The sequence below is a fragment of the Somniosus microcephalus genome, chromosome 8 (assembly GCF_052327205.1).
Source record: "Somniosus microcephalus isolate GS21.2 chromosome 8, FLI_Smic_1.0, whole genome shotgun sequence".
Lineage (NCBI taxonomy): Eukaryota > Metazoa > Chordata > Chondrichthyes > Squaliformes > Somniosidae > Somniosus > Somniosus microcephalus.
In genome coordinates this window covers 37,677,617-38,812,296 of record NC_140994.1, presented here as the reverse complement: position 1 = coordinate 38,812,296, position 1,134,680 = coordinate 37,677,617, and the positions used below count along the sequence as shown (strand labels likewise).

At 44.7% G+C, this 1,134,680-nt stretch overlaps 5 protein-coding genes and 1 long non-coding RNA gene across 22 annotated transcripts; 1 reads left to right on the top strand and 5 right to left on the bottom strand.

Annotated features, from left to right (window-relative positions):
* Nucleotides 1–120,431: 120,431 nt before the first annotated feature.
* LOC147113464 (cubilin-like) lies at nt 120,432–316,630 on the bottom strand. Its single transcript, XM_085996127.1, is given in 43 exon segments — nt 120,432–120,631; nt 129,596–129,700; nt 130,527–130,612; nt 131,514–131,669; nt 163,757–163,969; nt 168,599–168,746; nt 169,350–169,558; nt 174,081–174,228; nt 174,832–175,040; nt 179,564–179,711; nt 180,338–180,546; nt 185,071–185,218; nt 185,845–186,053; nt 190,578–190,725; nt 191,208–191,234; nt 191,352–191,560; nt 196,085–196,321; nt 196,822–197,067; nt 201,592–201,739; nt 202,366–202,574; nt 207,099–207,246; nt 207,873–208,081; nt 212,606–212,753; nt 213,380–213,588; nt 218,113–218,260; nt 218,887–219,095; nt 223,620–223,767; nt 224,394–224,602; nt 229,127–229,274; nt 229,901–230,109; nt 234,626–234,773; nt 235,400–235,608; nt 240,133–240,280; nt 240,907–241,115; nt 245,639–245,786; nt 246,269–246,295; nt 246,413–246,621; nt 256,793–256,940; nt 303,657–303,779; nt 304,679–304,828; nt 305,729–305,851; nt 315,953–316,050; nt 316,500–316,630. Coding segments are annotated over 43 exon segments (7,068 nt in total).
* A 71,944-nt stretch (nt 316,631–388,574) lies between these two features.
* On the bottom strand, nt 388,575–449,228 carry htra1b (HtrA serine peptidase 1b). The gene is made up of 9 exons (XM_085994598.1): nt 448,450–449,228; nt 433,863–433,962; nt 431,154–431,358; nt 403,865–404,059; nt 403,725–403,757; nt 402,417–402,531; nt 398,599–398,656; nt 396,839–396,934; nt 388,575–391,208 (listed from the first exon to the last, which is right to left on the bottom strand). Exons 1-9 carry the CDS (start codon nt 448,883–448,885, stop codon nt 391,040–391,042), a joined length of 1,407 nt encoding a protein of 468 aa, XP_085850724.1. The 5' UTR covers nt 448,886–449,228; the 3' UTR covers nt 388,575–391,039.
* Nucleotides 449,229–483,048: 33,820 nt separating this feature from the next.
* Nucleotides 483,049–578,439, bottom strand: plekha1b (pleckstrin homology domain containing A1b). 6 transcript variants are annotated; one of them, XM_085994591.1, is made up of 13 exons: nt 578,268–578,439; nt 539,869–540,029; nt 538,214–538,270; nt 525,259–525,304; nt 517,876–517,973; nt 513,231–513,365; nt 509,197–509,334; nt 504,042–504,110; nt 499,082–499,146; nt 496,130–496,193; nt 493,490–493,579; nt 492,337–492,423; nt 483,049–486,467 (listed from the first exon to the last, which is right to left on the bottom strand). In XM_085994591.1, exons 2-13 carry the CDS (start codon nt 540,007–540,009, stop codon nt 486,147–486,149), a joined length of 1,311 nt encoding a protein of 436 aa, XP_085850717.1. In that variant the 5' UTR covers nt 540,010–540,029; nt 578,268–578,439; the 3' UTR covers nt 483,049–486,146. The 6 variants fall into 6 exon arrangements, with proteins under 6 accessions (XP_085850717.1, XP_085850719.1, XP_085850720.1 ...); XM_085994593.1 differs by having other exon boundaries at nt 492,349–492,423; nt 578,268–578,438; XM_085994596.1 differs by having other exon boundaries at nt 486,139–486,467; nt 492,383–492,423; nt 578,268–578,437.
* Nucleotides 578,440–605,912: 27,473 nt separating this feature from the next.
* Nucleotides 605,913–757,700, bottom strand: btbd16 (BTB (POZ) domain containing 16). Its single transcript, XM_085994590.1, has 17 exons — nt 757,573–757,700; nt 749,947–750,019; nt 730,977–731,127; nt 727,696–727,840; nt 726,810–726,883; nt 726,077–726,226; nt 724,017–724,199; nt 718,354–718,468; nt 710,063–710,132; nt 700,206–700,336; nt 696,882–697,001; nt 682,645–682,736; nt 641,929–642,011; nt 638,098–638,175; nt 624,370–624,471; nt 607,158–607,346; nt 605,913–606,128 (listed from the first exon to the last, which is right to left on the bottom strand). The coding sequence occupies exons 1-17, from the start codon at nt 757,698–757,700 to the stop codon at nt 606,060–606,062; spliced, it is 1,953 nt and encodes a 650-aa protein (XP_085850716.1). The 3' UTR covers nt 605,913–606,059.
* On the top strand, nt 730,490–757,649 carry LOC147113461 (uncharacterized). The gene is made up of 3 exons (XR_015079215.1): nt 730,490–730,575; nt 752,755–752,813; nt 757,301–757,649. It is a non-coding gene; the product is annotated as an uncharacterized LOC147113461 (long non-coding RNA).
* A 4,001-nt stretch (nt 757,701–761,701) lies between the features above and the next one.
* Nucleotides 761,702–1,126,494, bottom strand: LOC147113459 (uncharacterized). Of its 12 annotated transcripts, none has more exons than XM_085994578.1 (33): nt 1,126,399–1,126,494; nt 1,067,633–1,067,719; nt 1,061,379–1,061,438; nt 1,044,287–1,044,495; nt 1,031,476–1,031,550; nt 1,003,810–1,011,405; nt 1,003,578–1,003,688; nt 981,983–982,129; nt 978,653–978,799; nt 977,994–978,140; nt 969,574–969,687; nt 961,939–962,064; nt 948,215–948,349; nt 946,393–946,491; nt 931,528–931,665; nt 929,819–929,941; nt 865,606–865,730; nt 843,423–844,764; nt 828,878–828,938; nt 828,185–828,410; nt 819,691–819,752; nt 819,214–819,329; nt 816,629–816,782; nt 805,373–805,513; nt 805,115–805,204; nt 800,895–800,951; nt 798,373–798,525; nt 797,958–798,034; nt 794,596–794,639; nt 777,558–777,718; nt 764,545–764,651; nt 763,701–763,821; nt 761,702–762,264 (listed from the first exon to the last, which is right to left on the bottom strand). In XM_085994578.1, the coding sequence occupies exons 2-33, from the start codon at nt 1,067,663–1,067,665 to the stop codon at nt 762,199–762,201; spliced, it is 12,363 nt and encodes a 4,120-aa protein (XP_085850704.1). In that variant the 5' UTR covers nt 1,067,666–1,067,719; nt 1,126,399–1,126,494; the 3' UTR covers nt 761,702–762,198. The 12 variants fall into 12 exon arrangements, 11 of the variants coding, with proteins under 11 accessions (XP_085850704.1, XP_085850703.1, XP_085850705.1 ...); XM_085994577.1 differs by lacking the exon at nt 1,126,399–1,126,494 and adding an exon at nt 1,109,782–1,109,932; XM_085994579.1 differs by lacking the exons at nt 800,895–800,951; nt 1,126,399–1,126,494 and adding an exon at nt 1,109,782–1,109,933.
* Between the last annotated feature and the right edge of the window lie 8,186 nt (nt 1,126,495–1,134,680).

The following is a 1,134,680-nucleotide window of genomic DNA, read 5'->3' as shown; positions in this document are numbered from 1 at the left end:
CTTGTACCTCACTCAACTAGCTGGTAATCTTATTTGAGTTTTGACACAGTGTGCTGATACGTCCTATGACTGTTGGGGTATTGCAGCTGAGCCTGATTTTGCTCTTTTCTAACATATGTCCAAATATCTGCAGTCCCAGCAGAGTTCATTGGATAGTGATTGTGACACAAAATCCTGTTTGATTTTCCTCTTTTACCTCAGGGATGCTGGATTCTTCACACCTCCATTTTTGAAAGTGGTTCACTCTTTCCTGGGGTTTGGTTCAACAAGCACCAGTTGGCCTCCAATATCGCACCCATGTGGTTGATAATGCTCCCTTTTTATGGGTTAAAAAGTGTGGGCCACTTTCGTAAAACAGGCACAATGAGGTCCAATTTCTACCCTGCCTTTTCAGAGTGAACATTAGTAGGCTAATCCATTGTGCGGGGCTTCACATTTCAACAAGCAGGTTTCATTAGGACCGCAGGTTGCTTGAAGAACTGTAAATATCCATGTTTGCACTTTTGCCCTCTCATAAAGGATAAAAGGTGAGTTTTGTACTGATCAAGGGAAGAATGTTAATAGTGGAGTATGGATTGTGCTCCAATTTCAGAAAAACTGAAATCCTGCAACAGTGTGACATATCTGATCAACCCAATCCAATGCTCACCCATTATCCATGAATTGTTTCCTTTTCATTACTCAAATCCATTTTCTTATTTATATTTGTAACATCTTTACAGCATTACCAGCATATGGACAAGGGACATTTGTATCACATTTATAAATATCAAATCTTCATTGTTTAATTATGCTTAAATTGTACTCTGTGATGCCCCTATGGTCGAGCAGCCAACCAACACTCAGTGCTCAGGCTCCCCACGAAGAAAGCCCACTTGGGCAAAGTATCAAAGGACTGCTGCTGTGTGCAAACCTGCAGCCCCACTACTTTCAGAAAAAGAATCTCATGGGGAAAATGTTGTAAAGGAAAACAAGATCACTCCTCCTGGTTATGTAAAATTATATTGTTTCATTAAAATTCTTTTGTCTGCATTTAAATAGTGATGAGAAACATATAGTTGTTTCACCTAATGCTGGTGTTGTGTAAGCTACTGAAAAGATTAATCAAGAATAAACTAATATTCAGAAACAGTACTGGTCAAGCATTAACAAATAATGATAATGTTGTTGACAGATACAAGATTAATTTATATAATAAGCTTTTCATCTACGGCATCTTGGTAGCATCACACCTCTCAAAATTTTTGGTTTTTAAAGCCATTAGATCCGATAGTCAATGAAGATTAGGACGTTTTCCCTGCTCAGGCCTTTCCTTCTCTCTAGGGCCTGAGGCTAGAGTGCTGGTCTGTTCCCAGAGCTTGGATTAATCAACCAGGAGTGTCTAACTCCTGTTGACAAATTCTCTGGGAATTGTTGTTTTCATCCTGCTGTTTTTGAGCTATAATTTCTAGAATATACCTCAACAACCCACTTCACATGACAATCAGCATGACAACTGGGCTGGGAAGTACAAGGCCCTGTTGACAAATTCTGTGAGAGAGAGAGATGCTTCTTGGGAATCATATGTGTAATTGGTGAAAAAAACACTTTTAAAATAAAAGATTTAATTTTGCTAGAACTTTATTGGGTTCAAGCTATTAAACCATATTTTTATTATGATTTTTATGGGTCACAGAGGGAGTTTGATGATCCCACCAGAACCTGAGGGATGTTTATGAGGGATTTTGATACTGAGCTCAGACAGAGACAATCCATTAATTAAGAGACAATAAGCAGACGTGCAGCATCATGTACTTCCGCCTTATGGATCAGAAAATGGAAAAAAATCAAGGACTAATTAATAGAAAGAACTGTAACCAAGTAGTATTAGCATTTATAGACAACTGAGGTGATCTTTTTTTCCCACATTTAGACACGACAAACACATATCATTCTTTAACATATCATAGTAAAAGACCAAACTTAACATGAAATCCTTATATATTTCGACCTGGAATATCCAAGGGCTACGCTCTTCGGTGCTCGACGTGAAGAGTAGGACCCCAGAGTTCATAGATGAAACTAAAGATCTAGATATTATCATTTTACAGGAAACTTGGTATAAAGGAAAAGGACACACTGGCCGTCCCCAAGGGTACACAGAGCTGGTGGTCCCCTCCAATAAATTACCAGGAGTAACCCAAGGCAGAGACTCCGGAGGCATACTGATTTGGTTTAAAATAGAGCTTAAGAATTACATCAAATTTATAAAAAAGGCGAAAACCACATGTGGCTCAAAGTTGAGAGGGAGATTATCTCTAACACCCAAGATGTTTACATTTGTGCACTCTATATCCCCCCAATGGAATCCCCGTACTTTAAAGAGGACACCTTCTCCAACATTGAGGGGGAAATTATCCAATACCAGGCCCTCAATTCAAGAACAGGCGAAGAACCAGACTTCACCAATAATCAGGGAAACAATTACATATTCGGGAATAACCACTTCGATATCCCTTCCCTTCCATATAGGCATAACTGCGACAAGCAGACAAATACCAACGGAAAACAGCTCCTGCAGCTCTGTCGAAGCCTGGGTCTGTACATTGTCAATGGTAGGTTCATAGGAGACCTCCTAGGAAGATCGACCTATTGCTCACCTCTTGGCTGCAGCACCGTAGACTATATGATTACGGATTTGGACCCATCCTCTTTCAGAGCATTCACAGTCAAACCACAAACAACACTGTCAGATCACAGTCAAATTACTATGTATCTTAAAAAGACAGAAACAAACAACACAGAAACACAACCCAGTAAACTGTACAACACCAAAAAATCGTACAGATGGGCCAAAAACGACACGGAAAAATACCAGAAAGCAATTAGCAATGAATCAACTCAAGCTCTCTTGGACACCTTTCTGGATAACATATACACTCACAATAAAGAAGGCGTAAACCGTGCAGTGAATAAACTAAACAATATTTTTGATAATTTGGCAACAAGGTCAAACTTGAAAGCTAGCAAGAACAAACCCAAAACAAAAAACTATGAAAAATGGTTTGACCCAGATTGCCATAACATGAGGAAAAAACTTAGAAAAATATTAAACCATAAACACAGACATCCAGAAAACGAGGAATTACGCCTTACTTATTGTCAGACACTAACACAATACAGAAACACACTCAGAACCAAAAAAGAGCAATATATTAAGAATACACTCAGCTCCATTGAGGAATCCATTGATTCCAATTGTTTCTGGGACAACTGGAATACATTACACAAAAAACAATACGATGAATTGGCCATTCAAAATGGAGACACATGGGAAAACCACTTTGAAAAATTATACCAGAAAAACACACTAACGCCAGAGCAACACCAAATATGCAAAAAACTGGAAAAGCTCGAAATGGCCATAAAAGATAACCAAAACCCGCTAGACTCCATAATAACAGAAAAAGAACTTTTTGAAAAACTCAAGGACCTGCGACCAGGAAAAGCTTACGGGGCAGATGGCATACTAAGCGAGATGATTAAACACACAGACGATAAAATGAAACTGGCTATCCTAAAACTCTTCAACTTGGTTCTGAGTGTCGGTTACTTCCCTGATATCTGGAACAAAGGACTCATAACGCCCATATACAAAAGTGGGGACAAAGTCGACCCAAATAACTATCGAGGCATCTGTGTAAACAGTAACCTGGGGAAGGTATTCTGTAGCATCATAAACAAAAGACTTATAAACTTCCTTGAGGAGCACAATGTCTTGAGTAAAAGCCAAATTGGATTCCTGCCAAACTATAGAACATCAGATCATATCTTCACCCTACAGATCCTAATTGACAAACACGTTCATCAAAACAAAAGCAAAATCTACGCATGCTTTATAGATTTCCAGAAGGCTTTCGACTCCATCTGGCATGACGGTTTATTCCTGAAACTTATCGAGAGCGGGGTAGGGGGAAAAACATATGATGTAATTAAATCAATGTATACAAACAACAAATGTGCAGTTAAAATTGGAGACAAACAAACAAAATACTTCCCACAGGGGCGGGGGGTGACGCAGGGCTCGCCAATCTCACCAACACTCTTTAATATTTACATAAATGAATTGGCAAAACTACTTGAACAATCTACAGCACCCGGCCTCACCCTATATGAATCCAAGGTTAAATTCCTCCTCTATGCAGACGACCTGGTTCTGCTGTCACCAACTAAGGAGGGTCTACAGCAGAACCTGGATCTGCTGGAGTCGTACTGCCAGACTTGGGCCCTGACAATAAATCACCAAAAAACCAAAGTCCTTGTGTTCCAGCAAAGATCCAGACATCAGGGACCCAAAATAAATTTCACACTAGGAACAACCAAAATTGAACAAACCACTAACTACACATACTTGGGCTTAAAAATCAGTTCTACGGGAAATTTCAAACTGGCTGTGAATGAACTGAAAGAGAAAGCAAGAAGGGCTTTCTATGCCATTAAAAATCAACCCAAATAGAAACCCAATTAGCATTTGGCTCAAAATTTTCAAATCAGTAATTGAACCAATTGCACTCTATGGCAGTGAAGTGTGGGGACCGCTAACACAACAAGAATTTGCAAAATGGGACAAACACCCAATTGAGATCCTACATGCAGAATTCTGTAAAAGTATCCTCCGGACTCAAAGGAAAACCGTAAACAATGCATGCAGGGCAGAACTAGGCCAATATCCATTAATAATCACTATCCAAAAAAGAGCCACCAAATTTTGGAAACACCTAGAAATGAGCAACCCCCAATGCTATCATTACGAAGCCCTGAAATGCCAAGAGAGGACCATAAAGAAGAATACCCTCAGTCAACTAGTCCTGGGACTCAGTGAAGTAACTACTAACATTACTAACAATAACCAGCCCCAGGACAGTGACAGCGTAACACAAAGAATTCGACCCAACACAATCGTCGCTAAGCAAAAGGAAAATTATCTGTCATATTGGGCAGAAACAACAAAAACCCAAAGCAAACTCAATTGCTACTTGGCCCTAAACAGACAATACAACATGGCTGATTACCTGACCATGGTAAAGGATAGCAAACTGAGAAAAACTTTGACAATGTACAGACTTAGTGAACATAACCTGGCGATCGAAAAAGGTAGACACAGACAGACCCGGCTACCAAGAGAGGACAGGATATGCTCTCACTGCAGTCAGGGAGTGGTGGAGACAGAGATGCACTTCCTCACAGCTTGTAGAAAATATCAGGGCATAAGGGAGAATTTCTACCCAAAATTCACAAAAATATGCCCGGATTTCAGAAATTTGAATGACGACCAAAAACTCCCATACCTACTAGGGGAAGAGAGAAATTGTATAACACTAGCGGCACACTATGTTACAGCTTGCCATAAACAGAGGGACAACCACTAAATATAAGAAAAGAGTATATATAAATTATATGAAAGTATATTTATACACTCAGGGATATATCTGTTTATACACTGTATGGATAGATCTGTATTTTTCTGAACAAACATGAATGTTTTTCGATGCTTTGGCAACATAAGATGTAACTTGTCATGCCAATAAAGCGATTTGAATTGAATTGAATTGAATGGAGTTAGCCAGTCAAGCGGGCTTTTACTGTGAAAAATGACGACTTGTTCAAGGTGATGGTCACTGAAAAATCAGTGGTAGGAAAAGCCTGTTCCCAGAAAAATTGTAAGTCCACTGTTGGAAATAAGAGGAGAAAGAATCACCTAAATAACTGAGGGGGTGGGGGGTTGGGGGGAATCTGTTCATTTTTAACTCCATAGTTGTGCGCCTTTTCTCATTGACAGGTTCCCTGCCCAAGAAGTCAGCCTGATTGACAGTCGGGCAGGGAGGACTCCGGAGCAGGCCGCAGGAGCAGGTAGGTCCGTTCCCCGACCCTGGGGGTCTTTGTATAGGGGATGAGGGAGGAGCTCGGGGGCTGGGGGCAAAGCACTCCTGCTCCTACTGGCCACAAGCAGTGCTGCAAAAGCACTTACCTTCTCCCCAAAGCTGTCCTCGCCTCCCTTCAGCTGCCTGGCTTCCTGAGGCCTGGGAAACCCAGCCGGCCACTATTAAACCGGCAAAGCAGGTTAAATCAGAGGCTGCCCACTTCATTAACATATTTAAATTGCCAACCCGCCTCCTGGAGCAGGTTGGTTGCCCGCCTCCTGGAGTGGGTTGGTTGCCCGCCTCCTGGAGCGGGTTGGTTGCCCGCCTCCTGGAGCGGGTTGGTTGCCCGCCCCTTGTCCCACCTCTGTTAAATCCAGAAGTGGGCAGGTTGGGGTCATGTTTGAGATTTTTAAAATTTTAACACCTGACTTGACCCCAACCCACCCGTTTTTGAGGGTTATCATTCACCCCGATAACTTTAGAAAGTATTTATGCAAGGGCAATAGTGCAGTAGTCAAAACGGTAAGACAGTTCAGTTTGAACATTTTTACAATTATATTGTCATGGGGAATGGACGAATACTAACTTTTCTTTTGCGGAGCCAACCCTCCCAGCACGGTTTCTCTTACCTGCCATAATTGGGCTTTCCAGAGCGTGAGAAGCTGTTGGGGAAAACAAGTTCAGCATGAAGAGACCAGATCCACTTACTCCAGATTCTTTGATGGCAGCTGCCTGTTTTATATTAAAAAATTACTACATTGCACCTGATCAATCAGCAGCACCATTTGTCAGTACAAGATTGGACCTCAGGTTATAGAGACCTGTGATCAACCATTCTTTCAAAACACAGGCCCACAGGCCCTGTGCCAATGGCTGTCAGTTCAGCTATTTATAGAACCACACTGAGAAGGGACGGTTTTCTTTGAAACTAAATGGACTTTACATAGACGAGGAATGCCTTACTTTTTTCAAAAACAAAAAATGTTTTACTGCTGGAAAGAAGAAGTATAATTTCCAGAAACTCCAATTACTCAGTATGGTGTTGCTCAGCTAGTGCCTCTCAATGTCATGACACAGGAGGGAGCTAGAGACTACAATTTCAGCTTGCTAAAGTTGTTGATTATCAATAATATAAACTTCACCTCTGATTTAACATTTCTACGTGCAGGATAAAAGCAAAATATCTATTAATACTAAATATTCAACAGAATTTTTATCAGGAAAAACAGAAATATTGGAGTTAAAATTCCTTTGTTTGCTAATTTTAGCAAAAAGTGCATTTTAGTAAGAAGATTACATTTTCACTAAAATGACCAAAGTTAGGATATTCAGCCCCACTGAATGTAAACACACAAAGTGGCTTCTCTGTTGTGACATGAGGGTGGATTGCATTCACCATGACATTGATACAAGCAAAGAAAAATACTGGTATTACATACGGAAATATAGCCAAGATAAAACCAAGGGGGAAAAATTTGGTTGGTTAGCGCCTCCGGAGGGCGCTAACGACTTACCGCCCGTGTGCGGCGATTTTAGCGTCACCCAGTGAAATTCAACTGGCGGGTTGCGATGGTGCTATACACTACCACCACGATCTCCTGCGCCAGGAAATCATGACATCATCCAAGAGTGCATCACACCAGCAGGGCCCCAGACCGGAAATTGATTCTCGCCCCCTGCCTCGGCGCCTGCCGCGAGGAACGCCAGGTAGAGGGGGCGGTTTGCAGTCGGCTGGGAGCTGGGGGAGCGCTATTTAAAGGCGTGCACTTCCTGTTTTTCCACAGCCACAACCAGAGCCTCCAATGCCTGGCCCTGAACCGGTGAGCTATCTCCCTGGGCCTCTGAGCAGCCATGATATTTCTGTATTCCTGGTTGAAGAATTGCATCTCCTTGCAGGCCCAGGTCACAAGCAGCAATGATCAGGGTGAGGCTGTGCAGCAAGATGGACCCTCCCCTTTAAGAACTGGAACGCGCCAGTCTGTCTGAGTACTAGGTAATTGACAGGGCCTGAGCTTGAGTAGCGCTCTGAGGTAGCGCCCCGTTCACCGACGTTCACGTCCTAAGAGAAATGTGTAGCGCTTGATTTAGTGCTCCAATCACCTCCAGGGACGCTGGAGACAAATTTCACAGTCGCCGGCGCTAGTTTGCGCCGGCCGATGTTAGCGCCCCAAAATGGTCGATACTGAATTTTTCCCCCCAGTCGTCTGAAACCAAAAACTTCTTACACATGATCACATCAAATAAATATTTTGTGTGCATGAGGGCACCTTGTGTTCCTTTTTGTGGTGGACGTTAGGTGTCCTGGGGGCAGAGAGGCTGGAAATTGGGGCAGAACCCACCTCCCCCAGATATCTGCCCATTCTTCGGTAACATGCTAACTTCCCACAGAGGAATGCTCTATTTCTGCCCACCCCCCCCACATTTTGACATCACTTTTGGAGGTGTTCCTGGGTTCCACTAGAAATCTACTGTTCGTTTTGCATATGACTGTAAGAAGCAAGCAGATGTGTCACAGAGGGCAGTATGTGGGCCTTGAATACCAGATTCAAATGGCAATCAATCACAGAGGGATCACCAGCGAAGAAGCAACAAAACTTGGCCTTGGCCTTCTTCTTCAGATCAGGGCATGAGCACAACCAGAGCACCTGGCAGAAGATCCACTGAGCCGCTCTTCAGTCAACATAATGCCTCCACCAGAATTTCTATATTTATATATCTGCACCCACATTTCTGTCCATATTTTCTCTGTAACATATTTATGTATATGTGCAAGGGTGCATTTCATTCTCTGCTTCTGGCTACACACTCCTATTTGTCTGCAATTGCTGTACAATTTGTCAAATTAAGTGATATTTTCTCCAGTAACTCCGAGTTTGATTCTATGTGTTCTCTTCATAACTTAAGAATTACTGCCAGGAATTCCTGTAGATTCAGCAGAAGATATGCAGGAACATTGGGTGGACCATGCAAACGGGTTTTCCGTCAAAGTTACGGCAGCAAATTGGGAGACCCTGAGGAAATTCCCAGCATAAGTCCTGCCATTCTTCTCTGGCTCCTGTACAATGTAACACTGTCCTTGATACAAGGTCGAAATGTAACCTGTTTTGACTTATAATCAAATGTCTTTGAGATGTATCCTGGTATTTGATTGTCCTCGTAGATAGTAACTTCATATTGACGGAGCACTTTCAATTAATAATTAATAATCACACCCAAATGTTTTTGCTTTTCCATTTTTGCCAACAAACATCCCTTCATTGTACACACATAGATTACTTTTCTCGTTCATTAGCTTATGTTTATTTAAATAAGATTTGCCTATCTTTCCCTCTCCTATCTGCTCAATTGGTCCATATCCCTTTGAATACTTTCAGTCTCCCTTATACTTATTGCCTGACCACATGACTGATGTAAGAAAACTACTAGGCACTTGGTCTAAGCGTTAAACAAAGCTTTAATCAACTGTTTTACAACATGGAGTCTAGTTGTGTTCTTCACTAGTTCCTGTTAAGAATGTCCTGCGCAAGCTGGGCCTGTGCCTGAGTATTTATACTCTCCCTGGACAGCGCCACCCACAGGCCGCTCAGTATAATTTCATAAGTCTTTCTTTCATGAATGACTGATTCATATCAATGACTTAGTATTATCAGTAAATTTCTAACAGTAGAAGTACCCTTTGCACTATTAGTTATGACCCAGAGCAGACACTACGTTGGTCAATGCTCCTGGACAAAGCTTTATTCAATGATTGTCTTGTTTACTATTGCTCAGTCAGATTTCAAACCGGCTGATTTGCCGTTAATTCCATGAGTGTTAGACCTAGATTTTCCTCTGCTATCCTGTCACAAATCAGGCAATACTGCAGCAGAAAGCTCAGAGAAATCATACTGCAAGGCTTACCATTGCATTGCCACCCCAATCTCTAATTTCTTGCCCTCCCCCTCCCCCCCACCACCACAACCAGGAAGGCTGTCATCTAGCCCTTCATTGCCTTGTCACACAGTGGGGAGGCAGAGTCCAGCAAGTCGCTCCATTTTCCTGCTTTCCGTCCATGTCCCCGAGAGACCACTAGGAGGCAGCTGCCACAATCCTGCTGAGCATCATGTTGGAGGGAGAGGTCTGGTAGTGGCCTCCTTTCCCTTTATAAGGCACCTTACCTCTTGGATGAGGTCCGAGTTTATCGAGAACCATTTTCTGAAATTAAAAAAAATAGCTTAGTGTCTTTCCTAACCCCTTTAAGTGCTCCTTCTCCTCTGGTGGTGCAGCAGATGTTCCACAGCAGCACTGACAAATTTTGCTTCATGGCAATGGTGGGCTCCCTCTTGCGGACAGAGATTTCACCAGCAGCCTGCCCTGCATGACTAGTGAGCCCTGTCCCAGAAAAATGGGTCACGGTGATCAGGACGGCCGGCAGAAGTCCCACCTCGGCCCTCCGCCAGCAGAATGTGGAAAATCCAGCCTTAGTCTGCAAAGCCTCGTGTGAAACCCTATCAAGTGCCTTCTGAAAAAGCATTCAAATTGTGCCCAGTACTTTACTAATTTACATGGCCAAATAATTCCAGTAGGTTTGTGAGACATAAGTTATTGCTTTTTGATTGATAATCACTGTGCTACTGATAGCCTCCTAAAAATATACTTCAGCTTTTTCCCCACTGCCAATGATAAGCTCACTATTCTTTGATTTCCAGGTTGTGTTTCACTCCTTTTTTGAATAGTGGGAAATATTCATTATCCTCTAGTCCTCAGTATAATCTCTACATTTAATAACATTGACCAGAGAATAGCTCACATTTAAAAAAAATGTGATGTTGTGTTCCATTTAGAATTGCCAACTCTGGTTGGAGATATTCCTGGAGGTTGGATCACATGACGTATGACCATGCGACTTCTGATCACATGACTTCTGACCGTGTGACTGCAGCTCACGTGACATCTGCGACTGTTACTGCATTTAGCTTATACAGGTTGGGTCCCCTGTAGTTGAATATCTTTGCTTGTGGTTTCATGCCAGCAGGTACATGTATAATAAATGCCGACCCAACTGAGTGTTTTAAGTGCTGCAATTATTAGCTGTGTGTTTTTCCATTGTAGCACAAGCCCTAAAACACCGAGGTCAGTATCAGTCTATTGGTTAATATCTGGCATAATCTACTGGCCAACCATTAGAAAATAATATACCTGCCAGCTTGCAATTTTACTCTTTTAATAAATATTTCAGCAAATTAAATTGGGAGGGATGGGGAGAGGAGGAAGACAAATCACACTCCTGCACTACAATTATATATTTAAGTTTAAAGAATATTTCTGCCACAAAGCAATAAAATCTGTTAGTTTCAGAATAAATTTCAGGTTTTTTTAGGGTACTGTATTTATATTCTAAGTATGAAGTTTACCCGTAAACAGATATAATCTAACGAGGCACATTTTGTCCTTTATGCTTTTACTGCACGTTCATTATTAAAGCATAATCAGAATAAAACAGATATTATTACTTAACACTAACATAAAGCAGTTCATAACTGAAAAGTATGCAATAATTTAAAAAGCAACACTGATTCTACATAAATGTAATTACATATTTTAAATGAAGATAAAGGCCTAGAAATTTGATGTTGCAGCGCTGGCCATTAGGACCGGTTTTGTAGAAAAAATGGCAGCCGCCTCACTTCCGGTGCGGGACTAGGTGGCTGCCATTTTGGTGAGGGCCATAGCGCTGCTGTTGACAGCGCTGGCCTCTCAAATTTAAATAAGCAGATTGTGACATCAATCGGCGTGCAATGCCTGATTTGACACCACGACTGCTAATTTGGATGTTCTCACTCTCCATAATGCGCACAGAAAAGCGTGCGTGAAGCAGCCCCAAAGAGACGCTTTCAGCGTTTCTTAAAGGGACACACATATGTTTCAGGTAAGTTTGTATTTCAGCTTATGGACTGGTTTTATTGAAGTAGTGGCTAGGTGCAATAGATTTAAAAAGTTGTTAATGTGTGCAAGGAGTGCTGCTGGATGCTTGCAAGGTTTTGAATAGCAAAGGAAGGCCACTGAGAAGACAGAAAATGTTGAAAATACTCAGCAGATCAGGCAGCATCCACAGATAGAGAAACTGAGTTCATGTCTCAGGTTCAGATGCTGCCTGACCTGCTGAGTATTTCCAGCATTTTCTGCTTTTATTTAAGATTTCCAGCATCCACAGTATTTTGCCTCTGAGAAGACCACTTGTTCACAAGGCACATGGAGATGAAGCAGAGGCAGGAAAGGGGACTAGCTGCTCCAGAGGGAAGAGGAAGAAGTGGAGGAAGCAGAAGAGGAGGAAGCAGAAGAGGAAAACATAGAAGAGGAGAAAGTGGAAGGAAGGATGCAACCCAGAGAGCCCCTTTCTTGTCGGGATATCTGGGATGGAATCATCTGCCCGTGGTATCAATTCCCCTTTCAATACTTGTCCCACACCTTACCTTCCCTCTGTTAGTGACCATCACAGTGCCCTCTTGGTCACAAAGCCAAAATAAACGCCACCACAAAGCAAACTTTCCAATCCAACTTTATTCATATATGCATCCAATATGACATCAAGAAACCAACTAATCACCCTTGTGCATTTCCTTAGTGACTGTCTTATTTTTGCCTTTGCCTATCCTAGTGATGTCACGCTGTGCTACCCCAGTGGTAGCCATGCTGCTGACTTTCAGTGAGGGACACTGCTGATGGCCTTGCAGGATGACCTCAAGGAGCTCGTGGCTGGGAGTGTGAAATCGAGTAGCGGTTTCTTCTTCTTCTTCGATGAGAGGTAAGTGGGATGTGAGAAGGAGGATAACGCACGAGGATACTGGTATCTTGTATTCTTTCAACCCCGCTGCTGGCCAAGGGCTCAGCCATGCCCTTGCCAAGAATGGCCAGCACTGTCTCCTCCAAGGGGTGGGTTGAAGCTAGGAATGTGAGGTGTGTCTTGTGTTTGATACAGATTGTTGGTAGGTGAGTAATAGGGGTTGGGGGCGGTCATGCATTGAGCAGTGTGTGAGGCTCGTGGTACAATTGGTAGGAGATGGCTTTTGAAGATGCATTCACTGACCCTGAACACTGGTCTGAAGTCATGAAACTTCTTTGGGCACTGGAACCAGGTCATGGGGGCGACATTGGTGGCAGTATCAGCCTCGGTGATCTGGTCCCACTGTGGGTAGAGGACCTCTCTTGCAGTGTTGACCCCCTGCACAATGCTGCGTGTGAGACCCTGGGTGCCCTTTCCCTAGCTTGTTGAGGCATTTGTGTTAATGCTGAAGTACTTTTCCTATTTTTTTATGTGCAGAAGGCAATTCATCTTAAAGAGCTGAAGACTGCCATTTCGGAATTACTTTTAAACTTTTTTTTTGAAAGGGAGTTGAGCTCTACGAGCCAAAGACTGCATGGGCCAGAAATTCATTGTAGCCCACGAGTGGACAGTATCATTAGAAAAGTTGGAGGATTAACGCCAGGTGCTAATGCTTTAGACTGCACGCAAAATTCATGCTCACTGCTCAAAGAAATGATTGGAGTCCTAATTCAAGTCTTTAAGCCCAAGCTTATTGGCGTTACACTCAAAGGGTGGACCAATATCAGGTGCAGTCTAATCGCAAGTCATCATTGCCACAGGCTTTTTTCAGTTCTTAAAAGGGAGGTTCATTGATGCTGCAGAACCTCATTCTCAGCATTGTTGGCTGTGCAGCTGCCTCAGCAAGCAGCAGCAGGTCAAGGAGAAGGAGTGGGAGGACTGAAGCAGCTGTACTCACGGCAGATCCACGCCCCAGGGAAAGAGCCCATAGATTCTGCGATCAAGCATTGGAGACATTGGTGTTCGCTGTGGAGAGACGGAGGGCGATGCTTTACCCGGCAAGTGGCAGGAGGCCCTCGCCGCAAGTCTTCCGCACCATGTGGAGGGAATTAGCGCAGCATGTCCCGAGCAGTACTGTGGTCCCCAGGACCCACACACAGTGCAGGAAGAAATTTAACGACCTCACTCGGGTGGTCAGGGTGAGCGAATGCTTCAACAAATGCTACATACCACCATCTGAACCACAGTCTTCACACACTGCCCAAAGCACCACACCCTCCAGCAGGCATATCACCCAAACACATTGCTCCACACTCACTCGCACACTTTCATTTCTCTTGCAGGCCATGGTGGCTCACAACAGGAAGGAGCAGCAGTGCACAGGCAGTGGACAAACCGACACCCAACCACTGTCTGCACTGGAAAATAGAGTGCTGCAGATTATTGTGCACCAGGTGGTGGGAGCCGTGGCCACCGGCGATGTTCTCACATCCCACTTCCCCCTCACCCCGCAAGCGTTTCGCACTTTCCAGCTAATCATGCTGTATGCATGAATTTTTCCCTTCCTGGCCCCCTCCCCTCACCTTAACCCGTCTCTTGTGCCTTTATGCTTTCAGATAATGAGCAAGCACCTGAGCAGCCTGTCCCTGAGGGCACCATAGAGAGCGAGGCGGGAGAAGAGGTGGAGGAAGAACACACCACATCACTGCATGTCTTACCTGCAGGCACCAGCTCAGATACTGGCACTACACGTTCTTTAGAGGCTAGTATAGTAGTGGGATCTGCACAGGGTGAGGCAGCGGGGATGAGTGGGCTGCAGCAAGGCCAGGGGGAAAGGGTAGCTCGGGGGCCAGCTCCCCAGAGGGCGAGTTCGTGCACGAGTTCTGCTGCACAGGGCTCAGATGAGGAACTCGATGGGGAGGCATTTAGAAGAAGGGTGATGGGCACACGGAGATGGTAGGTGCAATGGCAAGGGTGCGCAAGAGCCAGTTGGCAATGGTAAGGAACATGGAGGAGTCTGCCTCCAACATTGCACAAGGCTCTGGAGCCCATCATTTCCAGTCTGGTAGACTCCCAGAGAGACCGTGGTGACCCAGACCTGATGCCTTGTGTGATGGGCGATCTGGCTGCTTCCATTGCAGCACAGGCAGAAGTGATGCAACGTCTTAGTGCTGTAATGGAGTCTATGCTTGGTGGCATCCAATCTCAGACTGCTCTCATACAGTCTCAGCTTGATGCCACGCAAGCTCTGACTGCTGCCATCATGGCTGGGTCCACCACCGTCCAGCGGGGTTTTACGGTGTGTTCCAACAGATTGCTAGGGAGGTGCTGCCCCGGGGGAGTGGGAGTGGGTCAGTGGAGCAGGAAGCTGATGTCCTCTCTCAGGATTACAGCATTCCTGCTCCCACCACTGGCACTCCGCCATTGCCCTTGGCACTGCCTGTCATCCAGCCAGCCCAGACTGCTACCGCCCATCCTCAGGTGGTGCATTCTGCAACCGGGCCTTCCAGGCCCAGAGCTGGTCGAGGGCATCCTGCAAGGCCCTCTGAAGTTTCCCACAAGGATACTCAGCAGCCTTCTACCAGCCGTGCTGCAGACACTGGGCCAACACTTCGTAGGAGCACTAGAGTACGCAAAGGCACAGTAACGCGAGGCACTAAGGGATTGCACAAGGGTGCATAGTTAATATTTTTGTTCTAAATATGTGTTCAATGATTTTTGATACATTTATTAATTCAGTTTGTATTCTTTTGGGGTGTGTCTCACTTCAGCTTTGCACTGTGATATGGCTTGTGACAGGGATGGAATGATAGGGATGTGGTGAGCAACGGAGATCTGGGGTTTAATTTATTGGAACCGCAGTCTGATGAGGTGGTCACGGACTGCCCTTCCGGAAGGCTGATTGAGTGGTTGCCTCCTCCCTCGCTCCTGTTCCTCCTCCTCCTCGTCCTCCTCATCTTCCTCATCCTCCTATCCCTCCTCCTCCTCCTGAGGTGGTCCCACAATCCCTGGTGGCAAGGGCTGGGTCCTCGTGATAGCCAAGTTGTGGAGCATGCAGCAGACCACCACGAAATGGGACACCCGCTCAACCGAGTACTGAAGGGTTCCTTCCGAGTGGTCAAAGCAGCGGAACTGTTGCTTCAGCAGGCCAATGGTCTGCTCGATGATGTTCCTGGTGGCAGCATGGCTCTCATTATATATGAGCGCTGGGCAGGAGTGTTGGGGTTGTGGAGGGGAGTCATGAGCCAGGTGGAGACCGGATAGCCCTTGTCTCCGAGCAGCCAGCCGTGAGCTTGATGTGGTGGCTGGAAGAGTGCTGGCGTACTGGTCTGGTGCAGGATGAAGGCATCATGGCTGCTGCCAGGATAGCGGGCATTGATATTGAGGATTAGCTGTCTGTGGTCGCACACCAACTGCACATTAAGTGATTGGTAGCCTTTGCGGTTACGGAAGATCTCAGGATTGTTATGAGGTGCCGCAAAGCCATGTGGGTGTACTCAGTGGCGCCCTGCACCATGGGGAGTCCTGCTATCCTGGCAAAGCCACATGCACACTTGGCCTGCTACTCTCTGGTGATGGTGAAGGAAATGTAGTCCCTTCTTCTACTGTAGAGAGCTTCTGTGACCTCCTGGATGCAACGATGGATGACAAACTGCAAGATGTTTGCTATGTCTCCTGTTGCAGACTGGAAGTATCCGCTGGCAAAGAAATTGAGGGTGACGGTGACCTTGACTGCCACTGAGAAAGCTGTGGTCACCCTGATCTGAGGCTGGATGTCTGGTTGCGGGAGGTGGCAGAGTTCTGAGACCACCTCCTTGGTGAAGTGGAGCCTTCTAATACACTGTTCCTTGCTTAATTGGAGGTAGAAGAATTGCTGTCGGAATACCCTTGGAGGGTAAGGCCTCCTGTTGAGAGCTCTGATAGCCCCCTTCCTCCCTCTGGCCACATGCTCCAATCTTTCTTGCTGCCTCTGCTCCCTCCACCGTAGATCCTGGAGGGCGAGGTCGACTGCCAGTACAGCCCCCATTAATGTAACTAAATGTAGCAGTTTGATTTTTTTAAGAATAAATGTAGCTACTTTTTAGTTGCCACAACACTCCTGATACTACATAACATTGAAATAATGGAATGAGACTTTCACTATGTGAAACTGACAGTAAAACACTGAAACTCCACTAACATACAGTTGCGACTCATTACTGAGTCCCTGGAGCTGGCTTCCTGTTGCTTCGCGCCAACTCTCTCTGTCGCTGTTTCCCCCAGACGCTAAGGTAGGTGGCGACAATCAATTTCGCAGATTGGATGGTCAGTGAACGTTACACACTCACTGATGTCACGATCCACCTGACATTGAGGCCCCCGGAGATAACTGTTAGTGGTGGCGCTGCAGGAGGCCAGGATTTGGCGTGTGCCGTAGGATTTGCCTCGCCCCAGCGATAATGCTCTAGCGCCCCATTAGCGCTTCTGCTGGTGCTAACGGGAGGCACTAAGATACTGAATTTTTCCTCCCCTATTTTTAAATGATTGTTACTTTTTTTCATTTTAGATGGCAGTTCCCCTTTAAGGGCTCGAGACTGTTTTCTAAAATGACAAGCTAGCTTTAAGACAATGCTGCCTTGCTCCAGGGAGGCTACAGCCACCCTAGATTAGGCCTCCTGCTGAGACTATCACCTAAAACAGCTCGTTACACGCTAGTGTTTGCACTCCGATCATTTAAATAAGCAGGCAGCACCAAAATAACGGTGCTGGTTGCGAACTTTTTACGGGCGGGAGTTAATGTCGCCCCGCGGTGGCACCAGCTGTTTTGCTGTGCTGCTAAATTTATAGGCCAGAATCTCTGTACAAACATGATGATATCATACTTTAGAGGATTTCGAACTTGGCAGTGTCACCAAATTCATTGTTTTAATGACTTGCAAGAAACTGTGCATTCTAATCCCAAACTAGGGATCATAAATATAAGATAGTCACTAATAAATCCAATAAGGAATTCAGGAGAAACTTCTTTACCCAGAGAGTGGTTCGAAGGTGGAACTTTCTACCACATGGAGTAGTTGAGGCGAACAGCGTAGATGCATTTAAGGGGAAGCTAGATAAAGACATGAGGAGGAAAGGAATAGAAGGATATGCTGATAGGGAGAGATGAAGTAGGGTGGGAGAAGGCTCGTGTGACGCATAACGACCTTTAAAGACCAGTTGGGCTGAATGGCCTGTTTCTGTGCCGTAGTTTCTATGTAACTCTCTCAAATACAGTTACAAATCACAAAAAAGTGCAGGTCAAATGTGTGCTTTATCTTAGATTTAGGAGGTTAATACATTGAACAAACTTTGAAGGAAGCAGTTTTATATTTGGTTGAGCTTGTAGCCATTTACACTCACTTATATTACCTTTTCTGTAGTTAACTCTACATTTCATCTGACTGAGCTCCCATTAACTTGTATTTGCTCAGCTGACAGCATAATTTACACAATAATGCAAATATAACCATTGTAATTCCCCACTCGTGCACTAGCAAAGCATTGCAACTCCTCAATGGCAAATCAGCCAGATACAGAAATTAAATTATTGGGGAAAGAGTTTGAAAGGGGCAAGATTCCTCTTTTTTAAGCAGTGTATCCAAAGAAACCCTTTCTTGCTTGTAACACCATGTTGCAACACCGCCTTGAGGCAAGTCCACAGAGGTAAGATTTTAATACCACGTTCAATACAGTGTTCAATAAGCTGCTACCTTAATATTATGAATGCAAACAGGGTAGAAAATTATTTCCTAAAGTTCAAATATGAATTTAATCACACTAACTTTTACATTGGCTCTTAACTACAATCATTGATAGGTCTTCCAAAAACAGTAGAAGTAAATGCTTGAAAGTACTGTAGTTATATGGAACAAAAATGATAAGATTTATAAATTTGGAGAGGTGTGCTAAATTATACTGGTCTTTGAGGGCCCCGGAGAGGCAGTCCAGCTCCCCTAGCCTGGCAATCTTTCATCAACTTTTCCAGCATCTTTGTGGGGGGTGGGGAGGGTGGGCGGACTCAGCTTACCGACTACCTCTGACCCCGTAAACTTTAGCAGGGTCAGTGATACGTATCTGACGTTATCAGAAAGAATTTGACACTGAGCCAAATAAGGAGATATTAGGACAGGTGACCAAAAGCTTGGTCAAAGATGTAGGTTTTAAGGAGCATCTTAAAGGAGGGAAGAGAGAGAGAGAGGGGTAGACAGGCAGAAAGGCTTAGGTAGGGAATGCCAGAGCTTGGGGATTAGACAGCTGAAGGCAGGGCCACCTATGGAGGGACGAAAGAAATAACGGATGCATGAGAGACCAGAATTGATGGAACCCAGAGATCTCAGAGGGTTGTAGGGCTGGAGGAGGTTACAGTGATAGGGAGGGGTGAGGCCATGGAGGGATTTGAACATTAGGATGAGAATTTTAAAATTGAGGCATTGCTGGGTCGGGAGCCAATGTAGGTCAGTGACCACGGGGGTGCCGGGTGAACGGGGCTTGGTGGGAGTCAGAATATGGGCAGCAGAGTTTTGGATGATCTCAAGTTTACGGAGGGTGGAAGATGGGAGGCCAGCTGGGAGAGCGTTGGAATAGTCAAGTCTGGAGGTAATAAGAGCATGGATAAAGGTTTCACAAGCAGATAGGCTATATAAATGTTTGTTGTTGTTATTAACAAGGTGCCTGCCTCCACAACCATATTGTGGATGATTGCATTGACATCCTGGCTTTGACAGAAACTTGGCTCACAGGTGGTGACACTTTGCCATTTACTGAAGCCTACCTGCCTGGCTATACTTTCCACCACCTGCCCCACTGTGTTGCCTGTGTGGCCATTATCACTAAATTACACCACGGTCTCTTCCCATAATCCTCTGGTGCTTTCTCTTCCTATGAGCATCTCATCTTGTTCAAGCCTTCTTGCCTTTCCTTTAAAATTCTCTGAGTGCCGGCAAAATCAAGGCCTAAGAGTCAGAAGCTCATAGACCTCTTTGTCATTGATTGAGGTCATCCATTCAGCTGCTTCTGCTGCATCCCCACCTTCCCCTTTTCCATCACGCCAAACCTTCCCCAAGCTTCCCACCTGCTTTATCCATGTCATTTTCTAGTTTCTCTTTTAACTTCCTCCAGGCCCTCACTAAGTTCATCTTGTCCATGAAGCCCACCTCCTCAAAAGCCGTCTCCTACCAACTGCACCACTAGCCTCACACACTGCTCAATGAACAACCCACTCCATCACTCACCTACCAACAATCTCTACCAAACACGAGGCACACCTCACAGTCCTAGCTTCACCTCACCCGCTTGGAGGAGTCGGTGTTGGCCATTCTTGGCAGGGGCATGGCTGAGCCCTTGGCCAGCGGCGGTGCTGAAAGAATACAAAATGCCCGGTACCCTCATACGTTATCCTCCTTCTCACATCCTACTCCCCCTCATCCCACAAAAACCTCAGAATTACAAGCTGCACATATGGTGTAAGCATGCACCTCTTGCTTAACCCCTCTCCCTCACCACAACCCTACCCTTGTGCCTTCCTCATTTCAGAAACCCAAGAAATCCAGCCTTCACTGCCAGTGGTTGACGAAGAAGAGGGAGAGGAGAATGAAGGAGAAGAAACACTGTCACTCTATTTCACACTCCCAGCCACCAGCTCGATGAGGTCATCCTGCAAGGCCATCTGCAGTGTCCCCCACTGAAAGTCAGCAGCCTTCCACCAGTCATGCTTCAGCTACTGGGGTAGCACTGCGTGACATCACTAGGATAGGCAAAGGCACACGCAAGACAGTCACTAAGGGAATGCACAAGGGTAATTCGTTGATTTTTTGATATCATATTGGATGCATATATGGATAAAGTTGGATTGGAAATTTTGCTTTGTGGTAGCTTTTATTTCAGCAATGTGACCAAGAGGATGCTGTGATGGCCAGTAACAGAGGGAAGGTAAGGTGTGGGACAAATATTGAAAGGGGAATTGGGGATCCGGTCACTGATACCACAGGCGGATGATTCCATCCCAGATATCCCAGTGAGAAAGGGGCTCTCTGGGTTGCATCCTTCCTTCCACTTCCTCCTCTCCTGCGTCTTCCTCTTCTGCGTCATCTTCCTCTTCTGCTTCTACCTCTTCTGCTTCTTCCTCCTCTTCCTCCTCCTCCTCCCTCTGCGAGCAGCTTGTCTCCTTTACTGCCTCTGCTCCACCTCCATGTCATGTTGCAGCCCAAGGGGAACTGTAACTAGAGCCCCCGGGATTGGAACAAGTGGTGTTCTCAGAGGCCTTCCTTTAAGAGCCAAAGCCTTGCAAATGTCCAGTAGCATTCCCTGCACACTTTAACAGCTTTTTAAATGTCTTACACCAAGCGACGACTGAAATAAGAACTACAAAAGCAAAAATGTAAATTAACCTCAAAGTTGCGTGTGTCCCTTTAAGAAGCGCTGGTCTTTAGGGCCCTTAAACAGCACTCATTGGCCTTTATAATCCCATTTTAACAGGCCCTTGCCTGTTTAACCCTTTTCCCACGTAAAGCATGCCTGGTGGGTGTTGTGTCTCCTTGTGTTCTTATACTATAAATAATACAGACACTTTTAGCTCATTTTAGTTACTGCTTTTACTTAGCTGTATTCCTGCTTTGTTTCTGTGCTGCCGCATGGTGCGGAGTGATACAAGATGTCCGACGCTGCACTGTGCACTGCCCGTGCACAGTGTGCCACATAGCAATATAACTACACCATACCAAAGTAGTTCCATACCAAAGTAGTTCCATTTAACGATGTGATACTATAACAATGTAACATCCCTCTTTCTCAAAAAACTAAAACATGAAATTTAACAATTTAAATGAACAAATATTATATCTAAACTATTATTATCAACTACAAAGAATCGTGAGTTTTTTTTTATTCGCGATATCGCTCAGGTGGTTGGATGTTGTCCCTCCATCTTGTGGATTTGGTGGTGACCATTCCTCTCTGCGGTGTTTTGGTGTGTTCTGCTCTCATTGTTGTTGTTGCTGTCGCCTTTGGAGTTGGAGTGTGCATGCTCGTGGTTGTTTGATTTGTAGCGCTTGTTTCTGGTGTTGTACTGCTTGTGGTAGCTGGTGTTGTCAATGTTGCTGATGTTGTCTGCTGCTTATCCAGTTCAGGTGAAGGTCTGATGTGGAGTCTGTTCCGTCTGTATTGGTTACCAGGTTCAGTCTCTACGAAGTAGGATCTTGGAGTATCAGCTTTTCCAATGACCTTGGCTGGATTCCAGGTTTTCAACACTGGGTCTTGCACATGCACTGATTGTCCATTCAGCAATTCTGGTAGCGTCTTTGCATGTTTATCGTAATGTTTGCTTCCTACGATTTGTGCTTTTGACAGCTTTTGTCTGAAGTCCTCCTGGTCCTGGGGATGATGTATTTTTGCTGGTAGGGTAGTCTTAAACTTCCTCCCATTCAGCAATTCCGCAGGTGATTTCATGTCTGCTTTCAGTGGTGTTGATCTGAGTGATAGGAGGGCAAGGTCTTGGTCTTCCCCCATCTCACTACTTTTGATGAGAGTTCTCTTGACAGTCTAGATCTGTCTTTCGATGAACCCGTGTCCCCTTGGGAAATGTGGGGATGAGGTTACTATTTTGAACCCGTACTTTTCTGCCAGAGCTCTGAATTCACTCGATGTGAACTGGGTTCCATTGTCACAGATTACCTTTTCCGGGATTCCTTGTTCAGCAAACAAACTCTTTGCAATCCTGGTGGTAGTTGTGGCTCACAAGTCTTTCATCCTTCTCACAAAAGGAAACTTGGAATAGTAATCTGCCACTATGAGATACCATTCTTGATTGCACATGAAGAGATCTGCCGCAATGGTGTGCCATGGTCCTTGATGGTATTTCACTAGGTATCATCTCCTGTTTCTGTTGTGCATTTCTGTATTTCTGGCATATACCACATGCACAGGCCATCTGTTTGATATTTTTGTATATGCCTATCCAGTATACAGCTGATCTGGCTCTCAGCTTGCATTTCTCCATTCCCATGTGGCCTTCATGTATTAGATGGAAAAGTTGTGTCTGCATCGTCTTTGGCACGATGATCCTCGATCCAGCAAGGAGAATACCGTCTTCTACTGCAATATCGTCTTTAATCGTCCAGTATTGACGAATTGTCGCCTGTACCTGCTGGATTCTCTCCGGCCACCCCTGCATTACTTGTTGTGTGAGTAGTTGCAATTCCTCATCTTTGCTAGTCTCATCTCTGATTTGACTGAGCTTTGTAGGGGTAACATTCACTAGGTGGTGGATTTTTACTGTTAGGTCCTCCACCTCGTGTTTCTCATATGGTGACAATCGAGACATTTCCTTTCCTGGCTTATATTTAAGCGTGAAGTCATAGCTTTGGATGCTTAGAAGTAGTCTTTGCAGTCTTGCAGGTGCTTTGCACAGATTCTTCTTATAGATCTGTTCTAGTGGACGATGGTCACTCTCTATTGTAAATCGCCTGCCATACAGGTATTTATGGAATTTCTCGCATCCGTACACTAGTGCTAATAGTTCTCTTTCTATGTTGGCGTATCTCATCTCGGCTGACGTCAAGGCCTTTGATGCGAAAGCTATTGGCTTTCCTTCCTTCACCAGAGCTGCCCCTAGTCGTCTGGTAGAAGCGTCTACTTGCAGAGTGACTGGTTTTCTTCTGTCATAATATGACAGGCTTGTTTCTTTGCACAATAGTTCTTTAAGTTGTTTGAAATTCCTTTCGTGTGATTCAGACCACTGGCATTCAACGTCTTCTTTCAATAGCTCTCTGAGATTTGTTGTATGTTCCAACATGTGTGGGATGAAAGAACTCATGTATTGGACCAAGCCGAGGTAACTCCTCAGCTCTTTCTTATCTTTGGGTGGTTTCATTTCAGCAATCGCCGCAATCTTCTCTGGACTTGGCTTGACTCCCTCTGGTGTATAAATCATACCGAAGAATTGGCATTCCTTGACTTTAACTATGCACTTATCTGCATTTAACTTGATGCCAGCCTTTCTGGTATGCTCCATGACCTCATGTAGGTGCATGTCAAGGTCTCTTTCATCTGCTCCATAGATCTGAATATCATCAGCTATTCCTATAGCTCCTTCACAGCCTCTGTATGTCTCGTCTACTTTCTGTTGAAAGATATCTTGACTGACCTTTAACCCGAATGGTAGCCTCAGGAATTTGTGACGCCCAAATGGTGTGTTGAATTTTGTCAGTGTTGTTGATTCCTCATCCAACTTCACGTTCCAATATCCATTTCTGGCATCTAGTTTTGAGAAAACCTTGGCTCCTGCCAGTGATGGCGTAATCTCCTCTAGCGATGAGATGGGATAGTGGTCCCTCTTTATCGCCTGGTTTAGATCTTTGGGGTCCAAACATATTCTGAGACACCCGTTTGGCTTTTCTCGTACCACAATTGAGTTTACCCAGTCTGTGGGTTCAGCGACCTTTACGATCACTCCCTTTTCTTCCATCTCCTTTAGCTCTCTTTCAAGCTTTGTCTTCAGCTCAATGGGTACTTTTCGTGGAGCATGGATAACAGGCTTTACCTCTGGATCGATGGTGATGTGGTATTGGAAATCTCCGAAACATCCCACTGTATCATCGAAACATTCCGGATACATGTCTATCAAGTCTTTTTTACTCTTGATTTGTGGGCGGTTCTCCAGTGGGGTGTTGTTGTCTATCTTCAGTGACATTTCCATCAGCTCGTGATGCACTGAGATCAATCTCAACTTCTCGCAGCTGTTTAATCCCAGGATCGCTGGCCCCTCAGTGTCGGTGACATAGAACATGCAGTTGATGTTTTTTCTTTTATGTGTCCCTTTGATAAAGGTTATTCCGAGTTGTTTAATCTCACTCCCCCCGTATGCTGTCATTACTTGCCTTTAAACAACCATTTTTCGGGTAGCCATCTTCTCAGGTTTTCAGGAAAGATCTGCTGGTACAGTCTCAATGGGAGAATGTTGCTCTGAGCCCCTGTGTCCAGCTTCAACTTTAAGTTGATGGTTGTGGGCCGACCTTTGACCTTTTTTTTGATTTGGATGATGGTGTGCAATTCTCTCCTCGGAGTATTTTCCGCTCTGGACATCTCGTGAAGCTGTACCTTTATGGTTTCGATGTTTAGTGCATTGTCGTGATCATCATCATCATCCTGCTCATCCATGGCATGGATATTGTGTTTCTTTCTCTGGTTCTGCTGTCCACCTTTGTTTTTGATGTATGTTCCTTCTTTCTTCATTCTACACCTCTTTTCCCAGTGGTTTAGTTTGCCACATGCATTGCAGCTTGTTCCATATGCTGGACATTTCCTCTTGTCTGTGTAATCATGCGGTCTTCCACAGTTTCTGCACATGTTTCTCCCATTGTCATGTGCATGTCTTTGTGTGTTGTACTTTTCTCTCACTGTATCCACTCTGTTGTCCGTCTCAGAAGCCGTCCGCATGTCAGCCGTTTGAGAAATCAGTGTTTTCATTTGCTGCTTCATAGCTTCATGAGCTCTCGCAGTATCTATAGCCTCTGTTATTCTGAGCTTTTCTTTTCCTACCAGGGCTTTTTGTACCTCTACATGCGCTGACCCCCACATCAGCTGGTCCACAAGCCTTTCCTCCATTTCCTTAAATTTACACTTGCTGGCTTCATTTCTCAGCCTTGTCAGGAAATTGTCAGCTGTTTCACCGGGTTCCTGTCTTAGACTCTGGAATTTGTATCTGCGTATACGGTGATTGGATTTAGGTTCTAGATGGTTGCTGAATTTATCAAAAATTGTCACAGGGTTTTTTTTCCTCTTCAGTCAAACTCCAGCTATTATACAAATCTAGGCCTTTTTCTCCTGTCCACAACAGAATGTAACTAACCTTTTCCTCGTTGGTAGTACCCTTCAGGAAGCTTTTGAATGTAAGCTCACATTTCTGTTTGAACTTGCGGAATGCTTCTACTATATCGTCAGCCTCCCAGTTCATGAGGGGTTGCATTTGCAGAGTCAGTGCAGCAGCAGCCGTCACTTTACTTTCCCGTATGATTCAATCTCAATCAACGCAGACACCGGCACTCACAAGCAGCTCATAAAATCACTTTTCGTCTTATTCGTAGTTCGTTTAGCACAATTTCTACTCACTTATACCGCTGCCACCATGTTGTGTCTCCTTGTGTTCTTATACTATAAATAATACAGACACTTTTAGCTCATTTTAGTTACTGCTTTTAGTTTGCTGTATTCCTGCTTTGTTTCTGTGCTGCCGCGTGGTGTGGAGTGATACAAGATGTCCGACGCTGCACTGTGCACTGCCCGTGCACAGTGTGCCACATAGCAATATAACGACACCATACCAAAGTAGTTCCATACCAAAGTAGTTCCATTTAACGATGTGATATGATAACAATGTAACAGTGGGGATCACGCCTATGAAACCTGGCGTGAGCACTATTGGCTTGCTGACTATCAGCTGCAGGTCAACCATTAAAGAGGATATTTGATCAGTCATCATTTGCAGGTGGCAGGACTTTGTTATCTCAGGCCTGGGGCAACTTTTACCAGGCTTAACCACACCTGTGGAGGGTTGGAGCCTCACACACTTCTCCAGTGTGACCTCCTGCGAAACCCCTCTCGCCACCCTCACTCAGCGCTTCCTCAACTGAGGCATCTACCAGAAGCATGGGAGGCCTTTTTTTCCTTCCCTTCTTGGCATTAGAGGACCTCCAGCCCCATTCGTGAAATGACACACGCCACAACTGCAGAAGGTGCCATCAGAATTTTTATGCAAAACAAACAACTGATGGCATTTTTACAAAATACACAACATTTCACCAGGAGACACCAATTCATCTCCTTCCCCATGACCCTAGAGAGGCAGGAGCAGCGTGCAGTCGGTTTTGCCAGGATCGCCGACTTCCCCATGGTGCAGGGCGCCATTGACTGCACGCATGTGGCTATGCAGGCACCTATCGACAATGCCGAGGATTACCGCAACCGGAAGGGCTACCATTCCCTCAATGTACAGCTGGTGTGTGACCACAGGCAGCGCATCCTAGCTGTCAATGCCCGCTTTCCAGGAAGCAGCCACGATGCATTTATCCTGCGCCAGACTACTGTGGCTGACATGTTCGAGGCACAGCCTCCACCAAGGGGATGGCTTATTGGGGACAAGGGCTACCCTTTGTGTACATGGCTCATGACCCCGCTCCGCGCACCCAGGACCCCTGCTGAGGAGGCATACAACGAAAGCCATCAAGCCACAAGGAACATCATAGAGCAAACGATTGGCGTCCTCAAGTAACGGTTCCGCTGCCTGGATCGTTCCGGCGGATCTCTACAGTATTCGCCGGATAGAGTCTCCCAGTTCGTCATCGTTTGCTGCATGCTGCACAACCTGGCTATCCGCAGGACTCAGGCACTGCCACCTCACGTTGGACCACCACCTCAGGAGGACGAGCAGGAGGACCATGAGGAGGAGGAGGAGGAGGAGGAGTACCAGCCCAGGAGGGAGCCACAAGGTCCAAGGGCTGTCTGCCGGCGGCTTATTGAACGACACTTCTAGGCCCCCTGTCAGGGAATGGCTTGTGGCAATGAACGCACCTGAATGCAGCCGCTCCGCAAGCCCTCAGCCGGTTAACGCAACAACCACTTGAAACATGACACCTGGACAAGCTGAATAAATAAAAAGCTTTATTTAACAAACTCAGGGCCCTTCCCACATGAAACAGAAAAACAGACAACACCCCCAAAAAACAGTCAAAAACATATCTCACTCCCACAACCTGGGGAGGAATAACAAAACTTGTCCATCCAATTGGCCTTCATCCTCGGCCTAACCAAGACAAACCCCCCCATACAGAACACAAACACCCCCATATAAAAAAACAGTTGCCTTCATCTTCGGCCTTACCAAAATAAGCCCCCCCCATACAGAACATAAACACCCCCATATAAAAAAACAGTTGGCAACACACTCTACTTGGTGTGCCGAGAGGGCGAGTCCTTGTGCAGGCTTCTCCGGCCCCTGCCCGACCTGTTGCTCCGCCTCAACCTGGGCCCTGTGGGTGTTGCAAGGCTGGGGGAAGGCTCCTGAGGGGCACAATGCGTGACGGCAGATGCCCTTGGGGGTCGGCCTAGACGAGGTCCGGCCCTGGAGGGGCCGGCTGCTGACTGCTGCAGCTGTGGCTGGGCAGCATCAGTCTCTGCAGCAGCTCGTCGCAGCTTGGCTGGGGGAGTGGCAGTGGCGGCTGCAGCAATGGGGGCAAGCTGGCTGATGCCAGGTGCTCGCTGGTCGCCAGAGACACTGGCACTCGGCCGGGCTGGCACTGCAGCAAGCGCAGCAATCTGGTGAAGGCCAGACCGCTGTGCTGCAGCAGGGCGGCGGGTGCCCTGGTGATGCCTCCGTGACACAGCGAGTGTGGCAGAAGTGAGTGCCTGAACTGCCCTGGTCTGTGCCCGCATCAGACCAGCCAGTGTCTGCACGGCACCACTCAGGAACTCTCGACTCGCGTCCTGTGCTGCCGCGAGTTGGTCGACACCCCTGGCCTGTGAGTCCCCGAAATCGGCCACACTATGAGCCAGGGACTCAATGGCCTGAGGCAACTGTCCCACAACCCCCATGAACTCGGTGTGGCGCCGCTCCGAGTCCGCGGACATTTCATCAAGGAGGCGCACCTCCTGGGCGAGGACCGTCTCCAGACTGGAGGCCGGACTCTCCCTCTGGGGAGAAGGCCACCGTGCTGCCCGACCCTTCCCGCGTGCCTGGACGCCACTGGGCCCAGGAGCTACACCCCCCTGCAACACTTCCCCCTGGCTCTCCTCCAGGCAAGACGTCTCCCCTCCATTGCCATCCCCTGGCGCGGATGAGGGTTCCCCCGATGTGCCGCCTTCCTCTTGGTCCTCGTCGTCCTCCTCTTCCGAGGGACTGGCACTCTCAGCTTCAGGGACCTCCTCCTCACCAGCTGAAAGCAGGAAGGCACAAGAGTAGCTTTAGAGTGAGGACAGGGTGTCAGCGAGGGAGGCATGAGTGGTGGCATTATGCGCATTGGTGGGACAGTGGCAAAGGATGTAGATCTGAAGCGCAAGGGGAATGAGAGAGGTGCAAACGGTCATGTCCTTACCATTGGGGCCCAGCACAGGGTCGGCATCTCCAATAGCTACGGGGCCAACCACCCGGGCACGCATGAGTTGAGCCACGTGCTCCTCCAGGTCACTGAGCTCCTGGAACTGGACACGGCCTCCCCCGGTGACAGTCCGGCTCTTCAGATTCTGCGCCAGCTTGGCCTGCAAGAGAAAGGACGGCCTCTAAGTACAGTGTGGTGCCCTGTTGTTGTGTGCACTGCCTCCCATGGTCGAATAGCTTGGCCAGTGTGGTGCCCTGTTGTTGTGTGCACTGCCTCCCATGGTCGAATAGCTTGGCCAGTGTGTAAAGTGCAGAAAGTGCTATTGATGATCATGCCAGTGCCATAGCTGCGGGAGGAGGGCTGGCCATTAGGCCTTTGAGGTCCCTTTGCCCATAATGTGAGGTGCACATGCAAGGATGAGGAGGACACTGGAAAGGGTACTCACCCTGACCAACCGAGTGAGGTCGTTGTACTTCTTGCGGCATTGGTCACCAGTCCTGGGGACATCGCTATTGGCTGAGACCCTCTGGGCGATTTCCCTCCAGGCTCTCCTGTACTGCCTCCTGGGAGTCTTCTTGCCACTGTCCGGGCACAAGATCTCTCTTTTCTTTTCCAAACCCCTAAGCAGCACCCTCAAAGCATGCTCTGAGAAGCGCTGCGCTCGTTCACGGGCCTTCTGCATGGCTTCAGGCGCTATTTGGGTCCACCAGCAGTGTTCAGGCCTAGCTGCAGGGCTCCACTATCCAGGGCGTGGCAGCAGACAAAGTTGACCCTTCCCCCTTTAAGAGCTGGCCGGCGTCAGGGTGTCTGCTGTCAATCAAAACATGACCGCACCTGCGCTGCGCCCGGCCTCGGCGTTATCAGTCTGCACCGCCGGCTTAGCGCCTAAAGATAGGAGTGCAATGCCAATTTCAGCGCTCGCCCAAACTCCTTGGCCAAAGCTACTGAATATCGGCGAAGTGGCCTCCACTTTCCGGCGGGCGCTAAATTTAGCGCCCGCCCGACTTTACCGCCCCAGAAGTGGCTATACTGAATTTCTAGGCCCTCTTCTTTTAGACATTTGTGTTCCTGTGTTCTGTCACTGATTGTCAAAATATCCATTGTGTAGACACAGAATGATTCTGGAGTATATTGAATGACTGAGCATCCACAGCCCTCTGGGGTAGAGAATTCCAAAGATTCACAAGACTTTCAGTAAAGAAATTTCTCCTCATCTCAGGATGGCCGACCCTTTATTCTGAGACTGTGACCCCCTAGCTCTAGACTCCCCAGCCAGGGGAAACATCCTCCCAGCATCTACCCCGTCAAGCCCTCTAAGAATTTTATGTTTCAATGAGATCACCTCTCATTCTTCTAAATTCTATGGAGTATAGGCCTGGTCTTCTCAATCTCTCCTCATAGGACAATCCTCCCATCCTAGGAATCAGTCTGGTGAACCTTCGTTGCACTCCATCTAAGACAAGTCTATCCCTCCTTAGGTAAGGAGACCAAAACTGTACACAATACTCCAGGTGTGGTCTCACCAAGGCCCTATATAATTGCAGTAAGACTTCTTTACTCTTATACTCCAATCCTTTTGTAATAAAGGCTAACATACCATTTGCTTTCCTAATTCCATACCATTTGCTTTCCTAATTGCTTGCTGTACCTGCATGTTAACTTTCTGTGATTCGTGTACAAGGACACCCAGGTCCCTCTGAATACCAACATTATTCAATCTCTCACCATTTAAAAATTATTCTGTTTTTCTATTTTTCCTACCAAAGAAGATAACTCCACATTTCTCCACATTATATTCCATCTGCCATGTTCCTGCCCACTCACTTAACCTGCCTATATCCCTTTGCAGCCTTTTTGCATCCTTCTCACATCTTACTTTCCCACCTAACTTTGTATCATCAGCAAACTTGGATACATTACACTCAGTACCCTCATCTAAGTCATCGATATCAATTGTAAATAGCAGAGGCCCAAGCACTGAACTTGCGGTACCCCATTAGTTATAGCCTGTCAACCCGAAAATGACCTGTTTATTCCTACTCTCTGTTTTCTGTCCGTTAACCAATCCTCAATCCATGCTAATATATTACCCCCAATCCCATGAACCCTAATTTTGTGTAATAACCTCTTGAGTAGCACCTTATCAAATGCTTTTTGAAAATCCAAATACACTACATCCACTGGTTCCCCCTTATCTACCCTGCTAGTTACAACCTCAAAAAACTCTAATAAATTTGTCAAACACAATTTCCCTTTTATAAATCCATGTTGACTCTGCCCAATCATATTGGGTCAGATTTCCGACCCCCATGGATGCATATGAGGTGTTTACGCACCTGTTGGGGCCTCGCAATTGCTGGTTTCAGGCATGCGAAGTGCATGCACTGAAAACAGTCACTTGCGATCTGTCAAGAATCCTCTCGACAGATCATCCACCTGCCCGGGAAAAGTGCCTTTGCGGGTGGAGAGTTCTGCTTTCTGCACAACCTCCGCCCGCTGGAAAGCCATAGAATTCTTACGCCTGGTAAAAGCAGTAAGGCATAAGACCTGCTTTTACCAGCTTAAGAGTGCTGAAAAATAGAAAAATAAATTTGATAACTCATTTATAAATTAAAAACACTCTTCAAAAAGGTACGTTTATTTTTAGCCCCATAAAAACATTGTCCCAGAAATTCGGGTCGGAGGCTTCCCGCGGGTGCAAGCCTCCGACCTGCACTTACCTAGCGCGCCGGCCGTTGTGCTGTGGGCCCCCGTGGAATTGCGATCCTGGGCCTCCTCCAACTGCCGGCGCGCAGTGCTTGCGTATCCCAGGGGCGCAGTTAGTTCGATGCGTCGCCTGGGATCACGTGGGCCATGGAGAGCCAATGTTAGCAGTTCTTTACCCAAACACACGGAACAGCCATGGGGACCAAATTCGCACCCCAATACGCAAACATCTTCATGCACAAGTTCGAGCAAGACTTCTTCGCTGCACAGGATCTCCAACCAACGCTATACACCAGATACATCGACGACATTTTCTTCCTATGGACCCACGGCGAAGAATCACTGAAAAGACTACACGATAACATCAACAAGTTCCATCCCACCATCAAACTCACCATGGACTACTCCTCAGAATCAATCTCATTCCTGGACACACGAATCTCCATCAAAGACGGACACCTCAGCACTTCACTCTACCGCAAGCCCACGGACAACCTCACGATGCTTCACTTCTCCAGCTTCCACCCTAACCACGTTAAAGAAGCCATCCCCTATGGACAAGCCCTGCGAATACACAGGATCTGCTCAGACGAGGAGGAACGCGATGGACACCTACAGGCACTGAAAGACGCCCTTGTAAGAACGGGATATGACGCTCGACTCGTCGATCGACAGTTCCGACGGGCCACAGCGAAAAATCGCATAGACCTCCTCAGATGACAAACACGGGACACAACCAACAGAGTACCCTTCGTCGTCCAGTACTTCCCCGGAGCGGAGAAACTACGCCATGTTCTTCGCAGCCTTCAACATGTCATCGATGACGATGAACACCTCGCTAAGGCCATCCCCACGCCTCCACTACTCGCTTTCAAACAGCCGCCTAACCTCAAACAGACCATCGTTCGCAGCAAATTACCCAGCTTTCAGGAGAACAGCGGCCACGACACCACACAACCCTGCCACAGCAACCTCTGCAAGACATGCCAGATCATCAACACAGATACCATCATCACATGTGAGGACACCACCCACCAGGTACATGGTACATACTCATGTGACTCGGCCAACGTTGTCTACCTCATACGTTGCAGGAAAGGATGCCCCGGAGCATGGTACATCGGCGAGACCATGCAGACACTGCGATAACGGATGAACGGACACCGCGCAACAATCACCAGGCAGGAGTGTTCCCTCCCAGTCGGGGAACACTTCAGCAGTCAAGGACATTCAGCCTCCGATCTTCGGGTAAGCATTCTCCAAGGTGGCCTTCGAGACACACGACAACGCAAAATCGTCGAGCAGAAACTGATAGCCAAGTTCCGCACCCATGAGGACGGCCTTAACCGAGATCTTGGGTTCATGTCACGCTACATGTAACCCCACCTGATGCAGGGCCATCCAGACTCGAGTCGACATTGGCTTGTTCTCTCTACACGGATGCGACCAGACCTGCTGTGATTTCCAGCCAAAAAAAAAAATATTTTTTGTCTGTTTTTTTGTTTTTCATACAGACCCCAGCATCTGCAATATTTGACCCCTTGTGACCCCACCTCATTGTTCTTTGATGTAATGTTTCCCTGACTGACCTGTTTGGACACCATTCACACCTTTGACTGCCGTGATTATCTCTCTGCCGAGGTGTGATTAAGGGCAGTTGGAAAGGTTACCTGTAAACATCTGACATGATTCTCTGACTATATAAGCTGTGTCTTTATGCATTTCTCCACTTCACCTGAAGAAGGAGCAGCGCTCCGAAAGCTTGTGATTTCAAATAAAGCTGTTGGACTATAACCTGGTGTTGTGTGACTTCTTACATTTGTCCACCCCAGTCCAACTCCGGCATCTCCACACCAATGTTAGCAGGGAATGCTTCATTCATAAGTTTGACAGGAAGAGCTGTCAAATCCATGAATACTATAATCCCAAAACATCACTAAAACCTCAAATAATTTTTAAAAAAATCACATTTTTAAAATAAACTATAAATTACATGAAATAACTATTTTAAACAATAATTTAAATTTTTGAAAAAATTAATTACATTTTCTAACGGGGCTAAAAATATACTTACCTTTCTTTAAAGTATTTAAAAATAATAAACCTGTGGAAAAAATGTTTTAATTTTAATTAATTCACCACTTACCTTGTTAAAAGCAGGCCTTGTGACTGCTTTTTACATGTCTAACTTCTGGAGAGGTACCCTCCCGGAGAAACCGGGAAAAAAAACTTAAGTTCGATGCGCACGTGCTGCCTCTCCCGCGCACACGTTCCACCTCTTAACCTCTTCTTTCAGGGGAACGGAAGTGCCGGTTTCCCACGCATGCGCAGTGCATGCACAAAACCGGTACTTTCGTTGGGCCTACGCGTGAGTACCCCATGCGTACTCACGCGTTGGGACCCGAATTTCTGGGCCATTGTATTTGTTTAATTTCTCTGCCATTTCCTTATTCCCCATTATAATTTCTCCTGTCTCCTTTGCCTTTAAGGGACCCATGTTTACTTTCACTTATCTCTTCCTTTTTACATACCTTTAGAAGCTATTACAATCTGTTTTTATGTCTCTTGCATGTTTACTCTCATTCTATTTTCTCTCTCTATCAATTTTTTGGTCCTCCTTTGCTAAATTCTAAAATCCTCCCAATCCTCAGGCTTACTACTCTTTTTGGGAACATTATAAGCCTCTTCCTTTAATCTAATACTATCTTTAACATCTCTTAGCCACAGTTGGGCCTTTTTTCCCGTGATGTTTTTATTCTTTAAGGGAATGTATATTTATTGCGAATTATGAATTATTTCTTTAAATGTTTGCCATTGCTCATCTACCATCATATTTTTTAATTTAACTTCCCAACGTACCTTAGCCAACTCGCCTCTCATACCTACGTAGTTTGCTTTGTTCAGATTTAAGACCCTAGTTTCGGACTTAATTAAATCACTCTCAAACTCAACATAACATTCTATCATACTATGATCACTGCTCCCCAGAGTTTCCTTTACTACAAGGTTATTAATTAACCCGGTTTCATTGCACAATACTAGATCTAAAATAACATGTTCCCTAGTTGGTTCCTTGACATACTGATCTAGAAAACTATCTTCAATATATTCCATGAACTCATCCCCTGCACTATTGCTACAAATTTGGTTTGCCCAGGCTATATGAAAATTAAAATCCCCCATGTTTACTGTATTACCCTTGTTGCATGCACCTCTGTTTTCCTGATTTATACTGTACCCGACATTAAAACTACTGTTAGGGGGGCCACAAACTACTCCCATCTGTGTCTTGTGCCACTTGTCATTTCTTAGCTCCGCCCAAAGTGATTCTACATCTTGTTTTTCCAGGCTAAGATCCTTTCTCTCTACTATCTTTATCCCATCCTTTATTATCAGGGGTACCAGCCCTCAACCCCTCATTGCTTTTCCATTCTGCCTATACCTTCTAAAACTCAAGAATCCTGTAATATTTAGTTCCCAACCTTGGTCACTCTGCAACCCACAGGCTTGATTTTCCCAGGTCCCACCTGCACGGTATGGGGGGACGCGGGAGACGGTGGAAACCCGGAAGTTCGGGTTTCCCATCACGCTGTGGAGTTGTAAATCCACAGTATACGTGTGACAGAAAGGGTGGGTTCTCCACCCAGAAGTCAGCCTGATTGACAGACTGGCTTCTAGTCGTGTGGGGAGTGTAGACCAGGAGGCCACAGGACCAGGTAGATGCTGGGCCCAGGATGATGAGGGGTTCCAAGGCTGGGGGGGAGGCTCGCATCCCCCAGGGGGTCCAATCCCTGACCCCGGGGGTGGGGGGTGAGATCGATCATCGGGAGGAGTCCAATCCCCGACACTGGGGCCGGAGTCACGATTCCTGGGGGGAGGGTGTTCCAGGTCGGGGAGGGAGTCCAATTCCTGACCTCAGAGGGGCAGGCTGATGGTGGGGGAGCTTGGGGGGCCGAGTGGAAGCGCTCCTGCAGTGAAATCTGCAAAGTGAGTTAAAGTAGAGGTTTCAGGCCTCATTATAATATTTAAATTGCCAACCATCCTCTTGGCAGTGGGTTGGCTGCCTGCCCCCACCATCCCACCTGAGTGAAAGGTGAAAGTAGGTGGGTTGGGGGCGGGTTGTGGTCGGGTTTTACATTTTTACAACTTTCACTTCCCCCCCACCCCCCCGCCCCCCCCCCCCCACGCCTCCAACCATTGTTCTTACCTCTGAAAATTCCGGCCCACGACTCCGTAATGGCTATTAGATCAAACCCATTTATTTCTATCTACGCCATTAATTCATCTATTTTGTTGCGAATGTTTTGTGCATTTAGATGTAGTGCCTTTAGCTTTAACCTTTTTCTATTTTCCCCTCATGTCACCTTAGTCACTGCTGCCCTATTTCTTTTGTTAAGTTCTCTGTCCCTTCCTGACCCATTCTGCTTATTTTTACCCAAATCACCACTCTGCTCTACAGCCTTGACATTTCTCATACTGCTTTTGAATTTGCCCTTTCCTCAATCTTCCCACCAACCCCCACCCACCTTTCAGTAATTTAAAGCCCTTTCTACCACCCTGGATATTTGATTCACCAGGATACTGGTCCCAACGGAGCCCGTCCCCACTGAACAGCTCCCTCTTTCTCCAGTAGAAACATAGAAACATAGAAGATAGGAGCAGGAGTGTTGCCAGTGCCCCATGATTCAAAACCTCTGCTTCCCACACCACTCTTTCAGCCACGCATTTAACCTTCTAATCTGTTTGTCCCTATACCAATTTGCGCATGTCTCAGATATGGGGATAGGGCTTGTGTGGGATTGCTGTCGGTGTAGGGACCGGGTGCTAGGGTTTGGATGATCAGCCATGATCTCGTTGAATGGCGGAGCAGGCTCGAAGGGCCGAATGGCCTACTCCTGCTCCTATCTTCTATGTTTCTATGTTTCTATAACAATCCAGAGATTATGTTACATCGTTATATTATTACATCGTTAAATGGAACTACTTGTTACATCGTTATATGGAACTACTTTGGTTAGTGTATTTATATTGCTATGTGGCACACTGTGAAAAGCAGTGCGCAGTGCAAGGTCGGACATCTTGTATCACTCCGCACCATGCAGCAGCAACATCATAAAAGCAAGAATACAACTGAGTAAAAGTCGTAAACTAAAGTGAGTTAAAAGTGTCTGTATTACATAGTAATAAGAACACAAGGAGATACAACATGGTGGCAGCGGTATAAGTGAGTACAACTTGTGCCATACGAACTACGAATAAGAAGAAAAGTGAATATATGAGCTGATCGTGAGTGCCGGTGTCTACGGTGATTGAGCGTGAATCGTACGGGCAACTAAGATGGCGGCTGCCATGGCACTGACTGCGCAAATGCAACCCCTCATGAACTGGGAAGCCGACGATATAGTAGAGGCATTCCGCAAGTTCAAACAAAAATGTCACCTTACATTCAAAAGCTTCCTGAAGGGTACTGCCAATGAGGAAAAGGTTAGTTACATTCTGTTGTGGACAGGAGAAAAAGGTCTAGATTTGTATAATAGCTGGAGTTTGACTGAAGAGGAAAAGGAAAAACCTGCAACAATCTTTGAGAAATTCAGCAACCATCTAGAGCCTAAATCCAATCACCATATACACAGATACAAATTCCAGAGTCTAAGACAGGAACCCGGTGAAACAGCTGACAATTTCCTGACAAGGCTGAGAAATGAAGCCAGCAAGTGTGCATTTAAGGAAATGGAGGAAAGGCTTGTGGACCAGCTGATATGGGGGTCAGCACATGCAGAGGTACAAAAAGCCCTGATAGGGAAGGAAAAGCTCGAAATAACAGAGGCTATAGATACTGCGAGAGCTCATGAAGCCACGAAGCAGCAAATGAGAACGTTGATTTCTCAAATGGCTGACATGCAAACGGCTTCTGAGACGGACAACAGAGTGGATCCAGTGAGAGAAAAGTACAACACACAAAGTCATGCACATGACAACGGGAGAAACATGTGCAGAAACTGTGGAAGACCGCATGATTATATAGACAGGAGGAAATGTCCAGCATATGCAACAAGCTGCAATGCACGTGGCAAACTAAACCACTGGGAAAAGAGGTGTAGAACGAAGAAAGAAGGAACATACATCAAAAACAAAGGCGGACAGCAGAACCAGAGAAAGAAACACAATATCCGTGCCATGGATGAACAGGATGATGATGATTATGGTCATGACAATACACTAAACATCGAAACCATAAAGGTACAGCTTCACGAGATGTCCAGAGCGGAAAATACTCCGAAGAGAGAATTGCACACCATCATCCAAATCGAAAAGAGGGTCAAAGGTCAGCCCACAACCATCAACATAAAGTTGAAGCTGGACACAGGGGCTCAGAGCAACATTCTCCCATTGAGACTGTACCAGCAGATCTTTCCCGAAAATTTGAGAGAAGATGGCTACCCAAAAAATGGTTGTTTAAAGGCAAGTAATGTCACGCTGACAGCATACGGGGGGAGTGAGATTAAACAACTCGGAATAACCTTTGTCAAAGGGACACATAAAAGAAAGAACATCAATTGCATGTTCTATGTCACCGACACTGAGGGGCCAGCGATCCTGGGATTAAACAGCTGCGAGAATTTGAGATTGATCTCAGTGAATCACGAGCTGACGGAAACGTCACTGAGAATAGACAGCAACACCCCACTGGAGAATCGCCCACAAATCAAGAGTAAAAAAGACTTGATAGACATGTATCCGGAATGTTTCGATGATACAGTGGGATGTTTCGGAGATTTCCAATACCACATCACCAGCGATCCAGAGGTAAAGCCCGTTATCCATGCTCCATCGAGCTGAAGACAAAGCTTGAAAGAGAGTTAAAGGAGATGGAAAAAAAGGGAGTGATCGTAAAGGTCATTGAGCCCACAGACTGGATAAACTTAATTGTGATACGAGAAAAGCTAAACGGGCGTCTCAGAATATGTTTGGACCCCAAAGATCTAAACCAGGCGATAAAGAGGGACCACTATCCCACCCCAACGCTAGAGGAGATTACGCCATCACTGGCAGGAGCCAAGGTTTTCTCAAAACTAGATGCCAGAAATGGATATTGGAACGTGAAGTTGGATGAGGAATCAACAACACTGACAACATTCAACACACCATTTGGGCGTTACAAATTCCTGCGGCTACCATTCGGGTTAAAGGTCAGTCAAGATATCTTTCAACAGAAAGTAGACGAGACATACAGAGGCTGTGGAGGAGCTATAGGAATAGCTGATGATATTCAGATCTATGGAGCAGATGAAAGAGACCATGATATGCACCTACATGAGGCCATGGAGGGTACCAGGAAGGCTGGCATCAAGTTAAATGCCGATAACTGCATAGTTAAAGTCAAGGAATGCCAATTCTTTGGTATGATTTACACACCAGAGGGAGTCAAGCCAAGTCCTGAGAAGATTGCGGCGATTGCTGAAATGAAACCACCCAAAGATAAGAAAGAGCTGAGGAGTTACCTCGGCTTGGTCCAATACATGAGTTCTTTCATCCCAAACATGTCGGAACATACAACAAATCTCAGAGAGCTAATGAAAGAAGATGCCGAATACCAGTGGTCTGAATCACATGAAAGGAATTTCAAACAACTTAAAGAACTGTTGTGCAAAGAAACAAGTCTGTCATATTATGACAGAAGAAAACCAGTCACGCTACAAGTAGATGCTTCTACCAGAGGACTAGGGGCAGCTCTTGTGCAGGAAGGAAAGCCAATAGCTTTCGCATCAAAGGCCTTGACGTCAACCGAGACGAGATACGCCAACATAGAAAGAGAACTATTAGCAGTAGTGTATGGATGTGAGAAATTCCATACATACCTGTATGGAAGGCAGTTTACAATAGAGAGTGACCATCATCTGCTAGAACAGATCTACAAGAAGAATCTGTGCAAAGCACCTACAAGACTGCAAAGACTACTTCTAAGGCTCCAAAGCTACGACTTCATGCTTAAATATAAGCCAGGAAAGGAAATGGTACTAGCAGATGCGTTGTCTCGATTGTCACCATATGAGAAATACGAGGTGGAGGGTCTAACAGTAAAAATCCACCACCTAGTGAGTGTTACCCCTACAAAGCTCAGTCAAATCAGAGATGAGACTAGCAAAGATGAGGAATTGCAACTACTCACACAACAAGTGATACGGGGTGGCCGGAGAGAATCCAGCAGGTACAGGCGACAATTCGTCAATACTGGACAATTAGAGACGACATCGCAATAGAAGATGGTATTCTCCTTGCTGGATCGAGGATTATCGTGCCAAAGACGATGCAGACAGAACTTTTCCATCTAATACATGAAGGCCACATGGGAATGGAGAAATGCAAGCTGAGAGCCAGATCAGCTGTATACTGGATAGGCATGTATAAAAATATCAAACAGATGGTTTCTGCATGTGGTATATGCCAGAAATACAGAAATGCACAACAGAAACAGGAGATGATACCTAGTGAAATACCGTCAAGACCATGGCACACTGTTGGGGCAGATCTCTTCATGTGCAATCAAGAATGCTATCTCATAGTGACAGATTACTATTCTAAGTTTCCTTTTGTGAGAAGGATGAAAGATCTGAGAGCCACAACTACCACCAGAATTGCAAAGAGCTTGTTTGCTGAACAAGGAATCCCGGAAAAGGTAATCTGTGACAATGGAACCCAGTTCACATTGAGTGAATTCAGAGCTCTGGCAGAAAAGTATGGGTTCAAAATAGTAACCTCATCCCCACATTTCCCAAGGGGACACAGGTTCATCGAAAGACAGATCCAGACTGTCAAGAGAACTCTCATCAAAAGCAGTGAGATGGGGGAAGACCAAGACCTTGCCCTCCTATCACTCAGATCAACACCACTGAAAGCAGACATGAAATCACCTGCGGAATTGCTGAATGGGAGGAAGTTTAAGACTACCCTACCAGCAAAAATACATCATCCCCAGGACCAGGAGGACTTCAGACAGAAGCTGGCAGAAGCACAAGTCGTAGGAAGCAAACATTACCACAAACATGCAAAGATGCTACCAGAATTGCTGAATGGGCAATAACTGCATGTGCAAGACCCAGTGTTGAAAACCTGGAATCCAGCCAAGGTCATTGGAAAAGCTGATACTCCAAGATCCTACTTCATAGAGACCGAATCTGGTAACCAATACAGACGGAACAGACTCTTAAAATACATTTCATGTTTTAGTTTTTTTGAGAAAGAGGGATATTATATCGTTATATTATTACATCGTTAAATGGAACTACTTGTTACATCGTTATATGGAACTACTTTGGTTAGTGTATTTATATTGCTATGTGGCACACTGTGAAAAGCAGTGCGCAGTGCAAGGTCGGACATCTTGTATCATTCCGCACCATGCGGCAGCAACATCATAAAAGCAAGAATACAACTGAGTAAAAGTCGCAAACTAAAGTGAGTTAAAAGTGTCTGTATTACATAGTAATAAGAACACAGGAGACACAACAGATTATTACCTGTGAGGTTCTGCATTTTAGTTTCAACCCTAGCTCCTCAAACTCTCTCAGCAGAACCTCATTTCTAGTTCTACCTATATCATTGGTTCCTACGTAGAACATGGCAACTGGATCCTCCCCCTCCCACTCGAAATTCTTCTCCAGCCGTGAGGAGACATCCTTAACCCTGGCACTGGGCAGGCAACACAACCTTCGGAACTCCCAGTCGCGGCGGCAGAGAACAGTATCTATCCCCCTGACTATATTGTCCCCTACCACTGCAACATTCCTTTTCACTCCCCCCACTTGAATGGCCTCCTGTACCATGGTGCCATGGCTAGTTTGTTCATCCACCCTGCAGACTTTTCCCTTAACTACACAGGCAGCAAGAACCTCGAACCCTGTTGGATAAGGGCAAAGGCCGAGGCTCCTCCAGCACTGCACCTGGGGTCCCCTTACCTGATTGACTCACAGGGCTAGATTTTATCTATGGGGGCACGTAGGGGGCAGGACTGCTGGTTGTCGGGTTTCAGTCCCACCCCCAACGACGTCCGGCCAACCCACGCTATTTTCCCTTGATTGACCTTGTTAAGCCCACCCTGCAGTCTTAGCTGGCCAATTAAAGGAAAGCTGGTGACAGAGGATGTATGACGTTTCATCTGTCAAAAAATTTTGACAGATGAATTGTCAGCATTTGACAGCTTTGAAACCTGCAGGAAGAAGCAAAAGTAAGTAAACTTTTTCTAACACTTTACACTCACCTCTCATATTTACCTCTCCACACTTGCACCCATCACTCACCCCCACAGCGGACTTTTCAACCCTCTCACCCCACAGACCCACTGCTCACCTTGCTGACCCTGGCGAGGTTCGCAGCCGTCGGGAAGCCCGCACTTGCAGGGGTAAAATGGGGATAAGCCTCTTAACTGCCTGTTAACTACCCGGGAACATGGCATGGAGGCGGGTTGGGAGCGGGTACCGAACCTGCTCCCAGTTTCTGCCATTTTCCCGGCAGCTCCACCTCCATACCCGCCTCCCCAGGGCTGGCAAAAGTCCCCCACTGTCACACCCTCTTGTCTGTGTCCATTAACCAGACTTGTACCACTACCTAAGGTAAGGGGTGTGACTGCCTCCTGGATCAAATTGTTCAGGTAACTCTCCTCCTCCCTGATGCCCCGCAATGTCTGCACCTCAGACCCCAGCTTAACAACTCTGAGCTGAAGTTCCTTGAGACAAAGCAAATAAGCTGAACGTGTTCCTCTACAGGATGCTGTGGTGTTTCTACTATGGGTCAGTAATGTTCAGTCTCACTAGTTTTTTTAAAAATGTGTTAGTTTTTATATTTATTGACTCTTTATAAATCAATGATAACTGTTCTGAGAGAATCACATTGTTGATTTGATAAAGCTTTCGTATACTTCTGTCTATTACTGGTGTAGCTAAGCAGTGTATTCTACATTGCATTAATTTAATGCTGTTTTATTACAATGTTAAGACTTATAGGCCTAGAAATTCAGTATAGCCACGTTTGGGGCGCTACAGCCGGGCGTTCGCTAAATTTAGCGCCCGGCGCAACTTAGCGCCACCTTCGCTGATATTCAGTTGCATCACCCTAAGAGGTTGCTGCTGCGCTAAAGCAGGCGATGCACGACTATCATAAGGCGCTAAGCCGGCGTGCCGAGGCGCTAACACCGAGGGCGGGCGCAGCGCAGGTGCGGCAAGTTGCTGATTGAAGGCAGACACGCTGGCGTCAGTCAGCTCTTAAAGGGGGAGGGTCGATTTGTTTGGCTGGCACGCCCTGCACACTGCAGCCCTGAAGCAAGGCCTGACCATTGCTGGTTCATCAGTTCTACGCCCAGGACTATGCAAAAGCCCGCTATTCTTCCAAATCCCATTGCACGCTCTTGCTGCTTGTCCAGGGTCATGGGGAAGGAGATGTACTGACGTCTCCTTCTGAAAAGGGCATTGGTCACCCGGCGGATGCAGCAATGTACCGCAAACTGGGAGATGTTGGCAATGTCCCCAGTAGCGGATTGGAAGGAGCCGGTGGCATAGAAGTTGAGAGCCACCGTCACCTTCACTGCCACCAATAGAGACGTCCTGCTCCTCAGCTGTGGCTGCAGATCTCTGCGAAGCAGGTGGCAGATCTCAGTGACCACCTCCTTTCTGAATCGCAGCCTCCGAACACACTGCTCCTCAGACATGCTCAGATATGAGAACTGCTGGCGGTATACCCTGGGTGGGTAAGGCCTCCTGTGCCGACGCCTGTTGGCCCTTCTCCATCTGGCCATGACTGGCACTCTCTCACGGCGTCTCTGAGCCCTTTGAATGCAATGGAGATGCCCAACGTTTCCACCCATTGCAGCCCCCATTATCTGTGACGACTCAAGGCTATGGCACTGAAAGTTAAATCCAAGTGCAAAGCTCTGGCCTGAAGCCAGAAGTACCTGTGCGAGCGCTGAGTCAAAGCAGAAAACTCTCTCCCTTTGTCTCTCTCCAAATATCCGTCTCTCACACAGAAGGATTGGCACAAAATGGCTGCCACTTATAATGCAGGAGGAGTCCCCTTTAAATAGCGCCCCCCGCGCCCCACAGCGACTGGGAACCGTTCCCCTCTACCAGTCGCTGGGGGCGCCAGGCGCACAGAAGGGGGGCACCACTGAAGTTCCGGTTTGGGGCGCACCAAGGGCATTGCTCCATGAAAGGACATCAGGATCTGCGCGCGCAGCTGAGCGGGCGCTGCGGTTTAGCGCCGCCGCTAAATCTTGAGTGAAGTTCGCGAGAGGTGCAGATCGCGCCGCGCCCGGGCGCTAGCCACTTAGCGCCCCACTTCTCCTCCTCCTAAGGCGCTAGCGGCTGGTGCTAACAACTGAATTTCTAGACCATAATGTAATGGTTGCGTGAAAAAATTTTTTTCTTATTGTCGTACGTCCATTTTTCAGCAATTTCTTTGCCCACAATCGATCAGCCCTGCACTCTGCCAGAGTGCTTGGGGCTGATCGTGTCGGATCGCGGCTGCCGTTGGCGATGAGGGAGCTCATTTCAATGCAGAGCCTGCAGCGATGACCCTTCCCTTTAAGGGAGGGAAGCAGCCTTCGTTCCTGGCAGCGCTGTCCTCGACATTGGGCAGCGCTGCACCTCTACCGCCCCTCTTGTTGGCTTTAGCGCTCCAAGGGACGTGGTAGCGCTTGATTTTAGCGCTCCACTTCCTTCCTGGAGCGCGAACAGACAATTTACTGTAAGCTCATAATCATTAGCGCCTGGGGCTAATTTTCCAAGATTTCAAAAGTTAGCGCCCCGAGTGGGGCGCTCCCAAATTTCTCCTCCCATAGGTTTTTAATATAATCAAAATCATATATATTTTTAAAAGTTTGTTTATGATATTTCAGCTTCTACCTTAATCCCATGTGTATGTCCCAATCTTTATTTTCCTCTCTGTAAAATGATTAAAAAGTGAAGGATAATCAGTGCAGTTTACTTCCTGGTTCGCTGCCTGTGAGAATTCTTCAATGTGATTGGCTGCTTAACCTTATTGCTGACATCACTGTTGCTGGACGCTGGAGATCCCCGATAGGTGACGCCAGAATTAAATTAACATCGGGAAAGGTGAAATTGATGCCACAGAGGCCGCTAGATGTTTGTGGGCAGCGTTCTTTGAGGTCAGCAGTGAGCGCCGTCCCTTCGCCGGGGGGGGGGGTTCTGATCCCTGACCCCGGGGCCGAGTCACGATCCTGGGGGCGGGGGAGGGGGTGTTGCAGGCTGGGGGGAGTCGGATCTCTGACCCCGGGGCTGAGTTACGATCCTGGGGGGCGGTGGGGGGGGGGGCTGGGGGGAGGGAGTCGGATCTCCGACCCTGGGGAGGGCCAGGCTGATGGTGGGGGAGCTTTCTGAGGCTGGGAGGAAACTTCCCTGCTCCTCCTGGCCCACAAGGGTTGCTCCCTGAGGCTATGGCCGCCTCGTTGCAGCCGCCGGGAATCCCGAGCCCCGGGAACCCCGGCCACCTGCAGTAAAACCTGCAAAGCAGGTTAAATTTGAGGCTTCAGGCCTCACGTATTAGCTTAACATTGGTGGTAGGAAAAATAATGGAATCCCTACTAAAGGAGAAAATAGAAGAACATCTAGAAACCAAAAATATAATAATGAATAGTCAACATGGATTTCAAAAGGGAAAGTCTTGCTTGACCAACCTTATTGAATTTTTTGAAGAGGTAACAGAGAGAGCAGACAATGGTAATGTAGTAGATGTAATTTATCTGGATTTTCAAAAGGCCTTCGATAATGTACCCCATAAGTGACTGATGAACAGGGTCAGAGAATGCGGAGTCAGGAGACAAGTAGCAGAATGGATTGCTGGCTGGCTTCAGGACAGAAAGCAGAGAGTGGGAGTAAAGGGTATCTATTCACAGTGGCAGAAGGTGGGTAGTGGTGTTCCACAAGGATCAGTGCTGGAACCACTGCTGTTCACAATTTACATTAACGATTTAGACTTAGGAATCAAAAACACAATTTCTAAATTTGTGGATGACACCAATTTGGGGGCGGGGTGGTGGGGTAGGTATAGTCAATACTGAGGAGGACTGCAACAAATTACAGGAGGACATTAATAAACTTGCAGAATGGGCATATAATTGGCAAATGAAGTTCAACACAGATAATTGTGAGGTATTACATTTTGGTAGGAAGAATAGGGAGGTCAATTATCACTTGGAGGGTGCGAGTCTAGGTGGGGTAGGGGAATAAAGGGATCTAGGAATACAAATACACAAATCACTAAAAGTTGCGACACAGGTTAGCAAGGCCATAAAAAAAGCAAACCAAGCACTAGGGTTTATTTCTAGAGGGATAGAATTGAAAAGTAGGGAAGTTATGCTAAATCTGTATCGAACCTTGGTTAGACCACACTTAGAGTAATGCGCACAGTTCTTGTCACCATATTTTAAAAAGGATATAGAGGCACTGGAGAGGGTGCAGAGAATATTTACAAGGATGATGCCAGAAATGCGAGGGTATACATATCAGGAAAGGATGAACAGGCTGGGTCTCTTTTCTATTGGAAAAAGAAGGCTGAGGGGTGACCGAATCGAGGTCTTTAAAATTATTAAAAATTCTGATAGAGTGGATAGAGAGAGAATGTTTCAACTTGTGGGGAAGAGTATAACTAGAGGCCATCAATATAAGATAGTGACCAAGAAATCCAATAGGGAATTCAGAAGAAACTTCTTTACCCAAAGAGTGGTGAGAATGTGGCACTCGCTACCACAGGGAGTGGTTGAAGCGAATAGTATAGATGCATTTAAGGGGAGGCTAGACAAGCATATGAGGGAGAAGGGAATAGAGGGTTACGCTGATAGATTTAGATGAGGAAAGACGGGAGGAGGCTCGTGTGGTGCATAAACGCCGGCATGGACTGGTTGGGCCGAATGGCCTGTTTCTGTGCCGTATATCTTATGTAATTCTATGTAATTAAAATGCCCAGAAATTTGGGTCCCAATGCGTGAGTACGCACGGGGTACTCACGCGTAGGCCCAGCGAAAGTGACGGCTTCGTGCATGCACTGCGCATGCGCGGGAAACCGGCACTTCCGTTCCCCTGAAAGAAGGGGTTGACAGGTGGAACGTGTGCGCTGGAGAGGCAGCGCGTGCGCATCGAACTTACTTTTTTTTGCAGTAAGTCTCCAGCAGTTACACTTTTAAAAAGCAGGCGCAAGGCCTGCTTTTAACAAGGTAAGTGGTGAATTAATTAAAATTAAAACATTTTTTCCACAGGTTTATTATTTTTAAATACTTTAAAGAAAGGTAAGTTTATTTTTAGCCCCGTTAGAAAATGTAATTAATTTTTTCAAAAATTTAAATTATTGTTTAAAATGTTATTTCATGTAATTTATAGTTATTTTAAAAATGTGATTAAAAAAAAAATGTATTTGAAGTTTTAGTGATGTTTTGAGGCTTATAGTATTTATAGGTTTGACAGCTCTTCCTGTCAAACTTATGAATGAAGCATTCCCTGCTACCATTGGCACTCCATGGCCCACGTGATCCCAGGCAACGCTTCGAACTAACTGCGCCCCTGGGATACGCAAGCACTGCGCGCCGGCAGTTGGAGGAGGCCCAGGATCGGAATCCTACGCGGGCCCACAGCTCAATGGCCGGCGCGGTAGGTAAGTGCAGGAAACCCCCGACCCCAATTTCTGGGTCAATATTTAAATTGCCAACCCGCCTCCTGGCAGCGGGTTGGCAGCCCGCCCCCCCCCCTCCCACCTGAGTGAAAGGTGAAAGTGGATGGGTTGGAGGCGGGTTGGGGTCAGGTTCACATTTTTTCAACTTTCACTTCCCCTCCACGCCTCCAACCCACCCATTCATACCTCAGAAAATTCCGGCCTTAACTGCCCCCTGAAATGGCCTAGCAAGCCATTTAGTTTCTAGGGACGGGCAATAAATGCCGGCCTTGCCTGTGATTCCCACATCACGAAAATGAATTTTTAAAAAGTTAATGCATTGCTTCTGAAATTTGTGATTGTGAGAATAAATTGTGTTGAACCATTGATGCATGGATTCAGGATTTTAGATTTAGACAACAATGCTTTAACATTGAACTTCTATACACCAATTCTGCAAGTATTGTGTATTTGACCACTCCCCCAACCCTGTCCCCAATATCACAATCTATCATTTTATCCCTAACCTGCCTTTTCACTCCAAGATCCTTGAAAGTTTTATTCCCACCCATCGCACGCCGATATCACCATAGCTTTGAGCTTGAGTCCCTGCATTCTGGCTTCCATGTAGACCGCAGAATGAAGACTGCCCTGATTAAAGCCACAAGTGATAGTCTCGAAGTCTGCAACCATGGCTCCTTATCCCTCCTTGACCTCTGCTTCCTTCAACACTGTTGACCACTCCATTCTCCTCCACTGCCTATCCTCCATGGTTTACCTCTATGCTTCTGTTCTCTAGTGGTTCCAGTCTTGTCTGTCTCTGCACACCTCTTCAAATGGTTTCTTCTCCCATGCTCATGGTGTGCCCGAGGGCTCCATCCTTGGTTGAATCACATTTCATCAACTACATGCTACTTCTTGGCGACATCACATGTAAACATAGGGTTAGCTTAAATATGTATGCTGAGGAAACCAAAAATTGTGTCAGCAGCATAGTTACAGTGTACACCTCCGACCTACGAAACTATGTACTTACCTCATGTGAGGCCCAGAACAGAGACTTGTTCTTCTACGCTGCCAAGTTCTGTGCAGCATATGACATATGTGAGGCTAGGAGTGCAGCGTACAGCCCATACGTAAGGGAAGACACAGCCACAGAAGCTGTCAAAACTAAGCCACGCCCACAGAAACATCTCACAGTCTCTTCCACTGAAATTACATTTTAACACCTTTTAAAACCGTCTAAAACTTTTAAAAACGTCTAAAAACTTTTAATTAAACTGGTACATGGACTTATTTCATATATCAGCATTTTGTTTTATTTTTTCAGCCAAACTCACAATTTATTAGTCCTGATGTATACAACTTCCTGTTTAGATACTCAGTAAAGGTCTAACGCTCCTATAAGTAATGTTGTTGAACTTCAGAAAGAGATCCCTAGCCATATATTCAATGTTAATTTTCAGGATTAAAATATATTATTCAGACCTTATTTAGACTGGTAGTAGATAAATCTATTTTCCTTATTATAGATGTATTATATTGTTTGTTATGTTGTTTATTTTTGAGTTGAAAGGACAGAATTGGTCACTGAAATCTAACAGATGTTCACTTTATTTAACTTTCTTATTCAACTTCCCAAGTAACTGAAATGAAACTCAACCAACAAGGGCATTTTCCTCCACCAAAACGTACACAATATAGCATTGTTAAGAAAACATGTAAGAGGGAGCTTAATACGCATTATAAATGCTGTGAACCAGAAACAGGCTGCAGACTAATAATTTTGCAATGCGTTTCCAATCAAAATCGATTGATAAGATTGTAAACGGTGCTATCCTGTGTTTGCCTTGGTATCGGGGAAATGCAAAGTGATGATTTTTCAACTGCAGCATAAATAGCAGCCTGTTGTGCCACCACTTGCAGTGATCACATTTATATAGATCTTCTTTTAAGATGTGAAACAGGCTCCTGGGCCTGCTTTCACTAACCGTAAGAAAAACGTCCGTAATTGCTGGGCAGTTGGTGGGCAAGTAGCCCAACTCTGTGCAAGCAATTGGTATTTCCAAGGCGGTGCGGATGATCTGTCAAGGCGTACCTTGACATATCGCAAGTTTGGGATTTAGCGGCGGAAATCCCGACCTTGTGGTATATTTCACAGGTGGTATGACCGCGTACTCTCAGAGTACCCACCGCAAAATCCTGGGCCAATGTCTCTCCATCCTGGAGGCAGTCTCACACTACTTTGACTTCACACTAGCTGTGGTGTAACTAACTAGTGAAGTACCAAAGAACAAAACTTGGTCTTTAACCTTATTAATGCTAGGAGGGAGCTGGCTCTTTGTTAAGTTTAAAATTCAACTGCGATTCAGATGCTGGTGAGCATAACACCCAGAGAGCTCCATTTTGCTAGCCAGCAATATAACTTGAGTCTGCTGGCTCTGTACCACACGAAGCAGTCTCAAACGTGACAGCTGCAATATACACTTACATTTTCATTGAAACTGTAGTTTGAATTGGGATTTTATGTTTTGGAATTAATATTGAAATGTTTGTTTTATAGGTGTATAAGGGACCGGACATGCAACACATATCCCTCACCAGCCAATGGTGTTGCGCGATTTAAATTCAGTGCTTCGTCCATTCATCCTTTAGCCTACCTGCAGTGTAAGCTTGTGGTCTGTAAAGCTTCTGATATGACTCCCTGCCATCGCACCACAGTAAGTCTGTTAAATTTCATCTTGTTCAATGTAGTTTAAATTAGAATGGAAGGAAAATGATTTAACATGTATGACTAATTGCAAAGAGCTATTAAAGATGAACAGATGATTCTATCCATTATGTTTCACGTTAATTAAATCCAGTTTTAATTTCTTCACCGAACATTTAAAGAGAACTTTAAATAAAGAAATTATGGACATATTCGCCAAATATTCCTCTCTCTAACCCTTGGGATCACTTGTTTCCCAGGCCAGACAAAGTGAAATTATGACCCTTTGCATCAGGTCTCCACCGCCATTGCTCTGCATGTTATCATGATTTCAGTGACTGTTCATAATCCCTGTTCCACCACTGCTCACCTCTGAACGTCAGCAACAATTTATTATATTAAAGATGTCTTAAAAGAGGAAAAAGTTGTTGTTCCTCAGTAGATTATCACCTCTATCAGTGGCCAGTCACCTGCAAAACCCAGTGGAATAATGTGCTTCTGATTTTTGCTCTAGTCCAGTTAGACAGTCTGATAGAACTTCCATCTTCTCTCGATCATTCGCTGCAGTTTTAGTGGAAATCCTGCCGGAATGTTGCAAACGGTTGTTTACGACATTTCTCCAGAATTTCTGCTGGTCCCCCAGCTCTCCCCCCTGCCCAAACTCAGAAATTGCAGGCAACTGACTTTAAAGAAAGAAATCCACTTGAGGAGTAGATAGCTTACCTAAAGGCTTCCCTGTGAAAGAACTATCAGGATGTAAACACTTGCCTCATTCTATACATAATAAGAAGAAATTGTGCAACATATAAAATAATGCTCTTGTTATAAAGCACAGTCGGGGAGAAATTGCGCCAGGAGATGGCGCTGAAATGCCGTTGACAGCGGTAACGACAGCTGATGCAGGTACCAGCGCCACACGCCATATTGGTGTGCCGGTAAACTCGAACTCCAACATTGGATTTAGCCACTTACATTAATGGCAGCGCATAACAATGACAGGGAGAGCTGGCGTCTACAAGCAGAAAGCCGGTTGCAGCAGTGATTTGGAAGAAGCATTGAGAGTAGCAAGGGCACAGAATGTACTCTGGGTGGGCGATTTCAATGTCCATCACCAAGAGTGGCTCAGTAGCACTGACCGAGCTGGCCGAGTCCTGAAGGACATAGCTGCCAGACTGGGCCTGCAACAGGTGGTGAGAGAACCAACAGCAGAGAAAAACCTACTTGACGTGCCATAGTTGAATAGCTGTCATTGTGTGCAAGGTGCGAGATGTGGGTGTTGTAAGGCTCGCAAAATTATACAAAATTCCCCCAAAGTAAGAAAGAAGAGATATTGGACTGTTTGAATTAATTTGGGCCAAAGGGGCTTAAAAAAAATCAAAACCCCAGGAAGATTTGGCTAGTTTTAAAAGGCATGTTCAGACTTGTGGAAAAACTGTGACAAAAGGGAGGTGGGATGGGCCCCCAAAACACAGACAGTTTGAGTATTGGGCCGTCTGGGAATGTTCTGGGCCACCCCAACCTTTACATAAAGACAATAAAAACTGTTCCCACCGAAACTCACAGGGCCACCAAGAACATGAATAAAACAATACATGCCAACAGCTAACAAAAGAAAGAACATGGTCCTAGCAGGAAGAAACAATCAAACAGCAGTTTAAAACCAATCAGAGAGATTTCCAAAACGTTTTACATTTTAAACTGGTTTCAAGGCAATCCCGAAACCAGTTAAAAGCCAATTAAAAATAGATGGACCATCCCCGAAGCTCGTTAAAGATTTAAAACATATTAAAAATAACGAGCCTGCCAAAATTAACAAAGGAACCAGAGATTTGGCAGTCAGATAAACCAGGCCTCAAACCAGTATAATTGAGGTCTGCTTGTTCAGTGAATCAGTAAGATCAGAGCACGAGTTCAGTATGGGCAGCACATCAAGTTCAGTACAGGAGAGAAAGCATGGTTCAGGAAAAGATCTCATCATTACCGTACTGAGTCGGAGAATCGGAGACTTGAAGAAAGAAGAAGAAACAGAAGGAAAAGGAAAGTCACGGCAACCAAAGGCTTCAAGAAACCAACAACTACCAATATTACCACCAACCAGGTAATATTGGGCCACCGCAACCAACAAGAAACCAACCACCGAAAAATTCAAAAATCAAACACTTGTTTCCACTCTACAGGCTAGTCTGACTTACCCCTGGGTAAGATTTGACACAAAAGACCCTAAAAACTTCACCTAACCAAAGAAAATTGGGTACTTACCCGATACATCCAACTACGCAGCTAACCGCATCAGCAGACAAACCCAAACTGAAGACCCAACGCAGGTGCAGTCTTCTACCATGTCCGGGGTATGGCAGGCCCCAACTGCCACAACTAAGGAGAACCCTGAAATCGCGAACCTCTACAATCTGTCAAGAAAGTCGTTTGGTGAGCATTTCCTGGTCCTCTGGATTTCAACCTAGCTAGGATAGTGGGGTTGGGAGGGTAAGGGATTTTTGTATATTGTAATTCTCCCTCGCATATTCCGAGTGTTCCCCACCCTTTTAGAGTATAAGGTTTTATTGTATTGTATATTTTCCTGTCTCAAAATAAAGATCTCAATTCTTTTGACCAACCCAGGTGTCTGTTGCAATTTCATTACGACCCCCAAATAAGTCAAAAGTCTAGAACCAAAGGAGTGGGAGTGATTCGAACCACTCAGGGAGTCAGAGGTAAAGCCGACCACACACACCACCCCTTACAGAATGGTGACCACGGCAGGACTTTGGCAATAGGGAAGTAATGCAATAGACCCTGTGCTTGATGAAAGAACGAAGGTGGAAGAGCGGATTTCCTCTTACGTTTCTGAGAAGGTGAATATCACCAAGAAATGGGTGACCAGTCTGTTGCGTGCTGGGCGTCCCATGGACGCTGCAGCCAAATGGACAGAGTGCAAGGATCATAAGAAGTCGGTAGAGAAGGCCATCTGGTTGGTCTGCGCCCTACGACAGATCCAGCTTTTAGATCAGCACATTAAAATGTTAACAGAAGAGTTGCAGGAGGCAGCCAATCTGTCTCAAGCAAGGGCTCTAGCAGCTGGAGGAATTAAACACCCAAAATCAGGAAAGACTACAGATAGTAGAGAAACATAGGAACAAACAGGAATATTTTCGGTGTCAAGTCACCGAGGCCAAAAGCAATGAGTTGGTATTGAAAGAGGAGAACGCTCGCCTAACCAGACAGTTAAACGAACAGGAGGAAAAGTTCAGAGATGTGAAGGCAGCTTATAAAGTAGCAAGCACTAGGGATTTTGAAGTGGGAGATCACGGCCCCTGTCAAAAGCAGATAGACAGTTTAAAACTTGCTCTGTCCAGGGCAAAAGGCATGGTATGCCTAGTAAGCCTGGGTGCGGCCCGGGTAGACCTGGAAGTAGAAGTAGAAACTGTGCAGACGTCACCTGTGGCACCAGGGAACAACTCAGTTGGGCAGCAGGAGGGACAAGCAATCTGTAGGGAAGACAGGGAGGAGTGCACACCACCGCCACCTGTGGCGCCGGGTTTTGACTCGGTTTGGCAGCAGGCAGAAGTGGGCAAACAAATGCAGGAAAGGTTGGAGCTGGGGCCAATGTGCCCAGCTCGACAGCAAAAGTTTGGCCCACCTGGGGTTGGTGGGGGGCAGGGATTCCCCATGGGACCCAACAGCTTAGGGCTATGGTAATCCACCTGAGCAAGCTCACCCAAAAGGGAGACCCCTCAGTCCACTTTATGGAAGTGGAACAAGCAGCAGCATCAATGAGTGCGATGACTCAGAGATGGCCAAGATGCTTCTGTTCACCTTGGATTGCAAGCTGTACCAGTCCCTCTCTGCTGAGTGCAAGAAGGGACAGGGAGCGTACGCTGCCATCCGGGATCAAGTTCTGGAGGCGATGGGGATGAATGATGGTAGTCCGTTCTCCCGGGTGGAAAAGACTACCCAGTTAGCAGGGGAGACCTCACAGGCTTTCGCAGACAGGCTGTGGCCTGTGTACAGGAGTGCCTGTAATGGGGATCTCGACCGAGCTAACTTGAACCAGAACGAGCTGGCCCACTGGCTCCGAAGCCTGGTGGCAAACAGCTTGCCGCGGATCAGAGCCAAGGCTGAGCTTTGGTTTGACCCGAAAGACCCCCGGGTCACCGAGGAGACAGTGGTCAGACAACTGACCCTGGCTTACCGGAACGGTAGAGGGATAGAAGAGCACCCACCAAAAGGAGAAGTATATGAAATAAAACCTAGCCAGAGTAAGAAAGAATGGCACCAGGAAGGGAGTAACCCTTCTGATATGAGGCGTAACTGCTTCGGGCGCGGGAAAAGTGGGCATTGGAGAAGGGACTGTAGAAATCCCTGGAAGGAGAGTGTAGGGAAAAATTCCCCAGCTCCTGCCCCAAAGACAGAAACACCGACCTCTCCCCCCACGCTTGATTCATTAGTGGCTACACTTCGAGTTTTGTTGGCTGGCCCAGGGAAGGTAGCCACCGCCACTGGTGCTTTAACCCCATCTGCCCCATACAACCCAGACCTATGACTAGAACCAGCGCAGCCTGTCTACTTGTGTCCCCTTGACTACAATGAGGGGGGCAGGCCCTGTGTTAAGATGGGGGTGGAGGCGGTGCAGGGGAGATATTTGGTGGACACTGGAGCTTCCAGCATGGTGGACCATTCGGAAGACCTGACCAATTCACCCAGGTCTAACAAGGTCCCATTTAGCCAAATGGGATTCACAGGGAACGAGCAGGCTGGGGAAATGTCTAAACCTTTGGCCATAGATTTAGGATCCCTCCATACCACGTGGGAGGGTAACCAAAAGACCGATGAGGTGGCCAAGCAGGGAAGGAGAATTTTGGGACCCATACCAGGCAGGTTCGGTAGCCGCAATACGGGACAAGGGAGGTACACAAGGGGTAGCTTTGGTCCCAGGCCTAAAGCAGGCCCAGGTACGGGATCCCATCCTCAGAGCCGTCCTGAACACGCTCACAAAAGGGGAGAAAGTAGAGGGCCCATACGGTACAGCAGCCATCACCGTCAAGGGAGGCATGCTGTTCAGGGGGGAGCAATGGGTAGTGCCGCAGCAGCACCAAAGGGTCCAGGAGCGGGGCATCCCGGGTCTGAGGCCACCTGGCAGCGGGTGGAACAGGCAGAATGGTGGCCAGGACTGAGGGAACAGGTCCACGAGTTCTGTGCCAGCTGTCTGGTGTGTGCTGCCAATAACCCTGACCCCCAGAAAAGGAAGGTATCTTTGGGACACACCAGGAGGGTAGAGGGACCATGGCAGTCGATCAGATCGATTACATCGGGCCCCTACCCACCGTCCAGGGAGGCTACAAGTATTGCCTAGTCCTGGTGGATGTGTTCTCAAGGATTAATTAGCAATCTTGTTGTACGAGGCCCCTTGGGTCGGAGCAATCATAATATGATAGAATTCTTCAGTAAGATGGAGAGTGAAGTAGTTGACTCAGAGACTAGAGACCTGAATTTAAATAAAGGAAACTACGATGGTATGAGGCGCGAGTTGGGTAGGATTGATTGGGGAATGTCACTCAAAGGGTTGACGGTGGATAGGCAATGGCAAACATTCAAAGACCGCATGGATGAACTACAGAATTTGTTCATCCCAGTTTGGCATAAAAATAAAACAAAAAAGGTGACTCAACCGTGGCTAACAAGGGAAATTAGGGATAGCATAAGATCCAAGGAGAGGACATATAAATTGCCCAGAAAAAGCAGTAAACCTGAGGATTGGGAGCAGTTTAGGATTCAACAAAGGAGGACAAAGGGATTAATCAAGAAGGGGAAAATAGAGTCTGAGAGTAAGCTTGCATGGAACATAAAAACTGATTGTAAAAGCTTTTATAGATATGTAAAGAGAAAAAGATTGGTGAAGCCAGGCATAAGTCCCTTGCAGTCAGAATCAGGGGAATTTATAATGGGGAACAAAGAAATGGCAGACCAATTAAATACATATTTTGGTTCTGTCTTCACAAAGGAGGACACAAATAACCTCCCAGAGATGTCAGGGAACATAGGGTCTGATGAAAGGGATGAACTGAAAGAAATCAGTATTTGTAGGGAAATGGTGATAGGGAAATTGACGGGATTGAAGGCCAATAAATCCCCAGGGCCTGATAATCTACATCCTAGGGTACTTAAGGATGTGGCCCTAGAAATAGTAGATGTATTGCTGATCATCTTCCAACATTCGATGGGATCTGGAACAGTACCCATGGATTGGAGGGTAGCTAATGTTACCCCACTATTCAAAAAAGGTGGTAGAGAGAAAACAGGGAATTGCAGACCGGTAAGCCTGACATTGGTAGTGGGGAAAATGCTAGAGTCCATTATAAAAGATGTAATAGCAGAGCACTTGGAAAACAGTGACAGGATCGGACAAAGTCAACATGGATTTACAAAAGGTAAATAGTGCTTGACTAATCTACTGGAATTTTTTGAGGATGTAACTGGTAAAATAGATAAGGGAGAACCAGTGGATGTGATGTATTTGGACTTTCAAAAGGCTTTCAATAAGGTCCCGCATAAGAGATTAGCGTGTAAAGTTAAGGCACATGGGATTGGGGGCAAGGTTTTGACTTGGATAGAGAACTGGTTGGCAGACAGAAAGCAAAGAGTTGGAATAAACGGGTCTTTTTCCGAGTGGCAGGCAGTGACTAGTGGGGTACCTCGGGGATCGGTCCTTGGACCCCAGCTATTCACAATATATATTAATGATCTAGACAAGGGAACTAGATGTAATATCTCTAAGTTTGCAAACGACACAAAGTTGAGTGGGCATGTGTGCTGTGAGGAGGATGCTGAGAAACTCCAGGATGATTTGGACAGATTGGGTGATTGGGCAGAAGCATGGCAGATGCAATATAATGTGGATAAATGCGAGGTTATCCACTTTGGTGTCAAAAACAGGAAGGCAGATTATTATCTGAATGGCACTAGATTGGGTGAAGGGGAAGTGCAATGAGACCTGGGTGTCCTTGTGCACCAGTCGCTGAAGGTAAGCATGCAGGTGCAGCAGGCGGTTAAGGAGGCAAATGGTATGTTGGCCTTTGTAGCGAGAGGGTTTGAGTACAGGAACAAGGATGTCTTGCTGCAGCTGTACAGGGCCTTGGTGAGACCACATCTTGAGTATTGTGTGCAGTTTTGGTCGCCTTATCTGAGGAAGGACGTTCTTGCCATGGAGGGAGTTCAGCGAAGATTCACCAGGCTGATACCTGGGATGGCAGGAATGACGTATGAGGAGAGATTGGGTCGATTGGGCTTATACTCGCTGGAGTTTAGAAGAATGAGAGGGGATCTCATTGAAACTTATAAAATTCTGACAGGACTGGACAGACTAGATGCAGGAAGGATGATCCCGATGGTCGGGGAGTCCAGAACCAGGGGTCACAGTCTAAGGATAAGGGGTAAGCCATTTAGGACAGAGATGAGAAGGAATTTCTTCACCCAGAGAGTGGTGAACCTGTGGAATTCTCTACCACAGAAGGCAGTAGAGGCCAATTCATTAAATATATTCAAGAAGGAGTTGGATATATTTCTTAAGGCTAAAGGGATCAAGGGATATGGGGAGAAAGCAGAGACAGGGTACTGAATTTGGATGATCAGCCATGATCGCATTGAATGGTGGAGCAGGCTCGAGGGGCCGAATCGCCTACTCCTGCTCCTATCTTCTATGTTTCTATGTTAAAGTGGGAAGAAGCTTTTCCCTGCCGTACAGCTACTGCATTGGGTACAGCTAAGATCCTGGTCAGGGAAGTGTGCTCACGATGGGGACTCCCACAGAATGTGGAGTCTGACCAAGGGAGTCACTTTACCGGACAGGTCATGCAAGAGACGCTCATGGTACTCGGCATTGAAGGGGAATGGCACGTCGCCTACAACCCACAGTCATCGGGTTCTGTAGAACGTTTAAGCCACACTATAAAGGAAAAGCTGTGCAAGGAGATGGGAGACTCACCCAAGAAGTGGGTGGAGGTCTTACCTTTGGTCCTAATGGGGATCTGAGCCAGCCAGTCAAAATGCACAGTGTAGTCCCCACACGATCTGATGACTGGCAGGGTTATGCGGACCCCCACCCATGTGCTAGCCCCGGTGCTCACGGAAGGTCAGCTCAGAGAGGTGAACCAGGACAGTTTTGTCAGGAATCTGTTTGAACACCTTAAACAGATTCACTGGCAGGCTGCTGGCAACATGGGAAAACAGCATCGGCGTAACCGATTGCTGCTAGAAACCAACAGGCACCACGAGTGGGAGATAGGGGATCAGGTCATGGTAAGGAACTTTGCCCGGTTGGGAAGTTTCGAACCATTGTATATGGGGCCATACAGCATTGTGGACAAGGCAGGCCCCATGGTGTGTGCCATCAAGATGCCCCGCCGCACAAAGTGGTTCCACATTAATCAATGCAAGCTGTTTAAGACTGAGAGTGGAGAACGGTCAGCAAGGGTTAACCGCACTAAGGCTAGAGAGCAGCAGCCTGCAGCTGTGACAGACTCACAGACCGCAAAGGTGGGGGCAGTGAATTGTGTGACTGGAGAGGCCCTCCCACCAATTAAGTGGGATTCAGGTACACCCCCAGTAGCCGGAGCCTTAAGGAGGTCTCCTCGCACACCACAGCCTAGACTACCTTGGTCACCCGAGTATCACTTTAAACGGTCCAGCCCCAGGAAAACCCTTAACAGAAAGGGAAAAACAAAGGTCAGAGACAAGTCTAAGGACACAGATCCCCAGCCTACAGCCTCCAAAGGTGAGGGACTCACAGGAGAAGTAGTGTTGGGCAAAGAGAGAGAGAAGGGTCCCCAGCCTGCGGCATCAGGCTGCGGGGAACCCACAGGACAGGATAGGGACTTGGCAGCCACACCGAAGGGGGTAGTGTGTTGCAGCTCAGGAGGGCACGCTCCCCCGATTAACTGGGAAACAGGGAAACTCCCAGGTGTTTTAAGAAGGACTCTCCGGGTCCGGTGGCACAGGTCACCTTACGCCCAGGAGTACAAGCTGCCCAGATTCCACAAAAGGTACAGGCCAATCAGGAATTAGCTTGGCCGTCCGGAGACGGGCGGCAGATGTATATAGCTTTCTGAAGTATTTTAAGTGTGTTTTACAGTTTCTTAGGCTTTGGAATTTTAGTGGTTTAATTTTAGTTTAGGATAAGTTTAAGTTTTGAATTTTGATAACTGTGTCAGGCCAGAGAACCTTCTCGGGACATGGCTATTTTGTTTGTGTGTCCCTACAGAGAGGAAATTGGGATGAGAAAGGTTCTGCTCCTGCTCGCCCTGGTAGGGGATGTGGAGAACTCCCACATCTATGGGTGTTCAGGAGAGAGAGCACCGATCGTTACCGCAGGGGGTGGCGAATGGGGTGTGGAGGAGCTCGCCGTCTACTTCCACGAGGGAAGGTGGCCAGGGTGGCTGGAGTCTAACTCGACTCAATACTCCAGCCAGACCGGGTTCACGTATGGGGAGGCCTCCATCCAGTGCCCCACGGTACAGGCCGTTGCTACAAGGGTCAGTGTCATCGTGGGGAAACGTGTGTGTTTGACATGCAAGGGACAGATTCCTTTGGATAGGTGGTGGTGGCTCAGAAAGCTGAGCAAGGACATAGGAAACCCCGCAGTCGATTGGGAACGATTGGGGAACAATACCCATCGGACGATTACAGGGGCCCGAGGGGGATTGAGTGTGTGCTGGGACAAGTGGTGGGAACTGGATCAAGGGATTTATGTCTGTATGTGGGGTTCAGAGAAGGTCTGCCCCACAGGCATATCCATCATTTTCCACCGGCAATGGCAAGATGCCGGGGAGGGGATGGAGAGGGATTCTAGCCTGCATGCGTGCACGGTCCCACACTCCCCGATTCCAGTCAATGCCACCAAACTCGTAACCCGCCCCCGAAAGCCCCTGCCCACGAACATGACATCACGGACTATAGTCCAGAGGTGTCCTACCACCACCAAGGGACCAGGGAATGGGTTAGTCCTAGTACCAACTGACAAGTTGCTGTACCAGGGGGTACACTATGCAGTGGCCTCAGTGATCCTGAACCTGACCGAGGTGCACTTATCTGAGTGGTATCCTAAGGAGACAGAACAGTTGTACCAAGCCCTGCTGAAGGAAATGTTTAGAAAATTTTATGAATTCGACTTTGCCAGGGTAGACAAAGCAAAACTGTACTGTTTACATCCTGAGCATAACATGGGCGCGGGGAGACAAAGGAAGGGGGACCTGGAATGATATTTTCACTGCCTATAGTACAGGATCCTCAGTAATAAACAGCCTAGATGATATAGAGTTACAAACTCAGATAAATGGTTTAAAGACCCAGTTAAGAAAAATCCTAACAGAGGAGAACACAGTGGTAGGCTCAGAGCTACACGAGGACCAGGCTATGATGGTCCATTTAAAAGAGATAATAGCTGAGCTGGAAAGACATGCTAAAACAGTAAATGCACTCATATGGGAGGACAGAAATGCTTCGGATCAAGCTGCACAGAATGAGGTGTGCGTGCTATACGGGGCATGGTTGCTGGGCGAGGGCCACAGTAACCTGGAGGATTTAAAACAAGGTTTAGTCCCCTCCTGGATTAGCAACAAGCACCTCGCAGTCCTCCACCCGTTTAGTAATTCGCTGAGCCCGTGTCAGCTCCACCTAGCCTCCGAAGCCTACCCTGTCCCAGTGGATTGTGGACGTGCCAATCACATTATCATGGGGATAGTAGTGAGGATGCCGGTCATGGGTGGGACAGCCCGACCCGCACCGGTATACAGGGTGGAGAACATTGGGATCATTCAAGGGGGTGCATACGTCTGCTTTACAGAGGTCCCACCTTATGTCATAAAGTGGGAGCACGCTATGACAGGTACAGACCTCTCCGGGTGCCGGAGCTGGGGAGCACACATAATACTGTGTCCCCAGCACTTGAATGCCTATTCAAGACCAGAGTGCGGGTTTAAAGCTGCTGGCGCACAACCTGTGAACTGTACCATGGAGGTAATGGCACAAGGCCATGCTTCCCCACAGGTAGCATTCATAGGGGGTGGGACATATTGTGTCACCACAAGTGCGCCCCACTACCGGCATGGACAGCACATCTGGTGTCCAGTGAGCGACAGCAGTTTTTGTTTTAAACCTGAGGCAGAAGTTCAAGTGGCCCAGGTACGGATTGTACCCATCCCTGAACCCTCAACTGTTCACCTCACTGTCAGGAAAAACATTACCAACCTGCAAAATTACATAACACATTTCGGCTATGAGATTCCCCCTCTACCAGAACATCTTACCACCCTATTAAAAGCAGTGGTCATATCTCAGAAACCTTTCTATACATTAGAGCAGAATACAATCGAGATAGGGGCCAAGATCTTGGATATAGTAGTTCCACCCTGGTGGGACATTTTTGAAAATATAGAGGTCCCCTCTTGGATTCGACTGGCTTCACACATTTTAGTGGTTTGTCAGCTGGGCATAGTTTTCTACCTGTTGTGTACAAAGTGCAAAGTAAGGGACCAGATGCTCCGCTCTCAACATGAGGGAGCATGGGACAAAAACAAAAATAAAGACTATGACCAGGTATAAAACTAACCTTGACCTTTATTAAAAATAAAGTTTGATGAGGGTGTGTGTCATTTATTTTTCCTATGTGTGTGTATAATTTCTTCTAAGTGGTGCAGGGGTGTTGTTCCCCACCGTGCTTGGATGAGAATGTAATAAAAGTTTTGTACCTTGTATATTTTTGTTAAACACTACACCTAAAGGGAACGGGAGAGTGTGTTTTGTTTTGGGTTTTAGTTTAGGTAATACAGGGGAAGGTTGGCTCCCGAGGATCAGAAAATTTTGCTCACAACTGCATGATACTATAGTTATAAAGTATCACAGGGGGGTGTATAAGGCTCGCAAAATTACACAAAGTTCCCCCAAAGTAAGAAAGAAGAGATATTGGACTGTTTGAATTAATTTGGGCCAAAGGGGCTTAAAAAAATCAAAACCCCAGGAAGATTTGGCTAGTTTTAAAAGGCATGTTCAGACTTGTGGAAAACCTGTGACAAAGGGGAGGTGAGATGGGCCCCCAAAACACAGACAGTTTGAGTATTGGGCCATCTGGGAATGTTCTGGGCCACCCCAACCTTTACATAAAGACAATAAAAACTGTTCCCGCCGAAACTCACAGGGCCACAAAGAACATGAATAAAACAATACATGCCAACAGCTAATAAAAGAAAGAACATGGCCCCAGCAGGAAGAAACAATCAAACAGCAGTTTAAAACCAGAGAGATTTCCAAAACGTTTTACATTTTAAATTGGTTTCAAGGCAATCCCGAAACCAGTTAAAAGCCAATTAAAAATAAATGGACCATTCCCAAAGCTCGTTAAAGATTTAAAACATATTAAAAATAACGAGCCTGCCAAAATTAACAAAGGAACCAGAGATTTGGTGGTCAGATAAGCCAGGCCTCAAACCAGTATAATTGAGGCCTGCTTGTTCAGTGAATCAGTAAGATCAGAGCATGAGTTCAGTACAGGCAGCACATCAAGTTCAGTACAGGAGAGAAAGTACGATTCAGGGAAAAGATCTGATCATTACCGTACTGAGTCGGAGAATCGGAGACTTGAAGAAAGAAGAAGAAACAGAAGGAAAAGGAAAGTCGCGGCAACCAAAGGCTTCAAGAAACCAACAACTACCAATATTACCACCAACCAGGTAATATTGGGCCATCGCGACCAACAAGAAACCAACCACCGAAAAATTTGAAAATCAAAAACTTGTTTCCACTCTACAGGCTAGTCTGACTTACCCCTGGGTAAGATGTGACACAAAAGACCCTAAAAACTTCACCTAACCAAAGAAAATTGGGTACTTACCCGATACATCCAACTACGCAGCTAACCGCATCCGCGGACAAACCCAAACTGAAGACCCAACGCAGGTACAGTCTTCTACCACGTCCGGGGTACAGCAGGCCCTAACCACCACAACTAAGGAGAACCCCAAAATCGCGAACCTCTACAATCTGTCAAGAAAGTCGTTTGGTGAGCATTTCTTGGTCCTCTGGATTTCAACCTAGCTAGGATAGTGGGGTTGGGAGGGTAAGGGATTTCTGTATATTGTAATTCTCCCTCGCATATTCCGAGTGTTCCCCACCCTTTCAGAGTATGAGGGCTAGATTTTCAGTATAAGCAGTTTTGGGGCGCTAACCTTAGCGCCCGCCCGAAGTTAGCGCCCGCCCCAAAGTACCGCCCCGTTGCCGGGAATTCAGTGGCTTCGCCCTAAGAGGTTGGTGGAGTGCTAAAAGAGGCGTTCCACTACTCTCTTTAGGCACTAAGCCGGCGGTCCAGAGGGATAGCGCCCAGGCGGGGCGCAGCGCGGGTGCGGTCATTTTTGGACTGACAGCAGACCCCGTGGCGCCGACCAGCTCTTAAAGGGGGAAGGGACGAATTGGTCTGCTGCCACGCCCTGCACACTGCAGCCTTGCAAAGAGGCCTCAACACTGCTGCTCAGCCCCAGGGAGTCATGGCAACGCCAGAGAAGGCCCGTCAGCGTGCCCTGCGCTTCTCAGAGGGTGATCTGGACATAATGGTCACAGCTCTGGAGGTGAGGCGCAAGATCTTGTTCCCAGAGAGTGGGAGGAATCCAACCCACCACGACTACACCAAAGCCTGGAAGCAGATCGCCCAGAGGGTGACGTTCACCGGCGATGCCCCCAGGACCCACAAACAATGTCATAAAAAATACAACGACCTGACCAGGATTGTCAAGGTGAGTAGCCTTTCCAGTCTCCTCCTCATTCTTGCATGTACACCTGACATGATGGGCAAAGGGAGCTGAACGTCCTATTGGCCAGCCCTCAGCCAGCAGCATTGGGCCAGTCATGAGCATCAAATGGCCATTCGGCACTCTACACTTTGGCCAAGCTATTCCACCATGGGAGGCTGTGCACACTACATCAGGGCTTCACTCTGTCCAAGCTATTCCACCATGGGAGGCAGTGCACACTACATCAGGGCTTCACTCTGGCCAAGCTATTCCACCATGGGAGGCAGTGCACACTACATCAGGGCTACACTGCGCACTTACAGCCCGTCCTTTCTCTTGCAGGCTAAAGTAGCCTTTAATCGCCAGGCCCGTGCCAGGGGTGGCCGCGCCAAGCTGCAGAAGCTCACTCGGCTGGAGGAGCGCGTGTGTGTGCTCATGGGAGCCCGTGTGATCGTCCCCACAGCGTGCGGAGTATCCGACCCTCCACTGCCCGGCAATGGTAAGGACCTCGCCTTTTGGCCCTCTCGCGTCGCACTGGCCCATCCGAGCTACCTCCTTTGCCACTGTCCCACCAATGCGCTGAATGCCACCAGTCCTAACTCCCTCGCTGACGCCGTCTCCTCACTCTGAAGCTACTCTTGTGCATTCCTGCTTTCAGCTGGTGACGACCAGGACCCTGAAGCTGCCAGTGACAGCACCTCCGAGCAGGAGGAGGAGGAGGAGCAAGCCGGACCATCGGGGGAACAGTCACGTCCCGCAGGAGAGGAGGAAATGCTTGACACCTCCTCACTGGACGAGTGCCTGGAGGAACTGTCGCAGGGCAATGCAGCTTCTGGGACCAGTGGCGTCCAGCCACCCAGGAGCCGTGGGCGTGGCCCGCGGCCTTCCCCCCAAAGGGGGGAAGGATCAGAGGGGAGTGCTGCTGATCGGCACACTCGCCGCCACCAACGTGGCAAGGGTCCCTTAGTTCGGCCCCCTCCTCCCCAGCGGGAGAGTCGCGACTCCAGTCCGGACACCTTCACCTCGGAGGAGGTGCGGAAGCTGGATAAGATGGCCGAGGATTCGGACCGGCGCCACATGGAGCTCATGAGCGTGGTGGGGCGCATGCCTGAGGCCATCGAGTCGCTGGCGACCAGTGTGCGCGAGTTCGGGGCAGCAACTGCCGCGAGTGGCCGCATGCTGACTGATGCCGTCAAGACCCTGGCGGATGTGATGCGCGCGCACACCAGGACAACAGGGGCACTCACTGCTGCCACACGCGCTGTCTCAGGCAGGCATCACCAGGGCAGCCATCGCGCTGGACCATCCCAGCAAGCCGCCCCTCGGCTGATTGTTGCGGATCCTGCAGTGCGGGCCCGGCCGAGTGCCACCGCGCCACAGCACCAGCCAGCGCATCCCAGACGCCAGCTGGCCCACATTGCGCCATCCGTCGCCGCCATTCCCCCACTGGGGTGTCAAGGGCAAGCAGCTGCAGCTGATGGGGGCCAGGCTCAGGTGCGCCACTCAGCAGACGGCCCCTCGAGGCCCAAACGCCGTGTAGGCCGCCCCCCAGCGGCATCTGGCGGAAGGGCATCTGAGCCTCAGGCACCTTCCCCCAGCCTCGCAGCAGACACTGGGCAGAGCTTGCGAAGGAGCAGCAGGCCGGGCAGGGGAGGCAAAAGGCTGGGCAAGGTCTCGCCCTCGCGGGCCACTCAGTAGAGGGTGTGGCCAGCTTTCCTTTTATATGGCGGTGGCCATCTTTATTTTGCCCATGGTTGTGTTGTTGGAGGGCTTATTTTTTGCGTTAGGCCGACGTTGAGGCCCGGTTTGAAGAAAGGTGGAGTGACTCCTCCCCAGTTTGTGGGAGTGAGTCATTTGTTGGGCTTTTTGTGGGGCCCGTTTATTGTTTTTGGGGATTCATGTGGGAAGGGCTTTTCATTTTAGTGTAATAAAAAATTATCTTTATTCATGCAGTCTCCATGGTTGTTCTTCTTAGTGTTTGTTGGCTTCGCCGGCTGAGGGCTTGCGGAGCGGCTGCATTCATCTTCCCTCATGGCCCCTGGCTATTCCCTGACAGGGGGCTTAGAAGTACCATGTAATAAGGTGGTGTCGTGCGGCCCTTGGCCCTGGTCGCTCCCTCCTGGGAACGTACTCCTGCTCCTCCTCCTCCTCCTCCTCATGCTCCTCCTGCTCCTCCTCCTGAGGTGCTGGTCCAACGTCAGGTGGCAGTGCCTGAGTCCTGCGGAGAGCCAGGTTGTGTAGCATGCAGCAAACCACCACAAATTGGGAGACCCTGTCCGGCGAATACTGGAGAGCTCCTCCGGAGTGATCAAGGCAGCGGAACCGCTGCTTGAGGACCCCAATAGTTAGCTCGATGATGTTGCGGGTGGTTTGATGGCTCTCGTTGTAGGCCTCTTCAGCAGCGGTCCTGGGCGCGCGGAACGGGGTCATGAGCCAGGTGCACAAAGGATAGCCTTTGTCCCCGAGTAGCCATCCTCTTGGGGGAGGCTGTGCCTGGAACATGTCATGCACAGTACTCTGCCACAGGATAAAGGCATCGTGGCTGCTGCCTGGGAAGCTGGCATTGACTGCCATGATGCGCTGCTTGTGGTCACAGACCAGCTGCACATTCAGAGAATGGTAGCCCTTCCTGTTGCGATACTGCTCGCCATGCTCCAGAGGGGCCCGCAAAGCCACATGCGTACAGTCAATGGCGCCCTGCACCAAGGGGAATTCCCCGAGTCTGGAAAATCCCAATGCGCGCTGATGCTGGCTCTCCAGGGCCATGGGGAAGGAGATGAATTGGCTTCTCCTTCTGAACAGTGCTTCGGTCACCTGGCGGATGCAGCGATGCGCGCCGTACTGGGAGATGTTTGCTATGTCCCCAGCAGCGTATTGGAAGGAGCCGGTGGCATAGAAGTTCAATGCCACCGTCACCTTCACTTCCACCGACAGAGACGTCCTGCACCTGAGCTTTGGCCGCAGATCTCGGCGAAGCAGGTGGCAGATCTCTGCAATCACCTCCTTTCGGAATCGGAGCCTTTTAACACATCGCGCGGCACTCATGTTTAGGTAGGAGCGCTGCTGGCGGTATAGCCTGACTGGGTAAGGCCTACGTGGCCGACGCCTGTAGCCCCCTCTGTTTCATTACAACCCCCAAATAAGTCCAAAGTCTAGAACCAAAGGAGTAGGAGCAATTCGAACCGCTCAGGGAGTCAGAGGTAAAGCTGACCACACACACCACCCCTTACAGTGTGAGTGTTGTTAGGTAGAGATTGTTAGTGGATGAGTGCTGGGGGTGTGGTACATTGAGCAGTGCGTGACGCTTGTGGTACAGATGGTGATCTGTAGCATTTGTTGAAGCCTTCACTCATCCTCATCACTTGTGTGAGCTCGTTAAACTTCCTCCTGCATTGGGTGTGGGACCTAGGGACCACAGTGCTACCCGTGACGTGGTGTGCCACCTCCCTCCACATAGTCTGGCAGACTTGTGGTGAGGACCTCTTGCAAGTTGGTACAGACTGCCCTCCTTCTCTCCACTGCTAAAACCAATGCCTCCAAAGCTTCCTCAGAATATCCCCGGACTCTGCCCCTGCGGCGGTGATCTGCCATCAGCATTTGTAAGTAAGTGCTCCTTCTTTTTGTCATTCTTATGGTTGTTGAGGCAGCTGCACATCCAACAAAGCAGAGTCCAAAGATGTGCGGGTTAGGTTGATTGGCCATGATAAAAAAATTGGCCCTTAGTGTTAGGGGGGATTAAATACGTGGGGTTACGGGGTTACAGGGATAGGGCTTGGGTGGGATGGCTGTTGGTGTAGGGACCGGGTGCTAGGGTTTGGATGATGAGCCATGATCTCGTTGAATGGCAGAGCAGGCTCGAAGGGCTGAATGGCCTACTCCTGCTCCTATCTTCTATGTTTCTATGTTTCTAGAATGAGGTGCTGCAGTATCAAGGGACCTCCCCTTTAAGTAGTGAAAAAAGCCTGTGGCAATCATTACTTGCGTTTAGGCTACACCCGATATTGGTTCATCTTTTCAGTGTAACGCCAATGAGCTTGGGTTTTTAGACTAGAATCATGACTGCAATCATTTTAATGGGGAGTGAGGACGAATTTTGCGTGCTGTCTAGACAATTTTCAACTGGCGCTGCTTAACCATTTTTAGCCTAAACACTGCCCATGCCTTGGCTATAACTAATTTCTAGCCCTATAATATGCCCTCTCACTTATTGATAGCAATTACATATCATGGTCATGATGTTATGAACACAGTCAACGTTTTACTGCTTTAATAAATTATGTTAATTGGAACCAAATGATTTCACTGGTTCCATGGATAAATAAATGAATTATATTTTGTATTGATTTACTATTTGTAGCTGTAATGCCTTCATAGTAAGTGCATTCACAGACGAATATTTTGAGCTTACTCTTAGATCACTTGTGGCATTGCTCACAGATAGTCTGGGCCTTGGACCATTTTTGTTGATGTTTACTGCAGTTTAAGTGTGTAGCAGTTTTCCCATTGCTGTAATATTGCAGATTTATTGAAGCAGTGCATCACATGACTGACTCAAGATAAAAATATTAAGCATGATACTGATACTGAAAGATACAGGTTCACACATATATTTGGACTACTTTCCCCTTATAGTGGGCGCGTTGCTGCCTATGTGATTTGCACTCTATGCGCATTGGAGGTTTATGAGAATCCATGTTGTTTGTTTATAACACTGTAAAGCGCTACAGATGAATCAGTTCTTCACTTTTATTTCTTAGGCTGACTAATAAAACTGAACATTAAGCTAAGAAGTCTTACAAAATATACACTTGTTGCATGTAAAACTTGGCATGATGATTTCTATGTGAATAAATGAGGGGAACTGACGGAATGGTTTTAATTGCAGACTGCCGCCAGTAGATAAACTCGCGACAGAGAATTATTTAATTCAGGAAGTACTGAAAGTGAATGTGAATTTATTTATTTATTCAATTTTATTTGCCATATGTAACCAGTACAAGTGGGATATCACCTGAGCAGGAGAAATGCTCTATTATCGATTCACTAAAAAAATCTAACAGAGGCTTGAAAGCTGCCCCAGTTCACACATTTGTCAGTCACTATGTTCAGAATTAACCAAACACCTGTTTCTGCCCAAAATAATGGCGCACTTAACATGTTGTAAGCAGCAACTTTGTAATTGACAATAATGGTAATCATAAAAGAAAACTACAACTCCTAGATCATTTGTCAACTGGAATTAGACACTCCTGGTTGATTAATCCAAGCTCCAGGAACAGACCAGCACTCTAGCCTCAGGCCCTGGAGAGAAGGAAAGGCCTGAGCAGGGAAAACCTCTTGAAATAATTTCTGACCTACATTGACTGATTTTATGGGATCTGATAGCTTTAAGGACCAAAGCCTTTGTGAGGTGCGATGCAACAAAGATGCCCTAGGTTAAAAGCTTTTAATTATGTAAATCAATCTTATATAGTGGTTAGCACTGTTGCCTCACAGCGCCAGGGACCCGGGTTCGAATCCGGCCTCGGGTGACTGTCTGTGTGGAGTTTGCACATTCTCCCCGTGTTTGCGTGGGTTTTCTCCGGGTGCTCCGGTTTCCTCCCACAGTCCAAAGATGTGCGGGTTAGGTTGATTGGCTATGATAAATTGACCCTTAGTGTTAGGGGGATTAAATACGTGGGGTTACGGGGATAGGGTGGGATATGTGTTGGTGTAGGGGTTACGGGAATCGGGTGGGATATGTGTCAGCGCAGACTCGATGGGCCGAAATGGCCTCTATCTGCACTATGGGGTTTCTGTGATTCTGTGATATGTCCAGAATATTATCATTATTTGTTTATGATGAACTAATATAGTTTCTGAATATTGATTTATACTTGTTTAATCCTTTCAGTTATTTACGCAGCTCCAGCATCTGGTAAAGCAACGTTTCTCATCTCTATTCAAGTGCAGACTAAAGAAATGTAATGAAAAAATATAGAACAATATAACTTTACTTAACCAGAAGGAGTGATCTTGTTTTTCTTTAATATTCCTTTTACAACATTCTCCCCATGAGATTCCTTTTCTGAAAGTAGTGATTTTGATGGGCTGCAGTGTTTCACACAGCAGCAGTCCTTTGTTACTTTGCCCAAGTGGGCTTTCTTTGTGTGTGAGCCTGAGCACTGAATGTCAGTCAGCTGTTCAACCATAGCGGCATCACAGAGTACAATTTAAGCCTATTCAGGCAATGAAGAGTTGATATTTATAAATGTGATACAAATGTCCCTAGTCCATTTGCTGGTAATGTTGTAAATATGTTACAAATGTAAATAAGAAAATGGATTTGATCAATTAACAGGAAGCAGGTCATGAAGAATAGATGAGCATTAGATTGGGTTGATCAGATATCTCAGACTGTTGTGGAATTTAGTTTTTCTGAAATTGGAATACAATCTAAAGTTCACTATTAACATTCTTCCCTTGATCAGTACAAAACTCATATTTTTCCTTTAAGAGAGGGGAAAAGTGCAAACATGGATATTTAAAGTTCTTCCAGCAACCTGTGGTCTGAATGAAACCACCCTGCTCAGATGGGAAGCCCCGCGATGAAATAAGAATTAAGAATTATCAACCACTTGGATGAGGTACTAGAGGCCAACTAGTGCTTGTTGAAACATACCTCAGGGTGGAGTGAATGATCATCAAAGAAAGCGAGAGTGACCCAGCTCCTCTGGGCTGAAAGCAGAAAATAAACCAGGAATTCCTCTCCCGATCTCCATCCAATGAACCCTGCTGAGACTGCAGATGTCTGGATGTGAGAAAAGATCAAAATCAGGCTCAGCTGCAATGTCCCCAACAGTCAAGCGGGGTCTCAGCACTCACTGTCAAAACTCAAATAAGAATACCAGCTGGTTGAGTGAGGTACAAGAGTGTGACTAGAGACCATCGAACTATACTCCAGCGAGGGGGAAAATACTCAGGAAGAAAGGAGACAGAAGTGCTGTAAGAGAAAAAAATGCCTATTTTATGTTGCTCATTTACTCATTTCATCATTGTTACTAGATGGGCCATGTGGAGGGAATCTTGGTGTGGAGAGTGGATCGTTTTCCAGCCCCAATTTTCCACAGCACTATCCAAATAATGCAGAATGCACCTGGTACATACGTTTGGACGATGACCATAGAATAAGTTTGAATATCATCGAGTTTCGGTAAGTAACAGTGTTTCCTCTTACACATTGTAACTGTAGATAATGTCAGAGGATTCTATTGCCAAATAACTATTCCCGATGGATTCACTTAATGGTCACCAATATGCCAGGTGAGTACTTATAGACTGAATCCTCAATACAGAAGAGCTGGTATTTCTCTGTTTAGTCAATGAGAAAGGACCATCATGATGATCTATGTGATATAAACATTTCAAGATGAAAAGAAACATACCTGCATGATGCATCAGATCTGTCCCTCTCTGGCCAGCTGTAACTCAGCTTCTCACTGGGTCATAGAATCATAGAAGAATCATAGGAGAAAACATTTGTGGTCGCCATGAGAGTTGCCGGTGTCACCGAAAACTCAGGTTAACGACCTCTGAAAATGGACATAGCGCTACCGGGCAAAAATTCACGCTGGGGGCGAAATACTTTTAAGCCCAGCGCTAACCTACTGTGTAACGCCTTTCTGGTGGTGGTAGTGCAGGCATGGAAATCGAAGTCCCCGTCCTGAAGCGGTGTTCCAGCTTCTAACAGCCTCTGGAAGCAAGGCTATGGAGTTCCTAGGAATTGTGGGTAATTAATTAATGGGGCAATGCCTTCAGAACTAATAAAAATTAAAATGAAGTGAAAATTTACAGTTTTCAGCCCTTAATGCCTTAAAAAAAAAATTAACATTAAAAGGAAGTCCCAAATGAGAGTCTTCAGCTGTATTCCCTTCTGAACCGCAAAAAATGGGAAAAGTGCTTCAGCACTCACACAAATGGCCCAGCAAGCCAGGGAAGGAGCACCCAGGGTCTCGCACGCAGCACTCCAGCTTTGTGCAGGGGTTCAACAGTGCAAGAGAGGTCCTCTACCGACAGGGGCCAGGAGGCCCTCCAGAAAAAATGATGTGGGACCAACTAGATCATCGAGGCCGTCACTGCCAGCAGTGTCACGCCCACCACCGGGATCCAGTACCCAAAGAAGCTCCATGACCTCAGGCCACTGGTCAAGGTCAGTGAATGCATCTTCAAAAGCCGTCTCCTACCAACTGCACCACTTGCCTCATACACTACTCAATGCATGACTTCCCCCCGCAATCACTCACCTACCAACAATCTGTACCAATCATGAGGCACACCTCTCGTTCCTAGCCTCACCTTACCCCTTTTGAGGAGAAGGTGCAGGCCATCCTTGGCAGGGGTATGGCTGAGCCCTTGGCCAGCAGCAGGGCAGAAAGGATACAAGATGCTGGTATCCTCATACCTTATCCTCCTCTGGCATGCACATCTTGCTTTCTCACGCTCCCCTCAACACAAATCCACCCTTGTGCTTTCCTCATTGCACACACCCAACAAATGCAGCATGCCCAGCCAGTGTTTGTAGAAGAAGAGGGAGAAGAAAGTGAAGGAGAAGAAGAAGAAAAAAAAAACAATACCGTCATTTGATTCGACATCCCAGCCATCAGCTCCTCAAGGTCGATCAGCAAGGCCATCAGCAGTGTCCCGCACTGAAAGTCACCAGCCTTCCACCAGCCATGCTGCAGCCACTGGGTTCACACTGCGTGATCAGTAGGATAGGCAAAAGCACACATAAGACAGTCACTAAGAGAATGCATAAGGGCGATGAGTTGATTTCTTGATGTCATATTGGATGGATAGATGTATAAAGTTGGATTGGAAAGTTTGCTTTGTGGTGGTTTTTATTTCAGCATCATGGCCAAGAGGACGCTGTGATGATCAATAACAGAGGGAAGGTAAGGTGTGGGAATTGGTGTTGTGGTCACTGGTACCACTTGCGGATGATTTCATCCTGGATATCCCAACCAGAAAGCGGCTGTCTGGGTCGCATCCTTCCTTCTGCTTCCTCCTCTTCTGTTTCCTCACCTTCTGTTTCCTCCACTTCTGCGCCTTCCTCTCCCCTCTGTGAGCGGATGCTGTAATTCTGAAATGATAGTACAAATTGCTGGAAATACTCAGCAGTTCAGGCAGCATCTTGACCTGAGATGTGAACTCTGTTTCTCTCTCCATGGATGTTGCCTGACTTGCTGAGAATTTGCAGCATTTTCTGTCTTATCAGAGACCTTCCTTTACAAACTGAGGCCTTGCAAGCATCCAGTTGCACTCCCTACACACATAAAAAAATCTTTCAACAACTATTACAGCAAGCCACTACCCAGTCCAAAAGCTTAAATGCAAACTTACCTGAGAGATGTGTGTGTCCCTTTAAGCGGTGCTGACAGCAGCTCTGTGAGCCTGCTTGCACGCTGGGTTTACCTGACGAGCTTAGTATCCTGCACTGAACTCAGCACAAAGGTCCAAGTTCGCAAGGTGATGTTAAGTTGCCGTCGCACGCCAACTGACGTCACCACTCGCTCATTTAAAGCTGCAGCGTGATGCATCTTACCGGCAACGCTGCCGGGTCTTGGAAAATGGAAGATGCCATGGGATCCGCCACCAGCTGGCAAAAGAGCGACGGCCGCCCTGTTTCACCATTTTTTGACTGTAATGGATTGCGTAAAGCCCCCGTATTTTTAGCCCAAAGATTCTTACTGCACAGAAGGAAGCCACTCGGCCCATCATGCCTATTCCAGGTCTTTGGAAGAGCTATCCAATTAGTTCCAGTCCCCTTACTCTTTCCCCATAGTCCTGCAAATTCAAGTATTTATCCAATTAAAAGTTATTATTGAATCTACTCCCACCACCCTTTAAGGCAGTGAATTCCAGATCATAACAATTCGCCGTGTGAAAACATTTCCCCTCATCTCACCTCTAGCTCTTCTGGCAATTATCTTAAAATTTGTGTCGTCTGGTTACCGACCCTTCTGCCACTGGAAACAGTTTCTCATTACTTACTCCACAAAAACCCTTCATGATTTTGAACACCTCTATCAAATCTCCCTTTAAACTTCTTTGCTTCATGGAGAACAACCCCAGATCTCTCTAGTTTCTCCCTCAGGTGATTAAATCATTTGGGTAGCATCTTTGTTAAGGTAAATTGTATTTGATCTGTGGAAAGACTGGGCTGGGCGACTGATGGCTGATCTTTGTGCCATGCTTCCTTATCTTTTAAGTAGGTGTCCGGTGTCTCCTATTAGTGTTTGTATGTGCATACGTATGTGTTGCATGGTTTGTGAAGTAAATTGTTAATGAAAAAATGATTACAGCAAAATACATTCTCAATCTATGATCATTCTCTCCCCAGGCTGGAAGTTTCATTAGGTTGCTCAAATGATTATGTTGCAATATATGATAGGCCTTCAACAAATTCTGCTTTGATTGAAACAATATGTAGTGGATCAAACCACACATTTACATTATCGTCCAACTTTATGACCTTTTATTTTAGATCTGATTACATGAGAACATTTCCCGGCTTTACTGCATATTACTACTCCCTGCCATCGCACCACAGTAAGTCTGTTACATTTCTTATCTTGTTCAATGTAGTTTAAATTAAAATGGAAGGAAAATGATTTAACAAGTGTCACTAATTTCAAAGAGTCATTAAGAATGAACAGAGGATTCCATCCATTATGTTTCAAGTTAATTAAATCCAGTTTTTATTTCATTACTGAACATTTAAACAGAACTTTAATTAAAGAAATTATGGACATATTTAGGAAATATTCCTCTCTAACACCTAGGATCACTTGTTTCTCAGGCCATACAGTGAAATTTGAGACCCTTTGCATCAGGTCTCCACCGCCATTGCTCTGCATGTTATCATGATTTCAGTGACTGTTCATGATCCCTGTTCCACCACTGCTCACCTCTGTGAACCTCAGCAACATTTTATTACATTAAAGATGCTATAAAAGTGGAAAAAGTTGTTGCTCTTGACTAGATTATCACCTCTATCAGTGGCCAGTCGCCTGCAAAACTCAGTGGAATAATGTGCTTCTGATTTTTGCTCTAGTCCAGTTAGACAGTCTGATAGAACTTCCACCTTCTCTCGATCATTCGCTGCAGATTTAGTGGAAACCCCGCTGAAATGTTGCAAACGGTTGTTTACGATGTTTCTCCAGATTTTTTGCTGATTCCCCACCCTTCCCCCCTCCGCACACTCAGAAATTGCAGGCAACTGACTTTAAAGAAAGAAAACCTCTGGAGGAGCAGACAGCTTACCTCAAGGCTTCCATGTGAAAGATCTATCAGGATGTAAACACTTGCCTCATTGGATATATAATAAGAAGAAATTGTGCAACATATAATATAATGCTCTTGTTATAAAGCACCATGTCCTCTCACTTACTGATAGCAATTATACGTCACGGTAGTGATGTTATGAGCACAATCAACTTTTTATTGCTTTAATGAATTATCTTAATTGAAACCAAATGATTTCAGTGGTTCCATGGATAAATAAATGATTGATATTTTGTATTGATTCACTTTTTGTAGCTGTAATGCCTTCATAGTAAGTCCATCTCAAACTGGAAGCCGTATAGCTGAGCAGGGATCAGCATCTTTCTGTACTTGGATAACTCAAAAACTCAATATTGATTAATTCTCCAGCCTTGACTGATACTGAGATGTTGAGTTGTGTTCAGCTGGTAGGACCCAGTGACAGCTGGCCAGAGAGGAACTGATCTGATGCATCACTCAGGTGAGATTTTTCCATCCTGAAAATTTAACGTAACGCAGATCTCCATGTTGATCATTTGTCATTGACAAAACAGAGAAATATCACCTCTTCTGTGGGGAGAATTTCAGTTTCAAAGTATTCATGTGGAATATTGATGCCCTTTATGTGAATCCAGCACAAATAGTTATTGGCAATAAATACTTTTAACAGTATGTACAGTTAAATGTGTAAGTGCAAATACCATTACTTACTGAAGGTCAGTGAAAATTAACTTTACTCTTTGAAAAAGGGTTAGACCCGAAACGTCACTCTAATTTCTCTCCACGGATGTTACCTGGCCTGCTGAGTTTTTCCAGCATTTTCTGTTGTTATTTCGGATTTCCAGCATCTGCAGTATTTTGCTATCGTTTTACTCTTTGGTTCTTGGCCACAGTAATGTACCAGTTGCATTCCGCATTATTTGGATACTGCCCTGGATAATTGGGGCTGGTAAAAGATCCACTCTCAACGAAAAAGTAATCAGTTCACCTAGTAACAGTGAAGAAATGAGTAAATGAATAACAATAAAACCAGCATTTTTTTCTCTTCCTCTCTCCTCTCCTGATTATTTCCCCCACTCGCTGGAGTATGCTTCAATGGGCACTGCTCACAATCTTGTACCTCACTCAACTAGCTGATATTCTTATTTGAGCATTCACAATGAGTGCTGAGACGCCCCGTGATTGTTGGGGGCATTGCAGCTGAGCCTGATTTTGTTCTTTTCTACCATCCAGACATCTGCAGTCTCAGCAGGGTTCATTGGCTAGAGATCTGGAGAGGAAATCTGAAAGGATTTGCAAATTTCATGTCTCCCCCGAAGGTTTACTTTTTGGTTTATTAAAGAAACCCTGGTTGGACTGAGTTTAAAATCCAGGGCTCAACAAGATGGCTGCGGTCAGCCTCATGGCCAAGGCCTGTAAGTTTCAGTTTGGACTCACAAACTTGGATTCCGATGATTGAGAAGGAACTTTCCAGAAACTCGAATGCAGACAGACCTTCTGCATTTATGCATGAGAAGCAAACTCAGTGGCATTTGGGCCTCTGATTAAACCCATCAAGGTTGCTTGCACAAACAATCAAGAGCAGGCAAGGCCTATTCAACATGTAATGGGACAAGCTTAGCTGCATTTCAGACCTTCGTTAGAGAACATCGACACTGTTTATAAAATGATCAATGGGGCATTCAGACTGGAATGGCCCCATCACGAAACCAGTTGGACAAAGGGGAACACTGATGAGACGTTTAAAACCGATTAACCAGCCATCCAGGTCGATGGACCCAGATCGGTACCCTTTGTATGAGTTTTAACACGTCCAGATCAGACAAAGAAATGAGCTGATCTGGCGGGAGATAAGGGCTACCGGGAAGGTTATAACTAGTCCCTCAGGAAGCCATCTCTCTCTCTCTCTCTCCCGCCTCACCTCCGGTGCCCTGCCGTATCATCAACCCAGTGAGAGGATCATCGACGAAGAGCCCGTCCAGGGAAGTAGGATACCCGCAGTTACGTTTGAATTACTGGGGTATCTCTGCTTTGGGGCGGTGAAAACCTAAAACATCGTCAGGCAACAGGGCACGGAGCAGGCATTTCAACATCCTAGACTGGTGAGCATCAATTTTCTGGCCCATTACAAGACAATCTAGATAGGTGTAAAGGGTGGGAGTTAAGAGGAGTTGCTAAAGTGTCATTTTAGTCATTTTCCCTCGATGTGTCCGTTTCTCCTCCCCCGTTAAGTGTAATTGTGTTGCGTCCATAGTGATTTTTCTCTGTATAGTAATTGTTTCTCTATTTTTAATAAACATTGGTTTTCTTTGCACCGAACCACTGGTCTCGTTTGTCTATATCGCTACTTGTAAATAAGTCCGGTGGTCAGAACCAAAGGGTAAGTGATTCGAACCGCACGGGGCTGGAGCAGCTCAGACATGACTGACTGGCCAGACACAAACCCCAAACCAAAACCCCCTACAAATCCTGGTTTGATTTTCCTCTTTTACCTTAGAGATTCTGGATCCCTGTCACCTTTTTTAAAGGTGGTTCACTCCTCCCTGGGGTATGGTTCAACAAGCACCAGTTGGCCTCCAGTACCTCATCCGAGTGGTTGATAATTCTTAATTCTTATGGGGGAAAAAATAGTCTGGCCCATTTTTTGCAAAATGCGCACAAGGCCCAATTTCTACCCCTCCTTCTGCGTGAGTATTGACAAGCTATTCCACTATGGGGGGCCTTCACATCTGAGCAGAAAGGTTTCAGTCAGACCTCAAGTTGACGAAAGAACTCTAAATATCTGTTAAAGGAAAAAACAGTGTTCTGTCCTGATCAAGAGAAGAATGTTAATACTGAAGTATAGATTATGATCTAATGTCTTACAAACTGAAATTCAGCAACAGTGTGTCATATCTGATTAACTCAATCTAATGCAAACCCATTCTCCATGACTTGTTACCTTTTCATTATTCAAATCCATTATCTTATTTATATTCATAACATATTTACAATTTTAACAGTATATTGATTTGGGACATTTGTATCACATTGATAAATTTTAACTCTTCATTGTCTGAATATGCTTAAATTGTACTCTGTGATGCCCCTATGGTTGAGCAGCCGACCAACACTCAGTGCTCAGGCTCACACACGAAGAAAGCCCACTTGGGCAAAGTAGCAAAGGACTGAAAAACTGCAGCCCATCAAAATCAGGAAAGGAATCTCATGGGGAGAGCATTGTAAAAGATCATTCCTCCTGGTTAGGTAAAATGATATTGTTCTATACTGTTTCATTAAAATTCTTTAGTGTGCATTTGAATAGCGGTGAGAAAGGTATACAGTAGCTTTATCTGATGCTGGCGTTGTGTAATCTACTGAAAAGATTAAAACCCGTGAGATGCGATGAGTGAAAAAACACTTTAAAAATAAAAGATTAAAGTTTGCTAGAACATTATACGATTTAACCAATTAAATTAAATTTTTAGCTGAAAATATTTTTTTTGTCACAGAGATTGATCAGACCTCAGGTTGATGAAAGAACTCTAAATATCTATGTTTGCATTTTCCCCTCTCTTAAATGAAAAAAGGTGTGTTTTGTACTGATCAAGGGATGTTTTGTACATGGCTCTGGCATGCTTTACCTTGTGTGTGTGTCTCTCTATTTACCTCTGTAGGACCAATTCAAAGATCTCGGCTGAAATGGAACTGGGACCATTACACTCTCCTGGGACTCCCCACTATTGGAGTGGGCAGCAATCCTCACTGGATTCAACAGAGTCGGGTGAGACTAGAACTAGGGGGCATAATCTTAGAATAAGGGGCTGCCCTTTCAAAACTGAGATGAGGAGAAACTTCTTCACTCAGAGGGTAGTGAATCTATGGAATTTGCTACCTCAGAGAGCTGTGGGAGCTGCGACATTAAATAAATTTAAAACGAAGATAGACAGTTTCCTAGCTGATAAGGGAATTAGGGGTTACGGAGAGCGGGCAGGGAAGTGGACGTGAGTCTAGGTTCGGATCAGCCATGATCCTATTGAATGGTGGAGCAGGCCCGAGGGGCCGTATGGCCTACTCCTGCTCCTACTTCTTATGTTCTTATGTTCTTATATCACCTGCTCCCTGCTGCTTTATCGCTGGTGCAGGAATTGGCAGGGGGTGGGATATCCAGAAATCAGTAGCCTTTTTAGGAAGCAAGTTTAATTGACTGCAGAAAACCTACCAGGTTAGCACTGGAAGGTGGGCAATAAAGAAATCTTGGATAGTCTGCTGAAAGAAGTGCACCAAAGGAAGGTATCATGCTCCACGATTATTCATCTTTGAATGGTAAAATTATGCACCATGCATCAGGCACAGGTGATTTTGGAGAGCTTGTCGGGGCTCTACAACAGGACTCCCTGATCTGTCCAGAAAACAGAATCTCTGGTCCAGCAAGGGATCTAAAATGTTTCCCCAGCAAGCAAGGCCTCTGTCACTTGTTTGATACATGGGTGGACAAAAGACTGACTAATCTGACAAATGTCACCGGTGGTGGCTTGGAATGTAGTGTACAATTAGAGGGTGAAATTCCACAGGGGATTCCTCTGTTCGCACACCATCACTCTGGCAGAAGAGCTGACAAAGCCTCAGGAAAACATTGTAAACGTTGTTTATGCCATTTTTCCAGGGTTTCTGCAGCACTTTACCAAAGCCATGGTGGACACATGAGAGAACCCCTGCAGAAATCTCCCCTTAAAATGCTGTGGTCACCTTCACAGCTATGGGCAGGCCTGTCCCTATGATGGAAGTTGTCCATAGGTCATGCTTGAGAAGATGACATAACTTGCCAATAACCTCCCTTGTCAAACATAGATAATGATGGCAGGGCTATTCAGACATATCCAAGTTTAGAGGCCTAGGTAGCTTCTGAGACAAGAGGCTGGATTCAGTGAGGCATGTTCCTGGAATATATAGTTGTGTACCATCACTGAATCCATGCTTGCTGTTGTTTTAACTCTTTCTTTCCTCATTCTTTTCTTGTCTCTCCTTCGCTATAACCTCAATATCCCCAACAATCCCTCTGAAGGTCCAGTTTTATTTTACAACTTAATTTTGCATTTTGTAGTAAAGAAGAATGAGAAAGATTAATTGATTTGCCTGACACTGATCATGATACTGATGCTTTGTAATCTGCTGAATAGATGAATAAAGTACAAATTAAAATTGGGACAGGTCATAGTCAATAATTAATGGTATAAAGTTTTTGATGGATACAAGATCAATAGAAAAAAGTTTGATGGAACCATCTGCATTCTGTATTTTGCTTGATAGCAGGATGAGGAAGATGTAGAGTTAATTTACCTGGTTGTGTTGTGTAAACTTCTGAAAAATTAAACAAATACAAATTAACATTGAGAAAAGAGATGGTACAAGATGCTGATAGGTACAAGGTCAATAGATAAAAAAGAATGTCTTCACAAATATTACAGTGCTTTTGAGGTGATATCTGTCTTGTCCATGTACCACAAAGGCATCGCTGCTATATTTAATTATGCTACAATAACAAATAAAACCATCGTACTGCTTTTCCCAAGATTACTGTGCGTACGGGCAGAGTAAATCTGCCCACATTCCTTTGATCTATACTTCTCTTCAAATCTTTCACGATAAAACTGAAATTGTGTTTAATTTTAGTAAAACATAATGGATAAAATCTTTCTTCATATTAATGGCTCTTTCGTGCTGACTAGGCACATGAAATGTGTAGGGGCCAGTTTTGTCAGACTGCCCTCTGCTGTGATACTGAAAGATAAAGGGAGAAAAATTTGGTTGGCTAGTGCCTCCCGTTAGCGCCTCTTGGGGGCGCTAACAGGGCATTAGGAACTTAGCACCCGAGCGCAGCGATTTTAGCGCTGCTCGCGAAATTGGCCAGTCGTTTTGCGGCGGCACTAAACACTACCACCACGACCTCCTGCACCCACAGATCATGACGTTAGTCGAGCATGCAACGCCCCGGTAGCGCCCTGAACCAGATATTGCGTCGCGCCCCCTGCCTTATCACCTACAGCTAGGAACGACAGGTAGAGGGGAATGTTTTCAAGTTGGGAAGGGGCTGGGGGAGCGCTATTTAAAGGCGGACGCTTTCTGCCTTTTCTTGTCGGCAAAATTTTTGGTCCACGCAGGTTGAGAGGGAGAGAGACGTCTGGAGAGATTTAATGCCTTCAGCACCACTTTTGAGGTTCCTAAGCGCCGAGCTCTTTCCCTGGGCCTATCCATTAGTGCTTCCAACACAATCGCTTTAGAGGTCTCTCCAGGCTGAGATTCAAGGCTGCAATGAGCAGGGTGTGGCTGGCCAGCAAGTTGGCCCCTGCCCTTTAAGAACTGGATGGCACCAGTCTGTCTGGCTTCCATGGTAACGGACATCGCCTGAGCTTCAGTAGCTCCCTGACATTTGCGCCTTAAGAGAGGTGTGTAGCGCCTGATTTAGCGCTCTAATCCCCTCCAGGGGCGATAGAGGCGAATTTTGCAGTTGGAGGTGATAATTAGTGCTGGGTGCTAAACTTTGCGATGCCCAATTTTTCCCCCATAATTTTTTACACCATTTTCTGGAGAAATCATCATCATGATACATAAAGTGCATCACAACAACCTGCATTACATGACAACTGGGCTGAAATTTTGGAAAATAAACAATGACATGAATAAAAGTCAAAGATGAAAACAGTTTCCAATATTTTGTCGAGGTCCAATTCATGTTGACAAATTCTGATGTGTTCTAGTTTCTCCCCTTCCTATAGTAGTGTAATATGAAGAGTGCACCACAACAACCCAGGCCACACGAGAACCTGGGGTAAAATGTATTAATACCTGCGAGGTGCGATTTGTGAAAAACCATTTAAAAAATAAACAATTAAATTTTGCTTGATCTTTATCGGGTTTAAGCTATTAAATTACATTTTTAATGAAAACATTATGCTTTTCTTGTGTCAAAGAAAGAGATTGCACCAGAATTTGAGAAATGCCTATGAGGCATTTTGATCCTGAACTCAGAAACTTTAAATGGAATCAGCCAGTCTAGCAGGCTTTCACCCTGGCAAATGGCTACCTGTTCAAGGTGATGGTCATCGAAAAATCAATGGTAGGAAAAGCCTGCTGCAATGACAGAATGAGGAGCAATTACAAGTCCACTGTTGGAAATAAGAGGATAGAGAATCATCTGAATAACTGAGAAAAATGATTTGGGGTAATAATAAAGGATGAATAAGCAAATACCACAAATCCAACTTGCGTGGTAGGGCAATTTTTTTTTAATAATGCAAATAACTTCAAATAATCGGTTTAGAGAAAGGAAGAACAAAGTTACTTGCATCTTAAACAGGTTTGAACAAGTGGCTTGTAAAAATTTTTTAATTGGGAAGTAGTGCAAAACATTTACCATTACCATTATTGTCAAATGCAAAGTTGCTGCTTATAGCGTGTTAAGTGTTTCGGCTATTGTGGGATGAAACAGGTATTCAGTAAGGTGCAAATACTTATTACACTTAATCACCTCTAAGTGGTGCCAGCTAATACTAAATGGCCTAGAAATTGGTTTGCACGATCAACCCGTGCCCGATCAGAGGAATGCAAGCAGCATGCAAACTTTGTGCTGCCTGCTCATTTCCATGATTGTGGTGTTCAGCCCAGCGCTGAAAGCTCAGCAGTGGGCTCTACTTCGTGCGAGGCGAGCACCACTTAAAGCTAGCCTGCACTACTTAAAGGCAGTCTGCATGTCTTAAAGGAGAGGTGCATTCTACCTTCAGCAGCTCATTGAACTGGCTGGGGAAGACAGTCAACAAGAATTAATGATGGCACAACAGGGGAGAGAGCATGCTCCAAGGTTCTCGAATGCAGCACTGGAGGTCTTGGTGCAGGAGGTGAATAGGAAGAGAGAGGTCCTCTTTCCACAGGGGGCCAGGAGGCCCTGCAGGCAACAGTGTAAAGTGTAGTGGGAGCAGATAGCCGCTGTGGTGAATGCCAGCAGTGTAGTCCTGAGGACATGGACGCAGTGCAGGAAGAAGTTTACTGACCTCACACAAGTGGTCAAGGTCAGTGAATTCATCTTCAAATGCCATATCCCATCATCTGCACCACTAGCCTCACACACTGCTCAATGAACCACACCCTCGTCACTCACCTACCAACAATCTCTACCAAACAAGACTCATACCTCACACTCATAGCTTCACCTCACCCTCACATGCTTACCACTGTTGCAAGCCTCAGACCCACATCTCACAGCTTGCACACACTGGCAGCCATTCAACAATGGCAGACACATCACCCAAACACATTGCACCACACTCACCCTTTCTCTTTCCAGCAGCACCTAACAAGCAGGGGACAGGCGTGCCTGCATAACTTCACCAAAATGTATTCTTGGAATGCAAGGATGTGTTCACAGAGTGTACCGTCACTGAATTCACGCTTGCTGATGTTTAACTCTTTTTTTCCTCATTCTTTTCTTGTCTCTCCTTCCCTATAACCTCAATATCCCAAGCAATCTCTCTGCATGCTTAGTTTTAATTAACAGTTTACCGCTGGTGTGGATCTAGTGCCACATTGTATATGGTAAGTTGGAGGATATCATTTTTCTGCTATGTGTCTGTGCCATATTTGGATTATGTTCTCTTTTCTCTTCTCTTATGGTGATTCATGGTTTTGTTTTCATATCTGGTTATCTCTTTGTAATCTTATAATTGTCTCTGTTTTTCTTTTCAGGTAGGCGTAATGGGTGCTGTGGCAGGACAGGGTAAGGAACTAGTGAAGGTCACAAGTCACATTTTGTGGTGGCAGGTGTGGGGAAAATGTAGCTTGTAGGACTAGTGCATGTTTTGAGATCATGCCACGAACCTTGTCATTGTTGCTTTGCTGCAGTTCCTGATGGTATCGACTCCCAGACTACTCCCCTTTTTAAGTAACCCCTGCCCATTACTCATTCTGTTTCCTACCACCATCTTGTTTGTACTGCAGAACTAACCCTTCTGTTTCACACTATTGCTTCAGGTACCCTAACCGTGGCATGTTGCTCCACAACTCGAGGAGGAACTGCATGGGTAAGGAAGGTCAGGAAAATTGCTGGAATTGGGTCAGACCAGGCCTGAACAATTCTTATGACTTGTCCAGAAATGTTATTGATTCCACTCAGATAATGGAAGAGCAAGGTAATTATCCTTTGGAGCAAGGTGGAGCCAAAGTATTGGGAGTTTTGGGGATATGACAGTAGTGACGGGGAGCAGAGTTGAATCACCTCCTTGGGAGGTGCCTGGTGTCTGGAGAGGCAAACCAATTAATAAAATTAGTTCACTTTTTGTTTTTGCATTTCAGTGTAATAGCATTAATTTTAAACCATAGCAGGCCAGTCAATCCTATTCTAGGAGAATCTGTGACAGGCCAATTGTGACTCTCTTGACTTTGTAAAACCAGACATAGCTGGTACGACAGGCATTACAATGGCCTAGAAATTGGATAAGGCCAGAAAACGGGCACGGGCAGGAACACGAAAGACAGACACTAAGGGAATGCACAAAGGTGATTAGTTGACGTCGTTGTTTTGATTTGGAACTGATAAATTTATATATTATGTTTGGAATGTTTGTTTTGTGGTGGCTCTCATTTCAGCATTGTGCCCAAGAGGACGTGGTGATGTTCCGTGACAGAGGGATGGTAAGGTGGGGAAGTGGTGAACAACGGGGATCTGGGGTCTCATTCATTGGAACTGGAGTCTGATGAGGCACTCACGGAGAGCCCAGCCCTCCCTTCTCCTCCTCCTAAAGGGATTCTCTAGACCAGAGTGTCTTATTCAGTGTGTGGAGGACCTCCTATTGCATAATGACAGTGAGGAAGAGCATTTAAAACTTTTGGATGAGCTCTTGCAATTGTTGGAAGCAGGGGCTTAAAGTCAATCTGAGGAAGGCTCAGATAATGTTGACAGAGGTTATTATTCTGGGGGTGTCCATATCCCAAGGGGGTAGGAGTATAGCAGCGGACAGGATTAAAGCGACTGAAACTCTTCCCCTTCCAACGATCGTGTCAGCTGTGAGATCTTTTCTTAGACTGGTCGGATACTGTAGGGAGTTTATAGAGAACATTGCTACAAAGAGTGCCCTTTTGTATAGGCTCTTAAAGAAAGACCAACCCTGGGAATGGGATCATGCTTGTGATCAAGCAATAGAGGAACTAAAACAGGCTTTGGGCCACCAGAAGAGGCGGTGTTGGACTTCGTCGTCGATGTCTGCCCTTGTTGACAGTAGGCTCCCAAGGTATGGAAAGTGGTCCACGTTGTCCAAGGACTTGTCGTGGATTTTGATAATTGGGGGGCAGTACTGTGTGGCGGGGGCAGGTTGGTAGAGGACCTTTGTCTTATGGATGTTTAGTGTAAGGCCCATGCTCTCGTACGCTTCGGTGAAGGTGTTGACGATGGTTTGAAGTTCAACCTCCGAGTGAGCGCAGATGCAAGCGTCGTCTGCATACTGTAATTCAACGACAGAGGATGGGACGACCTTGGATCTGGACTGGAGGTGACGGAGCCGTAGATGGTCTTGACTGCGCTAAAGAATTCATGCACGTCGTGGTTGTTGGCTAGCTGCTGGATCTCCTGCGCTTTCTCCACCCACCATCTGTTCTTTAGGTCACGAGTTTTTTGTTGGACCTCGGCCTTCAGATAGTATTGCAGTTGGAAAAACAAGATCATGTAAATATGGCGCTTAATCAGATTGTATTGCAGTTGGAAAAAGATGTTACAATGTCGCTTAATCAAATAAATGAGTCTCTCGTTTGACTCTTGTAGTTGCTTGAATCACTTTCTGCTGCCATCACTTTGACTCCCGTAGAACCGCCCTTACCTGCTCCCAGCACAGAAACAGTGCGGGCCCAAGAGCCAGCTGCTCCGCCAGTCGTGATGCAAGCAAACATTGCCTTGCAGCAGCAGCAACCCTGTCAGGAGGCAATTGCTGAAGGGCAAGTGATGGCACACAGGGGCCTTTCAAGTGGCAGCAGAGGGCTCCGGTCACAGGGAGGGGGAAAGCGCAGGAGATGTTAGGGTGTCACCTTTTGCACAATGCACCTCCTTTGACCCTCAGGCACAGATGCGAGGGGCAAATCATTCAATTGTTTAATTTTTCATTTTATTTAAATGTTATATGTTGTCTTTGCTTGTTTTATTGAAATGTATATTTGTGACTGAAAGTGTATGTAACCTTTTTGTTTAAAAAGTACAGCCTCTAGTCACGTTGAAAAAAATTTCAACTTTTATATTTGCAAAAATATTTTTTACAACTGTTTGAAATTTAGAAAATAGCTAGTTTCCATCTTGAATGTCTTTATTGCACTAAGAAACCAAAAAAGTCACTTTAAACTGTTTACAAATTTTATTCTAAACTATTTATGTTTGCGAATGTTTGAAAAGTAGAAAATAGCTAGTTAACATTTAAAAGTTATAAACTATGTACATCAAAACAACCTCAAAAGTCTTTGATGCTGCAATAAAAGTTCACTGTTTCACTTTAAATTGTGTCTGTTCCTTTCTTTGCCTTGCTGGGGGAGGGGGAAGTACAAGGCGACACTACCTCATGAAGGTGTTGGCTACTAGCTGTTCCCGAGCAGCCTTACTTTCGGCAGCACTTGGCTCCTCCCCACCAGGCCTGGCCACAGGCACATTGGCATCGTCCATGTCCTCCATTTCAGCAGGGAGCTCCTCTGCAGGGTTAAGGGTCAGTCCTTCCCACAGGGCAAAGTTATGCAAAGCACACCAGGCCACCACAATCCTTGCCACTTTCTAGTGAGAATACTGCAAGGTCCCCCCTGACCTGTCCAGGCACCGGAAGCGTGATTTCAGAAGTCCAATTGTCCTCTCCACCACTTGCCGTGTGGACACGTGTGCCTGGTTGCATCTCTCCTGAGCCTCATTATTGGTCTTGCGGTAGGGAGTCATCAGCCATGGTCTTAGCGGGTAGCCTTTGTCACCCAGTATCCATGTGGATCCTGGAGGCAATGTGTTGAGGGCACCATATAACTCTGAGTTACGGAGGACAAAGGAGTCATGATTACTTCCCCGGTGCGCTGCATTCACATTTAGGATCCTGAGGTGCGCATCACAGACTTTCATTACATTCAATGAATGATACCCCTTCCTGTTGATGTACGTCACAGGTGTATCCAGTGGTGCCTTCAATGCAACATGGGTTCCATTGACGGCCCCAATCACTTTGGGGAATCCAGCAATGTTATAAAATGCAAGGGACCTCTCCTTTTGATAGCGAGTGGACAAGTCAAAGTCTATGAACTCTGAAGCCCTACGGAAAATGGCATCTGTGACCTGGTGAATGCAGGCCCTCGCAGCATTCTTGGAGATGTTGGTCATGTCACCGGTGCTTGCCTGAAATGACCCACTTGCAAAGAAGTTCAGTGCTGTGGTTACCTTCATGTTCACTGACAAGGCAGTGCGGGTCTTCGAACGTGTTTGAAGGTCCTCCTTCAACATGTCACATAGTCGGCCGATTGCCTCTTTACTGAAGCGCAGCCTCCTCACACACAACTCCTCTGACAGCATCTCAAATGACAGCCTCTCCCTGTACACTCTCTGGGGTGGGTAGTAATTCCTCCTTATCAGGAGACGGTTATGGTTCCTCAGTCTTCTTTCTTGTTCCATGGCGTTTCCAATTCTCTGAAGCAAAATCGCACAGAGGATCAGGGCAGCATTCTCAAAGGGCATGTTTCTCCCTCACAGGCTTCCTTTTTAAACAGATGAAGTACTTGTAAGGAAAAAATGGAAAGAGTTGTTAAAGTAATTTTAATAAAGTGAGTGGCTAGAAAATCACTTCGGGCTATGGTGGGAAACGTGCGGTATCGGATTGGGAACACGTCATACCCGCCTGATGAATATCACGGCACGAGATGATTTTCCAATAACTAATATTTTCAGAAAGTCATACATACATACATACTTAAAGGAATATAATTGATGATCATTTTCTTTTTTTAAACTTTTGTAAATGTTAAATAATTCATTTTTAAACAGTAATTTTCAAATTTAAGAAAAAAATCTAATTCAATTAGGCCTTGCACACAGCAAGAGTTGCTCCTTATAACTACAGTACTCAAAACCCGTTTTTAACAAATGTTTAAAGTTGGAAACTTACCTCAGACTTTCTGAAAAGAACTTTGCTCCCTTTCACAATTAAAAATGTTCCGTTTAGTAGCCCCCACTGCTGAAAGCGTTCTTCTTCCTGATTGTTCCGGAGCTTCTGCCAAGGCTCTACTCCTGCTTTTTACAAGCGCAACTGCTAGGGACTTACCCGCACTGCACCAACTGAGAAAAACACGTAAGTTCGATGCGTACGCGCTGCCTCTCCGGCGCACGCGGTTGACCTCCCAACTCTTTCCTTCAAGGGAACGGAAGTTCTGGTTTCCAGCGCATGCGCAGTGCATGCACAAAACTGGCACTTTCGTTGGCCCTACGCGTGAGTACACAGCACGTACTCGCGCATGGGGACCCGAATTTCTGGCCCATTAGGTTTAGTGTTTGGCTTTACAGGATTAAACAGAAACTGATAACTGTTTATCTTCCTGTCTATCTCCAGCTGGAGGCTGTATAGCTTTCCTTACTTGGATAAATCAAAAACTCAATGGCCCGGAATTTGCCGTCAACGACGAAGTAATAGCTTTAAATTGATTGTAGCACTGTTAAAAGGGGAGCCCTAACATAAAGCAGCAGTGATGTCATCAAGCTGTCTAAGCAGCCAATCACATTGAAGAATTCTCACAGACAACAAACACAGGAATGGTAGCACAGTGCTAATATCACTGGGCTAGTTAATGCAGAGGCCTGGACTAATGAGCCAGAGATGTAAGTTCAAATCTCACCATGGCAGCTGGGGAATCTAAATTATTAAGTAAATCTGGAATAAAAAGCTAGTATCAGTAATGGTTAACCATGGATTGTCATAAACATCCACTAATGTCCTTTAGGAAAAGAAATCTGCTGTCCTTACCTGGTCTGGCCTATATGCAACTCCAGACCCATAGCAATGTGACTCTTAACTGCCCTCTGAAATGGACTAGCAAGCCAGGAAACACAATATATAAGCATGAAACTGAACGGTATGGCACACCCAGCCCATTCGACCCTGCAAAGTCCTCCTCACTCAACCTCTGGGGACTTGTGCCAAAATTGGGAGAGCTGTTCCACAGACTACTCAAGCAGCAGCCTGACATAGTCATAATCACAGAATGTCCCAAACTCCTCCATCACCATCTATGGCTATACAGTCGGGAAGCAGTGGCCCTGGGCGTCCTCAACATTGACTCCTGACCCTGTGAAGTCTCATGGCTTCAGGTCAAGGAAACCTCCTGCTGATTACCCCTACCGCCCTCCCTCAGCTGATGAATCAGTATTCGTCCATGTTGAACACCACATCGAAGAAGCACTGTACTCAGCGGAGGGGACTTCAATGGCTAGCACCACTACTCACTGAGCTTGCCAAGTCCTGAAGGACAGGTGGTGAGAGAATCAACACGAGGAAAAAACCTACTTGACCAATCTACCTGTCAGATGCATCTGTCCATGAAAGTATTGGTAGCAGTGACCACCGCACAGTCATTGCAGAGACAAAGTCCCGTCTTCACACTGAGGACACCCTCTATCGTGTTGTGTGGTACTACCACCGTGCTAAATGGGATAGATTCAGAACAGATCTAGCAGCTCAAAACTGGGTGCTGTTGGGCCATCAGTAGCAGCAGAATTGTATTCCACCACAATCTGTAACCTCAGGGCCCAGCATATCCCTCGCTCAACAATTACCATCAAGCCAGAGGACCAACCCTGGTTCAATAAGGAGTGTAGAAGAGCATGCCAGGAGCAGCATCAGGCGTACCTAAAAATGAGGTGCCAACCTGGGGAAGCTGCAACACAAGGCTATATACATGCATGCTAAAAAGCGGAAGCAGCATGCTATAGACAGGGCTAAGCGATTCCACAATCAACGGATCAGATCAAAGCTCTGCAGTCCTGCCACATCCAGTCATGAATGGTGGTGGACATTAACCAACTAAAGGGAAGAGGAGGCTCCTTGAATATCTCCATTCTCAATGATGGTGGAGCCCAGCACGTGAGTGCAAAAGACAAGGCTGAAGCATTTGCAGCCAGAAGTGCCGAGTGGATGATCCATATCGGCCTACTCCCGAGGTCCCCACCATCACAGAAGCCAGTCTTCAGCCAATTTGATTCACTCCACATGATATCAAGAAATGGCTGAGCATACTGGATACAGCAAAAGCTATGGGTCCCAATAACATCCCAGGAACTGTGCTCCAGAACTAGCCGCACCTCTAGCCAAGCTGTTCCAGTACAGCTACAACACTGGCATCTATCCGACAATGTGGAAAACTGCCCAGGTATGTCCTGTCCACAAAAAGCAGGACAAATCCAACCTGACCAATTACCGCCCCATCAGTCTACTCTCAATCATCAGCAAAGTGATGGAAGGTGTCATCGACAGTGCTATCAAGTGACACTTACTCACCAATAACCTGCTCACTGAGGCCCAGTTTCGGTTCCGCCAAGACCACTTGGCTGCCGACCTCATTACAGCCTTGGTCCAAACATGGACAAAGGAGCTGAATTCCAGAGGTGAGGTGAGAGTGACTGCCCTTGATATCAAGGCAGCATTTGACCGAGTGTGGCATCAAGGAGCCCTAGTAAAACTGAAATCAATGGGAACCAGGGGGCAAGCTCTCCACTGACTGGAGTCATACCTAGCACAAAGGAAGATGGTTGTGGTGGTTGAATGTCAATCATCACAGCCCCAGGACATCGCTGCAGGAGTTCCTCAGGGCAGTGTCCTAGGCCCAACCATCTTCAGCTGCTTCATCAATGACCTTACCTCCAACATAAGGTCAGAAATGGGGATGTTCGCTGATGACTGCACAGTGTTCAGTGCCATTCACAACTCCTCAGATAATGAACATAACATAAGAACATAACATAAGATATAGGAGCAGGAGACCATAACTGTACGCAGTACTCCAGGTACAGTTGTAACATGACTTCCCTACTTTTATGCTCCATTCCCTTTGCAATAAAGATCAACATTCCATTTGCCTTCCTAATTACTTGCTGTACCTGCATGCTAACTTTTTGTGATTCATGTACAAGGACCCCAGATCCCTCTGTACCATAGCATTTTGTAATCTCTCCCCATTTAAATAATAATTTGCCTTTTGATTTTTCCTACCAAAGTGGATAACCTCGCATTTTCCCACATCAAACTCCATCTGCCAGATTTTTGCCCACTCACTCAGCCTATCTATATCCCTTTGGAGATTCTTTGCGTCCTCCATACAATTTGCTTTCCCACCTATCTTTGTATCATCGGCAAATTTGGCTACATTACACTCAGTCCCTTCATCCAAGTCATTAATATAGATTGTAAATAGTTGAGGCCCCAGTACTGATCCATGTGGCACCGCACTAGTTACAGTTTGCCAACCTGAAAATGAGTCCATGCCCGCATGCAACAAGACCTGGATGATGTTCAGGCTTGGGCTGATAAGTGGTAGGTAACATTTGTGCCACAGAAGTGCCAGGCAATGACTATCTCCAACAAGCGAGAGTATAACCACCGCCCTTGACATTCAATGGCATTACCATCGCCGAATCCCCCACCATCAACATCCTGAGGGTCACCATTGACCAGAAACTTAACTGGACCAGCCACATAAATATTGTGGCATCAAGAGCAGGTCAGAGGCTAGGTATTCTGCTGCGCATTTCTCACCTCCTAACTCCCCAAAGCCTTTCCACCATCTACAAGGCACAAGTAAGGAGTGTAATGGAATACTCTCCACTTGCCTGGATGAGTGCAGCTCCAACAACACTCAAGAAGCTCAACACCATTCAGGACAAAGTAGCCCGCTTGATTGGCACCTCATCCTCCACCTTAAACATTCACTCCCTCCACCGTACCATGGCTGCAGTGTGTGCTATCTACAAGATGCACTGTAGCAACTCGCCAAGGCTTCTTCGGCAGCACCTCCCAAACCCGCGACCTCTTCCACCTAGAAGGGCAAGGGCAGCAGGCGCATGGGAACACCACCACCACCAAGTTCCCCTTCAAGTCACACACCATCCTAACTTAGAAGTATATCACCGATCCTTCATCATCGCTGGGTCAAAATCCTGGAACACCCTACCTAACAGCACTGTGAGAGTACCTTCACCACACAGACTGCAGCGGTTCAAGAAGGCGGCTCACCGCCACCTTCTCAAGGGCAGTTAGGATGGGCAATAAATGCTGGCCTTGCAAGCGACGCCCACATCCCATAAACGAATAAAAAAAGGAAATAAAAAGCACTGATTCAATTCACTTTTTAAAAATTTTACAGAGGGCAAAATAAAGATAGGGACATGCACATGGGGTTAAGTTAAAAGCTGAACTATCATAAACAAACATTAAAAAAAATTAAAGTTTTTTTTATTATGTTAAAAACCTAGTAATTTTCTATCACAATGGAATGGAGAAATTTGACATTCCACAAATATAACATTTGTTTTTCAGGGGCAAAACAGTTGTTCAGCAGTCAATACGCAATTAAAACCCCAGTTACACCTACTCCAACAAGGCTTAACATTTTATGGCATGTTTACCAGCGATATTACGGCAAAAAAGCTTAAGTTTTCACCAGTTCAATTGATTTCACTGATTGCTGGCTCTGGGGAGTTGTACAATGCAGCCTGTGGCAGAGCAGGGAATGACTGACTGCAACTTCAGGATTATCCTTGTTTAGCTGCGCATGCGCTAAATCCTGAAGCTATAGTCAATTTCAGAGCAGTAATGACGGCAAATGCTGACAGTTGGCCATCATTACCACCGCAAAATTCTGGCTAATATTAATTAAGTATCCAGTCTTGACTGATACTGAGATGTTGAGTTGTGTTCAGCTGGTGGGACCCAGTGAGAAGCTGAGTGACAGCTGGCCAGAGAGGAACTGATCTGATGCATCACTTAGGTGTGATTTTTTTCTATCCTGAAAATTTGACATAACGCAGATCTCCACGATGGTCCTTTTTCACTGACAAAACAGAGAAACACCACCTCTTCTGTGGGGAGGACATTGGTTTAAAAGTACTCACCTGGAATATTATTGCCCCTTAAGTGATCCATCAGGAATAGTTATTTGGTAATAGATACCTCTGGCATTATTTACAGTTAAAATGTGTAAGTGGAAACACTGTTACTTACCGAAGCACAGTAAATTGCAACTTTATTATTTGGCAAATGCCCACACGTATGTACCAGGTGCATTGTATATTATTTGGATAGTTCTTTGGATAATTTGGGCTGCTAAAAGTTCCACTGTCAGCCAGAAGATACCCTCCATATGCTTCTTTAGCTAACAACAATGAAGAAATGAGATATTGAGTAACAAAAACAAGCATTTTTTTCTGCCAAAAATTTCACCTCTTCTCCTCTCCTGAGGATTTCCCCCCTCGCTGGGGTATAGTTCGATGGGCACTACTCACACTCTTGTACCTCACTCAACTAGCTGATATTCTTATTTGAGTTTTGACCGTGTGTGCTGAGACGCCCCGTGACTGTTGAGGGCATTGCAGCTGAGCCTGATTTTGTTCTTTTCTAAAATCCACACATCTGCAGTCTCAGGTGGTTGAAGGTGGTTCATTCCTCCCTGGGGCATGATTCAACAAGCACCAGTTGGCCTCCAAATACCTCACCCATGTGGTTGATAATTGTTCATTCTTGTGGGGTAAAAATTCGTCTGGCCCATTTTCGTAAAATGGGAAAATGAGGTCCAATTTCTACCCCTCCATCTGAATGAGTATTCACAGACTATTTGATTGTGGGGGGCAGGAACGTTTCATTCAGACCTCAGATTGCTGGAAGAACTTTTTCTCTCTCTTGAAGGAACAATGATGAATTCTGTACTGATCAAGAGATGAATGTTAATAGTGGAGTTCCAATTTCAGATAAACTGAAGTCCTACAACAGTGTAACGTATCTGATCAACTCAATCTAATGCTCACCCATTCTCCATGACTTGTTTCCTTTTCATTATTTAAATCCATTTTCTTATTTACATTTGCAATGTATTTACAAAATTACCAGCAAATGGACTGGGGACATTTATATCACATTATCAAGTATACATCAATATTCAGAAGCAGTATTGGTCAATCATCAACAAATAATAATTTTTTTGACAGATGTAAGATCAATTATATAAGTCAAAGTTTTCCATCCAGGGCACCATAGCAGCATTACACCTTTCAGATGTTATGGACCATAAAGTTCTCAGATGCCATAAAGTCATCCAATGAAGATCAGAAATCCTTGCAAGAAGGTTTCCCTGCACAAGAATTTCCTTGTCTCCAGGACCTGATGCTGGAGTGCTCGTCTGTTCCTAGAGCTTAGATTAATCAACTAGGGCTATCTAACTCCTGTTGACAAATTCTCTGGGAATTGTAATTTTCACCCTGCTGTTGTCAAACTATAATTTCTAGCTTGTATCTCAAAAACCCACTTCACATGATAACCAGGATGATAACTGGGCTGCGTGCAGTTTTGGTTTCCATATTTAAGAAAAGATATACTTGCTCTCGAGGCGGTTCAGAGAAGGTTCACTCGGTTGATTCCAGAGATGAGGGGGTTGATGTATGAGGAAAGGTTGAGTAGGTTGGGACTCTACTCATTGGAGTTCAGAAGAAAGATAGGCGATCTTATCAAAACATATAAGATTGTGAGGGGGCTTGATCGGGTGGGTGCGGTGAGGATGTTTCCACTGATGGGTGAGATTAGAACTAGGGGGCATAATCTTAGAATAAGGGGCTGCCCTTTCAAAACTGAGATGAGGAGAAACTTCTTTACTCAGAGGGTAGTAAATCTATGGAATTTGCTACCCCAGAGAGCTGTGGAAGCTGCAACATTAAATAAATTTAAAATGGAGATAGACAGTTTCCTAGCAGATAAGGGAATTAGGGGTTACGGGGAGAGGGCAGGGAAGTGGACGTGAGTCTAGATTCAGATCAGCCATGATCCTATTGAATGGTGGAGCAGGCCCGAGGGGCCGAATGGCCTACTCCTGCTCCTATTTCTTATGTTCTTATGTACGTCCTGTTAATTATTTCTGTGTGAGGGAGACCTGCATTTTGGGAATTTTAGTTTTCACCCTTTTCTGTTGGAACATTTAATACATTAAATGCATCACAACAACCTAAATCACATGACAACTAGACAGAAAGTTTAGAAAATAACAATGGTATGTGTGAATGACAGGGAAAAAAAGTCAAAAATAAAAACTTTTTTCAGTATTTTGTATAGCGTTCAATAAGCACAACCATCTTCCTTTCTGCTAGGTATGACTCCAACCATTGGAGAATTTCCCCCAATTCACATTGACTTCAGTTATACTAGGGCTCCCTGGCGACACACTCGGTTGAATGTCGCCTTGATGTCAAGGGCAGTCACTTTCACCTCATCTCTGGAATTCAGCTCTTTTGTCCATATAAGGAGCAAGGCTGCAACACGATCTGGAGCCAAGTGAGCGTGACGGAACCCAAACTGAGCATCGGTGGGTAGGTTATTGGTGAATAAGTGCCACTTGATACCATTGTTGATGACTTCTTCCATCACTTTGCTGCTGATTGAGAATAGGCTGATAGGACAGTAATTGGACGAGTTGGATTTGTCCTGCTTTTTGTGGGCAGGAAATATCTGGGCAATTTTCCATATTGTCGGGTAGATGCCACTGTTGTAGCTGTACTGGAACAGCTTGTCTAGAGGCAAGGCTAGTTCTGGAGCACAGGTCTTCAGCACTACAGCGGGATGTTGTCGGGGCCCATAGCCTTTGCTGTATCCAGTGCGCACAACTCTTTCTTGATATCACGTGGAGTGAATCGAATTGGTTGAAGACTGGCATCTGTGTAATAGTCATAGAGTTATACAGCACAGAAAGAGGCCCTTCGGCCCATCATGTCCGCGCTGGCCATCAGGCCCTGCCTATTCTAATCCCATTTTCCAGCACTTGGTCCATAGCATTGTATGCTATGGCAATTCAAGTGCTCATCTAAATGCTTCTTGAATGTTGTGAGGGTTCCTGCCTCTACCACCCTTTCAGACAGTGAGTTCCAGATTCCAACCACCCTCTGGGTGAAAAAGTTTTTCCTCAAATCCCCTCTAAACCTCCTGCCCCTTACCTTGAAACTATGCCCCCTGGTTATTGACCCCTCTACTAAGGGGAAATGTTCCTTTCTATCTACCCTATCTATGCCCCTCATAATTTTGTACACCTCAATCATGTCCCCTCTCAGCCTTCTTTGCTCTGAGGAAAACAACCCCAGCCTGCCCAGTCTCTCTTCATAGCTGAAGCGCTCCAGCCCAGGTAACATCCTGGTGAATCTCCTCTGCACCCTCGCCAATGCAATCACATCCCTCCTATAGTGTGGCGACCAGAACTGCACACAGTATTCCAGCTGTGGCCTAACGAGCGTTTTGTACAGCTCCATCATAACCTCCCTGCTCTTATATTCTATGCCTCGGCTAATGAAGGCAAGCATCCCATATGCCTTTTTAACCACCTTATCTACCTGTCCTGCTGCCTTCAGGGATCTATGTACATGCACACCAAGGTCCCTCTGATCCTCTGTCCTTCCTAAGATCCTACCATTCATTGTGTATTCCCTTGCCTTGTTAGCCCTCCCAAAATGCATCACCTCACACTTTTCAGGGTTAAATTCCATTTGCCACTGTTCTGCCCATCTAACCAACCCGTCTATATCGTCCTGTAGCCGGAGGCTTCCCTCCTCGCTATTTACCACTCCACCAATTTTCGTGTCATCTGCAAACTTACTGATCATACCTCCTACATTCATATCTAAATCATTAATGTACACTACAAACAGCAAAGGATCCAGCACCGATCCCTGCGGTACACCACTGGACACAGGCTTCCAGTCACAAAAACAACCTTCAACCATCACCCTCTGCCTCCTGTCACTAAGCCAATTTTGGATCCAATGTGCCAAATTGCCCTGGATCCCATGGGCTCTTACCTTCTTGACCAGTCTCCCATGTGGGACTTTGTCAAAAGCCTTACTGAAGTCCATGTAGACTACATCAACTGCACTACCCTCATCCACGCACCTAGTCACCCCCTCGAAAAATTCAATCAATTGGTTAGACATGATCTCCCCCTGGCAAAGCTATGCTGACTATCCTTGATTAATCCTTGCCTCTCCAAGTGGAGACTAATTCTGTCCCTCAGAATTTTTTCCAATAATTTCCCTACCACTGATGTTAGACTCACTGGCCTGTAATTCCCTGGTTTATCCCTGTGCTGGTGGGGACCGCAGGAGGAAGCTGAGAAGGATCATCCACTCAGTGCTTCTGGCTGAAGATGGTTGTGAATGCTTCAGCCTTCGCTTTCACGTTCATGTGCTGAGCTCTGTCATTGCTGAGGATGGGGATGTTCATGGCGCTTCCTTCTCCTTTTATTTGCTTTATTGTCCACCACCATTCGCAACTGGATGTGGCAGGAGTGCAGAGCTTTGATCTGATCCATTGGTTGTGGGATCGCTTAGCATGCCGCTTCCACTATTTTAACTTGCATGTAGTCCTATGTTGTAGCTTCACCAGGTTGGCCTCATTGTCAGGTACGCCTGTTGCTGCTCCTGGCATGCTCTTCTGCACACCTGAAGCCATGAGACTTCATGGGGTCCGGAGTCAATGTTGAGGACTCCCAGGGCCACTCCCACCCAACTATATACCACTGTGCCCTAGCCTCTGGTATGTTTGTCTTGCCAGTGGGACAGGACATAACTGTTATGTCCGTGTATCTTAATGTTGTGTCCTTCAATAATCAAACAGACTGCAGGGAACGATTCAACAGGTGTTTACTGAACGAGGGTTACTCTAGAACAAATTGTACAGATCACTACTCAGGGTTTATATACAGGTGTGGTCACTGCCGGTACTACAGTATACATGAGCTGCAGAAAGTAGTTCCCCCCTTAAAGGTACATACATTACAATTCCTCCCCTTTTAGATTAACAGTACCATAACACTCATTTAACAATTAAATATCAAACTAATTACAATTAACACTTTTAACATGCAACATTAGCTGAAAATAGTCTATTTATAAATTCAGTCTTTGGGGAGGCTTCCTGATCCTTTCTGGATAGCGCCTTTCCCGAGTGTCTTGCTCTTGGTGCGGAGGCGATTCTGGCCCCCTGTCGTCGGTTGGTTCATCAGCTTCCGATGCTACTGTTTCTGGGGTAGATGCTACCTGTACGTCGGGTTCATCACTAGGTACGTATGGGCGAGGCATGGGGTTGACTCGTTCCTGTGACTCTAGGATCTGGTCAGCATGGTGTCTCACGATGCTCTCCCCAACATCCACTGTGTACATTAGTGGCCCCTGCCGTGTGCATATCGTTCCTGGTTGCCATTTCTCTGTTCGGTAGTCGCGGGCCAAGACTGGTTGCCCTACATTGAAGCTCCTTGTCGGCTTCTCATTGATGTGCTGGAATTGCTTACTCTCAACATCTCTTCGTACATTTGGTCTGAGCAAATCCAGCGAGATTTCAACCTTCGGTTAAAGAACATCATGGCCGGGGCCTGGTTGGTGACTGCATGTGTCGCATTTCTGTAGGCTAACAGGAAATTGTCCACCTTATGCTGCAGTGGAATGTCGTCATCACACATGGCCTTTACTGCTTTTTTAAAGGTTTGTACGAATCTCTCAGCCAATCCATTTGTGGCTGGATGATATGGGGCGGATGTGTAATGCCTTACCCCATTCCTTTTCATAAATCTTCGAAACTCTTCGGACACAAACTGTGGTCTGTTATCAGAGCAAATCTGCTCTGGCAAGCCGTTTCTAGCAAAAATGGTCCGTAGGACTGCAATAGTTTTCTCCGTGGTGGTGGAGGACATTTTGATGACCTCAGGCCATTTCGAGTGCGCATCCACAGCTATTAAAAACATTGAGTCCATGAATGGACCAGCAAAATCAATATGCACCCGTTGCCATGGAGATGAGGGCCACTCCCATGGGTGTAGAGGGGCATGTGGTGGTGCATTTTGGACCTTCTGGCATCCTGAGCAGCTCTTTGTCAGGTCCTCGATTTGCTGATCGATCCCCAGCCACCACACATAAGCCCTAGCAAGGCTTTTCATTTTCACCCCTCCCAGATGACCTTCGTGAAGCTCATTGAGCACTCTCTCCCTTAACTTGGGTGGAATTATCACTCGGGATCCACACATCAAGGTCCCCTGGCATACTGACAGCTGTTCTCTTCTGGATGAGAATGCTGGCAACAGTGAGTCGCCATGTGCTGGCCATCCCTTCACCGTCATATCATATACCCGAGACAGTGTCGGTTCATTTCGGGTCTCCTTCTCTATACCAGCGTTAGTTACTGGCAAGCATTCAATTATAGTCGAATGAAATATTTCGACAGGATCCACTGCTGGTGCTTCCTCCGCAGTAGGCAGTGGCAGGCGTGATAGCCCATCAGCGTTTCCATGCTGTTTCGTGCCCTTATACTCGATTTCATATTGGTGCGCCCCTAGAAAAAAGGACCATCTTTGTAGCCGTTGTGCAGTCATCACCGGAACGCCCTTCTTTGGATTAAAGATGGAGACAAGTGGTTGGTGGTCAGTCAGCAAGGTGAACTTCTGCCCGTGCAGATAGTGATTGAACTTTTTCACTCCCCACACTAGGCTGAGGGCCTCCCTGTCAATCTGGGCGTAGTTACGCTCGGCTGAGGTTAGTGACCGAGACGCAAAGGCTACTGGCCTCTCCGAGCCGTCCTGGAATTTGTGCGACAGCACCGCTCCAATGCCATAGGGTGATGCATCACATGCCAACCGAATTGGTAGTGCTGGGTTGAAATGAGCCAACACCTCTTTTGATGTGATCAATGCTTTGCTCTTCTGGAAAGCTCGTTTACATTCGTCACTCCACTTCCATGGTACCCCCGTTTGCAGTAGGGTGTTCAGTGGGTGTATTACGGTAGACAAATTCGGCAAGAACTTATGGTAGTAGTTCACCAGCCCGAGGAACGACCTCAGTTGTGACACATTTTCCGGTGCTGGAGCCTTGACTACTGCCTCAATCTTTTCAGGGGACTTATGTAACCCCTCTTTATCAATAACGTGGGCACAATACGAGATCTGCTTCTGGAAAAACTCGCATTTGTGGCGATTAGCTCGGAGCCCATATTCCTTCAATCTAGTGAGCACCTGCTCCAGGTTGGCGAGGTGAACACTGTCATTTTCGCCCATGACCAGGATGTCGTCCAAATAACACTGGGTCCCTGGAATCCCTTGCAGGACTTGTTCCATTGCCCTTTGCCAAATAGCTGGAGCTGATGCTACCCCGAACACCAGCCGGTTGTATTGGTAGAGACCTTTATGAGTGTTGATCGTGAGGTACTGTTTCGAGGCTTCTTCTACCTCCATTTGCAGGTACGCCTGGGCCAGATCAATCTTAGTGAAGCGTTTCCCTCCAGATAGCGAGGCGAATATATCTTCAATCCGCGGAAGCGGATATTGTACAGTGTGAAGGATTGGGTTCACTGTCACCTTAAAGTCCCCACAGATGCGAACCTTCTTTGGTTCCCCAGGCGTATTACTCAACGACCTCTTCATTACAGGAACGATGGGTGTAGCCCACTCGCTCCAGTCCACTTTGGACAGTACTCCTGAACATTCCAAACCTTCCAGCTCTGCTTCAACGGCTGGGCGGATCGCATAAGGTACCGGTCTGGCCTTAAAAAACTTTGGGCTTGCATTTTCCTCTATTTTGATCATCGCTGTTATGCCTTTTAGTGTTCCGAGTCCCTGCTGGAACACTTCTTGTGCGTCAGTTAGCATTTTTGACAGTCGTCCAGGTGTGACGTCGTCATCCTTTTTGGCATCTACAGTCAGTGCTTGTATGGAATGCCAATCTAGCTGTATCTTCCGGATCCATTCACGTCCTAGTAGTGGTGGTCCTCCATCTGGCAATACATATAGGTCCATTTTTGGTGTTTCCTTGCCATTATATATAACGTTCACCCTTATTTTTCCTTTGGGGTAGACTTTTTGCCCCGTGTACATCTTCAAAATAATTTTTGTATCTCTCAAGGGTATATGTGAGAATAGCCGCTTGTAGTCCCTTCGGTTTATGACTGTTAGGGCTGATCCTGTGTCCAATTCCATTTTCACTTGGACTCCTGCTATCTTGAGCGTGACCCAGATAGTTTGGTGATCCTCCATTTTGATCACATTATGTAGTTTCAAACAACCCAGCTCCTTGCTTCCGGAGTCTGTATCACTCTTCTGTTCGTCTGAACTACTCTCCGTCACCTTATGTACCTTCTTGTACTTCTCCTGTGGAGATTTCTTGCTGCTGGTTTTCTTTCCCGACCTGCAGCCTCTTGCTATGTGTCCAACTTTTCCACACTGTCTGCACACTTTGTCATTGAACCAGCAATCATTATGGTCGTGTGTTGTTCTGCCGCAGCGATAGCACTTCACTGTTCCGTATGACATTTCATTTGTGCCATATTCTTGCGGACTCTGTTGTATCTCTGCAGCACCCCATGCTGCTGCTTCGTGTGATACTGCAATGCTGAAAGCCTTGTCCAGCGTAAGATCCTTTTCTGATAGAAGCCGTTTCTGGGTTCCTTCACTTTGAAGCCCACACACAAACTTATCCCTTAAAGTATCTGCTAGTCCCATTCCAAACTGGCAGTGTTTCGATAGCTTGCGCAGTTCCATTCAATACTCAGCATTACTTTCATCTTTATGCTGGTTCCTTTTGTGAAACTTAAATCTTTCTGCTATCAGCAGCGGTGTGGGGTTTAAGTGGTCCTGTAGGATTGACACTATGTTTTCAAAATCCTTTTCTACTGGCTTCTCTGGGGTTACTAGGTTTCGTAGTAAGCCATACGTTTTTGCACCCATTGAATTCAACAATACCAGCACTTTCTTGTCATCTGGCACTTCATTCGCCTTGCAGTATACTTCTATGCATTCGACATATGTCGTCCAATCTTCAACTTCATTGTCGAATGCTGTGATACTGCCACTCTTCGGCATTTTTGGGTGTGGTTAGACTGGCTTAAAATGGGGTCTCCCGCACTTTCCTTTCTTCCCCGCTGCGGCTTAAAATGGCGTCTCCCGCGCTGCTGCCAACGCCGCTCTCGGCGGTCCTCGTGGCAAATGGCGACGCCCTGTGGGTTTCGTGCGCTGCTCCTGCGCTGCTGCCAATGCCGCTCTCTGTGGTCCTCGTGGCAATGGCAGCGCCTCGCGTTTTCCTGCGCGCCTCTCTCCCCCATTGATGCTGCTCGGCCCTTGACCACCGGCTGCGCTCTGCTCTCTCTTGCCTCTCTCCCCCGCTGACGCCGCTCGGTCTTGAACACCGGCTGTGCCCTGTGTGCTCTGCCCTCTCTCTCTCCCCCGTCGACGCTGCTCGGCCTTTTTCTGTGCCGCTCGGTCGGGCTCTAGCCCGTCGCTGTCCGGGAAGGGTCTGCGCAGTACCTGTTGCCAGCCCGTTTCGCTGGACCACCGTGACTGGAATGCCAAGCCTAGCTCTCGACAGCCTCCCCTGCGATGTTCAAATCTCCGCTGGATGACTGGGCGGTTGCCCGTGGTCGACGCCCGTGCTTCTGGACTTGACCTCCTTCCACTGTTCTCCAGGAGCGAATCCCTGGGAGGTGATGCAGAGTTGCAGGTAGGTTCGAACTTGCTCGTCGCCACTGTTATGTCCGTGTATCTTAATGTTGTGTCCTTCAATAATCAAACAGACTGCAGGGAACGATTCAACAGGTGTTTACTGAACGAGGGTTACTCTGGAACTAACTGTACAGATCACTACTCAGGGTTTATATACAGGTGTGGTCACTGCCGGTACTACCGTATACATGAGCTGCAGAAAGTAGTTCCCCCCTTAAAGATACATACATTACGATAACCAGGGATGGTGTTGGAGGAATCTGGAACATTGGCTGATAGATATGATTGTTTGAGTATGACTATATCAGGCTGCTGCTTGACTAGTTTGTGGGACAGCTCTGCCAATTTTGTGAATGGAGGCGGGTTGGAGGCGGGACTGCTGCTTGTCGGGATTCAGTCCCGTGCCCATCGAGTTGTGGCCAACCCACGCTATTTTCCCTTGATTGACCTTGTTAAGTCGGCCCAGCGGATTTAGCAGGCCAATTAAGGGAAAGCCGGTTGCAGATGAAGTCAAACAGTGACAATCTCTGCAGTTTGATGAGGCCTTGCATACATCTCTCATCTGCAACACGGAGGTGCAAGACTCTGTGTAGAAACCAACTGAAGCCTGCAGGAAGAAACAAAGGTAAGTACACTTTTAAAAACAGTTTGCACTTACCTCAGATACTCACCTCTACACTCTTGCACCCATCACTTATCTTCACACCACACTTTTGCACCCTCCCCCCCGCCCGACCCCCACAGACCCAGTACTCGCTGAGCTGAGCTGGCGGGCTTTGGAGCTGTCGGGAAGCCCGCACTTGTGAGGGCAAAAATGGGATAATCCTATTTTCTGCTTGTTAACTATCTGTTAACAGGCAGTTAATAGGCTTTAATCCCTTCCCGCCTCCAAGGAGACGGGACCCGGTGCGGGACGGCATCCCGCCTCCTGGAAAGATGGCATGGAGGCGGGTTGGGGGCGAGTTTGCCACCTGCCACCAAATTCTGCCATTTTCCCAGCAGTCCCGCCTCCATACCCGCCTCCTCGGGGCTGAGAAAACCACCCCCTATATGGTAGTGAGGTGGACTTTGCAGGATCAACTGGGCTGGAAGTGCCTTTGTGTCCGAATCTGATGCCTAGGTTGAAGTTGTGGTCCATCCGGTTCTATTCTTCTTATTCATTTTTGTAACAGTTTGATACAACTGAGTGGCTAACTAGGCCATTTCGGAGGCCAGTTTAGAGTCAACCACATTGGTGTGGGATTGGATTCACATATAGACTAGATCGGATAAGGATGGCAGGTTTCCTTCCCTAAAGGGCATGAGTGAACCACTTGGGTTCATGGATATTTTTACTGATACCAGCTTTTTATTCGAGATTGATTTAGTTTTATTTAAATCTGAATTAAAATTCACAAATTGCCATGGTGCCATGTCTCTGGATTACTGGTTCAGGCCTCTGAATTACTCAGTCACCAACATAACTACTACACTACCGTAGCCTGAATTAGAGTAGAAATCAGGAGCTAATTTTCCCAATGAATTTTGCAAGCGACTGACCACTGACAGGTAATAAACTAGTAGAGAAGAACAATTTTTTCCACCTATGTGGCATCTTTAAAATAATGGGTCAGATTTTGCAGTGGGTATGACATCGTACTCTGGGAGTACGCTGTCATACCGCCTTTGAAATATACCGCAAGTTCAGGATTTCCGCATGCGCTTGGGCGGCGCTGAATCCCAAACTTGCAATCTGTCAAGGTACGCTTTGACAGATGATCTGCACCGATGGGGAAATAATCATTGCTGGTGCAGAGTTGGGCTAATTGCCCATCGACTGCACAGCAATTACAGACGTTTTTGTTACAATGAGTGAAAACAGGCACAGGAGCCTGTTTAACTGTGAAAGGAACCCAGAAGACTGTGCAGGCAATTTCTGCCATGGTTCCTGACAGCGGGTGCACTTTGAAAGTTACCGAAAAAGTTTGCACTAATGATAAGTTTTACACTATTAATGATGTCATTTGTATTGAACATTGAGAGTAAGCAGTGGATATAGTTGTAAACAATACAACTTTTACCCTAAAATGTGCAAAATCTGCAAATTGTTCAATAAGTTAAAATTAAATTGAAATGACATGGCTGTAAAGTCCGCGCCTCAATAATACACGGACTTCGGGAGAACAGTTTAACAGGTACTTTACTGAACAAGAGGCAGCTTGAAACTGAAACTACAGAAGCCTACTAGGGCCTTTTATACAGGGGTGGTCACTGCCGGTACTGCAGTCTAAGACCAGTTATTCCCTTAAAGATACATACACAACAATTCCTCCCCTTTTAGGTAAACAGTACATAACATTCATTTAACAACTAAATAATAGCTAATTACAATTACAATTTTCTCAGTAATATATACATCAACTGAAATAGTCATTTATAAGTTCAGTCTTTGAGGAGGCTTCCTGATCCGGACTGGATAGCGCCTTTCTCGAGTATCCTGTTCTGGCGGTGGAGTCAATTCTGGCTCATTGTCATTGGTTGGTTCGTCAGCTTCCAATACTCCTGCTTCTGAGGTAGACGCAATCTGTACTTCGGGCTCATTACCAGGTGCACATGCTTGTGGTACAGGTTTGGCTTGTTCCTGTGACTCTAGAATCTGGTCAGCATGGCGTCTCACGATGCTCTCTCCAACGTCCACTGTGTACATTAGTGGTCCCTGCTGTGTGCATAGCGTGCCTGGCTGCCATTTTTCTGTTCAGTAGTCGCGGGCCAAGACTGGTTGCCCTATCTTGAAGCTCCTGGTTGGCTTCTCATTTATCTGCTGGAACTGCTTATCCTCAACATCTCGTCTTATGTTTGGTTTGAGCAAATCCAAGCGACATCTTAGTCTCCGGTTGAAAAACAGTACGGCTGGAGTTTGGTTGGTTACTGCATGTGTTGCATTCCGGTAAGCAAACAGGAAGTTATCCACCTTGTGTTGCCCTGGTATGTCGTCATTATACATTGCCTTTATGGCCTTTTTAAAGGTCTGAACAAACCTCTCAGCCAATCCATTTGTGGCTGGATGATATGGGGCAGATGTGTAATGTTTCACCCCATTATTCTTCAGGAACCTCCGGAAATCCTCAGACACAAACTGTGGGCCATTGTCGGAACAGATCTGTTCTGGCAACCCATTCCTGGCGAAGATGGTCCTTAGGACTGCAATAGTTTTCTCCGTGGTGGTGGAGGACATTTTAATGACCTCTAGCCATTTCGAATGGGCGTCCACAGCGATTAGAAACATTGAGTCCATAAATGGACCAGCGAAATCAATGTGTACCCGTTGCCATGGAGATGAGGGCCACTCCCATGGATGTAGCGGGGCCTGTGGTGGAGCGTTTTGGACCTTCTGGCATCCTGTGCATCTCTTGGTCATATCCTCGATTTCTTTATCGATTCCCGGCCACCACACAAATGCCCTGGCTAGGCTCTTCATTTTTACCCCTCCCAGATGACCCTCGTGAAGCTCATTGAGTACTCTATCTCTCAACTTGGGTGGAATTACCACTCGGGATCCACACATCAAGGTTCCCAGGCACACTGACAGCTGTTTCCTCCTTGGCGAGAATGCTGGCAACAGTGAGTCGCCATATGCTGGCCATCCCTTCACCATCAAATCATAGACCCGAGAGAGTGTCGGGTCATTTCGGGTTTCCTTCTCAATACTTGCGTTTGTAACAGGCTAACATTCGACTATGGTCGCATGGAATATCTCCACAGGGTCCACTGCAGGTGCTTCTTCTGCCGTAGGCAACGGTAGGCACGACAGCCCATCAGCGTTTCCATGTTGTTTCGTACCTTTGTACTCTATGTCATACTGATGTGCCCCTAGAAAAAGTGACCATCTTTGCAGCCGTTGCGCCGTCATCACTGGAATGCCCTTCTTTGGGTTAAAAATTGAGACCGGGGTTGATGATCAGTCAGTAGGGTGAATTTCTGGCCGTGCAGATAGTGATTGAACTTCTTCACCCCCTACACCAGGCTGAGGGCCTCCCTGTCAATCTGGGCGTAGTTACGCTCGGCTGAGGTTAGCGAGCGCGATGCAAAGGCTATTGGCCTCTCTGAACCGTCACGGAATTTGTGTGACAGCACCGCTGCAATGCCGTAAGGTGACGCATCACATGCCAACCGAATCGGTAGTGTTGGGTTGTAGTGGGCCAATACTTCTTTTGAAGTGATTTGGCATTTACATTCCTGAAAGGCACGCTTACACTCATCACTCCATTTCCACGTTACACCAGTTTGAAGGAGGGCGTTCAGTGGGTGCAGAATTGTAGATAAATTCGACAAGAATTTATGGTAGTAGTTCACCAACCCGAGGAACGACCTCAGTTGCGACACATTTTCTGGTGCTGGAGCCTTGGCTACAGCCTCAATCTTGTCCGGATGTAAGATTCGAAATTTTCATTAATAATCACGCAGTAAAATCGGGTTAATAAGACAGTTTTATTGACCAAAAGAAGCTTGTACAGAGAAGCCTTTGATAAAAGGGCACACAAAATGGCCACCGGACCTCGTGACCAGCTTTTGGGACCATTTGAATTTCTGTTACTGCAAGTCAGACAGGCTTGTGGATTGAGGACATTAAGCCCGTGAAAACCAGTTTTGGGAAACCGAAACTCAGGGAACTGAGCATACATATTGATTAGATTGTAAGTACAGGACAGTTTTGGGTAGCAGGATGAGGCCCATCAAGAAATGGGCGGACAATTGAACGAACACTTAAACCCATTTACTGTACAAAGAAAAGCCGTTTAACAGCCATCAAGGGCAATCTCCAGACCGATCAATATACAAACCAAGTTACGGTGACAAAGCAAAGACATTATCGGCCCAGGAAGGCCAGTTAAACTATCACCAGCTCCCGTTATGAAGACAAAACACCCCTGCAGAGAATTCTCTTCGCCAAAATTATTACAAAGACAGGACTATGATCTGGCGAGAGATAAGAATGTTCCAAAAAGGTATAACTATGGATTGAAAAAGTCCATCAGTACGCTAAACGCTTGGGAGTAGCTTCGGAACTTCTACGGGGCTTCACTTCGGTTTTCATTTTCTTCAACGCTTCGGGACAGGCTCTTCGGTTAAGGCAGCACTTCGGTCTCGGAACATGTTCGGTGTTCGGGCAGGCAAGGCCCGGCAACGATGAGAAGACGACGAGGGTGGCCCGGGTACTTTGGTTGGGAGATCATCGATGACCCAGGCCGAAGAAGAAGATACCCTCAGAAGGACAATCATTATGACTGTATAAGAGGACACTCCGGGCCCAGCACTCCAGTGTCTCAACATCACATCGGTAATGGATTCACCCATGTGCATCCAGTTCTTAAAGCCACGTCGGTAACGGATCCATCCGTGGCGAGCGCTCACCAAGGCTGTATCGGCAGCCTCATCGCGGGAGAACCAAGAGGAAAACAAGCTGCACCAGAAGTTTCCAAATCCACGTGATGACGGAAAGCTGTGCCAAAAAGGCTGTGAGACCATGTTCGCAATTCTGAAAGTGGTGAGCATGATCCCGAGTTCCTCAAGTCGAAACTTAGTTAGGTCTAGGGGAGGGGGTTAAGGGTAGTTGTAATGTGTTACCCCTTTTACGATGTGCCGTGTGTTCCCCATTTCCATAGAGTTAAGTTCATAGATGTGTGCATGCTTGTAGTAGCTTTAATCTGTGCTTATGACATGTATTTTATAATGCTGCAAACTGTTTAATAAAAGCATCCATTTCGTGCTATTCAACCTGGTCTATTGAGTTTTCTCTGCACTACAGTTCCCTGCACCTAAGTCCAAGGTCTAGAACCGTAAGGAAGAGTGGGTCGAACCACTCAAGGGTAATTATTGCAAGAAGCCTGGCAGGAGACCAGAGCAAGCAAGAGAAACCCCCACCACAGAGATGGCGACCGCGGCAGGACCTTGGCAGCAGGAATGTAGTGTTTTAGATCAAGGTCTGAATAAACGAAATGTGATGGATGAGAGAATAGCGGATTATGTTTTTGGGAAGGTAAACCTTACAAAACAGTGGATATCCGACCTATTAAGAGATAGGCGCCCGCTAGACGCAGCCATCAAATGGACAGAAAGCAAAGAGCACAAAAGATCTGTAGAAAAGGCGGTCTGGCTGATGTGCTACAAGAAGCAAGTCCAGCTTTTGGACCAAGTCATTGTAGCACAGACAGCCCAGGTAAAAGGGTTACTAGCAGAAGTAGAGGAAAAGGTTGCTGGAGGTCAGAAACTGATTGAATCGCTTAACGCGCTGAATCAGGAATGCCAATCAGTAACTCACCGCCATGAGACCAGGATAGATTACTTGGAGTGTCAGGTCGTTGAGGCCAAGGCCAGTGAAGGCAGAATGAGAGACAGGTGTTTCTGCCTAGCTAAGCAGGTAGAGAGACAGGAGGAAAGTATTCTGGGAGCTAGGGCAGCATACAAGATGGCCATGGAGGATAGGTCTGAGAACACCGACCATAGCGCTTGCCACAGGGAGCTAGAGGACCTGAGAATGGCCCTAGCAAAGGCAAACGGCTTGGTGTGCCTCATAAACCCACCAGCGAGCCAGCTACTGTTAGCCAAGGAATCCAAAAGACCGATTCCGCAAGAGGCAGTTGGGGTACCAACCCCCGAGCCCTCGGCACCTCCCGCCTATACTGAGTCTTGGACTCCGGGGAAGGAAACGGTGAAGTTAGACAAAGAGGTTCCTGAGGTAGAGCAACCCCAGGTAGTAGAGTCAGGGCCGGCGCCGATGTGTCCAACCAGACACCGGAGGCTCGGTCCGGGCGCAGTGGATGGCGAGGATGGACCCCTCGTGAATCAGATCATAATGCCCCACAGCGCACAACAGCTGAGGGCAATGATAAGTCACATCCCAAGACTCTCCGAGTCAGGAGATCCCTCCGTCCATTTTAGGGACGTGGAGCAGACCGCAGCAGTTAATGACTGCGACGGGGTTGAACAGTCCAAAATGCTGCTGTTCTCCCTGGACAGCTCGCTCCTCCAGTGTCTCCCTGACGAGAGCAAGAGAGGGCACAAGGCGTATGAGGAGTTACGGGATGAGATCCTGGAGATTATAGGGGAGGGTGACGGAAGTCCGTTCCTCCGATTGGAAAGGACGATACAGCTAGAGGGAGAACCCCCACGGGTTTTCGCCGGAAGGTTGTGGCCAGTGTATCGGCGCAGCTGCCCGGGCGGGCCGGCCCGGGCTGGGCTGAATAATGACCAAAGGGCTCATTGGCTCCGGTGCCTGGTCGCCAATTGCTTGCCACAGGTGAGGGAGCAGGCCAAAACATGGTTTGACCCCACTAACCCCCGCTCCACGGAGGAATTAGTACTTGATCAGCTCACGATAAGTTACAGGAACAACAAGAGTAGGGATGTGCCTTCCTCAAAGGGAAAGGTGCATGAGGCGAGGCCTGCAGCTCCTGCTAAAAAGGAATGGCATCAGGAGGGGAATCGCCCTCCCCAAGCCAAGAGCAGTTGTTACGGGTGTGGGAAGGAGGGTCATTGACGCCGGGACTGTAAAAATCCCTGGAAGGATTTAAAGGGAAAAACTCCCTCAGCCCCAGCCCAAACGCCCGTCCGGGAGAAGGGGGTCGATGTGTCGATCCATCCCGATGCGATCGAGTCAGTTTTAGAGGCAATGTGGTCTCTAATGACCTCGCAGGGGAAGATAGCTGTTGCCACCGGCCTTGACGCTCCCGAAACTCCGATCGCTGTACCCAAGTGACTAGAGTCGGCGCAGCCCGTCTACCTGTGTCCGCTCCGCTATGATGCATGGAGATGACCCCTCGTAGAGATGGAGGTAGAGGAGGTGAAGGAAACCTATCTGTTGGACACGGGAGCATCGTGCACCGTAATCCACGCAGATAACCCCACCGCCTCGCCTCTGTCCACCGGGGTCCCATATCGTCTGTTGGGCTTCACAGGCGAAGAACAGGCTGGCACACATTCCCTTCCCCTCTCCATTTGTTTAGGGCCACTCCGCACCACGTGGAAGTGTATCCTGATGAAGTGGGAGGCGGGAGGTGGAGCGGGAGTCCTGGGGTCTGATTTCTTGGTAGCCCACGGGATCCATGTGGACCTGAGAAATCATTGTCTCTGGGGAGGGGGTACGAGTGTGGAGGAGATAGAGAGTGTTAAGGAAACCCCTACAAAGGCGCGGGTTGGCCGGCGAGAAGTAAAATTCTTGGGTCTAACCCTATGCGCTGGCGAGAGAAACGTAGACCAAGAGGATGAGCTGGAATCGGTGCAAAATCCGCCGGTCTACGCCACTCGCACAGTGGAGGTGTCCCGACGCAACAAGTGGTTTAGTGGGAAGTGGTGTAAACTGTTTATGCCGGGTGCACAAGGGCCAACAACAGGGGCCAGGTCTGAGGACAAAAATCCTCAGCCTGCGACAGAGTCACAGACCACACAGGCTGGAACAGTGGCCTGCGTGAAGGGAGGAGTCATCCCATCGGAGTGGAAGGTCTCCCCTCTAGTTTGGGATTCGGACGAGGAAGAGCCCGAACAGCTCGACCCCGCCCTTGACCCGATCACGGAGGAGGAAGAGTCGGAGGACAAAGATCCCGCCCTCGACTCAAGCTTAGGGGAGGTAGGGATTGGGGGCGGAGACTCACCACCTGTAGGGACAGGTGAGGTGGAGTCGGATGCCACAGATCCCGGCCCCGGGGGGGGCGGAGCCTGAGGAAAGGGAGCCGGAGCCGGCAGCTGTGGTGGGACCACAGGCTGTGACGGTGAAGGTCCCGATCCCCGGTCCGTTAGCCCTGGGAGCCTCGCCCAAGGCGCCCCCTCGTAGGTCGGTTCGGACGCCTCAGCCCAGAAAGATTTGGCCAGATTCGCCGCATTTTCCCCAACCTCGGTCCAGGGTAGCCCCAGGAAGGCACGGTTCCCGTTCAGCAGCGACAGGCTGCGGGGGATCAAAGCCGAAGGTCAGTGCAGCCCCGCCACAGGGAGCGGCACGCTGCAGCCCTCACAGGAATTAGGTAGGCCGCCCGAAGGAGGGCGGCGCTGTACATAGGTTTAGCTATGTTTAAGTTTAGGTTTAGGTAGGTTAAGTTAAGTACTTTTAATGTTAGTTTAAGGTATGTAAAGTTTAAGATGATGGGGATGTTTTAATAGGTAGTTTTCGATGTCTGCCCAGTATGTGTGTTTGTTTGGAAGTAGGGTCAGGGGACCCGGACGTCAGTTTAATTAGGCCAGCGCCTATTGGGAGCCTGGCTACATCATCTTATTGGTTACAGAAACCAGGAATACAATGGAGAGGATTCTTGTGGTGCTCGCGGCGATCGGGTGCGGGCTGGCCTACCGAGGCCGCACCAAGGACGTCATCGTGTTCGGATGCTCCGGGGACACAGCCCCCATCGCGACGGATGGGACGGGGAAGCGAGAAGTTGAGGAAACCGCCACCTACTTCCACCAAGGGAGATGGCCAGGATGGCTGGGGTCGAATTCTACAGAATACTCCAGCAATTTCGGGTTTGCCTACCAAGAGACTTCGTTATCGTGTCCTCGGGTGAGGATCCTTGCACCCAGAGTCAGCGTTACCGTGGGAAAGAGGATCTGTTTGGTGTGTAATGGGGACGTACCGCTAAATAGATGGTGGTGGCTCCGAAAGCTGGGAAAGAATATGAAGAACTCTACAATCGAGTGGGAGCGACTGGGTAACAATACCCATCGGACAATTACGGGGACTCACGGACAATTACGTGTGTGTTGGGACAAATGGTGGGAACCAGATGAAGGGATATATGTCTGCATGTGGGGTTCGAAGCGCGTTTGCCCCAAGGGCATATCCATCTTTTTCCAGAGGCAGTGGCAGGATGCAGGGAAAGGGATGAGGTGGGACGTCAGCACCCGGGCGTGCGGAGTCCCATTCTCCCCGATTCCGGTAAACGCCACTGAACTCATCACCCGCCCACGCAAGCCCCTGCCCATGATTCCGGTAGCACTAGCCCAGAAAGAAGGGTGCCCCGCCACCACAAAGGGACCCGGGAATGGTTTAGTATTGGTACCCACCGGTCAGATGCTGTACCAAGGGGTACACTACGCAGTGGCCTCAGTGATTTTAAACCTCACTGAGGTACGATTGCCGGAGTGGTGTCCCAAGGAAACGGAACAATTGTACCAGGTCCTGTTAACCAGAATGTTCAGACAATTTTACGAGTTTGACTTTGCCGACATCGACAAGGCAAAATTGTACACTACACCACAGGAAGTTTTGGATCGGGTAGGGAGGCAAAGGAGGGGTACTGTAAATGACATTTTCACTGCTTTTAATACCGGGACGTCTGTTGTCAACGCTCTAGACAATGTGGAGCTGCAGACACAGATCAATGGTTTAAAGGCCCAGTTAAGGAACATACTGACAAACGAAAATAAGGTAGTGGGTTCTGAGCTACATGAGGATCAGGCCATGACACTACACTTAAAAGAAATAATCGCTGAACTGGAGAAACACGCTAGAACGGTAAATGCACTCATTAGGGAGGATCGGAATGCGTCCGATCAGGCTGCGCAGAACGAGGCTTGTGTGCTATATGGGCCGTGGCTACTGGGCGAGGGCCGCAGTAATCTGGAGGATTTAAAACAAGGTTTGGTCCCGTCCTGGATCAGCAACAAGCACTTGCAAGCGCTCCACCCTTTTGAGAATGCATTAAGTCCGTGCCAGCTCAGACTAGCTGCAGAGGCGTACCCAGTCCCAGTGGACTGCGGGCGCTTGAATCACACTATCATGGGAATAGTGGTAAGGATGCCGGTGTTGGGTCCCACAGCAAAGCCCGCCCCGGTATACAGGGTGGAGAACATTGGAGTCATACAGGGGGGTGCGCACATTCGTTACGCAGTGGTCCCGCCTTATGTCATCAGATGGGAGCGTACGATGACAGGCACCGACCTCTCGCGGTGTCGTAGCCGGGGAGCACACATCATCCTGTGTCCCCAGCACTTGAATGCCTTTTTGAAACCACAGTGCGGGTTCAGAGCCGCTAGCGTGAAGCCGATAAATTGCACCATGGCGGCAATGGCAAAAGACCATGTGCCCCCGCAGGTGGCATATATCGGAGGTGGGACATACTGTGTTACCACTGCAGCGCCTCACTACCACCACGGACAACACGGGTGGTGTCCGGTCAGTGACAGCAGTTTCTGTTTCAAACCCAGGGCTGAAGTTCAAGTGGCACAACAGCGAATTGTCCCCATTCCTGTACATTCCACCGTTCACCTCACCGTAAAAGAGAATTTCACGGATTTGCGGCGATTCGTTGCGCATTTTGGTTATGTCATTCCCCCTCTCCCTGAACACCTCACCAAGATTTTAAAAGCCGTAATAGTCTCACAGAAGCATTTTTACACATTAGAGCAGAAGACATTGGAGATAGGGAAAGACATATTAGACATAGTCACCCCACCATGGTGGGACCTGTTCACTAATATAGAGATCCCGCCCTGGATTAGAATAGCATCCCACATCCTAGTAGTGTGTCAGGTTTTGATTGTAATATTTTTACTGTTCATGCATTGCAAGAGAGGCAAACGCCTCCAGAGGCATGAGAACACAGGAGAATGGAGAGAACGCTATGTACGAGTGGGTGAAGAGGACACCCCAGTTTAAGCTGCTAAGTATTAAAGGATAAAGCATCCCTCCACTCTTGGTTTTAGATACTGTATGATTTAAGTGTGTGAATACTGTTGTGTTATAGCCGTTCAGAAGGTTTTCTGTTTTTTTTGATTAATAAAATGTGTATGCAGGTGGTGTAAGGGGTATCGGCCCCTTCACATCTGAAAGATGAATGTGTTATAGTTTAAGGTAGTACTGCCTATGATTGTCCAACTGTACACAATGTAATTTTTCTGAAATGGGAACTGCATGTGTCGTGGGGGTCATAGATAGCTAATTACCAGGAATGTTTGGATGTGGGGAATCAGGGAAAATTTGCTCACCAAGGGTCAATTGATACTTTAAGCAAGCTATCAGTATCACAGGAGGGACTGTAAGATTCGAAATTTTCATTAATAATCACGCAGTAAAATCGGGTTAATAAGACAGTTTTATTGACCAAAAGAAGCTTGTACAGAGAAGCCTTTGATAAAAGGGCACACAAAATGGCCACCGGACCTCGTGACCAGCTTCTGGGACCATTTGAATTTCTGTTACTGCAAGTCAGACAGGCTTGTGGATTGAGGACATTAAGCCCGCGAAAACCAGTTTCAGGAAACCGAAACTCAGGGAACTGAGCATACATATTGATTAGATTGTAAGTACAGGACAGTTTTGGGTAGCAGGATGAGGCCCATCAAGAAATGGGCAGACAATTGAACGAACACTTAAACCCATTTACTGTACAAAGAAAAGCCGTTTAACAGCCATCAAGGGCAATCTCCAGACCGATCACGGTGGCATAGTGGTTAGCACTGTTGCCTCACAGCGCCAGGGACCCGGGTTTGAATCCGGCCTCGGGTGACTGTCTGTGTGGAGTTTGCACATTCTCCCCATGTTTGCGTGGGTTTCCTCCGGGTGCTCCGGTTTCCTCCCACAGTCCAAAGATGTGCGGGTTAGGATGATTGGCTATGATAAATTGACCCTTAGTGTTAGGGGGATTAAATACGTGGGGTTACGGGGATAGGGTGGGATAGGTGTTGGTGTAGGGGTTACGGGGATCGGGTGGGATGTGTGTCGGTGCAGGCTCGATGGGCCGAAATGGACTCTATCTGCACTGTGGGGTTTCTGTGAAACTGTTCTGTGAACAAACCAAGTTACGGTGACAAAGCAAAGACATTATCGGTCCAGGAAGGCCAGTTAAACTATCACCGGCTCCCGTTATGAAGACAAAACACCCCTGCAGAGAATTCTGCCCGCCAAAATTATTACAAAGACAGGACTATGATCTGGCGGGAGATAAGAATGTTCCAAAAAGGTATAACTATGGATTGAAAAAGTCCATCAGTACGCTAAACGCTTGGGAGTAGCTTCGGAACTTCTACGGGGCTTCACTTCGGTTTTCATTTTCTTCAACGCTTCGGGACAGACTCTTCGGTTAAGGCAGCACTTCGGTCTCGGAACGTGTTCGGTGTTCGGGCAGGCAAGGCCCGGCAACGACAAGAAGACGACGAGGGTGGCCCGGGTACTTTGGTCGGGAGATCATCGATGACCCAGGCCGAAGAAGAAGACACCCTCAGAAGGACAATCATTATGACTGTATAAGAGGACACTCCGGGCCCAGCACGCCAGTGTCTCAACATCACATCGGTAATGGATTCACCCATGTGCATCCAGTTCTTAAAGTCACGTCGGTAACGGATCCATCCGTGGCGAGTGCTCACCAAGGCTGTATCGGCAGCCTCATCGCGGGAGAACCAAGAGGAAAACAAGCTGCGCCAGAAGTTTCCAAATCCACGTGACGACGGAAAGCTGTGCCAAAAAGGCTGCGAGACCCTTTTCGCAATTCTGAAAGTGGTGAGCATGATCCCGAGTTCCTCAAGTCGAAACTTAGTTAGGTCTAGGGGAGGGGGTTAAGGGTAGTTGTAATGTGTTACCCCTTTTACGATGTGCCGTGTGTTCCCCATTTCCATAGAGTTAAGTTCATAGATGTGTGCATGCTTGTAGTAGCTTTAATCTGTGCTTATGACATGTATTTTATAATGCTGCAAACTGTTTAATAAAAGCATCCATTTCGTGCTATTCAACCTGGTCTATTGAGTTTTCTCTGCACTACAGTTCCCTGCACCTAAGTCCAAGGTCTAGAACCGTAAGGAAGAGTGGGTCGAACCACTCAAGGGTAATTATTGCAAGAAGCCTGGCAGGAGACCAGAGCAAGCAAGAGAAACCCCCTACACGGCGACTTATGCAACCCTTCCTCATCAATCATGTGGCCACAATACGAGATTTGTCTCCTGAAGAACTCGCATTTGGGACGGTTGGCTCGTAGCCCATATTCCTGCAATGTCGTGAGCACCTGTTCCAGGTTGGCAAGGTGTTCACTGTCATTTTCGCCCGTAACCAGAATGTCGTCCAAATAACACTGGGTCCCCGGGATCCCTTGCAGGACTTGTTCCATTGCCCTCTGCCACATAGCCGGGGCCGATGCTACCCCAAATACCAGTCGATTGTACTGGTAAAGGCCTTTGTGAGTGTTTATCGTGAGGTATTTCCTAGATGCTTCTTCCACCTCCATTTGTAGATACACTTGAGCCAGGTCAATCTTTGTAAAACGTTTCCCTCCAGATAGTGAGGCGAAAATATCTTCTATCCGCGGAAGCGGATACTGTACTGTGTGCAGGACTGGGTTCACAGTCACCTTGAAGTCCCCACAGATGCGAACCTTCCTTGGCTCCCCAGGCGTGCTGCTCAATGCTTTCTTCATTACGGGAATGATGGGTGTGGCCCACTCGCTCCAGTCCACCTTAGACAGCACCCCCGAATGCTCCAGACTCTCCAGTTCAGCTTCCACAGCTGGGCGTATCGCATATGGCACCGGTCTGGCCTTGAAAAATTTTGGGGTTGCGTTATCCTCAATCTTTATGGTTGCCTTTACTCCTTTTAGAGTCCCAAGTCCTTGTTGGAACACCTCTTCCGCGTCAGATAGAATTTATGACAGACGTCCAGGTGCGACGTCATCATCTTTTTTGTCAGTCACCGTTAGTGCCAGAATGGAATGCCAATCCAATTGTAGTCTTCGGATCCATTCACGTCCCAATAATGGTGGTCCTCCATCTCGTAGTATATACATGTATAGTTTCTGTGTTTCCTTTCCGTTATATTCAACTGGCACCCTTATTTTTCCTCTGGGGTAGGCCTTTTACCCCGTGTATGTCTTCAATACAATGGACGTGTCCTTTAAGGGTATGTGTGAGAATAGCCGCTCATAGTCTCGTCGATTCATGACAGTTAGGGCTGATCCTGTGTCCAATTCCATCTTCACTGGGGACCCTGCTATCATGAGGGTGACCCAAATGGTTCGGTGATCTCTTTTGCGATCACGTTGTGTAATTTTAAACAACTTAGTCGCCTGCTCCCGGAGTCCTTATCACTCTCCTGATCTTCTGAACTACTATCTGTCAGTTTCTTTACTTTCCTGTACTGTTCCTTAGTAGTTCTTATCGTGTTGGTCTTCTTTCCCAACCTGCAGACTCTTGCTATATGTCCCATTTTCCCGCATTGCCTGCATATTTTGTCTTTAAACCAGCAGTCCTTCTGCTCATGGGTTGTTCTGCCGCAGCGATAGCACTTTTCGGCTCCATACGCCATGTCGTTAGTGCTGTATTCTTGTGGTTTCTGTTGTATTTCCACAGCTCCCCGTGCTGCTGCTTCGTAGGATACTGCCACGCTGAAAGCCTGTTCTAGCATCAGGTCCTTTTTTGAAAGTAGTCGTTTCTGGGTTCCTTCACTCTGGAGCCCGCAGACAAACTTATCCCGTAAGGTGTCTGCCAGTCCTGCTCCGAACTGGCAGTGCTTCGATAACTTGCGTAGTTCCGTAAGATAGTCAGCATTGCTCTCATCTTTGTGCTGGTTTCTTTTATGGAACTTGAATCTTTCTGCTATCAGCAGTGGTGTAGGGCTTAGGTGTTCCTGTAAGATAGGAACAATCTCCTCAAAACTTTTCTCCATTGGTTTAGCTGGGGTAATTAAATTCTGCAATAGGCCGTACGTACTCGCACCCATCAGATTTAATAATACCGATGCCCTCTTTCCATCAGCCACCTCATTTGCCTAGCAGTACACTTCAATTCTTTCCACATACGTGGTCCAGTCTTCTACCTCGTTGTCAAAAGCAGTGATACTGCCACTTTTCGGCATCTTGGGCGATTTGAAATGGCGCATCCTGCGCTTTTGCTTCTTCCCCAATGGAATAAAATGGCACCTCCCGTGCTTTTGCTTCTTCCCCAACGGGATAAAATGGCGCCTCCCGCGCTTTTGCTTCTTCCCCTTACTGCCACGCTGCTCCTAGCGTTCTGCGGGGCAATGGCGGTGACCCGCAGCTTCGGCGCGTCTCGCTTTCCTTCCCCCCCGTTTAGTTTCTCTTCGCTGTCCTGTTCTCGAGCACCGACCGCGCCCTGTGCACTCCACCCTCTCTCTCTTGTTTTCTTTTCCCGGCGACGCTGCGCGGCCCGATTTGTAGAGCCGCTCGATCGAGCTTGAGCCTGCCGCAGTCCGGAAGGGTCAGCGCGCTACCTGCTACCAGCACGATTCGTTGGAACCACAGTCTCTCCCGCAATTCTCCGAACACCGATGGATTCTTTGGGCGGTTGCCCTCGGTCGACGCCCGTTGCTCAGACTACGACCTTCCAGGACCTTCCTTTCAGGCGAGATCCCCGTGAGATGATGCCACACTGCAGGTGAGTTCGAACTTACTCGTCGCCACTGTAAAGTCCGCGCCTCAATAATACACGGACTTTGGGAGAACAGTTTAACAGGTACTTTACTGAACAAGAGGCAGCTTGAAACTGAAACTACAGAAGCCTGCTAGGGCCTTTTATACAGGGGTGGTCACTGCCGGTACTGCAGTCTAAGACCAGTTATTTCCTTAAGGGTACATACACAACAATGGCAAACTCAAATGTTACCAGAAAACCACCCACAGAAACAAACTACTTGTACTGAACACATGCCGCTTTTATTAGCACTCTGCACCAACAAGCCTTATCATATTCCAGCGTCTCATGCACTGTTTGTAAATGATACGGAGCCGTGGCAGACTGGGTGCGCAACCTTTTCAGTAAGTTACAGAAACATACACACAAAATGTTTAATTATGTTTATTGCACATATACCAAATAGCCACACGTTTTGTAGAACTTTATATATGTACGAGAAAGCAGACATCGTGACAAGTACATTATGCACAGCTGCACGTGAATTTCACGCAGAGTAGGTGGGAAAACACAACTACTTTTTGGTTAAGTTGGCAAATGTTACAGTACATAATAAACACCAGTCCCCTTTTCTGCACCCACCCTCACCAAAGCAGAGGTTTTGTTTCCGAAAACCTAGCAGGAGTTTTTTGGCTATGACCGTATACATGTTGGTATTTTGTTGTATAATTTGAACAAAATGCTGATATATGAAATAAGTCCAAGTACCAATAATCCCTGCCCCCATTTTTCATGCAGTATGATTTTGCCATTCCCATTTGCAACATTTTCACAGTATGTTCTTTCAATTCCTTCCTCCCCTCCTAACCGCCACCGCCCCCCCGCCCCGTCTCTGCACCTGCTTAATATCTGTTACATTTCCAGTTTTTTCCCATTCTGATGAAGGCTCCCAGACCTGAAACGTTAACTCTGTTTCTCTCTCCACGGATGCTGTCTGGCCTGCTGAGTATTTCCAGCATTTTCTGTTGTTATACCAGTTTTGGTAACTGTGTGGTTCTACATATTTTGCCAATAATTATACCTTCTCTATTTGTTTTTGTTTAATGCTTTCAGTAGCCGTCTCGCAATAAAATATGTAATGTGAATGTTCTCCAAAATACTTACATCTAAATTTAATATTAAGGAACAATTTGCCGTTTATTTAAAAGTATTTTAAATGATTTAAAAGCTTTTAAAAGGTCATTTCAATGCTACAGACTGAAAGAAGTTTCTGTGGGCGTGGCTTAGTTTTGACAGATTTTTGTGGGCGTGTCTTCTCTTACGCAGAGGCTGTAAGTTGCGCTCCTGGGCTCAGTGATTCAATACGCTGGGCACAACTCTGCAGCGCAGAGCAGCAAGCCTACATGTGGGGCCTCGCACAAGGTAAGTGCGAATTCTTTACTCAATAGCTACGCCGCCGACTGCAAATTTTGGGCCAATAAAATGTTGCTGAGGTTCACAGAGGTGAGGAGTGGTGGAGCAACAATTAGGTGCAGTAACTGAATACATGTTAACATGCAGAGCAATGGCGGTGGAGACCTGTTTCAAAGGATCTACAATCGCCTTTTCTCCCTGTAGGGCCTGGAAAACAAGTGATCCTAGGTGTTACAGAGAGGAATATTGGCTGACTATGTCCATTATTTCTTTAGTGTCAGCTGTGGCTCAGTGGGTAGCACACTCGCCTCTGAGTCAGACGTTTGTGGGTTCATAATCCCACTCCAGGGACTTGAGCACATAAAGCTAGGCTGACACTTCAGTTCAGTGCTGCACTGTCGGAGGTGCCCTCTTTCGAATGATCATAAAGATCCCATGGCACTATTTCAAAGAACAGGGGAGTTATCCCTGGTGTCCTGGCCAATATTTATCCCTCAACCAACATAACAAAAACAGGTTAACTGGTCATTATCACATTGCTGTTTGTGGGAGCTTGCTGTGCGCAAATTGGCTGCTGTGTTTCCCACATTACAACAGTGACTCCACTTTAAAAAGTACTTTATTGGCTGTAAAGCGCTTTGAGACGACTGGTGGTCGTCAAAGGCGCTATATAAATGCAACTCTTTCTTTTTTTTAAATTTAATATTCTGTTTGGTGATGAAATTATGGATGGAAGCCTTTGTTGACCCTTAATGGCTCTTTGAAACTAGTCATACATGTTGAATAATGTCCTTCCATTCTAATTTAAATTGCATTGAACAAGACAATAAATTTAACAGACTTACATGGCTGGGAGTAGTACTTTGCAGAAAAGCTGCGTCCAGAACTTTTGAGACCAGTTGTGAAATGAACTGTCATACTGTTGGATGATGATTTAAATGTATTCTCTGATGGGTTACATGTTTTTCCCATCAAAGGAGAAGTTGTTGAATGCCCATCATATATTTGAGAAAATCAATATTGCAATTTGGTGCAGTTACTATCCTGTGGACAGAATGACCATAGATTGACAATGTATTCTGCAGTAAACCTTTTTGACATTCTCAATTTACTTCATTACCCATGAACCATATACACATACACATGCAAAAACCGTTAGGAGACACTGAGCACCAATCCAAAACATCAAGAAGCATGGAATAAGGATCGGGCATTCAGTCATCCAACCCAATCATGCCACAGATCATGTTCAATTTTCAGGTGGACGTAAAAGATTCAAAGAAGAGCAGAGGAGTTATCCCCGGTGTCCTGGCATTATTTATCCTTCAATCAACATAACTAAAAAAAACAGATTATCTGGTCATTATCACATTGCTGTTTGTGGGAGCTTGCTGTATACAAATTGGAAGCCATGTTCCCTTCATTACAACAGTGACTACACATTAAAAAGTACTTCATTGGCTGTAAGGCCCTTTGGGATGCACTGAGGTCATGAAAGGCGCTATATAAAGGTTGGGTCTATTTGCAACACCAGATTTCTGATTGGTTCCCTTGGAGGACAAGACACACCCAGCAGTTTATCTGGAATGTGTAATGTGAAAGAGATCCTGCCTGTCTAAGTAATCAAGTACTTTGCAATGTGTAATTCAAACCATTCATTCTGACTGCCAGGCTCCAGACACAGCTCACAGAGGACAGGGCTCACCCTCATAGGTTAGGACATTCTCCCCACCACACCCAAACAAGTTACTGCACCCCCAGCAAGTTCCTAACCTTCACCCCACCCCATGCGTTTCTGACCTTTTCCCTCCCCAACAAGTTCCTGACCTTCCCACCTCCCAAGTTCTTGACCTACCTGCCCCCCCACCCCCGGGTTCCTGACCTTCCCCCCCACCTCCATAGATGGGGCATTGTGTGTGGGTCACGGATTGATAACCGGTTTATTGGGTATGAAGTGAATAGTGACAGTGGTTCCTGACCTTCTCCCCCACCCCACCTCCCCCAGGGTTCCTGATCTTCTCTTCCCCCCCAAGTTCCTGACCTCCTCTCCCCGCTGAACTCCTCTCCCCTCCAATCCTTTCTTTCTCACTTCTTTGATCATCTCTCTCCCCCTCTGATCTCCCCTCTCCAATCCCCTCTCTGCCCCCTTCCAAGTCTCTCCCTCTCCCTCTCTCCCCCTCTGATCCCCTCTCTCTCCCCCTAAAATCCCCTCTCTTTCTTTCTCTCTCCAGCCTTCGATCCCCTCTCTCTTCATCCTCCGACCCCCTCTCTCCCCCGCCGATCCCCCCTCTCTCCCCCACCGATCCCCTCTCTCTCCCCCTCCAATGTCCTCTCTCTCCCCACCAGTCTCTCTGTCTTCCTCCAGTCTCTCTCTCCCCAGTCTCTCTTCTCTCTCCCCCAGTCTCTCTTGCCCCAGTCTCTCTCTCTTCCCAAGTCTTTCTCTCTCCCCAATCTCTCTCTCCCCAGTCTCTCTCTCTCCTTCTCCCCAGTCTCTCTCTCTTCCTAAGTCTCTCTTTCTCCCCACTCTCTCTCCCCAGTCTCTCTCTCTCTCCCTGACTATCTCTCTCTCTCGCCCAGTCTCGCTCTCTCCCCAGTCTCTCTCCCCCAGTCTCTCTCTTTCTCCCCAGACTCTCTCTCTCTCCCCAGTCTCGCTCTCTCTCCCCAGTCTCTCTCTCTCTCCCCAGTCTCTCTTTCTCTCTCTCCAGTCTCTCCCTCCCCCAGTCTCTCTCTCTCTCCCCAGCCTCTCTCTCTCTCCTCCAGTCTCTCTCTCTCTCTCTCTCTCTCTCTCTCTCTCTCTCCGTCTCTCTCTCCACCCCAGTATCTCCCTCTCCCCCATTCAATTCCCTCTCTCTCGCTCTTTTGGTCCTCAATCTCCCCTTTCGATCCTCGATCTTCACCACCCCCCCCACCCCCCGCCACCAATGGATCTCCTGACTGGTCTTCTCCGCATGGAGCCAAGGAAAGCATGGTCCACGGTGCAGGCCGCAACTGGGTACCGGGCATGTGCAGCTCCGGTATACTGCGCGCATGCACAGAAGGCCGCAAAGGTGTTTGTGCAACTAATCACAGTGCTATATAACTGCAAGTCTTTCTTTCTTATTTAATCTTCTGAGGGAATATTGCTGTAATATTTCTCAATGACCAGAGGCCTAGAAATTGGAAATAGCCACGAAATGGGGTGTTAAGTCCAAACGATGTTAGGCTACACCACCTGAAAATGGTCCAGGAAGCATGCAAAATTCATGCTCACTCTTCACTAACCTGATTATAATCATGATTTCAGCACCATAATTGCTGCTCATTGGCTTAACACTCAACGGGTGGACCGAGGATCCAGGAGATTCAATGATGATGATGATGATGATGATGAGAAGGAGGAGGAGCTATATGTCCCGTACCATGAGGCAGGAGATAGCAGACCATGTGACGGCCAGCACTGTGGTGTCACAGTCCACCAACCAGTGCAGGAACAGGTTTAATGACCTCACATGGTCAAGGTGAGTGAAGGCTTCAGCAAGTGCCACATACCACCATCTGCATCACAAGCCTCACACACTGCTCAATGCACCACACCCCCAGCACTCACCTACCAACAATCTCTACCTCACCACTCACACCTCACAATCATGGCTTCACTTCACCCTCACAACCTTACCACTGCTGCAACACTCACACCCACATCTCACACCTTGCACACACTGACAGCTATTCAACTATGCCAGGCACATCACCCAAACACATTGCACTACACTCACTCAAACACTTCTCTTTCTCTTGCAGGCCAAGCAGGCAATAATCGTCAGGAGCAGCAGCAGATAGGTGGGGGCCAGGCTGAAACGCAGGACTTCAGCCAGCTGGAGGAACGAGTTCTCCAGATATTTGGGCAGCATGTGGTGGAAGCCATGGCAACCGGTGAGGTTCAACCCCTTGGGGACAACAACGGTATGTTCATTCCTAATCCTTCTTCTCACATCCCACTTCCCCCTCAGCCCACAACCTTTTCTCACTTTCAAGCTCCTCATGCTGTATGCATGCATTTCTGGCTTTCCCACCACCACCACCACTTCCCTCACCATAACCAACTCTTGTGCCTTTCTGCTTTCAGATAATCAACAAGCACCCGAGCAGCCTGTTCCTGAGGTCATCAAAGAGAGCGAGGTGGGGAGGGGAGAAGGAGGAAGAAGACACTGCGTTACTATATCTGTCACTCGCAGATACCAGCTCAGAAATGAGCATTACACATACTTTAGAGGCTAGTGTAGAAGCAGAATCTGCACTGGGTGAGGCACCGGGCACAAGTGGGCTGCAGCAAGGCCAGGGGGAAAAGGTAACTCTGAGGTAGCTCCCCAGATGGTGAGTTCGCGTGTGAGTCCTGCTGCACAGGACTCAGATGAGAACCTCAATGGGGCGGTCTTCAGAAGATGAGTGATGGGCATACACACCAAATTGATGTGTGCAATGGCAAGCCTGCCAGAGAGCATCTCGACAATGTCAAGGAGCGTGGAGAAGTCCACCTCTAACATTGCAAGGGGCTCCGCGCAGAGCATGGAACCCAAATGTGATGGTGCGCATGATGGGCGATGTCGCAGCTTCCATTGCAGCACAGACAAAAGTGATGCAACTTCTTAATGCTGCAGCGGAAGCTCAGACTGCTCTCATGCAGTCTCAACTTGACAGTTGGAAAAATCTGATACTTTTCCACACCATTACATGAGGGGACTTGTGGAAAATTACCTCTAAACCAACCATTACTCCACTTCCTTTTACACCCCCAGCTCTTTCTGTTCATACATCCAATTTAAAATTGTATAATTTAAATAGCATTGCTTCTCCTCATTCTCCTACCAAAATGTATTACTTCACACTTCTGTGTTAACTTTCATCTGCCATGTGTCTGCCCATTTCGCCAGTCTGTCTATGTCCTCCTGAAGTCTGTTGCTACCCTTTTCATTGTTTACGACATTTCTGAGTTTTGTATCATCTGCAAACTATGAAATTATACCCTGTATACCCAAGTCATTAATATGTATCAAAAAGAGCAGTGGTCCTGGGGAACACCACTGTATACTTCCCTCCAGTCTGAAAAACAACTGTTCACCACTACTCTCTGCTTTCTGTCCCTTACTCAATTTTTTATCCATGCTGCCAGTCGCTTTAATCCCATGGGCTTTAATATTGCTAACATGTCTATTATATAGTACTTTGTCAAACGCCTTTTGAAAGTCCATATACACAACATCAACCACACTACCCTCATCAACCCTCTCCATTATTATCTACAATTAAAAGGTGTAAGTGGAAACACTGGTACTTACTCAAGGTCAGTGATATCCAACCTTATTATTAGGTTATTGCTCACACGTATGTACCAGGTGCATTGCACATTATTTGGATATTGGTGTGGATAATTGGGGGCTGGCAAAAGATTCAGTGTTACACATAAGATTCCCTCCACAAGATGTTCCACCTTTAACAATGAAGAAATGAGTAATTTAGTAACAATTAAACTGGAATTTCTTTTCTCTTACAATAATTTCACCTCCTCTCCTCTCCTTCCCCCCTCGCTGGGGTATAGTCACTGGTCACACTCTTGTACCTCACTCAACCAGCTGATATTCTTATTTGAGTTTCGACAGTGGGTGCTGAGACGCCCCGTGACTGTTGGGGGCATTGCAGCTGAGCCTGATTTTGTTCTTTTCTAACATCCAGACATCTGCAGTCCCAGCAGGGTTCATTGGATAGAGATTGGGAGAGGAAATCCTGGTTTATTTTCTGCTTTCATCCCAGAGAAGCTCCTCACCTCCTTTTTTGAAGGTGGTTCACTCCTCCCTGGGGTATGATTCAACAAGCACCAATTGGCCTCCAGTACCTCATATATATGGTTCATAATTCTTAATTATTATGGGGTAAAATTTCGTCTGGCTCATTTTCATTTAAAGGGAAAACAAGGTCCAATTTCTACTCCTCCATCAGAGTGAGTATTCGAAGGCTGTTTGATTGGGTGGGGGGGGGGGGGAGGTGGACAGGAAGGTTTCATTCAGACCTCAGGTTGCTGGAAGAACTTAAATATCCATGTTTGCACTTTTGCCCTCACTTAAAGAAGCAATGATGAATTCTGTACTGAGCAAGCGAGGAATGTTAACAGTGGAGTCTGGATTCTGTTCCAATTTCAGAGAATCTGAAATCCTGCAACACTGTAACATATCTGATCAACCCAATCTAATGCTCATCCATTCTCCAGGACTTGTTTCCTTTTCATTATTCAAATCCATTTTCTAAGTTACATTTGCAACATATGTACATCATTACCAGCATATGGACTGGGGACATTGGTATCACATTATCGAGGATACATTAATATTCAGAAACAGTATTGGTTGATCATCAACACTCAGCACTGACTCATGACAGTGAGTGTTGAGATGTCCCATGACTGTTGGGGCATTGCAGCTGAGCCTCATTTTGTTCTTTTCTAACAAACATATATCTGCAGCCCCAGCGGGATTTATTGGATAGAGATCGGGAGAGAAAATCTTGGTTGATTTTCAGATTTTAAGCCAGAGATGTTGGAACCCACTCTAAATACCCATGTTTGCACTTTTCCCCCTCTCTTAAAGAGAAAACTAAGATGAATTCTATATTGACCAAGAGATGAATGTTAACAGTGGAGTCTGGATTATGTTCTAATTTCATAAAAACTGAAATCCTGCAACAGTGACATATCTGATCAACCCAATCCAATGCTCACCCATTCTCCATTCTTCATTATCCAAATACATTTTCTTATTTACATTTGTAACATATTTACAACATTACCAGCAAATGCACTAGGGACATTTACATCACATTTATAAATATCAAATCTTTATTTTTTATATTTGCTTAAGTTGTACTCTGTGATGCCCCTATGGTTGAGCAGCCGACCAACATTCAGTGCTCAGCCCACTTGGGCAAAGTAGCAAAGGACAGCTGCTGTGAAAACTGCAGCCCCCCCCCCCCCCCCCAATCAAAATCACTACTTTCAGAAAAGGAATCTCATCGGGGAATGTTGTAAAGGGAATATTAAAGGAAAACAAGATCACTCCTCCTGGTTAAGTAAAATTATATTCTTCTATATTGTTTCATTAAAATTCTTTAGTGTGCATTTGAATAGAGATGAGAAACATATATATATATATATATGCTTTACCTGATGCTGGTGTTGTGTAATCTACTGAAAATATTAATCAAGTATAAAATAATATTCAGAAACAGTATTAGTAAAACATAAACAAATAATGATCATATTTTTGACAGATATAAGATTGATTTGTACAATTAATACATTTTCATCTTGGGCATTGTGGCATCTACATGCAGGTTTATAGTCAAAAGGATTTTCCCTGCTCAGGCCTTTCCTTCTCTCCAGGGCCTGAGGCTAGAGTGCTGGTCTGTTCCCAGAGCTTGGATTAATCAACCAGGAATGTCTAATTCCTGTTAACAATTTCTCTGGGAATTGTAGTTTTCAGCTTGCTGTTGTTAAACTATAATTTCTAGAATGTGTTTCAACAACCCGCTTCACATGATGATCAGCATGACAACTGGGCTGGGAAGTACAAGGTCCTGGTGACAAATTCTATGTGGATTTCACATGATCAGGTAATATCGGAAAGTCATGTTCACTTTTAGTACTTCTCAATTTAATTAATTCTATGCCGAGAGTTTATCTATTGCAGACAGTTTGCAATTAAAGCCACTCCTTCAGTTCCCCTCATTTGACTCACACAGAAAGCAACATGCCAGGTTTTGCATGCAATAGTGAATACTGTGTAAAGTTGCTTAGCTTAATGTTCAGTTATATTAGGTGACGTAAGAAACAAACATGAGGAAACGATTCAGCTGTAGTACTGTACCGGGTTATAAACAAACAACAAAGATTCATATAAGCAGTCCAACACGCACCAATGCGTCCCCTATAAGCGGTGGGGACAATAATACAAATATATCTGTGAACCCTGTATCTTTCAGTATCAGTGACATGTTTAACATTTTGATACATTGCTTCAGTAAATTTGCTATATTACAGCAATGGGCAAACTGCGTTCACATTCAAACTGCAGTAAACATCAGCAAACATGAGCCAAGTACTAGACTATCTGTGAGCAATGCCACAGGTGATCTACTAGTAAGAACAAAATATTTGTCTGTGCAACAAATACTACTGAGCTGTAGAGGTCAGAGTTCAGTCCACTTGCCATGAAAGCACTACAGCTAAAAAAAAAAGTGCATCAGTACAAAATATCACTCATTTATTAATTCATGTAACCATTGAAATAATTTGGTTTAATTTAACACAATTTATTAAAGCAATAAAAAGTTGACTTGTGTTCATAACTTCACTACCATGATACGTAATTGCTATCAGTAAGCGGGCATATATGGTGTTTTATAATAGGAGCATTACATTGTACATATAATAATAATAAATTGTGCAATATATAATCAGGCACGTGTGTACATCCTGACAGTTCTTTCCCAGGGAAGCCTTGAGTTAAATTGTTTGCTTCTGAAGTTGTTATTTTTTTAGTCAGTTACCTGCAATTTGTGGGATCGGGTGGGGGGGGAGGTGGAGTTCGTCTGGTCTCCCACTGTACTTTCCGCAGGACATCAGCAGAAAGTCTGGAGATAAGGCATAAAGAGCAATTTGCACCATTTCTGCAGGATTTCCACTAAAGCTACAGTGAAAGATCAAGAGAACCCTGTGGAAATTCTACCATACTGTCTAACTGGACATTTTTATGGCATCTTTAATATGATAAAATGTTCCTGAGATTCACTGAGGTGAACAGTGATGGAACAAGGATTAGGAGCAGTAACTGAAATCATGATAACATGCAGAGCAATGGCGGTGAAGACCTGGTGCAAAGGGTCTCCAGTCGCTTTTTCTCTCTGTATGACCTGGGAAACAAGTGAACCCCAGGTGTTACAGAGAGGAACATTTGGGTGAACAAGTCCATAATATCTTTATTTAAAGTTCTCTTTTAATGTTCGGCGATAAAACTAAAACTGGATTTAATTAACCTGACGCTTAATGGATGGAAGCATTTGTTGATCCTTAATGGCTCTTTGAAACTAATCATATATGTGAAATCATTATCCTTCCATTCTAATTTAAACTGCATTGAACAGAAGTCATTTAACATACTTACTGTAATGCGATGACAGGGAGTAGTAATTTGCAGAAAAGCCACTGAAGCTTTTGACGCTATCAGATCTAAAATTAATGGTCACACTGTTGGACGATGATATAAACATATTGGACAGGATTTTCATTGAGCCGTGGAGGCGGGATTGGAGGCATGTGGGGGGTTAAAATCCCGAAATCAGGGGGCACAAACGCATCCCACCCCCAACCCGCCTCCATGCCAGTTTCAAAGGAGGCGGGTACCCGACCCGCACTGGGACCCGCCTCCCCGAGGCGGGAAGGGGATTAGTACCAATTAACTGCCTGTTAACAGGCAGCTTTTAGCCTAATCCCTATTTTCATTCTTGTTGTGTGGGATTCCCGACGGCTTCAAATCACGCCAAGTTAGCGAGGCGGGCCGCCGGGCTGAAGGGCTTGGAGGAGTCGAGATGTCCGGTGTTCAGGTGAGTGATGGGTGCATGAGTGCAGAGGTAAGTGTGTTTGGTGTGTTTAAAGTGTTTAAAGAAATTTTACTTACCTTTACAGCCTTCCTTCCTTCAGGTCTCGGGCGTCCCTCATCTCACCGGCACAGAAAGCAGAATGGCCACGATCTGTCAAAAGTTGCAGCATTCAGCTTTCCATTCCGGAGAGATCTCTAAATCACCCTGAGAGGAAGGAATTAACTTAGAGTACAGATTGTCAGTGTTTGACAGCTTCAAACAGCTGTCAAACGCGGATATTTTATCTGTCAAAAGGTCCTGACAGATGAAATGTCAATCTGTGACGTCCCCTGTTGCCGGGTGGCCCTTAATTGGCCTGCTGAGCCCGCTGGGTGGGCTCAACAAGGTCAATCAAGTCTAAATCGCGTGGGTTGGCTACAACTCGATGGAGGCGGGACTACAACCCTGAAAGTTGTAGTCCCGCCTCCTACCCGCCTCCTCAATGAAAATCCAGCCCATTGTTTGATGCAGTACATGTTGTTGCAATCAAATCAGAATTTGTTGAAGTTCCATCACATATTCGAATATAATCCTTAACGCAACTGGGTGAAACTTCAAATCTGTGGAGAGAATGCTCATAGATTGAAAATCTATTTTGCAGAAGTACCTTTTTTTAAATTATCAATTTACTGCATAGAACATGCCAGAATATCTTGCTATCTGCTATTTCCATTGTTCAATCCTGGCTAGTTTCTTTCCATTCTCATTTTGCAGCATCATTGCCCCCAGAATAAGATTTTTTCATTCATCATAACATTCTGTTTTAAAATCAGGCCTATAGGAATTTCCACCCCATGTTAGTCTGTTGGAATTAGGAAAGTTGGAGAAATCTGATACTTTTCTGCAACATAACTTGAGGGAACTTGTGGACAATTAACTATAAACCAACCATTATACCACTCCCTCTGAAAATGTGACTCAAAAATCAGTGAAGTCAGAAAGATTGGTGTGGAGTCTGACTCAGGCACTATATTGAGTTTCAGTGTTTTGCTTTACAGGATGAAACAGAAGCTGCTAACTGTTTATCTTCCTGCCCATCTCCAGCTGGAGGCTGTATAGCTGAACAGGGATCAGCATCTTTCCTTCCTTGGATAACTCCAAAATTCAATATTGATTAATTCTCCAGCCTAGACCAATACTGAGTTGTGATCAGCTGGTCGGGCCCAGTGAGAAGCTGAGTGACAGCTGGCCAGAGAGGAACTGATCTGATGTATCACTTAGGTAAGATTTTTTTCCAACCTTAAAATTCGTCAAAGCCCAGATCTCCATGATGGTCCTTTTTCACTAACAAAACAGAGAAATAATACCTCTTCTGTGGGGAAGACTTCAGATTAAAATTACTCACCTGAAGTATTGATGCCCCTTAAATGAATCAATCAGGAATAGTTATTTGGCAATAGGCACCTCTGACATTATCTACAGTTAAAATGTATAAGTGGAAACACTGGCACTTATTCAAGCTCACTGAAATCCAACCTTATTCTTTGCCTATTGCACACATGTATGTACCAGGTGCAGTCCGCATCATTTGGATAGTTGTGTGGATAATTGGGGCTGGTAAAAGATCCACTGTTACCAAGAAGATACCCTCCACATCCTCTTCCAGCTAGTAACAAAGATGAAATGAGTAAGAATAAAACAGGAATTTTTTTCTCTTCCAAAATTTCACCTCCTCTCCTCTCCTGAGGATTTCCCCCCTCGCTGGGGTATAGTTCGATAGGCACTGCTCACACTCTTGTACCTCACTCAACTAGCTGATATTCTTATTTGATCTTTGGCAGCGAGTGCTGAGACCCCCGCGTGACTGTTGGGAGCATTGCAGTTGAGCCTGATTATGTTCTTTTCTAACATCCAGACATCTGCAGTCCCAGCAGGGTTCATTGGATAGAGATCGGGAGAGGAAATTCTTGGTTGATTTTCTTACATTACAACAGTGACTACACTTAAAAAAAAAAAAAAAAGTACTTAATTGATTGTAAAACGCTTTGAGGCATCCTGAGGCCGTGAAAGGCTTTATATAAATGCAAGTCTTTGGGGGAAAAATTCAGTATCGCCCGTTTGGGCCACCATTATCGGCCGTGCGCAAAGTTTAGCGCCTGGCGCTAATTATCGCCTCCAACAGCAAACTTGGCTTTTATCGCCCCTGGAGGTGATTGGAGCGCTAAATCAGGCGCTTCACACCTGTCTTAAGGCGCAAAGGCCGAGGAGCGAGGCGCTTCCTTAGAGCGCTGGCGAAGCAAGGAAGGGCGAATCAAAATAAACCTGCAAAGCGCTGCTCAGTACTCAAAACTCCTTCACACAGCGTTGAATCTCTCCAGAAGTCTCTCTCTCTCAGAATGCGTGGTGCAAAAATGTCACCGACAAAAAAAGGCAGGAAGCGGTCGCCTTTAAATAGCGCTCCCCTAGTCCCTTTCTGACAGCATAACGCTCCCCTCAACCTGTCGTTGCTAGCGGCAGGCGCTAAGGCAGGGGACGCCACTCAATTTCCGGTCCGGGGTGCTAAAGGGGCGTTGCGCACTCGACTGACGTCACAATCTGCCGGCGCAGGAGATCGTGGCGGTAGTGTTTAGCGCCGCCGCAAAATGTCTAGTTAATTTCGCGAGCGGTGTAAACATTGCCGCGCCCGGGCGCTAGTTGCTTTGCGCCCATTAGCGCCCTCTTAAGGCGCTAACGGGAGGCGCAAACAACTGAATTTTCCCCCCTTTATTTCTTACATTGATTTTCCTCTTTTAACCCAGAGATGCCAAGGTCATTTAGAGCAGTCCTACTGCTGCCCTGATTGACATCACCTAACTGGACTACACTGTAAACCAACCTGTGTCGTTCCAGGTCATTGCACACTTAGGCAGCTAAATACACTTTCTTGCATTAATTGCTCATCAACAAAGAGTTTAAAAAGGTATTCTTTTCTTATTCTGTAACTGTTTCTCCATTTGTCTCCCAACTTCTAAATTCTTTCTATCTTCTCTTTGGGCTGATTTTGCTCTCAGCAGTGAATGAACGGTGCCAGCCATTTGTTACACTCGCACCTGCCCGTAGACTTCCTATGGGGTTTTGCACTGGAACGGGATGTAAATTAACAACGCTGCACCCTCTACCTGTGTGAACAGGGAAAAGAACGGTGCATTCCTTCACCAATCGCATTGACGCAGAATCGTTAATGAGCAGCGCAGTCTGAACCAGGAAGTGTCTGTTAGAATATTGAATTCAATGTCAAATTAGGTACAGAAAGCAAAAAAAAAAGAGGGGAAAGAAAGATTGGAGTAAGCGAGAGATATGGAAGAGACAGAAAGAAAAAGTAAAAAAAAATTTCATTTAATTCTTTTAATTTTTTTAAATCTCCAACAATAATTATGATCTGCAGGTATGAGATTGCACTCTGGTAAAAATTAATTTTCAGTGCCAGAGCGATTGTTTAGTGGTAATTAAGACTTGCCATGCTGTTACACAGGAATGGACAAGCCCTAACCTATTTTGGTGAGTTTAATTCATATCTATGAGGTAAGCCCAGGAACTTCAAGCCGTTCCATGTATTATAATGGGGGTCCAGAAGGAGAGAAGCTGTTCTCGGGAAGCTTATGGAGGAATGTCGCATATCGGGTAGCAACTTTCGGATTTGCGCATTTAAGTGCGGGTGCCAGAAGTTGCCGTCCGAGTTCCACATAAATAACAGTGAGCGCTGTTAGCCTCATCGTTATTTGTACAGGAAAATCTTTCTGCTTGTCTTCCACACTTTCTTTTTCCAAAAGGTTCTGACAGGCTTTCTCTCAAGGTTGCCTCTGTTTTGCTCTATAGGGTCAAATTAGTGGTCCATGTTGAAGTGGTACTGGGACCACTATACTATCACAAGACTCCATACTACTGGAGTGGACAGCTAACCTCATTGGATTCAGCTAGGTCAGCTCATGGATTTCATTGCAGCCTTTTCCCTGTGTAATTTTCATGAGTCCAGGGATGTGTAGTGATTGGGATATTCAGACAGCAGCATCTTTTAAAGAGCTGCTGTTCCCACTTCAATTTCTATTGGCTTTTCTATTGGCTGCAGGAAATCTACCCAGTCAGCAGAGAGCAAGGACATTTTGCCAAAACTATCCTCTTTAATGAAAACTGCTTGGATGCTCTGCCGGACGAGGTACAGCAAAGGAGGGAGCATTTGTAATGCTGAAGAGAACCATCCTTTGCACCACAATGTGCAGCGAGTATGGTGGAGTTGGATCATCAATCCAATTCTGCCTTTCAGGCCCATAGGTCATGGGAGCAGATGAAGCAAAATTTCTCTGGCTTGAAGGAGTGTGCCACGGTAAATCTAGCAACAGTTTTCCAACTTTGATTAAATCTATGGACATAGAATTTGGCCTCAAGCACTGTGATTGAAACATGGTGCAATATCAATAAAGTACATGGGGAAGCACTGACACAACCTTTCAGATTATTGCTACCCTCTACACTTCCATGTCCAAAATTTTCCAGTTTGATCTTTGTGGCAGAGGCTTTAAAATGCTTCTCAGGTCATGCATAACTTTGCATGTTGTGGCATCAGACGAAACTGACACATGAAATTACTTGCATGTTGCTTTGTCATACAATTATACAAAATAGGATGTAGACTGGGCACTGGGTGGCACACACTGCTCTTCAACATGCTATCAGTCATACATTTTTTCTGGCATTAAAGTTGGTTACTTTCCTTGTTTCCATGTTTCTGTGGCTCTTCCGCTGACGTTACAATGCATGAGCAGGGGAAACCCGTGGAAATTTACTTCCAAGGAATTTGAAATTAATAAAAATTGGAAGATAATAAACTATTACTTATTTCTTATTTCTCCAATGCGTTCAAGCAAAATAATCAAAAATCAATTTTCTGTACAATTATGTTTTTACAGACTTGATTTGTAACGTATTCAGAATGGTTCCATGAATCACATCCAAGGACTGAATACCATTCAAAAAGGGTTGAGTGCCCACTGCAGCAGACTCAGTAATTTGATACAGAGATCTGAGTCAGGTGGGTCTGGAGTACTCCAGGTCATGTTGATGATTAATGGGACACGGGACAGCAGACCTGTCACTTGGAGTTTGGATTCTCCCCACTTGGCACCAGATAACCCTTCAAGCCAATGCCCTGTTGGATAGAGTGACCTTGGTTGGATAAATGTAAGAAGTCACACAACACCAGGTTATAGTCCAACAGCTTTATTTGAAATCACAAGCTTTCGGAGCGCTGCTCCTTGACGAAGGAGCAGCGCTCCGAAAGCTTGTGATTTCAAATAAAGCTGTTGGACTATAACCTGGTGTTGTGTGACTTCTTACATTTGTCCACCCCAGTCCAACTCCGGCATCTCCACACCTTGGTTGGATAAGCAGAGAGCAGCTATTGAATACGCTGTGTTGTTACGTTACATGGCTTTAGCCAGTTAAACTCTCAAATACCCCTGCATGCACTTAGGCATCCCTGAGCCTTAGTTCTTGCCAACCTGTACCTATGTTTTCCAATTTAGGTAAGTTGGGTGTGTCCGGAAGTGGGGTCTGCATTTCATATTGAGCAAACACAGTCTACCTGTGTGGATTTCTTAATAGTTTGGTTTGATCTTTTGATTGGGCAACATCGGGAAATGTGGCTGTGGTCAGGGGCACATCTTAAATGCAGGAAGGAAACCCACCCCATCGCACCTGTGTTACAACTGTGTAAAAGATCTAATAGTTCATCAGCAACTGAAGCAAGATTAGCTGGACTATAGATTTCTGGGGTTGTTTTTATCTTTCCTTTCTGGAAGAGGGGAGTCATATTTACCACCCTCCAGTTATTTTCAAAAATTATAGTCAGAACCTCCACTATTTCTTCCCTAATTTCCGTCGGAATCCTCAGATGTAAACCATCAGATACTTGGCCTGTGCCCCCTTAAATGAACGAATAACATTTCAAAGACCGGTCTAACAAATTAGTGTAACAAAGGTTAGGATCACATTTGCAGACAGAATGAAGACATTCAGTGAAGTGGTCACTTAATCTGCGTTCTGTCTCCTCAGTGTCAGGGAAACTACACTGTAAGCAGCAAAATCATCATTCCAAATTGGAGGAAATACACGAAAATTACTGTCTCAAATTGAAGGAGTGTTTGTGACCCTGGACAGTGGGTGGGAATGATGATTCTGGTGCAATTGAAAGTATAGGTGAATACATACAAAGTCTTCTCATGATCACTCATCATTTATCTTTTTAAAAATTCATTTATGGCATGTGGGCGTCGCTGGCAAGGCCAGCATTTACTGCCCATCCCTAGTTGCCCTTGAGAAGGTGGTGGTGAGCCGCCTTCTTGAACTGCTGCAGTCTGTGTGGTGAAGGTACTCCCACAGTGCTGTTAGGGAGGGAGTTCCAGGATTTTGACCCAGCGACGATGAAGGATTGGCGATATACTTCTAAGTCAGAATGGTGTGTGACTTGGAGGGGAACTTGGAGGTGGTGGCATTCCCATGCGCCTGCTGCCCTTGTCCTTCTAGGTGGAAGAGGTCGCGGGTTTGGGAGGTGCTGCTGAAGAAGCCTTGGCGAGTTGCTGCAGTGCATCTTGTAGATGGTACACACTGCAGCCACGGTACACCAGTGGTGGAGGGAGTATTTGCTTAACGTGGTGGATGGGGTGCCAATCAAGCGGGCTGCTTTGTCCTGGATGGTGTCGAGCTTCTTGAGTGTTGTTGGAGCTGCACTCATCCAGGCAAGTGGAGAGTATTCTATCACACTCCTTACTTGTGCCTTGTAGATGGTGGAAAGGCTTTGGGGAGTCAGGAGGTAAGACACTCGCCGCAGAATACCTAGCCTCTGACCTGCTCTTGTTGCCACAGTATTTATGTGGCTGGTCCAGTTAAGTTTCTGGTCAATGCTGACCCCCAGGATGTTGATGGTGGGGGATTCGGCGATGGTAATGCCGTTAAATGTCAAGGGGCGGTGGTTAGACTCATTGCCTGGCACTTCTGTGGTGCAAATGTTACCTGCCACTTATCAGCCCAAGCCTGAACATCATCCAGATCTTGTTGCATGCGGGCATGGACTGCTTCATTATCTGAGGATTTATCTGCAATATCTATTTATTAAAGAGACTGACATGTTCACATTTTCAAACCCACATTTACAGGACAAGCCTATACAGGATCCTGCTTAACATCAGGTCTTCAAATCCTGCCTTTCCTTCAAATCTATCACATAAGATTGGGTCATTTCTTAATATCACCTTTACACATGGAGATCTTTAACATTTTAATTGCGATGAATCTCTCTTACCTTGTGCTGCACTGTAATTGTTGCCATGAAAAGCAAAAGTAATGAGAAAAAAATTTAAAAGAACTCTTTCCTATGGATGCCATTTCCTCATTTGAAATGTAAGACAAAGTTCCAACCCATACCTTTTATTTATAGACAATTGTGTTGTCATTTGACTCATCAGGTAATTTGATTTTGTTCACCACATGAAATGTGCGTATTAAATGAAAGAGCCATTGTTTGTGTATGATGTCATGTTTGTGAGCATCAAAATGGAACGTTGCTACTAGTATTGTATTACATTGTTAAATATTAATCTGACTGGTCATTGGCCATAATTGTCTACAGGGGAAACATCAAAAGGCTGCATAGATCAGTAATCTGAGCAGTGATGCTACTTTGAAAGCACATCCTACCGGTGCAGGGTAAGAGCACAAACACTTTCAGTTAAACAGAGTAAATGTTCATTTTGTATTGTATTGCAAAATGACTGCCAAATTGACACACAAAGTTAGAATTGCTATTCATAAAATACAATAAATAACTAACCTGAACTAAGTTTTTGCTTTGAGAAAAGCAAAATACTGCGGATACTAGAAATCTGAACTAAAAACAGAAAATGCTGGAAATACTCAGCAGGTCAGGCAGCATCTGTGGAGAGAGAAACCGAGTTAACGGCCGCGATTTTCCGAGTGGAGGGGGGTTGGAGGCGGCTTTGATGTTCGGCGGTTTCCGGTCCCGCTGCCGGTTTCAGCCGCCCTGGAATTGCGATTTTTGCTTAAGTGGGCTGATTAAGCCCATCGTGTGCGCTATCCAGCCCAATCAGTGGGTTCGGGTCTGCTGCTCGCCTCTGCTGATGTCTCTCAGCCAGCTGTATTGAAGGGGCCCATGCAGCCATGTTTTTGATCCATCCTTTCCTGCTGCTTCTTAGTGTGGTACTTCTGAAAATGACTGCTGCAAGACCCAAGGCATCTCCCAGATTTGATGATGACTCCCTCCATGCTCTTGTGGAGGGAGTGAGAGGGCGCCAAGAGGTATTGTTCCCCTCAAATGGACGGAGGAAGCCTCCTCAGCAAACCAAAGCAGCCTGGCTGCAAATTTCTAAGGCGGTTAGCGCCATGTCTTTGTGTGCACGCACCTGGGTTCAGTGCAGGAAAAGGTTCAATGACCAGATACGCACAGCAAAAGTGAGTATAACATCACACTCACCTTCAATCTGCTCCCCATCTCTTCTCATCACCAGCACTCTGCATTGTCAACCTACTCCTGCACATCCTACTTTACCTTACATCCCTTGCACCCTTAACTAATCATCCCTCTCTCTCTATGTACAGAATCACTTCACCATTCTACTATGCTGCCCTCACACTCGCTATCACTGCGATGCAATGACAACAACTAACAACCCACAGGGAGGGCCCTTGGTATTGGCACCTCACTCCATCTTTGTCTCCCTCTAAGCATCTATGCTATGGATTCTCTACTCTCACTCCAACATTCTCACTCAAACTCCACTTGTGTCCCTCATTGCAGGAAAAGAGAGCCCACAATAAGAGGTAGAGGGGCAGGACAGGAGGAGGGCCACTTTCCATAGCCCATCTCACCATCGCTGAGGAGGCTGCTCTCAACATCGTCAGAGGTGCTGAGGATATGGAAGTGGGGGATGATCAGATGGGTGCAGTAGAGCAAGCTGGTGACAGAATAGATTTGCAGCCCTCTCATTTAGATTGCATGAGTGACTGATAGGGCATCTGATGTTCATACAGATAGAGTTCTGATCATCTGCACAATTCGATGTGCCTGCTACATTAATATATCACATGTCTAACTCATGCCTTTACTCCTCCACAGGACCATCGAGAGCCCCCCTCCCCACTGTCCAAGAGGAAGAGCCGGAAGACTCCTCAGAGGAAGCTGCAGCCTCTGAGGGAGCAGCGTCAGCAGAATTGAGCGCACCCAGCACCAGCGCAGACACTCACACCTCGGTGGATCATTCGCGAGATAGAGTAGTGTTGTCACCTGGTGTATCACAGCTCACGTGAGCAGGAGCAGATGGTGGAGACAGGGACAGCAGTGGTGAGTTCTCATCGGAAGCCGCAGGGTGCTCCTAACTCTGCTCAGCTGCATGTGGACCCTGTGACTCTGGGGCCATCCAGAAAGAGAGCAGTGCTGGAACTTCAGCAACAAGTGCAGGAGTCGCTGACAGGTTTTGCATCCATGGTAACTGCGAGTGTGTAGAGAACGGAGGAGTCCATCTCAAACATAAGCAATGCCATGGTGGAGGCAACGGCACATGAACGTGCTGCCATGGAGAGGGTGGCAATCTCCTTGGAGGACATAAGTCACCAGACTCAACAGAGCATGGTGACTCTTCTAAATAGATGGTATGCTATGGAGGATAGATGGGCAGCTATTGAGGAGAGACATCAGAGGTACATGGACATCCCCGTTATGAGGACAGTCAGTACAGAGACGGGTCCTCATGGCCCCACTGATGTGCAGCATGGTGCTCTCCAGCTACTTGCTAGCAGTGAAGTGCTGGCGATCTATGAGAGGGATGTTGGTGGTCGACAACAAGGAAGTGTGGGCTCCTCTCCAAGCGCTCACACTCCCATGCCGCTGCGGAGCTCTCGGTCAGAGCCCAGATTCTGCACCCAACTGAGATGGCCGTCTCGGCCCCTACACAGCTGCAGGAGGAGCAGACTGTTGCCAAGCCCTCCCAGGCTTCCAAACCCAGAGGACGGCCACCAAAGGTGTCGAAGCAGGAGCAGCATGAAAGTGAGCAAGGTAACTCTACATCTGCTGAAGCCACAGGGAAAGTACCACGTAGAAGACGCACGTGTAAGAGAAAATTAACACACAAATAGTCACAAGGGTAGTCACTTGGGTGTTTTGATGTAATACATATTTAAGATTATGATCGGCATTTCAATTGTAATAAAGAAATGCGATGGCAAACATTCAAAGAGTTGGCCTATGTGTGCCCAGAAATGGAAGTGTCACAGTGAGGTGTCAGGGTGCCTTTCATCTGTAATGATGGTGAAAGTGATAGGAACCCACAGTTTATTGTACAGATGGTGTATGGTGTGTTAAGAAGGTGGCAGCCACATGTGTTTGCTTCATAAACTTAAGTGAATCTGGCATGGATTAGTGCATCCCTTGCCTCACGGCCAGCAATGTGCTCACGTGCTGGTGGAATTGGCACATCCGCCTCTGCAAGGTCTTCCTCCTCCTCCTCCTCCTCTGAGGAGGCTGTGCACTGAGCCACTTGTTCCTCAGGTAAGCCACGCTGCTGTGCGATGTTGTGCAGTGCACAGCAGACCACGATGATTCTGGAGACCCTGGCTGGTGCATACTGCAGGGCTCCACCTGATCTGTTGAGGCATCTGAATCGCATTTTGAGCAAGCCGATGGTTTGCTCGATGATGCCTCCGGTGGAAATGTGGCTCGCATTGTAGCGCTCCTCAGCTTCGTTTGATGGCCTCCTCATCGGTGTCATTAGCCACATCTTCAGGGGATAGCCCATGTCTCCAAGTAGCCATCTGGAAGGTTGGCAGGTTGAAGAGCTGAGGCACAGTAGACTGCCTCAGGATGAACGAGTCATGGCAACTGCCAGGGAACTTGTCGCAAACATGCATAATGTTCTTCCTGTGGTTACACAGCAGCTGGACGTTAAGGGAGTGGAAGCCCTTGCGGTTCACAAATACAGCTGGGTTGTGATGGGGTGCCCTAATAGCCACCTGTGTGCAGTCTACGACGCCCTGCACCCTTGGCAAGTCTGTCATATTTGCAAAGCCAACTGCACGCACGATTACGCTTGCTTCATCCATGGAGAAGTGGATGTCATTGTGCGCCTTTGCAAAGAGGGCATCGGTAACCTGCGTGATGCAAGTGTGTGCGGCCGACTGGGAGATGCCGCTGATGTCTGCTGATGATCCCTGGAAGGACCCTGAAGCAAAAAAATTGAGGGCGGTGGTGACTTTGACAGCCACTGGTAAGGGGTGTCCACCCGCTCCTCTGGGCTCCAGGTGTTGGTGCAGCATTGCGCAGATGCCAGCGACTACCTCTCGCAAAAGTCTCAGCCTCCTTTGGCACTGCTGCTCACTCATGTTGAGGAAGCTCATCCTCTGCCTGTAAACCTTGTGTTGGGGGTATCTCCTACGGCGAGGTTCAGCCCTGCACTGATGCCCTCTGCCCTGTGCAGCATCAGGTGGGTGAGGAGGAGGTTGGCGCTCCTGTTGTTGCTGCTGCTGGTGTGCCTGGTCCTGCTGCTGCCGTGGCTGCTCTTCCTCCAAATCTGAGGACCAGGATGAGCGGGTATAAATGGTTCCCATTCTGCTGGTATATATCTCACTGGAGGAATAGATGTTATAAGTGCTCAGGCAATGTGGGGAGAGGGTTTTCCAAGGAGGTCGCAGTGCATATGGATCTCAGCTTAACCACTTACAAGCTCAATAGATTTGCAAAAAGTGTTCCAACACCTCAAAGAACAAAGTTCTGCCATCTGAAACTCAGCCATGTTATAGGTCCGCTTTTTATGCAGCAGGTGCAGCTGTCAAGAATTCGCATAATTCCTGAACCCGACACAATCAGCTGGCGTGTTTTGCAACTGGCGTTGAACACGCTGTAAATGTCCTAAAATGGGAAGAGCCTGCTAAAATCGGATTATGTCTTAAGTGCCACTCCTGGCACTTGGTGGTGGGTCTGAGCGGGACTCCCAGACCCGACGCTTGGCAAAGTTGCGTGGAGGCGGGTTGACGGCAGGTTCTGAACCCACCGTCAATCAAAATGAATTTAACCTCTGACCCGCCTCCAAGCCCGCCCTCTGAGCGTTGGCAAAATCGCGGCCAACGTTTCAGGTTGGTCATTGACCTAAAACGATAACACTGGGCTAGATTTTGCAAGGGGTCAGCGGGCATGATCAGTGGCGGGTCGGGTGGGAAAGTGTTATTTTTCCCCAGCGGGTCAGGACCCCGCTGTGAATCCGCAGCCACGTGTCTTTCCCCAATGTCGGGTTTGTCAACGCTGAGCAGACCCAACACGCAGTGGTGGGTTCACAGCGGGGGACCCAATTCAGGTCATTAGTGGCTTGTTTAGAGCCACATAAGAATGAATTTCAGTTCACCTTCTGCATTTGACAGCTCGTCCATGGGATCCACGCTGGTCGTGGACCACGTCTGTCGAGCTGAGGCGGGAGTTCAGTGGCCATTGAATCAGCTGTTGAGTTGACAGCTTCAAATGTACAGTGAAAGCTCCCACCTTACAGAGATATCTTCCCTCAGCCACAAACTCTTCCTCACTGCATTTCCACAACAGATTCACCATGCTGCAAGTCTTTACATAAGTCTCCATCCAGTCTGACCTGATTACCTCTCTCACCAGTGACAGATCGCTTCTGTCATCTCTACTTCACCTGCCATCTATTCCATCAGCATGAGTGCCCTTTATACTCTCTCACCTTGGTTCTCAGAATCCCACCACGATCAGCCCCAACACCAGGCACACTAGCAGCACCAACAACAGCACCAACAGCCTTCTCCGTAATCACCTGATATTGCACAGGACAGAGAGCATCAGCACCCGAGCACATTGCTGCCCAGGAGGCCAGGGATGGCCTCACCATGGCCAGATTTACTTCACTTGACGCTGTACACCCTGGCTGCCACATGATGTGCCAGGTTAACACCACCCCACACCAACACCATAAAGCATCCCTACAATGCCCAAGCCATTCCTTTCACACTCAACACCATTGCAGGGGGTACCGTTATGTCTCACCATTCACTGCAACTCACTAAGCCACTTCCAAAGGTGCACAAAAATCTGTCCAAGAACGCAAAGTGTTGAAAATAAAGGTTTCAATGTTTGACACCACATTAACAGAAACTTTACATGAACATTGCATAAATCACCCAAGTGCCTACACTTGTGTGTTGTTAGTTGGTATGATTGCACTAGGATGAGTGTGAGTGTGAGGGGTGGCTAGTGAGATGGGGATGTGATAATGTAGATAGAGAGGGATGAGTGGCGGTGCAAGGTAAGTTGGTGTGAGTAAGGATGTGCAGCAGTAGGGTGGGGAAGGTAGAGTAAAGGGGATGTGATGAGAGGCACAGCAGGATGAAGGTGAGTGTGGCTTTGTGCTAACATTTCGTGATCTACTGAGATAATTGAAACGTTTGCAGCACTGCACCCAGGTCTTTCTGCCAACATCCCTGCTTGTGTCCTGCTCTGCAATGTGCAACCAGGCTGTGTTGATCTCCTGGGGAGGTCTCTTCCACCCATTGGAAGGGAAGAGGATCTCCCTGCGTGCTCTGACTCCCTCCATAAGTATATGGAGGGAGTCATGGGAGAGCCTGGGTGCAGCCCTACACCTCTGTGCAGTGCTTGTCAGTGTTTGCAGCACTTCAATGCTGTAGAACACTGACAACACAAATGTCAAAATAAATTTGGCCATGGTAACTTTAAGAAAACCGGCTGATGACGCATCATCAAATGACGTCACCAGACCCGCTTCCTCTAATTGTCTGGGAAACGCGCTGGGCGGGCTTAACAAGCCCAATCAAGGGAAATTCATTTCAGAGGCCAGGATGGTGGCAGCAGCAGGGTCGTGATCCGCCACTGACGTCGCCCGCCACGTACCTGCCGAGGTTAGCAAAATTGTGGCCTTAGTCTCTCTCTTTACAGAAGCTGCCTGACCTGCTAGTATTTCCAGCATTTTCTGTTTATATTTTATGTTTTGCTTTGACTTGTTTTTGTGCTCTGTGAATGGAAATATCTTCATAGTGAACAAAATAGTGTAGAATAATAGAATAGAAAGCAATAGAAACAAAGTATAATGCGGCATTTCTCTTGAATAGGAGTGACGCATTCTTTCAAAGGGACGAAGAGGGACTGATTTTTGCCACGAGAAGAAGTGCATGAATTGAGGATGACAACTGCAGGAGGACGTTGAATTATAGAGACCTGTGAGGTGGGGAGGTCAGAGTATGAGGGAAAATTTAGCGAAACAAAGGGGGATGGAGAATCTTGTAAATTCAGGGTTTGTTATGCTTAGTATACTGAGAATGCATTAAATGAAAGTTAACTTTTCCCTCTTCTATACACTCGCAGGAACGGGCACCATTACTCACGGCTTTCCTCGGCTCGGGTACATTATAACTAAAACAGAACTGAGGAACCAATCAGATTGCACCTATAGTAATGCTGGTGAATCACTTATTGACCATACAATTTGGAATTTGTATAGAATTACATAGAATTATGGAAATCTGGAAAACCTCCTTAAATCTTAGCAGTTTACTTCAAAAGTGCATTTCATAGAGAAGACATCATGATTTAGCTGTCTCTGGACCTTCCTAAGGACAGCTTATTTACCCAAATTGTAAAAGAAATCCATTCTATACTGTGGTTAATTGATCCCTCTGCTTATATTTGTTACAATAATCACTAAGGTTATTCATTAATCACTCATGGCCGATGTTGTTCCAGTCACCTATTTCCTTGCGCAGGCATTCCTTGCAGATGATAAGAAGACATCTGGAATGGAACATAATTTATACCCCCCCTCATTCATATACTGTTCAATCTCTCCTGTTATTTCTAGGAGGCCTGTTGCTCCATGGCCAGTTATAGTTATACAGTTCAGTTTGATTATTAACTCTTAACTCTCTAACATGCCCAACAGTCTCATACTGATGCTTGGAAGGACCTAGTGGCATAAAAGCTCAGTGTGATTGTCATTATCACTTTCACTGAAAGTGCTGTGCAGAATATACTGCTTAACTGGAGATCAATGTTCCCTTTAAACTGCGCGGCCCACTGACTTTTAAATAGAAAAACCGTGCATGCACGTAATTTTGATGGGCCACACAGCCCGTTAAAGGGGCCATGTGGCCCAAAAGAAATTGAAGGGAACATTGCTGGAGATCCGTTCAGTGATTTACAACCTCCTCGTAGACTAACATGCAGGTAGCCATCATGTATGCAGTACTCGAGCTGTATTGAGTCCTGATGTCTTCCATGTCCTTTAAACTCCTGAGCTATCATTTCTTAATGTTCCTATTCCTCCTCCAAAGTGTTTAGCAAAGACAGACTTGCCGCACACATGCAATCCTGTCCACTATTTTGTGTTTATATTTTCCCCTGTGGAATACAGCACGGGGATTTTTTTCAATCTCAGTGTTAACAAGAGCGTACCAAGCTTTAAAAAAAAATTATGACAGCATTCCATGCCATTTTATTTATTACATAGGATTACATAGGATATATGGCACAGATACAGGCCATTCAGCCCAACCAGTCCATGCTGGTGCTTATGCTCCACTTGAGCATCCTCCCGTCTTTCCTCATTTATCTCTATCAGCGTAACCCTCTATTCCCTGCTCTCTCATATGCTTATCTAACCGCCCCTTAAATGCCTCTATACTATTCGCTTCAACCACTCCCTGTGGTAGTGAGTTCCACATTCTCACCGCTCTATGGGTAAAGAAGTTTCTTCTGAATTCCCTATTTGATTTCTTGGTGACTATCTTATATTGATGGCCTCTAGTTTTTCTCTTCCCCACAAGTGGAAACACTCTCTCTGTGTCCACTCTATCAAAACCTTTCATGATTTTATAGAACTCTATTCGGTCACTCCTCAGCCTTCTCTTTTCAAGAGAAAAGAGGCCCAGCCTGTTCATCCTTTCCTGTTAACCTTGCATTTCTGGTATCATCCTTGTAAATCTTTTTTGTACCCTCGCCAGTGCCTCTATATCCTTTTATAATATGGTGACCAGAATTGTACACAGTACTCCAAATGTGGTCTAACCAAGGTTCGATACAACTTTAGCATAACTTCACTACTTTGCAATTCTATCCTTCTAGAACTAAACCTTATTTATATTTCCTTTTTCCTCACACTTTCTCAGAGAAAAGTATATCCCAATGTGTTATACACTTTGGGGGGATAATTTCCATGGGCTACCCCTGATCTCCCGGCGTAACTTCAGTGGAAGATTGGCAGAAACCCTGGAGAAATGGTATAAATGGCTGTTTCCACTGCTTCGCCAGTGTTTCTGCCAATCTTCTGCCAAAGTTGCATTGGGTGATCGGGGAACCCCGTGGAAATTTCAGGCACTGATTTCAATATACTGAGGATGTAGAAAGGAGGTGGAGCATGTGCGATGGTTCATTTTTAGCTTTTTTACGAGTTGCGGGCATTTGATATGGTTCAGCAGAGGAGATTATCAACAAAAATGAGAGCACGGGGAATTGGAGGGAACCCTATGATATCGGTTGGTAATTGGCTGGAAGGCAGGAGACACAGACTAGGGATAAAGGGAATGTTCTCTGATTGGCAGGATGTGACAGGTGGTGTGCCGTAGGGATCTGTACTGGGGCCTCAGCTTTTCACCATATATATTAATGACTTGCAGGAAGGGATAGAGAGGTGTATATACAATTTTACAAATGAAACTAAGTTAGGAGGTGCGAATGCGAGCAGGAAGTTGCAAAGGAAGTAGACAGACTAAGTGACAGATAAAGCTCAGTGTGGGGAAGTGTAAGGTCATCCACTTTGGATCTGAGGAAGACATATCGTAATATTTTCTTAAAGGTGATACACTAGGAGCTGGGGAGGAGCAAAGGGATTTTGGAAACCATGTACACAAATCACTAAAAGCTAGCCCACAGTAGAAAAAGTAATCAAGAAGCTAAATGAATATTAGCCTTTATCTCAAGGAAATTGGAATTCAAAAGTAAGTAAGTCAGTTGTACAAATCGCTAGATTTTTGTTAGGTAAGGTAATCAAGGGAAATTGAACAAATGCTGGTCACTGGAGTTGAGGTACTGATCAGCCATGATCTAAATAAATGGAAGAACAGGCTTGAGGTGCAGAATAGCCTACTACTGTTCCTATGTTTAGGGTAGAATTTTGGCGGGGCAGTACTTGTTCACCCAAGCTCCGACCCATTTTCCTGAGCTGGGGCTCATTAGAGATGTACAGCAGGATCCTGGTGGGATTCCCGGCATCAAGAGGGAATCCCCCCCATGGGGAAAGCAGAACCCTGGTGTGCTGCAGCACCAGAATATTCATTGATGGACCATAAAGGGGCAGAAGTACCCCAAGGATTGGAACAAAGACTCCCACCTAAGGCCTCATCTGAGAGCAAGGCCTTCAGTGGGACCATTTGGAGGGAGTGGAGGCTGTTACAAGACCTTCACCCTCCATTCAGGTATGTACCACCGCTTTTTGTGGCTTGCCACCAATTCCCACATGGCAGTCCTGGGAAGTGCCGGTGGAAAGCAGGAAGATTCACTGGAACGCGAAACCCCCCCATAATTGTGTCGGGTAAAGTAACTGCTGCGCAGACATATATATTTGTAGGTAATGTAATTGTGACTCAGACCCTTATATAGTAGGAAAATAACCAAAAAGCATCATTCCTACATATTTTTGCACTGAAATTACACTGTGGGTTACTGAAATACAAATGCGCATTGTGTTCATCTAAAATTCCTCTTTCTGCTGTTTTAGTGGAGGTTTTACCCCATTTATTTTAAAATAGAATGGTTTAAGTGTTTGAACATTAATATCCCATGGACTTATTTCAGGTCCTTTAAATTGGACACCTTAGGAAATTTCCTCTGGTTGCTATCTATTTAGCCACATTTCAAACACAGTGGGAAGACGTCCTGTGTGTAGGGGGTTGGTGTGGGTGGCGCGTGCGCCCAGTCAGTTATGCCCCTGACTGTGAGTGGTTCGAGTCGCTCCCACGCCCCTGGGTTCTAGACACCGGACTTAGACACAGGCGGCGATACAGAAAAGACGAGTAGACAGGTGGTTTGGATGTAAGAAAACCAGGATTTTATTAACATAGAAATTAACACAATCTTATGAGAAGTTACTAGTATAAAAATTACTGGCAAATACAAATAACTATACTTATACAGGAAATGGGGAACACACGGCACATCGAGGGAAAACAAATATCTTAACAATCCCCTTATCCTTATCCCACCCCCTATACCTAACTAGATTAAGCTATGAGGGGCCAGAATTCATGCTCACCAATCCAAAATAAAGCCAACTGTTAACGAGTGTGAGTTTTGAAGTCTGGCCTCTGGTCCTTCTAGGTACCCCGTCGCCACGTGGTCTTCAGGGGCGCAGTGCTGGGTCTGCTACTGCGACACACCTTCTCCCCTCTGCTGCCATCGTCGTCTCGTCGCGATGGGTTCTCCTCTTCTTCTCCCTCGGGCGGTCGTCGGCGGCACCGTTGTGCCTACAGGGCAGTTGGCAGTTTTAACTGCCTAGATTTTCCTACCCAAGCTTAAGAACACCAGTTTATTCGTCGTGGCGTGGCCACCTGCGTTTTCGCAGTGTTCAACGAGGAATGTTTGTCTTCCCAAGCGCCAACTTATAACTAGGCGCTTGGTTTTCTTATTGATACGTTTTTCACTGCCCTGCTCTGCCCTTATCGAGTTGTTATCGTCTTCTTCATCTCTACTCATCTCGTCTCGTCGGACTACTATACAAGTCCTGGGCTACCTGCTCGACTTCGTCTTGCCCCTTTCTGCGGCCTGGGCGTCCTGGGTGGCTATGGACTTGGGTCTTGTTCCCCTTCCCTGCAGTTGGTATGGTGTAACTGGCTACTGAAAATCTGCTACGGGGAGAGAACCCGCCACGAGGCCAGGGCACGAGTACGAGGGGCAGCCCAAGAGGACGGAGCCATGAGAGCAGAGCAAGAGCCAAGAAGAGCAGAGAGCGAGATTGCTACCCGGGGTCTGCAGTTATACTCCTTACGATAGCCCCTTATCTGCGCACCAAATCAGGTTAGTTCATTGTTCCAATCTTGGCGGGCTAGTTTAAATAATTGTAGCAATCTAAACTAACTGTTTTTAGATGGCCGGTGATCGCACCTACTGGCCTGATGTCTGAGCTGTATTGTTATTAATGCATCTTAATCGGCCTGTCCAGCCTCGATGGCTTCCTTAAGCTGTTTCCGATTATTTATGCAAACAACTTGATGACCTCAAGTATAGGCCTAACTGGTTTTGGTCTGTCTACGATTTGGCTTAATGCATAATTCAGAGTCCTGCTGTCTGCTTTTCAAAATACAAAAGTCCTTCTTCACAGAAACTACATTTTAGGTTTCGATTTCCCCAAAAGCTGCTTGTGCCACAGAGTCCAAGCTTTTAAAATCTTGCAGGCTTTTGGTCACGAGGTGCGGACGCCATCTTTGGGTACCCTTATTTTTTTTTAAATGTCCATGCAGGGTCCCTTTTATCAATAATAACCTTTGGGGAAAAGTGGAAATTTTGCGAATCTTACGGTGTGAATAGGATAGTAATTTATTCTAACCCTTAATACAAGTTCAAAGACTAGGAAATACTTGGGTACCTAGTGAATATTCTTTATTTAACAAATCAATGATAAATTTGCTGTTAACAATGGTGTTAGCCATGGCTTAGCGGTACTACTCTCACCACTGAGTCAGAAGGTTGTCGGTTCAAGTTCCACTTCAGGGACTTGAGCACAAAATTTAGGCTGACACTCCAGTGCAGTGCTGAAGGAGTGCTGCACTATCGAGGTGCCGTCTTTCAGATGTAATGTTAAATTGAGGCCGCACCTGCCCTCTCAGGTGGACATAAAAGATCCCGTGGCACCTTTTGAAGAAGAGATGGGGAACTTTCCCCTGGCCAATATTTATCTTTCAATCAACATCACTAAAACAGGTTATCTGGTCATTATCACATTGCTGTTTGCGGAGCTTGCTGTGCGTAAATTGTCTGTTGCATTTCCTACACTACACTTCAAAAAGTACTCAATTGGCTGTAAAGTACTTTGGGACGTCCCGAGGTTGTGAAAGACAAGTTTTTCTTTCTTTTTATAACACAACCCATTACATGCAGCACCCCTGAGACTGGTATCAAAAATAACTGACGTGCAATGGACTCATCAGAATGTCAGAAGCACCTCACCTTGATAACTCACGCTAACCTCAGCAAGACTAAGCTGAAGTCTCTAAGGATATGTTGTAGCTTTTCTTAGAATCATAGAATAGTACATCACAGAAGGAGGTCATTCGGCCCACCAAGTCTGTGCCAGCTCTTTCAAAGGGTTAATTATGTTCTCCTAACATAATGCCATTATGTAAACAGTGTCCTCCCTATGGCTGATTAATCTCCGTTCAATATATCTGTGCAATACCATCGATCCTTTGTTCATTATTCTCTCTGCATGAGGAACCATGGATATCAACCTATTTAGTTCATTATCTCTTTTTGGTACAACTCACAACTAACCTATTCATAACGTTGCATTCTATCCTGTCTGCTGCCTAACTGGCCTTATGCCCAGAATATTTCTTATCACTTCCCTTGAGCATTTAGTGAGTACTAAGTTATATACCAGACCTGACCTTGTCCTGTGTGTCACCTCTTGCAACTACTGCAAAATTTGTTTTAAAATGTGTGTGTATATATGCCTTATATTAGAAAATGCTTATTCGGGCTATTCTACTTGGTATACCTAAGCTAACACAATGGCCCCGATATTAACGGGGAGGTGAGGAGGGTATGGGGGAGGCCGTAATGGCTGACGAAGGTGGCAAGGCTGGGACATGGAGGCCCTGCCGATCTCAATGGCAGAGCCTCATTTAAATAAAAGAATGCATTCTCGCACCGCACAACTGGTTAAAAGGGCAGCCTGGCTGGCAGGCGAAAACGCAAACAAGTGGACTATCCCCAACAGTTAGTGGGGTTCGGGGCTCAGGGCCACAATCAAGGCTGGACAAGGGGGGGATAATCCTGTTCAAGGGAGGCCCAAAGCTTCCTTAGGAGACCCAGAGGAGCACCCCCTTCTGGCCCACATGGAAACCTGAAAAATAAATTTCAAATTGACCTGCTGGGTCTCTTCTGGCCCAGAATCCAGCTCCCGGCAGTTCTGGCCTGACAGAGCAGCCTACACTGCCCCCTCCCTCCCCCCCACTGAGGCCTCTGGTTGATATTGCAGATCGGGACCTGATGACATTGGGACCTGATCTGCATATTTAAAACAGGACCACCCCCCCCCCCCCCCCCGCTTCCTTCCTGCAAGTGTCCTACTCACCTGCTCAAAAGATCAGGTTAACACGGGGACACACGCAGGAAGGAAGCAGGATCGGCGGGGACAACTGACTGACACCCGTTATTTTAATTGCGCCCCGCTTAGTTTCCGCATGGGGATTTCCATTGGGATCAATGTTGCCCTGGCCAGCATTTATCCCTCAATCCTCAACCAACATCACTAAACAGGTTAACTGGACATTTGATGCACTGCTGTTTGTGTAACCTTACTGTGCACAAATTGACCGCCGTGTCTGCCTACAAAACAACAGGGCTTACACTTCAAACGTAATGAATTGGCTGTAAAGTACTCTGGGACATCCTGACGTGCTAAATAAATGAAATTCTTTCCTTCTTTCTTTTCTTTCCTATTTCCTTGTACGTTTCCCACGTTCCCATGTATGACAGATGCGACAACCTGGTAATAATGAATCCCATGGTTGACTATTTGTTGAATGATCTTCAGACTCGTAGTGGGCATTCCATTTCTCCTTCATACATTGTAACTGTAATCTGCACGGCATCATCGGTAAACTCATCTTTTCTGTGTCTGTTCTTTCCATTGCGTTTCATAGTTACTCACTTCACATTTACTCTGCAATATTTATAACCCTCATGGCCAAGCAGTGCAAGATCAGACTCACACTCAACAGGTACTTGTGATCAGATTGGCTGCTCTGTTCTGCATTACTACTAATGCATCAAACCCTGAATAAATTCCTGCAGAACTAACATCAAATGGGATACTTCATTGTAATAAAGCGCTCCATCTTAGTGGGGATGTGAGCTTTTGGCAGGACATACATCACACTCTGCTAAGCATTTCTGCCGTTCAGTATGGAGTGGTATTGATGGGGTCATAGGGAAGTCAGTAGCCTGGACCATCTTACTCTCCAGTATACAGTATACTGTAGTCGCTGCTCATGATGTGGTCTCTATTGGGGAGACCAAATGCAGATTGGGTAATTGCTTTGTGGAGCACCTCCGTTCAGTCCACAAGCATGACCTTGAGCTTCTGGTCGTCTGTCATTTTAATTCTCTGCCCCACTCCCACTCTGATCTCTCTGTCCTTGGCCTCCTACACTGTTCTAATGAAGCTCAATGAAACTTGAGGAACAGCACCTCGTCTTTCGATTCTGCACTCTACAGCCTTCCGGACTCAACATTGAGTTCAACAATTTCAGATCGTAAGCACTACTCCTATTTTTTTGACAGCCGCTGTTAGTAATGATTCTGCCATTGCCATTTACACCTCCTCTAGACCCAGCTTTTGTTTCTTTACTTGTCCCATTACCACCCCCTTTTGCCTTGCACCATCATCCCTTTTGTCATTTAATCTCTCCTGTCCTCCACCCTATCACAGATATTCCCTTTTGTTCTTTCCTCCCCTCCGCCCCACTTTCCCTGCCTTTGTACTTGCTTGAAACCTGTTACATCTCTAACTATTTCCTATCATCGACCTGAAACGCTAACTTTGTTTCTCTCTCCACAGATGCTGCCTGACCTGCTGAGTATTTCCAGCATTATCTGTCTTTATCTTACTCTCTAGCTTGGCAAAGAGTAAGGTCCAATAGATCAAAATGCTTATTAATGAAAGAAAGTTTCAAAACATCCAGGTACATGGTAGTCAGCTTCTTGCAAAAGCTTAATAAAGTACGACTGTGTCATGCAGAAGAAAATACTTTATTGCTTTACTATTAATTATAAGTAACAAGTTTTTTTGCAACAGGTATATTGAAAACAGAAACAATTGGACAAATATATTCAACCATTGTTTGTGTTCTAATTAGCAATTATTGAGACACGATGGAGAAGTTATTCTCATTTATTTTAACTTGATCTCAGCAGCCAAGTTAGTTGCTTCAGATAATCTTTTAATTAATTTTGATCATCTCTTGTGTTTTGCCCTTGCAATAAGTTTGCTGTATGATTGGTAAGTCGTGTTAAATTTGATCATCTTGATTATTGGTTGATAGGATCACTTCAGAGCAGAATTCCACATACTCTTCTATTTGGTGGGTGGTTACATTCGGAAAAATGCCTCACATCCGCTCATGAGCACATTCCCTTTGTTGGCTCCTATGGAGTTTTAGCACCGTGACAACCAATACTGAAACAACTGCAACCAGAGCCAACAAAGACAGGACAAATGGTAAACTGGATTGGATAGTTGTCTCATCAGCTCCGTCCACTTCTTTTTCCAGTCCTGAAAGACATTCAAAACACTTGCTTATTTTTGAAATAATCTTTAGATGTAATGGCTAGCCACATAAATACTGTGGCTACAAGAGCAGGTCAAAGGCTGGGTATTCTGCGGCGAGTGTCTCACCGCCTGACTCCCCAAAGCCTTTCCACCATCTACAAGGCACAAGTAAGGAGAGTGACGGAATACTCTCCATTTGCCTGGGTGAGTGCAGCTCCAACAATACTGAAGAAGTTCGACACCATCCAGGACAAAGCAGCCCGCTTGATTGGTACCACATCCACCACCTTAAACATTCACTCCCTCCACCACCGGCACACTGTGGCTGCAGTGTGTACCACCTACAAGATGCACTGCAGCAACCCGCCAAGGCTTCTTCTACAGTACATCCCAAACCCGTGACCTCTACCACCTAGATGGACAAGGGCAGCAGGCGCATAGGAACACCACCACCTCCAAGTTCCCCTCCAAGTCACACACCATTTTGACTTGGAAATATATCGCTGTTCCTTCATCAACACTGGATCAAAATCCTGGAACTTCCTCCCTAACAGCACTGTGGAAGTACCTTCAACATGCAGACTGCAGCAGTTCAAGAAGGCGGCTCACCACCACCTTCTCAAGGGCAATTTGGGATGAGCAATAAATGCTGGCCCACATCCCAGGAATGAATAATAATAAAAAATTACTGTACCAGTTGCTAAAGCTACAAAATGAAGACTTACTGCACATTATTGAAACTCAATTTTACAATTTAGCTATCCTTTTTGATGATATATTCAGAAAATACCAGGAATGGCTCACCTGTATCTTCATAATATTTTAAATCGTTTTTCAATTCAATGGGTCCTATTAGAACATCAGTGCTTCCCTTTGAAGAACTCATGGCCCTCTTTTGCCGAGACATGCACCCACGGTAACACCGAGAAGAGTAATCATAATTTTTACAGACCACAACCTTACACTGCAGGTAGACTAAAGGATGAAGGTTTAGGAATTTAAAGGCACTGAATTTAAATCGTGCAACACCATTGGCTGGTGAGGGATATGTGTTGTAAGTCCCATCCCTCATACACCTATATAAAACAAACATTTCAATATTAATTCCAGAACATAAAATCCTAATGCAAACTAGAGTTTCAACGATAATGTAAGTGTATTGCAATATTGCAGCAGTCATGTTTGAGACTGTTTAGTACAGAGCCAGCAGACTCAAGTTATATTATTCATCCCCAGAAAATTAATGGTTTGCTCGGCCACTTCAGAGGGGAGTTAAGAGTCAAACTAGGAGCCATTTTATGCTTGTGTACACATTTCATGACTTTTTAAAATTCGTGTATGGGACCCTTTAAATGTTAGTATGTAGAGCAACAAAAGGAAAAATACAGCACATTTTTAAACTTAAATTTCAAATAGTACACTATTAGCATAAAAAATGGTTGAAAAAGTTTGTTCACATCTTGAAATGCTAATGCTTATGATGAAATCATAAAATCCATTCAATTGAGTTGAGAAAGATACAATTTGAACTGTTTTTATGACGTACCACCTCACAGAGATGAGCACAGCGACTGTTGCAGTTCTGATGTAAGTTATTTTCAATAAACTGTAATATTTCTCAATTAGTTAGGAATATTCCTTCTACTTTTGATGCAGGATTTAACATTTCTTACCCATTCTTGATTAGATCATAGGTCTTTGATGTCCAGTCAAATCTATAAGGGGATGCTGTGCAGGTGTCCACAAACACTACAAGATCAGTGTCAGAACTGCGCAGGTTAACTTGCATGAACAGGTCCTGCCTCAGGTCCACATAGTAAGGTGATTCTTGCACGGGCCTGGTGAATGATGATGAGTCGAAGGCTGTCATGCTGACATTAAATCTGCCAGATTCTGTTATGTCATCTTTTGTGTCATTTGTTATCACATACATTATTTTAATCATTGTATCCTGTTGCATTTCACAGCCGATATTGATCTGTAGGTTTCTTTCACGAGTTATAACCAAGTCAGAAGGTGAAGATTGGATGGTGTTGGAATATGTGATGCTGCCATTGTTTCCCTGTGAGTGTGGAATGTACATTAGAATTTAAATCTTTATAAGATGAAATATTTAACGCACAGTAGATGGTAGTGACCACTGAACTAATTAATATTTTCAAAGTATAAAAAAATCACAAAGTTGTGGTTTACAGTCTGAAATACAATTAGTTCCAAGAGAAAAACTACAATTCTTCATTTGATTTCAACATAGTGAGGCTTTAAGGAGGAGGAAGATGTGTAGGATAGCATATTTTCAGTTTAGGAGGAACAAGGGAAAAAATTCAAAGGGCAATGACAGTAGGTAAAGAGAAAAATATAAGATAGTTTGTGATAAAAGGATATCGGAGGCTTGAGATGAGGGAGGGATCACACTTTTTCATTTATCCTGTCCAGGAGTGTGAGAGGGGTGCTAGAAAAACCTGACCAGATATTTGCAGTATTCAAGTCTTGGGCAAATTTGGGCTTTTCAGAGAGTTAAAAGCTGTTTCATTACACAAATGCAAAAGACATGGAAAATATCAAAATACGTTGAGAGAGTGGTGAAGGTTACATACACTGATGGCATGTGATCCAGAGGAAATAGATGAATGTAGAGTGGAATCATCAACAAAAAGGTGGAGGAGCTCATTGATATAAAGAAGGAATAGAGTAGGGGAGGACAGACCATGGGGACACAGGGATCAATGGAAAACAAGTCAAAGAATGAGCCATCAATGGCAGAAAAATAGATTGATTTAAGAAATAGTCAAGAATGTAGGTGGGAAGCCATAGTTTAGAAGGTCTTGGCACCAAACCATATCAGAGGCTTTGAAGACATCCAACACAATGACAAATGATTTACCAAAGTATCTGAGAGCAGAACGGTTATGCCAAAATCATAGGTGGTAGATAATTTGAGCGCTAACAACATCTGTAACTTTAGAAAGTATTTCTGCAAGGGCAATAGTGCAGTAGTAGAAAGGGTAAGAGGGTTCATTTTGAACATTTTTACAATTATATCATGGGGAATGGAAGAATACTTGCTTTTCTTTTGCGCGCCAACCCTCCCAGGTTTCTCTTACCTGCCGTACTGTACCACATCTATTGAGTGGTATTTTGAACACCACGTCATCAGCTGTTATTATTGGCCTGCAGTTTCGATCATTCAGGTAAAGATAATGCTGATTAAAACCCAGAAGGTCGAGATAGGACCTACTAATTTTTGCTTCCATATAATATGTTGAACAGGTTAACACATCTGGAAAATAAATTAGAACATGACCTCATGAATCCTGTACATTAGAAATGAAAACTGCTTGAGAAACAGATAATTTGCACTGACCCCAGTATCTAAAAGTATCACTTTACTGCTTTTCTCTTGATCAATCAGCAGGACCATTTGTCAGTACAAGATTGGAACTCAAGTTATAGAGACCTGTTTTCAACCATTGTTTCAAAAAAAGGAGCATACAGGCCCACAGGCCCTGTGCCAATGGCTGGCAGTTCTGCCACTTATAGAACCACACTAAGGAACGGTTTTCTTTGAAACTAAATGGACTTTACATAGAAGAGGAAGGCCTTCTTTCTTTCAAAAACAAAAACTGTTTTACTGCTGGAAAGAAGATGATCTATAAATGCCTGGATACTCCATCACTCAGTGTAGTGTTGCTCAGCTAGTGCCTCTCAGTGCAATTACACAGCGACTACAATTGATAAAGTTGTTGATTATCAATAATATAAACTTCTCCTCTGATTTAATATTTCCATGTAGGATAAAAGATCTATTAATGCTTAATAGAAACAGAATTTGTATTAGCAAAAATAGAAATATTGGAGCTAAAATTCCTGCCTTTGCTAACTTTATCAAAAAGTGTATTTTAGTAAGAAGTGTTGGCCCAGTAATTCCGGTCCCAACGCGTGAGTACGGATGGGGTACTCACGCGTGGGCCCGTTGGAAGTGCCGGATTTCAGCATGCACAGCGCATGCGCGGGAAACCGGCATTTCCTCCAAGGGGTTCAGAAGTCCAACGCGTGCGCGCAGAACTCTGCGCGCACGCGTTGAACTTTCTTCTTTTTGACAGGTTTGCCCGTGTGTAAGGGCCTCAACTTTTTAGAAATGTAAAAAGGAGACGTAAGGACTTGATTCTTTAAGGTAAGTGGTCTATTATTTAAAATTATAACATTTTTTCCACAGCTTTATTGTTTTTAAGGACTTTACAGTAAGGTAAGTGTATTTTTAGACCTGATTTCTTAAAAAATTATTTTTTTCAAAAATTTGATTAATTGTTTAAAATAGTTTATTAAAGTTATTTATGGTTCATTTAATTAGTGGGATGTTTTTTAAAATGTTATTTAAAGTTTAAGTAGTGTTTTGGGCACCCGTAGTTTTCATGAGTTTGACAGTTCTTACTATCAAACTCATGAATGAACTTTTCCCTCCCCTGATTGGCTGCCCAGTGCTCACCTGATCCCAGCCGGCACATCGAACTAACTACGCCACTGGATCAGGCAAGCACAGCGCGCCGACAGCTGAACCGGGCCAGTGACAGGAATTCCAAGCAGGCCCAGGCTTCAGCTGTCGGCGCGCCGGGTAAGTGCACATCGGGGGCTTGCATGCGCGGCAAGCCCCCGAACCTAATTTCTGGGCCAGTGTGGATTGCATTCACCGTGACATTTAATTAAAAAAACTTTTAGAAACCTTTAAAGACTTTTAAAGAGATTTGAGGTTTCAGTCAAGTTTCCGAGCTCCCCAATGTGAAGCTTTGCTCTGTGTGTCTCATCCAAGTGGTCCCTGAGATTGGAAACAAAACTCTGACTCTTTCCTGTGAGATATATATATTAAATGTCATATGAATTATGTTCTGGGCTCCTTATTTTCTCTTTCAATCCAGAGATTCACTACGCTGTGCTGCATCTGAGTGAACCCATTCCCCACATTAAAAATAATCCGTCTTCAGAAGGTCTTCATTACATTCAGTTGAACGTATTTCTCCTTTAAGCCGCTCCCTCTGTCGCACTCGGTGCCACTGCAAATTGTTCTCATCTGTTTCTAATTTTATGAGATGTTTGTAGTTAGTGATCTGTCAGTGCAATGGGAGGAACTTGGGCGCTTTTTGCGAGTTTTAAAGTTGTACAATCAGTCAAGGTTCTGCACTACCCCAAGATTTAATTCCTTCAGCTGCACAAAGGAAGCATCAGGAGAAATAGAGCATCTTCAGGTAAACATCAGGAAGACATTAGTGAATTAGCCCTAATCGCTGTATTTTGGGCAGTAATGGAGGATGGTGAGCAGAACGAGGGGGGTAGGGGGTGTTGTAAGGAACACTGGAGGACCCCATAGCTACAATTATGCCAAGAAATATAATTGAAGCCAAGCTAGCTTTTCACAGAATCACAGAATCACAGAAACCCCACAGTGCAGATAGAGGCCATTTCAGCCCATCGAGCCTGCACCGACACATATCCCACCCGATCCCCGTAACCCCATGTATTAATCCCCCTAACACTACGGGTCAATTTATCACAGCCAATCAACCTAACCCGCACATCTTTGGACTGTTTTTTAATTAATTTGCCTTCAGTTAACTTTATCGCTATACAGCTCTTTGAATTTTAATTTGTCTTTTTATTACTCGTTCAGTTCCATGGGAATGAAAACAAGCAGGCTCCTGCACCTGCTTTCAGCAACCGTAAGAGTTTTATCTGTAATTGCTGGGCAGTTGGTAGCCCAGCTCTTCACCAGCAATACTGAGTTCCAAGGCATGATCTGTCAAGCGCATGTGGAAATCCTGAACTTGTGGTGTATTTCAAAGGTGGTATGATGGCGTACTCCCAGAGTACGCCGTCATACTCACCGCAAAATCCAGGCCATTAAAATATAAAAACTCATGTTCGTACTTCAGCCTTTACTTGGAGTATATACCTTCTTAAACTAGCTTCCTGAGTAAACCAAGAACCTCCCCGTGAAGACTGTTCACATGAAAAGATAAAATGTGACCACAACTACTTTGAAAACATGGGGTAGATTTTCAACTTGCCGCCAGTGAGTAAAACTGGCATTGTGATTGGCTGAAATCAATGGAAATGCAAATCAGGCGGCTTCTGTTATGGGCGGCAATCTGCAAGGTCTGTTTTATGTGTTAAGTTGAAAATCTTCTTCAAAATTTTTGGCTTCATTTGTAGTGAAACATAATGGGCCGGATTTTCCGATCGGAGGCTTCCTGCATGTGGATGTCTCCGATCGGGAAAAATCTACGAACTTACCTGCTGACTCCATAGGCCCAGACACTTCCGATCCTAGGCCTCTCCTGGTCCGTGCACGCAGAGGCCCAGGTATCCCAGGGGCGCATGCGGTTCGCAGTTAGGGTGGTAGTGAGGGCTTTAAACTAAATAATGGGGGCAAGGGATCAAATTTGGGAAGATGTAAATCAAAGAGTAGAGACAAGGCAAGAATGAAAGGTATTAATATGGGAAATGATAAACAGACTGTGACAGGAGGGTATAGAGAGTAGAAATCTAAGAGTAAATCAACAAATAAGGCTAGAGGTTACAAAAATAATAAAAGGACAAAACTAAAGGCTGTGCATCTGAATGCATGTAGCATTCGAAACAAAACAGATGAAGCGCAAATAGAAATAAATAAGTACGATCTGATAGCCATTACAAAAACATGGCTGCAGGATGACATTTATTTGGACCTGAATATTGAAGGGTACATGACATTTAGGAAGGACAGGAAGCTAGGAAAAGGTGGAGGGGTGGCTCTGTTAATTAAGGATGGTATTAGCACAATAGAGAAGGATGACCTAAGTTCAGGAAACCAGAATGTAGAAGCGGTTTGGGTAGAGTTGAGAAATGGTAAAGGCAAGAAGTCACTTGTGGGAGTAGTGTACAGGCCCCCTAACAGTAACCACATGGTAGGATGGAGTATAAAGGAAGTAATAATGGGAGCTTGTCAGAAAGGTACGGCAATAATCATGGGGGATTTTAATCTACATATAGACTGGAAAAATCAGATGGGCAAAGGTAGCCTAGATGAAGAGGTCATAGAATGTTTTCAGGATAGTTTCTTAGAACAGCACGTTCTGGAGCTAACCAGAGAGCAGGCTATACTAGACCTGGTATTGTGCAATGAGAGTGGATTAATTAATGACCTCATAGTGAAGGCACCCCTAGGTAGTAGCAATCATAATATGATTGAATGTTACATTCAGTTTGAGGGAGAGAAGAGTGGGTCCAAGACTAGTATTATAAACTTAAATAAGGGCAATTAAGAGGGCATGAAAGCAGTGCTAGCTAAAGTGAACTGGCAAATTAGGTTAAGGGATAGGTCAATAGAGTTGCAGTGATAGACATTTAAGGGGATATTTCAAAATACACAGAATATATACATTCCAACGAGAAAGAAAAATTCCAAGGGGAGGACCCACCATCCGTGGCTAACTAAAAATGTTAAAGATAGTATCAAACTTAAAGAAAAAACATGTAATTGCGCAAAGATGGGTGGCAGGTCAGAAGATTGGACAGAATATAAAAAGCAGCAAAGAATGACTAAAAGTTTAATAAGGAGAGAAAAATTAGAGTATGAGAGAAAGCTAGCTAGAAATATAAAAACAGATAATAAGAGTTTCTATAGATATTTAAAAAAGAAAGTTAACAAAGGTCCTATAAAAAGTGAGTCTGGGGAATTAATAATGAAAAATAAGGAGATGGCAGTTGAATTGAACAGGTATTTTGCATTGGTCTTCACTAGAGGATACAAGTAACATCCCAGAAATAGCTGTAAATCAGGAAATGGAAGGGAGGGAGGAACTCAAGAAAATTACAATCACCAGGGAAGTGGTACTGAGCAAATTGTTGGAGCTGCGGGCTGATAAGTCCCCGGGTCCTGATGGACTTCATCCTGGAGTCTTAAAAGAAGTGGCTAGTGAGATAGTTGATGCGCTGGTTTTAATTTTCCAAAATTCCCCAGATTCGGGGACGGTTCCATTAGATTGGAAAATAGCAAATGTAACTCCTTTATTCAAAAAGGGAGGGAGACAGAAAGCAGGGAATTACAGGCCAGTTAGCTTAACATCTGTCATAGGGAAGATGTTAGAAGCTATTATTAAAGACGTTATAGCAGGGCGCTTAGAAAAGTTCAAGGTAATCAGGCAGAGTCAACATGGTTTTGTGAAAGGGAAATCATGTTTAACCAATTTATTGGAGTTTTTTGAGGAAGTAACATGTGCTGTGGATAAAGGGGAACCGGTGGATGTACTGTACTTAGATTTCCAGAAGGCATTTGATAAGGTGCCACATCAAAAGTTATTGCGGAAAATAAAAACTCATGGTGTAGGGGGTAACATATTGGCATGGGTAGAAGATTGGCTAGCTAACAGGAAACAGACAGTAGGCATAAATGGGTCATTTTCTGATTGGCAAGATGTAACGAGTGGTGTGCCACAGGGATCAGTGCTGGGGCCTCAACTTTTTACAATTTATATAACTGACTTGGATGAAGGGACCAAAGGTATGGTTGCTAAATTTGCTGATGACACAAAGATGGGTAGGAAAGTAAATTGTGAAGAGGACATAAGGAGGCTACAAAGGGATATAGTTAGGTTAAGTGAGTGGGCAAAGATCTGGCAAATGGAGTATAATGTTGGAAAACGTGAAATTGTCCAATTTGGCAGGAAGAATAAAAAAAGAAGCATATTATCTAAATGGTGAGAGATCGCAGAGTTCTGAGATGCAGAGGGATCTGGGTGTCCTAGTGCATGAATCGCAAAAGGTTAGTATGCAGTTACACTAAGTAATTAGGAAAGGTAATAGAATGTTATCATTTATTGCGAAGGGAATTGAATACAAAAGTAGGGAGGTTATGCTTCAGTTATACAGGGCATTGGTGAGATCACATCTGGAGTACTGTGCACTGTATTGGTCTCCTTATTTAAGGAAGGATGTAAATGCATTGGAAGCAGTTCAGAGAATGTTTACTAGACTAATACCTAGAATGGGTGGGGTGTCTTATGAGGAAAGGTTGGACAGGCTAGGCTTGTATCTGCTGGAGTTTAGAAGAGTAAGAGGTGACTTGATTGAAACATAAGAGCCTGAGGGGTCTTGACAGGGTGGATGTGGAGAGGATGTTTCCTCTTGTGAGAAAATCTAGAACTAGGGGTCACTGTTTAAAAATAAGGTGTCGCCCATTTAAGACAGAGATGAGGAGGAATTTTTTCTCACAGAGGGTCGTGAGTCTTTGGAACTCTCTTTCTCAGAGGGCGGTGGAAGCAGAGTCTTTGAATACTTTTAAGGCAGATGTAGATAGATTCTTGATAAGCAAGGGGCTGAAAGGTTATCGGGAGTAGGCGGGAATGTGGAGTAATCAGATCAGCCATGATCTTATTGAATGGTGGAGCAGGCTTCAGGGGCCGAGTGGCCAACTCCTGCCCCAATTCGTATGTTCGTATGCAAGCGTCCCTGAGATCACGTGGGCCATGGGGAACCAAACGAGGGAATCCCCGTGCACACTTTTGACAGGTCTCTCCGCATAGATCTGTCAAAAGTGTGAATGAGGATCACTCAAAAACCAGTTCAACATTAAATATATTTTTTAAGTCACGTATTTAAAATTAGTTAAAATTACATTAAATTAAATATTTTAAACAAAAATTTAATTTTTTGAAAAAAGTAATTAAAGGTTTTTATGGGGCGGAAAATAAACGTAACTTTTTTTAAAGTAATTAATAAATTATAAATGAGTGAATTTTTTTTTTTTTTTAACTTTTTTAAACTCTTATGTTGGTAAAAGCAGGCCTTACGCCTGCTTTTACCAGGCATAAGCCTTTTAAAGGTTTTCAGCGGGCGGAGGTTCTGCAAAAAGCATAAGTCTCCACCCGCAGAGACCCTTCACCCGGGCAGGCGGATGATCTGTCAAGAGAATCCTTGACAGATTGGAAGTGCCAGGTTTTAGCGCATGCGCTTCACATGCCTGAAAACGGCACTTGCGAGGACCGGAATATCTGGGCCATTGATACGGCCTTTTTAATGGCAATTTAATGTGAAAGATGCATCCATTCCTAATTTATCTACAATTCTTCTAGTTTAAAGTACATTGCAATTTTGAGACAAGAAGTGTAACAAAGCTCACCATCATTGATTGGCAGAGAGTAGTAGTTTGCAGTAAATCCACGACTAGTAACACTGGAATCAGAGCTAAAAAATATTGTCATACTGTTGGATGATGATGTAAATGTCTGATTTGATCCATGACAGATTTTTGAAAGCAAAGTAGAATATGTTGAAGGCCCATCATATATTGCAATATAATCATACGAGCAAGTTGATGTAACTTCAAGGCTGTCAAGAAAATGATCATAGTTTGAAAATGAATTTCACAGTAATCCATTTTTTTAATCAACTTACTTAATAAATCAGACAATTATAAATATGTCTGCATGTACAAGCACCATTAGAAGGCATTTCAGGACCCAAACAAAGAACATGAGGAAATATTGGACAAGTATAGGCTACTCAATCCATCCACCACATTTTTTCAACCGATGTAGTCTAATTTGCCTTAGCACATACTCTAACAAATTTAATTGTAAAATTTCTCTCCCAACTTTTCAAGGTTAGCAAGCATATACTTGAATATCTATCTAGTTTCAACTTCCATTGGTCAGCCCAGGCTGCTTTCTTCCCATATATAATAATTTTGAACACGTTTTCTCAGCATTTCTGCTCCCAATTCAAATTAAGTAGCTTCCTTACATCCTGATTTGTGCCCCTTTGATGTTTTCTCATGTAAGTCCTGGTTTGATTCTGTGAGTTATCTTCATAACTTAAGAATTAATGCCAGGAATTTCTGTAATTTCAGCAGAAGATATGCAGGAACATCGGGTGGACCGATAAACAGTTTTCCATCACAGTTATGGCAGCAAATTGGGAGACCCTGAGGAAATTCCTAGCATAAGTCCTGCCATTCTTCTCTGGCTCATATACAATGTAACACTGTGTAAGGTTTCGCAAGAATTTTGAAAATTTCTACAGCTCCGAAGATTGTTTTTTTGATTAAAGAAAACCTGGGTGGAATACCTTAAAAATCCAGGGCATCAAAAAATGGCTGTCAGACCTCGTGGCAGGAGACAAAAAGACAGCCTGCTTGTGTGTCTGCAAAGGATTTGAAAAAAAAACACCAGCCTGTGCGAAATGCATGAAGTACTTGGAACTGTCAATCAACTGCAGTTTAGGAAGTTTCAAACTGCAGGACAAAGGGGTTGTTTGTTTACAATGTTGACACAAAGGCTTAAGTACTTAAAGCTGTCAATCAATTGCAGTTGGACTGACCACAGGACAATGGGTTTGTTTACAAACCACTTAGTGCTATTGACTATCTGTCCAGCACTTGAGACATCAATAAGACATTTAAACTGAGCAAATACCAGTTTAAACGAATGGGGAATACATTCAACCCATCACAGTCAATGGGGACAGATCGATTCCCTTTTGTATAGCCCAGATACATCCAGATTTGGGCATGAAGATTATGGCTCCCAATGGGTATAAAATAGCCTCTCAGGAAGCCATCTCCTCTCTCTCTGCTGCCTCGCCTCCGTGCTTTGCCTACAGAAGAACAGCTCAGCAAGCCCACCCAAAGAAGTGGAATACCAGCAGTTACTTTTAAATACTGGGGTAGCTCTACTTCGGGGCGGTGAAAAATACAGACCGCAGGGGCACGGAGCAAGCGTTTCACTGGTGAGCATAGATTTTCTGGCCCATTACAAGGCAACTTAGATAGGTATTAGGGGTGGGAATTAAGGGGAATTTTTGTTAAATTGTTATTTTAGTCAATTTTCCCTCGATGTGTCCATTTTCTCCCCCCCTACTAAGCAAAAGAGTGCTGTAGTAAGCAAAAGAGAACTGTATTAAGCAAAAGTGTGCTGCACTAGGTAAAAGTGCTGCATTAAGTAAAAGAGTGTTGTACTAAGCAAAAGAGTGCTGTAGTAAGCAAAAGTGTGCTGCACTAGGTAAAAGTGCTGTATTAAGTAAAAGAGTGTTGTATTAAGCAAAAGAGTGCTGCAGTAAGCAAAAGTGTACTGCATTAAGTAAAAGTGCTGTATTAGGCATAGGTGTGCTGTATTGATTATTTTCAATTTATTTCTTTTTATTTCAATCAATACTGGTCTTCTTTGCACCCAACCACGAGTCTCATTTTGTCTACATCGCTGCTGAATAAGTCCGGCGGTCAGAATGATAAAAGGGGAGCGATTCGAAACCGCACGGGGCTTTTGAGCAGCTCAGATACTTCTGACTGGCCAGAGACAATAACCCCAGTATATACCCCCTTAATTTCTACAACTGTCCTTGATACAAGTTAAAATTGTAACTTGTTTTGACTTACAATCAAATGTCTTTGAGGAGTATCTTGGTATTTGATTGTCCTCGTAGATAGTAACTTCATAATGACGGAGCACTTCCAATGAATAATTAGTAATCACACCCAAATCTTTTTGCTTTTACATTTTTGCCAACAATCCTTCATTGTACGCACATAAATTACCTTTCTCGTTCCAATATTCATTAGCTTATGTTTATCTAACTAAGATTTGTCTGTCTTTCTCTCTGTTATCTGATTAATTAGTCCATTTCCCTTTGAATATTTCCAGTCTCCCTTATACTTGTTACCTGATCACAAATCAGGCAATATTGCAGCAAAATTCTTAGGGCAATCATACTGCAAGGTCCACCATTGCGTTCCTACCCCATCTCTAATTTCATGTCTCCCCCAGCCAGTGTGAAATCTGACTGAACAATAGTAAACAGAAGATAATCATTGAATAATGCTTTGTCCAGGAGCATTGACCAACACAGTACTGACGAAGGGTCATCGACCTGAAACGTTAACCCTGTTTCTCTCTCTACAGATGCTGCCTGACCTGTTGAATATTTCCAGCACTTTCTGCTTTTATTTCAGATTTATTTTGCTTTTGTTGCAGCAGTACTGCAAGTGTCTGCTGCTCACACTATTCATACCTAATACTGCAAAGGGTACTTCTACTGTTAGAAAATTTACTGGCTACTGGACAGAAAGCAGAGAGTAGTGGTGAACAGTTGCTCTTCAGACTGGAGTGAGGTATACAGTGGTGTTTTGTAAGGGTCAATATTACAACAACTGCTCATTTTGATATATATAAATAACCTGGACTTCAGTTTACAGGGCATAATTTCAAAGTTTGCAGATGATACGAAAGTTTTTTTACGCAGAGATTTGTTGTGATCTGGAATGCTCTGCTTAAAAGGGTGGTGGAAGCAGATTCAATAATAACATTCTAAAGAGAATTGGATAAATACTTGAAGGGAAAAATTTACAGGGCTATGGGGAAAGAGCAGGGGAGCGGGATTAATTGGATAGCTCTACCAAAGACCTGGCACAGGCACGATGGGCCGAATGGCCTCCTTCTATGCTGTATCATTCTATGATTCTATGGGTTCCAGTCTTCATTACTTTTGAGGCTTTGTGTCTTTATATGATACAGTGGTCGAGGTTTTGCTGTATCTTTATGAGAAGGAGATATGGGTAAAATCTAATCTATAGCATTCCCTGTGTAGATCCAGTCCACAGATTTCTCCCTGATAACCAGAAAAAGCAATTTCTGCATCCATAAACATAATAAAGTGCATTAAAAAGGTACAATTTGGGAGAAATTACTCTCAGTGATATTTGGAACAAACCCATTACAATCTTCCCATGAATTTCCTCTGTGCATGGGGAATACAGGCCCAGCAGCACAAGAAGGGCAGACTGAATTCTGGAGGAGGGTGGATGCCAGCCCCCAAAAGAAGTAATGACTTTCCCCAAGGGACTGCTTTGAAATAATTCCTTCAAAAATATTTTTTTCTTCAGGGGTCCAGGCCCGAATCCCAGGCTGGACCCCAGTTAGGCCCCATTTCCACAAGTCTCATCGATACCGTGTTCCTCTGAGGACTGCAAAAACAAGAAGTCTTGATGTGGCGAATCCTGATCTTAATTTTGTCCCTTCTAATGGACTTCCATTAAAGTTATCGGAGGAATACACTGGAAGGGTCACCGATTTTCATGGCCTTGAGTGTTATATAACCAGTGTGAGGATGTTAGAAATAGCGAGAGTGCAGTAGTTTGCAATTTCGCCACAACGTAACATGAGAGGGACTTGTGGAAAGTTCTGTAGTAAGAAAGTGAGTTCTGACATATCTCTAAAATGACTGTGGTTTCTGGGAGCACATTTAGGAAAGAATGCTCATTCAAACGTGTGATAGTTAACCGACCCAAGACTAATTGTCACCTCTGTTTTGATGTCCAAAAACATTGGTCATTGCTCCCAACCATTTCCCCGTTTCACCCTGGAAAGGTTACTCAAGGATTCAATGAAGTAGGAAGAATTGATGCGGAGACGGAATCAGGCATTATGTTGAATCTCTTTACTGTTTTGACTTTACAGGATTACATATTAAACCGATAACTGTTAATCTTCCTGCCCGTCACCAGCTAAAGATCATTTAGCTGGGCAGCGAGCTGCGTTTCTTAATTGAATGTCGGCTCTGGATGAAAAACAAAACTCAAAAACTCGGCATCTGGGACCAGGAAGTATGCTGATCTCGATTCAGCTGGGTATCAGCCGGCCAGAGAAAGACCATCTGATGCATCAGTTAGCTCTGGGTGGTGTTTGATGTAAACTGACATAACAGATTTCTATAATACTGTTTTTTGTAGACAAAATGGAGAATACCTCCTTAAGTCTTTCTGTGGGGTATATTTCAGTTTAAAAGAATGCGCCCAGGGGCCAAAAATGGGATACTAACACAGCACTTCTGGCACTCAACATCAAATTATTGGTCCCCACCACCCCCTGTAATAATTTAAGTGAATCTATCAGCAATAGTTAATTGACAGCAAATATTCCTGCCATTATTTACATTAAAATATGAAAGTGAAAACATTTTACCTACCTAATGTCAGTAAACGCCAGCTTTATTATTTGATTACTGTCCACTCTTATGTACCAAGTGCACCGTGCATTATTTGGATAGGAGTATGGATAACCTTGACTACTGAAAGACCCATAGGCACCTTCAAGATACCCTCCACAAGATCCACCTATTAACAGTAAGGAAATGGGTAAGTTCAGGTGGGGCAATACATGGCAGAAGAACAACCATTTCCTTTCTTTCACCCCTACCAATATTCTTTGCCAGCTTTCCTTGAACCCATTTAATCCTTGTTGGAATAAGGTTCCACAGCTGGCAGCCACCCTCTAGTACCTTGCTTAAGTGACTGTTGGTCTTATGTGAGCTTTGACAGTGAATGTTCACAGGTTAACTGTTGGGGCATCACAGCTGAGCCTGATACAGATTTCACCAATGGCAGTTACTAGACTGCAATCAGAAGTGGGAACCCTGATTGGACCTGCTCTTTACCTCCCTATCTAATCTGGGCACTGAGGCCAATTGTAGCACCCTTACCATTGCCCTGGCTGAGACCAATTTTAAAATAAATGTAATGAACTTTAATCATTCTAATGTGGATCAATATATTTTCGAGGACATTTTACTGTACCTGTTGTCGATGCTGTTTCAGTAGTGTCTATCAAAATAATAAAAATAAATACATTATTAAACAGAATCCATTCCTAATTTATCTACAATTCTTCTAGTTTAAAGTACATTGCAATTTTGAGACAAGAAGTGTAACAAAGCTCACCATCATTGATTGGCAGAGAGTAGTAGTTTGCAGTAAATCCTCGACTAGTTACACTGGAATCAGAGCTAAAAAATATTGTCATACTGTTGGACGATGATGTAAATGTCTGATTTGATCCATGACAAATTTTTGAAAGCAAAGTCGAATATGTTGAAGGCCCATCGTATATTGCAATATAATCATACGAGCAAGTTGATGTAACTTCCAGGCTGTCAAGAAAATGATCATAGTTGGAAAATGAATTTCACAGTAATCCATTCTTTTTTATCAACTTACTTAATAAATCAGACAATTATAAATATGTCTGCATGTATAAGCACCATTAGAAGGCATTTCAGGACCCAAACAAAGAACATGAGGAAATATTGGACAAGTATAGGCTACTCAATCCGTCCACCATTCTTTCAAGCGATGTAGTATAATTTGCCTTAGCACATACTCTAACAAGTTTACTTGTAAAATTTCACTCCCAACTTTTCAAGGTTAGCAAGCATATACTTGAATATCTATCTAGTTTCAACTTCCATTGGTCAGCCCAGGGTGCTTTCTTCCCATATAGAATAATTTTGAACACGTTTCCTCATTTCCACATTTCTGCTCCCAATTGAAATTAAGTAGCTTCCTTACATCCTGATTTGTGCCCCTTTGATATTTTCTCATGTAAGTCCTGGTTTGATTCTGTGAGTTCTCTTCATAACTTAAGAAATAATACCAGGAATTTCTGTAATTTCAGCAGAAGATATGCAGGAACATCGGGTGGACCGATAAACAGTTTTCCATCACAGTTATGGCAGCAAATTGGGAGACCCTGAGGAAATTCCTAGCATAAGTCCTGCCATTCTTCTCTGGCTCATATACAATGTAACACTGTCCTTGATACAAGTTCAAATTGTAACTTGTTTTGACTTATAATCAAATGTCTTTGAGGAGTATCTTGGTATTTGATTGTCCTCGTAGATAGTAACTTCATATTGACGGAGCACTTTCAATGAATAATTAATAATCACACCCAAATCTTTTTGCTTTTATATTTTTGCCAACAAACAATCCTTCATTGTGTAAGGTTCGCAAAATTTCGGCAGCCCCCGAAGATTATTTAATTAAAGAAAACCTGGTTGGAATGTACCTTAAAACCCCAGAGCATCAAAGATGGCTGTCAGGCCTCATGGCAAAGGAGAAAGACAGCCTGTCTGAATATCTCCCATCATTGGCTGACATAGGATTGAAAAGAATACCAGCCTCTGAGTACTTGAAACTGTCAATCAACTGCGGGTTAGGAAATTTTCAACACGGAACAAAGGATTATTTGTTTACAAACCCTCAGCAGGGTTGACTCAAGGACTTAAGTACTTGAAGCTGTCAATCAATTGCGGTTGAAATGTAACCGCAGGACAAAGGATTGTTTACACTTGTTCTCAAGAACTGTTTACTGAACACTTAAGGATTTTTTGTCCAGCACTCGAGAAATCAGTGGGACATTTCAAACTGGTCAGCTCCATTCACAGACCAGTTAAATGAATGGGAAATGCATCATAGCCACATTCAAACCCATTACAGTCAATGGGGACAGATCGGTCCCTTTTGTGTGAGCCCAGATACATCCAGATTTGGGCGCGAAGATAAGGGCTCCCAATGGGGTATAAAGATAGCCCCTCAGGAAGCCATTCTCTCTCTCTCTACCGCCTTGCCTCCGGTGCCCTGCCAACAAAGGGAACAGCTCAGCAGCCCGCCCAAAGAAATGGAATACCAGTAGTTACTTTTGAATTACTGGGGTATCTCTACTTCGGGGTGGTGAAGAAGAAAAGGTAGATGGCAGGGGCACAGAGCAGGCGTTTACTGGTGAGCATAAACTTTCTGGCCCATTACAAGGCAACCTAGATAGGTATAAGGGGTGGGAATTAAAGGGGAATTTTGTTAAATTGTAATTTTTTGTCAATTTTCCCTCGATGTGTCTGTCTTCTCTCCTCCCCGTTAGGTAAAAGTGTGCTGCATTAAGTAAAGGTGTGCTGTGTTAAGTAAAGGTGTGCTGTATTAAGTAAAGGTGTGCTGTAGTAAGTAAAAGTGTGCTGTATTCATTATTATTTTCACTGTCTAGCAATTTATTCTTTATTTCAATAAAATACTGGTCTTCTTTGCACCCAACCACGAGTCTCGTTTTGTCTACATCGCTACTGAAATACGTCCGGCGGTCAGAACCAGAAAGGGGAGCGATTCGAAACCGCACGGGGCCTGGAGCAGCTCAGATACGCCTGACTGGCCAGACACAAACCCCACACCAAAAAAAAACCTTTCTACAAAAGTACGCACATAGATTACCTTTCTCGTTCCAGTATTCATTAGCTTATGTTTATCTAGCTAAGATTTGTCTGTCTTTCTCTCTGTTATCTGATTAATTGGTCCATATCCCTTTGAATATTTCCAGTCTCCCTTATACTTGTTACCTGATCACAAATCAGGCAATATTGCAGCAAAATTGTCAGGGTAATCATACTGCAAGGTCCACCATTGCGTTCCTACCCCATCTCTAATTTCATGTCTCCCCCAGCCGGTGTGAAATCTGACTGAGCAATAGTAAACAGAAGATAATCATTGAATAATGCTTTGTCCAGGAGCATTGACCAACACAGTACTGATGAAGGGTCATCGACCTGAAACGTTAACCCTGTTTCTCTCTCTACAGATGCTGCCTGACCTGCTGAATATTTCCAGCATTTTCTGTTTTTATTTCAGGTTTATTTTGCTTTAGTTGCAGCAGTACTGCAAGTGTCTGCTGCTCACACTATTCATGCCTAATACTGCAAAGGATACTTCTACTGTTAGAAAATTTACTGGCTACTGGACAGAAAGCAGAGAGTAGTGGTGAACAGTTGTTCTTCAGGCTGGTGTGAGGTATACAGTGGTGTTTTGTAAGGGTCGATATTACAACCACTGCTCATTTTGATATATATAAATAACCTGGACTTCGGTTTACAGGGCATAATTTCAAACTTTGCAGATGGTACGAAAGCTTTTTACACAGTGAGTTGTTGTAATCTGGAGTGCTCTGCTTAAAAGGGTGGTGGAAGCAGGTTCAATAATAACATTCAACAGAGAATTGGATAAATAATTGAAGGGAAAAATTTACAGGGCTATGGGGAAAGAGCAGGGGAGCGGGATTAATTGGATAGCTCTACCAAAGACCTGGCACAGGCACGATGGGCTGAATGGCCTCCTTCTATGCTGTATCATTCTATGATTCTATGGGTTCCAGTCTTCATTACTTTTGAGGCTTTGTGTCTTTTTATGATACAGTGGTCGAGGTCTTGCTGTATCTTTATGAGAAGAAGGAGATATGGGTAAAATCTAATCGATAGCATTCCCTGTGTAGATCCAGTCCACAGATTTCTCCCTGATAACCAGAAAAAGCAATGTCTACATCCATAAACATAATAAAGTGCATTAAAAAGATACAATTTGGGAGAAATTACTCTCAGTGATATTTGGACCAAACTCATTACAATCTTCCCATGAATTTCCTCTGTGCATGGGGAATACAGGCCCAGCAGCACAAGAAGGGCAGACTGAATTCTGGAGGAGGGTGGATGCCAGCCCCTGAAAGAAGTAATGGCTTTCCCCAAGGGACTGCTTTGAAATAATTCCTTCAAAGATATCTCTTTCTTCAGGGGTCCAGGCCCGAATCCCAGGCTGGACCCCAGTTAGGCCCCATTTCCACAGGTCTCATCGATACCGGGTTCCTCTGAGGACTGGAAAAACAAGAAGTCCTGATGTGGCGAGTCCTGATCTTAATTTTGTCCCTTCTAATGGACTTCCATTAAAGTTATCAGAGGAATACACTGGAAGGGTCACCGATTTTCATGGCCTTGAAAGTTATATAACCAGTGTGAGGATGTTAGAAATAGCAAGAGTGCAGTAGTTTGCAATTTCTCCACAACTTATGGAAAATTCTGTAGTAAGAAAGTAAGTTCTGAAATATCTCCATAATGACTGTAGTTTCTGGGAGCACATTTAGGAAAGAATGCTCATTCAACCATGTGATGGTTAACCGACCCAAGACTAATTGTTACATCTGTTTTGATGCCCAAAAACTTTGGTCATTGCTCCCAAACATTTTCCCGTTTCACCCTGGAAAGGTTACTCAAGGATTCAATGAAGTAGGAAGAATTGATGTGGAGATGGAATCAGGCATTACGTTGAATCTCTTTACTGTTTTGACTTTACAGGATTACATATTAAACCGATAACTGTTAATCTTCCTGCCCGTCACCAGCTAAAGATCATTTAGCTGGGCAACGAGCTGCGTTTCTTAATTGAATGTCAGCTCTGGATGAAAAACAAAACTCAAAAACTCGGCATCTGGGACCAGGAAGCATGCTGATCTCGATTCAGCTGGGTATCAGCCGGCCAGAGAAAGATCATCTGATGCATCAGTTAGCTCTGGGTGGTGTTTTGATGTAAACTGACATAACAGATTTCTATAATACTGTTTTTTGTAGACAAAATGGAGAATACCTCCTTAAGTCTTTCTGTGGGGCATATTTCAGTTTAAAAGAATGCGCCCAGGGGCCAAAAATGTGATACTAACACAGAACTTCTGGCACTCAACATCAAATTATTGGTCCACACCACCCCCCCATAATAATTTAAGTAAATCCATCAGCAATAGTTAATTGACAGCAAATACTCCTGCCATTATTTACATTAAAATATGAAAGTGAAAACATTTTTACCTACCTAATGTCAGTAAACTCCAGCTTTATTGCTTGATTTCTGTCCACTCTTATGTACCAAGTGCACCGTGCATTATTTGGATAGGAGTATGGATAACCTTGACTACTGAAAGACCCATAGGCACCTTCAAGATACCCTCCACAAGATCCACCTATTAACAGTAAGGAAATGAATAAGTTCAGGTGGGGCAATACATGGCAGAAGAACAACCATTTCCTTTCTTTCACCCCTACCAATATTCTTTGCCAGTTTTACTTGAACCCATTTAATCCTTGTTGGAATAAGGTTCCACATCTGGCAGCCACCCTCTAGTACCTCGCTTAAGTGACTGTTGGTCTTATGTGAGCCTTGACAGTGAATGTTCACAGGTTAACTGTTGGGGCATCACAGCTGAGCCTGATACAGATTTCACCAATGGCAGTTACTAGACTGCAATCAGAAGTGGGAACCCTGATTGGACCTGCTCTTTACCTCCCTATCTAATCTGGGCACTGAGGCCAATTGTAGCACCCTTACCATTGCCCTGGCTGAGACCAATTTTAAAATAAATGTAATGAACTTTAATCATTCTAATGTGGATCAATATATTTTTGAGGACATTTTACTGTACCTGCTGTCGATGCTGTTTCAGTAGTGTCTATCAAAATAATAAAAATAAATACATTATTAAACAGAATCCATTCCTAATTTATCTACAATTCTTCTAGTTTAAAGTACATTGCAATTTTGAGACAAGAAGTGTAACAAAGCTCACCATCATTGATTGGCAGAGAGTAGTAGTTTGCAGTAAATCCTCGACTAGTTACACTGGAATCAGAGCTAAAAAATATTGTCATACTGTTGGACGATGATGTAAATGTCTGATTTGATCCATGACAAATTTTTGAAAGCAAAGTCGAATATGTTGAAGGCCCATCGTATATTGCAATATAATCATACGAGCAAGTTGATGTAACTTCCAGGCTGTCAAGAAAATGATCATAGTTGGAAAATGAATTTCACAGTAATCCATTCTTTTTTATCAACTTACTTAATAAATCAGACAATTATAATTATGTCTGCATGTATAAGCACCATTAGAAGGCATTTCAGGACCCAAACAAAGAACATGAGGAAATATTGGACAAGTATAGGCTACTCAATCCGTCCACCATTCTTTCAAGCGATGTAGTCTAATTTGCCTTAGCACATACTCTAACAAAGTTACTTGTAAAATTTCACTCCCAACTTTTCAAGGTTAGCAAGCATATACTTGAATATCTATCTAGTTTCAACTTCCATTGGTCAGCCCAGGGTGCTTTCTTCCCATATAGAATAATTTTGAACACGTTTCCTCATTTCCACATTTCTGCTCCCAATTGAAATTAAGTAGCTCCCTTACATCCTGATTTGTGCCCCTTTGATATTTTCTCATGTAAGTCCTGGTTTGATTCTGTGAGTTCTCTTCATAACTTAAGAAATAATACCAGGAATTTCTGTAATTTCAGCAGAAGATATGCAGGAACATCGGGTGGACCGATAAACAGTTTTCAATCACAGTTATGGCAGCAAATTGGGAGACCCTGAGGAAATTCCTAGCATAAGTCCTGCCATTCTTCTCTGGCTCATATACAATGTAACACTGTCCTTGATACAAGTTCAAATTGTAACTTGTTTTGACTTATAATCAAATGTCTTTGAGGAGTATCTTGGTATTTGATTGTCCTCGTAGATAGTAACTTCATATTGACGGAGCACTTTCAATGAATAATTAATAAGCACACCCAAATCTTTTTGCTTTTATATTTTTGCCAACAAACAATCCTTCATTGTGTAAGGTTCGCAAAATTTCGGCAGCCCCCGAAGGTTATTTAATTAAAGAAAACCTGGTTGGAATGTACCTTAAAACCCCAGAGCATCAAAGATGGCTGTCAGGCCTCATGGCAAAGGAGAAAGACAGCCTGTCTGAATATCTCCCATCATTGGCTGACATAGGATTGAAAAGAATACCAGCCTCTGAGTACTTGAAACTGTCAATCAACTGCGGTTTAGGAAATTTTCAACACGGAACAAAGGATTATTTGTTTACAAGCCCTCAGCAGGGTTGACTCAAGGGCTTAAGCGCTTGAAGCTGTCAATCAATTGCGGTTGAAATGTAACCGCAGGACAGAGGATTGTTTACACTTGTTCTCAAGTACTGTTTACTGAACACTTAAGGATTTGTTTGTCCAGCACTCGAGAAATCAGTGGGACATTTCAAACTGGTCAGCTCCATTCACAGACCAGTTAAATGAATGGGAAACGCATCATAGCCACATTCAAGCCCATTACAGTCAATGGGGACAGATCGGTCCCTTTTGTGTGAGCCCAGATACATCCAGATTTGGGCGCGAAGATAAGGGCTCCCAATGGGGTATAAAGATAGCCCCTCAGGAAGCCATTCTCTCTCTCTCTACCGCCTTGCCTCCGGTGCCCTGCCGACAAGAGGAACAGCTCAGCAGCCCGCCCAAAGAAATGGAATACCAGTAGTTACTTTTGAATTACTGGGGTATCTCTACTTCGGGGTGGTGAAGAAGAAAAGGTAGACGGCAGGGGCACAGAGCAGGCATTTACTGGTGAGCATAAACTTTCTGGCCCATTACAAGGCAACCTAGATAGGTATAAGGGGTGGGAATTAAAGGGGAATTTTGTTAAATTGTAATTTTTTGTCAATTTTCCCTCGATGTGTCCGTCTTCTCTCCTCCCCGTTAGGTAAAAGTGTGCTGCATTAAGTAAAGGTGTGCTGTGTTAAGTAAAGGTGTGCTGTATTAAGTAAAGGTGTGCTGTAGTAAGTAAAAGTGTGCTGTATTCATTATTATTTTCACTGTCTAGCAATTTATTCTTTATTTCAATAAAATACTGGTCTTCTTTGCACCCAACCACGAGTCTCGTTTTGTCTACATCGCTACTGAAATACGTCCGGCGGTCAGAACCAGAAAGGGGAGCGATTCGAAACCGCACGGGGCCTGGAGCAGCTCAGATACGCCTGACTGGCCAGACACAAACCCCACACCAAAAAAAAACCTTTCTACAAAAGTACGCACATAGATTACCTTTCTCGTTCCAGTATTCATTAGCTTATGTTTATCTAGCTAAGATTTGTCTGTCTTTCTCTCTGTTATCTGATTAATTGGTCAATATCCCTTTGAATATTTCCAGTCTCCCTTATACTTGTTACCTGATCACAAATCAGGCAATATTGCAGCAAAATTTTCAGGGTAATCATACTGCAAGGTCCACCATTGCATTCCTACCCCATCTCTAATTTCATGTCTCCCCCAGCCGGTGTGAAATCTGACTGAGCAATAGTAAACAGAAGATAATCATTGAATAATGCTTTGTCCAGGAGCATTGACCAACACAGTACTGATGAAGGGTCATCGACCTGAAACGTTAACCCTGTTTCTCTCTCTACAGATGCTGCCTGACCTGCTGAATATTTCCAGCATTTTCTGTTTTTATTTCAGGTTTATTTTGCTTTAGTTGCAGCAGTACTGCAAGTGTCTGCTGCTCACACTATTCATACCTAATACGGCAAAGGGTACTTCTACTGTTAGAAAATTTACTAGCTACTGGACAGAAAGCAGAGAGTAGTGGTGAAAAGTTGTTCTTCAGACTGGAGTGAGGTATACAGTGGTGTTTTGTAAGGGTCGATATTACAACCACTGCTCATTTTGATATATATAAATAACCTGGACTTCAGTTTACAGGGCATAATTTCAAAGTTTGCAGATGATACGAAAGTTTTTTACGCAGAGAGTTGTTGTGATCTGGAATGCTCTGCCTAAAAGGGTGGTGGAAGCAGATTCAATAATAACATTCTAAAGAGAATTGGATAAATACTTGAAGGGAAAAATTTACAGGGCTATGGGGAAAGAGCAGGGGAGCGGGATTAATTGGATAGCTCTACCAAAGACCTGGCACAGGCACGATGGGCCGAATGGCCTCCTTCTATGCTGTATCATTCTATGATTCTATGGGTTCCAGTCTTCATTACTTTTGAGGCTTTGTGTCTTTTTATGATACAGTGGTCGAGGTCTTGCTGTATCTTTATGAGAAGAAGGAGATATGGGTAAAATCTAATCGATAGCATTCCCTGTGTAGATCCAGTCCACAGATTTCTCCCTGATAACCAGAAAAAGCAATTTCTGCATCCATAAACATAATAAAGTGCATTAAAAAGATACAATTTGGGAGAAATTACTCTCAGTGATATTTGGACCAAACTCATTACAATCTTCCCATGAATTTCCTCTGTGCATGGGGAATACAGGCCCAGCAGCACAAGAAGGGCAGACTGAATTCTGGAGGAGGGTGGATGCCAGCCCCCGAAAGAAGTAATGGCTTTCCCCAAGGGACTGCTTTGAAATAATTCCTTCAAAGATATCTCTTTCTTCAGGGGTCCAGGCCCGAATCCCAGGCTGGACCCCAGTTAGGCCCCATTTCCACAGGTCTCATCGATACCGGGTTCCTCTGAGGACTGGAAAAACAAGAAGTCCTGATGTGGCGAGTCCTGATCTTAATTTTGTCCCTTCTAATGGACTTCCATTAAAGTTATCAGAGGAATACACTGGAAGGGTCACCGATTTTCATGGCCTTGAAAGTTATATAACCAGTGTGAGGATGTTAGAAATAGCAAGAGTGCAGTAGTTTGCAATTTCTCCACAACTTATGGAAAATTCTGTAGTAAGAAAGTAAGTTCTGAAATATCTCTATAATGACTGTAGTTTCTGGGAGCACATTTAGGAAAGAATGCTCATTCAACCATGTGATGGTTAACCGACGCAAGACTAATTGTTACCTCTGTTTTGATGCCCAAAAACTTTGGTCATTGCTCCCAAACATTTCCCCGTTTCACCCTGGAAAGGTTACTCAAGGATTCAATGAAGTAGGAAGAATTGATGTGGAGATGGAATCAGGCATTACGTTGAATCTCTTTACTGTTTTGACTTTACAGGATTACATATTAAACCGATAACTGTTAATCTTCCTGCCCGTCACCAGCTAAAGATCATTTAGCTGGGCAGCGAGCTGCGTTTCTTAATTGAATGTCAGCTCTGGATGAAAAACAAAACTCAAAAACTCGGCATCTGGGACCAGGAAGCATGCTGATCTCGATTCAGCTGGGTATCAGCCGGCCAGAGAAAGATCATCTGATGCATCAGTTAACTCTGGGTGGTGTTTTGATGTAAACTGACATAACAGATTTCTATAATACTGTTTTTTGTAGACAAAATGGAGAATACCTCCTTAAGTCTTTCTGTGGGGCATATTTCAGTTTAAAAGAATGCGCCCAGGGGCCAAAAATGTGATACTAACACAGAACTTCTGGCACTCAACATCAAATTATTGGTCCACACCACCCCCCCGTAATAATTTAAGTAAATCCATCAGCAATAGTTAATTGACAGCAAATACTCCTGCCATTATTTACATTAAAATATGAAAGTGAAAACATTTTTACCTACCTAATGTCAGTAAACTCCAGCTTTATTGCTTGATTTCTGTCCACTCTTATGTACCAAGTGCACCGTGCATTATTTGGATAGGAGTATGGATAACCTTGACTACTGAAAGACCCATAGGCACCTTCAAGATACCCTCCACAAGGTCCACCTATTAACAGTAAGGAAATGAATAAGTTCAGGTGGGGCAATACATGGCAGAAGAACAACCATTTCCTTTCTTTCACCCCTACCAATATTCTTTGCCAATTTTCCTTTCCTCACCCTCACCTTCTCTCTTGAACCCATTTAATCCTTGTTGGAATAAGGTTCCACAGCTGGAAGCCACCCTCTAGTACCTCGCTTAAGTGACTGTTGGTCTTATGTGAGCCTTGACAGTGAATGTTCACAGGTTAACTGTTGGGGCATCACAGCTGAGCCTGATACAGATTTCACCAATGGCAGTTACTAGACTGCAATCAGAAGTGGGAACCCTGATTGGACCTGCTCTTTACCTCCCTATCTAATCTGGGCACTGAGGCCAATTGTAGCACCCTTACCATTGCCCTGGCTGAGACCAATTTTAAAATAAATGTAATGAACTTTAATCATTCTAATGTGGATCAATATATTTTCGAGGACATTTTACTGTACCTGTTGTCGATGCTGTTTCAGTAGTGTCTATCAAAATAATAAAAATAAATACATTATTAAACAGAATCCATTCCTAATTTATCTACAATTCTTCTAGTTTAAAGTACATTGCAATTTTGAGACAAGAAGTGTAACAAAGCTCACCATCATTGATTGGCAGAGAGTAGTAGTTTGCAGTAAATCCTCGACTAGTTACACTGGAATCAGAGCTAAAAAATATTGTCATACTGTTGGACGATGATGTAAATGTCTGATTTGATCCATGACAAATTTTTGAAAGCAAAGTCGAATATGTTGAAGGCCCATCGTATATTGCAATATAATCATACGAGCAAGTTGATGTAACTTCCAGGCTGTCAAGAAAATGATCATAGTTGGAAAATGAATTTCACAGTAATCCATTCTTTTTTATCAACTTACTTAATAAATCAGACAATTATAAATATGTCTGCATGTATAAGCACCATTAGAAGGCATTTCAGGACCCAAACAAAGAACATGAGGAAATATTGGACAACTTTAGGCTACTCAATCCGTCCACCATTCTTTCAAGCGATGTAGTCTAATTTGCCTTAGCACATACTCTAACAAATTTACTTGTAAAATTTCACTCCCAACTTTTCAAGGTTAGCAAGCATATACTTGAATATCTATCTAGTTTCAACTTCCATTGGTCAGCCCAGGGTGCTTTCTTCCCATATAGAATAATTTTGAACACGTTTCCTCATTTCCACATTTCTGCTCCCAATTGAAATTAAGTAGCTTCCTTACATCCTGATTTGTGCCCCTTTGATATTTTCTCATGTAAGTCCTGGTTTGATTCTGTGAGTTCTCTTCATAACTTAAGAAATAATACCAGGAATTTCTGTAATTTCAGCAGAAGATATGCAGGAACATCGGGTGGACCGATAAACAGTTTTCAACCACAGTTATGGCAGCAAATTGGGAGACCCTGAGGAAATTCCTAGCATAAGTCCTGCCATTCTTCTCTGGCTCATATACAATGTAACACTGTCCTTGATACAAGTTCAAATTGTAACTTGTTTTGACTTATAATCAAATGTCTTTGAGGAGTATCTTGGTATTTGATTGTCCTCGTAGATAGTAACTTCATATTGACGGAGCACTTTCAATGAATAATTAATAATCACACCCAAATCTTTTTGCTTTTATATTTTTGCCAACAAACAATCCTTCATTGTGTAAGGTTCGCAAAATTTCGGCAGCCCCCGAAGATTATTTAATTAAAGAAAACCTGGTTGGAATGTACCTTAAAACCCCAGAGCATCAAAGATGGCTGTCAGGCCTCATGGCAAAGGAGAAAGACAGCCTGTCTGAATATCTCCCATCATTGGCTGACATAGGATTGAAAAGAATACCAGCCTCTGAGTACTTGAAACTGTCAATCAACTGCGGTTTAGGAAATTTTCAACACGGAACAAAGGATTATTTGTTTACAAGCCCTCAGCAGGGTTGACTCAAGGGCTTAAGCGCTTGAAGCTGTCAATCAATTGCGGTTGAAATGTAACCGCAGGACAGAGGATTGTTTACACTTGTTCTCAAGTACTGTTTACTGAACACTTAAGGATTTGTTTGTCCAGCACTCGAGAAATCAGTGGGACATTTCAAACTGGTCAGCTCCATTCACAGACCAGTTAAATGAATGGGAAACGCATCATAGCCACATTCAAACCCATTACAGTCAATGGGGACAGATCGGTCCCTTTTGTGTGAGCCCAGATACATCCAGATTTGGGCGCGAAGATAAGGGCTCCCAATGGGGTATAAAGATAGCCCCTCAGGAAGCCATTCTCTCTCTCTCTACCGCCTTGCCTCCGGTGCCCTGCCGACAAGAGGAACAGCTCAGCAGCCCGCCCAAAGAAATGGAATACCAGTAGTTACTTTTGAATTACTGGGGTATCTCTACTTCGGGGTGGTGAAGAAGAAAAGGTAGACGGCAGGGGCACAGAGCAGGCGTTTACTGGTGAGCATAAACTTTCTGGCCCATTACAAGGCAACCTAGATAGGTATAAGGGGTGGGAATTAAAGGGGAATTTTGTTAAATTGTCATTTTTTGTCAATTTTCCCTCGATGTGTCCGTCTTCTCTCCTCCCCATTAGGTAAAAGTGTGCTGCATTAAGTAAAGGTGTGCTGTGTTAAGTAAAGGTGTGCTGTATTAAGTAAAGGTGTGCTGTAGTAAGTAAAAGTGTGCTGTATTCATTATTATTTTCACTGTCTAGCAATTTATTCTTTATTTCAATAAAATACTGGTCTTCTTTGCACCCAACCACGAGTCTCGTTTTGTCTACATCGCTACTGAAATACGTCCGGCGGTCAGAACCAGAAAGGGGAGCGATTCGAAACCGCACGGGGCCTGGAGCAGCTCAGATACGCCTGACTGGCCAGACACAAACCCCACACCAAAAAAAAACCTTTCTACAAAAGTACGCACATAGATTACCTTTCTCGTTCCAGTATTCATTAGCTTATGTTTATCTAGCTAAGATTTGTCTGTCTTTCTCTCTGTTATCTGATTAATTGGTCAATATCCCTTTGAATATTTCCAGTCTCCCTTATACTTGTTACCTGATCACAAATCAGGCAATATTGCAGCAAAATTGTCAGGGTAATCATACTGCAAGGTCCACCATTGCGTTCCTACCCCATCTCTAATTTCATGTCTCCCCCAGCCGGTGTGAAATCTGACTGAGCAATAGTAAACAGAAGATAATCATTGAATAATGCTTTGTCCAGGAGCATTGACCAACACAGTACTGATGAAGGGTCATCGACCTGAAACGTTAACCCTGTTTCTCGCTCTACAGATGCTGCCTGACCTGCTGAATATTTCCAGCATTTTCTGTTTTTATTTCAGGTTTATTTTGCTTTAGTTGCAGCAGTACTGCAAGTGTCTGCTGCTCACACTATTCATACCTAATACGGCAAAGGGTACTTCTACTGTTAGAAAATTTACTAGCTACTGGACAGAAAGCAGAGAGTAGTGGTGAAACGTTGTTCTTCAGACTGGAGTGAGGTATACAGTGGTGTTTTGTAAGGGTCGATATTACAACCACTGCTCATTTTGATATATATAAATAACCTGGACTTCAGTTTACAGGGCATAATTTCAAAGTTTGCAGATGATACAAAAGTTTTTTTACGCAGAGAGTTGTTGTGATCTGGAATGCTCTGCCTAAAAGGGTGGTGGAAGCAGATTCAATAATAACATTCTAAAGAGAATTGGATAAATACTTGAAGGGAAAAATTTACAGGGCTATGGGGAAAGAGCAGGGGAGCGGGATTAATTGGATAGCTCTACCAAAGACCTGGCACAGGCACGATGGGCCGAATGGCCTCCTTCTATGCTGTATCATTCTATGATTCTATGGGTTCCAGTCTTCATTACTTTTGAGGCTTTGTGTCTTTTTATGATACAGTGGTCGAGGTCTTGCTGTATCTTTATGAGAAGAAGGAGATATGGGTAAAGTCTAATCGATAGCATTCCCTGTGTAGATCCAGTCCACAGATTTCTCCCTGATAACCAGAAAAAGCAATTTCTGCATCCATAAACATAATAAAGTGCATTAAAAAGATACAATTTGGGAGAAATTACTCTCAGTGATATTTGGACCAAACTCATTACAATCTTCCCATGAATTTCCTCTGTGCATGGGGAATACAGGCCCAGCAGCACAAGAAGGGCAGACTGAATTCTGGAGGAGGGTGGATGCCAGCCCCCGAAAGAAGTAATGGCTTTCCCCAAGGGACTGCTTTGAAATAATTCCTTCAAAGATATCTCTTTCTTCAGGGGTCCAGGCCCGAATCCCAGGCTGGACCCCAGTTAGGCCCCATTTCCACAGATCTCATCGATACCGGGTTCCTCTGAGGACTGGAAAAACAAGAAGTCCTGATGTGGCGAGTCCTGATCTTAATTTTGTCCCTTCTAATGGACTTCCATTAAAGTTATCAGAGGAATACACTGGAAGGGTCACCGATTTTCATGGCCTTGAAAGTTATATAACCAGTGTGAGGATGTTAGAAATAGCAAGAGTGCAGTAGTTTGCAATTTCTCCACAACTTATGGAAAATTCTGTAGTAAGAAAGTAAGTTCTGAAATATCTCTATAATGACTGTAGTTTCTGGGAGCACATTTAGGAAAGAATGCTCATTCAACCATGTGATGGTTAACCGACCCAAGACTAATTGTTACCTCTGTTTTGATGCCCAAAAACTTTGGTCATTGCTCCCAAACATTTCCCCGTTTCACCCTGGAAAGGTTACTCAAGGATTCAATGAAGTAGGAAGAATTGATGTGGAGACGGAATCAGGCATTACGTTGAATCTCTTTACTGTTTTGACTTTACAGGATTACATATTAAACTGATAACTGTTAATCTTCCTGCCCGTCACCAGCTAAAGATCATTTAGCTGGGCAGCGAGCTGCATTTCTTAATTGAATGTCAGCTCTGGATGAAAAACAAAACTCAAAAACTCGGCATCTGGGACCAGGAAGCATGCTGATCTCGATTCAGCTGGGTATCAGCCGGCCAGAGAAAGATCATCTGATGCATCAGTTAGCTCTGGGTGGTGTTTTGATGTAAACTGACATAACAGATTTCTATAATACTGTTTTTTGTAGACAAAATGGAGAATACCTCCTTAAGTCTTTCTGTGGGGCATATTTCAGTTTAAAAGAATGCGCCCAGGGGCCAAAAATGTGATACTAACACAGAACTTCTGGCACTCAACATCAAATTATTGGTCCACACCACCCCCCCGTAATAATTTAAGTAAATCCATCAGCAATAGTTAATTGACAGCAAATACTCCTGCCATTATTTACATTAAAATATGAAAGTGAAAACATTTTTACCTACCTAATGTCAGTAAACTCCAGCTTTATTGCTTGATTTCTGTCCACTCTTATGTACCAAGTGCACCGTGCATTATTTGGATAGGAGTATGGATAACCTTGACTACTGAAAGACCCATAGGCACCTTCAAGATACCCTCCACAAGGTCCACCTATTAACAGTAAGGAAATGAATAAGTTCAGGTGGGGCAATACATGGCAGAAGAACAACCATTTCCTTTCTTTCACCCCTACCAATATTCTTTGCCAATTTTCCTTTCCTCACCCTCACCTTCTCTCTTGAACCCATTTAATCCTTGTTGGAATAAGGTTCCACAGCTGGAAGCCACCCTCTAGTACCTCGCTTAAGTGACTGTTGGTCTTATGTGAGCCTTGACAGTGAATGTTCACAGGTTAACTGTTGGGGCATCACAGCTGAGCCTGATACAGATTTCACCAATGGCAGTTACTAGACTGCAATCAGAAGTGGGAACCCTGATTGGACCTGCTCTTTACCTCCCTATCTAATCTGGGCACTGAGGCCAATTGTAGCACCCTTACCATTGCCCTGGCTGAGACCAATTTTAAAATAAATGTAATGAACTTTAATCATTCTAATGTGGATCAATATATTTTCGAGGACATTTTACTGTACCTGTTGTCGATGCTGTTTCAGTAGTGTCTATCAAAATAATAAAAATAAATACATTATTAAACAGAATCCATTCCTAATTTATCTACAATTCTTCTAGTTTAAAGTACATTGCAATTTTGAGACAAGAAGTGTAACAAAGCTCACCATCATTGATTGGCAGAGAGTAGTAGTTTGCAGTAAATCCTCGACTAGTTACACTGGAATCAGAGCTAAAAAATATTGTCATACTGTTGGACGATGATGTAAATGTCTGATTTGATCCATGACAAATTTTTGAAAGCAAAGTCGAATATGTTGAAGGCCCATCGTATATTGCAATATAATCATACGAGCAAGTTGATGTAACTTCCAGGCTGTCAAGAAAATGATCATAGTTGGAAAATGAATTTCACAGTAATCCATTCTTTTTTATCAACTTACTTAATAAATCAGACAATTATAAATATGTCTGCATGTATAAGCACCATTAGAAGGCATTTCAGGACCCAAACAAAGAACATGAGGAAATATTGGACAAGTATAGGCTACTCAATCCGTCCACCATTCTTTCAAGCGATGTAGTCTAATTTGCCTTAGCACATACTCTAACAAATTTACTTGTAAAATTTCACTCCCAACTTTTCAAGGTTAGCAAGCATATACTTGAATATCTATCTAGTTTCAACTTCCATTGGTCAGCCCAGGGTGCTTTCTTCCCATATAGAATAATTTTGAACACGTTTCCTCATTTCCACATTTCTGCTCCCAATTGAAATTAAGTAGCTTCCTTACATCCTGATTTGTGCCCCTTTGATATTTTCTCATGTAAGTCCTGGTTTGATTCTGTGAGTTCTCTTCATAACTTAAGAAATAATACCAGGAATTTCTGTAATTTCAGCAGAAGATATGCAGGAACATCGGGTGGACCGATAAACAGTTTTCAACCACAGTTATGGCAGCAAATTGGGAGACCCTGAGGAAATTCCTAGCATAAGTCCTGCCATTCTTCTCTGGCTCATATACAATGTAACACTGTCCTTGATACAAGTTCAAATTGTAACTTGTTTTGACTTATAATCAAATGTCTTTGAGGAGTATCTTGGTATTTGATTGTCCTCGTAGATAGTAACTTCATATTGACGGAGCACTTTCAATGAATAATTAATAATCACACCCAAATCTTTTTGCTTTTATATTTTTGCCAACAAACAATCCTTCATTGTGTAAGGTTCGCAAAATTTCGGCAGCCCCCGAAGATTATTTAATTAAAGAAAACCTGGTTGGAATGTACCTTAAAACCCCAGAGCATCAAAGATGGCTGTCAGGCCTCATGGCAAAGGAGAAAGACAGCCTGTCTGAATATCTCCCATCATTGGCTGACATAGGATTGAAAAGAATACCAGCCTCTGAGTACTTGAAACTGTCAATCAACTGCGGTTTAGGAAATTTTCAACACGGAACAAAGGATTATTTGTTTACAAGCCCTCAGCAGGGTTGACTCAAGGGCTTAAGCGCTTGAAGCTGTCAATCAATTGCGGTTGAAATGTAACCGCAGGACAGAGGATTGTTTACACTTGTTCTCAAGTACTGTTTACTGAACACTTAAGGATTTGTTTGTCCAGCACTCGAGAAATCAGTGGGACATTTCAAACTGGTCAGCTCCATTCACAGACCAGTTAAATGAATGGGAAACGCATCATAGCCACATTCAAACCCATTACAGTCAATGGGGACAGATCGGTCCCTTTTGTGTGAGCCCAGATACATCCAGATTTGGGCGCGAAGATAAGGGCTCCCAATGGGGTATAAAGATAGCCCCTCAGGAAGCCATTCTCTCTCTCTCTACCGCCTTGCCTCCGGTGCCCTGCCGACAAGAGGAACAGCTCAGCAGCCCGCCCAAAGAAATGGAATACCAGTAGTTACTTTTGAATTACTGGGGTATCTCTACTTCGGGGTGGTGAAGAAGAAAAGGTAGACGGCAGGGGCACAGAGCAGGCGTTTACTGGTGAGCATAAACTTTCTGGCCCATTACAAGGCAACCTAGATAGGTATAAGGGGTGGGAATTAAAGGGGAATTTTGTTAAATTGTCATTTTTTGTCAATTTTCCCTCGATGTGTCCGTCTTCTCTCCTCCCCATTAGGTAAAAGTGTGCTGCATTAAGTAAAGGTGTGCTGTGTTAAGTAAAGGTGTGCTGTATTAAGTAAAGGTGTGCTGTAGTAAGTAAAAGTGTGCTGTATTCATTATTATTTTCACTGTCTAGCAATTTATTCTTTATTTCAATAAAATACTGGTCTTCTTTGCACCCAACCACGAGTCTCGTTTTGTCTACATCGCTACTGAAATACGTCCGGCGGTCAGAACCAGAAAGGGGAGCGATTCGAAACCGCACGGGGCCTGGAGCAGCTCAGATACGCCTGACTGGCCAGACACAAACCCCACACCAAAAAAAAACCTTTCTACAAAAGTACGCACATAGATTACCTTTCTCGTTCCAGTATTCATTAGCTTATGTTTATCTAGCTAAGATTTGTCTGTCTTTCTCTCTGTTATCTGATTAATTGGTCAATATCCCTTTGAATATTTCCAGTCTCCCTTATACTTGTTACCTGATCACAAATCAGGCAATATTGCAGCAAAATTGTCAGGGTAATCATACTGCAAGGTCCACCATTGCATTCCTATCCCATCTCTAATTTCATGTCTCCCCCAGCCGGTGTGAAATCTGACTGAGCAATAGTAAACAGAAGATAATCATTGAATAATGCTTTGTCCAGGAGCATTGACCAACACAGTACTGATGAAGGGTCATCGACCTGAAACGTTAACCCTGTTTCTCGCTCTACAGATGCTGCCTGACCTGCTGAATATTTCCAGCATTTTCTGTTTTTATTTCAGGTTTATTTTGCTTTAGTTGCAGCAGTACTGCAAGTGTCTGCTGCTCACACTATTCATACCTAATACGGCAAAGGGTACTTCTACTGTTAGAAAATTTACTAGCTACTGGACAGAAAGCAGAGAGTAGTGGTGAAACGTTGTTCTTCAGACTGGAGTGAGGTATACAGTGGTGTTTTGTAAGGGTCGATATTACAACCACTGCTCATTTTGATATATATAAATAACCTGGACTTCAGTTTACAGGGCATAATTTCAAAGTTTGCAGATGATACGAAAGTTTTTTTACGCAGAGAGTTGTTGTGATCTGGAATGCTCTGCCTAAAAGGGTGGTGGAAGCAGATTCAATAATAACATTCTAAAGAGAATTGGATAAATACTTGAAGGGAAAAATTTACAGGGCTATGGGGAAAGAGCAGGGGAGCGGGATTAATTGGATAGCTCTACCAAAGACCTGGCACAGGCACGATGGGCCGAATGGCCTCCTTCTATGCTGTATCATTCTATGATTCTATGGGTTCCAGTCTTCATTACTTTTGAGGCTTTGTGTCTTTTTATGATACAGTGGTCGAGGTCTTGCTGTATCTTTATGAGAAGAAGGAGATATGGGTAAAGTCTAATCGATAGCATTCCCTGTGTAGATCCAGTCCACAGATTTCTCCCTGATAACCAGAAAAAGCAATTTCTGCATCCATAAACATAATAAAGTGCATTAAAAAGATACAATTTGGGAGAAATTACTCTCAGTGATATTTGGACCAAACTCATTATAATCTTCCCATGAATTTCCTCTGTGCATGGGGAATACAGGCCCAGCAGCACAAGAAGGGCAGACTGAATTCTGGAGGAGGGTGGATGCCAGCCCCCGAAAGAAGTAATGGCTTTCCCCAAGGGACTGCTTTGAAATAATTCCTTCAAAGATATCTCTTTCTTCAGGGGTCCAGGCCCGAATCCCAGGCTGGACCCCAGTTAGGCCCCATTTCCACAGATCTCATCGATACCGGGTTCCTCTGAGGACTGGAAAAACAAGAAGTCCTGATGTGGCGAGTCCTGATCTTAATTTTGTCCCTTCTAATGGACTTCCATTAAAGTTATCAGAGGAATACACTGGAAGGGTCACCGATTTTCATGGCCTTGAAAGTTATATAACCAGTGTGAGGATGTTAGAAATAGCAAGAGTGCAGTAGTTTGCAATTTCTCCACAACTTATGGAAAATTCTGTAGTAAGAAAGTAAGTTCTGAAATATCTCTATAATGACTGTAGTTTCTGGGAGCACATTTAGGAAAGAATGCTCATTCAACCATGTGATGGTTAACCGACCCAAGACTAATTGTTACCTCTGTTTTGATGCCCAAAAACTTTGGTCATTGCTCCCAAACATTTCCCCGTTTCACCCTGGAAAGGTTACTCAAGGATTCAATGAAGTAGGAAGAATTGATGTGGAGACGGAATCAGGCATTACGTTGAATCTCTTTACTGTTTTGACTTTACAGGATTACATATTAAACTGATAACTGTTAATCTTCCTGCCCGTCACCAGCTAAAGATCATTTAGCTGGGCAGCGAGCTGCATTTCTTAATTGAATGTCAGCTCTGGATGAAAAACAAAACTCAAAAACTCGGCATCTGGGACCAGGAAGCATGCTGATCTCGATTCAGCTGGGTATCAGCCGGCCAGAGAAAGATCATCTGATGCATCAGTTAGCTCTGGGTGGTGTTTTGATGTAAACTGACATAACAGATTTCTATAATACTGTTTTTTGTAGACAAAATGGAGAATACCTCCTTAAGTCTTTCTGTGGGGCATATTTCAGTTTAAAAGAATGCGCCCAGGGGCCAAAAATGTGATACTAACACAGAACTTCTGGCACTCAACATCAAATTATTGGTCCACACCACCCCCCCGTAATAATTTAAGTAAATCCATCAGCAATAGTTAATTGACAGCAAATACTCCTGCCATTATTTACATTAAAATATGAAAGTGAAAACATTTTTACCTACCTAATGTCAGTAAACTCCAGCTTTATTGCTTGATTTCTGTCCACTCTTATGTACCAAGTGCACCGTGCATTATTTGGATAGGAGTATGGATAACCTTGACTACTGAAAGACCCATAGGCACCTTCAAGATACCCTCCACAAGATCCACCTATTAACAGTAAGGAAATGAATAAGTTCAGGTGGGGCAATACATGGCAGAAGAACAACCATTTCCTTTCTTTCACCCCTACCAATATTCTTTGCCAATTTTCCTTTCCTCACCCTCACCTTCTCTCTTGAACCCATTTAATCCTTGTTGGAATAAGGTTCCACAGCTGGAAGCCACCCTCTAGTACCTCGCTTAAGTGACTGTTGGTCTTATGTGAGCCTTGACAGTGAATGTTCACAGGTTAACTGTTGGGGCATCACAGCTGAGCCTGATACAGATTTCACCAATGGCAGTTACTAGACTGCAATCAGAAGTGGTAACCCTGATTGGACCTGCTCTTTACCTCCCTATCTAATCTGGGCACTGAGGCCAATTGTAGCACCCTTACCATTGCCCTGGCTGAGACCAATTTTAAAATAAATGTAATGAACTTTAATCATTCTAATGTGGATCAATATATTTTCGAGGACATTTTACTGTACCTGTTGTCGATGCTGTTTCAGTAGTGTCTATCAAAATAATAAAAATAAATACATTATTAAACAGAATCCATTCCTAATTTATCTACAATTCTTCTAGTTTAAAGTACATTGCAATTTTGAGACAAGAAGTGTAACAAAGCTCACCATCATTGATTGGCAGAGAGTAGTAGTTTGCAGTAAATCCTCGACTAGTTACACTGGAATCAGAGCTAAAAAATATTGTCATACTGTTGGACGATGATGTAAATGTCTGATTTGATCCATGACAAATTTTTGAAAGCAAAGTCGAATATGTTGAAGGCCCATCGTATATTGCAATATAATCATACGAGCAAGTTGATGTAACTTCCAGGCTGTCAAGAAAATGATCATAGTTGGAAAATGAATTTCACAGTAATCCATTCTTTTTTATCAACTTACTTAATAAATCAGACAATTATAAATGTGTCTGCATGTATAAGCACCATTAGAAGGCATTTCAGGACCCAAACAAAGAACATGAGGAAATATTGGACAAGTATAGGCTACTCAATCCGTCCACCATTCTTTCAAGCGATGTAGTCTAATTTGCCTTAGCACATACTCTAACAAATTTACTTGTAAAATTTCACTCCCAACTTTTCAAGGTTAGCAAGCATATACTTGAATATCTATCTAGTTTCAACTTCCATTGGTCAGCCCAGGGTGCTTTCTTCCCATATAGAATAATTTTGAACACGTTTCCTCATTTCCACATTTCTGCTCCCAATTGAAATTAAGTAGCTTCCTTACATCCTGATTTGTGCCCCTTTGATATTTTCTCATGTAAGTCCTGGTTTGATTCTGTGAGTTCTCTTCATAACTTAAGAAATAATACCAGGAATTTCTGTAATTTCAGCAGAAGATATGCAGGAACATCGGGTGGACCGATAAACAGTTTTCAACCACAGTTATGGCAGCAAATTGGGAGACCCTGAGGAAATTCCTAGCATAAGTCCTGCCATTCTTCTCTGGCTCATATACAATGTAACACTGTCCTTGATACAAGTTCAAATTGTAACTTGTTTTGACTTATAATCAAATGTCTTTGAGGAGTATCTTGGTATTTGATTGTCCTCGTAGATAGTAACTTCATATTGACGGAGCACTTTCAATGAATAATTAATAATCACACCCAAATCTTTTTGCTTTTATATTTTTGCCAACAAACAATCCTTCATTGTGTAAGGTTCGCAAAATTTCGGCAGCCCCCGAAGATTATTTAATTAAAGAAAACCTGGTTGGAATGTACCTTATAACCCCAGAGCATCAAAGATGGCTGTCAGGCCTCATGGCAAAGGAGAAAGACAGCCTGTCTGAATATCTCCCATCATTGGCTGACATAGGATTGAAAAGAATACCAGCCTCTGAGTACTTGAAGCTGTCAATCAACTGCGGTTTAGGAAATTTTCAACACGGAACAAAGGATTATTTGTTTACAAGCCCTCAGCAGGGTTGACTCAAGGGCTTAAGCGCTTGAAGCTGTCAATCAATTGCGGTTGAAATGTAACCGCAGGACAGAGGATTGTTTACACTTGTTCTCAAGTACTGTTTACTGAACACTTAAGGATTTGTTTGTCCAGCACTCGAGAAATCAGTGGGACATTTCAAACTGGTCAGCTCCATTCACAGACCAGTTAAATGAATGGGAAACGCATCATAGCCACATTCAAACCCATTACAGTCAATGGGGACAGATCGGTCCCTTTTGTGTGAGCCCAGATACATCCAGATTTGGGCGCGAAGATAAGGGCTCCCAATGGGGTATAAAGATAGCCCCTCAGGAAGCCATTCTCTCTCTCTCTACCGCCTTGCCTCCGGTGCCCTGCCGACAAGAGGAACAGCTCAGCAGCCCGCCCAAAGAAATGGAATACCAGTAGTTACTTTTGAATTACTGGGGTATCTCTACTTCGGGGTGGTGAAGAAGAAAAGGTAGACGGCAGGGGCACAGAGCAGGCGTTTACTGGTGAGCATAAACTTTCTGGCCCATTACAAGGCAACCTAGATAGGTATAAGGGGTGGGAATTAAAGGGGAATTTTGTTAAATTGTCATTTTTTGTCAATTTTCCCTCGATGTGTCCGTCTTCTCTCCTCCCCGTTAGGTAAAAGTGTGCTGCATTAAGTAAAGGTGTGCTGTGTTAAGTAAAGGTGTGCTGTATTAAGTAAAGGTGTGCTGTAGTAAGTAAAAGTGTGCTGTATTCATTATTATTTTCACTGTCTAGCAATTTATTCTTTATTTCAATAAAATACTGGTCTTCTTTGCACCCAACCACGAGTCTCGTTTTGTCTACATCGCTACTGAAATACGTCCGGCGGTCAGAACCAGAAAGGGGAGCGATTCGAAACCGCACGGGGCCTGGAGCAGCTCAGATACGCCTGACTGGCCAGACACAAACCCCACACCAAAAAAAAACCTTTCTACAAAAGTACGCACATAGATTACCTTTCTCGTTCCAGTATTCATTAGCTTATGTTTATCTAGCTAAGATTTGTCTGTCTTTCTCTCTGTTATCTGATTAATTGGTCAATATCCCTTTGAATATTTCCAGTCTCCCTTATACTTGTTACCTGATCACAAATCAGGCAATATTGCAGCAAAATTGTCAGGGTAATCATACTGCAAGGTCCACCATTGCATTCCTACCCCATCTCTAATTTCATGTCTCCCCCAGCCGGTGTGAAATCTGACTGAGCAATAGTAAACAGAAGATAATCATTGAATAATGCTTTGTCCAGGAGCATTGACCAACACAGTACTGATGAAGGGTCATCGACCTGAAACGTTAACCCTGTTTCTCTCTCTACAGATGCTGCCTGACCTGCTGAATATTTCCAGCATTTTCTGTTTTTATTTCAGGTTTATTTTGCTTTAGTTGCAGCAGTACTGCAAGTGTCTGCTGCTCACACTATTCATACCTAATACGGCAAAGGGTACTTCTACTGTTAGAAAATTTACTAGCTACTGGACAGAAAGCAGAGAGTAGTGGTGAAAAGTTGTTCTTCAGACTGGAGTGGGGTATACAGTGGTGTTTTGTAAGGGTCGATATTACAACCACTGCTCATTTTGATATATATAAATAACCTGGACTTCAGTTTACAGGGCATAATTTCAAAGTTTGCAGATGATACGAAAGTTTTTTTACGCAGAGAGTTGTTGTGATCTGGAATGCTCTGCCTAAAAGGGTGGTGGAAGCAGATTCAATAATAACATTCTAAAGAGAATTGGATAAATACTTGAAGGGAAAAATTTACAGGGCTATGGGGAAAGAGCAGGGGAGCGGGATTAATTGGATAGCTCTACCAAAGACCTGGCACAGGCACGATGGGCTGAATGGCCTCCTTCTATGCTGTATCATTCTATGATTCTATGGGTTCCAGTCTTCATTACTTTTGAGGCTTTGTGTCTTTTTATGATACAGTGGTCGAGGTCTTGCTGTATCTTTATGAGAAGAAGGAGATATGGGTAAAATCTAATCGATAGCATTCCCTGTGTAGATCCAGTCCACAGATTTCTCCCTGATAACCAGAAAAAGCAATTTCTGCATCCATAAACATAATAAAGTACATTAAAAAGATACAATTTGGGAGAAATTACTCTCAGTGATATTTGGACCAAACTCATTACAATCTTCCCATGAATTTCCTCTGTGCATGGGGAATACAGGCCCAGCAGCACAAGAAGGGCAGACTGAATTCTGGAGGAGGGTGGATGCCAGCCCCCGAAAGAAGTAATGGCTTTCCCCAAGGGACTGCTTTGAAATAATTCCTTCAAAGATACCTCTTTCTTCAGGGGTCCAGGCCCGAATCCCAGGCTGGACCCCAGTTAGGCCCCATTTCCACAGGTCTCATCGATACCGGGTTCCTCTGAGGACTGGAAAAACAAGAAGTCCTGATGTGGCGAGTCCTGATCTTAATTTTGTCCCTTCTAATGGACTTCCATTAAAGTTATCAGAGGAATACACTGGAAGGGTCACCGATTTTCATGGCCTTGAAAGTTATATAACCAGTGTGAGGATGTTAGAAATAGCAAGAGTGCAGTAGTTTGCAATTTCTCCACAACTTATGGAAAATTCTATAGTAAGAAAGTAAGTTCTGAAATATCTCTATAATGACTGTAGTTTCTGGGAGCACATTTAGGAAAGAATGCTCATTCAACCATGTGATGGTTAACCGACCCAAGACTAATTGTTACCTCTGTTTTGATGCCCAAAAACTTTGGTCATTGCTCCCAAACATTTCCCCGTTTCACCCTGGAAAGGTTACTCAAGGATTCAATGAAGTAGGAAGAATTGATGTGGAGACGGAATCAGGCATTACGTTGAATCTCTTTACTGTTTTGACTTTACAGGATTACATATTAAACCGATAACTGTTAATCTTCCTGCCCGTCACCAGCTAAAGATCATTTAGCTGGGCAGCGAGCTGCGTTTCTTAATTGAATGTCAGCTCTGGATGAAAAACAAAACTCAAAAACTCGGCATCTGGGACCAGGAAGCATGCTGATCTCGATTCAGCTGGGTATCAGCCGGCCAGAGAAAGATCATCTGATGCATCAGTTAACTCTGGGTGGTGTTTTGATGTAAACTGACATAACAGATTTCTATAATACTGTTTTTTGTAGACAAAATGGAGAATACCTCCTTAAGTCTTTCTGTGGGGCATATTTCAGTTTAAAAGAATGCGCCCAGGGGCCAAAAATGTGATACTAACACAGAACTTCTGGCACTCAACATCAAATTATTGGTCCACACCACCCCCCCGTAATAATTTAAGTAAATCCATCAGCAATAGTTAATTGACAGCAAATACTCCTGCCATTATTTACATTAAAATATGAAAGTGAAAACATTTTTACCTACCTAATGTCAGTAAACTCCAGCTTTATTGCTTGATTTCTGTCCACTCTTATGTACCAAGTGCACCGTGCATTATTTGGATAGGAGTATGGATAACCTTGACTACTGAAAGACCCATAGGCACCTTCAAGATACCCTCCACAAGATCCACCTATTAACAGTAAGGAAATGAATAAGTTCAGGTGGGGCAATACATGGCAGAAGAACAACCATTTCCTTTCTTTCACCCCTACCAATATTCTTTGCCAATTTTCCTTTCCTCACCCTCACCTTCTCTCTTGAACCCATTTAATCCTTGTTGGAATAAGGTTCCACAGCTGGAAGCCACCCTCTAGTACCTCGCTTAAGTGACTGTTGGTCTTATGTGAGCCTTGACAGTGAATGTTCACAGGTTAACTGTTGGGGCATCACAGCTGAGCCTGATACAGATTTCACCAATGGCAGTTACTAGACTGCAATCAGAAGTGGGAACCCTGATTGGACCTGCTCTTTACCTCCCTATCTAATCTGGGCACTGAGGCCAATTGTAGCACCCTTACCATTGCCCTGGCTGAGACCAATTTTAAAATAAATGTAATGAACTTTAATCATTCTAATGTGGATCAATATATTTTCGAGGACATTTTACTGTACCTGTTGTCGATGCTGTTTCAGTAGTGTCTATCAAAATAATAAAAATAAATACATTATTAAACAGAATCCATTCCTAATTTATCTACAATTCTTCTAGTTTAAAGTACATTGCAATTTTGAGACAAGAAGTGTAACAAAGCTCACCATCATTGATTGGCAGAGAGTAGTAGTTTGCAGTAAATCCTCGACTAGTTACACTGGAATCAGAGCTAAAAAATATTGTCATACTGTTGGACGATGATGTAAATGTCTGATTTGATCCATGACAAATTTTTGAAAGCAAAGTCGAATATGTTGAAGGCCCATCGTATATTGCAATATAATCATACGAGCAAGTTGATGTAACTTCCAGGCTGTCAAGAAAATGATCATAGTTGGAAAATGAATTTCACAGTAATCCATTCTTTTTTATCAACTTACTTAATAAATCAGACAATTATAAATATGTCTGCATGTATAAGCACCATTAGAAGGCATTTCAGGACCCAAACAAAGAACATGAGGAAATATTGGACAAGTATAGGCTACTCAATCCGTCCACCATTCTTTCAAGCGATGTAGTCTAATTTGCCTTAGCACATACTCTAACAAATTTACTTGTAAAATTTCACTCCCAACTTTTCAAGGTTAGCAAGCATATACTTGAATATCTATCTAGTTTCAACTTCCATTGGTCAGCCCAGGGTGCTTTCTTCCCATATAGAATAATTTTGAACACGTTTCCTCATTTCCACATTTCTGCTCCCAATTGAAATTAAGTAGCTTCCTTACATCCTGATTTGTGCCCCTTTGATATTTTCTCATGTAAGTCCTGGTTTGATTCTGTGAGTTCTCTTCATAACTTAAGAAATAATACCAGGAATTTCTGTAATTTCAGCAGAAGATATGCAGGAACATCGGGTGGACCGATAAACAGTTTTCAATCACAGTTATGGCAGCAAATTGGGAGACCCTGAGGAAATTCCTAGCATAAGTCCTGCCATTCTTCTCTGGCTCATATACAATGTAACACTGTCCTTGATACAAGTTCAAATTGTAACTTGTTTTGACTTATAATCAAATGTCTTTGAGGAGTATCTTGGTATTTGATTGTCCTCGTAGATAGTAACTTCATATTGACGGAGCACTTTCAATGAATAATTAATAGCCACACCCAAATCTTTTTGCTTTTATATTTTTGCCAACAAACAATCCTTCATTGTGTAAGGTTCGCAAAATTTCGGCAGCCCCCGAAGATTATTTAATTAAAGAAAACCTGGTTGGAATGTACCTTAAAACCCCAGAGCATCAAAGATGGCTGTCAGGCCTCATGGCAAAGGAGAAAGACAGCCTGTCTGAATATCTCCCATCATTGGCTGACATAGGATTGAAAAGAATACCAGCCTCTGAGTACTTGAAACTGTCAATCAACTGCGGTTTAGGAAATTTTCAACACGGAACAAAGGATTATTTGTTTACAAGCCCTCAGCAGGGTTGACTCAAGGGCTTAAGCGCTTGAAGCTGTCAATCAATTGCGGTTGAAATGTAACCGCAGGACAGAGGATTGTTTACACTTGTTCTCAAGTACTGTTTACTGAACACTTAAGGATTTGTTTGTCCAGCACTCGAGAAATCAGTGGGACATTTCAAACTGGTCAGCTCCATTCACAGACCAGTTAAATGAATGGGAAACGCATCATAGCCACATTCAAACCCATTACAGTCAATGGGGACAGATCGGTCCCTTTTGTGTGAGCCCAGATACATCCAGATTTGGGCGCGAAGATAAGGGCTCCCAATGGGGTATAAAGATAGCCCCTCAGGAAGCCATTCTCTCTCTCTCTACCGCCTTGCCTCCGGTGCCCTGCCAACAAAGGGAACAGCTCAGCAGCCCGCCCAAAGAAATGGAATACCAGTAGTTACTTTTGAATTACTGGGGTATCTCTACTTCGGGGTGGTGAAGAAGAAAAGGTAGATGGCAGGGGCACAGAGCAGGCGTTTACTGGTGAGCATAAACTTTCTGGCCCATTACAAGGCAACCTAGATAGGTATAAGGGGTGGGAATTAAAGGGGAATTTTGTTAAATTGTCATTTTTTGTCAATTTTCCCTCGATGTGTCCGTCTTCTCTCCTCCCCGTTAGGTAAAAGTGTGCTGCATTAAGTAAAGGTGTGCTGTGTTAAGTAAAGGTGTGCTGTATTAAGTAAAGGTGTGCTGTAGTAAGTAAAAGTGTGCTGTATTCATTATTATTTTCACTGTCTAGCAATTTATTCTTTATTTCAATAAAATACTGGTCTTCTTTGCACCCAACCACGAGTCTCGTTTTGTCTACATCGCTACTGAAATACGTCCGGCGGTCAGAACCAGAAAGGGGAGCGATTCGAAACCGCACGGGGCCTGGAGCAGCTCAGATACGCCTGACTGGCCAGACACAAACCCCACACCAAAAAAAAACCTTTCTACAAAAGTACGCACATAGATTACCTTTCTCGTTCCAGTATTCATTAGCTTATGTTTATCTAGCTAAGATTTGTCTGTCTTTCTCTCTGTTATCTGATTAATTGGTCAATATCCCTTTGAATATTTCCAGTCTCCCTTATACTTGTTACCTGATCACAAATCAGGCAATATTGCAGCAAAATTGTCAGGGTAATCATACTGCAAGGTCCACCATTGCATTCCTATCCCATCTCTAATTTCATGTCTCCCCCAGCCGGTGTGAAATCTGACTGAGCAATAGTAAACAGAAGATAATCATTGAATAATGCTTTGTCCAGGAGCATTGACCAACACAGTACTGATGAAGGGTCATCGACCTGAAACGTTAACCCTGTTTCTCTCTCTACAGATGCTGCCTGACCTGCTGAATATTTCCAGCATTTTCTGTTTTTATTTCAGGTTTATTTTGCTTTAGTTGCAGCAGTACTGCAAGTGTCTGCTGCTCACACTATTCATACCTAATACGGCAAAGGGTACTTCTACTGTTAGAAAATTTACTAGCTACTGGACAGAAAGCAGAGAGTAGTGGTGAAAAGTTGTTCTTCAGACTGGAGTGAGGTATACAGTGGTGTTTTGTAAGGGTCGATATTACAACCACTGCTCATTTTGATATATATAAATAACCTGGACTTCAGTTTACAGGGCATAATTTCAAAGTTTGCAGATGATACGAAAGTTTTTTTACGCAGAGAGTTGTTGTGATCTGGAATGCTCTGCCTAAAAGGGTGGTGGAAGCAGATTCAATAATAACATTCTAAAGAGAATTGGATAAATACTTGAAGGGAAAAATTTACAGGGCTATGGGGAAAGAGCAGGGGAGCGGGATTAATTGGATAGCTCTACCAAAGACCTGGCACAGGCACGATGGGCCGAATGGCCTCCTTCTATGCTGTATCATTCTATGATTCTATGGGTTCCAGTCTTCATTACTTTTGAGGCTTTGTGTCTTTTTATGATACAGTGGTCGAGGTCTTGCTGTATCTTTATGAGAAGAAGGAGATATGGGTAAAGTCTAATCGATAGCATTCCCTGTGTAGATCCAGTCCACAGATTTCTCCCTGATAACCAGAAAAAGCAATTTCTGCATCCATAAACATAATAAAGTGCATTAAAAAGATACAATTTGGGAGAAATTACTCTCAGTGATATTTGGACCAAACTCATTACAATCTTCCCATGAATTTCCTCTGTGCATGGGGAATACAGGCCCAGCAGCACAAGAAGGGCAGACTGAATTCTGGAGGAGGGTGGATGCCAGCCCCCGAAAGAAGTAATGGCTTTCCCCAAGGGACTGCTTTGAAATAATTCCTTCAAAGATATCTCTTTCTTCAGGGGTCCAGGCCCGAATCCCAGGCTGGACACCAGTTAGGCCCCATTTCCACAGGTCTCATCGATACCGGGTTCCTCTGAGGACTGGAAAAACAAGAAGTCCTGATGTGGCGAGTCCTGATCTTAATTTTGTCCCTTCTAATGGACTTCCATTAAAGTTATCAGAGGAATACACTGGAAGGGTCACCGATTTTCATGGCCTTGAAAGTTATATAACCAGTGTGAGGATGTTAGAAATAGCAAGAGTGCAGTAGTTTGCAATTTTTCCACAACTTATGGAAAATTCTGTAGTAAGAAAGTAAGTTCTGAAATATCTCTATAATGACTGTAGTTTCTGGGAGCACATTTAGGAAAGAATGCTCATTCAACCATGTGATGGTTAACCGACCCAAGACTAATTGTTACCTCTGTTTTGATGCCCAAAAACTTTGGTCATTGCTCCCAAACATTTCCCCGTTCCACCCTGGAAAGGTTACTCAAGGATTCAATGAAGTAGGAAGAATTGATGTGGAGACGGAATCAGGCATTACGTTGAATCTCTTTACTGTTTTGACTTTACAGGATTACATATTAAACCGATAACTGTTAATCTTCCTGCCCGTCACCAGCTAAAGATCATTTAGCTGGGCAGCGAGCTGCGTTTCTTAATTGAATGTCAGCTCTGGATGAAAAACAAAACTCAAAAACTCGGCATCTGGGACCAGGAAGCATGCTGATCTCGATTCAGCTGGGTATCAGCCGGCCAGAGAAAGATCATCTGATGCATCAGTTAACTCTGGGTGGTGTTTTGATGTAGACTGACATAACAGATTTCTATAATACTGTTTTTTGTAGACAAAATGGAGAATACCTCCTTAAGTCTTTCTGTGGGGCATATTTCAGTTTAAAAGAATGCGCCCAGGGGCCAAAAATGTGATACTAACACAGAACTTCTGGCACTCAACATCAAATTATTGGTCCACACCACCCCCCCGTAATAATTTAAGTAAATCCATCAGCAATAGTTAATTGACAGCAAATACTCCTGCCATTATTTACATTAAAATATGAAAGTGAAAACATTTTTACCTACCTAATGTCAGTAAACTCCAGCTTTATTGCTTGATTTCTGTCCACTCTTATGTACCAAGTGCACCGTGCATTATTTGGATAGGAGTATGGATAACCTTGACTACTGAAAGACCCATAGGCACCTTCAAGATACCCTCCACAAGATCCACCTATTAACAGTAAGGAAATGAATAAGTTCAGGTGGGGCAATACATGGCAGAAGAACAACCATTTCCTTTCTTTCACCCCTACCAATATTCTTTGCCAATTTTCCTTTCCTCACCCTCACCTTCTCTCTTGAACCCATTTAATCCTTGTTGGAATAAGGTTCCACAGCTGGAAGCCACCCTCTAGTACCTCGCTTAAGTGACTGTTGGTCTTATGTGAGCCTTGACAGTGAATGTTCACAGGTTAACTGTTGGGGCATCACAGCTGAGCCTGATACAGATTTCACCAATGGCAGTTACTAGACTGCAATCAGAAGTGGGAACCCTGATTGGACCTGCTCTTTACCTCCCTATCTAATCTGGGCACTGAGGCCAATTGTAGCACCCTTACCATTGCCCTGGCTGAGACCAATTTTAAAATAAATGTAATGAACTTTAATCATTCTAATGTGGATCAATATATTTTCGAGGACATTTTACTGTACCTGTTGTCGATGCTGTTTCAGTAGTGTCTATCAAAATAATAAAAATAAATACATTATTAAACAGAATCCATTCCTAATTTATCTACAATTCTTCTAGTTTAAAGTACATTGCAATTTTGAGACAAGAAGTGTAACAAAGCTCACCATCATTGATTGGCAGAGAGTAGTAGTTTGCAGTAAATCCTCGACTAGTTACACTGGAATCAGAGCTAAAAAATATTGTCATACTGTTGGACGATGATGTAAATGTCTGATTTGACCCATGACAAATTTTTGAAAGCAAAGTCGAATATGTTGAAGGCCCATCGTATATTGCAATATAATCATACGAGCAAGTTGATGTAACTTCCAGGCTGTCAAGAAAATGATCATAGTTGGAAAATGAATTTCACAGTAATCCATTCTTTTTTATCAACTTACTTAATAAATCAGACAATTATAAATATGTCTGCATGTATAAGCACCATTAGAAGGCATTTCAGGACCCAAACAAAGAACATGAGGAAATATTGGACAAGTATAGGCTACTCAATCCGTCCACCATTCTTTCAAGCGATGTAGTCTAATTTGCCTTAGCACATACTCTAACAAATTTACTTGTAAAATTTCACTCCCAACTTTTCAAGGTTAGCAAGCATATACTTGAATATCTATCTAGTTTCAACTTCCATTGGTCAGCCCAGGGTGCTTTCTTCCCATATAGAATAATTTTGAACACGTTTCCTCATTTCCACATTTCTGCTCCCAATTGAAATTAAGTAGCTTCCTTACATCCTGATTTGTGCCCCTTTGATATTTTCTCATGTAAGTCCTGGTTTGATTCTGTGAGTTCTCTTCATAACTTAAGAAATAATACCAGGAATTTCTGTAATTTCAGCAGAAGATATGCAGGAACATCGGGTGGACCGATAAACAGTTTTCAATCACAGTTATGGCAGCAAATTGGGAGACCCTGAGGAAATTCCTAGCATAAGTCCTGCCATTCTTCTCTGGCTCATATACAATGTAACACTGTCCTTGATACAAGTTCAAATTGTAACTTGTTTTGACTTATAATCAAATGTCTTTGAGGAGTATCTTGGTATTTGATTGTCCTCGTAGATAGTAACTTCATATTGACGGAGCACTTTCAATGAATAATTAATAATCACACCCAAATCTTTTTGCTTTTATATTTTTGCCAACAAACAATCCTTCATTGTGTAAGGTTCGCAAAATTTCGGCAGCCCCCGAAGATGATTTAATTAAAGAAAACCTGGTTGGAATGTACCTTAAAACCCCAGAGCATCAAAGATGGCTGTCAGGCCTCATGGCAAAGGAGAAAGACAGCCTGTCTGAATATCTCCCATCATTGGCTGACATAGGATTGAAAAGAATACCAGCCTCTGAGTACTTGAAACTGTCAATCAACTGCGGTTTAGGAAATTTTCAACACGGAACAAAGGATTATTTGTTTACAAGCTCTCAGCAGGGTTGACTCAAGGGCTTAAGCGCTTGAAGCTGTCAATCAATTGCGGTTGAAATGTAACCGCAGGACAGAGGATTGTTTACACTTGTTCTCAAGTACTGTTTACTGAACACTTAAGGATTTGTTTGTCCAGCACTCGAGAAATCAGTGGGACATTTCAAACTGGTCAGCTCCATTCACAGACCAGTTAAATGAATGGGAAACGCATCATAGCCACATTCAAACCCATTACAGTCAATGGGGACAGATCGGTCCCTTTTGTGTGAGCCCAGATACATCCAGATTTGGGCGCGAAGATAAGGGCTCCCAATGGGGTATAAAGATAGCCCCTCAGGAAGCCATTCTCTCTCTCTCTACCGCCTTGCCTCCGGTGCCCTGCCGACAAGAGGAACAGCTCAGCAGCCCGCCCAAAGAAATGGAATACCAGTAGTTACTTTTGAATTACTGGGGTATCTCTACTTCGGGGTGGTGAAGAAGAAAAGGTAGACGGCAGGGGCACAGAGCAGGCGTTTACTGGTGAGCATAAACTTTCTGGCCCATTACAAGGCAACCTAGATAGGTATAAGGGGTGGGAATTAAAGGGGAATTTTGTTAAATTGTCATTTTTTGTCAATTTTCCCTCGATGTGTCCGTCTTCTCTCCTCCCCGTTAGGTAAAAGTGTGCTGCATTAAGTAAAGGTGTGCTGTGTTAAGTAAAGGTGTGCTGTATTAAGTAAAGGTGTGCTGTAGTAAGTAAAAGTGTGCTGTATTCATTATTATTTTCACTGTCTAGCAATTTATTCTTTATTTCAATAAAATACTGGTCTTCTTTGCACCCAACCACGAGTCTCGTTTTGTCTACATCGCTACTGAAATACGTCCAGTGGTCAGAACCAGAAAGGGGAGCGATTCGAAACCGCACGGGGCCTGGAGCAGCTCAGATACGGCTGACTGGCCAGACACAAACCCCACACCAAAAAAAAACCTTTCTACAAAAGTACGCACATAGATTACCTTTCTCGTTCCAGTATTCATTAGCTTATGTTTATCTAGCTAAGATTTGTCTGTCTTTCTCTCTGTTATCTGATTAATTGGTCAATATCCCTTTGAATATTTCCAGTCTCCCTTATACTTGTTACCTGATCACAAATCAGGCAATATTGCAGCAAAATTGTCAGGGTAATCATACTGCAAGGTCCACCATTGCATTCCTACCCCATCTCTAATTTCATGTCTCCCCCAGCCGGTGTGAAATCTGACTGAGCAATAGTAAACAGAAGATAATCATTGAATAATGCTTTGTCCAGGAGCATTGACCAACACAGTACTGATGAAGGGTCATCGACCTGAAACGTTAACCCTGTTTCTCTCTCTACAGATGCTGCCTGACCTGCTGAATATTTCCAGCATTTTCTGTTTTTATTTCAGGTTTATTTTGCTTTAGTTGCAGCAGTACTGCAAGTGTCTGCTGCTCACACTATTCATACCTAATACGGCAAAGGGTACTTCTACTGTTAGAAAATTTACTAGCTACTGGACAGAAAGCAGAGAGTAGTGGTGAAAAGTTGTTCTTCAGACTGGAGTGAGGTATACAGTGGTGTTTTGTAAGGGTCGATATTACAACCACTGCTCATTTTGATATATATAAATAACCTGGACTTCAGTTTACAGGGCATAATTTCAAAGTTTGCAGATGATACGAAAGTTTTTTTACGCAGAGAGTTGTTGTGATCTGGAATGCTCTGCCTAAAAGGGTGGTGGAAGCAGATTCAATAATAACATTCTAAAGAGAATTGGATAAATACTTGAAGGGAAAAATTTACAGGGCTATGGGGAAAGAGCAGGGGAGCGGGATTAATTGGATAGCTCTACCAAAGACCTGGCACAGGCACGATGGGCCGAATGGCCTCCTTCTATGCTGTATCATTCTATGATTCTATGGGTTCCAGTCTTCATTACTTTTGAGGCTTTGTGTCTTTTTATGATACAGTGGTCGAGGTCTTGCTGTATCTTTATGAGAAGAAGGAGATATGGGTAAAGTCTAATCGATAGCATTCCCTGTGTAGATCCAGTCCACAGATTTCTCCCTGATAACCAGAAAAAGCAATTTCTGCATCCATAAACATAATAAAGTGCATTAAAAAGATACAATTTGGGAGAAATTACTCTCAGTGATATTTGGACCAAACTCATTACAATCTTCCCATGAATTTCCTCTGTGCATGGGGAATACAGGCCCAGCAGCACAAGAAGGGCAGACTGAATTCTGGAGGAGGGTGGATGCCAGCCCCCGAAAGAAGTAATGGCTTTCCCCAAGGGACTGCTTTGAAATAATTCCTTCAAAGATATCTCTTTCTTCAGGGGTCCAGGCCCGAATCCCAGGCTGGACCCCAGTTAGGCCCCATTTCCACAGGTCTCATCGATACCGGGTTCCTCTGAGGACTGGAAAAACAAGAAGTCCTGATGTGGCGAGTCCTGATCTTAATTTTGTCCCTTCTAATGGACTTCCATTAAAGTTATCAGAGGAATACACTGGAAGGGTCACCGATTTTCATGGCCTTGAAAGTTATATAACCAGTGTGAGGATGTTAGAAATAGCAAGAGTGCAGTAGTTTGCAATTTTTCCACAACTTATGGAAAATTCTGTAGTAAGAAAGTAAGTTCTGAAATATCTCTATAATGACTGTAGTTTCTGGGAGCACATTTAGGAAAGAATGCTCATTCAACCATGTGATGGTTAACCGACCCAAGACTAATTGTTACCTCTGTTTTGATGCCCAAAAACTTTGGTCATTGCTCCCAAACATTTCCCCGTTCCACCCTGGAAAGGTTACTCAAGGATTCAATGAAGTAGGAAGAATTGATGTGGAGACGGAATCAGGCATTACGTTGAATCTCTTTACTGTTTTGACTTTACAGGATTACATATTAAACCGATAACTGTTAATCTTCCTGCCCGTCACCAGCTAAAGATCATTTAGCTGGGCAGCGAGCTGCGTTTCTTAATTGAATGTCAGCTCTGGATGAAAAACAAAACTCAAAAACTCGGCATCTGGGACCAGGAAGCATGCTGATCTCGATTCAGCTGGGTATCAGCCGGCCAGAGAAAGATCATCTGATGCATCAGTTAACTCTGGGTGGTGTTTTGATGTAGACTGACATAACAGATTTCTATAATACTGTTTTTTGTAGACAAAATGGAGAATACCTCCTTAAGTCTTTCTGTGGGGCATATTTCAGTTTAAAAGAATGCGCCCAGGGGCCAAAAATGTGATACTAACACAGAACTTCTGGCACTCAACATCAAATTATTGGTCCACACCACCCCCCCGTAATAATTTAAGTAAATCCATCAGCAATAGTTAATTGACAGCAAATACTCCTGCCATTATTTACATTAAAATATGAAAGTGAAAACATTTTTACCTACCTAATGTCAGTAAACTCCAGCTTTATTGCTTGATTTCTGTCCACTCTTATGTACCAAGTGCACCGTGCATTATTTGGATAGGAGTATGGATAACCTTGACTACTGAAAGACCCATAGGCACCTTCAAGATACCCTCCACAAGATCCACCTATTAACAGTAAGGAAATGAATAAGTTCAGGTGGGGCAATACATGGCAGAAGAACAACCATTTCCTTTCTTTCACCCCTACCAATATTCTTTGCCAATTTTCCTTTCCTCACCCTCACCTTCTCTCTTGAACCCATTTAATCCTTGTTGGAATAAGGTTCCACAGCTGGAAGCCACCCTCTAGTACCTCGCTTAAGTGACTGTTGGTCTTATGTGAGCCTTGACAGTGAATGTTCACAGGTTAACTGTTGGGGCATCACAGCTGAGCCTGATACAGATTTCACCAATGGCAGTTACTAGACTGCAATCAGAAGTGGGAACCCTGATTGGACCTGCTCTTTACCTCCCTATCTAATCTGGGCACTGAGGCCAATTGTAGCACCCTTACCATTGCCCTGGCTGAGACCAATTTTAAAATAAATGTAATGAACTTTAATCATTCTAATGTGGATCAATATATTTTCGAGGACATTTTACTGTACCTGTTGTCGATGCTGTTTCAGTAGTGTCTATCAAAATAATAAAAATAAATACATTATTAAACAGAATCCATTCCTAATTTATCTACAATTCTTCTAGTTTAAAGTACATTGCAATTTTGAGACAAGAAGTGTAACAAAGCTCACCATCATTGATTGGCAGAGAGTAGTAGTTTGCAGTAAATCCTCGACTAGTTACACTGGAATCAGAGCTAAAAAATATTGTCATACTGTTGGACGATGATGTAAATGTCTGATTTGACCCATGACAAATTTTTGAAAGCAAAGTCGAATATGTTGAAGGCCCATCGTATATTGCAATATAATCATACGAGCAAGTTGATGTAACTTCCAGGCTGTCAAGAAAATGATCATAGTTGGAAAATGAATTTCACAGTAATCCATTCTTTTTTATCAACTTACTTAATAAATCAGACAATTATAAATATGTCTGCATGTATAAGCACCATTAGAAGGCATTTCAGGACCCAAACAAAGAACATGAGGAAATATTGGACAAGTATAGGCTACTCAATCCGTCCACCATTCTTTCAAGCGATGTAGTCTAATTTGCCTTAGCACATACTCTAACAAATTTACTTGTAAAATTTCACTCCCAACTTTTCAAGGTTAGCAAGCATATACTTGAATATCTATCTAGTTTCAACTTCCATTGGTCAGCCCAGGGTGCTTTCTTCCCATATAGAATAATTTTGAACACGTTTCCTCATTTCCACATTTCTGCTCCCAATTGAAATTAAGTAGCTTCCTTACATCCTGATTTGTGCCCCTTTGATATTTTCTCATGTAAGTCCTGGTTTGATTCTGTGAGTTCTCTTCATAACTTAAGAAATAATACCAGGAATTTCTGTAATTTCAGCAGAAGATATGCAGGAACATCGGGTGGACCGATAAACAGTTTTCAATCACAGTTATGGCAGCAAATTGGGAGACCCTGAGGAAATTCCTAGCATAAGTCCTGCCATTCTTCTCTGGCTCATATACAATGTAACACTGTCCTTGATACAAGTTCAAATTGTAACTTGTTTTGACTTATAATCAAATGTCTTTGAGGAGTATCTTGGTATTTGATTGTCCTCGTAGATAGTAACTTCATATTGACGGAGCACTTTCAATGAATAATTAATAATCACACCCAAATCTTTTTGCTTTTATATTTTTGCCAACAAACAATCCTTCATTGTGTAAGGTTCGCAAAATTTCGGCAGCCCCCGAAGATTATTTAATTAAAGAACACCTGGTTGGAATGTACCTTAAAACCCCAGAGCATCAAAGATGGCTGTCAGGCCTCATGGCAAAGGAGAAAGACAGCCTGTCTGAATATCTCCCATCATTGGCTGACATAGGATTGAAAAGAATACCAGCCTCTGAGTACTTGAAACTGTCAATCAACTGCGGTTTAGGAAATTTTCAACACGGAACAAAGGATTATTTGTTTACAAGCCCTCAGCAGGGTTGACTCAAGGGCTTAAGCGCTTGAAGCTGTCAATCAATTGCGGTTGAAATGTAACCGCAGGACAGAGGATTGTTTACACTTGTTCTCAAGTACTGTTTACTGAACACTTAAGGATTTGTTTGTCCAGCACTCGAGAAATCAGTGGGACATTTCAAACTGGTCAGATCCATTCACAGACCAGTTAAATGAATGGGAAACGCATCATAGCCACATTCAAACCCATTACAGTCAATGGGGACAGATCGGTCCCTTTTGTGTGAGCCCAGATACATCCAGATTTGGGCGCGAAGATAAGGGCTCCCAATGGGGTATAAAGATAGCCCCTCAGGAAGCCATTCTCTCTCTCTCTACCGCCTTGCCTCCGGTGCCCTGCCGACAAAGGGAACAGCTCAGCAGCCCGCCCAAAGAAATGGAATACCAGTAGTTACTTTTGAATTACTGGGGTATCTCTACTTCGGGGTGGTGAAGAAGAAAAGGTAGACGGCAGGGGCACAGAGCAGGCGTTTACTGGTGAGCATAAACTTTCTGGCCCATTACAAGGCAACCTAGATAGGTATAAGGGGTGGGAATTAAAGGGGAATTTTGTTAAATTGTCATTTTTTGTCAATTTTCCCTCGATGTGTCCGTCTTCTCTCCTCCCCGTTAGGTAAAAGTGTGCTGCATTAAGTAAAGGTGTGCTGTGTTAAGTAAAGGTGTGCTGTATTAAGTAAAGGTGTGCTGTAGTAAGTAAAAGTGTGCTGTATTCATTATTATTTTCACTGTCTAGCAATTTATTCTTTATTTCAATAAAATACTGGTCTTCTTTGCACCCAACCACGAGTCTCGTTTTGTCTACATCGCTACTGAAATACGTCCGGCGGTCAGAACCAGAAAGGGGAGCGATTCGAAACCGCACGGGGCCTGGAGCAGCTCAGATACGCCTGACTGGCCAGACACAAACCCCACACCAAAAAAAAACCTTTCTACAAAAGTACGCACATAGATTACCTTTCTCGTTCCAGTATTCATTAGCTTATGTTTATCTAGCTAAGATTTGTCTGTCTTTCTCTCTGTTATCTGATTAATTGGTCAATATCCCTTTGAATATTTCCAGTCTCCCTTATACTTGTTACCTGATCACAAATCAGGCAATATTGCAGCAAAATTGTCAGGGTAATCATACTGCAAGGTCCACCATTGCATTCCTACCCCATCTCTAATTTCATGTCTCCCCCAGCCGGTGTGAAATCTGACTGAGCAATAGTAAACAGAAGATAATCATTGAATAATGCTTTGTCCAGGAGCATTGACCAACACAGTACTGATGAAGGGTCATCGACCTGAAACGTTAACCCTGTTTCTCTCTCTACAGATGCTGCCTGACCTGCTGAATATTTCCAGCATTTTCTGTTTTTATTTCAGGTTTATTTTGCTTTAGTTGCAGCAGTACTGCAAGTGTCTGCTGCTCACACTATTCATACCTAATACGGCAAAGGGTACTTCTACTGTTAGAAAATTTACTAGCTACTGGACAGAAAGCAGAGAGTAGTGGTGAAAAGTTGTTCTTCAGACTGGAGTGAGGTATACAGTGGTGTTTTGTAAGGGTCGATATTACAACCACTGCTCATTTTGATATATATAAATAACCTGGACTTCAGTTTACAGGGCATAATTTCAAAGTTTGCAGATGATACGAAAGTTTTTTTACACAGAGAGTTGTTGTGATCTGGAATGCTCTGCCTAAAAGGGTGGTGGAAGCAGATTCAATAATAACATTCTAAAGAGAATTGGATAAATACTTGAAGGGAAAAATTTACAGGGCTATGGGGAAAGAGCAGGGGAGCGGGATTAATTGGATAGCTCTACCAAAGACCTGGCACAGGCACGATGGGCCGAATGGCCTCCTTCTATGCTGTATCATTCTATGATTCTATGGGTTCCAGTCTTCATTACTTTTGAGGCTTTGTGTCTTTTTATGATACAGTGGTCGAGGTCTTGCTGTATCTTTATGAGAAGAAGGAGATATGGGTAAAATCTAATCGATAGCATTCCCTGTGTAGATCCAGTCCACAGATTTCTCCCTGATAACCAGAAAAAGCAATTTCTGCATCCATAAACATAATAAAGTGCATTAAAAAGATACAATTTGGGAGAAATTAATCTCAGTGATATTTGGACCAAACTCATTACAATCTTCCCATGAATTTCCTCTGTGCATGGGGAATACAGGCCCAGCAGCACAAGAAGGGCAGACTGAATTCTGGAGGAGGGTGGATGCCAGCCCCCGAAAGAAGTAATGGCTTTCCCCAAGGGACTGCTTTGAAATAATTCCTTCAAAGATATCTCTTTCTTCAGGGGTCCAGGCCCGAATCCCAGGCTGGACCCCAGTTAGGCCCCATTTCCACAGGTCTCATCGATACCGGGTTCCTCTGAGGACTGGAAAAACAAGAAGTCCTGATGTGGCGAGTCCTGATCTTAATTTTGTCCCTTCTAATGGACTTCCATTAAAGTTATCAGAGGAATACACTGGAAGGGTCACCGATTTTCATGGCCTTGAAAGTTATATAACCAGTGTGAGGATGTTAGAAATAGCAAGAGTGCAGTAGTTTGCAATTTCTCCACAACTTATGGAAAATTCTGTAGTAAGAAAGTAAGTTCTGAAATATCTCTATAATGACTGTAGTTTCTGGGAGCACATTTAGGAAAGAATGCTCATTCAACCATGTGATGGTTAACCGACCCAAGACTAATTGTTACCTCTGTTTTGATGCCCAAAAACTTTGGTCATTGCTCCCAAACATTTCCCCGTTTCACCCTGGAAAGGTTACTCAAGGATTCAATGAAGTAGGAAGAATTGATGTGGAGACGGAATCAGGCATTACGTTGAATCTCTTTACTGTTTTGACTTTACAGGATTACATATTAAACCGATAACTGTTAATCTTCCTGCCCGTCACCAGCTAAAGATCATTTAGCTGGGCAGCGAGCTGCGTTTCTTAATTGAATGTCAGCTCTGGATGAAAAACAAAACTCAAAAACTCGGCATCTGGGACCAGGAAGCATGCTGATCTCGATTCAGCTGGGTATCAGCCGGCCAGAGAAAGATCATCTGATGCATCAGTTAACTTTGGGTGGTGTTTTGATGTAAACTGACATAACAGATTTCTATAATACTGTTTTTTGTAGACAAAATGGAGAATACCTCCTTAAGTCTTTCTGTGGGGCATATTTCAGTTTAAAAGAATGCGCCCAGGGGCCAAAAATGTGATACTAACACAGAACTTCTGGCACTCAACATCAAATTATTGGTCCACACCACCCCCCCGTAATAATTTAAGTAAATCCATCAGCAATAGTTAATTGACAGCAAATACTCCTGCCATTATTTACATTAAAATATGAAAGTGAAAACATTTTTACCTACCTAATGTCAGTAAACTCCAGCTTTATTGCTTGATTTCTGTCCACTCTTATGTACCAAGTGCACCGTGCATTATTTGGATAGGAGTATGGATAACCTTGACTACTGAAAGACCCATAGGCACCTTCAAGATACCCTCCACAAGGTCCACCTATTAACAGTAAGGAAATGAATAAGTTCAGGTGGGGCAATACATGGCAGAAGAACAACCATTTCCTTTCTTTCACCCCTACCAATATTCTTTGCCAATTTTCCTTTCCTCACCCTCACCTTCTCTCTTGAACCCATTTAATCCTTGTTGGAATAAGGTTCCACAGCTGGAAGCCACCCTCTAGTACCTCGCTTAAGTGACTGTTGGTCTTATGTGAGCCTTGACAGTGAATGTTCACAGGTTAACTGTTGGGGCATCACAGCTGAGCCTGATACAGATTTCACCAATGGCAGTTACTAGACTGCAATCAGAAGTGGGAACCCTGATTGGACCTGCTCTTTACCTCCCTATCTAATCTGGGCACTGAGGCCAATTGTAGCACCCTTACCATTGCCCTGGCTGAGACCAATTTTAAAATAAATGTAATGAACTTTAATCATTCTAATGTGGATCAATATATTTTCGAGGACATTTTACTGTACCTGTTGTCGATGCTGTTTCAGTAGTGTCTATCAAAATAATAAAAATAAATACATTATTAAACAGAATCCATTCCTAATTTATCTACAATTCTTCTAGTTTAAAGTACATTGCAATTTTGAGACAAGAAGTGTAACAAAGCTCACCATCATTGATTGGCAGAGAGTAGTAGTTTGCAGTAAATCCTCGACTAGTTACACTGGAATCAGAGCTAAAAAATATTGTCATACTGTTGGACGATGATGTAAATGTCTGATTTGATCCATGACAAATTTTTGAAAGCAAAGTCGAATATGTTGAAGGCCCATCGTATATTGCAATATAATCATACGAGCAAGTTGATGTAACTTCCAGGCTGTCAAGAAAATGATCATAGTTGGAAAATGAATTTCACAGTAATCCATTCTTTTTTATCAACTTACTTAATAAATCAGACAATTATAAATATGTCTGCATGTATAAGCACCATTAGAAGGCATTTCAGGACCCAAACAAAGAACATGAGGAAATATTGGACAAGTATAGGCTACTCAATCCGTCCACCATTCTTTCAAGCGATGTAGTATAATTTGCCTTAGCACATACTCTAACAAATTTACTTGTAAAATTTCACTCCCAACTTTTCAAGGTTAGCAAGCATATACTTGAATATCTATCTAGTTTCAACTTCCATTGGTCAGCCCAGGGTGCTTTCTTCCCATATAGAATAATTTTGAACACGTTTCCTCATTTCCACATTTCTGCTCCCAATTGAAATTAAGTAGCTTCCTTACATCCTGATTTGTGCCCCTTTGATATTTTCTCATGTAAGTCCTGGTTTGATTCTGTGAGTTCTCTTCATAACTTAAGAAATAATACCAGGAATTTCTGTAATTTCAGCAGAAGATATGCAGGAACATCGGGTGGACCGATAAACAGTTTTCAATCACAGTTATGGCAGCAAATTGGGAGACCCTGAGGAAATTCCTAGCATAAGTCCTGCCATTCTTCTCTGGCTCATATACAATGTAACACTGTCCTTGATACAAGTTCAAATTGTAACTTGTTTTGACTTATAATCAAATGTCTTTGAGGAGTATCTTGGTATTTGATTGTCCTCGTAGATAGTAACTTCATATTGACGGAGCACTTTCAATGAATAATTAATAATCACACCCAAATCTTTTTGCTTTTATATTTTTGCCAACAAACAATCCTTCATTGTGTAAGGTTCGCAAAATTTCGGCAGCCCCCGAAGATTATTTAATTAAAGAAAACCTGGTTGGAATGTACCTTAAAACCCCAGAGCATCAAAGATGGCTGTCAGGCCTCATGGCAAAGGAGAAAGACAGCCTGTCTGAATATCTCCCATCATTGGCTGACATAGGATTGAAAAGAATACCAGCCTCTGAGTACTTGAAACTGTCAATCAACTGCGGTTTAGGAAATTTTCAACACGGAACAAAGGATTATTTGTTTACAAGCCCTCAGCAGGGTTGACTCAAGGGCTTAAGCGCTTGAAGCTGTCAATCAATTGCGGTTGAAATGTAACCGCAGGACAGAGGATTGTTTACACTTGTTCTCAAGTACTGTTTACTGAACACTTAAGGATTTGTTTGTCCAGCACTCGAGAAATCAGTGGGACATTTCAAACTGGTCAGCTCCATTCACAGACCAGTTAAATGAATGGGAAATGCATCATAGCCACATTCAAACCCATTACAGTCAATGGGGACAGATCGGTCCCTTTTGTGTGAGCCCAGATACATCCAGATTTGGGCGCGAAGATAAGGGCTCCCAATGGGGTATAAAGATAGCCCCTCAGGAAGCCATTCTCTCTCTCTCTACCGCCTTGCCTCCGGTGCCCTGCCGACAAAGGGAACAGCTCAGCAGCCCGCCCAAAGAAATGGAATACCAGTAGTTACTTTTGAATTACTGGGGTATCTCTACTTCGGGGTGGTGAAGAAGAAAAGGTAGACGGCAGGGGCACAGAGCAGGCGTTTACTGGTGAGCATAAACTTTCTGGCCCATTACAAGGCAACCTAGATAGGTATAAGGGGTGGGAATTAAAGGGGAATTTTGTTAAATTGTCATTTTTTGTCAATTTTCCCTCGATGTGTCTGTCTTCTCTCCTCCCCGTTAGGTAAAAGTGTGCTGCATTAAGTAAAGGTGTGCTGTGTTAAGTAAAGGTGTGCTGTATTAAGTAAAGGTGTGCTGTAGTAAGTAAAAGTGTGCTGTATTCATTATTATTTTCACTGTCTAGCAATTTATTCTTTATTTCAATAAAATACTGGTCTTCTTTGCACCCAACCACGAGTCTCGTTTTGTCTACATCGCTACTGAAATACGTCCGGCGGTCAGAACCAGAAAGGGGAGCGATTCGAAACCGCACGGGGCCTGGAGCAGCTCAGATACGCCTGACTGGCCAGACACAAACCCCACACCAAAAAAAAACCTTTCTACAAAAGTACGCACATAGATTACCTTTCTCGTTCCAGTATTCATTAGCTTATGTTTATCTAGCTAAGATTTGTCTGTCTTTCTCTCTGTTATCTGATTAATTGGTCAATATCCCTTTGAATATTTCCAGTCTCCCTTATACTTGTTACCTGATCACAAATCAGGCAATATTGCAGCAAAATTGTCAGGGTAATCATACTGCAAGGTCCACCATTGCATTCCTACCCCATCTCTAATTTCATGTCTCCCCCAGCCGGTGTGAAATCTGACTGAGCAATAGTAAACAGAAGATAATCATTGAATAATGCTTTGTCCAGGAGCATTGACCAGCACAGTACTGATGAAGGGTCATCGACCTGAAACGTTAACCCTGTTTCTCTCTCTACAGATGCTGCCTGACCTGCTGAATATTTCCAGCATTTTCTGTTTTTATTTCAGGTTTATTTTGCTTTAGTTGCAGCAGTACTGCAAGTGTCTGCTGCTCACACTATTCATACCTAATACGGCAAAGGGTACTTCTACTGTTAGAAAATTTACTAGCTACTGGACAGAAAGCAGAGAGTAGTGGTGAAAAGTTGTTCTTCAGACTGGAGTGAGGTATACAGTGGTGTTTTGTAAGGGTCGATATTACAACCACTGCTCATTTTGATATATATAAATAACCTGGACTTCAGTTTACAGGGCATAATTTCAAAGTTTGCAGATGATACGAAAGTTTTTTTACACAGAGAGTTGTTGTGATCTGGAATGCTCTGCCTAAAAGGGTGGTGGAAGCAGATTCAATAATAACATTCTAAAGAGAATTGGATAAATACTTGAAGGGAAAAATTTACAGGGCTATGGGGAAAGAGCAGGGGAGCGGGATTAATTGGATAGCTCTACCAAAGACCTGGCACAGGCACGATGGGCCGAATGGCCTCCTTCTATGCTGTATCATTCTATGATTCTATGGGTTCCAGTCTTCATTACTTTTGAGGCTTTGTGTCTTTTTATGATACAGTGGTCGAGGTCTTGCTGTATCTTTATGAGAAGAAGGAGATATGGGTAAAATCTAATCGATAGCATTCCCTGTGTAGATCCAGTCCACAGATTTCTCCCTGATAACCAGAAAAAGCAATTTCTGCATCCATAAACATAATAAAGTGCATTAAAAAGATACAATTTGGGAGAAATTACTCTCAGTGATATTTGGACCAAACTCATTACAATCTTCCCATGAATTTCCTCTGTGCATGGGGAATACAGGCCCAGCAGCACAAGAAGGGCAGACTGAATTCTGGAGGAGGGTGGATGCCAGCCCCCGAAAGAAGTAATGGCTTTCCCCAAGGGACTGCTTTGAAATAATTCCTTCAAAGATATCTCTTTCTTCAGGGGTCCAGGCCCGAATCCCAGGCTGGACCCCAGTTAGGCCCCATTTCCACAGGTCTCATCGATACCGGGTTCCTCTGAGGACTGGAAAAACCAGAAGTCCTGATGTGGCGAGTCCTGATCTTAATTTTGTCCCTTCTAATGGACTTCCATTAAAGTTATCAGAGGAATACACTGGAAGGGTCACCGATTTTCATGGCCTTGAAAGTTATATAACCAGTGTGAGGATGTTAGAAATAGCAAGAGTGCAGTAGTTTGCAATTTCTCCACAACTTATGGAAAATTCTGTAGTAAGAAAGTAAGTTCTGAAATATCTCTATAATGACTGTAGTTTCTGGGAGCACATTTAGGAAAGAATGCTCATTCAACCATGTGATGGTTAACCGACCCAAGACTAATTGTTACCTCTGTTTTGATGCCCAAAAACTTTGGTCATTGCTCCCAAACATTTCCCCGTTTCACCCTGGAAAGGTTACTCAAGGATTCAATGAAGTAGGAAGAATTGATGTGGAGACGGAATCAGGCATTACGTTGAATCTCTTTACTGTTTTGACTTTACAGGATTACATATTAAACCGATAACTGTTAATCTTCCTGCCCGCCACCAGCTAAAGATCATTTAGCTGGGCAGCGAGCTGCGTTTCTTAATTGAATGTCAGCTCTGGATGAAAAACAAAACTCAAAAACTCGGCATCTGGGACCAGGAAGCATGCTGATCTCAATTCAGCTGGGTATCAGCCGGCCAGAGAAAGATCATCTGATGCATCAGTTAGCTCTGGGTGGTGTTTTGATGTAAACTGACATAACAGATTTCTATAATATTGTTTTTTGTAGACAAAATGGAGAATACCTCCTTAAGTCTTTCTGTGGGGCATATTTCAGTTTAAAAGAATGCGCCCAGGGGCCAAAAATGTGATACTAACACAGAACTTCTGGCACTCAACATCAAATTATTGGTCCACACCACCCCCCCGTAATAATTTAAGTAAATCCATCAGCAATAGTTAATTGACAGCAAATACTCCTGCCATTATTTACATTAAAATATGAAAGTGAAAACATTTTTACCTACCTAATGTCAGTAAACTCCAGCTTTATTGCTTGATTTCTGTCCACTCTTATGTACCAAGTGCACCGTGCATTATTTGGATAGGAGTATGGATAACCTTGACTACTGAAAGACCCATAGGCACCTTCAAGATACCCTCCACAAGATCCACCTATTAACAGTAAGGAAATGAATAAGTTCAGGTGGGGCAATACATGGCAGAAGAACAACCATTTCCTTTCTTTCACCCCTACCAATATTCTTTGCCAATTTTCCTTTCCTCACCCTCACCTTCTCTCTTGAACCCATTTAATCCTTGTTGGAATAAGGTTCCACAGCTGGAAGCCACCCTCTAGTACCTCGCTTAAGTGACTGTTGGTCTTATGTGAGCCTTGACAGTGAATGTTCACAGGTTAACTGTTGGGGCATCACAGCTGAGCCTGATACAGATTTCACCAATGGCAGTTACTAGACTGCAATCAGAAGTGGGAACCCTGATTGGACCTGCTCTTTACCTCCCTATCTAATCTGGGCACTGAGGCCCATTGTAGCACCCTTACCATTGCCCTGGCTGAGACCAATTTTAAAATAAATGTAATGAACTTTAATCATTCTAATGTGGATCAATATATTTTCGAGGACATTTTACTGTACCTGTTGTCGATGCTGTTTCAGTAGTGTCTATCAAAATAATAAAAATAAATACATTATTAAACAGAATCCATTCCTAATTTATCTACAATTCTTCTAGTTTAAAGTACATTGCAATTTTGAGACAAGAAGTGTAACAAAGCTCACCATCATTGATTGGCAGAGAGTAGTAGTTTGCAGTAAATCCTCGACTAGTTACACTGGAATCAGAGCTAAAAAATATTGTCATACTGTTGGACGATGATGTAAATGTCTGATTTGATCCATGACAAATTTTTGAAAGCAAAGTCGAATATGTTGAAGGCCCATCGTATATTGCAATATAATCATACGAGCAAGTTGATGTAACTTCCAGGCTGTCAAGAAAATGATCATAGTTGGAAAATGAATTTCACAGTAATCCATTCTTTTTTATCAACTTACTTAATAAATCAGACAATTATAAATATGTCTGCATGTATAAGCACCATTAGAAGGCATTTCAGGACCCAAACAAAGAACATGAGGAAATATTGGACAAGTATAGGCTACTCAATCCGTCCACCATTCTTTCAAGCGATGTAGTATAATTTGCCTTAGCACATACTCTAACAAATTATCTTGTAAAATTTCACTCCCAACTTTTCAAGGTTAGCAAGCATATACTTGAATATCTATCTAGTTTCAACTTCCATTGGTCAGCCCAGGGTGCTTTCTTCCCATATAGAATAATTTTGAACACGTTTCCTCATTTCCACATTTCTGCTCCCAATTGAAATTAAGTAGCTTCCTTACATCCTGATTTGTGCCCCTTTGATATTTTCTCATGTAAGTCCTGGTTTGATTCTGTGAGTTCTCTTCATAACTTAAGAAATAATACCAGGAATTTCTGTAATTTCAGCAGAAGATATGCAGGAACATCGGGTGGACCGATAAACAGTTTTCAATCACAGTTATGGCAGCAAATTGGGAGACCCTGAGGAAATTCCTAGCATAAGTCCTGCCATTCTTCTCTGGCTCATATACAATGTAACACTGTCCTTGATACAAGTTCAAATTGTAACTTGTTTTGACTTATAATCAAATGTCTTTGAGGAGTATCTTGGTATTTGATTGTCCTCGTAGATAGTAACTTCATATTGACGGAGCACTTTCAATGAATAATTAATAACCACACCCAAATCTTTTTGCTTTTATATTTTTGCCAACAAACAATCCTTCATTGTGTAAGGTTCGCAAAATTTCGGCAGCCCCCGAAGATTATTTAATTAAAGAAAACCTGGTTGGAATGTACCTTAAAACCCCAGAGCATCAAAGATGGCTGTCAGGCCTCATGGCAAAGGAGAAAGACAGCCTGTCTGAATATCTCCCATCATTGGCTGACATAGGATTGAAAAGAATACCAGCCTCTGAGTACTTGAAACTGTCAATCAACTGCGGTTTAGGAAATTTTCAACACGGAACAAAGGATTATTTGTTTACAAGCCCTCAGCAGGGTTGACTCAAGGGCTTAAGCGCTTGAAGCTGTCAATCAATTGCGGTTGAAATGTAACCGCAGGACAGAGGATTGTTTACACTTGTTCTCAAGTACTGTTTACTGAACACTTAAGGATTTGTTTGTCCAGCACTCGAGAAATCAGTGGGACATTTCAAACTGGTCAGCTCCATTCACAGACCAGTTAAATGAATGGGAAACGCATCATAGCCACATTCAAACCCATTACAGTCAATGGGGACAGATCGGTCCCTTTTGTGTGAGCCCAGATACATCCAGATTTGGGCGCGAAGATAAGGGCTCCCAATGGGGTATAAAGATAGCCCCTCAGGAAGCCATTCTCTCTCTCTCTACCGCCTTGCCTCCGGTGCCCTGCCGACAAAGGGAACAGCTCAGCAGCCCGCCCAAAGAAATGGAATACCAGTAGTTACTTTTGAATTACTGGGGTATCTCTACTTCGGGGTGGTGAAGAAGAAAAGGTAGATGGCAGGGGCACAGAGCAGGCGTTTACTGGTGAGCATAAACTTTCTGGCCCATTACAAGGCAACCTAGATAGGTATAAGGGGTGGGAATTAAAGGGGAATTTTGTTAAATTGTCATTTTTTGTCAATTTTCCCTCGATGTGTCCGTCTTCTCTCCTCCCCGTTAGGTAAAAGTGTGCTGCATTAAGTAAAGGTGTGCTGTGTTAAGTAAAGGTGTGCTGTATTAAGTAAAGGTGTGCTGTAGTAAGTAAAAGTGTGCTGTATTCATTATTATTTTCACTGTCTAGCAATTTATTCTTTATTTCAATAAAATACTGGTCTTCTTTGCACCCAACCACGAGTCTCGTTTTGTCTACATCGCTACTGAAATACGTCCGGCGGTCAGAACCAGAAAGGGGAGCGATTCGAAACCGCACGGGGCCTGGAGCAGCTCAGATACGCCTGACTGGCCAGACACAAACCCCACACCAAAAAAAAACCTTTCTACAAAAGTACGCACATAGATTACCTTTCTCGTTCCAGTATTCATTAGCTTATGTTTATCTAGCTAAGATTTGTCTGTCTTTCTCTCTGTTATCTGATTAATTGGTCAATATCCCTTTGAATATTTCCAGTCTCCCTTATACTTGTTACCTGATCACAAATCAGGCAATATTGCAGCAAAATTGTCAGGGTAATCATACTGCAAGGTCCACCATTGCATTCCTACCCCATCTCTAATTTCATGTCTCCCCCAGCCGGTGTGAAATCTGACTGAGCAATAGTAAACAGAAGATAATCATTGAATAATGCTTTGTCCAGGAGCATTGACCAACACAGTACTGATGAAGGGTCATCGACCTGAAACGTTAACCCTGTTTCTCTCTCTACAGATGCTGCCTGACCTGCTGAATATTTCCAGCATTTTCTGTTTTTATTTCAGGTTTATTTTGCTTTAGTTGCAGCAGTACTGCAAGTGTCTGCTGCTCACACTATTCATACCTAATACGGCAAAGGGTACTTCTACTGTTAGAAAATTTACTAGCTACTGGACAGAAAGCAGAGAGTAGTGGTGAAAAGTTGTTCTTCAGACTGGAGTGAGGTATACAGTGGTGTTTTGTAAGGGTCGATATTACAACCACTGCTCATTTTGATATATATAAATAACCTGGACTTCAGTTTACAGGGCATAATTTCAAAGTTTGCAGATGATACGAAAGTTTTTTTACACAGAGAGTTGTTGTGATCTGGAATGCTCTGCCTAAAAGGGTGGTGGAAGCAGATTCAATAATAACATTCTAAAGAGAATTGGATAAATACTTGAAGGGAAAAATTTACAGGGCTATGGGGAAAGAGCAGGGGAGCGGGATTAATTGGATAGCTCTACCAAAGACCTGGCACAGGCACGATGGGCCGAATGGCCTCCTTCTATGCTGTATCATTCTATGATTCTATGGGTTCCAGTCTTCATTACTTTTGAGGCTTTGTGTCTTTTTATGATACAGTGGTCGAGGTCTTGCTGTATCTTTATGAGAAGAAGGAGATATGGGTAAAATCTAATCGATAGCATTCCCTGTGTAGATCCAGTCCACAGATTTCTCCCTGATAACCAGAAAAAGCAATTTCTGCATCCATAAACATAATAAAGTGCATTAAAAAGATACAATTTGGGAGAAATTACTCTCAGTGATATTTGGACCAAACTCATTACAATCTTCCCATGAATTTCCTCTGTGCATGGGGAATACAGGCCCAGCAGCACAAGAAGGGCAGACTGAATTCTGGAGGAGGGTGGATGCCAGCCCCCGAAAGAAGTAATGGCTTTCCCCAAGGGACTGCTTTGAAATAATTCCTTCAAAGATATCTCTTTCTTCAGGGGTCCAGGCCCGAATCCCAGGCTGGACCCCAGTTAGGCCCCATTTCCACAGGTCTCATCGATACCGGGTTCCTCTGAGGACTGGAAAAACAAGAAGTCCTGATGTGGCGAGTCCTGATCTTAATTTTGTCCCTTCTAATGGACTTCCATTAAAGTTATCAGAGGAATACACTGGAAGGGTCACCGATTTTCATGGCCTTGAAAGTTATATAACCAGTGTGAGGATGTTAGAAATAGCAAGAGTGCAGTAGTTTGCAATTTCTCCACAACTTATGGAAAATTCTGTAGTAAGAAAGTAAGTTCTGAAATATCTCTATAATGACTGTAGTTTCTGGGAGCACATTTAGGAAAGAATGCTCATTCAACCATGTGATGGTTAACCGACCCAAGACTAATTGTTACCTCTGTTTTGATGCCCAAAAACTTTGGTCATTGCTCCCAAACATTTCCCCGTTTCACCCTGGAAAGGTTACTCAAGGATTCAATGAAGTAGGAAGAATTGATGTGGAGACGGAATCAGGCATTACGTTGAATCTCTTTACTGTTTTGACTTTACAGGATTACATATTAAACCGATAACTGTTAATCTTCCTGCCCGCCACCAGCTAAAGATCATTTAGCTGGGCAGCGAGCTGCGTTTCTTAATTGAATGTCAGCTCTGGATGAAAAACAAAACTCAAAAACTCGGCATCTGGGACCAGGAAGCATGCTGATCTCGATTCAGCTGGGTATCAGCCGGCCAGAGAAAGATCATCTGATGCATCAGTTAGCTCTGGGTGGTGTTTTGATGTAAACTGACATAACAGATTTCTATAATACTGTTTTTTGTAGACAAAATGGAGAATACCTCCTTAAGTCTTTCTGTGGGGCATATTTCAGTTTAAAAGAATGCGCCCAGGGGCCAAAAATGTGATACTAACACAGAACTTCTGGCACTCAACATCAAATTATTGGTCCACACCACCCCCCCGTAATAATTTAAGTAAATCCATCAGCAATAGTTAATTGACAGCAAATACTCCTGCCATTATTTACATTAAAATATGAAAGTGAAAACATTTTTACCTACCTAATGTCAGTAAACTCCAGCTTTATTGCTTGATTTCTGTCCACTCTTATGTACCAAGTGCACCGTGCATTATTTGGATAGGAGTATGGATAACCTTGACTACTGAAAGACCCATAGGCACCTTCAAGATACCCTCCACAAGATCCACCTATTAACAGTAAGGAAATGAATAAGTTCAGGTGGGGCAATACATGGCAGAAGAACAACCATTTCCTTTCTTTCACCCCTACCAATATTCTTTGCCAATTTTCCTTTCCTCACCCTCACCTTCTCTCTTGAACCCATTTAATCCTTGTTGGAATAAGGTTCCACAGCTGGAAGCCACCCTCTAGTACCTCGCTTAAGTGACTGTTGGTCTTATGTGAGCCTTGACAGTGAATGTTCACAGGTTAACTGTTGGGGCATCACAGCTGAGCCTGATACAGATTTCACCAATGGCAGTTACTAGACTGCAATCAGAAGTGGGAACCCTGATTGGACCTGCTCTTTACCTCCCTATCTAATCTGGGCACTGAGGCCCATTGTAGCACCCTTACCATTGCCCTGGCTGAGACCAATTTTAAAATAAATGTAATGAACTTTAATCATTCTAATGTGGATCAATATATTTTCGAGGACATTTTACTGTACCTGTTGTCGATGCTGTTTCAGTAGTGTCTATCAAAATAATAAAAATAAATACATTATTAAACAGAATCCATTCCTAATTTATCTACAATTCTTCTAGTTTAAAGTACATTGCAATTTTGAGACAAGAAGTGTAACAAAGCTCACCATCATTGATTGGCAGAGAGTAGTAGTTTGCAGTAAATCCTCGACTAGTTACACTGGAATCAGAGCTAAAAAATATTGTCATACTGTTGGACGATGATGTAAATGTCTGATTTGATCCATGACAAATTTTTGAAAGCAAAGTCGAATATGTTGAAGGCCCATCGTATATTGCAATATAATCATACGAGCAAGTTGATGTAACTTCCAGGCTGTCAAGAAAATGATCATAGTTGGAAAATGAATTTCACAGTAATCCATTCTTTTTTATCAACTTACTTAATAAATCAGACAATTATAAATATGTCTGCATGTATAAGCACCATTAGAAGGCATTTCAGGACCCAAACAAAGAACATGAGGAAATATTGGACAAGTATAGGCTACTCAATCCGTCCACCATTCTTTCAAGCGATGTAGTCTAATTTGCCTTAGCACATACTCTAACAAATTTACTTGTAAAATTTCACTCCCAACTTTTCAAGGTTAGCAAGCATATACTTGAATATCTATCTAGTTTCAACTTCCATTGGTCAGCCCAGGGTGCTTTCTTCCCATATAGAATAATTTTGAACACGTTTCCTCATTTCCACATTTCTGCTCCCAATTGAAATTAAGTAGCTTCCTTACATCCTGATTTGTGCCCCTTTGATATTTTCTCATGTAAGTCCTGGTTTGATTCTGTGAGTTCTCTTCATAACTTAAGAAATAATACCAGGAATTTCTGTAATTTCAGCAGAAGATATGCAGGAACATCGGGTGGACCGATAAACAGTTTTCAATCACAGTTATGGCAGCAAATTGGGAGACCCTGAGGAAATTCCTAGCATAAGTCCTGCCATTCTTCTCTGGCTCATATACAATGTAACACTGTCCTTGATACAAGTTCAAATTGTAACTTGTTTTGACTTATAATCAAATGTCTTTGAGGAGTATCTTGGTATTTGATTGTCCTCGTAGATAGTAACTTCATATTGACGGAGCACTTTCAATGAATAATTAATAATCACACCCAAATCTTTTTGCTTTTATATTTTTGCCAACAAACAATCCTTCATTGTGTAAGGTTCGCAAAATTTCGGCAGCCCCCGAAGATTATTTAATTAAAGAACACCTGGTTGGAATGTACCTTAAAACCCCAGAGCATCAAAGATGGCTGTCAGGCCTCATGGCAAAGGAGAAAGACAGCCTGTCTGAATATCTCCCATCATTGGCTGACATAGGATTGAAAAGAATACCAGCCTCTGAGTACTTGAAACTGTCAATCAACTGCGGTTTAGGAAATTTTCAACACGGAACAAAGGATTATTTGTTTACAAGCCCTCAGCAGGGTTGACTCAAGGGCTTAAGCGCTTGAAGCTGTCAATCAATTGCGGTTGAAATGTAACCGCAGGACAGAGGATTGTTTACACTTGTTCTCAAGTACTGTTTACTGAACACTTAAGGATTTGTTTGTCCAGCACTCGAGAAATCAGTGGGACATTTCAAACTGGTCAGATCCATTCACAGACCAGTTAAATGAATGGGAAACGCATCATAGCCACATTCAAACCCATTACAGTCAATGGGGACAGATCGGTCCCTTTTGTGTGAGCCCAGATACATCCAGATTTGGGCGCGAAGATAAGGGCTCCCAATGGGGTATAAAGATAGCCCCTCAGGAAGCCATTCTCTCTCTCTCTACCGCCTTGCCTCCGGTGCCCTGCCGACAAAGGGAACAGCTCAGCAGCCCGCCCAAAGAAATGGAATACCAGTAGTTACTTTTGAATTACTGGGGTATCTCTACTTCGGGGTGGTGAAGAAGAAAAGGTAGACGGCAGGGGCACAGAGCAGGCGTTTACTGGTGAGCATAAACTTTCTGGCCCATTACAAGGCAACCTAGATAGGTATAAGGGGTGGGAATTAAAGGGGAATTTTGTTAAATTGTCATTTTTTGTCAATTTTCCCTCGATGTGTCCGTCTTCTCTCCTCCCCGTTAGGTAAAAGTGTGCTGCATTAAGTAAAGGTGTGCTGTGTTAAGTAAAGGTGTGCTGTATTAAGTAAAGGTGTGCTGTAGTAAGTAAAAGTGTGCTGTATTCATTATTATTTTCACTGTCTAGCAATTTATTCTTTATTTCAATAAAATACTGGTCTTCTTTGCACCCAACCACGAGTCTCGTTTTGTCTACATCGCTACTGAAATACGTCCGGCGGTCAGAACCAGAAAGGGGAGCGATTCGAAACTGCACGGGGCCTGGAGCAGCTCAGATACGCCTGACTGGCCAGACACAAACCCCACACCAAAAAAAAACCTTTCTACAAAAGTACGCACATAGATTACCTTTCTCGTTCCAGTATTCATTAGCTTATGTTTATCCAGCTAAGATTTGTCTGTCTTTCTCTCTGTTATCTGATTAATTGGTCAATATCCCTTTGAATATTTCCAGTCTCCCTTATACTTGTTACCTGATCACAAATCAGGCAATATTGCAGCAAAATTGTCAGGGTAATCATACTGCAAGGTCCACCATTGCATTCCTACCCCATCTCTAATTTCATGTCTCCCCCAGCCGGTGTGAAATCTGACTGAGCAATAGTAAACAGAAGATAATCATTGAATAATGCTTTGTCCAGGAGCATTGACCAACACAGTACTGATGAAGGGTCATCGACCTGAAACGTTAACCCTGTTTCTCTCTCTACAGATGCTGCCTGACCTGCTGAATATTTCCAGCATTTTCTGTTTTTATTTCAGGTTTATTTTGCTTTAGTTGCAGCAGTACTGCAAGTGTCTGCTGCTCACACTATTCATACCTAATACTGCAAAGGGTACTTCTACTGTTAGAAAATTTACTAGCTACTGGACAGAAAGCAGAGAGTAGTGGTGAAAAGTTGTTCTTCAGACTGGAGTGAGGTATACAGTGGTGTTTTGTAAGGGTCGATATTACAACCACTGCTCATTTTGATATGTATAAATAACCTGGACTTCAGTTTACAGGGCATAATTTCAAAGTTTGCAGATGATACGAAAGTTTTTTTACACAGAGAGTTGTTGTGATCTGGAATGCTCTGCCTAAAAGGGTGGTGGAAGCAGATTCAATAATAACATTCTAAAGAGAATTGGATAAATACTTGAAGGGAAAAATTTACAGGGCTATGGGGAAAGAGCAGGGGAGCGGGATTAATTGGATAGCTCTACCAAAGACCTGGCACAGGCACGATGGGCCGAATGGCCTCCTTCTATGCTGTATCATTCTATGATTCTATGGGTTCCAGTCTTCATTACTTTTGAGGCTTTGTGTCTTTTTATGATACAGTGGTCGAGGTCTTGCTGTATCTTTATGAGAAGAAGGAGATATGGGTAAAATCTAATCGATAGCATTCCCTGTGTAGATCCAGTCCACAGATTTCTCCCTGATAACCAGAAAAAGCAATTTCTGCATCCATAAACATAATAAAGTGCATTAAAAAGATACAATTTGGGAGAAATTACTCTCAGTGATATTTGGACCAAACTCATTACAATCTTCCCATGAATTTCCTCTGTGCATGGGGAATACAGGCCCAGCAGCACAAGAAGGGCAGACTGAATTCTGGAGGAGGGTGGATGCCAGCCCCCGAAAGAAGTAATGGCTTTCCCCAAGGGACTGCTTTGAAATAATTCCTTCAAAGATATCTCTTTCTTCAGGGGTCCAGGCCCGAATCCCAGGCTGGACCCCAGTTAGGCCCCATTTCCACAGGTCTCATCGATACCGGGTTCCTCTGAGGACTGGAAAAACAAGAAGTCCTGATGTGGCGAGTCCTGATCTTAATTTTGTCCCTTCTAATGGACTTCCATTAAAGTTATCAGAGGAATACACTGGAAGGGTCACCGATTTTCATGGCCTTGAAAGTTATATAACCAGTGTGAGGATGTTAGAAATAGCAAGAGTGCAGTAGTTTGCAATTTCTCCACAACTTATGGAAAATTCTGTAGTAAGAAAGTAAGTTCTGAAATATCTCTATAATGACTGTAGTTTCTGGGAGCACATTTAGGAAAGAATGCTCATTCAACCATGTGATGGTTAACCGACCCAAGACTAATTGTTACCTCTGTTTTGATGCCCAAAAACTTTGGTCATTGCTCCCAAACATTTCCCCGTTTCACCCTGGAAAGGTTACTCAAGGATTCAATGAAGTAGGAAGAATTGATGTGGAGACGGAATCAGGCATTACGTTGAATCTCTTTACTGTTTTGACTTTACAGGATTACATATTAAACCGATAACTGTTAATCTTCCTGCCCGTCACCAGCTAAAGATCATTTAGCTGGGCAGCGAGCTGCGTTTCTTAATTGAATGTCAGCTCTGGATGAAAAACAAAACTCAAAAACTCGGCATCTGGGACCAGGAAGCATGCTGATCTCGATTCAGCTGGGTATCAGCCGGCCAGAGAAAGATCATCTGATGCATCAGTTAACTCTGGGTGGTGTTTTGATGTAAACTGACATAACAGATTTCTATAATACTGTTTTTTGTAGACAAAATGGAGAATACCTCCTTAAGTCTTTCTGTGGGGCATATTTCAGTTTAAAAGAATGCGCCCAGGGGCCAAAAATGTGATACTAACACAGAACTTCTGGCACTCAACATCAAATTATTGGTCCACACCACCCCCCCGTAATAATTTAAGTAAATCCATCAGCAATAGTTAATTGACAGCAAATACTCCTGCCATTATTTACATTAAAATATGAAAGTGAAAACATTTTTACCTACCTAATGTCAGTAAACTCCAGCTTTATTGCTTGATTTCTGTCCACTCTTATGTACCAAGTGCACCGTGCATTATTTGGATAGGAGTATGGATAACCTTGACTACTGAAAGACCCATAGGCACCTTCAAGATACCCTCCACAAGGTCCACCTATTAACAGTAAGGAAATGAATAAGTTCAGGTGGGGCAATACATGGCAGAAGAACAACCATTTCCTTTCTTTCACCCCTACCAATATTCTTTGCCAATTTTCCTTTCCTCACCCTCACCTTCTCTCTTGAACCCATTTAATCCTTGTTGGAATAAGGTTCCACAGCTGGAAGCCACCCTCTAGTACCTCGCTTAAGTGACTGTTGGTCTTATGTGAGCCTTGACAGTGAATGTTCACAGGTTAACTGTTGGGGCATCACAGCTGAGCCTGATACAGATTTCACCAATGGCAGTTACTAGACTGCAATCAGAAGTGGGAACCCTGATTGGACCTGCTCTTTACCTCCCTATCTAATCTGGGCACTGAGGCCAATTGTAGCACCCTTACCATTGCCCTGGCTGAGACCAATTTTAAAATAAATGTAATGAACTTTAATCATTCTAATGTGGATCAATATATTTTCGAGGACATTTTACTGTACCTGTTGTCGATGCTGTTTCAGTAGTGTCTATCAAAATAATAAAAATAAATACATTATTAAACAGAATCCATTCCTAATTTATCTACAATTCTTCTAGTTTAAAGTACATTGCAATTTTGAGACAAGAAGTGTAACAAAGCTCACCATCATTGATTGGCAGAGAGTAGTAGTTTGCAGTAAATCCTCGACTAGTTACACTGGAATCAGAGCTAAAAAATATTGTCATACTGTTGGACGATGATGTAAATGTCTGATTTGATCCATGACAAATTTTTGAAAGCAAAGTCGAATATGTTGAAGGCCCATCGTATATTGCAATATAATCATACGAGCAAGTTGATGTAACTTCCAGGCTGTCAAGAAAATGATCATAGTTGGAAAATGAATTTCACAGTAATCCATTCTTTTTTATCAACTTACTTAATAAATCAGACAATTATAAATATGTCTGCATGTATAAGCACCATTAGAAGGCATTTCAGGACCCAAACAAAGAACATGAGGAAATATTGGACAAGTATAGGCTACTCAATCCGTCCACCATTCTTTCAAGCGATGTAGTCTAATTTGCCTTAGCACATACTCTAACAAATTTACTTGTAAAATTTCACTCCCAACTTTTCAAGGTTAGCAAGCATATACTTGAATATCTATCTAGTTTCAACTTCCATTGGTCAGCCCAGGGTGCTTTCTTCCCATATAGAATAATTTTGAACACGTTTCCTCATTTCCACATTTCTGCTCCCAATTGAAATTAAGTAGCTTCCTTACATCCTGATTTGTGCCCCTTTGATATTTTCTCATGTAAGTCCTGGTTTGATTCTGTGAGTTCTCTTCATAACTTAAGAAATAATACCAGGAATTTCTGTAATTTCAGCAGAAGATATGCAGGAACATCGGGTAAACAGTTTTCAATCACAGTTATGGCAGCAAATTGGGAGACCCTGAGGAAATTCCTAGCATAAGTCCTGCCATTTTTCTCTGGCTCATATACAATGTAACACTGTCCTTGATACAAGTTCAAATTGTAACTTGTTTTGACTTATAATCAAATGTCTTTGAGGAGTATCTTGGTATTTGATAGTCCTCGTAGATAGTAACTTCATATTGACGGAGCACTTTCAATGAATAATTAATAACCACACCCAAATCTTTTTGCTTTTATATTTTTGCCAACAAACAATCCTTCATTGTGTAAGGTTCGCAAAATTTCGGCAGCCCCCGAAGATTATTTAATTAAAGAAAACCTGGTTGGAATGTACCTTAAAACCCCAGAGCATCAAAGATGGCTGTCAGGCCTCATGGCAAAGGAGAAAGACAGCCTGTCTGAATATCTCCCATCATTGGCTGACATAGGATTGAAAAGAATACCAGCCTCTGAGTACTTGAAACTGTCAATCAACTGCGGTTTAGGAAATTTTCAACACGGAACAAAGGATTATTTGTTTACAAGCCCTCAGCAGGGTTGACTCAAGGGCTTAAGCGCTTGAAGCTGTCAATCAATTGCGGTTGAAATGTAACCGCAGGACAGAGGATTGTTTACACTTGTTCTCAAGTACTGTTTACTGAACACTTAAGGATTTGTTTGTCCAGCACTCGAGAAATCAGTGGGACATTTCAAACTGGTCAGCTCCATTCACAGACCAGTTAAATGAATGGGAAACGCATCATAGCCACATTCAAACCCATTACAGTCAATGGGGACAGATCGGTCCCTTTTGTGTGAGCCCAGATACATCCAGATTTGGGCGCGAAGATAAGGGCTCCCAATGGGGTATAAAGATAGCCCCTCAGGAAGCCATTCTCTCTCTCTCTACCGCCTTGCCTCCGGTGCCCTGCCGACAAAGGGAACAGCTCAGCAGCCCGCCCAAAGAAATGGAATACCAGTAGTTACTTTTGAATTACTGGGGTATCTCTACTTTGGGGTGGTGAAGAAGAAAAGGTAGACGGCAGGGGCACAGAGCAGGCATTTACTGGTGAGCATAAACTTTCTGGCCCATTACAAGGCAACCTAGATAGGTATAAGGGGTGGGAATTAAAGGGGAATTTTGTTAAATTGTCATTTTTTGTCAATTTTCCCTCGATGTGTCCATCTTCTCTCCTCCCCGTTAGGTAAAAGTGTGCTGCATTAAGTAAAGGTGTGCTGTGTTAAGTAAAGGTGTGCTGTATTAAGTAAAGGTGTGCTGTAGTAAGTAAAAGTGTGCTGTATTCATTATTATTTTCACTGTCTAGCAATTTATTCTTTATTTCAATAAAATACTGGTCTTCTTTGCACCCAACCACGAGTCTCGTTTTGTCTACATCGCTACTGAAATACGTCCGGCGGTCAGAACCAGAAAGGGGAGCGATTCGAAACCGTACGGGGCCTGGAGCAGCTCAGATACGCCTGACTGGCCAGACACAAACCCCACACCAAAAAAAAACCTTTCTACAAAAGTACGCACATAGATTACCTTTCTCGTTCCAGTATTCATTAGCTTATGTTTATCTAGCTAAGATTTGTCTGTCTTTCTCTCTGTTATCTGATTAATTGGTCAATATCCCTTTGAATATTTCCAGTCTCCCTTATACTTGTTACCTGATCACAAATCAGGCAATATTGCAGCAAAATTGTCAGGGTAATCATACTGCAAGGTCCACCATTGCATTCCTACCCCATCTCTAATTTCATGTCTCCCCCAGCCGGTGTGAAATCTGACTGAGCAATAGTAAACAGAAGATAATCATTGAATAATGCTTTGTCCAGGAGCATTGACCAACACAGTACTGATGAAGGGTCATCGACCTGAAACGTTAACCCTGTTTCTCTCTCTACAGATGCTGCCTGACCTGCTGAATATTTCCAGCATTTTCTGTTTTTATTTCAGGTTTATTTTGCTTTAGTTGCAGCAGTACTGCAAGTGTCTGCTGCTCACACTATTCATACCTAATACTGCAAAGGGTACTTCTACTGTTAGAAAATTTACTAGCTACTGGACAGAAAGCAGAGAGTAGTGGTGAAAAGTTGTTCTTCAGACTGGAGTGAGGTATACAGTGGTGTTTTGTAAGGGTCGATATTACAACCACTGCTCATTTTGATATATATAAATAACCTGGACTTCAGTTTACAGGGCATAATTTCAAAGTTTGCAGATGATACGAAAGTTTTTTTACACAGAGAGTTGTTGTGATCTGGAATGCTCTGCCTAAAAGGGTGGTGGAAGCAGATTCAATAATAACATTCTAAAGAGAATTGGATAAATACTTGAAGGGAAAAATTTACAGGGCTATGGGGAAAGAGCAGGGGAGCGGGATTAATTGGATAGCTCTACCAAAGACCTGGCACAGGCACGATGGGCCGAATGGCCTCCTTCTATGCTGTATCATTCTATGATTCTATGGGTTCCAGTCTTCATTACTTTTGAGGCTTTGTGTCTTTTTATGATACAGTGGTCGAGGTCTTGCTGTATCTTTATGAGAAGAAGGAGATATGGGTAAAATCTAATCGATAGCATTCCCTGTGTAGATCCAGTCCACAGATTTCTCCCTGATAACCAGAAAAAGCAATTTCTGCATCCATAAACATAATAAAGTGCATTAAAAAGATACAATTTGGGAGAAATTACTCTCAGTGATATTTGGACCAAACTCATTACAATCTTCCCATGAATTTCCTCTGTGCATGGGGAATACAGGCCCAGCAGCACAAGAAGGGCAGACTGAATTCTGGAGGAGGGTGGATGCCAGCCCCCGAAAGAAGTAATGGCTTTCCCCAAGGGACTGCTTTGAAATAATTCCTTCAAAGATATCTCTTTCTTCAGGGGTCCAGGCCCGAATCCCAGGCTGGACCCCAGTTAGGCCCCATTTCCACAGGTCTCATCGATACCGGGTTCCTCTGAGGACTGGAAAAACAAGAAGTCCTGATGTGGCGAGTCCTGATCTTAATTTTGTCCCTTCTAATGGACTTCCATTAAAGTTATCAGAGGAATACACTGGAAGGGTCACCGATTTTCATGGCCTTGAAAGTTATATAACCAGTGTGAGGATGTTAGAAATAGCAAGAGTGCAGTAGTTTGCAATTTCTCCACAACTTATGGAAAATTCTGTAGTAAGAAAGTAAGTTCTGAAATATCTCTATAATGACTGTAGTTTCTGGGAGCACATTTAGGAAAGAATGCTCATTCAACCATGTGATGGTTAACCGACCCAAGACTAATTGTTACCTCTGTTTTGATGCCCAAAAACTTTGGTCATTGCTCCCAAACATTTCCCCGTTTCACCCTGGAAAGGTTACTCAAGGATTCAATGAAGTAGGAAGAATTGATGTGGAGACGGAATCAGGCATTACGTTGAATCTCTTTACTGTTTTGACTTTACAGGATTACATATTAAACCGATAACTGTTAATCTTCCTGCCCGTCACCAGCTAAAGATCATTTAGCTGGGCAGCGAGCTGCGTTTCTTAATTGAATGTCAGCTCTGGATGAAAAACAAAACTCAAAAACTCGGCATCTGGGACCAGGAAGCATGCTGATCTCGATTCAGCTGGGTATCAGCCGGCCAGAGAAAGATCATCTGATGCATCAGTTAACTCTGGGTGGTGTTTTGATGTAAACTGACATAACAGATTTCTATAATACTGTTTTTTGTAGACAAAATGGAGAATACCTCCTTAAGTCTTTCTGTGGGGCATATTTCAGTTTAAAAGAATGCGCCCAGGGGCCAAAAATGTGATACTAACACAGAACTTCTGGCACTCAACATCAAATTATTGGTCCACACCACCCCCCCGTAATAATTTAAGTAAATCCATCAGCAATAGTTAATTGACAGCAAATACTCCTGCCATTATTTACATTAAAATATGAAAGTGAAAACATTTTTACCTACCTAATGTCAGTAAACTCCAGCTTTATTGCTTGATTTCTGTCCACTCTTATGTACCAAGTGCACCGTGCATTATTTGGATAGGAGTATGGATAACCTTGACTACTGAAAGACCCATAGGCACCTTCAAGATACCCTCCACAAGGTCCACCTATTAACAGTAAGGAAATGAATAAGTTCAGGTGGGGCAATACATGGCAGAAGAACAACCATTTCCTTTCTTTCACCCCTACCAATATTCTTTGCCAATTTTCCTTTCCTCACCCTCACCTTCTCTCTTGAACCCATTTAATCCTTGTTGGAATAAGGTTCCACAGCTGGAAGCCACCCTCTAGTACCTCGCTTAAGTGACTGTTGGTCTTATGTGAGCCTTGACAGTGAATGTTCACAGGTTAACTGTTGGGGCATCACAGCTGAGCCTGATACAGATTTCACCAATGGCAGTTACTAGACTGCAATCAGAAGTGGGAACCCTGATTGGACCTGCTCTTTACCTCCCTATCTAATCTGGGCACTGAGGCCAATTGTAGCACCCTTACCATTGCCCTGGCTGAGACCAATTTTAAAATAAATGTAATGAACTTTAATCATTCTAATGTGGATCAATATATTTTCGAGGACATTTTACTGTACCTGTTGTCGATGCTGTTTCAGTAGTGTCTATCAAAATAATAAAAATAAATACATTATTAAACAGAATCCATTCCTAATTTATCTACAATTCTTCTAGTTTAAAGTACATTGCAATTTTGAGACAAGAAGTGTAACAAAGCTCACCATCATTGATTGGCAGAGAGTAGTAGTTTGCAGTAAATCCTCGACTAGTTACACTGGAATCAGAGCTAAAAAATATTGTCATACTGTTGGACGATGATGTAAATGTCTGATTTGATCCATGACAAATTTTTGAAAGCAAAGTCGAATATGTTGAAGGCCCATCGTATATTGCAATATAATCATACGAGCAAGTTGATGTAACTTCCAGGCTGTCAAGAAAATGATCATAGTTGGAAAATGAATTTCACAGTAATCCATTCTTTTTTATCAACTTACTTAATAAATCAGACAATTATAAATATGTCTGCATGTATAAGCACCATTAGAAGGCATTTCAGGACCCAAACAAAGAACATGAGGAAATATTGGACAAGTATAGGCTACTCAATCCGTCCACCATTCTTTCAAGCGATGTAGTCTAATTTGCCTTAGCACATACTCTAACAAATTTACTTGTAAAATTTCACTCCCAACTTTTCAAGGTTAGCAAGCATATACTTGAATATCTATCTAGTTTCAACTTCCATTGGTCAGCCCAGGGTGCTTTCTTCCCATATAGAATAATTTTGAACACGTTTCCTCATTTCCACATTTCTGCTCCCAATTGAAATTAAGTAGCTTCCTTACATCCTGATTTGTGCCCCTTTGATATTTTCTCATGTAAGTCCTGGTTTGATTCTGTGAGTTCTCTTCATAACTTAAGAAATAATACCAGGAATTTCTGTAATTTCAGCAGAAGATATGCAGGAACATCGGGTGGACCGATAAACAGTTTTCAATCACAGTTATGGCAGCAAATTGGGAGACCCTGAGGAAATTCCTAGCATAAGTCCTGCCATTCTTCTCTGGCTCATATACAATGTAACACTGTCCTTGATACAAGTTCAAATTGTAACTTGTTTTGACTTATAATCAAATGTCTTTGAGGAGTATCTTGGTATTTGATTGTCCTCGTAGATAGTAACTTCATATTGACGGAGCACTTTCAATGAATAATTAATAATCACACCCAAATCTTTTTGCTTTTATATTTTTGCCAACAAACAATCCTTCATTGTGTAAGGTTCGCAAAATTTCGGCAGCCCCCGAAGATTATTTAATTAAAGAAAACCTGGTTGGAATGTACCTTAAAACCCCAGAGCATCAAAGATGGCTGTCAGGCCTCATGGCAAAGGAGAAAGACAGCCTGTCTGAATATCTCCCATCATTGGCTGACATAGGATTGAAAAGAATACCAGCCTCTGAGTACTTGAAACTGTCAATCAACTGCGGTTTAGGAAATTTTCAACACGGAACAAAGGATTATTTGTTTACAAGCCCTCAGCAGGGTTGACTCAAGGGCTTAAGCGCTTGAAGCTGTCAATCAATTGCGGTTGAAATGTAACCGCAGGACAGAGGATTGTTTACACTTGTTCTCAAGTACTGTTTACTGAACACTTAAGGATTTGTTTGTCCAGCACTCGAGAAATCAGTGGGACATTTCAAACTGGTCAGCTCCATTCACAGACCAGTTAAATGAATGGGAAACGCATCATAGCCACATTCAAACCCATTACAGTCAATGGGGACAGATCGGTCCCTTTTGTGTGAGCCCAGATACATCCAGATTTGGGCGCGAAGATAAGGGCTCCCAATGGGGTATAAAGATAGCCCCTCAGGAAGCCATTCTCTCTCTCTCTACCGCCTTGCCTCCGGTGCCCTGCCGACAAAGGGAACAGCTCAGCAGCCCGCCCAAAGAAATGGAATACCAGTAGTTACTTTTGAATTACTGGGGTATCTCTACTTCGGGGTGGTGAAGAAGAAAAGGTAGACGGCAGGGGCACAGAGCAGGCGTTTACTGGTGAGCATAAACTTTCTGGCCCATTACAAGGCAACCTAGATAGGTATAAGGGGTGGGAATTAAAGGGGAATTTTGTTAAATTGTCATTTTTTGTCAATTTTCCCTCGATGTGTCCGTCTTCTCTCCTCCCCGTTAGGTAAAAGTGTGCTGCATTAAGTAAAGGTGTGCTGTGTTAAGTAAAGGTGTGCTGTATTAAGTAAAGGTGTGCTGTAGTAAGTAAAAGTGTGCTGTATTCATTATTATTTTCACTGTCTAGCAATTTATTCTTTATTTCAATAAAATACTGGTCTTCTTTGCACCCAACCACGAGTCTCGTTTTGTCTACATCGCTACTGAAATACGTCCGGCGGTCAGAACCAGAAAGGGGAGCGATTCGAAACCGCACGGGGCCTGGAGCAGCTCAGATACGCCTGACTGGCCAGACACAAACCCCACACCAAAAAAAAACCTTTCTACAAAAGTACGCACATAGATTACCTTTCTCGTTCCAGTATTCATTAGCTTATGTTTATCTAGCTAAGATTTGTCTGTCTTTCTCTCTGTTATCTGATTAATTGGTCAATATCCCTTTGAATATTTCCAGTCTCCCTTATACTTGTTACCTGATCACAAATCAGGCAATATTGCAGCAAAATTGTCAGGGTAATCATACTGCAAGGTCCACCATTGCATTCCTACCCCATCTCTAATTTCATGTCTCCCCCAGCCGGTGTGAAATCTGACTGAGCAATAGTAAACAGAAGATAATCATTGAATAATGCTTTGTCCAGGAGCATTGACCAACACAGTACTGATGAAGGGTCATCGACCTGAAACGTTAACCCTGTTTCTCTCTCTACAGATGCTGCCTGACCTGCTGAATATTTCCAGCATTTTCTGTTTTTATTTCAGGTTTATTTTGCTTTAGTTGCAGCAGTACTGCAAGTGTCTGCTGCTCACACTATTCATACCTAATACGGCAAAGGGTACTTCTACTGTTAGAAAATTTACTAACTACTGGACAGAAAGCAGAGAGTAGTGGTGAAAAGTTGTTCTTCAGACTGGAGTGAGGTATACAGTGGTGTTTTGTAAGGGTCGATATTACAACCACTGCTCATTTTGATATATATAAATAACCTGGACTTCAGTTTACAGGGCATAATTTCAAAGTTTGCAGATGATACAAAAGTTTTTTTACGCAGAGAGTTGTTGTGATCTGGAATGCTCTGCCTAAAAGGGTGGTGGAAGCAGATTCAATAATAACATTCTAAAGAGAATTGGATAAATACTTGAAGGGAAAAATTTACAGGGCTATGGGGAAAGAGCAGGGGAGCGGGATTAATTGGATAGCTCTACCAAAGACCTGGCACAGGCACGATGGGCCGAATGGCCTCCTTCTATGCTGTATCATTCTATGATTCTATGGGTTCCAGTCTTCATTACTTTTGAGGCTTTGTGTCTTTTTATGATACAGTGGTCGAGGTCTTGCTGTATCTTTATGAGAAGAAGGAGATATGGGTAAAATCTAATCGATAGCATTCCCTGTGTAGATCCAGTCCACAGATTTCTCCCTGATAACCAGAAAAAGCAATTTCTGCATCCATAAACATAATAAAGTGCATTAAAAAGATACAATTTGGGAGAAATTACTCTCAGTGATATTTGGACCAAACTCATTACAATCTTCCCATGAATTTCCTCTGTGCATGGGGAATACAGGCCCAGCAGCACAAGAAGGGCAGACTGAATTCTGGAGGAGGGTGGTTGCCAGCCCCCGAAAGAAGTAATGGCTTTCCCCAAGGGACTGCTTTGAAATAATTCCTTCAAAGATATCTCTTTCTTCAGGGGTCCAGGCCCGAATCCCAGGCTGGACCCCAGTTAGGCCCCATTTCCACAGGTCTCATCGATACCGGGTTCCTCTGAGGACTGGAAAAACAAGAAGTCCTGATGTGGCGAGTCCTGATCTTAATTTTGTCCCTTCTAATGGACTTCCATTAAAGTTATCAGAGGAATACACTGGAAGGGTCACCGATTTTCATGGCCTTGAAAGTTATATAACCAGTGTGAGGATGTTAGAAATAGCAAGAGTGCAGTAGTTTGCAATTTCTCCACAACTTATGGAAAATTCTGTAGTAAGAAAGTAAGTTCTGAAATATCTCTATAATGACTGTAGTTTCTGGGAGCACATTTAGGAAAGAATGCTCATTCAACCATGTGATGGTTAACCGACCCAAGACTAATTGTTACCTCTGTTTTGATGCCCAAAAACTTTGGTCATTGCTCCCAAACATTTCCCCGTTTCACCCTGGAAAGGTTACTCAAGGATTCAATGAAGTAGGAAGAATTGATGTGGAGACGGAATCAGGCATTACGTTGAATCTCTTTACTGTTTTGACTTTACAGGATTACATATTAAACCGATAACTGTTAATCTTCCTGCCCGTCACCAGCTAAAGATCATTTAGCTGGGCAGCGAGCTGCGTTTCTTAATTGAATGTCAGCTCTGGATGAAAAACAAAACTCAAAAACTCGGCATCTGGGACCAGGAAGCATGCTGATCTCGATTCAGCTGGGTATCAGCCGGCCAGAGAAAGATCATCTGATGCATCAGTTAACTCTGGGTGGTGTTTTGATGTAAACTGACATAACAGATTTCTATAATACTGTTTTTTGTAGACAAAATGGAGAATACCTCCTTAAGTCTTTCTGTGGGGCATATTTCAGTTTAAAAGAATGCGCCCAGGGGCCAAAAATGTGATACTAACACAGAACTTCTGGCACTCAACATCAAATTATTGGTCCACACCACCCCCCCGTAATAATTTAAGTAAATCCATCAGCAATAGTTAATTGACAGCAAATACTCCTGCCATTATTTACATTAAAATATGAAAGTGAAAACATTTTTACCTACCTAATGTCAGTAAACTCCAGCTTTATTGCTTGATTTCTGTCCACTCTTATGTACCAAGTGCACCGTGCATTATTTGGATAGGAGTATGGATAACCTTGACTACTGAAAGACCCATAGGCACCTTCAAGATACCCTCCACAAGGTCCACCTATTAACAGTAAGGAAATGAATAAGTTCAGGTGGGGCAATACATGGCAGAAGAACAACCATTTCCTTTCTTTCACCCCTACCAATATTCTTTGCCAATTTTCCTTTCCTCACCCTCACCTTCTCTCTTGAACCCATTTAATCCTTGTTGGAATAAGGTTCCACAGCTGGAAGCCACCCTCTAGTACCTCGCTTAAGTGACTGTTGGTCTTATGTGAGCCTTGACAGTGAATGTTCACAGGTTAACTGTTGGGGCATCACAGCTGAGCCTGATACAGATTTCACCAATGGCAGTTACTAGACTGCAATCAGAAGTGGGAACCCTGATTGGACCTGCTCTTTACCTCCCTATCTAATCTGGGCACTGAGGCCAATTGTAGCACCCTTACCATTGCCCTGGCTGAGACCAATTTTAAAATAAATGTAATGAACTTTAATCATTCTAATGTGGATCAATATATTTTCGAGGACATTTTACTGTACCTGTTGTCGATGCTGTTTCAGTAGTGTCTATCAAAATAATAAAAATAAATACATTATTAAACAGAATCCATTCCTAATTTATCTACAATTCTTCTAGTTTAAAGTACATTGCAATTTTGAGACAAGAAGTGTAACAAAGCTCACCATCATTGATTGGCAGAGAGTAGTAGTTTGCAGTAAATCCTCGACTAGTTACACTGGAATCAGAGCTAAAAAATATTGTCATACTGTTGGACGATGATGTAAATGTCTGATTTGATCCATGACAAATTTTTGAAAGCAAAGTCGAATATGTTGAAGGCCCATCGTATATTGCAATATAATCATACGAGCAAGTTGATGTAACTTCCAGGCTGTCAAGAAAATGATCATAGTTGGAAAATGAATTTCACAGTAATCCATTCTTTTTTATCAACTTACTTAATAAATCAGACAATTATAAATATGTCTGCATGTATAAGCACCATTAGAAGGCATTTCAGGACCCAAACAAAGAACATGAGGAAATATTGGACAAGTATAGGCTACTCAATCCGTCCACCATTCTTTCAAGCGATGTAGTCTAATTTGCCTTAGCACATACTCTAACAAATTTACTTGTAAAATTTCACTCCCAACTTTTCAAGGTTAGCAAGCATATACTTGAATATCTATCTAGTTTCAACTTCCATTGGTCAGCCCAGGGTGCTTTCTTCCCATATAGAATAATTTTGAACACGTTTCCTCATTTCCACATTTCTGCTCCCAATTGAAATTAAGTAGCTTCCTTACATCCTGATTTGTGCCCCTTTGATATTTTCTCATGTAAGTCCTGGTTTGATTCTGTGAGTTCTCTTCATAACTTAAGAAATAATACCAGGAATTTCTGTAATTTCAGCAGAAGATATGCAGGAACATCGGGTGGACCGATAAACAGTTTTCAATCACAGTTATGGCAGCAAATTGGGAGACCCTGAGGAAATTCCTAGCATAAGTCCTGCCATTCTTCTCTGGCTCATATACAATGTAACACTGTCCTTGATACAAGTTCAAATTGTAACTTGTTTTGACTTATAATCAAATGTCTTTGAGGAGTATCTTGGTATTTGATAGTCCTCGTAGATAGTAACTTCATATTGACGGAGCACTTTCAATGAATAATTAATAATCACACCCAAATCTTTTTGCTTTTATATTTTTGCCAACAAACAATCCTTCATTGTGTAAGGTTCGCAAAATTTCGGCAGCCCCCGAAGATTATTTAATTAAAGAAAACCTGGTTGGAATGTACCTTAAAACCCCAGAGCATCAAAGATGGCTGTCAGGCCTCATGGCAAAGGAGAAAGACAGCCTGTCTGAATATCTCCCATCATTGGCTGACATAGGATTGAAAAGAATACCAGCCTCTGAGTACTTGAAACTGTCAATCAACTGCGGTTTAGGAAATTTTCAACACGGAACAAAGGATTATTTGTTTACAAGCCCTCAGCAGGGTTGACTCAAGGGCTTAAGCGCTTGAAGCTGTCAATCAATTGCGGTTGAAATGTAACCACAGGACAGAGGATTGTTTACACTTGTTCTCAAGTACTGTTTACTGAACACTTAAGGATTTGTTTGTCCAGCACTCGAGAAATCAGTGGGACATTTCAAACTGGTCAGCTCCATTCACAGACCAGTTAAATGAATGGGAAACGCATCATAGCCACATTCAAACCCATTACAGTCAATGGGGACAGATCGGTCCCTTTTGTGTGAGCCCAGATACATCCAGATTTGGGCGCGAAGATAAGGGCTCCCAATGGGGTATAAAGATAGCCCCTCAGGAAGCCATTCTCTCTCTCTCTACCGCCTTGCCTCCGGTGCCCTGCTGACAAGAGGAACAGCTCAGCAGCCCGCCCAAAGAAATGGAATACCAGTAGTTACTTTTGAATTACTGGGGTATCTCTACTTCGGGGTGGTGAAGAAGAAAAGGTAGACGGCAGGGGCACAGAGCAGGCGTTTACTGGTGAGCATAAACTTTCTGGCCCATTACAAGGCAACCTAGATAGGTATAAGGGGTGGGAATTAAAGGGGAATTTTGTTAAATTGTCATTTTTTGTCAATTTTCCCTCGATGTGTCCGTCTTCTCTCCTCCCCGTTAGGTAAAAGTGTGCTGCATTAAGTAAAGGTGTGCTGTGTTAAGTAAAGGTGTGCTGTATTAAGTAAAGGTGTGCTGTAGTAAGTAAAAGTGTGCTGTATTCATTATTATTTTCACTGTCTAGCAATTTATTCTTTATTTCAATAAAATACTGGTCTTCTTTGCACCCAACCACGAGTCTCGTTTTGTCTACATCGCTACTGAAATACGTCCGGCGGTCAGAACCAGAAAGGGGAGCGATTCGAAACCGCACGGGGCCTGGAGCAGCTCAGATACGCCTGACTGGCCAGACACAAACCCCACACCAAAAAAAAACCTTTCTACAAAAGTACGCACATAGATTACCTTTCTCGTTCCAGTATTCATTAGCTTATGTTTATCTAGCTAAGATTTGTCTGTCTTTCTCTCTGTTATCTGATTAATTGGTCAATATCCCTTTGAATATTTCCAGTCTCCCTTATACTTGTTACCTGATCACAAATCAGGCAATATTGCAGCAAAATTGTCAGGGTAATCATACTGCAAGGTCCACCATTGCATTCCTACCCCAACTCTAATTTCATGTCTCCCCCAGCCGGTGTGAAATCTGACTGAGCAATAGTAAACAGAAGATAATCATTGAATAATGCTTTGTCCAGGAGCATTGACCAACACAGTACTGATGAAGGGTCATCGACCTGAAACGTTAACCCTGTTTCTCTCTCTACAGATGCTGCCTGACCTGCTGAATATTTCCAGCATTTTCTGTTTTTATTTCAGGTTTATTTTGCTTTAGTTGCAGCAGTACTGCAAGTGTCTGCTGCTCACACTATTCATACCTAATACGGCAAAGGGTACTTCTACTGTTAGAAAATTTACTAACTACTGGACAGAAAGCAGAGAGTAGTGGTGAAAAGTTGTTCTTCAGACTGGAGTGAGGTATACAGTGGTGTTTTGTAAGGGTCGATATTACAACCACTGCTCATTTTGATATATATAAATAACCTGGACTTCAGTTTACAGGGCATAATTTCAAAGTTTGCAGATGATACAAAAGTTTTTTTACGCAGAGAGTTGTTGTGATCTGGAATGCTCTGCCTAAAAGGGTGGTGGAAGCAGATTCAATAATAACATTCTAAAGAGAATTGGATAAATACTTGAAGGGAAAAATTTACAGGGCTATGGGGAAAGAGCAGGGGAGCGGGATTAATTGGATAGCTCTACCAAAGACCTGGCACAGGCACGATGGGCCGAATGGCCTCCTTCTATGCTGTATCATTCTATGATTCTATGGGTTCCAGTCTTCATTACTTTTGAGGCTTTGTGTCTTTTTATGATACAGTGGTCGAGGTCTTGCTGTATCTTTATGAGAAGAAGGAGATATGGGTAAAATCTAATCGATAGCATTCCCTGTGTAGATCCAGTCCACAGATTTCTCCCTGATAACCAGAAAAAGCAATTTCTGCATCCATAAACATAATAAAGTGCATTAAAAGATACAATTTGGGAGAAATTACTCTCAGTGATATTTGGACCAAACTCATTACAATCTTCCCATGAATTTCCTCTGTGCATGGGGAATACAGGCCCAGCAGCACAAGAAGGGCAGACTGAATTCTGGAGGAGGGTGGATGCCAGCCCCCGAAAGAAGTAATGGCTTTCCCCAAGGGACTGCTTTGAAATAATTCCTTCAAAGATATCTCTTTCTTCAGGGGTCCAGGCCCGAATCCCAGGCTGGACCCCAGTTAGGCCCCATTTTCACAGGTCTCATCGATACCGGGTTCCTCTGAGGACTGGAAAAACAAGAAGTCCTGATGTGGCGAGTCCTGATCTTAATTTTGTCCCTTCTAATGGACTTCCATTAAAGTTATCAGAGGAATACACTGGAAGGGTCACCGATTTTCATGGCCTTGAAAGTTATATAACCAGTGTGAGGATGTTAGAAATAGCAAGAGTGCAGTAGTTTGCAATTTCTCCACAACTTATGGAAAATTCTGTAGTAAGAAAGTAAGTTCTGAAATATCTCTATAATGACTGTAGTTTCTGGGAGCACATTTAGGAAAGAATGCTCATTCAACCATGTGATGGTTAACCGACCCAAGACTAATTGTTACCTCTGTTTTGATGCCCAAAAACTTTGGTCATTGCTCCCAAACATTTCCCCGTTTCACCCTGGAAAGGTTACTCAAGGATTCAATGAAGTAGGAAGAATTGATGTGGAGACGGAATCAGGCATTACGTTGAATCTCTTTACTGTTTTGACTTTACAGGATTACATATTAAACCGATAACTGTTAATCTTCCTGCCCGTCACCAGCTAAAGATCATTTAGCTGGGCAGCGAGCTGCGTTTCTTAATTGAATGTCAGCTCTGGATGAAAAACAAAACTCAAAAACTCGGCATCTGGGACCAGGAAGCATGCTGATCTCGATTCAGCTGGGTATCAGCCTGCCAGAGAAAGATCATCTGATGCATCAGTTAACTCTGGGTGGTGTTTTGATGTAAACTGACATAACAGATTTCTATAATACTGTTTTTTGTAGACAAAATGGAGAATACCTCCTTAAGTCTTTCTGTGGGGCATATTTCAGTTTAAAAGAATGCGCCCAGGGGCCAAAAATGTGATACTAACACAGAACTTCTGGCACTCAACATCAAATTATTGGTCCACACCACCCCCCCGTAATAATTTAAGTAAATCCATCAGCAATAGTTAATTGACAGCAAATACTCCTGCCATTATTTACATTAAAATATGAAAGTGAAAACATTTTTACCTACCTAATGTCAGTAAACTCCAGCTTTATTGCTTGATTTCTGTCCACTCTTATGTACCAAGTGCACCGTGCATTATTTGGATAGGAGTATGGATAACCTTGACTACTGAAAGACCCATAGGCACCTTCAAGATACCCTCCACAAGATCCACCTATTAACAGTAAGGAAATGAATAAGTTCAGGTGGGGCAATACATGGCAGAAGAACAACCATTTCCTTTCTTTCACCCCTACCAATATTCTTTGCCAATTTTCCTTTCCTCACCCTCACCTTCTCTCTTGAACCCATTTAATCCTTGTTGGAATAAGGTTCCACAGCTGGAAGCCACCCTCTAGTACCTCGCTTAAGTGACTGTTGGTCTTATGTGAGCCTTGACAGTGAATGTTCACAGGTTAACTGTTGGGGCATCACAGCTGAGCCTGATACAGGTTTCACCAATGGCAGTTACTAGACTGCAATCAGAAGTGGGAACCCTGATTGGACCTGCTCTTTACCTCCCTATCTAATCTGGGCACTGAGGCCAATTGTAGCACCCTTACCATTGCCCTGGCTGAGACCAATTTTAAAATAAATGTAATGTACTTTAATCATTCTAATGTGGATCAATATATTTTCGAGGGCATTTTACTGTACCTGTTGTCGATGCTGTTTCAGTAGTGTCTATCAAAATAATAAAAATAAATACATTATTAAACAGAATCCATTCCTAATTTATCTACAATTCTTCTAGTTTAAAGTACATTGCAATTTTGAGACAAGAAGTGTAACAAAGCTCACCATCATTGATTGGCAGAGAGTAGTAGTTTGCAGTAAATCCTCGACTAGTTACACTGGAATCAGAGCTAAAAAATATTGTCATACTGTTGGACGATGATGTAAATGTCTGATTTGATCCATGACAAATTTTTGAAAGCAAAGTCGAATATGTTGAAGGCCCATCGTATATTGCAATATAATCATACGAGCAAGTTGATGTAACTTCCAGGCTGTCAAGAAAATGATCATAGTTGGAAAATGAATTTCACAGTAATCCATTCTTTTTTATCAACTTACTTAATAAATCAGACAATTATAAATATGTCTGCATGTATAAGCACCATTAGAAGGCACTTCAGGACCCAAACAAAGAACATGAGGAAATATTGGACAAGTATAGGCTACTCAATCCGTCCACCATTCTTTCAAGCGATGTAGTATAATTTGCCTTAGCACATACTCTAACAAATTTACTTGTAAAATTTCACTCCCAACTTTTCAAGGTTAGCAAGCATATACTTGAATATCTATCTAGTTTCAACTTCCATTGGTCAGCCCAGGGTGCTTTCTTCCCATATAGAATAATTTTGAACACGTTTCCTCATTTCCACATTTCTGCTCCCAATTGAAATTAAGTAGCTTCCTTACATCCTGATTTGTGCCCCTTTGATATTTTCTCATGTAAGTCCTGGTTTGATTCTGTGAGTTCTCTTCATAACTTAAGAAATAATACCAGGAATTTCTGTAATTTCAGCAGAAGATATGCAGGAACATCGGGTGGACCGATAAACAGTTTTCAATCACAGTTATGGCAGCAAATTGGGAGACCCTGAGGAAATTCCTAGCATAAGTCCTGCCATTCTTCTCTGGCTCATATACAATGTAACACTGTCCTTGATACAAGTTCAAATTGTAACTTGTTTTGACTTATAATCAAATGTCTTTGAGGAGTATCTTGGTATTTGATTGTCCTCGTAGATAGTAACTTCATATTGACGGAGCACTTTCAATGAATAATTAATAATCACACCCAAATCTTTTTGCTTTTATATTTTTGCCAACAAACAATCCTTCATTGTGTAAGGTTCGCAAAATTGTGGAAAATTTCGGAAAATTTCGGCAGCCACCGAAGCTTATTTAATTAAAGAAAACCTGGTTGGAATGTACCTTAAAACCCCAGAGCATCAAAGATGGCTGTCAGGCCTCATGGCAAAGGAGAAAGACAGCCTGTCTGAATATCTCCCATCATTGGCTGACATAGAATTGAAAAGAATACCAGCCTCTGAGTACTTGAAACTGTCAATCAACTGCGGTTTAGGAAATTTTCAACACAGAACAAAGGATTGTTTGTTTACAAGCCCTCAGCAGTGTTGACTCAAGGGCTTAAGCACTTGAAGCTGTCAATCAATTGTGGTTGAAATGTAACCGCAGGACAAAGGATTGTTTGCACTTGTTCTCAAGTACTGTTTATTGAACACTTAAGGATTTGTTTGTCCAGCACTCGAGAAATCAGTGGGACATTTCAAACTGGTCAGCTCCATTCACAGACCAGTTAAATGAATGGGAAATGCATCATAGCCACATTCAAACCCATTACAGTCAATGGGTCCCTTTTGTGTGAGCCCAGATACATCCAGATTTGGGCGTGAAGATAAGGGCTCCCAATGGGGTATAAAGATAGCCCCTCAGGAAGCCATTCTCTCTCTCTCTACCACCTTGCCTCCAGTGCCCTGCCTACAAGAGGAACAGCTCAGCAGCCCACCCAAAGAAGTGGAATACCAGTAGTTACTTTTGAATTACTGGGGTATCTCTACCTCGGGGTGGTGAAGAATAAAAGGCAGACCGCAGGGGCACGGAGCAGACGTTTACTGGTGAGCATAAACTTTCTGGCCCATTACAAGGCAACCTAGATAGGTATAAGGGGTGGGAATTAAAAGGGAATTTTGTTAAATTGTCATTTTTAGTCAATTTTCCCTCGATGTGTCCGTCTTCTCTCCTCCCCCTTAGGTAAAAGTGTGCTGTATTAAGTAAAGGTGTGCTGTGTTAAGTAAAGGTGTGCTGTATTAAGTAAAGGTGTGCTGTATTAAGTAAAAGTGTGCTGTATTCATTATTATTTTCACTGTATAGCAATTTATTCTTTAGTGCAATCGCATTGAGTTTAAGCAGACTTTGGTAAGTGGCAGAAAAAGTCTTTTAAGTGCATTTACTGAATTTTAGTGAGTAAAAAAGTGAATTATTTGAAGTAAGTTTAATAATTTTTTAGAGTAAATTAAGCTGTTGGGAGTTGAAACCGGAAGTAGAATCCGGGTATAAAAAGGGGCGGGCTTAGAGCTGCAGCGCTGAGTGTGGTCGCATTGAGTGTAAGTAGAGTTTGGTAAGTGGCAGAGTTCGGGCAAGTGGGAGGTGAGGGGGTGCTTGTTGCTCTGTTTTGCTTCCCTCTCTCAGGCTAATCGAACACTGCGGACGTGGAGCAGTGAGACAATTCAACCAGACAGGTCCCCCAGACAGCTCCCACGAGGAAGGTTGGTGATCAGCTGGTTGGTAGGTTCTCTTCCTTCTCTTCTATACCTTTAAGTTGGTAAGTCCTATTAAATAGTGGTGTAATATTATCATCTATATCGGGGCAGAGGGTCTTCATAATTAATAATAAGAAATTTAATTCATTACACAGATATGGGTGAACAGGTGATGTGTCACTGTTGCGAAATGTGGGAGCTGGTGGACCCCATTGAGGCTCACGGTGATTTCATTTGCAATAAGTGTTTGCTGCTAAAGGAATTCAAGCTCCATGTTAAAGAGCTTGAGACCGAGCTTCAGACACTGCGACACATCAGGGAGGGGGAGAAGTTCCTGGACTCTATGTTTCAGGAGGTGGTCACACCTATGAAATTAATTACTGCAGATGTAGTCCGTGGTCAGGGACAGGACGGTGTGACTATGAGTGAGGAAGGTACAGGGATCCAGGATGTAGTGTTGAAGGAGCCGCAGCCCTTGCTCTTGTCAAGCAGGATTGAGGTTCTTACTCCGTGAGGGCGGGAGTGGGGACTGCAGGGAGGATGAGCAGCCTGGCCAACGCACCGTGGTACAGGGGGCCATTCAAGTGGAGGGAGTAAAAAGAAATGTTGTAGTGGTAGGGGATAGTATCATTAGGGGGATAGATAGGGTTCTCTGCAGTCAAGAGCGGGAGTCCCGAAGGCTGTGTTGCCTGCCCGGTGCCAGGGTTAAGGACATCTCTTCTGGGCTGGAAAGAAACTTGGAGTGGGAGGGGGAGGATCCAGTTGTCGTGGTCCATGTTGGTACAAATGACGTAGAAAGGACAAGGAAGAAGGTTCTGTTAAAGGAGTATGAGCAGCTAGGGGTCAAATTAAAAAACAGAACCTCAAGGGTAATAATCTCTGGGTTATTACCTGAGCCACGAGCAAATTTGGCTAGGATAAATAAAATTAAAGAGTTAAATGCGTTGCTCAAAGACTGGTGTGGGAGAAATGGGTTTTGCTTCTTGGGACACTGGCACCAGTACTGGGACAGGAGGGAGCTGTTCCATTGGGACGGACTCCACTTGGCCAGTGCTGGGACTAGAGTCCTGGTGAATCATATAACTAGTTTAAAGCCCTCTCTACAGCCCTAATTAGTGGGGGGAGGTTTCTAGAGAGCAAATAACAGAAATGACAACGGAGAAGGTCATAGACTTAGGTAGCAGTGGGGAAATTAAAAAACAGAATGTGTCAGGAAGGGACAGAAGGTATGGAGTAAAAGGTAAAGTAGTAAAAGGGGAAAAAACAGGAACGAAGTGTCACAAAACATATTTCAAAGTTCTTTATCTGAATGCACGTAGCATTCGTAACAAAATGAATGAGTTAACGGCACAAATAACTACATATGGGTATGATCTTGTGGCCATTACAGAAACATGGCTGCAGGGTGACCATGACTGGGAATTAAACATACCAGGTTATTTAACAATCAAGAAGGACAGGCAGGAAGGGAGGGGAGGTGCGGTGGCTATGTTAATAAAGGAAGGAATCACTATAATACAGAGAAATGATATTGGATCAAAGGAGCAGGATAGTGAAGCAGTTTGGGTAGAGATAAGGAATAATAAGGGGAAAAAAACACGAGTGGGCGTAGTCTATAGGCCTCCAAACAGTTGCAACTCTGTTGGACGGAGTATTAATCAGGAAATAGTTGAGGCTTGTAATAAGGGAACAGCTATAATTATGGGGGATTTTAACTATCATATTAACTGGACAAATCAAATTGGGCAGAGCAGCCTTGAGGATGAGTTCATTGAGTGTATTAGGGATGGGTTTCTTGAGCAGTATGTAACTGAACCAACCAGAGGGCAAGCAACCTTAGATTGGTCCTGTGTAATGAGACAGGATTAATTAAAAATGTCCTAGTAAAGGATCTCCTTGGAATGAGTGACCATAACATGATTGAATTCCATATTCAAGTAGAGGGTGAGAAGGTTGGATCTCAAACAAGCGTGCTGAGCTTGAATAAAGGAGACTATGAAGGTATGAGAGTGGAATTGATTAGAGTGGACTGGGAAAATAGATTAAAGGGTAAGACGGTACATGATCAGTGGTGTACATTTAAGGAGTTATTTTACAACTTCCAAAAAATATATATTTCACTGAGGAAAAAAGGGTGTAAAAGAAAAGATAGCCATCCGTGGCTAAGTAAAGTAATTAAGGATAGTATCCGACTAAAAACAAGGGCATATAAGGTAGCCAAATCTAGTGGGAGGATGGAAGATTGGGAAGTCTTTAAAAGACAGCAAAAAATAACTAAAAGATTGATTAAGAAAGGGAAGATAGATTATGAAAGTAAATTAGCAAAAAATATAAAAACGGATAGCAAAAGTTTCTATAGTTATATAAAAAGAAAAAGGGTGGCTAAAGTAAATGTTGGTCCCTTAGAGGATGAGACTGGGAAATTAATGGTGGGAAACATGGAGATGGCAAAAACGCTGAACAAATATTTTGTATCAGTCTTTACGGTAGAGGACACGAAGAATATCCCAACACTGGACAAACAGGGGGCTCTAGGGGGAGAGGAGCTAAATAAGATTAAAATCACTAACGAAGTGGTACTTGGTAAAATAATGGGACTTAAGCCGGATAAATCCCCTGGACCTGATGGCTTACATCCTAGGGTCTTGAGGGAAGTGGCGGTAGGGATTGTGGATGCATTGGTAATAATTTTCCAAAACTCCCTGGACTCAGCAAAGGTCCCGGCAGATTGGAAAACTGCTAATGTAACACCCTTATTTAAAAAGGGTAGTAGGCAGAAGGCTGGAAACTATAGACCTGTTAGCCTAACATCTGTGGTTGGTAAAATGTTAGAGTCCATTATTAAGGAGACAGTAACGGGACATTTGGATAAACATAATTTAATAGGACAAACTCAGCATGGTTTCATGAAGGGGAAGTCATGTTTGACAAATTTGCTTGAGTTCTTTGAGGAAGTAACATACAGGGTGGATAAAGGAGAACCAGTGGACATAGTGTATTTAGACTTCCAAAAGGCATTTGACAAGGTGGCACACAAAAGATTATTGCTCAAGATAAAAAATCACGGGATTGGGGGTAATATTCTGGCGTGGGTGGAGAATTGGCTCTCTAACAGAAAGCAGAGAGTTGGGATAAATGGTTCATTCTCAGACTGGCAATCAGTAACTAGTGGTGTTCCGCAGGGGTCAGTGCTGGGTCCCCAACTCTTTACAATCTATATTAACGATTTGGAGGAGGGGACCGAGTGTAACATATCAAAGTTTGCAGATGATACAAAGATGGGAGGGAAAGTAGTGAGTGAGGAGGACATTAAAAACCTGCAAAGTGACATAGACAGGCTAAGTAAGTGGGCAGAGATTTGGCAGATGGAATACAATACTGGAAAGTGTGAAGTTATACACTTTGGCAGGAAAAATCATAGAGCAAGTTATTATCTTAATGGCAAGAAACTGGAAAGTACTGCAGTACAAAGGGATCTGGGGGTCCTGGTGCACGAAACTCAAAGGCCTAGAAATTGGGTTGGGGCGCCAAAGTGGCGCAAAAGTCGGCTGAGCGCAGGATTTAGCGCAGCGATCGGCGTGATACCGATCGCCAGAAATTCAGTTTCAGTGCCCCTCGAGGGAGGCGGGGTGAGGCTCGAGGCGCTCCGTGTCCCTCTTAGGGCGCTGAAACTGATTATTGCAGCACAACGTGCCGCAGCGCCACATGCTGCGGCACGGCACGCTGCGGTACTGCAGGCCTTCCTCCCACTGTTAAGGGGGAGGTGCCTGCAACAGCGTGATCCCCGATCGCGAGTGCCGGCAAATGAGCCTGGCACCAAGGAGAAGTGCCGGGCTCTCGGGAAACAGCCGGCAATGCTGCGGGGGGGGCGGTTGGGAGGCCGGGTATGGAGGTGCTGGCAGGCGGCAGCCAAAAAAGCGGCCACCTCGCACCTCCACCTTAACTTGCACCACTGCCGGCACAGTAAGGCCCCGTGAACCGGGCACGGGTAGCGAGCGGCGCAACTGCGGCATTCGCTACCAAATATCGCGAACGGGACACGAATGGGGCGCTGCGCACACCGATGACGTCATCGGTGGTGGCGCAGCGCAAATGCCTAACGCCACCATTAGCGCCCCTACTGAATATCGCCAGAGACCCAGCCAGTGGCGCTACAGCCACTGACTGCCTCTTTAGACGCTAACAGGTGGCGCTACTCACCCAATTTCTCCCCCAAAAAAGTTAGTATGCAGGTGCAGCAAGTGATTAAGAAGGCCAATGGAATGTTGGCTTTTATTGCAAGGGGGATAGAATATAAAAACAGGGAGGTATTGCTGCAGTTATACAAGGTATTGGTGAGACCGCACCTGGAATACTGCATACAGTTTTGGTGTCCAAACTTAAGAAAAGACATACTTGCTCTCGAGTCAGTACAAAGAAGGTTCACTCGGTTAATCCCGGGGATGAGGGGGTGGTCATATGAGGAGAGGTTGAGTAGATTGGGACTCTACTCGTTGGAGTTCAGAAGAATGAGAGGCGATCTTATTGAAACATATAAGATTGTGAAGGGGCTTGATCGGGTGGATGCGGTGAGGATGTTCCCAATGATGGGTGAAACTAGAACTAGGGGGCATAATCTTAAAATAAGGGGCTGCTCTTTCCAAACTGAGATGAGGAGAAACTTCTTCACTCAGAGGGTGGTAGGTTTGTGGAATTTGCTGCCCCAGAAAGCTGTGGAAGCTACAGCATTAAATAAATTTAAAACAGAAATAGATAGTTTCCTAGAAGTAAAGGGAATTAAGGGTTACGGGGAGCAGGCAGGAAATTGGACATGAGTCTAGGTTCGGAATGGTCATGGCCCTGTGTGTAGTGGAGCGGGCCCAGGGGCCGTGTAGCCTGGTTCTGCTCCTACTTCTTGTGTTCTAATTCTGTGTTAGATTTCAGGAGATGGTTTTATTCCTGTTCCTGGCTGGGGTGGAGATCGCCTTTACAGAAGGTAAGTATTGTAGAAAATATAGGGACAGAGTGAGCTCCTGGAAGAGTTTCGATCACCTAGATGGGTCGGAGAGGAATTTCCCAGATTTTTTCTCCCAAATTGTCCATTGGGATTTTTACCTGGTTTTTTGCCTCTCCCGGGAGATCACATGGGTTCGGGTGGGATGGAGAGTGATAGAAGATTTGAGGTTAGGATCAGATCAGCCATGATATTATTGAATGGTGGAGCAGGCTCGAGGGGCCGATTGGCCTACTCCTGCTCCTATTTCTTATGTTCTTATGCAATACTGGTCTTCTTTGCACCCAACCACGAGTCTCGTTTTGTTGACATCGCTACTGAAATACGTCCGGCGGTCAGAACCAGAAAGGGGAGCGATTCAAAACCGCACGGGGCCTGGAGCAGCTCAGATACGCCTGACTGGCCAGACACAAACCCCACACCAAAAAAAAATCTTTCTACAAAAGTACGCACATAGATTACCTTTCTCGTTCCAGTATTCATTAGCTTATGTTTATCTAGCTAAGATTTGTCTGTCTTTCTCTCTGTTATCTGATTAATTGGTCCATATCCCTTTGAATATTTCCAGTCTCCCTTATACTTGTTACCTGATCACAAATCAGGCAATATTGCAGCAAAATTGTCAGGGTAATCATACTGCAAGGTCCACCATTGCGTTCCTACCCCATCTCTAATTTCATGTCTCCCCCAGCCGGTGTGAAATCTGACTGAGCAATAGTAAACAGAAGATAATCATTGAATAATGCTTTGTCCAGGAGCATTGACCAACACAGTACTGATGAAGGGTCATCGACCTGAAACGTTAACCCTGTTTCTCTCTCTACAGATGCTGCCTGACCTGCTGAATATTTCCAGCATTTTCTGTTTTTATTTCAGGTTTATTTTGCTTTAGTTGCAGCAGTACTGCAAGTGTCTGCTGCTCACACTATTCATGCCTAATACTGCAAAGGATACTTCTACTGTTAGAAAATTTACTGGCTACTGGACAGAAAGCAGAGAGTAGTGGTGAACAGTTGTTCTTCAGGCTGGAGTGAGGTATACAGTGGTGTTTTGTAAGGGTCGATATTACAACCACTGCTCATTTTGATATATATAAATAACCTGGACTTCGGTTTACAGGGCATAATTTCAAAGTTTGCACATGGTACGAAAGCTTTTTACGCAGTGAGTTGTTGTGATCTGGAATGCTCTGCTTAAAAGGGTGGTGGAAGCAGGTTCAATAATAACATTCAACAGAGAATTGGATAAATAATTGAAGGGAAAAATTTACAGGGCTATGGGGAAAGAGCAGGGGAGCGGGATTAATTGGATAGCTCTACCAAAGACCTGGCACAGGCACAATGGGCCGAATGGCCTCCTTCTATGCTGTATCATTCTATGATTCTATGGGTTCCAGTCTTCATTACTTTTGAGGCTTTGTGTCTTTATATGATACAGTGGTCGAGGTCTTGCTGTATCTTTATGAGAAGAAGGAGATATGGGTAAAATCTAATCTATAGCATTCCCTGTGTAGATCCAGTCCACAGATTTCTCCCTGATAACCAGAAAAAGCAATTTCTGCAACCATAAACATAATAAAGTGCATTAAAAAGGTACAATATGGGAGAAATTACTCTCAGTGATATTTGGAACAAACCCATTACAATCTTCCCATGAATTTCCTCTGTGCATGGGGAATACAGGCCCAGCAGCACAAGAAGGGCAGACTCAATTCTGGAGGAGGGTGGATGCCAGCCCCCGAAAGAAGTAATGGCTTTCCCCAAGGGACTGCTTTGAAATAATTCCTTCAAAATTTTTTTTTTCTTCAGGGGTTCAGGCCCGAATCCCAGGCTGGACCCCAGTTAGGCCCCATTTCCACAGGTCTCATCGATACTGGGTTCCTCTGAGGACTGGAAAAACAAGAAGTCCTGATGTGGCGAGTCCTGATCTTAATTTTGTCCCTTCTAATGGACTTCCATTAAAGTTATCCGAGGAATACACTGGAAGGGTCACCGATTTTCATGGCCTTGAATGTTATATAACCAGTGTGAGGATGTTAGAAATAGCGAGAGTGCAGTAGTTTGCAATTTCTCCACAACGTAACTTGAGAGGGACTTGTGGAAAATTCTGTAGTAAGAAAGTAAGTTCTGAAATATCTCTAAAATGACTGTAGTTTCTGGGAGCACATTTCGGAAAGAATGCTCATTCAAACATGTGATAGTTAACCGACCCAAGACTAATTGTCACCTCTGTTTTGATGTCCAAAAACATTGGTCATTGCTCTCAACCATTCCCCCGTTTCACCCTGGAAAGGTTACTCAAGGATTCAATGAAGTAGGAAGAATTGATGTGGAGACGGAATCAGGCATTACGTTGAATCTCTTTACTGTTTTGACTTTACAGGATTACATATTAAACTGATAACTGTTAATCTTCCTGCCCGTCACCAGCTAAAGATCATTTAGCTGGGCAGCGAGCTGCGTTTCTTAATTGAATGTCGACTCTGGATGAAAAACAAAACTCAAAAACTCGGCATCTGGGACCAGGAAGCATGCTGATCTCGATTCAGCTGGGTATCAGCCAGCCAGAGAAAGATCATCTGATGCATCAGTTAGCTCTGGGTGGTGTTTTGATGTAAACTGACATAACAGCTTTCTATAATACTGTTTTTTGTAGACAAAATGGAGAATACCTCCTTAAGTCTTTCTGTGGGGTATATTTCAGTTTAAAAGAATGCACCCAGGGGCCAAAAATGTGATACTAACACAGCACTTCTGGCACTCAACATCAAATTATTGGTCCCCACCACCCCCCCGTAATAATTTAAGTGAATCTATCAGCAATAGTTAATTGACAGCAAATACTCCTGCCATTATTTACATTAAAATATGAAATGAAAACATTTTTACCTACCTAATGTCAGTAAACTCCAGCTGTATTGCTTGATTTCTGTTCACTCTTATGTACCAAGTGCACCGTGCATTATTTGGATAGGAGTATGGATAACCTTGACTACTGAAAGACCCATAGGCACCTTCAAGATACCCTCCACAAGATTCACCTATTAACAGTAAGGAAATGGATAAGTTCAGGTGGGGCAATACGTGGCAGAAGAACAACCATTTGCTTTCTTTCACCCCTACCAATATTCTTTGCCAATTTTCCTTTCCTCACCCTCACCTTCTCTCTTGAATCCATTTAGTCCTTGTTGGAATGAGGTTCGACAGCTGGCAGCCACCCTCTAGTACCTCGCTTAAGTGACTGTTGGTCTTATGTGAGCCTTGACAATGAATGTTCACAGGTTAACTGTTGGGGCATCACAGCTGAGCCTGATACAGATTTCACCAATGGCAGTTACTGGACTGCAATCAGAAGTGGGAACCCTGATTGGACCTGCTCTTTACCTCCCTATCTAATCTGGGCACTGAGGCCCATTGTAGCACCCTTACCATTGCCCTGGCTGAGACCAGCTAACCCAGCTGGGAATTTCCTGTTTGTAAGGCTCAGCTACTTACTGAATAAACTTGCGGAGCTTTTGCTGGAGCCAGATATATATTCTAACATGTATCAATCAATAATACAAGTTTACATAAGAATTTGATTCTGGGAGGCTGGTTGCAGAAAGTGTTCTAAATATCAATGTTTGGAATTTTTGCCCTCGTTCAAAGAACAGTGAACTTTATGATTATTAGGTGCGAATGTTAATATTTGACACTGGAAGAACTGAAATTCTGCAGCAGTGTGACACTTCTAATCAAATCCAGTCTACTGTGCCTATTCTTCAATGGCTCGTTACTTTTTGTTACTTTTGTACTGACCATTTTTTATTTTAAAGGAAATTTCAAAGACAATTCTCCTACTAACACTTGCAACATTACTAGTATTTGAACTTTGGATATTTAATCTGCCCCCATTATTGTCAAATTTTCATTGTTCAAACATGTCAAACTGTTGACTATAATGGTCCTGTTGCTGAGAAGCCCACCAACACGCCAGGCTCACGCAAGAAGAGTGGCTGCTGTGTACGTAACTATCCCCAATCACAAGTCACAGTTTTCATGAAATGGGAGGTCATGTCTGTTGTGTATGTACCTTTAAGGGAATAACTGGTCTCAGACTGCAGTACCGGCAGTGACCACCCCTGTATAAAAGGCACTAGCAGCCTTCTGTAGTTTCAGTTTCCCAACTGTCTCCATTCAGTAAAGACTTGTTATAATCAACTCCTGCTGTCCGTGTCTCAATTATACACGGACATAATATTGGCGACGAGCAGATACGAACTTACCTACAGTCTGCACCACCTCATGGGATCCATCCCTGAAGTGAAGTGAGCAGAGGTCGAGGCCAGAAAGAAGAAAGAAACAGTAGAAACGGGCGTCGACCGTGGGCTTCCGCCCCTGAGTCAGCGGAGTTGAAGAATTGCAGGAGAGGCTGTCGAGAGCGGGGCTTGGTTCCTGTCGACGGTGCTTCAGCTAATCGGGCTGGTGGCAGGTAGTACACTGATCCTTCCTGGGCTGCGGCGGTCTAGAACTCGAGCAGGTGGCTTGCAATGGGGCCGAGCAGCGTTGTCAGGAAGAGGAGAGAGAGAGAGGGTGGAGCACACAGGGCGCGGCCGGTGCTACGAAGCCGGGCAGCGTACAGACCCGAGAAGAGGGAGGCAAGAGCCCCACAGGGTTGTTCCACGACGGGAAAATAATAAAATATTAAACGTGCAGAAAGCCGCGAGGAGCTGCAGGTTGCCACGGAAACCGCGGAAAGCAGCGCTAGCAACAGCGGGGAAGAAGGCAAAGCGCGGGAGGCGCCATCTTAATCCAGCGGGGAAGAAGGCAAAGCGCGGGAGGTGCCATTTTGTTAAATCGGGGAAGAAGGCAAAGCGCGGGAGGTGCCATTTTAGATTTCCAAGATGCCGAAGACTGGCTATATCACTGCCTTTGATAATGCAATAGAAGACTGGACCACATATGTGGAAAGAGTCGAGGTATATTGCGAGGCAAACGAAATAGCCGATGAGAAAAAGGCATCGGTACTGCTAAACTTAATGGGCGCAAGAATGTATGGCCTATTGCGGGACCTGATTACTCCAGCCAAGCCGAAGGCGAAGAGTTTTAACGAAATTGTTGCTATCCTACAGGAACACCTAAACCCTGCACCGCTGCTGATAGCAGAAAGATTTAAATTCCACAGGAGAACTCAGCATAAAGATAAGAGCAATGCTGAGTACCTTACGGAACTACGCAAGCTATCAAAGCACTGCCAGTTCGGAGCAGGACTGGCAGATACCCTACGGGACAAATTTGTCTGTGGACTCCTGAGTGAAGGAACCCAGAAGATGTTACTCTCAGAGAAAGAGCTGACGCTGGATAAGGCTTTCAGCGTGGCAGTATCGTACGAAGCAGCAGCCAGGGGAGCTGTGGAAATACAACAAAAGCCACAGGAATACGGCACCCACGAAATGACACGGGGATTTGCAAAATGTTATCGCTGCGGCAGAACAAACCATGACCAGAAGGACTGCTGGTCCAAGGACAAAATATGCAGGCAATGCGGAAAGATGGGACACATTGCACGAGTTTGCAGGTCTGGGAAGAAGACCAACGACAACAAAAAGGCTACTAAGGAACCGTACAGGAAAGTACAAAAGATGACGGACAGTAGTTCCGAAGACCGGATGAGCGATAGTGAATCCGGGAACAAGAGACTAAGCTGTCTCAAACTTCACAACGTAATCGCAAAAGAGGATCACCGAACCATTTAGGGCACCCTCACGATAGCAGGGTCCCAAGTCAAAATGGAATTGGATACAGGATCAGCGCTAACCGACATGAATCGACGAGACTACGAGCGGCTATTCTCACACATACCCTTGAGAGAGACATCCATTGTCTTGAGGACGTATGCGGGGCAAAAAGTATACCCCAGAGGAAAAATAAGGGTGCCTGTCGAATACAACGGCAAGAAAATACGGAAATTGTATCTCTACATTCTGCAAGATGGTGGACCACCGTTATTGGGACGTGAATGGATCAGAAAGATAAGTTTAGACTGGCACTCCATTCAGGCACTGACGGTGGCTGGTAAAAAGGATGACGACATCACTCCAGGACGATTGTCAACAATCTTAGCTGACGCCAAAGAGGCATTTCAACAAGAACTGGGCACCCTTAAAGGCGTAACTGCCTCGATAAAAATAGAGGAGAATGCAATTCCCAAGTTTTTCAAAGCAAGACCGGTACCATATGCAATTCGCCCAGCCGTCGAGGCAGAGCTGGAGAATCTGGAGAATGCAGGCGTGTTATCTAAGGTAGACTGGAGCAAGTGGGCGACACCCATCGTTCCTGTCATGAAGAAAATGTTAAACAATAAGTCTGAGGAGCTAAGGAAGGTTTGCATCTGTGGGGACTTCAAGGTGATGGTGAACCCAGTCCTTCACACAGTACAATATCCTCTTCCAAGGATAGAAGATATCTTCGCCTCACTATCTGGAGGGAAGCGTTTTACAAAAATTGACCTAGCACAAGCATATTTGCAGATGGAGGTTGAAGAATCCTCTAGGAAGTATCTCACGATAAACACTCACAAGGGTCTTTACCAGTATAATCGACTGGTCTTCGGAGTAGCATCAGCTCCGGCGATATGGCAAAGAGCGATGGAACAAGTCCTGCAAGGGATTCCGGGGACTCAGTGTTACTTAGACGACATCCTAGTGACAGGTGAAGATGACAGTGAACACCTTGCCAACCTAGAGCAGGTGCTCACAAGAGTACGTGAACATGGGCTACGAGCCAATCGCCCCAAGTGCGAGTTTTTTAAGAAGCAGATATCGTATTGTGGTCACGTGATTGATGAAGAGGGGTTGCATAAGTCCCCTGACAAAATTGAAGCGGTAGTTATGGCTCCGGCGCCTGAAAATGTGTCGCAACTGAGGTCATTCCTCGGATTGGTGAATTACTACCATAAGTTTTTGCCAAATTTGTCCACAATTCTGCATCCACTGAACGCCCTACTACGAACGGGAGTAGCATGGAAATGGAGCGATGAATGTAAGCGGGCCTTTCAGAAGAGTAAGGACCTAATCACTTCAAGAGAAGTATTGGCTCACTACAACCCATCACTACCGATAAGACTGGCGTGTGATGCGTCTCCCTATGGCATTGGGGCGGTACTGTCACATAAATTCCTTGATGGTTTAGAGAGGCCGATAGCGTTTGCGTCACGCTCGTTAACTTCAGCCAAGCGTAACTACGCTCAGATTGACAGAGAGGCCCTCAGCCTGGTGTGGGGGGTGAAGAAGTTCAATCACTACCTGCACGGTCAGAAATTTACTCTACTGACTGATCATCAACCTCTCGTCTCCATTTTCAACCCTCAGAAGGGCGTACCGATAATGACGGCACAACGGCTGCAGAGGTTGTCCCTTTTCCTAGGGGCACACCAATATGACATTGAGTACAAGGGAACTAAACAGCATGGGAATGCTGATGGATTGTCGCGCCTACCGTTACCGACGGTGGAAGAAGAACTGGCAGTGGATCCAGTGGAGTTATTCCACTCGGCTATAGTCGAATGTCTCCCTGTGATGAATGCAAACATAGAAAAGGAAACACGAAATGACCCGACACTCTCCTGGGTCTATGATTTAACGGTGAAGGGATGGCCAGCACATGGCGAACCACTGCTGCCAGCATTCTCGCCGAGAAGAGAACAGCTGTCAGTGTGCAGAGGGACCTTGATGTGTGGATCCAGAGTAGTAATTCCACCCAAATTGACGGATAGAGTGCTCAATGAGCTTCATGAGGGTCATCTGGGTGGGGTAAAAATGAAGAACTTAGCCAGAGCGTTTGTGTGGTGGCCGGGAATCGATAGAGAAATCGAAGAGATGACCAAGAGCTGTACAGGATGCCAGAAGGTCCAAAACGCCCCACCACAAGCTCCTCTACATCCATGGGAGTGGCCCTCATCTCCATGGTAAAGGGTGCACATTGATTTTGCTGGTCCCTTTATGGACTCGATATTTTTAATTGCGGTGGATGCACATTCAAAGTGGCCAGAGGTAATAAAAATGTCCTCAACCACCACAGAAAAAACTATCACAGTCTTACGAACCATATTCGCCAGGAATGGGCTGCCTGAACAGATCTGCTCTGACAATGGACCACAGTTTGTGTCTGAAGATTTCCGGAGGTTCTTAAAGAACAATGGTGTTAAGCATTACACATCCGCCCCATATCATCCAGCCACTAATGGATTGGCCGAGAGGTTTGTTCAAACATTCAAGAAGGCTATCAAGGCAATGTGTAATGAAGATATACCCCTACAACACAAGGTGGATAACTTCTTGTTTGCCTACCGGAATGCGACACATGCGGTTACCAACCAAACTCCAGCCATGATGTTCTTCAATCGAAGACTACGATGCCGCTTGGATTTGGTTAAGCCAAACGTCAGAAGAGATGTGGAGAACAGGCAGTTTCAGAATATGAATGAAAGGCCGACCAGGAGTTTTAAGATAGGTCAACCAGTTTTGGCCCGGGACTACCGCACAGAGAAATGGCAGCCAGGAACGATCTGTACACGGCAAGGACCTCTAATGTATACCGTGGACGTTGGAGAGAGCATTGTAAGACGCCATGCTGACCAGATTCTAGAGTCACTGGAAAACGTCAACTCCACACCACGATCTGATACACCTGGCGATGAAACCGAAGTACCAATTGCATCTACCGCAGAATCGGTGATATTGGAAGCAGACGAACCAAACAACGACATTGATCGCGACTCAACCTTACCAGAAGAACCTGATACCCCAAAGAGGCGTTATCCAGACAGAATCAGGAAGCCTCCTCAAAGACTGAACTTATAATTGCTTAACCTCAACCAATGTATCTAGCAACCGTAATTGTAATTGTAATTAGTTATTATTTAGTTGTTAAATGAATGTTATGTACTGTTTATCTAAAAGGGGAGGAATTGTTGTGTATGTACCTTTAAGGGAATAACTGGTCTCAGACTGCAGTACCGGCAGTGACCACCCCTGTATAAAAGGCACTAGCAGCCTTCTGTAGTTTCAGTTTCCCAACTGTCTCCATTCAGTAAAGACTTGTTATAATCAACTCCTGCTGTCTGTGTCTCAATTATACACGAACATAATAATGTCGAGATCTTTGGAAGGAAAATATTCAATTAAATCTGTGTTACGGAGTCATCTATTGCACTCTAAGAATGGCTTTGGCTCTAGCTCTGACTGACGTAGGATAATCCGGAAAAGATTTACTGTTAGTTTGAGAACATTTTTAGTACCTGCTGTGTTTCCTGTTGCTTCACCTGTCACTTCACCTGTCACAATAATAAAAAGAAAGCCATAATTAAATGGAATATTATTCATAATTATTCAAGCCTCAAACTTTGCTGAATATCGTTGAAAAGCACTCAACAAAAAACAGTGGTTACGAAATTCTTCAGCAATGTGATATCTGACTGGTGGAAGGTTGCACAGCCAGGTGAGTGCCTGTTTACCCACACCCCCAGAAAGGGTAAGATGCAGGGCCCGCTGCCTCCTTTTGTCAAAGATGATCTGATTGTGTGCAGCTGCCAAGATGTTCGCAATTTTTTCCGCAGGCCCTGACACACCTACCTGGCAAAGACCCTGGAGAACTGTCTTTTCAAGGTCTGGGTCAGCAAAGAGCCAAATGCAGAGCTGTGTCATCAGCTGCAAAAACTCCTGCAGCTCCCAAGCCATATAACGCGGTCACATTCAGTGACAGTAATGGTCAGCTACGGCCTTAAACACTGCTCTATGTCCTTACAGACATGCTGCAAAGCTGATACATGAAGATAGTGTCATGGACTGGCACAGGGATCCACAGTCCTTGCAACCATCTCACTTAGCACCACCTCTAATTTAGCAGTCAAGCAGGGTGTCAGATGTTGGGCTGGTTCCTCTCTTGTCTGATGACTCAGCCTGTGGGTTGCCTATCGCTTTGCCTTTGCTTGTCTAGTTTAAGTCTCTTGCCCCTTCAGCCTCAGCAAAGCCTACTCATGCATTGAGATGCCTCCTGTGACTCTCCAAAGGGTTTCATAATTGTTGTCACCCTATCGTGACACTCTCCTTTAGTTGTACCCACCCCTTTAAGTTTTACTTATAAGCAACTTCCTGTCCCCATCACTGATGTGTTCCCAAGACCAGTCCAAATCTGCACTTTAAGTGATGCTAATATGCTGACCTCGAGAAATTGGGTTCAAATAGCACAATTTCAGATGAGTCTGTTTAAGCCTGCCAAAGTTATTCTAATGTAAAGCACTTAGTGGTGTCCAGAGATTGGATGAGCTGAGAGCCATGGTGGAATAAAACTTAATACTGGTCATCGTCAGGGAACCAAATGGATAAATGGAGCATGGTTTTTGACAAGAGCATCAGTATTAATTTTCCTAACTATAATATTTTGGTATAAAGTTTCCCGTCTGCACGCTTGGGCCTGAGTCCTGCCCCACTATCAGAAAATTGGGGTTTTCACACATGCAATTTGCTGATATGTCTCTATTGCTGTAGTAGCTTCTGTCAAAGTAATAAAAACAAATGTATAATTAAACAGAGTACTATTCTTCATAACTGTTCAAGACTCAAACTTTGTTCAATCTTTTAGAAAAGTATTAAAGAAAGAAAAGTGCCCAGGAAGTTCCCCAGGGAAGTAATATCCGGCTGTTGTGCTGGGATCGTGCCCCCAGTGAATTCTTCCGCTGACCCTACTGAAGTTCGTGGGGTCAGGTCAGGAGTAGGAGGAAGGGCAGGAACAGGCATAAACACCACCCCCACCCACTTCCCCTGCCAAAGATGCTGCAAATGCTGGCCCAAGGTTACCGGTCCTGGTTTCCACTCACTCCTAGAAAGGGTGAGAGGGAGGCCCTTTTGTCAGATGGCCAATTGTTGTTATCTTAAAAATAAAAATTGTCCCTCTTCATCGTCAGTGGGTCTGGGCCCTGATTCTGTCCTAAACCCCCAAGTGGGCACTACTTCCGCCAAATGGTAGTGAGACCAGGCCACCCTCCGCTGGTGTTATGCTGTGTCTTGACTGAGGCATGGGGACCAGGAACCCCCGAGTTAGTGAGTCTGATGTAAACAACAACCAACGTGTTTATTATTTGCTATACCTGCTCATGCTATTGTGAAGAGATTTGAATTATTTAGTAGTTGCAGAAAATATGTACTTTAACAACATTAATGAGATGTCTGATGGATTTTATTTATATCCAGAATCAGCTTCTGAGTCTCTGGGTACAAAACACAGGAGCTGATAGCAGCTCTAGCTCTGACCCACACAGTATAATCTGGAAACGATTTAGTGTTAGTTTGTGAATATTTCCTGTCTCTGTTTCTGCATTGTTGTAAAAATGTCTTGTCACTATAATAACAATAAAGCCATAAATAAACAGAATATTTGTCATAACTATTACAGCCTTAAACTTTGAGCAATCCCTTTGAGAAGCTATAAAGAAAAAACAGCCAGGAAATTGCTCAGGTGCTTGATATCCGGGAGTTACGTTGGAACTGCGCCTACCAGTGAATTCTGCCGCTGACCCTGCTAAAGTTCACGGGGTCAGAGATAGCGGGCAAGAGGAGCCTGCCTCCCGAAAAGATGCTGGAAACTTTGGTGGAAGATTGCCAGACCAGGGGAGAGCTGGAGTGCGTCTCCGGGGCCCCTGGGAATGTTCCGCGCTGGAACCACAGAAGCAGAAAATGTCCCCTTTAACCTTTCTCATCTTCTGCTCCACAACCCCTCACAGAATGCCATGGTGCACTGGTGATTATTCTTGTATCACCAATAATTATTAGAAAAATTATAGGCAGGAAAATTATGCAATGACATGACATTTCTTTTCTTAGTTATCTTGTAGAATCTTGCTTTCATTTTCTGCACTAGCTGAATGATTCTGCATTTACACAGTGGATATTTTGATAATCAGTGACAGAACACAGCAACACAACTGCCTAGAAGAAAAGTCTTTGCTATTTTCTTCTATTGAAGGCCAAAGAAAAAACAATTTCTCATCAAATACAACAATTCCTGTAGCCACAAAATGATATAAGGATTATTCATAAGCAAAATACTGTGGATGCTGGAAATCTGAAATAAAAACAGAAAATGCTGGAAATACTTAGCAGGTCAGGCAGCATCTGTGGAGAGAGAAACAGAGTTAACGTTTCAGGTCGATGGCCTGCCAGTTCTGACGAAAGGTCATCGACCTGAAACGTTAACTCTGTTTCTCTCTCCACAGATGCTGCCTGACCTACTGTGTATTTCCAGCATTTTCTGTTTTTATAAAAGATTATTCATGTCCTGCTCAAAGAAAAATATGTTGGCAAATAGCAAACTGAACATTCAGGTACCTTGTTCGATGTAACTTTTTGCCTTTATATGCAATGCTGTAATTTTAATCTCCGATGAACAATACAGATTAAATTAAAAGAATGTTAGAGCTACTTAATAAAAGAGCATCAAAATAGTATAATGTAGAACAAACTGCTTAGCTACATCAATAATATGCAGTATACAGAGACTTTACCAAATCAATAATATGATTCGCTGAGTACAGCCGTTAAGATTCATCGTTGATTTAGCAAATGTACAATCATTGTTGATTTAGCAAATGAACAAACCAACAATTTTTTTTTAATCTACTTAAATATTACTGACCTGATGGAGTTGAATCAGCACTGCAGTATCCTATAGAGGAACACATTCAGTTAATTTGCTTTATCAAGTGTTTTTGAACAATTTCAGACAATTTCATTCATACCCATAGAAATACTAATATAACACATGAATCAATGCAATTATTAACATCAGCTATGATTGACATTTACAAACTTACAAACAATGACGGACAGGAAAAGGCCCATTGGTGCAGCCTGCTTGTCACACACAACACATAATATATACACGGAAGTGGACACAAATAACTTCCCAGAAATGCTAGGGAACCAAGGGTCTAGTGAGAAGGAGGAATTAAAGGAAATTAGTATTAGTAAAAATGGTTATAGAATCTTAATAATGTTTATTAAATCCTATAGGTACACCCTATCCTACATATGTGGTAGTCTATTCCTTACATTAATAGCCCAAACTCTGCTGTTATCCTTCATTCATAATTTAGTCGTGAGTCCCTTAGTTTTGATTCAAGCACTCTAGCTCTGTTCTCCAGGTATAACACAAAAACAATTCCACAAACACTATACTGATTCCTTTTCAGTTTTTAAAATGCTGAAATATGGCCTGCATGGACAGAAAACTATTTGGCTTTTTGTTTTTTAAGGTTCAGCTAAGTCCAGGGAACTATAGACCAGTCAGCTTAACATCGGTAGTAGGAAAAATAATGGAATACCTCTTGAAGGAGAAAATAGAGAAATATCTAGAAGCCAAAAATATAATAATGAATAGCCAACATGGATTTCAAAAGGCAAGTCTTGCTTGACCAACCTCATGGAATTCTTTGAAAAGGTAACAGAGAGAGTAGACAAGGGTAATGAAATAAATGTAATATATCTAGATTTCCAATAGGCCTTCGATAATGTACCACATAATAGATTAATGAATACGGTCAGAGCATGCGGAGTCATGGGACAATTAGCAGAATGGATAGCTTGCTGGCTGAAAGACTGAAGGCTGAGAGTAGGGTAAAGGGTAACTAGTCAGAGTAGCAGAAGGTGGGAAGTAGAGTCCCACAAGGATCAGTGCTGGGACCCCTGTTGTTCAAAATTTATATTAACGACTTAGACTTTGCAATCAAAAATACAATATCTAAATTTGTGGAAGACACTGAATTGGGAGGGATAGTCAACACTGAGGAGGACTGCCATAAATACCAAATAGACATGAATAAACTTGAAAAATGGGCATATAATTGGTAAATGAATATAAACATAGGTAAGTGCGAGTTATTACACTTTAGTAAAAAAAACATACGGAGGTCACCAATGTTACCCCTAATCTTTTTGGCACGTGCTCAGTCCCTTTAATGGGCTGCACGGCCAATTTAAAATTAAACGCATGCGCGAAATGCCCCATTGAAAAGCCGGTGAGTGGCCTGCATGGGATCTCCAGACAACTGCGCGGCCGTGCAGCTTAAGGGGAACATTGGAGGTCACATATTAAATGGAAAATGAGAATCTAAATTGGGTAGTGGAGCAAAGGGATCTGGGAGTGCAAATATACAAATCACTAGAAGTTGTGACGCAGGTTAATAAGGCCATAACAAAAGCAAATCAAGCACAAGGGTTTATTTCTAGAGTGATAGAATTGAAATGTACAGAGAGTATGCTAAGCTTTTATCGAACCTTGGTTAGACCACATTCGGAGTGCTGTGTGCAGTTCTAGTTGCCATATTATGAAAAAGATATAGAGGCACTGGAGAGGGTGCAAAAAAGATTAACAAGGATGATACCAGAACTGCGAGGTTATACCTATCAGGAAAGGATGAACAGGCTGGGTCTCTTTTCTCTTGAAAAGAGAAGGCTGAGGAGTGACCTAATTGAAGTCTTTTAAATCATGAAAGATTTTGATAGAGTAGATACAGAGAGAATGTTTCCACTTGTGGGGAAGAGCAAATCTAGAGGCCATCAATATAAGATAGTCACCAAGAATGCAAATAGGGAATTCAGATGTAACGACTTTACCCAGTGAGTGGTGAGAATGTGGAACTCGCTAGCACAGGGAGTGGTTGAGGCGAATAGTATAGATGCATTTAAGGGGAAGCTATATAAACATATGAGAGAGAAGGGAATAGAGGGTTATGCTGATAGAGTTAGATAAGCAATGATGGGTGGAGTCTCAAGTGGAGAACAAACGCCGGCATGGACTGGTTGGGCCGAATGACCTTTTATTGTGCTTTATATTCTATGTAATTCTATGTAAGTGTAGTATATTGTAATATTATATGCTTTATTATTAATGCAGTGTGCAAACATTCTATGGGCTCAATTTTTCATCTATTTTACTACACAAATGTGTTTTAACGGATCGGCTGGGAGGGCGAGGGAAGGATGGTGTGGCACATGCAGAGGATTTCCAATTGTTCTTGATGCCCAGGACATGAAGAATCTTAATCAGGCTCTGCCTATTGCCCAGATACGATGGCCGCGATTTTATTAATGGAGGCGGGTGAAGTGAGGGCCAGCTGGTTTCCGGGTTCCAGTACTGCCCCCAGCTGCTTCCACTCCACAGACGTGATTTGCCTTGATTGACCTTGTTAAGCCCGCCCTGTGGACTTACCAGCCAATTAACAGGAAGCGGGTCTGATGACGTCATTTGATGACGCGTTATCTGCCGGTTTCCTTAAAGGGACCACGCACAATTTTATTTTGACAGTTGATTTCTCAGTGTTTGACAGCATTGAGGTGCTGAAAACGCTGACAATCACTGCACAAAGGTGACCTCTTACACCCAGGCTTTCCAATGACACTCTCCATAGGCTGCAATAGATGGCAGCTGCAGGTGAGGTGACAAAAGCGATCTGTCACTGGTGAGAGAGGTCCTCCCAATGAGGTGGCACTGGACATGGATTAAAAAACTTGTAAGCTAAAGAAATCTGCAAATGTATTAAAAATGCAGTACCCGACATTTTCTTTGCTCTGTGCAACATTGGATCCTTCACACCTTCTGCAGCTGTCATCATTCCACAAACATTACAGCAGACTCACAACGCACCACAGTTACCTGGCGTGGTGTCGTGACTTTGGGGAACCCGACCCAGAAGTGGGAAAATCCAAAAACAGGCTGATAATTACTGGCAAGTACCTGCTAATAGGCAGGTAATTGCCTTTAATCCTCTTCCTGCCGCTAGGTGTCGAGTCCATTCGCAAATCGGTGAACTGGGAAAGCTGGTTGGAGGCGGGTTGACAGCGGGATCGGAACCCACCGTCAATCAAAATGACTTTAACCTCAGACCTGCCTCCAAACCTGCCCTCTGAGCGCCAGCAAAATGACGGCCAATGTATTTGCTATTACCCACTTTTGCAGAATATTGACATGATTAAAATTAATCATCTTAACTTTTGCAGCAATGATCATTTTTAAAAGCTCTGTTTTTGTAAATATTTTAGAATGTAACATTATGATGTGCGTCATAACTTTTACTGATTTGTGTATTTGCACTCCCAGATCCCTTTGCTCCACTACCCAATTTAGAGTCTTATTTTCCAAGTGATATGTGACCTCCATTTACCTCCTAGGACTCACAGGTATTCTCTCCTTTATCTGTGGAATTAACCTCAACACACACACTTTCCAAAGCAGTTGAAACAAATGTCCAAAAACCAAACTGAGTTACTTTATTTCAGACTGATTTGTAATAACATTCGAATTACTACAGGACATGTCAGTGCTGACCATAATCTCAGGGATTACATTATACACTGCAGAAAAACATTTCACATCATTAGGACTCAGCTACACTGATTCTCAATATGAGCAATAATCTTCAATAAAGTCCCATTAGTAATTGACAGTAATTTTATTATTTTATGTTTTAACTTTAATATCCATTTAAATATTAGTTTATTTTCTGAATGTTGTCTTACCGTTATTAATGTAAGAACAGTGGTCACAGAAGTCAGGGCAACAGTTGCCATAATAACCACAGTTGTAATCGCAGGAACAAACTGATGTATCTCCCCCACAGTTGTATCTGCATGAGCCGCATCCTGTTATACAGTAAATGTTAGGTTAGATTTGAAATTAATTTTATTGCAAACAAGGTTGCAGATTACAATTTTGAAATAAATGTAATGAACTTTAATCATTCTAAAGTGGATCAATATATTTTCCAAGACATTTTCTGTACCTGTTGGTGCTGGTGATGTTTCAGTGACTGTCAAAATAATAAAAATAAATGCATTATTAAACAGAATATTTTTGATACCTGTTCAAGCCTCAAACTTCGTTGAATCTTTTTGAACAGCATTACAGAAAGAAAAGTGACCAGGAAATTACGTGGTGCGGTGATAACCGCCTGTTCCGCTTGGATTGTGCCCATCAAAAATGCTGAAAATGCAATCTGCAGACTGGAAGGTACTTAACATTAATTTCAAGACATTTTTAGTGCCAGTTTCTCTATTTGCTCCAGCAGTGCCAGTCAAAATAATGAAAACAAATCCATAATTAATATTTCCCATAACTATTCAAGCCTCAAACTTTGCATAATCTTTTTGAGAAGCATTAAAGAATAAACAATGGCGCACATTCCGCAAGAAGGGGATATCCTGCAGTTTCGCTGAGATTGCATCGCCACCAGTGAAATCTGCCGTTGACCCTGCTAAAGTTCACGGGGTCATGGATAGTGGGCAAGAGAAGCTGCACACACCCCCGGCACCACACCGCACACACAAAGATCCCGGAGATGTTGGTGGAAGATTGCCAGGCCCGGGGACAGCTGGAATGCCTCTCTGGGTTTCACAAAGATATTCTGGGCTGCTGTTGCTCCAGGCCCCCGGAAATGCTCCGTGCTGGAACCACAGAAGCAGAAAATGTCCCCTTTAACCTTTCCCTCTTACTGCTCTACAACCCCTCACACTGTGGCATGGTGTACTGGTGATTATTCTTGTATCATCAATAATTACTGGAGAAATTATGGCCTATAAATTCAGTGGGCTGCGCCACCCGTTAGCACCCTAAGAGGGCACTTAGTGGGTTTTACGCCACTGGCCATGCCTCCCGCTAAATTTAGCGGGATGCTAATGGCAGCGCTAGCCATTAACGCTGCGCCGCTACCGATGACATCATCAGTGTGCGCAGCGCCCCGCTACCGCCCCGAACGTGAAATTTAGTAGCACCCCCTGCTTTATTTGCGACCGGTTCAGGGCGGCCTACCTGTGGCGGTAGAGGCGCTGTGGTGCGCGGCGGCCATTTTTTTTGCTGGACGCCTGTCAGCACCTCCCCGCGCCGCCGTCCCCGGCCTCCTGAGCCCCCCCCCACCACCCCCAGCGGAGTGCCAGCTGTTTCCCAAGAGCCCGGCACTTCTCCTCGATTCCGGGCTCTTTTTGCCGGCACTAGTGCTCTTCGAGCACACTGCAGCAGGCCCCTCCCCTTTAAGAAGGGGAGGAAGGCCTGCAGTACCGCAGCGCGCCGTGCCGCAGCGTGTGGCGCTGCGGTACATTGCGCTGCAATCAACAATACAGGTTACATTATAAGAATGTTAGAGCTACTTAACATTGTAATGAAACAGCATCAAAATAGCACAATGTAGATCATACTGCTCAGCTATGTGAATAATATACAGGCTTTAGACAGAAGCATACAAAGACTGTACCAAATCAATAATGTGATTCTCTGAGCACAGCCATTAAGATTTATTGTTGATTGATAAAGGGTTAGCAAATGTACAAAGCAACAAATTTTTAAAAATGAATTAACTTAAATATTACTGACCTGCTGTAGTTGAATAAACACCACAGTATCCTATAGAGGAACATAATCTGTTTATTTGCTTTATCAAGTGTTTTTGAACAACCCTCTTTCATTCATACTCATAGAAATATTAATATAACACATGACTAAATGAAATTATTAACATCAGCTATGACTGAAATTTACGAACATACGGACAGGAAAAGGCCCACTGGTGCAGCCAGCCTGTCACACACAACGTACAATATATACACCTACCCCACCCTGCTGGAAACCATGTCATCTCTTGGGCGAGAAAATTAAAACCCAGGCAAATTTGGGAAAGACATCTGCAAAATTCCTCTCCAATCGAAACTAGTCCAGGAGACTACTCTGGCCCTGATTTATGAAGTATGGTACCCACCTTTTGTATGAAGTGATTCCCACCCCAGCCAGAAACAGGACTTGCTCTCGTTCACTGCTCGAACCAGCAGCCTGTTCCACAGGTCTGCAATTCTCTGGGAAAAGTACTACCTTCTAACATCTATCCTAGTTCTGCCTTCACATAACTTGAGATTGTGACCCCTGGTCCTCCCTATCCGATTTAGTTCAAACAAACAGATTACACAAACACAATCTATTCCCTTCATCATCTTATAAACCTCAATCAAGTCACCCCCTAAATCTAAGCTTCTCTGAAGTGTAGAGTCCCAGCTCTTTGAGCTTTGCGTAGTAACTAAATGCTTCAAACTGGGAATTCATCTGTGACCCTCATCTGTACCCTTTCCAAAGCCTCAATATCACCCATCATGTGAGGGGATCAAAACTGGACACAGTGTTCCATCTAGTGTTCATGCAACAAAAATAAAAACATTGCTTCTTTGCACCAAGGTTGCGTAGCACAAACCTGTCTGTTGTTTACGTAAATCATATCTAAGTTATTTGTTTTGGAATATACAATGGCATAAAGAAGAAAAGGCTTTTGTGCCAAATAACTCATCCTAGGCAAAAATTTACTCTGGTCACTATGGCCAGGATTTTGCTTAACTCGGCGGGTCCAGGGCGGGCGATGTTGGTGGCGGATCGTGGCCCCGCTGCTGTCTTCATCACGCTGACAAAAATGAATTTACGTTGATTGGGCCCGCCGAGCACGTTTCCCGGTCCAATTAGAGGAAGCGGGTCTGGTGACGTCAATCATGACGCATCATTGACCAGTTTCATAAAGGGACCATGGCCAACCTTCTTTTGACGTTTGTGCTGTCAGTGTTCTACAGCATTGAGGTGCTGCAAACACTGACAATCACCGCACCCAGGTTCTCCCATGACTCCCTCCATATGCTTATGGAGGGAGTTGCAGCACACAGGGAAGTCTTCTTCCATTCCCATGGGCGGAAGAGACCTCCCCAGGAGACCAGCACAGCTTAGTTGCACATTGCATAGGAGAGCAGAAGCAGGGATGTCGTCAGGAGGACCTGGGTGCAGTGGCGCAAAGCTTTCAATGATCTCATTAGATCACGGAACATTAGTACAAAGCCACACTAACCTTCATCCTCCGGTGCCACTCATCACATCCCCATCACTCTGCCTTCCCTACCCTACTCCTGCACATCCTTACTCACACCAACTTACCTTGCACCTCCACCCATCCCTCTCTCTCTCTAGCTACATTATCACATTCCCATCTCACTAGCCACCCCACACACTCAACCTCATCCTAGTGCAATCATACCAACCAACAACACACAAGGGTAGACACTTGGGTGTTTTATCCAATGTTCTGTAAAGTTTCTGTTAATGTGCTGTCAAACATTGAAACCTTTATTATCAACACTTTGCATTCTTGGACAGATTTGTGTGCACCTTTGGAAGTGGCTTAGTGAGTTGCAGTGAATGGTGAGACATAATGATACCCCCCGCAATGGTGATGAGTGTGAAAGGAACGGCTTGGGCATTGTAGGGATGCTTTATGGTGTTGGTGTGGGGTGGTGTCAACCTGGCGCATCATGTGGCAGCCAGGGTGTACAGCATCAAGTGAAGTAAGTCTGGCCATGGTGAGGCCATCCCTGGCCTCCCGGGCAGCAATGCGCTCGGGTGCTGATGCCCTCTGTCCTGTGCAGCATCAGGTGACTGTGGAGAAGGATGATGTTGTTGTTGGTGCTGCTGGTGTGCCTGGTGTTGGGGCTGATCGTGGTCGGATTCTGAGGACCAAGGTGAGACAGTATAATGTTGATGCAATAGATGGCAGGTGAAGTAGAGAAAATTCCAGTCTATGGGCAGGATTTTAACCAAGGTGCGGGATGGTGTCGTGTTATCTGAATTTCGTGTTTCCCACACGAATCTAAATGGATGTGGGAGACTGATGCAATTTTAACTTAAGTGGCCAATTGATTTCCAACGTGTGCGAAGCCTTTGCAAATGGGTTTCTCATGACTGAAAGTCCCCTCCGATGATGTCATCATTGCTGCTGCATTTAAGGTCCACAGCAAGCCTTGCTTCTTCTGCAGGCTTCCAAGCTTTCTCCATTTGGTGTCAGAGGGGCCTGCAGGAAAGATGACAAGCGGGAGGCCTAGATCAGCTCCTTGTTTCGACGAGGTGGCCCTGCAGGCATTGCTGGATAGGGCTAGGGCCAACAGGGAGGTGCTCTACCCATCCTCAGGGAGGAAGAGGCCTCCCAGGCAGACTAAGGCAGTGTGGATGCAGGTGGCTGAGGAGGTCAACACCTTGGGAGTCACATGGCGAACCTGGATTCAGTGCCAGAAAAGATTTCATGACCTTCAGCGCGCTGGAAAAGTGAGTATGAATTTCCCATCACCCTCAATCTGACCCCCATTTCCTTTCCTCACCAGCACTCAGCTTTAGCAATCTCTTCCTCCACATCACACTTGACACTGACATCTATGCACCCTTACCCATTTTCCCTCTCTCTATGCTAAAATTCACATAACTATTCGACTATGCAGCCCTCACACTCCCTATCACTCTGATGCTATGAAAACAACTGACAACATACAGGGAGGGCCCTTGGTCATGCCACCTCACTTCATCTTTGTCTCCTTCTAAGTATCTTTGCTATGCAATCTCTACACTCACTCCTTCATTCTCACTCAACTTCCACTTGTCTCCCTCATTGCAGGAAAAGAGAGCTCACAACAAAAGAGAGCGAGCGAGGACAGGAGGAGGGACAGCCTCTATAGTCCACCTGACCCCCTGGGAGGAGGCGGCACTCAAAATAGTGGGACTGGAGGATGATGCGCATGTGGGGGACGGACAGACGGGTGCAACACAGCAAGCTGGTGACAGAAAAATTTCCCATCTCTCTCTTTGACATTGCATGAGTCGCTGATAATGATTGTGAAGCTCTAACAGATGGACTTATGAGCATCTGCAAAAAGCTATGTGCATGTAGCCTTGGCATCACATCTCTGACTCTTTCCGTTACTCCCCCACAGGATCATCACAAGCATCCATCCCCCCTAGCCAGGAAGAAGAGGCTGAGCAGCCAGACTCCTCAGAGGAAGCTGCAACCTCTGAGGGCGCAGCGTCACCAGGAATCTGCGCACCCAGCACCAGCGCAGACACTCACACCTCGGTGGGACCTTTGGGACATAGAGTAGTGTTGTCACCTGGTGTATCACAACTCACAAGTGAGCATCAGCAGATTGTGGAGACAGGGACAGCAGTGGAGAGTCCTAGTCGGAGGGCGCAGGACTCTACCAGCTCGGCTCAGCAGCATGTCAACCCTCTGCCTCTGGGTCCATCCATGAGATCAGCGGTGATGGAACTCCAGGAACAGATGCGGGAGTCTCTGGCAGGTTTTGTCTCTAGGGTCGCTGCGAGTGTGGAGCGAATGGAGGAGTCCATAGCGAACATGACCAGAGCCTTTGTGGAGTCGTTGGCGCATGAACGCATCACCACAGAAAGGATGGCTACCTCCGTGGAAATGATGGCTATCTCCGTGGTAAGGCTGGCTACCATAGAGGAGAGGATGGCTACGGCCATGGAGGAGCTTAGTCGTCAGGGTATGGAAAACATGGTGAGTGTTCAGAATAGAATGACATCTCTTGAGGAGCGATGGACATCTATTGAACAGAGAAACCAGACCTTCATGGAAGTCCTTCTGAGTAGGTCTGCCATTGCAGATACAGGTCCCCATGGCCCCCCTGATGTGCAGCAAGGTGCTCTCCAGCCACTTGGAGGCACTTAGGGGGACCTGACCCATGAGAGGAAGGTTGGTGGCAGACCTCAAGGAAGTGGGGGCTCCTCTCCAAGCGCTCACACTTCCATGCCACTGCAGAGCCCTCGGTCAGAGCCCCACCGGAGTCCACACCCAAGTGAGATAGGCGTCTCAACCCCTGCACAGCCGCAGGAGCAGCAGACTGTTGATGAGCCCGCACAGGCTCGCAACCCCAGAGGACGCCCGCCAAAGGTGTTGAGACAGGAGCAGCAGCAAAGTGAGCAAGGGCCATCCACATCTGCTGAAGCCACAAGGGAGGCACCACGTAGGAGCACGCGTAAGAGGAAAATTCTGCACAAATAGTCACAAGGGTAGTCACTTGGGTGTAATTCTGTGTTTACTCTAAAAATGCCATCACTTCGTTAATGTACATAACATTTCTGATGGCAAATGTTACAGTTGTATCGTCTGTCATTTCGCTATTGGGACTTCCACCTTGAGGGCTTAGGCATACTTGCAACTGTCAGTATGGTGGTCAGACTGCTAGGAATCCTTTGGTTCTTGGCCATTGTCAATGCTCTGGTAAGAAGCTGCAAGGCAAAAGTGTTTGTTTGACTAGGCTAAGCAAATCTGGCCAGGATGAGTGCGTTCCTTGCATCCCGGGCAGCAATGTTCTCGCGTAATGCTGCCGCTGGTTGATGGGCCTCTGCAGGATGTTTGTTTTCGCCCTCCTCCTCCTCCTCCTCATCTGAGGAGGATATGTGAGGAGCCACTTGGTCCTCAGGAATCTGCAAGCCACGATGCTGTGCCATGTTGTGAAGTGCACAGCAAACAACGACGATTCTGGAGACCCTGGCTGCTGAGTACTGCAGGGCTCCACCTGATCTATCCAGGCATCTGAAGCGCATCTTCAGCAAACCGATGATTTGCTAGATTATGGCTCTGGTGGACATGTGGCTGGAGTTGTAGCTCTCCTCAGCTTCGTTGAATGGTCTCCTCAACGGCGTCATTAGCTATGTCCTCAGGGGATAGCCCTTGTCTCCAAGTAGTCGTAAGTTGGTCTGGCGGACTGAATAGTGGAGGCACACTAGACTGGCGCAGTATGAAGGAGTCATGGCAACTGCGAGGTTACATGGCACAAACATGCAAAATTTCCTTCTTGTGGTCACACACCAGCTGAACGTTAAGGGAGTGGAAGCCCTTGCGTTTGACAATGTAACATTTGCATATTGAATTATCATTGGCCCGCAGGCATCTGTAAGGAATACCTATTATATTCACATGTGATCACATGCTGAGTTGTCATTGGCCTGCAGGCATCTGTAAGGTCTACTATTGTATTGAGAAAGTTTACAGACCTATTGCTTAGTAAAAGAGTTAAACTGTAATACTCCGTTGTCCTCCAATGTATTAGTTTTATACCAAGTGTGTAAAACAAGACATGGTGTGGGATGTCACACATGTCACATCGAGCCCACATTACCCTCAAAGTAATGCCCTTGCTGAAAAAACTGTCCAGATTGCAAAAACACTCATGGACAAAGCCAAAGCGGACAAAAGAGACCCCTACATCAGTCTCCTTGAGTACCGCAACACTCCGGTTGACAACGTCAAGTCACCAGCACAGCTGTTGATGAGTCGCAGACTTCGCTCAATCCTTCCAAGCACCAACCAGCAGCTGCAGCCAGAGGTCGTCAGCTGCAAGCAAGTGCATGCAAAACGTGTACAGAGACAGCAACACCAAAAGAGATACTATGACAGGTCAGCTAGACTACTGCCGCCACTGCACAATGGAGAATCCGTCAGAATCCAGGAGCATGACTACTGGAAGCCAGCAGTCATCATCCAGCCAGCTGACACTGAGCGATCGTATCACGTCCGCAACCCAGAAGGACAGGTGTACCGTCGCAATCGCAGGCGCCTCTTGAACACCAAGGAACAACACCGTCATTCCGACGAGAGGATCAGTTCAACAGAGTGTGATGAACAGCGCAATACACAAAACACATCGGCCTAGAAATTGAGTGGGCTTAGCGCCCATTTTGCGGCGCTAGAGGGCATTGCGCTGGACTTACAGCCGGTTTTGAAATTGACTAGGGCCCAACATCGGCGTTACACCGGTAGCGCTGCGCTGGCACCGATGACGTCATCGGTGTGCGCAGCGTCCCGGTTGCCGTGGTGACGGGCCCCAGCGCCGAAATTCAGTTGCGGCCGCCTCGCCCGTGGCAGCCGCAACTAAGACTCTGGCAACAGAGTCTTACACGACTTTGCGCCGGCGCATAAAGGTGGAGCGGCGGCCGGCCGCTTTCCCGCCGGCCGCCTGCCCGCACCTCCCTCCCCGGACTCCCCCACCCCCCCCTCCGCGGAACAGATGCTTCTCGGCTGCGAGCCCGGCACTTCCCCAAGGTGCCGGGCTCATTTTTGTGGCGATTTAACCGGCCAGTGGGCGGGTGCAGGCAGCTCCTCCTTAACTGAAGGAGGAGGCCTGCACTTCCCGAGCCTGCCGCACCGCATCGGGCGCCGCAGCGCCGGAATAGCGCCGCAATGCGGCGCGTAGCGCCTGTTTTCAGGCGCAAACAGCCTTCAGTAGCACCGGCAGCCGTTTGGGCGCGGCGCTACTGAATTTTTGGCGCGCACAGCGTGACTTAGCACCGGCGCTAAATTTCCGGCATTAAGCCCCGGCGCAGCGCAAACTCAATTTCTAGGCCATCATACTTACCTGAACCAAAACCTGAACCTGATTTGTTGACCGATTCAGGAGCATGCTCAGTTCCATACCACACAAGGTCGGGACGAGAGGTCAAGCCTGGGGTTATCCTTGACTTGTGAACTGTCAAAGGGTGTAGGCAGATCGCTGCCCTAAAAAAAAACTGTACATCGTTATTCAAACGTTGAGATGTTTTCAGTGCTAGTTAAATGCTGAGTTTACTTATATGTTTATGCTACCGAGAACATTAGGTAGAATAAAGGTTTAAAAGTAATGCATAACATTTTTCTTTTAAAAGAAAGGGGATGTAACATTTGCATATTGAATTATCATTGGCCCGCAGGCATCTGTACGGAATACCTATTATATTCACATGTGATCACATGCTGAGTTGTCATTGGCCTGCAGGCATCTGTAAGGTCTACTATTGTTTTGAAGGCCCAGGCTAGGGGTCCTAACTCCATCTTGTCCCCACTGTGCTGTATTGAGAAAGTTTACAGACCTATTGCTTAGTAAAAGAGTTAAACTGTAATACTCCGTTGTCCTGCAATTTATTAGTTTTATACAAAGTGTGTAAAACAAGACAGACAAAAATACCTGGATTGCGATGGGGTGCCTTAAGGGCCACATGTGTGCAGTCAACGACATCCTGCACCCTTGGAAAGCCTGCCAGGTGAGCTAATCCATCTGCTCACGCCGTGACACTTGCTTGATCCTTGGTGAAATGGATGTGATTGTGCGCGAGGGCAAAGAGGGCATCGGTTACCTACATGATGCAAGTGTATGCGGCCGCCTGGGAGATGCTGCTGATGTCTGCTGCTGATCCCTGGAATGAGCCTGAGGCAAAAAAGTTGAGTGCGGTGGTGACTTTGACGGCCACTGGTAATGCTTGTCCACCTGGTCTTGCTGTAGCATTGCGCAGATGTCACTCACTACCTCTCGCGAAAGTTGGAGCCGCCTTTGGCACTGCTGCTCAGACATGTTGAGATAGCTGACCCTGTGTCTGTAGACCCTGTTTGGGGGGTATCTCCTGTGCCGATGGGCTTCCAGGCATTGGCTCCTTCTGGCCTGTGCAGCCTCAGGTGGGTGAGCAGCAGCCTGGCGCTCCTGCTGCTGCTGCTGCTGCTGTTGCTGGTGCTGCTGTTGTTCCTGGTTCTGCTGCTGCTGCGGCTGGTGCTCCAGCTCCTCTAATGCCCAGATGGGAAGGAAATAAATGGCTCCCATGCTTCTGATATATGCGTCCGTTGAGGAAGCACTGAGTGAAGGTGGCGAGAGGGGTTTCCCAGGAGGCCACACTGGAGATGGGTGTGAGGCTCCATCCTTCCACAGGTGTGGTTAAGCCTTCTAAAAGTTGCCCCAGGCCTGAGACCACTAAGTCCTGCCACCTGCAAGTCATGGCTGATCAAATCTCCTCTTTAATGGTTGACCTGCAGTTGATAGTCAGCAATCCAATAGTGCTCCCGCCAGGTTTCACATTCGTGTTTCCCACCAGGCGTGTTTTACGTGGGAAAAGGGTTAAATTTGCAAGAGCCTTTTAAAATAGGATTATAGAGGCCATTTAGTGATTGTTAAGGGCCTTAACGACCAGTCCCACCTGTTGGATACGGGACGGAGTTGGGACATTCAGACATGCCTGAGTTAAAATTACTTGGAGTCGGGAACCAGGCTGGGGGGGGGGGGGGGGGGGGGGGGGGGGGTCCCGCATGCCAGTTTTTGTAATTTTAACCCCCCACATGCCTCCAATCCCGCCTCCACGGCTCAATGAAAATCGAGCCCAATGTGTTAGTGACATTGAATCAATAGCTGGAAAAATTCTTCTGATTACTATTTATAGCAGAATAATAAGCACCATATTGGAGCATGGTTAGGATAAAATCTTTCATTTTTTATGACATCACTAACAAGTAGCAGCTCAAGGGAATCATTTCAGTCTGGGCCCAGGACTTGTTTGGACAAGTTGCGCCTCATTCCTTGCTTAATCTCAACCGTGTCTCTCTCCAGTCGCTGTTAAATCAGGAATCTGTCCAGTTCAGTTTTGAATACTTCACATTCAGTGAACTAGATGGTAGTCTATTTCTTACGTTAATAGCCCAAACTCTGCTCTTATTCTTCATTCAGAATTTAGTCGTGAGTCCCTTAGTTTTGATTCAGACTTGCAGAAGCTAGGAAGTGGAGTCCCACAAGGATCAGTGCTGGGACCACTGTTGTTCACAATTTATATTAACGATTTAGACTTTGGAATCAAAAACACAATTTCTAAATTTTCAGATGACACTAAATTGGGAGGGATAGTCAACACTGAGGAGGACTGCCATAAATATCAAAAAGACATGAATAAGCTTGAAGAATGGCCATATAATTGGTAAATGAATATAAACATAGGTAAGTGCGAGTTATTACATTTCAGTTAAAAAAAAAAATAAGGAGGTCACCAATCTTACCCCTAATTTTTTGGGGGCATGCTCGGTCCCTTTAACGGGCTGTACAGCCCATTCAAAATTTCTCGCATGCGTGAAATGCCCCATTGAAAAGCTGGTGATGCGTGGGATCTCCAGACAACTGTGCAGCCGTGCAGCTTAAGGGAAACATTGAAGGTCACAAATTATATGGAAAATAAGAATCTAAATTGGGGAGTGGAGCAAAGGGAGTGCAAATACACAAATCACTAGAAGTTGTGACGCAGGTTAATAAGGCCATGACAAAAGCAAATCAAGCACAAGGGTTTATTTCTAGAGGGATAGAATTGAAATGTACAGAGAGTATGCTAAACTTTTATCGAACCTTGGTTAGAATACATTCGGAGTGCTGTGTGCAGTTCTAGTTGCCATATTATAAAAAGGATATGGAGGCACTGAGAGGATGCAAAAAAATTTACAAGGGTGATACCAGAACTGCGAGATTATACCTATCAGGAAAGGATGAACAGGCTGGGTCTCTTTTCTCTTGAAAAGAGAAGGCTGAGGAGTGACCTAATAGAGGTCTTTAAAATTATGAAAGGTTTTGATAGAGTAGATACAGAGAGAGTGTTTCCACGTGTGGGGAAGAGCCAATCTAGAGGCAATCAATATAAGATAATCACCAAGAAATCAAATAAGGAATTCTGATGTAACATCTTTACCCAGAGAGTGGTGAGAGTATGGAACTTGCTAGCACAGGGAGTGGTTGAGGCGAATAGTATTGCTGCATTTAAATGGACGCTATATCAGCATATGAGAGAGAAGGGAATAGAGGGTTATGCTGTTGGAGTTAGGTGAGGAAGGATGGGTGGAGTCTCAAATGGAGCATAAATCCTGGCATGGACTGGTTGGGCCGAATGGCCTTTGTCAGTGCTGTATATTCTATGTAATTCGATGTAAGTGTAATATATTGTAATATTATATGCTTTATTATAAAAGCAGTGTGCAAACATTCTATGGGCCTAATTTTTCATCTACTTTACTACTCAAATGTGTTTTAATGGATCAGCTGGGACGGCGAGGGAAGGATTGTGTGGCACATGCAGAATCTTAAACCGGCTCTACCTATTGCCCAGATACAATGGCCTCGATTTTAACTGAGCCGTGGAGGCGGGCTTGGAGGCATGCGGGGGGTTAAAATCGCAAAAACTGGCGGCGGGACCCCCCCCCCGCCGCCTGGTTCCCGACTCCGAGCCATTTTTACTCAAGCGTATCTGATGGTCCCGAATCCGTCCCACATCCATCAGGCGGGACTGGTCTTTAAGGCCCTTAATCACCAATAAATGGCCTCTATAATGCCATTTTAACAGTCCCTTGCACTTTTAACCCTTTTCCCACGTAAAACACGCCTGGTGGGAATCACGACTGTGAAACCTGGCGGGAGCACTGTTGGCTTGCTGACTATCAGCTGCAGGTCAACCATTAAAGAGGAGATTTGATCAGCCATCATTTGCAAGTGGCAGGAATTTTTGTCTCAGGCCTGGGACAACTTTTACCAAGCTTAACCACACCTGTGGAAGGTTGGAGCCTCACACACATCTCCAGTGTGAACTCCTGGGAAACCCCTCTCGCCACTTTCACTCAGCGCTTCCTCAACGGAGGCATATGCCAGAAGCATGGGAGCCATTTTTTTCCTTCCCTTCTGGGCATTAGAGGAGCTCGAGCACCAACCACCAAGCAGCAGAACCAGGAACAACAGCAGTGTTATAAATCTCATCATTCATCAAGAAACTACTCGTGAAATAACGCTGGCCGGCCAGCTGGTGGCGCCGTCCAAGGAGTATAAATACTCGGGCGTCGGCCCCAGCTTGCCAGGGACATTTTGTAAGACAAGGAACTAGTGAAGTACAACTAGACCTCCATGTTCTGAAACAAGTTGATTAAAGCCTTGCTTTATGCTCAAACCAAGTGCGTAGTGAGTTTTATTATGTCAATTTAATCAACTTGATATCGACTCCATGCTTTGGGTGATTCGGGAACAGCCAGCTACAACTCGAACCGTAGAAGGGAACTCAGACAAATAATCGAGCCATCATGGAAAAACAACTCCGACCCGCCCGTCTCGACCTGGACCCGAACTCACTTACAGCCGCTAAGGTATGGAAACACTGGTATCGTACTTTTAGCAACTTCCTTGAGGAGTGTGGTGAGAATGTTCCTAACAACTTATGAATGCTTGCTAATTATGTATCCCCTCATGTGTTTGATTATATCGAAGACTGTGTAGACTATGACGCCGCTATCCAAATATTACAGCAACTATATGTCAAGTCCCCAAATGAAATTTTTGCTCGGCATCTACTTTCCACAACTTGACAACAACCCAGGGAATCACTTGACGAATTCCTTCAGAAACTTCGCAGGCTCAGCAAGGATTGTAATCTTAAAGCTGTTACAGCTGAGCAGTACCAGGAGGAGTTAATTCATGATTCCTTTATTAATGGGATTGCGTCTCCCTTCATACGTCAGCGTCTGTTGGAGAATAAAACCCTCAAGTTACAGGCTGCCTATGACCAGGCATGTTCTCTGGACTTAGCAAAGAGGAATGCAGACACCTATCTTTCACCACGTGCACGGGCTGCTGCTATCACTTTTAGTGACTCTTTCGATAGGCCTCGGGCGGAAGCCCTCACGGACGACGACTCCAACCCGGCTGATGACAACCCTACCCTAGAAACCTACACTGATGACGACCCCGCCCTAGCGGCATCTTGGCAATCTGGAAGGAAGTGTTTCTTCTGTGGAGGTGCGTTCCATTATAGGAAATGTTGTCCTGCTCGTAATGCGACCTGCAATCATTGCAGCAAGAAAGGTCACTTTTCTAAGGTATGCCAGTCAAGAGCCGCTGTTAGTAAGAAAGGCCACTTTTCTAAGGTATACCGGTCGAGAGCTCCTGTTAGTTTTGCAGCTACTATCTATAAAACTGCTCCTCCCCCAAGAGCCACTACTAAGGTTACAGCTGCAATCTATAAAACTGCTCCTCCCCCAAGAACCACGACTAAGGTTACAGCTGTCAAGGGTAAAACTGCCCCTCCTCCTATCACAGCTGTTTTTCCCCAAAGTCTGTCCCATTCAGCCGCGAAGGTTTCGGTAAATGGACACATTTTGAGTGCACTAATTGACTCATGCAGCTCTGACAGCTTCATTAGTGAGCGGGCTGTCAGTAAGTTAAAACTGCGTATTTACCCCTTGGACAGGGAAATTGCAATGGCTCTGACGACACTGACCACCAATTCTTCTGGCTTTTGTCTTGTCGACCTTATTCTCAATGGCCGCACTTATTTCTCCACCCGGCTCGGGGTGCTCAAGAACCTATGCAGTGATGTGCTCCTGGGACAGGATTTCCAGAAACAACACAGAAGACTCACTTTCGAGTTTGGAGGGTCAAAGCCGGATCTTATTATTTCCAAAGTACCGTTTTGTGCGCTTTCGGCGGCTTCGCTCGACGAGCCCTCCTTGTTTGCCAATCTTTCCTCCCGATGTAAGCCCATAGTCACTAAATCACGATGTTTCAGCCAAGATGATCGATCCTTTATTGAGACAGAAATCTCTCGCCTGCTAGCTGACGGTATCATTGAGCCATGTTCATCTTCCTGGCGGGCTCAAGTCGTCATTGTTAAAAATCCTCTGAAGCAACACAAGAAACGTCTTTACATCGATTACTCGCAAACTATTAACCAGTAGACCGACCTGGATGCCTACCCACTACCACGCATCGATGACATGGTCAATAATCTTGCCAATTACAAGGTATTTTCAACTTTTGATTTAAAGAGCGCATATCATCAAGTGCCGTTAAAGGACTCTGACAAGAAGTATATGGCCTTTGAGGCCAATGGTTGGCTTTACCAGTTTTGTTGCCTTCCATTTGGGGTCACCAATGGGGTGGCCATCTTTCAACGGGCAATGGATAGCCGAGACAAACAGGAGAACTTAACGGACACTTTTCCATATCTGGATAATATCACCATTGCTGGTCAAGACCAGAAGGAGCATGATGCCAATCTCCAGAAATGTTTTGACGTTCTCCGTCATCGCAACTTAACCTTAAATGAGTCCAAATCTGTGAAATCAGTACCATCAGTCAACATCCTTGGCTACTGGGTGGGCAACGGTGTCATCAAACCGGATCTGGAGCGACTTCGTCCGCTTCAGGAGCTCCCTCCCCCTACGAATCTCAGCTCTCTTCGTCGGGCACTCGGCATGTTCACCTATTATGCGAAATGGATACCCCACTTCTCTGACAAGATCCAGCCCCTGCTTCACGCAAAGTCATTTCCATTAGAGGCAACAGCTATTTCAGCTTTCAACCTCCTCAAGCGACAACTGGAAAAAGCCATGCTTCGTTCCATTGATGAAAATCTTCCTTTCGTGGTCGAGTGCAATGCATCGGATGTGGCGATCTCTGCTACCTTGAATCAAGGTGGCCGACCCGTTGCATTTCTGTCCAGAACTTTGCAGGGTAGCGAGCTCCATTATCCTCCTGTCGAGAAGGAGGCTACGGCCATCATCGAAGCAGTACGTAAATGGAGTCATTTTCTCGCTCGTCGCCATTTCACACTTATAACCGATCAGTGCTTCGTGGCCTTAATGCCGGATAACCGGAAACGCACGAAGATCAAGAATAACAAAATACGACTCTGGAGGATGGAATTGGCCGCCTTTGGATACACCATACATTTTTGACCTGGCAAAGAAAATGTGGCCCCAGATACCCTCACGCAGGCATTCTGCTCTTCTATGTCAACTTCGACTCTGGCGGATCTTCATACTGACTTATGCCATCCTGGCATTACCCGTATGTTGCACTTTGTGCGATCTAAAAATCTCCCATTTTCTACTGAAGATGTGAAAAGAACGTGCTCCTCCTGTAGAATTTGTGCGGAATTAAAACCGCAATTCTTCCGTCCATTGGATGGCTCGCTCATACATGCTATGTAGCCTATGCAGCGACTCAGCATTGACTTTAAAGGGCCATTGCCCTCCTCAACGCGAAACACCTACTTACTTACTATGGTGGACGAATATTCACGCTTTCCCTTTGCTTTCCCCTGTCCCAATATGCTTACTTCCACAGTGATCAAATGCCTTGATCAAGTCTTTTCCCTTTGCGGTACGACCAATTTCATCCACTCTGATCAGGGTCCCTCCTTCATGTCAAGCGAACTCAAAAGTTATCTCTCCCAACGGGGAATCGCCACAAGTAAAACGACACCATACCATCCCATCGGTAACGGACAGGTTGAGAGATACAATGCTATCATTTGGAATGTTGTTCATCTTGCACTGAGGTCACGCAACCTACCAGACCAGCAGTGGGAAACTATGCTCCCTGACGTGTTGCATTCCATCAGGTTTCTCCTTTCTACATCTATCAATGTCACACCTCACGAGCGATTCTTCAGCTTCCAGCGTCGCTCCACCCATGGGACGTCTCTACCGTCATGGTTGGCAGCTCCCGGCCCCGTGCTGCTCCGAAGATTCATCCGATCATCTAAAACCGATCCTCTCATTGATGAGGTAGAACTCACAGACGTCAACCCCATGTACGCGCACAGCCTGATGGCCGGGAGTCCACCGTTTCGCTCCGGGACCTGGCTCCCTGTCTGGCCGGTTCCACGGACCCAAACGATAGAGGGACCCACGGGGATGATGCCGACACTCTGCGCTCCCCCGAAGATGACGCCCTACCTGGGGCATCGAGAGATCTGCCAGCTGCCCCATCGGATCCACTTGGGGAGCTGAGCGCTCCCCGTGGGATGGCCACCCGAGGCCAGGACACCGGTCAATCCCCGGCTATCCAACAAGATGAAGCCAGTTCTGCACCTGTGGGGACCCACACCCGGAGTCACGATCTCCCCAGCCTCCCTCGGGTTGATCAGAGCAACACGGGCCCTGTCGATCCACCGGTACGGATCAAGCGGCCCAGGGACCAAGACACGGTCCGGGGAGAAGTGCCTTCTAGCCATAAACAAAAATCTAAAAGACTGCGGCTATTCATGGTCCGCCTGATCCGTCATCGGACTTCCAAATCTTTTAGGCAGGAAGAATGTTATAAATCTCATCATTCATCAAGAAACTACTCGTGAAATAATGCTGGACGGCCAGCTGGTGGCGTCGTCCAAGGAGTATAAATACTCGGGCGTCGGCCCCAGTTTTCCAGGGACATTTTGTAAGACAAGAAACTAGTGAAGTACAACTAGACCTCCATGTTCTGAAACAAGTTGATTAAAGCCTTGCTTTATGCTCAAACCAAGTGCGTAGTGAGTTTTATTACGTCAAGCAGCACCAGCAACAGCAGCACCAGCAGGAGCGACAGGCTGCTGCTCACCCACCTGAGGCAGCACAGGCCAGAAGGGGCCAGCACCTGGAAGCCCGTCGGCGCAGGAGATACCCCCTAAGCAGGGTCTACAGACACAGGGTCAGCTACCTCAACATGACTGAGCAGCAGTGCCAAAGGCGGCTCCGACTTTCGCAAGAGGTAGTGACTGACATCTGCGCAATGCTACAGCAAGACCTGCTGCCCAGAGGACCAGGTGGACACTCCTTACCAGTGGCCATCAAAGTCACCACCACACTCAACTTTTTTGCCTCAGGCTCATTCCAGGGATCATCAACAGACATCAGCGGCATTTCCCAGGCGGCCGCACACACTTGCATCATGCAGGTAACCGATGCCATCTTTGCCCTCGCGCACAATCACATCCATTTCACCAAGGATCGCGCAAGTGTGATGGCGTGAGCGGTTGGATTAGCTCATCTGGCAGACTTTCCAAGGGTGCAGGGCGTCGTTGACTGCACACATGTGGCCCTTCGGGCACCCCATCGCAATCCAGGTATTTTTGTCAACCGCAAGGGCTTCCACTCCCTTAACGTTCAGCTGGTGTGTGACCACAAGAAGGAGATTTTGCATGTTTGTGCCGTGTACCCTGGCAGTTGCCATGACTCCTTCATACTGCGCCAGTCTAGTGTGCCTCCGCTATTCAGGCCGCCAGACCAACTTCACGGATGGCTACTTGGAGACAAGGGCTATCCCCTGAGGACTTGACTAATGACGCCGTTGAGTAGGCCAGCCAACGAAGCTGAGGAGAGCTACAACTCCAGCCACATTTCCACCAGATCCATTATCGAGCAAACCATCAGTTTGCTGAAGATGCGCATCAGATGCCTGGATAGATCAGGTGCAGCCCGACTGTACTCAGCAGCCAGGGTCTCCAGAATCGTCGTGGTTTGCTGTGCACTCCACAACATGGCACAGCGTCGTGGCTTGCAGATTCCTGAGGACCAAGTGGCTCCTCACATACCTTCCTCAGATGATGATGATGAGGAGGAGGAGGAGGGCGAAAACGGCCATCCTGCAGAGGACCAACAACTAGCGGCAACATTATGCCAGAACATTGCTGCCCGGGATGCAAGGAACACACTCATCCTGGCCAGATTTACTTAGCCTAGCCAATCAAGCACTTTTGCCTCGCAGCTTCTTACCTGAGCATCGATAATGGCCAAGACCCTGCAGATTCCTAGCTATTTGTCCACCATACTGACAATTGCAAGTAATCCTAAGCCCTCAATGTGAAAGTCCCATTCGCGAAATGACACACACCACAAATACAGCAGTAGCCATCAGACTTTTTATTGACAGAATTCATCTGATGGCTTTTTTTTAACAATATATAAAATTTCACCCAAGTGACTACCCTTGTGACGACTTGTGCTTTATTTTCCTCTTACACATGCTCCTACGTCGTGGTTCCCCTGTGGCTTCAGCAGATGTGGAGGCCCCTTGCTCACTTTTCTGCTGCTCCTGTCTCGACAACTTTGGCGGGCGTCCTCTGGGGTGGCAAGCCTGTGAGGGCTCGTCAACAGTCTGCTGCTCCTGCGGCTGTGCAGAGGTTGAGACGTCTATCTCACTTGGGTGTGGACTCCAGTGGGGCTCTGACCGAGGGCTCTGCAGTGGCATGGAAGTGTGAGTGCCTGGAGAGGATCCCCCACTTCCTTGAGGTCTGCCACCAACCTCCCTCTCATGGGTCAGCTCCCCCTCCGTGCCTGCAAGTGGCTGGAGAGCACCTTGCTGCACATCAGGGGGGCCATGGGGACCCGTATCTGCAATGGCAGTCCTACTCAGAAGGACTTCCATGAAGGTCTGGTTTCTATGTTCAATAGATGCCCATCGCTCCTCAAGAGATGTCATTCTATTCTGAACACTCACCATGTTTTCCATACCCTGGCGACTAACCTCCTCCATGGCCGTAGTCCTCCTCTCCTCTACCGTAGCCAGCCTTACCATGGAGGCAGCAATCATTTCCACGTAGGTAGCCATCCTTTCCGTGGTGATGCGTTCATGCGCCAATGACTCCACAAAGGCTCTGCTCATGTTCGCTATGGACTCCTCCATTCGCTCATCACTCGCAGCGACCATAGAGACAAAACCTGCCAGAGACTCTTGCATCTGTGCATGGAGTTCCATCACCTCTGATCTTATGGATGGGTGATGGGAAATTCATACTCACTTTTCCAGCGCGCTGAAGGTCATGAAATCTTTTCCGGCACTGAATCCAGGTTCACCGTGTGACCCCCCAAGGAGTTGACCTCCCCAACCACTTGTATCCACACAGCCTTGGTCTGACTGGGAGGCCTCTTCCTCCCTGATGAAGGGAACAGGACCTCCCTGTGGGCCCTAGCCCCATCCACCAATGCCTGTAGTGCTGCCTCGTCAAACGTAGGAGCTGCTCTTGCCCTCCCGCTGGCCATTGTTCCTGCAGGTTCCCGTGCGATCAAATGGAGAAAGCTTGGCCCATCTGCAGAAGAAGCAAGGCTTGCTGTGGATCTTAAATGCAGCAGCAATGATGACGTCATCGGAGGGGACTTTCAGTCATGAAAAACCCATTTGCAAAGGCTTCCCACACGTAGGAAATCAATTGGCCAATTGAGTTAAAATTGCATCAATCTCCAACATCCATTTAGATTCGTGTGGGAAACACGAAATTCAGGGAACACGCCAATAGACCACACCTGAGTTAAAATCGAGGCCAATGTATTTGCTTTTACCCACTTTTGCAGAATATTGACATGAATAAAATTAATCATCTTAAATATTGCAGCAATGATCATTTTTAAAAGCTCTGCTTTTATAAGTATTTCAGAATGCATCATTATGCCACACCTTATTGACGTGCGTCATAACTTTTAGTGATTTGTGTATTTGCATTCCCAGATCCCTTTGCTCCACTACCCAATTTAGATTCTTATTTTCCAAGTAAAATGTAACCTGCATTTACCTCCTGCGACTCACAGGCATTCTCTCCTTTATCTGTGGAATTAACCTCAACACAAACACTTTCCAAAGCAGTTGAAACAAATGTCCAAAAACCAAACTGAGTTACTGTATTTCAGACTGAATTGTGTTAACATTCGAATTAATACAGGACATGTCGGTGCTGACTATAATCTCATGGATTACATTATACACTGCAGAAAAACATTTCACATCATTAGGACTCAGCTACACTGATTCTCAATATGAGCAATAATCTTCAATAAAGTCCCATTGGTAATTCTGAGTCATTATATCATTTTATATTTTAACTTTAACATACATTTAAATATTAGTTTATTTTCTGAATGTTCTCTCACCATTATTAATGTAAGAACAGTGGTCGCAGAAGTCATGACAACAGTTGCCATTGTAACCACAGTAGTAATCGCAGGAACAACCTGATGAATATCCCCCACAGTTGTATCTGCATGAGCCTGTTACACAGTAAATGTTAGGTTAGATCTGAAATTAATTTTATTGCAAATAAGGTTGCAGATTACAATTTTGAAATAAATGTAATGAACTTTTATCATTCTAATGTGGATCAATATATTTTCCAGGACATTTTCTGTACCTGTTGGTGCTGATGATGTTTCAGTGACTGTCAAAATAATAAAAATAAATACATTATTAAACAGAATATTTTTGATACCTGTTGAGGCCTCAATCTTCGCACAATCTTTTTGAACAGCATTACAAAAAGAAAAGTGACCAGGAAATTACATGATAACCGCCTGTTCCGCTTGGATTGTGCCCACCAAAGATGCTAAAAATGCAATCTGCAGACTGGAAGGTACTTAACATTAATTTCAAGACATTTTTAGTGCCAGTTTCTCTATTTGCTCTAGTAGTGCCAGTCAAAATAATGAAAACAAATCCATAATTAATATTTCCCATAACTATTCAAGCCTCAAACTTTGCCTAATCTTTTTGAGAAGCATTAAAGATTAAACAATGGCGGCACATTCCCAAGAAGGGGATATCCTGCAGTTTCGCTGAGATTGTATCCCCACCAGTGAAATCTGCCGCTGACCCTGATAAAGTTCACGGGGTCATGGATAGTGGGCAAGAGGAGCTGCACACACCCCTGGCACTACACCGCACACACAAAGATCCTGGAGATGTTGGTGGAAGATTGCCAGGCCCGGGGAGAGCTGGAATACCTTTCTGGGTTTCACAAAGATATTCTGGGCTGCTGTCGCTCGAGGCCCCCGGAAATGCTCTGTGCTGGAATCACAGAAGCAGAAAACGTCCCCTTTAACCTTTCCCTTTTACTGCTCCACAACCCCTCACACTGTGGCATGGTGTACTGGTGATTATTCTTGTATCACCAATAATTACCGGAGAAATTATATGTTTGTTCAACTGGGCTTGAAAATTATACAATGACATGACATTTTTTTTCTCAGTTATTTGGGAAATTTCATTTTCATTTTCCGCACTAGCTGAATGATTCTGTGTTTACACAGTGGATATTTTGACAATCAGTGACAGAACACAGTAACACAAATACCTAAAAGAAGAGAAGTCTTTGCCATTTTCTTCTATTTAATGCGATGAGAAAAACAATTTCTTATCAAATACAACAATGTCTGTCGTCACAAAATGATATAAAGATTATTCATGTTCTGCTCAAGATAGAATGTGTTGGAACCTAACAAATTGAACGTTCTGGTACCTAGTTTGATTTCACATTTTGCCTTCATATGCAATACTAGAATTTTAATCTCCAATCAACAATACAGGTTACATTATAACAATGTGAGAGCCACTTAACATTGTAATGAAACAGCATCAAAATAGTACCATGTAGATCATACTGCTTAGCTATGTGAATAATATACAGGCTTTAGACAGAAGCATACAAAGACTGTACCAAGTCAATAATGTGATTCTCTGAGCACAGCCATTAAGATTTATTGTTGATTGATAAAGGGTCAGCAAATGTACAAAGCAACAAATTTTTAAAAATGAATTAACTTAAATATTACTGACCTGATATAGTTGAATAAACGGCGCAGTGTTCTATAGAGGAATATAATCAGTTTATTTGCTTTATCAAGTGTTTTTGAACAACCCCCTTTCATTCCATAATCATAGAAATATTACTATAACACATGACTAAATTAAATTATTAACATCGGCTATGATTGACATTTACGAACATACGGACAGGAAAAGGCCCACTGGTGCAGCCAGCCTGTCACACACAACATACAATATATACACCTACCCCATCCTGCCGGAAACCATGTCATCTCTTGGGCGAGAAGAATAAAAACCCAGGCAAATTTGGGAAAGAAATGTTCAAAATTCCTCTCTAATCAAAACGAGCCCAGGAGACTACTCTGGCCCTGATTAATGATATATGGTACCCACCTTTTCTATGAAGTGATCTCCACCCCAGCCAGAAACAGGACTTGCTCTCGTTTGAAGGAATTCAGTGAATCAGCGTTCACTGCTCGAACCAGCAGCCTGTTCCACAGGTCTGCAATTCTCGGGGAAAAGAAATACCTTCTAACATTTATCCTAGTTCTGCCTTCACATAACTTGATATTGTGACCCCTGGTCCTCCCTATCCGATTTAGTTCAAACAAACAGATTACACAAACACAATCTATTCCCTTCATCATCTTATAAACCTCAATCAAGTCACCCCCTAAATCTAAGCTTCTCTGAAGTGTAGAGTCCCAGCTCTTTGAGCTTTTGGTAGTAACTAAATGCTTCAAACTGGGAATTCATCTGTGGCCCTCATCTGTACCCTTTCCAAAACCTCAATATCACCCATCATGTGAGGGGATCAAAACTGGACACAGTATTCCATCTAGTGTTCATGTAACGAAAATAAAAACCATTGCTTCTTTGCACTAAGATTGCGTAGCACAAACCTGTCTGTTGTTTACGTAAATCATATCTAAGTTATTTGTTTTGGAATATACAGTGGCGTAAAGAAGAAAAGGCTTTTGTGCCAATCTACTCATCCTAGGCAAAAATTTACTCTGGTCACTATGGCCAAGATTTCACTTAACTCGGCGGGTCCAGGGCGGGCGATGTTGGTGGTGGATCGTGGCCCCGCTGCTGGCTTCATCCCGCTGCCTAAAATGAAATTACGTTGATTAGGCCCGCCGAGCACGTTTCCCGGTCCAATTAGAGGAAGCGGGTCTGCTGACGTTGATCATGAAGCGTCATTGGCCAGTTTCATAAAGGGACCATGGCCAACTTTCTTTTGGCATTTGTGCTGTCAGTGTTCTATAGCATTGAGGTGCTGCAAACACTGACAATCACTGCACAGAGGTGCAGGGCTGCACCCAGGTTCTCCCAAGACTCCCTCCATATGCTTATGGAGGGAGTCACAGCATGCTAATAACTCCTCTTCCCTTCCCATGGGCGGAAGAGACCTCCCCAGGAGACCAGCACAGCCTAGTTGTACATTGCACAGGAGTGCGCCAGCAGGGATGTCGTCAGGAGAACCTGGGTGCAGTGGCACAAACCTTTCAATGATCTCATTAGATCACGAAACATTAGTACAAAACCACACTAACCTTCATCCTCCAGTGCCACTCATCACATCCCCATCATTCTGCCTCCCCTACCCTACTCCTGCACATCCTTACTCACACCAACTTACCTTGCACCTCCATCCATCCCTCTCTCGCTCTAGGAAAATTATCACATCACCATCTCACTAGCCACCCCGCACACTCACCCTCATCCTAGTGCAATCATACCAACCAACAACACACAAGGGTAGTCACCTGCGTGTTTTATCCAATGTTCATGTAAAGTTTCTGTTAATGTGCTGTCAAACATTGAAACCTTTATTATCAACACTTTGCGTTCTTGGACAGATTTGTGTGCACCTTTGGAAGTGGCTTAGTGAGTTACCGTAAATGGTGAGATATAACGGCACCCCCCGTAATGGTGATGAGTGTGAAAGGAATGGCTTGGACATTGTAGGGATGCTTTATGGTGTTGGGGTGGGGTGTTGCCAACCTGGCGCATCATGTGGCAGCCAGGGTGTACAGCATCAAATGAAGTAAGTCTGGCCATGGTGAGGCCATCCTTGGCCTCCTGGGCAGCAATGCGCTCTGGTGCTGATGCCCTCTGTCATGTGCAGCATCAGGTGACTGTGGAGAAGGATGGTGTTGTTGTTGGTGCTGCTGGTGTGCCTGGTGTTGGGGCTGATCATGGTCAGATTCTGAGGACGAAGGTGAGACAGTATAAGGGGTACCCATGTTGATGGAATAGATGGCAGGTGAAGTAGAGAAAATTCCAGCCTATGTGTTAGTGACATTGAATATATAGCTGGAAAAATTCTTTTGATTACTATTTATGGCAGAATAATAAGCACCTTATTGGAGGATGGTTAGGATAAAATCTTTCATCTTTTATGACATCACTAACAAGTAGCAACTTGAGGGAATCATTTCAGTCTGGGCCCAGGACCTGTTTGGACAAGTTGCACCTCATTCCTGTAAGATTTCGCAATAATTTACAGCTCCGAAGATTAATTTCTTTGATTAAAGAATCCCTGGGTGATGTGCCTTTAAAAGATTCCAGGGATCAAAGATGGCCGTCAGACCAGATGCCAAAAGCAAAGGACTTGGAAACAGCTTGTGTGTGTGTGTCTGTGAAGAAAGGTTCAATGGCAGTCGAATCTGTCAATCAAAGGGGAGTTTCCCCCCGCCCTGCAGCAGGACAATCGATGCCTGTTTACAGAACGTTCTACAATGTTGACTCTAAGATCAAGTGCCTGAAACTGCCAGCATGAACAAAGGAACTTTTTTTGCTAAGCACTCAAGACTGTCAATCAATTGCGGTTCCAGATGACCACAGGACAATGCTTTGTTTGCAAAGAAATTGAATGCTATTAGCATTTGTTTGTAAATCAAGTGGACACATCTAAACTGAGGAGAACCGTTTAAATGAATGGGAGAACACATTCAAACCCATTACTGGACAATGGGGCAGTTGGATCCCTTTTGTTTTAGCCCAGAAACATCAGGATCTCGGCGGGCCCCAAATGGGGGTATAAAAGATAGCGTCCCAGAAGCATCTCTCTCTCTCTCTGGCCTCGCCTCCGTGTCCCTCTACAGCATGGGAGTCTGCCTATAGAAGCAAAACACCAGCAGTTTACTTTTAAAACACTGGTGTGTTTTTCACTTCGGGGCAGTGAAGATCTAAGTTCGCAGGACACGGAGCAGGCATTTCCAGTGGTGAGCATATATTTTTCTGGCTTTCCACAAGGCAACTTAGAATAGGTATAGGGGTGGGAGTAAAGTGGGAATTTCATTAGAATTGTGATTCTAGTCGATTTCCTTCATTGTGTCCGTTTCTCCTCCCCTATTTAAGCAAGACAGTGTTGCACCTAGCAGAGAAGTGCTATAGTGAACACTGAATTCGGTATTTAAAACTGTATTAAAAAGGAGTAGCTGTTTTAAAGTACTGTATGTAAAACTGTATTAAAAGGGGTGTTGCATCAAGCTGAAGTGCTGTGGTGAACGCTGTGTAGCTATTTTTGTTTAAAGTTTATATTAAAGTACTGTATTTAAAATAAAGTAGTGTTGTACTGAGCAGGGAGCGCTCTAGTGGACACTGTGTGTACTGCGTGTATTAAATAAAGGAGAGTTGCACTGAGCAGGGAGCCCTCTAGTGGACACTAAGTGTACTGCGTTTAAGCAAAAGTGTTGTACCAGGCATAAGAGCCATATCGATTTTTCTTTCTTTTGTTTTCAATAAATACTGGTATGTTTTGCACCCAAACCATGAGTCACGTTGTTTTCTGTCTACATCGCCACCGAATAAGTCTGGGGGTCAGGACTCAGGAATAGGGGAGCACTTCGAAACTGCAAGGGGGTCCCTGGAGCAGCTCAGAGGCTTCTGACTGGCCAGAGACAAATAACCCCAGCCCCGCTAGCGTGTGCTTAATGCCTTACAAAAATGGCGACCACGACAGGACCCTCGGCAACGGTGTGCGATGTGGCAGACAGTGGTTTGGATCTGGAAAGAGCAGCAGTTATTGGGTTTCTTTTTATCCCACTGGTTTGTTTGTGGTTAGGTTCCTGCAGGCTTGGGGAGGCTACCCGTAGGCTTAGGGAAGCCAGGGCAGAGAGTTGGGATAGGGAAAGGGAGGTTGAAGAATACCAGGCCAAGGTAGAGTGCCTGGTAGTTCAGTTTAGTGAGGGCAAAAGCCACACGAGGCACGAGTCAGAGTACCTGAGGTGCCTAGTTGCAGAGGCCAAGAGCAATGAGATGAGGGTGCGGGAGGAGAACGCTCGCCTCATGCAAGAATTAAAAGAGCAGAAGGAGAAGGTTAGGGAAGTAAAGGCAGCATATAAGCTGGCCTGCGAGCAAGGGTTTGAGGAAGCAGATCCTGGCCCCTGTAGGGCAGAGATAGAAAGCCTGAATATGGCTTTAAAAAGAGCAAAGGGGATGATATGTCTGATCAGCCCGAAGGCAGGTCAGCCGGATTTTACTGGCAACCTAAGTAAAACAACCCCACAGGCAACACCCAGGGAAAGGATGGCCAGGGAATCAGAGGTCCCACGACCGCCACCCATGGCACCGAGCTTTCAGGAGCTCTGGCAGCAAAGGGGGGTGGAGGATGGGAAGGTAGAGGAAGCACAGCAGGTCCCGCTAGATAGGCCGGGACCAGGACCAGTGTACCCCCTCCGACAATGGAGGTACGGTCTGCCCGTTGATGAAGATGACCCAGGGGCCATCCAGAACCAGTTTGTGGTGCCGTATGGCACCCATCAGCTCAGGGACATGGTTAGCCACATCCCTAAGCTCACTAAAAAAGGAGACCCCTCTCTGCACTTCAGGGAGATAGAGCAGGCAGCTAGTGTAAATGACTGCGATGAGGCAGAACAAGCAAAAATGCTGCTGTTTTCCCTGGGAGGTGATCTCCTCCAGTCCCTATCTGGCGAGTGTAAGAGGGGGCAGAGGGATTATGAGGGTCTCAAGAATGAGGTATTGGAGGCCATGGGACTCAATGATGGTAGCCCGTTCACTCGGGTGGAAAGAACAGTGCGGCTCCCAGGGGAGTCCCCGCAGGCATTTGCAGACAGGCTGTGGCCAGTCTACCGGAGTGCATGCCCAGAAATGCCGGGGCGGGCAGCACTGGATCCAGCCCAATTGTCTCATGACAAACAGCCTACCCCAGATCCAAGCCCAGGTCATGGCTTGGTTTGACCCCTGAAACCCCCAGACCACTGAAGAAGCGGTGATCCGCCGGCTCACAGTAGCCTTCAGGAACATGAGGGGTATCGAGGCTCCCCAGCCCAAGGGAAGGGTCCATGAGGTTAAACCTGGGAGCCAGAGTAAGAGAGAGTGGCACCAGGAGGGGAACCGGCCCTCTCAGGCTAGGTTAAATTGCTATGGGTGTGGGAAAGGCGGTCACTGGAGAAAAGACTGTAAAAATCATTGGAAGGACAAGGGAAAGGATCCCACAGCCCCAGCCCAAAAGGCAGGGCCAGACCTCCCTCCCGCAGCAATTGAGTCATTTTTGCGGTCCCTACGGTCTCTTCTGACCAACCAGGGAAAAATAGCAGCCACCACCGGTGCTTTGACCCCATCTGCCCCACCTCACTCCCAGCAATGACTAGAGCCAGTGCAGCCTGTTGACCTGTGTCCCCGCGAAAATGCTGAGGGGAGCAGGCCCTATGTTGAGATGGGGGAGGAGATGGTGCAGGGGAGATATTCAGTGGAGGATGCAGCCTCCAGCACGGTGGTCCACTCGGAGGGCCTGACCCATTCACCCCGGTCTGACAAGGTCCCATTTAGCTTAATGGGACCCACAGGGAAACAGGCAGCTGGGAGTGAACCTGAGAGTAGAAATCCCCAGCCCACAGCAGGTCCAAGTTCACAGGCAGGCGCTGTGACTTGTGTTAGGGGAGGAGCTATTCGTGATTTTGAACAGGATTACTGGCAGGCAGCCAGTTATATCAAACAATGCGGTTTGTTTAACCAGGGGGCAGGGAAACAAGCAGCTGGGATTATAGGAGCTCCCCAGCACTTGGCCCGAGCGATTCCCCCTCTCTTGTGGGACTCCGGGGAGGAGCCTGAACCAGGTTTTAGACCTGAAGGGGAAGGCTCTCAGCCACCGGTAGCTGGTGGCAAGGGATTGCCTGTCCCCAGCCCAGGTTTGGGAAGGGAGGGACCCAAAGGAGGAGGTCCCCAGCCAGCAGGGAGTGTGACCCGAGCTAAGGGTCTGCTTGCCAGGGTAGCCCCCCCGGCAACACTCCCTAGGAGATCTCTTCGGGTGCCCCAGCCCAAGAAAGTATGGTCACCCACTTTACAGTGGAGTAGGGCGGACTCCCGAACCAGGGAGAGGCCAAAGAACAGAGGTCCCCAATCAGCAGCCATAAGCTGCGAGGGACCAGAAGCTGGAATCAGTCCAGCCACGCAGCAGGGAGCAGCCTATGGCAGCCCAACCAGGGACTGAGCTGGCCGCCCGGAAACGGGCGGTGCTTGTATATAGTTTTGGTCAGTTAATGTGTGATTAAAGAATTAAGGTAGAAAGAATTAAGGTAGAAAGAATTAAGGTAGAACATGTTATTAAGGTAGAACGTGTGTTAAGTTAGAACGTGTTAATTTTAATTTCAGTGATATATTAGTGTATAAGTTTTGAGTGTGGTATGGTTCCAGGATTGTATTGTGGATCAAGGTCACGGGACCTGATTACACTTCCCCAAGCCAGGGGACCTGGCGAGATGTTTTCTTTTGTTTTCCAGAGTTCCGGAAGGTACCAGGGACCAATGAGTCGTGGGATTCACGAGAGGAAGCACCCCTAGTCCACGAAGGAAGGGGTCTGCAGGAATCAGATGCCCACAACATTTTAAAATGCTGCTGGAAATACAATTTAAGACTAAGAATTTATAGAACTGGTTAATTATTTCACTGCTTGTTTGTAGTTAAAGGAAGCTCGTTTGTCTTCCATCTTTTTAGCAGACATGTTGGCTGGATGACAATCCCTTTAAAGATGTTGAAATTATGTTACAAGCGGTGCAGGGGCATAGGATCCCTCCATGCTTGACTTATTATGAATATAAGCAGTGCAGGGGCGTAGAACCCCTCCATGCCTGACTTATTTTGAATATAAGTGGTGCAGGGGCACTGGACCCCCTCCGTGTATTGATTATTTAATTAATTTTGGGTTTTCTCTCAATAGATGCCTGCCGTACTGCTCTCTGGGCTGGGGAGATGGAGGTGTCGGGGGATCAAAGATAGATTTAGTTAAGTATAAGGGAAGGTTGTTTGTGGGGGGTCAGAAATTATTGCTCACTTTTGGCGAGGATACTACAAGCAAGTTTTAGTATCCGATGGGGGACCCTAAGATTTCACAATAATTTACAGCTCCGAAGATTAATTTTTTTGATTAAAGAATCCCTGGGTGATGTGCCTTTAAAAGATTCCAGGGATCAAAGATGGCCGTCAGACCACATGGCCGAAAGCAAAGGACTTGGAAACAGCTTGTGTGTGTGTGTCTGTGAAGAAAGGTTCAATGGCAGTCAAATCTGTCAATCAAAGGGGAGTTTCCCCCCGCCCTGCAGCAGGACAATCGATGCCTGTTTACAGAACGTTCTACAATGTTGACTCTAAGATCAAGTGCCTGAAATTGCCAGCATGAACAAAGGAACTTTGTTTGCTAAGCACTCAAGACTGTCAATCAATTGCGGTTCCAGATGACCACAGGACAATGTTTTGTTTACAAAGAAATTGAATGCTATTAGCATTTGTTTGTATATCAAGTGGACACATCCAAACTGAGGAGAAACCATTTAAATGAATGGGAGAACACATTCAAACCCATTACTGGACAATGGGGCAGTTGGATCCCTTTTGTTTTAGCCCAGAAACATCAGGATCTGGGCGGGCCCCAAATGGGAGTATAAAAGATAGCTTCCCAGAAGCATCTCTCGCTCTCTCTGGCCTCGCCTCCATGTCCCTCTACAGTGTGGGAGTCTGCCTGTAGAAGCGAAACACCAGCAGTTTACTTTTAAAACACTGGTGTGTTTTTCACTTCGGGGCAGTGAAGATCTAAGTTTGCAGGACACGGAGCAGGCATTTCCAGTGGTGAGCATATATTTTTCTGGCCTTCCACAAGGCAACTTAGAATAGGTATAGGGGTGGGAGTAAAGTGGGAATTTTGTTAGAATTGTGATTTTAGTCGATTTCCTTCATTGTGTCCATTTCTCCTCCCCTATTTAAGCAAGACAGTGTTGCACCTAGCAGAGAAGTGCTATAGTGAACACTGAATTCGGTATTTAAAACTGTATTAAAAAGGAGTAGCTGTTTTAAAGTACTGTATGTAAAACTGTATTAAAAGGGGTGTTGCATCAAGCTGAAGTGCTGTGGTGAACGCTGTGTAGCTATTTTTTTTAAGTCTATATTAAAGTACTGTATTTAAAATAAAGTAGTGTTGCACTGAGCAGGGAGCGCTCTAGTGGACACTGAGTGTACTGTGTGTGTTAAATAAAGGAGAGTTGCACTGAGCAGGGAGCCCTCTAGTGGACACTAAGGCCTAGAAATTCAGTAAGGCCCCGCCAGCTCGCTTGCGCCCAAAAGTTAGCGCTGCGCGCGGAGCCAGTTGCGACCGTCAGAAATTCAGTTTTTGTGCCCCAAGTCGGAACCGGGCGCTATTCCAGGGTGTGCCCGCCCCCGCTTGGGGCGCTGAAACTGAATTTCAGCGCTGTAGGTGCCGCTGTGCCACCCGCTGCGGAGCGGCAGGCTGCGGTACTGCAGGCCTCCTCCTTCTCTTAAGGGGGAGGTGCCTGCAACGGGGAGATCGCCGCTTGATAGTGCCGGCAAATGAGCCCGGCACCACGGAGAAGTGCCGGGCTCGCGGAAAGCAGCTGGCAATGCCGCGGGGGGTGTGGGGGTGGAGGAGGCCGGGGAAGGAGGTGCGGGCAGGCGGCCGCCGAAAAAGCGGCCGGCCGCACCTCCGCCTTAACTAGCGCCACTAAGGCTGCAGGACGGCCACGGTTGCAGAACGTTGTTTGCGGCTGCTGCGGAAGAGGCGGCCGCAACTAAATATGGGGGTCGGGCCGGTATCGGGGCGGAACCGGGGCACTGCGCACACCGATGACGTCATCGGTGCCGGCGCAGCGCTACCGGCTACCGCCACCATTACCGCTGCGCTGAATATCAGCGCAAACTCCTCTATTGGCGCAGAAGCCCTCTTTGGGCGGTAACCGGGCGCAAAGCTGGCGGGGCCTTACTGAATTTCTAGCCCTAAGTGTACTGCGTTTAAGCAAAAGTGCTGTACCAGGCTTAAGAGCCATATCGATTTTTCTTTCTTTTGTTTTCAATAAATACTGGTCTGTTTTGCACCCAAACCATGAGTCACATTGTTTTCTGTCTACATCGCCACCGAATAAGTCCGGGGGTCAGAACTCAGGAATAGGGGAGCGCTTCGAAACCGCAAGGGGGTCCCTGGAGCAGCTCAGAGGCTTCTGACTGGCCAGAGACAAATAACCCCAGCCCCGCTAGCGTGTGCTTAATTCCTTACATTCCTTGCTGGATCTCAACCGTGACTCTCTCCAGTCCCTGTTAAATCAGCAATCTGTCCAGTTCAGTTTTGAATGCTTCACATTCAGTGAACTAGTTGGTAGTCTATTCCTTACGTTAATAGCCCAAACTCTGCTCTTATTCTTCATTCAGAATTTAGTCATGAGTCCCTTAGTTTTGAGAACACTCTAACGCTGTTCTCCTGTTATAACACAAAAAAAAAAATTCCACAACCACTATATTGATTCCCTTTGAGTTTTTAAGATGCTGGATTATGGCCTGCATAGAAAAAAAAGTTTCTGGCCTTTTGTTTGAAAACTATAATCACAAAACATATAGCCTGGGGTGGATTAACACATGGGCCTACAGGGCCTGTGCCCAAGGGCCTCAGCCAAATATGGAAGCCCTGCCAGAGGCTGCATGCAAATATGCGTAATATAACGTAATACATTGTGATATGATTCAAGATTCATTTACCGTAGTATATTGTGATATATGCTTTATTATTAAAGCAAACTTTCTATGGACCTATTTTTTTCATCCATTTTACGACATAAATGTGTTTTAACGGATCGGAGGGAGGGAGGGGGTGGTTGTGATGCACATCAGAGGATACCCAAATGGTCTTGGTGCCCAGGGCCTCAATCAATCTTAATCCAGTCTGCCTATTGCTCAGGTATGTTTTTACCCACTTTTGCAGAATATTGGCATGAATAAAATTAATCATCTTATATATTACAGCAATGAACATTTTTAAAAGTTCAATTTTTGTAAATATTTCAGAATATATCATAATGCCACACCTCTGAAAAATGTTCAATGAAACTATCAGCATTTACCATCTACCACTCACTGCTGGTCTCTCCCTTCTTATTGGAACTAACCTCACCACAAACACTATTCAAAGCAGTGAAGCATGAGAACAAACTCAACAAGTTAAAGAAAATATCCCAAGGGCCGAACACCTGTAACTGAACTGAGTTGCTGTATTTTCAGACTGACCTGGTGTCAACATTTGAAGGAGTACAGTGCAGATCTGTCCTGACAATAATCTCAGGGATCACATTATACACTGCAGAAAAACATTTCACATCATCAGGGCTCAGCTACACGGATTCTCAATATGAGCAATAATTTTCAATAAAGTCCCATTGGTAATTCTGACAGTCATTTTATCATTTACTATTTTAACTTTAACATACATTTAAATATTAGTTTATTTTCTGAATGTTCTCTTACCGTTATTTATGTAAGAACAGTGGTCACAGAAGTCATGACAACAGTTGCCATAATAACCACAGTTGTAATCACAGGAACAGCCTGATGAATGTCCCCCACAGTTGTATCTGCATGAGCCGTATCCTGTTATACAGTAAATGTTAGGTTACATTTGAAATTATTTTTGTTAACAAGGTTAACAATTTTGAAATAAATAGGATCATTTGTATTTTAAACAACTGGTTTTACTGTTTTGACCTCAGCTTAGGTTGTATTCTATGGTCAGAGCCAAAAGTTTAATTGTTGCCAATGGAGCAAACAGAAGTTAAATATTCTTGGCGCTAAATTCATTTGTGACTGTCAGTCATTCTTCCTACTGGCCCCACCAAGATAATTTCAATCTTACCTTTGCTCGTCTGCTCTATCGCGTATGAACCGGATGGGAGAGTGCACAGTGCACAATCCAATTAGTTCTCTCCTAAAATGGCAATCTAGGTCCAATGTACTTTCAAGGACCCTGATTTGCATAGTGAAAGACGCCTACCACTTGAAACAGGAAAGCGCTACCCCACCGAGCGGAAAGCCCCATTCAAAATGGCGGCGGGTCAATTGTAGGGGTTAAAGGGTTGGTAAGGCTACAGACCCCATTTTTAGGCCCTTACCAACCCACTAACGCTGATTTTCCGGTGAAAGTCAGCCCAAACATATGAAGTATAATGACTTTGCCATTTTCTTGCTCATGAGAGAACATGATTAACATTTCCTATTAGAATCCCGATAAACACGCAACTTCATCATTTACTCCTTAGAGAAAGGATGAACAGCTGTATTAAAGCAGGATATTGTTATTGATATAATAGAAACTGTGCATTTCGGCTTTAGGAGGATGAGGGAAATAGATTCCTCTCTCAGTCCAGCTCCAAATGCAGGAATTGCCCTAGATTTAACCTAAATATGTGGTTGTGCCTCTGACTAAATCTTTTATTAGTTGCAGTGAATATGTACTTCAACAAGTTAATGAGAGACAGAATTTCTTGGCTGACCGAACAGAATCAGCTCCTGTGACTTTAGGTTTAAAGCACAAGGACTGATATCAGTTCTGGCTCTGGCTGACAAAGTATAATCAGGACAGGATTTAATTTTTAGCTTGAGCACATTTTCATTACCTGTTGCTTTTGGTTCTGTTGTAGAAGCTGTCAAAATAAGGAAAACAAAGTCAATGGTTTGACTTCCCCCAGAAACCCTGGAAATAATAGCTTATTCTCAAAATACTGAGAGACACAATGGATTAAAATAGAGCAGAAACTGTACATTCAGGCAAGCAGGAGTAGCTTATGAGCAGATGATCCCCTCATACCTGAAGGCTTTTGTTTTCATTGTTGAAACCTTAAACTCCTGATAATCATCTCAGACAACAGTACAAAAATACTTACCATCATTACTAAATCATCATCAAACCATAGCCTGTATGGTGTAAGGCACATAGTTTAACCATGTGAAAACTAGGTGAACCACCAACGTCTATAATACAGGATGCTGCCAGTGTTGGAAAGAGTAGAAGGGAAAACAACTTTGGAAGTAATGATTCAACTGTTGCCAAGCTTGGGTGATAAAATGCTAAAAATTGCAAAAGGAAGGAAATATTGAAGGAGATTAGGCAAGCCAGTTTTGAGGTTCTGGGAAAAATGAATTCGAATATGTGCAAGGAGTCCTCGAGTTCAACACAGTGAGGATGAAGGAAGAAGGACTGTACTCAGCAGCAATTGGCAAGAATTTAGGAAAGTATGGCTTAACAAACTGAAGGCTTCAGCAAAAAGAAAGAAATACAGAAGGAAATAAAATGTGCAGGATGTTTAATGCATAAATAGATAAATGCTCTCTGCCAATAAACTAGACCAACAGCAACTGAAACAACACCAATCTTTCTCTAAAAAGCACTCAAAAGTAGGCCAGACCTATTTATTGGTTGTCATCCCTTTTTGTATGGGTGAGGTGTCTTGCTGGAATTTGTGAAATCTGCGTGGGACCGAATATACATAAAATTTTAATTTAAATTAGCTTTATAAATACCTGAGGTGGGCTCGTTTGCTCACCCCAAAGTCCTAGCTTGGAAAGTCTTGTTTGCTGTGAATTGGGCACATGAGCCTGATTGTACGAACCATGCTCACCACCAGTGAGGTATTGTGCTGCCAGCAGAGCTTGGTTAATTTGATCTACTAAAGTAGTAAAAAGAGAATTCGAAAGAGCTGGAGAGCTGCTTTCTTACTGAGAGCCTGAACACAGAACTCTCCACTTCACTCTTACTATTCAGTTCTACGTCATTTCTACTTTTATCTCTCAAAAACATGACGACACTGATGCAAATCAAAGTGTTAAACCATATATTTTTTTGTTCTTCACTTTTAACTTATCACTTTTTAAGAGGCTAAACATGCTCAAATGACCAAACTCATAATGACATGAACTGTCCTTCCTTCAATTCAATCATTTAAGATAGTAATTTATCCGTATCACTTTTGAACAATGCGACATTTAACATGTTAATAACGAGTACTCCCTTGCTTACCATAGCTCTTGGCATGGAAAGTAAAAGTAATGAGAAAGACATGTAAAAGAACTCTTGCTTTGGATGCCATTTTCTCATGTGGTGCAAGGCTATGAACAACACCTTTCATTTATACCCAAACTGGTGGAATGGGTACGTCATAATCTTCTATAAAATCAAGTCATATAATTTGTTATTCATTGTTAAATGTATATACTTTCAAAATAGCACCTAATAAACTCATAGTGCAAATTGCAATGTTTGTTAATATCAAACATAGCCGTGGAAATATCACAAATGGTATTTTATTGTATTCTTAGATGATGTCCACATTGGACTTTGGCCAAGATAGCTTTGTTTTATTATCTGTGAATACAAACTCCTTGTCATTGCTTTTTAAAAAAAAGACAATTAACCCTTTAAACTTGCATGTCCTGGTTAATCAAAATAGACCTCAGACCTGCTAACATGTATAGTTTAACTTTATCTAATCAAGTGAAGTCACCTGCTCTCCAGTGTGCAGCTTGTTTTTATTCTATATTATATTTGCAATATTATTTTCTGCTGACCAGTATAGTGTCAGCAAAATTTCTGTAATACTGCTATTTAAACTTTGCTTAGAAAGCTGCATCACAATGTCACTCTACTTCTATGCTGTGTATAACATCACAATGCAGTTCATTTGACCTAGTTCAAAGAACCGGAGGCAGGACCATGACAAATTGGCCCACCAGCCTCATTAGGCACGTGCAGCGTGCACTGCACCGGGATCAGGCACGGTCCAATTTCTTGGCCATTAAACAAAGTGGAGGAGAAGTTGATAAAGGTGTTACAAAAAGCCTATGACATGTTTTATAAATAGGGGTATTGAATACAAACATAAATGAGGTAAGTACTAAACCTAAACAAATCATTGCTTAAGTCAAAGTTAGAATATTCGGCAGAAATTTTATCCACTATAACTTCAGTTTATGCGTTTTATCTGGAGTTTCAACCGATCATCTACCGAAGTTACAGCAGCCAATTAGGAGAAGCCCCGAGGAAATTGTGTCTATTTTGGATCCCCTACTTTAGGAATGCTGTCAAGGCCATGGAGAGAGTGCAGTAGATACTCACTAAGGTGCCATCAGGGATGAGAGGCTTTAGTTATGAGGAGAGACCAGAGAGACTAGGGAACAAAAAAGGTTAACAGGTGACCTTGGCACTTTATTCACCTAGCACCGATGTGATGCTATTCCTCCTTCTCCTCCCTATAAGGATGGCATAGAGAGCTATGCCCATGGGGAATGCCATACTCCAAAGTCATTCTGATTATGTTGGAGAGTTGTTGGTTCCAAAAATGTAGAGGTGGGGAGGAGACTTTAGCACTGGTGGGGGGGGGGGGGTCAAAGTGCAAGTCTCAGTGAGAAAAACTGTGGGGAAAAAATGGATTGAAAAAATGTCTATGAAGCCAGAAGTCAACAAGTAAAGTTTGGAGACTGGGGGAGCAGCTGTGCCTGTTTTATATGGGTCTAACTTTCCCACAGTGCAGTAGTGGAGTAAGATTAGGATATTCTGGCCACAGCAGTACTGGGTGAAAGGTGCTCCTAGTGAAGTGAGCCCCATAGGCCTTGGGCGGTTGGAACGTCAAAGCTGCCAAAAAGATCGAGGAGACTTGCATCCGGCACATCAATGGGGCATAAATGCGTAATGCACTAAATGCGAGTTTCCTTGATCTTTTTTAGTGCAATGCTGGTGTAATAACAGCCTAAGTTCTAAAACAGAGGTAATTCAGGCCCATGACTTTGATCTTGCTGATGTTAAGTTGGCTCATCTACCTACAGGAGGAATGCATGGCGTGAATTGGTTGCAGCAATCCCCAGGGCCTCAATATTAACCCCCGCATGACAGGCAGGAGAGGGTCAGAGGTGTTAAGGAGTTAAATACGGGAAACGCGTCCAAAACACGCCACACAGCGCACGCACCCGCCACCTTTTTTATGGCAGCGGATATCTGGGTGTCCAAGTGTCCTGCCTTGTAGAGGCATGGTACTTAATGAACATATTTAAATCAGGCTCCCACAGTGCAATTGGGAGTCGAATTTAAAATTGAATTGCAGCATGGCTTTCCCAGGGATCGGGAAACCCAGCAGTGAAAGGGAGGCGGGAGCTGCCGGCTCCACAAGTGCCTTTTTCAGCACTCCTTGTGGGCCTGGAGGAGCAGAAGTGCTCCCCCTGGACTATCAAGGAAGTCTTCAGACTCCCCAGGCCCGAGCGCCAGCCTCCCCCACCCGGCCCTCGCGACTGCCAATCCCTCTCCCCACTCCCGATCTCAGCCTCTCTCCACACTCCTGAATGCCAACCACTCTCACCCGTTCCGATCGCGGCCTCTCCTCCCTCTCCCGATTGCCAGGGACCGTCCCCAAGGGACCCCGGCTGCTGCGTCCTCCTGCCGCTAGTGTTCCCTCTCGGCCACCAGTCAGCCTGTCCATTTGGCCGGTTGCTCGGCGGGAATTGGAGCTAAATATATCCATGAGGTACTGTCGCTAAGTTCAGCAGGACCTCTGCGTCCCCGGCCTCGCTGGGTCCTTCGATCGTTCTCAGCCTTACCCGCACCCTCCCCGTAAATACTGGGGCCCAGATTTCTGTTGTAACATTCTGTCTGTATGGAGGGGAATAATAGCAGCAGAAATAAAACATGAGCATGAGCATTAGGCATAAAAATAAAACAAAAAAGGTGACTCAACCGTGCCTAATGAGAGAAATTAGGGATAGCATAAGATCCAAAGAGAGGACAAATAAATTGGCCAGAAAAAGCAGTAATCCAGAGGATTGGGAGCAGTTTACGATTCAACAAAGGAGGACAAAGGGATTAATTAAGAAAGGGAAAATAGAATATGAGAGTAAGCTTGCAGGGAACATAAAAACTGACTGTAAAAGCTTTTATAGTTATTGTGAAGAGAAAAAGATTGGTGAAGTCAAGCGTAGGTCCCTTGCAGTCAGAATCAGGGGAATTTATAATGGGGAACAAAGAAATGGCAGACCAATTAAATACATATTTTGCTTCTGTCTTCACAAAGGAGGACACAAATAACCTCCCAGAGATGTCGGGGAACATAGGGTCTGATGAAAGGGAGGAACTGAATGAAATCAGTATTTGTAGGGAAATGGTGTTAGGGAAATTGATGGGATTGAAGGCCGATAAATCCCCAGGGCCTGATAATCTACATCCTAGGGCACTTAAGGAAGTGGCCCTAGAAATAGGAGGTGCATTGCTGATCATCTTCCAACATTCGATGGAATCTGGAACAGTACCCATGGATTGGAGGGTAGCTAATGTTACCCCACTATTCAAAAAAGGTGGTAGAGAGAAAACGGGGAATTACAGACCGGTAAGCCTGACATCGGTAGTGGGGAAAATGCGAGAGTCCATTATAAAAGATGTAATAGCAGAGCACTTGGAAAACAGTGACAGGATCGGACAAAGTCAACATGGATTTACAAAAGGTAAATCGTGCTTGACTAATCTACTGGAATTTTTTGAGGATGTAACTAGTAAAATAGATAAGGGAGAACCAGCGGATGTGGTGTATTTGGACTTTCAGAAGGCTTTTGACAAGGTCCCACATAAGAGATTAGCGTGTAAAGTTAAGGCACATGGGATTGGGGGCAAGGTATTGACTTGGATAGAGAACTGGTTGGCAGATAGAAAACAAAGAGTTGGAATAAACGGGTGTTTTTCCGAGTGGCAGGCAGTGACTAGTGGGGTACCGCAGGGATTGGTCCTTGGACCCCAGCTATTCACAATATATATTAATGATCTAGACAAGGGAACTAGATGTAATATCTCCAAATTTGCAGATGACACAAAGCTGGGTGGGCGTGTGTGCTGTGAGGAGGATGCCGAGAAACTCCAGGATGATTTGGACAGGTTGGGTGATTGGGCAGAAGCATGGCAAATGCAATATAATGTGGATAAATGTGAGGTTATCCACTTTGGTGGCAAAAACAGGAAGGTGTTGGAGTCGCTAGAAATCAACAGGCTCTGAGACTTTTGTTGCAGCAAAGGCAAAACGCGTGTTACTTTATTCACTCTCCATGAAGACTGAGGGTCTCCACCTCATTGCAGGGCTATGACATCATCACGCTACCGACGCATGACGTCATCACACTACCGACGCTCTTAAAGGGACCCTGCCCCGATAACCCAACCAAGTACGTACATATAACAACATTGGCTATACATAGTGAATTGTGTTTAGGTACATATAACAACATTGGCTATACATTGTGAATTGTGTTATTGTCCCTATGTGGCCTCCGCCACATACATCCCCCCAGAATTCACTAGCACTGGCAATGTCAGTCGTTGGGGGGGCCAGATCACACAGTCGGAACGGCTCCTCAATTCCGGGGCGGGGACCGGGGGGTTCGTCGGAGGGACCTCGGGCGCTCGGTGGTGGACTGAGGGTGCAGAAACCGGAGGTCAGCCCCGCCTCGGGGGCTGTGCCACCTCAACGGGTCAGTCCAGTTCTAGGTGGGCCGGCTTCATACGGTCCACGGAAATGCAGTCCGGCTTACCACCGACATCCACTGCAAAGGTCTTGTCCCCGGTTTCCCAGGATGCGGAATGGTCCATCATAGGATGGCTGAAGAGGTCCCCGGTGGGCGTCGTGGCGGACGAAAACGTACTCCACCGCACGAAGGTCGAGCGGAAAGTGGGACTGCGGGAGGCCGTGCTGCGATGTGGGCACCGGCGCGAAAACCTTAGCGTTGTCCAGAAGGTCGGACCGCTGACGGGCTGCGGACCAAGGTTCCGTTGCGTTGGGGACGAAATCCCCAGGAACCCGCAGCAGCTGTCCGTAGACGAGATCGGCGGACGAGGACTGGAGGTCCTCCTTGGGGGCGGTCCTGAGTCCCAGCATGACCCATGGGAGTCTGTCGATCCAACCGTCGTCCCGGAGGCTGGCCCGGAGCGCGGCCTTCATGGAGCGATGAAACCATTCGCACAGTCCGTTAGCCTGAGGGTGGTATGCTGTGGTGTGGTGGAGTCTCAACCCGAGGCCTCGGGCGACAGCGTTCCAGAGCTCCGACGTGAACTGGGGCCCCCGGTCGGAAGAAATGTCAGATGGGGCGCCGAACCGGGCGACCCAAGTGCTGATGAACGCCCGAGCCACATCGGCAGACATCGTTGAAGGCAGCGGGACGGCCTCCGGCCATCGGGTGGTTCTGTCGACCATTGTGAGGAGGTGGGTGAACCCGCGGGAGGGCGGCAGGGGCCCCACCAGGTCCACATTAACATGGTCGAACTGCCTCTCGGGCACTGCAAAAGGCGCCAATGGGGCCTTAGTATGGCGATGCACTTTCAAGCGTTGGCATACCACGCAGGTGCTGGCCCAGTCACGAACGTCTTTCCTGAGCCAGTGCCAGACGAACTTAGCCGCCACCAGTTTCTGTGACGGCTTCCTGCCCGGGTGGGAAAGATTATGGACGGCGTCGAAAACTTGCCGTCTCCACCCGTCGGGCACGACGGGACGTGGCTGCCCAACGGAGACGTCGCACAGGAGTGTGGTGCCGGCACCGTCGAACGCGACGTCCGCTAGTTGAAGGCCCGTGACCGCGGTCCTGTAGGCCTGGACGTCTGGGTCGGAGGCCTGGTCGGCCGCCATGCGGGTGTAGTCGATGCCGAGGTGTATGGCGCTGGCGATGGCTCGGGAGAGACAGTCGGCGACGGGGTTGTCTTTCCCAGCCACATGCTGGATGTCCGTTGTGAACTCTGAGATGAAGGCCAGCTGGCGTTGCTGACAGACTGACCACGGCTCGGAAGCTTTAGCTATGGCGAAGGTCAACGGTTTGTGGTCCACGAACGCTGTGAACGGGCGAGCCTCCAGTAGGAAACGGAAGTGTCGGACAGCGAGGTAGAGGCCGAGAAGCTCGCGATCGAAGGCTGTACTTCCGCTCGTTGGGGCGGAGCTGCCGGCTGAAGAAGCGGCTGCCAGGTGCCATTGACCCACTGTTCGTGGACGGCGCCGACCGCATAGTCCAAGGCATCAGTGGTGAGAGCGATTGGCGCATCAGGTAACGGATGTGCCAGCATGGTCGTGTTAACCAGGGTCCTTTTCGTGTCCATGAAAGAATTGGCCATCTCCTCGGACCAGTCGACGGCGAGCTTGTCGGGCTTGCCTTTGAGGGCCTCGTAAAGGGGTCACATAAGCTGGGCTGCTCGGGGGACGAAGCGATGGTAAAAGTTCACCATGCCCAAAAACTTCTGCAGGGCCTTCACGGTGAGGGGTCGCGGGAAGTCCATCACGGCCTCCACTTTCGATGGCAGTGGCACCGCCCCATCCTTCGTGATGCGGTGCCCGAGAAAGTCGATCGAGGACAGCCCGAACTGGCACTTGGCCGGGTTGACGATTAGGCCGTGCTGGTTGAGACGTTGGAAGAGAGTCCGAAGGTGCGACACATGCTCCATCCTGGAGGCGCTGGCGATGAGGATGTTGTCCAGGTATACGAACAGGAATGTCAGGTCCCGTAACACGGTGTCCATTAGGCGTTGAAAAGCCTGGGTGGCGTTTTTGAGGCCGAATGGCATGCGGAGGAATTCGAACAGCCCGAACGGGGTGATCACCGCGGTTTTCGGGACGCCCTGCAGCCGGACAGGGACCTGGTGGTAACCCCGGACGAGGTCCACTTTCGAGAATACCACTTTCCCGGCCAGGCGGGCGGAAAAGTCCTGGATGTGTGGAATCGGGTAGCAGTCGGGGGTCGTAGCGTCATTGAGGCGCCGGTAATCGCCGCACGGGCGCCACCCGCCACCTGGTTTCGGAGTGATGTGGAGGGGCGAGGTCCATGGACTGTTCGACCGGCGAATGATGCCAAGGCGCTCCATGGTGTCGAACTCGGCTTTAGCGATGGCGAGTTTCCCCAGGTCGAGGCGCCGAGCGCGGGCATAGACGGGCGGACCGGTGGTCAAGATGTGGTGTTCTACCCTGTGTTTGGTGGCGGCAGATGAGAACGTGGGCTTCGTGAGGTCTGGGAACTCGGCGAGGAGGCGGGAAAACTCGTCGGAGGCCGAGAGTGCGCTGGACAACTTCGTCGTGCTGAACCCGCTGAGGGAGCACGGGAGCGAGCTGAAAGTCTCAGCGTTGATGAGGCGTTGGTTCTTGACGTCCACAAAAAGGCCATTGGTGCAGAGGAAGTCAGTGCCGAGAAGGGGGGTGGACACTTCTGCCGTGACAAAGTCCCAGGTGAACCGCTGCCCGCTAAAACAAAGCGCCACGCTCCGTTTCCCGAAGGTGCGGATGGAACTGCCGTTGGCGGCTTCGAGGACGGGGCCGTGGTTCCTCCCTTGCATGTCTATGGTTGACGCGGGCAGGACACTCACCTGGGCACCCGTGTCGCAAAGAAAATGACATCCGGAGTAGGTGTCCATAATAAATAACAAACTGCCTGAACGGCCGACAGCCATAGCAGCCGACGAGTGGTCTTTCGCTTGTTTCGACGCGGGAAAACTGCACGGGGGCCGGCACTTCCTGGCCTTGGGGCCAAACTGCGCGTGGTAGAAGCAGAGGCTTGGGGGCTGCCGTTGTTGGGCTGTATCAGTGGGGACAGGGCTCCGCGTGGCCGCGCAGTACTGTTGCCCGGTGGAGTAAAATTTGTCGGCCTCCTTGGCCAGGTCGCGGAAATCGGTACTGGAAGAGTTGGCTAAAGCTGACCGTACCTGACCTGGCAGCTGTTGAAGGAACAGTTCCTTGAAGAGGAAGCACGGCCTGTGTGTGCCCAGGATGGCCAGCATGTGGTCCAACAGCTCCAAGGGCTTGAAGTCGCCAAGCCCGGGTAGAGAGAGAAGCCAGCGTGCGCGCTCGGCTTCGGTGAGTCCAAAAGTTTCTAAGAGGTGCGTTTTCAGCGTTTCGAATTTGTTGAGCTCCGGGGGGTTTTCGAGCAGGCTCACGACTCTGGCCGCTGTGGAGCTGCCGAGAGCAGAGACGACATAGTAGTACCTCGTGTCGTCCGCGGTGATGTCCCGGAGTGCAAATTGAGCCTCGGCCTGGGTGAACCAAGCGGCAGCCTGTCGTTCCCAAAACTCAGGTAATTTGATGGAAACGGCGTTCGTCGCCATTTCGGATGAGGTCTTTGGAATCGTCCAAAAGAGCAGCGGGGTCACCAATGTTGGAGTCGCTAGAAATTAACAGGCTCTGAGACTTTTGTTGCAGCAAAGGCAAAACGCGTGTTACTTTATTCACTCTCTATGAGTACTGAGGGTTTCCGCCTCATTGCAGGGCTATGACGTCATCATGCTACCGACGCATGACGTCATCACGCTACCGACGCTCTTAAAGGGACCCTGCCCCGATAACCCAACCAAGTACATAGATATAACAACATTGGCTATACATAGTGAATTGTGTTTAGGTACATATAACAACATTGGCTATACATTGTGAATCGTGTTATTGTCCCTATGTGGTCTCCACCACAAAGGCAGATTATTATCTGAATGGCAATAGATTGGGAGGGGAAGTGCAACGAGACCTGGGTGTCCTTGTGCACCAGTCGCTGAAGGTAAACATGCAGGTGCAGCAGGCGGTTAAGAAGGCAAATGGTATGTTGGCCTTCGTAGCGAGAGGGTTTGAGTACAGGAACAAGGATGTCTTGCTGCAGCTGTACAGGGCCTTGGTGAGGCCACATCTTGAGTATTGTGTGCAGTTTTGGTCACCTTATCTGAGGAAGGATGTTCTTGCCATGGAAGGAGTTCAACGAAGATTCACCAGGCTGATACCTGGGATGGCAGGAATGACGTATGAGGAGAGATTGGGACGATTGGGCTTGTACTCGCTGGAGTTTAGAAGAATGAGAGGGGATCTCATTGAAACATATAAAATTCTGGCAGGACTGGACAGACTAGATGCAGGGAGGATGTTCCCGGTGGTCGGGGAGTCCAGAACCAGGGGTCACAGTCTAAGGATAAGGGCTAGGCCTTTTAGGACAGAAATGAGGAGGAATTTCTTCACCCAGAGAGTGGTGAACCTGTGGAATTCTCTACCACAGAAGGCAGTAGAGGCCAATACATTAAATATATTCAAGAAGGAGTTGGATATATTTCTTAAGGCTAAAGGGATCAAGGGATATGGGGAGAAAGCAGGGACCGGGTACTGAACTTGGATGATCAGCCATGATCGCATTAAATGGCGGAACAGGCTCGAGGGGCCGAATGGCCTACTCCTGCTCCTATCTTCTATGTTTCCATATGTAAGCCTTCAGAGGGCTAGCATGCGTTGCAGGATGTGAGGGGAGGTGAAATGTAGAGTTCCACATGAACAAGAGAGCTGCTGAGCAGGTCAATAGCAGCAGCGATGTTGTGACAAGAAGCCAGAACAGTGGTAGTTGGAACTTGGAGAGGGTATTTTTAGAGAGCGCTGGGGTGGCGTTTTTCTCTTTACGTAGCACCATTACCTAAGAAGATAGCCTTACATGTTTGTATCTGCACAATGTTATTACACTATTTAATTGTACCTTTTTATAACTTTTTACAAACACACATGTTTATGACATCATTCAGTCCCACACTCTTCCCAAGCTATTTAGTCACTTACTTTCATCTTGACTGTGTTGTGTATTCTTCATATCTGTTTGTATTTGTTCAGCCAAACACAAAACCCATTCTGTGAATGCACCAAGTTATAAAATTGATCATTTGGAAGCAGCAGTCTTGTTTAACTGGGATGCAGCATCTGACTCGATCACGCCTTATCACACATTCCCCTCTCCACAATTATATACAGGCTTTCACTCACATATAATCTCTCCATCTTTCCCACGCTCATGATAATTACTTTTGTCTTTAGTTCCTGGTTGCAACGCAGAGATAAAGATCGGGTGGGGAGAATGACATCTGCACCAGAAAATAGAGTCAAAGTAAGGAAAAATGATAAGATAAAATTAAAGGCTCTTTATCTGAATGCACGTAGCATTCATAACAAGATAGATGAGTTGACGGTACAAATAGAAATAAATGGGAGTGATCTGATAGCCATCACAGAGACGTGGTTGCAAGGTGGCCAAGGCTGGGAACTGAATATTATGGGGTATTTGACATTTCGGAAGGATAGGCAGAAAGGAAAAGGAGGTGGGGTAGCTCTGTTAATAATGGATGAGATCACTGCAGTGGTGAGGAATGATATTGGCTCAGAAGTTAATTTCAGACAAACACGTTGAGCATTTGTACCTTAATGTTCATGAATTATTAGTTCAAAGTCCAAAAACAGGCCGTTTATCCCCACCATTCCATGGGGTAAATTTTCAGCTTTGTCGCCTGGGCAATAATCTGGTAGAACAGATCACCTGAAGGTAAAAGAAGCCTCACATCTGAGCATAACCATTTCATTCAGCCGTTTAAGGGTGTACCAGTCACCTTGCAATGTCTGTTGGAAACTGTAGAAGAGTTCACTAGCTGCATCTGTGCAGGGGTTCATGACTGCTTAATGGGACTGCAGTCCAGTGTAGGAATTGTGGCATCTCCATGACCATCTGCTGCAGAACGCCCCATTGACCAAGGTTCTAAGCCCGCTGCAGTTTCTCTCATGGGTTCTGTGGCTAGGCTCTACTGTACAGGAGTCTCCCATCTGGATTAAACATGCCAGGGGGATTGGATTGAGGAATTCTAGAGGCAGGCTTACACACCACCTCACTGCTGTCAATGGTGTGTTCCATGCTGATCACAGGACATGCTGAGGCGTGGTCAGGAGCAGAGGAGGCAAAGATGAGGGGCCTGCTCCTCAGTGCAATGCCAAATCCATCCCATCCAATCACCCTGTTCGAATGACTGTGCCAAATAACAATCAGGACCATGTAAGGATCACCCTAGCCAGCTCATATAACAAGGTGGTCTCATTGTTACACCCCTCTGAATTACTCTATCGTAGGTCTAGATATTGGGTAGCAAATGTAAACTCCTGATTGTAGGTGATGCAGGTCCGCTCACAAGAGTTGCTGGCAATGCTAGTGCAACGGACTATTCAAGGCAGGCTGGAGATTCGTAACAATGGCCATCAGGTAAGAACATTGCTAGGCTAAGCCGTGATGGTCCTCTTGGTCAACTGACCCACCAGTAATCACAAATGCAGATTGGCTGTTTGGGCAAGGTACAGCAGAGTTCTTGATGCCTATGGAACCTTTTTTATTTCTCCCGGGAGAGGAAAGAAAAGGGATCATTTTAAGGGAAATTAATACCCATAGAGACTTACTTCCAATGAGGAAAGATGATTAGGGAAAAAAAACATTTTCAGCATGGTATTTTCAAATAATTATTTTTAATGCCAGATGTCATCAGTACAGATGTCACACGATCGTTTTTAACTTTTAATCAACAAAAAAACAGGCCAATCCTTAAACCAACAGGCCAGAGGTTCCAAAAAGTTAGTCTTCATTACATTTAATGGTATATCTTTTGTTTTTACTTCTTTAACTGAAAAAAATTCAATTTGCCTTCAAATTCCCAGTACTATGTCAGGTCATTTCCCTCTGGCTCATATTTAATCTATATGTTCCTACAACAATTTTTTTATTAACTTCAACATTTCTAAATCTTGGGCCTAGAAATTCGGTATGGCCCCACCAGGTCTTTTGCGCCCGAAATTTAGCGCTCGCCAGGATTCCCGTAGCGCCCGCCTAAAATTCAGTTGCGACGGGCCAAGACGGCGGCGGGCGCTATTGCAGGGTTTGGCCGCCTCGCTAGGGGCGTTAAATGTCACTTTCAGGCGTTCAGCTCCCGCTGCGGCACCCGATGCGGTGCGGCAGGCTGGGGTACTGCAGGCCTCCTCCTTCTCTTAAGGAGGAGCTGCCTGCAGCCGTCAGATCACCGGTGGATTCCCCCGGCAAATGAGCCCGGCACCACGGAGAAGTGCCGGGCTCGCGGGACACAGACATCAGTGCCGCGGGGGGGGTGGTGCAGGAGTCCGGGGAGGGAGGTGCGGGCAGGCGGCCGCCGGGAAAGCGGCCGGCCGCCGCTCCACCTTTATGCGCCGGCCTTTCGGAGCTGCAAGACCCCGTTTCACAAACGCTGTTTGCGGCTGCCACGGGCGAGGCGGCCGCAACTGAATTTGGCCATCGGGCCGGAATAGCATTGCAACCGGGGCGCTGCGCACACCGATGACGTCATCGGTGCCGGCGCAGCGCTACCGGCTAACGCCGATGTTAGGGTCCATCTGAATTTCGGGCGGTAGAAAACTTTAGGCGCAAACCACTTTATAGCCAATAAGTGGGCGCAAACGCAACTGAATTTCTAGGCCTTGTTCTCTAACTTGGAAAACATTCAACATCTCAGCCACTAGATGGCACTGCACTCAACATTTACACCTTACAAAGATTGTGAACAAAATTAGTTCTGAAACAAAACAACAACTTGCATTTATATTGCACCTTTAAGGTAGTAAAACGTCCCAAAGCGCTTCACAGGAGTATTATCAAGCAAAATTTGACACCAAGCCACATAAGAAGACATTAGGACAGGCGACCAAAAGCTTGGTTAAAGAGGTAGGTTTTAAGGAGTGTCTTAAACAAGGAGAGAGAGGTAGAGAGGTGGAGAGGTTTAGGGAGGGAATTTCACAGCTTAGGGCCTAGGCCGCTGAAGGCACGGGCACCAATGGTGGAGCGATGAAAATCGGGGATGCGCAAGGGGCCAGAATTGGAGGAACACAGAGGGTTGCAGGGCTGAAAAGGTTACAGAAATAGGGAGGGATTTGAAAACAAGGATGAGAATTTTTTAAATCGAGGCAGTACCAGACCAGGAGCCAATGTTGATCAGCGAGCACAAGGGTGATGGGTGAACGGGACTTGGTGCGAGTTAGGATAAGGGCAGCAGAGTTTTGGATGAGCTCAAGTTTACGGAGGGTGCAAGGTGGGAGGCTGTCGATGAGGGCTTTGGAATAATCAAGTCTAGAGATAACAAAGCCATGGATGATGGTTTCAGCAACAGATGAGCTGATGCAGGGGCAGAGACAGGCAATGTTATGGAGCTGGGAATAGGCGGTCTTGGTGATGGAGAGAATATGGGGCCAAAAGTTCAGCTCAGGGTCAAATAGGAGGTCAAGGTTGTGAACGGTTGGGTTCAGCCTCAGACAGTGGCAAGGGAAAAGGAGAGGGATGGAGACAGTGGCTTGGGGTTTTGGCGGGGACCGAAGACAATGGCTCAGAAATTCGGGTCCCCACGGGTGAGTACGCGCTGTGTACTCACGCGTAGGGCCAACGAAAGTGCTTGTTTCGTGCATGCGCTGCGCATGTGCTGGAAACCAGAACTTCTGTTCCCTTGAAGGAAGGAGTTTGGAGGTCAAACGCGTGCGCCAGAGAGGCAGCGCGTACGCCTGGAACTTCCAATTTTTTTTTACAGGTTTCTCCGGGAGGGTAAGTCTCCAGCAGCTGCGCATAAAAAAAGCAGTCGCAAGGCCTGCTTTTAACAAGGTAAGAGTTTAATTAAGTAAAATTAAAACATTTTTCCACAGGTTTACCATTTTAAAATACTTTAAAGAAACGTACGTTTATTTTTAGCCCCGTTAAAAACTTTAATTAATTTTTTCAAAAATTTACATTTTTGTTTAAAATAGTTAATTTATGTAATTTATAGTTATTTTAAAAATGTGATTTAAAAAAAAATTTATTTGAAGTTTTAGTTAGGTTTTGGGAGCCGATCTCTATTCATAGATTTGACAGGCCTTCATGTGCCCCTGGGATATGCAAACACTGCACGCCGGCAGCTGGAGGAGGTCCAGGATCGGAATCCCACGCGGGCCCAGAACACAACGCAGACGTGCTAGGTAAGTGCAGGTCGGGGGCTTGCACCCGCAGGAAGCCTCCGATCCAAATCTCTGGCCCATCAGCTTCAGTCTGAATGTACTGTATATGGGAATTCAACCTTGCAATGTTTGGCAGATTGCAAATTGTTTTCAATTTATACAAAAGATTTAAAGATTTAATATATCACAACACCAAAACATAAACAGGAAACGTAGGGGAAAAAATTGGGTTGATTTGTGCCTCTGGCGTTAACAGGGCGCAAATCCCCTAGCACCTGGACGCGGCGCTGCTAACACCTCCCGTGAAATTCAGTGGGTGGTTAGCAGCACTGCGCTGCCAGTGATGACATCATTGCCGTGCACAGCGCCCCGCTTACGCCCCGACCACAAACTTCCCTTGTGACCCCTGACCTATCGCCGGGCGATATGTCCGACAGGGTCAGGCGAGTGTTTTTGCAGTGGTGGCGGCAGTAGTAAAATGGCAGGTGTCGGGCGGCCTTTTTTTTGGGCCGAATGCCAGCACCTGCCCCCTTCCCCTTTTTTTCTCGGGGTGCTGGCCGCAATCGCTCAGCCCGGCGCTCCTCTTGAGTGCTGGGCTGTTTTCACGGCACCCCACTCCCCGGTGGTCCAGCAGGGTCCTGGTGCGTGCAGCACTAGGCCCCTCCCCTTTAATCAGGAGAGAAGACCTGCAATGACACAGCGCTACGTGCCGACACGCGTGGCGTTCTTGCCCGTAACGCCGTAATCTTCAGTTGTAGCACCCCAGGAAGGAGGTGGAGCGCTTCCAGTAGCGCCCTGCCTCCTGCTTGGGGTGCTACTACTGAACCGGCGGAGGGGCACTAACTTTTTCGGGGTGCTAAAATTAGCGCCCTGGCGACGATAGCGCCCCAAAAGGGGCACCACCCAATTTTTCCCACTTATACTTTTCATATAGATAAGTACCCTGATTCACTTCATAGAGGAGAAAAGACAGACACCGAGCACCTGGGTTAAGGAGAGGTGAGAAAATGTATGGTCAAACAGGTAGATTTTGGGAAGGTGTTTAAAGGCAGGAAGAAAAGAAGTTAGGGGAAGGGGTTTAGGGAGTAAGTGCCAGAGGGTAAAACTGAGACAGCTGAAAGCTCTGCCACCAATGGTGGAGTGGAGGGATGGGAGAGATGTAAAGAAGGCAAGAGTTAAAGGAAACAAAGGCTTTTTTTTATTCGTTGATGGGATGTGGGCATCGCTGGCAAGGCCAGCATTTATTTAGCAGGCTCAAGGGGCCGAATGGCCTACTTCTGCTCCTATCTTCTATGTTAATTGCCCATCCCTAATTGCCCTTGAGAAGGTGGTGATGAGCCGTCTTCTTGAACCGCTGCAGTCCGTGTGGTGAAGGTACTCCCATAGTGCTGTTAGGGAGGGAGTTCCAGGATTTTGACCCAGCGACGATGAAGGATCGGCGATATGCTTTTAAGTCAGGATGGTGTGTGACTTGGAGGGGAACTTGGAGGTGGTGGTGTTCCCATGCGCCTATTGCCCTTGTCCTTCTAAGTGGAAGAGGTCGCGGGATTCGGCGGTGCTGCCGAAGAAATCTTGGCGAGTTGCTGCAGTACATCTTGTAGATGGTACACACCGCAGCCATGGTATGCCGGTGGCAGAGGGAGTGAATGTTTAAGGTGGTGACCTGCTCTTGTTGCCACAGTATTTATATGGCTGGTCCAGTTAAGTTTCTGGTTAATGGTGACCCCCAGGATGTTGATAGTGTGGAATTCGGCAATGGTCATGCCATTGAATGTCAAGGGGAGGTGGTTAGACTATCACTTGTTGGAGATAGTCATTGCCTGGCACTTCTGTGGCACGAATGTTACCTGCCACTTATTAGCCCAAGCCTGAACATCATTCAAGTCTTGTTGCATGCGGGCATGGACTGCTTCATTATCTGAGGAGTTGTGAACGGCACTGAACACATAGAAACATAGAAGATAGGAGCAGGAGTAGGCCATTTGGCCCTTTGAGCCTGCTCCACCATTCAATGAGATCATGGCTGATCATCCAAATTCAGTACCCTGTCCCTGCCTTCTCCCCATATCCCTTGATCCCTTTAGCCTTAAGAAATATATCCAACTCTTTCTTGAATATATTTAATGAACTGGCCTCCGCCGCCCTCTGTGGCAGAGAATTCCACAGGTTCACCACTCTCTGGGTGAAGAAATTCCTCCTCATTTCAGTCCTAAATGGCTTACCCCTTATCCTTAGACTATGACCCCTGGTTCTGGACTCCCCGGCCATCAGAAACATCATTCCTGCATCTAGTCTGTCCAGGCCTGACAGAATTTTATAGGTTTCGATGAGATCCCCTCTCAATCTTCTAAACTCCAGTGAGTATAAGCCCAATCGACACAATCTCTCCTCATACGTCATTCCTGCCATCCCAGGTATCAGCCTGGTGAATCTTCACTGCACTCCTTCCATGGCAAGAACGCCCTTCCTCAGGTAAGGCGACCAAAACTTGGTGCGGTCTCACCAAGGCCCTGTACAACTGTAGCAAGACACCCTTGTTCCTGTACTCAAACCCTCTTGCTATGAAGGCCAACATACCACTTGCCTTCTTAACCGCCTGCTGCACCTGCATGCTTACCTTCAGCGACTGGTGCACAAGAACACCCAGGTCTCTTTGCACTTCCCCTTCTCCCAATCTATTGCCATTCAAATAATAATCTGCCTTCCTGTTTTTGCCACCAAAGTGGATAACCTCACATTTATCCACATTATAGTGCATTTGCCATGTTTCTGCCCAATCACCCAACCTGTCCAAATCGTACTGGAGTTTCACGACATCCTCCTCACAGCATACCCTCCCACCCAGCTTTGTGTCGTCTGCAAATTTGGATATATTACATCCAATTCCCTCGTCCAGATCATTAATATATATTGTGAATAGCTGAGGTCCTAGGACCGATCCTTGCAGTACCCCACTAGTCACTGCCTGCCACTCGGAAAAAGACCCGTTTATTCCAATTCTTTGCTTTCTGTCCGCCAACCAGTTCTCTATCCAAGTCAATACCTTGCCCTCAATCCCATGTGCCTTAATTTTGCACGCTAATCTCTTATGTGGGACCTTATCGAAAGCCTTCTGAAAGTCCAAATACACCACATCCACTGGTTCTCCCTTATCTATTTTACCAGTTACATCCTCAAAAAATTCCAGTAGATTAATCAAGCATGATTTACCTTTTGTAAATCCATGTTGACTTTGTCCGATCCTGTCACTGCTTTCCAAGTGCTCTGCTATTACATCTTTTATAATGGACTCTAGCATTTTCCCCACTACCGATGTCAGGCTTACCGGTCTATAATTCCCCGCTTTTTCTCTACCACCTTTTTTGAATAGTGGGGTAACATTAGCTACCCTCCAATCCATGGGTACTGTTCCAGAGTCTATCGAGTTCCAGAAGATGACCAGCAATGCATCTACTATTTCTAGGGCCACTTCCTTAAGTACGCTGGGATGTAGATTATCAGGCCCTGGGGATTTATCGGCCTTCAGTCCCATCAATTTTCCTAACACCATTTCCCTACAAATACTGATTTCTTTCAGTCCCACCCTTTCATCAGACCCTATGTTCCCCGGCATCTCTGGGAGGTTATTTGTGTCCTCCTTTGTGAAGACAGAACCAAAATATGTATTTAGTTGGTCAGCCATTTCTTTTTTCCCCATTATAAATTCCCCTGATTCTGACTACAAGGGACCTACGCTTGACTTCACCAATCTTTTTCTCTTCACATATCTATAAAAGCTTTTACAGTCAGTTTTTATGTTCCCTGCAAGCTTACTCTCATATTCTATTTTCCCTTTCTTAATTAATCCCTTTGTCCTCCTTTGTTCAATCTTAAACTGCTCCCAATCCTCAGGATTATTGCTTTTTCTGGCCAATTTATATGTCCTCTCCTTGGATCTTATGCTATCCCTAATTTTCCTTGTGAGCCACGGTTGAGTCACCTTTTTTGTTTTATTTTTATGCCAAACTGGGATGAACAAATTCTGTAGCTCATCCATTCGGTCTTTGAATGTTTGCCATTGCCTATCCACCGTCAACCCTTTGAGTGCCATTCCCTAATCAATCCTACCCAACTCACTCCTCAGACCATCGTAGTTTCCTTTATTTAAATTGAGGACCCTAGTCTCTGAGTCAACTACTTCATTCTCCATCTTAATGAAGAATTCGATCATATTATGATCGCTCCGACCCAAGGGGCCTTGTACAAGAAGATTGCTAATTAATCCTTTCTCGTTACATAATACCCAGTCTAAGATGGCCTGATCTCTGGTTGGTTCCTCGACATATTGGTCCAGGAAACCATCCCGTAAACACTCCAGGAATTCCTCCTCCACAGTCTTGTTACTAATTTGGTTGGCCCAATCTATATGTCGATTAAAGTCACCCATGATGACTGCTGTGCCCTTATTGCACGCTTCTTTAATTTCCCTTTTAATGCCATCCCCAACCTCCGCCTTACTGTTTGGAGGTCTATATACCACTCCCACTAACGTTTTTTTCCCTAGTATTTCTCAATTCTACCCATACAGATTCCACATCATCAGAGCTAATATCCTTCATTACAATTGTGTTAATCCCTTCTTTAACCAGTAATGCTACCCCACCTCCCTTTCCTTTTTGCCTATCTTTCCTGAATATTGAATACCCCTGGATGTTGAGTTCCCAGTCTTGGCCATCCTTGAGCCACGTTTCCGTAATCCCAACCAAATCATATTCGTTTACCTCTATTTGCGCAGCCAATTCATCCACCTTATTACAAATGCTCCTCGCATTAAGACACAAAGCCTTCAGGCTTGTTTTTTAATGCTGTTAGACCTATTAGAATCATCATTTACTGTGGCCATGTTTGATTTAAACCGTTGATTTCTCTGACTGCCACTTTTGTTTTTCTCCTTCCTATCTTTTGCTTTTATCCTTGTTTCCCTTTCCTCTGTCTCCCTGCTCAGGTTCCCAACCCCCTGCAATTTTAGTTTAAACCCTCCCCCACAGCACTAGCAAACACTCCCCCTAGGACATCGGTTCCAGCCCTGCCCAGGTGCAAACCGTCCGGTTTGAACTGGTCCCACCTCCCCCAGAACCAGTTCCAATGTCCCAGGAACTTGAATCCCTCCCCCTGGCACCATTCCTCTAGCCACGTATTCATCTGAAGTATCCTTCTATTTCTACTCTGACTAGCACGTGGCACTGGTAGCAATCCTGAGATTACTACCTTTGAGGTCCTGTTTTTTAATTTATCTCCAACTCCCTATATTCTGCTTTTAGGACCTCATCCCGCTTTTTACCTATATCATTGGTGCCTATATGCACCACGACAACTGGCTGTTCACCCTCCCCTTCCAAGATGTTCTGCAGCCGCTCGGAGACATCCTTGACCCTTGCACCAGGGAGGCAACACACCATCCTGGAGTCTCGTTTGCAGCCGCAGATACGCCTATCTATTCCCCTTACAATAGAATCCCCTATTACTATAGCTCTACCCCTCTTTTTCCTCCCATCCTGTGCAGCAGAGCCACCCCTGGTGCCAGGAAGTTGGCTGCTGCTGCCTTCCTCTGATAAGCCACCCCCCCCAACAGTACCCAAAGTGGTGTATCTGTTGGAGAGGGGAATGGCCACAGGGGACCCCTGCACTGCCTGCCTGCGCCTAGTACTCTGCCTGTTGGCCACCCGTTCCCTTTCTTCCTGTCCAACCTCTACTGCGGTGTGTCCAACTCTGTAAACGTGCTATTCACAATGTCCTGAGCATCGTGAACGCTCCAGTATGCATCCAATCGCAGCTCCAGTGCCACAATGCGGTCTGTCAGTAGCTGCAGCTGGATGCACTTCCTGCACACGTAGTTGTCAGGGACACAGGAAGCCTCCCTGAGTTCCCACATATCGCAGGAGGAGCATATCACGTGGCCCGGCTGTCCTGCCATGACTTACCCTTTAATTAATTGAATTTAAATTAAATCAATCAATCCCACTAATTACACTACAGTTAACTGGTTTACCAACAGTCCCCGCTACACCAGAGAGACCTTAGAAACTATAAACCACAGAGTTAAAGTTTAAAAAAAGAGAGAAATACTCACCAACCAATCACTTACCTGCTTCCTGGTGATGTCACACTTTGATTATTTTTTACCTCTCTCCCCCGCTGTTGAATTGGTAAGCCTCGCCTTGCTGATGCCGCCGGTTTTAAGCTCCACCGCGCTCGCTGTTCCCCACACAGGTCCGCGCTGGTCGGGCCTCGCCTCGCTGATGCCGCCGGATTTAAGCTCCGCTGCGCTCGCTGTTCCCCACACAGGTCCGCTCTGGTCAGGCCTCGCCTCGCTGATGCCGCCGGTTGTAAGCTCCGCCGCGCTCGCTGTTCCCCACACAGGTCCGCTCTGGTCGGGCCTCGCCTCGCTGATGCCGCCGGTTTTAAGCTCCGCCGCGCTCGCTGTTCCCCACACAGGTCCGCTCTGGTCGGGCCTCGCTGCTCGCTGATGCCGCCGGTTTTAAGCTCCGCCGTGCGCGCTGTTCCCCACACAGGTCCGCTCTGGTCGGGCCTCGCTGCTCGCTGATGCCACCGGTTTTAAGCTCCGCCACGCTCGCTGTTCCCCACACAGGTCCGCTCTGGTCCACACTGTGCAGTCATCAGCAAACATCCCCATTTCTGACCTTATGTTGGAGGGAAGATCATTGATGAAGCTGCTGAAGATGATTGGGCCTAGGACACTGCCCTGAGGAACTCCTGTAGCGATGTCCTGGGGCTGTGATGTGCTGTGATGATTGACCTTCAACCACCACAACCATCTTCCTTTGTGCTAAGTATGACTCCAGCCAGTGGAGCGTTTTCCCCCTGATTCCCATTGACTTCAGTTTTACTAGGGCTGCTTGATGCCACACTCAGTCAAATGCTGCCTTGTTGTCAAGGACAGTCACTCTCACTTGGGGTGGGTAATAACAGTTGAGCATAGTCATGAATGTAGAGTGAAGTGAGGCCTTAGAGGGAAATATAGATAAATACAAGAATTTTGAAATCGATGCAATTGGGGACATGGAGCCAGTGTAGGTCAGATAGGATTGGAGTGATGGGAAAGTGGAACAATGGGGGCGATTTTGCGAATGGAGGCAGAGCTGCTGCTTGTCGGATTTCAGTCCCGCCTCCATCGAGTTGTGGCCAACCCATGCTATTTTCCATTGATTGACCTTGTAAAGCCCGCTCAGTGGGCTTAGCAGGCCAATTAAGGGAAAGCCGGTTGCAGAGCACGTCAACGTATGACGTGTCATCTGTCAAAAAATTTTGACAGATAAATTGTCAAGGTTTGACAGCTCTGTGAAGCTGTCAAACAGTGACAATCTCTGCAGTTTGATGAGGCCTTGCATATAAGACCTCATCAACCGTCTTTCTTTTACAGAAATGAGTTGGTTGTTGCATCTGAGAATGCAACAGCCATTTCTCATCTGCAACATGGAGGTGCGAGACTCTCCGCATAGAAACCGACTGAAGCCTGCAGGAAGAAACAAAAGTAAGTACACTTTTAAAAACACTTAGGAATTACCTCAGATACTCACCTCTACACTCTTGCACCCATCACTTACCTTCACACCACACTTTTACACCCCCCCTGACCCCCGCAGACCCAGTACTTGCCTCGCTGAGCTGGTGGGTTTTGGAGCCGTCGGGAAGCCCGCAGTTGTGAGGGCAAAAGCGGATAATCCTACTTTCTGCCTGTTAACTACCTGTTAATGGGCAGTTAATAGATTTTAATCCCTTCCAGCCTCCAAGGAGACGGGACCCAGCGTGGGACAGCATCCCGCCTCCTGGGAAGATGGCACAGAGGCAGGTTGGGGGCGAGTTTGCCACCCGCCCCCAAACTCTGCATTTTCCCGGCAGTCCCGCCTCCATACCCGCCTCCCCAGGGCTGGTAAAATCGCCCCCAATGTGTCAGTCGAACTTTGAACAAGTTGGAGTTTGTGAACGGTGGAGCTTGGGAGACTAGCAAAGTCTGTAGGTGACAAAAGCGTGGATAGGGATATTGGATGTGGTGGGAGTGAGGCGGGCAACAGTATGAAGATAGAAGTAAGTGGTCTTGGTGGTGGCTAGGATGTGGAATTCGAACCTGAACTGTGGATCGAGTAGGAAACCAATGTTGCAGATTGTCTGTTGCAGCCTGGGTGAACAGGAGAAGAGGGTGAAGCAGTCACTGGCAAGGTTATGGAGTTTTTACAATGCTTTGGCATTCCTGGTGTTCAATTGAAGGAAAATTTGGTTCATCCATGTCTTAATGTTGGAGAGGCATCTTGACATAATGGCCCTGAATTTACGGTCAGAGGCTTCCCCCAGACAGATGGCTCCGACCAGCAAAAAATCTACAAACTTACCTGAGTGTGCCAGAGGTTCGGACACTTGCGCTCCTGGGCCTCTGTGCGTAAGCCTGCGTAGAGGCCCACGTATCCCAGGGGCACAGGCAGTTCGCAAGCGCCCCTGGGATCATGTGGGCCGGTCCAACCAATGAAAGAAAGGGATCCCCATTCATGCTTATGTATGGAACCCTCATAAGTATGAATGGGAATACCCCCAAAAATACGTGTACACGTCAAATAAATTTTTAAAAATCACATATTTAAAATGAATCAAAATGGCATTTAATTAACTATTTAAAACAAAAATTTAATTTTTTGAAAAATAAATTTACATATTTTAAAGGGTCTAAAAATAAACTTACCTTATTTCACAGGTTTTTAAATGTACAATATAAATTATTGGAAAAAAAATATTTTTCTGTTCTTTAAAAGTCTTACAGTTGCTTTTACCAAGTGTAAGAATTTCACGGGCATTCGCTAGGCAGAGGTTGTGCAAATGCCCTTTTCCCGGGGATGTGGAGGATCTGTCAAGGTGCCGTCTTTCAGATGAGACGTTAAACCGAAGCCCCGTCTGTTCTCTCAGGTGGACGTAAAAGATCCCATGGCACTATTTTGAAGAAGAGCAAGTGAGTTCTCCCAATATTTATCCCTCAACAAACATCACTAAAACAAATAGAAAATGCTGGAAAAACTCAGCAGGCCAGGCAACATCCGTGGAGAGAAAATAGAGTCAACGTTTCGGGTCAAACCCTTTGTCAAGTCTTGACAAAGGGTTTGACCCAAAACGTTGACTCTATTTTCTCTCCACGAATGTTGCCTGGCCTGCTGAGTTTTTCCAGCATTTTCTGTTGTTATTTCGGATTTCCAGCATCTGCAGTATTTTGCTATCTCACTAAAACAGATGATCTGGCCATTATCACATTGCTGTTTGTGAGGCTTTGCTGTGCGCAAATTGGCTGCCATGTTTTCCACATTACAACAGTGACTACATTTCGAAAGTACTTCATTGGTTGTAAAGCATTTCGGGAGGTTCTGAGGTCATGAAAGGCGCGATATAAATGCAGGTCTATCTATGTATATGAAATGGTGTGCAGCAGCATCATGGATGGGACAAATCACTGCCATTATCCAATGAATTCAACGAATTGCAGCATGTTCAATCAGCAGTGATGCCTGCAAACAAATTGCATCACTACTGACTGAATATAAGTAGGCCCAAGTCGTGCTGAAAAATCTGCTACAGAAGGAAAAGATGCAGCAATGAAAAGGCAAATTCCCAACAAAGAGAGAGAATTCAAAAGAAACAACAAAATATCTTCAATACTAACACATTCAAATTAAGAAACTAAGAATTTGCTTTAAAAATAGTGAAATAATCACAACGTACAAATCAATGGAAAAGAAAGTCAGGCACAGAGAAGGACGGGGAGGATTTTGGCAAGGAAAGAGAAAAAAACACAGTGGCTCTAGTTTATTAAATTAATTCTGTAATTTAATTTCTGTAGTTTAAATCAGAATGCTAATGGGTTAATGGTTTCCATGGCATTTGGTAACAATGGAAACCTATTCACATAACACTTGTTTGAGCCAAAGAACTTACAGCTCAATTACAGCTGAGCTGGCATAAAAATAATTAGAAGAAATATTAGAACATAAGTCAGGAAATTCTTTCAGACAGAATGTGTATTCAGCTAAAACTGGTAATCACCTCCAAAGAACTCTTCCCTGGTCCACGACCTTCCAACGTTGGGAAATGATATTTAAATACAGATAGTGAAATAGAATTATTGTCCAGTGTTTTTATAACTCTCTACTGCATTATTAGCCTCACAAAGAGGAATGGTGATTGTTGTTACTGGCAATCACACAAAGCTACAGGATTAATGTGATGATAGAAAGAAAATATGGAGAGGGATTCTTGAACTGATTTTACTTTGAATACTTTTGCCTCGGTTTTTCTTGGAAAGTTTGCCGTTTAAAATTTCAGACCCAAAGGAACAAGTCCAAGCTTCTTGTGGGTAATTTTCTGACTTCACATTCAGGCGGGGAGCCTTCGCTGCTGAGAGTCCCTAACGGAAGTGTGGGCCCAGCGCTGTGCATGATTTCTGACCATTAATCTAAACAGTTGGGAAATCGTGCACAGGGCTCCTGAATTTCTCATATGTATTCCTAGTGTGCAAAGCGCCCCCCGAGAGCATGACATCAGAATTGTTTTTACTTGTTAGATTTGGAGTGGCTTCAGAATGTATTTATGGAAACATTAGGGGCGAAACTGGTCTTCGGCGATAGTGCAATACGGGCGATAATGAATCAGCATCCCTCTTTACTCCCCGCTATTGGAAAAAGAAATTGTGCAGGGTGTAAAACAGGCTGCCGAGTTGTTATTGGCAAAGAAACAATTTCACCCCCATTCTCTCACGGTACCTTTATACTGCAGCTGCAGATCTGAGACCAACAGTGATAGGTTAAAGCCAAGAAGTACCTTGTTTATACTGCCTGGCTCAAACTGCAATCCTCCTGCCCTGGAGACTGCTCTTCACACGCTTGATTACATGTATACTGAGCTCCCTCCCAGCGGTTAAAATTTAAAACCTGGTAATTACTGTTGATGATCTTAGTGGACTAAGGTTTAAAACATTTGTGTGTCATCCCTCTGTCCGTTATTTTGGCGAAAGCATTAGCCCATTTTAAAATAAATGGACTAAAAATAGGGGGCAGAGGAATATCTCCAATAGTAACTGCAGGGTTTAAATATTTTGAGAGTGCTGCCGAGAATTAAATCAACTGCAGCACTGGATTTAAACTTACCTGAGACTGCCTCCTTCCTCCAAGACCACTAGGCTTGGGAGTCAGGTCAGGCTTCAACTCAAAAGTGATACTGTAATGCCCAAGTTAGCATTGGTGAGAAGCAGAGGCCGCTTCACATCAGAGGTAAAGTATCCAGTATAAACACTGTAGCTAGTGTAAGATTTAAAATCTTTGAAAAGTTTGATAAACTCGTAAAATGGATAGAAGGAACTTTATATACACTGCACAGAAATATAGTTGAAAAAACATAAAACTTTTCACTAAACCAAATTATTATGTTTGAATCTTGGGGACTCTGGACATTTCTAAATTGAATTTGTAATTAATAATTGTAGGACACACAAAGAGCTGCATGTATGATTTACAGTTTTGAACATTAAAGTAAAGGTTCAAATATCAAACTTTTTCAACATCCCTTGCATTATTTATTTATCACACTACGAGAATGATTAAATTCATTATGCAAGTCAGAAAATTAAGTAATAAATTGCATTCTGGATCAATTTTAATTTTCTGCACCTTTGTCTACGAATTTTATATATGGGGTGAATTTTCTTGGGGCTTCTCCAGCTCCGACGCCGTAACTTTGGTGGAAACTCGGCTTACATGCTTAATAGGGGTTTCTGAAGTTACACTGGCGGAGCGGAAGAAGTCCAGAGGAAATGCACCTCCACAGAAATTGATGCCTATAATTAATGTCATATGTATCTGTAGCATGGATCAAAGGTCAACAAAAGATGTTTTGTGTTGCATATTTAAATGTCCAAATTGGAGTGTCTAACGAAAGTCAAACAATATTATATTTATCATGCGTAATTATTCTCAGCTGAATCAATAAAGGGAGAGGGAGACAGCTGTTTGGAATAGTGAAGTATCTGGCCAACTTGGAGCCATGACAAGTAAATCATAATGTCTAAATTTGAATGAGTTATTGCTTTATAGACCACAGTTAGCTATTAGTTACTTAGCCACATCATAATCCAATGGTCAGCTAAATTACATATTTGCAACAAAATTAAATTAAACTTGTCTCAAAGTCCATTCAGAGTTGCACTGGTATACACATGGGCATAGAAAATAAATTGTGGAAGAAAAGATGGTAGTCCTTGACTCTGACTACATTCCTTTATATCCCACTCACTAACTGAGCTGCTATAGTTCTTCACCTCTGAGAGGAAGAGAAAAGAGGGCAGTTCACTGAGACATTACCATGTGTGACAGTGTCTTATTCAACAAATAAATCTCCAATTCTTTATTTTTTTTAATATTATTTTCCAGTGACACAGAACACTGCACTCACAACCAGTTCAAAGTCTAGTCTAGAATGATGTTAAAGTTGGGCTTTGACTCAGCTGCCAGACTGATAAGTAGGTTCTGGAAATCTGAAATAGCAACAGAAAATGCTGGAAACACTCAGCAGGTCAGGCAGCATCGAGGAGAGAGAAACAGAGTTAATGTTTCGGGTCGATGACCCTTCAAGGTCCTCGACCCGAAACGTTAACTCTGTTTCTCTCTCCTCGATGCTGCCTGACCTGATAAGTAGTGCACTTCACCACTGGTGGAAAAAATCCCATCCAGTCCTGTCCTATCCAGTAGGAACGCACTTCCTGAGAAATAATTACAAAGCAGTACTGATGGCAGATTTCAAGAAGTTCATAACCCAGACTACACCCTTGCTGTATGAAGGAGGAAGAATGGCAGCCAGAGACAACACTGATGGAATGAAGAATATGGGAATGGATGAAGTACGTAACCAATATCATTTAAGATCAATAACTGAATTACAGATGTGACTGCCTGACTAGATAGTGAAAATAAATGCAGTGGATGTAATGTATATGGAATTTCAGAACGTGTTCAATAAGGTATCTCACAAGAAGCTTGTTATAAAAAATCCAGGTGTATGGTTTGGAGGAAATGTAGCAGCAGGAATAGAAAGTTGACTGATGGACAGGAAACAGAGTTAGAGTGAATGGGTATTTCTCTGTGTACCAAGGGGTTGGTGCTGGGTTCTTTTTTGTTCTTGATGTGTATATATTGATGATTTGGACTTTGGTACAAGGAACAGTTTCAAAATTTGCTGATGGCACAAAAGTAGGGGGCTTGGCAAACACTGAGGTGGACTGTAAAAAGCTTCAGATAAGTAGAATAAGCAGATGATTAGCAGATCCAATTTAATGTGAATACATGCGAGATAATATGGTTTAGGAGTAAATCAAAAATCAGGAATATACACTGAAATGGAAATATGCTGAAGGAAGTGGATGAACAGGGGTTGAAATACATAATGGCCGGAACTTTCTGGGGGGTCAGCGGGTGGGACCAGCGGCGAGTTGGGTGGGAAAGTGTTTTTTTTACAGCGGGTCGGGACTCCACTGTCAACCCACCGCCACGTGCCTTTCCCAATGTTTGGGTCTGTCAGCGCTGAGCAGACTCAACAGGCAGTGGCAGGGGACCCAATTAAACTCATTAATATCTAGTTGACAGATCATTAACAGGCTTTTTTAACTTACCATTTCACTTTAACTTCATGGTCACGGGAACCACGCTGTTTGGAGACCATGGCTGTCAACCTGAGGTGGGAGTTCAGTGGCCATTGCTCCAGCTGATTACTTGACAGCTTCAAATGTACAGTAAAAGCTCCCACCTGACATCATCACTTTCCTCAGCCACAAGCTGTATCTCAGTCCATTTTCAGCACAGATTCTGCTGGCTTTCCACTTTCTACTCTCCATTCAGTATCACCTCATTGGAAGAACTCTCACCATTGACAGAATGCTTCTGTCATCTCTACTTCACCTGCCATCTATTCAATCAACTTGGGTGCCCTTTATATTGTCTCACCTTGGTCCTCAGAATCCAACCACAATCAGCCTAAACACCAGCAGCACCAACAACAACACCAATCTTCTCCGCAATCACCAGATGCTGCACAGGACAGAGGGCATCAGCAACCGACCACATTGTTGCCCAGGAGGCCAGGGATGGCTTCACCATGGCCAGGTTTACTTCACTTGATGCTGTACACCCTGGCTGCCACGGATGGCTCTTCATGCTCATCCTGTCCATGAGGCCTACTTACTGCTCCCTTGACCCTATTCCCACTAAACTGCTGACCACCCAACTTCCTTTTCTGGCTCCCATGTTAGCTGACATTCTTAATGGTTTGCTCTCCTCAAGTACTGTCCCCCTCTCCTTCAAATCTGCCGTCATCACACCTCTCCTCAAAAAACCAACTCACGACCCCTATGTCCTTGCAAACTACCGCCCCATTTCCAACCTCCTTTTCCTCTCCAAAGTCGTTGAACATGTTGTCACCTCCCAAATCCATGCACATCTTTCCGGGAACTCCATGTTGAATCCCTCCAATCCGGTTTCTGCCCCTGCCACATTACCGAAACAGCTCCCATCAAAGTCACAAATGACATCCTTTGTGACTGTGACAAAGGTTAACTATCCCTCCTCATCCTTCTCGACCTGTCTGTAGCCTTTCACATGGTTGACCACTCCATCCTCCTCCAATGCCTCTCCACCATCGTCTAGCTGGGTGGGACTGCACTCGCCTGGTTCCATTCTTATCTATCTAATCATAGCCAGAAAATCACCTACAATGGCTTCTCTTCCCATTCCTGCATCGTTGCCTCAGGGGTCCCCCAAAGATCTATCCTTGGCCCCCTCCTATTTCTCATCTATATGCTGCCCCTTGGCGACATCACCCGAAAACACGGCATCAGTTTCCACATGTATGCTCACAACACCTAGCTCTACCTCCGCACCACTTCTCTCGACCCCTCCACGGTCTCGAAATTGTCAGACTGCTCGTTCGACTGAGCAGAAATCTTCTCCAATTAAATATTGGGAAGTCCGAAACCATTGTCTTTGGGCCCCGCCACAAACTCCGTTCCCGACTCCATCCCTCTCCCTGGCATCTGTCTGAGGCTGAACCAGGCTGTTCGCAATGTTGGTGTTACATTTGACCCTGAAATGAGCTTCACATATCTGTAGCATAAATAAGTCTGCCTATTTCCACCTCTGTAACATCGCCCGACTCTGCCCTGCCTCAGCTCATCCGCTGCTGAAAATCTCATCCATGCCTTTGTTACCTCTAGACTTGACTATTCCAACACACTCCTGGCTGGCCTCTCACATTTTAGCCTACATAAACTTAAGGACATCCAAAACTCGGCTGCCCATATCCTAACTCGTACCAAGTCCCGTTCACCCATCACCCCTGTGCTCGCTGACCTACATTGGCTCCTGGTTAAGCAACGCCTTGATTTTAAAATACTCATCCTTGTTTCAAATCCCTCCATGGCCTCGCCCCTTCTTATCTCTGTAATCCCCTTCAGCCCCACAACCCCCCAAGACATCTGCGCTCCTCAAATTCTGCCCTCTTGAGCATCCCTGATTATAATCGCTCAACCATCAGTGGCCGTGCCTTCAGCTGCCTAGGCCCTAAGCTCTGGGACTCCCTCCCTAAACCACTCCACCTCTCTACCTCTCTTTCCTCCTTTAAGACGCTCCTGAAAACCTACCTCTCATCTGCCCTAATTTCTTATATGGCTCAGTGTCAATTTTTTGCCTTGTAACACTCCTGTGAAGCACCATGGGACATTTTACTACGTTAAAGGCCCTATATAAATATAAGTTGTTGTTGTTGATGCGCCAGGTTGGCACCACCCCACACCAGTACCATAAAGCATCCCTACGATGTCCAAGAAATTGATTTCACACTCACCACCATTGCAGGGGATACTGTTATGTCTCACCATTCACTGCAATTCACTAAGCCACTTCCAAAGGTGCACCCAAATCTGCCCAAGAATGCAAAGTGTTGAAAATAAAGGTTTCAATGTTTGACAGCACATTAACAGAAACTTTACATGAACATTGGATAAAACACCCAAGTGGTTACCTGTGTGTGTTGTTAGTTGTGATTGCATTAGGATGAGGGTGAGTGTGAGGGGTGGCTAGTGAGATGGTGATGTGATAATGTAGCTAGAGAGAGAGGGATGGGTGGAGGTGCAAGGTAAGTTGGGGTGAGTAAGGATGTGCAGGAGTAGGGTAGGGAAGGCAAAGTGATGGGGATGTGATGAGAGGCACAGCAGAATGAAGGTTAGTGTGGCTTTGTATTAACTTTTCGTGATCTAATTAGATCATTGAAAGGTTTGCGCCACTGCAGCCTGGTCCTCCTGACCACATCCCTGCTTGTGCCCTCCTGTGCAACGGGCAAACAGGCTGTGTTAGTCTTCTGGGGAGGTATCTTCCTCCCATGGGAAGGGAAGAGGATCTCCCTGCATGATGTGACTCACTCCATAGGAGAACCTGGGTGCAGCCGTGCACTTTTGTGCAGTTATTGTCAGTGTTTGCAGCACTTCAGTGCTGTAGAACACTGACAGCACAACTGTCAAAATGAAGTTGGCCATGGTCCCTTTAAGGAAACCGGCTGATGACGCGTCATGAAATGACATCACCAGACCCGCTTCCTCTAATTGGACCAGGAAATGCGCTGGACAAGCATAACAAGCCCTATCAAGAGAAAATCATTTCGGACAGCGGGATGGAGCCAGCAGTGGTGTCGGGACCCGCCACCGACGTCGCACACCCCGGACCTGCCGAGGTGAGCAAAATCCCGGCCAACGCCTGAATGTGTGAGTGCAGGTAAATAAAGCCATAAAGAAAAAGTCAATAGCATTCTGGGTTTTTTAAATAGGGGCATAGAGAACAAGAGTAAAGAAGTAATGATGGATTTGTACAAACTATTGGTTCGGCCACAGTTAGAGTACAGTGTGCAGTTTTAGGTACCTATTTTGGACAGGACACCAAAGCCACAGAGGATCTACAGTGTAGCTTCACCAGAATGATGCCAGAGATGGGAAACTGTAGTCATGAGGAGAGACTTGAAATACAGTACTGTGATTATTTCCACTGGAACAGAGAAGGCCAAGAGGGAATTTAATAGCTCTTTTGGCAATGATGAAGGATTTTGAGAGAGTAAAAAGGGGAAGATTATTTCATCTGAAGTCAGTGACAAGGGAATTAATTGTCACTGAGATTGTGAGCAGAGAGGTTAAGAGACATTTCTTTCCACAGAGGGTTGTTGAAACATGGAATGCTTTTCTATAGGGCGTGGTTGAGGCAAAGACCATTGCATCTTTTAAAGGAAAATTGGATAAATATTTGAAACAGCGGAAGATACAGGGCTATGGGGACAGCAGGGCAATGGGTTTCATTTTAGATTGCTTTAGCAAGTGGTCTTCTTCTGTGATGTAAACTTCTATGGTTTTATCCCACTATCCATTTGGATTCATTGTAATACATATAGGGGGAGAAATTGGGTATAGCCCCATTTGGGGCGCTAGTTCTGGCGAAGCGCAAAGCCTAGCACCAGTTGCGATTTAGCGCCACCTGGCGCGATATTGGGTTGCAGCGCCCCTAAAGGTGCTTGCGGCGCTAAATCAGGCGCTGCACGCTACTCTTAAGGCGCTAACCCGGCGGCGCAACCCAATTTCGCGGCGGCGGGGCACAGCGAGGGTGCTGTCAATAATCACTTTCCCTGAGACACAGTGGCGCCACCCAGCTCTTAAAGGGGCAGGTCAATTGGCATCACCAGACACACTCACTGCCTTGTAGGCCTTCAAAGCGGTGGGAGCCTACCTGTGGTGCACCAGCCGAGCAAGACATGGAAAGGGTGAGGCAGAGGGCGGAACGACTCACTGATGGGACATTGGATGCTTTGGTTGGCGCAGTGGAATCAAGGCCAAGGAAGATGGTCGGAATGTGATTTATGTTTTGGACAGTCTCCCGGGTGTGAGAGGCAGTTATGTGTCACTGTATTAGTTTTGCTTTCTGTTGCCATAGCTTTCTCATGTTTGAAGGAACCACATTTTGTTTAATGAAACACTTTCTTCATTTACAATGGCCATGCCTGCTATTTACATGTATCTTGCCCTTCACAGGCTTGGGGGTATCAGACCGGTTCCATTCTTGTTCTTGGAATGGCAGCAAGCATTCCGTGAGAGGGGCCTAGAAGCTACTTCTGATCAGCCTCTGACGCGCAGCCTGAGAAGAGCTGCTCGCGTAGAAGTTCAGGCCAGCAGGCATCTTCTCAGCCACCGACAGAGATGTCCTGCACCTTATCTGAGGCTGCAGATCTGGCTGAAGCAGCTGGCACAGCTCAGTCACCACCTCCTTTCTAAATCGCAGCCTTCTGACACACTGCTCCTCCGGCATGTTAATGTAGGAAAACTGCTGTCGGAAAACCCTGCCAGCGTAAGGTCTGCTGTGGCAACGTCTGTTGGCCCTCCTCCGTCTGGCCATGCCCGCCCCCCTCTCCCAGCGTCTCAGTGCCCTTTCCAGATGATTCAGCAGCAGGACGTTCCCCTCCAATGCAGCCCCCATAATAAGTGCCCACAGGAAGGTTCCCCATTGTCAAGGCTCACCAACAGCAAGGTGATGGTCAGAAGGCTGAAGATCGTCTGCCTGCGCTGGCTCAGTGGTCAAATGGCTCTCAGTGTGCAGCTCAGCAACTCTTTGTAGCTCTCGAGGAAGTTGTGCTCCAAAAATGGCTGCCGCTTTTAAACCACACCAGTCCCCTTTAAATAACGCTCCTCCAGCCCGAGAGCGACTTGGTAAGGTCCAGGTAAGCTGTCACTATTAGCGCCAGGCGCTACGGAGGGGGGCGCCACTGAATTTCCGGTCCGGGGCGCCCAAAAGGCATTGCACACTCAAATGACGTCATAATCAGCCTGCGCCCATGAGCGGGCGCTAAGATTTAGTGCCGGCGCTAAATGCATGCTCAATATGGGGCGAGGCACTAGGCGCCTTGCGCCCGCCCGGAAATTGGCTAGCGCCCCACTTCTCGGCCTCTTTAGGCATTAATCGGTGGCGCTAACAACCGAATTTCTCCCACATAATCTTTAAAAAAAAAGGATCAAATCATGAGTTAAGTCAAGTGAAAATTAGATAAACGTTCTTCCCTTATTCTTATTTGTTGGCAGGTGAATGAAGGCAAAGTCCCTTCTTTTTGGCATTCAATGGCCTTTTTTGCTTTTAATTTATATTTTTGTTGATTTTGTGTTAATCAAGGTAAAGAAAATCAGTCCTAGGGAATGGAAGCCTTTCCCACTTTTGCCACTATGGAACTTTCCTAAGTGAGTTAAAGCAAAGAGAAGTAAAACTCCATTTGTTTCCCCCTACTATGTGCCTTGGCTGTAGGCTGAGAACAGCGTCTGCTACTACACCTGTGAGAATGTTTCCATATGTTACACCAGCCATCGTTATGTTCTCTCTGAATCAGATTTCCAGTTTAATGTCAGCTTGTTAGTAATTATGAGCTGCAGTCAGCAGTTTTTTTGCTGTGGGCCCATGCTAAATAGGACCTGGATTAAAAGCATCCAGTTTATTTACTTATGTCCTTTCAGCCAAAGCGAAACGGCTGTCATCCTATCAGTCTGATGTCAGGACAGTGTGTCAGCTCACTGAACTGTCCAGTTCTACCACTAATAATGGGATGAAGAGAGGGGAGGAAGTACAGACAGGCAGATTTGGAGGGCTGAAGGGTGCAGAAGGAGACACAAGCTCATGGGTGTATTTTGTCCAGAACAAGGTTAGAGTTACGGTTAGGGTTTCTCTCCACCAACAGACGAATAAAGCAATCAGTTGGGTTTGAATCGTAGAGGTGTAGCTGTAGATAGATGACGTGCAGTTTTGCTTTGTTATCCTTGGAGGTCAAGGGGAAATTTTGCAAAACTTTCCTCTCTGATTAAGGTGGGTGAATTTAAAAAATAGTTTTATTGAAAATGTGCAGTTGATGGGAAAAATGTCATTTTCTGATGTTCATCTCTAAACTATCAAAATTCATGAGATTTTAGTTGAGGTAAAAAGCCAGCTAAGTGTTTGGATTCTTGCCTGCAATCCTTGAGCCCCTCTCAAAACACACACTTGGAAGATGACACAATATTGAAGATTGGAGCATTCAAGGAGTCAGCGATACACAGAGCTGTCTTATTCTCCTATGTAACTGTGTTCATACAGGGGAATTTTACCTTAGATAAAGTTTTTCACTACCCTCCCCCATATCCCATTTAACTCATTAATTCACACAGGACATTCTTTGTTTCAAAGTATATTGGAAAGTGTGTTTTTTACCTCACTGAGTTGGAGGTGGATTTCCTGTATGAACACAGCCTAAAATCCATTTCAGCATGAACTGAAATGTGAAAAAGAAAACTGAGATTATGTGGATGGATTGACTGATCTCCTGCTCTTTCTGTCCATTATTTATTCATTTAGTTCTACTGTAATACCTGTTGGAATCTTTGCACAACTTGCAAAACTCTTGAATCAATAAAAATTAAAGTTTTTTGAAATTAAGATGACAAATCCCAATATTTCTGGGATTCAAAGATCATTGTACGATGCTAGAAAAAAGGGTTAAGATAGAGGGTCAATATATCAATTATTATAATATTTTACGTTAATGGAAAGATTTGCTTAGGAAAGGATGGGAGAAAGCTGCAAACAAATTGCAAATTAAACATTCTATTTGGATCAAATTCAGTCTTTGCTTATAGTCTGAACCCTATTTCCTCTTCCCCATCAGATGGTCGCTGCTGCTATCTGTGATCACGTTTCCTTTTTTGGCCGAGAGGTTTGGACAGTCTAGATCTGGAGTGTCAAAGCTTTTTGTCTTTCTGGGCCAAGTAGACATGTACCTAGGAGCCTCCAAGGTTGCATTTAAATCCATACTTCCACTAACTTGCATACATCAAGTTGCAGGTATTAATCTTGCTGTCCTGATTAAGGACTTATTTACCAGTGAGGCAACATTGCTAAAAACAGCCTTTTCTAAATCTCCAGGCCCACCAAGTTCCAACAGCATAAACCAGCAAAGAAGCAATATAAGTGCAAATGGGATTGACCTGCCTGGGTTTTGAGGGCTTGATTCCCAGGGCCCAAGGGCCACATGTGACCTGAATACATTCAGTTTGGATATCCCTGGTCCAGAGCACATGTACCTCCACAACCAGTGACAATGTTGCTACATCATTCAATACTGGCCTTGTTAGCTTTTCCTTCCCAGTAAGATGAAGTGGTTCATCACTTTGAAGTCTATCATCCAGGGCCAGACTGAAATTCTCACCCATTGAAGAGATTCAAGATTGAATGATATTTGAGACTGGGATTTAAATTGAGCACTCTGAATGGGAGGTACTGGATTACTATTCAGATTAACAATATATAAGTGTATTAAGTAGAATATCCACGCCATCACTAGGACTGCCTACTTCTACTTCCACCTCTGTAGCATCACCCGACTCTGCCCCTGCCTCAGCTCATCTGCTGCTGAAACCCTCATCCATGCTTTTGTTACCTTTAGACATGACTATTCCAACACACTTCTGGCCAGCTTCCTATCTTCCACCCTCCACCCTCCATAAACTTAAGCTCATCCAAAACTCTGCTGCCCGTATCCTAACTCGTACCAAGTCCCGTTCACCCATTACCCTTGTGCTCACTGCACTGGCTCCCGGTTGAGCAATGCCTCGATTTTAAAATTCTCATCCTTGTTTTCAAATCCCTCCATGGCTGTGCCCCTCCCTATCTCTGTAACCTCCTCCAGCCCTACAACTCTCCAAGATATCTGCACTCCTCCAATTCTGGCTTCTTGCGCATCCCCGATTTTAATCGCTGCACCATTGGTGGCCATGGCTTCAGCTGCCAAGGCCTTAAGCCCTGGAATCTCCTCCCTAAATCTCTCCAACTCTCTATCCTCCTTCAAGACACTCCTTAAAACCTACCTCATCTGCCCTAATATCTCCCTATGTGGCTCGGTGTCAAATTTAGTTTGATAACGCTCCTGTGAAGTACCTTGGGATGTTTAATTACGGTAAAGATGCTATATAAATACAAGTTGTTGTTGCTGTTGTTGTAGATGTTGTCTAGCCTTAATGGCATAGAAAGGTTCGCAAAGTCTATCCAGTAACAACAGAGTTAAATAGCCAGCAATACTTACACAACTTTCCCTAGTTTTTAGAGCTCTTTCTGAAAACCAGCTTGCTTTTTTGGCACAAAAAGTTAACCACAGAACCATTCCTTAAGATGTTTTCAATTCTTTACCACTTTGTATGGTAATATTGTTTCATAGCATTCCTGTTATTTCACAAGATGGAAACATACTTATATGGTCAACTCACCAAAACCATTTTTATTTTACATACTGTAAAATGTAAACCCTCATCTGGCATTAAATCAAATTATTTTTTTTAACATGAATGACATTTATCTTTTGGTGGTTATAAATCTTTGGAATCATTCCTGTCTTCCCTTGTCTGTAAAACCCTTTTTTTATTGAATGTTGAAAACTGCATGACTAATTACCACAAGTTCGCTCACAATAACTGAATCACAACTGAGTCATGCAACAGCAGGCAAGAAAAACCAGAGCATCGATTTGGTAGGATGGAACTTTCAAATCATTTCAGTGTTTGTAATGCTGGAGAAAATTTAATAAAGTTTATTTCTTTCACTAATTTAAGTATGTTGGACATTTCTCTTTCAACAACAACTTGTATTTATATAGCGCCTTTAACGTAGTAAAACGTCTCAAGGTGCTTTGCAGGAGTGTCATAAATCAAAATTTGACACCGAGCCACATAAGGAGAAATTAGGACAGATGACCAAAAGCCTGGTTGTCTGTTGCTGGCTGTTTAACTCTGTTGATACTGGATAGACTTTGCAAACCTTTCTATGGCAGTAGTGCTAGACAACATCAACAACAAAACAACTTGTATCTATATAGCGCCTTTAACATAGTAAAACATCTCAAGGTGCTTCACAGGAGCGTTATTAAACTAAATTTGACACAGAACCACATAAGGAAATATTTAAATAAATGTAGTCTACAACTTTCTAACCTAACTTCAATTATTTTGGCTTATTTATAACAGTGTTCAACATGAATTTACAGTGATAGACAACTTCCATTTAGGAAAGCTATTGAAAATAATTGTCAATCCCTGGGATACACTCCAATGCGTACGGATTAGTTTCCTTTAGTGCTGTCCAAAACTGCCATTAATGCATTAGGGGGAAGAAATTCATTATAGCCCAGGAATGGGCAGTAACTTTTGAAAAGTTTGAGCACTAGCGCTAATGCTTCAGACTGCATGAAAAATTCAGTCTCATTGCACAAAGCACTTTGTATGGTAATATTGTTTCATAGCATTCCTGTTATTTCACAAGATGGAAACATACTTATACACTCAACTCACCAAAACCATTTTTATTTTACATATTGCAAAATGTAATCCCTCATCTGGCATTAAATCAAATTATTTTTTAACATGAATGACATTTATCTTTTGATGGTTATAAATCTTTGGAATCATTCCTGTCTTCCCTTGTCTGTTAACTCCCTATTTTTGGAGCGCGAAGTGCCATTTTAAAAAGCTGGTCCATAAGCGTGACCCTGAGCTTCCGGTCACCGGTCACTTTAATTCTCCGCTCCACTCCCACTCTGACCTCTCCGTCCTCGGCCTCTTACCCTGTTCCAATGAAGCTCAACGTAAGCTCGAGGAACAGCACCTCATCTTTCGATTAGGCACTTTACAGTCTTCTGGACTCAACATCAAGTCCAACAATTTCAGACCATAATCTCTGCCCCTATCATTTTTTTTCTCTCACATGGCAGCTGTTGATCATCCTGCCAGTGCCATTTATACTTCATCAAGAGTCATCTTTTGTTTCTTAACTAGTCCCATTACTATCTTATTTTGCCTTGTACCTTCATCCCTTCTGTCTCTTAATCTCTCCTGTCTTCCATCCTATCACAGACCTTCCCTTTTGTTCTTTCCCTCCTCCCCCCCTCTCCCTGTCCCTACACTTGCTTAAAAATCTGTTACATCTCCAACTTTTTCCAGTTCTGACAAAGGGTCATCGACCTGAAACGTTAACTCTGTTTCTCGCTCTACAGATGTTGTCTGACCTGCTGAGTATTTCCAGCATTTTCTGTTTTTTATTTTAAAAAGCTGGTACTGGCTTCTGTAGTGAGCATGCTACAGGAAACTCTCGATTTACCGGCACCGAAATCTCTGTTAACCGGCAAAATTCAGGAGTAGGTTCAGGTAAGTTTTACTTCATACTAGTGGCAGTTCCTGGATCTGTGGCTGTGTAACTGGGGCTCGTACACTTGTTGCTAAGCAACAGGGACGCTTGGTCTGTGGCCGGAGTTCCTGCACATGTTGCTAAGCAACAGGGAAGCCTGGATTTGTTGCTGTGTACGGAGCTCTCGTACCTTTAACTATACCTCTCTGTAATCCGGACTTTTTGATAAACCGGCACCACGCCGGTCCCGTCGGTGCCGGATACCAAAGAGTTTCCTGTACATCATTTCCAAACTGTATAAGGACACTAAACAGTATGGTAAGTTCTTGCCAAATCTCCAACTAAAGGTTGCCTGAGGACATTTAGGAAGAAGTGTATATAAAGATAGAGACCCTTCTAGAGGACTGAGACCATGATCCCTGTTGGACATCCTGGAGAGATGTATGTTGGACATCTTGGGGAGTTAAGGGTTAACTGTCAAACTTCTTTAAGATATAAACAGGATGACTTTGAAGTGTCGTAAAAGGAATGTGTTGTGTCCGTGTATAATAAGACACAGACTGCAGGAGAACGGTACAACAGGTGTTTACTCAACATGGCTCACATGGGAACTGATCTGTACAGATTACTACTCAGTGCTATATACAGGTGTGGTCACTGCCGGTACTGCAGTATACATGAGCTGTAAAAGATAGTTCCCCCCTTAAAGGTATATACATTACAATTCCTCCCCTTTTAGATTAACAGTACCATAACACTCATTTAACAATTAAATATCAAACTAATTACAATTAACACTTTTAACATGCAACATTAGCTGAAAATAGTCTATTTATATATTCAGTCTTTGGGGAGGCTTCCTGATCCTTTCTGGATAGCGCCTTTCCCGAGTGTCTTGCTCATGGTGCGGAGGCGATTCTGGCCCCCTGTCGTTGTTGGTTCATCAGCTTCCGATGCTACTGTTTCTGGGGTAGATGCGACCTGTACGTCGAGTTCATCACCAGGTGCGTATGGGCGAGGCATGGGGTTGACTTGTTCCTGTGACTCGAGGATCTGGTCAGCATGGCGTCTCACGATGCTCTCCCCAACGTCCACTGTGTACATTAGTGGGCCCTGCCGTGTGCATATCGTTCCTGGCTGCCATTTTTCTGTTCGGTAGTCGCGGGCCAAGGCTGGTTGCCCTACATTGAAGCTCCTTGTTGGCTTCTCATGGATGTGCTGGAATTGCTTACTCTCAACATCTCTTCGAACGTTTGGTCTGAGCAAATCCAGGTGCGATCTTAACCTTCGGTTAAAGAACATCATGGCTGGGGCCTGGTTGGTGACTGCATGTGTCGCATACCAGTAGGCGAACAGGAAATTGTCCACCTTGTGCTGCAGCGGAATGTTGTCATTGTACATAGCCTTTATTGCCTTCTTAAAGGTTTGTACGAACCTCTCAGCCAATCCATTTGTGGCTGGATGATACGGGGCGGATGTGTAATGCCTTACCCCATTCTTTTTCAAGAACCTCCGGAACTCTTCGGACTCAAACTGTGGTCCGTTGTCGGAGCAAATCTGTTCTGGCAAGCCATTCCTGGCAAAAATGGTCCGTAGGACTGCAATAGTTTTCTCCGTGGTGGTGGAGGACATTTTGATGACCTCAGGCCATTTCAAGTGTGCATCCACGGCTATTAAAAACATTGAGTCCATGAATGGACCAGCAAAATCAATATGCACGCGTTGCCATGGAGATGAGGGCCACTCCCATGGGTGTAGAGGGGCCTGTGGTGGTGCATTTTGGACTTTCTGGCATCCTGAGCAGCTCTTGGTCAGGTCCTCGATTTGTTTATCGATTCCTGGCCACCACACATAAGCCCTGGCTAGGCTTTTCATTTTTACCCCTCCCAGATGACCCTCATGAAGCTCATTGAGCACTCTATCCCTTAACTTGGGTGGAATTACCACTCGGGATCCACACATCAAGGTCCCCCGGCACACTGACAGCTGTTCTCTCCTTGTCGAGAATGCTGGCAACAGTGAGTCGCCATGTGCTGGCCATCCCTTCACCGTCAAATCATATACCCGAGACAGTGTCGGGTCATTTCGGGTTTCCTTCTCGATACAAGCGTTAGTTACCGGTAGGTATTCAACTATAGTCGAATGGAATATTTCGACAGGATCCACTGCTGGTGCTTCCTCCGCAGTAGGCAGTGGCAGGCGTGATAGCCCATCAGCATTTCCATGCTGTTTCGTGCCCTTATATTCAATCTCATAGTGGTGCGCCCCTAGAAAAAGTGACCATCTTTGTAGTCGTTGCGCAGTCATCACCGGAACGCCCTTCTTCGGATTAAAAATGGAGACAAGAGGCTGGTGATCAGTCAGCAAGGTGAATTTCTGCCTGTGCAGATAGTGATTGAACTTTTTCACTCCCCACACTAGGCTGAGGGCCTCCCTGTCAATCTGGGCGTAGTTACGCTCGGCTGAGGTTAGTGATCGTGACGCAAAGGCTATTGGCCTCTCTGAGCCGTCCGAGAATTTGTGCGACAGCACCGCTCCAATGCCGTAGGGTGACGCATCACATGCCAACCGAATTGGTCATGCCGTGTTGTAATGGGCCAATACCTCTTTCGATGTGATTAGTGTTTTGCTCTTCTGGAAAGCTCGTCTACATTCGTCACTCCACTTCCATGGCACCCCAGTTTGCAGTAGGGTGTTCAGTGGGTGCAGTATTGTAGACAAATTTGGCAAGAACTTATGGTAGTAGTTTACCAGCCCGAGGAACGACCTCAGTTGTGACACATTTTCCGGTGCTGGAGCCTTGACTACTGCCTCAATCTTCTCTGGGGACTTATGTAACCCCTCTTTATCGATAACGTGGCCACAATACGAGATCTGTTTTCTAAAAAACTCGCATTTGGGGCGGTTAGCTCGGAGCCCATATTCCTGCAATCCAGTGAGCACCTCCTCCAGGTTGGCAAGGTGATCACTGTCATTTTTGCCCGTGACCAGGATGTCGTCCAAATAACACTGGGTCCCTGGGATCCCTTGCAGGACTTGTTCCATTGCCCTCTGCCAAATAGCCGGAGCTGATGCTACCCCGAATACCAGCCGGTTGTATTGGTAGAGACCTTTATGGGTGTTGATTGTGAGGTATTTTTTTGATGCTTCTTCTACCTCCATTTGCAGATACGCCTGGGCCAGATCAATCTTAGTGAAGCATTTCCCTCCAGATAGCGAGGCGAAAATATCTTCAATCCGCGAAAGTGGATATTGTACGGTGTGAAGGACCGGGTTCACTGTTACCTTAAAGTCCCCACAGATGCGAACCTTCCTTGGTTCCCCAGGCGTGCTGCTCAACGACTTTTTCACCACAGGGACGATGGGTTTAGCCCACTCGCTCCAGTCTACCTTTGACAGTACACCTGAACGTTCCAGACTCTCCAGCTCTGCTTCGACGGCTGGGCGGATTTCATAAGGTACCGGTCTGGCCTTAAAAAATTTTGGGCTTGCATTTTCTTCAATTTTAATCATCGCTGTCATGCCTTTTAGTGTTCCGAGTCCTTGCTGGAACACTTCTAACACATTAGTTAGGATCTTTGACAGTCGCCCAGGTGTGACGTCGTCATCCTTTTTGTCAGCCACAGTCAGTGCCTGTATGGAATGTCAAACCAGTTGTATTTTCTGGATCCATTCATGTCCCAGTAATGGTGGTCCTCCATCTTGCAATATATACAGGTCTAGTTTTGGTGTTTCCTTACCGTTATATATAACGGTCACCCTTATTTTTCCTTTGGGGCAGACTTTTTGCCCCGTGTACGTCTTCAAAATAATTTCTGTGTCTCTCAAGGGTATGTGTGAGAATAGCCGCTCATAGTCCCGTCAGTTTATGACTGTTAGGGCTGATCCTGTGTCCAATTCCATCTTTACCTGGACTCCTGCTATCTTGAGAGTGACCCAAATGGTTCGGTGATCCTCCGTTGTGATCACATTATGTAGTTTCAGACAACTCATTTCCCTGCTTTCAGAGTCGTTATCACTCTTTTGTTCGTCTGAACTATTCTCCGTCATCGTATGTACCTTCTTGTACTTTTCTTTGGTAGGTTTCTTATTGCTGGTTTTCTTTCCCGACCTGTAGACTCGTGCTATGTGTCCTACTTTTCCACACTGTCTGCACACTTTGTCTTTGAACCAGCAATCATTCTGGTCGTGTGTTGTTCTGCTGCAGCGATAGCACTTCTCTGTTCTATATGACATTTCGTTTGTGCCATATTCTTGCGGTCTCTGTTGTATCTCTGCAGTGCCCCGTGCTGCTGCTTCATATGATACCGCAATGCTGAAAGCCTTTTCCAGCGTAAGGTCCTTTTCAGATAAAAGCCGTTCCTGGGTTCCTTCACTTTGAAGCCCACACACAAACTTGTCCCTTAAGGTATCTGCCAGTCCCGCGCCAAACTGGCAGTGTTTCGATAGTTTGCGCAGTTCTGTTAAATAATCAGCATTGCTTTCATCCTTATGCTGGTTCCGTTTGTGAAACTTGAATCTTTCTGCTATCAGCAGCGGTGTGGGGTTTAAATGTTCCTGTAGTATCGTTACTATGTCTTCAAAACTCTTTTCCATTGGCTTCGTTGGGGTTACTAGATTTCGTAATAAACCATACGTCTTTGCACCCATTAAATTTAACAATACCGATGCTTTCTTGTCATCTGACCCCTCATTTGCCTTGCAGTATACCTCTATTCGTTCGACATATGTAGACCAATCTTCGACTTCATTTTCAAACGCGGTGATACTGCCACTCTTCGGCATTTTGGGTGTGGTTTAAAATGGCGTCTCCCAATGGCTTAAAATGGTGTCTCCCGCGCTTTCCTTCCTCCCCCGCTGCTGCCAACGCCGCTCCCGGCGGTTCTCGTGGCAATGGCGGCACCCTGTAGGTTTCGCATGCTTCTCCTGTGCTGCTGCCAATGCCGCTCTCGGCGGTCCTCGTGGCAATGGCGGCGCCTCGCGGGTTTCTGCGCATCTCTCTCTCCCTCTCTTCGACGCTGCTCGGCCCCTGAACACCGGCTGCGCCCTGTGCGCTCTGCCCTCTCTCTCTCTCCCCCGTCGACGCTGCTCGGTCCTTTGCTGTGCCGCTCGGTCGGGCTCTAATCCGCCGCTATCCGGGAAGGGTCTGCGCACTACCTGTTGCCAGCCCGTTTCGCTGGACCACCTCGACTGGAAAGCCAAGCCTGGCTCTCGACAGCCTCCCCCGCAATTCTCGAGTCTCTGCTGGATGACTGGGCGGTTGCCCGTGGTTGACGCCCGAGTCTCTGGCCTTGACCTCCAATCCACTGATCTCCAGGAACGAATCCCCGGGAGGTGATGCAGAGTTGCAGGTAGGTTCGAACTTGCCTTGTCGCCAATGTTGTGTCCGTGTATAATAAGACACAGACTGCAGGAGAACGGTACAACAGGTGTTTACTCAACGTGGCTCACACGGGAACTGATCTGTACAGATTACTACTCAGTGCTATATACAGGTGTGGTCACTGCCGGTACTGCAGTATATATGAGCTGTAAAAGATAGTTCCCCCCTTAAAGGTATATACATTACAGAATGTATTGATTGTTTTCTGAGATGTAAGGTGCTTGTGTAAGGGAATCAATGTTAGGAATGACGTCACCCATGAGTGGTTTAGTTTTAGGGTAATAAACATGGGTAGTAGAGAGACATTAGATACAGTTAGCAGTTAGTAAAGCTTTTACCTCAAAGATGCTAGTAAATGTTACATCAGGAAGTCTCATGTAGAGGAAGTGGTTCTGAGGTAAACAATTGCAAACTGTTTACATGGATATTCTATTTTCAAAGGATTTGGGAAATAGGTACGTCATACAGGCTTATCTATGACATTTTCCTTTGATGTAGTCAAAATATGGCGTACAAAGGAGCATGGTTTTCAACAGTTTGTCAGAGTGTGCTCGAAAGATACAGAAACCAGGAAAAGGCCACTCTCTGTATACAGTTAAAGATTGATCACCTTTACTGTATATCAATAATAAAGTCTGTGCTGTATACTCCACTATTAAGTCTCGTGCTTACTCGAAATGTGTTGTTGTGAACCAGAGGAGAAAGAAGGTTGACTGTTAACAACCCCCTGAAAACAATGGTAAGAAATTGCATATTAAATATGCATTCCCTTAGTTTAAAGTGATTGTTTTTTGTAAGGAGGGAGCTCTTGTTCTTGGAAAGACAGCACATGAAAAATAACCTCCATATCCACATGTCATAACGTTTTGGAAAAGCAAGTGCAGGCATGTACTTACATTGCTACAGGCAAACTGCACCCCCATCAAATACCGAAACAAAATGTCCTGGAAACGAGCCATACATGTGGGTGTGGAACTGCTATTAAATTATCATCTCCAAAACTTTTGGAACTAGTTAAAACTCTCAGCATTCTGTCTGCATGTACCAAAATAACCAACATAAAATATTACTAGAAAAAGGAGACTCTTCCAAAAATATTAGTAGAATAAAAAGAAATATGCACTCAATATTGTCTTTAGGGAGTTTCATTCATATTTATTTTAGCATTAACACTATCAGCTCCAACAAGAAACTGTTCATTTGAATGTTTAAAACAATATTGATGGATACTGTCTGACAGGAGTGCACTGTGTCACTCTGCCCACCCCTTTTCAAAAGTTAAACATGTGCAAATGGTGATGCAATGCAGGTAGAAATTGCCGAGGGAATACTTGTCCACGTTTAGTGCTGTTTTCAGGATTGCCACGATTCAAAGCTGGATTCAGGGAAATTAGCTGAAATTAAACAGCTGTTTTTTTTCTTTGTGAAGACTTCTGTCTAGACACTTGGATTTTCCGATCAGATGCCAGCCTGACCAGAGCTGGAGCAGAGTAAGATTCACGCCCGTCCTATGTAATGAACGCTGACCTCACAATAATTCCTAGGGTTGGCAAGCTCATCTATTGTCAGGTGGAAAATAGTGAGCTGCTGCAGGATATAAAGGCCTGTGGGAGCTTAAAGGGCTAGCCATCAACTCAGCAGTGTAGAAATGCCTATGAGATCAGCTACAGGGCAGAAAGCTGCCAGATTTATGGATTCTGCTATGGAAGTACTGCAGCAGGAGGTTGGACAGAGAAGAGAAGCTCTCTTTGGAACCGTGACGCAGGACCCCAAAGAGATCTCTCCAGGCCTAGTGATGGGAAGTGGCCAGGACAGTCAGTGCCAACTCCAACATCCCATGCACTGCCATTCAATGCCCCAAAACGGTTAATGACGTTACCAGATCAGGAAAGGTAAGAGAAGTCAGCCACTGTTTCAATGCTTCTAATAAGTATGTCTGCCACTTACAATGCTCCTCACACTTTATTAAAGGATCTTATAGAATCATAGAATGGTTACAGCACGGAAGAAAGCCATTCAGCCCGTCGAGCCTGTGCCGGCTCTCAGCTAGTCCCACTCCCCTGCCCTTACCCGTAGCCCTGCAAATTTTTTTCCTTTAGGTACTTATCCAACTCCCTTTTGAAAGCCATGATTGAATCTGCCTCCACAATTCTTTCAGGCAGTGCATTCCAGATCATAACCACTCGCTGCGTAAACAAGTTTTTTCTTATGTCGCCTTTGGTTCTTTTGCCAATCACCTTGAATCTGTGACCTCTGGTACTCGACCCTTCTGCCAATGGGAACAGTTTCTCTCTATCTACTCTGTCCAGACCCCTCATGATTTTGAACACCTCTATCAAATCTCTCAATCTTCTCTGCTCTAAGGAGAACAACCCCAGCTTCTCCAGTCTATCAATGTAACTGAAGTCCCTCATTCCTGGAACCATTCTCATAAATCTTTTCTGCACCTTCTCTAAGGCCTTCACATCCTTCCTAAAGTGTGGTGCCCAGAAATGGACACAGTACTCCAGTTGGGGCTGAACCAGTGTTTTATACAGGTTCATCATAATTTCCACACTTTTGTACTCTATACCTCTATTTATGAAGCCCAGGATCCCATAAGCCTTTTTAACAGCTTTCTCAACCTGCCCTGCCACCTTCAACGATTTGTGTACACATACCCCCAGGTCTCTCTGCACCTCCTTTAGAATTGTACCATTTAGTTTGTATGTCCTCTCCTCATTCTTTCTATCACGTCACACTTTTCTGCATTAAATTTCATCTGCCACGTGTCCGCCCATTTCACCAGCCTGTCTATGTCTTCCTGATGTCTAATACTCTCCTCCTCACTGTTCACTATACTTCCAAAATTTGTGTCATCTGCAAATTTTGAAATTGTGCCCTGTACACCCACATCCAAGTCATTAATATATATCAAGAAAAGCAGTGGTCCTAGAACCGATCCCTGGGGAACACCACTGTGTACCTTTCTCCAGTCCGAAAAACAACCGTTCACCACTACTCTCTGTTTCCTATCACTTAGCCAATTCTGTATCCATGCTGCCACTGTCCCTTTTATTCCATGGGCTTCAACTTTGCTGGCAAGCCTATTATGTGGCACTTTGTCGAACACCTTTTGGAAACCCATGTACACTACATCAACCACATTACCCTCACCAACCCTCTCTGTTACCTCATCAAAAAACTCAATCAAGTTGGTTAAACACGATTTGCCTTTAACAAATCCGCGCTGGCTTTCCTTAATTAATCCACCCCTATCCAAGTGAATTGATTACCGTGAATGCTCATAAGGTAGTGCAGTACCTTTTGCCACCAAGCCTGCACCTGGAATGTTCCTTTATTCACATCCTACTTGCATTCACCCCAGAAATGCCTGACCTGAAACATAATTGCTTGTTGCATTCTCCTGTCATTACACCCACTATGGGCTGCATGCTGTCACCCGGATTTGACTGCATGTCATAGGAGCAAAGGGTAATTCCTACCTTTTGCATTCTTTTTCAAGGAGAAGGCAGCCCATAATAGTTGAGAGAGATGCAGTTCGAAAACACCCTCCACCCAAACCTCAGATCTCTAATCCTGTATGAGGCGTAGGTATTATTAATGCTGGAGAGGGAGACAATAGACGGGTCAGAGGTAGGAATGTAGGAGAGCATGGAGTAAAATTCAGTATCGCCCATTTTGGAGCGCTAATATCAGGCGGGCGCAAAGTTTAGCGCCTGCCGCTAATTATCGCCTCTGACTGCAAAATTCAACTCTATCGTCCCTGGAGGTGAGTTGAGCGCTAAATCAGGCGCTACATAACTCTCTTAAGGCGCAAACGTCAGGGAGCGAGGCACTACCTCAGAACACTACTGAAGCTCAGGCGATACCAATTACCATGGAAGCCAGACACACTGGCGCCGTCCAGTTCTTAAAGGGGAGGGGCCATGTTGCTGGCCAGCCACACCCTGCTCATTGCAACCTTGAATCTCAGCCTGGAGAGGCCTCGAAAGCAATTGTGTTGGAAGCACTAATAGATAGGCCCAGGGAAAGAGCTCAGCGTTTAGGAACCTCAAAAGTGGTGCTGAGGGCCAAAACTCCTTAGGACAGCGTTAAAACCAAAACTTTTGCCGACAAGAAAAGGCAGGAAGCGCCCGCCTTTAAATAGCACTCCTCCAGCCCCTTCTCAACTTGAAAACATTCCCCTCTACCTGTCACTCCTAGTGGCAGGCGCTAAGGCAGGGGGCACGACTTAATATCCGGTCTGGGGCGCTACCGGGGCGTTGCACGCTTGACTGACGTCACGATCTGCGGGCACAGGAGATTGTGGCGGTAGTGTTTAGCGCCACCGCAAAATGACGTCAATTTCGCGAGCGGCGCTAAAATCGCCGCGCTCGGGTGCTAAGTTCCTAGCGTCCCGTTAGCGCCCCCCAGAGGCGCTAACGGGAGGTGCTAACCAGCCAAATTTTTCCCCATATGTGTTGACTAAATGTTCATCATGTCATTGTGCTTCTCTTCCTACTGTACCCAGCCTATTGTCAGTGAACCATATTATAACCCTCATGTTGCTGCAACTGAAAGTGAAGTGAGCTGCACGCCTCAGGAGACCATTCTAATCTTTCTTACTGTTTTCCTCTTCTAATTGTACTGAGGCAAGAACACACAGGCTCCCTCAGCCCTTGGCGGTACCAGCACTTCACAGCACGCACCTTCATTCACTCTATCCTTCTCGAGCACCAGCTCAGAGACAGTTAGCCCAGGCAGTTAGCGAGTGGCCCAGAGAGAAGCGCGCTGGATGACAGTCTAAGCAGGAGTAAGTATGAACAGCTGGTGGTGGTAGACGAGGAAGAAAACATTGTTGGCCAGAAGGTGCGGAGACATCGCCCCTTGGCTGTAGAACGTGGGGATGTCGAGTTTGTGGATTCTGGTTTAAAAGAACGATGCTAGCAGAGCATCATGCTTTGGTGCCAGCATTGGGGCTGCACATTGGAGGAACCTACTAGCAGGATGCGTAGTACATTGGTGGATGGTTTAACAATACTGCAAGCCACCATGGGAGCACGGGAGTACGTGGCATTTCCAGGGATATCTGTAGCGCAGCTGACAAAGGCAGTAGGGAGTCTCGCTGCTCATACTGCTGCCATTGAGGCCCGGAATGCCAGATTGGAGAGGGTTGTCTCTTCCAGCTTTGACAGGCCACCAACCGCTTCTGATATCTGCAAATGTGGCCTGTGCTGGAGGTGGGCTGTACGCAGAGTTGCAGCATGTGGCAAAACTCAGTAATGGCTTCCTTTGTAAAAGGTTGCCGCTGGCTGGAGAAGCAGCTCTGCCTGTCTATTCTGGTGTGGTACCTGTTGCGTTTGCAAAGATAATCCAGAGGCCGTAAGCAGAGTTCAGTTCATGTTGCTTTTTAATGGCTGCTCCACACACACACTCCCAGGCAAAAGCAATCGAATACCTATACACAATACAATGATAACAGCACTATCAAACTCCATGTGCTCAGGCCAAGGCAATCGAGTACCTATCACCAATGTCAGACATAACATTTCCTCCCCCCTCACAGAATTTCAAACATGAAATGTAGTGACAAAGTCCTGTAGGTGGCCAGGGTGAGAACGTGTACGAACAGGCCGAGTTGCGGACTGGTGAAGAGCAGGCCGAAGTGGGGACTGGTGAGGAGCAGGCTGAGGCACAATATCTGCTTGAGGGTTGGCTGGCTGAGCCACATGTGCATCCCGCCACTCTGGGGGTAAGGCTTGGGGATTAGGTCCGTATAATCCCGCATCAGGGGGTGCTGGCACCTTCCGAAGGCGGCTGGCATGCCACCGAGAGCCGTCAGTGAGGCAGAAAGTGGCTGGTCCAAGTTGGCGGCTGATTTGGAGAGGGGAGGACCAGAATTACGCCATCTTATTGTTGCGGTGAGGCCTGCAGACTCTGACCCAATTGGAGACTGAGATGTTGGGTGCCTTGGCCCTCTTCGACTGGTCGAAGTGGAGGTTCATCTTCTCCTGCTGTCTAGCGACTGTGGCTTGAGCCGGTGGAGCAGGGCTCTGAGCTAGCGAGGGGTGGAGCCTGCCAAGGGGAAGCATGAGCTCACGGCCTAGCATGAAGGATGCGGGTGAGACCCCTGTAGTGGAATGCTGGGAGGCTCTGTAGTGCAGCAGTGTGTGGAGGAGGGCCTTGTCAAACGCACACCCCTGGGATAGGTGTGCTCTGGGGCCATTTTTGAGTGTCTGGTTAAAACGCTCCACCCCCCCATTTGACTTGGGGTGGTAGTTGTGAAGGATGCCCTTGCTCTCAAGGTAAGAGGAGAGTTCCGAAGAGACCATTTGGAAGCTATTGTCTGTGGTGATGGCCTTTGGATGCCCCCAGCGGGAGAAGAGGGACTCAAGGATATCAATGATGACCCGAGAGGTGACGGAGCCCACAGCAGTGACCTCTGGCCATTTTGAATGCAGGTCATAGGTCACCACTAGGAACCGTTGATGGTGGGGGACACCATGGATCTCCCCGCAGACGTCCAGCTGCAGGTGCTCCCAGGGCTGAGAGGGCCAGGCAAGGGGTTGCAGGGGTGGAGGAGCTTGGTGGCCAGTCTTGCCACTTACAAGGCAGGCTGCACAGTCCTTGACCAGGGCCTCGATATCCCTGTCGATACCCGGCCACCACACTAGGTCTCGGCATCGTTGTTTGAGCTTCACTATGCCCAAGTGGCCCTCATGCGCCATGGATAAAACACGCGCACGAAGGGCACTTGGGACCACAGTGCAGAGCCCACGTGCAACACAGGAGTCATTCCAGCAGGAGAGCTCCTCTTTAACTCTGGAGTAGGCAGACAGTTCCTCAGGCACCTTGCGAGGCCAGCCATCTCTGGTGAAGGTGCACAGCTGGGAGAGGGCCAGATCCTGTTCAGAGGCCTCTTTGAGCTCCTGGAGAGAGACTGTGGTTTGGAGAGGCATGTGCAGCATCTGGACGATATCCTGTTCCACATGGTCAGACCCGACGAGTGGAGCTGGGGCAGAGACAGTGCGGGAGAGCAGATCTGCAACAACATTGTCACGTCCTGGTGTGAACTGGAGACTGAAATTGTATTGGCGGAGGCGGTCAGACCAGCGGTGTAGACGCAGTGGCCTGTGGCCCGTGCCGGATGTCGACAGCAGGGCAGTGAGAGCCTGGTGATCGGTTCGCAGGGTGAAGGCACGGCCATACGTGTATAGGTGCCACCGCTCACATGCCCAGACGCACGCCAGCGCCTCAAGCTCGCCTACTGAGTACTTCTGTTCGGTGGGGCTAAGGGCTCGGGAGGCAAAGGCAATTGGTTTCTCCACTCCATTCTGTATCTGCGATAACACCGCCCCCACAGCTGCAGCGGACGCGTCGCAGGTGACAAGGGTGGGGCTGGCGACGTCAAAGTGAGCCAACACTGGAGGCGACGTGAGCTGCGATTTGAGGAGGCGAACAGCTTCCGTACAGGCTTGTGACCACACCCAGGGCTCATCCTTTCGCAGGAGCTGGCGCAGTGGGGCTGTGGTGGCTGAGTACTGGGGCAAAAACTTCAGGTAGTACCCAGTCATGCCAAGGAAGGAGGCAACCTGTGCTGCAGAACTGGGTTCTGGGATGCTGTGAATGGCATCCACGTTTGACTGAAGTGGGGATATACCATCAGCCGACAACCGAAACCCCACAAATTCGATCTCTGAAACAGCAAAGACACACTTTTCGCCATTCAGTGTGAGCTTGTGTTTTGCTAGAGCCGTGAAAACTCTGTGAAGGCGTTCGTCGTGAGTGGAGGTCGAGGGCCCATGCACGACGATGTCATCCAGGTAGATGGCCACCCCAGGAATGCCCGCGAGCACAGAGGACATCACCTTTTGGAAGCAGCTGGGTGCAGAGCTAAGTCCAAATGGCATCCTGGTGTACCGAAAGACGCCAGCATGTGTCACAAAAGCAGTGAGGTCCCTGCTGCTGGGGTGGAGGGGAACCTGTAGATAGCCCTGTCGACGGTCCAGTTTCGACAACAGGATGGAACCATAGAACTGCGCTGTGAGTTCCTCTGACGTGGGCAGTGGATATTTGTCAGGGATTACGGCCTTATTCACTGCTCAAAGATCGACACAGACGCGTAGACCACCTGACTTTTTCGTTGCGACCACCAGGTTGGAGACCCATGGGGAGGCATCAACTGGTTCGATGATGCCAGCTTCCAGTAGCTGCTTTAGTACAGCTGTGACCCCGTCACGGAGAGCAAGCGGGATGCGGCGCAGTGGCTGAATGACGGGGGTAACGGTGGAGTCAACCATGGGCTGGTGGGTGAAGGCAGTCAGGCAGCCCAGACCCTCGAAGAGTGCTGGCCCTGTTTGGTGTCACGGTGAGGCGACGTGCAAAATCGCAGACCCGCCGGTGTCCAAGAGAGAAAAACCCAGGTCAGTGAAAAGATCCAGTCCCATCAGGTTAGCTCCTTGGCGTGCCACATGAAAACAAAAATCTGGCAAAACTTTTGTTCCATAGCGTACAGTGAGGTTGACTGAGCCCACTAGTCCAATTTTCGAATTACCATACCCGCAAAGGGCAGTGGAGGGCGCAGAGAGTGGCAGGGAGCTGAAAAAGCATTTGAATGTGTCCACATTCAGCAGTGAGACGCTGGCACCAGTATCCAACAACAGCGGAATGCACACATCATTCAGGTTAATTGTGCATGACTTGAAAGCCACTACTGGCCCAGAGCTCACGTTGTGAATTATAGTGCTTGAGGACTGAGAGTGTTCATTTGTAGCAACCGGGGCAGAGCAGCAGACATTGGCAAAGTGATTTTGTTTTCCACAATTGCGACAGGCTTGGCCGCGCGCGGGGCAATTCTGCGCTTTGGTAGCATGTGAACGAGATCCGCAGTTTCCACACTGTTGCCGCAGTAGTGCGCATTGCTGCCGTCATGCGAGCATTACCGTGTCAGAGCTGTCGGGGCCGAGGGCACTGTCACTGGGTGTGTGTGCTAGTTTCGCTGCACATTCGGCTGCAGACTCCACTTGAAAGGCAATGTTGACTGCCTGTGACAACAACAGATCGTCAGACTCGAGTAACAGTCTTTCACGCACTCTCACGTTGTTGGTGTGCTCTATTAGTTGATCACGCACCATCTCGTCTTGTAGTGCACCGAACTTGCACGAGCTAGCTAACCCCCTCAAATTAGCCACGTATTGATGCACAGACTCGCTGGGGAGTTGGTGACGCTGTCTAAAAATGAATCGCCGCAGGAGGGCACTTTGTGGGGCAGAGAAGTGTGTGCTTAACAGAGCCACAGCCTCATCATATGTTTGAATTGAGTCTGCTGTGCATAATGTCCCAAGAACACGCTGGCCCTCCGCTCCCAAGCAATGGGATAACAGTGCCTTTTTCCATGATGTACTCACATTTTCTAGTCCAAGAGCAATGAGATAGGTTTCAAAGGACTGTAACCAGCGAACCCATGGGATCAGCAGCTCACCGGGTAGTGCAAGGAAGGGAGGAGATGGTGGAAGAGAGATTTCAGCCATCCTCGTCGCCAAATGTTGCGTTTGCAAAGATAATCCAGAGGCCGTAAGCAGAGTTCAGTTCATGTTGCTTTTTAATGGCTGCTCCACACACACACTCCCAGGCAAAAGCAATCGAATACCTATACACAATACAATGATAACAGCACTATCAAACTCCATGTGCTCAGGCCAAGGCAATCGAGTACCTATCACCAATGTCAGACATAACAGTACCAGCGGGTGGGTGGTCTCTTATGCCTACAGGGGTGCTTGACTAGCCTGGGGTCCTTTTCCTTTATGTACAAAAAGCAGAAATATACTGGTGCTTAGACTGAAATGGGGGTGGGGCAGCAGAAAAATGGCAGCCCCACAGTAAATGGCATGGCCAGATGTAAACATAGTTTGGCAGCAGCAAAAAAAAAAAACAAATACCAAAATGAAAAAAGGTTTCTGAAAATTCTCCTAATTTAGCTGCTGGCTTGTGTAAATTGTCTTCTGCACCTAACAAATCTGGACACAGCTTTTACTCAAATGAGAACATGAGCTGGCGCTAATGAGGCAGAAAAGATGGAAGATGGGGCATGCGACGGCACCTTGGCATTACTGCCTTATTTTAATCTATCTGCTTCTTCCAGTCCCTGGAAATGGTGGCAGAAAATGGGGCAGGTGTTAAAGTGGGTGGAGTTTTAACAGAGCAGAATCCTCACCTATTTTGTGCAGCTGGTCAAGTGATTAACAGCAGTGCAATGGACCGCCAGCAATGGGAAATCCAGGTTACATTTTCAAAACTTTCCAAAAGCATCCGTAGTAACAAAAGTGACAATGGACTTGTATTTTCACCAGCATTGTTGATGCTCCAAGGTGACCCATTTTATACATTACAGAATTGTTATATCTCAGATGATAATTATAACTTCATATGATGAAATGGAATATTTTTATATAAATGTGCAATTGTTACAATTTACTTTAAATTTGCCTTGGGTGTTAATGGAGAAAACTGTTTAGTTATTAGGCATAAAAGGGTTCTCAATATTCTTATCAAACAGAAATGTAGTCTAGCCTTCCTCCAGCAGACCGATTTGATGGCTGGTGAAAGTAAAAAGCTATGGAGAGAGTAAGTGGGAAATAAAAGGTCATGGGAGTTTCATACTCAAGTGGAAAACAAGAGCTGGCTATTTTGGTACATAAAGATTTCACAGGAAAACTATTTGAATTACAATTATTGAGAAGACAGATATGACTTAACCCATATAAAATTATGTCAAATTATATTAGTTTGAGGAGGAAAGGGAAGTGATGGTGCTCATTGGGCAACTTGAAATAATTCAAATGCCCTTCTTGCAACTGTTAGAAATGAACAAGGGACCCTCCTTAGGGTCACTGCGGCTATTAATAGTGGCGCATGAATCACTTTATTCAAGTTTTACTTGAGATTACCTTACAATGAATCGCTTTGCGAATGAACTAGATGGCTCTTTAAATTATTGTCTCCTCCTTACCTGTCAGAAGAAGCAAAAACTACTATAATTGTAGTAACTATGGGCTAGATTTTCAGTTGCTTGCGCCAGCAGTTAGCGCCTTAAGAGAAGTGATTTTCGGGCGCTATGCGTGTAGCGCCCGGGCGCAGCGCAGTTTGCGCCCCGCCCCAAATTAAGTTGCCCGTTAGCGCCGGCGCAAAGTTTAGCGGCCGCCCGGATGCGCGCGCAGAAAATGACGTCACATCCTCATGCAACGCCCTTTGGCCGCCCCGAATACAAACTTCAGTCGGACCGCCCCATTGTGCGGCTGGCGTCCAGAGCGTTTGTAAAATGGAACGCAACACACACTGGGGAGCGCAAATTAAAGGGCACTCCTCCTGCACTATAAAAGGCAGTCTGCATGTGTTGTGTGGAAGGATCCAGTGTGTTGTTGTGAACGGTGTATTTATGTTTCCCTCCTCCTCCTCCTCCTCCTCCTCCTCCTCCCAGACTCTGCCTTTGAAAAAAACACATGCACTCTTCCCCTTTAAGAGCTCACTGGCACCAGAGTGTCTGCCGTGCGCTGCGCCCGAGCTCGGGTGTTGCGCTCTGCACCGCCGGCTTAGCGCCTAAAGATAGTAGTGGAACGCCTCTTTTAGCGCTCCACCAACCTCTTAGGGCGAAGCCACTGAATTTCCGGCAACGGGGCGCTACTTTGGGGCGGGCGCTAACTTCGGGCGGGCGCTAAGGTTAGCGCCCCAAAACTGTCTATACTGAAAATCTAGCCCTATAGGTTTACCTCCTTCCTTAATGTGGATCACAAATTATTAGGTAAAATACTTATAAGATTAAAATTAGAATAATGAACATGTTCTGCTTTCCATTCACAATGACAGAGAATTCTGTAATTTTGCTTTGACTTGAGTGCTGGGTTTCTCAGCAGCTGTGTTTTTTTTTCTCCTGGAAGCAAAAGAAAGGTTTTCCTCCACTGTACTTCACAGAAATTTGGCTTGGATCCACCAGTTATAAAACGACTTGGTACGTGCAGATATCCATATTGGTTACTTAACACAATTCAATTTAATTTTTCATTTATACCAAGGAACTAGACATGAAAGCGCTCTTTCTTCCTTACTATTTATTCTGGCGTTGAAAGTTTCATTGGAAACCAGTAGAACTCTCCAAGATACTGAGGAACAACATGTGAGAAACCAGATAGAATTGCATGCTATGCCGAGGATTATTTATTGTCAAATTCAACAACCAGTGATTGGCCTCCTTGAAGGGGACGGGGAGGGGGGGGGGTGTAAGTGGAATGTCTTTGGGAACAAGGTGACTCCATGATGATTTGCCTGGCAATGGAAGTTCAGAACCAGCCAACCCTCTGTGGCAGACTTGGTAATCTGATACCTCAGCCAGGCAGGTCCACAGTATTGCAAAACACTGTTGATGATTGACAAGCCAGCCCAGCTCACTAATGGAACTTGGGGCATTGGACCTGTCACTGGAGGCTGGAATTTTTTCCATTCAGCTCCAAATAATCCTGGAGATCAAAGCAGTGATGAGTAGGGCAGTCCTGGACAAGCAGTGGGAGGCTACACATGTTCTGTGCTGGTTCAGTTTTAACTGGTTATACATTTTTAAATATTTCTCATTCTAACTTACCTTAGTGTACTGGAGGTCTAAAACCAGGAAAGTCAGGGCTGCACTGCCAGGGCCCCTCATTATAAAATGCTGCCCACTGCAATCTCTCGCATTGTTCCTGTTTTCTATGCTCTCTAATTTGATTTCAGCAGCATACTTTGATATCATTCCTTTTGCGCCTATGACCAAATGGGAGGCAAAAGAGATTCCAGTACCGATATCAGGGGCAGATCACGACCCATATCCTACCAACCAAAATACATCCATTTACCTGTACTCTGCCTCAGTTGGACATTAAAGATTACATGGCACTATTCAAACAGGGAGTTCTGTTGATCTTCTGACCAACATTCCTCCGTCAACAAATACCAGCAAAAACAGATTAACTGGTCATTCATCTTATTGCTGTTTGTGGGACATTGATGGAACAGAATGACTGTTGAGTTTTCCTACATAACAACAGTCACGGCACTCCAAAAGTGTGAACTACTTTCAGCTGTTTCAAAGGTAAAGCGATAATATAAATCTAAGTCAGAGGTTCCACTTTACTCCCACCATAACTCCAACTGGCAAAAACCATCAGAAGTGGCAGTGACACAGTTGCACCAGGTCCCTGCTGTTTTCATGATTCTCTGAGTGTCCTACTCATTACAGGGCCATTGACATCAGGAGGTGGCCCAAAGGGCAAAGCTGGGGACAGGAACTCCCTACCCTAGAAGCTCCAATTTCTCTGGCCCACCCAGGACCCAGCTCGCGCGCGGTTGATTTGAAAAGCCGCGCAGAGAACTGGACAGTAGCTGGGGCGGAGGAGGGGCCCAATACACAACGGCCCCGGGAATCCAGACAGACTCGTTTGTGAGTCTTGCCACCTCAGAGCCGATCGCAATTGCAGCTCTTGAAGTGCGTATTCCGATGGTTGATGGGTTGCTGGGTAACGCCGGGAGAGGTTTGCTTTTTTCCCTTGACCTTTGACCTTTCAGCCATCAGCGCCGTCTCGTGGGATACCGGAGCCGCACATGCGCAGTACCCAGCTGGACCATGCTTTCGTCTGCTCTGTTGCAGAGGTCAGGGGAGGCGTTGCTGGCCGGTGGGGGGAAGATCGAGGATCGAAAGGGGAGAGAGAGAGACTGGGGGGAGAGAGAGAGAGACTTGTGGGGGAGAGAGAGACTGGGGGGAGAGAGAGAGACTGGGCAGAGAGAGAAACAAACTTGCAGAATGGGCATGTAAATGACATGAATTTCAATATAAATAAGTGCGAAGTGGTGCATTTTGGTAGGAGGAATAAGGAGGCGACCTACTCCTTGGAAAATAAGAATCTAAATGGGGTAGAGGTGTTAAGGGATCTAGAGGTATAGACTTACAAAAAGTAGCAACGCAGGTTAAAAAATCCATAGAAGTGCAAATAAAGCACTGGGGCTCATTTCTAGGGGAATAGAATTCAAAAGCAGAGAAGTTATGTTAAACTTGTATAGAATTTTGTCTGATTGTCCCATGATTTGAGATGGTGGGGTGGCAATATGGCAATATCCATCTATATATATAAAAGGATAGATCTGTCTGTCTGTCTATCTGTCTGTCTGTCCGGCTATACACTCTAAAGTTATAGAGCGTACCTACACGTGCGTTACATCAAAAGAAAGCTTACGATTCCAGAACGGTCGTAAGTGTATTTACGTTTCGGCCGGACAAAAAGTGTGCCCGCGGTATCCAAAAAACGTTCAAAATTCTGCTCATTATCTGCTCATTAGCATTGAGTGACATCGAGGTTGACCAATCGTACGGTCGAGCGACCCGATGGTCGACCAATCGCTGCATGGCGGGGGCGGGTTCCTGGCGCATGAGGGCGGGCCCTCCTAGAGTCGAGTGACGGTACGATTGACCAATCCTATGCTTCGGTGACCTGATGGTCGACCAATCGGTGCGTGTGTGGGCAGGCCTTATCGTTCTGAACCGAGGCGAGTCGCCGCCATCTTGATTCCAAACTTTTCATTTCTTTTTCCCGCTTTCTGCGTCTTTAAAAAAAAAGTTGCTTTTAAAACACATATTGTTTTTTAAAAAAGTTAATTACTTTCTAAATCTTTTATCTAATCTCATTAATTTTCCTACCTTTCCCCGTTTTTGCAGGTAGGCCTCGAAGCCTGGGCGTCTGTTGCCAGCCATGCTGGACCCTAGGCAATTGTTTTGTGGCAAGCTCCTCCCACCCCTCACCCCCCACCCCCCCGGTGGGCCCGATTCCGAACCAGTGGCCAGCCATCTTGGTAAAGGCTGGCTGGGCTCACTGCAAGCTCTTCGCGCTTCATTCGCTGCACGGCGCACGCGCACCTCCACACAGAGCGCGGCCAGAGGGAAGCGAGCAGGTTAGCGGGGGGGCGGGGCTCGGGAGGGGAGGGGGAGCGGGAGCAGAGAGGGTTACCCCGGCAACCGGGCTCGCCAGCTGCAATCGGCCGTCTCAAGCCGCTCAGGCCCAGGCCCGGTCCCGGAGATTGGCAGGCGGAGAGGGGAGGAGGGTTACCAAGGCAACCGGGCCCGGCCAGCCGCAATCGGCCATCTCAAGCCGCCTCAGGCCCGGCCTCGGGAGGGCGGGGCTCGGGCTGACTGGGGCGCTGCGCTCGGCATGTCAGTGCGTGGGGCGGCACGGAGCTCAGCGGAGCCATCACCGGCAGAGGGGAGAGGGTCTGCTGGCTCCCCCCTCCCTTTCTCCCCCCCTCCTTCCCCCACCTCTACCCTCCCCCTCCTCTCCCCCTCCCCTCCCCCTCCTCTCCCCCCTCTCCCTCCCCTCCCCTCCCGCCCTCCCCCCTTTCCCCCCTCCCCCCTTCCTTCCCCCCCTTCCTTCCCCCCTCCCCCCTTCCTTCCCCCCTTCCCCCTTCCTCCCACCCTCACCCCCTTCCCTCCTCCCCCCCTCTTCCCCCCACCCTTCCCCCCACCCCCTTCCCCCCCACCCTTCCCCCCCAGTCGCGCTCTCTCTTCCCCCCAGTCACGCTCTCTCTTCCCCCCAGTCGCGCTCTCTCTTCCCCCCAGTCGCTCTCTCTCGTCCCCCCAGTCGCTCTCTCTCTTCCCCCCAGTCGCTCTCTCTCTTCCCCCCAGTCGCGCTCTCCCTTCCCCCCAGTCGCGCTCTCTCTCTCTCTCTTCCAACAACAACATGCCCTCAAAAATCCCTCGGCACCGCCGGGCACTTCAGCTAGTACTGTATATATGCTTTTAAGTGGTTGTTGTTAAGGTTGTTCTTGATGTTTTAAAATTTGCTCACGGACTAAAAGGTTGTGCTCAAAGGAGTTTGTGGCCCACTCAGTACAAAAAAAATTAGAGGGAATATTGCTTATAGCTCTCAGAAAATCTGCAAGGGATAACGGAAATCCAACAAGCCTTTTTGTTAAAGCAACCCATTTCCTTAGAAGAAATAAATAAACTTCAAGCAACAATTATAGGATCGGCTTGTTTTAAAACTTACTTCAGATCACAGTTCAAGTTCCTTTACAAGTTATTATTAAATATTTAAGAAAGATTCAATTAACTTTATATTTTTGGATTTTTTTTTTTATTCATCAAGCTAATTGTCGTCAGTTATAGGAAATGAAATAGTTACTACTTTTTATGCATAGATCACATAGGAAACAGGTCAGATTCAGAGTAATATTCCCTCCACTCTGACCCAGTAATGAAGAGTATTTCCTCTGTGCACATTTGTAATAAAATAGTAAACATGTTCTTTTACAGATGTGTTTACAATTTCATTACACATAGCACACAAAAGAAAGCTTTTCCCATATGCCTTAACCACAACTTTATCAAAGCATCCCCTGCTGCACCAGTGTTTATTTTTTAGTGAGCGTGAAACATTTTGACGCACGTCAGCCATGCTTATGATCTCTGAGTGCAACTTTCAATCAAGCACCAATCTGTTTATAATTATGACCAGTTTTGTGCTGTGGACTCATACAACAGTACAGTATTTTAATTTAGGACTCCAATTTTGTTATTTTGAACATATGTCCTTTTATCCTAATGTCATGATTTACTTTGCAGTTTTCCAAATGTACCTTTTCTGTATTGTTTACTATTTTATATAGCTTGCTGGCTATCTGCTCTCAGTGACCTATATTCAAGGCTAAAAAGCCCAAGCTTTTCCAATCTTTTCTCTTAACTCAGTCCTCTAATGTTCGAGATCAATCTCATGACTCTCTCTGAGCTGTCTCCAAGGCTTGAACAGCTCCCTTGTGTCTTAGGGACCAGAACTAGACACAATACTCAAAGTACACTGCGCTTCAAAACATAATTTAGTGTGGGTGTGTGTGTGAAGCATTTTGACATAAAGATTATGATATAAATGCAAGAAAATATTACTCACTGCACCACAGACTGGGCAGCAAATCTGTACATTGTGCTACTGTGAAAGAAACTTGTTTTTAATTATTTTTGTGGGGCCAGGAAGAAGTGTAAAAAACCTGGGCCACTATCGCCCCAAGTATCCTCCCTCTACAATCATGACCTGACCGCCCCCCCCCCCAACTTACCTTGCTATTGGCCTCCAAGCTGCCCGATACTGCGACAGCCCGAATTACATCGGGATCCCAATTTGACGCTCACAGTTCACTGGTTTAATTAATGAGGCCCGGATCTCAAAATGGCACCAGCCTTTTTGCCCCGGAACGGCCGGGCTGCTGGTGCACTCCGAAGTTAAAACTGACCGCGTGACTGTAACGTGCACCTTGAAAAGTATGAAATAAAAACAGAAAATGCTTGAAACACTCAGCGGGTCAGGCAGCATCTGTAGAGAGAGAAACAGTTAACTGGGGCCTGCATTTTCTGTTTTTATTTCAGATTTCCAGCATCCGCAGTATTTCGCTTTTGTACCTTGAAAAGTATTCCTGACTGGAGATCTTCTGAGGGCTCGGTAGGTGGTGGTGTGGTATTAAGCTGTGTGAACCAAGAGTTTAAAGATTCAGTCCCAGGTGTGCAATGAATTACCTTGTGATAGAAACACTTAAATTGACCTGGTCTAGGAAGAAGAAAGCAAGTCACCAAGTTAACAACAGAAAATGCTGGATAAACTCAGCAGGCCAGGCAACATCCGTGGAGAGAGAAATAGAGTCAACGTTTCAGGTCGAAACCCTTTGTCAAGACTGAAAAAGCACAGGAAATGAAACAGATTAAAAGGCCAGTTTGGGGGCAGGGAGAGAACAAAAGAGAAGTGAAGAGACATTAAGAGGTATTCAAAACCAGACGAGATGATGATAGGACTAGTGGAGACAAAAGACGGCTCTAGATTAGGTGTGAAATGCGCTGGCAGAATGGGAGACAGCTGCCCAGTTACTTTTCAGCGATCCCCATTCGAAAGTCCCATGCACATGGCGAACAGGCAGGACTGGGCTCAAGTGTGATATTCCCCACAATCGAATGAACTGCCAACATGCTGATTGCAGAATCACACAGGAAGAATTGTTACATGGGTGAGGTATCAGAGAGCTACCGGCATATATGTAACTACACAACTAGTTTTAGAGGAGAACATTGGAAAAGAATAAACGTGCAGGTAGCGCCTTTCACGACCTCAGGAAGTCTCAAAGCACTGTACAACCAATCAAGTACTTACTCAGCGTAGTCACTGTTGTAATGTAGGAAACACGGCAGCCAAATTGTGCACAATAAGGCCCCACAAATAGCACAGAGGTAATGACCAAATAATCTGTCTTAGGTATTGTGAGCTATGGGGGCGGTTTGTGGTGGATGGATGTTATGTGGCCACCAGATGGAGACAAAGTCCCCCTCTCACTCCAATTTAGGTGAAGGCCACACCCACCTCCAACACACCTGAGGCAAATCTACCCATTAGCTCAGGAGTTCAAAAGGCAAACTAGTGCCTCCCTTTAGGGCCAGTGCCGGTGCCGGGATCGGTGTTGAGGACCAGCTTACAGCTGCCACAGAGAGGTCTGCGATGGAACCTGGGTGGAATATTATTTAGTTCGCAGAGCCTGATGTGATCCCTGGACCGGCTGAGAAAGATCCAGTGGGAAAGTAACTGGAGAGGTCTACTATTGAACCCGGGTGGGATATTGTTTAGTTCTGAGAGCCAGGGGCCTGAGGAGAGGGCCAGGCCGGGCCAGGGGCCTGAGGAGAGGGCCGGGCCGGGCCAGGGGCCTGAGGAGAGGGCCGGGCCAGGCCGGGCCGGGCCAGGGGCCTGAGGAGAGGGCCGGGCCGGGCCAGGGGCCTGAGGAGAGGGCCGGGCCGGGCCAGGGGCCTGAGGAGAGGGCCGGGCCGGGCCAGGGGCCTGAGGAGAGGGCCGGGCCGGGCCAGGGGCCTGAGGAGAGGGCCGGGCCGGGCCAGGGGCCTGAGGAGAGGGCCGGGCCGGGCCAGGGGCCTGAGGAGAGGGCCGGGCCGGGCCAGGGGCCTGAGGAGAGGGCCGGGCCGGGCCAGGGGCCTGAGGAGAGGGCCGGGCCGGGCCAGGGGCCTGAGGAGAGGGCCGGGCCAGGGGCCTGAGGAGAGGGCCGGGCCAGGGGCCTGAGGAGAGGGCCGGGCCGGGGGCCTGAGGAGAGGGCCGGGCCGGGGGCCTGAGGAGAGGGCCGGGCCGGGCCAGGGGCCTGAGGAGAGGGCCGGGCCGGGCCGGGCCAGGGGCCTGAGGAGAGGGCCGGGCCGGGCCAGGGGCCTGAGGAGAGGGCCGGGCCGGGCCAGGGGCCTGAGGAGAGGGCCGGGCCGGGCCAGGGGCCTGAGGAGAGGGCCGGGCCGGGCCAGGGGCCTGAGGAGAGGGCCGGGCCGGGCCAGGGGCCTGAGGAGAGGGCCGGGCCGGGCCAGGGGCCTGAGGAGAGGGCCGGGCCAGGGGCCTGAGGAGAGGGCCGGGCCGGGCCAGGGGCCTGAGGAGAGGGCCGGGCCAGGGGCCTGAGGAGAGGGCCGGGCCGGGCCAGGGGCCTGAGGAGAGGGCCGGGCCGGGCCAGGGGCCTGAGGAGAGGGCCGGGCCGGGCCAGGGGCCTGAGGAGAGGGCCGGGCCAGGGGCCTGAGGAGAGGGCCGGGCCGGGCCAGGGGCCTGAGGAGAGGGCCGGGCCAGGGGCCTGAGGAGAGGGCCGGGCCGGGCCAGGGGCCTGAGGAGAGGGCCGGGCCGGGCCAGGGGCCTGAGGAGAGGGCCGGGCCGGGCCAGGGGCCTGAGGAGAGGGCCGGGCCGGGCCAGGGGCCTGAGGAGAGGGCCGGGCCGGGCCAGGGGCCTGAGGAGAGGGCCGGGCCGGGCCAGGGGCCTGCGGAGAGGGCCGGGCCAGGGGCCTGAGGAGAGGGCCGGGCCGGGCCAGGGGCCTGAGGAGAGGGCCGGGCCGGGCCAGGGGCCTGAGGAGAGGGCCGGGCCGGGCCAGGGGCCTGAGGAGAGGGCCGGGCCGGGCCGGGCCAGGGGCCTGAGGAGAGGGCCGGGCCGGGCCGGGCCAGGGGCCTGAGGAGAGGGCCGGGCCGGGCCAGGGGCCTGAGGAGAGTGCCGGGCCGGGCCAGGGGCCTGAGGAGAGTGCCGGGCCGGGCCGGGCCAGGGGCCTGAGGAGAGGGCAGGGCCGGGCCGGGCCGGGCCAGGGGCCTGAGGAGAGGGCCGGGCCGGGCCAGGGGCCTGAGGAGAGGGCCGGGCCAGGGGCCTGAGGAGAGGGCCGGGCCAGGGGCCTGAGGAGAGGGCCGGGCCAGGGGCCTGAGGAGAGGGCCGGGCCAGGGGCCTGAGGAGAGGGCCAGGCCGGGCCGGGCCAGGGGCCTGAGGAGAGGGCCGGGCCAGGGGCCTGAGGAGAGGGCCGGGCCGGGCCAGGGGCCTGAGGAGAGGGCCGGGCCAGGGGCCTGAGGAGAGGGCCAGGCCGGGCCAGGGGCCTGAGGAGAGGGCCGGGCCAGGGGCCTGAGGAGAGGGCAGGGCCGGGCCGGGCCAGGGGCCTGAGGAGAGGGCCTGAGGAGAGGGCCAGGGGCCTGAGGAGAGGGCCTGAGGAGAGGGCCAGGACAAGGCCAAGGCTGCTGTTGGGGCCCAGCTTGCAGCTGCCACAGGGAGGTCTGCTGTTGAACCTGGGTGGAATATTGTTTAGTTCTGAGAGCCTGATATGATCCCTGGACCGGCTGAGAAAGATCCAGTGGTAAAGTAACCCTGGCTTATAGTTTATTGGAGAAAATTGATTTAAGGACTGCCTTCCTAACCACTCGGGGCGGGTGATGGTTTTGTTCTTTATTTTTTCTTTTTGAACGTCCTATGTTTTTGGATTTTGCCAGACGTGAACCTTTTTTCCCCGTTTTCTAAAAATAAAACACAGCTAACTGCTGTTTTTCGTTTACCAATCTTGTGACTGTGCTTGTGTCCTCCACCCCTGCATCAACACACCCTTCGGTCTAGGTGGTGGTTGTTAAGTCTGTGTGTTATAGTGAGAATTACTACACAGACCACAAGAGTAAATTCAACAGGTTTTTACTGGTTGGAGGTCGGACTATACTGAATACAATATTATTACACTGTGCTTATATACCGGTGTGGTCACCACCGGTATTACGTATACAGCAGCCAAAGAAAGTAGTACATCTCTTAAGGTGGACCAGGCTTAAGTTCTCTTAAGGTGGAACAGGTTACATACACCACAATCCTCCCTTTTTAGCTTAACAGTCATATCCCCAAATAAACATAACACATATACATATATAACTTCAGGTATAACAGTTCAAAGGTTCAGTCTCTCAGGAGGCTTTCTGATTAGGCTTGGATAACGCCTTTCAGTGGTCTCTGATTCTTGTTGTTGAGGTGCCTCCTCTAGTTGGTTGCCAATGTATTGGGTGTCATCATCATCAAATATATTCTCGGCCGAGGTAGATGCTTCAGGTTCATGAACGTCTTCCACAGCTGTCTCTGTCACAACCCTGGGTTCGACCCTTGCTCTCGACTCTACCAGTTGATCCGCATGATGCCTTATCACATTATGACCAATATCTACGGTGTACATCAGAGGTCCTTGTCTGGCCCGGATTGTTCCGGACTGCCATATGTCGTTTCCATAGCCCCTTGCCATCACTGGTTGTCCTACGTCGAAAGTTCGAGTGGTCTTGCTGTTAATATGCCGAAACTGTTTGTTTTCCACTTCCCTCCGCACATTTGGTTTTAACAAGTCCAACTTGGACCGCAACCTCCTGTTATAAAACATCATAGCAGGACTTTGGTTAGTCACGGCATGATCGGCGTTTCTATATGACATCAGGAACTTATCGACCTTGTGTTGCAGCGGAATCTGATCATCATTCATGGCCTTAATAGCCTTTTTGAATGTCTGGACAAATCTTTCAGCCAACCCGTTTGTCGCCGGATGATATGGGGCAGAGGTATAATGTTTAACTCCATTCTTCTTTAAGAATTGTTGGAATTCTTCCGATACAAACTGTGGTCCGTTGTCCGAACAGATCTGTTCTGGCAATCCGTTCCTTGCGAATATTGTTCTTAACACCGCAATTGTCTTTTCTGAAGTAGTGGTATTCATCTTGATGACTTCTGGCCATTTGGAATGTGTGTCCACCGCGATTAGGAACATGGAGTCCATGAATGGACCAGCAAAGTCAATGTGTACGCGTTGCCATGGGGCTGAAGGCCATTCCCATGGGTGTAGCGGTGCTATCGGAGGTGCATTTTGCACTTTTTGACACCCAGCGCAGCTTTTCGTTAACTCCTCAATCTGTTGGTCAATACCCGGCCACCATACGTAAGCCCTAGCAAGACTTTTCATTTTAACTCCCCCCAGATGACCTTCATGCAGTTCTTTTAAAACTCTTTCCCTTAACTTGGGAGGAATAATCACTCTTGTCCCGTACATCAAAGTACCATGGCAGACGGACAGCTGGTCTCGCCTTGCCGAGAATGCCGGTAACAGAGGATCACCCCGTGTTGGCCATCCTTTCACTGTCACCTCGTAGACTCTGGACAGTGTCGGGTCGTTCCTGGTTTCTCTTTCAATACTTGCATTGGTGATAGGTAAACACTCGATAATGGTCGAATGAAATAACTCAACAGGGTCAACTTCCGTCGTGTCTTCATCTTCAGGTAGTGGCAGGCGCGACAGGCCATCAGCATTGCCATGCTGTTTCGTACCTTTGAATTCTATCTGATATTGATGTGCCCCTAAGAAAAGAGACCATCTCTGGAGACGCTGTGCTATCATCACCGAAACACCCTTCTTAGGGTTAAAAATGGACACCAACGGTTGATGGTCCGTCAGAAGTGTGAATTTTTGGCCCTGTAGGTAATGATTAAACTTCTTCACTCCCCATACAAGGCTAAGGGCCTCCCTATCGATCTGCACATAGTTGCGCTCAGCGGAGGTCAATGATCTGGATGCAAACGCGACTGGCCTTTCCGTGCCATTTGGCAATTTATGTGAGAGTACTGCCCCAATACCATATGGAGAAGCATCACAAGCCAACCGAATAGGCAGTGTCGGGTTGAAGTGAGCCAACACTTCCTCTGAGGTGATCAATTCTTTGCTTTTGCGAAATGCCTTCTTACAGTTTTCGCCCCAGTCCCATGGCACCCCTTTCTGTAAAAGAGCGTTCAACGGATGCAGCACCGTGGATAGATTTGGCAGAAATTTATGGTAGTAGTTAATTAATCCTAGAAACGACCTCAACTGAGAGACATTCTCCGGAGCGGGAGCCTTTACAACTGCCGCTATCTTGTCAGGAGACTTATGAAGCCCCTCCCAGTCAATGACATGACCACAGTACGAGATCCGCTTCTGGAAGAACTCACATTTCTGCCGATTTACCCTAAGTCCATACTCTTTCAGTCTGTTGAGCACCAGTTCCAAGTTAGCGAGATGCTGTTCATCACCATCACCTGTGATCAGAATGTCGTTCAGGTAACATTGTGTGCCTGGAATTCCCTGTAATACCTGCTCCATGGCCCTCTGCCAAATTGCTGGAGCCGATGCCACACCAAAAACCAGCCTATTGTACCGGTACAACCCTCGATGCGTGTTGATCGTGAGGTATTGGCGTGACTCTTCTTCAACCTCCATCTGCAAGTACGCCTGTGCCAGGTCTATCTTGGTGAAGTGTTTCCCGCCAGACAGTGAAGCGAAAATATCCTCAATCCGTGGAAGCGGATACTGCACCGTGTGAAGCACCGGATTAACGGTGATCTTGAAATCTCCACAGATGCGAACCTTCCCTGGATCTCCTGGCTTATTGTTCGCAGGACGTTTCATAACGGGAACAATGGGCGTAGCCCACTCACTCCAATCTACTTTAGACAGTACCCCTGAACGTTCTAGTGCTTCCAGCTCCGCTTCAACCGCAGGTCGTATTGCATAGGGTACCGGTCTGGCTTTAAAAATTTTTGGTTGTGCATGTTCATCAATCTTGATGTTTGCCGTAATTCCTCTCAGTGTTCCCAGTCCCGGCTGGAACACCTCTTTAGCCTCATCCAATATTCTGGACAATCGTTTAGGTTTGACAGCTGTTTCCCCGGAATCTACCGTTAGTGCTTTCAAGGAGTGCCAGTCCATATTCGTTTTCCTAATCCACTCCCGTCCTAGTAGTGGTGGACCTCCTTCAGGTAGCACATATAAGTCCATTACTTGGCTTCCTTTGCCCTTGTGGACCACTTCTACCTCTATTTTTCCGATGGGGTACACTCTTTGCCCCGTGTACGTTTTCAATGTAATCTCCGTATCCTGTAAGGGAATATGTTGGAATAACCTTCTGTAATCTTTCTTATTCATGACCGTCAATGCCGATCCAGTGTCCAATTCCATTTTTACTTGGACTCCTGCTATCTTAAGAGTGACCCAAATTGTCTGGAGGTCTGTATCCTTACCAACGTTGTGTATTCTTAAGCTATCCAGTTCATTACTGCTAGCGTCTGAATCTGACTTCTGTTCAGCCAAACTGTTCTTTGTCACCTTGTGTACCTTTGCATATTTTCCTTGCGGTGACTTTTTATTGCAGGTCTTCTTTCCTGACCGGCATACTTTAGCTATGTGGCCAAGCCTGCCACACGTTCTGCATTCTTGGTTTTTAAACCAACACTGGTTCTGATCGTGCGTTGTCTTTCCACAACGATAACATTTGACAGAACTCAAACCCAATTTGTTTGTACCGAGTTCCGGTGGCCGTAGCTGCATTACTGCCATGCCTCTCGCTGCGGCCTCGTGTGCTGCTGCCATAGTGACCGCCTTCTCGAGAGACAGCTCATTCTCCTCGAGCAGTCGCCTTTGTGTATCCTGTTTAAATAAACCACACACAAATCTATCTCGAAGTGCCTCTGTCAGTCCCGTTCCAAACTGACAATATTTTGCTAGCTTACGTAATTCCATCAAATATTCAGCATTGCTTTCATTTTGCAGCTGTCTTCTATCGTAAAATTTAAATCGTTCCGCTAGCATCAGCGGCGTGGGGCTAAGATGATTTTTTAGGACAGTAACAATCTGTTCGAACGTCTTATCCACCGGTTCATCTGGTGATAACAGGTGTTTCAATTGCCCGTATGTCTTCGCACCCATTAAGTTTAGTAATGTTAGTGCTTTATCTGTCTTAGGAATTTTATTTGCCTTACAATAGTTTTGTACGCGTTCTACATACATAGCCCAGTCTTCTATATCACTGTCGAAGGCATTAATGTTCCCATGTTTAGGCATCGTAGCAATTTATCGTATTTTTAATGTTATCTAAGATGGCGGCTTCCCGCTCTTGCCGTCGTCCTCCGCCCACAAAATGGCGGTTTTCCCGTGCTTGGCGGTCTTCACCCGTCCCCCGACGCTGTCTCCGCTTCACCGTGGCTCTCGCGCCTTCAGTTTCCCCAGGCGCTGCGCCTTTAGCCCGAATGCGGCCCTTATCTCCGGTCGCGATCGATGTCCCGCGCTGCGCCTCTCGCTCGAAAGCGGCCCGGCCCTTATCTCTGGTCGCGATCGACCTCACCGCCCTTATTCCTCCGTCTTCCCAGCCCCGTCTGTACAGCCAACGCGGTTGACTTTCTGTCGCGTCGCTGCCCGGCTTACCCACCACGAGGTAGTAGAAGAATCTGACAGTCGCTGATGGAGGCTTCGAGGTCAGGATGTCTTCTGCACTCCGGTTGCTCGATGCCTGCCGCTCGACGTGTCTTCCCGTAGGTGATGAGGGTGGAAACCTCTCTTCGACGTCCTGTCTGTGGACGAAGTCGCCGTGGAAATTACTGCAGCAGGGTAAGAATCGGACTCGTCGCTACTGTTAAGTCTGTGTGTTATAGTGAGAATTACTACACAGACCACAAGAGTAAATTCAACAGGTCTTTACTGGTTGGAGGTCGGACTATACTGAATACAATATTATTACACTGTGCTTATATACCGGTGTGGTCACCACCGGTATTACGTATACAGCAGCCAAAGAAAGTAGTACCTTTCTTAAGGTGGACCAGGCTTAAGTTCTCTTAAGGTGGAACAGGTTACATACACCACAGTGGTTGATCGCATATGGTGGAGAATGCAGGCTTTAGCCCTTTGGTGGCTGGGAGGACAAAGCACACATTGTTGAAAACCCTTTTGGTGGAGCGATGACCTGGGTGTCAATGTTGCCAAAGTGGATGTAACCGAGCAGCCAGGTTTGAGTGGTTGCTTCATTATTACGGCTCTTCCCACGATATACCATTGTAAGGATGGAAAGTTTAGAAAGTATCAAGGCCCTAGAATGAAGAATGACTTCATAGATGGAAAGGAATGGGAAGACATAGAACTAATGGCCCCGATTTTCGGCTTGTGTGGGGAATGGTCGGATTTCCCCGAATGTGGGGTTTCTGACACACGAAGTGTCAGCCAGCTCCACGCAATTTTCCCTCAAGTGGCCAATTAATTCCCAGCATGTGGGAAGCCTTGCTAATTGTCCAATTCGAGTCAGAAATCCCCACACTATGATGTCATCATTCGTGGTGCTTTCAAAGTGTCCAGCAAGCTTCTCCACCTCTGCAGGCTTCTCAACCACTCTTGCACAATGGCAGAGGAGCCTGCACCAGCTGCTGCCAGCGGCAGAGGCCGAGCTACCTTCAAATTCAACGAGGCTTCACTGCAGGCATTATTGGATGGGGTTAGGGCCCACAGGGAGGTCCTCTTCCCTAGGTCAGGGAGGAAGAGGCCTCCCACTGAGACCAATGCTGCACGGATGCAGGTGTCAGCAGATGCCACCTCACTGGGAGTCACCAGAAGAACCTTGGCATTACACCTCTATCTCCTTCCTTTACTCCCCCACAGTACCATCCAGAGTCCCCGTCCTCACTGTGGAGGAGGAAGAGGCTGTGCAGCCAGACTCCTCAGAGGAAGCTCCAACCTCTGAGGGTGCAGCATCAGCAGAAGTAAGCGCACCCAGCACAAGCGCAGACACTCACACCTCGGGGGGACCTTCGGGACATAGAGTAGTGTTGTCACCTGGTGTTTCACAAGTGAGCCTCAGCAGATTCTGGAGACAGGGACAGCAGTGGAGAGTCCTCGTCGGAGGGCGCAGGACTCTGCCAGCTCAGCTCAGCTGTGCTGCATGGCAACCCTCTGCCTCTGGGTCCATCCGCAAGAGAAGAGGTGATGGATCTCCATGCACAGATGCAGGAGTCTCTGGCAGGTTTTGTCTCCAGGGTCGCTGCGAGTGCTGAGCAAATGGAGGAGTCCATGGCGACCATGAGCAGAACCTTTGTGGAGTCATTGGCGCATGAACGCATCACCATGGAAAGGTTGGCAACCTCCATGCAGGAGATAACTCGCCAGGGTACGGAAAACATGGTGAGTGCTCATAAGAGAATAATAATAATCAACTTTATTGTCATTGTCTTGAGGAGCGTTGGCCATCTGTTGAACAGAGAAACCAGATCTTCATGGAAGTCCTTCTGAGTAGGACTGCCAGTGCAGAAACGGGTCCCACTGGCCCCCTAAAGCGCAGCAAGGTGCTCTCAAGCCACTTCCAAGTGCTGGCCCCTTCTGGCCTGTGCAGCTTCAGGTGAGTGAGCAGCAGCCTGGTGCTCATCCTGCTGTTCCTGGTTCTGCTGCTGCTGCCTCTGCTGTTGGAGATCCTCTAATGCCAGGAAGGGAACGTCCCAAAGGCCTCCCATGCTTCTGGCAGATGCCTACGTTGAGGGAGCGCTGAGTTAGGGTGGTGAGAGGGGCTTCCCAGGAGCTCACACTGGAGAAGTGTGTGAGGCTCCAACTTTCTGCAGCTGCTCCTAAGGCTTCAAAAAGTTCCCCCAAGCCTTGATCAACAAGGTCCTGCAGCCTGCAAATGCTGCCTATTTAAATCTCTTCAGCCCTCAGCGACCTGCTGCTAGCAAGCAAGCCAGCTGTTTTCACGCCAGCTCTCATATGCGGGGTTCCCCGCAGGTGGGTTTCAGGTGGGGAAAGCCCCAAAGTCACAACGGCACAGGAAAATCCACTTCAACAAGCAGATAATTGTTTGTTAGTGCTCCGACGACCAGTCCCGCCAGCGGCGGCCGGGACTGAAGCGGGGCGCGGGGAAACGGCAGTCCGAAAGTCAGACGGGGCGGGGAATCAGGCGGGGGGGGTCCCGACCTGCTTTTTCGCCGATTTTCGGCCCCCGGCCGCATGAAAAGCCGCCCGACGGCGGCCAGAAAATCGGGACCAATGTATTCTTGGTTAAGACCATCCTTTTTTTTTTATGACTAGCATGTCCGCATTATTCCAGCTGGCCATGTGGATTCGTTATTGTCATAATTACTTCACTGAAGATATCGGCATACCAGTTTGGGGATGTATAGCATGGTAGCAGAGAATGGTTTCCTAAAGGTGGAGATTGGAAACATAGTGGAAAATGGAAGAAAGCAAGTTTAAAACATCAAGGTATGACTACTGGCCAATGTTCTTGGAGCTTGAAGTGTATGACCAGTGGAAGAATGAGGTTGATATGTGGATACTGGTTACTGCTCTACCATGAGTGGGTAGAGAAAACAAGACATGCTGGTGTTATTGCTTCTGGAATGAAGTAAAATCAGAAGTAAGGTATTTTCTGAATTGGATGCAACTTAGTTGAATAATGATGAAGGTCTTGACTTTCTAATAGAATTCGTGGATAAAATTTACAAGGAAGATGACCTGTTAAGTGCCTATGAGGCCTGGTCAGAATTTGATAGATTTTGGAACATGGACAGCGACGCTGCGGCTAATTATGGAAAACTGACTTCTGAAATACTTCGGTGGTATGAACTGAGTCTACCGCTTTAAGCACAGAAATTCCATGAGGTGGTGAATCCCCAAGAAGTCAGATGTATGAACTGATTCGGGTTGCAGCAGGATGGCTCCAACCCGACCAATTGACTGCTAACCCGAAGAAATGTGAATTGGGGTGGTCAGAAACTGAATACCTCGGGTTTACAATTGGCAGAGGTAATGTTAAGCCACAAGTGAGGAAATTGGAGGCTATCCGAAATTGGCCCAGGCCTGTAAACAAGAAGCAAGTAAGAGCATTTCTGGGACTGACTGGTTATTACCAGAGATTTATTCCTAATTTTGCTTCAATAGTGTCTCCCCTGACAGACTTGACGCAGAAGCGCAGATCCAACATGGTGCAGGAGATGGACCACTAGATGTGCGGCTAAAGAAACTGGCTGATGAAAAGGAAGAATTACTTGCACAGATCAGAAAGCTGAAATTGCAGTTGGAAGAGGAATGACAGAAGAACTCTAAGATTGAGAATGTGCTCACGGATTCTGATCGACTAGAAAATGGCACAGATCTACAAATTCTTGAAATGCAGAGAGATGCGACTAGGCAGTTGAGTGAGTACAAGTTTAAACTGTCTAAGGCAGAACAGGGTATTGCCACTGTTGAACAAAATGTTGCCAGACTCGAAGGACAGGTGCTTCGTTATAAAACAGCAACAGAAAACTCCGAAAAAATAGAGGATGAACTAAAAGCAGGAAAGAGGAGGCCCTTTGGTCTGCCTGCGCCCCTTCCCGGAGGCCGGAGCTGAGGTGGGGGATATGTGAGCTATGGGGGCGGTTTGTGGTGGATGGATGTTATGTGGCCACCAGATGGAGACAAAGTCCCCCTCTCACTCCAATTTAGGTGAAGGCCACACCCACCTCCAACACACCTGAGGCAAATCTACCTATTAGCTCAGGAGTTCAAAAGGCAAACTAGTGCATTCCTTCAGGGCCAGGGCCTGAGGAGAACGCCCTTCCCTTGAGGACCAGCTTACGGCTGCCACAGAGAGGTCTGCTATGGAACCCGGATGGAATATTATTTAGTTCGGAGAGCCTGATCTGATCCCTGGACCGGCTGAAAAAGATCCAGTGGGAAAGTAACCCGAGAGGTCTACTATTGAACCCGGGTGGATATTGTTTAGTTCTGAGAGCCAGGGCCTGAGGAGAGGGCCAGGACAGGGCCAGTACCTGAGGAGAAAGCCAGGACAAGGCCAAGGCTGCTGTTGGGGCCCAGCTTGCAGCTGCCACAGGGAGGTCTGCTGTTGAACTCGGGTGGAATATTGTTTAGTTCTGAGAGCCTGATGTGATCCCTGGACCGGCTGAGAAAGAGCCAGTGGTAAAGTAACCCTGGCTTATAGTTTTTTGGAGAAAATTGATTTAAGGACTGCCTTTCTAACCACCCGGGGTGGGTGATGGTTTTGTTCTTTATTTTTTCTTTTTGAACGTCCTATGTTTTTGGATTTTGCCAGACGTGAACCTTTTTTCCCCGTTTTCTAAAAATAAAACACAGCTAACTGCTGTTTTTCATTTACCAATCTTGTGACTGTGCTTGTGTCCTCCACCCCCGCATCAACACACCCTTCGGTCTAGGTGGTGGTTGATCACCGGTATATAAGATACTGAGGGGGCTCGACAAGGTAGATGCAGAGAGGATGTTTCCCCTTGTGGGGAAATCTAGAACTCGGGGGCATAGTTTCAGAATAAAGGGTCGCCCTTTTAGAACTGAGATGAGGAGGTATTTCTTCTCAGAGGGTCATAAATCTGTGGAATTCTCTGCCCCAGAGAGCTGTGGAGGCTGGGTCATTAAATACATTTAAGGTGGAGAAAGACAGATTTTTGCAAGATAAGGGAGTGAAGGGTTATGGGGAGCGGGCAGGGAAGTGGCTTTGAGCCCAAGATCAGCCATGATCTTATTGAATGTTAGAGCAGGCTCGAGGGGCCAAGTGGCCTATTCCTGCTCCTATTTCTTATGTTCTTTTGTTCTTATGTTAGGTGTTGGCTGAGGGTTAAATATTGGTCAGGCTGCTCTTCCTTGAATAGTACCATGGGACCTTTTATGTCTACCTGAGAGAGCAGGTGGGGCCATAGATTAACATCTCATCTGAAAGGTGACATCTCCGACAGTGCAGCACTCCCTCAGTATTTCACTGGAGTACCAGCCTAGATTATGTATTCAAGTCTATGGCCTGGGATTCACAACATTCTGACTCAGATGAGAGTGGTATCACTGAGCCAAGGCTGACACTAAAAGAAAAAAAATCCTGATGCTTAAAAAAAATTATGGAGTGTGAGAGATAACTTAATCCATATTGTAAAAAGTAATTTCAGGTTGAGCCCTGTGAACCCATCGCGATGAAATATGGTCACGAAGAAGCAATGCATTGGATTGGATACTCTTACTCGCTCATCGCGTAAGGGAAGTGTATTAAGTAATCTTCGACCAAATTCAACTACATTGGGGCATGTTTTTTCAGCTGCAATGACTCAATGTAATCTCCACATGTTATTTTTATGTCATTCATCACGGAAATGACAATTACAACATTGGAAAACACTTAGCAAAAACAAAATATTTTCAGTTGTTTTTTTTTTCCAAGAAGGCAAATGATTTGCTCTCTTCCGTTTTTCATTTCCTACCCAAGAGGGAAGGCTTCTGAACGTGCACGAGAGTAGTCCAACTTGACTTGTTTTCCAATTTCCCATCTCTTCTGTCATCTAAGAAACATCTGACTTTTCTTTACCTCCTTCCTTTAAAAGCGTTACATCATTGGTGGAATTATTAAACTTCCTTCCTTTGTTTATAGAGACGGGACACAATTACATTATCATATTGAAATATATCATTGCATCAATTGGGTTATTTTATTGTGATGAAAATTAAGCAGAAACAGAAAGTATTGGAAACTCACAGCAGGTTTGTCAGCATATATTGAGAGAACAAGCAGATCGACATTTTGGGCCAGACCCTTCAGAACAGGTTTCCAAAGGAGGGATTGGCCCAAATCATTGATTTATCTCTCCTCTCCATTTATGCTAACTGACCTGTTGTGTCTTTCCAACATTGCAGTTTTTGCTTTTTATTTATGATAAAATGACAATTTAAAAAAAAAAAAAAAAAAGTTTGGGAAAATATTCAAATCCTTTAATCTCTATTAACTATATAAAGGGAGAGAAATCTAATTACTAGGTTAACCGCCACATTTTACTAGTTCCAATCTATAGAAAGTCCTTATATTTGTACACAGATAACATGCTAACAAATGAAAAGAAACAGTAACGCTTCACATGTTTTTCACTGTAAGCAAGATTGACCCCTGACCCTCAATTGAGATTTAGAACATATAGGTCAGAGGTAAGAAAAGGTCAGTGGCCCATTGAAGTTAATTCCTCTTGTACCCTAACACACTCATTATAGCATCCTGTTGAATGTTTCTGGGGCCAAACTGCTGGTGTAAGTACTGAGATCTGCCCACCAGTGATCTCCACTCCTGCCCCTTCCAGAGTATGCAGGGGCATTGGGCTCACCTTACTTAAATATTGCCAGCAGGCATACAGACCACTAGGAGTGCACTACGGACATCCGCCTGCCTTGGGAGGCCAGCAATTGTGGCAGAGGCAGGCCACTCTGGAAATTACTTCCACAATGCCTGTGACCCCCATGCAATTCAAAAGGTTCTCCTCTTTTCTTCATGGGTCCAGCCCACAGTCCAGGATTGCACCCCCAGCTGGGCTCCATTTGTGCTCCCTCCAACAAATGATGTATCTTCTTGCTATACCTCCCTCCAACCTTACTCTCTCTGCTGTGAGTGATCTTATTTTTTTTAATTATTCATTTATAGGATGTGGGCATCGCTGGCAAGGCCAGCATTTATTGCCCATCCCTAATTGCCCTTGAGAAGGTGGCGGTGAGCCACCTTCTTGAACTGCTGCAGTCCGTATGGTGAAGGTACTCCCACAGTGCTGTTAGGTAGGGAGTTCCAGGATTTTGACCCAGCGACGATGAAGGATCGGCGATATACTAAGTTGGGATGGTGTGTGACTTGGAGGGGAACTTGGAGGTGTTCCCATGCGTCTGCTGCCCTTGTCCTTCTAGGTGGAAGAGGTCACGGGTTTGGGAGGTGCTGCTGAAGAAGCCTTGGCGAGTTGCTGCAGTGCATCTTGTAGATGGTACATACTACAGCTACGGTACGTCGGTGGTGGAGGGAGTGAATGTTTGAGAGTGAATTTTAAGGTGGTGGATGGGGTGCCAATCAAGCGGGCTGCTTTGTCCTGGATGGTGTCGAGCTTCTTGAGTGTTGTTGGAGCCGCACTCATCCAGACAAGTGGAGAGTATTCCATCACACTCCTTACTTGTGCCTTGTAGATGGTGGAAAAGCTTTAGGGAGTCAGGAGGTGAGACACTCACCACAGAATACCCAGCCTCTGACCTGCTCTTGTTGCCACAGTATTTATGTGGCTGGTCCAGTTAAGTTTCTGGTTAATGGTGACCCCCAAGATGTTGATAGTGGGGGATTCGGCGATGGTAATGCCATTGAATGTCAAGGGGCAGTGGTTAGACTCTCGCTTGTTGGAGATAGTCATTGCCTGGCACTTCTGTAGCGGGAATGTTACCTGCCACTTATCAGCCCAAGCCTGACTGTCGTCCAGGTCTTGTTGCATGCGGGCATGGACTACTTCATTTTCTGAGGAGTTGTAAATGGCACTGAACATTGTGCAGTCATCAGCGAACATCCCCATTTCTGACCTTATGTTGGAGGGAAGGTCATTGATGGAGCAGCTGAAGATGGTTGGGCCTAGGACACTGCCCTGAGGAACTCCTGCAGCGATGTCCTGGGGCTGTGATGATTGACCTTCAACCACCACAACCATCTTCCTTTGTGCTAGGTATGACTCCAGGCAGTGGAGAGTTTTCACCCCGGATTCCCACTGGCTTGTTTTACTAGGGCTCCTTGATGCCGCACTCGATCAAATGCTGCCTTGATGTCACACTCACCTCACCTATTTGGGGAGGATGAGCTTCTTCTCCAAACAAGGTGCAGCAGAAACTCCTGGAGAAGGCTGAGACCCAAATATTCCTACTTCCTGGCCCTCCTGTCGTACTCCCAACTTACAGTGGGAATGTGTCAGGAGGCCCAGTAGAAGTTTGAAGCCTCTGCCACCACTACCCTCCCTGGCAAATCATTGCAAACATTTGCCACCCATTGAATGAAGAAATGATTTCTAATATCAATTTGAAATTTACTTACCACTTATGTCCTCTAGTCCTACTCTTATGCTTTACTTTAAAATAGAATTCTGGGATCATCATGCATATACTATTTCATATAACTCAATTTAGTGAAACATTTTTGACTGTATTTGTACAAAATGTTTGCTTCTTAAATGTATACATTTCAAAAAATGTTTAAATTACTGTCCCATGAACAACTGTAATATAATTAACCTTAATTTACTATATTTTCCACTCTTGAAGCCTAAATATTACGCCTGTAAATTCCATGTTCTCGCAAATTCCCACTGGAGCTTCAGTGGGAGAATAGAGGAACCCCCAAACAGTGTAAATGGTTAAAAATGGCCATTTTTGCCATTTCCCTTGGGGTTCCTCTCATGTCCTGCTGATGTTATGGTGGGAGATCAAAGGAACCTCTGCAGAATTTCAGGAGTGCAAGAGTCATTCTCTTGGGCTGATCCTGGTAAGAAATTACAATTTACTATAACAATTTTAGCAAGAGTTGTCTAATGCTAATTCATTTTTCCTATAATTGAAGGGAAAATTGTGGATCCACTTATGATTGAATTGGGTAAGTGAAGCTAATCAGACAGTCCATCACCCTTGTGACCTACATGATAGCTATTTAATAGGCTGCATCTAAATGGTAATCTCTCATTCTACATTGTTGTACAAGAATTTTTTTATTCAGCTCCCTGTTCCACATACTGTACCATTTTCAGGCCTTGCTTTCTGCTGTTCCTCACCCAACTACTGGAGCGTGAATTCAAGATCACTTTTGCATTCTCGACTTTGATGGAAATAAAAATCGGGAGAGCTGTAAAACGGGCTGTTGACTCGCTATCACCCATTTTACACTATCGCCCAAAGTCAAGATCAACCCAGTGAATGGTACAAATTATATGTGAAACACGACATCAAAAGCAATATTTCCAAAATCATTGGCTGGAAAAGTGTGGTGGAAATCTGCATTTTTGTTGGGTCTCCAGAAGAATTTCCAATAATGTGTTGGAAGCAGTACAAGAACAGGAATGATTGTGTTGTACTTAAGAAGCATTAATATGACAGACGCTCGTGAGCTGAGTAGAAGAAATCATCTGCAACATCTGTGTTGTTATGGTTGTTCAGGCACAGCAATGGGTCCTGTCCTAAAGCATACAAGGAGTAAAAGGGAACTTGTTTTCAAGCATCCATGAAGGGGGACCTTTTGTTAGTTTTAGGCTGACTAACATGTGTCTGCAACATTGATGAACATATTGGCATGAAACCAACTTAGGGCTGTATATACCTCTAATTTGTCAGTAGGCATTCAATTATTTTGTATTTACTTAATTTTCACGTTGTGCAGGGAACATATCCGTGCAATCAATCACACTGTTCTCCAAGTTGAATCAAACCCAGACTGTGTACAGAAACACTGATAGGTAATAAAAAGTGAGCCATGTAAGTGGTTTCTTTAATAAATATTAGTGAGTCAGCATAAAGGCATACTTAACCCTCTCTCCTCATCTAACCACTGCTTTGTTCTTCTGAGTGCTTCTTACACCGATGACCAAAAAAGCAAAAGAATTGAAGTATGTGCTTTCAGACTTAGCTGGTCTTTGTTCTTTTCCATCACTATCTTTTCTTACTTGCTGTTAGTCAATTTTGTTTTTGCAAAGAGCCATGAGTCAGAGACACGATTGGCTTATGGGTCAATAGATCAAGTAACAATGGAATGGGAATCATAAATTATCTAGATTTTCTTTCCCCTCGAGGTCCCCTAACTTAGGCTTTACCTTGGGGTAACAGATCCAGTATTACGAAGCCAGTAGGTGGTGAGGTTACAAAAAAGGAGGCTTCTTCCGCCAGTACATATTTAAGTCAGAGAAAATTCCATAGTATTCTGAAAAAAACAGGATCCAGGAGAACATAATATGTTGAGCATCCTGGAAATTGATGCCTAACAAATAGAATAAAGAATGAAAAAAACCTGTATTGAATGACAGATGAGACAGGAAAAAAGTTCCAAATATGGGTCCTATGGCAGAGCAAACAAACAACTTGTAGTAGTGACAACTAAAGGTATTACAGAAAAACAGGCAACCGAAGGGACACACAAGAACATTTCCTGGACAGGGGAAGAAAAAGACCGTTAAGAAAAAATGGTTACCAGGTAACTGACCCCCGCCCCCCAGTCTTCATCATCCATTTCAGCTGGAAATTGTGAGCAGGACACAATGCTGAGGCAAGTTGTGAAGAGAAAGGAACAAGATAAAAGCTACATATCCTATTAGCTGAGACAATTCAAGAGAGAGTGGATTTTAACTCTCGAGCAGGAAGCTGGGCCAATTTTAATGGCTGGGCCTCATTTCCATCCTGCCCGACAGCTGCTTGCCGGAAATGGGCAGACAGAAGCAGCTGACCGACTTAGGGCTGGTCAAAATCGCAGGGCCCCAGAGGCCACCCGCCGGCACCAAGGCAAGTCATGGGGCAAGATCTGGGCTGTTTTTCAGGTGGCAAAGAGTGGGCAGCCCAAAGCAGTAAAGGCCCAGACTCTCTCGCAGGGCCCCACTAAGGAAAGTATTGACTTACCTCAGAGAGCCTCCTCTTGTTCCCCACCAGGTTTTACTACTGCAGACGGCCCACCTGTTCATTAGGCCATTGAAATGTCAACAGGGTCCTATGGATATCATAGGACTCCAATTAGCATATATTAATGAGGCTCCTGCCCGAGTCAGACAGGTGCCTTGGCCGCCAAAAAAAAATCTGTTAAGATGTCGGCGGGCAGGATTCTAGTTGGAACGGGGCAGTAAATCTTTGTACAGTTATTTTAACTATATGCTCTGAAAATCTTTAGGCTTAATATATCGGTGTAATGCAAATACAGCCTAATGAGAATTAGTGTCCTTTGAAATTTGCCACCTGTTGTTAATCTAGTTCAATATAACAAATTCAGCTCAACTGCTCAAATAAAATATAAGTGGCATTGAGCACATATTATCCATTTCAGGTGGACATTGTGAGCAGGACACAACACTGAGGCAAGTTGGGTCAAGAAAGGAACACGATAAAAGCTACATATCCGTTAGTTGAAACAATCAACCAGCCTCCCACAGAAGCGGGCTCAAGATTGGTGAAGATTAGGCTTATATTCGCTAGAGTTTAGAAGAATGAGAGGGAATCTCATTGAAACTTATAAAATTCTGACAGACTAGATGCAGGAAGGATGTTCCCGATGGCAGGGGAGTCCAGAACCAGGGGTCACAGTCTAAGGATAAGGGGTAGGCCATTTAGGACGGAGATGAGGAGGAATTTCTTCACCCAGGGAGTGGTGAACCTGTGGAATTCTCTACCACAGAAGGCAGTTGAGGCCAATTTATTAAATATATTCAAGGAGTTAGATATATTTCTTAAGGCTAAAGGGATCAAGGGATATGGGGAGAAAGCAGGGACAGGATACTGAATTTGGATGATCAGCCATGATCTCATTAAATGGCGGAACAGGCTCAAGGGGCCGAATGGCCTACTCCTGCTCCTATCTTCTATGTTTCTTGGCTTTGAATCCAAACAAAAGGAGCAAAGCACCAAAACCTTAAGATGGAAAATAGTGGGTAAGTTGGGCATTAGCTCTGGGGATGACTAAATATCAGCTTTATGCTGAGAATTTGCAGCTGTGGAGGGCTAACTAGTGAGGTTCCCATTTCACTACTGACTTCACAAAAGTGATAGCAACCAAGAACAGACTTCAAAGTCAGCTACGTCAGAGATATTTTCATCAATGATTCAAATTGAGGCCAAATCAAGCAAGGGGTAGGATGGGCTAAAAAAAGAATGAATTAACATTAATAGGAACCCATCATTGATTTTCAACTTTTCTTGTTGCTATTAGTCATAGCAAGAATAGTTAAAAGTTGGTCTCAGCCCCACGTGGCTGCTAGGCTCACGTTTCTAGTTACATCTCTACCCTGCCACACAGGTATGGAATTTTGTCACCAGAAACACACCGGCCTGAAATTTGCGGTCAGTGGTGACAGCCATTGACCTCGAAGAAAGCTGCCCACAAAGATCTTGTGATTAAGCTTTCTCGACGTTAAATTGATTGTAGCGCTGTCAAAAGGGTATCCCTGATGTGGAGCAGCAGTGATGTCAGCAAACTGAAGAATTCTCACAGACAGCAAACCAGGAAATAAAAGGCACTGATTCAATTCACTTTTTAAAAAATTTTTAGAGTGCGAAATAAAGATTGGGGCATATACATGGATTAAGGTAGAAGCTGAAATATCATAACCAAACTAACAAAAAATTTAAAATATTTTATTATTTTAAAAATGTAGTAATTTTCGATCATAATGCAGAAATATGACATTCCACAAATATAAAATGTGTTTTTTAGGGCCAGAATGGTTGTTCTGCAGTCAATACACCTTTAAAACCCCAGTTACACCTATTCCAACAAGGCTTAACTTTTAATGGGGTGATTAACAGCGTAATTAGATGGGAAAAGCTTAAGTTTTCATCAGTTCAAATGATTTCACTGATTGCCAGCTATGGGGAGTTCCACAGCGCAGCATATAGTGGAGCAGGGAATGACTGACTATGTTTATCTGCGTATGTGGTAAATCCTGAAGTTACGGTCAGTTTCAGAGGCGTAATGACGGTGAACGCTGGCAATTCACGGTCATTACCCACCACAAAATCTGGCCATGGAGCCAGATTGGTGCAGTAAAGTGTAGCAGTCACTGCAGCACTGACACAGGCTGTAACAGGAATGAGGAAAGTAGTGTAGGGGTAAATCCCCATGCTGATTTTCAAAACTCAGCTATGAGTCAAGGCAGGGGTGCAATCTTAGAAAAATACATTTTGTTCACCAGGAGTCCATCTTCCCTTTAGGGGGGATTATGAGTCAGAAATGGAAACTATAACCAACCACAAATCATCCCATAGTGCAGAACAGCACCATTAAATAAACAGAGTATGTGTATAAAAAATATTCAGTAATGTTTTCCTTTGGTTAGGAAGAAAGAGCTGTGCATAATTTTTATTACAACATTGCACACAAGCGATAGCTAACTGCTTCACACACAATTTAATGTCTTGACATCATGTTTGTATAAAAAGCTTGCAAAGGTTGAACATATTTTAAGAACTTAGCAGGGTCAAAAATTCGTAGCTATTCCTGCAGACCATCAACGTAACTTTGAAAGGAAACCACCCGAGTGGACGAGCTTGGATGGGACCCGGAGACACCTTGTGCTGACATGTTCAGGATGGTCCTGTGGAGGTGGAGCCTCCACCCACCTATACAAGGCCAGGAGCGGAGACACTAAGTCGAGACCTCCCACAGCCTGGCCCCCAGTCAGGACCCAGCGTAGGATCATCGTAGATACACCTAGTGAGACCAGGCACACCTCTCTGACAACAGGCAGAGGTGGAGCCCACTGGAGGGTCCAGACTGTGATCAGGGGAGAAAATCACAAGAGCTCAAAAATAAATGTTTTCTCTAAGATAATAAATGTGAGGCTGGAACCAGAGGTGTTCTGTTACTGGGATTTAGTCCGTTTCTGAAATAAACCACAACACCTTGATATTCCTCTCCTGGCATTGCTCCCGGGTCCAATTTGAACAGAGTATGTTGGAAGTGCGCAGTGCTGGAACAACATCCTCAGCACCAATCTTCCTGTTGGGCCTAATTCACATTGCTCAAGTGCGCACTGGGTGCATGTGGGAGTGCTGTATTCGAGCAACCAAGGGGAAGTCTGGTCGCTGGCTGTGTCTTAAAGGCAACAGCAACTTTAAAAGGTAAGGTTAAATGGAAGCCTCACGAGAGCGACTGAAGGATTTATAATTTGACAGGTACTGGGAACAGGATTTGCGCAGACAGCTTCTGAAGACTAATGGGAAGATTTAAATCCACTTATGCATGCTAGAAGCTACGAGTTATTTGCCTGCGGTCTTCACATCTCCTGTGAATGGGTTTGTGCTGCTGCACCGTGGCTGGGGTAGCAGCAGCAGCCCAGATGCTCCTGCAGTCAGCCTTAAAGGGAGTTGGGAAAAGGGCAACACCATGATGCCAAGCCATAGGTGCAGAAACAGGAAAGACAAATGCAGACATCATCTAAAGAGCAGATCAGGAGATAGTAGCACCTGTTTTTATGGGACAGTCTTCCCCTGATCTGCTCCCAGTACAATGAAAGAAATTGTGTGTGCAGAGCTATCTGACATTCATTTACATTGCTGCACACTTTTCAGATATAATCAGGTGCAGCCACCTGAAACACCAGTGAGGTTCAGCTGCAGTACTGTTCAGGACACAATGTGGAAAAAGATTAGCACCTATTTTTCCTGTATTGCATGCATTTGTGAGGTGCTATTTGGGAGCAGGACAGCGAAAAATATACCCTGATATAAAAGTGTTTTCCCTTAAAATATTTAATGGCACAGAAACCTTGGCCACACAAAGCCCAGCTTCAGCGACGTGTTAGTCTCAGTTACTTCTGGTCTTGGTCTTAGCCATGGTCCCTCTCCCAATCTGTGTATCAAACATCACCTGAAACTTTTTAACTAGAGATGGGCAGTGCACACACACCACCGAGGCTCAGAGGATCTGACATAAAATCAGTAAGTGGCTGAAGCTGGCCTATTGGATGGGCAATCTTTCTGCCTCCCCACTCTCTGAATGTAGCCCCCTGCAAAATAATACTGTAATTTGTGTGAAGTATACCTGCTGACACCCATCTACAAATGGGAGAGAAAATCAGAGGAAAATTCACCCTCAAGCCATTCTCATGCAAATGGCTCAAAGTGGTTTTGATGGAGCCATGGAGTAATTTGGCTCCTCAATATTTCAGCCTCATGGGATGTCTGGTCTAGAGAAAACACAGACTTGGGGGCGGGGGGGGGGTGCTGGTGAGAGACGGGACGAGAAAGTTTTCACGTGTATTCCCACATTTATTTCATAAATAATCCACTTACCCATACAGTGGATAGCCTGGTTGTCACTACACTCTGATACCTAGTAGCCAATAAAAATGGCTGTGCCAACACTAAAAATCTGCCAGGCCCATACCAGCAATGTCACATTTCTTATTTGCTGTCACAGGGTGAAAATTAAGTAACTGCATTGTAAAGAGATTTAGTGCCAATATCAATAATGATAATCCCCAATCTCATGAAGTGGAAGTTCTAGCCGAGTGAATTGCTCACACTGACATTTTGAGGAAAGTAGATTAGAATAAAATCAAGGTGAAAAAAACATGAAGATGCATCAAGGAAATGCATCAAGGAAACTGATTTCTAATTTACAATTGCTTCAGGATCAGCTCAGCTTGTAATCATAACATAGAATTATATCCAAGCTGTAGATATCGCCTGGTGTTCTGCAGTAGAAATATCAACAGGTTTATAAGCTATTATTTAGAGACCGCATTCATCCAGTAAACATCAAATGCTTTGTTGTTTTATTCACATAGGCAGGAGACCCAGCTCACTTTAAGGTTCAATTTCTTCAGTCACAACATTTATTATCACATCTTCATTGCTTCGACAGATCACTATTGACAGGGATGGATCCTTTTTAATAGCTTCGCTGACGTCACTGGCAGAAGTTACCAGTTGATTATTGATATTAATAATCACGTCATTGTCCTGCAGGCCTCCACTGGGAAGAAAAAAAAGTAGAGAATAATTAATTATTCTGGAATCATATTGCATATATACAGCCTCAGTGACATTTTACTGTTCTCTACACACACCACCTGTTTTTGTATCTGCCTACACCACACAATCTTTCTCCAGCCAGTGGAAGGAGGTACACAAGATAAATATAAATGAGGAGGACCATTCGGCCCATCTTAGCTCCTCCATCCTAAAGGTCTCTACAGGGCTCCCCATCCTAACCGCCAACTATTCCTTAAATGATTCTAGAGGTTTTTTTTACTCCACTATTCTACTGAGAAATTCACTCTTTGCATGAGTGAGAACTTTCTGGTATCTGTCCTAAATTGATAGAATTGAAAAGGTATTTTTCTCCTTTTCCTAGTTTGAACCTGTATCTAATTTACATTAATGACTTGGATTGAGACGTTTAATGCAAATTTACAAACAATGCCAAACCAGGAGGGTAGCTGGCAATAAAAGAGCTGAAGAGTAGTGGCCACTTAATATGGTGGAGGCGCGCTGCCAACATGAAGCATGATCCCCAAAGGCAGCTGGCCAATTAGGAGGAAAAATCGAACAATCCTGCAGGTTCTTAAGGGCCTGCAGCATCTTACAGGGGAGGTGCTTTTTGTGTTGGCAAAAGATGAAGCAACACCATGAAGCTGCAGGAAGATGTCTGTGGGCAACACGAGTTCCAGCAGAACCTGAAGGCTTTCGGATGTGGCTGTGGAGATGCTGGTGAAGCAAGTGAACAGCAGAGAGGAAGTCCTCTTCCCTATGGGATGATGGGTGGCCACTGTGGCAAATTGGTGACTGGGCATGGCGAGAGGAGGCGTATACATTGTCATCGGCATTTTTGCCAGAACCTGGCTGCAGTGCCATAGGAAATCTGATGATCTTATTAAGAATTCTAAGGGAAGAGCCCCTTTCACATCTCTGGTACTTTCTGCACAGCCTATCAAGGACCCTGCCTTTGCATCAGCACTATGGATCCTTCACTTGCCCACTTGCCTTGGATTTCTGTAAGTCAGCAGGGAATATTTCACCAAACATCCTTTCAGCGTGCACTCAAAGCCCTCAAAAGCTGCTACTACCCTTGGAACTACTTCTCCCTCTTGAACTCACTTGTTGCTTCTTCCTGTCATCATGCACATTATAATAAGTTAGCTGATAAATGTTGGAAACCCACTTTTTTCACAGAAGAAACTGGCACACAACAGAAGGAAGACAACAGGAGGGAGACAACAGGAGGAGGCCTTGCCACTCTGCAAACGCTAACATCTATAGTAAAGGCTACCATCAAAATCATTGGAAGACACAGAGCAGTCAGCATTGGAGATGGAGAGACTGGCGGCCCAGCATAGCACCTTCCCTTCCTTTTCTCTTTCTACATAACTCTTGCAGTCACACGGTTACACATTGAGCATGTCAACCCGGTGGTGAATGCGTTGCCACTGATCTGCTAATGCTTACCCTCACAACTACACCTTAATGCTTGTCCCTCTCCAGTTTTTCTAGGACAATCAAATGACTTGGACACTTCAGTGGCATTTGAGCAAGATGGCTCCAAATGTAAAGGTCCAGAGAAAGTCAAAAACTCACCCTAATCACAGGAGCTGGTAACTAAATGACTAAATAGACAACTGTTAATAAGCTTTTTTATCAATTTCAGTTATGTTATTTTGGTTAGCTATATTTATGTTCTGTTAACCTTTTTGTCTTAATCTCCGTACTTTGTTGGACTTTTGTAAGTAAGAAACATTTCACAAGCTTTTCTTCAATAGATAAATGCGGAGGGAACTAAAAATAACCGTGGGGAATGTCTAACACGGAGAAATATTACATTCTTAATGCATTCCAAGCATGCCAACTTATTTTGATAAGTTTCAAGGGTAATGCTTAGTATTTATTGTAACATCTAGTGTCAAGTGGAAGTAGGTTTCATTGTAGTCTTGCTGGGAAAGAAAATTGATTCCATCACAAAAGGTGAATTTTAAATGACTATTTCCAGCCTATTAAGTATAATTAGAGCTTACATCTACTCCACAGAAAGCACAATGACTTCATGGAAATTAGGGTTCATATATTTGCTTTAGAATTTATTAGAAACATAGAACATTAAGGACAGAAACAAGCCATTTGGCCCATCAAGTCTGTGCCAATGTTTGTTTGCATTTGGTCTAATCCCCGTTTCCTGCTCACTCCTTGTTCTCTTCAATATTCCTCTTTTTCCAAAGAAAAATCAAATTGCCTTTTAAAAGTAGTTATGGGCTCTGCTTTAACAATGGTTTACGGCAGAGTGTTCCAGTTTCTCACCACCCTCAAGATTTTTTTCTAATCTCCCATTAAATTGTTTGTGATTATCTTAAGTTTGTGCCCTCTTGTTACCATCTTGTTGACCTGTGAAAACAATTTATCACTATTTACCTTATCATAAGTCTTCATAAGATTGAAGACCTCTATCAGGTCACCCATTAACCTTCTCAGCTCTAATGAAAAAAAGCTCTAACTTCTCTCCTCTTAACTGTAACCCCACGTCCCTGATAACATCACTACTCCAACTGTGGCCTAACTAAGGTCTAGTACAAGTTCAACATTACCACCTGGCTTTTGTATTCTATGCCTCTAGATACAAAATCAAGTATTCCATTGGCCTTTTTTATCCATTCACTGTCACCTTTAATGACCTGTGTGTCTACACTCCAACGTCCCCTCGGCACCTCTGCTCCGTTTAAAATCTTACCATTAAAGGCGTGTTTCCTTTCTCTAATCTTACCTCAAAAACACATATCACATTTTTCTGCACTGAACTGCATCTGCCAATGCTACAAGCCTATGTCCTCCTGGAGTCTTTCACAATCCTCATCAAGATTTGACATACAGACACCCCCCACCCCACCCCCTCAATCACTCTTCACCCAGTTTGGTGTCAAGAGCAAATTTCACTTTTGTTTCCTCAATTTCTGTCCAGATCATTTATGTACTTAGTAAATAACAATGACCACAGCTCTAGTGAAACACTACTCACCGCATCTTTCGAGTCTGAGAAACTTCCTTTTACCCTAACCTTTGCTTTCTTCCCCCCAACCATCTCTCTATCCATGTGGCCACATTTCCTTTCATCGCATGTCGTATTACCTTAGTCATTAGTCTGTTACTATATTGCAGTGTTTAAAAAAAAGAGTACTTGCATGTGTGGTTTGAAATATCGCACAATAAGATAATCTTCTAGATAAACACATATGAATATTATTTTATTTTATGTGATATGGGCCCAGAAGCTGTGTAGCTCATATTTTACATCATCCACCTTTCTTAAAACAGTCAATTTAAATTAAAGGGAAAATCTGTTCCCTAGCCACCGACTCCATCCCTCTCCCCGGCAACTGTCTGAGGTTGAACCAGACCATTCGCAACCTTTGTGTCGTATTTGACCCCAAGATGAGCTTCCAATCACATATCTGCTTCATCACCAAGACTGCCTACTTCCACCTCCGTAACATCGCCCGTCTCTGCCCCACCTCAGCTCATCTGCTGCTGAATCCCTCATCCATGCCTTTGTTACCTCTTGACTAGACTTCACTATTCCAATGCTCTCTTGACCAGCCTCCCATATTCCACCCTACATAAACTTGAGCTCATCCAAAACTATGCTACCCGTATCTTAACTCGCACCAAGTCCCGTTCACCCGTCATCCCTGTGCTCGCTGACCTACATTGGCTCCCGGTCCGGCAATGCCTCAGCTTTAATATTCTCATCCTTGTCTTCAAATTCCTCCACGGCCTCGGTCCACCCTATCTCTGTAACCTCCTCCAGCCCTACAACCTTTCAAGACCTCTGCGCTCCTCCAATTCTCCCTGATTTTAATTGCTCCACCATTGGCAGCCATGCCTTCAGCTGTGTAGGCCCTAAGCTCTGGAATTCCCTCCCTAAACCTCTCTGCCTTTCTAGCTCTCTCCTCCTTTAAGATGCTCCTAAAAATCTACCTCTTTCATCCACCCTAATAGCTCCTTATGTGGCTCTGTGTCAAATTCGATTTGATAATTGCTCCTGTGAAGCACCTTGGGACGTTTTACTATGTTAAAGGCACTATATAAATGCAAGATGTTGTTGTTGAATCATTTTATCCAATATATCTTTTTGGAATACAAATAAAATACATTGTTGTAATACTTCCCAGAATATGCTACAGGACAGAAGGGAATGGAGTGTCAGAAGCTAGATATGCTCACAACACACCATTGTGTTTTCCATTCATTATTGTTGTTGAATATGATAACGTTCCCTTTTAATTCATTCGGATATTAAAACTTACTTAAGTGTGTATTTAGAAATGCAAAAAAGATTATTTTATATGGGATTGGAGTACAAGGAATTACTGTATAATAGCTACACTGTGCTGTTCCCCAACAGGCAAAATTGTTGTTTATGCAAAATTGAGAATGTACAATTTTTTTAAATCGTTTATACAATGTCCAAGCAGTATCTGACAATATAACTAAGCTTGCATGTGCTCAATTGTTTCATAATATTTTAATGCCAACCTTTCTGATATGACACAGATGACCTGTACTGAAAGTATAATGGTGCACATAGCTAGTCAGAATATCCATTATGCAAACCTCAAACTCCTACACACTCCCTGATATATAAATGGCATGATTCGAGTTTCATTTTCAACAATTCGTAGGAGACACTAAGATCATTTGCTGACATTTCAACACTAAAATCTTTGCTCAGCACTTGTCTAGTTTTAAATGGCTCCATGTATTTTAGCACCATCTGTTTCATTTTAATGTAACTTGGTCTGTACACAAACCATTGAGTTAGTTTCCAAATTGTCAGTTGGGGTGATGGGATCCATCTGCCACCACATCAGTGTGATATACCACTGGGCAAGAGTTAGGAAAAATCCAGAAGTTCAGCTTATTTTAAAGCTGCTGCAATAAGGAAGTATTGCTTTGGTCACTACTTAAGACGACACATAAATGTAGATAGGAATGTCTTTGCAATGTCATTCCATATAGTGATCAGAACAATTGTTCCCTTTTATGTTTCTCAAGCAACTTCAGAAAATTCCTAAGCACCGCAGAATTTTTAATCTATACATTTTCAAATTCGGAGCAGAGGCTGGTTAATTCAGTGACAGGTGCATAAAAATTTACACAACCTTCTCTGGAGGCTAATGTGGGACTGCTAAAACTGATTTCTCTTAAAGCCTTTGAAAATCACCAAAATGAGACCTTAGGGCTGGATCAGGTCTTCAGAGATAAGCTATAGCTTTTTAAAAGGGGGTGTGTACTTTGTGCCACCCTTCCCTCGACTTTTCATACTTCAATCTGAAACCTTTTCTGCTCCAAATAGAAGTGTGCATCATACAACATTGACATTGGTGCAAAGGCATCAGGTCCTGGCGCAAGTTCCACATTTGATTTATTTTAACTTTAAACTTAAGGAAGATTGTGCAAAATAATTAAGAATGTTTCTGGTTTGAAGTACATTTGAACCAATCATGTCAAGCTAATGCAACTCCATACTTTGCACATTGATTAGCTGTCTAAAAGGATTCAGAATGAGGACTCAGAAGTACTGTATATATAAAGCATATGGAAGTTATTTCCTTCACTTACCTGGAAGCTGGTGTTCGTGGAAGGACTTCGATGATATAGGCTCCAGCATTGACGTCAGGGAAATCTTTCTGGCGCATCTTCAGTTCCTTTGCAAGACTGAAAAACAACTAAGATTCAGCAAAACTTGCACGAATCCAAATAGAAATCTGCACCAAATTTCCTGAACTTAGTGACAACAGACGGTTTTATCTTTCCATGACCACAAAAAGAATTTCCACCATTATGAGACATTAAATCCAGATTCTGAGTTGGGATGGGTTATTATACTTGAAGTTAATTTTTAGATGCTACACATGTATGTTGATGACACCACATTTCTACCTCTCCACCACTGCCTCTGCTTTGTTGGGCTACTGGTCGGATATCCAGGTTTGGATGAGCTGCAATTTCCTCCAGTTTAACATTGGGAAGACTGAAGCCATCATCTTTGGTTCCCCACAAACTCTGTACCCTCACAACTGACTCCACCCCCCTCCCTGGCCACTCTCTCAGGTTGAACCAGATTGTCCACAACCTTGGCATCCCTAAGCTGAGCTGTCGACCCCATATCATGTCCATTACAAAGATTGCCGACTTCCATCTTCATAACATCGCCTGCCTCCGCCCCTCCCTCAGCCCATGCTTTTGTCACCTCCAGACTTGATTAATCCAATGCTCTCCCCACCAGATACCTCCACCCTCACTAAACTTCACTTCATCCATAACTCAGCTGCCCATATCCTATCCTGCAGCAAATCCCATTAGTCCACCACCCCATCCTCAAGGACTTACACTGGCTCCCAGTCCCCTAACTGCTCAAATATAAAATTCTTCTGTTTAGATGTTTGTACTGCCTCGCCCCTCGCTATCTTTATAACCTCCTCTAATGTTGCAAACCCACCTCCTAAATACCACCGTGGAAGATCTGCATATATAGAAAAAAGTCTTGCATCTAATGCATGTATTACAATCCATCACAATATAGGTCAAAATATATTAAAAAGGTCAGTCATTTCTTTTTTTCCCCTTCTGATCATGGTACTCTGACCGCTCCCCATAAATAGGAGTCGGGCCAAGTTAAACACGGCTCCATCTCAGCACCTCAACATCACAAGCACACGCAGGACCCATGAGCATTACCACCGGCAGCCAGCTAGTGTGTAACATTTTCATCCATTTTACATTCTGTTACCATGATTTTCTGTTTCCCATCAGTCACCAATATAAATTAGGCTGCATTAGCACAGCATAACAACAGTGAAGCGTAATTTAATCGCTCCACTTTTTTTCCCCCACAAAAGTTGTTTTGAAATTTTGTTCATTTGAATTGCATGCATTCATCACGTCCTAACACTCTGCAGTTAAGCGCCGTTTTGTTATGCAAACCATATGGGGTGCCTGTTTATTCAGCAGGGCAAGGGTTAATCAGCAAAACCCAATGCACAACCTAACTAGCAGACTTCAGTGCCAGTCACTACTGGGGCATGAAATCCTGAGAGTGTGACAGGAGTGCTGAACGGCTATTCTACCAGATAGTGACATTCTTACCACGTTGCCAACAGAAAGTAGCCTATCAATGACAAGTATTCATACTTTGTCACACCAACCATTGCAGCTGTGTATTCCAGAACACAATTGTACTCTGTGTCTTGTTGACAATAAAGCAGGACAAAATACTTTAGGATTCATATTATGAAACTCTGACACAATCATCACCCTTAAGACCTAGCTCATTGCAACAGACTAAATTCAATACAGACAAAAGTCGATGGTTTACTTACCCAGGGGTAAGTGTAATCATTCTAACTCCCAGGTACCTCTTTTTTGTTGCCATTTTTCCTACAAAACAAATCAAACTTATTTGGAAAAGAACATTTCTCTGGTACACTCAGTTAGCTTTCTGAACACATTTTGCATGACTATTGTCCACCTGGATTTTCAATGTACCAATCAATCAGAAAATAAATGTGTTCTTTTAAAACGTGCTTACAATTTCACTAGAAACACTAAACAGAGGAAATTTTCACAAAAGCATTTACGATATTGCTACACATAGCAACTGAAGGAATTCTAACAATAATATTTAGTGTGCAATTGCAAAAGGAACTGTGTAACTGTTTCTCAAATCATCCCAGCCCAAACTTGGCAATCTTTGAGGTTAATATTAAAAGAAGATGTTTGATTTGTATTATGAACATAGCCCTTAATGAGAGGATCCAAGTCAGATTATATTCTTGGAGATTTCTCGCAAGGGTAAACGTGGCGCTGTTAGAGACACATTCTCAATCGCAAAGCTATAGGTCTCTGTGCTACCACTTTCAGTGTCACTATTACAGTAATGAAATAGGGGACAATGTGACTTCCTATTAATGAATTCCTGACAGCAATTTCAATCATTGCAAATGGGCAGGAACCCCACTTACAATGCAGTTAAGTCTAGGCCCCTTCTTTTGATTTATCTGTGCAATTGTTAGAAATCTGAGCCATTAGGAACCAGACTTATTTGAAGGCATTTTTTTTAATTGGCAATGGATAGCATAATGCCACTAAAAATGGGCTAAAGTTCACAGTTTATAGTATCCCATTAAACGCAAGCAGCCTTGTGCTCAAGTATTGGCCACTGCACTCTGACATAAAATGTTAGCTCTAGCTCTAAACCTGACAGCAATATCTCAGATAAAACCCATTTTCAAACAACAACTGCACCAAATGAAACACAATTTAGTGCCTGTCAGCACTTGCAAGTGACAAATAATCTCAGTAAATAGTTAATGTTCTGATGTACTGTTAATGAATGCATATAGCAGAAAGGTGCTTCAATTTAAAAGGAGCTATCCTTTGTATTTGTTTGTTAATATAATTCTAGATACAATCTAACCACTCAACCTAAGTAATGGTGAACTACATTTGCAACACTTATTGCAGCCAGTCCCAACTAGGACTGTATAAAATGTGCAGAGTCGATTTATGAATTCCTGGGGCCTTGGGCACCAAGAACAGGCAGGGTCCCTCTGCACAACTCCCCCCCCGATCCATCAAAACACAAATCTCAAGGCTCTGACTTGTCCCCTTCTGACAGTATTTTTAAATGCTAGAATATTTTGATCCAGTGGTTGTATGTAGCTTCTCTGCATTATTTGTGTGTTGCATCTGGGAGTTTTACTGGGGGCCTCATTTTTGGCTGGGGCCCCTTGGACCCATGCGTTAATCCATCGCTTTAAATGGGGCTTTGAACTGGTGCCGTACAGCCCACTGTTGCACTATAACACCTCCTGCTTCATTGTGACACTATTAATGCTCCTGTTTCATTGACACACTGTTACATCTCCCAGTTCACTGTTGCACTATTATTGTCCATGCTTCCTTCACAATACTATTGACCCCATTTCTGTCGCACTATTACTGCTCCACTCCACTGTTACATTATTAATGTCCATACTTCCTTCACATTATTGCTGCCACCACTTCACTGTCACACCATCTCGAAGCCTGCTCTTCTGTCTAACATTCACAATTGTCACTTCACAGTATTATAACTGTTAAGAACTTCCATGTTTATCTCAATCTGATTTATTCCTTTAATACATCAAAAGTAATGCCTAAAAAGCTACTTATTAAGAAAAAAACATTTACAGTCAGTTCTGAACCCTGACATAAAAGAGAACTCCATTCACAGCCCAGCAGTGCCTCGATTCATCAGTACTCTTTTGGAGGAAAGCTACTTTCAATTCATGCTTCCTGCTTTTATTATCCATAAAATGCCTGCCCTGACATTTATTCACTGACTTTTACAGCTTAAACCAGATATTGGGGGAAAAAATTCAGTTGTTTGCGCCTCCCGTTAGCTCCTTAAGAGGGCGCCAATTGGGGTGCAAAGCAACTAGAGGCCGGGCGCGGCGATGTTTATGCCGCTCGTAAAATTAACTAGACATTTTGCGGTGGCGCTAAACACTTCCACCACAATCTCCTGCGCCGGCAGATTGTGACGTCATTCGAGTGCGCAACGCCCCGTTAGCGCCCCGGACTGGATATTGAGTGGCGCCCCCTGCCTTACCGCCTACCACTAGCAACGACAGGTTGAGGGGAGCGTTATGCTGTCAGAAAGGGACTAGGGGAGCGCTATTTAAAGGCGACCGCTTCCTACCTTTTTTTGTCGGTGACATTTTTGCACCACTCAGTCTGAGAGAGAGTGAGAGAGAGAGAGAGAGAGAGAGAGAGAGACACTTCTGGAGAGATTCAACGCTGTGTGAAGGAGTTTTGAGTACTGAGCAGCACTTTGCGGGTTCATTTTGATTTGCCCTTCCTCGCTTCACCAGCGCTCTGAGATAGCGCCTCACTCCTCGGCGTTTGCGCCATAAGACAGGTGTGAAGCGCCTGATTTAGCGCTCCAATCACCTCCAGGGGCAATAAAAGCCAAGTTTGCTGTCGGAGGCGAAAATTAATGCCAGGCGCTGAACTTCGCGCACGGCCGATAACTGCGCCCCAAATGGGGCGATACCGAATTTTTCCCCCATTGAGTTTACACAAAGTCTCCAGCACCCAGTTTCTCCTTTGGAATCAGTGTGTAAGTATAATCTTGTGCCAGTGTAGAAGGAAGGTTTTCTGCAGGCACTGATGCAGGGTGGAGTATTATTGCCTATGTCAGCACCCAGTTACATTTTTCTTTCTTTTCAAATGCCCTAGCGCCCGGGCGCGGCACCGCTAACACCTCCCGTGAAATTCAGCGGGAGGTTAGCAGCAGCGGTAGCGCCCCGCTCTGCGTGCCGATGATGACATCATCGCCATGCGCAGTGCCCCGTACGCAAACTTCCCTTGTGCCCCCGGTATGTGCGACAGGATCAGAGGTCGGTTTTGCAGCGGCAGTGCAATTTAAAGGGCAGGTGTTGAGCAGCCATTTTTATTTTGGCCGACTGCCAGCACCTGCCCCCTTTCACATTTGTATGCGGGGTGCCGACGCGATCGCTCAGCCCAGTACTCCTCTTGAGCGCTCCCCAGTGGTCCGGCAGGGCCCCGGTGCATGCTGCGCTAGGCCCCTCCCCTTTAATCAGGGGAGGAGGCCTGCAATGATGCGGCACTACATGCCGACATGTGTGGCGCTATAGCATTTAGCGCCGCGACATTGAGCAGTATCGCCCCAAGAAGGAGGTGGAGTGCTTCCAGTAGTGCTCCACCTCCTTCTTGGGGCGCTACTACTGAATTTACAGGGTAGGGGCGCTAACCTTTTCGGGGGGCTATAATTAGCACCTCGGTGAGGTTAGCGCCCCAAAATGGGCTATACCCTATTTTTCCCCCTCTCTCTTTAAATCAATCAGTTTTCTATTTTGGGCATACAGTTATCATCAACCACACCATAGGTTTAGGTCGGATACACAGCAAAGCTGGCTCCATTCTGCCCCGGCAACATATGATAGATTTCCAGAGTCCTCGCCTGCTACCAGTAAGTATCAGAAAATTGCAAGTAGACTACTAATACCACTGGCAACTTCCAGTATTTAGTATAAAATGTTAAAATCCCACTGCACTGCTACACACAAAACCTGATACAATTTATTAACACAACAAAGTAAAGAATGAAAAGTCTGAGCTATACTCAACATACCTTTCGCTTGTCGGTCATGAGATTCAATTAGAAACTGCCGAATTTTGTCTGATGGAATTGCAAATGATATTCCAGCAGTCACCTTCAGTGTGTTAATTCCAACAACCTCACCATCCTACATGGAACAATGTACAAAAATGCAATTATCCAGTCATTTTATCAGCACAGAGAATATAGGCAGTTCAAGAATAGTTTCCATTAGACAGAAATCCACACAAAGTTCACAGAAAGTGAGAAATGTGCACTGGTATGAGATATTTTTCTTTAAGTGTTATTAAATTTATTGAAAGTGAGAGCACCCATGAATGCATAGTACCAAGTAGCTACATGCAACATTCATTACATTACCAACCCTTCAGGCTGAAACTGTAGCTTTGATCAGGAGGTGTTGCTCAGATACATTCTGCAGTTGGTGTGTTAGTACAGGGTTAGGCTTGAGATCTCAGTACTTATAAACAAAGCTACTTGTGGATAGAATTGTAAAACTAGAACTAAAGAGGAAAATAATGGCCCCGAAATTGCGGTCGGAAGCGTACCTCCGGCGTACACCTCTGACCCACAAAACAATTACAAAAGTTCCTGCTGGTGGCCAGGCCGGGAAAAGTTGCAGTCTCAGGCCTTGAGGTGGAGGGCAGCATATTGGCCCATGGATCCCAGGAGGTGCAGAAGCATACCTGGGATCACGTGGGCCTGGTCCTCCAATCAATAAGCAGAATTCCATTTCAATCATGTGGAAGGGAATCTCCTAATGATATGCAATGGAATCCCAAAATGTAAGAATTATACAATTAACAGAATTGGAATTTTATATTCATAATTACCTTCATTCCACCAACCTCAACAAAAATGTAATTTTTTTGGATAATTTTATACATCATTAAAACTGTAATCTGGGTTAATATTTGCATAAACTCATTTAATAGTGTATGTGCATAATTTAGGATATGAAAATGTTTAATTTAAGCCTTAGGTATTCCCTTACGCTGATGCAAGCAGGCCCTGCGTCTGCTTGCATCAACCGGAAGACTTACGCGAGCAATTGCTGGCCAGTCACTGGGCAAATAGCCCAACTCTATGCCAGCGATTGCTTTTTCGGGGCCCCCGTGGATGGCCTGTCAACGCGTACATTGACAGGACGTAAGTTCCGGATTTCGAGCATGCGGAAATCCCAAACTTGTGGGGCATTTCAAAAGGAATACGACGGCATACTCCGAGGGTACGCCATCACAGACACCGCAATTTCAAGGCCAATAAAGCTTTATGTAGATCATAGCCTAGCATCACAGACAGCAGATTAAGCATTCTTACCAAATTCACCAATGGACCACCTGAGTTTCCGTACTATGAAAAAAAACAGAAATCATTTTCAGGTCGATATGGACTATAAAAATGTTTATGAAAAGAAAAAAAAACTTAACTCATGACAAGTGCATCGGTGTCAAACATACATTGATAATCGCATCTGTCTGAATGTAATCGATATCGGAGTTTCGAAGTCCCAGTTCCTTTCCTCCTCGCTGAGTCGTGCTCACTATTCCTGTGGTCACTGTGTTTTGTAGTGAAAATGGACTTCCAATGGCAACCACAAACTCTCCCGGTCTCAGGTCTGTGGAGCGACCTAGCAGCAGCACTGGCAGTTTAACCTAGCAACAGATGGCAAAATCGTTATGGTGTGTGCTTGGTTATATTTCAATGTAAATACTGCAAGTTATTGAGAGAGAAATATATGATAACGGGGGTTTTTTACAGTAAACTAATAAAGAAATGATGGAACTTTTCCAAGAGAATTTTATGTCTAATATTCTTTGAAATCTTTTTCAGTCAGTTTCTCAAAGTCAACAATCTGGGGGGGTGTAGCTTGGTGACAAAGTGCTCTTAACATGCTGTGCCACAGAATGGCGGGACATGTGTTCCCGTCTCAATGGGAAGCTCCTGACTTTGCCCACAGTGTCAGAGTTGAGGTGCAGACCAGAGGCTCTATAAATGAGGGGAAAAATTAAGAGGCGAGTTACTCAAACCAACCTTGTTCAGCTATCAGTGGTCAGCATGCAAATGGCAAAGGCAAAAGCTTGGATGCAGTTCACCTCTCTGTCCTCTTGGCCAGATGTCTCGCCAGGAACGGTGAGGGGGAAGTAGGGCAGTGGGAGCTTGGGTGGCTGTGGGGAGTGCACATGCAATAAACAAACTGAAACCTTCTACATACTTGGTCACCTGGTTTTGAAAAGGTCTACAAATAATTAGAATAGAGAAATATAAATGTAACTCACAGGGACGATGTGAAAAAATTACAAGATTAAATTATGCAATATCATGTTATTTCAATGTACAAAATTGAATTCTGTATTTCCCTAGTTTCATCTCCTGGTTTTCCTTGCCTTACACTGCAGCTGAGAGGGAACGATAACAACAATTTGCACATCTAGAGTGTTCCTCACATACAGGAGGACATCTCAAAATGCTACATTAAGAACAGTGGATGCTGAGCATTTATATAGCACCTTTCATGACCACCGGACGTCTCAAAGCGCTTTACAGCAATGAAGTACTTTTTGGAGTATAGTCACTGTTGTAATGTGGGAAACGCGGCAGCCAGTTTGCGCACAGCAAGGTCCCACAAACAGCAATGTAATAATGACCAGATAATCTGTTTTAGTGATGTTGATTGAGAGATAAATATTGGCCAGGACACTGGGGATAACTCCCCTACTCTTCTTCGAAATAGTGCCATGGGATCTTTTACATCCACCTGAGAGAGCAGATGGGGCCTCGGTTTAACGTTTCATCCAAAAGACGGCACCTCCGACAGTGCAGCACTCCCTCAGCACTGCACTGGAGTGTCAGCCTAGGTTTATGTGCTCAAGTCCCTGGAGTGGGACTTGAACCCACAACCTTCTGACTCAGACGAGTGTGCTACCCACTGAGCCACAGCTGACATTTTATGGTTTTACAAAGGTTTTTGAAAGCACAGAGAGAGATGCCAAGCAAAGCCAAAGGACAGGAGCATAGAGGCTGAACAAGCAGCCACTAATGGTGGAGTGGAGAGAGCAGGGGACAAGAAGTAAACTAGCAGTAAAAATTCTGATGCAACTGCTCCGGACATGTGCTGGCAGTACGCCTTGCAAAAGTGTTCACTGCCAGCTTGTGCTTCCGGATGGCTTTTCCAAAGGGTAACAAATAAATGATGGAAAGGGACCAATGTCTAGAGACATGAGTGGAACCGTGGGAGAACAGCATCATAAAGGTGGACTGCAGATGAAAGACGTGATTAGAATGGAGTGGTTGACAATGTTGAAGGTGGTAGACAGGTCAAGGAGGATGAGACAGTCATACATAGTCATTAGTGACTTTGACTATTGCAGTCTCAGTACTATGGATGAGGCAGAAGCTAGATTAGAGGGTCTCAAACAGGAAGAAGGGGGAGTGCAATTGCAAAGCAAGAGCATATTCCAGGACTTTGGAAAGGGGAGGTTAGAGATAAAGTGGTAATCTGACAGGATGTTCAATCTGCTCCTAGCCCTTCTGTGCCATCCTGAACTGCTAGGCGGTGTACAAGACTGGTTTAGGGTGCAACTCGCCTCTCCCTGTTCAGGAGCACCTCACAACTGCTTAGCACAAACATTTGGCAGATGGAGTATAATGTGGGAAAATGTGAGGTTATCCACTTTGGTAGGAGGAATAGAAAAACAAAATATTATTTAAATGGAAAGAGACTACAGAATGCTGCGGTACAGCGGGATCTGGGTGTCCTTGTACATGAAACACAAAAAGTTAGCATGCAGGTACAGCAAGTAATTAGGAAGGCAAATGGAATGTTGGCCTTTATTACAAGAGGGATGGAGTATAAAAGTAGGGAAGTCTTGCTACAACTGTATAGGGCATTGGTGAGACCACACCTGGAGTACTGCGTACAGTTTTGATCTCCTTATTTAAGGAGGGATATACTTGCATTGGAGGCAGTTCAGAGAAGGTTCACTAGGTTGGTTCCTGGGATGAAGGGGTTGTCTTATGAGGAAAGGTTGAGCAGGTTAGGCCTATACTCATTGGAGTTTAGAAGAATGAGAGGTGATCTTATTGAAACATACAGGATTCTGAGGAAGCTTGACAGGGTGGATGCTGAGAGGATGTTTCCCCTCGTGGGGGAATCTAGAACTAGGGGGCATAGTTTCAGAATAAGGGGTCGCCCATTTAAGACGGAGATGAGGAGGAATTTCTTCTCTCAGAGAGCCGTGAATCTTTGGAATTTTCTATCCTAGAGAGTTGTGGAGGCGGAGTCATTGAATATATTCAAGGATGAGATAGACAGATTTTTGAACTACAGGAGAGTCAAGGGTTATGGGGAACAGGCAGAAAAGTGGAGTTGAGGCTGTGGTAAACCACTGTTACCGTTCACAACCGTTCACTATTGTTACACTGTTGTTATCACTGTTTACACTGTTGTTATCACTACACAAGGTTACCTCTTGCCACGCACGCTGTTATACCTAGGCATACCTCAGCTGACTCCGCCCATGGCTCCACCTGCTTGCCCAGGTATAAAGGTGACCGCTTGGCTAGTATTCTTCCTTGTTGGAACCGATCACCCACGAGGGTGGGCTCTGTTATTTAGCCAATAAAAACCTATAGTTACTATCTTAACTCGTCGCTTTTCATGGAATGAATTGATAGGTATATCAATTTTATTGGCTAAATTTTGAAATGAGTGGATCGGAGCAGCCAAACGACCAGCTACAACAGCCACAGCAGCCGGCCTGGCTGCGAGCCCTCCGACCGCCGTACCTGGATCTAAACCCACGGGCAGCGAACTCAGCCCTCGACTTCGAACACTGGCTGAGCTGTTTCGAATCCTACCTGGGAGAATCCGGCGTGCCTCTGGGATCCAAACTAAGAGTTCTGACCGCCCAGGTGAGCCCTAAAGTATTTGCATTCATCCGGGACCTTGCTACATACGAGGACGCCCTCAACCTGCTAAAAGAGCAGTACCGGAGCCCTGTAAATTCTATGTATGCCAGACATCTCCTAAGATCCCGCTCGCAACAGCCAGGAGAGTCTGTAGATGAATTTTTACGGGCGCTACAAACACTCGGCAGGGACTGTGACTTTAAAGCTGTAACGGCTGCAGAAAATACTGAAGGAAATATCCGCGATGCCTTCGTGAAAGGCCTTCGGTCCGACTACTCACGGCAAAGACTGCTCGAATCAAAGGACCTCGACTTGAATACAACTGCAGCCCTCGCTCGCTCCCTGGAAGTGGCCCATCGGGACCTCGGGGCGTACTCCAGGTACTGTGCTGCGCGACCCTGGGACTCGGGCCCGACTCCGGCCGCAATTCCCCTCGCACCGCCGCCCCTGGGACCCACCACGGCGTCGGTGTCCCCGGAATCAATCGGGACCGCCACCCCCCGGGACCCGCTGTGGCAGCGGACCTCCGCGATCGGGCCGCCAGCTGCTTCTTCTGTGGCCAGGCGAGACATCAAAGGGCGCGCTGCCCTGCAAGGAATGCGACCTGCTCCGGCTGCAAAAAGGCCACTTTGTAAACGCCTGCAGGGGAAAAGCCACAGACGCCAGCATTGCCTCATGTGAGTTGTGGGGGGGGGGGGGGGGCAATCTTTGATCAAGGCCACAGACGCCAGCATTGCCTCAGGTGAGTCGTGGGGGCAGCCATCTTTGATCAAGGCCACAGATGCCAGCAGTGCCTCATGTGAGTTGTGGGGGCGGCCATCTTCTCCGCCATTTTGTCCAACTTCGTGGGGACCCGCGTCATGGGCGCCGCCATTTTGTTCGCCGCACTCGGCCGCCATTTTGTCTCCAGACCCGACCACCGCCTCGCCTGCAGACTACAGCAGCTCGCTCAGCCATACACTGGCCTCCGTCACGCTTGACCAAGCTCTCCCGCATCATCTGTCCAAGTCCATGATGGACATCGAAGTAAACGGCCACGCCACGTCCTGCCTGTTCGACAGCGGAAGCACGGAGAGTTTTATTCATCCAGACACGGTGAGCTGCTACTCCCTCACTGTCCGGCCAGCGCGCCATTGGATCTCGATGGCGGCGAAGTCCCATTCAACAGACATTAGCGGCTACTGTGTAGTGACCCTGTTGGTTCGGGGCACGGAATATAAAAATTTTAAACTTCTCGTCCTGCCCCAGCTCTGCGCTGCCGTCCTACTAGGGCTGGATTTCCAATGCCACCTTCAAAGTGTCACTTTGGCTTACGGTGGACCCCTCCCCCCACTCACAGTCTACAACCAGCAAATTTTAAACCGCCCACCGCGTACCACCTGCGGCCTCTCCACCCTCAAAGTCCCGCCCCCCTCCTTGTTCGCTAACCTCACCCGTGACTGTAAACCTGTCGCTACCAAGAGTAGGCGGTACAGTGCCGGGGACAGAGCTTTTATTAGCTCTGAGGTGCAGCGACTCCTGAAGGAGGGCATCATCGAGGGGAGCACCAGCCCCTGGCATGCCCAGGTCGTAGGTCGTTAAGACCGGCGATAAACACCGCCTGGTCATCGACTACAGCCAAACCATAAACCGGTACACCCAGCTGGACGCATACCCCCTTCCCCGCATATCTGATATGGTCAACCAGATTGCACAGTACCGGGTATTCTCCACCATCGACCTCAAGTCAGCCTATCACCAACTCCCTATCCGCCCTGAGGACCGCCAGTATACCGCCTTCGAGGCGAACGGCCGCCTCTACCACTTCCTTAGGGTTCCCTTCGGCGTCACCAACGGAGTCTCGGTCTTCCAAAGGGAGATGGACCGGATGGTCAACCAGAACGCGCTTCAGGCCACGTTCCCTTATCTAGATAACGTCACCATCTGCGGCCGCGACCAGCAGGACCACGATGTTAATCTGGAGAAATTCCTCCGTACGGCCCAACGGCTGAATCTCACTTACAATAAGGATAAATGTGTGTTTAATACCTCGCGCCTGGCCATCCTCGGCTGCGTAGTAGAGAACGGAGTCATCGGCCCCGACCCCGAAAGAATGCGCCCCCTCATGGAGCTTCCCCTCCCCCACTGTCCAAAGGCGCTGAAGAGAACCCTGGGGCTCTTCGCTTACTATGCCCAATGGGTGCCGAATTATGCGGACAAAGCCAGACCCCTCATGAAGTCCACCTCCTTCCCCCTGACAGCAGAAGCAGGCGCAGCCTTCTCCCTCATAAAAGGAGACATTGCGAAGGCCACAATGCACGCAGTGGATGAGTCCATCCCTTTCCAAGTGGAGAGCGATGCCTCCGACTTCGCCCTAGCGGCAACCCTTAACCAGGCGGGGAGACCTGTGGCCTTCTTCTCAAGGACCCTCCAGGGCCCTGAGATCCGACACTCGTCTGTCGAGAAGGAGGCCCAGGTGATTGTGGAGGCGGTACGACGCTGGAGGCATTACCTGACAGGCAAACGATTTACCCTCCTCACCGACCAGCGTTCGGTTGCTTTTATGTTTAATAACAAGCTGAAGGGCAAAATCAAGAACGACAAGATCTTGAGGTGGAGAATTGAGCTCTCCACCTACGATTACGATATCTTGTACCGGCCTGGTAAACTCAACGAGCCCCCGGATGCTCTATCACGAAGTACTTGCGCAAACGCGCAAGTTGATAGACTACGGACCCTCCACAACAACCTCTGCCACCCCGGGGTCACCAGACTTTACCACTTCATTAAGGCCCGCAACCTGCCCTACTCCATCGAGGAGGTCAGGACCATGACCAGGAACTGCCAAACCTGTGCCGAATGCAAACCGCATTTCTATAGGCCGGACAGAGCAAGCCTGATCAAGGCCACCCGCCCCTTCGAGCGCTTGAGCATCGATTTTAAGGGGCCCCTCCCGTCCTCTGACCGTAATGTGTACTTCCTCAACATTATTGACGAGTACTCCCGTTTCCCCTTTGCCATCCCCTGTCCAGACATGACCAGTACCACGGTCATCAAATGCCTGAACGACCTCTTCGCCTTGTTCGGGTTCCCGAACTATATACATAGCGACCGGGGCGCATCCTTCATGAGCGAGGAACTTCGCCAGTTCCTGCTCGCGAGAGGTATTGCTGCGAGCAGGACCACCAGCTACAACCCCCGGGGGAACGGCCAGGTGGAAAGAGAAAACGCGACAGTTTGGAAGGCCGTCCTCTTAGCCTTAAAGTCTAAGGGCCTCCCAATCTCTCGCTGGCAGGAAGTCCTCCCGGCAGCACTCCATTCCATCCGGTCACTGCTTTGCACGGCCATTAACGCCACCCCCCATGAACGAATGTTTGTTTTCCCCAGGAAGTCGACTACGGGAACCTCGCTACAAACATGGCTGAATTCTCCAGGGCCCGTCTTGCTGCGGAAGCACGTGAGGGCCCATAAAACGGACCCCCTGGTCGAGAGGGTGGACCTCCTGCACGCCAACCCCCAGTACGCCTATGTGGCATACCCAGACGGGCGGGAGGACACTGTCTCCTTGCGAGACCTCGCACCCTCGGGCACCCCCGAGATACCACCGTTACCCCCCACCACTCCCCCAAATCCAGCTCCTGTAGACAGCATGCCGGAACCCCAGGAGCCTTCGTCGACCACGCAGACACCAGCATTAACATCGGATACTGCACCACCGCCGCCGCTGCTGTGCCGATCAGAAAGGCTTACGAGGCCTCCTGAGAGACTGACATACACGAACTGGTAGTACACTTCACCCCGCCGGACTCAATTTTAAACAAGGGGTGAATGTGGTAAACCACTGTTACCGTTCACTATTGTTACACTGTTGTTATCACTGTTTACACTGTTGTTATCACTACACAAGGTTACCTCTTGCCACGCATGCTGTTATACCTAGGCATACCTCAGCTGACTCCGCCCATGGCTCCGCCTGCTTGCCCAGGTATAAAGGTGACCACTTGGCTAGTATTCTTCCTTGTTGGAACCGATCACCCACGAGGGTGGGCTCTGTTATTTAGCCAATAAAAACCTATAGTTACTATCTTAACTCGTCGCTTTTCATGGAATGAATTGATAGGTATATCAGAGGCCAAAATCAGATCAGCCACGATCTTATTGAATAGCGGAGCAGGCTTGAGGGGTCGAATGGCCTACTCCTGCTCCTATTTCTTATGTTCTTATGTGTTAATAAATAGTTTCCTATTGGAAGCTATTTGTATTCAGAACTATCCCTGTTCAGTTCAAATCAGGTGTTGATCAGGATTTCCACTGTACCAACAGATGTGGTGACTGATACTCACACCCATTAAGTGGAAAGCTGGTCTCAAAATTTCAGAGAGTGGATTAACTATTTTCAGCCACTGCCATCCGGGATTAATAAGTATGCACAAGGATCAACTAAGCTGACAGGCTGAGGCGAAACATTTTTATCTAAAATTTAAAGCCCGCCATTGATGGAAGCATTCCAAAATCTTTAGCCTGGGGTGAGACTCTGGAAAAAGCTCAGCTGGCATTTCCTGGTTTACATTGTGATTTTGTTCATGATGTTTTCAATCATCCAAATCAGAAGCTCAGCAATAAGAACCAAGCCTTAGCTCTCTCAATGCATTTTTGTAAATTCATGAGGGCAAGATTCTTCTGTCAGCTGATTTAGTGAAAAAGTCAACTCAATCACCACCTTCTACATATACGGAGTTTTTTTATTGCTCAAACTAGCAAATGGAGAAAAAAACTCATCCCCTGGTGTCTGTACGTTCTTATGAACTGCAGTAAGTGAATAAAAAAATAAAGGCTAGGTTTCATGATGTTTGAGTCAGAATGACTGTTGTTGGTAACTGGGATGAGGAATTGTAGTAAAATAACTAACTGTCAGGCCATTCTGAAACTAGCTCCAGGTTTCATAATCCTCTGGTTTATTCAACAGATAACCTTAACTTTAGATATTGATGTATTTGGTCTAACTTTACTAATAATCTGCTGCAAAACTGCAATACGTATGCTTTATTTCTCTGAACCCTTGGTGCCCATATTCATCACTTCAGTCTAATTTTGAGGTCTCAACATGGCACTTCTATTTTCTTCGTTTTGGTTCTCTTCCTAGTTCAGTGCCTTATGCCATCCTGTAACTACAGAATGGGAAGACAAGGAGAGGAGCCAAGGAAGCAATCTAACGAAACGTCCAACAATAATTAATTATCAGGTCAAGCTAGTTTAGTAGCTAAACATTATAAACATGCTCTGGACCCTGACCATTGCCATAGGATATCCTAATGAAGAACAGACCAATTGGAAAAAGACCAGTTTGGGTTAGCATTAGATCCATGATTGCCAGTACTCAGTATCAGCTTGGCGAGTGCATGTGCAATTGAAACCATTTGTCAAAACAAGACATTGGCAACACATATGTTTCAAAGAATAAAAAAAAGTGTCTATGAAAAACAGGCTTTGAAATGTACTTAGCCTACACTGCAGAATTTTGTGTTATGGAAAGAGAAACAAATGCAGACTAAAAATTGACTTTGTAAGGAACTGCAAAGCCATAGATAATGATTGTTTAATCATTGAAATGGTTTACTTTGAGTTTTTAAATTTTACTTTTAACATGCTCCAACTTGCTCGGTATAAAATTTAACTCTCATTGACATAGCCTACAGTGGAACTTCAATTAAATGCATCTCCGATGTAGAAAATCATAATTCGGTTTTCATAACTGTCCTCTTTCATATATTATTATTTGAAAGAAGAGCTTATGAATCAAACAATTTTCCAAAAATGTAAATAAAACCATGAAAAATGTCATAGCATAACCAATTTCTAAGAAGCCCTCATGACAACCAGACCGCAGATATGGAACAATTAGAATAGGTAGAACCAGAGCTCAAGCTGTTAATACAATATACAAACATACATTGAAAGAGGCTCCTCAATGGCTCAGATGCTTAAGTCAGTCAGCGGCTGAGGCATAGAGACCAGAGAGATTTCAGGTTCAATCCCTAGTCTATGCTGAGTTAGCTAATCTCAACTAGGGTGGCAGTAGGAGTGCAATAAATGGCCTCTGTGCGCCAGTGTTGGGGCGGGGAAAATTGACTAAAACCCTCGCTCTTGATTGCTATTGAGTGACTGCTGCTCGAAGTGCATATGTATAGATGTCGAATGAGGACAGAATCAGCTTCAACTGCAACATACCCCATGGTCAAATAGCCTGCCACCACTCACTGCGTAGATGCACACATGAAGTGTGCCCACTTGGGTGAGGTACTAGAGAATGACTGGCACCTGTGGAAACATCCACCCGCTAGGAATCAATGCTCTTCAGGTGAAGAGGGAAGAGGATTGAACAGGGAAGAGGATTGAACAGAGGTAGAAAAGAATTTGGGGGGAAAACAAATTAAAGGAATATCCCTAAATAAGACTCTTTAATGGCCTTATCCTTTATTATTACTTGGTAAAATACTCCACTTAGTTATTTAAATGTTATAATATATTTTAATTTGTTTTAGAGTAAAAACTTAAGCATCCACTATAATACAAGGGGTTTAGTTGGTCGATAATCAAGAATACCTATGCTTGAAGCTACTTTTATATTGTTCAAGAGCTAACTAATACTTCCAGTTTCCAAAATGCAGTTCACGTGCAGCTGGCTGGAGGCTTATTATAAAACCAACAGGACTCACTAATGCTGTGGACCTGGCAAGATCCTCAAAAGCCAATCTTAGCAAATCCTGGCAGATTTATAATTGGCTTGTATCCAGCGGCATGCGACTTGGCCGTTAGGAGCTGGCAGCATAGCAGCTTCAGTCTTACACAAAGGGTACACCCACAGCCTAGGCTGAGGAATAAAGACAATACAAACAACCTAACTAGAAATATAATCTGTTTTCTGTTGACTTAAGTCAGAAATTTATGTTATCTGGCTGCGTAATGGAGCAACATCTTGATCAACATTTTCTCCTGTGAAAAAATCTGGCAGATATTCAGAGCAGCAGAGAATTGGAATGCAGAGAACAGAGAACTGAAGTTCCACTGTAAAAATTTACTGGCGCACAGCTGGCCACCCAATCACAGCAGCATTTCCATGTGTTTCTGCTGCTCCAGTGGTGAAACAAAATGGAGATTCGCTCTCAAAGGCGGTGACATAAACTTATTCTCCAGTTGGCCATTTGAACCATAAACTAAAGTGGATGTATTTGGAAGATGTGAAGTAGTAAAACGTGAAGGACACATTTTTATTACCAGTCATCAGGCCCATACTTTCATTACAATTTCCTGAATTCTTCAATTTTGTTATGGATGAAACCTGGAAAATGCCAAACTACTTTTCTGGCAGATGTTTTTGATCAAGATCATTCTGAGTTCAGGATATGTTGAAATTGTAGATAGAAAAATAGCAATTCAACTTTAATTGGGCGATTTGACTATTTAATCGAAGCAAATACATTAAAATTTTGAACATTATAAGGGAAAATGAAAAGATAGTTCCCTGTCAGACTGCTACATGAAGCAGTGCAAATGTATCAAGACACTTCTTGACAGAGTTTGAGGGTAACTGAGCCACAGTTACTGTAAGCCACAAGACCGTTTAAAGAATGGGCTCTCACAGTAATATTAAAACTAAATTGAATGTGTAATTATCAAAACTGGTATTAGCAGTGGGTCTTAGCTGTCATAAAGTAGTATGCATTGTGGTGGTGATGACATTAACTGCATCACATGCCAGCAATAAAGGTAATTCTGTATTTAATTTATCCAGAATCAGTGTAGTTCAATGACCATCTATCAATATAAGTAACCAACCCAGGTGAAATATCCATTACACATGATCTGGTCTTTCCAGCCAGTAGAAGTGGGAGTGCTACAGTGTCCAATAGTAAATTCTGTCTAGCATTGAGATGAGAAGAAATTTCTTCACACAGAGGGTGGTGAATCTTTGGAATTCTCTACCCCAGAGGGCTGTGGAGGCTCAGTCATTGGGTATATTCAAAACAGAAGTCGATAGATTTCTGACTAGTAAGGGCATCAAGGGATATGGTGATAGGGCCGGTGAATGGAGTTGAGGCAGAAGATCAGCCATGATCTCATTGAATGGCGGAGCAGGCTCGAAGGGCCGAATGGCCTACTCCTGCTCCTATTTCTTATGTTCTTATGTTCTTATTTAAAATAGTGATCACACTTTGTGCTGTAATTACTGCTGGGGAAAGTTAGATTGCTCATTGTAAAAACAGTAAATTCAATTAACTCCAAAGTGCCTGTTTAATTAATTTTACAGACAAAATGCGTAGATGTTTAGCTCCAACCAGTGTACAGTTTTCCTGCCACAAGACTGCTTGTACATTTAGTGAAAGCCAAATGCACACATGTATTGCATTACACCTAGTTTGGGGTGACAGCTTTTGAAATTCAGACCCCCTCAACATTTCTCAGTCATACACAAAAACTATCACAACAACATTCATTATTTAGCCACTCAATGGCTGCAATGTCTGGGCCTGTCCTTGAACATGATCAGAGTCTGGCTTGTGAGAAGATGTGAGACTGTGCTTTGGCTGATTCAATGCAGAACAATTTTCTTACAAGACATACATGATCAAACCTGCCTGGAACAGTGCATCCATTTTAGGTTGAGCAATTATTCTGGATAAATTTAATGTAAATTAATGGCAAATATTCTTTGATATGATTTAATAATGGTACATAAAATTACCATTTTAGTCAAAAGTTAAAAGGAACTCAACTGGACCCAGCTTACTTGCTGATTTGGCTTTCACTGTGTCCGGTCACCTTTCTCAGCTAGTCACCCACTCTGAAAGAAAATGGCTCATTATGAGAGTTAATGCTGGTTATGCCATTACCTTACTCTTCGGTTCTGGTGAAAGGTCATCGACCTGAAACGTTAACGTTAAGGCGACGAGACAGGCTACAGGGAGGAGGTAAGAGCTCTAGCAGAATGGTGCAAGTACAACAACCTCTCCCTCAACATCAGCAAAACAAAGGAGATGATCGTGGACTACAGGAAGCGGCAGGGGGAGGGACACACCCCAATCTACATTGAAGGGGCTGAGGCGGAGAGGGTCAGCAGCTTCAAATTCCTGGGTGTATTCATTAAGGAGGACTTAACGTGGTCACATCACATCGACGTCGTAACGAAGAAGGCATGCCAACGCCTGTTCTTCCTCAGGAGACTGAAGAAATTTGGAATGGCCCCCCAGATTCTCACCAACTTCTACCGGTGCACCATCGAGAGTATCCTGTCCAGTTGCATCACTACCTGGTATGGCAACTGCACCGCCACAGACTGCAAGGCTCTACAGATGGTGGTGAAAGCTGCACAACATACTATAGGAATTAAACTACCTGCTGTCCAGGATATCTACCCCGAGGTGTGCCGGGGGGAAGGCCCTGAGAATCATTAAAGACGCGAGCCACCCCAGCCACAATCTCTTCGCCCTGCTCCCGTCTGGTAAGAGATACCGAAGCATACGGTCTCGTACCAGCAGGTTTCGAAACAGCTTCTACCCCCAGGCCATAAGACTCATGAACGTATAATTTATTATTATTTATTACTGTTGTTTTATTTATTATTACTGTATTTCTACTAGTATTTTTATCATTGTTATGCCATATTTATTCCAATGTTGGGAGGACTCGTAAAAATCAACATTTCATTGTGCAGTACACACGTCTGCTGCATATATGACAAATAAAATTGAATTGAATTGAATTAACTCTGTTTCTCTCTCCACAGATGCTGCCTGACCTGCTGAGTGTTTTTCAGCATTTACTGTTTTTATTTCTAATGCCACAGTATTTTGCTTTTTGTCCTTACCTTTCTCTTTATTGGAGAGAACTGAGGAAAATGTCTTGTATACTTTTAATTGTAACAAAAGATATCTGTAAAGCCTAAAATCAGACTAATCCCAGTACAGTGCTGCCTTTTCACTGTCACTTCTATTTTCTCAGGTAAAGGCGACAATTGTAAATTGACATGCACTTTACTCCAAAATTATTTATTGCTTAAAGGAAAATTCAATCAAGATAAACTAATTACATTACTCAGACAAAACTTTATTTTTTTTTTATCCCACAGGCTGCTATGATTTATGGGCCATTACATTGCTTACTTTGAAAGAAATTGTGAACTTTCGTGGTTGATGAGTCAACCTTCAGGAAAAACCCAAAAAAGCCATGATTACATTATACAAAAAATATAATTCTGTACTCTTATAAGACCATAAGAAATAGGAGCAGGAGTAGACCATTTGGCTCCTCGAGCCTGCTCTGCCATTCAATAAGATCATGGCTGATCTGATCTTGGGCTCAGCTCCATTTCCTTGCCTGCTCCCCATAACCCATCACTCCCTTATTGTTCAAAAATCTGTCTATCGCCACCTTAAATATATTCAATGACCCAGCCTCCACAGCTCTCTGGGGCAGAGAATGCCACAGATTTACGACCCTCAGAGAAGAAATTCCTCCTCATCTCAGTTTTAAATGGGCGACCCCTTATTGTGAAACTATGCCCCCTAGTTCTAGATACCCCCATGAGGGGAAACATCTTCTCTGCATTTACCTTGTCGAGCCCCTTCAGAATCTAATATGTTTCAATAAGATCACCCCTCATTCTTCTAAACTCCAATGAGTATAGGCCCAACCTGCTCAACCTTTCTTCATAAGACAACCCTTCCATCCCAGGAATCAACCTCGTGAACCTTGCATCTGTTAATTGTGCTTTTATTTGTAAATTGCTTCAGATACTTGAGAAAAATTATGTCTCAGTAAAATTCCCAAACAATAAATAGAACTAATTACTTCAGCTATAGCCCTTTAAATCTTATGTCCTCGGGTGACTAGTTAACTTGAAAAGAATGAGAAAGGAAAAACAGTTAATATGTGCACAACTGGCAGTGCAGCTACACTAGACATGTTTTCATTGCTGCATTACCAAAACCAGATGTTTTTCAGTAACTCAAAGGCACCATAAAAATGATATTTTATCTGATGAAAACTGATTTATGGAAATGATTTGGGACAACAGGAAAAAAAAGCACCAATAAAGAGGAAGCAAAGTTGAAAGAAATTACAATAACAAATCTTCACTTAGTGCTCTCATTAGAAAGCAGTGTAAAAAAGTCACAAAAACAAAACGCTGGAGACACCAGCAGGTCAGGCAGCATCTGTTGAGAAAACACAAGTCAGTTGGCCTTTCAGGTATAAACTATTGCTCAGAACCGAAGGAGATTACAGATGAACAGCATTTAAGAAGGAAGAGAACAAGAGAAAGGGGGAAGCAGGAAAAAGGAAAAAAAACACAATGGCCTAGAAATTCATTGACGCCACTTTTGGGGCGCTAAAGTGGGGCGTCCGCTAAAGTTTGCGGCCGCCGCCAAATCGATGCCACTTCTCCGATATTCATTAGCTTCGCCCTAGGAGTTCGGGCGAGCGCTAAAACTGCTGCTGGACGCCTCTCTTTGGGCGCTAAGCCGGAGGTGGTGATCGATAGCGCCGAGGCCGGGCGCAGCGCAGGTGCGGCCATCTCGTGATTGACAGCAGACACCCTGGCGCCGGCCAGCTCTTAAGGGGGAAGGGTCGACTGTGTCTGCTGCCACGCCCTGGATAGTGGAGCCCTCCAGCTAGGCCTGAACACTGCTGCTGGACCCAAATAGCGCCTGAAGACATGGAGAAGGCCCATGAACGTGCGCAGCGCTTCTCAGAGCGTGATCTGAGTGTGCTGATTGCTGCTGTGGAGAAGAGGCGCCATGTTTTGTACCCGGACAATGGCAAGAAGGCGACGGTCCGCGTCTACAGGAGAGCCTGGAGGCATGTCGCCACCAAGCTGTCAGCCAACAGCGACGTCCCCAGGAGCGATGCCCAACGCCGCAAAAAGTTAAATGACCTCACACGCATTGTCAGGGTGAGTACCCTTTCCAATGACCTCCTCATCCTTGCATGTGCACCTCACATTATGGGCAAAGGGACCTGAAAGCTCTAATGGCCAGCCTTCATCCAGCAGCTATGGGACAGGCATGAGCATCAATTGCACATTCTGCACTTAACACACTGGCCAAGCTATTCCACCATGGGAGGCATTGCACACCAGATCATGGCGACACACTGGCCAGGCTATTCCACCATGGGAGGCAGTGCACACAAGATCACGGCGACACACTATACTTAGAGGCCGTCCTTTCTCTTGCAGGCCAAGCTGGCGAATAATCGCAAGAGCCGGACTGCGACCGGGGGAGGCCGACCCCATATCTAGCCACTCACCGACCTGCAACATCGCGTGGAGCGCCTCATGGGTGGCCGGGTGATTGGGCCCGTTGCATGTGGCGATGCCGACCCTGTTCTGGGCAGCAATGGTAAGGACATCACCTTTTGCACCTCTCTCGTCCCACTTGCGCATCAGATCTACATCCTTTGCCACTGTCCGACCAATGCGCTGAATGCCACCACTCCTGCATCCCGCACTGACGCCTTCTCCTCACTCTAAAGCTACTCTTGTGCCTTCCTGCTTTCAGATGGTGAAGAGGAGGTCCCTGAACTTGCCAGTGACAGACCCTCCGAAGAGGAGCAGGAGGAGGAGCAAGAGGAAGGCGGCCCATCAGGGGAACCCTCAGCCGCGGCCACCCAGGCCAATGTAGGGGACACGTCTTCCCTGGAGGGCAGCGTGGCGGAAGTGTCGAAGGGGAGGGGAGCTCCTGGGACCTGCGGGCTGCAGAAAGGCGGGAGGGGGGTGGAAGCTCGGCGGCCTTCTCCCCAGAGGGGGGAAGCATCGGAGGGGAGTCCAATTGTTGGGCCAAGTGGCCTCCAGCAACGCAGGAAGGGTCGGCCAGCTCGGCGGCCTTCTCCCCAGAGGGAGAGTCCGGCCTCCAGTCAGGAGATGCTCTTCGCCGAGGAGATGGAACGCCTCGAAGACTTGTCCGCGGACTCTGAGCGCCGGCACACGGAGCTCATGGCGGCAGTGGCACGGTTGCCTGAGTCCATCGATTCCCTCTCTCGGAGTGTGGCCGAGTTCGGGCCCTCAGAGGCCACCAGTCGGGCGGAATACCGGGCAGATCAGGCAGCGAGTCGGGCGGAATTCGGGGCAGCTCTGTCAGCGACTGGCCAGGTGATCAGTGGTGCCGTCCAGTCACTGGCTGCTCTGATGCGGTCAGTGAACAGGTCAACACGGGCACTCACTGCTGCCACACTCGCTGTGTCAGCCAGGCATTGCCAGGGCACCCGGCGCGCTGCAGCAACACAGCGGTCCGTCCCTCGGCAGATTGGTGCGCATGCTGCAGTGCTGGCCCGGGCGAGTGCCAGTGTCTCAGGCGACCAGCGAGCGCCTGCCATCCGCCAGCTTGCCGCCATTCCTCCAGCCGCCACTGCCAGTCCCCCAGTGGAGCTGCCAGGAGCTGCTGCAGCGACTGATGCTGGCCAGCCACAGCTGCAGCAATCAACAGCCGCCCGCTCGACGGCCAGACCTCGACTAGGCCGACCCCCAAGGGCATCTGCCATCACGACATGTGCCCCTCAGGAGCCTGCCCCCAGCCTTGCAGCAGCCAATGGCCTTACTTTGAGGCGGAGCAGCAGGGCCCACCCAAAGATGGCCAAGGCATCGCCCTAGCGGGCCAAATAGTCGAATGTGTGGCCATTTGTGTTTGTTTCTTGAGGCCGAGAATGGGATGTTTGTTTTTTGAAGGCCGATTATGTGATGTTTGTTTTTGACGAAGGCCGAGAATGACGGCCATTTTAGTTGCCCTATTTTGTTAATCCTCTCCAGGTTGTGGGAGCGAGTAATGTGTTTGAGTGTTTTTTGGGGGTTTCGTCTGTTTTTGGTTTTCATGTGGGAAGGGCCCAGAGTTTGTACAATAAACCATTTTATTTATTCACATTGTCCATGTTTGATCTTTGAAGTGTTTGTTGCCTTAACCAGCTGAGGGCTTGCGGAGTGGCTGCAATCATGTTCTATCATTGGCACAAGCCATTCCCTGACAGGGGGCCTAGAAGTGACGTTCAATAAGCCGCCGACGGGCGGCCCTTGGACCTTGTGCCTCCCTCCTGGGCTGGTACTCCTCGTCCTCGTCGTCCTCATGCTCCTCCTGCTCCTCCTCCTGAGGTGGTGGTCCAACGTGAGGTGGCAGTGCCTGAGTCCTGCGGATAGCCAGGTTGTGCAGCATGCAGCAAACGACGACGAATTGGGAGACTCGATCCTGCGAATACTGGAGGGCTCCCCCAGAGCGATCGAGACAGCGGAACCATTGCTTGAGCACGCCGATTGTTTGTTCTATGAGGTTCCTCGTCGCTTGATGGCTCTCGTTGTATGCCTCTTCAGCAGGGGTCGTGGGCACGCGGAGCGGGGTCATGAGCCAGGTACACAAAGGATAGCCTTTGTCCCCGATAAGCCATCCTCTTGGGGGAGGCTGTGCCTGGAACATGTCAGCCACAGTTGTCTGTCGCAGGATAAAGGCATCGTGGCTGCTGCCTGGAAAGCGGGCATTGACAGCTAGGATGCGCTGCCTGTGGTCACACACCAGCTGTACATTGAGGGAATGGTAGCCCTTCCGGTTGCGGTAATCCTCGGCATGCTCAAGAGGTGCCCGCAAAGCCACATGTGTGCAGTCAATGGCGCCCTGCACCATGGGGAAGCCCGCTATTCTTGCAAACCCCACTGCAAGCTGCTGCTGCTTGTCCAGGGTCATGGGGAAGGAGATGAATTGATGTCTCCTTCTGAAAAGGGCTTCGGTCACCTGGTGGATGCAGCAATGCACGGCGAACTGGGAGATGTTAGCGATGTCCCCAGTAGCGGATTGGAAGGAGCCGGTGGCATAGAAGTTGAGAGCCACCGTCACCTTCACTGCCACCGACAGAGACGTCCTGCGCATCAGCTGTGGCTGCAGATCTCTCTGAAGCAGCCGGCAGATGTCTGCAACCACCTCCCTTCGGAATCGCAGCCTCCTAACACACATCGCGGCAGACATGGTCAGATAGGAGGTCTGCTGGCGGTATACCCTGCGTGGGTAAGGCCTCAGTTGGCGACGCCTGTTGCCCCCTCTGCATCTAGCCAGGGCTGCCACTCTCTCATGGCGTCTGTAAGCCCTTCTGGCATAAGGCTGAAATTCAGCGTTGCCACCCAATGCAGCCCCCATTATATGCTGGCAAACACTGAGCTCTGAATGAAGGCAAAGATAATTGGTAAGCTCTGGCCTGAGCCAAAAATACCTGTCCAAGTGTTGGTCCAAACCAGTAAACTCTCCTCCTTGGTCTCTGTCCAAAAAACCGTTGCACAAGAGTGAATGCTGCAAAATGGCTGGCCTTTATACTGCTGGGTAAGTGCCCTTTAATTTGCGCTCCCCGCGGCCCGGCTGGGCTGTGTACCGTTCCACTTCACAGTCGCTCGGGCCGCCCGGCGCACAATGGGCCGGCGCGAGTGAAGTTCCGGTTCGGGGCGCACAAAAGGCGTTGCACTAGCAAATGACGTCATGATGTGCGCGCGCAGCAGGGCGCGCGCTAAGACTTTGCGCCGGCGCTAAATGTGTACTGAAGTTGGGGCGAGGCGCAGATCGCGCTGCGCCCGGCCGCTAAGCGCCTAGCGCTCGAAATCTACTCCTCCTAAGGCGCTAACGGCTGCAGCGCCCAACTGAATTTCTAGGCCAATGACCGCGTGAAGGAAAAGACACAGATCGACCTGTAGAGGGCTACAGTGGGGATCAGGAAATGGTAAGAGGGCAGAAGTGATATGTGCAGGAGACATAATGAGAAAAGTCAAAATAATCGAGACTCTGAAAGTGTGACAAGAGTTCAAAGGGACAAGAAAGTGGGATGGGAAGCAGGCTCCAGGGGCTCAGGAGTCTGATGGAAGAAAGAAGCAAGTCGACACCAAGGGTGCAGACTACCCGGCTAGTGCAGTGTTCCAACAGGGGGGTGGGGGCTCCTACCCCTAGCACCAACCTGCTGGCCTCCCCCAAAAATTCCACAGCTCTTTTACAAACCAGGGTACAAAAGAAACAAAAGGGTGTCATAGTGGCACTGCACACATAATTTGAAGTATAGCTAAGTAACAGATATATAGATAGATAGATTGATTTAGATATATGCGCACACACACACATATATATATAAATAAAATAAGTTCACTATAGGTATACCACATCATTCAGCAGAAATCATCACTCAACATGCATTCACTTCAGTAAAATCAGCCTTAAATCGGGGTCTCTAATGAAAGTTAGGTTTCACCACAAATAAACATGTTTGAGCAAAGGCAGTGTGCTGTTTTTCAACATGGATCTCTGCTCATTCAATGACAAGTAGGAACAGTTGAACAGCAGGTTTTGCGGCCAGCTCCATAATTTATTTGCACAGATGTTAAGTGCTATTATACCCTGGCTGCTGACTGAATGTTGGATCGAGTCCGAATGCCCCAGGGGTAACTTTGTGCTGCTGGCAATCAATTTCACTATGGTCTCAGCTGCTTTTAAATCAAGGTCACCAAAACATAGAGGTAAAAAAAAAAATCCATCCAGGACGTTAATGGGAAATCTATCCAATATAATTATTTCATAGTCAAGCATGAAGTAGCAGAGTGGTAAGCAAGAAGTGAAGATTATTCCCATCCCTGAAAATATAAAGCCAAGTAGCACAGTGACTAATCACATAATTCAAATTTTGACTCCTATTTAATAAAATATTTTGGAATTCGCACATCCTGCCCGAACAAGCCATGTGCGTCAATTTATAGGCATCACAGTTTCTAAAACAGAAATGATAATAGTGTTTATTAATATTTGTGTCCTGTAACATGACAAATCAATGGCCTCTGATATTAAAGCTCTATTGGGGCAGCCCTGATAGCTCAATTGGTAAAATGTAAATCAACAGGGTGATTTTTATTTTAAATATTATTTCTGATGTATAATAAATCTCAACTTTTTTTTTAAGATAATCAAAAAATTCAAACCAAATTACCCAACACATCGAAGCATGTTTGAAATTAGCAGTCAAACCAACCATTCAGGACTTGCCATAACCCCTCAGTCTGTGTAGAAAGCTGACTGTGGTTCTTCCCATGTGGTCTTTTGCCCATCCAAGCCAGAGTTCTAACTTCAATGAATATATAGTAGTTCCCTCTTTTTAATTATGCTGAAAAGTGCATGATAAAAGAGGACTGTCGAATAATGGCGAGTTATAAACAGTGGCCGTTAAGTCGAAGCTTGTATGATATCAGATTCTTTTAAAGGGGACTTTTGCCTATACTATCCAAGTAACATGATAGTAATAGAATCCTGATCATTTAAGATCAAGTTGCAACTTTACCAAAGGATGTATAATGTCTCAATAAGTACTTGAAACATCAATTTTATATTATTTCTCTGAATAATGGGCTAGTGTCAGTTTGGCTCAGTTGATCGTATTCTTGAGTCAGAAGGTTGAGGGTTCAAGCTCTTTCAGAAATTGAGCAATTAATTTATGTCAACACTTTAAAGCAATACTGAGAAAGTACTGCATTGTCGGCAGTGCCATCCTTTGGACAAGATATTAAGCTGAGGAGCCATCTGCCTGTTGCAATGGTTCAGGTGGCCATTAAAGATTCTATGGCACTATTCAATGAAGAGTAGGGAGTTTCCTGCAACTAACACTACCAAAAACAAATGAACTAGTCAGTCATTTCTTTGCTGTCTATGGAAACTTACTGTAATAGATACAAGCTGCACCTTGAAACCACGAACACTCGCAAATTGTGAACTACGGACAGCCTTCAATGCATCAAGTCCCTTTACAACTTAAAACATGGGGCACGCAGGGGAAGTGCAAGGGAGCAGCGGGTGAAGGAAATGGCTTTTGTGGAATGGAGAGCTCTTTAGCCAGCACTCATGGTGGCAGAGAAACCACTATCTTTGGGATTGAACGCTTGCACGGCTCTCTCAGGGATAGAGGAGTTTCTCTGCCGCTATGAATGATGGGTAAAAAAACTCCCCATTCTTCCTCGCCTTCAGTTTACATTCAGGTGCCCATTGCGCCAGGCTCCACTGTGTAATTCCCCGCCTCTGGTCCAGTGGCATCATCCCCATCGCCGCAGTGAGCCGGGACCGGCTGTTCAGGACTCTGTGGAATAAGGAGCTGCACGAGCACAGGTGTTGGGAACAATCAAGGGTCAGAAGTCAGGGAGAGCTCAGGAGTTGGAGGGCCTCGGGGATCAGGAATTGAGTGGGGGGCGGGGGGGGGGGCCCTCGAGAGCCGGGGAGAGATGGAGACTGGAGGCTCGGGGCTCAGGGGAGAAATAGAGATTGGGGAATGGGGACTGGAGAGAGATGGAGAAACTGGTGGATGAGGCCTCATAGTCAGGCGTCACTAGGTCAGGTGTCCAGAAATGCCTCGAACCAGAGTTCTGGAAATCTCACTCCACCAATACGTCAGGTGCTGATGATCTGCTAACAGCCCCCTATCCACCCCCAGCACTTCAAACAATAGCAGCTACAGCACACGGAGGGAGGGGATCCCAGACAAGGGTCTGCTGGACATTCATTCCCCCCCCCCCCACCCCATTTGGCTGGGATCTCCAGCCCTACAGCAGCCACCTTGCCTTGTGCATGCTGCCAAAGTAGCAGATCCCAAGATCAAGACATCCCACCCTCAATGGGAAAGAACCTTGGGTTCGCAATGAACTGGGAAACCCAACAAACAGAAAATGAACTGAAATCACATCCTGCTGCAAGGGTTCTAAAATTAGGCACCATCCCAAGCGAGGGTGAAAAAAAGGAACACTGCAGGAGATACAGCCAATCCCAAGGTATTTAGCTCGTCCCGTTTACTGTACATAGAATGACCATTTCAAAAATAAGGACACCTGATGTAAGTCCCGTAGGTATCCCTAATTTACAGGTTCAACTTTGACAGTTTCAATTTTAAAACATTTATTAATTATGGAATGAGTGATTGCTCTTTGTTACAATAATAACCAATCAACTGACAAAACTACATACAAAACCAATATGTAATTGTTTGCTGGTACAGCAAGCAATTAGGAAAGCAAATGGTATGTTGGCCTTTATTACAAGAGGATTTCAGTTTAAGAGTAAAGACGTCTCACTGCAATTATATAGGGCCCTGGTGAGACCACACCTGGAGTATTGTGTACAGTTTTGGTCTCCTTACCTAAGGAAGGATATACTTGCCACAGAGGGAGTGCGACAAAGGTTCACCAGACTGGTTCCTGGGATGGGGGGAGATTGAGTAGACTAGGCTTATATTCCCTAGAGTTTAGAAGGATGAGAGGTGGTGATCTCATTGAAACATACAAAATTCTTACAGGGCTTGACAGGGTAGATGCAGGGAGGATGTTTCCCCTGGCTGGGGAGTCTAGAACCAGGGTCGCCGTCTCGGAATAAGCGGTCAGCCAATTAGGATTGAGATGAGGAGAAATTTCTTAACTCAGAGGGTGGTCGTCGTCGTAAGTGTCTTCACACTGTTCCCTTTGGGGAACTGTATGAAGTGGTGGAAGGATTTCTGGCCGCGATTAACGCTCCTTCCGTGACCGTAACCATCTTTGTACCAGCCATTAGGGTGGTTAGTCCTATGGCGGGAGGGTTTTACGGGCTCCCACAACCCATATGAGGGGGGGGGGGGGGGGGGCGCCACCCACACCCACAAGTATCCCGCTGGATGTCAACCCAGAATTTAGAGCCAGAGCTCCGACTCCACTTGCCGGGACTGTCTGGAGCGGGGTTCGAAACCCTACGCCTTCTGGCCCAGCGGCGGGGATGCTACCGCTACGCCAAAGGCCCACTCCAGAGGGTGGTGAATCTTTGGAATTCTCTACCCCAGAGGGCTGTGGAGGCTCAGTCGTTGAGTATATTCAAGACAGAGATCGATAGATTGTTGAATATGAAGGGAATCAAGGGATATGGGGATAGTGCAGGAAAGTGGAGATGAGGTAGAAGATCAACCATGATCTTAGTGAATAGCGGAGCAGGCTCGAAGGGCCAAGCGGCCTACTCCTGCTCCTATTTCTTATATTCTTATGTAATTAAAGGATCATTTCCACATTCATGTTTAATCAGCCCCTAATTTATCTTAAAGCGGATATTTTAACCAGATGTTTTACAGTCTATCAAAGAGAATTCTAATCTATTCGGTGAACAGGATTCTTGCGGTTTAACTTGTTTGCTCAACGTCTAGTAAAACATTTTTTAATGTCGACAAACTGAACTTTATGAACTACACAGTATCATACGCCTGTAGAAACAACACATGAATCATGTTCTCCAAGAAGTACAGTCTACCAATATTTTCCCAACTTTCTCAGCATTTCATGAAGGAATTTAACTGGTTACACAATACATTTTAAGTGCAAAGCTCGGAATTCTTTGAGGGTAATATTCATTTAATTTATAAACAAGTACTTGCAGCTGTACGAATTGATGTGGAGTTCAGAATGGGTGAAGGTTGTATTTAAACACTAAATGGGTCTCCAAAGTGAAGCAGAGGCAGCAGACTGATATTTATGCTTCTGATCTGCAGACTGAAGTCTATTGTGTTACTAAAGGCTCAGCATGAACTAAGTTATACTACTAGTGATAGAATTTATTAAAATGATATAAATTGACTAAAGTAAATGAAGCCAAAACTAATAAGTAAAAGATTATTTATCAAAGTAATAAATGTTTAAAGAAAACTGATATAGCGAGTATTTCATTAAAAAGAATGTTAAATCCACAATTTGTAATGAAACATCAGATCAAATAGTTGCCAACATTTTATTCACTAGACTTTCGAGGCCAGAACGGTCGAGCTGTTATTGAGGGGGTCTGGGAACATACACTCGCAGAATACGGTAGAGTCAAGGTGGATGCAATGATTCGATAGCAAAATACTGCAGATGCTGGAAATCTGAAATAACAACAGAAAATGCTGGAAAAACTCAGCAGGCCAGGCAACATCCGTGGAGAGAAAAATAGAGTCGACGTTTCGGGTCTAACCCTTTTTCAAAACTGGAAAGGAAATGAAATAGATCGAAAGGCAGGGCTGGGAGAGAACAAAAGAAGTGAAGAGACATTAAGAGGTATTCAAAACAAGACGAGATGGTGATAGGACCAGTGGAGACAAAAGACGGCTCTAGATTAGGTGTGAAATGTTCTGGCAGAATGAGAGACAGCTGCCATGTGGGAAGAGAGAAAAAAAACAAAGATGTGGATAAAATATAAGCAAAAATGTAATGGGGGCCGAGGTTATGATCTGAAATTGTTGAACTCGATGTTGAGTCCGGAAGGCTGTAAAGTGCCTAATCGGAAGATGAGGTGCTGTTCCTAACGTAGGTTCATCCTGTTATACGTTTGTCAGAAGTGGCCCAATGTGTGCCTCGTCCTCAGGGATTTTTGTGGGAGACGGAATCAATGCGAAACAAAGGAATATCCTAAGTAAAATAGGACACTTAAGGGTCGAATTTCTGCTTGTTCCCTCTCGTTATATCAGTGCAATTCGGACAGAATCGGCTGAACCAGCGCAAAAGATCAGGAAATTTTAAATGTGCGAGTTATGTCCAAAACCACTTATGCTCATTTTTCCCCACCATCTTTTACGCTGTTTCCAGATTCAATTCACCCGAATCATGCCTCGCCCACAAAACTGGCCACGCGCCCCCGGGTCAAAATGACGAGATCCCGCTGATTGTGCTAGTTCAGGCAGACACTTCAAATTGCGCTCATTTTCTTAGGTGCACAGGCACTAGTAGGCACATTTCAAAAGTTTGGTTATATCAAAACATGTTTGATTTACTAAGAAATTGACTGGTGTACACCACTGAAACTATGAAATGGGTTAGTATAATTTTTAAGTCATTTTCAGTGATTTTAAATCAGGTTACCCACAGGTGGAGAAGGGGACACCCTAATTAAAAGGACATGACTGCTGCCAATGAACTGGAAGCATAGAAACATAGAAGATAGGAGCAAGAGTAGGCCATTCGGCCCCTCGAGCCTGTTCCGCCATTTGATGGGATCATGGCTGATCATCCAAATTTAGTACCCTGTCCCTGCTTTCTCCCCATATCCCTTGATCCCTTTAGCCTTAAGAAATATATCTAACTCCTTCTTGAATATATTTAATGAATTGGCCTCAACTGCCTTCTGTGGTAGAGAATTCCACAGGTTCACCACTCTCTGGGTGAAGAAATTCCTCCTCATCTCAGTCCTAAATGGCTTACCCCTTATCCTTAGACTGTGAACCCTGGTTCTGGACTCCCCCGCCATCGGGAACATCCTTCCTGCATCAAGTCTGTCTAGTCCTGTTAGAATTTTATAAGTTTCAATGAGATCCTCTCTCATTCTTCTAAACTCTAGCGAATACAAGCCTAATCGACCCAATCTCTCTTCATACGTCATTCCTGCCATCCCAGGTATCAGTCTGGTGAATCTTCGCTGCACTCCCTCCATGGCAAGAACATCCTTCCTCAGATAAGGCAACCAAAACTGCACACAATACTCAAGATGTTGTCTCACCAAGGCCCTGTACAACTGCAGCAAGACATCCTTGCTCCTGTATTCGAATCCTCTCTCTATGTAGGCCAACATACCATTTGCCTTCTTAACCGCCTGCTGCACCTGCATGCTTACCTTCAGCAACTGGTGCACAAGGACACCCAGGTCTCGTTGCACTTCCCCTTTTCCCAATCTACTGCCGTTCAGATAATAATCTGTCTTCCTGTTTTTGCCACCAAAGTGGATAACCTCGCATTTATCCACATTATACTGCATCTGCCCAATCATCCAACCTGTCCAAATCATACTGAAGTTTCTCGGCATCCTCCTCACAGCACACACGCCCACCCAGCTTTGTGTTGTCTGCAAACTTGGAGATATTACATCTAGTTCCCTCGTCTAGATCATTAATATATATTGGGAATAACTGGGGTCTGTGCGTGCGCACTGCCAGCTCATCGCGGGAGCGGGTTCGTTAAAAAAATGTTAAAAGCCGGGAAGGGAGCGAGTTGGTGAAAAAGCCGGGAAGCGAGCGAGCTGGTGAAAAAGCCGGGAAGGGAGCGAGCTGGTGAAAAAGCCAGGAAGCGAGTGAGCTCGTTAGCGTGATCGTTTTTAAAAAGCAGAAACATCGTGCTTCCAATTGTTGGAGTGCGCAGTACGCTTCTGCGCAGCTTCCGGTTCATTGGCAGCAGTCACTCCGTAATTAAAAATCATTATTTTTGGTGATAAACCCATTTTCAGCTGTAGTCATAAAATTGCACCAGGGTTACTACATAAAGGAATACTTTTTAACGGAAATAAAATAAAAAGAAACAATTACGTTCTATTATGCTGCCCGAGTGCATTTGTTCATGGAAGATTTTACGTGTGATTATGCAAATGAATTTTAGCAGCAACTTCAAGCCTAACCTAACCAGCGCAATTTCAAGCGTATTTTGGGCGCAAGTTCCCAATTGCATCTAAAGTGGAAACTCTGCCCCTTATTATTTATGCAATCCAGCTAGGCAGTCATGTCCTAAGTGGCTTCTAAATTGTACTAAGTGTGCAATCGCTCTATGTAATTCTAAGTGCATCATTAATGGCATAAACTTCAGGACATTTGCATAAATGATACAAGTGCTTTATAAACAGAACACCTATTCTATTGAGTTACACTGATCTTCTGACGTAGTCTGATGATAAAACTGATAATTTATAGATTTGAATCTGAAACTATTAAAAGGTTGGAGTTTTTAGAAGATAACTGTTCAATACTGAGAGAATCAGTAGTTTCTGCTTATATTAAAATGTAATCTGTAAGAGATAGGAAATAATATTTAATATTAGACTGCATGCTAACTAGAATGCCACAGAACAAAAAACTTACCGGAGGCTCTATTTTAATTAAAGCAAGATCTGCTTTCTCATCTATGTCCTTTATCTTGGCGTTGTACGTGGCTCCACTGCTGAGCTCCACTTTCACTCTCTGCTTGTTCATAACCACATGTGCATTGGTCACTATCAATCCATCCTCAGAGACAATGAACCCCGAGCCACTCGCAACCGGCAGTTCACGGTTGGAAAAAGCTGCCCTAAAGTAAAAAAATTAACAAATTACTTACAGAAATATATTGGGTTTACTGTGCGTTATGTATTTTATATACCTTAAGCGTGTCTGGATTGAATACCTAACAAGATCTCTGTACAAACATGTATTTTCAATACACATATAACAAGAGTGGTATTAAACTTGTAACTGTCATTCCAATAAATAACAATATTTAAATGCAAAACTCATTTAATTGCATTAGCTGAGAAACTACCGATTTCCTCTCCATAATTTTTTATACAAGTTTCTCCCACATTACTGAATGCAATTAACTACTTAAACCACTTATTTATGTGACGTTTTGTATCGGACACAGATTCCTGTCCATTTATTTGCATACAAATGTGATTTCCAATAATTAAATTATTCGCTGCTGTCAATCCTCCAATATAAAGTACATTGAATCAATATAAATTTTCCTGAGAATACTTTACTTGGAGTTCTATTGGTTTATTGCCTCTGCCTAGATTACCAGGAAGGGATAGCAACAACGACAACAACTTGCATTTATATAGCACCGTTAATGTAGGAAAACGTCCCAAGGCGCTTAATCCAGGAGAGGCACTGATATCAAAAGAGGTCTTTAAATAATATAAGCCAGTGGTTCTTAATCTGTGGGGTATGCCCCACTGGTAGGAACATGAGGGTTGTCCAGGTGATGCATGACATGAAGGGGTTGGGGAAACTGTCCATGAAGGATGCTCAGTAGAAGTTCAATGCTTCTTTAGACCTCAGAAATGAAGAGATAAATAAAGCAGAACATCTTTGCACAGTCCGTTTTTGGTTGTGCACCGTGTATTACATTGAATTTCCACAACCCCCACTCCCCCCCACCCGTGATGGATATCAGCAAGTGACTGCAGATTATGGAAGGAAAATGTTTACAGTCGAGGGAAAGAATTGTGTAAGGACTCATCAACATAACCAGATTTATTATACTTGACAGAATAGAGAGTTAGGATTGGATGTCATGCAAGTACATTTTTCTAGGTAGGAGTCACTGAGCATAAGGTTAAAAAAAATAACATTTCACTTATTGAAATATTAGCTATGTGCTTACATTCATATGAAATACAGAATATATATTTTATATAATAAATAAAAAGCACCCACAGCCTGTGGCATTCAAGCAGGGCTTTAAAATTAATATTTTTTTTTGAAAATTTCATTCAGAGATTAAATGTGGCACAGATTAAAAGCTGCGGTTAGCTTCTTTTAGTTTTAGTTGAATCTGATGACAAGTTATCCCAGTTACGGAAAAAAGGGATAATTCTTGTTATTTCGCCAGCCACCATGGTGCTAAGTAACGAGCAATGTGGCTGAGGGTGCAGAGGATGTCCTAGGCTCACACTTTTTGCTTTATGGGAGACCCTAAGTGCCAAACAAATGGTGCTGAGTAAAATAGGCTGTGTCGTGATCAGTGTTGAGTGGGGCTTGGAGCTGTGTTAGGGTGACAACATCCGTTTCATAAAGAGGGGGAGGAAAGAAGTGAAAGAGAAAAGAACAAGTCCATTTGACCAGCAAGTAGCAAGTGCAAAAACACAAGGGAACAGAGTGAGTAAAACTGGTTTCTAATCTTTCCAAGTAAATTCAGTTATTTCCCCTTGTTGCATTTTTCTTATGTTCAGTATGTCGAAGTATTCCAACATTGGCTTTTGAATTTTTTTTGTCCAAATGTGTTTTTATCAATTGTAAAAAGTATTAAATCTGCAGTCACTTGTCAATATCCATCACAGGAAGGGGTGGAAATTCAGTGAGATACTTTTTACATCTCTTAAAACAGTGTAATTTGGGTGATATGTTCTAATTTGTCTTCTGACTATATTGTCCCTTATTTTTACCTTTTTTGTTGCCTGTTTCTATTGTACACAAAATACGAAGCTGTAAGCAAACAATGTTTTGAAACTATTCAGTTAAGAAACCAGAAGGACTGAAACTGGTCTGGGGAAACAGGCCTAGGAATCCGACCTGGTATTGAAGCTTTGAACTATATGCAGCTTGCAAGGCTTTTATTGATAGCCCTATTAAGAATGTGCCTCTCTATATATTCTACCTGCAGAGATTTACTTATATAAATCAGATCTTTGTTGCCATGGCCTTTTCGAATATATGCATATAGAAACGCAAAACCCAAGCTATCATTTAGAATGTGATTGTGTGATGGACTATTGCTGATGAGAACTGGACCAATTAAATCTTTCAGAACCAGAAGCAATGTTTTTCCCATCTCTCTCTCATTTGGCTTTTTTTTTTAGTATTGGATTTAATTCGTATACAGATAATATGCGAGTATAGTCATACATAGTTTATTTAGTAAAAGATCTTCAAGCTTCTTCTGCATCCCCACCATTTGTTAGCCTTTGAAAACTTTTCTCTATAAATGACAGTATATCCTTTTCTAGTCATCACTTGTCTGCAGAAATGCTATTAACAAACTGAATTATAGAGAGAGTGCATGAAGCAACTCAAAGAGGGGCTTACACACACCTACGAAAAAGTTCAATGTGAACCACGGCTGGAGCAATCTTATCCACCACATCGGCAATAAAATTATATTTGTGTCGCAGGCTGTTTGGGTCATTCTGACCTGCAAGCAAAAAATTAAACAAACGAATTAAACAATTATCATTCTTAAGTAATTTCTTTAAATTTGGGTATGTGATATACATTGCGCAAGGTTAATGACGCCATGTGAGAATTTGTGTCATTGTTAACTATGAAAGATAATCCAGTGTTGGTGAAACAGCTACATTTCAGTTAACCCAGAGCCAGCATTGCATTTCAGGCTTAATGAAACCAAATGTGAAGAATACAGCATTCATTAAAAATAAAACTCATGCAAAGTTATTTTATACAACTGTTATGGAGACATTGAGTTTGATAAAGTAATAGATCAGATAAAAAAAATATTTTGCTGCAATATATAACACTGGATCCAAAATTATACTTTCTTTCAAGGGCACAAAAAAATAAACAGCAGCCCATGTGTCTGTCAGCGCTACCCTGCCTCATGCTACTGCCTCCAGCTAAACTGACTGTAAAAACAAAAGCACTCCCTCAACTCTCAAAAATAATCCAGCTCAAACCTAAATGTATCTAGACAATCCCTGCTCTGATAGAAATGGCCAAACCATTGCCCACTACAAGCCTGTCAGACTGCTTGGTTCTCATTATACCACAAGAGGAGTTTCGTGAAAAAGATTCTTAAAAAAAAAACACTATGCATCAGTAAAAACTCTATAGTGCAACTAACCTTTGAGAGAGGTCAAGAAGAAGACAGATGAGGAAACGGAAAATACAATAGTTTGGAACTAAAGTGCATTGTTGGGGTAGGATTGAGAGAGGTCTACCTAATCTATAACTGACCTGGGAGTGTGTTGTGGTAGAACTGGATGGTATAACCAGCAAAGAAAAAGAAAGAACTTGCATTTTATACAGCGCCATTCACAACCTCAGACACCTCAAGATGCTTCACAGCCAATTAAGTACTTTTGAAGCGTAGTCACTGTTGTTATGTAGGCAAATGTGGCAACCAATTCGCACACAGCAAGGTCCCACAAGAAGGAATGAAATAAATGTCCAGATAATCAGTTTTGAGTGGTGTTGGTTGAGGGATAACTGTTGGCCAGGACATCGGGAGCCATATTATTGATCACAATATCATTAGCTTTAGAGTAGTTAAGGAAAAGGACAAGCAACAAAGGTGGAGATACTCAGCTGGAGGAGGGCGAATTTCAGTGAGCTGAAAAGGGATCTGGCCCAGATAGATTGGAAACAAAGATTAGCAGGTAAAAATGTAAATAAGCCTTCAAGTAGGAGATCGTTCAGGAACAGAGTAGATACATTCCCATGAGGGGGAAAAGAGCATCCAAAGCTAGAGCACCCTGGATAACTAAAGATATAGAGATTAAAATGAAACAGAAAAAAGGAGGCTTATGATAAATACAGTAGAGAACCAAGCTGAATACAGAAATTGCAGAGGAGAATTGAAAAAAGGAAATAAGAGGCAAATATGAAAATAGATTAGCGGGTAACATAAAAGGAACCCAAAAGTCTTTTATAAACATATATAAATAGTAAAAGGGTGGTCAAAGGAAGGGTGGGACTGATTAGAGACCAAAAAGGAGATCTTCTTGTGGAGGCAGAGGGCGTGGCTGAGGTACTAAATGAGAAGTTTGCGTCTGACTCCACTGAAGTAGAGGATGCTGCCAATGTCACAGTAAAGGAGGAGGTAGTAGAGAAATTGGATAGGATAAAAATAGATAAAGAGAAGGTACTTAAAAGTTTGGCAGCACTCAAAGTAGAAAAGTCACCCGGTCCAGACGGGATGCATCCTAGGCTACTGAGGAAAGTAAGGGTGGAAATAGCAAAGGGTCTGGCCACAATCTTCCAAGCCTCCTCAGATATGGAAGTGGTGCGAGAGGACTGCAAATGTTACACCTCTGTTCAAAAAGGTAGAGAGAGATAAACCTGACAACTTCAGGCCAGTCAGCCTAACATCAGTGCTAGGGAAACTTTTAGAAACATTAATTCGGGACAAAATTAATTACCACTTGGAAAAATATGAGTTAATAAATGAAAACCAGCATAGATTTGTTGAAGGTAAATTATGTTTGACTAACTTGATTGAGTACTTTGACGAAGTAATAGAGAGGGTTGATGAGGATAGTGCGGTTGATGTTATGTACATGGACTTTCAAAGGGCACTTGATGAAGTAGCACATAATAGACTTGTAAGCAAAATTGAAGCCCATGGGATTAAAGGGGCAGTGGCAGTGTGGATGCAAAATTAGCTAAGGGACTGATTCTGGGCTCAATAAATAGAGATATAGGTCCCGCTATTTATGGCAAAGTGGGGAAGATGCAGGGGAGGACCTCATTATAATTCTTTTCTTTTTTTTTTCCTGCCCAGCAGCCAGCCAAATTGGCTGGGGTTGGGGGGGGGGGGGGGGGGCGGGTGAAGAGAGGCCATTGCAGGGGGGAGGGAGAGAGCGAGCGGGGCTGGGGGGTGGGGCAGAAGAGGTCATCACAAGAGGGAGGGACTGAGAGATCAGGGCTTGGGAGGGGGGCAGGGGTGGAGAACTGCAATCACGGTAAGGTAGAGAGAGAACCTGCAATCAGCAGAGGGAAGGCCGAAGACTTCCTTGAGGGACCGAGGTGAGCACTCCTGCTCCTCCTGGTCCACAAGGAGTGCTGTAAAAGGCACTGACCTTCTTGAGCCAGCGGCTCCTGCCACCCTTTACTGCCCAGTTTCCCCGAGCCCTGGGAAACCCACACAGCAACTGTTAAATTTAAATCAGCCTCCTAATTGCACTATGGGAGCCTGATTTTAAAGGCCCTGAATTTACAGTTGGAGGCGTACCTCCAGAGTACGCCCCTGACCCGCGAAAGATCTACAAACTTACCTCCTGGATCCTAAGCTACCGAGTGTTCGGGTCCTGGGCCTCCAGGCGTACGCCTGCATAAAGGCCCATGGATCCCAGGTGGTTCAGAGGCGTCCCTGGAATCACATGGGCCAGGTCCTCCAATGAGAAAGGAGGATTCCATTTATGAACAGGATCTCCATAAACCCTCTGGAATCGCCAAATAATTGACAATTTAGACAATGGTAATCAAAGTAAATGTTCTGATTTTCAGATTTAATTAAAAGTCTCTTCCTTACAACAAATACAATAAAAAAATTAATTTTTTGAAAAATAATTTTCAACATTTTAATCCAGGCCAATATTTGTATAAACTAATTGTAAGTGTTTGTGCATCGTTTTTTACTTTTAATTTAAGATTTATAATAACCCTTACGCTGGAGAAGGCAGGCCCTACTCCTGCTTTTACCAGCCGTATGGGTTTCGTGGGCATTTGCTGGACAGTAGTTGGGCAAATAGCCCAACTCTGCGACAGTGGAAGTGAATTTCTAGTTGGTTCGGATGATCCGTCAAGGCGTACCTTGACAGATTGCAAGTTCTGGATTTTCGGGCCTGCGCAAACCCGGAACTTGCGGGGCCTTTCAGAAGGCTTACGATGGCATACGCAGTCACGTGGACCATAAATTCCGGGCCAGCATGTCAATAAAATGTCCCGCCTCTTGACGGCGGGGCCCTCACGTGATACAAAACCTGCCGTCGTAAAGCGGCAACAGGCACATATGCAGCAGATTGGGGATGCATTTCCCATTTCTTAATTTTTGACGCGCCCCAGTCCATCGTGGAGGGGTTTAATATCGAGGCCACAGAGAACAAAAGCAAGGCAGTTATGCTAAACGTTTATAAATCACTAGTTAGGCCTCAGCTAGAATATTGTGACAATTCTGGACACCATACTTTAGGAAGGATGTCAAGGCCTTGGAGAGGGTGCAGAGGAGATTTACTAGAATGGTACCAAGGATGAGGGACTTCAGTTATGTGGAGAGACTTGAGAAGCTGGGGTTGTTCTCCTTACAGCAGAGAAGGTTAAGAGGGAATTTAATAGAGGTGTTCAAAATTGAAGAGTTTTGATAGAGTAAATAAGGAGAAACAGTTTTCACTGGCAGGAGGGTCGGTAACCAGAGGACACAGATTTAAGGTAAATGGCAAAAGAACCAGAAGGAAGATGAGAATTATTTTTATGTAGCGAGTTATGATGATCTGGAATGCATTGCCTGAAAAAGGTGGCGGAAGCAGATTCAATAATAACTTTCAAAATGGGATTGGATAAATACTTGAAGGGGAGGACATTGCAGGGCTATGGGGAAAGAGCAGGGGTGTGAAACTAATTGGATAGCTCTTTCAAAGAGCCGGTAGAGGCACAACAGGCCGAATGACCTCCTTCTGTGCTTTATGATTCCATGTCTCCAGCTCTTCTTCAAATAGTGCCATGGGATCTGCGGACAGACAGGGTGTCGGTTTAATGTCTCATCCAGCAAAGATCACCTCCCACAGTGCAGCACTCCCTCAGTACTGCGCTGATGTGTCACCCTAAATTATGTGCTCAAGTCTCTGACTCAGCAGTGAGAGTACTACTACTGAGCCAAGGCAAAGACACCCCCATCTTGATGAATACAAAACTAACCCACATCCCCATAGACACATTCTAAAAAAAGCTTTGAACTTTCCTTTTCCAATTCATTTTATGCATCTATGCAGTTATTTATCATTTCTATTCATGAACAAGAAATTCAACCAAACTCTCAAATTAATTTCTGTTGAAAGCATTATCTCTATCCAATGTTGTGTTCATTATCTGATGAGGAACAGCTGAAGGCTCAATTCAGAAAATGTTCATTTCTCCCCAGATAGAAAAGATATGCAAGTTTTCTGGCTGCTATCCTGCCTGGCCGTGTGTCCAATCCTCATCCTGACTTCGTTCTTACTGCCAAGAAAGTTCAACACTTCTACAGTTGCTGCCTCCCTTTTATTGTCAAAAGTAGGACACTGCAAAGGCCTAACACTGCAAAGAACAGAGTTATCTTACTGTAGAAACATAAAAAGATAGGAGCAGGAGTAGGCCATTCGGCCCCTCGAGCCTGCTCCGCCATTCAATGCGATCATGGCTGATCATCCAAATTCAATACCCTGCCCCTGCTTTCTCCCCATATTCCTTGATCCCTTTAGCCTTAAGAAATATATCTAACTCCTTCTTGAATATATTTAATGAATTGGCCTCAACTGCCTGATATACCTATCAATTCATCCAATGAAAAGCGACGAGTTAAGAAAGTAACTATAGGTTTTTATTGGCTAAATAACAGAGCCCACCCTCGTGGGTGATCGGATCCAACAAGGAGGAATACCAGCCAGTCGACCACCTTTATACCTGGGCAGGTAGGTGGAGCCATGAGCGGAGTCAGCAGTGGTCAGCCCAGGTATAACAGCGTGACAAGAGGCGACCTCATGTAGTGATACACTATGGTTATCACTGTTACACTGTTGTAACGATATAACAGTGGAAAACATAGTGTAACGATAGTGAACGATAAAAGTGGTTTACCACATTCACCCCTTGTTTAGATTTGAGTCCGGCGGGGTGAAGTGTATTACCAGTTCGGGTATGTCAGTCTGTCCGGAGGCCTCGTAAGCCTTTCCGATCGTCGCAGCAGCGGCGGCGGTGTTGCAGTATTCGATGTTGTTGCTGGTGTCTGCGTGGTCGGCGAAGGCTCGTGGGGTTCCGGCATGCCGTCTACCTGGGCTGGATTAGGGGGGGTGGTGGGGGGGGGGGGGGGGGTAGCGGTGGTGTCTCAGGAATGCCCGAGGGTGCGAGGTCTCGTAAAGAGTCTGTGTCCTCCCGCCCGTCTGGGTACGCCACATAGGCGTACTGGGGGTTGGCGTGCAGGAGGTCCACCCTCTCGACCAGGGGGTCCGTTTTATGGGCCCTCACGTGCTTTCGCAGCAAGACGGGCCCCGGAGAGGTCAGCCAGGTTGGTAGCGTGGTTCCCGTAGTCGACTTCCTGGGGCAAACAAACATTCGTTCATGGGGGGTGGCGTTAATGGCAGTGCAAAGCAGTGACCGGATGGAGTGCAGCGCTGCCGGGAGGACTTCCTGCCAGCGAGAGGTTGGGAGGCCCTTAGACTTTAAGGCTAAGAGGACGGCCTTCCATACAGTCGCGTTCTTTCTTTCCACCTGGCCGTTCCCTCGGGGGTTGTAGCTGGTGGTCCTGCTTGCAGCAATACCTCTCGCTAGTAGGAACTGGCGAAGTTCCTCGCTCATGAAGGAGGAGCCCCGGTCGCTATGTATATAGTTTGGGAACCCGAACAAGGCGAAGAGGTCGTTCAGGCATTTGATGACCGTGGTACTGGTCATGTCTGGGCAGGGGAAGGCAAAGGGGAAACGGGAGTACTCATCAATAATGTTGAGGAAGTACACATTACGGTCAGAGGACGGGAGGGGCCCCTTAAAATCGATGCTCAAGCGCTCGAAGGGGCGGGTGGCCTTGATCAGGCTTGCTCTGTCCGGCCTAAAGAAATGCGGTTTGCATTCGACACAAGTTTGGCAGTTCCTGGTCATGGTCCTGACCACCTCGATGGAGTATGGCAGGTTGCGGGCCTTAATGAAGTGGTAAAGTCTGGTGACCCCGGGGTGGCAGAGGTCGTTGTGGAGGGTCTGCAGTCTATCAATTTGCGCGTTGGCGCATGTACTTCGTGATAGGGCATCTGGGGGTTCATTCAGTTTACCAGGCCGGTACAAGATGTCATAATCATAGGTGGAGAGCTCGATTCTCCACCTCAAGATCTTGTCGTTCTTGATTTTGCCCCTCAGCTTGTTATTAAACATAAAAGCGACCGAACGCTGGTCGGTGAGGAGGGTAAATCGTTTGCCTGCCAGGTAATGCCTCCAGCGTCGTACAGCCTCCACAATCGCCTGGGCCTCCTTCTCGACCGAAGAGTGTCGGATCTCAGGGCCCTGGAGGGTCCTTGAGAAGAAGGCCACCGGTCTCCCCTCCTGGTTAAGGGTTGCGGCTAGGGCGAAGTCGGATGCATCGCTCTCCACTTGGAACGGGATGGACTCATCCACCGCGTGCATTGTGGCCTTAGCAATGTCTCCCTTAATGAGGGAGAAGGCTGCGCACGCTTCCGCCGTAAGGGGGAAGGAGGTGGACTTCATGAGGGGTCTGGCTTTGTCCGCGTAATTGGGCACCCATTGGGCATAGTAGGCGAAGAGCCCCAGGGTTCTCTTCAGCGCCTTTGGACAGTGGGGGAGGGGTAACTCCATGAGGGGGCGCATTCTTTCGGGGTCGGGGCCGATGACTCCGTTCTCTACTACGCAGCCGAGGATGGCAAGGCGCGAGGTGTTAAACACGCATTTCTCCTTATTGTAGGTGAGGTTCAGCCGTTGGGCCGTACGGAGGAATCTTTCCAGATTGACATCATGGTCCTGCCGGTCGCGGCCGCAGATGGTGACGTTATCTAGATAGGGGAACGTGGCGTGCAGCCCGTTCTGGTCAACCATCCGGTCCATCTCCCTTTGGAAGACCGAAACCCCGTTGGTGACGCCGAAGGGAACCCTAAGGAAGTGGTAGAGGCGGCCATTCGCCTCGAAGGCGGTATACTGGCGGTCCTCGGGGCGGATAGGGAGTTGGTGGTAGGCCGACTTAAGGTCGATGGTAGAGAATACTCGGTAATGTGCAATCTGATTGACCATATCAGATATGCGGGGAAGGGGGTATGCGTCCAGCTGGGTGTACCGGTTTATGGTTTGGCTGTAGTCGATGACCAGGCGGTTTTTATTGCCGGTCTTAACGACTACGACCTGGGCACGCCAGGGGCTGGTGCTCCCCTCAATGATGCCCTCCTTCAGGAGATGCTGTACTTCAGAGCTAATGAAAGCTCTGTCCCCGGCGCTGTACCGCCTGCTCTTGGTAGCGACGGGTTTACAGTCGGGGGTGAGGTTAGCGAACAGGGAAGGGGGCGGGACCTTGAGGGTGGAAAGGCCGCAGGTGTTACGCGGTGGGCGGTTTAAAAGCTGCTGGTTGTCGACTGTGAGTGGGGGGAGGGGTCCACCGTATGCCAAAGTGACACTTTGAAGGTGGGATTGGAAGTCCAGCCCTAGTAGGACGGCAGCGCAGAGCTGGGGCAGGACGAGGAGTTTAAAATTTTTATACTCCGTGCCCCTAACCGACAGGGTCACAACACAGTAGCCGCTGATGTCTGTAGAATGGGACCTCGATGCCATCGAGATCCGGTTGCGCGTTGGCCGGACAGTGAGGGAGTAGTGGCTCACCGTGTCTGGGTGGATGAAACGCTCCGTGCTTCCGCTGTCGAACAGGCAGGTCGTGGCGTGGCCGTTTACTCCGATGTCCATCATGGACTTGGACAGGTGATGCGGGCGAGCTTGGTCCAGTGTGACGGAGGCTAGTGTATGGCTGAGCGAGCTGCTGTAGTCTGCGGGCGAGGCGGTGGTCGGGTCTGGAGGCGAGGTGGCGGTCGAGTGTGGTGGGCAAAATGGCGGCGCCCACGAGGTTGGATAAAATGGCGGAGAAGATGGCTGCCCCCACAACTCACATGAGGCACTGCTGGTGTCGGTGGCCTTGATCAAAGATGGCCGCCCCCACGATTCACACGAGGGGATGCTGGCATCTGTGGCTGCCTTGATTAAAGATGGCCGCCCCCACAACTCGCATGAGGCACTGCTAGGGTCTGTGGCTCTCCCTCTGCAGGCCCTAGCGAAGTGGCCTTTCTTCTGGCAGCTGGAACAAGTCGCGTTTCTTGCCGGGCAGCGCGACCTCGGGTGTTTCGCCTGGCCACAGAAGAAGCAGCCGGCGGCCCGATCGCGGGGCTCCGATGTCGCGGCCGGTACCGGGGGTGGCGGTCCCGATCGGGTCCGGGACGCCGACGCTGAGGTAGGTCCCAGAGGCGGCGGTGTGAGGGGTATTGCGGCCGGGGTCGGGCCTGAGTCCCAGGGTCGCGCAGTACAGTACCTTTAATACGCCTCGAGGTCCCGATGGGCCACTTCCAGGGAGCGAGCGAGGGCTGCAGCTGTGTTCAGGTCGAGGTCCTTAGATTCAAGCAGTCTTTGCCGTGAGTAGTCGGACCGAAGGCCTTTCACGAAGGAATCGCGGATATTATCTTCGGTATTTTCTGCAGCCGTTACCGCTTTAAAGTCACAGTCCCTGCCGAGTGTTTGTAGCGCCCGTAAAAATTCATCTACAGACTCTCCTGGCTGTTGCTGGCGGGATCTTAGGAGATGTCTGGCATACATGGAATTTACCGGGCTCCGGTACTGCTGTTTCAGCAGGTTGATGGCGGCGTCGTATGTAGTAATGTCCTGGATGAGTGTGAATACTTTAGGGCTCGCTTGGGCAGTCAGAACTCTTAGTTTGGATCTCTGAGGTACGCCGGATTCTTCCAGGTAGGATTCGAAGCAGCTCAGCCAGTGTTTGAAGTCGAGGGCTGAGTTTGCTGCCTGTGGGTTTAGATCCAGGTACGGCGGTCGGAGGGCTCGCAGCCAGGCCGGCTGCTGTGGCTGTTGTAGCTGGGCGTCTGACTGGTCTGACGGTTCGGTAGACGTTTTAAAATTTAGCCAATAAAATTGATATACCTATCAATTCATCCAATGAAAAGCGACGAGTTAAGAAAGTAACTGTAGGTTTTTATTGGCTAAATAACAGAGCCCACCCTCGTGGGTGATCGGATCCAACAAGGAGGAATACCAGCCAGTCGACCACCTTTATACCTGGGCAGGTAGGCGGAGTCAGCAGTGGTCAGCCCAGGTATAACAGCGTGACAAGAGGCGACCTCATGTAGTGATACAACAGTGTAACAGTGATAACCATAGTGTAACGATATAACAGTGGAAAACATAGTGTAACGATAGTGAACGATAAAAGTGGTTTACCACACTGCCTTCTGTGGTAGAGAATTCCACAGGTTCACCACTCTCTGGGTGAAGAAATTCCTCCTCATCTCAGTCCTAAATGGCTTACCCCTTATCCTTAGATAGGGGTGGGTTTTAACCAAAAATCAGAAAAAATTGTGGCATTGAACCAGCTCATTTTAAAAATTACAAAACAATCTGGAAAATACGCAGCGTCAATTTGGCCCCTTTGAAGTTCCTCGCCAAAACTTTTTAAAACTTAATTTTTAGTTGGTATTCAAAGTTAATGTATTTTTTGAATTTGGGCTGGATATGATTTTTTTTTGTTGTTGTGGAATTTCAGCTTTAGAATGTGTTTCCCAGTATATATTCCTCTTATTTAGACAGCATTCCTAATGAAAATATGAGCCACAACTGGGGAATTTTCATTTCACATGCTATCGGGTAGGTACAATTTATACCTCATGGATCATTTGCATGCCTTTTGGTCTGTATGCAGTAGTAATTTTGAAACCTGAATGCGCACCATAGTAGCAACATAATGAAGATTTACTAATTTACGGAACAAAGTCAGACAGAAATGCACTTTACATCAGCAAACTCACCGCACTGATATGTGAAACAGTGCTAGACGTTTTACTGCATTAATGGCGCGATATAAATGCAATCTGCTTTTGTAGTGGTGAGGGCTTTAAATAATCTGATGTGCATGAATAATCAACATAAGCACATCCTACTGGATGACCATGGACTGTGGCTATGAAGGCACTGATTGTTACCATCCCACTTGAAGGTATCAGGGCAGTTGATCCAAAGTCATAAACTTAAAAAATATATATATTTTTTATTATTTTAAAAATCAATGGAATTTGTAGCATAATGGAGAAATTTGACATTCCACAACTATAAAATTCATTTTTCAGGGCCAGAGAGGTTGTTCAGCAGTAATTATGACTTAATACGCTGTTAAAAACTCAGTTACACTTCATTCAACATGGCTTAACTTTTGGGGGGTTTTTACAGCGAGATTAGAGCGCAAAAAGTGGACGTTCACGCCAATTCAAGTGATTTCTAAGATTTCCCACTGGGAGGACTTCAACAGTGCACCCTGTGGAGAAGCGGGGAATCACTGACAGCAACTTCTGCATTTTCACATTTAACTGCGCATGTGCAGAAGTTACTGTCAGTTTCACAGAGTAATAACGGCAAACATTGACAGGTTCACCGTCATTACAAACGCAAATTCTGGGCCGTGGTGACTTATTCACCAAGACTGCACCCTTCATCCACCCACCATAAACAAACTAGTCTTCATAGCAATACCAGCTATACATGCTTTAATAGAAAAAAAATATGCTTCTACTGAAAGCTGCATGAAAATTAGCACTGAAAACACAACACATACTCTGTTACTTAATGTATTTTTATTTACTCCTGCTTTGTGAAAGTTGGTGTTTGGTTCGCAGTTACTTCAACGTGTATTATCCTCATGATCTTTGGGTGGAGTACAGAAGTTCAACATTTCTAAATACTGATGTTATCTTCAAAACTATGTAAAATTAATTGAAGTATTGTATTTAAAAAAACATGAGGGGTTTTGTAAACCAGACTTCTCGTGATCTTTAATGACAACAATATAACCATTCAGCTGAAATAACAACTATTCTACTGAAAAAATGCTAGAACATCACCCAATACTGGGTTTTATAATACAGGATGAGGTTTGGCTGAATAACAACATTATGACCAGAAGATCAGCAAATACTGCCCTCCAAAACATGTTTCCAAACAGCACTAAGCCTCCATCCAGCCATTGCAAAGAGCAAAGTATTTTTTAATGTCTGTTAGATTGATTCCACCTCACCATTTTCCATTGGCTCTTAGCCAATAGCAGTCATTAGAAGCCAATAGCAGTCATTAGAATACTGCTGAATCAGCCTGAAGAAAATTCACGGTCACTTAATATTTGTCAAATTTATCCAGTTACACTCAGACATCCCATATTCAGTACGTGTGAGTTACCAACCAAAATGTAGATTGTATTTTTGAACGTGAAATATTTCTAAAATTGCCCAATGCATCAGTGATGCATTTTAGTCAATCCATGTGGATCAATTAATTTACAAACTGGGAGAATTAATTCCTCTGTGAACTCAATGCAGCAAAAATCATAAACCATTATAAAGATCAAGCTTACAATGTCACTACACATAGCGCACAGAGACGATCTTCCCCATGACTTCCAGGATACCACTGACATGTCTAACTGGTTGACATTTGCTCTATTATGTTTTTGCACAGCTGCTTATCAGATTTCTGTAAAGAAAGCCTGTGGGAGATAAATACCCTCTCAACAATTTAGCAGTTTTGATTCCTTTTGGAAATGCAATCTTTTAAAATATAATGAAGCCTGCTGTAAAAACATGCCTAGTACTGTTTTTTTAATTTAAAAATATTTTTATTGAATTCAATAATGTTTACATACTTTGTTAAATTATGGTACATTGCCAGTTACGTGCAATTTATTTATGGAGGAATGCAGTGAGGGTTTTAGTTAGCTTTGCAGATTTTGTTCACACAACGTATTGAGGGTCAACAAGGTTAGGGTGCATCCTTGGTATTCACAGGGCTTGGATCAGGTAGAGTTGAGTGGGTCAGAAGCTCACTGGGTGTGATCTAAGGTGTAGTCTCTTGGGGTCGTCGTGTTGGCCGTAGAACAGGTGTTATCATCATCTCCCCAGTCATCTGTCTAGGTTCAAAAGACCATGATCGGGGATGCAATTAGGGAGATTATGGGAATGATGATGGTGGGATGGGTCTCTGGAAAAAGGGCCATATGCAATGGTGTTTTCCTAGTTCCATGTGAAGCACTCAGATTGGTAAATATCCCAGGTAATTTATCCATATGTTGGGTTATAGCACATTTGATGAAGTCATCTTCTTATTGCTAAAAGCATATGACTGTCAGCAGGTTACAGGGGACCGTTCCCTTTTTGGAAGGAGGACAATCGAGAAAGATCTGAGGCCTTCAGGATCTCTAGCAGCAACACTCAAGGCAGGGACATGATCAGAATGTATGGATACAGTTAATCAGCATTGTCAGAGCAATGCACTTCCAATTCTAGGATATGTGCTTCAATCTAGGTAGATGATTATCCAAAAACAGGGTAGAAATAGACGTCAAAATCTCATGTCATGTACACACAATCTGTCCATTCAGCATTTAGATTTCAATAGCACGGAGTTCTCTCTCTCTCTCACAATAACCCATTTTAACAAATTGGCAATTGAACTTATAAATGATTATTTAACTTGGACAAAATATAAAGTAAAGTATGAATCTGGAGAGAAAGCCAGTGTAAGATATTTAAACAGTCAGAAGTTTCAATTCATCTGCTCAGTAAATTTACTATTTCAAGCTCCAGCTTTAAATGTCAAGCTAAGACTGAATCGATGCTTTCTGGTGAAAACCACTTACTTGAGGTATATTGTCTTGGTTATTTATACCTCATTAATTTTGGGCCATAGACATACAGCTCTGACTCTGATACACTTGGTAGATTTTCACTTTCACCATCGGGGAGTAATCTGGTGGAGTGGATCACCCGCCTTGTTTTAATTCTATTGAAATCAATGGAATGAAAATTACATAGAAATACATAGAGTGTACAGCACAGAAAGAGGCCATTCGGCCCAACAGGTCTGTGCCAGTGTTTATGCGCCACACGAGCCTCCTCCCACCTTACACAATCTCACCCTATCAACATGTCTTTCTAGTCCTTTCTCCCTCATACACTTATCTAGCTTTCCCTTGAGGCAGGTTAGGCAGATTCTAGAACGGGCAGGCAATCCATTCTGACAGATTACCATCCAGGCAGTGAAGGCGAAAATCTACCCTCCTGTGAGCACCTTCACGTCTCGACATTTACCAGCTTTAACACAACGGCACAATTAAACTTGCATAAACTGTGAATATACAAGGTTCCATTGTGTATTTCTTCTGCTTACACTGGTATCAAAGCTCAATTTATGCACTGTACAGTGCTGGGATTTGGAAGTAAGAGTAGGCGCATTGCCACAGAAAATGTTTATGTTACTGATTTTGTGAATAAGACAGATTTTAGAAAGGATACTCACCCTTCAGTGGTTTATATCTTGAAGTGCAACACAAACATCCTGAATAACATTCAAATGGGGGCCATACACGCACACCCAGACTACTCCTCTTCGTTCAAAAGACATTTAATTCAAATTACTGGATAACTCGATTTTTAGCAAAAATAGGACTGAATTATCAGGAGTAGTCTACATTTGAAATCACCTCACACTTCAACAGCATTGGGATTTGATGCTATAAGCATAATCATTTACATACACACTAATATATATATATATATATAAAACACATCATAAAACCGACCACAGCACATACCCAAACTTGTTTTTGTTTTATGAAATTACATATAGAATATCAGGTTATGGCATATCAGATAAAGTATGGACCCATTCTTACATCTATACCGATTGTGCATTCATCATTCTTATCTACAGTCATTAACTCAAAAGATAAACTCATAATTATGAACATAAAATACATGATAAGAGCAGATTAGCTCATGCAATCTTTGTTAAAACACTAATGATCAACTATATGGATATGCATATTACTTATATGCAGACACTACTGTACACAGGTCCATGTCGCTATATTGTATATGTGCATTTTCAATTATGCTGATTAAGTTAAAAAAAAGAAAGCACAACTGTGCACATCCATCACTGGCGCTCTTACCCAGTCCGCAGGCTCCCCTCTGGATGAAGATGACGGGCGGCTGGTTGAGAGTCTGAGCCCGCCGGCTCACCGCCTTCAGCTCGCACACGTTGCGGTAGGTGCTACCGTCGCTGCCGCACACCAGCTCGCTGCTGGCGCACACGCAAACGCCCTTGATCCGCCGCTTGCCCGCCGGGTTGGCCGCCGGCGGCACCGAGCACTTGAGCCCCTCGCCGCACCCGGCCTCGTCCGCCCGGCCGCCGCACGACTTGCCCTCGCCGGCGCCGCACAGCTGGCAGCAGCTGCAGGAGTCGGGCACCGGGCCGGTCCAGCAGTCCGAGGGCAGCGGGGGGCAGCTGGGCACATGGCAGAGCTGGGGGCAGCTGGGGGAGCGCCTGGTGACCCTGCTCTCCGCCAGCAGCCAGCAGGCACACAGCACCGCAGACAACAGCAGCATCTCCAGCAACAGCCAACCTTACCAACACTTCACTCTTCTTCAAATCACAGTTCATTTAAAACAAAACAAAACAAAAAAGGTTCTTATGAATAAGTTTCTTTAACACGCCTTCCAGAAACTTGTGAAGCAACAGTATGGCAAAAAAAAACTAAATCTGCTCAAAAATCTCACTGGGGCGTGGAAAAAGTAAGTTTTGAAAATAAAGTTCTTTCCAGTTGTCTCCCACTCAGACAAGGGGCCGTCCGCTTTATCCGGAGATCCGAGTTCATAACAGCGATGCGGCTTCTTTATAAAAGCCCGAGGGATCAAGCTCACCCACCGTCAGACACCACAGCCGCCCGCAACCATTGGTCTGCTCCGGGTGACGCGCTCTCCCCTCCCCATCCCGCCTCTTGCACACAGACTGCCCCGGCCGCCCCATCACTCCGCATTATTCCCCTTTTCCACGCTTCCCCCGTTACACGCTAGATCCGTAAACTGCAGCTGATCAAGTTGTCACTGTGAGCATCGCACGACACAAAGGAACAGGCAACCTAACACTGTCAGAGCACGCAGAGGCATTTACTAAACAGTGGTTTAAAGAAAATTCGCCTGAAATGTTTCACGTTCAGAGACAGAAAGAATAAGGTTTATTAAATGGTACTTTTAGGCTCGTTTTCTATTATAACCGCTCAAGGCCAATGCGGTGATGCCCAGTGGCGAACTTTAAAGTGAATGTGGAATCTAGAAACAACTGTCTCCGGCTGATTTAGCCCCAAAGTATCCCACTATAGTTATATAGTCATACCCTTTATTAAAGAAACACAAAATATATTGTAAACGCATGAAACAAATGTAATTCTGTGCTGAGAGAATACTTCTATCCACAAAACGTGAGTTATATAATTCAGACTCTGCTTTGTAACTTGGTTCTCAGTCCTCCTTCATTTATTGTCCTTTGCTCCCTGGTAATTAAGAAGTGCAACCCATGCCAAGATCTACTTCAGCTTTTATGAAGGTTTCCAGTAATTGATTAAATGTTCACTGTGATGGTAATTGGGCTACATTTTGTTTGTGGGCAAAATCCCAGCTTTCTTGTCTATCAGTTTACATCTGACTGACCTGGTGAATGTAAACTTTCAAAATAAAGGACTAACTTCCCAATTTTATATAACATTGTAATTATTCAATTACCTAGAAATTTGCCAGATATACTGGTAAATGTAAATCTGTACCAGACCCCTAGTATGCAAGTGACTAAACTTTTTATGGCATTTAATTTCCCCTTCTAGTTTAAAATATCTTCAAGAAATTCCTCCCCAAATAATCCCATTAATCTTGTCCTGAAACCTGCACAGACTGCACTGTGCAACATAATATTCCTCAAGAACTATGTTATAGATGCAAATTAATTAACTGCATAAGATAATGCCAAGAAATGTCTATACATTTCTTGCACTAATCTCTTTAAAAAATCCCAAATCCCTTTTGCGCCACAGAAAGGTATTACTGCATAACACTTCGGCAGATCTGGCTAATTCCAGGATGGTGTGTTTTAAAAGAAATAGTCATCTTTACAAAAAAATGAATGCGATAGTTCCAGTAAAACTTTCACCATGTGCTAACGAACATGTTCCAGCAATGGTGCCAGACTCCTCCTGTGAATGGCTCCTTTTGATCATCTTTACTAATAGGCACAGCCGCACCTTATTTAACAAGTGGACAACAATACAAATTGTGTTTCCTCTTCTAAATGCTCATGTTTCAAAATAACAAAAGACCCTCTGTGTAACTGGCAGTGCCAGCCTGTATTACTTGTAACAGCTATGCTCTGAAATATTAACCCTTGCTGTGTGCACAGCTTGTATCTGATGTTATCTGTTCCATTCACTGTAAATGCCTTTTTCTGTTCACATCGGAGAAGGAATTTACCTTTTATTATTTTCAAATGAGATGCAAGTTATTGTACAATAGCAAAATACTGCGGATGCTGGAAATCTGAAATAACAACGGAAAACACTGGAAAAACTCAGCAGGCCAGGCAGCATCCATGGAGAGAGAAACAGAGTCAACGTTTCAGGTTGAAGACCTCCCCTTGTTTGAACCAAATGTTACTGCCACTATATCATAATCCCATGCGACAACATGCGCCTGCAGCTTACCAACGCTATTTGTCACGCTCCGTGGATTTACGCACATGCACTCCAAACCTACCTAACACCGCTTGGTACTTCTCCTCTGTTGGATCCCTCCTATTTCTGAACTATTCTTTATTCGAATACTGTTCTTTGTCTCGCAGACCTCTGTGCACCTTGATTCTCCTGTCTGATGCTTTGTCCTGGTTCCCCTCCCAAATTAATTTAAACCTCTCACACCGCACTAGTTAACCTCTCTGTGAGGACGTTGGTCCCAGCCCTGTTGAGATGCAACCTGTCCATCTTGTACAGGTCTCAATGCCCCAGGAATCTGAACCCACTCCCCTCCTGCACCATTTCTCCAGCCACATATTAACCTGTTTTTGTTTTTTACTGTTCCTATATTCACTAGCACGTGGCACTGGGGGTAATCCAGAGATTACTACCTTTGAGATCCTGCTCTTTAACTTCCTCCCTAGCTCCTCAAATTCTGTCTGTAGGACCTCAACCATTTTCCCAACCATCTCATTGGTTCCAACATGGACCATGACTTCTCGCTGTTGCCCTTTCCCCTGAAAATTGTTCTGCACCTGTCCTCTACCTTGACACCAGGAAGGCAACACACCATGCGAGACTCATGTCGGTTGAATTAACACCTGTCTATCCAATCCCCTATGACCATTACACTCCACTACACTGTGTTCCACCCCCTGCCCGGTGCAGTTATTTGCCCCACAGTACTGTGATCCTGCACTCTGTCCAAGTGTTGTCAGTACTGAAAACCGGTTTGTGAATCACACTCCTGAAATGCCATGATGCTTTGCCATGCTCTATTTATGGCTAATTAAATATGGTAATCTATGATTTTTTTTAATTGGTTAATTTTAATGGCAAGTATAAGTATATGGGTAGTGCGTAGATGGAGGGGAAGGAAAGGGTGGAGAGCGTCGTTACCTGTTAAATATATTTTAACTTACTTATCAGGAACAGAAAAATCACTCCTACTTTCTGAAAATGATTTCAGTTAAACCAGCCTCCATTAGGTGACTGACATGAAATATTTTGCATACAAGCAATTCAAAGTGTGGAAATGTGCAAGAATTTAATAGAACATCCAGTCACCTTGAGAGCAGCAAATTCAAATATAGTCAAATGCTTATTTTTATTTTTCCCTTCTCCAGAAGGCAGTGACTAACACTGGTGTACTGTTTCACAGCTGCCAGCAGTTTTCTAGCACTTCACCAACTGACCATTTTTCAAATGTGAGCCGAGACAGTGGTGTATCAGAATATTAAAACCATATTTGTGAACTTTATACCACATATGGTATACGTGGGGTTACGGGGATAGGGTGGGATATGTGTTGGTGTAGGGGTTACGGGGATCGGGTGGGATATGTGTCGGTGCAGGCTCGATGGGCCGAAATGGCCTCTATCTGCACTGTGGGGTTTCTGCGATTCTGTGATTCTGTGATATGGAAGGATGGTTTCTTTGTGGTAGATTTCTCTAACTGACCTTTCCTCCCCACCATTAAAATCACAATGCATCATCTAAGATATGCACATATGTACTCGATCACACCAGCCTTTAAAACTGTCTTCACTTATACAAATACGTTCTATCAGTTGAGTTACTTGTTTAATCTTTACTTCATCTATTTAGCAGTCCATAGAAACTAGGAGCAGGAGTAGGCCATTCGGCCCCTCGAGCCTGCTCCGCCATTTAAGAGATCATGGCTGATCATCCAAATTCAGTACCCTGTCCCTGCTTTCTCCCCATATCCCTTGATCCCTTTAGCCTTAAGAAATATATCTAACTCCTTCTTGAATATATTTAATGAATTGGCCTCAACTGCCTTCTGTGGTAGAGAATTCCACAGGTTCACCACTCTCTGGGTGAAAAAATTCCTCCTCATCTCTGTCCTAAATGGCTTACCCCTTATCTTAAGACTGTGACCCCTGGTTCTGGACTCCCCCGCCATCGGGAACATCCTTCCTGCATCTAGTCTGTCTAGTCCTGTTAGAATTTTATAAGTTTCAATGAGATCCCCTCTCATTCTTCTAAACTCCAGCGAATAAAAGCCCAATCGTCCCAATCTCTCCTCATACGTCATTCGTGTCATCCCAGGTATCAGTCTGGTGAATCTTCGCTGCACTCCCTCCATGGCAAGAACATCCTTCCTCAGATAAGACGACAAAACTGCACACAATACTCAAGGTGTGTTCTCACCAAGGCCCTGTACAACTGCAGCAAGACATCCTTGTTCCTGTACTCGAACCCTCTCGCTATGAAGGCCAACATACCATTTGCCTTCTTAACCACCTGCTGCACCTGCATGCTTACCTTCAGCGACTGGTGCACAAGGACACCCAGGTCTCGTTGCACTTCCCCTTCTCCCAATCTATTGCCATTCAGATAATAATCCGCCTTCCTGTTTTTGCCACCAAAGTGGAAACCTCGCATTTATCCACATTATACAGCATCTGTCATGTATCTGCCCAATCACCCAACCTGTCCAAATCATCCTGGAGTTTCTCGGCATCCTCCTCACAGCACACACGCCCACCCAGTCTACAAACTTGGAGATATTACATCTAGTTCCCTCGTCTAGATCATTAATATATATTGTGAATAGCTGGGGTCCTAGCACCGATCCCTGCGGTACCCCACTAGTCACTGCCTGCCACTCGGAAAAAGACCCGTTTATTCCAACGCTTTGCTTCCTGTCTGCCAACCAGTTCTCTGTCCAAGTCAGTACCTTACCCCCAATCCCATGTGCTTTAACTTTACACACTAATCTCTTATGCGGGACCTTATCGAAAGCCTTCTGAAAGTCCAAATACACCACATCCACTGGTTCTCCCTTATCTATTCTACCAGTTAGATCCTCAAAAAATTCCAGTAGATTAGTCAAGCACGATTTACCTTTTGTAAATCCATGTTGACTTTGTCCGATCCTGTCACTGTTTACCAAGTGCTCTGCTATTACATCTTTTATAATAGACTCTAATATTTTCCCAACTACCGATGTCAGGCTTACCGGTCTATAATTCCCCATTTTCTCTCTACCACCTTTTTTAAATAGTGGTGTTACATTAGCTACCCTCCAATCCATGGTAACTGTTCCAGAGTCTATAGACTTTTGGAAGATGACCAGCAATGCATCTATTATTTTTAGGGCTACTTCCTTAAGTACCCTAGGATGTAGATTATCAGGCCCTGGGGATTTATTGGCCTTCAATCCCATCAATTTCCCTAACACCATTTCCCTACAAATACTGATTTCATTCAGTTCCTCCCTCTCATTAGACTCTATGTTCCCCGACATCTCTGGGAGGTTATTTGTGTCATAGAAACATAGAAGATAGGAGCAGGAGTAGGCCATTCGGCCCTTCGAGCCTGCTCCGCCATTCAATGAGATCATGGCTGGTCAAACAAATTCAGTACCCTGTCCCTGCCTTCTCCCCATATCCCTTGATCCTTTTAGCCTTAAGAAATATATCCAACTCTTGAATATATTTAATGAACTGGCCTTCACCACCCTCTGTGGCAGAGAATTCCACAGGTTCACCACTCTCTGGGTGAAGAAATTCCTCCTCATTTCAGTCCTAAATGGCTTACCCCTTATCCTTAGACTATGACCCCTCGTTCTGGACTCCCCGGCCATCAGAAACATCCTTCCTGCATCTAGTCTGTCCAGGCCTGACAGAATTTTATAGGTTTCGATGAGATCCCCTCTCAATCTTCTAAACTCCAGTGAATATAAGCCCAATTGACACAATCTCTCCTCATACGTCATTCCTGCCATCCCAGGTATCAGCCTGGTGAATCTTCGCTGCACTCCTTCCATGGCAAGAACGTCCTTCCTCAGGTAAGGCGACCAAAACTGCACACAATACTCAAGGTGCGGTCTCACCAAAGCCCTGTACAACTGTAGCAAGACATCCTTGTTCCTGTACTCGAACCCTCTTGCTACGAAGGCCAACATACCATTTACCTTCTTAGCCGCCTGCTGCACCTGCATGCTTACCTTCAGCGACTGGTGCACAAGAACACCCAGGTCTCTTTGCACTTCCCCCTTCTCCCAATCTATTGCCATTCAAATAATAATCGGCCTTCCTGTTTTTGCCACTAAAGTGGATAACCTCACATTTATCCACATTATAGTGCATTTGCCATGTTTCTGCCCAATCACCCAACCTGTCCAAATCGTACTTGAGTTTCACGACATCTTCCTCACAGCATACCCTCCCACCCATCTTTGTGTCGTCTGCAAATTTGGAGATATTACATCCAATTCCCTCATCCAGATCATTAATATATATTGTGAATAGCTGGGGTCCTAGGACCGATCCTTGTGGTACCCCACTAGTCACTGCCTGCCACTCGGAAAACGACTCGTTTATTCCAACTCTTTGCTTTCTGTCCGCCAACCAGTTCTCTATCCAAGTCAATACCTTGCCCCCAATCCCATGTGCCTTAATTTTGCACGCTAATCTCTTATGTGGGACCTTATCGAAAGCCTTCTGAAAGTCCAAATACACCACATCCACTGGTTCTCCCTCATCTATTTTACCAGTTACATCCTCAAAAAATTCCAGTAGATTAGTCAAGCATGATTTACCTTTTGTAAATCCATGTTGACTTTGTCCGATCCTGTCACTGCTATCCAAGTGCTCTGCTATTACATCTTTTATAATGGACTCTAGCATTTTCCCCACTACCAATGTCAGGCTTACCGGTCTATAATTCCCCACTTTTTCGAATAGTGGGGTAACATTAGCTACCCTCCTATCCATGGTAACTGTTCCAGAGTCTATCGAGTTCTGGAAGATGACCAGCAATGCATCTACTATTTCTAGGGCCACTTCCTTAAGTACCCTGGGATGTAGATTATCAGGCCCTGGGGATTTATCGGCCTTCAGTCCCATCAATTTTCCTAACACCATTTCCCTACAAATACTGATTTCTTTCAGTTCCACCCTTTCATTAGACCCTATGTTCCCCAGCATCTCTGGGAGGTTATTTGTGTCCTCCTTTGTGAAGACAGAACCAAAATATGTATTTAGTTGGTCAGCCATTTCTTTGTTCCCCATTATAAATTCCCCTGATTCTGACTGCAAGGGACCTACGTTTGACTTCACCAATCGTTTTCTCTTCACATATCTATAAAAGCTTTTACAGTCAGTTTTTATGTTCCCTGCAAGCTTACTCTCATTCTATTTTCCCTTTCTTAATTAATCCCTTTGTCCTCCTTTGTTGAATCTTAAACAGGATGTTGAATTCCCAGCCTTGGTCACCCTGGAGCCACGTCTCCGTAATCCCAATTATATCATATCCGTTTACATCTATTTGCGCAGCTAATTCATCCACCTTATTACGAATGCTCCTCGCATTAAGACACAAAGCCTTCAGGCTTGTTTTTTTTAACACTCTTAGACCTTTTAGAATAATTATTTACTGTGGCCATGTTTGATTTAAACCCTTGATTTCTCTGACTGCCACTTTTGCTTTTCTCCTTCCTATCTTTTGCTTCTATCCTTGCTTCCCTTTCCTCTGTCCCCCTGCACAGGTTCCCAACCCCCTGCCATTTTAGTTTAAACCCTCCCCAACAGCATTAGCAAACACTACCCCTAGGACATCGGTCCCAGTCCTGCCCAGGTGCAAACCATGCAGTTTGTACTGGCCTCACCTCCCCCAGAACCGGTTCCAATGTCCCAGGAATTTGAATCCCTCCCCCTTGCACCATTCCTCTAGCCACGTATTCATCTGAAATATCCTTCTATTTCTCCTCTGACTAGCATGTGGCACTGGTAGCAATCCTGAGATTACTACCTTTGAGGTCCTATTTTTTAATTTACCTCCAGCTCCCTATATTCAGTTTTTAGGACAGAAACGCCTATCTATTCCCCTTACGATAGAATATCCTATCACTATAGCTCTCCTGCTCTTTTTCCTCCCGCCCTGTGCAGCAGAACCACCCACAGTGCCAGGAAGTTGGCTGCTGCTGCCTTCCACCGATAAGCCATCTCCCTCAACAATATCCCAATTGGTACATCTTTTTGAGAGAGGGATGGCCACAGGGGACCCCTGGCACTACCTGCCTGCGCCTACTACTCTGCCTGGTGGTCACCCATTCCCTTCCTGCCTGTGCAGCCTTTACCTGCAGTGTGACCAACTGATTAAACGTGCTATCCACGATGTCCTCAGCATCGCGAATGCTCCAGTATGTATCCATTCGCAGCTCCTGCGCCGCAATGTGGTCTGCCAGTAGCTGCAGCTGGATACACTTCCCGCACACATGGTCGTCAGGGACATAGGAAGTTTCCCTGATTTCCCACATAGTGCAGGAGAAGCATGCCACGGGGCTGAGCTGTGCTGTCATGACTTACCCTTCAATTCATTTAAATTAAATCAAATCAATACCACCAATTACACTACAATTAACTGATATACTCAAGGGCGCTTGGTTACTAGCACTCCCCGATACACAACAGAGACCTTAGAAACTATAACCACATAACAGAGACCTTAGAAACTATAACCACAAAAATTAAGACCTTCTAAACTTTATAAACTATTAACCTTAACTGTCAAACTATAGAGTAGTATAAATACTCACCTGACCGTACTCACCCAATCAGCTGCTCTCTTGCCCATGTCACTTTTTGAATCATGGCGTGGCTCTGAAACGACACCGGTCTGCGAGATTGACTGGCTATTGAGAAAAAGCCCGCAAAAGTGAGTTTAAATACTCACTGCTCGCCTGCTGCTCCCGACACCGGCCTCTTCCTACAGGGTGAAAGTTAGGAAAAACAAAGGCGAAACAAGGGAGCTCCTCCTTCCACTCCTCACCTAAATCCTGACTCACCCAACTCGCAGCATTCTGTTGAAACTGCACTCAGTGCAAAATCGCACTTCAAAGCCTGTTTTCTAGGCCCTGGAACATGGGAGACTTGTTGAGACTTGCTGAGCCCAGCTACAGGAGAACTAGTTTAATCTAGTTTCCCTAATTAACTGCCTTCAGCTGCTCTGAATTGTAGGCCTTGTATATCCCTTTATAACCCTGCTTAAAGCTGGGAAATTTAGATTTTAAACAGTAGACAGTAACAGTAAATGTGGAGAGAGACACACAGGCTGCGAGATTCTCAGCAGCCCAGCTCTGTGCTGTGTGAACGGGCTGCTCCACACCCCGGCTGCTCACGGAGGGCCCAGTGTGCAGAAGACCCAGAGGATAGTGTCCTAGGCGGGAGGCCCAGCATGGAGGACCCTAGGTGGGGGGCCCAGGGTGGAGCGGCTGGTCGGCAGAAGCGGAGTCGGGAGATGCTGTGGGTGAGCATGCTGCATGGTTTCTAAGGTTGAAGAACGGTCTTGGGCCCGAATAAGTTCCAGCGGCCCCGTCTGTTCTCCGTCTGGTGGCAACTGTGTGGCTTTGTTTCGGTGATGGGATCAGGTTTGTGCGTCGCCATTTTGGTGGAAGAAAGACAGACTGTTTCCAAATGTAGCATGGCGCATGAGCGGCCATAAAATGGGAAAAGAGAACGGAATAAAAGTGAAAAAAAAGGAAAATAAAAGGAAGATAAAAGACAAAACAAAGTAATGTCGGCAAGGAATAATGAGTATTTTGATGGTTGGGTCCTGTGAGCGATAACAGCAAGTAGAAGTAAATTTTGAGTATTCGGTCTTTTTACGGGATTTGAGAAAGTGGTTGGCTTCTTTTCTGTGGAAAAGTTGAAGACCGTGGACAAGGATTATGACATTACATGGTTAGACAACATCAAGTGAAAACAAGGAGTTATTAGATTGCCAAGAGGACTGGTGTAGAACTGGTATTCACTTGTTTTGTTGAAGAAGTTTCTGGTTTTCTGGTTGAAAGCAGTCTACTTGAAGCTTTAATTGATTTCTGATAAGGCAATGGGACTTTGTACATTGTGGTGTTAATTAGCGTCTATGTGGAATTTACTTTGAGATTATTACCCAGTAAATGGTATGTTTTATAAAAGGGAGAAAAATAAGTTAACAGGGGAAAATTAAAAGGGGAAAAAAAAAGATAAAATAAATTATATTGGTAAGAAATTTGAGTACTTCGACGGCTGGGTTCTGGATCGAACGATCGCTCGAGTGAACGCACGCTTGCAGACACAAATGATATGCGTGCACACACATAATGGAACTTATGTTCGACCGAACGAATGAACAAACAGACGGACGAATGCACGCATGCATGCACGCACGTAGACACAAATGACACGCACGCATGCATGATGGAACTTGCGTGCGAACGAACGAGCGGATGATTGAACGATGTCAGTAGGACTGGCGTGATATGGGTTTTTTCTTGGTTTATTGAAATAGTGGTAGTTTGTACTGTAAATATTATTGATTCATTTGTGAAATTTATCATTGCATTTATATTGTTAACCATAAAGCTGTTCTCAAGGCTTTATTTTTTTTCTTATTGTGGCCAATGAATGTAATGGATTTACTATGTAATTGATGAGTTGCATATGTACTGTGGTAAAATAAAAAAGTAAATGTAAAACAAGCAAAAGTTTGATTTTAGCAACCAGTTAAGCCTCCCTGACTCACCCAAGTGACTCACCCAACTCGCATCACTCTGTTGAAACCGCACTCAGTCCAACTATAATTAATCATTGCTACATCTATGCCTTGAGATTATTATAATAAAATCAAATAAAAAATTTGAAGTCTGTTTGTCTATGCCTTCACAGAGCACTGACCACATCTCAACAACACTGCATCATGAAGCACCTAGCTATTTGCCGTTATGGACAAAATGGATTATATGTTGGCTTCATCTTTAAAGAGATGTCAACATCAGACAAATCCCAATTGAGATTTTGAATCAAGAGCTGCAAAAGGCAACAATTCTTCCTTAAAACAAATATGGTTAAAAGTGGAAAGTTGCACTTTTAATAAAAAGCTAAATAAGCCTTTTGTAAGTTCTCGTGTACATTTAAGATAGAGTCATTGAAATTCTAAGCTTTCATTTTATAAATCTGCCTTACAAATATTGTGAGTGGATTATTCAAGGTGTTGAAGAAACACAGCAGTATAGCACTTGTTAATATGTTAACTTTTCTTCTGTAAATGCATGCCTCTATCACACAAACCCGCTCGTCATCAGAGCGTTGGAGCAGCAAAACTCTAGTATTCTGGGCATTTAGTGAGAGGTGGTACATCGGGCACTCACACTACTATATCTCCACCTTCAGAAAGTTATTTTTCCATATGTTTACACCCAGACTGATGAAGGGTCTACTGTGCATTTCATTCCCACTATGCAGAGTGTTTGTTATTTGTTCTCAGGGTGTGGGCAATGTAGGCAAGGCTGCAATTATTGCCCATTCCTAGTTGCTCTAAGACAGCCAGCTTGGTCAGTGGTGGTACTACTTGGCTACTCTTGGTGGTGGATAGTGAAGTCCTTCACCCAGAGTACATTCTGTGTCTCAGAGCTTATTCCAAGTGGTGTTTAATATAGAGGAACACGGATTCATAATTTGAGAGGGGTGGTAGGTTGTAATCAGCAAGGGTTTGCCTTAGCCTTGTTTGACTGGAAGCCCAGAGGATTCATAGGTCTGGAGTCGATGTTGCAAACTGAGCTGAGTAATGGGACTGGACCAAAGACAGAAGTCTGGGATGTTGACTGATAGATGTGATTCTGAGTGAAACTATGGCAGGCTGTTGTTTAACTAGTCTGCAGGACAGCTCTCCCAACTTGGGAACCGGTCCTCGGATGTTCAAGAGAATGACTTTGCAGGATCACCTGGGCTGAGATGGCTAGAGTCTTGTTCAGATCCAATGCCTGGATCATCCAACATTCCGCACATGGCAATTTAAAAAAAACTGAGCAACTTGCTGAGCCATTTTAAGGGGCATTAAAAGTCAACCACAAATTGTACACCAGGCTGGGCAGAGATGAAAAATATATTGAATTCAATTTCATTACTTGCCATAGCAGAATTTGTACTCATGACCTGAGTTGTTGGTCCAGTACCATAACAACGACAATACAGCAACCTGTAGCTTACAATACAAATATAGTCTTTTCTGTGCCACTTTGCACTATGAGGAATAGAGCCTTCCAACACTAGCAATGTCATGTGAAAGCGTCAGCATACCTGAGGATCTGGAAATGAACAGAAAATGGAAGCAAACTCTCAAAGTCCATATGGAAGTATAACGACATCAACAGCTCAAAGGTAGCCAGCAGCAAAATGTAGATTGGGCATCTGCAAACTTTGGGTACCTACATTGGCCATTAGCTTTGTGTATGCGCGCAGCCACACCTGCTGAGCTCACCTGGACAGAATTGAAACTTTGCCCACGTAGTGTAAATGAAGTACTGGCCATCTGAAACCCAAATTACAGTTACTAGTACGAGATCAATAGTTTAAGTCACATGGCGGCATTCCAGAGTCAGGTTGGGTCCTGACTCCGGATAATGAAGTGTTGCATTTATAAAGAGAGGAGGTATAAGATAATAGTTTCTTTTAAAATTAAGATTGTAAGATAAAGGTATTAAGCACACACAAGTCCAATTGTATAGGAAATATATGGTACCACAGTAACCCTTTCACTGGACATTCTCCCTAGCTGCTTTAGGAAAAGAGTCTTGTGTGAAGGATCTCATTTAAGATTTTTTTAAAAACACATAAATTCCCTATAGCATAAAATTCCTCACTGCTTGCATTTAAGGAGCTTGCATTGTCACCAAATGACTACCTTGTTGCTGTTGTACTCGGACAGTATTTCCACTGACGGGAATTAACTTGATAACTTGTTCCCTAAAACCAAATCTCCCATTTAATGAGATAGAAACTTAAGAACATAAGATAAAAATATAAGAATTATAAGCAGGAGTAGTCCATACGGCCCCTCGAGCCTGCTCCGCCATTCAATAAGATCATGGTAGATCTTCAACCTCAACTCCACTTTCCTACCCTATCCCCATATATTGTACCTTAATTCCTCAAGTCCAAAAATCTATCCATCTCAGCCTTGAATATACTCAATGACTGAGCATCTACAGCCCTTTGAGGCAGAGAATTCCAAAGATTCACAACCCTTTGAGTGAAGAAATTCCTCCTCATCTCAGTCTTATAAGGCCGACCCCTAATCCTGAGACTATGCCCCCTACTTCTAGACTCACCAGCCAGGGGAAACAATCTCTCAGCATTTATCCTGCCAATCCCCCTCAGAATCTTACATGCTTCAATGAGATCACCTCTCATTCTTCTAAACTCCAGAGAGTATAAGCCCAATCTACTCAATCTCTCCTCAGAGGACAACCCTCTCATCCCAGGAATCAATGTAGTGAACCTTCGTTGCACCGCCTCTAAGGCAAGGATATCCTTCCCTATAAAAATATAAAAAAAATATATATTCCACTGAGAAGAAAAGGGTGTAAAAGAAAAGACAGCCATCCGTGGCTAAGTAAAGAAATTAAGGATAGTATTCGACTAAAAACAAGGGCATATAAGGTAGCCAAATCTAGTGGGAGGATAGAGGATTGGGAAAACTTTAAAAGACAGCAAAAAATAACAAAAAGATTGATTAAGAAAGGGAAGATAGATTATGAAAGTTAATTATCAAAAAATATAAAAACAGATAGTAAGAGTTTTTATAGTTATATAAAAAGAAAAAGGGTGGCTAAAGTAAATGTTGGTCCCTTAGAGGATGAGACCGGGAAATTAATGGTGGGAAATATGGAGATGGCAAAAACACTGAATGAATATTTTGTATCAGTCTTTACAGTAGAGGACACTAAGAATATCCCAACACTGGACAAACAGGGGGCTATGGGGGGGAGGAGCTAAACATGATCAAAATCACTAAGGAAGTGGTACTCGGTAAAATAATGGGACTCAAGGCGGATAAATCACCTGGACCTGATGGCTTACATCCTAGGGTCTTGAGGGAAGTGGCGGTAGGGATTGTGGATGCATTGGTAATAATTTTCCAAAACTCCCTGGACTCAGCAAAGGTCCCGGCAGACTGGAAAACTGCTAATGTAACACCCTTATTTAAAAAGGGCAGTAGACAGAAGGCTGGAAACTATAGACCGGTTAGCCTAACATCTGTGGTAGGTAAAATATTGGAGTCCATTATTAAGGAGACAGTAACAGGACATTTGGATAATCATCATTTAATAGGACAAAGTCAGCATGGTTTTATGAAGGGGAAGTCATGTTTGACAAATTTGCTGGAGTTCTTTGAGGAAGTAACATATAGGGTGGATAAAGGGGAACCAGTGGACGTAGTGTATTTAGACTTCCAAAAGGCATTTGACAAGGTGCCACACAAAAGATTATTGCTTAAGATAAAAAATCACAGGATTGGGGGTAATATTCTGGCATGGATAGAGGATTGGCTATCTAACAGAAGGCAGAGAGTTGGGATAAATGGTTCATTCTCAGACTGGCAATCAGTAACTAGTGGTGTTCCGCAGGGGTCAGTGCTGGGTCCCCAACTCTTTACAATCTATATTAACGATTTGGAGGAGGGGACCGAGTGTAACATATCAAAGTTTGCAGATGATACTAAGATGGGAGGGAAAGTAGTGAGTGAGGAGGACATAAAAAACCTGCAAGGGGACATAGACAGGCTAAGTAAGTGGGCAGAGATTTGGCAGATGGAATACAATACTGGAAAGTGTGAGGTTATGCACTTTGGCGGGAAAAATCGTAGAGCAAGTTATTATCTTATTGGCAAGAAACTGGAAAGTACTGAAGTACAAAGGGATCTGGGGGTCCTGGTGCACGAAACTCAAAAGGTTAGTATACAGGTGCAGCAAGTGATTAAGAAGGCCAATGGAATGTTGGCTTTCATTGCTAGGGGGATAGAATATAAAAATAGGGAGGTATTGCTTCAGTTGTACAAGGTATTGGTGAGACCGCACCTGGAATATTGCATACAGTTTTGGTGTCCATACTTAAGAAAAGACATACTTGCTCTCGAGTCAGTACAAAGAAGGTTCACTCGGTTAATCCCGGGGATGAGGGGATGGACATATGAGAGGTTGAGTAGATTGGGACTCTACTCATTGGAGTTCAGAAGAATGAGAGGCGATCTTATTGAAACATATAAGGTTGTGAAGGGGTTGGATCGGGTGGATGCGGTGAGGATGTTCCCGATGATGGGTGAAACTAGAACTAGGGGGCATAGTCTTAGAATAAGGGGCTGCTCTTTCAAAACTGAGATGAGGAGGAACTACTTCACTCAGAGGGTGGTAGGTCCATGGAATATGCTGCCCCAAAAAGCTGTAGAAGCTACATCATTACATAAATTTAAAACAGAAATAGACAGTTTCCTAGAAGTAAAGGGAATAAAGGGTTACAGGGAGCGGGCAGGAATTTGGACATGAGTCTAGGTTCGGATCGGTCATGGCCCTGTGGGTAGCAGAGCGGGCCCAGGGGCCATGTAGCCTGATCCTGCTCCTATTTCATGTGTCTAATTCTGTTAGATTCAGGAGATGGTTCTGTGATAGTAGATTGGCGGTTAGGATCAGATCAGCCATGATCTTATTGAATGGCGGAGCAGGCTCGAGGGGCCGATTGGCCTACTCCTGCTCCTATTTCTTATGTTCTTATAAAGATACCAAAGATGTGCACAGTACTCCAGGTGTGGAGTACTCCAGGTGTGGTCTCACCAAGGCCCTGTACAATTGTAGCAAAACTTCCTTACTCTTGTACTCCAACCCTCTAGCAATAAAGGCCAACATGTCATCCTGCGATGTGGGCGTCGCTGACAAGACCAGCATTTATTGCCCATCCCTAATTGCCTTTGAGAAGGTGGTGGTGAGCTGCCTTCTTGAACAGCTGCAGTCCGCGTGGTGAAGGTACTCCCATAGTGCTGTTAGGTAGAGAGTTCCAGGATTCTGGCCCATCGACGATGAAGGAACGTCGACATATTTCCAAGACAGGATGGTGTGTGACTTGGAGGGGAACTTGGAGGTGATGGTGTCCCCATGCGTCTGCTGCCCTTGGCCTGCAAAATGGTAGAGGTCGCGGGTTTGGGAGGTGCTGTCGAAGAAGCCTTGGTGACTTGCTGCAGTGCATCATGTAGATGGTATACACTGTAGCCACGGTGGGCCCATGGTGAAGGGAGCGAATGTTTAAGGTGGCGAATGTGATGCCAAACAAGCGGGCTGCTTTGTCCTGGATGGTGTCGAGGTTCTTGAATGTTGTTGGAGCTGCACTCATCCAGACAAGTGGCGAGTATTCCATCACACTCCTGACTTGTGCCTTGTAGATGGTGGAAAGGCTTTGGGGAGTCAAGAGATAAGCCACTCAACGCAGAATGCCCAGCCTCTGAACTGCTCATGTAGCCATAGTATTTATGTGGCTGGTCCAGTTTGCCTTCCTAATTACTTGCTGGACCTGCATGCTAACTCTGTTTTCTGTACGAGGACACCTAAATCTCTCTAAAAATCAATATTTAATCGTTTCTCACCATTTAAAAATTATTCTGTTTTTTTATTCTTCCTACCAAAGTGAATAACTTCACATTTCCACACATTATACTCCATCTGCCACCTTATTGCCCACTCACTTAACCTGTCTATATCCCTTTGCAAGCTCTTTGCATCCTCCTCACAGCTTATTTTCCCACCTAGCTTTGTATCGTGTGCAAACTTAGATGAACGGACCGAGTATCCAAGTCATTAATACAGATTGTAAATAGCTAAGGCCCAAGCACTGATCCTTGCGGCACTCCACTAGTTACAGCCTGCCAATCTGAAAATGACCCGTTTATCCCTACTCTCTGTATTCTGTCGTTAACCAATTCTTTATCCATGCTAATACATTACCCCAACCCCATATGCCCTTATCTTGTGTAACAACCTTTTATGTGACACCTTATCGAATGCCTTTTGGAAATCCACTGGTTCCCCTTTATCTCCCCTGTTAGTTACATCCTCAAAAAGCTCACTATTTCCCTTTCATAAAACCATGTTGACTCTGCCTAATCGTATTATGATTTTCTAAGTATGCTGTTATCATTTCTTTAAGACTTTAACAGTAAAATTAAGGAATAGGAAAGGATTTAAGACTGTAGTGGGAGTTGTGTATAGGTCCCCTGGTAGCAGCTGTGAAGTGCTAGATTGTATAATGTATAATGAGATTCGACAAGTGTGTAGTAAAAGCAGAGTGGTTTAAATGGAGGATATTAACTTTCATCTAGATTGGAATAAGCAGACTAGCACCTGTCAGAAAAGTAGTGAATTTCTTGAATGTGTCCGGGATAGCTATCTATAACAATATGTCCCAGAGGCAACAAGGGGCATGCCATATTAGATTTAGTAATGAGTAAAGAGCCAGATTAAGTTAATAGCCTAACTGTAAGTGAACATTTATCCAATAGCGATCATAACATGATCGAGTTCACGTAGCGTTTGAAAGGGTGAAACATGAAACAGCTACTAAGTTTCTAGATTTGGGTAAGGCCAACTTCAATGAAATGAGACAGAGACTGTCCACAGTAAACTGGTCAATTCTGTTAATGGGTAAAACGACAGATGATCAGTGGGAAATGTTCAAAAAAGAATTTCAGGTGATACAGAACCAGTTTATACCCCTGAGGGGCAAGAGCACTACTTGCCAACTAAAGAGGTAAGAGGCAGCATAAAACTAAAGGAAAAAGCATACAAAAATACAAAAAATAGCACAGATCCTGGCAAATGGGAAAGATACAAAGAACAGCAAAGGGTTACCAAACAGATAGTAAGAGCTACAAAAAGAGAGTATGAAAAGAAGCTTGCAAGGGATATCAAAATAAACAAAGAATTTTTACAGTTACATTAGGAAAAAGAGGGTAGTCAGGAGCAATGTTGGCCCCTTAAAAACTGAAAGCGGTGATATTATCAATAACAATAAGGAAATGGCAGACATGTTGAATAATTACTTTGCATCAGTATTTACAGTAGAGGAAGAGGATAGTATGCCAGAAATCCCAAAGAAACTAATATTAAATCAAGGACAGTGACTCAATAAAATTAATGCAAGTAAAATAACAGTAATGAAGAAAATAATGGCACTACAGAGTGACAAATCCCCAGGACCAGATAGTTTCCATCCCAATGTTCTAAAGGCAGTAGGTGAGCAAATTGCAGATGCCCGAACTATAACCTTCCAAATTTATATCGATTCAGGAACCGTTCCCTTGGATTGGAAAATTGCACATGTCACTTCGCTATTTAAGAATGGCGAGAGAGGGAAACCAGGGAATTATAGACCAATTAGCCTAACAACTGTTGTCAGGAAATTGCTAGTTTATAATTAAGGATAGGGTGACTGAACATCATAAACATTTTCAGTTGATCAAAGAGCCAGCATGGATTTGTGAAAGGTAAGTCTTGCCTGACAAACCTGATTGAATTTTTTGAGGTGACTAAAGTAGTTGGCAGGGGAAATGTCGATGGATGTTATTTATATGGATTTCCAGAAGGCATTTGATAAAGTCCCACATAAGAGACTGTTAACTAAGGTAGAATCCCACAGAATTGAGGGCAAATTATTGATCTGTTAGGAAATTGGCTGAGCGGCAGGGGACAGGCAGTAGGGATAATGGGTAGGTACTCAAATTGGCAGGATGTGATTAGAGGTGCCCTGCAGGGATCTGTGTTGGGGCCTCAACTATTCACAATATTTATCAACAACTTAGATGATGGCATAGAAAGTCATATATCCAAATTTGCCAATGGCACAAAGATAGGCGGCATTGTAGGAAGAGTAGATGAAAGCATAAAATTACAAAGGGATATCGACAGATTAAATGAATGGGCAAAACTGTGGTAAATGGATTTCAATGTAGGCAAATGTGAGGTCATCCACTCTGGAACTAAAAGGGATAGAACAGGGTACTTTCTAAATGGTGATAAGCTAAGAACAGTGGAGGTCCAGAGACTTGGGTGTCCAGGTACATAGATCATTAACATTTCATGAACAGGTACAGAAAATAATTAAAAGGGCTAATGGAATGCTGGCCTTTATATCTAGAGGACTAGAATACAAGGCAGGTAGAAGCTATGCTGCAGCTGTACACAACCCTGGTTAGACCACACCTTAGGAAGGATATATTGGCCTTGGCGGGAGTGCAGCGCAGGTTCACCAGAATGATACCTGGACTTCAAGGGTTAAATCACAAGGAGAGATTACACAAATTTGGGTTGTATTCCCTAGAATTTAGAAGGTTAAGGGGTGACCTGATCGAAGTTTAAGATATTAAGGGGAACAGATAGAGTAGATAGAGAGAAATGATTTCCGTTGGTTGGGAATCTAGGACTAGGGGGCAGAATCTAAAAATTAGAGCCAGGCCTTTCAGGAGTGAAATTAGGAAACACTTCTACACACAAAGGGTGGTAGAAGTTTGGAATGCTCTTCTGCAAATGGCAATTGATGCTAGGTCAATTGTTAATTTTAAATCGGAGATTGCTAGCTTTTTGTTAACCAAAGGTATTAAGGGATATGGGCCAAAGGCGAGTATATAGAGTTAGGTCGCAGATCAACCATGATCTCATTGAATGGCAGAACAGGCTCGAGGGGCTCAGTGGCCTATTCCTGTTCTGAATGGATTGCAGCATTTTCCCGATGACTTATGTCAGACTAACTGACCTGTAGTTCCCCGTTTTCTCTTCCTCCTTTCTTGAATAGCGGGGTTACATTTGCTACCTTACAATCCGCTGGGACCTTTCCTGAATCTAGGGAATTTTGGAAGATCACAACCAATGCATCCACTATTTCTGCAGCCACCTCTTTTAGAACCCTAGGACGTAGACTATCAGATCCAGGGGATTTGTTGGCTTTTAGTCCCATTAGTTCCTCGAGTACTTTTTCTCTACTGATATTAATTACTTGAAGTTCCTCACTCGCATTAGCCCCTTGGTTCCCCTCTATTTTTGGTATACTTTGTGTCTTCCACTGTGAAGACAGATACAAAATATTAGTTTAAAGTCTCTGCCATTTCCTTGTTCCCCAATATAATTTCTCCTGTCTCAGCCTCTAAGGGACCAATGCTTGCTTTTGCTACGCTCTTCCTTTTTATATGCTTGTAGAAACTCTTACAATCTGTTTTTATAATTCTTGCTAATTTACTCTCATTCTATTTTCTCCCTTATCATCAATTTTTTGGTCATCCTTTGTTGGTTTCTAAAGCTCTACCAATCCTCAAGCTTTCTACTATTCTTTGCAACATTATAAGCCTCTTCTTTTAATCTAATACTATCCTTAGCTTCTTTAGTTAGTCACGGATGGATCGCTTTTCCTGTGGAGTTTCGCATGAGATTTGTTTAGTTTGTTCCATAACAAAATAGATAACCATTTTATTTGTATAGTCCTTGCATACAATGCATTCTTCAGGAGCTAGCTGCTGTAAATTGTATATCTTGCAATTATTTTCAGCTGGAGCACTGCTGATCTCCCATTTAATGCTTTGGAGCCGTAATTCCATGTCAGACACCTCCCTGAAGCTTCCACTGCTGACTCTGCCAAAGTTCACGGGGTCAGGTGGATGTCCCTAATTTACATTTGGCTGAAGGGCAACTGATCCCGGCTAGGTGGGGGCCATTTCCAACATTTGCTGGCCTGGTCTACCTGGTCTTACCAGCCACTACGGATATGTCAGTCCCAGTGAACATTGGAAGTCCCAACCCACCAATACATCAACAGCCTTGTTTGGGGCAGGTGAAGGCTCCGTCCTCAGAGAACCAGAGGGAAATTTGAATGTTAGGCCAAAACCCAGCCTATCTGAGTACCATCAACATTTTCTGCCTTTCTGGTGCACTCCTGCCAGAATTACAGTAGTGTACCAGAAGATCTGCAGCTTTCCACCCACCATGTCCTTTTGAATTTAGTCAGTGTACTGTACAATTAACATATCCCAAATATAAATTTGCATTTCCCTAATTAAATTCTTTTACAAAAGGAAGGACTTGCATTTGTACAGTGCCTCAGCATATTCTCAGGACATGCCAAAGTGCTTCACATTTCACTGAACTGTTTTTGTAGTAATTGTTGCCATGTAGACAAACACAGCTGTCTGTTTGCACACATCAATGTCCCATGAACCTGCTTCCAGTAGTGTTGGATGAGAGAAGAATGTTAGCCAGGATAGCAGGATCTTTTACATCCAGCTGAACTGGCAGACGGGGTATTGATTTAACATCTCATGCGAAAGACAGCAGCTATCAATGTAGCACTCCCTCAGTAGTGCGCTGAAGTATGCCGATATTATGTGCTTAAAACTAGTGAGGCTTGAATCAGATGAGAAAGTGCTACCAACTGAGCCAAGCTGATACTTAATATAGGACGGGAGCTGTTCCTGCTTCCATTCACAATGTATTTTGTCAACTAGGTATTGGTGCCAACAGTACTAACTGAAAAGCAGAGTTTAAGCAGCATGTTCAACCATATGAAGTTGATGGGCATGGTTTGATTGTCCACTGAAACAAAAGTGCATGCAAAAATTCATAGCAAATAAAACACAAAGATAGCTACATCCAGTACAACTGTGAAGTATAAAAAATCTTCAGCCTGTGTATTCCTATAGTTCACAACCAAATGGCTACATGAGTCTCCTGATCCAGTGAAGGAGCTTTTGCCATGGTACCACATTTCAATGGAAAATAATGGTTACTTTATTTAGCAACCTAGAGAAGACTATTCGGTTTCCAATTTAATAGGCATAAATTCTTGAATAATCATTAAGGCCAGTTAGCATTAAGAACTGGTAACATTTTATAATAATGATTTTACACATTTTCTCAACAGTTTTCTGTTGAAGTCCAAACATTGTTGAAAATATGGTCAGTTTATACTGCAATACTTTTCTGGCACAGGGCTAATAGCTACCTAACTACCAGTGTTTAACATAATTACCAGAAATCATTTGGTAAAATTTCATTACATTGCAACTTCCTTTTCTGGCTCCCATGTTAGCTGACATTGTTAATGGTTCTCTCTCCTCAGGTACTGTCCCCCTCTCCCTCAAATCTGACATCATTACCCCTCCTCAAAAAACCAACCCTTGACCCCTCCGTCCTTGCAAACTACTGCCCCATCTCCAACCTCCCTTTCCACTCAAGTCCTTGAACGTGTTGTCACCTCCCAAATCTGTTCCCATCTTTCCCGCAATTCATGGTTGAATCCCTCCGATCAGGTTTCCACCCTTGTCACAGTACTGAAACGGCTCTCAAAGTCACAAATGACATCCTTTGTGACTGCGACAAAGGTAAACTATCCCTCCTCGTCCTTCTTGACTTGTCTGCAGCCTTTGACACAGTTGACCTCTCCATCCTTCTCCAATGCCTCTCCATTGTGGCCCAGCTGGGTGGGACTGCACCCGCCTGGTTCCATTCTTATCTATCTAATCGTAACCAGAGAATCACCTGAAATGGCTTCTCTTCCCTCTCCCGCATCGTTACCTCTGGTGACCCCCAAGGATCTATCCTAGGCCCCCTCCTATTCCTAATCTACATGTTGCCCCTTGGCGACATCATCCAGAAACACAGCATCAGTTTCCACATGTACATTGACAACACCCAGCTTTACCTCACTACCCCTTTTCTCAACCCCTGCACGGTCTCTAAATTGTCAGACTGCTTGTCCAACATCCAGTTCTGGATGGGCAGAAATTTTCTTTATTTAAATATTGGGAAGACCGTAGCCATTGTTTTCAGTCCCCGCCACTAACACTGTTCCCTAGCCACCAACTCCATCCCTCTCCCCAACATCTGTCTGAGGCTGAAGCACACGGTTTGCAACCTTGGTGTCATATTTGACCCGGAAATGAGCTTCCAACCACATATCCACAGCATAACAAAGAATGCCTATTTCCACCTCCGTAACATCGCCAATCTCCGCTCTTGCCTCAGCTCATCCACTGCTGAAAACCTCACCTATGCCTTGGTTACCTCTAGACTTGACTATTCCAACGCACTCCTGGCTGGCCTCCCACATTCTACCCTACGTAAACTTGAGGTCATCCAAAACTCGGATGCCCATATCCTAACGCATGCCAAGTCCTGTTCACCCATTCCCCCGTGCTCACTGACCTACATTGGCTCCTGGTTAAGCAACGACTCGATTTCAAAGCTCTCATCCTTGTTTTCAAATCGCTCCATGGCCTCGCCCCTCCCTATCTCTGTAATCTCCTTCAGCCCCACAACCCCCACCCCCGAGATATCTGCGCTCCTCTAATTTTGCCCTTGAGCATCCCTGATTATAATCGCTCAACCATTGGTGGCCGTGCCTTCAGTTGCCTAGGCCCTAAGCTCTGAAATAACAACAGAAAATGCTGGAAAAACTCAGCAGGCCAGGCAACATCCGTGGAGAGAAATTAGAGTCAACGTTTCGGGTCTAACCCTTTTTCAAAACTGGAAAGGAAATGAAATAGATTGAAGGCAGGGCTGCGATAGAAGAGACATTAAGAGGTATTCAAAACCAGACGAGATGGTAATAGGACAAGTGGAGACAAAAGATGGCTCAGATTAGGTGTGAAGTGTACTGGCAGAAAGAGAGACAGCTGCCATGTGGGAGAGAGAAAAAAAAGGAAAGGGGGGGGGGGGAGGAAGGGAAAACCCAAAACAAAGGGGTGGAAAAAAATATAAGTAAAAATGTAATAGGGGCCGAGGTTATGGTCTGAAATTATTGAACTCGATATTGAGTCCGGAAGGCTGTAAAGTGCCTAATTGGAAGATGAGGTGCTGTTCCTCGAGTTCACGTTGAGCTTCCGTGGAACAATGCAAGAGGCCAAGGACGGTGAGGTCCCAGTGGGAATGGAGCGATGAATTAAAATGACAGGCGACCAGAAGCTCGGGGTCACCCTTACGGACTGAACGGAGGTGTTCCGCAAAGCGGCCATCCAATCTGCGTTTGGTCTCCCCAATGTAGAGGAGACCGCATCGTGAGCAGCGAATACAGATTGCAAGAAGTACAAGTAAATCGCTGTTTCACCTGGAAAGGGTGTTTGGGGCCCTGGACAGTGGGAAGGGGGGAGGTATAGGGCAGGTGTTACATCTCCTGCGCTTGCACGGGAAGGTGCCAGGCGAAGGGGGAAGGGTTGTTGGGGGTGATAGAGGAGTGGACAAGGGTGTCTCGGAGGGAGCGGTCCCTACGGAATGCTGAAAGGGGAGGGGAGGAGAAGATGCGTTTGGTGGTGGGATCACTTTGGAGGTAGCGGAAATGGCGGAGGATGATCCGTTGAATGTGGAGGCTGGTGGGATGAAAGGTGAGGACAAGGGGAACCCTATCGTGGTTCTGGGAGGGAGGGGCAGGGGTGAGGGCAGAAGTGCGGGAGATAGAACGGACACGGTCGAGGGCCCTGTCAACCATGGTAGAGGGGAATCCTCGGTTGAGGAAAAAGGAAGACATGTCGGAAGCACTGGCGTGGCAGGTGGCATCGTCGGAGCGGATACGGCGGAGACAGAGAAACTGGGAGAATGGAATAGAGTCCTTACAGGAGGCGGGGTGGGAGGAAGTGTAGTCCAGGTAGCTGTGGGAGTCAGTGGGCTTGTAGTGAATATTGGTCGATAACCTATCCCCAGAGATGGAGACGGAGAAGTCGAGGAAGGGAAGAGTCAGAGATGGACCATGTGAAGGTGAGGGAAGGGTGCAAATTGGAGGCAAAATGAATGAAATTGTCTAGTTCGGGGCGAGAGCAGGAAACGGCACCGATACAGTCATCAATGTATCGGAAAAAGAGGTGAGGGAGGGGACCTGAGTAGGATTGGAACAAAGAGTGTTCCACATATCCCACGAAAAGGCAGGCATAGCTAGGACCCATGCGGGTACCCATAGCAACACCTTTGATTTGGAGGAAATGAGTGGAGTTAAAGGAGAAGTTGTTCAATGAGAGAACAAGTTCAGCCAGGTGGAGGAGGGTGGTGGTGGATGGGGACTGGTCGGGCCTCTGTTCAAGGAAGAAATGGAGCGCCCTCAGGCCATCCTGGTGGGGGATGGAGGTGTAGAGGGATTGTACGTCCATGGTGAAAAGAAAGCGGTTGGGGCCAAGAAACTGGAAACTGTTAAAGTGGCGGAGGGCGTCCGAAGAGTTGCGGATGTAGGTGGGAAGAGACTGGACAAGGGGAGAAAAGCTAGAGTCGAGATAGGAAGAGATAAGTTCCGTGGGGCAAGAACAGGCTGAAATGATGGGTCTACCAGGGCAGTCCTGTTTGTGGATCTTGGGAAGGAGGTAGAAGTGGGCTGTGCGGGGTTGGGGAACTATGAGGTTGATGGCCGCGGGGGGAAGATCTCCAGAGGCGATGAGGTCAGTGAGTGTCTTGGAAACGGTAGTTTGATGTTCGGTAGTGGGGTCATGGTCCAGGTGGAGGTAGGAGGAGGTGTCGGAGAGTTGGCGTTCAGCTTCCGCTAGGTAGAGGTCAGTTCGCCAAACAACAACAGCACCACCCTTGTCAGCGGGTTTAATGACAATGTCAGGGTTGGATCTAAGAGAATGGAGTGCTGCAAGTTCAGAGGGAGGTAGGTTGGAGTGAGTGAGGGGAGCAGAGAAATGGAGACGGCCGATGTCACGGCGGCAGTTAGCGATGAAAAGATCTAGAGAGGGTAAGAGGCCAGGGGGAGGGGTCCAGATAGAACGGGAATTCTGCAAGCGGGAGAAAGGGTCAGTCGTGCGGGGGGAAGAGTCCTGGCCAGAGAAGTGGGCACGGAGATGAAGGCAGCGGAAAAAGAGCTCAACATCGTGCCAAGCTCGAAATTCATTGAGGTGGGGGTGTAAGGGGATGAAGCTCAGGCCTTTGCTGAGGACTGATCATTCGGGGTCAGAGAGTGGAAGGTCAGAGGGGATAGTGAAAATGTGGCAGGGGGTGAGATTGGGAGAAGGGGGGTCAGAGGAAAGTGAAGGGGAAGAAGGTTCCGGAGGGGCGTTGGTGTCCAAGAGTTGATTAAGCTTGCGATCCTTGATCCTAAGCTCTGGAATTCCCTGCCTAAAACCCTCCGCCTCTCAACCTCTCTTTCCTCCTTTAAGACGCTCCTTAAAAGCTACCTCTTTGACCAAGTTTTTGGTCACCTGCTCTAATTTCTCCTTCTGTGGCTCTGTGTCAATTTTTTTTTTGTCTTTTAATACTCCTGTGAAGTGCCTTGGGACATTTTACTACATTAAAGGCACTATATAAATACAAGTTGTTGTTGCACATAATACTGTATAACCAATACAAATCCTACAGGTTAAAACTCTGCAGTACTGTATTATGCTCATATTAACACTGACTTTGCTAATTTCTTTAAATAGGACCATCACTATAAATGGAAAGGTAAATGGTAAACCTCAATACAATATCCCCTAATAGTTGTATTCAAATATAGATTAGATTTTTGATTTTAGAAATGTTTATGTAATTTGTAACATCTTTTCCAAGTTGGAAAATATTCATGAATTACTATTCAAATTCCAACATGTGATAGTAGAACTTAAAGACAAGTCAAATTGTACTAATAGAAGTGGTGAAAACATAATTTAAAAAAATCTATTGATACAAAATAATCAAGTCAGAGTTACTATGTTCCTCGTCTAACCACAAGATGTCACTGCTGCTTTCTTTGACACATTAAACACTGCAAGGACACTAAATATGCACATGGTGTGCCCACTTTAATTTCAACCAATGGCTTGGTACATCTTTACTGTTCATTTTCAACCTCTGAGCACTTTGATCATTATTGACCTTTGTTATTAAAAGCAGCTGCAAATACCCTCAATACAGAATTGGCTTGATTCAAGTCTGTGAAACTATCATAGAACGCAGCACAACAGTAATATGAAGTATGTGATGACAAAAGGCCACTAGATCTATTAGGCAGCTGCTCCCTACAGACCGTACATAATTTACATTACTGTGAAGGACGTGAAAGACATACACGTTAACCTAGAAAACTACCAAAAGCTGAACAACTTAAGTAGTGAAAGATTATATGCAAAAGGTCAATGGTTGTGCAGTTCTTCAAGTAGTCCCTTAATGCCATGGTTGATGAACCTACAAGTAACTAAGGCACAAGTGTAAAGTACACTCACCTTTGCCTTGCTCCCATACCAGCAAACTTCTTTATGTGCATCCAGTTATGAGCGACCTGGTGACTTCATTGATTAGGTTAATGACATGCCTTCATGCAGCTGAAACCTGTGCTTTTACTTGAGGGTAGTCTTCACCCCCAAATAGAGCAATCATCCTTTGATAGACCTCTTGCAGCAAGACCTCCAAATCTTCAGCTTCAGAGGGAGTCAGCGTTGCCCATATCTCTGCTATGCCATTTTGAATAATTACTCCACCTTTCTGCCCTCATGACTTTCCTTTTATGGTGAGCTGCAGTCCTTTAAGATCCCCTTGGAATGAGTGACCATAACATGGTTGAATTCCATATTCAATTAGAGGGTGAGAAGGTTGGATCACAAACAAGCGTGCTAAGCTTGAATAAAGGAGACTATGAAGGTATGAGAGCAGAATTGAGTAGAGTGGATTGGGAAAATAGATTAAAGGGTAAGACGATACATGATCAGTGGTGTACATTTAAGGAGTTATTTTACAACTTCCAAAAAATATATATTCCACTGAGAAGAAAAGGGTGTAAAAGAAAAGACAGCCATCCATGGCTAAGTAAAGAAATTAAGGATAGTATTCGACTAAAAACAAGGGCATATAAGGTAGCCAAATCTAGTGGGAGGATAGAGGATTGGGAAAACTTTAAAAGACAGCAAAAAATAACAAAACGATTGATTAAGAAAGGGAAGATAGATTATGAAAGTAAATTAGCAAAAAATATAAAAACAGATAGTAAGAGTTTTTATCTATCTATCTATATATATAAATCGGTCGATCTGTCTGTCCTTCTGTCTGTCTGTCCTTGTCTGTCTGTCTGCAGGTGTGCGTCTGGGCGGCTATGCGCTCGAAAGTTACAGGGCGTACCTACGCCTGCGTTAAATCGAAAGAAAGCTTACCTTTCCAAAACGGTTTTAAGCGTATTTACGTTTCGGCCGGGCTAAAATCGCGCCCGCGGTATCCGAAAAACCTTAACATTCCGCTCATTAGCATCTCATTATCCGCTCATTAGCGACAGAGTGACCTCGAGCTCGACCAATCGTACGCCGGGTTGCTGGCGTGTGCCGCCAGGCCAATCGGTGCGTGTGTGGGCGGGCCTTATCGTTCTGAACCGAGGTGAGTCGCCGCCATCTTGATTCCAAACTTTTCCTTTTTCCCGCTTTCTGCGTCTTTATAAAAAACGTTGCTTTTAAAACACAGTTTTTTTTTTTTAAATGATTTAGAAAGTCATTAACTTATATCTAATCTCATTAATTTTCCTACCTTTCCCCGTTTTTCCAGGTAGGCCTCGAAGCCTCGGCCTCTCCTCCGCACCCACACCCGAGCTAGGCACCTCCCGGCCCCACTCGAAGGCTGGCGGGGCGGGCCTCAGCCCAGCGCCGCTACCTTACTAAAGGGTGCGCGTGCGCACGCACGCGCGCGCAGCAGGAGCAGCTGAGACGCGGCGTCTCTCTCTCTGGCTCGGCCGGGGTGCGGGGCTTGGTGAGCATCAAGCGTTACCCTGGCAACCGGGCCCGCTGGCCATCTCGCACAGCCGCAATCTTGAAGCCAGCTCGGGAGGCCGGTGCTCGGAAGATCGCGCCTCCGGAGTTCGGTGCTTGGTTGGTGGGGGGGGCCAACCTCGGGAGTTCGGGGGGTGGGGATCAGGGGGCTCGGGAGTTTGGGGGGACAGGGATCAGGGGACTCGGGGACTCTCCCCCCCTCCTCTCTCCTCCCCCCTCCTCCCCCCCTCTCCCCCCCCCCCTCTCCTCCCTCCCCCCTCCCTCTCCTCCCTCTCTTCCCCCCAGTCGCTCTCTCTCTTCCCCCCAGTCGCTCTCTCTCTTCCAACAACATGCCCTCGAAAAAGCCTCGGCACCGCCGGGCACTTCAGCTAGTATATATATATAATAAAGCGGTCGATCTGTCTGTCGGTCCTCGGGTGTGCATCTGTCCGGCTATGCGCTCGAAAGTTATACCGCGTACCTACGCGCGCGTTACCTCCAAAGAAAGCTTACGCTTCCGGGACGCTGGTAAGCGTATTTACTTTTCGGTCGAACGAAAATTGTCGCGCCTCATGCAAAAAACCTTCAAAATTAAACTCTATCTGCTAACATTGATTGACTGACGTCAAGGTTCGACCAATCCTGTGCCGTCACGATTGACCAATCCTATAGTACGGTCCCCTGATGGTTGGCCAATCGGTGTGTGTGTGTGTGGGCGGGACTAATCGTTTTCATCTCGGGGATCTGCCAGCCATTGTTTCAGTGCCAGGACTTCAGCTTCCAGCTCAAACTACTTTGAAAGTTAGTATCTCTTTTAAAAATAACAAGATTTACCAAAAACGTTTTATAAGTACTTTCACTTTCATCTTTCAAGGTAGTAAGTGTGTGTGTGGGCGGGACTAATTGTTTTCATCTCAGGGATCTGCCAGCCATTCTTTCACTGCTTGCAGCTCAAACTACTCTCCTTAGTTTCTCTTTTAAAAATAACATAAGATTTACCAAAAACGTTAGAAATAGACAGTTTCCTAGAAGTAAAGGGAATTAAGGGTTACGAGGAGCGGGCAGGAATTTGGACATGAGTCTAGGTTCGGATCGGACATGGCCCTGTGGGTAGCGGAGCGGGCCCAGGGGCTGTGTAGCCTGATCCTGCTCCTATTTAGTGTCAAATTCTGTTAGATTCAGGAGATGGTTCTGTGATAGTAGATTGGCGGTTAGGATCAGGTGAGCCATGATCTTATTGAATGGCGGAGCAGGCTCGAGGGGCCGATTGGCCTACTCCTGCTCCTATTTCTTATGTTCTTATGTAAGAGCTGATGCCTCACTGGATTTACTCTCTCCAGCCATGTGTGCCATAAGATAGGTTTTCTGGGCAAGCTTTTACTGTTAGTAACCTCTTTAAATTAAGAGGGATTCGCATTGCAAAATCCAGCATGGACCTACATTCCCACAGTACTGGCAATGGTACAGATGTGACATGGGCATGCATTGCCCGAATTTTGGTGAGATTGTAAAATCAGGGCTGTAGTTACACTAAAAGGGCCATGGGGTTCAAGCTGACCATAACTTAAACTTCGTGTATACCTGACATTCCATCACTTGTACTTTAGGTTTATTTCTGCAGAAATAAACCTAAAGGACGATGCTGTTTAAGGTGGAGATTTATTTTCTGGGGTCTGCTCACTTTATAAAATGTGATTGTTAGCAATATTTGGTGCATTTTGGACTCTATTTTCATATTTAATATAAATTTTTAGCTTGAAAGGTAGAATTGAAGTAGTTATCCAGACTTCACTACAATTTTATAGATTCAACTTCCTTCCACTACAACTTAACCTCACAATCTTTATAAATGTTTTATTTGTTAACTTAATCAACACTATTGTTATCATTGTTTTATTTTTAAAGTTGATCCTATGCGCCTGCTTCATTCATGCAGATCTATTGAATACAGCAGGGTTCTCAAATTCCATTTAACAGCAATAAATGTCTGCATATTGATTAAAAGGTTAAAAATTTTGGACAAATAGCCCACAAATCCAACTCGATCTGGGGCAAATTTGTGCACTGTCATTATACTCAGCAGTTCACATTATGGGGAGAAAAGCACTTAAGTGCAGCAGACCTGTTGTCTACTGCAGCAGGCTGTACACTAAATATCACTAATTCAGCAACTTGTTTTTAGCTTCCCACCATTGATTTGATCTATATTCTGTCTTCAAATGACAGCTTGAAACTCACATTGTGATGCATATCTACTGAGATTCCTTGAATATTTCTCACTCCATACTTATGCTTTTTAACCCATCACTGTGCTTCACCTAATGATTTATATGACATGTATGCAGATTGTAAGGTCTTCATTCTGTGAATGATATGCATTTGCCACACACTAACTAAGGAAAGACAGACTTGCATTTACATAACATCTTTCACGACCACTGGACGTCTCAAAGCGCTTTACAACCAATTAAGTACTTTTGAAGTGGAGTCACTGTTGTAATGTGGGAATTTAAGACTCCCTCAGATAGTTTTGCAAATACCACATGCTTAGCGTGCACATAAAATACAATGGCCCAGAAATTCGGGTTTCCACGGGCGAGTACGCACGGGGTACTCACCTGTAAGCCCAATGGAAGTGTCGGTTTCCTGCATGCGCTGCGCATGCGCGGGAAACCGGCACTTCCGTTCCCCTGAAAGGGGTTCAGAGGTCGAACGCGTGCGCAGGAGAGGCTGCGCGTGCTCATCGAACTTATGTTTTTTTTGCCTGTTTTCCCGGGAGGGTAAGTCTCCAGACGTTAGACATGTTAAAAAGCAGTCACAAGGCCTGCTTTTTACAGGGTAAGTGGTGAATTAATTAAAATTAAAACATTTTCTCCACAGGTTTATTATTTAATACTTTAAAGAAATGTAAGTTTATTTTTAGCCCCGTTAGAAAATAAAAAAATTCAAAAATTTAAATTATTGTTTAAAATAATCATAATCAACTTTATTGTCATTGTTAGTGCACAAGTAGGCTTGCGGCTCCCAAGAGTGTACATTTAGATTAAGACATTTAAACATTCAACATACATTTGGCTTGTAATACATTAACATAAACATAATAAAGTGCATGGGCAGATGTGCAGGCTTTAGAGTTTATTTGTGGAGTTCAGTAGGATGACAGCCCTGGGAAAGAAGCTGTTCCTAAATCTGGTCGTACGGGTGCGAATGCATCTGTTGCGTCTCCCAGATGGCAGGAGGGCGAACAGACTGTGGCTGGGGTGGGTAGGGTCCTTGATGATGGACCGTGACCTCCGTAAACAGCGTTTCTGGTATATGTGCTCTATGGTCGGTAGCCGGGTGCCAGTGATGCGTTGGGCAGTTTTGACTACCCGCTGCAGGGCTTTCCGGTCATAGTAGCTACAGTTGCCATACCATACTGTGATACAGTTCGTCAGGATGCTCTCTATTGTGCAGCGGTAAAAGTTAGAGAGGATCAGGGGTGACAGGTTACATCCCTTCAGTCTCCTTATGAAATATAGGCGCTGCTGGGCCTTCTTCACCAGAGAGGAGGTATTGAGGGACCAGGAGAGGTCTTCCGTAATGTGGACTCCGAGGAACTTAAAGCTGTCCACCCTTTCCACCACAGCCCCATTGATGTGGATGGGGGTGTGACTTCTGCCTTTAGACTTCCTGAAGTCCACAATGATTTCTTCGGTTTTCTTGATGTTAAGGGCCAGGTTGTTATCGGCACACCACTTCACGAGATGCTGGACCTCCTCCCTTTAGTTATTTCATGTAATTTATAGTTTATTTAAAAAGTGATTAAAAAAAAAAAAATTATTTCAAGATTTAGTGATGTTTTGGGGCTTATAGTATTTATAAGTTTGACAGGTCTTCCCGTCAAACTTATGAATGAAGCATTCCCTGCTACCATTGGCTCTCCATGGCCCACGTGATCCCAGGGGACACATTGAACTAACTTCGCCCCTGGGATACGCAAGCACTGCGCGCCAGCAGTTGGAGGAGGCTCAAGATCGCAATTCCACAGGGGCCTACAGCTCAACGGCCGGCACGCAAGGCAAGTGCAGGTTGGGGGCTTGCACCCGCGGGAAGCCCCCGACCCGAATTTCTGGGCCAATGTATACATAGATGGTACCTCATAGTCTTTACTCTCGTTTCATATGAAGCCTGCTCCGTTGCATCAGCTCATTTTGACCTAAACCAATACCCTGAACCCTAATATGTCAATGAAGTTGCAGGGTCTGCACGAATGGTTGGGTGGGATCACGGTGTGTGGATCACATATCCGCCACGTAACATGGCGACGTAGCAAACCAAGTTGAACAATTTAAGAGAGGGGTGGTTCCTGCATGGGCAGTCATAAAACCAGCTGGCCAGACATATCCGCCACAGATTTTTATAGTCTGCGGCAGTCAAGACAATAATGTGTGGAGGCTTATTCCACAAAGAAATTTTGTAAATACCATCAACTGAAATCTGATTAAAGAAATGCCCTGGATGCAGCCATGGAGCAGGTGGTGTGCTATTTAATCTGTTGCTGGCTTTCTTCCTTGAGGGAAATGCACTCAACCACTCACTTAACTGTCTAATGTTTGGCCATTGGTTTGCCTTGGGTCTTTGCAACATAGGAAACAAATAACTGAGTTGTCTTTGGAAAATGGGCTGTATGAGTATCATACACTTGGCATGTTCAATTCTTCTGTTTGCACATATAAAAAAGGCATTAACCAGGTTATTTTAATACAAATGTTCTAAGTATTTATACAATAATAAATTGTAAAAGAATGAGACAAAATTTTCAAATGTTCCAAGCTGTAACTTTATACATAACCTATACATTTGTTTGAATTCACCTTCCAAAAACGGTTGTTTGAATATTTTGGAGCGATCAATCCTAACCAGAGATGAAATGCACTCTTGTTATTTGACCGTGAGGAGCTTCACCATAACCTGGGATTGGTGGAAGAAACGAACACTAGGGAAATGAGTACTAATGTTACCTGCAAACTTCAAGTAAGTGGCAAGGTGAATGAAACTTTGCAGCCCTTAAATCAGCGCCAGGAATGTGTGTCACATTCTGCCAAAATATGTCACCTCTGCATTTCGGATGAGGCGTTAAGCCGAGGACCCATCTGCTCTCGGGTGGATGTAAAAGATCCCATGGCACTATTTCGAAGAAGAGCAAGTGAGTTATCCCATCTGGCCAATATTTATCCCTCAATCAACACCACAAAAACAGATTATCTGGTCATTTTCACATTGCTGTTTGAGAGAGTTTGCTAAGCGCAATTTGGCTACCGCATTTCCTATATTACAACAGTAACTACACTTTAAAAGTACTTAATTGGCTGTAAAGCGCTTTGGGATGTCCTGAGGTCGTGAAAGGCATTGTATAAATGCAAGTCTTTCCTTCTTTAACGTGTGCTTCAGATATAAATAGAAATTACTCAATGGCTAAGCATTCGAACACTTAGTTTAGAAAGAAAACAAAAAAGGTATAAAAATCATCATGTAGTTCTTTATTGTCTTAGGTGAACAAACATCATTCAGGACAGTCCTTACATAACCTTCAAAAATAATTTAAACATTTTTATAGAATTATATAAAAAGTTCAGCAAAGATAAATAAAAGCTTTTGTTAGCAGACTAAATCAGAAACACACATTTTTCCAACTCAAGAAATTAGATATTTTCAGTTCACCAGTAGTTGAATATAGTCCCCCACGATAGTGTAAATGCGATCAATACTTTCACCCAATCCATACATTTGCAAAGAATGTTTTCAAGTACACAGCAATAGCACATGCAATGTCAGAAGCAGTACCAATGCCAATAAGCTTAGCAAATTTACAATTACAAAAATAAAAATATTGAACTAAATATATCAAGATTTTACAGGTACTACAGGTAATTTCTCCCACAGGTTTCTGAAATAGTTCTAGCTAGTCACACAATACATTTCCATATGTGGAAAAGAAAAATAATCAGATAATAAATCATCTCTATTCTTTCTATCGAGTTTTTGTTCCTTTTTGGTGGAAACATTCTGGTTTAAAAATTACTTAATTTTCAGTGTCAGTGAAAAAAGACAGGAGAGAGAGATTTTAGTGTGTTCAAAAGGTAATGTTGTCAGGAGTGCTTTCATTCTCAGTTTAAAAGAGGTCATCTGAGAGATTTGTACTGTGCTACAAGTTTTGATGACTCTATTTAACAATAATTATGAGCAGTTGAGCTATTTATTCTGCAACACAAACTGCAGACGACCATTAACAGAAAATTGTGTTACTACTATAGAGACACAACTACACTGACTGATAAAGCTAAAGCCCTGCATTAATGTATTTTTACTCTTTTTTGCCAAATATAAACTTAAGCAAACTGCAAAATTAAGGCGTGTATGAATAAAGAAACCCAAGATATATTTATACAAAGAGAGTTAGGCTGCTGCATGTGAAACTATCCATGTCAGTAAATATATTCCTCAAGTGCTGTAACATCACAGTTAGCAAAACAATTTATCCAGCGGTTTGAATTAGGCAAACCCTAACATTCTATAGAGGTCCTCCACATTTGTTAATAACTCTGTGCACAAACCTTTTAAGCAATTCTATTATGTACTTTCTTTAAAAACTATAGTAAATAAATTGCAGCCAATTATAGTATTAAAATCATTCAAGCTACCATTATTTTTGTTTATCAAAATACACCAAGAAGTTAATTAATTGATTAAAGGAACATGGTAGGATAAGGTCCAACAATGCTTTATCTTCAAGAATTTGTAACATAAAAAGTACCCTCCAGGAATTTCAATTGTTTCTTTCAAAAAAAAGTTACAATTAGTCAGCCTTCCACTGGGGCTGCCATCTTCCTGATAATTCCCAGGTTGGATTGCTGAAACATAGACGTGTCTTAGCTCAGCCTTTGCATCCAGGACTCTTCGCCGCTTATCACTTTCAGTGGAGCAGCAGGAAGCAGTGGTAGCGGAGGGCAAATCAGAAAATAATCACATTTCAGCACCCAGGCCTCAACAGCATTGCAACAATGGTGACCCCAAATTGGACACAAACTATTTTACACAAATGCACAAGGATAAGACATTGTCGGATCATGCAAAGGAGTATTCCTTTAAGTTGTGCTAGCCAAAGGACATTAGGGTCAATTCATTCCGATCCAGATAGCTCATCAATATTTGGCACAAATAAGCAAACTGGTAAGAGACAGATGTAAAAGTAGAAAAGGCTACCAGTACAAAAACAAAACTAATTTTCCATAGAAAATAATGAAACTTAATGCCAACTCTTATACAGTATGAATATGTATACAGTATGTATGAAATAAATATTTTAATCCAAACATTCTGATGGAAATTATGCTAAGTATATCCTATAAGAAAAACTGCAGAAATACTAGGGGTTTAATAAGGGTGAAAACTTGAGATTTCCATACATATTGATTAAATAGGGTTTAAAAGATGTACAAAATTCATCTCTGCAAATGACCACCATATTTTCACCATAAAGATATTTTAAATTTATGAACTCAATCTGCGCACAATGGCCCTATTTCTATTGGTGCTCGGACCAGGAGTCCCTTCAAGACTTTCCAGCTATTCAAGTTCCAATTAGAAACAGCAGTTAAGCTGAATGTTCTCTGTGCGTGAGACATTCTCTCTCTCTTTCCCCCCCCTCCCCCCGCCAAAGATTTTAAGGTGAAATATATTTGGTAGACACAGCTGGAAAATACATCTGCCTATCTTTCATTCTGCCTGTGGGTACATAATTATACAAATTTTAAAAATCACAAGATTCAATGCAGCACTGCTCATATTACACCTAGTGACAGTATCAAAAGCCTCCAATAAGTTCTGCAGTTCACAATTAGTGAAATAAGTATTGCACAGGAAACCATTAAAAAAGATCAGCAATATTCTAACAATTTAAACATTGAATTGTGTCCAATCAAACAGTTACATTTACTATTTTCTCCATCAGTTGAACTCAAAAAGGTTAAGAACTTAAGGAAACAAAATGTAATGTCGTGCAATATAGATCAAATATTGATACATATGAACACAACTTGGTTCCAGAGAGTAAAGACAGGCACTTTAAGCTATATGGGATTTTGGTGCATTAAAAACACGCAGGCCACAAGTTAAGGATCATACACAGTACAACCTGGAACTGACAAGGCTGAGGAAAACAAGGTTTAAGATTTTCACAATGGAACCCTCATTGACCTGAATATATAAAAGAACGACTTGTATGTTTAGTGACAAGGTGCAATATCTTTGGGACCAGGACGGTACACCACACTCTTCTTCAGGCACAAAGTTTTTTTTTTTTTTTTTAAAAAGGTAGGCAGATAACTGAACACCAAATCGATCCAGATTTCTCCATGGATGCCACAGCACGGAATCTGCTAGAGAGAGATCTCAGCAGATGCACTTCACTACGTAGACTAATGAGGTGAATCTAGAAGCAAAGTATTGAATGTGAGAATAGAATAATCCTTTTCCTGTCTTATCTACTCCCATCAGAGATCTCAAACGTGCGATACAGATTTGGATGACAAGACTTTTACCATCAACTTCCACCATTAGATGTCACTGACGGGAAGACTGGCGTCATCCAGATCCACAGGAGCAGGAGAACTCTCCTGCATGCCATTTTTACCTTGAGGGACTGAATCATCCTTTGTCATTTTGGCAGCTGGTTTTCGGGTAGAGACAGCCTGGATCTTGTGGTGCCCTGGCTGAGCCAAGGTAGAAGACTTGTGAAGTCCTCGCTTCTCCTGGTTATGTTGGAGATTGTGGTCTGCAGTGCTGCTGGCGGTGGCAATGAGGGGATTATAGGTGGCTGGTGTTTTTGAGGAAGCTGAGACAGTTCTGGATTCTGCTGTGGAAGTGTCAGAAGGCTCCTGTAAAGAGGATTGTTGGTCAGACACACAAGGTCATTAGTGGCATGTCAGTATTTCAGAGTCAGATTTTACTCTCTGTAAAACAAAAGCAGAAAAAAACCACAAAGCAAAGCATCAGCAACGATGTTAATAAGCATATGTGCTGTCAAAGGAGAAGCAAAGCATTTTAGGCAGCAAAAGAGGACCAAAGCCTATGACACGCAAGTGAAAAAATATGCTAGATGGTACACAAACTTGCATGTGTTTAAATATCTATGGCAATGCTAAAATAAAGTTATTTATAAAAATTGTAAAGGATCCCCAAAATTATGTTGACCTGTGATGCTAATTTTGTAAAATTAGTGACATGCCATGCGATTCACACCCTTCACCTGACCTGTCAAACTGGTTCAGAGGTTCCTCAAAATTTCTAGTGTAAAGTACAAGCAAGACAAAAATTAAACATTTTGTCTAATCTAGATCATGGTATTGGCTTCATTCTTTCATGGTATCCAAATGGTCAAAAAAAGCTTCACTCCATGAAAATAAAATGTTGTAGCTTATTTTGTTACAATAGCTACAAATCAATTGTTGTTTGACTCAGGTATCCGAGAGAGCCAAGTCATTCAATTCAAACATATAATGGGACTGGTATGAATATAATGTATTCGCTGCTCACGATACGGTCTCCTCTACACTGGGGAGACCAAATGCAGATTGGGTGACCGCGTTCAGTCCCTAAGGGTGACCACGAGCTTCCGATCGCCTGTCACTTTAATTCTCCGCTCCACTCCCACTCTGACCTCGCCGCCCTCGACCTCTTACACTGCTCCAATGAAGCTCAACATAAGCTCGAGGAACAGCAGCTCATCTTTTGATTAGGCACTTTACAGCCTTCTGGGCTCAACATCGAGTTCAACAATTTCAGACTATAACCTCTGCCTCTATTTTTTCCAGATGGCAGCTGTGAATGATTCTGCCATTCCCATTTGCAGTATTTAACTACTCCTGCCTTCCACCCTATCACAGATCATCCCTTTTGTTCTTTCCTCCCCTGCCTCTGCACCTGGTTAAAATCTGTTACATCTCTAACTTATTCCAGTTCTGACAAAAGGTCACAGACCTGAAACGTTAACTCTGCTTCTACCTCCACAGATGCTGCCTGACCTGCTGAGTATTTCCAGCATTTTCTGTTTTTATTTCAGATTCCAACACCTGCAGTATTTTGCGAATTAATATATATTTAATTGGTAGCTCTTTGAAATTTGCTTGCTCCAAGTTTTTTTTTTGGGAAAGTATTTCTCAGCAATTCTGGTTCAAACTGAAGAGCTTGTTTAAAGCCTTCAAAGAAAGTCATCCTGAGTTCTTCAGTGGTTGGTGAGGGGAAAAAAAAGAATTGCCATACAAGAATAGTGGGCCATCATTTGCTGCAGGAATGATTCCAACAGCATCTACCGTTAGTCAGATTTGCACTTGCATGCTTAAAATTAAAAAAAAAAATTTTGAATGGCAAGTTGCTGAAAGTGTGAGCTGATGACATCGTGGCGAGGGAAACAGGGCATCTGGAGCCTGAGTGAACAGGACAAGCAACTGTGTATCTCCTTAACCAATCAGATTGAAGGATTGTGAAGTTAACAGCATAAGGACTAAGAAGGATGTGTAAATCAGAGTGGGTGAATTCAATGCCAAATCAGGTACAGGAAGAGAAATAAAGAGCAAGAAAGAAAGATTGGATGAAGGGAGAATGGAAAAAGAGACAGCTTGGAAAAGTTAAAAAAAAATTTCATTTTAAATTTTACATTGTTAAAATCTCCAACAGCAATTAAAACCTGAAGGAATGAAACTCCACATTTGTAATAGTTAACTTTCAGTCCCAGAGAGTTTGATTGACAGTAATTAATACTCATCACTTTGTTAAAAAGGATACTTAGACCGAAATGGACAAGATTAACTTTCTGTTAAGAGTTTAGTTTGTACCTACCGCGCAAGTACAGCAACTTCACGCTGTTCAATGCATTTCAATGGTGAACCAGACAGTGAGATGCCATTCTTGTGAAGCTAATGGTGGGGTGGCACATCTCAGACAGCAACTTTTGGATTTGTGTTTAACTGCGCATCTGCCCTCGCCTGAAGTTGCTGTAGCATTTGCGCATAAATAACGGCGAGCGCCATTAGCCTCATTGTTATTTTGATAGTAAATTATGACCCATTATATGCATTATACTTTAGTGCAGCAGTTTGCAATTATTTGTTACTTTCAATTTACTCAAGGAGACTGTTGAACTTAAAGACTACAATAAAATCCTGTGTGTTTCTGCTACCTTCAGATTATTTTACTGTTTAATACATTTGTTTAGCAGTTAAAGCTCAAGTCACAGTCTAGTAAAGTGTTATTCTGCCTTCTGAAATCAAGGAAGATCATGTGAAAGTAAGTGATAAAAATCAATAAACCAGAATAAAGTAAAGAGGGTTCTTTGTATGACCCCTGGGCACGCTACAAATCACCAAAATACCTGAGCAAGTAAAAGCATTCTCTGGGACTCAGGGAGGGAAGCCTCTGGAAGTGGTCTGAGATGCTGAACCTAAACCTGGCCATAATTTATATTCTCTACAGCTTGATGAGTCAAGTTAATAGTGTTTAATTTTAATCCTGCATGTACTGTGACAATCAAGAAAGTATCTGATAAACAATCCATCATAGACAGAAATGCTTCATTTTTGTCTCGCATAGAACTATGTTCAAACAAACTACTTGGATCCAACATATGGAACACAAAATAAATTTGGATAGAATATCGTGAACATAGAAATGAGACTCAATTTCTGTTCAGATGCAACCCAATTTGTTGACATCAAGTCACAAACTTAACTACATTCCGAACCCCGCAAGTACATTTTAAAAGTACTGCAGATAAAACTTAATTAGATTTTGAATAAAGAAAAGTTCAATTCCCAAATTCACTCATGCTGATAAAGACTATATTACTGATAAACTCGGTTCACTAACCATTTCTGTTTGAGGTGCCGATTTAAAAAACTGAACAACCTTCCACACAAAACATTTTATGAGCAAGAATTGCTCCCTTGATAAAACTGTCCATCTGAATAATTTTGACCTTGAAAACGTAAATGGCACGCTTAATATTTGGTCTGAACAAAATTTAAAATCTGAACAGATATTAGCCTCACTTCTGTGTTAAATTCTGTAATCAATAATATATGCATTTCACAGGAATTCAGCTAGATGGTCTCTTTTTTTTAAGGTATCTGTTTTGATGAGCCTTTTCCTACCACCTTATTGACAGGTACAGATGAAACACGTCAGTATTTAGTAATCCATTACTAGTAGGTTGTTAATTAGTGTTCAGGTAAGCACTTACAACAAGCTATGAACATGAAATACCAAGTCTTTCTGTCTCACAGGAAGCACACAGCAACTTAGATTTTATAGTTCTAGAGACACTTATGGATATTGACAATAGCACGAAACATCAATTAGAAATAGGCTGATAGCATATTTATACATACATATATTAACATACACATTTCATACATACGTGCACACACACTGTTAAGTCTTACTGAACCTTAAGTTGTATTTGAAAAGTTATTGCAAGGCAGTTTTACAATAAGTTTCAGATTGAATCACTAATTACTACAATTCATAAGGCATGCCAAAGTCTATTCAATTATACAGAAAACAGCAAGCCTTCGGAATTGAATAAGCAGAAGAAAATGTAGTTTCAAATTCAACATAGACTGCTAACGTGCTCAAACGCTACTTGGAAATTGTGAATAGTGCAGCATCAATTCACCTCTTGTGTTCACTCAATTAATATGTTAACCAGATGAAGCAAAGAAAACCCATAAGCAGCAGCATATATGTTTTTGTAAGATCTGTCCTTGCAGACCATGCTTTAAAAAAATGACCACTTAGCTATCAATTGTGTGTTTTGGTAACACATTTCTGAGCTAACATTCAGAAAAATATACAGGACCAAATTACTGTATTTGCAGTGAATGAAATAAAAGATCATGAACAAAGTTTACAAAACTTCAGACCATTATGTCATGTATTTTAAAAGAAAGCTAATACTGACACCAGTATAAAAAGCATTCTGTATCCTTTAATGAAGGCCTAAAAGAGGGTTTTGAATCTGTTTATTTTGAGAACAAAAGCTATGTTTAGAATGCTTTATATTAAAATACAACAGTATACCAATTCTGTAAAATTTGTTTCAAACTACTCACAAAGCACCAATGTATGACCAAGATAAATAAGACAGAACAATGTTACCAAAATAGTGGATGCAAAGATTCGGTGAAACCAGCAGGTTGCTATGAAAAGAACTTAAGTCTTTACAGTGTGTATCATGATATATAGTCCATCATTTTTTTGTATCTGTTAAATATTAACTGTTAGAGTGGGATTCAGCACGGTCCTGAAGTGACTATGAAGGAAGAATGTCAGACAACTGTGAGGAGTGGAATAAAAGCAAATGTCATATTTTTCACATTAAATGAAGCTGCTCTGATAAAGGAGCAGTTTAAATGAAAATTAAATTCTAGTCTACACTACCCTGAAATCATCTAAGTCACACAAAATAGGCAGATCTAACCAAATCCAAAAAATCTGCCCTTGAAGGAAAATAAGTCACCAAATTTATGCTATCTTACATTACAACAGTGACTACACTTCAAGATTACTTCATTGGCTGTAAAACGCTTTGGGATGTCCGGTAATCGTGAAAGGCGCTATATAAATACAAGTCTTTCTTTCTTTTTCTTAATCTTATATATAAAGATAAAATGTTTTCACACATACACACCCACACAGAAGTATGCTCATGCAATGCAGTTCAACCACTATGGTGTCATGCTTCAGACTCATACATTCCAGAACATATTTGACATGCAAAGACATGAATACAAATTGTACTCAAGGTCAGTGAACAATCTGTTGTAAGAATTGTTAGCAAAGCATTAATATATGGTCTTTGCTATTGCAGAGATAAAAGATCAGCTGTGCCATAAATAAAAATGAGGAAATATGAACTCTCATGCAAATTAATCAAAATGGCAATATACCATGGAGGATTATAAGCAAAGGAAACTCCCTAGCTTTTTCTTGTTGGTTATGTGTTCCCGTAAAGTAGACTATCCTTTTTGTCTCCGTTTCTATATGCATTCAAGAAACCTTTGCACCCATAACATCAATTGTGGGTATGTTTTAACAGCTACCAACATTTATAAACTTGTTTTAAGTTGCAAACTATAGGAGAGTTTTCTTTTTTCACATTTCTCTGTCATTTAACTTTTACTCCCCATGATTACTGCAACATATACACAGCCTCACTAAGTCATGAAGATATTAAGTCACAAAGATGCAAAGTCCAGGTCATATTTCTCTAGTGTTATTTTTTTCCCTTCCTTGTCAGGTGAAATGCTCTTCCATTACACAGTGCTCCACCTAGAACCCCAGTTAATGGATTGGAATAACCAACCCCATGACTATCTGACTGGGCAGCCAACACACTTACTGCTTGGCCACAGAAACACAATATTACATTTTCTATTTAAATTTGATAGCATATTCCTAGTTCTACTTGTGGCACATGTTAGAAAGGAATCATTATGGTAGCAATGAATTACATGGATTTCAAATCAACAGGAAAAGTATTTCAATTAATTTGTAGCAGCAAGGAGAAAGTTAAAATTATACAAACTTTTTTTCAGCAAGGGATAAAAGTATTAGTTTAAATTTCTGACAAATCAGCAACTGAACCAATAGTTTAATGTCCATTATTTTATTCCAACCACAGGACAAAATTATTTCCAGCACATTCAGCAATTGCTAGATTCTAATCCTCCTTAAAAAAGCTTGCTTTACATGAGAGCTCACATACGTGCCGCATTCACCAGTTCTTGATGTATACCTCTGTATACAAGGATTCGACAGCCTTCTGGCTTGCCGCATCTGGAAGAACACAGTGCAAAGCTCAGATTAGAGTATCCTACACTCTTATAAAGAGAGCAGAGAAATAATAGAAAACACAGCCATATACTTGCATGTCAAGATATGTCTTTAATAGCCAATCAAATCAACATATTTCCCAGTTCCATCCTTCTGAATTAATTGCATTTTAAATCCTCTGCACTTTGCTAACACTAATATTTCTTTTGGAATCTGGAAACGGATGAACAATCTGAGAAATATGACTGTGTAATCTGTAGAAGAAAGTAAAACCAAGAAAGCTACCTCGAGTAAAGGGATTAATGGGAAGAAATACTGTAATCCATGTACAGCATAGTTTGTCTACAGAAAACAAACTTGCAAAAGCAACTTCAACTACTGAAGCTTTTTTGGCAGAACAGCTTGACATTCAATGTTAAAATGGTGTAAAATTGACAATTGAAGACCCATTTAGAATGCACAATGCATGCTGCAAGAAACACACTCGATCACTGTTATACAGATTTGAGGTTTCCATGTGAACAGAAAACACTTAAACTTTTATTACTAAAAGTGATTATAGCAAAAACTAAACTCTTGTATTTATCAAATTTATTTTAGCTAGTCCTCTAAATCTTACATTTCCTATTCTACACAAATGTGAATTATAATAGCAATCACACTCTCGAATGAGCATCTTACTTTTAAATAACACTTTTTAAAAAATATAGCTGACTAACCAAGTAACTGAGGATTTTTTTTACCATTATATGATCTAATGTAGGATAACGGACGAGGTGAATCAGAAGCTACATAAAACAATTTGCTGAAAATTTATGTAATTGGTACTAGCTTTCCAGGCATTATAAATTCTTGTGAAACAGAACAAAACAGCGTATATATGGAGAGAAACAAAGAAACCGTTATGATCATGTAAAAACTTTGCTTTTTATGTGGGGGGGGGGGGGGGGGGGTGAAGAGCGAAAGGAAGATCACCTTGAAATAAAGTGTTAAATCATTCACTTAAAAAAATAACTGTTAACCCTAGTGATTTTAAGAATCTGTGCAAGATATTAATGTATTGACATACAGAAGCTGCTGATCTTCCGGGGCCTCGCTGTGCTACTATTGCCCCAGATATTGCCTTGATCCAGTTGTGCATATCTTCGGGACTGTCAGCCTGAAACACAATCAAGAATCGCAACAGATTTTAAGCATATATATTTATACTATATTGTGAGCAGAGCAACACCGGTGTTGCATTCACCATCTTACCAGTATAAACCATTTAATAGCTAGAGTTTACTTCTAAGCTAGAGACTATAATGCCCAGTGTGTATAAGATAACTGCATTCAGGGATAGTTATCCAGGGACACAGAATGGAAATTAAATGGAAAGTTTCCAGTTCTAGTTAGCCTTTAGCTGGATACCCAGGAACCTACGATGTAATTTGCAAACAGAGCCCCGGCTAAGTTTTGGGGCATTGTCACGTTTCAGGATCATTTGACCATTTTTCCACAGAAAGAATTTGGAAAAAGAATTCCTTTAACTATGGGTTTTTAAAAGCACTGCTTTAAGAAAGAGTTCCAAAACAATAAGTAGATAAGATGCTCATGAGATGGCGTTGATGTTTCCTCAGACTGTAAAAGCCATTAAGACAGACTGCCACAGCAATGAAAAAATACCTACCAACTGAGTTGAAAACTCTTTCAGCCCTGTTCTGATACTAAACAGCAAAAGATAAAAAGACAGACACAGCAGAAAGTTTTTGTGAGGCAGTCAGGTTACAAAGATTGCAAGAAGATTGGAGTACAGGAGAGAAGAGTCAGAAATTACCTTGTTTCAGTTAAGTAGTTCATCCATTGATGTCAGGAAATGTGGCTTTTTTTAAAAAATTGTGTGAAGTGTGTATGATCATAACTGCTGGTCTGTATATTTATCTTATGAAATAAAGCTGCTAATTGCTGCTTTTTCTCACAAACGCTGTCTTTGGAGAGATTGAAGAAATATAAATGTGAAAGACATTAATATCTGGTTCAGGCACAAGCCCAGGACACACTATCATACAAATTGATATAGAGCAGTGAATGAACTCCCACAAAAGTAAAATGTTCAGACCACTTACGTGAGCAATCGACATCACTGAACCGGAGAAGGTATCTACAACAGACCTGAACTTGTAACAGCTTTCCACTGTTCAATATAACGTTATCAGTTGGATGAATTTGGTTATCAATAGAAACCTGAACTTGGATTGAAAAATATGGTTTGCTCTTCCCTGCTCTCATGAGGTAGATTGTCTTGGGCTGATGCAAGGTAGAATAGTATGAAAAAGTGATTCCATGGATGGCACAGATTAGAGGTACTGGATTCTTTTTTTGACAAAAGTGATGATGATCTGGTTTCTCTCACCAGCACACAAGGGTAAATACACTATCAGCTGTTGGAATTCAAGGAGGTTCTATTGATCATAAAAATATTTATCATGTCTAACATGATCCCCAAAATGCAATTTGACTTTGGCCTTCCCCATTCCTTTCTTTCAAGCATAACAGGTCAATGCTTGGCAAAGCAATGAGTGGCCCAAGAGCTGCAACAATTCCATTGCCAACTCCATCAATATTTCAGATTTCCAAGTATTCCTGGGTGCCATCTTTATGTACATTAATCTGGAAAGCCTCATGCTGCTGTGGCCAATGACTATTGGTGAATGTAGGCACAAGTCCCCCAGTCTACTGTCTGGGGCAGAAGTCAGCATTGATCATGGTTTTCCTCAATCCCTAAAAATGATCTTAAAAGCAGAATTTGAAGATGAGAATTAGTCTGACCACAAATATGGCTTACACATCTGGATCTTTTTATGATATCCTCATGGGAAGAGACTGGCCATCTGCCAGTCTGAGGCTATGGTACAAGATAAACAACCCAGAGATCGTGAGTTCACATCCCACCATGGCATATTTATTTACTAATAAAATTACCAACAGAAATAGAAACATAACTAAATTATTATACAGTTGGTAGCTTGTAAAACATACAACTGAGATAATTGTTAAGAATCAGTTAATCTTTCAGGTTCTTATGCCAATAGACTGAAAATGTGTCACCGTAAAGTGGTGGAGAAAGGATCTTGAATGTAGAAAATTGTAGGTAATTGGTGCCGATGGAGAAACTAATGATAGGTCAGTGTTATGCTGGAATGAGCATTATAGTCATTATTGTGTGGTTTCTAAACACAATCTTGAAAATGAGTTTCAATATTGCGCACATAGAACAGTAATCAACACCTGATAAAACATCTAATATTTATTTCATCCTTCTTGAAGCAATAACGTCAGGTAATATTACATACAGCTTGATGCGCTATCAATTACTCATAAAAGACTGAGAGTTAGAAGAGTCACTAAAGGCTTTTATTAACAACAGAATGGAGGTCTGCCTCGAGTGGTCGACCGGTCCAGGATACAGGGAGCAGTCACCTTTATACTAGGACCTGTGGGAGGAGTCAGCCGAGGCATGTCCAGGCATGTACACAGTGGAATACAAACAGGACAAACAGGAATACAAACAGTGGTTTACCACACAGCTTTAGATCACAATTTCATCCTGTAGGGATGTGATCTTTCACCAACAATTTTACTTTATCTGTAAAGCAGGTTTAAGCTAACTGTCTTTGTTCACTTAAAAACAGATGCATTAACTTTTACTCAATGCAAATAATGCACTTACCTGAACATAAAACGTTCGAAAATTAGTAACTATTTCAAACAAGTTGTCACGCAACAGAATTTCTCTGCAATAGAAAAAAATTGTTATAAGTAATCATGTTTCATATTTCTACCCATATCATTCTTTAGATAAGATAGTCAAATTGGCCTACTCCCAGGCATTTACCAACCTCAGCTGAGCTCGCTAACAGGAGATGCACGAGAGCAGCATGAAATGATTCATTACTTCCCCCTCTTGAGGGAAAGTACCTAGTTTCTCTTGCTCTAACAACGGTCGAAATTCAGAACTTCGTATGTGGTAACTGTATGTATAAACCTACAACATCCCACCATTCTGTAGCACATTTTAAGCAGAAAAACACATCTTAAATTAACTGAGTATGATTAAATTTGCTTCAGTTAAGATAACATGTTATTTTATAACAGATCTTGTAGGTGACTTAATATTCTCTCTCATTTGCTTAACCTCTAAATACCATTTTGTCATTCAGCAAATCAGATGATGGAGCAAGCTGATCAAACGCCAGAGAGTAAGGCGATTCCCTGGCCATAAGCAGAAGAGAACGTTGTGCAGCTGGTACATTCTTCCTTAAACATTTTTGGGACTATCCCTGTTTGCACTCAGTTCTATGTCAGACCTGAAGCTGGTGTCATGCTAGAAACTGAGGTGTCTACAACCGAAAAGTCAAGTTTGAGTCTATGGGGTCGATTTTCCCGAAGCTGTCGGGAAGAAGGCAGGACTACAACTTTCGGGTTTTAGACCCGGCTATATCAACGTCCGGCCAATCTGCGCGATTTTCCCTTGATTGACCTTGTTGAGCCCGCCCAGCGGGCTCAGCAGGCCAATTAAGAGCCACCCGGCAACAGGTGACGTCAGACTGCAATTTCATCTGTCAAGAGGTCTTGACAGATGAAATATCAGTGTTTCACAGCTGTTTGAAGCTGCCAAACACTGACAGTCTGAGTTCTAACATGAGTCCTTCTGCACAGACTCAGTTAGAACTCTCAGCAGCACTCAAAGCTGCAGGCTGTCACTTTTCACAGATCGCAGCCATTCAGCTTTAAGCGCCGGCTGAGTGATGCGCTCCCGACGCCTACAGGAAGAAAGGCCGTTAAGGTAATTACAGGTAAGTAAAAGTTCTTTACACACTTTAGACACACCAAACACACTTACCTTTGCACTTATGCACCCATCACTCACCTGAACACCGACATCGCGACCCCTCCAACCCGCCTGCTCTAACCTGGCGTGGTTTGGAGCCATCGGGAATCCCACACGACACCCCTCAAAATAGGGATTAGGCTAAAAACTGCCTGTTAACTACCTGTTAACAGGCAGTTAATTGGCACGAATCCCTTCCCGCCTGGGGTCGGCGGGTCCCAGTGCGGGGCGGCTACCCGCCGCCTCTGAAACTTGCGTGGAGCGGGGTTTTGGGCGGGATGGTGTCAGGACCCCCGAATTCGGGATTTCCCCCACCCCCCCCCCCCCCACCCCCACATGCCTGAAACCCCGCCTGGCGGCTCCAGGAAAATCGACCCCTATGTCTCTGACATCAAGGCAGACTTCACTAAACAAAATAGGCCCTAATACATTGAATCTGGAACAGCTTCAGCTTTCAAAGTCATGCAATATCAAAAAACATTAAACAGACATCACAGCTTCTGGTCAATGGAAAAGATCCAAGACATTTAATGTAAGTTATTAAACTATTACTGGATCAATCTACTACAATACATGGATTTGTATTGAAAAAAATATACTTTTTTCTAGCGTGAGCAGAAAACAATTAAGATTACTATCGATCACAGAAAAATTAGGATTTAGTTCAGAACAAGGCCTTGAATACAAGCGAGTTGGGTGAAGATCACCTGTGCAAAATGACAGTGCAATAATTAGACAGTGTATAGATGAATTTTCCTTGCGATAGCAATTTTTAATGTGGAAGCTGAACAAATGAGGAAGAATGGTAGATAACATTCCCAATGGACTCTCAAAATCAACTTGTTCTATTACTCACCTAGAATTTGACAAATTTCTCTTAAATTACACTGACCCCCTCAGTACAAAACTCAGACTAGAACCTGCAATATAATCGAACTGGTTTATGGATTCCTAATACAGAGCTCATGCCTTCCCTTCTCCAACTGGGTATCTCTACTGCAGTTTCAACTGAACTGTGGTTTTCAATACAAGTCAAAAGGAAAGCAGTAAAAATTCATTTATTGCCAATATTTGACTTGTGTTTGTCATTTGGCTTTATTCAGAACACACGAAGAACAAAATAGCAGTAACCTCTACATGTGTGCACAAGTGAAAATTGAAGGACAATCTTTAGTCGTGTTCTTTAATAAGCAGGAGGTTCCACTGTGCAGTATATGTGCATACACACTGCAGAGGCAATATTTAATGAGTTGTCATTTAACATTTGTGTAATATATGGTGGTAGAACTAGTCACTTCTGAAGTGACAGTCAAATATTTAGAAAGATCTTTTGTTTTAAAAGTTAATGCTAATTTTAAACTAGGTTATTAAATATTCAAATTGAAACTTTAGCCTTTGATCCTGCAGGGCAAAGTGGTTGGCTAGCTACTGTAGCATATAAACCACATGACTGCATTTAAGGAGATTTTAACCTGCAGATTTTAAGTTTCAGACAGAAATCCCAATGCCCTACCACTGCAGCTTAAGGCTACGCCATTGTTACTCCCATTTGATTTCCTTCACTACTCTTTACTAAAGAAATCTTCATTTCCAAGATGTTACCAGTGTGTTGAATACACCTTGCAACTGTCATAGCCTCATCCCTGTATTAACTGTTGTGTTGGTTGTGGATTAAGGGTATTTCACACGATCTGCCAACAGTCAACTAAGCAGAATCCTAAGCCATGTAAATACAACTGCTTCATCAAACATGGGCTACTTCCTGATCTAAAGTAGAAGGATAATTCTAACCTTTGTTTACACTCCTGAACCTTATTAACTTCTTTAAGTGATATACTACGAAGCGGCTCCTTATCCTGCAAGAGAAAAAAAATAATTGTTTCATAAGGATGGAAAACCATCCTACCAACCTATCACACATCCAAAAATTTCAGCATAATTTTTCATTTACGGAAACAAACCATCATTTACAGATGTAACAATTACTGTTGAGAAAGACTTGTATCTTTGCTAAAATCAATTTAAAATACAAGTCAGTAAGTTTGCATTAAGCAATCAAAAACAGGTGTGTTTCACAGCTTTTAAGGTGCCAGGAAGTGGTTAGATTAGCAGACTTGATACAGTGCGTTGTGCAAAGTAGAACTCAAGTAAAAGGGACTGTGCAAACTTGCAAGGCAAATTGTTCCATTTATAAATGCAGTACACATATTAGCCCCTGATGTAGACATCTAGTTAAAGTCTGAAAACTATTAATCCAAACAGTTCTGGAGCAAGTGCACTCGAGAAATAGGCGATGAAGTATCTGAGCTGCAATCCTTTCAGGGCAATAGCAAATTTACAGGGATAGAAAAAAGGTACATCATGATTAACATTTATTTTGTTTGAAAGTAACAGAATTAGAATTAACTTCACCATTCCTTTCACAGATATATGTGCAGTTTTATCTCAATATTTTTGCAGAGTTCTGGTGACATCATGAGGAACAGGTGCAACTAGGTGGCAGTACATCACAAAGGTTAGGAACAGTATATCCACAGACATTAACCCACGGTGATTCAGTTTGTTCAGCCCTCTTTCAGACTCATTACTGAAATCAGAAATGCGCACTTTTGAAAATTAAAAGAACCGGAAAACAAAAAAGTTGTTAATCATAATTCTTTTCAGCTGTTGTGTGCCATTGAGACTCACTAAACTCTCACTACACTCAAATGTTTATTAAACTAGAATTTAAATAAACACTTAATTTTACAAATTTAAATATTTGAGATGTTAATCACAATTGTATTAGTTGGCTTCTATAAAAAGATTGCAATAGATTGATATGATTTTACCATGGAAAGCAAATAATACTGTTGTTTCTCATTTTATCGTCTTAATCATGTGAATTTTATAACAAGCTCGACAGGTTTGAACTGGTTGAGCTAATCTGAGGCAGCAGTTTAATGTTTCTTGTATAAAGAGGAAAAGGAATGATATTTTCTCTCAACTAAACATGTCTCAACAGTTTTGCGCCAGGCTCTCGAGAGTAGTAACAGCTTTACATGCATTCTATCTTTCAAGTTAAAATTAAACAATCAAGCTGCGTGTCAAAAATTAAAGATAGGAGTTATCATTAATTCAAATCAACTTCCAAGTTCCCTATATGGCAAAAAATTCTGCTTTTGCTACTAAGTTGCTTTTTAAAAGCTATGCTTTGTATAGTTTGTTTCTACAGAGATTAATACTATTAGAAAGAAAGATCTTGCATTTACATAGCGCATTTCACGACCTCAGGATGTCTCAAAGTGCTTTATAGCCAATGAAGTGCTTTTAAAGTGTAGTCACTGTTGTAACATAAGGAAATGTAGCAGCCAAATTGTGCACAGCAAGGTACCACAAACAGTAATGATATAAACCATCAGATAATTTGTTTTATAATGTTGATTGAGGGATAAATGTTGGTCAGGACACAGGAACAACTCCCCTATTCAGTCAATCTCACGAGAAACACTGCATTTAAAATAGTCTGAATAACATGCCAGTATCTTAAAATATTTTTTTCTCCAATAGGAGCCATGGGAAGCTTCCTATATTATGCCAAAGTCATGTATATGGCACATTGAGCATTATTTTCTCATTTAAGTACTCATGGCTATTACTGAAAATATAATCCAACATATTTTGCATTGTACTATATGCAGAAGCTTGTTCAGATCAATTACAGGCACATTATGTTGTAGTTACAAATGTATCTTAATGTATTTAAGCAGGAGGAGAGCATGCCAGGGGATCTCAGAGATGCCGTAATTGTGGCCATCTTCAAGAAAGGTGACAAGTCGGATTGCGGTAATTACAGAGGAGTTTCCCTGCTGTCTGCCACAGGGAAAGTCATCGCAAGAATCCTCCTCAATCGCCTTCTCCCAGTGGCCGAAGAGCTCATCCCAGAGTCGCAATGCGGATTCCGCCCACTAAGGGGCACAATGGACACGATCTTCACCACGTGTCAATTACAACAGAAATGCAGGGAACAGCACCAACCGCTGTACATGGCCTTCTTTGATCTCACAAAGGCCTTCGACACTGTCAACCGTGAGGGATTATGGAGTGTCCTCCTCAAATTCGGCTGCCCTCAAAAGTTTGTCACCATCCTCCGCCTGCTTCACAACGACATGCAAGCCGTGATCCTGACCAACGGTTCCACCAGACCCAATTCACGTATGAACCGGGGTCAAGCAAGGCTGTGTCATCGCACCAACGCTCTTCTCTATCTTCCTTGCTGCAATGCTCCATCTCACCCTCAGTAAGCTCCCCGCTGCAGTGGAGCTAAATTTACAAAACAAACGGGAAACTGTTCAACCTCCGTCACCGCCAGTCCAGATCCAAGGTCGTCCCATCCTCTGTCGTCGAACTACAGTATGCAGACGACGCTTGCGTCTGCGCTCACTCGGAGGTCGAACGCTAAACCATCGTCAACACCTTCACCGAAGCGTACGAGAGCATGGGCCTTACACTAAACATCCGTAAGACAAAGATCCTCTACCAACCTGCCCCCGCATTATCAAAATCTACGACAAGGTCTGGGACAACGTGGACCACTTTCCATACCTCGGTAGCCTACTGTCAACAACGGCAGACGTCGACGACGAAGTCCAACACCGCCTTCAGTGTGCCAGTGCAGCCTTCAGTCACCTGAGTAAGAGTGTGATTGAAGACCAGGACCTCAAACCCAGCATTAAGCTCATGGTCTACAGAGCAGCAATGATACCCGCCCTGCTGTATGCCTTGGAGACATGGACCACGTACAGCAAGCACCTCAAGGCACTGAAGAGGTACCACCAACACTGCCTCCGCAAGATCCTGCAAATCCATTGGCAGGATAGGTGCACCAACATCAGTGATCTCGCTCAGGCCAACATCCCCAGCATCGAAGCTTTGACCACGCTCGATCAGCTCCGATGGACGGGTCACATTGTCCGCATGCCCGATACGAGACTCCCAAAACAAGCGCTCTACTCGGAGCTCCGGCACGGCAAGAGAGCACCAGGTGGGCAGACGAAACGCTTCAAGGACACCCTCAAAGCCTCCTTGAAAAAGTGTAACATCCCCACCGACACCTGGAAATCCCTGGCCCAAGACCGCACAAAGTGGAGGAGAAGCATCCGGGAAGGTGCCGAACACAGAGTCTCTTCGCCGGGAGCAAGCGGAAGCCAAGCACAGGCAGCACAAGGAGCGCACGTCAACCCAAGCACCACACCCACCCGCCCCTTCAACCACCGTCTGCCCCACCTGTGACAGAGACTGTAGGTCCCGCATTGAACTAATCAGTCACTTGCGAACTCATTTTTAATGTGGAAGCAAGTCATCCTTGGTTCCGAGGGACTGCCTAAGAGAAGAAGAGATCTTAATGTATTTAAGCAGTTACAAAAACAGCCTTTTTTCAGGTAACTATGGATTTGCTTATTTAAATATAACTTGTGTTGTCTTTTATTTTAAAATAAAATTATATATTCTCTCATACTCTCAAGTGGTTTTAAAGATTATTAATATCAATAATATTTTTAACAGGGCAACAAAGTGCTCAGGGTGAGTCTTAAGTAAATTGGGCCAGAACTTCGGGTACCCATGGGTGAGTACGCGCTGGGTACTCACGCGTAGGTCCAACGAAAGTGCCGGTTTCGTGCGTGCACTGCGCAGGAAACCAGAACTTCCGTTCCCTTAAAGGAAGGGGTTCACAGGTCGAACGCGTGCGCTGGAGAGGCAGTGCGTGCACCTGGAACTTATGTTTTTTTTGCAGGTTTCTCCAGGAGGGCATGTCTCCAGAAGCTACGCTTGTAAAAAGCAGTCGCAAGGCCTGCTTTTAACAAGGTAAGTGGTGAAGCAAGTTAAATTAAAACAATTTTTCCACAGGTTTATTATTTTTAAATACTTTAAAGAAAGGTAAGTTTATTTTTAGACCCGTTAGAAACTAATTAATTTTTTCAAAAATTTAAATTGTTTAAAATAGTTTTAATGTAATTTATAGTTATTTTTAAAATGTGATTTAAAAAAAAAATTATTTGAAGTTTTAGTGACTTTTGGGGCTGAATTATATTCATAGATTTGACAGCTCTTCCTGTCAAATCTATGAATACAGATTCCCTGCTACCATTGGCTCTCCATGGCCCACGTGATCCCAGGGGATGCTTCGAACTAACTGCGCCCCTGGGATACACAAGCACTGCGCGCCGGCAGTTGGAGGAGGCCCAGGATCGGAATCCCACGCAGGCCTACAGCACAACAGCCGGCATGCTAGGTAAGTGCAGGTCGGAGGCTTGCACCCGCGGGAAGCCTCCGACCCGAATTTCTGGGCCAATGTAAAATTTGTTTACTGATGCCAATGAGAGAGTTAACAGCTTTTAGCCAGCATATGTTGTTTATACGGGCTCTCCTTTACTAAAAACATAGATACCAACAAATGCTCCTTTACATACTGTGAGGAAACACTTACCATGGCAGCTACATTATTTTAGATGTAATGTTCATGAAACTTGAAGGTGGGCAAAGCAAGCAAAACCTACATTAGGTTACATGTGTGCCCCCATGCTACCTGCCATGTGTTTCCTGATTCAATATTTTATGCAACTTTATTAGTGAAAATTGATCAATACAGCCACTTCTCAGTGATTTTGTATAAACATTAATTTTATAACTACATGAACACACCACTTAAAAGGGAACAATCTAAAGTGATTCACATAGATATATAAATTAGTCAAAATTAAAAATGACATACCAGATCTGATTTGTAATAACTTATGGAATTTTCATCCAGTATGAAATATCTTCTTTTCCAGTTTTTCATCTGTGAAGATAAAGATTGTAATTAAAAATAAAGCATCTAAGTTATAGCAAAATGCAGTCATTTAGGTAATTTTCAGTTTACTAACCATTTGGCTAAAGGATCACCTTTATTGGATTGAATAATCACTTGCAAATGCTTACATGTAGTCGTACAAATAGGTCAGTAAACCTCTACTCTTAATGCTTTTGTGCACATTTGGATTATACTTTACTTAACCAGCCCAAATGGCTCTGCAGGTCACAGTTCCTTTAATGTGCTTGTATTCTCCTGTTGTAACAGCTGAACAATTATTTTGTCATCCCAATTCAGATTTTGAATTGTCCAGAAAAAAATGTAAAAGGAATAGAAGGGCAGAGGGGAGTGAAGCATGCAAATAAAGGACGTGAAAACTTGCAATAATATTTAAATCTTTCATGACTTTGTCTATAAATGCATACAGTATAAACCTATGGAGATGGGTGCGGACATGAATCTAGTCATTCATGTGGAAATGACTTATGAAATAATACTGGGTGGCCTGCTGGTGGCGCTGTCCAGGGAGTGTATAAATACTCGGGCATGGGCCCAGCTTGCTCAGGACATTCTTTTACAGGAACTAGTGAAGGACACAACTAGATCTCCATGTTGTAAAATAGTTGATTAAAGCTTTGTTTAACGCTTAGACCAAGTGCCTAGTAGTTTTCTTACGTCAGGTGCATGAATAGAACCAAACTAAAACATGCTGAGATAACAAAACCTGCCAAATATTCTAAAGGTGAAGCCAAATACAAAACTGCCTAATTAAAGGAGAAAAAAAAATCAGGTTAATAAGTTAATATGGCAATGATCTACAAACAGGTGGACTTCAGAGTGAGCTAACAAATACCCAAATCAAAATTTTGGCACAGGTCATGGTCACCAACCCCTCCATTGATCACCTCCCCATATCCACTGTTTGATGGTGGATGCACCCTGGTGTACAGAAGCAGAAACAATGGCTGCGATTTCGTCTACCGAGGCGGGCTAAGAGCGGCCAAGGTAGGTGGCGGACTGCGACCCTGCTCCCGTTTCAATTGCGCTCCGTTGGTGATTTTGCCCTGATTGGGCTTGTTAAGCCCGCCCTGCGAGGTTCCCGGCCAACTAAAAGCAAGCGGGTCTGATGACGTCATTAAAGGGACCATGTGCACATTCATTTTGACAGTTGTGCTGTCAGTGTTCTACAGCATTGAGGTGCTGCAAACACTGACAATAACTGCACAAAGGTGCACGGCTGCACCCAGGTTCTCCTATGACTCGCTCCATATGCTTATGGAGGGAGTCACAGCACACAGGAGGTTCTCTTCCCTTCCAATGGGTGGAAGAGACCTCCCCTGGACACCACACAGCCTGGTCGCACATTGCACAGGACACAAGCAGGGATGTGGTCAGGAGGACCTGGCTGCAGTGGCGCAACCCTTTCAATGACCGCAGTAGATCACGAAACGTTACTGCAAAGCCACACTCAACCTCATCCTCCTGTGCCACTCTTCACATCCCCATCACTCTGCCTTCCCTACCCTACTCCTGCACATCCTTACTCACACCAACTTACCTTGCATCTCCATCCACCCCTCTCTATCTACATCTCCAACTCATCTAGCCAACCCTCACATTCACCCTCATCCTTGTCCAATCATACCAACTAACAACACACAAGGGTAGACACTTGTGTGTTTTAGTCAATGTTCATGTAAAGTTTCTGCTAATGTGTTGTCAAACATCGAAATCTTTATTTTGAACACTTTGCCTTCTTGGGCAGATTTGTGCGCACCTTTGGAAGTGGCTTAGTGAGTTGCAGTGAATGGTGAGACACAAGGGCACCCCCTGCAATGCTGATGAGTGTGAAAGGAATGGCTTGGGCATTGCAGGGATACTTTATGGTGCTGGCGTGGGGTGGTGCCAACCTGGCGCATCATGTGGCAACCAGGGTGTACAGTGTCAAGTGAAGTAAATCTGGCCATGGTGAGGCATCCCTAACCTCCCGAGCAGCAATGTGGTCAGGTGCCCTGTGTCCTGTCCAGCATCAGGTGATTGCGGTGCAGGTTGGTGCACCTGGTGATGTTGGTGTTGGGGCTGATCGTGGTGGGATTCTAAGGACCAAGCTGAGATTTTTTTTGAGGGGTACCGATGCTGATGGAATAGATGGCAGGTGAAGTAAAGATGACAGAAGCGATCTGTCAATGGTGAGCTAGGTTGTTCCAAGGAGGTGACAGTGGATAAAGAGTTTACTCCAAACACTTCCAAACTGCAAAGGTCAAAAGTGTGTTCCAAATCCTGAAGGCTGCAGCTTCTAACATTGGAAAGTGAACAGCTGTGAAATGGTAGCTTTTATACCACTTTTGCAGCGGTCACCTATTCAGAGCAATGGAGAGTCATTAACAACCCAACCTACTTACATGACATGATCCCGGAGCACTGTGAAACTCGCCAAAAAGCTAGAAAAATGGTAAGTAGATGGTAAAATGCTATTTAAGTACCTTTTAACAACCTCTTAACTATTTCAATTGGCTCACCCACTGCTTGGTGTCAAGTCTGTAAAGCACAGGTAGAGCCAGCACTTGCGAAACTGACATGGAGGCAGGTTCGCAGCGTGCTCCTGACCTGCTGTCAATCTTTTAGATTTTGACAGCGGGCCCGCCTTCGAACCTGCCCTCTGAGCACCGGCAAGATTCCGGCCAATGACACCCAATCAATGTGTTTAATGGCTCCTTGGTTAATTCCATTAATATATACTCAGAGGTTCAAGAAGGCAGCTCACCACCACCTTCTCAAGGGCAACTAGGGATGGGCAATAAATGCTGGCCTTGCCAGCGACACCCACACCCATGAATGAATAAAAAAATCTGCAGAAAAGCCAGAAATAGACACAAGCGTACTTATTCAGTTCAGAGTATGTAACATTTATCGGCTGCAGTAGTTGCTCGTTTCCACCCAAAGCCATGATGCACACTATCTGGTTTCCTCTAAAGTACTGTTCCTCTCCCTTTCAAAAATGCCGTCATCAACACCTCAAAAAATCTACCTTTAAACCCTCGGTCCTTGCAAATTGCCGCCCCATCTACAAAGTCCATGAACCTGTTGTCACCACCAAATCCACATTCAGCTTTCCTGCAACTACCAATTTGAATCTCTCCAATCAAGTTCCGAGCCACAGCACTAAAATGGTCATAATCATTCACAAATGACTCCTCTGCGATCATGGGGCCTTATCCCTCCGCTTCCGTGTTTGACATGGTTGACCAGACCATCCACCTGCAACGCCTCTCCTCGCTTGGTTCCATTCTTGCCTATCCAATCATAGCCAGAGTATTTCCAGCAATGGTTTCTCTTCCTGCTCCCTCAACATTAACTCAAATTACCCAAAAATCTATCCTTGAGCATCTCCTCTACATGCTACCCACTGGATCATAATCTGCATACTTTGGGTCAGTTTCCACATGTTGGCTGACAACACTCAGCTTCACCTCTGTATTACCTTTCTCGACTCCTCCGCGGTCTCAGTGGTGTTAAATTGCTTGTCTGATATTGGATGAGCCACAATTTCCTCCAACTAAATATTAAGACTAAAACCCATCATCTCCAGCCCGTCACAAACTCTATACCCTTGCACCAATTCCTCCATTACAAAGACTGCCTACTTCCACCGCTGTAACAGCATCTTCCTCTACTCCTGCCTCAAACCATCTGCTGCTAAAACTCTCATCTAGGTCATTGACTATTCCAATACTCTCCTGACCTTTCTCCTATCCTTCACGCTCCAAAATCTTTAGCTCATCCAAAACTCTGCTGTCTGTATTCTATTCTGCACCAAGTTCCAATCGTCCATCACCCCTGTTCCAGCTGATCGACTTTGGCTTCTGGTCCCCCAGTGTCTCAAGTTTAAAATTCTCATTCTTGTGTTTGAATCCCTTCATGGTCTCGTCCCTCCCCAACTCTAATCGCCTCCAGTTCTACAATCCCCCTGATCTTTCTGTTCCTCTGACTCTGGCCTTTTGTGCATCCCCGCCTCCCTTCCTTCCACAAGTGACAGCTGTGTCTTCAGATGCCTAGGCCCCATGCTCTGCAATTCCCTCCCTAAACCCCTCCACCTTCCTCTCTTCCTTCAATACCTTCATTGAAACCTACCTCTTTGACCAAATATTTGGTCTTCCCTCCTAATATCATCTTTTAGTCCATTTTTGCCTGATTACACCTTTGTGATGCACCTTGGGACATATTTCAACAGTAAAGGCACTAAATAAATGTAAATTGTTGTTGGCTATACTTCTTTCTCAAGTTCCATAAGATAAAGGAAGAATTCAGGAGAAGGAACTATATCTGAACAGAATCTCTAGGTTCTTTTTCAAATGGTGCGTAGGCAGGCTGCCTAGTGCCAAAGCTCAGCAAGAGGTTTTCCTTTTTAGTTCTTGTACTGAAATTTCACTTACCATTTGGTGAAAAGGACTTTCTCCTATTGTTGTAAGGCACAAACTCATCTTATGTGTAGTAATGTTCTTAATATACAAACTCAGTAAAATGGCAATGGGGGCAAGGCACACTGTCCTTATATCTGCCATTGGCTTAAATCCAGCACATACGACACAATTAAAATGTTGTTCCTCTGCTGCAAGTCCTATACAACAGGAGTTGTGGCAGCCACAATCTTGTTATTGATGGATACTAGGTAAGGCTAAGATGGATAAGGGTACATATAACTTAGAATAAGTTGGAACCTCAGGTTGGCATGGCACATCCTGTTGATGCACAGTACACTTGAGCATGCTTTACCTAACCTAGGAGTGTTTGATGGAGAGAGAGGATATGTGGCTAAATGTTCTATTTTCAAGCACTGACATGCCTCAGCTTAATAACAATCAACCAAAGGGAAAAAATGGCCAAGTTAGTACCTGTAAATGTTTTAACCTCTCGAATGAAGAAGAAAATTTATCAAAACAGTAATGGAAGACATGCAGGGGGGAAAAAAAGGGATTGAACATTTCTATAACACAGTATGTGAAATTTAAATAATTGTAATTATATTTTGAAGCTTCTAGTATGGTTAGTATTTCTCCAGGCTCTGGTTACTCACCACTGCTCCTTGTTTAACACAGTAACCACTTTTAATGACTGCTTGATCAGATGTAGGTTTGCCAATAAAATATGCGAGCTGACTTTGGGAACGTTTCAAATTACTTTTCTCAATTCCTTCCAGAGATTCCATCCCCTCCTGTTAAACAAAGATATAAAGCCATTAAAGACAAAATAAATCATAATTAAAATCCATTTTTACATTAACAGCAGGCATGCAAAATACATAACAGTTTCCAGATGGCTGATCAGTCATATTTGCATGTAACATTTGGTAGATTTAAGAATTAACAGGTTAAGAATATTTGGTCAACATTTGAAAGCAGCCTTCCAGATTAAACTGGCTTGAATAAATTGCAAGTCTAGACTCCAAGTTTGGTCTGATCAGGACTATTAACATAATTATACAGGCTGCATAACATTTCAAGAAATATTTTTATTTCTGTAATTTGCCTCATGGATAGAAATGTTTTAATTGTTGGGAAGAACCTAATTTTGATTATAAAGTTTTTTCTGAAAAAAATGCAAAATGAACCATCAGGTTCACATCAATAACATTGACATAACTGTGGTAATAGGAATTACTTCCACATGCTTTCAACCTACAAATGTGGAAAAGGTTGAGGGGAGACCACTTCTGAAGAAAAACTTTTGAATCATATAGTAGGCATAACTGCAGTAATCCAAGTACAAAAACAGATCCACCCTCACTGTACTTAATATTTCAACACCGACAGTAATTCACATATACTGTATAAAGTCACATTCATAGATGGGCATAGGTCACTCAAATCCATACTACAGGAAACTCTATTATCCGGCACCAACGTCCAGATTACAGAGAGATATAGTTAAAAGGTACGAGAGCTTCGTACACAGCAACAAATCCAGGCTTCCCTGTAGCTTAGCAACATGTGCAGGAACTCCGGCCACAGACCAAGCGTCCCTGTTGCTTAGCAACAAGTGCACAAACTCCAGTTACACAGCCACAGATCCAGGAACTACCACTAATATGAAGTAAAACTTACCTGAACCTACTCCTGAATTTTGCCGGTTAACAGAGATTTCCAGTTAAATTTAGGTGCCGGTTAAAAGAGAGTTTCCTGCATATAAAATTACACCAAATCTCTGCTTAAAATTCTATAACTAAAATATTATAGATTCTTTAACTTGCAAAGTTACTGATTAATTCAGATATCAAACGAGACTGCAGCATTTCCCAGCAATGATAGGGAGGATAATCGTGCTCAATTGGTCCTAAACTTCCACAGCATCTAACTACAGGAGACATTTGAAACTGCCTGGGGCAGGGTCTTGAACTGGCATCTCAGCTACAGAAATGTCAAACAGGGCAGGCAGTAAAAAAAACAAAGGCTGAAAAAAAAAAGGGGAATCTTGCCCAACAAATACAACACAGAAAGAAAGTTAAGCTTAACTCTCAAATCCATCCTGCATTTATGCTTTGCCCCAACTGTACAAGTAAAAACAAAAGATGAATTAAAAAAATTAAAGATTGTGAAGGCAAGGGATGTTAGCCTACTTTTCCATTCATTCAACACAAGAATCAAAGCAATTAGACATTTGACATGGGTAGAGTTCTTTGTTTTCAGTTTTTAAATTGGCTGGATTTTGCGGTCAGTGGCAAACAAATGATGCAAGCCGTTCATCACACTTGTACTTGCCCACAGATTTTCTATGGGCTTTTGCACTGGAAGTTCCTGTCAGCCAACTATCCAAAAGCGCAGAACCCTCTACAGAGCATTTAGGACCTGTGTGAACAGGACAAGCAACTGAGTATCTCCTTAACCAATCGCATTGACGAATGGTAAATGAGCAGCGCAGAATTTGAACCAGGAAACGTCAGTTAGAATATTTAATTCAATGTCAAACCAAGTACAGAAAGCAAAATAAAGAGATGGAAAGAAAGATTGGATTAAGAGAGATAAAGAGACAAAGAAAAAGTTTTTTAAAAATAAATTTTTAAATTTCTAACAATAAATAGGATCTTCAGGAATGAGACCCCACACTTGTAAAAGTTAATTTTCAGTGTCATAGAGAGGTTGTTTGGCAGTAATTAAGACTTACCATGCCGCTAAAAGAGTACTTACACTGGAATGGACAAGCCCTAACTTTTTCTGGCAAGTTTAGCTTGCATCTCTGAGGCAAGTATAGGAACTTCATGCCATTCAATGTACAGGAAACTCTCTGATATCCGGCACTGACGGGACTGAGCTGTTGCCGGTGGAACAAAACTGCCGGAGAAACGAGCGGTAATGTTAAAACATACGGAGCTTCTCCGAGCTCCGTATCTAGCAACAAACCCTACAGCCTCAAAACAGTCGGCACAGCTTGCAAGTGTCCAAAGATGTGTGGGTTAGGTTGATTGGCCATGATAAAAATTGGCCCTTAGTGTTAGGGAGGATTAAATACGTGGGGTTACGGGGATAGGGCTTGGGTGGGATGGCTGTCGGTGTAGGGACCGGGTGCTAGGGTTTGGATGATCAGCCATGATCTCGTTGAATGGTGGAGCAGGCTCGAAGGGCCGAATGGCCTACTCCTGCTCCTATCTTCTATGTTTCTATGTCTCTGTAGCTAAGCAACAGCTTCAGCTAGAAGCTTGCAGCGCCTCGACTGGAGAAAAAAAGCAACAAAAACTAAAAAACTTATCTGAACCGACTCCTGAATTTTGCCGGTGGATAGAGCGTTCCGGACATTTAACCTCTGGTTAAACGAAAGTTTCCTGTATTTGAATGGGGAGCCAGACGGCAAGGCTCCGTTTTTGGGAAGCTTTTGGGAGGAATGTTGCATCTGGACAACAACTTACGGATTTGTGTGTTTAACTACGCATGTGCGGTCGCCAGAAGTTGCTGTCCGATTTCCACATAAATGACAGTGAGCCATGTTAGCCTCACCGTTATTTCTACCACTAAATCCAGCCCCTTATTGATCCAAGTGTGTTTTAAAATGATTCTAATTCAGGTTTTACTAGATTTGAAAAAAGACTGCCACCACCACCACAAGAACTGCAATACTCAAGACAATTGGGAATGGGCAATGAATACAGTCTTTACTAGCATCGCCCACATTCCAACAACAATTTTTTTTAAACTGCCAACTGTCTCGTGATGAAGTTTCAGCAGAATTATCTGTACATCAATGGCATGTGGAAAGAGTATGGTACTTCTGCTGATTTGTGACAGAAATAAATTTTCTAACCAGAGAACATAGAATTCATTTTTGGTACCCTAGACTTCAGTTATAAAAATTAAAAAACAGCACTGATGGCAAGGGCACGAGGCAGTTGCCGTAAGTCATACAGCCCACAGGGGCCTCAGGTTCAATCCCAAATAAATTATCAGTTCTCAGCAGGGGCACGACAATTAGCTTCAATGCCCCACGTTTTGGGATTGGGTTGGAGAAAGTGAGTCCCTACGGTCAGTTGTATCCAGTGTGAGGATATCTGGAGGTTCAATTGTGATGATTGATTGTGTTGGAAGTATTCATAGACAAAGAGCCCGTTGGACATGGTATCATACATTCAAGAGAGGACAGTGGAGGGGTTGTAGGTGCAGTGGTTGAAAACAAAGAACACTCAGCAGAAGCTTGATGCAATATAAAGCTCTTGCTTTACTGGCCCTCGGCAATATGCCTCAACCTCAGTCAGATGATCACCCCTTCTTTCCCAGTTCAATCAATGTTACATTTGTATTTTCCACATCACCATCTCATTGACTTAGTAGAATATTGATGATTTACAGCAAAGTTGTAACTGCTTTGTGTTGTGATGTGACCTACACCCATTGGAACTGGGTTAAAATTAATTTAATTTACAGCCAGAGAAGATTCAGCATCCAATTATTTTAGTATGGACTATTATATATAAAATTGAAAAAAAATATTGGTTTCTATACATGTTATAAATGAAGTCTAAACTGCTAGCCAGCCATAAGGTTGTCAACTTTGTTGCACTAATACACTTTGCTTCCCTACCACTGTAATTTGTCAGGTATGTTGGTACATCATTTTCTTATTCACCTGATTAGTCTGTGTAATAATTGGAACACCACCAATAATTTCTGTCTTGTATGGCCCTGGCTTCCTTCCACATGGTCCCTCCACAAGACAATTTTGGTTATCTGTGTTCAGTTGAACATCTGATGGTTTTGGTACCTGTTTTAAAACAAATAGCAAAGATAGCAATACAACTAGTAACATGTATATTGTATGACTCGCATTACAATTTTTACTTGGTACTTTAGAAATTAACAGGGATTATCCAAGGCCAGTTGCATTAATGTGTAATTTAAAAAAAATTAAACCTTTCCACAAAAATTAATCCAGATATTTTCAAGTGATTATGTGGCCTCTTACTCATCACTGAATTTTGCACAGGTAAACAACGAACCGTTAACAGCAGTAAAAAGCATTTAAACATATTTCAGGATTTTTTTCAAAACTGAATTTATTAATCAGATCATATTCATAAGATAATTTTGCAATATTTCATTATATATGCTAATAGCAAAGTAAAAAGCTCAGGGTGCCAACACTGGTGTTTTGTTGTGCAACTTGCTTGTACCTGTAGTTAATTATGAGAGTAAAATTTCATTCACAGCAGAAAAATAACCAAAAGGCCCAAATAAAACCCCATTCTAGACCACTTCAGGGAGTAGTTAAGAGTCAACCACTGTGATGTAGGACTGGAGTCACATATAGGCCAGACCAGGTAAAGGTGGCAGGATTCCATCCCCAAGGGATATTAGTGAACCAGTTGGATTTTTACAACAATCCGACAGATTAATGGTCATTTTTACGGCTACCAGTTTTTTATTTCCCGATTTTAAAAAAAAATGAATTCAAATTCTCAAACTTTTAGTGGTATTTGAACTAATTTTTTCTGGATTATTGCCATCTGCCAATGGTGGGATGAAGGGAAGAGGGTTGGACAAAAGGCCAGAGTCAATAGAACCAAGAGTTCAGGGGAGGGTTCGTAACACTTGAGGAGGTTGCAGAGATATGGAAGGGCGAGGCCATGAAGCGATTTAAACATGAGGATGAGAATTTAAACTTGGAAGAAAACCAATAATTTCAAAGCTCACTACTTCTCTTCCAACAAAAGGAAGAATGTAGGGACACTGATAGCTATGATGTATAAAAGAGCTCTCTTGCCAATTTTGAACAAATGAGGAATCAGGAGCCAATGTATATCAGCAATTTCAACGAAAGAATGTAAGCGGGACCTGGTACTGGATAGAATACAGGTAGCAGAGTTTTGGATGAGCTGAAGTTTGCAGAGGTGGATGATGGGAGGCTAGCCAGCACTACAGAGGTCATTCTATGGTCATTCTATTTCCCCCCACCCCCCCCAACATTGTGTTTATTTTCCCTTTCCCCTTCCACCATCCCATTGTTCTGTTCATTATTAAATGCTGTTCATCTAGAATATCTTCCAGTCCTGAGAAAGTGTCTTAAACCTGTATCAACTACCTGACTTTGTTTCTCCACATGCTGCCAGACTTGCTGAGTATTTCCAGTTTTTTTCTGTATTAATTATCAGATTTCCAGCATTTGGTTTTCATTTTATACTATTTTAGAGTCCATGAGAAGCAGCTTTGGGTGCATTTCAATGCAAAAGTAGCAATATAACTCAGGAATCAAGTCGGTAATTTGAGTGCTACGTATTTTTCATTTTAGGAGAAACACGTGCATTCCCACCAGTTTTTAATATTAACAATGAATAACCAAGAAATTATATAATAGCCTTAGATGCCAAAAGAGCATTACTTGTTAAGAGTGGCAGTGTGATTTTCTGCTGGCCCTAGACCTATGACACTCCATATTTTAATAAGAATATGAAAGTATAATGGAGTCCCTGGATGTCTAACTGCACAAATACATTTGTGAAGTCTACATACTGTGCCAGCTGTGTCGATCTCGAAAGAATTTGGATAGGAGTCTTGAGAGTTTGGGTCAGGGGTTTCAGAATCATTGTATATGATTACAACCAATTAAAAGTACAAATTTTAGAAATCAAAAATCTACAAAACTTAGGAATCCTCCTCAATAATATTCACAATTGAAACTAGTAAAATGGAAGCTGGTCAATTCTCCCCTCGAAGAGTTGAATTCTTTAACATTTCATTTCCAAAATGTAAAAGCTGAGGTCATTTGCTGAAACTTGCTTTGTTAATGTCTAACATTGAAAACCCCCACCACTTAGCAAACACAAAGAAAAGAACTGTATTAACAGAAACGTGTTTGCTTTTTTAATGAAAAAAACACCAGTATTATCCCCGAGTTGGAAACCCTCAAAGTCCTGTCTCTTTCCCCGCTAGGTCACTCAGATGATGAATGTAGGGACACGGATATCTATGATGTATAAAAGAGGTCTGCTGACGATTTTGAGCAAATGGGGAATCAGGAGCCAGTGTAGGTCAGCAATTTCAGGGACTGCAAAGAGAATATATTGTATTCAACCAACATCTAAATTCAAGTGTGTGGGTGTTGCCCACTTCTTTGCTGAGACAGCAAGCCTTTCTTTTCCCATGCGTGACAAAAATTCAAATCATTTTTATGGTAAGTTATTTTGGATTCATACCTCACCCGTTTTTTTCTAGTATTCATTAAAGTAACATTGGCACAACTACCTTAAATTCAACAGCCGAGCTCGAGTGTCTTTCAAAATTTCAGAGGAAAACAATGCAAAAAAAATTTCCAAAATAATATTTAATACAAAAAGTTGCTGCCTCTCTAAAATGAACCCCGAAAGCAAACATAAATTTAATAAGCATCATAAAACTGATCAGGTTTATTTCACTCAAATGCCGTCACAGCTTGAAGTTCCAATCCCTTCTACTCATCATTTAAATAAGTTGACCTTGAATTGAGAGATTTTATTAAATAGGCTGAGAAACAAAAGAAGCCTCAACAAAATGTAACTTCACTGCAGTTAAATGACTTGAAATATTCGCGGTTACAAAGAAAAGGGTATCAGCCAATGCATGATCTGTACAGGATCAGTCAAATGTGAGAGAATTAACATTTTCACTCCAACGCTCTTGGCAGGATTCAAACCAAGAAGTAAAAGAATAATTTTCTAACTTGTCCAACCTTTGCAAAATGCCAAAGATACATATTTCCTAAAAAATAAATACCGAACTGAACTGGAAAGCTAAAGTGTTGTATATCTGACTATTTCAGGTGTGTTTGCAAATACTGGAATTTGTTCAATTTAGATCTCTGAGGAGCAACATAATTGACATCATCTGAATTACCTAGTAGGGAAAAAGACCTGGCTTAAGGGTTTCCAACGCGAGTATAAAACTGACATTTTTTCATTAAAAAAACAAGTTTCTGTTAATAGTTTTTTTCCCCCCCATATACAACTGGATTGTTTTGAACCAAAATTATTCTTTCTAAACTTAACTTGCTCTTTAACTGCTCAGACCAAGACTTTCATTTTACTGATGACATTTTTCAGAAGACATGTATAAATCTGAGCCTCTTTTACAGCAGAGGTTATCCGATACTGGACACTTAAATTGCAATCATTTAACTCAATCCCAAATCATTGATAATTATAAGAAAATACTGGAGATGAAGAGCTGATTCGAAGACCACCAAAATGTAACACCTTTTTTTTACTGCTTCATTCTCCATCATCTGCTGATTTGTGTTTATCCTGTCTCTTCCACAGTTCTACAGCTTTGTTTGTGATCATGTTGTTTCCCATCACTAGACCTATATACCATGTAACTAAAACCAGCTATTAACAGAAATAAGTTACTCTTGTGGAGTGGCCAATTCTCGACTCAGACATGAAATAGTGAAGCCACAAAAATGTTTTACAGATCAATATTTAGACTTTTGAGAGGTGGAAATGTAATCTCCTTCACTGACTCAGGCATAGCACAAGGAAAAATAACAGTATCTCCATTTAAAAAAAAAAGTTTTATTTTATTAACTAATTCTTTGCTACTCTCCCTAACAATGTGCCCTAACCTCAGAATAGTGTGATGATTTCCATTTCCCAGATTTTGGCAGGCAAATAATGTAACATCAAATCTTTCAGGCTTCCAAAGACCTAAATTTACAGATCAGAGGCGAAACCATCCTCAAAATTGGCTCAAGGGGAAGGTCCAAATAGTAAAATGCACGCCAGTTACCAATTACATTTATGTCTCTCAATGGCAAAAATAATTAAATACGTGCCTTCTATAACAAATTTGTCTTCCAAAATTATACATTATCTCACTTTCACATGAATGAAGAGTGAATATTGCTAAAGCAGCAAGGGACACGCTTAAACAAATGAATCGTCTGGTTAGTATTAAACAGCATGCTACTGTATTGCTATATTTAGCCAAACTTAAAGCCTCACATATGGAGTAAGTGTTTTGCTGTTACTTCAAGAATTATAACATTTAGTTTGTCATACAGTCTTTCAAAAAAAAAAACCACACAAGAGTTGTACTTCAGTTCAAGAACACTAGCAAATGTTAGCAAAGACAAATAAAAAATTACATTTCTATGAAATATTCCTAACACAATAGTAAAATACTTTAAAATTCTAACATGGCAAAGAAAGAAAGGAATTAAGGTTAAATATGTAAACAACTGTTTATATTTGATCCTCACTTAGTGGCTGCATTATAGTGATACTTGGATGAGCTTTACTTACTGTGATCTTGGTAGCTTTGTTCAGTATATTCACCCACTCAACCAAGTCCTGTTGATCATTGGCTTGGAGAAAATACTTTCTCATTCCTGCATTAATGACTGTTAAGACACAGGAAGTTAAAAATCATGATTTTAGACTCATTAATAAAGCACTGCAACAATTAAAACATTAGCCACTGGTCAAATGCATTTTTTTTTTTTTTAAAAAGCACAAGTTTTTTGTGTCTAGGATAGTAATGTTCGATATGATTGTACTCATCTATCTGCAAGCATGTTTTTTAAAAAAAGTTGAAGAAAATACATGCTTTAGACTTGATAAACATATGTGACCAGGTTAGACATAATTCAGAGATTGAGTTGACCATATGGGCCATTCTCTCTTACACAATCACTGTAAATACTTCCATCACATTATTGAGAGAGATTGTGCTAAATTCTGAACAGAAGATTTTGGATCATTTTACTGGAGAGCCCATTACTGTGGCTCCCTCAATGACTGAAGTAAATGCAACATGTGATGTGTTGAGGTATAAAGCATAAAACTGACCCATGTTCCATCGCTGGTCTGTGCTGAGTTAACAGATCTCAACTAGGGTATGGGGAGAATATCTGGCCTCTACCTCCAGGAAATGGGGTGGGGGCAGGGGGGAAAAAAAAAAAAAAGAGAACACGACACTGCACCCAAATTCCTGTTCCTGACTGCCATCTGCAGAATGTGCGCGCCTGTCGGGCTCCCCTCCATATATTGTTTATAACTACAAGGAACCATAGTGTAGCATCATCCTCCTGTCTACACAACACATTTAAATAAATGTTTCAAGATTCTGCAAGCTAAAAAAATCTCATACATATGTAATCCACCTGTATACAACTTTATGGTGCTCTGACACCAAAGTTAAAGTTAAAGTACAATGATATGGAATCGTGGAGTCAAAAGATTTCCCATCTAAAATACCATGTAAACATTAGGTACACATGTATGCAGTCATATACGTTATCAGAAAGGTTTGGTCATTCTCGGGATATTTTTGACCTTGATGTACTTTATCACATACAATAATCCTCCAAAAAGTTGAAAGCATATCACTTGACATCAAACTGTAATGCGCGCGAAAACCTGAAATTTGCACAGCCCCTACAGATGCATACGCACCTCGTACGCATCCATAGGGGCCGCAGATTACAGGTAGATGTTTTTACTATGAAGTCTTTCTAACTAAGGCAATGCTGAAAATGGATTTTTGAATGTTAAGCCAACATGACATGCTTGCACAACTATGAATCAACACTGTTCAATGCAGCCGCAGATCACGTGATGGCTTTTCATTTCCAACCCCCCCCAAACCCCAGTATGATCGCCTCAGGAGTGCCTCTTGGTTCCATCCTTAACCCCCATTGCTCTCCACATGGTGTCCCCAGGCACATCCACACAATATTTGCAAGACTTACCAAGGGCCACTCTTGCATGTTATAGTTAGCATTTTCAGATCATTATCGGTGGTGGCATGGGAACAAATGACCAACGACTTGGTCAAAAATAAGATAAGTGGAAAACTTGAAACCCTTTTGCTATCATAATAATACTCCAAACGTTTAGTTTAGCAAAATACAAACCATCTATTGGACATCTTTATGAATTAGCTGTTTACTCATAACATATCAGATACTCTACTCAAGTACAGGTCAAATCCTCAGAACAGCACACCATAATGCACACAAGATTCTACCATTGCCGTGAGCATGAATTTCATCCCAAAACATTTTTAAATTGTCCATTTGTCAAAAGTCATAAACCACCCAAAAAAGCTGCATTTACCAATATTGATAACATTGAGTGAGTTTCATTTCTATAGTCACCTTACTTGCAAAGTTTAAACTGTGAGTTATTTACAGTACATAATTTCTGCAATTTTCCTAGTAATTTAAGTTCCTTATCTCGAGAGAAAAAATACACAAACTTCCTTCAGAGTGCCAGATGCTTGAAAGGAGTGACATAAGAAAAATGACATCTTCCTCGGTTTCACAACAATTATAAATTAAAGTCAGTGGCTATATGTTCCAAAATTATTAAATACTGTTCAAATTCCATGTTTTTCTATTTCAAAGCAAAGATTCTTTACAACAAAATTCCCACTGGGCAAATTCTGCTTCAGAGAAAATAGACTGCTTAGCACAGCTGCATACTGTACAAGTAACTGCATGGCTTTCCACAACTAGACTGCTTAGCACAGCTTCATACTGTACAAGTAACTGTATGACTTTCCACAACTAGAATGTAACACAACCATCTAACATTTTACCATTATAATTTTGCTAATTACAGATTAGATTTACGGTTAGCTTACAGCTATACTTATAGCTCTTAGAATCCCAATGTTCATAATGACTTCCAGATCCAGAAGAATTCTCTGCTCAATTTTTAAACTGCATTTTGTTCCCACAAACTTACTACTGTACAATGATGTCCTTATATCACACCTAATGGCATCATCATCATTACAATCTTGTTGGTCAGATTGCCCCATATTGGCTACTGAGTTTATTGGTTGTAAAACTAATAGAAATAAAAATCAAGAAAAATAGAGTGGAATATGAAGAAATTTGAATGAATGCTTGGCAAACCAATGCTTGAATCATTCTCTTCCTTACAAAGCCAAAAATTGAAAGGCAAGATTCTGAATTTTTAAAAATTGCACACAAGATGATTGCACACGCACAACAGTTTTTGTGTTACTGTTAGTGTTCTGAAATATGAAATGGGACTGAAAGGGTTGTGGAAAAAATTAAACATTTTTGTACCGTTTTCTTTCTGTCATAGCTCTATCACAGAAAAACATGCCCCAGTTTATTTTAATATAATAGTTGCAGAATTTCTCATTTTGTTTGATAGCCAAAAGACAGGACACATCACTCAATTCAAATATAAATATAGGATTTTGGAAAGTATGTCTTAGCCTGTCTTGGTCAAATCGGAGAGTCCATCTGAAACTGTTCACTTATTAATTTACAGTTTATTAATTCTGTTTGCCAGTTTAGCCTAAGCCACTGTCTAGTGAAGTCAAGGACATAATAAAACCAGTAAGTTGAAATACAGTGAGGAGGGCTCTTTGTTCGATCTATGGTCATACTACAAACTTCTTGGATATTTGGGCAAGTAAAAGTTATCTGAAGTGGTCGGAGGCGCTGAACCCGAATATCGTGTAAAAATAACCAAAATACAACAGGGGTCTCTGAGTCTCATAGTAAATCTGCCCATCTCTATCTTAACTTGTCTGACTTTTTTCTGTATGGCGGTCATAACTTTAAAAAAAAATTCATTCATGGGATGTGGGTGTCACTGGCAAGGCACTTATTACCATCCCTAATTGCCCTCGAGAAGGTGGTGGTGAGCCACCTTCGTGAACCTCTGCCATCCGTATTTGCTTCCAACTTATTGTCACTTTCAAGCTTCTCGTTCATATCTCCTTTCTTTTGTAGGTTTCCCAATCTGTATGCTGCTTCACAGATACTCCTTTATTTAGTCAATTTGTATCTTTTACACTTTTTAAATCTTGAGATGCACAGCAAGATAATGTCAGAAGTGGGCTTGGGGGAGGAAGAAAATATTAAACTGGTTAATTAAACTACACATCAGAATCCCAAAGGTAAAAGGTGCTAAGCAGCTGCTGCTGCGTACTGATTAAATATTTAGGGCAGGGATCATTGTAACATTTGCTGCTATGGTTCACAAAAACATTTTCCAATTAGTTTTTAATACTTAAAAATTAGCCAATATTTTGGTGTAAATATGTTGCAGCAGTTATACATGAAACTTGGGACACTGTTTTATGATGAATGAATAAGTCAAAATCTATTTTGTTATATGGGATTACAGGGCTTTCCAAGACTGCTACCTTTATTTTGTGGGCCACAATTTACAATTCAATCCTTTGTTTCCATGAAACCCATAAATTTGAGGCTTTGCTCATTTACAATGGCATTGTACGGACAATCTATTCATAAGTGATACTACCAGAGGCCACCAAAATGATATCAGCACCAAGCACAATTAAAACAATGTAAATTTAGACAAAATCAAATTTAATACGGTAAAGTACATGTGTATTTATCTATTCCTGCTCCTTCCTTCCCCTTTTAGTTTGATTGCAGTGACATTGGATCAGGGAGTGCCATGTGTAGCCTAATCTGAGTGACTTCACTGGAATGGAATGCCATGCCACTACAAGGAAATTTACTGCATAAAGATTTCTTCCCAAGTTGCCTGTAACCAGCTATTTCAAAACATTTTAAAAAAAAGACTCAAAACACAAACGTACAATTAATTATATTTATAATGTTTCTGATTATGTGTCAATTCCAATGAATACAGTTCCCTTCAAAATAAGGACTTAAATCTTACTTTACAATCACTAAATAACAACAGAGAATGCTGGAAAAACTCAGCAGGTCAGGCAACATCCGTGGAGAGAAATTTGAGTTGACGTTTCGGGTTGAAACCCTTCTTCAAAACTGGAAAGAAAATTAAAAGATCGAAGGCAAAGCTGCGATTGAACAATCACTAATGTGATTTAAGACTGAAGTTTCTACTATCCTATGTCGGATGGTTAAAGCCGCAGTGCACCATAATTAGCCTTCATACAGGTACAAGTTAAAGAAATCTGCCTATTTGTAAATGGGGAGAAAAAAAGAGGAAAACACACTCAGTGCTAAAAGCTTTTTCCTAAAGGGATCAACATGCAACATGTCCAATTAATGCACAGCACAATCAACAAAGCCAATCAAATGCTAAATTAATTAGCCAAAACAGTGGAATATAAGTCAGAGAAAGTCATGATCAATTTGGATAGTGCTCTCATCAGACTACACCTTGAGGACTGTGTTCAGTTCTGGATGTCAAGAAACAAAGGACAGTCAAGTGCTAGAGGAAGTGCAGAGAAGAGTCATAAGCAATGTTCCCTCAAAGCTGCACAGCTGTGTAGTGTGTGAGGTTGTAGGATTTGGCCAGTGCCAACATCAGTGGGTGCATGTGCCTGAAGGATTTTTGGACTTCTAAAAATGGATATGTACCCTTTTAAAATGGAGACGCACTTGGGCTGTTTCAAAATGGAGTTTGGACTTTAAAAAGGACTGACTGTTGGTTTCTGTGAAGATAGCAGGAACTGTCTGTCTTTTGGGTTGCCATGGGACCAGTCTCAACGCTGATGTCATGAAAGGCAGGAGTCTTTTCATATTCGAACTTGTGCGATTTGTGGAAAAACACCTTTTGTCCATGGAGCCAGGATGTCTGGATGGACAATGAGGTTTGGAGGCCAAAAGTAACACCTCTGGACTCTTTCAATGAAGGAGCAGTCAAGAACTTTAACAGTTAGCACTTGGAGAACTGCCCTACCATTGTTTTCTTCCAAGACAGAGACATCACCAGGTAAATCAACTAGCATCTCTGCGACCATGGTAACCAGGAATCGCCCAGCCAGTTTTGTGTATTATATGGGGTATAAATATGCTGAACTTTGGGGATTCAGGGCTTGCTTTTCTCTACCATGTAAGACAGGATTCTCCGCGTAACTACACATCCGTCAACTCTCCAGGAACGCCCGGTGAGTGCCTCGCCGTACCGCCTGAACGTAACTCTCTAGGCCTCATCGCATGCCTCTGTTAGGCACGGTTTTGTCTCTGGAGTCGAACGGAGCTGGGACCGCGTGAATCAACGACAAGGGCTGGTAATTATATCCAGCATACACCTCTAGAAATCCCCAGGGCCACCCACGTGTTTGGCTGCTGAGGAACTGCAAGTGTCCAAGATGCAGGCTAACACATGCGTGTGTGTGTGAGGAGGCTTCCAAGTGTGGGTTCTGACCAAACCGGGAGAGGGGTTTAGTTAGAAGGGTTTTTCCATTATCTAGGCTTAGATTCTGGGAAGGGGTTGGTTCGGCATAACCAACATGGTGGGTATTTTAGTCTAAGGTTATAAGCTAGTGTCCACGGTCACCTACTCGTTATGCCGTAAGCAAGAGTAGGGATTGTTGTTTTGTGAGTGTAATAAAAAGGAATCGATCTTTGACCAACCTGAACAGTTTTGTTTCGTCTGAGTCAATTATAATCTATCCATAGTAACTTCTTGGGTCCGAACTTGGGGGTTGTTGGGCTTGTGGTTCGCGGTATAATTCGGAAGACCAACTGGGTGGCATCCGGTCACGGCCGGGTTACACAGTAATCCCCCTGGGGGCGCTGCGCATCGGGCATAGGAAAAGACCTATTTGGCCTTGGTCTCTCTCTGTGGGATTACCTGATAATCGACGGGCTAGGCAGGGACTATTGGCAAACGCTCCTGCCGTCCAAGGGAAACAACCCAAACCGGGGAGTTTTAATGCACGGGTCGACTCAAGGGAGAGTCATAAAAACATGGGGCACGCAAAAACACCCTACAAGATCCCTCGCAGGCCGCTCACCGGCTTTTGCATTGTAAAAACCGCGCATGCGCAAAATTTGAATGGGCCGCACAGCAATTTAAAAGGACCACACATGGAAAAACCAATTAGAGGGAACATTGGTCAGGGCTGATCCCTAGTGTCAGAGGATCAAGTTATGAGGAAAGACTGCACAAAATAATGCTTTCAGCCTAGAATGGAGCCTCAGAAGTTATCTTATAAACGTATGCTAGTTAAGGGAACGGAAAAAATAAATCCAGAATATTTCTTTCAATTAAATGGCAAGAAAACAAACACAGGTGCACACTATTATTAGCCATGGCTCACTGATAGCTCTCTCGCTTCCGAGTCAGGCTTGTGGGTTCAAGTTCCACTCCAGAGACTTGAGCACAAAATCTAGGCCGACACTCCAGTGCTGCACTGTTGGAAGTGCCATCTTCCAGATGAAACGATAAATCTCTCAGTTCGACGTAAAATATTCATTACACTATATCAAAGAGGAGCAGGGGAGCTCTCCCAGTACTGGCCAGTATTTATCCTTCAACCAATGTCACTAAAAAAAAAAACTGTTCACGGTCACATTGCTATTTGTAGGACCTTGCTGCGTGCAATTTCCTACATTACAACAGTGACTTTACTGCAAAAGTAATTTGTTGGCTGTAAAGTGCTTTGGGGCGTCCTGAGGTCATGAAAGGCGCTTTAATAATGCAAGTCTTTCTTCTTCAATATTGACTACACTTTAAAAGTAATTCAACTCATGTGCTCTGGGATGTCTTGAGGATGTGTTAAGGCATTACATGAGCACAAGTTTTTTTCTCTCTCAATGCTTTAGGATAGGATAAGAGTGTTATATCATACAGTAAATACACCTATCTCCAGTATAATGAAATCATTAGTGGCACCAACTAATAATTAATAATTTAAATGGAATAAAATCAGTTTTGGAAGATACTTACCAAAACAGTACTCTGCTTTTGGTCGCTGCTTTGTTGCATCACTGACCTAGCAAATCACAGGAGTTAAATCAATATACGAGAGAAATGTTACATGTTCTATTTTCCACAAATTTTGGCAAATAGATCTACACAAGTTAAGATAATATTAGTTGTAAATAATTATCATTAGATACTAATGAACATTCAGGGAAACACATTTGGATTATAAAGCAACCTCAGACTAAGTACCCACAACAGCGAGATGCTATGATGAAATCAGCATATTTAAACTCAAAACTACTTTCCAGCATAACTGTGTACACTTGCTTTTCTGCTATACTGGATTCGAGATATGGTTGCTTATTGCAAATGGATATAAATCACTGATAGGTATTGGTTATTAGCAATTACAAGGAAAATTTAGGACCATGTAAAAATGAACTTCACTGGCAATGTATATATATTTTTTTTTCTCTAACTTGCTTTGACTCAGATGGTAGTACACTTATATCTGAGCCAGAAACTTGTGGTTTCAAGGGCAACTAGGGCTTCAGCATATAATCTAGGCTGGGACTTCAGTGCAGAACCGAAGGAGTGCTGCATTGTCGGAGGTGCCTTTTTTCGGATGAGATGTTAAACCGAAGCCTCATCTGCTTTCTTTGGCGGTGGTAAAAGATCCAAAAGCACGATTTGAAAAGGAGGGACTTTGTCCAAAGTTCTGGCCAAAATCCTTGCCTCAACCAAAACTAACACACATTATGTGGTCATTCATTCATGTATTGTTTATGGGACCTTGCTGCATATAATTTGGCTGCCACAAGAGAACAAGGACATATTAAAATAAAGTAGAATGGAAAGTCACTGAAACCACTGTTTCGCAACGAGCAACACTGGCATTCACCCGAGGGAGAGTCTCAGAAAACAGCTAAGAAAAGAATTGGAGAAATGAGCCAATGCTGTGCAAAACATACCAAAAAGTTATATCATTTTTATGGTGGCTTAATACATGTAAATATTTGTTAAATCAATAAATAAACAACAACTTGGATTTATATACAGGAAACTTTGTGACATCCGGCACCGACGGGACCGAGCTGTTGCCATTAGATCAAAACTGCCGGACATGTTGAAACATACGGAGATTTTCAGCTTATATCTGAGCCAGAAACTTGCAGATACTTCAGGGCGAGACTGTTTTGAAGCAACAGCTTCAAAACAGTCGGCTGCAGCTTAAAAGTGTCTTTAGCTGAAGCGGTTGCTTAGCTACAGACCTTGCAGAGCCTGACTGGGAAAAAAAAAAGCAACGAGAAGTAAAAAAAACTTAGAGGAAACGGCTCCTGAATTTTGCCGATAGAGCTTTCCGGACTTTTAACCTCCGGATAAACCAAAGTTTCCTGTAGTGCCTTTAAACGTAGTAAAATGTCCCAAGGCACTTCACAGGAGTGTTACAAAACAGAGTAGTGAATTACTGAAATAAAAAGTTAGTATAGCATGATGACTTCAATTCTTGACTTGAGCACACCATAGCAATATCCAATGTGAAATTCTAAGTTTTATTCCAATTATAGTTCTAGTGTATAGATCTCTAAAGGTACATGAGCAATGCCGTAAAGCGATCGCAAGAGCAAATAGGGTGTTGGGGTGCATTCATAGGACAATTGATTGTAAGACAAGGCATACTGTTTTGTCCTTGTACAAGATCGTGGTCAGGCCTCACTTGGAATACAGTTTTAGGCTAAAAGATTTGGGACTCTACACTTTAGAGAAGCGTAGGCTTTGGGGTGATCTGATTGAGGTTTAAGATGATGAAGGGAATAAATTGTGTTCCAGTTGAGTGTTTGTTCCAATTAAATAGGTTAGGGAGGACCAAGGGGTCACAATTTTAAGTTGTGTAAGGCCAGATCTAGGTTAGATGTCAGGAGGTGGTTCTATTCCCAGAGAATAGTCGGCCTCTGGAACAGGCTGCCGTCTCGTGCGGTGGACGCCGATTCACTAAATTCCTTCAAGCGAGAGCTGGACCGGTTTCTGGCTGGGGTGGACATCACCTCTTACAAAAGGTAGATACTTCAGGGAATTCAGGGCGAGAGTGATCTCCTGAACGAGTTTCTATCACCTAGATGGGTCGGAGAGGAATTTCCCAAATTCCACCCCCAAAGTTGGCTTGGGTTTTTAAATCTGGTTTTTCACCTCTTCCAGGAGATCACATGGTTTTGGATGGGATGGAAAGTGTATATATTGTGATACACAAGGGGCGAGAAATTCGGTACCTTGGCGCCTCTGGTTAGCGCCTGGGCGGGGCGCTAACAGGGCATCGCCCGGGTGCGGAGATTTCAACGCCATCCGTGAAATTCAGTCAACATTTAGCGCCTGGCCCTCTAGTGCCGCGACATCAATGAGTGTGCAACACCCCAGATGCAAAGTTCAGTTGCTTCCTGACTTACTGCCTGGCGCTGAGAACGACAGAAATAGCAGGCATTGATACCTGGGATTGCCGTTCCCGGGGCGCTAGTTATAGGGATCACTTACCGGTCAGATTCATTGCTGGTTTGTCAGATAGCATTTTGGCTGCGTTCACATTGTCTCCATTTTTGCTTTGATGCTGCTCTAAGTTTCTTCACTCGTATTGCTCTGAACATTTCTACGTCCTATTTTCTCTCATTTATGGGGGCTGTACTGGCTTCTACCTTGCCCTCCAGCAACTACGTCGGAGGCAGCAAATGCAGAGACAGAGATAGCCAAATGTGGTCAGAGGTAGGAGGAGGGCCAACAGACCTCACAACAGGAGGCCTTACCCTCCCAAGGTTTTCCGGGAGCACTTCTACATTCATCTTTCAGAGGAGCAGTGCCTTAGAAGGGTCTGTTTCAGTAAGGAGGTGGTCACAGAGCTCTGTCACCTCCTGCATCCAGACCTCCAGCCTCAGATCAGGACATCTCTCTCAGTGGCCGTCAAGGTCATAGTCGCTCTCAATTTCTACGCCAGCAGCTCCTTTCAGGCTTCAACAGGGGTTATTGCAAACATTTCGCAGTTCGCCATCCATTGCTGCATCCGGGAGGTAACAGATGCTCGCTACAGAAGTAGAAGGGAGTACATCTCATTCCCCATCACCGGAGAGAAGCAGGACGAACGCTCATGTGGCTTTGCAAGGATAGCGGGCTTCCCCATGGTTCAAGGCGTCATCGGCTGCACCCACGTGGTATTGCGAGCACCTCATCACAATGCAGAGGTGTTCCGTAACCACAAAGGCTACCAGTCTCTGAACGTTCAATTGGCGTGAAACCACAAACAGCTCATCCTCGCAGTCAATGCCTGCTAGCCTGGCAGCAGCCACGATGCATTCATCCTGCGACAGACCGGTCGGTGTCCCAGCACTCTTCCACCCACCACATGAAGCTCACGATTGGCTGCTCGGAGAGAAGGGTTATCCACTCGCAACCCGGCTTATGACACCCCTCCGCAACCCCAACACTCCTGCTCAGCACACATACAATGACAGCCATACCGCCACCAGGAATCTGATCGAACAGATGATTGGGGTGCTGCCTTGACCACTCTGGAGGAGCCCTGCAGTACCCCCCTGATGGCGTCTCCATTTTCATCATAGTGTGCTGCATGCTGCACAAACTGGCCATTCTGAGGGCCCAGCCATTGCCACCAGAGATTGGAGGTCCACCTCAGGAGGAGGAAGAGGTAGAGAAGGAGGCGGAGGAGGGAGAGGAGGAGGCGGAGGAGGAAGAGGAGCAGCAGCAGCAACGGAGGGAGGCACTCAATCTTGCTTCTGTAATGGCCGTGCGTGAGCGCCTCATTAGACAGCGCTTCCAATAAATGATATAGCACATGGCGTTTGCGCAGCACAACCACATCATGACATCCAGCTCGCGGTCCCCATCACTGGGCAAAGCTCAAATGAGAAACATGACAAAATGTGCAATGTCAAATGAACAATTTATTATCGAACACCACTCTCGCTTATGAAACACAACTATTCATCAACAAACACAACTCTTTCCTATCAAACTGAACTGTTACCAAACACAAATATTTATTTACAAGCATAACTATTTGTTCACAAACAATATATTTACAAACAAACACACACTACCCACCCCCATTTGCTACTGAAGTATTCTTTACTCCCCCTTCTTCAATGATGTTCCTCCCCTTTGGAGTTTCGCCCTCCCAACCCTACTGCTCCTCCGAAATGTGGCCCCAGTGGCTGCAGCAAGGCTGGTGGAAGACTGCCAAGTCTGGGAGCCAGAGACTGCAGATGCTCTTGCAGGACGCCCTTGACCAGCTCTGGGCCTGGAAGGCCCGACTGCATACTGCACCACCTCAGCATGGGCGGCAGCAGTCTGGGATGGCTGGGTTACAGGCTGCGACAAGTGCAATGGCAGAGTGGCAGGAGCAGGAATGCTGTCATCCTGAGAGAGGACAGCACCTTCCTGCTCGACTGACACACTGCCACTCCCCCGGGGCAGAACCTCAGCATCCGGAGCAATCTGCTCGAGCACAGATTGCTGGCTTGTTGCAGCACAGAGATCCCCGGTGGAGTGTGGGCGACCCAGCGACGATGGCAGCAATCAGCACTTGCGTGGCATCATAGAAACATAGAAAAATAGGAGTGGGAGTAGGCCATTTGGCCCTTCGAGCCTGCTCCGCCATTCAATGTCATGGCTGATCCTCTATCTCAATACCATATTCCCGCTCTCTCCCCATACCCCTTGATTCCTTTTGTGTCTAGAAATCTATCTCCTTCTTGAATATATTCAGTGACTTGGCCTCCACAGCCTTCTGTGGTAGAGAATTCCACAGGTTCACCACCCTCCGAGTGAAGAAATGTCTCCTTCATCTCAGTCCTAAATGTCCTACCCCGTATCCTGAGACTGTGACCCCTCGTTCTAGACCCCCCAGCCAGGGGAAACATCCTCCCAACATCCAGTCTGTCAAGCCCTGTCAGAATTTTGTATGTTTCAATGAGATCCCCTCTCATTCTTCTAAATCTAGTGAATACAGGCCTAGTCGAACCAATCTCTCCTCATCCCAGGAATCAGTCTGGTGAACCTTCGCTGCACTCCCTCTATGGCAAGTATATCCTCTCTTAGGTAAGGAGACCAAAACTGCACACAGTACCCCAGGTGTGGTCTCACCAAGGCCCTGTATAACTGTAGTAAGACATCCTTGCTCCTGTACTCAAATCCTCTTGCAATGAAGGCCAACATACCATTTGCCTTCGTAACTGCTTGCTCAGCCTACGTGTTTGCTTTCAGTGACTGGTGTACAAGGACACCCAGGTCCCTTTGTACATCAACATTTCCCAATCTATCACCATTTAAATAATACTCTGCCTTTCTGTTTTTCCTACCGAAGTGGATAACTTCACATTTATCCACGTTATACTGCATCTGCCATGTATTTGCCCACTCACTCAACTTGTCTAAATCGCCTTGAAGCCTCTTTGCATCCTCCTCACAACTCACAATCCCACCTAGTTTCATGTCGTCAGCAAACTTGGAAATATTACATTTGGTTCCCTCATCCAAATCATTGATATATATTGTGAATAGCTGGGGCCCAAGCACTGATCCCTGCGGTACCCCACTAGTCACCGCCTGCCACCCTGAAAAAGACCCATTTATTCCTACCATTTCCTGTCTGCTAACTGTAGTGTCCGTGTGTAGAGAAAGACACTGAAGACAGGAGTTGGTTCATAGGTATTTACTAAGCAAGTGGGGGGGGTTTCCAAAGAATATACACAATACACAGGCTTATATAGCCCAAGTGGCAATTACCGGCATTACGCACACCTGGGGCTCTTAAAGGCACATACACCACAATTCCTCCCCTTCTAGCTAACTAGTACATCATATTTTAAGTAATTATTAATTACATGTTATGTGCAAAATAATATACATTGCTGTATTAATTAATTATAAGTTAGTCTCTCAGGAGGCTTCCTGACTCGGTCCGGATAACGCCTCGGGGGTGTAGTAGTTTCTGGTGGTGTAGTAGGTTCTTCTGGCAAGGCTGATTCGGCTTGAAGGCCAGTGTCGGGTTCATCGGGCTCCAGTATCACCGGATCGGAGGTAGATATGGGTATCTCTACTTCATCGTTAGATGTATAGAGTGGTGGTGTAGGTTGTCCCTTTTCAGATGACTTGATGATTTGGTCAGCATGGCGCCTTATTATGCTGTCTCCGATGTCCACGGTATACATCAGTGGTCCTAATCGTGTGCAGATAGTTCCAGGCTGCCATTTCTCGGTACGGTAGTCCCGGGCCAAAACCGGTTGGCCTATCTGGAAGGCCCTAGTTGGCCTTTCATTCATGCCCTGAAACTGCCGGTTCTCCACGTCCCTTCGGATGTTGGGCTTGACCAAATCCAGCCGGCATCTTAGGTTTCTATTGTAGAACATCATGGCGGGAGTTTGGTTAGTAACCATATGCGTTGCATTCCTATATGCAAATAAGAAGTTATCCACCTTGTGCTGAAGTTTTATGTCTTCATTACCCATGGCCTTGATGGCCTTCTTGAAGGTCTGGACAAACCTTTCAGCCAATCCATTGGTGGCGGGATGGTATGGGGCGGACGTGTAGTGCTTTACCCCATTGTTCTTTAAGAACTTTCTGAATTCTTCGGACATAAATTGCGGTCCATTATCAGAACATATCTGCTCCGGCAGCCCATTCCTGGCAAATATGATCCTTAATACTGTGATGGTTTTTTCCGTGGTGGTGGAGGACATCTTTATTACCTCCGGCCACTTGGAGTGTGCATCAACTGCGATTAAGAACATTGAGTCCATAAATGGACCAGCAAAGTCGATGTGCACCCTTTGCCAGGGAGATGAGGGCCACTCCCATGGATGTAGAGGGGCCTGTGGCGGAGCATTTTGGACCTTCTGGCATCCTAGGCAGCTCTTGGTCATGTCTTCGATGTCTCCATCGATACCTGGCCACCATACAAACGCCCTAGCTAGGTTCTTCATTTTCACTCCACCCAGATGCCCCTCGTGAAGCTCCTTTAGCACTTTATCCTGGAGTTTGGGTGGAATCACCACTCTGGATCCACACATCAAGGTTCCTCGGCACACTGACAGCTGTTCTCTTCTTTGTGAGAATGCTGGCAACAGTGGTTCGCCATGTGCTGGCCATCCCTTCACTGTTAAATCGTAGACCCGTGAGAGAGTAGGGTCATTTCTGGTCTCCCTTTCAATGGCAGAATTTGTCACCGGTAGACATTCCACTATGGTAGAGTGGAATATCTCTACTGGGTCTACTGTAGGTGCCTCTTCTATCGTTGGCAACGGTAGGCGCGATAAACCGTCAGCATTCCCATGCTGTTTTGACCCTTTGTATTCAATGTTGTATTGGTGTGCCCCTAGAAAAAGGGACCACCTCTGTAGTCTTTGTGTCGTCATAATGGGGACACCTTTTTTAGGGTTGAATATGGAGATGAGGGGCTGATGGTCAGTCAGCAAGGTAAATTTTTGTCCGTGTAGGTAATGGTTGAATTTCTTCACTCCCCATACCAGGCTGAGTGCTTCCCTGTCTATCTGGGCATAGTTACGCTCAGCTGAGTTCAATGAGCGTGACGCAAAAGCTATCGGCCGTTCCGAGCCATCAGGGAATCTATGGGACAATACCGCTCCTATGCCGTAAGGGGATGCATCGCACGCCAGTCTGATTGGTAGCGATGGGTTGTAATGAGCCAAAACTTTCTCGGATGTGATTAAGTCTTTACATTTATGGAAGGCACGTTTACAGTCTTCGTTCCATTTCCAAATCGCTCCTGTGTGTAGAAGATCATTAAGAGGGTGTAGAATAGTTGATAAGTTCGGTAAAAATTTATGATAGTAATTTATTAATCCCAGGAATGACCTCAATTGTGAAACATTTTCAGGTGCTGGGGCTTTTATAACTGCTTCAATTTTTTCAGGTGACTTATGCAACCCTTCCTTATTAATTATGTGGCCACAATATGATATCTGATTTTGGAAAAATTCGCACTTGGGGCGATTTGCTCGTAGGCCCCGTTCTTTCAGCCTAGTGAGCACCTGCTCCAAATTGGCAAGGTGCTCGTTGTCGTTTTCTCCTGTTATAAGGATGTCGTCTAGATAGCATTGAGTCCCCGGAATCCCTTGCAGGACTTGCTCCATAGCTCTTTGCCAGATAGCTGGAGCTGATGCTATTCCAAAAACCAGTCGATTGTACTGGTACAGGCCTTTGTGTGTGTTTATTGTGAGATACTTTTTAGAGGTCTCCTCAACCTCCATCTGTAGATATGCCTGTGCCAAGTCAATTTTTGTGAAACGTTTCCCTCCGGATAGTGAGGCAAAAATATCTTCTATCCTCGGAAGAGGATACTGTGCCGTGTGAAGGACCGGGTTTACAGTCACCTTGGAGTCTCCACAGATGCGAATTTTTTTCTGTTCCTCAGAGTTAATTTTCAATGTTTTTTTCATGACTGGAACGATGGGTGTTGCCCATTCGCTCCAATCTATTTTGGATAATACGCCTGCCTTTTCCAAATTCTTCAGCTCTGCCTCGACTGCCGGACGTATTGCGTATGGCACCGGTCTTGCCTTAAAAAATTTTGGAATTGCTGTATCTTCCACTTTTGTTGAGGCGGTGATGCCTTTCAAGGTTCCTAGTTTCTCTTGAAACACTTCTTTGGCGTTGGCCAAGATGTCTTTTAATCGTTCAGGTATGATGTCATCATTGGTTTCTCGTTACTGGTCACCGTCAGTGCCTGAGTGGAGTGCCAGTCTAAACGTATCTTCCTTATCCATTCACGTCCCAACAACGGTGGACCACCATCTTGTAGAATGTATAAATACAACTTTTGTATTTCTTTGCCGTTGTATACCACAGGCACCCTTATTTTTCCTTTGGGGTAGACTTTCTGCCCCGTATATGTTTTTAAGATAATGGATGTGTCTTTTAGAGGTATATGCGAAAATAGCCTCTCGTAATCTCGTCGATTTATTACGGTTAGAGCTGATCCTGTATCTAGCTCCATTTTAACAGGGGACCCTGCTATTGTGAGGGTAACCCAAATGGTTTGGTAATCCTCTTTGGCAAGTACATTATGTAATTTGAGACAGCTTAGTCTCTTGTTTCCGGAGTCGCTATCGCTATTCTGGTCTTCGGAGCTATTGTCCGTCATCATTTGTACCTTCCTGTACTTTTCTTCATTGATTTTTTGTTTTCTGTCAGTGGATTTATTTTGTCCAGATTGGCATACCCGTGCAATGTGTCCAATCTTACCACATTGCCTGCATGCTTTGCCCTTGAACCAGCAGTCCGTCTGGTTATGGGTGGATCTGCCACAGCGATAACATCTTCCGAACTCCTGTGTCATTTTATGGGTGCCGAAGTCCTGTGTCTCTTGTATCTCTGCAGCTCCTTTTGCTGCTGCTTCGTATGATACAGCCATACTGAAAGCTTTGTCCAATGTTAAATTTTTTTCAGAAAGCAGTCTTTTTTGTTCCTTCACTTAAGAGACCGCAAACAAATTTGTCTCGAAGATAATCCGATAGTCCTGCTCCGAATTGGCAGTACTTTGATAGCTTTCTTAATTCGGTTAGGTAATCAGCGTTACTTTCATTCTTGTGTTGATTTCTCTTGAAGAACTTGAATCGTTCCGCTATCAGCAGCGGTGTTGGGTTTAAATGCTCCTGCAGGGTATCAACAATTTCTTTAAAAGTCTTGTCCTTTGGTTTGGCTGGAGTGATTAAATTTCGTAACAGCCCGTATGTCTTCGCGCCCATTAAGTTCAGAAGTACTGAAGCTTTTTTTTCATCTGCTATTCCATTTGCAGTGCAATAAACCTCTACTCTTTCCACGTATGTGGTCCAATCTTCTATTTCGCCATCAAAAGCCTCAATATTACCAGATTTAGGCATTTCAGAAAAGATATGGCGCTTCCCGCGCTTTTTTTTTTCCTGTAGCAACGATATGGCGCTTCCCGCGCTTTCCCGCCGCTGCTACCGATAACAACGCTGTTTTACTGTGGTTTCCGTTTATTCACTGTTGGAGACTCGTTCCCGACGGAGGTCTAAACGCTGACCTGCTTGCCGCGCCAGCCGTCTCTCGAGTGCACCCTCCCAGTCCGTTATTGCTTGCCTCCGATTTCGCTGCCTGTCTCAGCTGTAGAGCCCGCCGCTGGAGCTCCAGCCTGACGCCCAGGAAGGATTAGCGCAGTACCTGTCACCAGCTTGGCCAGCTGGTGAAACCACAGTTTCTCTTACTTCCTTGAGTCTTCTGGACGCTGGAGGAATCGATGTCCTTGAGGTGCTGCCGAATTGCAGGTAAGTCCGTTTCCACTTCGTCGCCACAGTAGTGTCCGTGTGTAGAGAAAGACACTGAAGACAGGAGTTGGTTCATAGGTATTTACTAAGCAAGTCTTTGTGGGGGGGGGGGGGGGGGGTTTCGAAAGGATATACACAATACACAGGCTTATATAGCCCAAGTGGCAATTACCGGCATTACGCACACCTGGGGCTCTTAAAGGCACATACACCACACTAACCAATTTTCAATCCATGCCAGTATATTACCCCCAATCCCATGTGCTTTAATTTTGCACACTAACCTCTTATGTGGGACTTTATCAAAGGCCTTCTGAAAATCCAAATACACATCCACTGGTTCGCCCTTATCTATTCTACCAGTTACAACCTCAAAAAACTCCAGTAGGTTTGTCAAACACGATTTCCCTTTCATAAATCCATGTTGACTTTGTCTAATCCCATTGATATTTTCTAAGTGTCCTGTTATCAGATCCTTTATAATAGACTCTAGCATTTTCCCTACTACTGATGTTAGGCTAACCGGTCTGTAGTTCCCTGTTTTCTCTCATGAGAGCAGTCCGAGACTGGATGCCAGCAACCACTGGCTCCATTACAACACTGGCCTTGGCGACTGCTTTGGCCTGTGCTGCAATAGCTGCTGCCACCTCACCCATGGCACGCGGCTTGAGGTCTGGGTTCCAACGGTGTCTCTGCGAGTCAATCATCCTTTGAAAACTGCCAAGGATGGGCTCGATGGCGTGAGCATAGCTGAATGCAATGTTGGAGGCGGACTCCTCCACAGTCCTTGCCAGTGCATCCAGGCTCTCGGGCACCCTTGCCATTGCACGCATGAGCTCGGTGTGCATGCCCATCGCCCGTCTGGTCAATGCCTCCACATCAACATCCTCATCGAGTCCTATGCAGCAGAAGTCGTGCACAAATTCACCTTCTGGGAGATGGCCACCGAGCTTCCCTTTCCTCGTGGCGTTATTGCAGCCCACTGGGTTCCGGAGCTTCACCCACATCAGACCCATCTACTAGGCTCCCTCCAGCGACCGCGTCGCCCCATTATTGGACCTAGCACCTTCAGGAGACACAAGCAGTGAGGCTCTGGCTTGTTCCTCCTCCTCCTCTCCCGCGTCGCTGCCACTAGGAGACTGAGGGACAGGCTGGTCAACTGGTGGCTGATTATCTGAAAGCATAAAGGCGCAAGAGTGGGGTTGTCAGGGGAGGGGGGCAGGAAGGGAGCAAGGAATGAAGACAGTATACTTAGATGGAAAGTGGGAAAGGCTTGTGTTGTGAGAGAAGAGAAAGAAGTGACAAACATACCATTGTTGTCACCAAGGGGATCGACGTCTCCGACGGCCACAGCGCCCCTGACCTGGACCCCAATGATGCGGACCACTTGCTCCGCCAGGTCTGTAAGGGGGTGCAGGTTTACCTCACCTCCTCCCTCCTGTTGTGAGCAAGCTTGGCCTCCAAGAAAAAGGAAAGCATGTGAGTGAGTGTGCAGCTGTGTGTTTGGCAGATGTGTCTACCATAGTTGAATAGCTGTTAATATATGCAAGGTGCGAGATTTGATGCGACTTTTAGTAGGTGGGCGAGTGTTGAGGATGTGGCGGTTTATACATTGTGTGCACAAAGTGAGGTTGAGATGGTGGCATGTAGAGGTTTTTTGAAGCATCTACTCACCCTGACCACCTGAGTGAGGTCGTTGAATTTCTTCCGGCACTGGGTGGGAGTTCTGTGGACCACACTTCTGGCCGACACGTCCTGGGCGATCACCCTCCACATCCTCCTAAAGGCCTGATGCAATGGCCTCCTGCCAGTGTCCGGGAAGAGCACCGCCCGTCGGAATTCCACGGCCGCGACCAGCACCACCAAAGGGTGGTCACTGAACCGGTGAGCTCTCTCTCTGGGCCTCTGATTAGCCATTACTTCGAGTGAAGGCTTGCTGCTCCTTGCAGGCCCAGTTCACAAGCAGCAATGATCAGAGTGAAGCGGTGCAGCATGATTAAACCTCCCCTTTAAGAACTGGAAGGCACCAGTCTGTCCGAGGACTCTCTAATTGACAGCGCCGGAACTTGATTAGTGCTCTGAAGGTAGCGCCTCGCTCTCCGATGTTAGCGCCCTAAGAAGTATGCAGCACTTGATTTAGCACTCCACTTCCCTCGTAGGGCACTAAAACTCAATTTCACGATTACCGCCGCTAAAGTTAGCACCCAGGTGATGTTAGCATCCCCAAATTGTCGATACCGAATCCGCCCCCCCCCCCCCCCCCCGCGGAAGGTATCATAATTGTGTGGGACGGGCTGTATGGACCAGAGGGTCTTTACCTGTCTGTCAATGTTCGCAAATCCTGCTCAGTAAAAGCCAATACTGTCTTCAAAGAATGCTTCAGAAGCAAATTATTTTTTGGTTCAAAGAGTAGAAATGGGAGAAAAAAAATACTGGATTTTAGGGCACAAAGACTGGATTACATCTCAACATAGATTCAAAATCTGTGGGTTTGCACCTAGCCATTGAAGTTTTCTCATAAGGTTATACAGCACATGGGGGATATCGAAGTATCTCATTGACTCGCATGCAATGATTTCTTGAGCCTCCTTTTTTCCTGCATTGCTAAATGCCAACATTTTGATTTTTCCGTTTCAGGACAAACAAATTCCATCAAAGTCCGTAATTACCTTAGAGATGTAAGTAAGCTTAAGTGCCCCAACGTGTGATGCTCCTGACGGCAGGTTCTAAAAATTAAGCAAATAAAGATGCGACAGTAAAAATGAGATGAGAGGAGCTGCAGCACAAACCTTTTTAAATAATGTATTTATCTTGCATTAAAAGGAGGCCTGCTGCATCCAGCTATTAAAACACTTTTCTAAAAAGATTTTCTTCAATCAGCTGCTAATGTATGATCTACTAGAAATCAAATTACTAAAGCAAATCAGCATCTTGCATTATACAAGTCAGTATGAATGGAGACCATACCATCTGTAAATCACTGATCAGTAAAGCAATATTGGCCCGGGTTCTGAGGTGGGTTATGACAGCGAACTGTCAGCACCCCTCAAACTGACTGCAACTTCAGGATTTACCGCATGCGCATCTAAATGCAGAAATCCTGAAGTTGCAGTCAGTCATTCACTGCTCTGATAAAGACTGCGCTGTGGAAAGCCCCCCCCGCCCAACCCCGGCCCACATAGCCGGTAATCAGTGAAACGGACGAAAACTTGGGCTTTTCCGTGCTAATATCGCTGTTAAATACCCCATTAAATGTTAAGCCTTGTTGGAATAGGTGTAACTGGGGTTTTAACAGCGTATTGACTGCTAAACAAATGTTCTGGCCCTGAAACATTAATTCTTATATTTGTGGAGTGTCAAATTCCTCCATGATGAAAGTAATCGCCATTTTAAAAAAAATCCTTATTTTTTTTAATTAAAGTTTGATTTTTTAATTAAAAATGTAAGCTTCTACCTTATCCCCAAGCAAAAGTCCCAATCTTTATTTCACTCTCTAGCATTTTTAAAAAGTGGGGATAAAAGCAGCTTTTCATTTCCCGGTTTGCTGTCTGTGAGAATTCTTCAACGTGATTGGCTGCTTAGACAGCTTGTTGACGTCACTGCAGCTCTCCAATGGGGATCCCCATTACACAGCGTTTCAATGAGCCGCACGTCGAGAAAGGCAAACTTCTCGTCACAGAGATTGCGAGATCTCTGTGGGAAGCTTTCTTTGGGGGCCAACGGCAAGCACCTTTGCTTCACCGCTAACCGCAAATTGTGGACCAGTGTTTTCTGAATATTACTTGAAGCAAACTAAGATGGTGGGTTTGTGCAGGAAATATTCATGGAATTAAATCCATTTTTTAGTGTACAAAACTGTCATATATGCAAATACATACTTTTAACTGCTCTAAAGATGCATACAATTTTGAAATACTGTTGTCAATCCTCATCAAAACGTGAATTGTGCATGAGTAAATGCAGAAGATCAATGTGTCCTTTATCATTATCAAAAAGTATGGTTTCAATAAAGTCTGCATGGAACTACTGAGCTGAGTTTATAGAAATAGCTTTTTTCTGCTACTGAACAAGTTGCTGTCTCAAGAGAAACACTACCGATTCTTGAAGAACCTGAAGAAATGAATTGTTGAGCTGTAATGCATGCTTGCACATCATTAAAATAAAATCCAGAATAGTATAGGTCATTTGCATCATATTTTACTAAGAATATTAATATCCAGTGCAGAACCACTTCCAATATAGAACTACTGTATAATACACACTTTACGTCAACAGTATGACTTTAACCAGTGGGTTATCATCAATGTAAAACAAAGCGGCTGACCTGTGGATTGTCCATATACCACAGCAAACTGTCTGCCCGAGTGTCCAGTATAAAGTATCGGCGTAGAAATTTTCCACTGCTTTCATTTTCTTCAATGTCGAGGAATCCACAAATGCGATTCTGTCGATCCACATAAGGCATTTCTGATCCTCCACATCACACTGTAAGGGAAATAAACTGGTCTCAACGAATGCCGCCCGGAAACTGGCATCATTTGAAATGGATTCCAAAATGTACAGTACCACTTTGTGTTTCCCTTTCATAAAATGTGATGACCTCAAATGCAAATGACTCAGTCGTGGAGTGGAGCATCAAATTTCTCAGTTGCTCAATGCACTTTACATTGTACAATACATTTGTCAGAGTAATTGGACTCAATAAGAAAGCACATCTACAATAAAAGGATAGAGCGGGCATAAAACCATCATATTGACTCTGTTTTGACGTAGATATTTAACATCTGTTCTCAAGAATGTGAATGAGTGTACAACCCCAAAGCTGAAAGTTACAAATCATACTGGAAGATTTTTTCCCAATTGGATGAGTTGGGGGGGACATAATACAATGGAATTACGTGAAATTTATAGTACAGAAACAAGCCATTTGGCCCAACAGGTCTATGACGGTGTTTATACTCCACGAGCCTCTCCCGCCTTACGTCGTCTCACCCTATCAAACTATTCTTCTATTCCTTTCTCACTCATGTACTTATCTAACTTCCCTTTTCAGTGTGAAAGGAAAAGAAAAAAAATCATAGCATATACACACATACATACTTGAAAGAAAACTGATAAGCTGCAACCCCACCTAATTTCTGCCCAATGTCTGTGGGAATTGTGTACCCTCAATTGTTGAGGGGTCAGGTGAACTGCTCGACTTTGGATTGATTTGGAGGGAGCTCGAAGATAACTCTTTCTCTCTCCTTCCCCTCATACCCACAGAAGCACTAGGACTTCTGCTCAGCAATTCCCCATATCTGATAGCATAACATTGAAAACTCAAATAGAGTGGGTAACCAAAACCATGGCCCATCATTCCATATGCACCACATTGGTGCTCCAACAGATGAACATTAGTGTTTTCCCACTTCTACCAGCATGTGTTTGTGTCTTAATGCAAGGCAAGCAAAGGAAATTCTTGATGTTACGGCATCATTAGCATAAAATTCATGCGAAAAAATTTAATTGTATGCATGCTTTAAGATTCTGCAGTTGCCTATTGTACAGATAATTTTAACTGCTTCAAATGACAACTTTTACAGTGCATCATAAGCATTTCAAAACTGCAACTCCGTACTTAAAACCATCTAAAATGAATGCCTTTGCCAAATGTTACTACACATAGTTCAAAATCTAATTTTTGTAACAGGCTCGGATATTTAAAAGTAAACAATGCCATCTCAGTGGCAGGAAAAAATATTTGCACTGCATTACCCTTTTACCAGTCACATCAGACAGCTTGCTTTCACTTCGATCACGGTTAGTGTCTCGAAGTCACTGAGGTTACAGTACAGGATCCCAGAGAGTTCATGCATCAATATTGGATTTTAATCTTGCTCACCAAAGTAAAACTTTATGGACTGAGCCTTGTTCCACTCTCATTGCTGCTAATTAATTCTTCATTTCAACCTTGGTTAGTGACACAAGGAATGCTTGCTATAGGTTACCACCATGCATTGCAAATTCCTACATTCGGAGATTCAAACTCAAGGACCTGAATGGCAATATACACAAGGCCAAACAGTAAACATCTTTGATTCAAACTGCCATTTATCAACTAACAACAGAAAGTTATGTTTTTGCATTCATTCAATTAAAAAAGAGACTGCAAATGTTCCATCCAGTGGGTGCTGCTTGGTCTAGTTTGTGTGCTGGGAGGTGGGGGGAAGTTGTACGTAATTTGTACTAGAGTAAAATGGGCACCCATATAATCAAGTGGTCAAAAGTCACATTCCAAAGTTTTCAGGTTGTAGAAACCTGCATGGATCTAAGTTATACATCAAATGTTAAAGTACTACATATATAAAATACTTAAACCAATCATTTACTCAAGTACAAGGTTTCTACTCAGATTGGATCCTACACATGCAGAAGTGGTTCAGCTACTTATTTACACATTAACTTCAGACTAATAGCTCTTAGAGAAAAAAAATCACCCAAAAAGTTACTCTAATTGCTGTATTTGCAAATGTTTTGAGAAGAGCTTCAAATTAAAACTTTTCTACAAAGGAATATTTAAAAAGTGTTGACGAATGCACAATTTTTCCAGCAAGGACGAATCTACAAAATATCAAATTCCCTTTGCGAATTTTGAAAACTTGGGTTTTCACATTTAAAAAGTTCTGTATATTACAAGGTATTGGTGAGACCGCACCTGAAATACTGCATAGAGTTTTGGTGTCCATACTTAAGAAAAGACATACTTGCTCTCGAGTCAGTACAAAGAAGGTTCACTCGGTTAATCCCGGGGATGAGGGGGTGGTCATATGAGGAGAGGTTGAGTAGATTGGGACTCTACTCATTGGAGTTCAGAAGAATGAGAGGCGATCTTATTGAAACATATAAGATTGTGAAGGGGCTTGATCGGGTGGATGCGGTGAGGATGTTCCCAATGATGGGTGAAACTAGAACTAGGGGGCATAATCTTAGAATAAGGGGCTGCTCTTTCAATACTGAGATGAGGAGAAACTTCTTCACTCAGAGGGTGGTAGGTTTGTGGAATTTGCTGCCCCAGAAAGCTGTGGAAGCTACATCATTAAATAAATTTAAAACAGAAATAGATAGTTTCCTAGAAGTAAAGGGAATTAAGGGTTACGGGGAGCGGGCAGGAAATTGGACATGAGTCTAGGTTCGGAATGGTCATGGCCCTGTGGGTAGTGGAGCGGGCCCAGGGGCCGTGTAGCCTGGTTCTGCTCCTACTGTGTTCTAATTCTGTGTTAGATTTCAGGAGGTGGTTTTATTCCTGTTCCTGGCTGGGGTGGAGATCGCCTTTACAGAAGGTAAGTACTGTAGAAAATATAGGGACAGAGTGATCTCCTGAATCGCCTAGATGGGTCGGAGAGGAATTTCCCAGATTTTTTTCTCCCAAATTGGCCATTGGGTCTTTTATCTGGTTTTTCGTCTCTCCCGGGAGATCACATGGGTTCGGGTGGATGGAGAGTGATAGAAGATTTGAGGTTAGGATCAGATCAGCCACGATCTTATTGAATGATAGAGCAGGCTCGAGGGGCCGATTGGCCTACTCCTGCTCCTATTTTTTATGTTCTTATGAGTCATTTATGGGCCTATATTCCCTTACAAATCTTCCAATAAAATCAAATTGCAAGCTTCTGATGTTTTATTTATAATGTGAAAACCTTCCATAGTTTCGAAGAGTTAACTTATCTTATTTATTTCAACTTTACGGGAATTCTGTGACTAATTCTATGAGCGAACTAGAATAGTTTCCAGTAATAATCAACTGCCCACTGGTTTTTTTTTTTTTTTTTTTTAAGTGGCAGTGCGCCATACACACAAAAAGGAAATAATAAATTACTCTGTCAGTCATTCATTAAGCTTTGAATACTACATCCTCATACAACATGCAAATGAGCTTTAAAATGCAATTGCATGCCTGGAGAAATGAGGAGGATTGAAAAAGTATGCCTTACAGTTACCAAATTATTACATAGAATATACAAAAGCAAAATACTGCAGATGCTGGAAATCTGAAATAAACGCACAAAATGCTGCCAGGGCCCTGGTATTCCCTCCCTAAAACTCTCCGCCTCTCTTTCCTCCTTTAAGACGCTCCTTAAATCCTACCTCTTTGGCCAAGCTTTTGGTCATCTGTCCTAATATCTCCTTATATGTGCCTTCAGCCCAACTAGTCTGTGCTGGTGTTTGTATTCCACACGAGCGTCCTCCCATTCCATCGACCTTATCTCAACCTTTCAGCATATCTTTCGATTCCCTTGTCTCTCATGTACTCGTTTAATTTCCTAATGAAAGCATCCAAGCTATTTGCCTCAACCACTTCCTGTGATAGCAAGTTCTGCATTTTAATCACTCTGAGTAAAGACATTTCTTCTGACTTCCCCAATGGATTTATTAGTATTTTTGTATTTGTGACTCCTAGTTTTGGATTCTCTCACAAGTGGAAACATTCTCTCCACATCTGCCCTCTTCAACCTATTCATAATTTTAAACACCTCAATCAGGTCTCCTCTAACACTCTTTCCTAAAGAAAAAAGCCCTAACCGGTTCAACTCTCCCGATAGCTGTAACCTCTCAGTATTGATACCAACCATCCTTGTCAATCTTTTTTGCACGTTCTCCAGTGTTTCTATGTAATTTTTATTGTATGGAGACCAGAATTGCCCACAGTACTCTAGTGCAGTCTGATGTGGGTCCTATACAAGTTGAACATAACTTCACTACTTTTGAATTCTATACCCCTAGAAATAAATCCCAGTACAAAAGCAAAATACTGCAGATGCTGGAAATCTGAAATGGACGCAGAAAATGCTGCCGAGGCCCTGGCATTCCCTCCCTAAAACTCTCCACCTCCCTTTCCTCCTTTAAGATGCTTCTTAAATCCTACCTCTTTGACCAGTCCTAATATCTCCTTATGTGGCTCAGTGTCACATTTTGTTTGATAACGCTCCTGTGAAGTACCATGGGATGTTTTACTACGTTAAAGGTGCTATATAAATACAAGTTGTTGTTACTCAGCATATCTGAGGAGAGAGAGAAACAGAGTTAACATTTCAGGTCCATGACCTTTCATCAGAACTGGAAAAAGTTAAGAGATTTAACCAGTTTTAAACAAGTACAGAGGCAGAGAAAGGGGAGGAAAGAACAAAGGGTCTGTTATAGGGTGGAAGGCAGGAGTGATTAAATAACCAAGAAGGATGATGGTGCAAGGCAAGAGAGGGTGATAATGGGACAAGAAAAAGATGGGTCTAGAGGAGCTGTAAATTGCAACAGTGGAATCATTACTGACAGCAGTCATTGACCTGAAACATTAACGCATTTTCTCTCTCCAAAGATGCTGCCCGACCAGCATTTTCAGTTTTTATATTAAATAAATCCCATTGCTTAGTTAGCATTTTTAATTGCCTTGCTGACCAGCAATACTATTTTTAATGATTTGTTCACCTGTATCCCTAGGCTTTGCCCTTCTAACCCATTCAGTTTCTTATTTTCTACAGTGTGGAACACCGCTTTCTACCTTCCTCCAATCTGAATAACTGCCTTTTATCCCCACTCTCTGCTTTCTATTTTTAGCCAGTATGCTATCCATTGTCCCCCGACTCCACATGCCCTAACCTTTGTCATAAGCCTTCTGTGTGGTACCTTATCAAAGGCAATTCTATCAGGTTAAGTTAAGCATGACCTAGCCTTTCAGAATCCATGCTGACATTTTTTTAAATATTTTTTGTCTCTAGATAATCTATCACTTTTAGTATAGATTCCACATTGTACCAAATTATAGGTACAGTAAGTTGATGAGGCATTCAACAAAAAGTGAATTACCAGAAACCGGACAACTGGTTTTTAATATTGCCGAATCCCAAATCAAACTGAACTTAATAATTATGTGGTTGCTGTTACCCAAGAATTTCTATTCCTGGTATGTTATTTGGGTTACTTACAATAAATAAGTCAAGATGTGCACAGCCTCTCGCAGGTCCCCGATTTACTGGATTATGAAGCAGTCATGCAGTAAGTTGACAACTCACTTGGGTGCTACAATACTTGGATATACATTTATATTAATTGGCTGAAGCTAAAATAACTATTCTGCTTTCACACATACCTCTTGCCTTCATAATGAAAACTGTGTTCTTTCTTATGCTGACTTGACTGTCTCTAGAATACCCCCATCATTAACAGTGTAATTTTCATGCAAAAAGTACCCAATGCAGTTCTGCAGCTTTCCCATAGGATCTATTTCTTTAACTTGCCACATATCACCGACAAACTGAGCAGGAATACCTCCTTTCCTGTCCATCTATTTTGCCTCTATATCTGTTTATGTTGTATTCATTACGATCTTCTAGAATCAGCCAGGTTTCAGTTGTTCCTATTGCATTATAGTTTACTAATTTACAGAACAAACGGGAAACCGTTCAACCTCTGTCGCCTCCAGTCCAAATCCAAGGTCGTCCCATCCTCTGTCATCGAATTACAGTATGCAGATGATGCTTGCGTCTGCGCTCACTCGGAGGTCGAACTCCAAACCATCGTCAACACCTTCACCGAAGCATATGAGAGCATTGGCCTTACACTAAACATCCGTAAGACAAAGGTCCTCTACCAACCTGCCCCCGCCACACAGTACGAACCCCCCCCGATTATCAAAATCCACGACAAGGCCTTGGACAACGTGGACCACTTTCGAGTAACTCGGGAGCCTACCGTCAACAAGGGCAGATGTCGACGACGAAGTCCAACACTGCCTTAAGTGTGCCAGTGAAGCCTTTGGTCGCCTGAGGAAGAGTGTGTTTGAAGACCAGGACCTCAAACCTGGCACTAAGCTCATGGTCTACAGAGCAGTAGTGATACCCACCCTGCTGTATGCCTCGGAGACATGGACCATGTACAGCAGGCACCTCAAAGCACTGGAGAGGTACCACCAACGCTGCCTCCGCAAGATCCTGCAAATCCATTGGCAGGATAGGCGCACTAACGTCAGTGTTCTTGCTCAGGCCAACATCCAAGCTTTGACCACCCTCGATCAGCTCTGATGGATGGGTCACATTGTCCGCATGCCCGATACGAGACTCCCAAAACTAGCGTTCTACTCGGAGCTCCAGCACGGCAAGAGAGCCCCAGGTGGGCAGAGGAAACGCTTCAAGGACACCCTCAAAACCTCCTTGAAAAAGTGCAACATCCCCACCGACACCTGGGAATCCCTGGTCCAAGACCGCACAAAGTGGAGAAGCATCTGGGAAGGCACCGAACACCTCGAGTCTCTGCGCCGGAAGCCAAGCGCAGGCAGCGCAAAGAGCGCACGTCAACCCAAGCACCCCACCCACCCACCCCTTCAACCACCGTCTGCCCCACCTGTGACAGAAACTGTAGGTCCCGCATTGGACTTATCAGTCATGTGGAAGCAAGTCATCCTCGGTTCCGAGGGACTGCCTAAGAAGATAGTTTACTACTGCCACAACAGCATCAAGTTCACACATCTTATTTCTAATGCTTCCAGCAGTCATATACACACCTTATTATGGATTTGCCTCCTCTATTAGTCCTTTGGGTCTGTTGCAAGTTGCTAGCTTCAGCACATCGCAGAGAACTGTGTGCATGCCTGCCTGTTTGTCAATACCCATTTTTTCATCCAATTTGTTTGGGATCCAATTTCCTCCATGCCTCTTCTCTACTCCCTTTCCTAAACTAGCTTAAATAATTCTCAGGAACCGTTTCACTGACACTCAAAAATCTCATGGTCCTTGCCCACAAGCCTCATAGTTCTGGCTCAGTGTGGATGCGCTCCATCTATCCTATGCCAGTATTTTTTATCCTGAAAACAAACAATTCCATGAAAAAGTGGCATCTGTAGATACACGCACTGTTGTGTATGTACCTTTAAGAGAGAACTGCTTTTATACTGTAGTACCGGCAGTGACCACACCTGTATATAAAGCCGTAGCAGGCTTCTGTACTTTCAGTTCCAGCATACCCTCTGTTCAGTAAACACCTGTTATTACCGTTCTCCTGCAGTCCGTGTGTTATTGATACGCGGACACTACAGTGGCAACGAGCAGGTTCAAACTCACCTGCAGTACTGCATCACCTCACGGGGATCCATCCCTGAAAAGAAGCTTCTTGGAGGTCGAAGCCAGAGCAACGGGCGTCGACCGTGGGCAACCACCCAGTGATCCATCGGAGTTCAGAGAATTGCAGGGGAAGCTGTGGAGAGCTGGGCTTGGCTCTCCAGTCAAGGTGTTCCAGCAAATCGGGCTGGTAGCAGGTAGTGCGCTGACCCTTCCCGGACTGCGGCGGGCTAGAGCTCGATCGAGCGGCTCTGCAAGGGGGCCGAGCAGCGTCGTCGGGAAGGGAGAGAGAGGGTGGAGCGCACAGGGCGCGGCCGGTGCTCAAGAGCTGGGCAGCGTTAAAGAAAATAAAAAGGGGGAAGGAAAAGAGACGCGCAGTGGACAGCGTTGTAAGAGCCATAAAAGCTTAAGAAAATACTTTAAAATATTGGTTAAATAGCATAATACAGTTAATTTACCTGATTGACTTATTGTATTAAGAAACCCCCTATTTTCTTGCTCCAGTAGTATAGTCCGAGACACCCCCTTCATTCTTGCCACAATGGTACAGTCCCTAAGCCACACATGGTATGCAGCCATTTTACAGTTTAACTCCACGTGGCTGGAGGAGGCAGAAGCTCGTGAGGGCTGGAGCAATACAGTTTTTGAACGTGTTCGTTTATACGTGTTTGCTTTGTAATTCCGTTTGTTAAGTGTTATAGTAAACAGTTCAAAAGACAAAGCTACGTTTGGGAACGTTTTATTTCGACACGCGTCTACTCGTTGTTAACAGCCCCACAGCTCAGTGGCTGCCTGTTTGGAAACTAAGAAGCGCCACTACAAGCGTCGAAGAAGAATAAACTAAGAAAATTAATTAACAAAAGAGAGACGCGCAGGAGCCGCGGGGCGCCACCATTACTAGTTAGAACGCTTGGAGCAGCATTGGCAGCAGGGGAAGAAGGAAAAGCGCGGGAGGCGCCATTTTAAACCACCCAAGATGCCGAAGAGTGGCAGCATCACTACTTTCGACAACGAAATAGAAGACTGGACCACGTATGTGGAAAGAATTGAAGTGTACTGCAAGGCAAATGAGGTGGCCGATGAAAAGAAGGCGTCGGTATTATTGAATTTGATGGGCGCGAGAACGTACGGCCTATTGCGGAATTTAATTACCCCAGCTAAACCAATGGAGAAAAGCTTTGAAGAGATTGTCAATATCTTGCAGGAACATCTAAACCCTACACTGCTGCTGATAGCAGAACGATTCAAGTTCCATAAACGAAACCAGCACAAAGACGAGAGTAATGCTGACTATCTTACGGAACTACGCAAGTTATCGAAACACTGCCAGTTCGGAGCAGGACTGGCAGATACCTTAAGGGATAAGTTTGTCTGCGGGCTCCAGAGTGAAGGAACCCAGAAATGACTACTTTCGGAAAAGGACCTTACGCTAGAAAAGGCTTTCAGCGTGGCAGTATCCTACGAAGCAGCAGCACGGGGAGCTGCGGAAATACAACAGAAACCGCAAGAATATAGCACCAATGAAATGGCATATGGAGCAGAAAAGTGCTATCGCTGCGGCAGAACAACCCATGACCAGAAGGATTGCTGGTTTAAGGACAAAGTATGCAGGCAATGTGGAAAAGTGGGACACATAGCACGAGTCTGCAGGTCGGGAAAGAAAACCAACACTAAAAGAACTACTAAGGAAAAGTACAAGAAAGTACAAAAGATGACGGACAGTAGTTCAGAAGAGTGATAATGACTCCGGGAGCAGGAGACTAAGTTGTCTAAAGTTACACAACGTGATCACAAAAGAGGATCACCGAACCATTTGGGTCACCCTCATGATAGCAGGGTCCCATGTAAAGATGGAATTGGACACAGGATCAGCCCTAACAGTCATGAATCGACGAGACTACGAGCGGCTATTCTCACACATTCCCTTGAAGGATACGTCCATTGTCTTGAAGACATATACGGGGCAAAAAGTCTACCCCAGAGGAAAAATAAGGGTGCCCGTTAAATACAACGGCAAGGAAACACAGAAACTGTATCTATATATACTACAAGATGGAGGACCACCATTATTGGGACGCGAATGGATCCGAAAAATACAATTGGATTGGCATTCCATTCAGGCGCTAACTGTGGCTGACAAAAAGGATGACAACGTCACACCTGGACGACTGTCAAAAATTCTAACTGACGCGAAAGAGGTGTTCCAGCAAGGACTTGGGACTCTAAAAGGCGTAACGGCAACGATAAAAATTGAAGAGAATGCAAACCCAAATTTTTTTTTTTTATTTTTTTTTTATTTTTTTTTAAGGCCAGACCGGTACTGTATGCGATCTGCCCAGCCATCGAAGCAGAGCTGGAGAGTCTGGAGCATTCGGGTGTGCTGTCCAAGGTGGACTGGAGCGAGTGGGCCACACCCATCGTTCCTGTAATGAAGAAATCATTGAGCAGCACGCCTGGGGAGCCGAAGAAGGTTCGCATCTGTGGGGACTTTAAGGTAACTATGAACCCAGTCCTGCACACAGTACAATATCCACTTCCGCAGATAGAAGATATTTTCGCCTCACTATCTGGAGGGAAATGCTTTACGAAGATTGATCTGGCCCAAGCGTATCTACAAATGGAGGTAGAAGAAGCATCTAGAAAATACCTCACGATAAACACTCACAAAGGTCTTTACCAGTACAACTGACTGGTATTCGGGGTAGCATCAGCTCCGGCTATTTGGCAGATGGCGATGGAACAAGTCCTGCAAGGGATCCCGGGGACCCGGTGTTATTTGGACAACATCCTGGTTACAGGCGAAAATGACAGTGAACACCTTGCCAACCTGGAGCAGGTGCTCACTAGATTACAAGAATATGGGCTACGAGCCAACCGCCACAAATGCGAATTTTTCAAGGAAACAAATCTCGTATTGTGGCCACGTGATTGATGAAGAGGGGGTTACATAAGTCCCCAGACAAGATTGAGGCAGTAGTCAAGGCTCCAGCACCGGAAAATGTGTCGCAACTGAGGTCGTTCCTCGGGTTGGTGAACTACTACCATAAGTTCTTGCCAAATTTGTCTACAATTCTGCACCCACTGAACGCCCTGCTGCAAACTGGAGTAGCATGGAAATGGAGTGATGAGTGTAAGCGTGCCTTTCAGAAATGTAAATGCCTAATCACTTCAAAAGAAGTATTGGCCCACTACAATCCAACACTACCGATTCGATTGGCATGTGATGCGTCTCCCTACGGCATTGGAGTGGTGCTGTCGCACAAATTCCTTGACGGTTCAGAGAGGCCAATAGCCTTTGCGTCACGCTCGTTAACCTCAGCCGAGCGTAACTACGCCCAGATTGACAGGGAGGCCCTCAGCCTGGTGTGGGGGATGAAGAAGTTCAATCACTATCTGCACGGGCAGAAATTCACCTTACTGACTGATCACCAGCCTCGTTTCCATTTTTAACCCAAAGAAGGGCGTTCCGGTGATGACGGCACAACGGCTGCAAAGATAGTCCCCTTTTCTAGGGGCACATCAATACGACATAGAGTAGAAGGGCACGAAACAGCATGGAAACGCTGATGGGCTGTCGCACCTGCCGCTGCCTACGGTGGAGGAAGCACCTGCAGTGGACCCTGTTGAGATATTCCATTCGACCATAGTCGAATGTCTACCTGTTACAAACTCGAGTATAGAGAAGGAAACCCGAAATGACCCGACACACACTCGGGTCTATGGTTTGACGGTGAAGAGATGGCCAGCACATGGCGACTCACTGTTGCCAGCATTCTCGCCAAGGAGAGAACAGCTGTCAGTGTGCCGGGGGACCTTGATGTGTGGATCCAGAGTGGTAATTCCACCCAAGTTGAGAGATAGAGTGCTCAATGACCTTCATGAGGGTCATCTGGGAGGGGTAAAAATGAAGAGCCTAGCCAGGGCGTTTGTGTGGTGGCCGGGAATCGATAAAGAAATTGAGGAAATGACCAAGAGATGCACAGGATGCCAGAAAGTCCAAAACGCTCCACCATAGGCCCCGCTACACCCATGGGAGTGGCCCTCATCTCCATGGCAACGGGTACACATTGATTTTGCTGGTCCATTTATGGACTCAATGTTTTTAATCGCCGTGGATGCACATTCGAAATGGCCAGAGGTCATCAAAATGTCCTCCACCACCACAGAGAAAACTATTGCAGTCCTACGGACCATCTTTGCCAGGAATGGCTTGTCAGAACAGATTTGCTCCGACAATGGACCACAGTTTGTGTCCGAGGATTTCCGGAGATTTTTGAGGAATAATGGGGTAAAGCTTTACACATCCGCCCCATATCATCCAGCCACAAATGGATTGGCCGAGAGGTTTGTTAAACCTTTAAAAAAGCAATAAAGGCGATGTATAACGACAACATACCACTGCAACACAAGGTGGATAATTTCTTGTTTGCTTACCGGAATGCGACACATGCAGTCACCAACCAACCATGATGTTCTTTAACCGAAGGTTAAGATGTCACCTGGATTTGCTCAAGCCAAACATAAGACGAGATGTTGAGAATAAGCAATTCCAGCACATCAATGAGAAGCCAACCAGGAGCTTCAAGATAGGGCAACCAGTCTTGGCCCGCGACTACCGAACAGAAAAATACCAGCCAGGAACGATATGCACACGGCAGGGACCACTAATGTACACAGTGGACGTTGGAGAGAGCATCGTGAGACGCCATGCTGACCAGATTCTAGAGTCACAGGAACAAGTCAAACCCATAACACGAGCATGCGCACCTGGTGATGAACCCGAAGTACAGATTGCATCGACCTCAGAATCAGTGGTATTGGAAGCTGACGAACCAACCAATGACAATGAGCCAGAATCGACTCCGCCGCAAGAACAGGATACTCGAGAAAGGCGCTATCCAGACAGGATCAGGAAGCCGCCTCAAAGACTGAATTTATAAATGATTACTTTCAGCTGATGTATATAGTACAAAGAAAATTGTAATTGTAATTAGTTATTATTTAATTGTTAAATGAATGTTATGTACTGTTTATCTAAAAGGGGAGGAATTGTTGTGTATGTACCTTTAAGAGAGAACTGCTTTTATACTGTAGTACCAGCAGTGACCACACCTGTACATAAAGCCATAGCAGGCTTCTGTACTTTCAGTTCCAGCATACCCTCTGTTCAGTAAACACCTGTTATTACCGTTCTCCTGCAGTCCGTGTGTTATTGATACGTGGACACTACACGCACCCTGACCCAGACATATACAGTCTATTAAACAGAAAAGGAAAGTTTGCAACCAAGGGATTTTTCCTTTGATGCCAAGAGCAAGAAAAGGATGTTACCAGATTTAGCATTTTTAAATGCTCAGAATTTTTCAGAATGCGTCTGATAATGCAGTACATGTTCCATTTTACAGTGGAGGAACAATCTTTAATGTCACAGCTTATGAAGGATGGAGAAGGGCAAGAATGTTATTTATTCATAAAGCCATAACTCCTGCATGAGGGTGTAATGCAGTTTTCCAGAGTTCTTAAACTATGACTCACCTGCAACACAAAGTTCCTGACCTGGAATGTAGCCATTATAAAAATGTGGTTTTACCTGAAAGAATTAATCTGCAACTGAAGTGTGCATTTCATTGTCTCCATTTTAGCCCAGTGGTGACATGCAAGCCAAAGACTTGGTAAATGCCCCTCAATATGCATTTAAACATGCCCCTCAATATGCATTTAAACATCAGGAAAATGTCAAATCCCAGCAACCTAAAGACAAGAAACAGACCTGCCACATAATTCACCCAAAAAGCAGATACAACATGGCTGTTTTCCACTAGTCACTTTGGACTCACAACAATGTGGTGGGACAGGATTTGCTGTAGAAATAACAGTGAGGCCAACAGTGCTCATCGTTATTTAAGTGGAAATCGGACAGCAACTTCCAGCGACCACACGTGCGCAGTTAAATGTGGAAATCAGTAGGTTGCTGTCCAAAATGCCTGCTCCTCCAAAAGCTGCCCGATAACAGCCTCTCCCCATGAGACTCTGTTAAAATACATTGGCCCGGATTTTGCGATCAGCGGCGAAAGAATGGCGCTCACTGCTCATTATACTTGGAACTGCTCACAGATTTCTAGTAGGCTTTTGTGTGGCAATTTATAGTAATTAGAGAGCCATTTCAGTGCGGTGCCCTCTACAGGGGATCTGGGACCCGTGTGAGCAGGGGAAGCAACAGTGTGTTTCTACAACCAGGCTGAAGAATCCTTACTGAGACATGCAAAGTTTAAAGCTGGAAGTGTATGCTAGAATATTTAATTCAATGTCAAATCATGTACAGAAAGCAAAATAAACAAAGATGGGATTCTGAGAGATAAGAGAGACAAGTGTAACGAACGCTGATCGCAAAATCTGGCCCACTGTATAGTAAAGAGCAAGAAATAACTTGCCCTTTCACGACACCAGAACATCCCAAGACACTTCACAGTCAATGAAGTACTTTTGAAGTGCTGCGTGTCTCAGTAAGGATTCTTCAATCTGGTTGTCGAGACACACTGTTGCTTCTCCTGCTCACACAGGTCCCACTATTATAACATAGGGAAAACACATATGTAACAATCTTTCCAAACAGGATTTAAGAAACAATTCTCAACATTGGAAGTATCGCCCCTGCCTACATTTCCTTTTACGTTAATCCACCAGCTCTGCAACTTCCCACAAAACTAACCCTGGCCTCAAGTGCCTCGCCTCCCCTCCCCTCCCTTGGCCCCACCATTGGTGGCCGTGCTTTCACCCACCCAGGTCCCCGTGGTCTGGAATTCATTCCCTAAATCCCTCTGCTTCTCCACCTCCCTTAACTCTAAGATCCGCTTTAAAATCCATCTCTTTCACTAAGCTTTTTTCCCCCCACTACTCCGGATACCTCCTCCTTTGGCTCAACTTTCATTTTTTTTTTTTTTAATTATACCTTGTGAAGTGCCGTAGAACATTTTTCTAAAGGCACTACATAAATGCAAAGTGCTGCTGCAGTGTACTACAGGTCAAAACCCCCGTTTCTTTCCGGCCCAACAGAAATTGAGCAGAGCAGTGGACAGATAGATACACCGATATAACACATAGGAAGCTGGAAATCTTACACAAAGCAGTAACCCCAACGCTATTATTTGAATCTGGCAATTTGATTGCACGACAGTCGAGTCAAATAGGTTTTGTGCTTACTTCCATTATCCAGTGTACGATATCCTTAGTTAGTCATTTCAAAATATAGCGATAATAAATTAAGACTGACTGCTCAATATTATGGTAATTATTTTTGAGTGACACCTCACATTCCATTAAAAGATCTTGGGGTTAATTTTAACGGTGGTGTAAAACGTGCGCTCAGATCGGCTGTCCATTATACACCGTGTCCGATTTTCCTTCACACTGAAGCCAATGGAAAGGAATTAACAGTATGGTATGGCAGCAAACTACATATCACCCATTTTACTCTATCGTCAAAAAGTTTAGATTACTTCTAAGATTTCGGGTTTGAATATTCACCCATTTTCGTCATAGAAAATCTCTGTTGTATTGAAGCACTGAAGAAAGCCAGTATGGCAGGGCTATGTATAGCATTGGAAGGGGAAGTCAGGAATTAAGGGAGCCTGGGATAACAATACCTCATGTGCAATTAAGGCACAAGGTGCACAAACTTCCCCCAATGGGAATTGCTGATTTGGAGTATGACCAACAATGTGAGGAAGATCTTTTTCCCCTTCCCAAAATAACTTCTGCACTTCGAGTTCAGTTGGTTTATTCTGAAAAGAATTAAATGAACCGTGAAAGCGTTTTCCTAGTTTACTTAAATTTCACACAGATGGCTTTTGTATCCAAAAATGTAGCTCAAGGACATTATATAAATTGTAAATATAGCAGGAATATGTGTTATAGGACTTCCACAAAAATGCATTATTTTGTATTGCAATCAGCAAAAATTACATCTAGACAAATGCTTATACACTTCAGTAATCGTAATCCAAATGTATATTTTTAGTCTCTATAAGTAGTGAAAATTTTAGTTCATATTAAAAAAACTTTGCAGTAACTTAAGGATTTTAAATTGAACTTTCAAGAGTGCAGATAACAAGCAACAAATCACACAAGGCATAGATCTTGGAGACAAGAAAACTTCTATTTAAAAAAGGGATGTGAACAATATTTTTTAGCCACTAATGAAAACCTTGTTCCAAGTCCTGGATTCAGCAGGCACTCATTTGTTCCTTAATTCTACAATAAATGAATGACCATCATCTTCTGAACTTTTGAAAGGCACTCAAAAATCATACACAGAGAATGGTTCCAATATATCTCTGGACTTCATAAAACTTTTAAGAATGCTTCTATGCCATGGGTGGCATATTTATATTATATTCCATGCAAGCACATTGGATACACGGGTAGAATAGATAAGGGAGAACCAGTGGATGTGGTGAATTTGGACTTTCAGAAGGCTTTCGATAAGGTCCCGCATAAGAGATTAGCGTGTAAAGTTAAAGCACATGGGATTGGGAGTAAGGTGCTGACTTGGATAGAGAACTGGTTGGCTGACAGGAAGCAAAGAGTTGGAATAAACGGGTCTTTTTCTGAGCGGCAGGCAGTGACTAGTGGGGTGCCGCAGGGATCGGTGCTAGGACCCCAGCTATTCACAATATATATTAATGATCTAGACGAGGGAACTAGATGTAATATCTCCAAGTTTGCAGACGACACAAAGCTGGGTGGGCGTGTGTGCTGTGAGGAGGATGCCGAGAAACTTCAGTATGATTTGGGCAGGTTGGGCGATTGGGCAGATGCAGTATAATGTGGATAAATGCAAGGTTATCCACTATGGTGGCAAAAACAGGAAGGCAGATTATTATCTGAACGGCAATAGATTGGAAGAAGGGGAAGTCCAACGAGACCTGGGTGTCCTTGTGCACCAGTCGTGCAGAAGAAATTCCGCCTCATCTCTGCCCTAAATGGCTTGCCCCTTATCCTTAGACTGTGACCCCTGGTTCTGGATTCCCCCGCCATTGGGAACATCCTTCCTGCATCTAGTCTGTCTAGTCCTGTTAGAATTTTATAAGTTTCAATGAGATCCCCTCTCATTCTTCTAAACTCCAGCTAATATAAGCCCAATCGACTCAATCTCTCCTCATACGTCATTCCTGCCATCCCAGGTATCAGTCTGGTGAATCTTCGCTGCACTCCCTGCATGGCAAGGACATCCTTCCTCAGATAAGGCGACCAAAACTGCACACAATACTCAAGGTGTGGTCTCACCAAGGCCCTGTACAACTGCAGCAAGAAATGGCAGACCAATTAAATACATGTTTTGGTTCTGTCTTCAGAAAGGAGGACACACATAACCTCCCAGAGATGTCAGGGAACATAGGGTCTGATGAAAGGGAGGAACTGAAAGAAATCAGTATTTGTAGGGAAATGGTGTTAGGGAAATTGACGGGATTGAAGGCCGATAAATCCCCAGGGCCTGATAATCTACATCCTAGGATACTTAAGGAAGTGGCCCTAGAAATAGTAGATGCATTGCTGATCATCTTCCAACATTCGATGGAATCTGGAACAGTACCCATGGATTGGAGGGTAGCTAATGTTACCCCACTATTCAAAAAAGGTGGTAGAGAGAAAACGGGGAATTACAGACTGGTAAGCCTGACATCAGTAGTGGGGAAAATGCTAGAGTCCATTATAAAAGATGTAATAGCAGAGCACTTGGAAAACAGCGACAGGATCGGGCAAAGTCAGCATGGATTTACAAAAGGTAAATCGTGCTTGACTAATCTACTGGAATGTTTTGAGGATGTAACTGGTAAAATAGATAAGGGAGAACCAGTGGATGTGGTGTATTTGGACTTTCAAAAGGCTTTCGATAAGGTCCCGCATAAGAGATTAGCGTGTAAAGTTAAGGCACATGGGATTGGGGGCAAGGTATTGACTTGGATAGAGAACTGGTTGGCAGACAGAAAGCAAAGAGTTGGAATAAACGGGTCTTTTTCCGAGTGGCAGGCAGTGACTAGTGGGCTACCGCAGGGATCGGTCCTTGGACCCCAGCTATTCACAATATATATTAATGATCTAGACAAGGGAACTAGATGTAATATCTCCAAGTTTGCAGACGACACAAAGCTGGGTGGGCGTGTGTGCTGTGAGGAGGATGCCGAGAAACTCCAGGATGATTTGGATAGGTTGGGTGATTGGGCAGAAGCATGGCAGATGCAATATAATGTGGATAAATGCGAGGTTATCCACTTTGGTGTCAAAAACAGGAAGGCAGATTATTATCTGAATGGCAATAGATTGGGAGATGGGGAAGTGCAACGAGACCTGGGTGTCCTTGTGCACCAGTTGCTGATGGGAAGCATGCAGGTGCAGCAGGCGGTTAAGAAGGCAAATGGCATGTTGGCCTTCGTAGCGAGAGGGTTTGAGTACAGGAACAAGGATGTCTTGCTGCAGTTGTACAGGGCCTTGGTGAGACCGCACCTTGAGTATTGTGTGCAGTTTTGGTCGCCTTATCTGAGGAAGGATGTTCTTGCCATGGAGAGAGTTCAGCGAAGATTCACCAGGCTGATACCTGGGATGGCAGGAATGACGTACGAGGAGAGATTGAGTCGATTGGGCTTATACTTGCTGGAGTTTAGAAGAATGAGGGGGGATCTCATTGAAACTTATAAAATTCTGACAGGACTGGACAGACTAGATGCAGGAAGGATGTTCCCGATGGTCGGGGAGTCCAGAACCAGGGGTCTCAGTCTAAGGATAAGGGGTAAGCCATTTAGGACAGAAATGAGGAATTTCTTCACCCAGAGAGTGGTGAACCTGTGGAATTCTCTACCACAGAAGGCAGCAGAGGCCAATACATTAAATATATTCAAGAAGGCGTTAGATATATTTCTTAAGGCTAAAGGGATCAAGGGATATGCAGACAAAGCAGGGACAGGGTACTGAATTTGGATGATCAGCCATGATCTCATTAAATGGCGGAGCAAGCTCAAGGGGCCGAATGGCCTACTCCTGCTCCTATCTTCTATGTTTCTGTGATCAAACAAGAATTTGAGCATGAAGTTCATATCTTAGTATCTTCCCCTCCCAAAATGTAGAGTGTCAGCTGTGGCTCAGTGGTAGCACACTCACCTGTCAGAAAATTGAGAGTTTAGTCCCACTCCAGAGACTAGAGCACAAAAATCTAGGCCGACACTCCAGTGCAGTACCAAGGCAGCGCTGTCTTTCAGATGAGACCTTAAACCGAGACCCCATCTGCCCTCTCGGGTGGACGGAAAAGATCCTATTGTGCTATTTGAAGGCATGCAGGGGAGTTCTTCCCGGTGTGCTGGCCAATATTTATTCTTCAACTAACATCACTAAAACAGATTATCTGGTCATTATCACGTTATTGTTTCTGGGAGCTTGCTGCGTGCAAATTGACGACTGCATTTCCTACATTTTAACAGTGAATACACCTCAAAAGTACTTCACTGGCTGTAAAGTGCTTTGGGAGATCCCAAAGTAGTGAAAGGCACTATAAAAATGCAATTACTTTCTTTCATTATCTTACATATTTTCTTTAATCACAATAAGGAGCTGATGAATATAAATAATGCTGTCCAAGGGCTGAAAAATTATTTATAGTAATTTGCTGCATCACTTATAGAATCATACAGCACAGAAGGAGGCCATTCAGCCCATCATTCCTATTGTGATAATGGGCCGTATTTTCCGATCGGAGGCTTCCTGCGTGCGGAAGCCTCTGATCTGGAAAAAAATCTACACACTTACCCGAGGGCTCCCGAGGTGCGTATAGTTCCGATGCTGGGCCTCTCCAACTCCAAGTGCACAGGGCCTACGTATCCCAGAGGTGCATGCGGTTCGCAAGCATCCCTGGGATCACATGGGCCATGGGGAGCCAATCAAAGAAGGGAATCTCCCTTCATACACTTCACAGATAGACCTGTCAAATATAGGAATGGAGATCACCCCAAAAACACTAAATACATTTTTTTTTTTTAAATCACATTTTTAAAATTAGTTGAAATGACAATAAATTTAATATTTTAATCAAAAATTCAATTTTTTGAAAAAAATTATTGAAGTTTTTTACGGGGCTAAAAATAAACGTACCTTTTTTTTTTAAAAGTATTTTTAAATGATAAATGATTGGAATTTTTTTTTTTAACCAGGTAAACTTTGGTGTTAAAGTACCCAAGTGGTTTGGGGCAATGGGAATACTGGATATGAGGAACCGCATCATGGGATTGATTGCGAGGACAGTTTTACGATGTGCGTAGCAGAACACTGAAATAGAAAGCATGAAGATGATAAATGAATAATAAATGGTAGATTAGCGAGCTACAGTATATGCCAAATCTCTTAGAATTCTTACATGACTAAGGGTTTTCTGCGGGCGGAGGGTCTCCAGAAAGCGGAACTATCCGCCCGCAGAGGCCCTTCTCCAGGGCAGGCGTCCGATCTGTCAAGAGCATTCTTGACAGATTGGAAATGCCGGCTTTCAGCGCATGCGCATGCCTGAAACCAGCATTTCCGATGCCCCTACAGGTGGGTACACAGCGCGTACACACCCGTAGGGATCGGAATATCCGGGCCAATATTTTAGAAAGTAGTAGTTTGCATATCCATAGTCATTAATAATTATTCTCTATTGTTGCTAATGGAAGCTTGTAACTATGCCAATGAAATGTGATACAATTTTATATAGAACATTAATTTCAACGTTCAGTATCTTAGCAAATTCCTCCTGTGCGCTAGAATTCCAAGGGGCATAAAAGGAAATGGATAATAAGCAAGCTGTCCTCGTAACTTTTATGTGGCGATTAGCATAGATGCACTTAAGGGGAAGCTAGATAAACACGAGGAAGGAAGGAATGGAAGGATATGCTAATAGGGAGACCCATGTGGAGCACAAACACCAAACAACTGCACAGACCAGTTGGGCTGAATGGCCTGTTTCTGTGCTGTAAATTCTAAGTAATAAACATCAATATATCACCATTTCCAAAACCTTTATACACTCTGCTACATGCAAAAACTAACTGTTCCTAACTGTATTCTCGTACAAAGCACTTTGTTTTAAAGTACGTTTACAACTGGAACATGTACTTAAATTTATTACAAAATTTAATTTTGTAATCAAATGCATTGCCATGGTAATGCTCGGGTTTAACATCTTTGGCACCTCAAAACATAAAGTTTGAGGTCAGAAAATAGCACGATTAGTTAGTCAGAAGTGCAGAGACAATTTGATAATTGAAGAGCAGTTTGTTTGCTTTTCTGAATTTGTCATTGAATTCTAACAAGTGAACTGCAGCACATGGCGAAGAGATTTAGCATATACTGCAGTTCACTAATCTACCATTTATTATTCATTTATCTTCTTCATGCTTTCTATTTCAGTGTTCTGCTACCCACATCGTAAAACTGTCCTCGCAATCAGTCCCATGATGCTGTTCCTCATATCCAGTATTCCCACTGCCCCAAACCACTTGGGTACTTTAACACCAAAGACCAGCAACAAATCAAATGAATTGTTGTTCTACAACCCAGAACTACATCACAATCAATTAATTTGACAATGGTATGATTAGGCTTCTTACAAGGCTTCTATTTTCAAGACACCAAACACTACAACAACTGCTTAAATTTATATTGAACTTTTAATGTAAAAAAATGTTCCAAGACACTTCACAGATACAGGTAGACAACGCAACAGATGCGAAGCCTTGAAGGGAAAGATTTGGCGGGGAAATAAAACTTGGTCAAATAGAAGTGTTTTGAGAAGAATTTTAAAAGATGTTCAGAGACATGGATGGGTGGAAGAGTTTAAGCAGGGGCATGGCTGAGGTCTCTGAAGGCTCTGGGACAAAGGGAGAGTAGGATGCAAACAGGGCCAGAGTCTAAAGTACTGAGGGTGTGCAAGTACCAGGAAAAGGCTGCAAGTGTGACTTGGCATTAAGGGCTTTGTAAACACTGTGGTCATTTGGGCAGGGCAAGTAATGCAATATATAGTTAGGCATTGAATGCTTTCGTAAGGGGAATGGAATTACCACCCATGAGTCATGTTTTTGTCAGTGGCAGGAGATCAATAGTTTAATCCACTATGAGGTCATGGATGGCAAGGGGCTTTACCTTGAGGAAACAAATATTCTGGAGGGCTACATGGAAAGAGACTCTGATTGTTAATCTGTTGGCACGGTCAGAGGGAGTGGCATTGGAAACAGTGAGCCGGATTGGAAGGTGAGAGAAGTTAACTCACCCCTACAGAGTGACTAGGGCAAGATGGTTGCTAAGAACTGAAGACGAGACAATTTGAGTTACTGCTCTAGAGGTGGCAGCGACATGCTGAAGAATGTCAAGGGAGGCAGAGATTCAAGCAGGAGAGACGAGTTCCATATGGAAAGATCAAAGGAGGCACAGTGCTCAAGAAGGGGGAGCTGAAAGGGGGCATAGTCAAGTGAAAGGAAGAGGAAGAGAGCGCAAAATGGGACTTGAAAACAACCAAAATGAAAAGATAGGAGGTTGTGTGTCCGGAACAGCTGCCAATATGCTCATGCAAATGCAGAGAAATTGAAGTAATTCAAGTTCATAAACAAGGTTATGTTCCTAATATTGATTAAAAAATCTTGAAAATATTTAGGTAAGTAATTCAAATCTAAACATCATTTGGCAAGTTATGGCCTTTTGAGCAAATCCTGTTATATTTTCAATAGTAAACGTTCCCTACCAAACACCCGCATGTGAGCACCATCTCAAGGACTGCAGCAGTTCAAGGTGGCCCAACCCCTTCTCAAGGCAACTGGGGAAGGGCAATCAATGCAGCTTTACCAGCATTGGCCACATCCCAAGAATAAATAAAAATGGTAGTCTTGAACCAGCTATTAAGAGGAGTGCCAGAGCAGCGCTCTGATTTTCTCTCTCCACTTATGGCAAAGCCCTTGGCTTCTAATCATCTCTCTCACCAACACGGCCAGGGTCAAACACCTGCCACATGAAAAATCCTGGACAAAGCTCTACAATGTGGAAAGGAGCTGGAGCACCAATTACGTGCTCTATTTACGGGAAGTCTCTCGTTGAACTGCTAAATAGACCAATTTTAGCACTAATTTCAATAAAAGTTTCCTTTAAAACCAATATTCCTTGAATCAATTATCCTGATATCTAACTAATCTGTATTAGGCCAACAATGCACAATTGGAGAATGCGGGTCCAAATACAAACATTCGGACATCTGGCAAGAATCTGATAATTACAAATCTTTGAAAGGCTTAATGTCGTGTTCCATCCATTTATTTATAAAGTCTGTTTCTCTACACTGCCTCAAATACGACATAACATATGCCATGAACTGTTCCAAAAATATTTCTGCTCCTTAACTAAGTATGACAGCTTGTTCAATAACAGATTATATTGCAAAGTTTCAATGCAGAATAGTCACAGATCAGATTAGTCATGCCCACACAAACTTAATTATGCATCCATCAATAGCCACTGGTAAAATAAAATCAGGATGCTTGTGTCACAATTGTAGGCAAAGTGGAGCTTGTGACCCAATCTTTGTAGAAGTAGATGTTAACTGCAAAATACTGATCTATTCTAATGGGTTGCTCTTGCATTCGAAGAAATCTTGCAATTTTTGATTAAGTAAAGGGGTAGAGAGGGTAGTTTTTGTTCTCAAAGTAGACTGCTCAATCTCATGTCTCCTTCTCTTCTCCACTCCAATGTTAAAGTTAACGTCGCCATTGATAGCTTTTTCCCTACTACAGTAAACTCGCTCTTATCCGGCACCTATGGGACCAGGATGGTGCCGGTTGATGAAAAATTCTGGATAACAGAGAGGTATACCTACCAAGGCAATTTTTAACAAACAAAAATAAAAACCACTGACTAACTTGGCCACCGCGGGAGACTCGGATTCGGCAAAACGAGTGCTGGATGGATTCGGCAAGATTACCGGTTATCTATTTCGCCGGTTATTAAAGTATTCCAGATGATTGAGTGCCAGTTAAACAAGAGTTTACTGTACTATTTTCTGATTAGCTTTGAAAACTGCATTGGGAAAATTCTAAAGCACAGAGTAACAGGCAGCTCTGCGAGAAACATTTCAGGGCATTTATTGGACATTAGCCTTGCAAATTGCCTTTTGTGACATGGTAAAGAAAGCTCATTGGTGTAAATTGGCTACAACATTTTGTTTTAATGGTTTAACCACAAAAACATTTCCCCTTTTTAGTTCTTAAAAACGATCAGATAACTGAACAAGTTAAAAATTGTTTATGAAGATTGTAGGCATAATTGTTTCATTGAGCCACAGTATTTTTACACTGTACACTGGCATTTAACTTGTTAATTCACAAGAAAAAATTTTAATGTATAAGGTTTTTAAAATATATTAAGTTTCCCAATTATAACAAACTTTTTCATGTCATTTGTAGAATAACTGCAAATACAAGTAACATTTTTCCAACTTTTTTCGAAAACGCCTAAAACTTTATACAAGAGGCAACATTGCACATTTTATTATTTCTAACTCCACTTTTGCAAGCTGGCCACCTTCTTTTAGTTGCAGAAAGTAATCATGATACCAACCGCTGAGCTACCATGTATTTCTGTTGTTTCACCCATCACAGAAATGTCCAAAGCTTTCAGTAATTCTTGATGTACAGCACTGCCTTCAAAAGCTTTTCAAACATTTCAATAGGCACGAGCACAGTTCTAGCAGTCAACAGTCATTCCAAAGAAGCTCATATGTTAGGCTTTCATGTATGTTCAGGAAAATGCCAGACTACATACAACTGAAGTGAACTCAGGTGTGACATTAATAGAAAAGCAAAATACTGCGGATGCTGGAAATCTGAAATAAAAACAGAAATGCTCAGCAGGTCAGGCAGCATCTGTGGAGAGAGAAACAGAGTGAACGTTTCAGGTTGATGACCTTTCATCAGAACTGGTAAATGTTAGAGATGTAACAGGTTTTACGGAAGAACAGATGCAAGGAAATGTGAGAGGAGAGGAAAGAACAAAAGGGAAGGTCTGCGATAGAGTGGAAGGCGGGAGTGATTAAATGACAAAAGGGAGATGGGTGCAAGGCAAAAGGGGGTGGTAATGGGACAATAACAAAAAAAGATGGATCGGGAGGAGCTGAATCTGACAAAAGCAGGATCATTACCAGCAACTGCTGTCCAAAAAAATGGGAGCAGTGGTTATGATCTGAAATTGTTGAACTCAATGTTGAGTCCAGAAGGCTGTAAAGTGGCTAATCGAAAGATGAAGTGCTGTTCCTCGAGCTTCATTAGAACAGTGTAGGAGGCCGAGGACAGAGAGGTCAGAGTGGGGTAGAGAATTAAAATGACAAGCGACTGGAAGCTCAAGGTCACGCTTGCAGACTAAATGGAGGTGTTCCACAAAGTGATCACCCAATCTGCATTTGGTCTCCCCAAAGTAGAGGAGACCACGTCGTGAACAGCAACTACAGTATAAGAAATTGAAAGTACAGTACAAGTAAATCGTTGTTTCACCTGGAAGGAGTGTTTGGGGCCCTGGACGGTGGCAAGGGAGGAGGTAAAAGGGCAGGTGCTGCAACGCCTGCGCTTGCACAGGAAGGTGCCGTGGGAAGGGGAGGGGGTGTTGGCGGTGATTGAGGAGTGGACCAGGGTGTCGCGGAGGGAACAGTCCCTTCGGAATGCTGAAAGGGATGAGGAAGATGTGTTTGGTGGAAGCATCACACTGGGGGCGGCGGAAGTGACGGAGGACGACCGTTGAATGTGGAGGCTAGTGGGGTGGAAGGTGAGGACAAGGGGAACCCTATCATGGTTCCGGGAGGGAGGGAAAAGGGCGAGAGCAAAAGTGCAGGAAATGGAATGGACATGGTCGAGGGCCCTGTCAACCCTGCTCGAGGGCCCTGTCAACCATGCTAGAGGGGAGTCAACAGTTGTGGAAAATGGAAGACATATCGGAAGCACTGGTATGGAAGGTGACATCATCAGAACAGATGCGACAGAGACAAAGAAACTGGGAGAATGGAATAGTCTCGTTACAGGAAGCAGGGTGGGAGGAAGTGGAATCAAAGTAGCTGTGGGCTTATAGTAGATAGTGGTCGACAGCCTAGCCCCAGAAATGGAGACAGAGAAGTTGAGGATGGGAAGGGAAGAGTCGAAGAGGGACCATGTGAAGGCAAGGGAAGGGTGGAAATTGGAAGCAAAGTTGATTCAATTTTCCAGTTCGGGACAAGAGCAGGAAGCGGCACCGATACAGTCATCAGTGTACTGGGAGAAAAGGTGAGGGAGGGGACCAGAGTAGGATTGGAACGAAGCATGTTCCACGTATCCCACAAAAAGGCAGGCATAGCTAGGGCCCATACAGGTTCCCATAGCAACACACACTACTTTTGAGAGATTTTCAGCTTCCTTTATATTTGAGTGTTTATTTGGGTAGACTGCTTCAGATTTGGCGTGTAACCCATGCAGTGAGTATTTACTGACATATGAGTCTGTGACATTGGCTTGCAGCTGTCTTCTATTTTATTTAAAAAGGTGATCTTTTTGGAAAGATAATTTAACTGGATAAGAAAGTACGATTTTTGCGACATTCTTCAGTTTGTGGTTAATCTGTGTAATCAAGTGATAAAAGTTTCAAATTTACTTTTCACCAAATACCAGCATAGTCATACCACAAAACATGCAAAACAACTATTTTACCTCTGGCTTTCTCAAGGAGAAAATCAGCAAGAAATCCTATCCACAACCCTCCACAGCGTTTGGCTCCTCCCAGAGATTACAGCATTCCACTCCCACTGTAAATGGAATTCATTGCAAGGTTATTGGCTGAATACTCACTGCATAGGTTACATGCCAAATCCGAAGCAGTCTACCCAAATAAGCACTCAAATATAAAGGAAGCTGAGAATCTGTCAAAGTATTATGACATTTTATGCCATAAAAGCAATTTTGTAGTCAGTTGTATATTCTGCTTTTACCCTCGTGTTTCAAACGCAGTTTCAGGATTTTTGTTCTGGTGCTGTTTTATTGCTGTCTTTCAGTTAAAACCAGGAATCAAATAGTTACTTATTTAATCAGGGCATGCTCTACTTGTCTATGTGTCACACATTAATCCGCTTCCCGAGTTTTAAAACTTCTTTTGCCTTGAAACTTTGCACAGCAAGTATTTACTTTTGAGGCACATACTCTATTACTTCACTCCAGCTTGGCTTTCAATCTACAATAATAACTTGCATTTATATAGCACTTTTATTATTGTAGGAAAACCTCTCGAGGCACATCTTGCAGGAGCTTAATCAGACAAAAATCAGCACTGAGCTGATGGGTGATTAGGACAGGTGACCAAAAGCTTGGTTGAAGAGGTAGGTTTTAAGGAGGGAAAGAGTGGGGGATGCACAAGAAGCCAGAATTTGAGAAACGCAGACTTCTTGGAGGGTTGTAGGGCTGCAGAAGATTAGATATAGGAAGGGGTGAGGCCACGGATGGCTCTGAACACAAGGATAACAATTTTAAATTTGAGGCTCTGGTGGTCTGGGAGCTTTCTGTCCACTTGATGAACTAGCCTTACTAAAAAAAAATGTACCAGTTCCATCCTTCGCCACCATTACTGTTGACTTTAATCAAGACATACTTATTCAAAATAGGAGCAACAAACACAAAGGGCAACCAGCACCTGTGGCACAATTCAGCGAGGAGTCAACACTTTTAGAATGGGAGATGAGGACAGAACAGGAGATGGTTAAATCTCCACAGAAACACCTTAGAGCTCATTCTATTCGTGTTCTTGTGCGTTTCATTGTGGGTTTTATGCCCTTTCATTCCTAGTTCTGTACCTTTTGAAATGCAGTTCATCTGTAATATATTCCAGTTCTGAGGAAGGGCCTATACTCGAAATATCAACTTTTATTCTCTTTACAAATGCTGCTTGACCTGTAGTGTTTCCAGCAATTTCTGTTTCATGAGTTTTAACTACTGTTAACCAGATGCCTTAGGTGAGACACAATTAAACTTGCAATATTTTAATTGATTTCTATGATTAAATGTTTGTTTTTTGTGTGAATGTGTGATACAGTGCTGTATTGCTGTAGAATTCCTTCACTCTATTAGAGTGTCAGCTGCGGCTCAGTTGGTAGCACCCATGCCTGAGTCAGGAGCAATGTGGCCACGCAGTAGTGGGAAAGGTTCCGGGCAGGCCGCTCATTGGCTTCTCCATTGGAAATACCGCGCATGCGCGGAAATTTAAAGGGACTGTGCACTGAAAGAAACAGGCTGCGCAGAACGAGCCACAGCTTACAGAGAACATTGGTCAGAAGGTTGTGGGTCCATGTCCCACTCCAGTGGAGCACAAAAATCGGAAGGAGTGCTGCATTGTCGGAGGTGCCGTCTTTCGGATGAGACTTTAAACCGAAGCCCCGTCAGCTCTCTTGGGAGGACATAAAAGATCCCTTGGCACTATTTCGAAGAGGAGCAGGGGAGTAATCCCTGGTGTCCTGGCCAATATTTATCCCTCAATCAACATCACCAAAACAAATTATCTGATCATTATCACATTGCTGTTTGAGAGAGCTTGCTGTGCGCAAATTGGCTGCCGCATTTCCTACATTATAACAGTGACTACACTTCAAAAGTACTTCATTGGCTGTAAAGCGCTTTGGGATGTCCAGCGGTCGTGAAAGACGCTATATAAATGCAAGTCTTTCTTTTTCTTTTTAGAGATCCAAGTGTTCCTTTCCCCCCAAAATGAGCACGGAGCACCATTAAAGCTTCTCATCTGCACTTTGGTATATCCTTGACTCACTGAGGAACACCATGGGAGTTTGAGTGTTTGAAAATCAAAAATGTTTTCACTAAACCTACAGAATGTGGCATTAAATATTAAATTCTGATTCCCTCACCCAATGTCATATTTAGAGTTTTTTTTTAAATGGATGGATTTTTTAATGCAAAATATAATTCCAAAAATTTCAAACGGGAAGTAAGCTTTAATAAACTTCAACTACAAAACAATCAAATATGGATGATTCAAAAAGTATTAAATATTGTATACATTAAAAAAAAGTAATACATTATATATAAATCGGTGATAAAGAGGACTACATTCAGGTTGCATTGCTTTCCATAGAAATAGCCAATTTTTCCTCGAGACATTTTATTGCCCCATCCCCCATTGTTCTGTTAGCTCCCTCACACCACACCTTCACATATGCCAGTGCATCTCCAGGAATGGTTTCTCTTCTCGCCCACATACTGCTACCTCTGGAGTCCAAGAATCTATCCTTGGCCCCTTGCTCATTTACATGCTGCCCCTTGTCACTATCATCCAAAGGCATGGGGTCAGGTTCCGCATGTACGCTGATGACGCCCAACTCTACCCCCCTACAAACTCTCTCGACCCCTCCACTGTGTCTGTTGTCAGACTGCTTGTCCAACATCCAGTCCTGAATGAGCTGCAATTTATATACAATTACATAGAATGTTAACAGCACAGAAACAGGCCATTCGACCCAACAGGTGTATGCAGGGGTTTGTGCCCCATATGAGCCTACTCCCACCCTACTTCATCTCACCCTGCAAGAACACAACATAAGAAATAGGAGCAGGAGTTGGTCAAACGGACCTTCGAGCCTGCTCCACCATTCAGTAAGATCATGGCTGAACATCTACATCAACTCCACCTTCCCGCACTATCCCCATATCCTCGATTCCCTTAGTATCAAAAAATCTATCGCTCTCGGTCTTGCATATACTCAACGACTGAACATCCACAGCTCTTTGAGGTAGGGAATTCCAAAGATTCACAACCTTTTGAATGAAGAAATTTGTCCTCATATCAGTCCTAAATTGCCAACCCCTTATTCTGAGACTGTGACCCCCTAATTCTAGACTCCCCAGCCAGGGGAAACATCCTCCACGCATCTACCCTGTCAAGCCCTGTAAGAATTTTCTATGTTTCAATGGGATCACCTCTTATTCTTCTAAACAGTAGAGAATATAGGCCGAGTCTACTCAAACTCTCCTCACAGGAGAATCCCCTCATCCCTGGAATCTGTCCAGTAAACCTACATTGCACTCCCTCTTAGGCAAGTATATCCTTCCTTGAGTAAGGAGACCAAAACTGTACACAGTACTCCAGCTGTGGTCTCACCAAGGCCCTCTATAATTGCAGCAAGACTTCTTATACTTTAATCCCTTTGTTTTAAAGGCTAACCTATCATTTGCTTTCCTAATTGCTTGCTATCAACATATCCTTTGATTCCTTTCTCCCTCATGTACTATCTAGCTTACCCTTAAATGCATCTAGGCTAATCGCCCCAACCGCTCCATGCGGTAGCGAGTTCCACGTTCTCACCACTGAGTAAAGTTGTTTCTCCTGAATTCCTTATTGGATTTATTAGTGACTATCTTACATTGATGACCCCTAGTTTTGGGCTCCCCCACAAGTGGAAACATCCTCTCTACATCTACCCTATTGAACCCCTTCATAATTTTAAAGAACTCCATCAGATCACCTCTCAGTCTTCTCTTTTAGAGAGAAAAAAAAAAAGAGCCCCAGCCTGTTCATCTTTCCTGATAGTTGAACCCTCTCAGTTCTGGTATCATGCTTGTAAATCTTTTTTGCTCTTTCTCCAATGCCTCTATCTCCTTTTTGTACTATGGAGACCAGAACTGTGCATAGTGCTCCAAGTGTGACCTAACCAAGGTTTTATACAAGTGTAATGTCACTTCTCTACTTCTGAATTCTATTCCTCTAGAAATGAACCCCAGTGATTTGTTTGCACTTTTTATGGCTTCTTAACCTGCGTTACTACTTTTAATGATTTGTGAATCTGTACCCGTGGATCCCTTCGCCTCTAACCCATTTAGACTCTTATTTTCCAAGGAGTAGGTGGCCTCCTTACTCGTCCTACCAAAATGCACCACCTCATACTTATCTACATCGAAATTCATTTGCCATTTAAATGCCCATTCTGCAAGTTTGTTAATGTCTTCTTGTATTTTGTCGCAGTCTTCCTCGGTATTAACTATACCTCCCAATTTGGTGTAATCCACATTTCCTCCAGTTAAACATTGGGGAGACCGAAATCACCGTCTTGATTCCCCGTCCTAAATTCCACTCCCGCCACCAGTACTTTATTAGAATTAGGAGTACAATAAAAATATGAAATCCTTCAAAAAGTGATGGTCAGGGAAATTTGCTGACCTTATTCATTCAAAAAAATTCTAGCCCTGCCATATAGTTATTGAAATTACATGTGTCTACTCAAAATGAGAATTCTGTCATTTTGAATGAGGTCAGCATTTTTATGGCACTAATCTTAACATTAACTTTCCAACACAAGCTGTCTTTTTTGGACGAGAAACGGCTTTGTCACCAGGGAGCGAAATATTGCGCACTTCATAATGTTTTTAAAATGCAAATTGGCAAGATTTACATTGTCATGTCGGTGTTAAAATGAAAAAAGAGGGGGTTTGGCAAACACTTCTTCATAACAATGCTTTCTTAACTAGGTATATTTAAGAATTCATGAAATGTGCTAATTTCAGGAAATGTTTCAACTAAATTAGTGTAGTACATCTTCTGATAGTGGTACTTCTGTGCAGCAAGTTTTTAAGAACAGTAAATTTAGATCATCACAATGACACTCCCTTGCAAACGCATTTGCAATAGACAATCCTCTTTAGTAATGGTTAATATACAATAAGCACAATTAACATAAGAGCACCAGAAAACACTACTGTACATGTTTTTATTTAAGAACGTCCCAACTAATTATTTCTGTAACAAAATATTCTCTTCCTGAAATAATTCACTGAATTTGGGCTCACTCCAAATTCCAAGACTGCACAAGATATTGAACACTAGGAAGTGGTTTAAACAAGTTCAAGCTCGTTTGGATTTTATTTTTCAGACAACAGTGTGTTCACGGAGGGTCAATGGCCCCACCAGAAGATTTAACACAACAGATCTCAGCATATGTTTGTGATGGTTCTCTAACCAGCACCATCCTGTAAAACCGAATTAAAAATGTCACAAAAAGTTTAAGTTCCATCTAATGACATTTACAAAAAAAAGTTAATAAACTCAATTGAAAATATACCAACAAGGCTCAAAATTAAATCTGCTCGGAGATACTGTGCGTCAAAGCAAGCCACTGACAGTGGGCGTAACTGATCTGATGTACCGAGGAATGCAAACGAAGACAGACTCATGGAATGTAATACACAGGCAGGACATTTCTTCAGGAAATTTGTTGCTAACTATACTAAACACTTGTGCGATGAACATACAAGTCAGCAAACATATTTACAGTTTGTGCAATGCTGACAGAATGGTATCTGCTGTTGACTGGACATAATACTTGCCCTGAAACTTGAAAACCAACTGTTGCATAAGTGCCATCTCCACAGAATTCAATGTGCAAAAAGTCTATCAAGGCAAAATTTGGAACTTGCATACCTCGCGTTGTATTTGTAGGATTCCATGGGAGTGGATTTTTCAAAAAATAAACTTTTGATAAAAAGGAGGAAAATTAATTTGCTAAATTTTGCAATCACGCGTGCATTATCCCTAAATACAGTAATCATATAAACTTGCAAGTGCCCCACACTTTGATCCTCATGCTGCCGTAAGAATCGGCATGCAGAAGGTCCACTTTCACACCTTTCAAAGGGGATGTGCTATCTAGCGGTCAGAGTAAAAACAGATGAAGTCCTTGCCTTGCTGAGAATCGAACACAAAACTGCAAAGGCAAGCAATGCAGCTGCTATACAAATACACTTACTACTCCTGACATTGTAACTGGAAATATTTACATTGGTAAGCCATACCTGTACATAACCACATTTCAAGCACACTTCCATGTTTACTAACTGTAAACAACCATATCCATCTTTTGTTCCCCTACTTCATATGACCACATATTCGCATATTTAACATGCAGCTTCTCACCTACAAAATAGTCTTTGCACCCAGGAAGGAAAGTAAACTGTTATGGATACCTCCAACACTTCTAATTACAAGAGGTCACTATTTTCCAGAAATCTGGGGTTCAGCCAGAAGATTTTACGGTAGCTTCTCAGCAATTGAGCTGAAGGTTATTGGGCTTTAACATGTCAAGAACTACAGTGTCCCATTTCAAATCTCTAGCTGGACCCTTATGTAACAAGCATGATACCACCTGCAAAATGAAGCGGTTTACATCAATTCTTCCTCCCACTCTTTCGCCAGAGTGCCCTACAAAGCAATATATATGAAACTTATAACAAACATGCCCAGATGGACGTGTGTCTGACAGCTGCACAACTAACACTGGCAATTACAGGTTCAAGAAAAAAAATTAGTAAACTACAAAGCCACAAGTCTAGCCTGTTTTTCCCAACCCAACTGAACATGTTGTAAATTGTGACCTAACAAGGTATTACCAACAAAAAGCAAATCGAAACTGCAGATGTTGGGAACATAAGTGCAAGAGTAAGACATTCAACCCTCAAGCACGCTCCACCATTTCATTAGATCATGGCTAATCTGCACAGCAACTCCATTTACTTGACTTGGCTCCATTGTCCCTTGACCCCACTTAACAAAACAAAAAATGATCAATCTCAGTCTTGAAAATTTCAACTGACCCAGCACCCACAGCCTTTTGGGGGAAAGAGAGTTCCGAATTTCCCCACTAGCCTTCATGTGCAAAAAATGCTTCCTCAGTTCACTTCCAAATAACCTGTCTCCAATTTCAAGATTAAGTCCCCTTGTTCTGGATTCCACTAGTAGAGGAAATAGTTTCTTGGTATCTGCCCTACTGAATCACTTTATTGTTTTAAATCCCTCAATTAGATCACACCTCAACCGGCAAAGATCAAGGGAATATGAGGCATGTTTACGCAACTAATCCTCAATTTAACCCTTAAACCCCCGGTATCATTCTGGTGAATTTCCATTGTACCCCTTGCAAGGTCAATGTATCTTTCCCGAGGTTCTGTGGCCCCAAAAAACAGTATTGCAGATGGGGTCTGGCCAAGGCTCTGTGCAACTGAAGCATCACTTCTTCACTTTTGAATTCCAACCTCGAGATAATGTCCAACATTCCATTAACCTTTTTGATTACCATTTGTATCTGTGCGTAGTGATTTGTGTACATGGACACAACAGCTCCTACTCTCTCACCATTAATATTCCGATTTGTCTTTCTCCGATTCAAGGTAGATGATCTCTCACTTCACCAGAATGAACTCCGTCTGCCATCGTTTTGCCCACTCATTTAATCTGTCTGAGCAGCAGGAGACAGAGAGTAGGGATAATAGGCAGGTACTCTAATTGGCAGGATGAGACCAGTGGCATCCCACGGGGATCTGTGTTGGGGCCTCAACTATTTACTGTATTTATTAACGACTTAGATGATGGGACTGAGAGCCATGTATCCAAGTTTGCCAATGACACAAGGATAGGTGGCATTGTAAGCAGTGTAGACAGAAGCATAAAATTACAAAAATATTAATAGATTAAGTGAATGGGCAAAACTGGGGCAAATAGATTTCAATATACACAAGTGTGAGGCCACATCAGTGTACTTTCTAAATGGTGAAAATCTAGAAGCAGTGGAAAATCCAGGGAGGCTTAGGGGTCTATGTATATAGATTATTAAAATGTAATGGACAGGTACAAAAAATAATCAGTAAGGCTAATGGAATACTGGCATTTAATATCTAGAGGACTAGAATGCAAGGGGTTAGAAGTTATGCTACCACTAAACAAAGCCCTGGTTAGACCACACTTGGAGTACTGTGTTCAGTTCTGGACATCACACCATGGGAAGGATATATTGGCCTTGGAGGGAGTGCAGCATAGATTTACTGGAATGATACCTGGACTCCAAGGGTTAAATTATGAGGCGAGATTACACAAACTAGGGTTGTATTCCCTGGAATTTAAAGACTTATGGGTGATTTAACCTAAGTTTTCAAGATATTAAGGGGAACTGATAGGGTAGATAGAAACTATTTCCGCTGGTTGGAGAAATCTAGGACTGGGGACATAGCCTAAAAATTAGAGCCAAGCCTTTCAGGAGCGAAGTTAGGAAATACTTCTACACACAGAGTGGTATAAGTTTGGAACTCTCTTCCGCAAATGGCAGTTGATGCTGGGTCAATTGTTCATTTTAAATCTGAGATTAATAGATTTCTGTTAACCAAAGGTATTAAGAGATATGGAGCAAAGGCGGGTATATGGCGTTAAGTCACAGGTCAACCATGATCTCATTAAATGGCAAAACAGGCCCAAGGGGCTAAATGGCTGCTCCTGGTTCCGATGCCCTTTTGTTACTTCCTGCTCCCATGCACAAAACTTAATGTGCCATTTGCAAACTTGGATATCCTAGGACAGTACAGCATAGGAGGCCATTCGGCCCTTCGACTCTGCGCCAGCTCTAAGAACAGTCCGGTTAGTCCCTCTCACCCACTCCTTCCCCATATCCCTGCAATTTTTTCTCCTTCAAGTATTTATCCAATTCCCTTTGAAGGCTACTGTTGTATCTTTTTCCACCACCCCATCGTGCAGTGCATTCCAAATCCTAACCACTTGTTGCGTAAAAAGGTTTTTCCTCCTGTCGCCTCTGGTTCTTTTGCCAATCACCTTAAATCTGTATCCTCTGGTTATCGACCCTTCAGCCATTGGAAACAGTTTCTCTTCATTTACTCTAATAATTAAACTGTTCATGATTTTAAACTCTCTATTCCTTCATCCAAGTCATTAATATATTTATGGTGAAAAGCTGAGGGCCCAGTACAGATCCTTGGGGAACACCACTTGTCACATCCTGCCACTTGATCTCTACTCTCTTAACTCCCAATCAATTACACACCCATGTCACAAGGTTACCTCCAATTCCATGCACTCAGCTTTGTTAATAATCTTCTGCAATGTCGTATCCATATGGACAATATCCATACCTCCATGGACACTGCCCTAATCACCTTATTAGTGACCTCCTCAAAAAATGCAATTATATTAGTCTGGCAGGACCTACCCATCACAATCCATGCTGACTCTTTGATCACTTCATACTAGTCCAAGTGCTCAGATTTTTCAATCCAAAAGGCACAATTTGGAAAATTATGACCAACGCATCTGCAATTTCCTCAGCTATTTCTTTTAACACCCTTGGGTGGAAACCATCACGTCCTGGAGATTTGTCTATCTTAAGTCCCATATTCTCTCCATTACTTTTTTTTTTAAACTTATATTAATACCACCAAGTTCCCCCCTTTGACTTATTTTTAGGCTCCCTTGTACAGCTGGTATCTTCCTCCACTGTGAAAATGGACACACATTACTCATTCAACAAATATGCCATTGTCCATTATAGTCTCACCTGCATCCATCTTTAATGGTCCACATTCCTCTTTACCACTCTTTTTTTCTCTTATTATACAAGACCTTCTGCTGTTAGCTATGATAGCCATTGTACTTTTTTTCATATTCCTTTTTGTACCTCATTACTTACTATCTTTGTATTGCTGTTGTTTTTATAGCTCTCCCACTCTTTCTTGCATTTGTCTAAGCCTTTTCTTTTAGCTGATACCATCTCTTGCATCATTGTTGACCATGGTTGCTTAACTACACAAGTGGAGTCTTTGCCTTTCAGAGGTATGCAGTGGTTTGTATCGTACCAAATACTTCTTTGAATACTTTCTACTGTTTGTCTGTAGGTTTACCTGTTCATATTTCAGCCCAGCTTACCATGGTTAATTCATTACTCATCCCTTCAAGGTTTGCCTGACTAAAATTTAAAACCTTCTCCCTCTCAAACCTAATATCAAACTCAAATCATATTATAATCAATATTTGCAAGATGCTCTCTTACCATCAGACTGTTAACTAATTCTGGTTTGTTACTCATCACTAAATTCAGTATGGCCTGTTCCCGTCGGTTCTAAAGCATAATTGTTTTAGAACACTGTCCCGGATACATTCCAGAAATTCATTGCCTTTACTTCTTAAGTTGTTCTTCTCCCAGCCTGTGTGAAAATTTAAATCTTCAGCTGTGGCTCAGTTGGTAGCACACTCGCCTGAGTCGAAGGTTGTGGGTTCAAGTCCCACTCCAGGGACTTGAGCACATAAATCTAGGCTGACACTCCAGTGCAGTACTGAGGGAGTGCCTCATTGTCGAAGGTGCCATCTTTCGGATGAGACATTAAACCGAGGCCCCGTCTGCTCTCTCAGGTGGACGCAAAAGATCCCAAGGCACTATTTCGAAGAAGAGCAGGAGTTATCCTGGTGTCCTGGCCAATAATTATCTCTCAATCAACATCATAAAAACAGATTATCTGGTCATTATCACATTGCTGTTTGTGGGAGCTTGCTGTGCACAAATTGGCTGCCACATTTCCCACATTACAACAGTGACTCCACTTCAAAAGTACTGGCTGTAAAGCGCTTTGAGACGTCCGGTGGTCGTGAAAGGCGCTATATAAATGCAAGTCTTTCTTTTTTCCATTATAACCACATTGTTTTGGCTACATGTTTTCTTGATCTCAAATATCAGGTCTACAGACAATTATTGCATCCTTTGCTCTTCCCTTAACTCTACCCATAGTGTTTCCACTGCCCGCACCAATAGTGAAATCCCTTCAATTATGGCAATTGTGTCTTTTATCAATATTGTTGCTCCCCCTTTCTCAATTTCCCTATCCTTTCTAAAGATCCTGCAGCCTGGAATATTTCACTCCCAATCATGCTCAGATTGTATCCAGAGCTCCAGGTCAGGCAGCACCTGTTGAGAGAACAATTTGACAAAGGTTTTGCACCATAAACATTAATTCTTCTGTTCTTTCTGCAGACGCTGCCTGATCTGCTGTGGGCTTCCAGTACTTAGTTTTGTTTATGTATTGCCAACCATCCTCCGAAGAATTCACTTAATCAGATTTGGTAAAAAAAAATCATGAAGAAAATTAACCTTTTTTAAAGCTCTTCACTTACAATGTAATCTTTAGACAAGCAGAAAGCTGTGGAATTCAATATCGGAACCGAGCTTCCAACCAAGCAATCTGATCCAAGATAAATTACAGCTCCGATTATCAATTTCTTACAGTAGATGAAAATATTTTATGGTGTGGAGATGCCGGAGTTGGACTGGGGTGGACAAATGTAAGAAATCACACAACACAATGCTAATAAACCATGTGGCGCAATAAACTACTGTTGAAACAACAATAAAAATACCATGGTGACAAAACACCTGTCTCTACAATCCCAAGCATGGTTAATATAGCAAGATAGAAATATACTACAAAGTAAACGCATAATTTCCGTAGCAGCGTCCTTGCACCAAAGACCTATTCTTGGTGCAGGCTGTGATTTGGTGCTGTCGAGAGCCGTGTGAGCGGCGTTTCTCCAGCACAATATTCGCCGCTCTCGCTCACCGCTGAAGGAGGGAAAAGCTTCGAACCATCAGGACAGCGACAGCCGTCCGCCAGGGTGCGAGAAACCGAAATTCCACCGTTTAACGGCGCTCCGTCTCGCGCCCCAGCAGCGCCCGCACCAAATTAACAACTTCCATCGGCGAAAACAAGCACCCGCTGCCCGCGGTGCGGCTCACAAGCGCTGTCACACTCACCCGAGCGTCACGCGTGGGGGAAAAAACAGAAACCCAAACCGGCCCCGATTTACTGACGATCTCCGACCAGCTCCAGCCACCAGAACATTGCTCAACTGCCCACTTCGCAGTCACGCTCTGTTTCCGGATCAAACAACCACACCAACCACCCACTCTCGCCAGAGGTCACTGGTATACCGGATGTACCGTCACCTGCCCCGCAAAGGTTTCTGGGGATTGTGGTTCTCTGGGGAACAAGGTGCTGCTGGAGTGCCATTCTTGTCCTGAGGTGGATGTAATGAATGGAAGTAATTGGTCCAAAGGAGAGTTCTTCTGAGGGGAGAAACAGAAAATGCTGGAAATACTCAGCAGGTCAGGCAGCATCTGTGGAAAGAGAAACAGAGTTAATGTTTCAGGTCAATGACCCTTCGTCAGAACTGGAAAAAGTTAGAGATGTCACAGATTTTAAGCAGGTGCAGAGGCAGGGAATGGGGGAGGGGAAGAAAAAACAAAATGGAATGTCTGTGACAGGGTAGAAGGCAGGAAAGATTAAATGACAAAAGGTACAATAGTACAAAGCAAAAGGACTTGGTAATGGGACAAGTAAAGAAACAAAAGATGAGTCAAGAAGAGGTGTGAATGGGAATGGCAGAAACATCAACAGCTGCTATGTGAAAAAATAGGGGCAGCGGTTTTGCTCTGAAATTGTTGAACTTGATGTCGAGTCCAGAAGGCTGTAAAATGCCTGATAGAAAGATAAGGTGCTGTTCCTCGAGCTTACGTTGAGTGTAAGAGGCCGAGAACCGAGAGGTCAGAGTGGGAGCGGAGCGGAGAATTAAAGTGACAGGCGACCAGAAGCTCGGGGTCACGCTTACGGACTGAACGGAGGTGTTCTGCAAAGCGGTCACCCAATCTGCATTTGGTCTCCCCAATGTAGAGGAGACCGCATCGCGAGCTACAAATACAGTATACTAAATTGCAAGTAGTACAAGCAAATCGCTGTTTCACCTGGAAGGAGAGTTTGGGGCCCTGGATAGTGGGAAGGGAGGAGGTAAAAGGGCAGGTGTTGCATTTCCTGCGCTTGCACAAGAATGTGCCATGGGAAGGGAAGGGGAGGGGCTGTTGGGGGTCATTGAGGGGTGGACTAGGGTGTCTCAGAGGGAATGGTCCCTTCGGAATGCTTAAAGGGGAGGGGAGGGAAGATGTGTTTGGTGGTGGGATCACACTGGAGGTGGCGGAAATGGCGGAGGATGATCTGTTGAATGTGGAGGCTGGTGGGGTGAAAGGTGAGGCCAAGGGGAACCCTATCGTGGTTCTGGAAGGGAGGGGAAGGGGTGAGAGCAGAAGTGCAGGGAATGGAACGGACACGGTCGAGGGTCATGTCAACCATGGTAGAGGGGAATCCTTGGGTTTGGAGCCAAATCGAACCTGGAAAATTAGGAAAGGCTGACAATTCAAAAACAGCAAAACAAAAGCAAAATACTGCAGATGCTGGAAGTCTGTATTAAAAGAAAGAAGAAAGAAAGACTTGCATTTATATAGCGCCTTTCACAACTACCGGACATCCCAAAGCACTTTACAGCCAATGAAGTACTATCACTGTTGTAACATAGGAAACACAGCAGCCAATTTGCACACAGCAAGCTCCCACAAACAGCAATGTGATAATGACCAGATAATCTGTTTTTGTTATGTTGATTGAGGGATAAATATTGGCACCGGGAATAACTCCCCTGCTCTTCTTCAAAATAGTGCCTCAGGATCTTTTACATCCACCTGAGAGGGCAGATAGCCTCGGTTTCACATCTCATCTGAAAGACGACACCTCCAACAGTGCAGCACTCAACTGGAAGTGTCAGCCTAGCTTTTTGTGCTCAAGTCTCTGGAGTGGGATTTGAACCCACAACCTTCTGACTCAGGCACGAGTGCTACCCACTGAGCCACAGCTGAAAGCTGCACATGCTGCAAAACATTCAGCAGGTCTGGCAGCATCTGTGGAGAAAGAAACAGAGTTAATGTTTCAGGTCGATGACCTTTCTCATCGACCTGAAATGTTAATTCTGTTTCTCTTTCCACTGATGCTGCCTGACCTGCTGAGTATTTTCAGCATTTTCTGGGTTTTTTTAATTTAAAAAAAACTTGAATATAAATGTGATTTGTAGCTGTACTGAAAGTAAAGTTGGGTGTAGGCTTGTCATAACTTATGCTGCACCTGTACCAAACATTCCATTAATAGTATAGTTGATTGTGGCAAAAATTGTGGGGCTTGTCCCTCATTTCTTGTGCAGAAATATGGGCTGTTGTGGATGTGTATTGATACTTGGTGTTGCTAAGTGCCAGCCTAAACGGAGGAACTGGGAAAAGAGTGCCAGTTTGAAATAAGGTTCAACAGGGAAAAGAGTAGTAATCTGAACTGGGGGGGGCAGGGGGGCGGGGGTTGTGACCTGAGTACTTTTCTCTCCCCCGCCTCCCACCCCAGTTCACAGAGGCACTACTCCTTCTCAAATGTTAGCTTGGCTAAGTTGATGGGATTCTGAATGTGAAGTTGTGCGTTCAAGCTCACTCGAGGACTTGATCACATAATGTAGGATGATACATCAGTGCAGTCATGAGGCTATGTTGCATTGTTGCAGATGCCACCCCTCACATGAGATATTGTGGAGTTTGCACATTCTCCCCGTGTTTGCGTGGGTTTCCTCCGGGTGCTCCGGTTTCCTCCCACAGTCCAAAGATGTGCGGGTTAGGATGATTGGCTATGATAAATTGACCCTTAGTGTTAGGGGGATTAAATACGTGGGGTTACGGGGATCGGGTGGGATATGTGTCGGTGCAGGCTCGATGGGCCGAAATGGCCTCTATCTGCACTGTGGGGTTTCTGTGATTCTGTGATTAAGCCAAGGTGCCATCTGCCTATTCCAGTGATTCAGGTGGACATTAAAGATCCCTTTGTACTGTTCAAAGAAGAGCAGGCAGATCTCCCAGTATCCTGGCCAAATGTCTTCTCTCAACCAGCCACCAAAGAAAGAAAGCTCCACGGATACTGCCTGACCTGCTGAGTGTTTCCAGCATTTTCTGTTGTTATTTTAGATTTCCAGCATCCGCAGTATTTTGCTATTGTACCAAAGAAAGATTAACTAGTTATTCATTTCAAAGCTGTTGTCAGACTTGGCTATACACAAAATGGTTGCTCTTCAGTATACTTTTGAAGATATTGTTTTGTCCTCTGCTGTGTTGTTAATAAGCAATTTCCTCTAACCTGTAACTTTTTCCTCATACCCTTGAAGTTTGCCTTCTGCAGGGAGTCTCACTTCAATTTTTTCCATCGTCAGGTCAGACCCCGACTACAGATTCATGTTGCATTTACACAATAACTGCTGCGTCAGTGAGAAGCAAAACGTCCATGCAGCAATGCTACAGTTCCAATGTAAATGCACCCTAAAAGTGCACAATGAGTTGTTAGCCCTCAGTAATGATGAATTCCAGGTCATATCAAACTTAATAATGTTGTGGTCACTATCACCCACATTGTGCAAAAACCACCATTCTCTGAATGATACAATGCCGTACCATTATCAAATCAAGCTGAGAACTGCTTCTTATAGTTTCACTTGTGGATTGAGTCATGAAGCAATCATGCATAAGATTTACTTGCTCAGATTCTTTGGACATTAAAATTTATATTTGACTGGTTAATATAACCTTCCTGTTTTCACATAAGCTCTTTATTTCCTCAAGCATAAAACATCCCCCTCTTGTTCTGACTAAGTGATCTGTAACAAATTCCAAATGTCATTTATGCTCTCTTTGCAGTATAAACATTCTGCCAGAGTAGTTTGTTATCACTTTCCATAGGATCTATTTTTTAACCTCTCATATGTCCCTGACATATAGAGGTTAAAATCGCTGTTGGGCTCGATGACATAATCGAACCCTGATTAGCATACGTGAATTAGGACCCTAACGATGGGACTGCTTACTCCGAGAAATGCATGCTGGCGATATGAGCAGATAAATGCTCAACGTGTTCATATGTCATTCCTGTCTGCTATTTTAATGTTGCATTAACCTGTTTATCTTCAATGGGTTAATACCTCCAACAAAGGGATATCACACAATGTGCTAAGCATTCATCGACTAACATCACCAACAGTAATTTCTAGGTTAAGCAGCAGATTTGGAAAGCTGTGAGGATTTGTTTTTGTCGGTGCTAAGAAAAAATAGACATCCGTTGCTCTCAAAATTAGATGTGTACACAGGTTCGAAATTCCATATGATTATGGAATGTTGGAGATTCAGAACAGATCTAGCAGCTCAAAACTGGCCATCCATGAGGCGCTGTGGGCCATCAGCAGCAGCAGAATTGTACTCCACCACAATCTGTAATCTCATTGCCCGGCATATCCCTCACTCTACCTGTTACATAGTTATGTTGGGACTACATTGTACAAGTGTACTAACACTCAAATTAAGTGTAGCAGCACTACGATACTGGGAAAGTAGTGCGCAGGCACCGCACAGGACTCAAAAATATCACCCCGCACCATGCGGCAGGCAGCCATTACAACACAAATAAAACAGTAGTTATAAATACAAACTACCGAGTCCAGAGTCGTCTTTACAAAGCACTACGAGCGCTAGAAGACATAACATGGTGGCAGCGTGGGTAAAACTTACGCAAATAAAAACGATATCAGATTGAAGAAAGAAATTTAAAAGTAAACTCTGCAGCGTTGTAACTGCGAATCGTACGGGCAGCTAAAATGGCGGCGTCCAATGCACTGACTGCAAATATGCTCCCCATCATGAACTGGGAAGCCGACGATATCGTGGAAGCTTTCCGGAAATTTAAGCAAAAATGCGAGCTTACATTTAAAAGTTTCCTGAAAGGCTCCTCCGACGAGGAAAAAGTCAGCTACATTCTACTGTGGGCGGAAGAAAAAGGCTTAGATCTTTATAATAGCTGGAGTTTATCCGAAGAGGATAAAACGAACCCTACGGAGATTTACGAAAAGTTCAGTAACCATCTCGAGCCTAAATCAAACCACCGCATACACAGGTATAAATTCCAAAGCTTAAGACAGGAACCTGGTGAAATGGCTGACAATTTCCTGACGAGATTTAAAAACGAAGCCAGCAAATGCAAGTTTACGGAACTAGAAGAAAGGCTGGTAGACCAATTAATATGGGGATCAGCACATACAGAAGTGCAAAAAGAACTAATAGGAAAAGAAAAGCTCGGAATATCAGAAGCCATAGATACAGCGAGGGCTCACGAAGCCACAAAACAACAGATGAAAACGCTGAATACTCATACGGCTGACGTGCGGACAACTCCCGAACCAGATCACAGAGTAGATGCAGTGCGCGAAAAGCACAGCACACAAAAACAAGTATATGACAGCGGGAAGAATACGTGTAGAAACTGCGGAAGACAACACGACTACACAGACAGAAGAAAATGCCCAGCGTATGGAACAAGCTGCAATACGTGTGGTAAAGCAAACTACTGGCAAAAGATGTGCAGAGCTAAAAGAGAGGGGCTACACACCAAAAGCAGAGGTGGGCAGCAGAACCAACAAAAGAAAAACAAAACCCATACCATGGGTGAGCAAGATGACGAAGACTGCGGGTACGACAAAGCTCTGAACATTGAAACCATAAAGGTTCTCTTACACGAAACATCCAGAGCGGAAAGCACCCCAAAGAAAGAATGGCACACTATCATCCAGATTAAAAAGAGGATCGAAGGACAGCCCACAACCGTCAATCTAAAAGTAAAGTTGGACACAGGAGCTCAGAGCAACATCCTTCCACTGAGGCTATACCAGAGGATCTTCCCCGAAAACTTGGGCGAAGATAGATACCCGAAAAGAGGATGTTTAAAAGCAAACAACGTCACGCTGACAGCGTATGGGGGGAGCGAGATCAGACAACTCGGAACAACCTATATAAAATGTTAAGTCTGTGTGTTATAATGAGAATTACTACACAGACCACAAGAGTAACTTTTAACAGGTCTTTACTAGTCGAAGGTCCGGGCTGAACTGCCCAATAAATCATTACACAGCACTTATATACCGGTGTGGTCACCACCGGTATTACAGTATACAGCAGCCAAGATAAAGTAGTGCAACTCTTAAAATAGTTCTCTTAAAGGTGGAACGGTTACATACACCACATAAAAGGAACACACAAAAGCAGAAACATCAACTGCATGTTCTATGTGACTGACTCCGAGGGACCGGCGATCCTGGGATTAAACAGCTGCGAGAAGCTGGGGTTAATCTCGGTAAACCACGAACTAGCAAAAACATCACTGAAAGTCGACAGCAACACCCCACTGGAGAATCGTCCACAAATCATGGACACAAAACATTTGATGGACATGTATCCAGAGTGTTTTGATGACACTGTAGGATGCTTCAGGGAGTTCAAGTACCATATAACAATAGACCCAGAGGTAAAACCCGTCATCCACGCTCCAAGAAAAATACCCATCGAGCTAAAAGAAAAATTATACACCGAACTAAAAGAAATGGAAGAGAAAGAAATAATCGTAAAGGTCACTGAACCCACAGACTGGGTAAACTCGATTGTGGTACGGGAAAAGCCGATCGGGTGGCTCAGAATCTGTCTGGACCCCAAAGACTTAAACCAGGCAATAAAGCGGGACCACTACCCCACACCAACATTAGAAGAAATCACACCAGCACTGGCAGGAGCCAAAGTCTTCTCCAAACTGGATGCCAGAAACGGCAACTGGAACGTAAAACTGGACGAAGAATCAACTAACCTGACGACTTTTAATACACCATTGGGGCGTTATAAATTCCTACGGCTGCCATTCGGGTTGAAAGTCAGCCAAGACATCTTCCAACAAAAGATCGATGAAACATACAAAGGCTGTGAAGGAGCCATTGGAATCGCTGATGACATCCAAGTTTACGGATCAAATGAAAGAGACCACGACGTGCACTTGCACGAGGCCATGGAGCGCACCAGAACGGCTGGCATCAAGCTGAATGCCGAGAAGTGCATCGTTAAAAGTACGAAATGCAAATTTTTTGGCATGATCTACACACCGGAGGGTGTCAAGCCTAATCCCGAAAAGGTCGAGGCGATAGCAGAGATGAAACCTCCAAACGACAAGAAGGAGCTGAGAAGCTACCTCGGCTTGGTCCAGTATATGGGCTCTTTCATCCCGAACATGTCAGACTACACAGCGAAGCTAAGAGAATTACTAAAAGAAGACACCGAATACCAATGGTCAGAATCCCATGAGGGGAACTTCAAACACCTAAAGGAATTATTATGTAAAGAAATCAGCCTGTCTTATTACGATAGAAAAAAACCTGTCACCCTACAGGTAGATGCCTCTACCAGGGGGCTAGGGGCAGCCCTCGTGCAGGAAGGAAAACCAATAGCTTTCGCATCGAAGGCATTGACATCAACAGAGACAAGATACGCAAACATCGAAAGAGAGCTATTGGCAGTAGTATACGGATGCGAAAAGTTCCACACCTACTTATACGGAAGAAAATTCGAGGTAGAGAGTGACCATCGTCCACTCGAACAAACTTACAAGAAAAACCCAAGCAAGGCCCCAGCAAGACTGCAAAGGTTACTGTTAAGACTCCAAAGTTACGACTTCGAATTAAAATACCGGCCAGGGAAAGAAATGGCACTGGCAGATGCATTGTCTCGATTGTCACCACACGAAAAACACGAGATGAAGGGCCGGACAGTAAAAATACACCACCTCGTAAATGTTACTCCCACAAAGCTTAGCCAAATTCAAGAGGAGACTAGTAAAGAAGAGGAGTTGCTACTACTCATGCAACAGGTAATACAGGGGTGGCCGGAGAAGATCCAGCAGGTCCAAAACCAAATCCGGCAGTACTGGACAATCAGAGACAACATCTCGGTGGAAGACGGTGTTCTCCTTGCTGGCTCAAGAATCATACCAAAAACGATGTAAACGGAACTTCTCCGCTTAATACACCAAGGCCATATGAGGATGGAGAAATGTAAACTAAGAGCCAGATCAGCTGTGTACTGGATATGCATGTACAAAAGCATAGAACAAATGGTCTCCACATGCTGCATATGCCAGAAATACCGAAACACACAGCAGAAGGAGGAGATGATTCAAATGGAAGTACCCCCAAGACCATGGCACACGGTCGGAACAGATCTGTTCCTCTGCAACCAGGAGTGGTACATCATAGTAGCAGACTACTACTCAAAATTTCCTTTTGTCAGAAGGATAAACGACATGAGAGCCACAACAATCACAAAAATTGTGAAAAACTTATTCGCAGAACAGGGCATCCCAGAGAAAGTCATCTGCGACAATGGGACACAATTCACCTCCAGCGAATTCAGAGCACTGGCTGGAAAATATGGATTTAAAATAATTACCTCATCCCCACATTACCCAAGGGGACACGGATTTATTGAAAGACAGATCCAAACAGTCAAAAGAGCTCTCATTAAAAGCAAGGAGATGGGAGAAGACCAAGACCTCGCCCTTTTGGCAATCAGATCGACACCTTTGAGAGCAGACTCGAAATCACCAGCAGAACTACTAAACAGTAGAAAATACAAAACAACTCTACCAGCAAAGGTATATCCTCCCCAGGACCAAGAGGACGTTTGGCAGAAGCTGATGGAAACACAAGCTACGGGGAGCACACACTATAACAAGCATGCAAAACCACTACCGGAGCTGCTAAATGGTGCATATACAAGATCCGTTGTTGAGAACATGGAGCCCAGCCAAGGTTATTGGAAAAGCTGATACTCCAAGATCTTACTTGGTAGAGACAGAACCTGGAAACCAATACAGGCGAAACAGGATCCATATCAGACCCTCACCTGAAGCTGTCAAACAGCGGACAACATTAACAGCAGTTAGGGTACCAGACACGGAAAACAATATAACGCCAGAAACAAACACCTCAAATACAACAACTGCAAACATGCACTCTCCAGAGCCAAACACGACAGCACCGGCAACAAGAAAAGAACACACCAAAACACCGCAGAAAGGAATAGTTACAGCCAAGTCCACAAGATGGAGGAGTAACATACAACCACCTGAGCGGTATCGCGAATAATTATAAAGACAATTATAATTCGCACAGAACAGTAAAACAACATGGACAAATATCTGTATATAAATTGAGCAAAGAAAGCTCACGTTCTGTATTTTGTTAACGTTATTCAACTGGAAACATTGTAAAATAGAAAATTGATGTAATTAGTTTTGTTGGGAAAGAGGGATGTTACATAGTTATGTTGGGACTACATTGTACAAGTGTACTAACACTCAAATCAAGTGTAGCAGCACTACGATGCTGGGAAAGTAGTGCGCAGGCGCCGCACAGGACTCGAAAATATCACCCCGCACCATGCGGCAGGCAGCCATTACAACACAAATAAAACAGTAGTTATAAATACAAACTACCGAGTCCAGAGTCGTCTTTACAAAGCACTACGAGCGCTAGAAGACATAACACTGCCATTACCATCAAACCAGGCGACCAACCCTGGTTCAATGAAATGTATAGAAGAGCATGTCAGGAGCAGCAATAGGCGTAACTAAAAATGAGGTGCCAACCTGGTGACGCTACAACACAGGACTACATGCATGCTAAACAGCGGACGCGGCATGCTATAGACAGAGCTAAACATTTGCGCCACACAACTGCCACGCAATGACCATCTCCAACAAGAGAGAGGTTAACCACCACCCCTTGACATTAAATGCATTATCATTTAAACCCCTCAATCAACAACCTGGGGGTTGCCATTGACCAGAAACTTAACTGGACCAGCCACATAAATACTGTGGCTACAAGAGCAGGTCAGATGCTGGGTATTCTGTGGTGAATGTGCTAAGCATTGAGCCTTTTCACCACTTATAAGGCACAAGTCAGGAGTGTGATGGAATACTCTCCATTTGCCTGGATGAGTGCAGCTCCAACAACACTCAAGAAGCTCAACAACATCCAGGACAAAGCAACCTGTTTAATTGGCATCACATCCACCACCTTAAATATTCACTCCCTTCACCATGAGCACAATATGGCTGCAGTGTGTACCGTCTATAAGATGCACTGTGGCAACTTGGCAAGGCTTCTTCGACAGCACCGCCCAAACCCGCGACCTCTACCACTGATCACTGCTAATTTAACTTGAAAATGTGTCAAAGGGCCAAGCTACCTCAGAACCCATTGTACAGTTTTAGACAATGGAAACCTACTTTTAAGATTTCTTACTTAGAGGGTTTTTTCAATGAATAGAACAGGAAGAATCTAAAAGAGTAATAAGCAGTTGCTGGCAGGAAAGCATCCAATCTGTGTTCTTGTGCAGTAAAACCTTCAGTTTCATTATACAAGCTAGTAATGCTTAAACACCTAGAGGTAGAAATTCGTGCCGGGCGTACAATGCAAAACGAACTATAGCAAATCGGCAGCCCGTTTTACATTCCGCCTGATTTTCTTATTGAACTCACATTACAACCTTGATTTCTAATGCTCCATATTCAAGTCTCTGGTGCCTATTCATTATACTTTAGAGTTTAATAATGGCTTCATAACCTTTTCATTACTGAAGACATTTTGCTTTCAAAATATGCACAACATTTATTTCCATAACAAAGACTTTCTGTGCACCTTAATACTTAGGGAAACGAAATAATGTTTCTTGATTGGGAATATAGCAAACAAACATATATGGCTGAACTTCAATGGAAAAGAAAATCGGGCGGGGTGTATAAGGGGCGACCAATTTGCTAACACCCATTTTATGCCCCTACTAAAATTGAAAGTCCTGCTCATTTTATTATATGTGCAATTATGTTATTCCCATGGTCCCTACCACAGTGCACAGCAACATTAAAAGCCTGTATATTTGAAAATATCAACCATTATTCTTACTATGCACTGCACCACTCTGGCACTCTTGGATAGGATATAATTAAAAAGAAACTGTCATCTGATAGATGATCCCTTGCCCTCCAACCTGTCTCTCCTTGTCACAGCATTTTCTGTCTTTCTTTATTTGGTTGACATGACTATGACTGGTGCTTTTCTGAACATTCCTCTTTTGCTGCTCATCAGCTGCAAAAAATGTTGTCCTGCATGGTCTTCATCCTTCCTTCATCCTCACTCTGTTGAAATCAAGATTCATGATGCAATCTATTACTCTAACTCATTTATTGCCAGTACCTAACAACTATAGAGCTCCTTACTTCCCTCAGTCTTTACTTCCCCGACAACATTCAAGCTTTTAAATCCCAAGCATGGCATCATCTATTCACTATTTCCTGATTTACCTCACCTTTTATTCTTTCTGACCCTGCACTGTGAAGCCTGGTCTTCCATCTTGGTTTCTTAATGAGAAAATGCAACACTCTCTAATTCACTCAAACCACTGTCTGATGTCATTCAAGAGATCGCACAGGGGCTTGACATCTTGTAAAGCTGTGGGCCCCCTGTCAGTTTCTCTAAAAATGACAGACAGAATCTGCCTGATTCCAACATAAATGATGTGTTAGAAACATTAATGCATGTGTATTCTTGAACAGAACCCTTTAACAACATTTATGAATTATGGTTCTTTGACAATCAAGAAATTAATACATTTGTAAAGGTACAATAATTTTGGCATAAAATGCCATTTTAGTTGCCAAAAGGATCGCAGAGACAACAATGTCAAATATATTGGAATTTAGTGGTGCTGATTTCAGGCCAAGAACAACAAAAAACAGTTTCTGCAATGATTTCTTTCACGAGTAGTGACGTGCCTTTCTAACAAGAATGCATAACAGCTATTCAGTGCTGCAGGATTACATTTAAAATATGATTCGTTCCCAAAGAACTTTTTGATTTATAAAAAAGTTGGACTAAAACATACACTGAATTTGCCAAAAATCATGCAGTCATATAATGAAGACAATCAAAATGCTAAGCTCAATGGGCTAGTAATTCTACTATTTAAATGGTAATAAGCGATTTGGAATCTACAGAAAGTTTTAAATCAGTATTGCATTATCCAGCATAATTTACAATATATAACGCACTTTAATACTAAATACTTAACGATTTAGTACCAAAGATATATTAAAAACATCAATTCTAAAAAGTTATTTCCTCACCTTTCGGAATTGTTCACAGGTGGTCCAGGACTTGCCTCTGTATCTGTGATTCTCTGAAAATGTATATTATGCACAGTATTCTCTGTTTTGGCTTTCTGCACCTGCCACTTTTTTTTCCTTTGCTGGATCTGTTTGTTAATTTATCTGTTTCTTCGTGTCCACCCCCCACCCCCCGCCAAAATATTTTATCTCTGCCAGTGTAGTCACTACCTTTGTGTTTGTGTGTTTCTTTTTGTAGCTATCGGCATTTTTACAAGAACTAGTTGATCCATTGTGTTGCACACAGGTAGTCAAGACCAATTTGAATTTTTCAGGTGAAGCATGGTTAGGGGTGTGGGCAATAATGGAATCAATGTGGAGGAATGTGAAGAGGAGAAAGTAAATAGGAAACGGAAGAGAAGAGGAGGGGAGGAGAAAGAGAGGGGAGGCGGGAGGGGAGTGGGAGAGGGAGATGGGGAGGGGAAGGGGAGCTGGAGAAGGAAAGGGTGCAGGGAGGGAAGGAAGAAGACAGTGGAAGAAGAGGGTGAGGGGTGAGGAAGGGAATGGGGAGGTGATATGGGAGAGGGAAATAGAGGGGAAGGGGAGGAATGGATTGCTGAGGAAGGGAGATTCAGATGTGGGGGAAGAGAGATTGAGGTATACAACAGCCAGCCTTTGGGGAGGAAAATACAGCCAGTGGGGGTGGTGTGGGTGGGTGGGAAATGCAATGGAGAGGTTCTCTGTAATAGCAGAAATGAAGTAGGGTAGGGGTAGCCTGTGAGGAGTAACTGCAGCCAGTGGATTGTGAGGAGGGGGGATTGGCAACCAACAGGGGGGTTGGAACAGGAAATATGAACAGCGGGGGTGGGTGATGCGGGAGGGATTGAAATCTACTTCATCAGAGAGGGGCAAACATTACTTTAGAATTTGCATTAAGACTGACCAACTGGAAATCATATGGTCCTTAAAAAGTAATGATGCATATAAATTGCCTGAAAAATGTTCTATCTTGCAGCTTTGAAAGTATAATCAGTGTTAATTATTAATATTTTCCCATGAAAAACATGTGGCTTATAGATAGTTCACTTTTTGAAAACTGATAATGAAGCAAAATATATTCTGTAAGAGAGCGTTTTTAATAATTAATTTACTTGTAATTTTATTACTGTGGAGAATGAACTGAACAGAAGCACATTTTTTATTTTATGAAAGTTGAAAGAACATTTGCATCTATATAACCTGTATTTCAGATCAGATGGGTAAGCCAGTACCAAAGACATATCCATATCTCTTCAGGTAAAACCTCAACCCTAAGGAGCCCTAAGGAACAGCCCAATCGTCACATGGAGGGGTGTATCCACTATGAAGATATTAAAGCAAAATGTGAGTGTTTAAAAGTAAGAATTTTATACCATCTGAAGTCATTGGTTCAAATCATCAGGGAGTATATGAATTTGTGTAGGATGAAATTAAGGTCATAGGCTATATATTGAGGCATACATAAAAGGTCTTTGTTTTCTATGTATCACTCAAACCCTAAGTCCTGGGGTTTCTCCCCTATCGGTAAACAGAAGATTTAAGTGGCTGCAATATGGCCTCTGGTACAGCTCGGCTTGAGGTTTCAATTCAGCATTTTTTTTCAAACTGTTCCTAGGCCTTACTTGAAGATTCTTTCTCTGACCTTGAGTATCTATATTTAAATGTTTTTTTTGTTGGTGTGATTAAGTTTCTTGAGATTTACCCCTGATGCCTGAATGGTGTTGGTCAAGCGAAGTCATCCTGCCCTGAGGATAATCTTCAGAATTTATTCTGCAGACTGTTAGCTTTTTGAAAGGTGGAAACAAAATTTGGAATCCTCATGCCTGATGTGAATGTAATGAAGCCACATAAAGGTCATGACTATCAGTAGTTGGACGCAGTTCTTCCGAACAACAAAACTAGAAACTCATTGAGAGTGTTAACTGAAGACAGTGGAACAGCGCCATTTAAAAAAAAACAATGAAATACTCCTAAGCGAAGGTTTGACAATATGTACCAAAGCTGTTACGTCCGTGCAATAAGAAGAAAAGGACTGCAGAGAACGGTACAACAGGTGTTTACTCAACGTGGTTCAAACTGCAACTGAAACAACAGATTACTACTCAGCGTTATATACAGGTGTGGTCACTGCCGCTACTACAGTATACATGAGCTGTAGAAAGTAGCACCCCCCTTAAAGGTACATACATTACAATTCCTCCCCTTTTAGATTAACAGTACCATAACACTCATTTAACAATTAAATATCAAACTAATTACAATTAACACTTATAACATGCAACATTAGCTGAAAATAGTCTATTTATAAATTCAGTCTTTGGGGAGGCTTCCTGATCCATTCTGTATAGCGCCTTTCCCGAGTGTCTTGCTCTTGGTGCGGAGGCGATTCTGGCCCCCTGTCATCGTTTGGTTCATCAGCTTCCGATGCTACTGTTTCTGGGGTAGATGCTACCTGTACGTCGGGTTCATCACCAGGTATGTATGGGCGAGGCATGGGGTTGACTCGTTCCTGTGACTCTAGGATCTGGTCAGCATGGTGTCTCACGATGCTCTCCCCAACGTCCACTGTGTACATTAGTGGCCCCTGCCGTGTGCATATCGTTCCTGGTTGCCATTTCTCTGTTCGGTAGTCGCGGGCCAAGACTGGTTGCCCTACATTGAAGCTCCTTGTCGGCTTCTCATTGATGTGCTGGAATTGCTTACTCTCAACATCTCTTCGTACATTTGGTCTGAGCAAATCCAGACGAGATCTCAACCTTCGGTTAAAGAACATCATGGCCGGGGCCTGGTTGATGACTGCATGTGTCGCATTTCTGTAGGCTAACAGGAAATTGTCCACCTTATGCTGCAGTGGAATGTCGTCATCGCACATGGCCTTTACTGCTTTTTTAAAGGTTTCTACGAACCTCTCAGCCAATCCATTTGTGGCTGGATGATACGGGGCGGATGTGTAATGCCTTACCCCATTCCTTTTCATAAATCTTCGAAACTCTTCGGACACAAACTGTGGTCCGTTATCAGAGCAAATCTGCTCTGGCAAGCCGTTCCTGGCAAAAATGGTCCGTAGGACTGCAATAGTTTTCTCCGTGGTGGTGGAGGACATTTTGATCACCTCAGGCCATTTCGAGTGCGCATCCACGGCTATTAAAAACATTGAGTCCATGAATGGACCAGCAAAATCAATATGCACCCGTTGCCATGGAGATGAGGGCCACTCCCATGGGTGTAGAGGGGCATGTGGTGGTGCATTTTGGACCTCTGGCATCCTGAGCAGCTCTTTGTCAGGTCCTCGATTTGCTGATCGATCCCCGGCCACCACACATAAGCCCTAGCAAGGCTTTTCATTTTCACCCCTCCCAGATGACCTTCGTGAAGCTCATTGAGCACTCTCTCCCTTAACTTGGGTGGAATTACCACTCGGGATCCACACATCAAGGTCCCCTGGCATACTGACAGCTGTTCTCTTCTGGATGAGAATGCTGGCAACAGTGAGTCGCCATGTGCTGGCCATCCCTTCACCGTCAAATCATATACCCGAGACAGTGTCGGGTCATTTCGGGTCTCCTTCTCTATACCAGCGTTAGTTACTGGCAAGCATTCAATTATAGTCGAATGAAATATTTCGACAGGATCCACTGCTGGTGCTTCCTCCGCAGTAGGCAGTGGCAGGCGTGATAGCCCATCAGCGTTTCCATGCTGTTTCGTGCCCTTATACTCGATTTCATATTGGTGTGCCCCTAGAAAAAGGGACCATCCTTGTAGCCATTGCGCAGTCATCACCGGAACGCCCTTCTTTGGATTAAAGATGGAGACAAGTGGTTGGTGGTCAGTCAGCAAGGTGAACTTCTGCCCGTGCAGATAGTGATTGAACTTTTTCACTCCCCACACTAGGCTGAGGGCCTCCCTGTCAATCTAGGCGTAGTTACGCTCGGCTGAGGTTAGTGACCAAGATGCAAAGGCTACTGGCCTCTCCGAGCCATCCGGGAATTTGTGCGACAGCACCGTTCCAATGCCATAGGGTGATGCATCACACGCCAACCGAATTGGTAGTGCTGGGTTGAAATGAGCCAACACCTCTTTTGATGTGATCAATGCTTTGCTGTTCTGGAAAGCTCATTTACATTCATCACTCCACTTCCATGGTACCCCTGTTTGCAGTAGGGTGTTCAGTGGGTGTAGTACGGTAGACAAACTCGGCAAGAACTTATGGTAGTAGTTCACCAGCCCGAGGAACGACCTCAGTTGTGACACATTTTCCAGTGCTGGAGCCTTGACTACTGCCTCAATCTTTTCAGGGGACTTATGTAACCCCTCTTTATCAATAACGTGGCCACAATACTGTAATGATATCAGCAAATAGTGATGGTATTTGCCTGTTTGATTATGATGCCTTACCAGCATATTTGCATGTATTGATTACTTATGCCTGACCAGCAGAGGTCATGTGAGAGACAAGCAGTTGAGTTTAGTTTTGCTTTTGCTTTAGATGGATCATTAGCATGGTGTCTCCTGTAATGCTGTATAAACAGTTGAACAGACTTTAGATTAAAAGACATTCTCTTTCATAAATGTCTCGTCATTGAACCCACAAAGAAATCAATACATGGTGTCAGAAGTGATTGAAAGAGATGAAGAGGAAAAATCTGAAGTGAAATCAGCTCTCCACATATTAGCAAGCCAAAAGAGAACATCGTTACTTACCATTGGAGAATAGCTAACGAAGTGAAAAAATGGAAGGTTTACTCCCACCGGCGAAGCTTCAGTTGACAGGTAATGTGGCTGAAAATTGGAGGAGGTTCAAACAACGTGTGGGGTTGTATTTAGCGGCAATCGGAGCTGACGAGAAAAGTGATAAAAAGAAATCGTCACTGTTCTTACATGTCGTGGGTGATGAAGCGCTGGAGGTGTATAATAACTTCACATTCGCTGCTGATGGAGACAAAATGAAGCTAGATAAAATAATGGAACAGTTTGAGGCCTACTGCATACCTAAACGTAACGTGATGTTTGAGAGGCACAGATTTTTCACATGTGTACAGAAAACGGGAGAGACTATTGATCAGTATGTGACTGAACTGAGAAACCGAAGCAAAACAAGTGAATTTGGGGGACTGACAGACTCGCTGATAAAAGACAGACTGGTGCGTGGTATTCCGGATAATGGTCTAAGGGAAAGACTGCTAAGAGAGCAAGATCTAGACCTGGGAAAAGCCATAGCACTGTGTAGGGCTACAGAGACTGTGAAGTCGCAGGCAAAGGAGCTGTTCAGTGACAATAGCTGCAACGTGGATGCAGTGAGAAAGAACGGATACAAACCGTTTAACAAAAAGAGCGCCAATGTGAAAAAAGAGGCGTGGCCAGTGAACGAAAATGAAAGGGACAATCGAAAGTCATGTAGTCGATGCGGTACACAGCATCCACCAAGAAAGTGTCCAGCATATGGTAAAACATGCAATAGTTGCAACAAAAACAACCATTATGCCCGTTGCTGCAAGAACCAAGCGCAACAAAGCAAGGTCCATGCAGTAGATGAAAGCGAGATAGAGGAGTTCAATGTAGATGTTGTGTCTGAAAACAAAGAAGAAAAAAGAGACTGGATGTTGACACTAAAAGTGAATGACATACACATTCCATTTAAATTGGATACTGGAGCACAAGTTAATGTGATATCAGAGACTGATTTTAAGAAAATTAGACCCAGACCAAAGATACAAGGAATAAAAGTGAAAGTGACAGGATACTCAGGTACTGACATACCAGTGAAAGGAAGATGCATTGTCAAAGTGACACACAAGGACAGAGAGCACACGCTAGCATTAATCGTGGTGCCAAAGGATGTGCAAGCCATACTAGGTTTAAAAGCCTGTGAGAGACTGAACCTGGTAAAGAGAGTCCTCGTTGTGGAAAGCGAAGGAGAGACAGTCTATGATGAACTCATGAAAGAGTACAAAGACCTATTTAAGGGTCTAGGCTGCATTCCAGGAGAACACACGATCAGAGTAGATAAAAGTATGCCAACGGTCATACATCCATGCAGAAAAGTTCCGTTTGCTCTTCAAAAGCAACTGAAGGCAGAGTTGGACAGGATGGAAAGCCTGAACGTGATTCAGAAGATAGATGAGCCAACTGAGTGGGTGAGTTCCCTCGTCGTTGTGGACAAAAAGAATGGAAAGCTCAGAATTTGCCTGGATCCAAGAGATCTAAACAGAGCAATAAAGAGAGAGCGCTTCAAGCTTCCTACACGTGAGGAAATCATGGCACAGTTTGCAAATGCAAAGTATTTCAGCAAGTTAGATGCATCATCAGGATTTTGGCAGATGAAATTGGATGAGGCAAGTTCAAGACTGTGCACGTTCAACAGTCCATTTGGCAGATACAGATTCCTAAGGTTACCATTTGGCATTGCCTCAGCTCCTGAAGTGTATCACAAAACTATCCATATGATCTATGAGCACCTGGAGGGAGTTGATACATCAATGGATGACATCATAGTATGGGGAACCACGAGAACTGAGCATGACAACAGACTGAAAAAAGTGCTGGAAGCAACAAGGAAAACAAACCTGAAGCTGAATAGAGAAAAATGCCAGCTCGGGGTGACAGAACTGACATTCGTGGGAGCTATCCTTAGCAGTGAGGGCATCAGACCAGATCCCAGAAAGGTGTCCGCCATTGAGAATATGCCAAAGCCACAATGCAAAAAGGACGTGCAGAGGTTTAATGGAATGATCAACTACATGGGTAAATTCATATCCAACCTCTCAGAAAAGATGGCGTCACTGAGAAGACTAACTGAAAAGAACATAGAATGGGAATGGAATCATGAGCATGAGAAGTCATGGAGCGATCTAAAGAAACTGCTCACAGAGGAACCAGTTCTGAGGTTTTATGACCCAGCGAGACCCATCAAGATATCATCAGATGCATCACAGAGTGGGCTCGGTGCCGTTCTTCTGCAAAAATATGACTACTGGCAACCTATTGCATATGCATCGCGCTCAGTGACAGACGCGGAGACGCGATATGCTCAAGTAGAAAAGGAGCTGCTCAGCATCACATACGCCTGTGAAAGATTTCACCAGTTTGTGGCAGGACAAGCAATCAGTGTAGAGACTGACCATAAGCCCTTGATTGCATTGTTCCAAAAGCCACTAAATAGCTGTCCGCTTAGAATACAAAGAATGATGATCAGGCTGCAACGCTATACACTGAATGTTGCGTACACACCGGGTAAGCTGATGTATACAGCAGACACGTTGTCCAGAGCTGTTGACCCAAGTGAGCCCGCAAACACCAAAATGGCTGAAAAAGTGAACGCCTACGTGGACATGATCACAAGTGCACTGCCCATAGCAGATGCAAAAATGGAGCTCATAAAGACTGAGACTAACAAAGATGAAACAATGAGACGACTGAGGAAAAGCATCTTGGATGGATGGCCCAACATCAAGCAAGACTGCTCACCTGACATGGCAGAGTACTGGAACTGCAGGGCGGAACTATCAGTGGTCGAAGACATCATCTACAAAGGAAGTAAAATAGTTATCCCAAAGAGTCTGAGAAAAGAGATGCTAAAAAGGATCCATGGAGGACATCTGGGAATCAAAAAGTGTAAGAAAAGAGCACGAGAGGTGATGTACTGGCCACGAATCAACCAAGATGTGACAAATGAGGTGTCAAACTGCACAATATGCCTGAAATATTGAGCAAGCAATCCGGTAGAACCACTAAAGCCACACCCAGCACCAGACAGACCTTACCAGAAGGTAGGCGCTGACCTATTCGTATGTCAAGGGAAGGACTATCTTGTAGTCACAGACTATTACTCCCTGTATCCAGAGGTTTGTAGACTGTACACCACCACCGCAGATGCTGTGATAAGATGTATGAAAGCCATATTCTCCAGACATGGCGTGGCAAGCGAGGTCTTCACAGACAATGGACCTCAGTTTTACAATGCAAGTTTCCGACACTTTGCCAAAGAGTGGGACTTTGTCCACACAACGTCAAGTCCTCACTTTCCACAGTCCAATGGTCTAGTGGAAAAATCAGTCCAGACAGTGAAAAGACTGATGTACAAGGCAAAAGACAGTGGAACTGACTTCTACCAGAGCATGCTTGTATACCGCACAACGCCGCTCGAGTGTGGTATGTCACCAGCCCAACTCCTTATGGGACGTCGGCTAAGGTCAAACCTACCCATCCCGGAGAACCTCCTGAAAACAAAAGAGGGGGAGAAAGTGAGGAAGTTCAAAGAACAACAGAAAGAAAAGCAAAAGTACTACTATGACAGAGGAACACAAAACCTACCTGAACTCCACACTGGTGACCAAGTAAGGCTCAAAGACAAAACAAACACATGGACTCAGAAGGGAATTGTCCTGAGTGAAGTTCAACCAAGATCATACACCATTCAGACAGATGAGGGTGCTGTTCTGAGAAGAAATCGTCGAGATCTTCTCATGGGACCAGCCACAGCAGGTCAAAAGACTGATACTGTTGAACAACCTGATCACACAGCAGGTCAAAAGACTGATGCTGTTGAACAACCTGATCACACAGCTGAGAAATCATCATCTGAGGCAACAACTCAGATTCAAGGACAATCAATCAGAAAATCCTCAAGACACGTGAAGCCTCCTGAGAGACTCATTGAGCAAATTTAAGGACTATTGTTACAGAAGGAAGTAATGTTATCTTATTCTTCAAGTTCTAGTGTATTTACATATTTCATGTGAACACACAAAGCAAGGTTAAAAAACCTTGATCATGATAATGATAATGTAAGTTCATTAAGTGTTACAGTTAAAATGCAGATTAATACAAAGAAAACATGTTGTTAGTTAAAAGTAAAATACTTTTGTTTTAAGAAAAGGAGATGTAATGATATCAGCAAATAGTGATGGTATTTGCCTGTTTGATTATGATGCCTTACCAGCATATTTGCATGTATTGATTACTTATGCCTGACCAGCAGAGGTCATGTGAGAGACAAGCAGTTGAGTTTAGTTTTGCTTTTGCTTTAGATGGATCACTAGCATGGTGTCTCCTGTAATGCTGTATAAAGAGTTGAACAGACTTTAGATTAAAAGACATTCTCTTTCATAAATGTCTCGTCATTGAACCCACAAAGAAATCAATACAAATACGAGATCTGCTTCTGGAAAAACTCGCATTTGTGGCGATTAGCTCGGAGCCCATATTCCTTCAATCAAGTGAGCACCTGCTCCAGGTTGGCGAGGTGATCACTGTCATTTTCGCCCGTGACCAGGATGTCGTCCAAATAACACTGGGTCCCTGGAATCCCTTGCAGGACTTGTTCCATTGCCCTTTGCCAAATAGCCGGAGCTGATGCTACCCCGAACACCAGCCGGTTGTATTGGTAGAGACCTTTATGAGTGTTGATCGTGAGGTACTGTTTCGAGGCTTCTTCTACCTCCATTTGCAGGTACGCCTGGGCCAGATCAATCTTAGTGAAGCGTTTCCCTCCAGATAGCGAGGCGAAAATATCTTCAATCTGCGGAAGCGGATATTGTACAGTGTGAAGGACTGGGTTCACTGTCACCTTAAAGTCCCCACAGATGCGAACCTTCTTTGGTTCCCCAGGTGTATTACTCAATGACCTCTTCATTACAGGAACGATGGGTGTAGCCCACTCGCTCCAGTCCACTTTGGACAGTACTCCTGAACGTTCCAAACCTTCCAGCTCTGCTTCGACAGCTGGGCGGATCGCATAAGGTACCGGTCTGGCCTTAAAAAACTTTGGGCTTGCATTTTCCTCTATTTTGATCGTCGCTGTTATGCCTTTTAGTGTTCCGGGTCCCTGCTGGAACACTTCTTGTGCATCAGTTAGCATTTTTGACAGTCGTCCAGGTGTGACGTCGTCATCCTTTTTGGTATCTACAGTCAGTGCTTGTATGGAATGCCAATCTAGCTGTATCTTCCGGATCCATTCACGTCCTAGTAGTGGTGGTCCTCCGTCTGGCAATACATATAGGTCCATTTTTGGTGTTTCCTTGCCGTTATATATAACGTTCACCCTTATTTTTCCTTTGGGGTAGACTTTTTGCCCCGTGTACGTCTTCAAGACAATCTTTGTATCTCTCAAGGGTATATGTGAGAATAGCCGCTTGTAGTCCCTTCGGTTTATGACTGTTAGGGCTGATCCTGTGTCCAATTCCATTTTCACTTGGACTCCTGCTATCTTGAGCGTGACCCAGATAGTTTGGTGATCCTCCGTTTTGATCACATTATGTAGTTTCAGACAACCCAGCTCCTTGCTTCCGGAGTCTGTATCACTCTTCTGTTCGTCTGAACTACTCTCCGTCACCTTATGTACCTTCTTGTACTTCTCCTGTGGAGATTTCTTGCTGCTGGTTTTCTTTCCCGACCTGCAGACTCTTGCTATGTGTCCTACTTTTCCACACTGTCTGCACACTTTGTCCTTGAACCAGCAATCATTATGGTCGTGTGTTGTTCTGCCATAGCGATAGCACTTCACTGTTCCGTATGACATTTCATTTGTGCCATATTCTTGCGGTCTCCATTGTATCTCTGCAGCGCCCCGTGCTGCTGCTTCGTGTGATACTGCAATGCCGAAAGCCTTGTCCAGCGTAAGATCCTTTTCTGATAGAAGCCGTTTCTGGGTTCCTTCACTTTGAAGCCCACACACAAACTTGTCCCTTAAAGTATCTGCTAGTCCCGTTCCAAACTGGCAGTGTTTTGATAGCTTGCGCAGTTCCGTTAAATACTCAGCATTACTTTCATCTTTATGCTGGTTCCTTTTGTGAAACTTAAATCTTTCTGCTATCAGCAGCGGTGTGGGGCTTAAGTGGTCCTGTAGGATTGACACTATGTTTTCAAAATCCTTTTCTACTGGCTTCCCTGGGGTTACTAGGTTTCGTAGTAAGCCATACATTTTTGCACCCATTGAATTCAACAATACCAGCGCTTTCTTGTCATCTGGCACTTCATTCGCCTTGCAGTATACTTCTATGCGTTCGACATATGTCTTCCAATCTTCGACTTCATTGTTGAACGCTGTGATACTGCCACTCTTCGGCATTTTTGGGTGTGGTTAGACTGGCTTAAAATGGTGTCTCCCGCGCTTTCCTTTCTTCCCCGCTGCGGCTTAAAATGGCGTCTCCCGCGCTGCTGCCAACGCCGCTCTCGGCGGTCCTCGTGGCAAATGGCGACGCCCTGTGGGTTTCGTGCGCTGCTCCTGCGCTGCTGCCAACGCCGCTCTCTGCGGTCCTCGTGGCAATGGCAGTGCCTCGCGTTTTCCTGCGCGCCTCTCTCCCCCGTTGACGCTGCTCGGCCCTTGACCACCGGCTGTGCTCTGCTCTCTCTCGCCTCTCTCCCCCGTTGACACCGCTCGGTCCTGAACACCGGCTGCGCCCTGTGCGCTCTGCCCTCTCCCTCTCCCCCGTCGACGCTGCTTGGCCTTTTTCTGTGCCGCTCGGTCGGACTCTAGCCCATCGCTGTCAGGGAAGGGTCTGCGCAGTACCTGTTGCCAGCCCGTTTCGCTGGACCACCGTGACTGGAAAGCCAAGCCTGGCTCTCGACAGCCTCCCCTGCGATGCTCAAATCTCCGCTGGATGACTGGGCGGTTGCCCGTGGTCGACGCCCGTGCTCCTGGACTCGACCTTCTTCCACTGTTCTCCAGGAGCGAATCCCTGGGAGGTGATGCAGAGTTGCAGGTAGGTTCGAACTTGCTCGTCGCCACTGTTACATCCGTGTAATAATAAGAAAAGGACTGCAGAGAACGATACAACAGGTGTTTACTCAACGTGGTTCAAACTGCAACTGAAACAACAGATGACTACTCAGCGTTATATACAGGTGTGGTCACTGCCGGTACTACAGTATACATGAGCTGTAGAAAGTAGTTCCCCCCTTAAAGGTACATACATTACAAAGCAAGGCGAACAAACTACTTTTAAGCTTTGAAAAAAGATGGTGGAGAAAAAAACCTTTGGTGCATGAAGGTACTACATTAAAAAAGAGTAACATAGAGGTGCTGTATCAATGGAACTCACAGAGACAGACTTCAATGTGATTTGACATTAATCTAGTTTGCCAGACTGTTTAAATGGAACCTGCAGACAGACTTTCCTGTGGACTGCTGCTTGTCCAGTTTGTTGATTATTTTCAAAAGTAAAAAATGTTAACAGTCCTGGAAAATACTCTGTATGAATCCATTTTCTTTCTTTCTCATTGTGGGCAATTTCTAGTGAAAATCTTGAAAGACAGCTGATTAAAAGTGTTACGTTTCTGTCAGCTTTTTTCTTCCACAGTTCAACTACAAGAGATGCAGACCTTTAGACCACCCCCACGTCATTCATCAGCAGGAACCATTGTGTTCTCAAACTTATGAACTAAGATAAAGGTTTTATTGTACAGCTGGGTCAGTTCACTTGTTAAGAACTCAACAGTCCTTTCTGACATAAATACCAGAATAGTCTGTATTCAGAATATTTCTGGTTGCTTTTATTACACAAAAATATAAAAGGCTGTATTGTTCTCGAGTTTTATTCATGTGAAAAATAGATGTTAAATTCTTCAGCTTTGAGCCTGATTAAGGAAAATGTTCTAAAAACAGTAAACAGCCTTGAAATATAGTGTTAAGTAGAGTTCAGCTTTGAAACTTAGGCTTCAGTTTGCTGAAATGGATTCTTGAGTTTCTGATGATTTGAATTTTGTTATTCAAACACCAAGCCAATTGAGAAAAACAAGGCTCAGATTATAGTCGCCTGTTGCACCCAAAGACAACCTTCAAGTTCCCTAGTGTCCTGGTTCCTCCACTTTTTCAATGTCAGTTGCTTCTTAGTGCTTCGAAAGGTACTCGTACCAATTTAACAAGATTTTATGATGTTATTCTGCAAGCCGCAAAGCACGATATGTAAACACAGAAAGGTTTAGGTTTTCATCTTGGCAAGTTACTGAAGGTTTACCAGGACTCGCCCCGTTGGTTAACTCACTGCCACTCAAATTCTTCACCTGTGTTAGTACAAATCAACAAAATTAAATACATCAATATGTGTGGACACATCGTCCCAATTATTTGTTCCATCCACAAGTGAAGAGCAATGGGCTTATCTGTTTACTCAAGGGCGAAGTGAGCATTTACTGGTTTTCATTTTTGACAAAATTCAAGGTTGGAATCCTGAACAGCTGATTACAAGGCTCTGTTTTCGCATAGTGCTTGAGCATGCGGCGGAGGCTGCACACATACACCATCCTGTTGGGAGCCAGATTCTAACCAATAGCTATTGCCAGTACACATTACGAGGACTATAATCCTTTCCCAACACACTCATGGTAGCCCCCTACCACCAGAGTTGAAAGAAGAGAAACTAGTAACTTGATGTGACCATTATTGTTAGGTGAAAAATCAGAGGGCTGGATTTTCCGGGGGATCAGCGGATGTGATCAGTGGCAGGTCGGGTGGGAAAGTGTTTTTTTCCCGCCGTGTATAGGGACCCCGCTGTGAACCAGCCGCCATGCACCTTTCCCCGATGTCGGGTCTGTCAGCACTGAGTAGACCCGACACACAGCGGCGGGGGACCCAATTCAGGTCATTATGACCTTGTTTAGAAATGATTAAGAACACATTTGAGCTCACCTCTTGATTCTGTGTGCTCGCCCACAGGGTCCTCGCTGCTCGGGGCTCACGTCTGTTAAACTGATGCGGGAGTTCAGTGGCCATTGAATCAGCTGTTGAGTTGACAGCTTCAAATGTAAAGTAAAAGCTCCCACCTTACAGAGATATCTTCCCTCAGCCACAAGCTCTTGATCACTGCATTTCCACAACAGATTCACCATGCTGCAAGTCTTTATGCAAGTCTCCATCCAGTCTGACCTCATTACCTCTTTCACCATTGACAGATCGCTTGTCATCTGTACTTCACCTGCCATTTATTGTATCAGCATGGGTGCCCTTTATACTCTCTCACCTTGGTCCTCAGAATCCCACCACGATCAGTCCCAACACCAGCAGCACCAACAGCAACACCAACCTTCTCCGCAATCACCTGATGCTGCACAGGACACGGCATCAGCACCCGAGCACATTGCTGCCCGGGAGGCCAGGGATGGCCTCACCATGGCCAGATTTACTTCATTTGATACTGTACACCCTGGCTGCCACATGATGTGCCAGGTTGGCACCACCCCACACCAACACCATAAAGCATCCCTACAAAGCCCTAGCCATTCCTTTCACCCATTGCGGGGGGTACTGTTATGTCTCACCATTCACTGCAACTCACTAAGCCACTTCCAAAGGTGCACACAAAGCTGTCCAAGAATGCAAAGTGTTGAAAATAAAGGTTTCAATGTTTGATACCACATTAACAGAAACTTTACATGAACATTGCATAAAACACCCAAGTGCCTACCCTTGTGTGTTGTTAGTTAGTATGATTGCACTAGGATGAGTGTGAGGGGTGGCTACTGAGATGGGGATGTGACAATATAGATAGAGAGGGATGGGTGGAGGTGCAAGGTAAGTTGGTGTGAGTTCAGTTGTGCAGGAGTAGAGTAGGGAAGGCAGAGTGATGGGGATTTGATGAGAGGCACAGCAGGTTGAGGTTGAGTGTGGCTTTGTACTAACGTTTCGTGATCTACTGAGATCATTAAGAGGTTTGCAGCACTGCACCCAGGTCCTCCTGACCATATCCCGGCTTGTGCCCTCCTTTGCAATGTGTAACCAGGCTGTGTTGATCTCCTGAGGAGATCTCTTCTGCCCATGAGAAGGGAAGAGGACCTCCCTGTGTGCTGTGACTGAGTCATGGGAGAGCCTGGGTGCAGCCCTGCACCTCTGTGCAGTTATTGTCAGAGTTTTTCAGCACCTCAATGCTGTAGAACACTGACAGCACAAATGTCAAAATAAAGTTGGCCATGGTCCCTTTTAAGGAAACCGGCTGATGACGCGTCATCAAATGACGTCACCAGACCCACTTCCTCTAACTGTCTGGCAAACGCGCTGGGCGGGCTTAACAAGCCCAATCAGGGGAAATTCATTTCACACAGCGGGATGGAGACAGCAGCGGGGTCGGGACCCGCCACCGACGTCACCCGCCATGGATCCGCCGAGGTTAGTAAAATCGTGGCCAAAATCTCTCAGTTACCTTCAGTGTGAAAATTAGCTCAATATGTTAATAAGTTTGAAATCAAATCAGATAATGCTGGAAATATAAAGCAGATGAATCAGTTCCAGAATTCTCTGTTTTTAGTTAATATTTCTAGCATTTGGAGACTTTATATATCTATATTATAAGGTTTCTGACAAAGGGTCCACACCTGAAATCTTAATTACTCTGTTCTCTCCAAGATGCCGCCTGGCATGCTGAGTGTTTAGCATTTCCTGTTTCTGTTTAAGGTTTCTCATGTTTCTACCTGGCACTTCACATTACTGTCTTCTGCAATTAAAATGCTTTATCATTCAAGTTTGGTGTCTTGGCAAAAAAGAACGTTCACAACAGTTTTGCAGGTACACTTTTACTAACAGAAAACTCACAAAGGTAAAGAGGAATTTGAAATTTCCAAACCAAACAATTGTCACTTAAATATTGGTGTTCCATTCACTCAAATTTTTCAACGAATTTCTAAATAGTTTGCTTTCTGTCTCTTTAAGATACAGGAAAAAGAAGAGCAAAGGTCACATATACAGGCATTGTCAGTCCAGCCACCAACAGGACCTGAGGAAAACATAAGGATCATTAATCTTTTTTGACACAAATAGAATGATAAGAATAAGACATTTATAAGAGAACACAAAAGCTGCTTTTACATTGCGGCCTGCATTTTGCAATGTACAGCCAATCTTCGTGTAAGCAAGCTGCATTGTGAGGGCCTAACATTCCATGCATGCACAGGCTGGCCATGACATTTTGGCCAGTACATGTGCTTAGAGCAGGGACGTCATGATGTTACACAACACAACATTACGATGTTAGCACCGAAACATGCTACTGCTGCAGCAGAGCACTTATTGGCACCATTAAGAGCAGCAGTAGCCAGGAAGACCCAGTGAAAAAGAGAGCTGCCTTGCTGCTGGTTAAAAGAATTGTCAGGTTTACATCTGCTGTGATGATCTATGCTGTAGGTGCGGATGGTCGAAAAACAGCATAAAAACAGCTTAAAATGCTCCATAAATCACGCATCGAGCAACGGTCTATGCTCAGTAAATTAAAAAAATAACATAGAAACATAGAAGATAGGAGCAGGATTAGGCCATTCGGCCCCTCGAGCCTGCTCCGCCATTCAATGCAATCATGGCTGATCATCCAAATTCAGTACCCGGTCCCTGCTTTCTCCCCATACCCCTTGATCCCTTTAGCCTTAAGAAATATATCCAACTCCTTCTTGAATCTATTTAATGTATTGGCCTCTACTGCCTTCTGTGGTAGAGAATTCCACAGGTTCACCACTCTCTGGGTGAAGAAATTCCTCCTCATTTCTGTCCTAAATGGCCTACCCCTTATCCTTAGACTGTGACCCCTGGTTCTGGAATGTTTATTGTTGTCATTATACCTGGTTTCACCATTATCATTTACAATGCCCCCCATGCACAATTAACATTATAATTGAATTGGCAATGACTGCATCCATATTATGGAGTATTGGTTTGTTATTTGTTAATGACTAGGTTAAATTTATACAATTGTAGGTAGGATAAAAAAAAACGGTGGAAAATCATTGTTTAAGACATTAAAATAATAACTTACTTGACTTTGGCAGGACTTTTTGGTAACACCAAATTTCTGGCATAGATAACCAGTACTGAAGACTTTCCATTCTTCATCTACCATTGCCTGTACTTGAATCTCATATTTCACTTCACGTTCCTGTCGTAAGCTGAAAGCATTGTGTTCAGTAATTCCAAAAGGTATACTTGAGTCTGTATGATTTAGTCTCTGGAAATATCAACCAATTTATTTATTTAATATAAGCAAAACCAGGAGGAATTTCAGTGAAGGTTCAGTGATTATTGATATTATTCAATGGCACACTTGTGAATTGTTTTAGCACTGTTTTTATGACTGCTATATTTTACTGCTTGAACTACTTTAGATCATTACCGACAAATACTGCGAAGGAAACGGATGAAAAGGAAGAAAGGAAACGAGGCAAGGGAGTGAAATTTGTTTTTTTAACAAACACTAGCGAGAATTTCTGTTTTCTCTGTATTTAATGACCTGCTAATGAAAATGCAGAAACAGGTGGAAATGAAATGAGATTTCTGGGAATGCGATTTTGTTACTGGCATTTTGGTCCCGATATTTACAGGGAAACGGGGAGGAAGCAGGGGAGCACTGTTGTTGGTGGTGGGGTGGGAGGGGGGAAACCCAGAAATCCCTTGAATGCGGAGGTTCTGGTGAAGTTAACGGCAGGGCCTCATTATCATTCTTTTATTCCATTTCCCACATGGTAGCCAGCCAGATTGACAGGCTGGCCGGGCGGGAGAGCAAGCAGGGACCGTTGGGGACGGTCCCCAGCAATCAGAAAAGAGCGGGGCACGAAGCATGGCAATTGGGAGGGGGAGGGTGGGAGAGATCGCGGGGCGGGGGTCGGGCGAGCAATTAGAAGGGAGGGAGGGAGATATTGGGGGTTGAAGGGGGGGATCAGCCAATCGCGGCAACGAGGAGAGGCTGCAATTGGCAGAAGGTTGCCTTGAACGGCTGGAGAGAGCACTCCTACTCCTCCTCAATCACAAGCAGTTCTGTAAAAAGCACTTACCTGCTTGATCCGGCTGCTCCTGTCTCCATTTAGCTGCCTGGTTTCCTGAGCCCCGGGAAACCCGGCCGGCCATTGTTAAATTTAAATCAGGCTCCCAACTGCGCTGTGGGAGCCTGATTTAAATATTATAATCAGGTGTCTTGCCTTGAAAGCGGGACGTACGCACGGCATGCAAACCGCTGGCAAAAAAATGGTGGCAGGCACGAATGCAAGGGTTGGGGTCACGTTACGCAATTTTAAGTTTTTAATCTCCCTCTGATCCTCTCCTGCTCGTTGTCGGGGGCGGGGGGGGGGGTTTAATATCAACCCCATTATTTCTGTAAAAAACAACATTCTCCTATTTTTCATTAAAAGATGAATAACAGATTTAAAAAAGAGGAATTTTATTCCCTGAATTTCTAACTGACATGAAAATGCTCAATTAAACAAAACTAGAACACATTGAAACAGAAGAATACTTAGGTTATTCATTAATTTGTATAATAAATGCAAATGCTAGCCATACCCAACAAACAACACAAGGCAATTCCACTAATGGTCCCAATTGTAAGTGTATTTGGTTTGATCTTTTTACGTGTTAATTTAACAAAGCATGCAATGCTGGCTACTAATATTTTTCTCTCTCCTTATATTGTTTTATTTTTGCAAAAGTCAACTTTTCAGATTTCATTCTTCTGTGAACTGCAAGCACCTGTGCCAAAATAAATATTCAGTAAGGAAGGCCAAAGATCTCTCGTAACTAGAACAAGCTGATATTACTTCCAGGCAAGTGCCGTCCAACATTTATGCACTCAGGAAAGTGCACAATGGTCAACTAAGGACCTAAATTGTTGCCATTTTCTTCAGTACAAACGATTGAGACTCAAATTTCTCTGCTCCACTTCAATGTACAAATTATGTATGCAAACAAGAACAAACTGAACTTAAGTGCTCGATTTTAATAACCCTGAGAAGGCGGGTTTGGAGGCGGGTTGGTAGCGAAAATCGGAAAAAATGGCTTCAGACACCCAACCCGCCTCCATCCCGCCCCACCCGATTTTTGTGAGTGTCTGTTCAGCCACTCCCAAACTGGCCTGACTGGAACCGGTGGGACAGGTCGTTAAGGCAGTTAAGAGCCTGTTAACTGCCTTTCTAATCCTATTTTGATAGAGGTTTCTCATTTTTGTGCCTCTGGCTCCTGTTTCCCATCTCGTCAGAAACATGCCAGCTGCAAGGAGATGAGTTGCTGGAGGATATGAATTGTAGTAATTGGTGCAGCACTTTAAAAGCGCTCCTGTAATATGGCTGACATTCAAATGCAACAACCTTGTTGTTGGAGGTTTGGGATAAGATTTTGCAAATCTACTGACCTTGACTTTTCAAGCTGACAGCCATCTGCAGTGTGACCTGATAGGAATAATTTCAGGCCACTTCTCGTGTGCGCTTGCAAGCTTCTTGCCTCAAGTGAAATCTATAGCTACAGGATGGGAAATATTTATAATCTCTCATCTGGTCGCCAGATTTGGAGGAAGAGCAGCCATGGCAGCACCACAACCAGCCACAACAGCAGCACCAGCACCAGCACCAGGAACGCCAACCTCCTCCTCACCCACCTGATGATGCACAGGGCAGAGGGCCTCAGCGCAGGGCTGCACCTCACCTCAGGAGATATCCCCAACACAGGGTTTATAGGCAGTGCCAAAGGAGGCTGAGACTTTTGAGAGCTGATATCTGCGCAATGCTGCACCAACACCTGGAGCCCAGAGTTGCGTGTGGACCCTCCTTACCAGTGGCTGTCAAAGTCACCACCACACTCAACTTCTTTGTTTCGGGCTCCTTCCAGGGATCAGCTGCCGACATAAGCGGCATCTCCCAGTCGGCCACACACACCTGCATCACGCAGGTCACTGATGCCCTCTTTGCAAATGCCCACAATTATATCCACTTCTCCATGGATGGCCCAAGTGTGATGGCGCGTGCGGTTGGCTTTGCCAATATGGCAGGCTTGCCAATGGTGCAGGGCGTCATTGATTGTACACATGTAGCCATTAGGGCCCCCTATCACAACCCAGCTGTATTTGTCAACCTCAAGGGATTCCACTCCCTGAACGTCCAGCTGGTGTGTAACCACAGGAAGATCATCATGCATGTTTGCGCAAAGTACCCTGGCAGTTGCCATGACTCCTTCATCCTGCGGTAGTCTACTGTGCCTCAGCTCTTCCATCCGCCAACCCAACTTTCCAGATGGCTACTTGGCAACAAGGGCTATCCCCTGAAAAAGTGGCTTATGACACCGATGAGGAGGCCATCAAACGATGCTGAGGAGCAGTACAATTTGAACCACATATCCACCAGAAGCATCATCGAGCAAACCATCGGACTTGCTCAAAATGCGCTTCCGATGCCTAGCCAGATCTGGAGGAGCCTTGCAGTACGCACCAGCCAGGGTCTCCAGAATTGTCGTCGTCTGCTGTGCCCTGCACAACATCGCACAGCAGCGTGGCTTAGTGCTGCTGCATGAACAAGTGGCTCAGCACACAGCCTCGGAGGAGGAAGGAGGACGAGGAAGAGGATGAGGAAGAGGATGAGGAGGAGGAGGACAGGGAGCGACACTTTGCGGGGCCGGATGTGACCAATCCAGCAGCAGGCGAACACATTGCTGGCCATCAGGCAAGGGATGCACTCATCCATGTCAGATTCGCATAAGCTTACGCTTCAACCACAGGTGGCTGGCACATGGAGATGAAAATAAGTCTGACATCCTCAAAACCCCAGGCATCATCTGTCTACTAAAGTGCTCAGTGTCACCACCAACATTCTACATGGCATTTGCCCTGAGCCCTCACTCTTGAACTTCCATTTCCCAGAACACAGAGGCCACACTTTAGGTGATCTCAGCAGATCATTAAACCTTTTTCGACACTGAACCCATGTGCGTCTGCACACAGACCTCGAACTCACCTCCTCAGCAATTTGCAGCCAAGCTGCCTTGGTTTGCTGAGGAGGCCTCCTCCTTCTGTTTCCAGGGAAGAGGACCTCCTGACATCCTCTAACTCCCTCAACAAGAGCCCTCATTGAACTTGGCTGCAGCCTTAGTTTTTGGGACTGCCATTCCTGCACCAGCCAGCACCTTTAAGAGAAAAAAGCATTAATTTTACCAAGCCAATGATTGGAACACATCTGGCATATTTTTCATTTCTTAGTCACATACTACATTGATAGATAAAAAAAATCATAAATGTCATTCTGGAATAATATGACCAGCAATTTCATTCAATTATTTGTGTTCACACCAGCCGCTGTCAACTCCCCTTTCTAGATAATACAGCCATTCCAGTTACATTTTTTGCAAAGGGAACATGGCTCCTTTAAATTTTTACTCCAAAAACATGTCATCAGACGCGAGAAACTGACATGCTCCAAGCAATTGCCTGGAGGGATCCGCACGTTGGCCATAACGAGGCCAATCAAGCAGAAATCGGAACTGCGGTCCGGCGGCATCTGGGAGCGGGTCCGAAAGCTGCCGAGCAGCGGGCTCGCCCTCAACATGCTTCCTCTATAAAAATCGAGCCCTAAGTGTATGTCATATGTTACAGCTGAATGGATTCAGCCACCTGAGCATGACAGAGGAGCAGTGCATCCGAAGGATTAGATTTGACGGAGGAGTACTATCTGGCCATGAAGAATTCCACTGGGGACATCACGTCAGTCACTTTGTTTATCTGCCTTTCTTGCACAGTGAAAAATATGTTTAAAGTAAATTTATTTTATTACTTTTTTAAGCACTTGTGGTGAATGTATTTAATTGTTGTGCTAGCCCCTTGTGACGTGAACCTCTCCATATTGCTTGTTGATGTGTACTATACTAAGTCTTCCTTAGCCAAAGGAGTAGTGCTGGTGGGTAAATGATGTTCAGCTGGTGGCTGAACAGCCATCTGATGAGCTGCAGGGGATACATAAGCTCTGTGATTAATCCTGATAGATCTGTATCAGTGCTAGAGGTTTCCTTTTCACTGTGGGCTCACTGTTTTCAGTGGTGGGCCTCATGGTCATTTGTACAGGGCTACATGATAACACAGAATCCATGCTAACATGAGTGCCAGCTGGCTGCTTATGTGCCACACAATGCCATGCACTCAATTGCACACTGCAGTAAAAACTATGCATCCACCCTAATTATACCATCTTTCATTGGTCACATATATGGAGACAAGTGATTCTTCAACATCGGTCTGGTGCTGCATCATCCTCCACTGAAAAACAGTCCCAGTCAGATCGCTCTGAAATTCAAGAGGGGTACTCAGCATGCTGGATCTCACCCTGCCCCAGCTGGATCCTTATCAACCCATGGCGGTTCCTTATCAACTCACAGGGTACTCTTTACTCACCAGTGACCCACCCTGTGACTCTTCTTCAACTTGACTATGATCTTCGCTTGCAATGTGTGTATCTGTGCAAGTGGTTGTTTTAAGTTGGAGTGGTGAAGATGTTTAGGTTAGCAGTGCTCTTCAGGTGGCCCTTGGGGACCACTAAGTTCTCCTTGATCGGGGAAGAAAGTTGATGGTACATTGAATATGTAAGCACACTATTCCTTTTGGGGACTAGTGTCATTATATACAGTACTGTGTATTTTTACACAGTGTGTATGAACAAATTGATGTAACGTATCTTTTAATTCAAAGAATAGATTACATAACAGAACTTCTATGCACATTTCAAATCTCCATAATCCAATTGTCTTCTGGATTCTCCAAATAATTCAATTATTCTTCTCTCGTACATATTGAGTTACATGGTCCACCATTTGTTTCATATTATGGACCTGATTATGTGCCAGCTTTGCCTTTAAGCATAAGAGTTGTGCGAATTGAGAAAGGGTGATTTTGACCATGGAAATTCCTCATGCTGCACATTCCCTTCCCTATCATATAGTATATATAATGTAATGTTTTCACTTCTACAACCTTACTTGCTATCTCATCAACATTTCTGCATCAGTGCTATATTTTACATGTTTATCTTTACCGTACTGTTTTCTTTCATGCCCATATATTGTTTGTGCTCCTAACTTATGCTTTGTGTGCCCACTTTTTTCAAGTTGCGCAACTTCTTCCAGACCTCCTGCCAAGCTCTCCAAGTTGACAGGAAGTTATCTTTCAGTGTCAAATTGCCATGCTAAGTTGCCTGTTGCCTCCTTTGCATATTTTGAGTGAGGGCTGCCCTCACCCAAATCTGTTTATAATGGTTCATTACAGTGGTTATGAATGCATCCAGGGCCTGGTCTGAAAATTGACAAACTTTGCCACATATTTGGTCTGTTAACTGCTTGAGAAGTATTAAAGATCGTATTGTGGCGGAGCCACCAAGGGTCTCAGAACAATTGGTAATAATCCCTTTAACTACAGTGTAGTGCAACTGCGGACTGCACCTTTAAACTGCCTGTTAACTGTACTGTATTGTGTTTTCCTGCACTCCATGTGATGACGTCATGACACCGATCACGTGACCACCAGTGGCGCGAAGAACGCGATGACGTCATGACGTCAGCTTCCAGAATCTTCCAGTAGTCATCGAGTGCCCAGCAAGCTGAATAGACCTGTGTACCGTTTCTCCTGTAGTTTCCCTGTTAACTTCGTTGTTCATTAAAACCTGTTGATTTGATTCATCGAGTCGAATACCTTATTCAGATAGGAACCTCCGTTCCTACATTGGTGACCCCAATCTCGTCGGACAACTTTCGTCGAGGATGAACACGAACGCCGTCGCCCTTAAACTGCCGCAGTTCTGGGAACAGCAGCCAGCAGCATGGTTTTTCCAGGCAGAAGCACAGTTCGCTCTCCGGGAGGTCACAGCGGATGCGACCCGTTATTATTATGTGGTTGCCGCTCTCGACAGTGCCACGGCCTCGCGGGTCGTCAGCATCCTTGGAAGCCCACTGGAGGAGGGCAAGTACGAAGCGCTTAAAGCCCGTTTGCTACAGGTATTTGATCTTAATAAGTCGGAGCGGGCACGCAAGCTTATTTCCATGCCCGGCCTCGGGGACTCAAAACCATCAGAGCTGATGAGTCAAATGCTCACGCTGTTGGGCGCGGAACCCCAATGCTTTTTATTCCGTGAGCTTTTCCTCTGCCAGCTACCCGAATCGGTTCAGGCGGCATTGGCCAACACTGCCATCACAGACGGTGCTGAACTCGCTGCAGAGGCAGGCAAGATATTTACTGTTACTCAGCAATGTTGTGCAGCCACGAGGCACCTTTCCCCCACGCGAGCGAAGCCCAGCCCTCCCCCAGCAGGATGGTACGCGTACCACGCCCGTTTTGGCGCCAAAGCTCGATGCTGCCGGCCTCCTTGCAGTTTCCCTCAAGAAAAAAAAAACTCCAACAAGCCCGCGTCCTCCCGGACGGACGACAAGGTCTAAAAAGCAAGGCAAGTTAGCTATGGTGGCGGGCTCAGCGGGCAAACTCATTTACGTTACGGATTCCGTTACGGGCCGACGATTCCTGTGCGACACTGGTTCACAGTGCAGCATCCTCCCAGCTTCAAAGCTGGACCTACTATCCGGCGGCCAGGGGCCTTCCCTCATGGCAATAAATGGCGCTGCCATGCGTATGTTCAGGAAACGGACGGTAAACTTAACCTTCGCCGGTCAGCGTTTTGTCTGCGACTTCATTACAGCTAAGGTCTCACAGGCTATCCTGGGTGCTGATTTTTTCTGTGCCAATGGTCTGCTGGTCGACGTTCAACACTGCCGACTCATTAATGCGTCCACTTTCCACGCAGTGCCCTGCCACCGCAGCACCGCCGTGTCCTGGTCGGTGGCCTGTGCGGTTCCGTCACAAGACGGGTTTACGCGCCTGCTCGGCAAATTCCCGGAGCTCACCAGGCCTACTTTTTCGGCTGCAAGCACACGGCACGGGGTGGAGCACCATATCTCCACGACCGGAGCACCCGTTTACGCTCGGGCGCGGCGATTAGAAGCCGGCAAGCTGGCAGCCGCAAAGGCTGAGCTCCAGACCATGGAGCGCCTCGGGATCATCCGGCGTTCGGACAGCCCTTGGTCCTCCCCACTGCATATAGTACCCAAACCAGGCGGCGGATGGCGACCTTGCGGGGATTACAGACGCTTAAACGACGCCACGACACCGGACAGGTATCCTATTCCCCACATCCAAGATTTTTCGGCACATCTGGCTGGCAACGCTATATTTTCTAAAGTGGATCTCGTTCGTGGATATCACCAAGTTCCGGTGCAGCCTCCAGACGTCCCCAAAACGGCAGTCATCACTCCGTTCGGCCTTTTTGAGTTCCTCCGCATGCCATTCGGTTTGAAAAACGCAGCGCAAGCATTCCAGCGGTTGATGGACTCTGTCTTACGGGACCTGCCCTTCATTTTTGTATATTTGGACAACATCCTAATAGCCAGCAAGGATACGACAGCTCACATGGCCCATTTACGTACACTTTTCGCCCGACTCAGCCAACACGGCCTTATTGTCAATCCGGCTAAATGCACGTTTGGAGTATCCAGCATTGATTTCCTGGGACACAGGATTACCCCAGAAGGCGCCGTCCCGCTAGCCACCAAGGTAGAGGCAGTTACCGCATTCCCGCGGCCTCACATGGTCAAACCCCTGCAAGAGTTCTTGGGGATGGTAAATTTTTATCATCGTTTCGTCCCCAAGGCGGCCCGGTTAATGCAACCTCTGTACGAAGCACTAAAAGGAAAGTCGGGCAAGGATGTTCTCACTTGGACACCGCAAAAGGACCAGGTGTTCCGCGATACCAAGGCGGCGTTGGCGGATGCAACTATGCTAGCACACCCACTCCCGGGCGCGACTGTTGCCCTCACTACGGGTGCCTCTGACTACGCCATCGGAGCGGTTCAAGAGCAGTGGGTCGACGGGGGTTGGCAGCCGTTAGCCTTTTTCAGCCGCCAACTGCGCAAGAACGAGCGAAAGTATAGCACTTTTGACAGAGAGTTGCTAGCCCTGTTTTTGGCCATCCGGCATTTCCGTTTCCTCCTAGAAGGCCGTCCGTTCACTGCATTCGTGGACCACAAGCCGCTCACCTTTGCCATGGCCAAAACGGTAGAACCTTGGTCAGCTCGGCAGCAGCGCCACCTCACGTTTATATCCAAATTCACAACGGATTTGCGGCACGTGTCAGGCAAGAATAATCTCATGGCAGATTGTCTTTCCCGGGTTCCAGTCCAGGCAGTCCACCTGGGCATCGATTTCGTCGGACTGGCAGAGGATCAACTGGCAGACCCAGAGGTACAAGCGTTTAGGACCACGCCTTCCAGTTGGCAGGCTGCAGACGTGCCGTTTCAAGCAGCAGGAACCACGCTCTTGTGTGACACATCCATGGGAGTGCCCCGGCCCATTGTGCCGGTCGAATGGCGCAAGAAAGTATTCCAGGCAATCCACGGGTTATCTCACCCGGGGATGCGGGCTTCTCAACGGCTACTGTCCCGCAAATTCGTTTGGAAAGGCATGCATTTGGACGTCCGGGACTGGACAAACAATTGCGTCGATTGTCAAAAATTCAAAGTCCACCGTCACGTCATGGCTCCGGTGGCCAACTTCCCGGTGCCTGAGCGCCGGTTCGACCACGTCCACGTGGATTTAGTAGGTCCCCCTCCCGGGTCACGTGGATTCACACACCTCCTGACGGTGGTAGACCGGACCACCAGGTGGCCAGAGGTGATTCCCTTGGCCGCTACCACCGCAGCAGACGTCGCCAGGGCATTTCTTTCGTTGTGGGTGGCTCGGTTCGGGGTGCCATCGGACATCTCCTCGGACCGCGGTCCGCAATTCACATCAGAGCTGTGGAATGCAGTGGCACAAGGCCTGGGCACCAAGCTGCACCGTACCACCGCGTACCATCCGCAGGCGAATGGCCTGTGCGAAAGGTTCCATCGGTCTCTCAAAGCGTCCCTCCGTGCCAGCTTGAGGGGACCCAACTGGGTGGACAGGCTCCCATGGGTGATGCTGGGCCTCCGGACAGCCCCAAAGGAGGATCTTCAGTCTTCATCGGCTGAGCTGGTTTATAGCCAGACACTCAGAGTGCCAGGTGACTTTCTCCCTCCACACACCGAACCATGGTCTGCAGCTCAACAGCTCCTGCTACATCAGGAGGCGGCTAGGAATTTCCTGCCCATCCCAACCCATCAGCATGACCTGTAGAGGCCTCACGTCCCGACAGAGCTCATGAGTTCAGACTATGTCTTTATTCGACAAGACGGTCACAGAGACCCACTCAAGCCACCGTATACCGGACCTTTTCGTGTCATCTCATCAGGGGAAAAGTTTTTCACAGTCGAAGTCGGTGGAAAGTCTGATACCGTCTCTATCGACCGGCTCAAACCAGCCCACCTGGATCGGAGTGAGCCTGTCGTGGCTGCCCAACCGCCTCGCCGCGGCCGACCGCCGTTAGCCGCCAGACCAGCCATGCACCAGCCCACCGTCGAACAGCCCGATTCGGCCTCTGACGCGCCTGCACCTCTGACTACCGTTTCTGCCTTGCCCGGGACGCCGCTTCTGCTGCAATCCGGCACTGGTTCTTCTACTAACGCCCCGTTTCCGCTGCCTCAATTTCGTCGCCGTTCGGCCAGGATCATTAAGCCTCCTACTCGGTTGACGATGTCCGTTGAAGTGGATTCTGGGGGGGCGCCTGTGGCGGAGCCACCAAGGGTCTCAGAACAATTGATAATAATCCCTTTAACTACAGTGTAGTGCAACCGCGGACTGCACCTTTAAACTGCCTGTTAACTGTACTGTATTGTTTTCCTGCACTCCACGTGATGACGTCATGACGCCGATCACGTGACCACCAGTGGCGCGAAGAACGCGATGACGTCATGACGTCAGCTTCCAGAATCTTCCAGTAGTCGTCGAGTGCCCAGCAAGCTGAATAGACCTGTGTACCGTTTCTCCTGTAGTTTCCCTGTTAACTTCGTTGTTCATTAAAACCTGTTGATTTGATTCATCGAGTCAAATACCTTATTCAGATAGGAACCTCCGTTCCTACAGTATTACAGATACATTGTGATTGGCTACTATTTTTCATTACTGCTAATAAAATCACCTTCTCCAGTATCATACACTACGAATCTATACATTCCTTTTGTTTTATTAGAGGATCATAAACTGCAAAGAAAAGTGGGCATTTTCCCACTTATATTTTTCCCAAACAGAGGAAAATATAGGCCAATATGGCACTGCTTTATTTCTGCAATGAGATGCAGTACTAGAACATCCAAGAAAAAACAGGAAAGAATCAGTAATCATAAACCAGAATATGCACTGAAAGCATATGCTAGGTCAGAAAATTATATTCGTACATTTTGTTTTCTCTATATTGAAATAACTTGGCACAACCAATTCAAAATTAATGTTTGACTAACCTTGATGTTAAAATCAACTAGAATTAGGCCCCTCATACAAATTCAATTTGGCAATTGTTTTCTGTGCAGGCAGGGTTAACAATGCATAATATTTGTCTGTTTGCTTAGGAAGTGCATTCAACTTTTCCTGCAGTTGTTTCCAAAGGAAGTTTTGTACTGTTCTGAAGGTGACATTGGGCAAGCGGCCACTGTTACTGTCGGCCTGAATTGGTCACCTGTGAGGACTTCTTGATTTGTGATTGGTGGGGAGAACGTAAGTTCCAGAACCACCTCTGGACAGAAGCTTAACAAACCATTGTTGCTTCTTCTAGTAATTTGGCAGGTTGTGACTTGGTTTCTTCCAACAGTTTTCATAAATGGAGATTGTTGTTGCCTGACTGCTGTTCAAAGTTTTGAATTTTTTTTAGGCTTTGCCTCATTTTGCTCCATGCATTAATTCTTTTTGCTGGAACGTTTTCCATTTTTGCACTGCTGGGTTTTTTCTGTCAAGATTTTCCTTCAATACTGTTGGTTTCCCCTGCCATGCAAATAGCACCATACAAAGCGATGAGGATGAAAAATGCTTTGAGGATTTTGATAACACTGCATGATTTAGATGAGGATGGCGTGTTCATGAGGTGAAGGTGCAGTGATATACGAGGCATTTTGTCTGTAGCTGTCACTACCCTGGTACCATTGTTCCCGCTAAGCTGCACGGCCGCGCAGTGGTCTGGAGGTCCCACGCAGGACGCTCACTGGCTTTTACATGGAAGAAACCACGTATGCGCGAAAATGTGAATGGGCCATGCAGCCAGTTAAAGGGACGGTACACGAAAAAAAAATTAGAGGGAACATTGCCTGAGACCTGCGTTTATAGGTCCTGCCACTCATCTCTGGACATGTCAGAAGAGGCTTATCTTTCCCACCTCTGCTTAATAAGAGAGGCCGTCACAGAGTTGTGTCAGTTCTGCTGCATGATGACTTGCAGGCAACATCCAGAACAGGAAACGTTCTTCTCAAAGCAGTGACTGTTATCATAACATTATGCTTTTATGCAAAAGCTAGAAACAGTGGAGGTCCAAAGAGATTTGGGGGTCCACGTACATAGATCATTAAAATGTCATGGACAAGTACAGAAAATAATCAAAAAGCCGAATGGAATGCTGGTTTTTATATCTGGAGGACTAGAATACAAGGGGGTAGAAGTTATGCTACCGCTATACAAAGCCCTGGTTAGACCACACCTGGAGTACTGTGAGCAGTTCTGGGCACCACGCCTTCCGAAGGATATATTAGCCTTGGAGGGAGTGCAGCATAGATTTACCAGAATGATACCTGGACTCCAGGAGTTAAATTACAAGGAGAGATTACACAAACTAGGGTTGTATTCCCTGGAATTTAGAAGGTTAAGGGGTGATTTGATTGAGGTTTTCATGATGTTATGGGGAACTGATAGGGTTGATAGAAACTATTTCTGCTGGTTGGGGAGTCTAGGACGAGGGTGCATAGTCTAAAAATTAGAGCCAGGCCTTTCAGGAGTGAAGTTAGGAAACACTTCTACACACAAAAGGTGGTAGAAGTTTGGAACTCTCTTCCGCAAACGGCAGTTGATGTTAGGTCAATTGTTAATTTTTAATCTGAGATTGATAGATTTTTGTTAACCAAAGGTATTAAGGGATATGGGGCAAAGGCGGGTATGTGGAGTTAGGTCACAGATTAGCCATGATCTCACTGAATGGCGTAACAGCCTCAAAGTGCTAAATGGCCTACGCCTGTTCCTATGCTACTGGTTACTTCTAAGCTGTAACAGGGGACATCTACTCAATCAGTCAACCTGTAGTGCAGTTTGGAGTTTTCACTGGAGAGTGGCCTTCATTTATCAAGCAAGTAACTAATACTATGGGCAGGATTTTCATTGGGTTGTGGAGTCGGGATTGGAGGCGTGTGGGGGGTTAAAATCCTGAAATCAGGGGTCCCGACCCCATCCCACACCCAACCTGCCTCCATGCCAGTTTCAAAGGAGGCGGATACCTGACCCGCACTGGGACCCGCCTACCCGAGGCGGGAAGGGATTAGTGCCAATTAACTGCCTGTTAACAGGCAGTTTTTAGCCTAATCCCTATTTTTAATGCTGAAGTGTGGGATTCCCGACGGCTCCAAACCACGGCAAGTTTGCGAGGTGGGCCGTCGGGTTGAAGGACTTGGAGGGGTCGAGATGTCGGTGTTCAGGTGAGTGATGTGTGCATGAGTGCAAAGATAAGTGTGTTTGGTGTGTCTAAAGTGTTTAAAGAAGTTTAAATTACCTTTTCAGCCTTCCTTTCTTTAGGTCTTGGGAGTCCCTCATCTCACCAGCACAGAAAGCAGAATGGCTGCAAACTGTCAAAAGTGACAGCCTTCAGCTTTCTGTGCAGGAGAGATTTCTAACTGAGTCTGTAGAGAAGGACTCAGGTTAGAAGTAAGACTGTCAGTGTTTGACAGCTTCAAACAGCTGTGAAACGCTGATATTTCATCTGTCAAAACCTCTTGACAGATGAAATTTCAGTATGTGACGTCACCTGTTGCCGGGTGGCCCTTAATTGGCCTGCTGAGCCCGCTGGGCGGGCTCAACAAGGTCAATCAAGTTAAAATCGCATGGATTGGCCACATCTCGATGGAGGCAGGACGACAACCCCGAAAGTTGCAGACCCGCCTCCTACCCGACTCCTGAATGAAAATCCAGCCCTATGTTTGCAAGGAGCAACACCTTCATCACTGTCTTGTAGAGAGAATCAACAGCTGTACAGGTACAAAACTTTCACCAGCTGGCAGGGTTTCTTGAGTGCAGAACATCATATTTGGCACTCATGGGGAACCACGTCACCTCATATCAACACTATGGTCAACATTAACAGAAAGAATTTCCACCCAATTAATATTCAAATGGTATTTGACTGCATCATTACATGTCAATAATCATTATCCAGGAAGCAGCAATCATTTCTTCCTAACATGGTTGTCCACAATCCCTGATAGCTCTTGGAAGACCGGTGTTATCCGGGACTATCCTCTGCAGGCATGGCAGTTGACCCCACTGAGAAACCCTTTAACGGAAGAATGCCTTAACAGCTGCTTCCTGTTCCTCAGCAGCCACTTCCACTTCCAAGACAAGTGTGCCATGCAGCTTTGGCACAATGAAAAAGTGTGTCCACCGCCACAACCTCCCCTTTAAATAGTGAGCTGCAGCCCTCTAAGAGCTGTTCCTTGCTGGCTTTTCTGTCCCCCGCCCCCAGCAAAGCTACTACCCTAGGCATGCTTCTATGTTCTGGGAACCTATTCAAATTGGGGGAGGTACAATCTTTGCAAAATTGGACCAGGTCAGGTCTCTTGAGCTGTTGGTGTAAGCACATGGACACCATGGTCCAGGTTAAACACAATTTTGCTATCATCTCAAAATTAGGTCTCTGAAGTAGTATTTAAATCCCAGCTCTTTTCCGACACAAGGGCCCGGAATTTTCGGTGGAAAGGAAAGTTTCGGTGCAATGACCTCATAAGAGCGGAATTTTGCCATTTTTTAAAGAGAGATTTGTGCGTAACTGATTTACGCTGGTTTTACACCGAAACACCGATGTGTGCGAATTTCCTCAATTGTTTGTGCGGCTTCCGAGATATACCCACCAAAACCCTCTGTCGCTCATTTACACAGCTCCACCACTCATGCAAAAGACTTATGCAAGTTTCCTGGATGTATGTAAATAATGTGCTGGCGTAGATTTACGCCCAAAAGTTTAGACACGTTGACATGAATCAGTCATTCATGAAAGAAAGACTTATGAAATAATACTGAGCGGCCTACGGGTGGCGCTGTCCAGGGAGAGTATAAATACTCGGGCACGGGCCCAGCTTGCGCAGGACATTCTTAACAGGAACTAGTGAAGGACACAACTAGACCTCCATGTTGTAAAACAGTTGATTAAAGCTTTGTTTAATGCTTAGACCAAGTGCCTAGTAGTTTTCTTACGTCACACGGTATTGGCATAACTGCGATTTCTGGAGTTCAACATCCATTTTTTTGGCATTAAAAAAAATATTTATACTCAGATCTGCACTATACTTAATCAAAGTGCTGTCAGTTTCCGTGCACTTGAAATTTTTCAGACCACATCCCCCCCCCCACCCCCTCCCCCAAATGCGGTCAGAAGGACTAAGCAGCTGGAATTGCCTTCCGAATGAGCATACCCCTGTTCTGCATGATAATATAGGAGGAAGAGGAGCAACACAGGCAAGAGATTCTGAGAATAAGGTGCTACTGCAAAAGGCAGTGGCCCGATACATTTCCCCATTGGTGGCACTGCATTTGCGCTTGCTTGATGCTGGATTTTATGTTCCAACATAGGCAAATGAGCTCCACAGGAAATTTGAGCGTATGTTCCCGTCGGCAAGACTGGCACGGAAATCAGTATAAATTTCAGTGTTCTAGCTGCATAAATGCGATCCAGGAAATTCCAAACCAAGATGTTTCTCTTTACCTAGGGTGTCTCTCCTGGTGCAATAGATTCTCCTTCAAAGTTTTATTACCAGTGATCAACAATTCCACCTCTTTATCAATAAGCATACTCTCCTGAAACCTCACTTTGCTTTTTGCATTTTTTCTTTTGCATAGGTCTGCACATGCCAATGTTTAGTTGTAAATGGTAGGGGAAGAAATTAATGCAAATTTATACAACATACTATACCCAAAGTACTAAATCATGGTTTTAACTTTAGAAAACATGGGGAAAGTCTTTCAGCTCATCAAGCCTGTTTTCTTCACAAAAATACCAGGCATGAGGTTCTGCAAAGGTACTCCCTGGCCCCAAATGCAGTCAAACAAAACTCCAGAACATTTATCTAACCTTACAAACTACATTATGGGCCTTGGACATTTGCTTTCCAATGAGATGACAGTTACATGACCTCAGCAGCAGTTCAGTAGATCATCTCTATGTACACTCATCCTCATAACCTTGAATTGCATCCCTAAACAGATATTTATCCAGCTCTTTAAAGGAGTGAATTGCCACAGGATCAACTACTTTTGCTGGAAGTGTTCCATATATCCACTAATCTCAGAGGGTAAAAATTCCTATGCTGCCTAGTCTTGCCTGAAGGAGGTCAATTTTGTGTAATGTCTGTCTATTTCTATACTCAAGAGTCCACATTAGTATTTACATTATCCAGAGCTCTCTGCTTATTGAGGACCCATAAAACTACACAGAGAAAATAAATTAAGACATACTGCCAGGAACTTTCCCTTCAGTAGGATGAGTAGTTTTTCCTCTGTCATAGTGGTATTTCTAATCTGGGAACAAACGCTGCAAAACTAAGCAAGTTTCACCCTGGGCCAGTGCCAAATTTGGAATTACCATCAGAGGTTCTCAGAGGGCGTGCTTGTGAAAAATGCTACTTTTCTTTCAACGTGCTGATGAGCAGACATTGAGCTGAACTGCAGTTAAGTTGCTTGTGAAACATAGCCACATTGTGAAGAAGGGGGTGGATAGGATATTTTTGATCACATTTGTCTATTGCACCTCTCTAAATGCTACATGCTGGACAATCATTCTGAAATACAATTGTGATGGAAGAAATCTGGTGCTGTAAGTTACAGTGGAAACATGGATCCCTTATTATTCTGTCAGCGTACTTCATTACAAGCAGCTGATGCAGTAGTTTTACTTCAGATCAGAGTCATCTGTGCCTCCAGTTTCCATCCTATAATTTAATTGAAAATAATAATACCGCTCTAAAAGGAAAACTTTCCATTAATGGGCTAAGCACAATCCAATGACTTTTAGGCTAAAATAATGTGACTGTTAACTTACCTGCATGAAAAAACAGTAACTAGAACCTTTCTTTTCTTGAATAGCTTTGAGTTCAAAATAAAATCCACAATGTGAAATCATTTCTGCACGGTACCATGGCTCCTGTTCATATATAAGAATCAAAACAAATTGGTATTGAATATAAAAGTATCTGAGTTATTTCAAGTAGCATCAAAGTAACATAAAGAATAGACAACTTCAGTATAAAACATTACACAAATATTCCTTGTCGTTGCTGTTTTCAAGCCACAGCTGCTCACATGATGAAGCCAACTTTCAACTCTTACTTGCTTACATTCAGTTAGAGAACAAAAAGGCTGTCCACTATTTGAAGTTCCAAAATAACAGCCTGTTTCTAACACTGGTGGCAAATGTGTCAGGTGTGCGTTTTAATTTTTTTAAATTCGTTTATGGGATGTGGGCGTCGCTGGCAAGGCCAGCATTTATTGCCCATCCCTAATTGCCCTCGAGAAGGTGGTGGTGAGCTGCCTTCTTGAACCGCTGCAGTCCATGTGGTGAAGGTACTCCCACAGTGCTGTTAGGGAGGGAGTTCTAGGATTTTGACCCAGCGACGATGAAGGATCGGCGATATACTTCTAAATCAGGATGGTGTGTGACTTGGAGGGGAACTTGGAGGTGGTGGTGTTCCCATGCGCCTGCTGCCCTTGTCCTTCTCAGTGGAAGAGGTCGTGGGTTTGGGAGGTGCTGACGAAGAATGCCCGATTCCCAATCATAACAAAATTACTGAACAAAAAAGTTTTACTTTGAGTGCTCAATTTGTGTGGTACACTGTTGAGTCTGTGTGTTCCAGATATACTTATTTTAAATAAGTGGACACAGACAACAGGAAAAACTTAAACAGGTCTTTACTACTTGAAGGTCAGGGCTGAACTGCTTTACAAATTACTACACAGAGCTTATATACCGGTGTGGTCACCACCGGTACTACAATATACAGTAGCAAGAGAAAGTAGTCCATCTTCTTAAGGTAGTTCTCTTAAGGTGGTACAGGTTACATACACCACAATTCCTCCCTTTTTAGCTCAACAGTGTACACCCCAATTTAAACATAACATGGATAACACATATACAACTTTCATGCAACTGTTCAAAGATTCAGTCTCTGAGGAGGCCTCCTGATCCGAGTTGGATAACGCCTTTCAGGGGTCTCTGATTCTGGTTGCTGGGGTGACTCCTCTAATTGATCTCTTATGGATTGAACATCCTCATGTACGTTCGCGTTTGAGGTAGATGCTACAGGTTCAATAATTTCTTCCACTGGTGTCTCTGCCGTAGCCATGGGTTCGACCCTTGTTCTCGATTCTACAAGTTGGTCAGCATGACGTCGTATTACGTTTTCACCAATCTCTACCGTGTACATCAGGGGTCCTTGTCTGGCACGAATTGTTCCAGATTGCCATTTCTCATTCTTATAGTCCCGGGCTAACACTGGTTGTCCTATTTCGAAACTCCGAGTGGTCTTGTTATTTACATGCTGGAACTGTTTGTTTTCGACTTCCCTACGCACATTTGGTTTTAACAAATCCAACCTGGACCGCAACCTCCTGTTATAAAACATCATGGCAGGACTTTGATTTGTCACTGCATGTGTGGCGTTTCGATATGCCATTAGGAAATTGTCCACCTTGTGTTGTAGTGGAATATGGTCTTCGCTCATGGCCTTTATCGCCTTTTTGAACGTTTGCACAAATCTCTCGGCCAACCCATTTGTAGCCGGATGATATGGGGCAGATGTATAGTGTTTCACCCCATTCTTCTTCATGAATTTCTGGAATTCTTCTGACACGAACTGCGGTCTGTTGTCTGAACATATCTGTTCTGGCAATCCATTTCTTGCAAATATGGTTCTAAGAACTGCGATCGTCTTTTCCGAGGTAGTGGTCGCCATCTTAATCACTTCTGGCCATTTAGAATGTGCGTCTACCGCTATCAAAAACATGGAATCCATGAATGGACCTGCAAAGTCGATATGTACACGCTGCCATGGGGTTGACGGCCATTCCCATGGATGCAGCGGTGCAATTGGAGGTGCATTTTGAACTTTTTGGCACCCTGAGCAGCTTTTAGTCAGATCCTCTATTTGTTTGTCGATACCTGGCCACCACACATAAGCCCTAGCAAGGCTTTTCATCTTGACTCCCCCCAGATGACCTTCATGCAGTTCCTTTAGAACTCTCTCCCTTAATTTAGGAGGAATAATCACCCTTGTTCCATACATCAATGTTCCTTGACAAACGGACAGCTGTTCTCGTCTGGCTGAGAATGCCGGTAACAGTGGTTCGCCATGTGCTGGCCATCCCTTCACTGTCAATTCGTAGACCCGAGACAGTGTCGGGTCGTTCCTGGTCTCTCTCTCAATACTCGCATTGGTGACTGGCAAACATTCGATGATGGTCGAGTGAAATAACTCAACAGGGTCAACTGTCGGTGCCTCTTCCGCTGTAGGTAGTGGCAGGCGTGACAGCCCATCAGCATTACCATGTTGCTTTGTACCTTTGAATTCGATCTCATATTGATGTGCCCCTAGGAAAAGGGACCATCTCTGGAGCCTCTGCGCTGTCATCACCGAAACACCCTTCTTAGGGTTAAAAATGGAAACCAACGGCTGGTGGTCTGTCAGCAGCGTAAACTTTTGGCCTTGCAGGTAATGATTAAATTTTTTTACTCCCCACACGAGGCTGAGAGCCTCCCTATCTATCTGAGCATAGTTGCGCTCAGCGGAGGTCAATGATCTGGATGCGAACGCGACTGGTCTTTCCAAGCCATTTGGCAACTTATGTGATAGCACTGCCCCAATACCATATGGAGAAGCATCACAAGCTAAATGAATAGGCAGCGTTGGGTTAAAGTGAGCCAACACTTCCTTAGAGGTGATCAATGCCTTGCTTTTGTGAAAAGCCCGTTTACAGTCCTCGCTCCACTTCCCTTTTGTAAAAGAGCGTTCAGTGGGTGTAGCACCGTGGATAAATTTGGCAGAAACTTATGGTAATAGTTAATCAACCCTAGGAACGACCTCAACTGGGACACATTTTCCGGAGCGGGAGCCTTCACAACAGCTTCGATCTTGTCAGGTGACTTGTGAAGCCCCTCCTGGTCAATGACATGACCACAGTACGAGATTTGCTTCTGAAAGAACTCACATTTCTGGCGATTAACTCGAAGTCCATACTCTTTCAATCTGGTGAGCACCTGTTCCAAATTAGCAAGGTGTTCCTCATCATCATCTCCTGTAATAAGAATGTCGTCCAGATAGCATTGTGTGCCAGGAATTCCCTGTAATACCTGCTCCATGGCCCTTTGCCAAATCGCTGGAGCCGATGCCACTCCAAAAACCAGTCTATTATACCGATATAAGCCCTTATGCATGTTGATCGTGAGATACTGGCGTGATGCTTCATCAACTTCCATCTGTAAGTACGCCTGTGCCAGGTCTATCTTGGTGAAGTGTTTCCCGCCAGACAACGAAGCGAAGATATCCTCAATCCGCGGAAGCGGATATTGCACCGTGTGAAGAACCGGATTAACAGTGATCTTGAAATCGCCACAGATGCGAACCTTCCCCGGTTCCCCCGGCTTGTTGCTCAATGAACGCTTCATGACGGGAACAATGGGCGTGGCCCATTCGCTCCAGTCCACCTTTGACAGTACTCCTGAACGTTCTAGCCCTTCCAGCTCAGCTTCCACAGCAGGTCGTATCGCATAAGGTACCGGTCTGGCTTTGAAAAATTTCAGGTTTGCATGTTCTTCAACCTTGATGTTTGCCGTAATTCCTTTCAGTGTTCCCAGTCCCTGTTGGAACACCTCCTTAGCATCGTCCAATATTCTGGACAGTCGTTTAGGTTTGACATCGCCCTTTTTACCGGAATCTACAGTTAGTGCTTTTAAGGAATGCCAGTCCATATTTATTCTCCTGATCCATTCCCGTCCCAGTAGTGGTGGACCTCCCTCAGGTAACACATACAAGTCCATTCCTTTGCTTTCTTTACCCTTGTGGACCACCTTTACTTTTATCTTTCCGATGGGGTATACTCTTTGCCCCGTGTATGTTTTCAATACAATCTCCGTATCCCTTAGGGGAATGTGTGAGAATAACCTTTTGTAATCTTGCTTATTCATGACCGTCAATGCCGATCCCGTGTCCAATTCCATCTTCACTTGGACTCCTGCTATCTGGAGTGTAACCTAAATAGTTTGGTGGTCTGCTGTGTTACCCACATTATGTATTCTTAGACAACCCAGTTCCTTACTGCTGGAGTCTGAATCCGTCTTCTGTTCATCCGAACTGTTCTCTGTCACCTTGTGTACTTTTTTGTACTTCTTCTGTGGTGACTTTTTGTTGCTGGTCTTCTTTCCTGACTGGCATACTTTCGCTATGTGACCGAGTCTGCCACATTTTCTGCATTCTTGATCTTTGAACCAGCACTGGTTCTGATCGTGCGTTGTCCTTCCGCAGCGATAGCACTTTACTGCACCCAATGCCATTTGATTGGTGCTGAGTTCCGATGGCCTTAGCTGCATTTCCACGGTGCCTCGTGCTGCCGCCTCGTGCGATGCTGCAATGGTGACAGCTTTATCTAGCGTAAGGTCCTTTTCCTCTAGCAGTCGCTTCTGAGTTCCTTCTTTTAATAGTCCACACACGAACTTATCTCTCAGAGCATCTGCTAGTCCTGTACCAAACTGACAGTACTTTGATAGCTTGCGCAGTTCAATTAAGAATTCAGTGTTGCTTTCCTCTTTCAGCTGCATTCTTCTGTAAAATTTAAATCGTTCCGCTATCAGCAGCGGCGTGGGGTTTAAATGCTCTTGCAGGATGGTAACAATATTCGCGAAAGTCTTATCCGCCGGTTTATCTGGTGTTACAAGGTGCCTTAATAACCCGTACGTCTTCGCACCCATCGAGTTTAATAGGGTTAGTGCTTTCTTTTCAGCCGGTATCTCATTTGCTGTACAATAAACTTCAATACGCTCCACATAAGTGGCCCAATCTTCGACATCGCTATCAAAAGCAGTGATGTTACCGCTTTTAGGCATCCTTGTAAGTCTCTTTAAGTATTTTTTTTTCCAAAATGGCGGCTTCCCGCGCTTGGCGGCTTTTCCCGCGCTTGTCTTCTTCCTGCGCCGACTAAAATGGCGGCTTCCCGCGCTTGGCTTCTTCCCCCGCTGGCTACAATGGCGATTACCGCGCTGTTGCCGTTCTCGCCTCCCAACGGTCCTTAATTTCCCCCCCGACGCTGCTGCTTTTACTCCCCGCTGTCCTCGTGGGTATTAGCGCTTCCTTTCTTGCTGCGCGTCTGTTCCGATTGCAGGCCGGCCCTTTACACCGGCTGTGGTCGAGTTCTCCGCCCTTTTTCCTCCGGTCTCGCCCCCCCTTCTCCACTGACAACGCGGCCGACTTTCTGCCTGTGTCGCTAGATCGGCTTACCCACCGCCGTGGAAGAAGGATGATCACTGCCTGTCGCTGATGGTGGACTTCGTGGTCAGCAATTCCAACCCGGGTTCTCGATGCCTCCTGTGCGAATGCGGTGCTCAGCAGGATGATGAGGGCGGATGCCTCTTCTCGACGCCCGTTCTGGGGACGAAGCTGCCTTGGATGCAATTGCCGCTGGGTAAGATCGACTCGTCGCCACTGTTGAGTCTGTGTGTTCCAGATATACTTATTTTAAATAAGTGGACACAGACAACAGGAAAAACTTAAACAGGTCTTTACTACTTGAAGGTCAGGGCTGAACTGCTTTACAAATTACTACACAGAGCTTATATACCGATGTGGTCACCACCGGTACTAAAATATACAGTAGCAAGAGAAAGTAGTCCATCTTCTTAAGGTAGTTCTCTTAAGGTGGTACAGGTTACATACACCACAGTACACCAATTAACCCAGCAGATGGGCCACTTAAAAGTCCAGCATCCCATATTGCAGTAGTAACACATCATTGATGTATTAATCTCTCTCAAATGGAACAAACATTGAAATAGAGGCTGCAATAGGAATGCTGGAGTTTTCATTTCAAGATGAGTTGCTTCAAATTTTCTTTCCATGTTCTATGTTTCTGTATACTATGCTCATCCAGCCCCTTCTTCACATTGTGGCAATTTTCCACAAGCAACCAAAATGCAGTTTAGCCCAGTGTCAGGAGACTGGACCAGTTCTGGTGACAGCCCCTTAGATTTTCCTAGTCTAGGGTATCAAGGGTCGAACAAGTCGAACAAGATGGGCCTTGTAGAGTTGGGGCATAGCCTTTTGTGGAGCAGTAGTAGGGGGTTGTTAGTTTATAGCTTTCTCTGGCTTTCTTGTGGGTAGTCTGGGTCTATGCAAGATATGCCTAGGTCATTTGGGCTTCCAGACTGCCTGCTATTTCCTAAGTTCCACGCAAAGCCATAGATTCTTTGACTGGTGTATCTCTTACAGAAGTTTGACCCACACTTGTAGGTTTGTGCTCCATCACAGGGATGCATCGTTTTACAGTGAGTAATGACAGTTGTGCCAGCCTGTATGTTGCAGGGAAAATTTGCTGGTTAGTGAATAATCCTAGCACTCGTGTGCTTGGATGATTAGGGCTTTTGAAGCCTCTCATGTTCTCAGTGGCCTTCAAATTGCTACTCAGAAAGGGTGAATGAGGAGGGAGGACCAGAACATGTGCAATGGTGTACCCCTCTGGCTGGAGGTCCTCCAGCATAAGTCCTGGGGTGGTGGCGGGGGAGGGAATTTGCGGAACAAGTGTGGAGTGCAGTAAGCTTAATGTGTTATCTTTTGCTAGCCCTTGGGCATTCTACTACAGGTGTTATTTGTAAGGGTTTGCTTCCATATTTCTCCCCATTCTCCTTCTACTATCTGATGACCTAGGTCTCACTCCCAAACCTCTGAGTCCTTCAATGTTTTCATTTCACCTGGAAGCAAGCATGGTACAGAAAGTGGCGTTGTGTGCACAGGTTTTTGGTGGAGAATGGAGGTACAGTTCCAAAGGGTTTGGCTCGTGTTGAAGTTTTTCTAGTATAGTTGGGTCTTGCACAAGGTGCTTAAATTGAAGGTAGTGGAATAGATAAGGTGCGTGAGGTGTATCTTGTCCGTCAGTTATTGGAAGGGCATAATCTAGTCTTTGTGAAGATATTGACTTAGTCTGGTCATGTCTTTCTTGTGTCAAGTTAGGTACCCACCTGTGGCAAATGCATCTGGAAATTCCTAATCTAGATTGGGGAAAGGACCAACAGGCCCTGAAGGGTTTTCAGGGAGATGCAGATCTCTTTCCAGGCAGTTAGCATTGCCATTACTATCAGGTGCTTCTGGGCCCCTGTTGACCTTTTCTGGGGGTCTGTGAAGGGCAGGCTCTGCAGGGGGGGATTGTGTGGGAAGCTGTGGTTTCCATGCCTATCCACAGGTTGTGGGGCTGTCCAGGTTCCAGACTATTCGCTGAAATTGGGCTGCCTAAAATTTGGAAGGCTAAAACTTTGAGGATTTGCAGGCATCTGAGCATATTCACAGCTTCTCAGAAACCCAAAGGTGTGAACGTCAAGGTCCGATGCTGGAATAACTGCACTGGGACCCTGACTGACAGCATCTGAAACAGGTAGAAGAGGCTGGGAGCAGATTCATTCATGCTGCAATAAAAACAGAAAATGCTGGAAATACTCAGCAGGTCAGGCAGCATCTGTGGAGAGAGAAACAGAGTTAACGTTTCAGGTCGATGACCCTTCGTCAGCTGCCTGACCTGCTGAGTATTTCCAGCATTTTCTGTTTTTATTTCAGATTGCCAGCATCTGCAGTATTTTGCTTTTTAATTTATGCTGCACTTGTCTCTTCAGGAGAGATATAGATAGATTTTTTAAGTGTTTCAATCTTCCAGTTCAGCAGGTATGTTGAGGGGGATGTATTTTTTTGTACAGGTCTGTGAATTACTTTTATGCTTGAGCATCTGAAGCTTGATCATAGATTTGATCTGATGAGTCACCATCCCTATTTATAAAATCCTCTGGAAATATACTTTCCTGCTTCAAGCATCTGATTTAGTGGATTATTTCCAGTTACGGGGTGCTTCCTGTCATTTGTCTCAGAATATCACAAAGGAATTCATGACAGTCTAAATAAAATGGACTTCCTCAGTGGTCTAAGTGAGTCAGATTCAATCTATTTCCAGGACAGCCTACGCACCTATGAGGGATAACATGCTTCTTCCACAAGTGGATTATACTAGCAGGTAACAAAACTACTTTAACATGGTTCTGCTAATATTATTTACGTAGAGACGTGTGCTGCAGCCCATTGTGTCCTGTTCCATGTCCTGTTTCTCGATCCTGGCCAGAGCGGAGGAAAATTCTCTTGGACCCTTCGAAATCAGTTTTGTCCCTGGACACTAAATTCCACACAACCACTCTGTACAAAGTAGTTAAATTTACAGCGTCTGTTTTACCTTCCCTCTTCTGAGCTTGAGTTAGAGTTGTAAGAATATCAAAACATTTATTAGGGTTTGGTTTATTATGTATTCTTACTGTATATCCTCACTGTTTCAAATAGACATATATGCTGTACAGGAAAATAGATAAACACTCCGATTCAATGCATAGTTACAATACTATAATGCATCTAATAAAATGAATACAGAATAACATGTCTGCAGCATGTTTCTCCTTTATAAACTGAGTTCAATGCTAGAAATTGGTCAGGTTATCTTAGTAGCATGTTATATGTAGAGCAGCATTATTTCCCAGTAATTCACTCAAGATTAACTCTTGTAGTGACTATATCAGAAGTTTATTCTTCCAGTGAGGACATGATTCAGCAATTGAATATGAAATAGTATATTTAGATTTCCCAAAAGTTTTCAATCAAGTTCCCATGAACGGCTGCAACTTAAACTGAAAGCAATATAAATTAAAGTAAAACCTGGATGTCGATAAGAAATTGGCCAAAGGAGAGGAAGCAGTGAGGTCAAGGAAAGGACTAAGTGCAGTGCTCCCGGCAATTGATTCCTGGGGCCTACTGCTCCGAATCTACATTAATGGGGCTGTGGTGGAAAGGGTGGACAGCTTTAAGTTCCTCGGAGTCCACATCACGGAAGACCTCTCCTGGTCCCTCAACACCTCCTCTCTGGTGAAGAAGGCCCAGCAGCGCCTATATTTCTTAAGGAGGCTGAAGGGATGTAATCTGTCACCCCTGATCCTCTCTAACTTTTACCGCTGCACTATAGAGAGCATCCTGACAAACTGTATCACAGTATGGTATGGCAGCTGTAGCTACTATGACCAGAAAGCCCTGCAGCGGGTAGTCAAAACTGCCCAACGCATTACCGGCACCCGGCTACCGACCATAGAGCACATATACCAGAAACGCTGCCTACGGAGGTCACGGTCCATCATCAAAGACCCTACCCACCCCAGCCACAGTCTGTTCGCCCTCCTACCATCTGGGAGACGCTACAGATGCATTCACACCCGTACGACCAGATTTAGGAACAGCTTCTTTCCCAGGGCTGTCATCCTACTGAACTCCACAAATAAACTCTAAAGCCTGCACATCTGCCAATGCACTTTATTATGGTCATATTTATGTTAATATACTACAAGCCAAATGTATGTTGAATGTTTAAATGTCTTAATCCAAATGTACACTCTCGGGAGCCGCAAGCCTACATTTTGTTGTACTGCACTTGTGCACTAACAATGACAATAAAAGTTGATTTGATTTTGATTTGATTTGATTTGATTAATGACATGGATTCTGAAACTCAATGGGGTAGATTTTCAATTTGCCATCCGGGCATAAAACTGGCATTGTGGATTGGCTGTACGTAATGGAAACCACCCAGTTTTTGTTTCCATTGATTTCAATGGAAGTGAAAATGGGCGGTTTTCTATAACAGGCTGGTGGGTGGGGGGGGTGGGATTTGCGGAATCACGATCTGCAATGACAAATGTAAACTGGCCAGGTTTATAATGATAAAGTGGAGGGGGGGCGGGGGGGGCGGAAGCAGAAGAACAGATGAGTGAAGGAAGGACAATTTAGGACTGATGTCAGAAAGAAACTTGTTATGCTAAGAATGATCAACATTTGAAATGGTCTGCCAGAAAGGTTAGTGGAGTTAGATGGCCTGCGCATTTAAAAAAAAATTGAAATGGATGAATTAACAGAGGCCAAATATTAATCTTGTGAGCTTGTGATCTTGAGGATAGCATCTAATTGGTAGCTAGATTTGCCCATAGGGCAAGTGAATGTCAGACATGATTTTTGTAGTATAAATAATATTGCTTTGTATAGTATAAAAATAAGAGTGATTACAATAAAAATATCTTGGGTTCAGATAACAATAAACCACTCAAGCCTCACTTTTCCAGTTTATGATAACAGCTGAACCGCTCAGACAGCTTTCTTGCAACTGTTCCCATCTACCCAGTATTGTCTAAATAATGGTCCCAGAACATTAGTAAAGTTGATGAAACATTCAATCAAAATGACCAAACTACAGTTTTGAAAATGGTCATCACATGGAATTGTTATAACAATGCTACTGAGTAGTTACTGGGTCAAAATTTCAGTAAATGAGTGGCCCAGTTCCGCTACAACAAATGATGAAATTTTCTTTTAAGTGATGCAAGTAGGCAATAATGGTAACTCTGCTTGCTTGCATAGAAACATAGAAACAGGAGTCGGCCATTCGGCCCCTCGAGCTTGCTCCGCCATTCAATGAGATCAAAGCTGATCATCCAAATTCAGTACCCTGTCCCTGCTTTCTCCCCATATCCCTTGATCCCTTTAGCCTTAAGAAATATATCTAACTCCTTCTTGAATATATTTAGTGAATTGGCTTCAACTGCCTTCTGTGGTAGAGAATTTCACAGGTTCACCACTCTCTGGGTGAAGAAATTCCTCCTCATCCCTGTCTTAAATAGCTTACCCCTTATCCTTAGACTGTGACCCCTGGTTCTGGATTCCCCCGCCATCGGGAACATCCTTCCTGTATCTAGTCTGTCTAGTCCTGTTAAAATTTTATAAGTTTCAATGAGATCGCCTCTCATTCTTCTAAACTCTAGTGAATATAAGCCGAATTGACCCAATCTCTCCTCATACGTCATTCCTGCCATCCCAGGTATCAGTCTGGTGAATCTTCGCTGCACTCCCTCCATGGCAAGAACATCCTTCCTCAGATAAGGTGACCAAAACTGCACACAATACTCAAGGTGTGGTCTCACCAAGGCCCTGTACAACTGCAGCAAGACACCCTTGCTCCTGTACTCGAATCCTCTCGCTATGAAGGCCAACATACCATTTGCCTTCTTAACTGCCTGCTGCACCTGCATGCTTACCTTTAGCGACTGGTGCACAAGGATACCCAGGTCTCGTTGCTCTTCTCCTTTTCCCAATCTATTGCCGTTCAGATAATAATTTGCCTTCCTGTTTTTGCCACCAAAGTGAATAACCTTGCATTTATCCACATTATACTGCATCTGCCACGCATCTGTCCAATCACCCAACCTGTCCAAATCATACATCATACATAAATCATACATCATTGTTGAATGGGAAGCAGAGCTCGACACATGTGTGGGGCACTGATTATCAGCTACTGACTGATGAGTAAATGTCTAATGATTGGAAAGAGCTGATGTGATCTAAGCTTTTGCAAGGTGAAATTTAACTAGTTCATTGTACACTGACCACAGCCATTGCACAACACTAACAAAAGACCAGGGGGAGAAATTCGGTTGATAGCGCCACCGATTAACGCCTAAAGAGGCTGAGAAGTGGGGCGCTAGCCAATTTCCGGGCGGGCGCAAGGCGCCTAGCACCTCGCCCCATATTGAGCATGCATTTAGCGCCGGCGCTAAATCTTAGCGCCCGCTCATGGGCGCAGTCTGATTATGACATCATTTGAGTGTGCAACGCCTTTTGGGTGCCCCGGACCGGAAATTCAGTGGCGCCCCCCTCCGTAGCACCTGGCGCTAATAGTGACAGCTTACGTGGGCCTTATACCAAGTCGCTCTTGGGCTGGAGGAGCGTTATTTAAAGGGGACTGGTGTGGTTTAAAAGCGGCAGCCATTTTTGGATCACAACTTCCTCGAGAGCTACAAAGAGTTGCTGAGCTGCACACTGAGAGCCATTTGACCACTGAGCCAGCGCAGGCAGACGATCTTCAGCCTTCTGACCATCACCTTGCTGTTGGTGAGCCTTGACAACGGGGAACCCTCCTGTGGGCACTTATTATGGGGGCTGCATTGGAGGGGAACGTCCTGCTGCTGAATCATCTGGAAAGGGCACTGAGACGCGGGGAGAGGGGGGCGGGCATGGCCAGACGGAGGAGGGCCAACAGACATCGCCACAGCAGACCTTACGCTGGCAGGGTTATCCGACAGCAGTTTGCCGACATGAACATGCTGGAGGAGCAGTGTGTCAGAAGGCTGCGATTTAGAAAGGAGGTGGTGACTGAGCTGTGCCAGCTGCTTCAGCCAGATCTGCAGCCTCAGATAAGGTGCAGGACATCTCTGTCGGCGGCTGAGAAGATGGCTGCTGGCCTGAACTTCTACACGAGCGGCTCTTCTCAGGCTGCGCGTCAGAGGCTGATCAGAAGTAGCTTCTAGGCCCCTCTCACGGAGTGCTTGCTGCCATTCCAAGAACAGGAATGGAACCGGTCTGATACCCCCAAGCCTGTGAAGGGCAAGATGCATGTAAATAGCAGGCATGGCCATTGTAAATGAAGAAAGTGTTTCATTACACAAAATGTGGTTCCTTCAAACATGAGAAAGCTATGGCAACAGAAAGCAAAACTAATACACTGACACATAACTGCCTCTCACACCCGGGAGACTGTCCAAAACATAAATCACATTCCGACCATCTTCCTTGGCCTTGATTCCACTGCGCCAACCAAAGCATCCAATGCCCCATCAGTGAGGCGTTCCACCCTCTGCCTCACCCTTTCCATGTCTTGCTAGGCTGGTGCGCCACAGGTAGGCTCCCACCGCTTTGAAGGCCTACAAGGCAGTGAGTGTGTCTGGTGATGCCAATTGACCTGCCCCTTTAAGAGCTGGCCGGCGCCACTGTGTCTCAGGGAAAGTGATTATTGACAGCACCCTCGCTGCGCCCCGCCGCCGTGAAATTGGGTTGCGCCGCCGGGTTAGCGCCTTAAGAGTAGCGTGCAGCGCCTGATTTAGTGCCGCAATCACCTTTAGGGGCGCTGCAACCCAATATCGCGCTAGGTGGCGCTAAAATGCGCCTGGCGCTAAACTTTGCGCATCGCCAGGACTAGCGCCCCAAACGCGGCTATACCGAATTTCTAGGCCCATCTCTTCCAGGTGAACACAATACTGGTGTTAAATGTTCAACGTCTGTAACATGTCAGCATTATACTCTTATGTTTGGCAGTAGTGTGACAGCAAAGATGAAGTATTAACGTGCTATTATATTCTATAGATTTCAAAAAGAAAATCAAAGCTACAAGGAAATAATACACTTGTTTCATCAACTTTGCTCATTTTCTGGGACCATTATGTAGACAATAAGAGGTGGATGGGGGCAATTGCAAGAAAGCAGCCTGAGAGTTTCAGATAATATCATAAACTGGAGGAGCAAGGCTTGAGCTTTTATGGCTATCTGAACCCAAGATTACATTTTTATTGTAAGATTCAACAAGCTAAATTGTAGGGAAAAAAACAAATATTCGTTTTTCAGAAATGTACATAATTTTGGGTAGCCTTGATTATTGCAACTATTCTTTATACCTCTGTAATGATGAAACCAAATCGGACTGTTTCAGAGCGAAAGTATTTCAGACATGGCATGTCTCCACCATGTTGCAGCTGTAAAGTGAATGAAAACATTCAGACCTTACAATATGGTCTTTCACACTATCATTATAAATAATTCTATGATCTTCTACAGTGAATTGTATGGTTGTTTCAGACACATTCCCATTGTTCCAACACAAATTATCACGAATATTTTTGTTAAACAAAAACTGCAGCTAGACAATTGGTATTTCCAACAACACAATTTGAAGATCATTTGAGATTCATAATGGCCCAGAAATTCGGGTCTCCACGGGTGAGTACGCATGGGGTGCTCACCCGTAAGCCCAATGGAAGTGCCGGTTTCGTGCATGCACTGCGCATGAATGGGAAACCGGCACTTCCGCTCCCCTGAAAGAAGGGGTTAAGAGGTGGAATGCGTGCGCAGGAGAGGTAGCGTGTGCGCATCGAACTTACGTTTTTTTTGCAGGTTTTCCCGGGAAGGTAAGTCTCCAGAAGTTGGACATGTAAAAAGCAGGCGCAAGGCCTGCCTTTTACAAGGTAAGTGGTCATCGTCGTACGTGTCTTCACACTGTTCCCTTTGGGGAAGGTGTGGAGATGCCGGTGTTGGACTGCCACCTAACCTCAAACAGACCATCGTTTGCAGCAAATTACCCAGCTTTCAGGAGAACAGCGACCACGACACCACACAACCCTGCCACAGCAACCTCTGCAAGACATGCCAGATCATCAACACAGATACTATCATCACACGTGAGGACACCACCCACCAGGTACACGGTACATACTCATGTGACTCAGCCAACGTTGTCTACCTCATACGTTGCAGGAAAGGATGCCCCGGAGCATGGTACATCGGCGAGACCATGCAGACACTGCGACAACGGATGAACGGACACCGTGCAACAATCGCCAGGCAGGAGTGTTCCCTCCCAGTCGGGGAACACTTCAGCAGTTAAGGACATTCAGCCTCTGATCTTCGGGTACGCATTCTCCAAGGCGGCCTTCGAGACACACGACAACGCAAAATCATCGAGCAGAAACTGATAGCCAAGTTCCGCACTCATGAGGACGGCCTCAACCGGGATATTGGGTTCATGTCACGCTACATGTAACCCCACCTGATGTAGGGTCACCCAGACTCGAGTCGTCGTTGGCTTGTTCTCTCTACACAGATGCGGCCGGACCTGCTGTGATTTCCAGCAAAAAAAAAAGTTTTTTTGTCTGTTTTTTGTTTTTCATACAGACCCCAGCATCTGCAACATTTGACCCCTTGTGACCCCACCTCATTGTTGTTTGATGTAATGTTTTCCTGACTAACCTGTTTGGACACCATTCACACCTTTGATTGCTGTGATTATCTCTCTGCCGAGGTGTGATAAATGGCAGTTAGAAAGATTACCTGTAATCATCTGGCATTATTCTCTGACTATATAAGCTGTGTCTTTATGCATCTCTCCACTTCACCTGATGAAGGAGCAGCGCTCCAAAAGCTTGTGATTTCAAATAAAACTGTTGGACTATAACCTGGTGTTGTGTGACCCTTTGGGGAACTGTATGAAGTGGTGGAAGGATTTCTGGCCGCGATTAACGCTCCTTCCGTGACCGTAACCATCTTCGTACCAGCCATTAGGGTGGTTAGTCCTATGGCGGGAGGGTTTTACGGGCTCCTACAACCCATACGAGGGGGGGGCCACCCACACCCACGGACGCAAGTATCCCGCTGGATGTCAACCCAGAATTTAGAGCCGGAACTCCGACTCCACTTGCCGGGACTGTCTGGAGCGGGGTTCGAAACCCTACGCCTTCTGGCCCAGCGGCGGGGATGCTACCGCTACGCCAAAGGCCCACTCCCAGGTAAGTGGTGAATTAATTAAAATCAAAACATTTTTTCCACAGTTTTATTATTTTTAAATACTTTAAAGAAAGGTAAGTTTATTTTTAGCCCCGTTAGAAAATAAAATTATTTTTTTCAAAAATTTAAATTGTTTAAAATAGTTATTTCATGTAATTTATAGTTTATTTTAAAAATGTGATTTAAAAAAAAAATTATTTGAAGATTTAGTGATGTTTTGGGGCTTATAGTATTTATAGGTTTCACAGGTCTTCCTGTCAAACTTATGAATGAAGCATTCCCTGCTACCATTGGCTCTCCATGGCCCATGTGATCCCAGGAGACACATCAAACTAACTGCGTCCCTGGGATATGCAAGCACTGTGCGCCGGCAGTTGGAGGAGGCCCAGGATCGCAATTCCATGGGGGCCCACAGCTCAACGGCCGGCGCAATAGCTAAGTGCAGGTCGGAGGCTTACACCCGCGGGAAGCCCCCGACCCGAATTTCTGGGCCATTGTCTTTCTCCGGCATTAAAAACTTGATATTTTTGCTATGTTACAGCAACTCTATAGACTATTTATTCCTACCATTTGCATGAAAATGTGCTTCCTGATTTCACTCCCGAATGGCCCAGCTCTACTTTTAAGATTATGCTTCCTTGTTCTGGATTCCCCACCAGAGGAAATAGCTTCTTTGCATTCTACCCTATCGAATCCTTTCATTAATTTAAACACCTCGATTAGATCACCCCTCAACCTTTACAACTCAAGGGAATACAAGACAAGTTTATACAACCTGTCCTCAGAATCTAACCCTATAAGCCCTGGGATCATTCTGGTGAATCTGCACTGCACTCATTCCAAAGTCATTGTTCCTGAATTTGGGGTCCGAGGCTTCCCGCGGTGGAAATGCTTCCGATCTGCAAATGCCCCTGGGATCACATGAGCTGGCCCAATGAATGAAAGAAGGGGATCCCTATTCATGCATAAGCATGACTGGAAATACCCCCAAAAATACATCTACACATCAAATAAATTTAAAAATTAAAATGACATTTAATTAAATATTTTAAAACAAAAATTTAATTTTTTGAAAAATAAATGTAAATGTTTTAAAGCGGCTAAAAATAACCGTACCTTATTGTACAGGTCTTTTAATGTTTAAATGATTGAAACATTTTTTTTAAACTCTTACGCTGGTAAAAGCAGACCTTACACCAGTTTTTACCAGGCGTAAACATTTCACAGGCATTCGCTGGGCAGTAGTTGGGCAAATACTGCGGATGCCCTTTTCCCGCAAGTAATGGGTTTTCGCGCATGCATTTCGCATATGCGCCCATAGGGGCCTCAAATTACGGGCCAATATTGAGGTTTGGTGCCTAAAACCGAACGCAGTACTCCATATAGAGTCTGACCAAAGTTTTGTACAACTGAAGCATCACTTCCGCACTTTTGAATTCCAATCCCCTTGAGATAAAGGCCAACATTCCATGAACCTTTTTGATTACATTTTGTACCTGTGCTCTAGCTTTTAGTGATTTGTGTACTTGAACACTTAAATCCCTTTGCTCTCTACAGCTCCTGGTCTCCCACCGCTTAGACAACATTCCAATTTGTCTTTCTCCGATCCAAAGTGGATAACATTCAATGATTGATTTCTTTAATGCACTTGCCACCTCCAGATAGTGATTACAAAAGGATCATAGAGTTATAGATCATTCTGTAGAAATCAGGCAGGGGGATTGTGATATACTTGAACAAATTAGCATTGAGAGGGAGTAGGTACAAGCGGTTTTAGCGGGCTTAAAAGTAGATAAATCCCCAGGCCCAGACTAGATGTATCCCAGGCTGCTGTGTGAGGCAAGGGAGGAGATTGCAGGGGCTCTGACACAAATTTTCATAGATCACTAGTTTAAAACTTTTATCCATTCCTGACTGTGATTAGAGTTTTAGTTTGAAGACTGACTCACTGCATAGTAGTTGCGGGTGACAATGTGCAACAGCCAATCCCGTGGTAGTAAATCAATCTGCTGTAGCTCCTCAATCTGCCGAGCTGATAGAGGAAAAAAGTCAGTTTTTAGAACATATGTCAATAATCAAGCACCTACTTAATGCTGAGTCAAAACATTTTAACAGCACTGCATATGAATCATTTCCTTAGTGAAATTTGTGTGTTATTTATGTTATATAGTAATATACATTATATAGTAATATGTCAACTAATGACATTTTGTGGCTAAATAATAGTTTTGCCAAAGTCAGACAGGAAATATGCAATTACCACATTTTGCACTTAGAATAGCTTGTGACTTGCAATAATATTATCTCCTATATACACTGAAATACAATTTAGGAAATAACCTAAAATAAGAGGCTAGATTTTGCTGAAGAAATAACGGCATCTGAACAACACTCACTGTTATTGATGCACAAATCAGCCAGAAACTTGTAGTGAGAAAAACATACCCCGTGAACTGCGAATCACCACAGGTTTCTGTCCGATTTGCCACGTTCCACCATTCACTTCAAGAAAATGGCATCTCGCCTTTAACCTTCCCGTGATTTTCATGAAGTTGCTACATTTGCACATTAATTGTCCATTAAACTCACCACAGAAAGTTAAGTCTAGTAATTAACAGCATAAGTACCCTTTCCATCTTTTTTCTCGCTCTCACTTAATCCAATCTTTCATACCCTCTCTTTATTTCTCTTTCTGTACCTGATTTGACATTGAATTCATCCACTCTAATTCACCCTCCTTCTCAGTCCTTCCTCCGTTTATTTCTCAATCCTTTAATCTCATTGGTTAAGGAGATACACTTTTTCCCATTGTTCACCAAGGTTCCAGATGCCCTTTGGCCCTCGCTGCGCTGTTACCAGCTCATAATTTCAGCAACTTTGTAGGCAAAAATTCTAAGTCTAACTAACTGGGCATGCCAAGAGATGCCCCACTCCAACAAAATCTGACCATCTATGTTGTGATTCAGAGTTGCACAGTTGATTATCTAATGGGCCAGAATTCACTGTAGTAGGGCATCTAACAACATGCCATTAGTTAGAATTGTCCCTGCACCTTTCCGCTCAAAAAATTGTTTCTCACAAAGTTGCTGAAAGTGTGAGCTGATAACAGTGCAGCGAATGAAACAGGGTATCCGGGACCTGGGTGAAGAGCGCAACCAACAGTGTATTTCCTTAACCAATCTGATTTAAGAATTGGTAAATAAACACAGGAAGGACTGAGAAGGAGGGTTAAATAAATTGAATTCAATGCCAAATCAGGTACAGAAAGAGAAATAAAGAGAGGAAAGAAAGATTGGATCAAGAGAGAGAGAAGAAAAGAGACAGAAAGGAAAAATAAGGAAAACAATTAAAATCTCCCTGAAAATTTCAAAACCTGAAGGAATGGGAATCCACACTTGTAATAGTTAATTTTGTGTGCCAGAGAGGCTGACTGGCAGTCAATAATACTTAGCACGTCATTAAAAGGGTACTTACGCTTATAATGACAAGACTTAACTTTCTGTGGCAAGTTTAATGGTCAATCAATGGGCAAATACAGCAAGTTGCTAAAAAAAAATGGGGAGGCTAAGGGCGAGATGCCGTTTTCGCAAAGATAATGGCGGAGCAGCGCAACTCGGACAGCAACTTTTGGATATTCACATTTAACCGCACATCTGCTCCTCGCCTGAAGTAGCTGTACCATTTATCTATAAGTAATGGTGAGTGCCATTTGCCTTGCTGTTATTTTGACACCAAATTCTGGCAACAGTGATATACTGTTACTTATCAAGTACTGTTAAACTTTAGGAAAGACTTACATTATATGCAACAATTAGTTTAGTTGTAGTACAATACAAAGTAGGGTGAATTAAAGATATACAATGAAAACTAATTGACAAAGTTTATTACTACAGAGCCTCTAGTTATAACAAATTTCTTCCCTACCCTGGCAATAGTCCCATTAAAGTACTCTCAATAGGATGAAGCCATATTTAGAACTACTTGTACAGGCCCTATGAATTTATAATAGATTTAGCTGCACAAGTACTGAACTGTAGCTGATTGAGTGACTGCATAGCGGATGTTTCACAAGTAATTGCAGATTCTTGCTTTTCCCCCCAGAAACACAAAAGATCCACGAGCAAGTAAATGTTGAAGAGGACAATGAGCCTTGAAGGTTTTTCCACATGAGACAAACAATAATGGAAACACACTTCAATTATGTAAATATAAAAATCAATGTTGAAAATGCAATAGTAGAAAAAGATCAGCAATTTATTTTCTTTTTATAAAAACAGGCCACTTATATATTCATGTTAATAGGTATAACAAGCATGTTAATTATGAGGTAAGCTGGTGCACAATTTTCTTGACTAATGATGGGAGCACAACAGTCAAAATGCATCTAGCCTCAGGAATAATGATGTTCACATGCTTCACTCATTATTTTGAAGCAGACACTAAAACCAAGAAATGTCTTTTGATAAGCTATTTAAGATCAATTGTGGGTGACCAAAGTTTTTTGGGAGAAATCTCAATTACCCGTTAACCATGGATATTGCCATTTTTATTGCTGCATTTGGAAACTGTACAATCTTCCACCTTCACAGCAGGCTGTCTAGTGGAACAATGATTAGTATGCAGAGCAGAGAGCAGGACTGGAACTTCCAACTAACAATGTGCAGGAAAGGAGAGCTGTTGTTTGTGTGACAGAATGATATCTTTCTAAAAAAAATTATTTCAGCAAGCTAGGGAGCAGATAGCTGACAGAGTGAATGTTCACTAATGGAGCCAGATGACACGATACAGGTTAGGAGGAAAATGACTGACCTGAAGAAAGCTGCTAAAGTAAAGTTAAAGTAGAACTTTCAACGACAAGTATCTGCTCCAAGTATGCATGCCACAAAGCATACCCCCATAACTTGGAAATAATTTTGTGTTTAACCAATCTTGACATTAATTGAGGTTTATCCTGTGTATTGCTGCCACGAGAGAACCAGCTCAACGAATGCTTTCCATGCATGGTCATACTTCAACATGGGACGAATGCAAGCAGCAACTTTTAATCCAAACTATGTTCACACAGAAATTTTAAAGTAGCGTGACACCAGCATTTTTCTAAGAGAACCTAATGGCATGATTCATGTTCATTTACTGATAGGCAGCATGGCCAGGTGTCATTGTTTGTGCTAACATTGGCCATTCTACCATCAAGGGAGGAAGGCGGCAGCGGCCTTCCCTAAGCTTAGAGCTAACACCATTCTGGTGTTACATTTTGTTCCTCCTATTCTGTCACTTCTGGACAGACATGCACTCAATCTCAAAAACATCACGCACAGTATATTGCAATGCAACAGCTGCTTGAAGATCTTCAAGTATTTTGATATATATTCCTATTCTGTTATTGTAGATCTGGAAGAACAGACGGCCAGCACAGCCAGTGGTGGTGAGCAAACGACATCCTGCTCCATCATCTTTTCCAAACAGCAGTGAACACTGTAGATGCAGATAGTGAGCTTGCAAAAATAGTACCAGTTGAGCCACAGTTTACGTGGAATGAGGAGCAACTGCTGCCAAGTGAGAGCAGTTCTCCACTGCAGTGCTGAGGGACTACTCAGATCTCGCCGGGGCTTCTTATGGGTTTCTGAGTGGGATTGTTTACAGGAGTCACTTGAGACCATGTAAAATAGCCTGCAAGGTCTGGCTAGGAGTATGGAGAAGTCTAGTAGTTGGATCTGTGCATTCATAGATGAATGATCATCTACACTGCAGTCTACCATGGAGCGTGTGGTAATCCATGGGCATCTGCAGCAGTGCCGTTAGTGACATAGATCCTACGCCCAATGGAAACATCTATCATGAATGCTCACACAACTTCTATAGATGCCTTATGTAATGATCAGTAACATGTCATTCTAGAATGGTACACTAGGTGGAGCTGTATGTTTAGTAGTGGGCTACCCACAAGGCAGTAGTCAAGATGGATGCCTGTACACTAGTCCACATGGCTGAATAAATGACTAGCTCAAGCTAGCTGTTCATAATGAAAACGTCTGTTTATTTATGAACATAACATGGTACCAGGATTGGTAATATCTGCTGAATATTGTGAAACGCGACATGGAGAATTTGAAGCCACCAGAGGGTTTGAAACTCATGGGGAATGTCAACTGCAATTGGCGGACTTTCAAACAACAATTCGAACTCTACATTGCCGCCATCAGATTCGGTACGATGCCAGACGCAAGGAAAATAGCGTTACTGCTCCCGGTTGCAGGCCCGCAGGCGATAGAGGTATTTAATACGTTTGTATTTGATCAAGAGGAGGACAGAGAAAAAATGGACGATGTGCTAAAGAAGTTTGATACACATTGTTCTCCCAAAAAGAACGAGACCTATGAGAGGTACGTGTTCCGTTCACGGACACAGCAGCAAAATGAGACTTTTGATAGCTTTGTGACCGATCTGAAACTGAAAGCACAAACATGTAATTTCTCTGAACTGAAATCATCCATGATTCGTGACCAGATTGTGTTTGGTATTCATGATAAAAAGGTCAGGGAACGTTTGTTGAGAGAAACTGAACTAACATTGGAGAAAGCTGTGAAAATATGCCATGCCAGCGAGCTAGCTCAACAGCACACAAAGACTTTCAGTGAAATTAATAATGATGCGACTGTAATGAGTGACTGTGCTGCTGTCGGTGCTGTGTCCTACAAAGGGAAGAAACGTGGGCAGAACAGAAATGCAAAGCAATCGGAGGATGGAATTTTTAATTGTAAGCGCTGTGGTTACCAGCACCAGTCAAGACAATGCCCAGTGTTTGGGAAAATGTGCACAATATGTAATGGAAAGAATCACTTTGCCAAACAATGCTTTTCAAAAGTAAAAACAAAGAAAGGGCAACAAGTCAATGTAATTGAGGACACTGATTTAAGTGAGACATTTTTTGTAGGAATGGTGTCATGTGACAATATCGAAAAGGATACAGAAAATGTGCAGCCCTCAGGAATGGACAATGCTGAACATAAAGTTAATGCAGTAAAAGAGGACAAATGGATGATGCCACTGCAGGTAAATGGAGCATTCATTACATTGAAACTAGACACTGGGGCAAAAGCAAACTTAATCAGTATGAGTGACATTAAAAATATGAAAGAAAAGCCCAAAATACAGAAAAAGTCAGTACTACTGAAGAACTATAATGGACAGAAAATAGATAGCTTAGGTGTATGCAGACTTAAAGTGACAGTCAAAGACAAAGTGCATCATCTCATGTTTTCTGTTGTGGCTGAAGGACTTGATTCACTACTGGGTGACAAAGCTTGTGAGGACTTAGAACTGGTCAAGAGAGTCTACCGTATAAACTGTGCCATAAGCAGACCAGATGACTCAGTGGATTCTGTAGTGAGTAATTTCCAGGATGTGTTCAAAGGATTTGGAGTTCTACCATTCACTTACAAGATCCAGCTAAAGGAGGATGCTCAGCCAGTGGTACATGCTCCACGGAGAGTTCCAGCACCCCTGCGTGACCGGCTCAAGAAAGAACTGGACAGAATGACCACACTAGGAGTCATCAGGGAAGTCGAAGAGCCAACAGACTGGGTTAACTCCATGGTATGTGTAAAGAAAAAGAACAATGATCTAAGAGTGTGCATGGATCCAAAGGACTTAAATGCAAACATAAAACATGAACACTACCAGATTCCCAAGTGAGAAGAAATCACCAGTGAAATGTCAGGTGCCAGACACTTCACAAAGCTCGATGCCTCACAAGGATTTTGGCAACTAAAACTGGATGAAGAGAGCACCAAATACTGTACCTTCAACACACCATTTGGCAGGTATTGTTTCCTCAGAATGCCTTTCGGGATAATATCTGCATCTGAAATCTTTCATAGAGTGATGGAACACATTATTGAAGGTCTGGAAGGAGTTCGGGTCTATGTTGATGACATCATCATCTGGGGCTCCACACTGAAAGAACACAATGAGAGACTGACTAAAGTGCTACAGAGCATACGCCGGAATGGACTGAAGCTCAACAAAGCCAAGTGTCAGTTTGGCATCCAGGAAGTCACTTTCCTAGGAGATAATCTATCTGGTAAAGGAATAGAGCCAGATATGGAAAAAGTAAACGCCATACTCAAAATGCCCCGACCCACTGACAAAAAAGGAGTGCTACGCATCATGGGGATGATAAACTTCATTGGAAAGTTCATTCCTAACTTGTCAGCCAAGACAGCCTGTCTGCGAGACCTGCTACGTAAAACAAATGAGTTCGCATGGACAGAAAGATATGAACAAGAGTGGATGAACCTCAAAACAGTGCTGACTGCCACACCTGTACTCACCTTCTTTGACCCAACAAAAAGAATCAAAGTGTCAACGGATGCATCAAAAGATGGCCTAGGTGCGGTCTTGCTACAAGCAGAGGGTGAAGATTGGAAGCCTGTTGCCTATGCCTCCAGGTCTATGACTGATTCTGAGTGTCGATACGCCCAGATTGAAAAGGAATGTCTAGGCTTGGTAGTTGGACTAGAAAAGTTCCATGGCTACATATATGGACTTCCCACCTTCACAGTTGAGACAGACCACTGCCCACTGGTTGCCATCATAAAAAAAAACCTGAATGAGATGTCTCCAAGGATTCAACGACTCATGATGAAGCTGCAAAGATATGACTTTGAACTAACAACAGAAAATGCTGGAAAAACTCAGCCGGTCAGGCAACATCCGTGGAGAGAAATTTGAGTTGACGTTTCGGGTCGAACCCTTCCTCAAAACTGGAAAGAAAAGATAGATCGGAGGCAGGGCTGTGATTGGACAAAAGAATAAAAGAAACAAAAGAAGTAAAAGAGACAATAAAAGGTATTAGAAGCTAGACGAGATGGTAATAGGCTGAGATTAGGTGTAAAGTGTACTGGCAGGGCAAGAGATAGCTGCCAGGTGTGAGAGAGAAACAAAAGGAAAGGGGGGGGGGAAAGGAGTGGAAAAATTACAAGAAAAAATGAAATAGGGGCTGAGGTTATGATCTGAAATTGTTGAACTCGATATTGAGTCTGGAAGGCTGCAGAGTGCCTAATCGGAAGAAGAGGTGCTGTTCCTTGAGTTTACGTTGAGCTTCCGTGGAACAATACAAGAGGCCAAGGACAGTGAGGTCCGAGTGGGAATGGAGCGGTGAATTAAAATGACAGGCGACCGGAAGCTCGGGGTCACCCTTACGGACTGAACGGAAGTGTTCCGCAAAGCGGTCACCCAAACTGATCTACACACCAGGCAAATACATAATGTTAGCAGATGCACTATCCCGAGCACCCACAATTAGTCATGTGAGCTCTACTGAGGAAGACGTGGATGTTCATGTGAGTATGGTCATTGCTGCGCTGCCCGTGTCAGACACAAAATCAAAGCAAATAGCAGAAGAAACAGTAAAAGATACAGGCCTAGAAATTGGGTATAGCCCCGCTTGGGGCGTTAGAATTGGCGGAGTGCAAATTTTATAGCCAGACGCAACTTAGACACCTCATGCGATATTGGGTTGTGGCGCCCCAAAGGTGATTGAGGCGCGAGTTCAGGCGTTCCACGGGGCACCTAAGGCGCTAACATGCCGGCACAACCCAATATCGGGGCGTCCAGCCGCAGCGCAGGTGCTCTCAATTATCCATGACCATGAGTCATAGAGTCATAGAGTTTTACAGCACAGAAAGAGGCCCTTCGGCCCATCGTGTCTGCGCCGCCCATCCATCCCTGTCCAGTCTAATCCCATTTTCCAGCATTTGGTCCATAGCCTTGTATGCAATGGCATTTCAAGTGCTCATCCAAATGCTTCTTGAATGTTGTGAGGGTTCCTGCCTCTACCACCCTTTCAGGCATTGAGTTCCACATTCCAACCACCCTCTGGGTGAAAAAGTTCCTCCTCAAATCCCCTCTAAATCTCCTGCCCCTTACCCTGAATCTATGCCCCCTTGTTATTGACCCCCCCACTAAGGGGAAAAGTTCCTCTTTATCTACCCTATCTATGCCCCTCATCATTTTGTACACCTCAATCAGGTCCCCCCTCAGCCTTCTCTGCTCCAAGGAAAACAACCCCAGCCTGTCCAGCCTCTCTTCATAGCTGAGGCGCTCCATCCCAGGTAACATCCTGGTGAATCTTCTCTGCACCCTCTCCAAAGCAATCACATCCTTCCTATAGTGAGGCGACCAGAACTGCACACAGTACTCCAGCTGTGGCCTCACCAGCGTTTTGTACAGCTCCATCATAACCTCCCTGCTCTTATATTCTATGCCTCGGCTAATGAAGGCAAGTGTCCCATATGCCTTTTTAACCACCTTATCTACCTGCTCCGCTGCCTTCAGGGATCTATGTACATGTACACCAAGGTCCCTCTGACCCTCTGTACTTCCTAGGGTCCTACCACTCATTGTGTATTCCCTTGCCTTATTTGTCCGTCCAAAATGCATCACCTCGCACTTTTCAGGGTTAAATTCCATTTGCCACTTTTCCGCCCATCTGACCAACCCGTTTATATCGTCCTGTAGCCGGAGGCTTTCCTCCTCGCAATTTACCACCCCACCAATTTTCGTGTCATCTGCGAACTTACTGATCATACCTTTTACATTCTCATCCAAATCATTTATGTAGATCACGAACAACAAGGGACCCAGCACCGATCCCTGAGGTACCCCACTGGACACAGGCTTCCAGTCACAAAAGCAACCTTCCACCATCACCCTCTGCCTCCTGCCACTCAGCCAGTTTAGGATCCAACGCGCCAAGGCACCCTGGATCCCATGGGCTCTTACCTTCTTAACCAGTCTCCTATGCGGGACTTTGTCAAAAGCTTTACTGAAGTCCATGTAAACCACATCCACAGCATTTCCCTCATCCACCCCACTAGTCACCCCCTCGAAAAATTCGATCAGATTTGTCAGACATGATTTACCCTTGACAAAGCCATGCTGACTATCCCCGATTAATCCTTGCCTCTCCAAGTGGAGATTAATTTTGTCCCTCAGAATTTTTTCCAATAATTTCCCCACCACAGATGTTAGACTCACTGGCCTGTAATTCCCTGGTTTATCCCTGCTACCCTTCTTGAATAATGGTACTACGTTAGCTGTTCTCCAGTCCTCTGTGGCCAGAGAGGTTCTGAAAATTAGTGTCAGAGCCCCTGCAATCTCCTCCTTTGCCTCCCACAGCAGCCTGGGATACATCTCGTCCGGGCCTGGGGATTTATCCACTTTTTGGCCTGCTAAAACCGCTAGCACCTCCTCCCTCTCGATGCTAATATGTTCAAGTATGTCACAGTCCCCTTGCCCGATTTCTATGTCTGCATCGTCTTTCTCCATAGTGAACACAGATGCAAAAAATTCATTTAAAACCCGGCCTACATCCTCTGGCTCTACACACAGATTGCCACTTTGGTCCCTAATGGGCCCTACCCTTTCCCTGGTTATCCTCTTGCCCTTAATATACTTATAAAACATCTTAGGATTTTCCTTTATTTTGCACGCCAGTGTTATTTCATGGCCCCTCCTCGCCCTCCTAATTTCTTTTTTAAGTATGCCCCTGCACTTTTTATACTCCTCTAGGGCTTCCTCCGTCTTTAGTCTTTTGTAACTGCCAAAAGCCCCCCTTTTATTTCTAATGCATTTTTGTATATCCCTTGTCATCCAAGGTTCCCTTTGCTTGTTGGTCCCACCCTTGACCTTTACAGGAACATGTTGGCGTTGTACTCTCTCAATTTCCCTTCTGAAAGTCTCCCATTGTTTTGATGTGGATTTTCCTATAAGCAGCTGCTCCCAGTCCACTTTGGCCAGATCCTGCCTTATCATATTAAAATCGGCCTTCCCCCAATTTAGAACCCTTATTTCCGGGCCGTCTTTGTCTTTTTCCATGACCACCTTAAATCTCACCGAATTATGGTCACTGTCGCCAAAATGCTCCCCTACTGACACTTCCACCACTTGCCCGGCTACATTCCCCAGAATTAGGTCCAGTACCGCCCCCTCTCTTGTAGGACTTTCTACATGTTGGCTCAAAAAGCTCTCCTGGATGCACTTTAAGAATTCTGCACCCTCTAAGCCTTTCACACTCTGACTGTCCCAGTTTATATTGGGGAAGTTGAAATCCCCCACTATTATTACCCTATTATTTTCGCACTTTTCTGAGATTTGCCTACATATCTGTTCCTCTATCTCCCCCTGACTGTTTGGGGGCCTATAGTACACTCCCAGCAAAGTGCTTGCCCCCTTTTTGTTTTTAAGTTCTACCCATATGGCCTCATTAGAGGAACCCGCTAATATATCATCCCTCCTTACAGCAGTAATTGACTCCTTAATTAATATTGCAGGTTGAGATTTCCAGGCGCCGGCCAGCTCTTAAAGGGGTGGGTCAGGCAGCTCCAGCATCCACAGTCTGCGCCTTGTAGGCCTGCAAATCGGCGCAGGCCCTTCTCTGGCGCAAAAAACTTGGAGCATATGCAGAGGGTGAGGCAGAGAGCAGAGCACTTCACCAATGAGTCTCTGGAGGAATTGGTGGCCGCAGTGGAGCGCCGGCGAGATGTCCTCTACCCCGACAATGGTAGGAGGCCTAATCATAAGAGCTTGGAGGGATGTTTCTCAGAGGGTCAACTCCAGCAGCACGGCGACCAGGAGCCCTGTGCAGTGCAGGAAGAAATTCAACGACCTCACTTGGGTCGTGAGGGTGAGTGGAGTTAATGTAAACTTATGCATCCCTCCATTAGCACCTGACTTTATGGCTACAGGGTGCGCTATGCCCCACTGGCCATCTGTCAGCAAGCACCCATGGCCCTTTCTGGTCACACACATGCACATTTGACTCAGGGCATCATGCAAGGGCTGGTCTATCAGGGGGGGCATGAGATGATAACCCAGGGCATCATGTAAGGGCTGTTCCACCATGGGGGGCATGAGATGATAACCCAGGGCATCATGTAAGGGCTGTTCCACCATGGGGGGGCATGAGATCATAATTCAGGGCATCATGTAACATCACTTCCCGTCCTTTGCCCTGCAGGCCAAGCTGGTGAGAAACCGCAAGGAGCAGCTTCGCACCGGAGGAGGCCGTCCTCAACTGGAGCCTCTGACAGATCTCGAGGAGAGAGTCCACCAGATTGTGGGAGGACGCCTGAGTGGTCCTGTCACCACTGCAGCTGCCGACCCCATTGTCCACAGCGATGGTAAGGTTCTCTACTATTACAGCTGTCACCTTCCAGTTGTTTCCCCCGCCAGCATGCTTTCTCAATGTGGAGCCATGTCATAGCATTGCCGCACTGTTGCATCCCTTGCTGCCAAACTGTCCTTTTGCTAAAGCCACTCTTCAACCTCCCTGCTTTCAGATGCTGCATCACCAGCTTGGGAGCCGGCCCCTCAAGCTGCCAGTGCCAGTGCCTCCGGAGGCGACGACCAGGAGGAAGCCGGACCATCCGTGCCAGCCTCAGGGGAGCCACCGCATCTGGAGACTGGGGATAGTAGTTCCCTTGAGGGGAGGTGGGGGGCTCTGATGAGGAGCCAGTTGCAGGAACCAGCAGCCTGCAGCAACGCGTGGTGGGTAGGGACGCTCAGGGGCCGTCTCCCCGGAGGGCGAGGCAGGCCACCATGACTGCTGCACAGAGTGTAGAGGAGGTGCGTAGCCTTGTCGAGATGAGCGCCCAGGCCCGGCTCAGGCACACTGAGCTGATGGCTGCAGTGGGGAGGATGCCTGAGTCGATCGACACACTGGCAAAGAGTGTGCTGGACTTTGGGGCAGCAATGGAAAGGTCTGTCCAGGGCTTCGGCCCAGCAATGGAAAGGTCTGTCCAGGGCTTGTCCGAGGCAGTGGAAAGGTCTGTCCAGGGCTTGTCCGAGGCAGTGGAAAGGTCTGTCCATGCCTTGTCCGAGGCAGTGGAAAGGTCTGTCCAGGCCTTGTCCGAGGCAGTGGAAAGGACTGTTCCGGCCTTGTCCGAAGCAGTGGAAAGGACTGTTCATGGCTTTTCCCAAGCACTGGCACCTGCCACGCAGGTCCTCACTGCTGCCACGCAGTCACTTGCTGGCCTCGTCCACATGCTAATTGAGGCCACGCGAACACTCTCTGCTGCCACCCTAGCTGCATCAGGCAGGATCACCCCAGGCCCTTGCAGCACCACAGCAGGCCATGAATCTGTGGAGCAGTCGATTGTGGCGTATGATCCTGTGCGGCCCCATCAGAGTGCTAGTGTTTCGGCCGACCACGGTGCAGGTGTCCTCTCTCTGCATGTGAGCAGTCCTGATGCCACCGCTGGCACGTCAGCAGAGCAGCTGCCACCACCTGCGCGGCAGACTGCTAGCAGACATGCCCAGTTGGAGCAGCCTGCTTGCGGGACCTCCAAGCCCAGAGGTCATCCAGGCCGTCCCTCAGGGGCTTCAGCGCTTCCAGACACTCAGCAGGCGTCCCCCAGCCTTGACGCAGCCACTGGGGTCCAATTACGGAGGAGCTGCAGGGAGGGAAGGGGCCGACCTCGTAAGAGGAGTCGGTCTCTATCAAGGGGTCACCAGTAGAGGGAGGTGCTAAGACGTCTCTTTTTCCGGATTTAAGGCCGTCCACACCTGCTGTGTTTATTTGTTATGGTTCGGTTAGTGTACTGATTTCTTTGTGGGTTCAATGACGAGACATTTATGAAAGAGAATGTCTTTTAATCTAAAGTATGTTCAACTCTTTTTAACAGCATTTACAGGAGACACCATGCTAGTGATCCATCTAGAACGAAACTGAAACTAAACCAAACTGCTTGTCTCTCACATGACCTCTGCTGGTCAGGCATAAGTAATCAATACATGCAAATATGCTGGTAAGGCATCATAATCAAACAGGCAAATACCATCACTATTTGCTGATATCATTACATCTCCTTTTCTTAAAACAAAAGTATTTTACTTTTAACTAACAACATGTTTTCTTTGTATTAATCTGCATTTTAACTGTAACACTTAATGAACTTACATGATCATTATCATGATCAAGGTTTTTTAACCTTGCTTTGCGTGTTCACATGAAATATGTAAATACACTAGAACTTGAAGAAAGAATAAGATAACATTACTTCCTTCTATAACAATAGTCCTTAAATTTGCTCAATGAGTCTCTCAGGAGGCTTCACGTGTCTTGAGGATTTTCTGATTGATTGTCCTTGAATCTGAGTTGTTGCCTCAGATGATGGTTTCTCAGCTGTGTGATCAGGTTGTTCAACAGTATCAGTCTTTTGACCTGCTGTGTGATCAGGTTGTTCAACAGTATCAGTCTTTTGACTTGCTGTGGCTGGTCCCATGAGAAGATCTCGAAGATTTCTTCTCAGAACAGCACCCTCATCTGCCTGAATGGTGTATGATCTAGGTTGAACTTCACTCAGGACAGTTCCCTTCTGAGTCCATATGTTTGTTTTGTCTTTGAACCTTACTTGGTCACCAGTGTGGAGTTCAGGTAGGTTTTGTGTTCCTCTGTCATAGTAGTACCTTTGCTTTTCTTTCTGTTGTTCTTTGAACTTCCTCACTTTCTCCCCCTCTTTTGTTTTCAGGAGGTTCTCCGGGATGGGTAGGTTTGACCTTAGCCGACGTCCCATAAGGAGTTGGGCTGGTGACATACCACACTCGAGCGGCGTTGTGCGGTATACAAGCATGCTCTGGTAGAAGTCAGTTCCACTGTCTTTTGCCTTGTACATCGGTCTTTTCACTGTGTTTGCGGGCTCTCCTGGGTCAACAGCTCTGGACAACGTGTCTGCTGTATACATCAGCTTACCCGGTGTGTACGCAACATTCAGTTCATCATAGACTGTCTCTCCTTCGCTTTCCACAACGAGGACTCTCTTTACCAGGTTCAGTCTCTCACAGGCTTTTAAACCTAGTATGGCTTGCACATCCTTTGGCACCACGATTAATGCTAGCGTGTGCTCTCTGTCCTTGTGTGTTACTTTGACAATGCATTTTCCTTTCACTGGTATATCAGTACCTGAGTATCCTGTCACTTTCACTTTTATTCCATGTATCTTTGGTCTGGGTCTAATTTTCTTAAAATCAGTCTCTGATATCACATTAACTTGTGCTCCAGTATCCAATTTAAATGGAATATGTATGTCATTCACTTTTAGTGTCAACATCATGGCCTAGAAATTCAGTTCTGACGCTATTGCGGCGCTAAAGTCGGGCGCTCGTCAAATTTAGCGCCCGCCGGAAAGTGCAGGCGAGCTCGCCGAAATTCAGTAGATTTGGCCAACTTTTTGGCCGAGCGCTGCACAAGGCGTTGGAACCCTGTGTTCAGGCGCTAATCCGGCGATGCAGCCTAATAACGCCGATTCCGGGCGCAGCGCAGGTGCGATCATGTGGTGAGTGTCAGCAGACACCCTGACGCCGGCCAGCTCTTAAAGGGGGAAGGGTCAACTTTGACTGCAGCCACGCCCTGCATGCTGTAGCCCTGCAACTAGGCCTCAGGAGTGGTTGTGTGGCATATCAACGCCTGGAGGACATGGAGAGGGCCCGTGAAAGAGCCGAACGCTTCTCTGAGCATGCGCTGGGTGTGCTCCTTCATGGGGTGCGCAAAAGAAGGCGGGTCGTTTGCCCGGCTAGTGGCAGGAAGGCTCCCAGGAGCCAGTTCAGGGAGGCCTGGACCAAAATTGCCCGGAGGGTCTCCTCCAGCTCAGATGTTCCCAGGAGTGCGGACCAGTGCCGCAAGAAATACAACGACCTATGTCGGCTGGTCAAGGTGAGTACCCTTTCCAATGTCCCCCTCATCCTTGCATGTGCACCTCCCATTAGGGCCAAAGGGACATCCAAGGTCTACTGGCCAGCCCTGCTGCCGCTGCAATGGCACTTGCATGTTAATCAAGAGCTCTTTCTGCACTTACCACACTGTGCAAGCTATTCCACCATGGGAGGCCTCACACAGAGCTACAGGGCACCACACTGTGCAAGCTATTCCACCATGGGAGGCCTCACACAGAGCTACAGGGCACCACACTGTGCAAGCTATTCCACCATGGGAGGCCTCACACAGAGCTACAGGGCACCACACTGTGCAAGCTATTCCACCATGGGAGGCCTCACACACAGCTACAGGGCACCACACTGTGCAAGCTTTTCCACCATGGCACGCCTCACACACAGCTACAGGGCACCACACTGTACTTAGACGCCCTCCTTTCTCTTGCAGGCCAAGCTGGCGAGGAACGCCAGGAGCCTCCGTGTCACTGGTGGAGGCCCTCGCGAGTTCCAGGAGCTGACGCCTCTGGAAGAGAGGGTGGCCCGACTGCTGCGGCACCCGGTGATTGGGCCTGTGGCGATCGGCGACGCCGACCCTATACTGGAGCCCACTGGTAAGGACAGGACCGGCTGCACCTCTATCCTTGCCCTCGCGCATCAGATCTACATCCTTCCCCAGTGGCCGATAAATGCGCATAATGCACCAGTGCGGCCTCCCTCGCTGACGGCCTGTCCTCACTCTAAAGCTACACTTGTGCCTTCCTGCTTTCAGCTGGTGAGGAGGAGGTGCTCCCTGAAGCCCACACAGCCAGGCCCTCGGAGGAGGAGGACGTGGAGGAGCAGCAGGAAGGCGCCACCTCGGGGGAACCCTCCTCCGCTCCAGGACATGCCAATGAAGGGGATACGTCTGGCGTGCCGGAGAGCCAGGGTGAGGCGGGGGAGGGGAGCCCCGAACCTGGTCCCAGTGGCATGGACGCCCACGGCAAGGCTCCGGCGGCACGCGACCCTTCTGCCCAGAGGGAGGAGGCGGTGGAGGGGAGGGCAGAACCTGGTGTCAGTGGCGTGGCCGCACGCGGCAGCGCTCCGGCGGCACGCCAGCCTTCTGGCCAGAGGGTGGAGGCGCCCTCCAGTCCGGACTCGGACGTCGCCCAGGAGGTGCGCCTCCTGGACGAGATGTCGGCGGCGTCGGAGCGCCGCCACGTGGAAATCATGGAGGTGCTGGCACAGATGCCTCAGGCCATCGAAAGCCTCTCTCAAAGTGTGGTGGCTTTCGGCCAAGCCCAGGCCAGGGGCCTCGAGGTTTTCGCTGCAGCGCACGCCAGGGGGGTGGAGCTCCTTGTGGCAGCGCATGAGAGGGGGTTCGAGCAACTCGAGGCAGCGCAGCACGCCAGTCGCCAGCTGAGAGGTGCTGTCCAGACAATGGGACTGCAGATGCGGGGACATGCCGGCGCAGTTGGGGCACTGACTTCTGCGACCCTCGCACTGGCGGGGAGGCGTCGCCAGGCCAGGCGCCGCCCTGCTGCCGCACACCGGTCTGGCCACCCACAGTTTGGCGCGCTTGCTCCCCGGCCAGGCCGCCCGAGTGCACGTGTGTCTGGCGACCAGCGCGCGCCTGGCATCACCCACCTTGTACCCATTGGTGCAGGCGAGCCTGCCACTCCCCCAGCCACGGTGCAAGGAGCTCCTGCAGCCACTGAAGAGGGCCACCCACAGCTGCAGCAGCCACCAGCCGGCCCCTCCCGGGCCCGCCCTCGTGTAGGCCGACCCCCAAGGGCATCTGGCGAGACGCCTTGTCGCCCTGAGGATCCTTCCCCCAGCCTCGGCACAGCCTCACGGCCCAGCTTGAGGCGCAGCAGCAGGACGGGCCGGGGCAAAAGACGCCTGTCCACACACTCGCCCTCTCGCCACACCCAATAGAGTGTGTTCACCGAGGGTTTGGGTGATGCGGGGGCTTCTGTGTTTTTGTTTTATGGGGGTCTTTGTGTTGTTGGGGGGGCTTGTTTTTGTTAGGCCAGTGACGAGGCCATTTGGATGCTGATGTTATGTTAGTCCTCCCCAGGTTTTGGGAGTGACAGAAGTTTGTTACTGTTTTTTGGGGGTCTTCTCTGTTTTGCTCTTCCATGTGGGAAGGGCCCTGAGGTTTTCAAATAAAGATGTTTATTTATTCACCATGTGCAGGTGTCATGTTTCAAGTGGTTGTTGGGTTAACCGGCTGAGGGCTTGCGAAGTGGCTGCGTTCAGTGGGCCAGGCCATTCCCTGACAGGGGGCCTAGAAGTGTCGAGCAATAAGCCCCCGGCGGACGGCCCTTGGACCTTGTCGCTCCCTCCTGGCCTGGTGCTGCTCCTCCTCAGGGTCCTCCTGCTCGTCCTCCTGAGGTGGTGGCCCAATGTCAGGTGGCAGTGCCTGAGTCCTGCGGATAGCCAGGTTGTGGAGCATGCAGCAGACCACGACGAACTGGGAGACTCTATCCGGCGAATACTGAAGAGACCCGCCTGAACGATCCAGGCAACGGAACCGTTGCTTGAGGACGCCTATCGTTTGCTCTATTAGGTTCCTTGTGGCTTGATGGCTTTCGTTGTATGCCAGCTCCGCTGGGGTCCTGGGCGCGCGGAGCGGGGTCATGAGCCATGTGCACAAAGGGTGCCCTTGTCCCCGAGAAGCCATCCCCTTGGTTGAGGCTGTGCCTGGAACATGTCAGCCACAGTAGTCTGTCGCAGGATAAAGGCATCGTGGATGCTTCCTGGGAAGCGGGCATTGACAGCTAGGATGCGCTGCCTGTGGTCACACACCAGCTGCACATTTAGGGAATGGTAGCCCTTCCGGTTGCGGTCTTGCTCGGCATTGCGGATAGGTGGCCGCATAGCCACATGCGTGCAGTCAATGGCGCCCTGCACCATGGGGAAGGCCGCGATCCTGGCAAATCCGAATGCACGCTGCTCCTGCTTGTGTTGGGTCATGGGGAAGGAGATGAATTGGTGGCTCCTCGCGAAAAGTGCTTCGGTGACCTGTCGGATGCAGCGATGCGCGGCGAACTGGGAGATGGTCGCGATGTCCCCAGCAGCGGCTTGGAAGGAGCCGCTTGCATAAAAGCTGAGAGCCACCGTGACCTTCACTTCCACCGAGAGAGACGCCCTGGACATGAGCTGTGGCTGCAAATCTGCATGAAGCCGCTGGCAGATCTCTTCAACCACCTCCCTTCTGAAGCGCAGCCTCTTAACACAATGCGCCGCAGTCATGGTGAGATATGAGACCTGCTCCCGGTATTGCCTGACTGGGTAAGGCCTACGTTGGCGACGCCTAATGGCCCCTCTGCGTCTAGCCATGCCTGGGCCTGTCTCAAAGCGTATGCCAGCCCTTCGCACAAAATGTCGCAACTGAGGGTTGGCCCCCCATGCAGCCCCCATTACAAAGTTCCAACCAGCAAAATCACAAGGATGCAAATGTCAAAGCACTGGCTAGAAGCCAAAAAGACCTCTCCTATGGTGTCCGAAATCAGTAATCTCTGTGCCTTGCTCTCTGTGCAGAAATCCAAACCAGTCAAGTCATTGCAGCGAAATGGCTAGCTTTTATGGGTGAGTGGATGTGCCCTTTAATTAGCGCTCCCCGAATCCCACAGGGCCTCTGTTGAGTTCCATTTCACAGTTCTTAGTAGCGCCACGCCAACATCGGCCGGGCGCCACTGAATTTCCGGTTTGGGGCGCACAAACGGCGTTGCACGACGGAATGACGTCATAAGATGCGCGCGCAGCTGACCGGGCGCTAACACTTTGCGCCGGCGCTAAAGCCCAGCTGAATTTCGGCGTAGGCGCAGATCCGGCGGTGCCCGGGCGCTAAGTGGATAGCGCCGGAAATCTGGCGCTAACGTCTGGCGCAAACAGCTGAATTTCTAGGCCCCAGTCTCTTTTTTCTTCTTTGTTTTCAGACACAACATCTACATTGAACTCCTCTATCTCGCTTTCATCTACTGTATGGACCTTGCTTTGTTGCGCTTGGTTCTTGCAGCAACGGGCATAATGGTTGTTTTTGTTGCAACTATTGCATGTTTTACCATATGCTGGACACTTTCTTGGTGGATGCTGTGTACCGCATCGACTACATGACTTTCGATTGTCCCTTTCATTTTCGTTCACTGGCCACGCCTCTTTTTTCACATTGGCGCTCTTTTTGTTAAACGGTTTGTATCCGTTCTTTCTCACTGCATCCACGTTGCAGCTACTGTCACTGGACAGCTCCTTTGCCTGCAACTTCACAGTCTCTGTAGCCCTACACAGTGCTATGGCTTTTCCCAGGTCTAGATCTTGCTCTCTTAGCAGTCTTTCCCTTAGACCATTATTCGGAATACCACACACCAGTCTGTCTTTTATCAGCGAGTCTGTCAGTCCCCCAAATTCACACGATTTGCTTCTGTTTCTCAGTTCAGTCACATACTGATCAATAGTCTCACCCGTTTTCTGTACACATGTGAAAAATCTGTGCCTCTCAAACGTCACGTTACGTTTAGGTATGCAGTAGGCCTCAAACTGTTCCATTATTTTATCTAGCTTCATTTTGTCTCCATCAGCAGCGAATGTGAAGTTATTATACACCTCCAGCGCTTCATCACCCACGACATGTAAGAACAGTGACGATTTCTTTTTATTACTTTTCTCGTCAGCTCCGATTGCCGCTAAATACAACCCCACACATTGTTTGAATCTCCTCCAATTTTCAGCCACATTACCTGTCAACTGAAGCTTCGCCGGTGGGAGTAAACCTTCCATTTTTCACTTCGTTAGCTATTCTCTAATGGTAAATAACGATGTTCTCTTTTGGCTTGCTAATCTGTGGAGAGCTGATTTAACTTCAGATTTTTCCTCTTCATCTCTTTCAATCACTTCTGACACCATGTATCGATTTCTTTGTGGGTTCAATGACGAGACATTTATGAAAGAGAATGTCTTTTAATCTAAAGTATGTTCAACTCTTTTTAACAGCATCTACAGGAGACACCATGCTAGTGATCCATCTAGAATGAAACTGAAACTAAACCAAACTGCTTGTCTCTCACATGACCTCAGCTGGTCAGGCATAAGTAATCAATACATGCAAACATGCTGGTAAGGCATCATAATCAAACAGGCAAATACCATCACTATTTGCTGATGTTTCGCCAGGTTGCCAGACAGTTATCTGTTAGTTTGTTAGTTATGACTTCTGTTACCATTACGTTGTCATGCTGGAAGGAAGCACTTGTTTGAAAATAAAGAAAACCTTTTATTTACAATCGAGCTGTACACTATTTACAATCATCGAGGCCTTCATAGGCCTACAGCGAACCGGAGGGCGCTGTTCGAATCACAGCCACCATTCTGTCCGAGGGACCTAGAACCGAGTCCTTATGAGTCTCTGACGAACGGCCCTTCCAGTTTCTGGAGCCCTCCCATCTTCCTCCTCCTCCTCCTCCTCCTGATCCTCCTCGCCCGCATGCTTCTCCTCCTCCTCCTCCTCCGCCCGCTCTGCTGGACCTTGAGGGTCAGCTGGCATTGGCTGGATGCGTCGAATGGCCAGGTTGTGGAGTATGCAGCAGACAACAACGATGCGCGCCACATGCTCTGGCGAGTACTGTAGGGCGCCCCCGAATGGTCTAGACAACGGAAACGCTGCTTCAGCACACCAATTGTGTGCTCCACAATGTTCCTGGTGGCCTGATGGCTGTTGTTGTAATGCTCTTCTGCTGGGGTGCTGGGCAAACGGAGCGGGGTCATGAGCCATGGGCAGAGAGGATAGCCCTTGTCGCCCAGAAGCCAGCCTCGTGGGTGAGCCGGGGCCTCAAAAAGGTCAGCCACTGAGGTCTGCCGCAGGATGAACGCGTCATGGCTGCTGCCAGGGAATTGTGCGTTCACCGCCATGATCATCTGCCGGTGATCACAGACCAGCTGCACATTAAGGGAGTGGAACCCCTTTCGGTTATGGAACTCCTCCGGATTCTGTAATGGTGCCCGCAAAGCCACGTGTGTGCAATCAATGGCCCCCTGCACCATGGGGAAGTCCACAATAGCCGCGAAGCCCTGTGTGCGCTCCCCCTGCTTCTCCAGGGTCACAGGGAAGGTGATTAATTCGCGCCTCCTTTTGTAGAGGGCAGCTGTCACTTGCCGGATGCAGCAATGCACTGCAAATTGAGAGAGCTGCTGCCTGAAACGATCCGCTGGCGTAAAAGTTGAGCGCAACAGTGACATTCACGGCCACCGACAGAGGTCCTGCACCGTATCCGCGGCTGCAGATCCCCAGCAAGCAGGTGGCACAGCTCAGTGACAACATCCTTACCAAATCTGAGCCTTCGCAGACACTGCTCCTCCGACATGGTAAGGTAGGAGACCTGCTGCCTGAAAACCCTGGCAGCGTATGGTCGGATTTGGCAACATCCATTGGCCCTCCTCCTTCTGGCCAATCCCGGCCCTCTCTCCCTCCGTCTCTGTGCCCTTGCCAGTTGTTCAGCCAGGATGACGTTCCCCTCCAAAGCAGCTCCCATTATTCTGGCCGACGAGCAAGACGCAGTCAGCTTTCTGGATCCAACTGTTCTGGACAGGGCTGAAGGTCCCAAGGCTCCTCTGGCTCAATAAGAACAAGTCTGTGTAACTGAAGGTCTGCAACTCTCTCCAGCAGCGAGCAGTATGGCCAGGCCAAATGGCTGCCGGTTTTATACTAGTGCTGTCCCCTTTAAAGAGTGCCCCCCGAGTCCGAGAAGGACCTGGTAACGTTCCATCCAACTGTCACTAATAGCGCCAGGCGGAACAGAGGGGGTCACCACTGAATTTCCGGTACGGGGCGCCAAAAAGGCGTTGCACAATGAAATGATGTCATTATCTGGCTGCGCCCGCGAGCGGGTGCAAAGACTTAGCGCCGGCGCTAACAGGCTACTCAATATGGCAGGATGCGCTAGGATCACTGCGCACGTCCGAAAATTGGGTAACGCCCCAAATCTCAGGCTCTTTAGGCGCTAATCGCTGGCGCAACCAACCGAATTTCTAGGCCACAGTGTTACAAACAGTAATAGAGAACATTCATCATGGTTGGCCAAAAGGTTCCTGTCCAAAGTACTATCACATCAGGTCAGAGTTGAGTGTCGCAAGTGGACTATTACTAAAACAGAACAGAATAGTCATTCTACAGGCTCTACGTCGAGACATGCTCGAAAGGATTCATGAGGGACACCTCGGAATTAAAAAATGCAAAAGGAGAGCAAGAGACACTGTTTATTGGCCTGGCATAAGTAAGGACATTGAGAACATGATAGGCAAATGTGAGACATGTCAGAAACACCAAAACAAACAAGCAAAGGAACCAATGATAGTAGCTGACTTACCAACAGCACCATGGCAAAGGGTTGGTATGGACCTTTTTCATTTGAATGGTAAAGACTATCTAATAGTGACTGACTGCTATTCTAACTATCCTGAGATGGCGCTGCTCTCAAGCACATCAGCAAGCAGTGTCATAATGCATGTTAAATCCATCTTCGCCAGACATGGAATTCCCAGGATTGCCGTTAACGACAATGGTCCGTGCTTCAACTGTAAGGAGTGGCAACAGTTTGCAGCACATTATGACTTTCAACACATCACATCCATTTCTCTGTATGCTCAGTCGAATGGTAAGGCAGAGAAAGGTGTTCAAGTTCTCAAACAGCTACTGAAGAAAGCAACAGAAAGCAAGTCTGATCCTTATCTCGCCCTGCTGAGCTACCGAGCCTCCCCTTTAGACTGTACTTCTTCACCTGCTGAACTACTAATGGGTCGCAAGTTGCGCACCACGCTACCCTGCTGTGCAAAAGAAAAGCAGAGTAAGGAACTAAGACAGAGACTTCAACTGTTAAAGCTGAAACAGAAATCACACTATGACAAGTCATCCAAAACTCTGAAACCATTGACAAGGGATGATGTTGTCAGGATTGAGGATCCAGATGCATGGAACAGGAAAGCTACAGTTCTTGAGGAAGTAGGACCAAGGTCATACACTGTTAGAACTGAGGAAGGACAGATTCTCAGGAGGAACCGCCGTTCCCTCCTGAAAACACAAGAAACTATCCAAGAGCCAATCGATGACAATGCCGCAACTGAATCTTGTCACTCACCACCAGAACAATCTAACACAAACACACATACAGGCTCTCATGCAAACACATCAGACTTACCTGTGCTGAGAAGATCCACACGTGAAGTAAAAAAGCCTGATAGACTTAAACTTTGAGTACAAAGAAAACTATAATAAAAGAATGAAAAGCTTAGAGTTCATAAAGTGAAGCTTTGAAAATGTGTTGACTGTTGTGAAGATGTTTATGTCATTATGATTGATTGATATTGATTGATATTGATTTTGTTTAACCTCAAAGAAAGGGGGATGTAATGATCAGTAACATGACATTCTAGAATGGTACACTAGGTGGAGCTGTATGTTTAGTAGTGGGCTACCCACAAGGCAGTAGTCAAGATGGATGCCTGTACACTAGTCCACATGGCTGAATAAATGACTAGCTCAAGCTAGCTGTTCATAATGAAAACGTCTATTTATTTATGAACATAACACCTTAGGCTTCAATCTACAAAAGGCTCCCTTGACTGGCTTCAATATTCTGGGTGATAGGATGGATAGATCATTGAAGCAAGCATTCCCAGACCTCTCCCTGCTTTCTTCTTCCACAGAAATAAGTGGACATGCTAGAGGAGTGCTCAGCGGCAGCACAGTAGGAGTAGGCCAAGATCAGTTTGCCATCTCTCAGGACAATGTCACATCCGGCCCACCCAGAATTCCAGTGAAAATGGCAGATGTACCAGAAAGTAGTCTGTACCAACCAGCCACAGCAGCAATGGATGTGACTGAATCAGTTGCAGGACCATATCTGGAACTGGCACAAGGAGGTATAGGGCCACCTAATTCCCATGTATCTGCCACTGAAATCCTACAGACTCCAGTATTCTTACTCCTTCCACAGGGGAGCACTTACATAGGTTAGGGGTTAGTCAGTGTGTACGGTCCATTAGCACTACTTTGGGAGAAGGCTGTATCAGTTACACATGACACACAATAGGGGAATAAATTGGTTGCACTGTATTTGAACATATTCAAAGATGTTGTTTCTGATCGTGCAGAATAAGGTAGCAGCACAGCAAAGGATGGCTTGTTGTGGAGGGGAATCAAATACTGTTGCTGAAGATGTTTTGGGCAACTTTACTGTGCACATGTAAACAGGAGGGTTCCTTGAAGGGGCATTGCAGACACTTCGCTATCTTGTGTGAGCAACTGCAGCACCTGTTTTCCTGGGTGCACTGGTGTTTCATGAGCTACACCAAATTCTAGGCTTAAACCTAAGAATAGCCTCCTCTACTAAAAGATAGCATTGCTATTTTTTCACATCAGGTATATATATTGGCTTTGTTTACAATACATTCTGTTCCAAGGTGAAAAGGAAACAAGCTGAAACTTCAAACTGTTGAAGGGCTTCACTGATCTCAATCCTAATCCTGCAGCACGTCCTCAGTCACTAACACTGGATAGTGCAGCAATCAGATGGTTGAACCAGTTGGCAGATTTGAACCAAATGTAACCCATTTTGTAAAGTGAGGAAAATATCTAAAATCCAAAAAGTCAAGAAGCTGAATTGAGTTGAAACAGAATGTAAAATGAAGCTGAAAAACTATTGTTGGGTGCTTTAAAAGGAAACAAGGGCGTTCAATGAGGAAGCAGATGCATGTGGTTGTAAACAGGACGTATTTGCCTAAAATACCTAAGGGTATGAATACCTTATATTCCCAGGAACGCATTATTTTATTTTTTCTTTGATAAACTAAATTTTCAATCATAATTTCAAATTTCTGATTATTCTTCAACATCAGTTTGAAAGAAATGATTTAATTGATGGTCTGGTGGTGCATGACGAGTTCCCAGCTGGGACATTAAGTGGAAGTGGCAAACAAAGATGCTTTCCCATGGGGTTAAGGAAAATCGCAGTCAAAATGATAAAACTGGCACACATCCTAGGCTCTAGTTACAGTATGGGAAACCAAAACCGGGAGAAAAATCACCACATATTCAAAGGAAAATATGAGTAACAAAACAAAATAATTCAGAAAAAGACAAATTGATTGACAATTGTCCATACAGCTTTTTGTCATATTTGTAAAACGTGCATTAATAAATACACACTGTAACTTAAGACATGACGAGGAACAATGTTCCTCCCAGTGGTCTAGCTGAGAACTGACAACTTTCATACACATGTAACTATCCCTTGGTATTAACAAGCTGGCACTCTTTCCAATGGTAGTAATATTTTGTGTCATAATTTCTTTTTTCCTTTTCTTCTTTTTCTGCCAGTTTTCTCCTCTCACCAGCAACAGCTTACTGTTTATTGAGGCACAATTCCTCTGTTATCTCACCCAAGTGGTCATTCTTTATGTATGATCCTAGACAGTCAACATTAGCAGACTATTCATCTGCAGAGATCCTGTCCGTACTCGATGTTCATATACACGCACTTCCAGCGGCGTTTTGTGGCTAATGATGAGATGCAGGAACCTTAGCTGATTTTCCCTTGCCTAAGCCAGTGGTACAAAGGTCCACACTAGTACCCTTACTGCAGGCCTGGCTGAGATCAACTAATAGAGACTGTTAATCAATCCTGGGATCTCCTCGGTCTTTAAATTCTTTAAATGTTTTTGTTAAGATATCAAGCTAATGGATCAAAGCCCATTGTATACGGCATTAGCAAGGCTGAGATGAGTAAAAGTAAAGTAAAGGTAAATCAGGAGTGATTAGAATACTATGGCCCAGAAATTGCGGCCGGTGGCGTAACTAAGGAGTACGCCGCTGACCTCCAAAAGAAATCTACACTTACCTGGTGTGAGGCCTCCTTTGAAAACTTGCGTTGTTTTGCTGTGGAGTTGAGTGCAGCGTAGTAGCTTACGGATCCCGGGGCACACCTTGTGCATAAGCATACCTAGGATCACACCTTGTGCATAAGCGTACCTAGGATCACGTGGGGCTGTGCTCCTATCAGGAAACATAAATCTCCAATGGCCATTCAGGATTTTTTAGTCTCACTCACCCCAGTAAATTAATAAATAAATCAGTCTCTCATTCACCCTGGTAAATTAATAAATATATCAGTCTCTCATTCTTGGTAGAGTTGTGTTGGGATCAGGAGATAGTTAGGTGGATATAGATATTTATTTTGAAGAATTTTTATCATGACTATGTTTCAAGCTGCTGCACATTCTCCTCCCCTTACGCTGTGCAATCAGACTCCTGTGCCTGTTTGCACCAGCCGCAAAATGTTCATGCGTAATTGCTGGACAGTTGGTGGGCAATTAGCCCAACTCTGCACCAGCAATAAGGATTTCACAGTCAGAGCAGATGATCTGTCAAGTCGGAACTTGACAGATGGGAAGGTCAGGATTTAGCGCAAGCGCATGCGGAAATCCCGGACTTGCTGTCCATTTCAAAGGCGATATGACAGCATACCCCGAAATTATTCTGTATGGCTTATGTCATATTTTCTTCATTGCTGCTATTAATGGTGGGTATAATGCCAAATGTGAAATTTTTCATGGCAAGGTAAATCAAGCACTCTCACAATACCAGCCTTAAGCTGTCTACAATGGTAATTTCAAGATAAAGGACTAAAAATAATGTGGCATGTGAAAGTAAATGCTCCATTCTTTTGTTTGCAGAAGTGACAGATTCTACAGGCTGAAGACATAGCTACCAACTTCAATGTAAATCCTCAGGTCCCCGCAGAAAAGTATTAGAACCAAGTATATTCAAAAATGGATGTCTTTCTTATGGAGAGGATACTTAAAATGTTGAAAATGTACTTTACCTGTTGAGCCAAGTCAAATGCCGAATGACAATATTCCCCTCAGGACGTTTGCTGCATTGTTGTGACAAATATTGTCTCATCCATAATATTGGCATAGGCTGTGGGATGATGGCTGACTTTCCCATAAAACAGATTACATGCTTCAGCACCGAAACCAATGGCCTACATCCATCAGAGAAGGCCTCGAAGGAGCCAGAGCAAGGAGCAGAACTTAATAAAGCATCACTTAACTCTAAGTGAACAGCACTTAGACAATATTTACAACATATTCATGCTATAAATCTGCATTCTATGCACAGAATTAGTGTAAATTGTCCCCAGGCACCTGTGCATATGGTTCTGTGTAGTTTAATTATGTTTCCTCTCCAAGATGCAACTGTTTCTGCCGGGTGCAGTGTCTAATTTAATGTGCTGGTTTGGAATGATGAGTCAGCAAAATTATTCTGCAATGATGTCTGCATATTTACAATAACAAATACAAAGGACAACTTGTGTTGAAGCTAAACAAGAAACTTGACTGATCTTTGTTCAACTGCTGCGGTATTAGATTTGCATTTCCATTTATGTTCTTTTGTGGCCTCAGCACTCTTCCTGGGAAGAACTGCTTTGTTCTTGCAGCACACTGACATGGTGCAATCAAGGAAACATTCATTTGTTGTTGGAATGTACAGAGCTTGATTCTACATCACGCATGCTAGGACCTTCTGAGTCAGCCTGGTGTAGCAATGTCTATGCATGCTGGGCTGCGAAGTGTCTGGAGAGGTCTTCCTGGCAAAATCACTGAAAGCTCTGGAGGAGGGAGCTTGTTCAACAAAGATCTGAGTGGCAAGTTAGTCAGAACCACACTGTGTGCTGAAGAAGTTTGTTATTGAGGCTAGGATAAATTGTCCCTGATTTGCTCTTAATCGCACTCAAATTGATCTATATCTGGAAGAAGCTTTCACGCTTCACGATCAAAATAAACTTCTGGTCCTTCTGCAGTCTAGACCAATGCTATCTCGTTCAAGCAATTTTTTTGGTATTTAATTAAAAAAACATGTAGAGTCATTGACCTAAAAATTGGGCTGCCTAGCGCCTGATGGTCTACTAAGGTCCAAAAATAGCGGGCACTTCCGACTGGAAATGTGCTGACCGCTATATTGAGTAAGCACAAACAAGATGCGTCCTTTGCCCACGTCTGAAGCAGGCGTTAGACCCTTTGCATATGCTGATGGCGAAGTCCAACACTGCCTTCAGTGTGCCAGTGCAGCCTTTGGTCGCCTGAGGAAGAGAGTGTTTGAAGACCAGGACCTCAAACCCCAGCACCAAGCTCGTGGTCTACAGACAGTAGGGATACCCACCCTCCTGTATGCTTCAGAAACATGGACCATGTACAGCAGGCACCTCAAAGCACTGGAGAGGTACCACCAACGCTGCCTCCGCAAGATCCTGCAAATCCATTGGCAGGATAGGCGCACCAACGTCAGTGTTCTTGCTCAGGCCAACATCCCCAGCATCGAAGCTTTGACCACGCTCAATCAGCTCCGATGGACGGGTCACATCGTCCGCATGCCTGATACGAGACTCCCAAAGCAAGCGCTCTACTCGGAGCTCCGACACGGCAAGAGAACACCAGGTGGGCTGAGGAAACGCTTCAAGGACACCCTCAAAGCTTCCTTGAAAAAGTGCAACATCCCCACCGACACCTGGGAATCCCTGGCCCAAGACCACACAAAGTGGAGGAGAAGCATGCGGGAAGGCGCCGAACACCTAGAGTCTCTTCGCCGGGAGCAAGCGGAAGCCAAACGCAAACAGCGGAAGGAGCGCACATCAAACCAAGCACCTCACCCACCTGCCTCTTCAACCACCTGTGAAAGAGACTATAGGTCCCGCATTGGACTCATCAGTCACCTGAGAACTCATTTTTAGTGTGGAAGCAAGTCATCCTCGGTTCCAAGGGACTGCCTAAGAAGAAGAAGCAGCAGCTAATAAAGGGAGCCGAAATGCTCCTGCCAACCCCACATTAAAGGACCTGATCGTCACTGCTCACCCTCCCAATCACTGCTGCTCCTGGCCCACCCCCAATCCCGAGGCCCTCGACCTCCCTTCCCTCCCTGGCCCTGACCCCTGTTCTCGCGTGCCTCCTCAAGGTGGCTGGAATACAAAGGGGTGAAAGTGATGTGTCAGTTGTACAGAGCCTTGGTCAGACCCCATCTGGAGCACTGCATTCAGTTTTGGGCACCGCACCATAGGAAGGATATACTGGCTTTAAAGGGAGCACATTGCAGATTCATAAGAACGATACCAGGCCTTAAACGGTTACGTTATGAGGGCAGGTTGCATAAACTTGGCTTGTATTCCCTTGAGTTTAGAACGTTCAGGGGTGATTAACTGAGGTGTTTAAAATGATAAAAGGATTTGATTGGTTAGAAACAGATAAGTTATATCCTCCGGTAAGGAATGCAGAACAAGTCGGCACAATCTTAAAATTAGAGCTAAGCCATTCAGGAGTGAAATCAGGAAGTACTTTTTTCGCACAACGGGTAAGAACATATGAACATAAGAAAGAGGAGCAGGAGAAGGCCAGACAGCGCTTTGAGCCTGCTCCGCCATTCAATAAGATCATGGCTGACCTTTGACCTCAACTCCACTTTCCTGCTCGATCCCCAAAAATCTATCTATCTCAGCCTTGAATATACTCAATGACTCAGCATCCACAGCCCTTTGGGGTCGAAAATTCCAAAGATTTACAACCCTCTGAGTAAAGAAAGTAAAAAAAAGCATATTGGTAATCTGCAACTCTGTCCCCCAAAAGGCTGTGGCTACTGGATCAATTGAAATTTTCATTACTATTAGGTAAGGATATCGAGAAGATGAATTAAAGACAGGTAAATGTAGTTGAGGTACAGATCACCCATGATCGAATTGAATGGCGGAATAGGCTCGAGGGGCTGAATAGCTTACTCCTGTTCCTAAATATGCTTAAACAGTGGGTGAGAACACATCTCAAAATCTGTCCTGCTTGATGGACTAATCCACCTCTTACTGAATGTTGTTTAAAGACCCTCACAGTAATTAAAGTGGGCAGTTTCAATAGTGTTCAGCCCAAAACTGCACTCACAATTCAAAAATAATTAATTAGAAAGGGAAATCATTTTATTTTTAAGTTAGAAACTGCATGGCTTCCCCAATAGCTCAGTGGACGTATCCAATAAGTAGGTTTTGTCAGTTGAACGCAGGATCAAGCTTGGCTGTGATGCCCCAGAGTACTATAGCCTGCTGACATTTACTGTCCAGGTTACGCACAAACAATGGCCATTAGGATGAGGTACCTGAATAGAAGTGGCACCTGTGAAACCAGAACCAGCAAGGAATCAGCAGCCTCAGGATTGAGGAGACAATTGTGGAGATAAAAAAAAAATTCCTGTTACACAAATACAGAGGCTGTAATTTATTACTTTACAGTGAAAGTCAACATTTGGGCTGAGCAGGCACTGAACACTGAACTTTAAGAACAATCGTTATAGCTTTCACTCTAGAAATGGTTGACAAAATGATCACTTCCAGACTAACTCCTTGGGTTGGATTTTACCAGCCCTGAGGAGGTGGGTTTGGAGGCGGGATTGCTGGGAATTTTTTTTTAAATGGGAGTGGGTCCCGAACCCGCTCCCAACCTGCCTCTAACTAATCTTCCCGGGAGTCGGGTACCTGATTTGCGCAGGGATCCGACTCCGAGCGGCGGGAAGAGGATTATAGCCACTTAACTGCCTGCCAACAGGTAGTTAACAGGCAGTTAAGAGGCTTTTTCCCATTTTGAGCCTTCTGCTGCGGGCTTCCCAATGTCGGGGAACCCCACCAGGGCAAGTGAAGCGTGCTGTGGGTCTGTTGTTATGTTGGTGTTTGGATGACAGCTGCAGAAGTGGTGTGAAGGATGCAAAGTGACAATGATTAGTATCAGAGGTAAGGAAATGTTGGGAAAGTAATTTTTAATGACCCTGAAATTAGGATCGGGTGCTTGCCGCGCGTGCAAGCCCCCGATCTGCACTCACCCTGCGCGCCGACATCTGAAGCCCGGGCCTGCTCGCATTTCCTGTCACTGGCCCGGTTCAGATGTCGGCGCGATGTGCTTACCTGATCCAGCGGCGTAGTTAGTGCGATGTGCCGGCTGGGATCAGGTGAGCACTGTGCAGCCAATCAGGGGAGGGGAACCTCATTCGAGTTTGACAGTAAGAACTGTCAAACTCATGAAAAGTATGGGCTGCCAAAACACTACTTTAACTTTGAATAAAATTTTAAAAAACATCCCACTGATTATATTAACTATAAATACGTTTTTAAAAATGTTTTAAACAATTAATCAATTTTTTGAAAAAAATAATTTTTTTTAAAATAGGGTCTAAAACTAAACTTACCATCCTGTAAATTCTTTAAAAATAACAAACCTGTGGGAAAAAAAATTCTACATTGTACTAAAAGCCCACTTACCTGAAAAACTAAATACAGGTAGACTATCCTTTATCCGAACTTCCGAAAACCGAAAACCTCTAAAAACCAAAAGTTTTTTCGTTCAGCGTAAGTCGTGCGCACGACATGACCAGAGTGGCGCACGACTTACGCTGAGCAGGGCAGAGGGTCACAGAGTTCCCTCCTGGGTAGGAGATTGCAGGCCGAGCCGGGCAGTGTGAAGGAGGTACCGGGAGAGTGAACCCAACAATACAGCGGCCCGTCCGATAGCTGCAGCAGCCCGTCCGATATTCTTTTCTCCCCCTCCCACCCACCCGACCCGCCCGATATTCTTTTCTCCCCCCCCCACCCGACCCGCCCGATATTCTTTTCTCCCCCCCCACCCCACCCGCCCGATATTCTTTTCTCCCCCCTGACCCGACCCGAACCGCGGCCCGTCCAATATTCTTTCCTCCCCCCGACCCCCCGCCGACCCCCACCCCCGACCCCCCGCTGACCCCACCCCCACCCCGACCCCCGCCGACCCCCCCGCCGACCCCGATCCCCGCTGACCCCCACCCCCGACCTCCCGCCGACCCCGACCCCCCGCCAACCCCCACCCCCGACAAATTTCCCAATACCTTCTGAAATCCGAAAAATTCCGAAAACCGAAACTCAGCTGGTCCCAAGGTTTTCGGATAAAGGATAGTCTACCTGTACTTACGTCTTGTTTTTCCACGCGTAAAGACCGGAGGCCTTTACACGCACGCAACCCTGAAAAAAAAAAGGAATTTTACTGCGCACGCGCTACCTGTGCAGTCGCGCGCGTTCTGCCTCTTAACCCCTTGGGTCAGAGGACAGGAAATGCCGGTTTTCAGCGCATGCGCTGTGCATGCTGAAAACCGGCAATTCCTCCAGGCACACGCGTGAGTACCCCGTCCGTACTCACGCGTTGTGCCCGGAATTACTGGGCCAATATGTTTAGATGTTTCTGCAGGTGACAAGCTGTGAAGTGTTTGTGCAGCCTCATCTCATCGGGAGGTGACAGATGGCTTCTGCAATCTCAGCTGCAGCTGCCATCTGTTTTATCCTAAAGAGAGTAATTGGAGAGCCTGGGTACAAGGGTTCACCTATGGAAACGTAGAAACATAGAAGATAGGAGCAAAAGTAGGCCATTCGGCCCCTCGAGCCTGCTCCGCCATTCAATGCGATCATGGCTGATCATCCAAATTCAGTACCCTGCTTTCTCCCCATACCCCTTGATCCCTTTAACCTTAAGAAATATATCCAACTCCTTCTTGAATATATTTAATGTACTGGCCTCTACTGCCTTCTGTGGTAGAGAATTCCACAGGTTCACCACTCTCTGGGTGAAGAAATTCCTCCTCATTTCTGTCCTAAATGGCCTACCCCTTATCCTTAGAGTGTGACCTCTGGTTCTGGACTCCCCGACCATCGGGAACATCCTTCCTGCATCTAGTCTGTCTAGTCCTTTTAGAATTTTATAAGTTTCAATGAGATCCCCTCTCATTCTTCTAAACTCCAGTGAGTACAAGCCCAATCAACCCAATCTCTCCTCATAAGTCATTCCTGCCATCCCAGGTATGAGCCTGGTGAATCTTCACTGAACTCCTTCCATGGCAAGAACATCCTTCCTCAGATAAGGCGACCAAAACTGCACACAATACTCAAGATGTGGTCTCACCAAGGCCCTGTATAACTGCAGCAAGACATCCTTGTTCCTGTCCTGAAACCCTCTCGCTACGAAGGCCAACATACCATTTGCCTTCTTAACCGCCTGCTGCACCTGCATGCTTACCTTTAGCGACTGGTGCACAAGGACACCCAGGTCTCGTTGCACTTCCCCTTCTCCCAATCTACTGCCATTCAGATAATAATCTGCCTTCTTGTTTTTGCCACCAAAGTGGATAACCTCACATTTATCCACGTTATATTGCATCTGCCATGCTTTTGCCCAATCACCCAACCTGTCCAAATCATCCTGGAGTTTCTCGGCATCCTCCTCACAGCACACACGCCCACCCAGCTTTGTGTCGTCTGCAAACTTGGAGATATTACATCTAGTTCCCTTGTCTAGATCATTAATATATATTGTGAATAGCTGGGGTCAAAGGACCGATCCCTGCGGTACCCCACTAGTCACTGCCTGCCACTTGGAAAAAGACCCATTTATTCCAACTCTTTGCTTTCTGTCTGCCAACCAGTTCTCTATCCAAGTCAATACCTTGCCCCCAATCCCATGTGCCTTAACTTTACACGCTAATCTCTTATGCGGGACCTTATTGAAAGCCTTCTGAAAGTCCAAATACACCACATCCACTGGTTCTCCCTTATCTATTTTACCAGTTACATCCTCAAAAAATTCCAGTAGATTAGTCAAGCACGATTTACCTTTTGTAAATCCATGTTGACTTTGTCCGATCCTGTCACTGTTTTCCAAGTGCTCTGCTATTACATCTTTTATAATGGACTCTAGCATTTTCCCCACTACTGATGTCAGGCTTACCGGTCTATAATTCCCCGTTTTCTCTCTACCACCTTTTTTGAATAGTGGGGTAACATTAGCTACCCTCCAATCCATGGGTACTGTTCCAGATTCCAGTGAATGTCGGAAGATTATCAGCAATGCATCTACTATTTCTAGGGCCACTTCCTTAAGTACCCTAGGATGTAGATTATCAGGCTCTGGGGATTTATCGGCCCTCAATCCCATCAATTTCCCTAACACCATTTCCCTACAAATACTGATTTCTTTCAGTTCCTCCCTTTCATCAGACCCTATGTTCCCCGACATCTCTGGGAGGTTATTTGTGTCCTCCTTGTCAGCGTTTGACAGCACCTCAATGCTGTCAAACACTGTCAAATCATCTGTCAAACAAGTGTGGTGCATATGCCTTTAAGAAAACCGGCAGATGAAGCGTCATCAACTGACGCCATCTGACACCGGCTTTCCCTTAATTGGCCGCCAAGCCCGCAGGGCGGGCTTAACAAGGCTGATCAGGGCTAAATAACGTCAGTTTGTCAGACGTCGCTGGGGGCGGGACCCGGAAGGCAGCAGTCCCGCCCCCAACTTGTCTCGGTAAGTAAAATCCAGCCCCTTATCTCAAATAGCAAAATGATTCAGTGAAGTCCTGATATCATTTTCATGTTGCTAGCCAAGACATTGACAAAAAGTGTGCAACCACAGGAATAGCATCTCACTTTAATGCTGTGTTAGGATAGAGAAAAAAAACATAACATCTATTTCTTATGTTCATTAATAAATAGACATTCTTATTATGAACACAGCTAGCTTTTGCTAGACACTTTATTGAGCCCACGTGGACTAGGTACAGTATCTGTAGAGGCTTCCATCTTGACTGCTGCCTTGTGGGTAGCCTAGTGCCTCATGGGTAATGTAGTCTTAATATACATACAGCTGGGTAGTGTAGTCTTATACATACAGCTATATACAGCTCTACGGCTCCACCCAGTGTCCACTATAGAATGACATGTTATTGATCATTACACTATTTACTCTGGATTTGAAAGCTTGGCTGTCAGTCACAATTGATATTGTCCTGCTGTATCATCATTCATTTGTTTGTGTGTTCATTCCTTTCCTCTCTACCTCATCATTTTTTGTAATTTTCAAAAAGATCACATCTAGTTTTTTCTTCCATAGAAATATACAATTCACAACATCCAACTGCCTCTTGAAAGATTCCCTAATTTTTGCCTCCAGTATCCTACCCAGAAGACTGTCACTTTTTGTGCAATAGGTGCTTCGCAATATCACTCCTGAACTTATCTTCTAACTGTTCATACCCAAGTCCTCTCAACCTGCAGTCATGGCTTAACTTGAAATAATGCTTTGGATTAACCTTTCTATTCAATTTAATACCTTATACACCTCTGTAAGGTTCAGTTTCATTTACCTCCTTTTACGACTGAAGAGTCAAAGGCCGCAAAATTTGGCTCCTTTGTGCCTGCTGGTAGCACCTCCGGGGGGGGTTAACGGGGCACAAAGAGCTTATCGCCCGGGCGGGGCAGCGCCACCCGAGAAATTCAGCGGGGTGCTACTGAGGTGCTAAACGATAGCGCCGCGCCCCCGCCAGTAGTGCCCCAGGCTGCTGCGCCGCAGCAATGACATCATCACTGTGCATCAGGACTCCTTAGCGCCTCGCCGCGACCCCTTACTGCCCCGTGGCAGAAATTCGGCTGCGCCCTGCAAGGCTGCCACGAGCAGTGTCAGTGCCAGCCTCACGGGTCGCAGTGTTCAATGGCCGCCATCGCACAGCCCGGCACCACATCTCTGTTCCGGGCTGCAGCCATGGCACTACGCCGCCCTGGTGGGTTAGTGTGGGCCATCGGATGCCCTGCAGAGCTCACAGCATCCCTCCCCTTTAACGGAAGGGGAGGGGCACTGAAACGCGTCAGCACTATGCGGAGCGGCCGTGTCGCGCTCTGGTGCTCCCGCAGTTTGCGCCCCCGATGAAGTGGAGCGCACGAGATAGCGCTCTGCTTCCTCACCGGAGCGTAACCGAATTTCGCCCCCAACGTTACTCTAATTTATTTGTTCTCCTAATACAATCCTCTGACTTCAACAGAAAGAGAAATTGGGACAGTTGTAAATTGCCCATTTTACACTATCACCAAAAGTTAAAATTACCCACTAAGGATCAACCTTATGACTCACTTCTGGACTGTTTCCACAACTTGGATGTTTCCTTCAGTGACCAGAACTGAATGCAGTACTCAAAGTTTGGCCTGGCCAGAGTACTATACAGCTTCAGCAGGAAATGCAGGCTTTAAAACTGTGATGAAATATGCCATTCATCAGGCACTCTGTATTCTCTGTGTTTGATTGTGCCTGTGACTGTGACAAGCAGGGGAGTTTAGTTTCAGTTTCATTTCCTTACCTGTATTGTATTGTGTGTAGGGCTCTGCCCATACCTGGCCCCTACTTAAGCAGGCCCCAGCATGTCTCACAGGCAGTACAGCAGATCTCTGGATGAGAGACACTTCTCCACTGTGTATTACTTTCTGAGTTAATAAAAGCCTTGCTTTGCTCCGTTAACGTTGAGTCTCGGATTCATTGAGGCACATCAAAAACTACCAATTTGACAATGTAGCTCAGCATTTGGTTCACTTTGTTAATTGATGTTCTGCAGTGGTCAGAATTGAGTCTACCACCACTCTTGGATCACTTTCACCTACTCCCTTAGCTAGGTTAACACCATTCATTAAGTAGGTTCCCCATTTTTGTTCAAGTATGTAAGATCTTGCACTTTTCTGTACTGCATTTCATCTGCCACAGTTCTGTTTACATGCAAATGTTTAAGTCCTTCTGTGATTGTTTGGCTGCTTCATCAGACTGCCCTGCCTAGTTTAGTGGCACCTGAACATTTGTAGCCGCTGCTTTTTCTTTCATAGCCAATTCATTATTCGCCTGCAAGTACTTCTTGGGATATCTACTGCCTTAACTTGTGTTGTAGCATTTCATGTGCAACTTATTTGAGGGCTTTCTGAAAGTCTAGGCATGTTATATTATGCCCCATTTTCAAAACAGAAGAATGAACACAGAACTTTGAGTACGTTTACTGGAACTAGAAGCAGTGGTAAGCACCTTGCAAAAGGGTGGAAGAGACTTAGTAAAAACAAAAGAGCTAAAAGGAGACAGACAAGACTAAAATACCATTCTCTGCAGCAAAATTGATATGCTTTTCGTAGGGGAGAAATGTCTCATTCTTTGGTCGATGAGTCACAAGTCAGTCACTTTTCCTGCTCCACAGTAGTTTCAACATGAGTTTTATGGTTCGTGATTTTTTTTAATGAACAAATAATTGTGGTCCGTATTTTACAAATAACAAGTCTGAAAATTTCTCAATGTTTCTTCATCAATGAACAAAAGCCTACAGCAACCTGGCATTTAGATTCTAAAAATATGAAATAATTACAAATGAATAAACCAAGGCAGTTTGATGACTCATCGCATATATTACCAATGTGCAAGAGAGTGTAAGGTCAGGGAGTCATATCCACAATCCTTCACATTCCAAATACTCAATCTCCATTTTCCCCTCATGGGAATGTGGTAAGTGGAGCCCATGAGCTTTACCACTGAAAGAGAGGAAAACTCACAAGTAGAGCCATTGCTCTCGTAGATCTCCCTCCTGCCAGTTTTACACCAACATTATTAGGGGCTTGGAAAGAAGCCAGCTGTCTGTACATTCAGCCACTCTGGGTGTACTGTAAAACAATGCACAAGGAGAAAAAAACTAGTCTCACTAACAGCAAAAAATGATAAACGTAAAGCATATTGCCAATGTAACAGTCGCAAAATTCCAAAGATTTTTATTTAAATCACAATTACTGCAATGAACCTACTGTATGAATTGACTAGAATGTTCTATTTTATTTTAGGGTGCTTATTTTATTAGAAGACAATTCTATGGACAACAATAGCCCTCTCTCAAATGGCTATCCATGTGTGAGCTTTGCCATGGAGTTGCAGCAGGCTATTCAAACATGGAAGGCATCACTGCCAAAGTCAATCGTGTCCTCACCCAAATCCACACCTAGGCGATTTCCAACAGGGAGTGCTGGATAGGGATCAGAAGCAGGAATTGAAGCCAGTTTTTCCTTTACCTAATTATTCTTCAGATCTGATTGATCCATGCTGATAATTTCACATCGTTAGCATTTACCAGTGAGAAATGCTGTCTGGACTCTACAATCATACAGTCTTACAGACACAATTATATAGACATATTTAACCAAAATATGGGTAAACAGTTACTTCTTAGGTATTTTCTGCAACACATTAGGCTGAATGGCCTTCCTGAATGCTGTAAACTTCTATGTCTCAATGGTTCCATGACTCTTACCTGATAAACATCACTGGCATTGTTTATTAATAAGGACAAAATGTGTGCTCTGTTGCGTTTTATGGTCTTAAAGAACCCCAAGTACAAAACTGGGACTGGAAAAGAGAAAGTTAAACTCTAGGTGCAAGCAATTTGATGGTGGCATAGTCGAAGAGCAAAGTACAAGTTATTTACTGATGCATGCAGAACTTCAAGATTTATTTGCTGCTTTATTCACACTGCCAGCTTTTTGCCATTCTTTATAATACATTATAGAACTTTAAAGATTATTTTTCTATTTTTCCAACAGTTGTATGGAGTGTGTTGCAGTATAGATTATAGGGCACTTCAGTGTAGGGCACGAACTAACTGACACTCATTCATATTGTTTTCTCAACAGCAGATTATCAGGAAATAAATTATTACAAGCAAAAAGAACAGAAGGCAACAAAATAAAAACATTTAAAATTCGGACGGATAAATAAAATAGAATAATCAGTCAATTATGATGTCATACAGCAAAATCTAAATGTTGGAAATGTTGTGTCTTTTTTCTTTTCCACATGAGGTACAACCGCTGTGGCTTCAACAGAGGTAGAGGCAGGCTGCTCACTTCTCTGCTGCGACTGCTTTGACACTTTTGGCGGACGTTCTCCGGGATTTGGAGCCAGAGAGGGCCCCACCAAAGACTGCTCCTCCTGTCTTGTTTTGCACACTTTGTACAAAACTAATAAATTGCAGGACAATGGAGTATTACAGTTTAAACTCTTTTAATGAAGCATCAGGTCTGTAAGCTTTCTCAATCAATACAGCACTGTGAGGACAAGATGGAGTCAGTACCCCCTGGGTCTTCTAAACAATAGCAGTCCTTACAGATGCCTGCAGGCCAATGACAACTCAGCATGTGATCACATGTGAATATAATAGGTATTCCTTACAGATGCCTGCGGGCCAATGATAAATCAATATGCAAATGTTACACCTCCTGCAACTATGCAGGGGCAGACTTGGTCATCGGGATCCGAGGCAGCATGTGGGGCTCTGACTGAGGGGGAGGCAATGGGGTAGAAGTGGAAGCGCTTTGAGCAGAGCCCCCACTTCCATGTCCCCTGTCACCATCATCCCTCTCATGGGCCACCCTCACTTCCCTGCTAGCAAGGAGCTGGAGAGCACCTGGAAGAAGCCTAAGGTGAAGATGTTGGGGGCGGTGGTGACTTTTGCAGCCACTGGTAAGGAGTATCCACTAGGACCTCTGGGCAGCAGGTCTTGTTCCAGCAAGCTACAAATGTCTGTGACAACCTGGTGCAAATGCCTGAGCCTCCTGAAGCACTGCTGCTCAGCCATGTTGAGGAAGCTCATCCTCTGCCTGTATACCCTGTGTTGGGGGTATTGCCTCCGCCGCACTGTAGTCCTGTGGTGCCCCCTCTCTCCCGTGGAGCATCAGGTCGTTGAAGAGAAAGCTGCTGTTGTGGTTGCTGCTGCTGCTGCTGCTGGTGCTGGGGCTCATCTTGGTCCGATTCTGAGGATCAAAGTGAGGTAGTATAGGCGGCACCCATGCGGACATAGTAGATGGCAGGTAAGGGGGAGATCAGAGGGCCAATCCCTCAATGTTGGGCTACTGAGTAGCAATGTGGTGAGAGTGGCTTCCGTGGTTTCAGAAATGACCTGCAAACTGCTGACACCTAAATCTGTGAACAAAATGGAGTCAGCAAGAGCCTTTTCCATGAGGTAAGCAATGAGGTGTAATGTTGGAGTATTTATGTGCTTTTTCCAGCTCTCAATGAATGGAAATGCCAATGGTCACTGAGTTTCTGCCTCCCCTTCACAGGCGAGGTACCCAAGCTGCGTGAATCCCGTGCTGCTATAGTAAAAGTCAAAAGCTGGTGTTAAAAACCCTCTTAAGGGTCTCTCAACAAGCAGTTAATGACTGAATGAGGTCACCCACCTCTGCCGATCGGGTCCATGTCATGCCTTCAAAGCCGCCCGAGTTAAATGCAATTTCTGGGATTTTTACTGCCAACCTGCCCCCCAAACCCGCACGTTCAGCAACTGGAAAATTCCAGCCTATGATTCTGGCCAGATTGAACATGGGCGAATACCTGCAAGTGGATACCAAAATGAGATATTTGATGATATTTGATGGTACTGGCCCAACTTGTCGGATGAATCAATCCCTAATATTAATTAGATAGTGAACCTTTTTCAAATCTCAGCAACCTGAGTAATTAACAGATTAAAAAATTAATAGAAATATTATTCGCACAATGTCCAGGGCCTGTGGCTGGAAGTGAGGAGTGGGTTTCTCGGTAACCATAATAGGAATTGCTTTTTTGTCTTATCCTAAAAAGCATTGCAAAAATAGCCCGTTATATATCATGATGTTTATAACGGTTATGTAGCATTTCCGAATAAAAATTATCTTTAGATTTAAGATCAGTTGGGGGAATACCATCAGCAGAAGGATTCAGATGAATTTTAAAGCATATGTTTGCATTGGCATACTACAGCATATATATGAGTAGATCTGCAAGTTATTTTGCAGTTATTCTCTAAAGCCAAATGAAACAATTAAAACTATTGTTGGAGAACAGTGGGACAAGCCAATTCACAGTAGTATATGGAACAATCATGTAGAATAATAAAATCAGCATGTTTGAATAAACAAGACATTGAAATATTCTTGCTGTGTGGTGCTGTCAGTATTTCCAGAGCCTGGTTTTGGTTTAAAATTATATGTGACATTCCACAGTAATGAACATAACAACACTGTTTGACATTTAAAAATCAGCAGTTTAGAGAACTTGCTTACTTTCAGTTATTCCATGTAATCGGATGGTCTGAAACAGTCCAAAGTACTTTTGTCGAATATCCTTTTCCAGATAGACGACCAGCTTATGTAAACTGCAGAGAAAAAGTGTCACTTAAAGCAATGTGGTTAGATCTTCTTGTCATTGTCTATGAGAGCGTTATTTCATGGTTTAATATTGGCTCAACAGGAAGAATACTGCAAAATAAGGAAAAGAGGAATTCTTAAGGCAGCTGCAAAATATTATATGAAGAGAGGGCATGCATCAAATTCCCACACCTTTCTGTTGGGAAGAACCCTCTGAAACCCCACTGCTAGTTTCCTCTGATTTCTAGCTTTAGCAAAACTTTGGACATGTGGAAACAGTAGTGCAGCACAAGTAGAAAGTGCGCATGGCTTATTCGTTCATGTTACGCACTGGTCTGAAGATTGCCCCTATCCAATAATGGGCTGAGGAAAATCAGCAAAAAGTTTTAAAACAAAGCAACTGTTTGCTTGCTAAGGCTTCATTAAATGCCAATCATTAACAACTCATGTAGAATTCATGGGGGGTGGGCAGAGCGGGGAGGTAGTTGAAAAGTGGGTCGAGAGCTCCTGATCAAACCTGGCATTGTGAGCCAAGAAGATTTCTTAGAATCAACATGTCAGAGGCAGAAATGAATACTCTGAAAGTGGAAACAATCTATGCGCTCCAATCCCATTTGTTTACCTGATTTAGGTTACTCTGTACGCTACCTTTATGTTAATACTAGCTGAAGTGCCCGGCGGTGCCGAGGGTCTTTTGAGGGCATGTTGTTGTTGGAAGAGAGAGAGAGAGCGACTGGGGGGGGGCGGGAGGGAAGAGAGAGAGCGACGGGGGGGGGGAAAGAGAGAGAGTGACTGGGGGGGGGAAGAGAGAGCGCGACTCGGGGGGGGGAAAAGAGAGAGCGACTGGGGGGGGAAGAGAGAGAGCGACTTGGGGGGGGAAGAGAGAGAGCGACTGGTAGGGAAGAGAGAGAGAGAGCGACTGGGGGGGAGAGAGAGAGAGCGACTGGGGGGAAAGAGAGAGAGAGAGCGACTGGGGGGAAAGAGAGAGAGAGAGCGACTGGGGGAAAGAGAGAGAGAGAGCGACGGGGGGAAGAGAGAGAAGAGAGCGACTGCGGTGGAAGAGAGAGAGCGACTGGGGGGAAGAGAGCGCGACTGGGGGGAAGAGAGAGCGCGACTGGGGGGAAGAGAGCGCGACTGGGGGGAAGAGAGAGCGCGACTGGGGAGGAAGAGAGAGCGCGACTGGGGAGGAAGAGAGAGCGCGACTGGGGGGAAGAGAGAGCGCGACTGGGGGGGAAGAGAGCGCGACTGGGGGGGAAGAGAGAGCGCGACTGAGGGGGAAGAGAGAGCGCGACTGGGGGGAAGAGAGAGCGCGACTGGGGGGGAAGAGAGCGCGACTGGGTGGGAAGAGAGAGCGCGACTGGGGGGAAGAGAGAGCGCGACTGGGGGGGAAGAGAGCGCGACTGGGGGGGAAGAGAGAGCGCGACTGGGGGGGAAGAGAGCGCGCGACTGGGGGGGAAGAGAGAGCGCGACTGGGGGGGAAGAGAGAGCGCGACTGGGGGGGAAGAGAGAGCGCGACTGGGGGGGAAGAGAGAGCGCGACTGGGGGGGAAGAGAGAGCGCGACTGGGGGGGGAAGAGAGAGCGCGACTGGGGGGGAAGAGAGAGCGCGACTGGGGGGGAAGAGAGAGCGCGACTGGGGGGGAAGAGAGAGCGCGACTGGGGGGGAAGAGAGAGCGCGACTGGGGGGGAAGAGAGAGCGCGACTGGGGGGGAAGAGAGAGCGCGACTGGGGGGGAAGAGAGAGCGCGACTGGGGGGGAAGAGAGAGCGCGACTGGGGGGAAGAGAGAGCGCGACTGGGGGGGAAGAGAGAGCGCGACTGGGGGGGAAGAGAGAGCGCGACTGGGGGGGAAGAGAGAGCGCGACTGGGGGGGAAGAGAGAGCGCGACTGGGGGGGAAGAGAGAGCGCGACTGGGGGGGAAGAGAGAGCGCGACTGGGGGGGAAGAGAGAGCGCGACTGGGGGGGAAGAGAGAGCGCGACTGGGGGGGAAGAGAGAGCGCGACTGGGGGGGAAGAGAGAGCGCGACTGGGGGGGAAGAGAGAGCGCGACTGGGGGGGAAGAGAGAGCGCGACTGGGGGGGAAGAGAGAGCACGACTGGGGGGGAAGAGAGAGCGCGACTGGGGGGGAAGAGAGAGCGTGACTGGGGGGGAAGAGAGAGCGCGACTGGGGGGGAAGAGAGAGCGCGACTGGGGGGGAAGAGAGAGCGCGACTGGGGGGGAAGAGAGAGCGCGACTGGGGGGGAAGAGAGAGCGCGACTGGGGGGGAAGAGAGAGCGCGACTGGGGGGGAAGAGAGAGAGCGCGACTGGGGGGAAGAGAGAGCGCGACTGGGGGGGAAGAGAGAGCGCGACTGGGGGGGAAGAGAGAGCGCGACTTGGGGGGAAGAGAGAGCGCGACTGGGGGGGAAGATGAGAGCGCGACTGGGGGGGAAGAGAGAGCGCGACTGGGGGGGAAGAGAGAGCGCGACTGGGGGGGAAGAGAGAGAGCGACTGGGGGGGAAGAGAGAGCGTGACTGGGGGGGAAGAGAGAGAGCGACTGGGGGGAAGATAGAGAGCGACTGGGGGGGAAGAGAGAGAGCGCGACTGGGGGAGATAGAGAGCGACTGGGGGAAGAGAGAGAGCGACTGGGGGGAAGAGGAGAGAGCGACTGGGGGGGAAGAGAGAGAGCGACTGGGGGGGAAGAGAGAGAGCGACTGGGGGGGAGGAGAGAGAGCGACTGGGGGGAAAGAGAGAGAGAGCGACTGGGGGGAAAGAGAGAGAAGAGAGCGCCTGCGGTGGAAGAGAGAGAGCGACTGGGGGGAAGAGAGCGTGACTGGGGGGAAGAGAGAGCGCGACTGGGGGGGAAGAGAGAGCGCGACTGGGGGGAAGATAGAGAGCGACTGGGGGGAAGAGAGAGAGCGACTGGGGGAAGAGAGAGAGCGACTGGGGGGAAGAGAGAGAGCGACTGGGGGGAAGAGAGAGAGCGACGTGGGGGAAGAGAGAGAGCGACTGGGGGGAAGAGAGAGAGCGACTGGGGGGGAAGAGAGAGAGCGACTGGGGGGGAAGAGAGAGAGCGACTGGGGGGAAGATAGAGAGCGACTGGGGGGGAAGAGAGAGAGCGCGACTGGGGGAAGATAGAGAGCGACTGGGGGGAAGAAGAGAGAGCGACTGGGGGGAAGAGAGAGAGCGACTGGGGGGAAGAGAGAGAGCGACTGGGGGGGAGGAGAGGAGAGCGACTGGGGGGAAAGAGAGAGAGAGCGACTGGGGGGAAAGAGACAGAAGAGAGCGCCTGCGGTGGAAGAGAGAGAGCGACTGGGGGGAAGAGAGCGTGACTGGGGGGAAGAGAGAGCGCGACTGGGGGGAAGAAGCAGAGCGCGACTGGGGGAAGATAGACGAGCGACTGGGGGAGAGAGAGAGAGCGACTGGGGGAGAAGAGAGAGAGCGACTGGGGGAAGAGAAGAGAGCGACGTGGGGGAAGAGAGAGAGCGACCTGGGGGGGGAAGAGAGAGAGCGAGCTGGGGGGGGAAGAGAGAGAGCGACTGGGGGGAAGAGAGAGAGCGACTGGGGGGGAGGAGAGGAGAGCGACTGGGGGGAAAGAGAGAGAGAGCGACTGGGGGAAAGAGAGAGAAGAGAGCGCCTGCGGTGGGAAGAGAGAGAGCGGACTGGGGGGAAGAGAGCGTGACTGGGGGGAAGAGAGAGCGCGACTGGGGGGGAAGAGAGATCGCGACTGGGGGGGAAGAGAGAGATCGAGCGACAGGGGGGGGAAGAGAGAGCGCGACTGGGGGAGAAGAGAGAGCGCGACTGGGGGGGAAGAGAGAGCGCGACTGGGGGGGGAAGAGAGGGAGCAACTCGGGGAGAGAGAGAGCAGCTGGGGGGGAAAAGAGAGAGCGACTCGGGGGGAAGAAGAGGGCGACGGGGGGAAGAGAGAGCGACTGGGGGGAAGAGAGAGAGAGAGCGACTGGGGGGAAGAGAGAGAGAAGAGAGCCGACTGGGGGGAAGAGAGAAAGAGAGCGACTGGGGGGGAAGAGAGAGAGAGAGCGACTGGGGGAAGAGAGAGAGAGAGCGACTGGGGGGGAAGAGAGAGAGAGAGCGACTGGGGGGAAGAGAGAGAGAGAGAGCGACTGGGGGGGAAGAGAGAGAAAGAGCGACTGGGGGGGAAGAGAGAGAGAGAGCGACTGGGGGGAGAAGAGAGAGAGAGAGCGACTGGGGGGAAGAGAGAGAGAGAGCGACTGGGGGGGAAGAGAGAGAGAGCGACTGGGGGGGAAGAGAGAGAGAGAGAGCAACTGGGGGGGAAGAGAGAGAGAGAGCGACTGGGGGGAAGGGAGAGAGAGAGCGACTGGGGGGGAGAGAGAGAGAGAGAGAGCGACTGGGGGGAAGAGAGAGAGAGCGACTGGGGGGAAGAGAGACAGAGAGGCGACTGGGGGGAAGAGAGAGAGAGAGCGACTGGGGGAAAGAGAGAGTGCGACGCGGGGGGAGTGGAGGGGGGGAGTGGAGGGGGGGAGGAGGCTGAGGGGGGAGGTGGAGGGGGGACGGGGAGGGGAGGGGGGGAGAGGGAGTGGGGGAAGGGGAAAGGGGGGAGGAGTGGGGGAAGGGGGAGGGGAGGGGGGAGTGGGGGAAGGGGGGAGGAGTGGGGGAAGGGGGAGGAGAGGGGGGAGGGGGAGTAGGGGAAGGGGGGAGTGGGGAAGGGGAAGGGGGAGGAGTGGGGGAGGGGAAGGGAAGGGGAAGGGGGAGGAGGGGGAGGAGGGGGGGAGGAGGGGGAGGAGGAGGGGGAGGAGGGGGAGGAGGAGGGGGGAGTGGGAGGAGGGGGAGGGGGAGTGGGAGGAGGGGAGGGGAGGAGTGGGGGGACGGGGGGATGGGGGAAGGGGGGCGATGAGGGGGGAGGGGGAGGGGGAAGGGGGGAAGGGGGAGGGAAGGGGGGGAAGGGGGAGGGAGGAGGGGGGAAGGGGGGGAAGGGGGAGGGAGGAGGGGGGCAAGGGGGAGGGAGGAGGGGGAAGGGGGGCAAGGAGGAGGAGGAGGAGGGGGAAGGGGGGAAGGGGGATGGAGGGGGAGGGAGGAGGAGGAGGGAGTGGAAGGGGAGGGAGGAGGAGGGAGGAAGAGGGAGGGAGGAGGGAAGGGGGAGGGAGGGGAAGGGGAGAGGGAGGGGGGAAGGGAGAGGGGGGATGTGGGGAGCGGGGAGGGGAGGGGAGGGGGAAGGGGGGGAGGGGGAGGGGGGAGGGGGGGATGTGGGGAGGTGAGGGGGGAAGGAGGGAAGGGGAGGGGAAGGAGGGAAGGGGAGGGGAGGGAGGGAAGGAGGGAAGGGGAGGGGAAGGGTGGAAGGGGCGGAGGAAAGGGGGGAAGGGGGCAGGGGAGGGGAAGGGGGGAGGGGAGGGGTAGGGGGAAGGGGGCAGGGGAGAGGAGGGGGGAAGGGGTGGGGAGGGGGGTGGAGGGGAGGGGAAGGGGGTGCGGAGGGGGGAGGGGGATGTGGGGAGGGGGGAGAGAGGGGGTGGGGAGGGGGGAAGGGGTGTGGTGGGGGAGGGGGGAAGGGGGGTGGGGGGGAGGGGGGAAGGGGGGTGGGGGGAAGGGAGTGTGGGGAGGAGGGGGTGTGGGGGTGTGGGGAGGGGGGGGAGTGGAGGGGGAGGGGGAAAGGGGGGAGGAGTGGGGGAAGGGGGAGAGAGGGGGAAGGGGAGTGGGGACGGGGAAGGGGAGGAGAGGGGGGAGGGGGGGATTGGGGGACGGGGAAGGGGAAGGGGGAGGAGTGGGGGAGGGAGGAGGGGGAGGGGGGGGGAGTGAGTGGGAGGGGGAGGGGGGAGTGGGGAAGGGGAAGGGGGGCGATGAGGGGGAGGGAGGAGGAGGAGGGAGGGGAGGAAGGGGAGGGTGGAGGGGGAAGGGGGAGGGAGGAGGAAGGGAGGGGGAAGGGGAGGGGGGAAGGGGGGAAGGGGAGGGAAGGGGAGGGGGGATGTGGGAGGGAGGGGAAGGGGGATGTGGGGAGGTGGGGGGAGGGGAGGGGGAAGGAGGGGAAGGAGGAGGGAGGGAAGGGGAGGGGGGAGGGGGGAAGGGGCAAGGGGGCGAGGGGGGGAAAGGGGGGAAGGGGGCAAGGTGGCCAGGGGAGGGGAGGGGGAAGGGGTGGGGATGGGGGTGGAGGGGAGGGGGATGGGGGTGGAGGGGAGGGGGAAGGGGGGGTGCGGAGGGGGGGTGGGGAGGGGGGGAAGGGGTGTGGAGGAGAGGGGGAAGGGGGGTGGGGAGGGGGGGAAGGGGTGTGGTGGGAGGTGCGGAAGGGGAGGGGTGGGGAGGGGGAAGGGGGGTGCGGAGGGGGGGAAGGGGGGGTGCGGAGGGGGGGATGGGGGGGGGTGGGGAGGGGGAATGGGGGAGGGGGGAATGGGGGGTGGGGAGGGGGGAATGGGGGGTGGGGAGGGGGGGAAGGTGGGGAGGGGGGAAGGGGGGTGGGGAGGGGGGAATGGGGTGGGGAGGGGGGAAGGGGGTGTGGGGAGGGGGGGGAAGGGGTGTGGTGGGGAGGGGTGTGTGGGGAGGTGGGGGGAAGGGAGTGTGGGGGGAGGGGGTGTGGGGGGTGTGGAGGGGGGAGGGGGGGTGTGGGGGGGTGGAAAGGGAGCGGGGGAGATAAACTTAAAGTACAGGAAACTTTGTGCTATCCGGCACCCCACCCTCTCCAGAGTTAATGTTGAGAAGATACGGAGATTCTTATCTCCGTATTTGACAACAAACACTGTTGCTTAGCAACAGCTTCTAAACACTGGGTGTGGCCCTGAAGCTCTGCAGCTAAAGCTGTTGCTATAGCTACAGACCTTGCACAGCTTGACTGTTGAAACAAAGGAAAATAAACAAAGAATAAAAACGGCTGCTGATTTTTGTGGTGGCTCCAGATTGCCGGATAGCTCACCTCTGGATAGCACAAAGTTTCCTGTACTTATAAAACATTTTTGGTAAATCTTTCTATAACATACACTTTACAACCTCACCAATCTTTTGATTAAAAAAGGGGGTCCTCACCTCTCAGTGTTGTAGCACAAACAATGGCCGTCGCTTGCTTTTCAGTTGGAAAGATTAGGCCCCGCCCACACAGCCGATTGTCTGCCTCGGTCACCAGGACCCGATTTGGAGCACAGAAGCCCCACCCACTCTCTGTTCCTGTACTAAGATGGCCGCGCAGGCACTCTGTTACACACTGAATCAAAATGGCGTCGCACTGAAACTTTTCGCCCTCCTTGACAAAGATGGCTGCCGTTAACCTGGGGCTGTCTGCAGAAGAAATTTCCTCAGCTGCAAACACAGGATCTTCAGATTATTATTCGGGGCTTGCGACCTACCCCAGTTGCTTATGAAGCCTCCCCACCTACTGACCCTGGGAATGGAGCTGAGGCAGCACACCCTCTCTCCTCTGCCAGTGTTTGTCTCTGCCTAGGCCGGGAGCCTGGGTCTAGAGTTGCACTGCTGGCAGTTGGAGAAGCCTAGGCCCCAGGCCTGGAAAAACGGTGACAGGTAGGAGAATTATAGAGGTTAGAGAAAAGATTTACAAATTCATTAACTTTTTTTAAAAACAATTTGTGTTTTAAAAGCAACTTTTTTTTTGCTGGAAATGTAGATTTGAAAAGAAACACGCAGAAAGTGGGAAAAAGAAATGAAAAGTTTAGAATCAAGATGGCGGCGACTCACCTCGGTTCAGAACGATAAGGCCCGCCCACACACGCACTGATTGGTGGACCGTCAGGTCACCAAAGCGTAGGATTGGTCAATCGTCCCGTCACTCCTCCGTAGGAGGGCCCGGCCGCATGCGCCAGGAAGCCGCCGTACGATTGGTCGACCTCGACGTCACTCGATGCTAATGAGCGGATAATGAGCGGAATGTTGAACGTTTTTTGGATACCACGGGCGCAATTGTTGTCCGGCTAAAACGTAAATACGCTTAGGACAGTTCTGGAATCGTCAGCTTTCTTTCGACGTAACACACGTGTAGGTACGCTCTATAACTTTCGAGTTTATTCAATACAGACAGACAGATGGCATGACAGACAGACAGAAGAACCACTTTATATATATAGATAGATAGATACACAGCAATGGAACAACTATCGCCAGAATGATGCTCACGACACAGAACTGACCCATTTAGTTTATTAAAGAATATTGGGCAGTCATACATTGCCTCCCCTTTAAGTGTGTGCAGTTCTTTACATGCTTCAATGCAACTTATTGGTCCAGAATTTGCTGGGAAAATAATGGCGATTTTAATGCACATTAAGTGTAAGTTGTAAGTGTATAAATCGTCCAGCAATCTGTGGCGAGGAAGAGATACCCCTTGAGTTACAAATCACCACAAATTGCTGGATGATTTGTACCGCTCCACCATTAGCCTCGTGAAAATGGCAGCTTGTCGTCAACCTCCCCGTGAGTTTCAAGAAATTGCTGCATTTGCGCAGTAAACACGAATGAAACTCGCCGCAGAAAGTTAGGGCTGGTACTTCACAGCGCAAGGACCCTTTTAATGACTAGATTTATGTTCCTGCAATGCCACTCAATCTCTCCAGCTCAGTTGAAACTGTGGCATCTCATTCTTGCAGGTAGTAAATTGTTCTTAATAGTTTTTAAAATTTTAAATTTTAAACATTTTAATTCTTTTCTTAATTTTCTTTTCTGTCTTTTTTTCTTCTCTCTTAATCCAATCTTTCTTTGTCTCATTTTATTTTTTTCTCTACCTAATCTGACTCCAATTCTACTATTTCCTCGTCAGTCGTTCCTCTGTATCTTTCTCTATCCTTAAATCTCATTGGTAAAGGAGACAGGCTGTTGGTCCCATCGGTCACCAAGGTCTCAGATGCCCCACTGACCTAGTGCAGGTAGCACCGTTATCAGCTCACACTTCCAGCAATTTACGGCATAAAAATGTTTTCGACCCGAGGGGTGAGCGAAAATGTGTAACTAACGGGGCCTCGCTCCAGCAAATTCTGGTCCAATGTTAAAAGTATTCCAGTTGAAACACAAAAGAAACAACTGACTAGTTAATTTCTGGATAAAATCTTGATGTGCAATTACTGTTAGTAGAGTACAAAGAAAGGGAATATGTACCTGTCTAGACACTGGGAATTAAAAACAAACTTATTTTAATTATATCTAAAAAAAACTCCCCGCCCCCCCAAAAAAACTGGAGCATTTTTAACTTCTCACTCAATATCATACTCTTTTGTCTTCTAAGGCAAAAGCTTTAAAAAATATATATAGAGCCAGATTTTGCTGGAGTGGGGCATCTCACGGCATGCCCTATTAGACTTACAGTTTTAAAATATTTGACCACAAAGTTGCTGGAAGTGCGCGTTGATAACGGCGCAGCGAGGACAACAGGGCATCTGAGGCATTGGTGAACAACAGGACAGTCTATCTCCTTAACCAATGAGATTAAAGGATTGAGAAATAAACAGAGGATGGACTGAGAAGGAGGGTGAATTAAATGTTAAATCAGGTACAGAAAGAGAAATAAAGAGAGGGAAAGAAAGATTGGATTAAGAAAGAGAAAAAAAAGAGCCAGAAAGGTAAAGTAAGAATAAAAATGTAAATTTCAAAATTTTCACAACCACACTGAAAATGATTTATTTTCTGGGCAAGAGAGGTTGATTGGTAATCATTAACAATGATCATGTCGTTAAATGGGTACTTATGCTGATAATTACTACACTTAACTTTCCATGGCGAGTTTAATGGCCAAGTAATGTGCAAATGCAGCAACTTCATAAAAATCACGGGCCAGTTTCGTGAAGCTAATGGTGGAACGGTGCAAATCGGCCAGCAACTTGTGGCGATTTGCAATTCATGGGGTATGTCTTTTGCACTACAAGCTGTTGATCAATTTGTGCATTAATAATGGTGTGCATCATTCAGATGCTGTTATTTTTCAGCAATAGCTGGCCCAACCTGATTCTTTGTAAATCATTTTAAAAGGAGAAAAAAGTTGCATGGTGCTTGGGCTCAAATTCAACTCAAACTGTTGGGATGAATGTCTCCTTTCTGCTGATTGTAAGAGTCCTACATGAAATAGCTTGAGCAGTTTTAATCCAATTCTTAGTGTGCACAGGTCCAATGCACAAAACCTTCAGCAATTCAGCAGGAATAGATAATAAATTGACATTCTCCTTGAGGATATAGGAAATAGAAAAAGTCATACTGGTACGGGAAGAGTATTCTTCTGAGGATGGAACTAAGATAGATTATGGGGCTGTTTTTAGGGAGCTCAATTCTACAACTGTTGTACTTGATACCGATTTTGAGTGGAAAAATAATACAAAGGAATGGGTGATTTTGCAGGAAGATGTATGTGGAAAACATGAGTTCCAGCAGAGCCTGGAGGATTTTGGATGCAGCCACGGAGAGTCTGGTTAAGCAAGTGAACAACATAGAGGGGATCCTCTTCTATATGGAATGGTAGATGGGTACTGTGACAGGAATTGGTGAATGGATACAGTGAAAGTGGCACAACACATTAATGCCACCAGTATTTTTGCCAGAAGCTACCTACAGTGCTATAGGGGATTTAATCATCTCTTCAGGAGTACCAAGGTATGACAACTCTTCAAATCTCTCATACTTTCTGCTCAGAACATCAAGAACATCTATTTCAAGTCTGTACATTTGTTAAGATGGTAGAAAAGCTGTAGCTCATACCATCAGCTCGGCCCACTATCTGTTCAGGATACATAGCTATCAGGAAACACCATGGAATTTCCACAGCAGATACAATTCTTGGCTTTTGACTGCTTGTACAAAGGATATGATTAATGTATGTATCATTGCTATTTAAGTTATTCTGAAGCATAAAATAACTTCCTATTTACTTATGATTTTAATACTTCACAAGTACACAGGAATCTGAAGTTAACAAGAAACCTTGCACCATCGAAATCTTTCAAGATTCTAATGTTGTTGGACCTCAAAGCAATGCATTATGGAAAATGTAATCCCATTTCCTAAGTAATCCTCTCTGAGGAAAATACAATACATTTTATTTGCTCTCAGGGGCTTTCTTTTAAAGTAGATTTTAGCAGTTATAAATAACTTGCCTTCGTCTCTGTGTCAAAGGACAAAGATATTCTAATTTTAGTGTATAAAAACATATTACAGCATACATAGATAGATATGTTAAATTACAACATACGACCACAAAATAATGAACACTAGTTACGTCCTTCATAGGAGATTGTACAGCTGAACCTAACTTTGATATCATTTGCATAGCTGTCCTAGACAGGCATGCAGGACTCAAAACCAATAAATCCTCATACACAGATCCTATAAACCCAAGAGCAGAAGTCAGAATAGGGATGAAATCTATGAAGTGCTCACAATCATCCTGAAGCTAATAAATACAGGCCCGGTCCTACTGGATTGGAAACAAGCCAACAAGCCTAGTTTCAAGAAACAGAACAAAATAAACCCAAGTAACTGGAGATCTACTCGTCCTACATCAGTAACCAGCCAAATAATGGAATTGATCATTAGGAAGAAAGTTGAGAATTACCAACATGAAAATAACCTAGTGTCAGCTAACACTTTCAGAAGGGGCAGAAATCCTACCTGACTAACCTTTTAAACACCTTTTAGGAAGTGGCGTCCCAAGTGGACATTTGAAAGCCCAATGATATTGTGGGGGAAAATTCAACAACATAATTCACCCCTGTTACAGGCATAAAACATGCGCAACGATGACAAATTTAGCAGAGCAAAGACCCGTGCCCAATTTGCTGAGCATTCGGGGAACCACAAAATATTATCAAGGCCTTTTTTTTTTAGGCGGCCCTAAAGCCCACTTGAAATGAGCACAGGTCCCATTTCAATATTGAAATGAGAACCCTGTGCCCATTTCAGGACCTATTTGCTGAATTTGTAAACTAGTCGGAGCTTGCTCTGGTTCTACAGTGGCCTAACCAACAGCCCCTGCTGGAGGCCTCTGACAGCAGGCAATTTCTTTTTAAACTTTCTTTAATGTGGAGCCAGGATGAGCAGGAATGCCCTTCCTGCCTCCAGATTAATACAATAGCAAAATACTGCGGATGCAAGCGCAGGAGATGCAACACATGCCCTTTTACCTTCTCCCTTCCCACTGTCCAGGGCCCCAAACACCCCTTCCAGGTGAAACAGCGGTTTACTTGTACTTCTTGCAATTTAGTATACTGTATTCACTGCTCACGATGCGGTCTCCTCTACATTGGGGAGACCAAACGCAGATTGGGCGACCGCTTTGCGGAACACCTCCGTTCAATCCGTAAGGGTGACCCTGAGCTTCCGGTCGCCTGTCACTTTAATTCACCGCTTCACTCCCACTCTGATCTCTCTGTCCTCGGCCTATTATATTGTTCCAATGTAGCTCAACGTAAGCTCGAGGAACTTTAAAGATTAGGGCCTAGAAATTCAGTAGTGCCCCGTTTGGGGCACCAGCATCGCCAGGGCGAGCGCCCCGGAAGTAGTCGCGGTCGCCCGCCGGAAATTCACTTTGCGCGCCCCAGAGGGAAGCGCGACGCTACTGGAGGCGCCCCGCATCTCTCTCGGGGCGCTGCAGCTGAAGATCGCTGCGCAACGTGCCGCAGCGCCACACGCTGTGGCACGGCGTGCTGCGGTACTGCAGGCCTTCCTCCCCTTCTTAAAGGGGAGGGGCCTTGTGCAGTGCACCGAGGAGAAGTGCCGGGCTCTTGGAACGCAGTCGGCGCTCCGTGGGGGCTCAGGAGGCCGGGGACGGCAGCGCAGAGAGGTGCTGGCAGGCGGCCAGCAAAAAAAATGGCTGCCCCGCACCTCTCCTTTAATTAGCGCCTCTACCGCCGCAGGTAGGCCCCCCTGAACCGGTCACAAATAGCATCCGGCGTTAAAGCAGGGTGCGCAACTAAATATCGCGATCAGGGCGGTAGCGGGGCGCTGCGCACACCGATGATGTCATCGGTAGCGGCGCAGCGCTAACGGCTAGCGCCGCCATTAGCGTCCCGCTAAATTTAGCGGGAGGCGTGGCCAGTGGCTTCCGACCCACTTAGCGCCCTCTTAAGGTGCTAATGGGTGGCGCAGCCCACTGAATTTCTAGGCCTAGGTACTTTAAAGCTTTCTGGCCTCAATATTGAGTTCAACAATTTCAAACTATAACCCCTGCCCCCATTTTTTATGCTGTATGATTTTGCCATTCCCATTTGCAACATTTTATCTTTCCTGCCTCTTTCAAAGGCACAGTATGTTCCTTCAATGCCCTCCTGTCTCTGCACCTGCTTAATATCTGTTACATATCCAGCTTTTTCCAGTTCTGATGAAGGGTCCCAGACCTGAAACGTTAACTCTGTTTCTCTCTCCACGGATGCTGCCTGGCCTGCTGAGTTTTTCCAGAGTTTTCTGTTGTTATTCCAGATTAATACTGTGGGCCACAGCTACCCTGTGCTCCCCTTCCCTCTCTGGGCTTACCTGCGGCCTGTCTCAGCATCCGAGCCAGCTGAAGCTCAAACGGCCCAGACCGCTGAGCTGCATCGGGCTGCCCAATTGGCGCCAGTAGCTCGCCTGATTTATTCCAATGAGGCCCGAGGACAAGTTTAGGATGGTCTTCAGGCTTCTCTCTTCTGCTGCGAGAGTGCAACGGTATCGGGCGCCATCAAATTTATGCCCCCGTATACCTAGCCTCCCAGAAAGCCTTGAAAAAAGTTCCACATCAAATGCTGCTACACAAATGGATATTGTAGGTAACACATGCAGGTGGATAAGGAACTGGCTGAAAGAGAGGAAGCAGTGAGTGTTAGTTAGGGGAATTATGTCAAATTGGGCTGATGTACTGCTTGATGTGCCCCAGGTGCTGGGGCCCTTACTGTTTCTGATCCATATAAATTATCTGGATTCAGAAACACAGTGCAAAATTTGCAGATGATACAAAACCTGGAGAAGGAGGCAGTAAAGTTTAATGAAGTATCCAAGAAATTACAGAAAGGCCTCAACAATATTTGCAAATGGGCAGACTGGAAAAAAAAAATCACAATCAGATGATTGCTTATATCCTATTTCACTGGTAAAATATAGATTCCAGACTTCATGTTATTAGGTGGAGGGTGGGGGTGGGAATGCTGAATATTTTATTTGTGTGATTTAACAAATTGAACACAAATATTCATCTTCCAGAGTCATTCATTTAAACTAAAATTGTTTTACAATGAGTAATCGTAAGCAGAGTAATAAGGTAGTCACCTGATAAAATAGGCTATGATTTCGCTGTACGGTGGCATTATCCGTACCTCGGAATTCACCTGAAGGAAAACCCAGCAGAGGATAGTTTGTAGTACGTGATATTCAGTAAAAGTAAACAATCTGCAATATCAGAACATCACAATGTAAATTTCAACATATAACATCATAGTAATTAAAGGGGAACTGGGATGTTGTGAATTGTAACATAATCCTAAATGTTACAAAGGAAGGCATACATAAACTCAATTACATCATTCAGTCATCCCCTGTTTCTGTTTCATGCTTTGATCAGACTGCTATTCAATCACACCTTCACTGAGATCACAAATGAGGATTATCAACAAGTTGTCCCCATTTACTTTGTAATTAAACTTCATTGGAATTAAACTTCCTAATGTCACTGAAGGGAGGACAAAGTTCATACATGCCAACCATGCACATTTCACGCTGCCAGTGTTTTGAAGTGTCTGCTTAACCACAAACAAAAATAAGGGCAGCTCCTGGCTCCTAGCTGATGATGCTGTTACACCAGGGGTGAAACTCTGTTGCATTGGAGGTAGCATCAGCCAGGAGCTGTGAAGGACAGTGAGGGAAGAGAGGAAAAGGGTACAAGCTTGTACTAGAGAAGGGGAGAGGAATGCCAGCATGAACTGAGGGGAAGAGGACGAGGTCCCCAGTGTGAAATGGGAGAAATGAGAAAAGTGCCAGCATAATATTAAGGGAGAGGTGATGGGGGACAAGACTGCCAGCATGAAAGGTTGAGGGGAGAAGAGTGTCTCCATGTCACACTGACAACTGTATAAACAATTTAACAATCCAATTTAGCAACAGGTGGTACCAAAATATTCAAAATAGCCCACAATTTCTCCGTAAAAATATTAAGGAAAAGCCCTGCAATTGTTAGCACTATCTTCTGCTGTACAAATGATGGAATGTTGAACCACCTGCTCGCTCAGTTATGACAAGCCCAGGCCCCACTGCATGTTCAGTGACTACATGCCTATATTCAGGATTGTTTCTGGCTTGCCAGATTTTGTGAGGCCGTGTCAGCCTTTTGGAAATTGTTGGTCAGGTTTTGTTAGTGTTCCAGGTGGGCATGTATGTAGAATTTTACATAATTCCAGGGTACCTCTGACATGCAGCTTAAAATAGTAAAACAAAGGATGATTGAAAGTATCTAGGTATCTCTGTTTATAATGTTTAGGATTAGCTAGTAACTCAGGTGAATCTAGGTCCTCTTTAAGAAACAAACGTCAATTTGAAATAGTATTCCATTTCGAATCAATCGTAAGGAAATAATTTCATACTATTAAGCGTGTTTCCTTTATATCTTTTTAAACACATTTGCTAATATATAGTAATTATAAACCGGATTGCCAACTAAGCATATCTTTAATCAATTCCATATCAAGCTAATGTTAAGAACTCCTTCCACCCTTGAATTACGATCATAATTTTAATTCTGTCTTAAACATGATTTAATATTTTCCTTTAATATGCAATTTCCAGTGAACAATATTGGCTAGACATTTAATTGAAAAACAACTCAATTTCAAAAGTCAAAGTATCTTGCAAACTCGGTCAATACCTATATATCTACATTTATTAAAATTTAGGACATTACATACAGAGTATCATAAAGCAAATACATTTTTCTTCCATTTTCTCCCTTACTTTCCTGATGACAATAACTCTTGCTGAGGTGCAGTTCCACAAGCACCAGCAGCCATTAGTAGCCCATTGATCATGTGTGAACCCCATTGGTGCTCGCTGGCACTGCTATTGACCACTGAGGACTTCACAACTGAGCTCAGTCCTGATGTGTATGCACAAACTCACACATATATAAGACATATAAGCATGAGTCACTGGGCACTAATCAGAAGGAACCTTGAATGATTTTACATCTGGGCCTTGAGGTCAATTGTCCCGCCCACTTGAGGTGCTGCAATGAGTGCCCCCTGCAGCAACATGACATTTTCCTTCCCTGCAGAGGTGGGCTCCCTCTGAAAACTGAAAATGCCGCTGGGAGCACATCCTGTATAGGTAATAGGCCTGGACCCAGAAAAATGGGTTGAAGCTACGATGGGGTCATGTTTTCGGGTAGAAGTCCCGCTCCACGGCAGTTCCAGCAAGTAAAATGCAGCAGAGGAAAATCCAGGCCTTTAAACCTGTTAATATCAACAACTGAAATTTACAAACTGAAATACATGGGCCTTGAAATTCTTCAGGATGTGATCCCGGTGATTACATTGGGATCACAGTCACCACTGTCCTTGAATGCTGACCTCACTGGAGTTTACAAGGGCCAGTGGGAGGGAACCTAATTAGCATGAGAAGGCAGGCAGGCACAAGTGCCACTACGGGTGCATCTCCGATGCCCCATGTGGCCAGAAACTATGATAGATATTAACAGAGGGTATATTCACAGAGTATCTACCGAGGACAGGGAGAATCATGTGTGGCATGTGATTATATTCCAGCAGTGGCAAGAGTTTACTGTTCGATCCCTGGATCCACAATTGATATTGGGCAAGTTAAGACAGACTCCAAATCATCGGACATTTGAGGTTCACTTACAGGAATGGTCTGTGATTCCCAAACCTGAATAGAATATCCAGGCTGAGACCCAAAAACTTAACAGCTACTAATCGTGATATCTGAGTGCTGTTTCAAGAGAGAAAGAAAGACTTGCATTTATATAGCGCCTTTCACGACCACCGGACATCTCAAAGCGCTTTACAGTCAATGAAGTACTTTTTGAAGTGGAGTCACTGTTGTAATGTGGGAAATGCAGCAGCCAATTTGCACACAGCAAGCTCCCACAAACAGCAATGTGATAATGACCAGATAATCTGTTTTTGTTATGTTGGTTGAGGGATAAATATTGGCCAGGACACCGAGGATAACTCCACTACTCTTCTTCGAAATAGTGCCATGGGATCTTTTGTGTCCACCTGAGAGAGCAGACGGGGCCTCGGTTTAACGTCTCATCCGAAAGACGGCATCTCCGACAGTGCAGCACTCCCTCAGCACTGCACTGGAGTGTCAGCCTACATTTATGTGCTCAAGTCCCTGGAGTGAGACTTGAACCCACAACCTTCTGACTCAGAGGCGAGTGTGCTACCCACTGAGCCACAGCTGAGAATGAGCTCATAATGATAATTATACGTTGTAATTATGCAGGAAGTAGCATACCAATAATTTTAAAACACAGCTAAATCAGGAGTGAATTATTAAAGCTAAGTTGTTATTTTAAATAAATAAATAAATAAAATGTACATATCCCTAAACAGTTCTTATACTGTAACATGGACGACTGACCTTGGGGATAATAACATTTTTTGCAGGACCTCCATTTGCAGATCTCGGAACGTGGCCTCATATCTTAGATGCACAATAAGATTTAACTCCAACCATCTCTCGCAGGCCTGTATCATTTTCTCCTGGTTATACTGAATCAGAAACAGCTAATCAACAGTTGATTCAATAAACCTTATCAAGCAGCAGCTCCATCTAGAGCCCTGAGAGCAATACACACTCATCTGAAAACCAAGTAATCCAGAAATTCAAATGGAATTTGTTCCTTGTAAACAGATATTTTTGTTACACGTAGTGCACAGAGGAAATTTTTCCTTGAGACTCAGAAACCTGATTTACTGCGTGAGTCACACCTTCATATTGGTAAAATGGGATTCCCGGTTTTACATACAGGGGCCTTGATTACAAAAACAAAAAGGTGATGATGAATCTATGGAAGGCGTTGGTTACTTGGAGAACTGTGTGCAGTTTTGAGCACCCCATTGCAAAAAGATAATGCTGCTACAACAAAGGTGCAATGTAGATTTACGAAGAGGCTACGGGGGTTATTTTGGGGAAAGGGTGAAAACAGGTGCTAAGTGGGTGCTGTGCAAATAAAACACGCCTGTTTAAAAGTCTGGATTTAGCCCGCAGTCTGCTGATTACCATGATTTAAACGTGCCTGGAGGTGCTAAAACAGAGCTACAGGTTTAGCCTCCGCGCCCGCACTTCTACTGAAGGTCTGGAGTGCGCTGGCTGACGGTGAAACTGAAGGAGCAGGACAACAGCACTTCTCAAGATGGCTCAGGGACCGAGGAAGAGGGCTCACAGATTCTCAGAGGTAGTGCTGGAGGTCTTGGTGGAGGAGGTACAGCGGAGGAGGGATGTCCTGTACCCGCAGGGGGGAAGGAGGCCACAGAGGAAACTAATGCTGCGGATGTAGGAGGAGATTGCCAAGGTGGTCACAGTCAGGAGCATTGCCCCCAGGACATGGCTCCAGTGCTGCAAAAAATATAATGATTCATAGAATCATAGAAAGTTACAGCACGGAAGGAGGCCATTTCGGCCCATTGTGTCCGCGCCGGCCAACAAAGAGCTATCCAGCCTAATCCCACTTCCCAGCTCTTGGTCCGTAGCCCTGCAGGTTACAGAATCCCAAGTGCACATCCAAGTACTTTTTAAATGTGGTTAGGGTTCCTGCCTCTACCACCCTTTCAGGCAGTGAGTTCCAGACCCCCACAACCCTCTGGGTGAAGAAATTTCCCCTCAAATCCCCTCTAAACCTTCCCCCAATTACTTTAAATCTGTGCCCCCTGGTTTTTGACCCCACTGCTAAGGGAAATAGGTCTTTTCTATCCACTTTATCTAGGCCCCTCATAATTTTATACACCTCAATAAGGTCTCCCCTCAGCCTCTTCTGTTCCAAGGAAAACAAACCCAGCCTAGCCAGTCTTTCCTCATAGCTAAGATTATCTACTCCCAGTAACATCCTTGTAAAACTCATCTGTACTCTCTCTAGTGCAATCACATCTTTCCTGTAATGAGGTGACCAGAACTGCATGCAGTACTCTAGCCGAGGCCTAACTAGTGTTTTATACAGTTGAAGATAAAGTCCATATGCACTACATCAAACGCACTACCCTCCTTGTTGCCTCCTCAAAAAATTCAATCAAGTTAGTCAGACACGACCTTCCCTTAACAAATCCGTGCTGACTATCCTTGATTAATCCGTGTCTTTCTAAATGAAGATTTATCTTGTCATTCAGAATTCTTTCCAATAATTTTCCCACCACCGAGGTTAGGCTGACTGGCCTGTAATTACTCAGTCTATCCTTTTCTCCATTTTTAAACAAGGGTACCACATTCAACATGACTGGTTAAGGTAAAATCTCATCTCACAAACACACTTCTCAATAACTGCACCACCACCAGCATCACAACATCAACACACTGCATCCACCATCTAATATACACTGACATTGCATCCTTCATAGGCACGACTCACATCTCAGACACAGCTCACAGCTCAATAACCATGTGAGGCATCACACACACAAACACACCTGCCAATACACTCATTCACAGTCACCATTCATTCTCCTCCAGAACAAGATAGCACATAACAGGCACCAGCAGGACCTGACCGGGGGGAGGGGAAGCACGACCCTTGAGGAGGCAGTGCTGGTGGTATTCGGGAGGGAAGTGGTAGACGCCATAGCCACAGGCAGAGCAGGGGACATATCACCTAGACCTATGTGGTCACTTGCTACAATTGTACAGGGCTTTGGTAAGACCACGCCTGGAATACTGTGCACAGTTTTGGTCTCCTTATCGGAGGAAGAATATACTTGCCTTAGAGGCGATGCAATGAAGGTTCACTAGATTGATTCCTGGGATGAGAGAGCTGCCCTATGAAGAGAGATTGAGTAGATTGGGCCTACACTCTCTGGAGTTTAGAAGAATGAAAGGTGATCTCATTGAAACATACAAGATTCTGAGGGGGATTGACAGGGTAGATGCTGAGAGGTTGTTTCCCCTGGCTGGAGTGTCTGGAACTAGGGGCATAGTCTTAGAATAAGGGGTTGACCATTTAAGATTGAGATGAGGAGGAATTTCTTTCCTCAGAGGGTTGTGAATCTTTGGAATTCTCCACCCCAAAGGGCTGTGGATGCTGCACCGTTGAGTATATTTAAGGTTGCGATAGATAGATTTTTGGACTCTAGGGGAATCAAGGGATATGGAGATCGGGCGGGAAAGTGGAGTTGAGGTCGAAGATCAGCCATGATCTTATTGAATGGCGGAGCAGGCTCGAGGGGCCATATGGCCTATTCCTGCTCCTAATTCTTATCTTATGTTTGCTCCAGCTTCCTTACATATCCACAACTATTCCTGATCCCTAATCCCCCAAACCTATCCTCTCCAGCATGGAGAAGCTGGCCAATTCCATACAGCGACTTGTGGAGCCCAACATCATGCAATGTCTGATGGGTTCCAGACTCTGTGTCAAGCCACAGGCCAAGCTGGAGGCGGACTCTTCCATCTCCCTAGCCACGATCTGTAAGCTTTCAGGCAGGCTGTCCACTGTACCAAGCATTTGGTTTGTCAAATCCATCAGCCTACTTCTGAAGCTTGGCCCTGCGAGCTCTGACTCCTCTGCAGCAGAATGTCTGATGACTCAGGTCGCAGCTTCCACTGCAGTCATAGCAGCTTCCATGGAATGCCAAACAGCTTCCATGGAACGTGTAAATGCTGCAATGGAAGCTCAGACTGATTCCATAGCAGCTTCCATGGAACAGCAAGGTCCTGCAAGGGGAGCTCAGGCAGCTGCCATGGTGGCTCTGGGCTCCTCGGTTGAAAGGGGCTCGCAGAGTGTCTCAGCTGCCCAGAGATTTGTCCTCCAGCAGATCACTGGGGCTGGTTGAATAGATGCCCCGGGGTAGTGGCATGAGAATCATGGAGCAGGAACCTCCTGGCCTCTCTCCGGATGGCAGCATTCCTGCTCCTTCCCCCGCCACTCCACCATTGCCCTTGCAGTTGCCCGACAGCCAGGCGAACCAGTCTGATCAAGCCTATGCTGAAATGGTGCAGTCTGAGAGGCGGCCATCACGGCGCTCAGCCTCTCGAGGGCGTCCCAGGAGGAGATCTGAACTGCCTGCTTCAGATTCTCAGCTGCCATCCACCTCGCGTGCTTCTGCCACTCGGGTTGCACTTCATAGAAGCACCAGAGTAGGCAAAAGCACTTATAGGATAGCCACTAAGGGTAAGCACCAAGGTGAATAGTTTAATATTTCTAAGTGCTGTTGGTTGTTGTAATGTTTTCATTGTTTGTTTTTGGTATAGATAAAGGGTGATTATGGTAATTGGGTAGTGGAAGGCAAGGCATGTGGCAACAGTGCTCCAAAGTCTGATGGTGGAGGACGTCTCTCAAAAACGGTCTTCAATTAGATAGCGGCGAGTATCCCTCCTAGGTAATGGCCATCTACCTGGAACCCTCTGGTGCTCCCCCGGTTCCCCTCTCTTCCTCCTCCTCTTGTGACTCCTGAGCTTGACCTTCTGGCACAATTGCTGGTGGTAACAGCTGGTCTCTCATGATCGCCAGATTGAGGAGCGTGCAGCAAGTCAGCACGAATCTGGAGACCATCTTGGCCGAGTACTGCAGGGCATCTCCTGACCAGTCAAGGCATCTAAATCTCTGCTAGAGGACTCCAATTGTCTGTTCAATGATATTCCTGGTGGCAGAGTGGCTCTCATTGTATGAGTGCTCAGCTGGTGTCTGGGACTTTCTCAGGGGAGTCATGAGCTTTTTCACCCAGTAGCTAGCCATGCATATTGCGTTGGGGCTCAAAGATCTGTACGACGGATGACTGTCTCATTATAAAAGCATTATGGCAGCACCTTGGATAGCAGGCATTGACCAGCATGATGTACTGCCGATGGTCACACAGGAGCTGCACATTGGTGGAATGGAATCTCTCCTGTTCCTGAACACCTCCGGTTTTAAATGAGGGGTTTGCATGGCCACATGCATGCATGCAGTCAATGGCTCCCTGGACCATGGGGAATCCCACAATCCTGTCGAATTAGAGAGCTCTCTGCCTCTGGTCTTCTCTGGCAATAGGGAATGATATATAGTCATTTCTCAGAGCGTATAGGGCAGCAGCAACCTCCCTTATGCAGAAGTGCCCAGAGGATTGAGATATGTGACTGATATCACCTGTGGAAGCCTGGAAGGTGCCAGTAGCATAAAAATTAAGTGCTACCGTGACCTTGTGCTGCGAGGTCTGAGTTTTCCTTCCACAAGGCCACAAATCTCTGTGTCAACCTCCTTGGTAAAGCGCAGCCTCCTCATGCACTGGTCTTGCATCATGTGAATGAAGTAGTAGTGCTCTCTGAAGACCGTGGGTGGATAGGGCCTCATAGAATTACATAGAATTTGCAGCACAGAAACAGGCTATTCAGCCCAACTGGTCTATGTTGGTGTTTATAACTCCACACGAGTTGCCTCCCACCCTATTTCATCTCACCCCATCAGCACATCCTTCTACTCCTTTCCCCCTCGTGCTTATCTAGCTTCCCCTTAAAAGCATCTATGCTATTCGCCTCAACTACTTCATGTGGTGACAAGTTCCACATTCTCACCACTCTCTAAGTAAAGAAGTTTCTCCTAAATTCCTTATTGGATTTAATCATGAGTATCTTATATTCATGGCCCCTAGTTTTAGTCTCCCCCTGTAAGTGGAAACATCTTCTCTACGTCTATCTTATTGAACCCTTTCATAATTTTAAAGACCTCTATCAGGTCACCCCTCAACCTTCTCTTTTCTAGAGAAGAAAGCCCCAGCCTGCTCAGTTTTTCCTGATAGTTATAGCTGAGAGCTCTCTTGCCCGCCTGTCCCTCCTCTCCCTCTCTCATCCAGCAGCTGGTGCTGCTCTGCTTGGCCTCAGCTGCTCCTCCCATTTCTCCTCCAGACCAAGGGAAACCCCTAGCAAGATCCCCATGACAAACCATCTTTCTTCTGATGAGTCCTATAAGGTCTCCAAATGGACAATAGCACAGCACTCACTCTTTTTAGGTGAAGTCCTCAGAGAACTTCTGGAAAAAATGTTGATAGAGTGTTGTGAAGTCTTGACAAAAGTCTCCCGGAAAGTCTACTGATGTGCATCAAAAGTCCTCTTCAAACGCAGTGTAGTCAGTCGATCTCAATCAGCAAGTGAACAGTGAAAGCTGAGCATGGCTTTAATAGGAACATAGGAACAGGAGGAGGCCATTTAGCTCCTCGAGCCTGTTCCGCCATTCAATGAGATCATGGCTGATCCGCGACCTAACTCCATATACCCGCCTTTGCCCCAGATCCAGCGCTCGAAATCCTCACCAGCAGCTTTACTCCTGTTGAGCTGGTCACTCTTAGGAGCGGTCGTTAATTGCAGCACTAACCAGCAAAATGTTGTAAAGCCTCTTTAATGAGTGTTAGGGGAAAATTGAATTGCTAATCAGAGGCTTAATCATCCTCGTGGCAGTCGTTATTGGCGAGCGCTTAAACTCCTTTACCAAGATGGCATCTTGCGTTAAAAGCGGGCTAACCCTTCGCTGCAGTTCAAGACCCCATCTTGGCCACCTCAGAGGCTCTTTAGCGCCTAAACTACTGGCGCTACAGCGGGGAAAATAGCTCCCAACGAGAGATAAGAACAGAGAAAAGCTAGGACTGTGCTCAATAGAGCAGAGAAGGTTAAGGGAGATCTAATAGAAGTTCAAAATTTGGAAAGGACTCAGGGGAGTAAATAATGAATCAGTGAATCCGCTACAAGGAGGCACAAACTGAGATTTAGTGCTATGAACATAGAGGTGAGGGTAAGAAGATTTTTTTTCCACACAGAGGGTTAATAGAATACTGAATGCATTACTGCAAGTAACTATTGAACCAAATCAAGCATGGCATTTAAGAAAAGGAAAGTTTGAAAAGGAAAAATATTAAAAAGGTACAGGGAGAGAGGGAAGTGTAATTAAAGTTCTGATGTGGGCCTAGCACTGTGCCAGTTGGCAGAATGACCTCCTTCTGTGCTGAAATTTCTATGGTTCATAGAGGTTTTATGCCCTGCAGACGTGAGGGTGCAGTGATATTTGCTGCTTGGCCATTTCACTTAAAAGTGAATTTGCATTGTTGTAACTGATTTTAATACTAAATCAAAACACATATTCTATTCCCCTTGTTATTCGGTGATGTAGTATTTAATGAAAACTACAGACTGTCTCTTTACAATTTGCCTTGATATCATTGCTGAATGGTTGTGTCAGCATTCTGCATGCTACTAGTGTACACTATTTTTGTGGTACCGCAGCCAATATTTAAAATATACATTATTAATGGTAATCCCTGATTATTCCATAAACAACAGGAACTGTTCAGACAAATGTGAGACAAAACAAGGACATTAAATGCACAGATGAAGTACTGCTGATCAATTGCTTCATAAACCACAGAAAATGCTGCAAACACTCAGCAGATCGGGGACGAAGGTCCCCGACTCAAAACATTGACTGTTTCTCTCTCCACGGATGCTGCCTGACCTGCTGAGTATTTCCAGCATTTTCTGTTGTTATTTCAGATTTCCATCATCCGCAGTACAGGAAACTTTGGTTTATCCGGAGGTTGTATGTTCGGAAACCTCGATCTACCGGCAGAAATCAGGAGCCGTTTTGTTAGGTTGTTTTTCTTCTCATGGCTTTGTTTTCAACAGTCGGGCTCTGGAAAGTCTTTCTGACGCTGTTGCTAAGCTACAGAGATGCTTCCAAGGTACGGGCCGACTGTTTACAAGCAACAGTGTTTGTTGTCAGATACGGAGATGAAAACCTCATAATGCTTCAACATTAACTTTGTATGTCCGGTAGTTTTGATAGATCGGCAACAGCTCGGTCCCGTCGGTGCCGGATATAACAAAGTTTCCTGTATTTTGCTATTGCTTCATAAACCAGTTCAGTTTATGGTGAGAGTACAAAGGCCTCTTTTTACCAGTTATTTTCTTCCCTTTTCCCAGTCTCCACAGGCCATCCATGAACTACAGCGAGAGAGCCACTTGGAGGTACTCAAGGTCAACCCAGAGATGACCTGCCTTTTGATTTTCTCCCTTTTCAATGAATAAGTACTTAGCTTCTTTTAGTGCCTTCCCGCAGGGTTTGGTACAGCCCACGATTGTGTCATGGAGAGGAGCAAAGCTGATACTGAAGTTCTGCACCTCCAGCTGCTGAAAGGACTGTTTGCTGGGATATGGTGTGTGACCATGCTGTGGTCGGGAGTGTGACTAGGGCAGGGTTTCTGTCATGCATCAAATAGAGAACATTTCTGTATTTTATGTCATACAGTTTTGAAATCCCAAATCCGTGCCCGTCTTTCCTGGAACTCCGTGTTTGAATCCCTCCAATTAGGTTTCCACCCTTGCCACAGTACTGAAACGGCTCTTATCAAAGTCACAGATGACATCCTATGTGACTGTGGCAAAAGTAAATGATCCCTCCTATTCCTTCTCAACCTGTCTGCAGCCTTGGTCAAGGTTGACCACACCATCCTCCTCCAACGCCTCTCCACCACTGTCCAGTTGGGTGAGACTGCTCTCGCCTGGTTCCATTCTTATCTATCTAATCTTAGCCAAAGAATTACCTGCAATGGCTTCTCTTCCCGCTCCTGCACCGTTACTTCTGGGGTCTCTCAAGGATCTATCCTTGGCCCCCTCCTATTTCTCATCTACATGCTGCCCTTGGCGACATCATCTGAAAACACAGCGTCAGTTTCCACATGTACGCTGATGTCACCCAGCACTACCTCACCACCACCTCTCTTGACCACTCCACGGTCTCTAAACTGTCAGACTGCTTGACCAACATCCAGTACTGGATAAGCAGAAATTTCCTCCAATTAAATATTGGGAAGACCAAAGCCATTGACTTCGGTCCCCACCAGAAACCCCGTTCCCTATCCACCAACTTCATCCCTCTCCGCGGCAACTGTCTGAGGCTGAACCAGATTGTTCGCAACCTTGGTGTTATATCTGACCTCGAAATGAATTTCCAACCACATATCTGCACCATCACCAAGACTGCCTATTTCTACCTCTGGAACATTGCCTGATTCCACCCCGCCTCAGCTCATCTGCTGCTGATATCCTCATCCATGCCCTTGATACCTATAGATTTGACTATTCCAATGCACTCCTGGCTGGCCTAACGTGTTTGATCCACTGTAAACTTGAGGTCATCCAAAACTCTGCTGTCAGTGTCCTAACTCATACAAAGTCCCGTTCACCCATCACTCGCTGACTGACATTGGCTCCCGGTTAAGCAACACCTCAATTTTAAAATTCTCGTCCTGGTTTTCCAATCCCTCCATGGCCTCACCCCTCCCTATCACTGTAATCTCCTGCAGCCCCACAACCCTCTGTGATAGCTGTGCTCCTCTAATTCTAGCCTCTTGAGCATCCCCGATTTTAACCGCTCAATTATTGGTGGCCATGCCTTCAGCTACCAAGGCCCTAAGCTCTGGAATTCCCTCCCTAAACCTCTCTGCCTCTCTACCTCTCTTTCCTCCTTTAAATTGCTCCTTAAAACCTACCTCTTTTATCTACCCTAATATCCCCTTATATAGCTCGGTGTCAATTTTGTTATATAATACTCCTGTGAAGCACCTTGAGATGTTTTACTATGTTAAAGGCGCTATATAAATACAAGTTGTTGTTGTTGAAATAACTAGTTAAAATGGAAGCTGGCTTTCACTACCAAACTTCAAAATGGAGCCCAGTTGTCTGTCTGTGAAGTTGTTCAAGCTCTAATTTAGTCAAGATTCAATTTTGCCTCAGGTGCTAATCAAATTATACATGTTTAAAACATTAATAGATATGAGCAATCTAGACAAGATGGAAATATCTGCTTGTCAAGTAGCTCTCTTCACAGTATGCTCCATTGTGTCTTTGAACTCGATTAATTGATAGCTCTTTTTCAAAGGTGTTTGTTTTTTTCTCAGTTCATTATATGAATTTATGAAGTTGAACTCCGTGAAATCAAAATATAAATCACATTGCTTCCATATAATAATGCATTGAAAATTCTATGAACTAAAAGTCTTTCAAATTATCGGACTGTGCAAGAAATACATTCTAAAGAAGACATTTAGTGAGTATAATAGCAAAATACTGCGGATGCTGGAAATCTGAAACAACAACTTTCTGAGTCCTCATCCACCACTGGCACATATTGGAAAATGATGGCACAGTCCCTATAATTTCCCAATATGTGTTGGGAACAGGTAAGGTTTCTCGCCATGAAGACATACTCATGAAGTTACCATTCTGGAGTATAAGAAGAGATCATTAGGTATTTATTTATAGCTATTTACCTTCAATGCAGCCTCATGGAAGTGACACACTGTGGTAGCATTTATGTGATTCATCATAATGGATGCACACCTGCAATAATAACATATTATTTACACCTATTCTAATTTAAATCATAATCAATTTGGTTGTTGCTATTAGCAAAGTAATGCATTCTTCTATATCATAACATTTGATGAAAAAATTATAAATATCTACTTAATGCAACCTGTCAGGTACAGCTGCATATGCACCACAATTTAAGGGAAACAGTGCTCCAAGTGTCATTCCTTCTTGTCATACTCACACACAAATGTTATTACTTCTATCCAGAATGTAGCAGAGTTTTAGTAAGATTGCAGGGATATGAAAGATAGTTGTGTAAACACAGACAGGGTAAGAAGAAAGTTTGCAAACATTTACAAGGGGCAGAGTGAACAACTTGGGAGTTTGGTAAGTGTGGGAGTGAATCTTAAGGGTTAATCTCTGCTTGATAAAATCTAGTCTTGTGCGCTTGCAATTGCCATTTAACTTAAATTTACAGTTTTAAGTTTCTTCCAGGCTTGGGCTGGACTAAGTAAACTCTGTACTGCAGAGTGGGTGGGGCTAGTTAGTTAATTAATTGGTCTAAGCTGGGTCTGCAACTGCCAGAGAGCTGACTCATAAATCTCAGCAGTATAAACAAGGGAGTGCAGTTTGTCACAGAATGCAGCTTGGCGCGGAGTGAACAACTAGGGAGTTTGGTAAGTGTGGGAGTGCGGTGAAGTGGGGGAAGGAGGTGCTGCTTTGTCTTGCTTTTTCTAACTTCTCCCACAGAGCGGCGACGGACCTGAGTGGGAGCAGACCGAGGCCCGAGAGCAGGGATAAAAGCAGCAGCAGCCCTGCAACTACAAGAGAAAACTACAGTGTGACATCATAGGTAAGGCAGGTAAGTGATTGGTAGTGACTGTGGGCTAAGTTTTAAGTTAAAATACAGCATATAACTAAATTTTAAAAACTAAACTTAATTTAATTTAATAAACTAAACGAGGTAAATAATTTGATTAACACTAAACTAATTAATTAAATAAACAAAATAATGGGCGAACAGGAGATGTGTTGCGGCTGCAATATGTGGGAGCTTGTGGACATTTTTGTCCAGGGCGACTACTTCTGCAGTAAGTGTCTGTGGCTCGAGGAACTTCAGCTCCGAGTTGAGGAGCTGGAGTCCGAGCTGCAGACACTGCAAGACATCAGGGAGGGAGAAAGTTACCTGGACCTTTTGCTCCAGGAGGCAGCCACACCCCTTAGATTAAATACTTCAGAATTGACACATGGTCAGGGACAGGAGGGGATGACTGCGAGTGAGGCAGGCAAGGGGGTCCAGGAGGTAGTATTGCAGGAGCCTCATTCCCTGCACTTATCCAATAGATAAGAGGTTCTTGCAACTCTTGTGGATGAGTGCGGGGAGGACGAGCAAACTGACCACGGCACCATGGTATAGGAAGCCATTCAAGTGGGGGGAATAAAAAGGAAGGTGGTTGTAGTAGGCGACAGTATAGTTAGGGGGATAGACACTGTTCTCTGCAGCCAGGAGCGTGAGTCCCAAAGGCTATGTTGCCTACCTGGTGCCAGGGTAAAGGACATCTCCTCTGGGCTGGAGAAGAACTTGGAGTGGGAGGGGGAAGATCCAGTTGTCATGGTCCACGTAGGTACCAACGACATAGGTAGGGCTAAGAAAGAGGTTCTGCTGAGAGAGTTTGAGCAGCTAGGGACTAAATTAAAAAGCAGAACCACAAAGGTAATAATCTCTGTATTATTACCTGAGCCACAAGCAAATTGGCATAAGGTCAATAGGATCAGGGAGATAAATGCGTGGCTCAAAGATTGGTGTGGGAGAAATGGGTTTCGATTCATGGGGCACTGGCACCAGTACTGGGGAAAGAGAGAGCTGTTCCATTGGGATGGACTACTCCTGAACCATGCTGGGGCCAGAGTTCTAGCGAATCGAATAACTAGGGAGGTAGATAGGGCTTTAAACTAAATAAGGGAGGGGGGGCGGGGGTAGGGTCCCGGTGGAAAGAAATCTAGAATGCTAAATAGAAAAGACAAGGAAGCAGTGCAGGAAAGTGATTGGGGTAAGGATAACCAGATTGTGTCAGAAAGGGACAGAGCGTACAAACAAAAGAGTGCACGAACAAATAGGCTCCGGGTAAGAAAAAATGGTAAGACAAATAGGGCCATAGTACAAAAAAAAAGTTAAGATGTCTAAAAATGTGAAAAAGACAAATCTAAAGGCACTGTATCTGAATGCATGAAGCATTCATAATAAGGTAGATGAATTAACAGCGCAAATAGATGTAAACGGATACGATATAATTGCGATTATGGAGACATGGCTGCAGGGTGACCAAGGTTGGGAGCTGAATATACAAGAATATGCAATATTTAGGAAGGACAGGCAAAAAGGACAAGGAGGTGAGTGGCATTGTTAGTAAAGGATGAAATCAAAGCAATAGTGAGAAAGGATATTGGCTCAGAAAATCAAGATGTAGAATCAGTCTGGGTGGAGCTAAGAAGCACCAAGGGGCAGAAAATGTTGGTTGGAGTTGTATATAGGCCTCCAAACAGTAGTGGTAATGTAGGGGACAGCATCAAACAGGAAATTAGAGATGCATGTAACAAGGGTACTACAGTAATCATGGGTGACTTTAATCTACATATAGACTTGCCAAACCAAATTAGCAATAATACTGTGGAGGATGAATTCCTGGAGTGTGTACGAGATAGTTTTTAGACCAGTACGTTGAGGAGCCAACTAGGGAACAGGCTATCCTAGATTGCGTATTGTGCAATGAGAAGGGGTTAATTAATAATCTTGTTGTGCGGGGTCCTTTAGGGAAGAGTGACCATAACATGATAGAATTCTTCATTTAAGATAGAAAGTGAAGTAGTTCAATCCGAAACTAGGGTCCTAAATCTAAGCAAAGGAAACTACAAAGGTATGAGGAGGGAGTTGGCTATGATAGATTGGGGAGCTTCATTAAAAGGCATGACGGTGGATAGGCAATGGCTAACATTTAAGGAATGAAAGCATTAATTGCAACAGTTATACATTCCTTTCTGGTGCAAAAACACAAAAGGAAAAGCGGCCCAACCATGGCTAACAAAAGAAATTAAGGAGAGTATTAGATCCAAAGAGGAGTCATATAAAGTTGCCAGAAAAAGTAGCAAGCCTGAGGATTGGGAGCAGTTTAGAATTCAACAAAAAAGGACCAAGAGATTGATTAAGAGGGTAGAATTCAGCAAAAAAAGGACCAAGAGATTGATTAAGAGGGGAAAAGTAGAGTATGAGAGTAAACTTGCAAGGAACATTAAAGCAGACTGTAAAAGCTTCTACAAGTATGTAAAAAGAAAAAGATTAGTGAAGAGAAATGTAGGTACCTTACAGTCAGGAAGGGGAGCATTTATAATAATGGGGAACAAGGAAACGGCAGAGCAATTAAACAAAAATACTTTGGTTCTGTCTTCACGGTAGAGGACACAAATAACTTCCCAGAAATGCTAAGGAACCAAGGGTCTAGTGAGAAGGAGGAATTAAAGGAAATTAGTATTAGTAAAAAAATAGTGCTGGTGAAATTAATGGGACTGAAAGCTGATAAATCCCCAGGGCCTGATAATCTGCATCTCAGAGTACTAAAAGAGGTAGCCATGGAAATAGTGGATGCATTGGTTGTCATCTTCCAAAATTCTATAGATTATGGAATAGTTCCTGCAGTTTGGAGGGTGGCAAATGTAAACCCACTATTTTAAAAAAAAGAGGGAGAGAGGAAACAGGGAACTACAGACCAGTTAGCCTAACATCAGTAGTAGGGAAAATGCTAGAGTCTATTATAAAGGATGTGATAACAGGACACTTAGAAAATATCAACGGATTAGACAAAGTCAACATGGATTTCTGAAAGGGAAATTGTGTTTGACAAACCTACTGGAGTTTTTTGAGGATGTAACTGGTAGACTAGATAAGGGAGAACCAGTAGATGTGGTGTATTTGCATTTTCAGAAGGCCTTTGATAAAGTCCCACATAAGAGGTTAGTGTGCAAAATTAAAGCACATGGGATTGGGGGTAATATACTGGCATGGATTGAAAATTGGTTAACAGACAGGAAACAGAGAGTAGGAATAAATGGGTCTTTTCAGGGTGGCAGGTGGTGACTAGTGGGGTAGCGCAGGGATCAGTGCTTGGACCCTAGCTATTCACAATATATATCAATGATTTGGATGAGGGAACCAAATGTAATATTTCCAAGTTTGCTGACAACATGAAACTAGGTGGGATTGTGAGTTGTGAGGAGGATGCAAAGAGGCTTCAAGGCGATTTAGACAAGTTGAGTGAGTGGGCAAATACATGGCAGATGCAGTATAGCGTGGATAAATGTGAAGTTATCCACTTCGGTAGGAAAAACAGAAAGGTAGAATATTATTTAAATGGTGCTAGATTGGGAAAGGCTGATGTACAAAGGGACCTGGGTGTCCTTGTACACCAGTCACTGAAAGCAAACATGCAGGTGCAGCAAGCAGTTAGGAAGGCAAATGGTATGTTGGCCTTCATTGCAAGAAGATTTGAGTACAGGAGCAAGGATGTCTTACTACAGTTGTAGAGGGCCTTGGTGAGACCACACCTGGAGTACTGTGTGCAGTTTTGGTCTCCTTACCTAAGAAAGGATATACTTACCATAGAGGGAGTACAGCGAAGGTTCACCAGACTGATTCCTGGGATGGTAGGACTGTCATATGAGGAGAGATTGGGTCAACTAGGCCTCTATACACTAGAGTTTAGAAGAATGAGAGGGGATCTCATTGAAACATATAAAATTCTGACAGGGCTAGATAGACTGGACACAGGGAGGATGTTTTCCTTGGTTGGGGGGTCTAGAACGAGGGGTCACAGTCTTGGGATACGAGGTAGGACATTTAGGACTGAGATAAGGAGACATTTCTTCACTCGGAGGGTAGTGAACCTGTGGAATTCTCTACCACAGAAGGCTGTGGAGGCCAAGTCACTGAATATATTTAAGAAGGAGATAGATAGATTTGTAGATGCAAAAGGCGTCAAGGGGTATGGGGAGAGAGTGGGAATATGGTATTGAGATAGAGGACCAGCCATGATCATATTGAATGGCGGAGCAGACTCGAATGGCCTACTCCTGCTCCTATTTTTCTATGTTTCTATGTTTATTTGGCAAATGTAACTATGCCAATAAACAGGGAAAGGGAGATATTTTTAATCACAACCTTGTTGTCATGAAATAACATTACCAGACACCCTTACCACTTCTAATATACAATGGGAGTAGGGGTATTAAATATTATGAATGAATGCAAAAAAAATACCTTACGACTTTTTAATCTCAATAAAACTTCCCTACATTTTAGAAAGAAATAACATGTGTGTGAGCATGACAAAAAGGAATGACACTTGGAGTACTTGATACAATTTCGGTCATGACACTGCAAAAGGGATTAAAGTACTTGTATTGAAGGTCAGAAAAGAGGCACAAGACTGACCCCAAGAGTAAAAAGAACAAATTTGAAGGAGGATTAGAGAAAAGTAAGCTTTTTGAGAGAATAGGAGGATTACATGTAATTAATCATTAAACCTTTGCTGACCTATTAAAATATGTTTTTTCTACGATCATTGTATAAATAAGGCTTTTTTTTTCTCTTTAAACAGTATTGCAGCAAAATCTTTGTAAATAGGAGCTATTGCCATGCCATACCAAAAAGATTCAAATCAAATTATCTGCCTTTATTGTTCAGGCTGGTATCAGAAAGATTGAGCACAGGTCTGAATTTTCTCAATCCAATTTACGCCAAAATTTACACTGGTTTCTACGCTGAACTTGCCAACGGCAATTTCAATCAAGAATTCCTAAGAATCTCATCAACATATACCCGAATGTTAAAAACTGGCATAAATCAAGCAGAAATCAGCGTACACAATCGGGGCCCGAGGAAGGCGTAATACATATGCCATCTATTTTCTCTCTTTACCTTATTAACATTATGAAAATTAAAGTTTACAGCTATCAAATCATTATTTATGCACATTAAGCACAGATTTTTGTAGTAAATGTAATTGTGGAAGCTTTTCTCTTTTTAATGTAACAGATTCTGATGCCATAAAAAATTCAAATGTAGAAAATACAGTGCCGGTCTCAGTAAGGAGAAATAATAAAAAAATCACCATAAAACACAGGGGGCGGGTTTGGAGGCGGGACATCCGGTAAAATTGCAAAGATTGACAGTGGGTCCCGAACCCGCTATCAAGCCACCTCCAAACAATCTTCCCAGGTGTCGGGTCCCCAATTTGCGCATGGACCCAACATCTAGCAGCGGGAATAGGATTATAGGCACTTTACTGCTAGTTAACAGGCAGTTAAGAGGCTTTTTCCAATTTTGACAGGTTTACTGCGGGCTTCCCGACATCCGGACACCACGCCAGGGTAAATGTGGCATGCTGTGGGTCTACAGTAATGTTTCTTCATTGATGACAGCTGCAGAAGTGGTGTGATGGATCAAATGGTACACTGGTGAGTTTCAGAGGTAAGAAAATGTTGGGAAAATAATTTTTAATGGCCCAGAAATTAGGTTCGGGGGCTTGCTGCGCGTGCAAGCCCCCGATGTGCACTTACCCGGCGCACTGACATTTCAATCCTGGCCCGCATTGCATTTCCTGTCACTGGCCCGCTTCAGGTCCTGCCGCACTGTGCGTGCGTGACCCAGCGGCGTACTTAGTGCGATGAGCCAGCTGGGATCACGTGAGCACTGGGCAACCAATGGGAGGTTGCAAAAGTTCATTCATGAGTTTGATAGTAAGAACTGTCAAACTCATGAAAACTCCTGGCCCCAAAACACTACTTAAACTTGAAAGAAAATTTTAAAAAACATCGCACTACTTAAATGAACTATAAATAACTAAAAAAACTATTTTAAACAATAATTTTAAATTTTGAAAAAAATTATATAAAAAATCGGGGCTAAAAATACACTTACCTTACTGTAAAGTCTTCAAAAATAATGAACCTGTGGAAAAATTTTCTAATTTTACTTAATAGACCACTTACCTGTTAAAAGTAAGTACTTACGGCTGCTTTTTTCATGCGTAAAAACCGGAGTCTTTTCCCCACGGGCAACTCTTCAAAAAAAAGGGAAGTTCAGCGCGCACGTGCTACCTGAAACCTCGCACGCATTCCGCCTCTTAACCCCTTGGGTCAGAGGAGAAGACATGCCGGTTTTCCCCGCATGCGCTGTGCATGCTGAAAACCGGCAATTCCTCCGGGCCCACGCGTGAGTACCCCATCCGTACTCACGCGTTGGGACAGGAATTACTGGCCCAATGTATTTAGACTTTTCTGTAGGTAACAGGTTTTGAAGTGTTTGTGTAGTCCCACCTCATTGGGAGAACCTCTCACCAGTGACAGATGGCTTCTATAACCTCACCTGCAGCTGCCATCTGTTCTTGCCTGAGGAGGGAGTCACTGGAGAGTCTGGGTGCAAGGGCTCACCTCAATGCTGTCAAACACTGAAAAATCACCTATCAAAAAAAATTGCACGTGGCCCCTTTAAGAAAACCGGCAGATGACACGTCATCAACTGATGTCATCTGACACTGGCTTTCTCCTAATTGGCCAGCAAGCCCGCAGGGTGGGCTTAACAAGGCCAATTGGCGCAAAATAGCATCTGTGCATTGGACATCATTGGGGGCGGGAGCGGGATCGAAACCCGGAAGGAAGCTGTCCCGCCCCTAGGCCACACTGAAATCCAGCCCAGCAACTTTGAGTTTCACTGTGCCTAAAATTTTGTGCATAAATTTACGCAGTTCAGAATTAGTGTAACTACAGGAAACTCGCGCTTTCTGAATGAGGGCGGAGCTGTGTTAATAAGCCAAGCGGGATTTTGGCAGACATAACTCCGAAGTGATGCAAATGACTGTGGAAATTCATGCATAGCGGTGTTTCGGGCTAAATCAGTTGGGGCAAATTTCCTCAGACAAAAATAGCACAGCTCCACTTTTAGGTACTCATTATGCCTAAATTTTTCAGGAAATTTTGGGCCAGTGTAATCAAGCCGAGTAGGGCTCTATACCAGATCAGTGGTTCTCTTACATTACCTTGCTAAGCTAGGATTCAGTTTTAGAAGTCAGAATGGTGTTTAGCTACAGCTGCATATGCACCACAATTTTAGGGAAACAATACCTCAAGTATTGTTTTTGTTACTACAACAACTGAAACCAATTGTTCAAAGTTCTACATGTAATAGAGATATACTTACTTGTGAAACAAAGTCATGAATTTCAGAACTGAAGCAGCAGCAAAGACACCCAGAATATATTCTGCATCCACATCTGGTTTATCATAATACAGGTTTTCCAGTGCAACAGCAAAACCTATACCGACAAAATATAAAGTGCCAGAACACATCAGAAATTCACTATATTGTACAGTATCTCAATTACATGCTTGGTAAATGTGGTTTCTGCTCAATGAATGAAATTGCATACAGGATGGTTATTTTTCGGGCTTGCCAAGAACAATAATTGATTTCATACACTATCTTACTAGCTCAAAATAGATTAGTTCAACCAATAAGTTCATAGTACACCCTACCTTCAGCAGAATCCCCTCAATTTGTAGTGTTCTCTTTATTACATAGCAAATGCATATTTTTTATGCTAGATTTTATGCACATTACGAGGACAATCCTTAAAATGGGCAAACTAATGCTTGGCTCGCAAAAGCCCCCATTATAAATGAGTGTAGAATGCAGTTCGGTCCTTTCAATGAAATAGCAAATGGAACTACTAATATATAGGAAGTATGCACAATAATAATGATAATTACATTGCTCATCATGGATATTACAGTACTTCAAGAATTTAATGCTGTGTAAAGTTTTGACTCCCTCACATAGTGGGGGATAGCAAGGCCCTGGAGTATGTCAAGAAGGGGAAACCAGAAAGATATTTTGTCTAAAAGCTCTTAGCTGTCAGGATAGGCTCAAGGACCTGCAGCATTTTTTTTTAAATAGAGAAGTGTAACTTTTGAGGTACAGTAATATGATTGAGATTTTTGAAATGCTAGAGGGAATGGATTCTTTTCGGGTTGGTTAGGTTATTTGAGCTAGATAGCGGTAAGATAACGAAGGACATTAGTATAAAATACTGTGGCATAGTGGTTAGCACTGTTGCCTCACAGCACCAGGGACCCGGGTTCGAATTCGGCCTCGGGTGACTGTCTGTGTGGAGTTTGCACATTCTCCCTGTGTTTGCGTGGGTTTCCTCCGGGTGCTCCGGTTTCCTCCCACAGTCCAAAGATGTGCGGGTTAGGATGATTGGCTATGATAAATTGACCCTTAGTGTTAGGGGGATTAAATACGTGGGGTTACGGGGATAGGGTGGGATATGTGTTGGTGTAGGTGTTACGGGGATCGGGTGGGATATGTGTCGGTGCAGGCTCGATGGGCCGAAATGGCCTCTATCTGCACTGTGGGGTTTCTGTGATTTCTGTGAAAAACATAAGAGTTAGGTTAGATACCCTCGGGAAGTATTTCTTTTTACATAGTCATTGACCTGTGGAATAAATTACCATCATGTTTGCGAAGTATGGATTTACTGCAGTAAAAAGGGAGCTGGACAACTTCCTGAGAGTTGAGGACATCACAAGTTATAGAGGGTAGATGTGGGATAGTTGTGAGCTACTGCAGTCTCTTGGAGCTTGCTTCTTTGCCTTTGGGATCATAGCACAGTTTCCAAGAATTCATTCCTAAATTGGCCTTAGGTTATTTTCTCTGATTTTTGGGGGAGTGGGCGGTTGAGGGGTTGGTTGGTTGATGGTGCAGGTAGGTTGCATTTTGTCTGGATGGGACTATGAGAGCATTGTGAGCATCATTGTTGAAATCATTTACCAGTATCTACAATTATAGCCATGACACAAAATATTTTCAATAAAACGCATTAAGATCTGTTCACATGATGTTCAAGGGTTGGTAATCCAAAAGCAATCATACAGTTAGTTTACTGGAAGTTGGAAAACATTCCCAATAAATTTGAACCGTGTCATCTCTTAAGGTTTAGCCTGAGCTTGCGCTGCTATTCAACGAGCACCTGGTTGTCCTGGTTACAAGATTTCTGGATGAAAGGACCATATTTAGTGTAAGAAAGTGAACTTTGTTGAGGAACATCCAACATCAGAGGGTACAGAAGGCTGAATAAAGGTGCTTCAGGGCACTTTCCTAATCCCCAAAGGACAGAAGAAATCCTCCACACTAAGCTATAATGGAGACAGGCAATAGGTTACCACTGCATCTTCTACCCAAAGTTTTCCTGTGGAATTTAATGTTCAAAATTGACAGAGTCCGGGCATGGAAGAAAAAAAAAAAGAGCTCTGTATCAGAACTCAAACAAGCTATCGGTTTCCCTCCCTGTCAATGAGAGGTTATGGGACTCCAGTGAAGAGCTGCCTTTAAAGAGACCCAAGGAAATTCTTTGTGCCAGTGAAATAAATAGAAAGAAAGAAAAGAAAGACTTGCATTTATATAGCGCCTTTCACGACCACCGGATGTCTCAAAGCGCTTTACAGCCAATGAAGTACTTTTGAAGTGGAGTCATTGTTGTAATGTGGGAAATGCGGCAGCTAATTTGTGCACAGCAAGATCCCACAAACGGCAATATGATAATGACCAATAATCTTTTTTTGTTATGTTGGTTGAGGGATAAATATTGGCCAGGCCACTGGGGATAACTCCCCTGCTCTTCTTCAAAATACTGCCATGGGATCTTTTATGTCCACCTGAGAGACCTTGGTTTAATGTCTCATCCGAAAGAAGGCACCTCTGACAGTGCAGCACTGGAAAGCAAGAGGAAACCAGTGCTAGGCCAACCTTCAGCAACGGACTCCACTGAAATTGGCCCGCTCATCAGTTGGAGGTCGTACATTCTTTTATTTTGCTTTCTTTTGGAATTTTAAGCAGAGCTTGTAGTCGGGTTCTTGCTTAAGGGGGCGGCAATGGTAATGGGCATCAGTATAAAAGAACAGCTTTCTGCAAATTTTGAAATTCAGCATGTGCTCAAGTTTAATCTAGAAAAGTAACCACGCATGATATGGTCCTGGTTCAGAAAAGAAGCAAATTATGCCAATAGAAGAAGAAAATATTTTAATGGTAAATATCTGGGGATAAACTACTATATGGAGGTAATACAATTTAACAACAACAACAATTTGTATTTATATAGCACCTTTAAAATAGTAAAACATCCTAAGGCACTTCACAGGAGAGTTTTCAAACAAAATTTGACACCAAGCCACATAAGGAGATATTAGGGCAGATGACCAAAAGCTTGGTCAAAGAAGTAGGTTTTAAGGAGCACCTTAAAAGATGAATGAGAGGTAGAGAGGCGGAGAAGTTTAGGGAGGGAGTTCCAGAGCTTCGGGCCTTGGCAGCTGAAGGCACAGCTGCCAATAGTGAAGTGATTAAAATCAGGGATGCTCAAGAGGCCAGAATTGGAGGAATGCAGATATCGCAGAGGGTTGTGGGGCTGGAGGAGATTACAGAGATAGGGAGGGGTGAGGCCATGGAGGGATTTGAAAACAAGGATGAGAATTTTAAAATTGAGGCGTTGCTTAACCGGGAGCCAATGTCAGTCAGTGAGCGAGCACAGGGGTGATGGGCGAATGGGACTTGGTGCGAGTTAGGACACTGGCAGCATTAAATGTTAAACCTTGTTGGAATAAGTGTAACTGGGGTTTTAACAGCGTATTGACTGGTAAACAAATGTTCTGGCCCTGAAAAATAAATTTTTATATTTGTAGAGTGTCAAATTTCTCCATGATGATAAAAGTTACAATTTTTAAAAAACTTTAAGAACATTTTTTAAAGTTTATCATGATATTTCAGGTTCTACCTTATACCGTGTGAGAGTCCCAATCTTTGTTCCACTCTCTGTAACATTTTTTAAAAGTCCAGATAAAAGCAGCTTCTCATTTCCTGGTTTCCTGTCTGTGAGAATTCTGCAATGTGACTGGCTACTTAGACAGCTTGTTAACATCACATCAGCATCGCACTAGGGATTCCCACTAAAGAGCGCTGAAGTCAATTGAATGTCGAAAAAGATCGTAAGATCTCTGTGGGCAGCTTTCTTTGGAGCCAATGGCGAATGCCATTGCTTCGCCGATGACCGCAAGTTACGGGCCAATAAATTGGTCCTCGATTTTCTCCATCTGCTTCAATTTACAACATATGTTGCAAAAGCTGTGGACTACTGAGTACTGTTGTGTAAATATTTGAATTTTCAACTCATCTTTTATTTTAGTTTTAGCCTTTATGAGAAATTTAGCTGACATAAATGTAATCAATTGCCACATTCATACTTGTTTTAGTTGAGAAAAACTACACTGCTTCAGATCAAGATGCTCTTAATTGGAAACTGAAGTACCATATCCAACTTGAGGAGCAGCATTGTACCAGAAGACCGACAATTGTGTATTTGATTTTTCAATTAAAATCAGTGGTTACTAGATATTAGCCAAGAGAAATTTCTAATGAATTTACAGTTTGATTCTGTTCTTGTTGAATATCAGACTACCTTGAAATGTAAAACAAATTTCTAACTATTTACATGAGACTCGCATTTTTTGGAATAAGAACTGATTCAAAAAGAAAATAAACTGCAGTCTCATCACTCCCTTTTAATGAGGTCCAGTACCTCATTTTTCTCGTATCTCTTTAGTTCCATTCATCTGGATGAATGATCTCATTCTTCTGTGTAAGTTTATCCCCTCACACCTCCTTATTATATTTCTCTCTGCATCTGCTCTTTCAAACCACCAGTCTCAATCTACTCCATGGGCTTGATATTCTGGGGGGTTGAGATCAGAAATGTGGTTTGACACTGGCTGGTGATGGCAGTGAAATGGAATTTCCTTTTATTGTTTTCTTTCTAATTTTTATCTTCCCATCCTTGCTTTGTTTCCACTTTGCAAATCAGTTAGGTTTCTCCTATTTGTCCTGATTGAAGGCAGTCTTCGCCCACATCCCCTACATTCTGGCAGCAGTTTGGAGCATGACTAGGAGCATTCCCAGGCTACCTTGGGAATTCAGCCTAGCTTGGCCCTGGTAGACCCAGGTATAAGTTCCATTATGGGCTTTAAGTGAAGATGGCAAACGGCAATTAATGCTGGTAGGATTGATCACTGTTATTAAAGTGCCTCTTTGTCTCCTGACTAGAGGTTTTAACATTTTTTGGTGCCATGTTTTCAATCCGATAAGGGTCTCAGGCTCCATACTTGGTGTCAAGTGAGTTTCCACCAGCACCACAGGGGGAGCACCTATGTTGTACCATGAAAGAGGCAGGTTGCCTGCCCCAGATATTAAAATGTTCCCACCCCTGAAATGTGGGACAGGATTACTGGCCTAGCAAAGTGATGGGCGAAGTCCCTGTCTGCTACACTTCTGCTCCCTGGCAAGGGTCTGCAAAATTTCAGGGTCTACAGCGCAGCACTTCAGACTTGCTGACCTACGTGTCCTTCCTCCTCTCTACTCCATACCTCATTCCTTTCTGACTCAGCTTATGCAGATCGAGTTTTTTTTTAAGATAGCTTGATTCCTCCACTGCCCTCCTTCCAAAGTCTTAAATCTATTGCTGCACTCTTGATTATTCTCACCTCTCAAAATAGAAAGTCTAGTTCACTTTTAAATACAAATACTGCATGGTAGACAGCAATACCAGCTCCAGTGTCAGGTAAGAAGATACTTTACTAAAACTTTTTCCCCCACCCCCCCCCCCCCCCCAAGCACAATTTAGCATTGGGAATATCAACTCATAGAGAACAATATAATTTTAGTATGTTGATTTCTAACTATCAATGACATGTTCATGCACTGCAAAGCAGAAAATAAATTAAACGCAATGTCCAAGGGTTGATATCACTTATAATTACCTTCTTTAGTAACAAGTGGGTCTTTCACATCAAGCTTCAAATTGATTATTCTCTTCAGATTTTTAGCTGGTGTTGGGTCCCAGTGATTCTCCTTATTACGCATGTTGCACAGATTACACCTTTTTAACTTGTTAAGTTGGGATTCACAACATGCATCTTTAGGGCCGCAATAAAATAAGCTACCTATAAATAAAATATTGCAACTGTTAATTAAACACTACCTTCAATGAAATGTTGAAGATCAAAGCTATGTGAGCAAAATTCCTTCTTACAAGCAAACAGAACAGAATTTTCTAATTTGAGTGAAAATTTTTAGTATAAAATGGACATTACAGACATTCCAACAGGCAAGAATGAAACCAGGTAACAAAACATGAAGAACTGGGAATCTCTTCCAGTTAACAGGAATTGATTTGTTGCTTTTCTTTCTACATTACAACAGTGACTACACTTCAAAAGTACTTCACTGGCTGTAACGCACTTTGGGGCATGTTGAGGCTGTGAAAGGCACTATATAAATACAAATCATTCTTTCTTACCAGTGTTATGAGAGGCATCAATGAATTTATTCATTGGCTCTGGGCAGTGACAGCTTAGTCCTCATATACTTTAAAAATGAAGTCATTAACACCTGCTGTCATGTTTTGGGATTTTTTATTTATGTTCTTCACAGAAAGGATTTTAGGGGTGGGTTATGTTTGGGTGTTAGGTTTTAAAACAAAGTGAATTTGCACAGTTTAAGAAGACAGCCACAGGGTGATGGCATTGAATATGTGCACAGAGGCCAGTCAGGCTGGTATGTGCAACTCACAACTGAGGCAATGAGGGTCAATTGTCTCATCCCAGGCCTATTAGCCAGATGGCTCCCATCTTGAGAACTGCGGAAGTGGCTCACTTTAAATTCACACCCTAAAGGGGAGGAGAGGTATCCATTTTTAATGATAAACCTGCTGGTGAATCACTACCAGAGAAACAAAGTCAGTGTCACAGTCCACAAAAGGGACAAAGGGACACGTGGGCGGTCAGGTTTTGAATGAATGGGCTGTGAGGCACAGCTCTTGGTCTGCAACTGGAAGCTAAAAATGCAGGAGATCAGGTCTTGTGCTTAGAAGATGCACAGAGAGAAAGAATTGCCAAAAACACGTGACTCAGCTCATGAAAGGAACAGCGCACGTCGTTCATTCATTTTCAATTTTTCAAGGAGTGAAGTGAGAATTAATGAAGTACAGGAAACTCTTTATTATCCGGCACCAACGGGACCGGCGTGGTGCTGGTTTATCAAAAAGTCCGGATTACAGAGAGATATAGTTAAAAGGTACGAGAGCTTCGTACACAGCAACAAATCCAGGTTTCCCTGTTGCTTAGCAACATGTGCAGGAACTCCGGCCACAGGCCAAGCGTCCCTGTTGCTTAGCAACAAGTGCACGAACCCCAGTTACACAGCCACAGATCCAGGAACTGCCACTAATATGAAGTAAAACTTACCTGAACCTACTCCTGAATTTTGCCAGTTAACAGAGTTTTCCGGTTATTTAGATGCCGGTTAAAAGAGAGTTTCCTGTAAATGGAATTTGCTGTGACTGTTACTCTGTATGTTCATTTGCTGTCTGTGAAGTAAAGCAGCTAAATGATTCATATCTGCCCTCTTCCCAAGATTGAGGGTCTTAGAACTGACACGTTGACTCACTGACTTCTATTCTCCACAGATGCTGCCCGATTTGCTGAGGATCGCCAGCTTTTTTCTGTTTCTGTTGCCATTATACAACCACCCTGGCTTTATGAAGCACACAGACTTAAGCACAAGTGGTTGGTTTTCAAATTTTCCTTTTCAATGAAACATCTGAAAGGTTTTGCAAAGGTCTTTCCTCTCACAAAAGAATCCAGGCTTGAAATGGTAACTTATCTGTTCTTTCAACAGATGCTGCCGGACCTGCCGAGTGTTTCCAGCATTTTTTGCTTTTGTTTCAGAGTTCCAGCATCTACAGTTTTTTTTGCTTTTGTTTCCACCAAAAATGATACTGGATTAAAGACTAGCAAATTACTTTTGTTCGTGTTCTCACCTGTTTGACAGATATCTGCTGTTCCTTTGAACTTGCTCCTGCAATACTCTGACTGATCTGAAGTAATTAGTAGTTCATACAACGTATCTGCTTTTGACAAAAATTGACTGTGTAGCTCCCACAAAGCATCCATACTCTCTAGCATCACATCTGATGAAATAAGGCCATTATTATGAAGGAAGCACTCATCATGAAGCACTAACTATGATTTGAGATTTGCATGACATAAATTATGATACAAAGCAATGCCAAAATAATGACTGAAACTGTTGTTGAAGGTTTCAATCACAGACAACAAATACAAAAATATACTTTTCAGTTTGTTATAAACAAAATGGCACCATAATGTTCATGATGTCTAAATAATATCATCGCCCTAATTTTAATATAGTGAAATGCAAACTGGCAGGTGTTTTTTGTGCCAGTGCAAAACTTGGCCAGAAAATTGAATGGGCGGAAATCAAGCGTAAATTACCTCCATCCATTTTTTACAATAGGTTACTCCCATTTTACGCCTGATAATTTAGCATAACTGATTGGAAAATTGACACAGTGGTTTTCCATATTAACTACTCTTAGAATGGTAGGGATTAGTCTACTAACCCTAATTGAGAAAAAGTACCAGTAAGTTAGCTGCTTCCACAACCATTCTAACAAACATTTTAAATCTTAAACTACATAATAAGTACGCGAATGGTAGGTATAACTGCAGTGACAATTAAATAAAACCAACCTGGAGTCATGCCATCTCTCAGCTTTCTTGAATAGCAACATGAGAATTCTTTGGGTCTAATGACTTCAGGCAGACTAAAGGTAATCAAGAAACAGAGGTCATCCAAGAACCTGGAAAATTCTTACCTCAAAGGGAAGGAATTCATGTAAAAATGTGCCATTAAAATGTACTAGGTACCGCAGTCATCATATTAAGATACATTGTGCATACGATGGGTAGGTCAACTATCTAATTGGGAAATATATCGGGGTACGGTACATAGTGGTTATGTTACTGGACTAGTAATCCAGAGGCCTGGACTAGATCCTAGTAGACGTGAGTTCAAATCCCACCACGACAGCTGAGGAATTTAAATTCAGTTAATTAAATAAATCTGGAATTTAAAAAAAGCTAGGACCAGTAATGGTGACCATGAAACTACTGGATTGTCGTGCAAACCAATTTCCTCTCAGTATCTCAGCCAATGAATATTGCTAGGCTATTTGACTGTGAGGGAACAAAGTAGCTGAACACAATCTTGTCCTTGCTCAATGTCCACATACTCCCACTTCCAGCAAGTGTCACTGCACAGTAATCAAGGATGAGAACCTTGACTGATCTTTACTTCTGCTAACCCAAAGGGACCAACACCAATTGCTTGAACCACGACTCTGCCTGAGATAAGCTAACTGAGCACAAACTGGAACCTTATTAGGCTATATGACTACACTGCTCTTTGAAAAACTCAGTAAGCGATTAGGAGCAATATCTGGAGATCCTTCAGCCTCACCATTAGATGCGGGGGAGCGAGCTACCCCTCCCTGCGTGCCCAGAAATGGTTGAAACCCAATTTGTAGGCGATTATTGATTTTATTTTTTAAATCTAACCCTAGTACAAGATTCTTACCTCTTTTTGTAGGAGACTGGTTTCATTGAACCCCTAGCTTTAGAAATAGAACAGCGCATTGGCAGATAGGGCATACAGCTGGAAACTTGAGTTGGAGAAGCACATAGATCATTTTCTCCATACCAATTGGCAGCAGGAACGTCAGCTGAAGATGCAGAAGAATTGTTGGTTACAATTTTCAGACAGTGGGATCCATTCTATATAAAAGTACAGTGATACATTTTGCATGAAGCAGCATGTCTTAACAGAGAACGGGTTGTGTGCACATTCAATTCTATTGTATTATCTATGTATTTTTCTCATTTTTCATACATGTACATAAGGCATGTCAGTACATCATGTGAGTCGATTCATTAACAATTCACTTCACATTGAAAGTACTCTCTATATACCAATCATCTTTAAAGGTACCTGATTTCTACATTGATTATTTATTATACTATTCTATAATATGGCTGTCGTAGTCACTTTTTTAAATTCATCCACAGGGTGTGGGAGTTGTTGGCAAGGCCAGCATTTATTGCCCATCCCTAATTGTCCTTGAGAAGGTGGTGGTGAGCCACTTTCTTGAACCGCTGCAGTCCGTGTGGTGAAGGTACTCACACAGTGCTGTTAGGGAGGGACTTCCAAGATGTTGACCCAGCGACAATGAAAGAACAGCGATATACTTCCAAGTCAGGATGGTGTGTGACTTGGAGGAGAACTTGGAGGTGGTGGTTTTCCCATGCACCTGCTGCCCTTGTCCTTCGAGGTGGTGGAGGTCGCGGGTTTGGGAGGTGCTGTCGAAGAAGCCTTGGCGAGTTGCTGCAGTGCATCTTGTAGATGGTACACACTGCAGCCACGGTGTGCCGGTGGTGGAGGGAGTGAATGTTTAAGGTGGTGGATGGGGTGCCAATCAAGCGGGCTGCTTTGTCCTGGTGTCGAGCTTCTTGAGTGTTGTTGGAGCTGCACTCAACTAGGAAGTGGAGAGTATTCCATCACAATTGCTGAATTGCTGATTTCAGAATGGATGTTGGTAGTAAAGGAAGCTCATATTGTGAACTTTCAGATATCACATTAGTTTTACCAACACTGATCAGTACAGTTTTGGAGATATAGGCCGGAATTTTGCCAGGGTTCAGAGGCGGGTCCACTGTCAACATCTAAAAGATTGACAGCGGGTCGGGATCCCGCTCTGGACCCACCTCCCTGTCAGTTTCCCAAGTGCGGGGTCTGCCTGTGCTTTGCAGACCCAGCACTAAGTGGCAGGTCAGCCAATTGAGATAGTTAAGAGGGTCTTTAAAGGTAGTTGAACAGCATTTTACCACCTTCAAGCCATTTTTCCAACTTTTCCACGAGGTTCCCGTCGCTCGGAGATCACGTCAGCTAAGTGTGTTGGGTTCTCTATGACTGTACATTGCTGTGAATGGGCGACAGCTGCAAAAGTGGTGTAAAAGCTACCAATTCACAGCTGTTCACTTTCCAATGTCAGAAACTTGAGCCTTCAGGATTTGGGAGACACTTTTGAGCTGTATGCAGTTTGGAAGTGTTTGGTGTAAACTCTCTATCCACGGTCACCTCCTTGGAGCAAGCTCTCTCACCATTGACAGATTGCTTTTGTCATCGCAACTTCAGCTGCCATCTATTCCAGCAGCATCGGTGCCTTTGAAAAAATCTCACCCTGGTCCTCTGAATCCCTCCACGATCAGCCCCAACACCAACATCACCAGCATCACCAGGCACACCAGCAGCACCAACAACAACAACAACAACCTTCTCCGCAATCACCTAATGCTGCACAGGACACAAGGCATTAGCACTCGACCACATTGCTGCCCGGGAGGCCAGGGATAGCCTCACCATGGCCAGATTTACTTCATTGACGCTGTACACCCTGGCTGCCACATGATGCGCCAGGTTGGCACCACCCCACACCAGCACCATAAGGCATCCTTACAATGTCCAAGCCATTCCTTTCACACTCTTTACCATTGGGGGGGCGGGGGTGACATTATGTCTTACCATTCAATGCAACTCACTAAGCCACTTCCAAAGGGGCACACAAATCTGTCCAAAAATGCAGTGTTGAAAATAAAGGTTTCAATGTTTGCCAACACAGAAACTTTACATGAACATTGCATAAAACACCCAAGATCCTACCCTTTTGTGTTGTTAGTTGGTATGATTGGACGAAGATGAGGGGGAGTGTGAGGGGGTGGCTAGTGAGATGGGGAAGTGATAATGTAGATAAAGAGGGACGGGTGGAGGTGCAAGGTAAGTTGGTGTGAGTAAGGATGTGCAGGAGTAGGGTAGGGAAGGCAGAGTGATGGGGATGTGTTGAGTGGCACAGCAGGATGAGGCTGAGTGTGGCTTTGCAGTAACATTTCGTGGTCGATTGAGATCATTGAAAGGTTTGTGCCACTGTAGATAGGTCCTCCTGCCAACATCCTGCTTGTGCCCTCCTGTGCAATGGGTAGCCAGGCTGCCTTGGTGTCCTGGGGAGGTCTCTTCCGCCCATTGGAAGGGAAGAGGACCTCCCTGTGGAGGGAGTCATGGGAGAGCCTGGGTGCAGCCATGCACCTTTGTGCAGTGCTTGTCAGTGTTTGCAGCACCTCAATGCTGTAGAACACTGACAGCAGAACTGTCAAAGTGAATGTGGACATGGCCCATTTAAGGAAACCGGCTGATGACACGTCATCAGACGACGTCATCAGACTCGCTTCCTTTTAATTGGCCGGGAACCTCGCAGGGTGGGCTTAAGAAGCCCAATCAGGGCAAAATCCCTTGGAGGAGGCAGGATGAAGATGAAGATGTGGATGTGAGCGGGGTTTGAAGCCGCTGTCTATGCTGGCCGCACCGGATTCGCCACGGTTGACCAAATCGTGGCCATAGATTTAGTATGTAAGTGCTGCATAACATGGGTGAGGAATTACGAGATATTGAGTTGCAGCTTCACACTAACTATGAACTGCACTGACAAAGTACATGGTGCTCACCTTATATGCTATCAGCTCCTTTCAAATCTCAGCCAGTACAATAATGGGCTTCAACTAACATTAAAAAGGGAAGTAGATATGTGTTTTTTTTTAGATTGGCAGGACTACGGGGAAAGAGCAGGTGAGTGGGACTAATTTCAAAGATTCAGCATAGGCACAATCGGCCAAAAGGCTTCCTTCTGTGGTTTTATGTATGATTTTATGATAAAGGATTCAGCAATACTTTGATAGAAATAATTTCAAACACATATAATAATCTCTCAGAATACAAGCATACAGAAGCTTTTCACTCCAGTGCTTTCTTACCTGTCAATATTCTTTGTAATGACTCATTGAAGCAGACTTGAACTGCTTTTGTAGCCTGTGCTCCTCCCAGCAAATCAGAGCCCAAATGCATAGTTTTCTGACAACGATTAGTGATGCCAGCTTGTGTACGTAGTTTGTCAGTTAGTGAAAGCTGGATAGCAAGGGAAAAATAGTCATCTTTTTGAGCAGGATGCTATTTACACACATTGTAAAATAATTATTCTGACATCATTACATAAACTGAAAGTAACAAATTTTACTTGGTTAGGAAAGAAAATAAAACTTGGGAGCTTTTTTTGTAGATTAACCTTTTGTGCCAGCAATTCCCACATATTGCTGAACAATAAACACAAAGTTCCCAACACATGGCGAAAGGAATTGGATTCCCCTAGTGGCTCAGGGGCAATAGCAATACCTGGAGTGGCACAGAGCCACACAGACCAGGAATGTTCCTGGTTTAGTCCTTGGTCAATGTTGAATTAGCTGACCTCAAGCTGGGACTGCAGTTGGGATGATGCATTTGGTATTAGTGCTCCTAGGTAGGGAAAGAAAAAAATCCTGGGTTCCTGCTACTGATGGCAATCAAGTGACCCTTCCTAGAAAGTGCACGTCTGTTGACTTCACGTGAGCAGATTGGGCTAGGCTGTGATGTTTCCCATTATTAAACAGACTGCTGACACTTCCTGGCTCCCATGTTAGCTGATATTGTTAACAGTTCTCTCTCCTCAGGTACTGTCCCCCTCTCCCTCAAGTCTGCCGTCATCATCCTCTCCTCAAAAAATAAACTTGACCCCACCATCCTTGCAAACTACCGTCCCATCTCCAACCTCCCTTTCCTCTTCAAAGTCCTTGAACGTGTTATCGCCTCCCAAATCCGTGCCCATCTTTCCATGTTTGAATCCCTCTAATCAGGTTTCCACCCTGGCCACAGTACCGAAACGGCTCTCATCAAAGCCACAAATGACATCCTTTTTGACTGCGACAAAGGTAAACTATCCCTCCTCGTCCTTCTTGACTTGTCTGCAGCCTTTGACACAGTTGACCACTCCATCCTTCTCCAACACCTCTCCACCGTCATCCAGCTGGGTGGGACTGCACCCGCCTGGTTCCATTCTTATCTATCTAATCGTAACCAAAGAATCACCTGCAACGGCTTCTCTTCCCGCTTCCCGTTACCGCTAATGTCCCCCAAGGATCCATCCTTGGACTCCTCCTATTCCTCATCTTGTTGTCCCTTGGCGACATCATCCAAAAACACATGTACGGTGACGACACCCAGCTCTACCTCACCACCACTTCGCTCGACCCCTCCACGGTCTCTAAATTGTCAGATGGCTTGTCCGACATACAGTTCTGGAAATATTGGGAAGACCGAAGCCATTGATTTCGGTCCTCGCCACTGACTCCATCCCTCTCCCTAACACCTGTCTGAGGCTGAACCACACTGTTTACAACCTTGGTGTCATATTTGACCCTGAAATGAGCTTCCGAGCACACATCCGCAGCATAACAAAGGTCGCCTACTTCCACCTCTGTAACATCGCTCGTCTCCGCCCTTGCCTCAGCTCATCCGCTGCTGAAACCCTCATCCATGCCTTTGTTACCTCTAGACTTGACTATTCCAATGCACTCCTGGCTGGCCTCCCACATTCCACCCTACGTAAACTTGAGGTCATCCAAAACTCGGCTGCCCATGTCCTAACTCGCACCAAGTCCCGTTCACCCATCACCCCTGTGCTCGCTGACCTACATTGGCTCCGGATTTAGCAACGCCTCGATTTCAAAATTCTCATCCTTGTTTTCAAATCCCTCCCTGGCCTCGTCCCTTCCTATCTCTGTAATCTCCTTCAGCCCCACATCCCCCCTGAGATATCTGCGCTCCTCTAATTCTGTCCTCTTGAGCATCCCTGATTATAATCGCTCAACCTTTGGTAGCTGTGCCTTCTGTTGCCTAGGCCCTAAGCTCTGGAATTCCCTGCCTAAACCTGTCCGCCTCTCTACCTCTCTTTCTCCCTTTTAAGACGCTCCTTAAAACCTACCTCTTTGACCAAGCTTTTGGTCATCTGCCCTAAATTATCCTTATGTGGATCGGTGTCAAATTTTTTGTCTTAAAATACTCCTGTGCAGCGCCTTGGGACATTTTACTACGTTAAAGGCGCTATATAAATACAAGTTGTTATTGTTGTGCAGGCTTAAACATAAGGAATGGCCAATTAACCATTACTTGAGGGCTACCAGCATCTATAAAACAAGGTCCCCAAGTTTTAAGAAAAGGAGTAGATGTAAATTTGCTGTATGCCATTTGTTATCAGACCCGATGGATTCTAAATGTTATTTCCAAAAATGTATTACTGAATTAGAAAGGGTACAGAAAAGAGCAGTAAAGGGGTTCGAGCACTCAATCTATGAGCTATAATTAGAAAGAAATATTAATGAATCTCCTGTGTCATTGCTCAGAAGTAAAAAAAATTAAAAAGACAATACAAATAAAAGTGGATGGGTGGAATCCAGACAATGACACTAAGCAGATAGAGATAGATTGGGTAAGAAGCTGTTGGAAGCTGCTACCACTTTATTCCTTGTTTTTTTCCGTGCTTCCCCTGCTTTTTTTCTAGCTTCTCTTCTGCCCCTTAAGTTTTTGTCTTTTATCTTTTTCCCCTTCCCTCTTTCCTCCTCCCTTCTTAATTTGATTTTTTAATTTTCTCCTATTCTTCTCCCTTTACGCTTTTCTATAGTTTTTCTTACACAGATTTTATTTTCTAAATTGACTATTAAATCTTCTGTGGCATTGCCCAAAGTATTTCAAGAGTGGGGCTTGGGTGATGATCAGAGTTTCAGATAAAGCTCAAAGGAGGAAAGTTGAAGAAGACAAATGTAGATATGGTATTAAAAATCCATCACACATAAGTTCAAAAAATGGTTCTAAAAGTTCAAAATTTACAGGAACTTCAAAAGGAGATGCTGCAACAGGATGGATGAGATTCACAGGTCTCAATTGTAAAATCTAAGCTCCTGTAAGATGGACAAAGGAACTGCAACAACATCATCTAGTGGATGGAGGCCTGAATCCTGATAGCCCACTGTTGACCAAAAAAGATAGAGAACTAGGGGGAGAAATTCATTATAATCCAGGAATGGGCAGTAACTTTTGAAAAATTTGAGAATGAGCACCAGGCGCTAATGCTTCAGGCTGCATGCAAAATTCAGACTCATTGCACAAAGAAAGGAGCGTAGCGCTAAATCAAGCACTAATGGCCTAGCTCACTGGCGTTAAACTCGAAGCGTTGACCAGTATCAGGTGCAGTCTAATCACAAGTCATCATTGCCACAGGTTCTTCCCAGTTCTTAAAGGGGAGGTTCATTGATGCTGCAGAACCTCATTGTCATCATTGCTGGCTGTGCCGCCATCTCAGCCAACAGCAGCAGGTCAAGGAGAAGGAGCTGGATGACTCAAGCATCCATAATGATGGCAGATCCATGCCCCAGGGACAGAGCCTGCAGATTTTGTGACCATGCATTGGAGGTGTTGGTGTTTGCAGTGGAAAGACAGAGGGCGGTGCTCTACCCGGCAAGTGGCAGGAGGTCGCCGCAAGTCTTCCACACCATGTGGAGGGAGGTAGCCCAGCATGTCTCAGGCAGCACTGTGGTCCCCAGGACCCCCACACAGTGCAGGAAGACATTTAACAACCTTATGCGGGTGGTCAGGATGAGTCAATGCCTCAACAAATGCTACATAACACCATCTGAACCATAATCTGCACACAGTGGCCAAAGCACCACACCGCCAGCACTCATCCACCAACAATTTCTACCTGCCAACACTCACACCCACATCTCACACCTTGCACACAATCATAGCTATTCAACTATGGCAGGCACATCACCCAAACACATTGCTCCACACTCACACGCACACTTTCCTTTCTCTTGCAGGCCAAAGTGGCACACAACAGGAGGTAGCAGGAGTGCACAGGTGGGGGAGAAGCCGACACCCAACCACTGTCTGAGCTAGAGACTTGAGTGCTGCAAATTATTGGGCACCAGGTTGTGGGCGTCGTGGCCACCGACGACGTTGACCCCCTTGGGGACAACAACGGTATATTCATCCCTACTCCTTCTTCTCACATCCCACTTCCCCCTCACCCCACAAGCATTTCACACTTTCCAGCTAATCATGCTGTATGCATGAGTTTCTCCCTTCCTGGCCCCTCCCCTCACCTTAACCCGAATCTTGTGCCTTTATGCTTTCAGATAATGAGCAAGCACCTGAGCAGCCAGTCCCTGAGGGCACCGTTGAGAGCGAGGCGGGAGAAGAGGAGGAGGAAGGCGGCACCGTGTCACTGCATGTCTCACCCACAGGCACCAGCTCAGATACTGGCAATACGCGTTCTTTAGAGGCTGGTATGGTAGTGGGATCTGCACAGGGTCAGATGGTAAGGGTAGCTCGGGAGCCAGCTCCCCCCGTGGGCGAACTCTGCTGCACAGGACTCAGATGAAGACCTCGATGGGGAGGCCTTTAGAAGAAGGGTGATTGGCATGCACACGGAGATGTTGGTGCAATGTCAAGGGTGCCCAAGAGCCTCTCGCCAATGGTAAGGAGCATGGAGGAGTCCACCTCCAACATTGCACAGAGCTCTGTGCACACCATGGAGCCGTCATTTCCAGTCTGCAAAGGATGGTAGACTCCCAGGGAGACTGTGGCAACCCAGACCTGATGCCGCATGTGATGGGCGATCTGACAGCTTCCATTGCAGCACAGGCGGAAGCGGCGCAAAGTCTCAGTGCTCTAATGCAGTCTATGCTTGGTGGCATTCAATCTCAGGCTGCTCTCATGCAGTCTCAGCTAGATGCAATGCAAGCTCTTACTGTTGCCATCATGGCTGGGTCTACCACCGTCAACTGGGGCTTTCACAGTGTTGCAGCAGGCCAGCAATCTGTGTTGCAACAGATTGCTAGGGATGCTGAGGTGCTGCCCCGGGGGAGTGGCAGTGGGTCAGTGGAGCAGGAAGCTGCTGTCCTCTCTCAGGATGACAGCATTCCTGCTCCCACCACTGGCACTCCGCCATTGTTCTTGTTGCTGCCTGTCATCCAGCCAACCCAGACTGCTGCCGCCCATGTAGAAATGGTGAAATATACAGCTGGGCCTTCCAGACCCAGAGCTGGTCCAGGGCGCCCTACAAGGCCATCTGAAGTCTCCTGCACGGACACTCAGCAGCCTTCCACCGGCCGTACTGCAGTCACTGGGCCAACACTTCGTAGGAGCACTAGGGTAGGCAAAAGCACAGTCACGAGAGGCACTAAGAGATTGCACAAGGGTGAATAGGTAATATGATTGTTGTAAATATGTGTTCACTGATTATTGATAAATTTATTGATTCAATTTGGATTATTTTGTGGTGTCCCTCATTTCAGCTTTGCGCTGTGATATGGCCTCCAACAGGGATGGAATGATGGAAATGTGGTGAGCAACGGGAATCTGGGGTTTAATTTATTGGAACCACAGTCTGATGAGGTGGTCACGGACCGCCCTTCCGGAAGGCCGATTTGAGTGACTGCTTCCTCCCTCGCTCGTCTTCCTCCTCACCCTCCTCCTCCTTTCCCTCTTCCTCCTCCTGAGGGGGTCCCACAATCCCTGGTGGCAAGGACTGGGCTCTTATGATGGCCAAGTTGTGAAGCATGCAGCAGACCACGACGAAATGGGACACTTGCTCAACCCAGTAACGGAGGGCGCCTGCCGAGCGGTCAAGGCAGCGGAAAAGTTGCTCGAGCACCACGATGGTCTGCTTGATGATGTTCCTGGTGGCGGCATGGCTCTCATTATATGAGTGCTGGGCAGGAGTGCTGGGGTTGCGGAGGGGAGTCATGAGCCAGGTGGAGAGCGGAAAATTCTTGTCTCCAGCTGCGAGCTCAACATGGTGGCTGGAAGAGAGCTAGCACTCCGATCTGGTGCAGGATGAAGGCATCATGGCTGCTGCCAGGAATGCGGGCATTCACATTGAGGATTCGGTGTCTGTGGTCGCACACCACATTAAGTGAGTGGTAGCCTTTGTGATTATGGAAGATCTCAGGATTGTTATACAGTGCTCACAAAGCCACGTGAGTGCAGTCAATGGCGCCCTGCACCATGGGGAAGCCCGCTACCCTGGCAAAGCCACATGCACATTCATCCTGTTTCTCTCTGGTGATGGGGAAGGAAATGTAGTCGCTTCTCCTACTGTAGAGAGCCTCTGTGACCTCTCGGATGCAGCGATGGACGCCGAACTGCGAGATGTTAGCTATATCCCGTTGCGGATTGGAAGGATCCGCTGGCAAAGAAATTGAGAGTGACAGTGACCTTGACTGCCACTGAGAGAGCCGTGGTCGCCCTGACCTGAGGCTCGAGATCTGGTTGCAGGAGGTGGCAGAGTTCTGTGACCACCTCCTTGGTGAAACGGAGCCTTCTAATACACTGCTCCTTGCTAAATTGGAGGTAGGGGAAGTGCTCCCGGAATACCCTTGGAGGGTAAGGCCTCCTGTTGAGAGCCCTGATGACCCTTCTCCTCCCTCTGGCCACTTGTTCCAATCTTTCTTGCTGCCTCTGCTCCCTCCGCCGTAGATCCTGAAGGTGAGGTCGACTGCCAGTACAGCCCCCATTAATGTAACCAAGTGTAGCATTTTGATATATTGTGGGAATAAATGTAACTAATTGTTAGTAGCCACAACACTCCTGATACTAAACAATCTTTAAATGACTGTGCAACAGTTTAATTCAATGTCAAACTGACAAGGAAGCAGTGAAACAGCACTAACATGACAGCTGCGACTCAATACTCATAATCCCTTTAAGTAATGCACCTGGAGCTGGCATCCGCCTGCTTGACGCCTCCTCTCCCTGTCACTGTTGGGACGAGGTGCTAAAGCGGGGCGAAAATGAATTTTGCAGATCAGGCGCCCTGTGAGCATTGCACATTCACTGACGTCACGATCTGCCTGGCGCTGAGGTCCCCAGCGGCAACTCATAGCAGCCGCACTACGGGGGGACCGGATTTGGTGTGCTGGATTTACCTGCATCAGCACCCCCGCCAGGCGCTAACTGCAGGTGCTAACAAACTGAATTTTTTCCCCCTATTATAAATGTTGACTGGAATGTTGATATAATAGTGCTAAAAATCATGACAAGCAGTTGTACTTTCAGGAGAGGAAGTGTATACAGGACTGCACTGCTTTGCTGTACTGCACTATATGCCTCTGCTGCCATGATTCTGTTCTGATTTTTTATACCATCACATTGTATACTAGCTATCCCATCGTGTTCTGTGCTCTCCAGGTTTAAGGAAACCTGTTCCAGCCTGAAGCCCATCCTCCACCTGCTGCTGCTACCGACTGAGCTTCAAGAATATACTTCAGTGCACTGTTGATTTCTCAGCTTTACCCTACTGCTGCGTTAGGTCCTAGAATCTGCTTTCTGCTGGGGCCAGTTCCATTTCTCCATTGGTTCTGGGTTTTACTTTGATTTCCACCTTCACCACCGCTTTCTACCGAGACTGATTTTCTGCTGGACTGCCTCTATTCCCGTGCCTGGCCATCTTCGGGTTCAGTTTTCTGCTCCTCTGCTCAGACTTTTCACTCTGTGCTAAACTCACTTTGATCCGCCTTAGCTGATTCCCATCCTGGTCTGGATTATGCTCCCATGCTGCTGAATAGCTTCTGCTGCTTTGCTGCTGTCTACTTGCTTCACATGGTCACTTTACTGGGCTGGACCGGCTACTCAAATTCCTGTTACTGCGCCTAATCTTATGTGCTCCTCAGCTCCCTACAGCTGGTCCTTGTACTAGCTCCCTTGTCTGCACTGACATGCATTTACCCTTCAGTCTGCCTTGGCTCCCTGAACTTAGCTGCACTTGCTCCAAAGGTTTTCATTCTCACTGCTCCTCGTTCCTCTGCTGGTGCAAATTGGTAACATCTGAAGCCATTATGAACGTCAGGTGGACCCTGGGTCAACCTTGGCTGGCTCATAGTAGACTCTCCATTCTTCCTTGATCCTCTGATAGACAGTACAGTGCTCTAGAGGATAACCTTCAGCAGTGCACCCATTAATACTCTGCCCCTCAATAAATCCTGGATTCACTCCCTTTCCACAACTGCCTCTAAACCTGGACAAATTCCATGCTGACTCCACCCTGTCGACATGTCAACTTCATCCCACCAAAGGACCTTAGCCTTGAAATTTGGACACTTTGCAAGATCGAAAGTCCCACATGATATGTTGCCTACCTGGTGCCAGGGGAACATCTCGAACCGGCTTGAAAGGATATTGGCGAGGGAGGGGGGAGGATCCAGTCATTGTGGTCCATGTTGGGACCAACAACACAGGGAAGAGTAAGCTAGAGGTCCTGTTTGGGGAGTACCAGAAACTAGGGGCTAATTTAAAGAACAGGACCTCAAGGGTTATAATCTCAGCATTATTACTTGAGCCGCCTGCAAATTGGCGTAGAGATAAGCTGATTAGGGAAGTGAACACGTGGCTAAATGAGTGGTGTGGGAAACAGGGGTTCCCTTTCATGGGGCACTGGCACCAGTATTGGGACAGGAAGGAACTGTATCATTGGGATGGACTCCACCTGAACCGGTCTGGGACCAGGGTCCTAGCGGAAAGGATAAATAGGGCGGTCACAAGGACTTTGAACTAGTAAATGGTGGAGGAGGGCTCAAATTGTAGTATAAATAGTAGTTCAAAAACAAACGAAAGGGAAGAGAGTAGAGTAACAATCAGAAATTGTGCTTTCGGCATGACAGGTAAAGGGAAAACTAAAAGATGCAATGTGAGATGCAAGGAGAGAGAAATAAGAAACATGTGAGTAAAACATTAGAGCTGAAGGACAGGCTAGGGTGTGTGGCCCAAATAAACATTCTTTATACAAATGCACGGAGTATAAGGAATAAATTGAATGAACTGCAGGCACGAATTCAAATTGGAGGGTATAACATGGTAGCCATTACTGAGACATAGCTGCAAGATGGTCAGGACTGGGAACTAAATATACCAGGTTATAAGGTCTACAGGAAAGATAGGGGAAATGGCAGAGGGGGAGGAGTAGCCTTAGTGATTAAGGATGAAATCACTTAAATGGTAAGAGAGGATATAAAGAGAGGTAAGCAGGCAGTGGAGACTTTATGGGTAGAATTAAGAAGCAGGAAAGGATCTAAGACTGTAGCGGGAGTTGTGTATAGGCCCCCAGTGAAGTGCTAGATTGTATAAATGCAGAGATTAGACAAGCGTGTAGTAAAGGCAGAGTGGTTTTAATGGGGGATTTTAACTTTCATATAGATTGAGATAAGCAGACGAGCACCTGTCAGAGAGAGAGTGAATTTCTTGAGTGTGTCCGGGATAGTTTTCCACAACAATATGTCAGAGGCAACAAGGGGGCATGCCATATTAGATTCAGTAATGAGTAATGAGCCAGATTTAGTTCACAGCCTGTGTGTGAACATTTATCCAATAACGATCATAACATGATCAAGTAAAACACAGTGTTTGAAAGGGAGAAACACAAAACAGCTACTAAGATTCTAGATTTAGGTAAGGCTGACTTCAACAGGATGAGACAGAGACTGTCCACAGTAAACTAGGCAAATCTGTTAATGGGTAAAACGACAGAAGATCATTGGGAGATGTTCAAAAAAAGAATTTAATGTGATACAGAACCTGTTTATACCAGAGGGGCAAGAGCTCTACTTGCCAAAAAAAAACCAGCCATGGATGACTAGAGGTGAGGGACAGCATAAAACAAAAAGAAAAAGCATACAAAAGTGCAAAAAATAGCACAGATCCTGGTGAATGAGAAAGATATAAAAAACAGCAAAGGGTCACAAAACAGATAGTAAGGGCGACAAAAAGGGAGTATGAAAAGAAACTTGCAAGGGATATCAAAGTCAACACAAAGAATTTTTACAATTATATTAGGAAAAAGAGGGTAGTCAGGAGCAATGTTGGCCCCTTAAAAACTAAGGAAATGGCAGACATGTTGAATAATTACTTTGCGTCAGTATTTACAGTAAAAGAGGATCGCATGCTGGAAATCCCAAGGAAACTAATATTGAATCAGGGACAGGGACTCAATAAAATTAACGTAAGTAAAATAACAGTAATTAAGAAAATAATGGCAATAAAGAGTGACAAATCCCCAGGACCGGATGGTTTCCATCCCAAGGTTTTAAAGGAAGTAGAGGAGCACAATGCAGATACCCTAACTATAATCTTCCAAAGTTCTCTCGATTCAGGGACCGTTCCTTTAGATTGGAAAATTGCACATGTTACTCCGCTATTTAAGAATGGCGAGAGAGGGAAACCAGGGAATTATAGACCAGTTAGCCTAACGTCTGTTTGCTAGAGTCTATAATTAAGGATCGGGTGACTGAACACCATAAAAATTTTCAGTTGATCAAAGAGAGCCAGCATGGATTTGTGAAAGGTAGGTCATGCCTGACAAACCTGATTGAATTTTTTGAGGAGGTGACTAAAGTAGTGGACAGGGGAATGTCTATAGATGTTATTTATATGGACTTCCAGAAGGCATTTGATATCGTCCCACATACGAGATTGTTAACTAAGGTAGAAGTTCACGGAATTGAGGGCAAACTATTGACCTGGTTAGGAAAGTGGCTGAGCGACAGGAGACAGAGAGTAGGAATAATGGGTAGGTACTCAAATTGGCAGGTGGTGACTAGTGGTGTCACGCAGGGATCTATGTTGGGGCCTCAACTATTTACAGTATTTATTAACAACTTCTGAGGAGGAGGAATTCCTGGAATGTTTTCGGGACGGTTATCTGGACCAATATGTCGAGGAGCCGACTCGAGATCAGGCCATTTTAGACTGGGTATTGTGCAATGAGAAGGGACTTATCAGCAATCTTCTTGTACGAGGCCCCTTGGGTCAGAGCGATCATAATATGATCGAGCTCTCAGTCGAGATGGAGAGTGAGGAAATTGAATCAGAGACTAAGGTCCAGAACTTAAATAAAGGGAATTACGAGGGTATGAGACGGGAATTGGGTAAGATTGATTGGGTGGTGTTTCTGGGGGGATTGACAGTGGATAGACAATGGCAAGCATTCAAAGATAGAATGGAAGAATTCCAGAACATGTTTATACCGGTTTGGCATAAAAATAAACCTAAAAAGGTGACTCAACCGTGGATAACGAGGGAAATTAGGGACAGCATAAAATCAAAAAAAAGGGCATATCAACTGGCAAAAAAAAGCACCAGACCGGAAGATTGGGGGCAGTACAGGATACAGCAAAAGAGGACAAAGGGATTAATCAGGAAGGGGAAAATAGAATACGAAAGTAAACTTGCAGCAAACATAAAGACAGACTGCAAAAGCTTTCATCGGTATATCAGGAGGAAAAGACTGGTAAAATCCCAAGTCGGTCCCTTGCAGTCCGATTCGGGAGAATATATAATGGAGAATAAGGAAATGGCAGACCAATTAAACTCATACTTTAGCTCTGTATTCACAAAGGAGGACACAAATAACCTCCCAGGAATATCGGCAAACATAGGGACTAATGAGAGGGAGGAGCTGACAGAAATTAGTATCTCTAGGGATATGGTGTTGGGTAAGTTGAGGGGACTGAAGGCCGACAAATCCCCGGGGCCTGATAAACTACATCCTAGGGTACTTAAGGAGGTGGCCCTGGAGATAGCAGATGCTCTAAGGATCATCTTCCGGAACTCCATTGACTCGGGAACAGTACCCGTGGATTGGAGGGTAGCTAATGTTACCCCAATATTTAAAAAGGGGGGTAGAGAGAAAGCAGGGAATTATAGACCAGTAAGCCTTACATCGGTTGTGGGCAAAATGCTAGAGTCCATTATTAAGGATAAAATAGCGGAGCACTTGACAAATGGGGAAAGGATCGGACAGAGTCAACATGGATTTACAAAGGGTAAATCGTGTTTGACTAATCTGCTGGAATTTTTTGAGGAAGTAACTGGTAAAATAGATGGGGGAGAGCCAGTGGATGTGGTGTACCTTGACTTCCAGAAAGCCTTCGATAAGGTTCCACACAAAAGATTATCATGCAAAATTAAGGCTCATGGGATTGGGGGCAAAGTATTAACGTGGATAGAGAACTGGCTGGCGGATAGAAAACAGAGAGTTGGAATAAACGGCTCGTTTTCGGAGTGGCAGGCAGTGACCAGCGGGGTGCCGCAAGGATCTGTCCTGGGACCCCAGCTGTTCACAATATATATAAATGATCTGGATCAGGGAATTGGATGCAATATTTCCAAATTCGCTGACGACACTAAACTAGGAGGAGGGGTGGGCTCTGATGAGGATGTCAGGAGGCTACAGTGCGATTTGGACAGGTTGGGGGAATGGGCGGATACGTGGCAGATGCACTATAATGTGGATAAATGCGAGGTTATCCACTTTGGGGGTAAAAACAGGAGGGTAGATTATTATCTAAATGGCAATAGATTGGGAGATGGGGAAGTGCAGAGGGACCTGGGTGTTCTTGTGCACCAGTCACTGAAGGAGAGCATGCAGGTGCAACAGGCGATTAAGAAGGCAAATGGTATGTTGGCCTTCATATCAAGGGGGTTCGAGTATAGGAATAGGGATACCTTACTACAGCTGTACAAGGTGCTGGTGAGACCACATCTGGAGTATTGTGTACAGTTTTGGTCGTCCCATCTGCGGAAGGATGTTCTTGCCATGGAAAGAGTGCAACGGCGATTCACCAGGCTGATACCTGGAATGGCGGGAATGACCTACGAAGAGAGATTAAATAGTTTGGGCTTGTACTCACTGGAGTTTAGAAGATTGAGAGGGGATCTCATCGAAACATATAAAATTATGGCAGGCCTGGACAGGCTGAATTCAGAGAGAATGTTTCCAATGGCCGGGGAGCACAGAACCAGGGGCCACAGTCTAAAAATAGCGGGCAAATCATTTAAAACAGAGATGAGGAAGAATTTCTTCACTCAAAGAGTGGTGAGCCTGTGGAATTCCCTGCCACAGAGGGCTGTGAAGGCTAATTCAATAAATATTTTCAAGAGAGAATTGGATATATTTCTGAAGGCTAAGGGGATTAAGGGTTACGGAGAAAAGGCGGGGACGGGGTACTGAACTGGTAAGATCAGCTATGATCTCAGACGAAGATCAGCCATGATCTCATTGAATGGCGGAGCAGGCTCGAAGGGCCGAATGGCCTACTCCTGTTCCTATCTCTATGTTTCTATGTTTCTAGATGATGGCATAGAAAGTCATATATCCAAATTTGCCAATGACACAAAGCTAGGTGGCATTGTAGGCAGTGTAGATGAAAGCATAAAATTACAAAGGGATATTGATAGATTAAGTGAGGGGGCAAAACTGTGGCAAATGGATTTCAATGTAGGCAAATGTGAGGTCATCCACTTTGGACCTAAAAAGGATAGAATAGCGTACTTTCTAAATGGTGAAAAACTAAAAACAGTGGAGGACCGAAGAGACTTGGGGGTCCAGGTACACAGATCATTAAAATGTCATGAACAGGTACAGAAAATAATCAAAAAGGCTAATGGAATGCTGGCCCTTATATCTAGAGAATTAGAATACAAGGGGGTAGAAGTTATGCTGCAGCTATACAAAACTCTGGTTAGACCACACCTGGAGTACTCTGAGCAGTTCTGGGCACCACACCTTAGGAAGCATATATTGGCCCTGGAGGGAGTGCAGCCTAGGTTTACCAGAATGATACCCGATCATATAGATTGGGCTAACCAAATTAGTAACAATACTGTGGAGGAAGAATTCCTAGAGTGTATACGGGATGGTTTCCTGGACCAATATGTCAAGGAACCAACTAGAGATCAGGCCATCTTAGACTGGGTATTATGTAATGAGAAAGGATTGATTAGCAATCTTGTTGTGCGAGGCCCCTTGGGGAGGAGTGATCACAATATGATAGAATTCTTCATTAAGATGGAGAGTGAAGTAGTTGACTCAGAGACTAAGGTCCTGAATTTAAATAAAGGAAACTATGATGGTATGAGGCGCGAGTTGGCTAGGATGGATTGGGGAATGTTACTTAAAGGGTTGATGGTGGATAGGCAATGGCAAACATGTAAAGATCGCATGGATGAACTACAGAATTTGTTCATCCTTGTCTGGCATAAAAGTAAAACAAAAAAGGTGGCACAACCATGGCTAACAAGGGAAATTAGGGATAGCATAAGATCAAAAGAGAGGACATATAAATTGGCCAGAAAAAGCAGCAAACCTGAGGATTGGGAGTAGTTTAGGACACAGCAAAGGAGGACAAAAGGATTAATTAAGAGGGGGAAAATAAAGTATGAGAGTAAGATTGCAGGGAACATAAAAACTGACTGTAAAAGCTTCTATAGATATGTGAAGAGAAAAAGATTGGTGAAGTCAAGTGTAGGTCCCTTGCAGTCAAAATCAGGTGAATTTATAATGGGGAACAAAGAAGTGACAGACCAATTAAATAGATACTTTGGTTCTGTCTTCACAAAGGAGGGCACAAATAACCTCCCAGAAAAGTTGGGGAACATAGGGTCCAATGAGAGGGAGGAACTGAATGAAATCAGTATCTGTAGGGAAGTGGTGTTAGGGAAATTGATGGGATTGAAGGCCAATAAATCCCCAGGGCCTGATAATCTACATCCTGGGGTACTTAAGGAAGTGGCATTAGAAATAGTAGATGCATTGCTGGTCATCTTCCAAAATTCTATAGACTCTGGCACAGTTCCCATGGATTGGAGGGTAGCTAATGTAACCCCACTATTTAAAAAAGGTGGTAGAGAGAAAACGGGGAATTATAGACCGGTATGCCTGACATTGGTAGTGGGGAAAATGCTAGAGTCCATTATAAAAGATGTAATAGCAGAGCACTTGAAAAACAGTGACAGGATTGGACAAAGTCAACATGGATTTACAAAAGGTAAATCGTGCTTGACTAATCTACTGGAATTGTTTGAGGATGTAACTGGTAGAATAGATAAGGGAGAACCAGTGGATGTGGTGTATTTGGACTTTCAGAAGGCTTTCGATAAGGTCCCGCATAAGAGATTAGCGTGTAAAGTTAAAGCACATGGGATTGGGAGTAAGGTACTGACTTGGATAGAGAACTGGTTGGCAGACAGGAAGCAAAGAGTTGGAATAAATGGGTCTTTTTCCGAGTAGCAGGCAGTGACTAGTGGGGTACCGCAGGGATCAGTGCTAGGACCCCAGCTATTCACAATATATATTAATGATCTAGACGAGGGAACTAGATGTAATATCTCCAAGTTTGCAGACACAAAGCTGGGTGGGCGTGTGTGCTGTGAGGAGGATGCCGAGAAACTTCAGTATGATTTAGGCAAGTTGGGTGATTGGGCAGATGCAGTATAATGTGGATAAATGCGAGGTTATCCACTTTGGTGGCAAAAACAGGAAGGCAGATTATCTGAACGGCAATAGATTGGGAGAAGGGGAAGTGCAATGAGACCTGGGTGTCCTTGTGTACCAGTCGCTGAAGGTAAGCATGCAGGTGCAGCAGGTGGTTAAGAAGGCAAATGTTGGCCTTCATAGCGAGAGGATTCGAGTACAGGAGCAAGGATGTCTTGCTGCAGTTGTACAGGGCCTTCGTGAGACCACACCTTGAGTACTGTGTGCAGTTTTGGTCGCCTTATCTGAGGAAGGATGTTCTTGCCATGGAGGGAGTGAAGCGAAGATTCACCAGACTGATACCTGGGATGGCAGGAATGACGTATGAGGAGAGATTGGGTCGATTGGGCTTATATTCGCTGGAGTTTAGAAGAATGAGAGGGGATCTCATTGAAACTTTATAAAATTCTAACAGGACTAGACAGACTAGATGCAGGAAGGATCTTCCCGATGGCGGGAGAGTCCAGAACCAGGGGTCACAGTCTAAAGATAAGGGGTAAGCTATTTAGGACAGAGATGAGGTGAACCTATGGAATTCTCTACCACAAAAGGCAGTTGAGGACAATTCATTAAATATATTCAAGAAGGAGTTAGATATATTTCTTAAGGCTAAAGGGATCAAGGGATATGGGGAGAAAGCAGGGACAGGGTACTGAATTTGGATGATCAGCCATGATCTCTTTAAATGGCGGAGCAGGCTCGAGGGGCCGAATGGCCTACACCTACTCCTATCTTCTATGTTTCTATGTTTCAAGGGTTAAGTTACGAGGAGAGATTACACAAATTAGGGTTGTATTCCTTAGAATTTAGAAGGTTAAGGGGTGATCTGATCGAAGTTTTCAAGATATTAAGGGGAACAGATAGGGTAGATATCTGCTGGTTGGGGAATTCTAGGGCTAGGGGCATAGTCTAACAATTAGAGCCAGACCTTTCAGGAGTCAAATTAGGAAACACTTCTACACACAAAGGGTGGTAGAAGTTTGGAATTATCTTCCGCAAATGGCAATTGATGCTAGATCAATTGTTAATTTTAAATCTGAGATTGATAGCTTTTTGTTAACCAATGGTATTACTGGGATATGGGCGGGTATATGTTAGGTCGCAGATCAGCCATGGTCTCACTGAATGGTGGAACAGGCTCGATGGGCTCAATGGCCTCCGCCTATTCCGATATTCATATGTTGATACCGTCTACTCCTTGACCTCTGTTTATCACCAGGACATGTCTCTCCTAAATTTCTGCTGTGCCTATTTAAGCTGACATCACTCTGTCCATTTGTGTGTGCATTTTAGCTGCCATTCTGGACCAGAGTCCATTATTTCTATTGTGTTTTTTTTTTCAATTGATTCCTTTCAGATCATTTCTCTCTTGTTTCCTTCCCTTTCTGTTGCCCAGTCATGCCTCGTTTAATTTCTGTCCTCTCAAGAACTTTGTGCTGAACCACCCCTCCACCAAAACCCTCATTCCCCCACTGTCTTCCTCCTCTCCAGCTGCCATCCCAGGTTTGAATCTCCCTTGGAGAAGCTCAAAGATACCCTCCATGCTTCTCTTGGAATTCTATGAAGGGTCCATCAACAACAACTTGTATTTATATAGCGCCTTTAACATAGTAAAACGTCCCAAGGCGCTTCACAGGAGTGTTATAAGGCAAAAAATTTGACACCGAGCCACATAAGGAGAAATTAGGGCAGGTGACCAAAAGCTTGAGGCAGTTATCTCTGTCTCTTTACCAGCAGCTATCCAAACTGTCCCATCCTCCTTTTCCCCAACTTTCCTACAGTCTCGATCGTAGACAAGGCCATCTCTGACCACTTCCTTATATCCCTCACCACCCACAACCCCCTACCCTTTTCCAACCCACTTCCTTCTGTGTCTTCCCCTGGATAAAAGTCTCCCGCAAGTTATTTACAACTGCTCTTTCAAACTCCCAAGTGCCTAGCCTTTAGCCCTCCATTGGCAATGATAGTTCTGCAGCTGCCAATATGCTCAACCATTCCATCACCTCCACCTTTGATGTCCTTGTCTCCATCAAAACCTTTAATTCTCCCATTCCGGTCATTCCCCCTAGTATGGCCTCCTCTCAGGCCTCCGCTTGCCCTAGCCCTGAATCTGCATTTTTCTCTAGTTGCTCTCCTATCTCCTCTCATGCCGTCTTAAAGTTCATCTCACGCACAAGACCCACCTCGTGCTCCTTGGACTCCATTCCCACTAAACTGTGGATCACCGAACTTCCCTTCCTGGCCCCCATGCCAGCTGGCATTGTAAATAGTTCCCTCTCCTTAAGTACTGTCCTGCTCCTTTTGAAAACGACCATCATTACCCCTCTCCTCAAAAACCCACCCTTAAAGCTGAAATTGTAAATGGTTTCCTCTCCTCAGGTACTATCCCGCTCCCTTTCAAAACCACCAACATCAGCCCTCTCCTGCGACCGTTTTCAGCCCCCAAACTCTGTACTACTTCCATTCATTTCATCAATAATGTTATAAGTTTTGGTTCATAGGAGTCTAGCTATGGAAACTGCCATGCTACTGTGAGCTTAGATACACAGTTTTCGGCGAAAGCACAAATAGTAAGCCATGGTAAAGATTTACTTATTTTAGGAAAATGTGTATAATAGCTTTGCATTTGGTGGAATTAATTGTAACTTGTTTAATTACATAAGAACATAATAAATAGGAGCATGAGTAGGCTATCTGGCCCTTCGAGCCTGCTCTGCCATTCAATAAGATCATGACTGATCTTCTACCTCATCTCCACTTTCCTGCACTATCCCCATATCCCTTGATTCCCTTAATATTGAAAAATCTACCGATCTCGGTCTTAATTACACTCAACGACTGAGCCTCCACAGCCCTCTGGGGTAGAGAATTCCAAAGATTCACCACCCTCTGAGTGAAGACATTTCTCATCTCAATCCTAAATGGCCGACCCCTTATTCTGAGACTGTGACCCCTGGTTCTAGACTCCCCAGCCAGGGGAAACATCCTCCCTGCATCTACCCTGTCAAGCCCTGTAAGAATTTTGTATGTTTCAATGAGATCACCTCTCATTCTTCTAAACTCTAGAGAATATAGGCCTAGTCTACTCAATCTGTCCTCATAGGACAATCCCCCCATCCCAGGAACCAGTCTGGTGAACCTTTGTCGCACTCCCTCAATGGCAAGTATATCCTTCCTTAGGTAAGGAGACCAAAACTGTACACAATACTCCAGGTGTGGTCTCACCAGGGCCCTATATAATTGCAGTAAGACGTCTTTACTCTTATACTCAAATCCTCTTGCAATAAAGGCCAACATACCATTTCCTTTCCTAATTGCTTGCTGTACCTGCATGTTAACTTTTAGTGATTCGTGTACAAGGACACCCAGGTCCCCCTGAACAACAACATTTCCCAATCTCTCACCATTTAAAAAATACTCTGCTTTTCTAGTTTCCTAATTTAAAGTATGAGCTTTCAAACCTTTAGCCAATCAAATTAAATGACAAACATAAATGTTTTTTGGAAAGACAAAGTTTTTCTATAACATTTTAATTAAGTATGAGTACATACCTTGTTCAGAATTTGACACGGATTTTGCTGTATAAAATCAGATAGAGCTATATAAGGGGCTTTCAGTAAGGCTCTGCAACAACAAGAATTGTAACATGTAATTTTTGGAAGGTAATACATTGACATTAACAATGTATTATTGAAGTCTGTTTACTTGAGGAGATATTGATTCTCGATAATACATTATATTCTATCTAGATCATTATTAATCTACAATAGACGTGGCACAAATATATTATTCTAATATTAACTACCTGTCTACTGATCAAGGTGACAGGTCCAGTATTAGATAAGGGAATGAAACACTTGCCATTTTGAGCTCCCAACAATATATTAAACACCCTCAAGTTCAGCATAGCAGAAACAAGCATAAATTAAGGCTTCTTTAACGCTGTCCCCCCGCCTTATGTGCTCACCCCACTCCTGAAAAGCACCACCTACTGCATTACTGTGTAGTTTTCCATTTCTCACACCCAATAAGCTTTCAGCATCTCAATTTGATGTCAGATTACAGATAGTACTTTGTGGTGGCCACATACCCGCTATGAATTGGGTTGAGTTGTCAAATCTTACCTCACCAGCTATAGGATTCTTAAGCTATCAAACAGAAATAGGACTTCTGTTCTTGGCATTTGATCCCAAAAAGGTAAAAATCCAATGCGGTAACCCCTATGTGCCATCTATTCTCTGCGATACTAACTTAGATTGAAATGTCTCAGTTTGTCATTATAGCCACCATGCCAGAATACAATTTAAATAAACCGATGAGCAAAACAACTATTGAAGTTGAAGGTGAACTGCTTATCCAGAAAGATGCTTCATCAACAGCTAATTGATCTGGTGATCAAAAGGTTAATTTATTACTCTCAGAATCCTCACCAAACTTAGCATTCTGAGCATTATCTATAATACATTAAAAATCTTATGTCTGGATGTGCTTTCTGTCTACAAAAACTTACTTTGATGCCACATTTGTCACACGTGACCTATTCCCATTATAAATTCTTATCTCCACATGTATGTTGGAAATTGCTATTGTAAACTAGTCACACTGTAATTACACCTTTCCACCAGGTGTAAGTCTTCAGATTCACCTCTCCTACTTCATCAGCCTGCACTGCATAGAAACTCCGATGCTCCAACCAACTCTACTTCTTTGCTTCCCAAACGCAAGGGTTGTTATTTACCTATAAATCTATATCTGTAATATATTTAAAATCTTACATCTGTCTATACTTCCTGTCAACTTTTTCCATTATAAATTCCTACGTCCACATTTATAATGGGAAATGCTTGCGTAAACTTGTTATACTGTAATTACACCCTTCCACCAGTGGTGGCACTGTAGAGCATCGTTTTGTATCTCCTGGCTCTTCAGCCGACAATTGCAGAGAAATTCACGTTACTCTACTTCACCTTGAAGACTACACTTGGTATCAAATCCTATTGTGCAAAACTACAGGAGATCAACTAGTAATAATATAAAATCAAAGTATTATTTCAGAAAAGTACAGGGAATATAGGACTTTAAAAAAAAGGGAGGATTGCATTACATTTGTATACCTTGGACTAATTATCCCCTGCGCGCCAACCCGGCTTTACCCGAGGACTCTTGGCTTGCCTTGCGCAACACCACAGAAAATCAACTAGTAGTTCTAATTATTTTTTACTACAGTATAGTGGTTTTCTAAATGTCTTGTTCCTCTGCAAATAGTACACACCAAAAAAGTATGTTACAGAGAGAAAAAAAGTGCTTTCATTGCAGAAAATATTTTATTATTAGTACACAGCAATAGAAATAACATACTATTAAGTCAAAAAAATAAAGAAAAATACAAAAATCTGACAAGACATCAGCATCAAACATAGTTTGAAACCTATGCTATAGAAGATAAATATTTTGGGTTCAATACACAATGAAAAAATGTACATATACAGGAAACAGTTTTCATACAGCCGATTTAATTTTCTAGTTAATTATAAGACATTTATACAGTACATTCAATAAAGCAAACCACAATTTAAATTTTAAGATGGTTAACACTGCCACTTTACTTTTTTTCCTCCTTTTCAAAAGACTATACCTCATGATTACAAAACATTGTACTACCATTTATGGCGTTATGCTGTGTACCAGTCAACAATTTATCCACAAATTAAGAACATGAACAAAAAATAAACTCTACTAAAGGTGGTGTTTAAACACTCAATGAAGTCTCGAGTTACAAATTGGTAGAACATTTATCCCACTTGTAATAAAAACATGAAATACTGTTGTTACCTAATCCAATTACTGTACACTCTTCCAATTCTGGCAAAAAATATTACAGATGTGATAACAAACTATCAAATAAGCTTTTATGTCTATTCTCCTTAGTGCCGATCTGAATTGAAAACCTCGAGGGTTTTGAGTTTTGTCACCTTGAACATAGAAACAGGAGTAGGTCATTCAGCCCCTCGAGCCTGTTCCGCCATTCAATGAGATCATGGCTGATCTGTATTTCAACTAATCAACCGACCTTGGTTCCATAACCCTCAATACCCATGCCTAACAAAAATCTATCAATCTTCGTTTTGAAATTTTCAATTGTCCTAGCCTCAACAGCTTTTTAGGAGAACTTCAGATTTCCACTACCCTGTGTGTGAAGAAGTGCTTCCTGACATCACCCCAGAACAGCCTAGCTCTAATTTTAAGATTATGCCCCCTTGTTCTAGACTGCCCCATCAGAGGAAATAGTTTCTATCTACCCTATCAAATCCTTTAATAGTGTTTTGGAGCATTAACTTTTGCCCATTTTGGATTTTCAGATACCTTGGCACTTATAACAACACTATACATACAAAAAGAGACAAAGTTCTGGTCAGAGGTGAGTAGCTATTATTTGTAGCTGGAATCCCAGCAATAGATGAAGATAATTCTTAAAGGTAGTAATGCATTTCACATCGAATTATTCATGTACAAATCAAGCTTTTTCATTGGCACGGCTTCTGGTGCTCATCCCCGAGAGAGAAAACCTGGGACCAAAATGGCGACTGTCTCTTTTTCAATTAGCTGAGGTTTGAGTCAAGTGGGGAACTGTTACAGTGGGTGTATCTCAATTTTTGTGGAATATGTTTGGTAAGATAATCAATTAGAAAATAGAAAACTGAGGCCTTACAAGCATTTAACCAATTCCAAAACAGGAAATTAGACTTTTTTTAAATATAAAGACTGGGTTGCCTGATACTGATAGAGACTACATGCCAAATACTTGGTCTATATCTTGTGTCGTACAAAACACATAGGGCTAGAAATTCGGTGCATTTGCCTCTCGTTAGCGCCCCAAATGACTTTTCACCCGGGCGAGGCGCCGCTAACGACTCCTACTAAATTCAGCAGATTAGCGGCAGCAGTAACCGGTAGCGCCCCGCTGCACAGGCGATGACGTCATCACCATGCGCAGCGCCCTGTTTTCGCCCTGCCTACAAAATTGGCCCGCGCCCCCGTAATCCGACAGTGACCAATTCAGGGGGTGGGAACGGAGCTGCAAGAGGCGCTAACTAAAGGGGAGGTGGCGGGCAGGAAAAGAAATCGGCCAACTTACTTGTCGCAGCCCATTGCATCTTTGAACACGGGTTCGTGCCACAATCTGGCACCCCGCTGGTCCAGGTAGGGTTCAGCAGATTTGTGGGCCTGGGCCCTCCCCTTTAATGAGGGGTAGAGCCTTTCCATGCGGCAGCGTGACGTGGCCCAGTGCATAGCGCTGCAGGTTAGCGCTAAAACTGAAGTTAGCGATTGCCGGTGCTATTTTTCACCAGGCGTTAAATTTCGCACCCAGGCGATGTTATCAACCCAAAATGGTCGCTAATGAGTTTTTCCCCTTATAGTTCTCATAGGCAAGTATTCTTTTCTGTTGCATCTTGCTGGTAAAGGAGGTGAGGTGGGGTTAGTGATAGGAGAATACATCAGATTCATGATGATCTTATATTTTGGAATGAGTCCATGTTCTCTACCAATCTCGGGATTATGTTAGCAAAATACTGCGGATGTTGGAAATCCGAAATAACAACAGGAAATGCTGGAAAAACTCAGGTCAGGCAACATCCATGGACAGATATTTGAGTTGACGTTTCGGGTCGAACCCTTCTTCAAAACTGGAAAGAAAAGATAGATCGGAGGCAGGGCTGCGATCGGACAAAAGAATAAAAGAAACAAAAGAAGTAAAAAAGAGACAATAAAAGGTGTTAGAAGCTAGACGAGATGGTAATAGGCTGAGATTGGGTGTAAAGTGTACTGGCAGGGCAAGGGATAGCTGCCAGGTGTGAGAGCGAAACAAAAGGAAGGGGGGGGGGTGGAGGAGTGGAAAAATTACAAGAAAAAATGAAATAGGGGCCGAGGTTATGATCGGAAATTGTTGAACTCGATATTGAGTCCGGAAGGCTGCAGACTCTGCAGCCTTCCGGACTCAATATCGAGTTCAACTATTTCAGATCATAACCTCGGCCCCTATTTCATTTTTTCTTGTAATTTTTCCACTCCTTTCCCCCCCCCCCCCCCTTTCCTTTTGTTTCGCTCTCACACCTGGCAGCTATCCCTTGCCCTGCCAGTACACTTTACACCCAATCTCGGCCTATTACCATCTCGTCTAGCTTCTAACACCTTTTATTGTCTCTTTTTTACTTCTTTTGTCCGATCGCAGCCCTGCCTCCGATCTAGCTTTTCTTTCCAGTTTTGAAGGGTTCGACCCGAAACGTCAACTCAAATTTCTGTCCACGGATGTTGCCTGACCTGCTGAGTTTTTCCAGCATTTTCTGTTGTTATTTCGGGATTATGTTACATTGGTCTGGATTTCTGGGATCACTAGTTGGCTTCATGAGTACCCAAGCTTTCAGATCTTGAAAGCAAAATCCTAAATAATATGAAATGTCATTCTCAATGGCAACTACACAATAACTCAGTAAGTTAAAGAAAATCTGCAGCAGTTACTGTGAATCATGTGGGGTAATGTTCTACTTCATGTATGCCATGATTACAATCAATCAATTCATTAATTATTTCAGTTAAGGCGTTGTATAATTTCTACAAATTTACACCAACTATCAATATGTCCCCAGAGAAATTCCAAAGCAGCCAATTATTCAAGTAGCTTCCAAAAAGACTGCAGAATCATCAAGAGCTAGCACACAGTTGTATGTTAATGTTCCTCCAGCCACTGCTTGGTTATTCCCTCAGGGAAACTGAACATCGGTATTATAGATCAGTGATGTGTAGTTAGGAACATAGGAACAGGAGTAGGCCAGTCAGCCCTCTCGAGCCTGTTCCGCCATTCAATGAGATCATGGCTGATCTTCCTGTGTTCAGCCTTCAGATTCCAGGGAGGAGTGGTGCTTTCCTTTAGATGTGTGCTTATCAGGTCGAGCAGTTGCTGCATCAGCAATTAGTTTGTTGTGGATGACCAGGAACACTGAACCGTTTTGGCTCCATGTCAGAATTAATTTCCTTCACAGGTAGATTCCCAGTGTTCTTTTCCCTTCATGCCTGCAGTGTCCTTGCTTTCGGAAGCAACATCTGCCATTTTAGGCTTAATAATGTTACTGAGTCTCAGGATTTTTTTAATCTTTAAGAAAGTTTGACAAATTTGGCAGGTCATAAGATTATGCCAAAACATGTTGGGATTGCATGGAAAAGCTTTCTGTAACCTGTGTAGGATTTAAAAAGCAGGTAATGTCATAAAATTAAGAAAATAAATCCAACTTTACTTCAAATGTTTTCCTAAAACTTAAGTACAAAAAGTCAAAGTGCAGCTTTTTTGGAATCTTCATTAATATCTTACAACAGTTCACAATACATCTGATCTGGCAGGTGGAGTAAAAGAATACAAGACAACATAGCAAGAGAACAGTCATAGATAAATTACAGAGACATGATTTCTGGTCTAAAATCTCTTAAACGAACACACATTCCTGATTTGCTCAGTGACTTATCGCAACTGATCCATTGTATATGGGTGTAATTAAAAAATCATGCCACCTATTTGTTTTCCAGCCCTTTCTTGGTTATGTGCTCATCGAAACTTAAACTGCAGCACTGTAGAATAGTGATGTGTGGTCTTTCCCTGGGTTTTACTGTCAAATGCCTGGGAAAAGTGGGGCTTTCCTTTGGAAGTGTTCTGATCAGGCCGAGCAGTTGTCTTCCAATAGTTTTTTTTAATATTTGTTGATGGGATGTGGGCGTCGCTGGCAAGGCCAGCATTTATTGCCCATCCCTAATTGCCCTTGAGAAGATTGTGGTGAGCTGCCTTCTTGAACCGCTGCAGTCCGTGTGGTGAAGGTACTCCCACAGTGCTGTTAGGTAGGGAGTTCCAGGATTTTGACCCAGCGACGATGAAGGATCGGCAATATACTTCTAAGTCAGGATGGTGTGCGACTTGGAGGGGAACTTGGAGGTGGTGGTGGTCATATGCGCCTGCTGCCCTTGTCCTAGTCTATTGAATTACAGCTTTATAACTCCTTCTACAACATTTATTACTCTATGTTACTCAGGTATAATTGAACAGCTTTTCTAGATGGTCATAACAGCATCTTTGCTTTCACAAACAATATTATGAAATCACAGAAATTATCAATTGACTTAGTGTGTGTCAAGATAATTAAAAGTAACTTTTTTACTAAATTGAAAAAGTAGTGGTTCTTAAAGTATGGAATAAACAAATACACAATAGGGAATAAACCCTCTGGAGGAGTTGTTACTTAGTTACTAAAGGGGTAAAAGTCTTTGCCTATATGAAGTTCCCAACCACATTACACCTATTCCACAAAACAGGCCTTTTCAGAAAAACTAGACAGATCAATTTTATAAAAATTATTTTTTTAAACTACAGTACATTCATATTTACTTCACAAAATCAAATACAACATGAACATTTAGTAGTGGTGTTGCTGCAAGCTACTGACCATAAAATTCTACCACAAAATTAACCGTTCACATCAATAAATATACGTATAATATGAAATAAAAACACAAAATGCTGGAAATACTCAGCAGGTCAGGCAGCATCTGTGGAGAGAGAAGCAAAGTTGATTTTGTTATTTCAGATTTCCAGTATCCATATGCTGCTTCTGAATTACAGGTTAAATTTTGTTTCTTTACTTGTTCCATTGCCATCTCCTTTTGCTTTGTACTATCATACCTTTTGTCATTTAATCACTCCCGCCTTCCACCCTATCGCAGACATTCCCTTTTGTTCTTTCCTCCCTTCCCGCACTTGCCCTGGCCCTGCACCTGCTTAAAACCTGTCACATCTAACTTTTTCCAGTTCTGACGAAAGGTCATCCACCTGAAACGTTAACTCTGTTTCTCTCTCTCTCCACACAGATGCTGCCTGCCCGGCTGAGTATTTCCAGCATGTGCTGTTTTTATTTCAGATGTCCAGCATCCGCAGTATTCTGCTTCTGTATTACAGGTTAAATGTGTGACGTTGTACAAGGTGTGTCCAAACAGTTCTCCATTATTATCCTTATATACTGATGGCCCTGTCTGCAGCTCCCCTGCACCGACTGGTTTACTGGGAGCCTGAGAAGAACTTTAGGCAGCGGCTGGAACAGAACAAAAAGTCCCACGCGACGCAAGAGAATCGCTCGACTTACGCTGAGCGCCTGGCCGCGTTTTTGCGCGATTTGGGCGGCGGCCTGGGATTGTAGGTCAGCTGCAGCGCCGAAATCTGCCGCTCAAGTTTGGTGCACGCTTCACTGGAGTATACGGAGCTGTCCGCCATGCTACTGCCGCGGGCCTTTCTTTAATTCCCTCTTCTTTCCGCCCCCCCCTTGCCGAGAGTGTTTATATTCCCCTCCTTCCCTCACTGTGAAAGACTCGGGACCAGCTGTCCTGACAAACGCATTGACTTCACTCCGCCTCACTGAGCCGCTGTGAAGCAGGCCCCGCCGGCACGTGGATACTGGTTCCCATAGAGACCAGAGACGCGGTCGCCGTGGAAACGGGAGGACAGCCTCAGACCTCGTGGCAGCTCCTCAAACCCTGGTCCGGGCACCGGGCACTGCTGCTTCTTCCCCAGCATCAGCCAAAGAGCGTTTGCATTAAACAAATACTCTCCCCGAGGCAGAGTTCTCACTTCTACATTTTCGACCAATGCAGGTGCACACGGCCGCAACATTTCTTACTGGATTTACAAGGATGATACCCAGAAACGCGAGGTTATTTATACCTATCAGGAAAGGATGAACAGTCTGGGTCTCATTTTTCTTTTGAAAAGAGAAGGCTGAAGGGTGACCTAATAGAGGTCTAAAAATTATGATAGGTTTTGACAGAGTAGACAGAGATGTTTCCAGTATCTGCAGTATTTTGCTATTGTACAGAGAGAGTGTTTCCACTTTTGGAAAAGAGCAAAACTAGAGACCATCAATATGAGATAGTCACCAACAAATTCAATAAGGAATTCAGAAGGAACTTCTTTACCCAGGGAGTGGTGAGAATGTAGAACGCGCGAACACAGGGAGTGATTGAAGCAAATAGTATACATGCATTTAAGAGGAGGCCAGATAAGTATATGAGGGAGACGGGAACAGAGGGATTGAGTTCGATGAGGAAAGACTGGAGGAGGCTTGAGCGAAGCATAAACGCCGGCAAGGACTGGTTGGGCCAAATGCCCTGTTTCTGCGCTGTATACTCTATGTAATCCTATGTATTAACTGAAAGAGCAACCATCGAACTGTACAGGACAGAAGGAAGTCATTGGGTCCACCTGTCTGATCCAGCTCTCTGCTCAAACAATGGGAAAATTATCCCACTGCCCTGCCTTCTCTTCATTGTCTTTGTATCTTCCACTGCTTCAAATATTTATCCAGTTTTACGGTAAAAAGAAAATCCAATGGTTTCTGTCTCAACCACTCCCGCAGCAAAGCATTCCATGTACAGAAATTTCTCCTAATGCTCCCTCCTTGGTGGCAATTTTAAATCGATGATCCATCCTCATTCACTCCCCAGCCCAAGGAAATAGTTTTCTCTATTTAATCTATGAAAAACCATCAATATCAAATCCCTTCTTAGCCTTCTCTGCTCAGTGGAAATAGTTTCAATATCTCAAGCCTCATAACTATAGTTTCCCATCCCTCGCATTATTCTGGTGAATCTATGCTGTCCTTCATATAATGCAATGCTTAAAACTGTGTCCAATACTGCAACTGTGGTCTAAATGTTTTATATGCAGTTATTTGTTTACTCTATAAACTCTATAAAACCAAAAATGCGGTTGTGCTTCTTTATGGCTTTACCTACCTGCACTTGTACAATCATGGGATAATATATTTGAACCTCTAGGTCTCTGTTTATCCACACCTTTCAGCATTTTTCAGTTGAGTGTGTTACTTCTATTACACTCTTTTCCTCCGAAAAGATATTACCTCAAACTTGTCCACGTTAAATTGCATCGGCCATCTGACTGCCCATTCCACGAACTTGTCCGTGTCTTCTTGAAATCTTTCACAATTCTCCTCACTGTTTACCAAACACCTAACTGGTAACAGGACATATTTTAAACCTATTTCCAGCATCCCGCAGTATTTTGCATTTATATTTTAAACCTACGTGGTATCAATTGTGCTGCATTTGTTCTTACATTAGAATATTATTCAGAAACCAACTGAATTCTTAATCATAGAATTTACAGCACAGAAGGAGGCTATTCAGGCCATCGTGCCTGTGCCAGCTCTTTTAAAAAGTTGTCCAATTTAGTGCCACACCCCAGCTTTTTGCCCATAACCCTGCAAATCAGTTCTCTTCAAGTACATGTGCAATTGCCTTTTGAAAGTTCCTGTGGAATCTGCTTCCACCACCCTTTCAGGTAATGAATTCAATAACCCTGTGTGAAAAAAAATCTCCTCATTTCCCCTCTTGTTCTTTTGGCAATTATTTTAAATCTATGACCTCTGGTTACCGACTCACTTACCAGAAGAAACAGTTTCTCCCTACTTGCTCTATCAAAACCCCTCATAATTTTGAATACCTCTATTAAACCTCCCCTTAACCTTCTCTGCTCTAAGGAGATCAGGACCAGGTTCTCCTATCGCTCCACATAACTGAAGTTCCTCATCCCTGGTAAACCTCCTCTGTACCCTCTCCAAGGCCTTGGCATCCTTCCTAAAGTGTGGCGCCCAGAATTGTACGCAATAGTCCAGCTGTGGCCTAAACAGTGATTTGTAAAGGTTTAGCATGACTTCCTTGTTTTTGTATTCAATGCCCCTATTTACAAAGCCAAGTATCCCAAATGCTTTCTTAACCGCCTTATCCTTTGTCAACACAATACATGCTCCCTGGTCTCTGCCGAGGACTGCAGAGGGAATTTTGCTGCAGCAAGCCTCTGAGACGTTCTGTTAACCTCCAAGTCACAGAAACCCCACAGTGCAGATAGAGGCCATTTCAGCCCATCGAGCTGGTAAAAATAGATTTTTTTTTTATACATCCCCCTCCCCCACCCCCATGCTGACTGCTATCATTTGACTTTCTCCTAACACTTTTTAATTGAGTTCACAACATGAGCCAGATTTCCATAAGCAGATTATGTCCAATAAACCGAGACTTGCATCATGAATGGGTGCTGTGCCAAAAGATTAACAACTACCTTTTATATACAGTATTGTGCACCAGAGATCTAGAGAGATGCCCACCATGCTCTCCTGATAACTGCATGCCCTTACACCAGTTATCCATTGAGCACCCCTTCCCTGAATCTTTTCTAGGACCTTCATGTGCCCCCCCAAATTGTTGCTGTCTCTCCAAACATTTAGCCATGTATCTATGCAAATGGTAGCCTTGTGATCCTTTCAGAACAGTGCATATCACCTCTTCATTGCAGGTGTAATTGTGCCTTGCCTAAAGCCCAAGAACCATGCCTTTCCCCCCTCCCCTCCCACCACAAGACAAATTCAGTAACAGAAAAAATAATTAAATTGTCTGCTACCCTTTTGCTTCCTTGGAAAACTTTAATCCCCATGCACAGTTCTCCTGTTAAGCCCAGGTATGGCAATTGGGGCCTACATACTCTCAGGTACGGCAACTGGGGCTGTGTGCTTTCTCCCTTAGATATACTCTTCACCCAATAGTCTTTTACTTGTACACCTGCAGCTGCAATTCCTCTCCTGGAGGATGTTGGCCACCAGGATAGCAACAAATGGCATATTTCTATTCTCTCACTGAGTTTACCTCCTTATGTATCCAGTTTAGTGCTGCTCTGACTGATTTATATGTATGTTAGCTATTCGAAAATGCTACTTGACAAAAATTAATTTAGCCCAAGATGACTTTATTTGCAGTTTTCCACCAATAGAAATGTTACCATGATATTAAAACTATGGGAAAATAATCATGCAACTGAGACTTTTATGCCTAGAATTCTGATTTATACATGGCAGTAAGTGTCAAAAACACCAACAGGTGGAAATTAACTGAAATGTTCTAACATTTTTATTGCTATAGGAACTGGGCTTCTGACAAGAGTTGTGCAGCAAAATTGAGGTGGGCGTGGGTGGAAAGAGAACAGAACTCATGACAGCATGAATATCTATCACTTTTTCTAAGGTCCAACATATGAAAAAAATCAACCTCTACCCGAATAGGTGTCAGTATCACAGCAAAAAACTTTGCAGAGTCTGAAAAGTTGCAGCCGTCTCAAACACTGTAATAGCTTTCCTCTGAGGAGTGAATGTTGCATAGATTGCTCCAAAATAAAATTAAAAAGCATTCATTTAAAAAAAAACAGAGCAATTGTGATTTTAAACTAAATTTTATTTACAATATAGAGAACTTCATTGACACACATGCATTTTTACAAATCCATAATGCAGATCAAGTCTAGACTCTTAAGGCTTCACTGAAAATTGGCAAGACTTCTCTTGCAGTAATGTAATGTACAGTAAATTGAACCTTTGAAGACACAATACATGGGAACCCATAAAAAGAACACAAGAAAAATCAGTCAATACCTAACGCATCTCATCTAACCATTAAAGAACCAATCTCCCTGATACAGGAACTCATATCAACTTGCCATGTGCCATACTACAATACAGCAGACAGTAAAAGGAAAACTTCCGTGGGCCATTTGAATGCTGCATACATTAAACAGCCCTCAGTGGAAAGAGAAATAGTGCATTGAAAATGTGGTGAAAACCCCAATGTCCACATAGGTCAGCCAACATTACTGCACCACTGGCTTTATTGCACTCAGTATTTTCCCCCTATTAAAAAAAAATTAGGCAACATTAACTCTTCCCCATTTTGGCAATCAGTTCATCACAGATTTTTGTCAGTTCTTCTACTTCCTTATTCTGAAAAGGAATGAGAAACATTGAATGTACACTTTTCCAGGCTTAAGAGGCACAACTTAGGCTATTTTTAAATTACCACCCTGATGAAGACACACACAAGTACCACATCTATTCACAGCTATTCTCAGAAAATCTACGTAGCTTTCATTAAGAAAACAAATTGTGCAGCACATGAACAGGTCAAAAAATCTTTGCTCAGGAGAGCCCTATTTTCTAGAGCACCCACTTTCGGAATCCCGCAGCTGACGGCACCATGGTATATCTGCTCTGTGGTTGCTACGTGAAATGCATATTTACAGGGTTTTATGAAGAAATCCTGTGAATGAAATGAATTAAAAAGCCAAAACTCCAAACGAAAAAAACCAGGAGCCTCCATGTAAATATCTTACTAATAAGCTCAATGAATGAAGAGTTCCTCCAGGATTTCTGACTGCTATATGCTGACCATATTTTAGCAGATAATTGGACCCCAGAGAGCACTGCAATAGGCTCCTAACTACCCGTGGGCCACCCGATACAAGATTCACTCTTAGTATTTGGTTCTAAAATTTGAATTATTCGGTTGGGGTTACCTGCTTTCCCAAGTTACTGTATCATTATCTTCCAACCATGAGCTTGCACAAGTGTGGAAGATTAGGGCATAATGAGGACAGGATTTTCATTTTTGCTTCAACCAGACCATGGTATTAAAATAAAATACACTTTAATGCTGGTTACTCACTAATGCGTTTAAACTTGAAAATCATGATTAACTTTATAGATATTATAAAATAACACCCCCCCCTCTCTGAACTGTGTACAACTAGAACAAAACCAGACAATAAAGGGAAAGCTTATACTCCCAACTTTAGCATTGTAGTGAAGTGATTTCTTTGCTGTTGAAATTAGGAGTATTGATCAGTGATCTGACTCCTCAGCACACTCAGTATCTGAAAATGAAACCTTCAGTAACTGAGGATCTCATGCAAGTGCAAAATCCCTTTTTGCAATCAAAATGCAGTCTTTAAAAGGCCAGGTCCAAAGCTGAAATTTCCTTTAACATGCAATGTTGGGAAGTCATGTGGGAACCACGAGTGGAGATGAAAACTGACTACAGATTTGTGGACTGATGGCCACCTTAGGGTACCTATATAAATCGGCTCTCCATACTTATATTTAACTCAAGGTTGAATACCTCTCAATTCCCTTTGCTCAGTATAACTGTACCCATAGATTTCAGGAGAAAACCAAGAATAGAAATATAATTTGGCAACACAAATGCGGGCACTGTACATCTCAGAAGATAAGTACAATGGCCAACTGGGATTTAGCTACACACCAACATCATAAAGCTCTGCCAACAGCAGAAATTACATTTTAAAATATTGCTCAAAAATTCAGAATGTATCTGTTTTAAATGTTGAAAAGGCATTCACTCCTAATGCATAGTTAATTACCTTCTGTTCTAAGGTTCTCTCCAGTGACTCGACTTTCATTTGTTCTTTCCGTAAACTGGCCTGAAAGGCTGTCTGCTCTGATTTGGACTTGGCTCGTACTTGGGCGATCTCAGCATTGGCTCTAAAATTCAAATGGTTTTTCAGTGAATTTGTGTGTAAACGTCAATTTTTTTTTAAACATCAATATTGTTCCATCAAATGCTAACTCCAAGACTTTTATGTATATAGTCAATAATAGTATACATGTAGAGATAATTCAAAGAAAAAGAAGGTTTCAATGGTGATTATTAGAAAATATGTGTTAATCTGCTCCAGCATTTAATGCAAGTTGGTTCCAGTTATTAATTAAAATTTATGAGACAGGGAATATGAATTTATTGCTCTACAATTTGTAAAATACAAAACATTTAAAATTTGCTGTGGGTCACTAAATTACAAGTTGCACTTCACAATTTATACACACCATGGTATTACTGCTGTAAGACATCTGAATACCAGAGATTCTGCAGTAATTTCATAATTAATGTTATTGTATAGAATACTTTTCATATCATACTTGTTTTCAATGTTATACAGGCAAAAACGAAAATAAATGCAAGAATGCAAATTCCTCACAATGTCTCAATATGTGTACGTCACTGCCAGCCTACAACTTTGCATCATCAAGTGGTTATATAGTCATCTCTATTATATACATTTTTCATCCATTCCTACCTTTTGTACATAATGGAGTTCAATTGTGCTTATTGATGCCAAGACAAATTATTTAATCTCTACTAGTTTCAACTGTTGTGTACTACCCCTTCCTGGAGTACAAAATATAACAGGAAGAAAGAGTATTTACTTGTCAAGCTTCTCCTCTGCGTGGATTTTGAGAGCGTGGTACCGCTGTTCTTCTTTCTTTACTCGGGCAAGGTACTCTTGGGCACATTTCTTCAACACTTCCTCATTCTGCCAAAAATAAGCAATTGCCCTGAAGATCAGAATAGATACAACAAGAAAATACGTTTCCTCAAAGTAGCCTTTTAGGCAGACCTTGAAAAGTAACTACTTTCAGCACCCACTGTGGATATTGTTTTGCATGTTGATCTGAGTGAAGTCGCCATTCACAGGAACATAAGAACATATACCAGCAGCAGTAGGCCATTTGGCCCTTTGAGACTGCTCCACCACCTTCCTGCACTATCCCCACATCCCTTGTGTCCCTTAGTATCCATAAATCTATTGATCTCTGTCTTGAATAGACTCAATGACTGAGCATCTACAACCCTCTGAGGTAGAGAATTCCAAAGACTCACAACACTTTGAGTGAAGAAATTTCTCCTCATCTCAGTCCTAAATGGCCGACCCCTTATTCTGAGACTGTGACCCCTAGGTCTAGACTCCCCAGCCAGGGGAAACATCCTCCCAGCATCCACCCTGTCAAGCCCTTGAAGAATGTGATATATCTCAATGAGATCACCTCACATTCTTCTAAATGCTAGGGAATATATAGAAAATCTTCAGTCAGAAATCACTGGCAAAATGAGTAAACTGCAAGAAAGCAAAAATTATTTTCTTTGGTTTCACATCCAATGTTTTTTAGACTCCAAAGGTAAGAGTTCAAGAAATATAAACTTTTTTGTTTGAATTTTGCGGTCAGCAGCAAATGAACGGTGCTCGCTGTTCATTATGGTTACACTTGCCCTCAGAGTTTCTACGGTTATCAGACAGACAAAACAGCACATCACCCTCTACAGGGGAGATGGGACCTGTGTGAATAGGGCAAGCAACAGCGTGTCTCTTCAACTAATCAGATTGAAGAATCCTTACTGAGACACGCAGAACTGAATTTTGCTGGAGCTCAGAGTGCAGGTTTGGAGGTGGGTCCGCTGTCAAAATCACAAAGATTGACAGCGGGTCGGTATCCCGCTGTAAACCCGCCTCCTTGTCAGTTTCCCAAGTATCGGGTCTGTCATCCCTGAACAGACCTGACACCAAACAGCAGGTCAGCCAATTTAGATAGTTAAAAGCTCATTAAAAGGTAGTTAAAAACTAATTTCCAATGTACTTATCATTTTACCAGGTTTTCTACGAGGTTCCTGGAGAGCAGCTATCACGTCAGGTAAGTATGTCGGGTTCTCAATGACTGTGGATTGCTGTGAATAGGTGAAAGCTGCAAAAGTGGTCTAAAACCTACCATTTCACAGCTGTTCCACTTCCCAATCTTAGAAGCTGGAGCATTAATGATTTGGAACCCACTTTTGAGCTTTATGCACTTTTGAAGTGTTTGGAGTAATCTCTCTATCCACTGTCACCTCCCTGGAACAGCCTATCTCAACATTGACAGATTAATTCTGTCATCTCAACCTCACCTGCCATCTAGTCCATCAGCATCGGTGCCCTTGAAAAAATCTCACCTTGGTCCTCAGAATGCCAACACGATCAGCCCCAACACCAGCATCACCGGGCACACCAGCAGCACCAAAATCCACACCAACCTTCTCTACAATCAACTGATGCTGCACTGGACATAGAAACATAGAAGATAGGCCACAGGGCATCATCACCCATGCACATTGCTGCCTGGGATGTCAGCGATGTCCTCACCATGTCCAGATTTGCTTCACTTAACACTGTACACCCTGGCTGCCACATGATGCACCAAGTTGACACCACCCCACACCAGCACCATAAAGCATCCCTACAATGTCCAAGCCATTCCTTTCACACTCAGCACCATTGGATGGGGGGAGGATGTTATGTCTCACCATTCACTGCAACTCACTAAGACACTGTCAAAGGTGCACACAAATCTGTCCAAGAAGGCAAAGCGGTGACAATAAGGATTTCAATGCTTGCCAACACAATAGATAGTTTACATGAACATTGGCTAAAACACTCAAGTGCCTACCCTTGTGCATTGTTAGTTGGTATGATTGGACTAGGATGAGGGTGAGTGTGAGGGGTGGCTAGTGAGATGGGGAAGTGATGATGTAGATAGGGCGGGATGGGTGGAGATGTAAGGTAAGTTGGTGTGAGTAAGGATGTGCAGGAGTAGGGTAGGGAAGGCAGAGTGATGGGGATGTGACGAGTGGCACAGGAGGATGAGGTTGAGTGTGGCTTTGCAGTAACGTTTCGTGATCTACTGAGATCATTGAAAGGTTTGCGCCACTGCAGTCTGGTCCTCCTGACAACATCCCTGCTTGTGTCTTCCTGTGCAATGTGCAACCAGGCTGCGTTGGTGTCCTGGGGAGGTGTCTTCTGGCCAATGGAAGGGAAGAGAACTTTGCTGCCTGCTGTGACTCCCTCCATAAGCATATGGAGGCAGTCATGGGAGAGCCTGGGTGCAGCCCTGCACCTTTGTGCAGTGCTTGTCAGTGTTTGCAGCACCTCAATGCTGTAGAACACTGACAGCAGAACTATCAAAATCAATTTGGACATGGCCCCTTTAAGGAAACCGGCTGATGACACATCGTCAAATGATGTCATCAGACCCGCTTCCTATTAATTGGCCGGGAACCTCGCAGGGCATGCTTAAGAAGCCCAATCAACGTAAAACCTTGTTGGTGGCTGGGATCGAGACAGATGCGAGGTCCCCACACGCCACGGGTGTCGCCCGCCCCGGACCCGTTGAGGTTGGAAAAATCCAGCCTGCAGAGTCTAAACCAGGATGTGGAAGTTAGATTATTTAATTCAATGTCAAATCATGTACAGAAAGATAGGATTAAGAGAGAGGGAAAGCGATAAGAGACAAAGAAAAAGTTAAAAAAGACATTTAAATTTAAAAAAATCTCCAACAATAATTAAAATCTGAAGGAATGAGACTCCACACTTGTATAAAAGTAAATTTTCAGTGCCAGAGAGGTTGTTTGGCAATAATTACAACTTATCATGCCGTTAAAAATTCGCTTACACTTGAATGGACAAGCCCTAACTTTTTCTGGCATGTGATGTAAGAAAAAGGAGACTTACCATCAAGTAACGTTAAAGTAAGCTTTAAGTAACTTATAAACACACTATATACAAGAGAGGTCTTTACCATGCCTCTGGTAGAAGCCTCTTACAATACTGAACAGACCAGTATTTATACCAGTCCAACAGGAAGTGACATTTACAGGAAGTGAGGTATGTACACAGTTCATAGTTCACAGGAAGTGATGACATAACTTCCCGGATGTTATCATTTTTATCACATTCTTCCCTCCTGCAGGATTAGGAGGCTGTGGTCTACCTTTTGGTCCGCAGCCGCCGAACAAGGAAGAGTCGCACCCGTTTGGATTCCCGTCGTAGAGGGTCGCTGGTCCGCTTACATGCGGTTGGCCATTGGTCAGAGTCTGTGTGGCCTGGATTGCCCTGTGAAGGGTCGGGGAGATCATGGCTTCGAGTACGAGCCCCAATAGGTTCAAAGTCGGACTGCCTCTGTTCAGAGGGAGGTGCAGAGCTGGTCTGTGGTGGATCAGTACTTTCATGCGCGGTACTGGGAGGGTCGCAACCTTGAGCACGGGGTTCTACCGGCACCAAGCTAGTTGGTGTCCGATCAGGATCCTGGAGAGGGGTACCCGATAGGTCCCAAGAGTTTCCTGGTGAAATGCCATCACCCGATGTCCCACTAGGTCCTGGTGGGCAGGGAGCCAGATCCCGTAATGATACGGTAGATTCTCGGCCGTCGGAATATCGTATGTTTGCATAGGTGGGGTTGGCATCGGTTAGTTCGACCTCGTCTACAAGAGGGTCACTTTTAGACGTCCGAACGTATCTTCGGAGTAATACAGGTCCAGGAGTAGTTAGCCATGACGGGAGTGATGTCCCATGAGATGAGCGACGCTGGAATCCAAAGAACCGCTCATGAGGTGTAGTATTTGTGGCTGTAGAAAGCAGGGACCGTATAGAGTGCAATGCATCCGGAAGCACTGTTTCCCATTGCTGGTCTGGTAGGCCCCGAGATCTTAAAGCGAGACGTACGGAATTCCAGATGATACCGTTATACCTCTCTACCTGCCCATTTCCGATGGGATGGTATGGTGTTGTTTTGCTTGTAGCAATTCCCCGTTCTGAGAGGTAGTCCTTGAGTTCCCTTGACATAAAGGATGGACCCCGATCTGAGTGAATATAAGCCGGCATGCCACAGAGAGAAAATACCTGCTCAAGGCAGCAGATTACTGTGGACGCCAGCATATTGGAGCAGGGGAAGGCAAACGGAAAACGTGAATATTCGTCGATCATGGTGAGCAAATATGTGTTCCGAGTTGAAGAGGGCACTGGGCCCTTAAAATCGATGCTAAGTCGTTGCATCGGTTGGGTTGCATGTATGAGTATACCATCTGAGGGGCGGAAGAACTGAGGTTTTAATTCCGCACAAAGCCGGCATTCTGAGCATATTTTCTTTACATCTCCAGTGGAAAAAGGGAGATTCCGTGATCGTACGAAATGTAGCATGCGCGTAACGCCAGGATGACACAAACCATTGTGGACATCCATGAGAGTGGAGGATGACATAGTGGAGCAGAATGCCCGTGTGAGGGTGTCCGGGGCCACATTCTCCTTGCCAGGCCGATAGAGAATGGTATAACCAAAAGAGGCCAGTTCCATCCTCCAAAGTTGTATTTTATTATTCTTAATTTTGGTTCGTTTTCGATTATCGAGCATGAAGGCGACTGATCGTTGGTCCGTGATCAACGTAAAGTGCTGGCGAGCTAGAAAATGGTTCCACTTCCGTACTGCCTCTATGATGGCTGTGGCTTCTTTCTCAACCAGAGGATAATGTAGCTCGGCACCTTGTAAGGTCCTGGACATAAATGCTACAGGACGACCTTCCTGATTCAGAGTAGCCGAGATCGCCACCTCCGAGGCATCACATTCAACCACGAAAGGGAGATTCTCATCAATGGAGTGAAGAGCCGCTTTCTCCAACTGTTTTTTGAGAAGGTTAAAGGCTGCAACAGCCGCTGTTCCCAGTGGAAATGATCTAGCATGCAGCAAGGGTTGGATTTCGTCCGAAAAATGAGGAATCCATTTAGCGTAGTATGCAAACAGACCGAGAGCCCGACGTAAAGAAGCCGGATTCTTAGGTGACGGGAGCTCTTGGAGCGGGCGAAGTCTTTCTGGGTCTGGCTTAATGATACCATTGCCTACGCAGTAGCCAAGGATGTTGATGGTCGGTTGCGACTCAACAGATTTGGATTCATTCAGGGTCAAATTACGGCGATGGAGGGCATCCCGAAATTTTTGGAGGTTGGAGTCGTGTTCCTGTTGATCGTGACCTGCAATGGTAATGTTATCAAGATAGGGAAAAGTGTCCCTTAGGTTTTCCTGCTTAACCAGGCCATCCATTGCCCGTTGAAAGACAGCCACTCCATTAGTAACCCCGAATGGGAGGCGACGAAATTGGTACAGCCGTCCATTAGCCTCAAAGGCTGTGTACTGCTTATCTGAGACCTTCAAGGGTAACTGATGATAGGCACTTTTTAAATCGTAAGTTGAGAACACTTTGTATTCGGCCAGTTTATTAACCATATCATCAATGCGTGGCAATGGGTAGGCGTCCAAGTCGGTATATTGATTGATGGTTTGCGAATAATCGATGCATAGTCGCTGTTTGTGAGGTTTTAGAGGGTTCTTGACAATGACGACTTGAGCCCGCCAGGGCGACGAACATGGTTCAATGATATCCTCTGCTAGAAGTCGAGAGATTTCAGCCGCAATAAAAGATTGGTCTTCCTGATTAAAGCGCCGCGATTTCGTTATTATCGGTTGGCATTGAGGCGGAATACTGGCAAATAATGAGGGTTCATTAAGTGAAGCTGCTGATAATGCACAAAATGGTAATTTAGATGGTATATTAGAAATAGTAAGTCCGGGTTTGGATCCACCAAACTCAATGGTGAGTTTCTTATGCTGTTTTTGGAAGTCCAGCCCTAAGAGGAGATCACTACATAAGTCTTTGAGCACCGAAAGTCGGGTGGAGGGATACATACGACCATGAAGTGTCATATCAACAACACAAAAGCCGGAGATTCTGGTATTAAGTGATGACTGGGCCATCGCAATTGCCTGGTCCGATGGGAAGACATGTAGTTTCAATTTCGCAACAATCTGTTCCTTAATGAAACTATCAGTACTTCCTGAGTCAATTAAGGTATCTAAGGTATGCCCTTTAATTGAAATTTTTGTGGCTGCCTGAGACAGGTTCTGTGGGCAAGCAGCTGTGATGTAAGAAAAAGGAGACTTACCATCAAGTAACTTTAAAGTAAGCTTTAAGTAACTTATAAACACACTATATACAAGAGAGGTCTTTACCATGCCTCTGGTAGAAGCCACTTACAATACTGAACAGACCAGTATTTATACCAGTCCAACAGGAAGTGACATTTACAGGAAGTGAGGTATGTACACAGTTCATAGTTCATAGTTCATAGTTCACAGGAAGTGATGACATAACTTCCCGGATGTTATCATTTTTATCACATTCTTCCCTCCTGCAGGATTAGGAGGCTGTGGTCTACCTTTTGGTCCGCAGCCGCCGAACAAGGAAGAGTCGCACCCGTTTGGATTCCCGTCGTAGAGGGTCGCTGGTCCGCTTACATGCGGTTGGCCATTGGTCAGAGTCTGTGTGGCCTGGATTGCCCTGTGAAGGGTTGGGGAGATCATGGCTTCGAGTACGAGCCCCAATAGGTTCAAAGTCGGACTGCCTCTGTTCAGAGGGAGGTGCAGAGCTGGTCTGTGGTGGATCAGTACTTTCATGCGCGGTACTGGGAGGGTCGCAACCTTGAGCACGGGGTTCTACCGGCACCAAGCTAGTTGGTGTCCGATCAGGATCCTGGAGAGGGGTACCCGATAGGTCCCAAGAGTTTCCTGGTGAAATGCCATCACCCGATGTCCCACTAGGTCCTGGTGGGCAGGGAGCCAGATCCCGTAATGATACGGTAGATTCTCGGCCGTCGGAATATCGTATGTTTGCATAGGTGGGGTTGGCATCGGTTAGTTCGACCTCATCTACAAGAGGGTCATTTTTAGACGTCCGAACGTATCTTCGGAGTAATACAGGTCCAGGAGTAGTTAGCCATGACGGGAGTGATGTCCCATGAGATGAGCGACGCTGGAATCCAAAGAACCGCTCATGAGGTGTAGTATTTGTGGCTGTAGAAAGCAGGGACCGTATAGAGTGCAATGCATCCGGAAGCACTGTTTCCCATTGCTGGTCTGGTAGGCCCCGAGATCTTAAAGCGAGACGTACGGAATTCCAGATGATACCGTTATACCTCTCTACCTGCCCATTTCCGATGGGATGGTATGGTGTTGTTTTGCTTGTAGCAATTCCCCGTTCTGAGAGGTAGTCCTTGAGTTCCCTTGACATAAAGGATGGACCCCGATCTGAGTGAATATAAGCCGGCATGCCACAGAGAGAAAATACCTGCTCAAGGCAGCAGATTACTGTGGACGCCAGCATATTGGAGCAGGGGAAGGCAAACGGAAAACGTGAATATTCGTCGATCATGGTGAGCAAATATGTGTTCCGAGTTGAAGAGGGCACTGGGCCCTTAAAATCGATGCTAAGTCGTTGCATCGGTTGGGTTGCATGTATGAGTATACCATCTGAGGGGCGGAAGAACTGAGGTTTTAATTCCGCACAAAGCCGGCATTCTGAGCATATTTTCTTTACATCTCCAGTGGAAAAAGGGAGATTCCGTGATCGTACGAAATGTAGCATGCGCGTAACGCCAGGATGACACAAACCATTGTGGACATCCATGAGAGTGGAGGATGACATAGTGGAGCAGAATGCCCGTGTGAGGGTGTCCGGGGCCACATTCTCCTTGCCAGGCCGATAGAGAATGGTATAACCAAAAGAGGCCAGTTCCATCCTCCAAAGTTGTATTTTATTATTCTTAATTTTGGTTCGTTTTCGATTATCGAGCATGAAGGCGACTGATCGTTGGTCCGTGATCAACGTAAAGTGCTGGCGAGCTAGAAAATGGTTCCACTTCCGTACTGCCTCTATGATGGCTGTGGCTTCTTTCTCAACCGGAGGATAATGTAGCTCGGCACCTTGTAAGGTCCTGGACATAAATGCTACAGGACGACCTTCCTGATTCAGAGTAGCCGAGATCGCCACCTCCGAGGCATCACATTCAACCACGAAAGGGAGATTCTCATCAATGGAGTGAAGAGCCGCTTTCTCCAACTGTTTTTTGAGAAGGTTAAAGGCTGCAACAGCCGCTGTTCCCAGTGGAAATGATCTAGCATGCAGCAAGGGTTGGATTTCGTCCGAAAAATGAGGAATCCATTTAGCGTAGTATGCAAACAGACCGAGAGCCCGACGTAAAGAAGCCGGATTCTTAGGTGACGGGAGCTCTTGGAGCGGGCGAAGTCTTTCTGGGTCTGGCTTAATGATACCATTGCCTACGCAGTAGCCAAGGATGTTGATGGTCGGTTGCGACTCAACAGATTTGGATTCATTCAGGGTCAAATTACGGCGATGGAGGGAATCCCGAAATTTTTGGAGGTTGGAGTCGTGTTCCTGTTGATCGTGACCTGCAATGGTAATGTTATCAAGATAGGGAAAAGTGTCCCTTAGGTTTTCCTGCTTAACCAGGCCATCCATTGCCCGTTGAAAGACAGCCACTCCATTAGTAACCCCGAATGGGAGGCGACGAAATTGGTACAGCCGTCCATTAGCCTCAAAGGCTGTGTACTGCTTATCTGAGACCTTCAAGGGTAACTGATGATAGGCACTTTTTAAATCGTAAGTTGAGAACACTTTGTATTCGGCCAGTTTATTAACCATATCATCAATGCGTGGCAATGGGTAGGCGTCCAAGTCGGTATATTGATTGATGGTTTGCGAATAATCGATGCATAGTCGCTGTTTGTGAGGTTTTAGAGGGTTCTTGACAATGACGACTTGAGCCCGCCAGGGCGACGAACATGGTTCAATGATATCCTCTGCTAGAAGTCGAGAGATTTCAGCCGCAATAAAAGATTGGTCTTCCTGATTAAAGCGCCGCGATTTCGTTATTATCGGTTGGCATTGAGGCGGAATACTGGCAAATAATGAGGGTTCATTAAGTGAAGCTGCTGATAATGCACAAAATGGTAATTTAGATGGTATATTAGAAATAGTAAGTCCGGGTTTGGATCCACCAAACTCAATGGTGAGTTTCTTATGCTGTTTTTGGAAGTCCAGCCCTAAGAGGAGATCACTACATAAGTCTTTGAGCACCGAAAGTCGGGTGGAGGGATACATACGACCATGAAGTGTCATATCAACAACACAAAAGCCGGAGATTCTGGTATTAAGTGATGACTGGGCCATCGCAATTGCCTGGTCCGATGGGAAGACATGTAGTTTCAATTTCGCAACAATCTGTTCCTTAATGAAACTATCAGTACTTCCTGAGTCAATTAAGGCATCTAAGGTATGCCCTTTAATTGAAATTTTTGTGGCTGCCTGAGACAGGTTCTGTGGGCAAGCAGCTGTAATTGGTGTCGTTGCACAGAGAGTGGCTAAAACTCTCGGTGTGCTTCTTCGGGAGAGAGCTCGAGAGGAAGCTTGATAGGTCCTAGCTGGAGCATCTTGATAGGCCCTAATTGGGGCAGTTCGGTAGGCCTTAGCTGGATTGGCCCTCGTAGAGGCCCTGGATAGGCAAACTTTAGCAAAGTGTCCTTTTTTCCCGCAATAACTGCAGATTGCATTGCGAGCAGGGCAGGTTTTCCTAGGGTGAAAAGCATCTCCACAAAAGAAGCATTCCTTCCTAGATTGCCAAGAGGCTGCTAAAGTGGGGTCGTCCTCCTCTTCTTCATCAGAATTATCAGAATTAGATTCCCCCATGATAGGGTTCACCTGAGACCGCTTGAATTGTCTGGTTGCAGCTACAGCAGCAGATCGAGATCTGGGCAGCTGATAGAGGTCTGCATTTCTCTTTGCCAAATCCAGTGAACAAGCTAGGTCAAAAGCTTTTTGTAGCTCAAGTGTTTTACTTTCTAGTAGACGCTGGCGTATAAATGGAGAGGCAATCCCGCAGATGAAAGCATCACGAATCATTTCTTGGCGGTACAGTTCAGCTGAGGCTGCCTGAAAGTTACAATCTACGCTGAGCCTGCGAAGTTCTTGCAGGAATTCGTCAATTGATTCCCCTGGCCCTTGTCGGGCTGTGGCCAGTAGATGTCTAGCATAGACCTCATTTGGGGTCTTCGCATACAGTTTCTTAAGTGCCCGAATCACCTCTTCGTAACTATCCCAGTCATCAACATATTCGAACACTTTTGGGGTCACATAATTGACAAGTATCTTCAATTTAGCAGGAGCATCCACTTTACATTCATCCAGAAAATTCTCAAAAGTACGATACCAATGCTTCCATACCCTGCCAGCTGCTGGTGTATTCGGGTCCAAGTCCAGACGAATAGGTCTAAGGATTTTCTCCATGATGGGTGGTTCCCTGGATCCTTAACTTCCGAGTTTGTCTGAAGGTCTAGTATTTGTCAGTGTAAATACTAAGTTACTTAAATTGATGTAAGAAAAAGGAGACTTACCATCAAGTAACTTTAAAGTAAGCTTTAAGTAACTTATAAACACACTATATACAAGAGAGGTCTTTACCATGCCTCTGGTAGAAGCCACTTACAATACTGAACAGACCAGTATTTATACCAGTCCAACAGGAAGTGACATTTACAGGAAGTGAGGTATGTACACAGTTCATAGTTCATAGTTCATAGTTCACAGGAAGTGATGACATAACTTCCCGGATGTTATCATTTTTATCACAAGCTGTAATTGGTGTCGTTGCACAGAGAGTGGCTAAAACTCTCGGTGTGCTTCTTCGGGAGAGAGCTCGAGAGGAAGCTTGATAGGTCCTAGCTGGAGCATCTTGATAGGCCCTAATTGGGGCAGTTCGGTAGGCCTTAGCTGGATTGGCCCTCGTAGAGGCCCTTGATAGGCAAACTTTAGCAAAGTGTCCTTTTTTCCCGCAATAACTGCAGATTGCATTGCGAGCAGGGCAGGTTTTCCTAGGGTGAAAAGCATCTCCACAAAAGAAGCATTCCTTCCTAGATTGCCAAGAGGCTGCTAAAGTGGGGTCGTCCTCCTCTTCTTCATCAGAATTATCAGAATTAGATTCCCCCATGATAGGGTTCACCTGAGACCGCTTGAATTGTCTGGTTGCAGCTACAGCAGCAGATCGAGATCTGGGCAGCTGATAGAGGTCTGCATTTCTCTTTGCCAAATCCAGTGAACAAGCTAGGTCAAAAGCTTTTTGTAGCTCAAGTGTTTTACTTTCTAGTAGACGCTGGCGTATAAATGGAGACGCAATCCCGCAGATGAAAGCATCACGAATCATTTCTTGGCGGTACAGTTCAGCTGAGGCTGCCTGAAAGTTACAATCTACGCTGAGCCTGCGAAGTTCTTGCAGGAATTCGTCAATTGATTCCCCTGGCCCTTGTCGGGCTGTGGCCAGTAGATGTCTAGCATAGACCTCATTTGGGGTCTTCGCATACAGTTTCTTAAGTGCCCGAATCACCTCTTCGTAACTATCCCAGTCATCAACATATTCGAACACTTTTGGGGTCACATAATTGACAAGTATCTTCAATTTAGCAGGAGCATCCACTTTACATTCATCCAGAAAATTCTCAAAAGTACGATACCAATGCTTCCATACCCTGCCAGCTGCTGGTGTATTCGGGTCCAAGTCCAGACGAATAGGTCTAAGGATTTTCTCCATGATGGGTGGTTCCCTGGATCCTTAACTTCCGAGTTTGTCTGAAGGTCTAGTATTTGTCAGTGTAAATACTAAGTTACTTAAATTGATGTAAGAAAAAGGAGACTTACCATCAAGTAACTTTAAAGTAAGCTTTAAGTAACTTATAAACACACTATATACAAGAGAGGTCTTTACCATGCCTCTGGTAGAAGCCTCTTACAATACTGAACAGACCAGTATTTATACCAGTCCAACAGGAAGTGACATTTACAGGAAGTGAGGTATGTACACAGTTCATAGTTCATAGTTCACAGGAAGTGATGACATAACTTCCCGGATGTTATCATTTTTATCACAGCATGTTTAGTGGGTATCTAGTGGGTAAATACCGCAACATCACGCCTTCATGTGTTTGAATGCTGAGTCTCTTGACAAGATACTGTTAAAGTGAAGCTTGTGGAGGAGCAGGGGAAATCGGCCAGCAACTTCATAATTTCCGCTTTTAACTGCGTGTGCGGATGCTGGAAGTTGCTGTCCGATTTACTCCTTAATAACAGTGAGCACTGATAGCCTCACCATTATTCCTACTGCAAAATCCGGGCCATTGATATTAAGTTGGTGAATTAAATAAACTGTTAAAAGCGATTTCTTACAAATTCTACAAACTAAGAAATTCCACTACAGGTTTCTACAGTGTGTAGAAATAGCCTCCTTGACTATCTGAGATTTAGGCTAAAGTGCAGCAGCCCTCAGTATACCACTCTAATCTTAGATTTTTGTTTTGAGATATAGTGAATTAAAGTTTGTCGGATTGGTTTACTTTCACATGCAACAATCAACTATGTGGATAGTGATAGCATCACATGCTGCTGTTACACCGGCGATCCAAATCACTGCCACGGGCCTGAAGATAAATACTACCGTTAGTGTGTGTGACTAACAAAGTGCAATGGGAAGCAAGGTGAAATAAAAAGTTCCATTTTAAAATTCTTAGTTTGTGGGGTTATGCAGCTTGAAGTTTCCTTCATTCTTTTTTGAAATGTCAACTAAAATTCATCAGCTGAAATTATTGCAATTCCCGTTATAGGAACAATTGCCACCTTGATATTGAATTTTAAATAGTTTTTATCTTTTTAGGAACTAGATTAGAAAATAACTTTCTGAATGAACCTACCTTTCGGAACCCCTCTAACACCTCCTTCATCTTCTCGTACCTCCTGAAGAGTTCTGCTAGGGATTTCTCCACAGAGTTCAGATCAGACAAGGCCTGGTCCTTTTCTATTATTAGCTGTTGTACTGTGTGGTAGGACATGGACTTTTCTCTGTGATCATCCTCTGTAGAAAACAAAACTCTGATTACAAGCTATTTTAAGGACCACATTCTAAACTACATCGTCATAAATTTTCAGTAACATAACTGTGAGTGAGAAATATACAGGATTTTTTTTGCACCTTGCTCCGGAAGAAGTGCATTTTACTATTCCGATGCATGAAACTGGAATGCTGGATATTATAGACAAAAATGTAAATGTTCTTCAGAGCATTTTTTCTAAAATGTTCTTTATATAGTCATATTTCTAATAGAATGCCAGATATCTCAAAAAATTACATTTAGTTATGTACTTAATATGGTAATGGTACAATCCCCAGCAGGTTGAGTATTGAAATAAGGGACAGCAAGCACATTAAAGCACAATGCAAAATGCATGTGTTGAAAACCAAGTATCAACCAACTCACAAAAGGCAAATGGACAGGGAATTAAACAGTAAGCAGACAAATCATGTGTTAGCCCAGATTTTGCAGTGGGTAATGACGACGAACTGTCAGAGTTCACCGTCATTACCCCACTGAAACTGACCGTAACTTCAGGATTTAGCGCAGGCACATCTAAACGCGGAAATCCTGAAGTTGCAGTCAGTCATTCACTGCTCCCACACAGGCTGCGCTGTGGACCCCGTACTACCGCCACCCCACGCACCCTCCCCCCACCCACCCCACCCCCTGCTCCCTCACTGCATAGCCAGCAATCAGTATAATCAGTGAAATCAGTGGAACTGATGAAAACTTGAGCTTTTTGTGCTAATATCGCTGTTAAATACCCCATTAAATGTTCAGCCTTTTTGGAATAGGTGTAACTGGGGTTTAACAGCCTATTGACTGCTAAACAACCGTTCTGGCCCTGAAAAACAATTTTTTTATATTTGTGGAATGTCAAATTTCTCCATTATGATAAAAATTACAATTTAAAAAAAATGTCATGATATTTCAGCTTCTACATTATCCCCATGTAAAAGTCTCAATCTTTATTTCGCTCTCTGTAACATTTTTAAAAAGTGAGGATAAAAGCTGCTTTTTATTTCCTGGTTTGCTGTCTGTGAGATTTCATCAATGTGATTGGCTGCTTAGACAGCTTGTTAACATCACTGCAGCATCACCAGAGGAATTCCCTATTCACAGCGCTACAATCAATTACACATCGAGAAACCTCTTCTGTGAGCAGCTTTCTTAGAGGTCAGCGGTGAGCGCCTTTGCTGCGCCACTGATCGCAAATTACGAGTCGTTACCTTCAGCATGAAAGAGACCAAGTCAACAGCTCTTATCAAGATAGACCATTTCTAATCTACAAGGCAACAAGCTCTCTTCAATTGCACACACTCAGCCTCTTGATAATCAACTCCAAACTATGTTTAGGTAAATAATAGATAAAGATAGTTAGAAGGTAGACAGTAGAGTGGGACACCTTGGTCAAACTTTCATGTTTTCAAAAAACCTACATCTGACCAGTGACAGAATTTGGAAAACCTGTTCAACAGGCTGCAGAGAAAATCCTTTATTTTGTTCTTGAAGTCAATGCAATCCAAAGTCATACAGCCCAATGATGAGGTTGACATATTGCATGTCAGAGACCATCCTCTGCAACAGGACGATGTGGCTGGACCATCAGCTCTCTACAAGATGACAACAGCAACATCACAAGACTTTCTAGTATTCATTATTGCCAAAACCAAAATTTCTACTCTACATTCTGTATCAAAAAGGTTCATGAAGCATCCCATAGAAAAGCCTCACACATTGTTCACTCCTGCCTGTGGAATCTCTCTCAGACAATGACATTATCTGGAACTCTGTCCTGTCTGTGCAGAAGTGGAAATGTAGTGTTAATTTAAATTAGCTGAACTAGAATTTGTGGAACAAGAATTATAATCCTTTTATTTTCGCAGCTGTGAGCCAAATCAACCATTAAGATGGCTCCCGTCCCCCAGTGTAAAGATGGCAATTTAGTTGTCCTTGCTTACCTCTGCAGTGAGTATGTCAAAACTTGAAAGCAGACTGCTGCAATAAAATGAGTTGCTGAAAATAAATCAGCATTGGACACCTGAGGTGACTTTTCTTCCTTAACCCAGAGGCACCAAGGCCTATTACAGCATCCTCAGCTGAGATCAGCTAATTCAACAAAGATGGGATCAAATACAGGGCCTTCTACGTAAGAACTAGGAGCAGGAGTAGGCCATACTGCCCTTCGCGGCTGCTCCGCCATTCAAAAAGATCATGGCTGATCTTCGACCTCAACTCCACTTTTCTGCACTATCCCCATATCCCTTGATTCTCCTAAAGTCAAAAAATCTATCGCTCTCAGTCTTGAATATACTCAACGACTGAGCATCCACAGCCCTCTGAGTTAGAGAATTCCAAGTATTCACAACCCTCTGTTAAGAAATTCCTCCTCATCTCAGTTCTAAATGACTGACCCCTAATCCTGAGACTATGCCCTCTAGTTCTAGACTCTCCAGCCATGAGAAACAACCTCTCGGATTCCCTGTCAATCCCCCTCAGAATCTTATATGCCTCTCATTCTTCTAAACTCCAGAGAGTATAGACCCAATCTGCTCAATCTTTCCTCATAGGACAACCCTCTCATCCCAGGGATCAATCTAATGAACCTTTGTTCCACCATATCTAAGGCATGTATGTCCTTTTTCAGATAAATGTAAGAAGTCACACAACACCAGGTTATAGTCCAACAGCTTTATTTGAAATCACAAGCTTTCGGAGCGCTGCTCCTTCTTCAGGTGAAGTGGAGAAATGCATAAAGACACAGCTTATATAGTCAGAGAATCATGTCAGATGTTTACAGGTAACCTTTCCAACTGCCATTTATCACACCTCGGCAGAGAGATAATCACAGCAGTCAAAGGTGTGAATGGTGTCCAAACAGGTCAGTCAGGGAAACATTACATCAAAGAACAATGAGGTGGGGTCACAAGGGGTCAAATATTGCAGATGCTGGGGTCTGTATGAAAAACAAAAAAAGACAAAAAACATTTTTTTTGGCTGGAAATCACAGCAGGTCCGGCCGCATCTGTGTAGAGAGAACAAGCCAATGTCGACTCGAGTCTGGATGACCCTGCATCAGGTGGGGTTACATGTAGCATGACATGAACCCAAGATCTCGGTTGAGGCCGTCCTCATGGGTGCGGAACTTGGCTATCAGTTTCTGCTCGACGATTTTGCGTTGTCGTGTGTCTCGAAGGCCACCTTGGAGAATGCTTACCCGAAGATCGGAGGCTGAATGTCCTTGACTGCTGAAGTGTTCCCCGACTGGGAGGGAACACTCCTGCCTGGTGATTGTTGCGTGGTGTCCGTTCATCCGTTGTCGCAGTGTCTGCGTGGTCTCGCCGATGTACCATGCTCCGGGGCATCCTTTCCTGCAACGTATGAGGTAGACAACGTTGGCCGAGTCACATGAGTATGTACCATGTACCTGGTGGGTGGTGTCCTCACGTGTGATGATGGTATCTGTGTTGATGATCTGGCATGTCTTGCAGAGGTTGCTGTGGCAGGGTTGTGTGGTGTCGTGGTCGCTGTTCTCCTGAAAGCTGGGTAATTTGCTGCGAACGATGGTCTGTTTGAGGTTAGGCGATTGTTTGAAAGCGAGTAGTGGAGGCGTGGGGATGGCCTTAGCGAGGTGTTCGTCGTCATCGATGACATGTTGAAGGCTGCGAAGAACATGGCGTAGTTTCTCCGCTCCGGGGAAGTACTGGATGACGAAGGGTACTCTGTTGGTTGTGTCCCGTGTTTGTCTTCTGAGGAGGTCTATGCGATTTTTCGCTGTGGCCCGTCGGAACTGTCGATCGACGAGTCGAGCGTCATATCCCGTTCTTACAAGGGCGTCTTTCAGTGTCTGTAGGTGTCCATCGCGTTCCTCCTCGTCTGAGCAGATCCTGTGTATTCGCAGGGCTTGTCCATAGGGGATGGCTTCTTTAACATGGTTAGGGTGGAAGCTGGAGAAGTGAAGCATCGTGAGGTTGTCCGTGGGCTTGCGGTAAAGTGAAGTGCTGAGGTGTCCGTCTTTGATGGAGATTCGTGTGTCCAGGAATGAGACTGATTCTGAGGAGTAGTCCATGGTGAGTTTGATGTACGAGTACATCTAAATCTCTCTGAACACCTACATTTAATAGTTTCTCACCATTTAAAAAATATTCTGTTTTTCTATTCTTCCTACCAAAGTGAATAACCTCTCATTATACTCCATCTGCCACATTTATTGCCCACTCACTTAACCTGTCTACATCCCTTTGCAGGCTTTTTGTGTACTCCTCACAGCTTACATTCCTACCTAGCACTGTATCGCCAGCAAACTTGGATACATTTTTAAAAATTCGTTTATAGGATGTGGGCGTCGCTGGCAAGACCAGCATTTATTGCCCATCCCTAATTGCCCTTGAGAAGGTGGTGGTGAGCCACCTTCTTGAACCACTGCAGTCCATGTGGTGAAGGTACTCCCACAGTGCTGTTAGGTAGGGAGTTCCAGGATTTTGACTCAATGACGATGAAGGATTGGTGATTTACTTCTAAGTCAGGATGGTGTGTGACTTGGAGGGGAACTTGGAGGTGTTGGTGTTCCCATGCACCTGCTGCCCTTGTCCTTCTAGTTGGAAGAGGTCGTGGGTTTGGGAGGTGCTGCCAAAGAAGCTTTGGCGAGTTGCTGCAGTGCATCTTGTAGATGGTACACACTGCAGCCACGGTACGCCGGTGGTGGAGGGAGTGAATGTTTAAGGTGGTGGATGGGTTGCCAATCAAGCGGCTGCTTTGTCCTGGATGGTGTCGAGCTTCTTGAGCGTTGTTGGAGCTGCACTGATCCAGGCAAGTGGAGAGTATTCCATCACACTCCTGACTTGTGCCTTGTAGATGGTGGAAAGGTTTTCGGGAGTCAGGAGGTGAGACACTCGCCGCAGAATACTTAGCCTCTGACCTGCTCTTGTTGCCACAGTATTTATGTGGCTGGTCCAGTTAAGTTTCTGGTTAATGGTGACCCCCAGGATGTTGATGGTGGGGAATTCGGCGATGGTAATGCCATTGAATGTCAAGGGGCAGTGGTTGAACTCCCTCTTGTTGGAGATAGTCATTGCCTGGCACTTCTGTGGCGCGAATGTTACCTGCCACTTATCAGCCCAAGCCTGAACATTGTCCAGGTCTTGCTGCATGCTGGCATGGACTGCTTCATTATCTGAGGAGTTCTGAATGGCACTGAACATTGTGCAGTCATCAGTGAACATCCCCATTTCTGACCTTATGTTGGAGGGAAGGTCATTGATGAAGCAGCTGAAGATGGTTGGGCCTAGGACACTGCTCTGAGGAACTCCTGCAGCGATGTCCTGGGGCTGTGATGATTGACCTCCAACCAGCACAACCATCTTCCTTTGTGCTCGGTATGACTCCAGCCAGTGGAGTTTTCCCCCCAATTCCTGTTGACTTCAGTTTTACAGGGGCTCCTTGATGTCACACTCGGTCAAATGCTGCCTTGATGTCAAGGGCAGTCACTCTCACCTCACGTCTGGAATTCAGCTCCTTTGTCCATGTTTGGACCAAGGCTGCAATGAGGTCGGGAGCCGAGTGGTCTTGGCGGAACCCAAACTGGGCATCAGTGAGCAGGTTATTGGTGAGTAAGTGCCGCTTGATAGCACTGTTGATGACACCTTCCATCACTTTGCTGATGATTGAGAGTAGACTGATGGGGCGGTAATTGGCCGGATTGGATTTGTCCTGCTTTTTGTGGACAGGACATACCTGGGCAGTTTTCCACATTGTTGGATAGATGCCAGTGTTGTAGCTGTACAGGAACAACTTGGCTAGAGGCACAGCTAGTTCTGGGGCACAAGTCTTCAGCACGATAGCCAGGATGTGGAGTAGGCCGATATGGATCATTCACTCGGCACTTCTGGCTGAAGATGTTTGCGAATGCTTCAGCCTTGTCTTTTGCACTCATGTGCTGGGCTCTACCATCATTGAGGATGGGGATATTCATGGAGCCTCCTCCCCCATTAGTTGTTTAATGGTCGACCACCATTCACGACTGGATGTGGCAGGATTGCAGAGCTTTGATCTGATCCGTTGATTGTGGGATCACTTAGCCCTGTCTATAGCATGCTGCTTCCACTTTTTAGCATGCATGTAATCCTGTCTTGCAGCTTCCCCAGGTTGGCACCTCATATTTAGGTATGCCTGGTGCTGCTCCTGGCATGCTTTTTCTATACTCCTTATTGAACCAGGGTTGGTGGGATATGCCAGGCCATGAGGTTACAGATTGTGGTGGAATACAATTCTGCTGCTGCTGATGGCCCACAGTGCCTCATGGATGTCCAGTTTTGAGCTGCTAGATCTGTTCTGAATCTATCCCATTTAGCATGGTGGTAGTGCCACACAACACGATGGAGGGTGTCCTCAGTGTGAAGACGGGACTTCGTCTCCACAATGACTGTGCGGTGGTCACTGCTACCAATACTGTCATGGACAGAAGCATCTGCGACAGGTAGATTGGTGAGGACGATGTCAAGTAGATTTTTTCCCTCGTGTTGGTTCTCTCACCACCTGTCACAGGCTCAGCTATGTCCTTCAGGACTTGGCCAGCTCAGTTGGTAGTGGTGCTACCGAGCCACTCTTGGTGATGGACATTGAAGTCCCCCACCCAGAGTACATCTGTGCCCTTGCTACTCTCAGTGCTTCTTCCAAGTGGTGTTCAACATGGAGGAGTGCTGATTCATCAGCTGAGGGAGGGCAGTAGGTGGTAATCAGCAGGAGGTATCCTTGCCCATGCTTGGCCTGAAGCCATGAGACTTCATGGGGTCCGGAGTCAATGTTGAGGACTCCCAAGGCCACTCCTTCCCGACTGTATACCATTGTGCCGCCACCCCTGGTGCATCTGTCCTGCCTGTGGAACAGGACACACCCAGGGATGGTGATGGAGGAGTTTGGGACATTGGCTGAAAGGTATGATTCTGTGATTATGACTATGTCATGTTGCTTGACTAGTCTGTGGGACAGTTCTCCCAATTTTGGCACAAGTCCCCAGATGTTTGAGGACTTTGCAGGATCGACTGGGCTGGGTGTGTCGTTGCTGTGTCCATAGCCGGTGCCGATGCTGGGTGGTCTGTCCGGTTTCATTCGTATTATTGTTTTTCGTAGCGGTTTGTTACAACTGAGTGACTTGCTAGGCCATTATCAGAGGGCAGTTAAGAGTCAACCACATTGCTGTGGGACTGGAGTCACATATCGGCCAGACCAGGTAAGGACGGCAGATTTCCTTCCTTAAAAGGACATTCATGAACCAGACGGGTTTTTATGACAATCCGATAGTTTCATGGTACCATTACCATTACTGATACTAGCTTCTTAATTCCAGATTTATTTAATGAACTGAATTTAAATTCCCCAGCTGCCATGGTGGGATTTGAACTCACGTCTCCGGATTATTAGTCCAGGCCTCTGGAATGCTCGCCCAGTGACATTACCACTATGCTACCATTCCTTGCAATTGCACTTGGTCCCTTCATCTAAGTCATTGATATAGATTGTAAATAGCTGAGGCCCCAACACTGATTCTTGCGGCACCCCACTAGTTACAGCCTGCTAACCTGATAATGACCAGTTTATCCCTACTCTCTGTTTTCTGTCCGTTAACCAATCCTCTATCCATGCTAATGTATTACCCCCATTTTGCGTGTATGGTTCAGCTACTCGCTGCCTTAACCAGCTGACCCATTGGAGTAAGTAATAATATACTTAAAAACAAAAGCAAAACATTCCACGTGTATAACTTCTAATGACTTTCCTGGCTCCAAAGCATCATTGCGATTAACCCTGTAGTAAAACCACATTGCTACATGCAAAGGGAGAAACAGAAGGCTGTTCACCACCTCACTGCCATAACATCCTGCAATTTAAATTGTTGAACCTTTTAATTAACAGAACTACATTTTGAAGCAATTGGGTATTCTAAAAGCCCCATTAGATTATGGGAAACCTGTGACTTGTCCGAGGGCACCAAACTACAACTTATCAAAATTTTTATGCTTCCAGCAATCACCAAGGTCAAATTCATGAAACATCCATTCTTATCACAGTTGCGTCGAGCTGCACCATGTCAGTATTCCACCTAATATACAAAAGAAATAAACTACCCCAGCACGCAGCTTGAGGTCCCCAATACAGCATGAAGCCATCTGGTGGCTGCACAACAGCAATTATTTCATTAATAGACTCCTGAATCAAAGTTTAAAACATGAGCTACTATTATAGTGTCTGCTCCCCAAATAAATCAAGAAATTTAAAAATAAAATGTAACTTTACAGTAATATTAGTTCTCTGTACGTGATTTTACAATTGTTTTCTAAACCCACATCACAAGTCTTTGTAAGACCTACGTAAAATAACACAATTCAAAATGCATGCTGTGGTAACCCCTCTGGTTTATAATCAATCCCCTCAATGGGTAGTCTGTCTACAGTGTCAGATGTGATTTGGAAATATTATGTGGATGGTATTTTTTTCAATCTTATTAACCAACTCTCTTGTAAAGAAAATTTGCAGTACCAGGCTATGAAACTCAAAATAAACACTTAGCTGAACTTAATTTACACCCTTGAAGATTAACATGATCAGCACTCAGCAATGTACATTAAAATAAAATGGTTAGCAGGGAACCCCACGTAGTTTCCAATTCCTGGGCCCTGAATGAAGCATGCATTTTTCCTGTGGAATCCTGAACCTGACAGCAAGGCCTGGGAATAGAACGGAATGAAGAGGAGAAATACGGATAATATAATGATAAAGAAATAAAGAATCTGGGTAGCAAAGCATACATTTATGTTTCAATATTCAATGGTTAGGGTTCCCATTCCTGATTATTATCCAGTGACTATTGTTGAAATTGTACATGTGTTTATTTTGGGTTAGGACAGGATCAGTCTCAGCTGTGACACCCCTCACCATTGAACACATGAAAATTGGTAATTTGGGTGAGGCATCAGGGTTTGTGGAATCGTACCTCAGCAATGGGATGGTGTCTTCAGGAGAGGTGGGATTTAAATATGGGCTGGATTTTACCAACTTCGGCAGGTCCATGGCGGGTGACGTCGGTGGCGGGTCCTGGCCTCACTGCTGGCTCCAGCCCACTGTGTAGAATGATTTTCCCTTGATTGGGCTTGTTAAGCCCATGCAGCTCGTTTCCTGGCCAATTAAAGGAAGTGGGTCTGATGACGTCATTTGATGACGCGTCATGAGCCGGTTTCCTTAAAGGGACCATGCGCAAATCTATTTTAACATTTGTGCTGTCAGTGTTCTACAGCATTGAGGTGCTGCAAACACTGACAGGTAAGGCACTGCACAAAGGTTGCACCCAGGCGCTCCCATGACTCCACAGCACGCAAGGAGGTCCTCTTCCCTTCCAATGGGCGAAAGAGACCTCCCCAGGAGATCAACACAGCCTGGTTACACATTGCACAGGAGGACACAAGCAGGGATGTCATCAGGAGGACCTGGGTGCAGTGGTGCAAACCTTTCAATGATCTTCGTAGATCATGAAACGTTACTGCAAAGCCACACTCAACCTCATCCTCCTGTGCCACTCCTCACATCCCCATCATTCTGCCTTCCCTACCCTACTCCAGCACATCTTTACTCACACCAACTTAACTTGCACCTCCACCCATCCCTCTCTATCTACATTATCACTTCCCCATCTCACAAGCCACCGCTCACACTCACCCTCATCCTAGTACAATCATACCAACTAACAACACACAAGGGTAGACACTTGTGTGTTTTAGCCAATGTTTGTGTGAAGTTTCTATTAATATGCTGTCAAACATTGAAACCTTTATTTTCAACACTTTGCGTTCTTGGACAGATTTGTGTACACCTTTGGAAGTGGCTTAGTGAGTTGCAGTGAATGGTGAGATATAACCATACCCCCCGCAATGCTGATGAATGTGAAAGGAATGGCTTGGGCATTGTAGCAATGCTTTGTGGTGTTGGTGTGGGGTGGTGCCAACCTGGCGCATCATGTGGCAGCCAGAGTGTACAGCATCAAGTGAAGTAAATCTGGCCATGGTGAGGCCATCCCTGACATCCCGGGCAGCTATGTAGTCGGGTGCTGATGCCCTCTGTCCTGTGCAGCATCAGTTGATTGCGGAGAAGGTTGGTGTTGTTGTTGGTGCTGCTGGTGTGCCTGGTGCTGCTGGTGTTGGGGCTGATTGTGGTTGGATTCTGAGGACCAAGGTGAAAGAGTATAAAGGGCACCAATGCTGATGGAATAGATGGCAGGTGAAGTAGAGATGACAGAAGCGATCTGTCAATGGTGGGAGAGGTAATGAGGTCAGACTGGATGGAGACTTGTGTAAAGACTTGCAGCATGGTGAATCTGTAGTGGAATTGCAGTTTAGAGAAGCTAGTGTCTAAGGGAATATTTCTCAATCAGCTGGGAGCTTTGACTTGACATTTGAAGCTGTCAACTCATCACCTGATTCAATGGCCACTGAACTCCCGCCTCAGCTTCACAGACGAGGTCTAGGCACAGCGGGAAACTGGTGGGTGACCTGTCAAAATCAAAAAGCTGGGGAAAAAAAGCATTGTTAAGTGGCTGTAAATAAGCCACTAATGTTTTCAATTGCCTCTTCCGCCACTGCGTGTCAGGTCTGCTCAGCGCTGACAGACCTGACATTTGGGAAAGGCGCGTGGCGGCGGGTTGACAGCGGGGTCCCGGCCCACTATCAAAAAAATCCACTTTCCCACCCAGCCCACCTCCGATTGCGTCCACTGACAACCCCCACCCGCCCCCACCCCCCTCACCCCAGCACCCCCCCACCCCCGGAAAATTCTCCCTTAAATAATTTGGAGAAAATTAGTTTAAAAAAAAGCAGAAAAATATCAGCACTGTTCAAAGGGTGAAAAAGATATAAGAGAGAAAGAACGAAAGGAGGGAAAACTGGAGAAAGGATTGTGCATTAAGCTGAACTGCTTAGGCAGTTAACTGAAGAAGGGAATTAAGAAAACAGGAAAGGGAAGAACACCAGAGGTTTCCAAGCACATTTTCCACAAGAAAAGGATATCTTTTAAAAATAGACACTAAGAAAGGAAGTAGTGGTCTGAATAGATAGGCAAACAGCTTCCTCCACTCCAAAAAAATAAGAGAATGACTCAGTCAATTAATAAGTATCTAGCATTTCACTATTTGAAGCTTGCAACCTGGACAAGTAGATCTACTCAGACAAACAAACAATGACCAACAATATGAAGAGTTCATAGTCCTCCTTGACATTTATTTTCAAATATTGTGTTTTGTTTCAGCCACCATCACGTATTCTGGAGAGGTCATATTTGTAGTGCCCTATTAAATGCGCCCAACAATTTTACACAGGAATTAAAAATTATATCCTGCAAAAGAAAGCTCTATGAGGATAGAGGTAGTTCCTCTCCAATCATGAGGGTGGAAGCAGGCAGAGGCCACTTCTTTAGGTGTGTGGAGTTCGAGATGGATTTTGTTTAATGTCCCAGGCTTTGAATTGTTTAACACCATAGAATTCATGTCTGGAATTCGCAACATTTAAATCTCCAAAGCAGAATTAAAATGCAAGGCCTTTCTAATTAAAATAGACTGCCAAGGTGGTCACTGAATAGAGGTATGAGGGAAGCAGGAAAAATGACAGGAAAATAAAGCTAAGTTGCTCCCATGCACCTCCATGTGTCTGGACAGAATGCATGTTAAGGTATGGTGAGCAATCAGAAATGGTTATTGGAGGGAACAAATTTAACAAAGAAAAGGAGGGATTAGAAGTGAAACAGTTGTTTATTTTGTAACTTGCTGTCCATAGAGTTTAAGGGGTAAGTTTGAGATTCAGAGCCTTCAGCTTTGTCCAGGGAAATTTGATGGAGCTATGGCTTCAAAAGTTCTTCCATAAATTTGATTTAATTCTTTATTTAGGAAATTGTAGGTTTACAATACACTTAACAATGATAGTATGAAGTGCTATATGTAGAATGGAGGGAATGGGATGGTGGTGTTGAACACTGGCTCCAATGTACCACACCAGTGATAGCATGCAGGCTCCTCACAGCTTGACTTATTGATCTCAGCTATGCTGCGACAGGGAAGCAGCAAGGAGGAGCCAGGCATTTGCCACAAATGGAGGGAAAAATCAGCGCTGGTCTCACAAACCTACTAGTAGCCAGTTATAAAGTGGAAACTCACCTGTTCACCATCTTGGTGTGGGAAATCCATTGAAGGGGAATAAAAGAGGAAAGTAAAAAAAAAGGACAAAAAAAATCAGTCTGCTTTTTGCAAGTATATGTCACTATGGTTACAAAGCTGGTTAATGGCAGGATGGGACAGAATGAGGCAGACTGGTGACGTTGTGAAATGTAGCAAACTTTTTGCTGTAAAGTAAATAGAACAGAATATAGGAAGGATGTCAAGGCCTTGAAGAGGGTACAGAGGAGGTTTACCAGGATGTTACCAGGGATGAAGAACTTCAGTTATTAGGAAAGGTTGGAAAAGTTAGGACTGTTCTCCTTGGAACAGAGAAGGCTAAGAGTTGGCCTAATAGAGGTTTTCAAGATGATGAGAGGTTTTGATAGAGAAGATGAAGAAAAATTATTCCTTCTGGCAAATGGGTCAATTACTAGAAGTCATGGATTCAAAATCATTGGCAAAAGATCTAGAGGGGAGATGAGGAGAATTTATTTCACTCAGAGAGTTGTCGGGATCTGGAACGCTCTACCTGAAAAGGTGGTGGAAGCTGATTCCATAAATAATTTTAAAAGGGAATTGGACAGGGTACTTGAGGATGAGGAACTTGCAGGGTTACGGACAAAAAGTAGGTTGTGGGACTAAGTACGGTTGCTCTTTCAAAAAGCCAGCACAGGTGGAATGGGCCGAATGGCCTCCTTCTGTGCTGTAAGTTTCTATGATTTTATAAAACAGTACAAATAGATTTTAAAAAGATTAGCAGTAGCAAAGTGATTCGCTAAAACATGTGAGCAGATGTTTTGATATAATGAATTATAATGAACGTAACAATCTGCACTTGGAAGAGCTAGCAATTGAGATAGAAACAAAACTGCATTTCTAGCAGGACAGGCTGCCATTATGTCTTAAACAAGCATTCATCATTGAGGGAATCATGCCCCACATGTTCAATACATTTTCACAAAAGGAAATAGTAGTTGTAAAATGAAGCCCCCGCCTCCCCCCCCCCCCCCACAAATCTGCATGGAGTTGGTGATGAAAGTGTCTAAAAGCATTACTTACCAGGCTTGCCTTATTTGCATTGCAAGCAAATGACCAGAAGCAAAGTGACAGCATAATGGAAAAAGGCAACTAGTTAGGTAAGCAGAAAAAAAGCACTCAAAACCTGTTAGAAAGGACCAGAAAAATCACTCTCTGACAAGTCTTATTTTTTTAATTTAAAATAAAAAAAAACAGCGATTGCAAAAGTGGGAAGAGAGGAAGAAAAACTAAAGCAGATTTTTGAAAAAGCTAAAAAAAGAAACTAATAGCGTTACATAACAGTGAAGGAAGACTAAAAACCTCAAAAAGAAAGGTTGAGAAATTACATAAATTTCAATTAGGTTTTTGAAGAATTCAGCAGTTTGTAGAGTTTGAATACAAGTTACAACATAAGGAAACAACCGAGATGACTAAACATTAAGCTTACTGGCTTATGGTGATCTACTAGCATTCGGTTGTGCTAAAAGTTTGGGAACATTTATGCTCTATAACAGCAGCTTTTGGGAACTATTTGTCAATCCACAAAAGTCACAATGACGACAGCTTCCTCCTCCTTTTGCTGTTCCTTCTTTCTCCTGCACCCTAACCAAAAGTAGAAACTCAATCAGAAGCTAACTGCTCATAGAAAACCTTCAAATTTTTATATCTACAAAATATTAAAAGTTTTAATACTTCCTCTGTTGGCCACCCTTAACTCCCTATATCACAATTTAGCTGTTCAGTTTAAACTGTTTTAGGCAGCAAAAGTATATTTACCATTATACTAACCTTTTAGCTAAATGTCACCAATTTTACTCTGTCTTTACCGTGCCTCCACAATCCCTGCCTGCATCCCTGGCTGGATGCCTTTCCATACTTGCAACCGGAAAACCCGGCCTGTGGCAATAGCTGCATTTCTCTCCACAGCAGTGACCCACCACATGCTGCCAGATGCCTCATCCCCTCCCACACTGACTACCCACATGTCCCAGCCCAAATTTAAAAAAAGAAGAAAATTGAGAAGTAAAAGAGTATACAGGAAACAGAAAAAGAGAAGCACTGAGAGGGACTAGCAGAAGAAAAAAGTAACAGAAAGAGACGAGGGGAGAGAAGAGTGAAAAGCAAAAGTGCGAACAGGAAGAGAATGAAGGAAAATCTGTTTTAAACATCCCTACCAACAAGAAGAACTTTAATACGAAAGAGAACTTTTGATGATGGCTAAACCACATTAAAATGCAAATTAAGAAACAGGAATATGGAGGAATGTTTTTAACAGGCGTTACTCAGACAAAAGGCAGCTTGTAACCAAGGACAAATCTGGGGTTGCTATGGGACCAGCGGAACCGACCAGCACTGTCTTAAGACAAAACCCTCATTAACTGCAACAAGTGACACGCATGATGAAGTAACCCCACTAAACTTTAAACCAACCACGAATAACAAGGGGAATAGCCATGCTTGAAGGAACCAATTATTGAGATGTACATGTGAGAATCACGAGAAGTCTGAACACAAAGAATACAAGACCTAAAACAATATCTAGCTTTTTTACTGCAATGTGTCCTAGTCTAAAGGAAAGAAGACGTCTAAAGATTCAATAGACTTGAAATGATCGCAGGTTTGGCCACCGGGCACTTGAAGACTCTAAAACAGGTTAAGTTGGGCTCTTATTTAATCCGTGTGTTAGTGGTTAAATAAAAGATCTCTGTGAGAGATAGTGGGGGGAATTTTAACCTTAAAAAATGGGTGGGTTTGGAGCGTGGGGGTAGTTAAATTGTTAAAAATGTGAATCCCGACCTGAACCCGCTTTCAACCCGCCCACTTCCGGTTTTAACGGAGGTGGGATGTGGTGGGTGGGTGCTGGACGGGGGCGGGCGAACAACCTGCTCCCAGGGGGCGAAACATCCATTTAAATATTATAATGAGGCTGGAAGCCTCTTTTTTAACCTTCATCTTGTGGATGTGGACGAGTTTCACACAATTTGTGAAACCTGGCAGTTACAGCAAGACGGGGACTGCTGGATCCAGGGGGTAAGTGCTATTATACGTACCTCCTGGATCCAGGGTCCCTGCCTAACCCTATCCCCGTGATCAGAGAGCCCCTCACGAGGCATCCAATCACTCCCCCCAGTGATGATGCTGATGCCGCCCACAATAAACTGGTGGCCATCCATGATCTTCTCTCCCCCCCACTGATCCTCCGGTGACTGGCCACGATCTTCCCTTCACCACCAGCCCCCCCGCCCCCCCACCCCCCGCAATCATACGGCCCCGATCCTCTCTTTCCCTCCCCACCCCCCACTCTCAAACCTCTGCCCAACCCCGATCCATTTAACGGACCGGCCCGATCTCCTCCCATCCTCTAACCCCCTCCCCCCTCCAATCCATTGAACGGCCCAGCCCGACCCCCGATCCTCGACCCACCCCCCCACCCCAATCCATCCATTTAACGGCCCAGCCCCCACGCAAACCCTCCCTCATTCCTCGGTGCGGCCACAGGCCTACCCGCCCGCAGCCAGCCAACCTCTCAATCTGGTTGGCTATGGGTGGGAAACCGAGGCCTCGCATGCAAATTAGGCACAGCCGAGTTTCCCAATCTCTTCAGAGCCTCCCTCCAACTGCCCCCAACCCGCCTTCCTCCTTAAAATTCCAGCCAGTGTATCTGCGTCTATTTTCTGTTACGGTGGATTTAGGTCTACGAACCCCACTCTAACACCTAACATGGGAGGTGTGAGAGTCAGAAATAATTCCTACAAGTACTAGAAGATGAGGCACAGAGAAGCACAACAGGAGATAAAGAGAGACCGAGTGAGAGGGAGCGACAGGGCGAGAAAGAGAGAAAAAGGAGAGAAGAAAAAGGAGGAAAAAAGAAAAATGAGAGAGAAAGAGAGAGAGAAAAAGGAGAGAAAGTAAAAGGAGAGAGAAAGAAAAAGAAAGGAAGAGAGAAAGAAATAAAATAAGATGATGGAGACAAGCAAGAGAAAGACTCTGCAAACTCACTGAGGAGTGACATAGTACAGCCACTAAAGCAAAATGAGCAGGTTGAAGAGTGAGACCTCAAACCTGGTATCCATGGCACAGAATGGAGAATATTCTGGTCCTCATAACTAACTGCAAGTTACCTCTGGAAAAATTTGTAGCAATGATACTGTAATCACTAATACTCCAGTGTAAACATCACCAACAAATGACTAGTTCATCAATACTTGTCAATGCTGACAGATACCGGCAATTTAAAAAACCCACAGCTCACATAAAATTAAAGCCAAATTATAAAAACATTAGTGGACATAAGGGCAATTTCAGACCACAATCCTCTCAGCGCTGTATCAACCCAGGTATTGACCTGTTAGGATCTCTTTGTAAAATATTGGGTATGTCACAGGAATTATGCAATATAAAAGATATATATTTGAACAGCTGCAACATGCACAGGATAGGAGCAAAATACAATGCAGCCGAGTGCAAAAGGAATGAGTTTTCATGGTTAGAGATTAACCTTTCATGGATGAAGCAACACAAGCTGAAAGCTTTCTTACTCCCTTCTGGAAATGTACCCAGATGCAAAGTTAGAATATCTCATTTTAGATTTTAGCCAAACACTAAGCTGCTTTTCCCTCTTAACTTAATCTGTTCACCATGTTTAACAATGTAAGAAACAAGTTTTACCTATCATTTGAGCAATGGTCTTTTCATACTCAGCAACAATCCGCCTGTAGACAAGAAAAGCTACAGTGAGAAGAGTGTGAACACAAACATGCCAATTTTACAATGATTGATGTCCAATACACCTTTTAATATTGTACAGCACCATATTAAAAGTTTCCAAACCAAGCATTTAAAGAGATGTGGTGAGGAAATCATTCTGAAAGAATACTTGCCTTGATAGTATTAAATATCGAGCAACAAAATCTTACAAAGGCTGTTTCTTCTATATGTGCATGTTCTCAATGGAATTGTATTTAAAAATTAAGACGAAAAGCAGATCCAATGGCAACTGTGTGATCTTCTTTGGAGTGAACATGCTCAGAATCTTTAATAAACTCTACATGCTATTTGGCGTGTTTGAGCTAAATATTTAATACGATATGCTGCCTCTGAAATGTGATTTCATGACAAAAATATGGAATCAATGGTTCACGAATAATAAACAGAACAGAGAAAAACCATAAATGCCACCACAAAACCAAATCCTTATTGTATTCCTTTTTTTCTTGGTGTGGTCTGTCGACCTGCATTCTTGGGAAATGGCAGTCCCATGTAGACCACTTCAGATGCAAACTGACCTGCCTCTGATCATTTCTCTGCAACTCTTCCTCCTCCTCAAGCTTCCACAGGATGAGGAATGCACATCCTCACAATGTAGGGTGCTTAACATGTGTTTTGAGCTCCCAGAAATGCTGATATGAAAAAAAACCCCAAACAAACCTTTTTTTTTGAAAGTGCAAAAAAATGTCAAAGACAAAATAAACAAATACATTAAACAAAATGCCGAAAAAAAGGAGCCCAAATAGTAAAAACTGCAAGGTGGGTCAACATCCAGCTACTTTTTAGAAACTCACTGCCAATGTCCACAAAGTAATGCTCCCATTTTATGTGGACCCACAGTGATGGTGCATTTCCCACACAATTCTAGGGAATTTGCACTATAGTAAGCTTTATGTTAATTTAACTTTTTTTCAACACCCTTAATGAAGCTGTCACTAGCCTGTAGCAAGAGTCTCCTACTATATAGCGTAGCCTAGGAAGAAAATACCAAGCTTTGCAGATCATGCACAGAGAAGGCCTAAACCAACCCATCCCAACAAAGTGCTTGGCAGCACTGTCAATGAGACGCATCCTTTAGAAAATAGTTGGGAATCAAGAAAAGTTTATTTTAGGCACTTAGAAAGCATAAATATTGACTGAAGTCAGTCTGTCACAAGATAGTACTTCAAAGTCTGTATATCTGCAGTGAAATAATTCCAATTTCTCTCTAATCTGCCAACTACAAATTTGTTCAATATGGTCACTAGAAACAGATGCTTTAGACTTGGAAGGGATAGTACTCTTTAAAGAACTGCCAGCAACAGGAACGCTGTTCTTAAATGCACAAGGCTCGATTTTAACTCTAGGTCGAAAATGGCACAGGTCCATCCAAGGGTGGCAGCAGGGAGGTCCTGCTGATTTCAATGATTGTGTCACATCACCATGATACAAGACCGTCTCCCGCTCAAACCCAGTGGGGATGATGAGGAGGCCGGCGGGTGGGAGTGCGATTTCGGGTGGCAGGAGGCTGCCGCTGGGGACTACAGGGCATGGTCCCTGGCATACGGCAAGTGGTTGGGGGAAGGATCAGAGGCGATCATAGTTGGGAGCAGGGGATGGAAGCCTGGTGCAGGGGTGGCCCAAGGTGTCCTTGACGGGCACAGAGGAGTACTCCTGCTCCTCCTGGGCCACAAGGAAACTACAAAAAACATTAAAAACCTACCTCTTTAAAACCTCTTCTGACCTGAGCTCCTACTCCAGGGAAGCCACAAGGACGGGGACCCCAGAATTGGTTTAATACTGCAGTCAGGTCCCAATGATGTAATTGGGATCTGATCTGCCTATTTAAACAGTATTGGGATGGAAGGCTAGCGGGTATATATCTTGCTCCATTGTAACTGCACCCCCCACCTGGTTTCTGCCGGGTGGGGAGGGCAGGTATAATTCCCCCCATACAGGGAGAATCTCAGGCTAATCTGCAAATTAGGTCAACCTAGATCATGAAGCTCAGTGTCACAGAGATTGAAGTTTTTCCAAACATGGCGGAGGGATGCACAATGCTTTTCATCTTTCCATTTTGAATCAAATATCTCCCTCAGATTTCTGCTCCTTGCTCATCATTTTCTGCTACCGCTGTGTTTCATTTAAAACAGCCATCAGAGAAAGGTGACAGACAGAAGTTAGACACCTCTCCATATACAGGAATATTTTTTTTTTAAAGTGGGAACTATTCTGAGATTTAGGGTAGCCAGCTCAAGAACAGCATTGGCTGTTGGCAATCTATGAGGCTTTGGCTGCTGTTTGGATTTTCTTGAGATGTTTTATATGAAACAAAATCTTGTATTAAAAAATTCTTAACTGCAGTATATAATGTACACTTTGTGGTTGCTGCAAGATATTCTCCAGTTCTTGGTTCAGAACAGTACAAAACACTCATTATATTGATGCATAGTCTTTTCATTTAAGCTGTTGTTCGTCTACCTAAATCTTAGATTAACTAACCATGATTTTATGTAGTTTGGGATAAGGTCTTTCCAGTATTAAATCACATTTACAGTGAGGAATGTTACATAATTCTTCTCCCGAAGGCATTATTTACTCAACCTCAGTCTCAATTTCATTGAGAAGCCCTCTATTATTAACCTGGACTATTAGAACACTGGATTATAATTAACCAGAACATTTGGCAACTGAAGGAAATAATGGACTTGTTTTTACCAGATTTGCCAGTACATCTTCCCTAAAGGTAACAGCATTACATAATGTGCACTTCATTACACTACAACACAATCTAAAAGTTCGCCATTGCTCTTTAAGCTTCACATTGTTATAAGGATCTACCAGGTCATGTTACTCTTGTACATAACAGTATCGTCTTAATCCCTCAGCTATGTTACAGTTTTTATATATACACAGGAGCACTACTTATAAAGACAGTGCTCTACTCTCAGTAAGTATCCACACTTGTTAACGGATTGCATCATAATCCTGGTTCAGTATCGCAAAGTAAAATACTCCCTCTTCCCATCAGATTACGCAGAGACACAGGCACAATCTGGTGCCTATGATAGTTAGTAAACAATATAAACTCAACCAGTAAACTTTCTCTAGCTTCATATTTGAAATTTGTAGCATTATTTGAAGCCCTCAAGTATATTATAATCTGGTCGACATGCCTAACCATGTTTGTCTACAGAAGGTCCTCAATTTAATTCTCTACATATTCACTTCTACAGTCATCTTTACAGAGTTGGCATTCGACTCACAGATCTTTATCAACCTACCTCATCTCAACAACCTCTTGCCTACTTTCGTCATATTTCCTCTTCCAATCTGCCGCTTCTCTTTCCTTAGCAACAATCTGGAACAATGAGAGGAAACATAACAACTGAGGAACCATATGAGAAAAGATTCAGAGCATGTTTAGGTTAAAACAAAAGTTGAAGCTATAGTAGAAATGCATAGAAACAAGGTAAAAAGGGTCAAAAAACAAATTAAAAAATTGAATTCTTTAAGAAAAGCCAAGACAAAAAATAACTTTTTGGAAATGATTCAGATTTTTATTTAATTTGTTTTAAAATATAAAAACAGCTCGTCATTAAAATAGTTACTTAAAACTAAACTTATCCAACACATGTGTACAGACACAGACACACACACACACTCTCACAGAAGTTTACTTCAAGGTGAATGAGCTACCTCCTCTCTAGCTGCTCTCAGAGCAGAATCCAAATCTCTTTGGTTGTAGTGGTGTCCATCTACTTGAGTGTCATCAGCCTCACTGTCACCAGTTCTAGAGTACAGCGCACCCTTTGTGATGGGAGTGTCCATTGATGGTGTACTGTCTCTTTGCTGCAACAAATGCAAAATACAAAAAAAAACATCAACTTTACATGGAGTGTATATAGTATTACTTCTGACTTAAAAGCTGTGAAAAAAAAAGACACTGCCTTGCAAGGTCAAATTTCCAGAACGCTCTGTTAAAGTTAAGTTAATCATTCAGTTTAAATTAGCATTCGGTCAAAGTGCCATTCTAATGTTGTTGCAAAACTCTTTTGAATTACATTAGCGGAAGTAAAGCATGATGGGTAATGCATAATGAAATGTCAAAAGTTATATTGTAGGAAGAGTGTAAACTTCAGTTTCATCCAAAATAACCTTGGAGCCAAATGTTTTCAGAAACATCTGCAAGAACAGTGGCACCAAACTTCCAAATTTAGACAAGTCTAAAAAGGATCATCAATATATCTGCATACGCAGTATTTTGCTATTGTATCAAATGTACCTCATCCTATTTAAATGTTTGTTTAACAAATCTAAAAATAGAATAGTTCACTTTTAGTACTTCTACAAATAGCAGTTTTTGCATATGTTGAGGTGTCGAATCATTGCTGTTGAATTGACAATGGTCAAGCAATACTTACTGATAAGCATCGACAGGATCTGTTTTATTCTACTAAGCAGGAGTGACTGGAAAGCAATGTGGCACATAACCTTTTTGCAATTGAATTGGAATGTAGTTTAGCAATCAAGTTACTCATTAATTAAGAGTCAACTGGAAAGTGTTAAACCCTTTCGGTACCAAACATCCTTTGTTAAACTTTTCTGGTACAACAGATGGGACGATGGGATTTCCTGTTTTCTACTTTGGCTGCAGATCTCGAGAAGTGCGCAGCAACATAAATATTTTGTAGTTTTAAATTACATTTATAAAATAGTATAAATACAATTTTTGACAGCATGTAAACATACTATTGGTGATTAAAGGTTAAAGATCAATTTTTGTCTTAATTGAAAATTCATGGAATGAAACAAACCTGAATATATTTACTGTATAAAAGTATATCATAAACAATTTTGAACAAAAAATAAAAAGACTACAAGCAAGATGAGTAATAAATCCAGGTTAGTACATTCAGTAGACAATACCAATGTAATTTGACAAATTCTAGGTTTACATAGGCAACAGAACAACAAAAGAAAACACAGTTTTATTTTAAAACAGTGTTTTATATTTTATTTCACTTTTGGTTTAGAAAGCTGTGAGATGGTAGCTACATGTGATAGCTGAATTACAAATGAAATGTAAAATGAAAGAATTAGTATTTTAAAAATGCAGCTGGCTTCTGCCGATCTTTGCTACAAATATTGTGTACTAAATCAATTTTCTGACAGCAAGTACAATTAGGAATACTTAAGCGATGCCACAATCAGAAAGACTTAATTAACGTAAGGTTGTTTCCTGTAGGGAGCATTACCTTATACTACTGACATGAGAAGACAGCATGAAGGCAACGCTGAGGAGGAAGAAGTTATTGGACTCAAATGATAGTCTTATCTCTCAACAGACAAAGAGAGAGGAATACAAACTCAATCACGGCTTAGTCAAGAATTCATCCTATAATTAATTAGAATAGCTTTTGAAGATCAAAGCAGAAGCATGTTACGGGTGTCATTATGAAGTCAAGTGCCTTTACAATCCTTTAGTTTTGGCTTTCACAGATCGAATAAAAAAATTAAACAGAAAGAATGGAATAAAAATAAATAAGAAAATCTCTTCCATTATTGCCACCTCAAGTACCAGGACAATGAATGATTTCTTTTTTTTTAGTTGTAGGGCACACTGTAACTTTTTAAAATCTATAAATATGTACAAATTATAAGGTGTGCAATTATTTAAGATGTACTAATTATAACACCAAATAAATCTTTGGGCTTTGTACCAATATAGATGGTCTATGTCTCCTTTTCCCATGTAGAGCTTTATTTCAACATTGTCCTTTGAAAATTAAAATAAAACTCTCACAGGTATCTAATTTTACACATTTTCGGCAAGTTAAGCCAAACCATCAGCAGGCACCATACTGAGACTTCCAACTCCAAATTAAGCCAAATGAGGATTGCGTCATAACTAAAACTAATTTCTATATTCTAATAAAATCGCTACAATCTAGCTTGTTTGGGAAAACGTTCAGCTAGTTAATACCTTTGGACCCAAAGTGGTTCTTGAGAAATATTTAGCTTCGATTGTTACCGGAATTCCAGATGCAGTCTATAAGGCAGCCATTTTAAAAATTCAAACACAATTTTACTCCATACACCTCGTATAACAAAATAGATATTGTTACATCCAAATGCTATAAGCATTGATTGTGATATTGTCGTACAATGTTATAAAACAGGTTATTGATATTGGGGAAAGGTCCTAATCTAACTCTTACTTGTAAGTGTGAACCAAAACTGGCCCATTGTCTTCGGGCTGTACTTCTCCCTCTGATCTGTGAGCATGCAGACAAGTGAAAGAAACTGAAGAAAGTGACATGGTAACTAAACTTTCAACAAACCCAGATAATAACTCTACCTCTGCTATTCCTAACATGTAAAAATACAATTTTCACTTCATTTACATTTCATTCTAAATCATGTATTAGCCAGTCAGGGAAAGAAAGCATCGATTTCTGCCACATGTTCAGATGATTTACTTTTAAATGCTATGACTATTGCAAAGGTAATTGAATCTAGTGTATTTTGAATTTTACCCCTTTACCACAACATTTAAAAATGGGTAAGTGACACTGAAAATGAGAATGAAAGGCCCGATTACCTACATTAATGAGTTCTTAACTTGGCACAAAAGGAATAAAATGATCATTGGATTTCTTACACATTAATTTGGCATATATCAGTCACAGATTGAATGATCTAATTCTTTGTTAATTATACATGCTATACCAGTTACTCTGGTGAGTATAGTGGTGTTTTTATATTGGGCTTTGCCTGGAACTAATAAATTTATCATGTAACAGAAATGAAAGCTGTCACCATTGTAAAATACTTTCTGCATCACATTTTTTGGTCCAGTTTAAATTGAAGTAATCTATCTTAAACTAGATTCAATTTACAGTTTTGTGTTCTATGCCATTTATGCTGACAAAAATGAAAGCATCAGACACAATGCTGTTTTGTTCTGAATTTCTCAGTAACCGGGGCCTCCTGTTCCTGTTTTCCCCCTACTCTTGATATCAGCCAATTTCACTGACTTCAATTTCCATCACTGTTCTTCAATTATTTAACTAGTCTTCAGCAGTTATCCCCACTTTTCTTTCACTTGGACAAAAAAGTGAAGAGATAAGTATGCTTAAGAGTCACGAGGCCTTCACTTTTGACAAGAACTTCCATCAGTCATCATAATGAGTGAGATGACCTTAATATGAAAAAGAATGCATGCCAAAGTTGTTTATATGCATTTCAGCAACAATTCTTTCTCCCTTCAACTGTCTGGTCAATAGTTCCTTACAATTTGAGTTCTGCACATTCTTACTTTGCTCCCTGCACAATGTATGGGCCCAGGAATGAACAATGATACAAACTTAAATACTGCTACCTCACTAAGCATAGCCTTATACTGTGATCCCACACACACCTCAGACATGCAGAAAATAGTACGCACAGACCGAAGATTCAACAGGCTAAAATAACTAATCAAATTTATCTCTAAATCACAGAAATAATGCACCAAATTGTACAAAATTCCTTAGTATCAAAGGAGTATGTTTCAACGTTTAGGTTTAATCTATCAAAAAACATATAAAAATGGTACAGTATTGGACTAATACTGCAGCACACAATAATTATGACTTATACAGTTCATCAGAGCTCTCACCAGTCCTCCTTCAGCAGTTAGGACCCCAGAAATGATCGCAGTCTAATGGAATAATGGAGGACTAGAACATTGAATATTAACAGTCTAATTTGGTGTTCCTGACTACTGGGTGTAATTTTCAACAAAGCTGCCTGGCGGAGCGCATTACCCACCCATTGTAGAACCAGTCATTCATTTCAATGGAATAAAAATTGGGCAGGTTCTACAACGGGCGTGCAATCTGCACCGCCAGCTTACTGTCCAGCCAGCTTTGTTGAAAATGATCTCCATTATTTCAAACCATATCCTTCAGGTAGAAATTGAGTCATGTAGCTAAGTGCTCAAGGGAGGTATTTATCCTCAACAGCTTTCAGAATCTAGCAAAATCTGAAGAATCTACAGGTAGACCCTGTTTTTAGTTCACTTAAATTTGTTTGAAGAAGTAACTTTAAAAATATGAAAACAAATAATTAACTTTTGCCACTTTAAAACAGTCCACTTGCCACGTTTAAGGATACCACACAACCAGTTTATAAACACAGAGCCAAACTAAACCACATTTGAGTCTGATGTCATGCAATGATGACATTTATATAAATAATTTCAGATTTTGAAATGAATAGCTGAGCATAATTTGCAGAGTCCCAAACCACTGACATTTAGTGCAATAATTCTTGGGTTATATTTTATGAAAATACTTTTCTTGCTGTCATCTTAAACAATTGACTCCATGTTCTCTTCCTTGAGGGTGTCATTATTTAAGCTGGTTTCCAAAGGACAAAGATTTAAAAGACCCCTTTTAGAAAAAAAAAATGTTCACTTGATTTTAACCCTAGTTTGGAAGAATATTGCTGATAACTGGTTACTGTACTAATCAGGTTAGGACCTGTTCCTTTTAAAGAATGCATTTTTATAATCTTAGAAGGCTATTATTCAACATATCAGCATATCAGAATGACTATAGGAAACCTTTAAAATAAACTAGATTACCACTGTAATTATCATTTAACCCCCAGACTATAAACCTATCAAACCAACCATAACTGAACTACTTAATACAGCAACATTGATATTGATTGTTGTAAAATTTTAGTTCTTTGAAAGCCTAAAATTATCAAAAATATTCAGATATTTGACACCAATTGACAAGAAAAACCACAACTTGTTTGAAGCCTTTCTCATCTGATGTATTTGAACATTTTTTGAAGCAGCAGCCATTTTCACAATGGCAGGTAAATCTATTAAACATAGCAATACAAAGTCAGTCATACATTTATCATGCCTGACAATCATATATCTGTTCTTCATTCAGTTGGTAAATTGCTAGAAGTTGGTGTGACAGATGGGCTTCTTAGCCACAAGATATTAGTCTTTCCATTCCATAAAATAAGCACTCTCTCCATTTCATCAAGTGGCTACTTATACTGTTACAGTGCCTTGCCCTGAGGAAGAGGTGTTGCAGTACTGCAGAATATTGGAAAATTATGCAGTAAAACCCATTTAATATGAATTTCCTCAAATGCTCCCTCACAGAAAAACTTATTCCTTTTTAACCGTGGGGAAGACTGATACTCTAACCTTTTGAATCGGTGGACTATTTTTGCCACATGCTTACAGACAATTATAGTCAATGTCCCTAACAAAAGTGTGGTGAATAGGAAGTATTATCACGTTTCAGATCAGAAACAAGTCTCATTATTTTTATGACTATCTGGGAACTGGCCTGTCCATTTTAAATTTTGCTTACTGAAAAAGCAAATCCAGCTGAATTCACAACAGCACCAGGACACTCAGAGACAAAATGTTGCAGGAGTTTAGGAAGGTGTTAGTACACCAATGTTTTAATTATAACTTTGTCTATCTACTTGCTTTACTGCACGGAGAGCCCACTGAGTCCAAAGGGGTTTCATAACTAAGTGTAGAATGGATATTTTGCTGCTATTAGGTAGGCAGTGGCCCGGTTTGGGTGTTTGAATAGGTGCTTTTGGAAATATTTCCTGTTAGCTATCGACGTAATTATCAGTCTATTGAATTAGGCAGATCTGTCATCTAAGTATCCAGTGAGTAACAGCTGTATGATTTGAGAGACACATTGAGGGTGCCTTGCATTGCAGGTTTGAACTTCAAAGGATGGCAGGGATATATCTCAGGGAGCATTGCTCCCAGTTCAGCAGTTCTTCTGAGCCTATTGAGATAGGACATGAGATTCCATAGGTTTGACGAAATCCCATATATAAGTTAAGTTATGCATGCTGATTCAGGTAGAGTTTTACTGAAAGAATTAGTAGAGAGTTGCGTCATTTGTTATTTTCGTATCTAGGAGGTTATAGATGAAGTCCTGTAAATTGCTGTATTGTCTATGCTACTTCTTATCCATTTTCTTTAGAAACAAAATAATTCTGCAAGCCATGATCTGATAAGGTGTGTATTCTATCACTTTTCAAAGTATAGGAGGTCACAAGAGAGTTTGGGACAAATCCAGCAAGCTAATAAAGGTAATGAAAGTTTCTGTTTGACCCCCTAGGCTTGCTACATTGCCATATATTGTGCGTGTAAAGTCACACTCCAGTTACTGTGGCACAAAGCACAAGAAAAATATCAGACTATAATTCAAAAAGGGAACAAAAGATAACATTGTATTCCGACATGCAGTGAACAAGGTGACATTTAGAACCAGTATATATTTAAGTAACTTATTTGAAAAGTAGAAAAAATCACATGCTTTAAAGTTTTTGACCAAATTAGTACACACACTAGCCAGTGCACTACAAACATAACACTCCAGGCATTATGGGATACCTCATAATCTAAGGAGCTGCTGGGAGAGTTGGAAAGCTGTTTGGCTAGCTTCAGTGCTTCTATCCTCATGGCTGCATACACTAGCTCTTCCTGGCATTGAATTGGCAGGGAACAATCCATAGAAAAGCAGTATTGGAAAAAAAATAGTGTAAGACTTTGACTGTGATCAATGGTTGGTGAACAAACAGAAATGGATATGAAAATGAATACAAACACAAATAGAAGTGATTAAACAATTAAATGACTTTCTGTACAAACCTGTAACTTGTACGCAAATGCTGAAGGGTTCTTTTCAGCTGTGTCAGGCTGCAGATAGTCAGGCTCATCATCTACTTCTGTGTGTCCTATAATCCTACTTAACAAGGCATCTGCAGAGGCAACTGGTTCCTCAGGAGTTGCCTGCGCAGAAGGGTAGGGAAGGTGCAATGTTTCAGGAATAAGGAATTTTGGTAATCTAATCCTGTAGACCTACTTTGACATAGGTGAATTATAATTAAGTTAATAAATAATACTTCCTTGAATGTCGTAACTAATTAGAGCTTTTCCAAAAGTCTCTTCACTGGTTTGATTTAACCACTGGTAAAGTTTTAAGGCAACTCCAATAGAAATATTAATCCAATATTTCCTTTTAAATTTACAGCCCACTTATATTTTTCAGTTTTGAATGTAAATTAGTCTACCTCAAGAAATAAAATATGTACAGTAATTGATGCTTCCACTGTCAAGATTAATGGGCGGAAACTTGCTGGAAAAATAATGATGTGTGATGTAAGAAAAAGGAGGCTTACCATCAAGTAACTTTAAAGTAAGCTTTAAGTAACTTATAAACACACTATATACAAGAGAGGTCTTTACCATGCCTCTGGTAGAAGCCTCTTACAATACTGAACAGACCAGTATTTATACCAGTCCAACAGGAAGTGACACATGACAGGAAGTGAGGTATGTACACAGTTCATAGTTCATAGTTCACAGTTCACAGTTCACAGGAAGTGATGACATAACTTCCCGGAAGTTATTATTTTTATCACATTCTTCCCTCCTGCAGGTTTAGGAGGCTGTGGTCTACCTTTTGGTCCGCAGCCGCCGAACAAGGAAGAGTCGCACCCGTTTGGATTCCCGTCGTAGAGGGTCGCTGGTCCGCTTACATGCGGTTGGCCATTGGCCAGAGTCCGTGTGGCCTGGATTGCCCTGTGAAGGGTCGGGGAGATCATGGCTTCGAGTACGAGCCCCAATAGGTTCAAAGTCAGACTGCCTCTGTTCAGAGGGAGGTGCAGAGCTGGTCTGTGGCAGACCAGTACTTTCATGCGTGGTACTGGGAGGGTCGCAACCTTGAGCACGGGGTTCTACCGGCACCAAGCTAGTTGGTGTCCGATCAGGATCCTGGAGAGGGGTACCCGATAGGTCCCAAGAGTTTCCTGGTGAAATGCCATCACCCGATGTCCCACTAGGTCCTGGTGGGCAGGGAGCCAGATCCCGTAATGATACGGTAGATTCTCGGCCGTCGGAATATCGTATGTTTGCATAGGTGGGGTTGGCATCGGTTAGTTCGACCTCGTCTACAAGAGGGTCATTTTTAGACGTCCGAACGTATCTTCGGAGTAATACAGGTCCAGGAGTAGTTAGCCATGACGGGAGTGATGTCCCATGAGATGAGCGACGCTGGAATCCAAAGAACCGCTCATGAGGTGTAGTATTTGTGGCTGTAGAAAGCAGGGACCGTATAGAGTGCAATGCATCCGGAAGCACTGTTTCCCATTGCTGGTCTGGTAGGCCCCGAGATCTTAAAGCGAGACGTACGGAATTCCAGATGATACCGTTATACCTCTCTACCTGCCCATTTCCGATGGGATGGTATGGTGTTGTTTTGCTTGTAGCAATTCCCCGTTCTGAGAGGTAGTCCTTGAGTTCCCTCGACATAAAGGATGGACCCCGATCTGAGTGAATATAAGCCGGCATGCCACAGAGAGAAAATACCTGCTCAAGGCAGCAGATTACGGTGGACGCCAGCATATTGGAGCAGGGGAAGGCAAACGGAAAACGTGAATATTCGTCGATCATGGCGAGCAAATATGTGTTCCGAGTTGAAGAGGGCACTGGGCCCTTAAAATCGATGCTAAGTCGTTGCATCGGTTGGGTTGCATGTATGAGTATACCATCTGAGGGGCGGAAGAACTGAGGTTTTAATTCCGCACAAAGCCGGCATTCTGAGCATATTTTCTTTACATCTCCAGTGGAAAAAGGGAGATTCCGTGATCGTACGAAATGTAGCATGCGCGTAACGCCAGGATGGCACAAACCATTGTGGACATCCATGAGGGTGGAGGATGACATAGTGGAGCAGAATGCCCGTGTGAGGGTGTCCGGGGCCACATTCTCCTTGCCAGGCCGATAGAGAATGGTATAACCAAAAGAGGCCAGTTCCATCCTCCAAAGTTGTATTTTATTATTCTTAATTTTGGTTCGTTTTCGATTATCGAGCATGAAGGCGACTGATCGTTGGTCCGTGATCAACGTAAAGTGCTGGCGAGCTAGAAAATGGTTCCACTTCCGTACTGCCTCTATGATGGCTGTGGCTTCTTTCTCAACCGGAGGATAATGTAGCTCGGCACCTTGTAAGGTCCTGGACATAAATGCTACAGGACGACCTTCCTGATTCAGAGTAGCCGAGATCGCCACCTCCGAGGCATCACATTCAACCACGAAAGGGAGATTCTCATCAATGGAGTGAAGAGCCGCTTTCTCCAACTGTTTTTTGAGAAGGTTAAAGGCTGCAACAGCCGCTGTTCCCAGTGGAAATGATCTAGCATGCAGCAAGGGTTGGATTTTGTCCGAAAAATGAGGAATCCATTTAGCGTAGTATGCAAACAGACCGAGAGCCCGACGTAAAGAAGCCGGATTCTTAGGTGACGGGAGCTCTTGGAGCGGGCGAAGTCTTTCTGGGTCTGGCTTAATGATACCATTGCCTACGCAGTAGCCAAGGATGTTGATGGTCGGTTGCGACTCAACAGATTTGGATTCATTCAGGGTCAAATTACGGCGATGGAGGGCATCCCGAAATTTTTGGAGGTTGGAGTCGTGTTCCTGTTGATCGTGACCTGCAATGGTAATGTTATCAAGATAGGGAAAAGTGTCCCTTAGGTTTTCCTGCTTAACCAGGCCATCCATTGCCCGTTGAAAGACAGCCACTCCATTAGTAACCCCGAATGGGAGGCGACGAAATTGGTACAGCCGTCCATTAGCCTCAAAGGCTGTGTACTGCTTATCTGAGACCTTCAAGGGTAACTGATGATAGGCACTTTTTAAATCGTAAGTTGAGAACACTTTGTATTCGGCCAGTTTATTAACCATATCATCAATGCGTGGCAATGGGTAGGCGTCCAAGTCGGTATATTGATTGATGGTTTGCGAATAATCGATGCATAGTCGCTGTTTGTGAGGTTTTAGAGGGTTCTTGACAATGACGACTTGAGCCCGCCAGGGCGACGAACATGGTTCAATGATATCCTCTGCTAGAAGTCGAGAGATTTCAGCCGCAATAAAAGATTGGTCTTCCTGATTAAAGCGCCGCGATTTCGTTATTATCGGTTGGCATTGAGGCGGAATACTGGCAAATAATGAGGGTTCATCAAGTGAAGCTGCTGATAATGCACAAAATGGTAATTTAGACGGTATATTAGAAATAGTAAGTCCGGGTTTGGATCCACCAAACTCAATGGTGAGTTTCTTATGCTGTTTTTGGAAGTCCAGTCCTAAGAGGAGATCACTACATAAGTCCTTGAGCACCGAAAGTCGGGTGGAGGGATACATACGACCATGAAGTGTCATATCAACAACACAAAAGCCGGAGATTCTGGTATTAAGTGATGACTGGGCCATCGCAATTGCCTGGTCCGATGGGAAGACATGTAGTTTCAATTTCGCAACAATCTGTTCCTTAATGAAACTATCAGTACTTCCTGAGTCAATTAAGGCATCTAAGGTATGCCCTTTAATTGAAATTTTTGTGGCAGCATGAGACAGGTTCTGTGGGCAAGCAGCTGTAATTGGTGTCGTTGCACAGAGAGTGGCTAAAACTCTCGGTGTGCTTCTTCGGGAGAGAGCTCGAGAGGAAGCTTGATAGGTCCTAGCTGGAGCATCTTGATAGGCCCTAATTGGGGCAGTTCGGTAGGCCTTAGCTGGATTGGCCCTCGTAGAGGCCCTTGATAGGCAAACTTTAGCAAAGTGTCCTTTTTTCCCGCAATAACTGCAGATTGCATTGCGAGCAGGGCAGGTTTTCCTAGGGTGAAAAGCATCTCCACAAAAGAAGCATTCCTTCCTAGATTGCCAAGAGGCTGCTAAAGTGGGGTCGTCCTCCTCTTCTTCATCAGAATTATCAGAATTAGATTCCCCCATGATAGGGTTCACCTGAGACCGCTTGAATTGTCTGGTTGCAGCTACAGCAGCAGATCGAGATCTGGGCAGCTGATAGAGGTCTGCATTTCTCTTTGCCAAATCCAGTGAACAAGCTAGGTCAAAAGCTTTTTGTAGCTCAAGTGTTTTACTTTCTAGTAGACGCTGGCGTATAAATGGAGAGGCAATCCCGCAGATGAAAGCATCACGAATCATTTCTTGGCGGTACAGCTCAGCTGAGGCTGCCTGGAAGTTACAATCTACGCTGAGCCTGCGAAGTTCTTGCAGGAATTCGTCAATTGATTCCCCTGGCCCTTGTCGGGCTGTGGCCAGTAGATGTCTAGCATAGACCTCATTTGGGGTCTTGGCATACAGTTTCTTAAGTGCCCGAATCACCTCATCGTAATTATCCCATTCATCAACATATTCGAACACTTTTGGGGTCACATAATTGATAAGTATCTTCAATCTAGCAGGAGCATCCGCTTCACATTCATCCAGAAAATTCTCAAAAGTACGGTACCAATGCTTCCATACCCTGCCAGCTGCTGGTGCATTCGGGTCCAAGTCCAGACGAATAGGTCTAAGGATTTTCTCCATGATGGGTGGTTCCCTGGATCCTTAATTCCGAGTTTGTCCGAAGGTCTAGTATTCGTGAGTGTAAATACTAAGTTACTTAAATTGATGTAAGAAAAAGGAGGCTTACCATCAAGTAACTTTAAAGTAAGCTTTAAGTAACTTATAAACACACTATATACAAGAGAGGTCTTTACCATGCCTCTGGTAGAAGCCTCTTACAATACTGAACAGACCAGTATTTATACCAGTCCAACAGGAAGTGACACATGACAGGAAGTGAGGTATGTACACAGTTCATAGTTCATAGTTCATAGTTCACAGTTCACAGGAAGTGATGACATAACTTCCCGGAAGTTATTATTTTTATCACAATGTGTGTACAACGCACGCTGTTATTAATGTGCAAATCAGCCAACAAATTCAGGGGATTAAGAGATACGGCGCGCGTTGCGAACCTCCAGAAATTGCTGGTCGATTTACACTGCTCCGCCATTTGCTTCACACAAACGGTATCTCACCCTTAGCCTCCCCATTATTTTTAAGAACTTGCTGGATTTGCACATTAATCACTCGTTAAATTTGCCACAGAAAGTTAAGGCTGGTAATTACCAGCGCATGTACCTTTTTAATTATGTGATAATTGTTAATGCAGTGCCAATCAACCTCTCTGGCCCAGATATTGAACAGTTTAAACTGTGGAGTCTTATTCCTTCAGATGGTGAATTGGTCTTAGAGATTTTTTTAATGTAAAGTTTTACTTTTTTTTCTTACTTTTCCTTTCTGTCTCTTTTCTTTCTCTCTCTTAATCCAATCTTTCTTTCCCCCGCTTTATTTCACTTTCTGTACCTGATTTGACTCTAATTCACCCACCCTAATTCAACTTCCTTTTCAGCCATTCCTTGGTTTCTTTCTCAATTCTTAAAATCTCATTGGTTAAGGAGATACACTGTTGGTCCCACCATTCACTGAGGTCCCAGATACCCTGCTGCCCTTGCCACGCCGTTATGAACTCGCACTTCCAGCAAGACGCCGCAAAAGATTTCTCAGCTGAAGAGCGCCGAAAGAAGTCTAACTAACGGAGCACGCCACAAGATGCCCCGCTCCAGCAGGGTCCGGCCCTATATGTTTAAAACTAGGTTAAGGCCAACTTTCAATCATCAATAATGTAGTATTGTCCACAATGGCACAGCATAACTATTTTACATATCACACTGGCTGGTATACCAGGCACCACATTCAATATCTGTAAAGCACTCTATTGTACAGTCAAAAAAGATATTACCAGTGATCCTTAGAGACAAGAATATTGTAAAGCACACAAGGCTTAAAGATACTAGGTTTTCCAAAAGCACATTCCTCAAAAGAATGTCTTATTTGTGATTTTAACATTAGAGCTAAGTGAAATAGTCACAGAAGTAGCACTAAAATCAGAATCATTTTCGCCTGGAAAAATCGATTTGTTGTAAAGTCTGTTTTACATGAAATCAAGTTGAGACACAATTTATTTGATTCCTCCAAGATAGTTACTATCAAGTTAAACGAAGTAAAATGCACATCTTAAGGAAAACCATAGATTAGGAGTAGGACATTTAAAGAGTCAATTACACCATATTGGCCCGGAATTTACAGGGCCTATGATGGGGTACGTGCCGTCGTAAGTGCTGTGAATGGCCCCACAAGTTCTGGGTTTCCGCTTGCGTTGTGCATGCGCGAAAACCCGGAACTTGCGATCTGTCAAGTTTCTCCTTGACAGATCGCTGTAAATTCACCTTGGCTGGCGCAGAGCGAATACCCAGGAAACTCTTACGCCAGGTAAAAGCAGGCATGAGGTCTTCTTTTACCAGCGCAAGGGTTAAAATAAATGTTAAAATAACATTTTTTAAATGATTTAAACATTCACTTACATTTAAAATTAGTTTTGGTCAATTTTGTCCTGGTTAAAAATGTTTAAATTTATTTTTCAAAACATTAATTTTTTTATTTTAAATGTTTAATTAAATGGTATTTTAATTAAGTTTTAACCTGTGATCATTTATTGTTATTTAAGTGCTGTGAAATTGTATTTATTAGGTGATTTCTATTATGCTTATGGGGATCCCGTACGTAAATGGAATCCCCATAAGCATCATAGGAATCCCCTTTGGCATTGGTTGGGCCGGCCCATGTGATCCCAGGGATTGGTTGGGCCGGCCCATGTGATCCCAGGGATTGATTGGGCCGGCTCATGTGATCCTAGGGATTGGTTGGGCCGGGCCATGTGATCCCAGGCATTGGTTGGGTCGGGCCATGTGATCCCAGGGATTGGTTGGGCTGGCCCATGTGATCCCAGGGATTGATTGGGCCGGCTCATGTGATCCCAGGGATTGATTGGGCCGGCTCATGTGATCCTAGGGATTAGTTGGGCCGGCCCATGTGATCCCAGGCATTGGTTGGACCGGCCCATGTGATCCCAGGCATTGGTTGGGCCGGCCCATGTGATCCCAGGGATTGGTTGGGCCGGCCCATGTGATCCCAGGCATTGGTTGGGTCGGGCCATGTGATCCCAGGGATTGGTTGGGCTGGCCCATGTGATCCCAGGGATTGATTGGGCCGGCTCATGTGATCCCAGGGATTGATTGGGCCGGCTCATGTGATCCTAGGGATTGGTTGGGCCGGCCCATGTGATCCCAGGCATTGGTTGGACCGGCCCATGTGATCCCAGGCATTGGTTGGGCCGGCCCATGTGATCCCAGGGATTGGTTGGGCCGGCCCATGTGATCCCAGGCATTGGTTGGGTCGGGCCATGTGATCCCAGGGATTGATTGGGCCGGCTCATGTGATCCTAGGGATTGGTTGGGCCGGGCCATGTGATCCCAGGCATTGGTTGGGTTGGGCCATGTGATTCCAGGGATTGGTTGGGCCGGCCCATGTGATCCCAGGGATTGATTGGGCCGGCTCATGTGATCCCAGGGATTGATTGGGCCGGCTCATGTGATCCTAGGGATTGGTTGGGCCGGCCCATGTGATCCCAGGCATTGGTTGGGCCGGCCCATGTGATCCCAGGCATTGGTTGGGCCGGCCCATGTGATCCCAGGCATTGGTTGGGCCGGGTCACGTGATCCCAGGCATTGGTTGGGCCGGGCCATGTGATTCCAGGGATGCTTGCGAACCCCATGTGCTCCTGAGATGTGTGGGCCTTCCCGCAGGCGTATGCCTGCAGGCCCAGGACTGCAAGAGTCCAAAGCTCCAGAGACACAAGGTAAGTACGTAGTTTTCTTGCGGTTCGGAGGCGTACGCAGGCGGCAAGCCTCTGACTGCAATTTCCAGGCCATTATTTTTACACTTCTTTCCAGCAGTGAACGACAAATCCCACAGACTTGTTGACACTGCTGCACTATGAGGGACAAGGGGCTTGATTCAATGAAAATTTGTGCTAGTGTAAATAAGTATTTGCAACAAGTCCTAATGCAAGGGGTTCAGTGTACCTAAATTACACAAGTCACATTTTACATTTCTATATAATTTATACCCAAGAAAACTGATTTGAGCATTCTTGAGCTGGTTCCTTGTTTTTGATCTTAAAAAAGTTTTTTTTAATTCATTGATGGGATGTGGGCGTCGCTGGCTAGGCCTGCATTTAGTGCCCATCCCTAATTGCCCTTGAGAAGATGGTGGGGAGCCGCCTTCTTGAACCGCTGCAGTCCATATGGTGTAGGTACACCCACAATGCTGTTAGGAAGGGAGTTCCAGGATTTTGGCCCAGCGACAGTGAAGGAACGGCGATACAGGTCCAAGTCAGGATGGTGTGTGGCTTGGAGGGGAACTTGTAGGTGGTGATGTTCTCATGCGTCTGCTGCCCATGTCCTTCTAAGTGGTAGAGGTCGCTGGTTTGGAAGGTGCTGTTGAAGGAGCTTTGGCGAGTTGCTGCAGTGCATCTTGTAGATGGTACACACTGCAGCCACAGTGCGCCGGTGGTGGAGGGAGTGAATGTTGAAGGTGGTGGATGGAGTGCCAATCAAGCGGGCTGCTTTATCCTGAATGGTGTCGAGCTACTTGAGTGTTGTTGGAGCTGCACTCATCCAGGCAAGTGGAGAGCATTCCATCACACTCCTGACTTGTGCCTTGTAGATGGTGGAAAGGCTTTGGGGAGTCAGGAGGTGAGACACTCGCCGCAGAATTCCCAGCCTCTGGCCTGCTCTTGTAGCCACAGTATTTATATGGCTGGTCCAGTTCAGTTTCTGATCAATGGTAACCCCCAGGATGTTGATAGTGGGGGATTCAGCGATGGTAATGCCATTGAATGTCAAGGGGAGATGGTTAGAGTCTCGCTTGTTGGAGATGGTCATTGCCTGGCACTTGTGTGGTGCGAATGTTACTTGCCACTTGTCAGCCCAAGTCTGAATGTTGTCCAGGTCTTGCTGCATATGGACACGGACTGCGTCAGTGTCTGATGAGTCTTGAATGGTGCTGAACAGTGTGCAATCATCAGCGAACATCCCCACTTCTGACCTTATGATGGAGGGAAGGTCATTGATGAAACAGCTGAAGATGGTTGGGCCTAGGACACTGCCCTGAGGAACTCCTGCAGTGATGTCATGTGATTGAAATGAATGACCTCCAACAACCACAGCCAACTTCCTTTGTGCTAGGTATGATTCCAACCAATGGAGAGTTTTCCCCTTGATTCCCATTGACTTCAGTTTTGCTAGGGCTCCTTGATGCCACACTCGATCAAATGCTGCCATGTCAAGGGCAGTCACTCTCACCTCACCTCTTGAGTATTTAATATATTTAAGGCTGATGTACATGGAGACTTATTTGAAGACTACATCTGCAATGACAACTGTGAGGAACAATCTAGTACGTCACCTACAAATGTTTTTCCCCAAAAATCAAATCTTTTTCTCAAAATTATATCTGCAATGAATTTACCCAAGCTCGTGGAGATCCCTTCATTCATTAGGGAAGGAAATCTGCTGTCCTTACCTGGTCTGGCCTAGATGTGACTTCAGACCCACAGCAATGTGGTTGACTCTTAACTGCCCTCTGAAATGGCCTAGTAAGCCACTCAGTTGTTTAGGGATGGGCAATAAATGCTGGCCTTGACAGCGACGCCCACATCCCGTGAATGTATTTTAAAAAAATCATTTATTTTGAAAAAATGAGGAATGGATCCTCTGACATTATTGCCACAATTCCCTAGCATTCCTCCCTAGTGTATGGTATAGCAGAAATGGTACCTTGATCATTATGGTCAGAATTCATGTTCCAATACAGTATATATCTAGCATGGACATTGCTTTCATGTGTCAGCAAGCATACTGAAATGAGATATTTGCATAACAGCAAGTACTCAGTAATATAAGCAGCATTAAATCTTGGTCCCTGTGTAGTTCATACCAACCTTGCTTGGTTTTTTTTCTGTCTGCTAAACCTTTAAATCCGAGGTTTGAAGGATATTGTGACAAGCCAACCAGATTAAAGACTATTGTAATGAGATTTACCAATAACTTACTGTTGCTCTGATGCCTTCATCAGTCCTGCACACAATTTTAACCTGCACGTTTGTTATTTGCAGCTGGTCATACACAATACCTGCTGTACCAATAGCTCTGGGCCAATGAGTAGGCTATAAAGAAACTTACTTTATGCATTACATAAATCTGTTTTAGAGTGGTTAGAATATGGAACTTGCTACCACGTAAAGTAGTTAAGGCGAATAACATAAATGCATTTAAGGGGAAGATAGATAATTACATAAGGGAACAAAAAATAGAAATATATGCTGATAGGGTTACATGAAGTAGGGTGGGAGGAGGCTCATGTGGAGCATAAATATTAGCGTAGACCAGTTGGGCCAAATTACCCGCTTTTGTGCTGTAAGTACTGTAGTACTTTGTAATTCACCGATTATTAAATGTTAAAATGTCTCTGGATCCAAACAGACGGTCTTGTTTTAAGTTTAGTGACTACACTCCAAAAGTACTTCATTGGCTGTAAAGCGCTTAGAGATGTCCGGTGGTCGTGAAAGTCGCTACATAAATGCAAGTCTTTTTTTCCCACAACTGTTCTATAAACTCCTCTCAATCACAGAGCACCAATGTCAGTCAGTGTCTCCTTTAAAGTCTAGTACTTTGCGCTCAACAAAAATTGCAAATGAAGCCTCAGAACAAGCACAGCCTCTGTGGTCACAAAAACTTGACAAGGATGAAGATGAGAAGGTGAGTGACAATAAAAGAACATTTGGATCAAAGGTCTTTGTTCCTCAACATTGATCTGTACTCTCAACGTCAAAGCCAATAATAAGCGACATTAATGCCTTGCTCAGTAACCCAACTGAAATAGAGTAAAAATCATTTGTAAGGTGCAAACCCTGCCAGTTGGTACCAGTGCATTGGTACACAGCTGACAATTCACCATTCATTTAATAACTAAATGTTGACCTTTATTCGATGTTTGCGTTGAATTTGAGTGTTTCATCAGAGATACCAAAAAATAACGCCATTTAGAAACGGGAGTAAGATCAATTCGCTCATGACTTGCTGTACTGAGAAAATTACTCACCAGGTCAGATTTTGCTGGAGATAAGCTCAGAGAATCCATCATGTCTTTCAATTTATCAAATGAATGTGCCTCTTGGCTGGGAGCCAAGGGTCGTGTGACTGAAAGTTTATTTGCAGCAGAAGACACACCATCATCTGCATCATCTAAACTTGATCTGAAAAATAATTTGTAATCCACTTGTAGAAGCATCATTAATTATACAATAGAAAATATCTTAAATCAGATTTTAATTAAATCAGCATTTGTGAAAGGCAATCAATGTGCATCACCGTAAGTTTCAAAGGCATTACCAATTTCTAATGTGGACAAACACAAGAAATTAGATATTGCACATAGAAAAACATATAATAGCAGAATAATGGCACTCGTGAAGCATAAATCTTGATCTTTCTCAGGAGTGAGTTAACTTCCATATTTTGTAGCAAATAAGGAGGATGCAATCAATGCATAAATTGCAGAAAATATAGCTAATTTCCATAATCACGAAATGAACTAGCAGATCTCCTGTGGTATGACGTTAGGTTCCATGCGTAAGCTGATGACACCCAGCTCTACCTCACCACCAACTCTCTCAACCTCTCCATTGCTTTAGTCCTGGATAAGCCATCATTTCCTTCAATTAAACATTGGGAAGACCAAAGTCATTGTCTACAACCCCCGCCACAAATTCTGTTCCCTCTCCACTAATTCTATCCCCCTCCCTGGCTACTGTCTCAGGTTGAACCAGATTGTTTGCAACCTCGGTGTCCTATTTGACCTTGAGCCGAGCTTCCGACCCTATATCATCTCTATCACAATGTTGCCCGCTGCCTTAGTCTATCAGTTGCTGAAACCCTCATCCATGTTTTTGTTGCTCCAGACTCGACTGTTCCAATGTTTCCCTGGCCGGCCTACCATTTTTCATTCTTTATAAACTCCTCCATAACGCTGCTGACCCGGATCAAGGTTGCTCAGGTAGGAAAGAGTACAGAGCTTCTCATTAATTTAAAAACACATACAAATTAATGGAGTATGGGCCTTCCAATTAATAAACACTTTAATAAGGATGCATTACCAAACTCGACTAGAAAAAACATCAAATAGATTGGGAGAAGGGGATGTGCAACGAGACCTGGGTGTCCTTGTGCACCAGTCGCTGAAGGTAAGCATGCAGGTGCAGCAGGCGGTTATTATGTCCGTGTATAATTGAGACACGGACTGCAGGAGTTGATTATAACAAGTCTTTACTGAATGGAGACAACCTGGAAACTGAAACTACAGAAGCCTGCTAGGGCCTTTTATACAGGGGTGGTCACTGCCGGTACTGCAGTCTGAGACCAGTTATTTCCTTAAAGGTACATACACAACAGCGGTTAAGGCGGCAAATGGTATGTTGGCCTTCGTAGCGAGAGGGTTCAAGTACAGGAACAAGGATGTCTTGCTGCAGTTGTACAGGGCCTTGGTGAGACCACACCTTGAGTATTGTGTGCAGTTTTGGTCGCCTTATCTGAGGAAGGATGTTCTTGCCATGGAGGGAGTGCAGCGAAGATTCACCAGACTGATACCTGGGATGGCAGGAATGACATATGAGGAGAGATTGGGTCGATTGGGCTTATACTCGCTGGAGTTTAGAAGAATGAGAGGGGATCTCATTGAAACTTATAAAATTCTACCAGGACTAGACAGACTAGATGCTGGAAGGATGTTCCCGATGGCTGGGGAGTCCAGAACCAGGGGTCACAGTCTAAAGATAAGGGGTAAGCCACTTAGGACAGAGATGAGGAGGAATTTCTTCACCCAGAGAGTGGTGAACCTGTGGAATTCTCTACCACAGAAGGCAGTAGAGGCCAATTCATTAAATATATTCAAGGAGTTCGATATATTTCTTAAGGCTAAAGGGATCAAGGGATATGGGGAGAAAGCAGGGACCGGGTACTGAACTTGGATGATCAGCCATGATCTCATTGAATGGCGGAACAGGCTCGAGATGCCCAGTGGCCTACTCCTGCTCCTATCTTCTATGTTTCTAAATAGTTACGAATAATGAATATTAATTTGTTGATTTAAAAATTATTCCTGCTACAACAGTGAGAATTTAACTCACTCCTGAGAAAGATCAAGATTTATGCTTCTCTGGTGCTACTATTCTGCTATTATATGTTTTTCTCTCTAAAACATTTAATTTCATGTCCGGCTGGGCAGTGGGTGGAGTGATTGAGCTGCCCGCCTGATGGCACCAGTGGGAGGCCCGAACCATTTTCATGGTCAGGCTTCATCTACATGGTTTTAGCAAGCTGCCAGCCCTCAATGAGTAGTGACAGTCAGTTTGGTGATTGGAGGGTGTGAGAAATCAGAGCCAGAAGTCAAAACGTCTGGGTGAGGCAGTCTGAGCAGCCGGCAAAAGGCGAGAAGATTTTTGTGGGGCCGAGAGGAGCATTCAAATCGGTACCACAGGCTTTTTTGAAGAGGTTTTGGAGTGGCCTGCAGCAGTCCCTTTAAGCAATTCTGAAGATCCACGTGTTTAAAAATGAACAAATCTCAATCTTACTTTTCATTTTCCTCTCAAAGCATACCAGATTATTCAAAGGAAGACTCTGAATACATACCCTGAACAAGGAGTGGTTGAATCAGATAACCTAATGGGAGGACATTTTATTGGACTGTCTTTCAGAGAATCGATCTTTAAGTACATGGACTGTTTTTTTGCATTTGTGTCATGGTGCTAAAAGAAAAGAACAATAGAATAACATTACTTTCAGAATTGGGTATAGTAAATTACCCAACAGTAATTCCGCCGAAGTTACAGCGAGAAAGTGGAAGAACACCCCCCCCACCCCCGTGGAAATTCAGCCCCCTACGCTGCCCACCATCTTGAAAAATGGGCTACGGTGGTGAGTGCCCCAAGTACAATATTATCTTTGTAAGCAGACTATAAATAGCTTCATCCATAAGTGGCTAAGTTCTGCATTTCGATCAAATCGCTAAAGCAAGTAATACTTAACCTCAATAATAAGGTTTGACTAGATTCAACTGTACGATGACAACCTTTGACTGCTGGGGTTTACCATGAAATTGATACTTACAGGTGATGATGAACCAAGTTTTTCCATGTACTCTATTTCTAACGATTGTTCATATCCCAGCACTGTAAGATAAGACGTTGAAAATGCAAATTTAGACAACAGAATAGAGCAGGCTTCTCAAGTAAGTTCTGAAGAAGGGATTCTGTGCGAGGTCTACATGTTGTAGTGTGTCAATGGAAAGTACTATGTACTAAATCAATGTGGCTACAACACATGTTTGTTTTTCTGTAAGCGCCATGCCATAAACACAAATAGTCATGGTGGTATTTTGGCAAGCTGTGCAAACTACAAGAGTGCCCAATGTGATGATTTGTCATATTGCCCAAGATCTGCTTGAAAGTAATCATGTGACAGAAAGCTGAATAAGGAGGACGATGTAGACATAGAAATAGGGCGGGGGGCCTGTGATATGCTTGAACATATTCACATCGAGAGGGAGGAGGTATTGGCGGTTTTAGCTGGCCTAAAAATGGATAAATCCCCAGGCCCGGATGAAATGTATCCCAGGCTGCTGTGTGAGGCAAAGGAAGAGATTGCGGGGGCTCTAACACATATATTCAGGACCTCTCTGGCCACAGGGGATGTGCCAGAGGACTGGAGAACCGCTAATGTAGTACCATTATTCAAGAAGGGAAGTAGGGAAAAACCGGGGAACTACAGGCCAGTGAGCCTAACATCAGTGGTAGGAAAATTATTGGAAAAAATTCTGAGGGACAAAATTTGTCTCCACTTGGAGAGGCAAGGATTAATCAGGGATAGTCAACATGGCTTTGTCAAGGGAAGATCATGTCTGACTAATTTGATTGAATTTTTTGAGGGGGTGACTAGGTGTGTGGATGAGGGTAACGCAGTGGATGTGGTATATATGGATTTCAGTAAGGCCTTCGATAAAGTCCCGCACAGGAGACTGGTCAAGAAGGTAAGAGCCCATGGAATCCAGGGTGCCTTGGCACATTGGATACAAAACTGGCTTAGTGACAGAAGGCAGAGGGTGATGATCGAAGGTTGTTTTTGTGACTGGAAGCCTGTGGCCAGTGGGGTACCACAGGGATCGGTGCTGGGTCCCTTGCTGTTTGTGGTCTACATTAATGACTTGGATATGAATGTAAAAGGTATGATCAGTAAGTTCGCGGATGATACAAAAATTGGTAGGGTGGTAAATAGCGAGGAGGGTAGCCTCAGTCTGCAGGACGATATAGATGGGTTGGTCAGATGGGCAGAACAGTGGCAAATGGAATTTAACCCGGAAAAATGCGAGGTGATGCACTTTGGGGGGACTAACAAGGCAAGGGAATACACAATGAATGGTAAGACCCTAGGCAAGACGGAGGGTCAGAGGGATCTGGGTGTGCAAGTACACAGATCCCTGAAGGCGGCGGAACAGGTGGATAAGGTGGTAAAAAAGGCATATGGGATACTTGCCTTCATTAGCCGAGGCATTGAATATAAGAGCAAGGAGGTTATGATGGAACTGTATAAAACACTGGTTAGGCCACAGCTGGAATACTGTGTGCAGTTCTGGTCGCCACACTACAGGAAGGATGTGATCGCGTTGGAGAGGGTGCAGAGGAGGTTCACCAGGATGTTACCGGGGCTGGAGCGCTTCAGCTATGAAGAGAGACTGGGCAGATTGGGTTTGTTTTCCTTGGAGCAGAGGAGGCTGAGGGGGGACATGATTGAGGTGTACAAAATTATGAGGGGCATAGATAGGATGGATGCTGAGGAGCTTTTTCCCTTAGTAGAGGGGTCAATAACTAGGGGGCATAGATTCAAGGTAAAGGGCGGGAGGTTTAGAGGGGATTTGAGAAAGAACTTTTTCACCCAGAGGGTGGTTGGAGTCTGGAACTCACTGCCTGAAAGGGTTGTGGAGGCAGGAACCCTCACAACATTTAAGAAGCATTTGGATGAGCACTTGAAATGCCATAGCATACAAGGCTACGGACCAAATGCTGGAATATGGGATTAGATCAGACAGGGCTTGATGGCCGGCGCGGACACGATGGGCCGAAGGGCCTCTATCCGTGCTGTATAACTCTATGACTCTAAATAAAACAGGGCCATGAAAAGCAAGGTGAAAAATAATGCACAGTAAGGGGACCATTTGATTTTATAGTTTATTGCAGGTGTAAGAAATACTATAGAATGAGGCCTTTTAGAGTAGCGTGCATATTTATGTACCGACATGGGTTCCATTCAGAAGGGTATATGACTGATTACTTTATGGTGTAAAAAGCTTTTACACAGACAACCCCAATTAGACTGCAATTAGTAAGTAGAGATTGTTGAAATTAGTTTTTTAAAACTATGTCCAATATAAATTACCAGATTCTTTTCAGATGATCAATCAGTAAAAACTGATTTCCTCCCTAATTTGAGACCCTGCAGTATTAACTATTAATCTTTCAGCAGCTCAGATCTGGCCCAACTTGCAAACCTTCACTGATCCTTGCTACAGTTATTTTATTTAAATTCAGATAACTATTTTATATTTGACTTCAAACAAAATTCTCTTCTAAGCGAACATATAACCTAGAAATCTTACTGGCACTGGATCAAATTAAATTGCAATGTTTTGTTAAAGTAAAGTCCTAACATTCAGATATTAAATGGATTATTACAAAAACCTCCAAATTGAAACCTTTGATCTTGTTCTGAACTGTATTTATGATTTGTTTGCACTTGCCAGGTTTATTGCCTCCAATTGCCAGCTTGTTAAAATCTGTCTCCTGCCTAACTTTAGCTTTCCATTAAAATGTCAAAATTGCATTTACTTTCCTCCCTGCATAGCTCGACCATAATTTTATTCAGCTTCTTACTCCTTCTAACACTGCATGCGATGTCTTCAGTGACAACTGTTAAAATCTTGTCTGCTGTCTTATGTCAAGAGTGCTTCAACAGCTTTCTTCAAAAATCACTGTGTATTTTTAAAATTAAAAATAAGTCAATCTCTCTCTTCAAATTAACAGCACTACCTGTTAAAATTTGCTGTATGAACACCTCCCGTAAGTCCAGAATGGTTAAGCTGTGACCCTCTTTCCAAGTTAAGAATCATACATTGTATTAATATAATCATTCAATAGAACAGCTAGAAACACATTGAATCAAATCAGCGAGTACAAGAAAGAACTTGCATTTATATAGCATCGTTCATGGCCACAGGATGTCCCAAAGCGCTGTAAAGCCAATAAGTGCTTTTAAAGTGTAGCCAATGTTGTAATGTAGGAAAACAAAGTTTTAAGTTTCCAACACCTTTGTTAAATTTAATGTTACTTTCCAATTCTTTTGCCATCACAAAAGGAGGATAGAAACCCAAACTTTTAACTGATTCATCAGATTTCACATTTTCCCAGCTATTCTTAGTTCTGCATCAGCAACATGTGAAATGAAAGCCTTCAGTGCATTCTAAGGATATTGAAGGCACAATTGCGTATATATACTGCTTTAGAGTAGCAATTATATCAGAAAACTACTCCTTAAATGCAAAAAAAAGACTCCTTATCTGTACTCTGTGAAGTCCATTTGATTAATCTAATCAAATTGAGGGATAATATACAGAAGATTTGAGGGTCATGTCTTCTCTTTCAATTCAGTTAACACCTTCTGTACCAGATTTCCTAGAGATGTTGTTTGCAGAGGAATCTTGGAACATACTCATTTTATTAGCTGAATTTAAAAAGGATCGGATCTTTTTAAGCCTCAACTAGTAGAATACAATAATTTTGAATTTTAAGAAAGCTGAATATTTCCCAATCCATTCAGAGATCAAGATTTGACATCTGTTATTTCCCGCTCAGTGTTAAATGGCAATTTTAAAAGCAAATTACACGGCACCATTGTATATGGGATTTCATTTCCAGTGGGCTTTGCTCCCATCAACAATTTGAATTTTGATTTTTTACATGGTGCATTTTCTAGCATTTTGGAATAGACTTTTTATATATACACATAAATATTTTTCAATATGTATACTACTTCACAGAAAAGAATGCATCCAATTAAGCTAGAGAGAAAACAACTATGACAGTGAATCATGTGGTAATCTATTAGCAAAAATATACCTAGTTCTTGACGCTTGTTTCTTGAAGACCAACTCTACCTCTGCAGCACATGTCTAACAAACCTGGTCGAATGTTTTGAGGAGGTCACTAATGTGGTAGATAAGGGAGTGTCTATGGATGTTATTTATATGGACTTCCAGAAGGCATTCGACAAGGTTCCACTTAAGAGACTGTTAACAAAAATGAGAGCAAATAGAATTGGAGGCAACCAATTGGCTTGGATAAGGAATTGGTTAGGAGGAAGAAGACAGAGAGTAATGATAATGGGTATAAGAATATAAGAACATAAGAAATAGGAGCAGGAGCAGGTCATTCGGCCCCTCGAGCCTGCGCCACCATTTAATGAGATCATGGCTGATCCGTTTTTGGCCTCAACTCCACTTTCCTGCCCGCTCCCCATAACCCTCGACTCCCCTGTTGCTCAAAAATCTGCCTATCTCAGCCTTGAATATATTCAATGACTCCGCCTCCACAGCTCTCTGGGGTAGAGAATTCCAAAGATACACGACCCTCTGAGAGAAAAAATTCCTCCTCATCTCCGTCTTAAATGGGCGACCTCTTATTCTGAGACTATGTACTCAAGTTATAATAGCAAAATACTGCAGATGCTGGAAATCTGAAATAACAGCAGAAAATGCTGGAAATACTCAGCAGGCCAGGCAGCATCCGTGGAGAGAGAAACAGAGTTAACGTTTCAGGTCTGGGACCCTTCATCAGAACTGGAAAAAGCTGGAGATGTAACAGATATTAAGCAGGTGCAGGGGCGGCGGGGGGGGGGGGGGGATTAGGAGGGGAGGAAGGAATTGAAAGAACACCCTGTACTTTGGTAAGAGGCAGGAAAGATAAAATGTTGCAAATGGGAATGGCAAAAATCATACTGCATGAAAAATGGGGGCAGAGATAATTATCTGAAATTGTTGAACTCAATGTTGAGTCCGGCAGGCTGTAAAGTGCCCAATCGAAAGATGAGGTGCTGTTCCTCGAGCTTACGTTGAGCTTCATTGGAACAATGCAATAGCCCGAGGACAGAGAGATCAGAGTGGGAGTGAAGCGGTGAATTAAAGTGACAGGCGACCAGAAGCTCAGGGTCACCCTTACGGACTGAACGGAGGTGTTCCGCAAAGCGGTCGCCCAATCTACGTTTGGTCTCCCCAATGTAGAGGAGACCGCATCGTGAGCAGCGAATACAGTATATTAAATTGCAAGAAGTACAAGTAAATCGCTGTTTCACCTGGAAGGGGTGTTTGGGGGCCCTGGACAGTGGGACGGGAGGAGGTAAAAGGGCATGTGTTGCATCTCCTGCGCTTGCACGGGAAGGTGCCAGGTGAAGGAGCAGGGCTGTTGGGGGTGATTGAGGAGTGGACCAGGGTGTCGCGGAGGGAGCGGTCCCTTCGGAATGCTGAAAGGGGAGGTGAGGGGAAGATGTGTTTGGTGGTGGGATCACGTTGGAGGTGGCGGAAATGGCGGAGGATGATCCGTTGAATGTGGAGGCTGGTGGGGTGAAAGGTGAGGACAAGGGGAACCCCATCGTGGTTCCGGGAGGGAGGGGAAGGGGTGAGAGCAGAAGTGCCACCTCCAACGTGATCCCACCACAACCAACGTGATCCCACCACCACCACTCCTTCAATTCCTTCCTCCCCTCCTAACCCCCCCCCCCCCCTGTCTCTGCACCTGCTTAATATGTTACATCTCCAGCTTTTTCCAGTTCTGATGAAGGGTCCCAGACCTGAAACGTTAACTCTGTTTCTCTCTCCACGGATGCTGCCTGGCCTGCTGAGTATTTCCAGCATTTTCTGTTGTTATTTATGTACTCAAGTTGGCAGGATGTGACTAGTGGTGTCCTCCAGGGATCTGTAGTGGGGCCGCAGCGTTTCATTATATTTATATAAATGACTTGGATGAAAGAATAGAGAGCCGTATATCCGTGATTGCTAACAACACTATCTTAGGTGGCACAGTTAGTGTAGATGGGAGCAGAAAGTTGTAAAGGGACACTGATAGATTTAAGGTGAGTGGGCAAAACTGTGGCAGATGGAGTTCAATGTGGAAAAGTGCGGGGTCATCCACTTTCGACCTAAGAAAGATAGATCAGAGCATTTTCTAAATGGCAAGAAGCTGGGAACTGTGGAGGAGCAGAGAGATTTAGGGGTTCCAAGTACAGAAATCACTAAAAACTAGTGGACAGGTACAAAAAATAATTAAAAAGGAGAATGGAATATTGGTTTTTATCTCAGAGGGCTGGAATGCAATGGGGTGGAAATTATGTTACAGCTATACAGAGCTCTGGTTAGACCCCGTTTAGAATACTGCATTTAGTTCTGGGCACCGTACTTCTGGACGGATATATTGGCTTTGGAGGGAGTGCAGCGCAGATTCACCAGAATGATACCGGGACTAAAAGGGTTAAATTATGAGGACAGGTTACATACACTAGGCTTGTATTCCCTTGAATATAGACGATTAAGAGGTGATTTAATTGAGGTGTTTAAGATGATTAAAGGATTTGATATGGCAGATAGAGAGAAACAATTTCCTCTGGTGGGAGAGTCCAGAACAAGGAGGTTAAACCTTAACATTCGAGCCGGGCCACTCGGGGGTGATGTCAGGAAGCACTTCTTCACACAAAGGGGAGTGGAAATCTGGAACTCTCTCCCCCAAAAAGCTGTTGAGGCTAGGGGTCAATTGAAAATGTCAAAACTGAGATTGATAGATTTTTGTTAGGCAAGGGTATTAAGGGTTATGGAACCAAGGCGGGTAGATGGAATTAAGATACAGATTAGCTATGATCTAATTGAATTGCGTAACAGGCTCAAGGAGTTGAATAGCCTACTCCTGTTCCTATGTATATGATGCAGATTATATATAGCATATAATAATGGGGACCAGGTATGAAATGGGGATTAGACACATTAAAGTGTAAATTCAGCAGAGTGGAACAGCCAGATACCGACACACAATGGGGGCAAAATTAAACCACACTTTGTCCTCTTTTTGGGCGCAAAAACCACCAATTCTGCAGTCCTGAGGCCCTCAACCAATATGCGCTGGAAGTACATTCATATTGGTTCATGTGATATTGAGGCGTCCATAGTGGCTGTTTGCAAGGGGCGTAATGCCAGTTTTGCGACCCCGCCACAAAATTGACGAGTTTTTTTAGTTTTTCTTGGACTGCCAACGCCAACAAAACGGTAAGGGTTTTTTCTTTTTAAACTTACCTTAATGTGGAAACAGGAGTGCTGCTCGGTTCTACAGCAATACAGTGGGCTGCTGCCAGCCCCCCTTCCATTCGCCTATTCCCCCGCACCCCCCACCCCCAGACTGACCTTACGGTTGCAACCGGCATCACAGTCGACCCAAACTGGCATGGGACAAACCAGCGAGCTCCCTCTGGATGCCCGATTGGCATAAACAGCTCACCAGAATTATGGAGATGAGGCCAGAGACCCAATTTGTGATGAGCCTCGGGCATGGGCACCGCACGTTGACCGCGTCACCAATTTCATGCCTGAAATCGGGCCTAAACTAATTTCTCTTCCCACGGCTCAGACCAGCATTGCAATCCTGGGGACAGCATCATCTCCACAGTTTGGGAGGAGAGGGTGGTGGAGCACAAGTGCCTTCTAGGGTGCTTCGGCTGCGCCCACCCTGATGGAGGCCCAGAAAATCAGAACAACTCCATGCCACTCCAAGAACAAAGGAGTGGCCCAAGAAGGGTGGACAAGCAAAGTAGGTAACTGATCCCCTCTAGGGGTTCGGGGCATTTTTTACTGGGGCCTCAGCTGATGACAGTTCCATTGAGGCCTACCGAGGGCGCAACGGGTGGAATTCCTGGGATAGCCCAGGAGCTCCCCAGCCTTGATGCAAGAGAGGATGGGCACCAGATTCACCCACATCTCCTCCCACTGGAATTTCTCGTAATGGCACACAAACAGATGGAAACCCAGCAGAACTGGGTCCCGTCCCATTTTCTAGGCCCCGAACATAGATCTGCCCAACTGATGTCCTGGCCTGGACCATTATTTCAAATGTAGCATGCATGTGGAAGACTGCTGAAGAGGGCTAAGCATAAGACACTGTTTAATCTTCATTTATAGCTTAGCCTTCAAAAATGAAAAGGTGGTATACACTGTATACCCTCAGTTACATTTTATCAGAACGGTTGCTTATCTTGCTTTCACAAATGAAATGTGGGAATATTTAGTACACGCTCCACAACACCACACGAGCTGATATGTGGGAAAAGATCTGTGATACAACAGAGGTTATTCAATTACATCACAGCATAGAGGATGCCGTATAATTCTGGTTTTACAAAATGTATCTAATTATAAATAAATAACTACATGATTATGTATGCTCACTTATTTGTTGCCAAATGAAATTATAAATTTGTACAGCAGTTACATAAAAGGAATGTCGCTGCATTGTTAACTTACCCGCTGAAGAAAAGTTCTCATTTACAAACTCAGAATTCTCATTCACAAATGCCGAAAGATCGGAAGGCTGAGGATAATCAGGTTTATCTTCTTCTAATTCAGTTTGTATTCCAGAGTAGGACCATTTCTGATTTGTCACGGAAGAGGCCAGTTTCTCTTCATCAGTGGCATGTTCCACTGTGCCAATTACCGGTGGTGTCTCAGGGGTAGTAAGTGGGGTCGAATCCTAAAGTGTGAGCATCAAAAATATTCATCTTGAAATCAAACTCTGAAGCAGTATTACCAGCCTGTCTGATAGAAGGCATACTTGGGCTGTCGGGGACTTTTCGGCACAGCCAAAGAGTTATAAATTGGATGCCAGCATTGATTTCCCAAATACTCCTGTGCCTTCAGGAAAATGTTTATATCAAGCTTTTATATCAGAAATTTTGGCTTCCAAACTAGAATTTCCTCCATGTAAAAGGGGGCCACATCAGGGCTATCAAACATGTTGTACATTGCACCACTGAAATTGATAAAGGTGTCAAATAAAGGCAGAAATGTAAGTATATCAATTGTTTTGCTATCCCTGAATTAGCCTTTCTGACAGTTACCACCCTCTTCCAACTCTCCCTCCTTTCCCCTTCCATTTGTCCATCAAGTCAATGTAATAGTTAGAGGCTCTGGAATTCATTTGAATCTATGTTTACTGACCTGTGAGGATGCTTCAGATAGCGAGGAACGCTTCGGGGATCTCTTCACCCTAAAAGTATTTCTGCAGATAGAAGCAATGCATTTAAAATCTTCAAATGCACCAGGTATAACTTCACAGAGGAGCCAAAAATATTTAAGAGCTCCTGATTAACAGAATTTTAGATTGACAAGTATACTTGGAATGCAAGTGCCATATAACAGCTTCAAGCCCCACAACCACTGAAACATGGTGAATATTTCTTTCTAGGATGCTGTATGGTGTTTCATTATAAATTGCACTCTTTCATAAATGGTCATTTAACAACACAACAAACAAGCCAGTGTTGCTGAAGGAATTTGCTCACTGCTTTGTATATCAAAGCTCACAGGTCTTGAATAGCATATCGAGATCTATCGCAAAGGCTCAGCAAGGAGGCCACCTATCAAAAAATCATAACCTATCCTGTGTAATGAATCTGTCAAGGAGTTCAACTTGAAGTTAAGTGAAATTCCCAGCAAAGCTAGTCACAGTTTTATTTATTTTTAAATAAACATGCAGCAGTATTGGTGCTGCTGCTTTGAAGCCTAAGAAATTAGTGGGAACTGCTGGACAGAATCGCAGCATAAATAGAAATCAGAATGACCGTCTGATCCAAACATCTTGCCTGGTCCACACAATGCAAGTACAGTTAAAACTTTTTTTTGCAGGTGCCATTAGGCAACTTGAAAGATCATTTCTAGCCAAGGTACAGCACAGGGATAAATAAAGAAAAAAACCATAGCTGTCTTATGCTAATTTCTTTTTAAAAGACAATGAAGGTATTAGGTAATAGATAAAAACAGGCAAGTGCATCAGCAGCTCTGAAATGGCAGCAGCAGGCACGCACATGGAGCAGCTGCAAGCATGCTGCACACAGAGATTTAAATGTACTTACAACAGAGAACGTCTACAGTCCTGCGACATAGAGATAGATACATAGAAAAGAGACAGACAGCCAAAAGGAACTGACAAGGAGAATGTGAACAAACACAGGAAAGGTTTGCTAGGAAGTTGGGATAGATCCTCTCAATGATAGACATGTACCTATACTGTACTTGTGAACTGATGATTAAGGACAATCTGAAAAATGAGAATGCAGGCAAGAGTCCTTCGATAAGCCCACCGATGTTCAATGTTCCCACATAAAAAGGTGGAGCCCATGATGACTTTTTAATGCCAGTATTTATAACTGTTTGAATCGCTGCAAAGTTAAGTTAAATCATTTGCAGTGTTGAAAATGACTACTCAAGCTCAAACATTTGCTGTGGGCACAGTGAAGGTATCAACAGCTAGTCGCATGTTTTGAGAGGGTACAACGTTTACATATATGGGGGATGATTTTGGTATGTTCGTTAATCAGACTGGAAGTGGGTGGAGGGTATGCGGCAATCGCCCAGTGTGGGGCCCAATCTATTTTTGTGGTAGGTCCTCCTTATAATGCGATTGGCGAGCTGCCAGCGCAAAACACGCTCCCCACGTGGCATCTTGCTGATACGTAGGTGCAAAATCGGGCAAGGTGTCCCACTTGAAAAGTGCCTGCTGCAGCAGCTTAAAGGGGAGGTGTATTTAGCATTGGGATCAAAAAGAAGTGGCACCGAGGAGCAACAGGCAACGAGTGCAGAACCTACGGCAGCAACTACATAAAATTTCAGATTGTGTTAAGGTGCAAAACCCACACCAAGTGCCAGAAAAATGTCTCCAAAAGCTTTATCCAACAGCAGATGAGGATCCCATATCGCTGGAAATGGTCACCTCCAGACTTGTACCGCCCATGGTTGGTGGACAGGAGCAGAAACTGGCAGTAGTCAGGCAGGCAGAGAGGAAAATGGCATTGGGGTCTGAATTGCATCACTTGATCCCTATATGCACACGTATGAAGTCCCCCCCCTCCCCCCGGGCCACCGCCTGTTTCGGACAGGAGCTCTGGGGGATGGGTTGCTAGACCACCCAAAAATCAGAGTGCTTCATTTTGGTTCCACTACTGCTGTTTTAGTGCAAATGGGCAGTAATGAAAGGAAAATTGCCACCATAGTGATCACAGCCAGTTAAATTATTCGGAATAAATCTGGAGTTATCAGTGGTCAGCATCGAGTAAAAAAACAAAAATTTAATTGAGAGCTTCAAACAACGAGAGTAAACTTGGAATTCTTTATAGATCCTCAATGAACCCAGAAATAAAATGGAAGACTTTAACTTGTCTGTTATTTTTTGAAACCTCCATTATGGTTAGTAACAGAACTATTGAAATGGCAGTCAAAAGGAACAGCAAAACTCACTGATTGGAGACTGAGCCTATTGTGATGTCTTTGTGACAGTTTGGTAATTGTTTCAGTGCTCACAGGAGGGCTAAATAAGGGAAATCACTTTGAAGATGGAAAAGAAAGTTATGGGTATATTGGCACCATAGCAATACAATAATTGTCAGTGTTAGAACAGGTCTTCGGCATGGACTGGGAACCACGCCACATATGCATTCTTACTGCAGTTTATTTTCTAGTAGCATTATTCTCAAATCAAATATTGTAACTTAAGTGTCTTGTGAGAATGATGTCTTTGTACAAATAAATTACAATATCTTCCACTGAATTCTGAAGCTATGTTGGAACCAGGTTTACACAGTATAGTGAACGCAGTCTTCAAATGACAGTGCGCTATGTTCTGTATAGCTTCTATCAAACAGAACACCTATTGTGGAAATCAAATTCATCATTTCTTCCTGACACACAAACATTAAAAAAAATTACCAATTCATTTTTTAAAAAGTGTTGTGGAATTGCTCAAACATTGCACAGAACAATGGATTGGCGAATACTGTGAGGGAAAGAATAGCCAGACTGCGTGCGGGCTGCGTGGCGGGTCAGAACCGTGTGTTGTTCTGATGATCCCGTTCCTCAGAGTGACTTTCAGTTAATGGCGCCTATTAAGGCAGGCCTGCGCGTTTCCTGGCCCTATTAAATGGTGCGGGTCTGATGACATCATCGATGACTCATTTCCAGTGGGGATATTTAAAGCAGCCTCGGCTACATCGCATTTAAAAGTTCATCTAGGAGTGTGCAGGGAGAATATTGCAGGATCATCTTATTGCTCACACTTCAAAACATGACTTCACAAAGACAGCGGGCTGCACCTAAGTTTTCAGATGACTGGGTGAATCATCTGAATCCCTACATATTCTTGTGGAGGGAGTCAGAGCACGCAGGGAGGTCCTCTTCCCTGCTAATGGGCAGAAGAGACCTCCTCAGGAGACCAAAAAAAGCCTGGCTCCGAATAGCTGAGGAGGTGAACAGCAGAGATGTGGTGAGGCAGACCTGGGTGCAGCACCGGAAGCACTTCAGTGATCTCATGCGATCAGGAAAGGTGAGTGCAAAGCCACACTCACCTTCATCCTGCTGTGCCTGTCACCACATCCCCATCACTCTGCCTTTCCAAGCCTACTCCTGCACATCATTACTCACACCAACATACCTTGCACGTCCACCCATCCCTCTCTATCTACATACTCGCATCCCCCTCGACTAACCACCCCTCACACTCACCCTCATCCTAATGCAATCATACCAAGCAACACCACACAAGGAGGCCATTTGGCATTGGCACCACACTCCCTCATAGTCACCCTCTAAAGATGTAACCCACACATTCCTTACACTCATGCCATCACTCTAACTCAAACTTCTCTTCTTTCCCTCCTTGTAGGAGAAATGAGCGCACAACAGGGAGAGGGACAGAACCGGAGGTGGCTCTCTATCCTTCACCATTTAACTCCAGCAGAGAGGTCGCCCTGGAGGTCTCGAGTTGTGGAGCTGCTGGCGGTGGGAGACGGAGGGGGACCTCTCAGCAACCTGGTGACAGAATTATATCTCATACAGCTACATGGCATACAGCAGTCACTCATATGGTGACTGATGTCAGCAGCCAGTGAATGTTCATCATGTGCATAATGGTATAGTTACCCATTCTTAATATAACATTTCTAAATCATCTCTTTACTCTCCCACAGGTCCATCAAGAGCCCCCCACCCCCACTGTCCAGCCAGAGAAGGAAGACGACTCCTGAGGAGCCTCCAGCCTCTGAGGGTGTACCATCACCAGACCTAAGTGCACCCAGCACCAGCGCAGATACGCACACCTCGGTGGGTCCTGTGCAAGATAGAGTAGTGTTGTCACCTGGTGTCTCACAAGTCACAAGTGAGCAAGAGCAGATAGTGGCGACAGGGACAGCAGTAGAGACTCCTCGCCGGAGGGCGCAGGATGCTCCCAGCTCTGCTCAGCTGCATGCAGATGCTGAGCCTCAGGAGCCATCGAGAAAGAGGGTGATCCTGGAGGTGCAGGAAGAAGTGCAGGAAGCTCTGTCAGGTTTTTCGACATGATGTCTGCAAATGTGCAGAGAATGGAGGAGTCAATCTCCAACATGAGCACCACCGTGACGATGGCGACTGTAGGCTCTTCCATGGATAGGTTGGCCTCCTGCATGGAGCAGCTAATGTGCCACTCACAGGAGCACATGCTATCTATGGAGAGCAGATGGCAGAGGCTCATAGACCTCCTCTCTGGGAGGGATCTAAACGTAGACTTGGGTCCAGACAGCCCCACTGCTGTGCAACAATATGCTCTCCAGCCAAAAGTGTCTGTGCAGTCGCAGCAGGGACGTGAGCAGGCTGCCTCTACCTCTGCTGAAGCCACAGGGGTTGCACTTTGCGTAAACAAAAAATGACACAGAAGTAGATGCACAGGGGTAAGCACATGGGTGTTTAATGGAACCTTAAGAATAACTTCTTTAATGTTATGACACATATAAAAGTATTTATTTTCACCACTTTCCGCTCATGCCCATTTTTGTCTGCTACTTTGTAAGTGGCTTAGTGAGTAGGAGTGAATGGTGAGCCATAATGTTACCTCCAGCAATGGGGGTCAGTGTGAAAGGAATGGCTTGGTGATTGCAGGGATGCTTTATGGTGTTGGGGGGGGGGGGGGGGGGGGAACCTGACACAGCATGTGGCAGCCATATGGGTGTAATGCAGGAAATTAAGTAAATCTGGCCATGATGATGCCACCCCTGGCCTCCCGGGCAGCAAAGTGCTCTGGTGCTACTAGCATCTGCTCCTCCTCTGAAGAAGAAGGGTGTATGCTCTGTGCCTTGCTCCTCATGCAGCTCTAATCCTTGCTGCTACGCTATGTTATGCAGCGCGCAGCAGACGACGACAATTCTGGAGACCCTGGCTGGTGCGTACTGAAGCTTTCCTCCAGATCTGTCAAGGCATCTTCAGCATGCCTATTGTTTGCTCTATGACACATCTTGTGGAAATGTGGCCTTCATTATAGCGCCCCTGAGCCTCATTGCTTGGTCTCGTCAAGGGTTTCATGAGCCATGTCTTCAGTGGATAGCCCTTGTCTCCAAGCAGCCAGTCGGTAAGTGTGTTTGGCGGTGCGAAGAGCTGCGGGAGGGTGGACTGGTGCTGGATGAAAGAGTCATGACAGGGAATTTGGAACACACATGCATGATGATCTTCCTATGGTTGCAGACGAGCTGCACATTGAGGGAGTGGAAGTCCTTGTGGTTCACAAACACTCCTGGGTGATGTGGGGGTGCCTTGATGGCCACATGTGTGTAGTTGATGATACCCTGCACCCGTGGGAAGCCAGCCAGAGCGGCAAAGCCGATCGCCCGCTCAGTAACACTGGCTTCATCAGTGGCAAAGTTCACATAATTGGCTGACTTGTCAAACATGGGATCGGTGACCTGTGTGATGCATCTGTGGGCAGCCAACTGCAAGATGTCGCAAATATCTGCTGCAGATCCCTGGAACGCGCCTGAGGCGAAGAACTTGAGTGCGGTGGTGACTTTGACAGTCACTGGCAAGACGTGTCCACCCGCTCCTCTGGACTGCAGCTCTTGCTCCAGCAAGCTGCAAATGTCTGCGACGACCAGGTGTGATAGCCTGTGCCACCTTTGGCACTCAGTCATGTTGAGGAAGCTCATCCTCTGCCTGTATACCCTGTGTTGTGGGTATCACCGTCGGTGCGGTGCAGCCCTGCGCTGATGCCCTCTGTCTTGCGGAGCATCAGGTCATTGAGGAGAAGGTTGTTGGTGGTGTTGTTGCTGCTGCTGGTGGTGGGGCTCATCCTGGTATGATTCTGAGGACCAAAGTGAGCTAGTATAAAGGGCACCCATGCTGATATAATGGATGGCAGGTCAAGTAGAGATCAGAGGAACAATCTGTCAATGGTGTGATAGTTACTAGCAATGTGGTGAGAGTGGTTTCCAAGGTTGCAGAAAAGACTTGCAAACTCCAGACACCTAAATCTGTGCTTAAAATGGAGTCCGCAAGAGCCTTTCCCTTGGGCAAGTAAGCAGGTGTCATGTGGGAGTATTTATTGCGCTTTCCATGCTCGGCATTAATGACCTCGCTCAATGGCCACTGAGCTTCCGCCTCAGGTTGACAGACGTAGTTCTCGAGCTGCATGATTCCTGTGGTCATCCAGTGAAATTCAAATGGTCTGTTTAAAATCCCTGTTAAGGGTCTGACAACAAGGTTTTAATGAGATTAATTAGGTCGCCCGCCTCTGCCATTTGGGTCGGTGGCATGCTAGCAAATGGGCCTGAGTTAAAGACACGAGGAGGTGGGATGACAGCGCGTTCCCGGCCCGCACACATTTTCTGCGACTTTCACTACTGACCCGCCCCCAAACCCACATGCACGGCAATGGGAAAATTCCGGCCAATGAGTTCTAGAAGCATAAATATAATAGCAAAATACTGCGGATGCTGGAAATCTGAAATAACAACAGAAAATGCTGGAAATACTCAGCAGGCCAGGCAGCATCCGTGGAGAGAGAAACAGAGTTAACGTTTCAGGTCTGGGACCCTTCATCAGAACTGAAAAAAGCTGGATATGTAACAGATATTAAGCAGGTGCAGAGACGGCAGGGGCGGGGGGGAGGTTAGGAGAGGAGGAAGGAATTGAAGAACATCCTGTACTTTTGTAAGGCAGAAAAGATAAAATGTTGCAAATGGGAGTGGCAAAAATCATACAGCATGAAAAATGGGGGCAGGGGTTATTATCTGAAATTGTTGAACTCGATGTTGAGTCCGGCAGGCTGTAAAGTGCCTAATCAAAAGATGAGGTGCTGTTCCTCGAGCTTACGTTGAGCTTCATTGGAACAATGTAATAGGCCGAGGACGGAGAGGTCAGAGTGGGAGTGAAGCGGTGAATTAAAGTGACAGGCGACCGGAAGCTCAGGGTCACCCTTACGGACTGAACGGAGGTGTTCCGCAAAGCGGTCGCCCAATCTGCGTTTGGTCTCCCCAATGTAGAGGAGACCGCATCGTAAGCAGCAAATACAGTATATTAAATTGCAAGAAGTACAAGTAAATCGCTGTTTCACCTGGAAGGAGTGTTTGAGGAAAGAGATGTGGCTGTGAAACCGAGTCTTGGCAGATTCTCGTTCTACTTGGACCCCGCCCTCTGGCCTCTTACCCTCTCTAGATCTTTTCATTGCCAACTGCCGACGTGACATTGGCCGTCTCCATTTCTCTGCTCCCCTCTCTCACTCCAACCTACCTCCTTCTGAACTTGCAGCACTCCGTTCTCTCCGATCCAACCCTAACATTATCATTAAACCTGCTGATAAGGGTGGTGCTGTTGTTGTTTGGCGAACCGACCTCTACCGTGCAGAAGCTGAACGACAACTCTCCAACACCTCCTCCTACCTCTGCCTGGACCATGACCCCACTAGCAAACATCCTCCCTTCCCACTGTCCAGGGCCCCAAACACCCCTTCCAGGTGAAACAGCGATTTACTTGTACTTCTTGCAATTTAATGTACTGTATTCACTGCTTACGATACGGTCTCCTCTACATTGGGGAGACCAAACACAGATTGGGCGTCCGCTTTGCGGAACACCTCCGTTCAGTCCATAAGCGTGACCCTGAGCTTCCGGTCGCCTGTCACCTTAATTCACCGCTTCACTCCCACTCTGACCTCTCTGTCCTCAGCCTATTACATTGTTCCAATGAAGCTCAACGTAAGCTCGAGGAACAGCACCTCATCTTTTGATTAGGCACTTTACAGCCTGCCGGACTCAACATCGAGTTCAACAATTTCAGATAATAACCCCTGCCCCCATTTTTCATGCTGTATGATTTTGCCACTCCCATTTGCAACATTTTACCTTTCCTGCCTTACAAAAGTACAGGATGTTCTTCAATTCCTTCCTCCTCTCCTAACCCCCCCACCTCCCCCAGCCCCGTCTCTGCACCTGCTTAATATCTGTTACATCTCCAGCTTTTTTCAGTTCTGATGAAGGGTCCCAGACCTGAAATGTTAACTCTGTTTCTCTCTCCACGGATGCTGCCTGGCCTGCTGAGTATTTCCAGCATTTTCTGTTGAGTTCTAGAAGCAGACGTTTTGTCCTCGACAATAACAAGAACAACAATTTGTATTTGTATAGCGCCTTTAACATAGTAAAATGTCCCAAAATTTGACACCGAGCCACGTAAGGAGATATTAGGGCTGATGGGTAGGTTTTAAGGAGTGTCTTAAAAGAGGAAAGAGGGGTAGAGAGGCGGAGAGGTTTAGGGAGGGAATTCCAGAGCTTAGGACCTTGGCAGCTGAAGGCACGGCTGCCAATGGTGGAGCGATTAAAATTGGAGATGCTCAAGAGGCCAGAATTGGAGGAGCCAGATATCTCGGAGGGTTGTAGGGCTGGAGGAGATTACAGATATAGGGGAGAGGAGAGGCCATGGAGGGATTTGAAAACAAAGATGAGAATTTTAAAATCGAGGCGTTGCTTAATCAGTAATAAGTTTAAAAATTGAAAGATAGAGGCAGTTACATTAATGCAGCACCAATTGGTCTGGGAATAGGTCTGCTGACTGTCATTGGTTGCAGGTGGGTAAATAAAGTGGGGTCAAAAATAAGGCAGAACAAATGAAGCAGGTACTAAAATTAAGATTTTGTGTATGAAGATGAATTCTGAATTAGAGCAGGCACTACCAAAATATTCAAGACTTTGAGTCTTGGCCTGTGCCGAGTTAGCTGAGTGCAGCCAAGCTGACAGTAGACAACAGCTGACCTCGACCTCCCTGGGCTAGGGAGTGATGTGGAGGGGCAGTCAGTCAGGATTTCTGCTCTTTACTGCTGTCCAATAGCCTCTGCTGGAAGATGCATGTACATGGATGTTAGGTGCAGACAGGACAATCTAATTGTGATGCTCTCCGTGATAAAAATAACCTGCTGACACTCACTGAATAATAGCCACGTAGGCGAGGTAGCAGACTTGGCCTGTAATCCAGCATGAGTCAGTATCTTCAGAGTGGGGGCGGGGGGAGGTGGCCAGAAATTGATGGGTAATTTTTAAAAAATTACATTCAACAACTTACAATTTTGGTGTATGCCTTTTATCTAAATAAGAATGTCATTTAAAAAAAAATGTACCAGACTTATTTCAAGCGAAGAGATACAGCATGTCGTGCATAATGTATTTGTATTGCTTTTACCGATATGAGAATCGCCATGGCACCATTTCAAAGGAGTGCTTGGGTGAGGTGTCAATTTTTACAACATTTATTGGTAGCCAAATTGTTGAAGGTTTCTTATTTAGCATATCATTTGTAGTATGTACAAGCAGCTAATTTGTGTTAACATTCAGTGAGGTATAGAATGTCGATATAGAACAAAAGTAGTTCTGTAAAATGTGTACCTAATGAATGCTTTTATGGGCTGGGCAATGCAAAGTGTTAATAAGGCACAACAATGGAAAGAGAGGGCAATATATTACTGATGAAATAATAGCAGCAATATTATTGACTATCTCAGCAATGTAAAAATCCCTGGTACAGTATATGCACTCAGACATTAATTTGAAGTTTCCATTGTTACCATGTCACTGTCACAGTGGTAACTCAGGTTACCAATACACTAACCTTATTCATCATTATTATTACTTAAAGGAGAAATATATTCTACTGAATAGGACCATAATCCTGTGATTAAAGACATCCATACTATGAGTGGCATCTGTCAGTTGTCCCTTATTAGTGCTAAATTTTAACTGTAGGTCGGTTAGAAGCAACCAAGGAATAGATATTTTGCATAGCCCTCTGCTTTATGTAACATTATTTTCCATTCTGGTGAGGTTACGAACAGGAACAATTGGTTGTGAGCAATTCCCTCCATTCATAATGTCTGTGGAGCTGAGCTTTACGTCATCACATAATAGGCTATAGAAAATGTCTGCCTCCAGACTGCCTCTAGTGAACAGTTTAATATGTTAGCAAGTGATGGCTGAAAGACAGTAGCAAGTGTTCAGATATCTATAAAAAGTCAACAACATTCTTCAATATCTTACAGTTCTGCTTTAAAAATTCCAAAATATATCTCAGCTTCACAATTCCTGCTGTTAATCAGATGACAACGCTCTACAGTGAAGTTATCACAATAGTTTCAAGCATTGCAATTCCAACATTACATTCTTTTGCATTTTCAGAAGACATCAGTACATTATGGCCAAAAAAATTCTCAGAGCTGTTCCCGCTCTGCTGCTGTAACTTCGCTGGAGATGCACCGAGGAAAATCCTGGCCGAGATTTCCAAACACAAAAACTGAATAATGACAATTTAAAAATTGGTCATGAAATCACATTCATCACCCAATTCCTTTTTTCTAGAAACCTCCCTTCACACTTTACTGACCAGGAGTAAAATGCGTTAAATCAGAGAGAGATTTTTTAGCTTAGGGCGGGAGCCGTGAGGGCGGGGGACCGAGAAACCATCCTGACCTCGACAGCGTGAGACCCGGGCAATTTTAACTCCTGGGCCTCCTCTGCATGCCCCTGCTCAGTATCCCACCCAAAACTGGTGAAAAGTGGCAGCTAGCCGGCGGGAGGAAGCGAAATGTTGAGCAGCAGGAGGGCGACCTAAGGAACGGTGCCTGGGGCTCGGGTAAGTGGCAGGGAAGAGACTTTGAAAGGGCCTCACGATTAGGAGGATGGGGGGGTGGGGGGAAATCCCAGGGCAGTGGAGGCCTAAACTTTTCTTATAGGGACCAGAGGACTGGGGGAACGGAGTGGCACATTGGCGGGTAAGTATTTCAGGCGATATTAACCACTCGCCAGTTTCTGTCGGGAAGGTAGGGTTAAAATCATTCTAGTCTCTTAGATTGAGTTACCTCACTCTTAGCAATTCTAATAAAATTAACTTCTTACTAACTGTTCAGGACTTTCCTTTGACGTTCTCAGAAAAGGCAAGTCATTCTACATAAAATCACAGTCTGTTAGTTTAGTGACAAGTTGTTCTAACTTCATTTTAAATATTATTTCTAGAGATCACAGTTTCTATTCTATAATTAATTATAGACAGTCGAGAGAAAATAATGACGATTACTTGATAAGGAAAGAAGTCTAATATGCTACGATACTATACTAATAAGGTAATTGGTTCGATAAACTTTCCTCTCGAAGTTCTGAAGACACTCTCTCCTCCCTATATCCTTACTGTATTAAAACGAATGCTCAGCACAATCTCCTACTCAAATTCATTCTTTCCCAGGACCTTAAAACTCAACAGCTCAGTCAAAAATAACTTTTTAAAAATATATTGTCACAAAAATTCCAATTCCACATTGAGCTTTTATTTGTTAAAACGTAACATTCTCCTTCCTGGACTGCTTCCTATTGTGTTGTCTAAAATATGGATTAAAGTCAAAAATTTTATTTACTTTGTCTTATTTTTTACTAATTCCAGGTTATTTAATAATCTATATTATTAAACTAGTTGAATATAATAACACTGAGCAAGTTGAATTGCATAGGATAGGAGATCAACAATGATCAAGTCAAGAATCAGAACTGGTTTCACTCATTTTTCTGACAGAAGGTTTCAACACGTGCTGCTTCGTACAGATATGTAACACAAGCAATTAAAGCATCAGAATATCATGATATTTGTCAGACTTTCTAGATCTGTAAAAGCTGCAGCAATCGCTATATTTTACCAGGCATTACCCTCTGACTGACCAATGCCCATTATGACATCACAGCACATTGCATCAGGCACGTGCTATCTGGATATAGAAAGGGGATGGGGTGAGAGGAACAGAGGTTATGATTAGTGCTTGCGGTTAATAGAAATAGTTTTGAATATTTTGATATAAAATAGCAAAAGTAATGCGCAATCAGAGGAAAGAACATACACGTTTCTTGTGATGGAAATGGGGGAGGGAGCGTGATAGACAGACAGACATAAGAACAATCAGGACACAAGCAGAGAGTCAGTTACACAAAGAGACGCGTAAGAAAAACCTCCACCCGCCCCCCATGAGTGATACCATAGATCATCATCTGGTTCCTTCCAGAATCCACTTGCTTTCCGTTATACTTAATGAACAATCCTAGAAATTGATTAAGGAAAACTTTACCTCTGGATTTTTGTGGAGCAATAAAAATATTCCAGGCAGAAAAAATGTCCAAGTTATCTTTTCTAAGGATTTAGTAACGGGATTAAAATTTCTACTAAGAACTTCAATTTCTTCTTTTGAACCAACTACTTCTTTTCCCCTCAACAACTCTCAATTCTATATAAAACTCAGGTTTATACAAAATTTGAATGCTGTCATGTAAGTGTAGCCTTACTGTCCAAATGATTACCCCGGATATTCTACCTATAATGTAAAAAATATTTTAGGATACTTTCAATTACATCAAATCATTTCATTGAATAAAGTATCACACTGGGGACCAAACAAGGCAATACACTAATCATGATCTGAACAAAATGGTGGAAGCTTAAGAATACTTTCAGATAATTGTACAGCATAACCACAACAGGATCTAAGAAAATTAAATATTCATGAGTAATTTGTCTATTGATCTAATCACTTAATTTAAAATATTACAATTGCATAGTTCTAGAGCAACAATGCCCCTTTTATGTCTGTTCTGACAATCACTCAAGATGGAGACACTTTTTGTCCACGCTTACTTTCATTCAGAAGCCGCAGCAAGTGACAGCAAAACCATATGGCCCATTAAGGCTGTCAAGTTAAGTTAACTCATGTCCTGCTGCAAGAAACATTTGTTCTGGAGGTGATATTCCTCATGTGACAGTATTTGAAAAAGGTTAAATTGGATCTTCCCGAATGTCAGCAACTGACAGATTCAAAAAGAAAAGGCATTCATGTCTGTTGCAGTTTTTGCCCAATTTTAAATCAAATGTGAAGCAATTTGATAGTGTGACAAGTGACACTCTTTGGCCACCTGCTGATAAAGATACTCAGTCTGCATCCTTGAAATCACAGGTTCAAATGCATACTCCAAACCCACAATCATGTTTTGGGTTTCAGTAGTTCTCAGCTGGATAACTGGAGGAAGATCTCAAGAATAAGGGAAGAACCCCCCCCACCCCCCCGGTGAAACCATCTACTGTGTCATAATCACATTTTCTGAGCAGCAGGGGCAGATTGGCTTCCACGAAAGGGCATAGGATTCTTCAGGATTCTCACGGAAAAAGGGGAGCGCCGATAAAAAGCGCCATGGAAACATTCACAGGGGCATTTGTGAAATCTCCCAATTTCCCATATGGCCAGTCCACCGCTGCTTAGCAGTACCAATACTGAAGTGAAGTCCAGGATGAAATGTCTATGTTCTGCTCATCTGCCCTTCCCGCTATAGTAGGTGTGGAGCCAACAGCCTTTAAATGGATTCTCTCCTCACCTCACTCCCTCAGGGGAAAAAAAGGGGAAGGTGGAATAAAAAACGGCATTATTACAAAAAGGCTAGGAGAGTAAAATGTTCACTATCATAAGAGGGAAGTTGAAATGGTCTGGAGGGTCCAAAATAAAGGGGTATTGCCTTCATGTAAAAGTATTTGGACAGAACAAAATTAACGTTTGACATAAACACACACACACACACACACACACATGGACTGTACGCACAAATGGGAACCAAAGCTAATAGTCCCCTCTCTAATCTAGGGGTGCTGACGCCAAGTGTAGCACTCGCGACCACTGCCCGACAGAATTCAGCTAACTCAGCATTGACTATGGATATACAAACACAGACTCTTATTGGGGAGAGTAAGTATGCCTCAAATTTAGAGGGAAACCAGCACTCATTTTTCCTTCTTCTTGCTTGGCCTCCCTGATCACACACTGGGTCGGGAATCTGCTCCCAGGACTCTGCCAATAGCACTTTATATATTTGCCAGGAAGAGCACAAAAGTGGCGGGCAGGAGCAAAGAATGAACCTGTATCCCTTCACCATACTATTTTGTATCAGTGCCACCAACCCATCTTCAGGTCGCTATTTTTTTTAATACAAAGTACTTCCTACTAACAATACCAGCACAAAATGAGGATTGTCATAACCAGTATGCTGGAATTTTCTAAAACATTCATGTTTTTTTTAATACAACAGCCTGCAATCAGACAATTTAGGACACTGGAAAACTGCAAAGCACAATATTGGTTGGTAAGACTTAATATATATATCTGTACATTTTGCTAAAAGTAACTTTTATTACTTACGTCTTTAAAGGTAGCCTCTTCTTCTTCGATGATTTATTATTAATATCCCCGTCACTTGCACCAGTGTCATCATTCACCTCAAATGAAGCAGGGGAATGGGAAGGGGATCCTGAGATTTTTGTAGAAGATTTAAATGGGTCCACAGAGTTATCGCAGTTGTCCTTGTTAAAATTGGATGAAGCAGGAGACAATTTGGGAGAATTTGGGACCTGCACATTAGTACCAAATGGGTTGAAATTAGGATCATCCCATTTAGCAGGATCAAACGAATACGTGGTCTTTGGAATAGGGATATCATCAGGATCAGCAGTTGAATAAGATGGTGTAGCAAGAGCACTGTCTGCCTTTTCAACTGTTGGAACCTTCTTGATTCCTATCTTTGGCTTTCTAAGTGGCATCTTTCCACCAGATTTTTTGCCAAATTTCTTAGGAACAGGTTTTTTTTCTTGCTCAGTTTCAAAACTGTCTTTATCCTCAGAATAATCAAATTCCAGCCTCACTGCATGGCCCACGGCTGGAGAATCAGAAACTGTTCCAGACTCAGGTGCTAATTTATCCGATTCTTTCAACACGACAAAAACGGTCTCACTTTCACTCTGTGCTACTGATAAGCTTTGTAGTTTATCGCCACTGGCAAATGGATTAAGCTCAGAAAGGTTATCTGGATCAAAGCTGCAGGAAGCCAGAAGAGGAATGGGAGAGTCCTGTTGGTTTACGTCACTTTGTAAACTGCTGCAGGATGATTCCGATATAGCCACTTCTTTGTTAGTCTCAGGGACTGTAGGCCTTGCTTGGGTTTGTGACGCAGTTGGGGTCTCTGTTAGTTTATCTGCTTGTGGCTCTGCTGGTTTCTCTGATTTAATCTTTTTTACAGATAGTGGTCTAGGTTTCCTTTTCTTAACACTGGGAGCATTATCTGAGGCTATGCTAAAGGCCTCTGCCTGCAAGGTTTTTGCCACATCCTCTGTACTACTAACATCTGTAGTTCCATCAGACTTTCGTGTGAATGGTGGAGATTGTGGTGGTGGAGATTGTGGTGGTGGAGATTGTGGTGGTGGTGGGCTGGAACTGCTTGTAGCACACAGAGACTTCTCACTGGCTTGTTCACAAATTTTGGAAACTTCTGACTTCACAGGTGAGCTTGGCTCCAAAGAGGAGGGAACTTGGAAAGAGTCTAAAACATCAAGACTATCAAAATCAATTTTATAAGCTCCACTGCTGGCTATTGGTTTATCTTCATCAAAGACAATTGAAGCTGACTCAGAGAGAGGTCTGAAGGAATCGGTTTCCTGCAATGAGGTTTCAGGGGCATCAACAATCTGATTATCATCAGGAAAAAACACTGAAATAGAAAATAAAGAAGCGATTATTGTACATTACCAGTGAAAAAAACTGCATTAGTCCTTGACATTTAAATTGAGATCAGTTCTTCTTCTACCCCAACACCCAACTTTAAATAATCCAAATCCTTTAATAAAGATGGTGTAAACATGCATAGGTTTGCAAAAAAAAGTGATTTCCCCCCCCCCCCCCAAAATTTGAGTCTACCCATTCTGGCATTGCAGCCAGCAAGAATATTTTATCTGCTGTGACAGTAATAACCTAAAAAAAAATCATAAAATATAAATGTAATAGTCATTTGCAGAAATGGGGTCAAATGCAATATTCAGACAGATGACATTCAACTCTGCCTTTCTGTCACAAATAAACTCTAAGGATGATCCCTTCTCTGTGGTGTCAGACTGCTTGTCCGCGTGCTCTTGAATGAGTCTGCACTTCCTCCAGCTAAACATTGGAAAGACTAAAGTCATCATTTTTATTCCCTGCCACTAAACCCACTCCCCCTTCCTGGCCACCTTGGCGTTCTGTTCAATCCTGAGCTTAGCCCCATATTCCCTCCATCAATAAGACCACTTACTTTAAACTCCATAACATTGCCAGCCTCCACCCCTACTTTAGCTCTTCTGCCACGAAAAAACTTATTCATGTCTTTATCACCTCAAGACTATTACTCCAATGCTGGCCTTCAATCTTCCACCCTCTATAAACTCCAGCTGATCCAAACTCATGCAATTGGTTCTGTTACTCTGGTGGTGGCAAGTCTATTTTAAAATTAATCTTCCTCTTACCAGGGTAATATTAGTAAGAGAGGAGGGGAAAAATAAGGTGAAGGAGTACTGTCTGCATCCCCTCCCACAGTGTGTTTACTCATGCAAATAGCTTAACATTGCTACTTTTCACAGTTATCACCAGTTTGAAACTATCACCCATTACGTGCAATGAGTTATATTTGGGGTTCTTTACTAGTAGTCCCTTCATGTTCATTGCCTTCTTTATGTGAATAACAAAATCAGTGTCTGTGCCCATTTTGTGTATGGATTTCCTTTTGCACCATCCAAACAGCTTCAGTAATTCAAATAATATTCTATTAATGTCAGGGGAGTTATTCCCAGTGTCCTGGACAATATTTATCCCTCAATCAACACCATCAAACCAGATGATCTAGTCATTATCACATTGCTGTTTGTGAGAGCGTGCTGTGCGCAACTTGGCTGCCGCGTTTCCCACATTACAAGTGACTACACTTCAAAAGTACTTAATTGGCTGTAAAGCGCTTGGGACCTCCGGTGGTCGTGAAAGGCGCTATATAATTGCAAGTCTTTCTTTTCTTTTTATGTCGCTCCAACTCGTTCCAGTAATTGCAATGTCCCTACGTAAAAGGTTAGAATATTCCATGTTCCAATGTCCAACTCTTTGTTATTTTCCTATGTGCTACAGGACAATTCAACCTCCTTTGGCTTACCTCTTGACTGTTATCTAGTTGGTTAGGAATTATTATACAATGTTGTTTATTTACCATCCAAAGAAATTCCTTTTCCTGTTCCGGTTTGTTTTGGCACCATGGCATTCTTAGACTTAGATAAAACCTTTGTCTGTGTGTAAAAAGATCCAGACTAACTGATTTTTGACTATGCATTGGTAAAGCTTAGAGGGTAAATGCAGATGGTGTCTATCGTCCCTCCTGAAAAATTGCTGAAATTCTATTTGGAAAATTAGCTCATGACCACAATATACTTCAAATTTAAAATTTAAATCATAGACAGAAGTTGCAATCAAATTATCAAAAAATACAAGATTCATCATGAAACTTGCCACAAAAATAACAAGGTTCTAGAATGTAAACAATATTAACTATGAAGCTGAAAGTGAGGCTCCAATGCAAACTTGCCTTTCTTATGGATCTGCAGAGGCGAAGATATGGTCATTAAAATCTGCATAATTGAAACAACTGTATGCAAAACATGCTGCTACCAAATACGCAAGCTCCTTCTACTGTTGAAAAGATCAATGACCTAATGAGGCCAAGAAAGACATCATAAAAATAATCATGTCTGTGGTATAGCATTATGGATAGGCCACTGATATACTTCCAAGAATGGTGCTAAAAGCCAAAATGAAGAGATGATGACAAAGAGAGCAACCAGTGTATGGATGATGCGAGCATATACAGAAACTAGTTGCTTTATGGCAAGTAATCCAGATCAATGATGTCAAATCAAGACAGCAGATTAACAGCAGTACCCTGCCCACACTGGGTCAAAAATAATATTGGATTTAAAGACCCAGGTTTTTGATCCTAAGGCCAGCTGTAACCAATTCATTTTAATGGGTTACTAGTGGTGTTACAATTGGAACACTTAGGCCAAAGTGTCAAACGAGAGATAAATATAAATGTAAAGATCATGTTATACCCAAGGTGTAATCGGCATGGTTCATAAATGAGAGGGGAATCGACAATATTCAGATCAGTGAATAGTAAATGAAGGATGCAAAAAATGCCATGGGGCAGAGTACAAGTTATTGCATTACCTCTAGTTTTATTGCATGAACATGTTGTGCAACCCATCTCTTTTGCTTGCTGTTCATTCGAAATTAAGCTCTCCACTGGATAGCTGGACATACAGAGCAAGATTTTCTGCTTTAAGTGTGCCACTTTAGTAGTGTTAACAGGACAGAAAATTACCAATTCCTGCTGCTGTCAGAATCTTCCACCAGAAGTGAGGGTAGACATAGAATAAGTCCAAATATGGTGGGGAGGGGGCCTATTCAAATTTAACAGGAATGACCAGTGACACTCATTTTTCTTCTATTCATTCACAGGATGTGGACATCGCCGTCAAGCCAGCATTTATTGTCCATCCCTAATTGCCATCTAGACCCACAGCAATGTGGTTGACTCTTAACTGCCCTCTGAATAAGCCTTGCAAGCCACTCAGTTGTATTCAAGAGGCGGGAGGTTTAGAGGGGATTTGAGAAAGAACTTTTTCACCCAGAGGGTGGTTGGAGTCTGGAACTCATTGCCTGAAAGGGTTGTGGAGGCAGAAACCCTCACAACATTTAAGAAGCATTTGGATGTGCACTTGAAATGCCATAGCATACAAGGCTACGGGCCAAATGCTGAAATATGGGATTAGATTAGGCAGGGCTTGATGGCCGGCGCGGACACGATGGGCCGAAGGGCCTCTATCCGTGCTGTATTACTCTATGACTCTATGACTCTAAGACACCTTCTTGAGGGCAATTCGGGATCGGTAAGAGATATCGAAGCATACGGTCTCGTACCAGCAGGTTTCGAAACAGTTTCTACCCCCAGGCCATAAGACTCATGAACAAATAATTTATTATTATTTATTACTGTTGTTTTATTTATTATTACTGTATTTCTATTAGTATTTTTATCACTGCTATGCCATATTTATTCCAATGTTGGGAGGACTCGTAAAAATCAACATTTCATTATGCAGTACACACGTTTGCTGCATATATGACAAATAAAATTGAATTGAATTGAATTGAGGTGGTGGTGAGTCGCCTTTTCGAATAAAACTGAGTGGCTTGCAAGGCCATTTCAGAGGGCAGTTAAGAGTCAGCCTCATTGCTGTGGGTCTGGAGTCACATATGGGCCAGACGGGGTAAGGGCGGCAGATTTCCTTCCCTAAAAGACATTAGTGAACCAGATGGGTTTTTATGACAAGCTGGTAGTTTCATGGCCACCATTACTGATACTAGCTTTTTATTCCAGATTTATTTTTAATTGAATTCCCCCAGCTGCAATGGTGGGAATTCAACTACGACCTCTGGATTACCAATCCAGTAACATAACCACTATGCTACCATACCCACGTTACTGACATCCAGCATTGGTAAGGGCCAGTAGAGGGGCTTATAAATTCTAATTTCCCCCTCAGGGAGTGGAATCCATCATGGGGTGATCGATTCATTCCTTCCATCCGCGATTTTAAGATTTTAGGCACATATGGTTTTAGGTTACTTGCCCCGCAGGTTGGCCCCGCTCAGCAGCTGCAGGAACCAGAGGCTGCAGCTGCTGTTTTCCACCCCCCACCCAAGCACCAAGGTGAAATCCCCAGAGCAGATGGGAATAATGCAGCGAGCCCACCTGAAATCTGTAAGTTAGCCTAACCCCAAGGAATTCACCAAGGTTAATAGTCAGGTGCGGAAATGCACCCCACTGAACTTAGCAATGTTGTCACCAAAGCGAAACTCAAAACATTTTAGACAAAGTAGATACTTCCTTTAATCTTTTTTTTTTAAGTACACTTTTTCTGCCCAAAGAGGAAGATCTCAAGTCATAGTAATGGAAGCTTGTGAGATCATTTAGGATCTTTCTTTACATAGGATTTGAAATGTCGCCAACTAGTCCATGCAGTGTGACACGATGCTGAATTATGTGAGTTTCTGTTCTAAATTAAGGTTCCTGTTCTCTGATCTAAAGCAATCATGTGGAGAGCAGGTTATTTCAATGATGGAATAGAGAGTGCAAGAAGCAATTAGTGAAAAACTTACACAGAACACAACTGCAATTTATTCTATCAGAAATCATGCTAAGTAGGTCTCTATGAATTACAAATCACAGGAAATAGTAACACAAATTGCAGTCACACAGCACTATGAGCGGAGAAAGAGCTGGTGTTAATGCATAGCTTCTTTGGTGAATCTGCACAGAGTCTTTTCTCTTCCTCTCCCATCCCCTGTTATAATTGAATTTATGTGATGCATACACCCAGTTACAATCATAAATGGGCATGACAATCCCAGTATTGAGATGAATTTCATAATGACCCTGATTATCATTTCTATCAAGATCACTCAGCTACTTCTGACTTTAAGTTGGGATGCAATTCTAAATGCGAACCTTTACACCTCAATTGCTAGGTACACTCAAAAACATAAGACAGCTTCCTTAATCACATTATGATCAGAAGATCTCAGACTTAGTTCTCCAGGCCCCATAACTACACTTAAAATAAGGAGAGATGATAGGCATCATATACAATAAATGACCATCTCTAAAGCCTTCCTCCTATATATCATTGGAACAGTGCAGGAGAGGTTTCAGCCTTGTTAATTTTAAGATCTCTTACATTATATCTAGATCCAATAGTTCTTTAAACTATTTATTCTGCCAAATCACTAATTACAGAATACAACATTTATTTTTCATTCAGGTATGCATGGAATTTTACCATCATTAAGGATGTTATAGAATGGAATATTTTTGTACTTTTTCTAGTTTTATCATCAAGCACTCCCAGGTAAGATGTAACACAAGTCAGATTATGATATAGTTTCCTCTGCTCTACCCCCAAATTATACATTAACCCCAGCCCCTGAAGAACACCGTCACGGTACTAGTTGACATATACAACAACGCACACACAAATAATGGATGTTCATAAGTGATTAACGAGACTTTAATTAACTCTAGCGGACTGGACAAAGTTCACATGGTTTCTCAATGTCATCTGAACCTAAAGATTAAATAAAAAACGTAAAATATACTGGAATAAGAAAAAGCTGTTTGGCCTATCAAGCCTGCTCCTCTAACAGACTCCATATAAGCTACTTTATCTCGACTCCATTCCCACGTACCACATATTTCTGTTCCTGTTTGGAACTAAAAAGTGGCACAGGATTCAGCTACTACCTGGCTAATATCTATCCTGCTGGGCTGTCTACAAAGTTAAATCAACAACAGGAGCCTGGGCAGCAGCACGAGAGGAGCTGATAGCTACATCTTCCGCTCCCCCAACATGTGATATTTAAATGGCAATTTTCTCTCAGTTTTAAATTTGAGATACATTTTCAGTTTTTTAAGCTGTACTTTCTCCAACTAAGAGCAACTGAAAGATAAGGACAAAAGTGGTCTGAATTAATGGGCATAATTTTAATCCCCAAGAACAGGTGGGTGGGAAGTAAAAAATTTCAAATTTCAATCCCAACCCCAGCCCACCTGCTTCCGATTTTAAAGCAGGTGGGTCGGCAGGGCAGGCGAACAATCCAATCTCAGTCACTGAAATCTCAGCAAAGTCACAAATGACATCCTTTGCAGGTTTCAAGGTTGACCACTCCATCCTCCTCCAACGCCTCTCCACCGTCGTCCAGCTGGGTGGAACTGCCCTCACCTGGTTCCATTCTTATCTATCTAATCGTAGCCAGAGAATCACCTGCAGTGGCTTCTCTTCCCGCTCCTGCATCATTACTTCTGGTGTCCCCCAAGGATCTATCCTTGGCCCCCTCCTATTTCTCATCTACATGTTGCCCCTTGGCGACATCATCCAAAAACACAGCATCAGTTTCCACATTTACGCTGACGACACCCAGCTCTACCTCACCACCACTTCTCTCGACCACTCCACGGTCTCTAAATTGTTAGACTGCTTGTCCGACATCCAGTTCCAGATGAGCAGAAATTTTCTCCAATTAAATATTGGGAAGGCCGAAGCCATTGTTTTAAGTCTCTGCCACAAACTCCGTTCCCTCGCCACTAACTCCATCCCTCTCCCTAACATCTGTCTGAGGCTGAAGCAAACTGTTCGCAACCTTGATGTCATATTTGACCCTGAAATAAGCTTCTGAACACATATCCGCAGCATGACTAAGACCGCCAATTTCCATCTCCGTAACATCACCCGTCTCCGCCCTTGCCTCAGCTCATCTGCTGCTAAAACCCTCATCCATGCCTTTGTTACCTGTAGACTTGACTATTCCACGCACTCCTGGCTGGCCTTCCACATTCTACCCTACGTAATCTTGAGGTGACCCAAAACTTGGCTGATCGTGCCCTAACTCGCACCAAGTCCCAACTTGCACCAAGTCCCAATCACCCATCACCCTGTGCTCGCTGACCTACATTGGCTCCCGGTTGAGCAACGCCTCGATTTCAAAATTCTCATGCTTGTTTTCAAATCCCTCCATGGCCTCGCCCCTCCCTATCTCTGTAATCTCCTTCAGCCCCACAACCCCCCCAAAATATCTGCACTCCTCTAATTCTGTCCTCTTGAGCATCCCTGATTATAATTGCTCAACCATTGGTGGCGTGCCTTCTGTTGCCTAGGCCGTAAGCTCTGGAATTCCCTTCCTAAACCTCTCCACCTCTCTACCTCTCTTTCTTCCTTTAAGGTGCTCCTTAAAACCTATCTCTTTGACCTACCTGCCCTAATTTCTCCTTGCGTGGCTCATTGTGTCAAATTCTTTGTCTTATAATACGCCTTGGGACATTTTACTGTGTTAAAGGCGCTATATAAATACAAGTTGTTGTTGTTGTTTTAAGGAGGCTGCGTGCCTCCATTTTAACAATGAATTTTATTTTTAAGTAATGTCGGTTGGGTTTCCCAGGGCTCGGGAAACCCGACAGGTAAAAGGAGGCGAGATGGGCTGGATCCACAAGCTAAGTGCAGTTACAGCACTGCTTGTGGGTTAGGAGGAGCAGGAGTGTTTCCTCCAGGCCCAACAAGCAAATCTTTTTACAGACCCCACGATCAGCCGACCGACCCCCCCCCCCAATCCCCACAATTACCCCCCAACCTCAACCCCAATCTCCCCCCAACCTCCACGATCACCCTGACCTCCACGATCTTCCCCCCTCCCACATCCGGCGATCTCCCTCCCCATCCTGCCGTAATCTCACCCCCCCCCCCCCCACCCCCACCTGATTTTTCTGTCCTCTCCTCCCTCCTCTCTGCTTCCCGCCTGCAGCATTCTGCCACAGGCTTTGCCCCCAACAGACAGACAGCCAGTCAATCAGGCTGGCCATCGGGTGGGTAACCTCCAGGAAAAAATTAAAAGACATCTCGCTGTGAATTTCAGCAGGATGTCCGGAAAACCTTTACTTCCAGGTTTCCCATCTGGAAATCCTCCCCCACCCCGCTCTCTCCATGGCCTGAGTAATTGTCAGGGCCAATAAGTCTATAAAAATGTTAGAAATGTGAGTTTTAGACATAGCTCTGTTTATGGTAATCTCTTTTTTGGAAGCTTCGGCATAACTTTCAAAAATTGCAACCAATGTATATTTTCAACGAATCACCTTTCACCTGTTTTTCTCACACTGCAGACGTAGGGCTGAGATCAGAGGCCAATTTCCTCTGGAACAAATGGGAAAGGAGACAGGAAACAGCAGCTGTGTGCTCGGAGACACTCCTGGTGATTTATCATCCACAGTCACCCAGCACACACAGGAAAGATGTGATTGCACTAGAGAGGGTACAGAGGAGATTTGCGAGGATGTTGCCAGGACTGGAGAATTTTGTACAGACTGGGGCTGTTTTCTTTGGAACAGAAGAGGCTGAGGTTTAACTGAGGTGTATAAAATTATGAGGGGTCTAGATAGAGTGGATAGGAAGGACCAACTTCCCTTAGCAAAGAAGTCCATAACCAGGGGGCATAGATTAAAAAGGATTAGAGGGGAGTTGAAGAGAAATTTTTTCACCCAGAGGGTGGTGGGGGTCTGGAACTCACTGCCTGAAAGGATGGTAGAGGCAGAAACCCTCATCACATTTAAAAGTACTTGGATATGCACTTGAAGTGCCGTAACCTACAAGGCTACGGACCAAGAGCTGAAAAGTGGGATTCGGCTGGACAGCTCTTTTTCGGCCGGCACAGACACGATGGCCCAATGGCCTCCTTCTGTGCCATAAACCTCTTGGATTCTATGATTCACACTAATTCTGCCCCAAAATGAAAACGGAACAGAAGGAGGAAAGCATTTACATTGTCTAAAATGGTTTTTCTGATACTCAAGCTTGAAGGAATCCAAATTATTTTAACCGATTCAGACAGCTTTCCAACGTGGTGAAAAAGGGGACGCAACATATTCCAGTCATGTGGAGATCGCACCATCGTGCCCTTATGGAACATCACACACATTTTCTGATGAATGTGAATGTTGCCCAGTCATCTTGTTGCATTATGGGAAAAGAGGATCATCAGGTGTGGGTGGGTAATGAGGACAGAGAATGTTGACATTTTCAGTTGCCGATTCCAAGCCTGTCAAATGCAGCTGCAGAAGGAACAGTGACACAGAGGCACATAGTAGGAAAACAGAAGAACATGGAAGATATTTTAATTTATACAAAGTGAGAAAGATAGCAGTAATTACACAGATCAGAAAAACAGTACAAATTCCAGCAATCCAAAGGGTAGAATTTCAGTTTAGCTTTCAGTTATTGGCTTGGGCATCATTCAGGATTTAAAATGCACTAAGTGTTCACAAACCTGAAATGTTGTTGCCACTAAATGCAAGTGTTATTGAAAAGATTTCATATCAATGCAGCGAAATAAATTTAAACTGAATTGTTTCATGTCCAGTAATACTGACCATAGTGGGGGAGGGAATAAAGGAACTCCGCTAAATTAAAACATTTGCAGTGTAAACGTGCTCTATAAGAGAAAGGAGGAGCTGTATTCTGTCTGATGATGGCCTCTCTATCTCATACCTCAGCTCCACCTATTCTTTTCCCCTAGGATGTTTGAGGTAGTAATATTGATGTGAGAACACAGATTTGTTTTCTACTGACTTTGGCCACCCTTTATAACTTTCCCATAAACATCTTTGGGGAAACTATTTTGAATGTGAACATTGATCCTGTTACAATTGTGTGCCTGCCTTTCCACTTGAATTCAGTGGGAGCATGCTCTTGAAGTAGCCACTGTTGAATTACTTCTTTTTGACATAGTTGAATTGAAGCAATTGTAAAATATCAAAACTTGCCATTGCTCAATTGTGTGAAAAATCTGACCACAGATGTTACAAGTATTTTGAATACAAATTGAAGCAAAAACATGTTCTAACATGCAGGCACTGCACATGTAAATCCAAAGTTAATATTTCCACCACTGCATTGGCCATTGTCCTGCTCTGCATAGAGGGAGTAGTTCGAGAGAGAAGTCAAGTGCCACTGTTTCCTTTCCAATGTTCCAACAATATATTTGTATCTGCGGTTTCTGAAAACATGCTTCACTCCACACAACTGTGTTCTGGTTGAACCCACATCTGACGTGTACGCAATTTGTGAGAAAACTCTTCCCCAAATAACTTGCAACCGCACTTTCAAACTCCCAATACAACCTGTGCTGGGGAATGTATTAGAACCAGAAGAACCAGTTTGTGAAATTGTGCTTCTTGGGTACCACGTCAGCGTCTGACAATGGGAGTTAGACCTTCCTCTGTGGAACATCCAAACTTGTTACGTTAGGAAGGTCTATTTATTGGCGCTCAAGGAGTGGGGCAGGGGCCGAACTAATTGGCTACCCTACTGGTCAATCCACAGACACATAGATGTGAGAGGATCAGAAGTCAAGCTGATGTCTTTCTCGTCTTTCTCTCCAGCTAAGGATCAGATAAAGAAAGGACACATGAGCACATTATGTTTAGTTGTGAAGATCCGATGAGGGTGACAAAGGATGAGTTGATCCTCATTTAGACAGAATCAGAATTGGTCAGAAAAGTTATATTTAGCCTGCTAACAAGGTAAGTGTGGCATGTTTTGTTTTCCTGTTGCAAGAAGTGTTGGTGAATTACGTTGAAGGAAGGTGAGATTTACAATAAATGTTACTTTGTTCGCTCACTTATGCGCTGTAATATAAAGCAGCTCAATGATTTGTATCTGGCCTTGTCTCACTAAAGTCCATGTTTCAGAAGATTGGAGAAGTCCACGTGGCAACATGTGCAGGATTAGTCCAGTTCATATAACAAGCGGTTTGAACGACATAATCTCCAGAGGTCACACTATCTTATGAATTGTTATTCGACAGTAAGGGTAAACTTCTGATCACAAGGACAGAGATCCGCTTACGGGAGAGACAAGTGAGGCTGAACCTGAGCGAGTATCTAGTTTCAAACCAAAATCTGCAACGGTATCATCCACAGACAGCTTCCACATGTATGCTGATGACAAGCCAGGTGTACCTCTCCACCACCACTCGTGATCCCTCCACTGCTTCTGTGCTGTGAAACTGCTTGGCCCTGAATTTCCACAGAGCTGTTCCAATTTTCAGTGGGAGATCAGCAGAATCTCTGGAGAAGCAGCATTAAAAACCACTTTTAGTCATTTCTCCAGGAGTTCTGCTGATCTCTCACTGAAGTTGCCACAGGAGATGAGGAGAATCCCTATGGAAATTTAGGGTCTTTGTCTGAAATCCAGTCATGGATGAGTCTGTACTTCCACAAATTAAACACTGGGAAGACTAAAGCCATTGCCTTTATCGTACTCCACAAACTCCACTCCCTCACTCTCCCGAGCCACTGCCTCAGGCTGAACCTTGGCATCCTGTTCAACCCGGAGATGAGTTTACAACCACATACTCTTTCCACCAGAAAGATTGCCTGCCTGCACCTGCATAACATCACCCGCTTCTGGCCCTACCTCAGCCTATCAGCTACTGAAACCCTCATCCATGTCTTTGCTACCTGCACTATTCTAATGCTCTCTCTGCCAGTCTCCCATCCTCCAATCACCAATCGCCATGAACTGCAGCTCATCCAAAACTCTGTTGACCATTTCATACCCCAGCCCAAGTCCTGCTTGCCCATCACCCTTGTCCTCGCTGAAATATGTTGGCTTCGTTCCTTAACGTCTCAAATTTAAATTTTTGGCGCCATCTTTAAATCACTCCTCCCTATCTCCAACCTGCCCCCCGAACTCTTGTTCTTCTCACTCCATCCTCTTGTGCATCCCTTCCCCTCCCTTCACCCCACCATTGGTGACTATGCCTTTCAACTGGCTAGGTCTTATTCCCTGGAAATCCCTCTCTAAACCCTTAACTCTCCACCTCCCTCCCCTGCTTTAAGACCCTCGATAAAACTCATCTCTTTGACCAAGGTCTTGGTCATCCTTCCTAATTTCTCCTTCTTTGACATGGTGTCTGTTTCCTGACAACTCTGAAATGCCTTGGATCATTTTTCTACATTAAGTGCATTATATAAATGCAAGTTGTTGCTCACATCAAGAGGTGAAAACTAACTGAGCAAACAAAGATGAAATTAGATCCTTTCTCCACATTCTTCAGTGCAGTAAGTGAGGAGAAATCTAAAAATGTAACGTATATATGTGCACATGCAGCGCCTGCCGACATTAAAACAAAGTAAAATAAAATGTTCAGCAGGGACACACTGCAACTACATAGTAGCTACCCCATAGACAAATAGAAACATTACCTTCAAATTGGGGAACAAGAATTATTCATCAAAAGGAAATGAAAGGATCAATTTGAGTATTTTACATCATCTCACAAAATTATATGAAAACCACCCATGATGCGCTTTAATTGGCAAAGTGACATTCGTCACACTGAACTGCCTCACGCACTGTTATTTTTCTCTGTGCTGGGTTTAAACATTACCTTCCACAGCTAAAGTAAAATGTCGCAAAAATAAGATGCCCAATATAGTTTTAATTTATGGAATAAAATGAAAGTTATGTGGCAATCCAGCTTCACAGAGTTTCACCCAGATTGGTTTCCCCATTACCCTCCACTGTATTTAAAAAAAAAATCTAGTACAGTATGATTTTCTTGATATACCCTCTTACAAAAGAATAATCTGACCTTTGCACAGCAACTGGAGTGCCAGATGTCCTCCATAAATGGTTGCCTTCCAGCAAGATCAGCTTTAATAACAGATTGCAGATTTATACTACTGCTCCAATTACAATTTCCAGGACAATTTTTTCTGCATATTCATAGAGAACCCTTGTACTATGTCACCGCAGTTAACAATACTTTCATTCACTGAGGCAATGGGGAAAATAAATCAACAGGAAAACCTTTCATTGCAATATTCACGACATAATATCCAATTAATAAACTCCTTCCTACTAATTACTATAGCTTTCAAGAGACATGCTCCTGAAAGATGCCTAAGTAGCTTTCACCTCAAAAACTCAGTTGATCCACAATTAATAATATTGTGACAGGTGTTTTATTTTGTCTTGTATAAATGTAGCAAATTCAATGCTCATAACTCTGGCTATTATCTTAACAAGCTTTCAATTTGAGTGACCATTTCAAGAACCCAAGTTTAATTCTACTGGGAACAAGAGAAACAGGGGAGTTGACAAAATGAATCTCCAGATCTCTTATCATACTCTCAACTACACCAGCTGTTGACCTGGATAATAATGGTAGCTGCCCTCAGCAAACTAATTAGCAGCTCCCAATTTTTCTTTCCCCATCAAATATGCCCTGCTCAGCATACTCTGTGTTTTCAATTCACTGAAGGCCATGACTGTATCAGCTGTGCAGAACTGCAGTTTCCCTCCCTATTTCCTACAATATGTGACAAGCAGGGTTGTTCAAATTCTATTGTGAGAAATACAATTTGATCTCTTTGGTACAATATTTTCTACATCAGTTTAAAATGAATACATAATTGATGACACAGTGAGTGTTTTGGAGTCGCAGCTGCCAGGGTCAGTGATGCACAGGTTCAACTTGCTCAGTATGTGGAAGGTTCAGACATTTGATGCATTCACTGGTAATAACATCCCAAATCTTTCATGATGCTACCCCCTTGCCAAATAGTATTCTTATAGTGAAAGTTCTACAGGCATGCAGTCAGGGTTTTCTGTGTGCAAGGACTGCTTGGGTGTTTCTTCTCCTGGCTGCCTTTTCTGAATAATTAAAAGTATATTGAGAGCCAGAGTAAATGATTCATTCAGTCTTGTGTTGTGCAACAGTGCCCTAATATGCCAGTATTGGCAGGGAGTGATTCTTTCACACCGTGCTCAACTTCAGCCCCTGTGAGCAAAGAGTATCACTGACACCATCTGTGGGAAAGTTTGTAGAGGCAGAGAAAATGCATTGATATGTTGGAGACTTTGCATAAACGGGTACTTTTAAAAAACGATAAGAAGAAAAACTACGCATGCTGGAAATCCAATATAAAACAAAGAAAGTGCTAGAAATGGACAGCAGGTCAATAAGAATCTAAGACAGGTTAATGTTTCAGTAGGAACCATTCAGTAGCTAGGTCATAACTAAAAATGTTGAGTACCAATGAAGGGTTTCACTCCAAAATGTTAACCAGCATTTCATTTCCAGATATTAACTGATCTGTCAGGTTCAAGCCACACCTTAAGCATATAACCTAGGCCGACACGTCATGGCAGTACTGAGGAAGTACTGCAATGTCCGAGCAGCCATCTTTTAGATGAGGTGTCTGTAGTGTATGTACCTTGAAGAAGGAACTATATTCTGCAGCCCCTGTATACTGCAGTACCAGTAGTGACCACCCCTGTATATAAGCCTGTGTAGTAACTTTGTATAGTAGTTCCAGTTTTGTCTCCATTCAGTAAACACCTGTTATAACCAACTTCTGCAGTCCGTGTCTCAATTACACACGGACATTACATTGGCGACGAACAGATCCGAACTTACCTACAGTTCTGCACCACCTCACGGGGATCCATCCCTGAAGCGAAGTTATTAGAGGTCGAAGCCAGAAGGAAGAAATCCAAAAAGAACAACAACAAAAAAACAGAAGAAATGGGCGTCGACCGTGGGCAACTGCCCTCTGATTCATCGAATTCGAAGATTTGCAGGAGAGGCTGTCGAGAGCTGGGTTTGGTTCTCCAGTCTATGGTGTTCCAGCTAATCGGGCTGGTGGCAGGTAGTACACTGATCCTTCCTGGGCTGCGGCGGGCTAGAGCTCGATCGGGTGGCTTTTCAACGGGGCCGAGCAGCATTGTCGGGAAGAGGAGAGAGAGAGAGGATGGAGCACACAGGGCGCAGCCGGTGCTACGAAGCCGGGCAGCGTACAGACTCGAGAAGAGGGAGGGAAGTGTCCCATAGGGTCTGCGCTGATGAGGGGAACAGTAATTAAAATAAAAGAAAAAGAAATTAGAAGCGCAGAAAGCCGCGAGGAGCTGCAGTTGCCACGGGGACCGCGGAGAGCGGCGTTGGCAGCAGCGCGGGGGGAAGCGTGCGAAGACCATAGGGCATCGCCATCAAGGCATAAAAACGCCAGCAACAGCGCTGGCAGCAGCGGAAAAGGCAGAAAGCGCGGGAGGTGCCATTTTGTTCAATCGGGGAAGAAGGCAAAGCGCGGGAGGCGCCATCTTAGATCTCCAAGATGCCGAAGACTGGCAATATCACTGCCTTCGATAATGCAATAGAAGACTGGACCACGTATGTGGAAAGAGTCGAAGTATATTGCAAGGCAAATGAAGTAGCTGATGAGAAAAACGCATCAGTACTACTAAACTTAATGGGCGCAAGAACGTACGGCCTATTGCGGAACCTGATCACTCCAGTCAAACCGATGGAGAAGAGTTTTAACGAAATTGTTGATATCCTACAGGAACACCTAAATCCTACACCGCTGCTGATAGCAGAAAGATTTAAATTCCACAAGAGAAATCAGCATAAAGATGAGAGCAATGCTGATTACCTTACGGAACTACGCAAGCTATCAAAGCACTGCCAGTTCGGAGCAGGACTGTCAGATACCCCACGGGACAAATTTGTCTGTGGACTCCTGAGTGAAGGAACCCAGAACAGGTTACTCTCAGAGAAAGAGTTGACGCTAGATAAGGCTTTCAGCGTGGCAGTATCATACGAAGCAGCAGCAAGGGGAGCTGCAGAAATACAGCAAAAGCCACAGGAATACGGCACCCATGAAATGACGTGGGGATTGGAAAAATGTTATAGCTGCGGCAGAACAACCCATGACCAGAAGGACTGCTGGTCCAAGGACAAAACATGCGGGCAATGCGGAAAGATGGGACACATTGCACGAGTTTGCAGGTCCGGGAAGAAGACTAACGACAACAAAAAGACTACTAAGGAAAAGTACAGGAAAGTACAAAAGATGACGGACAGTAGTTCCGAAGACCAGAAGAGCGATAGTGAATCCGGGAACAAGAGACTAAGCTGTCTCAAACTACACAACGTAATCGCAAAAGAGGATCACCGAACCATTTGGGTCACCCTCACGATAGCAGGGTCCCAAGTCAAAATGGAACTGGATACAGGATCAGCCCTGACCGTCATGAATCGACGAGACTACGAGCGGCTATTCTCACACATACCCTTGAAAGACACATCCATTGTCTTGAAGACATATACGGGGCAGAAAGTATACCCTAGAGGGAAAATAAGGGTGCCTGTCGAATACAATGGCGAGGAAATACAGAAATTGTATCTGTACATACTTCAAGATAGGTCAACCAGTTTTGGCCCGGGACTACCGCACAGAGAAATGGCAGCCAGGAACGATCTGCACACGGCAAGGACCTCTAATGTATACCGTGGACGTTGGAGAGAGCATTGTAAGACGCCATGCTGACCAGATTCTAGAGTCACTGGAAAACGTCAAATCTACACCACGATCCTATACACCTGGTGATGAAACCGAAGTACCAATTGCATCTACCTCAGAATCGGTGATATTGGAAGCAGACGAACCAAACAACGACGTTGATCCCGAATCAACTTTGCCAGAAGAACCTGATACCCCAAAGAGGCGTTATCCGGACAGAATCAGGAAGCCTCCTCAAAGACTGAATTTATAATTGATTAACTTCAGCTGATGTATATAGCAACTGTAATTGTAAATATGTTATTTAATTATTAATCGAATGTTATATACTGTTTAGCTAAAAGGGGAGGAATTGTAGTGTATGTACCTTGAAGAAGGAACTATATTCTGCAGCCCCTGTATACTGCAGTACCAGTAGTGACCACCCCTGTATATAAGCCTGTGTAGTAACTTTGCATAGTAGTTCCAGTTTTGTCTCCATTCAGTAAACACCTGTTATAACCAACTTCTGCAGTCCGTGTCTCAATTACACACGGACATTACAGTGTCTGCTTGCTTAAACGATCCCATGGCACTATTCAAAAAAGAGCATGGCCGTTCTTTCAGTAGCCAATCCAACATTTGTCCCTCAACTACCACCACCAGAAACAGATCAACTGGTCATTTATTTCATTACTCTTTGTGGGGCCTTGCTGTGTCCAAATTGGTTGCCTTCTTTGCCTGCAAAACAGTGACTGCACTTCAAAGGTAATCCATTGGCTTTGAAGTGTATTAGGATGTCCGAACGATATCAACGGCACAATATAAATTCAAGCTTATTCTTTCTTTGGATTTCCTTGTTTTTTCTTCATTGTTAAAAATGAGCTGTTCTGTTCAATTCTGCCTGAAATCTGAATTAATTGAAAGCCTTGTCTGCAGCCTTTGTACTTTTGATGCTGTCCTCACCTGCAGGTTATTATTCATTTTTATATATTAACAGTGAGATGTCTTGACATTTAATAAAAAAAATAATCAGACCAGGTTCCCATTAAGCATGTGGTGATATTAGTCAGATTAACATCGTTCAGCCACAACGCAACAGGGATCAGATATTCCCTTAACGAAATCAAACACCTTCATTAGAGAGTAGGGTAATTAATTGCTGCCAGGGAGGTCAGAAGCGTCTCTTTGACAGAGTTGTTTTTCACTATTCTGAATGGAAACATTCAAAGAGCAGTTTCCTGAAAGGTTGTTGTTCTGGAAACTACACACTGCTTTGCTTGTCTTTGTTCTGACACTCTGCCAAATTGAATACAGGTGCAGGCTTTTAAAAAATCTTGTATGCATACCATACATTGAACATTAGTTAATTGTTCAATTACTAAAGGTGTCCATGTTAAGACGAGCGACAGTGTTGGGTTTTGAAACAGACATATAAATGTTTTAATGAATGTCGACTAGAATATAAAAAATATATAAATAAGCATGTAAAACTTTGCGTTCTCGAAAAATATGCAGGTTTGGATATTGTATTACTAGAATGACAACCAGCCACATTGTCCTGTTCAGCAATTATATTCCAAATGGAAGAATTCCATTGAGTTGGAGGAAAATGTAGGATTGCCTGGTTTAAATTCAATTTTTTTTCAGCAGAGCTACCAGAATTTCAAGTTTTGACAATTTTAATCTATGAGTTTGAAACAAAGTGCTTTTTCAGTGATATTTTGCTTTCCAATCCTTGGTGTAATGAAGTAATATTGTTGTATTCATAAAAACCAAAAGCATTGTCGGTCGTTGCACTAATATTTCTTGTGAAGTTTGGCAACGCATAGCTGACTCTGATCGAGATATTTTGAATTAAGGAAGTTCATTTCAGTCCTTCATGTAAAAGAAAAGGCTTGTTATTTATATAGCGCCTTTTACGACCTCAGGATTTCCCATAGCACTTCATAGCTGATGAATTACCTTTTTGAAGTGTGGTCACTGTTACATAGATTAAAATGAAGCCCGCCAAAAAATGGAGTCACCCAAGACCTCACTAACAATGTGTGGAGCAGAAGACTGCTGTTTGTTATATTTTGTGGCATCAATTAATCTTTAAATCTCTACTCACTACTTTGACCAATTAGCTATCGAAATAAATGCAAATCAATAAATCCAGAGCTATTTTAAATAATCAATCCAATAATAAGCATAACACTTTTCAAGTAAAACATCCTTTTTTTTAAAGAATTAAATGCTATGCCAATAGCAGCTCCAGTAATAAAATATGAACAGGATGGAGCGGGTTAAAAGAAAAACTGCCTGAGAAAGATCTGCTTGACTTGATTCTATTTTTAAAGAGTAACATAGATTTATACACCAAGACTTATACATAGCCCTCTGCTGACTTGAAATTAGTTCAATGCCAGAAAATCCATCCAGCACAAAGTGACCCTTCACTCTGTCACAATGAACATTTGTTCTCCTTGTAAAAACTTCATATATAGCAAACGTTAGTAACTGGAGGTGGCTCCATTATCATTAGGATAACAACACTAATATGTCTGACAAATATATGAACTGTTAACTTTTGACCAAATCCAGCTCTATTTTGGATTCAGATGCCGCATATGGTCAACTGGGGTAAGTGCAGCCTCTGTGATTTATTTTTAGCACGCGAGTAAAGGTTCTAAAAACCTTACACTGCACTGTGGGAAGCTGCTACAGGGATCCGAATGAGAAGTGTGCATTCAGGCTACCTTTAAGGACGGCACACTAAAGAGCTACTCAAATACCCTGCAATGATGTTGTGACATCAGTTACTGCCTCCGCACAACCAAATATGCAAATGCAGTAAATTTAAAAAAGGCAAAGCCTTACAAAATCTCTGCTGCAGTGCAAAAGCTATCATTGCAGCAAACAAACAGTGAAAGCACTGTGTACAGCTTTTACAGCAGATTGTTCCAGGAATGAAGGCTGCCTGAGCGACTCCTTAATATGGCAACAATGCCTGATTCAAAGTCATCAGCGTGATAGATTTCAGTGGCTTGGGCTCCAACACTGAATTCACTCTGCAGGTTGTAAACATGCAGCCACCATCTTAGTAACCTATTGAAAAAGGACTGTTAGCACTTACTGGGGTCGATTTTCACTTCATTTGTCTGGTGTTAACAGCGCGGCGAAAGCCTCAAAATAGGGTCGGTAACCTTACCGTCGTGTTAAGGCTGATGATGTAGCTGGCGTCATACCGAAAGGGGCCTAACGCCAGGTGTCCAAAGCGCCGCCCTTTTGATATGCAAAGCAGGGTCATATGATGGCAGTAGGATCCCAATTACCATACTGGTTGGGACTGGTCGGAGTCTGTGTCAGTTCCATTGGCGCTGAAGAGGCCCAGCAAAGGTAAGTTTGGAAATATTTTGGGGTTCCCAGAGGAACAGGAATGCTCCTCCGGGCTCCGCAAAAATAATCTGGACAACTGACACCCGGGATCCTCCCGCTACGATTGCAACCCATCCCGAACTTACCTTGCAGGAGGCTGGAGCAGCCAATATTGGTAGGCCCTAGCGAGCTGCGTTGGCACCCGCAGTCTAAAAGACTAAAAGTCGGTCACCTCAATGTCAAAATCAACCCCACTGTTTCGATGTAAGACTGCTTTTGTATCCCACCAGTTTAGTGTTATTAGAATACAATTAGTCCTTACACACACATCTCTTAGGGATGTCCTTTATAACAGAACAGAAAAGGGTAAAGAAAGGATTTCTCAAAACAGAAAGATGCTACAGGAAACTTTCGATTAACCGGCCCCTAAATAACCGGAACGCTCTATCCACCGGCAAAATTCAGGAGTCGGTTCAGATAACTTTTATTACTTGTATTACTTTTTTTACTCCATTTGTTGCTGTGCAAGGGTGTAGCTGAAGCCTAAGCTACAGAGACGCTTGCAACTTGTGCTGATTGTTTTGAAGCTGTGGGTTTGTTGCTTTATACGGCGCTCTGAGCTCCATATCTTTTACTATAGCGTTCGGTTATCCGGAATTGTTGATGAACCGGCATCACGTCGGTCCCGTCCGTGCCGGATACCAGAAAGTTTCCTGTACCTTCAAATTTTGCAGATAATAACTTTTCCAAAGATCCAATTTAATCAATACAATTTTTCAATTTTGTGACTCATACTTTAAGGTGAGCTATCTTAAGATTTAATTTAAATAGAAAAAGAGGGAGGGACACCACTTGGAAAATACCATGGCTTTATGTTAGCAACAAACCTTTTGCATTCATTAACAAGGAATTGTTTGACCACACATTTGTATTTTGAGAGGTTAGCAATTATAAAAATATATTTAAGTTACTGCTTAAGTTTTTTGAACATTTTGAAAGACTATAAGTTATTCTATACTTTCACTTGGTTCAACACATCTTGAAATATGCTCATCTCGGAATGGCTTGGTGCATGAATTATATAGAAAGACACAATAACAGTAGGAAACACAAAGTGCCACCCTGTTTAAAATTCCCATCTTTTGTCTGTACTGCTCTACGCTTTTGTGTCTCCACTTTATCAGTTTGACCTTCAGCCGGCCCTCATTAATCATACTTGGCTTTCTTTACCTGAATCTTCTGATGGCAGCTGCTCTTGGCTTTCCTTTTCAGTAGCAGTGGGAGAGATCTGCGGAGGGACTTTGACAGGTGTTGTCTCTTCAGGTGTCTCAAACGCTCCTTCTGAGTCTGAGCTCCTAAAACAAAATGAACACGTCCTGTGAAAAGTCCATCCAATTCCATTGAGATTATAACCCCATTAGTTTTGAATCTCTTACTCTTCCATAACACCAAAAGAACTTGCCTAGCTCCAGTTATTTTCTGCATGAACTGGAGACTATAGTCTCCTCCACCACACACAGTAGACCATGTCCATCGAGCCCATTGTACTGGAGACAGAACATGCCACGGACTAAAAGCCATTTCTTTCCTAATGCTGTCTACAAGATAGGCTGTAGTTTAGTTCAAAGCAAGAGAGAAACTAAGGAACTCCTGTTCAGTTGAGTGAATGTAAGTCACTGCAGGCTGGGCATCCTTTATGCTCCCAGCAACTGACGTTCTTTCAAAATCTCCTTGTATGGCATAAAGTAGCTGCCTTTACACTCGATTCCATCAGTCGTTCTCCATTCACAGTGTGAACCCACTGCTGGCACTGCATAGGCTGATTCAGAAGGACTTCAGTGTTGTATCTGACGGCAGCAGCCATTTGATTGACCAGATCCGATTCTGTTATTTTCACTGAATTTCAATGAGATCTCAAACCCCAATCTCGCTTTCACAGCACCACTGCTTGGAGCGTACCACTAGCATGGAGGTATTCTGTTACCAGAAACACCGACACATGCAAAGAGATCCTCTATCCACTGCACCAGCATAACCCCTTCTTTCTATTGCACTAAACCCCTGTGTTATTGAGTGTCTTAATGGTTATGTTTCAAGGATAAGAATAGATTTAATAAATTAATTCTTCACTCTCGCTGAACTTCGCTATTCAGCAGATTTTTTTAAAATTGATCTAAACAGTAGGAAATTGTAACGGAGAAAATGGAGTTAAAATTTCAGCTGTTGGCAATAAGTCTATAATTGCAGTGGCTCTAAAATGATAACATAAGGTGATTGGCAAGATAGTGGCACCAGGATGTGTCAATCAAGTATCTCCTAGACTAATGAGGGCATACAATTTCTCATAAGTGATTACCAATTTTCCACAACATTTTGAGATATCAGAGTTTCACAGTAAAATGTAAGTAAGAATAGGAACAGGAGTAGGCCATTCAGCCCTCAAGCCTGTTCCACCATCCAATTAGATCATGGCTGATCTATATCTTAACTCCATCCACCTGCCTTGGTTCTGTACCCCTTAATACCCTTGCCCAACAAAATTAAGAATTTTCTCTACATTTTTCTAAATTTAAAATGTCACCCCCTGCATCCATATTCTTAGTTGAGAGTCAGGTCAGAAATCATCCTTGCATATCTCTAGGGAGGAAGTCTATTCTCGTCCATAGCTCCTTCACTGGGAAAAGTTCTTACGTAAATCTGGGAAGAAATCCATCTCCAGTTTCCTTCCGCCCAAGGATAAATGTATTTTGTGACTTTGGAGCCCCATAATTTCTTCAATACCTGGTTATAATGGCAGCTCTCCAAAAATTTTTGAAGCTTGGTATGATTTGGCTAATTGTGAGAGTAAGAATTCTATTTTCTTTCTCGTCAATGCATGGTTTGAGGGGATCAAATCCAACCAAACCAAAGAACTGAATCTGACTGACCAGAGATCCTGTGGTCCTACATTTGTGATCAGATGTTTCTGTATAATGTACAGGCTTCCCTTGTATGTGTATGATAATTTTCCTATTTAATCTCAAAATGGAAACAGTAGTACCCTATTGTTAAATCAAATTTCACAGCAATCTTTTAACGACATCCAAAATCTGCTATCATTTGGCTTGTGTCCAGTATGCGCGGTGTCAAGTTAGATTTTGGAAAGCCACTTGGGAACAAGACAAACAACAAAAGAAGCCCAACATCTTGTTGCTTTAGCTTGTTATACACTCATCCTTCCTGCAGTAGACTTGTATACATTTTCCCTGTAAAATACAGAAACCCTGTGGACATGGGAAAGCATTATAGTCTTCAGAAATGGTGTCCCAAAGACAGGAAATAAAGATGCCTTTCTTCTGCTACCATACCACTAAGTAAAATACAAACACACGTCCCTACAGCAGAGGAATTTTAAAAATCCCTCTGTAGCTCTAAAACACTGATGGCAGCACTTGACCACCAGCTGTTACAGCAGTGAGAAGATTCTGCGGATGTGCGCCATTGCTTAAAACAGAAAGACGGGCCCAAACTCAGTGATGGGAGTTGAGTAAAATTCCTGCATTTGGAAACGAACCCTGAATTGCCAAATTTGGGTCACTAATGCACCAAGTACTGCAGTATTTAAACAGCATTGTGAACAGACAGCTGTGGTTACACTGCCTGCGTGCATTGCTGTCAAGTGGGGGAGGGCAAAACTACGCACATACGTTCACACATTTCATCCACTGAGCAGTGACCATCAGCCTTTGACTGCCAGTGACATTTTTAATACTGGAAAAGAGCTGACAAGACATTCCTTCTCGTGATCAGGTTTTCAAACTGACTGTCAGTTCAGTGAGCTGACAGTTTAAAAAAAAGTGATGTACTACGCTAATAGCACAAGACTACCCTTTTCAGCTAAGCTCACTGCCACATCAAAAGCACCAATGTTATACAAGTAGGTATACTGCAAAAGATCATAGCATGCTAATACCAAATATGCAGGGCATTACATTTCAGTGCTGGTGCACAGTTGAAATATGTAGCAGCAAGTAATTTGGGTGGTAAAATTGGCAATCTGGACAACAAAGTATTCACCTAACCAAAGCAAACAGTTAAAATTATTAAGTTAAGACATCCATCTCCAGTTTCCTTCCTCCCAAAAATAAATGTATTTTGAGACTTTGGAGCTGCATCATTTCTCGAATACTCAGTGATAATGGCAGCTCTCCAAAATGTAAACTCTTTAATGTGGTTATGAGTTCTGAAGCTTGTTACAATTTGGCTAATTGTGGGAGAAAGAATTCTATTTTCTTTATTGCCAATGTATGGTTTAGGGGGCCCAAAATTTAAGTACTTCAGTCAAACCAATAACTTAATCTGACAGGCCAGAAATTCTGTGGTCCCACATTTGTGATCAGGTTTTCTTGTATAATGTGCAGTTTCCCCCTGTAAATTTGTGATTATTTTCCTATTTTTTCTCAAAATAGAAACAGTGTGATTATATTACCCTACTGTTGAATAACATTTCACACCAATCTTGTAACTGCATCCAAAGATTGCTATCATTTGACGTGTGTCCAGAATGCATGTGGATAGAGAAATTATGCTGAATTATCAATTTCTATTGAACAGAAATTTTCATTTACAATGGCTGTATCAAAGATTAATATAATACTAGAAAACAGGGTAGCAGAACATCAAGGCTGCAGCTTGAGATAATTGTGTTATTAACACATATGCATGCAACACTAGAAGAACTGGTCTGGAACAAATATGGTTAATTATTTGTCTAAAGTTGAATTGTTGGCTACATTACACTGCACAGCTAATGGAAGATTTGCGACTATAGATTTGAAGTGCATGTTATCTGATGTAATACCTCATTATTATAAATGGACTTACAAAAGGCCTTCGATAAGGTACCGCATAATAGACTCATGACTAAGGTCAGAGCATGTGGAGTCAGGGGACAAGTAGCAGAATGGATAGCAAACTGGCTACAAAACAGAAAACAGAGAGTAGGGGTTAAAGGTAGTTACTCAGAATGGCAGAAGGTGGGAAGTGGTGTTCCACAGCGATTGGTGCTGGGACCACTATTGTTCACCATTTCTATAAATGATCTCGACTTGGGAATCGGAAGTACAAACACAAAATTTGCAACTGGCACCACATTGTAGGGTACAGTTAACACTGAGGAAGACTGCCACAAAATACAAGAACACATTTATAAATTTGCAGAATGGGTGTGTAAATGGCAAATGAATTTCAATAAGGAGGTTACCCACCCCTTGGAAAATAAGTCTAAATGGGATAGAAGTGCAAAGGAATGTAAGGGTGCAGATTCACAAATCATTAAAAGTAGCATTGCAGATTAACAAATCCATAAAAAGTGTAAACAAGGCACTGGGGTTAATTTCTAGAAGGATAGAATTCAAAAGCAGTGAACTTATATAGAACCGTGGTTAGACCACACTTGGAGTACTATGCACAGTTCTGGTCTCCGTATTACAAAAAGGATATAGAAGCACTGGAGAAAGTGGAAAAATAGATTTACAAGGATGATACCAGAACTGAGCGGGTGCAACTATCAGGAAAGACAGAACAGGCTGGAGTTCTTTTCTCTAGAAAAGAGAAGACTGAGAGGTGACCAGATAGAGGTCTTTAAAATTACGAAGACATAGATGTAGAGAAGATGTTTCCACTTGTGGGGAAGTCCAAAACTAGGGGCCATCAATATAAGATAGTCACTAATAAATCAAATAAGGAATTCAGGACAAACTTCTTTACTCAGAGTGGTGACAATGTGGAACTCGCTACTGCATGGAGTGGTTGAGGTGAATAGCATAGATGAATTTAAGGGAAGATTAGTACATGAGGGAGAAAGGAACAGAAGGATATGTTGATAGGGTGAGATGTCGTAGGGTGGGAGGAGGCGCGTGTGGAGCAGAAACACCGACACAGACCTGTTGGGCCAAAAGGCCTCATTCGGTGTTGCAAATTCTATGGATGTTAGATCCGTGTACCTTGATGTTGTGTCCTTCAATAATTAGACAAGAGACTGCAGGGAACGATCAACAGGTGTTTACGGAATGAGGGTTATTCTAGAACTATCTTTACAGATCCCTACTCAGGGTTTATATACAGGTGTGGTCACTGCCGGTACTACAGTATACAGGAGCTGTAAAAAGTAGTTCTCCCCTTAAAGGTACATACATTACAATTCCTCCCCTTTTAGATTAACAGTACCATAACACTCATTTAACAATTAAATATCAAACTAATTACAATTAACACTTTTAACATGCAACATTAACTGAAAATAGTCTATTTATAAATTCAGTCTTTGGGGAGGCTTCCTGATCCTTTCTGGATAGCGCCTTTCCCGAGTGTCTTGCTCTTGGTGCGGAGGCGATTCTAGCCCCCTGTCGTCGGTTGGTTCATCAGCTTCCGATGCTACTGTTTCTGGGGTAGATGCTACCTGTACGTCAGGTTCCTCATCAGGTACGTAAGGCCGAGACATGGGGTTGACTCGTTCCTGTGACTCTAGGATCTGGTCAGCATGGCATCTCACAATGTTCTCCCCAACATCCACTGTGTACATTAGTGGCCCCTGCCGTGTGCATATCATTCCTGGTTGCCATTTCTCTGTTCGGTAGTCGCGGGCCAAGACTGGTTGCCCTACATTGAAGCTCCTTGTCGGCTTCTCATTGATGTGCTGGAATTGCTTATTCTCAACATCTCTTCATACATTTGGTCTGAGCAAATCCAGACGAGATCTCAACCTTCGGTTAAAGAACATCATGGCCGGGGCCTGGTTGGTGACTGCATGTGTCGCATTTCTGTAAGCTAACAGGAAATTGTCCACCTTATGCTGCAGTGGAATGTTGTCATCGCACATGGCCTTTACTGCTTTTTGAAAGGTTTGTACGAACCTCTCAGACAATCCATTTGTGGCTGGATGATACGGGGCGGATGTGTAATGCCTCACCCCATTCCTTTTCATAAATCTTCGAAACTCTTCGGACACAAACTGTGGTCCGTTATCAGAGCAAATCTGCTCTGGCAAGCCGTTCCTGGCAAAAATGGTCCGTAGGACTGCAATAGTTTTCTCCGTGGTGGTGGAGGACATTTTGATCACCTCAGGCCATTTCGAGTGCGCATCCACGGCTATTAAAAACATTGAGTCCATGAATGGACCAGCAAAATCAATATGCACCCGTTGTCATGGAGATGAGGGCCACTCCCATGGGTGTAGAGGGGCATGTGGTGGTGCATTTTGGACCTTCTGGCATCCTGAGCAGCTCTTTGTCAGGTCCTCGATTTGCTGATCGATCCCCGGCCACCACACATAAGCCCTAGCAAGGCTTTTCATTTTCACCCCTCCCAGATGACCTTCGTGAAGCTCATTGAGCACTCTCTCCCTTAGCTTGGGTGGAATTACCACTCGGGATCCACACATCAAGGTCCCCTGGCATACTGACAGCTGTTCTCTTCTGGATGAGAATGCTGGCAACAGTGAGTCACCATGTGCTGGCCATCCCTTCACCGTCAAATCATATACCCGAGACAGTGTCGGGTCATTTCGGGTCTCCTTCTCTATACCAGCGTTAGTTACTGGCAAGCATTCAATTATAGTCGAATGAAATATTTCGACAGGATCCACTGCTGGTGCTTCCTCCGCAGTAGGCAGTGGCAGACGTGATAGCCCATCAGCGTTTCCATGCTGTTTCGTGCCCTTATACTCGATTTCATATTGGTGCACCCCCAGAAAAAGGGACCATCTTTGTAGCCGTTGCGCAGTCATCACCGGAACACCCTTCTTTGGATTAAAGATGGAGACAAGTGGTTGGTGGTCAGTCAGCAAGGTGAAATTCTGCCCGTGCAGATAGTGATTGAACTTTTTCACTCCCCACACTAGGCTGAGGGCCTCCCTGTCAATCTGGGCGTAGTTACGCTCGGCTGAGGTTAGTGACCGAGATGCAAAGGCTACTGGCCTCTCCGAGCCGTCCGGGAATTTGTGCGACAGCACCGCTCCAATGCCATAGGGTGATGCATCACACGCCAACCGAATTGGTAGTGCTGGGTTGAAATGAGCCAACATCTCTTTTGATGTGATCAATGCTTTGCTCTTCTGGAAAGCTCGTTTACATTCGTCACTCCACTTCCATGGTACCCCCGTTTGCAGCAGGGTGTTCAGTGGGTGTAGTACGGTAGACAAATTCGGCAAGAACTTATGGTAGTAGTTCACCAGCCCGAGGAACGACCTCAGTTGTGACACATTTTCCGGTGCTGGAGCCTTGACTACTGCCTCAATCTTTTCAGGGGACTTATGTAACCCCTCTTTATCAATAACGTGGCCACAATAGGAGATCTGCTTCTGGAAAAACTCGCATTTGTGGCGATTAGCTCGGAGCCCATATTCCTTCAATCTAGTGAGCACCTGCTCCAGGTTGGCGAGGTGATCACTGTCATTTTCGCCCGTGACCAGGATGTTATCCAAATAACACTGGGTCCCTGGAATCCCTTGCAGGACTTGTTCCATTGCCCTTTGCCAAATAGCTGGAGCTGATGCTACCCCGAACACCAGCCAGTTGTATTGGTAGAGACCTTTGTGAGTGTTGATCGTGAGGTACTGTTTCGAGGCTTCTTCTACCTCCATTTGCAGGTACGCCTGGGCCAGATCAATCTTAGTGAAGCGTTTCCCTCCAGATAGCGAGGCAAAAATATCTTCAATCCGCGGAAGCGGATATTGTGCAGTGTGAAGGACTGGGTTCACTGTCACCTTAAAGTCCCCACAGATGCGAACCTTCTTTGGTTCCCCAGGCGTATTACTCAACGACCTCTTCATTACAGGAACGATGGGTATAGCCCACTCGCTCCAGTCCACTTTGGACAGTACTCCTGAACGTTCCAAACCTTCCAGCTCTGCTTCGACTGCTGGGCGGATCGCATAAGGTACCGGTCTGGCCTTAAAAAACTTTGGGCTTGCATTTTCCTCTATTTTGATCGTCGCTGTTATGCCTTTTAGTGTTCCGAGTCCCTGCTGGAACACTTCTTGTGCGTCAGTTAGCATTTTTGACAGTCGTCCAGGTGTGACGTCGTCATCCTTTTTGGCATCTACAGTCAGTGCTTGTATGGAATGCCAATCTAGCTGTATCTTCCGGATCCATTCACGTCCTAGTAGTGGTGGTCCTCCATCTGGCAATACATATAGGTCCATTTTTGGTGTTTCCTTGCCGTTATATATAACATTCACCCTTATTTTTCCTTTGGGGTAGACTTTTTGCCCCGTGTATGTCTTCAAGACAATCTTTGTATCTCTCAAGGGTATATGTGAGAATAGCCGCTTGTAGTCCCTTCAGTTTATGACTGTTAGAGCTGATCCTGTGTCCAATTCCATTTTCACTTGGACTCCTGCTATCTTGAGCGTGACCCAGATAGTTTGGTGATCCTCCGTTTTGATCACATTATGTAGTTTCAGACAACCCAGCTCCTTGCTTCCGGAGTCTGTATCACTTTTCTGTTCGTCTGAACTACTCTCCGTCACCTTATGTACCTTCTTGTACTTCTCCTGTGGAGATTTCTTGCTGCTGGTTTTCTTTCCCGACCTGCAGACTCTTGCTATGTGTCCTACTTTTCCACACTGTCTGCACACTTTGTCCTTGAAGCAGCAATCATTATGGTCATGTGTTGTTCTGCCGCAGCGATAGCACTTCACTGTTCTGTATGACATTTCATTTGTGCCATATTCTTGCGGTCTCCGTTGTATCTCTGCCACGCCCCGTGCTGCTGCTTCGTGTGATACTGCAATGCTGAAAGCCTTGTCCAGCGTAAGATCCTTTTCTGATAGAAGCCGTTTCTGGGTTCCTTCACTTTGAAGCCCACACACAAACTTGTCCCTTAAAGTATCTGCTAGTCCCGTTCCAAACTGGCAGTGTTTCGATAGCTTGTGCAGTTCCGTTAAATACTCAGCATTACTTTCATCTTTATGCTGGTTCCTTTTGTGAAACTTAAATCTTTCTGCTATCAGCAGCGGTGTGGGGTTTAAGTGGTCCTGTAGGATTGACACTATGTTTTCAAAATCCTTTTCTACTGGCTTCTCTGGGGTTACTAGGTTTCGTAGTAAGCCATACGTTTTTGCACCCATTGAATTCCACAATACCAGCGCTTTCTTGTCATCTGGCACTTCATTCGCCTTGCAGTATACTTCTATGCGTTCGACATATGTCGTCCAATCTTCGACTTCATTGTCGAATGCTGTGATACTGCCACTCTTTGGCATTTTTGGGTGTGGTTAGACTGACTTAAAATGGCGTCTCCCGCGCTTTCCTTTCTTCCCCGCTGCGGCTTGAAATGGCGTCTCCCGCGCTTTCCTTTCTTCCCCGCTGACGCTGCTTGGCCCTTGAACACCGGCTGCGCTCTGCGCATTTTCCTGCGCCCCTCTCTCCACCATTGACGCTGCTCGGTCCTGAACACCGGCTGCACCCTGTGCGCTCTACCCTCTCTCTCTCCCCTGTCGACGCCGCTTGGCCTTTTTCTGTGCTGTCGGTCGGCTCTAGCCGCCGCTGTCCGGGAAGGGTCTGCGCAGTACCTGTTGCCAGCCCGTTTCACTGGACCACCGTGACTGGAAAGCCAAGCCTGGCTCTCGACAGCCTCCCCTGCGATGCTCACATCTCCGCTGGATGACTGGGGGTTTCCCGTGGTCGACGCCCATGCTTCTGGACTCGGCCTTCTTCCACTGTTCTCCAGGAGCGAATCCCTGGGAGGTGATGTAGAGTTGCAGGTATGTTTGAATTTGCTCGTCGCCAGTGTTAGATCCGTGTATCTTGAGGTTGTGTCCTTCAATAATTAGACAAGGGACTGCAGGGAACGATCAACAGGTTTTTACTGAATGAGGGTTACTCTAGAACTAACTATACAGATCCCTACTCAGGGTTTATATACAGGTGTGGTCACTGCCGGTACTACAGTATACAGGAGCTGTAAAAAGTAGTTCTCCCCTTAAAGGTACATACATTACAATGGACGTAACCTTTGTGTGGGGCAATTTCTAATGCAGAGTATTATGTAGTAGAATTTCATTAATTAAGGATGTGCATATCCTTTCTTCATTCAATTTATCACTATCATTCCGGGAAGGCAAGAACATTCCAAGACTTCTTTTCTACATGATAAACCATCTCCTTAAATCCCTTTTCCCCAGCCCCTCCACCTTCACCTCCAATACTAAGTGCAAGGATTGCACGGCTTTCTCCATTTTGAAGACTGAGACAGTCTGTGACACTTGTCTCTGCTGCTACCTTCCCTTCCTCCTGACCTTCCACCAACTCATCCTACCTCCAATCCTGTCACTTTAAAGTGTCACTCCCATGTTCCCCACCCTCTCCAAGCTCATAAGACCCATCCATTGTTTGTTCCCCTGATCCCCTCCCCACTCAACTGCTGATCATTCAACCACATCTCCTAGCCTCCATGCTTGTTAGCATTGCTAATAGCTCCCTTCATTCAGGCACCAGTCCCCTCCCTTTCAAAACTGCTGTCATCACCCTCTCATCAAAAATCCCACCTATCTTCTCCAACAACTATCCCATCTCTAACCCACCTTTCCTGTCCAAGCTCCTCCTATGTCATCAGCTCCCAGCTCCATACTCATCTATCCCAAAACTCTCTATTTGAATCCCTTCAGTCCAGCATCCACCCTGCTCACAACAATGAGACCAGTCTAGCCAAAGTCATGAATGGCATTGTCTGTGACTGTGATTGCGGTGCATTATCTCACCTTGTTCTCCTTGTTTCCCCAACTGCAATTGATACAGTCCACGATGGGATCCTCCGACACCACCTCTCCTCTGAGTCCTCACAATCCACTCCTACCTAAATGCAACCAGTGCCTCTTCGACGAAGGCTTTCTTCCTGCCCCAGCACAGTCTACTGGAGTTCCCCAAGAATCTGCCCTTGACCTGCTCCTCCTTCCCATCTACATGCATCCTCTCAGTGACATGATCTCTGCCGGGGACACCTGGCTCTACTCAACCACCTGTTCCCTCAACCCTAACACTACTTCTTTGCTGTCAAACTCCCTCTCTGACATCAAGTCACAAATCAGTCAAAGTTTCCTTGCAACTGAATATATGAAAAAAAAGCCATTGTTTTCAGCCCCTGCCATAATTCCACTCTAATTCCATCACTAACTCCATCCCTCTACCTGGCCCCTAAGTCAGGCTGAACCAAATCAAGTAAAACCTTGACATCCTGTTCAACAAATCCCACGTATTATCACCAAGATCGCGTCCACCTTCGCAATATTACTTGCTTCTGCCCTATCCCACCCTCACGGGCACCAGAATCCTTTGATCCACTTTTTTGACACCACTAGACGTGAATTCTAAAACGTCCTCCTTGCTGGCCTTCGAACCTGCAACAAAATTCAATTTGTTTAGAGCTCAGCTGCACTTATCCTGTCTTACATTCAGTCCTCACTGACTCCCTGTCCCCCAATTAAAATCCTTCTCGTCTTCAAATCCCTCCACAGCTCAATTAGCTTCAACTGTATAAAACACTGGTTAGGCCTCAGCTCGAGTACTGCATGCAATTCTGGTCACTGTGGTAAACCACTGTATTGTATATTGCCACCTCTGGGTGGCGCTGTGTATGGAGGCATGCCTCAGCTGACTCCACCCACCACTGTGTGGGTTTCGTTCAGACTTGTTCAGTCACTCACGAAGAAGCATGGTCTCTTCTTAGCTAATAAAAGCCTTATTCATCTCTTCTTTCGACTCATCATCTCTTCTTCGACTCATCACCTTTTATGAAGTAATTGATAAGCGTATCAATTTTATTAGCTAAAAGTTAAATGGCGACACCTGAGGAGCAACAACAGCAACGGATACAGCAGACATTGCTGAGAGCCCTCAGACCACCACGCCTGGACCTCGACCCTCAAGATGTGGGTGCATCAGCCAAGTTTGAACACTGGCTGAGCTGCTTTGAATCCTTCCTCGCAATCTCACAGGTTACAGAGGAGGATCACAAACTGAAAATTTTGACCGCCCAGGTGAGCCATCAAGTATATATGCTAATCCGGGACTCTAATACGTACGTGGCGGCCCTCGAGCTACTAAAAGGGCAATATACGCGCCCAGTGAACACAATTTACGCCCGACACCTCTTGGGATCCCGCAGGCAGCAACCGGGAGAATCGGTAGGGGCATTTGCACGGGCGCTACTGGCACTCTGCAGAGACTGCGATTGTAAAGCGGTAACGGCTGTGGAGCACGCGCAGGGACTCGCCTGTGATGCCTTCGTCAGGGGCCTCCAGTCAGACCACACCCGGCAGAGACTGCTAGAAAGCAAGGAACCCGACCTGAAGACGGCCATTGCCCTTGCGCTCTCGTTAGAGGAGGCCCACCGAAACCTCGAGGCATACCCCCGTAACGGCGCCGAGACATGGCAATCGAAACCATGGGACACGGGACCGCCGCCCCCGGCACCAACCGCTGCAGCGACCCAACCGAGACAGCAGCCTCCGGTAAGAACTGCTTCGATGCCCAGTAACCAGGCCCAAAAATGCTATTTCTGTGGCCAGTTAAAACATCCCAGAGCGCACTGCCCAGCTAAGACAGCTACCTGCTCGGGCTGCGGGAAGAAAGGCCATTACGCTAACGCCTGCAAGGGGAAGCCAGCCAGCAGCGCAGCGTGCGGGCCGTGGGAGCAGCCATCTTATCCGCCATTTTGTGTACCCCCGGCCGCATGGCATCCGCCGCCATCGTATCCAACGCACTCAACCGCCATTTCGTCACCGGAACCGACCACCGTCTCGGCGGATGACTATAGTGACTCACTAAGCCACATACTGGCCTCCGTGACGCTGGATCAAGGCCACCCTCACCATCTATCCAGCTCCATGATGGATATCGCGGTAAACGGCCGCGCCACCAGTTGCCTGATCGACAGCGGGAGCACAGAGAGTTTCGTCCACCCCGACACGGTACGTAGCCACTCCCTCACGATTCTGCCAACGCACCATCGCATTTCTATGGCGTCCAAGTCCCAGTCAATGGACATCAGCGGCTACTGTGTGGTGACCCTGTCAGTAGGGGGCACTGAATATCAAAAATTTAAACTGCTAGTCCTGCCCCGTCTTTGCGCTGCCGTCCTGCTAGGGTTGGATTTTCAGTGCCACCTTAAGAGTGTCACACTAGCATATGGTGGACCCCTCCCCCCACTCACAGTCTGCAACCAACAACTTTTAAATCGCCCGCTGCAAACCACCTGCAGCCTTTCCACATTAAAAGTCCCCCCCCCTCCCCTGTTCGCTAACCTCACCCGCGACTGTAAACCCATCGCTACCAAAAGCAGGCGGTACAGTGCCGGGGACAGAGCTTTTATCAGCTCTGAGGTGGAGCGGCTCTTGAAGGAGGGCATTATCGAAGGTAGCACTAGCCCCTGGCGAGCCCAGGTTGTAGTCGTTAAAACCACTGCAAAACGCCGCATGGTAATCGACTACAGCCAAACCATAAACCGGTACACCCAGCTGGACGCGTACCCCCTCCCTCGCATATCTGATATGGTCAATCAGATTGCGCAATACAAAGTATTCTCCACCATCGACCTTAAGTCAGCGTACCACCAGCTGCCCATCCGCCATGAGGACCGCCAGTATACTGCCTTCGAGGCAAACGGCCGCCTCTACCACTTCCTTAGGGTCCCCTTCGGCGTCACCAACGGGGTTTCGGTCTTCCAAAGGGAGATGGACCGAATGGTTGACCAGAACGCGCTGCGGGCAACCTTCCCCTATTTGGATAACGTCACCATCTGCGGCCACGACCAGCAGGACCACGACGTTAATCTAGCAAATTTCCTCCGTACGGCCCAACGGCTGAACCTAACGTACAATAAGGAAAAATGTATGTTTCACACCAAGCGCCTGGCCATCCTCGGCTGCGTGGTGGAGAACGGAGTCATCGGGCCCGACCCCGACAGAATGCGCCCCCTAATGGAGCTACCCCTTCCCCACTGCCAAAAAGCACTGAAGAGATGCCTGGGGTTTTTCTCCTACTACGCCCAGTGGGTGCCCCTCTATGCAGACAAAGCCAGGCCCCTCATCAAAGCCACCTCCTTCCCCCTGACACCAGAGGCGTGTGCAGCCTTCACTCTTATCAAGAACGATATCGCGAAGGCCGCAATGCACGCGGTGGATGAGTCCATCCCCTTCCAAGTGGAGAGCGATGCCTCCGACTTCGCCCTAGCCGCGACCCTTAACCAGGCGGGCAGACCCGTGGCCTTTTTCTCAAGGACCCTCCAGGGCCCCGAGACGAGACACTCCTCCGTCGAAAAGGAGGCCCAGGCTATTGTAGAAGCGGTGCGTCACTGGAGGCATTACCTGGCCGGGAAACGATTTACCCTGCTCACTGACCAGCGTTCAGTAGCTTTTATGTTTAATAATAAGCAGAGGGGTAAAATCAAGAACGACAAGATCTTGAGGTGGAGAATCGAACTCTCCACCTACAATTATGATATCTTGTATCGGCCAGGGAAACTCAATGAGCCCCCAGATGCCCTATCACGTGGTACATGCGCCAACGCGCAGAGTGATAGGCTGCAGTCCCTCCACAATGACCTCTGCCACCCGGGGGTCACCAGGTTTTTCCATTTTATCAAATCCCGTAACCTGCCCTACTCCATCGAGGAGGTCAGGACCATGACCAAGAGCTGCCAAATCTGCGCCGAGTGCAAACCGCACTTCTATAGGCCGGACAGAGCAAGCCTGATCAAGGCCACCCGCCCCTTCGAACGCCTGAGCGTCGATTTTAAAGGGCCCCTCCCCTCCGCTGACCGCAATGTGTACTTCCTCAACATAGTTGATGAGTACTCCCGTTTCCCCTTTGCCATCCCTTGCCCAGACATGACCAGTACCACGGTCATCAAGTGTCTGAATGACATCTTCGCTCTGTTCGGGTTCCCCAGCTATATACATAGCGACAGGGGCTCATCGTTCATGAGCGACGAACTTCGGCAGTACCTGCTAACAAGAGGTATCGCCACGAGCAGGACCACCAGTTACAACCCCCGGGGGAACGGCCAGGTGGAAAGGGAGAACGCGACGGTTTGGAAGGCAGTCCTCTTAGCACTAAAATCTAAGGGCCTTCCGACCTCCCGCTGGCAGGAGGTCCTCCCTGTAGCGCTTCACTCCATTCGGTCACTGCTTTGTACTGCCACTAATGCGACCCCTCATGAGAAAATGTTCGTTTTCCCCCGGAAGTCTACATCGGGAACCTCGCTACCGGCATGGTTGACTTCTCCTGGGCCCGTCCTACTGCGGAGGCACGTGAGGACGCATAAAACGGACCCCCTGGTCGAGCGGGTGCACCTCCTACACGCCAACCCCCAGTATGCCTGGGTGACATACCCAGACGGGCGGGAGGACACGGTCTCCATACGAGATCTCGCACCCTCGGGTACCCCTGAATTACCACCGTTATCCCCCTTACCACCGTTATCCCCCTTACCACTGTTATCCCCCACCACCCCTCCCAACCCAACCCCTGCAGACGGCATGCCAAAGCCCCAGGAATCTTCGCCAACCACCCAGACACCAGACCCGACGTCGGATGCTGCAACACCACCGCCGCCACCACGACGATCAGGACGTCAGACAAGGCCTCCTGATAGACTTAACTTGTAGTACCCTTCACCCCGCCGGACTTCACATTAAACAAGGGGTGAATGTGGTAAACCACTGTATTGTATATTGCCACCTCTGGGTGGCGCTGTGTATGGAGGCATGCCTCAGCTGACTCCACCCACCACTGTGTGGGTTTCGTTCAGACTTGTTCAGTCACTCACGAAGAAGCATGGTCTCTTCTTAGCTAATAAAAGCCTTATTCATCTCTTCTTTCGACTCATCATCTCTTCTTCGACTCATCACCTTTTATGAAGTAATTGATAAGCGTATCAATCACCACATTACAGGAAAGATGTGATTGCACTAGAGAGGGTACAGAGGAGATTTACAAGGATGTTGCCGGGAGTAGAGAATCTTAGCCATGAGGAAAGACTGGATAGGCTGGGTCTGTTTTCCTTGGAACAGAGGAGGCTGAGGGGAGACCTTATTGAGGTGTATAAAATTATGAGGTCGATAGATAAAGTGGATAGAAAGAACCTATTTCCCTTAGCAGAGGGGTCAAAAACCAGGGGGCACAGATTTAAAGTAATTGGTGGAAGGTTTAGAGGGAATTTGAGGGGAAATTTCTTCACCCAGAGGGTTGTGGGGGTCTGGAACTCACTGCCTGAAAGGATGGTAGAGGCAGGAACCCTAACCACATTTAAAAAGTACTTGGATGTGCCCTTGGGATGCTCTAACCTGCAGGGCTATGGACCAAGAGCTGGGAAGTGGGATTAGGCTGGATAGCTCTTTGTTGGCCAGCGTGGACACGATGGGCCGAAATGGCCTCCTTCCGTGCTGTAACTTTCTATGATTCTATGCCCAGGTTATCCTTTATACAATTAAGAAATATAAGAACAATTTAATCATCGACACAGAGATGGGTAAATGCTGACCACTCATACCTGGTATGAACATCTGTGTCAATTCCTGCAGATGTTACCCACCACAATAGAGGAGCTATTGTTGAGCAAGATGAGTTCTAATTTGAACCATGTTTGGTTTATTCATAAATAAGTAAGATGGTTGTGAGCAATAGTTTTTGCTCTTGATATTTTGTGTAAGTAATTATTTTTGTTCATTTGAAATAGAGTTGGATCAATAGCAAAATTTTGAGCTTATAATGCTTAATCAGTGCTGGAATGGCCATTAAGAGAATCGTCATTGGAGGAGCAGAGATCTCGGAGGGTTGTAAGGCTGGAAGAAGTTACAGAGATAGGGAGGGGCTATGCATACAGATTGTTAAACCACATCCATGCTGCCATTTCAACATACTGAGAACTTAAGCTATATGAAAATGAAAAAAAGAATGTTCTATCACAGGCTCATGCTCGTAAAAGTATATAAAAATAGGCTGTAAGTGGGAGTGGGAGCATGTTGCATGCTTTGTATTTCCTGTCTATCTTCCTCCAGTGGTGGTGGGTGGTGTAATGTATGTACCTTTAAGGGAGAGAACTACTTTTTACAGCTCCTGTATACTGTAGTACCAGCAGTGACCACACCTGTATATAAACCCTGAGTAGTGATCTGTACAGTTAGTTCAAGAGTAACCCTCATTCAGTAAACACCTGTTGAATCGTTCCCTGCAGTCTTTTGTCTGATTATTGAAGGACAAACATTAAGATACACGGATCTAACATTGGCGACGAGCAGATTCGAACCTACCTGCAACTCTGCATCACCTCCCAGGGATTCGCTCCTAGAGACCAGTGGAGGAAGGCCGAGTCCAGAAGCACGGGCGTTGACCACGGGCAACCGCCCAGTCATCCAGCGGAGATTTGAGCATCGCAGGGGAGGCTGTCGAGAGCCAGGCTTGGCTTTCCAGTCACGGTGGTCCAGCGGCACGGGCTGGCAACAGGTACTGCGCAGACCCTTCCCGGACAGCGACGGGCTAGAGCCCGACTGATCGGCACAGAAAAAGGCCGAGCAGCGTCGACGGGGGAGAGAGAGAGGGCAGAGCGCACAGGGCGCAGCCGGTGTTCAGGACCGAGCGGCGTCAACGGGGGAGAGAGACGAGAGACAGCAGAGCGCAGCCGGTGTTCAAGGGCCGAGCAGCGTCAACGGGGGAGAGAGGCGCGCAGGAAAACGCACAGAGCGCAGCCGGTGTTCAAGGGCCGAGCAGCGTCAATGGGGGAGAGAGGTGCGCAGGAAAACGCGAGGCGCTTCCATTGCCATGAGGACCGCAGAGAGCAGCGTTGGCAGCAGCGCAGGAGCAGCGCACGAAACACACAGGGGGTCGCCATTTGCCACGAGGACCGCCGAGAGCGGCGTTGGCAGCAGCGCGGGAGACGCCATTTTAAGCCAGTCTAACCACACCCAAAAATGCCAAAGAGTGGCAGTATCACAGCGTTCGACAATGAAGTCGAAGATTGGACGACATATGTCGAATGCATAGAAGTATACTGCAAGGCGAATGAAGTGCCAGATGACAAGAAAGTGCTGGTATTGTTGAATTCAATGGGTGCAAAAACGTATGGCTTACTACGAAACCTAGTAACCCCAGAGAAGCCAGTAGAAAAGGATTTTGAAAACATAGTGTCAATCCTACAGGACCACTTAAACCCCACACCGCTGCTGATAGCAGAAAGATTTAAGTTTCACAAAAGGAACCAGCATAAAGATGAAAGTAATGCTGAGTATTTAACGGAACTGCGCAAGCTATCGAAACACTGCCAGTTTGGAACGGGACTAGCAGATACTTTAAGGGACAAGTTTGTGTGTGGGCTTCAAAGTGAAGGAACCCAGAAACGGCTTCTATCAGAAAAGGATCTTACGTTGGACAAGGCTTTCAGCATTGCAGTATCACATGAAGCAGCAGCACAGGGCACTGCAGAGATACAACGGAGACCGCAAGAATATGGCACAAATGAAATGTCATACAGAACAGTGAAGTGCTATCGCTGCGGCAGAACAACACACGACCATAATGATTGCTGGTTCAAGGACAAAGTGTGCAGACAGTGTGGAAAACTAGGACACATAGCAAGAGTCTACAGGTCGGGAAAGAAAACCAGCAGCAAGAAATCTCCACAGGAGAAGTACAAGAAAGTACATAAGGTGATGGAGAGTAGTTCAGACGAACAGAAGAGTGATACAGACTCCGGAAGCAAGGAGCTGGGTTGTCTGAAACTACATAATGTGATCAAAACGGAGGATCACCAAACTATCTGGGTCACGCTCAAGATAGCAGGAGTCCAAGTGAAAATGGAATTGGACACAGGATCAGCCCAAACAGTCATAAACCGAAGGGACTACAAGCGGCTATTCTCACAATCTTGAGAGATACAAAGATTGTCTTGAAGATGTACACGGGGCAAAAAGTCTACCCCAAAGGAAAAATAAGGGTGAACGTCATATATAACGGCAAGGAAACACCAAAAATGGACCTATATGTATTGCCAGATGGAGGACCACCACTACTAGGACATGAATGGATCCGGAAGATACAGCTAGATTGGCATTCCATGCAGGCACTGACTGTGGCTGACAAAAATGATGATGACGTCACACCTGGGCGACTGTCAAAGATCCTAACTGACATGAAAGAAGTGTTCCAGCAAGGACTCGGAACACTAAAAGGTAGGACAGCGATGATTAAAATTGAAGAAAATGCAAGCCCCAAATTTTTTAAGGCCAGACCGGTACCTTATGCGATCCACCCAGCCGTCGAAGCAGAGCTGGAGAGTCTGGAACGTTCAGCTGTACTGTCCAAGGTAGACTGGAGTGAGTGGGCTACACCCATCGTCCCTGTGATGAAAAAGTCGTTGAGCAGCACGCCTGGGGAACCAAGGAAGATTCGCATCTGTGGGGACTTTAAGGTGACAGTGAACCCAGTCCTTCACACCGTACAATATCCACTTCCGCAGATTGAAGATATTTTCGCCTCGCTATCTGGAGGGAAACGCTTCACTAAGATTGATCTGGCCCAGGCGTATCGGCAAATGGAGGTAGAAGAAGCATCAAAAAAATACCTCACAATCAACACCCATAAAGGTCTCTACCAATACAACCGGCTGGTATTCGGGGTAGCATCAGCTCCGGCTATTTGGCAGAGGGCAATGGAACAAGTCCTGCAAGGGATCCCAGGGACCCAGTGTTATTTGGACGACATCCTGGTCACAGGCAAAAATGACAGTGATCACCTTGCCAACCTGGAGCAGGTGCTCACTAGATTGCAGAAATATGGGCTCCGAGCTAACCGCCCCAAATGCGAGTTTTTTAGAAAACAGATCTCCTATTGTGGCCACGTTATTGATAAAGAGGGGTTACATAAGTCCCCAGAGAAGATTGAGGCAGTAGTCAAGGCTCCAGCACCAGAAAATGTGTCACAACTGAGGTCGTTCCTCGGGCTGGTAAACTACTACCATAAGTTCTTGCCAAATTTGTCTACAATACTGCACCCACTGAACACCCTGCTGCAAACTGGGGTGCCATGGAAGTGGAGTGACGAATGTAGACGAGCTTTCCAGAAGAGCAAAACACTAATCACATCGAAAGAGGTATTGGCCCATTACAACCCGGCATTACCAATTCGGTTGGCATGTGATGCGTCACCCTGTGGCATTGGAGCGGTGCTGTTGCACAAATTCTCGGACGGCTCAGAGAGGCCAATAGCCTTCGCGTCACGATCACTAACCTCAGCCGAGCGTAACTACACCCAGATTGACAGGGAGGCCCTCAGCCTAGTGTGGGGAGTGAAAAAGTTCAATCACTATCTGCACGGGCAGAAGTTCACCTTGCTGACTGACCACCAACCACTTGTCTCCATCTTTAATCCAAAGAAGGGCGTTCTGGTGATGACTGCGCAACAGCTACAAAGATGGTCCCTTTGTCTAGGGGCGCACCAATATGAAATCGAGTATAAGGCCACGAAACAGCATGGAAACGCTGATGGGCTATCACGCCTGCCACTGCCTACTGCGGAGGAAGCACCAGCAGTGGATCCTGTCGAAATATTCCATTCGACTATAATTGAATGCTTGCCAGTAACTAACGCTGGTATAGAGAAGGAGACCCGAAATGACCCGACACTGTCTCGGGTATATGATTTGACGGTGAAGGGATGGCCAGCACATGGCGACTCACTGTTGTCAGCATTCTCATCCAGAAGATAACAACTGTCAGTATGCCAGGGGACCGTGATGTGTGGATCCCGAGTGGTAATTCCACCCAAGTTAAGGGAGAGAGTGCTCAATGAGCTTCACGAAGGTCATCTGGGAGGGGTGAAAATGAAAAGCCTTGCTAGGGCTTATGTGTGGTGGCCGGGGATCGATCAGCAAATCGAGGACCTTAGAAAGAGCTGCTCAGGATGCCAGAAGGTCCAAAATGCACCACCACATGCCCCTCTACACCCATGGGAGTGGCCCTCATCTCCATGGCAACGGGTGCATATTTATTTTGCTGGTCCATTCATGGACTCAATGTTTTTAATAGCCGTGGATGCACACTCGAAATGGCCTGAGGTCATCAAAATGTCCACCACCACCACGGAGAAAACTATTGCAGTCCTACGGACCATTTTTGCCAGGAATGGCTTGCCAGAACAGATTTGCTCCGACAACGGACCACAGTTTGTGTCCGAAGAGTTCCGGAGGTTCTTGAAAAAGAATGGGGTAAGGCATTACACATCCGCCCCGTATCATCCAGCCACAAATGGATTGGCTGAGAGGTTCGTACAAACCTTTAAGAAGGCAATAAAGGCTATGTACAATGACAACATTCCGCTGCAGCACAAGGTGGACAATTTCCTGTTCGCCTACCGGAATGCGACACATGCAGTCACCAACCAGGCCCCAGCCATGATGTTCTTTAACCGAAGGTTAAGATCTCGCCTGGATTTGCTCAGACCAAACGTACGAAGAGATGTTGAGAGTAAGCAATTCCAGCACATCCATGAGAAGCCAACAAGGAGCTTCAATGTAGGGCAACCAGTCTTGGCCCGCGACTACCAAACAGAAAAATGGCAGCCAGGAACGATATGCACACGGCAGGGCCCACTAATGTACATAGTGGACGTTGGGCAGAGCATCGTGAGACGCCATGCTGACCAGATCCTAGAGTCACAGGAACAAGTCAACCCCATGCCTCGCCCATACGCACCTGGTGATGAACCCGACGTACAGGTCGCATCTACCCCAGAAACAGTAGCATCGGAAGCTGATGAACCAACCGACGACAGGGGGCCAGAATCGCCTCTGCACCAAGAGCAAGACACTCGGGAAAGGTGCTATCCAGAAAGGATCAGGAAGCCTCCCCAAAGACTGAATTTGTAAATAGACTATTTTCAGCTAATGTTGCATGTTAAAAGTGTTAATTGTAATTAGTTTGATATTTAATTGTTAAATGAGTGTTATGGTACTGTTAATCTAAAAGGGGAGGAATTGTAATGTATATACCTTTAAGGGAGAGAACTACTTTTTACAGCTCCTGTATACTGTCGTACCGGCAGTGACCACACCTGTATATAAACCCTGAGTAGTGATCTGTACAGTTAGTTCTAGAGTAACCCTCATTCAGTAAACACCTGTTGAATCGTTCCCTGCAGTCTTTTGTCTGATTATTGAAGGACAAACATTAAGATACACGGATCTAACAGGTGGTGATTGTGTGGCTGGAGCCACAGCATAAAGGTAGTGTATATCGTCTATTTACCAAAAAGTCTTGCCATGAATATCCTTTTTAAAAATAAAACTAACGGGAAAACGAAATAATTTTGTTTTAAAAAAAAATTAATTGTGGACAGGGTCATTGAGGGAACTGGGTGGTCATAGACACCAACAGCCCTTTTACATTACAGCTCCGCATAACGGCAACCCCCACCCCCAATTTCAGCAACCGTGTTGCAATGTAAATAAAGTGACAATGCTGCCTCCAAAATCACCCCCTCTCTGGGGTCACGAATGGAAGCCACAGCTCCCTGGTACTATCCTAATGAGGCCAAGAACAAATTTGCTGGACTCGCTACCCAATTTGGGCGCTATCCAATTTCTAGGCCAGTACCAGGGTCACTCACACATGGTATGACACTGCCCCAAATCTGCGGTTAATGGCAGGTAATAAACATTGTTCTTGGTCCCTTTAGTTCAATGTAATGTATTTTGGGAACTCTGGATAAAGGAACTGGTTTCAATGATTTTTAAACAAATGCTGAGCAGCATATTTGTAACACCTGAAAGGCTGGCGATAGAAAATCAGAACTCTGGCTCCTGATATTTACAGGGAGGCGGGGAGAGTGCAGGCGAGGCCAAAACTGGGGACGTGGAAGTCCTGCCGATCTTAATGGCAAGGCCACATTTACACCTTGTAGCTCCATCTCCCGTTCGGCCGCTGGCCTTGCCAGCGGGCGAGAGGGAACACTAATGGCAGAAGCCCTTGGCAATCGGGAGGGTGCGGGGGGGGGGGAAGACTGGCATTCAGAAGGAGGAAGGGGGGAGATTGGCAATTGGGGGGTGAGGGAGAGGCCTGTGATCAGGAGGGCTGGGGGAGGCTGGAGATTGGGGCTGTGGTAAGCTGAAGGCTTCCTTGAGGGATCTTGGGGGAGCACTCCTGCTCCTCCTGGCCCACAAGGAGTACTGAAAGAGCCACTTTCCTTGGGGAGTTCCCGCCTCTGTTTGACTGCTAATTTTCCCGACCTCTGGGATACCCGTGCAGCAGCAGTTAACTTCAAATCAGGTTCCCAATTACACTGTAGGAGCCTGATTTAAATACGCCAGTAAGCCAGTCCCGCATCTCCACGGTTTGACACTCCGCCGGTGTAACAATGGAAGTGGCCACGGGCGCGGCGGGTTGGGGTCGCATTCCACTTTTTAACCCCCGCGACCCCCCAACCCTCTCCCGCCCATCATGGGGGATTAATATCGGGGCCGAGATCTTTACATGTAAGAAAGGACTCATTTAATCAGGAGGAAAGAAGGGCAAAAAGAAGGAAAGAAAAGAAAGAATTAAGAACTTTATGTAGTGCCTTTCACGTTCTCAGGACGTCCCAAAGCACTTTACAGCCAATGAAGTAATTTATGAAGTGTAGTCACTGTTGTAATGTAGGGAAATGCGGCAGCCAATTTTGGCCAGGGCACTGGGAGAAGTCCTTGTTCTTTTTTGATTAGTGCTATGGGATCTTTTACACTCACCCAAGAGAGCAGACGGGGCCTCGGTTTAATATCTCATCCGAAAGACTGCACATTTGACAGTGCAGTGCCCCCTCGGAATGTGAAAAAAAATCTAGAAACTGCGATGTCTCCTGCAACCAGATAGCGTGACCACGATCAGCAAGAATAATACAGCCAATTCCAAATATGTTGGAAAGCCTTCCTTTAAAAGAGCTTCGTTTTGCAATTTGGTGGTAGGATCACTCAATTCAAATCTACTACAAATGGTGACCAGCATCATTTTAAAAAGAAAGATTCCTAAAGCTACTCCTGGATCTCTGCCAATTCTTTCATCTTCAGACCCCAGTAACTAAGCTGTTTGTAGCTGAACTCTGCCACCAACCTGCAGGCTGACCCGTTTCCTAGGCAGCAAATGGCCCAGGGACAAATCCTACAAACTCCCCATCATATCTCATCACTGTCCTTATCCAGACACAGTACAAAGAGATGCTTAGACTGACTGGGTTGTGCTGCAATAACATGATTATTTTTTTTTAAATTAAGGATGGTTGCGTGTTCATTAGAATTAAATAGGATGTATTCTCTCCCCTTTAATTACATTTTTAAAAAATATACTTTTAAATAAAATTAAAATGTTGAAGCTGATGGATTTCCATTAAAAAAAATAAATGGGCATGCAATGTTGCTTACGACATGTGAATATGTTAAAGTGGATGGAATTTATTTACATATCATTTTATAATTTTGACAAGCTGCCTGTTCTGTAAAGTGTCACTTCTGACATGCTCAATTCTGACCTTTTTACTACAGTGATAACATCAGCTACCTCAATTCCAATGTTGTCCTCTATATTTTTTTTTAACTAGTGCACAATAATAGTAAATTAACAGCGTGATCTGGGGATTGCAGATAATTAAAAAAATCAACCACGTCTTCACAGATTCCAGAGATCATTTCAGTATAAAAAATATTCAGCAAGTCACACCATTATCCCAGCGCCTCCAATTCTCATTATTGAGCTAAAAATTACACATTCTGAAGCTGTGATGCAAGATTCTTGCCACTTTCAGCATCTGTGAAACCTTCAAATGACTAGGCTCACGTGAAGGAGACAAAGGCATAAAATGGCCAGCAAGCTTTATACAGAGGTTGATGAAATGGAACAAAAGAAGATGTCCTTCTGAAATAAAATGTTTCTAATCAATTCTGTTGGATACTAAGAAACACCGCCTCATCAAAAAAAATGCATCAAATGCAGGTATTGCAAAATATTGTCATCAGTGAACTTTGAAATATGTATATTAATAAAGAGGACATTTTCTTCTCAACTGCACCAGTTATTGCTGGGTTCTATTCAGTGATGACATTGTTACAGTGCATTATTAGAAGAAGCTGTAGATTCAATATTCAATATTTGTGTAAAGGTGTTAAAATCAATTGCAGAAAGTCCTACTCTGGGTACAGTCAAACATTACCAATCAACTTGCACTGAAGTCATCATTGTGCCAACACTGTGTTGCAGTCCTATCACTGAAGCCACAAGATGATGTTGGATCAACTGCTGGCTGTCAGAGATAATTCTTTTTTTGGGTGCTATTTCTAACTGGTAGTGTTGCTGATTTCCACTCTACTACACAATCCATGAAAAATTGTTACCATTCCTCTCTCTCACCTGCCTGCTTCCTAACAAATAATAGTAAGGACCTTTGCATTCTCTCCTCATTCACCATGTTACAGCTTTTGGAATGGAGATTACCCCTGATGTGTGCAACATTAAAGTCACTTTGAACAACAGACTCTTTTTGTTATATTAGGTCGGGGCTACTCAGACTCAGTTAAACTATAATCCTTCAGAACAAACAAAGTGGACAGGTTTCAACTCTTTAACCTGAACTCAGACTCCAGAAGTAAAAATCACTGGCTAAGTCTAGTATTCTACTTAGGTCCTTATTCTCTTTAAATAATCAATTCTAATGAGTCAATCATTGTTGCAATAAACTATCATAAGCATCTATTAATTAATAACTATTTGCAACTGGCTATAATGGGACTTATGAAACTAGTCACTGGATGGCTTAAAAGAATATTCTGGCATAACTCTAATTATATATATCATTCCTTTTTTCAAACTAAAATCATGCCCAGCTAGTTGAATAGCTAACTGCTGGGTGCTTGCTGGTACATCTTCTGAAAAAGTACAAAATAGCTTTGAAAGAAAATTTATTTTTTGTGGCTTTATCACCAAATCTATCTTACAATGTCTGATTGCAACATAGAAACATAGAAACATAGAAGATAGGAGCAGGAGTAGGCCATTCGGCCCCTCGAGCCTGCTCCGCCATTCAATGAGATCATGGCTGATCATCCAAACTTAGTACCCTGTTCCTGCCTTCTCTCCATATCCCTTGATCCCTTTAGCCTTAAGAAATATATCCAACTCCTTCTTGAATATATTTAATGAATTGGCCTCAACTGCCTTCTGTGGTAGAGAATTCCATAGGTTCACCACGCTCTGGGTGAAGAAATTCCTCCCCATCTCAGTCCTAAATGGCTTACCCCTTATCCTTAGACTGTGACCCCTGGTTCTGGGCTCCCCGACCATTGGGAACATCCTTCCTGCATCCAGTCTGTCTAGTCCTGTTAGAATTTTATAAGTTTCGATGAGATCCCCTCTCATTCTTCTAAACTCCAGCGAGTACAAGCCCAATCGACCCAATCGCTCCTCATACGTCATTCCTGCCATCCCAGGTATCAGCCTGGTGAATCTTCGCTGCACTCCTTCCATGGCAAGAACATCCTTCCTCAGATAAGGTGACCAAAACTGCACACAATACTCAAGATGTGGTCTCACCAAGGCCCTGTACAACTGCAGCAAGACATCCTTGTTCCTGTACTCAAACCCTCTCGCTACGAAGGCCAACATACCATTTGCCTTCTTAACCACCTGCTGCACCTGCATGCTTACTTTCAGCGACTGGTGCACAAGGACACCCAGGTCTCGTTGCACTTCCCCTTCTCCCAATCTAATGCCACTCAGATAATAATCTGCCTTCCTGTTTTTGACACCAAAGTGGATAACCTTGCATTTATCCACGTTATATTGCATCTGCCATGCTTCTGCCCAATCACCCAACCTGTCCAAATCATACTGGAGTTTCTCGGCATCCTCCTCACAGCACACACGCCCACCCAGCTTTGTGTCGTCTGCAAACTTGGAGATATTGGCCTAGAAATTCGGTGGGCTGCGCCACCAGTTAGTACCCAAAGAGTGCACTTAGTGGGTTTAGCGCCACTGGCCACGCCTCCCGCGAAATTTAGCGGGGCGCTAATGGCGGCGTTAGCCTGTAGCGCTGCGCCGCCACCGATGACGTCATCGGTGTGCGCAGCGCCCCGCTACAGCCCCGATCGCGATATTTGGTCGCGCCCCCCCCGCTGTAACGCTGGTCGCAATTTGCGACCGGTTCAGGGGGGCCTACCTGCGGCGGTAGTGGCGCTAATTAAAGGGGCGGTGCGGGGCGGCCGTTTTTTTTTGCTGGCTGCCTGCCAGCACCTCCTCGCGCCGCCGTCCCCGGCCTCCTGAGCCGCCCCCCCCGGCAGTGCCAGCTGTGTCCCAAGAGCCCAGCACTTCTCCTCGGTGCTGGGCTCTTTTGCCGGCACTCGCGATCTCTGATCGCGCTGGTGCAGGCCCCTCCCCTTTAAGAAGGGGAGGAAGGCCTGCAGTACCGCAGCACGCCGTGCCGCAGCGTGTGGCGCTGCGGCACGTTGCGCTGCGATATTCAGTTGCAGCGCCCCAAGAGGGACGCGGGGCACCTCGAGCAGCGCCCCGCTTCCGTTTGGGGCGCTGAAACTGAATATCGGGCTGGCGCAAGCGGCTCCGTCCGGAGCGGTAATTCCGGCGCCCAGGCGAGCTTGCCGCCCCAAATGGGGCGTCACCGAATTTCTAGGTCATTACATCTAGTTCCCTCATCCAGATCATTAATATATATTGTGAATAGCTGGGGTCCAAGGACCGATCCCTGCGGTACCCCACTAGTCACTGCCACTCGGAAAAAGAGCCGTTTATTCCAACTCTTTGCTTTCTGAGTTAGAGGCCAGAGCAATAATCTAGTTTCAGGTTCAAGTAGTTAAAACTGCTAAATGGGAGGAAAGAATGGTTATGGTGGGTGAGGGGTGGTGGAAAAGGCCTGTGTCACCCACGTTTTTTATCGCTATGAATTCAGTACTTTAGTCTTCTCAGGGACTCTGCAGACGCTTTTACATTTGGCACTTCTGTAGTTCAGGTCACGGGAGAACAGTATCTGTGCACTGGCTCCTGTGTTTACATTGGTAATACCAGCTCAATTATCCTTATGGCTGAATCATATACCTGTATTTTTGTAAATTCAGAATAAATAAGAGACACCAGGTGCTAAAACTGTATAAACAAAGTCTTCTAGTGATCTCTTGTTTAATGCACGGTAAGCTTTAGGTCAGAGGTAGCTTGGGAACAGATATTATTGTGTCCAACCCCCACTTTGCCAGTGGACAGAATGAATAGGGAAAGTGTTGCTGTCCCCATTCACATCACCGCAGGGGATTGAGGTTAATAATCTACAGGACATGTCTGTTCTCGGGCCACCTCTAACCTTCAGTGTTAAAGAAACACAGAACAAAAAGAGATGATTAGATACTAGTGACCCGAGTGTTTGTAGCTATCTACTTGCATTTTAGATGACTGTAGTTTCCTTTAAGCGACATGTGTAAGGCACCATAATATGCACAAAGCATGGGAAATGGAAAGCAAGAATCACAGTGAAACAAATAATACTGACTCTACTCCAATGAAGGAGATTATCACACAGCAAATTAAAAAAGAACCAAAATTTAAGAAAAACAGCAACAGTATGTTTAAAAACCTACTGCTTCAGAAATAGTCAATAAAATGATCTACAGATTAAAGCCTTTTTGTACAAAATGGAACATTCCCTATCTGAATAGCACTGTACATTTTTCCAGTTCTTACAAATGGGACAGAAGCTGTTAAATCCATCTCTTTTTCCCACATCCTTAGTTTTTTGCAGCTCTCTCCCTCTCCCTAAATACTTGAAATTCAGAGGCTCAGAAGTGCCTTGACCCTGACTAACCTTTCATGATGCAAAAAAAGGGGCAGACACCCAGTAGGCCCGGGCCCCCATCCCAAATTCCACACCCAGGCTCCAACCCAAGTTACATTTTAGAAATGCCCAGGAATTTCAGGACAATTGTTTATAAAGGTACCTGGAGCATCAATGGCCCGGATATTCCGATCCCTACGGGTGGGTACGCACTGTGTACACACCCGTAGGGACATCAGAAATGCCGGTTTCTGGCATGCACAGCGCATGCGCTGAAAACCAGCATTTCCGATCTGTCAAGAATGCTCTTGACGGATCGGACACCTGCCCTGGAGAAGGGCCTCTGCGGGCGGATAGTTCCGCTTTCTGGAGACCCTCCACCCGCAGAAAACCCTTACAATTCTTACACTGGGCATAAGGCCTGATTTCACCAGGATAAGAGTTGAAAAAAGTTTTTTTTTTTAATTTCACTCATTTATCATTTAAAAATACTTTTAAAAAAGGTAAGTTTATTTTTAACCCCATAAAAAACTTTAATTATTTTTTTCAAAAAGTTAAATTTTTGTTTAAAATATTTAATTTATTGTAATTTCAATTAATTTTAAAAAGGTGATTTAAAAAAAAAATTATTTAAAGTTTTACTATTTTTTTCATTGATCTCCATTCATATATTTGACAGGTCTATCTGTCAAGTGTATGGCGAGAGATTCCCTTCTTCTATTGGCTGGCCTGACCCACGTGATCCCAGGGACGCTTGAGCACTTGGAGTTTGGAGAGGCCCAGGATCGGAAGTGTAGGCGCCTCGGGAGCCCTCGGGTAAGTTCGTAGATTTTTCCAGATTGGAGGCCTCATGATTTTTAAAAAATTTATTTGTTCCTGGGATGTGGGCGTCGCTGGCAAGGCCGGTATTTATTGCCCATCCCTAATTGCCCTGGAGAAGGGGGTGGTGAGCCACCTTCTTGAACCGCCACACTCCATGTGGTGAAGGTACTCCCACAGTGCTGGCTTTGTCACAACTGAGTGGGATGCTAGGCCATTTCAGAGGGCAGTTAAGAGTCAACCACATTGCTGTGGGTCTAGAGTCACATATAGGCCAGACTGGGTAAGGACAGCAGATTTCCTTTCCTAAATGACATCAGTGAACCAGATAGGTTTTTACGACAATCTGATACTCGTTACTTTTTCAATTCCAGATTTATTTAATTAACTGAATTTAAATCCCCAGCTGCCATGGTGGGATTTGAACTCCCGTCTCCAGGTTATTTGTCCAGATCTCTGGATTACTAGTCCAGTAACGTAACCACTATGCTGCCGTACCCCTCAGTTAAGGCTCACTCCGTGAATAAAAGCCACTTTGGGGAGGTGTCAGAGTGTGGCTGCTACCCGTAGATAGGATGCCAATAGCAGCATCAATATCTTCAAGGGGGAGAGAAGAAAACAAATAAAAATACAACATGTTGGAATATTGATTACCGTATGCCATTAAATTCTCTATCTAGCCCAATTTCAGAGTGCCGTTGGTGAAGGCCTCAGGAAAATTACCTACTTATCCTCTTACTTTAGTTCCTGTGTGACCTGGAGCGATTGGGAGATGTGGAAACAAATAAAGAGAATATGCCTTAAAAAATGACCTTCTTAAAACAGCTACAATAGAACACACTATCTAACCTAAATGCACTGTGAGATAATACCTCATGCAGTAAATACATATTAAAATCATTCACCTATACCATCAAAAGCTCCATATAATGCAAAGATGACATGGCAGGCCCACCAAAACCGTGCTTCCCTAACCTTTTGATTCATAAATGCTCCAGTTTTCATTTTAGTCAAAGCCAGCTGTTAAAATCACACACTATCTCCAGCCATTTTTTTTACTAAACCAGTATTTGCACTTTGACTCACAATAAAGGTGCCTATTTGCACAACAGCAGCAAATGCTTTAATAACCATTTGCCAAGCCTATCACCTATTTTGATGATTTTTGATGATAATATTGCAAAGGATTGCTTATAATACAGGCTGCACCGTTTGGCTCATGTGATCACACTGAACTATTTGGTTCTTTACACGGACATCTCAAAACAGTCGATTTTTGAAGTGAAAGCAGCTGTTCCCTTCAATCCACATACTGCACAAAACCTCGTGCTAAGCAACACACATCTCCTTGGAAACCACACTGCCAAGAATGTGCCGAAGACCAGAGACCTTAACAACCAATTGAATTGTTCACACAACTGCAGCCATGACAACAACGGCACTTTGCTCTATGGAAGCACACCTCGATGATATCCTGATGCCGCGATGAACTGTATCACCTCCATTCATGGTAAATCTCTTTCCAATTTTGCTGGAATTCTTACGTTTTTCTCAGACACTTTTAGAAATGATATCACCAGGACTGAAATCTTAATAGATTGGGTTAGTTGACGCAAAATGAATAGTGTTGTATACAAGCAGTCTCCTAATCTTGTAGCACACTCATCTAAATAGAATTTTGCAAATATCAGTCAAACAACAACTTGCATTTGTATAGCGCTGTTAACGTAGAAAAACATTCCAAGGTGCATAATGACAAAAGTCAACACCGAGCCAAAGAAGGACATATTAGAAGTTGTGATTAAAAGCTGGTTAAAGAAATGGGTTTTAAGGAGGAGAGGGAGGTAGAGCGGCAGAGGTATAAGGAGAGAATTCCACAGCTCATGACCTAGACAGCTGAAGGCAGAGCCACCAATGGTGGTGTGAAGGGAGTTGGGGATACACAAGAGGCCAGAGCTGGAGGAACAGAAAGTTTTCAGAGGGTTGTCAGGCTGGAGGAGATTACGGAAATAGGCACAAGTGAAGCCATGATGCGACTTAAACACGATGATGAAAACTTTAAATTTGAGGCGTAGGGGGGACCAGCAGCCAACGCAGGTCAGCGAGGGCAGGAGTGATGGGTGAGAGAGACTTGGGCCGCGATTTTACTAACCTCGGCAGGTCCATGGCGGGCAACGTTGGTGGCGGGCCCCGACCCCGCTGCTGGCTCCATCCCGGCCTCTGAAATGAATTTCCCCTGATTGGGCATGTTAAGCCCGCCCAGCGCGTTTCCCGGCCAATTAGAGAAAGTGGGTCTGGTGACATCATTTGATGACGCGTCATCAGCCGGTTTCCATAAAGGGACCATGACCAACTTTATTTTGACATTTGTGCTGTCAGTGTTCTACAGCATTGAGGTGCTGTAAACACTAACAATGACTGCACAGAGGTGCAGGGCTGCACCCAGGCTCTCCCATGATTCCACCCATATGCTTATGGAGGGAGTCACAACATACAAGGAGGTCCTCTTCCCTTCTGATGGGCAGAAGAGACCTCCCCAAGAGATCAACACAGCCTGGTTACACATTGCAGAGGAGGGCACAAACAGGGATGTGGTCAGGAGAACCTGGGTGCAGTGCTGCAAACCTTTCAATGATCTCAGTAGATCACGAAACATTAGTACAAAGCCACACTCAACCTCATCCTGCTGTGCCTCTCATCACATCCCTATCACTCTGCCTTCCCTACCCGACTCCTGCACATCCTAACTCACACCAACCTACCTTACACCTCCACTCATCCCTCTCTATCTACATTATCACATCCTCATCTCACTAGCCCCCCCCCACTTCACACTCACCCTCATCCTAGTGCAATCATACCAACTAACAACACACAAGGGTAGGCACTTGGGTGTTTTATGCAATGTTCATGTAAAGTTTCTGTTAATGTGGTGTCATACATTGAAACCTTTATTTTCAACACTTTGCGTTCTTGGACAGATTTGTGTGCACCTTTAGAAGTGAGCTGCAGTGAATGGTAAGATATAACGGTACCCACCGCAATGGTGGTGAGTGTGAAAAGAATGGCTTGAGCGTTGTAGGGATGCTTTATGGTGTTGGTGTGGGGTGGTGCCAACCTGGCACATCATGTGGCAGCCAGGGTGTACAGCATCGTGAAGTAAATGTGGCCATGGTGAGGCCATCCCTGTCCTCCCAGGCAGGAATGGGGTCTCTCTCTCTCTGAGGGTCGTGAATCTTAGGAATTCTCTACCCCAGAGAGCTGTGGAGGCAGAGTCATTGAATATATTCAAGGCGGAGATTGCCAGACATTTGAACTACAAGAGAGTTAAGGGGTATGGGGAGAGAGCGGGAAAGTGGTGTTGAGGCCAAGATTGGATCAGCCATGATCTTATTGAATGGCGGAGCAAGCTCGAAGGGCTGACTGGCCTACTCCTGTTCCTGTTTCCTATGTTCTTATGTTCTTAGGTGCTAATGCCCTCTGTCCTGTGCAACATCAGCTGATTGCGGAGAAGGTTGGTGGTGCTGTTGTTGGTGCTACTGGTGTGCCTGGTGCTGCTGATGTTGGGGCTGATCGTGGTGGGATTCTGAGGACCAAGGTGAGAGAGTATAAAGAGCACCCATGCTGATGGAATAGATGGCAGGTGAAGTAGAGATGACAGAAGCGATCTCTCAATGGTGGGAGAGGTAATGAGGTCAGATTGGATGGAGACTTGTGTAAAGACTTGCAGCATGGTGAATCTGTTATGGAAATGCAGTGAGGAAGAGTTTGTGGCTGAGGAAAGATATCTCTGTAAGGTGGGAGCTTTTACTGTACATTTGAAGCTGTCAACTCAACAGCTGATTCAATGGCCACTGAACTCCCACCTCAGCTTGACAGACATGGTCCACGACCAGCGTGGACCCCGTGGGTGAGCTGTCAATTGCAGAAGGTGAGCTGAAATTCATTCTTAAGCAGCTCTGAACAAGCCAATAATTACCTGAATTGGGTCCCACGCTGTGAACCCGCCACTGCGTGCCGGGTCTGCTCAGCGCTAACCCGACATCGGGGAAAGGCGCGTGGCGGCGGGTTCACAGCGGGGTCCCGACCTGCTGGGGAAAAAAACTTTCCCACCTGCACCGCCACTGATCGTGCCCGCTGACCCCCTCGGAGAAATCCAGCCCTTGCTGTGGGATTCTATACAGGCAGCAGAGTTTTGGATGAGTTGAGATTTATCATGAGTGGAGTATGGGAAGCCAGCCAGAAGAGCAGTAGAATAATCGAGTCTGGAGGCGACAAAGGCAATGATGAGGGTTTTGGCAGCAGATGGGCTGAGGCAGGGGTGGAGATGGACGATGTTATGGAGCTGGAAGTAGGCAGTCTTTGTGATGGAGAAAATATAGAACGCCGAGGTTGTAAAAAAGCTGGTTCATTAAACACAGTGGCCAAAGAAGAGGATGGATCTGGTGGTGAGGGTACTGAGTTCGTGGCGTTTGACCACCGATAATAGCAGTAATAGGATATCGTCTTTACAGGTTTTAAACAGAAAAGCATTTGGCAAACCCTTGTTTGGGAACGGAGAATATCTGTGCAACATTCTTGTCATAATTAAACCATGTACATGGGTCTATGTAAATTATAGTAGTGCATATTTAAACAAATCAGAAAAAAAATTGGAAAACAGTCTTTTCATGATAACTTTGAAGAACACCCTCCAAGTAATCTTTCGACAGTATTACACAATACCATAAAGAACAAAGGGCATGGTGAGGCACATGCAGTAACTGGGGCCACATCAACTAAATAATCGTCACCTGGTTTGGGTTTGACTTTTACGTTCAGTATTTCTAAACATGTGTACTGGTTACTTACTTTAATTTACATTAATAAACTGACTCCCTTATCTCAAGGACAAAACTTTTGTGCGTCTACGATTCTGCCATCGTGATGGAACGGCCAGCTGTAGCAATGTAGATGCTGGGAACGCCACATGAACATCTGCCTACTATGGTCTGAACTACAGAAGCACGAAATGTAAGAGCACCTTTCGTCACATGCTTTACTGATTTTATCTGTACTCTGGATGTTGGAAGTTTACCAATATATCCAATGATGACAATATATATATAGATATATATATATAAAAAATTGAGGTTGATTAGGGAATTTACATTAGCCAGCTAGGGATGAAATTCCTTTAAAAAAAATGAGGAGTGCTCCTTTGTTCTGTTATTCGCAACCTGCTAAGGAAATAGAGGAATGTATGGCTTTGATAAATGCTTGGAATAATCTGCTAGGTAGAGTAGTTTAGACAAACAAATATTCATGGTGTTCAAAGGCAGATGGATGCTATATAATAATGGGATATATAGGATATTGGAAGAATGAGCTTCGAAAAGTTTATTCTGACTTCTCCCTTTGTTCTTCTAGTGATATTCTTGAGCCTATTCCCCCTTGTTACAACCAGTGGAAACAATCTTTCACTCAAAACCATTCATAATTTTGAAAACCTCTCTTAACCATCTCTATTCGAGTGAAAAAAGCCCCAATTTTTCAAGTCCGTTTCTCATGAATATAATCATTTATTCTTGGTATCATTCTAGTGCATCTTCACTATCCTTTCCATGGCTCTAAGATCCTTTCTATGCCCAGAACTCCAGGCAATACTACAACTGTGAACCAAAGTCTTGTACAATACCATTATCTATAAAACCCAGAATCCCATTTCTCTTTATCACTTTTTCTATCTACACTTCCACCCTTAAAGAACATATGTATCTGCATCACTAGCTTATCCATGTTCCTCCCCTCTGTTAAGAATCTTGCTATTTAGGGTATATCTCCTTTTACTGCTTTTTATCAAAAGCTCCTACTTCTTATTTCTCTACATTGAATGACATCTGCCCATTCCTCCAACAGTCTGCCTTACAGTTTGACATGGCCCCTAATTTGTTATCATCGACAAACTTTGATATCAATCCTCTTGTGTACATGTCCAAATCATTTCCATAAATAGAAAACATGGTTTTATAAATGGTACTGCTGCATGGTTTCAATTTAAAGTATGGGTTTACCTTATCAGTACCATTTAATATTTTATATACGTCAGTGAAGCCTTCCCTTAATCACTTTCTTTCCTGACTGCAGCTTGCGATTTTCTGCACTTTCCTCATAGCTCATCTCATTCACACTTGGGACCTGTTTTGTTGCTCTTCTCTGTACCTTCTCTAATGCATATTTTTTATGACGTGGTCACCATAACTAAACATGGCACTCTAAGTGAGGTCTGTAAAGCCTTAGCACACCTTAGGAAACCTATTTGCTGTTATTTTGGCCATACGTCCCAACATTATATATATTTTTAAATTTGTCATATTTTCTATACATTAAGAGAGAAAGTTTATTATTACTCCCAGATCCCTTTCTACTACTCCCTCCAAGAATTCAATTCCATTAATTGTGGTGTTAGCCCTGGCTCACTGGTAGCACTCTTGCCTCTGAGTGAATAGGGTAGATTTTAACTTGGCCTGCCCAGCCAAAACAGGGCAGTAGTGGAGTTAAAATCACTGTGCACCACTTAATGCTTCACTACCATATTTACTGAGGTCTTCCGCTGGGCAGGAGCCTCATTACTGTATGTAAATTGGGGTCCTATGACGTAAATTAGGGCCCCGATACAATTTTGAGTGACAACTGGGCAGAGTGTGCGCTGTGCACAATCCACCCAGTTCAACTAGAGGGTGAAAAGAAGAGGCCCCAAATACTTAACTAAATAATTATTTTGTACGGCCAGGAGGAGAAGGAGTTGTATGCTGGGCTCCACTAGAATAATGTGAGTTGCTGTTGCCCCAGGCTCCCATTACTTCTTCGATCGACCCCACCTTCACCCCACCAAAATCTAGCCTCCTGTTGGCTAGGTTGGTCTCCAGGTAGGTGTTCCACTTGCTGCTCACTCATTCCATGCCTGGAGTTAAATTCTACTCCAGAAGGTCATGGGTTCAAGCCCCACTCCAGAGAACTGAGCACACGATCTAGACAGATACTTCAATGTAATACTAAGGAAGTGGTCAGAGGTAGCGTCTTTCGGATGAGACATTATGCCGAGGTCCCACCTGCCCTCTCAAGTGGACGTATAGATTCCATGGCACTATTCAAAGAAGAGCAGGGGAGTCCTCTCAGTGTCCTGGGCCATATTTATTCCTCAACCAACACCACCAAAACCAGATTATTTGGTCTTTATTTCATTGCTGTTTGCGGGACCTAGCTGTGCACAAATTGGCTGCTCTATTTCCCTCCATTACAACAGTTACTGCAATTCAAAAGCACTTAATTGGCTGCAAAGCACTTTGGGATGTCCTAAGGCCATGATATAAATGTTTAATTTTTTCTTACTCCTGATGCACACAGTACAGATTTTGAACAATGTGCGTTTATCAATGGTGAGTTTCATTTGTCACTAGTCTGCTCCTTTCCCCGACTGACCTAAATCCTTTTGCAATTCTTTTGCTGTATTCACAGTCTCTACTGTTCTCTCTATTTTGGTGTGATCATCAAATTTGACAAACCTGCATTTGGTTTTGACATCCAAGTCATTAATATAGATTGAAAACAGAGTTCCAGGCACTCTGGACCTTTATTCAACAATTCCCTTCCATTACATTTCTCATAAGTACTCTGATTTCAATCTATTTTTTGATCCAACTTCTAAGCTATATTTTGTTTTAATTAAATGTTACTGTCAGTGGTCTGGAACAATTAACCTGTAATTTCCACTAGGAATGGTATATGGGGAGAGAAAACCAAAGACACATCCTGGTTTGAGAACTGGAATTAGTCACACTGGTGAGAGGTTGGGGTTAAGGAATATTATTACCCCAACTTCAAAATCAATGTAGCATTTCTATGGCTCTCTGGATAAGAAAGCTAAGTTATGGGATCTCTGTGTTTGAAGTCATGCCACGTTTGTGTTCCAGACATGGACCAAACATGGCAGGGTAACCTCGATTGGCTGGCTGGCCCTTTTTCATTTCTACCTTAATATTTCAAACAATTTACTTTATTACTTTTGTTATGATTTTAAAAGAATAAAAACATCCTTCATTTAGGCAATGGTTTTCTGACTGGGTAGGACTCACCCTTGTTACACATGATGTCACTGAAGCATATGGGATACATGCACAGGCTTCTTCCTGTACCTTTCAGGTATAAATGCACACACACACACGTGTCTTCAGTAAACAATACATTACGTATGACTATTTCTCTTCTAATATAAATCCAAACAGTTATTCACTGGTACAATCTGTGATAGAATCTTCACATCAAGCAATGAAATATTTAAATGGTCCCCACAGTTCTCATTAGCTCGCCAAACTAGAAAGTACAGAGGCCATGTGTGCTTGGTTGAATTGAACAGAGAGCATCATCGGTCCCTATCCACATGCATGCAGTCATTACATCATAGGTCACTAGAGGTGTTTTGATGTGGTTTACTGTAGCTGTATGCAGTACAAAGGAACCTGAATAATTTAGTAAAAATTGCATTTATCCTGCTGAAGAGTGCCATTTATTTAAAAGCTGTATCAAACTAATCATTAATGATATTTCTAAATGTTGTTTAAACTGGTTTTGCATGCCTTGGAGCAAATCTGTCAATAAAAAAGATGGTCAAAGGGAGAGAATCGATATGCAAGGCCTAGTTCTGCAGGGTGGCTGTATTATCTCAGTTAATAAATATAGCACGAGTGCCCAGTGTAAGACAATAGAGAAGAAAAATAGTACAGATGTGGTTCAGTGCCGGTAATTGCAAGAGTGTTAATGGACTGGAATCAGCATATTGTGCCTCAGACAGCTCTGATAGATAGTGTATTCTTGCATTAGTTACACCCAGCCTCAAGGGGTGGTTCTGTTAGCTAGTCTCTTCATTTACTGCTGCAATAAAGAAAGCATATGGCACAACACCACACAAACAGTCTTTCATATCGTCATACTCACCAAGATTGGAAGTCAATCATCACCTGCTCAACATAAAGCCCAGAAGAAGACAATGACGTTTCCATATTTATTTCAGATTTCAAGTCACCCATTGAACTAGCAGCTGCTTCTAGCTGTGCTTCTGCTGCAAGTGCAGCAGCACCAGGGGCTTAAACAGGCAGCTTGTAGATTTTCTGTTAACTTTGCATAGGTTGAAACTTGCTACATGTGAATGTACTGAGAAAAGAAAACCCTAAAGATGTTTTTAAAGGCCTTTTGAGTGGATCTATATTGCTATGTATACAACCAGATTACTGTTACATTCCTACTATGCAGTACAAAAAAAAACCCTGTGCATTTAGTCAGCACCACAATTACTAAAGAAAGGCAGGGTCTTGATTCTAAATAATCCTATTCAAAAAGCACCATTGAAGGGGAGAGTCCCCATCTCAGCTTTTAAAGCCAATAAGAAAATTCCTACTGCATCAACCTGCAGCTCCACAAAAGAAAAGGGCAGATCTCTCAGAAGTACTACTATGGTAAATATGCATTTCAAAACCAAAGCATCACTAAATCACACTCAGATCATTCAGCATTTCTTACATACATGTAATAAATATTGTTCATAGGTTACAGCAATCTAATTTTTATTTTAATACCAGTTCAGATATTACAATAATGCCATTGAGAATATTAAATATTGTCCTTCAGGGATAGCATATTGTCCTTTAGGGATAGCACAGGCTTGATGAAAAGCCAGGGCCAATAGGTGGCTGCCAGTACTAACTACACTGTGATGGCTGATGATACTGCTGGCCTAGTGAATGAGGTGGGGAATTATGGTTGAAAAACAAAACAAAAAATGATGCAGGACTCACATAGCCTCTGTAGGTTCCCGATTCAGGCTGCTTGCCTGCCTCTGCTGCACAGACTGGGAGCCTCCCATCCTTGGCTTGCCCCTGTACAGAAGCTCCAAGCAGGGCCAGCCTCCTTGTTAGCTCCACTAGCGAAAAGCCCTGAGAGGTCTGACTGTAGGGCTGCGATGCTGCACTGCAGATGGGAACAGCTGCTTGCATCAGTGACAGCAGTACTGTAGCGGCCGGTTCTGATCTCTGAACTGCTGCCAGCTCCAGGATGCATCAATATTACTAGAGACTTTCCTGGCTATCGTGGGGTACACAACAATGACATGCTCAGTCATCAACAAAAGCTAGCACAACTAGTACCGCCACAAACCCACACATAAAAAACAATTGATAAGATGGCAAAACACAGGATAAGATGACTCCTCCCTATAAGCACACAGCCAGCTCCCTGAAGAGCTGCAAAAAGCAGGGCAGGTACATTGTTCATTGTCTACCTATTTGTATATTAAACTGATTAAATTCAGTGTCAATGTAGCATTTCTTTCTTTTTTCCGGAGCTATAAATTATATATTCAATATTTATTCTCACAAGCATAGGAGAGTGGAGATATCTTTGCCACAAACATACATCCCTTTTCAAAATGGAATATTCCAACAAGGGAAGCAGACAGCACTTCAGCAGGAGCCAGCACGCATACTGAGAGAACTGGAGGTATTTCATCTGTTGTATTTAACTCATTGACTGCTGTTGCCAAGGAAACACAATTAACAAGTCCTGCATGAAGAATCCCAGATTATTGTTGAGTTTTAAATGGCCACTGTTTGAAAATACATTTGGCAAATGTTTTTTCCCCCATTGGGGAGGGAAAGCACCTGCTCGGCAATTCTACTACAATGACTTCACACACAAGTAATGCAATGAATACAATCCAGATTATTGCTTTGGAGAAGAAATTGCTTTTTAATATGCAGCAAGTAAACCAAAAAAAGATATAAACCCCACTTTACCTGCCATTATAAAGAAACTGAAACGAGATGATATAATGATAGGAAAAACTCCTCTGATGGCTTATGGGTAATGATACAATGGTAGATTTTTCTGATTGGCGTTCAGGTTAATGCCTGTGTAAAAACAGCGCATCAGGATGCAGTACGAGTACATTAAGCATTTAACTTTAAGCATATGTATATGAACTTCGCCAATCGGAATTTCTATCATGCTGTCTGTAAACCACACAAACTAGAAAGCTCCAGGTTTAATCCCCAGTCTGTCCTGAGTTAACTGATATCAACCAGGGCGGTGGTAAGGATGCTACAACCGGCCACAGTATCCAGGGTAAGGGATGGACTCACATTGAAGAATGGCCATTTAGGAGACAAGGCTGCTCTTACCAGTCAATCATGAGCCCAGCATCCCAGCATGAGTCACCATCTTCTGGAGATGAGGGGAGAAAATTGGTGCCTGGTGGGAGGGGAAAGAAGTCCAGAATGCAGAACACAATCCTGCCAGTTATGCAATAACTTTATTCAGGTAAATATTGGTTCTCGTCACGAAAGTTAGTGATCGGCTACTAAGGAAAGAAAATAATACCAACTCATAGAATAATTTATGTTTAACTTTAACAATACACATTAATCCTCACAGATGTAACAAATGTAACTACTATAAGCCATTTTAATTATTTATGCCATAATATCAGAAAATTCCAGGTTAGAAGCTATCATATTAAAGGCATGCTATCTGTGATTGTTATCAGATAGACTCTCTGTTCCACATAGCCGGTGGCACACGAAAGGTATAGGCAGCGACTAGGAAATCAGGCAGAGATTGCTCCTGTTGAATCTTGACCCATTGTGTGCTAATAGTCTTATCCCAGCCAGACCGACAGTACTCTCACACAAAGCAGGCGATAGTATTGATTTTCATATTGAAATGAAACTAACGATATTGAAAATAACGCAAGAGAAATGCAGGTTTCCTCGTGGGGAATTCACTGGGATCACCTGTATAAGATGGGTGATCAGGATCGGGCACATTTGGGGTGCTGAAGTCACTGTTTAAAGCAGTTTATTTCAACATTGGAAAGTGCTCTTCAACTTTGAGTTTCTGAATGCTGAATACTTCATACAGTTTTTGATATTTTGTTTATTTTTGCCCCATATATTTGCTAGGAACATGCAGCATTGCTGCAATCAAAACTCTGGATATAGGAATTCCGGTGAAGATTCCTCTTGTGTTATTTGGAAGAAGAGATGGATAAAAGAGGGGTGGGGGAGGGGGGCGTTGGTGAGATAGGTTCGACTGCACCAGAGGCAGAGTGCCTGCATCAGAGGCAGAGTGCCTGCATTTGTCTTTGGTCACCCAGCTGTGTTTATTTGGTCCAGGCACACCTACCTGGGAATGTCTGGAGAAAGCTGTCTTTGCAGGCTCCATTTCACCAGGAAAGCAGTGATGGATTTGTGTCATCCGCTTTGAGGTGACCTGCAGACAATTTTCACCACAAGGACAACACTACTTGTGGCAGTCAAAGTCATTACAGCCCTGAATTTTTCTGTCTCAGCCCCATTATAAAGGTACTTCAGGGGTCAGCAGCAACATCAGACAATTCATTGTACACTGATGCATCAAACAAGTCACTGCTTTGTTTGTTCACTATGGCAAACAACTTCATAATTTTTCCCATAAAAAACAAGCAACAGAAGAAAGAAAGGAACTTGCATTTATATAGCACCTTTCACAACCTCAGGACCTCCCAAAGCGCTTTACAGCCAATGAAGTACTTTTGAAGTGTAGTCACTGTTGTGATGTAGGAAACCCTACAATTTTTTCACATTGAAGGATTCCTCAAAGTCCAGGGTAGTATTGAAAGAACCTTTGCGGCCATTCAGACTCCCGCACACAACCACGTGGCCTTATGAACCCCACAAGGGGTTCCGTGAATATCCAGATGGTCAGTGAGCAGCAACTCAGAATCGTGTAGGCCAATGCTTGCTTCCCAGGCAGCTTATATCTTCAAAAAATCCTTTGTGCCTTGGGTATTTGAAGATGGCAGAAATCAAGGATAGCTTCACAGAGTCCAATCCTCTTCAGCCCTGACTCTTGATCCACCATGGAGACAACCATGAACAGCAGCAGAATGACGGTTATGTTTTTAGGTCCTAAAATATTGAGCATGGCTTATTCAAACTTCAAAGGTCTAAAATTAGGGGTTCCCTCCTTGCATTCAGGTTTTCTCACCCCTGTTATGCACCGTCTCTTTTTGCAAATATAGTATTGAAATGCTGCAATTTCGAACAGCACATAAAGAGTGACATCTAAGGGCTGGATTTTCATTCAGAAGTCGTGAAGGAGGCGGGACTACAACTTTCGGGTTGTAGTCCCGCCTCCATCGAGATGCGGCCAATCCACACGATTTTCACTTGATTGACCTTGTTGAGCCCACCCAGCGGGCTCAGCAGGCCAATTAAGGGCCACTCGGCAATAGGTGATGTCACAGACTGAAATTTCATCTGTCAAGACGTGTTGACAGATGAAATATCAGTGTTTCACAGCTGTTTGAAGCTGTCAAACACTGACAGTCTTACTTCTAACCTGAGTCCTTCTACGCAGACTCAGTTAGAAACCTCGCCGGCACTGAAAGCTGCAGGCTGTCACTTTTGACAGCTCGCGGCGATTCTGCTTTCTGTGCCGGCTGAATGATGGACTCCCGAAACCTAGAGGAAGGAAGGTAAGTACAGGTAATTTAAACTTCTTTACACACTTTAGACACACCAAACACACTTACCTTTGCACTCATGCACCCATCACTCACCTGAACACCGACATCTCGACCCCTCCAAGTCCTTCAACCCGACGGCCCGACTCCTCTAACTTGGCGTGGTTTGGAGCCGTCGGGAATCCCACACAACAACCTTCAAAATAGGGATTAGGCTAAAAACTGCCTGTTAACTACCTGTTAACAGGCAGTTAATTGGCACTAATCCCTTCCCGCCTCGGGTCGGCGGATCCCAGTGCGGGGCGGGGACCCGCCTCCTTTGAAACTTACACGGAGGTGGGTTTTGGGCGGGATGGTGTCGGGACCCCCGAATTCGGGATTTTAGCCCCCCACACGCCTAAAAGCCCGCCTCACGGCACACTGAAAATCGACCCCTGCATCCCAGCTTGTGTGTAAGTGGCCATGCAATATGCAGGTAGCTTAGCATGCAGCCTCAGTCACGGTTTGACAGGGTGAGATGAAGCTCTATGTGGAATACATAGGGCCCGATTTTGTGGATTGTGTGGGAAATGGTTGGATTCCCCGAATGTGGGGTTCTGACCCACAAAAAAATGTGTCAGCCAGCTGCACGCAATTTTCCCTTAAGTGGCCAATTAATTTCCAGCGTGTGGACAGCCTTGCTAATTGTCCATTTCTAGTCAGAAAGCCCCACAGTATGATGTCATCATTCATGGTGCTTTCAAGGTCCACAGCAAGCATTGCTTCCTCTGTTGGCTTCCAAACGAACCATACAGGATGGCAGAGGAGCCTGCAGCAGCTGTGGCCAGTGCCAGACCCCGAGCTGCCTCCAAATTCGACGAAGCTTCACTGCAGGCATTATTGGATGGTGTGGAGATGCCGGAGTTGGACTGGGGTGGACAAATGTAAGAAGTCGCACAACACCAGGTTATAGTCCAACAGCTTTATTTGAAGTCACAAGCTTTCGGAGCGCTGCTCCTTCATCAGGTGAAGTGGAGAGATGCATAAAGACACAGCTTATATAGTCAGAGAATAATGTCAGATGTTTACAGGTAATCTTTCTAACTGCCATTTATCACACCTCGGCAGAGAGATAATCACAGCAATCAAAGGTGTGAATGGTGTCCAAACAGGTCAGTCAGGAAAACATTACATCATTTCCTGACTGACCTGTTTGGACACCATTCACACCTTTGATTGCTGTGATTATCTCTCTGCCGAGGTGTGATAAATGGCAGTTAGAAAGATTACCTGTAAACATCTGACATTATTCTCTGACTATATAAGCTGTGTCTTTATGCATCTCTCCACTTCACCTGACGAAGGAGCAGCGCTCCGAAAGCTTGTGACTTCAAATAAAGCTGTTGGACTATAACCTGGTGTTGTGCGACTTCTTACATTATTGGATGGAGTTAGGGCCCACAGGGAGGTCCTCTTCCCTAGGTCAGGCAGGAAGAGGCCTTCCACTGAGACCAAGGCTGCATGGATGCAGGTGTCAGCAGATGTCAACTCGAACGTGCATGTAACCTTGGCATCACATCTCTAACTCCTTCCTCTACTCCCCCACAGGACCATCCAAAGCCCCCGTCCCCACTGTGGACGAGGAAGAGGCTATGCAGCCAGACTCCTCAGAGGAAGCTCCAACCTCTGAGGGCGCAGCGTCAGCAGAAGTAAGCACACCCAGCATCAGCGCAGACACTCACACCTCGGGGGGACCTTCGGGACATAGAGTAGTGTTGTCACCTGGTGTTTCACAGCTCACAAGTGAGCCTCAGCAGATTCTGGAGACAGGGACAGCAGTGGAGAGTCCTCGTCGGAGGGCGCAGGACTCTGCCAGCTCAGCTCAGCTGCGCTGCATGTCGACCCTCTGCCTCTGGGTCCATCCGCAAGAGAAGAGGTGATGGATCTCCATGCACAGATGCAGGAGTCTCTGGCAGGTTTTGTCTCCAGGGTCGCTGCGAGTGTGGAGCGAATGGAGGAGTCCATAGCGACCATGAGCAGAGCCTTTGTGGAGTCATTGGCGCATGAACGCATCACCATGGAAAGGTTGGCAACCTCCATGGAGGAGATAACTCGCCAGGGTACGGAAAACATGGTGAGTGCTCATAAGAGAATGACATCTCTTGAGGAGCGTTGGCCATCTATTGAACAGAGAAATCAGACCTTCATGGAAGTCCTTCTGAGTAGGACTGCCAGTGCAGAAACGGGTCCCCATGGCCCCCTAAAGTGCAGCAAGGTGCTCTCAAGCCACTTCCAAGCGCTGGCCCCTTCTGGCCTGTGCAGCTTCAGGTGAGTGAGCAGCAGCCTGGTGCTCCTGGTGCTCATCCTGCTGTTCCTGGTTCTGCTGCTGCCGCCTCTGCTGCTGGAGATCCTCTAATGGCAAGAAGGGAAGGAAAAAAAGGTGTCCCATGCTTCTCGTAGATGCCTCCGCTGAGGAAGCGCTGAGTGAGGGTGGCGAGAGGGGCTTCCCAGGAGATCACATTGGAGAAGTGTGAGGCTCCAACCTTCCACAGCTGTGCCCAAACCTTGAAGAAGTAGCCCCAAGCCTGCAGCAACAAGGTCCTTCACCATACAAATGCTCTCCGATTAAATCGCAGCTTTCCCGAATGACCTGCAGCTGACAGCAAGCAAGCCGGCAAGCTTCACGCCAGGTTTCATCAGCGGGGTTCCCCGCAGGCGTGTTTAGCGTGGGGAACCCTTGAAAATAGCAAGGGCCCCTGAAAATAGGTTTAAACATGGTAATAATTGGTGATTAGTGTTCTGACGGCCAGTCCCGCCAGCGGCAGACGGGACTGATTCGGGTCGCAGAGAAACGGCGGTCCGAAAGTCGGACGGGGCGGGGAATCAGGCGGTGGGGGGGCGGGGGGCGGTCGCAACGTCCTATTTCTGCGATTTTCGGCCCCCTCCCGCCTGAAAACCCGCCCGACGGCTGGCAGAAAATCGGGGCCATAGTTTGTCCCTGCACTCAGGATAATGAAATGCTGGATAGCCTTATCTTGGCAGACTTCCTCAAGCTGTTAAACTTGTTTGTCATGTGTTCTTGGACTGTCAGACACAACATTTTGTGTCTGTTTGTCACCTCAAGCTGAGTGGATGGAGTTCCTGTTGGGAGAGTGCCTTGGGATCCCAAACGAGGCAAATCTCCTTTGCTGCACTACTTGTACAACCACTTCCACAGCAGCACCAGGAAATGGAAGTGCTCGGCAACCTTGGTCAGCCCTATCCAGCGTTGTGGCCAGAAGAACTGAGGATGCCCTGAAAAGTGATGGTTCCTGCCTCCTGCTGAAAGCAAGCTACTGTTTCGAGTTGGAAGTGCAATATGCATAAATGAGGCCAACCGTGTGAAATCTGGTGAGTTCAGCTCAGCGCAACTACAGCAAGTGCAGAGTTTGCTGAGCTCCAGTCTCAGCGCGTAAATGGTAGCACCAGAAAATTGGCCCCCTGCAGGATTTGAGTTCTTGTCCAATTAACTCATAACTACCTGGTTTTGCAATTTATTTTTCACTACAGTGTGATGTAATCTTTGTTTTTGTGCAGAGCTGAAGATACATTTAGCAACAAAATGTTATACCCTACAACTGGCATAATCCAGTTAGAGATTAAAAATATTGGTTTCCATGGGCACCAGACATACACTTCATGTGAAAAAACAAATGCGGTTACATATCCGCTTAACCATAGTGAGGTGATACTCCACCTCACAACAAATTAATGACAAGAATGTAAACATTGAGTTACATTTGTGATCTCACCCATTCACTGATGAAGCAGATCAACTTTAGAAGCTAGACTTGAAAGCAATTCCAAGTTAAAGAAAGCTGTTCCTTAAAACTGAAGTGTTTCAATCATTAATGTTTGGTAATGTTATGGAGGTCAATCAAGATGAATTAATTCTTTGAAACAAATTTATGGAAATAAAGTCCTTTATTGCTGATCTTTTATAAGCACTGTGTGTATTCATGAAGGCATGCGACCAGCCCCACATATTTGATGGATTAGGCAATAAAATAGGTCAGATTACCCATTAAGCCAGTAAGGTAACCATTCATGTTAATGTTATGTTTTCTTTTAATATTTTCACTGGAGGTCCTGCTGATTTTTCACTGGAAAATGTGTTTATTGATCATATTTGTGAAAAACACGTCTCTCCAGCTGTATGTCAAGCAAAAAGAAAAAAAAAATCAATGGAGCTAAAGGACGAAGCAAATGCCCAATTCATTAGATCTATTCAGATTCATGCAGCACTTTTGATATCAGGGTGAATATTGACTCCTTTAAAGCCATTTAGATTTTTTTAATAAACATGAGTTGATCTATTTAATGCGAACTAAAGTATTTGCAAAAAAAAACGTTAAAAAGTGCAGTGCAATTTGTAGATAAATCACAGACTGCTGAAATATATTCCAAAAAACAGAATAAAGAGCTGAATTGAGGTTATTGTGCACACAGGCTGTTTGGCTGCTGCTGCCTCACCTCAGGGGTTCTGGGTTTACCCAGATTATACAAAGGATGTCTTTTTAACCCTTTAATGACTTCAGCTATGTTTCTGGGCTGCAGTTTTTTTTTTCACTCTATTCACATAAAAAGCCACCATGACCTGCGGTTTTAGACATATCTCATTCTTATCATTTGCAGAGAAGCTTACTTGCATCTGCTACAGCCAAAAACCTGAATTTTAAAAGCTGTAAAACTGTATTCTGAACAGAGTTAAGGGTCCTATGTAAAATGAGGCCATACTGTTTCCCAGTGCCTAGCATAACAACTGTTCAGTTTGGCACTGATTACACTAATTTTCACAGACAGTAGATTACTGGGGTAGCAGGTGCTCTTCTGGTGTGTGTGTGCTGGTGTGCGCGCGCATGTACTGCGAGAGAGAGAGAGAGAGAAAAGGTGGGTGGTCCGGTAGATTCTCAGCCTCTTCAAACCTGACCTGGTGGTGCTGTGTGTTGGTATAAAAGCAGAGAGAATGTTATTCTCTTCCCTCTCCAATTTTCACTTAAACAGTCTGACCAGATTGATCTATATATATACTAGCTGAAGTGCCCGGTGGTGCCGAGGCTTTTTCGAGGGCATGTTGTTGTTGGAAGAGAGAGAGAGAGCGACTGGGGGGAAGAGAGAGAGCGACTGGGGGGAAGAGAGAGAGCGACTGGGGGGAAGAGAGAGAGCGACTGGGGGGAAGAGAGAGAGCGACTGGGGGGAAGAGAGAGAGCGGGTGGGGGGAAGAGAGAGAGCGGGTGGGGGGGAGGGAGAGCGGGTGGGGGGGAGGGAGAGCAGGTGGGGGGAAGGGAGGGGAAGGGAGGGCGGGGGGGAAGGGAAGGGGGGGCGTGGGGGGGGAAGGGAGGGGGGCGCGGGGGGAAGGGGGGGCGGGAAGGGGGGCGGGGGGGGAGGGGCCGCTCTCGGAGCCCCCGCCCCGCACTCTCGAGAGCCCTGCTCTCCAAGCCCCAGCCGCCCCGCTCTCCAAGCCCCAGCCGCCCCGCTGTCCGAGCCCCGCCTGAGCCGAGCGCGGAACACTCACCAAGGCCGAGAGCACTGTCGAGAGCCCCGCCCCCCCCGCCCGAGCCGAACGCGGAACACTCACCAAGGCCGAGAGCACTGTCGAGAGCCCCGCCCCCCCCCGCGCGCGGAACACTCACCAAGGCCGAGAGCACTGTCGAGAGCCCTGCCCCCCACCCACCCGAGCCGAGCGCGGAACACTCACCAAGGCCGAGAGCACTGTCGAGAGCCCCGCCCCCCCGCCCGAGCTGAGCGCGGAACAGAGACGCCGCGTCTCACCTGCTGCTGCTGCGCGCGCACCCTGACCCTCGTGGCTGACGCCGTTGCCCTGGGTAACGTGACACGGGGGGTGGGGGTGAGGAGCTTAGCAGAAGCCCAATCACCTAGCTCGGGCGTGGCTGGGCAAGAAAGGCGCAGGCTTTCAGGCCTAAGAAAAAAACAGGGAAAGGTAGGAAAAAGAATGTTCAGGTTGGAGAAAATATTTACAAATGAGTGATTTTTTTAAAAAACAATTTAATAAATTCAATCTTATTTTGGTGGAAATGTATATTTGAAAAGAAAGACGCAGAAAGCAGGAAAAAGAATGGAAGCAAGATGGCGGCGACTCACCTCGGTTCAGAACGATAAGGCCCGCCCACACACGCACCGATTGGTCGACCGTCAGGTCACCAAAGCGTAGGATTGGTCAATCGTCCCGTCACTCGACCGTAGGAGGGCCCGGCCGCACGTGGCAGCAAGCCGCCGTACGATTGGTCGACCTCGAGGTCACTCTGTCGCTAATGAGCGGATAATGAGATGCGAATGAGCGGAATGTTGAAGGTTTTTTGGATACCGCGGGCGCGATTTTAGCCTGGCTGAAACGTAAATACGCTTAAAACCGTCTCGGAAGCGTAAGCTTTCTTTGGCGGTAACGCGCGCATAGGTACGCCCTGTAACTTTCGAGCGCATAGCCCGCCAGACGCACACGCGATGACAGACAGAATGACAGAATGCCAGACAGACAGACAGAAGGACAGACAGAACGACCGATTTATATATATAGATATATATATATATATACACACACACACACACTGAGAAAACTGATTTAGTTATGAAATAAAAAATAATATGCTAATGAGACATCAATTTTTATTGTATTTATTTTTTTATTGAAATCAATATTACAGCATCTTGTCAGATTTGCTTTTCCTTTCTTACTTCCCCATCTCCTCTGAAGGAAGTGACTCAGCAAAATATGGTTCAACAGCCAGAGGCAGTCTTTCAGTACCTTGCCCAGGTTGCCATTTTTCAAGAGCAAACTTGAACAATGATTATTGACCAGCTACTTGATTGCAGGAATCAATATAGCCAAGTCAGATGCTGTCCTTGCACACACATGTCCTCCACTGGGTCACTAGACAACAATCAGGAGCAGGAACCTTGGTTGTTCCCGATCTTTACCTGGGGACACTGAGGCTGGTGACTATTGAAATGCACTGAACGACGTGCAGTTGCTATATTTGCACGGCAGATACGAGCTAAACACGCCACAGAAAGTTAAGTCTTGTCCATTTCAGTCTAAGTACCCTTTTGACGATGTGATAAGTGTTAATTACTGCCAAACAATCTTGCTGGCACTGAAAATTAACTAATACAAGTGTGGAGTCTCATTCCTTCAGGTTTTAATTGTTGTTGGAGGTTTAAAAAACAGGAAATGGAAATTAATTTTTTTTTTTACTTTTCATTTCTGTCTCATTTTTTCTCTCCCCTAATCCAATCTTTCTTTCCCTCTTTATTGCTCTTTCTGGTACGTGATTTGACTTTGTTGTCCACTCACGCTTTCAGCAACTTGCCACACAAAAACATTAAAAACCTAAACGTGCAAGGACAAGTCTAACTAACGGCAAATGCAGTTAGATGCCCTGCTACAGAAAATTATGGCCCATTATACTTCACCTTTTAATGTTACATGAGAAATAGGAAATATAATGTTCCAAAATGTTTTATACTGCAACAATGGACCTTAAAAAAGATCTAGTGGAAGGAAGCCCGGGGCAGTGCTTCTAATTCAAGGTATTGCACAATTTTGCACGAAATTATTTAACTTTAAAAAAAGCAATTTCCTGGTCTCTGAAAACTGTTCTTCCCTTTCACCGCTCAATTTCAAAAAACAATAAAAAGAAGCTCTTCTTTTCCACACTCTAACTTTCAATCTTGCGGCCCATGTAAAGTTGGATCTTAAGAGATCCCATACTTCCCTGTCAAAATCTCTCCGATCAGGATTGCGCCCCTCCCAAGATACTAAAACGGGCTTAACCAAAGTCATAAACAACATTCTCTGTAACTGTGACCATTAGGCATTATCTCTCCTTGCTCTCTCTGCAGCCTTTGACATGGTTGACCACACCATCCTCCTCCAAAGTCCCTCCTCCGTTGTGCTCAATGGGACTGCTCCTTCTTTAAGTTCCACTCTTACCTATCTAATCACAGTCAGAGCATCTCCAGCAACGGCTTACTTCCCTCCCCTGCACAGTTACCTCCTCTTCCTCATCTGCATGCTGCCCCACAACATCATCTGCAGATATGACATCAGTTTCCACATGTATGCTGCCACACCCAGCTCTACCTCTCCACCCCTTCTCACTTGTCCGACATATATCCTGGGACAAGCTGCAATTTCCTCCAGCTAAACACTGGGGAGACCAAAGCCATCATCTTCAGCCCTCACAACAAACCTGGTACCTTTGTAGGGCTGTGGGGAAAGAGCGGGGGAGTGGTGCTAATTGGGTAGCTCTTTAAAAAGAAATGGCACAGGCACAATGGGCCAAATAGCCTCCTTCTGTACTTGGACTCTAGGTTGTTTGCTTTAGTTTGACTGCTCAAGAATTTCACCATGCTTCTTCAAAAATGATGGCATGTCACTCAAATAGGAATAGCTTCACACATATACAAGAATCCTACTCCTTTACCTCAAATCATACAGTCTTCGGCTACCAAGCCCCGACAGAGACATCCTTTTTTTGATCAGCCGAGTGTCTGGCATGCATAGAAACCCAATGGCCCAGATTTTGCTGTACTAATAACGGCAGGCTGTCAACGCTCACTGTTGTTACTGGGTAAAATTGACAGCAATTTCTGATGTCCGCACATGCGCAGTTAAACGGGGAAATCGGGAAGTTGGTGTCAGTGATACCCTGCTCCTCCACAGGGTGCGCTGTTGCAGTTTTCATCGATCGAATGTGCCCATTTATCGCTATAATAATGGCATAAACTTGTGGTACTTACTCACTAGTCTTGCACTAAGGACCGATAAAAATGTTAGGGCTTGTACAATCAGGAGAATCTGAGTTTTTAATGGCATAATAAGTGATCATTACTGCTGAACAACCTCTCAGGCCCTGAAAACTTAATTTTACATGTGTGGAGTCTCATTTTAAAATTAAAATAATTTTTTTCGTTTTTCTATTTTTCTTTTTAATATCTCTCCCTTAATCCCATGTGTATGTCCCATTCTTTATTTCGCTTCATGCACAATGATTTAAATGTAATTTATAGTTCCTCTTTTTTACTTTCTGCTTTGCACTCTGGATGTCTCAGTGAGGATTCTTCATTCTGATTGGTTAAAGCGCCTCCCTGCTTCTTTCACTGCTCACAGATGTCACAGATCCCCTGTAGTGGGCGCCGCATTCAAACAGATGCCAGATGACTGGAAGTCTGTAAGCAACTGTACGTGAGGTGAATGACGAAAGCTGTTCCTTCGCAGCTCACAGCAAAATTCGGGCCAACACCATGTCTAAGGATGCTATAGTCACTGGTTTCACTTTGCACCAGTGCTGCAGTTACAGTGTAAATGTAGCTTGAGTCCATATTCAAGCCTGATGGTCCACTTCACTTGGGTGCACTAAGACTGCCTGAAAGCACTCTGCTTCACATTGGAGTCAGTTTAGCCTGCTCACCCAATTTACCACAAACCAGTTTAGCATCAGCCTAAACCACATTGCACCAAAGATAAGCTTGCTGTGTACATGCATCACAAGGCTCACAAATTATGCTCAAGAAATCCACAAATGTAGTTAATGTTTGCCGATATGGAGTACGCAGTTTCAGTTGTGGGAAAGAACCAGCTAACCCAAGTGGAGAGAGCGCAGCCAAAGATTGGTAGAGCCAATGTTTAGGGACTCCCAAATGCACAAATGTACTTCAGAGTTTAACCAGCTAAAACAGCGCAGCCTACTAATACACGAGTAGTCCAGCCAGGACAATCACATCCATTAGGACATTGACTTACAGGGTTACCTAGAGCCAAGTGGGGAGAAACGCAGTCCTCAGTGGCAGGTCTACCTCTGCAGGTTCCATTATTCAGCTAGACTGGCTGGCCAATTGTCAACAGTGCCCTGAAGTACTGCCTGGCTCAGGTATCAGACTACAGAGTTTGCCACAAAGGATTGAGTTGGTTCCAAATCTCCATCACCAAGCATGTTATCTTGGAGAAACAAAGAGATCCTGTTTCCCGACCACCGCATTCTGACTCCTGGGTGATTGGCACAGATCCCCTGTGGTGCTTTGAAAGGATCCAGTGTCAAAAACTTTTTGGGGGCAGTGGTCACTTTTGCAGTGTCAGCCTGGAACAATTGCACTGTTCAAACACAGAGCTCCTCCAAGAACCCCTTGCAGAACATGTTTTTTTAATTTGTTCCTGGGATGTGGGCATCGCTGACAAGCCCAGCATTTATTGCCCATCCCTAATTGCCCTTAAGAAGGTGGTGGTGAGCCACCTTCTTGAACCACTGCAGTCCTTGTGGTGAAGGTACTCCCATAGTGCATTTTGTAGTGTATGTGCCTTTAAGTCAGAACTACTTTTACAGCTCCTGTATACTGTAGTACTGGCAGTGACCACACCTGTATATAAGCTTTGCGCATGCCTCTGTACCCCCAGTCTTGAGACTACCCTCCTCCAGTAAAGACCTGTTTATTGTAAATGTACAGCATCCGTGTGATTATTTAATAACAGCATATCCACTGAACCACGGATCCAACAGTGGCGACGAGTGTCGATTCGAATCTACCTGCAACATTAAAAAAAAAAAATAGTCGAGGCCAGGAACACAGGCGTCGACCACAAGCAACCGCCCAGCAGTCAGGCAGAGATTGAACTTCGCAGGGGAGGCTGTGGAGAGCCGGGCTTGGTTCCCCAGCCACGACGAGCAGCAAGAAACCGACGACAGGTCCAGCGCAGACCCTTCCCGAGCAGCGGCGGCTGGAGCCGACCGACGGCGGAGAGAAAGCCGAGCAGCGTCGACGGGGTAAGACAGAGGGTGAAGAGCGCAGGGCGCAGCCGGGGGTTGAACACCGAGCGGCGTCGAGAAAAAGAAAACAAACCGGAGAGAGAGAGGGTAGAGAAACAGCCGGGTTCAAGACTGAGCGGCGTCGAAAAATATAAAAAGAAGAACGCGCAGAGCACAGCCAGGGCTCACGGGCTGAACAGGGTCCGGGGGGCGAAGAAAGGGGAGCGCGGGAGACGCCATTGAGCCGCGGAGAAGAAAGAGCGCAGGAGACGCCATTTTTAGAAGCCGCAGCGGAGAAGAAGGGCGAGCGCGGGAAGGAAGGAAAGCGCGGGAGACGCCATTTTGTGCCAGCGGAGAAGAAGGGGCAGCGCGGGAGGCGCCATTTTTGACAGTTAACTCACACCCAAGGATGCCGAAGAGTGGCAGTATCTCTACGTTCGACAATGAAGTCGAAGATTGGGCGACATATGTGGAACGTATTGATGTGCTGCAGGGCGAATGAAGTGCCAGATGCTAATAAAGCACTGGTTCTGTTAAATTCCATGGGTGCAAAAACTTATGGGTTACTGCGAAATCTAATAACCCCAGAGAAGCCGGTAAACAAGAATTTTGAAAGCATAGTAGAAATCCTACAGGACCACTTAAACCCCACACCGCTGCTGATAGCAGAACGATTTAAGTTCCATAAAAGGGACCAACACAAAGACGAAAGCAATGCTGAGTACCTAACGGAACTGCGCAAGCTATCGAAACACTGCCAGTTTGGAGCGGGACTAGCAGATACGTTAAGGGACAAGTTTGTGTGTGGGCTACAAAGTGAAGGAACCCAGAAACAGCTTCTATCAGAAAAGGACCTTATGCTGGACAAAGCTTTCAGTATGGCAGTATCACATGAAGCAGCCGCAAGGGGCACTGCAGAGATACAACGGAGACAGCAAGAATATGGCGCCAATGAAATGTCCTATGGAACAGGGAAGTGCTATCGCTGCGGCAGAACAACACATGACCAGAAAGATTGTTGGTTCAAGGACCAAGTGTGCAGATAGTGTGGGAAAGCAGGACACATAGCAAGAGTCTGCAGGTCTGGGAAGAAAACCAACAGTAAGAAATCTCCACTGGAGAAGTATAAAAAGGTACACCAGGTGATGGACAGTGGTTCAGACGAACAGAAAAGTGACACAGACTCCGGAATCAAGGAGCTGGGTTGTCTGAAACTACATAAGGTAATAGAAATGGAGGATCACCAGACTATCTGGGTTACACTCAAGATAGACGGAGTCCAAGTGAAAATGGAATTGGACACAGGGTCAGCGCTAACAGTCATAAATCAAAGAGACTACAAGCGGCTATTTTCACACATACCCTTGAAAGCTACAGAGATTGTCTTGAAGACGTATACGGGGCAAAAAGTCTACCCCAAAGGAAAAATAAGGGTGAAAGTGACATATAAAGGCCAGGAAATACCTAAAATGGATATATATGTATTGCCAGATGGAGGACCACCACTGCTAGGACGTGAATGGATCCGGAAGATACAATTAGATTGGCATTCCATACAGGCGCTGAAGGTTGAGGCCAAAAAGGATGACGACGTCACACCTGGATGACTGTCAAAAATGCTAACTGACGCAAAAGAAGTGTTCCAGGAGGGACTAGGAACACTAAAAGGAATAACAGCAACGATTAAAATCGAGAAAAATGCAAGCCCAAAGTTTCTGAAGGCCAGACCAGTGCCTTATGCGATCAGACCAGCTGTTGAAGCAGAGCTGGAAGGGTTGGAACGTTCAGGAGTACTGTCCAAAGTGGACTGGAGCGAGTGGGCTACACCCATCGTTCCTGTAATGAAGAGGTCGTTGAGTAATACGCCTGGGGAACCAAAGAAGGTCCGCATCTGTGGGGATTTTAAGGTGACAGTGAACCCAGTCCTTCACACGGTACAATATCCGCTTCCACGAATTGAGGATATTTTCGCCTTGCTATCTGGAGGTAAACGCTTCACCAAAATTGATCTAGCCCAGGCGTACTTGCAAATGGAGGTAGAAGAAGCTTCGAAACAATACCTTACGATCAACACTCATAAAGGTCTCTATCAATACAACCGGCTGGTGTTTGGAGTAGCCTCGGCTCCGGCTATCTGGCAAAGGGCGATGGATCAGGTCCTGCAAGGGATTCCAGGGACCCAGTGTTATTTGGACGACATCTTGGTCACGGGCGAAAATGATGGTGATCACCTCGCCAACTTGGGGAAGGTGCTCACCAGATTAAAGGAGTATGGGCTACGAGCTAATCGCCACAAGTGCGAGTTTTTCCAGAAACAGATCTCGTATTGTGGCCACGTCATCGATGAAGAGGGGTTACATAAGTCCCCTGACAAGATTGAGGCAGTAGTCAAGGCTCCAGCACCGGAAAATGTGTCACAACTGAAGTCGTTCCTCGGGCTGGTAAACTACTACCGCAAGTTCTTACCAAATTTGTCTACGGTATTACACCCACTGAACACCCTACTGCAAACAGGGTACCATGGAAGTGGGATGACGAACGTAGACGAGCTTTCCAGAAGTGTAAAGAATTGATCACATCAAAAGAGGTGTTGGCCCATTTCAACCCAGCACTACCAATTCATTTGGCATGTGATGCATCACCCTATGGTATTGGAGCGGTGCTGTCGCATAAATTCCCTGACGGGTTGGAGAGGCCAGTAGCCTTTGCGTCTCGGTCACTAACCTCAGCCGAGCGCAACTACGCCCAGATTGACAGGGAGGCCCTCAGCCTAGTATGGGGAGTAAAAAAATTCAACCACTTTCTGCATGGGCAGAAGTTCAACTTGCTGACTGACCACCAACCACTTGTCTCCATCTTTAATCCTAAGAAGGGCGTTCCAGTGATGACTGCACAGCGGTTACAAAGATGGTCCCTGTTTCTAGGGGCGAATCAATATGAAATAGAATATAAAGGCACGAAACAGCATGGGAACGCTGATGGGCTATCGCACCTGCCACTGCCTACTGTGGAGGAAGCACCAGCAGTGGACCCTATCGAGATATTTTATTCGTCAATAATTGAACGATTGCCAGTAACGAACGCGGATATAGAGAAGGAGACCCGCAATGATCCGACGCTGTCTCGGGTATATGAATTGACGGTGAGGGGATGGCCAACTCATGGCGACTCACTGTTGCCAGCATTCTCATCCAGAAGAGAACAGCTGTCAGTATGCCAGGGGACAGTGATGTGTGGATCCAGAGTGGTGATTCCACCCAAGTTAAGGGAGAGAGTGCTAAATGAGCTACATGAAGGTCATCTGGGGGGAGTGAAAATGAAAAGCCTTGCTAGGGCTTATGTGTGGTGGCCGGGAATCGATCAACAAATCGAAGACCTAACTAAGAGCTGCTTAGGATGCCAGAAGGTCCAAAATGCACCACCACATGCCCCTCTACACCCATGGGAGTGGCCCTCCTCTCCATGGCAACAGGTGCATATTGATTTCGCTGGTCCATTCATGGACTCAATGGCCTAGAAATTCAGTATAGCCACTTTTGGGGCGGTAAAGTCGGGCGGGCGCTAAAGTTAGCGCCCGCCGGAAAGTGGAGGCCACTTCGCCGATATTCAGTAGCTTTGGCCAAGGAGTTTGGGCGAGCGCTGAAACTGGCGTTGCACCCCTATCTTTAGGCGCTAAGCCAGCGGTGCAGAGTGATAACGCCGAGGCCGGGCGCAGCGCAGGTGCGGTCATGTTTTGATTGACAGCAGACACCCTGACGCCGGCCAGCTCTTAAAGGGGGAAGGGTCGACTTGGTCTGCTGCCACGCCCTGAATACTGCAGCCCTCCAGCTAGGCCTGAACACTGCTGCTGGACCCAAATAGCGCCTGAAGCCATGCAGAAGGCCCGTGAACGAGCGCAGCGCTTCTCAGAGCATGCTTTGAGGGTGCTGCTTAGGGGTTTGGAGAAGAAAAGAGATATCTTGTGCCCGGACAGTGGCAAGAAGGCTCCCAAGAGGCTGTACAGGAGAGCCTGGAGGGAAATCGCCCAGAGGGTCACAGCCAACAGCGATGTCCCCAGGACTGGTGACCAATGCCGCAAGAAGTTCAACGACCTCACTCGGTTGGTCAGGGTGAGTACCCTTTCCAGTGTCCTCCTCATCCTTGCATGTGCACCTCACATTATGGGCAAAGGGACCTCAAAGGCCTAATGGCCAGCCCTCCTCCAGCAGCTATGGCACTGGCATGATCATCAGTAGCACTTTCTGCACTTGACACACTGGCCAAGCTATTCGACCATGGGAGGCAGTGCACACAACAACAGGGCACCACACTGTACTTAGAGGCCGTCCTTTCTCTTGCAGGCCAAGCTGGCGCAGAATCTGAAGAGCCGGACTGTCACCGGGGGAGGCCGTGTCCAGTTCCAGGAGCTCAGTGACCTGGAGGAGCGCGTGGCTCGACTCATGCGTGCCCGGGTGATTGGCCCCGTTGCTATTGGAGATGCCGACCCTGTGCTGGGCCCCAATGGTAAGGACATGACCGTTTGGACCTCTCTCGTTCCCCTTGCGCTTCAGATCTACATCCTTTGCCACTGTCCCACCAATGCGCATAATGCCACCACTCATGCCTCCCTCGCTGACGCCCTGTCCTCACTCTAAAGCTACTCTTGCGCATTCCTGCTTTCAGCTGGTGAGGAGGAGGTCCCTGAAGCCGCGAGTGTCAGTCCCTCGGAAGAGGAGGACGACGAGGACCAAGAGGAAGGCGGCACATCGGGGGAACCCTCATCTGCGCCAGGGGATGGCAATGGAGGGGACACGTCTTGCCTGGAGGAGAGCCAGGGGGAAGTGTTGCAGGGGGGTGTAGCTCCTGTGCCCAGTGGCGTCCAGCCACGCGGGAAGGGTCGAGCAGCACGGCTGCCTTCTCCCCAGAGGGGGGAAGTGTTGCAGGGGAGGGCAGTTGCTGGGCCCAGTGGCGTGCAGCCACGCGGGAAGGGTCGGGCAGCACTGCTGCCTTCTCCCCAGGGGGGGGGAAGTGTTGCAGGGGAGGGCAGTTGCTGGGCCCAGTGGCGTCCAGCCACGCGGGAAGGGTCGGCCAGCTCGGCGGCCTTCTCCCCAGAGGGAGAGTCCGGCCTCCAGTCCGAAGACGGTCCTCGCCCAGGAGGTGCGCCTCCTTGATCAAATGTCCGCGGATTCGGAGCGGCGCCACACCGAGTTCATGGGGGTTGTGGGACAGTTGCCTCAGGCCATTGAGTCCCTGGCTCATAGTGTGGCCGATTTCGGGGACTCACAGGCCAGGGGTGTCGAACAACTCGCGGCAGCACAGGACGCGAGTCGAGAGTTCATGAGTGGTGCCGTGCAGACACTGGCTGGTCTGATGCGGGCACAGACCAGGGCAGTACGGGCACTCACTTCTGCCACACTCGCTGTGTCACGGACGCATCGCCAGGGCACCCGCCGCGCTGCTGCAGCACAGCGGTCTGGCCTTCACCAGATTGCTGCGCTTGCTGCAGTGCCAGCCCGGCCGAGTGCCAGTGTCTCTGGCGACCAGCGAGCGCCTGGCATCAGCCAGCTTGCCCCCATTGCTGCAGCCGCCACTGCCACTCCCCCAGCAAAGCTGCGACGAGCTGCTGGAGAGACTGATGCTGCCCAGCCACAGCTGCAGCAGTCAGCAGCCGGCCCCTCCAGGGCCGGACCTCGTCTAGGCCGACCCCCAAGGGCATCTGCCGTCACGCTTTGTGCCCCTCAGGAGCCTTCCCCCAGCCTTGCAACACCCACAGGGCCCAGGTTGAGGCGGAGCAGCAAGTCGGGCAGGGGCCGGAGAAGCCTGCACAAGGACTCGCCCTCTCGGCACACCAAGTAGAGTGTGTTGCCAAACGTTTTTTTAGATGGGGGTGTTTGTGTTCTGTATGGGGGGGTTTGTCTTGGTAAGGCCGAGGATGAAGGCCAATTGGATGGACAAGTTTTGTTATTCCTCCCCAGGTTGTGGGAGTGAGATATGTTTTTGACTGTTTTTTGGGGGTGTTGTCTGTTTTTCTGTTTCATGTGGGAAGGGCCCTGAGTTTGTTAAATAAAGCTTTTTATTTATTCAGCTTGTCCATGCGTCATGTTTCAAGTGGTTGTTGCGTTAACCGGCTGAGGGCTTGCGGAGCGGCTGCATTCAGGTGCGTTCATTGCCACAAGCCATTCCCTGACAGGGGGCCTAGAAGTGTCGTTCAATAAGCCGCCGGCGGACGGCCCTTGGACCTTGTGGCTCCCTCCTGGGCTGGTACTCCTCCTCCTCCTCCTCCTCATGGTCCTCCTGCTCGTCCTCCTGAGGTGGTGGTCCAACGTGAGGTGGCAGTGCCTGAGTCCTGCGGATAGCCAGGTTGTGCAGCATGCAGCAAACGACGACGAACTGGGAGACTCTATCCGGCGAATACTGTAGAGATCCGCCGGAACGATCCAGGCAGCGGAACCGTTGCTTGAGGACGCCAATCATTTGCTCTATGATGTTCCTTGTGGCTTGATGGCTTTCGTTGTATGCCTCCTCAGCAGAGGTCCTGGGCGCGCGGAGCGGGGTCATGAGCCATGTACACAAAGGGTAGCCCTTGTCCCCGATAAGCCATCCCCTTGGGGGAGGCTGTGCCTGGAACATGTCAGCCACAGTAGTCTGGCGCAGGATAAATGCATCATGGTTGCTTCCTGGAAAGCGGGCATTGACAGCTAGGATGCGCTGCCTGTGGGCACACACCAGCTGTACATTGAGGGAATGGTAGCCCTTCCGGTTGCGGTAATCCTCGGCATTGTCGATAGGTGCCCGCATAGCCACATGCGTGCAGTCAATGGCGCCCTGCACCATGGGGAAGTCGGCGATCCTGGCAAACCCGACTGCACGCTGCTCCTGCCTCTCTAGGGTCATGGGGAAGGAGATGAATTGGTGTCTCCTTGCGAAAAGGGCATCGGTGACCTGCCGGATGCAGCGATGCACGGCGAACTGGGAGATGTTCGCTATGTCCCCAGCAGCGGCTTGGAAGGAGCCGCTTGCATAAAAGTTCAGAGCCACCGTGACCTTCACTTCCACCGACAGAGACGTCCTGCACATCAGCTGTGGACGCAGATCTCTGTGAAGCAGCTGGCAGATCTCTGCAACCACCTCCCTTCTGAAGCACAGCCTCTTAACACAATGCGCGGCAGTCATGGTGAGATAGGACACCTGCTGGCGGTATTCCCTGAGTGGGTAAGGCCTACGTTGCCGACGCCTGATGGCCCCTCTGCGTCTAGGCATGGCTGCCCCTCTCACACAGCGTCTGCGAGCCCTTCGCACATAATGCTGGAACTGAGGGTTGGAACCCCATGCAGCCCCAATAATATACTTGCAAACAGTGAAATCACAATGAGTCAAATTTCCAAGCTCTGGCCAGAAGCCAAAAATACCTCTCCTATGTTGTCCCAAATCAGTAAGGTCTGTTCCTTGGTCTCTGTCCAGAAATCCAAAGCACTAAAGTCATTGCAGCAAAATGGCTGGCCTTTATAGTCCAGTCTGAGTGCCCTTTAATTAGCGCTCCCCGAGGCCCGCAGGGCCTCTGCTGCGTTCCACTTCACAGTTCTTAACAGCGCCACGCCCACATTGGGCGGGCGCCACTGAAGTTCCGGTTTGGGGCGCACAAACAGCGTTGCACGACGAAATGACGTCATAAGCTGCGCGCGCAGCTGAGCGGGCGCAAACACTTTGCGCCGGCGCTAAATGTCAACTGAAGTTGGGCGTAGGCACAGATCGGCCTGCGCCCGGGCGCTAAGTGCCTAGCGCTCGAAATCTACTCCTCTTATGGCGCTAACGGCTGGCGGACGCAACTGAATTTCTAGGCCAATGTTCTTAATAGCAGTGGATGCTCATTCAAAGTGGCCTGAGGTGATAAAAATGTCTTCAACCACTACAGAGAAAACGATTGCAGTCCTACGGACCATATTTGCCAGAAATGGTTTGCCAGAGCAGATTTGCTCTGATAATGGACCACAGTTTGTGTCCGACGAGTTCCAAAAATTTATGAGAAGGAATGGGGTACGGCATTACACATCCGCCCCGTATCATCCAGCCACAAATGGATTGGCTGAGAGGTTCGTACAAACCTTTAAGAAGGCAATAAAGGCCATGTGCGACGATGAAATTCCACTACAGCATAAGATGGACAATTTCTTATTAGCCTACCGAAACGCGACACATGCAGTTACCAACCAGACCCCGACCATGATGTTCTTTAACCGAAGGTTGAGATCTCGTCTGGACTTGCTCAGACCAAATGTGCGAAGAAATGTTGAGGACAAACAATTCCAGCACATCAATGAGAAGCCGACAAGGAGCTTCAATGTAGGGCAACCAGTCTTGGCCCGTGACTATCGAACAGAGAAATGGCAAGCCGGAACGATATGTACAAGGCAGGGGCCATTAACGTACACAGTGGATGTCGGGGAGAACATTGTGAGACGCCACGTCGATCAGATCTTAGCGTCACAGGAACGCGTCAACCCCATGTCTCGAGTACCTGGGGATGAACCCGACATACCGGTAGCATCTACCTCAGACCCAGTAGCAGTGGAACCCGATGAACTACCCGATGAAAAGGGGTCAGCGTCGCCTCTGCACCAAGAACAAGAACCTCCGGAAAGGCGCTATCCCGAAAGGGTCAGGAAGCCGCCCCAAAGACTGAATCTATAAATGGACTTTTGTTGTTTAATGTACATGTTGAAATGTTAATTGTTATTTGAATATTAGGGGTACTACTAATCTAAAAGGAGGAATTGTAGTGTATGTGCCTTTAAGTCAGAACTACTTTTACAGCTCCTGTATACTGTAGTACTGGCAGTGACCACACCTGTATATAAGCTTTGCGCATACCCCCAGTCTTGAGACTACCCTCCTCCAGTAAAGACCTGTTTATTGTTAATGTACAGCATCCGTGTGATTATTTAATAACAGCAGATCCACTGAACCATGGCTCCAACACATTTAGGGAGCGAGTTCCAGGGTTTTGACCCAGCGAAGATGAAGGAATGGCGGGAATTTCGAAGTCAGGATGGTCTGTAACTTGGAGGTGGTGGTGTTCCCATGTGCCTGCTGCCCTTGTCCTAGGTGGTAGAGGTTGCGGGTTTGGGAGGTGCTGCCTTTAGACAAGTTGAGGGGGGTAGTATTTGATGGATTAATGTCTTCTGCCATGCTGCTTTATTCTCCTCGCCTCCACAGGCTGCTGTTCCTCCTCCTCCTACTCCATAAGGATGACATAGAAAGGTATGCCCATTGAAAATGTCATACCTTCTCCAGGTCACTGTGAGTATGTTGGGGAACTGGGGATGGGAGTGGGGCATTCGGGGTCCAAAAATGTAGGGGTGGGGTGAGACTACAGCACATTAGGGAGGGGGTCAAGTGCAAGTCTCAGTGAGAAAAACTGTGACAAAAATGAGGTTGAAAAAATGTTTGTGAAGCCAGAAATCAGAAAGCGAATACGATAGCAAAATACTGCGGATGCTGGAAATCCGAAATAACAACAGAAAATGCTGGAAAAACTCAGCAGGCCAGGCAACATCCATAGAGAGAGAAATAGAGTCAACGTTTCAGGCCGACACCCTTCGTCAGGACTGAGAGAAAACACAGGAAATGAAACAGATTAAAAGGCCAGTTTGGGGGCTGGGAAATGGGGATGAAAGAACAAAAGAGAAGTGAAGAGACATTAAGAGGTATTCAAAACGAGACGAGATGGTGATAGGACTAGTGGAGACAAAAGACGGCTCTAGATTAGGTGTGAAATGCGCTGGCAGAATGGGAGACAGCTGCCATGTGGGAGAGAAAACAAAGGGGAAGGGCACAAAACAAAGGTGTAGATAAAAAATATATATAAAAATGTAATAGGGGCCGAGGTTATGATCTGAAATTGTTGAACTCGATATTGAGCCCGGAAGGCTGTAAAGTGCCTAATCGGAAGATGAGGTGCTGTTCCTCGAGCTTACACCGAGCTTCCGTGGAACAATGCAAGAGGCAGCAAACGGTGAGGTCTGAGTGGGAATGGGGCGGTGAATTGAAATGACAGGCGGCCGGAAGCTCGGAGTTACCCTTACGGACTGAACTGAGGTGTTCCGCAAAGCGGTCACCCAATCTGCGTTTGGTCTCCCCAATGTAGAGGAGACCACATCGTGAGCAGCAAATACAGTATACTAGATTGCAAGAAGTACAAGTAAATCGCTGTTTCACCTGGAAGGGGTGTTTGGGGCCCTGGACAGTGGGAAGGGGGGAGGTATAAGGGGATGTCACTGTACTTACATCTAGACAAGTTCTTGTGATGGCAGAATTTATCCACTAGATTGCGCTCAAGTGTTTCCTCAGCTCACAATCAAATTCAAAATACACCTTTCAGTCACACCCAGCACTAAAGTAAACCAACTGGAAACCAGTTCTCATCCTCAATTAATACTACCCCAATTATAAAACAGAAAACAAATATAGTCTCAGGATAACAAGTTTACAAGTAAGATTTTTACACCACATACCTCTCAAGTTCTTGCAGCTCTGTCCTATCAACCTGTTTGTCGATGCCTTCAGGTGAAAGAGGAGGTGGTACAGATGGAAGAGGACGAACTATTGGCTCTTCGCAATCACAAGACACAGAATCACTGGAAAATGCAAAGCATGACAAGACATCTCAAAACATGTTCTCTCTTAGTTTCATAAAAAAAGTAAATTGACAGCAGATTTTATTGCAAATTGTTGCTTAATAAATAGTGAAACAATAATTTATACACAGACAGTCAAATCACCTCAACAAAATAGAATTACTTCAACTTGGGCGTCTTTATTCACATATTTCCACATCTCAAAATATTTCCATCGTGCAAAAGCTTCCCTCCATTTTCTCTCTACCTTAATAACCTCAATGCACACTGGGATAGTCCCATCTACCTGTCGACGCTTAAAGCAGTTTGCCTCTATTCACATTTTATCCTAATCTAAATAACAACAACAAGGCCATGCCTTCTGTTGCCTAGGCCCTAAGCTCTGGAATTCCCTGCCTAAACCTCTCCGCCTCACTACCTCTCTTTCCTCCTTTAAGATGCTCCTTAAAACTTAACTCTTTGGCCAAGCTTTTGGTCACCTGCCCTAATTTCTCCTTTTGTGGCTCGGTGTCAAATATTTTGTCTTATAATACTCCTGTGCAGCGCTTTGGGACATTTTACTACGTTAAAGGTGCTATATAAATACAAGTTGTTGTTGTAATCTAAATAAATTCATTGAACGTCAGAAAGCTAGTGAAAAAAAGGAGCTGAAACTTTAAAAAAAAACCTTTAAAATTAGTACAGGTGCCTTTCTTAAATATAGTTAAAAAAGTAACTTTCTATTGAATATTGCCCTTCTAAAAGATCCAAAACACAAATGTTTTCAGAGATTACCCGAAAGGCATTTAGGATCGTAGTGACCGTTTGTAAACAGCGTGGGGCTGAAAGCACATGGGATGCGATCCCAGTATTGTTGGGATCACACCCACCGGTGCCCTCCAGTGATGACCCCAACAGAGTATGTGGGGTCAGTGGGAGGGCACTTGAATAGCATGGGGCCAGTGAGCAAAAGTACCGCTTTGTGAGTTGGATTCCGATTTCCAACGGAAACTGATATTGGTTAATTGTGGCCTGATAAGTCACAAGGATAGAAGGAGAATAGAAATAACAAATTGATGTAACAGGAAGTTCTCCGCTAAGGTTAAATTAAATAAACATTGTTAAGGTACTGAAGAGGAAACTTTTCAGTTTTGGCCTTCCTCTTGCCTCGGATACCTTGTGTAGGATAGTAACATTTCTGCTCAATCACTGTACGCCAAATAACCTACAAGGCACCTCCTTAATGAACTGGCTGGCCTTCACACGTCTCAGTATTATAGGCCACAGTACCACAGCTAATAGTACCAAAGCTCATTCTTGAATTCTATTAAATATGGTCATTTTATATCCTAATAAATATATATACAAACATAGGGATAGATTTTGAACTTTATTGCCTGGGCATAAAGCATTTCCTGGGCAGAGTGCAGAGAGGAAAATCAGGTGGAGAGGATCACACACCCGTAATCAGTCCAGCTCCGTGATGGGCGTGCAGTCCTCCCTATCTCTTTAACCTCTCTGTGCTCAGGTGCTGCTTAATGCCCAGACTGTAAAGACCATAATTTACCCCATGATCTTGTTAAAAAAAACACTTTGGCACCACATACCTCACAAGTTGCTTTTGCAGACCTGTTGTATCAATGGTTGGCTTGTCGACATCATCAGATTGCAGAGGTGGAAGTGAAGGAGGTAGAAGAGGAAGAGGAGGAACTACAGTCTCTTCACTATCAGAAGACCCGGAAACACTGGAAAATAAGAAGCATAAGCAACAACATTTCTTAGAACATATTCTTTAACAACAAAACAATGGTGTTGTTGGTTAACTTACAGAAATGCTTCCACTTACTTAACCACAAAACATCAATGACAAATAGCTAAAATAACAGCATACATTTTGGAAATTTGAATCATGACTGTTTGCACTAATATCTCTCACGTTTTGAAACTGACCCAATTTAAACTCAAACTCTGGGCTGGAATTTGCCAATGGGGAGCTTTTGGAGGCGGAACTCCCACTTGTCGGGTTTCAGTCCCGCCTCCATCAACTTCTGGCCAACCCACGCTATTTTCCCTTGATTGACCTTGTTAAGCCTGCCCAGTGGGTTTAGCAGGCTAATTAAGGGAAAGCCGGTGACAGAGAACGTCAGCGTATGATGTTGCATCTGTCAAAAAATTTTGACAGATGAATTGTCATCGTTTGACAGCTCTGTGAAGCTGTCAAACACTGACATTCTCTGTTGTTTGACGAGTCCTTGTATTCAAGACCTCATCAAACTTCTCTGCTGAGCAGAAATCAGATGGCTGTTGCATCGGAGAATGCAGCAGCCATCTGTCATCTCTGCCGGTGAGATGCAAGAGTCTCCTGTTCCCCAACCTCTTTACAGGCAGTTAAGTGGCTGTAATCCCCTTCCCGCCTCGGGGAGGCGGCTCCCAGCACGGGTCGGCTACCCACCTCCTGGGAAGATGGCACGGAGGCGGGTTGGGGACGGGATGGGCACACGCCCCCAGATTCAGCCATTTTCCCGGCAGTCCCACCTCCCCAGGGCTGGCAAAATTCCCCCCTCTGTTGTTATTGCCTTTGTATAATTCAAAGCTTTTGTTATTTAGAACAGGAAAATGATGTTGCTTCTGTGCATACAGGCCGTGCATGCTGTGGTCAATATTCTCTAGTGCTTGGCAGTCAAACCCGTGGTCCTTAAAGTGACCATTGGAGGCTGCCTCCCGAAAGGTTAATTTTTATTCAGTTACTTTTCTTATTGTGGAGCCAGGAGATGCAGGAGCGCTCCTCCCGGCTCCACATTAAATTCGCGAGCCTCTGCTAGCCACCATACACACCCCTCCCAATTGCCTCCCAGCATTTCACCTCCAGGACTCTGCTTACTGTCTCAGCCAGCGGCCAAGCCAGACAATCTTTGTTCTTCCCAGGACCAGCGAGCTACCTCTGGAGCCGTGACGGTGGCACGCAGCTTGCTGGTAATAAGCAAATGAGGCCGGCGGACCAATTTTATGCAGTCCTTCGGGCACGATCCAATTTCTAGGCCGATGGGTGTTATATAGTGTGAAAGGAAGTACAGTCCCCACCACTTAAACCGCCCATGTTTAAAGCAGGCAAATAGCGCAAACCATTTCCATTACCATTATTGTCAATTACAAAGTCACCGCTTACAGTGTATTAAGTGCTCTGGCTATTTCGGGCAGAAGCGATTGTTCAGTGAGGAGTTCGCACCTCATTCAGGTGCAATTATTTTCTATATTTAATGTCCTCTAAGGGACAGCTTGCACTGACTGCAGTAAGAAACATGTTCAGTGAGTGGTTCGCACCTCGTTAAGGTGCAATTACTTTGTATAATTAATCCCCTCTAAATGGAACGGGATTTATTGAAGCACTCAAGTTTGGCTTGAATTGTGAAACAGCCCCAAGTGGGCAGACGAAACGCTTCAAGGACACCCTCAAAGCCTCCTTGAAAAAATGCAACATCCCCACTGACACCTGGGAATCCCTGGCCCAAGGCCGCACAAAGTGGAGGAGAAGCATCCGGGAAGGCGCCGAACACCTCAAGTTTCTTCGCTGGGAGCAAGTGGAAGCTAAGCACAAACAGCGGAAGGAGCGCACGTCAACCCAAGCACCCCACCCACCCGCCCCTTCAACCATCATCTGCCCCACCTGTGACAGAAACTGTAGGTCCCGCATTGGACTCATCAATCGCCTGAGAACTCATTTTTAGTGTGGAAGCAAGTCATCCTCAGTTCCGAGGGACTGCCTAAGAAGAAGTAGTAAAATTTCACACACCTCTTCTTCTGTCTCCTAAACAGATACCATTGTGTGGAATTATGTCTTGTATGCAGAAGTTTAAGGGAGAAGTTAACATCCACAGGCTGCACTAGGATTACAGGAGCATCCATTAGCCTATGAAAAATATCTTCCTTTTTGGTATCAAGTGTCCCTGTGCTCCCAGAAACCACAAGGATCGATTTTGTGAGGCATGTCTTCTTTTTATACCACCTTATAATAAAAGGGAGGGAAAAAAATCATGCATCTTTATATCAAGCCTGGCCCGGAGATACATTCATGGTGATCTTTCTCCATATCTCAGCTTCTCCTGTTTCCTCGTATGCAGCAGTTCACATCATAACAATATAACTCTCTTTTCTTTTTGGGGTCCTTTCTCTGAGTCACATCATTGTTGTAAGCCTAAAATGTTGCCAATAGTGACTGCCGTATCCAAAATAGTTTCAGACTGGAAATTTGCCTCATCATTTCAACAATGCCATTTGTGAAAAGCTCAAACAGTGGTATCTTCAAACATAAACTTCTGTATGAGGGTTGCATTGATTAACCTCTTCAGAAATACCACATGGAAAAGACTACAGTGAAACCACTGTCCAGCACAATACAAATGGATGGTTTGACTGTACGATAAATGTTGGAGGGGTCATTGAATTATAAGCTCTCCTTTCAAGGTACAGTGATGGTATCTTTACTTATGGATTTGTAGATGGCTTGTTTTGAATCATGGTTCCACTGACAGTTACATAAACTTGCTCAAAGTGTTTCAAACAACTCAACAGATTCACAGTTTGTCACTTTTTCCAAATACAGTATCAGAAATATCTTTTAATTTTCCTTCAGCCAGAGGCTCACTGGTTGCAAATATATTTTCTGTTTTTCTCCACCAGGTTAATGGAGTAATATCACAGATCCTCTATAAAGTACTGTATAGTAATGAAACCTTCACTGACTTAAACAAACTGGATATAATTTCTAACACATTTCTACAACAAACTATAATGACAATTTATTGTTAAAAATAGAACCCATCAGGTTTAGTTATTTTTGACATAACAAGTTTCCTCCAAAGAAACTTTAATTCATAATTAACTCCATATCGGCCTATTCCCGAGGTCCCCACCATCACAGAAGCCAGTCTTCAGCCAATTCGATTCACTATTGGCTGTGGGCCCGGACAACATCCCAGCTATCGTGCTGAAGACTTGTGCTCCAGAACTAGCCACGCCTCTAGCCAAGCTGTTCCAGTACAGCTACAACACTGGCATCTATCTGACAATGTGGAAAACTGCCCTGGTATGTCCTGTCCACAAAAAGCAGGACAAATCCAATCCGGCCAATTACCACCCCATCAGTCTACTCTCAATCAGCAGCAAAGTGATGGAAGGTGTCATCAACAGTGCAATCAAGCGGCACTTACTCACCAATAACCTGCTCACTGATGCCCAGTTTGGGTTCCGCCAAGACCACTCGGCTCCCAACCTCATTTACAGCCTTGGTCCAAACATGGACAAAGGAGCTGAATTCCAGAGGTGAGGTGAGAGTGACTGCCCTTGACATCAAGGCAGCATTCGACCGAGTGTGGCATCAAGGAGCACTAGTAAAACTGAAGTCAATGGGAATCAAGGGGAAAACGATTCACTGGCTGGAGTCATACCTAACACAAAGGAAGATGGTTGTGGTGGTTGAAGGTCAATCATCACAGCCCCAGGACATCACTGCAGGAGTTCCTCAGGGCAATGTCCTAGGCCCAACCATCTTCAGCTGCTTCATCAATGACATTCCCTCCAACATAAGGTCAGAAATGGGGATGTTCGCTGATGACTGCACAGTGTTCAGCGCCATTCACAACTCCTCAGATAATGAAGCTGTCCATGCCCGCATGCAACAAGACCTGGATGACATTCAGGCTTGGGCTGATAAGTGGCAGGTAACATTCGCGCCACAGAAGTGCCAGGCAATGACTATCTCCAGCAAGCGAGTGTCTAACCACCTCCTCTTGACATTCAATGGCATTACCATCGCCAAATCCCCCACCATCAACATCCTGGGGGTCACCATTGACTAGAAACTTAACTGGACCAGCTACATATATACTGTGGCAACAAGAGCAGGTCAGAGGCTAAGTATTCTGCGGCGAGTGTCTCACCTCCTGACTCCCCAAAGCCTTTCCACCATCTACAAGGCACAAGGGCAGCACGGTGGCATAGTGGTTAGCACTGTTGCCTCACAGCGCCAGGGACCCGGGTTTGAATCCGGCCTCGGGTGACTGTCTGTGTGGAGTTTGCACATTCTCCCCGTGTTTGCGTGGGTTTCCTCCGGGTGCTCCGGTTTCCTCCCACAGTCCAAAGGTGTGCGGGTTAGGATGATTGGCTATGATAAATTGACCCTTAGTGTTAGGGGGATTAAATACGTGGGGTTACGGGGATAGGGTGGGATATGTGTTGGTGTAGGGGTTACGGGGATCGGGTAGGATATGTGTCGGTGCAGGCTCGATGGGCCGAAATGGCCTCTATCTGCACTGTGGGGTTTCTGTGATTCTGTGAAGTAAGGAGTGTGATGGAATACTATACACTTGCCTGGATCACTGCAGCTCCAACAACACTCAAGAAGCTCGACACCATCCAGGACAAAACAGCCCGTTTGATTGGCACCCCATCCACCACCTTAAACATTCACTCCCTCCACCACCGGCGTACCGTGGCTGCAGTGTGTACCATCTACAAGGTGCACTGCAGCAACTCGCCAAGGCTTCTTTGGCAGCACCTCCCAAACCCGCGACCTCTTCCACCTAGAAAGACAAGGGCAGCAGGCGCATTGGAACACAATCACCCCCAATTTCCCCATCAAGTCACACACCATCCTGACTTAGAAGTATATCGCCGATCCTTCATCGTCGCTGGGTCAAAATCCTGGAACTCCCTACCTAACACCACTGTGGGAGTACCTTCACCACACGGACTGCAGTGGTTCAAGAAGGCGGCTCACCACCACCTTGTCAAGGGCAAATAGAAATGGGCAATAAATGCTGGCCTTGCCAGCAATGCCCACATCCCATAAGCGAATTTTTAAAAAAATGAACTCAAGTGATTTAACTATGCCCTCTGTAGACATCTTTTCAGCAGTTAGAATTGACTGGAGAGCATGGGTAGCAATTAAGTCTCTATCCAACAGAGGAAAGTGAATTGATTCATATTGCGAATGTGAGTACACACTCACCACAATTCTCCATCCATAATAGACAGAAAATCAGGGGAGTGGGTTCCTAAATTCTTTGTACATAGAAACATAGAAGATAGGAGCAGGAGTAGGCCATTCGGCCCCTCGAGCCTGCTCTGCCATTCAATGCGATCATGGCTGATCATCCAAATTCAGTACCCTGTCCCTGCTTTCTCCCCTTATCCCTTGATCCCTTTAGCCTTAAGATATATATACAACTCCTTCTTGAATATATTTAATGAATTGGCCTCTACTGCCTTCTGTGGTAGAGAATTCCACAGGTTCACCACTCTCTGGGTGAAGAAATTCCTCCTCATTTCTGTCCTAAATGGCTTACCCCTTATCCTTAGACTGTGACCCCTGGTTCTGGACTCCCCGACCATCGGGAACATCCTTCCTGCATCTAGTCTGTCTAGTCCTGTCAGAATTTTATAAGTTTCAATGAGATCCCCTCTCATTCTTCTAAACTCCAGCAAGTATAAGCCCAATCGACCCAATCTCTCCTCATACGTCATTCCTGCCATCCCAGGTATCAGCCTGGTGAATCTTCGCTGAACTCCTTCCATGGCAAGAACATCCTTCCTCAGATAAGGCGACCAAAACGGCACACAATACTCAAGGTGTGGTCTCACCAAGGCCCTGTACAACTGCAGCAAGACATCCTTGTTCCTGTACTCAAACCCTCTTGCTACGAAGGCCAACATACCATTTGCCTTCTTAACCGCCTGCTGCACCTGCATGCTTACCTTCAGCGACTGGTGCACAAGAACACCCAGGTCTCTTTGCACTTCCCCTTCTCCCAATCTATTGCCATTCAGATAATAATCTGCCTTCCTGTTTTTGCCACCAAAGTGGATAACCTCACATTTAGCCACGTTATATTGCATCTGCCATGCTTCTGCCCAATCACCCAACCTGTCCAAATCATCCTGGAGTTTCTCGGCATCCTCCTCACAGCACACACGCCCACCCAGCTTTGTGACAGCTGCAAACTTGGAGATATTACATCTAGTTCCCTCGTCTAGATCATTTATATATATTGTGAATAGCTGGGGTCCAAGGACCGATCCCTGCGGTACCCCACTAGTCACTGCCTGCCACTCGGAAAAAGACCCGTTTATTCCAACTCTTTGCTTTCTGTCTGCCAACCAGTTCTCTATCCAAGTCAATATATTGCCCCCAATCCCATGTGCCTTAACTTTACACGCTAATCTCTTACATGCTTCCAGCAGTCAAAACTCCAGTCCAGGAGCAGAAATCCATAAAATTACCCTCTTTACATATTGCTAAAGATTGAAATATATGGGGAAAAACATATATTTTACCAGAGCAATAGAAAATCTGGTCATTTGACTTTAACTTTGTACGTCTTATTCTTCCCAATCTGTTACATCTAAAACTCTCATTACTGAACAAAAGTTCAACTTTGGCTACGTCAAAGGGTGCAGTTCTACTGCCATTTTTATGCTGATGCATTGTTGTTTTGATTTTGAGTGCACATCAGCATGAAAGTGGCAAGATAAATTTACCCAGATTTACCCAGTATGTAAAAAGCCCAACAAGAGAGGGAGCACTGCTTGATCTAGTACTGGGAAATGAACCGGAACAGTTAAGAGAAATAGTCGTTGGGGAACATCTAGGCAATAACGATCGCAACACAATTAGGTTTAAGATAAAGATTGAGAAGGACAGAAGCAAGACAAAGACCTAAGTAATACATTGGAAAAAATCTGATTTTAAGGTAATGAAAATGGAACTGGGGAAAGTAAACTGGAAATCTTTACTGACAAAGAAATAGAACAGCAGGGGGAAACATTTAAAACAGTGATCAATAGAGCCCAGGAAAAAATATATCCCATTAAAAAGCAAGAAGAAACTAGTCAGTAATGACACACCATGAATGAAACTAAAGAAAAAAGGCACACACTAAGTGCATAGACAATAAAGCAGAGGATGACAAAAGGGAATACAAAATGGTCAAGAAAGAAGTCAAAAAACCATTAGGAAGGCAAAGAGAAACTATGAAATTAAATTATCAAGCAATAAAAAAATATATATATATATTCTGCAGACACATAAATAACAAAACAAAAATCAGGATAGGGATAGGGCCACTAAGGAATACACATGATAAACTCACAGATAATGATGGCAAAATGGCAGAAATATTAAATAATTTCTTTGCCTCAGTACTTACCAGGGAGACTAACATGGTGGGTATGACATTAGAAGAAGAGATCAAGAAAGATATAAAGACATTTAAGATAGAAAGGGGGAGATAATTGATAAACTACTCAAACTTAGAGAGGATGAAACCCTGGTCTGGATCAATTGCATCCGCGCATATTAGCAGAAGTTAGGGAAGAGATAGCAGAGGCATTCTTACCTATATATATAAATTCATTAGAAAAGGGAATAGTACCAGAGGATTGATGGACAGCTAATGAGATTCCTACATATAAAAAAGGGAGATAGAACAAGTCTAGGGAACTATAGACCAATTAGCTTAATGTCAGTTGAAGAAACGATAATGGAATCCTTACTCAAAGATTGGCAAATAGTGGGAAGTGGTGTTCCACAAGGATCGGTGTTGTTCACCATTTACATAAATAAATCGGAAGTACAATTTCAAAATTTGAGGAGGACATCAAAATAGGGAGAGTAGTTAATACAGAGGAGGACTGCGATAATATACAGGAAGACATTAATAAACTTGCAGAATGGGCATGTAATTGGCAAATGAACTTTAATATAGTAAGTGGGGTACAGAAGCATAGTGGTTAGGTTACTGCACTAGTAATCCAGAGGCCTGCACTAATGATCCGGAGGCATGATCATGATCCCACCATGGCAGCTGGGGTATTTCAATTCAAGTTAATTAAATAAATCTGGAATGAAAAGCTAGTATCAGTAATGGTGACCATGAAACTACCGGATTGTCGTAAAAACCCATCTGGTTCACTAAAGTCTTTTAGGGAAGGAAATCTGCTGTCTTTACCTGGTCTGGCCTATATGTGACTCCAGATCCACAGCAATGTGGCTGACTCTTAACTGCCCTCTTAAATGGCAGCTTACCACCACCACCTTCTCAAGGGCAATTAGGGATGGGCAATAAATGCTGGCCTTGCCATCGGCGTCCACATCCCGCGAATGAATTTTTAAAAAGTGTGAGGTAGTACATTTTGTTAAGAAGAATAAGGAAGCCACATGCTCCTTGAAAAATAAGTGCCTAAATGGTGTAGACGAACAGATGGAGTTGGGGTTACAGATACACAAATCACTAAAAGTAGCAATGCAGGTTAATAAAGCCACAAAAAAAAGGATAGAATTGAAAAGCACAGAAGTTATGTTAAACTTGTACAGAACCTTGGTTAGACCTCACTTGGAGTACTGTTAACTGTTCTGGTCTCCAAATTATAAAAAGGAAATAGAAGCACTGGAGAAGGTGCAAAAAAGATTTACAAGGATGATACCAGAACTGAAAGGTTATATCTATCATAAAAGATTGAACAGGCTGGGGCTCTTTTCTCTAGAAAAGAGAAGACTGAGGGGTGACCTGATAGAGGTCTTTAAGATTATAAAAGGGTTTGAGAGGGTAGATGTAGAGGCAATGCTTTCACTTGTGGGCGAGACCAGAACTAGGGGCCATAAATATAAGATAGTCACTAATAAATCCAATAGGGAATTCAGGAGAAACCTCTTTACCCAGAGAGTGGTTCGAATGTGGAACTCGCTACCACAAGGAGTAGTTGAGCAAATAGCATAGATGCATTTAAGAGGAAGCTAGATAAGCACATGAGGGAGAAAGGAATAGAAGGATATGTTGATGGGGTTAGTAAAAGGGTGGGAGGAGGCTCGTGTGGAGCATAAACAGCAGCATGGACCTGTTGGGCCGAATGGCCTGTTTCTGTGCTGTAAATAGTTTGTAATAGTTTGTAATAAATCAGAAGATTACCCAGTGCAAAATAAAACTTTGAGATGTGAAAACCCCTCCTGGAAGTCACCTCACAGCAGTTTAAAAAAAATGTTTTGGTGTATAATAATTAACATTTAAGGAAAATATTATGTATCAGTATTAAAATTACAAGTCATGAAAAAATAAAATAATTTATTTTCAACTGGATATCAACTATAACCAACTGGATGATGCAGTCAGTTGAACTTTGGGCTTTCACCTCTAGGACCTGGGTTCAAAACTAGACCACAATTTTGGAACAAGAATCTCTTATGTCTGCTGACTTTTAACCCAATTTTTACCCTATCCAGTGGGCAGTTAAAATCGGGGACTTAATCTCTCCGATGCCACTGCCTTCCTATTTAATTTTAACCTGCTGTTTTTAGCAGACAGGTTGGACATTCAGGCCTCAGGAAAAACTGGAGTCGAGTCCTGATGATGTGATTGGAGCCAGATCTACGGGCTGGATTTTCTGGGGGGTCAGCAGGCAGGATGGTCAGGAACCCGCTGTCAACCCGCCACAACATTGGAAGAATTCTCTTACCATCATCTCTACTTCACCTGCCATCTATTCCATCAGCATGGGTGCACTTTATACTGCCTCACCTTGGTCCTCAGAATCCCACCACGATCAGCCACATCACCAACAACAACATCAACCTTCTCCGCAATCACTTGATGCTGCACAGGACAGAGGGCATCAGCACCCGAGCACATTGCTGCCCGGGAGGCCAGGGATGACCTCACCACAGCCAGATTTACTCCACTTGACACTGTACACCCTGGCTGCCACATGATGCGCCAGGTTGGCACCACCCCACACCAACACCATAAAACATCCCTACAATGTCCAATCCATTCCTTTCACACTCATCACCATTGCGGGGGTACCGTTATGTCTCACCATTCACTGAAACTCACTAAGCCACTTCCAAAGATGCACACAAATCTGTCCAAGAACGGAAAGTGTTGAAAATAAAGGTTTCAATGTTTGACAGCACATTAACAGAAACTTTACATGAACACTGGATAAAATGCCCAAATGCCTACCCTTGTGTGTTGTTAGTTGGCATGATTACAGTAGGATGTGGGTGAGAGTGAGGGAAGTGATAATGTAGATAGAGAGGGATGGGTGGAGGTGCAAGGTAAGTTGGTGTGAGTAAGGGTGTGCAGGAGTAGGGTAGGGAAGGCAGAGTGATGGGAATGTGATGAGAGGCACAGCAGAATGAAGGCGAGTGTGGCTTTGTACTAACGTTTTGTGATCTAATGAGATCATTGAAAGGTTTGCGCCACTGCACCCAGGTCCTCCTGACCACATCCCTGTTTGTGTCCTCCTGTGCAATGTGCAACCAGACTGTGTTGTTCTCCTGGGGAGGTCTCTTCCGCCCATCGGAAGGAAAGAGGACCTCTTTGCGTGCTCTGACTCCCTCCATAAGCATATGGAGGGAGTCATGGGAGGGCCTGGGTGCAGCCCTGCACCTCTGTGCAGTGATTGCCAGTGTTTGCAGCACCTCAATGCTGTAGAACACTGACAGCACAAATGTCAAAATAAAGTTGGCCATGATCCCTTTAAGGAAACCGACTGATGACGTGTCTTGAATGACGTCACCATACCCGCTTCCTCTAATTGGATCGGGAAACGCGCTGGGCGGGCTTAACAAGCCCTATCAACGGAAAATCATTTTGGACAGCAGGATGAAGCCAGCAGCGGGGGTCAGGACCCGCCACCGACGTCGCCTACCCCGGACCCGCCGAGGTAAGGAAAATCTTCGCCTACATATTTAAAGCAGGACTCCACATTGTTTTTGCTACATGCTTCCCTGATCTCTGTATTTATACATCACCCCACTACATCACTGCTTTCAGGAGGTCTGTAGACAACTCCTACCAGAATCTTTACTGTTCATTAATTCTACCCATAGTATTTCCACTGCCTGGTCATCCTTACTGCTATAGTTGTGTTTTAAAAAAAATCAATAATGCTGCTCATCCCCCTTTCCCAATGTTATAGTCTTTTCTAAAGATCTTATAACCAGGAATATTTAGCTCCCAATCATGCCCAACTTGTAACCAGGTCGTTGTAATGGCCACTGTCATAAATCGCAACTTCTACAAGAAGTACTACTGAACGGCCAGCTGAGGGTGCTGCCCGAGGAGTATAAATACTCGGGAGTGGGCCCACCTTGGCCAGAGACAGTCTGGAAACAGGAAGCTAGTGACTACTAACTAGACCTCCATGTTTTGTTACGTCAATTAAAGCCTTGCTTTATGTACAACCAAGTGCGTAGTGAGTCTTTATTACATCAGCCACTACATCATCCCCTTTAAGCTGAATTTGTGCTCCTAACTGACTTGTTTTATTTCTTATGCTACGTGTATTCATGTACAGAACTCTTATTTGGGTAACTACCCCCACTCTGCCCATATGTCCAGCTGGTCTTTTCCTCACACTTTTTGACTTACAGTGTAGATTTTCCCTTCCGACCACCTTAACTACTGTAGTTGAAATCTTTTGCCACAGCTCTCTTTACTCTTTACACAAGGACATGGGTGCCTCTCCGGTTTAGCTGAAGGACATGCCGTCTGTACAGCTCTGGCCCCAAAAATGACCCCAGTGGCCCAAAAATCTGAAACTCTCCCCTCTACACCATCCATCCGCCACGTTGACAATCCTAATCTTTCTCTCCCTGTCTGGTCCTACACGTTGCACTAGGAGTAATCCAGAGACTACTGCGCTGGAGGTTCTGCTCCTTAGTCCACAATTTAACTCATTAAAATCCCTTTTCTTGAACCTACTCCTATCGATGTCATTGGTTCCCACATAAACCATGACCTCTGGCTACTTGCCCTACCATTCCAGAACCTTTTGTATTCACTCCGTAATATCTTGAACCCTGGTACCTGAGAAGCAACATACCATTCGGGACTCTGGATCACATCTGCAAAAGGACTTATTTACTCCCCTGACTACAGAATTCCCCGCAATCGCCTATTCTTCCTGACTACTGCTTCCCCCGTGGGATAACACTTGCTCCTCAGTGCCTTGCAGCCGCTCATGAGGAAAATACTCATCACTGAAAGGAGTGTTGCCGAGGTTACTTTCCAGGTTTTGCTGATAATCAAATGTTCCAACATTAGAGAAGTTCTGTTTTATATTTTGATGTAATGTTACACCAGCATAACAATGTTCTGTCAACACTTCAAAACACCATTGCTGAAAAGATTACAACAGAAAGTTACTACTGTTATCACGGTATATTCTGCCTAAGAAGTGCTTTGTTCCCATAGCAACAGTGTAATGTTGAAAGGTTTGTCACAGCCAAGCCATTTACTTGTGCTTCAAAGTAGCAATAGTTGTATTTAGCAAATGGTGCATTGTCTTAGGTAAAATGCGTGTAAAGTATTTCTACCCTCTTTCCATCAGTAGAACCAGATTGAAGATGCAAGGTTTGGTAATATCCTGGCTTGATTGCTATGGTTCTGCCACCGTGGGCTGGATTTTGCCAATGGGGAGTTTTTGGAGGCGGGACTCCCACTTGTCGGGTTTCAGTCCCGCCTCCATCAAATTCTGGCCAACCCACGCTATTTTCCCTTGATTGACCTTGTTAAGCCCGCCCAATTAAGGGAAAGCCAGTTACAGAGGACGTCAGCGTATGACATTTCATCTGCCAAAACTTTTTGACAGATGAATTGTCATCGTTTGACAGCTCTGTGAAGCTGTCAAACACTGACATTCTCTGTAGTTTGATGAATTCTTGAATTCAAGGCTCATCAAACCTCTTTCTTTAGCAGAAATTAGATGATTGTTGCATTGGAGAATGCAGCAGCCATCTGTCATCTTTGCCGGTGAGTTGCGAGAGTCTTCGCATCCCCAACTCTTGAAGCCTGCAGGAAGAAACAAAGGTAAGTAATCTTTTTTTAACACTTTCCACTTACTTCAGATACTCACCTCTCCACACTTGCACCCGTCACTTACCTTCACAGCGCACTTTTGCACTTTTCTGATCCCCACAGACCCACTACTCGCCTCGGTGATCCTGGCGGGATTTGGAGCCTTCGGGAAGCCCGCACTTGTGTGGGCAAAATGGGGATAATCCTCTTATCTGCCTGTTAACTACATGTTAACAGGCAGATAAATGGCACTAATCCCCTTCCCACCTCCAAGGAGACGGGACCCGGCGCGGGTCGGCTACCCGCCTCCTGGCAAGATGGCATGGAAGCGGGTTGGGGACCCGCCCACAAATTCTGCCATTTTCCCGGCAGTCCCGCCTCCAAACCCGCCTCCCCAGGGCTGGCAAAATCCAGCCCAGTGTTTGCATTCATGGTTGATGACAGTACACTGGCAATGATTCACTTCGCGTTTATTTGTCATAAACTTTATGAGAAATATGGGGCCAATAATATGACTGGGCCCCCTATTATCAGGTGCAGAAGCCTGAGGACTGCTCAGTGCCCAATGCACTGAGCACAAGGGAATATTAGCAGGAAACACCTAGGGCTACAGGACCCTGCGCACCAAGTGTGAACAAAGCCCCAAAAATGATGGAGTTAGTGGACTGCCTAAGCAACAGGTGCTTCAGGAGAGGCCCACTTCAAAAATGTTAAATTCAGTCTAGGGTGCCTCTCTCCTTGTTATAGGACCACTCTTACTTTGCTGCCCACGTCTGAGGAGGCCTTCAATAGTTCATACTTCAATTAGGGACATACTGGCCCACAGCTGGACAAAAGAAAGCAGTACTTTTTCAGCAGACAACAGCCCTTCACTGGCTGCTGGCACCTGACATTCTGGTCACTGGCACACTCCCAGTGTTTGCTATGCGTCAGGTGTGTTAATAAGTTGACCTCACAATATTGAGTAACGTGGGTTGATTTGGGCACAGGTGTGGCCAGTGGCTAAGGAACAGTGGTCCTGGCAGCTCTGCACCAGGACTGCATTATAGGCTCACAGATTTTGTATTCTCTCCATAAAGGAGCAGGATAAGTGGAAACACTTATTTAACAAACGTATAACCTTGTCATCGTTTGACCTTGAAACAAATTAACTTTCTATTGTCTTATTACACAGGTGTTGTGATACTTCTGAATATTTACCACCGAACCAAAATCCAACTTGAGCAGGATGTAAGATCGTGATACACAGTAATGAGCATTAAAAGGGATAAAAGATATGTCCCCACATAATGAGGTCAACGACCAAGCTAAGGATTCTACACAATTACAGGAAATCATTACAGTACTTTATCAAATCTACCTGTGAATTAACCCCAACAGAATCTGCATCACTATTTACAGCATGAGGAAGAGGCCTGTGGTGTTACAAGGCACAGTATTGCTAGTAACAAATAATGAATATATTTATGACTGAATAAAGCACAGATAAAATAACGGTAAAATAAATATAATAACCACATAATAACAGTGGCAAAGTTATATAGATTAAACAAATAAACATTTTATTTCATAAGTGAGGCTGAATGCCACAGAACACACCTTTGTATACATTTGCAATACCTTATTAAAATGTGTTCAACCCCAAGAATATCTGTATCACTGCATAGAGGAAGAGGAGAAGGAGGAATTGACTCTGCGGTGTCACTATACACAGTATTGCTGGAAAAAAGATGATTAAACATGAGTAGAACCAGCATCTGCTGTGGCACAGATTCACAGGTTTAAATATGCAGGTCCAGTACTTTACTCATAGATTATGAACTAGTTCATACTATCATCAATAAACAAAAGCAAAGCATAATGGCCCAGAATCTGTGGTTGTAATGACGGCGAAACTGTCAGTGTTCACTGTCATTACTGTGTGAAACTGACAGCAACTTCTGGTGGCCAGCACATGCACGGTTAAATGCGGAAATTCAGAAGTTGCTGCCAGTGATTACCTGCTCCTCCACAGAGTGCGCTGTTGAAGTCCTCGCAGATGAAAAATCTTACAAATCACTTGAATTGACATGAACTTCCATTTTTTACACTCTAATCTCACTGTTAAAAACCTACCAAAAAGTTAAGCCTTGTTGAATGAGGTGTAACTGGGTTTTTAACTGCATACTAAGTCATAATTACTGCTGAACAACCGTTCTGGCCCTGAAAACTAATTTTATATTTGTGGAATGTCAAATTTCTCCATTATGATACAAATTCCTATAGATTTTTAGAATAATTTTTTTTAAAGCTTGTTTATGCTATTTCAGCTTCTACCTTAATCCCATGTGTATGTCGCAATTTTTATTTCACTCTCAAAAATTATTAAAAAGTGCTTTTTACTTCCTGGTTTGCTGTCTGTGAGATTGGCTGCTTAGCCTGCTTAATGACATCACTGTTGCTGGATGCCGGCGATCTCCTATACATGGTGCCAGAATGAAATTAACATCAAGAAAGGTGAAATCCACGCCACAGAGATCGCTAAATCTTTGTGGGCAGCTTCATTCGAGGTCAGCAGTGAGCGCCATCACTTTGCCGCTGACTGCAAAATCCAGGACACTGTTCTTCAAAACATCTGAATTGTTTTAAGTTGTAAAATGTATAATAGATGGAAAATCATGGACCGTGTACCAAATGCCTAGTGCATGGTACCAACTGGCAAGGCTTCTGTTGGTAATATGCATTCATGAAATCAGCCCTCTGGCACACTGGGAAGCTGAGTAAAATGCTATTGTACTTTAATTTCTCTCCAGCCAGATAGATAGAATCCATGTATCTTATTAGGCCTTGGGGATGGAGAGCTTAGAGAATAGAAATGTTACACAGATGTAGAGTAGGCTGTTCTTTAGGCTACAGCTCAGGTGAAATTTAAGGTTCCTGTAAGGTATTGTAGCAATACTCTGACCGCACTGCCCGAGGGTGCCTGGTACTAGATAGGCAAAGGAAAATGTTCCACTTGATAGAACTATCACCTCTCACAAAGAAAAGCAAACAAAACAAATGCACTCTGTAAATCTATCAAACTCTTCAGGCTCATGATAACATTTGCGTCCGTCAGATATCTTCACATATATACTCAATGAAAGCTTTTACATGCAGATACTGCTGAAGGATGAAAAGAACGGTGTCTCTGAATCATTACAAGATTTAAGTCAGTGGCATACTGCACCTAGCACAGTGAATTGTGACTGCATGTCCGAACTTGATCATATACAGCTTCAGGTTTTTTTAAATTCTAGAAACATGACAATAAAAAGATTACCCTGTGTCACATAAATCACGTGTCACATCTGTGTAACAAATGATTCCTGTATTCTAATAGTTCTTACTTTGGCCCCATTAAAAACACAACAATCCTCACTCAGAATAATAAAATTGTTGATATGAATTTTGCACCACATACTTTAGCTCTTTCTGCAGATGTGTTGTATCAGTGGGTGGCTCATCTGTACCATCAGATTGCAGAGGTGAAGAACAAGAAGTTGCGGATGGGAGAAGAGGATCGACGCGTTCTCCACAATCACAAGGCACAGAAACACTGAAACATAAAAAACACGATCAACAATACATCTCAAAACATGCTTTAACTTCCTAAAAACCTGCTGGTTACAATTTACAACAACGCTATCAATTATTCAATACAGCAATCAAAAATGATTAAAATCTTAAAAGACACCACTGTACCATTAAAATGACTGACAAGTGATTTCACCAAAATTTGTAAGCAAGAGAGACCAATTGTATGATGATGCCTTTATATCCTTGGTGAATGCTAAAAGCTACCAATGGACCTGACCAGGTGTGGCATACTTGTGTACTAAATAACAACAGAAAATGCTGGAAAAACTCAGCAGGTCAGGCAACATCCGTGGACAGATATTTGAGTTGACGTTTCGGGTCGAACCCTTCTTCAAAACTGGAAAGAAAAGATAGATCGGAGGCAGGGCTGCGATCGGACAAAAGAATAAAAGAAACAAAAGAAGTAAAAAAGAGACAATAAAAGGTGTTAGAAGCTAGACGAGATGGTAATAGGCTGAGATTGGGTGTAAAGTGTACTGGCAGGGCAAGGGATAGCTGCCAGGTGTGAGAGCGAAACAAAAGAGCGAAACAAAAGTCCGTAAGGGTGACCCCGAGCTTCCGGTTGCCTGTCATTTTAATTCAACGCTCCATTCCCACTCGGACCTCACCGTCCTTGGCCTCTTGTATTGTTCCACGGAAGCTCAACGTAAACTCGAGGAACAGCACCTCATCTTCCGATTAGGCACTCTGCAGCCTTCCGGACTCAATATCGAGTTCAACAATTTCGGATCATAACCTCAGCCCCTATTTCATTTTTTCTTGTAATTTTTCCACTCCTTTCACCACCCCCCCCTTTCCTTTTGTTTTGCTCTCACACCTGGCAGCTATCCCTTGCCCTGCCAGTACACTTTACACCCAATCTCAGCCTATTACCATCTCGTCTAGCTTCTAACACCTTTTATTGTCTCTTTTTTACTTCTTTTGTTTCTTTTATCCGATCGCAGCCCTGCCTCCGATCTATCTTTTCTTTCCAGTTTTGAAGAAGGGTTCGACCCGAAACGTCAACTCAAATATCTGTCCACGGATGTTGCCTGACCTGCTGAGTTTTTCCAGCATTTTCTGTTGTTATTTCGGATTTCCAACATCTGCAGTATTTTGCTATCATACTTGTGTACTATGCAGGTTAGTACTAACTTGTTAGTTAAATATTAAATTGCAGGAGGATCCATATTGTAACCTGTTTTGTATAAAAATGTTATTGAGGATTAATATCCACGGCTATTTCTATTAATGACTTTCCTTTTCCAATTTCCTTGCCATTTATCCTTTCCTCTCCTGAAGGCGCTGACTCTCAGACATATCTGATTCCTCAGTCGCCGGCAGCCCTCTGGTATCTCAACCAAATGTCTCTTCTTCACGCATGAACCGAGACAGTGAATTTCAGCAGAATATTCAACTGTGAAGGCTATCCCCACTCAGTTGGATCCAGTTCTCGCCTGACATCCATACATGCACAGGGGTAGATTTTCACCTTCACCGCCTGGCCAGTAATCGGGCTGGGCGGACTTCACACCCTTTACGGAACCCGCCTGATTTTTCATTCTATTAATTTTGATGGAATGCAAATCAAGCCGGACATACAACCCACCCAGCTAGTGAAGTCAAAAATCTACCCCATGGACTTTCCAGCAGGGAATACAGGAAAGTGATCACAAGCAGGAACTATGGCAACATTTTTCCCTTTCTACTTTCGGGGCCCTGAGACTAAGGCCACGATTTTCTCCGTGGAGGCGGGTTGGCATCGGGAAGGGTGCTCAGCGGGTTCCGGATCCGCTGCCGGCCCCAGCCGGCCTGCTAACACAATTTTTGGTTAGTTGGGCTAGTTCTGCCCGCCGTGTGGGTTACCCGCCCTCATCACAAGGTGCGGGTCTGTTCAGCTGCTCTGCTGACGCGTTTGCAGCCGGAGTATTTAAGGGGGCCATTTCACATTTACATCTGAAGTCGTTTCTGCTGCTCCTGACTGCTGCTGCTGCTCACTATGTCTTCAGAGAGACAGAAGGCAGCTCCCCGCTTCAACGAGGAATCCCTGCATGCTCTTGTGGAGGGAGTCAAAGGTTGTTGGGAGGTCCTATACCCAGGACATGGAAGAAGGAAATCTCCTTAGCAGACGAAGGCAGCCTGGCTGCGAATAGCTGAGGAGGTCAGTGCCAGGTCCATGGTAAGACGCACCTGGGTCCAGTGCAGAAAAAGGTTCAATGATCTCCTGTGCACAGGAAAAGTGAGTATAAAAGCGCACTTACCTTAATTCTGCTATGTCTGTCATCACTTCCCCATCACTCTGCATTGCCAACCCACCCCCTGCACATCCTAACTCAACCCAGCATCACTTGCACCATCAACCATCCCTCCCCATCTACAGAATCACTTCCCCATCTAACACTCCCTCACACTCACCCTCAGGGTTATGCAATGACAACAACTACCAACTCAAAAGGAAGGAACTTGGTAATGGGAACCCACTCCATCATAGTCTCCCTCTAAACATCTATCCTATCCATTCTATGTACTCATTCCATCACTGTCACTGAAACTCCACTTCTTTCCCTCTTTGCAGGAAAAGAGATCCCACAATAAGAGGGAGAGGGAGAGAACAGGAGGAGGACCACCATCAATGGCGTAGCCGACCAACGCTGAGGAGGCGGCTTTTGAAATTATGGGATCAGTGGAACAGCTCGAAGTGGGGGACAGAGAGACGGGCTCAGTTGAACAACCTGTTGACAGAATGCTTCTCCATCCATCTTATTTGGTTTTCATGAGTGACACATATGGCATCCGATGTCAATAGAAATTTAATGCTCATCGTGTGCACAATGGGATGTGTCAGCAATCTACATATCACATGTTTAACTCATATCTTTACACTCCCACAGGACCAACAAGAGCCCACCTCCCTACAGTCCAGGAGGAAAAGCAGGAGGACTCCTCAGAGGATGCTGCATCCTCTGAGGGAGCAGCGTCAGCAGCAATCAGCGCATCCAGCACCAGTGCAGTGACGCACACCAAGGTGAGTCATTCGCGAGATAGAGTAGTGTTGTCACCTGGTGTATCACAATGCACGGGTGAGCAAGAGCAGATGGTGGAGACAGGGACAGCAGTGGGGAGTCCTCGTCGGAGGCTGCAGGACGCTCTACGTTCTGCTCAGCTGCATGTAGACACTGAGTCTTGGGGACCATCCAGAAAGAGAGCGGTGCTGGAGTTTCAGGAACAAGTGCAGGAGGCTCTGACTGAGTTTGCAACCACGGTGACTGCGTGTGTGCAGAGAATGGAGGAGTCCATCTCAAACAAGAGCAATGCCATTGTGCACGCAATGGTGAATGCAAGTACCGCCATGGAAAGGATGGCAACCTCCATGGAGGACATAAATCGCCAGACTCAAACCAACATGGTGACTCTACTAGATAAATGGTCAGCTATGGAGGATAGATGAGCATCTATCATGGAGAGGAACCAGAGGCCCATGGACGTTTCCGTTATGAGAACTGTCAGTACAGAGACGGGTCCTCGTGGCCCCACTGATAATAATAATAATAATAATAATTCAACTTTCTTGTCATTGTACAATGCACAAGTACATGAACAACGAAATGTGATCTTGCAAGCTCCCATGAGTCCAGTACAAATAACATTAACATTAAACGTAAATAGCACCATCCTGGGAGAAGCAAAGCCGCTGCGTCTGTGCGCGCCGCCATTCCATTTCCACCATTCCTCCTGTCCGACAATCTTCAGCCCAACGCCCGGGCCTGCTCACCAGCCGCCCCTCCCGGGTGCTCTCCAGCTACTTGCTAGCAGAGAAGTGCGGGTGGCCCATGAGAGGGATGGTGGTGGGAGGCGATATGCAAGTGGGGGCTCCTCTCCCAGCACTCAAACTTCCAGCCCCTTGCCAACCCATCGGTCAGAGCCCCAGATAAGCACCCAAGCAGTGATGGCTGAGTCTGCCCCTGTGCACCCGCAGGAGGAGCAGACTTTGGCAGGGCCTTCACAGGCACCAAAACCCAGAGGATGACTGCCAAAGACGTCCAAGCAGGCACAGCAGGGAGGCGAGCAGGCTGTCTCTACATCTGCTGAAGCCACGGGGGAGCACAACGTAGATGCACACGTAAGAGAAAGCTGACACATAAATAAGCACAAGGGTTCTCATTTTGGGTGTTCTGATAGAATTCATTGTGAAGTTTCTGTTCTTTTCTTAAGTTGTAATAAATTAATGTTGCATGAATGTTTGACATTGTTGCCAAATGAGGTGGTACAGTGAAGGCTAAGGGTGCTTTTTATGTCCAGCAATGCAGGTGACAGTGGATATAGAGTTAACACCACATACTTGCAGCCTAAACACAGAATGGCCATGATTTTGCCGGAGCTCAGAGGGCGGGTTTGGAGTTGGGTCAGAGGTTAAAATCATTTTGATTGATGGCAGGTTCCAAACCCACCGTCATCCCGCCTCCACACAACCTTCCCAAGTGTTGGATCCCCGATTTGCGAATGGACCCAACATCTAGCAGTGGGAAACGGATTAAAGGCAATTAACTGCCTATTAACAGGTACTTGTCAGCAATTTTCAGGGTCTTTTTCGATTTTCCAGCTTCTGGGTCGGGTTTTACGACGTCCGGACAACACGCCAGGTAAGTGTGGCGTGTTGTGAGTCTGGTCTGATGTTTGTAAAAAGATGACAGCTGCAGAAGTGGTGTCAAGGATGTCATGTTGCACATGGTGAGTTTCAGAGCAAAGAAAATGTTGGTTACTGCATTTTTTATACATATACAGATTTCTTTCGCTTACAAGTTTTTAAATCCAACTGTATGTCCAGTGCCACCTCATTGGGAGACCCTCTCTCACCAGTGACAGATCGCTTCTGTCATCTCACTTGCAGCTGCCATCTATTCCAGCAACATCGGAGCCAATGAAACAATCAGACCTTGGTCCTCTGAATCCTTCCACGATCAGCCCCAACACCAACATCCCCAACACCAACATCACCAACCTTCTCCGCCAACACCAACATCACCAACCTTCTCCGCCATCACCTGATGCTGCACTGGACACAGGGCATCAGCCCCTGACAACATTGCTGGCCGGGGGGCCAGCGATGGCAACACCATGGCCAGACTTTCTTCCCTTGATGCTGTAAACCCTGGCTACCACATGATGCGCCAGGTTGACACCATCCCACACCAGCATCGTAAAGCATCCCTTTAATGTCCAAGCCATTCCATGCACACACATCACTATAGCGGGGTGGGGTTGGGGGGGGGGTGGGGGGAGGGGAGTTATGACTGAACAATCACTGGAACTCAGTAAGACATTTCTCCCTGCTCAGATCTGTCCAATAAGGAGCACTTTTTGAAAAAGAGATTTCACTGTATGACAACACATTACCAGAAACTTCACATGGACATTGGCTAAACCTCTCAAGTGCCCACCCTTGTGTGTTGTTAGTTGGTATGATTGCAGTAGAATGAGGGTGAGTGTGAGGGGTGGCTAGTGAGATGGGGAAGTGATAAAGTAGATAGAGAGGGTTGGGTGGAGGTGCAAGGTAAGTTGGTGTCCTGGGGAGGTCTCTTCCGCCCTTGGAAGGGAAGAGAATCTCCCTACATACTGTGACTCCCTCCATAAGCATATGGCGGGAGTCATTGGAGAGCTTGAGTGCAAGAGTTCACCTTTGTGCACTGATTGTCAGTGTTTTCAGCACCTCAATGCTGTCAAACACTGAAAAATCAACTGTCAAAATAAAATTGTGCATGGTCTCTTTAAGGAAACCGGCAGATGACACGTCATCAAATGACGTCATCAGACCCGCTTCCTGTTAATTGGCCGGTAAGACCGCAGGGCGGGCTTAACAAGGCCAATCAAGGTAAAATCACGTCTGCAGAGTGGAGGCAGCTGGGGGCAGGACTGGAACCCAGAAACCAGGTGACCTGTCCCCATCCTGACACTGCTGAGAAAATCGCAGCCAATGTGTCACTCAAATTGTTAAATCACCAACCTCTGACATTTGAAATTGACCAGGTTTGAGAGTGCAGCTTTTAGACTGCAATTGCAGCTGTGAAGTTTCCAGCTCGTTGGTCTTCCCGACACACTTACCTGGCTCGTGAAACCCGACACAAAACTTGGAAAATTGCAAAAAGCTGTCAATATAGCTCTAAACAAGCACTTAACAAGGAGTTAAGTGCCTTAAATCCCTTACCCGCTGCTTGGTGTCGGGTCTGTTGTGAGATCGCAGACACGACAATCCTGAACCTCAGACGGAGGCAGGTTTGCGGCGGCTTTCCAACTCGCCGTCAATCATTGCAACTTTAACACCTGACCCGCCTCTGAACCTGCCCTCCGAACACCGGCAAAATCGCGGCCTAAGTGTTGCTCTCCCAGTTGGGTTCAGTTATCTCAGCACAGGAATCAAGCCTGGAACCATCTGCTTATATGCCTTAGTGCTACATTAGGGGATTTACCAATGAGCCATCAGTAGAGTTAGATTAGGAACCTTTCTGTTTGCACACATTGGAGTCTCATGCAGGAAATGCCACCTAAAAAGCATACAAAAATTTCCCAAGACCCTACGATGTGAAGTTTGATAAGCACAGGTAATATCAACCACTCCAACCTGTGAACAGATATGGCATAACAGCAGGAATCGTTATAATGATCATCAACAACAACTTCTATTTATATAGCGCCTTTAACGTAGTAAAACATCCCAAGGCGCTTCACAGGAGTGTCATAAAACAAAATTTGACACGAGCTGCATAAGGAGAAATTAGGGCAGATAACCAAAAGCTTGGTCGAAGAGGTAGGTTTTAAGGGGCTTCTTAAAGGAGGAAAGAGAGGTAGCAAGGCGGACAGGTTTAGGCAGGGAATTCCAGAGCTTAGGGCCTAGGCAACTGAAGGCATGGCCACCAATGGTTGAGTGATTATAATCAGGGATGCTCAAGAGGCCAGAATTAGAGGAGCGCAGATATCTCGGGGGGGGTTTGTGGGGTTGAATGAGATTACAGAGATAGGGAGGGGCGAGGCCATGGAGGGATTTGAAAACAAGGATGAGAATTTTAAAATCGACGCGTTGTTTAACCGGGAGCTAATGTAGGTCAGTGAGCACAGGGGTGATGGGTGAACGGGACTTGGTGCGAGTTAGGACACGGGCAGTCGAGTTTTGGATCACCTCAAGTTTATGTAGGGTAGAAAGTGGGAGGCCAGCCAGGTGTGCGTTAAAATAGTCAAGTCTAGAGGTAACAAAGGCATGGATGAGGGTTTTAGCAGCAGATGGGCTGAGGCAGGGGCAGGGATGGGAGATGTTACAAAGGTGGAAATAGGCGATCTTAGATATGGCGCGGATATGTGGTCGGATGCTCATTTCAAGGTTAAATCTGACACCAAGGTTGTGAACAGTGTGGTTCAGCCACAGACAGATGCCAGGGAGAGGGATGGAGACGATGGCTAGGGAACAGAGTTTGTGACGGGGACCGAAGACAATGGCTTCGGTCTTCCCAATATTTAAATGAAGGAAATTTCTGCTCATCCAGTACTGTATGTCGGACAAGCAGTCTGACAATTTAGAGACCATGGAGGGGTCGAGAGAGGTGGTGGTGAGGTAGAGCTGGGTGTCATCACCGTACATGTGGAAAATGACACTGTGTCTTCGGATGATGCCGCCGAGAAGCAGCATGTAGATGAGAAATAGGAGGGGGCCAAGAATAGATCCTTGCGGGACACCAGAGGTAACGATGCGGAAGTGGGAAGAGAAGCCATTGCAGGTTATTCTCTGGCTATGATTAGATAGATAAGAATGGAACCAGGTGAGTGCAGCCCCACCCAGCTGGATGACGATGGAGAGGCATTGGAGGAGGATGGTGTGGTCAACCGTGTCAAAGGCTGCAGACAGGTTGAGCAAGACGAGGAGGGCTAGTTTACCTTTGTCATAGTCACAAAGGATGTCATCTGTGACTTTGGTAAGAGCCGTTTTGGTACTTTGGCAGGGGCGGAAACCTGATTGGAGGGATTCAAACAAGGAGTTCCCGGAAAGATGTGCATGGATTTGGGAGGTGGCAACATGCTCAAGGACTTTGGAGAGGAAAGGGAGGTTGGAGATGGGGCGGTAGTTTGCAAGGACGGAGGGGTCAAGGGTTGGTTTTTTTGAGGAGAGGGGTGACGATGGCAGATTTGAAAGAGAGGGGGACAGTACCTGAGGAGAGAGAATCGTTAACAATATCAGTTAACATGGGACATCATAACAGAAGACTTCACCACATTGCCAACTTGTAGGTCCTCACCAGTACCAAAAGTCACTTTATAACATAAACAAGATAACCTTTGAAAGCTTTGAAGCTTCTTCAGTTTGAATAACTACAGCTGAAGCTAGTTTATGTTATGCCCTTAACTATGCTTGATATAAATTGATATAAATCAATGACAATCACACACAATAATATTAAGTCAAGTAAGTTTATTTCACAAAAATGGATGTGTCTGCTGAACTTTACTTAATTTATTTCTGTATCGACCTTATCCAGCCTGTGTGCGCTCCTTCCCCATGTGTGCTCAATTGGCTGACTTTGTAAACTTTAAACTTCAGGCCCCGATTTTCGGCTTGTGTGGGGAATGGTCGGATTTCCCCGAATGTGGGTTTTCTGACACACATAAAAAAGTGTCAGTCAGCGCCATGCAATTTTCCCTCAAGAGGCCAATTAATTCCCAGCATGTGAGAAGCCTTGCTAATTGTCGAATTCGAGTCAGAAATCCCCACAGTATGATGTCATCATTCGTGGTGCTTTCAAGGTCCATAGCAAGCACTGCATCCTCTGAAGGCTTCCAAACGAACCACACAGGATAGCAGAGGAGCCTGCAGCAGCTGTGGGCAGTGCCAGACCCCGAGCTGCCTCCAAATTCGACGAAGCTTCACTGCAGGCATTATTGGATGGGGTTAGGGCCCACAGGGAGGTTCTCTTCCCTAGGTCAGGGAGGAAGAGGCCTCCCACTGAGACCAATGCTGCATGGATGCAGGTGTCAGCAGATGCCAACTCGCTGGGAGTCACCAGAAGAACCTTGGCATTACATCTCTATCTCCTTCCTTTACTCCCCCACAGTACCATCCAGAGCCCCCGTCCTCACTGTGGAGGAGGAAGAGGCTGTGCAACCAGACTCCTCAGAGGAAGCTCCAACCTCTGAGGGCGCAGCGTCAGCAGAAGTAAGTGCACCCAGCACCAGCGCAGACACTCACACCTCAGGGGGACCTTCGGGACATAGAGTAGTGTTGTCACCTGGTGTTTCACAGCTCACAAGTGAGCCTCAGCAGATTCTGGAGACAGGGACAGCAGTGGAGAGTCCTCGTCGGAGGGCGCAGGACTCTGCCAGCTCAGCTCAGCTGCGCTGCATGTCGACCCTCTGCCTCTGGGTCCATCCGCAAGAGAAGAGGTGATGGATCTCCATGCACAGATGCAGGAGTCTCTGGCAGGTTTTGTCTCCAGGGTCACTGCGAGTGTGGAGCGAATGGAGGAGTCCATAGCGACCATGAGCAGAGCCTTTGTGGAGTCATTGGCGCATGAACGCATCACCACGGAAAGGTTGGCAACCTCCATGCAGGAGATAACTCGCCAGGGTACGGAAAACATGGTGAGTGCTCATAAGAGAATGACATCTCTTGAGGAGCATTGGCCATCTGTTGAACAGAGAAACCAGATCCTCATGGAAGTCCTTCTGAGTAGGACTGCCAGTGCAGATACGGGTCCCCATGGCCCCCTAAAGCACAGCAAGGTGCTCTCAAGCCACTTCCAAGCGCTGGCCCCTTCTGGCCTGTGCAACTTCAGGTGAGTGAGCAGCAGCCTGGTGCTCATCATGCTGTTCCTGGTTCTGCTGCTGCCGCCTCTGCTGCTGGAGATCCTCTAATGGCAAGAAGGGAAGGAAAAAAAGGCGTCCCACGCTTCTCGTAGATGCCTCCGCTGAGGAAGCGCTGAGTGAGGGTGGCGAGAGGGGCTTCCCAGGAGATCGCATTGGAGAAGTGTGTGAGGCTCCAACCTTCCACAGCTGTGCCTAAGCCTTGAAGAAGTAGCCCCAAACCTGCAACAACAAGGTCCTTCAACATACAAGTGCTGGCCCTTTAAATCGCAGCTTCTCCTTACCTGCAGCTGACAGCTAGCAAGCTTCACGCCAGCTCTCAGCAGCGGGGTTCCCCGCAGGCGGGTTTCAGGTGGGGAAAGCCCCAAAGTCGCAACGGCACGGGAAAATCAACTTCAACAAGCAGATAATTGCTTGTTAGTGCTCCGATGACCAGTCCTGCCAGCGGCGGCCGGGACTGAAGCAGGGCGCGGGGAAACGGCAGTCCAAAAGTCGGACGGGGCGGGGAATCAGGCGGGGGGGGTCCCAACCCACTTTTTGGCCCCCGGCCGCATGGAAAGCCGCCCAACGGCGGCCAGAAAATCGGGGCCATTTTAAGTGGAGATGTTCTAGGGCTAGCATTAGACATGTCCAATTCTCCAGTGAGAGAATGAGCTCCAGATGGGACAGTGCCACTAACTGCTGTTTCTACCTCAGGGACACTGAAGCCTTCGGTCATCTCAATGGAGAACTCCCAGAATCCTGCTATTACTCCAAAGGAAGCTAAGCTTACATTTGACAACAACAATGTCATGATGCTAACCAACGAATGGCTCAGTGGGTAATTATGCAAGATGGAATCCAGTCTCTCCATGTTTTGCTGCACTGGGAATTGTAGGTCTCTAGTGCCTATTTCCACATTAAATAATGGACTTCCTTCCTGAACCTTCTTTAGTCTGTGAGCAGTCTCATTGTCTTTTGAGTTTGACAAGGGAAGTAACAAATGGTTCCTCTTCTGACAGTGGCACTGGGTTAAAAATTCGGTATCGCCGCGCCAGGTCTTTAGTGCCCGAAATTTTGCGCTCGCCCGGATTCCCGTAGCGCCCGCCTGAAATTCAGTTGCGCCGCCCCAAGACGGAGGCGGGCGCTATTGCAGGGTTTGGCCGCCTCGTTTGGGGCGATGAAAGTCAGTTTCAGGCGTCCAGCTGCCGCTGCGGCACCCGATGCGGTGCGGCAGGCTGGGGTACTGCAGGCCTCCTCCTTCTCTTAAGGAGGAGCTGCCTGCAGCCGTGAGATCGCCGCTGGATTCCCCCGGCAAATGAGCCCGGCACCACGGAGAAGTGCCGGGCTCGCGGGAGTCAGACACCAATGCCGCGGGGGGGTGGTGCAGGAGTCCGGGGAGGGAGGTGCGGCCAGGCGGCCGCCGGGAAAGCGGCCGGCCGCCCCTCCACTTTATGCGCCGGCCTCTCGGAGCTGCAAGGCACCGTTTCTCAAACACTGTTTGCGGCCGCTACGGGCGAGGCGGCCGCAACTGAATTTGGCCACCGGCATGGAATAGCATTGGAACCGGGGCGCTGCGCACACCGATGACGTCATCGGTGCCGGCGCAGCGCTACCGGCTAACGCCGATGTTAGGGACCAACTGAATTTCGGGCGCTAAAAAACTTCCGGCGCAAACCACTCTATAGCCAATAAGTGGGCGCAAACGCGACTGAATTTCTAGGCCACTGTCTTCAGCACCAGTGTGTACTCATGCCAGAAAGTGCTTGAGCTGATGTTGATGCTGGTGCTAGTGATGAGTGCTGATCCATTTACCGATGCTGTTTGGGGCTAGTGCTAGTGGATCTTCAGAGTGACTTCACGGAAAATGATGCCCTTGGAATCTCTAATGGACATCCTGGGCTTTATACAGAGAATTCAAGATACTTACAGAATATATTAAAGAATAAAAATGAGATGCTGCATATTCCTAATAAGCATATCACATAAGACATACATACATTATTCAGAAATAAATATATTTTTGAAACTCATTTTGTGAATATTTTGTACACTAGATAGTCACATACCAGATTCAGTAGTGCCCTCTCCCACATCATAGTTTCCAGCGCCCACCAAGCATGTGATAGAAAAGAATGCAGACACTGTGACCTCAGCAGGTGTCTTTTTTCAGATTAGGTTGAATATGATCTTCTCCTTGGCTGCCTTCTTTCCGTCACTTGCTCCTTGACATCCATCCAGATGCTTTTGATCCAAAAACTGCACTTAACTGCTCAGTAACCTCATGCCATCCCTCGTGGCTGTTACTTATGACTGCACTCCCCTTCATCCACAATAAGATCAAGCACCTACTCTGTGAATCAAGGCTTTCTTTGTGTAAATGCTGTTTTTGTGTACGCTGGTAGTGGTGCACAGCAGCGTACTGCCTTGTAAAGCTAATTGAAAAAAATATTCCGTCTGTTTTCTGACTTCTTTAGACTTTATTCTGCAGTACATTATCAAGCAGGATTGCAGACTACTGTACATTGTTATTTTGGATGAGTGGTAAATTGCAGCCAAAAATAATTGGAATGCGTAGAAGGTGATTCTTCCTATAGTCTGTAAGGACACACTGTACCCTTTATCTGGCTGAAGAAGTTTGAGCAGAGCTACAATATTTCAGTCAGACTTGCAACAGTTATTCAAGTTACAGTGAAGCTCCCCAATAAACTGTTTGGCAGCTGTTCCAGTAAAGTTAATTTTAGAACACAGCACTGAATAACAAGGCATTTAGAAACACAAGGCATTCCCTTGGTATGATGGCATCTGTAGTAAAATGCGTCTGGACTGACAATGTAATTTGTATTATCAGTCTTTCAGTCCTGAAAATACAGCCAACGGAATAAACCCTGCACAGCTCAGGCATGACTCATCGCTCTTGTACTTCTGATCTTTATGCTATATATGGCTTTTATCATAACCACACTTGTATGCTTGATGCGATCTTTACCAGCATCCAACCATTTATATTAGAAGTAAAAGTTTGGGTTTCTTTGGAATTAAAGTTGGAATTATTTTTGGAAGCCCCCTAATTCCCCTTAAATTAACTAAAAGGAAAAATACAGACAAATTTTCCAACTGTTTTGGGAATCAAACACCATGTTTGACTGCCAGGAATCTGCATATACGTATATGGCAAGCGTAAATTATAAATATAAATATGCAAGAAAAGACTGACCTTTGTTTCTTGTGCTGCAGTGACTGATTACAGCTGCTCAGTGACTAAAAAAGGAAAAGGACCCTGCTCATGTATACTGCCGTTGATTTAAAGTGACAAGCCGAAACAAAATCAAAATGATCCAAATTAGATTATCCATTAATTCATCCAAAGTGGACAAATTCTGATGAGACAGGGTTTTCAATTTGGTTGGATTTCACCCTTAATTCCGAGCAGTGCTCCTTCAAATTGTAGCTGGAAGCTGGAGGTATCGCTGTGTCCCTGTATCAATTTGCCTGGAAGGGCTCGAAGTTGGTTTGTAGTGAAAAGTACGCAGTCTTTTGGGTGGAAGTGAATGGAAAGCCATCTGTCATCTGACTGACAGGAAATAACTATTTGTCTAACGCTAATATGTTTTACATCAAGCAGCCACCCAGCTGAGAGCTTTGAAAAATATTGCACATATTAAGCCAAGCCACTAATGTGAATACAGATAAACAAGATGCTTTTTCAAAAATAATAAGATTGTACCATTGCACATAAATGTGCAGTACCTTAAAACAGACTGTTCAGCATCATCCTGGAGAAATATAGCATCATTCCGCGAAGAAGAGGGAAGAGGAAGATCCGATAGCAGAGTAGAACAGACCGTATCTTTGATGTCACAAGGCACAGAAGTACTGGTAACACAGAAATGACAATAAAAACCAATAAGTGTCTTTTAAAGTGATGCAATAGAGATAAAATAATATTTTCATCCCTGTGAACAAATATTCATCCTCTAACCAATTCAGCCGGGAAATCTCCAATAGATGAACTGATTGAAAATGGAAAGGACTACTGGTGGGTTTAACTAAAGGCTGGGTTTCTGGAACCTCGAACCTTGTAAGTGCAACAGTTAGAAGTAAGTTTATTATTGTGTTAAAATAATCTCAAAATGCGCTGTTTCTATTGAAAACGGAAAACCAGAAAGGAAAATTGGTTCATGATGGTGGTAAGAATGTTAATATCAGAATGAAGAGTTCCAGCTTTAAGGTTCAAGTTGTATAGTTACCATGTCCTCAAAATGACTGACCTCAACTGTAATGAATTTCATCAGTTGTCGCTTGACTTCCAACTGGAGTAATTAACAGTACGGTTACCTTGTAACAGTAAAATTTAACACTGGAAAGGAAATCCTGACCTTATCCATCTCAGCCAACTGCAGGTAGAGATCAACCTATTATTGGCCCAATTTTGAAACTACTTTAAATGCTAGCAACAGAGATTAATATATTTTAAAATCCATTTTATTAACTGTAATTATAATTGGGTCTACAATCAAACCTGACTCACTTTGTATTTTACTGCAATAATATAATCAAAGCATAATTCCATTCAACAGCACAAAGCTCTATTGGAATGAGCTTGTTTGGATTAGGTTTTGAAGAGCTTTTGCATCAGCGTGTCGGAATTTTGTTTGGATGTCAAGAAGCATGGCGTATTAAAATATAGAGGTAAGTTTTTCCTGAGGTTAGGGAAAGAGCACAGTTGCAAGCAAAGAAGAAACATCACAAAATCTGTTGGTCAAATCTCACCAACTGAGATAAACATTTTACTGAGCCATAGTAAATTGTCATTTTGTTAAAACATTTTGTGGCAAAGTGGTATTATACTCCACTCAGAGGTAAACCACTGCATATTACCATGGTCATGGCTGACCTCTTACCGAAAATGCTACGGAATGGTGCAGTTGACACCTTAGGTACAGCATCCCTGCTGGGTCTGCCATCTTCTATGTATACATAAAGCACAGTGGAAAATATAGTCAAAATGTGATGCTGGATAAAATGCCATCTGTGAGATGATATTTGAAGCAAACACGTTTTTGCCATAACAGAAATACGATCTTGGTGTGAGTGCTGGGATCCGCCCGCTGGGGCCCTCCACCGCTGGCCTTGCCAGCGTATCCACAGTGTGGGGGAGGTTCCCAATTTTAAATATTCCTGTGTCACTGTGGGTGCATCTTGGGCGCCCGCCATAGCGGGGACATGGGAGAAGCAGTTCAGGGCAGCGCTTGTGGCAACCTCAGCATTGCGAAAAAGTTTCAAAGACCCAGCAATCTGCTGGCAGAATCTTCAAAGTTAGTTTGGGGGTCCAGGCCAAAGAGCCTAGACTATCAGTTAGATCTGTCTTCCACTGGCCGGGAGGTTGGTATACCAGCTTTCATCCAGTGTACCAACTATCCATCGGATCCCAGGACGGTACCGAGGAAACCCCTGGCCTGCAAGTCCCTTCTGTCCGGCCATGACCCCCTGATGCAGGGAATGATATTTCGGGTAGACAGAGGTTTTGCCTCAACATGGCCCCATGGATATTAACAGCACAGGCCTGGACCCGCATTATCCAGGTTCCAGCCTAATTCACTGGCCTTCTGCCATGTTCCTGCCCAACGTACAGTGGTAGTGCACTGGAAGGCCCACGGACATTTGGGACTTGTATTTTGTCTGTATTAACACTTAGATTGCTGCTAGATCCAGGGAATGTCTGTCTTTTGGAGCAAACTGGGGTTTTTTAAGCTCAAGTACTGTGACATTGAAATAAATGTTGGTTACTGTTATGAGTAGCTTTATCACAGTGATATTAACTCTATAGAAATAAAATCAACACTCAAAATACAATATTTAATTTAAAAATACATTTTCAACACTACTTCTGCTTGCTTGCCCGGTTATTCTCTTTTCCATTCTCTTTTAATTTTACTTGTTTTCTGTCTGACCTACCTTTTCTGAACCTTTCAAAACGGTTGAACCCTTTACTTACCGCTTTCCTGTTTCCTTCATGCTCCCGCTGGTCAGCACACAGAGATGGGAACAATTTAAATAAAAATTAGGTTTTCAATGCCTGAAAACTGGCTCCAAAGGCTGGTTGTTCAGCAATTGAACGCCCACACACTGACGCCTTGTCATGTCCTAGATAAAAATGTGTGGACAGGAAGAGGCTGCTGATAAACTGCAACCCCAGAAGACCACACCCAGATGAGTAAACGTATCTGAGACATACTACAAGTTAATGAAGCTAAATGAACTGAAGTATTTTGTGGTGGAATCAATTATATATAGGTGGAGATTGATGGAGCCCACCAGACAGGAAAGGCCTGTGGTGCTGCAGCACAGCATTTGCATCAGAACCTCAAAATGATGCAAAAACTGTAGTGCAGCAGGAAGACAGGGAAAGCAGCCGGTTTCCCAAGCTCCATCCCCTCACTGTCATTTAAATTTGGTAGGGCGACCAGCGGCATCCCTTCTAGTGGGGGAGGAGTTGGGGGTGGGTTGGAGATTTTGTTTGGCTGATTTAGGGGCAAGGACTCAGTAGTAGGCCTCCCCACCGAATTTTCTCTGCTGCACCATTCTGGGACTGCCCGAGAGCAGGCAGTTTGACAAAAGAAAATCCAGGCCAATTTTTCCACTATACAGGTAGACTATCCTTTATCCGAAAACCTCGGGACCAGCCGAGTTTCGGATAAAGGAGAATTTCGGATTTCGGAAGGTGGGTCGGCGGGGGTCCGCGGGGGGTCGTGCGCACGACTTACGCTGACGCTCAGCGTAAGTCAGTCGGGGTCGGCGGGGGTCGGGGCCGGCGGGGGGGTCGGCGGTTGTCGGGGCCGGCGGGGGGGGTCGGCGGTTGTCGGGGCCGGCGGGGGGGGTCGGCGGTTGTCGGGGCCGGCGGGGGGGGTCGGCGGTTGTCGGGGCCGGCGGGGTCGGCGGTTGTCGGGGCCGGCGGGGTCCGCAGGGGGGGGGGTCGGCGGTTGTCGGGGCCGGCGGGGTCCGCGGGGGGGTCGGCGGTTGTCGGGGCTGGCGGGGTCGGCGGTTGTCGGGGCCGGGGGGGTCGGCGGGGGGTCGTGCGCACGACTTACCCTTTAACCGAACTTCCGAAACCGGAACCCTCTAAAAACCGAAGGTTTTTTCGTTCGTACGCACGACTTACGCTGAACGAAAAAACCTTCGGTTTTTAGAGGGTTTCGGTTTTCGGAAGTCCGGATAAAGGGTAGTCTACCTGTACTTACTATTCATAGGAGGGAGTTGTAATATGGAAATGTGTGTTTGCTGTTGACACGTAAAGGATATTTGCCAGTTTGTTGTGGTTTGTGTTTTTTCAGAATTATCTATTAAGTGTAGTAATAGTACCGATAGAGATGGATTTGTCAGTAGGAATAAGTTGTGCAAAAATGAGTGGCGTCTGAGCACCCCAAGGTACATTTTTCTCCACGTTCTTCTTGGACCGTGCACCAACTATGGACAGATTCCACCCAGGCTTCCGGCAATGCCGCTCTTACCCAATTACCAGTAATTGGATTAAAGAAGCCCAGGTGTGATTCTCCTTCTGGTTTTCCTTTCTTCCCTGTGAAAAAGTAACTGCTGCAACCCAAATATCCCTACAATGTCTTGGGATGAGGATCTCAGCAGCATGGGGGTCTGAACCTGCACCACTTCCCTGTGGGGTAGATTTTAGGATTTTGCACTCCTGTCGCGGAGGTTCATGAGCCAGAAGAACATGTTGGGAATTTGGCGCAGAGGTCAGCGGGATCCGCTATATCATCTGTCTATAAAATTGATGGTGATGAGGTCTTGACCAGACTCTAGAATGAAGAGACGTGAGACTCCCTCCTCCAGGGAGTCCCATTCCACTTTGTTCTGGTGTTGGGTCAAGCCAATGCTGCAGTAATAGTTCAAATGCAGACTGCAGCTTCGGTGTGAGATAAATCCGCTTTACACCAACACTACAGTTGTAGTGGAAATACACTCGTCTTTAAAAGTTGCAGGGAAAAATGACAATTGATTGAGTTTAAAAAATTGAACAATGATTAGATATCAAGTCATGATTAAAAAAGTGATAATGTCATATGAGAAGTTATGGCTGCTCAGCATTATGGGTGAGGCCATAAATCCTTAGACAGCACTATAATGATTAGGAAACACTTTAAATGGTGTATTATGGGATTTGCTAATTAGGTTCAATATGTGTGAGTCTTGAAAGTGCTTGACCTTTATTGAAGATCCTTGGTCACATTGTGCAGCAGCAAACAGAAATGTGCAAAAGTGTAAACAAGAGTTTGAAATATTCATCGATGTAGCTTTAATCATTCCGATGGTTATGTTAGCATAGGTGTGTTCCAATATGTAGCACCGTAAAGCTTGTTTGTTTTTCTTGTGATGAGTGCATTGTGATTAGTCACCAGGCTCCAACAGGGCTGCTGACATGTCCCAGTCTCACTGCAGACATATGCAGATATGAGATCGCAGCTGGAACTAGAATGATTTAAAGTATTTTAGAACAGCTGTCACATTAGATTAGACTGTGCAATTAAAATGTCTCACTTTAGGCCTTCGGAACTTAACCTTTTCTTGTGAATTGTGAGTTCACTTCTTTCCAGTTGCAAATGTGTTAGATTTTTTACTCATTTGTCATTTTACTTTTTCCTTGTTGAACTGAACTACATGTCTGCAGTTTGTGCACAAAATGTAACTTAAATACAATGCAGCTTTTTAAAGACAAATAGAAAGTAATATATATTTTTGCCTAAAATATCTAATTATTCCTGTATCAGGGGTTGGATAACTTGCAAAAAATAATGCAAGTATGTTATCCACCTGCATGTTTAGGATTAAATCCTGTATTCTAAGCAAAGGTACATGGTATTCTTTCGATGTTACATGTTTCTAAGGGATACGTGGATTCTCAGCAGAAGCAGAAGTGTTGCCAAAGGTCCCAGATTGTTCGGGAGTCTCCCGGAATTGCCGAGCGTTCTCCTGGGCGCCGCTGCTGGCAGCCCGGGAGAAGAGTAATTTGTTATTATGGTTTGTGACTGCGCACCTCGACCGCCACCGTAAAAGTTTAAGATTATAGCCTTCAATGGCAGTCAATGGCACCCTCAGCAAAGCAGATATCAAGCCATTAAGTGAAAGCATTAACATTTGCAGACAGCAGTGAATGTCATGTGACCAAATATCATGTGACCAAGCCTCCAGGATTAGGTTCAACCAGAATTGGCAACCCTCAGATAATGCCACGTTATTAACCTCTTGAATAGAAGAGCTGGATACATATGTGTTTCCGAATGAAACTGAAGATAATAAGGGTATGTACAGACATAAATGATCAAATACTCAACTTTTTAAACCGTATGGACTAGTTTTAGCATTAGGAGAGTTACTGCTCTCGTCCACTCGCTCATAATATTAAATATTAATATTAAAAGATCGCCAAGGGAGCGGACGTGGCTCAGTGCAATGCAAAGCTTGTAGTAAATTTGGGGTCTGCTGACTGCTCATTTATACTATAAAGGTACTTGTTCCTGTTACCCAAAGTATAATAGTACCCCTTCAACCTGCAGCTACTGGACTATTGGAAAAAAGCAGGGCCGTGTGATTAATTTTGGATTGCTGTAGCAATGAGGCAGAACAGACATAATGGGCCAAGTTGGCCTCCAAGTGCGCTGTAAATTTCTATGGTTCTATGGTAACCAAATATTGAATTTCTCTTGTGTGCTATAGCCACAAACATATTCCAATTTTTTTAAACTTTGACATTTTTTTAAAATGTACATGAGAGATAACAATCATACATTGTTCCAGCACAGAAACAGGTCATTCAATTCATCAAGCACCAATATCTCGCCACATATAATCCCACTCTCCTACTTGCTACCCATATCCTTTTTTTCAAGCAACTCTCGAATTCCTTTTTTAAAAGAAATATGGACTCTGCTTCAACAAATGTTTGAGGCAGAGAGTTCCATATCCTAACCACCCTCTGTGAGGGAGTTCTGCACTATTAGATGCACTCTCTTTCAGATGGGATGTTAAACTGAGACCCCATCTGTCCTCTCAGGTGGATGTAAGAGATCCCATGGCACTAGTTGAAGAGCAGAGGGGTTTGCCTGGCATCCCTCAACCAACATCACTAAAACAGATTGTCTGGTCATTTATCTCATTACTGTTTGTGGGGCCTTGCTTGTGCAAATTGGCTGCTGTGTTTTCCGAGACGCTTCAAAAGTACGTCATTAACTGTAAAGCGCTTTGGAACATCGTAAAAGGTTTTATGTAAATGCAAGTTCTTTCTTTAAATTTGCGCCTCATTGTTACTCTGCCACTGTCCAATAGAAACAGTGTGTTGGCGCTTTACATTGGACCAACATATAGCAACACAGTGTGCGAAAAAGCAGAAGTAATTATCTGCTCCATTCAATTCTCAATCTGCGCTGTGTCATGCAGGGAAGCATCAAGCAGAGGCATGCCAGCTTTCCGTAAGGGGCAAAGGGAAAATCAGATGGGAATCAACTTGTTGGGCTGCTGTTGCACACTTCCAAGCAGCTGGCTGAGAAACACAACAGTAGAGGTCTTAAAGCAGGCCAACCCTTAGAGTTACATGACTTGTTCCGATCGAGACATACAAACTGAGAAAATTAGGGATGGATCAGGGTTGTGCACATTTTGTTGGAGAGTAAATACATTCAGTATTCCATGACAGCTGCTGCACTTTCTCACATGCTTGCCTTCAGAACACCGGACAGGAAGCGGTGAATTTATAACATTATGTGGCAACATTAGGGCATGATGAGGTTAGCTGACAGGAAAAGATGCTTTTACAGTGGGATGTATACTGCCACTCACAAAATATTTTGTTAAAGTATTTAGGCCAAAATTCCGTGGGGGTTCCGTAACTCTCGCAGGAGACCAGTGGAACTCCTGTGGAACTTCAGCCCCATTATAGCCATTTAAATGGGCAGTGGTTTCAGGAACATGACCATGTAATGCAATTTACAGCGTTACATTGCATGTCTGTTAGAAGATGAAAAGATATGCCAAACACTTTTTCTTGAAGGCAGTCCTTTTAAGGCATTAAATGGGTCAGGTTTCAGAGAGAAAAATACAGTGACTATTGCAAAAAACAACAAGGAGGTCTAGATTGGGGCTGGTGAAAAAAAAAATCCAAATCTGGAGGCTACAACATTGAAAGCAGGTGCTGGAATCTAAACTGAAGATTAAGGGATCTGAAAACAAGGTCCAGATGCAGGCCCGAAACACAGGTTTGGATTGTCTCAATGTGCTCAAGCCTAGTGTGATTCCACTGAATCATTTGTACATCCAGTTGATTACACAGGTAGTAAAGTAGAGGATAATCACAATGAAAGCGTATGAGTTCAGCACCTGTTAATAGTTTGCTCAGAGGACTCTTGTACGGTCTCAGCAGAAACAGTGTGAGGAGTAACTGCAAACAGAGGATGTGGGGAATCTTCTTGTTTTTCACAAGATGACGATACACTAGCAGAGAAAGAACAAAAAATATTTTGTGATTTTACAGAACTAACGATCGTGCAAACTGTTTCACAAAGTTATCCAGCACTTCTCTCCACTTTACCTAATTTGTGACTGAAAAATTCAACTTGCAGTCCACTTGATGACTCACTGGGTAAATGCACCATGTGGTGTAACACTCAGACATACAATACAAGAATGATCCCAGGCTCAATCCTTTGTTCTGTACTGGGGTATACTTTCCTCCGTTCACTGACGTTTGCAAAAAGGTCATCATGAGTACTTCACACTCGCACTGCTAAATTAGCAAATGAGAAAATATACCCTCCCATACTGGGATACTACAACTGGCCTCGGCATCCCTTCATTAGGGAGGGGAAAAGTTGGCCACACTGTCTGTTCTTCATCATTGGCTGGCATCCTCTGCTCCCCTCTCCTTCCCCACCAAGGGAAAATCAGATAAAATGTTTGCCCACATTGCTCACATACACAAACGCACACTTCCACACAATCGGAAATACTGTCTTTGAGTAACATTGGCAGGGCTTGTGAATAGATGATCACCTACCTAACCTCTCAGTTAGAGAATAGTGCATATAGGGACTTTAAAAAGGGGGCAGGCGGAGGTAGCAAATAAATAGGCTGTTTATGATTTCTATAATCCTATAAATCTGGAAGAGTAGTGGTCTCTAGAATGCTAAGTAGAGAACGCTGGTAAGCATACAGATTAGAAAGTGCACAAGAAAACCTCATTAAACTCAGACAGATAAATCATTGCTGTAGATATGATTTACAGTGGTAGAACCGCTACCACGTTAGAAGTTACTGCATTTCAACCAGATTAATTTTTTTTGGTAATATAGTTTTAATGTTGAGTCAGTAATATGTTAATCATTACCATTGTTGTCATACTAAGGGGTAGAAAATCTGGAGCACCTGTTTTTGGGAGCCTATACCTAAATGGTCCGGCCCGTGGCGGCCCCGCTACTGGGCCTTGGGACTCACTTCCATCAAACCGGCGTGGCACAAACAGCCAGACATCGAAGAGTCAACAAAAATCGGGCCGTTGTGCGAATATGATTTATTTACAGTGAGCTGAATATATAAGGAATTCAAGAAAACAAGTAGTTTAAAAAAGTCATCTTTTTTGTTGAGGCATTGAATTGAAGAATTTGAAACTACAAACAAAAGGAATTGATAATTAAAGAACAAAGCTCCTACTTTTGGAGAAAGAAACCATTACTGGCTTGTAAGTAAACAACAGAAGGAGCCAATTTCAACTCCCTCCGGCCGGGGGAAACAGGGCAGTAGCGACCTGAAAATGGTGTCAGATCACTTGTCTCCCTGTTTACACTGGCAATTCTGCCACTGCCGTCTTGTGTAGGGTCCTGAGATCAGCAGCTGGAGGCAGGAAGCCATTTGTAATATGCAAATTAGGGTCTTATGATGTACATATAACAAGAACAAGGGTGAAAAGCTGACACATGGGCTGAAATGTTAATTGTAAGCCTCGAAAGCTGACTTCTGGAATCTATGTATGTTGTACAGTTTATGTTTTCGCAAGAGGGTTAATATTTAAATGATTTGCAGCTACAGTTGAACGGGGGAAGGGGCACATTAAGTATTGGTGAGATCCACAGCCTAAGAAAGAGTCTGAGGTCTACAGCAATTCTACATTCCAACATCATTACCAAAGCATTTATTAATGAGTTTCTTAAGTACAATACAAAAACGGAAACATATTTTAAGAACAATTTGTAAATGTTTCCTGGCACTTGAGAATGTATGAACTAAACTGAGCTTAGAAGTAAATGGAAAATGTGAAATTAAGCCAATCACAGACTTTATTTTTCTGAGCATATTTAAAACTTTTGAATTCTGTGACAAAAAACGAGAGGTTCAGATTTGGATCTGAACTGAGATTTCTCTGCCCATGCACAAGGTTGAAAATATTTGCCAATTTATTAAAAAAAAAGCTACATAACATAATAAAGCACAGATGGAATCTTTGACTCATCTTCAAACCATTTACCAGCACAAACTTACATAAACTTTTCAATAACAATCCTTCTTAATTGCACAGACCCATTTACAGATGTGAGAATTTTTTTTCTCCCCCCTATTACGAGCTTTTTGGCCTATTTAAAATATTTAACATCTGACCTCAAAGCCTTTCATCAATTTTTACAATCAAAATCTTAGTACATATTTGTTAACATTACTCAACAGACCGTCTTTCCTTCACCAAATTGATTGTCAAAAGGGTTGTAATTCTTTAAGGCAAATATTCCTGGGTCTAGTCACAGTGAATATCAAAAAAGTTGGGTGGGTCGGAATACACGCTTGTAAAGGAACCTACCCCATGGGAGGGAAGAGAGGCGAGTCTTGTGCCTGCTCTCCATACGTCAAGGGGGCCTTTCTGGGGGAGTTCCTGGGCTAAACAGAGAATTCTGTCCAGTACTGCCTCATAGTTTGGCTTGCTGGGAAAGGGAAATGGTGGGAAAGCAGCAGAGGCAGTTACGGCTTCTCCAGTTATAGAGTATCCCCACTTTAGTACAGTGACTTTAGCTGCTTTTATAGTGCTCCCAGTGCTGACCTAGTACTGTCAGCTGCCAACACACAGAGGTTGTCACCCATAGGGATCTCCCAATCTGAGTCGAATTACTATAACACTTTTACATTGATAGAGCTGTGTTTTTTGTATTCGTTCCTGGGCTGTGGGTGTCTCTGGCAAGGCCGGCATTTATTGCCCATCCCTAATTGCCCTTGAGAAGGTGGTGGTGAGCCACCTTCTTGAACCGCTGCAGTCCTTGTGTTGAAGGTACTCCCACAGTGCTGTTACGGAGGGACTTCCAGGATTTTGACCCAGCGACGATGAAGGAATGGTGATATATTTCCAAGTCAGGATGGTGTGTGACTTGGAGGGGAACTTGGAGGTGGTGGTGTTCCCATGCGCCTGCTGCCCTTGTCCTTCTAGGTGGTAGAGGTCATGGGTTTGGGAGGTGTTGCCGAAGAAGCCTTGGCGAGTTGCTGCAGTGCATCTTGTAGATGGTACACACTGCAGCCACGGTACGCCGGTGGTGGAGGGAGTGAATGTTTAAGGTGGTGGATGGGGTGCCAAGCAAGCGGGCTGCTTTGTCCTGGATGGTATCGAGCTTCTTGAGTGTTGTTGGAATTGCACTCATCCAGGCAAGTGCATAGTATCACTGCTGCCCATTTTGTGCCCACACCGAAGTTGAATTTTACCCTCATGGTGCTAAAGGGAGTGTGGCGACACAGATAGAATGGTGGTTAAATGGCAGAAAACAGAGTTGTGGTTAACGGATATTTTTCGGATTGGAAGGATTTAAACAATGGTGTCAATGTTGGGGCCATTGCTCTTCTCAACATACATACACATATATATATAGATATATATATCTATATATATATAAATGAGTCTGTCTGTGTGTAGGCGTGCGGTAAACTCAAAAGATATAGAGCGTACCTACACATATGTTATATCAAAAGAAAGCTTATGATTAGGGGAGTGTCATAGGCGTGTTTATTTTTTGGTCAGACAAAATTTTTTCGGACAGTTTACAAAAAACGAACAAACTCTCATTTCAGCTCATTAGCGTTGAGTGACGTGATGGTTGACCAATCCTACGGGGGAACCGCGGTATGATGTGTCACAGGGGGCGTTTCATGGCGTGTGTGGGCGGGACCTAAGCCTGCGGCCTGCCGTGAGTGCGGGACCGGGAAAAGAGATACAGAGTACAGAGACAGAGAGAACCGCGTGGCCCGAGAGACAGCGAGCGGGGGAGCGGCGGCAGCGGCCCGGAGCGGGAGCTGAGCTGAGGTGAGTCGGGCTGGGCCTGAGGCGCTAGGCCGCGCACGGGTGCTCCGGGTCACCGCGGCTGGGCTCTGAGTACCCGGCGTTGCCGAGGGAACTGAAGAACCCTCTGCCATGGAGCGGCGGGCCGGAGCGGGAGCTGAGCTGAGGTGAGTCGGGCCGGGCCTGAGGCGCTAGGCCGCGCACGGGGGCTCCGGGTCACCGCGGCCGGGCTCTGTGTCCAACCCCTTCCCCGGGGTGTCTTCCTCTCTTCTCTATCTCCTTCCCTCACTCTCTCCTTCCCTCTCTCTCTCTCTCTCTCTCCTTCCCTCTCTCTCTCTCTCTCTCCTTCCCTCTCTCTCTCTCTCTACTTCCCTCTCTCTCTCCTTCCCTCTCTCTCTCTCCTTCCCCCTCTCTCTCTCTCTCTCCTTCCCCCTCTCTCTCTCTCTCTCCTTCCCCCTCTCTCTCCTTCCCCCTCTCTCTCTCTCCTTCCCTCTCTCTCTCTCTTTTTCTCTCTCTCCTTCACTCTCTCTCTCTCTCTCTCTCCTTCCCTCTCTCTCTCCTTCCCTCTCTGTCTCCTTCCCCCTCTCTCTCCTTCCCCCTCTCTCTCTCCTTCCCCCTCTCTCTCTCCTTCACCCTATCTCTCTCTCTCTCCTTCCCCCTCTCTCTCTCTCTCCTTCCCCCCTCTCTCCTTCCCTCTCTCTCGCTCCTTCTCTCTCTCTCTCTCCTTCCCTCTCTCTCTCTCTCTCTCTCTCCTTCCCCCCTCTCTCTCCTTCCCCCTCTCTCTCTCTCCTTCCCCCTCTCTCTCCTTCTCTCTCTTGCTCTCCTTCCCTCTCTCACTCTCTCTCTCCTTCCCCCCTCTCTCTCTCCTACCCCCCTCTCTCTCTCTCTCCTTCCCCCTCTCTCTCTCTCTCCTTCCCCCTCTCTCTCTCTCTCTCTCTCCTTCCCCCCCTCTCTATCCCCCCTCTCTCCCTCTCTCTCCTACCCCCCTCTCTCTCTCGCTTTCCCCCTCTCTCTCTCTCTCCTTCCCCCCCTCTCTCTCTCTCTCTCCTTCCCCCCCTCTCTCTCTCTCTCCTTCCCCCCCTCTCTCTCTCTCTCTCTCTCTCTCCTTCCCCCCCTCTCTCTCATTAATGTCAATGATACCATTGTAAAATTATAATTCTGCTTGCTACCTCCAAATTCACATAGAAGGAAAACTGTAAAACCTGGAGTATATGGCTACTGGCGATCCCCATTAACAAAAAACGAAGTTAAACAACCACCTCCTGGGTGCTTAGCAAGAGTTCTTCAATCCCAACAGTTTTATAAACAGTTTTATAAACATGGCAGAGGGTTCTTCAGTTCCCTCGGCAACACCGGTACAAAAAACTGACAAAATCCGCTCAGACGGGCCGCATTAGCGTTGAGTGACGTGATGGTTGACCAATCCTACGGGGGAACCGCGGTATGATGCATCACGGGGGGCGTTTCATGGCGTGTGTGGGCGGGGCCTAAGCCTGCGGCCTGCCGTGAGTGCGGGACTGGGAATAGAGATACAGAGACAGAGAGAACCGCGCGGCCCGAGAGCCCCAGAGACAGCGAGCGGGGGAGCGGCGGTGGCAGGCCGGAGCGGGAGCTGAGCTGAGGTGAGTCGGGCCGGGCCTGAGGCGCTAGGCCGCGCACGGGGGCTCCGGGTCACCGCGGCCAGGCTCTGAGTCCAACCCCTTCCCCGGGGTGTCTTCCTCTCTTCTCTATCTCCTTCCCTCACTCTCTCCTTCCCTCTCTCTCTCTCTCTCTCTCTCTCTCTCTCCTTCCCTCTTTCTCTCTCTCTCTCCTTCCCTCTCTCTCTCTCTCTCCTTCCCCTTCTCTCTCTCTCCTTCCCCCTCTCTCTCTCTCTCCTTCCCCCTCTCTCTCCTTCCCCCTCTCTCTCTCTCTCTCCTTCCCCTTCTCTCTCTCTCTCTCCTTCCCCCTCTCTCTCTCTCCTTCCCCCTCTCCCTCTCTCCTTCCCCCCTCTCTCTCTCTCCTTCCCCCCTCTCTCTGCTTCCCCCTCTCTCTACCTCCTTCCGCCTCTCTCTCTCTCCTTCCCCCTCCCCCTCCTCTCTCCTTCCCCCCTCTCTCTCTCTCCTTCCCCCCGCTCTTTCTCTCTCCTTCCCCCCTCTCTCTCTCTCCTTCCCCCCTCCCTCTCTCTCTCTCCTTCCCCCTCACTCTCTCTCTCTCTCCTTCCTCCTCTCTCTCTCCTCCCCCTCTCTCCTCCCCCCTCTCTCTCTCCTTCCCCCCCTCTCTCTCTCTCTCTCCTTCCCCCCCTCTCTCTCTCTCTCTTTCTCTCCTTCCCCCCTCTCTCTCTCTCTCTCCGTCCCCCCTCTCTCTTTCTCTCTCTCCTACCCCCCCCTCTCTCTTACCCCCCCTCTCTCTTTCCCCCTCTCTCTCTCTCTCCTTCCCCCCTCTCTCTCTCTCTCCTTCCCCCTCGCTCTCGTTCTCCTTCCCCCTCTCTCTCTCTCTCTCTCCTTCCCCCCTCTCTCTCTCTCGCTCTCTCCTTTCCCCTCTCTCTCTCTCTCATTAATGTCAATGATAACATTGCAAAATTATAATTCTGCTTGCTACCTCCAAATTCACATAGAAGGAAAACTGTAAAACCTGGAGTATATGGCTACTGGCGATCCCCATTAACAAAAAACGAAGTTAAAGAACCACCTCCTGGGTGCTTAGCAAGAGTTCTTCAATCCCAACAGTTTTATAAACAGTTTTATAAACATGGCAGAGGGTTCTTCAGTTCCCTCGGCAACGCCGGGTACTCCAGCTAGTATATATATATATGGGAATAGGGGTCATAATATCAAAATATGCAGATGGCACAAAAAACAGGTGGCATGGTTAACTGTGAAGAGGACTTCAGCAGAATATAGACAGGGTAGTTAATCAGGCAGATACATGCCAAATGAAACTTAATGCAGAGAAATGTGAGTTGGGAAGACAACTAAGAAGAGGGCATATACACTAAACGTTAAAACTTGAAACAAAGTAAAAGAACAGAGACACTTAGCAGTTCAGATACATAATCCTTAAAAGTGAGAGGTCGCATTGGTAAAATTGTAAAAATATTAATAAGGACATAGAGTTTCAAAGCGAAAATCCTGTCAATCACCAACACTGCCAACTCCACCTTTGCAACATCAACCCCTAACTCGCCTCCCTGGCCACCAAAATCCTTATCCATGCCTTTGTCACCTTCTGGCTTATAATTACCAACATTCCCTTCACTGGCCTCCCAAACTTTACACTCAATAAACTTCAACTCATCCAGCAATCTGCTCTGTGTATCATATCCCATGTTAAATACACACGCTTATCACCCCATCCTTGCTGCTCTCCATTGGTACCTCATCCACCAGTACTTCATCTCAAAAATCCTCATCCTCATTTTAAGATCCCTCCGTGATCTCGCTCCTCCCTACATGTGCAATTTTCACAACCTTATGTCCCAGCATACGTCCTCCAGTCTTCTGACACTGGCTCACTGTGCATACACTTTCCCTCCACTTCAGCATCCTTGGCAAAGCATTCAGCCACCACTCCCAAATACTCTGGAGTTCTCTTCTTAAACCCTTTGTGACAAAACTTGTGTATTTTTGTCTCCCTTTAGTTTGCATATGTTCCTTTTAAATCCAGTCAGCATACATGACCAGTTTTAAACAAATAAAAGCTGAAAATGCTGGAAATACTCAGCAGGTCAGGCAGCATCTGTGGAGAGAGAAACAGAGTTAACGTTTCAGGTCAATGACCTTTTGTCAGAACCTGGTCATCGACCAGGTCATCGACCTGAAACGTTAACTCTGTTTATCTCTCCACAGATGCTGCCTGACCTGCTGAGTATTTCCAGCATTTCATGTTTTTATATCAGATTTCCAGCATCCACAGTATTTTGCTTTTGTATCAATTAAAAAAAAACCTGATTGCCGATTCCTGTACCAAATTTATTTTGATACGTTAATGTTGCAAGTTTCATCAGTTATAAACTATAGAGAAACAATTCAAACCATGTGATTGATTCAGTTCGTACATGACTAACAATTCCTTTTGTCAATCTGAGTGAGGATATTGAAAATCCAGGAGTAATGGCAATGCTTTTCCAGGATATAAAAGGAGCTTTTCTGTTCAAATCAGAGTTAGTTTGAAAATAACCCGATTGGAAATTCCTGAAAAAGTGAAACATTGGTTTGAATTTCCAAGAAACAACTTTGCTTAATTAGGCTTCCACTAAGGTAAGGAAATCAAGGAAAAGAAGCATTGTATATTATTTAAAAGTTATATTAAAAGATTTAGTTTCATTATAGAGTTGTGATCTTTCTATTATTTTGTCCATTCAAGGTATAGATGGAAGGATTTCTGCTGTAACTATATGATATCACACTAATCTTGTGCTTGTTCGTCTTTTATTAAATATATTTTTTTAATCATCCACTGTGGCCTAACAGATTTCTCAGCTTCAAGTTTAAATTTTCTAAATCTTGTACATTGATACCTTAATGGAGTCTGCTCAAGCTGATTCGGGAGAAACTCAGCATCATACAGTGGCTTGCTGTACTCAGAGTGTTGTGGAGGATCAGGAGCAACAGGTGCAAGTGGAAGAGGTGGAACTGACTCTTTCTTTTCAGACGCCAAGGAAACACTGGTAAACATAGATAGAGATGTGTCAGGATAAACATTCATGTAGCTTAACTATGAAAACAAAGCTAGTGTGTCATCAAAACGACAGCATCACAGCAGAGCCCAATTCTATCATCACATGACATCTCCACACACGCACACTTCCAGCGATAACAAGCAGAAGCAGGATTCTTCACTGATTGTCCCCTCTCTAACCCAGGGACGGTGAGACCAGTTATATTGCCCCTACTGCTGTCCTAGCCAAGATTGGCTATCTCAATTCGGTATTTTTTCAAACAAAATTCTGTAAGATGTTCAACATGCTTTCTGGACTTTTTTCTTTACATTATACTTATGCAGTTTGAAATAGTTAGCTGATGTTAATATTGCAAAATTAAAGAATTATCATGAACATGGAACAGACTGAACTCTATTCAGAAGAGATTAGGGAATGTGCATTCTAAAATAACCCACTGTGGCCGAACAATCTTCTCAGCTTCAAGTTTAAATTTTCTAAATCTTGTACATTGATACCTTAATGGAGTCTGCTCAAGGTGATCCTGGAGAAACTCAGCATCATACAGTGGCTTGGCGTATTCAGAGTGTTGTGGAGGATCAGGAGCAACAGGTGCAAGTAGAAGAGGTGGAACTGACTCTTTCTTTTCAGGCGCCAAGGAAACACTGGTAAACACAGATACAGAGATGTGTCAGGATAACTGTTCATGTAGTTTAGCTATGAGAACAAATTTACTGTATCATCAAAACTACAGCTCATATAAATGGTCACTTTAACAATCATTTTCAAAACAACTTTTACAGTGAGCTAATGTATATCTTATAAATAAAGCAGGAAAAGCTGGAAATGCACAGCAGGTTGAACAGTATCGGAAAGAAAAACACAGGTCAATGTTTCTGCTGGATGGATCGCATCCAAAATATTAACATCATTCCCCTTCAAATTCTGATCCGCCTGCTGCCCATTTCTAACATTTTTTTATTTCAGGTTAACATTTCTTGCAGGTTTTTTCATCTCTCTATATATCCTGCGATCACATTTGACCACAATACATTTTAACATTTCCATTACACATGCTGTAATCCATCCAGCATTTTGTAGACCTTCCAACCTGAGGAAAAATGTTATGCCAAGTGCTCAAACTGCAAGGCAAACCATGTTTCCAGCTAAACAGGCTGGGGATTCAGGCTGCTTTTAACCCCTTAGAAATGTCAGGGTCTAGATGAGCAGAGGTTTGATCTAAGGAATACAGGAGACTCTGATAGCACCCTCCCCAAGTATTAGACTTGGCTCAGTGGTAGAACTCTTGCCGCTGAGTCAGATGGGGTGTCGCTTCAAGCCCCTCTCCTGACACCTGTGCACACCTTATCTCATATTAAATCCACACTCTTATCACCCAACCCTTGCAGACCTCCATTGGTTTCCCGTACCCAGCACATCAATTTTAAAATCCTCATCCTCGTTTTAAGATCTCTCTATGATCTCGCTCCTCCCTACATGTGCAATTTACACACCCTTATGTCCCAGCAAACGTCCTCTGCTCTTCTGACTCTGGATCACTGTGCATACACTCTCCCTCCACTTCAGCATCCCTGGCAGAGCACTCAGACACCACTCGCCGACACTCTTGAAGTTCTCTTCTTAAACCCTTTGTGACAAAAATTAGGTATTTTTGTCCCTTTTAGTCTGTGTCTGTCCCTTTTAAATCCAGTCACCGAACATAACCAGTTTTTAAAAACCCTATTTGCAGATTCCTGTACCAAAATTAGTTTGATACATTGATGTTGCAAGTTTCATCAGTTACAAACTATAGAGAAACAATTCAAACTGTGTGATTGGTTCAGTTTGTGCATGACTGACAATTCCTTTTGTCAATCTGAGTGAGGATATTGAAAATCCAGGAGTAATGGTAATGCTATTCCAGGATATAAAAGGAGCTTTTCTGTTCAAATCAAAGGAGTTAGTTTGAAAATAACCCAATTGGAAATTCCTGAAAGAGTGAAACACTGGTTTGAAATTCCAAGAAGCAACTTAGCTTAATTAGGCTTCTACTGAGGTAAGAAAATCAAGGAAAAGAAGCATTCTATATAATTTAAAAGTTATTTTAAAAGAATTAGTTTTGTTCTAGAATTGTGGGGGGCAAAATTGGGTCGCACCCCCTTTGGGGCATAGGTTCGCCGGTAGCGCGCCGAAAAAGTTAGCGCCCCTGCGCCCGAAATTCACTGGTAGCGCCCCGAGAGGGAGGCAGGGCGCTTCCAGTAGCACCCCAAGAGGGAGGCGGGCGATTCCAGTAGCACCCCAAGAGGGAGGCGGGGCGATTCCAGTTGCACCCCAAGAGGGAGGCGGGGCGATTCCAGTAGCACCCCAAGAGGGAGGCGGAGCGCAACTGGAAGCGCCCCGCCTCCCTCTTGGGGCGCTGCGCTGCGGCACATCGCACCGCGGTACTGCAGACCTTCGTCCCCTTATTAAAGGGGAGGGGCCCAGTACAGCGTGACCCGGGGCCCAGCTGGGCCACCAGGGATCGGAGTGCCGACAAAAGAGCTCACGAGGAGTGCTGGGCTCACGGAGCGCAGCCGGCACCCCGCAGGGGGGCTGCATAGGAGGTCCGGGATGGCAACGGGGGCAGATGCTGGCAGGCGGCCAGCAACAAAAATGGCTGCCCGGCACCTCACCTTTAATTTCTGCCGCACCGGCCGCAGGTAGACCCCACTGGCCCTGTCGGACATAGCGTCCGGTGGTAAGTCAGGGGGCGCTACCGAAGAACGCGGCCAGGGCGCAAGCGGGGCGCTGCTCACAGCGATGACGTCATTGCCAGAGGCTAATGGTTACCGCCACCGTTAACCTCTCGGTGAAATTCACGGGCGGCGTTAGAGACGCGCGCCCAGGCGCTAGTTGCTTTGCGCCCAAAGAGGGCGCTAACAGGAGGCGCAAATCAACCGAATTTTTCCCCCGTGATTTTTTTAATTATTTTGTCTTCTGTAAATATGTAACTATATTATATCACATTACTCTTGTGCTTGTTCGGCTTTTGTTTAATAAATTTGCTTAATATTTTTAACTTAAAATGACATTTGAGGTGATGTTCTACCACATTCAAAGACTGAAGTTACATCTCATGGAGGCATAAGATAAGTCTAGTAGCTAAAAGCAGGGTATGGACAGGGTTTGCTCTCTGTTTTCCTGGGCAAGTTACTGAAAGCCTACCTAAATCGTAAGGCAAGGATAGACACTCTCCAAAGTATGGAGAGTTGGGACTTGACCATGAGAATGAACTAAGAAAGAAGAACTGAAATAATAAAGGATAAGAAGGATGGAAAAGACCTGAAGGAACCCAACACCCCTCCGCCACACTGCTATCTTAATCCTGACCTTGAAAAGCCTCTTCAACATCGAATTCTTCGACCGTGCTTTCATTCACTTCTCTAAAATCTTTCCATCTTCCTGCTCCAAAACTACAGCATCACAGCAGAGATCAATTCTATCATCACATGACATCTCCACACACGCACACTTCCAGCGATAACAATCAGAAGCAGGATTCTTCACTGATTGTCCCCTCTCTAACCCAGGGACGGTGAGACCAGTTATCGTGCACCTACTGCTGTCTTGGCCAAGATTGGCTAAATCAATTTTTTCAATCAAAATTCTGTGAAAGGATGTTGAGCACGCCTTCTAGTGCTTTTTCTTTACATTCTATTTATGCTGATTTGAACATTACAAAATTCAAGAAATGGTCTTGAACATGGAACAGACGAATTAGGTACGGTACTTTCAAAAATCACCCTAAGAGTGACCTAAAAGACTTCTCAGCTTCAAGTTTAAAGTTTCTAAAAGTTGTACATTGATACCTTAATGGAGTCTGCTCAAGGTGATCCTGGAGAAACTCAGCATCATACAGTGGCTTGCTGTACTCAGAGTGTTGTGGAGGATCAGGAGCAACAGGTGCAAGTGGAAGAGGTGGAACTGACTCTTTCTTTTCAGACGCCAAGGAAACACTGGTAAACACAGATACAGAGATGTGTCAGGATAACTGTTCATGTAGTTTAGCTATGAGAACAAATTTACTGTATCATCAAAACTACAGCTCATATAAATGGTCACTTTAACAATCATTTTCAAAACAACTTTTACAGTGAGCTAATGCATGTCATTTAAATAAAGCAGGAAAAGCTGGAAATGCACAGCAGGTTGAACAGCATCGGAAAGAAAAACACAGGTCAATGTTTCTGCTGGATGGATCTCATCCAAAATATTAACATCATTCCCCTTCAAATTCTGATCCGCCTGCTGCCCATTTCTAACATTTTTTTATTTCAGGTTAACATTTCTTGCAGGTTTTTTCATCTCTCTATATATCCTGCGATCACATTTGACCACAATAGATTTTAACGTTTCCGTTACACAAGCTGTAATCCATCCAGCATTTTGTAGACCTTCCAACCTGAGGAAAAATGTTATGCCAAGTGCTCAAACTGCAAGGCAAACCATGTTTCCAGCTAAACAGGCTGGGGATTGAGGCTGCTTTTAACCCCTTAGAAATGTCAGGGTCTAGATGAGCAGAGGTTTGATCTAAGGAGACTCTGAGATGCCACCTTACCCAGGTATCAGACTTGGCTCAGTAGTTAGCATTCTTGCTGCTAAGTCAGATGGGGTGTCGGTCCAAGCACCACTCCTGACACTTGAGCACATAATCTAGTTTGGCATTTCAGCTTGGGAGCCAGTCGAGTTCCTGCCCTCTCAGAACTGACGAGCTGCAGCAGGATGACTACTTGTTGCCCACAGTTTGCTGGTGGCAGGTTAATAAGGTCCAGGCCTCACACTTGCACAACAAGTGGGCAGCGCCATTCCACTGACATTGCGCCTGTTTCAGGTGCTACTTTAAAATCGCCCTGCTGTGATTTGGATGAGCTGTTAAATCAAAGCCCTGTTTGCTGTGTCAGATGAACGTAAAAGATGCACTGGCACTGTTCCAAGTAGAGCAGGGGAGTTCTCCCAGTGTCTGGCCAATATTTATCCCTTAACAACATCACTAAAACAGATTATATGGTCACTTATCACATTGCAGTTTTGGGACCTTGCTCTGTGTAAATTGGCTGCTGCGTTTCCCTGCATTACAACAGAAAGTGCACTTTAAAAGTACTTCATGGACTGTAAAGTGCTTTAGGATGCACTGAGGATCTGAAAGGTGCTATATAAATGCAAGTTCTTTCTTCTTTCCCTTTCATCTCTTTACTTTAAAGTTTTATGTAATGGCTTCAAATCTAGGCTTACACTCCTCGGAGGTACAGCATGGTTGGAGGTGATGTCTTTTGTCTGAGATGTTAAACTGAGATTCCGTCTGTCTGATCAGGTGGTTTGGGTAAACGCTGATGGTCAAAGATTGCAGGCCACAAGCCGTTCAGATTCTTGTGTCGAGTGTTTGTTATAATTGTGCAGTGCGAGTCGGTTAATTGTCCAGAAGAGACTCCCTATTCAGTTTTTTCACCCAGCTTCTAAGCTGATCTCTTGGAGCTTTTCCATCACACAAAAAAAAACATTTTTTGCCTGGAGAGGATTCAGTGAAATTGCTTTTGAGAATCTTGGGAACCCCTGCTATGTTCCCTGAGAAGTTTCAATCACATCCATTGGGAAGGGTTTGCAGTGGCGAGAGGAACGAGGCCAGGGGTGTTTCTGAAGCTGCAACAAACAATGTTTGGCTCCGACCCTTTTTTTTAAAGAGTCATCCGACACTCACAACAAGATAATTTATGCAGTCACAACAAGAAACAGCAGGTTACCATTCAATCCAGAAATTTCTGTTTTTGGAACAATCCAACCACGTACTGTAATTATCTCGAATTCAGAACCAAAACAGCCAACTAACACTGAAGCTACAGCCAACTTTATTTGTAGCTCCTCTGGCATCAATATTATTCCAAAACTGTGGATCTATAATTAATTAGAAAATCGCTTCCATCTAACAGCTTGTGGTTTTCAACTTCATGTGATCAAACACCACCATGCAAGACAGTGTTCTCACCGGGCTTATGTATTGGCGCCAATGCACTACAGGAGAAATCATTCTCAAGTCAATGCACATTGTGAAATCCTTCTTGTACTTTAAATTGATCATCGCAAAGTGATCCCCCATACCAAAACCAATATCAGAATTGTAACCACTAGCACTTTACCCTTGTGTTGAGACCCTTTACTTTATATATTGTTTGCAAAAGAACATGGTCAAATGACCTTTATGCACCACCCATATAATCCTGTTGGAAGCTGTCTCAGAAGATGGATATTCAATCCTCTGCACATCTATATCAACATGCTTGCCTCATGATACTATTCTGGCCCAAGCATATTGACCCATGAATCAATTCAATGTATTTATCAGGCCACAGAGGATCCAGGTATTCCAACACCAGAACGCAGGATCCATGAAAATCGATGGTGGAAAACGGTGGAGCATACGCCTGTAGTTTCTAATTTGCACTCCGTGTGGATGGGGCAACTTGCTGGGCGTGCACATTTGTAAAATTAGCCCTGGTGCCTATGGCGCTGTCAGATCGACAGCGGTCGGGCCGTTTGCCTTCAGCAAGTGACATCAATGGCGGGAAAACTGCACCAGCCATCAATGGTACTCGCATAAAATAAAATCACCTCTACAAGCTCAAAATGCTCTCTGCAGACACGAGTTTGGAAGAAAATAAATGTCTAATTGTACTGCCCGATTGTTTTCAGTTCAAGTGGGTTTACAGTCTACTTTTAACCAACATCACTAAAACAGATTATCTGGTCGTTTATTTCATTGCTGTACGTGGAACCTTGTGTGTAAATTGAATGCTGTGTTTCCCTCCGCTACAACAGAGACTACAAATCAGAGGTACTTCACTGACACTGAAGCATTTTGGGACGACCCAAGGTCATGAAAAGTGCTATATAAATGCAAATAATTTATTCTTAAATTCAAAGTTGTTTAATTCTAATTATCTGATCATTCATATTTTTAGCACTAAATTCCCTCATTACTGTGTTACTTACATTGACTGATACAAGTTATGGATAATCGATTTTTTACAGCAAAAGACAACTGAATCAGGAGTAGACTGCAGTAAAACACATTCACACACCCACCATTACGCTCTACTGAAAACCTAGGGATGACACTGCAAGAGAAACAAATCAGAGCAGCTTTCATTCATTCACTTGGTTCCTTCTATACAGAGGTAGCAGGGAGGCTCAGTCCTAAAATCTTTCAGTCATGTAATGACCTCTACTTTTACTGTTCAGACAAGAACAATGGGGAGGGGGGGGGAAGGTTTAGATGTCCAAAACTCCCACAGATCTTTCAATTAAACTCTGCAGTTGTGTCCTATTCATTCAGAAAACAAGAAATATAAACAAAATGAATCTTTGCCAGCTTTGCTGTTCTTTTCCAAACATCCTACTGTGCCACCAACACGCAGTCTGCCTCCCTTGCAGAATGTTTACATAAATACTGTGCTTTTCCCCTCGTGTACTATCAGATGTGTCTCCAACTTGCAGGCTGATGTAAGGGCTATAGACTTTACAAGTCTTTTGCTCATGTTATTATCACCAATAAAGGCAGAACACCTCACATAGTAAAAGAAAAGCACATTGTACTCCGTCTCTAAAGAGTTATCCATTCTGGTAACTCTTTATTGCAGGTTTATTGACCCAGGCAACCTAAAGTGGCCAATTCTCGAGTCTCTGTGAAATGTATGCAAGACCTATTTCTGTCTGCAGTTACGACTTCATGCTTAACTGAACAGCAAGACTGTTTCCCATAACATGATCTGCCACATAGCACCACTGGGACTAACTTACCGAAGAGTACTGAAGTATAACAAATCCTTTTATATAGCAACATGCTGTAATTCTGGGTTTTTTTCAGTTTAAAGCTTCATTATAGACTTGCAGAAAATCTCATTCTACTTACCTAGTGGCAAGTAAGCCAGATACGTTGTATTTGAAGTTAAGTCTTTTCACAATGGACACATAGTTAGGATGCTGTGGATCTCACAGTATATTGCCCACAAACTGTAATGAATCCCAACAGCGAATACTGAAACAATCTGTAAGTGTATCACTGCTATAAATGACGGTGAGGAACACTTACAATCAGCCAATTAACAGTTAGTGGAGTCCACATTTGAAGCCACAATTCTTGAATGAAGTGCATTGAAGAGTGACTCACACAAAAGGCCACTGGCTATAAAACTGTAGCCTTCCTAAGGAGGCTCCTCCCCTATTGCATTGTCATGAAAGGTCAGCATCTGACTGACAACCAACAAGTGCTCTTCAGACATTTGAAACTGCTGGGGGTCAGCTGGATACAAGTCCATATAGTACTCATACAGTGGGCCCACCCATTTCAATTTACAATTCACAGCTGAAGATTCAGATGAAAAGCCTGCATTTACAGTGTGATGTAAGGCTCTCGAATTACAGTCACAGCATTTACTGTTCTGTATGTTTGTACCTTTCACCCTCTTAGTACTCAACAGGAATTATTTTACAATTGTCTCAATCTGCCTATTTGATTTGATCTAGTATTGTGATGCATGACAATTTGTAAATGGTTTTCATTGCTTTTATCTTAGTACCTTCTAAAATAAAATTCTCACTGATTAAAATGAACAATGGCAAAAAGTGTAATGATCTATCATGTTGGATCAGCAGTGCATCGTGCTACATTAATGGTGGGGCACAGGTTCAGTCTCCATGGCACTGAGGTCTGATCTCAGCTGTGTTTTATTGGGTAGGTGCTAAGTGGAGACCAGACATCTCGCCCCAAGAGAGGGGTGGGAAAATTGGAGGGCAGGTTATCACTGAACGCCTCTCAAGATTGCAACTGAGTTGGTTATTCCAAGAATGGCTTGATTTTAAGAAATATTTCTCATCTCCAGTTCTGTTTCAGAGCTTTTGTTAGACCAAACAAAACTGCAGATGTTTTATGATAGAATAGATATGCGGATATTGAAAGATGGAAAGGGTTAAATTAATTCCAGGTTTACAGCAGAAGTGAACAAAGTGCCGCTGGGAGATTATAAGAATAACCTCATTGTAGCAGAAAGATGAAAAACACAGGACATTCTGGCACTGCTTTGTTCAGACCCTTTTCATGACTGACACAGCCCTGCGTAGTAACTTTAAAACGTGCAAGGTGGGAAGCACATTTTGCTGTTTTCAATAAGCAGTTATTCTGGCAATTTTTAGACGGCCAATTTACTCTCAGAAGGTCTATGAAATTTGCTCAGTATAGAAGGGAAGGGTCAAGTTTTTGAATTATTAAGACTCTGAAGTCTGAGTTAAATTCATGTGTGAACTGTTTCTTGAAACCAGTAAGGAAAACATCCCTTTATCTGTCGGTGTCAGTACAGCAAAATATTGAGCAGGGGCTTATTTCGAAAACACTGTCAAATTACTTCTATCTGAGGTTATATGATGGATAACTGTACAGACTAATCTGTGTAATGGACATTTTTCAGGCAACATCTATGAGCATTTTGTAATATTTAACTGACTATTCAATCCAATTCAAGGCTTTATCATTAATCCAGTTTCTTCATTCTCTGCTAAGCACACTTTCACATTAAATCTTAAATAAACAATGCTGGAGATTTTAACCCGTTATCCTTATTCTGGCAAAGACATTTGGCTTTAAAGCTACTTTGAGCCATAAACAAGGCTGCTTCTTTTTGAAATTCAGAATTAAAGTAGAATGTTCAATGGACTTTCTGATAACAATCCCTTTGCACTGAAAGATTGCATGTCTTGAAATTAGGCTTTCTGAATATTAGTGTACAAATGCTTAACGTGTTCATAAGAATTTTTTTAGTCCATTATTTTAACAGATTCACTAACCCAAATAGATTATTGCCTCCTTTAAAATCACACACAGAGAAACTTCATATGAATATACTGAGAATTTTGATGTTAATATTCAAAGGATCTAATTTCAAGGTAAAAGAAACTTGGATAGAAACCTTGGCTTTTCCTTCAAAATTGTGGGCTGCCAAAACATTTGTCCCCCTTGCCCTATGTGTCCTGAGGAACTTTGTTGTTCACTCAGGAACAAACTAAAAGACCAAATTATGTAAAATCTCGTATTATGGACTTTAAAGACCCACCAGTAAACTCAGTTGAATAACTGAAACAAAGAATTAAAGGATGTCAGCATTTCATTTAAAGGAAATTCTCACTAATTCTCTCCAGTAATTTACACCACTCCACTGACTCCTTGCTGGTGTATGGTTTCACCAGCATTGGGTGTCCTCCAGGACCTCACGCAAGTGCCAATTATTCACATATGTGCCTCGATAGTAAATGGCAGTAGGCTATTTGGCTGTATAGGGCATCGCAACTAAGCCCAACCCTGTCCTCACAATAAATCTGTGCACAGTTATTTCATGCAGGGGTCACTGAATAACAATCAGGCGTCGGAACCCACTCTAACTCAGGCACGGAAGCCAGTTATAGTGATCGCTGACCTGACGGGCAGAACTCAGCACAGGCAAGGAATCAAACCCGGGTCTTCCTTATCTGAGTGGCTCAGCTATTTGCTGGATAGTCACTGGGGTTTAGATGTGATCACTTGAGAAATAATTATTCAGCAGAGACATGGGCAGGGGGTGGGGGGGGATTTTTCAGGGGGTCAGCAGGTGGGCCGGGTGGGGAAACATTTTTTTTGACAGCGGGTAGGGAACCCACTGTCAACCCGCCACCACGCTAGTTTCCCAGATGTCGGGTCTGTCATCGCTGAACAGACCCAAGACGAAGCGGCGGGGAAGGCAATTTAGATGATTAAGAGCTTGTTAACGGGCACATAAAAAACTATTTTAAGCTCATCTTTAGATTTTAAAAGTTCGCCCACAGCTTCCCGGCTGCTCAGGGATCACGTCAGGTAAGCATGAGGTCATTTCTTAACTTGACAGCTGCAAATGTTCTATAAAAGCTCCCATTTCATAGCTGTTCACTTTCCAAGGTTAGAAGCTGTTGCTTAGTGCATTTGGAAGACAGTCTGAGCTTTATGCAGCTTGCAAGTGTTTGGAGCAAACTCTCTATCCAGTGCCACCTCATTGAAACAACCTCTCTCACCATTGACAGATCGCTTCTGTCATCTCAACCTCACCTACTGCACAGGACACAGGGCATTAACAACCAACCACATTGCTGCCCAGGATGCCAGGGATGGCCTCACCATGGCCAGATTTACTTCACTTGACGCTGTACACCCTGGCTGCCACATGATGCGCTAGGTTGGCACCATCCAACACCAACACCATGAAGCATCCCGACAATGCCCAAGCCATTCATTTCACACTCATCACTATTGCGAGGGGTACTGTTATATCTCACCATTCACTGCAACTCATTAAGCCATTGCCATAGGTGCACACAAATCTATCCAAGTACGCAAAGTGTTGAAAATAAAGATTTCAATGTTTGACAGCACATTAACAGAAACTTTACATGAACATTGGATAAAACACCCAAGTGCCTACCCTTGTGTGTTGGTTGGTATGATTGGACCAGGATGAGGGTGAGTGTGAGGGGTGGCTAGTGAGATGGAGAAGTGATAATGTAGATAGAGAGGGATGGGTGGAGGTGCAAGGTAAGTTGGTGTGAGTAAGGATGTTTAGGGGTAGGGTAGGGAAGGCAGAGCGATGGGGATGTGATGAGTGGCACAGCAGGATGAGGTTGAGTGTGGCTTTGCAGTAACGTTTCATGATCTAATGAGATCATTGAAAGGTTTGTGCCACTGCAGTCTGGTCCTCCTGATGACATCCCTGCTTGTGTCCTCCTGTGCAACCAGGCTGCGTTGATCTCATGGGAGGTCTCTTCCGCCCATTGGAAGGGAAGAGAACCTCCCTGCGTGCTGTGACTCCCTCCATAAGCATATGGAGGGAATCATGGGGGAGCCTGGGTGCAGCCGTGCACCTATGTGCAGTCATTGTCAATATTCCGGGGTATAGAATCTTCAGGCGAGACAGAGGGGGGTGTAAAAGGGGAGGGGGTGTTGCAATATTAATTAAGGAGTCAATTACTGCTGTAAGGAGGGATGATATATTAGCGGGTTCCTCTAATGAGGCCATATGGGTAGAACTTAAAAACAAAAAGGGGGCAAGCACTTTGCTGGGAGTGTACTATAGGCCCCCAAACAGTCAGGGGGAGATAGAGGAACAGATATGTAGGCAAATCTCAGAAAAGTGCGAAAATAATAGGGTAATAATAGTGGGGGATTTCAACTTCCCCAATATAAATTGGGACAGTCAGAGTGTGAAAGGCTTAGAGGGTGCAGAATTCTTAAAGTGCATCCAGGAGAGCTTTTTGAGCCAACATGTAGAAAGTCCTACAAGAGAGGGGGCGGTACTGGACCTAATTCTGGGGAATGTAGCCGGGCAAGTGGTGGAAGTGTCAGTAGGAGAGCATTTTGGCGACAGTGACCATAATTCGGTGAGATTTAAGGTGGTCATGGAAAAAGACAAAGACGGCCCGGAAATAAGGGTTCTAAATTGGGGGAAGGCCGATTTTAATATGATAAGGCAGGATCTGGCCAAAGTGGACTGGGAGCAGCTGCTTATAGGAAAATCCACATCAAAACAGTGGGAGACTTTCAGAAGGGAAATAGAGAGAGTACAACGCCAACATGTTCCTGTAAAGGTCAAGGGTGGGACCAACAAGCAAAGGGAACCTTGGATGACAAGGGATATACAAAAATGCATTAGAAATAAGAGGGGGGCTTTTGGCAGTTACAAAAGACTAAAGACAGAAGAAGCCCTAGAGGAGTATAAAAAGTGCAGGGGCATACTTAAAAAAGAAATTAGGAGGGCGAGGAGGGGCCATGAAATAACACTGGCGAGCAAAATAAAGGAAAATCCTAAGATGTTTTATAAGTATATTAAGGGCAAGAGGATAACCAGGGAAAGGGTAGGGCCCATTAGGGACCAAAGTGGCAATCTGTGTGTAGAGCCAGAGGATGTAGGCGGGGTTTTAAATGAATTTTTTGCATCTGTGTTCACTATGGAGAAAGACGATGCAGACATAGAAATCGGGCAAGGGGACTGTGACATACTTGAACATATTAGCATCGAGAGGGAGGAGGTGCTAGCGGTTTTAGCGGGCCAAAAAGTGGATAAATCCCCAGGCCCGGACGAGATGTATCCCAGGCTGCTGTGGGAGGCAAGGGAGGAGATTGCAGGGGCTCTGACACTAATTTTCAGAACCTCTCTGGCCACAGGGGATGTACCAGAGGACTGGAGAACAGCTAACGTAGTACCATTATTCAAGAAGGGTAGCAGGGATAAACCAGGGAATTACAGGCCAGTGAGTCTAACATCTGTGGTGGGGAAATTATTGGAAAAAATTCTGAGGGACAAAATTAATCTCCACTTGGAGAGGCAAGGATTAATCGGGGATAGTCAGCATAGCTTTGTTAAGGGTAAATCATGTCTAACAAATCTGATCGAATTTTTCGAGGGGGTGACTAGTGGGGTGGATGAGGGAAATGCTGTGGATGTGGTGTACATGGACTTCAGTAAAGCTTTTGACAAAGTCCCGCATAGGAGACTGGTCAAGAAGGTAAGAGCCCATGGGATCCAGGGTGCCTTGGCGCGTTGGATCCTAAACTGGCTGAGTGGCAGGAGGCAGAGGGTGATGGTCGAAGGTTGCTTTTGTGACTGGAAGCCTGTGTCCAGTGGGGTACCTCAGGGATCGGTGCTGGGTCCCTTGTTGTTCGTGATCTACATAAATGATTTGGATGAAAATGTAAAAGGTATGATCAGTAAGTTCGCAGATGACACGAAAATTGGTGGGGTGGTAAATTGCGAGGAGGAAAGCCTCCGGCTACAGGACGATATAAACGGGTTGGTCAGATGGGCGGAAAAGTGGCAAATGGAATTTAACCCTGAAAAGTGCGAGGTGATGCATTTTGGACGGACAAATAAGGCAAGGGAATACACAATGAGTGGTAGGACCCTAGGAAGTACAGAGGGTCAGAGGGACCTCGGTGTACATGTACATAGATCCCTGAAGGCAGCGGAGCAGGTAGATAAGGTGGTTAAAAAGGCATATGGGATACTTGCCTTCATTAGCCGAGGCATAGAATATAAGAGCAGGGAGGTTATGATGGAGCTGTACAAAACGCTGGTGAGGCCACAGCTGGAGTACTGTGTGCAGTTCTGGTCGCCTCACTATAGGAAGGATGTGATTGCTTTGGAGAGGGTGCAGAGAAGATTCACCAGGATGTTACCTGGGATGGAGCGCCTCAGCTATGAAGAGAGGCTGGACAGGCTGGAGTTGTTTTCCTTGGAGCAGAGAAGGCTGAGGGGGGACCTGATTGAGGTGTACAAAATAATGAGGGGCATAGATAGGGTAGATAAAGAGGAACTTTTCCCCTTAGTGGGGGGGTCAATAACAAGGGGGCATAGATTCAGGGTAAGGGGCAGGAGATTTAGAGGGGATTTGAGGAGGAACTTTTTCACCCAGAGGGTGGTTGGAATGTGGAACTCAATGCCTGAAAGGGTGGTGGAGGCAGGAACCCTCACAACATTCAAGAAGCATTTGGATGAGCACTTGAAATGCCATTGCATACAAGGCTATGGACCAAATGCTGGAAAATGGGATTAGACTGGACAGGGATGGATGGGCGGCGCAGGCACGATGGGCCGAAGGGCCTCTTTCTGTGCTGTAAAACTCTATGACTCTATGAGTACGACTGTCAAAAATCAATTTGCGCATGGTCCCTTTAAGGAAACCGGCTGATGACACGTCATCAAGTGACGTCATCAGACCCGCTTCCTTCAATTGGCCAGTAAATGCGCTGGGCAACCTTAAGCCCAATCAGCGTAAGATCACTTTGGACAGTGGGCTGGAGCCAGCAGCAGTTTCGCACCCGGCCACCGACCCCGGCCACACCCGACCCGCCGAGGTAGCGGAAATCGCGGCTACGTTTGCTCAGCTGTTCATTAAAAAATTCTGTATCTACTTATCACCTTCATGGGGAAGTGCTGTAATGCAAATGTCTTGCACTTAAACTAGCAGCAATGCCCGAGATGTCGTTTTCAGTAAGATATAAATTAGGTTACGGAATAGAAACAGAGCTTCTGTTCTACTTCAGCCACTATGTTCAGTGTGAATCAATAGAAAGACTGGATGTAAATGCAGCTCTGCGATCTGTACAATCCTCCAGTTTTCTTTAACTTTTTCAATTGTGTTTCTATGTTTCATCTAAGAAGTGTCCAAATCATTAATACACCAGATGGGCTACTTTAAAATATGTAGTGGCCCGAACATCTTGATTAGATTTTCTTTCAAGACAGTGAAATGGTCTTGGACACAGCTACTAAGGCTAACCCTCCATCTGCAGTTGCAATAAGTGCCACAAAGCTGTTAACACTATTAAAGCATGCTGAAATTGTAGGCCATTGTTTAATGACATTTATCAATCTTACTGAGTTCTGATGACAGCTGAATGTCACTGACTTCTTGTGGTATCTCGAGAGTGATATAAAATCTGTTAGTCTGTAAGTCAGCAAACTCAACTTTTTTATATTACTGTCTGCACCAGTAAAACAACTCAATGCCCAACCTACCGTAAGCAATATGATTTATTCTTTTTGCATCTTTTTTGTTGTACGTTTTGCACATTTAAGGTGCCAGTAAAATGTATTAATTTATTTGAACATTTTGGGGGATTATCCAAAACTCCAACAAATTATAGCTGAACAATCATAAAAAAAACACAAAAAGGGAAAGAAAGCTAGTTATTTCCAACTGTTTTTCTGCCTTTGAAATAAGCTAAAGAGGTTGGTGAGATGACAAGGAGAGGAGCTAAGCAGCTGCCAATACAGAGAAATATTCAACCACAAAAAATGTACATTGGGGAGCCAATATAAAGCTTCAAGGACAGGAGTGAGGGATAAGTCGGACTTAGTGTAGGACAGGATAAGCGCGACAGAGTTCTGCACAAGTTGTAGTCTCTGCAGGGTGGAGGATGGAAGGGCAGCAAGGAGAGCATTAGTGCAGTCAAGTCTGGAGGTGACAACAGCATGTGGAGGGGGGGTTTCAACAGCAGAAGGGCCTAGGTGGGGAGAGGCAGTGTTCGGTGATTACCCTAATTTAATTTATTATTTCTATGTAAGGATGTAACTGGCAGAATAGATATTTGAGGATGTAACTGGTAGAATAGATAAGGGAGAACCAGTGGATGTGGTGTATTTGGACTTTCAGAAGGCTTTCGATAAGCTCCCGCATAAGAGATTAGCGTGTAAAGTTAAGGCGCATGGGATTGGGGGCACGGTGCTGACTTGGATAGAGAACTGGTTAGCAGACAGGAAGCAAAGAGTTGGAATAAATGGCTCTTTTTCCGAGTGGCAGGCAGTGATTAGTGGGGTACCACAGGGATCGGTCCTAGGACCCCAGCTATTCACAATATATATAAATGATCTAGACAAGGGAACTAGATGTAATATCTCCAAGTTTGCAGATGACACAAAGCTGGGTGGGCATGTGTGCTGTGAGGAGGATGCTGAGAAACTCCAGTATGATTTGGACAGGTTGGGTGATTGGGCAGAAGCATGGCAGATGCAGTATAATGTGGATAAATGCAAGGTTATCCACTTTGGTGGCAAAAACAGGAAGGCAGATTATTATCTGAATGGCAATAGATTGGGAGAAGGGGAAGTGCAACGAGACCTGGGTGTCCTTGTGCACCAGTCGCTGAAGGCAAGCATGCAGGTGCAGCAGGCGGTTAAGAAGGCAAATGGTATGTTGGCCATCATAGCGAAAGGGTTCAAGTACAGGAACAAGGATGTCTTGCTGCAGTTGTACAGGGCCTTGGTGAAACCACACCTTGAGTATTGTGTGCAGTTTTGGTCGCCTTATCTGAGGAAGGATGTTCTTGCCATGGAGGGAGTGCAGCGGAAATTCACCAGACTGATACCTGGGATGGCAGGAATGACGTATGAGGAGAGATTGGGTCGATTGGGCTTATACTCGCTGGAGTGCCTTGTGCATTGAGTGGTGCTGGAGTTTTGCTAAGTGGGAGAAAAATCATTTAAGTGTATTTTGTGAATTTTAGTGTGTTAAGAAGTCAATTATTTGAAGTAAGTTAAATTTTTTAAGGGTTTTTTAAACTCTTGGGCAGTTTAAACCGGAAGTAGAATCCGGGTATAAAAGGGGAGGGGCTAGTGCAGTGCACGGAGTGCCTTGTGCATTGAGTGGTGCTGGAGTTTTGCTAAGTGGGAGAGTTCGGATAAGTGGGAGGTGAGGGTGTGTTTTTTGCTCTGTTTTGTTCCCCACTCCCAGGCTTGGACAACACTGCGGAGGCGGAGCAGCGAGACGAGTCAACCAAACAGGCCCCACAGACAGTATTCAAGGAGGAGGTTGGTGATCAGCTGGTTGGTTGCTTTTCTTCCTTCTCTTCTCTTTTATACCTTTAAGTTGGTAAGTCCTTTGAATAGTGGTGTGACATTATCATCTATATCCGGGCAGGGTCTTCATAACTAATAATAAGAAATTTAATTAATTATATAGAATGGAGCAGGTGATGTGTTACTGTTGCGAGATGTGGGAGCCAGTGGTCCCCATTGAGGCTCACGGTGATTACATCTGCGACAAGTGTTTGCTGCTAGAGGAACTCAAGTTCCATGTTATGGAGCTTGAGACCGAGCTTCAGACACTGCGACACATCAGGGAGGGGGAGAAGTTCCTGGACTCTATGTTTCAGGAGATGGTCACACCTATGAAGTTAATTACTGCAGATGTAGTCCCTGGTCAGGGACAGGATGGTGTGACTACGAGTGAGGGAGGTACAGGGATCCAGGATGTAGTGTTGAAGGAGACGCAGCCCTTGTTCTTGTCCAGCAGGATCGAGGTTCTTACTCCCTGTGAGGGCGGGAGCGGGGACTGCAGGGAGGATGAGCAACCTGGCCACAGCACCGTGGTACAGGGGGCCATTCAAGTGGAGGGAGTAAAAAGAAATGTTGTAGTGGTAGGGGATAGTATCATTAGGGGGATAGATAGGGTTCTCTGCAGTCAAGAGCGGGAGTCCCGAAGGCTGTGTTGCCTGCCCGGTGCGAGGGTTAAGGACATCTCTTCTGGGCTGGAAAGAAATTTGGAGTGGGAGGGGGAGGATCCAGTTGTCGTGGTCCATGTTGGTACAAACGACGTAGATAGGACAAGGAAGACGGTTCTGTTAAAGGAGTATGAGCAGCTAGGGGTCAAATTAAAAAACAGAACCTCAAGGGTAATAATCTCTGGGTTATTACCTGAGCCACGAGCGAATATGGCTAGGATAAATAAAATTAAAGAGTTAACTGTGTGGCTCAAAGACTGTTGTGGGAGAAATGGGTTTTGCTTCTTGGGACACTGGCACCAATACTGGGACGGCAGGGGGCTGTTCCGTTGGGACGGACTCCACTTGGCCAGTGCTGGGACTAGAGTCCTGGCAAATCATATAGCTAGGGCTGTAGAGAGGGCTTTAAACTAATTAGTGGGGGGGAGGTTTCTAGAGAGCAAATAATAGAAATGACAACAGAGAAGGTCATAGACTTAGGTAGCAGTGGGGGAACTAAAAAACAGAATGTGTCAGGAAGGGACAGAAGGTATGGAGCAAAAAGTAAAGTACTAAAAAGGGAAAAAACAGGAACAAAGTGTTACAAAACATATTTGAAAGTTCTTTATCTGAATGCACGTAGCATTCGTAACAAAATGAATGAGTTAACGGCGCAAATAACGACATATGGGTATGATCTTGTGGCCATTACAGAAACATGGCTGCAGGGTGACCATGACTGGGAATTAAACATACCAGATTATTTAACAATCAGGAAGGACAGGCAGGAAGGGAGAGGAGGTGGGGTGGATATGTTAATAAAGGAAGGAATCACTGTAATACAGAGAAATGATATTGGGTCAAAGGAGCAGGATAGTGAAACAGTTTGGGTGGAGATAAGGAATAATAAGGGGAAAAAAACACTAGTGGGTGTAGTCTATAGGCCTCCGAACAGTTGCAACTCTGTTGGACGGAGTATTAATCAGGAAATAGTTGAGGCTTGTAATAAGGGAACAGCTATAATTATGGGGGATTTTAATTATCATATTAACTGGACAAATCAAATTGGGCAGAGCAGCCTTGAGGATGAGTTCATTGAGTGTATTAGGAATGGGTTTCTTGAGCAGTATGTAACTGAACCGACCAGGGGGCAAGCAACCTTAGATTTGGTCCTGTGTAATGAGACAGGATTAATTAAAAATGTCCTAGTAAAGGATCCCCTTGGAATGAGTGACCATAACATGGTTGAGTTCCATATTCAATTAGAGGGTGAGAAGGTTGGATCTCAAACAAGCATGCTGAGCTTGAATAAAGGAGACTATGAAGGTATGAGAGCGGAATTGATTAGAGTGGACTGGGAAAATAGATTAAAGGGTAAGACGGTACATGATCAGTGGTGTACATTTAAGGAGTTATTTTACAACTTCCAAAAAATATGTATTCCACTGAGGAAAAAAGGGTGTAAAAGAAAAGATAGCCATCCGTGGCTAAGTAAAGTAATTAAGGATAGTATCCGACTAAAAACAAGGGCATATAAGGTAGCCAAATCTAGTGGGAGGATGGAAGATTGGGAAGTCTTTAAAAGACAGCAAAAAATAACTAAAAGATTGATTAAGAAAGGGAAAATAGATTATGAAAGTAAATTAGCAAAAAATATAAAAACAGACAGTAAAAGTTTCTATAGTTATATAAAAAGAAAAAAGGTGGCTAAAGTAAATGTTGGTCCCTTAGAGGATGAGACCGGGAAATTAATGGTGGGAAACATGGAGATGGCAAAAACACTGAACAATTATTTTGTATCAGTCTTTCCAGTAGAGGACACTAAGAATATCCCAACACTGGACAAACAGGGGGCTCTAGCGGGGGAGGAACTAAATACGATTAAAATCACTAAGGAAGTGGTACTTGGTAAAATAATGGGACTCAAGGCGGATAAATCCCCTGGACCTGATGGCTTGCATCCTAGGGTCTTGAGGGAAGTAGCGGTAGGGATTGTGGATGCATTGGTAATAATTTTCCAAAACTCACTGGACTCAGCAAAGGTCCCGGCAGATTGGAAAACTGCTAATGTAACACCCTTATTTAAAAAGGGTAGTAGGCAGAAGGCTGGAAACTATAGACCTGTTAGCCTAACATCTGTGGTTGGTAAAATGTTAGAGTCCATTATTAAGGAGACAGTAACGGGACATTTGGATAAACATAATTTAATAGGACAAACTCAGCATGGTTTCATGAAGGGGAAGTCATGTTTGACAAATTTGCTGGAGTTTTTTGAGGAAGTAACATACAGGGTGGATAAAGGGGAACCAGTGGACGTAGTGTATTTAGACTTCCAAAAGGCATTTGACTAGGTGCCACACAAAAGATTATTGCTCAAGATAAAAAATCACAGGATTGGGGGTAATATTCTGGCGTGGGTGGAGCATTGGCTCTCTAACAGAAAGCAGAGAGTTGGGATAAATGGTTCGTTCTCAGATTGGCAACCAGTAACTAGTGGTGTTCCGCAGGGGTCAGTGCTGGGTCCCCAACTCTTTACAATCTATATTAACGATTTGGAGGAGGGGACCGAGTGTAACATATCAAAGTTTGCAGATGATACAAAGATGGGACGGAAAGTAGTGAGTGAGGAGGACATAAAAAACCTGCAAAGGGACATAGACAGGCTAAGTAAGTGGGCAGAGATTTGGCAGATGGAATACAATACTGGAAAGTGTGAGGTTATGCACTTTGGCAGGAAAAATCATAGAGCAAGTTATTATCTTAATGGCAAGAAACTGGAAAGTACTGTAGTACAAAGGGATCTGGGGGTCCTGGTGCACGAAACTCAAAAAGTTAGTATGCAGGTGCAGCAAGTGATCAAGAAGGCCAATGGAATGTTGGCTTTTATTGCTAGGGGGATGGAATATAAAAACAGGGAGGTATTGCTGCAGTTGTACAAGGTATTGGTGAGACCGCACCTGGAATACTGCATACAGTTTTGGTGTCCATACTTAAGAAAAGACATACTTGCTCTCGAGTCAGTACAAAGAAGGTTCACTCGGTTAATCCCGGGGATGAGGGGGTGGTCATATGAGGAGAGGTTGAGTAGATTGGGACTCTACTCATTGGAGTTCAGAAGAATGAGAGGCGATCTAATTGAAACATATAAGATTGTGAAGGGGCTTGATCGGGTGGATGCGGTGAGGATGTTCCCAATGATGGGTGAAACTAGAACTAGGGGGCATAATCTTAAAATAAGGGGCTGCTCTTTCAAAACGGTGATGAGGAGAAACTTCTTCACTCAGAGGGTGGTAGGTTTGTGGAATTTGCTGCCCCAGAAAGCTGTGGAAGCTGCATCATTAAATAAATTTAAAACAGAAATAGATAGTTTCCTAGAAATACAGGGAATTAAGGGTTACGGGGAGCGGGCAGGAAATTGGACATGAGTCTAGGTTCGGAATGGTCATGGCCCTGTGGGTAGTGGAGTGGGCCCAGGGGCCGTGTAGCCTGGTTCTGCTCCTACTGTGTTCTAATTCTGTGTTAGATTTCAGGAGATGGTTTTATTCCTGTTCCTGGTTGGGGTGGAGATCGCCTTTACAGAAGGTAAGTACTGTAGAAAATATAGGGACAGAGTGATCTCCTGGAAGAATTTCGATCGCCTAGATGGGTCGGAGAGGAATTTCCCAGATTTTTTTCTCCCAAATTGGCCATTGGGTCTTTATCTGGTTTTTCGCCTCTCCCGGGACATCACATGGGTTCGGGTGGATGCACAGTGATAGAAGATTTGAGGTTAGGATCAGATCAGCCATGATCTTATTGAATGGTGGAGCAGGCTCGAGGGGCCGATTGGCCTACTCCTGCTCCTATTTCTTATGTTCTTATGAGTTTAGAAGAATGAGAGGGGATCTCATTGAAACTTATAAAATTCTAACAGGACTAGACAGACTAGATGCAGGAAGGATGTTCCTGATGGCCGGGGAGTCCAGAACCAGGGGTCACAGTCTAAGGATAAGGGTTAAGCCATTTAGGACAGAGATGAGGAGGAATTTCTTCACCCAGAGAGTGGTGAACCTGTGGAATTCTCTACCACAGAAGGCAGTGGAGGCCAATTCATTAAATATATTCAAGAAGGAGTTACTGTAGATATATTTCTTGAGGCTAAAGGGATCAAGGGATAGGAGGAGAAGGCAGGGACAGGGTACTGAATTTGGATGATCAGCCATGATCTAATTAAATGGCGGAGCAGGCTCGAGGGGCCGAATGGCCTACTCCTGCTCCTATCTTCTATGTTTCTATGTTTCTATGTGGAACAATGTATACATAATGTATGATTCTCTCTACATATATCTTGCATAGAATGTCACTGTTGCATTCTGCTTACACAGTACGTCACTGGTCAGAGAGATTGCAGTCTTTTCCGGTCCTAATTTCCTGTGTTCCGATCTATATGTAAAAGTTTTGCACGCAGCACACATTTTGTCCATCATACATGTCACAAGTTTCTGTGTCAATTCGATTTCAATAAATCACGACTGTAAAAAGGTAACGAAAGTACCAATCAAAAGCAGGTGCAAAGACGACCACCAACAACAACAATTTGCATTTATATAGCACCTTTAATGTAGTAAAACGTCCCAAGGCGCTACACACGAGCATTATCAAACAAAATTTGGCACCGAGCCACATAAGGAGATATCAGGGCCAATGACCAAACGCTTGGTCAAAATGGTAGGTTTTAAGGAACATCTTAAAGGAAGAGAGAGAGGTAGCAAGGCGGAGAGGTTTAGGGAGGGAATTCCAGAGCTTAGGGCCTTGGCAGCTGAAGGCATGGCCACCAATCGTGGAGCACAGAGATCTCGGAGGGTTGTAGGGCTGGAAATACTAATAAAGCGCTACTTAAGGATGTATGAAAAGTACTGGTCTAAATCAGCAGTAAGCAAATATCCAACAATAAATCAGCAAGAAGGAGACTAGGATCAATGAAATCCCTCAAAATATTTCTCGAAAATCTTTTCATCTGGTATTTTGCTTTCTCACTAAGCTAAGGATTTAGTATGATAAATAAGGGCCGTGAAATGGCAGAGTCCCTGCTTTGCCAGCAGAAGTGTGACAGATCTGGGACCCCTGTCCACCTATAACCAAGAATATGGACCCCGTCTCAAATCATGGGGACGGGTCATTTAAATAGTCAGAGGAGTTGGCCTGCCCTATCCAGGCTGGGGAAATGGCACAGCTTTTTTGTGTTGCTCAGGGAAACTGATCTTTATGCCAGGACAAGAGGGGGATTGTTTATGAGGCATTTTGATGCTGACGTTGGACATCGAGGCTAGAGTCACTTATTCTGCCAGGCCTGAATAATCACCTGGTCAGGTGCTGGTCACTAGACACTCGACTGGGAAAACTTCCCTGTGACAGTGCTACACCAACTGTAGGTCCAGGAAGAACTACAAATCCACTGTGGGAGGTAAGGGAAGAAATACCTTTGAAAATTATATGAATAACTCAGAAAAAGAAGAAATGTTTCAAGGAGTGCAGAATAAACAAACAAATAAAGTATCTTAAGCAAATACTGCAAATCCACCATGGGGATTGGAGCAAAAGTAAGTATAACTGGGAATAAGAGGAACTATGTAGGAATAATAGTTATTTCCATCTTATATAATTTTGTAGAGTAGCAAGTAAATATAGTATTGCAAATCTTATATCTATATCAGTATCCCTAAAATAAGCTCTGTTCTACCTCATCAGTTATGTGATATGTTGCTATATTACAGCAATAGGTGAACAACTGTGTTTAGGCTGCAGCAGGCCTCCAGTAAGCATCGAAAACCATTCTCTGGATCCTGTACTACCCATGGGAGAGCTAATATCTTCAAAAACATTGTGCGATGTTAATGCCTGAGAATAATTTTTTTTTTCACATTTTGGCACTTATTGTCAGCATCGAGAACTCCCAGGTCAGGTACAGAGCAAACAGATGCAGAATTAGGCGCCCTTAACTCTGCACAAACAATGGGGTAGAAATTGCTTATGGCCCATTTTCGAGTCCATAACCAGCAGCGTGCATCAATAAATAAAAGTTTTTTGTATCAGTTACTGTTAACAAGATATAAACAGCAATGAGAACTTTCTGCATATGATCAAATATCGCATCTTGCATTAATGCAGAGACAACTAAAGGAGGCACTTGTATATGCAAAGGGGAGAGAAGAATAAGCTTTATCTTGGAGCCCGCAAAAGAAAACACATACTTTGATTTTTTTTTAATTCTTGAAGTTTTTATATGGTTTTAAATTATTGAAAATGACTATCATTTTATATAAAATGATGATTAAAGATGATAATTTTCAACAGGCAGAAAATCTCTAACTCTTATGAGGCTGTTCCACTACCCATTGAATGTGTGCACGTAGTTGACAGTTACACACTTTATAGCTCCTGTATGTAACAAAATTAATGATGGTTTTTAATAAAAAATTAATCAAATATGAATATTTCCTCTGGTTGGGGGCGACAGTGATGAGGAATCACCAATTTAAAATTGTCACTAAGAGAGTGAGGAGAGAGGTGAAGAGAAATTTCTTTGCACTCGTTGGAGTGTGGAATGTGTAGTTGAAGCCGAGACCAGTGTATCATTTATGGGAAAAACAGATACATTTTGAAGCAGAGAAAGATGCAGGGATATGGGGAGGGAGCCGGGCAGTGGGATTAGAATTAGTTTGTCCCAGCCAAGAGCAGGCACAGACACAATGGGCCAAAGGGCCTCTTTCTGTGTTGTAAACATCTATGGTTCTAACTATGTACAAAGATTCATTAATTTAGGCTGGATGCCAGTGGTCGCCTTATCTGAGGAAGGATGTTCTTGCCATGGAGGGAGTGCAGCGAAGATTCACCAGACTGATACCTGGGATGGCAGGAATGACGTATGAGGAGAGATTGGGTCGTTTGGGCTTATACTCGCTAGAGTTTAGAAGAATGAGGGGGGATCTCATTGAAACTTATAAAATTCTAACAGGACTAGACAGACTAGATGCAGGAAGGCTGTTCCCGATGGTGGGGGAGTCCAGAACCAGGGGTCACAGTGTAAGGATAAGGGGTAAGCCATTTAAGACTGAGATGAGGAGGTATTTCTTCACCCAGAGAGTGGTGAACCTGTGGAATTCTCTATCACAGAAGACAGTCGAGGCCAATTCATTAAATATATTCAAGAAGGAGTTAGATATATTTCTTAAGGCTAAAGGGATCAAGGGATATGGGGAGAAGGCAGGGACAGGATACTGAATTTGGATGATCAGCCATGATCGCATTGAATGGCGGAGCAGGCTCGAGGGGCCGAATGGCCTACTCCTGCTCCTATCTGTGTTTCTATGTTTCTATGTCCAACTATTACTGTCTTTTTCTACCTTGTGGTCATGATGCCTTTATCCAGTGCACCTGCTGTTACTGTGCCAATTACAGCCACAACATCCTTTCCAAGTTCAGAAGATGAAGAAGAGGCAGATTCAGGAGAAGGACTACAGTCAACAGAGAGCAGGAAAAAGAACAGTTAGAAAAATTGAATACTCTTATTACAACTGTTTGATAACAATATAAATACATTTATGTGGTAAAGTATAGAAGCAAGGACCTATGTACCTTTCAGTCTTTAATCCTTCTGTAAGTCCTGTTCCAGTTATTCTGACTTCAGTGTTTTCACATGCAGCTGGCAGAAGCCCCTCTTCCTTTACATCTGCTAATGTGTGCGGGGATCTGCCTTCTGGTCTGGCTGTTGGTTCGATTGCAAATAAGAACTCATTTCCAAATTCAGTATCAGACATACAGGACTCTTTTTTAATGGAAGTTTGATCTATTCCAGCAAAATTCCCTGTTGGTAGAACACCCACAATGTTTTCCTGTTCTTTAACATCAATTTCTAAGCAACTTTCTGTTGCATCTCTTGTGCGCAACAAGAGCAGGTGTTCGGTTGCGCTGCTGGGTTCCTTGCTTTTAGTTGTCATGGATTTTGTAAGCTGAGTTTCCTGAGGGGCAGCATGGTTTTTATAATCTGTGCCTCCTGCAGAGATGGTCTCTTTCTCCACTGCCTCTGGGAGTTCATCACTTCCTAGAGCAAAATCCATCTCCAAACTTACTTTCTCTTCGCAGGTGCTATGTGAAATTAGATTGTCATTTGTCTGTTGATGCTCACTATCTGATGTTGTAGTCAATAACTGGTTTATTTCCACAGCTTCAGAAACAGACAGAGTGCAAAGAGTAAACTCTATCTCGGGATCTATTCCAAAAGTCATGCCTTTTTCCATGCTCTCAACACCATTTGCGTAAACACTTTCTTTTCCACTCATGTTCAGGGTCTGTTGTTCCTCACTGTCATATCTTTGCCTTAAAATATCCTCTTTTATTGTTGCGTCAGAATACAAGGAACTAGAAGATAGCTCATTGGATTCTGGAATTATATTTTCAAGACTACGTACATTTTCAACAAAGAAGTTTTCTTTTGTTTCAGTAGTGGATATTTGCTGAACTTCACTAAGAAAATTGTTTGTCGTCTCTTGCAGTTCAGTAGCAATATCAGAGCTAGATAACAATTTCACGCTTTCTGGATGAACAGAGTTTTCTACACCCAGCTTATCGATGCATGCATTTTCTTTGAAGATATTTATTTTTGTTTCACCATCGCATGTCTGTTGTTCAGTGTCATGGCTGAAACCCAGTAATTTATCTTCATCTTTCTCAGTATCACATTTCTGGGAGCTAGATAGCAGTTCCATAGTTTCTTGGGCTGAAATATTATCAGTGTCAGTTAGAAGGTTGCTCACTTCTTTGCTTTCAGTGTTGCAGGTCTGCTGTTGTTCGTTCTCAAAGTCCAATGATGTTCCCTTCAGCTCTACTTCTTCAGGGTCCTGAGGCATGGCTGTCAGTTTATTGGCTTCTGGGATTATACTTTCTCCACCCATCTTAAGGCTGTTCACATCTTCTTTAAAGACTTTTTCTTTTGTTTCTCCGCTGGAAATTTGACTCTTGTCACCATCAAAAGTGGAAGCCAATAAATAATCTTTTCCATTCTCCAGCTCATGAATCTGCAAGTTGGATGGCAATTTTATTGCTTCTGAGGGTGTAGCAATTTCTGTATTGGTCTTTAATTTTAACATGTTCATTTCTGAGATGGCGTCGTGTACTTCAATGTTCCAATGTTGCTGTTCGGTATTCCAACTGACATCTGATAGCTCCTCCCTAAAGTCCATTTTATCCTTTTTCAGAGGGCTAGATGGTAATATCATGGTGATGTCTGGATATAAGTTATTTTTTATATAATCATCTTCTTTACAGGTTTCTGTTTTCATTCCACTGCTACATATCTGCTGTTGCTCATTACTGAAAGCCATCAGTTCAGAGGTGTCAGAATCCTGAGGTGCTGATGCCAATTTCATACTTTCAGGGATTATAATATTTTCCACAGCGCTCTGCGAGATAGGTACAGTTTTTCCATATGCTTCTTCCTCTTTAATTACACTGCTGCACGTCTGCTGCTGCTCACTAGTTAAAATTGATATGACCTTCACATCCTTTGCAGCAGGAATCTGAATACCAGGTATCAATTTGATGGTTTCTGGGAACAAATTATTTGCATTGCCAACTTGGAGGCTGTCCATGCTTTCTGCTTGATGTTCACCACTGAAACCCATTACGTTCTCTGGCAGGACAGCAGTATTAAGGTCCTGTGTGCAATCTGTCAATTCCTTGCTCACTGAGAGCTTAATGTCTTCTGTGCTTGTTTTTGACACCTGCATATTCTCTTCATGAAGATTTTCTTTTGATTCATTGTTGAGTATGAGTTCTTGTTTTAGATCCCCGTGAAAGCTTAGTAATGTTTCTTTTCCTTTCTCTTCATCATGATTCTGAAGGCTAGCTGTCAGTTCCATGGTTCCTGCGGGTACAGTATGCTCAGCACCTGTCTGAAGGCTCCACATATTGTCTTCAGAAACGTTGTCTTTCATTACACCGACACATGTTTGCAGTTGTTCACTAACAACTGCCAATAAAGTTTCTTTGGATGTATCAGGACTCTGAGAGCCAGGAGTCAGTTCAATGACTTCTGAAAGTACAATATTGTCTTTAACCATCTGAAGCCTACAAAGGTTTTCTTCACAGACATTTTCTTTTGCCTCAATGATACATATTTGCTGTTGTTCATTAATAAAACCAGGTAATGCTTCTTTCACTTCTGCCATACTATGAGTCACTACGGTGGGAATCTGTTCTATGGTTTCTGAGAGGGCGTCTGCTGTATCCAGTTGGAAGCTGTGTACATTTTCTTCACAAGTTTTCTCTTTTGTTTCATCACTGCAGTTTTCCTGCTGGTCATTTTCACAGCTGAACCCCAGTGTGTTTTCCGTTGCCTCCTCTATGTGGTGATTCTCTGGGCCAGCTGACAATTCTATAGTCGGTGCAGCTACATTTTCAATAATGCTCAGAAGACTGCACACATTGTCCTCATAGATTTGTTCTTCTGTTGGACTACTGTAGATTTGGTGTTGTTCATTGCTGAATTCCAGAGATATATCATTTTCTTCAAGTGCCTGAGGAATGGAAGGACTCTGTGTCAATGTGATGGATTCTGGAAGGGTGATTTCCATACCCACCTGAAGACTGCTCATATCTTCAGCACAAATATTTACTTTTGTTGCACTCTCACATGTTTGCTGATGTTCCACATTACCATTGAAATTCATCAATCTCTCTTTCAATGCCTCAGTATTAGGATACTGAGCAGTGCATTCTGTGGTTGCGGGTTCGGGAATATTTTCTTCACCTTGTTGACGACAACCTACATTTTCTTCATAGTAATTGTCTTCTATTCCTTTTGTGACTATCTTTTGCTGCTTTCTATCAATACCAAAACCCAAAAGTTTCTCTTTCATTTCATTCGTACCAGGATCCTGAAGGGCTTTTGCCAATTCCATAGCTTTCGGGGTCAAAATATTGTCCATACTTTCTGTAGCAGTGTGAAAGCAGCACAGATTTTCTTCAGTCACTTCTTGTTTCCTATTGTCATCTACTTGCTGATGTTCACTACTGAATCCAATTATTGTTTCTTTCAGTTTTGTAGTATCAGGGTCCAGGCAGCTGGCTGGTGATTTCAGTACTTCTGGGGTTGAAATGTTTCCAGCCTCAGTCTGAAGGTTTTGCTCATTTGCTTCAAATATGTTTTCTTTTATCTCACTGTCTCCCAGTAATTTATCGCTTTGTTCCTCTACATCAGGATTCTCTACATCGATTGACAACTTTATGGATTCTTGAGGAAAGATGTTTTCCAAAGATATTTGAGACTTGTCTAAATTCATTTTAGGGAGTCCATGCTTGAATTCAGTGTCACGCATTTGCTGCTGCTCAGCAGAACAATCAAAACCCTCTGACGTTTCTTCTTTACTTGTAGTATCCTGAGGATTCAGTGCTAATTCTGTGCTTGCTGATGGTACAGTATCTTCAGGACCTTCCTGGAGACTGCACACATCCCCCTCATAATCCTTTTGCTGTTCTTCACTGATGAAGGTTTGTACTTGTTCACCACTGAAGGTCAGTAATGCCTCGTTCACTCCAGCGCCAGCAGTGTGCTGAGAGTCTGGCAGCAGTTCCGCTCTTTCTGGGATCATACCTCCTCGATCAGTCGGAAAGCTGAACACTTTTTCTTCAGAGAGATTTTCTTCTATTTCCCCATGTGCTGTTTCCTGTCCGCTATCATAACTCAAAGGCAACTGTTCATTTTCTGTAGCTATTGAACCAATATTCTGAGCCGTAGGAGGCAACGCCTCGGTAAGTTGGAACAAACTGGTTTCTGTACCAATTGGGGAGTTGTAAATTTTGTCTTCAGGCACCTTTTCTTGTTTTTCTCTGTCACATATTTGCTGTTCTCTCTGGCTAAACAACGTTTCTGTTAGTTCATCAATACTAGGAATCGCGGAGCTGGGTGACAAATCCATGCTTGCGGCAATGACCTTCTCGGTGTCAGTCTGAAGTTTCTGTACGTTTTCTTCACAGTCTTTTTCTTTGGCTATCTCACTGCCTGCCTGCTGCTGTTGGTTGCTAAATCCCATTAATAACTCTCTACGTTCCACTGCATTAGGATTCTGCATGCTAAGTGGTAATTTAGTGACTTCTGGAGTGATAATATTTTCTACAGGCATCTGAGGGCTGCCTGAATCCTTTTTATAGAGGCCCACTTTGAACTCACTATCGCACATTTGCTGTTGCTCATGAGCAAATCCTTCCAACAACTCTTCTTTACTTGTAGTATCCTGAGGGTTCAGTGCTAATTCTGTGCTTGTTGATGGTACAGTATCTTCAGGACCTTCCTGGAGACTCCACACAGCCCCCTCATAATCCTTTTGCTGTTCTTCACTGACGAACGTTTGTAGTTGTTCGCCACTCAAGGTCAGTGATGCCTTGTTCACTCCAGCGCCAGCAGTGTGCGGAGAGGCCAGCAATGATTCCACTCTTTCTGAAATCGTATCTCGCCGATCAATCTGAAAGCTGCACACATCTCCTTTACCGGGATGTTCTTTGATTTCCCTCTCCGCTGTTTGCTGTATACTGCCGTGGCTCAAACGCCACTGTTCATTTTCTGTGCCTATTGAGCCAATATTCTGAGGAGCAAGTGGTAAATCTGCCGTTTCTGAAAACAAAGTACTTTCCACAGTAGCTGGAGGGCTGCACACATTTCCTTCAGGCACTTTCTCTTGCTTTTCACTGCTGTATGTCTGTTCACTACTGACAGACATTAATGACTCTTTCACTTCAGCTGTACCAGGAAGGTCCGAGCCAGCTGGCAGCTGCATGGCTGCTGGGATTATAATATTTTTTATCATCTGAATGTTGCTCAGATCTTGACAGAGTCTTTCTGTAGTGCATGTCGATGTTTGTCCAGTGAAATGTCTGAAATCTGATAGTTTCTCTTTTGTTGCTTCTTTTGAATCACAGTTTTGAAGGTTAAGCAATAATTCACTGCTTTCTGGGAATGTGGAACTTTCCAACCTAGTCTGCAAGTCATACTGGTTTTCTTTAGAAGCCTTCTCTTCCTTTTCGCTGCTACATGCTTGCAGTGTATTAGTGACAAATAATAGTGTCTCTTTCGGTATAACTGTACCAGGAATCTGTGAGCTAGGTGGTAATTCCGCACGTACAGTGTGAAGGCTACACACAATTCCTTCACAAATGTTTTCTTTTGTCATGCTGTTACCTGTCTGCTGTTGCTCAGTACTGTGAACCGATAGCTCATTTACACCCAATGCGTCAGGAGTCTGAGCGCTTCGGGTCAACTCAAACGCGTCTGGAAACATCTTGCTTTCTATAACCATGACCTTTTGCAAGCAGGACAGCCCCTCCTCAGACAACCCCTCCTCACAGACTTGATTTTGTATCTCACTGGTGTCTTCTTGCTGTTCACTAGGAGAGGTTAAATTCAGCAGCTTTCCTTTCACTTCCACCGAATCAGGATTCTGAGAGCTCGAAGACAGTCCCATTCGATCTGACAACAGCCCATTTTCCAGACCAGTTTGAAGGGTGCGCCTGCTTTTCTCGGAGCTGCCGTCTTGTTTTTCAGTGCTGCAGGCTTGCTGGTCGCTTTGGAAACCCAATAACATTTCTTTTATTTCCACTAAGTCCAAGTCCTGACATAGTGTCAGTTCAGACGTTTCTGGGAAAGAATAGTTTTCCGTGTCAATCTGCACACTGGATAATTTTTCTTCGGAAGCTTTTGCTTGCTTCTCACTGCCTTGTGTTTGCTGGTTACTGTCACAGCAGCAGCCCAGCGGCTCATTTAGTGCTTTCTCTGAATAAGTATCCTGATAACTCAGTGCTGACTTGGTGGATTCCTGAAGATTCGACACATTGTCTTCACAAACCTTTCCTTTTGATTCACTGGTACATATCTGCTGTTCGCTTTTGAAAACAAATGCTGTCTCTTTCGGCTCCAATGTGTCAAGGTTTTGAGGGTTGATTGGAAATACAATATTTTCCATTTGCATTTCAAGACTGTCCAAATCTCCTTTGCCAACAGTCGTTTTTGTTTCCTGATTGCATATTTGACCCTGTTCACTATCGCAACTGAAAGCCATGAGTTTTTCTTGTGTTCTCCCAGTACTGGGATTCTGCTGGATTGAGGACAGCACGACGGTTTCTGGAATATTCTCCATCCTAGCTACAAGGCTGTAGACATTTTCTGTGGAGATATTTTCTTGTTCTTTAGTGTTGTGTGTTTTCTGTTGCTTATCACTGACTGCTAACAGTGTCACATTCAGTTTAGCAGTATCAAGATCTGATGCGCAGATGGACAGTAACTCCATTTTTGCAGGGCTTCTTTGATTTTCTGTACCCGTCAGAAGACTGCAATCATTTTCTTCACTGTTGGAGGTTTGATGGTGATCAGTATCACAACTCAAACTCAACTCATTCCCCTCTAGTGCCACTCCCTCAGACAAATTTAGTGCATATTCCGAGACTGAAATAGAACCTTCCTTTGGCAAAACACACTTTTCCTCTTGATCAGTGGCCACTTCTTCAGTGAGCTGCTCATTTTCAACTTTGACTTGTGAATGACTGACAACATTGTGACCTGCAATGGTCACATACTCAGCATGTTTTTCTAAACTCGCTGGTGTCAGATACTTTGGGTCTTGGATTTCGACCATTAACAGATCGCTTTTGCCATCTGTGCTTTTTGCAGGATTTTCTTCTGTGATGGATTCTTTGCATCCCGAGACTGGCAACACTAGGTCGCACTCAGTCTCTTGGGCAGGTAACTGATCTCCCCCAACTGTGCCCGGAGGTGAAGGGTAAAAGCCCTGCTCATCTGTTTTGTCCAGCTGCTCACCATGATGCAATGGATCTGACAACCTTTCCTCGGCTGCACTCGCTGCAGTATTTCCTTGTGCTGGTAAGGAACTGGCTTTCAGGCTGTGGCCAGTATCTGCTGCCCCGGTAGTTTTTGTCTCACCGAATATATTATTTACTTTCAAGGCATCTCCTTCAAATGCAGTATCTTCCAGTAAAGACCATAAGCTGTTTTTATTTTCAGCTAATAAAGGGGACTTTGGATCTGCCGTGATTTGAAGATTTGCTTTTTCTTTGCATTCTGGTGATGCATCAGTTTGTCCTACCAGGATTTCTTGAGATGTTGAATTCAGGTTGTTTTCAGTATGAGTTTCAGGAGAGTGGACATCATTGTCACTTGTTTTGGGGCTGTTAATAGTGCAAAAGTTTGAAAATTACACACTAAAATACCAAGATTAACTCTAACACACAAACGGGCGGTAGCTCATTCAGTCCACATGCAGCAGAATTAACGTGCTGAAGCCAAGCACTGCATGCATTGATTCAGTGATCAGTTTGATATTAAGTTAAGAATTTCCTCTATCCCATAATCAGCGTCAAAGGACGGTCCTGCTATCTCATGGCAATCATTGTAAGACAATGAATATCAATGGTCTTATTGCAAGCAGAAAATTATAACAAAGTATCACACAAATTTTGGTTCAACATTAAAACGATCCCAAAATGACTTTTTTGCCACATCCAATATGTAAGCTGCCACTCCATCTCTCTCTTATCCAGTATAAGAGAAAGAGAGTGAAAGAGGGAAAGCCTAAACATTTGATATTCTGCAATAAAAACAGAAAATGCTGGAAAGTAGGGTTATGTCCGAACCCAGGTCATTGACCTGAAAAGTTAACCCTACCTTCCTCTCTTCATAGATGTTGCCTGACCTGCTGAGAGTTGCCAGCATTTTCTGTTTTCATTTCAGATTTCCAGGATCTGCAGTATTTTACCATTTGAAATTCTGCCTTATTCATAACATTTCCATCAAAGAAAGAACATGGTAAGAAAAAGCCTCTTCCAACCATTAAAATCACAAAGGAGCTTTACAAATTCCACACAGTTTATCATGTAGCTAGTGCTTTCTGTCACATCGGCCGTGATATTTACAGGGAGGTGGGGAGGGAGCGGAGGAGCACGGTAGCGGGTCAGAAACCTGGAAATCCCAGGGGCACGGATGTCCTACCGAATTTAATGTGACCACAATATCATTTTCTATTCCGTTTCCCGCCCGGTAGCCAGCCAGATTGACAGGCTGGTCGACTGCCAGGCGGGAAAGCCAGCAGGAGAAGGCCGCAGCTGGGGACCATTGGGGACAGCTCCCGGCAATTGGGAAAGATCACGGGTTGGAAATGGGGGCGTCAAACTGGCAATCGGGAGGGAAGGATCACGTCGTAGAAGGGGGATTCGGACTGGCAATCGGGAGGGAGGGACGGAAAGATCACGGGTTAAGGCAGATCGCGGCAGCGAGGAGAGGCCACGATCGGCAGAAGGTTTGCTTGAGGGGCTGGGGGGAGAACTCCTTCTACTCCTGGCTCACAGGGAATGCTCTAAAAAGCATACCTTCTGCAGCCAGCTGCTCCCGTCTCCATTTAGCTGTTGGGTTTCCCGAGCCCTGGGAAACCCAGCCGCAAACCGTTAAATTTAAATCAGGCTCCCGACTGCACTGTGGGAGCCTGATTTAAATATTATAATGAAGTGTTCAGTCTCTCCAAGACGAGACACGGGCAGGCCATGCAACCCGCCGCCGTACAAATGGCAGCAGGCATGTACGTGGCGGATTGGGGTCACGTTTACCCCTTCCTGCACCACCCCCGCCCCCCCCCCCCCACAGCCCCTCTCCAGCCCATCGTGGTGGGGTTAATATCAACCTCAGCATGTCTGTCATATTTCATTGGAATACAAAGATGTCCTACGCCATGTTTTATAGTGGCTTTTGCTTTCATGGTTCTAGTGTAACATATACAATATTAACTACATAATTATAACGGATGACCATTAGATAGAATGGAGGTGAAGTTCGTCTTGGACAGTAGTGAAAAACAGGCAATAGTGAATCGGCAGCCTGTTTTACACTCCACCCAATTCTCACTTCCACACTTCAATCGAAAAGAAAATCAGCCAGTGTGTAAAAGGGGCTACCGATTCGCTATCGTCCATTTTGCACTGGCAGCCAAGCTGAATTTCACCCCCAATTTGTTCATCTAAATTAAAATCTGACATTTATTTCTGAAAAATCAAATTTGGATAATTTTGGATTTAGAGACTCAATAAAATGATACTATGTGCAACAGTAAATGCACATACACAGGTCCCCTGTATATCTCCAGTTGATTTTGCTTAGATTTATTCAGGGCCAAGCTCTGTGGCCGAAGCCACGATGGTATAAATTTTCCACAGTAAAATTCCGAGTGATCTACTGCTCACAGATTGATTAGGGTGGATTGTAGGTCAGATTCAGGCTTGCCAATATTCCAGAGGAGGCAGGTCTCGGTGGAGCCTGCCAAATGGCAATGTCTCTGGCCCCATCTGAAATCTTGGGATCAGGCCAATTTGGATATCTTGGGTGGATGTCCGCACCATTTGAGACACAACTGGGGCCACCCTGCCGAGTGGGGGCGGAGGACTATTGCTGTGGCACTTTGCCGCATTGTTAGCAGATCTGCAGGTTTCCACTAGGACAGCAAAAATAGACTGTTGTCCCTTCTTGTGCTAGTTTCAGCAATTGCCCTGCAACCAATTTTATTGCAAAAACTAAAGCTTTCAAACTATCCCCCTCCCAACTCAGGCCCTAACAATGCTGGGTGCCTGGAATTTACGGCATTTATTCCAGTACACCATTAACCCACCATCCCTGGCCCCAGCATTTCAGGTCCTAGGTATCTAGGTGGAATATGAAACTGGATTTCCACTGGCATTTCTTTGGCACAAGTATGTGTCTTATCCCTGGCAATGCAGCTGGCTGTCTGATGGGCTGTATGTGTTCTGTACCCAAGTGATCTAATGGTATTCTAAATGAAATATACACATCCAGTTCTTTGCTCTCTTGTGCTGAACTCCCAGTGGAGACCCTCACTCTTATATATTGGATCATTTTCAATTCAGGATTTAGATTCAGAAGATTTGATTTCCATGACACATCACTAGCCAAACATATACATCCAATATGACCGAATGTCCTCTTCCCCTCAGGAATTTGTCAATTCCTTTCTAAAAGGACTGTACCAAATTCCACTCCAGGATTTCAACATCTAATCTAAACTAACAATGCAGTGCAGTACTCAGGGAGTGTTGCACTGTCAGAGGTGCCATAAGAACATAAGAAACAGGAAGAGGAGTAGGCCATTCGGCCCCTCGAACCTGCTCTGCCATTCAATAAGATCATGGCTGATCTGATCCTGGCCTCAACCCCACTTTTCTGCCTGTTCCCCATAACCCTTGATTCCCCTGTAGTTCAAAAATCTGTCTATCTCCACCTTAAATATATTCAATGACCCAGCCTCCACAGCTCTCTGGGGTAGAGAATTCCAAAGATTCATGACCCTCAGAGAAGAAATTCCTCATCTCTGTCTTAAATGGGCGACCCCTTATTCTGAAACTATGTCCCCTAGTTCTAGATACCCCCATGAGAGGAAACATCCTCTCAGCATCTACCCTGTCAAGCCCCCTCAGAATCTAATATGTTTCGATAAGTTCACCTCTCATTCTTCTAAACGCCAATGAGTATAGGCCCAGCCTGCTTAACCTTCCTTCATAAGACAACCCCTTCATCCCAGGAATCAACCTAGTGAACCTTCTCTGAACTGCCTCCAATACAAGTATATCCCTCCTTAAATAAGGAGACCAAAACTGTGCGCAGTACTCCAGGTGTGGTCTCACCAACGCCCCAATTGTAGAAAAACTTCCCTACTTTTATACTCCATCCCCCTTGCAATAAAGGCCAACATTCCATTTGCCTTTGTAATTACTTGCTGTACCTGTATGGTAACTTTTTATGTTTCATGTACAAGGACAGCCAGATCCCTCTGTACCGCAGCATTCTGTAGTCTTTCTCCATTTAAATAATATTTTGTTTTTCTATTTTTCCTACCAAAGTGGATAACCTCACCTTTTCCCACATTATACTTCATCTGCCAAATTTTTGCCCACTCACTTAACCTATCTATATCCCTTTGCAGACTCCTCACAACTTGCTTTCCCACCTATCTTTGTATCGTCAGCAAGTTTGCCTACAGTACACTCAGTCCCTTCATCCAAGTCATTAATATAGATTGTAAATAGTTGAGGCCCCAGCACGGATCCCTGTGGCACCCCACTAGTTACTGATTGCCAACCTGAAAATGACCCATTTATCCCGACTCCGTTTTCTGTTAGTTAGCCAATCCTCTATCCATGCTAATATATTACCCCCAACACCATGAGCTCTTATCTTGTGCAGTAACCATTTATGTGGCACCTTATCGAATGCCTTTTGGAAATCCAAATACACTGCATCTACTGTTTTCAACTTATCCACCCTGCTCATTACATCCTCAAAGAACTCTAATAAATTTGTCAAACACGATTTCCCTTTCATAAAACCATGTTGACTCTGCTTGATTGCATTATGATTTTCTAAATGTCCTGCTACTACTTCATTAATAATGGATTCCAGCATTTTCCCAATGACAGATGTTAGGCTAAGTGGCCTATAGTTTCCTGCTTTCTGTCTCCCTTCTTTCTTGAATGGGGCGTTACATTTGCCGTCCTTCAGTTGAAAAGTTAAACCATTCAGGTGGTTATTAATGAACCCATGGCACTGTTTGAAGTGTCCGAGCCAACATTTCTCCCTCGGCCAACACCACCTAAAGCAGTTTAAGTAATCATTCATCTCACTGCTGTTTGTGGGTCTTCGCTGTGTGCAAACTGGCTGCCACGTTTGCCACCACGACAAAAGTGATTGCATTTCAAAAATCATTTGTGTGAAGCACTTTGAGATGGTTCTCAAAGATGTGATAAAGGCTGTATAAATGCAAACCTTTCTTTTATACTTACCACAGCCAATAGAATAAGGCACAGGTGTCAAAGATTCCAGTGTTATGTGAGAGAAAAGAGGTGTACATTGCTTTGAAGGGTGATGTTGCCTTTCAATTCCCAAGTGGTTAAAGAAAACAATTTCTAAGGCCATTCGTACTGAGCAGGTCAGTCAGATGGTCCAGTACATATATGTACCATAAAGCTAAAAAACTAATAAGTGTAGCCTCAGGGGGACATTAAACTAGAGGGTAGTTGTGTCATTACACTAAAGAACTGTAGTGCTCCTTGTGATTGTGTTCATAAATCAATAGTCAGTGATGTGCAGACACTGATGATGTTAGCTCATGCAGGGCAGTGATGAATGCTGTATTCCGTTCAGCAGATGGGAGCACTGCTGCCATGGAAAATTCAAAGGCTTGGTCACAAAATTAGATTTCAAACACTAAGCACCACATTAGCGTGCTGTAGAATTTTGGCAGTTATAACGTACTTTAGTTGATCTAACTTATTTTGTACATGAAAACAATTAACAAATTAGCGACATTAAATCAACCTACAGACTATGCATCTGAATAATATGTAGAGCACAGCCTACTTAAGGTTACTGAATGTGATTATATGATATTCAGATAGATAGTAGAAAATGAGAGAAAAGGGCAAGGAAGGAACTTGCTTTAACATATTCCTTTCATGTGCTCAGGACGTCCCAAAGTGCTTCATGGCCAATGAATTGCAAAGAAAGCAAGAAGAACGGTTTGAAAAAGTAGTGAGACAAATACAAATTATTTATAAATTATATGAAATATATCATAATGGGGGTAATTTTGACATTGTACAATATTATAAAATGGGTGGAAGCGATCTGCAGCCCATTTTACATCTCAATGAAAATAAAAATCGGAAGAGATGTAAAACAGGATGCTAATTCACGATCACAGTCAAAATTACCCCCGCCCTCACCCCCGCCATGAATGTACACAGCTTCCTAAATGCACCCTAACACGCCTGAGTCAGGTAAATTTTACAATACTTCAGGGTGGAAAGGCAAGTAAAAATAACGAAACCCAAGTTTTATAGAACATATTGAACAATTGAAACAGCCACACTGAACTGCTTCAGGATGCAGTTATACCATCACTTTGGATCACTTCAAAGCTGCTCCACGATGACATGAAACTGACAGTATAACTCGAGTCCAGAATGGAGTGGTATGAGATACCCTCAAGGAAATCACCTCACACACATGGCTTTGCGAGCACGTGGTGACATGTCTGGATGTCCTGGACATTTAATAAATGTTCTGAAAATGGGAATGCTCCCACCTACCCTCTCAAAACATTTCGGGGGAAAAATTCGGTTGCTTTGCGCCTCCTGTTAGCGCCCTCTTGGGCACAAAACAACTATTGCCCTGGTGCGGCACCATTAACGCCTCCCGCGAAATTCAGCGGGAGGTTAGCAGCGGCAGTAACTGTTAGCGCCCCGTGGTGCTGCGTCGCCGGCGATGTCGTCATCGGCGTGCGCAGCGCTCTGCTCGCGATCTTCGGTATTGCCCCCTGACTTACCACCGGACGCTATGTCCGACGGGGTCAGGGGGGCCTACCTGCGGCCGGGGCAGTGCTAATTAAAAGCGAGGTGCCGGGTGGACATTTTTGTTGCTGGCCGCCTACCAGCACCTGTCTCTGCTCCCATCCCCGGCCTCCTCAACAGCACCCCCCGCAGAGTGCCGGCTGCGCTCCGTGAGCCCGGCACTCCTCTTGAGTGCCGGGCTCTTTTGCCAGCACTCTGATCCCTGGTGGCCCAGCTGGGCCCTGGGTCACGCTGTGCTAGGCCCCTCCCCTTTAAGAAGGGGAGGAAGGTCTGCAGTACCACAGCGCGACGTGCCGCAGCGTGTGGCGCTGCAATATTCCCTCGCAGTGCCCCAAGAGGGAGGCGGGGCACTTCCAGTAGCACCCCACTTCCCTCTTGGGGTGCTACTGATGAACTTCGGCCACGAGGGTGCTAATTTTTTTGGGTGTAGCGCCCCGGCGAAGTTAGCACCCCAAAGGGGGTGTGACTCAATTTTTCTCCCCTCAAATTTAACAAACGGGCATGGAGCGCTAGCACATTCAACTCCTGAGATAACAACAGAAAACACTGGGAAAACTCAGCAGGCCAGGCAGCATCCGTGGAGAGAGAAACAGAGTTAACGTTTCAGGTCAAAGACCTTTCATCAGAACAAAAGGTCTTCGACCTGAAACATTAACTCTGTTTCTCTCCACGGATGCTGCCTGGCCTGCTGAGTTTTTCCAGTGTTTTCTGTTGTTATTTCGGATTTCCAGCATCCGCAGTATTTTGCTATTCAATTCCTGAGAGTTCAATTCTGAGCCAGACAGTATAAACAAGGTACTACTGGGACAGAGTCAATTCTGTAGCTACTGGTCTAAGACCAATGGCAGCAGTATAAATACAGCCTTGGAATGACAGTATTCAGGGAACAACAACAGCAACAACAACTTGCATTTATATCACACGTCTAATGTGGAAAAATGGATGCCAAGTCAAAGGAGAATTTAGGGTGGGGGAAGATGTGGTTTTTATGAACAGGCTTAAAGGAAGAGAGGGAGGTGGAGAAGCAGAGGGCTTTCGGGAGGAATTCCCGAGTATAGGCCTAGACGGCTAAAGGCATGACCACCAGTGATGGGGTGAAAGTAAGGGATGGGCAAGAGGCCAGTCAAATGAACAGAGAGTTCAAGAGGCGGGTGGGGTTGTAACACATAGAGAAAAGGATGAGCAAGTTCATGGAGAGACTTAAACATAAGGATGAGAATTTTGAGGTGTTGGGAGACCACGGGCCAATGTAGGCCAGGAAGAACATAGGTGATGGGTGAGCAGTGCATGCTAGGTACAGAATCCTAAATTTTGGATGAACTGAAGTTTACAGAGGGTGAAAGATGGGAGGCCGGCCAGGAAAGTATTGGAGCAATTTAGTAATTGGAGGTGACAAAGGCTTGGATGAGAGGATGAGCAGCAGATTAGCTGTTGTCACCTCACTGACCCATACCTGTCTTTCCTGCTTATTGGCTGTTTGAATCTCTCAATCAGGTTCCTCCCCCACCCTTGGCACTGAAATGGCCCCAACCAAAAACATGACTGATATTCTCTGACTGTGATCGTGCGCATTATCCCGCCTCAATTTCTCTGCAACCTTTGACACAGTCGACTTCATGCAATGCCTCTACTCCTTTGTCCAGCTCAGTGGTTATGGCCTCACTTGGAGATACTGTATGTGTAACACAACCTTTCAGACTTGGCCTTATAGTCCTAACTCATGTTGACACTCTCACTCTGAAAAAGGGCTTGAAACCTAGAAAATAGCATTATGATAACAATCGTTTAAAAAAAAATTGAAGTATGATCCAGGGAATTATGTGCCTCGAAGCTTGGCATTTCGTTTGATAAATATCTCGAGAGTCTATTATAAAGAAAGCAGTTAAAGGCCATATAGTAAGATTACAGACAATAAATCCAATGCATGGGTTTATGAAATACAGATTTATTGGAACCTATCAGGATATAACTTAATTACTAGATGAAAGTAATGTGGTTGCGATTAAAGGGACAATTTTAACTGAGGGCAGGACTCGTGTGATGGCGGCCAATGCAGACAGCGAACCTGCTGGAGCTCCTCAGAGTGGAGCCTGGGAGATTTTAATTCACAGTCCTCACCTGCATAGATCTCCCGCCTGAACCCGCCCGAAGACGGCAGCAGACCAACGAGCGAGAGAGGAATGTCAGGTGGCAAGAGGCCCCCGCCGGGGACCTGAAGGACCTGCCCGTGGCACTCAGGTAAGTGGTTGGGAGGAGAGTCGGGAAGGTCTCATGGTCGGGGGAGCTGGGGAAGCCCAATGCAGGTGAGGCCTTAGCGTTCCTTGTGGGGCTCGGGGACACACACCTGCTCCTCCTGGCACACAAGAAAAATATAAAACCATTTACCTTTCTCAGCCTCTTCTAGCCCTATCGCCTCTTCCCATTGGGTTGGACTGGCAGGGAAGGGACAACGGCTTCCTCGTGCAGGCCTTCGGTTAAAATGGCAGTCGGGCCCCAGTGATGTAATTGGAGCCTGATCTGCATATTTGAAGTAGTCAGTTTCCGTCAGGTGTCCCTTCCGCCTGCTCAGAAGAGCAGGTTAAGACCGGAACCCATGGGAAGACAGTGGGATCAGTGCGGTTAAGTCTCGTGGGCCATTTCAGGTGTCCCCCCACCTGGTAATGTAAGTAATGTAGAGGAGGGCATATCACAATATGTTTCTTAATTAGAGCTGTGCTTCTGTAATAAAATGTGAGACCAATTGAGAGCCAGTGTCTCAGACAGGAATGCTGTCTGCAACTATTGTGGCTGAAAACATAGCACAATTTTCCTAGGTCACATTTCAACTAAGTTGGATTGTGCCAATATTATTAGTTGGGAGGGTATTCCAATATAAGTGAATTGACAACAACTACTTACATCTACATAGCGCATTTAACATAGCAAAATGTCCCAAGGCACTTAAAAAGAGCGCTATCAATAAAAACATTTTTGGCACTGGGCCACCGAAGGAGATATCAGGACAGATCACCAAAAGCATGGTCAAAGAGGTAGGTTTTAAGGGGCATCTTAAAAGGAGGAGAGACAGGTGGAATCATACAACTATTTTTACAAATAAAATGATTCACAGAAACAAAACCATAGACAAGCTACATACAATCAGTAATTTACTGTAAATACAATTATACTTACTGTTTGAAAGATGTTATAGTTCTTCCATCTTCTCTCAGCAGACTTTAAAAAGACAGCCTCCGGTAGTACACAGCTCTATCCATCCCCATGCATAATAATGCAATAAACAGAAACTAAAGAGCTCTAGAAGATTTCAATCTAGCTGAGCAAATGGAGCCACCTTATATTACATAGAATTACTTAGAATGTACAGCACAGAAACAGGTCATTCGGTCCAATTGATCCATGCCGGTGTTTATGCTCCACACCCGTCTTCATCTAACCCTATCAGCTTAACCTTCTATTCTTTGCTCCCTCAACTGTTTATCTAGCTTCATCGTAAATGCATCAGCTTCCCCTTAAATGCATCGGGTTAGATGCAAAGTCAAGTTCCCTCTACACTGTCCCATCAAATACACCCAAAACAGGTACAGCGCATCATAAATTTAAAAAGCACGCGATAAATAGGGGTTGAAGATTAGTGTCACTGTAATGGGGTAAACTCCATTGTTGCTTTGATGCTCAATGTAATCAAATTTCTGCAAAGAAATTGCTTGCACTTCAAACAAAATATAATCCGTGTACCCTTTAGCTCACTCTAGTTCCTGTTCACCATGTTAATACAGATCGAGCTGCATAAGTAGCTCTTATGTATACACCACTATCTTTTTAAGAGTTTGCTGACAGAAGCTGGAAGAACTACAACCTCTTTCAAACAGTTAACATAGTTATATACAGTGCAAATTACTGATTGCACAACATCCAACCTGTAAAGTCTGTGGGTTGTGCAGTTAATTACGACACAGACTTCAGGAGTAACATACAACAGGACTTTACTATTCGAAGGTCAGGGCGAATCTGCCCAATAAGTCATGCCGAATCTGCCCAATAAGTCATGCCACAGCACTTATATACCGGTGTGGTCACCGTCGGTATTACCGTATACAGAAGCCAAACAAGTAGTGCCACACCTAAAATAGTTCTCTTAAAGGTGAACGGTTACATACATAGTCTCTTAAAGGTAGACGGTTACATACACTACAATCCTCCCTTTTTAGCTTACAACATACGTATTTCCCATTAAACATACATTATAACATATATACAACTTTATGCAAGACAGTTCACAGATTCAGTCTCTCTGGAGGTTTCCGGACTCTGTCCGGATAACGCCTCAGTGGTGTCGTCATTCCTGGCGGGGTAGTAGGTGCTTCTGACAAAGTCGATTCGGCTTGAAAGACAGTGTCAGGTTCCTCTGATTCCAGTATTACCAGATCGGAGGTAGGTGTTCTGGGTATCTCGGTTTCAACAGTAACCGGGTAAGGTGGTGAAGTAGGTTGGCCAGTTGTGGCTGACCCTATGATCTGGTCAACATGGCGCCTTATTATACTGTCCCCAAGATCCACCGTATACATCAACGGCCCTAGCCTTTTTCCAATAGTTCCAGGCTGCCATTTCTCGGTACGGTAGTCCCGGGCCAAAACTTGTTGACCTATCTGAAAAGATCTAGTGGCCCTTTCATTCATGCCCTGGAATTGCCGGTTCTCTACGTCCCTTCTGACGTTTGGCTTGAGCAAATCCAGCCGGCATCTTAGTCGTCTATTAAAAAACATCATGGCGGGAGTTTGATTTGTGACCGCATGTGTTGCATTCCTGTACGCCAACAAGAAGCTATCCACCTTATGTTGTAAATTAATGTCTTCATTACCCATGGCCTTGATGGCCTTCTTGAAGGTCTGGACAAACCTTTCAGCCAATCCATTGGAGGCGGGATGGTATGGGGCTGACGTGTAGTGCTTAACCCCATTGCTCTTTAAGAATTTCTTGAATTCTTCGGACACAAATTGCGGTCCATTATCAGAACAGATCTGTTCCGGCAGGCCATTCCTAGCAAACATAGTCCTTAACACTGTGATGGTTTTTTCCGTGGTGGTGGTGGTCATCTTTATTACCTCCGGCCACTTGGAGTGTGCATCCACCGCTATTAGGAACATTGAGTCCATAAATGGACCAGCAAAGTCGATGTGTACCCTTTGCCAAGGAGATGAGGGCCACTCCCATGGATGCAGCGGAGCCTGTGGTGGCGCGTTCTGAACCTTCTGACATCCTAGGCAGTTCTTAGTGATTTCTTCGATGTCTACATCGATGCCTGGCCACCATACAAACGCTCTTGCTAGGTTCTTCATCTTCATCTTCACTCCACCCAGATGTCCCTCGTGCAGCTCCTTTAACACCTTCTTTTGAAGTTTGGGTGGAATCACCACTCTAGATCCACACATCAGGGTTCCTCTACACACTGACAGCTGTTCTTTCCTCTGTGAAAATGCTTGCAGTGTTGGTTCGCCCTGTGCTGGCCATCCCTCCACCGTTAAATCATAGACTCGTGAAAGAGTCAGGTCATTTCTTGTTTCGTTTTCGATCATCGAATTTGTTATTGGTAGACACTCCACTATGGATGAGTGGAACATCTCTACCGGGTCCAATGTAGTCGCTTCTTCTACTATCGGCAATGGCAAGCGCGATAACCCATCAGCATTTCCATGCTGTTTGGACCTTTTGTATTCGATGTCATATTGGTGTGCCCCAAGTAACACGGACCACCTTTGTAACCTTTGTGCTGTCATGGTGGAAACGGCCTTGTTTGGGTTGAATATGGACACCAACGGCTGGTGGTCTGTCAGTAATGTGAACTTCTTACCTTGCAGGTAATGATTGAATTTCTTCACGCCCCACACAAGGCTGAGGGCCTCCCTATCTATTTGAGCATAATTTCGCTCCGCGGAGGTCAATGATCGGGACGCGAATGCCACTGGCCTTTCCGAGCCATTTGGTAACTTGTGTGAAAGTACTGCTCCAATTCCATAAGGGGAAGCATCACAAGCTAGACGAAGGGGTAACGTTGGGTTGAAATGAGCCAACACTTCTTCAGAGGTAATCAACTCCTTGCTTCTGCGAAAAGCCTTTTTACATTCCTCACTCCACTTCCATGGTATTTCTTTCCGCAACAGAGCATTCAGCGGATGCAGCACCGTGGATAGATTTGGCAGAAACTTGTGATAATAATTAATCAACCCCAAGAATGATCTTAACTGTGATACGTTTTCTGGAGCGGGGGCCTTCACGACAGCTTCTATCTTGTCAGGTGACTTGTGCAGCCCCTCTCGGTCAATGACATGACCGCAGTACGAGATCCGTTTTTGGAAAAACTCACACTTCTTGCAATTAACTCGAAGGCCATATTCCTTCAACCTGGTGAGCACCAGTTTCAAATTTGTGAGGTGTTCTTCCTCGTCTTCTCCCGTAATTAGGATATCGTCTAAGTAGCACTGCGTGCTTGGAATTCCTTGTAATACCTGCTCCATGGCCCTCTGCCAAATTGCTGGAGCCGAAGCTACCCCAAAAACCAGTCTATTATAACGATACAATCCTCTGTGTGTGTTGATGGTGAGGTACTGGCGTGACTCTTCCTCGACTTCCATTTGTAAGTATGCCTGAGCCAGGTCTATCTTGGTGAAGTGTTTCCCTCCAGCCAACGAAGCAAAGATATCTTCAATCCGCGGAAGCGGGTATTGTACCGTGTGAAGCATCGGATTCACTGTGATCTTGAAGTCTCCGCAGATGCGGACCTTCCCCGGTCCCCCTGGCTTATTACTTGGTGAAGACTTCATGACGGGAACAATGGGCGTGGCCCACTCACTCCAGTCCACTTTTGACAGTACCCCTGATCGTTCAAGTTCTTCCAGTTCTGCCTCCACAGCTGGTCGTATCGCATAAGGTACCGATCTGGCTTTGAAAAATTTTGGGCTTGCATGTTCTGCAATCTTAACCTTTGCTTTAATTCCTCGCAGTGTTCCCAGTCCTTGCTGGAATACCTCTTTAGCTTCGTCCAATATTCTGGACAACCGTTCAGGTTTGACATCTTCCTTTCCGGAATCCACCGTCATGGTGTTTAGTGAATGCCAGTCTATCTTTATTTTCCGGATCCACTCCCGTCCCAGAAGTGGTGGACCTCCCTCAGGCAACACATACAGGTCCATCCTTTGGTAATCTTTATCCTTGTATCTCACCTTGACTTCTATCTTTCCGATGGGGAATACTTTGTGCCCTGTGTATGTCTGTAGCACTAGTTCCGTATCCCGTAGTGGAATATGCTTGAATAACTTTTTATAGTCATGCTTATTCATGACCGTCAGCGCCGATCCGGTGTCCACTTCCATTTTCACTTGGACTTTTGCAATCTGTAGTGTGATCCAGATAGTTTGTCGGTCAGCTTCATTACTCACATTGTGAACTCTCAAACTATCCAGTCCTTTGCAGTTGGAGTGTGAGTCCGACTTCTGTTCCTCCGGACTCTTCCTAGTCACCTCATGTACCTTTCTGTACCACTTTTGTGGTGACTCATTATTGTTGGTCTTCTTCCCTGACCGGCATACCTTAGCTATGTGACCAAGCTTGCCACATTTCCTACATTCTTGGTTTTTAAACCAGCATTGGTTCTGGTCGTGTGTTGTCTTTCCACAACGATAGCATTTCGTTGTACCCGAAGTAATTTGTTGTACCCTGAGTGCCGCTGCCTTTAGCTGCATTTCCGCAGTTCCTTTCACTGCGGCTTCGCTTGATGCTGCGATAAGGACAGCCTTATCAAGTGGAAGATCGTTCTCTTCAAGCAGTCGTTTTTGTGTTTCTTCCTTCAACATTCCGCACACGAATTTGTCTCTCAGTGCCTCTTCCAGGTTGTCCCTAAACTGACAGTCTTTCGCTAGCCTCCGCAGTTCAACCAAGTATTCTGCGTTGCTTTTGTCTTTCCGTTGCGTTCTCGCATAGAATTTGAATCGTTCAGCCAACATCAACGGTGTAGGGTTCAAGTGGTCCTTCAGGACAGCCACAATATCATCGAAAGTCTGATCCGCCGGTTTAGCTGGTGCTAGTAGATGCTTCAAGAGCCCGTATGTCTTTGCGCCCATCGAGTTCAGCAAGGTTATAGCTTTGTCATCTTCTTCTATTTTATTGGCCTCACAATAGATCTCAATGCGTTCCACGTACGTGGCCCAGTCTTCTACTTCGGAATTAAAATCGTTGATGTTACCACACTTAGGCATCTTCCTCTCTTTGGGAACAACACAAGTATTTCTTTAAATTATTATTTCTTTTTTTTTCTAAGATGGCGGTTTTCCCACGAAAATGGCGGTTTCCCGCTCTTATCTTCTCTCCCCGCCCACTTCAATGGCGGTTTCCCGCTTCTGTCTTCTTCCCCGCCTAATGGCGGCTTCCCGCGTTTCTTCCCTGGCGGGAGGGGTACACTTTCCCCACGGGCGACGGCCGCTGGCTTTCAGGTTCACAGCCTGCGCGTCGGCTTCAAGGCTTTCCCTTTTTTTTTTTAATTTTATGGCAGGGCGACCGGCTCTGGGTACCCCGTTGACGGCGAACAGGTTCAGCCGCTGGGCTGGCTCTCGCACAGTTCCCCTTGCTCGGCTCTGTCTCTCTCCCGCTCGCTCGGCTCTACCGGCGCTGGGTACACCCCATTGATGGAGGACAGTTCAGCCGCTGGACTGGCTCTCGCACAGTTCCCCTTGCTCGGCTCTGCCTCTCTCCCGCTCACTCGGCTCTACCGGCGCTGGTTACACCCCATTGACGGAGGACAGATCAGCCGCTGGACTGGCTCTCGCGCAGTCTCTCTTGGTCAGCTCTGCCTCTCCCGCTCGCTCGGACCCCAATCGCGCCTCCCAGCCCCTCGCAGTCCGGTGCTTCTCTCCCCGGCTGCGGCTGAGTTTCTCTCTTCCCGCGCCTACGCTCCCGGTCGCAGCGCTTCGTGGCTTCAGTCACCGCCCGGCTTTTCCCGCCGGTCGCGGTCTCTCACGACGCCGTTGGACCCGACTTTTTGTCCGGCTCCTTTTCCCCCTCGACCGTGGTCGAGTGCCCAGCCCTTATCCTCCGGCTATTCTTTTCACTTTCCCTTACTCACAGTCACCGTGGCAGAAGGGACAGTCAGTGCCTGTTGCTGATGGAAGTTTTTGTCGCTAAAGTCTTCCTCCTTTCTATTGCTGCAGCCTTGAGTTTTCTCCCAGCCGAATGACGAGGGCGGTTGCCTCTTTTCGACGCTCTTTCGTTGCTTTGAAATTATTGTTGCCGCAGGGTACGATCGGACTCGTCGCCACTGTAAAGTCTGTGGATTGTGCAGTTAATTACGACACAGACTTCAGGAGTAACATACAACAGGACTTTACTATTCGAAGATCAGGGCGAATCTGCCCAATAAGTCATGCCACAGCACTTATATACCGGTGTGGTCACCGTCGGTATTACCGTATACAGAAGCCAAACAAGTAGTGCCACACCTAAAATAGTTCTCTTAAAGGTGAACGGTTACATACATAGTCTCTTAAAGGTAGACGGTTACATACACTACACAACCGATGAACCATTTTATTTGTAAATAAATCGTGACAGTAGTTTAGCCTCTGGAACATGGCCCAACAGTGTGATATTTTCCAACTTCCACATTGATTGGAGACATAGTGGATATCCCATGCACTTGCTGCCCTTGTCCTTCTAGCTGGTGGAGGTTGCGGGTTTGGGAGGTGGTTTTGAGAGAAAGGAGGGAAGTGGCAAGGTGGACCAATTTATGGAGGAAGTTCCAGAATTCTGGGTGCAATGGGTGAAGGAGCAGCAGGGGATGGAGGAGCAGAAGGAGTGGAGAACAAGATGTAAACCAGCATTAGAAGTGCATAGGGTGCAAGAGTAAGTGTGCAGCTGAAGGAGGTTAATCGGGAATCAGAGGTGTCAGTGGCTGAGCAATATTTAATTCCATAGTTTAAAAGAGTCTGTTGCCTCCTAACTTCAGTTTTCTCCAGTTGGCCATGGAGATCTGAGTCAGTACAGTTCTGGGTTCTTCTCCTTCTTGGTGTCATGCCCTGCTGCCTTGTCTGGCTGTTTGGTACAAGTACTCTTGCTGTTGACATAATACTCGAAAAGTATGATGAAAAGATTGATGAGACTTGCAGTGAAGTTGTCTAAGTCTAGTGAGTGAGCCAAGCACCGCCCCTTCCTTACCTTGTTGTCCCCCAGTCTGATGCTAAAGTGTGCAGCGAAACTGTCTTTTTAAAGAATTCACTCCAGTTTCCATGCACTCCAGCTAATTATGCCAATTTTACACGGGATTTACGCCAATGACTACATCAGTATATATGCAAAAGAGCTGACCCAGGAAATTCTCATGCAACTACCTCTCCAAACAACTGGCTGGCGCACAACACACTTGTGAGGAAATTTACTTCCACTGTTTCTTGAAATATGTAGCTGAAATGCCTTGATGATCACTGTCCAGTGTGTTACAGTACAGTATAACAATTTGACAGCATTATTTTAATTTTCACTTTTGGCATATAATGAGTTCATATTTACTAAAGGCGTTTTCAAGTTTAATTAAAACCTAACCCGTTCCTATGGCAAGAACAAGCAAAAAAAAATGATAGCTATTTAAATGGTACAATGTGCTGTAAAGAAGAAATTAGTTAGCATGTGTCACACGTACCTTACTTTTACAAGCCTGTAATTAAATTGCAGGCCTGGGGTATTTGCTGACATCACTTGACCTCTGATATGCCAAATGCAAATTAGTCCACATAGGCCTCAAACACCTGCCTCAACATGTTACTGCTCTTTAGAGAAATGCCACGGCTTGTGTTAAGCTGCAGCTGCAAAAACAACCTTCTTGTGTTCATGTGCTCCAGATACACAAAATAAGTGGAGTGTACTTCCATTAACTGTAGATGTAACTTATCAGAAGTATAAAGTGCTTGGCTCAAGATAGGGTCAAACTTGCTCTGTTTGTAGGCTCTACCAACTCAGTCTGATATGTGCCCCACAGAAATTCACTTGTTAAACATAAAAAAATGTGCTTCTTGAGTTGCTGTATACATTACTGAAACAGAATGATTTAATTTCAGAGTGTTTTACCCTATTGGGGGTGGTTTACGTCTGCCTTGCTTACTCGTTCTCGCTGAAAATGGGGCAGCAGGCAGATGAAAACTGTAAAATAAAGTCTCCCGCCCACTGGCCACCCGAGGCCTGCATGACTCAATTTTTGATCGGGCCTTGAAATGGGCAGCTATTTAAATCAGGGTCCTACGCCAGTTGCAGGACCTCCAGACAATCCTCAGGTATCAATGGGCGGAGCAGTCTTCCCATTGGTACTGGACATGGAGCAGCTTAACCAGTGATCCTTGAAGGGTTTGCTGGAGGCCACTCTGAAACAGCACAGGTAAGGTTTTTCTACCTGGTTTCTGTTTGCCCGGGAGCTGCATGAATGCCCCGTCCCTTCAATAGCAGCTCGCCACTATTATGAAGATGAGGCCTGAGCATGAACACGTTTCTAGCCTCCTGCTGGTGCCATCAAGCAGGCGTAAGACCGCCCACCGCATGCTTGATTTGCACCAGAGTTGAAAATTGGCTCCACTGCGACTACATGCACAAATTGAAAAGCAATGAAAAATGCTGCTGGCCCTTTTATGATGATAATAAAGGTGGCCATTAAAACACTGAACTAATAGAAATTTAAGGATCATAATTTTCAGCAATTTCCATCTCAACGTTTTTGCTGCCTTTATATTAAGTGAGACTAATGCTGGTGGTGGCACCTTCCAATGTGTGGGCACAATTTGAATCTATTTAAAATGTATCCAAATTGTTCCAGCTCAGACAGGTAGCTCACACATGATGTGATCTATTCAGCCACTTGTAATTAAGAAATCTGAATATAGATTCTGATGACTGGAACACTTACACATTAGCAGATAGGTTGTTTGGAAATCTGTATCAAGGGCTTATTAACCAATCGAATGCAGTAATTTCAATAATCAACTAATTGGCAGTATGTCCCAAATAACAGAATTAATAAAAGCTGTAGTTTCAAGGCTCAATTGTAATCTGTCAGACACTCTACATACGGTAAATGCTGACACAAAACCACTGCTCAAAACATCCTATGTACAGAACATCAAGTTAGCTGAAAACTAAGTGATGAGCTGTCATGCAAATGTCGAACTTTGCAATGTTACTGACCCCAGGCATCCTGCATGAATATGGGAACAAAGGGTGCTGTGTAAGAGCTTTCCACCACTCAATGAAAGATGAAGACACCACCCTCTATCTTGCAGCAATAATAGCCATGTATGCACACTGTACTATGGAACTGAGGCCTTCAGTACAGCGGCTTGTTCTCTATTCCATCACACAGGACATGGTCATTGTTAATGTAGCTGTTCACTCACACCACACCAGTCCCTGATGCAACAACCAATTTTCAAAATTATCATGCGTTCTGTAGTCCCTGTAGATTCAGTCAGCACAACTCAACTTTATTGAAACTGCACATTTTTATTTCCCAAACATAGGAATATAGGAACAGGAGTAGGCCATTTAGCCCCTCAAGCCTGTTCTGCCATTCAGTGAGATCAAGGCTGATCTGTGGCCTAACTCCATGTACCCACCTTTCCCCATATTCCTTAATACCTTTGGTTAACAAAAATCTATCAATCTCAGATTTAACAATTGATCTAGCATCAATTACCATTTGCAGAAGAGAGTTCCAAACTTCTATCACCCTTTGCGTGTAGAAGTGTTTCCTAACTTCACTCCTGAAATGCCTGGCTCTATTTTCTAAGCCCCCTAGTCCGAGACTCTCAACCAGCGGAAATAGTTTCTCTCTACCTATCCTATCTGTTCCCCTTAAAATCTTGAAAACTTCGATCAGATCACCCCTTAACCTTCTAAATTCCAGGGAATACAACCCTAATTTGTGTAATCTCTCCTCGTAACTTAACCCTTGAAGTCCAGGTATCATTCTGGTAAACCTATGCTGCACTCCCTCCAGGGCCAATATATGCTTCCTAAGGTGTGGTGCCCAGAACTGCTCACAGTACTCCAGGTGTGGTCTAACCAGAGTTTTGTACAGCTACAGCATAACTTCTACCCCCTTGTATTCTAATCCTCTAGATATAAAGGCCAGCATTAGCCTTTTTGATTATTTTCTGTACCTGTTCATGACATTTTAATGATCTATGTACCTGGACCCCCAAGTCTCTTCGGTCCTCCACTGTTTCTAGCTTTTCATCATTTAGAAAGTACCCTGTTCTATCCTTTTTAGGTCCAAAGTGGATGACTTCACATTTCCCTACATTGAAATCCATTTGCCACAATTTTGCCCATTCACTTAATCTACTATATCTTTTTGTAATTTTATGCTTCCATCTACATTGCTTTGTCTCATCGGCAAACTTGAATATGTGTTTTTTTTTTATCCCATCATCTAAATCGTTAATAAATACAGTGAATAGTTAAGACCCCAACACAGATCCTTGTGGGACACCACAAGTCACATCCTGCCAATTAGAGTACCTGCCCATTAATTAAGTTAAGCTTTGGTCTTTCAGGGGAAATTATTTTCAATCTTTATATTTTATATTTATAACATATGCAAAAAACCACTCCATAATGTTCATGCACAGAGTAATGTATGCAACCACAGTGACATTCCAACAATGAGGATGAATCACAGGTTGAGATACATCAATGGACCACTCCATTTATCAATCTATAAAACTGCAGTCACAAAGTAAATTCTATAGAAGGTTCGTGCATTATTTATTTTGTTAAACCACACACCCAGGCAACTAGCTTACATACCCAGGAGCAACAGGTCCAGCCGTAGCCTGAATAGAGTCACACTGCTTTACCTGAAGATCTGCTGGGATGCTTTCACTGTCAATAAAAACATTGACAAAGAAACAATTGTTTGAATAATTAATCATATAGTGTGTGAATATATAAAGCAGTGTCCTCTTCCTTGGACAATACACTCATCACAAATAAAGAAAATGAAATGCATGCTGTATTCTCCACATTCAATTGCAATTGTACAAATGTATTTTCATATTAATAGGCATAATGAAATAATTTTAACTGGAGCAGAACCTGAGGGCGCCTGACCACCAATTGTTAACAGTGATGTTTCAATGCTGCTTGGCAGATCATTGCTACAGCTGGAATTCTGAAAGTTTATTTTCTCTTCCTTGTGGTTGGAATATCTGAAGAAGAGAGATACACTGGAGGACTGGAGACAGGGGGAAAGACATTGAATAAAAGGACAGATTTCTATAGGGCTTTGTTTTTGTGGCATCCAGAGGAATAATGTTTGGTGGAAGTGTTGAACCTTTGCAGTTTAGCGCCTGTTGTTAAAGTGGTATTTCATTCATCAGATATTTAACATTTAAGGCACAGAGTGTACCAATTTTTGAGACATCTGGTACGAGGCACCTAGAGTAAGAGGAGGGAAGATTAAATACACTTCAGCAATAGTTTAAACTTTAACTGTCATTGTGGAACTCAAGAAGCTCGACACCATCCAGGACAAAGCAGCCCACTTGATTAGCACCCCATCCACCACCTTAAATATTCACTCCCTCCACCACCGGCGTACCGTGGCTGCAGTGTGTACCATCTACAAGATGCACTGCAGCAACTCGCCAAGGCTTCTTCAGCAGCACCTCCCAAACCCGCGACCTCTTCCACCTAGAAGGACAAGGGCAGCAGGCGCATGGGAACACCACCACCTCCAAGTTCCCCTCCAAGTCACACACCATCCTGACTTAGAAGTATATCGCCGATCCTTCATCGTCGCTGGGTCAAAATCCTGGAACTCCCTCCCTAACAGCACTGTGGGAGTATCTTCACCACATGGGCTGCAGCGGTTCAAGAAGACGGCTCACCACCACCTTCTCAAGGGCAACTAGGGAGATGGGCAATAAATGCTGGCCTTGCTAGTAACGCCCACATCCCATAAGCGAATAATTTTTTTAAGTGGCTTCGTGCCAGTGTATAGTTGGAGCTCGAACTGAATTTCTTTTGATTACTTTTTTACATAGAAGTTCAGCTTCTCCTCCAGACAGGCCCTCGAGGCTGTTTGTAATTATTTAGCTATGCATTGTAAGTTTAAGTTTTATGTATTTGTTATTATATTTGAAGATATACCGCAGAGCAAACCTTTGAGTATGAAAAGTAATTTTCTTATTTAAGGGAGTGAAAAAGAGGGAGGTAGAGCTGAGGAGCAGTTAGTCTCTGAAGATACAGTCTAAAAAAAATTAAAATCAAGCACTCTGCCACACACCTGAATTGACGTGGCTGTTGTGGATGCCAAGCTTACTGTGACATGCAGGATGTGGGTCACACTGAATCTACAACGGAATCCAGGAGGACGACACTTTCATGAAGTGTTCACTAATTGCGTCCCTCAAAAAATGAATTATCGAGCTCAAGGACCAAAAAGCCACAGTTTGAAGGAGTAGGAGAGCATCTGGAAGATACTTTCCATGAGGTTGTCACCACTGAGACCTAGGGATTGTGCAGCAAACAGTAACATCCAGATGGCAGCACCCAGGGCACGTACACAGAGTAGGCAGAAACAGAGGGAGACTTTGAAACCAGAGTTGTCCCAACAGATTTTCAGCACTGCAGTGGGACAAGGGTGGAATGGCAGAGGGCGGCAGCCACAAGCAAGCTAATAGCACAATACAGCAAGTAGTTGCTCAAGGGAAACAGGGGCAGACAAGGTTAAAGGTAACATTGTAGTTGTAAAGAGAATCTTTTGCAAGTATATCCGAGAGTTCAAAATGCTATGGCCTAGAAATTGAGTTTTGGCTTAGCCAGGGCTTTAGCGCCGGAAGTTAGTGCCGACGCTAAGTCCCCCTGCGCGCGCCAAAAATTCAGCAGGGCCGCGCCCAAACGGCTGCCGGCGCTACTGAAGGGTCTTTGCGGCGGTAAATCGGCGCTAACTGCCGTTTCGCGCCGCAATTCCGGCGCTGCGGCACCCGATGCGGTGCGGCAGGCTCGGGAAGTGCAGGCCTCCTCCTTCCCTTAAGGAGGAGCTGCCTGCACCCGGCCGCGGCCCGCGAAAATCTTTTTAAAAATGAGCCCGGCACCTCGGACAAGTGCCGGGCTTGCTTCTGTTCCGGGGGGTGGGGGGGGAAGTCCGGGGAGGGAGCTGCGGCCAGGCGGCCGGCGGGAAAGCGGCCGGCGGCCGCGGGGCCTTTAATGCGCCGGCGCAAAGACTTGTAAGACTCTGTTGCCAGAGTCTTAGTTGCGGCTGCCACGGGCGAGGCGGCCGCAACTGAATTTCGGCGCTGGGGCCCGTCGGCAAGGCAACCGGGACGCTGCGCACACCGATGACGTCATCGGTGCCGGCGCAGTGCTACCGGTCTACCGCGGCGGAAGGGCCCCAGGCAATTTCGGCGCCGGCGCCAATTGCAGCGCTAGGCCCTCTAGCGCCGCAAAATCGGCGCTAAGGGCACTCAATTTCTAGGCCTATGTTTCTTCCCTGGTGCCAAGGTTCAGAATTTGACTGAATAAGGTCCTGTAATGGGAGAGTAGATGTAGTATGGAGGTCCTAGAAAGCAGCTTTCAGAAGCTGAGTAAAAGATTGAAGAAAAGGAATTCCGTGGTAGTAATCTTTGGGTAATAATCCCAACAAAGGGCCCAGACGAAGTTCTAACCCTGGATCTATTAGAAAGAAAGAGATTAGATAGGTCATTGTGTGGTTTAATACACAGTGGTGAAGAGAGGGTTTCAAATTTTGTCATCGGGAAATACGTGTGTGTGTGTGTGTGTGTGTTCTTTTTCCAATCCAGCATAAGATGAACATTAGGACAATACACAATAGTAAATCAAACCCATTAAGTGCACAGACCACAGTCCACAGTCTCCAAGTTCTAAGCACATGTCACTCAAATATTGTGGCACGGCATGAACAGAGGGCATCCTGCAAAAAAGCTTCAGTCCTATTCCAGATATTTAAGACTATTATTTGCATATTGTTAAAAATTAACATTTTGACACTGTGAACAATTTAAAAGAATTGTTTCACAAACCCTAAACTGCTATTAGATGTCTGTTATTTTGAATCTATTATGGTTGCAGTTCTATTAAATCATGCAGGCTAACTGGACTGAATGATCAAAACACTTCACGTGGATAACTTCACTTATTCATTGGAGATAAATTGTGATTTGAGGAAGAATTTATTTCAAAAGGCATCAACAGTAATATAACCTTTGAACCTTTTATTGTTGTTTGCTTTGTGTGTGGCACAATTTCAAACAATAAGGTTGATTAAAACATAAAAGACAATTGTAATGTTTATTATTAAATTCAGTGTAACAAACTAGCAAAAACTTCAGAGCTTAAATACCTGTGCTGATTATTGCTCAGCCAGTTTCAGTAACTATATGCAACTTTCAATCAAACATTTCAATCCAACAAATAGGAAACTTTCTATGCTTGACCGTGGATACAAAGCTTTACCAATATCAATATATCTCCCTCCTCAAAAGAAAGTAAACTTTTAAATAAGAACACTTTATAAACAACAATGATAAAATATGTAGCAACTATAAAATCCAACAGTTCCAGTTCAAACAAAAAGCACCAATTTAGATAAAACCGCAATGTCGCTTTCACACGACTCTACTACTTCTTGTTGTTAAGGTCGTGTGGATTGGAGCCTTCTCCAGCAGTGGGTCCAGTTGCTGCGCTGGCTTACTATTTAGTTGAATACCAACCACAATCTTTTCTTCTCTGTGCTCTGTTGTTGTGGCTGTGATTTGTTTACTGTGGACTGGCTGGGTAGCTTCACATGTGTCACGGAGTGTGTAACTGGATACACTGCTCGCTCCACAAATGATGGTTCTGTTTTCTGCAGGCTTGTCCGACCCCTCTGAAAGATCCTTCCATTTTCAGTTCTTCCATTGGAAGATCTGGTCTCTACTTGCTGTTGCGCTTGCCAACCATTTCCCTGTTCCTATTGGCTGAATTCTGACCAACGTCTTCTCTAAGTTTAGCAGGTCTCTTTCACATCGCTGGCTAGCCACGGTTTCAGAGGTCAGCTCACTGTAGGGACGAGTATCGTGGTTCGGCTGCTCTTTGAGTTGGTGAATTGTCCAGTATTTCACTGGCTGTGCTGTGCTGGTTGACCAGAATGATGCTTCTGGCACTATGTCACGTTTGTTATTTAGATTCTTCAGTAACAAACAAGAAAAAACTTCAGAGCTTCATAACATGTGTTCTTCATTGTTCGGCCATTTTAATGAACTGCGTGCAGCTATCAATCACACAAACACCTCCCAGTCAGCCAGAATTGTTCGGTAACTTCTTTTTGCTTTAGCTCAGTGGTAGCACTCCCACTTCTAAGTCAGAGGGTTGTGAGTTCAAGCTCCACTGTGGGACTTAAGCACATGACCTAGGCTGACACTTCAGTGCAGTTTTAAGGGAGTACTGCATTGACAGAGGTGCTGTCTCTCAGATAAGAGATTAAACTGAGGCCCCGTCTGCCCTCTTAGGTTGACAAAGACTATTTTAAGAAGAGCTTTACACCTCAACCAACACCACCAAAATCAGATTAACAGATCATTCATCTCATTACTGTTTGTGGAACCTTGCTGTGTGCCAATTGGCTGCCACGTTTCCCTACAAAACAACAGTGAATTCAATTCAAAAGTAATTCACTGCTGTAAAGCGCTTCGAGGCGTTCTGAGGATGCGAAAGGCATTATATAAATGCAAGCTTTTTCTTTATTTGACTATTAACATTAAACCAGTATCAATACAAGAATAAGAGTTTGAAAGGTTATGTTACCATTGATGCCTTTTCAAATAAGTTGTTCTTCAGACCACAGTCATAGCTAGATACTGAAACAATCCTTTGGCCAGTCATCACATTTGTATGATTGTATAATTCACTTTGTAATGAGTCACTATTTAAACTGAAGGTGTGACAGATTTATAGGTTTCATAGAATTACACTGTGTATGTTCTGGAAGATTCGATGTGTTTTCTTTCCTGTATCCTTGATATCATTATAGCAAGTCAGAATAAACTGAGAGCCAGAGCCACTGGAATGCTCAAGGAGTACTGTGAGCATTGACGAGTTGTTACACAAGCTTTTCACTTTTCTTTTTGCACATGAAATCATTAAATCATCATGATATCTTGATGTCATATCCATCATGATATCTTGATGTCATATCCATCATGATATCTTGATGTCATATCCATCATGATATCTTGATGTCATATCCATCATGATGTGTGTCTGCACCAAAAAATGTAATTATTTTTAAAACCGACATAAACAAAATTAATACCATCCACAAACTGCACAAAGAAGTTTGTGTAAGAAATTTCGCATCTCAGACTGAACAAGTCATCCCAAAGACAATATAAGAGCTTTGGAAAAACGAAGGTTACTCCCTGAAAAGTGGCAATGTTCCTTTAATAGTGTCATTAATGGATCAGGATACCTGATTCTTTACAACATCCTTAACTTTGCTTTCTGGATCACCGGTCCGGCAACGCTTCGATTTAAAAATACTCACCCTTGTTTTCAAATCCCTTCATGGCCTCGCCCCTCCCTATCTCTGTACCTCCTCCAGCCCTACAAACCGCCGAGATCTCTCTATTACTCTAATTCTGGCCTCTTGTGCATCCCCGATTTTAATCGCTCCACCATAGCTGCCTAGGCACTAAGTTCTGGAATTCCCTCCCTAAACCTCTCTAACTCCCTCTCCTCCTTTAGGACGGTCCTTAAAACCTACTTTTTTGACCAAGCTTTTGGTCGCCTGCCCTAATATCTCTTTATGTGGCTCGGTGTCAAATTTTGTCTGATAATCACTCCTGTGAAGCGCCCTGGGACATTTTACTACGTTAAAGGTGCTATATAAATGATAGTTGTTGTTGTATCTGTCATTCTGCAGCTAATCTAATTTTCAATTATCATGTGAATAGGGTTCTGTAAAGTATCCGAAGGGGAACATTTGCGGGGGGTAGTCAGATCTCATATACAGTATATTGGGCCTGAATTTACGGTCGGAGGCTTCCTGCCGGGAAATGCATCCGATCTGCCAATAAAATCCGCGCCTTCTGTGATCCACGAAGACTCACACTTCTGGGCCTCTACTTGTAGGCCTGCGTAGAGGCCCACGTATCCCGGGGCGCAAGCGCCCCTGAGATCACGTGGGTCGGCCCAACCAATGAAAGAAGGGGATCCCCATTCATGCTCATGGGGATTACGTACGTACGGAACTCCCATAAGCATGAATGGAGATCACATAAAAAACACATTTACACACCAAATAAATTTTATAAAATTACATATTTAAAAGTAATTAAAATACAATTTAATTAAACATTTAAAACAAAAATTTAATTTTTTGAAAAATAAATTTGAATGTTTTAACGGGGCTAAAAATAACCTTAACTTATTTTACAGGTGTTTTAATGTTTAAATAATTGAAAAAAAAATTATATTCATTTAAACTCTTACACTGGTAAAAGCAGGCCTTACACTTACTTATACCAGGCGTAAGAGTTTCACGGGCATTCGCTGGGCAGAAGTTGAACAAATAGCCCAACTCTCCGCCCGCAGATGTCATTTTCCCGGGGATGACTATGATCTGTCAAGAAGATGACAAAGCGCAAGTTCTGGGTTTTCGCACATGCCCTTAGAGGCGCGTAGGTACCGGAAAATACAGGCCATTATAATTTAATAACACTTGCTGAGGAAGCTACTTGCTATGTATGAGCGTGGTTATGAGACACGGGGGTTAATTTTCAACTTCGCCACTGGGGCAGTTACCTGGCGGAACTGGTCGCCCAGCCATTGATTTCAATGGGATAAAGATCCGGCGAGTTCTATAATGGGCGGAAGTTGAAAATTACCCTCACTAATAGTAACCCTAACATTTAAAACCCAAATCAAGCCATTCTTAGTGTATGATCAAGTTGGGAGACTACAATCTCAAACAGCAGGAGGCATTTTATCCATTGTCTTGCTTTTTTAATGAAAGCACCCTCCCAGCTCAGTGATTTAAACTTTTTTTTTTAATCCCTGTCCCACAAATCATGAAGGCGGCAATTATTGGCACTCAGATTGATGCTAAAGCTGTAGTGAAAATCTGGAGTAACAAAACAACCTGACTCCAGAGTGAAGCAGTGTGAGGCTCCCTGGAGGGGGTTGTTTCACTGCACTTTGGCATAGCCCTGCATGGGGTGTGATTCCAGTGCAGTGTCAAACTGGGTGTAAAAGTGCCCTTGGACTTGCAATTAACTAGAATGTTGACACTGCTGCATGCACTGTGGAAGCACTTAAAATGTAACTGCTGGGAGTAGACATGTGCAGGGTTGCATTTACACTAGCGGCTAGAAATTCATCTGGGCCCGTTTTCAGCAGCGCGCACCCCAATAGGACGGCCCGAATTTGGGTCTTGGGCCTCACTGACATTTTATGCGCGGGCTGTCGGCGTCTGTTTCACCTTTACAGGCAGCTCATGTATTTGAGGAGCACAAATGTTGGACCGATCACCTCACTGACAGTGGCTCGAAGGCAAGTCCCGGGGTTGGGCGGGGGGGTGTGTGATGAAATATTCCATTCATCACTGCCTGTGACTGTGGTCGGTTTCAGTGTCATTTCCCTTCCCCCAGTCCTCATTGTATTGTTTATTGGAATGTGCTGGAATGTGCTGTGTGTGTAGGGCTCCGCCCATACCTGGCCCCTTTTGTAAGCTAGCTCAGTCTGGCCTCAGTCTCCAGAAGGAAGATACCTCTCTCTCTTACGTGTTACTTTCTAAGTTAATAAAAGCCTTGTTTTGTTTTGCTAACATCGAGTCTCGGAATTATTGAGGCGCATCAATTTTATTAACTTATTTTTCAACACTATGGATCAACTCCTGAAACCCGAACGTTTGGATTTGGATCAACATGCTCCGGACGCATCAGCACGCTTCGGACACTGGTTTGAGTGTATGGAATTCTTCCTTGACAATTCCGCAGCCGTCAAAGACGCTACGGACGCTGCGAGGATGAGACTCGGAATTCTGCGGCGGAATTGGGTAAGCCACCGGGTTTACCCCCTCATCCAAGACGCTGATACGTACCTGGCCGCCTGCGACATCTTAAAGGCGCATTACCAGCAGCCTACGAATGAGGTGTATGCTAGGCATCTGCTCGCTACTCACGCACAGCGACCTGGGGAATCGGTGGAGGAGTTCCTAAGCACCCTAAAAATGCTTGGCAAAGACTGCAAGTGCCAAGATGTAAAAGCCGCAGTGTACACTGACGAGCTTGTTCACGATGCCTTTATCACAGGCCTCAGCTCCACTTACATCCGGCAAAGACTGCTGGAAAAAACGGGGTTGGACCTGAAACAGGCTGCGGACACCGCGCGATCCCTGGATGTGGCCCAGAGAAACTCGGATGCCTACTCTTCAGCCCGCGCCGTCCACGCCGCCACGTGTGCACCGAGGGCGCCGCCATCTTGGAAGGCATCTTCCCCACCCGGCAGCCCGACACCGGCGGGGCCCCGCTGTCCCCCCAGAAGCCCTACGACAGCCGCGACACGTCAGGGACCCAACTGCTACTTCTGCGGGCAGCCAAAACACACCAGAAACCTGTGCCCGGCGAAAGGCACCACCTGCTTTAAGTGCGGTAAGAAGGGGCACTTCGGGAAGGTGTGCAGAGGGAACCCCGCCGGAAAACCAACCGCCGGAAAACCCGCCACCGCCGTGTGTGCGCCGTGGGAGCGGCCATCTTGGACGCCATCTTGCCCGACCTCGTGGGGTCCGCCATCTTATGAGCAGACAGCGTGGACGCCATCTTGTATCGATCAGGGCCCTACAGTGGCATCGGTCACAGTGGACCAGACCAGGCCGCACCCGCTATCCAAATCAATGGTGGACATCGAGGTAAACGGGTGCCGGGTTAAATGTTTAATTGACAGTGGAAGCACGGAGAGTTTTATCCACCCTGAACTGGCACAGCAACTCTCCCTAAAGGTGGTCCCTGCTCAGGGTACCATTTCTATGGCTGATAAAACCCAGACATCGACCATTCTGGGTTACTGCACGGTATAATTGGGCGTTAACGGAACTGTATATGATAATTTTAAAGTATTAATCATGAAGAACCTATGTGCGAGCGTGATCTTGGGCCTGGATTTCCAGTGCAACCACCAAAGCATCACGCTCAAGTACGGTGGGTCCCAGCCGCCCCTCACAGTGTGCGGTCTGGCTACCCTGAAGGTAAAGCCGCCTTCGCTATTCGCGAACCTTACCCCTAACTGCCGGCCAATAGCGACCAAAAGCAGGAGGTACAGCTGGGAGGACAGGCGGTTTATCGCGACCGAGGTAGACAGGCTCCTGAAAGAGCGCATTATTGAACGCAGCAACAGCCCGTGGCGCGCCCAAGTGGTAGTGGTAAGGGGTAGCGAGAAGAAACAGATGGTGATCGACTATAGTCAAACGATCAACAGGTACACCCAACTAGACGCCTACCCGCTACCCCGCATATCAGAAATGGTGAACCAAATCGCCCAATACCGGGTGTTCTCCACCATCGACCTCAAGTCAGCGTACCACCAGCTCCCTATCAGACCAGAGGACCGCCCGTACACCGCCTTCGAGGCGAACGGACGCCTCTACCAATTCCTCAGAGTCCCCTTTGGGGTGACGAATGGGGTCTCGGTTTTTCAGAGGGAGATGGACCGCATGGTCGATGACCACCACTTGCAAGCAACCTTCCCCTACCTCGACAACGTCACCATCTGCGGCCACAATCAGCAGGATCACGACTCGAACCTCGAGAGGTTCCTGGAAACCGCACAAAAACTCAACCTCACCTACAACGAGGACAAGTGCGTTTTCAACACCACGCGCCTCTGCATACTAGGCAGCGTGGTGGAGAATGGGGAAATCGGACCAGACCCCGACCGATTGCGCCCCCTACGGGAGCTGCCCCTGCCCAACACTCCCAAAGCCCTGAAAAGGTGCCTGGGGTTATTTTCTTATTATTCCCAATGGGTCCCCAACTACTCCGACAAAGCCCGCCCCCTCTTGAAAGCATCCTCTTTTCCGCTCTCTGCTGAGGCCCACGCCGCCTTCAAAAGCATTAAGCAGGATATTGAGCGGGCCACGCTACAGGCAGTGGACGAGAACACTCCATTTCAAGTGGAAAGTGATGCGTCTGACTTCGCCTTGGCGGCCACCCTCAACCAGGCGGGGCGGCCCGTAGCTTTCTTCTCGAGGACCCTCCAAGGGCCCGAGATCAGACACTCCTCCGTGGAAAAGGAGGCCCAAGCCATCGTGGAGGCAGTGTGCCACTGGCGCCACTACCTAGCCGGCAAACGCTTCACCCTACTTACCGACCAGCGGTCGGTAGCGTTTATGTTCAATAATAAACAGAGGGGGAAGATTAAAAATGATAAGATTCTTAGGTGGCGGATCGAGCTCTCCACCTTCGAGTACGACATCATTTACCGGCCAGGGGCCCTTAACGAATCCCCTGACGCCCTCTCACGAGGGATGTGTGCCAGCGCCACCGGGGATCGGCTACAGACCCTCCACAACGACCTCTGCCACCCAGGGGTCACGCGGCTGTTCCACTTCATAAAGTCCCGTAACTTACCCTACTCGATTGAGGAAGTTCGGTCTCTGACCAGGAACTGCTGCACTTGCGCTGAGTGCAAGCCTCGGTTCTACCGCCCAGATAGAGCCCACTTAATCAAAGCTACACGGCCCTTTGAGCGGCTCAGCTTAGATTTCAAGGGCCCCCTCCCGTCCGTCGACCGCAATGTTTACTTCCTGAACATTGTGGACGAATACTCCCGGTTCCCATTCGCCTTCCCCTGCCCAGACATGACCAGCGCCACGGTCATTAAATGCCTCAACAGCCTGTTCTGCCTGTTCGGTATGCCGAGCTACATCCATACGGATAGGGGGGCGTCCTTCATGAGTGAAGAGCTACGCCAGTACATGCTGTCCAAGGGGATCGCCACGAGCCGTACCACCAGCTACAACCCCCGGGGTAGCGGCCAAGTGGAGCGAGAGAACGGGACAGTATGGAAAGCAGTCACTCTAGCTCTAAGGACCAAGGGCCTCCCTATCTCCCGCTGGCAGGAAGTCCTCTCGGATGTGCTCCATTCGATACGGTCGCTATTGTGTACGGCCACTAATGCCACGCCTCATGAACGAATGTTTGTCTTTCCCCGGAAATCCACCTCAGGCGTATCCATGCCGTCATGGCTCTCCACCCCAGGTCCGGTACTCGTGCGAAGGCATGTGAGGGGCCACAAGACGGACCCTCTCGTGGAGCCAGTACACCTACTCCACGCCAACCCCCAATACGCATATGTCCGGCACGCCGACGGAAGGGAGGACACCGTGTCCATAAAAGACGTCGCCCCAGCCGGCATCGACAACAACCACGGCAATAGCAGCAACAACGATCACAGCAACTCTTACCCACCCACTACTCTTTCATCACCCCCGGAAGAACATCGACCAACGGCACCCCCACCAACTACCCCTTCAACAACCCTGGCGGCACCCCCGGCAGAGACCCAGGAGACTACCGGGGACACCCAGCCGACACCCGCGGCACCACAACAGCCACGTCGGTCGCAGAGGACTATCAAACCCCCGAACAGACTAAATCTACAGAAGGGGTGAATGTGATGAAATATTCCATTCATCACTGCCTGTGACTGTGGTCGGTTTCAGTGTCATTTCCCTTCCCCCAGTCCTCATTGTATTGTTTATTGGAATGTGCTGGAATGTGCTGTGTGTGTAGGGCTCCGCCCATACCTGGCCCCTTTTGTAAGCTAGCTCAGTCTGGCCTCAGTCTCCAGAAGGAAGATACCTCTCTCTCTTACGTGTTACTTTCTAAGTTAATAAAAGCCTTGTTTTGTTTCGCTAACATCGAGTCTCGGAATTATTGAGGCACATCAGGGTGGTTGAAGCGGGCGACGGAGGGGGAGGGAGGCCATCATGATGACTGTGGAATCGGGGGAACACCTCTGCACCTCCTGGCTCCACGGGGAGGTTATGTGAGGGCAGTTAAAATGGGCGTCAGGCCCCTCATTTACATATTTAAGGCTCATAAAGCCTGCTTTAGGCAGCCGCCAGGGGCGCCCAAAAAAGTGGCCCAACCCAATTTTGGATTGGATGTTTTTCAGGCGTCCTTGGAGCGCAGGACATCAGTCCCCTAAATTGGGGCTCATTGTGCCCATTTTATATCTGTAAACAAGATCCAATTTCTACCCCATATCAGAAGCCTTAGTGCAAAAGCAAACCAACACCACAGTTGTAGTGTCTAGGCACCCCGAGAGCCCAGTTCATTAGCTGAGATCTGATATATCACGAGCGCTGACAATGAGTTACAGCATGTGTTTAAAAACTGAAAATAACTTAATAGCTTCCATTAGATAAGATTGTTTTAAGATTAAACATGGCCACTCACTACCAGGATAAAAATAGGCAATAAAAGCAAAATGAACAAACAGTATTTTTTTTCCATTGAATCAGCAGGTCAAAGGGTGTGCACCATTCATCATGTGCTCAGAAAAATTATGAATTCATGCATTGTCCTATTAAAAACAATTCCACATTTCCATTTCCTACCTTACACACTGTGCAGCCGATGCAGCAATATTATCTCCCTGAAGACCGGGAGCAGGATGTGTGTGGGACGTATTGGCCTGATCACTGGTCGTTCCTGTACTCTTCAAGCCTGGCAGCTCTTCATTCACATTCTGCTCACTTTTACTGTATTTACTTGAACGCAATCCACTTAGAGGGCCTTTCTTCTTTTTTTGTGCCTTTGAAGTATCCTATAGTTGAACAGGAAGAAAGCCAATGTGCCGTTATATCATTCGAATAAAATTACATTTGTTCCTAGACTTCACAATCGTACTTTCAGTATTTAAAAACACAATCGCACCACTTTGGAAGCTACCAGCGTGACAGCCATTCAAATGGACCTTTGGAATCTAACGATGTTACTGCAGTGAAAATGATTATGTATTTGATCCCAGGAAAGAACATTCCTTTATAACAGAATATCAAATGTAATCACTTCAGTTAATGGGCATAAAATTGTCAGTGAGCTGAGACACATCTCAATAATTTATTAATATTGGCAATGCACATAGCCAGTATGTAATTCGTATAAATACGGTGCAGTCCACTAGGGGTACTTTGGTTTGGGGATGTTTCCATGTCCTTAACTCAATGATTCCATTAAGCGGAGTGCTCCACTCATTTTAGAGCCAATTCTCCAGCTACCGACTTACTCATGTCCCCTCGCAGCAAATTGGAAAATCTGTACAGTCCAGAGTCTGTGGCGTCCAAGGAGTGAAGGGATAGAAACGACAACTTGCATTTATATAATGTGTTTAACATAGAAAAACATCCCAAGACACTTCAAAGAGGCATAAGGGGAAAAAATGGATGCTGGGCCAAAAGAGATATTAGGACAGGTGACCAAAAGCTTGGTCAAAGGTGTTGGTTTTAAGGAAAGAGTTAAAGGAGGAGATGCAGGTGTCAAGACAGAGTGGTTTAGGGAGGGAATTCCAGAGCATTTTTGCTACTCCAGGCCCACAAGGAACCAAAAACGAATGTAACACACTTACCGTGCTGGGTCTCTTTTTGGCCCTGGCTCCCATTCCCGGCAGGTTTGACCTGGTGGGGGAAGCAACCCAACTCTGCTTGATCAGTGCACCCGAACTCCGGCCTCGGGTAAAAAATAGCAAATCACATCCCAAAGACATCATCAAAGCCTGATCTGCATATTTAAAGAGGACCCCGCCAGCCTGGGGCAGGTGTCTTTAGCGCCTGCAATGTAAAATTGCAGTCGGCCAGATCAGGGCAGTAAAAGACTGGTGGGCAAGTTCCCCACTTCATTTTAACGACTGCTACTAAAAACGGTAGTCTGAGGACATGTCCTTTTTGCCTCGGGGCCCAGTGCAACAGTTGCACCCAATACAATGTGAATGAACTCCAGTCAACCGAGATATTAATGAGTCCAACCGTTTCCTTCTCCTCTATCGCCTGCCTCCCCACTCGGGCTCCAGTAACTAAACGGAGGAAGTGTGCACCAGTGTAATGTGGGCTGTATACACCGTGTGCTCTAGTTTCAGCTAAAACTCAGAGCACCTTGACACACATAAAGCTTGAGCAGCTACACGCAAGGTATATGTACAGCAGCAGCCTGAATTTTGGTTGAAACCTTGTCACCAGACTATTGTGAGCGACGTAGCATTCTACCAGCAGCAAAATCCAGAATGTTACTTGAAAGTAACCCGGAAGGGTAGAAACAGAGGAAACAAACCAAAATGAGTGAAAAGTACATTTCAAACAGATAGCGGGGAGAAAAAATGACAAGCATTTATAATAACCAGTGATTAGTTGGTCCAGGTCAGAGTGGATTGTGCATCTTTTAATTGTTCCACCAAATGGTGGCCGTGCCTGGACCCTAGGCTCTGGAATTCCCTCCTCAAGCCTCTCTGCCCCTCTTCCTGTCTCTCCTCCTTTAAGATGCTCCTTAAAACCTACCTCTTTGGCCAAGCTTTTGTCCCCCGTCCTACTATCTTCTCATGTGGCTTGGAGTCAAATTTTGTTTGGTAACGTTCCTGTGAAGTACCTTGGGACGTTTTACTATGTTAAAAGTGCTAGATAAAAGCAAGTTGTTGTTGTTGCATGAATCAAAAGTGGAGGAGGTGTGGTTGCCTGGGCGATGGTAGCAGTGAAAGGTGTTGAGAAAGTGCGGTGGTTGGACTGGCACTTTCACCCTGGCTCGTGGATGTTCTCTGCTTTGACTCATTGCAGGAGAGGAACAACTTTTAAGAAATCATTTGAGAGGTTTTTTTTTGGTAAAACTTTGACAGGTTTTGTTTTGGTAAGACTTAAAAAAAAATGTATTTATATATAAAATCTTTTTGGTTCTGAATTATTAGGACAGGAGAAGGCAGGGCAGCTATCTGTTGTAACAAGTTTATAAACTTCAGTTGCAGGGATCAAAGTAGCTTACATTGGGTAACTACATAAAGCACGCATGGCATTCTTTGAAATATGTTTATGCTAATTTTAGAAGTATTGGAAAGAAAATGCTAGAATTACAGACGTGCTTCCATGGGGAATTTAGATGTAATTGGTATCTCTATACATTGATGCAACCCTTCCCCCGCCCTGCTCTGCTTTAGGGGAATAATTTATTTTGTACTCTATGCATCTCATATTTGAAAATTCCCTATTGCTGATCTGTTTATCTGTTTGCTAACCTTTCTGTCCATAGAGTCATAGAGTCATAGAGTTATACAGCACGGATAGAGGCCCTTCGGCCCATCGTGCCCGCACCGGCCATCACGCCCTGTCTAATCTAATCCCATATTCCAGCATTTGGTCCGTAGCCTTGTATGCTATGGCATTTCAAGTGCTCATCCAAATGCTTCTTGAATGTTGTGAGGGTTCCAGCCTCCACAACCCTTTCAGGCAGTGAGTTCCAGACTCCAACCACCCTCTGGGTGAAAAAGTTCTTTCTCAAATTCCCTCTAAACCTCCCGCCCTTTACCTTGAATCTATGCCCCCTAGTTATTGACCCTTCTACTAAGGGAAAAAGCTCCTTAGTATCCATCCTATCTATGCCCCTCATAATTTTGTACACCTCAATCATGTCCCCCCTCAGCCTCCTCTGCTCCAAGGAAAACAAACACAATCTGCCCAGTCTCTCTTCATAGCTGAAGCGCTCCAGCCCTGGTAGCATCCTGGTGAATCTCCTCTGCACCCTCTCCAAAGCTAACACATCCTTCCTGTAGTGTGGCGACCAGAACTGCACACAGTATTCCAGCTGTGGCCTAACCAGTGTTTTATACAGCTCCATCATAACCTCCTTGCTCTTATATTCAATGCCTCGGCTAATGAAGGCAAGTATCCCATATGCCTTTTTTACCACCTTATCCACCTGTTCCGCCGCCTTCAGGGATCTGTGTACTTGCACACCCAGATCCCTCTGACCCTCCGTCTTGCCTAGGGTCTTACCATTCATTGTGTATTCCCTTGCCTTGTTAGTCCCCCCAAAGTGCATCACCTCGCACTTTTCCGGGTTAAATTCCATTTGCCACTGTTCCGCCCATCTGACCAACCCATCTATATCGTCCTGCAGACTGAGGCTACCCTCCTCGTTATTTACCACCCTACCAATTTTTGTATCATCCGCGAACTTACTGATCATACCTTTTACATTCATATCCAAGTCATTAATGTAGACCACAAACAGCAAGGGACCCAGCACCGATCCCTGTGGTACCCCACTGGCCACAGGCTTCCAGTCACAAAAACAACCTTCGACCATCACCCTCTGCCTTCTGCCACTAAGCCAGTTTTGTATCCAACGTGCCAAGGCACCCTGGATTCCATGGGCTCTTACCTTCTTGACCAGTCTCCTGTGCGGGACTTTATCGAAGGCCTTACTGAAATCCATGTATACCACATCCACTGCGTTACCCTCATCCACACACCTAGTCACCCCCTCAAAAAATTCAATCAAATTAGTCAGACATGATCTTCCCTTGACAAAGCCATGTTGACTATCCCTGATTAATCCTTGCCTCTCCAAGTGGTTAGGCTCACTGGCCTGTAGTTCCCCGGTTTTTCCCTACTCCCCTTCTTGAATAATGGAACTACATTAGCGGTTCTCCAGTCCTCTGGCACATCCCCTGTGGCCAGAGAGGTTCTGAATATATGTGTTAGAGCCCCCGCAATCTCTTCCTTTGCCTCACACAGCAGCCTGGGATACATTTCGTCCGGGCCTGGGGATTTATCCATTTTTAGGCCTGCAAAAACCGCCAATACCTCCTCCCTCTCGATGTTAATATGTTCGAGCATATCACAGTCCTCCCGCCCTATTTCTATGTCTACATCGTCCTTCTCCATAGTGAAAACAGATGCAAAAAATTCATTAAAACCCCTCCTACATCTTCCGGCTCCACACACAGATTTCCACTTTTGTCCCTAATGGGCCGTATTTTTTCCCTAGTTATCCTCTTACCCTTAATATACTTATAAAACATCTTAGGATTTTCCTTTATTTTGCTCGCCAGTGTTATTTCATGGCCCCTCCTTGATCTCCTAATTTCTTTTTTAAGTATCCCCCTGCACTTTTTGTACTCCTCTAGGGCTTCCTCCGTCTTTAGCCTTTTGTATCTGCCAAAAGCCCACCTTTTTTTAAAAATCCATTCTCATATATCCCCTGACATCCAAGGTTCCCTGTGGTTTTTGGAACCACCCTTGACCTTTACGGGAACATGTTGCCATTGTATGATCTCAATCTCCCTTCTGAAAGCCTCCCATTGCTCCGATGCGGATTTTCCTACAAGTAGCTGATCCCAGTCCATTTTGGCCAGATCCTGCCTTATCCTATTAAAATCGGCCTTCCCCCAATTTAGAACCTTTATTTCCGGCCCATCCCTGTCCTTTTCCATGACCACATTAAATCTCACCATATTATGGTCACTGTCACCAAAGTGCTCACCTACTAGCACTTCTTCCACTTGGCCGGCCACATTCCCTAGAATTAGGTCCAGTACCGCCCCCTCTCTTGTAGGACCTTCTACATGCTGGCTCAAAAAGCTCTCCTGGATGCACTTTAAGAATTCTACACCCTCTGTGCCTTTCACACTCTGACTATCCCAGTTAATATTGGGGAAGTTGAAATCCCCCATTACTATTACCCTATCCATTTGTAACATTCTCTTCATTATATATCCATTAGTATTGAAAATGTTCAAAACAGATAATGGGTATTAAGGCTTTATGTTTAATGAATATTTCCTTACTTGCAGAATAATTTTAACATTGATAGTTTGCATTGTGACGAGGCTTCAGGATCTGTCCTGGCATTAATGCTTCTTTGTTGTAACATTAATACATAGAGAGTCATTCAACTTTGGCTGCAGTTATCAGCTGGTTGTCCGTGCTGGATTGTTCCTGATTGTTAACTTATAACAGTCTTTTTTTGAAGATTATGCTCAATGAATTGATTAACACAGCACCTACACGAAAGTCCGAAATTGATCAGGAAAGTGCTCATCAAGGAATGGTGGGGTAGAAAACGGGCCCAGACTCGGCGCTGCAGAGGCAGCGTGTGTCCAAAGTAAGAGGCCCGAGGATCGATGGAAATGGGTCCTTGAGCCTCATCTCAACAACTGGGGCAGGCTGCCAGCTCCAATCGCACCTCAACAGGCAGCTCGCCCGAGGGGAGACGTAGATTTCGGGCCACCTGCTGATCCAGTAGCCGCTCCCATGCAAGTCCCGGGAAGGTGAAATGGAACAGGCTGCAGGGAGGGAGGGGGGGGGGAGGGGGACGGGGGGGGAGTCGGAGGTGCAGCCCTGCTCCACTTGGCTCCATAGGAAGCTATTGAAATAAATAATTAAAAACACTTTTCTTTGGTGGGAGGCCAATGAAGAATCCTAAGCGAGGGAGGTCCGACGACTGACCCGCTCATCGGTGACAAATTTGTCGAAGGGGTCCTTTAACAGGTGCTAGGCCCCTAATTTACATATGTGTTGGGCGTCCACCTGGGACATCTAAAAAAAACGGGCCCAACAAATTTGGCAATGTGACCAACGCCTGCACAGATTGGGTGCAGGCCGTCCCACTGCTAAATTGACATGCTTTGCGCCATTTTAGGCCTGAAAAACTGGTGCATCGCATATTCATTTGTACCCTGGTGTGTTTAAAGGTCACAGTGTAACAATGTTGAGCAAAGTGATGAGGGAAACTGGGTCATAATTTCACAAGTGTATCTAATGATTTCATTGTGGCAAAATATCTTTGGGACTTGACAGCAAAGGGGTCCAATAAAAGGCACAGATTTCACTGAAAACAATGACCAGGCTTCAAATGATATGAACCTGAATGGTGTGATTCCACAGAACTGAAATATAATCTCCTTTTCCGTACTTTGTTTTTTTCCTTGGCCCTAAGATACCGACTATTTATTCCAAACAAAAAGCTTTTCTATTGTGAAGTCGTTGGGTTAGTTGAGCAACAGATGCTTGCTGTTCACAGTAACAAATGGCATCAACTCTTAGCAACAGCAATGCCACAGCGCTTTAGTGAATTCCAACACTGCTTACATAATGACATGACCCACATCGGAATTATGTGCCTTTTGAGCAAGAGTTAGCCGATCACGGATTACACTCGAAGCATTATTTATCAAAACTCTATACATAGAATGTGGACAAAAAAGCATTTCATAAAGAAAATGTTACCGTTCATTTTCCCAGCTTGGTAAAGTTCAGGTTAATCACAAATACCACTCCTTTGTTAGACACACACACACACATTCCTGAGTGGTGGTTGTTACAACATGTCACACTGCTCAGTCAGACTGAACACACACTGCTTGCAGTCTGCCTTCAGTAAAAAGTGGCACTTTCTGATTTCGTAGCATACTTCAGATTCACCCCCCACCCCCCTTCATTTTTAATGACTGGTTTGAATTCACTTACCTTTTCTTCTTATTCCCTTCCACGCTACTTCTAACACAAACTCTAGTGCTTGCCACCTACAGTCCATACACTTGAAAAAAAACTTCCTGAATCACAAGATTAAGAACAATCTGTGGCAGGTGAATGCTGGGAAGCAGGCCAAAGGTCATCTCTTCAGCGTCAGGGATCAAATTACAGATTGAACAACACTGCCTGCCTAACCAAATACAGCAGTGTTTTGGGATAAGCAAAAACAGCCCTGCCTTAGAGATCACTTAACATTTGTTTTGCCTTTTCTTTTACTCTTTTCTCCCCTCCCCTTAATGACTGTCATTTTATTTTAAAGACGGCATGATGGTTTCAGCATTACTAAAGTATGCACAGAAAAATGCTCATTTTTATTGAAGAACATTGTAACATTTCTGCCAAGAGTCCAGTGTCCTGCTTTTTAATAAATCCCCAAAATAAGCATGTAACTTGCATCATTTGTCCCTGTGGTGTATGTAACCTGTTCCACCTTAAGAGAACTTAAGCCTGTTCCACCTTAAGAGATGTACTACTTTCTCTGGCTGCTGTATACGTAATACCGGTGGTGACCACCGGTATATAAGTACTGTGTAGTGATATTGTATTTAGTATAGTCCTGACCTCCAACTAGTAAAGACCTGTTGAAACTTTATTCTTGTAGTCTGTGTCAGTAATGAATCTTAATACAACTGGAACACACAGACTTAACAGTGGCGACGAGTCCGATTCTTACCCTGCGGCAGTTTATATCCACGGCGGCTTCGTCCACAGAACGGGCGTCGAAGAGAGGCATCCACCCTCATCACCCTGCTGGAAGACACGTCGCGCGGCAGGCATCGAGAACCCGGAGTGCAGAAGACATCCTGAACTCGAAGCCTCCATCAGCGGCAGTCAGCTATCTTCTTTCTACCTCGGTGGTGGGTAAGCCGGTCAGCGACGCGAGCAGAAAGTCGGCCGCGTTGGCTGTACAGACGGGGGGAGGAAGACGGAGGAATAAGGGCGGTGAGATCGATCGCGACCGGAGATAAGGGCCGGGCTGCTTTCGGGCCAAAAAGGCGCAGCGTCTGGGGCGACTGAAGGCGCGAGAGCCGCGGTGAAGGCGAACGCAGCCGGTGCTAATAACCGGGCTGCAAGAAGGGCTGCAAGGCGCGACATCGGGGAAGTGCGAATGCCCGAGGGAGCCGCGGTGAAGCGGAAACAGCATCGGGGGCGTTACTAACCGCTGGGAAAGGGGAGCAGCAGCGGCACGCCAAACGCCATTGCAGCCAGTGGGTGAAGACCGCCAAGCGCGGGAAAACTGCCATTTTGTAGGCGGAGGACGAAGACAAGAGCGGGAAGCCGCCATCTTGGGATAAAATAAAAAATAAAAAATAAATAAAAATAAAATAAATTGCAACGATGCCTAAACATGGGAACATTAATACCTTTGATAGCGACATCGAAGATTGGGCCACGTATGTAGAACGCATACAAAATTATTGTAAAGCAAATAAAATCCCAGATGCAGAGAAAGCACTAACTTTATTGAACTTAATGGGTGCGAAGACATACGGGCAATTGAAACACCTTTTATCACCAGATGAACCGGCGGATAAGACATTCGAGGAGATTGTTACTGTCCTGAAAAATCATCTAAACCCCACGCCGCTGATGCTAGCGGAACGATTTAAATTTTACAGCAGAAGGCAGCTGAAGGATGAAAGCAATGCTGAATATTTAATGGAATTGCGTAAGCTAGCAAAGTACTGTCAGTTTGGAACGGGACTAACAGACGCGCTAAGAGATAAATTTGTGTGTGGATTATTAAAAGAAGATACACAAAAGCGACTGCTCGAGGAGAATGAGCTGACGCTTGAGAAAGCGGTCACTATGGCAGCAGCACACGAAGCCGCAGCGAGAGGCACAGCAGTAATGCAGCTACAGTCACCGGAACTCAGTACAAATAAATTGGGTTTGAGTACTGTAAAATGTTATCGTTGTGGAAAGACAACACACGATCAGAACCAGTGTTGGTTTAAAAACCAAGAATGCAGAACGTGTGGCAGGCTTGGCCACATAGCTAAAGTATGCCGGTCAGGAAAGAAGACCAGCAACAAAAAGTCACCGCAAGGAAAATACATAAAGGTGCACAAGGTGACAAAGACCAGTTCGAACGAACAGAAGTCAGATTCAGACGCTAGCAGTAATGAACTGGGTAGCTTAAGAGTACACAACGTTGGTAAGGATGCAGATCTCCAGACAATTTGGGTCACTCTTCAGATAGCAGGAGTCCAAGTAAAGATGGAATTGGACACTGGATCGGCATTGACGGTCATGAATAAGAAAGATTACAAAAGGTTACTCCAACATATTCCCCTACGGGATACAGAGATTATATTGAAAACATACACGGGGCAAAGAGTGTACCCCATCGGAAAGATAGAGGTAAAAGTGGTCCACAAGGGTGAAGAAAGCCAAGTAATGGACTTATATGTGCTACCTGAAGGAGGTCCACCACTACTGGGACGGGAGTGGATTAGGAAAATGAATATGGACTGGCACTCCTTAAAAGCACTAACGGTAGATTCCGGGGAAACAGATGTCAAACCTAAACGATTGTCCAAAATATTGGATGATGCTAAAGAGGTGTTCCAGCAAGGACTGGGAACACTGAAAGGAATTACGGCAAACATCAAGATTGATGAACATGCACAACCAAAATTTTTCAAAGCCAGACCGGTACCCTATGCAATACGACCTACTGTAGAAGCGGAACTGGAAGCGCTAGAACGTTCAGGTGTACTGTCTAAGGTAGATTGGAGTGAGTGGGCTACGCCCATTGTTCCCGTTATGAAACGTCCTTCGAGCAACAAGCCAGGAGAACCAGGGAAGGTTCGCATCTGTGGAGATTTCAAGATCACCGTTAATCCGGTGCTTCACACGGTGCAGTATCCGCTTCCGCGGATTGAGGATATTTTTGCTTCGTTGTCTGGCGGGAAACACTTCACCAAGATAGACCTGGCGCAGGCGTACTTGCAGATGGAGGTTGAAGAAGAGTCACGCCAGTACCTCACGATCAACACGCATAGAGGTTTGTACCAGTATAATAGGCTGGTTTTTGGAGTGGCATCGGCTCCGGCAATTTGGCAGAGGGCCATGGAGCAGGTATTACAGGGAATTCCAGGCACACAATGTTACCTGGACGATATTCTGATTACAGGTGATGGTGATGAAGAACACCTCGCAAACTTGGAACTGGTGCTCAACAGACTGAAAGAGTATGGACTTAGAGTTAATCGGCAGAAATGTGAGTTCTTTCAGAAGCGGATCTCGTACTGTGGTCATGTCATTGACCGGGAGGGGCTTCATAAGTCTCCTGACAAGATAGAGGCAGTTGTAAAGGCTCCCGCTCCGGATAATGTCTCTCAGTTGAGGTCGTTTCTGGGATTGATTATCTATTACCATAAGTTTCTACCGAATCTATCCACGGTACTGCACCCGCTGAACGCTCTTTTACAGAAGGGGGTACCATGGGAATGGAGCGAAAACTGTAAGAAGGCATTTCGCAAAAGCAAAGAATTGATCACCTCAGAGGAAGTGTTGGCTCACTTCAACCCGACACTGCCTATTCGGTTGGCTTGTGATGCTTCTCCATATGGTATTGGGGTAGTACTCTCACACAAGTTGCCAAATGGCACGGAAAGGCCAGTCGCGTTTGCATCCAGATCATTGACCTCCGCTGAGCGCAACTATGCGCAGATCGATAGGGAGGCTCTCAGCCTTGTATGGGGAGTGAAGAAGTTTAATCATTACCTGCAGGGCCAAAAATTCACACTTCTGACAGACCATCAGCCGTTGGTATCCATTTTTAACCCTAAGAAGGGTGTTTCGGTGATGACAGCACAGCGACTCCAGAGGTGGTCCCTTTTCCTAGGGGCACATCAATATCAAATAGAATTCAAAGGTACAAAGCAGCATGGCAATGCTGATGGGCTGTCGCGCCTGCCACTACCTGAAGCGGAAGAGACGACGAAAGTTGACCCTGTTGAGTTATTTCATTCGACCATCATCGAGTGTTTACCAGTCACCAATGCAAGTATTGAAAGAGAAACCAGGAACGACCCGACACTGTCCTGAGTTTACGAGGTGACAGTGAAGGGATGGCCAACACATGGTGATCCTCTGTTACCAGCATTTTCGGCAAGGCGAGACCAGCTGTCCGTCTGCCATGGTACTTTGATGTACGGGACAAGAGTGATTATTCCTCCCAAGTTACGGGAAAGAGTTCTAAAGGAACTGCATGAAGGTCATCTGGGGGGAGTTAAGATGAACAGTCTTGCTAGGGCTTATGTATGGTGGCCGGGCATTGACCAACAGATAGAGGAGTTGACAAAAAGCTGCGCTGGGTGCCAAAAAGTGCAAAATGCACCTCCGATCGCACCGCTACACCCATGGGAATGGCCTTCAGCCCCATGGCAATGCGTACATATTGACTTTGCTGGTCCATTCATGGACTCCATGTTCCTAATTGCGGTGGACGCACATTCCAAATGGCCAGAAGTGATCAAGATGAATACCACTACTTCAGAAAAGACAATTGCGGTGTTAAGAACAATATTCGCAAGGAACGGATTGCCAGAACAGATATGTTCGGACAACGGACCACAGTTCGTGTCGGAAGAATTCCAAAAATTCTTAAAGAAGAATGGGGTGAAACATTATACCTCTGCCCCATATCATCCGGCGACAAACGGGTTGGCCGAGAGATTTGTCCAAACATTCAAAAAGGCAATAAAGGCCATGAACGATGATCAGATTCTGTTACAACACAAGGTGGACAATTTCCTAATGGCATATCGAAACGCTGCTCATGCAGTGACTAACCAAAGTCCTGCCATGATGTTTTATAACAGGAGGTTGCGGTCCAGGTTGGACTTGTTAAAACCAAATGTGCGGAGGGAAGTGGAAAACAAACAGTTCCGGCATATTAATAACAAGTCCACTCGAAGTTTCGACGTAGGACAACCAGTGTTGGCAAGGGGCTATGGAAATGAAAAATGGCAGTCCGGAACAATTCGGGCCAGACAAGGACCTCTGATGTACACAGTAGATATTGGTAACAATGTGATAAGGCGTCATGCCGATCAACTGGTAGAATCAAGAGCAAAGGTCGAACACATGGTTGCGACAGAGACAACTGTGGAAGACGTTAATGAACCTGAAGCATCTACCTCGGCAGGGACTGTACCTGATGATGACGTCCAATACATAGGAAACCAACAAGAAGAGTCACCTCAGCAACAAGAATCAGAGACCACTGAAAGGCGTTATCCAAACTGAATCAGAAGGCCTCCTGAGAGACTGAACCTTTGAACTGTTTATACCTGAAGTTATATATGTATATATGTTATTATGTTATGTTAAATGGGGATATGACTGTTAAGCTAAAAAGGGAGGATTGTGGTGTATGTAACCTGTTCCACCTTAAGAGAACTTAAGCCTGTTCCACCTTAAGAGATGTACTACTTTCTCTGGCTGCTGTATACGTAATACCGGTGGTGACCACCGGTATATAAGTACTGTGTAGTGATATTGTATTTAGTATAGTCCTGACCTCCAACTAGTAAAGACCTGTTGAAACTTTATTCTTGTAGTCTGTGTCAGTAATTAATCTTAATACAACTGGAACACACAGACTTAACAGTCCCATTTTTGGCTAGCACCAATGGACCTAATAAAATGGACAACTAACATTGGTTCATCGTTAGAGGTACTTTTCAACAAAATCCAAAATTGAATATTTCCACAATCCCTGCCACATCATCACTTTAAATGTAGACTTCAAGGTGGCATAAAATGCAGCAAAGCCTGTGAATTCAAAATCTGCAACCACAGGCCAACATCCATAGGGCATCAGATTATCTCCTAGATTATATGACAGCAGGAAAGCACTGGGGCAGCGCATGTGGTGATTCCACAGAAGTGAGAAAATATTCCTTCTACATTAAAAACGGGCTTTTTATCTCGTTTATATTCCGGACAGTTTGTTTAAAAGCCAAAGTCCGGATGAAAGGCCGTCGGCCTGAAAGTGTGACCCTATGTTTCTCTCTCCACAGGTGTTGCCTGATCTGCAATTTTCTGTTTCTATTTTAAAAACCATAGCGTCCAGTCCAAAACCAAAAAGGTGGCAAAGCTAAGCATAGATCAGATGTTGGTTTCCACACTGCCTACTTTCAACCACTATCATTAGTGTTGTTGGGTAAAGGGTTCATTTAAGAAGAAAACACATTTGCTATTTGTGTGCACAAAAATTACAGTTTTCTGAAATGAGCCGTGATATTTTCAAAACACGTCACCCCAGCTTAGCACAGTTGTTAACAGATGAAACATGATCAAAGCTCTATTCCCAGCAGGCTTTCTTCCACAAGCGCACCAGCACCATGCAGAATACATTCGTTCAGTTCTTCTGACTCCCTAACTCGTGGGGGTGAAATTCCTATTTGAACAAAAAACAAGAGACTGCTTGGTTTTCTCTGTGATTAAAAACCTACTAATTCAATTGCAGCCTCAGGAGTCCTCTGTGTTAAAGCCACACATACATTTCATTCATCATTAATTGTGGAAATAGTAGGCATTCTCTATTTTTCACTACAAGAAGAAATCCTAACTCCAGATACCTGACTTCTGATTATTGAACTGGTGTCCTGATATGACTCCTAGGCCTAGAAATTGGGTTGAGGCGCCAAAGTGGCGCCAAGTTCACCTGGGCGCTGATTTTTGCGCAGCGTTCGGTGCATTAACGAACGTCAGAAAGTCAGTTTCAGCGCCCCTAGAGGGAGACGGGGCGAGGCTCGAGGCGCTCCGTGTCCCTCTTAGGGCGCTGAAACTGAATATCGCAGTGCAAAGTGCTGCAGCACCACATGCTGCGGCACGGCACGCTGCGGTACTGCAGGCCTTCCTCCCATTGTTAAGGAGGAGGGGCCTGCAACAGCACGATCCCCGATCGCGAGTGCCGGCAAAAGAGCCCGGCACCGAGGAGAAGTGCCGGGCTCTCGGGAAACAGCCGGCAATGCCGCAGGGGGGGGGCGGTCAGGAGGCCGGGGATGGAGGTGCTGGCAGGCGGCCGCCGAAAAAGGCGGCCGCCCCGCACCTCCACCTTAACTTGCGCCACTGCCGGCACAGCAAGGCCCCGTGAACCGGGCGCGGGTAGCGAACGGTGCTACAGCGGCGTTCACTACCAAATATCGCGATCGGGGCGCTAATGGGGCACTGCACACACCGATGACGTCATCGGTGGCGGCGCAGCGCAACAGGCTAACGCCACCATTAGCGCCCCCGCTGAATATCGCGGGAGGCGCGGCCAGTGGCGCTACAGCCACTGACTGCCCTCTTTAGGCACGAATAGGTGGCGCTACTCACCCAATTTCTTCCTTACCCGGTGGGGACGATCTTTTCTACTGATTGCGTGCAGTGACATCATAAAGGTATTAAATGCATTTCTGATTTCACTCGAGCTGAGGGAAGTCTTCCCACACTTGCTTACAAGTTTGCTATACATAAAATTTATCCTCACAGATTCCTGACGTCTGACTCTGAAGGGGTCATTTTTCACCTTGTTTACCAGCAGCATATTTTGGAAATTTGGGCATGCACTGCACATGATTTTCCAACTCTTTAATCCTGGAGTTCAGTTATTGAGGTGATGGTAGTGACAAGGGAAAGAGCCTAACTTCATCCACCATCACTCTTGACAGATCATCCCCACTGCATCAGATTCAGACACCCACCTACTCCGCTTCCCCATTACACCCTTATCCTGCTGAGCATCTGCATGAACATTTTATTCGAGGTACAGGCTCATCCAAGTACAAAATGATCCAAACCCAGACATTTTTTCCAAATATCCTTATTTCAGGCCCATTTGAGCACATTAAAATTCATACTTCTGCTTTAGTACTCATCATTAAAACATAAATAAATTAATTGGAATCCATTCTTGCCAAATGCAAAGCGCCTTTTAAATCTGCTGCGAGAAGTGCAAATTTAACTTCTCTTATGGTGCAGGGCAGATTTAAATGCAACATTCTGTGTTGGAGTGCCCTCTGGTGGTAAATGCCTTGAACTGCACTGCTCAGCCCATGAACATAAATCTATTGGCCCTGAATTTGCGTTTGGAGGCGTACCAGAGGAATACGCTTCCGAACCGGAAAAAAAAATCCGAACATACCTGGTGTCTCCGGAACTTCGGGTCCTGGGCCTGAAGGCGTATGCCTGCGCAAAGGCCCACGGATCCCAGGGGCGCATCCGGGCCATTATCATTTGGATGCTCTTACACTTATAAAGTTGAGCTTATCCAGTGTGCACACAGGTTGTCAGAATTTTATTTTTAAATAATGGCTGTAAGCCCAGTGAATTCCATGGTAGCTGTCAACCCTTCATATATAAACCACATGCCATCAGTCTTTACTCTGTTCTTCTTCGCAGTTTGACACACAACTCTTCTCATTATATTTTCCAAATGCTCACCCCCCTCTTGTCCTGCAGGGAAATACTGATACTGACTGGGCACGCTTTCATATGTGCTGGCTGCCATTTAATACCTCCAAGTGACCATTCTTCTTGTGTGAGCCCAGGCAGTAATTGGCACCAAGCTATTATACTGAAGAGTGCACCACAGCTGACCTCACCCTGCCTTCATGACTGTCCACACAGGCACACTTTCCAGCAGGGTCACGGAACAGTAAACAGAATCAAGAACATTAGCCTAGAAATTGGTCTGCACAGCGCCCATTTTTCGGGCGTTACTCTGACTACTAAGGCCCCAATATGGTGGGCAGAACACGTATTTCCGGCTGGAAGAGCACTGCCTGCCATATTGGGTAAGGACAAACAAGAGGCATCCTTTCCCCATGCCTGAAGCAGGCGTTAGTTCCTTTGCATATGCAACTATGCAGCCTAACACCTGTTAGAGGGCCCCTCCTCAGGATTGGTTCGCCTTGAGGCAGCCAGCGCTATTGCAGGCTGCACTCAGGGAAACCAGCACTAGGGTTTGCCTACAATAAAGAAGGCAAGTAACTTACCTGAATATAAGCACTCCTGCTCCTACTGACCCCACATTTAACCCCCGTCCCAATAGCCTCAGCTTCCAACCCCCGATCCCCGGCCCCGATCCCCGGCCTCGATCCCCGGCCCATGCCCCGACCTAGGCCCCGATCCCCGGCCTCGATCCCCGGCCCCGATCCCCAGCCTCGATCCCCGGCCCCGATCCCGGCCTTGATCCCCGACCCAGGCCCCGACACCCGACCTAGGCCCCGATCCTCGACAACACTTACCTGAGGGCCGCTGCGATGATAGCAGCAGCCCAATCTTGGACTCCTCTTCACCAGCGGGCTCTTCATGCTTTGCTCGCAATATTGAAATGTGATCTGTGGCCTAATATCTGGAGAGTGCTGGGCCTCACCATTCAGGCACAGGGGAGGCCCACAAACTACGTCCCCCGTGTGCCCAAAAATGGCCCAATATCTAGGCCCCTGACTGAACTTTTTCTGCTTCCAAGCACAGAGCATTGATGCCAACTGTAGCATACATTATCCACTGGCTGATGTCATCTACCTCAGCACAGAGTACAGATCAAACCTGGAACCTTCCTGATCTGTATGGCTTAGTTTAGGGTTGCCAACTCTGGTTGGACATACTCCTGGAGGTATCATCACATGACCTCCGCCCACCCCTGACACTCTTGCTACTGGTCACCCAACATGTCCATACTTGCGGTAAAAGCGACATGTGAAGCTGATACGCAACATGTGCATCTCACAACAGAGGACAATTTTAAAGCACAGTTTTACATTTGGTCCATGCATTGCATCAGCACACAACTCTGCAGGTGACGTGAGCAGTATCTGTTTGGTTTTAGTCTGTGTTACTGATGTCTGTTTATTATCAGCTGCTGCTTACAGTTTTGCATTACTGCTACTTTGAGTAAGTGGATCGGAAAAATATTACACTCTGGTCCAACTAACACCAACTGTTCCTTTACAGCTTCTTTATGTGAGGTTGCATGCACTTAATAAACTTCTGAAATACGAGAAGTCTGGATGATAGTCACTGTAAAAAAAGATTTGCACATGAGAACCAGCAAGCCATGCAAAATTCCAGTCCAGCACATGAGTTGACAGCGAGCAACTATTTTTAGCCAAACACCATATAACAGTACCTGTGTAGTCTCCTGATTTGGAGGTAATGAGGTGATTGTGCCTGTATCAGTAGCCTTTGGCTAAAAAAATGAATCAAAATGTAAGTAAACGAACAGGTTTGACCAGCCAAACCTACTGTAGCATTGGTACCACACAAACTTTATTTATTAACTGTAGAATTTCAAGAGTTGAAATCACCATTTTAATTCAATAGGTCACACCAAAAATTTAAAAGACACATACCTTCATGAAAAGATGTCTGACGAGCTTTTTTTTTGATTGTTTATGAATGCAATCAGATAAATCCCACTAATGTGCATGATCACATTATTTGCCCATGGTGCCATTGTAACAAAAGTGACCAATGCTTTTCTAGCTCTTCACCCTCCCCAAGCAAACAAACAAGATCTGAAAAACATGATTCACCAGCAAACAAGCGAGAGATATGTGCAGCCCTGTGCAAAGTGCACTTATGTGCCGTGCAGTGGAAGGGCCCAGACTGGATCACAATCTCAGTTTGCCTGCTGGTGCTGAGTGAAAGTGAAGAGGATCAGCAACACTGGGTTTAGGGAAAATGGGGGCCAACTTATCTCAGGCTGTTTTCAGAAGTCTTCAGGCTGCATTGACAGATACCCGGGCCTATATCATCTGTTGATCGTTTTTGGGCAGGAGAGGGAAAACTGATAATGAGAAGAAATAACTGAAAAATAAGGAAAGTCAAAAAAATGACCGACATCCATTTCAGTTAACTTCTTGGTTGCATAATGATTAATTTACAAATTTTAGCAGATAAATTGATAAAAAGAAGTTATCCAATTTATGAAGAGAATGGGCACTCGTGTATGTTAAAGTCCCGCATTCTACAAGCTGCCTTATTTGAAATGAATTTAAAACTTAAAGGCCTAGAAATTCAGTCTAGCCACTTTTGGGGCGGTAAAGTCGGGCGGGCGCTAAAGTTAGCGCCCGCCGGAAAGTGGAGGCCACTTCGCCGAAATTCAGTAGCTTTGGCCAAGGAGTTTGGGCGAGCGCTGAAACTGGCGTTGCACTCCTATCTTCAGGCGCTAAGCCGGCGGTGCGGACTGATAACGCCGAGGCCGGGCGCAGCGCAGGTGCGGTCATGTTTTGATTGACAGCAGACACCCTGACGCCGGCCAGCTCTTAAAGGGGGAAGGGTCGACTTTGTCTGCTGCCACGCCCTGGATAGTGGAGCCCTGCAGCTAGGCCTGAACACTGCTGGTGGACCCAAATAGCGCCTGAAGCCATGCAGAAGGCCCGTGAACGAGCGCAGTGCTTCTCAGAGCATGCTTTGAGGGTGCTGCTTAGGGGGTTGGAAAAGAACAGAGCGATCTTGTGCCCGGACAGTGGCAAGAAGGCTCCCAGGAGGCAGTACAGGAGAGCCTGGAGGGAAATCGCCCTGAGGGTGTCAGCCAACAGCGATGTCCCCAGGACTGGTGACCAATGCCGCAAGAAGTACAACGACCTCACTCGGTTGGTCAGGGTGAGTACCCTTTCCAGTGTCCTCCTCATCCTTGCATGTGCACCTCACATTATGGGCAAAGGGACCTCAAAGGCCTAATGGCCAGCCCTCCTCCCGCAGCTATGGCACTGGCATGATCATCAATAGCACTTTCTGCACTTTACACACTGGCCAAGCTATTCGACCATGGGAGGCAGTGCACACAACAACAGGGCACCACACTGTACTTAGAGGCCATCCTTTCTCTTGCAGGCCAAGCTGGCGCAGAATCTGAGGAGCCGGACTGTCACTGGGGGAGGCCGTGCCCAGTTCCAGGAGCTCAGTGACCTGGAGGAGCGCGTGGCTCGACTCATGCGTGCCCGGGTGGTTGGCCCCGTTGCTATTGGAGATGCCGACCCTGTGCTGGGCCCCAATGGTAAGGACATGACCGTTTGCACCTCTCTCATTCCCCTTGCGCTTCAGATCTACATCCTTTGCCACTGTCCGATCAATGCGCATAATGCCACCAATCATGCCTCCCTCGCTGACGCCCTGTCCTCACTCTAAAGCTACTCTTGTGCCTTCCTGCTTTCAGCTGGTGAGGAGGAGGTCCCTGAAGCTGAGAGTGCCAGTCCCTCGGAAGAGGAGGACGACGAGGACCAAGAGGAAGGCGGCACATCGGGGGAACCCTCATCCGCGCCAGGGGATGGCAATGGAGGGGACACGTCTTGCCTGGAGGAGAGCCGGGGGAAGTGTTGCAGGGGGGTGTAGCTCCTGGGTCCAGTGGCGTCCAGGCACGCGGGAAGGGTCGGGCAGCACGGCTGCCTTCTCCCCAGAGGGGGGAAGTGTTGCAGGGGGGTGTAGTTGCTGGGCCCAGTGGCGTCCAGGCACGCGGGAAGGGTCGGGCAGCACGGCGGCCTTCTCCCCAGAGGGGGGAAGTGTTGCAGGGGAGGGCAGTTGCTGGGCCCAGTGGCGTCCAGGCACGCGGGAAGGGTCGGGCAGCTCGGCGGCCTTCTCCCCAGAGGGAGAGTCTGGCCTCCAGTCCGGAGACGGTCCTCGCCCAGGAGGTGCGCCTCCTTGATGAAATGTCCGCGGCCTCGGAGCGGCGCCACAGCGAGTTCATGGGGGTTGTGGGACAGTTGCCTCAGGCCATTGAGTCCCTGGCTCATAGTGTGGCTGATTTCGGGGACTCACAGGCCAGGGGTGTCGACCAACTCGCGGCAGCACAGGACGCGAGTCGAGAGTTCATGAGTGGTGCCGTGCAGACACTGGCTGATCTGATGCGGGCACAGACCAGGGCAGTTCGGGCACTCACTTCTGCCACACTCGCTGTGTCACGGAAGCATCGCCAGGGCACCCGCCGCCCTGCTGCAGCACAGCGGTCTGGCCTTCACCAGATTGCTGCGCTTGCTGCAGTGCCAGCCCGGCCGAGTGCCAGTGTCTCTGGCGACCAGCGAGCGCCTGGCATCAGCCAGCTTGCCCCCATTGATGCAGCCGCCACTGCCACTCCCCCAGCCAAGCTGCGTCGAGCTGCTGGAGAGACTGATGCTGCCCAGCCACAGCTGCAGCAGTCAGCAGCCAGCCCCTCCAGGGCCGGACCTCGTCTAGGCTGACCCCCAAGGGCATCTGCCGTCACGCATTGTGCCCCTCAGGAGCCTTCCCCCAGCCTTGCAACACCCACAGGGCCCAGGTTGAGGCGGAGCAACAGGTCGGGCAGGGGCCGGAGAAGCCTGCACAAGGACTCGCCCTGTCGGCACACCAAGTAGAGTGTGTTGCCAACTGTTTTTTTATATGGGGGTGTTTGTGTTCTGTATGGGGGGGTTTGTCTTGGTTAGGCCGAGGATGAAGGCCAATTGGATGGACAAGTTTTGTTATTCCTCCCCAGGTTGTGGGAGTGAGATATGTTTTTGACTGTTTTTTGGGGGTGTTGTCTGTTTTTCTGTTTCATGTGGGAAGGGCCCTGAGTTTGTTAAATAAAGCTTTTTATTTATTCAGCTTGTCCAGGTGTCATGTTTCAAGTGGTTGTTGCGTTAACCGGCTGAGGGCTTGCGGAGCGGCTGCATTCAGGTGCGTTCACTGCCACAAGCCATTCCCTGACAGGGGGCCTAGAAGTGTCGTTCAATAAGCCGCCGGCGGACGGCCCTTGGACCTTGTGGCTCCCTCCTGGGCTGGTACTCCTCCTCCTCCTCCTCCTCATGGTCCTCCTGCTCGTCCTCCTGAGGTGGTGGTCCAACGTGAGGTGGCAGTGCCTGAGTCCTGCGGATAGCCAGGTTGTGCAGCATGCAGCAAACGACGACGAACTGGGAGACTCTATCCGGCGAATACTGTAGAGAGCCGCCGGATCGATCCAGGCAGCGGAACCGTTGCTTGAGGACGCCAATCGTTTGCTCTATGATGTTCCTTGTGGCTTGATGGCTTTCGTTGTATGCCTCCTCCGCAGGGGTCCTGGGCGCGCGGAGTGGGGTCATGAGCCATGTACACAAAGGGTAGCCCTTGTCCCCAATAAGCCATCCCCTTGGTGGAGGCTGTGCCTTGAACATGTCAGCCACAGTAGTCTGGTGCAGGATAAATGCATCGTGGCTGCTTCCTGGAAAGCGGGCATTGACAGCTAGGATGCGCTGCCTGTGGTCACACACCAGCTGTACATTGAGGGAATGGTAGCCCTTCCGGTTGCGGTAATCCTCGGCATTGTCGATAGGTGCCCGCATAGCCACATGCGTGCAGTCAATGGCGCCCTGCACCATGGGGAAGTCGGCGATCCTGGCAAATCCGACTGCACGCTGCTCCTGCCTCTCTAGGGTCATGGGGAAGGAGATGAATTGGTGTCTCCTTGCGAAAAGGGCATCGGTGACCTGCCGGATGCAGCGATGCACGGCGAACTGGGAAATGTTCGCTATGTCCCCAGCAGCGGCTTGGAATGAGCCGCTTGCATAAAAGTTCAGAGCCACCGTGACCTTCACTTCCACCGACAGAGACGTCCTGCACATCAGCTGTGGACGCAGATCTCTGTGAAGCAGCTGGCAGATCTCTGCAACCACCTCCCTTCTGAAGCGCAGCCTCTTAACACAATGCGCGGCAGTCATGGTGAGATAGGACACCTGCTGCCGGTATTCCCTGAGTGGGTAAGGCCTACGTTGCCGACGCCTGATGGCCCCTCTGCGTCTAGGCATGGCTGGCCCTCTCACACAGCGTCTGCGAGCCCTTCGCACATAATGCTGGAACTGAGGGTTGGAACCCCATGCAGCCCCCATAATAAACTTGCAAACAGTGAAATCACAATGAGTGAAATTTCCAAGCTCTGGCCAGAAGCCAAAAATACCTCTCCTATGTTGTCCCAAATCAGGAAGGTCTGTTCCTTGGTCTCTGTCCAGAAATCCAAAGCACTAAAGTCATTGCAGCAAAATGGCTGGCCTTTATAGTTCAGTCTAAGTTCCCTTTAATTAGCGCTCCCCGAGGCCCGCAGGGCCTCTGCTGCGTTCCACTTCACAGTTCTTAACAGCGCCACGCCCACATTGGGCGGGCGCCACTGAATTTCCGGTTTGGGGCGCACAAACAGCGTTGCACGACGAAATGACGTCATAAGCTGCGCGCGCAGCTGAGCGGGCGCAAATTGCGCCGGCGCTAAATGTCAACTGAAGTTGGGCGTAGGCGCAGATCGGCCTGCGCCCGGGCGCTAAGTGCCTAGCGCTGGAAATCTACCCCTCTTATGGCGCTAACGGCTGGTGGACACAACTGAATTTCTAGGCCAAAGGGTCAGTTTATCTGATAAAGGTTTTAATGAATAGCTCCTGGAATAAGGGCCCAGAACTGATTAAACCAGTCAGCCTCGCCACATCTTGATGAGAAGGTCACCAGTATGTGCCGGTGACAGGTGAGGTTCCCAACCGCCAACGTCTACTTGGAAAATTACCCCTCGGTCTCTTATTATAACGTAACAACTGGAACATTCATTATAATAAACCTTGCTACTTTCTCCAATTGGATGCATCATGCAAAATCTCTGACTTTGAACCTATAACTACTATCCAAACTGAAAAAGGAATAAGATTAGAATTCTATAACAATTAACAATTGTGATCTATTCTATGTTAATATTCTGGATGCAAGCATTATAGTACAGTGGTAAGTAATGCAACAGTCCATATACATAATAACCACAACATAAAAGGATTAGCTCATGTAAATCTATGTCCTGGATACATAATGTAAAGACTCAGAGCTCTCTAAATTGTCTTAAACCCTGTTCACACAACAATTGGGTCTCCCAATAAAAGCACACATTATATTTGCAGGGATAAAGGCTCAGTAAAATTTGCCAAGACAGAATATTAGTGCATGCAATTATTTAACCAAGGTCACATTTTACTGACACTTTAGGCAAGTATTTAACCTGGCAAAATCTACTCATTTTCTCCCCCAGCTTTCTCCATTCAACTTATTTTCAGACACATAAATCATTTTACTATGGTCCAGCAGTAAAAGCTGGGTTGTACCCCATGGTCTTAATAAAATAGTCACTTGTGTGAATAGGGTTTTATCATTGAAGATCTTTTCAGACTGAAGTCGGAAAGTCCTCACAGAAATATGAGAACTCCGAAATATGCTTATTTAAAAATCACATGTAAATATCTGACTGAATAGTAAGTGAAACATTTAAGGCTGTCTCTGATTGATGAGCGTCAAACATACTTCCCTGCTTAGAGTGCAGGAACACTGCCATGAGAGCTCAAAGTCTTTTGACATTACTTACTGATTACTACACATTGTAACTTCCAGACACACGTCCTGTCTTCAGAATAAAGGCCAGCACAGACGCACCTGGTCACCCATGGAACTGCTTTCATTTCCCATTGTGATTCAACTTCAGTGCCACAGAGGAAACGAGAAAGGGGGAAGAAAAGGAAACTGAAAAAAAAATAAAACACGAATGAACAACTCATATGACAACTGTATGTAAATGAGTGGGCGTTGTACAATCGAAGGGCAAACCAACACACTGGGACTACTAAAGAAAGGAATAAAACAGCGAGCCGCACATGAGAACTGTGAAGAATTTCTAAACTTTCACCCAGTGGGATTCCTCAGAAGAGAAGGTGACGAAAGACAGTTTGAAAGAGATTATTTATGAAATAAAAAGGATTCCATGGATGGAATGCTATCATCAGGAGGAAAAGACAATTCAAATGGTGATGTGTTTAAATTCTAAAACAGAACAATATTGACATTTTAATTACCTCGTAACAGGATGTTAGTGTAGCCTCTGAGGTTCAATTGTAATGGAATACTAAAGGAATCATAAATAGGGTCATGTGCTCCGTTCATTACACCTTCTAAACTTCTTTACCTTTAACCCTGCGAGGGTGTTCTAACTTCTCCACAGCCTGTTGAGGGAGTTCTCTCTCTCTGAGTTCAGCAGAACACTGATACATAAATTAATGATATTGACTACCATGAGTGAGGCAGTTGGACTTGGAGAGAACTCCCTCTGACAAATGTGGTTCATTTTTTTTATGAACACAAAGATCAGTCAAGTGAGCTTAAAGCAGAGGCACTACAGAAAAAACCTTTATTTAGCAAACCAGAATTAGGTTACCAGCTTACACTTCTTATAAATTAACGTTTCCTTCTTTTGATCTCTGATTTTTTAAATTCTTAAGCCTTGTGATTGTCGGTCACCATTCTCTAGAAAGTCCCTTCAGCTTGGTTTCTTGGGTAGCTTTAACAAAAAGACGGCATGAATATTTTTGATGGACACAATTGGTGCTGTTTTAAATACTGACTCATGTGATCACCTATGCTGTCTGATTGTCCAATTAGGTCAGATCACTCATGGATATATTCCTCAGCCTTTCCCACCCCATACACATGCCAATCACATATTTTATTTATCACATATTTACAAGTAATTTCCAAGTGTTTAAAAATGATTTTCATTGTTATATTTCTTTTTGTCTGTCATGCCCATTGGATCATCTGACATGATGGTTTCAGTTGTGATACGTATGAAAATCAGTATTAAATATTTATTCATCTGTCTGTTACCTCTTTGAGCTCTTTGGTAATGATAGTGCAAGAAGCTCAGTTATGCGACAGTGCCACAAGCCTCAATGACCGAGCACAACAGATTTACAAGCGCCCGCTCTGATATAATTGAGAGGGGTACACAAAAGAAAAAGAAATCAACTTGCAGCTATGTAGTGCCTTTCACGTCCTCTAGCACTTCACAGCCAATGAAGTATTTTGAAATGTAGCCACTGTAATGGAGGCAAATTCAGAAAACTATATAAAATTTTACTGACAAAGTTTTTTCTATAAGAAAATAGAGGCTAAATTAACTGTGAACTATTTGAGCTGGATTTTTACTCAGGTGCGGGATGGTGTCGTGTTATCCGCATTTCATGTTATCCACCCGAATCTAAATGGATGTGGGAGATTGATGCAATTTTAACTTAATTGTCCAATTGATTTCCAACATGTGGGAACCCTTGGCAACTGAGTTTTTCCTGATTGAAAGTCCCCTCCGATGATGTCATCATTGATGCTGCATTTAGGGTCTGCAACAAGCCTTGCTTCTTCTGTAGACTGCCAACCTTTTGCCCTTTCATGCTAGAGGGACCTGGAGGCAGAATGACCAGCGAGAGACCTAGGTCTGCTCCCAGGTTTGATGATGTGGCCCTGCAAGCTTTAGTTGAGGGAACAAGAGCTCATAAAGAGGTGCTCTTCCCTTCTTCAGGGAGGAAGAAGCCTCCCGAGCAGAGCAAGGCTGTGTGGATTCAGGTGGCAGAGGAGGTCAACTCATTATCAGTACCCCGCAGAACCTGGATTCAGTGTAGGAAGAGATTTCATGACCTTCTGCGCACTGGAAAAGTGAGTATGAATTTCCCATCACCCTCAATCTGATTCCCATTGCCTTTCCTCACCAGCACTCAGCTTTAGCAATCTCTTCCTCCACATCCCACTTGACACTGACATCCGTGCACCCTTACCCATCGCTTTCTCTCTATGGTCACATTCACATAACTATTCGACTATGCAGCCCTCACACTCCCCATCACTGTGATGCTATGAAAACAACTGACAACACACAGGGAGGGCCCTTGGTCTTGCCACCTCACTCCATCTTTGTCTCCTTCTAAATATCTATGCTATGGAATCTCTACACTCACTCCTTCATTCTCACTCAACCTCCACTTGACTCCCTCATTGCAGGAAAAGAGAGCTCACAATAAGCGAGAAAGAGCGAGGACAGGAGGAGGGCCACCCTCACTAGCCCACCTCACCCCCTGGGAGGAGGCGGTCCTGGAGATCGTGGGACTCGAGGACGATGCGCAAGTGGGGGACGGACAGACGGGTGCATCAGAGAAAGCTGGTGACAGAATAGTTTTCCATCTCTCTCATTGACATTGCATGAGTCGCTGATAATGATTCTGAAGCTCTAACAGATGGACTTATGATCATCTGCAATATGCAATGTGCATGTAACCTTGGCATCACATCTCTGACTCTTTCCTTTACTCCCCCACAGGACCATCGCAAGCAGCCGTCCCCACTAGCCAGGAGGAAGAGCCTGAGCAGCCAGACTCCTCAGAGGAAGCTGCAACCTCCAAGGGCGCAGCGTCAACAGAATTCAGTGCACCCAGCACCAGCGCAGACACTCACACCTTGGTGGGACCTTCGGGACATAGAGTAGTGTTGTCACCTGGTGTATCACAGCTCACAAGTGAGCGTCAGCAGATTGTGGAGAGAGGGACAGCAGTGGAGAGTCCTAGTCGGAGGGCGCAGGACTCTGCCAGCTCGGCTCAGCTGCATGTCGACCCTCTGCCTCTGGGTCCATCCATAAGATCAGCGGTGCTGGAACTCCTGGAACAGATGCAGGAGTCTCTGGCAGGTTTTGTCTCCAGGGTCGCTGCGAGTGTGGAGCGAATGGAGGAGTCCATAGCGAACATGAGCAGAGCCTTTGTGGAGTCATTGGCGCCTCAACGCATCACCATGGAAAGGATGGCAACCTCCATGGAGGAGATAAGTTGCCAGAGTGCAGAAAACATGCTGAGTATTCATAATAGAATGACATCGCTGGAGGAGCGATGGTCATCTATTGAACAGAGAAACCAGACCTTCATGGAAGTCCTTCTGAGTTGGACTGCCAGTGCAGATATGGGTCCCCATGGCCCGCTGATGTGCAGCAAGGTGCTCTCAAGCCACTTCCAAGCGCTGGCCCCTTCTGGCCTGTGCAGCTTTAGGTGGGTGAGCAGCAGCCTGGCGCGCTTGTTGCTGCTGCTGTTGTTCCTGGTTCTGCTGGTGCCATGGCTGGTGTTCAAGCTCATCTAATGCCCAGAAGGGAAAGAAATAAATGGCTCCCATGCTTCTGGTATATGCTTCAATTGAGGAAGCGCTGAGTGAAGGTGGCGAGAGGGGTTTCCCAGGAGGTCACACTGGAGATGGGTGTCAGGCTCCAAACTTCCACAGCTGTGGTTAAGCCTTCTAAAAGTTGCTCCAGACCCGAGACCACTACGTCCTGCCACCTGCAAATGATGGCTGATCAAAGCTCTTCTTTAATGGTTGACCTGCAGTTGATAGTCAGCAATCCAATAGTGCTCCCGCCAGGTTTCACCATCGTGTTTCCCACCAGGTGTGTTTAACGTGGGAAAAGGGTTAAATTCGCAAGGGCCTTTCAAAATAGGACTATAGAGGCCATTTAGTGCTTGTTAAGGGCCTTAACGACCTATCCTGCCTGTTGGAGGCGGGACGGAGTCGGGACCATTAGACACGACTGAGTTAAAGTTGAGTTGGGAATCAGGCGGGGAGGGGGTTCCCGCCCACCAGTTTTCGTGATTTTAACCCCCCACATGCCTCCAATCACACCTCCATGGCCCATTGAAAATCGAGCCCTTTATTATTGAGACAGAAAATTGCAATGTACTTTGTTTTCTTAGTTGATGTTAAGTGTATTATTTGCATAATCAAAATACACTTCTACTACCCCATTTGTAAATTTAATCTATTGCCCACATTTCCAGTCATTTACCTAAAGTATTTCTTATACATTATTTGAATAAATGCTGCCACTAGGTCGTGTTGCCAGCTCAGTGGGATGTAGCAATGGCTGCAGTTAGGAGGAAACCCAACAGCCTACATTTATTAGGATCCAGGAGGACGTGGAGAGGAGGAAGATTGTGTAGGAATGCATACTTACAGCTTAAAACAGGTTCAGAGGAGTACTTAATACAGTAGTATTGATAAAATAGGAAGAGACAAGTAAGATTGTGATGGAGAGAGAAGTTATGGTGAGAATGGTATCGTCTATCAGATGACAAATGTTCCCTTATATGCTGCCCAGAAGTATGAAAGGTATTCGAAGAGTTTCATGCATATAGGAGCAATATTCAAGTCTTGAGTAGACTAGGACTTTTTTCTTACCTTCTTATCTGATTTACTATTTTTGGGAGCAGGCAAAAAATAAATTTTGCAAAATCTTTCTTCAGGAGATGAAATTAACATAGAAGATCGGAGCAGGAGTAGGCCATTCGGCCCCTCGAGCCTGCTCCACCATTCAATGCGATCATGGCTGATCATCCAAATTCAGTACCCTGTCCCTGCTTTCTCCCCATATCCCTTGATCCCCTTAGCCTTAAGAAATATATCTAACTCCTTCTTGAATATATTTAATGAATTGGCCTCAACTGTCTTCTGTGGTAGAGAATTCCACAGGTTCACCACTCTCTGGGTGAAGAAATTCCTCCTCATCCCTGTACTAAATGGCTTACCCCTTATCCTTAGACTGTGAGCCCTGGTTCTGGACTCCCCCGCCATCGGGAACAGCCTTCCTGCATCTAGTCTGTCTAGTCCTGTTAGAATTTTATAGGTTTTAATGAGATCCCCTCTCATTCTTCTAAACTCTAGTGAATATAAGCCTAATCGACCCAATCTCTCTTCATACATCATTCCTGCCATCCCAGGTATCAGTCTGGTGAATCTTCGCTGCATTCCCTCCATGGCAAGAACATCCTTCCTCAGATAAGGCGACCAAAACTGCACACAATAATCCCTGTACAACTGCAGCAAGACATCCTTGTTCCTGAACTCGAACCCTCTCGCTACGAAGGCCAACATACCATTTGCCTTCTTAACCGCCTGCTGCACCTGCATGCTTACCTTCAGCGACTGGTGCACAAGGACACCCAGGTCTCGTTGGTTGGGTAGAGTTCATAATAGAACAAATTGTATGTTGTTTGTGGAAAAAACAGACTTGAACAGCTGAAGTTTAAAACATTTCTTCATGGAATGTGGGCAATGCTAGCAAGGCAGCATCTATTGCCCTTCTTTAGCTGCCCTGAAAGCATTGAGTCAACCACAGTGTGGACTGGAGTCACACGTAGGCCAGGCCAAGTAGGTGGTATCTTCCCTTCCTTGCAGGGCATTAGTGAACCAGTTGGGTTTTTAGAACAATTGGCAGATTTTTCAGATGTTAGCCCCTAAATTACCAGATTTGTAGGGTCACCCAGACTCGAGTCGTCATTGGCTTGTTCTCTCTACACAGATGCGGCCGGACCTGCTGTGATTTCCAGCAACAAAAAAAAAGTTTTTTTTCTCTGTTTTTTGTTTTTCATACAGACCCCAGCATCTGCAACATTTGACCCCTCGTGACCCCACCTCATTGTTCTTTGATGTAATGTTTTCCTGACTAACCTGCTTGGACACCATTCACACCTTTGATCGCTGTGATTATCTCTCTGCCGAGGTGTGATAAATGGCAGTTAGAAAGATTACCTGTAATCATCTGGCATTATTCTCTGACTATATAAGCTGTGTCTTTATGCATCTCTCCACTTCACCTGACGAAGGAGCAGCGCTCCGAAAGCTTGTGATTTCAAATAAAACTGTTGGACTATAACCTGGTGTTGTGTGACTTCTTACAGATTTGTTGAGTCATCTTTCACTTGCCCTGGGTGTAATTCAAACTTGTAGTTTCACCATTTAGAGACAGTGCCTGAAACTCACCTCTGTAATGACAGCAGCAGCTCCCTTCCAACTTCATCCTTCCTTTCAATTAAATACTTTGTTGTACATTTGTTTGACACCTTGAATTCACAGCTAATTTGTTGGTAGTTTTAAGGTCTGTAAACATTCAACAGCTCTGCTGACAGATTGATCAGAGATGCATGCATGAGCGATTCAGCTGGAGGAGTGAGTGAGCTGTGGTCTAAAATGTGTTATCAGTTTACAGATAAATAAAAAGAATGAGTCAGCCTATGTTGTTGCTACATATCGCGTGTCAAAGAAGATCTCGTCAGACCAGCTCTATGAAGCATGTATCTGGTAATGGACACTCCACCCTAGTAATATGAGAAGGTGATTAAAGGGAACGCGTTGCCATGCATGCATCGATGTAACTAATTTTTTTTAATGGATTCAGAAATATTTTTCAAGTGTGGTGGCGTAGAATGCAAAGCAAAGTGAAGTTTGCACCTGGCAAACAATATTGCAGAGGGTACAGCCCTCATTTTAAGTCTTTGATTACAACTATATCTTCTTGCCCTGTTATCATCCTAGTGAATTTATATGCACCTTTTACATGGCTCCAATATCCTTTCTATAATGGGATGCATTCCAAAATGTGGCCTAATCAATATTCATGTTCAGATTCATTACCACCTCCTTGACTTTTGTACTCAATGCCTCTACATGTGAAGCACAGAATCGCCTTTGCCCTGTGTATGGCTTTTCCCATCTTCAGTCTCACTTTTAAAGATCTGTGCAGCTGCTCCCTTCTCTCTCTTCTTCAACTTTAATTGTTTCATCAGCAAATTTTGATATTAGAGTTGATTTCATGATCTGACATGCCCAGTAGGGAATGGCACTCACAGGGCTTGCAAATGGGCACATCGCTGACACGTAGCCCATGATTTTCCATCCATTAAAATTAATGAACGGAAACTCATGAGGTGCATGCCTGAGATTTTCTAAGATGCAATCCCTATGTGTGCTGTTCCCTCCTAGCAGTGCTGGGTTGCGAAGTCCCATATTATTCCCTCTATGCCCATGTTCAAATCACTTGGAATTGCACAGAAATTACTATTTGGAATAGGTCGTTCAGCTGAACCAGTCCGTATTGGTGTTTATGCACCTTACGAGCAGTAGTCCTAATCACATGTGCCCACTCTGTTCCCATATTCCTTTATTGCCCTTTCCTTCAACCACCTATCCTGCTTCAATCACAAACTCTGGTAGTGCGTTCCACAGTCTCACAACACTGTTTAAAAAAGTTTCTCCTGCTCTCTATCACTTACATTTGATCTTATATCTATATCCCTTCAATCTAGATATAGGGGGTGAAATTGGGTGCCTTTGCGCCCCGTTAGCGCTCCCAGGGGCGTTAACGTGGCGCAAATGGTTTTGCGACCGGGTGCGGCACTGACATCGACGCCCGCCATATTCGCCGGGAGTTTTCTGGCGCGCTACAGCGTTGCGCCCTGATTTCCTTCGCCTGGAGATCATGACATCATCACCGTGCGCAGCGCCCCTGTAGTGCCCTGGACCCAAATTGTCTAATAAATCCAATAAGGAATTCAGGAAAAACTTCTTTATTCAAGAGAGTGGTGAGACTGTGGAACTCGCTACCACATGGAGTGGTTGAGGTGAATAGCATCGATGCATTTAAGGGGACACTAGATAAGTACACAAGGGAGAAATGAATAGAAGGATATGCTAATAGGGTGAGAAGAAATAATGTGGGAGGAGGCTTGTGTGGAGCATAAACACCTATTGGGCCAAATGGCTTAATAATTTGACGGGTCTGCAATGATGCTGGAAGTGAAGCAAGTAATCACATTTGGTAATGATACAATTGTCTATGCTTCTTCATAGCACCTCACCATTATACCTAACCAAGCTGGCAACTTAGAAATGGATGGAGGAGGAAACACCGACAGCTGCAGGAGGCGTGCATCGGGCGGCCGGCCGCTTCGGGGGCGATGATTAAAAGTGAGGTGGCCAAGGTAAGTAAAAAAAAAACCTTACCTTGTTTGTTCCGCTTTTTTTCGCGGGTTCCTGCCCGCGATCGATCAGCCCTGTCCTCTGCCTTGGTGGTCCAGGTAGGTAATTTTTCTATTGCAGAGCCTGCAGCGATGGCCCTTCCCTTTAAGGGAGGGAAGGAGCCTTTGAGCGCGGCAGTGCTGCACGGCCCAGTGTAGAGCGCTGCTGAAGTCTCCGCCCCGCCTGCTGCCGATTGCACTCCAAGAATAAAAGTGGAGTGCTTCATTTAGCGCTCCATTTCTTTCTTGGAGCACAATACCGAATTTTTTTAAAGTTTGTAAACATTACCGCCTGGCGCTAATTTTCAAAACTTTTAAGACTTAGCGCCCCAAGAGGGGCTACAATGAATTTCTTCCCCCACAGAATTTTAAACTTTCCCCAAAATACAGAAGGGCTATATTTTCCTCCGTTCACTAAATTTAGTGAGAAATTTGCTGTGAGACTTATCCCAGCCCCAATAGTTTTATTTTAGTGCAGCATTTGTAAGAAATTATTTAATTTGCTATCAAATGCCTATCAGACTATCTATTTGTGCAATCACTTTCAGTTCTGATTGATTAAAGCCAACGTTATAATATCACTGCCTTACTACTTGGGAAGGTGAAATCACAATTGCTTCATTTAGTTGATCTGCACTGTTATATCAAGTAACCCTCGGTTACGAAGTCTCCCAATGTGATTAATGTACTGTATCTGCTGATGTCTGTGTTGTGCTGTTGAAGTGGTCATGTCATAAACATTTGCTAAATCGATCTGTGATATTGAGCTAAAAGTCAAAGAATGGAAGTTAATAAATAAGGACATCTGTTGAACAATCCTTAAGGTCTTTAAAATTATGAAGAGGTTCGATAGGGTAGTCATAGGGTATATTATAGGGTCGACATAGAGAGGATGTTTCCACTTGTGGGGGAGTACAGAACTAGGGGCCATAAATACAAGATAGTCACTAATAAATCCAATAAGGAACTCAGGAAAATCTTCTTTATTCAAGAGAGTGGTGAGACTGTGGAGCTCACTACCACATGGAGTGGTTGAGGCAAATAGCATCGATGCAATTAAGGGGACACTAGATAAGTACACAAGGGAGAAAGGAATACAGGAAACTTTGTTATATCCGGCACCGACGGGACCAAGCTGTTGCCGATCTATCAAAACTGCCAGACATACAAAGTTAATGTTGAAGCAAACGGAGGTTTTCATCTCTGTATCTGACAACAAACACTGTTGCTTAGCAACAGCTTGTAAACAGTCGGCCCGTGCCTTGGAAGCGTCTCTGTAGCTTAGCAACAGCTTCAGAGAGACTTTCCAGAGCCCGACTGTTGAAAACAAAGCCACGAGAAGAAAAACAACCTAACAAAACGGCTCCTGATTTCTGCCGGTAGATCGAGGTTTCCGGACATACAACCTCCGGATAAACCAGTTTCCTGTAGAAGGTTATGTTGATAGGGTAAGAAGAAGTAATGTGGGAGGAGGCTTGTGTGGAGCATAAACACCAGTTGGGCCAAATGGCCTGGTTCTGTGCTGTAAAATTCTATGTAATTCTATGTGAGAACTGTGGGAACAACCTCACATTCTAACACTCTATATTGCATCATATAAGATTCTCTCAGCAGATTGTTTGGCATAAAGTTCTGCCTGTGCCTTTGGCTCAATGTTTGTTTGGTTTTCTATTAGAACCTGAGTTTAATGCAGTTGTGTCGTAGTGCCAACATATTTCAATTTTTTATTGATATTTTCATGATAGAGGAATTCAATGCCATTCCATATATGGTTTTAAAATCGCTTAATAATTGGACGGGTCTGCAATGATGCTGGAAGTGAAGCAAGTAATCACATTTGGTAATGATACAATTGTCCATGCTTGTTCATAGCACCTCACCGTTTAGCAAATCAAGCTGGCAACTTAGAAATGGATGGCGGAGGAATGACGACCATTCTGAGAAAACTGAAAATGATGACAGCTGCTAGTTCAAATGAAAATCCATGTCCTCAAAATGACAAGCTGCTTCAAGAAATGATCGAGCTTTATTGGTCACTTGTCTCTGCTAACTCCAATATGATGCAATATAGAGTGTCAGAATGTGAGGTTGTACCCACAGTTCTCACATAGAATTATATAGAATTTTACAGCACAGAACCAGGCCATTTGGCCCAACAGGTGTTTATGCGCCACACAAGCCTCCTCCCACATTACTTCTTCTTACCCTATCCACATATCCTTCTATTCTTTTCTCCCTCATGTACTTATCTAGCGTCCCCTTAAATGCATCGATGCTATTTGCCTCAACCACTCCATGTGGTAGCGAGTTCCACAGTCTCACCACTCTCTTGAATAAAGAAGTTTTTCCTGAATTCCTTATTGGATTTATTAGTGACTATCTTGTATTTATGGCCCCTAGTTTTGTACTCCCCCACAGGTGGAAACATCCTCTCTATGTCGACCCTATAATATACCCTATGACTACCCTATCGAACCTCTTCATAATTTTAAAGGCCTTAATCAGGTCACCTCTCAGTCTTCTCTTTTCTAGAGAAAAGAGCCCCAGCCTGTTCAGTCTTTCCTGATAGTTGAACCCTCTTAGTCTGGTATCATGCTTGTAAATCGGTTTTGCACTTTCTCCAGTGCTTCTATATCCTTTTTATAATATGGAGACCAGGACTGTGCACAGTACTCCTAAGTGTGGTCTAACCAAGGTACTGTGGTCTAACCATGGTAGTGTACTCTAACCAAGATAATAACAGCTTTATAACCATATAACTATAACCATAATGAATGAAGAGGTTAAAAGTTAGATTAGCGGCTTAACTGACTAGCTGGCTGATGTAATAAAGAAGAAGTCTGGCAGAACAAAGACAGTTAGAAAAAGAATATTACATGATGATTGGGGGAGTGAAAGGAGGCAAGGAGGCCATACATTGAACAATGGGCCACCAATGTGATTTGCGAAGATGTGGTTAAATGTACGAAATTGGATAAGAGCTAAAGAATAGAACAATGGCAGATGTGGAAACAGGGCAAATTAGATAAACAGATGTGTTTTGTGGCGATGTGATTAAGTATACGTGACTTGGACAATTAATTGGCCAAGTCCCGAAGATGTGAAGGAAACATGATGTAAGATTGTATATAAGCCAACTGCTCGAATGTAAAAATTAGACTCCTGTCTCAGCTCAGACTGAGAGGGCCTCTCCCTGCACGTGCTTGAATAAAGATCGCTTGGAACCAGTACACGCTTGTCTCCATCTGCTTTGGGGCAGAGAGAAATCCCACAACAATTTGGCGTAGTCAGTAGGATTCCCAGAACGCAGTCGAACGGCCAACCATAATGGGACCGCACAGTCTCACCACTCTCTTGAATAAAGAAGATTTTCTTGAATTTCATATTGGATTTATTAATGGTAGGACCCTAGGAAGGACAGAGAATCAGAGGGACCTTGGTGTGCATGTACATAGATCCCTGAAGGCAGCAGGACAGGTAGATAATGTGGTTAAGAAGGCATTTTGGAATACCTGCCTTCATTAGCCGAGGCATAGAATATAAGAGCAGGGAGGTTATGATGGAGCTGTACAAAACGCTAGTTAGGCCACAGCTGGAATACTGTGTGCGGTTCTGGTCGCTACACTATAGGAAGGATGTGATTGCATTGGAGAGGGTGCAGAGGAGATTCACCAGGATGTTAACTGGGCTGGTGCACTTCAGCTATGAAGAGAGACTGGACAGGCTGGGGTTGTTTTCCTTAGAGCAGAGAAGGCTGAGGGGGGACCTGATTGAGGTGTACAAAATTATGAGGGGCATAGATAGGGTAGATAGAAAGGAACTTTTCCCCTTAGTAGATGGGTCAATAACCAGGGGGCATAGTTTCAAGGTAAGGGGCAGGAGGTTTAGAGGGGATTTGAGGAAAAACTTTTTCACCCAGTGGGTGGTTGGAATTTGGAACTCACTGCCTGAAAGGGTGGTAGAGGCAGGAACCCTCACAACATTCAAGAAGCATTTAGATGAGCACTTGAAACGCCATAGCATACAAGGCAACAGACCAAGTGCTGGAAAATGGGATTAGAATAGACAGGGCTTGTTGGCCGACGCAGACACGATGGGCCGAAGGGCCTCTTTCTGTGCTGTATAACTCTATGACTCTATGGACTCGATTTTGTCAATGGGGAGCTTTTGGAGGCGGGACTCCCACTTTTTGGGTTGTAGTCCCGCCTCCATTGACTTGTGGCCAACCCACGCTATTTTCTCTTGATTGACCTCGTTAAGCCCACCCAGCAGGCTCAGCAGGCCAATTAAGGGATACCTGGTTACTGGTGACGTCAGCGATTGACGTTTCATCTGTCAAGAGCTTTTGACAGATGAAAAATCAATGTTTGACAGCTCTGTCAAACTCTGACAATCTGTCTTCTAACTTGAGTCCTTCTATTCAGACTCAGTTAGAGAGCTCTCCAGACCAGAAAGCAGTGGCTGCAGCTTTTGACACTTCAGTGGCCATTCTGCTTTCTGTGCCGGTGAGCTGAGGGACTCCCGAGAACTGAAGGAAGGAAGCCTGCAGGAGAAAGTAAAGGTAAGTAAAACTTATTAAAACACTTTACACTTACCTCACACACTTACCTCTGCACACATGCACCCATCACTCACCTGCACAACGGACATCTTGACCCCTCCAACCCCTGCAGACTGACGGTCCACCTCGCTAACTTGGCGTGGTTCGGAGCCGTCGGACAGCCCACACTTCAGGGCTAAAAATAGGGATTAGGCAAAAATCCCCTTCCCACCTCGGGGAGGCGGCTCCCAGCACAGGTCGGGTACCCACCTCCTGGGACATTGGCATGGAGGCAGGTTGGGGGCGGGATGGGTTCCTGCCCCCCGATTCTGCAATTTTTCCATCACTCCCGCCTCCAAACCCGCCTCCTCGGGGCTTGGAAAATCGAGCCCTGTGACTCTAGTCAGGTGAGTACTTTATATTACCACCCATAGTTAGGTGCGGAACCCCAGAAGGCTGGACGTGAGACTGTAGGGAATCCGAACAGGAGACTAGCGGGTACTGGAGTGATCTCTGCGCAGTAGAACCGCGAGCCGCCATAGGTAACCAGAACCGCGTTGTAGCGGGAACGTCCGAGTTACCATTTGCGCAGGCCAGAGGAATTTTTAAAAAATACTGGCCACAGGAGGTGAAGATTGTGGACCGGAAGGGTCCATAACCAAATTTATAAACAGAAAAAAATAAGAAACTAATCGAGAAAATGAAAAAGAAAGGCTGGAGTCCGAACGACAGTCCGGATAGGCAAAGGGAATGGGAGGGCGCCCAGTGTAAGGGTAAGGAAGAGAAGGGAATACTTCTAATTATTAGTAGCTACTTAGGACTCAGTAAACATGTACAAAGTTATATAGAAAAGGAAAAGGTTTAGGTCAGTGCGGTGCGGGCACCGGGACCAAGGTTTAGAGTGACAGACGATAATGACGACGTTGACTGGGGAGAATTAGAGAAGGAAACCGCAGATTACGACAGACAGGATGATGACGGGGGTTTGGAGCCCCCACCTAAATATGACACAGAGGGACCATCGGCCCTGCCACTGCCCGAAACCAGGACGGAAGGCGTAATGGCCATGGCCCCTATTACGACAGAGATTAGACAAGTGGGAAATGGGCAGGCTCAGACTACAGTACGATGTGTCCCGTTCACCCCAGCCGAAAAACAGATGATGATGAGGGACCTCCCGACCCCTAAAACAAACCATGCAAACACCGACTTTTGGAATAAGTTAGAGGAGATGATAGATGTACACTCACTTCACCCGAAAGATTTACACATCCTCCTAAAGTCCAAGGTACCCCGGCAAACCTGGCTAGGGATGGCCAACTTAATCCTTAGTGGAAATTGGAAGGATGCACAGGGATTGAATCAGCTAGGAAGATACAACGTTTTAAGCGATTGGTAAAGGGAGGACTAGGGGAAGCCCGATCTAACTGGTCAGTGGTGGTGGGACTAACCCAGAATAAAGGCGAAAGGGCCCATGAGTAGGCGGAGCAAAAATACACCACGTATTGCGACTTCTCGGGAATAGATAACCCAGGCAGAGACAATCCAGTGTTTCTAAAAATATTGAAGGAAGGACTCAGTGCAGAACACCAGAAGATCCTTAATTTAGGAATACCGGTGGGAACTGACTTTGAGGAAGTTGTGGAGTGGGCCACCGGGATAGATACGAGAAGCAGAAAGGGTAAGGAAGCACACGGCGGGAGGGTAGCGGCGGTGACCTGTTCTGGGAATTGTTACAACTGCGGCAAACCCGGACACAGGGCCCGCGAATGTAAAATGGAGAAAGGGAACAAGGACCAGAGGTGTGGTAACTGCCATAAGACGGGTCACAGCCGAGCAGATTGCTGGGCCAGAGGAGGGGACAAACAGGGCCAGGGACCTAGACAGGGGATAGTACAGTCTAGCACCCCCCTGACCCGAGAAGAAGTCAGGGAAATTATCAAATTAGCTGCAGAGAAATAGGTCGTACCGGCCCCCGGAACGACTGGAGTGGGGGGTGCCACTGCAAATAGACTCAGATCAGGGAACACACTTCACTGGCAAAGGCATCAAGCAGACATGTGGCCTATTAGGAGTGAAACAGAGGTTTGACAAACCATACCACCCACAGAGCTCGGGAATGGGAGAGAGAATGAATAGAACCTTAAAGGCGTCACTCACAAAGGTCATTGCTGAGACGGGCAGGGGATGGGCAGACCTACTACCTAGCATCCTAATGAGGTTGAGGGCTACGCCCGATCACACAACTGGACTAACCCTGTTTGAACTAATGACTGGGCGGGCCATGAGACTACCCGAGGGCACGATCACGGGTAGTGAGGGCGTGGGACCAGCCCAGGACAGGATTAGGCAGTTTATTAAGGAGCTATGCAAACAACTGCATGATCTGAGGCAGGAAGTCAGGGACCAACAAATAATCAGGGATATGGAATTGGAGGAAACAGAGGAAGAACAAAATTTACCAGTAGTAGGGAACAGGGTGACGGTAAGAGTCTTACCCGCCAGACCAGGATGGGCATCTCGCTGGCAGGGACCCTACAAGGTCCTAATGACCAGCGACACTTGCGCATGCGTAAATATGAAAGGAAAAGGTTGGTGGAAATACTGGACGCAACTTAAGAAATTCGAAAGCACAGTAAATAATAAGGACTAAACCGGTGCCAACCGGCATCCACTGTTTATCTCCCTCTACAGGACTCAGATACGGATGACCTTACTGATATGCCGGGCCACGGTGACCACAGAAGGAGCCACATCGGTCGACCGAAGGGAACAACGAGGCCTGTATTACAAGAACTCGAGCAACATCAGTTGTGATCGGGAACGTGGGGCGTTAACTGTCACGGTTGATAAAACAGTGTATTTAAATTGTAGCTCCGGGTTAATTGGCATAAGCATATTTGACAACAACTCAGGTGATACAGGGGATGGGATAACACAGGGCTGGCTGTTAAATGGACAAACATGAGCATGGTATGCTTCGGGAAGAAGAGTGATGATACATTAACATACATACAGGAAGGAACTATGCAAGTAAGATGTGGGAGGGATTTCACTCAGATGTCTGGGGTACCCCAGCAGGAAGAAGGGGGGTGGGAACTATGCCCAACCTCCAAGTGCACCAACTCTGATGATTGGTGTTGGAAGCTGAATCCCTGGGATACTCCCACCACCACAACCACACCGACCACCCCAGTAACAGGAGCCCCGAAGCCCACCACTTTGACTACCGAGGAACCCTTGAGGTGTCCGCAGCCTAGCACGGGACCCAAAGGGGGGCTTGTGAGCCGGGATTCTGATGGGCGCTTATTTGAGAATGTACACCATGAGATAGTTTCGGTTGTCCTCAATATTAGCCAGATGGGGTTGTCCAAATGGTGCGAGTGGCGTACAGGTCGTTTTACCATCAGCTCCGCGACATGACAGTTACTGATGCCCTCCGGGCCTTTGGGAGATGCATGCGGTCGAGCCTATCTCACCACAAGAGGAACCTGGTAAATGATATAGCCACTGCTTACAGTGCAGGGACATCCACAGTTAATTTCCTGGATAGCAATGGTATTAGCTGTACCCAGTCTGCAGGAATGGGAATCCAAGCCCCTCTACGAGGTAGAAAATGTCGGGATCATAAGAGATGGTAATTGGCTCAGATACCACCACACACCCAGTTATGCAACCCAGAAAGGTTCCTTCTTGCTGGGGATCTCGCTAGAGGGATGCAGAGAAAGGGGGAGTAACGTAGTCTGCCCACATCCCATGGGGACGGGGCCAGGAGCCATGTGTGGCTTCAACACCACCCTAAACTGTACTCTTGAAATTTCCAGTGCCCGCCATGAGCCAACGTGAGCAGCACACCGGGGAAAAGGAGAATACCGTGTGACCACCAGTGAATCTCAATACCAGTATGGTAACATCCAGAGCCCAATGACCAGCTCAAGTTTCTGCTTCTGCCCCCGGGCCCCAACAACGATCGGACATGCAACCATAACCTACCTACGGTCGCCCCGCGAGGAACGGGTGAGTCCAACTGAGGACCTAAAGGACAGCATGCACGAATATGTACTCCCTGAGGGGAAGGACATCCCAAAACTACCAGAACACCTGCTGGAACTGAGGAAAGAGGCCGGGGCGATAATTAAGCAGTATCACCGAATTGAGCAAGAGGTCCAACAACTGGGGAAGGATGTGGGGGCCAAGCTGGAAGATGTCTCATGGTGGCAGACACTTTGGGACTGGAGTATTAGGGTGTGTGCTGCCTTCCTTTAGGAATTTATGTTAGTTTTCCAGTTAATTCAGGGGTTTGAGTAATTTGGGTCGATTTCCATTGTGTGCCGCCACCTAGTGGATATTTGGTACCTAGCAAGTGCAGTAAAGCGCAGTAAAGTAAACTACTGTATATCACAGACCTGCAGCTCGACACATGGTCTGGGAAGTTATTTTCTTGTTACGCTCCGGCCTTGGACACTATTTGTCTGTAAGTACTTGAGAATGTTATAGATGATTAGTATACACTATATTTTGCAGAAAATGTTTAGTTTGCAACTTTTCTCTGTAAGCAAACTTACACAGCTAGCTGTGAAGTGCTCGCTCTCTGTCTAGCTGGTTAACTTGTAGCTGTATTTGATGCACTATGTACAGGGCTAATTTAAAGTGAATGTAAGAGAATGCCTTTCAGTTTGCTAAATGTATATTCACAGTAAGCTGTGTTTCCACGTGTTTTGGTAAGTTACATGCCAAATGTACTGTGTTGCTCAGGCTTACCTAAATTTGTGTATGCATATCAGTTATGTGCTTGTGTACTAATGTGTGCTTCCATTTCTGTATTGTATTTCAGTTTCACAATAAGAATCTTTCAGTAAAGTTTACAAGAAAAGTCAAGCCTTGTGATTTTTATGGGAAGATATCAAGTTGTTAGCTACCTGTCTAGCTCTGCATAGGAACGCGCTGCAAGGGCAGAAAAGGGTGGACATACACCCCTGGATCAGAATTGCATCTCATGTATTGGTGGTGGTGCAGTTGCTAATTGTCATCATACTTATGTTTGAATATTGTACTCGATGTAAACAACGCCATAACCGAACCATTGCTAAAACTGTTGTTAAAACACAGTATAGATTGGGAGAGAAGCGGGGAATGTTAGAGGTAGTTTAAGTAGCCACACCCATGCGAATCCAACCACCTGCCTGGCCAGCAGTGATGGGGCGAGGTGCACGGGTGGGCGAAGTTAGTTGGCCATCTTGGGCTATCACCAAGGGCCAAAAGGGAGGACTGAAGGGGTTAAAAGTTAGATTAGCGGCTTAACTGACTAGCTGGCTGATGTTATAAAGGAGAAGTCTGGCAGAACAAAGACAGTTGGAAAAAGCATATTACATGATGATTGGGGGAGTAAAAGAATCAAGGAGGCCATACAGTGAACAATGGGCTGCCAATGTGATTTGCGAAGATGTGGTTAAGTGTACAAGCTAAAGAGTAGGACAATGGCAGATGTGGAAACAGGGCAAATGAGATAAACAAGGTGTGTTTTGTGGAGATGTGATTAGGTGTACATGACTTGGACAATTAATTGGCCAAGTCCCGAAGATGTGAAGGAAACAAGATATAAGGTTGTATATAAGCCAACTACTCGAATGTAAAAATTAGACTCCCGTCTCTCCCTGCACGTGCTTGAATAAAGATCACTTGGAACCAGTACAATCTCATCTCTGTCTGCTTTGGGGCAGAGAGAAATCCCACAACAGTGAATAACTGATTTGAAAGCAGTGAAGAGAAAAGGCTGGGCACATACCCACAGGGAGGGAAAGTGGATTGGAAAATGAGCAACTCAACTGGCCCAAGCTACTCTCACACATTTCAAAGTGGCACTAAGATGGCCTGGGAGCAGGTTATCTGTGAATTCCTCTCAACAGTGTATAATACGTTAGAAAGAGTGGAAGAAAATTAATTTAAAATGGGCAGAGTGTTGCACTATAATGTAAAGTCGACCTTTTAAGTTTTACCTTAATATTATTATTTCTAAGAAAATAAAGCCCATTCATTTTCTTATATTCTTCTTACAAAATAAAGTTTTCAAACCCTGTGTACTCTGAAATGGTGTAATCAAATTAATGACTTGTTCTAAATCTTACTTAAACAACATATAGGATTTTATACTTTCCCCAAAATACATGACTGTTCATTAATTTTAGTGAGTATAAAGTAGAGATGCCCTTTGAAACATGTAATTTCTTTAGCGAGTCATTATTGCCAGGTATTACCCCATTTTTCCTTTACAGAATTTCACCATCTCTGTCAGGTGAGAACTTATGTTTGTTTTATGTGAGTAAATTAATCCCTGGGATCCTAGGCAGCCTTTAGTCACACAATGCTAAGTGCAGCTTCCAAACAGATAATTCATACCTGAGCTTTATTGCTTTTATTTTTTTGCCCATGTGTATTATTACTCTGTTGGGTAGTGAAATAATTGTTCAATTTCATCGAAAAGTACTTTCACAGAACTAGCTTTGAGCAGAATTTATCATCAAATAGAACTGAAAATGGCAATGCCAGAACAGGCTGTGTTAAAGCCCCGTTTAAATCAATAAAGACAGACTCATGCATGATCCAAGTTGAAATGCAGACTTGATTACAGTTTAGAATTGTTTTTGAGCCAGAATGCGCCCAGGTGCTGCATAAGTCTCCAAACACATTTGTAATTCGTACACTGACTGCCCATTAATTTATTTATATAATATATATGGAGCACAATTTGTTCTGTCTGTTCCATTGATTAAATATGACTGCCGTCATGCCAGAGTAAATGAACTGATAGGGGGCTCTGGCAATGAATGTCTGACATGGGAAAAATAGACTGCATCTTCTGGTAAAAAGAACAGTATTTCTGTGTTTAAGAAAGTATAAGAGATAATGTACTAGTGATATTATCCCCATTGCACTGAAGATCTTACCTGAAAGTATTGACAGAGGGTTCTACACAACAATGAATTGTGTAACAGCAATTGGAGCAATTCTCGATTATGAATGGATGGAAAATTATCATCTTGTATATTTTTACGTTTTTCTTATTATTTACTAATTTGCAAAACTGTAACATTCTCTGAATTGTTAGAAATATGTAGTATTAAATATAGTATAATTGGAATTGTGCCTTATCCTATTTAATAGAATCACACATTTGTACAAATCCAAATTGGCACTAGTTTGTTCTGTTGGAGTTATTTTCATTCAAAGCAACCCAAATTTCCAATAACAAAAGCAAGCTAATAATGCAGAATTAATCTGGTCAAAATAATAAATGGTACAACAGGTAATGAGACTAATAAAAATAATATGTCGTCACATTTTAATGTTATTTCTTTCATTTTTGAAATATTTCTGTGTTAGCTAAGTTTGGCACTTAATAGTACTATCATTCATCGTGGCGCTAACATATTCCAGGAAAAGATTAAAGCACTAATGCCCCATTGTACCATTATCTGTTTTGTGCCACTGATGGTGCTGCACTATTGTATTGAATCATTTATTTTGGAAGTGTTTCAGTGAGTGAAATGCCTGAAATGTAATCAAACATCAATGTGCCAGTTTCCCTGACTCTTTCATATTCTTACAAACATCTCACCAGATGAGGTTTGACAGCAGAGATTGACCTAATTGACTGGCTGTTTGGTAATATACCGTGTTAAGACATTGGTTCTGTGCTGACTGTTGATGTACTCACGGGGCACGATTTTCCCATTGGAGGCGGGTTTCGGTTTGGGTGGGTTCCAAACCCACCTCCACTGTGAGGTGGGAAAAATTTGCGATTTTCCCCTAATTGGCCAGTTAATTTCAGAGGTGTGGGTTCCCCTGGGCCAATTAGTGCTTTGGGACTGAAACTCGCCTCTGTTGACGTCACTTATCCGGCTTCATTTAAGGGCTGCTTGCTGCCTTGGCTCTTCCACTGGTTTTTGGTCGATGGTGCACCACCTCCAAACTTTTATCTCCTTGAAGAATGGCCAGCTCCAAGGCAAGGGCCTCCCCGAGGTTCTCGGATGAGGCACTGGGTATGCTGGTTGAGAGGGCGAGAGCTAGCAGGGAGGTGCTCTTCCCCTCATCTGGGAGGAAGAGGCCTCCCAAAGAAACCAAGGCTGTGTGGGTGCAGCTGGCAAGGGATATAACCTCCAAATTTGTGTGCAGATTGGGTGATTGTTTCTGTTTATTGATGAAATGCCATTCCTGTGTGAATGTATTAAAATTAGGTGATGGCAAACTGATGGCGTGATGGCATCTGTTATTTCAGCTTAGGCAGCTCCACATTGCGGGCTCCGCGACACTTGCATGGTCAGGTTGGTGGTCAGAGTGAAAGGAGGCCAGATGGTCATGTCCATTGTCTATCATGTGTTAAGAAGGTGCCAAGCTCATGTGCCACAATGGGCAACCTATGCAAATCTGGCCAGGATGAGTGCATTCCTTGCATCACGGGCAGCCATGTGCTCGCGTGCTGCCGCTGTTCTTGGTCAATATGCTGCTGCTCGGTCCTCCTCCTCCTCCTCATCTGAGGAGGCCATGAATTGAGCCACTTGCTCATCAGGAAGCTGAAAGCTATGACGCTGTGCCATGTTGTGCAGTGCACAGCAGACCATGGCCATTCTGGAGACCCTGGCTGCTGAATGCTGCAGGGCTCCACCTGATCTGTCAAGGCATTGGAATCGCATCTTCAGCAAGCCAATGGTTTGCTCGATGATGGACCTGGTCAAAATGTGGCTGACGTTGTAGTGCTCCTCAGCCTCGTTAGCTGGCCTCCTGATCGGCATCATTAGCCACTTCTTCAGGGGGTAACGCTTGTCACCAAGGAGCCATCCGTTAAGTTGGTTTGGCGGATTGAAGAGCAGAGGAAGACTAGAGTTCCGCAGGATGAAAGAGTCATGGCAACTACCACAGAACTTGGCGCAAACATGCAAAATCTCCTTCTTGTGGTTACACACCAGCTGTACGTTGAGGGAGTGGAAGCCCTTGCGGTTGAGAAAGATAACTGGGTTTTGATGGGGTGCCCTAAGGGGCACATGTGTGCAGTCTATGATGCCCTGCACCATTAGCAAGCCTGCCATATTTGCAAAGCCAACTGAACGCGGGATTCCACTTGCTTGATCCCTTGAGAAGTGGATGTAATTGTGCGCCTTTGCGAAAAGGGCATTGGTAACCTGCATGATGCAACTGTGGGTGGCTGACTGGGAGATGCCGCTGATGTCTGCTGATGATCCCTGGAAGGAGCCAGAGACAAAAAAGTTGAGTGCGGTGGTGACTTTGACAGCCACTGGTAAGGGCTGTCCACCCGTTCCTCCGGGCTCCAGGTGTTGGTGCAGCAGTGCGCAGATGTCTCCGACAACCTGTCGCGAAAGTCTCAGCCTCCTTTGGCACTGCTGCTCAGTCATGTTGAGGTAGCTCATCCTCTGTCTGTAAACCCTGAGAGGGGGGTATCTCCTGCGGCGACATGCTTCCATGCGCAGCATCAGGTGGGTGAGCAAGAGGTTGGCGCTATTGCTGCTGAGCTGCCTGGTTCTGCTGCTGCTGCAGCTGCTCCTCATCCAAATCTAAGGTCCATGGTGAAAAGAAATAAATGGTTCCCATGCTGCTGGCAGATACCTCCGTTGGGGAAGTGCTCAGTCCAAGCGGGGAGAGGGTCTTCCAAGGAGGTCCCACAGTTGAGAGATAGAAGCTGCAGCACCTCTGACTTTGGTAGGCCTGATAAGGGCTGTAGAACAAAGGTTCTGCCACCTGCAACTGATCCCTGATGAAAGCTCCGTTTTAATGGTGGAGCTGCAACTGTGAGGAGGCCACCCACTTGTCAACCCGCCAGGATTAGCTGGCGTGGTTTAGGAGGGTCGTGCAACACGCACAAAATGTGGCAAAATAGCAAAGGCCTGTCAAAATAGGATTATAGAGGCCCTTAACTACTATTTAAGGGTCTTAACTACCTCTCCCGACTGATGGAGGCAGGACCGAATCGTACCCATCAAAGCCGCCTCCGGCAAAATTGCATGGAGGCGGGTTGGAGGTGAGTTCCGAACTTGTTGCGATTTTGCCAACTGTCCCGCCTCCTCGAGGCTGGGAAAATTGCCCCCATGGTGTTTGCTCACTTTCCAGGTGCCAAATAGGAGCTATGGCTTATGATTCCAGTATCAAATCTCCAAAGTCCAACAAAAATACAATATAGCCAAGCTCATCATGTGATAATCAAGCACACAGTTAATATCTTAAAACGTGTTTGCTGTTAGATTTCATGGGGAGCAAATAACAGTATAATCTCAACGATTTACCAGTTCATTGTTACCTGGTATGTTAAATGTATCTTGGGGTTCTGTATAAATACCTGTGGGATAATGGGGCCTCTTTCCAGAGCAAAAATTACATGAGGACAAATTGCCACCAAAAGATCATACCAGTGCTTGTTATTGCTGATGTCCTCGTTCAAAATCATCTGTTACATTAGGTGAATGTGAATACAGGTACACTATCCCTTATCCGAAAGCCTTGGGACCAGCTGAGTTTCGGTTTTCGGAATTTTTCGGATTTCAGAAGGTATTATTATAAGACTGGGAAATTTGTATTTAATATAAATTTTAAAAGTTCAGGCTACCTCTTGCGACTGTTCCGTGTCTCATTCCCCTTCCTGCTTCTCTGGAAAGCCGGATATCGGCTGACTCCTACGAAGCTGGCCCGCAAATCAGGTCGGGTGGTGGGGGAGAAAAGAATATCGGACGGGCCGCGGTTCAGGTCGGGGTCGGGGGGGTCCGGGGGGGGGGTCAGGGTCGTCGGGGTCGGGGGGGGTCAGGGTCGGGGGGGTCGGGGTCGGGGGGGGTCCGGGGGTGGGGTCGGGGGGGGTCCGGGGGGGTGTCCGGTTCGGGGGGGGTCAGGGGGGAGAAAAGAATATCGGACGGGCCGCGGTTCGGGTCGGGTCGGGGGAGAAAAGAATATCGGACGGGCCGCTGCAGCTATCGGACCGGCCGCTGTATTGTTGGGTTCACTCTCCCAGTACCTCCTTCACACTGCCCGGCTCGGCCTGCAATCTCCTACCCAGGAGGGAACTCTGTGACCCTCTGCCCTGCTCAGCGTAAGTCATGCGCCACTCTGGTCATGTCGTGCGCACGACTTACGCTGAACGAAAAAACTTTCGTTTTTTAGAGGTTTTCGGAAGTTCGGATGAAGGATAGTCTACCTGTATATGCTACACTGTAGCTGCTGGTTGATGGTCATATGGGATGAAGGAATTCAAAATTAATTTTAGCAATAATTTTGTGGGTGATTTCTACCACGGTTTTTAAGAACTCTTGTGTGCAGAGGTTTCAGACAATTTTTGCTTTGTTTTCCTCTATCTCCTGATTGGAGAGCCACCCTTACAGGATTCTTCATATAGTCCATTTTTGTCCCGCATTTTGATGTTGTGATCACTTGCTTCACTGAGTGTTGATGTTTTGCCACGAATTTTGAACGAGATTTGAATGCTTCACGTGATTAGCCAGCACGCCATCACTCCAGCACACCATCACAAGTAATAGTAATAATAATAGGCTGATCTCCGATGTTAGAGAAATCAACTATGAGGAACAACTTGATAAACTAGGGCCCTTAGCCCTGCCAAGAGTTAGAACATAGAACACAAGAACATAAGACGTAGGAGCAGGAGTAGATCATTTGGCTCCTCGAGCCAGCTCCGCCATTCAGTAAGATCATGGCTGATTTGATCTTGTCCTCAACTCCACTTCCCTGCCCGCTCCCGATAACCCTCGACTCCCTTACCTTTCAAAAATCTGTCTATCTCCACCTTAAATATATTCAATGACCCAGCCTCCACAGCTCTCTGGGGAAGAGAATTCCAAAGATTCACAACCCTCTGAGTGAAGAAATTCCTCCTCATTTCCAATTTAAAAGGGTGCCCCCCTTATTCTGAAATTATGCCCCCTAGTTCTAGATTCACCCACAAGGGGAAACATCCTCTCTGCATCTACCCTGTCTAGCCCCTTCAGAATCTTATATGTTTCAATAAAATCCTCTCATTCTTCTAAACGCCAATGAGTATAGGCCCAACCTGCTCAACCTTTCTTCATAAGACAACCCCTTCATCTCCGGAATCAACCTCATGAACCTTCTCTGAACTGCCTCCAATGCAAGTATATCCTTCCTTAAATAAGGAGACCAAAACTGTATGCAGTACTCCAGGTGTGGTCTCACCAACGTCCTGTACAGTTGTAACAGGACTTCCCTGCTTTTATACTCCATTCCCTTTGCAATAAAGACCAACATTCCATTTGACTTCCTAATTACTTGCTGTACCTGCATGCTAAATTTTTGTGATTCATGTCTCAGAGGAACTTTAGAGCGTTATATGAGCAGAAAAATACTTTCCAGGGCAGCAGAACAAGACATCAACAATCTATTTCGGCACTCTCTGCCTCTGAGTCAGAACAGATTCACAAGGCTCATACATGAAGATTGGTCAGTTGGGCAAGGCACCGGGAGTTAGTTGCAAATGTCAGAATGTACTGTAGTATGACTTTTAACTAACTATTAATACCCAAACTAGTATAAATTTAACATGCATCATTATATATTTACTGTGTTGTATTTTTGCAGTCTTTTTAATTTTCTTAAAGATCTTTCTCCCCCATTCCCTACTTTTAGCAAAAAAGTAGCAATTAGTATAAAATGGGAAATGCTACTACTGTATATATTCACATCTACAATTTTGAGGAAAATATGCCTATTACTATTTCACTCTATCAATTTTAAAAAATAAGTACTATTAAACAACATCAATGCTCCAGCAGTCGTAGAATATATGGGGCTCAAATCATTGCTTATAGCTAGGGCATCACAGCCATCACCATGGATACCATATGATCTGTTTTAATTACCACTATAATACCTTCTTTAATAATCCAAACAGCTGACTAAATCAAACAACTCTAGCCAAACTGATGTGGCCTGACTGAATTTATGTCAATGTTGGTTCGCTTAATTTTACATTTCAAAGTGAAAGCAATGTAGATTAGAATTACAGGAATGACCTTATAGGGAAAATATTTGTCCAGTGATGTGGTCTAAATGGAACGAATGAAATAATGCCTGTGGAGCTATACTTCCTTTGAAGGAAACTTAGCTCAAGGGGTGACGTCAGGTTTTTTTTATTACACTCTTCAATTGCTATTCATTTTCTCCTTGTATGTTTTTTTGGCTCCCTCTTATTTCTCTCACCAAAGCACTCTGTAATCGGCTATGAAAAAAATAGAATGATTTGACTGATTTGATCTTGGCCTCAAGATCATGGAGCAGCAATGTTGGCAGCTATGGAAATTTCATGCAGATTTCATGTTTTGAAATCTAAGATTAATGCACCACTGCTAATAATGTGAATTTTCACCTTGGCTTATTTTCTAGTAGGCTGAATGTTTTTTATAGACTGCCAAGTTTATACTGGAATCAATCCAGTGTAAATCTTTCCAAAATGCCCAATCTAAACTCACATTAGCATAAAAAAAATCACTTCAAAATATTACCCAAAAAAGGCTTCCTCATTCTGACATGCATCTCTTATGTGACTTTTCCTCCTAGAGATGCTTACCCTTTCTAACTTGATTCCTCCACAGCCATAAGGACACTTCTGACCTGACTACCCTTACATGACCTTCCTTGGCTAAGCATTATCATACAAGAAAGTCTGCTGCAGCTACTTAACAAGAGTTTTCCATGATTGCCGCTATCTTCCTGGTGCTGGCTTCAATGACTTTGATTGCCGTAGATATTATTGTTCCTCTAATTCAGCGAGCTGCTCTAGCTGAATTCGGAGTTCAGTAAGTTTAGATGGGGAGCTGGTCATTTCAGGGTTGGGTTCAGAGGAACATTGTCTGCTGTAAATCTCCTCTCATGCAGTTGACCTCTGTAAGACTACAGATACGTTTATACATTTTTTTTAAATATGGAAAGAAGACAGAACAGCTAATGTAGCAATTGTGGTTAAATCATATAAATAAATCAGAATTGGTTTAAATTGTATGCTGGCAGATCTTATCTTTCGATCACAATGACACTCCAGGACAAAATCCATAGTTCAGGAAGAGCAAAGATAGGAAACAAAGGTCGTGAGATAACATTGGAGAAGGATAAAACTTTAGACAATGGAACAGAATATTGACCAGGATATGTCCCTATGATTGTGTATGTCCAGCAATCTGTTTGATGACCTAAGGGGTCATAAAACACCCACAAAGTTAAATTCAGCAAGAATTAGACAATGGATATTTGTTTTTACATGGTATAAAAGAGAGTTACAAAGTTTCACTCAGTTAGGAACTTCAGCTACCTTCAAGGGGAGGTATAGTGAACGGCCTGGACAGGTAATCAATCAAGATTCCCGGTTTTTTACATGCAAGATTCTAGATGTTGGACTGGCTTGTACTGCTCTGTAGAACTCTGTCTTAAGATGAATGTTTTGAAACAATAATAAATTAACTTAATTGTCAAACATATTATGGTCTCTAGCTTTCACAAATCTGTTATTAAAAGGATAAGGATTATCCTTACAACCTCCACCAGTCAAAAACTCAGAGAAACACAAGAAAAGTCAGAAAGCCAGAGTTCAAGTATCAAATATAGAAAGTTGGCATCTCTGAAGTTAAGATCAGTTCAGTGTGTGTGAAATTAAGAGCACAAACATATATCCTACCACTCCACATCGGAGCTCAACAATTGTGCAACCAAAGAGATGAAGAACTTTGTTAAAAACATAATGAGAATAGCTGTTAGGTAAGATACCAGATATGTGGCGTTGAGCTCTATTAAAAAGGAACAGGCTTGCTGGGCTAATGGCCTTTTCCTTTTCTGAAAATTCTATGTTTTCACTTGGTGTTGATTAATTAAGTGCTGATTATGTTTTTCATAGAAATTTAGAAAGAATAATTGTTACAAATTTTGTATAACTCCCTGCTCCTGTTATATAACAGGCACAGTAATTATGATATTAATAGGCTAATGTTCACCTTTGTTATTATCCAATGAAAGCTTGCTGTAGGAGATGATTCATTACTTTAGTTTGTTGGTGCTTACTGGACACCTTGTTATCAATTAGTATCAGTGCATGTGTTTTTTTTTAAAGTCAATGGAAAGGAAAATTGGGCGGGGTGTAAAATGCACTGCCAATTCACTAGCGCCCATTTTAGTGCTACTACCTAAGTCGAATTTCACCTCCTCCCATCTCCTCTACCTTAATGCTTTACGTGTGCTTGCAGAGATCATGACTAACAGACAAGGGGCTAGAAATTTATTATAGCCCAAGAATGGGCGGTGTCAATAGAAAAGTTGGAGAATTAGCACAAGCGCAAATGCTTTAGACTACATGAAAAATTTGTGCTCACTGCTCAATAAAATGATTGGCGTCCTAAATCAAGTCTTAAAACCCAAGCTCATTGGCGTTACACTTAAAGGGTGGACCAATATCGGGTGCAGTCAAATCACAACTCATGATTGCCCAGGCTTTTATCAGTTCTTAAAGGGGAGGTTCATTGATGCTGCAGCACCACATTCTCAGCATTGCTGGCTGTGCAACTGCCTCAGCAAGCAGTAGCAGGACAAGGAGAAGGAGAAGGAGCCAGAGGACGGAACCATGTGTGCTCAAGGCAAGTCCACGCCCCAGGGAGAGAGCCTGCAAATTTTGCAATGAAGCACTGGAGACATTGGTTTTCACTGTGGAGAGAGGGAGGACGGTGCTCTACCCGGCAAGTGGCAAGAGGTCCTTGCCACAAGTCTTCTGCACCATGTGGAGGGAGGTAGCGCAGCACATCTCAGGCAGCACTGTGGTCCCCAGGACCCACACACTTTGCAAGAAGAAATTTAATGACCTCACTTGAGTGGTCAGGGTGAGTGAATGCTTCAACAAATGCTACAAACCACCATCTGTACCACAATCTTCACACACTGCCCAAAGCACCACACCCCCAGCACTCACCCACCAACAATCTTTACCTACCAACACTCACCGCCACATCTCACACCTTGCACACACTGACAGCTATTCACTATCAGGCACATCACCCACTATCAGGCACATCACCCAAACACATTGCTCCACACTCACTCCCACACTTTCCTTTCTCTTGCAGACCAAGGTGGCGCACAACAGGAGGGAGCAGGAGCACATAGGCGGGGGACAAGCCAATACCCAACTACTGTCTGTGCTGGAGAATCGAGTGCTGCAAATCATTGGGTGGAAGGTGGTGGGTGCCGTGGCCACCAGCGATGTTGACTCCCTTGGGGACAACAACGGTATGTACATCCCTACTCCTTCTTCTCACATCCCACTTTCCCCTCACCCCACAAGCCTTTTGCACTTTCCAGCTAGTCATGTTGTCTCCATGCATTTCTCCCTTCCTGTCCCCCCTCCCCTCATCTTAACCCGATTCTTGTGCCTTTATGCTTTCAGATAATCAGCAAGAACCTGAACAGCCTGTCCCTGAGGACACAGTAGAGAGCGAGGCGGAAGAGGAGGTGGACGAACACACCGCGTTGCTGCATCTCTCACCCGCAGACACCAGCTCAGATACTGGCACTACGTGTTCTTTAGAGGCTAGTATAGTAGCGGGATCTGCACAGGGTAAAGCACCGGGGACAAGTGGGCTGCAGTAAGACCAGGACGAAAGGGCAGCTCCCCAGAGGGCTAGCTCCACAGAGGGCGAGTTCTGCTGCACAGGGCTCAGATGAGGACCTCGATGGGGAGGCCTTCAGAAGAAGTGACATGCACACGGAGATGATGAGTTGCAATGGCAAGGGTGCCTGAGAGCCTCTCAGCAATGGTAAGGAGCATGGAGGAGTCCGCCTCCAACATTGCACAAGGCTCTGCGCACACCATAGAGCCCATCATTTCCAGTCTGCAAAGGATGGTAGACTCCCAGAGAGACAGTGGCAACCCAGACCTGACGCTGCGTGTGATGGGCGATCTGGCAGCTTCCATTGCAGCACAGGCGCAAGCGACGTAATGTCTTAGAACATAAGAACATAAGAATTAGGAGCAGGAGTAGGCCGTTTGGCCCTTCGAGCCTGCTCCACCATTCAATAAGATCATGGCTGATCTACCTCATCTCCACTTTCCTGCACTATCCCCATATCCCTTGATTCCCTTAATATTCAAAAATCTAATCGATCTCTGTCTTGAATATACTCAACGACTGAGCCTCGACAGCCCTCTGGGGTAGAGAATTCCAAAGATTCACCACCCTCTGAGTGAAGAAATTTCTCCTCATCTCAGTACTAAATGGCTGACCCCTTATTCTGAGACTGTGATCCCTGGTCCTAGACTCCCCAGCCAGGGGAAATATCCTCCCTGCATCTACCCTGTCAAGCCCTGTAAGAATTTTGTATGTTTTAAAGAGATCACCTTTCATTCTTCTAAACTCTAGAGAATATAGGCCTAGTCTACTCAATTTCTCCTCATAGGACAATCCCCCCATCCCAGGAACAAGTCTGGTGAACCTTCGTTGCACTCCCTCTATGGCAAGTATATCCTTCCTTAGGTAAGGAGACCAAAACTGTACACAATACTCCAGATGTGGTCTCACCAGGGCCCTATACAATTGCAGTAAGACGTCTTTACTCTTATACGCAAATCCTCTTGTAATAAAGGCCAACATACCATTTGCTTTCCTAATTGTTTGCTGTACCTGCATGTTAACTTTCAGTGATTCATGTACAAAGACACCCAGGTCCCTCTGAACACCAACATTTCCCAATCTCTTACCATTTAAAAAATACTCTGCTTTTCTGTTTTGCTTCACATTTCTCCACATTATATTCCATTTGCCATGTTCTTGCCCACTCTCTTAGCTGGTCTATATCCCCTTGAAGCCTCCTTGCATCCTCCTCACAACTTACATTCCCACCCAGCTTTGTATCATCAGCCAACTTGGATATATTACATTTGGTCCCCTCATCCAAATCATTGATGTAGATTGTGAATAGCTGAGGCCCAAGCACTGATCCTTATGGTACCCGACTAGTTACAGCCTGCCAACCTGAAAATGACCCGTTTATTCCTATTCTGTTTTCTGTCTGTTAACCAATCCTTAATCCATGCTAGTATATTACCCCCAATCCCATGAGCCTTAATTTTGTTTAATAAGCTCTTGTGTGGCACCTTATCGAATACCTTCTGAAAATCCAAATACATCACATCCACTGGTTCCCCCTTATCTATTCTGCTAGTTACAACCTCAAAAAAGATTTGTCAAACACGATTTCCCTTTCATAAATCCGTGTTGACTCTGCCCAATCCTATTATTATTTTCGAAGTGCCCTGTTACCACGTCCTTAATAACTGATACTCGCATTTTCCCTACTATTGATGTCAGGCTAACTGATCCGTAGTTCCTCATTTTCTCTCTCCCTCCTTTCTTAAATAGTGGGGTTACATTTACTACCTTCCAATCCATAGGAACCATTCTAGAATCTATGGAATTTTGGAAAATGACAACCAATGCATCCACTATTTCTATAGCCACCTCTTTCAAAATCCTAGGATGTAGGCCATCAAGTCCAGGGGATTTATTGGCTTTCAGTGACATTAATTTCTCCAGCGCTTTTTTTTACTTATACTAGTCTTAGTGCTGTAATGGAGTCTATGCTTGGTGGCATCCAATCTCAGACTGCTCTCATGCAGTCTCAGCTCAATGCAACGCAAGCTCTGACTGCTGCCATCGTAGCTGGGTCTACCACCGTCGACCGGGGCTTTCACGGTGTCACAGCAGGCCACCAATCTGTGCTCCAACAGATTGCTAGGGATGCTGAGGTGCTGCCCCGGGAGAGTGTCAGTGGGTCAGTGGAGCATTCCTGCTCCCACCATTGCCACTCTGCCATTGCCCTTGTCGCTGCCTGTCATCCAGCCAGCCCAGACTGCTGCCGCCAATGCTGAGGTGGTGCAGTGTACAGCCGGGCCTTCCAGGCCCAGAACTGGTCGAGAACGTCCTGCAAGGCCATTTGTAGTCTCCCGCACAGACACTCAGCAGCCTTCCACCAGCCATACTGTAACTGGACCAACACTGCATAGGAGCAGTAGAGCAGGAACAGGCACAGTAACGACAGGCACTAAGGGATTGCACTGTAAATATTTTTGGTGTAAATATGTGCCCACTACTTTGATAAATTTATTACTTCACTTACCATTCTTTTGTGGTCTCTCTCATTTCAGCTTTGCACTGTGATTTGGCCTGCGAGAGGGATGGAATGATGGGGATGTGGTGCGCAAAGGGGATCTGGGGTTTAAGTCATCCTGGTGTGAGGCTGGAGGTCTGTTTGGAGGAGGTGGCAAAGCTCTGCGACCACCTCCTTGGTGAAGCAGAGCCATCTAATGCACTGCTCCTCACTTAATTGAAGATAGGAGAAGTCATGTCAGAATACCCTCAGAGGGTAAGGCCTCCTGGTGAGAGCCTTGATGTCCCTCCTCACCCCTGTGTACATGTTCCCATATTTCTCGCAGCCTATGCTCCCTTCATCGTAGATCCTGGAGGGCGAAGATGTCAGTACAGCCCCCGTTAATGTTTCCAAATGTAGCAGTTTGAATCTTTGAAGAATAAATGTAGCTACTTCTTAGTTGCTGACGTAAAAAAACTACTAGGCACTTGGTCTAAGCGTTAAACAAAGCTTTAATCAACTGTTTTACAACATGGAGGTCTAGTTGTGTCCTTTATTAGTTCCTGTTAAGAATGTCCTGGGAAAGCTGGGTCCGTGCCCGAGTATTTATACTCTCCCTGGACAGCGCCACCAGCAGGCCGCCCAGTATTATTTCATAAGTCATTTCCACATGAATGACAAGATTCATGTCAGTTGCCAGAAGACTCCTGATACAAAAGAACCTTGAAATTACTGAAGGAAACTGTTACAGTGGGTGAAACTAACAAAAAACCACTGACACTGCACTAACCTGACAGTTGCGAGTGATTACTGATGATTCCTTTAAATAATGTCTCTGGAGCCGGCTTCCTGGTGCTGCACACCAGCTCTCCCTATCAGTGTTTACTCCAGGCGGTGAGGTAAGTGGTGAGAATCAATTTTGCAAATTGGGCAGTCAGTGAGCGGTGCACACTCACTAATGTCATGATCTACCTGGCGTTGATGTTCCCGGTGATGCCTCTTACTGGCGGTGCTATGGGGAAGCCAGATTTGGCATGCGGCACTGGATTCGTCTCGCCCTGGCAATACTGGTCTAGCTCCCTCATTAACGCCATCTTCTGGTGCTAACGGGAGGCGCTAAGGGAACAAATTTTTCCCCCTTTAGGCATTAGTGCCCAAAATAAACCAAATACCTCAGCAACTCTCTGATGTGATAGGTATTAATTACTGCTAATCAGCATCTCTGGCACTGAAAATGAACTGTTACAAGTGTGAGGTCTCATTCCTTCAGGTTTTGAATTTTCAGGGAGATTTTTAAAATGTCAAATTTTACATTTTAAAATGGTTTCTCTTACTTTTCCTTTCTGTCTCTTTATTCTCTCTCTCTCTTAATACAATCTCTCTTTCCCTCTCTGTATTTCTTTTTCTGTACCTGATTTGACATTGCATTCACCCCCTTTAATTAGTCCTTCCTGTGTTTATTTCCCAATCCTTAAATCGCATTGGTTATGGAGATACCCTGTTGGGTGCCCTGTTCACTCAGGTCCCAGATGCCCTGTTTCACTCACTGCGCCGCTATCAGCTCGCACTTTCAGCAACTTTATGGGGGCATTTTTTTGAGCTGAAGGGTGCAGGGGCAAGTCTAATTAACGACAGATGCCATTAGATGCCTGCTACAGCAAAATCTGGCCCAATAATAATTGGTTGATCAAAGCAGATCAACAATCAAAACATATTAGAAACATAGAAGATAGGAGCAGGAGTAGGCCATTCGGCCCCTCGAGCCTGCTCCGCCATTCAATGAGATCATGGCTGATCATCCAAATTCAGTACCCGGTCCCTGCCTTCTCTCCATATCCCTTGATCCCTTTAGCCTTAAGAAATATATCTAACTCCTTCTTGAATATATTTAATGAATTGGCCTCTACTGCCTTCTGTGGTAGAGAATTCCACAGGCTCACCAATCTCTGGGTGAAGAAATTCCTCCTCATCTCTGTCATAAATGGCTTACCCCTTATCCTTAGACTGCGACCCCCTGGTTCTGGACTCCCTGACCATCAGGAACATCCTTCCTGCATCTAGTCTGTCTAGTCCTTTTAGAATTTTATAAGTTTCAATGAGATCCCCTCTCATTCTTCTAAATTCCAGCAAGTATAAGCCCAATCGACCCAATCTCTCCTCATATGTCATTCTTGCCATCCCAGGTATCAGCCTGGTGAATCTTTGCTGCACTCCCTCCATGGCAAGAACATCCTTCCTCAGATAAGGCGACCAAAACTGCACACAATACTCAAGATGTGGTCTCACCAAGGCCCTGTACAACTGCAGCAAGACATCCTTGTTCCTGTACTCAAACCCTCTCGCTACAAAGGCCAACATACCATTTGCCTTCTTAACCGCCTGCTGCACCTGCATGCTTACCTTCAGCGACTGGTGCACAAGGACACCCAGGTCTCATTGCACTTCCCCTTCTCCCAATCTATTGCCATTCAGATAATAATCTGCCTTCCTGTTTTTGACACCAAAGAGGATAACCTCGCATTTATCCACGTTATATTGCATCTTCCATGCTTCTGCCCAATCACCCAACCTGTCCAAATCATACTGGAGTTTCTCGGCATCCTCCTCACAGCACACACACCCACCCAGCTTTGTGTCGTCTGCAAACTTGGAGATATTACATCTAGTTCCCTCGTCTAGATCATTAATATATATTGTGAATAGCTGGGGTCCAAGGACTGACCCCTGTGGTACCCCACTAGTCACTGCCTGCCACTCGGAAAAAGACCCATTATTTCCAACTCTTTGTTTTCTATCTGCCAACCAGTTCACTATCCAAGTCAATACCTTGCCCCCAATCCCATGTGCCTTAACTTTACACGCTAATCTCTTATGCAGGACCGTATCGAACGCCTTTTGAAAGTCCAAATACACCACATCCACTGGTTCTCCCTTATCTATTTTACCAGTTACATCCTCAAAAAATTCCAGTAGATTAATCAAGCACGATTTACCCTTTGTAAATCCATGTTGACTTTGTCCGATGTTTTCCAAGTGCTCTGCTATTACATCTTTTATAATGGACTCTAGCATTTTCCCACTACCCACTACAGGTTTACCGGTTTGTAATTCCCCGTTTTCTCTCTACCACCTTTTTTGAATAGTGGGGTAACATTAGCTACCCTCCAATCCATGGGTACTGTTCCAGAGTCCATTGAATTTTGGAAGATGACCAGCAATGCATCTACTATTTCTAGGGCCACTTCCCTAAGTACCCTAGGATGTAGATTATCAGGCCCTGGGGATTTATCGGCCTTCAATCCTGTCAATTTCCCTAACACCATTTCCCTACAAATACTGATTTCTTTCAGTTCCTCCCTTTCATTAGGCCCTATGTTAGGCTAGACATGATATAACTGCTTTTCTTTACAAAGCTTTATTTAGATCTTACCTAAAGACTTTGTTATTTTGTACTTTGGACTCCATGTCAGCATTGGAGGCTAGCAAGTTGTGTGAAAATGAATACATAGAGAATAAAGCTAGTACTCTACTACAACTGTAATTATTTGCCTTAAATACCATCATTGTATAATAGTTGGACAGTAACAACAACTTGCATTTATATAGCATCATTAACATAGAAAAATGTCCAAAGGCATTTCACAGAAGCGTAATCAGACAAAGTAATTGCCAAGCCAAAGAAAGGGATAATAGGAAGGGTGACTAAAATCTTGGTCAAAGAGATAGGTTTTAAGGAGGATGTGAAAGGAGGAGAGAAATATAGAGATGCAGTGACGTTTAGGGAGTTGAATTCCAGCATGTAGGGCCTAGACAGCTGAAGGCACAGCTGCCAATGGTGAGGTGCAGAGAGAGGGGGGTGCACAAGTGTCCAGTGTGAATGGAATGCAGAGTTCTTGTTGGGTTGTAGGGCTGAGAAGACTATAAAGACAGGGAGGGATGAGGCAATAAAGGGATTCGAACACAAGGTTGAGAATTGTAAATCTGCGGTGTTAGGGGACAGGGAGCCAATGTAGCTCAGCACATAGGTGATGAGTGAGCGGAACGGTGCAGGTTAGGATAAGGGCAGCAGAGTTTTGGATGACCTGAAGTTTAATGGGGTTGGAAGATGGAAGATGCAGAAGAGCATTGGAATAGTCAAGTCTGGAGTGACAAAGGCATGGATAAGGGTTTTGGCAACAGATGGGCTTGGCCAAGGGCAGGGACAGGAAATATTATGAATGTGGAAATAGGTGGTCTTTGTGACGGAGAGGATATGGGGTTAAAAGCTTAGATTGGGGTCAAATAGGATGTGGAGATTACAAACAGACGGCATCAAACTGTCTGCACCCCTTAGACTTGAGGGAGCAAATATGGGGGCCATATAAGGGACTAACTATGGTGGGAGAGAGTATGGGTTTTACTGGGGATAATGGTATCAAAAGTGATCGAGCAGATCAACAACTGCAGAAGTATCACGGCAAATGGAGACCCAAAAGTTAGGCCGTCGTGAGTGTGAAAGTATAGTTGTAAGTAACTTGGGGAGAGTTTTTTCCAGTGGTGGATGCAGAAGGAAGTGTGATGAAGGATACAAGGAAGTGATCAGGGATCGTCTTGTCTGTGATTGAGATGATGGGCGAGGAGAAGCCCTGTGAGATGGCAAGGAGGGGGAGGGGGCGTGAATATGAGTAGGAGGGTTTATTTGGAGGGAGAGGTTCAAGGGGAACAGGTGGGCAACCAGAGAAGAGAGAGATAGATGAGTTGAGATGCAAATTGAAATCACTGAGGATGAAGGAGGAAAAGAGTTTGGATATCTCAGTGAGAAACTCAGGTTGGGGCTTGGGAGTATGGTAAAGAATGATGATTTTAAAGGAGGTGAGAGGGGTGCAACAAAGTGAGCTGCTTGAAGAATGAGAAGGTGACAGAGGATTAGGGGAAGAGACCAAGGTGTGATTTGGTGATAAGGGTCACAACACCACTGCAGCGGTTTGGGTGGGGAAGGTGGTTAAAGATATAGCCAGGCAGGGAGGCTTAGGTAAGGAGCATGGTGTCGCCACCCATGAGCCAAGTTTTCATTAAGCCACGATGTTAATGTAATCATCCACAATAAAGGTTGTGGATGGCAAAGAATGTGAACGGGACAGGCAGGTAGTAGAAATAGCGGTAGAGTACTTACCACTGCATTACCAAAGCACTCCTGCCCATTGACATTTTAACCACGCAGTTTTTAGAATCGGTCAAAGCGTCCACAAAAGATAAGACGGGGCCTCATGAATACATGCAATCGGGATCATATGATGCAACTAGGACCCTGATGCGATTCTAACTCAAAATCACAGCATCCCGCCCAGCGCCAAACCTGCCAGTGAAATGGAACAGAATTGGCCTCTCGAGCCACTGAAGCAGTATTTAAAGGGGCACTCACCTGCAGATAACTGGACCACAGGATCTTTGTGCTATTTGGATTGGCCAGGAGAGCTTCCAGCTTCCAAATCACTTCTTTCTCACCTTTTTTGTCTTATTCACCTCAGTAAGCTTTATCTGCTTACAATGGGTGCTATTACAGCTAGTTTCATTTGAATGGAGGGACACTTGCAACCAAAGGAGCAGCAGCAGCCTCAGCAACCAGGACCAGCAGCAGCTGCGACTTTCAAGGCAGCAGATCAGGTGGGCTGCTCATGGGAGGCCATACACAGCACACAGGGTGTACAGGCAAAGAATCCGTATTTTAGATCTATCTGAGGAGCAGTGCATCAGGAGGTTGCACTTTTCCCAGACAGGCTGTTCGCAGCCTCCTGCAGCAGGGCCTGCTGCCTGCTGGACCAAAGGGTCATGCATTGCCATTGGCTGTCAAAGACCCTACAGCCCTTAACTTCTTTGCCACTGGCTCCTTCTAGTCTGCTACAGGGGGACATCAGACGCATTTCCCAGTCTGCAATGCACAGCTGCATTAAGCAGGTCACGGATATCCTGTTCATCAGGACTGACCAGTATATCAGCTTCCCCATGGACTTCAGCAGGCACAAGAGAAACCTCAGAGATTGTCAACAGTGGCTGGCTTCCCTCATGTCCAGGGTGTCATTGACTGCACACACATTGCCACCGGGGCATCAGAACACCAGCCAGCAGCATTCATTTATAAAAAGGGCTACCTCCATTAATCTCCAGGTCATAACTAATCACAGAAACAGGATTGTGCAAGTCAGCTGTCACAATGCATTTATCCTGCGACAGTCTACCCAATATTCAACCCCTTCAGGAACATGACAGGATGGCTGCTAGGTGACAAAGGATACTGCCTTCACACATGGCTCATGACATCGCTCTGCAACCCCACCACACCTAAACAACGCAGGTATAATCAAAGCCAGGGACCACCAGGATCACTATTGAGCACACCATAGGGATGCTGAAGCAAAGGGTCAGGTGTCTTGGGGATCCCTGCAATATGCCCCACAAAGAGTATCCTGCCTCCTAGTGGTGTGCTGCATACTGCACGACCTCGCCATCCAAAGAGGCCTACATTTGGAGGAGGCACAGCAGCAGCATTATGCGTCGTACAAGGGAGACTGGGGGAACTTTAGTAAGCAGCAGAAAAAGGAAAGCCACTTCAGTGCCTAGCAGCAAGAGGTGTGGGGAATGAGTTCATTGCTCAGCAATTCTGGTGATCTGCTCACTCCACTGCCCTCAAAACCTATCCCGAGCTCCTTTGTATTTCATCCTTCACCACTCCCTTAATCCTACATTAAAGAACATTGAAACCATTCAGACAACTTCTGTAGGAATGACATGCTGACAATGCAGAATCGGAAGCTGCTATGAAACCACACTGCAGGCCAAAACGCCAAATGTGATAAAGGGGATTCAATTAATGGCAAAAAATAATTGCCTTCCATTCGTCAACCCATGGTGCCTTTCTTATAAGGTTTCCTAACTCTACTACTCCTACGAGGTGCTCCACTAGTGGCTCCAGCAAAGTTAGTGGAAGGCTGCTGTTAGTCATGTTGGGGCCCTTGAGATGCTCGTGGCTGGTGACTTCTGGGTGCTTGAGACTGTGAGCCAGGGCAGTCTGGCCCAGCTTACTTGCTGTCATTATGGCGGGTATTAGTTGAGGGGGGTGACAAAGGAGTAAATATGACAACATCCTGAGAGAGGGCCACTGTCTCTCCCATGGATTTGGGGCTCTTCACTTCCACTGATCTGCGAGAGAGCAGACTGCAGGGTATGAGTGACTCCTTGAAAGCCTCTATCTATTTGGTCCATCAATCTGTCCAACTTTCCATGATGGAGTCCAGAGTCTGCCAAGCAACTGTTTGAGCTTCCACCAAAGCTGCAAAGGCCAGTGACACTAATTTCCTTTATGAGGGCCTGGATGCAGCGTCCCTGGACGTGACCATATTCTCTAGGGTGGACTGCAGTGTGCTGATGCTATGCGCGATGACACCACAAAGGCTGGAAGCGGACTCTTTCAGCAATAGTGCTGAAACTCCTTGGCAGGCCTTCTAATATCTCGTATAACAAGCAGTTTTCTTTTCATGGCTGAGCCCTTGAAGTCCTCATCTCTGCCCTATTCAGTAGAGCTGGGAAAGGACCTTGCCCTCCAATAAGCTCTCCTGGGCCTCCCTGCCATCGTTACCTGCTGCTGCTCACTAAGCTGGGTGTTTGACCCCGTGCAGACCCCTCTGCCTCACTATCTAAACCACGTGGAGTGCCAATGTCTGTGTTGGTTCTTGGGAGGGATAGAACGTGTGATGGTGCATCCTCAGGAGGATTGTCCTCCTCCAAGGTGTCTACATCAAGAGATTCTTGCTGCTGAGAAGCACCTAGATTAAAAAGAAAAGGGACATGTTATGATGGCACTCAGAAGCTAGACATGAGCAGCTGACAGTCTTGAAAATGCAGCTTGAAGTTGTGAAGCTTGCTGAGGTGAATGAAGGGTTACAGGTTATATGCAGACACTTTGCTCAGGTAAGACAGCAACTTCCACTTTTCTGTTGCTCAAAGCTCTGCCTGTATCACTAATTTGCAGCGCTTCCTGATCTGCTTGGATGAGGGCTATAATCTTGGGTAGTTCTCCCCCCCGGCCTTGCTCCTCTCCCTTGCATTATGCGCTGTCTTGTCCTGCAGAAAGAGGGGGCGAGAATTAGTGAGTGGTTGTTGAAAAAATAAATGGATATGCGTAGGGCTTGTTTATATACTCCGCGTGTTGAGAGGTGGAGAAAAAGCAAAAATGGAATAAGGATGGGGATGTGAGTAATGTAAAGACAAGTGTGTGGCATATCAAGTGAGGAAGGAGCACTGAACGGAGTAGCTGGTTGTCCGAGTGTTCGGCTGTGAGAAGAGAATGCTGTTGGTGTGTGGTGTGAAGAGAAGAAAGGAAGACGTTAATTTGTTTGGAATGAGAAATAGAGGTGTTGCAGTGTGCCATTGTGCTTGTGCAGTGAAGGATGTGATAGGAGGGAGGGAATTGTTGAGAGTGGTGGGGAGGGGGTGAAAGCGGTGTTGCCAGATGTTATTGAGAGAGAGAGAGAAATAAAGAGCTGTACTCACCATTGCTGCTCTTGTTCGTTGAAGCTCCTTGGGACGTTTTACTACATTAAAGGTGCTATATAAATACAAGTTGTTGTTGTTGTTGGACCTCTTCCTACACTGAACCCAGTTCCTGGGGTGATGCTGTTGGCACTGACTGTCAGCCACCTCTGTTCAGATCTGCACAAGTGTGGCCCTGAGGATGCTCCTATGGGTTCTGGGGAAGAGTACCTTAGTCCCTGCCCTGACCTTTTTCATGGGGATTTCCAGGGAGGCATCAGAAAAACTGGGGGCTGCCCTCCAATGCCACAATTTTGTTCAACGCTGTTGCAATTAAATTCAAAGCAGGAAATGCAACCTTACTTTAAGAGGCGCATTCATGCTTTTAATAGGCTTCGGGAGCCCTGCCCTAAATTGTGCGCATCTAATGGGCAGGCTGCCCAACATGATTGGGTCGGTAGCTAATCAATCATTATTGAAATGAGGCCTGGGAGTAAAAATCACCTCACTCTGGCAACATCATAGGAGTTTCCTGCTCAGCACCACCCAACCCCCAACACTCGATTCACATCATTGAGTTAAAGTCGAGGTTATAGTCTAAGCCATGGTCTCGTGAAGCGTATTTGTACTGCTTTCTGAAGGTCATGCGAAGGCATAATGTTACCAGTATGTTGAACTACCAGAACAAGTGTTTTCTGTTTGATCCTTGAGCTCAGTACATAGAATTACATAGAATTTATAGCACAGAACAGGTCATTTGACCCAACTGGTCTATGCCGGTGTTTATGCTCTACATGAGCCTTCTTCCTACTTCATCTAACGTTTTAAGCAGATCCTTCTATTCCTTTCCCCCTCATGTCTTTATCTAGCTTCCCCTTAAATGCATATATACTATTCACCTCAACTACTCCATGTGGTAGCGAGTTCCACATTCTCACCACTCTCTGGGTAAAGAAGTTTCTTCTGAACTTTTTATTGGATTTATTAGTGACTATCTTATATTTATGACCTCTAGTTTTGGACACCCCCACAACTGGAAACATCTCCTCTACGTCTACCCTATCAAACCACTTCATAATTTTAAAGACCTCTATTAGGTCAACCCTCAGCTTTCTCTTTACTAGCCTGTCAATCTTCCCAGATAGTTATAACCTCAATTCTGGTACCATCCTTGTAAATCTTTTTTGTACCTTCTCCAGTGCCTCTATATCCTTTTTGTAATATGGAGACCAGAACTGTGCACATTACTCTAAGTGCGATGCACAGTACTTTAAGTGTGGTTATATTACCTAGATATTAGGCAGGTAAAGGTACATTCCAAGCCATAAAGAGCCAGAAAACGTGAGGGATCACCTGCTGGAGTGGTCTGAAATACCAAGCCAAAGAAAGCTATCTGGAGTAAAAACCCAAAAATGTTACAATATTTACTAAAGCAATAGATGACTTAATAGATATTCTATATACTTACTAGCCATTGACAGTAAAAAGCCTAAACAGACATCACGGCATATAATCATTATTTATCACTAAGAATAATGCAAAAATAATGTTATTCATGACTATTTCAATCTAGAATTGTGATAGCTATACAGGCAGGGGAATTGTTCTATAATTCCAGACTGTTACCATTAAAATGTATTGATTCTATATCTTTAGAACCTCATTTATTACCATCCTAAATATTAATGTTGAACATTGTACCACAGCAAAATATCTGAATGAAAATACATCATTTTTTGACTTACCAGATCAATCAGTTCTTGAATACATATTACATATTCTTAGTTCCACTCTTGCTGTTGAAAATCCGTGCTTTACTTTACAAAATCCCTGTTTTGTGACCTAGCATTCAGAGTATCATATGAAAGTGTGCTATTAATGTGAGCTGGCTCATGCTTCAGAACACTCTAGCTGATCTAGTTGAAGTGTAAAGAATCTGACCCTGAAGCTCCAGAGCTATGGCATGTCAGCTTTCTACGGGAATTTGATTCTGACAGATTAGAACAGCAGAGAGTCAGCTGATACGTGTATACGTATCACTGAACTAGGTAACACAGTAAACAGTATTTCACATTTAGAAAAAGTATTTCCCTGTGTAAAGATAAACAAGACCAGCTACATTTTAATTATAGAACAGTGGCCTAATATCTTATTCAATTTATATTACATTGAAGTATACCATGTCCTGTCATTTCAAACTGCCTTTGAGTGGCCCTTTCTATTGCTCTTTGAGTGCCATTTTCAAAAAAATCCCCTTAGTCTACACAGAATGTCTCAGTGATAGGTTAAGATTTTAGCCAAAAGAAATTAAGGAATATGAAAAGGCCATTTAGCTCATTAAACGCCACAGACCACATATAATCAACCCATCATGGAGTTTTTCCCACCTATTTAATCTCATGAGAGGAAGTTCTGCATCATTTCTCTTTAACCTCATAGGTAATCAAGTGCAGCTGATTAGGAAAGTTTAGAAAGGCACCGAGGAAAAGGAGAAAGCAGTCAAGGGCCTAAGATAGTAATAAAATAAGGAGCTCCATAAAGATAGGGTATAAAATGGCAAAAAATAAAGGCTGCAAAGAGGGAGTATGAAAAAAAAACTGGGCAACAAACAAAGCCAAACAGTGAAGCATTCTTCACATATTTACATTCAAAAAGGGATAAAAGAAGGAGTTGGGACACTAAAAATTAGCGTGCGTGGATGGGAATGGGGGGACATTGTATCTGCGCACAGGGAAGCTGCAGAAATGCTTATCCACTTTTTGCAACAGTGCAATGCCAGGAGTAGAAGTAGGTTTTCAGGTGGGTTCAGACATGATGGGGTAGATTTTCCCGAACCTGTCGGGAAGAAGGCAGGACTTCCCCTTTCGGGTTTTTGACCCGCCTACTTCGACGTCCGGCCAATCCGCACGATTTTCCCTTGATTGACCTTGTTGAGCCCGCCCAGCGGGCTCAGCAGGCCAATTAAGGGCCACCCAGCAACAGGTAACGTCACAGACTGAAATTTCATCTGTCAAGAGTTCTTGACAGATGAAATATCAGTGTTTCACAGCTGTTTGAAGCTGTCAAACACTGACAGTCTGAGTTCTACCATGAGTCATTCTGCACAGACTCAGTTAGAACTCTTACCGGCACTCAAAGCTGAAGGCTGTCACTTTTCACAGATCGCAGCCGTTCAGCTTTAAGTGCCGGCTGAGTGATGCGCTCCCGACGGTTACAGGAAGAAAGGCTGTGAAGGTAAGTAAAAGTTCTTTACACACTTTAGACACACCAAAGACACTTACCTTTACACTCATGCACCCATCACTCACCTGAGCGCCAACATCGCGACCCCTCCAACTCCTTCAACCCGACGGCCCGCCTGCTCTAACCTGGCGTGGTTTGGAGCCGTCGGGAAACCCACACGAAACCCCTCAAAATAGGGATTAGGCTAAAAACTGCCTGTTAACTACCTGTTACCAGGCAGTTAATTGGCACTAATCCCTTCCCGCCTGGTTTCGGTGGGTCCCAGTGCGGGGCGGGTACCCGCCGCCCCTGAAACTTACGTGGGGCGGGGTTTTGGGCGGGATGGTGTCGGGACCCCCAAATTCGGAATTTCCCACCCCTCCCCCCCACACGCCTGAAACCCCGCCTGACGGCTCCATGAAAATCTATCCCGATCATTTTATAATCATAAAAAAGAGCAGAAATTAAGAAGATTATAGATACTGAAGGTGGTTGAGGTGCCTGACCCTTTTAATCTTCACCCCTGTACTGGAAAATAAGAGCCCTCTAATTATAAACCTGCAAATCCCATTTTGGTTGTGGAAAATTGATTGTTACATAACTGACAAACAGTTTAAGGGATCATATTTGAGGGACATAGATTAATGCAAGACAGCCAGCATGGTTTTAGGAACGGAGGATTATTTTGACAAATCTATTGGATTTCCTTTCATGAAGATGCTGACCTTGTGGATGACAGTGACAATGAATGTTATTTACCTGGATTTTAAAAGGTATTTGATACTGTTACACATAATAATAGTAATACTAAGTACTCTGCCAGACATATTTGATAAATGAAGCTATTGCACAAGGTTAAAGCCATGGAACAGAAATATATTGAATTGGATAAGAAGATAGACTAGTTGAAAGAAAGCAATGATTAAATGGGAAGATATTTGGCTGGAGTTTAGTGGTATGCAATATATATCAGTGCTGAGACTACTGCTGTTTATCATTTAAGAACATAAGAACATAAGAACATAAGAAATAGGAGCAGGAGTAGGCCAATCGGCCCCTCGAGCCTGCTCCACCATTCAATAAGATCATGGCTGATCTGATCCTAACCTCAAATCTTCTATCACTCTGCATCCACCCGAACCCATGTGATCTCCCGGGAGAGGCGAAAAACCAGATAAAGACCCAATGGCCAATTTGGGAGAAAAAAATCTGGGAAATTCCTCTCCGACCCATCTAGGCGATCGAAATTCTTCCAGGAGATCACTCTGTCCCTATATTTTCTACAGTACTTACCTTCTGTAAAGGCGATCTCCACCCCAGCCAGGAACAGGAATAAAACCATCTCCTGAAATCTAACAGAATTAGAACACAGTAGGAGCAGAACAAGGCTACACGGCCCCTGGGCCCGCTCCACTACCCACAGGGCCATGACCATTCTGAACCCAGACTCATGTCCAATTTCCTGCCCGCTCCCCGTAACCCTTAATTCCCTTTACTTCTAGGAAACTATCTATTTCTGTTTTAAATTTATTTAATGATGTAGCTTCCACAGCTTTCTGGGGCAGCAAATTCCACAAACCTACCAGCCTCTGAGTGAAGAAGTTTCTCCTCATCTCAGTTTTGAATGAGCAGCCCCTTATTTTAAGATTATGCCCCCTAGTTCTAGTTTCACCCATCATTGGGAACATCCTCACCGCATCCACCCGATCAAGCCCCTTCACAATCTTATATGTTTCAATAAGATCGCCTCTCATTCTTCTGAACTCCAATGAGTAGAGTCCCAATCTACTCAACCTCTCCTCATATGACCACCCCCTCATCCCCGGGATTAACCGAGTGAACCTTCTTTGTACTGACTCGAGAGCAAGTATGTCTTTTCTTAAGTATGGACACCAAAACTGTATGCAGTATTCCAGGTGCGGCCTCACCAATACCTTGTACAACTGCAGCAATACCTCCCTGTTTTTATATTCCAACCCCCTAGCAATAAAAGCCAACATTCCATTGGCCTTCTTAATCACTTGCTGCACCTGCATACTAACTTTTTGAGTTTCGTGCACCAGGACCCCCAGATCCCTTTGTACTACAGTACTTTCCAGTTTCTTGCCATTAAGATAATAACTTGCTCTATGATTTTTCCTGCCAAAGTGCATAACCTCACACTTTCCAGTATTGTATTCCATCTGCCAAATCTCTGCCCACTTACTTAGCCTGTCTATGTCCCTTTGCAGGTTTTTTATGTCCTCCTCACTCACTACTTTCCGTCCCATCTTTGTATCATCTGCAAACTTTGATATGTTACACTCGGTCCCCTCCTCCAAATCGTTAATATAGATTGTAAAGAGTTGGGGACCCAGCACTGACCCCTGCGGAACACCACTAGTTACTGGTTGCCAATCTGAGAACGAACCATTTATCCCAACTCTCTGCTTTCTGTTAGAGAGCCAATCCTCCACCCACGCCAGAATATTACCCCCAATCCTGTGATTTTTTATCTTGAGCAATAATCTTTTGTGTGGCACCTTGTCAAATGCCTTTTGGAAGTCTAAATACACTACGTCCACTGGTTCCCCTTTATCCACCCTGTATGTTACTTCCTCAAAAAACTCAAGCAAATTTGTTAAACATGACTTCCCCTTCATGAAACCATGCTGAGTTTGCCCTATTAAATTATGTTTATCCAAATGTCCCGTTACTGTCTCCTTAATAATGGACTCTAACATTTTACCAACCACAGATGTTAGGCTAACAGGTCTATAGTTTCCAGCCTTCTGCCTACTACCCTTTTTAAATAAGGGTGTTACATTAGCAGTTTTCCAATCTGCCGGGACCTTTGCTGAGTCCAGTGAGTTTTGGAAAATTATTACCAATGCATCCACAATCCCTACCGTTACTTCCCTCAAGACCCTGGGATGCAAGCCATCAGGTCCAGGGGATTTATCCGCCTTGAGTCCCATTATTTTACCAAGTACCACTTCCTTAGTGATTTTAATTGTATTTAGTTCCTCCCCCCCTAGAGCCCCCTGTTTGTCCAGTGTTGGGATATTCTTAGTGTCCTCTACTGTAAAGACTGATACAAAATAATTGTTCAGTGTTTTTGCCATCTCCATGTTTCCCACCATTAATTTCCCGGTCTCATCCTCTAAGGGACCAACATTTACTTTAGCCACCCTTTTTCTTTTTATATAACTATAGAAACTTTTACTGTCTGTTTTTATATTTTTTGCTAATTTACTTTCATAATCTATCTTCCCTTTCTTAATCAATCTTTTTGTTATTTTTTGCTGTCTTTTAAAGACTTCCCAATCTTCCATCCTCCCACTAGATTTGGCTACCTTATATGCCCTTGTTTTTAGTCGGATACTATCCTTAATTACTTTACTTAGCCACGGATGGCTATCTTTTCTTTTACACCCTTTTTTCCTCAGTGGAATATATTTTTTTTGGAAGTTGTAAAAGAACTCCTTAAATGTACACCACTGGTCATGTACCGTCTTACCCTTTAATCTATTTTCCCAGTCCACTCTAATTAATTCCGCTCTCATACCTTCATAGTCTCCTTTATTCAAGCTCAGCACGCTTGTTTGAGATCCAACCTTCTCACCCTCTAATTGAATATGGAACTCAACCATGTTATGGTCACTCATTCCAAGGGGATCCTTTACTAGGACATTTTTAATTAATCCTGTCTCATTACACAGGACCAAATCTAAGGTTGCTTGCCCCCTGGTCGGTTCAGTTACATACTGCTCAAGAAACCCATCCCGAATACACTCAATGAACTCTTCCTCAAGGCTGCTCTGCCCAATTTGATTTGTCCAGTTAATATGATAATTAAAATCCCCCATAATTATAGCTGTTCCCTTATTACAAGCCTCAACTATTTCCTGATTAATACTCCGTCCAACAGAGTTGCAACTGTTCGGAGGCCTATAGACTACACCCACTAGTGTTTTTTTCCCCTTATTATTCCTTACCTCCACCCAAACTGTTTCACTATCCTGCTCCTTTGACCCAATATCATTTCTCTGTATTATAGTGATTCCTTCCTTTATTAACATAGCCACCCCACCTCCTCTCCCTTCCTGCCTGTCCTTCCTGATTGTTAAATAACCTGGTATGTTTAATTCCCAGTCATGGTCACCCTGCAGCCATGTTTCTGTAATGGCCATTATTATTATAAATGACTTCGCGATTGAAGTTAGTTCAAATGTTTAATTTGCAGATGATCCAAAATTGGAGCAGCGGTAAATTATGATAATCAGTGTGCATAAATTCTAAAGGATTGGCAATTTTTTTTTGGCCAGAGAAGTAGCAGATACAGTTTAGTGCAGGTAAATGTATAGTGACAAGATTTGGCAGCAGAAAAGGGAACATGGAATATTACTCAACGTGAATACACAGGCGTATCAGAGCAGGATATCTTCCGAGGAATATTGTTGGATAGGCTACTAATACCATCAGCACAGGGTCCCTGGAGTGTAAAAAAAGCAAATAAAATGTTGACCTGAGAGCAAGGGGTATAAAATATAAACTGAAAGAGGTGATTTTAAATGTGTATACCGTTATAATTGGACCACTGTAAGATACCCTAGTTGAGTATACATACATATGTAGAATTAGGATTTGGTTTAATCTAACATGATTAAAGTTTTTGGTTTCTTTTTACTTAATGAAGTGGTTAAAAGTTCATTCCCAGGATGATAACACTGCTGCGAAGCGCTTTGGGATGTTTTACTACGTTAAAGGCGCTATATAAATACAAGTTGTTGTTGTTTGATTTGTCAGGGTACAATTTAGCTGATACTGTGGTTTAGCTGTTTGCGGAAATGACAGTATGTATAAGATTCGTGTCTCTTGACTTGTTTGCATGCTAACATTGGGAAACAGTTAGCCAAGGCAGTTTTGAGATAAGGAATGGAACAATGGAAGAACAGGATGAAAAAGTTGGCATCTGTTGTTTTGAAGGAAATACACCCTTTCTGGGTGTCTTGTTCACAATAACACTTCTCATGCCATAATTAATTATCAATGACAGTGTTTGTGAGAAAGACTATAAAGATCCTAAGCTTTTCTTAACAAGTTGTAGAGAGTCAGGATTGGAAAGGAACAATGACAAGGTTACGTCTCAACCCGGGGAAAGAACACGGGGTAGTGTTATTTACTTCTCTATATGTCTACTTCTTAAAAATATTGGGTGGAATTTTAACGTGGCGATGTGCTGGGAGGGGAGCGGGGTGGGGTGGGTGGAGGGGGCTACCGGTAACACGCGACGAACCTGGAAATAACTGCAGCATGTCTGTCAGTGGCTTTTTAACCCAGCCACTGTATTTGCATCTGACTTCCGGGTTTCCCAACCAATTAGCATGAGCAGGCGTGATGACAAAACGCATGAGTCCATTTCAACTGAACTATTTAAAGGGACACTGCAAAGATAAGAGTTGATGGATTGTGGAGGTGGGGGTAACAAAGGAAGTAAGTGTTGTTATGGAGTCCCAACATGGCAAGGTTGCGCCTCTCTTCATTGATGCCTCCTTAGATCTGATGCTGTGGTCTGTAAGGGCCCATAGGGAGATATGCTTCCCTGCCATCGGGAGGAAGAAGCCTGCCACTGAAAGCAAGAAGACGTGGCTGGAGGTGACTCAGGCAGTGAGCAGCAGGAGTGTGGGGTCACGCTCCTGGATACAGTGCCGGAACTGGCTTAATGACCTAATCAGGGCAGTAAAGGTGAGTACACTGGCACATTCAAATACATCCTGATGTGTGTATCATGCCAACCCCCTCACTCTGCCTTCTCAAGCCTACTCCTCATACCAACATACCTTGCAGGTGCACCCAGCCTTCCCGGTCTATGCAGTTTTTCACATCCCCATCTGTGCATCCACCACTGATACTCAGCTACATTGTAATCGAATGTCACACCTCTCCCTCATAGTCACCCTCAACAAATGCTCTCCATCCATCCGGTCAACACAAGCCATTACATTTACTCGTAGATGTCTTCTTTCCCTCCTTGCAAGAGCACAGAACACCAGGGAGAGGCAGAGAACCAGAGGTGGTCCTCCAGCAATCTCGATACTGACGGCTGCAGAGGAGGAGGTGCTGGAGAGCAGCAGGGTCTCGGTGTGGCTGGCCATCGGAGATGGAGAGATGGGGGTATCCCATCTACCTGGTGACAGAATTAAATATCACACAGACACATGGCATAAAACACTCACTCATGTTGACTTAATGTCAGCAGCCAGTGAAATATGATCGTGTGCATAACGTTCACTTGAAACATTCTTACCGTGACAGTTCTAATTCATGTCTTTAATATCCCACAGGGCCATCAAGCATCTCACAGGAGGTGGTCCTGGAGGAGGATGACGACACCTCAGAGGAGGTCACACACACACTCTGAGGGTGCAGACCTCACAGGACTCGTGCAGACCACGCACCAGCTAAGATACTCACACTTTGGTGAGGAAGATAGTTGGGTTTTCACCTGGGGCAGGATTTTCATTGGGCCGTGGAGGCGGGATTGGAGGCATGTGGGGGGTCAAAATCCTGAAATCGGGGGTCCCGACCCCATCCCGCACCCAACCCGCCTCCATGCCAGTTTCAAAGGAGGCGGGTACCTGACTCGCACTGGGACCCGCCTCCCCGAGGCGGGAAGGGGATTAGTACCAATTAACTGCCTTACAGGCAGTTTTTAGCCTAATCCCTATTTTTAATGTTGAAGTGTGGGATTCCCAACAGCTCCAAACCACGCCAAGTTAGAGGAGGCAGACCGTCGGGATGAAGGGCTTGGAGGTGTCGAGATGTCCGGTGTTCAGGTGAGTGATGGGTGCATAAGTGCAAAGGGAAGTGTGTTTGGTGTGTGTAAAGTGTTTAAAGAAGTTTTACATATCTTTACTTACCTTTATGGCCTTCCTTCCTTCAGATCTCGGGAGTCCCTCATCTCACCGACGCAGAAAGCAGAATGGCTGCGAGCTGTCAAAAATTGCAGCATTCAGCTTTCTGTTCCGGGGAGATCTCTAAATCATCCTGAGATGACGGAATTAACTTAGAATACAGATTATCAGTGTTTGACAGCTTCAAACAGCTGTGAAACGCTGATATTTCATCTGTCAAAAGCTCTTGACAGATGACATTTCAATCTGTGACGTCACCTGTTGCCAGGTGGCCCTTAATTGGCCTGCTGAGCCCACTGGGCGGGCTCAACAAGGTCAATCAAGTCAAAATCACGTGGGTTGGCCACAACTCGATGGAGGCGGGACTACAACCCCGAAAGTTGTAGTCCCGCCTCCTAAATGAAAATCCAGCCCCTCGTGCCTCACAAGTGAGCAAGAGCAGATTGTGGAGACAGGGACAGCAGTGCAGAGTCCACATCGGAGGACGCAGGATGTTCCAAGCTCTGCTCAGCTGGACGCAGATGCTGAACCTCGTGGGCCGTTGACAAAGAGGATATGTCTGAAGCAGCAGCAAAGAATGTGCGATGTACTGGCAGGCTTTCCAGCCGCACTGTGCACGCTTGCAGAGAGATTGGAGGAATCCATCTGAAGCATGAATGGCATGATGTCTCAGGCCTTTGCGATGATATCTTTGTCCATGGAAAGAGTAGCCACCTGCATCTGGAACATCAAAAATGGCAATCAAACGAGTGCATGCAAGCCCTCACCAATAGCTTACACACTCTGAATGCCACCTTAAATACGATTGATAAAACCCAAGCCTTGGCCGTTCAGCGCCCAACTGATGAGTGGCAAAGTGCTCTCCAGCTCATTGCTAGCAGGGAAGTGCGGGTGGGCCATGAGAGGGAAAATGGTGAAAGGGGACATGGAAGTGGAGACTCTGCTCAAAGCGCTTTCACTTCTCACCCGGTACCCCCTACGTCAGTATCCCATACGCTGCCTCGTGTCCCGATGGCCGAGTCTGCCCCTGCACAGGTGCAGGTGCAGGTGGAGCAGTCTTTGACGGGGCCCTCATGGGCTCCAAAACCCAGAGAACGTCGGCCACAAGCATCTCAGCAGTCAGAGCAGGGATCTGTGCAGCCTGCCTCTAACTCTGCTGAAGCCACATGGGGTTGCACCATGTAGAAGTGCTAGGAAGAGGAAGAGTAAAGATTTGTAGTTGCACAAGGGTATGCGTGTGGGTGTGTTACACAATGTTAGATTAAGTTTCTGTTTAATTTATAGGCCACATAAATATTATTTATTTGCACAACTTTCCCATCATGCCCATTTTTGACTGCTGCCTGGCAAGTGGCCTTCTCACTTGTGATGAATGGTAAGACAGACTTAACATCGAGCAATGGGTGGCTGTGAAAGGGGTGCTTGGTTGATTGCAGGACTGCTTTGTGTTGGGGGAAGCGGGGGCGGCAAGTGGGTTTAGCATGTGGCCGCCAGGTGGATGCACTGGTGCAACCTAACTGAACATCGCCATTTTGAGGGCATCCCAGGCAGCAATGTGTGTCGCTGCTAGTGCATTGGCAACATCACTTTCCGCCTCCTCCTCCTCCTTGGCTGTGTTCTGCGCCTTGCTCCTCCTGAAGGTCCAAACGTTGCTGCACTCCACGACTGTTCTGGAGACCCTGGCAGGTGTGTATTGAAGGGCACCTCCAGATCTGTCAAGGCACCTCCAGATCTGTCAAGGCACCTGAAGCGCATCTTCAGCATGCTGATTGCTTGATCAATGACATCTAGTTGTCACATGGCTTTCATTTTAGCGCTCCTGGGCCTCATTGGTTGGATTCCTCACGGGCGTCATCAGTCACGTTTTAAGTGGGTGCCCCTTGTCTCCAAGCAGCCAGCTAATAAGTCTGCTTTGAGGTGCAAAGAGATCAGGAATGGTGGACTGGTGCAGGATAAAAGCATCATGGCAGCTGCCTGGGAATCTTGCGCACACCTGCATAATCATTTTTCTGTGGTTGCACACCAGCTGTAAATTGATGGAGTGGAAGCCCTTGCAGTTGACGAACACTCCTGAGTTATTTATGGGTGCCTTAATTGCCACATGCATGCAGTCGATGACGCCCTGCATCTGTGGGAAGCCAGACAGAGCCACAAACCTGAGCGCCTGTTCATTCTGACTGGCCTCATCGGTGGGAGCGTGTACATAATTGCCGGCCCTGGCAAACACGGCATCAGTCACCTGTGTTATGCATTTGTGGGCGGCTGACTGTGAGATCCTGCAAATGTCTCCAGCAGATTCCTGGAAGGAGCCAGAGTCAAAGAAGTTGAGGGCAGTGGTGACTTTGATAGCCACTGGTAAAGCGTGGCCACCAGGTCCACTTGGCAGCGGGTCTTGTTCCAGCAGGCTGCAAATGTCTGCCACTGCCTGTCGCGATACCCTGAACCTCCTGAGACACTGGTGTTCCGACATGTCTAGGAAGCTGACCCTCTGCCTGTACACCCCGAGTTGCGGGTATCGCCTCCTGCGAGCTGCAACTCTTTGCACATCCCCTCACTCCAGTGGAGCGGCAGGTCTGTGAGGAGCAGGCTGCTGTTGCTCCTGCTGGTGCTCCTGCTGCTGGCCCTCCTACTGCTGGTGCTCTTCCTGCTGCTGGTGCTGTTGATGCTGATGGTCACCTGGGTCCTCCTCTGATGTCCAAGCTAAAACAACATAAGCGGCACCCTGCTTATCTGATAGATCACAGCTGCAGCGTGCAGATCAGACGTACAAACATCCAAAGTAGTGAAAGTGACCTCTCAGGACAAGTACTGTGAGCAAAAGCCTTTCACACAATCAGGCAAGAAAGCAGCTGTGAGGTTTCAGTACTTTGGGGAATATTTGCCTGTCATTTCTTCAATCCCCTCAATTGCCGCTGTGCTCTTGCCTTGCTTTCACTGGCGAGTTCCAAGAAGTCTGGGAAACCCGTGCACTCACAATTAAATCCCAAAACCTCTGTTATAGCTCTTAATTACCTATTAACATATTCAAATTGGCAACCTGCCTCTCCCGAGGGAGTTTCTCGCACATGGCCTAACACGCTGTCAATTTCAGCGCTTTTAGCCCCGCCACCCACTCCCAAACCCACTCACTCTTGGAAGTTAAAATTTCCCCCATTGTGTGTATCTGGACTTGGTCGTATACAAATAAACGGAGAACGTTGCAAACCATATTTGGTGTCAGAATGTAACTGTTACACCACATCTGGAACATCATTTGGTTCCCCTGCTTCAAAAGGAATATCATCTTCCTATATTTATATATGGATCTACAGTATGAAAATGTGCATTTTCTGTCTGCCACATGACATTTCCTGTGTCACTTCAGGAACACACTTTGGTGTTACAATTTAAAATCACACCTCCTATTGACACAAGTTTGGTATTCATAACTCAGCAATAAATGAGAGTTCAGCAGTGGGAATATGTCAATCAACACATAGCAACATGGAATGAAGACTGACCTTCAGCAATTTCAGAGGAATTCCAATCAAAAATCAGCATTCAGTAATAGCTACCAATAGCAAGGAGCAGAAGCAGAGCTAATCAAATCACTCCAAGTATTTCTTAAAAATCCTTTCAACCATTTTGGATTTTCCACAAAGCAAGCTCTCACTTCTGGAAATAAGATTTGCAACATAAAATAAAGGCATAAAAAATTACAATATTTACAAGAGAATAATTAAACTTAGGTATAGAAACATATTTTCCATATATAAAGTATATCTAAGAATATTTTTTACCAAGGCCTGTGTCTCTCTGAGAGCTTAGGTCTTCAGGTCATAGTCTTCCCAGAGATGGCACGATTGGCTGGTGAAGAAGGTATCAGACTACAATTCCCCGCATGGATATGTGACTACAACTCCCAGAAAGTTTCATTCTTGACAGTAAAACTAGCCATTTATGGAGAATGGCAAGACTTGTGGGTTGTAAAGCCTGCTCTCATCTCTCCTGTTGTCCATTGATGGACTGAGGACTTAAATCCCAGAGAAACAGTTATTCAAAGTAGTCAAGGTAATTGGAACATTATTTTGTACAAAAAAGGCAAAACAATGTTAAGCTTTGGAGTTTCATCTGAGGTAACTTCAATAGAAAATTGATATATGTTATTATACTGAAATGGTTTTTAATTAGCAAGTAAATCATAGATAGATAGATAGATAGAGCACATAAGGAGGCCAATCGTGACCAACCTGGCTCTTTGAAAGAGCAGTTGCGCTTAGTCCCACATCCCCGCTTTTAGTCCGTAACCCTGTAAGTTCCTCATTCTGGCCAACTCCCTTTTAAAATTATTTATGGAATCAGCTTTCACCAACTTTTCAAATCCCGACAACTCTTGGAGTGAAAACATCTCTCCTCATCTCCCCTCGAGATCTTTTTCCAATGATTTTGAATCTATGCCCTCTAATTATTGACCCACTTGCCACTCTATCAAAACCTCTCATCATCTTGAAAACCTCTATTAGGTCACCCCTTAACCTTCTCTGTTCCAAGGAGAACAGTCCTAACTTTTCCAACCTCTCCTCATAACTGAATTCCCTCATCCCTGGTAACATCCTGGCAAATGTCCTCTGTACGCTTTCTAAAGCCTTTACATGTTTCCTGAAGTGTGGGGCCCAGAATTGTCCACAATACTCCAGCTGAGACCTAACCAGTGATTTATAAAGTTCGAGCATGATCTCTTTGTTTTTATATTCTATGCCTCTATTTATAAACCCAAGTAACCCATATGCATTTTTAACCACCTTATCAACTTGCCCTGCCACCTTTAAGGATTTGTGTATATGGACACCAAGGACACTGTGCTCATCTACACTTTTCAAAATTGTACGATTTATAGTATACTGTATTTCCATATTAGTCCTCCCAAAGAACATCACTTCACACTTCTCCACATTGAACTCCATCTGCCATGCTTCTGCCCATTTCATCATCCTATGTCATCCTGAAGCCTATAAGTATCCTCATCATGATCTACTACTTTGCCAAGTTTTGCATCATCTGGAAACTTTACAATGCTGCTCCCTACACCCGACTCTAGGTTGTTTATAAAAATTGCAAGAATCGATAACTTCCCTCTCCTCTATCAGTGTAAGCTTCACATCATCCGCTTCCTTTGTGAAGACAGGTGCTGACATAATAAAACTCACTACGCACTTGGTTTGAGCATAAAGCAAGGCTTTAATCAACTTGTTTCAGAACATGGAGGTCTAGTTGTATTTCACTAGTTCCTGTCTTACAAAATGTCCCTGGAAAGCTGGGGCCGACACCCGAGTATTTATACTCCTTGGACGGCGCCACCAGCTGGCCGTCCAGCGTTATTTCATAAGTAGTTTCTTGATGAGATTTATAACAATACTCATTTAATACTTTTGCCATGTCCTCTGCCTCCACATGAAGAATTCCCTATATCCCACGCTACCCTGTGAGTTCCACCCAGCTTGCCCCCGATAGGCCCAGTGGATCCCATGCCTGTTGAGAGCTGGTGTGAATTCTGTCATGGGCCTCTTGGGGTGTGGCTCTGAGTTTCCAGCAGCAAAATAGCAAGCTGGGCACCTCTGCCGTGCCTCTACAATCCTACAGCACCCACCACAAATATTTAAATGATCTAGGATTTGGGACGAGTCATGAGGCCAAAGTGGTGAAACAGAAGCCCTGCCTTTGCTGCAATTCCACCTCCTCACCAGGTTATAGGATAATTTTTTTAGCAAAAGAAGGAAGATACTGCCTGTGCAAGTGGTTGAACAGGAAACTTTAATGGGTTTCAAAAAAGGAGATATGTTTCTGATTCTATTATTAGAATTTATAAATGATAGCGATATCTTACATGAAATAAATTGAATATGGAGGCCAGGTGAACTAATAGTTACATTATTTTATGCACTATTCATCCTGGCTAGTTGCTTTCCATAAATGACATCCCCTGGTTCCAGCAACGCAGGAGTCAGTACATCCCCTGGAGCAGCATTGTCTTTATATGTACAATCCAATTACTAGCCAGATATCTAGATCTTCTGAAGAAGATCATAGACATAACATTAACTACTTTTATTGGAAACCTGTTCCAAGTATCCACAACCCTGGGAGCAAAAAAATCCAGTGTCACTTGATTAATGATTGCCACATGTCTTGAAACAGTTTGTAAGACTTTCTAATCATGTTTTTGTGCAACATTTATCAGGTTAATTTTTTGTCTTGTAGATCTGTCCTCATAGTCCAAATTACATAAGTTTGCTTGTCTCTACATTATTTATACCGCCCCACACTTGATTTGTCCCCTCAATCTCATTTTACTCCATTAAAAAAGTTACATTCCAAGAGTCTCTCTTCATACCTCAGAGCCCCAAGTCTCAGAGTCATTCTGATTGTCATTCTGTGAACCATCTCTAAGTTATCAATGTCCTTTGAAGGTGGGATGATGGGTTAAATCCCTAAAATTCCTTAAGTGAATGTTAATCGCAGAGCAGGCTTATCTCTGCTTTTTCTGATTTTGAAGTTCCCTTCATGATGAATATTTTGACACATCTCTACACTGTGCAACTTTGCACTTAAGGACCAGTATTTAATATGCAATCTAAGTAGCCAATAACGCCAGGAAAATAACAGTTGTTATCTCATATACAGAGGATTAACTGCAGGAAGATGATAAAACAATCAAACCAGACATACTTTTTGTGAACCATTGGCAATTAAAAAAATAATTCAACTAGCAATGCTGCTACATTCAGCAGCATGGCAGTCCGAATATAACAATGGCAACGACTGCTCAACTTTCTGTGGCGTCAGTACCACAAAGAAAACACCCTACTATAATGCAACTAACTGAACCTAACAATCAGTAGTTTCATGCTGACTCTGCAAGCATATTTCTGTTATCGTTTCTACCAGAGCATTACATCATAACAGTTCACTTCACAAAAGATCATCATCGTAAGCTGAACAAAACTTTACCACTAAATGGTAACTTGATTGAAAAATGTTTTAACACGAGGCTGGAATTTACACGTTTTATAAATAGAATACTGAAATGGAGATTGTTAAATGATATTTATTTCCCTCCTAAGGATACATGTACAACTCGCTCACACCTTCGCCACTCATGCTATGTGATCTCTTTTGCGCACATTGTATTCAATAGCTTCCTATTACAGAATCCTCTGTCGAATCATTAACCTTCAATTAAACCAACTGATATCAGTTAATGTCTTAGTTTACCAATATGACTATTTTATTTTAATGAGAACTGAAGTTTTGATGTAAAGGCTGTAGTCAAGTACAATCAAAATACAGCATCAATTCCTCCAAAACGATAGCTACCAGATATACTAATGAAGGAAGAAAATTAAGCAGTAAAATAAAACATTCAAAAATGAACAGTGGCCAGCAATGTCATAGTATTACGTGCACCTATAATTAAACAGATTCCAGCACTTTCACGCTAATATTCTATTAGAAGTAACTCTTTATGAAGGTAAAAAAAACTGTGAGGCAAAATAAACTAATTGTGTGATAGTTTTACAAAGCACTTTTTGGAAGAAAAAAAAGATTACTTTGTTGTGCAACAGAGTACTCCAATAAAATGATTAGCACCTAGAAATTTCTAGTTTTGTAATCATTAAACCATTAAATTAAACTTGAATTATGCACTGATAATTCAAAATGATATAGTCATTTAAAATCTTTGCTCTATGTGACCACAATTCTAATCTAATGTGTAGCGAACAGGAAAAATTAATACATTTATTTGAGCACAAAAATGCAGCTTTTGTATGTTTAAGCTGATTGCACAAAACAATGAATGGAACATATTGCATCGAATTAAAACTTACTGCAAGGAAATGTTCCAATCATATTTTATTAACTGTAGTTCTCATTGATGTGTACAAGAAATTACGTGTGGCAGTAATAAACACCTTATACACATCTCTTAAAGAGTTGAACGCCAAGAGCAAGTAAAAATGGATTAAAGTACAGACATAAACTGGACTCTCATGACATATATGACTAATAATAAAATAGACTGTTAAATTGGAGGCTGCTTAGCAAACAGTACAACAGTTCTGAGCCAAAAGCAGCTCTTTATTCAAAGCCATTGCAAACTAAACTGACACAGTCACCTACAAACCAGTTCAACTTTGATACAAACCCTTTCCATCTGAAAACAACAGTGTATTTTCAGTATTTCGATGTCTTCAAGGAACTACTTACCTTTATTTTCACATCCTTTTTTAGAAGCAGTTGAGCCTCAGCATATTTCTCTTCTCCTTGAGTCTTTATTCAGTGTTTAACAACGTGCTGCAGCAGTTAAAGCAAACTGTGAGTGTACGATAACCTTATGCACAGAAACCTTATTGGACAATATTATTATAATGTCGATTAAAGTGAGGCTCGCCTTGTCTGACATCATGTGTCATCGGGATAAAATGAACAGGCTCTAATCCTGGATTTTATTTTCAACACACAGATGACTTTCTTTTGTAAACATTCAGCGCTGCACAAAGTACTTTTGTATTCGTGAAAGGGAAACTGGAAAGGAATTTATGGTATGTTGAATTGTAGTGTGCCAATTTTATTTTAAAACTGTATTTAAACAAGTGCCTCAAAAAAGGATTGAGTGAATCCAGCTCCAGGGAAACCAAATAACTATTTATCTACAGATATATACCCTGAAAATCCACACAGTGGCACATCTTGGTATAAGTACAAAAAGAGGAGTCCGTCCATGATCTCTGCCGCTGACCCTCCTAAAGTTTGCAAGCTCAGGAGAAGGTCCCACTATTTGCATTCCTTCGTCAGGCTGGATGGAAAATCTGGGGTGTTCCTTGCTCCCACCAAAGCAGCCAGAAAGTCTCCCAGTCTGGGAGGAGGGGGAAGTAAAGTGCCAGATTCTCCACAGAGGAAATCGTCAGCTGCCCTCTAGGCCCCATACAAAGAGGGTGGCTATAAAATTGAAAAAAGACATTGACGTATATCTTCGGGGGTCCAGGTCAGGGAGGCTCAGGCCATACTCCTGGCCTTGACCCCCAGGTCAGCTGGTACATCTGGGGATATATTTTTGTCTTCACCGTCTGGGTGGTAATCTAGTGGAGTGGATCACTTGCCCATTATAGAACGCACCAGATTTTCAATCCATTGATTTCACTTTTAGCCATTTACACTGTTTATCCAGGGTTTCTACCGTTCTTTCACCAAAGCTACAGCAATAGATCAGAAGAAGCCTCCAGTGGAAATTACAGGTGAAGCTCTTTAATACAGATTAAATGTCAAGCACCTTCCACCTGAGCTGATAGCAAGTGGGGCAGGAAAAATTTTGAATCCAGAAAATTAATGCAAACATTTTATCACGCTTTTATTGAACCAATAACAACAACAACTTGCACTTATATAGTGTCTCTAACATAGTAAAACGTCCCAAGGAGCTTCACAGGAGGTTTTAAGGGGTGTCTTAAAGGAGGATAGAGAGGTAGAGAGGCGGAGAGGTTTAGGGAGGGAATTCCAGAGTTGTGGGCCCAGGCAGCTGAAGGCACGCCCGCCAATGGTGGAGCGATTAAAATCAGGGATGCGCAAGAAGCCAGAATTGGAGGAGCGCAGAGATCTCGGTGGATTGTAGGGCTGGAGAAGGTTACAGAGATAGGGAGGAGATAGGCCATGAAGGGATTTGAAAACAAGGGTGAGAATTTTAAGATCCAGGCATTGCCAGACCAGGAGCCAATGTAGGTCAACAAGGACAGGGGTGGTGGGTGAACGGGACTTGGTGCGAGTTAGGATACGGGTAGCAGAGTTTTGGATGAGCTCAGGTTTATGGAGGTGGAAGATGGGAGGCCGGCCAGGAGAACATTGGAACAGTCGAGTCTCGAGGTAACAAAGGCCTGGACGAGGGTTTCAGCAGCAGAAACAGCCATAAATCCAACTACAGGATACAGGGAACAGAAATTAAAACCGAGAAAACAAAATATATATTACAGTCTTACATAACTAGAATGATCTAAAATTCACTCCTTTTAATGTAAACTAGCATGCCTTCTTGGCATTGTTCATAGTGAGCAAGAGGATAAGCTATTTTATAACATGTAGGGCAAAATGTCAGGGCCACTGATTTACAGTGGCTGAAGTAATCAAAATCTGTTTTTATTACATGATATTCTGGGATTTTTGCTGTACATTGGGGATCAATTGCGGTCTGTCATTCACTGCTCGGAAAAAAAGTGTCTAAGTGTCTTAAGAATTTTAATTTTCATTAAAATGAATAAATTTGACACTGCATAAATGAGTTTTTCAGGGCCATAACCTTTGGCTAGCAGTCAATATGCTGTTGAAACCCTAGTTACGCCTAATCCAAAATGGTCTAACTTTTAATGGGGTATTTAACTGCGTAATGTAGAGATTTGCATATCTCTAGTCTTTCAAATAATCAGGATCGAGTGCAAACCAATATGGTGGGTATATTGTGTTTAATCAGAGTTTAGGATGGAATATAACACACTAGTAATAGAGCAAAAACATACAACCGTTACAAGTACTGTAGCTGGTACCGGACTCGATCGGACAGACAGCTGGCATGCGCAAACAACTCTTCTTATTCATTCTTCTTCTTGTCTCACATGTCTCTCTCTCTCTTTCTCTGAACTACCCAAGAATGTTAGACTAGGGTCCATTTGGATCCACTCTCTGAAGAGTGTTTGACCACCGTATCCACTCTTGGGAGCCCCTCGCTCCATGGTCTGAGCCAAGAGTGCTTTAGCTCTTCCTTTTATTCTCTTTTTAGGGGTGGGCCTGAGGTAGGTTATGAACAGGACCATTTAATCTATAGAGGTTCCCCTTATAACAAGGTGCCCAGTGGTATGTCGAGTTCTTTGTCTAAACTTACAGATGAAGATCCTCCCTCAAGGGGTCTTACAACCATTACAAATAACAACAGAAAATGCTGGAAAAACTCAGCAGGCCAGGCAGCATCCGTGGAGAGAGAAATAGAGTCAACGTTTCGAGTCAAACTCTTTGTCAAGACTGGAAAGGCACAGGAAATGAAATAGATTGAAAGGCCAGGCTGGGAGAGAACAAAAGAGAAATGAAGAGACATTAAGAGGTATTCAAAACAAGACGAGATGGTGATAGGACTAGTGGAGACAAAAGACGGCTCTAGATTAGGTGTGAAATGTTCTGGCAGAATGAGAGACAGCTGCCATGTGGGAGAGAGAAAAAAAAGAAGCGGAGGGGGAAAGGCCAAAACAAAGGTGTGGATAAAAAATATAAGGAAAAATGTAATAGGGGCCGAGGTTATGATCTGAAATTGTTGAACTCGATATTGAGTCCGGAAGGCTGTAAAGTGCTCTCCCAGCCTGGCCTTTCAATCTATTTCATTTCCTGTGCCTTTCCAGTCTTGACAAAGAGTTTGACTCGAAACGTTGACTCTATTTCTCTCTCCACGGATGTTGCCTGGCCTGCTGAGTTTTTCCAGCATTTTCTGTTGTTATTTCGGATTTCCAGCATCCACAGTATTTTGCTATCTTACAACCATTACACATGCTTTCTGTACTTGAACAATCATGTCCTTACAGCATGTTGAGGGCTGTCTTCCCTTATCTCATCTGGCCCTTTCCTTCCAAAGCAATAGTCTCTTATCTCATACAATAGCAAATCCTGCCTTGTCCCCCCTGGTGCAGCCAGTGCGTGTACCAGGCACAACTTTGGGCATTAAATCAGAGGCCGAAGCCAGAGCTGTTTTACTCAACCAGCCGCTATCCAAACTATCTTCCCTTAATCTAACAGACTATTCCATCCTGAGATGGTACTTCAACTCCCATAAATTCCTTCTACTCTATGTCCTTTATACTAATTAACTTGTAATCATCTTCGCAAGCAGTTCTGTGAAACAAACTTCAATTCCTACCTTAGAATTATAATATGGTTATTAGTAATAATGGAAGAAACATAGATTGGGCCTTCATTGGCCAAATTAAAGATACAACAGTGTCAAAATTCTAACTTACAAACAACAGACAGCTAGCCTGTTGTTAGCTGGCAAGGCCATACTGTGGGCCCCTATGTGGGATGTTATGCATCCTCTAATCTAACTAATTAAAACACTTTGTTTCAAATTCTAACCCAACCGGGAAACTGAAACTTACACAGTTCCAGTAAGACACAACTTATATATTAACCCCTTACTTGTCTCGAGCATTAATACAATCATTTAAACACAGTATTATTTGTTGTGTATGCACCTTTAAGGGAATAACTGGTCTCAGACTGCAGTACCGGCAGTGACCACCCCTGTATAAAAGGCCCTAGCAGGCTTCTGTAGTTTTCAGTTTCCAGGTTGTCTCCATTCAGTAAAGACTTGTCATAATCAACTCCTGCAGTCCGTGCCTCAATTATACACGGACATAATACTGGCGACGAGTAAGAAACGAACTTACCTGCAACTCGGCAGCACCTCAGACGACGTTATTGAAGGTCGAAGCCAGAAGAAAGAAAAAAAAAAAATCCAAATCATCGAGTTGAAAAGTGCAGCAGAGACTGTCGAGAGCCTGGCTTGATTCTCCAGTCTGTGGTTTCCCAGCTAATCGGGCTGGTGGCAGGTAGTGCACTGATCCTTCCTGGGCTGCGGCGGGCTAGAGCTCGATCGGGTGGCTCTGCAACAGGGCCGGGCAGCGAGACGGGAAGCAAAGGGAGAGAGAGAGGGTGGAGCACACAGGGCGCGGCCGGTGCTTCGCAGCCGGGCAGCGTTCGGACCTAAGAAGAGGGAGGGAAGTGTCCCAGAGGGTCCGCTCCACGACGGGAACGGTTCTTCAATTAACGGAGCAAATATTGAAGAGCGATAGAAAAATAAAAATACCACGGAGAGCGGCGTTGGCAGTGGCAGCGGCGGGAAAGCACGGGAGGCGCCATCTTAACTCGGCGGGGAAGAAGGAAAAGCATGGGAGGCGCCATTTTGATCCATCGGGAACGAAGGCAAAGCGCGGGAGGCGCCATCTTAGATTTTCAAGATGCCAAAGACTGGCTATATCACTGCCTTCGATAATGCAATAGAAGACTGGACCACGTATGTGGAAAGAGTCGAGGTATATTGCGAGGCAAACAAAATAGCCGATGAGAAAAAGGCATCGGTATTGCTAAATTTAATGGGCGCAAGAACGTACGGCCTATTGCGGGACCTGATTACTCCAGCCAAACCAAAGGCGAAGAGTTTTAACGAAATTGTTGCTATCCTACAGGAACACCTAAATCCTACACCGCTGCTGATAGCAGAAAGATTTAAATTCCACAGGAGAAATCAGCATAAAAATGAGAGCAATGCTGATTACCTTACGGAACTACGCAAGCTATCAAAGCACTGCCAGTTCGGAGCAGGACTGGCAGATACCTTACGGGACAAAATTGTCTGTGGACTCCTGAGTTAAGGAACCCAGAAGAGGTTACTCTCAGAGAAAGAGCTGACGCTAGATAAGGCTTTCAGCATGGCAGTATCGTATGAAGCAGCAGCAAGGGGAGCTGCGGAAATACAACAAAAGCCACAGGAATACGGCACCCACGAAATGACACGGGGATTTGCAAAATGTTATCGCTGCGGCAGAACAAACCATGACCAGAAGAACTGCTGGTCCAAGGACAAAATATGCAGGCAATGCGGAAAGATGGGACACATTGCACGAGTTTGCAGGTCTGGGAAGAAGACCAACGACAACAAAAAGGAACCGTACAGGAAAGTACAAAAGATGACGGACAGTAGTTCCGAAGGCCAGATGAGTGATAGTGAATCCGGGAACAAGAGACTAAGCTGTCTCAAACTTCACAACGTAATCGCAAAAGAGGATCACCGAACCATTTGGGTCACCCTCACGATAGCAGGGTCCCAAGTCAAAATGGAATTGGATACAGGATCAGCACTAACCATCATGAATCGACGAGACTACGAGCGGCTATTCTCACACATACCCTTGAGAGAGACATCCATTGTCTTGAGGACGTATACGGGGCAAAAAGTATACCCCAGAGGAAAAATAAGGGTGCCTGTCGAATACAACGGCAAGAAAATACGGAAATTGTATCTCTACATTCTGCAAGATGGTGGACCACCGTTATTGGGACGTGAATGGATCAGAAAGATAAGTTTAGACTGGCACTCCATTTAGGCACTGACGCTGGCTGGTAAAAAGGATGACGACGTCACTCCTGGACGATTGTCAACAATCTTAGCTGACGCCAAAGAGGTATTTCAACAAGAACTGGGCACTCTTAAAGGCGTAACCGCCTCGATAAAAATAGAGGAGAATGCAATTCCCAAGTTTTTCAAAGCAAGACCGGTACCATATGCAATTCGCCCAGCCGTCGAGGCAGAGCTGGAGAATCTGGAGAATGCAGGCGTGTTATCTAAGGTAGACTGGAGCGAGTGGGCGACACCCATCGTTCCTGTCATGAAGAAAACGTTAAACAATAAGTCTGAGGAGCCAAGGAAGGTTCGCATCTGTGGGGACTTCAAGGTGACGGTGAACCCAGTCCTTCACACAGTACAATATCCTCTTCCAAAGATAGAAGATATCTTCGCCTCACTATCTGGAGGGAAGCGTTTTACAAAAATTGACCTAGCACAAGCATATTTGCAGATGGAGGTTGAAGAATCCTCTAGGAAATATCTCACGATAAACACTCACAAAGGTCTTTACCAGTATAATCGACTGGTATTCGGAGTAGCATCAGCTCCGGCGATATGGCAAAGAGCGATGGAACAAGTCCTGCAAGGGATTCCGGGGACTCAGTGTTACTTGGACGACATCCTAGTGACAGGTGAAGATGACAGTGAACACCTTGCCAACCTAGAGCAGGTGCTCACTAGACTACGTGAACATGGGCTACGAGCCAATCGCCCCAAGTGCGAGTTTTTTAAGAAACAGATATCGTATTGTGGCCACGTGATTGATGAAGAGTGGTTGCATAAGTCCCCTGACAAAATTGAAGCGGTAGTTAAGGCTCCAGCGCCTGAAAATGTGTCGCAACTGAGGTAATTCCTCGGATTGGTGAATTACTACCATAAGTTTTTGCCGAATTTGTCCACAATTCTGCATCCACTGAACGCCCTACTACGAACGGGAGTAGCATGGAAATGGAGCGATGAATGTAAGCGGGCCTTTCAGAAGAGTAAGGACCTAATCACTTCAAGAGAAGTATTGGCTCACTACAACCCATCACTGCCGATAAGACTGGCGTGTGATGCGTCTCCCTACGGCATTGGGGCGGTACTGTCACATAAATTCCTTGATGGTTCAGAGAGGCCGATAGCTTTTGCGTCACGCTTGTTAACTTCAGCCGAGCGTAACTACGCCCAGATTGACAGAGAGGCCCTCAGCCTGGTGTGGGGGGTGAAGAAGTTCAATCACTACCTGCACGGTCAGAAATTTACTCTACTAACTGATCATCAACCTCTCGTCTCCATTTTCAACCCTCAGAGGGGCGTACCGATAATGACGGCACAATGGCTACAGAGGTGGTCCCTTTTCCTAGGGGCACACCAATATGACATCGAGTACAAAGGAACTAAACAGCATGGGAATGCTGATGGATTGTCGCGCCTACCGTTGCCGACAGTGGAAGAAGAACTGGCAGTGGATCCAGTGGAGTTATTCCACTCGACTATAGTCGAATGTCTCCCTGTGACGAATGCAAACATAGAAAAGGAAACACGAAATGACCCGACACTCTCCTGGGTCTATGATTTAACGGTGAAGGGATGGCCAGCACATGGCGAACCACTGCTGCCAGCATTCTCGCCGAGAAGAGAACAGCTGTCAGTGTGCAGAGGAACCTTGATGTGTGGATTCAGAGTAGTAATTCCACCCAAATTGAAGGATAGAGTGCTCAATGAGCTTCATGAGGGTCATCTGGGAGGGGTAAAAATGAAGAACTTAGCCAGAGCGTTTGTGTGGTGGCCGGGAATCGATAGAGAAATCGAAGAGATGACCAAGAGCTGTACAGGATGCCAGAAGGTCCAAAACGCCCCACCACAAGCCCCTCTACATCCATGGGAGTGGCCCTCATCTCCATGGCAAAGGGTGCACATTGATATTGCTGGTCCCTTTATGGACTCGATATTTTTAATTGTGGTGGATGCACATTCAAAGTGGCCAGAAGTAATAAAAATGTCCTCAACCACCACAGAAAAAACTATCACAGTCTTACGAACCATATTCGCCAGGAATGGGCTGCCTGAACAGATTTGCTCTGACAATGGACCACAGTTTGTGTCTGAAGAGTTCCGGAGGTTCTTAAAGAACAATGGTGTTAAGCATTACACATCCGCCCCATATCATCCAGCCACTAATGGATTGGCCGAGAGGTTTGTTCAAACATTCAAGAAGGCTATCAAGGCAATGTGTAATGAAGATATACCCCTACAACACAAGGTGGATAACTTCTTGTTTGCCTACCGGAATGCGACACATGCGGTTACCAACCAAACTCCAGCCATGATGTTCTTCAATCGAAGACTACGATGC

Bases quoted from the DNA above. Each gene is read 5' to 3' on its own strand.
- plekha1b (XM_085994591.1), bottom strand. From the start codon at position 540,009: ATGCCTTATGTGGATCGACAGAATCGCATTTGTGGATTCCTCGACATT. The intron at 504,111-509,196 runs GTGAGTAACCAG...TTATCTTCACAG, and splicing joins GTGTTAAACAAGGAGCAGTG to ATGAAAAACTGGAAAAGAAG. The intron at 492,424-493,489 runs GTATGTCAATAC...GTGTTCTTCCAG, and splicing joins CCGGAAGATCAGCAGCTTCT to ATGCGGCAAGCCAGAAGGCT.
- btbd16 (XM_085994590.1), bottom strand. From the start codon at position 757,700: ATGGCGGACAGCTCCGTATACTCCAGTGAAGCGTGCACCAAACTTGAG. The intron at 697,002-700,205 runs GTCAGTCGTCCA...CTGATATTGCAG, and splicing joins AAAATGTTATTATCCCCAAG to ATTGTTTACTTTTACTGAAT. The intron at 642,012-682,644 runs GTAAGCAAGTTC...TTCCTCTATCAG, and splicing joins ATTACATGGAATAACTGAAA to CTCGGCAGATTGAGGAGCTA.
- htra1b (XM_085994598.1), bottom strand. From the start codon at position 448,885: ATGCTGCTGTTGTCTGCGGTGCTGTGTGCCTGCTGGCTGCTGGCGGAG. The intron at 403,758-403,864 runs GTATGTTTGACA...TTTTTTTCATAG, and splicing joins AGACAGATGCGATTATCAAT to TACGGAAACTCAGGTGGTCC. The intron at 402,532-403,724 runs GTAAGAATGCTT...TGTTCCATGTAG, and splicing joins GTGGTCCATTGGTGAATTTG to GATGGTGAGGTTGTTGGAAT.
- LOC147113459 (XM_085994578.1), bottom strand. From the start codon at position 1,067,665: ATGGGAAATGAAAGCAGTTCCATGGGTGACCAG. The intron at 819,330-819,690 runs GTAAGTATCAAT...CTTTTCTTTTAG, and splicing joins AACTTGGTTCATCATCACCT to CACCATGACACAAATGCAAA. The intron at 798,526-800,894 runs GTAAGAGTTAGA...CATTTGTTGCAG, and splicing joins GTTTTGGTTCACACTTACAA to CAAAGAGACAGTACACCATC.